General features: G+C 39.9%; 2 protein-coding genes and 6 long non-coding RNA genes across 33 annotated transcripts in view; 4 read left to right on the top strand and 4 right to left on the bottom strand.

The window, feature by feature from the left end:
* Positions 1–510,388, top strand: part of GRID1 (glutamate ionotropic receptor delta type subunit 1) — a 699,294-nt gene extending 188,906 nt beyond the window's left edge. For 6 of the 13 annotated variants that reach the window (XM_067000680.1, XM_067000677.1, XM_067000681.1 and 3 more), the window contains 15 exons: positions 92,543–92,827; positions 170,898–171,103; positions 283,236–283,289; positions 296,768–296,941; positions 309,157–309,318; positions 310,608–310,727; positions 359,021–359,122; positions 360,621–360,818; positions 362,891–363,215; positions 363,955–364,093; positions 385,920–386,115; positions 394,564–394,730; positions 396,066–396,306; positions 396,560–396,646; positions 413,592–414,273. In XM_067000680.1, coding sequence (XP_066856781.1) covers positions 92,554–92,827; positions 170,898–171,103; positions 283,236–283,289; positions 296,768–296,941; positions 309,157–309,318; positions 310,608–310,727; positions 359,021–359,122; positions 360,621–360,818; positions 362,891–363,215; positions 363,955–364,093; positions 385,920–386,115; positions 394,564–394,730; positions 396,066–396,306; positions 396,560–396,646; positions 413,592–414,020 — 2,874 coding nt within the window. In that variant the 5' untranslated portion in view covers positions 92,543–92,553 and the 3' untranslated portion in view covers positions 414,021–414,273. Of the gene's footprint in view, positions 1–92,542; positions 92,828–170,897; positions 171,104–283,235; positions 283,290–296,767; positions 296,942–309,156; positions 309,319–310,607; positions 310,728–359,020; positions 359,123–360,620; positions 360,819–362,890; positions 363,216–363,954; positions 364,094–385,919; positions 386,116–394,563; positions 394,731–396,065; positions 396,307–396,554; positions 404,003–411,021; positions 411,271–413,591; positions 419,341–431,987; positions 432,084–485,096; positions 485,218–493,626; positions 493,712–509,353 lie in introns of those variants that run through there. The other 7 variants (XM_067000673.1, XM_067000674.1, XM_067000682.1 and 4 more) reach the window with 7 other exon arrangements.
* Positions 440,036–445,831, bottom strand: LOC106031754 (uncharacterized). Its single transcript, XR_001204441.3, has 3 exons — positions 443,807–445,831; positions 440,905–440,995; positions 440,036–440,197 (listed from the first exon to the last, which is right to left on the bottom strand). It is a non-coding gene; the product is annotated as an uncharacterized lncRNA (long non-coding RNA).
* A 6,945-nt stretch (positions 510,389–517,333) lies between the features above and the next one.
* LOC136791274 (uncharacterized) lies at positions 517,334–526,309 on the top strand. Of its 2 annotated transcripts, XR_010832904.1 has the most exons (4): positions 517,334–517,504; positions 518,371–518,516; positions 522,610–522,688; positions 526,233–526,309. It is a non-coding gene; the product is annotated as an uncharacterized lncRNA (long non-coding RNA). The 2 variants fall into 2 exon arrangements; XR_010832903.1 differs by lacking the exon at positions 526,233–526,309 and having other exon boundaries at positions 517,337–517,504; positions 522,610–522,863.
* LOC106031698 (uncharacterized) lies at positions 523,160–1,047,304 on the bottom strand. Of its 7 annotated transcripts, none has more exons than XR_010832897.1 (22): positions 1,045,412–1,047,304; positions 1,043,385–1,043,465; positions 1,042,267–1,042,464; positions 1,031,258–1,031,442; positions 1,023,612–1,023,726; positions 997,164–997,287; positions 991,434–991,600; positions 942,513–942,657; positions 925,673–925,777; positions 921,192–921,269; positions 920,718–920,896; positions 918,792–919,020; positions 914,351–918,714; positions 913,172–913,251; positions 773,238–773,308; positions 655,731–655,834; positions 577,477–577,522; positions 554,551–554,574; positions 548,306–548,479; positions 542,841–542,915; positions 542,268–542,450; positions 523,160–526,966 (listed from the first exon to the last, which is right to left on the bottom strand). It is a non-coding gene; the product is annotated as an uncharacterized lncRNA (long non-coding RNA). The 7 variants fall into 7 exon arrangements; XR_010832895.1 differs by lacking the exon at positions 548,306–548,479 and having other exon boundaries at positions 914,351–914,608; positions 918,652–918,714; positions 1,045,412–1,047,297; XR_010832893.1 differs by lacking the exon at positions 548,306–548,479.
* On the top strand, positions 533,077–536,334 carry LOC136791273 (uncharacterized). The gene is made up of 4 exons (XR_010832902.1): positions 533,077–533,203; positions 533,622–533,715; positions 535,784–536,025; positions 536,133–536,334. It is a non-coding gene; the product is annotated as an uncharacterized lncRNA (long non-coding RNA).
* On the top strand, positions 590,797–597,417 carry LOC136791272 (uncharacterized). Its single transcript, XR_010832901.1, has 4 exons — positions 590,797–590,950; positions 591,061–591,123; positions 592,538–592,559; positions 596,281–597,417. It is a non-coding gene; the product is annotated as an uncharacterized lncRNA (long non-coding RNA).
* LOC136791275 (uncharacterized) lies at positions 977,720–991,419 on the bottom strand. Its single transcript, XR_010832905.1, has 3 exons — positions 990,889–991,419; positions 982,609–982,697; positions 977,720–979,767 (listed from the first exon to the last, which is right to left on the bottom strand). It is a non-coding gene; the product is annotated as an uncharacterized lncRNA (long non-coding RNA).
* Positions 1,047,305–1,063,375: 16,071 nt separating the features above from the next.
* On the bottom strand, positions 1,063,376–1,142,646 carry CCSER2 (coiled-coil serine rich protein 2). Of its 7 annotated transcripts, none has more exons than XM_067000199.1 (13): positions 1,142,505–1,142,646; positions 1,142,134–1,142,315; positions 1,124,983–1,126,456; positions 1,123,895–1,124,097; positions 1,108,276–1,108,366; positions 1,104,967–1,105,129; positions 1,104,094–1,104,289; positions 1,087,313–1,087,399; positions 1,085,039–1,085,125; positions 1,083,905–1,084,003; positions 1,075,976–1,076,060; positions 1,071,113–1,071,152; positions 1,067,158–1,067,414 (listed from the first exon to the last, which is right to left on the bottom strand). In XM_067000199.1, the coding sequence occupies exons 3-13, from the start codon at positions 1,126,415–1,126,417 to the stop codon at positions 1,067,351–1,067,353; spliced, it is 2,550 nt and encodes an 849-aa protein (XP_066856300.1). In that variant the 5' UTR covers positions 1,126,418–1,126,456; positions 1,142,134–1,142,315; positions 1,142,505–1,142,646; the 3' UTR covers positions 1,067,158–1,067,350. The 7 variants fall into 7 exon arrangements, with proteins under 7 accessions (XP_066856297.1, XP_066856299.1, XP_066856298.1 ...); XM_067000201.1 differs by having other exon boundaries at positions 1,123,895–1,124,094; XM_067000200.1 differs by lacking the exon at positions 1,071,113–1,071,152 and having other exon boundaries at positions 1,142,505–1,142,645.
* Positions 1,142,647–1,153,433: the final 10,787 nt, after the last annotated feature.

Genomic DNA, 1,153,433 nt, shown 5'->3' with positions numbered 1-1,153,433 from the left:
CAGACGTGTCAGAGTAGCCTTTAGGGATTGAAGTCAGTGAAATTCTTCTAACCATCAGAGCCTCAGATGGCTTAGCACTTTGCAAGATCAGGCACTGGATGGTAATAACCTTTGTGCACTATTGACTTGGACAAAGGTCAAATGAATGACCTGAAGGAAAAAAAAAAATCTTGTAGACTTTGTGATGCCAAGGTTTTCTCTTCAAAGCTTGGCAATCCTGCTGTCGCTATGTTTTGTGCTGTAGGCACAGCATCAGTCTTCCCCTTGTATGTGATGCAGGAAGGGAATAAGGCATGCGGGATTAGTGGCTGTGCTCTCCAAAACAACATCAACATCACTCTCTCTCTTGGACCAGGGAACTAAAGCTTGAGATGACTGGAGATTACATGCAATTCAAAACCAGTCAAGTTGTAGTTTGCAAAAGATTTTTTTCCACAAGTCTGCATCTGTGCAAACTGCTAGCAATTCCTGATCATTAATCAATGGAGATTTTGTGGTGGTGGAGAATAAATTTTCTTTCTGGAAGGCTGTCACACAACAAACTGCAAGATATTGTCACTTGGTGTGGATGACAGGAAGGGAATAGGCGGGAGGAAGAGAGGAAGGGGTCTGAGATCCTATCATTATCACTGAATGCACTTACTGTCATTGTTACCAAAGATAGTTACTGAATTAAAAAGGACTTTTCTCTTGTACATGTGGAAGAATACCTATAGGAAGTTATAGTTACTTTCCTTAGTCAGGGATCACTTGTCCAGCTATGGGCAGGCCTCCCCACTCTGGGCACTGGAGATGGTGCTGGTGCCTGACAAGACAAGCAAGCAGAGAGATGCTTCGGCTGTTTATGGAGCTGGTCTTTCCACCCAGAACTGGGATAGTGCTATGGGTTATACTTTCAGCATATCGCTGTGACACAAGGCAAGTTTATTGCTTTTCCTTTTTCTCCTTTTTTTTCCTTTTTTAGTTGAAGCAAGAGTCAGCATATACTAGAAAAGTAATTTCTATTGAAAGGAATCTTCTGTTGTCTTAATGGGAAAACGAAGTGAAAGGAGGGTAGTAACATACTACAATACAATAGGATTATCTCAATATTATGCTCATTTTTTTTCTTTCTGTTATGATTTCAGCTACAGTGATCTCTTGGTTTTCATTGCAAGCCTATTGCTGAATGATAAGCTTTATCAGATTTCTGCACTGAGTGCCTTTTGGATTTTGGTGGTCTAATCTATTCCTGCAATGAATCAGCCAGTTATGGCTGATTTAGATTAAAAAATAATAATAATCGGGGGATTGGTTGGATAAAAGCTGAGCTCCTCATCTCCAGGTATGTGGTTACCTCCTATACAGAACATTGTTTCAGAAATGGCTATTGCAGCACATCTTCCATTGATACACATCTGTACTAGTTGCTGAACTGTGACATAAAACCTCTTCCTGTAATAAAGAACTCACTTTTGGATGGATTTTGCCTTTTGGAAATAGGCTGTCTATTCTCACATCCATGCTGGTGATGGTTCAGAACAGGAATATGCTTTATTTTGATCTCGTAGAGAATACTCAAGAGTACCAAACTGATGAAAGCACTAGTACCTGTATCAGTTATTTTTGCATTAATGTGAAAAAGCTGCATGCCCAGTTGCAAGCAGAGGGAGACAGTCAAAAATGTTAATTACTTTTCCTTTTCTTACCCTTATGTTTGTTTCAAATGCTCATCTCTTTCTGTGCCCGAAGGAGGTCAATTAATCTTACATACTGTTGTTTCTACCAAACGAACAGTTGTGATGTGTCTCACCATTCTTTATAAAAGAGTGGAAAGTTCTGTACTGAGGAAGAATGCTAACAAGAATAGAAAACCATTTTGCTTTTTGCTTTCATAGGCCTTTTTGAGAGGCCATATAAAGCTAAAACTTGTAGTGAACTTGGTATGAAAGCTCTTCCATCAGAAAGACAGTGGGTTATACTTGGAGAGGACTGTTGTCTCTACATTCTTCAAAGTAGAGTTGTTTCATTTCCCTGCAAGCTGTATTCAGAGGTAAGGCTTTCAAATAGAAACCCACCACCAGGGAGACAGGCCATCTCCCTTAGTACAGCGTCTGTGCTTCCCAGCTTCTCCACTATTAAATGACTTGTATCGCAGTGGATTTGTCACAGTGCTCTCTGACTCTTCCCTGGCTGTGTCAAAGAGGTGATGGAGTTCTGCTTGCTATTGCACTATTTATTTTCATAGCTCCATAAAAACAGGATAAATCAGTGTGAAGTTGTCTAGTGGTGTCCTTAAATCTATAGCAAGGCACATCTTTGTGTTTATCCTTATTACCCTCTCTTGTGTTTTCTGACATTTCAGTGTTTTCTTCAGAAGCTGTGGGGATACGAAAATGTCTAACAGCAATTCTCCCTGCCTTCTGCAGTCAGTTAACTATTATTTCACATCTACTACATCAAAAGCATGCAACTTATTAAAGCAAACTTAAGAATCTTTTATTCTTTCTTTAAAAATTCCCCTTTGTTTATATCTATACTTACAATGTTCCTCCCACAGGGTAGCGTTAGAGTTGCTCACTATTCAGTTTAGCAGTCTGATGGTTGCCTCTTGGCTGGCAGAAAATCAGTAATATATCAGGAAATTTATTTTGAAAGGATGTCAGCGTGAGGTCACCATGTAGAAAGTTGAATAAGAGGTCCAGTAAGCTTAATTATTAGAAATGGTACCTGGCAGAAGAAGGCGAAGTACTTCAGAGGTGGACCTAAAGGCTCATGCAAAGGGATCTCTGATCTTCACCGTCAAAAAAGGTTAAAAATATTTTAAATTATCATTTTTTAAACAGGACACCTTTCTCTTATTCCATATCTTCTTTCACAACTAAGTATTATTATTCAGAGCCACTAATGATTTTTCATTAAATAAATTTCCAAGCCCTAAAAGACGTAAGGGCTAAAAGGCATATCTGCAAAAATACTTCAGTGCTATGAAAACTTTGCCAGTGATGTGGTATTAAAAGCAAACAATAAACCAGGACAAAATATTAAAATGAGCTTTGCATCTGCATTGCCTTTAACAGGTCATCTAACCAGACTTCTAAATATATCTTAACCTTTACTGTAAATTCATTGAAGGGAACTCCACAACTAGCTGGTTAATGATAGAAAACATATTTGGCCCACAATTACAAATAAAATTCAGGAAAAAGTACTTTAGTTAATTTATGAGCCTTACAAATTAAACTATTGTAAAGTTTGTTAGTTAACCGGATCTTTAAGATAAATCAAAAAGTATGTCCCATGGTCCTGGTTCCCTAGTCACTAGAGGGACCTGTCAGATTTGTTGCATTTCTTCTCTGCACAAAAAACAAGAACTGTGAACACTTAGGTGCTGTCCCAAGTCAGAATCAGCTAAGATACATACTCAGGTCTGGGAGCTGAAGGTGCTACTGAGCCATGCATGAAATGCAAAATGATTACTGGTTTTATTTTTCAGGCCATAGGTACAGTGGTTGTTGTCTGAAGTATCTTGGTCGTCTAACAGACCCATCAAGGGTGATGCTGAGCTGCTAAAGTCTTTTGGGATGTTATGTATGACTTAGCAGATCCTGGATCCCTGTCTTCTCTTTCAGTCTTATATCTGTTTATTAGATAGGACAACTTAAAAGAGCCAGGTAAAGACACTATGTATGCCCCTTTTCATGTTAACTTTTGTTACAGCATTACCACTGTTCTCCATGTAGGAGATTGTGGAGGGATAGAATGGGCTTGAACTCAGCAATGAAAACTTATTTATTAATGTAAAGGAACTGGATGCTTTTTTGAGGATGAGATGTACAGTTATTTCTGCAGACTAACTGGGCATGATGTGGATCCAGCAGATGTATGTATCATATGGACCCACCTAAGACTTCATTTTGCAAATAACGCTGTGTGTAAGACACAAAAGTAACACATAGTAGGGAAACTTTGGAAGGTTACGCTGTGCCATGGAGGCAGGAGGTTACTACCAGTCAGCATCAGTTCAGGCCCAGGTTCTCTGACTCGTATTTGGGTCTGTACTTATCCAGATTGTTCCTTAATGTTTTTGTATAGCACAGATGTTTTGTAAAGCTTTAAGTGATTCTGTTAAAGCTTCCCTGGATGCCCAGACCTAGTCCTAAATCTGTCTGTTGGCATTACCTTATTTACGTTCTTACTGGGAAGAGTGATTTTAGCTAAGAGAATGCTGGATAGCTAACACACAAGTGTCTGGAAAATAGTTTAAATTTCTTCTGTGTGAATCAGTTGGAAGGCTATCACTCCAAATTGAGAAACATAATGTATGTCCACCCACCTGGCAGGATGTAGGATAGGCTTTGTGGCTCTTTTCTGCTTAGCCTCGAGGAAGAAAGTGGTTATAGTGTGACTATATTGGGCACAGGTGGTTTTCTGTAGCTCTCAAATAAACAGTGTGCTGGTAGTTGAGGGACTCAGGAAAAGTTTTATTGAAATATGTATGGCCTAAAAAAATCATATTCATGCATAATATGATCTGTAGAAGTGGCTGGATATTTCCAAACACAATTTCTCTAGGCTTTGCCTCTTGCCTTGGTTTTGAATAGCATTTGAGAGTTGACAAAGAAACTGTCTCTAGTTATTACAATATTTGGTCTGATAGGTATTTCTCCTCTCTTACTGCACTCTGATAGTTGAATCTGCTAAAGCCTTCCATTCATAAATGTTTATCAGAGTTGCAGTATTAGAGTAGTGAGAAATGGTGAGGGTCGTTTAGCAAGTACAATACCACACATGGAGTCAGGAGAGCTCTTCATATTTGTTCCTGCCTTTTCTGCTCTCCAGGATGTGTCCAGTTTGCTTTGCTCCTCAGTTTCTTCCTCTTCAGAAGAACAGAGGGAAACAGATTTGTTTGCATAGTCTCATACAATGAGTTTTTTTCTTTGTTTTTTAAAGACTGGAGTTGTTTCATCATCTTTGATTGCTTTTACTTTCCAGCCAGGTCCCTTCCCTGGGCCTGAGGTTTATCCATTAGCTAGAGGAATCTTGGATAAGCAACGCTAAGAATCAATGATTTCTCTTATTATCAAGTTGTGATAAATACTCTGCCTTACATGGCTTCAGAAATAGTATACTTAAAAAAAAAAAAGTAATAATTCTCTAGATATTTTTCTGCTTGCTCTTATTCTGCAGTAGAGAGAAAGATTTGAAAAACAAAACTTCTTATACTTTTGTCTGGCAGACGTCTGGTTCTTGAAGTACAGAGCTGGACTTTACTGGACAAGATTTAGATTAGATGTAATGAAGTTGATGGTGAGTGGTGAAAGGTTCTGTACAGAATAGCAGAAGTGTCATGTGTACAGTCAGCTTCACTGGCCAAACGAATGAAGAATGGGAACTGCATCAAATCTTGTAAGCAGATTTTATGAAAAGAGGACCAATTGTTTAGTAAAGTCTCCTGAGAATTGAATCCGTATGAATTTCCATAGTAAGTCTATTGCAATTGTGCAGAAGTCAGTACATAGTAACTGTATAGCTGTTCAACTCCAGTAGTTTTTAAGTTGCTGTTTAACACATAGTAATTACCTTATTCAGTTTTAATTAAATGTGAAGTCATGCATATTGGAAACATGATTTACAAATTTTTCAGAGTAATGATTCCGAAGTGATTTTTCTGGGCATTTCAAATCTTACTTATGACAGTAAGATTCAGTATAATTGTTTTTCTTTCTATAAATTTGGCCGTAGTCTTGCTCTCTTGACCCATCGCTCCTTTCTCTCTACCCTACTATACAGTAGGATTTGTAAGTCTGAAAAAAACAAAGATCGAATTATCAAGTTCTTCTGCTTTGAAACGCTGCCAGCTTGTACTCAGTAATCCCAGAAGAATTAAGAAAAAAGGGGATGGACTGTGCCATGTTCATCCACATCATCTTGGTTTGTCATCAGGTCACAGGCCAGAGGGAACAATTGTATAACTGTTAAGGCAGAGACATGGGCACTATCATTAAGGAACTGTGAATCAAACAGGCTTCTCAGGTATGTGTATAGCCCCTGGGATGATGCAAATCACTAGTTCTGTATGCTGAAGGTCTTAAATTGTGGAGTCTGTGCACAATTGAATTGCTGTGATGCAACATTAGTTTTTACCAAATTCTTCCTTAGTGGAGTCAGAAGGGAAATGTTTAAGTATTGATGTTGTTGTGGAACACTTCAACAGCACTGTATGTGTTGAAATGTACTCTGCAGTGAGGAAGTAACACCATGCTACTTGGAAGCCATCTTACCATGTCTCTTTTACTCCACAAAGCATGACCCCAGCCCTGTGCAGTCTTATCTGCCTGCCTACCGTGTGCTTCACTTTCCAAGAGCTGAGCCTACGTTCTCACCTGGAAGAGCACAGCTTGGTACCTGGGTGCTGTGGAAGGGGAGCTCACTCTTGTGCCTTCTGGTGGTCTATATGCCCTTTCGCTGTGTGGATGCACAGAGCAGAAGCTGTTCAGTGCATTTATACATAACGAAAGTTCTGTGTTTGTGGTGGATCACATGCTAATGGGGCAGCGGGAGGGTTGGGCTGGGAGCTCTAGGAGTAAAGATCCCCTATGAGCCTCAGGCTGCTTGTCACCAGGGTTGGCCTAACTTCTTGCATTTATTCACAAGATTTTCAGGTGTCCAACTGAATTACAAGAAACAAAACTGTGGAGACTCCCGGAGAGAAAGAAGGGAGACTCATCAAAACTCTAATTATTTATGTCTATGCTACTGTGAACTTCCAGATGGCATGTCACTGTTTTTTTTTCCAGTGCAGAGCACCCTTTGGAATTTTTTTGAGGCAGAATAAAACACATTGAATCAGTATTCCATCTTAGTACCCTGCAAATGCCTTGTTAGCAAGACTCTCTTGTCTGGCACAAAGACGCTGTGAGTTAGGAGCAACTTGGGTTAGGAATCCATGTGCCAAATAACTTAGTTTTTCATCATGCCCAACAGATTTTATTTAACATGCAGACTGCTCCATGTTTGGATCATCTGCTGACATGTACTTCCTTCCTGTAAGTCATCCAGGAAGAAAACTGGTTTTATCATGCATCAAACACATTCAAATGCTTACTCTTCCTAACTTGCTGATGGAACTCAGCCTGTTTTAGTTGAACTAGCTCTCAACATAAACACAAGTGCTCATCATAAATATTTTCTTTGAAGAGTCCAAGACATAGAACATACACTAGTATTCATATTTACAAATCTTCAGACTTAATTAGCAATGTTGTATATGGAAGAAATCTATTTGAAATGCTTTTAGTTTTTATTTACTCATTCAGGCTTCCTTCCCTCTCACCTTTCTTTTTGCTTTTTTTCCTTTAAGCTTTCCAGATGTTGCTTGTGCTCATTTCCCCATATATACTCATTCTACCCTTCACCCTGGTAGTGAAGCTGTAGCAATCTTCTAAATAACACTTTGATTCTTTATATGGAAAAAGAACAATGAGAACACAAGTCACCTTGTAATGAATATCATATTTTCTTTTTGTCATCCATTAAAAGAAAATGGAAAAACACAGAAAATAATGGTGGCTCTCTTCTGCAGACGTATCTCCAACAATTGCTTTTCAGTTCGTGATCTGAAAACAGAAGACTCATTAAGAATTGTCATCCCAAGGAAAACACACATAGAACATCCACATTCTATATGTGAAAGCCATGATCTCCAGGTACAGCTGTTTGCTGTTGTGCTGACGTAGAGGTAGTTCCTCAACTGTGAAGTTCTTTTCTTCAGCTAGAGGCAGTCAAGATTGGTACAGCTGCTCTACCTGTAACTCTCTTTAATGTGTGCTTCTGCCTGCTTACAGCAGCTATGGTACTACTTGGCTGGATATTTGATAATTTATTTCATGTCAATGTAGCTTTTAGTTTCCTTTCCTGGAACTGCTCCCCTGTTTTGCAAGGGTAGAGTTAGAGAGCAGCATGTTTTTTTCATAACAGTATGTGAGGAAGAGAATTCACCTTTTTGAGAGAGTGGATTTCCAGCCCATGCAGTGCTTGGGCAATGGAATTACAAAATTGGAATTATTGTCTGACTAGCGAAGGGATAAGTCCAATTTAAAATAGGGGATTTGTGCTCCTCCAGCTGTGCATCTAGTTTAGGACTACCAGTTACTCTGTCAAGTAGCAGTCGGCTTAGTGATCTGAAAGAGAAGTTTTCATGGGAGGAAACGTGCTCTAACTGTCCTATTTTTTAGTACATACAAACAGCTTACTGTTTGTGTATTCCTTTCCACAAGGTAGATAGCTTCCATTTAAAACAAAAACCCACCATTTTTCAAGGTCTTTGTCATGAAGGAAAAATCCCTCTGTTGGTAGGAAGGTACTACTAGTGACCCTGAAACAGCACTGTAAGACCTTAACTCCTGCTTTCGTTCCCAGGCCCCTTGAGTTTTAGCAGACATATGATGCCCTCTGAAAATCAGCCCTGTCCCAGCACTATAGGATCACCTGTTGGGTGAGTGGATTTGTTAGAACAGACCCTAACACTTACATGTTGCTTGAAATCTGTATGCTATAATGTAGGAGGCTGTAAGCCAGAGGCTGGAGTTAAGTTCTACTTTCACCTGGTACCAAATAAAAATTCTTGAGAGTTTTCATCTTTCCTGCCTCTGGAAGGAGGAGAGAAAGCACACTATAGGAGCAGCAGGTGACAGAGTGAAACATCCTCATTACTGTTGTGATGGACATAGTTTCCCAGTAGGGATGTATAATCGAATTCTTGTACGTAGGGTGCAGTTAGGTACACAAAGATTTCTTTTTTTCTGAAAGAGTCTGTTGAGATATATATGTGGAAGTTAAAAAAAAAAACAAGAGACCAAACGCTGCTGCTCTGTGTTGTGTTCCTGCACAAAACAGGATGACTGAACTGCTGTCAGGTCTTACTGTACCATTGGGAAAAGGGTAACGTTTCCTCAGTTCAACCTTTCAGTCACTGGGTCAGCCTGTGCTGGAGATGTGGTTTTATATATTCATCACACCCATGTTTGTCCTGTGGTTTTGGCCTCCCTTAGGGAAGAGCTAGCCAAGTCCTAGTTCAAGGAGTTGAAGTAGTTTTGTAGCTGCTGCTTCAAATACAGAAGTAGACTAGAAAGGGAGGTGTAAATATTTGCTCTGCCTATTCCACATCTCCTGCTTCCCCTGCTCTCCTTCCCTCCTGCCTTCCTTCCTCCCCGGAGGCAGCTGAACTCTGGCCTCACACCAGTGGGGACCAAATGAAATGAAGACCCTCAGACATGTTTGCAAATCTATTAGTGAAGCTTGGCTGGTGCTTTGTTCTGTGTGATTTATATTTGGGGCCCCTGAGGTTTGATCCGGTTAGCTGACTTATTCTACTTGACGTATTTCTGTCTCTGGGTTTTGTGACACACTGAACGTTAACTTAAAGGAAATCTTCTAACAGCAGTGTAAATTATATGTATTTTCCAAGTTCTAATTGAAATGGAGGATGCGTGAGTAAGAAGTAACATCTGCCACCAGAAAGTTTGTCTTATTATTTCCTTTATGCCTATAGTGGAAGTGCAAGAAGCTGGAAGCCTCTTGCTCAGCTTCACCTGATCAGCAGTAGTAGAAGAGCATTGAGTGGCTGCAGCTGTGACCATTTCCTTCACTGCTAGGTAGGTGTGGCAACAGTTCATATCCCCACAGATAGAGTTAGGAGCAGTGAAGCTTTTTTCCTTAGTGGTGATAGCAGTATGCTGTAAAAGGGCTTTTGTTTTTACGTTTGACCTGCTAGTATCAGGTGACTATTTTCCCTATGTAACTCTGGCACAAGTTTGTGTGCTGCTTTTGGAGATGAGCACTCATGCTTTTGAGGCACTTCATAGGAAGAAATAAATCTTGCAGTGTTCATTCTTCATAGATCATACAAATCAGACATGCAGGTGCTTTTCTAGACTTCCAGAACAACGCAGCAGGTACTCTGTAGTGTCTGTGCTTTATGGACTGCTTCTGCTGTTTGTGATGCACTAAGGGCATGTCTGGCATTGTACGCAGAATGAACATGGCATAGAAAGCACATTGGGAAGGAAATAATATGATTCTACTGAGGAAGAACTTGGGATAGCTAACTAAAAATCTTCCTTGTTAGATCCATATGTCACCTTAAGCAAAATACTGCATGTAACCAAATATTACAGAGTAATTATAAAAAAAAAAAGTGAGAACTTCGAATCTATATAATGCTGTTTTTTATTGGATCAAAGTACCAACATTTCTAAAAATAAACATGCAACTTTTGCTATCATTCATATAGAACTCTTCAATTAACTTATAAGGTTTATTAATAGTTCTTTGAAGAATTCTGTTTAAAATCTGCCTACCATTACTGGTACTCAACCGTTTTATTTTGTCTGTGCTGGCTAATGGCTCTGCTTACTTGTCGATACAGTGCTTAAGGAAAGGCCGAAGTCTTAATCAAGATTCAAAGTCTTATCTCAATATACATAATTCAGTAATTATTAAAATGGTTTCCTTCCTGCCTCATCTGTTTTTTCTGTAATTCACACTTAACTTGAGAGGTTGAGAGCTGTTGGCAGAAACTCAGTGTTTACATGTGTTAATTCACTAGTTTATTATTGGTGCTGTGAATTGGAGTAGTCAGTTCTGCCCCTTCTATCGTGGATTTATAATCAAAGTATAAAAATTAATACCTAGTTGCAGACCTAGATATTGAAGAAAACAATAAGGTGATACCAGCCAACGACATAAATGTTAATATTAGTTTACCAACTGTCTGACAGGATAAGCCAGCCAGAATTAAATAAAAGTATTGTGGGAGAAGCTGTTGATGTAGTAAGCCAAGTCCTTACAAATTGTTTTGCATGAGAAGGGGTGAATTTGAATGCCTTGTTTATTGTTTGAACCTCCAGCTTCTGGTTTCATTGGCTGTGGGAGAGGGAGAATGTATTGGCTCAAACCCCTTGAACGCTTTGTACATTCATTTTTTTCCCTTTTAGTTTCAAACTGAAGCATCGTAGTGGAGCTTGGTGTATAAGAGTTTTTTTGGTTCTATCCTGTGCTCTAGGAGGCAGGGCGCTGCTGGAACAACTGTGCTGAATGCACGGATCATAACACAGGCAGACTGTGTCCTCTTTCAAACAAGGTGGCCTTCTGTGATCTGTCTCTGTAGCTCCCCTGGTGTTTTTCCATTACTATGGCTATACTCTTCTGCTATTTGACTGAAGGTATAGCAACAAGATTTAACACGACTGCCTTGCCCGCCTGACTAGAAGCAATTAGTCTGTGTAACAAGAAAAAGCAAACCCAACCACCCCTCTTCCTTTCATGGTCTAAAACTCAAGCCAGCCCCACTCAGGTCTGACTTGGAGGAATGTAACTCCAACTGGCTATGGAGGTCATGTGGAATGGCCCCAGTTTTGGAACAGGTTGAATCCTTTAATCTGGAAACTGCTACTTAAAGGTATTTGAAAAGAAATCACGTAAAAATGCTGCACCATGGTTGTCATCCAGTGTTGTAATTAGCATGACAAACCTTTTGAAAATTGTTTGTTCTACTTAACATCTCTTATTGCAGTAATTATATTAGAATTTTTTCTTAAGATGCTGAGGAGTCAACAGCTAGAAATCTGAGGTTGCTTGTGGGTGTAGATCAGTAGCACCTCATGTAGTTGTATGGTCATTAAACAGTCTGCCCCTCTGTGGTAGGGAAAATAGTTATGATTTATTAACCAGGTGGTGTGAATAGCTAAATCTTTCAAGCTGTTCAGGTCAGATTTTATATGAAAATTCAGACGTTGTAGATGTACACACTGCCCTTAGTCCCTCTGGTCATGAGATGCACCCAATTTAAAAGGATCCTGGAAAGGAAAATTGTTTTGTGCAAGATTAGGCTTGCTTAAGCGAAGTAGACTTAATTTCTAGCATGATACATAGCAGAAATGAGAAGATCTCCAAGCAATTTAAAAATGCATAGGCTTAAATAGAAACTTTGGCTGAAATTATGGGGGACATCTGTAGTTTATCTGAACTGAAATTTTATTTTTCGATAGTGGGGGGCACTACAGGACAGTGTTACTGATAAATATATTTGATCCAGTGCTGCTTCAAAGAATTCAGGGACTTTCTTGGTGTTACTCCTAGCACAGCAAGGTGGCTGAGCTAGTTGGTTTTCCTATGCTGAGCCAGAATGGTTTTCCTATGCTTCCTTATAAAGACCATTGGGCTTCCAGTGTGCGCCACTGGTGCTGGGCTGGCCAAGGGATAATGCAAAGCTTTCCTTATTTCCATCTTGGAAGAAAGTATCTTGCAATTGATAGAGGGAAGAATGCTCATGTCTGTTGAATTTGTTCTTGCATTTGAAGTTTTAAATCTGAAATAATATATGAAAGATAAATGAAAACTACAACTTCAAATAATGTAAGAAGCTGTCCAGGAAACTAGTAATGAACTTGACAGGGTGGAGTACAAAATCCATGGTAAGACTGTAGAAGCAATCAAAATGTGAAAAGGAGGCTAGGTACCAGTGCAGTAGTCTAATGTCCAATTTCCATAAGGCCATGTCCCTTTCAAAGGGGTACAGCTGCTGCACAGAAATGATCTGCAGGAAGGCAATGTAGTGACAAAGTTTAGTTTACTAGACATTTTCTCAAACTGTGGTATGATTTCTAGACTTATGAATGCATTTACATTTGTTTATGATAATGGCAGCTTGCAAATGCTACCTGCTACTGTTAAAATTTCTGCTGGCATTTCAGTTGTGTTTTCTGAAGATTTCAGTTGTGTTTTCTGAAGCTATCTAAAGGTTAGAGGGAAAAAAATTTGTCACATTAATGAGCAGCACGAGTATAATAGCCAATGTTTCTTTAATGTCTGAACCTTAGGATTATTTATGAAAACGGCACAATTAGTCAAAAATCAGTATATTATTTCTCCTAGGAGTGCCTTAAAATGCTTGAGGTTAGGTGCACAGGTTGTCTGACTGTTGACATTTGATGGTGGGGCTGTTTTTGGAGGGTGGGCAGGGATATGGTGATGTGTAGTGTGAACATTTTCTTTAAATAATGCAAAGTAAAGTTTTATTTCTCTCCATGTTTCCAAAACAAGAATGCAAAACTGCTTTTTCAGCATCTATGATTTAAAATGAATCTTTTTTTTTCCAGTAAAACAAGGAATAAAAGCAGCTTGGTTACCATAGCAATGAATATGTTGGGCTGCGGCTTATGTATCCTGAAGCACGTGGAGCTTATGGCTGGAGTGTAGCTCTTAGAAAGCAAAAGGTCTGGTTCCCTTCCTCCTTGCCCTCTGCAGAATACAGCAGCAAGCCAATTGTTCAGAGATACAGCTTTGCTTTTTCCCTTCCTCACTCTCCCGCTCTACATTATCCCCAGGGATGTGTCTTTCCCTGAGAACTCTGAGCTCAGGCAAAAGAAATAAGGTGAAGTGCGACTATGACAATATGTAAAGAAATGCAAATGCAGGGGAAGTACTAATAACTTTGTGTTGAAATGTGAGTGACTGCAGTGTGGAGGCTTGTTTGGCTTTTGCAAACAGTACAGGGTAGAGTGATCATAATACAAACAAAAGTCATAACATCGTCTTGTGTTTTCTCCCCTGTTATCCTGTTTAACAACTAGTATCATGCCAGTGCCTTAACTGAAGGCAATTTCAAGCTCAGCTCTGGGAAATTTGTTTGCATGAAAAGGACCGAATACATTTGTTGTTTGGTGTAGAGAATGATAATTTGCATCTGGGCACGAGCTGCTTTAGGGCTGTGACTCACTGAGAACATTATTGACTGCTTTGTGGGCACAGAATGGGAAGCTGTTTTCCATGAAATCCATAATGATGCATGTCTAGACTATGAATTTTAATGCCCAGAAGGAGTTAAAACAAAGCCCTGTGAAGGAAATGCAAAGACCCTAATGACTTCTTAGGACTTTGCATCAAGCTAGCTCTTGAGTTGAGGAGCGTATAGCTTTTCTGACAGTCCTCCATGAGATGGTGCTTGAGGACTTGTCCACAGTTACTCTTCGCATTGTTTTTTTAGAAGTACCCCACTCTCCCCTCCATTCCCCAAATAAACCAAACCCACAAAGAGATAATGGTTTGCTGGTTATGTCCATATTTTTGCAGCCCAGTAAGCTTTAATAAGGAGAGAATTCAGTTTCAGCAAGTTCTAATGTTGATGATGGATGCTGAAAAGGATGTCAGAAAAACCTGAGCAAAATTTGGCATGGTAAGAGAGCTGCTTGCCTGGAAAGCTTCTAGAATGGCAGGAGGTTTATGCCGTATTGTGTAATAGACCTATTGCAAGCCACCAGTACTTGTTCCAAAAAATGTTCACTGAAGAGATACCCTTTTTTTCTTTGATAGTTTGTTTTTATTGCCTTTCTGTAGCTCATTCTAATTTCAGGTTAATTGTGTACAATTTGATGACAATGTGCTGCGTCTACCAAATGCAAATTCTCTGAAGTCTTTGAGCAGCATTTCATCTTAATGAAAATGCCACTTGGAAGAGAGAAATGTGGCTTAAAAGCAGAGGTCAATTTTGGCAGCTAATGAGTTGGTGTAAGTGAACAGAAATATCTTACCAAGGGACTTTTTTTTTCCTTGAAATAGCAAAATGTGTTTCCTTTTCTCATTCTGCTCTAGTAGCTACTCAGGAAGGCATGATCTTTTTCTTATGGTTGTTTCTAAGAAAGTGTTCTTTAGCAAGGCTTCATGACTCTGGCCCATTTCTAGTACAGATTAAAGTGCCTCTTTTATTATAGCTGGGCATCTTGTTGGCCAGAGATCTGAATGAGTAAGCAGAAAGGAAGGTTGCATGTGTTTTGAATAATCCGTAGGGATTGGAGCGATATATGTGACTTCTAATGAGACAAAGATGATGATGTAGTTTATAAGATTTTTCTGAAGCAAGAAGAAAACTGATGTTTAACAGACTAACTGTAATGTGAAACTATAGTCCTATGTCAGCTTTGTTTTAAAAAATATACAATGCCAAGATGAAGACATCTGAGTCCAGAATTTTTATTCACATGTCAAGAAAAAATAGCTTAGTCTGAAAGGGTGGTGATTTCCAATTTATCCATGGGAAATGACCTTGCTGCATGCTTTCCCCTCTTAAAAGGGGAAGAAGTCATTTTTACTCTACACAATTCTTCCTCCTGTGCTGCTCATTGAGCATTAGCCATGAAGCTGATAGTCTGAACATTGACACTGTCTGGACATAGGACAACAAGGCTTTAATTACCCAAACAGAGTGAAAAAGTTTGTCCCATTAAAAGTCCTCCAAGACTAGAGTACCATAAAGTGTAATCACTTAATGTGTGTCTGTAGCATTAAGCACATTTGAATGAATGTCAATAAATGACTTATAAAATATAATTCATTACAAAAGTCATGGGCATATCTAAAGTGTTGTACATTTCAGAAATAATCATTAACTGGGAACCAATGAAAATGGATTTATGTGGTTAGCCTTTTCTCCTCAGATGAGGAGTAATTCCATCTTTTGAACAAAATCTTATACCATAAGCAACATATCTGGTGAATACCAATGGTATTTAAATGGTAAATCTGTGCAGAAAGATTTTATTCTTCTGTGAAAAATTCTTTTGTAAGAATGTTTGGTCTTATAACCTTTTCCTAGTTGTAAGTGTGGGCACTGTTAACAGGAACGCTAGCATCAGAATACAGATTTTTCTCAGAACCTTGGCAAATGATTAAACTCTGACAGGGAGATTTTTCATATGCCAAATGGGAATTAGGTGCCAAGTTCTCACTGACTTTGAGCATCTAACTGCTGTTTATTCTTCTGTTAATATTCCTTTACATATATATATATATACATATCTTAAGTAATTTGCTTCCGCTCGTGTATCTTTATCTCCTTCTTTGAGGCATGTGTGAGGAGGAGTGTGTTGTAGGATTTGGACTGTTCATCAAAAAGAGCATCATCTGTGTGCTGGCAGCTAGTTGAATGTGATAGCATGCTGTATGTGGATTGCAAACCTGCGGAGTGGAAAAGGATGTGAGCAAGATTCACCTTCTGGTGACCACGTTATGCCAGCAATCAAAATGAGTTACTCAAATATATAATGACCAGGTAGTGGCTGGATTCAGTGGGTTCAGTGCATATACGTCACCTGCCAAGGCACGTCTGCTTTGGCCAATAACCTCAGACACTGTCCCGCCTGACGTCTGCAAGCTTCTTGACTTGGATCTGGGATAAGAGGTTGCTATTTCTGAATTTAATATAGCTCTTTGCTGTCTCAGAATGGAGGAGGGTGGGTGAGATGGGGAGGGAAGACCACAAAAGTCTCTTGAAAGCCTTTGAATTTGGATGTGGGGATGTTAGCACAATTAATTGATGTTAGAATCTTCTGCATTGAAGTTTTGGAATGTAAAGCCAGTTGGCTGCTTTTGTTACAAAACTCCAGTGTGATGCTAAGCAAATTGCACCAAATCAGTCTTTCTATAGGTTGCTAATTGTTCCTGGATTTTACCGGTTTTGAACTGGGTAGCCAACATTTCTAATGTGGGTCACTCACCATTCCATGCGTAGAATGGGTGCAGTGAGCAAACCATGTTTTTCTAGTACTTGCCTGATTAATAAATGCATACCATAGAAAAACTCTGGTAAGAAATGAGCATTTGCGTTTAAAGCTTAACGTGTGGAAAAATAAGGGGTAGTCACAGACACTATTTTTCCCTGTTATTCAAACCGCTTATTAGGTGAGTTCCTTTTTCTTAGTGCATTGGGTAGCATAAGAAGACTTCTGGATGGGGGGGAGTAAGATCATATAATAAAGATTGTATAACAATGCAAGCAAGGCTGAACTGATTTTGTTTAGGCAATCTCTGCTGTGTAACTTTTTATTGTAGGGGTGTTCATGGAGGTGTGTGCAATTCTATTGCAAAGTGAGTAACAGTGGGTAGTTCATAAAACATTAATTAAGCCATGCAGTGTGTCTATAAGTGAATATTTCTCAATAGCTGGGAAATTGTTCCCCTTTTTTTCCGAAATTTATTCAGTGACACAAGGTCAGTCATCAAATGGAGAACTTCCCTTGCTTCTTGACCCAAAACAGGAACTGAGACAATAATTCTAAATAGTAATTTTCTAAGTAATAGCTAAGTAGTCCTCTTATTTTAAGTAGGAACATCTCATTAAGTTTCTCTGTACTTTCTAGGTAATGGTTTTTGAGCAGCATGTTATAGCTTTGTTTATCATATATCATGTATGTATCGTGTATTTATATAATACGTTATAAAATGTACTGAAATATATTTAAACTGTACCTTAAACTGTAACACAATAACTTGTGTAACTTTAAACTTCATATAATTGCATAGTTCTTGTTTTATAAACTAAAATTGCTTAGTTTTAAAACTCTGCAGTTCTGTGGTTTTGACATCATCAATGATAAAGAAGAGGATGGTATAACCATAGCACTATAGAAGTACCCCAGCACTAGTGAATCAGACCATCTACCAGCTTGTGGGTTTTGTCATGCTGGATTCTTACTCCTATCAACACTAAGGCTAAGGCAGGTATTTACGTTTTTTTAAACAATAGTGTGTCAGGTCTATGCTGGGTATTTAGAAAAAAGAAAAATTTGTGTAGAAGTCTCTCCTTTAAAAAAATGTTGATATAAATCAAATGATTGTAGCACAGTTTTTAAAAGTATTATTTGACTTACACAATACTGAAAATGGGCAAAGATATCTCTTTGGGTTGACAAAACTCAAAACATGCATTTAGACATTTGAGACAGTAGAAAAAGTGTTTGGCATTGAATGGAGCATTTTATTTGCAAATGGTAGTTTCATAATATTGGTGTGTTGATAGATCTAATGAATTGTAGATGGAGCTTTTATTGGTTTAAAATCAGTGTTATGTAGTTTCAAATAAAGGGTACAAAATCAATGAAAAACTGAAATGCTTTGTTAGAAAATACCAAGAGCTTTTTGTCTTTAAAAACATGTAAACAATTTGACACTATGGAAACAAATCTGCTAAAACATTCTTTGTCACCACATTTCCAAATTCTGTTGTTCCTTCTATGCTCTTTTGGTTTCCTGATTTGAGAGGAAAACCTGGACTGAAGGACTTCACCCAGCCTCATCTCTGCATCCTTTTCAAGTAAGCAGGTGTTGTAAGGTAAACTCCTCTTTTGTGCCTTCCAGCCTTTGGAGAATCTACCTTTGCCTTTGTTAAAATGGCCTAAAGGTTGATACACTACCTAAGTGTGCACACCAGCCTTTAGATGCTTGTACTCAATTTTACTGCTTGAAAATGGAAGTTATTTTCAGATTGCTCCTAAGGGGTTAGGAGCACTAACCCCACTTAGCAGCTTTATCCACTGCTTGGCTCATTTGTTGCATTAGCTTGAGAGAAGCTAAGAGTGAGATAACAGAAGGATAATCAGGTCGGGGCTCCCTGCAGTACATGTAGGACATGTGGGAAAGCCAGCTCTGAGCTTGTCTGTGAGCTTGGTGGAGAACACCTTGCTACCTGATTGTGTTTTAGAACTCGCTTAACTCTTAAGACAAGCAAAAACTCCGATAGATGCAGAACTATAGCACTGCAAGGTTTAACAAGTTGTATAATAGGCCCAAGAAATAATTGACTTATGAAGTCCATCCATGTATCTGGAGACAACAAAAAACTGATCAGGAAGAAAATGTCCACTATTGCCAAGAGGATAACTACAGTGTGGAAGAAATATAAAATACACTAAACCTATAGTACCTCAGCGCATAAGAGACTTTCAAGCCTTTAAGTTCCTTGTTGAAGGCATCCTTTTGGTATCTGATGTGCTGGAATGGCTGAATGTCAACTCCTGCAAAAGTGGCGAAAATACTGTCAGAATAAAGCTTGCTTTAGTAAGATCTAGGACAGGAAGCTCCTGCTGTGCTAAAGCCACAATGAGGTAAGTCTGCTAGTGATGAGAAAGCTGAGTGGGAACCCACTTAACTCAGATTGAGGAATTGTTCTGCTGAACTGGATCCAGACCAAAATGTTTGTACCTATAAATTACTTAAGTACTTAAATTTCTCAGGGAAATTTAAGCCCCTTTGGTGTGGGGGCTGGTACTGGGAATAGGATTCTTTGGGAGTTTCAAATGACTCCTATAGCATCAATCTAAGACATAAGTTTTGTTGATTTAAAACCTTTTTGGCTCCAATGTTGTCTGCCATTCCCTCTAGGCACCCTTACCTCTGAGATGAGCACAACAGAGCAGGTACTGACTGAAGGGCTTTAGGCATTATGAAGGCTTTACTGGAAAAAAAGATGACAAAACTGCTCAGGTTCTCTCTTGCTTGGTGGATCTTCATTTTCAAAACTTTGGTTAGTTGGTATTTCACAAGAGGGAAGAAAATATCTTGGCCTGGGAAATAGTTCAAAGCTGAAAGTAGACCACAGTGGCAGCTCAAGAACTGTTTGTAGTTCTCTGGACCATTTGTAGGCCCTGAACCTAAAGCCATTTATGTTGGTGAGTGATGTTTACTTAGATTAGTATGGGGGAGAGGGGAGGTCTGGATCCATACTGTGTCCCTTGCCTGTTCAAAACATCCCTTACAACTGTTTGTGAAATAGTTGTATTGAAACAAAAACTGATGAAGTAGAAATCCCAGGAGAGGCGTTCAGTCACCAAATTTTAAACTTCCTTCTGTTACTTCCATGAGTGGCCAAACCACAGGACAACATGATGAAACATCCCCGAGTTTTCTGTCAGGTATAGGATTCTGGTGACAGAGCGAGATGGTCACTGGATGCTCTGAGGCCAGCCCCAGCTCTGGTGGCCAGGCTTCTGGTGCCAGCTCAGGCAGGTGCATGCAGTGCTGCCAGTGGGTTATTGGCTTAGGGCTGAGAGTGACTCTGTGGCCGGTATCCCAAGGTCCCCGCCCTAATCTGAGCCCTATAATATCATATTAACAGATAGATGACTGACCTATTTATTTTCAGAACGATTTGGGAAGTGCTGTGGGTTGCATGATGTACAAATCTAAGATTTAGAGGATTACTGGAGAACATTAAATTGTTGTGGCTGGATTGTATTCAGTCTAAGAATCTATGATCTTTCTTTGTGGAAGTTGATACATAATGTAATTTTAGTCATTACAGGCTTCCTGTTTTTTATATTTGAATACTTCACAGAAGCCAATAAACTACTGACAATTTTTCAGCCTAAAAAAATTATAAAAGATCCAAGAGCTCATGATGAATCTAATTTCTAAAGACAGATGTTTGTTCTGTATTTGGTTAACGTAGTCAGATCCTGGACTACTTGGATGAGGAGGGGTGTGTGGGAACTGCTCCTTAAGGTCCCGCAGCTCCTTCCAGCATGTGTTCTGCAGGCCCCTGAAGCAGTGGCCAGGTACCCATTATGTTATTGAGCAGCAGCTGGAGGCCTGGTTATGCTGAGACTTTAACGCTGAGTAACTACTGAGCTTAGCAATGTAAACATTTCCCCAGCATAGATGGCATCTGTGTCTTTGAAGTGAGTAAGGTTTAAAGCTGAGTGGATAACAAAGCTATCCAAATAATGCCTCCCTTTCTAGGTCACTGCCTTCCTTTAAAGTGCACTTCTGCTCCGAAAAGCAATCAGTGCGAATGGTGTGCGGAGCTCTATTACGTTGGTGTTAGGTTTTCACGTATTGTATATGTTAGTGTTATATTTGATATTGTATCTGTAAAAGCTGTGCTACAAAAGTTGTCAGGGTTCAAATAACAAACTATGCTCTTCCCTCAGGAGATATCACTCTAATTTTAGACATTTGGAAACAGGATATAACAAGTAAAGATGAGAAAAAGGTGAGAAGTGGATATATTACATCTGTAAACACTCTGAATTTACTCACTAAAAGTGGAACATGTAGAAAGAAAGGTACATAAAAGAAAGAATGACCTTCGTTAGCCCATCCTCACGGTTGTCAGCATAAAATGAGATCTGGAGGGGATGTGAGTCAGGAGAATGGAGCAGACGGGAACGTGGAGGGTACGCTGCAGCCAAAAAGCAGAACTGGGGGATGCAAAGCAGGATTTGTCATGGGAGAAATGGCTGCCTGAGCTATGGAGCCTGATGTTACTGCAGTGTAACAGGTGCCAAATCCAAAGTCCCCAGAAGTTTTATTGATAATCCTGAACTGTGGATCTGGATGAAAGAAAAAATGTACTTTAAAATAGCCAGAGAAGCCAAGAAGGTTAAGGCTAAAAACTTTCTTCTGTGCAAACAAAAGGGGATTAGTAGAGGGACTTACACAAGTAAAAGAATCATGTCAAAAAAAAACCTAGCTCCTAGTAGCTGTGTTTTGTTGGGAGTGTGTCCCTGTGTCTCGGGTGCACAAGAAGAGAAGGATTTGCTAGTCGGGTCTGCATGGATGAGAGTTTTTGCTGTCAGAGCTGAAAGAAAAGGTCACTTCCTAGACACTGTGGTCCTTGTCCTTTTAGTTTTGCTCTTAGGGAAAGCTCTAAATGAGGTGGTGCAGGATGAATATGTGGCCCATGAAGGGTTTGCAGTGGAGAACACACTGTATTAAATTGAAATATGCATAAAAACTAAATTAGACTGGCTTATAAAGTGAAGTTGAAGCCAATTATGGAAATTAAGCATGATGTAATAGTTAATGAAACCAGTGTAGCAAGCATAGTGAAGCTATTCTGATTGCCAAGAACATCTTGCTTTTACAGTACTTATGTAACCACCAGGAAAGGCCTCAGAGTATTTTTTTATTAATAATCAGCCTTTTAAATAATATTTATTTCCCCTTTTCCTGTGACATTTTATGCTGCAGGTAGAAGCTTTTTTCTTTAAACTTTTGTCTGTAATTTTCCCAAACAATATTCCAAGTTACATTTCCAGGTTACATGTATTTTTGTTGTCATTGTGGGCTTCTGTGAATTGCATATACTTCAATAACAAGGAAAATTCAGGCTCCTGAGGGCTTTCATTACCGTTAAAAGCTGAATGGAAGACATTTGGTTTTCTGCCTTGATTTGCTTCTGTTTTCAGCCATCAAAATTTAATTTCATTAGAGGAAGGAAGTACCCAACAAAACACAAAGCAGTATAATATTGTGTTGGTTTTCTGATAGCACCATTCTCCAAACTCTTGTGTTCTTTCTTTCATGTATATATATACATATACATACATATACACACACATTAGATATATATATATATATATGTGGATCTGAGCCTTACAGAACTTGGCTTATCACTCACTAGAATTTCTGAGCCTCGTTCCATCAATGGGAAGCTAGATTTCACTTCACAAATCCCAGTCTGACTAAAGCCATATTAAAATAAGCCTAATGGACAGCAGTGTCCAGTTTAAAATAGATTTGTTTCCAGTATAGGCTGATAATAGGTGTCTGCTTGCTGTGGATTGCCTTTTTGTCAGCATCAAGTAGGTTTTATATTTGTTCTGTGATCATATGCATATAGTAAAATTTGAACTTATATCTAATATGATGGGCTGAAAGCTGAGTGATCATCTCTTCCTGAGCTTCTTATAAGATCTTGGGTAACTTAAGATACAGGTACCTCAGTTTCTTATATACAAGAGAAATGTTAAAAAGTTTAAAAAGCGGTTTTCAACTGTCGAAGTCCGCTACTTGTAGAAGTACAAGCATTTGAAAATTTTTCCCTGGAAGGAGAAACAGTAGAGGAAGACACATACTTGGGTGTGGAAGGCTAAGGTACTGACCCCCACTCTGCTTAAACCTATGGTTGTTTAAACCCACCGCAGCACAGACCCAGCACAAAACCTCAGCCCAGAACTTATTATTGGCACCAGAGGGGCACTTTGTTATGGTTTTCAATCACAATGATGTGATATTGTGAGGTACTTACTTTTCAGAATACCCGAAGCATTCTTGCTGTTTCATTTTTTTTCTTCACACTTGCAGCAAACATTCTCTGTTTTCCTTAGCTTGTGTCTGTGGATTGCTGTTAAGGATTACCCCTTCTGCTTCACTGATTTGGGAAGCCTAAAGGAGAACATTTATTTTTTCTTTCTTGTATTGTCATCTTCTGGCTTCTCCTTCCATAAATGACTATCTAGTTCATCCTGCATCTTCCTGAATTAGTTAATTCTGGAAGTTAATTCTTAGTTAATTAATTAATTCTGGTGGATGTCACTGGCTAGAAAACACAATCAGAACTAAATGCCTACTACTGCATGGATCAAGGGACTAGCCAGATAGCAAAGACAGTAACTTTTAATAAACCATTCAGCTGTAATGTTTGTTTGCTTTAACAGAGCACCATGTACTCAGCAATCCTGTTAGTCTCATGAGAGCATCTCTATTCCATGGGTGAATTAAAAAAAAAAAATTACCATAACCTCAGAGTTTTGATTCAAAGCTCCTATCAGTTAGTTTTCAGTGAACTTGTAAGAAATGCAAAGTGGATTAAGTAAAAAAACTTGTGTCTGAGCTGCTCCTGTCTGTTTGTAAAATGTTTCTTAGTAGGAAAGCAACATGAGATGTTGAAAGAGGAATAGAAGGAAAACATTAGCCCTTAAACAATTGGTTGTCTTGAAATCCACTCTCCTGGGCATCTGTACTTGCTCATGAGTACTTAACATTGTAAATGAGAATGTCTAAAGAGGGTTGATAAATTTTGTGTTGTTAAATAGGACTTAATCTGAACCTGTGTTAATATCTAGCAATAATGAAAAATTGTTACTAAGTACTTAGCAGTTTTCCTGTAAGTTATGCACGCAGCAGCAAGATGCATTGGGTAACTACTTTTATTATAGTAAAACAAATAAGATTGGAATGGAACCTAAACCTGATTTTGGATTACTAGTGTTTAAACTTTGGAAACAAAGTTGATGGGTAAGTCTATGCTTCGAGGAAAACTAACCTTTTGAAATTGAAGACACGCTCAGTTAAGGTTTCTATGCAGTACTGGTTCTTCCTGGACTTATGTGACAAGCTTTTGATTATGGTATTACTATGTTAATGGTCTCTAACTTTAATCTTTGAAGATGAATTAGTTAGCTTTTTGTCTTGTGCCTCTGCTTAGGGAGTTGTCAAAGCTAATATGAGTTATCTTGAAAATAACTTCTGAGCTTGAGTGCTAATGTTTAGACATGAAAAACTGGAAACAGTGCAACAACTCTTTGCATTGTAATTGCATCTTTCCATTATAATCTTTTCTATCTCAAGAATCAAAGATCCTGTGCAAAGAATAAAAGGAAAGGGTAATATGGCAAGAACAGGAAAGGAAGAAAAAAGCTGATTCATATTTTTCTTCTTTTATTTCAGAAAAGGTGGTGGTTGTAAATATGACGCAAAGGCTGCAAAAACAGTGAATAACACTCTATTTCCTATATTGACCAAACAGAATAGGATTTTGTAACTACACAGAACCATCACATAAAAAGAATTTGTTTCTGTAGCTACAGTAAATGCAATTACTAAATACTATCTTTTGCAGATTCTGTTGTAACTTCAGGTTGCTAATGATCTCCCCCCCCCCCATCTGGGCAAAATGCTCATTTTGAATTTAACATAAATAATGCCATTTTCCATCTTAGTTGACTACTTTGTTAAAAGACTTAGCTCTACAAACCCTAAGGTTCTGTCTGTAAGCACATTACAAGTACTATTACTACTTATTTTTTGTATTGGAGATAAAGGACCATGTGTTTCCAGAGAAACATCTTTTCCATTTTTACTGTTTGCTACACACCACTGCAAATTCAGCGTGAAATCACTGCAGAGATAATTCATAATATTCTCCAACATCTTGCATTGAACCGGAGGCACCTGGGAGACCATAACATTATCTCTGGGAATACAAACTATGTAAATACAGACTTGTGACACAAGGTTATGATAGACTGAATAATTTTCTTAACAACAAAAAAAAGAAAGCTGTTTAAAAAAATGTTTAGTTTTTACTTTGTCCACAAGAACCAGCTTTTTCTCAGCTAACTGCCTCCTAATTATTCTGTAGAAAGAAGGAGACTTGTTTATTTTTTTAGGCAGGCTCTTGATGAAAAATGGTAAATTCAGTGAAACACAATTCAAGCTGAACAAATGTTTAAATAGTAGAATTTAAAGCACTTCAGTGGATGCATATATGAGGGCAGTTTGAACCCATGAAGGACACAGCAGGGAAATATATGCATGTTTCTTCATCTTAGCAATGTGAGAACTTGCCTGAGAAGTAGAATAACCTCAGTTGTTTGCTCATAAGAGCTCCTAGACTGAAATCAGGGAGCTAACTTCTCTCATTTCATCATGACTAGGTGTGGACTCAAACCATCATCAGGTTAGAGACTTTCAAAGTAATGGTTAAATCAACATTTCAGTTTGCTGGACTGAAACATTAGGAGCAAAATTAACCCGTTTAAATAGAAGGAACATCCCTAAGCTTCTTCACTTTGTTCATTTCTCACAGTGTGGCATCTTGAACTTAGAAAAAAAATGTATACAAAAAAACAGTAAAATGACATTGGTAGTCCATAAAGTTTTCTGGGATACCAAAAACAGAGAGGGTCAAGTCTGCGCAGCCTGCTGTTTTGTCCCTCCAAAGGGAAGAAACAGATACTTTTGCTGTTTTCCTAGCTTGTCTGAAATATACCTGCAAGCGTTAGTTTTACATAAATATAAACTTTATATGTAACTTTACTTATATACACATTTGGTGATGTGTATGTATTTAGCGCACATACATGAAGTTAGAAAATTATCAAGTTGTTATTCTAGTAAACTTATCCTTGTTGTCTTTCTTGAACGGACTTACCTGCTCTTGATTTTTCCAGTGAGTCAGTTAACAGTCTTTCTATTAGAAAAACAAATTACTCACAAGGACACGAGTCTACTGGCCTGATAGGTGAAATTTTATTCCGATACCATCTTTTTCATGGTGATCCTTGCCTGGTATTTGCCATTTTGTTGTATCTATCATTTGATAGATATGGTAAATGTGCATGAAATTATTGACCCTAATTGATCTGATGTGGAAGTATTGTTTAAGCTATTAAAAAAGATGGAGTGACAATGAATTGTGTAGCCAGCTTTCCTAGACGTGTTCTAAATCTTGTTGTGATGAGCAGTCACAAGACCTTGGAAAGCTAGAAGACAGGGCTGTTCCAGGAGAGCTTCCTGCAGTGAACCTTAGAGCAGTTCCTTCAGGTTTTCAGGATGGAGTTATGAGTGGAAGTGGCTTAGCTGCTCCCTGCCAGCTTGCTTTTTTCCATAGCTGACAGCTGGCTGACACACAAGCCACTATGCCAGGAAGTTCTGATACTAATTCTGTGATTTGTCCTAGCACAAGTAAGAGTTAGTTCTTGGTTATCTCTTACCTTGGTCAGTAAGGAAAAACAAGGGAATGACAGGGTTGAAGCATTTGGTAGGCAAGGGTTGCTTGCGTTGTTGTGTGCAGTTTTTTGGGCATTAAAAGGCATAGAACCAAGGTGACAGATTGTTCATTCCTTTTGTACACATTAGCACTCATAAAAATAGCGAAGTAAGGAGGAGGTTTGAGCATATTCCAGGCAGGATCCCAGCTCCCTCCATTTGGTACATGGGTGGTGTTTCCTCTTCTGGCAGTCAGGGATTTGATTGTTTACACAGGTTTGCTTAGCGAGTGCACAGTTTAAAAAATGATTTGACAGGAAAACAGACTTGCCTGCATGTGTGCATGCACACACAGAAATTCATGTGTTCTGTATGAATGCATGGTGCAAGCATGTTACTTTTGGCAGTCCCTCAGCTGGGTCAGGTGGAATCATTGCTCCACGCTGTATTTCCCAGCCGCCCTGTATTGTGGGCCAGCTTGTGTTCACTGCTGGGCTGAGCAGGGCTGTAGGGGTGTAGCTGATGTGGTGGCTTGGGACATGGAACCCAAGAGGTGAAAGGGAAGGTTAACATTATTCTTCAGGACTAACAATTATTGCTTCTTACTTGAGGTACTTGGTGTCTGGAGGAGTACGTGGGGTAAGGAAAAGAGAAACAAAGTTGAGGGAGGGCGAGGGGCTTTGTGCTAAGTAACAAAGTGGCTTACTATGGCTCACTAAACTGTATACGCAATTATTTTACACGTATGTAGCAATATTGATTAGTGTGTAGATGCCATTTATATTGTGCATGATGCAACAGCTGCAATAGTGAGGTTTTATTGTTGGTTGCAATGCAGATAGTTTAGAAAAACTTAAATGCGGCACAATGAGCTAAAAATACTTCAATATTATATGCAGCAGAGATTCTTTACAAGCTGTTTCATTTAAAAGCTATTCATCAGGACTCTCAATAACGCACTTACACGTTGAGAAAAATCTGTTTTATTGAATTGCTAGACTATTAATTCAGTCTTTCGTATTATTTTAATGACTACTTTTAAATGAAATAAAATGTGAAAAGAGATTATTCTATATTTAGTTAATCTTATGGTTGCTTAAGTAGTCTTTATTTTTTGTGACAAATCCTGACAAAAGCAAACACTTTGTTCCAAGCTTTCAAGTTTGATATTAAAATGTAATACAGGAAGACGAGTTAGTACAGTATTAGGGTTGTAATTGGGGGAAATTTTTTTAAAGCTTGTTTTAAGGTCTAGTTTTGTTAACAGGACCACAGTCGTACTACATAGCTGGTTGTAAAAGATCTGTGTGCCATCTGTGGTGTTTTAAACTTAGCTGGTTGTGCTGCATAGTCATCTTTTTCTGTTATATGAATTGTAGACTGAAAGACAAAGATATTTAAATATTTCCTGACAGCCTTAGTGATTTGAAATGAGTCAGATTTAACATCTTCAGTTGTCTTTTCGTAACTCACATTACTCCTTGGCAATGCTAATGAAGGAAAATATAAAGGATGGTTTGAAGGATGAAATGACAATTCTACAAAGATCTAGAACTTTTCGATTGAGGACTGATGTTGTGCTCATATCACTTTTGCATTATAAAAAGTATGGTAAGCAGGTTAATAAAAGTACTGGAGGTTTTATCAGCAGTAGGGAAGAAGAGAATAACTTCCTAAGTTTTCCTGGGCCCTATTTCCAGGGATGAATGGTCGCCTGTTACAGTTGGAATTCTGTTTCAACAAGGTTAGACCAGACATATTTGTTCATTCTTGTTTGCTGTGTCCTTTTGTTCCTATTTTTCCTTTGCCACTACCCACACTTTTCCTGTACACCAGGTCTTCCCTGTACTTATCTTCCTGTTTTCTTGCCTTTCTCTCTCCCACTTACTGCTGTTAATTAGTACTCTTCTGCAAGCTGTCTTGATACAGATCTCCCAAAGTGATCTACGCTGGCTGCAGACAACAAATAATGGCTGTTATCAAGCCCTGGTATCACAGTCTATTGGTATTGTTATAGCAGCCATGAACTGGCTGGCTACAGTGGAATTTTTCTTCCTTTCTGATTTTTCAAAATGGACAATTATTTTGCAGCCTGGTAGAGCTTGTTTTTATTTTTTATTTACTTTTAAAGTATTTTTGAATTTGAATCAGAACTTCAAGACTGATCAGAGCAGTGCATTGTATTTAGATTGCAATTACAGTATCAGGTTTAACTTCTGGAAAGTAACCTTTTGACTGGCAAAAAAATCTTAAAATAATGCTTTTGACTTGATCAAATAAAGAAATAAATCCTGGGCAAACCAATCATGGCCAAGTTTTTTTCAGATTTTTGAGACAGGCAAAAGATTGTTTTATAGGAGCGTGTCATTTCTGTGTTGCAGGAATGACAGATGACAGCCAGTGATTAGGAAATGCTTTTGTAGAGTTATTAGAGAGGCATTTAATAAGCAAGAAAAGTATTTTAGAAAATGCCACTGTACCGAGGATATAGTTTCAGAAGGAATGACAGCATTTTCCGTGACCAATAACCTGTCTACTGTTGAGAATTAATTTGAGATGCAAAGTATAGGAAAGGTCAGATCAGTTGGCCAGAGCATCTCTGGGAAAAAATGAGCGTGCCTTGTTGCAAACTATGAAAAATGATAAAAGAAAAAATGCATCTTGATGTCAAAGTAGTTTATGCATTTCTTTGACTGGAATGAGAGTTGGGCTGGATTGTGGAGGCAGTTTGGTCCAGCTGAGAGAAACTGGCTTCCAAATCATAGCCGTTTCCTGAGTTGGCTGCTCAATAATGCTTCCACCAAGCTGTGCTCCCTGTTATTGCTGGCCCTTGTCCTGTGAGCTGCACTTCCCCTGCTTAATTAGATGAGAAAAAGGATGAGATGTTCCTCTCTTCCTTCAGGCTCATATCTGGAGGGTCCTGTTTCCAGTGTTCACTAGCACAGCTCATTGACCTGGCTGCTTGTCTGAGAATCTGCTTTCAGTGAGAGGATCTACATTCTCTTCTCAAGCTGGGAAGAGAAATTCCAACTAAAATTGCTCCTCTGTTAATATGAAATCCAGTGTGGCTGTAGTTTGGAGGAAAGAGAAAGTGGGAAGTTCCCAATGCCTTTGTCACATTGAGCATCTTCATAGTTTTGATTTAAAAATCTTCCTTTCATAATAGGAGTTATGTTGATATGTAAAATAAATAAATCTTCTCTAATGGTAAAATGAATCCTGGAAAATACAATCCTCTATGTACCAAGCAGCCAGAAAGTTTCAAATGTTCCAAAACCAGTGACATCAAGCTTGTTTGGAAAAGCCAGCTCTAACAGGAGCTGAGCTGTATCAGCTGAGTTCCTGGCTTCTCTAAAATGGTGTGAAAATGGTACTAATTACTACCGTCTCAGCAGGCCTAGATTTAAGTCTTCAGTAAAACACCAGTGATGATGCTAGGTAATAACCTTTGCACAAATCTTGTCAATAATGATAAAGATTCAGAGACAGTTGTGAGAAGATATTAAATAGGTCAGCTGCATTTGATGCCTTCCACACCACGTAGCTGGGAGCTGGGGAGAGAAAGCAAAACTGTGCTTGCTGTGGCCATGGTTTTCTCTAATTAAGGTATGACCTTTATGTCTGTGGAAGGTGTTTGCCTTGTCATTCGAATGTATTTGTTGTGGTTACCAGCATTTAAATGCAAGATTGGTAATAAAAGTTTCAGAGCTAGAAAGAACGTACCTGGAGTGAATCTAGGTGTGCTGTTCCGCCTATTGCTGTGAGTGATCCTCAGCACTTCCAGTGGGTCCCAACCCTCCCTGCTGGGGAGTGACGTGGAAGCCCTGAGGTTGCTATTTTTACTCACCCCCATCCTCCCTTCCAGTTAATCTACCTTCACTACTATCTATGTGTAGTTTTGACTTTTACAGTATTATGGAATAATCTCAAATCAACAAGATATTAGCATGCGTACTCATGAACAATTGGTAACAGATTATTATTCATCTTGGGTTAAAAAACATATACATGTGTAAGGACTGCTTTCTTTACTAAGGAAGATGAAATGAATAGCTTATTACAGGCAATGAGAACAGGACTGTGCATTTATATCCACCTTCTGAATTTAGCAAAATATCGGGGGACTGCGGGAGAGGATCAACCTGATTTGTTGCAGTATTTAAAACCTTTAACTGTTCCCTCCCCAGTGGTTATAATTACTCCCCTGAAAAGCTGTTCCTACAGGACTCAGGCACAAAGTTCAGTCATTTTGGTGTCAGAAAGGTCAGATTCTAGAATTCAGAAAAATTATTCACCTCATGCCAAATGTAGATTATCTGAAAACAGCCATATGCCAGTTTGTTATGGTGATGTGCACATGCTTCAGCTAGTATGTTGCATTTGATGCCAAATGTCTCTTTCAATGAGATGAGTAAAAGCAGAGCGTAGATGCCATGAGTCTAATCCTGTCTAATACTAGAATGTAGGGTTGGATCCTGAGGGCTGGTCTGCCCTGGCAGCCCAGAGATTGCAACTGCAGCCAAGGGTACTCAGGGCCTTGATGCTTCCTGTGAACAGCTTTCACTGTTTCCCATGATTTTTTTTTTCGAAGAAATGAATGAAGGTCAGCTAATCCCCTAACAAAATATACAGAGTGGGAATCATAGTCTAATGGAAGTTGAAAAGTACTGCCTTGTATCTTTCTTTATTGCAGTTAATGCAGTTAACTTCTAGATCATGGGATGACCTTCATTGTTATTCTACCTAGAAACTGAGTTTTCAAGTGTTGAAGGTACTGCCATTAAAAAATAAATAAAACTTATGGCCCTGTCTGGATTTGAGTGTGAAGGTGAAGAACTTCTGAAATTGGTACTGTAAGCAGAAGTGGTTAGGGACTGATGAGGATGGGAGATGAGTGGGTAGGTAGGTGAGAAGTGTTACCTCTCTGATTATAGCTTGCTTTATTTTTATGAAGGGAGTTTTTCAGAAGCACAAATAGCAGCTGTGTGTCTGTAACCCAGTCAATCCCTTGGGAAAAGCCCTGCCTCAGAGTGCTGTCCTGGCTCCAACAGCAAACTGGGTAACTGATAGGAAGTGATTGTTCAACTGGTTGCTGCCACCTTTAAGTTAGGCGGAAATTCTCTTCATATGGGGTAATACATGCCCTCCAAACTGCAAGTATCAACTGTAATTGCAGATTTCCCCCAACCTCTAGAGATCTGGAGTACTGCTATAAATCCAAAACTCACCTTTATTATTGGCCCATGTATTGAACTCTAACTGGAGGGTTGCTCTTAAAAACAATATTGTACCCATGTCACAGTAGGTATTTGTAATAAAACAGCATGCAATTGCAAAGAATCAGGGCTTGTTTTAGTCAATATTAAAAATTACCATCTCTTGCCTTTGTTTTATTTCATTAATGTATACTTCAAGTAAAAAGATCAACATTGATGTTTCTTTCAATAGTGTATTTGCCTAATATTTGTGTCTTAAAGCATAAGGAAAAATCACAATCTTTCTGCTTTCTACCTGTCAAATCTATTGGAATGCTATTGGTATTCTGGTCTGCTTTAAAAGCATTAGAGGGGGATAAAGATAGTTCTGTAGTTCATTACAAGAGTACAGTTCTGAACATAATTGAAAAATAAAGTTGTTGCCAAAATGTGTGTCGCTGTGTCTCTGACTAAGGTACTTATAGGAAAACTATCACCATAGTAACAAAGTCTCTGCTAAATAATTACCAACAGATTTCTTTTTATTCTCTTCTATTTTGTATAATATGTATAGCTTGACTATAGCTTTAAATGTAGGAATTGTGTATATAAATGTTTGCAGACTGTATTTGCAAGATAAATAGGACTTATAGTCCTGCAGGCTACAATCTGTGGAAACAATGGGCAGAGAAACCAGCTGCAAACCAGTAGGTTTCATCACTTCATTCACTTTCAGTTACTGTGACCATTTCTCTGAACTCTTCGTGCAGTTACATCCACTTTGCTTTCAGGACTGTTCTGGAAAATGCTGGAGTAACTTACAAAATATGGACTCTTATTGGGGATGTTGTCTGCATCTACTTTATTTCAGTCTCTAGAAATGCTGTTCTGTGGGAATATTCTGTTTGTAATCCTGTTGTCTTTGGAGGAATCTGCTGGCCTTTACTCTTAGCAATTAGATAAAAAAAACTTTGCAGGGTTTCCTCTGCATAACAAATTCTCAGTTCTTAAAAGGTGCTCAATGTGATCAGTCTAAACTGTTTTAGTTAAGTGATCATACCTCCAACATGGTCTTGCAAACCATTGCATTTTGGTTGAATAATGACATGGTGAGGTCTTCATGCTTCTTGCTGACTTGAGTTTCATCTTTTTGGAAAGCCAAATGGATTCATTTACTCTTGCAGATCATGCAGCTTGGGGCTTCAAAGAGCTGTCAACTAAGTGATTTCTGACTTCCAGGGGTTTTCTGTCAGGTAGTTGCTGCTTATGTTAACTAGTCTATGAACATAAATAGAACCAGACTTTTGAAGCCAGTAAATCATTATTGTACCCCCATACAACAATTAGTTGAGGTGAGACAGAGGTAAAACCTGTGCTAGTGGAATTTGATTGTTCAGCCTCAGTTATTTGCCATTAAAATTCATCTCCTTCTCCTGGTGAGGAATAGCCTCCACATACCTGATCAAAGAAAACGTTCACTTTTTTTTTTTAAAGAGGGAAGGGAGAGTTTGCTCTTGACTTTTTCTTGTGAAATTCTTGTACAGCTCATAAGAGGCTCTGAGATTAGAGAATGTTGCTGTAGAGGTTTTTTTAATGCTGCTGTATGGGTTGAAGCTAGCCCATAGCACATTAAATATTCATCTGTTTGAGGTACAGGCCTGAGGTCTCTAAAGACACTAGCTGCACTGTATGGTCTCTAGCTGAATGTGGGTTACCTTAGAAACAGCAATAGTAGCAAGACCAGCAGCGCAGAGGACCATGTCATGGTATTTTGAAATTACCACAGGTAACAGCAGTTACTTTGGAGCTGTTATAAACCCCTTACACCATTTTAAAAGCCATTTTTTTCAGAAAAATGCATTTAAAACATTTTTCAAAGTGTGCTCTATCATATTTGTATAGTTGTTCAAACATATCTGTGGAGTGTTAGGAGATGACATATTAGAAAGAGTCCAGAGGAGGATCATGAATATGATCAATGGTCTGGAGCATCTCTGCTATGAAGACAGGGTGAGGGAGTGGAGGTTCTTCAGCCTGGAGAAGAGAAGGCTCTAGACAGACTTTATAGTGGCCTTGCAGTACCTACAGGGCACCTACAGGAAAGCTGGGGAGGGACTCTTGTCAGGGAGGGCAGTGACAAGACAAGGGTTGTAATGGCTTTAAATTAAAAGAAGAAAGATTTAGATTAGACATGAGGAAGTAATTATTTGCTCAGACAGTGGTGAGGCAGTGGCACAGGCTGCCCAGAGAAGCTGTGGATGCCCCATCCCTGGAAGTGTTCAGTGTCAGGCTGGATGGGGCTTTGGGCAACCTGTTCTGGTGGGAGGTGTCCCTGCCAATCACAGTGGGTTGGAACTAGATAAGTTTTAAGGTCCCTTCCAACCCAAACCATCCTGTGGGAAGTATGGTTCAGAACAGTTTTTGTTAATATCATACAAGGAGAATTACAGATATGCAGTTTAAAAATTAAATAGAATCAAAGAGATGGACTGAATTCACTCAAATTGTTTTCCAAGGAACCAAACTTGCAATTTTCAGCACTACTAGTCCTTTTAAATAAATCTATAAACCTAAGTATGTTCCTGAAATGGACATGGAACATCTCTGCAAACAAGAAGGTATATCCTCTGTATACACTAGGAAAATTGTTAAACGTCTGTTCACCAGAGCATAAAATGTGCACACACAGGTCTCATTAACCCAACCCATGTAGTTCACAGCTTTGGTAAGTACTGATCCAATCGAGTTACCTAACAATAATGTTTTGTAGGGTAGTATGTTCAAATTCCAAACATCCCGATTGGTGCAAAAAGTGAAAAGAACTTTTCTGCTTCTACAGATGATTCATTTGTGGAAATGCCCTTGAAAATAACTCCTTGTGCTCTAGCCAAGGACATATCTATTAAGTCTAATCTGTAGTTTTAAATTCTGCTGGAGATGAAGAGTTATGAGCAAAGTTAGACTAGACCATGGCAATATTGTCTTGGTTAGTATAACAGCAAAGTGTCTAAGTGAATTTTAAGCTACAGAAAGTACAATTTCTTGTTCATAGTATCTATCCCATTTAATCTGTATCAGGGAAGTGTATCAGGGAAGTCATGGATATAGCATCTTAATTATTATTGCTCTTAACAGACAATTGCTCTTCTACTGACTCACGTCCTTTGACAAATGGTTAGTTGCTCTTTAAGCCACTTCTAGACTTAAATAGCCATGTCTTGTTTGAAGCCACATGTCAAAGGGTGTGGCCTTTCAGCTGTACCTTGTATTTATGCATTTGACTTTATCAATACCTCCTATTACTTTGGCTTGTGTATTCTAATTTCTTTCCTTTTACTGTTTATCTGTGACTGTCAAAACCACAAATGGATTTAACTTTTAAAGCTTATTACTGATCCTCATTGCTTTGGGGATACGAACATGAAAATAAACCAATTTGCTATTATGTACTGAGAAATACAGAGCTTCTTCTGACCATTAATTCTTACTTAACAATAGCTCAACTAGAAGCGGTCACTTTCCACCTACAAGTAGTTTGGCAAAAGTGTTTCTTCAGCTTCATTTTACATTTGTTTAGTATAGAAAAAATTGGTCCCTTGATTCTGTGTAGCATCATTTAGATACTCAGGAGCTTGCATAAAATTATTAGATACAATCCTGTCTGTCTGTGATAACTGCAATGAGAGTGATTTTAAATTTACCCATGTCATGCACTTTCAGCTTTCAACGTCATTTCTATTCGTGTTCTGTCAAAAGAGAAAACTTGTGCAAAATCTACATTTCTTTCAATTTCATCTCTGAATCTAAGACTCTTCAGTGTAAAACAATGAGATACACCTAGGGGTTAGCTAGGTCTGGATTATTTTGAATATACCATATATGCTAAATGACAGGTTGTACTGCGGAGCATCACTGATTAAGAAAACTAGTCTATCTGGATTTTGGCAGCAAATTCTATAACAATGAGTTTAAGTGAACAGTTATGGAGAAATATGCTGCTTTTTAATAATAAAAATATAGTGTTTGCATTGCATGATATCTAACAAGGGAAGACTAAGAGTTTAGTGAGGATGAAAGCAAAAGTGTAAAACTGAATTCTCTCTGAAGAGTTCATAGAATTAAATCAAGTGATTTTTTTTTATTTTTTTTTTCAGAAATTGAGGCTATTTATCCTGAAGGGACATTTTCATAGCAACTGCTGAATTCTATGGAGAAGTTATGGTCCTGGCCAGCCTGCTGCTGCTGAGCCTGCTTGACTAAGGGGTGGATGCCGTGATCCCACCTTCCAGCCTCAGCCACTTTGTTCATCTGTGAAATTAACTGCATTTTGTCTTAAGAGTTAACCTGGCAGGATTTTTTTTCCCTAATGTCTTCCATTTACAGTTCAGAGAGGTAAACTCAGCTGCCCTTTGTTTACAGTGGCTTTGGAGTTTTGTGGAGTCAAATTTACCATTTTTAATGGTGTAAATTGAGCAGAGGAAAACATCAGTTGTTCCTGTGCTCTGAATTACAATTACAGGAGTCCTTGCTCCTTGTGAGGAGGTACCAGGAAACCCTGAATTGAATAAACCCTGTATTGAATGACACAACTTCTAACACTTCTTTAATGCCAATTTTCCTTACACTTAGAGAATAAAAATGCACATAAAATGCATAACTGATGTAGTTGTACAGTTGAATTCAGTAATCTGTTTGCAGGCTTTAAGGTTTCTAGAAAATGGTCTGCGGTGGTTAAATCGAAGTTGGCACAATATGAAGATTTCCAGTAGGGTTTTGAAGCGAAGATTGCAGTGGTATAGCTAGAAAAACCTGCAAAAATATTTTTTTCTTAATTATGATGTTCTTTGAATTTTCAAAATTGAGTTGTCATTGAACAGTGAGTGCTATAGGGGACCTTTAATTGTTTTCAGATTAACAGCCCTTTATTACAAGTCTTTATTATCATATATAATCAATCCACATTAAAGAAAAAAGCCCACATTTGTGAGTTTACAGTGGATTTTAAATTTCATGTGGAAATCATAGCATTCATTATCTCCAAAAATTATTTCTTATCTCCTAATGAAATAGGAAATACCTGTCTCTTTATCACAGTGATCTATGTGCCTGTTCTCTACCAGCTATTCAATGCAAAAATACTAGAATGTATCTTGGTTTAAATTACAGGAGAGGTAAATGTCATGGGAGGGCACAGCACTACCTTTGTTGCCATTTGAAGCTGATTCTAAATACAAGTAACTGACTTCCTTTACAACCTTGTTAAAGCCATAAATTTGAGTAATTTATCTGAACCTCTTGCTCAGTGTTCAGTTATTGCTTCTCCCCCTTCACCTGCTTGGTATAAATTCTGTGTACACCAGGAGCTGTGTCCATATTATTATTTTGAAGAGCTACAAGCAAGCATTGTTTTCTCTTGTTGAAATAGATCACATGGAAAAAAAATCACAAACTAGTGCCATGGGTATTTCCAAGGGCACAACAGTGCTAATGTAACAAAGAACAAATAATAAAATCCACCACAAAGGGATTTCAAGTCTATAAAACAAATAACTTGTATGAATATGATAATAGACCAACTGAGTACAGAGTGATTTCCATTGGTACAGCTGTAGGTATCTTTGAAAAATGTAGCTGAATATTAATCTGAATATTTTCACAATCTGAAAACATCACTGATAGCTTCTTGGAATTCTGAAATTCTTATCCAGGAGTTGCAAGAAAGCTCATACAGATGTGCTCATACAGATAGGTCAGAATTAAAGACAGTGTAGAAGAGGCTACAAAGCTCAGCATGAACACCCAAAAGGGGGAAAGTAATTTTTCCATTTTTCATTTTACTATTTGAAATTTTCATCAGAAGACCTCAAGCTTGACATAAAGGCATGCCATGTGACGTGCTTTTCATTCAAGGCTAATCTCAAGCCTTTTACAACTTCTGCATTAGTAAAATGTAGATATAAAGCAAGAACAGTTTGAATTGTTAGCTTTTGCTATGCTGTTGCGTGAACCAGATGAACAGACAGTCTGCATCAGAGCCTCAAGATGGCTTCACGTATACTGAGATGAAATATGCAGATGCTTGGCTCCTTCCCTGGCCATGCTCTCCCTTCCCATTATGCGGCAATGTGTGTGGGCAGGTGTCCATCTGGTAGAGAGGGATGTCATTGCCATGGCGGCAAGGCCTATAGAGTGCTGGAGTCCTGATCTGCTGGCTGGAGGCCAGCAGTACTCGTTGCCCTAGCCTGTGATGAAACACGAGGACATAAAGCCCCAATTCTACTGTAACAGTATGTTTGTGTTTATATACATGCATAACATATCTGTCTTAAATAAGCGTAATTCTTGCTACTGTGAGATTGCTATTGATTTATGCCTGTGTAAATGAGAGCAGATTAAGGCTTGTTTTCTGGTGCTGTGCCTACTGTGGATGCATGTAGAGCTGGGCACTTTTTCTGCATGTGCAGTCTGTTGAGGCATGTGATGGGTGTGTATATATTATATTAAATTTATAAAGTCAGATCCAGACCTGATTAAAGTAAGCACAAAATAATTAAATTTGTTTTTCCAGCATTGAATTCAATCCATAACAGAACAAATCAGACAAAAACAATGGAGAAATATTAATAAGAATAATCTTCCAAGAGGGGAAAAAAAAATAAATAAAAGCTTTGAAGTCAACCCAAATCATGTTTAAACAAATATTTAAAACAAAGAAAATAGTTGTCCTTCGGTTTTAACTTATTTTTCAGCTCTAAAAAATCATCTTTTATTTCTAAAATCTGGGTTCAAGTTTTGGTTGCATTATTTGTTTCGGTAGGGCCTCAAGGTAGTTACTTACGGCTTTTATTCAGTAAAATACTTGGATAATATGCTTTTCTTACACTTGGTATCGTGTCTAAAACTTACTATGCTTATCTAATAGAACTACCACCACTGGCTTGACCTTGTTTGGTTTTTAGGTGCAGCTGCTTTGTAGTCTGGTAATTCAAACATATTTGAGGCTAAATGAATTCTTACTGTTCAAGAATTAGATCATTATGCAACTCAATTACTTGAGTAAAAATATGTTCCTATAACATGCAGTAATTCAGCAATAGAGTTAACACCTCGTTCACACCTCAAAGAATTCAAATGCTGACTTAAGGAATTTAAGTGCTGAATTTAAATGCGGTTGTCTAGCATCACATAATTTGAAACTTGTAGATAAAAGATAACTTTAATAGAATCTTGGCTCCTGTTGTCTCATATCTGGCAGAAAGTGGATACAGATCCTAGTGTCTATTCAGTATGATGTACCTGTGCAAAAGCACAAAGGAGAAAAACAGTAGGGGGGAAAAAAACCCAAAAACAACTTTGAGGGGCCAGAACACCATTACTGTACACAATCATGAGCAAAATCAGATGCAGAAGTTAACTGGGAAGACCAAATACAACACCATTTCAGGAACAGAATATTAATGATTAACATAAATTAGCTGCAAGATGTCTTTATTTCATGAATATTGCGTATGTGTTTGATTTGACTGTTGTACTATTTTCTGTGTGGATTCAAGCAGATTCTGGTTTTAAAAAAAAGGTCTGAAAACATCTGAGCAAGTACCTGATTGACTTGAGTACTGCTGTGTCACTTTACTGCCACTACAGGTGTGCTTTTATAGTAGTTTTACCTCTTGACAAAGATTTGGGGATCTTCTGGGAAAAGAATTGCATTGTGGAGAGAATATGAGTCTCTGAATTTAGACTGTTTCACAGAATTGGTTGTGACTGTAATCCCACACTTGAGGTTAATGCAATCAATGTAGTCTGCCTTACCTTAACTAAGCAAGAGACAAAACGGCTGGGCAAGTCATTATATATGTCATATGTTTATATATTTATATTTACAAAATATAATATTTTAATATATTTATATACACATGTACATATTTTTTATACTCTATATTTATATCATATAAAATCTTTTAAACTGATTTGTTTCATATAAAATCTGCCTGATGGTTACAACTGCTGATACATAGTCTTAAAAATTCTGAAACTTCTTGGCCTTGAGAAGAGTTGTAGCTGGCTGCAGCCCAATGATGAAATCCCTGAGCAGACAAGGAGTGCAGGCTGCTGCTAGTAAGGAAAGAAAACACTGCAGTCTGCAGCTGAGCAAGGCTAACAGAGTAGCTAAGGAGAGCTTGGAGATGCAGCTGAATGTAAAGTAAACCTGGTTCTTCCAGGGCAATTTTGCAGTGTGGTATAAAACAGGAATGGCAAGCAGTGAAAGCAGCTCCTCTTTGAGAAAACTTGAGGAGGAATCAAATCTTTTTAGACCATTGTTGGCAGCTCAGATACTTAGAGAGCTGAGAGAATTTGATTTAGTTTCATTAAAAGTTCACAGTGGCAAGTGAAAAAGATTGAAACATCTTCCTTTCCAAGCTATCATAGATATTATCCCTAAGGTTTGTCCTCTCAAATGTGATCATCTGATCAGGCTGGTGCAAAGAAGATGAGTGCCGTGCTATTAATTTTTAGTTGCATGGAGTGGGATATCTCTTTAGTGAATCACTTAAGTCTAGCTCAGTCTGGCAGAGCAGATGACGCAGGATTGTGTCTGTCACAGGTATTAGTTGTGCTTTCCCTTACAAGGACTTGCTCAGAAGGTCTCTGAAAAAGTGTCAGTCCCCACACAGTGAGTTTATTCCTTTCTAGGTGGGAACACTGAAGGTGCTGGTGCTACTGTGTGCTGGGAAGCAGTGCAAATTGAGCTATGCCAAGGATCGCAGCATGAAGGGCAGACACGTTCAGTTGTCTGTCGGGCAGTCATGTGGCAGTAGCTGCCAGGCTCAGCATTTTCTCTTTCCAATTTACAGGTGCTAACCTGCTATGCGCTGCACAGGACATTGGTGGGGTTGGTTGTGAGTTTTTGATCCCCAAAGAATCCTGAAGTGCTCTCAAAATGAAAAACTAAGTAATAGCAGCACACAGGCCATAGCAAATCCCAGCAGCTATTAAGTGGTTAGCAATACCTAAAGCTGTGGCTAGCACTATCGTTTTATTGAGAGAGGCTGTGTTGGCCACTACATACAGATTAATTCCCTCTAGGCATTTTGAAAAGAATCATGGGGTCCTTAATTTATCTTTAAAAGTCACTAGAGATAAGCAAAAAGAAACCTGGTTTTAAGTACTTACCTGAAAGCCGGTGCTTCTGTCAGCGCAGCAGAAGCAGTGCAACTTCCACATGCTGTGTAGGGCACCAGCAGGAGTACTTGAAGTACGGTTTTTGTGAGGATTTCAACATACGTTGCCCTTCTTGTTCAACCAGGCTGCTGATGCCTCTGAGCTGATGTTGTTGATGAAGTGCTTAATGCATTCTGCATCTGCACTGCCATGCCGCTGGATTCCTAATCTTGAAGAAGCATGAGTAAGAGGACCCTGGCTTGAAAGATGTTCTTTCTCTGACAAACTTCTTTGTAGCTTATGTATAGTACTTTTTTTTTAATAACTGTGCTGACAGGTTTCACTTACAGTTCATTCTGCCAATTCAGAACTCAGAGAATGATACTAAAAGGACTTTCAGTCTGCATCAGCAACAGCAAAACTGCTAAAATCCTGATGGAAGAGGAAGGATAGCATTTTGTATTTTTCTTTAAACTCTTGTTTTCGCACAAAGAAAGCTTAATGCGGAGATGCTATGTGTGTTCACAATACAATGGGCTGAATGCCAGCTGAATGGGCAGATTGTACTTTTGGAAAATGTAATGTTTGATGGGATGTGTATGTATGCTTATTTGGGGGTTTTAAGAGGGTTATGGTTTGGGGGGAGAAGGCTGAGGTATGTAAATCAGTCAAGTTGCATTGTTTTGAATGGAGGTATGTTGTCTATAAAAGAGACCTTGCTAGGAACTTCGCATGAGTGTAATAATGGTTGGGTTACTTGTGAAAGCAAGGACTGGGAAAAAAAAACAACAGATGGGCAGTGCTTTTCAATGACACATCATTAAGAAACTGCTGTGTTTTGACATTATTATTAGCATCTACTATTTTCTTAAACCCTTCAAAGTGAAAAAAATCTCACTATTAACTCTTCCCAATGTGTCACTAAATCTCTCTGAGAACTGGTTAAACAGGCAGTATTTGAAGAAAATGGCTTTTGACTCAGTTATTACTGATTATTTTATCAAGCTTTTAATGGTTGTGTATGTAAGCACATTACCTTGAGTAGATAATTTGCAGCTGAAAGAGACCCTCAAACCCTGAGTCAGTGTGAAGATTGAAAAGAATTTTTCTTTGTACAGCACTAGGTGTTAGACTCTGGCTTTTGGTGTAAATACTGGAAGTAAGGTGTATCACTGTAAGGTGATTTTGTGCTCAAGTATTAGGGGCTTATATTCTGGAAATACATGTTAGGATTCTGAAGCTCTGGTCAATTTAGGAGCTGTGCTTTTTGTCTGGGTCAGAGTATTCTGAGAAATAGTGTCTAAGTGCTTTTTCGTTTTACAAGAAAAAATCTTCTAATGAAAATCCTCTTAGTAACAACTATAAAGCAAATAACAGCTGTTCAAATTTACTGCTAAACTATCTATGCAGAATTTGCAATCCAGTGGCAGCAACAAAGGAACTCCTTTACTTGGATAAGAAAATAGTTTCCAGCCTATGAATGCTCAATGGACGCTTATCTCAGTTGTGACTGAAATTTAAGGTAAAGATAGCCTACTTGTCTTTATTGTGAGCTCTACTGCATGCTTTGCTCTTACTTGTGCAGCAGGACTCCAAGAATAAAATGGTAGCCACTGCGATGTGCTTGGCAGATGGTCTTGTAGTGGGCTTGAGAGAGCTGCTTACAATGCAGTGTAAAGAGGAAACAGTTGTGTCTGTTTAGGATTTAGGGGAACCATCTTCTTAGTGGTAACTCCAGTCTGGGGTTGAGGAAACCTGTTAACTGTGGAAGAGAAGTTGGTGAAACAGCTGCTTTTTTTTTTTCTGCAAACACACACGTCCTGCTTTTGAGAAAAGAAATGGATAGGGTGTCTGTGTAGGTTAGACAAGCCAAGACAGATTCCAACTCTATAGCAGAGGCCAGACTACAAGCTTTCTGTAATTGTTTCTCACAAAGAAGACGACTTCTGCATGTGCAAATGCTTCTTAATGCAATGTGAAGAAAGTGGTTTCATTTTACTTGTTGGTTTTAATACAATGGTAGGGTTGCTTTGTCATTGCTCATACAGTTAGCAGCCAAAAGCTGCCGTTTTCAGCTTAGGCCCAGGAGAAAATGAAATGGAGGAGATGGGAGGACAGGCACCAATGTAGTGCACTCTGGTGAATCTTAAGGCAAATTTTGGACTTTGGTACCCTTCTAGTTTTGTGTTCTTGTTCTTTTTTTTCCCCTAAAGTCAAGAAACTAGTCTCTGCCTTATTCAACCTTATAATATATTTTCAAGAGTGTTACCTGAAAAGAAAGGGAGGATGTGTGTTCGTGTGGGAAGAGTGGATGTTTTTACCAAATTCTGGTGGATGTCGAAGATAACTCTTTGGTACTTGATTCTCCAGTCTGGATGGTCCTTGGTGGAAAGACATAAAGAGAGAGGCTTGGATTTGTGGGAAAAATTAAAAGATGGCCTCTAAAACTAGGAGGTTAGTTGTGACTTTGCAGATGAAGTCATACGAGCTTTCTGGAGTGAGGGGGAGTTGTGCTGCAGTTCTCAACTCCTTGCTACAGTTCTGAAAGCACAGCAGTACAACAAGGTAATTTTAAAAGCAATTTCAGTAGTATAAATGAGAAGTGACTGAAGTCTAGACAAGATTCTAGTCGAACTGGGGAACAAGGTTGAGATGAATTTTGGCATTTTTTCCACTGCTGCTCTTCTGGTGGTAATGGTTTCATATGGTCAGCGCTTCTCTTTGCTGGGAATGGCAAAGAATTGCTTCTGCATCCAGTGTGTCTGAGGGATCTGGCCAGCTGACAGGGAAGTATCTCTTCATGGACTGAATGACCCTGTCCCCTGGAGACTGAAAGTGGATGCTGCATCCACTGACCAAGGGAACAAGGGATGTTCTGTGACTCTCCTCCCCAGCTTGCGTTTCTTCCGGCTGGAGCAGCGGGATGGCTCACCATGCAATTGCACGCTGCTGCTTTGCCAAGAATGGTCTCATAAAGTCCTTTCTTTGAACTCTGATGAGCTTGGGGTGTTGCAGAATGAAGGAATACAGGTAGTAGAAGGTCATGTCCCTGGGCCTTGACTGTGCTTATATCAAAGGATACTTTTAAAGTTGTTGATAATCTGTCAGGCACCATGATGAGATGCAGAGTAAACCAGACACTCTTTGATTTCTTCACTGGTAAGGTTATCTGTATGCATGCCAGTCTTGTTTTCCTGTTCTTAGCCCTTAGGCTTTATACAGCTATTGATTTTTTTTTTCAAGTTGTTACAACATTAATGCTTATTCAGGTAAAGATATTTGTTATGTTCCCAATGCAGCTTCACAATTCATTAAGAATGTGATGGGTTCCCATGTGCTAGTAATGACTGCTTTAATTCCAGCAAACAGGATCCCTGACAAACAGCAGGTTACATATTCACAGCTAGTTCTGTGGTCCATTACAGCAATTCCTTTTCTTCTTCACTACAGCTAGCATTAGTATTCAAAAGCTGAAAGCATGCTGGTGGAAAGCTACCTAAATATTTATGGAATATTGCTAGGGTCAGAGTAACAAGGGCAGCAAATGAAATTAAAGATTTACACCATGAAACAAACTGACTTATCAATCACCAAGTTGGCCAAGTTGTGTATGCTGTTTAAAGAAGAGATTTTCTAAGAAGATATTTTTTATGAATTTCAGCATGAAATTTTAATCTGTAGCTTTGCTTCGGTATCTGTATTATTTCTTCCAAGAGGAGCGGGTGGAGAAGGCATAGTGGGAAAGGCATTGCACAACTGACAAAGCTGGCTGTTGCATAGCTTGATTTCATAAGAACAGTGTTCTACATCTTTTATCTGAATATATCAGACTTTTACACACTCAAGGGTCATAAATACCTTGTGTGAGGAAAGTAATGTAAAGAGAGAAATTAAGATGCAGCAACCTCATAAAACTGATATGCCAGGTCATAATTAGGAATAGAAACCAGAAGATGGTCAGACTTCGCATTTAAACTTTGCAGTCAAACCTCAGGCTGGACAAAGAAGCTCACTGTGCTGAGCAGTGAGCAAGCTGAGACTATTTTCCTGTTTTCTGGAAGGATATAAGAACCTGGATAACCTGGCATTTGTATTAAATGAAAAGTGGCATTCTTCTGTTTTGTGGAAGCATGATACAACATATATTTCGAATGGAAATTGCCTTGGTTATTGAAATGGAAACCTCTGAGCACAGAAGCTCTGCCTTCATTATTCTGGTTAGAAACTGTTTTGCAATAGCAAGCAGGTAGAAAAAAGCCAAACTGGAGGGGAAGAAACCATTTTTTATCATATTTTTTCTATCTCCAGAATGTCTTTTTGTATCTTTGGGACAAGTGTGTAAAATTTTGAAAACCAAAATAAAGCTGCTTGTTGTTGTTGTTCAAAGATAAATTCAAGTAGTTCTCCAAAGAGGTCTCCATAAGGTGACAGCACAATGTGAATGTATACATATATCACATACAGAAAATGGTCTGAACTGTAAGTGGCTTTAATTAGCAGCAGGCCATCTTTCTTTTGGATTCTAGCTAAGGATTCCATAAACGAAAACCCCAGGAATTAACTTCATATTAATGCATTTTCTAGCTTTCTTGCAGTGTAGTGCTGAGTATCTAAATGGAATAAAGTGTGGTATTTAATTTCAGTAAAATGATTATCAATTAAATAATAGTCTGAAGAAATTAGTGTAAAAATTGCATGTGCATGTGTTGGACACCTTTCAGTTTGGTTAGGAAAACTCTAAGACTGGACCTGTAAGAACAAGTGTGTAATCTTCTGGTTAGATATTGAAGTAGCAATTATTTGCCCTAATTAGTGCATGTTTGCTAATGTCAGTATGGCTGTGTTGTTTGGAATCAGCATTTGTGTTTTGCAAATGAAACTGGTCCCTCCTGATGACTCACTGGAGCAGAGTAGTGTTGATAATCACCCAGAAGGGATTTTTGGTATGCTTGGAGGAGATACATGCTTGTTTCCACTAGTGGAGTGCCTGAACATTAACATTAGCAAATATTTTTGTTTGCAGGTAACTTAGAGTTCTTTTGCCTTCAAGGGAAATAAAACCACAAACAATGAAGGTGAAAGAGAACAGAGGCCTAGAAGGGACATAGAGAGTTTTTAATTATTATTATATGAAGCCAAAGGATTCACAGAAAGGATCTGGAATTTACTCTCTCCTGATGATATTGATTCCTTTGTCTTGTTTGGTCCTCCTCCAACCCACTGCCCTGAGGAGCAAAGTATCTGCAGTTTACTAAAATCCTCAAGAGCTTTAGGCTCAGCATTGCCCTAAATCACATCAGCGATGAGGGCTGCAATTCAGGGAAGTAACTTTGCATATTTTCCAGCATTGCTAACTGCACTCTGATATTAAAAGTAATATTTTGCTTAGAATTGAGGCAGTCACAGGCCTAGATAAATCAATCACAGTGCATGAATTGGTCAGGTTTTAAATGGGGTCAAGAAACAAAGTGAATATCCTTAGAGATTCAACTTTCACCGCTTTTTGGCCTAAAACAAAGAAACAAACAAACCAACATGTGACCTGAAGAATAGTTCTATTGCCTAGTCATTAAAGAAAGCTCTGATATGTAGGCACTCCAGTCTCGTTATTCTGGCTCATTAATATTAGTCTGATGTTATGTATGCTGTATGGCTAGTGTGGAAATTCCAAGGACTTCACCAGCCTCAGAACATCCCCCCTTATTTAGTATTCAGAGAGGTGCCTGTCTAAACATAGAGTCTTTCTTCTGTATCTTCTGTATTTTCCTTAAACTGTATAATCTTTTCCCCAGTGAGAAGGCGCACACAGCCACAGATGCCCAAGTGAAATATTCCTCTTGTTACACTGTGAAAAAGTCCCTATCAATTAAGAATTTTAGATGAAGATATTTATTACTAAGGATCATTAATAATAAATGTTCATGATTTTTTTATTAAAGGCTAAGCATGTGATATGTGGTTTCTTCAACTTTTGAACCCTGTGCAATATCGAATTGAAAATTTCTTTGTGCTACCCAAGTTGAAAGGCATCTAATATTTCATCGCTATTTATTTTGGTTAGAGGAATTAGTTTTTCCTATGAAATTGATACTTCCTACAGAGCTTGTCTTTCCCTTGCTCTCTGTTTACCAGCTGCAGTACTGCATGTCTCTCTTAACTAAGGAGGTGCTGCTAGCATCATTGAAATGTTTCACTGCAAGAACAAGTTGTACAGCAGCTATATCTAGGTCTGAAGAATGGCTGCAGGGAGTCACATATGGAATTATCTTGTGGCGCTGACCACCCTGAGATGTGTAAAGGTATGTTGCATAGAGAAAACAAACAGGAGGTTTCATGTGTTGAGGCACTTCAGGCAGGGCCCTAAATACAAGATCTTGGTTGAAAAATAATTTGAAAAAACAAAAACAAAAACCACAAAACTGTGTTGATGCCAGGGAAGTTAGGTATGTGGTAGCTCTACAGCATAAAATACTGCTTCTGGGTAGTGGTCTGTCTAGAGAGATGCACGTGTATTTTCCTTGTTTAATTTCTTAATATCAAGAGTAAACACACACTAGAATACAGTGCTTCAGGTATTTAAAAATGTCTGCATGTTCTCCGTTTGCCTCTACATTTCCCATGGGTGTGGGCTGTAGGGTGAGCTGTACCTTTCACACCTCTGTCAGGCTTCTTGGAGAAACTCTTCATATGAAAGACTCCTGAGGACTTCTCCTGCTTTTGTACAGAGTTCCTGGGTCCTAGAAATTGCTTGTGAAGTCAAAAGGGACTCTGCAGCACTGCATTCCCAGTACTGTGGGTTGTGTATTACGCACTTACACTCTGATATTTGAACTAACTGTTGTCAGAAGAGATACAGCTACTAAACAGATTTGTACATCTTAGTAAGGTTTTAGTAAGATTTTTTCTTTTTGAAGCAGCCTTGGAAGAATTCATGTTGGTTTCATGTCAAATAAACTAAATGTGGTGAAAATAACAGTAGTGTTTTCAGCTTGGAGTTTGACTGTCTGTACAAGGCAAGGTTTTTTTTTTTTTTAGAATTATGTGGTCTTGCATCACCTTTGGAATTTAAGGGGACACAATCAAAATTTGAGAATCACTCTATTAATGTATTGACCTGAACATCACGTTTTGGTTCCATTCCCATCCTTGGGTATTATTTATTGTGAAAACATGTCTGACTCTCCTGAACTGGTAGATTTGAGGACGGATAGTGTGTGAAGATTGAATATCTTAATATAGTACTTAGAAGTACATCATCTTTCTCTACCAGCATGATTTTGGCTTTCTTATTGTGCCTGTTTCATTCTTGTCCCAATAGAGAGGCAGTTGGTTGCTGGACAAAACATTTTTTCATGGAATTGCCATTTTTGCATGGTGTTGTCTACTAACGGTAGCTTTAAGCAGCACGTGAGTGAAACGTTGTCTGCCATTTGCACTATGCAGGTTAGCTTCTGTAAATTCCCAAGGCTGGTGGAGCTGTCCCATGGAGAACTGCAGTGTGGATAAGGCCTCCAAGTAAGGACGTTTTCCCCCCCAGGAGCTGACAGCAAAGAAATATGTGTATGAATACCCTAGCTAATCAAGCTGTGTCGTGCTTGCTGGTCAATGCAGCCTATCGATCTGGAAGACATCTCAGAAGAGATGGATGGCTCTCTGTCTGCCAACAGGGAGCCCAGACATAAGTGATGACTTCTCCAAAAACTATTCAGGAGTTGCCCTTGGAGTGGTGGTTGAGAAGCTCCACCCCACGAGGAGCATGATTGCTCTGGTCTCCGCTACATCACTGTGGTGGTTGATTTCCATGCTGCCTTACTGAAGGAGAAGCAGCTAGAGGCATCATCTCCTGGGGCTGTGATTTGCCTTCTGTGTTTAATTAAAGCATGACAGTTCACGCCAGAGGATGTTAAAATGTGAAATGGAACACTGTTTGCCAAATATTAGGATTTTATAGAGACTTGGAAACTCATTACTACTCAATTTTATTCATAATAAGTGTGCAGCCTGTTTTGCAGGGCCCATTGATTTTCAGTCTTGTTCTCTTTTGGATTTCTTTCTTGCTGAGTTATTTCAGCCTCACATAATGCTGATGGAAATACCCTGGTCGGTGACAAAATATTTGAGGAACAGGGCACTAAAACTGTTTGTCTACTTAGAAGCTGCTTCAGGGGACAGCTAATGAGGTAGAGAACCTTTGTCACAGTAGGTCATTGGTTTTCATTTGATCAAATCAGTCAAATTTTAACCACTTGATAAGATCGTTGGCCTGTAAGAAATGTGGTGGATGTTTTGTACTGCTTGGTAGTTTTTTACAGGACAGCTGAACAAACCTTGCCACCCCGACAACTTTGTTGATAGTCTTAGAAGAGAAGTCAAGAATTACGTAGGTAGGAACAGTCATGTGGATAACTCTTCGTGAACACTTTGTAAACTGGGTCAGCAATTTGGAACAAAACATGAATATTCCTCCTATCACTTGTGAATTGGAACTCGAACTTAACACTTTGAAATCAATGGTTAGCAAACAAATTGACTTAATTTATTCGAGTTTTGTTATGCATCAAAAACCATATTTTTTACAAATGTTTAATGTCAGACCATTTGAATGACTTTTTTTTTTGGTCCAAGGATTTACAAGAAATCTGATGGAGTTCACCCTCCTCTTAATTTTGAGGGGGGGTCACTGCCGTTTTACTTGTGTTTTAAAAAATGGCTAATCACGCTTGTTCTGTGTGCTGCAGAGCTGCTTTTTGGAGACAGACATGGTTGGTCAGTCAGCCATGTACATGAGTTATTAATGTGTAGATTCAGAGTTGATAGAATTATTCACAGTCCTATTCTTTCATCAAAAATTGGGTTGTAAACCATGGTAAGAAGTGACAGTTTCATGTGCATGAGTTGAACATCTTTCTAAAAGTCCTTCTTGATATTGTCAGATAACCTACGCAGAATCAGAAGGCAACAGAATTTTTTTCCTGAGGGTGGGAAAGCTGGCAAAGGAGGAGACTGGAAAACTGTTAGTGAGGTAACCGTGAGATGGACTCTTCTTGTGATGATTTTTACACATGTAGAGCCACTACATAATCTAAAACCTGGTTTGATTTGCAAGGGATTTTCTTTTTTTTGTGTGTGCAGATAACGCTGTGTATGTATAACTATGTTAATACTGCTCTCTACTGCCTACCTAATGATGCTGAAGGGTTTACATTGGAACCAGAGAATGGAAACAAGTCCCCACTCTGCAAAGTGTTTGGATTAGACTAATTTATGGTGGGGTACACGCAGACCTAGGCAACACAAGCTTAAGCAGCCTGGACCATGTTAAGCTTCTGCTTTGTTTCAGCTAATTAGCAGCGGGTTCCATTATGAGATTGATTCCTGAGTTGTTGAACCAAGAAAGTTTGATAAGTTAACAGTCCTAGGTATGTTTTATGATACTGCTTTAATTTGTATGTATTACCATTATTTGTATGTATTACCAGTTTACCATTTTCAGTTTTTCCTCTGCTTAATGTCAAGTTGTCCCTGTTTGAAGTTTGTTTTGCTGCAGCATGTTTCACATTGTGAAGATCCCCTACAGGCAACGTTTTTCTAGAGCAACTAGGAGTAGCTAGATTGGATCTGCTAAAGGAATGAAGGAGAAGGCCATGGAGGGGAAGGCTGTTGATGTTAACTTGCTTTCCTTGTACTTTTTCCATAGTTGTTTACACAGAAGAACTGTACTTGCACAGTGAATAGTTCCATTATGAGTGGATGTTTTCAGTTTTGACGTGCCTCCCTAATATTTCAGTAGCACATCCATTCAGGGTGAAGTTTCTGCTGTGGTATACATCTTCCTCTGGAAGAGGGCAGTGGTTTTGCACTGCAAAAGAAACGCAAGTATGGACTTCAGTAACTTTTTCCGATGTGTGTAGCTTGTATTTGGATATTGATTTCAGAAGGTCTTGAGAAATAATAGATGTAGCAAAGGGCTAGGTTTTTCTTTGTTATCAGTCCTTGTAGTGTGGACTCATCCTTTTAATTCACAGCCTCTTACCAAGACTCAGGAAAGCACCAGCGCAAAGCCCTTGCTCCACTCCCTCTGGCTGTGCTGCTGCCTGGCAGCTTCTGTTCCGCAGCCGGCGTGACTGCGGGAGCTGGGTGCAGCAGGGACTGCATGGTGACTGAGTTTGTGCTCACCTTTCCTAATCTCTTACACCATGTTCTCCCTGAAATGGAATTTCCTTTGGGATGGAAAGGCATGTGCAGGTATCTCTATGAAGAAGCTGCTGCTCTAAAGAAGTGGGCTTGCTGCTGCTCAGCCCAAAGGTAGGGAGGTTTTGTAGAGCAGTGGGATTGACTCACAGGTGGAATTTTCTCCTAGAGGACTGTTTGCTTTCTGAGTTGCTTTTACTACCCTGTAAAGTGAAGCAGGGAATGCAAAAGCATGTAGTAAAAAATTAATTTGTAATGACTTATACAAAAAAGCTGCAATGGTGCTTAGTAGATTCTTTAGCAGAAGGCTGAAGTGTCACATCATGGAGTGGTTTATTCTACTCCTAAATACAGAGGAGTAGAATTCTTTGAATTGTCTTTTTTTTTTTTTACCTAAGTCCTGCAATGGGGAGAATTACGGTTTTACCTATCATAGGAAGTAAATATTGGTGCTCTTAAGTGAATTTCAGACTGTTCCAAGGTAATTTCACTTGTTTCTAATTAACAACATTGATATAGCTGTTTTTTTGGTTAGTTCTTATACTAGAATTGTCATGCATTAAATCATACTGGACTGTAATTTCCTGTTGATGCTGAAATTTTGTAATGCATTGGCCTACTGATCGTCTTTCACGGACATCCACAAATAAATAAACCAAAGGAAACTCTTGATTAAAATGCATAATTAAATTTTATATGGAGTACTTTGTGCTATTTCTTGTAATCAAAAGATATGAAAGATGCGGATTTTAATCGGTTTCTGTGGGAGAGGCTTATTAAAAAGATCTTGGGGGATTAAAGAAGCAGAGCAGGAGAGATTATAGCTGTGTTAGTGAAGCATTCTTTATTTTAAATTCTATGCATCTTCATCAAACGTCTAGTGTAATCTGTGGACGTATGATGACAGAACAGACAGCATCCAGGGAATATCCTTTGCAGTGCTATATACCTATGATAAGACCCTATTTATGTTGCATCTGCTTATATTACATATTAATGTGTTATATCACAGCCTATTACATAACCTAAAGCCCCAACAATGAGAAAGGGGAGTGGGGGACTGAGCAGGAAGTGTCCGTAATCTAATAGAAATATGGCTGAAAGAATTCAGCAACTCAAATATTTTTTGTGCAACTGCAAATGATCAGAAAACTGGGCAGATTTTAGCAGCCTTCGCAGCTGCAGTACTAGAATTTTTCAATGTCAGAGAAAATTTGCAAATCAGATATTTAGAAAATTGTTGTATGCACTTTTTAAGAGACAATAGTGACAGTAGGTATTCAACCAAATATGAATATAGAAAATAAAATTAGATTTTAGTATTTTTCTGAAATCGCATTTTTAAAACATACTACAGCAGTACTACAGCTTTATTCACAATCAGTGGAATTTACATGATAATCTCAGTTATTCTAAAATGCTTTTTTTAACTACTGTAGCCTTGTACTTCTGGTTCATCATTTAAAATCTGAGTGCCGTTTTTATTCCTATGATTAGATACATATGTGCCCAGTACTTCTCACAGAAATAATTCTGGGGTCTGATCCTTTAGATGTCAACTGCCAGCATGTGCACTCTGCATCTTCACTGAATAAGCATTACTGCCTTAATGCCGACTGATGGAATCGGAGCTTTGACCTGGCCAAGGACAGTTGGCCATCCCGAAAGACTGCTGTTTGTGTTTACAGGCTATATGCTAGCTGTTTTATTGGGCCATTTAGATGACAGTAGTTTGGTGTGAATTAATACTGAACAGACAGCACTGTGTATTAATTGTAGTATTAAAAAAAATGTGCGTGCCTTGCAGGTTTGCCACTACCAAGATGTTTGCGTAGATTGCTACAACCTTTAATGACAATTTTTTGTCTTCATTGTGAATAACTTGACAACTTTTTTTTAAAGTCTCTTATCAAATCAATATTCCAGCTAACAACTCAATCACATCTTCAAGAGATGTTGAGTAATATTATTAGGACCAAAAGGACCAAAAAGGTCAAAACTGTATACCATCATGTTCCAGAGACTTCCTGCATGACCTCAAGTTCAGAACAATCTAATTAATGTACCATGAAACAGATGAGTTTCTAAAATCTTCCAGGCTTTCTCCCTTAACTGGAAATCCATGTGATTGTTTTGGTGTTACCAGAGCTTAGAGATGAGTTAGGTCATTTTCACCTTTAGTTTGTTAGGCTTGAAGATTGTGAGAAATCTGTAGTCTGTGTGAAGGAAACCATGAGGCTTCAGTGAGTCAGGAAGTGTATTGTGTTGCCTGATAACTTTTTCTGACTCTAACTCAAGGGTCATTTGTTGTCCAAACTGCAAACTTCTCTGTGTATAGGTACATATTGGAGTGTATGGAGAGAGATTCTTCATGCCTGAGAATGTTTAGGGAACTTGAAGATGTTTGCTGGCTGGCTGGTCATTTGAAGTAGGGGAATTGATTCTGATGGATCTCTGGCTCAAATGTGGAGGATAGTCATGAACGAATAAAATCTCTAAAGAGAGCCTTAAATGTTGTTTTTTACTGAGGGTTTTCTCAGAAATGCAGTGTTTGATTCAGCTAGGAAGCAGTATTAAAAGTTGACTTCTGCAATGAAGTAGTAAAATCCAAGAGTTTTCACATAAAATGTCTGAGAAGTATTTTATTTTGGTTTCAGTTGTGGAGAAAGTTGTCTACAAATTTCCTGTGTAACTCGTTGCTTAAATCAGCAGACAGGAAATATGGGATACAAATGGAGAATTGTGGATTACAAGTTGCTGTAATTATGGAATACTTGAGAATATTGTGCTTAGTGCTTTAAATGGGGAGGAATAAGATGTATATGCTGGAAGCGAAAATCAGTGTTTGTATGTGCAGAGCTCTATTAGTTTAAATGGCTTTGTGTATCGTGTTAAGATTGAATTTGGCCAATCTGAATGACGTTCATCTTAAATGAGTGGAGACTACCCTAAGTTATATGTACTTAGAGTACCCTGAAATCTGGGTATTACCTTGAGGTTTTCAAAACTGTATGGTGCCTCTCTGCCTGAAAACAGTGGTAGAAGATAAATACAGTTTTATGGTAAAATGGTAAAAATCCATTGTGAGGAATGTTTGTATTGTGGTGAGAAAGTCTTCATTTTTGTCCTGATCATATCTAATACTTTTTGATCGGTGTAATGCGGTTTTATTTTCACCACAACATGCATTTTTTCTAAACTAATTTAGCTAATATTTCATCTCTGAGATCTTGATTTACTATTTTACACTACTGTTGCGTAATGATATGAAATGAATATGAAATGAATATGATTTAGTAGTCTTAGAGTCCTAGTCTTTTGTTCTGATTTAGAAAAAAACAATCTAAAATGTCAGAATTTCCTGTAGAACTGAAAATCTATTTTCAGTCTCATTTTGAATTTGCTTGTTACTGCAAAACAGGGGAAGCATCTCTTGGCATAAGGTGGAGGAGGCACAGAATTCCTGTGGAAGATGAGAATTTTTCCAAGGTTTAGCTCGATCTCCTATTGAACTTCTGGGCTACAGCTAGTAGTTTGAACTGTTTTTTCTGAGGAAAAATGGAGTAGAATCATCTTTTTGAGGGGAAGCAAAAAGTAAAGATCTCGCCAGCTGAACCAGGGAGCAAGCCTTAAAGGAGTATAGTATTATATTACCTATTTTTGCTAATACTTGTTATACCTACCTACTGAAGCTTCATATTAAAAGTATGCTCACTGTTGGCATTCCAGACGTGACTTCAATGTATTTTCACCATAAAATGCAGTTTGTGAGGTAATTATATTAGAGAGCTGAACTCTGCAAAATGATTTAAAAGCTGGAGTATAATTAATTATAAAGTGACCTCTTAAAAGAGTAGATCTATTTCTTTAGCATGATTTAATTTCCTGATAGAGATTTTGGATTGCCATCAAAACAGAATTGAATCTGTCAGTGTCTGTGTCGCTATTGCCATGTCCAGCACTATTTGCCAGCTTTGATGTGATGGGACCTCTTCTGTGGGAGAAGGGGCTGCTTGGAGGCCAAGCTTTCCAGTTCAAAACTTACTTTCTAAGTGCCACGGTAGCTCTGGTAACTACTGATGTTTCTGTCATTTACTAGAAATTGTAATGAGATCAACAGCTCTATTCACAGAAGTGAAAGGGTGGAGTTGTCAGGTGGTTCAGTCCAACTTTTACTAAACTCTCATCAAGACGGAGTTGAAGGAGGCTTGTACTTCTTTGTAATTGCAGTGCTCGGGGGCTACAGCATTGATCTAAATCCCATTGCTCTTATCTTTTAACTTTTTGTGCTATATGTCTGCAGGAAAAGTTAGTTGTTCAATGGATAAGGCTTTTTATTTGTTTATTTTTTATTTTTTAAATACAACTTTTGTATATAAGGAAGCTAGAAAACTTTGTTTTGGAAACTTCCTCAATATCTGTCTAGCTCCTGGTGATTCTGGCTTAAACTATGTTTAGCTCATCCCCTGTTGAGTACTGAACCTTTCAAAACTGCTTGGCAATAGCCAGCTAGTGTGGATTGCCCTGATGCTGGTTATACTGATCAGTTAGAAACTGTGATGTGAGACTAAACGAATCTTTCTGATTCATGAGCCTTTGTGATGGGGGTTGGGGGTGGGGGAGGGGAGTGAGGAACTGTCTCATTGGAATTGAAACTCTTTGGGGATGTATAAAACACCTGGAAAAGTGTTAGAAGGAATTTTGTTCCATCTGAAGTAACAGGTGCACAGCAAGACAGTAGTAGAAGACCAGCTTTAATGTGGATAGGAGCAGCTTTTGGAAATATGAATATTTTTAGTTACTTTAGGTTAACTTGAGCAAAGAAAACTAATTGGGAGAAAAGAACAAAAGGATGTTTAGAGGCAATCCCATTGCTCACTGATTCCCTGAGGGTGGGAGAGTAGAAACAAGTGCCAGGCTCTGCTCCATGGGTACCAGTGGCACTGAGCTGCACTGGGGGAGCGCAGGCTGATCAGGTGGGGGCATTGCTTTCCCGTGAGGGTGACTTAAAAACTGGAGCTGTCTGCCTGGCAAGGTGGTTGGTGCCCCGTGCCTGCCAGTGTTCAAGGACACTGCCCTCAGTAACGTTTGTTGACCCCGAAGTAGTCAGGCAGCTGGACTCAATGACCTTTGAAGGTACCTTCCCGCTGAACTGTTCTATTACAAAAGGTTGAAAAGACGTGAGAATTCAAGGCAAAAACTAATTAAAAATTTTTTTTGAGTTCTGAGATTCTCTAACAATGCGTCTTTGAGAAGAAAATGAATTGAGGTTCATATATGCAACAACATAGTACCGGGTTTGTGGAAAACCCACAATTAATGTTTGATAATGCTAAAACTTAGCCAACCAGAGACAGGTGCCCAGTCCAGAATGAAGGATGGGCAGCGTTCTGATCCTGGGGATAGAATAGAAAATCATAAATACTTAAAGTAGAGAGGCATTTATAGCTGAAATTCCAGTCAAGTGTCAGCCTGGCATTTGGAGAAGGAGGAAAAATTGCAGTGTGTAACATGAATTTGCACGGACCAATAAATATGTCCATATGAAAAGGTGGTGAGCTCAGAAGTATTCCTTTTAGAAGCAGAGGATGAAAGGATACAATAGCAAATGAGCAGGACATCTATGAAGAAATGTGGCTTCTACTGAATTTAGGGTAAACATATCAGTGTGGTACCAGGAAAAACAGTATTATCTAAAGAATAAAAGCATATGGGTAAAAATGAGGCTGAGCTGCTATTTTGTCCTTACTGTAGAAATATTTTAAGATGGTGTCTATGCAAGAAATAAGAACAGCAGCGAGTGTTTTGCTGTACCCTAGGAGGAATATCCCACGTGTTACTAGGAGAAGAAAGAGGTTTCAATCATAGGCCACTTTTAATTGGCTTAACCTCCAGTATTTTTCAGTGATGTATAGAATTAAAGATATTTTAGCTAGACCCCATTATCCTTAATTTAACAGGATGACAGCAATGAGTATGGTAGAAAATAAGACTTCTCCTAAGATGAGTGCATTTAGAATTGATCATAGAGCTACAGTAATTAAACATCAGTGGTCATCCTCTGCTGATTTGTTCAGTGGGAGAAATGAAAACAAGAATATTTGGCTTCCCACATGGTGGAAAATGATGACAGAGATGCTGTACCTTACACATATCTAAGGAGGGAGACAGGAAAGGCAGAAGAACCCTTCAGTATTAGTTAGGATCCCAAGTGCTGCTACTGCTTAGGAAAACAACTTGCATTTTTTCCACATTAGAACCAAGGGTTGGAAACTGCCACATTGTCATAAGGCACTACTCTGTGGCCATATGTCACTTCCATCTTGGACATCAGTGTGAGGTTACCCCATGTGGAGCATTGTTTAAAATAAAACACACACACACACACAAACACGTCTCTAATTGAAACAGTTCCTAAACCTTGCATTTGTCTGGGTCCACATTATGGTATAGACTCCTCTCGCTTCTCCCTTTTGTCATCTGCAAGGCGTTACTTCCTGTGATGTTTCTGGCTGTGCTCGCAGTGATAACTGTGGCACTGCACAAGGGGCAAATGAGCATGGGTTTGTTGGAGAACAGGCACAGAAGGAACATAAATCCATCCACTGAGTCCTGGCATGGTGGTGCCCTCCTTCTCCTGTGTTTTGGTCAGCATGTGCTTCTGCTTTTTTACCATCAGCAGTGCATGTGTTTTGTTCCTTCTGTCTCTTCATGTTCATATCATTACTTAAGTTTCTATGCACTATATTAGATACTGTTGTGTGGCCCATCTACATGTGGGGACTTTGTTTACATTCGCACAGTACATTTTAAAGTTATTTCTGTGGATAACAGTTTTCTGTTAGCTCCATCACCTCAGATGCCATGCACATAATACAAATGTTGTGCTATAAAGGGGTGTTGCAGATCGGAACAGGAAAAGTAATAAAAGTGTTAAATTCAGAAGTGTTGGTGTTTGGGATAACCCCTGATGGCTGAAATTTGGTATAACCACTGATGTTGAAATCAGAGCTGAGATGTGCAATGAATAAGTACAGAGCCCACTGCAAGGCACAGTGGTGAGTAATTGGGAGCTATTGTGCTGAAGCTGGGGAGCTTCTAGAACAAAGCAGAGAATTTTCCTGTCGTCTGTCTTCCAAGACTTTGGTACCAATGAAACTGGGGGGAAGAGTTGTATGGATTATTATTTTTAACCCCTCTAGAAGTTCAGTAGTTTTAGTGCCATCCTTAGTTTTTGGAAGAGGCTTTACTCCTTAGAACTTACTCCTGTGAGGTCTGGGTTAGGGTTAGTGTGAGGAGTAACAATGTTTTAATAGTCTAACCCAGTGAATAACTGACTGAGTGAAATCTTCTGCATTCCAATACCCAGAACTAAAACGGGATGAGATGTGCAGAAGTGAAGGCTGGGAAGCAGTTCCACGTAAGACACTACTGGGCACAAGGGCTGGGCAGCTAAGGGCTCTGGGGGACATTGGCAGATAATACAGGCGTATTAATGGAGCACCAACCCAAATTACACCTGATGCTGGTGCATTGGTAACTTCCAGCTTCTGAATACATAAGATAAATGTGTAAGCAAAGGGTTAATGCACAAACTCTGTAGTTATGTACTTTTGGACTGCACAAAAGTCGTTAATCTGTATTTACTGTGTCTAGTCTGACTTTGTCAGGATGCTTTATTCCCATGCTGATCCTGCTTGCTATGTCTTGTGTGCTTTGTGTGAACAACAGACATAAAACCCGAAATGCTTTTTCTGTAGTTCATTTCCTACTGATCTGAGGATTAAAGGAGGTATCTCAAAAATAAGAGTAGAAAAAAAGACTTTTTTTTTGGCAGTTGAGAGCTAAAGCCTTTTAAAAATAATTGTTTTCAGTTTACATTTAATAGGGATTCTCATTCTGATTTAAACAGTATTCAATATAAGTCCCTTAATTGTAATATTACTAATCCTGCTGAACACAGCCAGAGTATTGCTTGTAAATGTTTTTCCGTGACTGGCAGTATGTTTACAAAGATTTTCTGCTCCTAGATCTATCTCTATTCAACCCTGATATCAATGCCAAACATTATGAAATCCATTTTGTTTTCTTTCTTAATCTTTTGTATGTAAACAACTTAAAGGTATCATCAGTGAGTGTTTTAAAAGCAGAAGGAACAATTACAACCTTCAGACAGATGGGCATGTTCCTTGGTTAGGAAGTGTGTGTGTGTTTGTTTAGGAGCAGTCGGTTAAAGCCCCTTGGAATGGCAGGAACAAGCTGCCTGGTGCTGCACCGTGGCTTGTGAGAGGCACGGGGGGCAGCACGTGCTGTGTGGGCATTCTCAGAAAATCTCTAGCAGTGATGCCAAATTCAGCCCATCGCCTCGGAGCAGGAGTCTGACATCGTGGTTCGGACCTGCCACCTGTGTGCATGTGGAAGATTCTCTGCATGAACACTGGTGCCGAGTGAAGTGTGCTGTCTAGGGAGAAGCAACAGGAGCAAGGAGGAGCAGCAGCACTTGCTGCACGAGACTGTCACCATGCCGTGCTCTGGCCGCAGCTGGTCTAGTGAGGTGTGCTGTTAAGAGGGGACTGTCTCTTCCTGTGTCTGCGTAGTAGCACCTGTGTGGCTCTTTCTTCAGAGTGATTACAGCCTAGCAGTGAGGCAGGGAAAATTGTCACCAAAAAATGCACAGTACAACAAGCAAAAGAAAATTGCCATAGAAAACTATTATCTGGGTGTGTTTGCGTCCTGGTTGCACTGTGGTTGAGCAAGGCTTATTTTCTAGGGTTTGGGGGAGGAATCCTTATTAAACTCAAGGCCAGTGAGCACTTTTGTGCTGTTTTGGTTCTTGACTTATAATTCTAGTTCTGCTGCAGGTAGCACACCATGACGTACTTTGCACATCTTAGCATGAGCTTGTAGTTCTCACAAGGGAGGTGTGTCCTAGGGTGGGCTGGGGTGGTTGTCTCTGTAAGGATGCTTGAATATAGTGATCACAAAGAAAGCAGCCAGAGCAGAGTGGGACAGAGGAGCCAGAGAGCTGTAGAGGAATAGAGGGAACTCTGTTCTAATTTTTGAGAATTTATTTTGCCTATTTATTTTTATTTAAACCTGTAGTGTGAAAAGCCAATAATCTATGCCTAATAATCTACCCATCCATCCCCCTGAGGATCTGCCTCAGTTAATGGGACTTGAGGTCTGATTTGTTCTGCTTATGCAGAAAGTTGGTTGCTTCTTGGAAGCCCTTTATTCTTTTAAAGTAAAATGATTTATACTGGTGTAACTGGGAAGTGGGGAAGTATGGATTAAAGCCCTGCATGGCAGCAGCCAATCTGTGCCTGTTGTCCAGTGGTTGTAGCCTGTCATTTTTGCAGTGCCAAATACATGTTGGAAAATAAGTGTGCATCTCTAATTATATTTGAAATTTGAATCAAATAAGGAGCCTCCAGGTGCAAGCTGAGTGAGGGAGATTCCCTAGCCATCATAACATGTGTTTCAGAGCCAAGAATGAGAGAGGCCAGCAGATGAGAACAGACATCCATAATTTGTCTTGCTTCCTCTGTTTTCACAGCCTGACCTCAGAAGCAGCCATGGTGTCTGGCTTTGGGAGGAAAAAATGTAGTTGGTGTTTGCTCATTAAAGGACCCAGTTGCTGTATAGAATTAACAGGGTGCAGAGCCAAGTGGGTATTGAAGCTGACTGCATACAGCTCTGTGCTTTGGATTTTGGAACTATATAATGTTGTACAAATTGTATCAAAGGCAGCTTAATTACCCTGTGTTTGTATATATGCTAGATCACAATGAGAGGTCAGCTATCTTATGTGGGAGATGAGAACTGAACAAGTCCTGTTTGTGCTCACACAGCTAAGTTTGCTCTACTTCTGGGACCAAAAACTATTTGTCGTCAGCTTTGCATGTAGTACGGTGATTCTGCATTTTGCAAGGACAGTGTGATGAATGTTTTGGCTAGAGAATGTGAAAGTTTAAAGTATGGCATGAGAAGCATATCAAACTTGATTACCTTTCTGATAAAATTGCAAATTTGGTGAATGAAAGGAATGGAGTAAATGTCATATATTTGGGTTTTAGTAAGGTGTTTGATACTGTTTCATAAAATCTTACTCAAAAAATTGATTCAAATTGACTGTGATGGAGATGCTGCCATATGATCTAAGAGTTGGCAGAGCAACAGTAAACAAAGAATAATGCTAAATGGATATGGCTGGAGCTCTGGGAAATGCCTAAACAGGGAATAATGCTATATGTGTTCTGATGTTTAATAACATAGAAAATGAAGAATATGAACTGAAATATGTGGAGGTAGCGAACCATGATAGCTCCAATACAGAGGAAAATAGTTAAATAACACAAAGGAGTATTGAAAATTATTAGAAATGTGGATAAAAAATAGGATCAGAAAATGGATGTTGAAAAACATAATCTGAATCCAGGCTGGAGGGAACAATAATAAATAACAGAAAATTCAGATGCTTATAGTTAAATTTAGGAAATAGATTTTTTTCCTCTTATAATTAACTAAGTTTAATTGAAAATTGAAAAAGGCTTGCTTTGGGGCTTTTGTTTTAGACCCCCCCCCCCCCCCAAAAAAAAATCTCAAAATCAGACACTCTCCTAACCCCCAAACAAAAACAAACCCCAAGACAAGAAATCCCGCAAACCTGTCCTGGCATTCCGTCTACAAATAATTATCCCCCTCTTGACCTCCCTTTGGTACCCCAGCGATCTGCCTGCTGGGGCAGATGAGCAGGTTTTCTGCTGTCCCAGCCCCATGGCACCAGGAGCTCAAGCAGTGCAGAGAAGTTTCAAACAGCACTTAGTAGGCTGTACAGTTGTGAGGAATAAAAACACGAAGACTGCTGTTTCCATGGATTTTTTTTGTTATATCATGGTTGAACAACATTGATAAATATAGTCAGTAACAAAAAGAACTAATAAAATAAATAGGGCAAAAAAACTTCCATCCTTGCCTTCTTTAACATACAAATGAGTTCTTAAGTTTTCTCTCTGAATAAATGCATCCTAGGATTAATGTTTCTTCTGTAAGAGATGTTTGACAAATATGAATGAAATGCAGTATGTTAAATCTTCCCCTGGCAGTGTACATGTAATCAAATCAAAGCAAATGGCAAGGTCATTGTGTATTAATTCTCTTTATAATTTCTGAAGTTGACCTTTTCCTGTGTTGCATCCTAATTAGTGTATGCAGACCTGCAGAGCTGTGACTATCCATTCTGGGAACGTGCAACTTTTTTTCTCAAGTTTTGGATTTCTTTGGTCATCTGATAGACTAGACTTGCTACTCACATTAATTATGGACAAAATGAGTTTGGCATTTCTCTCACATAGTTTTTCTCTGACTGGTGGATGCTGGCGTTACTGAAAGACAAAGCTAATTGGTATTTGGAGTTCAGATGTGCATAAATCCTGATGAACAGTGGGAAAATACTGACTTCAGTAATTGAGATGGTTTCTTGTACGTTACACCCTGCTTGGCATTCTTAATCTGGGAGAGTACACACAGCCTCACTGAACATGAATAACTGTAATATAGCAGCAAAGAAGGGAGGGAATCATTGAGAAATAAAATAACCAATTGGTTAGAAATGGGTGAGTTGTCTATGGTCTTATGTTCTGTGCTCACCTAAATGGAGCTGTGTCTTTGATGTCAGTGAGACTACATGTGTTCCTGGTAACAAGTTCTGCTTAGCATGGCATGGACAGTAAGATGAAAAGAGTAAATAGGATCAGATAACAGGAATTTACTAACTTTAACATTTACTAAGAAGTAGTTAACTTCTATCTGTTTCCTATTACTGGCTATTCTATATTTGGAACTTCATCTACAGAGAAGCTAAATCACATGGGAAATTTCTACAAATATGCAAACTCAAGTTTGGGAGCTCGGGATGATATTTAGCTATACCTTACTGAACTCGGGATGATATTTAGCTATACCTTACTGATGTTGCAAAAAATCTTTCTGTTCAGCAGTTGTATTAAGTGATGTGAGCTCATGTTTCTAGGAAAGTAGTTTGTATATTGTACTAGCACAATGAGAGTATTATTAAGGAGTTGTAATTTAGTAAACAATATGGGTCATTATCTTCTATGACTTCTAAATATAAGCTCCTAGAGATCCACAGCAGCTATGAGAGAAGTGCATTGAGAATCAGTACTAGTCCCAGGGTGTTACTGAAAATCGCCTTGAAATACAACGTGCTGCTCGGCTGTGTGGGCTTCATGAAGGATGTGGGCAAGTCTCAATGTTCAATCAAAATCTACAAGGATGACTTGACATCTGTTTCTCTTTTTCTAAGAAACTAAAAAGATTAACTTCTTTCAGAAAAGAAAAAAGTTTATCACAGTCTTTCTGTAATGATGTTGAGAAAGTATTTCTAGTAGCAAAGAGCTCTTGTAGGAAAAAACCTCCACAAAATGGAAACTGAAATTAGGAAAAAAAATGAGACTAAAACAGAAGAGACTTTCTGAAACAGGAAAAGGGACAAAACATTGGATCCGTGCAATTGAGCACGTGGTGAATCCTAGAAGCCTAAACTTTATGCAAGAGACATTTGGTGACATTTCATAGCAATGTGATGCAGCAGATAAACAAGGTGACTATAATTATATACTTCTAACCTTAAGAATAATAATCTTTATATTTATTGTACTCTTTTCCAACAAGTGAAATGAAGGCATGAGGTTTTTACAGGAAGAATTATTGTTGTTGTTTTTAAATAGCTTTCTATTAGATTTTTACCAAGTGGTCATTGACAGCTTATGTGCAAATGATGGTAAACCTTACGTAGCTTCTTGTGGAGTATCTAAGTATTACTGAGTTCCAGATGCCTATTGCAAAGGCCATAAGAGAATAAAAGTTGCATTTCTGCTCAGAAAAGAGTTGAGCAGAACACAGCTGTGCTGTCACCAGGGAGACTGCAGGAAGCAAGAACATGATTGTGCTGTATTTGCACTGATAAAAGCCCACCTGGTCCTTGGTGCTGTGTGGTGGGCCAAGGTAGCTGCTGCGGCCCTCTGAAATCCTCCAGCAGCACTGCAAGCTGTGGTGAGATAAGGGCTGGTCACCAGAAATCCCTAAGACAGTTGTTTCCAGTCGTTTATGTAAAATCTCATTTTAAAACTGTAGATCACCTCCTGCCTGAATATTAGCTGCTTTGTATGGTGTCTCTGATTGCACTCCTAAAGCCACAAGTTTCTGAAAGTTTGAGTTGCGGAATTGTTGCCCTGAATTTATATTTACATAGGTATGCCTTTATGGGTTTTGCTGTTTTTGCTTTGATAATTAGGTGCTGTCTGCTCTGTTATAGACAGTGGAGTGCCTCAGCTGAAGTCACTTGGCCAGAACCAAGAACCAGTGATTCTGCAAGATTTATTACATCTTCATTTTATTTTTATTTTTATTTTAAATATGTGTGTCCCATGGCAGAATGATAATGACTTTTAAAAACTAATAATAATTAAAAAACAGCAAAACACAAACACCACTACCCCCCAAAAAAGAAAAAAAAATACAGGAAGCCTTAGAGCATAAATATTTTAAAGCAGTAATTTTAAATATTTAATACTGTTATTAAACTACTTATGATGTGTAATAACAAAGCCTATTTAAAAATACATACTTAAAAATCTTGTTCATACAGCTCTTAATCCAAATATTGCAACCTTTTTGATGCTAAAATAAAAGACTGTTTAAGCTAAATAAACTAAATCTGATTTTCAAAGTAGTTCTTGTAATTCCAATCTAACTTGTTTTTCTCCTGATTCTTGGAGGCTGCTGAACAGTCCATCCATCTTACAGTTGTAGCTGCCACTTCCCTATCATTTCCCTAAACTAGACAAACTTGCAGCCGTGATTGTCAGTTGACTGTCCACAGTCTTTTTGGGTACCCTGGGTGACTCTGAGCCTTTCAGGAAAGGCGGCTACAAGAACAAAACTGATGTTTGCTATGCTACAGCATGAGGAATTTCCAGTGTCCTAGCCCTCCACTAGAATGTGTTACTGTGATGAAGACTTTAAAAATGATTTTTATGAATAAGCCTTATAATGTTGATGTGAGACAGATGGCTACAAGTGTCCAAAGACACACACTACTAGTTAAAAATGTAGCTGTGTCAGTTTTCTTTTAACGATGCATCACACAGCTGAGGATGAGTTTATTCCACAGCATCTGGTACCTGCATAAACCCCATGCCCTCGGGACATCACCTAGACAGCCTTTGTCCTTCACTGGGTGGAGTTGTCGTTCAGTCTGTCTCACTCCAGCTCTTCCACGTAGCGCTGCTTATACAGTTGTCTGCAACCCCATAAGCTATATGTGCAGCATGTATCCCCTGTGAGCAACGTAATTACACAACCTTAATAAACTTTTAGCCTGTTGTTGATGTCTTTAACAAATGAAGCACCTGAAAGACAAAGCGTGTGCTCCTTTTGTTTGCCGTCTTTTCATTTTGAAGTAGTGCCAAACTAAGTAGAGGACATCGGTGGCTCTGATATGAATCTAGCCGACCCTGATGGGTAATACAAGTTGAACCAAGTGCTCTCCAGGTGATATTTCAATAAGGAAAAACACACAGAAATACCACGTTGCACAGAGACATAATTTGGCCTTCCTGAACTTTGAATATGGAACAACTCAGGTTGAAGTAAACAAATGAAGTATTTCAAAAAGTACAGTATTTTAAGCTCCTGGAAAGAAGGGCAATGCACAGTTAGGATTAGAAGACTGGTTGGAGATGATAGAAAGTATCTGCTAGTTTCTAGTTGCTAGTAGCTGTGTTTGCTAGAGTATGAATTTCTTTATTGCTTGAAAAGTGCACAGGATGCACAAAACAGATGTAGGGAGGTGCAAGGAATTAACGCTATGGAGCAAACCTGAAATCTTATGTCCTTGAACCTAAAACATCTTTCCATTAGCTGTTTACAGCACAAGACAGTTTTTCTGATAGTATCAATTTAAGGATTAATTTAACTTCCTGGCATTTTCTGAATTAGAGAGTATATAATGGCCATTAAATAGGGATGCTTCAACAGATAAACAGAAGTTGAAGACAACAAGATTATGTATAGCCTATTCTTTAGATCCTGCTAGGGCTGTACATCTTTCTAATGTTTAGAACAGGCTCTGTAGTTGTTTCCTACTGCAGTGGTATTTTTCATTCATTTCAAATAACACAAAATGTCCCACTTCATTCTTTTCTCTTCCTTAAATTATCTGTGATGAATGGGAGATTTATGCTGTAAGTACAGATTATAAAATATGTTAAAGAAACATTTTTCTGAGATAGTTAGGACTACAGTAAGCTTTCTTGGTCTCCTATGGCTTGTAAAATGAGTATTACTTTTGTCAGCGTGCAGTTCTCTTTGAGCTCTCAAGTTCATTCCTTCCTGTTTGCTGCTGTTGCTTTCCACTGTTTGCCCCAGCATTGCTGAGCGCCCTGTTGGAGCAAGTCAGCTGCGGAGAGGAGAGCTAATAGAAAGAGAAATCACTCTCTATTTGTGCAAATAATTTGCAGTGGCAAGTTTGTAAAATTGAATAAAGAAGCAAAACAGGATGAAAGATGCTCTGAGATGGAATCACCAACTGGAAAACAAAAAAGTTATTGCAGCAGATGAGCAGGTCAGTACAAAGGAACTGGTGATGTAGCAGTGCTCAATTGGGTGCAAATGAAAAAGCACCTAGACAATCAGAAAACACAAATAGAAAATCCCGGCAAGGAAATAACTTCTGGTGCCTCATAATATGCTGTTTGATTTCACCAAGACAGGTAAAGATGTTCACCATGTTTTCTGAAGAAGATGAATTTAAATGTAGCTCAGTTCTTTTTTTTTTTTTAAGGAACACACTTGTGTTTATTTGTAGTTATTAGGGTTTAAAAGAATTTCATGGTCCTGCATTTCTCTAGAATATATTTTGTCTTCCTGTGTTCATGACAAATACATTCATGTCTGCTCTCTCTGGTGTATGCATCAAGTGTTTGTTAACAGACATAATTGTGCCCCTTGTCACGCGTCACCAGTGTCCTCCTGGTTTTCGAGGTATTCATTGAAGATGTACGTGAAGGTAACAGAAAAGTATTCCTGCAGCCTGGATGCAAAAGTGTCTTGTCAGAGCTTGGATGTGCTATTCACATGCCCTGTGCAGGCCAAGAGAATGTCTGTGTGATAACCTTCACCCAGCTTTTTCTTAAGATGCCCTGGAAGTGCCTGAAGCTCAAATTCTTGTGCTATGTGCAGAGGCTTCTAGTGAGTTTTAGGGTACTCTGGATCAGGCTGGAAATTAGCCTTGCATTACCTACACGCTGTAGCCTTCATATAGATGACAACACATGTTACTTCTCTCTTTGAGCTCAGATGCAGTTTCTGGTTGAGCTGAGCTCAGTGTGAGATGCCTGGCTCTGCAAATGAGAACCCACAACAAGCTCTATGCGGTAGGAAGGGCATTTGATGGTGACTCGCATATTAGCTGGTGAGGACATACCCGTGTTATGTTTGGTGATGGCTTTTTGAACGCTAGCCAATCTGCAAATGCCTGTCCTTCTGATTTGAGGCTGTTAAAAACAGAACGGAGTTCCCTATGTGTGCTTTTACAGATAATCATTGTTTGGGGGATTGGACGTAGGGATGGGAAGATGCTTGCAGTTCAGTTGCTATTTTGATCTGGAATGACAGATTGTGCTTTTCTGGGTGTTTTATTTTCATAGCATTGCAAGGCTGTCAAGAAACACTTCCTGCTGCAATATACTGTGTATGTGTTCCTGCACAGAATACATACGCATTCACATACATAGTAATAAATTCTAGAACGGCTATTACTGCTCAGGAAAGAGAGCTTGGATCTATTGTGGGCATTTCTCTGGAAACACCAGTTGAATGCTTAGTGTCAGTAAGAAATGGCAAATTTTAAGTATCCTAAGGAAGGGAATGGAGAACAAAACAGAAAACCTAATTTTTCAAGTGTATATCTGCATTTCAAATTCTATATGCAGATTTGGTGACCCTGTCTTGCAAAGGTCACAGTAAAACTGATAAAATCTCAGTGAAGGACAAGAAGAATGGTTAAAGGTGTGGAGCAGCCTGTAAGGGAGCAGAAACACAATAGATTAGGACTGCTGCATGAAAAGATATGATAATAGTATATAAAATCGTGGATGGTACAGAAATATGAATAGGGAATGAGTTACTTGTTTTTGTAGCATGGGCACTAAGGTGTGCAATAGAAACAGGACAGGATTTAAAATGAGCAAAAGTAGTTTTCCATGGAAAGCACTATAAAATTGCAGAGTTTGTTACCACAAAATCCCCATTGGAAAAGATGATCTGCATTACTACAGACTTAAAGTAAGAAATATTAAGGACTTAAAAATTCACCACTTATTATGAAAAATTTCTTTGGTAGGCTACTAAATACAATGTCTCAGAAGCCAGTTGTAACTCAGATTAATTGCATAAAACCACCAGAACCTCTGTGAATACTCAAAGAGTATTACAGTATAGACAGGAGGGTCACAAGATGCGTGCTCTGCTTCAGAGAGCCTTTCTTTAAGTGCCAGTTGCTGGCCAGTGTTTATTTAAAAAGAAAAGGGTTGGGAGGACAGTAGTGCTGGGCTAGGTAGCTCCTTAATCCCTTTCAGCACAGTCATTTCCATGTTCCAAGTAGGGCTTCTCTGTGGTGCTCAGCTTTGTCTTCAGTTGTCACAAGATCTAAGAGTAGCTATTTTTTATTTTCCTTTTTTTTTTGGTAATTCCATGTCTTAGCTGCAGGAAGTTATTCACCCATCTGACATAAGGTAGAATCTGAACTTTCTGTGTATGTATTTTTATTTAGTATGAATTTCTAGGTTTAAAAAAGGCTGTAAAAGTTGCACCATTTAGATGTCACTTTCTAAACTGCTACCATCCAATATGTGTTGTTTTTTCTTGCAAATCCTTGGTGTAGAGTTTCAGACTAAGAGAACAGAAGGCTTCCTGTGATATGAATTAACTGTTTTGGTACCTATGCTGAGAAACAGTTTTCAAAGCGATGGCAGGGCGCCTAATAAACACCAAAGCAACCCTCAGCTTTGGCGAGGTGTGGTGGTTTTACTCGGGTGGGCAGCCAAGCTCCACCACAACCACTCTCTCACTCCCCCTCCTCAAAGAGGAATGGGGAGAAAATATGATGAAAAGGGCTTAAGGGTTGAGATAAGGACAGGGAGATTGCGCAGTAATTATCATGACGGGCAAAACAGACTCAGCATAGGGAGATAGATTTATTGCCTATTACTAACAAGCTGGAGAAGTGAGAAAGGAAAGAAACCAAAAGCACCTTCCCCCCCCCCCATCCACCCTCTTCCACCTCCTCCCCCCAAGCGGCGCAGGGGAACGGGGGAATGGGGGTTATGGTCAGTCTATAGCGCTTCTTCTCCGCCACTCCTTCTCGGTCACTCTCGTCCCCTGTGCCGTGGGGTCCCTCCCACGGGATGCAGTTCCTGCCGAACTGATCCGGCGTGGGCTGCCCACAGGCAGCAGCTCTTCAAGAACTGCTCCAGACATGGGTCCGTACCACGGGGTCCATCCCTCAGGAGCGAACTGCTCCAACCTGGGTCCCCCACGGGCAGCAGCTCCTGCCAGGTCACCTGCTCCTGCGTGGGCTCCTCTCCACGGGCTACAGGTCCGGCCCGGAATCTGCTCCGGCAGGGGTCTTCCACAGGCCGCAGCCTCCGTTGGTGCAGGCCCACCTGCTCCACCGTGGTCTCCTCCACGGGCTGCAGGGTGGAACCCTGCTCCACCGTGGTCTCCTCCATGGGCTGCAGGGGGACAGCCTGCTTCACCATGGTCCTCAGCACAGGCCGCAGGGGACTTCTGCTCCGGTGCCTGGAGCACCTCTCCCCCTCCTCCTTCACTGACCTTGGCGCCTGCAAGGCTGTTCCTCACTCCTCTCACTCTCCCAGCTGCTGTTTCGCACAGTGTTTTTTTTTTTTTTTCCCCTGACTTAAATATGCTCTCACAGAGGCACAAAACAACATCACTTATGGGCTCAGCTCTGGTCAGCAGTGGGGCCCTTACCTAACATGGGGCAGCTTCTAGACCCTTCTCACAGAAGCCACCCCTATGGTCCCCTGCTGCCAAAACCTTGCCACGTAAACCCACTACAGGAGGCAAGGGGGAGGGACAAAACATTGCCAGGTAGTCTCAGTTTTCTACTTTATGATACCAGCAAAGCAATGTACATGAGACATAGTTGCTGTGACTGGCATACTAGGTCAGCTTCCTCATTTCTACGTTATAGCTAGATATTTTATACATAATGTCTAAAATCAGGTATTGGTAGACAAGTGTTGCTGCTGTTTCAAAAAAGCATCTCAGGATAGTGTTTTTCTTCTGGTTTTAATCAAAATTGAAAATAACACAATTATTAGTGTTTAAGTAAATTTTTGAAGGTTGGTTGGTGGATGAATTTTATCCTGCAGCTAGATGTTACTCCAATTTTTTTCTCAAACACTGCATGAATTTCTACAACCTATATTTTCTTTCAGCTTCAAGAGCATGTAATGAGAACAAAGTACTTTACACTCATGTATCTAACACCATCTTAACTAGTCCAAAACGTTAAGCCATAAAGAATGCATACTTACCATTAGCTCTTTCTTCTTTTGCTGATGTCTTTAAACCCGGGACTTGATCCATTTTGTTGAAGACAAATTTTGAACTGTGATGAAATAGTCATGCGAAGCTGAGGGAGGGAAGGGAGGCAAAGATGGGGAATGAGGGCTTGGTTTTGTCTTTTGTCTTTTTTTTTTGAGTCAATAAATTCAGATCATCATTTACCTATGTAGCAGATAAAATATTTGAAATACTCGGTGTCGTCTTCCTAAGTCAAACACCGTAATTTTCAGTGATTTTGGGAGCCTCTGAATTGCAGGTTTAGTGTTCTGAAGTTTTGAAGTAAGGGGTCTTACTGATCACAAGAAGCTACAGCAGTAGTGAGCAACAGGTTTTTTTGGCATTCTCACAACAAACTAAATATAATACAAGCTGTAGCTCACTGGAGAATACCATGCCTATTTTGTAAGGGTGTCTTAAAAGTTGTCTGTCCTGAACAAAGATGGGAAAGCCTCTTGTCCCTCTGGATAATTGCTGTGTATGTGTTAAAGGACTACCTGATATTCCCTCTTTCCTAAAATGAGTAGTAGCATGGTTCTTCAGAGATAATATACTTTCCTTGTCTGTTACTGTTAACAGTGTTGCACTTTGTAGCTGGATTATGGCTAAGTGCACAGGCCACAAATAGTGAATTACTTATGTTCACAGCAGAGTATTATGCAAGTCAGTTGACTTGGAAATATGTATACATACACGTATTTTCAAGTATGTAGTATGTATATAAATATTTTATTTTTATAAATATAGCATATGCTATAGATGGGTAATGTCCTGATTTTCTTCTTGTCTTTCTTGTTATAGATCTGACTAGTAAGCCCGTTTTAGCTGCTCTAAAATTAAATTGTTTGAATGCCTATTCTGTGTTCTCTGATTCTGAAATTCAGAGGGCATTATGACAGTCCAGCAAAGATAATGCAAACAGAACAGTGTTTTGTGAGGGGTATGTGAATACTTTTGTGCAAGATATAATTGGTATATCAAACAGCAAAATCAGCAGCACAAACTCTGAGGTGCTCCTCTCAAAGGCAGGAACCTGATGCTGTGGCAAGGCTCAGTTTTCACTATCTGCCGGTTGTTTTATCTGGCGGTGTATGTAAACCCAGTGATTTTATTTCATATGGATGCTTAGGAAGTAAAATAAGAACTCAGAAAAATGAGGACTGTGGTTCTGCTCTTTGGTTCAGAAAAACATCTTTGTTTTTGTTTTCAGTCTCTTCAAAGTTAATTCTTAGAAGTATGATTTAAGTAGTTAATGCTCTTCATTAACGTGTTGGGATAAAATACTGAGGTCTGTGACATACATATATCGCCTTATGCTTTGCTGAACCACGACAAATACTTCAAATAAAAAAATTCAGTACAATCATGATCCAACTGAAATATAAAACTTTCTCTGAGACCAGTAGCAGCACTGTAGAAGTTCATTATGGTTTAATAAATCCCTCACCATTTAAAAGGGTTGTCTGCATGTCCTGAACTTGTGTTTCCATTTAAAGCCTCTTATGAGGGTATAAGAAATGAGTCATGAGGCTTTTGATTCCAACACTAAGCAGTGCATGGTATACTCTTGCTTCAGCCATGGGATAGGACCCTCATTTCCAGTTTTAAGTGTGGCATACATATCCTAATGTGGCATACATAAAGGTGGAGACATACTGCCGGGGGAAGTTACATCCCTTCCTTTCTCAGGTGAATAATGGGGTGAAAATCCTGTTGAAAGGTTCTGTACAGGATTTTGTATAGAATTATGAAATATCCCTAAGGCATTTTTAACCCATGCCTTCAACCCATGAGTTCCACAGCCAGGGAGATGGCAAACTTGATTCAGTTCAATACTGCATTGTTCCTTTTTTTTTGTATGTGATATTATTTTCCTAGGAAATGAGACAGGCTTGTAGGGTGAGTTCTGTGACTCTGGTGAATCTTGAATTCCATCTCCTTTTTCAAGATTTGTCTATAAAGGGAAGACCTGATGCAGGCATATCTACTGCATCAACTCTGCGTCAGAAACACATGAGACTTAACCAGAACGTCAGACCTCCTGCTCTGCCTCATAGTTGTGAAATACGTGCTGCTTACGAGCTTGCCTGCGCTGCTTAGTGTGGTGTAGTACTGGAAAACCCCAGTGACTTCAGAATGACCTAGCTCACATTCCAGGAGCTGATGCAGCTGTAAGCTGCTCAGTACGGATGAAATGCGAAGTCCATGTACAGGTTTATATTTGTTCTGCTTTTTCCCTTCTTCCTAGAGGTAGCAAGATTTGGTGCTATTAAATGTTTAAAGATGCAGAAGTAGCTTTATAGCCATCCACTATTCTTTTGTTGGTTACCTTTTCAAGGAACAGCTATAAGATATTTTGCTGTAATACTGAGAATGAAATTCCATTAAAATAAGAGTGCTGCAGTGCCTCTTAGATCTTACTAGAGAGCTTGTGGCTTTTACTGAAGTCACAATATAATTTTCCAATGCAATACCCAATTAAACACATGGCTTTACAAAACAATGTGAACTTCGCATGGAGAAACATTGGCTCTAAGGTATAGATATTTTTCACAGTCTTCAGACAGTACTACTGTAGGTAAATGGGAAGAAACCATTCTCTGTTAAACCCTCTCAGAAGCCAGGAACAAAATCTAAGCAGTGATGGAGAAAGGGGGAATGGAGGTGAGCAGCGGTTGTAATTAGGGAGCTGTCTGCAAAAGTATGCAAAGCATGGAATGATCAGCACAGCAAAAACCTGATGCTGAGATCCCCAGAAGTTCTGTACTATAAATAGTGTTTAATATTCTCATCTCTAATCTGGACTAGGGAAGCACAAGTAGGTGGCAAAAATGTATGGGTGACACCAATTTAGTGACTCCCAGCAAAAGCAGGTGGGTGGGTAGCAGAATGGCAGGTGAAATGCAGTGCTGAGACTTGCAAAGTTGTGCCCATGGAGAAATAATGAGTTACACAACTGTATTGCGGTTTATGAAAAAAGGGCCCAAGTGGCACTGGAGAAAGGTTAATGCAAACTCGTTCGGACTGTCATGTTTTTCCTCTTTCCTTTCTGGTGACTGTATTTTGTGAATATATACATGAAACAGATTTCTGTGTTCAGACAGAAGTAAATGCTGATTAATCACGTGAAAAAGAGCGGAATCTTGGAACTGTTGTGTAAAAAAAAGTATTCATAATCAAAGGAGGGATAATGGTGACTGAGAAAGCAGTTGAGATCTTGTCATTGCAACTTCACAGGATGCAGAGTCAAGACTTAAAACCAGCAAGAATAATTTTTTTAATTCCCCAAATTAACATGTTGAATGCTCAGGAGCTTAGTAGGATTTTTATTTTTTATATTTTTAAGGATGAGACTCCTGTACAGATAATTAGTAACTGTACAGATAATTAATAACTATTTGATAGGATTAAGAAATTATAAAGAATTTAAATCCTTATGCTTCAGCACAAAAGCCATGGCAATATATTGAAGAACATTCTCTTATGGGAATATGGTTTTTGTATATGCCAGGGTAAGGTTTCATAAGCTTTATGGAGACTCACGTGGTATTGGTGACTGATATGGAAAAGAAACTGACCTACACAAACCTAGCCAGTGTTATTTTCAAACCTAGTGTTATATTCAACGTATTTACCTTCAGTGAAGGTGTTGCGTACACAGGGTGCCAAATCAAATGGTGACAGAAGAACAATCAGAGTAACAGAAGTTGCCAAGAGCCCCTCAAGTTTTACACCAAAAGAAACTGTATTCTTAAGCTGTTGTTCAGTATAACAGTGACTGCAAAAATGCATTATATTTTAAAATAGATCTGATCCTGGACTGCAGAAGAAATACAAGGACATTTATTTACATGAAAAACAGTTTATAGGAATTCAGATTTCTGGTCACTTGCTTTTTATAGCATCTGCACTGTTCTGCTTTCAGTAGCCCAGAATAATATTACATGTGATTCTGCTGTGCAGGGCCTGAAATGTCACGACAAGTACAGATTTCTCTTCATGCTATATTAACCATTTGAACAGAACATTATTGCGTGTTTCATGCAAGTACTCCAGGAAAATACAAAGAAAAGAAATAAACAGGAATGACTACTCATATGAAATTAGGCATTGCTAACGTTTGCCTGCATAAATTGTGTGACTCCTTTATTTTTTCCTTTTTTTATTTTATTTTTATTTTATTCCTGTTTCCAGAAATAGCTTCTTAGCTAAATCCAATTGACCCTGTAGGTAACAAAAGTTTTTTCTGTCCTGATTTGCGTAAGTGGCTTAAAGTGCTGTGCTTATTGTGGCATTTACTGCACACTGAACAAACATTGGCATTCTTGGTGAAGTAAAAAGCCTGTCATTTTTGGGTAGGGTTTCTGAACTACAGAGACTGGGAATTGTTTGACAGATTCACTCACCATTTCAGCTGGCACGTACCCAAAGCATAGAAGGAGGCCAAGCAAGGCTTTATGCTGGAGGCTTTGTGTAACTTGCCCTTGAGATCTCAGGCTCTTCATAGCGAAGAACTGAAGCAAGTGGTTGCCAGCTGATGCTCACCCCAAACTGAGTTTATAGAGGCCGTTCAGTTGCCAACATTTCTTTAGCTCGCAGACCCTTGAGAAAAGTGACTGTGTGTTCAAGTAGCACACAGACTGCATGAAGCATTGGATGTAGGGACTGTTATTTATCTGAGAGACCCACAGGATCTCCAGGCTGCTCTGAGGCTCAGGAGTGATGCCCAGTGTGGTTGGTAACCTCAGGGCTAGGGCTTAACCTGAGTTCTGCTCGGGTCACGAAGGAACAGAAAAGCTCAGTGGTGATTGGAGAAGGGACCAAAGTCTTCTGGCCTGGGCAACTCACCTAGCGATTTGGCGAGGGTTGTTGGAGCCTGTGGTGGCCCCTGCCTGATGCTTTGAGCATCTGCATCCCTGTCCAAAGCACCCCCAGAGATGCAGTCAACCTGAACATCAGCCCCCAAAGAATATAAAACGTTGTGTGAGATGTGTGCCTCTTCTGGGATTTACGGTGGAGTTGAGTCTACTGTATGGGTATGTTAAAACCTGGTACGTGAGGAATTCACCTCTTACTGCATCAACAGATGCTATATGCATGTGTGAGAAAACAAGTCTGCACTTGTGAGATGAAGTGTTGTCCCAAATACACGTATGAGAAAGCAGAAGCTTGTAGGTGAGTGTTAGAGAGGCACTTAGCAATACTGATTTGCTTAGGGAAGATGGAAGTGTGTCGTGGACGTATCCATACACAGGCATCACTGCAAATCAACATCACATTTGCATGAACTCTTTTCCTTGAGGGCTTCAGATAGAACATAAGCCACCAAACCACTGTTACCCTTCTGTGTTTTGTTTGTTTGTGCTGCCCAGCGATGATCCCCAGGAAAGGACTGCTGGGATGGGGACTAGCTGAAGAGATTTCAGCTGTAGCATAATGCTGTCAGCTGAGAATGGAAGTACCAGCTAGTATGGTATAGTTCAGCCAAACCCCTGTAGTTTTAAAGTTCAGAAACAAATTTTGCCTTGTTTTTTTTTTTTTGTGGAAGTATTTAGGTTTCAAAAAAAAAAATAAAAATAATAATAAAAACCGTGATCTGATGATCTGTATTGAAATTTCAAGGTTAGATTCAAAATAAATTGTTTAGATTTTGTTTTAAAAGCTTTATGTGGTTTTCCTATGAAACTCCCTGTGGGTGATCTTTGTTTTGCAGAGCTTTATATTTAAACACCTTCAGCAAGGGTCAGCAGACAAGAAAGTGCCATTTCAAAATGTTTATTCCTTTGGGATTGTGTCTGGTTTCCAGTGCATTAGTGCCTCATGGGGTTGCCTGCTTATCTCCGTGGGGCTCTGCGTGCTCTTGTGATGCCTGCAGCTGCCAGAAGGCTGCATTGGCTGGTTGGCTTCTGGGGCTTGGTGTAATCCAGCTGCTCAGTCTCTGAGCACCTTGTCCTGAATGTTAAAAAGGGGTTATCCACACAGCGTGGAAGTCGTCTTCTAAAAGTCGTCTTCTAATTAACACAGAGACAAGGCTAGCTGGGAGTGTTGATAGAAAACACCACTGTTCTTTTTGTTATGCATTTCTGTGCATTATAAAATCAGTTTATAAACTGAATGTTACCTATATACATAGCTTATCAATTGTCCGTGTACCTGAAATGTTGTTATAGTGCTAGGTTAACAAGTTGTCTTTATTCAGAGTGCATCTTCTCACAGAAAAGATGCTTATGATGCAGGTTGTATGTGATTCGTTGTATTTTGCATTAGATAATTGTAATGAGATTGGGAATGGCAAATTGATGGCTGGATAGGCTTTCTCTTTAGGAGATCCAAATTTGGCTGACAATCTTGCATGATAGAGATATCAAGAATGAGATTGTGATAGTATCTCCTCCCTCATATAAACAGTGCTGTAAGGTTAAAAAAAAAAAAAAAAAGTGTTTTTCTGAATTACCGGTGACCTGGCTGGTGAGTTTTTAATCTTCAGACTTGTTGGACACAAAGTTTTTTGAGAGCTTAATTCAGCTACTGTCAACTCCCTGCTCCCCTGCCAACCCAAGCATAAATAAATGACCAACAGATGTTGAGAAATGTTTTGCCTATTATGTAATTGTCGTTCTTGAGAGATTTAATGAAGATGCTCTTATTACAACTCCACACATCCTTTTATCTAATTCATATAATCTTTCTTTTGCAGTCTTTCTGTTTAGCTGATATATTTGGTCGTTGCTCGCAAAAACTTTTTCATCTCATTTTGATGTTCAAAGAAGCTCGACTCCTTAGAGTTACCTGTAAAGTTGTGATCACTTGCAGCTTTTCAAGCATATATTTAATTTAGAAGAAAGGATAGGTACTCCTAACATCCAGCATGGAATCATTTTATGCTCTGTTAAAGAAGTACATCACTTCCTGGTTTCCTGCATGGATAGAAGTCCAACAGGTTGGGAAAATCTAAAGTAAGGAGGAAAAAGAAATGCATTTCATTACATTGCATAGATAATATAATGTGTCCTTGCAGTAGATGTTGGCCTTGGTCTCCAGAAAGTTTGGGCTGTGTCTGGCATGTCTAGATGTAAGGCGTAAAGCACTCAAGAACAGGCTAGATTTCCCCAGAACTTTAAGCTTGCTTCAAGCTGGGGCATTATTACCACCCTCCATTGGTACTGTGGTGGAGGATAACGTATTATGCCTTGGGCTGTACAGCTAAGGAACCATGTTACCAGTGGAAAAAATCACTTTTCTCTTGTAAAACTGAGAAATACATGTCAGTCTAAATATATGTGTAAAATAAGACTGATCCCTGTGGAATATCAGAAGGTAATAAATGTACAAGGTCATTGCTAGACAGGCGGTCTCGAGATATAGATTTGGACTATATAAAAATATTCTTATCACGTAAAAATGGAGAGCCATTCTGACAAAAGGCCCCTTTGAGAAATCAGCTGACATGGCTTATCCAGGAGGTAGTTTTTCCTGGTTGCATAAAATAGTTTCAGCCTGGTGAGGGAATAAGTAGCAGTTGATTTCAAAGAAGTTGCTTATTCAGATGAATCAGGTCCAAAATACAAGTGGTTCAAAGTACAGTTTTGTAATAAATATTATAGAAAATGCTCAAGATGAGAACTATGAAACTTATTTTAGAGCGTGTGGGGTGTGTCTAAGTATGTGCATTCTAAAGTGCGTTTCAGTGCAGGAGTGCAGTTGTGTTGCTGAAGAGCCTGCCTGTCAAGACTTGAGCAACTTTCTAAGCCAAGGCGCTGGACAGACCTAGGTAAAATTTCTGTTGTCATAGTCCTAGCTTTAAAATGTGTTTTAAGATAAGTGAGCTGTGACTAAGGTTGAAAGGGACAATAATAATAATAGGCTTTTAGGTAGGCCGCTAATGTGCAAGCCTATCTTGGTGATTTGAATTTGTGATGAGAAGAGTCTGAAAGTACTGGTATGTATTTCTGGTATGAGAAAGTCTTCTGGTTGCATAGACCACTGTAAACCTTTATTTTTTCCTCCAAAAACCAAGAGAGATGTACTCAAATGTGTACTTGATAAGAGAAAAGAAAGAGGCAAAACAAAATGTATCTCTCTCCTGAAGATGTAGAAACTCTGCAGTGGTGAATGATTTACCTTAAGGGGAAAAATGCATCTGCTCTGCTGTGAAGTTCCTATGAAAAATGCTTTGTGATTTGTGAATCATTTTATTTTGAAACTTTCTTCAGAATTGGCTTATTTACAATGCATGATTTCTTTCCAAGATTGTGGACTCTATACAAAGATATTCCTGCAGCTGCTGAAAAAGTCTATTAAAAATGGGTATTCTCCCTTCCTTTTGTCTTTTATTTTTGACAAGCTTTTTAGTGATAATACAGAAGTAGCAATGGAAAGATCCACAAAACTCCTGTGAATGTGGAATGTGGAAGGATTGATTACTGTTTAGGAAAAAAACAAACCGACACAATTTTTAAAGACCAAATTGAAATTAAGGCAGGAAACTCTGTTCTTAGCAGGGTCTTCAGTCAGCTGATGACCAAAGGGTTCTTCACAATGGTCTCTCACCACTCATTTTAAGGAAGGAGAGAGAAAAGATTACATGTGGGAAGAGACTCTATGGTGCAGACAAGAAAGAGGGAAAGAAAAAGGGGGAAAGGTGAATCTTCAGTCTGAAGATATATAAACGTGGAAGAACCATGAAGATGAAGCTGTTGAGGAGACTGACAACTGGGAAATACATTAGTATTTTTTATAATTTTTTTTGGTGCTAGCTCAAGGGTTGTCAGGAACTACTTCAAAATCTATGGTACATACTTCAGCTGTCAGAGATCCTTGAATGAAAAATTATACAGTAGTCTAGAGTTTATGAAATTGGATTTTGGGGAAAGGGTTATTTTAAGTAAATTGGGAAGCTTGGAGAGCTAGTAGTAACCACTGAGCCTGCAGAACGAGGCTGCTGTGTCTGAGCTCTCAGGATCTATACCTTGATGGTGTGTCTGGAGAACTAACCTTAGGAAGACAATTTCTCGCTTCTGGAGAGACTAGGGAAAGTTTAGAAGCCCACAGTGCCAGTTCTGTAGGTTACTAGAAATCAGATAAGATCCTAGAGGGGAAAACACCTCCAGGCCTGAGTACTGATAATTATTTTTTTTCTCTTGCAGTTATTTTTTTATGAAAACAACTCAGTAATTACTGAAAAATAGGGGGAGGGGAAGAAAAAAAAAGAATGTGACAGTTTACATGGTATACATAGCATGTGGCTTTTTAAATTCTCCCAGATAAGACTGATTTTTATAAAGATGATTAAAAAAAATAATCAGAGCAAGCATAGCAATTATACAGTGATAACTGGGAGTGGAGAGGGGAACCAACACAGGGAATATAACATAGTTATGGTCAGCAAATCTAGGCTCTAGAAGTGGTGTTTATTCGTCTATGGCATTTCACTCTAACTTGATTTGTAGTGATCCTAAAATTTGGGTGCTTCTTGCACAGTATGCCTCAGACTGTGTGGGACCTGTAACAAGTGTTATAGCTTTAGGTTCTATAGGTACTGTAGGTGCTATAGCTTTTTAACATTTGGTTTCTGACTTTTTTCCCCTTGGCCTGTCTCTTGAACATGCGGATCTAATATGCAATCCAATATATAGTCTCAGAAAATCTGTATGAAGCAATAATTAAGGCATATTAAGAGATATAATTAAAGCCTTGTGTGAGAAGCTGGTAACATGAATAAATAAAAATCCTCGTTCGTAATGGTATTTCTGTTTACAAATTCACTTTTCTAATAAATCATTTCTTATGTTGTAACTGGCAAAAAGAAAACTGATATTTAAAAGCAGGATTCCTCTCTGACCTGCTCTTTCTCTTTCTGTATGTGAAGTGTACCTTTCCTTTCTCTTAAACCCATCTCTGCATGCCCAGGGAAGGGGTTGGTATTTGGCATTGGCTTTTTTTTTTGTCATGAGAGCCATCTTGTAAGTTTAAGCATTTTCTTTTTATCTGTATTGAAGAATTCAGTTATTCATGCAAACAATGGTTAAAGGTGTTGCAGTGCCCTATAGAAACAGACTGAAGAGGGTGTGATCAGAATTTCGTACCAACCATTACTTGTCCCACCATGTGAGATATTTTATTTACTGTGTGTTTGCTCCTTAGGATGTGTTCCTCTCACTCAGAGCACTGGTAGCTCCCTTGGTCTCATGTAGGATTTATCCTAACCATGTGGTAAGAGAACAGGGACAGAATTATTTTGATCTGGTGTGTGACTAAAAGTTACCTGGAGGTTTTTATAATGAGATTTTATGAACGCAAACATAACAGCCAGTTAAGCTTTACTAGTAACATATACTCTAAGTAGCACCTAATCAGAAGTGTAGTAACATTTATGGATAGATGTCATGAGGCTCAAGTTTTTCTCTATTATCTAATTGAATAACTTTATATTACACAATTATTGAAATTAGGTAAAGTTGAAGGAATTGCATACCAGCTAATGGCAGAGCCTATACGTGAAACAGGCTCTTTCAGTGGAAGTTGAGGTCTTTTAATAGCAGATCCTCTGTACGTGGTTCCTTCTGGATTAGTCAGTTTAGGCTTGAATACAAGTGAAATACTGTTTTTTTTTTTTTTTTTTCTGGGTCTCTTTTCTGCAGTGCATCCTGTAGTGTTTTTTTTTTTTATAATTAAATGATTAGCTTGATGTATACATCATCATATTTCATTTCCCTCATATAATTCAATAAAATTTGTGAGCATTGTAATTACAGGTTTTTGAAAATTCTTAGGATGCTTTAGAATAATGTGGTATGGGCATCACTTGTCTTATTATTAAAACATTGTTATTATGACATTTTAGCCATAGCAACCTGTATAATAAGTCTAGTCTGTGTATACAATTGTCTCTAGTTCTTTCTACTTTATTACAAAGAAAGTTTGAAGTGAAGGTCATACTTGGGGTGTGCCCCTTTCTGCCCTGCTTTGTTGTTTTCAATGTCTCTTGTGTACATCAGTGTCCTTACTCTTCCATAGAGTGAGGTTTGACCACTTCTGGATGATTCTTAATTTGCCTTTCAGTGTGACTTTTCTTTGAACTTTCTACTTTTGCAGTAGATGTGGCTTGGAAAGACACTCACCTCTGCCAAACCTGTGCACCACTTTAGGTTACTTTACTAGCTTTCAAAGTGGTGTTTTCCATAGAGTGATTTTTCATATCTAGAGAAATGTTAGTGCAAGATATAATTAGGGCAATTTTAAACAATTTTGAATAATATGAGATTTAAGAAATATCTGCATCTGTGCTGACATGAGGTAAGCCTGTTCTAATGCACCACAGTACACAGTATGATATAAATCTGTTTATCCACAGGTTGCGATTTATTTATTTTTTAATTAAAAAAAATGCAGTCCCAAATGCAATGTTAGAGAGGTCAGATCTCATTTAAGTATCAAAAGAAGTGGCCTGTTCTTTAAGCAGCCTCTGGGTAAAAGGTACATAAATGTTGAGATGTTTTGAAAATCTGCCCTAAGCTTCATACTGGGAGCTATCAGGTGTGAAACTTGTTTGAACAACTGGCTCATTGCATGTATTTAGATGAGAACTCTTGAAAATTTGTAGGTTTTGATGTTTTTCCCTGATTTGAGTGCTGATTCTGCTGATTCTTTACAGCAAAGCTGAAGGAGAGAGAAATTCAGATTGATGCTCTAATAATTTAGCATAGTTTTATTAGATGTTAAAAAGTCATGGGTTTCTGAAGTTATTCTAGGGCAACTGCTAAAAAGCAAACTTTTAGCATAAAGAACATATACTTGGACTATTTTAATGGCACTGATTTTGTAGCACTGTAAGCAAAGATTTTTGTTTTGTCTTGAAATACTAGTGCTGAGTGAGGAGTTGTTCTTTTCCTGAGTATTGAGCAAAAATAATTTTGGCATTCATTGTGTTTCATGTATGAGGAAAGAAGGGAGTGTTCCTTTTAAAGCTGAGTTTAGAAAAATGGAATAGCAACTTTAGACCGTTGCTAGGCTTGGAATATTTGCATAATTCTTGAATGCAGTTGTAAGGATGTGATACGCTGCAGAGATCTTTCAATAGATCAACCACTAAACCCTGTCAATAAATATATGCTATAAATACATACTGAGTCACAGCTAGACCTACAAACACTGCAAGTCTTTCGGCAGTTGGCATAAATAGATGCATGTTGTTTGGCAAAGCTGGCTGCCTCACCATCAGCGCCCTTCCCCAGCCACATAAATTGCTTCCTGGTGTCTCGAATGGCTTACGTGTTGTTGCTGTCTGTTTTGCTGGTAGAAGTAACACCTGTTGGGGGGGAATCACGAACGGGAATGATAAGGATAAGTTCTAAGGATGTGCATGTCTTGGGCTGGCCACTGGAGTATGAAACTTGCTGACCTCACATGGAAGTGACTGCAGCTTTTTCTGAATTTACTGTCTCATAATACTTAGTTTTTCTCTTAACGCAGCAGCTCTGATAGTATTATATATGCCCCAGACGCTCATTTGGAAGTCTCCTGCTTAAAGTTTAGGTCAGTGAAAGTGAAATGCTGCCTTGCACTAGTTTGAATTCATCATTTTGAAGTAGGTGTTTTCCTGAAGCACAGTAGCAGATCAGTTATGGAGAAGGGATCACACGTCAGTGTTTTGGTTTGCTCAGAATTTTCCAGGGGAGTATGAGTGTGCCACGAACGGCACGTGTTCCCAGTGTGTTGGGGAAACAAGGGAATGGAAATCTTTTGCAGCTGGTTCAGAAGCAATGTTGTGATGCTTAGACGGATGTTCCTCCCTCCTGCTTTCAGCATAAGGCAGGATACAAAAGAGAACCGTTTAAAGGGGGAAGTGGAAAAAAAAATATTTTTTTAAAATCAAGTTTCTCTTGGTGCTTTTTGTGCATATGTATCATTGCTGTTAATTAGACAGGCAAGCAGGGCTAGCATGTTCGTTGCTTGTCAATACTGCTCGGAATCCAAATGAGTTTCTCAGTACCGAAGAACTGGGAGGTTTTATCAGCTTGTCTGGAGCTGCTATGTTTGACTGCTTTTTGTAAATGGCAGGAGAGTGTTTTTCTTTTGTGCATGCCGGAACTGAGGCTGAACCATGCTGACGTTAAAATAATACTCAGCGTGTACATACAAAACAGTCCCAAAGGAGGCGGCAAAGTTGGGCATCCCTGCTGAATGCTAATGAAGGTGTGGAAAAAATATTTTTATATCATTATGGTTTGTAATGAAAGGCAGGTGAAAGAAGCAGAGGGTGAGAAAATGGAGTTTAGTCTGTGCTGAAGGGCAAAAGAAAACAGTTATTGAAGAACTTGCTAGGAGTGGAAGTCAAATATGCAGTATTCAGTAAAGAACATAGTTGTTATGCCCCTCAAATAATTGAGATGATTTGTGGTTAATTCTACATCAGATCTTGGGGTGGGGGGTTTCACTTCTACCTAGTGCCTTAAAATAGTATTGATCCCATTGTGAGTAATGTGTAGTTCTGTAAAACCAGGTGCCATTCAAAATTACCAGAAATGCTTATTCAGTTTTAAACATCATGCCAAGCTCTTATTCTTTGAGGAAAAACATTACTAATGGAATTCCATTTTGTTGTCAATAGTACGGTTATTCTGGTGGATTACTGTCAGGTACTACTAAATTGTTTTTTTAGTATTAAAAACAAACAAACTAGAAAATGTTTAAATTCTGTGATGTTTCATATCTTTACTTGAATTTCTAAATTACTGTCTTAAAAACAAAAAGCTCAAAACAAACAAAAAAGTAAACAACTTTTTAAAATACATTATGCAGTCTTTACTGTGTCAGTCTTCCCAATCCACCCAAGTATAAAGCCAAGCAATACTCAGCTATAAAGTAGAGTATTGGCTATAAGGCTGCATTTGCTCTGAGATTCTTCCCCTCTTTGGAGGAGCTAGAGGGCAGTATCTGATCCGTCCTGTGTGAAATAATGCCGCCTCTTTATCTTTCACTATTGCTCTCAATTAATGCACTATTTTTTTTAAGTGGCATATGCCCTAATTTCATGCTGGTAGCTTTACTGTACAGGAAGTACTGTGTTCAATGAAGATTAATCCAAAATTTTTACTTGGAAAGCAATTGGTGCATTTGTTGACCACTTGGTGGCATCACTCAATTGTATGGAAACAACTGCTTTGCCAGTAGAGCAGCTTTGCTTCTGTGCTAGGTGTTAAAGGACTTCCATGTTTTGTTTTAGCCTATTAAAGACTGAAGAGAGCTATTAATATGCTTCAGGACGTTAAATGAAAGCTACAACTCTAGTTTTGATAGCTGTATTCCTTCTCTGTGGTGTGTTACTTACAATTTTGAATCTTTTCTTTATCTGCATAAAAGTCAACAGAAATCTGGTCTAGATATCTCTTCTTCCTGCCCCCCTTGATAACTTTTCAAGGATGGGAGCTAGTGTTTTATCAGGTTGATAGTGATATAAATGCATAGCATCATTTTTTATATTTCTTTTTGGTTTGCTTTTCCTGGGAAATTACTTTTAACCTCCAATTGCTGCAGTCAATATGTATTCTAGGTAAAGGTGCTATGCAATTTTGTGACTTTGCTAATGGTAAATACTTGCTATAAAACAAAAGTGTTTTGCAGCCTTCATGCTAAAACTAGATGATATTTCCATGTGTGTATAAACCAACAATAACAATTTACTGAAAATGATGAAACATGGTTGTAAAGGAGGAAGCAAGGCGTAGTCACTGTTATTTAGAGGTAAAGGACAGTTCTGGTAATGTCAGGAGAGCTCTGACAGTTTGTATATGCTGACAGTGGCCCACAAGGTATTGGGTAGTAAGGATATAGTTGAAAACAAGCTTTTTCTAAATACTGCTTCCCCTGTGGGCAAAGCAGCACAAGGAAGGTGATGTTGCCATTGCGTGTCTCTTTTGTGAGTAATGGCTAGCAATATCTTTTTTGAGGGGTGTGGGGGAGGAATATATGTATATATTAAAATCCCTTTTCTTCCACTCTCTCCCTTCCTATTCAGGTTAGGCTACTGAATGCTTGAAATGTAATAAAAGAAATGCAATAAAAAGAGCAACTCAAGAATGGGACAGTTCTTTAATATTATTTTTGAAACTTATTCCTTGTAAACATTTCAAATTCTCATGCTTTCCTTAGCTTTCGAGATGCTATTTTTAGACACTGCTTTGTCAGGGATATTCTGACATGCTGACTACATGTACACTTAAGCATGCACACCAATATATGCATTTACTAATTTTCTTGAATCTTTTCCTTGTAACTGATGGCCTACTGAAATAATCAGCATTAACTTAGAAAATATAAGCAATGATGCGTAGCTGATTTTTGGGATCAATTAGTGCTTTGAGCTGGACTACTAAGGATTTTCCTTGAAGTGGAGACTAAAGTATCTGGCTATAGGACTGCATATACCCATACAATTTAGGGTAGAGTTTTCAAAAAAAAAAAAAAAAAGGCAAGAAAAAAGAGAAAAAAGTATTTTCAACTGACTCAGCAGTTTTGTTGCAGTTGCTAAGATTCAGTTGCTAAGAAAAACACCTAAATTTCCTGTATCTTATGGTTTCTAAGACCAAGGAGATAATGAAGTATGGAGGGAAAAAAATTAGAAACAGTTTAAGCAATAATTCTTTTTTTTTCAATGTGTTATCTAGTGTCGTGTTTTTAGTTGGAAGTTATTAGGAAAGTAAGTAGCAAAAAATACCTGTGGAGGATGAAAATGGCCATTTCACTGCTGGTAAATAAATACAAAGTTTCTGGGAAGTCCAGCAGGATTATCCATCTGACAAACACCGGCTATGCTCTGTTCTCTTTGGGTCTCACTGTTAGTTCTAATTGGAACAGAGTCCATAGTATTTGTTAGGGTTTGCATTGCCCTTTTGAATGATAGGCTAGTCACTGGTGCTCTCCAAGGCCCTTCTCACAACACACTGTTATACATGTGGAATACTTTCATTATTTGAAATTATCAAGTGGAAGACTTGGTATCACGTTGGGGTTCTGAATGTTAGCGAGTAGGGGAACTCAGGACATCGGGAGCTATTGGTGAGGCTATGTCAGACTTTCCTGTAGCTTCCAAGATAATCACACCAAGGACTGTGGGATCTAAAAATGCCTGGTTTCTGGTCCCAAATACAGAATAATAGATGCTTAAATAAAAGGGAGGGAATATTTATTGTTCTTAAATGCTGTATCGAAAGAACAATCCAAGTTGGGCTAGTTAGGAGGTTTGTTTGGTTTGATTTTTACAAAAAGAAAACATTATTTTGGAAACCCCACTTAGTGAACCATAAGGTTGAGAGAGTGTTTAAATGATTCTGATTTTGATATTGTCCTCAGTTCATCAATAGTAGGAGCGAATCTTTCTATAGATCAATATTTTTAATAAAAATATCTTCAGTGATATTAAGATGACTTTAATTTTGTATGCCTGACGGAGTGGTTTTGCACAGAAGCATTTACATTTTAAAGATCTTTTTAAGACCTAAACAGAATGCAAATGTAGATAGCTAAAAGTCTTGCCACTTTTCTACATGATTATATTTGTTGTGGGGTTGTGCTCCTGACTTCATAGAAGTTTCTCACGTACTACTTTAGAGACGTTTGTTTTTTGTTTAGATGTGCATGAAAATTCTTCTCTTTTTTTTTTTTCTGAAGGGACTGTATCACCATCCTTATTGTTTTGAACTACTGTTGGGAAGGCTGCTGTCTTTTTTCTTCTGCCATCATCCTTTTTATCTCATCTTAGTGCTCCAGGCAAATCTCCCAGAAGGACTTTTTTCATTTAAGTTTAAAAAAAAAAAAAAAAAACACCTCCATGGATGTGTTTCCTGAAGACCTTACGTCTTGATTAAAGATACAGTTTATCAGCTTTCTGAATGGATATGTTTTTATCTCCTAATTCTTGACTATTCCAATGTTTTACTCAAAACCTTTAGGTACATCTGTTCACTTATAAATCAACAAATGAATCAAATTGCTGGTTAAATTTTGTATAGAGGAATAACACAATAACTAGTTCCTTGTTTGTTTGGATATAGCACATGATATTTTGCATGGTTGCTAGGCTATTTGGTAGACTTGCCAACTGTGCACCTTCAGCAGAATAAATTACAGGCCTTGATAATTTCAGGAAATATGTGGATTTATTTTCCCAAAAGATATTCTTCCCAGAATTTGCTATATTTTCTTGAATTTGGTGTTTTGATAATATCTTTTTTCCTTCTGGCTTTCAAAGATAAACTATGTGAAAAATAACTTATCAGCCAAATTGACTGGGACAATAATACTAAGGGAAATGTAAAGTCCCTCATCTCAGCAGGATGGTAGCTTTGAAACCTAATTACAAACATTTAAGTGCCAACTTTGTTAATCATTTCATTGCAGACTACTGCATCAGAAACACCAGGTATGTGCAGTGTGACTGGATTTCTATTCCCTTGCTGCATCTGATGTTCGGAAGAGAACATTCATTTGAAAAATCTTTCTAAGCAAAAAGGCAGCAACCTCTGAATTTTCAAACAGCAGAAATTTTTTAAAGCACAAGTTGTTTTATTAGGATAATCTTCCATTTGCTGTGCAGTGAAGAGCTCTTAAGGGCTAGTCAAACTGCAAAAGAAGAAAAAATATCAAGGAAAACAGAGGATTTATCTGATGAGGTTCAAAGTGGGTAGGACCAGCTGTAGTGACACACAGAAGTGAGAGACGTCAAGGCTTTGAAGTTTGAAGAGGCAGTGTGAATGCCAGTAGGTGGATGTATTACTAGATCAGAAATTAGTGGCAGCTGGTCTATTGATAACTGTGGTAACAAAGGAACAAGTTCATATCCTATCCTGAATAATAGGAAACCACTGAAAGGGAGGCTGAAAGACAGTCATATTGTCATGTTGCCAGGAGCAAGATAACAGTTTATTTTGGAGTATTTTGATTATATGTAGTTTGGAGAGAGGGATTTAATTATAAGGGGATCTGAGCTAAAGCCCTTAATACAAATATCCTTATGAACATGGTGACAAACTTTGTTGTCCACATGTCTTGAGAAACAGGATGGCAACACAGGAAGCAATGGTAGAAGAGCAAGATCTTAAATGTGATTGTAGCAAAGCAGAATTCTAGTGTCATATGCCATAGAGTCCCACACGTTAAAAAAGGCAGTAGAGATAAGGTGTAGTATGAAAAAATCATAACTGGTCTTTCAGGCTCACTTGTGGTGTTAATGGAGTTAGAGGTGTGGTCCAAGAATGTGAAAGTTTACTATGTATATCTATGATGTTAGAGTCAAGTTAGAAAAATGGGTGTTAGAAGATTACCTAAATATATCAACCGGTGTTACTTCTGTCAACATGACAGAGATAATATCCAACACAAAACCTAGAAAAAGATAGTGCCTACAGAGGAGGTAAATGTTAGAAAATCATGCAATAGATGGGGAATTCGTCTACTCTTCTATCATGGAAATAACAGTCAAAGACAAAATGTCAAGCAGATTTGAAAAAGGGAGTTGTTGAAAGTCATTTTCAGAAGAACAGGTTAGGAGAGATGCTTCACAGAGATGATTATAAATTGGATTAATTGATAATTTAGGAAACAGTCAAGGATAAACTTGAGAGATGGTCTGCTATTAGAAGAAAATTTTGACCAATAACTACCATGAAATAATTTTATCTGCTAAAATAGTTTGAATGCAAATTTATTCTCTAAGTACGGCGATCATGTTTTCACCAGGTTAACGTGCACATTTCTTGCAGTATGGTTTGTGGGATGTTGGTATCCTCTTAAAATGTATCCTGACAATGAAGACATTTGATACAGTAAATTAATAATTACTGCTATTCATATAGCAGTGAAATCTGGAGGCAAGATTGCCAGAACGTTGTGTCTTTTATCTGTAGAACTCAGATTTAAAAGCATTATTTCTTGAAATTTGAGATTATTACCTACAGGGTAAATAAATAGGAAAGCGTCTTCGCTAGATGAAAGTGTGGTACATCTCTAGTAAATAAGAAAGATCACTTAAGATCAGTGTGTTTGGATTCCTCTCTCCTTTGTTAGTAAGTTTATATGAACCACAGTGCTTCAAATTTCTGTATTTCAGTTTTAAGGAAATAAGGATAGGGATTATGAAATTAATGTACAAAAAGTTCAGGTTCTTTTGAGTGCTTGTGAAATTATAGCTGAGGCACAGAATTACTTATTTACTCAGTCACATGATCAGGGATGCTTGATGGTTGCTCAAAATCCATAGCTAGTATAAAGTAAAACAAAATTACAAATATTTTCTCATGCCACAAAAATTTGTGTGCAACAAAGCATAGGCATACATGGGGGGCAGGGGGGGGAGGAGGAAGAGAAAATCCTAAACATTCTCACCAGTTTTCTTCTGGGATTCTGTAATCCTTTCAACATTCTCTTGGTAAGTAATTTCAAGATGTTTTAAGAGTTGATGAGATTTTTTTTAATGAATTGGAGTCTGTTGTACTTGTGTAGTTGTGTTCCCCATTGTGTTACTCACGTACAAAAAACTTTTCTTAATGTGCTAAAAGCTTCTCTGCCTTCAGAACAATAAGGTTTTAGAGGCTGAACTTCTTGGAATCTGTCACATTTTATTCAGCGAAAGTCTTCTATTGAAAATGACACGCACTGTTTCACATTCTGTGATTTGACTAAATGTGATTCAGAAAACATGAAACCTTTTTCCTTAGTCATTCCAGTTTATATTGCCTGCTGTACTATCGCAAAACAAAGGCAAGAGGAGAAAACACTGTGTAGCATATACTTTCAGGCAGAACACAGTCAATTGACAAAATATCAGAATGTAGAAGCTGATTGACTAATTCTTCATTTTAACCCATTGGTACAAACTGCAAAACAGTGAAAGTCCCTCAACCAAAACAGACATTGCTGAGGTATTTCAGCTGTGTTCTGTGGGCTGTGCGGGGAGAATTGCGGGCTGTTTGTGGTCTGTCATATCTCTGGTCTTTTTGCTGCTAGTATGTGAGCAGCTTTTGATTAGTGTCAACTGCTGAATGAAGTTATCTCTTGTCATGCAACTGATGATCAGCTCTATATTCCACGAATAAGTGACTGTCTGAATGCAGCCTCCTGTCAGAAAGGGCTTTGTTTCTTCTCTCCTGTCTGCTTGTGCAAGTAAATTGTTCCTTCTGTGGATCTGTGTGGCTTTGCTTCTCTCGCCCTTGGTGGTGGCAAAGCTCGCTGGCTGGTGCTCTCTGCAGGGGTCTATAGCTCAGCTCTGCTGTTCTCTCCCTCTGTTCCCACTTCTCTGTTTCCTGTTCCCTCCCCTACTGTGACTAAATGAATTACCTGTATGGCATGTTCAGTTTTCTCTGGCAAAGAGCCTGGGAAATCAAATCTGTTCCTGATCCTGGGTCTCCCATTTGGCAAATGTAATGCCTCCCCGCTGCTAAATCAGGTCAGCTCTCAAGAAAAACAAAGAACAATTTCATATAACTATAATTAACACACAGTAAATTTAGATAACGCAGCTGACATATGTTTATTGTAAAGACCATCAAGAAGCACTTCATTTTTCTCTGTTGCATTAGGATACATGTTGAATGCTCTGTATGTAGAGAGGATCAAACATTTTTTGTTATTCATATAAAAGTGAAAAGTATTTATTTTCTGTCTGTTCTAAGAAGATACTTGGCGAAATGATTCATTGGTTGCATTAGGCACAGATTTATGTATTTAATTACCATGGCTTTATATAATTATTTGATAATTAACAGTTAATTATTAATAATTATTCATAACCTGTCCCACTCCTTTGGCTCTTTGGCCTCTGAATGTAGAGATACAAAAGGAAGTGTTCAGAGGAGGACAAAGAAATCCTCCTAGCACGCTGTGTTCATTTTCGTACCACTGCTCAGTCTGTTTCCACCGGAGACCGGTGGAGCTGCTCCGTGACTGGGGGGATGCGTGTGCCCCCCCTGCCTGGCACGTGTCCTGGCAGCCCCATAGAGTGTGCCATGCGTGGGCAGCCTGCTCTTCTGTGCCAAGGCAGCACCCAGGGAAGCGGGATGGTTTCCTTTGGGCAGGCTGTGCTTGTGCAGGTGGTCACCTGGGGACCAATGCTGCTGAAACCCTGAGCAACACCCCAGCCCTCCTCAAGGGCTTCCCTGGGGAGCTGCAAGGCAGGTGAGAGCTCGCTGTGCTGCCTGAGGAGCTCCCGGGGACAAACTGTACCACAACTACTGACTAAATAGCTGCTGAGGTATAGCTAGGGGCTTTGGGTGGAATCCCTTTCCAGTGCCAGCTGGACATCAGGGTGGCTGACCAGAAGGAGCGAGCGGTGAGGGTGGCGGCCAGTGCCCAGGCCACGCAGGCCTCTGCCGCCATCACTGCCCTCCCTGTGCTTCCAGCTCAGTAACTCTTCGTTCTTGGAAGCAGGTGGGGCAAAAGTGTACGCTGTGTTTTTAAGTGGTACGTGCTTTCCCAGATCTTTTTACAGAGAACTACAGTGTTATTAATAAATGTTTAATCATTCATGACTTGCCTTCATTCTAGTGAGCACTTCTGTTGTTTCCTTGTTGCTCTGAGAGGCAAGCAGTGAATGTTTCTTCATCAATTTAAAAATCCTTCAAAAGTCTCTTGTATAAGACACATCCTTGAAACTGAAATCACTCTTTGTTGTCTGAAGCCCACATCCAATGTGTATGACCAAGTTAGAAGTGGGTGGTGCACTTAGAGCCCTCACAGTGAGGGCTGTAATCTACATTTGGATTGGCTTCAGTCTGAAGAAACGAGGACAGTAATGGTATCTGTTCTCAACTTCGTCTTATCTGTACAGATTACAGATACTGTCTCCTACTGTAAAGGTACAGGACCTATCTCTGAAAGGCTTCAGCTGATACTGTAGCAGAAATCTCTTCAGCTCTGTGTTAATGGCAAGGGTAAAGCCTGTCTTGTACCCTTCATAGCATCCAGATCAGTGAAAGGAGTTTTTGAGCCTGCTTCAACCCTACTTTATTTCTTTTCTTCTCCAGCCTGTGACCTGATGACCCTAGGGATCTTAGCCTTAGTGACGTCCACTGGCTGTGCCTCGGCCAATGCCCTGCAGTCCCTGACGGATGCCATGCACATCCCACACCTCTTTGTGCAGCGCAACACGGGAGGCTCCCCGCGCACGGCCTGCCACCTGAACCCCAGCCTGGAGGAGGAGGAGTACACACTGGCTGCCCGACCACCAGTCCGCCTCAACGACGTTATGCTGAAACTGGTCACCGAGCTGCGATGGCAGAAATTCATAGTCTTTTATGACAGTGATTATGGTGAGTAAAGCGGAGAATTTCAGACACTATCAAATCGATTTCTTTCAACTAGGAAAAGGAGAGGAAAATATAAAAGGGGAGGGGGTAGAACTTGCTGGGCTCTTCCTCGGCAAAGGGCGAAGTGTTTTAAGTGACACGGGTCTTTGATTTGAAGGAAAGGTTGCAGTGAAAACTAATTCTCAGACAAGCAGCAAAGTTGCTTAGCAACACCTACCAAGACAGCCAAAGTTTGAATCATCTCACACTTTTTCAGTAAAATATTAATAAAGTGTTGACATTGATTGGCAGAGGTCATGTAGCTGTGCAAGGAAGTTCAACATGGCCTCTACCCATTCCCTGAAAACACTCTCTATCAAATCTAAGTACTGTTCTCTTTAAAAATTAATTTTCAAAATAACTATTACCATATCTTTTTGCACATGCTTCCTCTCACTATTCTCCATCAGGAGTAACTCAGTGTTATACTTCTTGGCATTAAACCAAGAGGTAGAGTTAGCTTTTTTACTACATCTGATGCATCTCCTTCAGCAAATTTTTTTACTTTGGTCTGAAACTTAGGGAAAAGAAGTCTATGTCCAAGGAAATTTACTACCCTGTAATGGGTGTAAAGAAGCAATAAAAAATAAACCTTGCATTGTGCCAAGCTCTGAGTGGCGGGAAATGTGTGCATATTTTTTGTTACCCTGCTCAACTGATAGGAACATTGTTCCATATGATTAACTTAAATATTTTCAGTACTCTCATCTTAGTATATAGCATCTGTAATGGGGGAAATAAATTTTCCATGGAATGTTTTAAAACCATGTAAACACTTCGGGTTTAAAATGGGATGTGTATGTTTTTGGTGTGGTGACTTAGTATGAACAGAATATAAAGAAAGGAAATTGAGGTTAGATTGTAGTTGGAAAGATAATCTCGTGTATCTCTGTATATAGTTTAGATTTTATACAGCCTTCAACTACAATGTAGCTTTTTATTTGTATTCTTACTATATTATGGAGGATTTTCATTAGCGAATCAGAGATAACATCTTTGGTTTTGAATTTGGGCCGCTCATGTTTTTGTTTTTTTTTTAAAGGGCTATGCAAAAGGTTGACTTGTTAGATGTGCTATTGAAGAAAAGCAAATGACCAGGAAGAAGATGAGGATAATTTTAAGTGGGAAATCAATTGAGGCTCTAATGTGCTTTTAATTATTTAAAATTATTTTAAGCATGAGAAGTTGCCATGATAACTTGCATTAGAAGTAAACTGTACGCTCAAAAATGTAGCAACCTAGCAAATAAGCTGTCATTTATTACTGTCCTATATAATGCTCCACTACTGAATGCTTTGAAAGCAAAAACCACAATGTACATGGTAGGTGCTCTTTTGGTGTAGTCTTCCTGTAGTGATGGCAATGTTGCTATATAGCATTAGGGTTGGACTTAGAAAGATGAAATTATTCAAAGAGTTACTTTCAAGAAAGAAAAAAAAATCTTAAGGATGCCTTACAAACATCATCTTATAGCTACTTTACTTACTTTCCTTCTAATTTGTAGCTTTAACGTTCTAAACCTGAAAGAAATTAGGCTGCTTGACTCAGGTCTTCAAAGGGGGCAGTTTAAACCCCAGAGATTCCTGGCCTTGGTAACACTGCAGATGACCTATGTAGAAACTGTTGTCACCCATTTTCCGTGGTAGCAAACCTGGTTACTATATTATCCTGTCTCTTTTTCTACTAATATAGGTTTCTTTGCCCTTCTCTGCAAAGGGTTAATGTCTTTATACCAAATCCTGAAGCCCTGAATTTACATGGTCTGTAAATTTAGATATCAAATTAATCTTTTTCCATTTACAGCAGACTGTCCTTCACCTGTCACCCATAAAACAAACTCTAAAAGGGAATGGAGGATTGCTGCAGGTATTGTTCCTTCCAGTTGAGAGCATGTTGCATATTGCAGCTGTCCGTGCACTATTTCCTCTTTGTTGTGGATGGAACAACTATCTTATACTAATTCCATCAGAAGGATGTTTTCATAAAAATTTGGTTGGAGGGGTTTCTGTAAAGAAGCATTTGGCAATTGAACCTTGCCAGCTCTGGGCAGGCATTGGTGAATACAGGATAAATAACCTACTGCCCAGGAAATTGCATGCTGAGCTCAAGAACAGCACCTGGCTCTCAGGGCATGCCCATTGCCCTCATTAGTTTGCTTCAGCAGAGCTGTGCTTATGCATGTTCAGTGACACTTCCCTGCTCAAAATACAGGAGTTGACTGCTGGCTCTGAGAAGGGAGGTCACTTGAAGAACATGTGTTTGTCATTATGGAGGGTTTCCAGCATTGGGCGCTTGTAGTTTAACAAATAGTCCTTCTCTGCCTACTCTATGGAAGTTATACTATTCCCTGGAGTAATGTTTTAATTTGTCCATCTGCTGATCTCTAAAAACAAGCCAATCCCTTGGTGTCCTCCTTGTGGAAACTGTCAGGTTTTCTAAAGACAAAATAATATTGCCCAATTTAAAGAACTCCCGTGTTTACAGTAATTCTGTACTATACTGGAGCTGAAAAATATTTACCTCATGAATTACTTGTCCCTTAACAGAAATATGTTTTGTATTATAATTTCTGCACTTGCTAAATTAAGGAAAAGTAACAGACTTCGCAGTCAGAAATACAGATTAGTCACTGAATCACTGAACAGCCTAAAGAAAAAAGACCTTAATAGATTTGGACTTGTGATGAAATATGCTTTATTTGACATTTTTTCACTGAAGCAACAGATACAAATCTGTATGCATAACTTCATTGAAAGAATGTGGTCCTTCACAGTAACATGCCTAAAATTCTGTTTTTGAACCTGTAAGAAGAAATTGATAGAGTTCACAGGAAAGATGCAGAAATTTTAAAGAAAATTGCATAATGCAGAAGGGTTCAGACTCTGTCATTGCACCTTACCTGAAACCAGCTTTTAGGTTTTGTCACTTTTGTGGTGAAGAATTGTATAATAGCTTGGTTCTGGAAAAAGTGGCCTTCCGAAGACCTCAGACCTGAAAGCTGTAGCATTCGAACTCTTCTCAATGACACAAGATCTACTGAGTGGAAGAAAGGTCAGTTAATACATACCCATACAGTTCTCCTGTATTTGTATAAGGAAAAATGAGCTTTCGTACAATTACAGAGAGATTTCATATAAATAATGCATCTTTATGACTCAACCCTTGTTTTTTCACTTCTCTCTTTATGGTTTGTGCATAATTTCAGAAGAGGCACAGAAATCTACTTCCTATTGATCAATATGGGAGTTTTCTCCTGATGAGACTGCTGCCTGATAGGAAAATGATGGTGAGGGACTATACAGTAATTCATGTAAGCCACAGCTAAGATAAGATGAGACAAATTTCCTTTCTTGCTGTTGTGCTGTAAAGCTGTTGGAGCTCAAGGCCGGAATGGGGGAGACTGAAACCTGTCTTTGACATGCTATTCTCTGCCATATCATTTTGAGAAGGCTCTCAAGCCTCTCTAATGCTTTGCTTTCCCATGTGTGAAAAGGAAAGAAAAACCTTCCTCCCTGTGTGACTGAATCAGTGTTCGGAATTTCCTTAGGAATTCTTTAAGTAACAGAATTAAGTGGTACATTCAGGAACCAACCAATTCCAGTAAGAACTCAAAGGTTATCAGGGTCATGTTAAATGCGTTGCTTAACTTTAAAGGTCTGTATGAAAATCCCATGCTAAATCAGGGTATTAGATGTTAATTTTCTGGGGAAAAAATGAATTGACCCAAGGTTGGCAATGGCTGTCATACAGTGCTCTATGGCACTAGGTCTATCTACCTGTCGAAGACCCTGAAATAGCAGCCAAATAAGTTGTCATCCTAAAAAGCTTCAGGTGTGCTGATGTTTTGAATTGCTTTTTCATCGACAGGAGTATGTTTTGTGCAGCAGCATATATTGCATCAGTGGTGTGCAAAGGCTTACGAGAAGTGTAATGTTTTATTTTGCTGACCTCCTGGATGTAGAAACATCAGTAATCAAATTTTCTGACAAAAATTGGTAGTGTGGCAAGTTTCATATAGATTTATACCAACCTCTAAAATGACTATAGGTTAAAAGCAGTGGGTGCTGGCCACAGTAAGACGAGATTGGGTAATGAACAGTTGAAAATGTGCTTCTGGGGTAAGCAAATAGCTCTATGGTTAGAGGAAGGATTTGAGAAGGATTATGACAGCTGGATGTGAAAACAAAAGCAATGAGGAATATCAAGTCATAGTTTTGAAGAGAATGTGAGTAATAGCTATGTTTTCACCAGATTAATTTTACTGTTGGAAGCTCTTTGTCTCTGTGGTTATATCAAGTCTCTCGGCTTCCCTGCACGTGCATATTTTACAGTGTAAGACAAAACAGTTTTTTTTGACTCCACTTTGTCAGTGAAATGATTCTAGAACTGTGAAAGGGAGCTGCAGTATTTTATTTCTGATTTTTGGTGTTGATAAGTGACAGTGTTATCTAGTTAAGAAAAGTGTTGTACAGAAGCTTTACAAAAGAAACTTTTGAAGAACTTTGGACCTTTCAAGACTCTATGGAGCTCTGTTTCTACAGGGAGGGAAAAACCCTGCTGCTGCTACTACTAAAAAAAAATATTTTTAATTTCATTTTTTGTAAGAGTAAAGATATTTTTTTCGTTATACTCATGAATGCCACATCCATTTGAATGCTTCTGGATGAATCCTGCTATGTAGAAAGTACTTGGTTTTCAGTGTGCTGTTTCCTGTTTTGTTTTGTTTGTTTGTTTTCCCTACAGCAGTTACATGGTAGTTTTATTTCCGAGTCCTAACTGTCAAGGGCCCTTGATTTAAAGTTACAAGCTTTATTCTATCAGTAGTTTTACAACTAGCTATTGATCCTGAGATGGTCTCCTACTGTACAAGGGCTTTTGTGCAGGCCACTACTCATGCAATTATTTGATCAGCTAAGGAAACTAGTAATGAAATTTACGATATGCTTATTTTTACACAATTCCTGTATGTAATGCTGTGAATCAGATGTGGAGCATTGGCTGTCACATCAAAAGCAAAGTAGGACATTTGCATATATTACCTCCATCTTATTTGCTTTACTTTATCATAAAAATGTACTTTATTTTTGTCCGTATAACATTAGTTGTCTTCTGCTTCTTGTATCATTAGCTCAGTTGTTGGACAGCCATTTCTACATCACTAGGGCTGCCGTATTCCTCTGCAGGCTTTTGCTGTGACCATTTGTTTAACACAAATACAGGGAATATGGCACTTGAGTTCTGGATCAACTGCACATGTGTTGGTATGTGCCAGTTCAGCACATCTGACACTATCAGAAAGTGTTAGGTGTTTTCTGCATGTGCTGTATGGTTGTGTTTACATGCGTTATTAATAACACCTGGTTTTGGTCAGTTGGAGCATCCCAGCTGGAACTGTTGCAGAGAAGCTTGAGTTGGGATTCTTGTTTTTGAATATTGAATTGAAGCAATCAGCCACAGCCTTCATTATGCTCATCAATCCCCAACAGCAATGATGCAGGAAGGGAGTCCTTGGACACCTCTGTCATTGTTGGTGCTGAATAAAAATATAAAGGGAGGAATAGACTGGATTGTAGCTCTGTTCCTTCCAACAAGAAACAGGATCCTCTGAGCATTTTTTACGTGCAAATTCTGCACTGTCTGGTTATGCATGTGTAACAGCGCTACTAGATGTCTAGACTGCAGACAAATACAAAATCATCAACTTTTACCTGGATGGAATTGGGGGGAGGCAGGGAAGAGTATGTCTTGTGACATAATGTATAATCACAATTACTGCTGCGGAGAATGCTAGGAAAGAAAAAATCCAGCCAAGTTCTCAGAGTCTCATAGGGAGTTTATGATGTCGTGGGGTAAAAGGAAAAAAAAATATTGACCTTTTGGATTTTACATTGAATTTGATCTGGAAGCTATTGAAGAAATGGTGTTGTGTGTTCCTATATTTATCCTTGAATCACTTTTCTGACTGTAACAGCACTTAAAGTAATTGGCCTACTTAAATTAAGCATGGATTTTTGTCATTTGTAATAGTATTTTTTATTTAATAATGCATCACAGTATATAACACTAAATGTAATTAAAGGAAGTCAATTTCACTTGAAATTATTACTTATAAATTAATTTTAGTACGTTGATTTTTAAGGTATACGAGTAAGTGTGCTAACAGGAGCAAATAGCAAAAGTAAGACTCCCCCTTCCTCCCCTGTAATTTCTAGCAGAGTATGTGAGCAGTGGGCAGAGGTTGTTTCCCATAAAAGCGATTCACTAAATACTTTCAGGGCAGTGCCTGTTACGGTATACAAATGGTCTTAAAATTATGGTACAGCCTTTATTCTGAGAGCATGCTATCATAGCCTCCCTGGAAGTTCACTAGTAGCAGACACCACTCAGAGATCTTTAGGCAAACAGATTGGGCAGTTTCAGGCAAATTGTGCTACTCAAATTTGAGGCAAGTTACTGAAATAATTTTCATCTTCCGAAAAATTTCAAAAATACTTTTTAAAGAGTGGATGGAAGTTCTGAAAAATCAAAATGTTGTGGGTGGTTCGGCTCCTTCAGAACAGAAGGCTTGCCCCCTCAATTTAAAATAATTAATTAAAAATCTGTTTGTACCTTAAAAAAAAAACTTCAAAAGCGTGTATGTGGGGGGGAAGCTCATGGAAAAATTAAATGAAAGGTTTTATTAGAAGCAGTCTTTCACTGGTTTTTCAGCTCAGTCATCCGGTCAAAAGTAATTATTAGTCTAGTCCTGAAGGCATCACTGTGCATTCTTTACTTTTTGCAAATCCTTGTAACATTTTAGCTAACAGTCTCCAGGCTTGGCTTTGCTGAAACCAGTGGCTATTGGTGATTCTATTTCTTTCTTTTTTTTTTCCCCCCTTTATGCTATGAAACAGAAAGATGTTTCATAACACAGCACAGTGTCTAAAGTAAGAGCAAAGTTCAACAGCCTGGAACTGGAGGGTGCAAATTAATTCATTTTGAACAGAGAGGTCTTTGAAAATTGTAGATGTCATTTGCAGAAGGTCCTATGTTCTCAGACTTTCTTTCCCTGACTGATGGCAGTTTGAGTCTCCTGACTTTTCAAGCCATGGCATAAGGCTAAACTGTTCAGGCATGTGCAAAGGACAAGGAGAAATTTAAGGATGATTTGGTGTACTTGAGCAGGGAATCTGAGGAACTAATTCCAGGAGGGGAGTCTGTTTAGTTCACATTTGTTAGGTAGCAGATGTTTATACATCCATTTAGAAACTGTTCAATAAATGCGTAGCTGGAACTTGAATGGTAGAAGGATAAAGTCTGTCCTGGAGGATGTTTGCAGGCCTTCAGGCAATAACACTATTATTCTGAGAAAATATAATCACATTATCTCAATATGCAGTGAATTTCGGTGAGTAAATTTCCCGTCTCTATTGTCTTTCATGGCAAGTGTGTGTGTATGTAAGTATACACATATATAGATATATGTATGCACAGGAGTTCATATACGGGATGAAGGAAATGCTCCCTCTGCTCCCTTTCTGCCTTTGTCCACTTCCTCCTCTAAGCTTTCTGATGCCACACTGGACAGAATTTTTTGGCATTATTCCTAGATGGGAAAGTTTTCTTTTCCGTTTTACCCGATTAAGAGTTGGCATGGCTTCCCATCACTGCTCTGTGTTGTCTTTACTGAGACAGAAATTCTAGTCCTTCTTCTCTTATTTTCTGTATTTAGATACTGATTTTTATTTGTTTTTTCCTGTTGTACACTTTTTTGTGGGTTTCTTCAGCGCTCTTTGTGAAAGGTTGGAGCTAGCACTTTGACCAGGACTATTCCTTTTTTTCTTCTGATCAATGATAAACTGTGAACGAATGTACTCTGAAGGATTCTTTTTGTTTCTTCTCTGCTAGTAAAGCATGGTGACTGAGTATGTTAGAGAACAGATATTATTAGTCATGGTCTTCATAGAATGAATTAATCTTGGGTGCCCCAATGAACATAAAGCTCCTGAAATCTTTGTGGAGCATAAGTATGGGAGGGAATGTAATTTTGATGGAGCCCTGAGGGTCAAAATGTTTTTCCTGCATAGTGTGGCTATCAACAAGTATGTGCTGTTACCATGCCTACACTGCACTCATATGCTTGTGATATATTCATATACTTTTAAAACAGGCTACAGCATTTGTATATATATATGGTAGCAAAATTATTAGCACCAGCTTTTTATTCAACATTCAGGACCTGGAAAGATCTGATCCATGCAATCCAAGACTGCATTTAAAAGTAAAGCCACAATTAATTTTATCTTCTGAAAATACAAGTTAGGATTATAAATAGTCTGCACTGCAGTGATCTTTGTGGAATATGACATACGTATTATCAATACTGTGAATTAAAATAAACACAAGGGCTGTTCACTTAGCTCCCAAAGAAATGGAAGATTTATTTTGTGTCAGGAAGCAAGGAAGGAGAGAATGCTTTTCCTTAGCAGCAGGAAAAAAAAAGGGGGGGGGGGGTTTGAGGGGACGATGAACAGTAAGCAAAGTTTAATTGCTTTTCAGATGGAGGTGAATGCAACCAAAAAGCTACTCTTTCTATGAGGTTATTAATACAGAGAATGCTAATGTAATAAAGAAGTAAGTTCTTGTCAGTGAAACATTCTCAATTCAAACTGCACAAGTTTCCATCTCGATGGTCTTTCTCTTCAGGAAGTGATCTATGAAACTGTTACCTGGGCTCAGGGCACAATACCAAGTTGTACGCTTAGTCCATACTAGAGTCATTTGTTATATGCTACATTTATGACTTTATATTAAACTATCCATTCAGTGAGGTTCTTTTTATCATAGCATCTGAGCAATTTATAGTTTAATGAATCATCTTGCAAGACAAGAGAGCTGTGCTTATTCAGTTGTATAAAAATTGCATAGACATGAGGAGTGTTGGACCTCTTGGATTTGTGTGACTATAAAGTAGGCATCTTACTCCCCTTGATTTCAGTAAGGTTATGAAGGTCGTTGTTAATGTTTAGCTAGCTGTCCACAGCTATGCAAGCTTTTCTTCTTGGCCAGAGCAGTGCAAAGATGGCAGAGATTTACTGTTCCTTTAATTGTGCTGTGCAGGCCTTTTGCACAGTCTTCGTTTCTGTTCTGGTGTATTTAATGCTTAGATCTGTTGCTTTGGGGAGTTATTTTAAGAGTTATTTCAATCATTTTAGAAGCAAATGCATCATTAGACTGTGAAGAATTAAAAAGTGGAGGAAAAAATGCTTCACAATTTGTATTATTCAGAGTCAGAGCCCATTAGGAATGTAATCTCAATGTTTAAATTCCATTGGAGAGTGATTTAATATTCATCATGTTATTATAGCATTTGTTTAAATGGAAATAATGCATTATTTTTGTGTACAAATTGAGTAAATAGGATTAGTCTCATTACTGGGGAACATTGAGTCCTACAGAGATCCTTTTAATACTGGATGTTTTGTTTTTGTCTCTCTCTTTGGTAATCAACACCCCCAAATAAGCTGTTTCTAACAAAAACAGATGGGAGAATCACAGAGGGCTTTAAGAAAGAGTGGAAAATTGAATAAGGATATCCCTCAATTTCATTGATAATTCCCTGTTACAGGAGAGCTCTGAATGGAAGTAGAGCTACTGTAATGCTACTTGGAGCCTGCAGTTTAGTTTATCAATTTGGAAGACCTATGGGGTCAGGAACTATTGACGGTCCCCATTTCCCAGACGCCTATCTCATCTATCAGTAAGAATTGAACTCTCGGCTGGGTAAATTCTTCAGTTGATATGTAGCAGAGTTGGAAGGGAACTTGGAACAGTAGTTCAGCTCTGGTGCATATTATGACCAGCTTGAATTTGATTTCCAATGTGACAGCAATTGTTTCTGGTCTGCCTCTGGCGCCTATTTGCTTGTATCATCACCAAAATGTCTTCCTGGCAAAATATATTTGTAGCATGAGGGAAATAGGGAAATTATGCCTTAGAAGGAACAGTTATGTTTACACCAAAAGACCCAGAGATACTCAGTTCCCGAAATACAAAGCACCTTCTTTGCGTACTGGACTGTAACCCAAAGTTCTCATTTGCCCTGATACAGTTCCTTACTGATTTTGAAAGTCATTTTGCTTTGGCCCACTGATATTAATATTTGCCATTAACAGAAGTTATGATATGTCTTGTCTTCCAAAAGCCATTATAATATCGCTAACTTTAAGAATAATATATTAACTAGAAACAATGCTTCCTTGTAATCACCTTTATCCTTCAAATAACACAATATTTACAGGAAGGAACTGTCCCTTTTCCATTTAGTTTTGTAAGTAAGGATGTGAATCCCCCTTGCTGTGGAAGAATAATCAAAGGCCAAATTCTGACATTGTATTCATAAGTTGGCACAGCCTGAGCACCAACACTTAACTGGATATCCTACCAGGCACTTGTGGTCTAATAGAAATCCCGTTGGCTGAAGGAACAGCGGTGTGTTTTAATTTTGAGTGAAGATCTTCCCCGCTGCTCTGCATTAAGGATACTGTTAGGTTACCTTGTATGGAAGTAGGAGCTTATCAAATTGTATAACAACAGCTTGGACTGCAGATATTTGACTCCAAATGACAGTTCTAGTGCCCAAGGTGCACTCTGTCTTCACCAAGCAATATCTGGTGCTGTCCTGTGCATCTGCTGGACAAGCTAGTGTCTGTGGTGGTCTGCCTTTTTTTCTCTCCCAGCTTGTGCAGCCACATAAGTTTGGACACGCTGTAATTAAGTGAAATGATCTGTTATGGTATTAAGAGGAATAACAAGAGCAGCCTTGCAGTGGGAAGGGTGGGAGGCAAGGAAAGAGGGTCACTTTAAATGTTGGATTATTGGCCAATTAACAGGGTTGAGTGAGTACTGACGATGGAAGTATTCAAGTCTTCTTTCTCAAATCCTCCTTGCACTATTAGAAAGGGGGGGAAAAATACAGAATGTAGTAGCAGGAGGAAGGATTGGAACCCCAAAGCTAAGTGAGTTTGGGAAGTGCAGCACCATCTCAGTAACCTCCTACTGGCCGTGGAGAGAAGTTACACTGGTGTAATGGCAGTAATGTCACCAGGGGATAGAACTGCTTTTTGTTTGTTTTTGTAGAATCTCACTGCCCTCTTCCTGACTGCAGTGCCTTTTCTGGCACCATTCACCCTTTCTTCAGCAATTCTGTGCACTATGTTCAACTCTGTATGTAGGATGAAAGCGGCCCCTGTATTTGTAGGATTTTCTCTTATGTCCAGCAATACTCTACCAGTTTGGATTACTATAATTTAATCATTTTACTTTGGATCTGTTTTAGTTATAGCTGCTGTGCGACGTTAGGAAAAAAAAGAAGGAAAAAGAAAACTAGTTAATTAGCAATAATAGAAATAGGGAATGTCTTTGTTTGTCAGTGAACAAGACATTCAGTGCCTCTTCAGAACAGTTGCATCAGAAAATTGTTTGATGGTTTATAACATGAGGTTGGAAAAAAAAATAATTCTCTTTAGTCTTAAGTGAGAAAGAACTACAAAGTTAGCAGTGAGATTTGTCTGCTTAGCACAAGTAGTTAGGATGATAGAAGGCTTAATTTCACCAAGTCAGCAACTTCCTTGCAGTGTGTTTTAAAAAAAAAAAAAGTGTGTGTGTTTAAAAACAAAACAAACAAAAAAAAAACCTGTTTCATTTTGAGGGGAAAGAGAAGAAAGTTTTGTTTCTGGACTGAGATCTACTTGTGTATATCCAATTGTAAATTAAAGAATCTAAATTGGTTTGTTTGAAGAATAAAGCATGAAAACTTTACCTTCTTTTTCAGTGAAAGGACATGTGTTGGATTCTCTGATTATGTAAGAACAGATGTACCAGTGTAACCTTAAATGAGTGAAGTCTCCTTGAAATCCAGATTTAAATGAGTAATCACAGGAAGGGAATTGAAGAGTTTATAACCTAGCTAAAATACTCAGATTGACTCCTGAATTCTAATCCTGCAGCAGAAAAGTCTGCTTAATGTAGGGAAACATCTGCATGAGACATTTTTAAGTAACAGAGCCTGATATCATGCCAGGAGGCCCATGAAAATGGTATCAGCTCCTATCCTACAAAACATATGCATATGCTAACTGATCTAATTTTAGACTGGATTAGAGGGACTGCAAAGACTAAATATAACTTCAAATTAAGATATATATAACTGTTTGCCAAGTGGGACTGTCTACATGTATGTGAGTAGTGAGTTGTTCAGTTTGTGTTGAATTGGTTCCTGGAAAAAAAAAAAGACATCTGTGAATACTTTCTGCATGTGTGAGATTATCTGTCAGTCTGTGTGACCTGTTTAGTTTTGATCTTGTTAACCAATTTCAAGCCAATCTGATATGGCAGAGGCCTCAAACTTTTTCCATAGGTTTTGCAAATTAGCTGGTCAATATAGCAGAGCTCTGAATTCCTACTGTGTAAAAGGTTGCAGTGTGGGCTCAACTGCAGACCATTAGGTAGCAGAGAATCAACCCAGTGGCAGCAAGAGCTTGAGGAATCCCAAAAGAAAAGGGTGTTTTATAAAACTCAAGGGTATTAAAAGCTTTTGTCAGATATTATTGGACATGAGGTAACCAACCCCAAGACACAGTCAAAGGACTCACCACTACCATTGCTCAGGAAACAATATGTTTCTAATGTTGCAGTGTTTAATCCCTCTTGTGTTAATTAACCTTGTTTCATTTTCCCTAGCTGATGTTAGGAAAACTCATTGTCGTTATATTAAACAAGGGATTGAGAGGGAGTAAACCCATATCTAAAATGTTTCTAAAACACTCCATAGCAGTCACTGTGCTGCCTAGGATCTGCAAAATAAGTTAAACAAATAAATAATAATAATAATAAAACTTTAGTCATGGTTAGTGCAACATCTACTTTTTGGCCTTTTCCATTGCTTGGGACTTCATGAAATGTATTCTTCTGTGAATAATGACTTCATGGTGAAAACAGACAAATTTGAGACCCTTCTGCTGCAGAAGGGCTGGCTGTGCCACCTGAGGGAGAGGAAAGTCTTTACAAAAGTAATGAGGACCCTGAGGCAGGGGGGTGTTTGAAAAGCTCTGCCTCTGCACAAGAGGAGTGCATTTTTGTTGTGGGTCTTTATTATTAATGTAGAAGAAAGATTACTCTTGTTATCTAGCAAAACAATAGCTAATTAGATCTTTATTTCTTAATAACGATGAATGCTTAAGTGTTAAAACATCAGGAGGAACATCTGGGGATTCTTAATGATTGTTTAGAAAACAAATAGCCTAGTGAAATTTCTTCTTATTTTTGGTCATTGTTGTTTTTAACATATTGCTCCAGCATGATCTGTAGGGACATTCATTTGTCATGGATTTATTAGAAAATTAGGGTATAAGAATACCTATGCTTTCTGTGTGTAAACGTGAGTGATTTTGGAGAAGTGTAGCTCTGTGTTCCTGAATGTTGTTAGCCACCTAACTGAAAAAAATACCTTGGTTGAAATGCTGCTAGGAGAAATTGATATTGATTTGAGTATTCTCTTTAGCAAAACAAGCTAATAAAAATTAACAACTACATGTTTTTTTTTGCCTTAATGATTTAAAGACTGGAAATTGGCAAGCAAAAGGAGACCTGTGGGGATATATGTAAATAGCTTTGTTTTCCCATATGTCATGGGTAGGAGGATGGCTGCTTCTTTAGCTAATTCTTTATCTGCTAAAGAGATGTTTTGTTAGGAGAAAAGATACTTTTTTATTTTAAGGAAAGGCGCTGATAATGATCTAAAAGAGGGTTTTAGAACATTTAATGTTTACGGTTGTTAATTACTGTGGTAATTGTATAGAATTGGAAATGTGTGATGTTAATGCCTAGTTTATTTATTTGAAACATGTAAATACATCCGCAAGCAAGTTCTTCATTAGAAAATCTTGTGTAGGATGTAGCTGTTTTGTCAGACACAAGAATTTCCCTCCAACCAGTCTTACTGTGGGGTGTTTTTTACAGAAGGTGACCTGCTGATATGAAACGAAGCTAGAACAGTGAATCTTAATGAGCACAGAAGATAAGATGCTTTGTTTCTACTCTTGGAACTTTTAGTTCCCAATGAGTTTTTGAAGGTCCAGTGGCAGGGAGATGACCAATTCCGTTTCAGGGGAAAAAAAAAAAAGAGAAAAAAAAATCTAAAACTCTGTGATACTTATCACAAAGGATGTTGATGGCTATGGTGAGGATTCAACTGAAGTCCAGCCCCTAACGCTTTTTATTTAAACTGTAGTAAGAGAAGCCTACCTAAAATCTGGTTCTTCATGCATGTCAAACAAACCGTTTGTGAACTCTTAGAGAAAATCACTCTTAGAGAGTGGCATGACCCTATTTCATCCCTAGTTTTGAAAAGAAACTGTGGCCATCACTTTATAATAGAGGTTGTATTTCATTAGCATTTCTGTACTCAGAAGGCTCTTCTTCCTCTTTGACACGTTGACCCAAATGGCTGAGTAAGGCAAGAGATTATTGAACCAGTTGTTTTTCCCAAAGCACAAGCTTCAGGAGGGGGGTGCATCTGTACTTACAGGCAGTTTTGTTCCATTTGTTTTAAGGGTGAGGAAGATAGATCAGTATTTATTAGGTTAGAAGTGGCTTCTGCGTTCATTTCTGGTTCCTCTGACAGCCATGCGCTTGGCAGTTAGTGTGTCTATTCTTCTCTGTCCCTCTACTCGCTTCATGCGGCAAAGGGAATGTGGAGCCGCTCCTATTAGAAATAATTGGTGAGAAGCCATGACTGGTGTCACACTACGCAGAGAGGCTTATATCTCACCTTAGTTGCTGAGGCTGCGCGTCAGAGTCTTCAAAATGTTCTGCCTTTCCCCCTTTGTGATCACACATTGCTTTAGAGACTTCACTCAAATGTAAATCTAGAGGACTGTGTTACAGCCTTGTCCTCCTTCCACTTGTGAGTTTTGTGAGTTTCCCTTCCAGTGCGAAAAGCTGCAGAGTCATTTGTGTAACCAAGGGGCTAATCAGGGGCTGGTCGTCTTCCTTTCCCTGCAGCCTTCACAGTTAGGGACACGCATCTTTGACACAGCAACTGAAAAAGCAAAGCCATATTTTTGAGAATGTGGAATTTATATTGTCTGTCTGTCTATCCTTATAACTAACTGCCTGTTGCTGAAAATAATTGGTAATATTTGAGGATCAGTAAAGAATAGGAGAAAAATGGGATAAATCCATATGTACTCAAAATCCTTGTCACATGTGAATAGACCATTTAAAAGGACTTGTTATATTGATGTCCTCATGCGGGACGTGTGTAAATCATACGTACATTGTATGTATGTGTGAATACAAGCAGAGCCATACCCATACCAATGCGTGTAGACAAAGAGCCAAGGCAGTTTGTGCTTATATTGAGGAACCTCAGTTACCTAGTTTGTTATTAGAAATTCAGCTTTAAATACAGAGGTAGTGTAGAAAAACAAACAAACAAACACCTTATAGAAATAAGTTTGGCTTGGTAATATTTAGGCACATTAAGAAAAGGGATAGAATGAAAATTTTTTTTGTCAATCAACACCAAGATAAGATGCCAAATAATCCAGAGTTGCTGAAGTTGAAGGGTAGGTATCATAGGCATATTTTCTTTGAAACTGCTTACGGCTCCCTGTGCTCTCTTTTTGGTGTGCCCACAGCATGTGTGTTAGCTGCGTGTACAATCTTAGCAGGTATAAATGAATTTAAAACAACAACAAAAAACCTACCACCACCAAATAAACAAAAAAAAATCTTGGAGGCTATGAGTTTTTATTAGCATTATAACTTTTCGCTATAATTTTATTTCCATGTAGCCCTGCTAGTTTCCTTTCCCGTTCTGCTTTCAGGATTAAAATTGCTTGTCTTTGGTCTGTCCAGGAGAGTGAATTATTTTGGAAAGGTCAGGCTATACAGGTAATGTAATATTGTTGTGCTGAAGATAACGTATCTAGCAAGCTGGAGGACTGTGAAGACATTTCAAGTAGTGTGTGCTTAGCATCCCCAGGGTTTTTCTTCTCTGTTCTTGCATTTTTCTTCTCTTCCCTCATATATCAAATTGAAATTCTGACTTCCATCATATAACATGGCATATGCCAAGCCTTCCCAAGATAAAACAACCCTGATGTTGCTGCTTTCACCATATGAAGTGTATGAAGTTTTTCTCCTGGACTTTGGCGAGTGCAGCTGGTAATGCTGTTGTCGATGCACAACACACTATGGGTAGTGTGTGGAAGACCATGTTACCTCAGTTAACATTCATGCTCAGGCTTTGCTGACTTCTGAGGACATAATCTGATAGATGTGGTTTTTGAAGTTAGCTCTATGCTTATTATAATTAAAGTCAGACAAGCTGATAAATATTGAAAATGGTTGGCTGTAAATCCTGATGATAGTCAAGGTAAAATATGTTGTAACCTACTTCAGTAACAACGCTGAAGTAAAATTAACCAAAGGACTTGTCTCAAGGTCAAATTCAGATTCTTTTCAGAGATTAGCGTATGTCCTAAATTAAATTGAAAGATAAAAATTAAATGTGATGTTAAGATACTTGCAAGTTCACGTAGTAGAATAATTTAATGTGTATTTAATCACACTTTGAAGGACTTCCACCTGAATGTCCAGATATCAGAAAGTAAGTGCTTGGAGGCAATCCACCTATGAAGAAACAGTGCCTTGCTATGCTGGTCTTCCCTTCTAAACAACTTTGTTTATTGTCAGAAGGCTTTAAAAATGGTAACAAACCCTACAATTTTCTTTCTGTAGTGTGTGTGTGTGTGTGTGTGTGTGTGTAGGGTTTCATATTGCTATTAAGGCAGTTGACAAAAGATATGCAGGCCAGCAGAGAAATAACTGTAATACAGGAGAATGAAGATGGCTAAGCTACTTTTCTCTTGGCCCCCAAGACGTTTTGATAATTGACTACTTGTTTCTGCTACCCAATATGCATTAAAAGGGCAGTAATTACGGAATCTCAATCCTATCATGCTGTATTAATTTTGTGCTCACACTGTATTGGTCTCTGTTTCATTGTACTCAGACACGTCTATGATAAACATTATGACTGGATGGTAATCAAGCTTCAGATAATACTCTTTTCTCTGATGTCCTTGTATGCTTATTATTGAAAGTTTACTATGTTTACCCAGATTTCCTGTATAGAAGTGATCATATTTTTTTTCAAGAGTGGAACTTGTTTAGATAGAAAAATGTTTCTATTTTCTTCTCATGATTGATGGCTTTTTTTAACTGAAGATGTATAGCAGTAAAAGTGGGGGGAAGAAGGGGCAGCAGGACAGCAGAGGTTTTTATTTTTTGTTTTGATATTATGAGTGCAGGAATTGTGAATTATGAGCTAGGAATTGTTTCATAATGCTCTGAAGGATAATTTGTGTATCAGAATCTTTTGAACAGCATTATGCCTGGACAGTGGGGGATGTGAGTCGTTACTTGCTGGCCATAATCCCAAGTGTTATTGACTTTGTTCCCTGGGAACAAACAATGGGAGCAAGAGGGCCATGCTATCGCTGACAGCACTCTGCCTTGAGTTGTGACTTTGGAGGAAGAAGGTTTGGCTTTAGGAGGTACTTGGTCTTGTGTAGCTCCAGAAGGGGTGCCAGCAAACCCCAGTGGTAGAGAAGAGATCATCGACAAATGCCTCCTTCATGGTGAAAGGGCATTGTTCCTACAGCTCACCCCTCCTTTGACACAGGATGTTATGAGTTATGTAGCTTTGATGCCAATTGTCCAAGCTGATGAATACAGTTTGTTTCCAGTTTCACAGCGGGAGCCAGGAGGCCCTGGGTTCTGGTCTCTGGATGGGACAGCTCTCTGCTTCCTGTTGCTGATCTCACACAAGTGAGGGTGGATAAGAAAACATCTACAGTGTATTTTTGAGTAATTAAGATCCCTGCCATTTCTAGGCCGCAAAATGCTCTTTTCTTTCATTAAAGTGAAAAATTGTTTTTGGAGTTTTTTTCCCTGATAATTTCTGTCCACCAGAGCTACATAGATGCTAGGATCTTCAGCCATTAGCAAGGGGCTGAAACTCCAGAAATGCTGTTCTGTTGTGACAAGACAGACCTACTGCCAAGAAACATTTGGTCAGCTGAGCGAGTCTGATCCGGGGGGTGGGGGGGGAGAAAAATAATACCACGATCATGAGCTTAAAATATATCAATATATCTCTGCTTGTATATTATTTGGTTTTTATTTTCTTGTAGGTAGCTTATTATTTTTATTATTTTTTTGCGGGGGGGGAGGGGGTAGGCACAGGATATACAGTGAAGTGCTTCTATATGTTGTTTTTGTCTTAGATATAAATATTATTTCTCTTATATATATGTCTTTCTGGAAGATCTGTAGGAGAGAAGAGCCAAATTAATGTCAGATGCAGATGCTGTTTTCAATGTTAATCATTCCAGAATAGTAGTGAACAATCAGTGATGTTTTGTAGCCTGGAATCTCACTTTTCCCTCTAGAATTTTTCTGTATTTTTAAAAACATTAAGTAAATTGAAAAGCAGATGGATGTTTATTTTTAATCTCTGGAATTATTTTGCCTAGTTTTCTGTTCATTGACAGGGAACACTTCATATGTCATTGCTGCTTGAGCCAGCACATTGATCTTTGTGCAACTTAATTTGCACTTAGAGCAGACTTTGCCATTAACATCTTTTTCCATGCTTATTTCCTTTTAACCCTTGTATTTATTAATCACGCTTTTCTCAGTACATCAAAACTTACAGCCTTATGATGCTTTGCAAGTTCTGCCTTACTGGAACTAACTTTCAGCTCTAGAAATACAACACACAACACCAATGATAAACTTTACAGGGGACTTAGTTGAGCTGGCCTGCTAGGTGGTTGAGAGCTCATTCCTGATTTCCTCTAATTATTTTTAAGTGGAAATAGCTCTTCACGTTTTTATATGTGAAGTATTCATGAAACATGACTCTAAATTTAAGCATTGTTCCCTTACGGATTCATCAATGCATTTCTGTCACATACGCAATTTCTGCTGGTTTGTTTGTTTGGTGTTTTTGTTTGTTTGCTTTTACAAACAAACTTAATTAAAACCTGTTTTCCTTGTATGGTTTCAAGTTTTTGTCTCCAGTTTCAACATCCTAATTTAAATAGGTTGGATCAGTAATTGCGGATTGAGTGTGAAGGAATATTTGTCTTCTCTTTAGTTACATTTTCCAATTTTTAAAAAACATTTTTAAATTGCTTTGGTTCAGAAAGGCTCATAACTAATAAAAATAAAAAATGTTAAAAATAAACTAAAATAGATAAATGTAAATATAAAAATAAAAATATAAAAATAAATGTTTTCATAACTCTATAGAAGCATTTCTTGTAATTTTTCAGTTTTTAGTTAATTGAAAATCTTGTTAAATCAAGGTAGCCACATAGACCTACTATGAAAGCTTTCAGGAATGCTTGATTATTTATGCATATACATATATGTGAATGTATTTATAAGAAAAATGATTTAACATGCATGTGAAACCTATACTTATTTTTCATATTTATCAGAAATTACAGGTCACTTAAAATTTGGATGCAATCTGTTTCTTCCATAGTGGATATATTTTGGTTTGTGGATTTCAATATTTATGGTGATGAAAGCAGCTCCAAAAATATTCTGGGAGAGATTTATCTATCCCTGTCCACAACACAGTATCCAAAGTTTTGGACTGAGTCTTCTGACGTGTGTGCTTAGGCCAATAATAAAGCACACTATTGAGGCTAGCAGTCATCTTCCCATCAGTCTTCACTGCTAACCCGCTGTCAATAAGGTCATTGAGCAATGGATTACTTGCCAGTTCTTAAATTACAGTGTAAGGAGACATAACATATTGCCACTGAGAGAATGGAACATCACCTAATATTTTCTCTTTAGAAGGTCACTTCTAGAGTGTTGGTATGTTAGTGTGTTTGGTTTTGAAACCAAGTGTTTCAGTCTATCATCCGCCACACCATTTTAGATCAGATTTGTGGGGTTGTTTTTCACCATGTCATGTGCACCATGCTCTGCTTCAAGCTGACAGGATGCAGCGTTATGGGACTTAACACAAGCTGACATACCTGAAATTCACATTAACTTGGAGCCTCCTGCAGCATTTATGGGGAGATTCAATAGGCCAATAAGTTATTGGTTTCATAGACTGCTTTGCTCACAAAGTGCACCCTCTAAGTATGGTTGGAAAATAGATGCTCTTCTTTCTGGTTGCATCCAATACAATAATTTACCAAGATATGAAAATACAATTATTTTAATGTGAGTTACCTGTTGGATTTGAAAATGTTTGCCAACTGTCTCCACTCGCCTCTGCAAAACTAATCAAGTACATTCAGCAAAAACTCAGTAATGGCATATTAAACTTCAGTAATGTTTTATCCTTTGAATACAAAACACACAACCACAAAACAACCTAGAGTTAGCATGGGAGGTTGTTGAAAAGAGTGGTTCAAAGAGCTGCTTGTGGATGTTGCCTCTGCTATGAGATAGAATTATTATGGCCGTATCAATAGGGTTGCATTCTTTAAAGTCCATATTTCCTTAAAAATGCTTGAAGCTGCATTCTATGTGTAATTGGTAGGTAACAGAGGGAAACATGGTGAAAAAAAGGTAATATTAACTTGGTCTGTAGAACATAATAAAAATCCATGTCAATGGACTATTTCTTGACTGCGCCACCTGCCATGTGATCTTCTACAAATTACCTGTCTCACCTGTATGCTTTTGAGTACTGACATTAGCTGACATTGGCATCAGTACAATGATAGCTGAATCAAATCAGAGGTGAGCTTTCTAGCAATAATGCAGTGCAAATATTTTTAATGATTCTGTGGAGCGTATGTGATGTCTGCGCTGAGGTTGTGAAGTGCCTTATCAGCCACGCTATCTGGGAGAAGACAGGAAATTGCATGCTTTGCTCTGTTTGTATCTATGTATTCATTTTCAAATTAGACTCTGGGCATTGCTGAGATGACGTGCTGAAGTGGTATTCTTTTGGGGTGATATGACACTAATAGCATCCTTTGATTTTCTTGCCTACATATCAATAGATTTTGAGAGACGACGTGCAAGAAAACTTAGTTATGAAATGAGTGACAGTCATTTTTTGCTGAAGAATGTTTTTGATAACTGACTTTCCTCTACAAAAGGTGTTTAGGTTTTTTTTGCATACTGTATAAGCAAGGGAATGTGGAATCACTGAAACATTTTGGCATTTCAGAGAAGAGTCCAAAGTGAGGGGTAGAAGGAGTGGGGGGAAGTTTGCCCCTTCTTCATGCTTATTTGTTAAGGTGCAGGAGAAAATAAAATAAATTTGGGGTTTTAGAAAAACTAAGGTTTTTTTTTTTTGGGGGGGGGGGGAGTCTGCAGTCAAAAAATTCGCTGGAAAACGTGTATGTTTTTAACACGACAATAACTAGTCACTTGCTGAGACTGAGCATACTGTATACAAGTAGTCTGAAGGTCCATGAAGAAATGTATGAATTGGAAAAAATAATAATAATAAAAAAAATGTTACCAGCCACTCATGCAACTGCCAGAAAATATTTGCACAGTAACAAATAAAATGGCAGGGCAAGAAGCTAGAAGCCAAAGAACTGTCAGCCTGAAAGGCAGCAGAAAATCATGCCATGAGGAGCTACTCGCAGGGAGTCTGTCTCTCTCCAACTTAAGCACATGAATCAGCTCAAGACCCCCTCAGAAACAGAAGTCAGAATTAAAATTGTTTGATGCTTGCATCACTTTATTATTTTTTTTTTCTCTGAGCAGTCACTGGAAGTACTACTTCGAACTGGTAATTGTAATAGTTGTAATATAGTTTCTGTTATGGCTGGGGAGCACCCTATGTTTCTGAAAATAAAATTTGGATTAGCATTTTCTTTTTTTTTTTTTGTGCCACAGCTTTTGAAGCTGCGTCATATTAATCTAATTGTTATGTGGTTAATTCAGGTACTAACAAGAACAAAAAGCCTATTGGGTGTAAGTGCCCTGTCTCCTAAGTGCAGTTTCTCCTCACACTGATCAGTCTGATCAGTCTTGGTCACAACATTATCAGTAACCGAGCTTGTTACCTGGAAGCTGGTTTGCATGTGTTTCTGCTAGCTGCACCCACACCATTGACTGCAGTGGAAGCAGCCTAAGATACAGCCACTACAAAGCTAGCTGCTTGTCATTAACTATCACATAGCATTCCTGCAAGGTGAAAGTATATCTGCTAAGTTTCTTCTAGCCAATTTCCACTTGCCAGAATTGCTTTCTGCCAATTTAGATCACCTCGGCAGCTGGGGAGTTCTAATCTGGGTATTTTGTATGACATTGTGACATTTCTTGCAACTATTCACTGTATCTTTGCAAGGTAGTTCTCCTAATTTAGGAAAAAGAGCTGACGGGATGATACAGTAGCTCAGACCTAAGCTTTTGGTTTGTTTGGTTTTCACATTTTCTAAACTGGTGTGCCCAACCATGATATTCCTAACAATTAAAAGCTAACATCCAGGTTTGAAAAAGCTCTCTAGTTTTTCTGCAGCATTACCTTCTTGAAGAGGTCCTGCGTTTCTGGTGGCACTCCTGATAGAGGGCTGCACACTTTGTGCATTGCGGAGGGAGGAGTCAGTGTGCCTGCAACTGGCCACCTGCTCTTGGATGGAAGGGCAATGGGCCTTGCCTTGGGGCAAGGACCTAGGGCTGTCAGATCTACTACCTTTTACTAACGAGAAAAAGCCTCTCAGGAAGGCACCAGAATGCCTTTGTTTCTTGCCCTGGAGGAGATGTTATTGTGCCAATTTCTACCAAGATCTTTAAAAGAAAAAGGGGATTTAAAAATATATGAAAAATATAAAACTGACTCCAAAAAGATGATGATTCTGGACTGTTCTCTATTGCAGTTTGGAGAATGGAGAGAGTCTGAAAGCATCGATAGATGCTTGGCTACTGAAGAATTCTAACTCTCATGTCCTGCAAAATTTACTATGAATAAAACATGGGTTTAACCATGCCCTCTTCAGAAAACCTGAATATGACACAAGCCTGAAGTATTTTCAAATATGAAGACTTAACGAAGCCAATCTTTCTACATCACCTGTGCTCTGTTTGCCTTTTAATTGTCACCTTGTAAAGATTATTGGCTATGTTTATGGCACACATCTATCCACAGTGGCTCAGATTTGTATTTTCAACTTCAAAGATTAAGTACCAGATTTACAGTTTGGAAAACTTGGACAGAATGCTAATGAGCAGCTCTAGATGCTCTGTAAAGGGCTTCTTATAGTCCACTTGAGGACTTTGCATTATGAACAGCTTTCTTATGAAAAGATTCATTACCAGAAAGTCATTTGCTACTTTCTAACAATCACCACCTTGTTCCTGGTAAGAGTACAGACAATTTCAGAGCTACTTTCTTTGTAGCACACATCATAGAAATAGGGATACTGATTTGGCCTTGCAAGTCCAACATCCATAAACTGGAGTGGATTGCAATCTGATATCCATAAAATTATAGCCTTTAGAGGAATCCTTCCAGCCAAAGGACTTATAAATGTTCATGTGCATGGATTAATATGGTTGCAACTTTCACTGCTGAAAGTGTGAGCCATGGGCAAACAGCAAGGCAATAATGGAACTTGGGACATCATCCTAGCCTCATCACATTATTCTTTCCTTGCAATTCCTCCTCTTTGGTTTCTGAAGTGTGTTTAGATATAGTCTCTGTTAGCTGCCCATATTCTTTTGGATGCCATGTGAATCTGCAATATGTAACTATCTCATCCACCAAGTCCGCTGTTTTTGTTGACTATTCTGCTGCTCTAACAATGGGAGCACTTTTGCATTTTCAATCAGACAGAGATGCTTCTCAGGCGAATGTAGCAGCTTAAGTTTTGTGAGGATGGAAACAACTATTGCTGACTGGCACTGCTTTTTATTTTATTTTTATTTTTTAAATCATAAGTTCAGTTTTCTTGGCTTGCTAGCCATGGTGAACCTATTTTTCCTCATCTTTCAGTCTTTCTCTCCAATGAGAAATTATTTCTCTCTCAAACAAACAAACCCAAAAACTTATCTTACAGTCTTTCTAAGGTGAATACTTTCTGACAATCCCTTTAATTCTCTCTATGGAAAACTATTCCTGTTCTTCCATTTTTTAAAATTGGTGGATGCCCTGGCAGTAATTCCCAGTACAATTATTGATGGCATTTTAAGCTAATGTTGATCTAATCAAGGCACAATAACAAAGTCAAACTGTAAAGAGACTGGACAACACTCAAAGTAACTTCCATATGTTGCATGATGAAGTAATGAGAGTTAATTTTAACCAGACACAGATGAAACAAAAGCTTGTTCCTTCATGGTGAGGTCTTGCTGTTTTGGCCAGACGGGGTATTTTATTGCATTCAGCACAACTCTGAGTCTGTGAAGCAGTCTAACAAGGAGCTGAAAAGACCGTGTTTTTTCTGTTTCATGCCTGAAAAGTGGTTGGTGGGTATCACAGGTAATCCTTGAAAAGTCCTCGTGAACTTTAACCTTCCATTCCTGTTTGATCAATAACTATCTGGGAGTAGCATGTAGGAACTCCTATACAGTGAGTGGGCTTTTAGATGTACGTAACAAAGAGCTAATGTAATAGCTTCAAGCAGAATGCTTTATAATTGCATGCAAAACATTTCAAATGTACTTCAGACTATTAATACGTGTCTAACTTCTCTGCTACCTCTCCTGTGTAATGAGGTGGAAATTGAGAGATTGTTGTAATGAGTCAGTTGCTAAAGATGTTGCTCCTTATTGAATACTTTGTTTCATCTGTTGCCTGTTTTTTTCTTAAATCTGTTTTGTTTGTATGATGGAGATATGTAAACTTCTGAAAGTGGGTTCATTTTCTCACCTCTGCTTTACAACATTAGCTCTTCCTTCCCTTGCTTGTTCACATTATTTAATTGTGGTTGGTTTCTCTTCTCTGTTTGTAGAAAGATATGTTAGATACTAATGGAGTTAAGAAGCCATCCCTGCGAGGAAGGCTTACAAGAGATAGCGCAGGTAGGAGATCAAATCCCAATTATATTGCTGTAAAATAAAATGTCCTGCACAGCTAGACTCACATACCTGTCATCTTCACGTTATTGTCACGCTTATGTCCCCAAGGAGACAAGCACAGTGTTTTGGCCCTCCATGGGCAGACAGGGGGCAGACCCTATGAAGCAGGAAAGAATGCATAAGGCATTTGGCTCAAATTATACCTAAGATCATAGGTATTTTTCAGCAGTTTCCTTCGTATCCAGGAAACTGATGGAAAGGTTCATGTGCAGTAATTTGCTGAACAGAACAAGCTCATGTGCAGTTTTGCTGCTCGGTACTATCAGAGCAGCTATTTGGAGGCCTTTGCAGGATTCTGTCGCTTTCGATTCTAGCAGGGAATAAAGTGTTGACACTATAAAGGGGTTCTACATCTCTGGCCTCCCACTACAGGGGGTACTTTATGGGAAAGAGCAGTATTGGAGTTGTGGGCAAAGAAAACCTCCACTGATTTTGGTTTCTAAAGAATCTCATACAAAAAGCGAGGAAAGATTTTTCTGGACAGTTATGACAGCTGCCTGCACCGTGGTTTGTTTTCTCCCACAAATTGCTGCTCTTCTCTTCTAAGCACAGCTCCAGCAAGGAGTCAGGAAAGTTGTCTCCTGGTGCGAGGATGTACAACTAGCTAACAAACTGATTCTACTTTGCTACTGTCAGAAAGAAAAACTCCGACAGACTTAAATTTAAGGAGGGGAGAAAAACAAAACAAAACCACAGAAATCCAAACCATGGAAATACCTCATGGTAGTATCTCCTTATAGCGTTCCTTTCCTTCTTTGTCTCCAAAGTCCCTGGGACACAGTTTCACTATTTTTCTTCCAGGGAAAATAACTTTAGTCTTGCTTTATTATAATTTTTTCTTTAAAAACAACAGACAGATGGACAGTAAATAGCTTATTTGCTGATGACAACCCACTCTCCTCACTTTCTTCCATAAATGCGTTTAATTGATATAATACTGATAAAATCAGCATCTGTTTTTTTTTTTTTTCTGGGGATTTTGTCACAAAGGGTTAGGTAATGTTCACCACAGTCTATTATAGTCTCAAGGTATTTAATTTTAATTGAATTTTTAATTTTTGACTTCTACCTGGCTAGTTAGCTCTGCTAGATTTTAGCCCATATGCAAAGAAAGTGTTGTGCATTGCCTGGTGCAGAGATAAATGTTATGCATTATTAAAGCATATATACAATAAGTTTTCCTTAATCTAGATGTATAAATATTATTTTTATAGCTCCTAGTAGTCTTCAAGTGAGAACAGAGCCACCATCTCAAAATCCTATAAAGCATTCCAAAAAGAAAATCTTTGTCTTGTAAAACTTGGAAACAAATGAAACAAACAAACTTTGCTATTGTTTAAAATGATTATAGTGCAAGAAATAGAAACGTCTGTTCTAAACATAAAGACTAAACTGAAGAGGTAATATTGAATGACAAATTAAGCAGCACAGCAGAGTTGTTGTGCAGAGAAGGGTCTTGTCAGTAAAGGACTGTGCTGTGGATAAGGCTTTGGTCTGTTTTTGGTGCATAGATCACAAAGCCCAAAAGCAAAAAGACAGAGAAGTTTGCAAACCAAGATCAGGTTTCATGGGAATGCAGTTGGAATGCAGTATGGAATTCTTTACATTTAAGTTTGGTAAAACAGGGCTTTGCTTCTAGCAGAAGGTGAAGTAATTCAGTCTTACCAGAATTTAACCTATTCATTTCTTCAGTATTTGTGGCGTTTTTCTTGGAAATGAATTTTGAATGTAGTATGTTGTTTCAACAGTTAAAGCATGCTACTTTTAGGGACATGAATGGTAAATGTCTATTGTCCCTGAAGTTATGGTGATGGAAAAGAGCAAATAATTACCTTTCTTGTTATAAGATTTACCATAGTGTTTTAGCGTTTAAAACTCCTATTATGCAAGTTCGCTATTTGTGCTTTTTGTAATAGCTTAATTAGCTGTATTTTATGTTTTTACAAATTCGCATGATGGGTTTGATGGAGAAGAGATTCTCTGACTGCATCCAAAGACAGTTTATGAATTTCTTTTTTTAAAAAAATTATTTTCTAAAGGCATGTAGTAATCTAATTATTACTCTAAAGCGATGGGATGGTAGTCAGGGTGCAAAACTAACAGAAAGGACCAAATCAGATCATCAGAGCAGAAAGCGGTATTTGTGGTTGTTAGTATCTGGTTTTAAAAATTATCTGACAACTGCAGCTTTACAGCCAAAAGGCAGTAGTTTGCATTCTGTCTTGCAAGATAGATTGCCACAAATAGGAAAGTAGGCTTGAGTGTCATTGGCATAACAGTGATACAATTAGAGTGATGAATTACAGACATGCAAAATCACTGAAAAGTGCCAAGGAGTTGTAGCTATCTTTTTTTTTTTTGCTTGTAATTTTTCTACCTACAGAGGTTACTAGTGTTAGAATATAATATAATTTCATTTGGAGGATATTGCACATAATATCTGCAAAATATGTTAACTGCACATCTGGTGTTCATACATAGTAGGAACTAGTGCTTGAACGTGCAGCCTTTCTCATGTGTGTTAGCACCAGTCTGTTTTGTATTTTATCCTTAGTATTCTTTGGAAACAACCACGCTGTGTGCTTTCATTGCATGGGGGCAGATGAAACCCATCCTGTTCCTTTCCACTTCTGGTTTAGATTAGAATTTATACTAATTTCTCTGGAGATGAATGCAGTCCTGAGCTCCTAAAGCAGCCCCATCTAGAACACTGCTTTCAAGCAGAGATTGTATTGAAGTATCATTTCTGAGCCAAACCTTGAAGGATTGCATGTGCAAGTAGATAACATCCTTTCGTGGATGGATTCCCAGAACAGGGGCTGAAAATATTTGTAGAGTTTTATTCCTCTCCTCCACTGCTATCATTAACTGCAACCGAAGAAAAATCCTGTAAGTCAGAATTATTATTCCTCTATAAGATGAGACAAGAAATTTCTCTAATATGAGAAAGAAACTGGTATTTTTGTGAAGCTATGTTGATGAAGACCTTGGGTTAAAAACATTTGGCTCATCAGGAAGTAGGAGTGATTTGATAAAGAAATGGTTTGGGCTTTTATTAGTGGATACTCTGTTGGCCTGTTGCTGACCTGTGTCTTCTCATGCTTCAGATTTTTATACTTTAGCTTTTCTACCTGCAGACTGGGACATCATTCTTTTGTTAAGTATTTTGAGATCTGTTGAGGGAAGACCTTGGTGTCAGTATTTGTGAAATAGAAATGTTTGTGTAACTTAATCTACATTTCATGTTTGATCTCTCTGTTTTTTCCATGTCCTTTATTTGAAAAGAAAATGAATATATTATCTGAAAGAAGTTCAAGTGCTTCAGTACAAAGATCCTCCTTTTTTTTGTTTTCTTCATCTATAAGAATCAGTTTTTCAGTATGTGTCTTGTGTAAGTGTGGAAATAATAGCTTTGTGGGTTTTTGTGGTTTTGTTTTGTTGTTGAGAGCGCACGTGATTTAGATAGCTTTAGTGGCACTAGTAGCTTGAAATCCAGATGATTTGCCACCTGTATTTTGATTGATGACCCTTCCCCCATTTCTCCCCACGTATTCTGTAGTACTCTTGAAGATGTTGCATGTATTAGGTGCATCATGTTAGCTCTTAATATTTTCCACCTCACCTTACAATTCACTAAGCACACTCAACCTTTTACTCTTCCTCAGTGTCTGTTGCGCATATAGGATGGGCTTTCAAATATACTACTGTTTATAGGCTCATGAACTATGTTTTGAAGACAATCTTAGTAAGTCTGTTTTTCTCTTCTTTTGTGTGTGTGAAAGCAGCACACCTCCTTCAAGGTCCGATACTAAAATCGTTGTGTGGAGTTACCATGCTACTAGTAGTGCTTGTTGGACCTTTAATCATTTTGTCAGTATTCATTTTTATGAGTCTTCTCTGCTTTGTTTCCTACAATTTCTTTGTATATATTTACCTAATATCTTTTTTCTCTCTCTTCAAGTGAATGCTTTTCTCTAGCATTATGAGAAGGATGATAGAAAATGATAGATTTAGAGAAGTGTCTTAGTGAAAAGAGGAGCCAGATGAATCATGTGCTGGCTTAGTTAAATGACTGCAAAGACCACAGGAGTGACTTTAAAGACAATATGTTGGCATTGAACCAGCATAGGATTTGTTTGTATCTTTACTGCACTGATGCAAATGAAATTTGAAACTTCCTTCAGCCCAGTCAATGCAACAGAGCAGACCTATCCCAAACAGAACGCAAAGTGCCTTAGGCTTGAATCTTTTGCCTCAAAGCCAAAGCGAGTAGCTGCGGTGAAGTCTGGTATGCTGATTTCTTACGTGCTTGGATGCTAACAGATTTGGTGAGTTTTTCACCAAATACATTTCAGCTTCACCTTCTGATGTTAGTTAACTGCTGTTTTAGCTGCTACCATGAAGACCCTATTTTAGTGCTTTAGCATAATCAGTCTCTCCAATAAAGAGGTGTTGTGTGGGGATTAGACGCTAATCAACTTATTAGTTAATTTGTGTGGAACTCCAAAAAGATGGTTAGAAAATGTTAGATGTTCTTTGTACCATTCCCACCTTCCATTTCAGTCTGCCCGTACTAATCCTCATGGCAAAGTCTGGCTTCTGATTTGCCAGCCACTAGTTGATGCTATTTGGAGCTTTCTGAGTGGGCAGTCAGAGGTTTTGGACTCCTGTTAAGACCTGGATAGTAACAGGAGTCAGCTGCCTACAGCCTGCCTTGAGACAATCAGCCAGCTTCCTAGTGCTGAATTTCCAAATTTGTATTCTAGCTGATTACATAGTCTTGGGAAACTTCAAGTTGCTTTCTAGGCACTTCTCTCACCTGGGTGATGAGGCTGAGCCCAAAGGACTCCTCTACAGAATGGTGCTTTGAGTACACAGGTACGACTTTTGCAAGAAACTTTAAATTTCCTGACAAGACAGTTTCTAAACATCTGTTTTATCATGCATAACTTTCCAAATGTATTATTTATTGAGCTGACATTTTTTTTCTTGTACAGTACTCTTATCATTATGGTAAATTGTTTAGAAAATGATCATATTTCAGTTTGGTGCTACTGTCTCACCATCATTTGAGCTGTAGTAGCATTAATGGCTTTGAGACGAAATGCATTTATATTAGGTTTTTGCCTTACTGAATGTACTTTACCGGACTGCAGACACTATTTGCCTTAGATGCTTTTGCGAAGTCTTTCAACAACAGAAAATATTTAGAAATTTCTATCACACTGTAGCCATAATATTTAATGGAGAAAGTTTCTTTAGGGAATAAGGAGACTCGATCTAAGATAGTTAGTATGCTTAGTGCCTAATTTTCAATGTGGCAATGTGGGGCCATGGAGCTCCAGATACAAATGACGACCAAAAGATGTGTATCATCATCATCCATGGCTGTCTTGGGAGTTCTGTCTGTTGAAGTGAACTCAGTGTTTGCAGCTTTCTACTGAAAAATGTAAGAATATTGTGTACTAACTTTTGTTCTAAGACTGTTCTTTGTCTTATGTTTGAGTAGTGAACATTTAAGTAAATATGCATTTCTTTGGATCTCAGTTGCATATTCAGTGTTTATCAGAATGCCTGTATTACTGCCAGTATGTTTTTTTTTTTCTGGTTTTGTTTTGTCTCACAGAATCACAGAATTGAAGGGGTTGGAAGGGACCTTGAAAGATCATCAGGTCTAACCCCCCTGCCAAAGCACGTTCCTTAGAGCAGGCTGCCCAGGTAGGCGTCCAGACGGGCCTTGAATATCTCCAGAGAAGGAGACTCCACAACCTCCCTGGGCAGCCTGTTCCAGTGCTCTGTCACCCTTACTGTGAAGAAGTTCTTTCGCATGTTGGTGCAGAACTTCCTGTGCTCTATCTTGTGGCCATTACCCCTTGTCCTATCCCCACAAACCACTGAGAAGAGGTTGGCCAAATCCCTCTGTCTCCCACACCTCAGGTATTTATACACATTGATGAGATCCCCTCTCAGTCTTCTTTTCTCCAGGCTGAACAGACCCAGGTCTCTCAGCCTTTCTTCACAGGGAAGATGCTCCAGGCCCCGTATCATCTTTGTGGCCCTCCGCTGGACTCTTTCCAGAAGATCCCTGTCTTTTTTGTAGCGGGGAGCCCAGAACTGGACACAGTACTCCAGGTGAGGCCTGACCAGAGCAGAGTAGAGGGGGAGGATCGCCTCCCTTGACCTGCTGGCCACGCTCCTTTTAATGCACACCAGGATCCCATTGGCCCTCTTGGCCACGAGGGCACACTGCTGGCTCATGGTCAACCTGTCATCCACCAGGAGCCCCAGGTCCTTCTCCTCAGAGCTCCTCTCCAGCAGATTGTCTCCCAGCCTGTACCGATACGTCTGGTTGTTCCTTCCCAGGTGCAGGACTCTGCACTTGCTCTTATTAAACCTCATTTGGTTCCTTCCTGCCCTGTCTTCTCGCTTTGTTAAAGAAAAATCATGCAAGGAATCCCAGTATCAAAAAGGAAGGAAAAAATGAATATGCTGCCCATGATAGCTGTAATGCAACTTCACAAGATACATGTTTTCAGGCATAATTTTAGACTCAAACTGTGAAACGTGAAATGTTCTGGGGCAACTCTCAATGTCTGTAATAACTATTTTATTGCTATTTTGTGTGTTTGAGGTTTTGGCCACTGAGTTCTCTTTGCATCTTATATATAGTTTTTCTGTCATGAAAACTGTAACATTGCGTGCAATGAACTTCTGAGCAAAATAGCTGTGTAATTGCAAATATAGACTGGAAGAATCTACTGTCATAAGGATACCTGCTAATTTTGAGAACCCCAACGTCAGAATCTTTTGGGAAACTGTGTTAAACTGGAGTTGTTTCTGCTCTCTACGGGGTAGGATTACATCATGTGCCCTTCCTATCCTGTAACCTCTGCTCACTTCCTTCCTTATCTGAGCCTTTTACAAATTCATGTGTTTTAAGGCCGGAGAGGTTTATCTGATCTATCCTGAATATCACTTATGCAGCAGACTGAGTTATAGTGTATGGCCTGGAGAACTGTTCACCTTGAACAAAGGATCTTAAATGGAGGCAAATTTGCTGTTTGCCTGGAGTAGTTAGTTCTCATGGTGCCAGTAGTCTGGTTCTCATATCTCCTTTTTCTGTCTTGGGTTTATACTTGTTTATATTTGGTCCTCTTTTAATTAAACAAAACAAAACCCTTTCCATCTGTCCATTTTTTTCTGTTAACCCGTTTACATCTTTTCATCCTTGATGATCAATGCATCTTTTAGCTGCCCTGTTCCAGCAAGGAGGAAGAGCTGATGGATGTTCTCATTTTCTGGCCTCTCCTTTATGACCAGCTCTGGTTCTTTGAAGTTTGGATCCATATGTGCTGGCCAAGGCAGGGCAGCTGCATGTCTTTTAAGGCTTCCAGGAAGGCATTGTTGAAAATGCTATTTTCAGTCAATCATTTCTCTCATCATCTGTTTTGATCTGAGTCTAGGAGCACTGCACAAGTAGAAACAGGTTAGTGTATGGCAGAAACTTGTAGCTAAAATGAAATGGAAGTGGAATTGGCAGGAACATCATCATAAAACCCATCACAACGTGACAGGCTTCAAAAATGAGCTTGGAAATGTTCTACAAGAAGTACTAATGGTTCTTCTTTTACTGCATGTAAAAGCAAATGAATTATGCAAAGGTCACAAGAATTTTCTTGGTTCTTATGCTCATGGCTGACATTATTGCTGAAAATCCAGTGTTTAATAGTTGTCTTCATCTTGGTATTTGGAATTTGTGTGCTATTATAAATCACTCTGGTCAGCCATTCTTGTCTTGTCGTGCACTGTTCCCTTCATGGTGCTTTTATGATGACATAAGTTTTTTTATGAAACTCCTGAAAGTCTTCTCTCGTGTTGCACAATTTTTTTGAGAGAGGATCATAGGCACAAAGATTTATTAGCAGGGTCTGTAGCTGATTTCATACGTTTGTAGTGATGAAGCTTAATTTAGAGGAAAAATAAAATGTATCAGGAAATCTTCCAATATAGGTGCACTAGGAGGAAACCAAGTATAAAACATAAATGTAAATATTGTGATAGTGTAGGACCTAGCACCCCATGATTAGGTGACTTTAGTACTTTATATCACTCCGGTGAGATATTACTCTCGTCTTTCTGTCTTTTCTCACACCTTTAATGCTTTTATTTCTCCTTCTGTCTGCTCTCTTTCTCTTTTTTGTTTGTTTTTTATTTTTCCTGTCCTGACTTCACTTTTCTATTTTCCTGCACCAGGTCAAACATAGCAGCTGCTGAAGAATTGCAAGAGAAGCGTCTGTTGTGTGCACAAATGCTGTACCGTTCGGGTTTCTCCAGCTACTCTGCAGCTGGCTTTTTATTTAAAATGCTTCTTTCTCTCAATAATTCTTCCACTGATGTTTTCCCCTCCTGATGTTCCAACGCACTACACATGAAAGGCTGCTCATAGAGATCTGGTGGCTATAAGTGTGTGTGGGGAAAAAAGGTGTGATGGATATGCTGCTCGTCAGCAGATCTTTTTGAAAAAACACTGCAGCTTTGCTGCTTGAGAATAAAAGACCAATCTGGGTACGAGTTTCTGAGTTTAGCAGGGATAATGAAGTTGCTTTGTTTGCTGAGCATATTCTTGTTCCAAGGTGTCTTGCTCTAGACAGACCTGTAAAATGCACATTGCAGTGCCACAGCTATAGACTCTAATTCTAGCTGACTGCTGCGTCAGAGATCTGTTGTATTAGAATTTTCCTCTGAGAGCATTCCACTTTACAGCAGTAATGCTCCTAGTATTTGGCAAACGGTATTTTATGTCCTGATGTCTTCTGCAAATTGCTTAGTTTCAACTTTGAAAACCTCCCTAGCTTGCTAAGAGGTGTAGTAGTCGAGAAAAGATATTGTTCCAGTCTGCATGCTGCAAAATATGAGTGGAGTTGAAAACGCGTGGGCTAAATTTTGAGCACCTCTATGAAATGTGATTGTCATGTAGACCCCTGATAACTGTCAATGTTGATCTCCTAGGCTGCTGATGTACAGATTTAGCTGAGAAAAAGATACGTTGCACTCATAAGTTATGTTGCTGTGCACTGAACTGTACAGAATGAAGAAACTATGCTTTTGAAAGGATGAATGGCTATTACTTTTTCCTAAATATCTTATCATTTATGTCTGCACAAGGTAAAGCATGAGTCAAAAGTAGTTTAGTTGGATATTAAGCATTCTTCTGCCAGGGCTGTATACTGATTTTCAGAATGTGTTTCTATGCTTCCATTATCAAAATGGGGGTGAACTGGGTGCAGATTACTGTCTTTTACTTGTTATCTCCAATACAGACCATACATTTATATAGGTACCAGGGCTTTTTTTTTTTTATGATTTTGTAGTTAATTGATTCAGAGTAATTTCATGCCTCAATGCAGTCAGAAGTGAAGTAAATGTTTGTTTAGAAGCAAATACGGTAGAAGCACTGAATTGGAGGGGGGACAGGGAAGGGCCAGTTTTTTCTTTCCTTCTGTGTGTTTGAGGTTTACATCACCAGATTTGTCAGCTGAAATTCAGTGAACTCTCAGAAAACCCTCTGATCCTTTTTGGTAAGAGTGGGAGTTGGAGAAACACTCATTTGTCTACTAAAAATGTTGCATTAAAACTTGGGCTAATAAATATCACGAATAGGAAGTGGAGAAGTATTTTGAAAGCATTTTGTTGCAGACACAGCATAGCAGGAAATAACCCCCCATTTTTTTCTCAGGAACAAAGAACAAATTCAATGAGTGAAATATTTCAATGCCTTTTAATATGTGATTCCATATACTCAAAGCATCCAAGGAAGAAGTACAAAACTGGCTTTAACTGTGTTTTGATTCAGCACAAAACTGTAGTTTGAAGTAACTCTGAAAGCATCACTGTCCAAAGATTACTGGAAGGAAATTGAGAGTCCGAGGTCCCCTGTAAGGTCCCCTGTAAAGCACAGGAAATTGAGGTGTGAATTGAGGTGTGTCTTATGCTGAGCATCACTGCCTGGCCTATCGCGCTAATTGTGTTCTCCCCTTTATGGAATCTGCTAGTGGCCAGTCAGAGGAGAGAAGCCAGCTGCACCTTCCTTAGAATAGCATCCCTATTTCTGGCAAGGCCGGCTGAAGCTCAGGGCCCAAATTGAACTGGTGATTAGCCCTGAGCCCAGAGCTTAACACAATGTATTACAATCACCAGTGTCCTTCTACATTTTTCTTCAATCTTCACAATTTCTTGCTTTAAACAAGATATAGTCTCTTCCTCATGTCTGTTTGTATTTTTCCTTTTTTTTTTTTTTTTATTTGCTGTGCTAAGATCAAGAGGATAGGGCATTTGGATCTCTGAGGCTCATCCAACCTGAGAGAAGGCAGTAGTTCCAAGTACATGGGATATTTTATTCCAAGAAAGGTGACATTATTTACAGGTCTACTGGACCCACAATATCGGAAGTTTTCTTCTGGGAAGCAATAAATACATTACAAAGGAGCTGGACAAAGTAAGACGCTTGAATAGCAAGAAAATAAATTAACTGAGTTTGTATAAAGACCAAATCTGATCTCTTTCTGAAGCTCCTGATTTCAAAAGGCGAAATTGTGAGAAAGTAAAAGAAAAAACTCAAATCTTGCTGAATAAAGGAACTCAAGAACTTGAACACAGGAAGTGTAATATTTCTTAAAAAAAAAAAAAAAAAAGCTAAACAAAACCTGTAACTTTGGGAAGAAGCAGAGAAGAAAAGGATTATGACTGAGGTATATTACATCTTAGAGCCTGGGTATTCTAGCGTTGGATGGGAATTGGCAAATCAAATGGAATTAATTCTTAGAAACAAATGATTCTTCTGCAATAACAAAAATAAAAAAAAGAGAAATGCAATAAAGAAAAAAGGTAACATAGTTAGACTTGCAAACCTCGGTAAATGAATTTGTATTTTGATTTCACTACGATTGATCATTGGCCACTCTGGCAAACTTAGGATGGCTAATCACAGCAAGGTTAAGGGAGCAGAGTGCCATGAGTAAAGCTGAAATACAATCTGAAGAGTGTGGTATGGCTGTACAGGAGAGGTCTGCTAACATCTCAGCTGGAGTTGTGAAGGACTGGCTTAAGATAACACAAATATATTTCCAGTTATTGTACCCACTTGGGGTACAATACAATTACTGTGGGACTGATGAATAGCAACCACAATGGTATATTTAGGAATTATGCTTAAGAATTGCATGTAGTGGAAGGACAGAGGAGAAGAGAAATAGTAATTTAAACAGACTTTGTCTACTTCAAGTAGTGACTAGGAATTTAGGAGAGGGGGAGAAGTTTATTTTTATTTTTTAAATGGGTGAAGATACATACATAAAAAGAAAAAGCAGATGAAGTTTCTAAAGGCAAAATATACAAAGCTAATGTGATATCTTTCCTTGCTAATTCCTGAGGTATAATAAATATAGTGGTTCTTACACATTGGGGTTTTAGCAAATTGTTCCATGCAATGCCATGTGGAAAACTGTTGGTTTCAGTGGTGGCTGATATAAAAATGGCAGTAATGTCTAAAAAGAAATGGGTCACACATTGTGCTGCAAGTGATATATCAGGTCGGGGGGATAGGGTGAGTAAAGGATTCGTTTTTCATTACTTGCCTTGTCCTGAGAGGTAGCAAAACAGGAAATTCCCTTCCTTCCAGGGCCTCTGCGCTTCATCCTGCTTTGAGTCATGTGCACCCACTGTGATCTTGGGTGTTGCTCTCTACAGGAGAGCAGAACAGGGGTGAGGATGGTGAGCGTGGAGCTGACATTTCTCAAGAAAGCACACAGGAGAAGCCTGATGAAATTTTCTTTGTCGCTCATCTTTTTGGGATGTCAGGAAATAGGCCTTCCATTGTTTCCTGTGTTGGGGTGTACATATGGTAGAGTAATGCAGTAGGTACTCAAATATATTTTGAAACCAGGGCTATTAATCTCTAATTTTCCTTAAAGGGAGATATAACAGCTGGTATGCTGATGACAATGGAAAGATAAAAATAAACAGGGCTTCATTTAAAAAAATAAATAAAAAAAAAAGCCTGACTGACTACTGTCCCTCTTTTGAGGGGTTATATCTAATGAGGAAGTCTTTCTTTTACACACAGGAGAAATGTTGCAGATACTGCTTGTACACAGCCTGACAGATACTAGTCCAAAAGACTGCTTTATCTTTCTCTCAGGAAGTTTATAATCAGAAGTGTAATCCCAACCCACAGATTTTTTTCCTTCTCTTGACTGTTGATAAGTTCCTGTCTTGACAAAGTTATCATGGGAGATTTAGATGACTGCTCTGTGCTTTTTAAGTAAAGGGATGGACAGCAAGTTGTTGTTGCAATAACTTGAAACTTCTAATACGTTTTAAAAAGTGGTTATTTGGGTTGGAGTATTGAGGACTCAGTAAAACTCAGGTAGTTATCATCAAAGGGATTGTTTTGGTCTTTTCAAAGTTCCCTGTCTTATCAGCAGTGTATTGTCAAGTTCTGTGAATTCATCAGGAGTATTGTGCTATTTGTTTTTTTCTATTCCCATCCTAGCTCCAGGATTTATGACAATGTAATTACTGTAACTCCTGTTTGCTTATTTGTTTATTTAACAAGAGTTTCTCCTGTGCCTGATTTTAGGGAGGCAGAAATTTAACCCTGGAAAATCCAACTATAGTGCAAGGTAAAGTTAAAAAAAAAAAAAAAAATAAAAATTGTTTGCATTTCCATCTGATCTACCTACAGTTTTTTAAGCAAGCATTACTGGTTTTGGAGTCTCCCTTGGTTCTGGATAGTTGAAACTGGCAGTACTGACTTTGAAGTCAGTAAAGCTGAAAAGGATAACATTAATACTAGGAAACATGATAAATGTGAACCCTCCTCCTCAGGGATCTCCCATGTCTGGCAGTAACCCCAGGGTGGTGTGACAACATAGCCTGAGGTGATGGAAGCACATTTCAGTTCTAGCTGTTTATTGAGGAGGAGAGGAGCAAGCAGGAAACACCTTGCTGTACCCATGTTTAGAAGCAGCAGGCAGGGCTATGTCAGAGAACCAGTGGATCTCAGATAGCTTTGTAAGGTTTCCATAACTCTTTATGGTTTTGAGGTATGTGCTCTGGAAGAACATTCCTCAGTTTTTATATTTACCTCAATATTTTTCCTTGTTGGTAGCCAGTGTACCTCTTAGGTTCTGCAAAACCTACTGGACAGCTCTTCATTCTCCTCATTTTGAGAAACTCTGAAGCATGAGTAGTTTTGCTGGCCACATTGAAAATGCTCTCACAGGGGATGTGTAGGAAAGAGGAGGAGCAGATGCCAGTCCTGCTCACAAGGCCCTTTAACCATGGTTTGGTCTAGTACTGTTAGTTCCTACTTTCTTGATGAACCTTAGAAAAGCTTTTGTTAACTTGGAGGTACTGGTGCTGGTCTTTTGCTAGCCCAGCCCGCAGATAATACTAGTGATGCATCTTGCTGCTGAGTTTTCACATCTTGGCTAACCAAGGACACGTTACAGTCCACGTTAGAGCTGAGGTGCTGACTGTTGGGGTCAACAAACACCCATGATCATATTACATTATGAGCCTCTCTAGATTTCTCCAAGACAGCCAGCTGCACTGGAAACTGTTACTTGCTAAGGTCAATACATATTTCATTCATAATACCCAGTGGAAACTCACGTGCTTAACCCATGCCTCCCTGCCAAGTTCCTATGGAGAGGTTCAGCAGTGATTACTCACCATTACATCAAAATGATTTTATCAGTTCCACGGTTGCTCAGTTGTTAGTGTTAATTTTACAATTCTGTTCATAATCTGCACAATTGATGCCATTGATTGGCACTGAAACTGAGTCATCTGAACATGAGATGTGGAATAGACTTGGCAATACGTGAGATTATTCAGGTAGCAGTCAGCTCAGAGGAATTAATATGAAATAATCGTGTGTAGGCAATGTTATTGTGGTAAACTTAGGATAAAATGTTGTGGAAACAGTTTAAACTGGCTAGTTCACTGGTGGTCTTTAAAGCAGATATTAAAAGCTAAACAAATGCTGTATCTATTTTCTTAGGGATTTTTCTCTTTTTTTTTTTTTTACAGTAGAGAGAAATTTTAATAGCTGTGCTAGTGAATGAGGATTTATTATACAGGCACAGACAGCTCAGATGTTAATATGTGTAGAAAAATTTGATGTAATGTGTTTCAAGTCTATGAAGCACAAAAACATTATGGAAAGCCACAGACAGCCTTTTTATTTTCTCTCTGTAAAAAGCATGACAGTCCACCATAAGATGTTCTGTTAGGTTGAAGATATGGAAAGGTCATGACAAGGATTGTGTGCTGCAGGTTTTAATGTTTTTCTGCATTGATATAATTATGGCACTACCGTTTTGTTTTCTTTGCCTGATTATGATGCTGTTTTCCTACGTGGGAGACTAAAGCTACAGAAATTGCTCCTTTTCTTCTTGTTGTGAAATAGCTGTAACATGGGTTACGATAGGCCAGGTGGTAAAATCTGAGTGGAGCTGAGCTCCCCATCAAAATAAGCAAGCGTGAGCAGCTTGTGGGTATAAGGCAAAATCTCCATCTGTGTTTGCAGTTAGCAAATATCCCCAAAAGCCCACCTAAGCCACCAAGATGAACGAGAAAACGTGTAGCACATGTAAGACCAGATTAGGTGGGTTTGTGATGAACATGCAGTCTGTAACTATATATTGGTGCAGTCTCAAGTAGGCATTTCAGGTGATAACAGGCTTGTGAATCCCCAAAGGCAGATGAGAGCCCACTACGCCTACCATGATTATTTCATTTCTTGGTTGCCTGGACTCTAAGAGTCTGCCAATATTTCACAAAGTAGCAGTAAAACTGCTGAATTCGTTAAGAATGAGGAAGAAGAGTTATTATGTATCAGTGAAATTAAATTTAGAGAGGAGTGTTTAAAATGTGATAATAGAATTAAACAACCCCATAATCTTAGAGATGGCACAGAGAATGACACTATTGCACAGCAAGACCACTGACATTTTTGTTTTATGTTCAGATCATCTCAGTACTTACTGTAATTGGGTTTCCTTCATGCTTCATTTGCTTTAAAGAACTATGTATTTTTGGAAGCAAACACTAATTGTTGCCCTGAAATTCCAGGGAGCAGGCATCCCTGGTCATAGTGGACTATGGACTGCTTTCCCCAGATGTCTCTTTTCTCATTTCTCAAATGTTGGGCTTCTAACATGCATCATAGCACTCATAGGTTTTCTTTAGAAAGCCAGCATAATACAAAGGAGTTAGGTGGGCATATTTTGCTTGCAAGCTCGCTTTTTTATTGCCTGGCTAAAAATTCTATCTAGCCTGTTTCTGTACATTATGTATTCTTCCTTTCTGCTTAATTATCTCTTGATTGAAAAAGCAGCTGCTCCAACTGAACACCCTGTACAACCTCTCTGTCTTCTCCAGGAAGGACTGACATCATTCACAAAGCTCCAGTTAAGCTCATAACAGAGCCACTGAAGCAGATAAATAAGGTTCCAGCCTTAACTTCCAGTGGGTTTTGAATATTTTTAAAGCCTGAGTAGAAACCTCTTGAGAGGACAGAGTCAACATGGCATAATAGTTGTTGCATCAGAAACGCACAGCCAAAGGCTCCTTGTGTTTTCACCGGTTCTGCGGGCACACAGTGTTCACTTCCTTATACCCAGAAGTGCTCCTGTCTTCCACAGAACAGGGCATCCTGGGTCCTTATCCAGTTGTGCTCATTTTGGGATCCTGAACCAAGGCTTTCTGAGCGGCAGAGCCTTGTAGGCCTGCTTGCTGTAGCCATCACTGTGACTTTGGGCACTGCAGCATTCCCCATCACCCAAAGAAACGGGCCACACAGCGGGCTTGTGGCTAGTGTTCTGCCCTGGGGAGGAAGAAACTTAGAGGGTTTTTGTTGTTGTTGTTTTTGTAATTGTAGCTATTTGTGCCTCCTCAAAAGAGAATTTAGCGTCCTAATGGGTTAAAAGTAATATTAGTGCTTTGTCTCTTTGGATCAATGCATTTGCTGCCTTCTTGCTGCTTTGGCAGAGGGGATGGGGAGGGTTGACCTAAAGCAGTAAAAAATTAAGCTTCTGAGAGGAGCCTGAGAAGACTGTTAGTTGCTTGCCCCCCTACTGAGATGTGTGGGTGTCTCACTGACTGTACAGTGAAGTAGACAAATTTCTTACTAGCGTATAGCATTGGTCACTGTCTTTTGCAGGAAGCATACAGGAAATAAGACTTATGTACAACAATCTCATGATTTAAGGGCCTAATCTGATACCTGTTGAGGGCAATAAGAAGTTTCAAGGTAAATACAATGGATAGTACTTTACACCCAGCAGTGCGATCCAGCCCTGTGCTGTTTGGCAGCCAAAGGAGGAGGAAGAGCATGTGGCTTCCTCTGTGAGGGATAACGAGGTGGATTATAGGAATGGCATTAGGCAGGTATTATATAGATACGTTTACGAAAAATAACACAGATTTTTGATCCTGGCTGATGGACTTCAATTTCTCTCAGTAATCATCTCTGTAAAAATGACATAAACACAACCTGTGCCTGGATGCTGCAGAGCGCTGGGAGGTGGGTGGTGTGTGCCAAGGCACTGCTGCCCTCCTCTACAGCCTGCATCCTGAATGGAAGTGGAGTGCTGCATGCAGTTACCTGGTCGCCAAAGAGAGGGCACCGTTTACCAAGTTAATAATTTATCATTGCCATGGCAACTACCAACCAGTTTCACAACTGGAATATTTCCCAATAGAAGCTTTGTGTTTCATACACCAGGTGAATCAGACTAAGGGAAAGAAACTTGTCTCCTAATGAAATGTAGTTAGATTCTTATTAGACTGTGAAATATGTGAAATCAGTGAAAGATTTTCTCCTGTCTGACTAGATTGCTGGGTTCAATTATTTTATCTAACGATGACATTTACACTGTAAAAGAACCAAAGGAGAAAAAATTGCTGCATTTTAAAGGACAAAATCAGTGGTAGATGCAGACCACTGAATTGAAAGTCATGCTTTAAGAAGCAGGTATTGCTATTAGTGCATTTGCTGAGAAGTTTTTAACAGTTTTTAGAGTAGCTTTCTTTTCATTAGAAGGAAAGGAATTTCTCTCTTGAAGTGTATGGAGAGGAAATCCAGTTACATTGACTTTGAAGACAAATGGATGGAGCAGGATGTTGAATTTTAAGCATCACAAGAAGAGGTGCTGCCGTTATTAATCATGTTTTAGTCTGCATCTAATTTCATCATCTGATTTATGATGATCTGTATGTATATATATTCAGAATGTGTACATTTTAAATTGCAAATTAGGGAGGATTTGCTAATGTCATGGATTTTTCTTCATGTACTCACTTCATACTAAAATGCAGTGGTAATAATTAAATTGTTGCTGTCATAGGTGCAAAATGGCTGCCTGCAAAGTTTTCTGTGAACAACTGTCTGCTGGCATAGTCATGAAAAGTCAGAAAGACTTCAGTTGTCTAGGATTTGGGAAATAGAAGTTAATGTGAATTACTAGCACATTGCCATTTGAGTGTAGGTAGGGCAGAGTGCCTTCTATATCCACTAACACGTTGAGTTAAAATCTGCTGGGCTATTTACATACCAGCTAATACCTTCCAAATCCTAGTTTAGAGAAACCAGTATGTGGCTTTAGTGGAAACTAATCTTTTGTCCCAGAAATAAGCTTATCTGAAAAAAATAAGGGTTTTCATGCTGTTTCAGCTGCAATTGCCCTGCCAGTGTCCCCTACAGGTCTTTTGTAAAAATTGGTATTGCTGTCAATCTGACATCTTGCATCTATCCTTGCAATACTGTATAGTGGGACCTTTTTTTGAGTATATTGCCACTAGCTCTGAGGCTATTTGCAATTCATCCTGTGTTACCCATAGACTTTCTGAGCTGACACATGTCTTGTGGAATGAATGTTGGGAATTTTGTATCTCTGGTTCTGAAAACCATTTCAGAAGACAAAGTTTAGTTTATTAGATTAGGAAAATGACCCAGTTGAAAATAATCACAAAGGAATAATGACTAATGTTTAATGTGTTTGAATTACTCTAAAATACAACTATCTGCTCAGAGTATCAAAAACTTGAACTTTTTTTTTTGTCTCTATGACTACTTTGGTCTCTGACTAGCTGGATTAAACCACCAGGATCAGGACTGTGCATTATTATTTTCATGTCTTAAGTGCCCTCATATTGTGCAGATATGCAGATGAAGATATTACAGCAGTTACCTTTCTGGCAGAAATTAGTTTTAAAAGGTAACAGAAGGAAGTAAATAGAACAACAGTTGTGTTTTTCAGGTCAGCTTTGAATCATTAAGAAAGGAGTCATCCAAGTGTACAAATGAGAAATGACTCTGCTAGAAGGTGGGGGGGAAACATGACTAACTTTTTGTTGTTATTCCAAGAGGCAGTTTTCAATAAAAAAGAAAAGATTAGCTAAAGACTTTATATGTAGGGATGGATTAAGTTCTGACTGTTCAGAGTCTGGGAATTCAGAAGATATGCATAGCTTCAAGAAAATTTAACACTTTTTTGTTTGTTTGTCTTTTAGTTTGGTCATTGTCCAATGTAGAATATGCTCCTTTTCTCTCCTTCCCCGAGCAATAACAAGATCATGATCTTCTTTGGGAAGAAACAGGGCTTTAGGTCTCCATCATGTAATACAAAAAAGAGAGGAAAGGCAAGTCTGTGTAGGTGGAAACTGCATGATATGTAGCAGTTTATTTTCCAATAATTTATTTTCTGAGAGTATTTTAGAAATATTCTGTTGTTCTGGAAGTAATTCTTAATTGACAGTTTGTCTTCTTCATCCCCATCTTAATCTTGATTTCTACCTGCCCTTCAATTAGTGATTACTTTGAATGCATGATTAATACTACTGTTTAATCAAGCTATAATGTGTAGAGTTTTGCAATTTGTGCCTCTGGGAACTGAGGTTCTGTTAAACTTTGAATTCTTAATCTGTTATGACATTTGACATAAAATGCACATCTTGAACCGAAGGTATGACCTATATGTGGCAATTTGGATGTGGTTTCATTTCAGCAAGCATTCCTTGTAATTCAGTTCTCATTAAGTCACTGCCAAGTATCTCTGTCAGCCTTAGCAAGAATGGTTGTAGTTCCTGAAGAGTGATTTTGACATAAGAGTACATTAAGAGTATTCATGATATGAACATGAGTTCACAAAAATTTCCTCTTCCAGAATTAGAATCTAGTACTCCAGGTCCAAGTATTGCACAGTTTCATGTCTGCACTGTGAAGTGCTATCTTCTACCTGCTGCTGAAACCTGTTGGTGAAATATTAGGTAAGGAGATGCACTTTGTATTGTCATTCCATTGTTACTAACATTATAGGATGACAAAGAAATAACAAATTTATTGGTTACAACTTCCTCTCCATCTATACAGTGTGGGGGAAAAAAAAAAACAAAAACATTTCTATACTACTTTAAAAAATGTTACACCTTTCTGGAGGGCTCACAGCTAGTCTTTCTTCAAGATGCTTGTACTTTTACTCACCCAAATCACAAATTACTTTCTGTTGATTATTAAGCTTACTAGTATTTTTGAATATCCAGTAATAATATTAATTTACAAATACATGAAATATTTGAAGTAGTTTCCTCTGATTATTTCACTCTTCAAATATTTGTACTAAGTAAAATGAAGAGAGACACTACCGTGATTGTACCAAAAGCATCTTCCAAGTTTGAATGGGTGGCCATGGTTTTCCCATGACTTATTCATATATGTAAAGTTTAGCCTCTGAAGAATGAATTAGTTTTTGGACAATTCTTAGTAACTGTGTTCATGTAATCACATCGAGATGATTTTTTTTTACCATATTTTGAAGATGTTAAAAGTCTTATGACTGTCTGGCATTAACGTTCTGTCACTGCCTCTGGCCGTGAACAAGGCTATAGTATCACTCTTTACTCTTTTTGCACGCGTGTAAACCCATTTAACACAGCAAGTAGTGCTTGTACTTTGGCAGAAAGGAATATTATGTGATTTTGCATAACCTATGAAAGTATGAAGGTAGTGACTGTACCTAAAAATAATTGGTTGGTGCCATTGTAGATGCTTGGGGTAATGTAGATTAGGTCATCTATGTTATCATACATTAGGCCACTGTAGGACAGGCAGGGGTCACTTACGAGCCTGCGTGGTTTGAGACAGCCCGGAGTGATATCAGAGATGTCATGAGATGCCTGTCTGTAGATGTTGAATTGCTCCAATGTGTCTGATGAGCAAAAGCTTCAGTTAAAGATAGGTAACAGATGGGGATACTTAATTAGGGTTTCTTTTGGGGACATTCATTTTGAAGACTACAGAAAATACTGAATTAAATGCAGAAGTTAAAAGGTCTGAGTAATGATCCTATTTGGTTCTTAAATGAACTAGAGAGGTATAATTTCTTTGTTCTTGGAGGTGCTCTGCGTTTTTCCAAAACATTTGAATGAATGCCTAAGTCGCTTCAGAATATAGTTTAAATTCCAGACTCTGGGTGAACCCAGGTTTTGTGGCTTTACTCCTGAGAAAACTGGTGGTGTTTCCTTCAGAGATAAGCCGTGGGTTTTTCTGTCTCTTCTGGTGACTGCTGTGCAAATGGAAGCTAGCTATCCTGCCGCAATACTGAAGAAAGGCGTGGGGAGAAGGTTAATCCTGACAGCATGCAATAATCTTTCTCATTAAATCAAGTTCTAATGGTCACAGTCATAAGTGAGTTATTTTAAGTGTACAGCTTCTGATACTTTGGTTTTCTCTCAGCTATTGCAGGGCAGTGTCCCCTGTAAGCTCTAAGTCCTGCATGACACACTTCAAACTAGAAAGGCATGGAAAATAGGACCTTGGCTTTTGAAACTTTTCCACCTTAAAGAGACGGCTACAAAGTGAGTCATTTTATAGATCAGTTGCACACCATAATTTGCTTAAATCAAAATGATGTCCTTCTACTAGAAACAAAATAATTTAACTTGACCATCAACTGTTTTGTATTCACTGGCACGATTTTGAATGAGGCTGAACAGGTATCTTGTGAAAATCTGGAGGGAAATAAAAGCCAGGCAAAATGTTTATCCCCAGGCAAGGACGTTTTATTGCAAGATTTTTACAGTACAGCCCAATAAAAATTTTATTTTTATTTGGAATCCTTATTGTAAACAACATTGTAAGGTATGAAACAAAGAAGGAAGAGATGACACAACCAAGTACCGATTTTCCAATAATCACAAGAGGGAGAAATTTGGACAGAAAAAATATGCTAATAGAGGCATTAAAAAAAATCCTAACTTGTTTTCCCATGTTAAGTGAAAGTGACAGTAAGAAGTACTCTATTTTGTTTTCAATCAAAATTTAACTATAGTCAGTGTTATTCCATGCATCCTTTTTCACAGTGGAAGCAGGCTGTTAGAGCTTTAAGTTGTCTTCACTTTATTTGCAGTAATGTTGTGCGTAAAATGGACATGAGTATAAATAACTGCACTGAAAATTGGCATATGCTAGCCTGGGTGGCAAGATTGGGAATATTTTGTTCCTTGCAATGTGATGGAAGATGTAAATTCCCTTAAGTGAGGAGACATTAAAAGTGAAGGCCTTTGGAGATGTTTCTTTACCTCATGCATTAGAGGAAAACTCAGTGCTATGCAGAACACATTAAAGCAAGATAGCACGTGAGTTTTGTGTACGTTTTTTACAGTGAAACTGTCTTTGTTCAAAGCTCTTTCCTCTTCGTGTTTTACATTTGAGAGTTTTCCAAGCAGAACGTAGAGACTGGCTGACTTGGTGAAGAGCTATGAGCCAAAACCCACCCACTGTTTTCCAGGGCTCTGGGGTGTCTTCTGATGGTGTGGTAGTTTCTTCAGAAAGGGAGCTTTATGTTTGCTGAGATCTGTGCCTCTTCTCCACCTTTGAGGCTGAACGGATCAGATAAAAAGAAGATAGAAGTTACTTTTATAGGCCACCCATGGTTGCTTCCAAAATCAGATACCACATGAGGAAATAGTGCACTGCTTTCTGCCATGCCCTGTTCATTGGTGAAATACTTTTTTTTTTTCCTAATCTTATTGAAACTGTTAAACCAGATGTCCAATTCTGACACCTGTGGAGAATAGAGCAGTGGTACTCCTCAGTTGTTTGAGTCTGTCTGCGGTTTGAATGGTTCCATTGCAGTTAACGTGATAGAAACTTTTTTGCGACAGGAAAGCAGAAATTCTGAAGTGTAGGTATAGAAGTGTGGAAGGTAAAAGCCCTACCTCAACCAGCCACTGCTACCATTGTCCTAGCACACAGTGGGTGTTTGTCATCTAAACAGGGAAGAAAGTGTACTGTGGGATAAGGCTAGTTTGTTAGAATTGTTTAATTTTACATACATATTTCTGTGAACACTGTGGACATCTTTGCACTGTCAGTCATTGCTTTCCTAGTGTTTGCTATTTCCTCAGCTGTGTCAAGTCTGATCCAATCAATTCCCTAGCTCTGACATCTCTCGTGCTTGCCTGTAAGACACCATGCACACCTGAGCTATGATCTGAGCAATAAATACTGGTAATAACTGTGATTAGAAGCAGTTGTTGTGAAATCACAGACCACTTAAATGGAAGTTTCTGCTATATTCAGCATTCATGGATGGAAATGTGTATGTGTACAAAACCAGATAATCAAATTGATGTATATGTAGTAGGATATGGAGAGAAGCAATAGCTTGAATAAAGAAAAATGAATTTTGACCACTATTGTTTAAGATTTCCAGACACAACTTTCATAAAATCTGACTTATGTGCTGTTCAAACTTGCTAGATATTTATATACTTTTTCTAAAACATGTAATAATAAATATAAGGGTTATGTTGAGATCTCTATTAATGTGAAATGTGTATACAAAAAGACGTTGTTTCATATTGTGACACTGTTCCAAACACAGTAATTTTATTTGTTGAGCTGCTTGTCCAGATCTCACAGTTGGGCCCAAATTCTTAGGATTGCTTTTTCTTTGAAGGAATTAAACTAAGCAAGCCAGTAACATATAGAGATCTAGTCCATGATGCAGTAGTGTGCAAGTAATGCAATAAAATGTTGTTATATTTTGCTTGTGTCTAAGAAGTTAAAACCCTTTTCAATTTACTTTTAGCACTGTCTTGTTTTAATATTGAAAATACCTGAGGGTCTGTAAATACATAGTTGCATTTAAATTTTTACTGCTGCTCTCTAAGTGGTTCATTGGTGTTTTGTGTTTTTTTTTCCTTTTCTTTCCTTTTCTCATTTTCACTGGTTTCAGTTTACATTCAACTTATTAATAGGTACTGACTGCTTTACTGTCTTATGAAATCCTTGGGTTAAGCATTTGCTTTATCTGGGCTTCATACAAACAGTGTACAGGAATCTTCTGATAATTAGGCAAGTTTAGAACAGTTTATACCACTGTTTGCAACATTTTGTACAGCTGAAGTGGATTGCTGACTCTGCTAGCTCTAACTCCTCAAACAACTGATGTGAATTAGAAAACTCCATTGTCTACAAATGATCAAGTATCTGATCTGAATACTTGTATTATTTTTAGAAATAAGATTTAGGGTCTTAGATTATATGAATGCTTTTTACATTTTCATTTGCAGCACTAAGCATACTACTATGTGTTGGTGAGTTTTGTTTCCTCTCGTGACAGGGATTACCTCTCTAATACTTGAAGTGCTTGATAGGCTTAATTTTACTTATGTGAATTTTCTTTTGGCTTTCAGTAAGAATGGTCATACTTGAAATTAACCTGGAACTAAGTATATGTTTGACCCTTAACTGAGTTGAATAAATGAACTCAGTACTTACCTACAAAATGATTCTTGTGAGTCAAACTTGAGGCATGGAGGGCAGCGCAGTAGCAGCTCACGTTAGAGGATTTTTATGCTGTATTTATTCAGGGAGTAAATGGAAATCTTTAATCTGCAAGTCCTTGGTGTTTCCTAGCTGAGGTTTGAGGAGCATTGATTGAAGTCACGACTTCTAAAACCCTCACTTGAAACTCAGTTTCCTCTCATCTTGGGCTGTGGAGGAGCAGAATGTTACAGTTTCACTTTGACACAGTGGGTTAATGAGAAACTCGGAATCAAGATCAAAACTAAGTGGGTTGAAGCATTAAAATGAGTTAAAATATGAAATAGAGCAATTTCTCTAACCCTTTCCCAAAGTTCTGTGCTGATACAATGAGTGGCTGCTTTTCTACACTCCTCACCTGGAATCATAGACTTTACTTTGCGGCACCCTTGGTTAGAGCTAAAGTACTGGCTGTGGCAAAATACAGGAGTGTAACGATAGGGGAGGGAATCAGCAGCAGATGATGATTGTGGCTTGCCTCTTAAATCAGGTAAAACTGTTGTGCAAATGTCCTTTGCAATATTAATAATTTAACAACCGAATGGTGGTTAAATGCTTGGGGAATGCTAGAGCCCTTAAATATCACTTTAGGTTGAATTGTTATTTATGTTTCACTTGAACTGCCAGTAGCCTCTAATATACGTGTGCTGGTTTGCGTCCCAGCCTGGCAAGCAGATGGCAAGCTTTTGTAAACTCTGGCTTTGGACCTTTGAGTGGGAGAAGAATGCTGTTCAATGGAGTTGATGGGTTTTGTCTTCTGAGGGAACAGTTTTGGCTGCTTCATGCTGAAGCCCTTCAGACCAGACAGTGAAATGCCACTTCCAGTTAAACACGCAGTCAATCACCACCTGCCATCCTCTGAGCTGGAGAGCTGCGTCTTGTAACAGATACTCCCATTTGGTACAGTACAAAAAGGATTTTCAATTTCTTAGTCTAAGCACACGCTGAAAAGCCACTGTGTTGTGCTCTAGAAAGTGGGTGACTTGTGTAACCTTATAGACAAGGTACTTTGAATACACTTGCTGAAGACTTTTTAAACAACACATACACGTGACCGCGTCAAAACATGGGAGCTTTCGCTCTGATTACTGGCAGTGTATTCTGTAGGGGGTGTTTGTTAACTTCAAAGGACAATTGGCACACTTGCCTGAGAGATCAGGACAAAGCTTACAAAACTATGTGCATCATTTGTAGCTGTCAAATGGTGTGTGCTTGTCTCCTCCTCCTCCTGTTTGAAGTTCGTATTGTCTCAATCCACAGATTTCTGTGCTGGCTTATCGCTGAGGAAGAACTTCGCCTTTCTTTTTGTAGCACATCCTTATGGGAAGGGAAGATGAGCACTTGTGACAATATTGCAAGTGCGTGTTTTGGTGCTTTGATTCATCTGACCTCTGCTTCCCTGTGAGAGGTGGTCTTTGTGGTTCTTTAAGACCCCTGAGCCTCTGACCTCAGCTGTTTGATGTGAAAGACTCCCTGTAAGAGGCTTTCTCCCTGCCATACACACTCTAGTCTTTTGACTGTGAAGATCCACCAAAGGCATGCTCCCTCTAGGATCGAGGGAACTAGAAAATAAAGTTGCTTTTTTGCCCTTTTATAGTGTATTTTCCTAGTTTATCTTCTGTTCTCCACACTGCAAGTCCCATTGCATGTTATGGAGGCTAGCATTTACCCATAGGCATAATTAGCTTGTAAACAATACAGAACCAGAACAAATTATTGTATTTAAGCAAGCTAGGAAATTGCAAAGTTTGTTTTCCTTTGGGAGCCGAGCTCCTCAGATCAAGTTAATTTCCAACATTAAATATAATGCACTCCTTCTGCTCTCATTTTTTGAGATTCACAGCTCCTCTCTTACTCTGGCTGGGTCCTCAGGTGCGAGGTGGCATCGTGGGCTTGCATCTCTGTTCTCTGCTGTCACACTTGGAATGGAACAATCTAGAGGCAACTTTTAGGCAGAGTTTAGAAGCACAGGTCAGACTGACCTTTCTCTGTCTGAGAGCTATCCTTGCTCCAAAGTACTGCTAGAGCAGTAATTGAATGGATCTCACAGTGAATAATAGGAAATGAATCATGCTTGTTTAATTTTTTTTAACCTCTCCACCAGCCTATAAAAAAATTAATCTGGCAGAAGTGTGTATAGCCTTTCTTTTTTTTTTTTTTCTCCACCCGGGTTTCTGCCTTCCCTGATTACCGTGACAGGGCATAAAAATACTAGAGATGAAGGAATACCTCTGAGATGCTGCGCTGTCTGTTGCACACCAGTAGCACGATGGTCCTGCGCAGGGAGACAGAGCTCACCGAGGCAGGAACCTGAGCGTGCAGTTGTGCGTGTAGGTATGCTGGGACATGTGGCTTCCTAGCGCTGCTTCCCTTCTCTTGAAATTATATTACCCCTTCCAAGGGTAATACAAAGTAATTCAGTCCTGTCAGAAGTGCAAACCTGGTATTTTTTCCTGTTAGGTCTGACCTGATTTTAGAGAAAGGGAAAGAGAAGGTTAATTTAGTATGCTGAGGGAGCATTAGTCTGCCTCTGTGGGGTAGCAGAGGCTGGAGGATGTGGTGGCTGAGCTGGTAGAATGAGGGCAAGGAATAGGTAGAGGCTGTGAAATAATTTCTTTAGGAAGTCCATGCACCATGTTGTACTGAATGGTTAACATACTTTATCTGTGTTCCTGCTGTTTAGTGAACCCTTTGGGATGGTCATATTTATCTTTATGACCATGGACATACTTTAGAGTGGGTCTCTCTAGAACTATGGAGTTGGTGTTGCGTGGTTAAGGGCTGTTTTGCAGCCAGCACTAAGAGCTGATGTGGTCAGATGTATGCTAACCCTAAATTTTCAAACCTCTCTCTATATTTTTGAATGCACAACTCTAATTAAAATCAACAGAAACTGTAGAGCTGAGTTTGCAAGCCAGTGTGAAGTCTTCAGGATTACAAATTTTAGCCAGCAAGAGGAACTTGCTCTGTGAATGCTGGACGAGCATGCTTGAAATAAGTGAAGTGGGAAGGAATCATCAAATAGTCTGCACTAGATACCATGGTGACAAGGATGGCATAAATGCTTCAATTCAAATCATTAGCTAGTTGCAAAGTATCCATACTGTGCAAAGTTTTTTGTATTATAATGCTTTTAAGGATAAATAGTTGTAAAAAACAACTACTAACGTGCCTTATTAAAAAGTATTTAGGTTTTAATCATTATGATTGCTGTTGCCTTTAAACAAAGTTACATTACTGGTGAGCTCTGAATGTTACCCCATACATTTGTTCTTAAACAATTAAAAATATAAATGAAATATGGAATAGGGTGTGTCAGTAACAACCTGCATGGACTAGGGTTGCCAGCAGACTTGTACCTGATCCCACAGGAAGGGAGTTCATTATTTGGCGAGTTTGATATCATGGTGTACTGTGGATGCCTACAGAGCACCTTAGTGGGCTTGTGCTGTGTCTGTGCTGATTATACTGCTGTTAGGGGGAAGATCTCCTTCCAGTAGTGTGTCAACATAAGGCCATTTCCAGGACCAATTCACTTGAAATTTTACACTGAGCTGAAGTCAGTAAGGTAAAAAGCAGACAGTAGTTATGTCTTCCAGGTGGTCTAGTTTACCCTTTATTTTTTCCTGTTCCTTCTGAAATAGGAAGTGCAGCACAAGAATCATGACAGTTGGCTAAGGGGAGATTAAATGTCCTGACTTTTTTTCCTTATAAGAGAAATGTTTTTGATACTGTGTACTACAGTTTTGAAAATGTGAACTTGAATTTTCATATTGCTGTGTTATTTTTGAAATAGGTATAAGGTATGTATAAGCTCAGCAGAGCTAGGATATAACAGAATTGCCTCACCCCATGGTTTTAAGGCAGCTTTGATTAGTTAAATAAGCTTTTCGCCATCTCCCCGTAAACTTCACTGAGTCTTAAAATAGGATGCAGTCTTTGGTGCATCATTACTGAGCTTACAGTTTCTGAGGCATAAACACCAAGATGCAAACTGTTGGAGCTTTACACTGCCAAGAATGATAACAAAAAAAAGGGGGGAGGTTATTTCTAAGGTCCAGGATAGTTCTGGTATGGATTCATAGAAGTTGGAAAAGACCATTAAGATCATCTAGTCCTACCATGATCTCTAAATAGTGCTACTTTTAGGAAGGGAAATGGTACCCTCTGATATCAGCTGAAAACTGACTTGTTATGCACTATGACAATAGCTGTTGTTCATCTCAAATTTCTGCCAAGTTCCCAGACATTCGGTAGCTGTTATCAACTACTACAACTGTTATCAGTTGCTTTTGAGTAGTCTCAGTTGAACTTTTCTAAGTAACATAAAAATGTGGGGACAGACAGTATGTGCCTTGTGTATAGATATAAATAAATGAAATACACAAGAACATATTCTCCTTTTATGTGCGTCTGCCTGCCTCTTAGTTTAATTAATGATAGCATTTGTCATAAGCTTTGTAGCAGAGGCTGGAATTTTCTTAAGCAAGGCTTATATCAGACAACTTGAGTGGCCTGACAGGATAAAAATCCAGTTGAAGTGTTTGAAAGTGCAGCAAAGGGTACAGGTAGGTTGATGTTAGGAACTTGGAAGTTGGTGGATAAAACTGAAGTTTTTGTTGAAGGATGCTCAGGGTAACATGTAGTCTGTACAACAGTAGAGTGGAAATAAGGAGGGAATAACAAGAAGAAGAACACTGCTCTTGGAAGGCTTGAACTAGCAGCCTATCAGTCATGAAGTTTTCTCAAGGGTGATACAGTCTGAACAATAGAGCAGAAAGATAACTAGCATTTTGTGTGAACTGGAAAAGGTGCTGGGGCTGTTGGAAAAGCTCCAAAAAGTACATACTTGGTGTTAAAAATAACATAGGCCTATATCACAGTGTCAATAATACAGAAAGGAAATAGAAGAAAATAATAACGTTACGAAGAAAGGAGCAATAACCTTCTGACTGACCCAGTACATAGATATTCATGTATTTGGGAATGGAGCTTTGCCCTCTGCAGGTCAGTCAGAGAAGATGGCATGAAGGAAGAAAGACAAGGGAAAGATGCTGGAGGATAGATTAGCATTAGGGCAGGTGAGAAATGTTAGGGCTTGTCTGAAGTAAAATGTCTTATTAGAACATGCCAACTTTGTTTGTTTGTTTATTTTAACTCTGTATCTGGACAACATGGCTTCCTACAGTCATATTCTAGTCAAAATGACAACACAACTTCCCCAGGTCAGCCCTTCTCAACCAAGCTGATGGGAGGCCCAGGCTCAAGCCCTTGTTTTGTTAGATTCCCCAGACTTGTTTTATTATTAGTGTTTATTGTGTGCGGTAATTGGCGACAGACTTGAAATGACATTTAACCTTCTCATTATGTTTAACTCTGCAACTATTTTGTGTGTGTGTTCAAATGTCTCCTTTTGCATTAGAAAATGAAGAGGTAGTATGACCTTTATGCAGACAGAGGATTTGTAATTCCTTCTTACCTTTAAAATATACTAGTGCACCTCACTGAGATGTATACTTGGAATTTGAAGAAGGAAAACGTAGAACTACTTGGCTGGCACGATAATTATCACTGATCAGTAGTTTATGAAGGAAAGCAGCAAAACTGAAATTGGAATTTTAGAACTCAGTTAAAGACTTTGACACCTTACTCTGCTTAGTGAGCTACTGCCAAATAAATACACAATTGAATCTTTTTTTTTCTAGATGACAAGATTTGAAATGAAATAATCATATTTCACTCCTAACTGAATTTTATTGCTACTTCAGAAGAGAAGGATTAATTTTAAATGCTTTCCTGGATATTCATTTCCTTTTAAACTGGAAATTGCTATAATCAAAATGAAAACTCTTGACAGTGAATTTAAATGTTCATCTTCTGTTTCTCATCATAACTTTGTTTAATAGACATCTACAGTTTACTGGAGAAAAGCCATTCTAATTCCTCCCAGGAAATGAAAGTAATTTCTGTATTAAAATTTCAGTCTGTATGGTGAATGAAGGCTAGCCTACATACCACTTTGTTCTAAAATGGCGCTGCATGATTTGTTTCTTAAATTGATTGCATGAAATTATAAGACTTCAGATATATTGCATGAACTATATGAACAGACTGAAGAAAATTTAGTCTAATTGTTCAATCTGGATTTATTTTTTGAGAGTGTAAGTATAGCATCATCCAACCTGGTAAAGTCTTCTCATAAGGTATTTGACTTAAGTCTATGCAACTTGTCTGTGGTAGCTATCCAATATGAAATTAAAGGTTTCCTCTGATTTCTTACACCAACTAGGACTGTCAAAATGCTTTCCAATAGCAAGATACATGGTTGTAGACATACAAATTCTAATAAGACCTCTGTGTGGAATAGCTTAACAAAATACCGAATGCTATGTTACCTGTACTTCTGGATTTTTTCATCGTCCATGGTGAGGCTTCTTGGATAGGCCTTTTTTCTTTCTTTCTTTCTTTCTTTTTTTTTTCCCAAATAGAGCTATATTATAGACCTGACACAGACTGATTTTTAACTGAATTCTTGTTTATAAGTGTAAGTAGACTGGAATAGATCTTACAAGTTGGAAAATGGTCTCAGTTCCCTTAAATTCTGTCCCTGCAACCCTCTCTGTTTGAGCCTCCTGCAAAACCACCCACCGTTATGTTCTGGTAATTGGTCATTTTTCTAGTTGATAAATCCTTCACAGCTTAAACTTCTTCCAAGGTCATTTACCACCTCTGATAGAGTGGCATGTAACATCTCTGAGTAAACTTTTAATTTCCAATGTGTAAATAATCACTCTCTCTCATACACCTTAGGCTGTGTAGCTTTGTTTCGACTGAACCTCTGTAGTGGTTTTCTATCTTTTTCGGTTTGTTTGCTTTAATTAGTTGCTGTGTAAGGTTTTATTAGTCCTATTCATTAACTCTCAGCTTTCTGTTTACCGTATACAAAAATGGTGTATTGTGTAATCTGAAATGCATGTAGTGAACATGACAGTGCTGTTCTCACAGTCTGCTCTCACATGATTGACTGTAATCGTTAGATCACAGCTTTGATTTATTGTAACTCTGGGCAGTGATAGTGGGTGATGGATCATGACGGTCATGGTATTTCAGAGGTAAAGTTCAAATTATATTTTAAAAGAATTTTTCCCTCCTTTGAAGCAACACATCTGTAATCCTCCAGTAGTGTTTATGGCAGCAGGTGACTAGTGATTGATTTTCTAACGGTCCTATTAGTCCGGCACTATTTTGCCAGTATAGCTTTTAATTAGTGGTGTGTTTTGTTTGTGTTTTTCTTTTTTTTTAATTATCAGCAAGAATTGATTTTTAGAATGAATCACTGGTAGTATTTTTAATAAGTCACTGACTACAGACAGATACTAAATTCCTTCATGCTGCCAGTAAGCAATGTAAGGAGATGGATTTTGTCTCATAGTGGAGATGGTTTTAATCTATCCAGACCCTGGATATTAAAGATTTTGATATTGTTTGAGTTTAACTAAAATTAGCTAGTATTGGTTTTTAAAGTTTAGGCAGCACTTGCTGGTGTTCCAAATTAGATCCAGAGTAAGGAACTTTTTTGTAAAGGAAAATATTTCTCTTCCTCAAATTTAAAACATCTCCATCTGCAGCATGTTTCCCCAGCCCAAGAATAGCATAGGCAAAGCTGAAACATTTTTCAAAAGTGCACCATCATACAAAAGAAGAAACATACCCACCTTTGAAATGGGCTACAGGGAGACATAGTTGATGGACAAGGCAAAGCAAGACAAAGCTACATAAGCTTTTCTCCTTATGTGGTTGTCTTGTGTTGTGGAATACTGCAGCAGCATCCACTGAGATTTTTATTCTTTTGTGCTTCCTCTGTTCTGAATCCCAAAGGAGAGTAACTGCCTGTCCTCCTGCCAGAGCTACTTGCACAGATAGACCGTGGATGCTCCTTTTGATATCCAGAAATGAATATCCATGTAACATCCCCTTCATATCTTTAATGGCGTTGGGTAGATCTTGTATTTCTAGGCATGACTAGTAAGTGTCATCTCAAGTTCCTGTCCAGTAGCCTGGGAAACTTACTTCTCAATCAAAATGTTCAGGTAATGTCCATAAACGACCCTTTCTTACTTCTAAATGAAAAGTCAAGCAACTTTTTGAACACTATTCTTGTTTTCCCCTTATGTGTGGACTTCACAGTTTTATTGGGGTTTGTACTAGGAAGTTCTGAAACTGCGATGAGGCATCTCTACACGACATCAGACCTCCAAGTGTGTTTGATCTGCTGTGACTTGCCAAAAGCCAGAGGCAGGACAGAACCAAACTATTGGAAGGATCTAAGATCTCCTGCGGCTTACTTCCAATGTGACTCTGAAGAGCAAACAATTCACTCTTAATTTTCTTTCCTCACCTGTCTTTTCTCTGTTCAGACTTGTATTTCCTCTAAGAAGGAACCTTCTCATGAAGTGCTGGCAGCACCTATCTCTGGGTGGCTGACATGGAGGCTGGGCCTCCCACGTGCTGTTATTTTGCAACAAACAAGTGCATGATGACTTGATAACAAACGAGCATGAAGAACAATGGCTAGCTATTTATTCAAATGTGCCTTGTGTATTAGGATTTTTTTTTAGATATAACTAAATGCTATATTGTTGAAAAGATTATTTTTTCTTGTTATAATAGTTGGGAATTGCATTTCTGGAGTCATAGATACCATTACTTTTTAGTTCTATGTTGAAATTAATCACTTAGGACTTTTTTGAGGGTGTAAATGGGGAGTGTCTAAATATAGTCTGGATGTATTCACTCTTGTTTTCTTGCTCATGTCCTTCAGGAGCTTTTTTTTTTTTAAGAATGTAATAATCACCCATTTACACTGGTAATATGGAATTTAACTTTGTTAATGCTATGGTTATTAAAAGTGATTAAAAGTTAATCTCTGCCATTGATATACGTTACAAATTAATACAGTTTATATTGTTGCATCAGCAGACATGCTGTGGCTGGCTGACCGAAATATTAATCTCTAGATACCTATAACTTACCTGTATGTGATGAACAAACCCAGTGTTCCTCTAATGTAATCATGGGTCTGTTCATTTGCGTCCTTTCAGAATTAACTAGTACTGTATTATCTTTTTCACCATGGCTCAAACACTTGGTAAAGGTTAATATTAGAGCTTCAATATTATAAATGATAATGCAATTCCCTGGATGAGTAATAAAAATGTGTGTATTCATTCAGTGTATGAGATTTAATAAGCATTATCGTGATCAAAATCTGCTAGTACCAAAAAACTCCTTGCCAGTGTTTTCTTAATATTATTGCCTTTCCAAAATAGTTGGATGATGTTTGCTGGAATGACCACCTGCAGAGAAGGGCATGTCAGCCTGATGAGCACAGCCTGCTGAACAGTTGGCTACAGATTATTCAGGATCAAGGCAGCAGGAAACCATTAAAAAACAAAAACAAAAAAACTCTTGTATGTAGAGCAGGCATTTCTCTTGTGTGTGATGGGGAAAGCTGGCGGCGTGCTGTTAGTTACCTTCATAATTCTGCAGCAGTATGTTAAAAGAAAACACACAGTTAACAACTCCCCCTCCCCCCCCCCCCAAGTAAGTAAGTAAATAAATAAATAAATAAATGAAAATGTTTAGAATTACTTCCTTTTTGTAGGAATTCATCCTGGCCTGATCATGACAAGTTCTTAACCCTTTTCATGAGTTTGATATTGTTGAAGTGGAGCAATGGCTCTTCAGGGGCTGATTGTTCACCTTCTCGACCACAGCCAGGCAGTAGCCTACTCTGCAGGGCAGTGGTCTCCTGCTCCTCTGCAGAACAAAATGCTTCAGCCAGCCCTGGTTCCTCTCCTCTTGCCTTCTCCCCCACAACTGCCATCCCTTGCTGCAGCAGCTCTGGGAGCTGTGGGAAAGGCAGTGCTCATGGGGAAGTGATGGGAACTGCAGGAGGCATCATGGGGAGATGTGGAAAAGTGTCATCTGTAGCAAAGGAATGTTTGGGGTAAGCTGGTCCACAAGAGCACAAGTGAATTAGGAAGGGCTTTTGGGATGTGCCACCACACCACCTGGCCATGTCCCTTAAAGGGCAGTTGCCACTCTGGCTGACTTGCAGTGCCTGGGAGCGCTTTGGCCTGACATTTTACTTTTCTGAGTGTGGGGACCACACTCTCTGCTTCAGAGACAATTTAAAGTGGTGTGCAGTCATTTGGGGGTAGGGGAGAAGGTGATATGTGGTTGATTATGTGGGAGGAGGAACTGAGAGGTGAGGGTGCTCTGGTGTATAGGTGAGCGGATGGAGACAGAATTGCTCCAAAGGAAGAAACAACTTTGAAGATTTGATAAGACTGCTATGAAGAGTGATAAATTCTAATTTTATTGAACTTCCATTTGTTATATGCATGTATTGAAAGCAAAATTACACATTTATCATTCTCAGTGTAGTGTAATCCATAAAAATGATATCAGATTAATGTAATGAACCTGCTGGTTATGGAAACTCTAATTTCCAGTCTGTTATGATATTCAGCTGCTGTTAGTAGAGGCTAAAAAGAAATTGGGCAACTTTAAGGGATCTTGTGACCCTTTTGTTTGTAACAGAAATCAGTTAATATAAAATCTATCAATTAGAGATTGATTAGTCTCAGTTAGAGACTAATTGAATGGAAGCTGCAACACAAATAGACACTGGACATCTGATGAGTCTGAGGCATGAGATGTCTGAGTGTGTGTATATAGACCTTTGGAAAGTCTTCACAAAAGGAGAAAGAAGTATCTGTCTAAAGACAAAGATTTTAAAAACAAGACTGAACCTCATTCTGTAATACAACTTCTCTTAACTCTCCAGTCGTATTATTTATGTAGAAAGCTGCAACTAACAGATGCTTGTATCTTTAAAGGCTATATTTGCAGCTTGTTTTCATCTTTCCATTGCCAATGTCACACGAAGAGTAAACACATTTATATATATATAAATAAAAGGAAAAGTTCAAACTCTTGTCTTACAAAAAGTCTACAAAATATGAACTTACCATTTAGGGTTTCTTTATTTTTGATTATATATATGTAAAATTCTGTACAGTTTTCTGAAGGGAATTGTAAATCAAAGTGACTATTTATTGCAATGGGAATAAGGGATAGGTTGGATGAAAAATAAAAAAGGCAGAAAAGAAACTAAGATATGAAACATCAAAGACTGTCAGATAAACATCACAAATTCATTTGCAGTAGTGAATTACAAAATCAGAAACAAGGAAAAGTTTTTGAACTGTTCTGCAAACTTATTTTTGTCATAATGTGTAAAATGCAAATTCTGATGATTATGTAAATTTTTGTATGATATATGTAGTTCAAATGATACAATACATCTTTTGTGGGATATTGTCTGAATATCAATGTAGATATTTTACATATTTGAACCTGAAATTTTCAGAGTATCTGAGTTTCTCTACTAGTTATTTTTTTTAAAAAATACACTTTTAAATATTAGAAAAGGCAGATTTATTTACTTTAGAGTGAGAGATATTAAGATAGTAAGTCTATATGTTTGTTTTTCTCTTCTTAGGATAGATCCTTTTCAGAATCTTGTCATTGTCCAATTGTCCAGGTTGTGATACAGAAACTACTGATAGCTCCATTTGCTTTCTTCTCTCTTTTGGCTGTTCAGCATATACCCTTTCTTTTTTGACTTCTGAGGTCATGGTGTATGAAGCCCTCATGCTGATTAGACGGAAATTTCCATGAATCCTTCTGTATACATCCCCATCCTCATGCAGTCACCTCCTTGCAATGATGCAGCACTACTGAGAACGTACTTGGGTTTTTTTGTGTTGTTTTTTTTTCAAGTTTATGTTGTTGCTTTGATACTTTCACAAATAGTTTTTCAAGCAAACAGAAATGTTCATTAAATTCATAGTCTCAAAGATTTAATACCAGAAAAATGTGACTCATGTATCACAAGAATATAATAATTTTACTTTCAAATTAGGCTTATGTGTTTTTCCAGCTATTGCACATCTTTTTTAAAAGTCTCAAATGGAGACTTGTAAACACTTAATTTGAACCACCACATCCCAAAGGAAGCTGTTCTAATAAGCTCAGTGGCTTTTGCTAGTCTGAAAAAAAAATGTTTTATCTGTTATTTGGTTGGTTTGTTTTAGATTCTGGCCAGCAGACTTTTCTCTGCTGTTTTTCTGCTCAGTGAAAGTAGTCTATCAGATATTTTATCCTTGTTTAAATTTTCATTAGACTTAAACTTCTCTTCAGTAGTCCAAGTAAATTAAAGCTCTTCACTCTCTTGCTATAAAGCATACTTCCCATGCTCAATAACTTCTCAATAACTTGATAACTTCAATAGATCTGTTCTAGGTTTTTAACACCTCTCTTGAAGAGTGTACTCTGGACAGGCACAGCAGAGTTGAAGTAGCTGCTTTGCTTATGCTGCTGACTGAAGTGACCACATATCTCTGGTCCTGCTTGATATTTCCTGCTTACATCCACGAAAGGATTTAACTCCTCAGGAGTGCAGGAGTTTTTCTTATTCAGAAGTTGTATAATCCACTAAAGATTGGCCAAATGACTAGCCACTTAAAGCCTGTGGAAGTTTTCAAGCATGATTCAGAAATATTTGTTTACTTTTAAGTATTTAACAAAATTATGATTTACTGGAAACACCCTCTGTAGACAAGCCTTCTTTTCTTTTGGAAGGCTAAGAAAACAGTCTATTTGGGCATAAGAAAGCAGTGACATTCACAGGGGGGTGAGAGTTGCACTCAGTTTCGTTTAGCATGTCCTCTTTGAGAGTGAATGCACTGATTCATGTATACAGCACTTGGAGGCTCTTAGAAGCTTGAAGACAACTTCACCAGGGAGATATAGGAAGATTTGCTACCATGAAGATTTCTATCAAACTTCCTACAATTAGAAGCCAGATTAAGCCTGGACAGATTACTTCTAGTATGCCTCTACGTATTCTGCTCATTGACATCATTTGATTCAGCGTGTTGCAATCTTGCTAAGTCCTTGTTTTTTAGGTTACCATTAAGAAGTGTTTCTGAATGCATTTCCAGGAAGGGGTTAGGCATAAGAGGGATAGGAGCAGGGCGAGGGTATGGGGAATTCTCCCTTTGTAGACAGCAGATGGGCACAGTGGGAAGGGGACCTCTGGCCTTGTGTTGGGGTGGGAGAGAGGAGGAAGAAGACGAGGAGCTGCATCCATGTGGGAACAACCTAAGATAGCAGCACAGAGGGCCAAGTTTTTCTGGAAGTGGAATTTAACAGGTTTTATGAACAAGATCTTCCATGTTGATGGATCCTTGTCCTGCATAAGTGCACATTGTCTGAAATCTTACACAGTGAATCTGATGCTGGTTTCTGAATAGGAGTTTAACGCAATAAATATTTTTGCCTCTGAGAAAAGGAATCCAGCTGTTTGAGGAGAAATTGACATTGTTATGGAGGGGCGTTATCTCCCTTAGATAATGACATTATTATTATTAATATTGTTCTGCCCTTGGTAATGGAAAGATCCTTTCAACTTTTCTGGAATCCAGGCCTGAAAACGATTCTGTGATAGTTTTGCTGTTCATTTGAATTATTGCCAACCTCGCTCTGTTTTTTCCAGTACGAGGTCAAAAACGTAAATGAAGTAAGAGGCTTGACAATGCACCTCAGTTTGTGTTGCGCTCTTACTTTCTGTTCTTTAGTAGTTGCTAAAATAATTTGCCTCAGTATTCCTATGTCATTCTGCAGCGTCCACTCGTCTCATTTTCACAGTCAACCTTGCTATCTCTCTTCACATCTCTTTAGCCCATGGGACTATGCACCTCACTAAATGCCCTGCAAATTTCAGATGATTCATTCTCTTCTCTTTTAAGTAGATTTTTTACTCACTGTCTCTTCAAATTGTTGTCAGCAAACTGCAAAGTTTTTTGTTTTTTTTTCCCCTGATGTGTTTATCCTCAATTAACTAGTCTATATGAATTCTAATATTCTTCCTTTGGCTTCTGTGCTTAGATTGTACCCTGTTTGCTCAAGGGAAATACCTTTATTTCTTGTTATTTATTGATATAGCGATGGAGTCCTATTCCCTGTCCTCACCTCTCGCACTGCAGAGATTTAAGCAGACGTTCATGTTTTCAGTAGGACTTTTTCTAGAAGTGGCTGGAAAAGGGTACTTATTTACACATGGCTAAACCTCTCTGAATGTAAGCACGCCACGGTAACTTCTTCTAATAAAGCTAAGGACTCTCTCTGCACTGAACAATTCAGTTTAATTACCTCTAACCCATTACGTTGTTTTTGCCAAGTTGTATGGCATGGAATGAGGTGGGGTGCTGAAGAGGCTCTGTAGAAAAGAGAGCCCAGCTCATTTGCTTTATGATAGTTGCTACAATTTGAGCTACCACAGCAGCTGGAGGCCGGATACACGGAGAGAAAGCCTGCCTCATCTCACCCCTCATTCCTTGGGTGCCAGCTGTATCAGCAGCCAGTACAGGAGATAAGAGGAGGTGGGAGTTACCGTATTAGAGAATAATGTGTGTGCACAAATTGGAAATACATGAGCAGAAAGGGCAGGATTTTATTTATTTATTTTTTGGACTTGAAATACTTGGTAATGGCGGTTGAAAGAAAGTGTAGATTGGATCCTCTTATAGTATACCTAGCATCTGAGGTTCCTAGTGCTAGACACTTTCCAGATGAAAAACAGATCCCACTGTATAAAGAATTTAATCAGTGACCCAGTAACTCTCAGGAGCTTAACTTCCAGCCCTCTCTTTGGCGTTAAAGCACATTTTGCTGGTTGTTCATTCTACTCTTTTGAGCAAAAGCACTATGTTCATACAAACACTGAGTACTTGTTTCCAGGGGAAAAAATGATTCTTTTTCATGCAAACAGTAGATAGTGTACTAGAGCCTTGGAGGTGCCTGGGATGTGAGGTTTCAAATACTGTCACTAGATACGCACAGCAGTGGTTTTGGGGACATGTCAAAAGAAATGAAGTGTGAAACTGTATCTGCAACTTCTTGCCAGGAGGTTTTGAAATAAGGGTGTTTCCAGCAGCTTACAAGGCTGTCTCATTCCCTGAAGTTACAGCTGTATTGTTGGTACTGCTGCATAAGTCATTGTAGTTTTATGTCAGGAGACACATTGAGATAAATATTGAGAGTGAGGAGAAAGAAGCCGCAGATGAAAACTATTAAAGTACTCAGTGACCAAGAGCAACATCATGGTAGCGTGAAGAATAATTGTATGAATGAATGATTGTATGAATGAAGAGATTTGGAAGAAATACCTGAATTGGAATGAACCTTATTTTTGCTAAAAACTTGAAGAGACTAAGGCAATAAAATTACAAAGATGTCTAAGAGAACATTGCTCGGTGTTAATTTGCCTTCCAAAGATATCCAGCTGGCTTTAATAAGAAGTGGTCTTTCAGTGATCTGGGTTATGTTCTCCTGGCAAGAAGTCTCTTGTCCCACACCTCCCAGAAATTTAACATAATAATCAAACACACTTCAAAGACACCAGAAGTGCTAGAGTGTATTATGTAGCATCAAAGCACTATGATTATCACAATGTTTATACTCAAACCTGAAGACAACTGAAAGGCATCTGCTATGCTCAGAGCATGAATGAGCTCAGAGAACGTGCGTTAGAGCCCTTATCTGGTCATTGCATCTATGATTATGTACAGTAAGTGGAAATTATCTTACAGCTATAAAGAGGCAGAGCTTGATGTGTTGCGTCTCAGGAAGAAAAGCTGGGATTGATTTCACCTGGAGTGAAGAGCAAAATAAAACATAAAGATAAGAACTTGGGTATTAATGTGAAAAACTGTAGCTGGTTCATCTAGAGTTCAAACAGGCTTCCTGTGCTTTTGTAGTAAAACATCACATGCTGAATTGTTCTCATGAACTCAGCAGATTTAGTGTCTGTTCCACCCCAGCATTGAAGTATGTAAAAGTAATGTGAATGTATTAGTTATATTTGTAATCTTTTATAATTTCCTTTCACTGCATTGTTTCTTGAGGAGATGGCTCTGTTTTCCCCTCTCCAGCTATTCTGCAAGGCTGGGAAAATGAGAAGTCAGTAATTACATTAAAATTTTGTCCTTTCCTTATCTATGGACTTTCAGATGCCTGGCAGTAACATACTATCCTGTCCTTTCTGGCATGAAATCTTGTCCTCTTCCAGGCTGTTGCTTTATTTGAAGTAACTGAAATTAGCACAGTCTGCTTTGACAAACTACGTTAAGGTGTGCAGGTCTGCCAGCACCCACCAAAGATATCAGCACCTACACAGTGCTGCTCAGCCAGCGATGTTCCTCACAGCCTTTTCTAATGTCATTTTTTTTTTCCCAGTGACATTCAGAATTGGCTAATGCATTTCCAGTAAATTACAGTACATTAATGAAGGAATTAAGCTGACTGGAGAGAAAAAGTAGATCTCTTCATGTTAACCTTAGCGTATATTGAACTTCCTAACTGGCCTTCATATTAATGTCTGCAATCAGGAGATAAAAGCTTGTCAGATTTTGCAGGAGTTGCACTGAAATTTTGTCTTAATGAGTCCTACAGTTGAATCTCTACTTAAATGTAGTGAGGTATGTAGCTCTCATTTCATTTGTTCATAAATACGCATGGAATATGCTGTAGTAATACTGAAGTTTAAGTACACAAATAAAACCTAGTGTCACTGAAGTAACTTGAGAGAGAACTGTGAATACTTCTCGCCTTTGAATGCAGTTAGGCAGTTCTGTTTTTCCTGGCTAAGCACTGAAGTATCTCTGTGTGCAGGTTTTCAAATAACTTTATAGTACCTTGCAACTGGAATTTTTCTGGAGATTTATGCTGTTGACAAACTGGGACGGTTTTGACTAGTAAACCAAGGGCTCTCTTATTGTGCTTGACTGCTTTTATCTAAATGAAGTTATCCTAATTAAACTTGGGTAGGATGTATTGGTGGGGTCAGAAAAATCTGGGTAGTGTTATGCTCCCATTTTCTCTTATCCTTAAAGCTGAATTTCATTTATTTATTTTTTTTAATGAGGAGGCAGTATTTTCCCAACTTGTAAATATTTCTTTGCTGCTGCTCTAAACAGTGAAGAGAAGAAAAGCTGTGTTTTCAAGATGGCTGTTAATTTTGAAATGGAGTGCTTCAGCAAAATGTGGGAAATTGCTCTTGTCTGGGCATGCATGAAACCAATCATAAGCATGCTGCTTATATCATAATCATGTGCAGTTTTTCTTTTTTTTGCTGTTTTTTTCACTGCTGATTTAAGAAAGAAGGGCTTTATATCCTGAAAGATAGAAGTGCATTCTACACGTTTGAAGTGTTTATCTTGATTATTACCACAGGAATAAATCACAGCATGCAGTAGCTATGTGAACACTTACTCGTATGTTGAGAGATTTCCTACGTAGGAGGAGACTTGGCACAGAGATGCCTCACACAAAGCTAAATAAGCACTGAATGTTGGTAGGACTGAGGCCTAAAACATCTCATTTTTCAGTCTGTTCAAATGTGTTACTTTTGTTTACAATATGATGAGTGGAGAATCTTTTGGCACTAATCTTGGTACAGTGTACCACCTCAGTGTTACTGGTTGTCTTTTCAGTAATCATTACTCGTTATTTTCTAAAAGCATGGAGCTAACAGAGGGATGCCTGAGGAGATTTTAGCTGATGACAAACTATAAACAGATTCATGTGTTTATTCTCTAGCATGTTTTTCTTCCTCTGGGATCAGTTGTGTTGCTAGAGAATGGAGTATGTGTATTTGCCATCATAATAAAAGTAGTTGTAACACAAATGAATAATCAGCAATTGATTTTTTTTTTGTTATTTGTTACTGGTTGTTACTACAAGATGGACTAACTGATGGTCATTATATGTGACATGAACTTAGTTTTTGTTTTCAGCTCCCTCCCACCAGCACAAGACATTTGTTATCTCAGTAGGGATCCTTCTTATCTTGTTTTTAACAGAAAATACTGGAGAACAGAGTCTGATTTTGTATCCTTTTATGTTTCTGTGTATGGTTTTATGGAGGCTGTATTGCAAAAATGGGCTTTAAAAGAGTAGGAAAGCAAAGAAGGATATATCATTTTTCTGTTTTTCTGAAGTAAAATGCACTTTTTGGGTCAAACGGCCAGCCAAAGGAATGAAACTTATTCAGATGCTACCATCCTAATTACAGCCTGATGAACAATATTTAAGTAAAATAGTGGCCAAGGGTCCTTATTCTTGGATTCTGAGTTAAAATATGCTCACTGTTGCACTCAGCTTGCCAGCAAGTCACCAAATACTGGCCAAGTAGTTCGGGGCAGGCCTGCTCAGGCTTGCTCCACACGAGCTAGTGTCTGCGTGGTCGTGCAGCAGGGTGATGCGGAGCCTCGCTGGTATCTGCCGCCTGTGCTGAGATGGTCAGAGCGCTCTGCTCGTGGTGGTCAGGCTCAGGCTGAGGTTTGGATACAATGCCACTGTACCACCATGTGCTGAATGCTCCGAAAAGTGAGCAATGGAGCAGAACTCTAGCACCCACCCACGTGGTATCTTGATTTCTTAGTGTAAATAATTGGAGATGATATGAAACTCACATCAGTAAGGACATGGTTTTCCAAAATCTGAGGTTGGTTGAAAAGTAGTACCCTTAGAAAGAATCCCTGGTTTCTCAGTGGAGACAATTCAACACCTAGATGGTCCCACCAAGCTGAGAGCCTGCAGCTCTGACAGCCTTTCTGCTGCTTGTGTGCCCAGGGCACCTGACTTTTACTAGAACCTGTAGAAGTACTACAGTGGGAGAAAGCTTCCTCAACAGATTTATTATTTGCTGACATGTGGTTAAGTAGGTATAACAGCAACTAGCTCCTGTAATGTGTATTTATAGTGTATACTTTATTATACAGTATAGGTGTTTATAAAGTACATTGAGGTCCTTAGCTGAAAGGTGTTACATAAATGCAAGCAATAATTACTGTTGCACATATAAAAGAGTAAAGTCTTCCTGCCAGTAGGCTTTCCTCAAGGGGGAATTTAATTATCTGTAGTAATTTTATTGCAGTCTCTTTTGAGATTGGAATGTGTAGTTTTTAAAGTTGATTTAAGCAAGAGGGAGACTGTCTCTGCAATCTAGTGAAAGGGATATGATTCTTCCTTTTCTTTGCTGGACATTTGGCTACACACACTTATCTTCGCGTAGCTAGACAGCATGAACCCTTCAAATTCTCAGGTGACTTCAGGTTTTCTCTCAAGGTGAAGAGATACCACCTCTTGTCTCTCAATTTAAGGCATTCCCTCTGTCTATTCAAATTGTTTTGGGATGCACTTGTTTGCTTATCCCTAGCTTAGCCTTGGCCTTATTTAGAAAGGACATGCTTCATGTGTCAAAGTACGTAACCAAACTTAAAATATGACAACAATTTAACAGTATCAATGCCAAATGCGTTAATGCAAACGGGCATATAGTACCACAAACCTAAACAAGCTTTTTGTTCAGATTTTCTTATAGAATCATATAGCTTTAAGAAGGTGCATCTCAGACCTTCAAAAGATGAAAAATGCATTTCCCCAGTGTACTGGCAGATAGAGGCTTAGAATTACTTATACTCAGCCATAGCAAATATTAGGCTCAGTAATTTATCTTTATTACATTAAGATAATCACAAGACTCTTTTTTTCACCACTTAAATTAAACTTAGGATATATATCAGCAAAAACATAGCTTCTGTCAATACGTCTATTTTTTGGCTCATAAGAAGATATGGCAGGAACACTACATAGTGTCTTTGAAAGTATTAAAAAAAAAAGTATTAAGAGCATTAACAGCAGTGATGAGATGAGAGGCTGTTACAGCTCATTTAAGTGGTTTACCATTGGGCAAACAGTTGGCAATTATTGCACTTGGAAGAACTAAATGGATGATTTGAATGGAAATGCTAGTTCTTCAGTGAATTCCCTTTTTACAACAATTGTAGCATATGTCCACAATTTTTCCAATGGTAATGAATTTCCTGAGGTGGTTTCCCTTGTGCTTTTGAATGCTAAGTGTTAAAATCCAGCAGGAGAGACCTGTGGTTGACCTTTCATGCTAAATGTGAAAGGGCCGTTGTTGCCTTTAAAAGGCTTTTGTGTTCCCAGGCCTCCTGGGAAACTCCAGTTACCTTCAGACTGGATCAGCTGTTTCAGGTATCAAGCATCAGTTCTGCAGAGTAACTTTTAACATTTTTAATAGTTATGTCTTCCTCCTATTAAAGTCAAATCTGGAAACATTTGCTTGTACATGCAACACATCTGGCTTTATATTGTGTTCTGTCTCTTTCTCATTCATTCAGGAATGGAAACTACCAATATCTATGATTTGTCTGTATTCATAGTCCCTCTCGTTATTTAAAACTGTAATAACAATCTATGCGTGCAGTACAACTGCTCAGTAAAAATAATTGCGTCCATTGCTCAGGCTTCAGCCTTTGATATCATAAAGGGGTTCTCAGTAGACCTTTGCATTTGATTAGCTCTGATTTACACATGGTAAATTTTCAGTTTCTTCTGAGAGGTGGTCACATGTCAGCCTGTGATGTAGATTTAAATGGCAAATCAGTGTTCCATGTAATTTTCAAAACTTACATCATTACATCATTTCTGATAGTCTGCTTTCTTCTTTCTGGAAACATTTTTTTTTTTGGTCTGGGAGAGCCGACACTGGCACATTTTGTATTTGATCAATGCTAGTAGAACTATCTAGGAAAGTAAGGTGAGAAAAAGGAAAAGGAGAGTCCCTTGGGTTCCTGAAAATTCCCAGGCTAAAACTGCTGAAGATGCACTGATCTGGATGCTCATAGTTTATATTGGTTTAGGGGAAACTGTGATGGTCTATGGAGGACAAAGGCATTGACGGTTACAACGCAGAAATATACTAGTGGAGCGCATAGAAATACACAGAAACCAGATCTGCCTGAACAATTCCCTGTGCTGCAAACTGAATTGTTGGGAGAATGTTAGAGGGAAGCATCACTGCACGATTGCTCCTGTTTTATGCTCTTTGTCAGAGACAGGTAATAGAGCTAGACAGAACTGGTCTTCTCTGGTACAGCTGTTCTTATGAAAGCTGAATACTACTATTAAAAACTATTTAATTTGTTGTGCTTGGTTTTATTTTAAGATTTTTTTGGAACAACTTGCAATAGAGCTATGGCTTCTTAGATTTATTGTACTTGCGTGACTATTAGTTACTGAGTTCCTTCATTTCTTTAAGAAAAAAAGATGAATCGGTAAAAGTTGAAAAGGTAAAAATTGGCTTTGAGTTCTGACGTATCTAAAACCATGCAATAAGGTCAGTGTATTTTTTTTTTAGCAGAAAGATTCTGAAGAGAAACTGAAGAAAGAGGAAGCTAAATCGCAGAGTGTTTAGAAATTGTGAATTCCATTGCACAAAAATTATCTGGCTGACAGCAATTATCTTAGCACTGACTGTTGAAATACCCAGGCAAACATGTGGAAATGTGGTAGATGGAGAGAGAGGCTGCATGCACAGAGAGATTGTAAGAAGACAAGGGAATAAACTCTTCACAAAGTAGAAAATATGCCTTACCAACATCATTTCACATTTCTGCTGGGGTCTAATAAGCATTTACATTCAAATATTAATATAGTCTTATCTCTCCTAATACACTTTGCTATTATACTTTCTGGTCTAATCACTGTATTCACACAGAGTCACATTGTGAGTCTTTTAGGTTGAAAATTTCAGTGCTTTCCAAAAGTCAAATTATTCTAGATGATTTGTACAAAATAATTCCCTTCTGGAAGCATAAGTAGTAGTCTATTGTTTAAAGGAAGAGATTTTCATTATTTATTAATAAAAAAAAAAAGGAGTTCTGAAGAATATACACTTTGAGTTATCTAAAATACTGGAGTATATTTAAATCCTTCAGGTAGGTGGTTATCTCTAGCAAGGACCCAAAGATCGTGTTAAAAATCATTCATTCCAAAAGCTTAAAATGCAGCACAAGTCTAATCTTCAGGATGTGCATCTGTTTCTTGTATTGGTCTTTTTCCTTATTTCTTATGTAAACATCTTGCAGTTATGAAAAAGAGGGACAACAGGTGCTGTAAAATCAAGTGAATGAAACCCATGAAAACTATGTGATTTAGGAGACTTGTTTCAGAGTGCTTATAGATTATCTTCCAAATCACTGAATCCTAAAATGTGTACTTTATTCATCTTAAGAAATTAAATTGTGTGGGGGAAGTTTTCTACCCAATTTGCAGTCAAAAGAGACAAACCTACATTCAAGCAGAGTATCCTTGTATTAAAAGTAAGAAATATCCGTTAAGAAAATGAAAACACTTTTTTGCCTTCTCTTGAAGCTTAAGCGTAAGGAAAAAAATACCTTGATATTGTTCCTAAAACATTGGAAAAGGTGAATATATTTTTAGAAGTGTATAAATACTAAATTAATGAAACTATCCGAGTCTCCTTGATGCACTTGGTACTGCTTAAACGTATCACCAAAATTATACTCAAGTAAAACTAATACTGAAAAAAGTGTGAAGTGTAGCACCTGCGATCAAACAAATGAAAAAAACTCAGAAGCTCAGCTTTTCCTGGCTGATCTCATTGTTTTTCACACTTATTTACTTTTTCCTTTTTCAAATGTACAAATGAAAAGATAGGTGTGGGTTATTTGAAAACGTAGCCTGGTGATGATACTTGAGTCCTCCTAAAGTTTACTTGTTGATGGATAAGAATAAAAGGTGTGAATTTATTTCTTGGAGTTTCTCTAGGCTTATCTTCAGCCCCACCTTGATACTTCAGTTTACTATACAAAGTAGAATGGCCATGTGCTGCTTCTATTTCTGTCAGCCGGTGTTAGGAACTGGTGTCAAAAAGACACTATACTGCTCTCTACCTCTGAAAATTCCTTTCTACAATAAGCCCTCCTTAAAGGCTAGCTGTGCCCAACTGTACAGCTGTTTCACACAAAAATGTTTAACTTTTAAGCTACTCGTATCAGGGCCAAGAATCACATCCTATAATTTTATGACAACAAATGTTGCTGTAGACTCTACAAAGTTTTTTTAAATATAAATAAGATCATAGATAATATAATAAAAATGGATTGCTTTGTAGATGACAACAAACTTTACCTAGAGGAAGTTAATGCCACATTTAGTATTATAACATTATAGTTGTTTTCTAGTCAGCCAGCTCAGTGACCAACATAACCTCAAGCAGGAAATGATACATTTCATTATTTCTTATAGTCCAATAAAGCCACTTTTATAGCAAGCATTTGTTTTGCAGTCACAGTGGAAAAATTCTTATCTTAGCAGTGCATCAAGGCTTTCCTTACCTCCTTGTTAACAGTTATTCCTGAAATCATCTCATTCTTCTGTTGTCAGACCTGAATGTGTGGTATATCTGTCAGAATCAGGAAGAGGGCTCTCAGCCACAGAAATTCTCTCTCAAGACAGATTTAACAAGAAGGATGCAAAGTTTATAAGAAGTTTTCTGCTCTTATGGATCTCTAATGATGTAATTCCAATTCCAACTAGTTAATTTCACATGATTGTAGTTGAGACTAGAGTGTCTTATACAAATCCAATTATTATACAGTTTTACAAATGAATTTTATGGGAGAGATTCACCCAAGTGCATTTTGTGTTAGCGTCATTTTCTTTCTGGAGTGCAGGTGTTGCATCATCAAGAACTTTGCTGTTCTCTAAACAGAAAATTTCCAATGCTGTTGCTGAAATCCTGCTTAGCATGTTAAATGTGTACAAATCGGATGTACACAGGGAGTTAGATAATTAAAACACTACTATAATTTTTGTGGTTGAGTGTAGGTTACACCCTGAGCAAAAGTAACTATTTGCAAAACTGAAGGGGGCAGTTGGCTATAGGTTGTGCAGTTACAGCAAACTGCTGTTTCATTTGTCAGATACTCTAGACAGAAGTATTTGAGTTTGGATTTTTATACTTTTCCTATGAAGTATGAAATAAATGGGTATGAGGAATTATTTTATTAGTAATTGTTCAGGAAAACTCTCTAGTGTTAGAATCTGAACATTAATAAAAAGGAAAAAAGTCACTGTTAAGACTACAGAAGGCAGCACATGTATTTTAACAAATGCATTTATGGAATCCTTTATTTGTATTAAATTCCATATGAATTTTATATGTCTCATTTCAATTGTGAGAAGAAAATGAGGGATTAATGGTCATAAATGATGAGAAATAGAAAATCATGACTGAATTTTTGGAATATCTCTTTGAATTGTCATGGAACAAAGAGCAGGTTTTCTTTTATGTTTTGTGGATTTGTGATCTACTAAATGTAGAAGAAAATGAGGGCATCAAATTATTTTCTTATGTGACGTCAGATAAAATAAAACTTAGCCTAATTCATTATTATTTGTAAGCAGATGCTCCTGCATATGTGCATGTGTTTATGTACTCATACATTTTAAGAAATGATTGCCCTCTCGGTAACAATGGCAAATAATTATTTAAGAAAAAGGGTCCTATTAAGTAAGCAACTACATTGGTTAGTCACCACTGATAACACTGCTCTTCAGTTCCCACTTCCACTTCTGAGTTCCCACCAATCCTTCTCCTCCTCCCCAGTGCTATGTAGGAACAGACATGTCAGCGTTCAGGAAGATACAGTCATGCAGTTCTTTCTAATTGCCAACACTGAATAAATTCACATTCATTTTTATCTGTTAAAAACTGACAGATTGTGCTTGTACACTTGAGCTTGGACAGTTTCTTCCATCTCCAATTTTGCTTCCTTGTCAAGCTGGAAAAAGTATGAGTCCTTTTTTTTTTTTAATTGGGAAATAAGCTGTTTTCCTTGGGGGAAAAATTTGTGAGGGAATACAAAATGCTCTTCTACGTCCAAATAGTCTTACCATGTGCATCAGATATTTTATGCTGGTCTACAGCAATATTTCTAACCAGTAGTTCAGCAGGTCAGCTGAAAACATAAGGCAAAAAACCTAGAGCAATATCAGCATGGTTAATCTTCGGTAAACAGCTTTCTGTTGTGCAGTGATAACTTGAGATGCTTGCACAAAAGACAGGTTGTTAGTAAACTACATATATAAGCTATTTTCTTACAGTTTCTCAAACGCTGCAGTAATTCTGAAGGACAAAACTGCATTAGAAAAAAAACCTTTTTCCAGTATCACAGATACATAAAGCCAGTATAGGTACAGTAATGAATACTAGTTTACTGAATTTAAATTAGCAAAATCCAAACTTACCTTGACAACTTTAATAAAACGCTTTAACCTGTAGACAGTAGCTGTTTGTCACTGTCATTATTTCAGCACAGCTGCAATATTTAGCACTTATGTGAGTGCTGAATTCTACTAGCATATTCCAGAAATGCCTGCATGACACTAAACCCTGTCTTTTCTTTGATGACTCAGGAATCTGGAGACAAAGCACATCTGACAGTTATTTGATAGTGTGTTAGAACTGCTGTAGACTCACTCACCACCACCAAAAAACCCATGAGTGCACCTTTCCTGATGGGGGACTTGGCTGGAGGCATTAACTTAACAAATAAACCTGAGTTAGGAAGGCAATAAAGTCTGCTGTGGTTGTCACAGCACTAGCTTCATTTCTATTCCTTTCTGATATTTCTCTGTAATTACAGCTGCTTTCTGAACCTGAGTTAATCATATTAACAACCATTTCCATGTTTGGATAGAAGTTTGAATATGCTCAAGGTGACTTTGTGTTTTTGGTTTGGTTTTAATGTTTACTAGTTATCTTAATTGACCCTGTTGTATTGCACTTGAAGTAAGAACTTCAGCTGGTGTAGCCTGCAAGATGTTGCTTGTCATGTTTCATACAACACTTCTTGGGCGAGGTGACAGATGTTCACGTATATATTTTATGGCAACGTAACACCAAGACTGGTGGTGATCTAAGAGCCTATCCAGATAGGGTAGTAAGGAATGCTACTGACTTGAATAAGGTTGTTTTTCAGTCCCTGAACTTCAGTGATGTTTGTGGTATGAATTCTTAAAATTCTATCAGGTAGAAGTTTCTTCCAGGTTTTAAAAAGTAAAAATAAAAAATGAGTGTTACAAGCTAGTTTATAGGGATTATTAGAGCTGTAGTAAAGTTTTCTGAAGAGCCTGTTTTATTATGGGAACGATAAATATATCTCTGATGTGCTGAGGATGATGGTGTAATGGGCTAATGAAACTGCTTGAATTCGTCGTGAAGGAAAGAACAGAATCTGCCCATTTCTACTCTGTAGGAAGGCTGGGCCTGTGTGTGAAGAAAAAAGGCAATTCCTGCTCCTCCTTGCAGCCCCTTGGTGCTGGTGTCAATGGGTGGTCATGGGGGACAGGGTTCTTCATTGTGAATGAAGGACTGGGGGCAAGGATGTACTGATGGAGGCACCACTGTCACTGGGCTACAACAGGCTGTGGTTGGGATTGTACCAGAGGTCCTGCGAGTCTCCTCAGCCAACACATTTCCAGTTTCCTCATGTATTTGAAATAAGAAATTGTTAGAGTTACTGTGGGCAGGCCCTGCAGTTTAACTAAGCAGCAATTATGAGCTGTGATTGACTTTGGATCTTCAGTGCATAGTGCCATTTTACACGACATTTCTGAAGAGACATCTCAGCGCAGTTACATTTACATGTAATCTCTGTAATGTGTGTTGTCCTATAGCTGGGTCACCATGCAGACTGAGAAGGAGAAAATCATTCCCAATTTATCAGATGTATATCCTCATTCTTTTCCCCAGTAAGACCTGCTGTTCAGTTTCAGTCACTGTTCACAAGAGTTTGAGAATCAGTGTTATGCTGTAGAGAAAAAAGATCCAGAAAGATTCAAGCAACTTTTCTTACGAAGATGCAGGAACTGTTTGGGGGAATTTCACAGAATCATACAGAATCACAGAATAGTCTAGGTTGGAAGAGACCTCCAAGATCATCCAGTCCAACCTCTTACCTAATACTAACAAGTCCTCCACTAAACCAGATCACTAAGCTCTACATCTAAACGTCTCTTAAAGACCTCCAGGGATGGTGACTCAACCACTTCCCTGGGCAGCCCATTCCAATGCCTAACAACCCTTTCAGTAAAGAAGTTCTTCCTAATATCCAACCTAAACCTCTCCTGGCCCAACTTTAGCCCATTCACCCTCATCCTGTCACCAGGCACGTGGGAGAATAAACCAATCCCCACCTCGCTACAGCCTCCTTTAAGGTACCTGTAGAGAGCGATGAGGTCTCCCCTGAGCCTCCTCTTCTCCAGGCTGAACAATCCCAGCTCCCTCAGCCGCTCCTCGTAAGACTTGTTCTCCAGACCCCTCACCAGCCTCGTCGCCCTTCTCTGGACTCACTCGAGCACGTCCATGTCCTTCTTGTAGTGAGGGGCCCAAAACTGAACACAGTACTCGAGGTGCAGCCTCACCAGAGCCGAGTACAGGGGGACAATCACTTCCCTAGCCCTGCTGGCCACGCTGCTTCTTATGCAGGCCAGGATGCTGTTGGCCTTCTTGGCCACTTGAGCACACTGCTGGCTCATATTCAGCTGACTATCAACCAGTACTCCCAGGTCCTTCTCGGCCAGGCAGCTTTCCAACCACTCATCTCCCAGCCTGTAGCTCTGCTTGGGGTTGTTGCGCCCCAGGTGCAGGACCCAGCACTTGGCCTTGTTGAACTTCATACTGTTGACCTCAGCCCATCGGTCCAGCCTATCTAGATCCTCCTGCAGAGCCTTCCTACCCTTGAGCAGATCGACACACGCACCTATTAATTTAATGTGCTACATCCCATAAAACATTTTGTCCCAAAGGCTTTGTTCTTTTTCTTTTGAAAAGGCTGTTTATTTAGATGGTTATTCTAACTCACACCATTCTGCCTCACCTAGAAGCTTTAAATTTGATAATAAAAGTACAAGAAGTGTATGTGAGAAAAGAGGATTAAGTAATACCTTCTTATCAAGATAAGTTATACATATTTCAAATAAAATTAAGGGCTCCTAATGATATGGTACAGGTCCTAATGATACGGTGATCACGTCACTGTTATTGTTGAGAGCAACCTGGTTTAATATGTGCTTTGACCTTCTCATTGCTCTAAATTTCACTACAAAATAAATACTAAAAACTCTGACACTTATTACAGAAAAATGCTAATAGTCATGAAGGCAGAGTACAGTTTGAACCAGCAGGTTTCAGCATGAAAATATAATGAAATTTGTGTTGCTCCAAGTTAATGTCCTCACAAATTGAGTTAGGAAAACTTATTTGGCTCAATCAGCTTGAAGTTGAAGGACAGAACTCAAATGAACAGGTTTTGAAATGGTTTCCCCTATTGAAAACCAGTATTTTTACACGGTAATATATCATAACAGTTGGAGTCTTTGTGTACTGTTTCATAGGTTTACCAGTGAACAGCAAACCTCTGGCTAGGCAGGGATTTGTAGGAGGGGAAGAAAAAAGCAGGGGGGTCAAAAGGAGGGCTATGGATATCTTTTTTTTTTTCATGGGAAAAGTAGGCATGATCTTAAGTAAGTCAGGTTGTGGTAGGAGAAGTTTAGGTGTGAGTGATTTATCGCCCATGCTTCTCCATCTCTAGCTGGATTTCTGCGTTTGAACTGTGATTTGGTTGGGGTGGGACTGTCTCTTTGCATGGTGTTCAGCACTGTGGGCTCGAGCTGCTGGGGGAGCTATCCACAGCCACACAGATACGTGTACCTCTCTTCCAAAGAGTTGCTCAGAGACCTCCAGGGAAAGGTAATCAATGGAGTTTCCCTGTTGGCATTTGACTATGAAAGAGAGCTGTGGAAAACAACTGTCTTATACCTGTGAGGCTCTGTGGCGTACTCTTCTGATAGCACTGCAGGAAAAAATAAAAGCATTTTTCCACCTAATTAGTGATGCTTGCCTAATTGGCGAAGGTTGATGCAGTGGTTTTTTCTTTTCTTTCTTTCTTTTTTTTTTTTTTTTTCCTTCCTCCTATGTTACAGATATACGCGGACTGCAGGGATTTCTCGATCAGGCCTCCAGACTGGGACTTGATGTGTCATTACAAAAAGTGGACAGAAACATCAGCAGAGTCTTTGCCAACCTTTTCACTACCATGAAAACAGAAGAGCTGAACCGCTATCGAGACACATTGCGAAGGGCTATCTTACTCCTAAGCCCACGGGGAGCCCAGACTTTTATTAATGAGGTCAGTGAACAGTTGTTTTTATCTATGTTTCAGGGACATATATGATGACTTATGTGATACCTTGCCAAGTTTTCAGAAGTGGCAGATTTTGACAATGCTGGTTGGTAAACAACAAATATTCTGTCAGGTGCTAATATCAGAAAATTAAAATAAAGTGTACTTCATGTAATGCAAACAATAGTAATTGCAAGTGGACAGCATGGGCCAGATGGGCACTTTCGATATAAAAACAGTTCTGTGGGGCAAGTCTTTTTTTTCTGGTTGTCTTTCCATACCATTACTCTTGACCTGGGTTACAACAACTGTCTACAAGTGATCAGAAAATCTATTGTGCTGTATTAGGAATTAAACATAATATGTCTGGGAGTGTTGTCTTTACTGTGGAAATCTCCAAACTCTTGATAAAAGGTTGTGTTACTGATGTTTGGCAGCTGAATCTGTGTTTTTATCAAGTACGAAGTAGGAATGATATGTTTGTCTTTTTTTCATGATGGTTTCTTGAAATCATCAAGGCTAATTAGGACAGGGATGTGACTGTTCGGCAAACTTGTAATTAATGTTGTGCTAAGGGCTAATTTTTGGCATTAATTTGTTTTATCCAGCTTTTTAAATATTAAATAATGAATTATTTTGCAGTGCTTTATATGTCAGAGTTGAGAATGTGTTGTATCCCTAGTATAACCTCACATATATTCATTAGCTAATAACTTGGCATTGACATAGTTTTTTTTATTGTTGTTGTCTTGTTTGTGTAACTAACCAGGGATAAGACTGAACCAAGAAATCAAAATATGCATGAGACCTCTTTCCAGTTATCAGTTCTGCTGCATCAGATCCTGCTAAATTAAATATATATATATATCAAAATTAAAATTAAAAAAAAATTAAGCTTAAGATTTTTTTTTATATCAGCATAAATAAATCCTCCACATTTATGTTCAATGGTGATTTTAAAAAAATTAATAGTGTTAATTTTATCATGGATAAATGAGGTAAAGATTTAGTTTGGGCAGGACTAGGCATAGGGACAAACTTAACTACTGGTTGTGCATGAAAAAGGAATGAGGGAGTACTTGCCTTAGAAGCATAATCAGCTTACGCAGTTCAGTCAGTATTGTTATTTTCTTCATAGAGGAACTCCAGCAAAAATGCATGAGTTAGTTTTCCAGTGAGTACTAACAAGGTTTCCAAACCAGGTATTGATCAGAAACTGTCAGGTGTTTTATTATGACCCACACTGGCTAGAAAGTCTGTTGCTTTTCAGCGTCCAAGACTCTCAGAAATGTTAGCAAGAATTGCACGCAAGCCTGGTCAAGACCCTGCAGGTCTCCAGAGTGTAGGGGCTAATGTATTAAACTGTTTTAGTACTCACTTCACCTTAAAGTGAAGTGTGTATTATAGGCATTAAGGCTAATGATCTTGATATATTTCCAGATCCCTGCAGGAGTTTAGCTGTGGGCAGAAATGAAAAGTAATTTATTTGGCAATCTCCCTATATTGTATCTTGATTGATTCAGAAAAGCTTTATAAAGGAAAATTTAAATCTTTGAAAGGATCTCTCAAAAGGCTTGAGACATGTGGTGTGCAACATAGGGAAGAATTCACTAGTGGAGACTGGGTGAACATTTCTTGAAGGGTTAATGATAACTATGATTCCTCAATATCACAGACAGTAAGTGCAGCTGATGATCTACAGTGTGGTTTCAGGTGGTCTGCAATAACAAATTTCTGCTTAAGTGAAATACGTATTTTTATAGAATTTACATAAATACATCATTCACAAGATGCAGCAGTAGAAGGAAAATTCCTTTAGATTTACGTATTTCCACAGTTAGTAAATATTTCATACTATAGGTCAAATAATGACTAAAGCTGGTTCACTATCAGTAATGCAGCTTGGAAGTTGTTTTTATTTCATTTTTTTGACACTTTTCATATTTTGGGGAAAAAAATAAATCTCTAGAAGAGGTAAATAGCAACTTAAGAAAAAACGAAGTCTTCATTTTTAAATTTTGGGTATTTTTTTACTTTTTTCCTGTTTTAGCTCAAAATAAAATAAGAATTTAGAAAAATAAATTGGATTTCAAGTTTTGCTTCCATAAGCTCTTCTTCACTGTATGGGTCACGGAGCACTGAAATAGGTTGACCAGAGAGGTTGTGAAATTGGTCTGTTTAGAGATCTTCAGAAGCTTGTGGGTGCAGTGCTGATAATCTCTGAAAAACTTCAACCAGTTCTAATTAAAGTCTGTTGGCTAATAATATATCTTGTTTAAAAAAAAAAAAAAGTGTTGTACACAGACACTCCTGTATAATGCAGGACAAGAATAAGAGACTTTCTTGGACAGTGTCTGGATTATGAACCCTGATGTAAATGATTATAACGATTTTTTCTAACCATAAGTCATAGCCATCAGCCATTTGAAGCTGGCATGAGATTTAATTTGCCTTTTTGATAGTGGAAGTGATACATTTTTCCCTCTAGAAAAATGGAAGGTAAATACATTTATAAAATGTTAGCTATCCCTGTTTTTGCATTAAAAGGTCACTTTGGGATTAAAGCAAACCTAATCTATGGAAAGTATGTACCTCCTTAATCATTTGGAGAAAATTGCTCTCTTCAACATCTGCAAAAATCCTTGATATTCTTGGCATAGTGCCATTGTTTATTTTATATGCAAGCCCAGTCTCACTTGTAACAAGTATGTAACAGCAAAAGTGATTGTTTTTTATTATTATTTTTTTAAGGCCAGAGTATGTGACCTTGCTGTAAGTCAGCATATAGAAAGAAAAGAGGAAAAATCAGTAACTGAGAAATGGAAGGGGGGATTTATTACTTCCAGTTACTCTTTGGCTCAGACACCAGGTTTGGAGACTCAGAAGGCTCCCCTTCTGTATGACCTGCCTGTAGAGGCAGCCAGATTTCACCTGCCTCTTCCACTTGCCAATGAATAATTTTGGGGGGTTGCAAGTAGAGGGAAATTTGTATGGATTATTTCTGTCATTAAGGGCTCTGTATTACATGGTGACATGAAAACAGTTCCAGGACTAGTGCTGAGAATGATAAGATAGGAGAGCATGACCTGTGAAGACAGGTCTCAGGAATGCTGCGTGTAGGGAAGCGTATTTGAAGTGCTTCTACACAAACACATGCAGTATGAGGAATAAAATGGATGAGCTAGAAGTCTTGGCCCAGTCCCGCAGCCACGACATCATCAGCATAAGCGAAACCTGGTGGGATGAGTCCTGTGGCTGGTGTGTTGCAATAGATGGTTACAGGCTCTTCAGGAGGGACAGGCAGGGTAGGCGAGGTGGCGATGTATGTGAAGCATGGGCTGGACTGTGTGGAACTTCAAGTTGGCGATGGCAAAGTTGAGAGCCTCTGGGTAAGGATTAAGGGATGAACAAATAAAGGGGATGTCGTTGTGGGAGTCTATTACAGACCACCTGGCCAGGATGACAACGCCGATGAATTATTCTTTGCAGAACTAAGAGATGCCTCGAGATCGACTCCCCTTGTCCTTATGGGGGATTTCAACTTGCCAGACGTCAACTGGGATCACCACACGGCTGACACGAGCAAGTCCAGGAGGTTCATAAAGCACCTAGATGATAACTTCTTGGTGCAGGTGCTAAGGGAGCCAACTAGGAAAGGTGCCCTCCTAGATCTGTTGCTGGAGAACAGAGAGGGTCTTGTGGGAGATGTGGCAATTGGCGGCCGTCTCGGTCATAGTGACCATGAAGTGGTTGAGTTTAGAATTTATGGTGACAGAAGGAAAACTGCCACCAAAACTTTAGCCCTGGATATGGGGAAAGCAGACTTCAGGCTGCTCAGGGAATTAGTCAGCAAGGTCCCCTGGGATACTGCTTTTGAAGGCATTGGTGTCCATCAGTGCTGGTCCATCTTTAAGCACTGCCTCCTAAAAGCTCAAGATCAGGCGATTCCAACATATCGGAAGTCAGGCAAGCGGGGCAGAAGGCCGGCCTGGCTGACCAGGGATCTTCTACTGGAGCTAATGGGGAAAAAAGAAAGTGTACGGCTGCTGGAAGGAGGGTCAGGCGACGAGGAAGGAATACAGGGATGCTGCTCGTGTTTGTAGGGAGAAAATTCGTGTGGCCAAAGCCCAACTAGAGTTGAAGCTGGCCATGTCTGTGGGAGACAATAAAAAGGTTTTTTTTTAGATATGTGAACGGAAAAAGGAGAACCAAAGAAAACATAGGTCCGCTACTAGATGGGGAGGGTCTCCTCACAGACAATGACATAGGCAAAGCAGAGACGTTTAATGCCTTCTTCGCCTCTGTCTTCAACACTGATGATGGGCTTCGGGACCCAGGGTACCCTGAGCTGGAGGACCATGACGGTGGGAATGACAAACTCCCAACCCACCCTGAACGTGTGCGGGATTTGCTGCTCCACCTGGATCCATACAAGTCCATGGGTCCGGGTGGGATTCATCCCAGCGTGCTTAAAGAGCTGGCTGACGTCATCGCGGGACCTCTCTCAATTATTTTTCAACGATCTTGGAAATCTGGAGAGATTCCAGTGGACTGGAAGCTGGCAAATGTTGTGCCAATTTTCAAGAAGGGTAAGAAAGAAGACCTTAGCAATTACAGGCCTGTCAGTCTCACGTCAGTGCCTGGTAAAATTATGGAGAAAATGATCCTTGAAGTTATTGAAGCGCACCTGGAGGATAATGCAGTCATTGGTCCCAGCCAACGTGGGTTCATGAGGGGTAGGTCCTGCCTAACGAATTTGATTTCCTTTTATGATAAGATCACCCATCTAGTCGATCAAGGGAAACCAGCTGATGTGATCTTTTTGGACTTCAGCAAAGCTTTTGACACAGTTTCCCATAGGATCCTACTGGACAAAATGTCCAGCATACAACTTAACAAAAACATCATACGATGGGTGAGCAATTGGCTGACGGGCAGGGCTCAAAGGGTTGTGGTAAATGGGGCCACATCTGGCTGGCGGATGGTCACTAGTGGGGTCCCTCAAGGCTCCATTTTAGGGCCAGTCCTCTTCAATGTCTTTATAAATGATTTGGATGTAGGACTAGAAGGTGTTCTGAGCAAATTTGCCGACGACACCAAACTTGGAGGAGTTGTGGACTCGGATGAGGGTGGAAAGGCCTTGCAGAGAGATCTGGACAGATTGGAGAGCTGGGCGATCACCAACCACATGAAGTTTAACAAAAGCAAGTGCCGGGTCCTGCACCTGGGACGGGGCAACCCTGGCTATACGTACAGACTGGGCGACGAGACGCTGGAGAGCAGCCCCGCAGAGAGGGATCTGGGGGTTGTGGTTGACAGCAAGTTGAATATGAGCCAGCAGTGTGCCCTGGCAGCCAGGAGGGCCAACCGTATCCTGGGGTGCATCAAGCACGACATTGCTAGTCGGTCGAGGGAAGTGATTGTCCCTCTGCTCTGCGCTGGTGCGGCCTCACCTCGAGCACTGTGTGCAGTTCTGGGCACCACAGTACAAAAGGACATGAAACTGTTGGAGAGTGTCCAGAGGAGGGTGACAAAGATGGTGAAGGGCCTAGAGGGGAAGACGTATGAGGAGCGGCTGAGGTCACTGGGCCTGTTCAGCCTGGAGTAGAGGAGGCTGAGGGGGGACCTCATCGCAGTCTACAACTTCCACGCGAGGGGGAGTGGAGAGACAGGCGACCTATTCTCTGTTATCACCAGTGACAGGACCCGTGGGAATGGTGTTAAGCTGAGGCAGGGGAAGTTTAGGCTGGACATCAGGAAGAGGTTCTTCACTGAGAGGGTGGTTGCACACTGGAACAGGCTCCCCAGGGAAGTAGTCATGGCACCAAGCCAGTCTGAATTTAAGAAGCGATTGGACTGTGCACTTAGTCCCATGGTCTAAGCTTTTGGGCAGACCTGTGCGGTGCCAGGAGTTGGACTTGATGATCCTTATGGATCCCTTCCAACTCAGGATATTCTATGATTCTATGACCTGTGAAGACAGGTCTCAGGAATGCACTAAACAGCCTGCCTAAGGGAATATTACTGATATACTTGAAAATAAACAAGAGAGGAGGAGGAGGAGTTATTTGAGGTGATGATGGGTGGTCTAGCAGGAAGTTTTGACCTGAAGCTAAACAAGGAAATTTTTCTCCCAGAGAGGTTAATTAGACAATGTGACTGCTTGGCAAGAGAGGTCAGTGAGGTATTGTCCTTCAGGGTGTTCAAGAGTGCATAAATAAAACACTTGGGTAACTCAGCATAGCCATCATTCCTGAACTAGTTTGAAGGATGTGCTAGATGACCCAGGGGTCTTTCTGAAGACTTATCAGGAAATAGTTGTTGTGTGAATAAATTCTGACTTTGTATGTTTTGTATAAAGCATGCTTGAAGAGAAGAAAGATATGGAAGAGATGTTATATGTTAGTGTTTTTTAAGTTTCCTCTTGTATATTTGCAGTAACAGTTGATGAAGCTTTTTTTTTTTTCTTCACAGAACTCATGTGGTTTGTTTGGGATGTATATTTTAATGAGATTTTTCCTTAAAACTGTAGGTGATATCAATTGCTTTATAGATTTCAGTCATCCTGCTTTCCAGTATTATCACTTTTACTTTTGTAAACCAATCAAATGGAAGCTGTAACACAGATGCATGTGGTTATTGATTTGAAAAGAGAAGGAATTTTTGGCTTTACAAAACCTTTAACTCAGCATGACTTGTTTTTTTGGCAGCTTCACTGAAGTGCAAAATATTTCTGTTTGGATATGTCTTTGAGAATATTATTACTTGCAAGTCTGTCTTGCCTGTAAACTAGTAAGCTTACTGCAATAAGATGGATGCCAGCTGAAAGCAAAACTTCATATCTCATATGCCTAGTACTGTAAACAAGAAAAAAAAAAGAATATAAAAAATGGAGAGCAGATTAATTGCATTAAAAACTCTACTCTGTGCTGGTGCGACCTCACCTCAAGTACTGTGTGCAGTTCTGGGCACCACAGTACAAAAAGGATGTGAAACTGTTGGAGAGTGTCCAGAGGAGGGCAACGAAGATGGTGAACGGCCTAGAGGGGAAGGCATATGAGTAGCGGTTGAGGTCACTGGGCCTGTTCAGCCTGGAGAAGAGGAGGCTGAGGGGGGACCTCATCGCAGTCTACAACTTCCACGCGAGGGGGAGTGGAGAGGCAGGTGACCTATTCTCTGTTATCACCAGTGACAGGACCCGCGGGAACGGTGTGAAGCTGAGGCAGGGGAAGTTGAGGCTGGACATCAGGAAGAGGTTCTTCACTGAGAGGGTGGTTGCACGCTGGAACAGGCTCCCCAGAGAAGTAGTCACTGCACCAAGCCTGTCTGAATTGAAGAAGAGATTGGACTGTGCACTTAGTCCCATGGTCTAAGCTTTTGGGCAGACCTGTGCGGTGCCAGGAGTTGGACTTGATGATCCTTATGGGTCCCTTCCAACTCGGGATATTCTATGATTCTATGAAAAAGCAATGCTAAAACTATGTATTGTTGAGGCAGGATTATTTTAATCACTGCAATTCCAACAGCAGGTGGAGATATCAACTTCCAGAGCAATACTAATTTTGTTAAATAGTTATAATTTCTCTTTGCCCTGTTTATGTAGTCACCTTGCTGTCCTCACTGGAAAGCAGGGATTGCTGTATTTCTCTTTTTACACTGGTTCTTATCAGATGTCTGACTGGTTTAAAGAGGGGGAAAAAACAAAAGAGAATTTTTTTTTCTCTAGGCTTTTGGGATCATTTCACAATGATTTGTGGCCTTCCTTCTTCTCTGGTCATTGAAGCTGCTGAGCACCTTGCTCCTGGAGTGCTCCCAGTTGGCACTTGTCTGCGATCAATGCTCCAGAGTTCTCTTTCCCTTCTGCAGTCAGTGACTTGCTCTTACTTCACCAGAGCTGTAGGAATTATTTATGGCATCTTGAACACTGTACGCACAAGTAAATGTATGAAATCTTTTTTTCGTAAGAAGCAAATACCTTTATTTTTCAGAATTTAACAGGAAAAAAAAAGTTTAATATTGATTTTCTGGCACTTGGTATTTCATATTGGCATACATCTCTTTTTTATTTATGTTGCAAATGTTCAGCATATTAGTCTGTATCTCTGTTTTATATACAGTATATAAACATCTTGAAATATTGGTGAATAACTTCAGGGAAAAATATTATGCCTCTTCTGTTTTTAGAAGGTAATTTCTTTGCTTAAAGAGCTGGTAGTGATTTGTGGGTGCTGGTAACAGAACTGCAGAAATAATTCTCTCAATATTTTCAGGTAAATTACGCCTGCCTGATTTTTACTAAATCTTCTGATTTTCTATTTCTTCCTCAGAATTAAAATTGTCTGCTATTGCTGACATCTGCAATACATTAAGACGCTTTCTGCTTAAAGAGAATAATAATTATAATTAAAACCCAAACAAACCTCACTAAACTGGTAAAACCTGACTGAAAACAAATTCTCCCATTTTGGAATAAATTGACTTAGAAGCAGATTTCTTTCCATTTGGCCAAATAGCAACAACAAAAACAACAACAAAAAAATACAACTCCACATTTTATTGCAATGAATAATCCAAGGTATGGGATTCCTGTGAGAATGTGTTTGGAGCAATCATTTACTTACATTATAGATATGTGGGCACAGTGTAGAGCAAAAAAAAAAAAAAGTCATACTTTGGTGAATAAATGACTTTTTAAACTGCTTACACAGCTTCATGTAAATGACATTCCTCTTACTAGTGCAGGTAATTTCAGAATTTCAGAAATTCTTTTTGTTTGACTCAAATAGTAATGTTAAATCAGATCTTGAACCTTAGTGTTCCAATTGTGAGAAACATGAGGCTTGCATCCCATTTTGTACATCTCTAACAATAAAAGACAACAGTTTTGTGAGGTCTGGGGAACATCGGAAGAGAAAAAATTATGGAAATCAAGTACATTGGCAAGAGTTACAGAAAGTCCTTACGAGTCTAAAAACTGCTTTCCCAGCAGTTTTACTAAATCCCTCAATGTAATGTGTCTGGTCTGAAGAAACTAGGTTTCAGCTCATGTTTTTATTCTGATGACTGGGCATTTATACTTAGGGGATCGCCTTTTTTTTTTTTTTTTTTTTTAAATGTCATTAAATCTGTATATACAGGAACTGGGTGTTCTTGCTCTTCTGGCAGGGTCAGCATTGATACATTACAGTGTACTCCAAGAAGGTGTTTGGGACCTGAGGAGCATAACTTCATGAAGGTCTGAGCCTTCCTTTTCAGTAATACTAATGCTGAGATGTCTCTGGCATCTTATATAAACCTATTGTTTTACCTGAAACCTCATTCTGGAAAGAAATGCAAGGAAAATGTATTCAATAATGATTTAGCCCATATGGAAATAAAAATAGATGTGATCTGAATAAGCAAGTTTAGCTCAAGTTTGCCTTGGGAGAAATAGTTAAAGAAGTCCAACTGGAATAGTCTTGTCACAAAGCAGAGGGAACAAGGCAGAGACTTCAGGTAATGGTGTAGTACGTATTGCTGTGGTGGAAAGGTTGTTCATGTAGAACACAGGGTAAATGGTAGGCTGGCTAGTGAAAGGGAAGACAATTGAAAAGAAATCACGGTCGTAAGAGTGGAAGAACAGGACAGTAAACTCAAGAATTTGGGAAAGAACGGATCATATGATTACGAGAGGGAGTGGACATTCTAAAAACATTTTTATTGAACAATTAGCATTTTAAAAAAATCAATAATTAACATGATGTAAGTATGTGAAAATAAAGGTCATATGATGGAAATGCAGTTTAGGTTTACCAAAGCTGATCATTTTAGATTACTGTAGTGAGATAATAGTGTAGGGCATACACTTTCATTCAAGAGAATTTCGTTCTCTTTGTTGAATTTCTCATCCATTATATTTTTACCTCTCCTGAATGTCACCTTTAAGTATGGGAGCTGACCAGCATGGTGCAAGGTAGCCTGTTCATATGGGAGGGCACTGGAAAAGCTGACATGTCCCTACAGCTGCTGGATGTGGAGATTGTTGTTGATGTCCAGGGAGAAGGAGCTGGTGGTAGCATAGCACTGATTCTGGGTTAATGAATTTCTCCTTCCTTGTGTTAACATGGTCAGTTCCAGAAGTAGCTCTCTGCACAAATTTAACCTAATGACTGGGGGATTCTAGCTATCGGGAGGAACTGTATTTATAGTTTTCTTTTGAAAGACGAGAAGTTGTTAATGACTTGGAAACACAGAAATGCCATGTCGGGTCACACACAATTCACCTTCTTTAGAACTCTTTTAATGGCATCCAGTATTAGCTTTTTGCAAGAGCTGACCCAGGACGACTCTCTAGTGAGAACTAAAAAACTACAGCTCCTAAAAACTATCCCTCCCCCCAACTCCTTTGTATCCAAAGGCTGTTTTTATCAATTTATTTTACTTCAGGTTGTCCAGCTGACTCCTGGAACACAGGGTAATTTAAAGATAGATTTTTTGTGTTTGTGTTTATATATATACACACAAGTGTATGTTTGTGTGTATGTATTTTTAATGCAGTGGAAAGTTAAATTCAATACTCTGACATACCTGTGGTTATTATAATACATAAATATATGCAAAACGTTTCTCTAAAATAGTGTAAATTTGTAGATGACTTTATCATTCATAGCAAGGATAATTTTCTGCAATTTAGGTATCATTTACCAGAAAGCAGAGATTGCTAATTAATTATGGATGATTAATTTTAAAATATGTTCCTGTATTTGCATTTTGTCACTATACCAATGTTTGTCTATTATAAGACTTCAGCAAAAACAGTACAGCTACATGAGAAAATGTGTTTTCTGTATTAAAATCAGAAGAACGTAATGGACACAAGCTATTTACCGTTTTCCAGTTTTAGCTTTTCCTGTACATTCGGTGAATTGTTCAGCTTACTGTGTTAGGGTAGCTTGACTTTGAAGATTACAAAACACATACTGCAGTTATAATATAATCCATTTTTGAACTTTCAATGCCAGTGCATATGCACCATGGTTACAGGTTGACTATTCCCATGGACACACCTACAAACATCTCTAAGCACAAGGATTGAATTGGAGCACAGATCTTCACTCAGTCAGTCAATCATCTCTCTCTTAAGATGCACTTGTAGACTGGTGTTCTTGATTAAGAAAATCACTGACTCATTTCATTACTTGTTTCAGAGGTTATAGAGGAAGACCATTTATCCTGAGAAAGGATGAGTAATAATTGCTAACAGTAATTTGCACCTGTTTTGCATCTTTTCCAGAGGCAGTTTTTAATCACTTTTAGTAGGTGAAATAAAATGATATTTACCCAAGACTTACTTTTGGGTTCAAGCTAATGTGGAAAATGATTTAAGCCTTCACTAATTGCTTGCACTAATTGTATAGCACTGTTGTGTGCGAGATAAAAGCTCGGGCAAGATTTATGTTGGTTTGAGAACGTGCATCCCAAGCAAGGTCTAGGACTGAGGGTCTGTTTCTCTTAAAGTTCTTGCCATGTTGGGCAGACAGCATGTGGCATAGGTGCAAGGGTTAGCCTTCACTGATGCAGCACTGCCCAGTGTGTAGGAGACAACACAAATTGTTATGCCTGCTTGTTCACAGTTCAGTGTGTCCGATCTCCTAAAGACTCCAAAACAGAGGCTTCTAAGGGAGAAATGTTCTTCTAAGAGAAGAAATATCCAGGATCCTTGTGCATCATGGAAAAGCAGTTACAGCTGGTTAAATTAAGCTTATAACTCGAGACAGTGTGGTAACAGTGCAATAAGATTGTCTTTTCCTTGGGTCAAGAGTGTTCTGTGTCAAATGAATAGAACAGTATATCATCAGCATAAAGCATGATATGCCATGTCCTTCATTTATCTTTGTACCTTAGAGAATGGCAAATAACTTAAAAATTAGCAAAGATTTAAGATTTTTTTTAATGGGAATATGGTCCCATGAATAATTATTTTCCTACTTCTGCTGTTAGTACCACTAGTGCTATTAATAACTGCTGTGCTTATATTATTTGTGTCTAATTATGAACTAGGATATTATTTCACTAGGTGCTGTATGAACATGTGTTCCCAAAGAATTTGTGGCATACAAGAGGTGACAGACGGAGACATCAGGGGAGGAATTATTATGGAAGTTATTCAATGACAAAAATAGTTTCTGTATACCAGCACCCTAGCAATTAGCATTTTGAAAAGACACATGGAGTTTTAAAATATTTGTGGAAACTTTTTAAAAATAGTGGCAGGGGAAGAAGATTGACACCAAGGCCAAAATCTTGATGATGAAATAGAAGTAACGTGAAAAATTGAATAAAATGTATATGGTGTTGGAAGATAAGATAGCATATCTTTGATGTAGCAGATAATAGGGGAGCTCTTGAAGCAATGTGAAGGGATGGGTGAAATGATCAAAGCAAGGGGTTAGAGATCCTCTTTGCAGCAGAAGCGTCTGTAAGATATGAGAGGAACTTGCAGTTCTTAAGGTCAGAAAGATGACCTTTGTAGTAATCAATATGTAATGTCATCAGAGCTGGGAAAGGAGTTTTAGCATTACAGAAGGGTAAAAAGAATTGTTTATTAGAAAGGTTATGTCTAAAGAAACTGAGATTTTGGGCTTATCCTGGATGAGAGGCTTTGAAAAAGCGAGAGTCAAAGATGACACTTGGATTGTAGTCTAAATTGGCAGGTCTTATTCTCTGCTTGTCTATTTTGACTGAGAAAAAGGACTTCCTTCTCCCTGAAGGGAGTGGATTGAGAAATCTCATTATCCCCAAAAAGCTTATGAGGGTATCCAGAAACCAGGGTAACAGTTCAGACTGAGCAAAACATGGAAGATGTGTCATGGTAGGTAGATCAAGATTCATCAGCATGTAGATGGCAGTGGATCTTTTTGCTTTTTTGCTTGCTGGATGGAGTTAATTTAAAGAGAGGAGTTTACGGAGTGAACAGATATGGGACCTTCGTTGGGAGCTTGCTGAATGTCACAAAGTTTCCCCTGGAGAGGCTGTGCTGAAGAAGTGGTGTGGAAGGAAATACAGGGGAGAAGTGCTGGGAAGATGAGATTTATCAAGAAGAAAGGTGATCACCAGCATTTAAAACAGCTACCAAGTCAAATAATAACAATGTTAGAGTTGGGCTAAGAAGAGTGAATGAATTATGTCAGTAGGAACAGTTTCAGTTAAGTGCAGAAGGCAGAAACCAGAGGGAAGAGGTTCTAGACTGAGACCAGAGGAGAGGGATTCAAGACAGTGAACTGCGTGTTAAATGGGCTGTAAATGAAATGGAGAAGGGAGGATGGGGGAAGGCTGTGAAGGAGGATGTCTGAAATGCTTTCTGGCCTCAGGGAAGAGAAATACAATAAGAAGAATTTACTGTCAAGGTATATATAAGGGTATCCTCTGATGCCTGTAATAGTAGCTGTGTGGAAGATGTCCTCAGAGGTACTTGGGGCTGGAAGGCATTGCACGTGTGGAGCAAAGAGACAGGCTGGTGGTGGCAGCAGTTTGGTGTAGGCTGAGGCTTGCATCATCTTTTTGGATGGACAGTGTGTGCTCTTCAGAGTCACAAATTAGGGGCTGGCCCTGTTTGTCCCTACAGTTCTTATTGGAAATGATGTTTGCTTTGTGTGCTGTCCTCCAACCACTGGAAAGCTAAATAACAGTAGGCAGTAGAGATTTTTCTCCCTTCTCTTCCCACAACGAACAGAACAGCAGTGTACAGAATTCCTTCATTTTAGTCTTATTGGGAAAGGAGAGCATTTTCCAGATTGTCTCTGACAGTGTCTTCTGTGGGGCAATGGAAACTCTGTGTCGTAAGGGCAATTTCCAAGAGTTTTAGTTTTTAGTACTTTTTACTGAAAAAATCTTCATGCTGAAATTTTCATTGAAGGAAATAAAATCATATTTGTGTACATGGATTTACTGTTGGCATATGACTTTTTGTCATTGTTTTTCTTCATTGCATTTCAGGGTTTTATTAAAACATTTTAATTTTTTTTTCAAAGATCACTTTACAAGGTTGATCTCTTTCTATTGAGGCAGTTTCCTGATGATCATCCCAAAGCACATTAAACATGGAGGTAAAAGATTGTTAGTCCCCTTCTTTTTCCATCTGGGGCGTGGGGTACGGATAAAGAAGGCAATTTACTAAGTTCATTTGAAATGGGGATTGAACTTCTAAATACCAAACCAAGAACTTGCCCAAAAGGTCATCCTTTCATTTGATACTGCCAGGTATGTCTTTGCTACCATTGACCTCTAGTTGTTTCATTTGATAGAACTGATAGTCCTGTCATTCCAGTGATTCTTGTGTCAGACAAGCAGCCTTTAACCCGTACACACTGTGTCAAACATTATGGCTCTCTTCAAATAGCAGGTTGGCTTTAGTTTCAGATAAATAATGCAGCTTGGACATAAACTCCTACAGAGCATTTTAAGAGCTGCTCAGGTAACTTAAAATTTGTATTTTATTTATTATATCAAGTCCTTTCACTGTAATGGAGTTATAGTTTGCTATAGACAATGCTCTGTGAATGAGATGAATTTGTTTGGCACTGACCCATCCATTCAACTTGAAGCAATCAGATTTAAAAGCTTTGCACTTTTATTAATGTGTGTGCAAAGAGTGATTGGATTCCAAGGACAGTCTTTAGGAAAGCACCGTGAGTGATTGGTATTGATATGCAATTAATATTTGCTTCCAACTTTCCAAAGGGGAGAAAAACCAGTTAAAAATATTTTAAATCATATTGAAAACAAACAAAAAAAAAAAAACCTTGAAGTATGACAATGACTGCATGTGATTAATGCAAGTATCTTGATTTGAAAATATAACAAGTTCCCCAACATGTTTTCCAGTAAAATTATTATAGGGAATCTGAGATGTGTATTGCCACATTAAAAAAACAACAGCAATAACTAAAGACAATAAATAAATAAATATCCCTACCTTATAGTGTTCATTTTCTAAACTGTATTAGCATTCAAGATATTTTAAAAATCAATGTCAGTTCTGAATGCGTATTGATTTAAAGTCGGAACAATCTAGCAAATATAGCACTTGAGCAAGGATGCAGTTATAAATAGCTAATAAACCTAATAAACCTATGCAGTTCAAGTCAGACCTGATAGTTTGCATAAAGAGGCACCCTAGTGCTGGAAGTGTCTCGGTGTAAATAACATGGTTACAGTATCCAGGCCAAATATGCATCCGAAGTGTCCAAATCAGAAAGTGTGTGGCATGCGTGAGTGCTGAAACATTAGAGAGAAAATGGTGATAGAGTTGACTTAAGAGGCTTGATGCCAAGCCCTCTTAAATCTTTGGAAATGTATGGATGGGATTCTCACTGCCTGCTTCCTCCATTAAGACCCCAAAGTGCTGCTCGCACTGCTGCGAGCACAAGTCAGCCCTGGGTGGCTGTTACGTGTAAGGGCACATAGGGTCCTGGGCATCAGGGCCTTTCATTTGGGAATTATTGTGTGTGATGTAATTTGTATAGAGTGGAGCTTCATATTTTTTGGTGTTTCTCTAAAGAATCAAATAGAAGAATTTGTATGGAATTCTTCAGAAGGGTTCAGACAGCCCCAGCCATCAGAGAACCAAGTAACTCATGTTTAGGTTCCTCGTTTGGAAACTCGTACGTTTAGTTTGTTTCCATCTTCAACTTTTTCTGTCTTCTTTGCATTTAAGCATGTTTATAATTGTTTTTTTAAATGTCTGTCTGGATTTTAATAGGAGTATTACTCTCTGTGGATAGGGATTAAAAGCCTTTAAAACAGTAATACCCATACACTTTTTTAAAAAGAAATGTCTATCTGAAGATCATCCAACTTTTTACCCAAGTATTTTTTAAAATTATTTAAAATTATATACATATTTACATTAAAATAATCAGTTGTTAATTATAATGATAATAGCAAGCATCATAAGAGCAAACATGTATGATTAAAATGTAGGTGCTTGTATACAACCTACATAGCAAACCATACTACGAGTCACTTAAGGAGGTATTTAAGTGTGTGGAAATATGGAAAAGCAGAGAGTAGATGTGTGTGTTCAGTGCAACTGGGAAATGAAAATAAAGACACTGGAACACAAATGAACCCCAGAGAGTGCAAACTCCCTAGAGTTGTTCTGTTTCAGCTTGTTGAGACCACTTGCATTTCTGATGTGCTCTACTGATTTTTCCAAATACTGTCGAAGTCTCGAGGCGTAAGTAGGTGGGGAACGGTGTCTTTAAAATACTGTAGGTGTTAGTTATTGTTTCACACAGGGAACTTGCAATGCTGATCAGAGACAGTATAGAAAGCCTGCCTCACTCAGGCTCATTGCCACCAAATTTTCTGTGAATGGTAAAGACACAAGGAGTAAAATGAAAAAAGGTCAAAGCCTGAATATGAGCGAGGAGGGAAAAGTCACAGTGGTGCTGGCAGTCTCTCAAAATACAAAGGCCTCTTGGGGAACGTGTGAGGAGTGCTTCAGTGCAAGTCAAAGAGAAAGTCAGCCAGGAGCTGGACTCGAAGCCCTCCACAGTTTAATGGTAATTTGTGTGGAAGCCGTTATTTGTGATTTCTAAATAACATTTGTGGAATGCTGCAAACCCAATAGAAACAGAAAACAAACCTCAATGAAACATCTGAGTGGAAGTGTCAAAACCTCAACACACTTGTGAATAAACTGAGGCCGAAGAGTCAGTTTCGACATTTTGAGGCTGTTGAATAGGGACCAAAACATTCAGAGCTCAAATCCACACTTCTGGAGAGTGGAAGAACCTAAATGATATTTTGAATAATCATTTGAGGAGCATAACTTGAACAGAAAAATGAGCAAGTTTAACTCCTGGTCAGTGTTGCTTGGGAAAAGGTAGAAACTTTTTACTTCTAGAGAATTTCAAATAACAGGGTATGTGACACGTAAAAAGATTTTATTATTATTATTATTATTTTCCTAACTCTTGTTAGGAAGGAGTGGCTGATGTAAAAAAGAAAATTCTACGTTTTCTCATCACAATTTTCCTGCATGTACCTTAGTAAAAGCATTGTTTATGTGTGTGTGCTCAGGCAGCATGGTCATGCAGATCACTTTTGGGGATGCTTGGCCTCGCTCAAGTCCACAGTACACTTGAAGGCATGAAATGCCTTAATGCCTGTAGAGTACACGTTAGCCAGTGCTGAGCAGGCTGCTGCTGTGGACCTGGGCTGCCAGGGATGCTCAAGAAAGAGATCTTGGCAGCAGGGTCTTCCCCATCACATTCCTCTCTACAGGCAGGATGGAGAGACTGCACATGTGGTAATTTCCCCATCACTTATTTTAGAAGCAGATCTTGCAGTGCTCCATCTTATGTTCAGGATCACTTTCTGATGTATTCGAGAGTACGAGCTTGACAGGACTCCTATATCCATTGACACTTTCAAGATCAAACCTATGCAAGTGATCAACTTTGCTAAAACTTCCTTGAACAGAACTCCACTGAGAGAAAGCCAGCAGTTCATTGCTCACAGCAGGGCTGCGGACAAAAGGACTGTAGGTCAGCTGTATGATAAAGAAGCACAATTTGTAATTTCCATCTGTTTGTAAACTTTTGTCAGAAGCTTTCAAGAACAGAAATTAAATGCCACCTGGCAGAAGTACAGTATCAAGCAATTGTAAACCACTATAAAAATCAAATGCTTATAATCATTTGTCTGAATCTGATTAGCAAATCTTTGGTTGTTTAAAGCAGCGTGCAACTCTGCATATACCACAGAGTTTCCTTTGTTTTCTTAAACTCTGCTGTTAATATCTGTTGTGGTTTAACCCGGCTGGCAGCTGAACACCACACAGCCGTTCGCTCACCCTCCCCCCTCTCTCTCTGGGATGGGGGAGAGAAATGGGAAAGTGAAGCCTGGGAGTTGAGATAAAGACAGTTTATTAAGACAGGAAAATAATAATAACAGTAATAATAATAACGATAATAGTATTACTAATAATAATGTGTATGAAACAAGTGATGCACAATGCAATTGCTCACCACCCGCTGACCGATGCCCAGCCTATCCCCGAGCAGCCGGCCCCCCACCCCGGCCAGCCACCCCTATATATTGTTCAGCATGACGTCAGATGGTATGGAATACCCCTTTGGCCAGTTTGGGTCAGCTGTCCTGGGTCTGTCCCCTCCCAGCTCCTGCTGCACCCCCAGCCTGCTCGCTGGCAGGACAGAGCGAGAAGCTGAAAGTCCTTGGCTTGGTGTAAGCACTGCTCTGCAACAATTAAAACATCAGCATGTTATCAGCGCTCTTCTCATCCTAATCCAAAACATAGCACCCTACCAGCTACTAGGAGGAAAATTAACTCTGTCCTAACTGAAACCAGGACAATATCTTAGCATGAAACTGTTGTTAGCTGATGATGTTGTTCACCCTCCTGGCATCAGCACAAGAAAGCCCCAGTTGGCTACTTGTATATACTAGTTAATAAGTAGGTGAAAGTGAGTAACAAGCTCTATATTCTTTAAAGTAGAAAAGCCCAGACCAAGTTTATTGGACAGCCTGCATTGCTAATAGTGGCTGCCTTAGAACATAATGGTCATGTTAATGTTCCCACAACAAGTTGTAGATAATCTTTGTGTTGGTTTTCACTACTCTGAAAAATGAAATGCAGCTTTTCTAGCCAGAGGATTTGTGTCTTTCTCTTGTTCTCTTTATTTTACTCTCCTTTCAAACATTTCTCTTTCTGATAAATTTGTATTAACTCACTTCTAACTTCACTTGGTAAATAGACTGAGTTTAAGAGATCTTAACAGCAAATAATAGTGGTGATGTTACAATGAGTGACATAAGCACTTAATGAGATACATTTGCAGTGTTGCAATTGCTGGCCTAAAATTAGAATTAAGAATACCTACAAATCTTTTCAGGGAGGTAATAACCCAGTTAAAGAATTGTAATATCAAAGTGTTTTGCTTATGTATAAAGCTGAAATAAATTCTTTTCACTTTAACCAAAAATTTATCAAAAAAAAAAAAATTCTCCCCAAGCTACTGAAGCTCCTATGTTGACTGCTGTAATTAGAAGTGAACACTTATGTCCCATCTGTTTTACCAAATCACTGGAGTTATGAACACTGTCAGTGGCCGTGGGCGAACAGATAAATCAAGAGGCTAGTGAGATGCTCTAGAGCATAATGACTCCCCCCAGTTTCCCACTCAGTTCATTGATATTGATTTGCAAATGAATCTGCCTGTTTGTTTATTGGAATCGCGTCATTACTTCAGCAAAGTGTTCCAGCCAAGATGCAGCAGCTTTCCAAGGGCCCTGGATTTCATTGTTTATCACTGTCACTTGCTTGTGGAAAGATCAGGAAAACTAGCAGTGGGTGCTTGTAATAACTTTAAAAATAATAATAAAAAAGTTACAAAAGTACTTTGGTGCTGAAGTTGTTAAAGCAACTAAATGAAGCTTAAAAAATAAGAATGCAGCAATGCTCCAGCTGTGCTTAAATAAAAATAAAGACAATGTACTATGGGGAAACCATAGCTTGTATGCCACTGCTTTTGCTCATTATGTACTTTTTAATCTAAGCAGTCTTAAAATGGATGGTTATATTCTAGATCAAGGCTAAGGAGTTGTAGGCTCTATTTGTAATAGATACAGTTATATGGATATTTCAAAGATAACTCTTTGCTATTACTGTTTTGAGGATAAAATCCAGTCAGATTTTATATGGGTCTCATAAGACATCAGACAGCAAAGTAATCAGAGCAGAACAAGCTAAGTGGATGAATAGAGATAGCTTAGACAATGGGCCAAGACAGATATTTGGTGGAAGATTGTCACATCAGTGTCTCGGATTTGGATTTGAACTATCAATATAATGAGTATTTGAGAATGCTTTGATAAACTTTTATGTTCATCAACACATTCTTTGGTTATCAAGAATGACCAATTTCCATATATCATATTCACTTCAGGACAGTTAATAATTCTGAAGCAGTGTCATTTTCATGAAGCTACCTGCTTGTTGTGTCTGTTTTCCCTGAATCTTGTCCTGCTTTCTCTTGGTCTTGCACAAGAATGAGGTCTTGTCTTTTAAAAAGTTGGGCAAGCTAGCATCATCTGTATCTGAGACAAGAAAGAGAGAATGGAGTAGCGGAGTACAGCGTTTGTTTTGCCCTCATTCTAGCAGTGACATTTCCGTTCATCAGCTGAATCTTCTAAGGATGTCAAAATGTTATTGAAGAAAACCCCATGCAAACTCCCTCCAGCTCTTTGTTGCTTTTGACAAGAGTACATGATGTCCTCTTGTGTGCAAGAGAACTGTATCAAAATGGTTGGTTTTGTGCATTTCCTGCTACTTTTTATTGGCAGAATGACTTCTGGAAAGGTTAAAGTAATCTATTCATCTACAATTCTGGCAGCAAAGGTAGCCAGAGATTTGGTGCCAGTCCCCTTATTTGAGCCTGACCTTGCTTTTCCTCATGGTGCTCCCTGCTTATAGTACCTCTGTAAAACTCCTCTGTTTCAGTGCTACCAATATTTTTGGTGAGAAACTTGGGTTCAGTTGAGTTCGTGAGAGAGCTCGGTCACTTGTGCTGTTCTGAGCTTTTATAATTCCAGAGAAGAAATACATGATTTCTTTTCCTCCCTGGTGGAGGGAAAGGTTCTAGAAAGGGTGGTGCTTCAGTCTGGAATTAAGTTTTGATTTTCAAATACATTGAATTTATAGATTACTTAAAGAATAATCTCTCATGCTTTCTTGACTGTAAGCAATGAATAGCTCATGACAAAAATGAAATGGTTCCACTTTGTTTTCACTAATCATTCTCAAAACGATTTATTGTGAATATGCAACAGAGTAGCACAGACTATTACTATTTCACAGCTATTGTCAAATAGGCAAAACTATTTGCAGATTTTCTGTGAAAATCTGGAAAAGCTTCAGTTGTTCTTTGTCTGATTTCTGAGTCATGTCATAATGGCATAAGTCCAAATGAATGCATTTATTGGAATTAACAAATTTAAATAATGATATCTTACTCTTTTGTTGTAAGGTAGCTTTATTGATTTTTAGAATGAGAAATGTTCATTTTTTCCCCACATATTGTAATTGTTCAATATACAATGAAATGTTGTCATATATTGCTATATAGACAATCCTTTTGATTGCTTTATACTGAGTGATCATGGCTTTCAGATTAATTTGCTTTTAAATGTCAGCGTGGGTCAGCCAGATTACCATCGAGTATACTTTTTCCTGTGTGATGTAATAGTCTTTGCCATCATTCAAGAAGCTCTTACAAAGGTATGAATTCTTGCTTTCACTTGAAGACTCAAATAACTTGCTTCCCTACCTGATCCTTGGGTGCAATATGCTATCGACCATTAAGGGTCAGGTGCAACTGTCAGACATTGACACTGGCAGAAATGCCTTTGAAAAGTAAATTTTGGTGGTAGGGTGGACTGTTTGTAACAGCATTCTGAGAGCCTTGCTCTAGTGCTTTTTGTCTTTTCTATCTGAGTAATGACGTATATATATAATGTTTTAAAACAGATCATTATTTTAAATCAGTAATATTTCATTCTCTTGAATGAAAATAGTGACCTGGACGTGGCCAGACAAGGGACAATTGCTTTTTTTTTTTTTTTTTTTTTTTTTTTCTGAATTGCCACCCATTTTCTCCACAGGAATTTTAAGTCTCTAGAGGTGCCTGAGCTCTGTTGAACTCTTCCTATGTTAGCACTTAGATTACAGATCTTCCTGTTTGAATTCTTTGCATGCATACAGGAGCCCAGAGGTGCTTGTCCCAAAGACACAATACTGTCTCCCAGTTTCATAATGTAGTGTATGCAATCCCTTTCCCTGGTCCCAGCGAAAGTGAGTTTTTGATTTTACAGATAACCCTTTTAAAGGTGTGATTTTATAAATGCTAAATGAATACAGGCATCTATTCAATAATAATAATAATAAAAGCGATTTAGAAAAGAAAAAAAGACACCACCTGGCATGCCTCTTTTAAATACGCAACATGAGAGGTTTCCAAGCTATAGCATGTCACCAGGCTCTTGGAGTTAAGTACCCCGGGTAAGCTAAGCAAGACTTAGAATGGCAGTGAATTTCTCAAAGTATCTATGGAAAGTAGAATTTGTTGCTTTTCCACCTGGTTGGTATTAGGCTTTTGAAGTGCTCTCCATCACTGTTTTTTGAGTACATCGCTGTTACTTGATAACATAAGATTTCCATGGACTTGGATGTAAGATCAGTCTTCATCTTTTCCTCCTTAATTTAGAAGAACATCTGGCAAAGGCAACTCTTAGACACACTTATAAAGAGCCTTTTGATTCTGATTTTTTTTCATTTTCCTTTAAAACAAGTGCAGCTTTTTTTCTGAAAGCAAGAAAGGAACTGTTCCTCCTTTTACTCTCTTGATACAATTCCTAAACATTTGGGAGCAAATGGTTGAAAAAAAAATTGTTCATCAAAGAAAATCAGACCTCTTGGGAGGCTATCAAAATAGAAAGCATAGAATGAAGATAAGAATTCAGACTGTGATTCTGCTAAGGGTGTTGGATGGTTCTTGAAGTTGAAAGCAGTCTGAGGAGCATTGAGAAAGGCTGCAGGGTCATGGAATTTTGTTGGAATCAGGGGAAATGCCTTTTGGGATCAAGTAACAGTGTGAAAATTCATGAGGTTAATACCCATGTTATATCTCCGGTCTGTTCAGGAGGCCAGCAGGATAAACTGAGATGCTAACTGCCTAAACAAGGACGAATTTCAGCCTTGAGACACTAACACTCAGTAAAAGTCCTAAAATGTTGAGACAGACGGTTGAGTGATACCTTTCTTATGTAGTCAACATTAGCAGGAGCACAAATAAAGGAATGTTTGGTGACGTGCATTAATGCTGTGTCATGGAGTGTGTGTGTGTTGGGGGAGCGGTTTCAACATAATCAGTGAATTTTCCTAGCCTCTGCTTGTCCCGTTTATTTGAATGTTCCTTGCACTATTGTCTGCTCTTTATTTATTCTTAATCTAAAGCACTAGGAGGCATATTTAAGATGAACAGGAAATATAAGTTTGCAGAAGAGCATACAAGGACTTGTATTTGTTTTTGTGGGGGAGTCTTTTGGCTTGCCTTGCAAGAATTCTGTTTGTATTTAATATAAATATCTATGAACAAATAATGAATTTTAAATGGAATTTAGTGAGATAGCTTTGAGATAGCTGCTAGTTCTGCTAGCAAATAGTAAATTGTGTTTAAGATTACCAAGTGAAGTATGATATAAGCTATTAGAAATACCACCAATAGGAATCTAATTCATTAGCTAAGGATGTAAATGAGTTTCTTCAAATACATAGGCAAGTTCTATATAGATGTGTATATAGCACTGAATTTATCTTTTTATATATGTGTGTATCTTAATATACTGAACATAACATATATTGACTTCACTTTAGTTAAATAGTATGAGTATAGGTATAAAGTATGAATTTAAAGGTGTAGACTATAATTGACTATAATTATATGTTTTGAAGTTATAATTACAGATGGACTCATAAATTAGGTGTCGGAGATGTAACTACCGTCTTTATACCCAAATACTTTACTGTGCTTTTAGGCATCTTACTACCATTGCAAGAAAGTTTTACAAACAGTCATGCGTATGGTTTTTAATGCAATTTCTAAGAAAGACTGTATGTTTGTGTTTTGGTTAAAACATGCTTGGTAAAAGCAAGCTAACAGCAAATAAGCCACATTTCCAGACGTCCTCAATGAATGATATCTTGCATGTCAAGTTGAAAAGACACAGTCTATCTTCATTTTTTTGCCAAAGTCTAGGACTGCAGGAGGTCAGGTGGAAGAAGGGAGTAGATGATGCAATCATATTTAAGTCCAATGGCTGAAAAAGGTAATGTTGTCTGTTGTTACAGATCTGCGGTGGTCCCAGATTCCCCCCCCCCCCCTTTTTTTTTTCCTAGGGACATTGCATTTTTCTTCAATTTTTATTTTATTTTCTATGCAGTATCCAATCTGGGGACTCTTCAGCCCATCTCTCCCTGATTACCTTTTCTTAAGTGTATTTTGATTTTATATGCAACCATGTAGTTTTACAAAAATCTTTAAGAGTTTTCAATAAATGCAGCCAGTTTTCTGTCCTCTTGGTAATGGCACTATTTTGTCTTCTTCTTGATGAAAAAGTTGATAGCTAGATTATACTAAATTAATTTCTGATTTAACATTATGTCTCATTACTTCAGCTTCCTCCATGACTCATTAGTTGTCCTGCCTGTTCTCGGTAGCTTGTTGGGTCTCAGGAGAAGCAGATCAGTAGAAAATTGTTTACAGCTGCAGCTGTCTCACATACATGCATTTTCGAACATGAGGGTCTCTGAGGTCTTTCTGTCATTTGCATGGTTTGTAGCAGAGCTATCATTATTTCATACTCTTTCAACAATAAGGTGAAATTCAGATGTTTTATCTGTTTGCCAGTGACTGTCCCAGGCTTGGCACTGTGAGAAATCACAGAGCTGTACTGTTGACTTAAGTCAAGAAGACTGGTTTACAACCAGCATCCCTATTGGAACTAGCAACTAGAAATCTTGCTTTGTAATGCAAAGCCATGTAGCTATCCTATATGTGACATCAGGTGAAACAGGGCCCGCTTCTATTAAAGCAGAAAAATGTAATTGAGCTATTTCAGTTTCACTACCTTCTCATGTTAAAGTGTAATTTAAAAAAAATAATAATTCTATCACAGCCCTAGGCTATCAATTGGCAGATTGGTTAGAGAGCTAACCACATGGAATTTGAAATCAATTCAGTTTCTCAGCATAAATGCTACTAGAATAAAACTCAAGAAAATTTTAGAGGGGAGTGGAATTCAGACCTAGGATGGCACTGGGCCCTTGGCCTCAGAGTAACATCTACACATGACAAAAAGAAGGCTGTTGTGAAGAGAGAGAATGGTTATGAGGGTGTGTATGGTTGGACTCCTAGCACCTATTCTGGAGCGGTGTACGTGCTTGAGTACTGCTACTAATTTCTTTGATAAAATATTTTCCTGTGCCGATGTCAATGTATCCAGGATTGTGAGTTCTGAAAATGTGTCCTGAGAGGGTGCTGGAGGAATTCCCTGGTCCCAATTACTGTTTCAGGCTGACTGTAGAATGAGGGGAGCATTGTACCATCCCTGGGCTCACATACTAAAAGCTTGGATTTTGTTACAACCAGTAGAGCTTTAAAAGAAAAAAAAGAAAAAAAAAAGAAAAAAAAAAAAAGGTAGTACTTCAGCTATAATACAGTTAGATTCCCTTTGGCTTTCGGTCCCTGGACATCTCAAGACTTAGTGGGTTCTGCCTCTATCAGGCCATAGATAATTTAATTCTGCTCCTCCAAATCAGGTCCATGTCTTCATATCTACATCAGCTCAAATCTGAGGTAACCTTCACATTTTTTGCTGGGTCAGACTGCATTCGTTTCCCAGAGTCAAGTCTTCCCTCCTAAGAAATGGGGGTCAAATTAGAGGCTGTGGAAGTTCTCCTCTAACTCTTCCCCTCTTGTGACTTCTCCCAGGCTTCCTTCTTGGCAGCCTTCGTTCCGTCAGAAAGCAAATTCCCATCAGCACTGTGGCAGCAGCAGCTTCCCATCCATAACAATGAGCAAAGGTTATCACTTTTTAGTATTGTACTGCTTTTAGGCAAATACTTGCCAAGCTGCTACAAATAAGTTGGTATTGACCAAAAATAATTACATCCTGAGAGATATTCAGTGTGGTAGGCTGTGCTCATATGTCTGAAATCACCCTCATGTTCCCTGGAGAGCATACAACAATTGCTAAGACCCAAGAAATGAATCATTATGATCTCAGCCATCCCTTCCTGATGGCCTCAGATGTCCTGGAGTGGGCAGATTGACACTTTTGGCTCTGAAGTCATTGCGATGTAGCAATGGCATGCCTGGATTAGATCTTGGACCTTTTTAATATAAAACTGATCCCAGAACCATGTGGGCTGAAGGAAAACAGACCTCTGGAGCAGGTAAACCCATGTGCTAGAGAGATGGATGCTCTTTGACACAGAGAGGTCCCATAAGACTTGCAATCAGTTCCAAAATATTTATCATTGATCATCTTAATTCTACATATATTTTATGTCCTTTTTATAGTCAGTCATTTTGAAAGCTTGCTGGATTCTTAATCTCTAATTTCTGTAATAAAATTTCAGTTTACTTAATGTGAGAAAAATGTACTTTGTTTTACTGTGCTACGAGGCAAAAGAAATAACAGCTCAAGGGCTACTTTCTCCAGAACATTTGTTGCTCAGTGTATTTTTATTACATCCCCTCTTCTTCATCTCCTTGCTAAAAATAAGTTGATCATTTAAATTCTTCTTACTACTAATTCTCCTTGACTTTTGAGCATTATTATCCCTTTGAGTTCAAGTTCTTTCCCCTAATATAGAAGTACCATGGGTTTCCATGTGTGTTGTCTTGCAAACTGACACCATTAGTGAGCTCCAGAAAAGGTATTTCTTTTTTAAATAGGCCAAAAAACTGAATGAAGGAGGTAATTGTATGCATGCAGTTTATCTAATTATTACATGATAAAACTAAATTAGCAACAATACAAATTAACATCATTGGATGCAAATACTCAGATGGAAGATGATGTAGTACAGATATGACCTCAGATCAACTTTCTTAAGATGTTGCCAGATTTAAACTGGGAGCAGAATTTATTAACCGACCAAAGACAAATTCAAACTTTTAATAAATAATGTGGCTTTGTTTTAAATAACTCTGTAAGACCGATGGCTTCACTCAGATGTACTATTTGTCTTTGGGGCATCTATCAATGAATCAATGTCCTTTATTTGACTGGCTGACACTTATTTAATTTTGTGTAATATATGATACATGGAAAATGCCTTTCAGTTTGAAACATTAATGACTGATATTTACCATCATTCAAATTCTGCCTGTTACAATTCATGTTTTTTTTCTCTACTCATCAAGTTTACTAATAATGATTAAAGATTTTCTTAGTTACATTGCCGTTGACAGCACTGATGATTAAAGATACAGGCAGCCTGTAGTATGGAACAGTTTACTTCTGTCCATCATTGATCTTTCCTTTCATATTATCTGTCAGTTAGACCTAAGCAGAAGTAGAAGAGAGAGCAAGGTTATTCAGCACATTTGTATGAGTTATTGATGAGTAGACATTAGTTAACATAATAAAATATATTTTTTAAAACTGGTTATTAAGGGAGTGATATTTTTTGCTTATGAAAAGATTGGCAGTACATTGGAAAGTAGATACGTGCAATTAAAACGAATAATGTATTACACTAATATATAATACAATGGTAGTACATGGGTTTCAAGTCATTAAAACTTGTACTTCATCTGCAGTTTAAAACTTCATTGTGAATTCTCTGTCTCGTTAAATGGAAATCCCCCCTTCTTATATTGTTTTGAGGGAATAAATACTACTGTTCCTTGAGTATAAGACCTGAAAAATAAAAACAATATATACGAAAAAGCGTTGAAGATGGTACACATGGCTGATCTGGAGTTGTATTAAGTACTACATGTCCTTGGTAAGTGTTTCCTGGCTTAGATGATAGGCACATGGCTAGACTGAGCTGACTTGGTTTCAGCTTCCGGCCCTGTCATATGCTTGCTGGCTGACCTTGGACCTTGGCAGGCTGTTACTGTGCTGTGCCTTAGTTTCCACAGTGTGAGAATAAGCTTAATGATGCTGATCTCCTCTTAAAAGAGTATTTAAGATCAAACAACACATTGCTACGAACAAACATAAGCAATGGTTGGTCTTTTCACCTCTGTTTAAAAGGAGAATAAATCTATTCATCCTCACATGAGTTTTCCGATTGGTCACTGATACAGAAATCAGTGCTTTCTTTTCCAGTCTGTGACAGAAGGTGTAACTTCAGGAAATTACTTTGTCTTGCTTCTGTTTCTTCTATTCCCATCTGTCAAATAGGAATCATCACCTTTGTATAGTGTTTTTGAATCTGTGGAAAGAAATACTTTACAAGAGATGAGCGCTATACAATTTACTCATGCTGTGTTTTAACCTTCACACCCTAAATGTCCTTACTATACCAACATCTTGGGAGGTTTCATTCAGGTTTTCATTTGTAAAGAAGTAATTGGATATAAATATTTCTTAATGATTAAACAAACTTCTCTTAAACCATTTTCCTCTCTTTTTTTAATTTTTTTGCCACTTTATAGTAGTAAGTTTCAAAATCCTCCCTCAGTTATGCTTCCAATCCATCATTAATACTTCCAGTCCAATAGCTCCAGAGTGAAAAGTGTGGATTTCCACTTAATGATTTCCATCTAGTTTCATGTCTTAAACTTATCTTATTATTGTAAATATGCTTTTTGGCAACATTGAATAGAATTCAGAACAGTTTCAGAATGATATATCTTTAGTAAAAATGTGTTTTAATACATTTGGATATCATCTTAGATGCTTCCTTATGGATATCTGAACATAATATTTTTATGCATGAAGACTGATATATGTATTTGAAAAATGCTTTTTAATGTATAATACACTTAAATGTATTTTCATATTAAATACATATATTGCCCATTATGTAGGATATAATGTATCTAAATAATGTGTATTAGTTTATATATTTATTGAATTGTTTTTAAAACAAGCTTAAAGATGCTCACTAATCATGTAGACTTCATATTTTTGTAATAGAAATATGTAAAGATTAGCAAACATACCTATGCATTACATTCACGGTAATTATTCTGAGATCTTTCTTCCTTATATTTAAATAGACTATAATTTAACAGAATGAGATCTTAAGACACGATGCAAAGACACAGATGCATCCCTGAGTCACTGTATTTATCAGACAAGTGTACCTTCTGACTAAGGATGAAGAGAGATTCTCTTTGCCTTAAGTAGATCTTCAAATTTGAATTCAGGAATTCATTCTGGCGTCTTCCTAGGAATGCATAAGATCTTCCTAAATTGTAAAATGGAACATATGATGATGTCTTCATTTTCTGTCATTGTTAACTGGCTCATTGATCTTTTTTGTGTGTCTTGGTCTGTCATGTGAGGCTGAATACAAATCAATCTGTTTTGAGAATATTCACCTCTTGACCAACTAAGAGCTAGGCTACTTTTTGCTGAATTAACTGTTGACTTGCTTACTTCAGCTATGGTTCAGGCCTTGACTACCTAATGCTGCCTGTGGTATGTAGATAATTCAACTGTTTTTAAACCTATGGAATCATGCCTTGCTTCATATTTGCTCCTTGCAGTGTGACTGCTGCAGTGTGTTCAGAAACATGTTAATCACTTATGTTCTGGAACACATAAAATGTACAGGTAAAATATGAGCTAATGTGGATCTCTTTTCCAGATTTTACCCAGGGGTAGAAATTGAGGAGTAATGATGGTATGTGTTTATTTCATGTGCAATGAAGTAGGCCCGTTCCTAAATTTTGCATACTTCAGTTTCCTTTTATCTGCGTTCCTGCACACAATTTGTCACACCACCGTAAGCTCAGGTAGGAGTGCTGCTTTATTATACTGTGAACATGACCTTTAGATGGAAGAGCCGAAATGGCTCATTGAGATAAGATAGAACAGCATAATGAATCTGAAGTATTCGTAATTAAGCAAAAAGGTATTTTATAGACTGGAAAGGAAAGTTTTACTACAGCTGAGAAGAAAAGCTGCAGATAGTGATAAAATCAGGGTAAAATAAATGACCGAGCTCAAAAACAGGTTTTCAGAACAATGAGAGTAACTTAAACTCCCTGCTGGGTCAGACCAATCTTCCCAGCATTCTGCCTCTGAGGGTGGTAGTGGGTGGTGCTAGTTACGGAGTGCGTGCAAGGCTGGCCACCCTCTGCTGCCCATCCTCTCCCCAGCAGCCACATCTGTTGAATTAAGAATATTAAAGAGAGGTATCCTCTAGTATCTGTTTTTGACCTGTTATCTATTATTTCAGACTTAGTCGAAATGCTAGACTCCACATCCTCCTGTGGCAACAAATTCTAGTTCATGACCCAAGATGCAAAGCTTTTATGGGCAAGAAAGGATATGATAAAAATACATGGATATGTGATCTTAGCTGTCTGGCCGTAGTGGCATAATACCTAGCATAATAACCTGTCATTTTTTCTAGACACAAATGAAATGGTAATATTAAAGGGGCTGTTATCTTGCAAGGACAAAGTCGTTTGGGTTTTCAGAGTAAGTGGATTCAGAAAATGAAGAGTCTTGGCATAAGATAGTGATGCAAAGGTAGAATGGATTTTAGCCAAAAAATAGTTTACTGCTGAACAATGAATAATGGCATGTTCAGCTGCAAAGATTAAATGAGTTTGCCTGTATTTTGGAATAAAACTCAATGTGTGCTTTGTGAAGAGGAAGTTCCATGCTCCTGTCTCTGCTCAGCTACAGCTTTTAAAAGTGTATTGCTTACTCAACATGATGAAACCTACAGGGACTGACAGCTATGTGAAGGGGTTGGCTTTTGGGATTTTGCTTTCTGTAAGAAGATTTTGAATTGCCATTTTTTGATTAAAAGAGATGCATTCCCATCTAAGATAATTAATTAATTTCTTTGAGAAAATAGTGCCCCCCAAATCACTGATTACATGACCAATCTCCAAACAACTGTGTTATTGATTTATAGGAAGAAAGCAGATTGCCCAGAATTAGTCTGAGATTTCAATCAGCTTTGTCTGTTGGTTTAAAAGGCAGTCTTTAGGAAGGAGAGGTTCACAGCATGCACATCTTTTGTCATGTTATACAAGTAAATAATCCTTTTTGTACTGCTCAACCTTCTGTTGTGAGTAAGCTGTAGGGTATTCCTGTTTTGATCCTTGATTTGTGATTACTAGCCTTTTCACGGTGGTCCTTCCTCTGTAGTTTAATATTTTGTTGTTATTTTCTTAATTGTTGACACTTTTGAGGCATGTAGTTTTTGTCAAATAGGATGATGCATGCCAGCTAATTAGGCTGATACCTACTACCCCAATGAAGAAAAAGGAAAACAGGAGTGTAGCTGGAGACTCTTTCCTTTGCTATTAAGAATCTTGGAGGAAAACATTTTCATCTGAATATTTTGGAGCAAAAAAATCAAATGTTTTGAATTCAGTTTTATAGTGGGCATAGTATTTGGTCAAATTAATATGAAGCGATAAAGAATAAGTTTATCTTCTGAAATAAAGGCAATAATTTCATTGTATGCAAGTGTGTCTCCCTGCACTAGTAAAGCATTTAGATGATTTATTCTAATATCCATTCATTTTTATACACAAGGCCTAGAATTAGGAAATGTGGATTTTTTTTTCAATACAAGACCATGTCTTTAGAAATTCATGTTTCCTCCAGCACAATTTCGAAATAAGAACAATTAAGTGTACAGTGGTTGACAACCTTCATACGTTTTACAGATAAACACGTTTCAGGATTGGGATCTTATTGCTCCCTGCTGTTCCAGCTATAACTGTTTGTTTGCTGATATTTAACTGATTGTTCTGTAAAGTCCTTTTAGATACCTTAAATAGGATTGGAAATTGCTGTATGGAAAAGAAAAACTTCCATCTTCCTCTGTTTAAGTAATGGACAAAGATTTACTTTGTTGGGATATTTCAAGTACTGTCCTGTAGCAAAAATGAATTACAGATAAAATTGTATGCTGTAGTAATTAAAATGGAATTAAGTGCTTTCTTCTATTCCACCTGTTATTTCTGTGTAAAATTGTAAAATTCTTCTGGAAATATATCAAATTGATGGCATCCAATGCAGAGAATGTCTAGAGCCCTTCCTCCTTCCAGATTAACAAACTGATTCATCATTTTTGCTTTTTGTAGAATAAATTCTAAAGGGACTAACAATTCACTAAAATACTGGGATTAATTTTATTTTTTATAAAGACATAAGGATGGGGCTCTTCATCAATAAAGGGGCATTGTTTGGAAGCTTATCTACAGCAGCTATAAAACAAAAAGGCAATATTTTATTTTAAGCCATATGTCTTTTTATTGCTGTTTCTACATTTCAGTTGCAGGCTCTCCACTCAGCATTATTAAAAGGACCACTTGACCATTTTTGCATCCCAAATCTCATGGAAAATTAGAAACTTCTTTGCTCATTGTGGTCTTTGTGTAGTCTTGTCATGGTATTTCAAACTTGGATTGCAACACATGGATGCTGTGTTTCTGTGAGGTATAGTTTCTGTTCAGTTAGCTGTAAGTGGGCTGTCTTGGGTGCGGGTGGTCATCTAGTTGTGTTAGCATTTGCTTCAGATGGGCCTACAGAATGCTCAGTGACCTTTTGAGCATGTGCGTATTTTGGGGTATGTGTAATAAAATTACAAATTAGTATGTGTGTTTACATCACCATACAGATACGATCATTTCCTACTCGATTTGCTCTTCTTTTGAATGAACTGTTTGAAGTCAGCAGCCTCAGGTTGAGCATGTTCTAGTTTTCTGGACAAGGCTTTTCTCCTTGGGGTTACATTTCTGCTCCAGAATGGAACTTTTAGCCTGTCTGAAAGGAAGTGAGGATAAATGCTGTTCAAAAGCCACATGAATTAATGGGCAGCCACAGGCCTGTTTCTCAAACTGTCATCATTAGCTGCATTCTCTCTATTCCAGAGAAATTATGGGGAAATGCAGCGAGTTGCCCAAGGCCATTCACTTGATCAGTGGCAGAGTCAAAGAATCAGCTCTAAGCTGTTTCATCTCAGCCTAGTGCAGTAACTGCTAGATTGCCTTGCCTCGTCAAAGAAACCCTTGCTAATTTTATTAGAGCTCTTGGCAGACTTCAAGGATTTGACAACAAGGATCTGTTGACTCTTTCCTCGAAGTGGTTACCATGGCTTTCAGTGGGTTTGTTTCTTTCCCTGACAGGTCATGAAAGCTGCTAGTAAGACACAATTCTGCAGGCACCAATGTGTGTTCTTTTAAGTCCCGTTGTTGATGTTGATAACTGAATAATCATCTCTGTTACTACTATCCTCTGAAAAACCATCCCGTTCCCTGGAGACTCTTGCCAATGGAGTGCTACATTTTTTGCTGGAAAATAAACAAAGCATACAGGCAGGAGTAAAAGAGATGGAAACTTAGAAAACCTTAAATACTTCAGTCATTTCAGTTCATGTAAAATTGACGTTTATGCATTGGGGAGAACTCCAGTAGTTAAATACTGTGCTTTCCTGTGGGCTGTGTACAGGTGTGGGAACTTTTATGGTACTTCACTGTGACAGGGCATTGTCTTGCCAAGCAATGTATAGGAGGGTATTTTTCATTAAGGAAACTCACTTGTTTGTATTAGGTGTTTGGCTTTAACGCAAGGCTTAAAGTTCCATGTAGACGGATCAAAGACTGAAATGAATAAACAGGTAAAATAGTAACATAGTGTTGTTTTTTTTTTTAATGTAAAATTGCCATGGGGATTCTGCTGAATGTCCTTTACTCCTGTGAAATATAATGTGTGGATCCTTGCTTTTAACATCAATTATTTGTTTGATGGGCTTTCGAGAGACTGTCTTTGATGTTCAGTGGTAGCTTTGTCTAGTGTGACCCTTGATGCTTCTTCATGGCCGGAAACCACATCAGTTGTGAAAACATGGACAAAATCCCATTTAGGTTCATTATGTTTCTATTGATTTTTGTTATCCTTCTGCATATGGTCATTTGTCTTACAAGAACAACACCACAAGAAAGCTGAATGCATTTGCATTTCTTTCTTCCTTTTGTGATCTCTTGACTCTTTCACCTTGGTTTAGTCTACTCTTTACATTTAGCTACCCAGCAGCAGCCTTATGAGGCTTCATCAATTGATATTAATAAACTAACTTGAAAGGTTTGGAGGCCTCACAGATTTTAAGAATTGATTTTGTAGCTTTGAGGTAAACTTGCATTTTGCTTTGACCTCAGTAGATGAGGATTCTTAAGAGAAGACAGTAACATTTGGGACATGGCACAAAACCCTACATGAGGAAATGGAAGCTAGTTTCCGTCCATCTGCCCTGCTATTAGATTAATAATTTTACATGAAGCTATAAATTAAATGTTTATCAGCATTGAAGTTTTCTGGGTAATAAATCTATGTTGAAGCACATTGAAGAATGCTGACATTGGTGCCGTATGTTGTCCAAAAACAGCATTGCAAATAGATGCAATTTCAGCTTTGTAATGAGGTAGCCACAGGCAGCGAGTGACCCACCTCCCATACTAATTTTATATCATTATGTCACTGTAAATATATATAGATATGCTTCTTGTGATAAGAAAGACCACACTACAACTTCCAAAGCTAAATGTGGAAAAAAAATGAGTGCTATCCTTTAATTCCCCATGATATGTAGGTTTAGTAAATTTACATGTAATTGCTTCCCATCCTTTCAGACAATAGTAAGGGAAATAAAATTAGCTGCAAATAGCACATCCAGAGGAACTGAATGGAAAAAAAAAGATAATAAGCAGTTTCATGGCATTTAATTTATATCTTAGGTTTGTAGTGGAAAAGCACAAACTAGTGAGTGGACAATGGGGTATTAATTCCATTTGCTATTTAAAGGTTGACAGCCTTATCGCACGAAATTCACATGTTGCATTTTGTAATGTTGAAAATCGAAAATAAACTTGATACCTCAACATCTGGACATCTTTAGGAGCTCAGACAGTGCCTGATTGAGTCTGTCAGGAGCAAGACATTGGAAGAACAGCTGTCTAGTTCATTTAAAACCTCTTTTCAGTTCTTTCCACCCGGTTCAGTTGAGTTTACTGTTATTTGCAGGCTTTTATGTGCAGTGCCCATCACTGCAAAAGTTGGATTATGGGAGAGTTTAGCTAAAGATATTTTTTAATGGCCAGTTTATTAGCCTTAGGCTTGAAACTACATATCTTTTTTGAAATACACGTTCTATCTTTATAGATTCTTTTCTTCCTCCAAGGTTGAGTTGAGGTTGTGGTGACAGTAAAATTGTTTTGATGCCACAGCTGCATCAGTTGCAAGCAGTGATGTGGAAACTGACTGGCTCCATTGCTTAGGGTGTACTTTAATAAGGAATTAGTCTGCAGCCCTACAGATTGCAAATTTTGATTTTTATTTGGACAGAACTTCACCAGAGAGAACTGAGGTACCATCAAGTAGCTGTATTGACATGTTGATGTTTAAATGAGATTTTCCATGTGGCACTTCCTACAAATGTTTAGACTTCAAATGCAGATATATTGGCTAAGTTGCAGGGAGGTAAACCTTCAGCCATAGCAGTATCCCTTCTAGCATTAATTCAGGTTTGTTTTTATTAGATTTCTCTCTTCAGCCACTGCTCAGTTCTTTGAAGGTCTCCCGGCAGGCCCACACACTCACCAACGAAGTCTGAAGAACAGTGCAGATGCCAGGGAGGGCACTCCGAATATTGTATGATGTGGCATAGCTGAGACACTCCAAAGGGCAATATATCCTGTCCTCATATGGAGTGTTTCACATCCCATGCAAAGTGTTTTGCTGCTATGTCCTCAACTTTTGTAGGTTTTTATCCTGACGCTGGAAAAATACCTGCTCAGGAGTGTCTGCAGGCGCACCACTCAGTGAGCTCAGGGCACAGGGATGGATTTTCTGCGAAGTGTGGGGGGTGATTGCAGAACAAACAGCACACACATTAGGGAGTAGTTAAGACCCCCAAGGAAACACTGTTTTCTCAGATTGTCTGAAATTGTTTTTGTCCTCCCTTGTGAGATACGGGAATGTTCGTGTTTTTGATAGAGTAGCAGATTGCATGTGGTCTACACAGAAGACTTTTTTTTTTTTTTTAACCTGGGGAAATAACAATAGAAATATGTGACTAGTGGCATTAAGCAGTTTTAGGTAGTCTGAACAACGAACTGAAACAAACAACTCCCCCCCCCCCCCCCCCCCCCCCCCCCAAAAAAAAAAAGGGAGATGAATAATAAATTCAATTAAAAACTGAGAGGAAAGTGAGGCCATCACTAAAATGAATGCTGTGCCAGAAGACAAGCAAGAAGAGGCTCATTGCAATTGTCACCTGCCTAGAGAAATTTGACTGATCTCTCTGCTTAATCCATCTAGTCTGAGCCTCGTGCAAGGTGCAGATGTTAGGTGGACTTGAGATTCACATTTCCACCCAAAGCGTTTGAAAATCTCAAGGATTTGAAGATGCTCCTAGATGCACCAGAATTTATGCATTGAAAAGGCAACAGACACTTCCAGTGCTACCATAGTGGGTTTGGGATGTCCTCAGGTAGTCAGAAGTACAGAGACTAGTAACTGTTGGTTTTTATTGAATGTGAATCTCCAATAAATCTTTTTCCATTGCTCTTTCTGAATAGATCATACCATACTCCCTATAATAATGTGAGGTAAAAAGGTTATATGTATACATATATGTATATGTATACAACTGATTTTTTTGGACTGTATTTGAGTGTGATAAAGTATGTGTGTATTTACATGTTTATTTGAAGCTTACCTAGGGCATAACCTTTTTGCAAAACAAAGTGTTCCTAAAATGACATTTGTTTCTTCATATTAATTGGAAAGAAACTTGTGTATAACATGATGCCAGATGTTCGCTACCATCACAAATCACACCAGAAGAAAAAAATGCAGGCATAATTATCTAAGGAAATAATGAAGCTAGAAGTTTGGGGGAGTAATTTGTCAGGTAAATGAATCTCAACATGAACTGTATGAGCATGGGCTGACACCTTATTTGTCAGAAAGCTGTTACCTATTGGGGAGGACAACTGCTTCATTGTTCTATTCTTCTTTTTTTCTCTTCCTTGCTTTCCCATATGCTGCTCTCAAAGTAGATGGTAAAACTCTGAACATCCAAAGTGTCATGTTGGAAAAACTCTTGCTGAAATAAATACTGAAGGAAACTCAGACCCTCATAGCATTGCAAAGGCTCTGCTGACAACTGTTGAAGAGGACAACATGGCCAAAGCTTATTGATTCTTTCTTTACTCTGAAACTAGTCATTAGTAGTTTTTTAAAAATGCCACACCTCGCCTAAAAACAGTTGTTTGAAGTTTTATTTCAGGTTACATGGGAGAGCTGTTATGCCAAACTAAATTTTATTTTGAGGAGAAAAAGCAGGAAAATATGTAGTTGGTAAAAGACACATGCCCCTGCAATTACACTCTTGACAATAAAGCACCTTTCCAAGACAACAGTGCTAAGGAGATACATCTTGCTTTTCAAAGTCATCTATAGCAGTGCGTATAGGGTTTCACTGTTCAGCCAGTTATACCCCTGAGAACTCTTTCATTTGTGTGGTCTTGCAAACAGTTGAACAAATTGGAGGGGAATTCTTGATCTGGAGCTTGAAACAGTCAGATACAGAATCCACTGAGATTGTGGAGCCAGCAGGCAGCCACAACTCAGTTCTAAGGGCTGGGGGGGCACAGCCATGTTGCTAAACCTGGCCCTTATCTTCCAATGCTAAAGCCAGAAGGGATGCGTACCTTAAAAAAATAAGTTATTTACCTTTTAGAATAAGTTAACAGATCAACACAATGATGAGGCTATAGCAACATAATGCACTTCCTCTACATAGAGCATGGAATAAAATTAATCAAAATCTTCATCTAGGATGGATCACATTATATTGCCTTAAAAATATAAATTGTTCACTTGTTGTAACCTCATGGTTTCCAGGAATTCAGACTCTGGGAATAACATCGATATTCCCGTTACGCTGCTCAGAAACAGACTTAATTGTGTTTTATGTGACTTCCAGTTATTATTTACATCTTAAGCTTCTGCTTCCATAACTTATTGTAATATACCCGCAAAGTCTGTTGTTGATGTCCACATGTGCAAGCCATATGTGTTGATTCAGCTTGAACAGGTGAAGCTGCCTGAACACTTCAGTTGCATGTACGCTGTTTTTGGCAACTGCTGTAGAAGAGTTGCTGCCTGTAAGACCTTGCTAGTTTTTTCACACCATTGTGCTGTGGCTTCTTGGTGTATAATCTCATGCAGTTTTATCTCAAAATCAGTTTCTCTCAAAGCAAAGTTTGTCCATGTTGAGTTCTTAATTGCAGACACTTGCTACTATGTTGTAAACAACAGTCACATTTGACCTGTTTTCCCCAATAATAGAATGAATGTGTGTATATATGTGTGTTTGTGAGGAGAAAAATGTGGATTTGAAATATGAGAGGCTGGTATGAGTGTTTTCTTCTGGGGTCCAACTATTTTGCAATAAAAAAAAGGATATAAATATATATATATACACTTTTATATCTATTTATATATATAAACCGTCCAAACCTCCGAAGTCACTGAAGGATGTCTTAGGAGAGTGGCAGCTGTGACTGCGGTGGGGCAGGAATGGTGTGCGGAGGAGGGGTACAGCACTGCTCCTCTCAAGGACTGCCAAGAATAAAAGATTTTGAAAAACGTAATTGTGGGAAATTAGTATAATGGAAGCTATTTTGTATATAGTAGCATTACTGAAACAGTGCTTCCAATTTTTCTTTTTTAACTTCAATGAATATACTTGTTAAGATCAGATGGTTGTGTTATACAAATAGCAACTAGGGCAAAATGATGCATGGAGTTATGTTTTAGGTTACTTATCACTTGTTAAATAAGCATGATGTTGATTGTAAGCTATTCTAATTTATTAATGTCACCAGGACTAATTTGTTTTGATGGCCTGTAGATGGTCACCACAGAGAAAAAAGAAAGGCAGTAGTGACCAGAACTCCCACGGTATACATAGAAATAACAAACTAAATACTTGGATATGATTGTTCCTTAAAGAAATGTGAATTAGGGAAGACAGCATCAGGAAAAGAGAAGAAAAGTTTTCACAGTGGTGCTGCTATCTAGTAGAACTTGGAGCTCTAGGAGAATGGAGATGCAAAGGAGGACAATTCTTTTTTTTTTTTTTTTAATTAAAAAAAAGTAGGTAAAGCTGTTTCAAAAGAAAAAAGTTGGGTTTAGCTCACCTGGGGATCCAAATATTTTGAAACTTAAATGAATTTCTTTTCTTTCGATGTTCACTCAAAACAGTTTCCAGTGCATTATGAAAACACATTGCTAATTGTTTCTACCACAATGTGACACAGACTTCTAAATACTCTTCCCCATTACTGCCACAACCCCCCCACCCCCCTTTTTTTTTTTATAGCATCAGTGCAGTGAAACAGATTTTACTGCCTTTTGCTGTGGGGCAGCAAATAATGCATACTGCATTTTCTGCTTTATTTTGCCACTGAGAGAGGCTGGGTCATTTACTGAAGTAATGTTTCATGTAAACTGAGAATCTGCCTTCAGAGAGGTGGGTGACTTGTGGAGGCAGAGCCCTGCAGCGCCTGCCGGCAGCTTGTAGTGAAGCCGTGTCCTGCATCACGCGGGGATTTGGGGGAAAGGACCAGTGCATCTTGATGTGCTCTGCTCTCCCCTCGTCTGAGGGAGAGAAAGGCACGGGCCAAAGACACAAAGCAATGTCTGCTTCAGACATCTCAGTCTAGTACTGTGACAGTGTGTTGAACACCACAAAAGTGAACAAAGAGAAATGAACAGCAGTGCGGTAAAATAACTGACTCATTTGTTTGTGTATTCCCAGGAGAGCATGAAGCTACTGGTCAGCAGTGAAATCTAGTCATTGCCCCGTTCAAAAATAAAGAAATCTAATATTTACTTTGTCCTCTGCTGACTTCAGGACAGCCCAGGAATTGATGTTCATGGAGGATATTGATTAGATTTTGATTTAGCTTCTGGTTTTCTCCTTGTTGGTTGGGGAGGGTGAGAGCAGCAGTCAGGTCAGACTTCCTGTCTGATTTTATCACCAGCTTATTGCAAAGGCATCTGACACTTAGCGCTGGGTATCCTTTTACAGTATTTGTGAGAAGTGACTCAAATGCAAGAGTAAATGAGCTAGCACTTTGGGTGCTCTGAGTGTTAGAGGGGCTGGTGGTTGGGCCTACAAAGGAAGGGGGTCTGCTGTGCTCACCCAGACAGGCGGGGGGAATGACCGTGCTGCGACTAAAACTGCAAGTGGGCACGGAGAATATGAAATGCCCAACACGAGGTGGGATGCTCTGAGTAGTTCTAAAAGAGTCTGAAGCTGGTTCCTTATACAGATAGACTGTCCTCCTCCACATTATATTAGCAAGCGCTATTTTTGTCTGATAAAAATACAATCCAATGGAATAATGTGCATGATGTCATGCAAGGGATAGCTGTTGTTGCTTGGTACACCCTAACATCTGTTTATCCCATATGGAGAGCTTTAGAGCAGTCTATATAGAAACAATTCAGCTAACGGAACATATTTTGTTTTTCCTGGCTCGTTATTTATTTTAAGAACTCCTGTTTGGTAAAGCAAATCTTTCAAAGCTTCTTCCCTTATTATTATTTGCCTATATTTTACTTTCAGTTGTGAGGTATTCACAAAAAGTTTAACTGTGATGTACTAGAGAACAGTGGCTTCAGGTGGGAAGCAAACAGTAGAAAGAGTTGAGCATACAAGAATGCACGTCTAATGGTGTGAGGTCTCTGTGATGTGGTTTGGAGGCAGACCATGATGCGAATATAAGAGCTGTGTGGAAGCTGGGATTTGTTTACTCTGTATCACATATTTCAGCATCATCACAACATTTGTTCAGTGCTGCTAGGCCATTCTTACCTTCTGCCATAGAAATTTTCATCCCTTCCAAGGCCCTGTATTTTAAGCAGTGCAGTAATAGAAGGATAATATCATGAAGAGGATTTCATTCCAAACCTGACCATGTTTTGTCTTACCTTTTAAAGATGCATTTCCAGGCTCCTCTTCTGTACATTTTCTTTGCATGCAGGAGCACACTTTTTGACAAAACAATTCTATGGCTCTGTTGTATGTCTGATTCCTTCATTTAAATACATATATATAAATATATATATATGTATATTTCTTTGGAAAGCCAAATTTTGTTAGTCACTGCCTCACAGCTATAACATGCTTCTACTTAGATGATCCCCTCATAATCTGATCATTTTGCATAAGCATTAGAAAATGCTGACCTCGAAGTGGTGACTGCTGTATTTATAAATGGAAAAAAGATTAATTTAATAAAAGGTTTTAAAAGACTTCTTTGTAGAGTGTTAGTCTCTAAAAATAAATAAATAAATAAACAAGCTCCATAAAAATGCAAAATACTGTTCTTTCAAGCCTTGTTAATGAATAAATTAATTTTCATGATTGAAAAACATACCTGGAACAAAATATAAAAAATATAAAAAATATAAAACATTCCAGGTGAAAGTTAGGTATTCCATAATTAAGAGCCAAATGAAACTTTTCTATCAGTTTATTTTATTGTTTTTATTTTAATTAAGCTGCTCTTTAATTGAATATCATTTCAGTGAGAGTAATTTAAGATGTAAACAATAGTATCGCAAACCTTTAGCTGAGTAATTATGTACGTTTTAATTTTAGCTCTGGGAAAGGCTTAGGACTGCTCTTTGGCAATATTGTCATGTCAACTGGAAAACAATTTAAAAAAATAAAAATAAAATAAAATAAAAAATAAAAAAAAGGAAAAACAGAAATGTCAGTTATCCTGAAAAAGAATTGTTTTTAACTGATGTGAACTTGCGTCAACTCTATGGGATATAAAAGGGATTTCTCTTTGTGTGAGTTACAGGAGGGCAGGTATTGCAGAGAATGAATATGAGAGCTGCCGTTTTGTGTGACCTGAGCAGTAAAAGGAACTCGAGCAGGACATTTGTAAGCAGAGGTGCACGCTAGAGGGTGCTAGTATTTAGCATCACTGCTAGCATTTGTGTTCTGCTCTTAGGAGATAATCAAGGGGCTGTAAAGAGTTTTCTACACAGTGTGGGAATGAGCTTCGAAATTTCTGTCCTGCCTTTGCTATGTTGTTCTCCCAAAGTATTTACATTTTGGAGTTCAGTGAAAATTTTCAAGTAGTATTGATCAAATGCTTGTGGTGTGATTTGTTCAACAGCCTTCCCATTACTGGAGGGATAGACTTTGCATAGAGTTCAGTAACATTTGAATCACCCACCCTTCAAGAACTGTAATACATTACTTGCATATTTCTAGTATGTCTTACCAACCTCTCTGTTAAACTTTGATTTCAGTGAGGTTTATGCCTTGTAGCTTTTATTGTTCGCTTAATGAAAAGCATCACTTTGAAAAGTTGAGGGTTAAGATACATTTGCCTCAAGGTTAAGGGTATGGAGTTATAGGCATAGAATTTCATTCACTGCAACTGCTTTTTCTTCAGTTCTCTCTCCTAATTTCATGCATGAGGTTGCTCACCTATTTATCTGTCTTTTATTTCTACCTTTGAAGGTTGCACCAATCAGTTCTAAAATATCAGTGTTTTCTTGGCATCTCTGGCCAGAATTGTTTTGCTTTGGGGAAGTGTCAGAACATCAGCCTAGGGAAAATTGGACCCTGTTGTATAGCAGAATTTGAGCACATTTGCATTTGTCTGTAGATCAAAGATGGTTCTCGAGGAATCAGGTAATCTCCTTCATCATAACAATTGTTCTTTCTCTCTGCACATACTTCCAGAGTGAAAGACAAATAGTTGGGGAATGGCAAAGGGAGGATGGAGAGGAGTGGAAGAAGACAGTGGGGCCTTGCTACAGGCAAGCAGCTGGGGCCCCTGTTAAGGGGCATTCAAAAAATCCCTTTTTGAAGGAAGGCTGGCTGTTAGCAATGGGAAATGAAGAGGCCTAGTTGCAGGGAGCAGGGAAAGGAGAAATAGATCACACACGGGTGGTCTGGGTGCTCCCTCTGTGGGGCACTGGAGGGTGTCCCTGCCAGAGAAGGGGCAGGCAGATGCTGCAGGCAACAGTGGGACGGGACGTGTGATGCATGACAGATCTGCTCTGCAAAACAGAGCGTGGCCTCATTTGTTCTTTATTGTGTTTTCCCTGCCTTTGTCTCACTCCATGCCTCTTTCCATATTTCCCAATATTTATTCTGTCCCACAAGGTTCACCTTGTGCATTTGGCTGTTGGTGGGTTGCTGACCTCTGCTGTCTCTAGAGGAAAACTTGTTCTTGTATCTCTTTGTAAATCATGTGCACCCGTCACGGGGCAGCACAGCAGAGACTGGCCTGGAAGCGTGGCACTAAGCGGTCTGTCTGACAAAGCTGCGAGTGGGTGAGGGAGCTGTGTTTTTTCTTCTTTCCATTTGGCCTCAGCCACTTGCTATCTAATTACTGAGCACCTTGTGTAGTGAACCATACAATTGGCCTTTTCAGTGATCTTGTAATTCAGTCACTGAATCATACTGACCCTCCCTTTTGCCTTTTCCTGATGTATTTATAAACTTAATACTCTCTGCCTGAGATAGCAAAAGTTATAGCTTGAACTTCAGAGATGAGGAGAAATTTCAGTTCTCAATAATTCACTTGTGCTCTGCACTTCTGCAAAAAACAGGCTCATCTGTAATTCCCCTTTCTTCTTCTGCATCATGATAGCATTGCACATGAACTGAAAGGAAAAGCAAACCTGTCTCCTGATTTAAGACAGAGCTGAACTTTAAAATGTACTGTGTGAAGATATAAGGAAGTATTATCTAGGAACATAGTATAGCAAACTAGTGCCCATCAGCTTTTAGCTCGCAGGAAATCTTGCCGTCTTACAGTATTATACTTCATGCAGCGTGAGGTCCATAAGCTCAGCAGCATAGGTGCTCAACCCAGAAGCCCCAAAGAAAACGCTTGGTTTCAGAACAGTGCTGCTTTTATACAGGATGTTGCCTAAACTTGTGAAGTCTCTTCACTGTGAGTGCTACGTGCAAACTTTTCTTTTCCTCCATATATGCTTGGGATTGTTCACTCACAGGTCCCAGATGAGGATCTGTCTCAGTGCCTATCGCTGATGAACCTTACGGGCAATTGAAAATCTCTGTCCAATTGCAAGCCTTTTTCCATCTAATTACAGGGACAAATAATATAGTGCTTAAAAATCCATCTATTTTACTCAACCTGGCAGTCAGAAAGTTAGAACTTGTCTCAGTGAAGAACATTTGAAGTGTATGTAAAACTAATCTTGGCTGTTCTGGGTCATCTATTGCTACCAACCTTCAGCTTCTAATGGGAGTGGACTCTTTTAGGGCATTGTCAATTTTTTACACATCAGCTCGCTCCCCTGTATAGCCATTATTATTATAGAAATACTTTTAATCTTCTTTTGATTTGTTTACCCTGTTGGAAGATAAAGTGCAATTTTGTGCTGCAGTAACTAGAGGAATATGCATTATGAAGTTACCCAGTATTGTCTGTCAGCTCTTCGATAAAAGCACAGGTTTTTAGCTGCACAGAAGCAACACATTACAATGATGACTTTAGTATTTTCTGGTAAATTGTGGAACATCACATAGGTATTTCAGTGTTTCAGAAGATCTCACAAAATAAGCATCCTTGGTGAAGAGGGGAGAGGGAGGAATCCTCTGAAACCAGGAGACTGCTTCAGTTGTTTTAACGGATGTTTTGTAAGTGGAAAGTTATATCTTTGAAAAAAATGTACTAAATAACTAGGAGTCGAAAAGGCTTCCTTGCATCATTAATGGATTTATGTTGTTCTTCTGGCAGTGGTTTTTCCTATCATCTGTATTTCCTTGTTCAGTCCCGTTACAGGCCTGTGATTAAATTGATTGTGCAGACCTTTGTTGAGGTCTGACAAGAAAAAAATTAAAAAATCCTACCAAAATATTCAGCACTGCAAGTTTGGTCACTTCATTATTTCGTCTGTAGTGGTTGATCACAATGTATTGTGCTTTTCTTGTACGAAACAGAAGAACTTCAAATATGTTAAAATGAATGTACTCGAAAATGAAAAGTATAACATTATTGTACTAATGGCATCTGCCATGAGTTGGATTCTGCAGGGAGAAAAATGAGGAAGTTGCTTACAGTCGTTCATCAGATGATGCTCTCTGCCTATCACACCACTCCTCCTTTCTCCCATAGGCGTCTGCTCTTCCCAGTTACACAGCATCATCCCTTTTGGAGGACAGGCCCAGCAGCCTGCTCTGGCCTCGAAGACACATAATGCTAACATGTTGCTAGGTTATATGCCAGGAGCTGGATGTACTTGGGATCTCCCAAGCAATCCCTTGATTCCCCTTAGCTGCCTCAAGCATCTCAGTGTGGCATTTTTTTTCTATATAAAGATCTAAAGACGATGTGGCATAACGATTCTTTTCCCTTCCTGATTGCAAAGTGGTCTTATCCTTCTCCTGTTGACTTTCTCTTAACATTTTCAGAGCCTGTTGGAACACCTGCATGCACTGCCATCCATGCAGCAAGCACTGCTCTTGTCCCAGGCTGCAAGGGTGTCTGGTATGGGGTGACATGGTTGGTGGGGGAAGCTGTGAGTTGCACTGGGCAGTTTCTAGAAGTATTGCTAGTGCAATAGTGACCTGCTGTGCTGCGGGTTGCAGGCTGGTGGAAAGATGCTCTGAAGGAAACTGAATCACATCTATCTGAAGGAGCATGGAGGTTTTCATTGCCCCCTCTGGTTTTGAATTTTCACTTCCTTCATTCTTTTACTTCCTCTGACATGTTTTTAGGGTGGAATCGAAGTCTCTTTTTTTGTGTGTTCTGCTTAATTCTGTGGAATTTGTTGACTGCTGTAAAAACATCTGGAGGTGGCTGTTTGGCAGTCAGGTGCTCCTGTAGCAGCACCTGGAGAGCAGAGCAGTAGTAAAACATGGGTCCTGGCTCACACAAGGACATGAAAATGGTTGTGCCAGATCACACCACAGGCTTACAGGGATCAGCCTTCCTGTCCCTGGAAGTAAATGGGAGTTGTAATTTAAGAGCAGGTGCCATGTCAGTCCCTGAGCAACCAAACACAAGTCTTGGGTTGTCTGAAGAGCTTTGCAAGCCTGGAGAGTCTGTAGTGGTCACATCTGATTATTTCACTTGTTCCCTCCCTGGGCCTGATACAGTGCAGGAAAAAAGAAATGAGGTGCTTTAGCATCATACTTAAAACTGTGAGGGATGATGGATGCATGACCTACTGTCCCTCCAGTTATTTTGCTGACAAACATATAAAAAAAAACCAACTGTGTATTCAAAAACATTCTGTAAAATATAATGAAAATATATAGAATGCTTTGAAAGCATAAAGTAGTTTTTTATTTGAGGTTTATACTATGAACTGCTCCCTTGATTTATATCCTAATGATCTGATTTATAGACATTCATTATTTACTTTTTATTTCTATGTAATCTGATGTCTGATCCTAGTTATCAGGATTATTATCTTCTTTATTATAAGTTATTATCTTCTTTTAGGGCTATGAGAGGAGAACAAAGTTGTGATGCAAAACAACACAAATACTTAGTTCTTCAAAGACAACATTTTTCATGCATTGCAACAAATATAACAAATGAAATTAATGCAATGAATTCTTTGAGCCCAAATGGTTGTAACTCCTATTTTTTCATTTAATCATAATGATTGCAATACTCCTGACTTATTTAATATTTTCCAGTAAAATAGAGGGTTTTGCCCATACTGACCTATGCAGAAAAAAATCATTAATAATACATCTTATGTGATCAATTAATAATGTTAATGTTCTAAGCATTTTTTAAATCACTTAATTCTCACATCACTTCTGGGAGATGACTGGGTAAATATATTGTCTCTATAATTACTATTAAACGCTATTAAACAAGGCTGAATAATTGAAAAAAGTTCAACTTTCCTGTAATTTTATGAATTTGTAAAAACTGAAATTTAAAAATGTATTTTATATTTGCTGATATACAGTATATGTTCAGCAAAATATTTCAATTCTATGGTTTTAAAATTGGGTTTTAAGCAAACTTTTCTGTTTTTTTTTTTTTTTTTTTTTTCGTTCATTTCTGAAGTTATTTCAAAGGGGTTAAGGGGGCAGATTGCCAGCCTATCAGTCAAGGGACAGTAATGTTGATTCACAGGAGTATGCTGGTAAAGAAACATACTAATTTGTTCTATGTATAGAGCTACCTAGAGAGCTCAGTATTGACCTGGAAATGCTTCTTATTTTTATGAATTTGATTTTTAAATGTTATTTTCAAGTATGACAAGTTTTTATGGTCTGCCTGAACAAGCAATAGAGGTCTGACAAAATAATTTTCATCTGCCACACCATTGTAATATTTATATGAGTTTAAAAAATAATAATAATGGGTGGGAGGGGATCACATCTAAGGTCACAGAAGGATTTCCTACTGTTCTGCATGAAATACCACATGGAATATTTAGCTTTGGTCTAACTTGCACCAAACAAAGACAGCTCATGCAATCTTTTTGGATTTCAGAAAAGCTTTCAATACTGTTTCTCACAGCATCCTTCTGGACAAAATGTCCGGCATACGGCTCGATAAATATATAATGCAGTGGGTGAACAATTGGATGACGGGTCGGGCTCAAAGGATTCTAGTAAACTGAGTCCCAGTGTGCCCTGGCAGCCCAAAGGTCCAGTCGTACCCCGGGGCGCATCAGGCACGGCACCTCCAGCGGGTTGAGGCGGGCGATTGTCCCGCTCCGCTCTGCGCTGCTGCAGCCTCACCTCGAGGGCTGTGTGCAGGTTTAGGTGCCACAGTATAAGAATGAAACAAAGCTATTAGCGTTCAAAGGAGGGCTGCAAAGATGGTGGAGGGTCTAGAGAGCAAGACGTATGAGGAGCAGCTGGGGTCCCTTGGTTTGTTCAGCCCAGAGCAGGCCGAGGGGAGGCCTCATGGCGGCCTGCAGCTCCTTCACGAGGGGAGCAGAGGGACCGGGCGCTGAGCTCTGCTCTCTGGGGACAGCGACAGGACCCGAGGGGATGGCATGGAGCTGGGACAGGGGAAGGTCAGGCTGGATATCAGGTAAAGGTTCTTCACTGAGAGGGTGGTTGGGTACTGTGACAGGCTCTGTGGGGAACTGGGCACGGCACCGAGCCTGCCGGTGTTCCAGAAGTGTTTGGGCAACGCTCCCAGATGTATGGGCTTATTTTTTGGTGGTCCTCTGCAGACCCAGGAGTTGGACTTTTGATGATCCCTTTCAACTCAGGGTATTAATCTGATTCTAAATTCATGTCACACATTGTCTTTTTTGTCTGATGCAAACCTGATACCAAGGTGCTATGGACGATTTGCTTGGCAAATTACAATGTCCCAACTTTGACTACTGAAAGAGGAAACTGACTCGAATTGATATATAATCATTACAATCCAAGCATATTTTTTCCAGTGCATTTGCACAATTTGGTTAGAAATACATGATCCTAGGAATTGTGTCCAGCTTTGCACATACTAAATATTTTCAATGCTATTCTTCTGTCTTTAAATTTCTAAATATTCTTTAAATGGGACAATCTGTTTAACCAAATTGTTGGTACAACATTCAAAGAAGATTCATGTGTAATTCACGGCATGAGGAATCTCTGGCTTATATTATGTTGCTTCTTATATTATTTGTCACTTCCAATGTGTCTATTTGCACATAGTTCTAACCAGTTCACTTCAAGCTGGAAACAAAGTCCTTTTTATCTTTCTGTGGAGGAAGGAAATCTGAAAGTGTATAACAAATTGGTTTTATAAGTGTTTTGGTTTTTTTTTGGATTAAGTGTGTGGAGATGGAATTGATTTTTAAAAAATGAGTGGAAGAGAGCCTCGGAATAGAATATTCCAGGCTGCCTCTCCTGTGATGTGACTGACTGGCCCCAAGAGTCTCACACAACTGGTACCAAATCAGCCAGCACACCTCTTTGCTGCTTGTGGTCGAGTCCCTTTAGTGTGGAGAAGCTTCCTTCTGCAGTGCTAGGTTGAGCAGAAAACCCAGGTGACGAACCATTATTTCCATCTCTAGGAAGAGGCTGTGCTTTATCATTATGGAGAGATACTGAGAAGGAAGTAAAAAGGGAATGAGGGGAGGGAAAAGCAAGAGGAAACATTTTGTATCAGTGTTACCTGTACTATAAAATTACTGATGGTTCTTTAGTTCATGCTGCCTTGTATAAATACTGAATTCACCTTAAGTGATGTGAGTGTTCCTTAACTGCGTCTTTATGTGCTGAGGTTCTGCTCAGAGCACATTTTTATGATTGTTATAAGTCTTAAAAAAAAAAAAAAGTTTCTTCTAGAAATGTTGTCAGAGATTTAACTAGATCATGAATTAAGTTGCTATCAAATAGAGAAAGTTAATACTATGAAACTTGTGTCATGTGGAGTAATTCTTCCAGTATTCCTACATTAATAATGATAATTTTAAAAAATCAGTACCTCATAAAAGAAAGAGCGGTGAATGGACAGCTGGAAGACAAGGGTATATTGGTGATAATTGTATTCCTCTCAGTGCCCATAATCCATATTGTTCATAAGCTTTAGAAACAGTCCCATCCTGCTTAGGATTCAGTTCACATTCCTCTGCCACATTCTGCAGCTATCACATTATCTGCAGAGGCAGGAGCGACTGCAAGCAGTACCAGAATGGAGCAACACCATGACTGACCTGGGAGATGACAGCTGTTTGCCAAAGCAATTGAAAAATAGTGCTCATGATCCCCCAAAACATCTCCCCAACAAATAAATATTCTTGGCAGGTTTCCATCCCCTTGTGCTGGAAACTGTCATTGCAAATCAAGAACAGGTGGAAGCAGAGGGATGTGGGCTGTGACAACATTTACCTTTCTGTTCTTGTGCCCTTTGGAATGAAGGATAAGTGACCATGGTGCTCTCTGTGTTCCAAAAGTGTAGCAGGTAATAATTTGTTATATAGGGCTGGCATGAAAGGGGGCTTTTTCCAGATTCATCTGCATAAAAACAGGTGACAATTGCTAACTGTTTTTCATGATTAAGACAGGATCCACTAGTGTTGCACTTATTGTTTTGTCTGATTTGCTGAGTTCCACTTTATTGATTTTATTTTGATTCGAGTAAGACTGATTGCTGCCTTGGAAAACAAAGTTGTCCTTGAATGACACTAAGTATTACATTCCCCTGAACATTCATTAAGCCTCATGCTTTAATTAAACCTAAGCGTTATCAATAAGTGTCGGAGGTGCTAGAACAGAAGTAGCAGAGACCTGACATACCTGAGGGCTTTTTCCCTCTTGCTGGAAAATGTTTACATCTTTGTGGAAGATATCAGTGAGGTTTTTGGCATTTTTTGAGAGACAAACTACATTAAAATGTGATACTTTTTTCTCTCTTTTTTTTTTCCTTATACCTTAGCTCTTGATGGTTTATAAAACACTTCTTAATTCTTAAAGGAGAAATTTGATTTACATATGTATATGTCTGTTGCTTTTATATTTTTTTACCATCTCTGTCAAAGCTAATGAACTTTTGGGGAAAGGAGGAGGCTACTCTAATAGCCTTCTGTTCAGGATCCAAAAGGTCTAGGCTCTGTTTCTATTACCTGTTCTGTGATGTTGGACAAATAATCTTATCTTTCTTCATGGATTTAATCTCCAACCCATCTTTGCTGGCTTCTTAGATTCTGCTCCAAAATCTGCAATCCTGCCTTTGCTTCGTGAATATTCAGCTCCCAGAACTGTTTGGTTTAGAGACCTCTAGCATATACTTTAAGTGGTAATACTTTATTTTTTAATGAGAACCTTGCTGAGTTTCAAGAAGTTCATATATCGTTTTCTTCCTTGCTGTTGTTACAGGCTACAGTGTTTGTTTTACATGACATCCTGCGTTAACTTCTGCAATGGCTTTCACATCTCCCACATACCTCTGTCAATCACCAGGTTGCCACTTCTCACTCATCAGTGGAGAACCAACTGCCTTGGCTCTGCCACACTGCTGTCACCCAATATTCAGCTCCTGTGCAGAAAGAGCTAAATATAAATCCTTTTTATGCATAGATCTAGAGTTGCTTAACACTTGGCATCTCCATTTCACACTGTTATTACTAAGGACACAGGCTGACTTCCCAGGGTCTTTTGGCCAAGTTAAGAGCTGAATAAAATGCTAGAAGCAGTCCTGCCTGTGAAAAAATCCAGGTACAGGCAGGTATCTTGATGTTTGACATGGCTCAAGTTCACTGGGATGAACAAGACTCTATTTAATAAGAACCCATTTACTTCTGTCTTTGCAAGTTTATCATCACTGAAAGTATTTCATATTTTCTGCCTGTCAACGTCTGTGCCTATTTAGGAATTTATCCCTTCTGCAGCAAAATAGCTGTTGTCGAGTCAGCAGTTTCCTAATATGATATAATAATAAAGAATGTAACAGATTTTGGCAAAAAATTTGCTTAGTGTATGCTGTTTTATGATTAGAGATGGCACCTGGGCTTTCAGGTAAAGTGCTTGAAGAATTTAGATAATAAAATACTGTGTTTTGTGCACTTTTGCCTCCTAAAAGTGACACATATGCATTAGAAACAGAGTAGAGATCTTAAACAACTACAGATTTGCTTTGGCCCAGTGAACTCTGGAAAAAATAGGGAGATTTTGTCCTTTGCCCTTTATTACTTATCATTGTTCACTCAGGTGAGCAGATTCAAGCATTGCACTTCTGGAGTTTAATTTACCAACACTGCTATCTGTAGAAAATGCAACAATGTACATAATGAGACAGCCATAATCGGAATTTGCTAAGGTTTATTAACACCTTATCAGGACTGTGGAAGGCTCAGCACATATGCACTTTTCATTTGCATTATCTCACTTCATGAAATTTGAAAACAGCCTAAGCTAAGGTGTTCTCCATGGCTCATTAGATCCTCAGAGCTTTGACAGCGGGGCATTGGTTGGATAAATCAACCACGTGTAATGCTAAAAAAAAAAAAATTAAAAAAAAAAAAAATGAAAAGAGCTTGATGAATGTTATTTATATTTGAGATTTAGTTTTTAATTACAGAGTTGTGTTCAGGGTGTTGTGGCTGCAGAGGCATCCTATGTTTGCAGAATTATCCTTAGGTAATGACAAGGACTGTGTGGAGCTGAAGTGCTATTTTTTTTCTGGTGAATCCAAACTATGAAGAAACAAAATGCCATGTATTGCTTTGCAGCAGTAATTGTGACTGAATGATCTGTTAGCCGCTGTCTGAATTCTGGTTCTTAAAAGACTACAGAAAATTCTGGCACATACAAAAAAGAGGAAAGAACAAATGAGTTAAGGCTATGAGACAGGATAGTCTTACATTACCTTCTTGGGCTAGGTCAGGTAAAATGAGTGTGTTTCTGAGGGAATCACCACCATCTCAGAGGGTGAGTGTGTCATTCAGGTATCGCAGGCAATGAATTTTTACCTACTTGAAATTGGGGTGAATGGGAAGAGTGAATTTGGGTTTGGATTTCTTGGAATTGAACTGTTTTAATGATTTGTTTTCAGATTAGATTCTCAACCCAGGCTGGGCCTACTTTCTCATGTTGCCTTGATTGCATTTCTGGGTAATTAAATTTCTGTATATAAGCCATTTTGGACATACCATCTAGTCAATCTCTCTACCTTGACTTGGTGCATGCCTACTGTATAGTGAAAGGCACTACAGGTGGTCCTAAGTGGCTTTCTGGGACGGCTGTGGGCTGGAAGGATTGCAGTAGTGCTCTCAGGTTGGATGAGCCTCCTGTTACTGAGCTGGGGTCCGTGGCTGCGTTAGCGCAGAGCTCCCTGCTCTGCTGTCCATATGTAGCACAGGATTGCCCTTGGTTCCCTTCCTGCAGTCTGGGACTCACACAGTATTAAACACATCACAGAAACTTCCCAGTGATTTTCATCTATTGAAAAAAAAAAAAATCAGTTTGCCCTAATCCAAGGGTTCTGTATTTTCATTGTTCCTTCACATGCCAGCAGTGAAGCAGTCACTGACCAGAGCTACCAGCAGTTTTAGTACCGCAGGGTGACCCCTGCTCACCCCTCGGCCACTGCTGACTGCTTTGCCAGATCTGTTTCTGAACTCCGCTTTCTTAGGAAGACGGATCAGTCAGTGCCACCCAGAAACCAGGATCAGTCTTGGTTTTGTCATGCAGGGGTTTTTGTTTAGGGCAGTGGGGTCTTGTACTGGATACAATGGTTAGCCAGTTCCCAGTGCTGTCCCACCCTATAGGTGCCCAAATCCAAAGAAACCAACCTGCAATTTCTCTTTGATATCCATGGATTTGTACCATGTATCAATCTCAATTACCCATTCTTCAGATGCTTCTTATTTGGTTAATTACTTTTGCCATGCCCTAAGCACACACAGAGGAACAAGTGCTGCATTCGTGCTACTTTTGAATATCATCTTCAGATATTGCCCTATCTACACATCTGTCTTTACACAATTCACAGGTGTCTTGTTTGGAGATTTGTCAGCCTTTGATGGATGCAGACACACAACTTGTGTTTTGTCATCCAGCTCTTCTCTTTCACACTCTGAAAGTGCCCTGTGCAGCTACAGTAACTACATTAAATATGTTCAGGCCTGCTCTAAGTTATAACCCTTCACTTGAAGTTACACTCTTCACTATTGATTCAGAATTGGCCTTCTCCAAGACTTGCAGCATCCCTTTTGCCTTCTGTAAAGTTTTTCCTTTCATATATCATTCCCCGGTAGTCAACTTTTCCTTCCTATCAGAGAAAACCCGAGGCTTTGGTTGAAGACATGGTACGTATACTTTTCAGTATATATATACGCACCTTCTAGTGTGTATTTCCAGGCTACCTTTTTAGCCCCTATAGAGTGTGTCTCTGGAAGTCTGATTTGATCAGTAGGGGATGTAGCCTTTTATTTACCCTTTGCTCTTACCCCTGACTGACTCCTGATTGTGTGCCTATAACATGGTCCTGCCTCATCACTCCAAGGCAGATGATGGGCCTGCATTTCTCATAATATCCCAATTTTACCCCATGACATTACCTAAGTCCTGTAAGAACTGCCAGCAGAGATTTTGGGAGGCTTGACAATGCCTTCAGATGTGCATTAAAGTTGAAACCAAGAAGAGACATTTACCTTATTTAAATGCAGTGCTGGCAGCGTAGCTCATCTGCAGCCAGTCTTGAGAGAGGAATATCAGTACAAATGATTTTCTACTATCAAACCAGTAGGCAGGGATTAAGTCTGAAATACTGAAATATTGATACTAACTACAATCATTGATAGTCAAATGATAATTGCTCTCTGCCTTCCAGCCTTGTAGCTTTTAAAGTATGATAGTTTTCCAAAATCACGTTTCCATAGTGAAGTGAAATTTGATATTAAGTTTAATAAACTGCATTGACTTAAGCAGGAGCAGATAGTCTGGCTTCGCTAGGTCTGCAGAGCTGCGTGGCTACAGATGAGCTGGGTGACACAGCAGCACATTCAGCGCTGCACAGAGCATGTGATAGAGACAGAGCAGAAGCAGATACCTTGGTCTACTCCTTAAAATACAACAGATTTAATCCTTTTTCAGAGGTGTTGTCTTGCATCTGAACTTGGACCCTTCCTAAGCAGGTAACCCTAATTCCACAAGTGCCTTTTTCTTGCGATTGCTGGCCCTTTATTAGTGCCTCCTGCAAATCTGCTGAGGGTGCCTCTGTGTCACCATCCAGGTTGTTGATGAAGATAATGCAATAAGAGTCCTGGAACCAATATCCAGGATACTGTGCGCACTACACGCCACTGTCAACAACCAGTGGTGACCCACTGATCACAGCCCTTTGAACTCGGTGGCTTGGGACACTTCCAGCCTACCAAAACGTCTGTTCTTCCAGGCCACACAATCATCCTGCCAAGTGAGCCTGCTGTGTGAGTCAGTGCCACATTCCTTTATGTGTTAATACTTGTAGTCTTAAATTTTATTCAAATTTATCTCATGCTAGGAAAATGAATTGCATATTTTTTATTATTTTTAATCTGTCTTTTTAAAATACTCTGTCAATCAGAAAATGCTTGTCAGTTGAAATGATTGCTCATTAAAAAAAACAAAAGTCAACATTACTTCTCCAGCACTAGAGGAACTTAAGCTAAAGAAATGAAATTAACTTGTATTATTTAGATTGAATTTTACTAATCAGAACTGCAGGACAACACACACAGTTTGAATAACACCTTCTATTTAGGTAACGTTTCTAGAAGGTTTCAAGGATATTTGACAGGCTTGACTGAACAAGAATAAATCAAAAGAATAAACCAATTCAATCATCATTTATATGCCAGAAGAACTTATTTGGGGATTTATTAGGGATGGAATGGCTTCCGCTTGCGGAAAGGTATGCACATTTCTTCACAATAGCTGGAGGAGACTAGCTTTGAGTAGCTCTTGATGAACTCACCAAACCTCACGTGCAGCATCAGCATTGTGTCAGAGCAAAGACACAACCTACGGTTTGTCAACAGGCGCTCAAAACGTTGTGGCTGTTCCATTGCACTTGTGTTGTGTGATGAAAGTGATTTCAAATGGGCTGGACAGTGGAGGGATGCAACCTCTCTTTTTATGAATGGCTCTGAGCTTGTTTCTTCATTGTTCTATATCCTTTGGGAATTGCTGGATTTGGGTATGTGGTGCATTCTCCTTTTTCACTCTCCCATTACTGTTAAAATAATCTTAAATAATTCTGACAAGAAGAGAACAGAAGAGAATGAAATCTCTTCTTCCATTCCCTCTTCTCCTTTCCTCTGAAGTAAAAACAAATTTGTCTGTGCTTTTGATGATTGTAAGTGACTGAATGCATTTTCTTCAAACTTTTTAAACAAATTTTACATGTAAGCAGCCTAAGTAACCAAGCAAAAATATATGAACCATAAATTCTATCTGGAGACTAAAACACCATAATACCTTTCCAGATATAGGCTTCTCTGATGAAAATGATTTTCCAACAATTGTTATAATATTGTGATTAACTTTTAGGAGTTCAGTAAAATTAGGTGTGTTTTTTTTCCACACGGTTACTTAATGCTTTGATCTTTAAAATAACCTTTTGCTTATTACTGCTTTTAAAATGTTGTATGTATATTTTTATCTTACAAGAAATGAAGGAGTGTTTCGCTTCTTAATAATGTGAACTCATGTCTTCATCTTGTGCACTTCACACTGTTCAGAAACTGTAAGAGGGCTGGTATCTTGGTGAAGATAGTTTTAAAAAAATTACAAGGGTGAGCAGATTCTGAGATATTCTCATCTTTGAATAACTTCCTCTGGCTTTTCCCATACTGGGTTTATGTGCTTTCACAGACATGCTTCTCTGTTGTGCTTTCATCCAGTTCTGCACAATCGCTGAGGCAGTGGTTGACTGGAGTGGTGCCTTTCATTAATAACGATCGATCCAACCTTCCTTTTTGTAAGTCTAAATGGTGCTGTTAAGTAATCTCTAGCATATTACTAAAGTAAAATTATGGTGCCAAAGACTAAGTCAGCATGTAATAAGTTGATGGTTAATAGGTCTGTCTGCACAGAGCATCAGTGGTTATTAAAAAAGCAAATATTTTCTATGTGCAGTAATTTTACTTTGATACAGAAGATGTTCCTTTTCATTGCTACATTGTGTGTTTCCATTGGGCTTGTAGAATTATTTTAATTCACTTACAGATTTATTTGCAGATTTTTGAACTTCAAATAAATTTTAAAGTGATATTTCCCCCTCCCTGAGACTTAGCACAGCATTTTGATGTGGTAGTTAGATGATGGGGAAACCTTTTGAAGAGTGAGAGCTAACAGACTACAAAATAAACGGTGAGGGCTTCTGGGCAGAAAAATAAATTATGGAATTCATGCCAGAGAAACTGGACATTCCTGTAGTCACTGACACAGGGAGAACTGAAAGACCTGCCTTTTTTTTTTTTTCTTTTTCCTATCTAATTTTCATAATTTCCTTGAGTGTTTGAAGATTGGGGGGGTTGGTTTGAGGTGGCTAAAATTGTTTCAATGACAACTTTTAATTAATGTGGGTTAGTCAATTTATTAATTGTAATTTACTTTGTAACAATAGGAATGATGGAAAACTGATGAGTCCTCCAGCTGACAAGGGTGGTGTTTAGAAATGTAATGAAACTGTTCACTAAGAGTCTTAATTAATCACCGAATTGTGTGCACTGTCCTTTAGTACCGAGTCTTTAACTTCATTCTTCAAAAGAAGTAATTGTGCTGTTTCTCAGGGCTGCTGCAATACTGTAGCAAAGGGCCAAAATAATTAATCATCATCATGCAGCATAAGTGATTTCAATCTTGTGTTTTTATGATCTGTGCTCAGCTCACTGAATATGAACCTTCCACTTCGTTTACCCCTGTATGTTTGTTTATTATTGCATCCGCATGCTGATTTAGATATGCTAATTACAACGTGCCTAGGTACGGTGATGGCAGTTATGCATTTTCCAGAGCTTCTCAAGCATTTCACTGTGGTTATCTGCATCCAGGAAATTCCTGTATTTGATAAATTAATTTGGCATGTTTCTGGGCCAGTGGAGAATGTTCCTGTGTATTTCACAAAGATAAGTTGGTGTTGAGAATAAGCAGCTGCAGAGTTTTGTTCTGATGTGGAAGGATTTGGATTTGGAATGGAAATTATTGTGACTGTAGGGTTTCCTGAGAATGGCTGCTGCTGGTCCTGCAGCGAGAGCACTGCTCTGAGCCCTAACACTCAGCCAAAGGTTAGGTGTGGCTAATTTGTTGTCAGACAAATCTTGGAGCAGCTTTTCCAGAAACAGAAAATAAAGTTCTGAATACCCTAAAAGAAGCTTGTGTAAAAAAAAAAAAAAAAAAGTAGACTTTTGCATAAAAACCTGGTTATGATTATTTGTATCTAAATCAGTTTAAAGAACGTTCATTAATCAGCCTGTTGCTTTTCAATCCAAGCACCTGCGTAAATGCAGTCTGAGTGTTGTACAGACTCCCTCCGTGCAATGTGAATACGAAAGTCTGTACGGCAGTTGCAGGGCGTTTTTATGGCTTTTACTAATGCCTTCTGCTTTTTCTTACCATCTGCTGCTCAACTTTCAATATTGATTAAATGGCAGCATTCTCTTTCCTGTAATCAAGGTACTCTGTAAGGCCTGCTATAGGAAATAAAAAATAATTAAAAGAAGTTAAAACAGTTCTGTTACAAAAATGAATAAATAAAGGCAGCATTTTGTGTGAGCACAACTTATCAGTGCATGAGTGCAGAAACAAACAACTCAAATTTGCAAAACTGCAATCCATATTTAGGTGTATTCCTGAAAAAGTGTGAATACGAATATTCTATACGACTTCCCAAAGAGATGCAGAGATTATATTATTTCTCTGCATAACTTTTATATTTATGTGTAGTTAGTGTGCCTAAGCAGATAGTAATCTCTGGTTAAAGAAGCATTATCTCTTTTGAGAAGGGAACCAAATCAGAAATTAAGTCATTTGGCCAGTGTTTTATATAGATTCTGTTGTATTGCTGGAATTAAGTAAATTCATTACTCTTTTTAGATGTAAAAAAAAAAAAAAAAAGGATTTCCTCTTCAAGGCCAATTGGAGAAGTATTTTTTCTCTTTATATACTGGAACTATATCTGTGCTGGTGAATTGATCTTTAATAGTGCAATCTTTTTTTTTTTCCCCAGCTAGCTTTGTTCCATTACCTCATTTCGTTGCATATACAGAGGTATTTTGTGCCAGGATCTTAATCTAGTGTTTAAATGTAAGCACATGCAGAGCTATGTTGAGGTCAGAGAGCTATTCCCATAGGATGAAAATAAGCAAGGGAGAAATTAAACTGCACGGCAAGAAAACTTCATGGCAGAGATATATTAGGTTGTAAAATAGTCGTTTTAGGGAAATATTAGAAACCCATTCACTTGAGACTTTTATAACTAGAATTGACAAAACACTAGAAAATGGTCTGTAGAGGAAAAGTTGTGCAATGCAGAGCTAGATGAAATAGGATAATAGAGCTTTTCAATCTTGAAATTCAATGATTTTGGGATACTGAGCTAAATCACAGCTGTGGTATATACTTCACAGACTTCCATGTGTTATGAATACATATCTAAAAATTGGCCCATTTAGACAATGAATATGCAACTGGCTTTTCTTGTTCTCCCTTGATAGCTAGCTTAAAAGATATTGTTTGGGTAGTGGCAGCCTACTCCACTTACACCACTTGAAATGCACCATTCATGTGATGGTGCATTAAAGAAAGACGTGTGAAAAGTATCTTTCTTAAAACAATCCCAGTAAAGAAAGAGTTTGTTTTTTGTTGTCCCTTTTTTTTTTTTTGTCTGATTTTTGTGTCCAAATATAAAAACCTATTCACTGTTGGTAGCTAGAATGTGCCAACCTTGATGAAGTACAGAGCTTTGGAGTTGTATTTCCTTTACAACTTGGTGTTATCCCTTTTGATTGTTGACAACAAACAATCAAATTGTTTTGATCGTTCCCTAAAAACCTTTCATCAGCTGAATTTCCCAAGTTATTTCACTTGTAGAAAAACAAAACAGCATGGTCATAGGTTAAAAAAATAAGTAAAAAAAAAAAATAAAAAGGAATGCTTAATCTTGCAGTGATTTTATTATTATTATTTTTAATATTCATGTTATTTCTTTCTTTTTTCTTTTTTTTTCAAAAAAGAAGGAATTTTGTTTGTTCAGAAACTCTTGCAATTTCATCTCTCTTAAGAGGCACCACTGTGGTGACCAGAACTCATCGCTATCTGCATGAATTCTATGGTTTTGCTCCTTAATTTACATTTAGGAAAGTTTTAGGAAACAGTTTCAAAAGTTGTGAAGTTTCCTTAAGCTGAAGCTTGAGATATAAATGCTCTTAAAGCACTTAAAGCAAATTTGACATGCAATATAAATGTCATTTGTCTTTAAAAGCCATTAAAATGAAAGTCCTGGAAGAAACTGTTGTGCTGTAATCTTTAAGTTCACTTTAATGAAAATCTAATTTAAAAAATCTAATTTAGAACATTTGTGTGCTGATGATATTTTACTACAAAAGCCATGGAATTTTGCCTTAAGTTATGAAATTTTAAAAAGAGCTCATTTGACTGTTTGCTATACTTATGTTTTCTTTTGATCCCTACAGACTCCTCTTGAGTAGAACTTCAATTTGCTACATTTGACTTTATGTGGTCTCAAACCAAGAGAGATTTTGAAGCAAACTCACTTTGGCATGTTAACATCTCTAGTTTAAAATTTCCCAAATGAAGAAAAATATTTTATTTAAATCTGTTTTCCTTTTAGTAGTTTTAACTTGACATGTAGAATCAATACCAATGGAAGAATCTGTGTCTATGAGTCTGAATTTATTTATCTGAATTTATCCAGGACTGGATACACTCTGAAATTTAAACACTGGGAGAACTGTTTTTTAGTTGCTTCCTTTATCCACATGGATTATTCAGATGGATATATTTTTTAGTAAGACAATCTCTTATTTTCTTCATGAATTTCATTTGCTATTCAAAGTGATATATAAGTATATAAGGAAAAAATACATACTCATAATACTGTAGCACATTGGATGTACATGTGTTGAAGCAAACAAAAAAAAAAAAAAAGAGGACATAACCAAAAATCATCTGTTAAATCAAGGTGATTTCCCTCCTTTCATCCATGTTTTGGAGAATTTTCCCTATTTATCAACTAACAGAACTTAAAGTGAACTTGAATTTCACTGCAGACAATCAATGATTCACATGAACCAAAAATCACAAGTATACTCAGCCTCCTATGGCAGAGTTCAATCACAAGTTTCCTAAGAACCTTAGTACTGATAATTCTTCAACATCGAAAAAGGAGAGCAGTGTTTTGATAACTGAGCTGTTTATTTACAGTTTCCTGACACTCTTATATCTGTGCTTCATCCTAATTGGCATAAGCCGTTGCTACCTCTGTATCCACTCTGCATGCTCAAATCTCTCCTTAATATTCTACAGTGATTTTCATTTTTTATCTGCTTCTGAAATTTTGTCCTACGTGATTCAGGGATAACAGCAGCAACATCCTGAATTGCACTGTACAATTTTGTTGCACTTTTTCTCTGTATTTTTAACTTTAGGAGTGCTTGTCATAGGGAAAGCACTTGCCAATGCCAAATATTTTAGGTCCTGTTTCTGAGAAGGCATTGTGAATTACTTCATCACATAGTGGTTAATTGTAGGATGTAATATTACCTGCGTTTGGGTATAAAAGACTGTATATAAAAATAGGATCTCTTTTTCTGAATGCTGTGCTAAAGTAATGGTGCCTTGTGAGCACCATGGTTAATGGGAAGTGATTTGTAAAGGACTGCTCTCCTGCTGTCAAAACAGGGGTTTACATGTAAGGGCGTGTGTGTGTACATACAAGTAGTGACAGTTTGTAATTTCATATTGATCTTTTCACCATCAGAGACTCTAAATCTTACAGTTATAACGTGGAATTGATGGCCTTGAAATTTAGACTGTCAGGTATAAATGGTTCAAACGTTGCCCTTGTTTCAGTCACGTCCAGAATGTTTTTCCAGAAGTGGTTCTGCAGGAGATTTTGAAACTGGATTTTTTTTTTCTCTTGTTAAAATGCTTGCACGGTTCCTCTGAAGTTAAGAAATTTATGTGGCTTTACTGAAGCAGTGAAACAAAAAGACATCTTTGGGATTCCTATTTAGTTTATTGTCTTCATTATTAGTCTTAAAGCACAATGATGTATAATGTAGTTGATATTAAACTGGAGGAAGCTGAAAACAGATTTATTTAATTGCTTATGTGAATTTCTGGCAGGTATCAAGTACCTTTTGAGAACAAGCACCCCGTCGATAAGAATTTGGGTATTTGTAAATTTGGACAAAAGAGGTAATACCGCGCTGGCAGCATTTTGCATCCATTTATGACTGTTTAAAGCAGCAGTTAAAATGTGCCATCTGTAGTCACCAACTGCTTAAAAAGAGGGTCAATGCATGCTCACTATTATCTATTAACCTGGATCAGGACATGTAAAAGATCTTGTGAGTCAAGTTACGTGACGTTTCTTCACATAACACTCATGTTGACTGGGAACAAGCTGCAGGTACAAGCTGCATTGCCAGTCCTGCGCCTTGTGGTGTTGGTTGTGAGGCTGGTGAAATAACTGCGTCGTGGCGGGGAGAGCACTGGGCCAAAGCCTGGCTGGGGCAGAGGGGCTGGCTGCCCACAGCAGCTCCTCTGCACCTTGGTGGGCTCATCTTGAGTCCTCCCTCTCCTTCAGCATCGATACAGTAACACGTGGTCTTTCCTCTGTTTTGAATGATCTGAGGCTCTGAACTATTAGTTAATGTTCCTCCTATTTTTTGTCCCTCCCTCCCGCACACCTTACTGGGATGTGTGTTCTCCCTTGGGCATCGCCCAAGGCAGTTGAGTTTGCTGCCTATTTGACCTCTTATCTATCTGATCGCGGGTAGCAAATTTGTCTTTGAAAGCATTCTGCTTGTGGTAGTGTTAGGTTGCTGTGGTACCTGTGCAGCTGGGAAGCACACAGAAACAATTTCTCCATAATAGCAAATAAGGCCGATAAAGTACACATTGTGGTCCTTAGCTGAAAGTTTCTCCAGTGGCTTAAATTTCCAATTTTGGTAATCCAGGACAGACTCCAGAGTTTTCTGGTGGCAGGGATTTGTGGGCACTGGCATTACTCGGTGTCAGACCTTAGCAGCCAAAGGTACAGTTAGGTCTCCAGGTCTTCTCTGTGATTTTAGCGCTAAGTATTAATTTTTGCAGAGTAAACAAATGTAAAACGTCAGCAACTTCCCACTGGGATATACAGTAGATTTATCCAATAAACTATTTTAATTGCCTGCATTTTAATGAAAGAACATTCGGAGATGAAGATTTTAAAAATTAACAAACTGTTAAATGATCGGCACAGTTACAGCAGTAGCGGGGAATGATTGCTGTGACTTAGCAGAGGCAAGACACCTTTTAAATTCCAACAACCACGTATAAGACTGTATCTTCGAAAATTTCATTTAGATGCAAATGTTTTGGAATATGATGCATATACAGCCTGCCTGTGGCAAAATATATGTGGATATTGTGACCAATATGGATTCTTTTTTCATAAATTTGATTGCTAAAGGAATTCATAGTAGGCTAGGGAAGAAATAAACAGACTGAGAGCTGAAGAAGGGCATGGCAGGCTATGTTAAAATAGAAGAAATTTAGGAATATAGAAATTTAGAAATAGAATATATATACATATATTTAGGAATATAGAAATTTAGAATTTAGAAATAGAAGGAAATTTATTAGGAATGTCTTCCAAGAGATCGGTATTTACAGAGTTTCTGTTATGATTCTACAAAAATCATTCACGTGCAGGAAAATTTGACTTACAAGTTAAGGTTTATATCACAGACAAATGCAGGAGCTTAGAAATAAATGCATAAAACTTGGTTTTATTATAGGATAATGTTTATGGGTGTTGCATGATCATACAGCGTAGGTAAGGGAGATCAGTGAAGATCTCTTTCTCCAGATCAGTGCCAATTGTCTAAAATACATTTGTGCATACAGATAGACTCTCCTGGTGTAACCCTAAAGTGCAGCACAAGACCTGAAGCGTGGCAGACACCCATAGGTACGGTGTGTGTATGTGTTGGATTTTATAGACCAGCAAAGGGACGCGGGGAAAAAGTTGCACTATAAAAAAATCAGGGAAATTTTAAAGGGAGTTCTGAAAGGAACTACAGGATAATGACATGAGGCTTTTAAAGGACTAGGAGAAGCCTGGAAATAACAGTTTTGAAAGCCAGTAAGTCTTCTGGGTTTTTCACTGAGAGCCTGAGCAGCATAATGAAGTGCTGGGTTTTCCTCTCTCCATTTTTTAACCATTTTTTTTTTGTTTAGGATTTTTCTGAGGATTGGGAATATTAATAACAGAAAAGTCCTGGAGAAAATCAACACCTGTAAATAACTAGCGGAGGGTGGTTTGCACTTGCTGCTGAGGGAACATGCATCAGATGAGAAAGTATATATTAAAAATCTGGCTTGTTCCACCTGGCTATTTTTAACACACTGCAGAAAATGTGACTGATTCCCCTATCTGCTCATACTTTTCTCTTTGAGCACTGGCTGTCATATTTCTGTCGCATGCACCACATTTTTCAATAGGTTGTCTTTTTTTTTCACCCTGTGCCTCCTCTTATTACTCCATTATGAAGATTATAAATATGTGAAATTGATCTCAAAACAGAAGCACCCGGTACTATTAACTTTGCTGACTAAGAGTGACATGGAAAGCTTTTTACTTTCACGTTGTAATTTTGACTTTGATCCCATATCTGTGGGTGTTGTTTTTTTTTGTTGTTGCTTTTTGTTTTGTTTTTCCTCCAGTCTGAGCTTAGTTCCAACTCAGGGCACTTTCTGGTGAAAAATATTGACAGGCACACAAACTACACTGTTAGGCTTGTCTTTGCCTTTTCATTATGGAGAAAGTATTTCCACTTTTCTAGATTGACTCAGAGACCTAGTCTTTAGCTGAGGTACAGTGCTTTTTTTTTTTTTTTTTGTGTGTTCTTTCTTCACAGAAGTCATCTGGCAAATCATTTAGGCAATAGGCATTTAAACAAATAACAGCCATTGTTATAAGTAAAAGTTTGTACATTCTGGTTATTACTTGGCTGTTGGAAAATAGAGTATGTTTACGTATATTATGAGTAGCAAATTGGAATGCCCATTAGAAAGTGTCTTGTATTTAGACAAAATCATCTTTAATAGCTTCATTTATCATCATGCGTGGAATGACAATATCTGTGCTTTTTTAATCCCATCCTGATATTTACAAAGCTAGACGCTGTTTTTTCCTGATTTATTGTTTGACACAAATGGTAGCAAGAGAAGAACTATTTCTCCTTAGGTAAACTTGCTTTTTCCAATACACTAATTAGGTGGGTTGATTATGCCAGCACACTGCACGCTGAAAATATATAATGTGCATAGGTAAATAAGACTTGCTTGGATTTTGCTAAGCACTTTTATTTCTTAAATTTTTGTCAAGATTCAGTTTCACTGGAGAAACATTATTAATTGGCTTTAGCTGTGATGTTTTAAATTGCCCTTACCTGCCAATATTTTCAAAGTATTTGATGAAAAATCATTAATGTCAATGGAATATACTTTTCTGTTAGCTTTAGCAAGATTTAGGTTAGGTACAGAATATGTAGGAAATACTGAAAATGTTCCATTACGCCAAGATAAGGAACTAGGCTGTGACCCTATTTTGCTCTGAATGTGTATATTAAAAAATAAAAATAAAAAATATGTTCTACCTGGGATAAAGCACCACTGCAGCAGGGATGCTAATTCCAAGCCAATGGCCATCCAGGAATGCAGGGCTGTTAGTGACAGGGAATGGCTGCACACCAGCCTCCATCAGGCAGAGTGGCCCCTTTATGCCTGTTAATACCCAGGCCACTTAGAGCTACTCTCAGAATCAGCATTTTAAAATTAGCTTTCATCTTTAAGTGACTAATAATACAAGAAAAATATAATTAATATATAATAAGCAGTGTTCTGAGATGATCATTGACCATTGCTATGCAGGTTTCACAGAAAATAACCTGGATAACGCTTGTGTTATTACATTTTAACTAAGCATGATCTATAAAAGAAAGCAGTAAGGCAGGTGTGCCCAGCTTTCCAAGGCAGTGCAAGAGGTGTCAGGCAGGATGCAGTGACGGAGCGGTGGAGTCTGCAGTGTAGCTGGTGGTAGGAGTGGGTTTGCCTCGTGGCCAGTCCATGGGAGAGGTCTAATGGGGTAGTTTGTAGGTAACTGAGGAAGCTGAGATCGTAACTTCCCCTGGTGTTCTTTTCTAAAGATTTAAGGCTTAGAAACATTCTGTAAAATGGAAAATTATTATGATAGTCAAGATTCTTAGGATAACATCAACTCCTAAAACATTATTTTTCCCAGAGATGCATTTTTATTTTTTTTACAATCAACCTGCTGATTGGAGAGCCATGCTTATCATCACATATTTCTGTCAGAAACTGAAAGAGAAGTATCTTTTGGCAAAGTTATAAATGGAAAACAAGTATAAAATTATTATTTTCCAGGGATGAGAAACCAGAGCGTAAATCTTTCATTTCAGTATGTATGGCACGTAGATTAAAATATTCGTATCTTGAACTCAGGTACTCATCAGAAAGAACTGTTTATTTAGTTGCTCAGTTATTTCTTGCTGTAAATGATAGACTCAGATCCTATGATATATTTCAACAAATGTTTTAGTTATGTATATGTTTTCATATTGTGCAGTATGCTTTATTGTCAATTGATTATTGCATAAAAATTTTGATTGATTCTCCTTACACTTTAATTTAAAATCATTTTCATGAGTACTTTATAAGGTTTTGTATTTATTTAAAATAACTAAACTCAACACAACTCCAGTGAAAATATCTAATTATTGCATGGCAGAAAAAAGGGGAATGTGATCAAGGGACTTAAGAAGACACGGACCTTGGATGTATACCTCTATAGGAAGCAGAAAATCTTGAGGAACATGTTCTCTGTGAGTAGTTTTCAAGAGGAGAAGGTCATCAGTCCTGGTCAGACATGCTTTTGTCGGCAGAGGATTCTATGGATGAAAGATCTGACATTGCTGATAAAAAGACAGGAGTTGAGAAAAATGGGCTTGATTATTGGGAGGGGGAAGACCCTGATGAACACAATTGGGATTATTTCTATATCACATTAAGACTTTTGAATTGTTCCATCATATTTCTCTGCAGATGATGCTTCCAACACCATTGTTTGATTTCATTTGTTGAATAAAATCCTATTATTTAGCAATTCTGTACTAGGCAACTTGTATTACAGATTGTCAAGTGAGTTCAGCTTTTAAGAGAAAAGACTGATTTACCCCCTTTCTTTTAGAAATCCTATAGTTGATGGTAATGTTAACTTTTCATTGTGCATGTTGTTTTGTGGTACATCTTTATTCTTAGCTCTAGGAGAATGAATGCATAAATAAAAATCCACTGTTCCTCTGCTGCTCTTCTGCCATTTAAATCCCTATTTATCTCACTCTAGGATGCCAGAGAGGAAATTTAATGTTGAGTATTGGTTCAATAAATGTCAGGGAGGGCAGGCAGTTTATATCCTCTTTTGCAATAAACATTTAGTTCTCCTGACAAAGGCAGCATCAGAATATTGGAAGGGAAAAATTGGTCTAGTGGCCTCTGCTTTTTTTCAGAAGCTGAAAATGAGGAATGGCAATGGTGACCATGCACACAGAGCTGAATCTCCAGAACTGATGTGCTGTCAGGGATTCAAATACTTTTCAGATAAAAGTAGGCATTTCTTGTTTAGGGTGTTGAACTATTTGAATTTTGGTCTTGCAAAATGTTAGTGCTGTTTTCTTCTCATCTGTAAATATGGGGTAGGTTTAAATGTTTCATGAAAGTAGTCTCTTTGCACATATTATTTTTTGTATGCTTTGTCTGCATTACAGTAAAAGGCAATTACGTCTCTTACCTATCAGGTAATGAGCAGCTGGAGACTTATTGGGCTAAACTTGTGTTGTAATCCCAGGTGTGCGTTAGGAAAATGCAGAAGTACCGCTTTAGAATACAACATCATGCAAGTTACCTACAGGTTGCTACCATGACGGGTGAGTTAAGAAGACAGGTCAAAGAACAATGTGATTTTCTTTTATGTAGTGTTAATGCATGTTAGATGTAACATGTTCATGTTACAGTGAGGAAGGTAAGGTACTAATGGAAATGGAGGATTTTTTTCTAAAATAAAATATTTTTCAGTTAAGAGGTACTGAAGTTAAATCTCTTGAGTACCAGTTAATTGCCATGTCTATCAAGATAGTCCTTCCCTTCCTCATTTATCAGATTTGGAGTAACTAAACTTAGTTTCCAAAGGAGCTTCACTAAAGCAATTAAGTGGTAGCATGAGCAGAGATAGACATCTGAAGAAATCTAGATTAAGATTTAAATTCAAGTCTGCATGCCTGTAGGCCTCCCTTGATGCACTGGGCTAAGTTTGGTGAGATGCAATACTCCAGGATTGCTTATTTGGTGTAAAATACATAATGGTTTGGAAATGCTGACAGCATTAAATGTTATATATCGAAAAGTGTAAGTCCTGTGTTAGATGGGAATTAACTAACAGGTTTATAGTATTTTTTAGAATCCACTATTATGTAATACATAATATATATCATATTACATACACAATGTATATGCATTATGTATACATTAAATATACATAATGTATCACATGTATATGAAATGTATGTATATGACATTATTGTGTTGTTTTTTTTGAAAATTACAGAGATCCTTTATCAATGAACTTTTTAAAATACATGTAGTTAAAAATTCTCCCCATTCTTCAAATCTAATATATCTCATCTTCACATGTCCCCATGACTCATACATTAAAGTCTTTCCATTTATTTTGAGCTCTTCTTACTACCTTTCTGCTTTTGCTTTAAGCTCATGCTTAAAAACAGGAGGAGGAAAGCCCTCAAAATGAAGCCTGCAATTTGAATAGAATTAGAAATACACTTCAGATGTAGACTTTCATCCCTAAGTGTGGTGAGTCCTTTATGCTAACACTTCTCTGTTTTGTGATCTATCAGCTACTTGTTAATGAAACTAAAAACAACTTAGCTGAGTAAGAATTTCAGTTCTTTTGTCCTTGATAAAATGAACAAGTATTAGCAGATGGCTGACATGAGTAAAACCATTGACAAAACATAACTTTCTGCCGAGAATAAGAAGAACACAGAAAATTTACAAAAGCTGCCTCTTCAAACTTCTCCTGGATACATCAGGCTGATGAAAGCCCCAACCATCAGTGTATTTTTTTCTTTTTTTTTTTTTTTTTTTTTTTGATCTTGGAGGATGCTGGGGCACTGGAGAGCTGGGGTGTATAGGACTGGGGTCTGTAGGGCTGTGATCTCTCAACCAGCCTATGCTGTTATTTACAAAGAGGAAAAAAAAAATAATAAAAAAAAATATACATATATTGAGACCAACAGGCTTGATAGATAACAGTCAGCAGGCAGGGATCTGAAGCTGATATTGTGTCACAAGCTGAAGCAGTCAAAGTGTCATGCAGTTGCAAGAGCAGCAGGTGTTACGCTGGGGATTACAGGCAACAGCATCACTTGCAAGACGTGGCGAGCATCGCCTCGGTGCTGCTTAGCACCAGTCACACCTCGGCCGGGGCTTGGGGGTACCCTGCTGCCTGGGCACTGCATGCTGGTGCACACCACCTCTACGGAAGGACTGACTCAGTAGGGTTAGTTAGACTCGGCACAGGAAGTCTGGAGGAAAAGGAGGACTGTGGTATGAGTGTCAGAGCAGCGGCTGACAGGACTGTGCCTTCAGACTGCAGGGTCTGTCTCGTGTCCCTGCTGTACTCTGTATGCATCGGGTGTTCTTGGATCCGGCCCCAAGCATTCAGCCAGCAGCGGCTGTATCCTAAAGTAATGATCCTGTTAAACAAGTGTCACGCAAGCATGTCATTTGGGCTGTCAAAAACAAGGAGGCCAAGCGTGATCACTTTTTCTCCCCTTCCTCTTTCCCAATTAAAGAGCTTGTTACATCTTTCTGATAGTTTAATCATTAAAAACCGTGGCTGTGAATCTTGACGACATGCAAATCAGGGATGCCATCTGTTGATCAGTGCTGCGAACTCCCTGGGCTCGGCGCTGAGTGAAGCTGGCGCTAGGTGTGCTTTCTTTACTTGCCTTGCCATGAGTGTACTCACATGATTCGGAGATCTGGAATGAGATGCCCTCTCTTTACCCTCACAGTGAGCTTATTTCAGACAACAGAAGAACAGGTTTCCATTCAGTGTCCCACTTTACCATAGCGTAAAGAAAAATCTGCAAGTGAAATTCCTGTCCGTTCTTCACTCCTTTAACTGAGTCAGCTGAAGGTGCTCCCTCGGGTTGTCCCTGTTGGAGCACACCAGGCTGTTTCCCCGTCTCTGTCTCTGTCTGGCCCAGTGTCCAAGTAACCTTACAAAGGTGGACACATTCCTTAAAAACTTAACAGCTGCTATTTTGAGTCAGAGCAGTGGCCCATCTTGGCTTTTGTCTGAAAGCAGCCAGTAAGAGGGGCTTAACAGCAAAGGTAATGGGCATGTAAAGAGATGCTCTCAGCATTGCTGTCTCCTAGTTTCAATAGTCCTGGAGCCGGGAGCTGCATGAGAAGTGGACTTAACCTCTGTGAATGTGCCTACTCCTCTCCTGAAGAAAGGTCTTCTTTTGATTTGTACTCATTCTTTGGAGGTGAGTTACTTTAATGTTCTTTGTGTGGAGAAGTGCTTTTTTTAAACTGCAGTCTGGTAATATCATTTGGCTCTGTCTAGATCTTGAATAATCTGTGAATAATCATTCTCTATTCAACTTCTCCAGGCTATTTAAAAATTTAGAGCTGCTATTCTCCCTCTCCTCAGTCATATCTTTTTCCAGCTGAAAAGCTGTAGTCTATTTCATCTCTTCTCATGTGGAGGGGCCATTTGACTGACATGGCCAACTTGTTTCAGTATTCTTCATGGAAGAGCCCTTGTGGTTGAACCATTTCAGGTCATTACGGAATTAATGAAGAGCCGTGTTTTATTTGAAAAGACTTAAAATCTTGTACTGTACTACCAAAAAGGTTACAAAAACTTTATAATCCTGAAATGCCACTGTTGGCCCTCTCGTCCCCCCCCCAAAAAAAAACACAAACAAACCAACAAACCCAGACTGACCTACATACATTAATTCAAAAGGAAGTGCTACACCTACTAATTCACTGTGAGGATGTCCATTCCTTTCTGGATAGATTCATGTAACACATACTAGCATTTAGAAGAATTTGTTTCTGCAGGTTGAGGCAGAATAGCACATCGCAGTTTCATGATAAAGAAAATTGTTTATGGCTGAAGAAAAGTTAATGTCTTCTATCATCTACCAGAATAGGACCACTAAAACATCAATTACCTTACATCATGTAGTGTTTCAGGGAGGGATATATCGAGGTCATCCTGTCCAGTGCTCAGAGTAGGGCTGACATGGAAGTCAGCGCTGAACTTCAAAGCTGGATTTGCTTTCTCATGGCACTGATTCTTTGACAGTGATTAGCAAATTTTCTGATTGTGATGTTGTTGCTTTCTTTTGTTTGCTTGGGTAATTAACATTTACTGTGGCCTGTGTTTTCTTTTAAGTGCATTTACATACATCAGTGCCCAAAGGACTACTTTAGATTCAATTCTTGCCTTTAAACAAACAAAAAAAACCCTTAATATTTATTTTTTTCTTTTGATACCCAGCATCCTCACAACCATTAGTTCAAACTTTGAGAGCTGCAACACAGTCATCATATATCTGAGCTTATAAGCGCCTTTGGGATTTACTGTATGAGTCTTCCTGGCAAAGACCTTTTAGATAGGTTCATTTCTGCTGTACCTTTACTGTATACACTGGGGAGAAGTTTTGTGTGACTTAAAACCAGTAACTCCACGGCTCCGGTTTCCTGCATTGGTTTCTAGTATTGCTGTGAGGAAAAGAAAATCCAGCTTTACTGTTTTCCTTGAACTAAGAAGTCGAAGGGGTTTTACGCTCTCTTTCTGTTATGATGGAGCCTTATTGGGTCTGGCTCAGTCTCTGACATGCTCTCCTAGAGCTGATCACTGCAGAACTTGGTTCCTTGTGTTTATAGCAAGATTTTGAGTACAATAACACAATAACTTGCATTGTTTATTTGGTTTATCTGTTTTTATGACCTTGACGATTCATTTCTCTTGTGCATGCATGAGACTGGTGAAATACCATTTCAAATAGTTTCCTGTTGGGCTGACCACTGCGGCAGAAGGGATTCTGTTTATTTTTTAGCAACTGGTTTTTTAGAGACTGGATTTCAAAAGCATCCTACATGGGAAAAGGTCCTTAGACCCACATTAATTACAGTAGAAACAGGGTCCAAAGTGCATGTTCTGTAGATGAAAGATGGAGGAGTGAGTTGTCTTTTGCTACTGTTTTTCACTTAAAATAAATGCAGTTCTGTTACAGTACGGAATATGGCCAGCTATAATATAGTTTAATTTGCTCATTGGAAAAACACTAAAGTGAACATGGTTTCTGATTAATAATTTTTATGATCTGGTTTCACAAAGCTTCTAAGTGTCTTGTAAAATAGGCTTTCTGTGCAGACTGGCTGTTAGTCATGTTCCTTTGGAAACTGAAATTCTACTGATATTAAATGCACATGGTTAATAATGGCTTATAAAGATGCCAGAACCCTTGCATCAAATGGACCAGCTGTATTTGAGACACTTATACTAAATGTTACTTAGGAGCTTATATAGCCTATACTTTTCTTTTTTTCTTTCCCTGTTTTGATAAATTGGCTTTGCTGTCAGATTATATGAAAATTTGGACAAGGGAGTTTCTTGAATTCATTAACTTTGATTCCTTCATAAGTAACTATTTTGGTAAGTCTGTTTATGGAACAGAACTTACCTGCAAAACAACAGATGCACCATGACAATGCATCACAGAGGTTTTTAGGCTTTTTTGTACGTACTGGAACACTGAATCTCTCTAAGACATGTCCAGACTGATTAGACAGGCATTACAGTTATTTTGCCCTGCACATTGGTAGAAGAAAGTTCATTGGTAGAAGAAGAAAGATCATTTCTTATCATTTATAAATTGAATTTTTCATTCCTAACTAGCACTACCATGTATGGTAGAGTGCTGGAATACTTCTGATACTGCAGTGACAGTCAGTTGTTTAGTGTTCAAGTCTGTGTAATACAAACCAGATGTTACAGACTTTAATAATGCAACATTTAGATAAAATGTTCAGCTAAGCAAAATTTCAGGAGCTTGATTGTATTCTATTTTTTATGACATGGAGGTATGATATGGACTGCTACCATTCCAGTGATACAGCATAAGCAGGCTTTAGTTCATTCGATGTGACATCATTCCCCAGACAGTTGTGTTTCCGTAAGTGCAGAATACTCTTTTGGCTAATAAAACTGGAGACAATCATCATAACAAATAATGTGTTAATTTAAATGTGGCCAATGGTGTATATTTTGGGTAGATCAAACTTCTTGAAAAATCAAAGGTGCATAGAAATGTTCTATGCTGTTTTTACTTAAATTTAAATTGAAACAATTTGTTTTAAAACAAATCAATATCACTGAATTCTCTGCAATCCAGCACATTAGAGAAAACCGAACAGAACATAAACATGCCTAATGTAATTAATTTTCTTTGTCAGATACAAGAGAGAGATACAAGGTAAACTAACAATAGTTCATAGAATGGCATTTATTTCTTTACAGTGTGACTTCTAAATGTCACTATTCTCTTAAATTCAGTTGAAAGCAAAGAATCAAGTTTACTTTTTCATTATTATTTTTGCATTAAGCTATGAGAATTTATGGGTTGTTTATTCTCTCAGTTCCCTCTATTCCTCACTCGTTGAATTACATTAGAGCTGTTCAGACTGTAAAACATGCCAGGCAGACACAGTTCCCTTTGTATGCCACATACAATGTATTTTCTGTGTTCCCCCTTATTCTTGCTGTGATTACCAGGAAAATTTCCATGAAATGAGATTTTATTTTTTAAGAATTTATCCACTTGTGCTACTAAATCCCATTATGGTGAGAGCATAAATGAGCATTGTCAAGGGGATAAGTAACAGGAGAAGATGAAATTTTATGAAAAAAAGTTTCCATTCAAAATGGACCTAAATATGTCAGACAGTTTTGTAAATTGTCTGCATGGGTGAAATATTGTGCCCTTACATCTAGAAAGTTTTCAGTTTCTTTCAAGAGTCTTCACAACAATGATTTTTTGTTATTTTATTAACACCGTTTATGAGGAAACAAAATGTTTAGAAAATAGTTATTGTCACATTAGAAAGACATCATTAACCTTTATCTTTATTTGTTCAGTATGACATTTCCAACAAAATGATTTTAGTAAAATTTTTATGCTAAAGTAATACTACCAGTTTTGATTTGTTGATAGATACCCTCTTGGTTAACTTGAAACCAAGTTTGCACATAATGGCTATGAAATCAGTGGATAAGAATTTTTCATACACAGCCTCAGAATGCCGTTACATATTTTTTAGAACATTCATAGTTGTCAGAGCTTGAGAGAAAAATTACATTTATATAACCTTAGCAGTTGATTAGTCCTTGGGTATACTGCAGAGAGTTTTATAAGTGACTTAAATATTGATAAGGGATGTGTTCTTTTGTTCACTGAAATAAAAAGTTGCAGTTTGAACTGCTGATTTCCAAAAAGCTGCGTATAACAAACATTTTACTGAAGCAGTGCATTGTTGCCTAGTGTTATTTACACTTACTACTCCTGGTATTTTACTTTCTTTTTCCCTTCCTCATTTCTATTTTTGTGAATCTTAATTTTAAGAGTCTAAAAGTGTTTTTAAGGATTTCCAGACCGTTGTATACGTGCAGTATACGTAAACCAATGGTGAAGCCAAATATTTTACTCTTTGATGTGTTGGCTACCTAACAAGTAAGGTTGGCTATTACAATTAATTACTGTGTTCCAATTAAGATCACTTGTTGCTATGGTTATCTCATTGCTCTGATGTGCTAGCATCCACTGCATTGCTTTGTTGAAGGCTGCCAGCTGCCTTGCTGAGGACTGACTTTGCATTGCTCTGAGTGGCTTAGTAGTCCTGGGGTGATATTTTGCAAAAATCATGGTTACTTAGACACCGGGGGAAATACTTTTTATACCTTTAAAATAGGAGATTCTGCACACTGGAAATGGCTTAATATGAAATAACATCTCATGTATTACTGCCGAAGAATTCTATATTCTCTACTGAAAGTACCAGTCCATTAAAGCAATTCTGTGCACCCCACTGCCACAGGGTCTAAGTTCCTGACAACTTTTTATGTTCTTAACTTCACTGCCTGACAGAGATTCCAGCCTCGCCAATGAGGAAGTAGGCAAGAGAGACAGTAAATGACTTGAATGAAATGAATTGCATAGAGCACATCTGCAGTTTATGGCTTTGGGCTGCCTTTTCAGTCCTGGACCAGCAGCTCTTCCCAGCCCAAAGAGGCTTGTGGTCATTATAAACAGGATTTTCACAGGGACTGCCATATGTTATGGCGTTGTTCTTGCACTGAAGTGCTTAGCATTTTGAGAACTGAGTGCATTTATAAAATTAATACATTCAGAGACTCTTATCGTGCTACTTATGTTCCATCTGAGAAGTGGTAGAGAGAAAAATTGCTATTTCTATTTTTAGAGCACTTTCAGTGAGCTTACACCAAAAAGGTCATCCATGTACTCCTGTGGTGCCTTGTGTCAGAGAATAGGGTCTCTAGGCGCTACCATGAAAACAAATAGTATTTTCTAATTGTAACAGAAACCAAGGATTGTTGGAGGTGGAGTATGAGTCATAAGTCTCCAAAGTAAAGTAAATGTTATTTAACATTTACTTTGCAAAAGCACTTAGAATCACTTGCAAGATTGGGCTCTTCACTAGGCTAGACACTGCAGAATTTGAGTGAATGACTGTCCTATTTCATTTTAATAAACTTAAAAAAAATAAGCGATCTACACTCTGCACAATATAAGGCCAGTATATTTCCATTTACCAGGGTCATATTTGCAGCCTGTTTGTAAACATTTTATTTGCTGAATGTGATTTAACTGTATTAGGGCATTTTTAGAATGGTAGATGTGAAGATGTATGGTTTGTGGTGTGGTTGATACATTTGCTTGTGTTTCGGGTGCTGTGTTAGTCAGGCCATCAGCCAGGCAGCTTTTTAATAATCTCTCATCTGTAGCTGCAATATTAGCAGATAATGTTGAAGAATGATTCCCTTTCTAGCAGTAATCTAGGTTCTTCTTCAGTTTAGTATTACAACTGCTAGATCCCTGCAGTGGCATTTTTTTCCTCTGTGTATTTTCTAATTTGATATGCTTATGCTTGTTTTTTGCATTTAACATGATGATGTTCAGTCTGGACTCATGTTTCACTATCTTGGAATTACTCTAGAGTTGTTTTATCATAAAAGAATCTCAAATAATTGTGTGTATTAGGGGGGAGGAGAGGCAGAGAGAAGGGAATTAGTAGGTGGTGGTGGTTTTTATCCTCTAGAGATTCCATTCGCACAAGTTCGTTGCATCATGCTGTTCCTGACAGTGTGGCTTTCCCAGCATCTCCATTTCAAATGCTGTTCTCTAGAGTCAACTGTAAAAGAAACATCTTTCTCAGACAGAGTACTTTTTTTTAACCTCATTCTCTTTGCAGTTCAGAAAGGTGTGTGTAACTAGAAACATCCCAAACTTCATAGACGCATATAGGTGATGTGCAGATAAAATAGTGCCCTTTCAAAAAAATTTCCTTTCTTCCCTTCCCTTCCCTTCCCTTCCCTTCCCTTCCCTTCCCTTCCCTTCCCTTCCCTTCCCTTCCCTTCCCTTCCCTTCCCTTCCCTTCCCTTCCCTTCCCTTCCCTTCCCTTCCCTTCCCTTCCCTTCCCTTCCCCCTTCCCTTCCCTTCCCCCTTCCCTTCCCTTCCCTTCCCCCTTCCCTTCCCTTCCCTTCCCTTCCCTTCCCTTCCCTTCCCTTCCCTTCCCTTCCCTTCCCTTCCCCCTTCCCTTCCCTTCCCTTCCCTTCCCTTCCCTTCCCTTCCCTTCCCTTCCCTTCCCTTCCCTTCCCTTCCCTTCCCTTCCCTTCCCTTCCCCCTTCCCTTCCCTTCCCTTCCCTTCCCTTCCCTTCCCTTCCCTTCCCTTCCCTTCCCTTCCCTCTCCCTTTTCTTTTCCCTTCCCTTCCCTTCCCTTCCCTTCCCCCTTCCCTTCCCTTCCCTTCCCTTCCCTTCCCTTCCCTTCCCTTCCCTTCCCCTTCCCCTTCCCCTTCCCCTTCCCCTTCCCCTTCCCCTTCCCCTTCCCCTTCCCCTTCCCCTTCCCCTTCCCCTTCCCCTTCCCCTTCCCCTTCCCCTTCCCCTTCCCCTTCCCCTTCCCCTTCCCCTTCCCCTTCCCCTTTCCCTTTCCCTTTCCCTTTCCCTTTCCCTTTCCCTTTCCCTTTCCCTTCCCTTTCCCTTCCCTTTCCCTTCCCTCCTGATCAGATAAATCAGAACTGCCTGACTGTGAGACGGATCTGTCATTTTGGTAAGCTTAGGAGATAATCTTTCATATTTTTCATTTGGTGACATGATGTTTCTCACAGCAAACAGAAGAGAAAAAGGAACCTCTTCTGACAGGAGAGCAGATGCTTCTTTATCAGCAACTTCATTGATACTAATGCTGTAGTGCTGTAATCTCTCCAGATTGAAAAAAAAAGAATATATGTTCTTTATTTTTGTTATTTGATCAGTTCGTGTGGGACTCAGTAGCTATCGTATCTGTCACCACCGTAAGTCACACCCTCCCTGCGTAGTTAAATTGAGTTACATCCATTTGGATGAGAGCAGAAGCACTACAAAATAACTCTTGCCCCTCTTAAGGTGGTTGCCTTTATAACTTGAAGAATTGTCTAATTCGGGCTGTGACCCGGCTGAATATTCATCTGGAGTTAAAAGTGATCTGGAAAAGTAATATGAAGGAAATTCTGGAACTTTAGACTTTTCCTTTCAAGAGGGTGTTGCTCAGCATCCTTCATGAGGAGTGGACTACAGCTGCTCAGAACTCGCATGAAGTCCTTTTCATAGGGTTTGAAGGAAACTAGACAATTTGAGTGTCTATTTGTTCTTATCACAAATAGGGCCTTACAAATCTGCATAAATCTTCTGCTTAGGACAAAAATTTCTTGATGTGTGCCTTTGCTGATTTGCCTTCATGTGCCTGTATTTGCTCATACCTGCTAAGACAAGTAATTCATCCCATACTGTGTGCAAAATAATGAACTTGGCACTTATGCAGAGGTTTTAAACAAAACATCTCAAAGCTTTGAATCTCAAAGATTTCAAGCATTAAACAATTTCAAGAGCAACCTAGTGGGAATTAACAGCACTGAGTGCAACGCTAGAGATGGAGGACAACATTCTGATGTGAATTTTTTCATCAAGCTGTCATTAAATTAAAGCTGAAACTCTTAGGTCATTCTTTTTGAATAATGTCTTGCTGGAAAAATAATCAAACTGCTTGTTTTAACCTTTGCTAAATAATCCCTCTTAAAACTAGTTGTTAACTTTTTAGAAAAATGATAAATACACAAAACTTAAGAAATGGGAAAAATAAGTTTAAATTCAATTTCCACGTCAGATAGGAAAGTAACATGACAAGTCTCATAGTATCAAGGGAGGTAATTAAGGTGATCGTAGTGTAGAAATACTATGTATTCCCAACAAAAGTTTTGTCTACAATGTCTAGAACTTTTTTACTTTTTGCATCTTCTAGTAGCCTCTCAAAAGTATGTAATTATTCAATTCTTTGGCCATATGCATTTGGAAAATAGCTAGTTCCTTGTGATTTAAAAGTAATGCGCGGAACATGTATTTTGTAAACATACTGGGTGTATATATAAAATGTAACTACACAATTATTTTTTATAGTAAAGAATTGTTTTTCATTTTCTGATCTGGTGTTTAAGCAGAACTAAAACCCACAAATTCAAGACTGTAGTTTGATTTGTGTATGATGCACAGTGACAAAGTCCTACTAACACAGCCTCTTAAAAATTACTCAATGAATACTTAATTTTATATTTGCTGCAGTAAAGTAGTAAAGCATTAAGATGTATCACTCAGCTATGTGAAGGATAATTTTAGCTATATATAACTTTTTGAACTCCTCATTGAAAATACGGGTAGTAAAATTTCGCTAGCAGTTATATATCAGTGGGAATCTTTGCTCGTAAGAATTTGGCAAGGATCTTGGCAACTGGTAGAGTGTCCAGCAGCAAAAACAGTAATTTTTAAACTTCCAGCAGAGTAGAGCTTAGCTTTAAGTTAAAGAACATCTCTCTTCTTTCTGCTGGTGTCCTGCATGACCTGTTTAGAACAAGTTTTCCTTTTTTTTTAATATACCTGACATTTATAAGAGAGCATCCCAAGACACAACTGAGTGGAAAGAATCATTGCCTTGCTCTTTTATTATACCCTCATTTATTCTTCTTGCTTTCTTTTACTTTTGACAGCTACTGCCTTGGCTATCATATCTTTGAGCAAAGAAATCCAAATGGATTCAGAAGCTCTTACATACTACTAGTCATTGTTTTTACATAGACATGAATTGTAACTCTGCCTGTGTTGGGCAGCAAAAGAAAGCTTCCGACACTGCAGAAATGTTAGGGTTTCATCTACTACAGAAATGATGCTAGGAATATATTACTGGAAGGAAAAGGTATTAAAGTAAATCACATTTTTAATATAAACTAAAAAGTCATGACTTCAGCTTTAGTTATGAAATTTTGTATATCTTCTTGAGTCTCACATTTCAGGTGCAATAAAAATGCTAAATATTAATTTTGAATTTGTATATGTTCAGTGATACCACAAAATCATTCTGTCACAGATGAACAGGGTTTTTTTGTTTGTTCCTAGACAAAATGCTCTCTTTAGAGGGTCTACATTTGAAAAGGTTTGGTTTCTTTTCTTACATGCTTGAGGCAGAATGTTGAGTCACAGTAACTCTTGGGAACGGAAAAGATTCACAGCATTTTAAAGCTTTGTTTGAAGGAAGATAATGAAGATATTTAAGACCGCCAGTTTTAAATACGTTGGGGATTGAATAGTGACATTTGATCCCTGGCAATTATTAAAGGCGCTTTGTATGAGTGCAAGTGGAACATAAGGCAAACGTGCACAAGAGCAAATATTTACTTGCTATTGCTTATTAACAGTTAGTCTAGGGTTCTCAAATGAAACCCAGCAGGTGAGAAGACCTTATGAGGAGTTTTAGAAGTGTGCATTATATTATGCCTTCATTAAAGAGTTGTATAGGAGGGAAGATCTACGGCAGTAATAAAGAGAAAGTTCTGGTAAGTTTTTCTCCAAATGAAGCAATCACTTCTAGTGCAGAGCCAGCAGTAGTGGAACCTGTCTTCCTCTCTTCCAGATCATTGATGATATTTATGACTGAAAACTGTAATAATATATGGGTCAAATAGCTGCATGTTTTTATCTTGCAATTTGCTTTTTCTCCTTGAAGTTCTTAGTCTAATGAGGTATCAACACTGGAAATTCAAAATTGGCAAGAGATGCTAAATAAACAACGAGGAGAAAATGAAAAGCTGGCCATTAAAAATAACTACTTTTTGGCTACTTTTAAAGCCTTTAGTAAATTGCTAAACAAGAAAAATAACAGTAATTTGCACCAAAATGTATGACTGGAATATTGGGAAGGGGAGGATACAGTGGTGAAATCCTGACCCGGTTCAAGATTTCTTGACCCTCTTTATCCTACTGTGGCCTGTCTGGGTCTTGACACAATTCTTATGCCTCCTATTATCACATTTTTAGTTTTCAGTCTCTCAAATGAGAATTTATACAGGTATGCAGTCCAAAAACTTAATGATAGAAAATTTCTATTAATTATCCTCTTCCCCGAAGTTTCAAGAGCTGAATGCTGCATATGAAACTTAATACAAGGTGTTTGTATTTTTGTGCTTTTTTTTCATACCATCTAATGAAACGTAGGTTATTAAGTGTTGAATTTTCCATGCTGCTGTGGTGTCCCATCTGACTCAGAGAGACCCCTGACCTTGCCATGGTGAAACTCTCTTTGCTTTGGTGGAGTGGTTCCAGATGTGACCAAACCCACTGGAGAACAAATACAATATGCATACAACTACTGAATAAAGATACTGAGCCCAGTAACATTGGCTTCAATTAAAAGCAATTTCAGAGGCAAAACTGCATGCTATTAAGCTCTACCCTCAGAAAAGTTACTACTTAGTGGTATTTTGATCAGTGCCCTGAAAGATTACACTTCTATAGGAGGTCCTCAGCTATGGGCATAACTTGTAGTTCTTCTGGGGGCAAAAAGGTTGTGCCAGAAATCCCTTATGTTTAGTGATCAAATTTGAACAAAAAATCACTTAGGAGTTACAAGAAGTTGTTCCAGTGTACTATAATGAAGAAATATAAAATACATTTATAATGGTGCCTCCACTCTTTCCTAATGCAGTTTGTACTCCAATATTATGCTCTGGCACTATGCTTAGCCCAAACAGAGATGGGAAAGGAACAGAAGGGATTTATCTCACTTTTCAAAGCCCTGTTGTAAGCTGCTTGGCGAACCCTTATGGTGATTTTAATTTATGCGTTAGCTGTAGCTAAGCCAAAGACAAAACTCTACTGAAGTACTAGCTCCAGCCATTTCCCAATCTACTCCCCTGCATATAACACAGGCATTATTGGTCATTTCAGAATAAAACACTGTTTAAGAGAAAAAGAACCAACATCTTGTTAAATGAAGAGAAGAAGGTATATTTTAGGACACAAAGTTTGGTTTGAATGACTTTTTTTTCAGTTGACCCCAAACTGTATTTTTCATTTTTGTAAGAAATAATTTTCTGAAAAAAAAAAAGACTGTTTAAATCCAATTGAAAAAAAGTTGTATGCATTTTTTCAATTTGTCTACCAAACCAAAAAAAGAGCTATTATTCACTGAACTCTAACCAAAAGCATTTAAACACAGGAAATTATAGTAGTATATAATTAGCCTTGCCAGTAGATGTAAAAGATATATATATTCATGTATGAAGAACAGACTTTCTCAGTCACAAAAAGCATGTACTGTATGACATTGCAGAAATGACTAAGCATTTTAAAGTGGTGTGTAGAGGAAACATTTTGTATTTGTTATAATACATAACATAACCATCCTCTGTCATCTTCAGCATTTTTTTCCTGAAAAGTAAGGTGTTTTTTAACTTGTGTGAAACAAGAGTTATACCACTATTATATTAGGAGTAAATCAGGTAGCCTTTGCCTTCTAGAATTATTCTCAAAATATGAGAGAATTGTGGGAAAAGGAAAAAGAAATTCAGAGATTTATTACTTATTAAAATTTCCTAAATGAGGTGTCCTGCAGGAGAAGCATCAATATATTTAAATGGTATATTAGCTGGTATATTTTCTGTTTTATGAGCATATTATATGGGGGGGGGGGGGGGGAAGCATTGTATTACAGATATGTCATGTCATGAGTCACAGTCAAAGTTGTTCTCTTTTATATCAGAAGTTTCCTTTTAGTCAGTAGCATATAGGTTATGAAATCCCCAACTATCTACTTTCTTGCTGGCAGAAAAAGATACTGTAAGGAGCTGTTCATGGAGAGAAATTATAGTGTCATATAGCAGATTTAATCCAGTTTTGCACGATGATATTTTCTTTTGGGACTTACACTGTATTATCAGGTAGAATTTTAATGTTAATACCAACATTACCTATATATATGATTCACTTTCATTTTTTGTGTCATAGTGAAAAAACAAAACAAAAAATAAATAACACCTCATCCAAATAAAACTTCAGAAGCATCTATTTTGAGATCCTTCTGAATGTGCAGAGACAGTTGAGGAAATAAGGGAAACTGAGGAAATACTGTAATGTGAAAGGCGAGGATATGCTGATCCTGAGGGACAAGAAGTAATAAACATTCACAGTACCCTTTCAACTACTGATTGCGTTGTTGCATTTAGTGTCATTTTAATGTTGGAACATTTTTTTAAATAACTCTAAGATTCCTTGTTCCCTAGTTTTGATTAATATGTTTTGCTTTATTTACAACAATATTATTTATTTTCCCCTAGGCTGTTTCCTTTTTATAGCTGTTTAATTTTATATTCATAAGTGGATGTATTTTATGTCAGTAAGTGTAGAGCCTTTGAATTATACAATATGGTACTGTTAAATTTAAGTCAGTATTTAATAAGCATTTAAGGTTTAAAAGATTTAAAATTCATCTTTTCAGATTATATATAAATTTATGTTGTGCTATATTAACATATAATTATGTAAAATCAGGATTTTCAATCAAAATGTGGATTCTTGTTCAGGAAAATAGTCGAGCATGTGCTTAGCTGAAAATGGAGAGAGGAGAGATGTTTTCAGAAACAGGAGTGAGAGACAACTAACTCAGAATTAATCATGTGCTTAAGAGCTTTGCCGGGTCAAGGGCATGGCTGGCACTTCTGTATGGTTCAGGCAGGCGGGACTGTATTTCTTATGGTATGTTTTATAGTGCAGACAGTCACAAAAAATGAGTTACACTGAGATCTCCATTGTATGACTCATACCGCAGTTGTTTCTTGATAGTGTGATTCACACCCAGGAAAACATTGTGTAATGAAAAGCTGTCCACTTTGTGAAATCACAAAATGGGCAGGTTTTTTTTTATTATTATTATTTAATCTTATCTTCACTTCAACAATAACTAATCCTCAGTATTTGAAGATGAGTCACAGATTTTTCTACTGTGTGTTATGGAAGTACACAAATATCTCTTCTAAATGGTCTTCACATTTTGTTGCTATTTTTAAGAGACTATTTGGGCTCTACATTGCGAGCCCTTCTAGAAAGTCCCTGGTGTTGGGCTTCTTGCCTTCTGTTAACACTGCTCCCTTGTTTTTTACTGATTCTGTGACCTAGGGGCTGGGACACAGAGCCAGGCGGTCCTGCAATTAAAAGTGGAAAAAGGGAAAAGAGCCAAAATGTAATGAGTTTTGGAGAACTATGCTTATTGCTTCTATTGCTATCAGAAAAGCAAAACAGGAGGATGTCAGATGCTGTTTCTGAGAGCAGCATATTCCCTCCATGCCCTTCTGTCACCCCTCTGTGACTACACACACTGTGAAAGGTGGATTTGGCACAAAGAAAGCAGGCTTTGGCATCACTACTGCTTTGCTGCTGTGGCTAACCTAATGTTTTCACCTCCAGTGCTGACAGGCATGGCTGAGGCTCTGAACTCCCAGCACAACTCCATCCCTTCATTGTTGGGCTAGTCACAGCATCATGGCATGCTGACCTGCCGCTCTTGGTTGGAGCATCTCATTGCTACAGGCCTGGACAAACAAGGAACAATCTATAATAGGGTGGACTTCTCTAAGCTCATCATCTAGGTTTCTTCTGTAATCGAAAGACACCTTTGAAGTGTGATTCACTAAACCTATCTTGAATAGGATGTATTACTGTGGAGCTGCACATCTATTTCTATTGATTTGGTATTCTAGTGAGCTGCTTGGATTAGGCAAGTAATTTTATACACCTAAAGTTAGCTGAGACAAATCTCTCAGAAGTGCACGAGAAAGAAAGACTTTAATGTTTCTAATGGTGGAAAAAAATGTTGTTGGAAATTAAACGTTGCTCATTACCACATTTAGCTTTATTACCTAAACAAAAAGTCATTAAGTGGTGTTGTGTGCAGTACAGATATCTGTAAGGGACTGTGCCTTAGTCACCTGATGACACAGGATGTTCAGGTTGACAGTAATGACCATTTCATGAAAATTACTTATAAAAAAGAAAGAGTTGGAATCGTAGTATCTTAGGACTGCATGAAATGCATCAAAAAGCTAATTGCACTTCACAAAAATCTCCTCGGTTTTGCAAGAGGTTTAATATGGTGAATCATTAGTGATATTTTCCTGAATAGTCTTTTGAAAAGTTTCCCCTTGCTGTTTAAGTGAAAGGACATTCTTTTCTGCTCAATAAAGAACTGGGCAGTTAAGACCAAAAGGCATTTGCACTGCCATTCCAACTGAATGTTATTTCTTTTTTAAAGCAAATGTTGTATGGGTCAGAAATTGATACTTTGGAGTAACTATTTTCAAGGCCTCAGGAAGGATGTGGTGAAAACAAACAAAACTTAACAAACAAACAAACAAACCCGACCAACACTCTCAATTAGAAAATATTGCTATTCTTCATGTGTCCCACACTGGCTGCGTATGAACTTGGAAACATACTCCATCTCTTTCCTCTTTACATTTTTGCCTGGCTCTATTGTTACTGTTCTGAATTTCCTAAGTCCATAGAAATGCAGAGCCCTTCCAGGATGCCCACAAAACTCTCTATGTCCATCAGAAAACTGGCAATCTTGCTTCATAATGAGACAGCACAAGTGTTTGGAAGTTGTGTCACCCAATAGCATAAAATTCTGTTCCATCTCGAATAATTCAATTTTAAAAAATTTAAAAAACAGAGTTTGGTTATCCTGGTGGGATGATGTTAATGAGCGAGGACCTCTGGCTACTGTGTGGCAGTGGAACTAGAAGGATATTCATATTCAGTTTTGGCATTGCCTTTTACTTCTTTGGCATTGACTGTACAGAGAGGAGTTAATGGTAGAGGTATTGCTTAAATCCATTAAAACATACATTGCGCCCGTTGAAATCACTGAGTTTGGGCCAGCTGTATTTGTGAACTGAAATGGTCCCAAGTACCACAGCACTGAGATACGGTGCTGGAGGTTCACAGAAAATGCTGTACGAAGATTATTATAGACTGGGTTTCTTTTTTTTTCCCCTGTAAAATATAACTCACAGTTCCTATCTAGTCTTGCAGTGAGCCTTCATACCCAGACTCTATTCAGCTTATCCTTGTATATGACGTACGAATATGTTAAACTGTAGACATTTATCCTCAGGATCTGACTTTGTGTAATTTCAGACAATGAAAATCCCATCATACTGGATGTGTAATAAATGATCAGTATGAACCTAGACTGAATTTGATCTAGTGTCAGATGTGAGAAGGTCCATATGTTACATGAATTTTATCACGCTATTTCCCTAAGCCTATTTTCATGAGTGAAATGAAGTTACATTTTGTCATTTTGTCAAAATATTAAAGGCATAATGTATATCCATGTAATTTATCTGTTCTTCCTTTTTTTTTTTTTTTTAATTCAAAGAAAATTTGTATTCCGTGAGATGCATTAATTTCTTGGAAGGATTTTCTGCCAAAAAATCTGGCTGGATGATTCCTTTTGTTAATGATAAACACAAATAAGTTGTAGATTTGAAGAAGAGCAAGAGCTGAAACTTAGAGGAAGATTTTAAATTATATTATTGTATTATTATATAATTATAAATGTTATACTAGAGAAACACTTTCTGCTCTAGTAAAAAAAAGCCACCTTTTATTGTTTATGGGGGTAATACTGATAATTTTCAGTTTTGTATGTCAAAATCAAGGTAATATTTTTCCCCTTTCGTCTGATAATCTGAGTGAGATGTGGTTAGATCCCTCTGTAGCTAGCACCTTTTTTATCTTCCTCTATGGTCTGGAACAAGTCCATGTTGAAGGAACAGCTTTTCAGTTTGAGTTTTATCTTTCCCTACTTAAAGCGAACAAAGAGGAAGGTCTTCTCCTGCCACACCAATTAACAGAAAGTAATAGAGCTCTAAAATGTTGAGCAGAGCTCTTTATATATAACACTGTTATACAGAAACATCAGTGTTGCTGTTCATGCCTGCCATTAATAGAGACTTCCAAATATTACCCTAGAGTGTTTGCATTTACTTGCAAATTTGTTACAATGGTGTAATGGAGTAAAAGCCAAAATTAGAGATATTCAAATAAAGAACTAAAGAATTCAGAGAATAATGAAAAAAAAATAAACAAATAACTTAATACTAGAATGTAATCTGGGGCGTAGTTTCTCTCTTGAAGGCAAAATATTCACTGTAATTAGTTCTGTGTTGCTCCCCACCAAAGCTTTTACAACACAAGAGTATATGTATGTGCACAAATACATTGATATATATGCACAAATAAACAGATAATACCCATATTCATTTATACATCTGAGCAATCTAAGTTTTACCTGGTCTTGCAATTGCAATAATGCATCTGTTTCAGAGTAGCAATCAGAAGGGTGGCAAATATTAAAAATCTCATAAAGTATAAATACTCATAGGCCTTATTCAAAAGGTGCTCAGCCACAGACCACCGCGCTGAGTTTGAGTTCTTTTTTTGAAGAGTCACACAATTTTTCTCCACTTCATGTTGATGCATCCAAGCATAAGTTTTAGGGATTGTCAGCCCTAGTTATTTTTTTGCTTGATGCTGGAATGCTGAGGCATCCTGAATCTAGGATTCTGTATGTTCTCTACATGCTTTTAATGCAAACCAGGTGGTTTGCAGATTTTTTTTTTGCAAAAGTAAGATGTAAGCAATCCTAATGAGCTGCCATTATATAACATATCAAAAATTTCTGTCTATCCTGACTCTTTTAGTTCTCAGACATTACGTCTGTGTACGAGCTTAATTGTGGGATATTAAATTTTTCTTTAAAGCACATTAGCAATTGCTGGAAGGAATCTGAGCTTTGGATCAGCTCTGGAGTCAGTCAAGTGTGAACTGGCTATGGGTACATGCTGCCAAATTTGCAGGGGAATACAAAAGATCTGTTTTCATTTCCTGCCATGAATAAATTCTAAGGGTATTTGTGCATTCCGATTGTCAGAGAACAACTTGTTCCGATTCTAGTTCAATATATATCAGTTCATCTCTAGAAGATTTTTCAAGTGTTCTTAAGTTTTCTGTGAACACTTTCTTTTTTGGTAATCCTTATGAGCAACCTTTTCATGCGAATATTTTAGCACAGTGTTGGAGTATGTACATTTTGAATATGCTGGATTTTCGAGAGATCCTTTATTACATTTTTCAGCTTTCATCCTTCTGAAAATCTCTTTGCACACATATAGCTTTAAGTGAATGGCTGTTAATGGAACATCCAGAATCCTAAATACCACTGAAAAAAAGACTGCAAACCCATTTCTGAATACAACCTTCATAGCTGAGGAAGCTCACAAGTGTTCATTCTGAAAGTCTGCTCCATAATGTGTCCTTTCAGAATGAAGTACAGCAGTTGGGTAAATGCTGAGGAGACGAGTGGAAGCAGGAAGAAGGGGACAAAGAAACAATACTTCTAGTCCTTAGCAGTTGCTTTCACCTGTTGTTACTAGCTGTTGGAAAGATGATGGGTTGAGTTGGTTGCTTTGTTAAAAGTGAGATACTGTAAGAAACATACTGGTTTTGACTGGTTTCTCATTTTCAACATGAAACAAGTCCTGAGGTATATATTTGTTTGTCAGTAGGAGTTATTTTGCACCAATCCAGACATCAAATTTGATGATTTTCATTCTTAATTTGTCTCTAGATGTTTTTGTTTGGTTTAGGCAACATTTAAACACAACATTTTCACCCCTACACTTGTAAGCTTCAGAGGCAGACCTTATCTATGCCTGCCTCTTGTTCATACCCTGACACTCACTTTCACTGTGCAGGATCTGAAGTTAGCATCAGCTTCCCTGTATAACTAAGTCATAGCCTCTGAATTTTATCAAGGTCCAGACTCACTGGTATTCAGGTATTCTAAATGTGTTATCCTTTACCCATTAGAAATCATATGCAGGGAGTTGCAACTCCCTGCAGATGATTTCTGTCCACAAGCAGTTGAGCTTCATGCAGCTGTTTTCACGGTTCAGGTTCCTCCTTTCTCTGTCTGGTCTTGCTTTTTCTTGCAGCAAGAGTGCTGCTCAGAAATGACCTTGTTCTGCTATGGCATTCCACTGTGTATCATGACCCTTCTGAACAACCTTCAGATGCTACCAGGTGATCAGTCTCTGTTGGTGATAGTTAGTTCCCACGTTATACCAAGGTACAATTTCATGGAGAATTTATTGGGCAAATCATAACATGAGTCATACACTCTTAACTTTTATACATAAAAATTTCCAGACTGTTTCAGTTGCCAAAGACAAAGCTTTTTTTATCCTTTTATTTACTTTTTTTTCTTTTTGTGTTTGTGTGTGTTAGGTCTTTTTTAAGGTTTCTAGCTTTAGATTTTAAATGAGAATTTTGTACCCCTAAAAATGTACCTGTATCTTGTGTACTTTTCTGGGTTTTGCCTTGGTAGTTCTGAGCCTTGGAAACAGTAATAAATTTTACCCATGGAGCAGCTTTATGATCTAAGGAAGCATTAATAATGTCTTTTATTTTGGGCAATCAAATATTTGGATATTGAATCACCTGCTTAAGGTTAAAAATTAAATCTGGAAAGGTCAAGGAGTTTAAAATTGTATGTATTAATTTCAGCGTACATTTTGCTTAAACACACATGTACCCAGTAAAAATACTTGAAGCTACTGTTGTGGTTTTTTTTTTAATTATTATTATTATTTATTTATTTTCTGTAACATGCTTTGACAAGGAGCTTCAGTTTGGAAGTAGTATTTCTAAGCATATTTCTAAATGTGCAGATTTATGTTTCATCCTTGTAAACTGTAGCCTTCACATGCCTTACAGGGTGTCACAGACATGCATTGCTCTGGTGAGCAAAAAACTTTTTTTTTTTTTTGAATGTGCAGAATGATGAGAAGTATCTTAGCAAATGCTGCCTTGCTGCTTTAAGAGATTGTTGCACCTGGTGTGAAGCCAGTAAGACCCTTATGTTGGGCAGGCCAATGCTAAGGGCTGTGTGGGATAAAGTATCCTTGACTTATCTTTGAGCTTGCCTCAATGCTTTATAATTTCACATCACATATTACTAAAAGGTACCGCTATATGATCTAGCCTTTTTGGTTATCATGTGCCATTTAACTTATTTCACATTTCTTATCACATTTAGCATAAGGGTAAGGCAAAGGGAGTTAACCTTTCACGAATCTATTCACTGTTTTTTTTCTCCCAAGTACATATAAAATCTCTATTAAAAAATCAAACATTGTATAGTTCTAAGTGGAAATTACTCATTAAGTAGATCTACTTGAAGAATTTGTATCAGTAATTTCCCTTGATGAATCTTTACAGTAACCTTGTTAAAGAAATACAAACCAAAACTAATCCTATATTCTGCGAATGAATCAAAGCTAGCATTCCTTGTATTCTTAATTATTGGTTGACCAGTTATGGATTAATTGTTTTATTTTATTAACTGAGATGAGCATATGGATCCAAGGTATGTAATTCTATACATCACCCCTTTATTTTCATTATATTCTATAATAATTAATACTTCGTATTTTTCTGGGCTTTTTGAGATTTGTTAATAATTAAATTTGCTGGTTTAAACTACCTGTCAGTTAAATCCTTTAGGATTCTGTTGGCTTGTGTTATTTACTCATAATACTGAAGTATTTTTCAGAGAAAATATATATTTTCTGAGCTGATGTTGTCTGGTAGATTAAGATTCTTCGTTTTTATCTAGTAGAGTAGGATTCCTGATGAAAAATTACTTTGTTCAAAGTGCCAAACCAAGGCATACTGTTTAGCTTTTTTGAGGTAATATGTCTATACTGTACTTGAGTTACTAAAGATTCGCATGTACTTCCAGAAAAGAAACAAAACAGTAGTCCTGAAAAGTTTTTGGAAGAATGAATTTGTAATATCAAGTAGACTGAGGAGATTTTCAGTGTATTTGAGCAAGCAAGTGAATACAGGGGGTGACAGAGTTCTGTGAATTATCCTTCTCTAGGCATCATTTGGTATCTTCTAAAGACTTTTCTTCCTGTATCTCCCCCTTTCTCTTTGTCAGTCAGTCCATTTGCTTAAGGACCTCGAAGAGGGGTGAGTTTGCATTGTGTTTCCAAAGGAGTACATGATTGCCTTGCTGCCAAACCAGTTGTCCTATGTAATTTGCATGTGTATTGAATAGACATCTTATGTGACAAAGGCAAAAGATTGTTCTATTGATTCAGATTGTATACATTCCTTAGCAAAGGTGTGCAAGTACAGAGGAAACCATGTGTAATGCTCAAAGCTGTTACAGCTTGTTAATGCCTTGGGTGGTAGCCCAGACCTTGCATAAGGATCTGTAAGGCTGCTAGGAAGCAAACCTGGTTTTATGAGATAATTCAGTGAACTGTTAACAATCTCTCGGAGAAAAAATATCTATCCAGTGTAGCTGTAGGTCCAGGTTTTTGCTAACAAAGAGAACAAATTAGTTTCTAACTAATCAGTATTTGCAAAGGCAAGACTTGTGTAGTGATGGGTTGAGCTTAGCTGGAGAGAATCTGAAACTCTGGGTGAGACAGGAAAGGATCTACTTGAAGAGTTGCCCCAGATTCCTGTTGCCAGCGGAGGTTTTCTGAAGGTGAAAAGATTTATCTTTTCTCCCAACCAGTGTCTGGGAGGAGGGGGAAAGCAATACAGGAAGAGGAAAAGCTACAGCTTGTGCCAATGCACCTCAAATCTTCAGATTATCTTAATGTTGTTTTGGGGAGATGGTGATGAGAAATGTCAAAGAATATTCTCAATTTGTTGCTTGAATATCACCACCATATACGTGCAATGAGAGTATGTGAATACACGGATGCCTGTGAGATAGCTTTTGTCTTTGTATAGCACCCAGACTCACTGAATTATCATTGTATTATGTGCAACATTGATAACCATTCTCTCCCCCAAGAGATCTAAGAAGGTTTGAAAAATGAGGGTGAAAATACAGTGTATGAGGGACAATAAAGGAAATGTTAATGCTAGTTAGAAAGAAAGAATTACACTTGTTTAATGCTTCAAATAAATCAAATTATTTTGAAAAAGATCATTCCATGTCTACTGTGACTCTTGCCTTCCTCTCTCTCTCTACTTCCTTGCTGTTTGCATTGTAGGGCAGAGGTGGGGAAGAGATGCTAAAGCAAGATTTGGGAAGTGATATTTTTTCTACATGAAAACAAATATTAGAATATGGTGTATTTGAGTTAAAATTTCAACCTTTTACAGAATTTTTAGATCATATATTTAAAGAAAAAATGTTAGCTATATTTTGCCATTTAAGATAACAATATTCATTTCAATTCTAATGCTTGCTGATGCATTCATTTAAAAAGGATGAATAGGCAAAATAAATGTCAGAACCTCCCTGTTCCTGGTTTTCTGTTGGCAGTTTGTCATGGGTATTGTGATAGAAGTGGTAGAAGGGATTTGAAGGATGATGAGATCTTGGTTTTATCTTTAGAAAATACATGTGTGTCATACATTTATATGCAAATGAGAAAATTCTGCTGTCTGATAAAAGGAGAAAATTGTGTTGGTGTTTTCTGCTTCAAAGAGGTGTTTGATGATTTTTCATATTTACTGCATTATATTGTTTCAGCTAATACCATACCTACTTAAAAAGGTATAAAGTCCTTTCAAATTTCTTTACAATGCTTGTGGTCAGCCTTGCATGAAAAGGCCATTTGTTCTTCCCATATTAAAGCTTGTGCTTTCATGTAGTTCCGAGAATTTCCTATTACTGTAAATTAATTTCACTTCATTAAGTGGTTGGGTCACAGGCAAAGGAATAATAGCAGTCAGAGACACAGGAGATTACTGGTTTGAATAATGGTAAATTGGCACCCACCCGCTTGCTCTCTAATATTGGAAAGAAGCTGCTGGCTGTCAGAGCCATTTCATTAATCAAAAAAACCCTACGAATGTGAACTTCTAAGTTAGACAAGGTAAAATTATTATCAACACGAACAATATTTTACAGTGTGGAACAATGGATTCTAGACCCTATGGGAGACTGTGACATGATAGTAAAGATCAGCTTTCTGTGTTACTTTGCTGTTGCAGCAGGTCACTTGTGATTATTCCAAGTCATCCATTCAGCAGTGGTACATTACACATATAGAGCGCAATTATGAAGAGAAGACTCCAAAGAATGGAGAGTTGATTATTTAAATATTAATTTGTCCTCTCACGTAAATTATTATTTCTTCTGCCAATATATTCGTTAAAGCTGTTGTAGTATGTTTCTCCCAGAGGAAAGAAATCATAAGACCTAATTGAGACGTTTTAATGAGAACTGATAACTCGCGTTTACTTCATATTCTTTCTTCTAGGCCTGGCTTAGTGCTTATTGAAAACAACAGAAAAGAGTTCTTCTAATTTCAGTGGATTTCTGACTAAAGCAGTAAACCCTGAAGGCAGCTGAAGGGAGTCATTTAACCGAGATCCACCTCTCCATATACTGAGTAGAAAGAATGAAGTAGCATTAAAGGCACTCAAAAGCATCCTTAATTCAGGTGTTGCAGAGGGCTGTAAAACTGCCCTTTGAGGAGCAAATTGGAAACTACACGGTGAGAGAAGCTGCACAGAAAGTGCTGCAGCTGCAAAGAAATTAGCCAGACCCCAGAGCTTTGTGAATTGTGGTGGATACTTCTCCAGTGTGTTTGCTCTGAAACACTGCAGAGGGCCCCTTTTGTTTAGCACAGAGAGTAAATTTCAATTATTGGTGTCCCGTCCCGTCCCCCCCCCCCCCAAAGAGGGCAAAATTGGTATTGATTCTGCTTCCTCTGCTTGGACGTGTATGTGGCCCACAGAGTTTCAGAGTCACAGACCTGACTGAAAGAGAAAAGGAAGGTGTATGCCTACAGTGGGGGCTTCTGGAAGCCCTTTGGTGCTGGCAACACACCGTCAGTTCTGTTAGAGGGTGAAGGCAGGGGAAAAGCTGACAGGGCTTGCTTCCACTAACATGGTATCAGCCTTTGATACCCTGACATGGAAGGCGTGTTGATTTGTTGTTCCTAATTTCTCCTTGTAACCATGCTTGTCATGAGATTACTCAAGGTGAAAATCCTGTTGTGAAGATTAATCGGTAATTTATCATTCTTTCAAACTTATCCCTACTATATATGATACATGTCATGTAACTTAGGCTGACAGAATTCTTTACCTAGGTAATTATACAAACACATGTAAATTCTAAAGAGTGATTTTTGAGACCGATTACTCAAACATTTTAAATCCTACTTATATAAAAAGTATGGTACTGAAAATTTGAACCCTGTCTTTCTCACTTAAAACATTGAAGGAACTTTGATTTTTGTATCAGAAGGCTGTTTCTAACTTTTTTTTTTTTTTCCCCCAAGCCCTTCATTTTCTGTGGTAATAGTTCAAACAATGATAAATAGAAGACATCTCAGTTTATTTCAGTTATTACCACAATTATTCATCTGAGACAGGTTTTGAGACTTTCATGGCAATAGGATGGAATAACAAAGCCTAGAAGTTTTATAGCAGTTTCCCAAGCTACACGGGCATGTAACTCAAGAGCAGGACTTGAGAATCAGTCAGTATATTGAGCAATTAATCATCAGTTATTAAATGAAAGTTCAAGTTGTGTAAATTATGCTTACTAGTCATGGAGAGAGATTCAGGCCTTTGTGAAGCCTGACAAAGCTGTATGACATCCTAGTTGTTTTTTAGTTGCATGAATAAAACTATTTAAAATCCAACCTGGGGTTATGCTTTTTTAGCTGCTTTTAATCCATCATGGGTTGTAGTACTGGAATTTCAAATGAGAACAGTGTAAGAATGCCAGATAGTTTTGGTTGCCTTTTTTTTTTTTTTTTTTTTAAAGCAAGAATAATTTTTCTAATGACTTTATAGCACTTGGCTTATATGGTAGCTGTACCTTGTGTTAGAGGTTATTTGGAGGGTATGTATGCACATATGCATAACTTTTACTTAAATAAGACTATGTATCAGCAGTTATGCTAAATGAAAATCGAGGATTGCAAAGGCTATTCACTCCTGTTTACTGATGCCAAGAAAAAGCGTCCTCTCCGTATTATAACTAGACGGACAGATGGGATAGACAATCATTTTTGCAGGCTGATTGTCTTGGCTTTCGAAAGCTGGTGAAGACTTATTTTGCATGTTCATTTCTCACAACACAATTTCAGGTGGCATAAGGTCACAACCCTTGATGATATAGAAGGTGAGAGCTGGTGAGTCCTGTGCCTCCATCCCCAGCATAGAGGCAGAGCTCTCTGAGCAAGAAGGCTTGTCTATAAAGATAAAATGAGTTTGGAGTAACTAAAACTGAGGAAAAAAGCTTGGGTTGGAAATTAGCCTTTTTTCATATACCTTAGTAAGCCAACACAGAAAACAACAGAAAAACGTGTGGCTCAAAATACCAGCTCTGTCTTTCATTGTAAAAAGAGAAGGAGAATCAATGGTGAAGGTTTTGTGCAGCTGCTTTAGACTCTTCAATGTGTTTGGGGAGTCAGGAAGAAAAAAGTGTTATATGGCATATGGAGAGAGGAAAAGTTTTCTGTTTGTTGAGTTTATCTACAGCTAGGGGCAAACGGTTCCATCTGTCTCCAGGTTTAGAATGAAGGAAGAAGCTGGTGAGGACTTGAGAATAAAGACTGGTCGCGTACTTGTAATTAATTTGGGAAATAAATATTCCTCTGAAATACAGAGCTTGGAGTAGCTAAGGGAAAGCAAAACTACAGCACAGGTCTTTTCATTTGACTGACAGTTTTTCGGTTTCAGTTGTGCAGCACAGGTAGCTAAGTAATGTCTTATGCTTGTTGAGGGGCAGGAAGAAGTCAGCTGATAGTGAGCCAAGACAGATTTTAGAGAGAAGAGCTGTATAGACTTAATGAAAAGAAACAGAGAACAACTGGAGGTTAGGGAAGGTGATGTTTGAGCATGGTACGTAGACTGCTGTGAGAGGCAAATTGTACAGAGCTCAGTCATGTGGTATCTCATTTGACACAGTTAACTGAAGTGGTGAAATGTGCTTTCAAAGGCAATAGTAAATCTAGCGGGAGAAATGGCTTTTTGCCACTTGTCCCAGAAGTGTTGCCCTCGGTGGGAAAGTTATTGTTTTCCCAGAAGCAGACAGATAATTACAGTAATGTACATATTCAAACCTCTTCAAAGGACTGCCCTCTTATTCTTAAAGCCACAGAAGGGAGTGATTACATTATATAGAGGCAGAAGAGAATCAAACTGTGTGGTCCAATGATTTTTATTATTTACCAAGTAAATGTCTATTTTGACCCCTCCCCCCCCAAAAAAAAAACACACACACAAACACACACAAAACTACTTAGAGTCCCTCTTAAAAATCACTGTCCAAACTAAATGCAAATTTGTTTCTTGTTAGCATAGCTTTTAACACAGATCTGGTGTTCTAGATCACACACGTCCTTGAATAGTTACAACAGTGGCCTGCCTATCTGTGCCAGTCTTGTTTTCCTCAGGCAAAATCTTGTTTGAGATCCCACATTGGGCTGTGATTCCCACAGACTATTCTTTCTGCTGTGTAAGGAAGAGTGGGCCTACAGGAGAATAATGTCAGTTTGCTGTTTGCTTAGAAACAGGATAGATACAATTAGCTGAATGCGTCTAATTCTGACTGCTGCTTTTGTGCTCAGTGTCAACTCATTGTGTGGAAAGTGCTTTTCAGCTTGGTATTTTGCTTCTGAAAAATGTCTTAGTAAACTTTTAGAGTCTTTTGTCTTGTCATCTGCTCAGCGGCAGAGCCAAAGGCATTTCAAAGCTTCCCTGATGCAGGCTTCCATCAGCTAAGTCAGAGGTAGCTGACTGAGCATCGCTCTTGTTGGTGCCTGTTTCCATTTAGTGACTGCTTCAGCGGATGGACATGCTGAAGAATTGTACCTACTGCGCACGTGTTTGGGTGAGAGCTGGAGGGAAAACTGGCAGTGTCACAAAGCAGCATGAAGTAAGCTGCTCTTATTAGACACCTGCTGCTTCTTGGTAGGTGCTGAAGGAGCGGTGCAGGTGGGCGCTGCACGGCAGCACCCTGTGTCTGCAGCCCGTGGTGCTCTGTCACCTCTGCTGGGCCAGGGCGCAGCAGGCTGTCTGTGTGACATGGCACTCAGCGTGGCCAGGCCAGTCACCAGCTTCTTGGGTCAGCGCCACAAACACTGACTGGGGCAGGTCCTCCTCTTCCCTTCACTCCCTTATTTCGTGTGTACTCTACACTGGTGGTTGTATGACCCTGTCTCCTGTGAGAAATGGGGCTTAAGCAGGGAGTTGTCCACAGATTTTCAAGGGACAGTTTTTCTTTCTTACATTTTTTTTTAATTCGTTTTGGTTTGTTTCCTGTGAAGAATTCCTTCAGAAGGAAGGTCCTCAGACCCAGCCACCCTTGGTGTCAGCGGTTGCCAGTGCACGGCTAGGCCCCAGCCCTGCAGGCTGCCACTGCACACAGGCCGAGGCCTCCACTCCCCGGGCCTGCCCCGGCCCTCCTGCCATGCCCTCCTCACAGGTATTTCCAACAGCCCAAATGAGACCACTCCTCGCAGGTTATTTCAAACAACATATGAGGCCAAATTACTGGGTTTTATGGCACAGAATGCCCTGAGGTAGCCCGGCCACAGCCCCACAGGGCTGCTGAGGGAGCACGGCCAGGCCCAGATCCTCCATCGACCCCAGTGCCACAGCTGCGGTGCCACTGTCATTTGTAACCTGGAGAGGTCTCCTTACAGGGAATGACCAGCAGCTGCCAGGCTTAAAGCCCTGAGGGGTCTAGGGGGAGCCACACATCTGCCTCCATATGTACTCACATTCATATTATGTCTATAAACACTTGAACATTTTGCCTGTATTAGTATGTTCCACCTCGCATTTGCTTTGAATGTACTGTTTCTCTATTTCAAATCTACATAATCTTATGCATGTATATACCTGTTTGTATCTCTCTATGTACATATATAAGCACACCCATATAATATAGAGGTGGTTGTTACTGCATGTCAAATCTGACAAAATTTGCCAGCAGTTTTCCAATAAGTTTATGACAAATCCAGAAGTCTGTTTTTCAGAGTCTCTGCCCAGTATGGTAACAACACAGTTCTGTTTAAAATACGCTCTATGCTCAGAGCTGGACATTTTGCACTCTGTCACTCCTTGTCTTCTCTGTCAGAATATGGCCGGCTGTTTCTTACCCTGCAGCTTCCTTTTCCTGTTTGTGTGCTCCTCCCCTCCCCAGCCAGCTGTGTGCCTATACATAAAGGCAGGGGACATTGCTAAAATGAGTGCATATATGCATGTGTCTGCCTAACAAGGGAGGGACAGGGTAGTTCTGGATTCTGGCCAGACAATTTTGCCCGTGAGCTTCAGATTCACAAAGGAAAAAATACTTCTGCTGCCTTCTAGCATTCAGTTGAAAACAATCAAACCCCAGGCTTACTAGTAGCTGCAGGCATGAGACAATAGGATATAATTTGCAAGTGCAAACTTACAGTGATACACTTGTAAGTTAAGGTTTTGTTTTCGGTTTGAATGCTGTAATAGAGAAGCCATAAAAGGAATGGATTTATGTGCATGGCCAAGAGTACATATCTTCAATGTACTCTTCAGATGGTGATATCAAATAGGGCTATTTTAAGCATCATCTTGTGGTGAAGGCCTGAGGATTATTAACAGAGTATCTCCAAATGTGCACTGTTTTCTTCTTCGGGAGCAGAAAAGAGCAGGTTCAGCACATCCTTTGCTGTAATGAACCCTTTTGATGCTACTGAAAGCAAGAAAGAATCAAGATTTTTAAAACCAGGATTACTACAGAAGACCATGACCAAAGACAAGTGACTTGAGCCCTTTGCTCTGTCATGTGCTGAGTGAGACACTTTTGCATTTGATTTTTCTGCTGTCATTTCCAACTTGAAAAAGCATATAGTAGTACTACACTATTATCATCTTTTTATTTATTTATTTATTTTGGCTGTTCTATTGCAAACTCATTGTATATCATCTTGGAGTTCACCAGTTTGGAACTGGTACTAGCCTCTTTCGAAAACCACACATAGTAGAATATATATTTCTTTTTTTTTTTCCCTCCACAGAATTCTGGTTGTCATACCTATTTTCATCAAGAAACTAGAGGCTAAGATTTCTTTGCTTATATTTGGTGTATATTTGTAATATGTATATTTTGTGATGACCTGGTAACTGAGTTACTTTACTCAGTCATATGCACCAACTAGCTCTTAATATAAGCTTCTAAATCTATCAGTTTTGGAGGATTTGAAGAAGTATTTCAGGAACAGAAGACTCTTGAGAATGAAATCTTGTCCCCCTTGACTTGACTGGAGCTAGTATTGATCCCATGTTACATTATTAATTCCTGGACCATATGGTTTGCATGAAAAAGCTTTTTTTTTTTTTTTTCTCCCAAGTTCTTCAGAGCTGAAGTAATCAGTTGTCTTTTCTCAGCCCTAAATTCAGAAAATACCAACTCAGCTACCTAAATAGGCTGAAAAAAATACTTCCTTTTCTCTGACAGTCAAGCTTTAGTAAATTATAAAGATTATGGCAGACAATCCTTATCAGAACGGTAAAGGATTACTGCTTTTGTACTTACTGCTTTAAAAATTTAGAACACCTTAATCTTTTAAAAACAATTTGGGTTTGGAAAAACAAATTGCATTGAAGCCGACAAGCTGCTTGCCAAGTGCCAGGAGACGCAATTTGGAACATGTGAGATATTAAATCTCAAATGTCTGAGTTCCTAACAGGAACATGAGCTCAAAATTAACTCTTCTAGCTCTGGTGTAGCATGTAATGGATAAAGTGTATATTTTGTGTCTTTGTCATAAAACTCAGAATGCTGCTGGTTCATTTCTGTACTGCCTTATTGCTGTAAAATGAGAAGTGAACTCCTGGCTTACTTTCTCATGTCCCTTGAGAACAGAGGCTGCCATAATACATAAATACATATTCCATAAGTGCTTTTATATATGATCATGCACTATTGAAATTGAGCTGGCTGTATTTTGTCCTGCCACTGCTGTTCTTGAAGTGAATTCAGAAGCTCATCATAATACTCAGAAACCTTTGTATTCTCAGCCCAAATGTATCTATAATCCTATTTGTACCCATTTGTCTTTGTGCCAGCATTGTCATGTGAAGTTTAGCAATGAGGATTCTTTGGTGTTTATCCTCCTGAGGTACTTAAAATAGTACTTGAAATACAGGAAGTGTATTTTTTTTACAGTTTTGTTGCTAAGTAAACTATACAATCTTAAATTCTACTCTCATCCCACTAGTTACTACAGGAGTCTGTCTGGTGTTGCTAATACTTCCTTACTCAATTGACATTTCATCTGATACATCTTACAGGCTAACTTTGGGAGAACAAAAGGTTAGATCACAGACAGTATACCTCTAATAAGCCCCTGATGTTTTTCAAACTGAAGAAGTTTCAAATAATAGCAAAGTGTTTTGTTTTTTTTTTCTGTTCTCTGAGTGCATGACTTTATTTTTCATACTACTGAATTTCACTGTAACTGTTATCTGTTTTCAGAATTCATCATGTTCTTAAATATTCTCTAGATACCTCTCTATTTATCATACTTCCCAGTTTTCCTAGGAAGCTAGGAAAGTTTCCTTTACTAGTATTTTCCAGAATCATTACTGATAATGTTAAATAAGCAACTAAAGCTCTTGGGTTGAAAAGGAGTAACTGCTGAGGAAATAGGCTAACTATAAAGCTCAAAATCTGAGGATGGCTGAGGAAATTTGGAATTATTTTAAGATTCTCCATTATGAAGCTATCAGTCTTGGCTGTGCTTAGCCTTGTTTAAATCATGATCATGCTACCCAACATGATCAATGATTATGAATGTTTTTTCCTCTGGCTTTGAGAAGATTGTACTGTATAATGTACTTTATTGTTTTGTAAGTGAGCTGTAGGCTGCTTTCATTAGCCATAAGGGAAGTTTCCCTTGTGAGTCCTTTCATATGTGTATGGATGGGGTAATAGAAATCAGTGCTAAAGATGCTATATCACAAGTAAAATGTGCTGAGATTTTAAAATGAGAAACTATTAGCTTCACATTTTTCTTCCTCTGCATTTATACAGAAGCTAAGGAACATGGAAATTTGAACACAAATCTGTGTTTTTTCTAAACTTTACCTCAGAAACAATGGGAGGAAAGTTATCACACTAAAAATTATTCATTTTCAGTAACAGAATCAAGGAATAATCTGTTATGAATGCTGTTTCCCCTGGAGTTGGAAGATAACCTGTTGCTCCAGACAATGTAGAAAAGTTCATTCTCAAAGAAAAAATTGTCTATAACTTTGCAAACAGTAGGCAACCTTGCGTTAGTTAGATGAAATGGAAATTGCTTCCAAGAGTGGAATATGTATTCTTAAATTAATAACTTTGCTATACTCTCCTGAATAACTGCATGCAAGCATTCAAGAAAAGTATGTTTTCCAGTCAAATCTGCTCAAGCCACATTACTGTGATATATATATATATATATATATATATATGTAATTCTTGCTGCCAGAGATTTGCCAGCTGATGAAGACTGGCGGCAATGAGGTAGCAACCATGTGTGCTCCAATGCATCTCTGCAAGCTTTGAGAAAGTGTGGATGCAAAATATCAAGGGTTTTGACTCAAATAGTGAATATTTGTACACCTACTAGGAAGAAAAATCTGTGAACAAAATATGAGCTTATCTGTGCCTGCTTCTCATTGGTATGTGCTGTACATGTACACAGTGCTAGCAGACTGCTGTCTTTGCCTACCTGTTTGCAAAGCGTTGCAAAAAGTCATTAAGGTTGTGTAAAGGGAGAGTTATCCCTTCCATTGCTGCTCCCCAAGGGTTTCTTTCCTCCTAGGGCAGCCTGAAAGAGCTGTCACTTGACCAGTACATGGAAGTCTCATGCAGTATAAAGAAAGGCAAATATTCTTTCTTCCTGGCAGACCTGCTCAGGAAGAGTCTTCTGGTTTGAGATGGTTAAGGTGATCTTCCTGGTTTTTAGTGCTCGCACAGCCTGTGGCACAGTTTATGCATGTAAAATGTACTGTGACTGACAAGAAGGCCCTCAGATCTGTGAGGGTTTTACTTTATTTATGTATTTATTTTGTGATTTAAAATGGGAGTGCTGCAGGCAAAAAAGGACTGGTTTGAAAGTGATTATGTTTGAGGCTGAGGCAAAACTAGTGTCATCTTCTTTCCTTTAAAACCAGGCAGCATTCTTAAGGAATTTGCAGAGAAGGGATAGCATGTATCTGAACAGATAAAAAGGTGTATAATGGGTAGGTAATCTTTGATGTGGATGTATCTTTCCAGTTTTTTGGAGTTTAAAAAATAAATAAATGTTACCTATGTAAAATAACAGCCTTGCATTATGATCGTCAACTTTGTGCAAGAGACTGTGAATCATTATTAAAACTGCAAATTCATGAAAATCACAGGTCTCTTGACACTGTAGTTGGTCCTTCAGGTTCAGAGCTTGTGCTGTGATACATGAGTCTGGGAGCTTCAGCTACCTTGCTGTCAAGATGAAGTACACTTCTTTTAAAAGAGGAAATTAGGAACGTACTTTTTTTTTTTTCACTGTTTTGTGGTGTTTGTGCTAGAAAGTTTGCATCTCTCTTTAATGATATGGTTATTGTCTGCTGTTTGAACCTACAAATAATCATACTCTCTAAAAGTCTGCACAAACTTTCTAAAACTGTACTGAACTTCCCATGCAAGCTCAAGTTGGAGCTTAGCTATTATTTCTGAACAGAGCTGAGGAGGCGCAGTGTATGAGACTGGTGGTATGCACTGAAATGCGTTACCCCTGGCTGTGGAATGGCTGCTTGTTTTCAGAGTAGTGAGCAATCATCTGTGCTGAAAGTAGGTTGATTTACAAAGGGTAAATGGCCTGACAAGCTGTTTTCAATCTTCATACCTATGTCTAGTTAACCCCACGCAGGCATTCCGGACAAGCACAAAACTTAAACTGCTCAAGTGTTTTAGGTGATTTTTTTTCTGCTTATGTGGGAAGGGGAGAACCAAAGCAAACAAACAAAAAAAAAACCCCACAGGCGCCAAATGCTGCCTAGTCCCAACAAATTTTAGTTTGTTCTCTTTAGTCTGACTCTTTCGGGAGCACATTTCTTAACAAAGCATTCAAAATTGTCTTTAAAAAGGTGAGGCTTTTTTATAGAATATTAACGTACCAAACCTGTTATCTTCAAAAAGGAATTCAGTATCTAAGTGTGCAAAATTTAGCCAATCTTTTCAAAGACTTCTCCGTTGGGTCTTCAAAGTCAGCTCAGTGTGTGACTTTGGTGAAATTTGAATACAAGATTTCTGAGAGGTTGTGTTCTTTAGTTAACATTAGATTTATGTCTTTACAGAAATGTTGCTTCCTGGCAGCTGTGCAATTATCTGGTGTTACCACTGTACCATGTAGTTAAATGGTCAACAGTTAGCATGTTTATAAATAGTATGTGACACTTGAGCTCTGAAAAGTAAATTCTTAGTGAATGTTTTTGGAGGAACTCCATATACAGTACTTTGCTTATATGTACTGTTCAGTACAGTACTTGTGCTTCTATGGACTGTAAATGGAATGGCAACAGAGATCAAATAAAATAAGCTTACCTATAAAAGAGAGAATAAGATTGAACAGAACCCCCAAGGTAATAGATTTAAATGATTAAGGTAAAAATAATAAGCAATGTCATATATTATATCACTGTAGTAATCAGCGGTGTTACAGCCATGTAAGGATCACAGAATCACCTAGGTTGGAAGAGACCTCCAAGATCACCTACTCCAACCTCTGACCTAACACTAACAAGTCCTCCACTAAACCACATCACTAAGCTCTACATCTAAATGTCTTTTCAAGACCCCCAGGGATGGTGACTCAACCACTTCCCTGGGCAGCCCATTCCAATGCCTAACAACCCTTTCGGTAAAGAAATTCTTCCTAATATCCAACCTAAACCTCCCCTGGCACAACTTTAGCCCATTCCCCGCCCCCCCCCGAAAAAGAAGCACTCACACAACCCCTGAGAATCGGCAAGAGCTGTTTATTGCTGGGACATCTTGCAGGCAAGCCTGCGGGATGTCCGTGGTGTTTGGTGGCTCCAAGCTAATGCTTGTGATGGAGCCTGAGCAACGAGTAGGGGGCTCCACGGTGCTGGGCAGAAGGCTAAGCCAGTCCTTGCCTGGGACTGCCCAAACGGGATGCCTTCTGTCCAGAATGTTTTCAGGCCAGGGTGCTGAACTAGGGGGTCGTCCAGTCCCACGCCTCAGTCCCATGCCACTGTCAGCTTGGTTTTCATGCATGGGTCCGACGCTGCCCTCTGGTTTACGGCCATTACTGGGTCCCGTACTGTCTCCCAGACTATGGGCACGCCTCTACTCCCTGCAGCTGTCTGCCTGATGCTCCTGCCTTCGCCCCATGTCACCGTTGCTCCTATGGTAAGGCCCAGGCCCCCTGTCACTGGGTGCTTGAGGGGCCGGCCTGTTCCCTGCATTGTTGTGGTGCCTATGGTACCGCCTGTATGTGCCTGTGGGCTGGGCGCCAGAGGTCCCTTGGGCACTGGTGTCTCTTGTGCCGCCAGAACTATCCCTCCGCCCACGACACATCTCCTTCTGCAAAGGTGCATTCCTTCTTGGTGCTTCACCGGACTGCATCCCTGTCCTCGCACACCAAGGAGGCCTGCTGCTCGCCTTGCTCTTCTAGTCTTCCTCCTGCCGCACAAGCTGGCAGTCAGAGGGCCTAGATGCTCAGCGAATGCTGGGCCAGCTGCAGGGGGCCTGTTTTATAGGGCCCGCAGCAAAGGCGGGGCAGTGGTGGCCACTGTGACCTCAGCAAGCCTCTGTGATGGAGTGGTCCACACGTGTTGGGAGCAGCCTGGAAGATGCCCTCACATGGACAAGGAGGAGTGTTGGGGGGACTGAGGGACCCTTTTCTGGGGCTGGCTCCCCCGGGCCACTTGGCTTGCCAGAGAGAAAGGCTGCCCCTCGGCCACAGGGACTGCCCTGCACCTCCCATCCTGTGCCCTGGGTTTATTTTTAACACTGGTTTTTAGGTAATTTCAATCTATTCTTTAAGGAAAAGAACAGAAGCAAGGTGCATCTTCAGCCCTAATTCCCATGTGTGCTTTGTGCTCCCAGTGAAGAATTTCTTCCTCATGTCACATCTAATCTAAATCTCCCCTCCATTTGTTCAAAGCCGTTATTCCTGGTTCCATGGCTACACTCCCTGATAGAGTCCCTCCCCAGCTTTCTTCTAGGCCACTTTTATGGGTAAGGTTAGGTGGCAAAAACAGCCTGCCTTGGAAGACAGACAGACAGAAACAACCCAAAACCTTCTGAATTTCAAGTTACACAGAGCCATCTTTTGGCATTCACTCAAGAAATGAACAGTGCCAAAGCATGCTGAAATGCCTACAACAAGAAGAACAACAAAAAAACCAGAAGAGTATACACCACAGAAACCTTCACGTGCCACTGGATGCTCCAGGCATGACTGGTTCTGCACACATTTTGCTTTGCAGAAAGCATTACAAATGATTTGGGAAGCCAAACCACAACATATCAATTCCTATGGACCATCATTTGTTATGCAAATTACGTAGGAATAGCAAAGAGACATTTCTCCACCACAAAAACAAACAATCAAACAGAAAAACATTGTTAAGATAAGCTACTCATGAAAAGAGTCATTTACAAAAAGTTCTCTTTTAAAAAATACCCAAATCAAGAGAGTGGGATATTATGTCATTGCTAAACACAGTTCCTTTTGATGAGGTAGGATGTCCTTTTTGTTTTAGAAGATATGCTAGTTTAGAATTAAAGAAACTAGAAATGAAAAGCTTCAAATGAACCTGATCTCTTTGAATAATGGGCATTTTAGACTCTGGAAAATGTTCAAGCCAGGCCTCTGTTGCAGTGCATGGTTCCTCTTCCTCTTTTTCTCATAATATTCTTCATCTTCAGTGGTTTTCTTGAGTAAGATTAAACTTCTAGGTTGCTGTCTTCTGTATATTTTTTGCTGAGCACTTATGACATAAGTAACAGGAAACTAATGCAGTACAATTTTAAATTATGTTATTATTACCTTTCCATTTGTGTCATTATCTAGTCATATTGTACAAAGATAATAGCATTCAAAAACTGTAGGAGCTTGTGTAAAGAGGTGAGGAAGGTTTGGGTCATATTTACTCCTGTTTTCATAAAATGTCTTATTAGCAACTGAGAATGGTGCTGCTTCAGTTGTTGGAGTGTAGACCAAGAGTGAAGTAATATGCACTGTGAATGATCAAGAAATGTGGATATTGAAAGCACATTGTGCTTGTAGGTTCTTTAATCACTTCTACGAAGCTAATATGTACTGAGGTTGTAAGCTGACAGCTTCTGTTGTAAATGTCGGGAAAATAACTGCACAATTGACACGAGGTGGTGATCACTGGAAGATATGTATTCAGCCTGCTAAGTGTTTTTTGTCAGCGTGGGCATGCACATTTCTAGGAAGATGTTCAGGAAGGGGAGAGTATTGGATTTCTGGCAAAACTTTGTTTTGCTGAAAGTACAAGTTCTTAATAAAGAATTTCCGTAAGAAAGGGTCAGGTTCAGTGGATTTTCTTATTTGAAAAAGTATATCATAGAACCATTTTAAATTACCATTTTAACATTTAGAGAAGGGAGAATTCCGTATTTGTTTGAAATGACATTTAGAAATTTTAATTTTGCTGTATTAAAGGGGAAAAGTAAACATACAATCCTGATTCAGCTTCCTAGAACTGAGTTCTTTTCTCTTCAAGATTTCCTTTAGAGTTTGGATGTGGTACTGTGACCTGGGAAGCTTTATTTTAGTCCCTATACTAATGGTAGCATTACCAATTCAGCTTTAGAAACAATATCAGTTTGGAGTATTCTTCACAACATTATAAATGTTATAAGGAAGTTAGACTTGACTGACATTTCTCTTTGAATTTTTAGAAATACTTTATTTATTACAGCTAGTAATGCTTATTTATTTATTTTTAATCTATTAAACATTATAAGAGTTATGATTCACTGGAAATACGGAAATACCAAGTGAAGAGTTATTTATTTAAAATGTAAAAGAAAGAAAAGTTCTAAGGAATTGTGAGAATCTCAGTAATTCTCAGAGAAATTGTTTTTCAGTGAAGTTTTATTACCTATGCAAGTCAGCCATGAACACGAACCACACTGTTTTATCTGAAGGAGTTGCTAAATATAAATCAAGCATCTAAGTGATATAGACTGACCCCACCTGCTCTATCAGAACGGACCTTCCCATATCTTCTATCTTAACTTATTTGTATCCAGGATATATACACAGCTTCTTAGACATATAGGTTGTTCTTTGATAGTATGCAATTAATTACTGTCAGATATGTTGCTTTACAAACTTGGTCTACATGTTGTCTTTGGAATATAACCAGTTCCTTGATTCCTAGTATTTTTTTTTTTCCTGGACATCCAAACCAAAAACAGAGACATTTTTAAAATACAAATCCATCTCCTGCTAATGAAAGTCTGCAGCTGGAGCTATGTTTGGCTCGGACTTGGAAAATTACATAAAGATAATATTGATTTTGTTTTTGGAATATGAGACAAAGAATAAAAATAAGACTTTAGTTAAATCGTTTCTCAAAGGATGTGAAGGGAAAAAAAAAGTTGCTTTTGGAAGCAGGTCACTGGTTTAACCTTGTTTTAGACAATAGGAGCTAGAAACTGTTTTTTTTTGGAAACCTGTTCAGTGGCAAATGTAAAATGAGCAAGTAATGAATTGTAAGGGTTGAGAATATCTTTTAACACATTTGCAAAGAGCTGAGAATCAGACGTGATTACTTCCACAGCCCTTCTTTACTTATCCTTTCATTGTGAGTAATAAATATATTATTTAAAAAAAAAAAGTTTCTGTCTAATGCTGGCTGCATTAGAAATATGAGGAAGGAAAAGTTGACAAAGGCCCTCAGATGAACCAGTACTTTGTGATATTTGTGATATTTGCCAGCGATGAAGCTGGTTCTCAGTGGGGTTGGAAGCTGGAAGACAGCTGCACAGGAGGAGCTGTGTGGCAGGGTCTGGGTCCCGGGGCTGCCTTCTCGAGGCGGCCGGGTGTAGCTGTCAGTGCCCACAGGAGTACTCGCAGTGTTGCAGGTGGATCTGCTCTCTGCTGTCAGCTGTCATTACTCAGTGGTTGGCAACAACTCTGCTTTTTTTCTTTCAGTATCTCTTAGGACACTTTCCAAGTGATTTTGTAACTGTGAACTCACCAGGTCACCTTCTAATTCTTTTTTTTTTCTTTTAATTTTATTTTATTTTTCTGGAAAGCTATGATGCTCTTTATCTCCCCACCATTAAAGTGGAAAAAATGTACAAGTAATATCCTTTACTATTTTGATATCCCTCCTAGCAAAACACGCTGGTTCTTCTTTTGTATAACGTATTTCAGGGTGGCAGCCCTTGTTTCCAAAACTGTAGACACAACAGGACCATCTGTGTTTTCCATCTGCAAGACACTTCCTTCTTGGATCCTGGGGCTGGTTACAGGGCTTCCAGATATTCCTACTACCTATTCCGCCTCGGCACGCAGTAAGGAGACAGTAGGGTTAATTATATCACAGATGCACGGGAACCTAAACTCCTCAGCACACGCTGCTGTCCCTGGAACACCGTTTGCCCATCTCTGTTGGGACACTCATCAGCATCTCGCCCTCTAAGTTGTGTCTGGCTGCTCATCCCTACATGCCCTTCTATGCAGCCAGTTTTTTACTATTAATGCTGAGGTGCTGTCCCTTGCAAAGCATCCAGGTACTGTAGAAAATAGCCTTCCCTCTACTACCCAGTCATTATATGCTTGGAAAAGTTTTTATTTTCAGATTTTTGGAAAAGGGCAGGAAGGGACTGCTTCTGGTTGGCTTGTTTGTTTTCTGCAGAATTGCTTTGTTTGTGAACATAGTGGTGTTTGTTGCTTACCTTCCTAACTTCTTCCTTTAAATCTGCAGCTGCCATTAGGTAAAATAATGAGCAGAGTTAGTTACTCAGAACGGCAACATAAATGTTTGTTCTCCGCAGGATTCCAATAAAATAGTGTTGTCATGGATTATTGGCAGTAAATTATTCTAAGTTATACATTTAAAAGTAAACAAAACCATCTACATGAAAATATCGTTTTTCATGAAGTATTTTATTCTTTTCTTTTATCATTGTTGATATAGGATCTGAAATCTTAATGCTCATATTTTGATTTTCAGTGTCTCCCTATTTCATTTCTATTGCAAGTGCTCTCTACTGAGAAATTATAAACACAGTCTTCAACATTCACTGCTCTCCTTCTCTTTGTCCCAGTCTGGCCTGGTTCTGCTAATATCATTTATAGGTTGTCATGAATAGTGATCCATTGACTGAGTTTTAATTCTTTGGTTTGGGGTTTTGTATTTTAATGTCCAGTTGTTGAAATGTAATTGGAGAGGAAGAAGGGGATGCGGTTTCACAGCACCTCTTTTTTCCAAATTTGTGGAAACTATTTGCTATGCTAAGGTAAAAAGAAAGGAAAGATGGATACTCTTTAATTTCCAGTGTGCTGTTTATCTCAATAGCAGATTTTCTATTTGATAGAAATGTTGTGAGGTATTACTCTCAAAGTGTCAGATAGACTCTCTATGCATACAGAGTATATTAAAAAAAATAGGATATTTTGTACATATTTTTTTCACCAAAAATTCATTTTAGTGTGTGAATTCTGCTCCAGTATATTGCAGAGCTTTTCCTTGGCTGCGGTGATCACAGATTTCTAGCCCGCTTTCTTTAATAAAGGATGCATTTATGAAACAGACTGTAAAAGATCTTTCAGGATGTTTTGTAGACAGACCTTTTTTTTTTTTTTTGAATGGCTGGAGTTACAAGATTAAACATTAAGATCTTGAACAGCTTGAATAATTAAAAAAATAATAAAAAATGGGTGACCATAATCTCCCAAGTGCTGATACTTTTTATTCTTTAGTGAACAAGAAACTATATAAATTGCAAACATTTATTTATTTATTTTCTGAGAATTCTGAAGGAATTTGTTTACGATATCCCAGGTTTCCAAGACCTTGCTCTTCACACTGTTTAATTTCCTTGGGCCTCTGGCAATACACGTCTGATACACTGGTGTTATCGAAAGGTTGAAATCTCCAAGAAATCTCTTTCAGCAGTTCCTTTTAGGATATTTTAGGGTTCTTTAGGGCAACAAGTCAGTAAGTATGGTTGAAAACCTGAAGCAAAAAGTGGAAACACAAGTTTCTTCTTCCTTTCAGAATGCCTGGGTTTAGAATAATGCTTCATGCTATGTGGTGCAGTTCTAAACAAAAGATATTTATAGACATTTAAACTTGCCTACCTATCGTTACGTTTCTAAATACATTTCAGGCTTCTTGAGTGCAGAGGCATTGACTTCTGTAGGAGGTACTGAATGGTCTAGCATTCTGATGACGAGAGATAAACTTTTAGCATCCTAAATTTAGGCACCTTGTTTTAAAAACCTTGACCCAGATATGTGAACCCAGAAGAATGAGTTACAATAATTCATTTGAAATTCCTGGGCTATTTCAGCACCCCAGACATAACGTTTATTCATACAAATTGCTCGCTGTTGCAGATAAATCACAAAATGTAGCCAATGCAATAACTCTGCACCTGAGCATTATTTAGTTCTGCTTTGCTAATGCTGGCAGCGCTTTGCTTTTCCTCTATATGTTACAGCACCTGGCTATTTTGGCTTTGTCTGAAGAACGCGTTAGACAGGGAATAAGGAAAAAATCTGCAAGTTTTCATTACTATTCACTTTCCTAGTAGCTGCAGTCCCTCAGTTAGGTGGTCAGTTTAATTTTCCAGACAGTTTAAAAGAAACACAAGGTAGACATTTAACCAAGGGAGACAATTTTTCACTGCATGCTGAGAGAAGGATTATCTTGTCAGAGGTGTCATCTTTAGTGGTTCACATCTACTTTGACACCAGGGAGAGTTGCATTTGCCATAATGCTGTTTACGATGATGATGAGAAATACTACATTCTGTCTGTGATGATTTTTCTCCTTGACGACTTTTCGGTTTCTCTTTTGGGATTTTTGTCTCTCTAAAAGAGTGTATCACCTTGTGGAGATGAGAAATAGATTGAGGTATGTGTATTGCCCACAATTTTCACCCTGGTTAGTGTAGTCTGAACAAGTGAGTAAAATTAAAAACAACAACAACAACAAAACATCACTTAGGCAAGTAATATATAGGTATTTCTTAACGGAGTATAAATGAAGAGTGACGTTAAAACTGTTGTTGGCTACGCAGCCAGTTTTTGTTTTGTTTTCTTGCTAGGGTCAGGTAACAGTACTCCCTTTGCCCACATTAAGGATGGATATCTTGTCACTGCACTTAAGCCTTGTAAGTTGTGGGCGTTTATTCTGAGCCAGTCATCTGTAGTCAGTGTCATGAGAGAAGGTGATTCATCCCATCTGATGCTAAGTATCCGAGAGTCTTATTATGCAAATGTATTCTGGAGAGGACGGTGGTTGATGATGTTCCTTCCCAGCCCAGTGCCGCAGTCTGCGGAGCCTCTCTATATCAGTGAAGTTGTTTTTGAGGCCACACACAGTGAACAGGGAAATTATCCAGGTTAAAAAACGGTAACTGGAAGGATTTTGGTCATTTGTGTTTGTTTTTAACTAGGTTCATTTCAGTGATTCATACGGCCATTTATAACATGGCTGTAAGAATATCTGCCCGATAAATGGGGTCCTGTTGTCACAGAAGAAGAAAGGCAGTGACGTGAAAAACTGGCTTTGTGTAATGAACTGCCTCCTGAAGTACATGTGTACACTGGGACTGTCCGGTTTTATTAGGTGAGATGAATCCGCAATAGTTGTTTAACTATGTGTTAAGCAGGACATTAGCAGTATCATTATCACTGTAGTGTACACCTCTTGATGCTTGGTATAGCTTTATTAGACTGCAGAATAACTCGAAGTGAGATTTTCTCTGTTAGACATTAGAAACAAATTAGAAACTTCCATGTGTATCACCCAATCCTTCCACTGAGGTCCTCATTACCAGTAGTGCTTATTGTGCTAGGGGTCTTTTCCAGTTTTACCTTCCTAGTGAACCATGAGGGTTATCTGTGTACTGGTAAGTATGTTGTCTGATGAGGTGGGCTGTTTTAATTTATATGTAACGATTATCCAAGTCCATACCAGGAAACCAGAAAAAGTATCCATGCAAATTGTAACTTTCTCTTGAGTCTTATGTAAATCTGAAGAGAGGCTGACTCATATGAGCTTCTCTTGAGTGTCTCAGAGTAGTGTTTTTAACTAACTAGGTTAACTAACAGTTAATCTGTCAGAGTTGTAATAAGGCAGAGGCAATATATTTTGGGAGGCATGTTGAAAAGAAAACCAGTCTACCAGGATCCATTATAAATGTTATAAGGAAGCTAAAACTCATGTACCACATATGTACCACAGTTGTTCATCACAGGACCTCTTATCATATCGATGTACTACACTGCTGCAATAGGCTTTCCTGGTACATCTACAGAATATCTTCGTGATACACAGTACTTTGGTTTAGATACAGAAGTCAGAGAAATGTGACTGCCACCAATAAGGTACCTTTTGATCAAGTAGCAGTGAAAGAGATGGAAAAAACTGTACTGAAACAATGCCAATGGCAATGAAAGCAATCAAAATGAGCTGTTACAGTACCTTTAATGTAAATTCTCTCTGGAATATGTTTCACATGTTTTATTTATTTTTATTATATTTCTTTTTATTTTCGTAGGCTGTGGAAACCAACCTTGCATCAAAGGATAGTCACTGGGTCTATGTAAATGAGGTAAGAAAGTCAAAAGAGACAACATAGCTTGTTGCATTCATTCGTCACCGTCTTCTGTTTCATGTGTTTTGATACACCAAACTGAGTATACCCTTTTACCATTTTTGCTTTTTGAATGGTACAAAAGGTAAACTTTGGTGCTGTAGCTTGTCTGTCTCAACTGAGTTGGTGTAGGTTGAATACCAAAGGTAAAAATAAAGCTTCCAATATACATTGTAGCATCTGGGAGACTATTTTTACCTTCATGTTGACCTCACCCTGATATCTATTTTCTAAGCAGAGAATATCTCAAAATAAATCTCAAATAAATACAGAAGTATCTGCCAGAATCTCACCCTTCACTGCTATGAAAGCCTGTACTCACATACAACGAGACGAAAGAGTTGCAAGTTTAGCTTGTTAAGAATACGCATTTACGTAATATGCAGGTTTTCTCTAGTGCAGAATTGTGTTGGTGTTTTGGCTAACATCCAGGATAGCATGGATTTAAAATGTGAGATTTCCTCTTTGCAGCAAACAGTATCCTGTCCTGCTACTATGGTGATTTATTTTACCTTAGTACCATGATGCCCTAATGGGAATCAATGCAAACTCATACTTAAAAAGCTTTGGAAAGCTTGAAATGTTGTACCATGTATAATCATTTAGAAATCACTGATTGTTCAAGATAAATGGCACAATTTTATATACTTTTGTTTTTAATATTGATTCATTAAAGGATAGCATAATATCTAATTTTAAAAGCTGTATTCACTGCTTTAGTTTTATAATTTAAATGCATAATCTCCAATTTAATAACCAATTCCTTTGTTAATTTCTCATTCCTTTCTTTGCACCTAGCTAATAATTTAGGATAGATTACTTTTAATAGTAACTGTAAATTGTACGGTGTGGCATTAGAAAAGCTCCGTAATTAAGGGGGTGGGGTGGGGAGAGACTGAAATCTCTGTAAAGGCTTTACAAATTTTTTCTAGGCCTTGTTACATTTATGTACCTCCTGATTTGTCAGCTGCAGTAATGGCCCATTACAAAATATCAGCAAGATGCCCAGAGAGTCGATGTTTATATCCGCATAAAGATAACATAGTGCATATTTCCTTAAACATTTATTGGGAGGGAGTGTTTGTGAATTTGTTATTTCTGCTGTTATTGTTTTGATGTTAAAACTCACTTCATAAAGCCTGAATGTGTAACATCACAAATAAAAACCTTCAGCACTCATGCACAAACATGTGCATACATACATACGCACACAGACACAAAAGGTGTCTGCTCGTATTTTGAGAACTTTAATTTTTCTCTGTTACGGCTACAGACTGGATGGGGAGGCAAAATTCAAATCTAAAGTACAAATTAATTTTTCACAAGAAAAAGAGCTCAATTTCCATGCAACCCAGCAAAGTATAGGGAACTTACTATTACAGGCACAACATGCAATATAAATGAAATGTATTGACAAATATTAATACGCATACTTATAAATATGTCAACATGCAATTAAGTTCAAGTAAGTGCATAAACTTTTTCAGCTTCCTGAAACCAGAGAAAATAAATCTCCACTTAAAGAGAAGGAAATTTAGATTACCCTTCCCCCTGTTGTTTTTTGTTTGTTTGCTTGTTTTAGGTCTTTGTATGCTTAGAGCTATTGTGAAAATAAAACACTTTACACATCCACAGGGGTGTATCTGTAGAAGGTTGGATTCCTTAGGGCTTGCTTTTTATTTAATAGCATGCATTTCCCTGCGCTACCAAGAAGTCAAACTGAGTATGTTGTCCACAAACATTTCCAGCTAGTATCAATGAGGACTGCATGGTTACTTCATGGAAAATATGCTATTCCTTGACTGGGTGTGGTTAGGCACTGTGATTTGCAGAATGGAATTGACTTTAATTCCCCACAGCCAAATCAGCTCTTTTGATGCAATTCCATACCTAGCCTGCCAGGTGTAGTGCATTCTGTAAAATAATGCCAAATACATGTGATGAATACTGTTCTTGAACACCCTCTCACTATCTGCTCTGTGTCCCACCTCTCATCAAGACCATGAAAACCTGAACTTCAGACTTATTTGGCTATAGTAAGAACAGCTTTTTAGTACAGTGTTATTTCTACAAGAATTGTATTATTAAACCTTGAGTTATTCATACTTTAGTGTCTCTGCACTGATAACCAAATCTCTGTCCCATATGCCAGAACAGGAGTTAAATTTCAAGAGTTTCAACTTATTTTATCGCTTTAATTTTATTATATAAGCAACATTACCAAGCTAACTTAAAACTGTATGTCTGGTAAGCTTATTACACTGCAAATGAACAAATGTGGACTATTAGAGTTGTATTCAAATTGCAGTGCTCTGCTGTCAAGAGCCTGCGTTTGTTAGTATCTAATAACCTGAGTCTCTGCTGAGGTATCCATTCAGTTTGGATGCTACTGGTGGTGCAAAACAACTCAGTCATCTTTGGAAAAAGGGTTGGAAGGCTGAAACATTACTTGGCAAATTTTCCTGGATAGGAGAATACATAGAGAGAGGTCTTTTCAGGGAACATCATGCTCTCCTATGTCCTCTTTGAAGTCATTATTTGTCTTTCTCCTCATCTTCCAATATGTCATAACAACCGTATTATATTTTAAAAATAAACTTTTGTAAAGCATGTCTACTTTTCTCATTTAAGACATTTTATATTTCAAACTTGCAGATCTATTGAAAGTAGTGAAGATACAAAGGGAAAATAGAAATGTATTTCTAATCACCCTCCCTATTTTAGATTTTTTTTTCTTCCTCTTTAGTATTATTTAACTAGAAATGCTGAATGATTCCTTGCATTCATTTAGGTAGTGGCCATATGTGAATTCTGGGTTAATCATGCCAAATAGCTTTTCAGAAGCCAAAATATATGTGATTTTTAAAACATTCTCGGAAAAGCAAACAACTCTTGAGAGCAATGACTAGTCCATGCTTATTGGGAGTTGCCAATAGCCAGCAATTTTGACTCTAAGGAAAATCTTTTTGAACATATCTAGTGTTCTGCTTACCTCTGTGCTGTTTATGCCTTGATGTGTTGGTGAAGTGACCTACTGGCTTTGATGGATGGGTGTTTCTTCTTGTGGCATGACGTGGGACATTTCTAAGTGCTCCACAATGCTACCTTCCCCCACTACTTTTTTTTTCCCCTGTCTTTTTCCTTGTTTTCATTTTCTATTTTATCTTTTTCTGTTACATTTCTTTCTCTTTGGTGCCTGATATCAAGCATCTCTTCTGGTAACTTCTGACATTTTTTGTTCTCCCCTTCTCTTTTTTTTGCACGTTCAGAGAAGATGCTGTGCACTGCCCAGGGCATATGTCTGTGGGAGAAGCACAGCAGCAGTACTTGAAACTGAATTTGTATGTGGTTGTACAAGGAACAATTCTCTAGGAGTCTGCATCTGCTTTTTTTGTTAGCAGCGGTAGTAGGTCTGGGGGTATAAATACCACTAGAAACCATGTTTCCCATTCTGTCATACATTTCATGGTTTAGAATTTTTCTCTGTTCCAAGGGAGAGAGAGAAGATAAAAGAAATTGTTCTGCAAAACTGAACTTTGGACAAATACATATATATATATATATATATATATAAATTAAACACAGCATTTTATTTCTTTATATCAATATATCTATTTCTAATTTCAGGTTTATTCATTCGTATATATACATGAGTTCATTATTTTTATGTATAAACCAGTTAAATACACAAAAAAAATCAACCATTCTTCATGGAAATGAAGTGGCTACTGAATGTAACTGTTCATTCAAATGAGTCGTTTTGCCATTATCAGATCCTTTCTTTCATCTTTTTCATCACTATTCAAAATTTTCCTTGGAACGTATTAGACATGACAGGACAGAGCACAACATTATTAGTTGAGATTGGAGAGAACTTTTCCTGAAGGACAGGTGTGAAGAGAGGATGTGTAGTGTTGCGTGTCCTAACTACACATACTTGCTCTGAAGCAAAGGAGCGGTGAGAGTCAGGCTTGTTGAATACCCGTGTGGAAATACAAACAGATACTGGAGATGACTTCTGTGCATCTCTGACAGAAATGTCCAAGGGATTAGAAATAGAAATAATGGTGGATATTAATTTTCCAGGTAGCTGAAAAAGTAATGTTGGAGCACAGACAACACTTCACAGTTTCTTTTGATTGACAGTGTTATCCCTTCATATTTAAAAAGTTAAGGACAACAGTCAGTTCAGATTTCATTAAGGCTACCAAGAACAGGGATAATGGACTTCGGTTAAAAGGTTCTTCCACTTGACAAATTTCGGGAAGTACTAGGGCTTTTAGAAAGATAATATGATGAGTATGGGATGTCAGAAGAACTGTGGAGTTCTGTGAAGAGAAGACATAATAAGATATTTTGGTTCAGTAAGGATATTTTTACAGATCTTGAAATCAAAGAGGTATTCTACAAAAAAGAGTGGGGAGAAAGGTGGATAACTGAGGAGGAATGTAAAGGCATAATGAACAAAATGATTACAAAATCAGATTGAGGAGCAAAATGACTCATACCAGGGGTCAAAAAAAGCAACAAGAAAAGGTTATATGTAGTAGAAGGTAAAGTGTAATGTGATTACTAGGGAAAAAAGCAAGTGAGACTAATGTTTTTATTGACATACTTGATTCTATATATTGATTTATAGAAAGTATTAATTGTAACCAGTCTGCTAAAAACAACAACAACAAAAAAAAACAAAAAACAACACATGTTTTAGTAGTACCAATTTATTTAAATAAATCTGAGGCAGTCCACCAGATGAAATCCAATATTGTCCTGAGTACATTGGCTGTGGCTACAAAATAGCTAGTAAACGTCTGCTGCAGGAGCAACGTGGAATCATCATAGTTAATAAACAGAATATGAATCAATACTGTTGTGGTCTTGCAAAACAATCAAATCTAGTTCTTAGATATATTACTGGAAAAATCCTTTGTAAGATAAGGGAGGCAATTATTTTGCTCTGCTTGACATCGGTGTGGACTTGTTGGAACCATATTGCAAGTTCTGGGCAAGACGCTTTAAAACAAAACAAGAGGATGCAGAACAATTTTGAAAATCCAGAGAGAACACCTAGCATGATGAAAGCTTGGTAAAATATGACCCATGAGGAAAGGCTGAAAGAATTATATTTTTTCCTATGAAACTCAGGAGATGAAACAAATGTATAGCAGCAGAACAGATAATTAAAAGAAGAATGTGATCACATGTTCATTCTGCAAAGATAAGGGAAATGCAATTTAATCTTCAGCAGTAAAAATTAGATAGGGTATTGAGAAATGATTTATAATCTAAATGTCGTAATGAATAGGAGAAACTTCCTCCATTACCTTCTTCCGTGTCATCATCTCTATCTTCATACCTTGTTCTATTTTTGTTGTTGTTCTTCAATTTTCAGCATCCTACTCACGTTATCTTAGTGTGCTAAATATTTTCAGATCTCAGTTTGGAAAGACAAAGACAAGTGTATTATGAACACCACTGGGTATTACTTTTCAGATCTGCACCTTCTATTATAGGTTATTTTACATACCTTTTTTCAATATGTGTGTGACAATGGCAGTTTATACAAATAGTCACTGTATACGCTTCTGATCAAATAATTTATTTGATAACTTTGCTGACAGACATGAAATTTACGGGAATTGTGTCTCACGTTCATTTTTCAATCAGCAAGAAACTCTATCTCAAGTCTGCTATTTAGCAAGCCAGAGCGATTGTTTGATTACTTTTTGTTAGCCAAATCCACCTTTGGGGTAGCTCCAGAGATTTGACTTAGCCAGGGATGAATCTACAATTGTATTTCTAGATATCAGTTATTTGAAATGTATATTGTGATTGCACATACTTTTGATAGAAATATACATAGTAATGAATTGCTGACACCGTCAGTGCTATAAAAATAAATTTAATTGTAAGGTGTAAAAAATAAGTCAAAGTCAAAGGTTAGAGCTTCTACTTGACTACAGTTTTCATTTGTTGCTTTTCCATTGAACTGATTCTTGTTGGTCCAGATTAGACCTCATCAGATCAGATGCAAAGGGGCCTTTGTTATTAACACAAAATAACCTATTATTGTGCTGTTTTTTCAGTGTTAGAATTACCACATCCTCTACCACATGGAATAGCAAATGCTGAAATTCAAACAATATTCACTTCTAAATTCTCATCTGGAACTGTAGGGATTGTGGGGAGAACTGGTGGAAGTTTCATGACATTAGTTCCTTACTGTGTAAATTATCAACTTATTACATGGAACTCTATAGAAAAGGTATATGCTGTGGGGAAAAAAAATACTCCTAATAATCAATTAACTACCCATGTGTGTAGTTGTCATGGCAAGACACTTAGAGAAAGAAGGGAGGAGTTCTTTCTATTAGAGCAAAGCTTTGTTACTTTGCAAAAACTGTATCATGCATTCTTCCATTGCATTTTTCTGTGAACCACTGTAAAGTTGCCAGAATTAAGCTTTGTAAAGGAGAAAGGAATCATAGTTTTGATTGCCCTGGTAGATGCACTAGCACAGTTCCCAACGTTTGTCTGTGTTCCTGGGGACTACAAGGTGGATAATTCAATACAATTCAAGATATAGTTTAATGCTATGCAGGGTAGCTTGACTCTAAGGCTCAGTACGGCTTACTTCTTTATCACTAAGAAAAACATGTTCTGTTGTTTTTCATATTTAAAAACAAACAAAAATCAACCAAACAACTTATGCTACAGCACTTTAAGATGGATAGCAGAAAGGTAAGTTGTATTTGTAATTGCTCTTGCAAAATCGAAGATGCTTTTTTATTGTTAGAATATTCTAAGCCAGCCCATCTTATTGTGCTAACCTGAGCTTAATAACTAGGGCTTTTCAAAAGCCCTATATCTTTATTTTGCTGCTTATGTACAGTGTTAACCATAAATACAGGTATTTAAGCATCGGTGACCAGTTTGTTGTTGATGAAAATCTGAAATATATAGCATAAGGCTAAAGGAATAAAGTAGTCTACAGATTCTAAATCCATAGGAAAGCAAAGTATTCAGTAGTTAGAAGATTAATGAAATTCATGTAAGCTTTAACTCCAAAATAAAATTAAAGTCTAAATAACATCCAGAAAAAAAGGATGCTTCTGTATGTTTTCTATTTTCAATCCATGAAAAACATTGGAATGGAAAAGTTGGAGGCACTGAGCACTGGCAAACTACTATAGCAATTGCAACTGTAAAGTATTTGGATAAATTCTTCACAACTGTGCTGAAGAACTGCACTCCTACTTGTCAGAAGTCCTCACAGTTGAGGATGAGAAGGTAGAAATGAAACAGGAAGAAAATGTCTTGTAATTTCTGCAGGAGTAGTAATAAAATGATTTGAAAATATAACAAGAGCACAGGTTTCATCAGTGGCAAGAAATCATAGGAACTTAGAGCATTAAAAGGACTTGGGGAACTCTGAGCTGTGTTGAGATAATGTTACTCCAAAAGTTTGGGTAACCATGTTCACTTGAATATGAGTCAAAATTCAGACAACAGTTGACCTTATTCTTCCTTTCTGGGCTGTTGATGCATTCTGAATGATTCTGGTTATTCTGATAGCACATGTATTGTAGAGCTTCATCAATTAAATAAAGCTTTCCCAAACTCAACCCAGGTGATAAGACAGAACCAAGTACAGATAAAGTTTCTGTTTTATTGATGCTTTTCCCCCTCCACTTCCAGAGCATTCACTCAAAATGTGCTTCTGCTAATGGTTCAGTGGACTTTTGCTCAATTTTCTCATGTCTGCTGTTTTATAGGTCTATTTTCACCACCCTGTCTGTAAGAGGCAGTTTGTTATATGAGAGATGAGAAAGTGTTCCATTGTCTCTGTCCTGGTGTGACGTATTTCTTGCTTTCCATTTCTACCCTGCAGCTCCAGTGCTTCTGCCAATAGTTCTCTCTCCTTTTACCACATTGGACATGCCTAGTATTTCTGCAGTTATTCATCCCTTTTCTTTCAGAATCAAATGGCTTCTCAGTCATCATCCGGGCACTTCTTCTAGAGGAAAATAATGATATAGAGATCTCTATAAAATATTTTTCAAAGATTGAGAAAAATGAGCAGAGAATAGCATGGCAATTATCAAATAAAGTGTCTCAGCAAGCTACTTTATCTCTCTTTTTTTCCCCAAGGGTAGCATGTAGGAAGATGTTAGGTTATGTGTGATGAACAGTGTCTTCCTAATGCAGGGCTTGTAGAGTAATCTTGGGGAAACTTTTGACTTCAGAAGAAAAATTCCTTATGAATGCAGTGTTCTTCACTTTTATTTGGAAAATCTTTTTCATTTTGGCTAGAAACGCCTATGTCATGCCCTCTGAGTGACCAACTGTCAGACCCACGGGGGTCTGCAGATAGTTATGGCTTCATTTTTACTTAGGTAGAACCGGGACTGTCTAGAATTCTACTCAATCTTTCTGTCTATATGGAAGGAAGTTCCAAATTTTCTTTTAGAGAGTCACTGTAAGTGGTGATGCTGGTATTTATTCTGATAATAAGAAGATAAATATTTTATGCTTCCCTGTGCCTTATTTTGTTTGAATAAGGCAGAATTTTAAACAATAATTCAAAATGAAAGTAGGGCAAGCATTCTAAGATATGCATAATCTTTTAAAATGATACAAAAATGCACAGTTTTAAAAAAAAGAATTAGAATACTAGAAAACTGGATTTTTTTAAGATCTAGCAAATTACACATTTCAATGCAAAACTTAATAATTATTTACATGTCTAAATTTATTCCAGTTTTATTCCAGTAATGTATATTTACCACTTGCCCACACAAATCTTTTGAATGCTATCTATGGTACTACAGATTTTTTTCCCAAAAAATGTATAATTTTCTTATATGCCTGAAATATAGATGTGTGTGTGTGTGTGTGAAACTTGACTGCATATGCACCTGCATCCTGCTCAAAGTAATTTGTAGGGTTCAGAATTGACCTAATTCTCTTGCTGTTGAATTACATTGAAACGGTCAGTTAGGAGCAAAGTCAGATGAGTGTGTTGTTATGAGTTCTTTTGTCAGTGAAATACACATTAAAATCAATGGCAATTTATGTTTTGTCTAGCTTTAATAGCTGTCATTTTACATGCTTTTTTTCTGAGATAATTACTTTTTATTATGGAATAATGTTTTCTTAAATCAGAGGATCTTTTACTGTATAGGCACTCACAATGATCTGAGACAGACTTCTGGGCACCCACTGAAGACTCCTTATAACTAGAAATAAAGCTAATTCAATGAAATTATAATCCTGTGGGGATTTTTAGGGGCATTGGGTTAAAGGAAAAGAAGTGAGCCAACGTCAAATGTGTGGGAGGACAATGAGGACAGAAGTTGGACAGGTGGTCATGCAGACTTGTATTAGAATATTTTCTGTGATATGAAAAATGTCCATGACTTAAAGTATTAACCTGTATATATATGTGTGTGTATGTGTCTGTTCATGTGGGATACAGGGAAGCCAGAGTAATATTAAGGTTGAATAAATCTATCTACAGAGTGAGCTGTCACGAATGTCTTAAAAACTGCTTATTGTGAAAGATGTTTTCTGAATTTTCAACTAGTGAACAAGCATCCATTTATAGATGTATGTAATGCATTGAGAGGAGCAAGAATAATCTAACAAATAGCATTGATCCTAATGTAAAAATTCTTTGTATATCTGCAGCTTTGTCTCCATGAGCATCCTTGTCCTCATTGCCATTCAGTTTAATCCTCCAGCTTTCTCAGGGATATTCTTTCTGGAATTCTCTTTTTGTTCTTTAAATTATTAATGTCATTAAAATTTATATTATTCTGTCATTACCTCTAAGAAAATAGAGATTATAATGTGAAACATAATTGTCTCATTTTGCAATTTCTGTTATGATAGTTGGGCACAACTAGTGCAGATTTAAATATTCCCCTGAGCAATATGGATAGGTATTAAGAACTAACTGAAGTTCTTTTTGTGCAGATAAATAAATAGATAAATGAATTCCCCCAAATGACCAATGTATGTTAGCAAATAGATAAATTAATGCTACAAATTCTTGAAGAGTGAACTTTGCCATTAATATGTCACATTAACAGAAAATAGTGTTTAAAGGAATACCTTTTCAATGTTGAGTTGGGTGGTAAGAACTAATTTTACAGATTTACACTTATGTATGCCTACCAAACTATTTAAGTGTTCCCTAAATTATTTGGACTATCCAAATTCTTTCTCTTAATGAAGGCAAAATACAGCATAAGGACACATATATGAGAACATACTTTATTCCTGGGAAAAGTGCTCTCTCTCCATCCTCATTCAAGAAATTCAGTATTTACAGGCCTGACTGCAAATTGCTATTTGAGGTGCAGGGCAATTTTTCTTCCTTAAAACATCCCAGAGCCAAGCAAATGACACCATCTGTATTAAGTAAGGATTTACCCCTGTTGAAGTAGTAACATCATGGGTTCACTAAAGTCTGAAAGTGGGCATTTAATATGGAATTTGGTGAGGAGAACTTGCATGGCCAAACCAATTCGTAAGTACTATTTAGAATGCAGCGTTCACACCTACTACAGGAAGTAATTACTGTGCTGTCTTGTGATGTGTAATGATCCATGACCACGATTGGAAAATTGGGGTACATTTGTTTGGAAAAAAAGCTCTAGGATGGTATTAAATGATTTGCTTAGTTATCAGTTTCACGTTGTAAAGAGAATTTTCCTATGATACACAGGAAAGAAAACGTGTAACTTTTAAACAAATAACTAGAGGAGTAGAGTTTAATTATAAGATCAGCGTGAAATGTTTTTTTCCTCTGTGACTTAGAACTATTTATTGAATATATGCTGTTACCCTGATGGATCTAAATGTAAAAGCCAACTTCACATATATTTATTTCTTCTTTCTTGGATTGTAGGCTTTTTTTTTTTTTTTCTCTCTGTATTTATCACAGTCAGAACACAGGTGACCTTTCTACATGTGACATTTAAAATTTCACGTGCTTCTAAGCCAGAACTGTGGTTTTCCTAGAAATGAGCCCTTGGGGCCTACTGACACTATGCAAGGCAAAGGGCTGCAGCCACACCACTAGGCCAGGGAAGCACAGCCGGGCCGCTCTGGTGAAGGACAGTGGTCACCTGCCCCCCTCCGCATTTCAGGCACTCAGCCTCACTGTCCTGCTTGTGGAGCCACCCCAGGTGCCCCACTTTGCTTTGTAGGTGCCCCTACAGCCACGTTTCTGTACCACCACCCTGGCTGGAGTCAGCCTGTGGTAGGCCTAGAAAGGCCTACCTGTTTTCTTCTTTGACTGTACAGTGACTAGGCTCTCCCATACATGTGGCATGAGTTGAACTAAAGTTTTGGATGATTCATGGTATTTTTCTCAAAAGATATCTTCTGATTCCAGTCAGTCTGAGTTTGCCAGTCAAGGGATGCAACCTAGAGGGTTATGAGTTAAAGGTATCCCACAAACCTGTTTCCCCCTCAGACCGCAGTGGCAGAAACTTAGACATCTTTTGTGGCATTAACACCCTCAGCCCCAGAGAAGAAGAATTGAAGGCTGCTCTCTGAAGGACTCTACTAGAGCTCAAGGGTCTCCTGTGGTGACCCCCTGCGAGGCAACAGGTGCAGCCCTGAATTTTCTATCAAGACTCAAAATCTTTGGCTTCTTTTAGAATATATTTATTTCTGTTTTCACTCAGCATCAGTTGGTCTGTCATTAATACAACGAATTTCACCCTCTACAAAGTTAAAAATTCATGTTCCTAAAAAATTATGGGAAATCAGCAAAGAAAAACTAAATTGAGCCAAAGTTACAATACTAGTCGACCGTAACAAGTAATTATAACAACCCCATGGTCATTTCACTCACAGCTTGACAGAGCAAATGGCAAGAAAAGAAAATATTTTTTCTTGAATGTTAAAAGTACAGAGTCGAGTTCTCTTCTGCTGATGGCACATTGCAAGGTGTGGGTTGTGGTGACAAAACGGACAAGTACAGCAATACAAATTGTTGGCAGCCCTCTGAAAGAGGCCGTGTGTGACCTTGGCAGTGGGGTGGCCCAGATCTGCAGATTGCAGACAACCTGTGCTTGAGATGGGCTGGTGTGACTTGCAAAGCTGCTGGTGGCAGTGGTATGGAGCTCGGATGTCAAGCCGTTCATTGAGAAGGGTGCGCCTGAGGGAACGAATGCAGTCTAGTGCAACCGCCTGTCATTTCCAATGGTGAGCTCCTGGTAGGAAATAGCCATCACAAGCTGTACCACTGTTATGATTTCAGGATCAGCTAAGACCATGATTTTCAAACTACTTGTTCCTAGAGTAAAAATAGAGGGTTTGTTTAGATACAAAATACAGAAAAGCATGTGGTTGAGTTGGCTCCAATTGCAACGTAAGGGCAGTCAGTAGATGCAGGATCTGTCCATGACCTTGAGGTTTCCTTGGTTTGTTCAGCCCAGAGCAGAGCAGGCCGAGGGGAGGCTTCATGGCGGCCTGCAGCTCCCTCACGAGGGGAGCAGAGGGACTGGGCGCTGAGCTCTGCCCTCTGGGGACAGCGACAGGACCCGAGGGAACGGCATGGAGCTGGGACAGGGGAAGGTCAGGCTGGGGGTTAGGGAAAGGTTCTGCACCCAGAGGGTGGTCGGGCACTGGGACAGGCTCCCCAGGGAAGCCATCACTGCACCAAGCCTTTCAGAGTTCAAGAAGTGTTTGGGCAAGGCTCTCACATATATGGTCTGATTCTGGGTGGTCCTGTGTGAACCAGGAGTTGGACTTGATGGTCCTTGTGAGTGCCTTCCAACTCAGGGTATTCTATGATCCTATTTATCCCACATTATTCTGTATGCAGAAATTCACATTCGTATATGTGTCAATCCCTACCATAAAGTTTCACATATTTTTGATTTCATAATGTAGATAACCTCAAAAGTCTTCCCTAAGTCATTATGATAAGGATTAGCCTGAATAATTTACTCTTTTTATGGGAAAAGTACTTTCTTGTACTATTCTCAGATATAGGGGCCCTGTTTTCTAAAGATGGTAATGTTTTCTATTTGTTTTGGTCTGAGTATGTAGTGAGGTTCTATTCTGTTAAACCAACATTCTTTCTGTATACATTTTGTTTGAAGGCTTTTCTTGTTTTTTACTTAGAAACCTATTGAGACCATCTTGGTGCTTCTCTGTGAGGAACTACCTCCACAATATGTTAGTATTGCCGAAGTAGATGGTACTGTGTTAAGCTGTTTTCTTTTGTTTCAGATGATTAATTTAAAAAGTGCTGTTATTAAACACAAAATATGAACATTTGTCCTAGAAAACACATGCATCTGTAACTTGTTTTCTTCCACTGTCCATTTAAAAACATTTATCAAATAATGAAAGATAAATATAAAATGTCTAGGCAGGTATATATTTTTAAAAGTCTGTGTCTCCATTCACAGGAAATCACCGATAATGAAATATTAGAGTTGGTACATAGTGCTCTGGGGAGGATGACAGTTATCCGGCAAATTTTCCCGCTCTCAAGAGACAACAATCAGAGGTGCATGAGGAACAATCACCGAATATCATCGCTGCTGTGCGATCCACAAGAAGGCTATCTTCAAATGCTGCAGGTCAGTAGCTGTGCCCAGCAGAGAAGTCCATTTTAGGAATTTGACATGAGATAGTTTTCTGTGACTGAATTACCTCAGAGGGAGAATAAAATTAATGCAGACAAATCTGTGCATATAACTTTTGATCAGCTTTTCCTGACTTAATTCTTTATTTCCCAGAAACAAGTGCCTTAGATATGATCTTATGTCCATTAAGTACTAGAAAGCAGTTGCAGTAACTCAGAGGTCGTTTTGGATATGTCATGCTTTTACAATTCTCTCTGTATGTGAAAAAAAAAAAAAGTAAGAAAGAAAGAAAAAGTTGTGCTGTTATAGTATTGTTGTATCACTATTTATTTATCATATTTATGCCTATTAGACATCTGATGTGAAAGAGTTAATCTGGGAGGATAACAACTTTGATCGGTATTAGACTGTGGAGCATTTCATATTTAGTTAAATGGACAGAATCCAGCTGATGTGTTCAATCTGTCCCGTTTCAATAGTCTCAGAAGTCTCTCACAGCTGATGATTGTTTGAGCATGTGAAATAGGCACTGCTAGTTTGAGTTCCAGATTTTGGTAATAGATTTGACTCTGGTGCAGGCAATATGTCAAGATTTCTTGGTAATTTAACCCAGTTATCAGAATTTTTCTCGCATTAATTTCAGCTTAAACATAGTTTTAATAGCTATTTCCAATGATAGTGCAAGAATTTTGAATCGGGTCTTAGGCTTTTGATAGGACTCTCTGTGTTTCTAGTTTACTTTAGTTATGGCTAAGAATTTCATCTGTAGTACTTTTGAAGCTGCTGGATAAAACTGAAAACTTTAGTAAGATTGAGTGTACAAGCTTGGTGACAGCCTTTTTGTTGTAAATTTGATCTTAACCCAAGATGGTGTGAGTATACAAAGGTCAAACCTGTGAGTTGGGAAGAATGGGTGCTGTGTGTGAGGGTGAGTCTATTTAGGGCTTGGTTAGGCTGTGGGGAACGGGCTGTCTGCAGTCTGGGCTTCTGCAGCATGGTCAGGAAAAGGGCTCTTCCCAGGGGTTAACTCACTCTCTGGCTTGGAAGAGCTTCTGCAGAGCAAGGTGTGAGGCTTACAGGAAACCAGGAGAGGAAGGGAGATTCCCAGGAAGAGAGATGCGTAAGGGAGAAGTTTTTCCAAGGAACATGGATGCAGATGTGTGTTGTTCAGGCCCTACTAAAAAAGGTTTTAGCTGTAGGAACTGAAACCTTCAAGGAACGGGTATGGGTATTTCCTCCTTAAAGAGAACCTCTGCCTGACTCAGATCAGAGTGGGTTTCGGGGGCAGACTTTGGGAAACGCCCGTAACATGCACTGTCTCTCTGAGCACTGCTCTGCTCTTTCTGTGTAGGGAAAGTCTGTGCTTATCTTGGTATTAGAAAGAAAAAGACACTTTTGATCTTTGTTAGCAACTTTGAGGTATACTGTAATGAGAACAAAGGCCACTCGTTTCAGAGGATCAAAGCAATTTCCAGCATGTTGAAAAAATTATCTATCCTGCACCAACAAATCACTCACTGGGGAACAATCTTGCATTATGACAGGATTCTGAGTATTTCTGTCTATGCTGGTTTATGCATAATGTAATTCAGAGACTCATATGAAGGGCTGGCAGACACCTCTCTGAGGAAGTTATTTGCTAAACCACTAATTGGTTTGCTAGCATGAATAGCCTCACACCCTGTTACTGAAGTTCACTGACAAAGGACTCTTTAGGAATCTAAATACCCTTCCTACTGCTTCACAAGTGTGGGTTTTGAGAAGCAAAACATCTTCAGCATTCAGATTTTCTGTCCTTCAGAAATATTATACTACTTTAGAAACAGCTATTAAGAGAATGGAACAGTAATGTTATTCTTTACCCATTAATTCCTTCTCAAGGAACTTAGAAACGAGAAAGAGGTGCACAGAGGTGCACAGGTGTATAGTTAGTGTTATGGAACTTGATTCCATAACTTTCATGTCCAGCTACACTGAAAAGGAATACTAAGAAAAATGAAGGGCACTGTTCACTGTTACCAGTCTCTCAGATTAACCACACTCAGTAGTCTTGTGTTATTTTTAAGTTTCTGCAAGTTGAATATAGGATGTTTTTATCATATGCTGTTATATCTGAAGCATATCTGCATTTTTTCATAGGCTTTGCCAAAACATCTTATGTAACACCTTGTGGGCATAGAGCTCATATTCATTTCTAAGTACGACTGGCATATTATTAATGGTCCTGCAATTCAGGTACTTCCAATCTTCTGTTTCCCTTTTCTCGCTTAAAAAATAGTTCTGACCTTTTGCTGTAAAGAAGTACATCACTAAATTACCCGGTACCAGAGGCTGCAGTAGCTCCTAGCTATGTGTCAGGCTGCATGAATCCACCAGAGGCATTGACCGCCTGCCGGCACTGAGTCCTTGCATTGCTTTGAAGTAGTTTGATTAACACCACAGTTTGGAAATCCCTGGCTCATGCTCCCTTGGGCAATTTCATATTAATAATTCTTTGTTGTCAAGGTTACTTACCAGCTATTGTTGGTTAATTATTTATTTAATGACTTTGAAAAAGAATAAGCTAATCTCTGTCAGCCTCTAGCTGTAAGATTTTATAGGGGAGAATTTGGCATTTTTTAACAAGCTAGTAAAGAAAGAAACATTTACATCATGGATTATTAACTTTCTTCTGGCTAAATTAATGAAAATCTTTTTGGCATGGTTTTGTTCTCAGTGTCTTTATTACCATATCCTGGAAAGTTGTTTTTCAGTGGGTGATCATCCCAGTTTGGCATTCTGACAAGACTTTTAAAGATCAGGCTGTTCTGCAAGCTCATCCAAAAACTCATCTGTTCCTAATGTTTTGTGGAAATCCAATCTTACTCCATCAACCCACTTGTCAAAATTTTGCTCATACCCTTATTTCTTGCACATATAATATGCCCAGCTGAGTTGCTGCTTCAACTGGAGAAAAGCATTTATAAGGTTTTCTGTCTTGGTCATTTTATTTGAATTCACAGGACTATATTAATCTCTGTCTTATTCTTCATATATGTTTTCTGTGTCCATCTCTTCTACTTTTTATTAAGTGTAGCACTTGTCGTCTTCCACTGATGATGTGTATCGTGTGGTTTGGGCCATCAGCATTGTCAGTATCGCCTTATCTGGAGAAAGAATACTGAGGCATGTTGGGATTTAAAGACAAATCCAGTTAATCCTATATGCCTTGTATGTATGTATTCCTATGTGGCATTTGAATGGTGTTTAGCAAGATTACCACTATTAAACTGTTTAGATGATTTCAGACATAGTTTTCCACACTCAATTTTAAGAATTTTAATGCATAATCTATTTCTTCTTTTCAAACTCTTCCTTTTTAAATATTAGCTTTGAAGCTTGTCTACAGACTTAATTTTTGACGAAGATATTTTTTCTTACTTCAGATCATTCAAGATGTGTTCTGTTATAAAATAAAAATGTTTTTCTGGTTAGGTTTTTAAAGAAATATTTCTCTTTAGAAATGTGATTTCCTTTACAGTTTCCTTCTTTCCTTATTTACTATTTAGACAGTTGATAAATTCAATCTATGTGAGAGCCTGTCTATATTAAAACATATTACAGGGACGCAGGATATCTGGAGTTATTTAGCATGGTCTGAATATATAGTAAGATTAAAAAAGCAAAAAGAAGAAAACTCCATCAAACTGTGTCACAAAAATAATAGTTATTCCTCAAAGGATTCAGAGTTCCGCCTCTCTACTGAAGAACTATTCCAGGCATTGCTTTGACATATTCAAAGAGAAGATGTTAAGAAGTGTGAGAGGGTATTCCTTGAAACATCTGCTCTTCTTTCCATGTGAAAACTTCATCTGCTGAAGACTTGATCATCAGACAACTTTGTAGGCATCTCTTAGCAGCTGTTTCTTTAGAGCTACATTTTTGTTTATGAACTGTCTTTCTTTCAGGAATTGCTGCAATATAACCACTATGCATGGAGGTGTTTTTGTTTGTTTGTTTTTTATCCCAGAAGCATTTGGCTTCATAAACTTAAGGGCCTGATCCTGCAATTTTATCCAACTAAACAGCCTGACTGTCATTTGACCTATTTATACTGCTGTTATCACACAACTGTTAAGTGCTACTGGGAGCAATAAATATTGATTGAGCCATATTAAAAAAATATACTTTCTGTCATAAAGGATTAATAAGCCCCATTTTTCTTTTCATTATAAACATATATTTGCATGTCTCTTTAGCAAAGCAATTTCGGACTATTGGCCAGATGTTCAATCACAGTGGAAGCTGTTTTCTTAGCACTACATGAATGAAAATTAGTCTTGAACTGACTTCAGCACCCATTGCATGGGATATCTTTCTCTCAAACCCTATAGCATGTCTTTAGGTGTGTTAGCAGAAGTATGGGCTTAAAATAATAATAATAATAAAAAAAAACAAAAACGGATGCCCTCTGACCAAGTGCAATTTTGTGGCATCCTGGAGGTTTGAACCTGTGGTGGTTTTACCCTGCTGGGCAGCTAACTCCACATAGCCACTCCCTCACTCTCCGTCCTCAAAGGAAGAGGGGAAGAAAGAAATTACTATGTTTTCCAAGCTCAAGGGTTGAGATAAGGACAGGGAGATCACTCATCAATTACCATCACGGGCAGAACAAACTCAGTGTAGGGTGATTAATATAATTTATTGACTATCGCTGGCAGACTAGAACAGTAAGAAATTAAAAGCAAACTAGGAACACCTTCCCCTCATCCACTCTCTTCTATCTCCTCCCCATGAGCGACACAAGGGAACCCCTAATTATTTATATATGATAGAGGGTAAAATTATCATCTTACACTCTATTTTTCCAATTCCAGTATTACCTCCTGTCCTGCTGTCTGACTCTGTTATTCTCAGTATGCTTTATCAAGTGTCTCCCTGGACAGTGAGTGTTGGCTGTGCCAAATTCTTGAGATGTCTGGTGAACAAAGCCAATGTCCTTCAGCTGACAAGTTTGAGCTTTACACTGTAATCCAGGCCTTATTGCTAACATGTTGTTAGAAAACATATTGAGTATGAAAACACACAATTAAGAGAAATACTCATAAGAGCTAGCTGAAGGACAGTGAACATTTAGAAAATAGAAATTGTATGTAAGGAGAAGAGTGGTGTGAGATAGGTAACTCAGTAAAAAGAGGGGAAATTGAAAAAGAAGTAAAGAATGTTTATTATTTATTTTTTTATTTTTTTTTAAGGGAAAATTTCTGATAGTGTAGGCTTCCAAAGAAATCTTCAGAAACCCCATTGTTTGACACACTTAAAACTAAACAAAACTGGACAAATCACTAAATAATATGCCAGTTAATTTCCTTAACATTGTAGGGCTTGACTAAATATACTTCTATGGTCTGTTTTTCTGTTGTTTCATGAAAATTTTATTCAGGTTTTTGTTTGCCTCAGTAATAATAAATAGCCCTTTGGAAGTTTAAAGCTGACATTTGAGTCTTTCATGAAAGTTTGCTTTTTGACACTGTTTTTCTCGTGAATGCCAGACTGCTGGCTGTGATTTTGTTCCCCATGAGCAGCAAAGCATGTATTTAAAACATAGACATTCACACAAAGTCTACAATGGGCTCTGCAAACTAATTTAAGAAAACAAAATGGGTCGAGTTGTTAGTGTCTCTGTCCTAACAATAAGCGTAACCTTGTAAGCGTGCTGTTACAAGTAAACAAACTGTTGATCTTTGCTACTCCTAGCAAGATGCATCCTGTCATTAGTGACACGAGTGCCTAACTGTGTTTGTCAGTACTTGAACTCTGAAAGCTGAAACACAGTTTTAGTGCGTGCTGGTGTGTGCATACGCAAACACAATGATATCACTCCCCAGGCAGCGAGCATTTCTGCTGCTGGCAAGCTGTGCTCAGTCTGAGCTCATCTTCCATCTGCTTCATCCTTGGAACTGACTGCTGTGGCCACTCACAGGGTGATTTTGGCAGCAGCAGGGTACAGATGCAGAGTTTGGGAATAAGTTTTTGAAGCAGTGGCATCTGGGTGCCTGCTTGTCTTCCCAGCTGATTTCTTCAGTGGTCTTATCTGGCTGGAATTCTGTCTCTGCTAGCAACTCAGAAGTTGGGGTCACTCTTTGTGGCTTGCTGTTCTTCCCAGAAGAGCACTTGTCTATGATTAGTTCTTCTGAAGGAGCTAAAAGCAATCTTCATATTTAACTTTAAATTCGTTCTGGAAAATCTCACAGAATTCATATGGAAACCTCTTTAAAATCACATTTAGTAATGTAAATAGGAAAAGATTTCCATTCTCATATTGAAAATTTCTGCTCTGTTCAACTAGTTCATGGCAACTTTTTTCTTCATTGTGAAATAAAGGTTCCCAAGAGCATCCAAAATGTTCCTGAAATAATTTCTAGAATATATAGCAGAACATACCAAAAGTTACTCACGTACAGTGCAAACTCTTTAATATATTTGTAAAACAGTCAACATCATTCTTATAGCAGATAGGTCAGAAAGCATTTAGTAATACTACATCTAGCTCTTACAACTCTCATCAGTCAAGTGAAGGAGGAACTGAAAATTACAGTTTCTTTCTCCAAACAGGACAGATATGAAACACTTTGTTCTACTCTAGGAATTTTTGTTATATTAAGGGGCATCCCTGCAGGCAGATACATGTCTGTTCCTCCTCTGTTCCCCCTGAGAATATATAAGTAAGGGAAATAAGAAACGCTACAGAGCTTGGAAAACCCAAAGGAGTCAAGTCCATGGACTTATTTTTTCTTCTCCCTTGCTTTGCTATCAAGTCTGAATAGCTATTTGAAAACTGATTTTCAAATATACTGTTCTCTTATGTCTCAGACAGCACTGGTGGAAACAAGGTATAGCTGATCCCTTGGTTGTCTCACAAATTCCTTCATGGGTCATTTTTGTATGCAGGCGGGGTTTGATAACTGAAAATTGAAATATGTGTGCACTTGCAGTAACAAGTGTATACAGGCTTTGTCCAATCACCCCTTTTTCATTTTGCAACATCACTATTCTGGAGGTTGTAGCGAACTTGTAATTTTATGGAGAGGTTTTGTGGAAGACATTTTTCTTCTAAAATAGTCTTCTAGTCTGGAGAAGAGAAGGCTGATAGGCAACCTCATTGCTCTCTGCAACTCCCTGAGGAAGGAAAGCACAGAAGGAGGTGCTGGTCTCTGCTCCCTGGTCACTAATGGCAAAGCTGCAGCAGGGGAGGCTCAGACTGAACATTAGGAAAAATTTCTTTACCACGAAGGTCGTTAAACACTGGTACAGGCTTCCCAGCGAGATGGATGGTGCCCCGTTCCTGTAAATGTTAAGAGGCATTTGGACAATGCCCTCAGTAACATGCTGTAACTTTTGGTGAGCCTCAAAGTGGTCAGGCAGTTGGACTTGGTAATCTTTGATGGTCCCTTCCAACTGAACTATTCTAGGCTAGTCTGTTCTAAAACACAGTGACTGATGGTGCTATTGAAAGAGATTTAGGTATTCAACTTTGTAGGAGCATGTTGTGAGCAAGGCTATTATGACTACCTTGCTTTGAAGAAGCAGTGAAGGCCTGTGGAATTGTTGATGTATTAAATGGAATATCATAGAAAATAAAGGAAATTATTGTAGCAGTGGATTTAATGTGAGATCAGGCCAGAATATGTATCTTGTATTCAGTAACATTTTTCTACACAAAAATATTTACATAGTAATGAATTAAGGCAGAAGGTGATTGTTTTGAAGGGTTTCAAGTATTCTTATTTTTATAGCTCAGAAAGAAGTTAGGAAAAAAGAAGATGAAATATACATCACAGTAAGATGATGGTACACCTTATCTCCTTTGTGGAAATATTGTTAATTCCTTGTATAGAACCCTTACTTTTTTTTTTTTTTTCCTCCTTTCTTTTCCCTCTATTTTTAGTAGACTGGAAATGGCCAGGTAAAATAACAAAAACAAAACAAACAACAACAAAAAAACCTGTAGGCTTGAAGGATGCTCCTGTTCAGCTATGCTCTTACCAAACTACTCAGGCATCGGATTAGAACTGGAACCATAATTCTGTTTGCATATTTTGTATTCTAAAAAGAATTGTTAATTATGTGAATAAAATTCAACTTACTTTTCCATTGGATGTTGACCTATCAGTGAGTAATGGGTAAAATAAAAGTTAAAATTTACAAATGCATGCAGGTCAGTATTGCTGAATACTTAGAGTATGATTCTATGAGAAAATGTACTTTGCTGATTAAAGAGTACCATATACTAATTTTTGGGGTGGAACTGGAGTGCCAAAATTCCAGTGGATCAGTGTGCACAGCATGATGTGCAGAGTAGTCCTTCCATGACAAAAAATAGTAACTTGCTGCGTCCCCTGCAAAATTTACTTCTGCCTTGCTATGCATCTCTAGATTCACGACAGAAGGAAAGAGATAGTGTGAAACTCTTCTTGTGCAGACCCTTCTGTGCTGTCATTTATTTTATACCATTCTTTCAAATGAAAAAAAGAAAACAGTTGTGAAACAAAATCCATTATGGGACTAACTAAAATATATGGGTTAGGTTGGTAAACAAGTGGTTGTTTTGTTTTGCTGTACAGCATGAAGTGTTTCAGTTGTATGCAAGGTCGTGTAGGCTAAGGTAGTCAAAAATATCTCTCAAGCTTTTAGTACAGTATACATGGATAATCATGTCATAAAAAGTAGATAAGAAAGGGAAAGCACTGTACCCAAGTACACCTTGTATTTTACCTTAGAACTCTCTACTAGCAAACTGTTTTTGGGAATGAGGCTGCATTTTCCCAGAGCTGGAAAAGAACAGTGTCAACCTGTGAAAATACAAAACATTTCTGCTTTGTGGCTGTTCCAAGGCAAAATGACAATAAGCTGTCAGTTAAAAGTGTGGGATTAATCAAATTCAGTGGGAGCAAAGAGGATCCTGTCTCTCGTGGCATGTAAAAAATTTCATTTTTCCTTACATGTAAAATGTACTTCTAAGCAAGTTTTTTTGTTGTTGTTGTTGTTTTTGTTTGTTTGGTGGAGACTAGAAGAGGAAAAGTGTCCTGTTTGATAATAAGGATTTGCTTGGTTGCTTTATTTGAAAATTGTTTGGAAAATATCTGTGGAGTAGGGAGACAAATGCAGTAGAGCGGAAGAGACTTAACAAATCTAGAAGCTTACTTGCTGGAGCTCATATTAACTCTTTAAGTACTTACTTAAAAAGAGGAGATCTGGAAATTAGCTGCTTTGGAAACTCTTTGAAAAGGAGAAGGACTAACAAGATCAAGTGGTGAATATAAGGAATGCGGGCTTTTTTTTTTTTTCAGGAAGGCTAGAAAGAAAAGGAAGAAAAGATGATGACATTAAAACTAGCTATACCAAGTGGGTGAGATTCTCAGTGATAGTATTTCATGGATTTTGCATTAAGATCCCTGTTTGTATTTAGTCACTTAAATAGGTGGGTATCCTCAACATTTTTGTGTGTATTTTCTTCCTATTTTAATTCTTCCAAAATGAGTTTTTATTTACATATTTGTTAAGATATTTTGGTCAGGAAGGGCTGGAAGGTAGATCCGGGAAACTATAGGCCTGTTAGTTTGACCTCAGTGCTAGGGAAGCTCATGGAGCAGATTGAGTGTCATCACGCGGCACTTGCAGGGCAAGCAGGCGATCAGGCCCAGTCAGCATGGGTTTATGAAAGGCAGGTCCTGCTTGACGAACCTGATCTCCTTCTATGACAAAGTGATGCGCTTGGTAGATGAGGGAAAGGTTGTGGATGTGGTCTACCTTGACCTCAGGAAGGCTTTTGACACCGTTTCCCACAGCATTCTCCTCGAGAAACTGGCTGCTCTTGGCTTGGACTGATGTACGCTTCGTTGGGTTAGAAACTGGCTGGATGGCCGGGCCCAGAGAGTCGTGGTGAATGGAGTCAAATCCAGTTGGAGTCCGGTCACTAGTGGAGTCCCCCAGGGCTCAGTACTGGGGCCAGTCCTCTTTAATATCTTTATCAATGACCTGGATGAGGGGATTGAGTGCACCCTCAGTAAGTTTGCAGATGACACCAAGTTAGGTGCGTGTGTCGATCTGCTCAAGGGTAGGAAGGCTCTGCAGGAGGATCTGGATAGGCTGGACTGATGGGTTGAGGCCAACCGTATGAAGTTCAACAAGGCCAAGTGCCGGGTCCTGCACCTGGGGCGTAACAACCCCAAGCAGCGCTACAGGCTGGGAGATGAGTGGTTGGAAAGCTGCCTGGCCGAGAAGGACCTGGTAGTACTGGTTGATAGTCAGCTGAATATGAGCCAGCAGTGTGCTCAGGTGGCCAAGAAGGCCAACAGCATCCTGGCTTGCATAAGAGACAGTATGGCCAGCAGGGCTAGGGAAGTGATTGTCCCCCTGTACTCGGCTCTGGTGAGGCCGCACCTCGAGTACTGTGTTCAGTTTTGGGCCCCTCGCTACAGGAAGGACATGGAGGTGCTTGAGCGAGTCCAGAGAAGGGCGACGAAGCTGGTGAGGGGTCTGGAGAACAAGTCTTACGAGGAGCGGCTGAGGGAGCTGGGATTGTTCAGCCTGGAGAAGAGGAGGCTCAGGGGTGACCTTATCGCACTCTACAGGTACCTTAAAGGAGGCTGTAGCGAGGTGGGGGTTGGTCTGTTCTCCCACGTGCCTGGTGACAGGACAAGGGGGAATGGGCTGAAGTTGTGCCAGGGGAGGTTTAGGTTGGATGTTAGGAAGAACTTCTTTACTGAAAGGGTTGTTAGGCATTGGAATGGGCTGCCCAGGGAAGTGGTTGAGTCACCATCCCTGGAGGTCTTTAAGAGACGTTTAGATGTAGAGCTTAGTGATCTGGTTTAGTGGAGGACTTGTTAGTGTTAGGTCAGAGGTTGGAGTAGGTGATCTTGGAGGTCTCTTCCAACCTAGACGATTCTGTGATTCTGTGATTAATTTATGGCAGAAAACTTTCCAAAGTGACTAGGTTCTCAATTTATGTTGATCTCCAGATTACATGGAACATTTTTATTTCTTAACGTTAGGATCTTAACACAGGATCAGAAGTTTACTTTTAGACATTGATGCAACAGTATTATATGTTTAAGCTTTACAGCTGGGTGATGTTTTATAGGAAGTATGTAGCTGCATTAAGTTCAACAGGCACCATCTTCTGTGGTGAATTAGAGAAATCCAAATGTTTAGTGGCAAATTCACGGATCACCAGGGCTAAAGCTAGATGAATATCTTTTTAATATAAACAAAATAAAAACAAAAATAAAAAATGCCATGTCTGGCACCTAATGCTAACTGGTAGTTTGAGTTTAGTAAAGAGTAAATCAAGACCCCTGAATCTGTGCATTGCTTTGAAGAGTGCCTGTAAATGCTGCAAACGTGAAGAGCAGCTATTTTTTTTATATTTTTCAAACGCCTTTTCCTCGACAACTTCCACTGCTAAAATTTTACCAACTACAGTGGATACTGCCACGTGTCGAAGATCTGATTTTGTATCCATGGCTGTGTCTTGGTTTGGAAAATGTTGGAATGCTTGAATGTTACTAGTATGTTTTTCTTACTAGGACCTTTGTAGTCAATTATTGCTGTTGTTATCTCTCATAAGGAGAGTAGGGAGGCTGAAATAAATCCTTCCTGAGAAAGTAGAACAGTGACCAGTCTCCTTTAGATTTGGTGGAGAGATGATGATACCAAAGTAATACTGCTCTTCCTCCTCCCTCCGTGCAAAACAGATGCATTAGTGTTATATTTTGCTATGCCAGAAATTACCAAGATTGATCAAACAGAAGAAAGACTAAGAGCTTAATTCAGTTCCATCATTTTCTTCTTGCCAAAATTACTGACAAGGTAGTAATCTTTGTCTTTTATTGATAGATAGCTGTACTTCTTCTAGAGCTTGAGTTTATGTTTGAGCTGCAATCTTTTACATCTTTACAGCATTGCATTGCAGTAGGGTAGGTAATGCACAGGTAAAGCAAGTGCACTAGAGTCCCTTGGCCAGAAGAGCCCAGGTGCCAAGTTGAAAAGAGAAGGTGGGAGTGAGCCCTGGTGTTTGTCTGAATTGCCTTAACTGTTGAATATCTCAAACATGCCCAGATAATAATTTTTGTCTTTTTGCTTTTTTTTTTGTTGTTTGCTTGCTTTTACAGTTTCTTTTAAACAATGCTTAAATAAACAGAGAGGCTCATTCTTATTATTGTTTGCAGGTTTCCAACCTGTACCTGTATGACAGTGTGCTCATGCTAGCCAATGCTTTCCACAGAAAACTGGAGGACAGGAAATGGCACAGCATGGCAAGTTTGAATTGCATGAGGAAATCCACCAAACCTTGGAATGGAGGACGATCCATGCTAGAGACGATTAAGAAGGTGAGAATAGACAAACCGCAGTTGTTTGAGCAATTGAAAGAATTGTTCCAGTTCTTCTAGAGATTAGCTGTTTAAGAGGTTTTTGACCTCTGTTTAACTTCTCTTTGATTTATTAGAAGCAAGTGATTTACAACTACTAGAAATGATCTACTGTTATTAAACAAGCCAATGATTTATTACAAACAAATTACACACACTGCAGTGTTGTTCCAGTGATACGTTCTACTTCTGTTGCTATCATAGCTACCTTCTGTGGAGGTAATGTGATTAGAAGCAGTCATACAGATGGATGTGTGCATTTGTCGTAATAATTTCCTCAAGAGAACTTAAGGAGCTTGAGGGGCCAGCCAATGATAAGGTTTAAGATTTAGGTTCAATTTACTGCAGCTCAACTAGCTTCATAAGTTAGCTGAGCATTGGTAACTATCTATTTATGTACTGTAGCCCAGAGCAAATGCAATGTGATTTAGCTAAGTTGTCATTAACAATTACGCTGTCTTGCAGCATGTTGAATTACTCAGATACGGACAGTACTATGACTTTGTATATGCATGGTAACCTCTTATATGGAAGATATTTAATCACAAATACTAGTGGAAAAAAGTACTAATTTTATCCTATGATATCTTTAGCAATTATTTGTAAAAAGAAACCTGTTTACTCATATATATTGATGAAATATTTTTGCTTTAGTAAAACGATGCAATTTCATTGAAGTGTTGTGTTATGCTCTGACCAGTCTTAATGGCACCATCTTTTGTTGATAAATTAACTCAAAGTTTAGTGTCATTTTAAGCTTCACTGCTACAAACCCCCAAAAGCCCTTAGTGATACTTTTACAGAGAGTACTCAAAATAGTACTTAAAATTTGATCTTTTCCTCATGCCTCTTTTGGAAGTCCAGCAGGCATTATTCTTTCTTCTGGGCTTGGATTTCATGCCTTTGAATTCAACACCAGACTCAACCCACTGCCATCAGTTACACTGAAAGGCCGTTGTCTCCTGTTCCACCAAGGTCCTCCTTTTCTTTGGTGTCTGTCACTATTAGAGATAAGGACCTGATGACTTTTTGACAAGATGTACAGTGGATATGTTAGTGAAGAGATATTTCCTCAAAAAATATGTATGAGTTTGTCTGGCACTGTTAGAACTATGGAAGAACATGTAATTGCTACATTTAGAGTTCACTGTAAAATTTTTCAAAGCAGATTTGGCATATCTTTAATAGAAAGGAGCATTTCTAAAGGCAAATTTCTTCAATTCTAAAATTTTTGCAAATTGTTTCCTTAGGGCCATATAACCGGGCTTACTGGTGTTATGGAGTTTAGAGAAGATGGTGCCAACCCCTATGTTCAATTTGAAATACTGGGCACTAGCTACAGTGAAACATTTGGCAAAGATGTCCGGAGGGTAAGGATATGCTGCTTATTTCTCTCTTTTGTTTTCCTCTAAATAATATACATTATGTTTCACAGGAGAAAATTTATTTGCTAAGAATAAGTAGGAGCTACGCTACAGAAGATATTTACTATAAAAGAAATATTTTCTAATTTCTCATACGCTTAAATGTTGAAAGCTAATTTTATACTGGTAGGGAGGAGTCCTTCAACTTGTTTTCCAATGTACAGTAATGATATAGTGATATGACAGTGCTTACGAACATGATAGTGAAGGCTGCATAATTCTACTCACGTATTTTATTTCTAAAATGATCTGACATTTGTCGTACTAAGGAAGCTAACTAAGATTATAAATTACCCAAACAGAAAAAGGTGTAAGGTGTAACTGCTGTAAGAATCTGAAATAAATAAATTAGAAAGCTCTAGAGAAGATAATTTGAGAAATGGCTGATGCTATATTGTACCAAGTAAAGTATTACCTGTCAGTTGTGACTGGTGGAGCAAGGACAGACTGGGAGTAGGGTGGTTCCATGGGGTCACTAACATAAACTGTCATGGGCTGAGAAGGCTACCGAGAACATGTTCCTGCAGAGGGGATGTTTCAAAAACAGGTGAAACTCTGACTTGGACAGTGAGGTTTTGTTTGGAACCCAGTCTAAAATATGTCCCTATACTGGTCATCTGGTTGAAATACTGATACTAATACTATACGGTCATTGGTTCCTGTATTAAGCAGAGCTGAGTAAGCCAAATTCCATGCAAAATTAACTGTTATGCTACTTTCTGTTCTTTGGCCACTGTTTCATGTGTTTCATTTTGATTTATCTGAATTATACCAGCCTAAATGGAAAAACGAGTTAAGATCTTGTGTTTACATTATCATCTTGAATAGCTTAACGTGAGATTCTCTCAGAGTGTAATTTGGCATGACTACTCTGGACATGGAGCCAGAAGCTTGTGCTGTCTGTTAGAAATTCAAAAAAAGGAAGAGAGGCATTTGCAATGCATAGAACTGCAGGAGATATAATTGAAAAACCTCTGTTGCCAGAAAATGTCTCTGAAGACTTCAGATTTGTTAGGCACCCTCCTATATTGACATGACCAGAAAAGGTTGTTTCTCAGTCCACTTTACTTGATTTCTGGAAGTTTTCTACTGCAAGCGAGGAACTCTAAGTTCTGAATACTAGCTGAGTGATGAAAAATTAAGATCATATTGGAAATAGTGTTTCCTATTTAATAAATCAGAGTTGGCATGGGAGGCCTAGAAAGCAATTTGGGATTATAAATAGAAGTACATACTTAAGTTTATGTACAAGTATGCAAAACGGAAGTATCCAGTGCCATGTTAGATGCTGTATCCTGCTGTGTTTCCAGCTGCCACTACAGAAAAGTATGAGTCTCCTGTCAGTGCTGTGTTATTGCCAGCAGGTATCTTGGGTGCCATCGGGCAACTCAAGTTCAGTTCCATTTTGATACACATTTCCCAAGTGACTTTGAATAAATCATGTAATCACTTTGTGCCTTGATTTTCCTTTCAGTAAAATTGACATAATTATCACTCAGAACATGTTTGAGACCTTACATGGAAATTATGATGTGTTAGTATACATTACTACTTTTTTTATATATATATACACAATGTACATTTCATATATATGCAAAAGCTTTCACTTCAATATGTGCAGCACACTGACCAAATTCGGATGTAATCCACGTGTGGAGATAGCTACCATATCATGCAAAAGAGACCACAAGGCAAAGAAATGGGAAAAATGACTAAATTGGAAGATGACTAAAATGACTAAATTGGTATAGTACAGATCACTTTTGATCCCTAATTTGCTAATTTGGGATTAGGTGGTTAATGTAGGAAGGCTTAACTCTTTCTTTGGATGTTAAATACAGAACATCACACAGTTCCAAAAATGAAAAGTAGCATAATTCTAAATGGATAAAAAGCTACTGACTGTGTAATACTACTCTGAGTTAAAATGAAGTTCTGAAAATGATCCTCCTAGCCTAATAGAGGGAGAGCAAAAAGTCAGCAATATGCAAGAGCATATGCCCAGCAGTCTATAGAAGAACTTAGAAGAGACAATATTTCTCAGAGCAAAACTACCATGGAACTACTGGTATTCAATTATTTTGACAGCCTGACTTTTTATTATTGCAGCAAAAATATGTTACAGCTCAGAAGTACTTTTGAAAGCTCTAAAAGTCATGCTTGTCTTCTTTATATTACTTGAGTGAGAGATCAATTCTGATTTATTGTCAGTTGTTTCCATATCAGCCTTTCCTCTGATTTAGCTGTGGAGGGACACATTTTTGGTGCAAAACAGAGGTACTTTTCTGCGTGGTTTTCATTTCCTCTGTATGAAGAACAGCTGTATCTGTTCATTCCTGCCCTGACCCTACAAAAAGCCTTTGCACTTACGATCTGTGACAGGGTAGTGCAAAAGAATGTAACAATGAGTGTTGAGGCTTAAAGAGAATCCAGTCAAAAGGTGTAATGTACCTTAAGACTCAACATTCATTACAAAGTCTTTTGTAGGGCCTTTTTGCAGAGGCATCTTGACTCTTCACAGTTGCCCTCAGATCTGGTCTTTCTGCAGCCACAATTGTTTTTAATTTCCCCTGGGTGTGACTGAGTTATGCATGCAAGTAAATATATGTATTTCCTGTCTTGGTACACGTTCTCCTTTCTTCCACAACTGCAACATCATATTTTTGTGGCAAAACCTTATAGTGGCTTTCATGGTTTTTTTTTTTTTTTTTTTTTTTTATGTGCTTTCTTTGCTTTCTTTTCCTTTGTTTGGGCAGACTTTAATGAAAGGGAAACTTCAGAAAATGCTCTAATTTGGTTTAAACATAAAAGAACAGAGAAAGTCACTTAAGGTCTACCAACTTGCTTTACAAAAGGCTGAGGTGATTGCCTTCTATTCACTGTGTGCATGTGGAAGTTAAGAAAATACGGTGTATTCATGCTTAAAAAAAAGAGACTGGTGTGATGACCAATCAGGGTGTTTGAAGGTTGAAGGGATTAGATTGTCAGAGAATCTGAAAAAGCTTAAATACCTAGTACTTGATGATTGCTGTATGATTTATGTTCCTAGTGCATATAAACACCTTCTAAAATAGCAACCTGAGTATCTGTATATTTAAAAAAATAAATACAAATGGAAAAAAATACCCACAGCCTTGTAGATACAGACATAAAGGAACTGTAAAAAGTATAAAATAGAACAACAGAATCAACTGAAAAGACACAAAGTAAGGAACTTTAATACCTGATCCCATGCTATTGTTTTAAATTGAATAACATTTGAAAGAATGAATGAATGAAACACAAACATAACATGGAGAAGGGTGGAGGTTTGTGGAACTATCTAGAAAAAGTAGTATAACGTGCAGGTAAAGCCTGTGAAAAGCTGGAATGAGGCTAATAGTCTATTATATTCAAAGCTCTTTTAGATTGTCGTTAGTAGCTGATATAAGGCCCTTTCTTCTCATTTCACCTCTCATGCCCACTCCCTGTCCTAAAGGTGTGTGCATCAAGTCCAACACCATCCCTGGTTGCTGTTAATTGCTGGATTACCACTGAATGCTCTTCCTCTGAATGCAGAGTTTACCAACATGGCTCTTCCTTTTCTCATTTAAATTTTATTTTTCCTTTATTCATTTTTATTTTTTTACCCACAGAGAATCATAGAATTATCTTGGTTAGAGAAGACCATTTGTGCCATAAGGGACATGGATGAGTAAAGTTTGTTCACATTTTTGTTTTCGTCTTAGGTTTGCTTTGGTTCATTCCCAGCAGTGGCTGGGAGTGATCAAGTCATTTTGCTTCAATGGCTCATTATCCCCAAGTGTAGCATGAAATTGAGCTTTGTATAATGTTTTGAACTCTGATAGAAAAGGATTGTAACAAAGGTACTTAGCTGCTAACATCAAGAAATTAAATGAATTATAGTATTAAAAATTGTATATTCCTAAACATTGGAGAGACCATCCCTTCAGAGCTAGTTTGTAATTGTCAGTGGCAAACTATGTTTATCACAGTAGAAGGGACATGAGGTGGGAAAGGAGGTCAGGTCTACATTAATTTCTTCTCTACTCATCATCTACATTATTAATTGTTATTAATGAAAGCCGTTCTGTAACTTTCTGAACATCTGTGCTGGTTCATAATTCTTGTATTTCTGTAATTGGATGAATTCACCACAATATAATAGTTTAATTATCCAGCTGTGAGAGCAAAAATAAGAGTTAGGGCTCTAGAGTGGTGTTCCTGACAACTCACTAACTCACATTGATCTCTTGGGATATAAACCTGCTTGTTCTTGCTTGTTCACGAATACAGTGAATACAATAACCCTAAAACTGCCCTTGTAGGGCCTTGTAGGCTTAGTTTAGATAATACTTATGAAGAGCTTTGAGATTATCTTCAAGTTCATCCCTAGCAGGAAGATCTTATGTAAATGTGGAATGATATTGTTATTTAGCATATGTTATGACAGGGATCGTATTTTTTAGAGCAATTTGCAATTCTTTTCCAAACTAGCTGGAATGAAGGCAGAATTAATGGTTTACACTCATGCTGTATTTCACAAGAAACATTCTGTTCAAAATGATAACATTTACCATTGGTTATTCATTTATGTCAGTTGGTATGTTTTCATTCTTTTTAAATTAAATTTTCTTGAATTATCATCTGCTTCCTAAAGAGTCATACTTGTTTCTTCCAGTACTTCTGAGGCAGATTGTAGAAGTCACTGTAAGTAGTTTTGTGATATGTTTCAAAGTTGTTGAAACCCCTTTTTTGAAGTCGGATAAAGTGCTTGAATTGTGATTGTTACTTTTAGATGAAATCTCATCATTATCGTGATGAGAAATCGTATGCTTCTTGTTCATTGCAAAAAGAAACTGCATTTTAGGGGTCTGCAGTGTTTACTGCTTTCACCTGTAAGAATATTGCCAAGTTGCATGATATGCCAGTAAAAGTTACGTACTGAAGAGAATGATCTTAGGTGGGTACTACTGTAATTGAATCAGTTTTACTCGTATGGAAAATACCTAACTAAATTGTCTTGGTTTAGACATAAAACAGATGCCTGCCTCCTGTCAGAACACTTCATAAACATGCACTTGGGTATGGTAACTCAGTTTAGTCTGTGTTGCCAAGGTATCTTTCAGCTGAAATGTAAGACTGATGATCACTAAAGATCCTTTGTTACCTGCCAAAGGGAAGGGGTAATAGTTATCTTATTCTGGGTAGAATGCAATTTTTGCATATTTACATTTGCTTTAACTTTCTCTTACTGCTTGAGTGGATTGAGTGTCATGGTAGAATAATTTGGAAAAAGAGTATTGTGATTCATCCTATAAATACATTGCATCAAACTGAAGAAAAATCTAGGGTATTTTCCTCAAAATATGAATCTATTTCATTTTTAGTTGTAATTTTCAGTCCAAGATGGATATCGGGAGTAAAAATAAATGCATTTCTTGCAAATTCTACAAGTTGCATTATTAATGGTGAAAAATATAGCTGAACGTATAGGAAAATGTCTATGATCAATTTTTAAACCATAGAGGAGTACGATAGAAGAAATATGAAGAACCAAACCTGAGTGCTGTTTTTTTCTGAAATGAAGTGGGGACCCTGTTTGCCCAAGTTCTGCAGATTAGTTCTTTGCTTTGGGAATTGAAATATTTTGTTCTGTATGCTTTCATTGCAAAACTATAGCTGAACTATTTTACTCAATAACTGAAAACTAAGCAAGTTTAGAAATAATTTTTTTTGTTGTTGTTGCAAGTATGTGATACATTTTTCTTTAACTTCTTTGTTTTGTTTAATGTTTGGGGAAAATATTGCCAGTGGTTCTTTATTTATGGAGTTTTCATCAAAGCACCTGTAATTTAGTAGTGAATGTAGAATTCCGTGCTCATGTGCATGTTATGAAGAAAAGTTATTTCTATATTGAAGCAGGTCGAGATTTTCTGAGCTTAAGACCAAGTGAGAGGTACTTGAAAACAAACAAACAAACAAAAACAACAACAGCAAAAAAACACCTTCTGAAATTTTTCTTAGCATTTTGGAAATCTAAAGATTGGGATAATTTGCTATTCCTTCTTGCACAATGTCAATATGGAGCAAAAGCAGTAAGCCCACTAATCCAGAACAAAAGTGTCAGTCTGACTGTCGTTTCCACCTTAAGGAATATCTTTCAATCATGATGTTTGAAAATCACACCAAAATGGGAAGAATTTGTTGCAAGGTGTCAGACTTGCATTTCAGCATCATATCTACTTAGCAAAATCCCATTGAAAGATACTAATATTAATGCCAAAATACATGCTCAATTATTTTGACTAATAAATCAAATAGGTGTCATCTTGGCTTTCATAAATATATGAACAAAGGATATCTAGTATCTCGTCACTTTTAATCTGATTTAAGTGTCAGGGACAGTTGCAAGGGCTGTACATAATGGAAACTCTGCAGTTTCCTTTCAGCAGTGTTTGAAATGCATTTAATTCCTCTAATCATTACTGTTGCTTTATATCATTTGGTTAACTTCAAATACATGTAGGTGCATGAATGAATTTATTATTTGAGCAATAATTTTCAAATCCAGGATAACTATGATGCCTTCATCTGTATTTTGCTCTGCATATATTCAGTGTGTCAAAAGGTGGACATTTAAATGTAGGTAGTTAAGCTATTTGGTCATGCTACAAAATAGTAGATTTAAGAAAAAGTGGCATGGCTTTTGTTTAGTCTTATTAAAATAAACAATGGAAATAGAAATAGAATTTTAAATAATTCTGGTTTTGCTTTTGCTTCTGCTATTTCATGCCAGAGTATATTACTACATACCAATAAATACTTGCTGTTCGTATTATCAAAAGACAAATTTAATGGCAAGATTTCTTAGTGGTCAGCTCAAATGTGGGACATGAAGAACTTGTAGGTCGCAGTGCCACAAGCTATCTGACTTGGTTTGACTTAGTTCCTTAACTTCATTATACATTAAAAAGAAAAAAAAAAAAGATAACCTTAATTCCTCAGCTTACTCTTTTGGAAAGATACATGCAAAAGGTTATCAGAGTTCTGATTAAACCTCTTTGTCCAAGATCGCTAATTCACTGAAATAACAATACTTGGCAGAAATTGCCCGTCGGTGTTCCAGTTCCTGGCAGAAATGCTTTTAAATTCAGGACTTTGTTTTTAGACCACGTGGGAAACAGTTAAATGGGTATTTAAAAAAAGTACAGTCTATAATCAGTACAAACCGGTGTCAAGGAAAGAATTCTTGAATACACCTGCTCCAGTACCGTATCTTTTGCTGTGTGAGTGAATGAAATGATGTATTTGGGTAAAATATATACAAAACAAAACTTATTTTCCATTTTGGGATAATGTCCTTTTACTGGAATGGAGACAGTATCAGACATAGGTAATAACTCTTACAATGGAAGATTCTTTCTGAGCATGATATCTATGTAGCAAGCTATCAGATTATTGCATGTCTGTATTTTTAATATGTTAATGACTGCAATGGACAAAAATATAAATAGAGCTCTCCAACCATATAACCGCTAACAGGAAACATTTTGAAGTTATATGTTGGCACCAAAATATATTTATGTAATGCGTGTGTATATTTTTGGTGTTTTCCAGCATGAAGTAGGTACATAGGCAGAAGACAATAATAATTAAAAATATTGACAGTATTTGAGAAGTCAATTCTCCATATTTTGCTGCAGACTGGAATAGCTATTCAATAGAACAACACATTTGAATTCCACTTATAATTAGACCCCTTCCAAGGGTCAAAACCAAACAAAAATGAACAACAAACCCCTTGAATAACAAAGCTCACCAAAATCCACTGTTAGTGGAGATTATTGGGAACAATTATGAGAGGTTGAATCTGCCAGATGAATCTGCAGTTTGCCCTAGGAAGGAAGCCATGCCCTAGCTATTTTAAGTGAAAAATATAATTGCCACTAGCCTGGATGGAAAATGGGATAAAGGTGATTTTCTTAGGTGGCTGGATTCCAGTTCAGTCTGAGCTTAAAAGATCATTAAGAACCTGAAATGACACCTGGATCTGAAATGGTGACTAGAGTATCACATAGAAGGGGGGTATTTCATTTGCAGTGATCACATGCACACAGGTGTTATTTCATGAAGGCAGGGCACATGATCAGAAAGCATCCTGTTAGAACAGCGTGGACCAGACAGAAATGTCATGTAGAAGAGCTGAAGCCTGGTATCTGCAAAGGCCAAATCACTTTGCAGTCAAAATTCTCTCATGAACAATTATGCACCTGTCCTGAAATCAAGTTGGAAGTTGCAAAAATATCTGATTGCATGCCTTAAGCCCATGGGTTGTGTTTTGTTGTTGTTTGTTGATTTGTTTGCTTATTTTTATAAATAGAATTGTACTGAGCATGAAGCATGGAGGATACTGGGAGAGTATTCTGTCTATGAATTTAGGATGCCCTGAAGAACCAGAGTGATGCAAATCTCCCTATTCATTATTAACTTTTGTATCGTGCTTTGAAATCAATGGATGAAGGATGCTGTCTATCATGATATAATTCTTCTTCAAATGAATGAAGGAAATCTGTTTGAAACAGTACTTCTTTAATGTAGTAGGACAGCGCTAGCCTGCCAATATCTACTTCACTTGCAACAATATCTTTTCTATGAAAAAATAAGTTGCGAAGTCCCATGGAGTTTATTGATGAGGTTTGAAGAACTCAGGTGTTGGGCTTTGTTGGAAAGCAGATGTAATGGGAAAGAAAAATCCAGGGAGTCTCTGTTATAGCAAAGGAGTCAAAGAGAAATATGCTGCTGATCATTATTGAGCCAAGCAGGTAGCCAGATAGAGGCTTTCTTTTAGGAAAAGAAACTGTATAGAATTAGTTACATCTGACTTAAGTTATTTGCTTAAAATTGAGTTGCCAAGCTCAGTTTCACTGAATATCATAACTAATGAGAAGAAAGAGCTTGCTTAGTTATATCAGTGAAATCTGCTCAGTCAGAATACCGCCAAACAGTCCCTTCATAGTGCTTTGCTTCAGGACAGGTGCTTACACTTGTTCCAGCTCTGTCTGAAGTTTCAGTGCTCTTTTGTCAAGTCTTCCACTGTCAGAAAACTTTGAGAAAACAATTGTTGAGGCACATCCTGTATCCCATGTGTACTTTTTTCTGGGGTAATGTGTCTGGCAATGACAGCTTTTGTGTTATGTAGTTAACTAACAGTCTGGTGATTTTACTGACCTGTCAGGTGATTCTTTGGTGTCAGCAGGTCAACCCAGTATTTCTCCCCATGTTGTTTGTCTTAAATTCTCAAATTCTTAAAATTATGTTAATTGATAAAGTAGATAGTTGAGATTATAGCATCTAGGAATGGTATAAGGCTGATACCAGTTCCTGTTTGTTTTTTTGTTTGTTTGTTTGTTTGTTTGTTTGTTTAAGTAAGGACTGTAATAAGTGATAATGTAATAACCATTTAAGGAATACTGGAAGTTGACAGAGTAAAAAAATAGATATTCTTTTACAAAGCAGGCTAAAACTTTCCAAATACAGTGCTTGGGCACATAAGTGACTGAAGGGACTGCAGCATTCAGTCCCTGGAGCCTTACCAGAAACTAGTCCTAAACAAGCACAAGAATTGGCAATTGCTTACATGGAAGAGAAAAAAATAATCCAATACCCAGCAACTAGCAGCATGGGTGATATTTAATACTAGGAGAACATTTCAGTTCAAGTAGTTCTAGCACCATCTATAATTTTCTTAAAGCTTTATGTTCAATTTATTCTGCTGTAAGATTAATAATACAGTAAGACATAAGTTAGTAGATGCTTTGCAAGATTGGTGTCTGAGCTGTATTGAATCTAAGCTGCACTCTCTGTCACTCTCTGTACTCTCATTCAAGATCCCATTCAATACCAATCTACAAGGGCAGTGGAGCTATTTACATTTCAGCAGCACCTGGGGGCTATGGTTTTGTTATACAAAGAGCTGCACAGATAGTTAACTATATTATTATTATGTAATACATAAACCATGTGGTTATGTATTCAGAAAAATGCTATTGTAGTTTTGCCGTACTGGCAGAAAAATGCAATCAAAAAGTAGATTTTGAGAACATTCAGTATTGGAACTCCTACAGGGTGTTTGTTAAGATAGGGATGAATAGCTTTGTGGGTCAGGTGCAACATATGTTTTTTGGGCTTCAAATTTTTCCAGGCTAAGTATAACAAGCACTGCTGTTCATTGTTCAAATTTGTGATTAAAATAATTTGAAGAATGAGAAGGGACCAGCTCACTTCTGGAGCTGAATCTGAAGTTCTGTTTGCCTTTTTTTTTCCCCTCTTCTCTCCTACGTTTTAAAATAATTGGAAGTGAGGCATTTCTTGGTAAGTTTTCTGAACTTGTTCAGTGATATCACAAGGTAATTTCACTAGAAATTTTAGAGAGAAATAAGTGTTGCTGCTTTGTGTTTTTATTAGGCTAAGTAAGGGCAAATGAGAGCACAAAATGTTTACTTCATGAGCATGCAGGAAGTGCACTGAGCTTTTGTTACTATTTTTTATTAACTGATTAGATTTGGAGGAGGACTTCTATAGACTTACTGAAAGGATATTCTAGATCTTCTTTTATTTGAACACAGGGAACACAGTAACCAATGAAGCAGAAAGCACAGATTTGCTGTGTGAGTTAGCTTAAAATGAAAGTGTGAATCTGAAGCTTGGGTACTGCCCAGAGCCTGCTACTCATTACCGGACATTTCACTGTCTTTCTTAGTTAAAAGAGTATGTCCAATCTTCTCTGCATCCCAAGACAAATCTCTTATCTCAGGGTCTTGTCTCTCTGGGTTTGATTCTCTTCCTATCATGCATCACCCAGTTTCATTCCCTGCTACAAGGTCCTTAATTGTGTATTGCCTCCTGCACCTTAGAAGCACCTCTCTGTTGATGGTCAGATGTCCCCAGGGAAGCCAAAATCTCCCGTATTTCACCAAGCAATTTGTTGTGACCCCATGTGCAATCTGGCTCTGAAAAATCGGTGCCTTTCTCTGCACTGCCTAACCACAACCTTTTAATAGAACATAACATATAGTCATACAGTGGACTGAGAGATCAAATAGGTGCTGCATCTATTCCACAAATCAATATGACAGAGCAGAATTCAAATCAATATTGGTTTCTTCTCTGTTTCTATTTTGAATCTTGATAGAGGGTTTGGGCAAAGACTGATAAATTGTTCCAAGATCTATAACTGTGTTATTTTAACTATAGTTTGATTTAAGAAAAAGTGAGGAAAAATGTAAAGAAATGCCTAGTGGTAAATCTAAGAGGAATAAAGTGAGAAGTTTTCATATATGTTTTCATTATTTATGTGATGTATTTCTGTAGATTTTGCCCGTGGGTGGTATTGCAAGACTTCTGTGCATTATCAGTTCTACTATGACAGCCATGACTTACCACCTTCATAACACTTTATCCAAGATGACTCCTGTTTGAGTCTTTTTAATCATCCATATACCATGATCTTTCTCTATTTCTTCCATTCCCAAGACGCAGTGCAAAGCAGTCATTTATCATCGCCAGTAAAGAAAGATAAATGGAAAGTATGGATTGTATTGCCTTTTGTTAATATATTGAGCTTTTGGTGAGAGTCAGATTTCTTAAGGAGAAGAGTTCAGATTAGACTGAAAAGGCATTTTTCAGAATTAACTAAAAATGTAAGGCATTAAATAGAATCGGCTTTAGAATAATTACTGTGATTAGATTATTTTTTCTGTGTAATTTACTATGATTTTTCAGTTTCACAAGAGAGATCTTACCCTAGTGCTATTTGGTGTTTTAGCAAGCATGCTGCATGCAAAATATCTCTGTAGCAATGTCCTTTGTGCTACAAGGTGGTACATTACTGAACCAGCCAAGATGGCAGGGACGCTCAACGTCCCAGCAAATCACGTAGTTTCCCCATTGCTGACTGGTTGTGATCATTGAGGTAGATTTGTCAAGTGTAACATAGTTCAAATTGGACAGTCTGATGAAGATATGAGAATAATTATTATCTGACAGCTGATTCATCTGTGAAGAGTCAGAGTTGCCGCCACTAAAACCTTTGTCTCTGCCACAGGGAGACTCCACTTTGGAAAATTAATAACCATCATCCTAAGGGAATCTTTCTAATAGGAAAAGGTATGTGCTGGTAGAGGGAATAAAGGTGGACATTATACTCTCTCTCTGACATATGTGAAGCACATTAAATTGGAGTCTGCTGGCACTGCCTAGTATAAAACAGCATTCTTATTTGCATTAATGTTGTTGTGTTGTTGTCTAATTGCTTTTTTATTTTGTTCAAGAGCCAATGTGTTGTCTATAAATTTTGTTTCTTCTATATATTCTTTATAATACCAGTTAATTATCAAATGTCATAGGAAGTTCACCTCATTTATAGGCTAAGCTATAGCTGCCCTTATTTTATCCTAATAAAACCATGAAACAAATTTCCTTACTTAAAATACATCATTTGCCCTTATACATTATCCTCTGGCTTCAGTTGAGGAGAACAGTACAGCCTATTTACTGACCATTTACAACACTTGAAAGAAGGTCTTGCTGCTCCTATTGCCTGCCAGTCTGTATTTTCTGTTCTCACAGATATTGAGCAAAATACAATTTAATGGCCTATACTAGTTTTGCTGGTGTCTCTGTACAGTATTTATGGTAGGTGTTTTGAGTACTGATAGTGGATTTTGAAGATAAGTCACCTATTTTCTCACCAATGGAGGGACTTGATGAAGGGAAGTAAAAAAGTCAGCTGGAACTCTTGAAAGGTCAGGAGGAATTGGAGCAGCAAGGATCTTCTCAGCCCTCTTCCCTGCTGTCTGTCCCAACATATCCTGCCCACATTAATAATGCTCTATTGTTCCATGGTAGTTAATCAGGCTGTAGCAATGATTAAATATCCTTTCCTGTAGTTGAATTAACTTTCTTAGATGTAGGTGGTATAAAATGAGTTACAGTGATGCACCTACTGCTTCTTTGGTTTTAATTATTTCAGAAATCCTGTCTGTTCTGAATTCATAATAACCACGAGTATTTCCAATATTTGGGTATTCAGAATCAGAACAGTAACAAGGCTCTGTAGAGGCAGACTTTCCTCCTTGCCGAGGCGACCGGCTCCGGGGCAGACGCGTGCTGCAGCGGAGCGCGGGATCGGGACAGGCAGGGCTATTTTTCGGGCATCGAGCCTACGTGAGGGAGCCGCCAGGCACCGGCAGCCCTCGTGAGGGAGGCTGCCGAGGCGTAGGCGGGGCCAGCAGCGACAGCGTCAGCGACAGCGTCAGCGACAGCGTCAGCGGCGGGCCTTTTAAATCGGGCACCACCGCCTTTTCAGAGCCACTTGCCGAGGCGACCGGCTCCGGGGCAGACGCGTGCTGCAGCGGAGCGCGGGATCGGGACAGGCAGGGCTATTTTTCGGGCATCGAGCCTACGTGAGGGAGCCGCCAGGCACCGGCAGCCCTCGTGAGGGAGGCTGCCGAGGCGTAGGCGGGGCCAGCAGCGACAGCGTCAGCGACAGCGTCAGCGACAGCGTCAGCGGCGGGCCTTTTAAATCGGGCACCACCGCCTTTTCAGAGCCACTTGCCGAGGCGACCGGCTCCGGGGCAGACGCGTGCTGCAGCGGAGCGCGGGATCGGGACAGGCAGGGCTATTTTTCGGGCATCGAGCCTACGTGAGGGAGCCGCCAGGCACCGGCAGCCCTCGTGAGGGAGGCTGCCGAGGCGTAGGCGGGGCCAGCAGCGACAGCGTCAGCTCCTCCCCCCGGCCGTTCAAAGGCAGTCCTTAGGGAGCGCGAGCGACCAGGAGCGCGGCGAACAGGGCCGGCAAACAGGGAGTGACGCGGTGGGAGTGACGCGGCAGTTAGCGAGGCAGTTGGCGCAGGCAGGGCGGAGCGCTCACACCCGCCCTTAGGGACAATTCCTCTAACGGCACTCTCCTGTCAGCTGGGCTACAATGGTCTCCACCAGGCACGGTGCCTTCTCTAGGAAGTCAGTGCACACCCAGACCGACTGCCCGTCCAAACATGCGGCAGTTCAGGTCTCAGGATGCGGGGAGTGCCTGAGCCTTTTGCTGCCATCGGCGGGAGGCAGGGAGACTGCTTGCGTGAGGTGCGAGCAGGTGGACGACCTGGTCCGCATGGTGGCGGAACTCAAGGAAGAGGTGCAGAGACTGAGGGATATCAGGGAGTGCGAGCGGGAGATAGACTGGTGGAGCAACTCCCTGCAGGAGCGGAGGGAGAGGGACCAGGGTGAGACGCCCCAAAGGGGGGTGGACCCCCTGCCCTGTTGCCATCGGGCAGAGGGAGGGGACCTGCGAGTTGAGGAGGAATGGAGACAGGTCCCTGCTCGACCTCGCAGGAGATGCCCTCCCCTGCCGGCACCGCCTTCCCAGGTGCCCTTGAACAATAGGTTTGAGGCCCTGGGGCTCGAGAGACCCGTGGGTGAGGATGAGGTAGGAAGCCTACCCGGGAGGATGCCTGAGGTGAGGAAGTTGACTCCACGCCTCAGGACTGCCTCCACCAAGAAAGAAAGAAGGGTGATTGTTGTGGGCGGCTCCCTCCTCAGGGGAACGGAGGGCCCTATTTGTCGGCCTGACCCCACACATAGGGAAGTCTGCTGCCTCCCTGGGGCCAGGGTCAGAGACGTTACCAGGAAGCTTCCAAACCTGGTTCGCCCCTCTGACTATTACCCGCTTTTGATAGTCCAGGCTGGCAGCGATGATGTTGAAAAGAGAAGCCTCAGGGCCATCAAACAGGACTATAGGGGGCTGGGACGATTGGTGGAGGGAGCGGGAGTGCAGGTGGTGTTTTCGTCTATCCCTACGGGGGAAGGGAGAGGCACGGAGAGGACGCGGAAAGCTCATGTGGTTAATAGGTGGCTCAGAGGCTGGTGCCAGCATAGAAATTTTGGGTTTTTTCACCATGGGGAGCTTTACTCGGCACCCGGCCTGATGGCCCCAGACGGGTCTCTATCTCCAAGGGGAAAACGGATCCTAGGCCAGGAGCTGGCGGGGCTCATAGAGAGAGCTTTAAACTAGGTAAGAAGGGGGACGGGGCTCAAACAAGGCCTGTTGGAGCTGTGCCGGGGGAAACAATGGCTAGGCCGGGGAAGAAGGCGATGGCCCAGCTGAAGTGCATCTACACTAATGCACGCAGCATGGGTAACAAACAGGAGGAGCTGGAAGCCATCGTGCAGCAGGCAGGCTACGACTTGGTTGCCATCACGGAGACGTGGTGGGACCGCTCCCACGACTGGAGTGCTGCAATGCCTGGCTATCGGCTCTTCAGGAGGGACAGGCAGCACAAAAGAGGTGGTGGCGTGGCTCTCTACATTAGAGAATCTTTTGATGTTGTGGAACTCCAGGCTGGGAATGATAAGGTTGAATCCCTGTGGGTTAGGATCCGTGGGAAGGCCGGCAAGGCTAGCATCCTGGTGGGGGTCTGCTATAGACCGCCGAACCAGGATGCGGAGACGGATGAGGAGTTTTATAGGCAACTGACAGAAGTTGCAAAATCGTCGGCGCTTGTCCTCGTGGGGGACTTCAACTTCCCGGACATATCCTGGAAACACAACACGGCACAGAGAAAGCAGTCTAGGAGGTTTCTGGAGAGCGTGGGAGATAGCTTCCTGACGCAGCTGGTCAGTGAACCTACCAGGGGTGGTGCCCCGCTAGACCTTCTCTTCACAAACAGAGAAGGACTGGTGGGAGATGTGGTGGTCGGAAGCTGTCTGGGGCAGAGTGACCACGAAATGGTAGAGTTCTCTATTCTTGGCGAGGCCAGGAAGGGGACCAGTAAAACTGCTGTCTTGGACTTCCGGAGGGCTGACTTTGAGCTGCTCAGGACGCTGGTTGGCCGAGTCCCTTGGGAGGCGGTTCTGAAGGGCAGAGGAGTCCAGGAAGGCTGGGCGCTCCTCAAGAAGGAAATCGTGATGGCACAGGAGCGGTCCGTCCCCACGTGCCCAAAGATGAGCCGGCGTGGAAGAAGACCGGCCTGGCTCAACAGAGAGTTGCGGCTGGAGCTTAGCAGAAAAAAGAGGGTTTATAATCTTTGGAAAAAAGGGCGGGCCACTGAGGAGGACTACAAGGATGTAGCGAGGCTGTGCAGGGAGAAAATTAGAAAGGCCAAAGCTCATCTGGAGCTCAATCTGGCTACTGCCGTTAAAGACAACAAAAAATCCTTTTACAAATACATCAACGCGAAACGGAGGACTAGGGAGAATCTCCATCCTTTACTGGATGCGAGGGGAAACCTAGTTACTAAGGATGAGGAAAAGGCTGAGGTGCTTAATGCCGCCTTTGCCTCAGTCTTTAGCGGCAATACCGGTTGTTCTCCGGACACCCAGTGCCCTGAGCTGGTGGAAGGGGATGGGGAGCAGGATGTGGCCTTCGCTATCCATGAGGAAATGGTTGGCGACCTGCTACGGAGCTTGGATGTGCGCAAGTCGATGGGGCCTGATGGGATCCACCCGAGGGTACTGCGAGAACTGGCGGAGGAGCTGGCCGAGCCGCTTTCCATCATTTATCGGCAGTCCTGGCTATCGGGGGAGGTCCCGGTTGACTGGCGGCTAGCCAATGTGACGCCCATCTATAAGAAGGGCCGGAGGGCAGACCCGGGGAACTATAGGCCTGTCAGTTTGACCTCAGTGCCGGGGAAGCTCATGGAGCAGATTATCTTGAGGGTCATCACGCGGCACTTGCAGGGCAAGCAGGCGATCAGGCCCAGTCAGCATGGGTTTATGAAAGGCAGGTCCTGCTTGACGAACCTGATCTCCTTCTATGACCAAGTGACGCGCTTGGTGGATGAGGGAAAGGCTGTGGACGTGGTCTACCTTGACCTCAGTAAGGCTTTTGACACCGTTCCCCACAACATTCTCCTCAAGAAACTGGCTGCTCGTGGCTTGGACTGGCGTACGCTTCGCTGGGTTAGAAACTGGCTGGATGGCCGGGCCCAGAGAGTTGTGGTGAATGGAGTCAAATCTGGTTGGAGGCCGGTCACTAGTGGAGTCCCCCAGGGCTCGGTACTGGGGCCGGTCCTCTTTAATATCTTTATCGATGATCTGGATGAGGGCGTCCAGTGCACCCTCAGTAAGTTTGCAGATGACACCAAGCTAAGTGCGTGTGTCGATCTGCTCGAGGGCAGGAAGGCTCTGCAGGAGGATCTGGATAGGCTGGAGCGATGGGCTGAGGTCAACTGCATGAAGTTCAACAAGGCCAAGTGCCGGGTCCTGCACCTGGGCTGCAACAACCCCAAGCAGAGCTACAGGCTGGGAGATGAGTGGCTGGAAAGCTGCCTGGCCGAGAAGGACCTGGGAGTATTGGTGGATAGTCGGCTGAATATGAGCCAGCAGTGTGCTCAGGTGGCCAAGAAGGCCAACGGCATCCTGGCCTGTATAAGAAGCAGTGTGGCCAGCAGGTCGAGGGAAGTGATTGTGCCCCTGTACTCGGCTCTGGTGAGGCCGCACCTCGAGTACTGTGTTCAGTTTTGGGCCCCTCGCTACAGAAAGGACATGGACGTGCTCGAGCGAGTCCAGAGAAGGGCGACCAAGCTGGTGAGGGGTCTGGAGAACAAGTCTTACGAGGAGCGGCTGAGGGAGCTGGGCTTGTTCAGCCTGGAGAAGAGGAGGCTCAGGGGCGACCTCATCGCTCTCTACAGTTACCTGAAAGGAGGCTGTAGAGAGGTGGGGGTTGGTCTATTCTCCCACGTGCCTAGTGACAGGACGAGGGGGAATGGGCTAAAGTTGCGACAGGGGAGTTTTAGGTTGGATGTTAGGAAGTACTTCTTTACCGAAAGGGTTATTAAGCATTGGAACGGGCTGCCCAGGGAGGTGGTGGAGTCACCATCCCTGGAGGTCTTTAAAAGACGTTTAGATGTAGAGCTTAGGGATATGGTTTAGTGGAGTACTTAGTGTTAGGTCGGAGGTTGGACTCGATGATCTTGAGGTCTCTTCCAACCTAGAGAAATCTGTGAATCTGTGAATCTGTGCTGTAGAGAGGTGTTATAATTCTGATTTTGAAATGTCTGGGACATTTCACTTCTCTTGTTCTGCCCTGCTTCAGTCAGTATTTCATGGTCCAGTCCAGAAAGGCACTATATAGGGTTAATACTGGTCCAGATCACTGAGCAAAAGAGGTGATTGTTTTCCTTTATCCTTCAAAAATTAACACAGCTTAAACCTGAAGCTATTGTTGTCTGTGTAAAGACATGATCCTGGACACAGTCACTGCTTCAGATCCTACAGGGCTCACCATGCTTCCTCCCTGTCAACAAAATTAGCCTTAACAACAACAACAGATTCAGGGATAGAAATCAGGATGTCTGTTAGTTTAACCTGTCTTAGTTCCAGAGTTTCTTTAGTTCTTGTAGGCATCTCAAGATGCCTGATGACAAAATACATGGGGCATAAACCTAGGCAACAGAACAGTCCTCTTGGAGGGAGTGAACTAGGAGCCCAGGCAGCTAATTTCAGTGATCCCAGAGACCAGTGAATGCAATCATTAATGAGGAAGAGAATTCCAGCTGATCTGTAACTTAAGCAAGCTGACAAAGTCTGTTTAATTAAATACTGGTTTGACTGACAGCCGCTCTGCTGAAATCCAGATCAGGACTGGTTCTATTGTCTTCCTGAAGTATATTTAAAGCGTGCCTTGTCTTGGGTACCTCAGACTTCTTACATCTCCGTATGCTGAATTGCAATTTAGATGTTCTCCTTTTGTTTGTTGCTGTAAACCATTTACATCAAAATCTTTAAATTGTGGGAATGATCATAAAATATGCCAACTCATATATATGCATGCATGCATATATAGATTTCACTGTATCTTAATTTCCTTTCTGGCATATTAGAATCTGCTTTTCCTGTCAGCCACTTAAAAAATATATTTAATAAAAGTCAACAAAAAACAGTTGTTCTGAGAGCTCTGTATGGACACACATGAAGATGGAAAAAACATAGTATTAAGATTTGTTCTTTTACTTTAGTGTGCTGGCTAATGCTGTGTAAAATACAGACTTCGAGAAACAATGTGCCCAGTAGAAGTGCAGGGATGTAAGAAAAATAGAAAGAATTTATGGGTAATAATCCTCAATAAACCTGACAGCCAATATCAGCTTTTCATTTAGCTGATTACAAACTGGAAATATGGGTATACTTTCCAGACAGTACATCAGGTCATGCATTAATATTGTTGTGAGGAAGAGTCTTTCCTTATTTGCTCTACATAATATTTTGAAGACAGCCCTGTGACCTCCTTTCTAGTGCTCTGGACTACCCCCATAGCCTGGTTGGAGCACAGGCATTGCTCAGCTCTCACTCTTCGTCTCAGCAGAGGAACTGGGCTTCAACACCCTGTTGAGGTAGCAGAGCTGGGTGAATTTGTTCTGGTCACCACACAGGGAAAACAGCCTCACATCTGTTCGGAGATACTTGCATGCCACAAACATGCCACCAAGTACTACAAAGATGGTGACACCTGTGATGCTTTAGTTTCCTCTAGTATCTAGAACTGGAAGTTACTAAATCACTTAGCCACTGAGGAACACATGATACTTTCAGGCAATGCCAAAAAATTGGTAATAGGCATTCCGGAGTTCAGAAAGAAGTGGACAGAGGGAAAATTTCAATATAGGGAAAATACAAGCTAGTTTACTGCATGAAGAAGTATTTATTTAAATCCGATGTATTTTTTTCAAAATAATATTAGTTTTTGATAGACTGAGAGTTCATATGTAGTCTATGCAAACTTTTCTTCCCGTTTTTCAGAACGTTAAGGAAAAATTTTGCTAATTGGTTTAAATGTTTTGATTTTCAGTTAATTCCATGCAGAGATTTAAATAAATATGCACACACTCACACACGTACCTTAGCTGTTTTCATGTAAAAGATGAGGAATTCAGTCTTGAAAACCTAACTAAACATTACACTGGTATCAGATATAATAAGTAATTATTCCTTCCACTGATACTAGCAGGCAGTGAGTACAACCAGTGCAAGCAAGAGTTTTGTACGTAGAAAAGGCCACATGTAATCTAGCTAAACATGCAAAACGTATCATAGTCCTCTTCTTGCTGCCTCTTTTTGTAATTATTTTAAACACCTTTCATTTGGCTATATGTCATTATGAGACATATATATGCCAGAGTTGAGAGGTTATTGAAGGCATGTATTTTCTTTTCATGAATGTGTATCTGAGTCTAAATTGATAAAACTGACTTTATTGTTATTTACTTTCACTTGAGATTTCTTTAAATTAACTGAAACAGAACGTTCAAACTCTACTGATTGCTAGCTAGGTGTATTTTGTTGTTTTTCTTGCTTCAGCTTTGGCTGTCTGACTGTAAGAATCCTGTCTCCCTAACTTTATCTTCACATGAAGATACTTTGTATATCTGCAGTTCTTTATTTTTTCTCTGGAGGAAATTAGACTGTCTTTGAAATGGGTTTGATTGGCTTTTTTAATTTTCTTATGATCAAAGAAGATCAGTTGATTTGCAATGACAAGAAGAATATATAAAGGTAAGAGGTTTGTACAAGGTTTTTCAACACTGTTAGGTTCTGTTAGTTGCAGCATGCGATAGGACTCTACAATATTATTTACAGCCATTCACAACTTTGAAAAGATATATGTTTAAGGTTCTTATCACAGACATCCTGAACTGTGGGAGAGTAGTCTTACTTACAGAGTTATTGTCTGTGTGCAGTACTGTGACGCGGCACAAGCAGTGACATTAAAGTTAGTGAGGTAGGATGTTCTTCAAGATACAGACACAATTACTCAGGCTGTGACACAGCAGCTAACTTACCTGGAGAGGACATCAGTGATTGACTGGTGGCTGCAGAGAAGCAATAAACAGTTATGTCAAATTGTTCAAACAAAATTCATTAACAATACAAAGATTCATTTTCTGAACTAGCCTTGTATACAGAGTGAATATAAATATCCTGTCTGAAGACCAAGCTGGAGAACAAGGTGCATAGACACACTGATTTCAGGTGTGCTTCAATACAAAAAACTTCAAATATCTCAAAATGGCAATCTGTGTTTGGCATAACTGCGCTCTGTATCAAATTAGCTCTTCTAGAAAAAAAAAATCTTTTACTGTTTTGTATTAATTTGCTAAGAAGAAGAATCCAGTTATTTGTAGTTACAGAAGATTGTGGTCTGCCTGAAAAGCTCCCAGATAGATAGTTTTTCTTTCTCTTAATATGTGCCTTCAGAAAAGTGTCTTATATATTTTCTTTAACTAAATTATTAATTCAATTTGTGGGAGCAGGATACAAGTGCACAGAAACTGCCTTATTTATCAAAATGCTCCCAACCAGTGTCAGCAGTGTGTATTGGTTTTGTATAATTGTTTTAAGGGATATATCTGCAGATGGGGAAGGAGGAGTAGGAAGGACATCAAAGAAGAGCGTCTGCCTGACTTCTTGTGAAAATTAGATGCCTCTGAGGTGACCAAAGTCAAACAAATGAAGTCCAGGTGAATTTGTATCTGATCACAATCTGACTGGGAGAGGTTCTCATGTGCCCAGCCTGGTGGTTGGCAACTGCAGACTGTGCCAGGTTGCTGAGCTGTTAAGGTATTGGACTTGTTCCAAGGCTAGGGCTCACTGCTGTGCTGTGTGCATGTACTCTGAGGCATGGCATTGTTCTTTATGCACTGTCCCTTTCCTGTCATACATCCTTCGTTTCCTTTACATGTATAAAACTGTTGGCTGTCATCTTTTGCTTAACTTATTGCTTGTATTACAGTGCAAATTAGCCCACTTGTGCCTAGCTAGTTTTTCCCTGAAGTTCATTTTTAACTGTGTTGTTTCTCTGTATTTGATGCAGATTCTTAGCTGTGTTACTTAAAGCATGAAGTAAATTGACTTCTATTGAGATGAATATAAGCTGCTGGAATCCACCCCCTTGAAAACTCCCTTGACTTCTCCCCTTCTCTGAATCTTACTGTCGTGTACTTTGAAATTATTTACCTAGCATGTTTTAAACTGTTGACTTTGTGAAACAGCTGCTAAATTTCACCCCAGAAATGACTGAATATATCTGAAAAAAAATATGAAGGGCCCTTTAGGATGAAAATCGCTATGCCACAATGATTATCTTGACTGGTGAAATTCTAAACTGCATGTGGTTCTTTTTTCTTCTAAACAACGAAAAATAAGAACCATTAAAGCATTCAGACACGTTAAAAACTTCAGACTTTTTTTTTTTTTTTTTTAAATAGCAGACGTCTACCTTTCTAAGGTTTTAAACAATCTTTCAACTTCAGGACTTGGTTATGTTATGCCCTCAGGAACCTATTCTTATTATAATTATGATCCAAATGAAATATTCTCAAATAGGAGCACTTTTCTGTGGTAATAGCACAGTAGATGTTACAATGACTTGATGATTGTTTAAAAGCCTTTTGCCAATATGAAGTAGAATGGTCCAACATCTTTGAAACAAGACACTAACTTTGAGTTTAATCAAGAACTGTAATAAAGGAGAAATATGTTCTCAGGAAATGCGTTGTAAATTAGTAGGTTGAAGATGAAAAGATTGAAATTATTAATAAGAGTTTTTCTTTCACTGCACAAGAATAACTCGTTCATGCTGTTAGAAGTTTTATGGTTAAAATTAAAGGATCTATGTTTTCTCATCATTATTCTCGTCACCTGTTACTTTAATGACAGTGAAAGCATGTCATGGGGTCAGTTTAATAACCAGTAAATGCATATATTTTTGTTAATGTTTTTTATATTTTTGTTAATGTGAGATAATTTGATGAATATTATCAGCAGTCATGCTAATTATTCTATGTTCTAGAATTTGTGTGTGAGCCCAGAACAGTGGCACTTCCAAATCTGGAAAGATAAGATCATATGAGTTATGTGGTTAGTTACTACTGTATGTGACTTCTATGGGTTTGTGTGTCAGTGCATTTTTAGTCTTCTCTGTGACCTGACAGAGAGTCAAGGTAGCTGAAGATGTGATCCACACTATCAAGCTTTCGACTAGCTTTGATAGATGACCTTCATGTCTTTCTTTTATTTTATTATTTCTGTACTTTGGAGGTCCCTTTCAGATATGAAACTTGGGACAAACGTAGTGAAATCAACGTGTTTGTCATGTTTTCCGGCAAGTTTTGAAAACCCTGCAGAACACTCACATCTCACTTACTCTGTAGACCAATTAAAAAAGTGATAGTTCTGTTAGTGATTAATCTGGTTAGTATCCTGTTTGGTATCTGAAGAGTCTCTTTTTTTTGTTTTGTTTTGTTTTGTTTTTTGATTCTGACTAAAGCCTGAAACCTCTTCTGGCTTTTGTCTATTTTTTTTTAAGTTGTTGTTTGTTTTTCTTCCACTTTCAGAGAGGAACAAAGTCAGTGAGTCTCCTTGTATGCTTTTCATTATGAGGATAACTAGCAGTTGAACAACTTATTTATAGACATATGGAATATCCTCTCGTTCTTTTTTCATGTCAAAGTTAGATGTCTAATATACACGTATTCATTTGAATACAGGTCTAAGTGTTTATCTTTGGTCCTTTTAGTACAGGAATCCAAACTGGGGTGCTTGTAGTGGTTTCTTCTGGGTTTAAAATCAAGACTGTCTAATTGCTCCAAAATCTGATAATGGAACTGGCTTTCACAGTTTGTCTCCATCATGGGGAAAAATCAATGCCTTGGATTTTGATTACCTCTGATTGGGATTCTTATTTTTCCTCTAAGAGTCAGCTTCAAATTTTTCATGCAAGGAAATGTCCATTAGTCCAAGGAAGAGTGCATTTATTGATCTGATATCTTTCACTTTACTAAAAAAAAAAATAATAAAAAAAATCCTAGTTTCAAAATTAGGTATTCTTTGTACTAATGTGAGACTGAAAACCCACAATGGATGGATTTCTGAAGAAGGCTACTTAAAAATACAATTACAGCTTAGTGGAAATTTTGTTTGTTTTTGCTTTTAATTCAGAACTTTGAATTCATACTCATTTCAATTTTTATTTTTATTGTGGCAGAGCAATCTAGACCAAAACAGTGATAGTGCCTAAGTACATAAATAATGAAAACAAAATACGAGTTTGTGAGAAATTCTTAACCATCAGTCTTGATATGTCTTTCTAATTATACATTTTAGAACGTATATATAATTTCAAAATCCAATTTCTACATAAAATTACATATCCATTATCTGGTAGCTAGGCAACTATTCTAGTTTTTTAGAGGCCTATACTGAGAAATAATATCCTGTTCTCTCTTCCCTCCCATTCCAGTGAAATCTTGGATGTACCTTACACATTCTCAGCTGTTGTGGCAGCTCCTTGAAACAGGGGAAGATGACTAACTTTTTTAAAGAGGACTGATAAAAAGCCTGAATTAGAGTGCAGAAGCACTATAAGCCTTCAAAGTACCTTGGTCCTAATCACCAATGTCTCTTGTTGGCTCTTTTGCTGAACTGTGTCCTGCTGGTGACATCTAACTGTGCCAGCTTCTATGCAGCATTATGATGAATAAAAAAACCCACAAGTTTTTGAGTATCCCACTTGTTGTAAGCTGCTGGTGTTCATACGCTGTTCTCAAAGAAGTGAAAAGCTGGTGAATAACTTTGGTGGTGTTTTATGTCCGCCTTCAAAATTTCACGTTGTTTTTCACAGTTTTGAGCCACAGTCATTTTTCTATGGGTTGTATCTCTTCTGACTATTTTGCTTTCTGAGGAAAGATACAGAGGGTGGGTCATAATGTGCATGGTGATATGCAGTTTATATGTAACTTGAAAAGTCAACTTAATTGACTCCAGGGGCACAAAAGAAGTTGTATTAAATACGAAGTAAATAGCCTGCTAAATTAACTTGGGGAATAATGAGAACAGTGTGGAGGAGGATACAGAGGAGACTGAGATGGGGCAAACAGAATTGGGAATACTAAAAGTTAGACAAGAATGGATAAGTGGCAAATAATTGTATTTTTATATCAAAATTAAGCTATTGTTTGTAACCATTATGGTAGTTTAGTGAAGCAATGGCTAAAAAAAATAAAAATAAAAATAAACTAGAGAAAAAAAGATGCCAGCCACAGCTGTAATTACTGAAATATTTTTCTGATAGACAGGTTTAAAATTAAAGTTAATCTTGTTTATATAGTTTGTAATAGAATGTTTGTCCCATGTCTGCTATAAGAGATTAGAAGACATTATTGACTGTCCTTCCACAGGAAACTGATAGCAGCAATCACCTGCAAGGGGAAGTTATACTCCTTTTAAACCAGGTGATTAACCTTGTCATATTTCTGCTGGTATAGCGGATAATGCTGCCAGATGGTTTTGAAGCTCTTTCTGAATTCAACATGTTTGAGTTAACTGAGAAGAGAAGGGCTATCAGTATAGGATGGAAGGGAAAGACGACCACTAACTGTTCTTATTTTCTTCTGACCCTACTGCATGTCTTGAGCAATATACAGAGCTAAGTGAATATTGTACGTGAAACCGTATTTGTAAAAAAAAAAAAATTCATCTCACACTAATGTACTTTTATTTATAAATCATTGGAAAAACTCTGGTTCTATAAAGTTAAACAATTTTATTTTGCACTACAGTTCCAAAGTGTAGTTTTCATGTAAACAGAATGGCATGTGGACCACTTAATTACATTAAAACAGTTTAAGGCTTCTGCTGTACTTTAGAAGATGTGAAAAGACTGATTTGCCATTCACTTGTTTCAATCATAAGTTAAGAATGACCAAATGAAGCCAATAAAAAGTTGGAAAAAAAAAGCTGTAAGTAAGATAATTTATCTCCAAGATATCACTTCATTAGAGATTTCTCTATGATAGTTCATTGATATAGATAGTTTATGATGTGTGTGTCCACAACAGTGTAGTATAGAAAACAATAATTTAAGGCAAAGTGTTGTGGAGTGTATGTTCCTGAAATGCAGACAGCAAATTGCTAGGAGCACTTACAAAGACATCACTAGTAGAGTCAGCTGGAACCTCAGTTGGCATACAGTGGTATAAATGCAGAAAAGGCAAGAGATCTTGACCAGATTTTGCCAGTTAAGGATCTTGCTTGGAATATAATTTCTAATTTTCTTACTGTAAACAGGACTGCTGTATTAACTCCTTATATTCATGACATTACATGTTACTTCTGGTATTATGCTAATAAAAAGGGGAAAGAGCAGGGCAATATCAGTGTTCTACTAACGTAATTCATTGCCTTACCTTACATTTTGCTCCCTCTGAAAAACTTGTCATAGTTTCTTAACAAGGGATTTCTCATATCTGGATCCACACTGTCTTTAAGGGTTTGAAGGTCAGAAGGTGGAATGCTACTGTTATCCTACAATTCTCTTTTGATGTGTTAGAATAGAGCACCTGGATGCAGTATGTGTCTTCTGGATAGGTTATTCTCATCTGAAATAAAGAATAAATTGGAATTACTTTGGTGTAAAAAAGACTGGTTTGCTGTCCTGCTCCTTTTCTCAAAAAGGACTTAATTCTATAACATATGAGAACCCAACCAAGTCTGAAAACTTGTCTGCTAGCCTTTACTTAAAACGAGTGGCTGGCTCTGTTGAATTAGTTCCTCTGGGGTTCTTGAATATGGATTTCAGGATCAGAGTCTTTCTCTCACGTGTCCAGGTGTAAAAGATGATTAATGGTTTGTTGAATAATGGATGATTTTACAGAGTATCTTGAAAGGGATGTTTTTGAAATGTGTCTGTTTCGTTTCGCTTTATCTCAGCATTTGCGTACAATAAAGTGAATCTTGAGTGGATGGGAAGTGCTGCTGGAGGTGAGGGCAGCTGCAGGGCAGCTGCATCTGCATAGCTATGTAGCCGGTACAATAGCATGGAATGGTGGGATCTGCCTCATCTCTTATGGCAAATTCAAGGCTGCAGGGGCTTGGAAGACTAGAGGATTCTGATCTGGCATTATTTTAGGCCTCTCATGTTCATATTTTACAGATCCCGATTAGAAAGCAGTGGAGTACCACATTCAGAGTATGCTCCTGCTGGAGTTTTGTTTTGTGCTGTTTGTTCCTGACAGATTTCTCTAAGCACTAGAGGAATTATCTGGACAGCTCATGAGACAAGCTAATAATCGTATTTATTTGTTACGATGCTTTAAATTTCAAGGAAGGGTTCCTGATACAAAGGCCTTTAACCTGAGTGTATTCCAAAATTCATAGTGACTGTTGGCATGTTTAAATTATTTTCTGAATTGAGGCTGAAACTTTGCCCATTGCTAATATACACAGTCTTTTCTGACTGCAGTGGGAGCTTCATACTTGCATCCAAGGGCAGGTTGGCTGGTGATGCGTAAATTCCGTGGAAAAAATCTGGACTGAATGTGATGACTGTATCACCATACAACATTGTAATTATCCTGCAAGCTCCCTTTATCATGTATTTGCATCTCTTAAAATGAAAAGATAATGCTGTTTGGGTATGAACAGGAAAGAATTTACTGCACTTGTTTATTGTACCATGATTAAATTATAACATCGCTACTAATGTTATAGTTAATATGATAGATGTATTTGAAACTAAGACCTCCAAATTCTAAGAAATTATGAAAGACAGAAAATGAGCAGAACTAGCACAACTCTAATGTATCTGCCATTTTCTTTTATATATTTATTCTGCAGTAATAAACTGAGATTGCATAATATAAATTATAAGCATACTTGCAGATGTTAGCGTTTGGTATCATAGCATTTAGAATTCTGCTTACTACGCTATAGAAAACTGATTATATTAAAATACAGCATTTCTATAAAGTAATTCGAGATTGGTTAGATTATAATATCTGCAGAATGGTGGAAGGAAGAAGACTTGAAGGGGCCTTTATTAGATAGCTCATCAGAGACACATCCAATAATATTTTGCCATGACGTTTGAGGGTGTTCTGGGAGAAAAAAACAAATGTTCATCTCTTTAAAGTATGCTATTTGGCTAACACACTGATCAGTCTCTCAGGTGCATTAGCGTTAAGTGATGTTTCTGGTGAATGCAATCAAGACGAAAAGCTGCATGCCCCTGCTTCCTGCCGTCTCTTCTGATCTGTGGCGTTCCTTCTCCTCAGTCCTTAGTGCCCTTCCTTTTCTCTCCCTCTTTGCCTCCCACCTTCTGTCCTTCCCTTTTGTGTTTTGTCTCAGCATTCTGTTCTTCTCCTCTCAACTCTGTGTCCCACTGCTTTTTGAGATTTAAACTGTGTCCATGCAAACATGCATATTCTCTGTTATGTCCATCACCTATATACTATCATACGCAGTTCCTGAAGACCTGATCACTTTTCTTTTCCATTATTGTTATTTTCCATTGTTTCTCTAGTAAAGCGGTATTAGGATTGCTAGTGTCCTTTTCAAAGAAATTGTTTTTTCTTACTTTCAAAATACAAATTTTTAATTTTACTCTTCACCTGAGAAGTGGCCCAAGTTTTGTGACTGTACTTCTCAGAAGTATGCCTCTATTGTCTTAGTTTATAGATCAAAATACAGTTAAAATTTTACATAGTGATTGATTAGAATCTGAGGACTCTGGCTTTGAAATTATCATGGAATATTGGCAGGGCCCTGCTGGAGGAAGGTATATAGTGTGCAATTGAGATTTAACCTGAAGACTAGATTGCTTTTGTACCACCATATTTGTACGAAGTTTTCGTATCTTGTCATTCTCAGCATTTAGTCTTGTGTATTAGACCATTTTCTGAAGCATATATTGTTGTGACCAGATCTTTATTGAGAGGAAAGTTGAAAAAAAAGGTTTTGGACAACCAGATAGTATTATTGTTTAAGTTCAGTGAGAATTCAGGTAAGACCCCACAGATTTTGTAGCTGACATATCCCACCTTAGTACTCCCTTCTCACAACTACTTGTTCTTCTGTTCAGAAGCTTTTGTTCTTGCCAACATACAGTTTCTTCCTCATTCACTCTTTCTTCCTCTACCACTTTGTTCATTCCATACACTTAAGGTTTTTTTTTGTTTTGTTTTGTTTTGTTTTTTTTCCATTCTGTCCACAGTTCTTTCTATCAAATTTATAAGAGGATATTTATTCTAGCTCTTAGTAGGCTGTTAGCTACTTTCAGGCACTCCTTCCTCCTACAGGAGGTTTTCTCTTCTTTGCAACTTGTCCTTTGACATTAACGTGATAGAGATAGGAATCAAGTCTGAAAAGAAAGTGACGGTCTTTATGGTGTGCATCCTCTACAGGTGATCCTGCAGCCCAGAAGGGAACTCTAGCTGTCTTCATCCTTCTCAAAATAAAATAGGAAAAACCCTTTCCAAATGGTTCCCTATTCATCAAATGGTGAGGTGAGAAATAGTAAGGGTATCAAATTGCCTCTTTATAGACTTTACATTCAATGCATTCTGTAGAAGACTTATGCTGTATATGTTAGAAACAGTAAGTTCTGTGCTGCAATAATAGATAGGTGACCAGCTCCAGTCTTATTGATCTGAATGTCAGGGTATGTATGGTTCCTAACCTTAAATCATTGGTTAAAGTGAAAATAAAAGTAGCTGAAAAATGACCTGAGGCATCTGCAATCACTGGGCTTGCAGTTTTTGTGGGTTTCAAAAACAAGGGCAGTGGTAGAAAGATCTTTTTGTTCTCTTCATTATCATATACCTCAGTTTAGAAAAAAAGGTAAGCTGAACTCTGCACAAAAACCTTGTTTTGCATGCTGTTACTTAAAACATTCTTTTTCTTCCAGCAAAAAATGTCGTACTTCTTATGTTCTCCAGCAAATATTTCTCTTTAAAAGCTCTGTCCAGAGAGAGACAGACAGGAAGATAATTTTTGATCTGCTTGTTTGCTTTAAGCAAAATTATAAGGGTGTTTTACTCTGTGCAGGTGTGAGTACTTAACACTGTCAGGCTTTTTTCTTTAGCCATAGAGGCTAGAGATTTCCTCTTTAAAATTAGAGATGTGATGGTCTTACATGACTCCAGCATCTGGAGACTTCAAAGCTTTTAATCAGACTTGCTGGCAACATTGAAGTTAATGTTTGCAACCAAATTCATAAACCAGCTAACCTTATACATGATACATGAGCGGAATGACAGCCAGTGCTTGGCACCAAATCTATCGTCTTCCACTTTATATTGCTACATTAGTTCGACCAATTAAAAAAGAAAAAAGATATGCTTTCTGAACAAATTCAGGCATTACCTAATAGATGGCAAGCACGTGCTATGCAGATTAGCTCAGACTGCCCGAAATGTGTTCTGCCATGACTTTTGATTCAGATTCATTATTATACATTAAGTGCTGATCATCCTAACAGTGAAGTTTCCTTGGAATCTCCCCTGCAGAAGCTCTGTGTCCAGCATTTTCAGTTGCATAGATGACCCTTGCTGATGTTGAAAAGGACTGAGATTTGATAGCTCAGAGAACCAAATTAATCATGTATACTGAATTAAAGCTTTTCACATAGTATTTGGAAAAATCATACCAATATAAAATCAGCTGTAGTGCTAGCTGGTTGGCAGTTTTTCATTGGAATGGTTTTCTGGTGGAGAAACTTGCATAGGAAAGCATTTATTTCAATAAAAAATATTAAAGTTAAATTTATTATTATTTAACTGACCTGAAGGGCTTAACTTTGACAAGATAATCATCATCATCATCAAGGAAAAAAAAAAACATACATTATTATACTGTTCTAATATCTTCTGTCTTGCATCATGGGTTAGGTTTTCTCACACGTTTCCTGTATATGGTGATCCTGAGGGAGTGCAGTACGTTGTAGGAATTTGTTCCGTGGGTTATATACTATGGTTTAGCTCCTGGTCTGTAGAAGGAAATTGAGGACTAGAATTGAAATGAATAGAAAACAATAGGATAATGTGGTTTAGTACTGTAATGAATGAGATCTGCAAAGGGTTTTTCCAAGGTTTACACTGTCAGGACATTTTGTTTGAATTGAAACTGTCTAAACAAAGTGTTTTGATGCCACCCAGCTTAGATTTCTAGGTTTTCCTCTGTGGAAAATCTCAGCTCCATATCCCATTTCAGGGGGAAATCAAAATGCATGGTTTCTCCTGCAATAGTAGTTCTGTGTTTTGTTCAACCCTGATCATAATGAATTGAAATACATACCTGAATTAGTGTGATACTTCATGTGAGAGGAATTCTTGGGCTGCTCCTTGAGAGAGAAACATTTTCTTAAAGGAAGGACGGTACTTACATAGTAGAATCATTTCTAGGAGGTTTCTGCAGCATCCATATTTGTAGAGGGATGCAGAAGGAGAAGGCATCAAAAGTGGATGTGGTTAAGCATTCCTGCTGGGTTTCTGTTCCATTCAAGTGGTCCTATATAGCACAGGTAGCTTGTTATGCCAGGAATGTTCTAGTTCAGGAGCACTTTACCAGTGAGCGACTATAACAAAGGAAAGTAGTATTAAAGTGTGCATTTGGGATTTTGGTTATTATAAATTAGATTCTTTGAAATTTCATTTAGAACCAAGAACTAAAATGATGTTGGAAGGCTCAGAGGATTAATTCTTCCTGAACAATAGACTGTCACTGATCACTCTGTAAAGTAATTATGCCAAATTTAATTATAATACAAGCACATTGTGTGATAGTCATAGCATGCCCAAAAGAGAGTTTGAAAAGGTGCCTCACAAGCATATGGACTAGCTCTGGGAGCGCAGTGGCAAATTACGCATGTTGTAATTGAGTACAACTTAATATCAGGCTTTGTTAATTAAAGGTTTGGGGTTGTGTGGTGTGGATTCTGGCTGGCACACTTGGCTTTTCAATATCATCAGCATAATGGAACAAACGAACTTTTCCTTCCCCATTTTATAGCTTCTGCCAAAAACCTTTAAGGCTTCCAGTAGCGTTAATGTGTTTATATCAATTGGATTATCTTTGTGGTGGCAAAACCAGGAGTGCCCAAGTTTTTACAAGGATGGAAAAATTACCACCCCTCTTTCAGGTACTTCAGTTGCAGGGACTGCACTATCATCTGCACATAGCTTTCTGTATCATCCACCCTTGCAGTATTTTTCTCCATGCAAAACTAAGGATTCTACTTCACCATTTTGGGATTCTCTCTTCAGTTTTACATCCAACTTCATTTTGGATTTGGACTAATTATGGAAATACTATTAATTAGAAAATCAAGTGCTGATCCTGTTTACAGTTCCATCCCTCGCTGAACTGAGGGAGCCAGCAGGATCAGAGCCTTAACAGAGCCTGTCTGGATTTAGGCTGACATTAAGATGCTTGGCCAGAACCTTTTCCTGGGTAAAACAAAACCTGCGTGAGACATATATAAGCAAAATGAATACAGTAATGAAAATGAGATGTAAGTTGGGGAAATTGTTCCATAGCTGGAATGACACAGTGCAGGGAGCCTGAGCTGAAGTTTATGGCACATTTGTGCTTATGTTATGCCAGGGCAAATATCTTGGGAGAAAGCTAACAAGATCTAAAGTATGGATGTCAGGAGTAATGAAGTAGGAATGGTGGCAGTGAGACGTATACACGCCTTTGGTTTGTATTGCAAAACAGGGTATTTACTATAAAGCAATAAAGATGTTTAGGATCATAGGTCAGAACTAGTGAAATGAATGCAGTTGTGCTGAGGTTACCAGGTTTGCACTCATAGCAGGGCTCAATTTGGCTTTACATCTCAATGGGAAAAGTTAAAAATAGATATCTGTGAAGACCAGGAAAGCTAGTCTAACCTAATATGCCTTCTTTTTTTTCCTTCTTTTACCTTATTTATTTTGTATTTTTGTGTATGCATCCACTTTGTTACATGGAAAATCTGGTCAAAATATAAGTCTGGTTAATCTTTCTACATATCTAGCACTGAGGCTACTAACACCCTGAGTTACATTGCATAAATTCTACTGTATGCAGGGGATGGTGCCTGCACATACATTGCATTTTCGCTCTCCCTTTCTTCACTGTCCCAAAATACCACAGTTGAAAATAGTTGTTCAGTAGAACTAGTGAGACTATTGAAACAACAAACAAGAAACAGCTGTCTTCTCTGTTTTCCTCCAGTGTAGAACATTTTGTTTTCCAGGTCATCTTTGCAGAAGTATGGTATTTTCATGGAAAGTGTAGAAAAAAGGTGTTTAAAAAATATCAAAAACTCTGTGTTATTTGTTTATTTTGCTTCACAGTGTGATATATTCACCTGAAGTATGTTAATAGCCAGCTTTCTGCAGTAAGTTGCATCATCATTGATATGTTTTCAGATCCTAAGCCATACCTGTCATAGATGGGAAGAGTATCAGTTTGTTTTATTGAAGAATATTGAATGTGAAATCTGGCATGAATTGTACGGTCAGCAGTTTTCAGGTCTGTGAAGAAATCTGTGTTGATGTGCTGGTCTGCTTGTGAGGATAGGAATGATGTGCTGGTGACTGGCATTGTCTGATGTGATAGCTGGTCTTTTAGTTTTGTGAATCTCTTTAAACAAAAGTTTGTGACATATTCATGTGCAGTCCATTATACAAATAACCCAAGTTCTCTTTGAGAATTTCTGTGTATACATGCAGCTTCTGTAATGTTGCTAGTCTAACGCAGACTGAAGTCCTGATGGAAGTCATTTACATCAGATTTATTCATACTAACAGCAAACTCCTGTTTGTTGAGAGGTCCAATATTATTTCCCCTAGATGACATAATACAACTTCAAGCCCTGGAGAATTTGGTATAAGTAAAAATAGAGTGAATTTTTCCAAGGGAGAAAGAGTTAACTAGGTTAAAAATCTATGAACGCTAATTAAGAATATGCAGATTTTTTATTTATTTACTTTTTTATTTATTTAATGGTAGCTCTCCATCCACAGTGACTGTGACATTTGGTGCTGGAAAGCAATTTAAACTTAGCCACATTCTTGCTAGTGTAAACTGCACAGGCAGTTATGCATATATACATACATATATATGCCTACATGTATTATGTGTATATACGTAATGCCATAATGCCAGTTGCCTGTTCCCTAAAGGAGAGACGGACAGAAGCTGTTATACATGACAACCCTAGGTGAACATAGGGAGGGATATATTTTTTGAAGGAGAACATTTTAGGTCATTCAGTTATGATCTTGGATGATCTTGTTACTGTGCAGGGTGAAGACAAAGTCCTCTGCTGGAGGAGCTGTCTCTAATCAGGATTTGCCTTTTGGAGGACCACCTGAAGAATTGCATCTTGTCACTTCTGAGATGCAGGGCCTGTGACCTGCATACTCAGTTCAGATGGGCAGCCAGGTTTTTCACTATGTTTTGGAAGAAAAACACTAAAATCTTTTGCCCTTCCTGCACTCCAAGAGTGAGAGAGTGCCTGTGCTGCTACCAGACTGACAGCCAGCAGCATGGGAGCCCTCCTTCTGCCTCTGGGCAGTGAACAGACATAGCTCTCATGGTCTGAGCTGTCAGTTCTGGAAGGACCTTGGCTGTCGGAGTTTCTTCTCCATCCTTGACTGTCCATTTTGTATGTCCATCTGAGCACAGGCTGTTGACTAACTGTGGCTATGGGAGCACTATTTAGCAGCTTTGTATTAGCATCATTTGGGTGGATGTGATGTTGGTATTTGTCACACAACATTCATTCATCTCCCGCTGATAGTTGCTACAGTTTGAAATCTGTCAGGGAGATAGTTTCTCATCTGTTTAATGCAGGCCCTTCTAGATCAGTAACAGGCACGTTTTCACTCAACTATCACGAGATACTAGTTCCAAAGCAGCTGGGAATATTGTACCTTGCAGATGTGGACAACAACCCGTAATTATTAACGTGCTGTTAATTTTGTTTTCTTTGATTTATTTGATTTATGAGCAAGGCCTGTAGCCTTCAGAAATTCCGCAAGGCAATTCTGTGAATTACAAAAAAAAATCCATGTTGGCTGGAACATTTGTAGATGCTGGATGAGCTTTATGCAGACAGAAAAACAGTCTACAGAAATGCTGAAAGTTCAGCAACTGCTGCAAATTCCCCATAGTTTTATGAAGAGATGCTGGAAGCCAAACACCAACAAACAATTTATTTTACTCTGAGCCTAGTGAAAGGAAGGAGATTGTTAGCTCATAGCTTTCTACTTCATGTACACCACCTTTTGCTTGTGCAAGGGAAGGGCTTTAGGAAGAGTCCCAGCTAATATAATGGAGGAATTTATCACTTTTTTTCTACTGAACTAAAGTTTCTTCTTCCAAGAAGCATTAAGTAATTCTGCATTTTCCTGTGCATACAGCGGGTAAGCATTTATTTTCCAATTCCTAAGTATATCTTATCTAAATGTATTCAATTTATATTGGCAAGTGACATTTGCTTTCCACTTGCCTTGTTCAGCTGTGTCTGCATTTTAATGCTGAAATGCTGGTTGAAGAAAAAGCAGATTTTTGAGTCAACTCTTCTCAGCTTATTTTAAAGTAAAGATTTACTGTATCAGAAAGTTGGATTTCTAACACCAGCTTTCCAATTTTTTATGGGCTGACTTTGGCCACTCTTTATTGTTTGGTTAGGGGTTTGTGCGTGTGTGTGTCTTCTACTCACATCCCCAACTAAAATGTATTTGGAAGAACTAGGAGAGATGTAAAGGAGGAAAAAGTGATCAGAGATGCCAGATTACCTCTATGTGAGCAGACTATTGAGACTGTAACTTTAGCTCAGGAAACAGACAAAAAAATGGTACTGTGGCTAGGTGTTTATGAAACAAAGAGATGAAAAGACGAAATGCGAACAATTATTCATTTTTTCTCATAATAGAAACCTAGAGGATACGTATTAAAATGAACAGGCAGCTAGCTTACAACTAATAAATGAAAGTACATTTTCACAGACTGTATGCTTATATTTTGGAATTCATTGCCACAGAATGTGTGGAAGAGAGAAGTTTAAATGGACTCAGAAGACCTTAGGAAAATGAATGCCTGATAGGTCTATTGAGGTAATAGTCTTTATATTGCATTAAGGAAAGATTTCTCACACTTAAAATTTCATGAGAGGGAATACTGATTTTTTCCTTAAATGTATAAATGGCTGGATAACAATCACCATGGCAACGAAAAGAATATCAGGTTAACTCAGTAAGGAAGGGATTTAATGAATGTAATGCATGTAGTTTTCCCCCCCTCAGATCTGTTTGCAGCAGTTCTTTGCCATATTTCTGCATCCATATTTCTTAGAGGGCATTGCCCATTGTAGCCCCAGTGCTGTGTACAAATACTGTGCTGTTTGTTGCTGAAAAAGTGCTTGCCTCATAGTGACAAGGAGCCATTTACACTGTAGGAAAAAATCTTCTCACACGTTCAGCTGGTAGTTTGCAAATGAAATCTGACCTGTGGGGAGCTCCCAGAGCCCAGCTGCCTTGTTCTGCAAGGTCAGGACAGAGCCCAGCTTGGCAGTCAGAGCTGGGGCTGCCACTACTCACCTGTGGTCCACGAGGCTGCAGAATTTGTCTGCTCCCACTGAGAAGTTAGGACAAAGCGTAAATCATTTCTTGTTTTGATCGTTTTTCACCTGTTGAAGAGCTTTCTTGGCTCTTTGGGAACATCATAACTCAAAGCATCAGGTGTTATATTAAATGAGGTTGTAAGTCAAAGCATCAGGTGTAATATTAAATGAGCTTTGGAATACTTGCATAAACTTACAAAATCACTGAGTCCTTCCAAGCACAGTGTAGGGCTCTCCCTATAAAGCTTCTTGGAGATGGGTGTTTGTAAAGCTATGGTAGCTAATCTGAAAGGCAAGTCTTTTAGCATTACAGATAGTACAAGCTGTCCTTCTTCCAGTACCTATAACAAGATCTGGTCAAAATTCACTTAAGCTCTTTGCCAGGTAAACCTTGGCATTTATGGTGGTTACTTAAGTCACAAGAGAAGACTAGTTTCTCTTGGCCAACAGTTCTCATAAAATACTGCTTTTTAAAATTTTAATTTACAAAACAAACAAACACACACAAAAAAGAAAATCCATCTAAGATTTTGATCTCTGTGTGGCAAGGTTTTAAATTTATTTTATAGATTAAATTTATGAATCCGCAACTTTTAATTAAAATGTGAATAAGAAATACTTTCCTCTCAAATGCTGTCCTTATTATTTCAAAGCTGTTACCAAAATGTCATTAAGTAATTAGTTGATAACAAAGATAGAAAAATGAAATAAAATAACAAATATATATAAATTTAGTGGAAAACATAAAAAGACAACAAATCTCAAACTCTTGAAATTTTAGTAAAAATTTTATTTTGAAATATTTTTCAACAAAAATATTCTCGAAGTTGTGGAGCTTTTCAAAAGCACATAGAGTTTGAGAGAAGAGCATTTTTCAATACAGAATTGACAAGCTAGCTCGACAGGTGATATCAAAGAAAGCACTGAACTTTGCTTTCATTCTTAGGTGTCTCAGTACCATCAACCAGAATCAGAAAATGAATTCATGATGGCTGAACTTCAGAAGGTCTGCAGCTGGTGGAATCACATCATGGTCTCTTAGTCATATCACAAAAGAAAGAGGCACACTGTGAAAAGTTCAGTTGTTCGAACTGCAGAACTGCAGATGCATAGGACTTCTTGAATGTGTAGTCAAATTCAAAAGCACTCAGCTCAGGTAATATTCGAGAAATCCAAGAGTGAACTCACCCCCCAAAACAAACAACAACAAAAACCCAGCAGATGTTTTAGTGTAGCCAATAGTAGTGTGTCAATTAATTGCATACATGTAGAAAGACTGGAAAAGATACCAGGCTCTGACAGTTTTCCAACTACTCCATCATCTCTTGTTCTCACTCCTCAGTAAAATTTTCAGCACATCACTACAGCTGGATATTACGCTGCAGAGAGCAGGAGAAGAGCATGTATAAAATCAACAGGAATTTTTATTTGTTGTTAGATTCAACTTTTCAACGATCTTTTTGTCTGCTGAGCTCACTATTGCATATATAACAAGGGTAGTTCTGCTCTCAGAAGCTAGTAATCTCCCACCAAAAAGCATTTGGAAGCTTTGAAAAGAATCTGCTGTCTGTGTGAATTTGTTTCCTTTTTACCCACATGCAATTAGTAATGGCAGATGGAATTGGTTCAGTTTTGTTCGCAACTCACTACTCTTCAACACCCTGCCTTTTCTTTCCATATTTAACATTTAATGACAGCATTTGGCATATCTATGGACTCCAGCACCCACCAGCTCTCACTGGGCAGCATTTTTTTATTTTTTTTTAAACTGGAGAAGGAAGATGAGGCGTAGTTGTTTGTCTTCCAAATAGCTAACCAGTAGCAAGAACTCCTGCTGCTGTAGTTTTTCACGCAGTCACTTATGACATCTGTTGCAGACTTTTTATTTGGATTAGTCTAACTTTTATGATTACTTACCAGTTTTAATTTTATGCTTAGAGGCATGGTTGTTCATATCAACTGGTAATTTACAGTGCCCGTGGGAAGTGCCTGATTCAGCAGTATCTCAGGCACTCACAATTAGCTTATTCAACCCTTAGAAGAATTGTGATGCTACACATATATCTTGCGCTATAGCAATGCTTCTCTCTCATTCAACGATATTGCTATGTTATGGTGTTGTTATATCTCAAAGTTTCGAGGAGTGGGCAGAGTGCAGGTGGACAGAGGTGGAAGTTATCTGCTTTCTTTACAAAAGAAAAGCCTGCAAGATCCTAGAAGAACACAGTTTCAATTTATTTTCAGTACCACTTTCCGTGCATTTTGATTTTGTGTTCAGGAAATGAAATGCAAAAATCTGGGGACAGAGTAATACTTGTCAGCACTTTATAGAGACGCTATCAGAGGATAATGTTTTTTTTCATATTGTTTTCATCACTCTTGTGATCGCTTCATATATTACTACATCTTTTCCAGTACCTGTGTTGCTACACTGTCCCTTCACTAATTTTTTCTGTTTACAATCAGCATGTTGCTGTCACTGCTCTTTCAAAGACTAGTATTAATTGAAGCAATTTACTCTACCAGAGATGAAGATGGCCTATTTGTACTTTTATATAATGAATACTAACAGGTTACATTTATCTTGTCATGTTCTGTCAGCTCCTTTTTCTCCACTTCATGCAGATCTTCTATCCCATACATTTTTGTTCAGGCTTGGCACAGGAGTACATGGCTATGGAAAGAGGAGCAATCCTGAATTGGTGATGTTGCTCTTTCATTGACTTCCTGGCACAAAAATGTCTCGCTCTCCCTATTAATGGAGCAAGATCCTATTTTTGCAAAAAGATAATAATTTGTCTTTCACCATAACATTAAATTTGATGTATAGGCAATATAAAATATAAAGTATGTGAATCTGACCCATTCCCAACGATTATGAGAAGTCTTATACTGGGTTGGTAAAAGCTGTAGAGTTACAGAAAACTCTTATTTCAATTCTGCATAAAACTCCTCAGTCACAGTACTGCAAATAGCTACAATATACATAAATGCATGAACAAGAATATCTTGGCTTCCTTAATATTATTAGTATAATGCATAATGTGTCTAATCTTCATTTATGTCATAGAGCTGTTATATGTAAAATAGTGGGCTTTTAATAATATGGCCATTGCATTTAATTGAACTGAGCTTTGGCTAATAAAAACATTAAGAGAACCTCTTCCTCTCACTTCAAAATATTTTACATTCTCTGCAATGAAGAACCATAAAAAATAGTTGAGCAAGGTACTTCTGAGTTATGCTAGGTGAAGTCAAAATTGTTGATTGCAATGGATAGCTGAATTTGTAGAGTAAGAGCTGAATCAATACTTTCACATAGGCTTCTAGAGAATGTAGAGTATTAATGCTGAAATACCTCTACCAAAGACTCAATTTGTAGTCTTCTGTCTCCTAAACTACCCTCACAGTTCTGGGTTAGGTGTTGTGGTCTTTCCCTCTAGGTTTTCCATATCTATTATGTATCAATTATTGTAAATGACATGGACTCTGTACTAAAGATTCTGACTAATATCTGGGTAATATTGGTTTAATACTGTATTTGTTCTTGCATGTAAACAAAAAAGTTTCTGATTTTAATGTGTTTTTAATGTAATCTTTTCACTTTTCATTGGGTTTAAGCCCTTTGAATTGCTTTGAAATTTTCATTTCAACTTCTGCAAATTTTCACCTTGTCAATATGCAGCTTCTTGCTGAAGTACTTTTTGTTTGCACAACTGGAGGTTTGTCTTCTCTTAAACCTTGAATAAGATTGCCATGGGGACAGTCCATGTGACAGTGATTCAGTTAATGCTACTCTTCCCTCTTAAATGTGAACCTGTTCCCTTACATGGTTTGAAGGGCATTATGCTACTGCAAGGGCAGTCTTCATGTGGCGTCTTAATCCTAGACATTTGCCATTTATCTAGCAGTGCTTCTCAGAAGAGCAGTGGTGTATGTCTTTTTCGTGACACATGTCAGTTCAGGTCAATTGCTCTTTCCTACTCAAATCCCTCCTTCAGTGTTCTTGAAGTTTCTTTATTTTCTATTCTAGGTCTATGCTCAATTAACTTTATGTAAGTGTAGCTCTCGGGCTTCAATGGTATTATGTACATTAGCTAAGCTAAAGCACATCTCTGAGTGATTGTCGGATGGAACCTTAAATTGCTCCTGTGCACTTTTTGATAGTTGCTCCCTCTCTGAGTTGTAGGAATGACTTCATTTCAGCAATGGTGAATGGATTTTTACTGGAGATGAAAGTCGAGATTTTCAAATGTTAAGGAATTATGCCACTCCACAAATAGACTAAACCAATACCTTTGTCAATAATTATATGTCCATATTAGCCTTTAAGATGATGAACAATCCAGTCATTTGAGATCTGGTAAACTGATATACAAGGCTAAACTTTGCAATATGGGACTCAAATCAAGTTGTTCCACATTTAAGTATCCTAATCACTCTTGGCTTGGATCTGAGAGGCTCAGAATTCTGTGAAACCTGGGTTCAGTTCTGATATCTCTGGTGAATTCAGCAACCACCAAGCTGTCAGGCTGTTATTTGATTTCTTTCATGTATGCGCTTACTCATATCTAGGATGTGCTAAACCCTTCCCATGAAAAAATGTTTTATTAAAAGGGCAGAGCTTGTCTGGATATAAATATATATATTTATGTTTCTCTTTTCACAGTATGCATTGAGTATGAAAGAATGTTTCCAGTAATGGTTTGCATTTCATGTGAAAGGGTCTCTGTAGATTATCTGAACTCAGCAGCAGTAGTTCTGTTGTCTTATATCCAGTGTTGTGTCTAATTTTCCAATTTCGTAGTCGTCATTAGATTAAATATTCACAGTTGCTTCTTTTACTGTTCTTGTGCTGACTCCTCTACCCCAGTGGTATTGTCCTGTTCTCCCAATGATTTTCTTCCAGCTTGCCTAAATCTCGTTCAGACAGATGTTGAACACATTATTAAGACTGTATGTTCTTCTCAGCTGTGTTGTGACTGCTTTCGGTGCAGCCTGTGCCATGAGATGTGTGGAGTGCAAAATCACACTGTCACTTCTGCAGCCATACTGTATTAAAAGTTTGTGATCCATTTGCAGCGCACTCTCACCCTGCACAATTTTTTAACATCAATTTCCATTTTTTTCTTCAACTGATGTATATATACTTCTCACTTCTTTCCTTTTCATTAATGTTTATTTCTAGTTATGCCAGATGCATGTTACTATTTCTTGTCTGTTTTTTTACTACTCCCTACTCCCATTTATTTTTCTCTGTGTTCTAGTCTGACATATTTACAGTGCTTTCCAGTTTTGAGATATCTTTGCATTTTAGACATTTTGTTTTTAGTAATTTGCTATTTCCTGTTCCAAATCATTAATAAAGCTATTAAGTAAATAAGATAGTAATAATGACTTGTCATAAATTACCTCAAAACTTCTCTCTTCATCTTCATATATCATTCTTTGTTGTTGCTTAGAAGGAGTTCATAAATTATGTGATATTGTCATTATTCAGGAAATGAATTCAAATTGTCCTAGATGTGTTTTCACAATAACCTGTATGAAACAAAACTGAAATTCAGTTATAAGTATATCACCTTCATTTCTGTTACCTATTAATTTTGCTATCAAAAAAAAAAAAAAAAACAATAGTCAATTTTGCCCAGAATGGCTTGTTCATCGTAACATCTTGCTGCCTAATGCTTATCTTCCTATTATTCTCTATAGATGTATTATTACAATTTATATAGCACCAAACATTTACAAAACACTGAAGCTAGAATAAGCTGCATACTTCTCCCTAAAGACATCACATTCTTAAAAGCCCATTAAAGCAGCAAGTTACATCAATGTGCTTCACTGTCTCACATAGGGTCCTGTTGGATGAACAGCAGTGAGATTGTAGCCCCAGAGGATTTGGCCTTTTCCTAATCCAGCATTTTTTCATACTTTATATTGGCTAGGCGTTGCCTTTAAAGGGCTTACTGTCTCATGAGATGGATGGTGCTGTTTTCTGAAGTGTTGGAAATGGGAGAAAGCAGCTTTCCATCATCTCCCTGCCCTGCTCTGAACTTTTACCATGCAGCTGAAATCCTTGTGTGGCCCCGTAATGACAAACTGAGTGTTTTGAGTGTTAAACAGGATGTGATAAAATTTTCATCCAAAAGACTAAGTTTCTGTACCTCTTAAGACTGGGCTCGCAATCCTCTGCTTCATAGTTTTGGTATGTTTTGGAGTTCTCCGTGGCTCTATGGCTATGGGTGTGTAGGTATTCTCATCATACCAAGTTGCACAGCTTTGATACAACTTGATGATGGTTATTATCCTGGAATTAAACTCATACGTTTGGCTTAGCTTTTAGGTTTCTAAAGGTACAGATATGTCTACTGGGTCTTTGAAAGTGCCAGTGACTAAAGTAACTGTTCAGGAGCCCTAACGTGTGTTAATGTTTTGAAGTAGATATGTGTATATGCATTTTAATAAATATAAGTACTTTATTAAATCTCATAGGGAAACATAAAATGTCCAAGAGTTGCTTAACTTTCTCATTTCTGAGTTGGGGTCCTTAGGATTCCTAATGTGTAGTGATACCTTGCTGCCCAAAGATCACAAAAGCTAACTCAGGAATTTACCTCTTGCAGCCTTCACAGCAGACTTATGGAGTTTGCCACAGACTGATTTTCCTATCCAAATACACCAGCATTCTAATAATAAGAATTCCAGTTTCCCTGTCAATGTTTGGAAGCAGGCTATGTCTTTAATACAAACAAAATGCAGAATATCAGAATAGATTAGAATAAACATCAGACCTAGATGACTTGCAGTTGTTTCACTGCAATCAAAGTAGGGTTATGTTGGAACACAGAGCACTACCTTAAATTAGTTTAGTTGATCATCTTGTCCAGGTTCTTATCGTTAAAAATGCTTGTGCTTCAGGGTAGAGATGTCAGAACCTTTCTAATAATTTTGTAGCTGTTGCAGAAAAGAATCGTATCAGATTTGCTTGCACATATGAAAATTGATACCTTTATATTTTCTTAATCCTATTTTATGTAATTACAGATTATATGAATGCACAGTTCAAAAGGATTCTTTTTTTTTAATTATGATCCCATATTTTACACGAAAAGCTTTTGGTACCCACAAAACAATTCCAGTCATAAGAAAAGGAACAGATGTTTCAGGGAGTCCTGTTGGTTCCTTAAGAAGGACTCAAAGTCCAATGTGTGAATCCCATTAATACCATGCTGTAAATGATATTGAACAACAAATCTCTAGATTACTGATACGTTGCATTTAAAAACAATCCTGGGATTCAATGTAAATATTTGCTTTACTTACTATTTAAATTGATTCCTTTTTATTGCTTAGAATTGCAACATAAGAGTGTCCAATTTGCTCCATTTACTTAATGTACCACTACTGTATTTTACATTTGCCTCCTGTAAACTTTATTTTTATTGTTTCTTTTTTATTATTATTTATTATTATTAATATTATTTTAATTACTGTTTTTGTTTAAAGCCTGCTTTTATAACATTAAATGTTTCAGTAAGTGGGTTGATACAGGTGTCACTATCTCAGGGCATGAGAACTGACTGCCCCTTTCTCCTATTTGCTCTTTGTTAGAAGTCTACAAGTTTCAAGGCAGGGGTTCCCAAATTTAATTGGTTTGGATAGTGTAACCTTGGCTCCAAATTTGTTACCAGACAAAAGTTTTCAGTTTTTGGTAAGGTAGAATAGCATGCTCTGTCTTAATTGTAGCCCTTTCAAACGCTACTATGCATCTGTTAAAAAAAACATGGGTTTATATTTCTTAAGGGAATCACATTTTCAGTGAAAATTAGGGATAATATTTAGGGTGTTTTCATACTTAAAATAGAGTTAGATAGCAGTGGCATGCACTATTTTGACAGTAACTACTGCATCAAATACTTACATAATGTAAATGGTCTTTTTCACTTTTGTGAGAAAAACTTTAGATACTCACTTTTTATGCTAATGCCAGTTATTTACTAGTAGTTTGGGATAATTTTCATCTCCATTTGTTTGGGCCCAAAACAGACATTTGCCATAGTCCAGTGGTTTGAGCATTCACAGCAGAGTTAGGAAAACTAATTTCAAGTTCCTTATTCAAGGAGTATGTAATTATTGTGTAGTACAGCAGCATGAAAATACAGACTTGCAGACAAACAGCTGTGTAACAAACAACTGAGTTGATAATCAGTTTCAGCTCCTAAATGAGGAGGCACACAGGCTCTCAATCTCATTGATCAAGTTCAAAGGAGGCTGTAAATCTTGCAAATCTATGTTAAGTGCATGCAACCTTGATTTATTTGAGTAAATGGATTGTCTGCCTCATTATGCTGATGAGGGTCTTCACACTTCTGTGGAGCTGTTTCTGATATTGTCCGGTTACCATGACATTTCAGTACGATATCCCCTGAGGAACTAAGCTCAAGTAAGCCTTGGGCAGCCATGAGCTGCATAATTGACAAAGTCATGAAACTCCTTTGTTAGAGTATGGCTTCTAATGTATTGATGGAAACTCAGGAATCTGAGAATTACATTGTCGTCAGATATTCTTTGGAGGTCATGATGGGTATCAGTACTTTTCAGGAAAAAATCCCAGCATGTTCATGAGGCATACTGTGGATAACATACATTCCCATTTCATTTGACATTCCCAGGCTGTCTAGTTGTGTAGTTGTTTCAATTGTGTATTGAGTATGTGTGTTTGGAGCTATATATTGCTCGTGGGGGTTGAAAACCATGTTAAAATTTTGAATTTCTCTCTCTGAGCTTTTCCTTGCAGTTCTGATTGAAAATGCAGTAAATATTGATAAAGATCAGAAATGTTTATTGAGTCAGAATTTTGCAAGAAGCTACCTTTTTGTCTGAATTTTGCATTTGTTTCCTCTGGTTTGTCTTTAGTGGGTCATTGAGCTTCTGATGTATGCCTGGAACTATAAGATAATAGCCAACAATATGGCTGTTTAAGAAAGAGAAACTAGGTAGAAGGTTTAATCTGAAAAGCTTTATTAAAGTAGCTGTTTTCAAAACCTTAGCTCCAATAACCCAGAAACTCAAGAACCAAAACCAAGCAAACCAAACAATAACAAACACATTGTCATTAAATATATTTTCCAGAGACCACTGATTTTTGAAATACATCCAATAAGTGCGGATTCTGCAAGTAGTTGTTTGTCATAATCGGATCTAAAAGCCCTAGATCTCCATCAGCTGATGGTTGTTCTGTAACCTTTGACTCGAGAGTTCTGGTAGGAACATGGTACATATTTCTACAAAGAATGAAACTCTAACGGTCTTATCAAATAACAGCAGTACTCATTGTGTTTAACAGTGCTGGAAATTAGTTTCTCGGGCACTGATCTTGATAGGTCAACTGTCACAAATTGGTGTGCGTATCTGTAAATGTATCAGTCCTATAAACAAAATTCTGTCTGCAAGAAGTGGAAGCCAAAATTGGCACACTTCTGAACAAGAGAAATTTTCTGAAGCACAGAGATGTAAAGGAAAAATCCCTTCTGGAAAAGGTTTTTCTCATGTTCCATTTATGAACTTTATCTGCATCATTTGCCTTTTAGAGACTGGAAAATTTGTCTCTCCATACGGAATGCCATGGAGTTCTGTGCAGATGTGAAATATGCTTCTCCTCCTTGCACTTACCCCTACTGCATAAAAGAGAAATCTTTGTCTCTCCTTTTGAACAAAAGGAATAGGCTTTGGTTTTGCACTGGCATGTTTCCAGCTATTTTAGGAATTCCTATTGTTAATACAGAATGCAAAATAGAGGGTATTCAAAAAGTTTGACCTCTTGAGGTGAAATCAGATAGGGTTTTTGAAGGGAAAAGGAGCAAGAGAAGGAATTGAAATGTCAGCCCATCAGTGGTAGAGAAACAAATGAGTGTTTCATTACTTGTTTTCGAATAAATAGTGATTATCATCTGTATATTGTGTAAGCCATTCTGGCACAAAACTTCCCTGTCTCTTTACCATAAACTTACTGCATAGGACAGCTGAAGAAAGCTTAGTCAGAGCAACATTCTTTACAGATTTAAGAGAATATATATACCCCACGTACCAATACCCATCTTTGAAATCTGTTGAACCGTACTGATTTATGTCAGCTGACAAATTGGTTAACTTTGCTTAGCAATAGCAAAAGCTAACATCTGGACATATTTCAGAGCAAGCATCTGAATTTGAATTTAAGAGATATCATAGCTATAGGTATCTACCCATATTGCTATAGATGCTTTTATGTAAAAAACATAGTTTGTCACTCCAAACTGACATTACAGGTGGAAAATTTTCAATCTGAGATACTTCAGCTTTCAGGAGTGTCATCAGAAAGCTTAATACTATTACTCAGTCATTCTCCTTTTTCATCCTTCAGGTCAGTTGGGTTAAAGAGGTATAGCTTAATTCTTTTCTTACCTATCTCTCAGGTTGAAGATTTAGTGATTATAGAATAATTTTCATCAGTTGTACCTGTGTGATGGATATGATGGCCGAGTAGTTACTAAATGTCCTGTTCTTTTTAGTTCCCTGTTTTTCTTCTGCAAGAAAATAAAAATAAAACTATACAGATCTCCCTCACGCAATATATTTGTTGGTTTGACTTTTGAGGCTTTAGGATATAACTGAAATCATAGAAATAAATCATGTAGGACATCTAGCCATAGGCATTTTCAGTAAAATAAATTATTTCCAAGAAGATTTTGACTTGCTACATGAAGCTTAGCTTCTGGCAGGAGGAAGCCACATTTAACGTATCTTGGACTGAGTTTAATTGCTACGGGGCATGCCTTCAGCTAACAACACTGCCTCCATATATGTGAGCGTAGTATTGGTGTTTAAGAGTACAGCTAAAAACAAACAAACAAAGAAAAACAGTTTCTACTCAATACTGCTTATGACTCTTCCAAACAAAATGACACCATGAGTTCTGTTTGAAAGTAAAAGGAGTGTCTGACTGCTGCTGCTGCAGAATATATTCAGTTTGAATAATCCAGAGGTCACTTAAGATTGACTTTTGTATTGAACCTCTTTTCAGAAAAAGCAATAAAATTGATTTTGAAGTGCTAAATTTAATTAAAAAATAAAATATTTAGATGTAATATTCTGTGGAGTTATCATGAAAATATGTATCTAGCATCTAGCAGATGCCTACAGTGCTCTTAGAGTTTATGAGATATTTGATCATGGAAGCCTGGGAAGCTGAGAGGCTGTCATTATTTTACTGATGAGGTAGAAGTAGGGCAAGAAGAGAGAAAATAGGACTTAATATAGGATCTGAAGGAAGCCCAAGACAGAAGAGGAGGCAGTTTTGCACCATAGAATCTGTCAAGAATTTATAACCATCAGCAAGCAAGAGCATTGTGCATCAGGAAGAATGGTTGGTCTTTGATAAGCAGTAGAGAATGACTTGAAAAGTAGGAGGGAATTTGATCAGAGAGGAAAATATGGGATGGTAAGACTACAGATAATCCCTGTCTGTCAAGCAATATAAACTTATTAGAGAGAAAAGTCATATAGTGATCTGGGTGAAGTAAAATGGCAAATACTACAGATAATAGAGCAGTTATATTACAGGCATTGATGAAAATGCATTCACACAAAAGACTAGTTTGTCTGTGCTCTGAATCTCACTGATTCAGATTGTGTTAAAAAAAAAAATCCTCTCTATATGAACTCTAGATTCAATCAAGCTGCTGCAAAATGTTCATGAAAGTATTGAAGGATTTCTGCCTACCAGTCCTTCAGACTTACTGTACTTTCTGTTCTAGTTGGCCACGTGGGACTCTGAGAAAGGACTGAATGGTAGCCTGCAAGAACGACGTCTGGGCAGTGACTTACAAGGATTGACACTCAAAGTGGTGACTGTCTTGGTATGATGCTATTTGAGTTCAGGAAACAAAATGCTCAAAATAGAAAGGATCTGACTATTTTGGGTGCTTCCTTCAGAATTTTTTCCTATCATTTTCAATTCTGTATTTTTGGATGATCAGTTACATAAGCAAGGAAGATAGATGATGGCCTTATATTATTATATGTATATCTGTGCAATGTCAGAGATGTATAGCATTGTTTGCTTGTGCTTTTTTTTCTGCATTGTAATTCATACTGGGCATGGAACCAGCACAAAGTCTTAAGTGCACAGGACTACATTTCAGATACAGTACTCTAACTCAGACATGCAGTTTCTAGTACTTAATGGATTTTAAGATCAGATGGGCCAATTATGATAATCTAATCTTGACTCTTGTACACTGCAGGCTGTAAAATGTAATCGGGTGTTTCTTCCGTTGAGTTCGTAACTTCCTGTTGAGATAAACTACGTCTTTTAGAAAGATATAGACTATGTGTTTTTAGTACTGCAGTTTGTTACTATTCTGAGTGGTAGCAGAGCTCCTGTTAGCTAAGTGCTAAATTAAGGGCAAATTAAGGTTTGAATGCATTCCTGCCTAAGGTACCGCAGTTCCCAGATTGAAGAATGTGATGTCTTTGTGTTTTTTATTGTTCTTTTTCTGAATCATGGTACAAATAGGAAGTAATGCACCAGACGATTAAAGCAGTCTCCCCAGCTTTCTTTCCTCTATCAGGTAACAGGTGAGGTTATGGTATAGTTTACGTGGGAGGTGACCAAATTCCTTCCAGAAGGATGTCAGCACCACAGCACAAATGCAGACAACTGCAGAGACTGTGCAGCTGACACACCCAGCAGAGAAGGATGCCTATGTCTGACTGAAAACATACCAAAAAATGCTGTATTCCTTTATCTCAATATATACTTTACTATAAAATACTCTAGAAACTAATACCCATGAAAGTTATTGTTGGAATTTTCAAATTTTCAAAAATTCAAAAAATTCAACATTTTTAGCAGTTGTTTTGAAAGATTTATCATTGTCAGTAAAAGATGGCTTTCTAAACCTGATATGCTCTGAGCTGGAAAGCAGTAGTGCTCCTATCTAAGGCTCATCTGCTTAACTTAACATCTATATTCTAGATAGTTAGTTAAGACACTAAGGTAGGTGTCATTGCCCTCTTTATATTCAGCGAGAAGAGGCAGGTATTCCAGAGAGTATTCATCCTGCAAACACCAGGAAGCTGACAGAGGGGGCTGAATTGTTCTGTGGAGTTTCTGCTTCCTCTCATGAACTGTGTAAAACCCAGGACCATGGATGTAACTCAGCTGCTGAAGCACTGGTACCTGGTGGGGATGCCTTGGAGTGTTCCACCTGACCTGAGCTTTTTGCTGAGGGGGTTATGAGGGTCTTGAAATCTGTGCTGAGTTGTCCAGAATTAACTCAGGAAACATCCATTTTGCTTAAAAACATAAACACCTTGTTTCAAGTATCAGCTAAGATATTGTTTTTTTCTCAGGAAGAACCTTTTGTGATGGTGGCAGAGAACATACTTGGGCAACCAAAACGTTATAAAGGATTTTCCATTGATGTCCTGGATGCACTTGCCAAGAATCTGGGTTTCAAATATGAGATATATCAAGCTCCTGATGGCAAATATGGACATCAGCTCCAAAACAGCTCCTGGAATGGCATGATTGGAGAACTTATTAACAAGGTACACAGAGAAGAAGCTGTGTTTGAAAAACAAACAACTAATAAAGATTCTTCAGAGTAGGATGTTTAAGCTTAGTTACGGAAGTTTTTGAAATTCTCCCCTTCCTCCATTGGAAATTACAGGAGATTGAATTAGGATCAAAGAGCCAGTACAGAACTCTTCTGAGCTATGGGTGGCTTGAATGTAGTCTAAACCATGCTATTTAAGACCTTTATGTAGGGTAGGAACTATAGAGTGTGTTGGTCTGTTTACTCCCACCTGTTATCAACATACATTATATCAATGTAAATCTGTTTATATAGATGTCAAAAAAGAGTATAAAAAGAGAGGGTGTATGTGAGTGAGTATAGAAGGTATGTATTCTTAACCGATTAATTACTTTTTTTTTGTCATTATATATTTGATACATGACTTGTAGGTATGACTTTCTTTGGATCACTGTGTGGCAATATGTTTCATAAAGATCAACTGATGATTCCAAAATAGGAAAAATATCAGTAATAATATACACCATAAAGAAGTGTTTTGAAGGACCAGAATTTTAAACTGAGCTCAGGATTACTCATTCATTTAATACAAAGAGGACCAAATTTCTTTGTTAATTAAAGTCTTGCAAATCAGGAGTAAGTTAATTGAACTCTGTTGAAGTAAATGGGGAAAGTCTGTAGTTTAGAATCTCCAGGAGAATGAGATTAAAATGTATTTTGTTCATGGTCTTGCTATCTGACATGGGACAAATGCTAATCAAGACAGAGAATCAAAGGAATTAATATTCCATGTCTATGCCCTTTGTAGAAAAGGTTACTCTTCTACAGTGGCGTTATTACTGAAAGTGAAAGCTTTCTCATTATCCAGTCAGTAGGCGTCTCAGTGTCTGGTAAGTAGAGGTTTAGGAAGAAATAGATGCAATTAAAGCAATAGCAAACATGTGTATGATAATGGGATATACTTGGTTGGTGCTAGGAAATATAAAGGATTTTTTACTTATTTTGCGTTGACATAAGCTATTTGAATTTCATTGACTTAAAAATCTGGTAAGAAATCCTGTGAAATTTCTTTGGAAAGTGCATTCTTTGAAGTAACAAAGTATTTATAATAGTATTTCTGCTACTAACTTTTCCACTGCCTCCAAAGAATTTCAAAGCAGATCTCCCTAACCTAATATTTGGCCTACTTTCCCAACAAAACACAGAGATAAGAAACAAAAAGTACATTTTATTTTTTGTAGCAAACTGTTTTGATTAAGATGGGAAAATAATCAAAAACTAATTGCAGCTCTTAAAAGCTTTGGGAATCTTATTTATTAAATACTTTTATCTTTCATTGAGTTTGCATACTCTTAAAGGACCTAGTATATGTAAAACCTGTTCACTCTAAATGTTGAGGTCAAAGCAGTTCCAGGAGCTTAGTTTCCTTTGGGGCGTTCTTACAGTTATTAGTTTTTGCAGGCACTTTATTCTTTGTAAAAACAAAAATCTTCCCCCCAGTTGTCATATGAAATCCATTCATTAATACGGGAAGTTGGCAGGTAGAACAGCAAACACTAGCTCATCACAATACACAAATACCAAAAACACAAGCTAAATAAATTTTGCATGGGGAAGGAGTAAGGATTTTTTTCTCAGTAATCTTGTGATGACAGTAGAGTAAAAGAAGCATTGATAGAGCTGTGAGATGCGCATGGATGGCGCTTCTTCCTTACTGCTTGCAATGCATTGGGTTAATATGGTTTAGAGTTTTAGGCATCATTTGGAAAAGAAGTGAGGCATAAAGATTAAATAAACTGCATTTCATTCCAGACGAGTCAGAGTGACTCTTTTTGTTCAGTAATACTTTGACAGGTTACATTTCACTGTTATGCTTTAAACCAGTGCAATTAATTAATGTTTGATAAAACTGATTCTGATTTTACTTTTTAGGCAATTTATTTTACTTTGTCTAAATATGTTAGATTTTAAAAAGATATGCACAGAGCCACTTGCTTTTGAAAAAGCTCCTCTTGAAGGCTAGCAGAACGCTAGCAGAATTCATGGTGAAAGAAGGAGATCTGACCTGTTGCCTTTGTCTCGCAGAGAGCAGATCTAGCAATCTCAGCCATCACTATAACACCTGAAAGAGAGAGTGTTGTGGATTTCAGCAAGCGGTACATGGACTATTCAGTGGGGATCCTGATCAAGAAGCCCGAAGAGAAAATCAACATCTTCTCTCTCTTTGCTCCTTTTGACTTTGCGGTGTGGGCTTGTATTGCTGCAGCCATCCCTATAGTTGGTGTCTTAATATTTGTCTTGAACCGGATCCAGGCAGTCAGGGCACAGAACGCTTCCCAGCCGAGCCCTTCTGCTTCCTCCACCCTGCACAGTGCCATCTGGGTTGTGTACGGCGCCTTCGTTCAGCAAGGTACATAGTCTGTTACAGACACCACTGATGGATGTTCAGAAGTGTTCTATCTTGTTTAGAGCATTTCAGGACATGTTAGTCTTGGCCAGAGTATTTCTAAAGATGAAAGAGAAGGTTTGTACAAGGAGGTAATATGTTTTTTTATCCCAGGTAATGAACAGTGGGAAGGGGGGGATTTGGGGGATTACGTTATGCTTTTCTGTTCCTCAGAAAGTCTAGTGAAACCATTCCTGACAGACTTTTCCACTGTGAAAATGATCACTTGGTAAATAAACGGCAGAGCTGCTTGGCTCAACATTACAATACTTCTCCAACTCAGAAACTAGCACCTTTTCTAATCCTTTAAATGTGATTTAAAAAAAAAAAAAGTTTTTGAACTAATATGATACAGTTTATCTTTCTGTTCTTTGAAACGAATAGGAAAATGTTCTGAACACTGTGTAATGATTTAATTCCAGGATATTAGTGGTACTTCACCATTAAACTTTCCTTATTTAGAATATTATTCATGTTCTGTATGTCTGATCCTGAATAATGCCTGAGGGAAACATTTTGAAAGATTATTTTCTAGAACAGTACCCAGGGCAAGAAGTTGACTACCTGTTGTAATGGAAGTAGTGCTTAGCTCACAGCAAAAGGGATGCACAAATACAGAGGGTTACTCCAACAAAGTTCAACATATCAGAGCACGCAGGGGAGAAGTTCCTGAAACATCCTCATTTTCCCTGTTTGCTTGTAGGGGGTGAATCTACTGTCAATTCTGTGGCTATGCGCATTGTAATGGGAAGTTGGTGGCTCTTCACCCTTATCGTGTGCTCATCCTACACAGCAAACTTAGCAGCATTTCTCACAGTATCAAGGATGGATAATCCTATAAGGTAAGAGCCTTTTCTTAACATGAAGCTGGAAACCTGGATTTCACAGAAATGTATTACGCATTTGAGCACCCATTCTTGCAAGAAGGAGATAACTCTAATAAAATACTCTTCTTATTTTCAGTGACTGCTTTCTCTTTTCCCCTCCCCACCCCTTCTCCTTCACTCCTACAACCCTCAAATGAATGGAAGGGACAATGGCATTTTAACTGTGTATTTTTGAAGAAGAGTTGTCTTTCACGTTTATTTTTATTTTGCTTAACTAGAGATCTAAGTGCTTCAGCTATCTGTATTTCTTTGTTGAACATCAGAGAGGAACTACTACTCTAGGGAACTATATATTGTTTCACGTCTCACCTTTAATGTGTTATTTCATGTTCTCAGTATTTTGATATGCATTGCTGTTTATGCTATTATATGCATGTAAGATGATACAAGTGGACTTTTTAAAATGTAGATGGCCTGATTCCGTGGTGTTATTTGCAGAAAAGACTTCTTCTCACAGAGGAAAAGATAACCAAATCTGACTCCAGGGTAATAGATGTAATACAGCAGTCATTTGATTAAATTTATATATAATTTGCTACATTTGTGTTGGCAATATTGTGATGATAAATTACAGCTTCTGTAACAAACTCAATTTATCTTGCACCTTTGACTTTTTCCCCCGCTACCTGCTTACTAATCCATATCCTACAAGAATATTTTCAATAAGTCAAGCCTCTGAGCAGCTCCTGAGGGCTGCTGGTTGTTTGTAAGCATGTTTAATGTTTGTTTGTTTTTCTTTAGAAAATGTAACAGTTAAACGAAATTTCTCCTTTTTCTCTCAAAACATGGACAAAATTTCCAGCTTCACCCTGGCATGGAGTACTGAGAGGACTGTTTATTGTCCTCATTCACTGCTGACAGGATTAGAGTCTGGTATCTCATGTTTGATCTGACAGCAATTGAGTGGAGAGATGGCTAGAGGACAGGCAGTGCAACACAGGCTCTCCTAGAAAATGCTGAGGCAAAGATTTTAGGTGCTGCTGAGTGACACAGTTACTCTGTTAATCTCATTTGGGGTTTCACTGGAAAACTGGAACTGGAATCTGTGTGCAGCACCTAAAACAGAGCTGTTGGCACTTACATGAGACTGTCTCTTAGAGGAAAACAACAACAACAAAAATGCTTTTGCCTTCTCTATGTTATCTGCACAGAAGGACAGAAATAATTGCCATTGCATACATACAGGTAATACAATGCTTTGTATATATATACTGCTAAAATTATTACAAAAAGAGCCCAAAATAATGAAAAGTTCTGTTTTTAAATGAATTTTCTATTAGTTGGGTTGGAATAAGTAAATTTTAACTGTAATAGAAATAAGAACTGCAAGTAATGGATGGAAATGACATGAGAAACTAAAGAGAAGTTTTCAGAGATACTAGTGCACAGTATCTCTGAAACCTGGCTGTAAGACCTCATCCTACAATGTAGGACCAAGGTTAAGCTCAATGAATAAATTGTTCTTGAAACCCAGGACAGAAATAGTTGTCTGGAAGGCTTGAATAATGACCTTCTGAATGATTTCTGATTTTCTTGTTCCTTCATGGTGGAAGAAATTGTCAGGTTTACTGAGCACCTCCCAGAACTTAGCAAGTTTGAGAGGACAAAAGTGTGATGAAATGCAATGAGAAAAAAAAAAAAAAAAGGTGATTGGATTTAAGAACTAAGCTGCTTGATGAGTATATCAGACCTTAGTGGCTGACCTCGTACAATATCTACAGGTGGTTTTGATTCCTCTTATTAAAATTTTTAATAAGGAGAAGTTATTTGGGTAATGGGGCTGCTTGACGTTGTCACAGGACTTCAGAGTCCATTCTGCCCTCTACTATTAGAGATTACAGCTGAAGAATTATGATTATATGCCTTTCTATACCCAGTGGTGGCTGCCACTTTCCAAGTTCCCAGTATCGCATCCACTTTACAAGGAGAGGATACTGGGCTGGGATGTTAACTTTCCCTGCAGCAGCCCATACAGTGCTGTACTCTGTACTTGTATCTAAAACAGCAATGGTATCACACTAGTGTTGTGTCTGCTGCTGAGCAGTGCTGGCACAGCATCAGGACTCTCTCTAACTTCCCTAGGGGTGGGCAAAGATGTGAGAAAAGAAACATCACCAGGGCAGCTGACCTAAACCAACCAAAGGGATATTCCATACCATATGATGTCACACTCAGCAATAGAAGGTGGAAAAAGGAGGAAGAGGGGAGGGGTGGGCTCTCGTTGTGAAAACGTCTGTCCTCCTCCTGAACACCGGCTACGTGCGTTGAGGCCCTGCTTCAAGGACGTGGTCAAGCATCGCTCATTTGTGGGAAATAGAGAGTAATTTCTTTCCTCTGCACTTCCACATAGCCTTTACTTGTTTTGTTTTGTTTTCCCTTTCCCCCTCCCTTTTCCCCTTTCCTTTTTCCCCTTTAGTTAAATAGTCAATTGTTTAGTGAAATTGTTTAGTTAAATTGTTTAATTAATAATAATCTTTCCTTAATAATTATTTTTTTTCCTTTAATTAAATCATCCTTATCTCAACCCGTGAGTTGTTCTTTCCTTTACTTCTTCCCCTCCTCATCTAAGGAGGAGGAGTGAGAGAGCGGTTGTGGTGTTCAGCTGCCTAGCACGGTAAAACCACCACACCAGGTAATCTGAAATGGTAGCTGTCAGAATACTCTGGGTTGATGATTAGTTGGCATAACCAAGCCAGTTAAGGGATTTGCTTGTCTTAGTGTGTTTATGGCTTTTTTACAAAGTTGGCAGAATCTCCCTGAGATCTTGCTACTCTAAGAGATTTGGTCTAAACTCTCCCATCAAAAACTGCTAGTGCCCCAGGAGACAGGAGATGTGTTAAAGAAGTAGGTTTTCTGGATGTTGAAACTCTACCTGTTCCTAAGCCATGATGAAAATATTTTCACGTCATCAGTCATTAGGAGAAACATCTTACTCATTTTTGTAGTGTCAGATTTAAAACAAATATGTTTCCTGAGAAAGTAAATTATTGCCTTACATGAATGCATCATGGCCCTGTCTTTCAGATCCCGTAGCATATAGCTTCAGTGTGGTATGATGTGGAATGAGTATTTTTACCTTTATAAATTTGCCTTTGCGCTTGCCTGTATTTTATCTTTCGTGGACCCAGAAAGGGATAGTTACTTGGAATCCATTTGCTCCCACCCAAAGAGGTGCAATGAATTATAGTTGAAAATTTGCTCACCAGCTGAGAAGTACCAAATCCATCAGAGGTTATTTCCATGGTTAAGAAACCAACCCCCTGTCTGCTCAGCGTGTGCTGTTATCTGTCCCTCCATAGGAAAGTCCTCTGTGTTCAGAATTGCTGCTGCTAAATTGCCAGCAGGGGAGAAAAGAGTTTTACAGTGCTGCAGAAGCTGCAACATAGTTAAGATTTTCATTACAAGACTGATTTTGTTCCCAAGCCCCCTCCAAAATAGCTAATAAGTGTTTCAGCATCAATTTTGGCATGTGCGGTCTGTGACTAGCAGAATAGAAGTACATTTTATTGAATAACTAGGTGTCAATCAACCCAGTGATACTTACCTCCACAATTTCACTGCAAAACAAGTGTGTCATAGAAATCATAAATGGTATTTATTAGAAAGGGCTTGGCGAGACATTCACTGAAGCAGTGTTAAACTGTTGGAAGGCAGATTTTTTGAATTAGCATGTCATGAAAGCCTGCTGATAAAGAAGGCTTTTAAATTTAAAAAAAAAAAAAATCTCATGAGGCTTTTCAACCCTACCATGAGTTTTAGAATCTGCCTGTGGTTCCCAGAAAGGTGAAATACCTGGATAAGGAGGCATGGCGGAAAGCAGCTCTGATGTGCTACCTGTATTTCTGTATTTCCTGAAAGAGACTTCCTACATCCCAAAGGGGTTCCCAAGTGTTGTGCTGTCTGGGTGCCCAGATTGCATGTCAGAAATGTACTTATCTTGGATAGAACAAAGACCTCCTCCTTGTTTTTTCCAAAAACCTCAGGGACTTCATAGTGGGATAACGAGGAGAGGTGCTGGCCCTCCTCCTGGCATGTCGGCAGGTGCTGCCCTGCTCCTTGCATGTCCCGGGTGCCCCTCTCTTGCCGCACTGTGACAGGACAGTAAGGACAGTCAGAATGCAGAGTTTGTGGCCCACCTTAAAACCTTAGGCCCTTTAGGAGACCAGGGATAGGAGAAAACAGCATGGACCTTCCCAGACTGCCCTCCATTCTCAAGTTGCTATTAGGGTTTCCGCATTCATGGAGATTCACAGACAGGGCAGTGTATGCTTAAGCAGATTTCCTGATTATGTATGGGCAGAGGAGCGAGATACTACCCTGCTCCAAAGGAGATGGCATTTCTGTGAAAGAAATTGCTGGTGGCAACCACTTTGGAGCTCGGACTGCAGGGCTGTGATCCACTTTCTGACTTGTTAATGAGCAATTCTTAATTTTTGTTTTCAAGTAGAAATCTAGGTAGTGTTTGTAGCCTGTGCTAATCCTTGACAAACTTGCTTAAACTGAAATGATTTATATTTATTCTAATATTTACAATCAGAGCTGAGAACCCTTCTATAATGGCTCAGTCTGACAAATAAGGGCTAAACTACTACATTAGTTTGTTCTTTCTTTTGTCATATTACATTTTCAACAGCCCTTGGATCTGCTGTCTGACCTTCCATTTGTAATTATGAATTTAATTAGCAGTGACTGAACTTCCAGCTTCATTTCTTGTTAACAAGCAGACTACATACAGTTCAGTAGTGCAGAGATATTCTTAAACTCAGGTTTAGGAGAGCTTGTCTGATAAGAGGTATGAATCATGCAGGAAAAAAAATAGGACATGAAAAGTAAGCTATTTGCAAACTGAAGAGTTTAAATTTAAGATTTTATCAAATTGATACTTAATATTTGGGGCTGCTATGGAGGTTCTTAAAGGCATCTGCATATATGCTTTCATGGTTTGCATAGAAAAGTGTTATATATGCTTTTATAGTCACAGTTGTTTCATGATCTAGCATTTCCTTATTTGCATTTTAATCCCCAAATTTCCATGTGTTTTGGTGACAGTGGAAAATTTACTGCAGCCTAGTAGGGGTGATAAGTCTGGCACTTGGAAGACTTGGGTGCAATTTCTTTTTCTACCACAGGCTTTGTTTGATCTTGGCAAGCTTAGCCTCCTCTCTATCTCAGATCCCTTTCTGTAGAACAGAGTAACATTTTTTCATATCTTATATGGCATGTTGTCAGTTTAGCTGCTTTTAAAATCTTGGCCAGAAATGACCATATTATTATAGCTCTGCAGGTATCAAAAAAGATATAAATGTTCTGGGTTGCATTAAAAAAAATAAATCTCAAAATATTTTAAAAGAAAATGAGGAAAGTATTTTGAAGATGCCAGCTAGAAGGAAATGAACAAAGGTTTCATCTACTGTATTTAAATGGACTTGGTATAGGACTAGTAGCAAGAAACTCACAGAAATCTCCCTGTATTTGCAGTGATTTTGCCTTGAAATTCCTTGTTTGAAAGCAGCCTTTCTGTTCTTAATACCACACGTGGCTTTCTACATATTTCATTGAATTTTCTTTTATTCTTAATTTTCTTGTGTTTAATTTGTACTGTGTTTTGTAGTGTCTGTGCAGCACCTCGGGCACATTGACAGGAGGCACGTATGAATGGGCATGATAAAAAATAATTATCGTGATTATTATTTAAGGCCTGTGAGCAAAAGCTTCAATCATTAAATAACTAGATTAAGTAAGTTCATCCATAAAAATGAAGGGTAAAATATAATAAAAGATGCAAGTGAGTGAGCAAGGACAAAAATTCAAAATATTTCTTAATTTCCAGAATATTCACTTTTTAGAGCACGTAGAAGAAATGCCATGGGAAATGCTCTGCAACCTGTGCAGCAGGGCAGCAGCAGTCAGCAGCATGCCTCCAGGCACAGTTCAGAACAAGACACTGTGTTGTGGGCAGTGCTTGATCTCCATCATTTATCTTTTCATTTCCCTTCTGCTGGTGGTGTGGCCCATTGGATGCTTTTGGGAAGTCCAGGGCTTCACAAAGTCTGGAGCCTCTTAAAAGTCTTTCTGCATGTTGGCATATGCTGTTCAACCGTGGTTTAAAATGGATCCTAGTAATTCCTGTAACTGAGCAAGCAGGCCAGCATGGAAGTGTAAATATTTCCCAGGGATATTTTTTTCTGGGAAAAATAAACAGCTGAAAATCAAGCTTGCATTCCACCCCTCCAGTTGCCATTATAAAAAGATGGCATATATTGGAGATCGATGGAAAGCCAAGAGCCTTGAGATTCCACGCCCTCTTCATCTCTGCCTTTACAGCACCTGTATTAGAGCATCTCTTCATTTATTCTTGTTACTGGGAAGTTCTGTGTCTTAAGTGGATTGAGGTATTAACTTTTGATGCACATACAGTTCAGGGAAATAAATTATTTGGATATGACGTTACCAAAATCTAGCATCTGCACAGGTAATAACATGATTTTTTAAAATTGCTTTTTATTTTATTTTATTTTTATTTTTATTTTATTTATTTTTTTTTTGCTTTGGAAGGGTGAAAACCTAGCAAGAGCAGTAACCTTCATGAAAGCCCATCAACACTTACATGGATTGGTTCAAATCCAAGATTTGATATGCAATCTCTTTTTCTCAGCTCAGATTGCATTGATTTTGATGTCAGATTTTCTCATGTTCATATTGATTATTCACTGGCTGTCCATAGAGTAGAGTGACTGTATGCTGTCTGCATACATTAAATTGGCCCCTGACTTCAGCCTTTGTTATAGTGTGTGGCTTCTTTTTATTACAACGATAATACCTTTGGCTTATTTTGTTGTGTGTGCTTTTTTTCCCCCTATTTGACTCCTAAGGGATAAACAATACAAAATACAGTAACAGAAGAATTATGCCCAATAGGATATTTATATTTCTATTGTTTTTCTCTAAAGAAGTTGATATAATGTCTTTTATGAACTGATAATAAAATCTAATATAACAGGATATTAAGAAGGAAAAAAAATGATTACTACAGCAATTCAGACAGAGATAGCCTTAAAGCTCTAAATATCTCCTAGTTGTAAAACTACCTCAGTCCATTATTTTTAAGGATAAAAACAGGAATAATAAGAAAAATTTCATAGTGAATTCTGGTTTGTAAATGCAGTCTTGGTGAGGAACAACTGTTAAAATTGCAAAAGTAATTTAATTTTCTTTTTTTTTTTTTTTTACATTTTCTTAAAAAGTAAAATTGCTGCTTTTTTTCATGTGAATATACAATTTGATGTGTTTGCCTATTGGCCATATTTACTTTCATTTTGGACAGAAAAACATTGTTACATGGCCCCACAGTATATGTCTTTGTCAGAAGAACGTTTAAACAAAGGCCCTCGAAGTGGGAAGCCAAGTAGATCCTGGAAAAAAAAAAGGTACCTTCATGACACTTGCTGGTGAAAAAGCTGCCCAGAAAGCAAGCAAGCAAACAAACAAGAAACCTGTAAAATGACTTGTATTTTATACCTTTTATCTGTGCAGCTCGGAGTCATTAGTGTAACAGTGAGTCCTATTATAAAAGTCACGCAGGTTGTTCTATTATGTGGTAAGATAGTGCATATTTTTGCATAGGCTTCAAGGTCCTCTGGAGTCAGGTGATGTCTCTGAAAGCATCTCTGCAGACAGAACAAACAAGTTAATTGCATTTGCAAAATGACCAATAACTAGTAAGCTCTATATCACAGTAAAGTTACTTCCTGTACCCTGCTCCCTGTGAATCAAGCACATAAAGTTAAAAAATAGTTCTACCTAACTTGTAAGAAGGGAAAGTTGTACCTAGTTTCTTACTTGCTCTCGGCTCAGACAGGACATACATAAGCTTCCAGCTCTGATAATCTGCTGTGTATTTTGAAAAATGCTTCATTTGCCTGTGCCAGAAAAAGTCTTCTCTCTTGCACACTTCTTCAGCGACATTTCCACATGAGCAGTAGTGCTGCCATTTTCATAGCACATGCATTCAGCACCAGAATTCCTGGCCTGCCTGACAGCAAAAGTAATTTTCCCTCCTTCTATTTGCTACCATATATTCTGTGTCAGCAGGATAACTGTGAGCGTAAAGACCTGCACCGAATCATTTCTTTTTTAGATCATTTTGGATGGAAGGAGGAGGAGGGAGGAGTCTCCAGCAGGAGCACAGGCAGACCGCTTGTCCCGCTGTCTTCCCAGAGTAGGGGTTGGTTGGTAGCACCAACCAGTGTCACCGTGCTATGGCCAGTCCTGTGCTCCATTAGATGATCTGTCTTTCATGTTGTGAGGTTTGAATGAATAGACTGCAATTAAAATAAAGTAACAATCATACCTCCTATAGTCTAAAAGCTTAGTTTGTACAGTCACTGCAAAAGCTGATGTATTGGAGCAAGGCTCTGCTGCTTTTCCTTCAGCGATTAAAAATTGAGCATGTCGCTGGGAACTCAGTGGGGGCAAAAAGGCCTTCTAGAGAAGATCCACCCTACAGAAACCTGTACAGCAGTACCATGATCCTGTTGCACCCCTTCTCTTGCACAAAATATCTTCCTCGCAGCTACCTTTCAGCATTAAGAATTGAGTAGCATTGTTCACACGTCACCCTATCTGGAAGCTTTCTGCCTATGCTGAAGGTTGCAGGATTACAGCTTTGGTTTTGGTGAGCTCAATGCAATCTCTTATTGCGTGTTTTGCTGAGGAAGTCAGCCACAAACTAAGAGATAAAATTTTGTTTGGGATGGCAGGGGTACAGACGTGTCCTTTTGCCTGTTCTGTTGTGGACACAGGAACTTCAGACACGGGATGAAGCACACAACTTTGTGTAGTAACATCTTAAATCATGTAAGCTAGATTCATTAGTGTTGTAAAGGAGATTTAGTTTTGACTTTCTGATTTTTCTTCTCTGTGTTTAAACAACTGTTGCATTCAACTGAGTCAAATGGTTGTACTACTCCTTTTTAGTTAAACTTAGGTAAAAATGCTCTGTCGTAACATGAGGTGGAAAACCAATCTTCCCATTTAAAGAAAAGGCTTTAAAAAATTAATATGCTCATAAGGAGATTTAGAAGCAATTCCCAATGATATCTAAAAACAAGCAAAACAAATAAAAAACCCTGCAACAACAAAACACTTTTAATAGATGCAAGTTATGTCTTTTGTGGGGAAAGGAGCTGGGGGTTCTTATTCTCTCTGGAAACTGAGATGCTGCTGTTCATTTGCATTAGTTCTTTCCTGCTAATTATTGTGTTGCAGAAGTTTTTCTAGAAGGAAAGAAAAGTTTTCCGAAAATAATACTCTGTTGCTAAGAGAATGATTGCATATGTTCTTTCCACTTCCTGGGCTTATTGCCTTACTGAGCAATGTTCTATTCTGCTGCACACGTGCCCCCATATAATGTAATACAGCGTGTTTCCAAACTCATCTGGTGATGAGGAAGAGAATGGTGTTGCCTTGGAAAAACTATTTTGATGCAGCTGCCAAGGTTCCATTAAAAGAAATGTAATCATGTGCACTAAAGTTGTTTGCCTTCTAAACCATTAAAACCAGCCCAGGAGAATAAGCTACTGATTTAATTCAATTGATTTATGAATAGTCATATCTATCTGAAAAAGAACAGAAAACCATCAGTCAGAATGGGGTGGATGTTAGCTACTGTGCTTCTTTTATATGGCAGTAATGCAATTTCCAAGGTAATATTTCAAGGTGTGAAATTAGGCTGCCCAATAAACTAATCTCAATATAAGGAACAGCTAGTTGGTTCTGATGCGGTGCTGTCAGTGTTTCTAGTGTGAGGTTTGGTATTCAGGTGAGACTTGTGTGTGGGGTGAGGAGGAGCAGGCAGAACAGCAAGGTCTCTCTTTCTCTTCACTTCAGTGTACATCAGGATGAGGTGGGAAGTATGCCACATACCGAGCACTTGCCTTTTGGGTCCTCTGAGAAACAGGCAAGTGGGCCTCCAGACTTTAAATATGCATATGTAATGCATGCACTTTAGACATCAATAATAATTGCTGAATGCTATATGTGCTTTCAGTATTAATGAAGAGCCCTATGTTTTGATTTCCCAAGAGTACCCGGCACATGTTCTAGCAATCAAGATGCCTCTTCAGAGCCTTTCTATTTTCTTCTCTTCTTTCTGTCAACATTGATAGCTTCTGCTTTATTCCCTGTGGTAAGGGAAGGGTGTGAAGCTGTTTTCCAGCATCACCATGTACCTCTGAGAGATCTGAGCAGCTTGAATCTATCCGGCCCCTCCATCCCAGCTGTGAGACTGCAGGCAGCAGCCCAGAGCTTTCTGTACAGAGATCCTCGTCCCAAACCATGAGACAACTCCTGATAAATCAAAAATTAATAAAGAGCTGAGCAGGACCTTACCCTACACTGGGATTTCATGGTCTTTAATGGAACTACTTACAGTATAACGATATCCTAACAGTCATGGTATAAAGTACTACTCACCCTGAGTAAGGGCTTTGCAAGCCAGCACCAAGCTGCCAAGCTTACCTGTTCCCCACTCTATGTAATTAAAAAGCTGCTCTTTGTCGTCTGAGTGCAAAACAGACCGGCAGCAGTATCGGTACTTATAACATCAGTTGTGGAGGAAGAAAGTAATTTCTTCCCTCTCAATCTTAATCATTAATCTTCATTAGGATTTTTAGCTTCCGAAAGTGAGTGATAGAAGACATCAGCATAGCGAACAATTTAAAGTGCATCTGCATAAATAATAGAGGTAGTTTGTTGTTTTCATTATAGGTAAAAGCGCGTGTCAGTCGCCAGATGTGTTTGATTCAGACAATATGATTTTCATGCCAACTTTATGATATGTTTGATTTAGGTGAAGTGACTAAAACCTGCTGTTGGGACTGAATTGCTGTTAAACACCAGCTGCAGCTTTTATTTTAATTAATATTGTGAGGAGTAGAATACCTTGCTTTAATTAACATGTTAACCCTTTATGGTACTCAGAAAGGTCACAATGACAAAGTGGTTTAAAAGGAAAACAAGAAAATATTCAAAGGTAGTCCAAAAGATATTTCTTCCTCCAAAACATGCTACAAGCTCTTGAGATGTTTTCAACCTTTCTTTTTCCTGCGTTGTATGCATTTTTATTTCCTCCTCACTGTTAAATTAATTATGGGGTATAGTTAAAGGATACAAGCTAACCCATCTTTTTTAGCAGGATCGATTATTCTAGATTTGCAGAATGAGCAGCTCATAGCTTCTCTGAGTCCCCTTCCAGTCTTTGAAATGGATCTATGAGTGTCTTATAGATGTGCTGTTGTGCAAATTTTCCTTTATTGGTTTTGAAAATCTGCCCAGTGGTTTAGTAGTTTAAATGTGGATCTAAGCATACAAACTAAAGCTCCAAGCTTTTGAAAGCCTGGGCTTGCATCTTCAAAAGATTCTAATGTGATTATTGCTAACATCTCTTTGTCTGACTACTACTTACCATTGTTAACTTGCAAATATGTAGGCCAGACTTGGATGGGTGATATCTCAAATGTATTAATCTGTTAGAAATATGGCAAAATAGGGTGGTGAAGAGAAATCCCGTAAATGTCCCCTGTAAATTTAAAGGAAAGACTTGCCCTTGTATTCACTCCCTCAATCAGACAGCAGATAAGCTTATATGGGATCGTGACAGAAACTTCCTTCAGAGATCACAAACTATAGGGCGCCAGTGGATTCAGATGCAAATCCTCAGAAATTAGATTTCATGGGTACTGCCGTTTAAGGAACCTACCTGTGATGCTATTGTTTGATAGTTTTTAAAAACATTTTCAAGCAAAGTAAACATAACTTCTGCTATAGGGAACATATAAATTCATAACTAAAAAACAAAACATAGTTAATGGAATAATCGGCAATCTAAGTGACTTTTGCTCTTAGTGCCTGGAGAAGTTTTGGGTAAGAGGCAAGTTATAAGTATAGTTAGATATGCTGGTCTTGCAATAGAGAGAAGTTTAGCTTATTTTGAACTCCTTAACGGATTTCTTTATGTGTGTTGCTCAAGCAGAGCCGGAATGTCAGCTCTGAGCAAAACAACTTCTACGATCCAGTAACAAGTCAAGTCACACTTACACAGATCGTTGCAGATGACTGGAGTTGCTAAGGTGGTCCCAAAGAAATCATTTAGAAATAGCAATGGGTAGGAAAAAACAAAGGTCTAATTTTGTTTAGAGGAGAAACTGTTTTACTGACGATGATGATAATCTAGTTTGATTTTTGGATCCAAGGTTGAGTCTCATAGCCAGAAAAATTATAAAGTCTTTTCTTATTATTATTTAATTTTAAATGGGCACTCTTCCTAAATAAACTGCAGGAAGGTATTAACAAGTTCTATGAACAATGGGACACAGACTAGTTGTATGGATTTTTTTCCTACATTTCCCATATTTCTTTGACTTCACCAAAAATGCAAATTATTCTGAGATCAGTAAAGAAAAAGTGAGGTTTCATATGATGGTATAGAACATTTCTGTTGCATCTCAGACTCTTAAAAAGTAATCAAAGCCTACAAATATTTTGCTGATACAGTGTTTGTAGGCAATGATTAATTACAAATAAAATCATAAATGTGGCAGTGTATCATTTATTAATAGCTTTAACTATGGCTTTGCATTTCATCAGTGGCTATACATGCTGTTTGTTCCATTCTTTTAGGAATTAATCATGCAGTAGCTGTGCAGGAGCACAGTCCCAGTGAAAACACTCAGTCTGCATTGAAATGATTTTGTTTGCTGTGTTGGGATTTTAGAAGACAGCTTAGTTTAGTTTTCTTGTCTTTCCCTTTGCACTTAGGAACTAAGGCTGATGGAAGTTGTTTCAAAGAAATTAAATAATTGGAGAGACTGGACAAGTTCTGTGCTTTAGTACATTGTGTACATATTATTTGGCAATTTTGCTTTGCCTTTCTCTTTTTTATTTTTAGTCTCTTTTTCTGCTAGCCCTTGACTATGTGCTTTGGTATGCATGAATGTTTTCCTCGATCTATGAATGAAGTTCAACAAGGCCAAGTGCCGGGTCCTGCACCTGGGGCGCAACAACCCCAAGCAGCGCTACAGGCTGGGAGATGAGTGGTTGGAAAGCTGCCTGGCCGAGAAGGCCCTGGGAGTACTGGTTGATAGGCAGCTGAATATGAGCCAGCAGTGTGCCCAGGTGGCCAAGAAGGCCAACAGCATCCTGGCTTGCATAAGAAGTAGCGTGGCCAGCAGGGCTAGGGAAGTGATTGTCCCCCCTGTACTCGGCTCTGGTGAGGCTGCACCTCGAGTACTGTGTTCAGTTTTGGACCCCTCGCTACAAGAAGGACATGGAGGTGCTTGAGCGAGTCCAGAGAAGGGCAACGAAGCTGGTGAGGGGTCTGGAGAACAAGTCTTACGAGGAGCGGCTGAGGGAGCTGGGATTGTTCAGCTTGGAGAAGAGGAGGCTCAGGGGTGACCTTACCGCTCTCTACGGGTACCTTAAAGGAGGCTGTAGAGAGGTGGGGGTTGGTCTATTCTCCCACGTGCCTGGTGACAGGACGAGGGGGAATGGGCTAAAGTTGCACCAGGGGAGGTTTAGGTTGGATATTAGGAAGAACTTCTTTACCGAAAGGGTTGTTAGGCATTGGAATGGGCTGCCCAGGGAAGTGGTTGAGTCACCATCCCTGGAGGTCTTTAAGAGACGTTTAGATGTAGAGCTTAGTGATCTGGTTTAGTGGAGGACTTGTTAGTGTTAGGTCAGAGGTTGGAGTAGGTGATCTTGGAGGTCTCTTCCAACCTAGACGATTCTGTGATTCTGTGATCTCAGCAGTACTGGTGCCTGTTAGTTATGCTAGGTACCCTAATAAACTTCTTTAGGGCAGCGAGAGAGAAACAGTCTCAGCCCCGTGATGGAAGGTTGACAGAACTGTTGCCATCACAAGCGGCACAGGGATACGCATCAACCCCTTACCCTGTGGCAGAAATAAAGCTGGCTTTAGTTTCTGTCCCCCACTAAATCCACAACTGAATATTATGCTTTGCTTTTGGTTGTGTCTAGTACTGGGTAGTGAGTCCCAGTCCAGACAGGGGCTCACGGATGCCACCACATTGGCAGCTATGACCATTATCATCATGAAAACAGCTGCTGTAATAAGCAGCTGCTGCAGTGCCATTACCTGCTGAGGGGTTCAATCACTATTTGTTTTCACTGTAGTAAAAGTATGTAGTTGACATGGCAACGTGGTTTGTGACACATGCCAATTGATTGGTTTTTCCACTGGAGGAAAGTCCCTGCGTCTTTGAAATCATATGTAGCAGCTGTTCTTCTCCACTGATGATTACAAGCCCATATATAGCCATAAATGCCTGCATTGTTTGTCTCCTTTAGTGATCAGGAAATGTTTAGCCCTGGTGTGAAGGGCTGCAACTCCATTGATTCAGTGTAGTTTAATCTACCAGTGTTTATGGCTTCCCTCGCAGAAACTCCCACGAGGCTTTTTCTGCTAAAGCTTTTGTTGTTTAAAATAAAGTGGATGGTATTTTTCATGGACAGCTGATGAAATGAGCTTTATGTGAAATCTGGAATGATATATTTGCTGGTGAAGGACTTGATCCTGCAAAGTGTCTATTAAGCATGCAAGTACTACTGCCGATTTCTACTGGACTGCCTCTCGCAGTGAAGTTAAGATTTTGCTTAGTGCATTTTCTGAAGAAAGCCATTGCTGTGCACATCGCCATGCTGGGGCACAATTAAGGGTGGTTAAAGTGGCTTGCTTTGCAGTGAAATGGCACAATGCAGAATTTGGTCATGTCACTGTAGAGAAGTTGGCAATTCAGTGATTGATTTAAGAGCTCAGTTTGATTTTTCATAATTTTGAAGAAAGTCAAAGAGATGCACAAATTATAACCATGGACCAAATTCTTCTGAAGTCTGAAGATATTAGATGTGGAACTAAACCTGCTTTCCTTTAAATATTCCCTGTCCTGAGGCTACTGCCATTCCAGCAATACTTTGAACAGTCTTATTGGCCTCACTCTTAGAGGTAATCTTTAAAGTGGCCTGTATTTTCATTTATGTATTGTACATCCAGTTTAACAGATGCTAGTAACAGTCCTATATGTACTGGCAACAAATGCTTGAAATTCAAGTTTCCTTTTTTTTTTTTTTTTGGGGGGGGGGTTGGCTATGGATATTTACTATTTAGGCTCGCAACTGCTTAAGGTAGGTCTATTCTAATGTTATCTCACTATTAGCTAATATATTGCTTTTTTACAATATAATTGAAGGCTTACTGATTATTGGCTGCACTGGTGTTTAGGAGGACTACCTGTTATTTTTTTATTAGTTTTTAAGTGGGCTTGTGCTTTTATAACTTGGATTTAGTAAGACAATGACATTTTTCACACAAGCCTCTGATTAATTGAGACTATGATCAACTAGTGGCAAATTCTATCTATAAGAGATTTTTATTTTTATTTTTGTCTTCAGCCAGCTAAACTTCAACTTGGGTAGACCAGCTCTAGAGAACGTTTTTACATGGAAGTTTGAACTCAGGTTCAGATGTCTTAAGACATTTTCAATCCACCCATAAATCTTCCTTAAAACTAGAGATCCAAAGACCAAAGTTTGGTATCTGTGCATAATGGACTAGGGCCCAAGTCCTTTGCCTTGGTGCTCCATAAATGGATATTAAAAGTAAAGAGGACTCAGGTTCTGAACTGAGGGATCTTCTGTTCATATGTGTTTAAAACCATAAATTAGCCATGCCAGCACACTACAGCCCACAACCTTGATTCAGCTTCACTTCCAAAGATTTTCCAGTTTTGCAGATGGCTCTTGCTTGCGTCAAATGCCAGCTGTTTTCTCACTGGAGACATATACAAAGGAGCAGCTGATACTGCAAAGCTTGCCTGGCTTCAAAGTCTTTCTGTCTCTTGGTGGTTAGGCTGTGTGGTCATCAGCAAACGCCATTTTCTCATTTGTTCTTATTCTCTTGGCAAACGTATCCATGGATGGTCTAGTGCTGAGCAATTTTGTATCTCAAAATGTGAACACTTCTGCAGTTCACAGAGCATTCTCTTTCAAGCCTTTGCTTTCCACTATTGATAATTTATCAAAAAAATCAATTTTCAGATAGTATTTTATTTGCTAGGTTTCAGCTCATAGGTAGTTCTTGGGTTTACACTGTCAGTATAAGGTGGTCAAATCAATTCAGCTACTGTCATTTATACTTAGAAGTGTAGTGGATTTACTTTTTTCCCCAATGTGTAAAACACAAATTTCCCTCCAATACATGCTGTTGACAAAACTCATAGTTAGGAACTGCAGGAGTATTTAATTCTGTAGATGTCATTAATTTCCAGGTTTTGAAAAAATTTTGAAAGAAAATAAAGTAATTTCAAGGTATTTAAAAAGCAGAAATTTAGGACTTGTGGCGTACATTTTTCGTATCTATTTCTAAGGCTTCATTTACGTAAAGCAGCTTAAAACTCATCTTCTCTAGGTTGCTTTATCTTAATGGCAGCCGTCACCTAAAATATTATGCTACATTGAGCAATAATCTTAGAGAAGTGGCTTCCCTAGGTAAAATAAGAACATAGCTTTCCCTGCCAAATATGGTAAAGCACTGTGTTTTAACATTTCTGTATGATTTAGGCATTAATATTGATGAAGAAGATCAATTATTTTAGTGGAGAGGAATTATTTATATTGCATTGTTTTCAAAATGTATGTAGTGATATGATGGGAGAGGTTATTCTAAAGTGTGCTCACAACCTGGAAAAGCAAGGACAGAGTGCTGATTACTCCTTTTATGTCTAACCTCAAGCTACGTTATTTCTACCGGTGTATGTGTAGATGAACAAACAGAGGCTAAGCATGAAAAATATTGCATCATTTTAAAATAATACTGTGGATTCAGAAACTGCTGAAATAATAACTTTCCTTAAGTAATAGCAGACTGGAAAAATCCCCAGTTTTACAGTGTCGGAACATTGGTGGTGGTGAATGCTAATGAGAAACTACCTCAGAATCAAGGAGCTGCCACTATGCCCATTATGGTTTCTCTAAGGCTGAAGTCAAGATAAAATGTTACATTTATTACTGTAGTATAGAAGAGGATTAAATCATGACATAGCTCTGCCAGGTAATTAACTTGTTTAAAGTAATGGACTTTACACATAGGGTTACAGATGTGCAACATTCTCCAAACTTTTTTTTTTTTAAAAAAGAAGAGAATGGTAAGGTTGGGGGAAAATTCAATAGGTAAGTATTTCTTGACTTAAAGTAAGTAAATAAATAAATAAATAACAATCATCGTTACTATGAAAAAATATATATATTAAATATTTTAAAAAAAAGGTTTTGAAATGAAATGCACCTGTTCGGTTGTCTTTCTGTGTTGTTTTGTTGTTCTTTGTTTTGGTTTTGTTTTGTTTCTTTGCAGTTTTGTTTGTTTGTGTTTTTAGTTTTTTAATACCTTGATCATATCTGATGATTCTGAGTAACAGTTTTGTGTGAAACAGCCCTGCAGCCTTACAACTGAGGCTGCAGTTTTATAAATTGAGTTAATTGATCAGCAGTCACTTAAAAGCACCCAGTGACAGGTTTAGTCTGTCACTTAGACAGGATTTGTTCATATTATTCATCCAGAAATTATTTTATTTATAGCAGTTCTAGAGTAAAATAAAGCTATACTGGCAAAACCTTTTTAGGCTATGTATCTACAGGAACACTACTCTTTTAATGGTAAGAAAGCATCTCCAAAAAGTGTAATTTAGCCAGTATTTTTATCGTGGCAATTATTTCTAGTGGTCTAATTATAAATGTTAGTACAACTATAGCCTGAATGTTTGTTCCACAGCATATGGTTTATGTCAATATGTTTCTAAAAAATAAAACAAATGGTTTTCAGTTGACTCTACATGAAGCAATTTCAACTCCACTGGAAATTATTTATCTATTGTAGCAGTTATCTTGCAGGCATTATTGCACTGGTTAAATATTTCAGCTGGTAATACAGTTCTGAAGGACAACATTTTTGTTTAGATAGACCACAGGTACATTTACTTAAATCAATTGGTTTACATGTACTTGCCAATTATAGTAATCGCACAGTGGATGTATTTATCTACAAATTGAAGGTCAGCTCCTATAACCATAAGTGTGGAACATTGGCTTTTTCTGCTTTACTAGTTTTATCTTTAATCACACTTACAGAGAGCCCTTAATGGGTTGTGAGATCCAATAATTGAGGTGGCAAGGTTAATGGGGCATCTTGTTATGCTACACATTTTTGTTGCAAATAATTTTATATATTAAATACGTGAAATCTTTGCCATAGAAAAGTGAGCCAAGAATTGGAGTTGCTAACAAAGGTGGTTTCAGCTGATGGCTGGTCACAAAAATGAAAGAAGTCAAAGAACAAAGAGAGCAGCTGCCTTTAGAGAATGATGCGATGCTAAGATATAACCACTCTCTGAAAGCTGACAGTGAATGATTTTGTCTAGTGATGGAAGATCTGGGGAAGTTAAAATAACAATGTTTAGAACCTGCATTTGTGATTATCTTAATTAATCCACTAAAAGATAGGGGATACTAATATCCATGTCTTTTATGTATGTGACCTTACCCACCATACCCAGATCTTTTGATCACTTCTCCAGCTTTGGAGATGCTGAGCATTGTTTCCACTTTAGTGCAGAAATAAAATTTACATAGAGACAAATAAATCTTTTATGCAGAATAAGATCCATTGTCTAGAGCATTCCCTGTCAGGACAATTTCTGAGATAATTTTTGCCAAGTGGTCCGCTTGGTAAAGATATAAGGTTATTTTCTCACTCAGTCATCGTCCTTCTGAATTTATGCTACAGGAACAACTCGCAAGCTTGGTTACCTGCTGCAACCCTAGCCGTGTCCTTTAGTGATCTTGTGTCTCTCAGAAGACATTTCCAATGTTGGCCATAGTACAGAGAATTTCCTCTGTCAGGAGCTGTTCTTATAATACATCAAATGGGGCACTGCAAGGAAGGTGCATGCAATCCTTAGGACATGCAGCATTCCAAATTATCTCTTTTAGGAAAACTCTGCCAGCTAAAGGGATGGTAGTTGTCTTCTTCACAGCACCCAAGCAAAGTCTATGCTTCCCTCCCTGCCACCTGCGCTGATTACCTGCTTACTGGGCCAGCAAAGCACTTGATTTACACTCAGAATTTGCTCAATGTGCACTGCAATGTTTAGAGAATTGAAGAAAATGTGCTGTTCAAAAAGCAAGATGTACTGTGCTTTTGTACAGCACTGATTGTCAATAAAATGTAATATAGCTAAAACAAAAGTAGTGGTTGTCAATAAAGTATAATTTAGCTAAAACAAAAGGCACATTTCTGTCAAAAAGCTTCCACTGTAATAAAGGCAATAGAAGTGGTCTAGATATTCACATTATGACACATTATGAAAACTAGAGTTGTTTTTTTAATGTTCAAACTCTCATGTGCAAATTTTCAAACAGAATGGCAGCATGAATAGTAGACATTTGTAAAGTTGTTAGCAGCTGAAAGTTGTGTTAAAGAACATTAATTAAAAATGCTTCTGCTAGTATGCTTCTGTATATGTGCTTCTACAGGTACTGAAATCTGTACATCAAACTCTGAAAAGGGTTGCCACAGAAACCCTCCTGTGTGTATCGAGTACCTTTCTTAGTCATTTGTACATAAAATAGACAGAAATGTGTCTTTTAACAGTCAGATCATCCATTCCCAGGACATAAGCAATTCCCTGTGATATGATGAAATTTATTTTAAAAAATAAAAAGGAACTAAATGTAGCATGTCATCATTTAGATCAAGACTGGAGGAAAAATGGTCCTGTTCAGTGAAATGTACCGGAAACATTTAGGAGATCAGAGTAGGTTTCGGTACTGTTAAACAAAGAGAGAGAAAGGATGGGCACGAATTCTCTCATTTTCATTAGAATTTTTAATATCCAGCAACCTCCAGGACTTTCATTTGTATTTTACCAAAGGGGTATATACAGAGTGAAAGAAATAACAGGTCTGGGTTTTGATGCAACTCCCAGAGTTAGCCCAAATCTGCAAGCGTGCGGCATATAGAGAGAAGACCTGCTCACAGTCTTACTTAAAGCTTCTTAACAGCTTAAAATGATAAAATGTCCTTAACACAATTTAAGAATTTAAACCACTTAAAATGTTAGAAACAGCTTGTGAGTTGGAAGGGTTTTTCTTTGGCGACGGAGCTGACAGACTCTCACAGTGCCCGCAGGTAAAGGGGCCCTTCGGGACCAAACCTGAGAGGCCTGCAGGTGACATGACGGAGAAGATGAAAGAGATCTCTAAATATTTGTATGAGGGTTTTATGTGGTTTTATGTCTATGTGCCTAGATTGCTGTGCTTTAAATAGCGTTGTGTGGAACGCTGCAGTGGTGTAAGGTGTAACTAGTGGGATGGCCCCAGTGAAAAAGGGAAGAGGGTGGCAGAAAAATACTGTCTGTGCCAAGTCTTCAGCTGTGGAAAACAGCTTCAGATCATGGGCCAAAGGAAGGCTGCCTGGGAGCATTTTGAAGAGATCTTCTGCAGGAGCTGTCAGACAAAATGTTTTGCTTTTACGGTTCCAAGAGTTGGCATCGGGTGGGAGGTGGCATGAGTGGGCCTTTCAGATGTTTTGAAGAGGATTTTTTTTTTTTTAAATGAAAGGTTGTTTTGGGAAGAAGGAGTTGGGTGAGAGAGGCAATAGGGGTTGTTTTAGTTTAATCTCACCCAGACTTAGTTGGTAGCTCATATGAGAAGCATCAGAAGTAATCGTTATTATGTGAAGTTATATATTTCTAAAATAAATTCTTATTTATGAGATTTAGCTTACTCCCTGCTGCCTCATGCGATGGTCAATGGTTGAATGTGTGTTTGTGTGTGTATGCACAGATGGAAAATACTGTACCACTGCAGAAAGTGAGACTTGGGGACAAAGGAAGGGGCACACGAATAGAAATCAGTGGCTCGTAGAAAACTGATCGGATGCTTCTTTTGATGGCAGCGATGCCCCTTTAAATGTTTTGAAACTTGGCTTGTCTTGGTTTTCAGTGACAGAGGCAGTGATTTACACCTTTCTGTGCAGAAAAGGCTGTAAAACAGGAGTGAATTACATTCTGTACAATTTGAAAATAAATGATGCATTCACAGTCACTCAGGTTGAGGCCCATTTACACTTCCAGAGCGGTATGATGATGAGTAAATGAAAGCTAGACCTGTGTGTGAATGAAAAATGTCTGTTTTACCAGTGGCTGTGAAAAGAGAGAGAAAGAGATGGTGGCTAAGACTTACTGGAAATTGGAACCCAGACTTTTATTTGTTTGTTTAAAACAGTGGTATTGATTTGGAGTCAGATGGAGTATTGGTGTAACTACAAACCAATCCCACTGAGTTCTGTGACATATTGCTAGTGATGCTAGGTGTTTATATTTGCATTCTTAGTTTTATCCTGTGCTTGAGGAGGTCTGTATTACATTCCCTTCTTGTGCAAACCTGGCACAATAATGTTTAACATGGATATTATCTAACAAAAAAAAAATCTTTACTGAGGTAAAAAAGAGGTCAGGTATAACTAATGTCATATGATCTCAATTCAATTAAATTACTCTTTGTTTTCCTTTATGATGAAGGCAAGAGATATGCAAATTCTACTTGGTATGGTTAAGTTCGTTTTGACTAAAGACAGACATATAAACCATTTAATGAATTAAATTTCAGTCACGTGTTATGTAACACTAATATCTCAATATTGCTTGAATTTCAGAACATTTCAGGATCTGTCCAAACAAATGGATATATCTTACGGTACAGTCAGGGATTCAGCAGTGTATGAATACTTTAAAGCAAAAGGGACAAACCCTCTGGAGCAGGATAACACATTTGCTGAACTGTGGAGGACAATCAGTAAGAATAATGGGGCAGATAATTGTGTATCGAACCCTTCTGAAGGCATCAGAAAGGTAAGACTGGATTACAGGGTTCTTTATTTAATTTTTGTGCTGCATCAATGCTGTTTGCATGAAGTTAATAATGTTAAGTCCCATTAATGCAATTACACTGTAACTTCAAACAAAAATATCCTTATCTAAAGTTTCTTATAGTAACTCAATGGCAAATAAGAAGCATATTCTGGAGTCATGGTTTTGAATTTAAGTACTTTAGCTCTGCCTAAATCTCCCGTATTAAGGTCCTTCTTTGGCTCTGGCCATAAGGCTTCTAGCTTTTTTGGGCACTCTGGAAATACTCATCTTCAATATCATTCTTTGTATTATCCAGGTACTGACACTTGTCCTTTGCTCGCTTATGTGTGTGTTTGTTCATTTTGTTTTGTTTTGTTTTGTTTTTACCTGAGGATTAAACTAGGTATTAGAAACATGAGCAAAAATTAAGAGATCCACTGAAAATGTACTGATTTTTCTTAGAACAGGAATTTCATGCAAAATGTTGTTTATTCCAGGCTTAAAAAAAATAAAATTAAAATTAAAAAATATATATATGCATATACTCTTTTACCTGTCAGCATGCTTTCACCTAGCTTTAATTTCTCTCATATATGACCGTGCAATTTTTTTGGTGAAACTGAGCATTGATGTTGGAATCAAGGTCTGATATATATATATATATATATATATATATATATATATAATAGCTTGGGATTCTATATGCTTGTGCTTAGTCCTGTGATGAATAGCCCCGGGTGAGATTAGGAAAATACAAGTGTCCACACTTTTTCTGGCACCCTTAGTTTGCCACTCTTCCTGTCTGCTTTCCATCTTGTAGCTCAGCAAATACAGGTAGTAAATAACATCAAACCACATGTGTCTGGGAGTACTTTATGGCAGAAGGTACACAGAAGTAGTCAGTGAAAGTTTAATGTGCTTCTCCTTTAGAGAAAAGTGTCTCCTTTATTTGTCAATTGATTTTTTTTCATGAAACAAGAAAACAGCTGTTATTAAAGTCTTGATTATTTGATCAGATTTACTCTGTTGTCAATGAAACACTGATTTGGAACAAATATATAATTAGTTCCTCATGCTTTTGTAAGTGAGAAATAAGAATGTTTTGGGGCTTCGGTTCTTTTATTCTTTAGAATTTTTTCTCAATAGTCATAGGGAAAGCATCCACAATTTACTGGGTTTTACAATGCCATTACAGGGCTGAACACAGTGACACAGGCCATTTCATTTCCCAAATCAAAGTCCTTTAACATAAAATTCCTGATTGCTTGTGTGGTTTCTGGATAAAATCCTTATTTTATGGGAGAAAGACTTTTGCCTCTCCCAGTAAAGGAATATTTAGTCAACAGTTTCGGTTCACCCTCCCTTTTCTCCCAGCTCCTAGCTGAGCTTCCTAAAGCTCTATGCACTTGGCTTAAAAACCCTTTCTTCCTCTGTACAAGGCAGAAACCTGGCTATAGCCAAGTCTGTGGTGTTTTTTCTTGTTTGTTTGTTTGTTTGTTTGTTTGTTTTTAATCTGCTCATCATTTTGTGAAAATGAAACTTCTATTTCGAGATTTTCTAAACATTTAAAAGGAAGTAGAAATAGTGCAAATAGTGCTGTTAAGTACTTATCTATGTAATGTGGCATTAAAAACAATAATAAAACAAATTACCTTAGGAAAAGGCACATTATTTTACTTCTTTTTATGTTTTGTTTTTTATTTTGTTACCATTCTTATGTCAGCGGACAGTCTCTAGCAGTGAGACTATAAATACTCTTATTCTGTAAGCCAGTTGTATGCTGCCATTTATTATAGCTAGATTTGGCTAAGCCTTAAATGTAGCTGTAGACTGGCAAGCTGTTTAGACTACCAACTGCATTGTCTTTAGGGAGCTGGCTTCTCTGTCTCATGGAAGTGATAATAACTTTTTTATATTAAGTTTGATTTTAATATTGTAGGGTGATTTTTACGTAACTTGATCAGCTCATTCAATTAATGTCAACGACAACCAAATTTACTTCAGTCCCCAAAGCTGACCAAAGCTGCTATTTGATTAGACACATAATTTGGGCTTAATATTTAATAACATTGTCAGCTGAACACTTGTGTTTATAGTTTAAATGTCACTCCTGCTAGCTCATTGAGCTTTTTGAATAGAGACAAGTTATCCATATCAAATATTATGGTTAGAAATTCTGTCTTTCTAAAGAAGAAATGATGTCAGCAAGGGAAATTGGACTTTCCATCCGTAAACACATACTGCTGCATGAAAGGGATGTAAATGTACCTTAAAAAATGTATCGGAAAAGGAAAGTCTAAATCCCTCTAGCATGTAAAGATACCTTAGTCATTTCTCTGAATGAGGACTTGCCTGACACAATGAAAAAAAAACACAACCATATTACTTTTTCTCCTCTCCTCCCCCTTTCCATTTTCTTCATACAGCAACACAGTGCAGCTGCAGTTACAAAAAGAATGCTGCTTTGATGCAAAATGGGAGAGTATTGCTTATTTATGGTACAGGCAGGTATTTCAGTTGTTTGTCTCAGTTCGATTTACTTCTCTTCATTTCCAAGAGATGTTCCTACTGCCTTTGACTGGCTAAAAACAAAAGGACAATAGTGGAAGAAAGTCCTGAAAGCTTTTGTGGCATTTAGTTGCCATGGAAGAGGTTGCTTTTTCAGACAGCACAGTCCCTGTAGCCACAGTGACCATCTCCCATTGTCAAGGCACAGCTTTTTCAACACAAATACAGCCACGGAGAGGGCATTAATGTGCTGCAAAGACATGTAAGCGACAGAAATACATTTCAGAGCTGAGGGTACAAGTTGCTTTGTTGTACTACCAAGGCAATTGAAAGTGGTCATTGTAGATGTAAAATGTCCTCCTCTTCATAAATGTCTCTGCATAGACTAAGAGGTGGTTGCCAGACAAATCACAAGTCCACACAAAATGCTATTTTACCACTTGAGTTTTCTGGTACTACAGAAGGAGATTGACTAATGCTGTTGTGTGGAAAGTTTCTTTCTGGGTCAAGCTATAGCCAGGAACCCTCAGAAGTGTGCTGTGGGGTAGCTCTTGCAGCCTTATCAGTGTTGGTTTGGGAACAGCATACATTCCTAATCCAATTGCAAATCTGAATAAGTTGTTTGCAAAATACCCTGTGGCAGTTGGTTCTTTAGGATAATTATTTGTTATCGTGACTTTCCAAGTGACCTGTAGCTTTTTTCATTGTGAGCAGCCATTTTTGCTTTGAAAGAATGAAGTGATATGGTCCCTATATACTCCCACATACATCTTTTTATAGATATACATGAGAGAATTAAATTGTTATTGTTGTGTTTTTCAAAAGCTTTCCTTTGATGGAGACAGTTTGTTCCCCTGTCCAATCAATTTGGTGCCAAAATTGCTCTGAATCCATTCTTTTCCTCCTGTGTATTGCTTTTGATGAAGTGATCAAATCCAAGTACAGTACAAAATGTGAATGTATCATTGATTTATGCAATAACACAGCAAGAGTTTATTCCTTCCCTTTTTGCTTCCTTCAAAAAGTTTCTCTTCTTCAATGAACAATAAACATTAAGTGAGATCTTTTCTTGTTGAACAAGCACCTCTCCATTTTTAGAGTACAAGTAATTTAAAAGTACAAGTAATTTAAAAGTTCAATGAATAGGATTTTCTGAAATCTTTTTCCAATATTGTCCACACTGAATTTTGCATTGTGAATTGTTGTGGCTCATCAGTGTGTTTTCATGGGTCCTCATAAATTTCTTCATTTCTTGACCTACCAGCCTTTGGAGTAAAAGCAAATGCCCAACTATATTACATCTTGCAGCCCAACTATATTACATCTTGTAGCCCAACTATATTACATCCTGTAGTGGCTCCTAATTATATTAATATTTAAAGAATTTCAACAAGATTAAATGACATGTTTTCTCTTTCGTAAAACTCTGTTGCTTCTCTTATATCATTTTTAAACAGAAAATAAATGTTATCTGAGCCTGTTTTTGAACCGTTCCTCTAGTAACAATGTAAAGGTCACTTCTTGATATTTCTGTGGTACCAGCCACATAATGGGATCAGCTATCATGACACTTCATTTTTGGCTGTAGATTAATGATGAATGTAGCATTATTCCACTTTTTTCTTCAGTGTGGTAGCTTCCTCCAAAGTTTCAGATGAATCACAGACATATCAGTGATGAACTTGAAGTTCATCTCGTTTCAAGTTTTATTATTTCTTACCAAGTTTTCTTGAAAAAAACATAATTTTACAGTCAGTAAACCAGGGTCTTTTGAAAAATATTCTTCCATCTCCCTCCATGTTGAAGAATAACATTATGAGATTGGCTACTGCTTTTCAGAAGTATTACTGTTCTCCTTCTGGTCCTTCTGTCTAGGAGGCAATCTTTCTTGGCCTTTTCATTTTTCACGATTGTGAAGAAAAATTTTAATGCAAGTTTCTTTTTCTCTGAAATCTGTTTTCTTATACCTCTTGAATCAAAGATAAATCTGGTGTCTTTGGTGTTAACCACTACAGTAGTTCCAACTGGGTGGAAGAAATGAGTGCTTCTTTGGCTGAATTTCTGTTAAAGATGTTTTTGAAAGTTTAACTCTGAGTTATTTCTGTTTTGTTCTGCAATATGCCTGCATGCTGAGAGTCACAAAAAGGCCATAGAAAAGGAGGAGAATATCAAAGCCAATTTGAAGTCTAAAGTATAAATTGTATCTTATTGTTCTGTTTCATTTCAGTCATTCTTTATTCAAGTTATCTTACTTATTCTCAGCTGGTATTTGCCACATTCCCTTTTACCCTCTCTTTCTCTATATTTTCTTTGCAATGATGTCTGATCACTAGAACATTTTGATTCTATTTTGGGCCCTAAAACATATAATTCAGGCTTTGGATGGCTAAGCTGTGAATGCAAGAGCACGAGGATATGGAGCTTTGCTGCACTGTGGTCATGATGCGGTTCCATGGATAGGTACACCTCAGTACAGTGTCATATGAAAACAGCATAGCTATGTTTCCTGCCCATACATCCCACGGGTCAGCGCCTGGTATTGCCTGTAATTCTTAGTCAATCTACCTCCTCCTAGCTGTCACAACAGCTATTAGGGGAATGGGAAGCATGCTGAATTTAGACAGCAACTAAGTGTTTGGTCATAAGGAAGCTTTCTATGCAATGAGCACTCTTAATAGTATGAGATCTCTACTCTTCAGAGAAGAAAATGCCATAAGTGGAAGAAGTTTTGGAAGAGAAAAATCTTCCCTGAGGGAAGAGGAATCTTTGGAGAGTCATTTTTTGATAATCAGAGAGGGCAAGCAGTCTCACATTCAGCATTTCTGGAAGTTAAGAAGTATACCTAATTAAGAGTTTAAAGCTCAGATTCCTATTTATTTTTAAGTGGTCAAGATGTCAGAGAAATAGTGCTCTACAGTTGTGATGACACTGTGTAGAATTATTTGTCATAAAAATATAAAATTGTTGCAAGAGAGACCTGGTAGACTGTTTATTACTACTTACATTCGTAGGGCGTAAGATAGCAATATTGCAAATGCAAGAGAAGTAGACCTTGTTAAAAGATCTGTCTAACCTTGAAAGTCAGTGTACAAAGCTCTTCTACATATAACGAAGTGCAGAAAACTGGGGCTTGAATGGTAGAATCAATAATGTGATTTTTCTCTAGACACTGCCTTATAATTGAAATCGAATATTTGAGGAAGACTGTGTTCCTCAAGTATTAGTAAGAAAAAGATGAGGAATATAGGACATGTTGTCAATGTTCTTTTTTTTTTGTAAACTGTTAATTTGAAAATATGATTCATGGAACAATTCTGAAACAACTAAAAGACACAGCTATTTAAAAAAAAATCAAAACATTTTAGCACAGTGACTTAGACAAAAACTTTTTTTTTCTCTTTCTGTACATATATCAGGCAAGTTTTTGTTCTCTAGCAACACAGATTTTGAATAAATTCTGTGCAGAGTAACAAATGCTATTGTCTTTGGTCCCATGACTATGTCCTTTTTAATGCAGTAGAGCTTGCACACTGTTTTCTATCATAGGTAGTAAAAACCTGTGTACTCTTTACCATAGAACACAACCTGAGATGTGCACAAACAGGGCTTGTGATGGTCCTTCCCTGCCAGGAATGCCTGTGGGATTAACACCCATTGTCTGTTGTCCCTGACCAAGTAGGAGGCCTATCAGCACCATCACAGATGTGAAAGCATGAAATGAGAAATGTTAAAGCCCATCACAGGAAGAGCAGAGGGCAAGATGCAGAGGTTTGCTGCTAACAACCCAGTTAGTTTTGGGTACATGATCATTCAGAAAATACCTTTGAAAAACACATTTTAGGCTTTCAAGAATATACATTGCCAGCTGAATATAGGCTAAATGCCTTGAGGAATCCCTCCCTCACCATCCTTTATTTTTTATGCATCCTTGTGTTGATAGGTTATGAAACCATTTCTGGCTGTCACATACAGTAAACAGAGATTTATTTGTTCTTTCCTCATTTCCACCACCATTATTAGTTCAGGTAGACAGCCAGGGATACTATTGCAGGTGTGGAAGTCTTGCTCTGGTCTGGTTTCATACAGTACCATTTAAGTGAGGGAGATTTTTATGAGCATGCTTGTTTAGTAAGTTGTGTCAGTTAAATAAATGTATGAATTTAACAGTAAGCTCCTGTAGCTCTTTTTTTGTATTGTGTAATCCCCATGCTGTGTTTTACACTTTAATGATGTTTTGAGGTAGTGTAACAATTGTTGTCTCAAGCTACATACATTAATTACTGTTACTCTGAACTGACCAGGTAGGTAGCAGAGGAGAAAGCAAACCACACTGGTGACATACACTTAAAAAAAAGTATTTTCAAAGTGGTCAGTACAGGATCATTTAAATCATACCAAAAAGGAAAGCTATAACATGTTTTTACTCTGGCTTAACTCAGAACCAAAGAACTTGGGGATCTTTGAGTGCCTGGATGCAGACAGAATGTAACGGGGAAAAGAAGGTGGATTGTGGCAAGTAGCTTACAGAAAATCCAGGCAAAAACATAATTTTCAGTTTTATTTCCCTGGATTCTATCTATTAGAGGATAATTCACCCATCTGATTTATTGTCATGTTTAAACAACTGTCAAGGACTTTAGAAAGCTATGGTTTATATAAAAGGATGGTGAAATAAAATTAGCTTAATTGCTCAACTGAGGAATTCGGTATAATAAAAGATCTAAGGGAGTCTTATGGGCTTATAGGTACGATTCAAAACTGAGCTTACACAAAATGGAAAATACGTGGAAGAATGTCAGCACTGCAGCCATTGGCTAGGGAAGCTTGGTGATTCAGTTTTCATGAAGAAATATAGGAAGGTTTTCAGCTTTCCATCTTGCTTTGTTTTGACCTAAAGAAAGAAAGATATGAAATTACCCAAAGGTGTTTTGCATGTGTGTGTGTGTGTGTGTTAGTACTTTTTTTAATGTCTTGGAAGTCTGCACTCGTGATTATTCATGCATTTGCATTAGACACTCCAGCCCGTCTGCTCCATTGTGCTCTATAGGTTCACTAGAGACTTAAAAACATACTAGTTAAATTTATTAGGAAACCAATGATTACTTTAACCAAACAAAATGATGATTTTTTTCTCTTACTGAATCCCTATCTAGAGACTTTTCTTACATCTTATGTTAAGCAAGGTGATTTACATTCATTATATGCACTACATGCAGGCATTGGCTTGAATCCCAATTAAGGCTAACTTTAAGGACATCTGCATGGGTGTGTGATAAAATAGAACAAGATTTGTCCCAGAAGTGAGCTAATAGGAGATGCTGGTGATTCTTCTCATGAAGAGGGAACTTTATTTTTAAGCTCAGAGCATGCTTTTTTGTTACAGGGCTGACATAGCTCTTGGAGGGCACTTCTTTTACTTACACGTTTACTTGAGAGAAGCTGTAAAATTCTTGTTCTGGTGACTGAGATGATTAGGAAACACCACTTCATGCTCATCCTGTACCTGTCTACTTATATAAATGTATGGAACTGGTCCCACTCTTGCTAATCCATGTTTCCTACAAAACATACATCAGATCTCATCAGTTAAAGCAATGGCTTTGATTTATAATTAATTATCTGTTATGTAAGCCTTTCCTAAACTTACAGTTGACTACGTCATCCCATGCGCTCTCTCTATTAAAAATGGAAGACACATTAGGGAGTTTTGAAGTAAAGGAGGTACTGCTGGGAAAAGCATAGGTGAGGTAAGGCTGGGATGGAAGAGTGTTGGAAACATATTAAGGTTTTGGAGGTCTACAGATAAGCTGTGATCTTAATGAAATAAAGCATGGAGTAATGAAAAGCTAAGGGTTTATGTATTTGCCTTTTTTTTTTTTTTCCTCGTACCTAGAAATGTAGTTTAGTTTATATTTTGTTGTGTTCATGATGTATTTACAGGCAAAGAAAGGAAACTATGCTTTTCTGTGGGATGTGACAGTGGTGGAATATGCTGCACTGACAGATGATGAATGCTCTGTGACAGTCATTGGAAACAGCATCAGCAGCAAAGGATACGGAATTGCACTCCAGCATGGAAGCCCCTACAGAGATCTTTTCTCCCAGAGGTAAACCAAAACAAAGCTTGTTTTATAGGATTCTTTTCTACTGCCAGCGTGGCAATCCCATTGGTGGTTCACTTCAATTTTGGCATTGACCGTTTATTAAATAAACTTAATTCTCTTCCTCCTGTGACAGCAAAAAGGTTATGAATTCAGGTTTCAGTAAAGCTGCTACTTCTACTCTGTGTGCATCTGCTTAGAGAGGAAAGGACTGGAGATGGTGTGTGGCCTCACACCTCCAGGCAGCACTGGCCCTGGCAGAAAAAGGACCGGTGTCCCCAGAGCTCTGTATGAGCTAGGGGAAAGATAAAAGAGAGATTTTGGATTCCTACTATGCTTTCAGGCTATGAAGCAATGTCTTTCATGCAGCAAGCAAGTAATAATGTCTCAGTTTATCCTTCAGGGTGGAGAGACAGGTTGCAGCCTCACAATAGTACAGGAAAACAAGAATTGTTGAGTATTGCATGGGACTGCCAGGACTTATGATATCTGTGGCATTTCAGTGATCTCTGAGCTATCAGATGTGAGCGTCTTTTTCATGTCAGCATGTACACTGAAAGGAAGACATGCAGTTGTGCAGTCACATGTGGCCTTAGCAGAAGGTGAGCACTTCTCCAGGTGGGAAACTGGCACAAGATTTCCCCATCTTGCTCATTCTTTAGAAGGAGGAGTAAAGCTCCAGCTGTGTAACCAAAAAGAAAGCTGCCTCAAGAGAAATCGTTGTTAGTAAACAGTAAAAACAGTTATCAAACCAAATCCAAAATGAATCATTCATGGAGAGAAGGGACACTTCACAAGAGGCAAAACAATGATTAATTAGCAACTGTTAACACTAATTCAAGCATGAAGTAACAGCATTGGAGTAAAATCCTTTTGAATAAGCCACATTTGCTGAAGTAAATCAGTTGGTCGCTGCTTAAACAGATTTGTATTAAATTGTGCACAAATAGTAGCATGTTTAGTCTCATATTCTTTTGAAATTATTGTGGGAGAGCAGCAGTGGAGTGGGCTGTGTATTTCACTAGTGGGACCAGCTGTTGCAGCTGAATGTAGACAGATCAGCCATGACTAACTGGAATATGGTGATTTCCCTTGGGAATGCTTCTTGCACTGCAATGGAATTTCTGACAGTCATCTCTTTTCTAGTTACCTAGTAAAGTTTACCTGCTGCTGTGACTAGAAAGATACCCTATATAGCAGAGTTTCAGATGAATCCTACATGGGGGTGGTGGATGGCAAGAAAGTTTTGAACTGTGGGGTAGTACATGTAAGAGGAAAATAATGGAAAGATGTACAAAAATTGTCATTGAATTTAATGCTTGTGTTTTCAAATTTCTGCAGGATCTTGGAGTTGCAAGAAAGCGGAGATCTGGATGTTCTTAAACAGAAATGGTGGCCACGTATGGGGCGTTGTGACCTGAATAGCCACACCAACGCACAGACAGATGGGAAGGCACTCAAGCTGCACAGTTTTGCAGGCGTTTTCTGCATTTTAGCAATAGGCCTTCTTCTTGCCTGCTTGGTGGCAGCACTGGAGTTGTGGTGGAACAGCAACCGTTGTCATCAAGAAACTCCGAAAGAGGTCCATAACTTTTATTCTTATCACAATTAAAAGTAGAAAACACAAAAGAGAGAGCAAGTGGAAGGCATGGGATTTTAGGTGCTCTCATACAATAAATTTGATTTATTTTGATTCGCCATACTAAACTTTGCATATAACTTTTTGGGTGGTTGTTTCTAAACAAACAAGAAACCACAACATGTCTTTTGTGCACATGGAAGGTGCCAAACTGACAGCCCTGGAGACTAAAGTCCTCTATTTATTTATAGAGCAGATACAGCATGGGCAGCAGCAGTGCAAACTTCCCCACATTGCCTCACCAATGTGCCTCAACCCTGACCTGGAGAGACCACCTTTAGGGGTAAGAGAGTAGTTCAGAAACATGCCCTCGGCCTCTCTGCTGTGAGTGACAGGGTGGCCAGTCATGGGCACCCAGTCGTGCCAACTGTGGTGATGTTTTCTCTGATCTAAGACCCCATCCACTGGCTGTGAGAACTGTGTCCATCTTGCACAGGCTATACAGCTGCCAGCAGCTGGTATTCATTTTCCTTCATGGCTGACCTAGGCTAAGTTTGAAGAAGTACATAAGCAATTAAAAATAAACCATCTAGTTATTACTGAATAAGCCATATTGCCATGACACCGTTTAAATGCTTCCTTTCTTTTGAAATCAATTTTATTTCTAAACCTAGGGGCCTCTGAGTAAACTGATTTTCATATGACATTTTACATAGGAATATGCATCTGAGAATTTCTTGTTTTTGAAATGTTTTGCCATGGTAGCAAGTAATAGTTAGTAAAGCTATGATAGAATAATCAGTCCATACTCAGATCTGTTTTGCATGAAGCCTGTATTTGTTTACATAGATTAAATGTTTAACAAACTAACCTCTTGTAATTTCTGAAACAGAGGCATTTGTAGGTGCTTTCATCTTGGAACAGATGTTTGTTACAACTAAATAATAGCAGTGAGCTGCACTACAGCTGGAAAATAGTACATAGCCCATCAATTCCAATCTATGTTTCTCAGATTGCCAGGAGTATTACAATAATTGACGTACCTATCACCTGTAAGCAATTCTGCCAAATGGGATCTGAAGATATATGTTGCAGTCTGTAATGTTGTGAAATATTTATCAGTAAGATTCCATTCCTCCGAGTTCCTGCTTCTCCCATTTGAATTCATCCATCAAATGTCAGTGATAAACATCTATATTGTGTTTGTGGGACAAAGCTGTAAAGTCACTCGCCTGTGGCTCCGCAGCGTATAATAGCTAAAGAGAAATTTTGATTAAAAGGAAGCATGTCTCCACGTTGCACAATGCAGCACTCCAAAAGCAGCCACAGAGAGAGCACAAGTAGGTAGTCTTGCTTGTAAACAAGCTTTCAAATGAACATAAATGCACATTTAATTGTTCTTTGGTTAAATACTGTAGAGTTTTGCCCTGCTGCTTTGTAGAATTCACTCCACATTAGCATCACTAAGGCCTAAACCTTAGCAGTAGACTGTTTAGTTACCACTGTGAAAGCCCAGCAGGGAAAGGGGCAGGGACCTTGTCTAAAGTGTCCTAACATTACATGTACACAAGCATTGGTCTTGCCACAGTCTGGAGTGCATTCTCCTTTCTGCACTCAGGGACTCACCTTTACACATCTTTGTAGAGTGAGACGAGGATATGCCCCACAGGCAGGATTTCATACAGGTAGGGTGGAAAAAAAAATCAGCCACTTTTATTGCAAGGAGTTTTAAATACTTAATTTCCATCTCTAAGGAAGAATCTGTCTTCCTGACTTTAAATGTTTTCTTTATACCCATTTCCTTCATTTCTCTTTTTCTTTTTCTCTCTTTTTTTTTTTTTTTTTAATCTGTTACAGGGATTGTTACAGATCCCTGTATGCCTTCCTCACCCCTCTTATCACCTAAAATACTGTCTTTTCTCCCCTCCCCACTCCCCTCCACTTTCCCTTTCCCTACAGTGGGCTGGAGGCTGCTCGTCACATCCTCTTTTGCAGTTTTCATGACGAATGGTAAAATATTTTCAAGTTTCCATCTTGTAAAGTGTACTACAGTTACCCATATGGCAAAGCTGTACTCAGGAAGATCACATGCGTATGGGAGTGAGTCTGCCCATAGAGCACAGCTGATCTAGGGTTAAGCAGGACAAGTTCAAGTCAGGCACAACACATGTGAACAGGCTCAGAAAAGGCTCGTCTTGTGGGTGCTGCTGAGAGAGAGGGAACAAAGTTGGTGGGAGTCCTGGGACAAGTACGTGTTAAAGCTGAAAGAGAAAGTGAGCGTTCCAGACAAAAGGGCACCAGGGATGAGGGTTCACAAGTGCAAGAAGATGGAGGAGAAAGCATAAGGATGGCATAAGGGGCAGACAGGGTTGTACATCATGAGTGGTCCTGAAAGAGGACAGGCTGATGCAGAGAAATGCAGGAGGCTAAAAGCATTTCTGGAATAGGTCAGAGTAGCTGGAGAGAATGGTGACCATAAAATACACTTTAATAAATTAGTGAAAGGATGTAGCAAACATTTCTTAGTAGATTAGTTAGCAGAGATGTTTAGGTACTCATGAGGAGGGACTGAAGTGGGATTCCTGATAGCTACTGTAATCAAGATAGGAACCAAGTTTTAGAAGAGATGATGATATGCAGATTGGATGAAGATTTTCAATTTATTTAAGGAAACTAAGTTTCAAAACTTTGGAAAGGATGGGTCCAGGAACCCCTCTGCTCAAGCTACAAGTCAGGAACAATAACTGAGCTGTGGGGACTAAAAGGAAAAAGAGGATTTTATTTCAAGGAGTAATGTATTTAGGGATAGCTCTTTTCTGTAACTACATATTATCCAACATTTCTACAGCAGTGGCCATAATAACAGAGCTACAACATGCATAGCACATACATATCATTAAAATCTGCCTCTCTGCAGCATCTGATACCCCATCCAAGTCGTTAGTTCAGTAACAGCTGCCAACTTAAGTCATGCTGCTGACTTCATTTTTCTTCTGCTTCTTTTGGTAAGGCTGTGGAAAAAAATGAGTATTGTTGTATCACCTAAAAATAGTGGAAATTAGAATTTCTCCTGACCATTTTCTTCTGTGAAGTGCAAAGCCTCAGAAGGTCACAGAAGGGGCCAATACTTTTGCAGACCAAAACTGTACTTTGGCTTTGGTAGTCACCTCATGCAGAAGAAGAATAGCATTCTCTGCAATAGCCATCATAAAGAAAAGGAGGCAGTCAGTGACTACTGTGACCCTTATGCTGTTAGGAGCTTTGTAAATCAACTGTAGAAAATTGGATTCAGGTTTGAATGAGGGGTCATCATAACTTGCAGAGCTATTTTATAAGTTCCTGTCTTTGGCTTGACCCACACGTTGGTTCTATCATGCCAATTGGGGCCAACTCAAAAAAACAGATATTGGGAAGATTAATATTCAACTACTCTGACAGATTCATGGCAGGGTTGGGCAGCTATGCAGCTTGCTGGAGTGAAAGAGAGCATTTTAGAGACTATAGTTTTATCCGTTGAGGGTCAGCGTGAAGCCTGTAGCCAAAAGAATGTGCAAAACTTTCATTATCACTGGAGAAATGTTTTCAGCTGACATTAAGGTGATGATATGTGCCAGTGCCTAGGGTTTTCCTCTTCCTTTTTGTATTCCTATGGCTTTTGTAGAGATGATCCTGAGCCAATACACTGAGACGTTCAAGGACTCAGAGGTCTGTGTGGTATAAATCACAACTCTTAATTACAGTGAGTGTAAAAAATGCAGTGTCAGCTATGTAACTGAGGGATGTTTTTTTTGAATCCTGACAGCATATCTTGGACTTTACAAATATAGATTGTATTGGTGTTATTTTTTTTTTTTAGCTCGTCTCAAAATTAAACAAGTTAAGTATAATTTCAACCCATTAAGTCTGTTCATTAAGATGAACCTCCAGAAAAGATGGACTTTATTTTCCCAAAACACTCAATTGCCTTTGGTTCACTATTCTGTCATGCAATCAATAGTGAAATTTCTTGCTTCAAGAGTGAAGACTGGGTTGGTATTTTTGTTTGTTTGTTTTTGTTTTTCCTTTCAGGATGTATATACAGGATATTTTGATTCTATTTGAAGTAGATTTGTAAAAACGCTTCTAATGATTTCTTATGTGAAAATCATAATGTGATCCCTTCTAATGCTTCCTTATCAAATCAGATTAACAACAGAAAGATTAGCTCCAACAATATCAGGAAAATTGTATAGCTGCAAGACCATGCCAAGTTCATCTTTTAGGGTTCAAGTTTGTCATCTATTAAATTTGGAAAGATATTTGGTAGTGTTTAAGTGCCCGTATTACTTTCTACTTCAGGAACATTTACATTTGGCTATCTTTTTCAAATTAGATTTTATAGAAATTATAATCAGCTTTTCATAATTACTGTTAATGCTCAGCCATCCTATACTCACTGTGAAATTTAGTCAGCTCATATGTTTATTGTTAAAATCTCAAGTTTTCACAGTCTGCAATACCAATACCTAATCTTTATACTCTGATAGACTTGAGAGATCTGGAGAATTGTAAAATGAAAATTGAAAGTTAACATTGGAATATCTGTTCAGTCACTCTGCTCTATGCCCCTTCTGGATAGCTGAACAATCACACAGTTATTGAAACCCAGTAGCATAGAAATGTCAAGCTTTAATTATCTCTGTATTTCTATATCTTTTAGTCCCATGCATTTATTTTATGATGTCAGTAAACTCTGATATAATTTGCATCATTTAACTGCCAAAAACTTCACCACATCATCACTTTGTTCCTATCTTTTATTTCATTTGACGGACAGTTTTCAAATGTTCATTGTTGTTTTGATCCAGTATAGCTGCTTACTGCAACGGACTCAGCAGCATCCTTTGTGCTTTATCAGCTATGTCTTATTGCAATGTATTGTTCCCCTTGAAGTTTATTACCTCTGAGATCTCTTCAGAACTATTAGGAAATCACTCCTTGTTCATCCACATACTGTACTCCAAAACAATAAAAACTTAGAAGAAAAGATTATAAATCATATTATTCATGGAAATAAAAGTTGAATTTTTCACTTTTCACAGGATGTATTCACTAAAAACAAATTAACAGACAACCTCGTATCAAAGAAAATTAGTCACTTTAGGATATTATACAAGATAATATCTTTGCTGGGAATTGATACTTGTTGCGTCTTTCATAAAGGATGAGATTGATTTACATATTGTTAATACAGATCTTGAAAGATGATGTTAGAATGATCTCAAGAAATTCTTGGTTTGATTCTTTCATAGCTCTGATAATACATATTATAAATCAGAAATGTATTTTCTCCAGACTGTGCTACTCCTAGCAATGTTGAGTGTTTCATGAGCTGTACCCAATGTGTTTGTGATTTTGTAGTGCATGAAGATTATTATTTTTTTTAGTGAATAAGGAATAACATCATTTGCCATGTACTCATTTGCTACTAGCCACTGCTTCAAAACTTGTGTCCAGTTTCTAATTCATTAACAATTGTGATCTTTGCAGCTTAGTTTCTTAACTTGATGTTGCTTCTGCAAAGTCATTTTGTTTGACATAATCTTTTCACTTTTGTTCTCACTTTTTATTTTCAAATTATTAAAAGGGAGCAGCAATTCAAGTACTGTCTGGAGTGGGAACAGACTTGTTACTAGTAACAGCATCTTATCATTATTATTACTTATTATTATTACATTGGCTACTCCCAAGACTATTTATTTTAAATATTTTTGAATCTCAAAAAGCTTAGACTCTACAATATTTTCTAGCTCTGTAGTATAGCGGGAGGTGTAGCAAAATTACTCTGAAGATTACCACAAGTATATTGCCAGTGTTCAGGATGAATGAAAGAAAGACTTTATCTCTTTCCATGGCAGCCTTACATGATCTGCCTTAAATACCCCTGCTCCCATGTTTGATGATATGCAAATTCCAGCCTACCTCAAAAATCCGTACTTCCAGCTTTAGCAGTCATGAATGTTATTCACTAGGACTTTCCTCTGGCATTAGAAGAATATGAAACCCAGTGTACCTCAGAAATGGAAATATGAGCTAACAGATATGAGTCCAATGGATCAAAATTTGTCACAGCTAAGAATTGTGATCTGCACCATATTCTCCTACTATTACTCCATGGCAATTGAGGCTTCCATACCTTCAGCATGGTGTCAGCAATGTTGGTTTTGATTATTAAAGTCTTATGCCTTCACCACTGTTTTCACTATCCTCGTCTTTCTCTTTGTCACTTCATTTACATTGTCTCCTTTGTTATCTTTTTATCTGACAATTTGATTTCCCCTGGGATGGTTCCTTTTGTGAGTGAAAGGAAACATGAGATCATCAAGCTGATGTTTTATTTTCCATTCATTGCATGTCTTCTATATTTTATCTTTTTTTTTAAATTATTTTTTCTGTATTTTTATGACATGTCTGAAATCTTTGTACATTTTTTGCTCAGTTGCATATAAGTGATCATTTATTTGTACCACTGTATTGTATTCTACTTTTCTAAGAAAAAATAAAGTGTTTTTGGGGAAAATAAATAATGCAAACACTGGCAAAATAATGCATTTTAATGCCATCTAGAAATTCAGTTTCAAACTAACTTTGAATATAATAAAATGGAAAACTTCAGCTGGCATTTTAAAATCAGCAAAGTAGTGTTAGGAATCAGTCATTCCAGAATGCAAAATTTAATGTTATTTCATGACAAAGTACAAGCTCGATGTATCAGTTCCAAAAAAAGAGTCCAAAAAAAGAGGATATTTAAATTGCTTTCTACAAGAACTGAAGTGTACCTTAACCAACTCTGTTGTCTTTTTACATGAATGAAGAAACAAGATTTTCTCCTTAGAGGTCCCTAATGGTGATGCAGATATTCTGTAATATCTGATCACAAGCAGTGTGTTCATCCAGAATCCAACGCAATCGATAAAGTCTTGCTATTGATCACCATAGATCTACTTCCAGGTTGTAGTGGATTAAAAGTGACGTGTCTACCTGATGACTAAGGACATTTGGCCCAGGCTCCTGATACCCACAGTATTCAAGCATCCATTTAGTGCCAGCATATGTCCCTAGGTGAAAGGAAGCAATTTTTGTATTTTGTTTAATTTTTCTGTCAGTCATATAAGAAAAATGGGATTCTTAAGGATATGATCTAGACTTACTTAGCATAAACCCTAAGGAAAAAAAATAAAAGGAAAAGCTGAAGAGAAATAAGTTTAAAAAATGCATGTTGCTGTACAGAGAACTCAGAAAGAAACAACCTGTTTAAAGTTCCAGTTTGGTAGTGAATTTAAGTACTTGCTTAAGTTGCATTATATGACCTATCCCAGAGAACTTCTGTGGCTACTCATGTGCTTGGCATGAGCTTGTGTGTTTTACTGAATTGGAGCCTTAATGTGTCAGATTCTTTTAGATTCTTCACACAATGTTTACAGAGCTAATGTTTGATATTTTATCTCAGCCTACAGTGGTATTGGAGAGTTGGCTTCTTGAGGAGGTTTGAATGTTCAGTAATAATAAAGTCAGTTAAAGATTAAAATTATAATAATAATAAACATAAAATGTGACTGCTTCCTCAAGATTTGGTTGTTTGTTTGTTTGTAAAGGGACCTGGATGTTGATCCAACTAATTGTTTTAAATGCGTACATATATTAAATAAGATCTCACCCAGCTCAAACTTCCATTCACCTTAGATGTAAGATTAAACTTAAGTTGCTTTGGAACCAGCATGTCTAAATCATAAACTGGAATTTACGTGTATACTGAAGTGATTTTCTGTAGATGTCTACAGTTTTTGTGCAGCAAAATCTGTTTAGGACAGATAGGTAGCATATTTTAAACTTGGTCAGACTCTTTTAAAAGCTGTTGGCTTCTTCTTGAAAAAAAAAATATTAGTACTAGTAACTTATTGTACAGTAATAACAGGCAACTTATAAATCTATTTGTCCATTGAAATTAATCATTCTTATAATACCTGAAATAACCTGTTTCCTATTCTCAATATTAGAAAAATATTAAAGAAACCCAAGTGCTACTATTGTGGAGAATAGATCTTTTTGCTCAACATAACAAGTGGTATTTTTTTTCAGAAGTATTCATTATCTGGGATTTCTCTGTTGGAACACCGCTGGACAGATTTTCAATATGCTGAGCTATCTAATGATTTGTCCATTTCTTTTCTCATATTGAAATAGGAGCTTGGGCTGTTTCCAAAATATGTCCTCAATGGGGATGCAGAAACCTTTAAAAAATAGTTTTAAAGTAAAATACACGACTGATAGTCAGGAGTAATAGTTTTCTAAGGCTTTCACGTAGCTGAAGTGGAGGAGGAGAGGCTTTGCAAGGCAACTGTTGCTGGGCACCAAGAGGGTTGCAGAAGCAACTGCTTGTGTCTCCTGTGCCACATCTCTCTGGTACTGTGGCATGATAGGAAGAGTGGGAATTTTTGAGATTTGCATTTGACTAGGCTAGAATGGTGAAGAAGGATGGTGACCAATGTGTTATGTCTGATGTTCCAGTAGCATAAATCAGACTGGTAAAGGGTAGCACTGCTTTGTTTTGGGCTCAATGGAGTGAAAAATTATTTCCTTTATGAACTAGATAATAATTTAGCATTTAAAAATTGTGTAAAAGAATGTAAAGAATCACCTTATTTTTTAGTGAGTTTTGGAACAGAATGTTGGTGAACTTAATCTTTACTTTGTAAAAGAATAATCTGTCATCTCACGGGGTGATTTTCTGATGTCGTAGTTGAATTCTGAAACCACCACCATCTTCAAGGAAAATCCTGTTTGGTTGCAGTGCCTAGAATTTGCTATTTCAAACCAGAAGTATAACAAGTAATAAGTATATGTTTGCTAAAAAGAGTGAAATATTAAATATACTGTTAGCCTCACTGTTTTGATCCTTCTTTTTCTCCCCACATCTTCCTTTCCCTTTCTGTCTGGAGATGGCCAATGATGTGAGGCTGGGCCTCAGAAGTATGGTGAGAATTTATAATAAACATACAGATAATTGGTTTGTTGTTGAAAATGCCTGCACAGATGAATCCTTGCTAGTTTTCTCCTCATCATTACCTCTCCCTGGAAGTCCCCTTGAACCTGATCTTTGTGTTGTTGTAAATGCCTGTAACTATAATATATGCGGAGTGTACACAGTAAAGGTTTCCCCATGTGCTTTCTCCTAAAAAAGAGTTCCTTTGCAGAGACATTGGCATGCTTACAGCATTCATTCACTACTGCATTTTGCTGCTTGTGTTGGAAAATTGTTCTGTGCATTCTCTTATATCCATTTATTTTGAACCTCATGAAAACTGTGGAAACATCCGTATAATGTGAACCAGTCATTCATTTTCTTTGTAGTTACCGGCTTCTAATGCTTGTGAACCAAGTTTGGTAAGGATTTTAAAGCTTGAATACTTCAGCATGATGTTAAATGTCCCCTTCTGTATTAACGAATGAGGATGCTATCGCAGCCTCTTACCTTCTGGGTTTGAGTCTGCTGTTGGTTGTGAGGACTAGCCACTATTTCTGTGTAATTGCACTTAGCTCATGGATTACACCGAATATGGGAGTAGGTCATTGAAAGAGACTAGGGGTCTACCTGCCGTTACCTAATTTGTAACAGATGTGCCATTGGTACTCTTTCCTCCATATTTATTCACACTGTGCTGTATAATGAGGTTGCAGTTGAAAAGGAAGAAAAAAAAATAATAAGATGTTCAGCTAGTTTAAATTGGTGTGCATCACGTGCTGCGGTGGCTTGGTGGGGAACTTACTCCCCTCCTGGCCAAAGCTTACAGGCCCAGACTATGGGACAGTTGTAACCATCTTCAGAATTAGTTCCCTGGCTAGATGTGGTTGTAGGTTAAACGAAGCCGCCCTGAGCAAGGGGGACAAGGTGAGTGTGGAAAGATGTGGGCTACTTCATGAAACTCCTTGCTGCAACAGCAGTTCTGTAGCAAGTCACTGCCACTTCATTGGTCTTTGGCTTTTTGTTAAAAGTTTCTTAGTTTTACTAATTATAGGTATTTTTTGGCTGTAGGAAGGTGGGAATGAAATTTGGCAATGTATCTGAAGGATTTTTCTATCACATTTACATCATCTTTGTAGTATTCCTAAATTTATTTTTTTCAGGTTTACACACAGGGAAAGAATATTTCTGTCCCTTCATAATAGAATTTCTGCTCTCTGGTGAAGGAGAGCACCTCTTAGTGAATAAGGTAGCCTCTTCTACATATTTTTTATGAAGTTTTATTTCATTGAAGATGATTACTCATCAATTGAAATTAATATTTTGCAAAACTCTCTAATTTATTTTATTCTTTCAATTGGATAACAGTCTACTGGACCTCAACCAATGTCAGTCTCAATACATTCTTCTAACGGCTGTTTTATGGATGATAGCTTACTTAATTGCTTATTTAAAATCCATGGTATTGTTTCCACCAGAAGCCTGATTACAGAATTGGGCCTATTTATAAAAGTACGCTTTCAAGTAGACTCTTGAGGCGCATCTGTACTTATTTCTCATAAGATATTGTTATGGTCAAACCAGCATCTAGCAGAGTACACTCAGAAACCACTCTGCAAATTTTATGTAACATTAAGTGCTGTTTGACTAGGTCAGTTGCCTGTGTTAAATTAATGACAGCAAACATACATCATCGCTGCATCTGTTTACACATCTGTCTGCATTTCACTGCATTGTCGACTGTAGAATCTCTAAAAATAATGACTATGGCAAAGAGATTTGTATTAAAAAGGGGGGCTATTTGTATTATATAACACCGTACTGTGTTGTCATTGTTTTGCAGCACATCTATTACTTATATCTTCACTGCTTTTTCTTCCTGAGAAAGCCAGTTATGTCTGGTTTTGCCACTTTGTCGCAACCTCACAGAAAAAAATAAAATTACAGTTCTACGTATGCAGTAGTTGCAGCTGAAAGCGATGATAATGACCCTCTATGAATACAGCATTTTAAAATAAGTCTTTTCTTAAACAAATGGGGAGCTGCTGCCTCTTCATTTCTCTTTAACAAGCTAAATGTTTGAGTCGATGATGTCTGAACCACACCAAACAGAGGCTGGGAGCTGGGTGGAGCTGTCAGTTTCCATACTGAGCTGAGAGAATAGCCGGTGGGCACCTGAGTGGGGAAACCTCCCTGTTTTGCTTTTATTTCTCTGCTTTGTTTTTCAGTTATGCAGTTTGCCTGTCTGTTCATGGAAGTGTCCCAGAAACTTCCTTCCTGCGTAGCTGGGTACATGTGTGCCTTCCGTCATTCTGTCTATCATGACCACTGATGCTTGTATCTTCCACGTATGCATATGGGTTAAGAGGTGTTGCTACATGGATGGGAAAGGGACTGGCCTCTGACCTGGCCAAGGTCACAAGAGGGGATGTCTGTCTGAGGCTGGGGCTTGACTCCACTTTTGAACCCCAGTCCTATTTACAAAATTGCCTAATTTTCTAAAATAGTTCTTTCACAGAATGAAAATGCATTGTTAACATTTAACTCTTGGTTTGGTTTCATCCACTCAAAGATTATCCTTAATATTGTCACCCAGGACAGAAACAACCAAACAAAACAGAAATGTTCTGTAATTGGTGATTAAGACTATATTGCTCTAAAAGATCTCAAGCACTATTTTCAGCATATCTCCTGAGCCTTATTAAGAACTGCATTAACAGGCTTTTTTTAATACTTGGCACAGTTATCTGCATCTGACCGGGAGGTATCAGCACATTCATGGTAGTCCCTCCATGTATGTGCCTGCCTGCCCCTATTGGCTATGTTTGTTTTATTTGTTTGTGTGTGTGTGTGTGCTTGATATTTAGGGTCAGGATCATCAGTCTTATACTTATCCTCTAGTCTGTTGTGGTTTAATTTGCATGTGTGGGGTGCAGACGTGGTTCATCACAGTTTTGGAATAGTTCTAGCATTAAATTTCTCCAGATATCCACTCTGTGCATTTGGCCCTACTGAAACTACTTCATCAACTCTCTCTAGAGTCTCTAGAATTTGAGGTTAACTGACTCCAAATCTCCCAAGTAGTTTCACGTTCTTTTAATCTGACTGCCCACACGCTTTTCACAGAGCCCACTGTCAGAAGTCACAGAAAATAAAATAGAAAATACAGTGATTACACTTTAAGTCATCCTATCAGCTTTTTTATCTTGCCATAATTTCTCTCTGCATGATAAAGCCAAACTTAGTTAGCTCTGATAGGCAGTCACAGTTTCTTGCAGTCACTGTTGTGCAGAGCTAGTTGTTTTTAGATAATTCAGGTAAGCATCCTTCAAATCCATGCAGACACTTGCCACAGCGTGCTCCTGCTGTCAGTCATAGACCATTGAACCTGTCGCTCAGGATCAAGTGCTTAGGATGTATCAGAAACATGCCCTTCATTTGCCCTTACGGAACTCAAACTCGTTGGGGAAGAATGACATTTAAATTGGTATTTATGAATAAGATAATTTCCTGACCAGAAGCAATGTTTGGGTAGCTGTTTTCCTTAAGCTGGAGAAGGATAAGCCTGTGTTTATAATTCATTTTCCTTACACGTGATATTTTTTTCTTCCTTTTACTGATTAACTTCTTCAACTGATCTATTTGTAGCATAACATTAATATTGAAAATAGAATTATGAAGGCAGCAAAGGAAAAATATTTGATCTCCTTTTGGCAACAGAACCATATACATTTATCCAATAACTATATATGAAAAGTGACGTTGAATTGGCATGAAACATCAGAGAGGTGACATATTTATAATATTAACTAAGTTTTGCATATTAAGTGAAAAAAAAAAAGAGAGAGAGAGAGAGAGAGAGAAAAGAAACCTTCAGTAATGTGCCTGCCCCAGACACTGAAGTATTAGGTTTGGAGCTCAGTCATTCATCTCTGAAAGAGAATGAGCTGGAGCTGGAGCCAGAAACGTTTGTGAAGAGAAGCAGCAATGCTTCCTGCAGGGAGCTGCCTCTGGCCAGGGAAGGCTCTGCACTGGAAAACCAGCACACAAACCTCCTCGTTAGTTCCAGCTTTTCCCTTCCAGCTGCCAGATCTGGTACCTCTGCCATTCCCTAGCTCCAAGCCTCAATGTGCTAATTTATACTGATTTAATAATTTCAATTCCTTAATTTTGCCACAGAGATGCAACAGTTGATGAGAACAGTTGCAGCATCAGAAAGTTTGGAATCTTTTGCAATGCTACATTACCATTTCACAATTAAGATGACAAAGCTTCAGGAAAAAAAATGCCAGCTAACTAAGGGTTTTAAGGTTATAACAAATGGCTCATTTTTAATAAGAATTATAGAACTAAAAGTAAGGGGGAATACAGAATGTCATAACTTTTTAGATTTGTTTGTTTGGCTTTATTACCTCTTAACCCTTTTTGTTTATCTTGTTACTTTTCTGTAGCATATGTTTTATTATTGAATTTTCCAGGAGACCAATAAAGGAAAAAGATGAGGTTTACAGAATTTACAAATTCTGCAAGCTTCACTTGTCAAATTAAGCTATCACAACACCTTCCATTCTGGAAATCCTAGGATTCAAGGGAGTCTTCAATTATGCAAGGAGAAACTAATCTTTTCAGGTGTTTCTAATCTTTACTTTTTGAAAAATCATTCTCTCAACATTAAGACAGTTTCATACCAAGCTTGACATTTTGTTATTTAGCTGCTCTTCATCTAATAAGACAAAGAAAAATGGAAGAACCTTTAAAACGTTTTTTTATTATTCCTCAGAGACAGAGTTGTTTTCCTTAACCTTTACAAACATTTTATTTTAGTAACAGAAAGAAGAAATAATGTGAACTTCTGGGCTCTTGGAAGCCTTTATTTTTTTTTTCCCTGATCTTAATAAGGCCAGAAAGTTGTCCTTAGTGCTGAATAGAGTTAGAAGTAGGCAAATGAAATCTCTACCCCTACCTACCTCCTAAAAAATAATCCCCAGCATTTACTTCTCTACTTAATTTATGAAGTGTTCTGTAGTAGATCAAAAGTGATGTCTGTGTTTCACTTGTATAAACTTATGTTTATATTGTGAAATGTTATGCAACTGCAAACGCACCATTTCTGAGCAATTCCATTTCTGGGCTGGACTGCATAGAGAGGAAGGGAGGGTAACTCTGTTAGGCTAACAGAGGGACACTTCCAAATGGTATGAAAATTAATAACCCCTCTGGTCTGAAGCAGGAGATGTCTATAAAGAGCATCTCATCTGTGGCTCTTTATATCTCAAAAAAGCTAAGCTAAATATATACAAGGATTAATTCTTTGAATTTTATGACATATTGTGCACAGATGCTCCAAAAGAGGAGTGCACTTCATTCACTAACGTGTTTTTCCTTGGCAAACAGTTGATAACTGCGTGTTGCAAATACTGGAGCTGCACCATTCCCCCGGCTTGGCTAGTTATCCCAGTCGCATTACTTCTGTTCCCATAGCAAAGCAGGATGGAATGCACTGAGGATATCCTTGCCATCAAAAAATACAAATACCAATAAAATGTTGATGTATATTTTCACTCGAAATGATCTGAAGAAAGCATTAGTATTTGGTAAAAGCTCATAAAAATGCAAATGAGTCATGAACGTTTCTCCAAAGTCTTATTTAGGAAAATTTGTTCCTCTAGTATTTGTGCAGTTCCAACCTGAATTCTCTACTTTTTCTTTTCTTGTAGTAGCGGATTGGCAAGAAAATGGGTCCCAGATAACTGGAGTGCAAACCTAGGAGTCTAAATCAAAGTGAGCAGCATTTCTGAGAAAAGGAAGTGTAGAACAGAGGACCTGAAGAAGCACCACATGACGGGCTTCTGGGAGTTAGCTTCCTTAGACATAGATGTCATCAGACACTGCGATAGCCAAACTTTGCAGATAAGCAGGACTTTGCCGCAGGCTTTTGTTGGTAGACAGATAAAGAAAACACAAAAGTACCTGGCGAGATGCTGCACAAAACGAACCTGCCCACGGAGGTCGAGCCCTTAGTCCCAGCTGGGGATAATGTAAGAACACTTCCTACTTTTGCCCCCAGTCCACAGTTTTACTTCAAGAAGTCGAGATGCATAAAGTCTATAATGAAATCCATGTAATACTCTGGCCAGTATATCACAAATCCTTAATTTACCTAGCTATGGAGTTCATGAAGGAGCTTCTGCATTACTGTCAGCTTAGTGCATTGTCTAACTTATAGAATAAGGAGCCTGACATGCCAGGTTGGTAAAAAGGACTTAACACAGCCGTACCATCTCTCTAGTCAAGTATTGTCTAGGCCCTTTCTGCCACAAAAGTTTTTATTTATTTGCCATTGATTTTCCCTAATTCAAAATTAGTTGATTAGAAGATTTTGCTGAAAAAGCAGCATTAAAAAATATGGTCTGTATGTGTTCCTCTGGTGAGGCAGATAATATTGCCAACATTCTGGGGAGCCACACAGGGAGTTTAGTGATTTTTTTATGGAAATGAAACAGGAACCCTCATTCCACTGATTAAGAAGGGAAGTGAAAACTGCTGCTCAGCCTTGTAATTGTTGAACAATTGTACTCCACTTGAAATCAATGGGGATTTAGCCAAAGCTGAGGACAGAGGTTTGGGTTCATCATCATGTAATGCTAATTCTTTTCTAAACCCATGCAGAGATCAACAAATCCAATGGTTCCTGAGTAACGTAGAAGTGGTTTTAAACCACAAGGCGAGAATCAAATCTGTATTTGTTATTGGCTGAAATCAAGGGCTTTGGAGCTAATTCATGTGTCAATTTAAGGGTGAAGGCAAAGTTGCAAAGAAGTGGATGACACTGGAATAATACTGTAATTTGCTGTGCCCCACCTGAAAGGTAGCAGTAAAAGATCACGAGGAGTGGCTGGCACTGACACTGCAGACTGCTCTGTTCCCAGAGCCTAGCTTTTGGCACGAACAGGAGCGTCTTTAAGGCTACTGGTGTTGGGTTTAAGCAGCTAGGACTATGTAGACCTGTTGGCAGTCAGGGATTACTGGAACAGAAAAGTTTCGGGTAGTCCCATTTCCTAGCCTGGGATTTTGCTGGCTGCCCACTGCAGTTTGTCAGAGCAAGGGATGCCTCTGGTTCCAGGCCTGTTGGGCTTTTATGGATGCTTTGCTGCTACTCTGTCGTATGTTGCATCAAATAACTACAACTGCAGATCACAGCTGTGCTTTATGAAATATAGAGAAATGATATAATACCTTTTTATTTGCAATGCACTGCTAGCTATTAAAATTCAGTCATAACAGCATCCCAGGTGGGTGACTTTACCCTGCCAGTTTTGTTGCTTTCCATTTTGGGCTTCCTGCATACCACACTGAAGAGATAAACAGCAGCTGTAGGTCTTTGCTGCTTCAAGTTTTAAAGACAGCTTCTTTGGCCGTGTTTCCTCCTGGAAGCTAAAATGTTTGGCAAGTGGTGCCGAAAGTCCCGTGAGGAGACCTCTCTGGGAGCGTTAGGTGACTCATTCTCTCAGGATAGCAATGCATTTTCTAAAGACCAGCATTGCTTTCCCAAGCACTGACCACAGACCTAAACTTGTACCAGATGAGGTGTCAGAATGACAGCTTGTTGTCAGTCACACAGCTGTCCAAAACACAGCTGAGCGCTCCCCTCCTCAGGGCTCCCAGAGTAGGTCTCCATCTCAGTGCCCTTCCAGGAGGTCCATTGTCCTTGCCAGGTAGGTGACACATGCCTCCCTACTGGGAAGGGAAGACTTCTGCACCACCACAACCCCTGGCCAGTAGATTTTGGCACAAGAAGCAAATACCCGGGAACCAGCTAGGCTGTGCACGGTGTCGCACTGATGTAATCCTTACAAAGTGCACTGCAGCTAGAGGAGTGTTGAGCTGCCCTGGGGTTACAAGCCAGCAGGCTGCTCTCTGGCTCGCTTGTTTGCCTCCCAGAGGCTTTTATCCTGGGCTTGTGCAAAGTGAGCTAAGGGCTTGTGGGATGTGCTGGTCCCTGCTGCCAGCTCCTGTTGGCTGAACCAGAGATGTCATTTTACCTCCAAGGAGGATGGCTTTGAGAACATCAGTGGGTTTTGCAGGTTGAGATTGAGCTGGTGTTTTCTTCAGCATGTGTTTCTCAGCTGGAGACGTTGGATAGACTTTGAGGTTTTGCACAGGCACAGATGAAATCGAAGCGATCTAATGAGTAACCAGCAGCTCCCATCACACACAGGGTGGATAGAGGGGCAGACATGAAAGGTACTTGTGTCTGAACTGATTGTTCTGGTCTCTTCCTCACTAGGATAAAGAAGTGAACCTGGAGCAGGTCCATAGACGCATGAACAGTTTAATCGATGAAGACATAGCCCACAAGCAGATCTCTCCGGCGTCCATCGAAATCTCAGCCCTGGAGATTGGTGGCATGCAGCCAGCTCAGACCCTGGAGCCGGTACGCGAATACCAGAACACACAACTTTCTGTCACCACCTTTTTACCAGAACAGACAACTCATGGTGCCAGCAGGACACTCACAGCTGCCTCTGGCAGCAATCTGCCGCTGCCCCTGAGCAGCTCAGCCACCATGCCCTCCATACAGTGTAAACACAGGTCGCCAAATGGAGGACTATTTCGTCAGAGTCCCGTGAAAACCCCGATCCCAATGTCATTTCAGTCTGTGCCAGGGGGAGTCATTCCAGAAGCAATGGAGCCCTCTCATGGAACATCCATTTGATGAAAACAAACAGTAACACAACCAGCAGAGCTTTTTAATACAAAATTTAAAACAAACAAAAAAGAAACTCTTACATTTTTCTTGTATATACATGTAAATAATGAAAGAATGAAGTGGGGTAAAAGTGTATTTTGAATATTCCCAATTTTCAAAGTCAGTAAAAAACAAAAGAAAAAAAAACAAACAAAAATGTATGAATGACTTTGTAAATTTTGTTCTATATGAATAAAAAGGCAAACTACTTGTGATCGTTCTCAAGTGCCAAAGAAGACCAGTTACTGGGACTGAGGGCCATAATTTTTTTTATTTTTTTATTTTTTCCTGAGGATTTCAGCATATATTCCCTTCCTGTTCTTTTTGTTTTCAGGGAAAAAAAAAATCCATTTCCTGCCAGAAAAGTTCGCTGTGCTCAGACCTCTCTTTTCCCCAAAACCCTCTCGATGGCAATCCATTCGGAGAGTTTAACAGCTGGTACTAGCATAACAGCAACAAATATTTTAAACCTGAATTATAACTAAAACCCAAGATGAAATCAAAAGATGAAAATGAACTTTTGCCTTCTAACAAGGATTTAAACTTCCACATGGTTTCTAAGTTTAAGCACAGATTATTGAGTCGTGTATTTATATGTTTACTGTGCTGTGGGGCTGTTTTTATTTAATCTGTGTTTTATATATATATAATATATATGTCATTGCATATGTATATTATATATATAAATGCTTTGATAAATAGCAGGTTTCAGGTTATGGGTAAAGCTGTTATGAAAAAGCTGATCTTTTTTTTTTTTTTTTTTTTTTTTTTGTGTATGTGTGTGTCTTATATACACGAATGAAAAAGGGGAGTAACCAGTGGCTGACAGGACTGAGAGAAAGGGGAGCTTGAACAGGCAGGAGATAATGGCACTGCAGCGACTGTGCCCTCTGCTGCCATTCCTTTCTTTGAGATTTTTAAGAAATTTGCTGCAAAATGGATGTGATGCTCACTGTTGAAGTCATATCCCTGAATGATAAGGCTATCCTCATGACTACAAGCACAGCTCTGCTCTTTTTTTTCTGTTGATTTTATAAAGAGAAACATTCTAATGGCCATGTCTATAATCTTGGTAGAAATGGCTCTAAAATGCTTTTTTTTTTTTTTTTTGTCAAATCAAAGGACAAAGATAAAGCAACATATATAGCTAATTTAATGTCTCATTCTGCAAATATTACTAGTGCAATTTCATATGACTAAAAAAAAAAGAATCAAAACCAAAACACATTGTTTCCTTCCCAAATAGTAGTTCTAATGTGCCCCCTCCTCACCCACTGTTGCTAATGGACCATCAGTTGCTTTTCATTCAGAATTGGGATAATTCAGTATCTTCTCAAAAATATCCCTATAGCTATGTTGCAATTTCCCTCTGTAGCTGGATTTCTCCACTTTATTAGAACACTGCTATTTGGAAAAGGCTGTAGATCTTGGTGCAGCAAAATCACTGCTTACATGAAGGTGAAAGATTGTGTTTGAACAGAGGTAAAAATGCATTTACATCCCCAGAAAGTCAGCAGGCAATCTAGGTCAGACTTTTGGATAAGTAAACATTCCATTGATTGCTCCTAATTTGATTTGCATAATTACTCAACAGGTATATTTATGAGATGATAAAAGTCCCCAAATTTTTACATTTATAGTTCAAGCGGTAGGGAAGAAAAATCAAAGTGGGATATAAAAGCAGCCTAATGGAAGAGCATACTCAGCATACTGTTTAAATGAGGACTATTGATGGTAAGCTTCCAGAAAGAGGACTCTTGCAGGGATTAATTTGTCAAGTCGGTTCCTCATGAAGACAGCACGATTTTGCAGCCTGGCACAAATTGCACTATTTGCTTCAAACTAATTAAAAATGAGTAATGCTCTAGTCAGCTGACTAGATTTATCTTATTTAGACACTTGGCCCACATAAGCTTGGGATTTTTTTCCTTCCTCTTTTGTCATACTTTTTCCTCTTATTATCCTTATAACCCTCTGGCCACAGGAAAAAAATGACATTTTCCCCCCGACTTCATCCTGCCTTCCATGCGTGTACACCAACTAGTTACGGCAGAACGAGCTGCACAAGAAGGCCATGCACTCCTAGGTACCTGCAAAGACACAAAGGAGAAAGCACGCAACTATTTGTGCTGGGAAAAAATTCTCTCTTTTTTATGCCCAGTTTAAGGTTTCAGAAGAGATGCAAGGAGCTGCAAGCATGCAAGTTGGGGCTCAGCTGGAGCAGGTGCTTCCTCCCCAGCAGCACCAGCGCAAGGAGGCCATCGCCCCTTGTCCCGAGCTTCTTCTGGGTGCGGAGGGGTGAGCAGCTTGCTTGGCCACCAAAGTGACCACCCAGACACATCTTCCCTTCTGGACAGCGAGGATCCATGGTGAGCTGCTGGTGCACAGCAGTGTGGCCACTGATGCTGGCTCTGTGCCCATGTAGGAAACAAACTCGTCCACGTCTGCCCAAGCCGATCCCTTATGCTTTCTCCACAAAGTATGCAAAGCACAGAGCAGGGGCCTGAAACTGCTTTGCTGAGGAGTCATCGTTTCCACAAAATACATTAGGTCCTTTTCATGTTATAGTCTAAACCACAGTGCTGAATAATTAAAACTGAACTGCATTTGTGGAATAAATTGTGAATACAGTATATTTGGGGGATTAACTTCGACATTCTCCATATTCAGTGTTCTCCTCCTAGCTCAGTCTTACCATGTGCTGTAAAGTTTGGAAGCGTGGTTTAACTTTTAAAATGATGCTGGATCCTACTGTTTTTTGTGCACAGACTGTGAATCCCCTGTTTAAATGCTCTGCAGGATTACAACTAAGACGATCAGAATCTTGCAGCACCAAACCACATGGTTCTCACTCAGAAAAGTATTTAAGCATGTGTGTAAGCCAGCCCTACAGAACATAGCTGCTTTATGCGGGGGTTGTAGTGCTTTGCTGATTACTGATGGAGTTAAATGCAGGTCTCATACTAAATATATGGCTAATTTTAAGCAGGTGAGTGAGCTCACCAATCTCCCTGGGACTATTCAGTTGCTTAAAGTTAACTGTTTAAAGTGCTTTGCTGCACCAGGGTCTATACTGTAAAAGTCACAATCCGTGATGGCTCTGACACTACCTAGTAATTATTTGTTTATATAAAAGTTAGCAAGTCATAGCTTGGGCCTGTCAACCATGGCAGAAAGCTGTTAAATCTTTCATGTGACGGTGGTTTGGTTTTAGATTATTTAAGTAAATCACCAGGTTCTCCTTGAACATAAACAGTGTTTCTTTCCCATAATTTTTCAGTTTTCAAAGTAAATGCAGAATGTATGATTTCCATATTCTGTCTCCTGTTTTATATTTATATCTTTATTTTGACAGATCAAAGCATTCACTTTCTATATAATATGTATTCACCACACACTCTTGCATATATATATACATGCGCAGTTATTCACAGATGAAGTGAGAAATATAATTTCCATGTGATGTAAATGCGCATAAGCTCAAAGCCCTCACAGAGCTGTGCTTGCTTACACCACCTGCAGTTCTGACCCTTCACTGTTAATAGCTGGCAAGCAGAATAATTGCAGAAATTCCTGAAAACTTTGAAGCCTAAGCTGTGCCCTTAGTTTCAAGCAGAACTTCCCTCTGAGGGTGCATGCTTAAACAGAGGAATAATGCCTAATCCCAAATATCCCAGATCCTCAAGGATGTTTACATTGCAAAGGTGGCTGTATATGAAATGAAAATTGAGTGCCTATACCTTCCTTTTATTGCTGATGAACTTCTGTGAAAGTGACATCTGTGGCAGAGCACTTGTAGTGCGTCTTGTTCTATTTATCCATTAGTTTAGAAATGATTTTATTTTCATACAAAAATGTGACTCAGTTTCTTCTATTTGCTTGGTTATCAATCTGCTTGCAATCTGAAGGATGCATTGCTTTATTTCTTAGTAGTACACCACGTTTATTCTATTGCAATGGAAAAATAGTAACTGTACTTTTTAATTTCAGAGTTGAAGCTTGATAGAACATTTTAATGCTGAGTTACAACTACACGTGTGCGATACTTGTCTTGCGAAGTGAAATTCCCAACACCTGCCGTGCTTTGGTAACCTGCCACTGCTGTGTTGTAGATGAGGGCTCAGCAAAACAACTCACTTTCTCTTAGTCTGCTGATAGAATAAAGCATGTAAACCTGGGTTCTTTCATGTGTAAGTCAGCAACCCTCCAGTGAAAGGACCAACCAGGCTGGATCTCAATATACAAGGATTTGGTTCTTAATATTGGGTTTGCAAGCACTACTTCCCATAATCTTGTATTTGGTGCCAGCTCTGGGAAGGAAAATGTTTTGAGTCTCAAAAATGAAACCAAAAGAGGAACTTATATTAATATTATTATTTTGAGCACTTAACATGGTTTTGAATTTGAACTGTAAGCCAAAATAGCTTATAGAACAAATTTCTTCTTAAAACCTGTTCAAGTTTAGGTATACATCTCCTCTAAGAAAGGTTAAAAACTGTTGGCTTGGTGGCAAACAGAGCCTCCCTTTCAAAGGAAATCAAGTTACCAAGATGGTCACAACAACCACAGTGCTCAGACCTTTATATTTTGTTTTATTTTGCTTTGCTGACTGGAACTTATGTTGTGAACAGCTAGATAATGACATAGATCTAAATGCAACACGTTTGGGGGACCCTGTTGGAAATTTCCCAAAGAATCTACGTCCTTTTGCAACCCTGGGAAATGCAGGAGAAAGGTAGAAGAAAACTGTGAAGAGAAGCAAAATATAAGGTAACAATGACCATGTGGTGAAGGGGGAGGGAGGAAAGGGTGGTTACAACTCATCTGTCTTAAATGTCTAGCAAAGCTATATTGCTGTACCAGAAGCAGAGATTCCATCATACAAGCAGTTGCCTCAGTTAACTATTATTTCCTTAACTTTTAGGAAACAAATAAAAGCAGCATTTGTTCTACCAGAAACAGTTGTTATATTATTTAAGAGCTGGATTTATTTGTTTGGTGGTGCCAGGTTTTTTGGCTTGGCTCTCTCTCAGGTGGGGAAGATCAGCTTTGATGAGCGATGCACACCTGGGCCAGGTGTGGGCTGTTTGCTGGCTGGCCCCGGCTTTGGCTGCAGCTGGAGGAAATCAGCCCCACCAAGCTACCCACAGGGCTCCAGCTCCCCGGTTTTGGGGGTGTGGTTTGTGTGCCAGGTATATGTGCTCCTTGGGAAAGGGGGCTGCTTTGCAAAAACTTGCATTGGAGGGGAGCAGCGAGTGGAGCAACGTGACCTCTCCAAGCTCATGAGGTAACTAATGCAGATGCAAGTGATGTGCGGGGCTTCGTTCTCTTCTTTCTGTTTTTTCCTTTTTTTTTTTTTTACTTATTCTTTTCCAAGTTGAATGTCAAGATTCAAGGATGGATTTTTAATTCTGTTTTTAAAATGTACAGTTACAAAGTTAAATGCCTCTTCTCCTCTGTAAAAGGTTATCACTTGGCTTGTTTGGGGCTCAATTAATGGTAATAACTTCATCTGATGTTGCAGAGGGGTGCTACTATAAAAAAGGTGTCTTGTCTCTTTTTGTTTCTCTTCTAAGTCTTATTGGAAGATCTGTAGTATTTCGGTAGCTGTTCAGTTTTGTTGTTGCTCCAGTTACAAAGCTCTATAGTTCTAAGAGCTTATCAAGATTTCTAATTGTTCTTGTCTCTGTGTAAGTTTGTGTGTTGGGGGAAATAAGTTCTCACAATCATAGATAGGCACAGATATGGGAAGTTGTACGGCAAGGAAGAAACTCAAACAAAAAAGGGCTAAAAAATATTTGTATGTTCTACCAAAGGTTCAACTGCTTGGATGCCTGGCTGGGATAGAAGGTAGTTTCTGATTAATAATACCCTCTAAGTGGCTCTGTTGCAGAAATCATCTGAATAGTTTCCAGGTGCAAAGCCACAGCTCCTTGCACAACATGGTCCCCAGTTGTTTTCAAGATGAAGAATATGCCTTTTCTTTTTGTTTTGTTATAGTGCTGTAGATGAAGCTGTATGTGGAGAGATATGGAACCAGAGGTTTTAAAACAGTTTTAGCTGATTATCAGTCTGCTTCTGAAGTCTACAGTACTGCTCCTTCATAAAAGGAAATAACTTTGAGAGTTTCTGTATTTCAACTTTGTCTCTCTTTTTTTTTTTTTTCTCAGAAAAGGCATTTGTTTTCTGATGGAATTATTTTCCAAGTGGCTCGTTAGAGCGCAGGAAAATTTCAGGTGCAACTATAAGAACAAAAGAGCATACATACATGCAGGTGAATCTGCGAGGAAGAGAGATCACAGGCTTATGCATACTTCCTATATTTCAGCAGGAAAACAATTCTGTTTAATGTGCTCTTAATGACTTATATTGGACTAGTCCCAGAAAAAAATAATGAGGTTGAGGATACAAAGGATGTAACTGGTACACCCGGTGCTGCAGTCCTGTGACCCAGCTCATCCTGCCTGCTGTTGTGTCCCATGAACAGCAGTGACCATGTGGGGAAATGGGGGCAAGATTTGGTTTGGGAGTTTCTTCAGCTGCAGGCAGTTCTCACCTACAGACCCATTTGTTGTCCTGGGACTCTTAACAAGGATCCCAGAGGAGTGAGCTTGGCCCTGGCTGGGAGGTGCCCCTCAGCAAGCATGGGGGAGCCTGGAAATAAAGTGGGGAAGGAGCTGAATTGAGACCATGGCATGGTATGGACCTGGTTTTATGTAGAGGCTGTTTCATGCAGTTAACCTTATTCTCATAAAAGTGTCTTAAAATCCACATGATACTAGGTGGGATGTTTGGGTCAGGCTGATCCTGGCACATTAAGCAGCTTGGGCTGTGGGCTGCTGAGTCCCTGCTGCTTGATTTCCTGTCCTGTGTTGAGGTGGGACTGCCCATCTCTTCTGGGCAGTGACTGGCTGTGCAGCGTTTAGCCACCACTTTTACAGGATGTGAACAGTTTCCTGTTGCACATTTGCATTCTTGGCATTGTCCTGTCACCCATGTCAAAATGTCAAGCGGAGAAACATGCTTTCAAATGGAGCAAACCATTTGGATCAGGAAGGGTTGTCTTGTCCACATGCTTGTAATATCTGCCACAGAGGAACAGGAAACAATATCAATACAGCGACTTGGTAAATATGGTAAACTAGATTTCACTCCAGACTGCAGCTTGCCTTACATTCAGTGACAGGCAAAAAAAAAAAAATCTGTGCTCTGGGCACTGTAGAGCTCTGTGTGAGGCAAGCCCTACATTTTTTGAAAGTAGAAGTCTACCTCTAGCATGCAGCAAATGCTGGGTGCTGGGGACGAGGGGCACTTCTGATGGCTGAGATACCACAGCCAGAAAATGGTGTTGGTGTGCTAAGACAGGACAGAGATCTCAAAGATCTGCACTCTAGAGTGGTGCAGGTACATAACTATGAGGCTGTAAAAAGACGTATCCTCCAGCACTAGCCTGGATGTTAAACAGCTTAGCGAGTCCCAGGCCCTTGGTTATAAAGCCTGCTTAGTTCCACAGTATTAAGTGCCACAAAAAGTATATTAAACCTTATATTAAGGACTCAAACAGGAGACAGTGAAAGCATGTGAAATGTAAAGTGTTAAATTAAGCTATCACTTGAATTAGTCTTTATCTCTTAATCCCTCTACTTGTGTGGCTCTTCAGAGGAAACCCTCCTCCCCATTTGGGGAGGACTGCGGAAGCAGAATGCTCTCCTCCTGAAGGCAGGGAGAGCAGCAAAAGCCACCAGGCGTGGGTGGAGGCAGCTTCTGTTTGCAAGAGGCAGACTTGAACATCAGCAGGACAAGTGCATGAACAGCGAGGGGAAGGAGATGGCCCTGATGGAGGATACAAACCCTGTCTGCTGTGCACTGACCCTGGCTCGCAAATCCAGTGTGCATAGAGCAAGATACAAGGTGTGGTTCCCCTGGCCAAAAATTGCACAGCTGAGTTTTGAGCTAAGATCTCAGGTTTTTGTTTTAACTGAAGGTGTGTGGTAAGATGCAGTGTTACAGTAGCAGGCTGTGCCCTGGCACCCACTGGGGCAGCTTGGGCTTTCTGATGACCTTAAGCTGTTGTAACAGGTGTTAAGAGTAGAAGTTAGACAAAAGGAACAACTCTTTTAGATCTCTGTAAAGTCTAAGGGGAAAAACTAGCTTTTTTCTCATAGGAAGTGTTTATTTTCTCAAAGACAAAGCTTCTGTATATGTGGCACTTGATGAGCAGATAACAGAACAATGTATTGAGGAAAAAAATTTTCTTCTAAAGTTTCTGATGTTTCTGGAGGCTTCTTCCTTCCTTCCCTCCCCACAGGAACATAGCGATCAGATTTATTTTTTTTAGTCGATTTTTCATCAAAACTTGCATTAGAAATGAGGATACGTAGTTCATTTTGTTGGGAAATGCATAAGATTGTGTTTAACATGGCTGGTCAGTATTATACTCGTAGAAGAAGTTGAAATGACTATTCAGTGAGTGGCAAATTGAAGGCATTCACACTTAGAAACAAACATTAAAATTTAATTTTGCTTTTGATTTGAAGTAATTAATTGGAAATAATTACCATTACTCACCTGGCTTTACTTTTGATGGGCTTATTAAGTCATTATTGAGTGAGCAATGGCACGTGTTGATTATGTTTAGATGTCACTGTTTTTTCAAGGACTGGAAAGAAATAGTTCAAGTATTCTGACAGACTAGAAGGAGGGGTGGGAGAGTAGGGAAGTAAAAACTGATGCTATGATTGGGCCTGAAACATTTGATTTCTCCCAACTCTTCAGTTTCAATGGGTCTTATAGGCTTAACTCCACTGAAACCCTTTGATAGTCCCTGATCAAAGTCAAGTCAGCTCACCATTATTTTGCACATGTCGCTTCAGATGTATGGATTGAGATTTCAAAGCTGTTTCTGTATTTTGGATGATTAATTCAAGTCCATACCCTAATATTTGTGGAAGACTTTTTTTTTAAACTTTGATCAGTTTGCAAACTGGTGTTTTGGCTTTCCGCTTTCTCTCTGTCTTAGGCTGTTATTGTCTTACATAAGGAATAAAAGTGCTGTTTACAAAGGCACATAAGGGTGAAATGTTTGGCTTTCCATGTTCGTTAAAGCATCTAATGCATACCATCAAAATATACCTTAAGTAATTGATCGCTACAGCAAGGCCATCATATACTTGGTAACCTGGTCAAGGTCTTGACGTGTGTAAGGAAGTTTAACTTGATCCCATAAGAAAAAAAATCTCCAAAGTCTTAATGTTTACTTATGCTGGCCTTTTATTAGACATCTGTTCTCATAGGGCTCAAACTCTAAGTCCTGTGAAAAGTTCAAGTGTTCAAAAAAAACCAAAACAAACAAACAAAAACCCTAAAAGGTAGTCTTTCAGCACTGTAAATAAGATATTACTTCACTATTAATGTTGTGTGTATATATATAGAGAAAGAACATTTCAAGGGCTATCAATGCAGATACCATTAAATAAACTGCAAGCAACTACTGCTTATATTCTACTAATGCTGATGATTTTTTTTTCTTTGGTTAATTTAGTTCAATAATTCATACAGTATTCACTATCTGAATAAATATGCATTTTAAATGAGATTATATTTCTTAGCGTAAACACAAAGGCAATGTTAACTCTTGCAATGGGTGTAGGAAGGAATATTCATCTTGTTTGCTATATTGCAACTATCAGATATTCAAAGTGCAATGATTTTAAAAACACAATTATCATGGCTAGGTGAATCAATCTGAGAAACTGAAAGCACTTTTGAGGAATCGAGCACAAAACATGGTCCTTCTTCCTGTCTGGAAACCTTGAAATTAAAATTTTTGGTTCTCTCCAGCTGGGTTTTTATTTTTGCTGTAATGTTTTCAAAACATCTCTTTTTTTAGAAAGAAAGAGATAAAATGTGTAATGTTTCTCCCTTGTCTTTGCATCTTTATCTTTAAGGCTGCAGTTGTACGTGCTGTGTGGGGGTTTTGGGGTGTGTATGTTCATGTGTTTTTTTTTCTTTTGCGTGTGGTCATCTTTTATTTTCTTGGTGGGGATGTGGTTTTGGTAAGATGAATAATAACAATGTCCCAAAAAAGGTGGTCCCGAGGTCTTAGCCTTAATATCCAGGAGTTACTTGCTGTATAGCAGAATCTTATATTTCCCAGTGTCATCTGTGAGTTAGAACAGCCTATGATTTATCCACACGCTTCTCAGAGAGCTAAAAACTGTCCTATTTCTGTGGCTGGCATAAATAAGGATAACCTCTACAAAATATGATATCACATGGTAGCTAGTTATGTCATCCTAAGGCTCAACCCATCTTTGATGTGTGTCACAGGCAGTAATTTTCTCAGGTTTCTGAAACAGAACTTTTTTAAAAAAAAAAAAAAGAAAAGAAAAAGAAAAGCAGTAGTGAAGAAGCATTTCACTCATCCTAATGTGGTGATGTACTGTGTTTGCTTCTGACTTGTAGGAAGCTTTACGGAGGTTGCAGGTGATAATGACATTATTGTGTGTAAGACTTTTCTGGAGCTGCAAATTACTGCCCCAGAAAGATGAGATTTTTAACTATTTTTTTTCCTCTTGAGATTTTTTTCCTCTTGTCCTTCTCGTATGTTTAAACAGTCCCACTTGCAGATATGAGTTTTAACACTACTTTTTAATTACTCCTTGCTTCTCCTTTTGGGATTGTGGGCTTGAAAGCTTTTCCTTTCCTAAAGGAGTGTGTCTCTCTGTATTTGATGTGGCTCACATTAAATGATATTTCCTCCACTGGACTCGTCTGTATGTTATGGGCTAACTCAGGCTATTTGCTTGCTAGCTGATACACACTCATGCAGCCAAAGTTGAGAGAAATTGAGGAAAAAAGTCATCTGACAACGAAAAGTAAAAACTTTTCAAAATTCCATAGTACCGTGTCTGGGAATTTAGTAAGAATTTGGAGCTTTCTCTCTTGGATGCAATGTATTAAGTTTCACAATAAAATAATTGCCAGCAAGAAGATGATGGCTCTATTCTCAGCTCAGCTTATTTTATCCTTGTGACTGCTGGTCTTAGTTGCTGCACTGGCCACTCTTCTATATTTTCCTCTCATGTCTCTAACCACAGCCCACTCCAGCAGTGAGGTATGTGCTTGCCCTCATGTACTGTGTGGTGACGGGGCTGGATGAAGTGGTAAATTAAGTTGTCAGGCTCCATAGGGATGGGGATAAGAAAATGAAGCAGCAGCTGCTGTCTTGAAGTCGTCTTCTCAGCCACCATGTGGTACCCTTTATTTTAAAACACCACTGGCAAACTGAGCATGGGGCTGGAACCTTAGGAGTGCCTGAACGGAGGCCTGGGCCTCCTTGGTTTCAGTTTGGGCCTGCACCCATTGGAGGTGTATTAGTGGTCTAACTCCTATCTCCTGCCTCTACACCTCATGTTTTTCACAGCCTGATGCTAAGCAACCTCTCTGGTTTAGGCACTGTGAACCTCTCTTTGTCCCTGTAGATACGGGAGACAATTGTGCTGGGGTACATGAAATTGCCCATTCTCTGCAACAGGCCAAGTACTGAAGCATTCATGGATGTGGTGCCTCTGTCATCTTTTGAGGAGAGAAGGATGAGGTGAATCTTCATCTACCATTCATAACCTAACTGCTCTAATTTTGATTATTTTATTTTAAGAACTCATTGTATGCAGTTATGAAATGGGAATGAAGGCACAAATCTGGTACAGGCCTCTGTTAGCAAGTACATGTGTGGTAAAACTCCATCTTGTTTGCATGAATCAATTTGTTGAATACTGGGTAGCTCAATTGGCATGTGTAAAACACTTGAGTTTTAGTTTTGACCTTTTTAATTGTTTGGCTTTTACATTTAAATTGGTTCTGTGTCAGCTAAATATTACCTTCATTAGAAAACAAAATATGCAGCCTGGCACCTAATGTTTCCATTAGCTTGTTTAAATAGTATGCAGGTTTGGAGTTGGGCCAGATTGTTTATCCAGAGTGTATTTTTAATTGGATTATTGGTACATAATAATTGATATATCACTGATCCATTATTAAAACATAGATGTATTTGAAAGTGTTCTGACACATCCTGGTGGAGTTTAATTGAAATGTTTACTCCTATATGGCAGCATAACTCTTTCTTCTTTTCACACAAAATGATCAAAACCAAATGGCTTGATGGTATATTTGATATAAATTTCCCTCTGTCAAAAAAAAAAAAAATCTCTTGCTCATTTGAGATGCATCTTTGAGTCCTTTATGTATGAAGGAAGCAACTGTTTTTCTCTGAACCTTCAGAATGGGTATCTTCTTTAAGTAGAAAATTGAACCAAGAGCTTTTTCTTAGCTTTCTGACAAACATTTTCTTCTTGGAATGCATGTCCTCTGAAAACTGACCAATTGTTTCCACTTCTTCAGTTTGTCTTTTAATAGAGTATAAGGAGAAATTGTTAAAAGATAAATTCATTCTTAATCTGAAGATTTCTTATCTCTTAAGAACAGAGTTGCACTAAGAAGCGCTTTTGAGGAACAGCTTCAAAGTATTTTTGAACGTGTGCCTTTGTTATGTCAATGGATCAACCTTTCTGACTTCCTAAAGGCAAATAAGTTCGAGAAGCTGTCTTTTTTCTCTTCTAACAAGCCACAGTGGTTAGAGCAGGGTTTTTATGTCCCCGCTGCCCAGCCCCACCCACATACTTGTTCTTGTATAAACCTAGCTATAAGTGATAATTTGGGAGGAGGGGGCTAGAGAAGAGCAGGGATCTGTTGTTCTGCTCAGCTATTGCAGCCCCAGAGGCTGGGGGTTGAGGGACGAGGGGACACTGCCCATGAGGCCCTGCCTGGTGCCTGTGGGGCAGGCTGAGGGCAAGAGGAGGGCCGGGCCTGGTGGGGCCTGGTCCTGCAGGGGCCGTAGGCAGCTCCCACCCTATATAGCCCCTGCCTTGGTTGGTTCAAAGGACAGTATCTGCTTTTGGGCCAAAGGTATCACCAGCTCACACCTCAGCTGGTTGTTTGGTGAGGTGTCTCTTTTTTTATTTTCCTCTGTGCTCTCATCTGCAAGGATGTAATTGTGGCCTGTCACTCAAAGCTGCTCTGTTTGAGAGAGCAATGATAACTTTGCCATGTCTTCTCTCAAGTGACACGCTGATTTTTTTTCAGTAAGCTTGTCATAAACATAAATCTGCTTCACACAGGTGTTGCTTTCTACTAACTGTTACTTGACCAGGCAGAATCAGATGGTTTTGTGTACACAACCAGTTTGGTACACTAATATTGGCTGTCCTGAGCTGCCCGTGTACAAAGTGGTGGTGGTGGTGGGTGGGTTGTTGTGTTCCTGGGAGGTGCTGGTGTTGTTTTTGGCAAGCAACTGTATAAATGTGTCAGCCTGGTTACACAGCTCCTGCAGCAGGCTTTGATGGCTCCTGTCCCAGAGAGACCAGATGAATACACAGGAAGGGCTGGAGCCCAAAGGAAGAGCAGTTTTGTGGGCTGTCCCCAGAGTGGTGTTTAAATCCTGAGCCCAAGTCTGAAAGCTTGGGTTGCACACCTTTTTTGATGTAAAGATCAGTCTAGCTGTGGAGAAAATGCATCTTATGGCTTCAGTGACTCTTTTATGTCTGGAAAAAAAAAAAAGACATGTTTTAGTTCTGGATGGAGGTCCCCCTCAGAAGCAGGCGAGGCAATGACCCTTTCATGTCCCTGTGATTTTCCAGCTGGCATCTCCCCTTTCTGCCTTCTGTATCTTGCAAACTCTTCAGCTATTCACATTGATGAAGTGTCTAGGTTCTTCCAATATGTTCTTCATTAATCTTCTGTTTTGTTTTTTGGTTTTTTTTTTTTCAAATGATTTTAAGGTAAAATCTTTATTACAATTCATAAGGAAAATGTTTTTATTTGTGGAGTTTTTTCATGAGAGGAATGACGTCTCTTTTCTCTAGTGATGCCTATTCTTCAAAGCTCTCTGACTCTGTCCAAAAAGCAGTGTTCCTGACTGAAGAAAAAACATTTCTAGTTAAATGTAATGCCCAGTTCATTCCAGAATATCAGAAATTATCCTACGCAGTCGTGGTGGTTTTACTCGGGTGGGTGGCCGAGATCCACCACAGCTGCTCTCTCACTCCCCCTCCTCAAAGAGGAACGGGGAGAAAATATGATGAAGAGGGCTCAAGGGTTGAGATAAGGACGAGGAGATTGCGCAGTAATTATCATGATGGGCAAAACAGACTCAGCATAGGGAGATAGTAAGATTTATTGCCTATTACTAATAAGCTAGAGAAGTGAGAAACAAAGGAAAGAAACCAAAAGCACCTTCCCCCCCAGCCACCCTCTTCCACCTCCTCCCCCCGAGCGGCGCAGGGGAGCAGGGGAATGGGGGTTATGGTCAGTCTATAGCGCTTCTTCTCCGCCGCTCCTTCTCGGTCACTCTCGTCCCCTGTGCTGTGGGGTCCCTCCCACGGGATGCAGTCCTTGCCGAACTGATCCGGCGTGGGCTGCCCACAGGCAGCAGCTCTTCAAGAACTGCTCCAGACATGGGTCCGTACCACGGGGTCCATCCCTCAGGAGCGAACTGCTCCAACCTGGATCCCCCACGGGCAGCAGCTCCTGCCAGGTCACCTGCTCCTGCGTGGGCTCCTCTCCACGGGCTACAGGTCCGGCCTGGAATCTGCTCCGGCAGGGGTCTTCCACAGGCCGCAGCCTCCGTCGGTGCAGGCCCACCTGCTCCACCGTGGTCTCCTCCGCGAGCTGCAGGGGGACAGCCTGCTTCACCATGGTCCTCGCCACAGGCCGCAGGGGACTTCAGCTCCGGCGCCGGGAGCACCTCTCCTCCTCCTTCTTCACTGACCTTGGAGCCTGCAAGGCTGTTCCTCACTCCTCTCGCTCTCCCAGCTGCTGTGTGGCACAGCGTTTTATTTATTTTTTTTCCCTCTGTCTTAAATATGCTCTCACAGGGGCACAAAACAACATCACTTATTGGCTCAGCTCTGGTCAGCAGTGGGGCCCTTACCAAACATGGGGCAGCTTTTAGATCCTTCTCACAGAAGCCACCTCTATGGTCCCCTGCTACCAAAACCTTGCCACATAAACCCACTACAGCAGTATTGTCTTTCTTGCGTACTAAAGCCAACACATTGTTATAGTTTAAGAATTTTAGCTGTGTCTAACCTTGCTGTAAAGGTGAATGGAGATAGGGACAATTTCCTGCTCCAAATGAAAAACAAAAGTGCCATTTCTGTAACTTAACTTCTGTACCTCCCTGTCCTGGCCAGGGTAAGGATTCAAAGCCTTATCTGCATCTTGGTCTGATGCAGATTTTAATTCAGCTGGAAGCAGTTCACAGCTGCTGCCTTCTCCTTATCCCCGTGCAGCTCTATGGAAGCCAAAGCCATCTGTCTAGGCACTGAGCAGCTGTGAGTACAAACTTCCTGGTCGTGTCTCAAAGAAAGAAGCCCTTTCCTTGTTCAGGATAATATATGGTGGCCTTGTTGGCTGTGGTTGTTAAGATAACAATAAACGTTGTGTGCCACAACCAAGATAGGGACATCTTTCCACCATTGCTTACATGCATGCAGCTTTCTCTCCCCGTAAGCTTTCTACCACTGACTTTGCATTGTTATTTGGCTTGTAGTGTGCTGCCACAGGAGCCTTCCTGGAGCCATGAATCAGATCACTGGTTGGAGGCCAGAGGCCCTACCAGAGCTAGTGGGAACAGTTGCATCTGTGTAATTTAACACTGCTTATTTCCATTGAGCAAGGGGGTACTGAATGACAGGTGCTACATTTGGCATTGCTGTTCTGACTTTTGTCACTTTAATGACATGCCTAGTTTCCATTTGTTTGGTGTAATCAGTTACTAAACAATTACAGAATTTCTTAGCACAGTAGGATGATTTTTGGAGGCCTGAAATGTGCCAGCCACCACCTAGCCACAACTCTGCCCTGTCACGGCACCTTAGCCTCTCTTCAAACCCTTACTTGCTAGGTCGCTGTAACCCCTCATGGCTCTGAACTGATTTATGCACAAGTTCTGGGGCTAAAATACGCTTGCACCCTGGCCTATCTGAACAAGCATTACACTTATGAAATGTGAAATCTGAAGATAAATGCAGGCTATAAATAGGATGGTTAAAATGAGGGGAAGAACTTTTTTTTTATGAAGTCTCTGATAAGGACCTTGGTAGGATTAAATTAGTTTCAGTGTATCCAAATGTCAGTCTTCTGCAGAGATCATCTTTTGAAATGGAGTTTATCATGTTGTGGAGCTGAAGCATGTGGGAAGTTCTTACAGACAATAGGAGGGATACTTTCGCAGGTTTTTGTTCTTTTAGAGTACAAACTAAAGCCTCCTCTTTGCAAGAATAAATGAAACAGTTTCTAAATAATTCACTATATATAATTAGCCAAGTATTTAATCAAAATCCCTCTGTAATTAGAGATGTCAACTCTGATCTGTACTTGCAAGAATTTGGCAAAGCTTATTTTTCCAATTTGGTCTAAAAATTGCTTCTTTCCATTTTGTCCAATGTGTATGTAACTCATTGTCGATGCAGAGGTAGATAGATCGTCTTTTTTCCTGTTGGAAAAATGTAGTAAAATAAGTGGAGAAGCTAGAATGACGTTGCAAGAAAATGAAGAGTGCTGTAGAGGTGGCAAAGGTGACCCTCCTGGTTGCTACTAAGTCACCATGAAAGAGATGGTTGATGGATTTATTTATTTATTTTTTTATTGTTAGAGTCATCTTGCTGAGCAGATTTTCATGTTGGCTGTGAAATCTGGGCTTATATGGGACTCATAGCCACAGTCAGGGTACTTCCACAGGATGGAAACCGTAAGGAAAACATAGCCATCCACTGCATACTGATGGCCAGCATTGTATCATGAGTTATCGTGGCTCTGAAGCATTAAAAGGCCAATTTCTCTGTAGAAGGAACAGAAATATCCTGGAGGATTGTACAAATGGAGATTTCAGCTCTTACCTCAGAAGGAGAAAGAATGAAAATGTACCTGAGGTGCATTTTGTTCACATATAGCATGGCTCTGCTTACTCTTTTGTCTGTTGTAGTGCCATGTTACCTGTAGCTTATGCTCTGACTTTGTGAGTGATTGCTGTTAATATGTGTTTACAGGCTTTACCCAAGAGATAAATAGTTAACTTCTTTGAGGAGACAGTGGGTTTTATCACTGGGTTTTAAAACAAATAAAAAACAATGCATCAAGCCAAGCCATTGGACTTTGAAAGCTTTTGTATAGGACTGAAGAACTACCAAAGCCTTGCTCTATCTGTAATACTGTAAAATGCAAATCCTTGTGAAGTGGTGAACATGCTGTTGGCTTGCTGGGAGGTGTCACCATCCAGCTGGCAGCAAAGCAAATGTCTCAGTGTTGGACAACTGAAGCTCCTCTGGATGGTGCAGGATTTTTAGGGGTCTGTGCTCTGCTGGTGTGATGCACATCTGCTGTGAAGTGGTATGCACCTCATCTTGGTGTGCTGCTCCGTAACTGCCATGGTCTACAGTACTTTGCCCATACGTTCTTGAATAGTTGCTGGATCCCACGTAACTAAAAGAGGTCTCTGCTGGACCTCTTATGGCAAAGCTCTTCAATTAGACTTTGCTGAAATACCTTGTATGGCTTTTGTCTTTATTTTTACATGTGTGTAGAAATATATATACATACACAGTCCATGATTGTACAGGAAGCCTGAAACTACTCTGGGCACATGTGTTGCCTAACTGAGGACCCAACCAGTCCCATTAGGGGGAATCAGTCCCAAGCTGCAGGTCTGGTTCTCCTGGCTGAAAGTCTCAAATTATGCTGCGCCAAAAAGCCAAGCTGCATTGATCCATTTCTAAGGGGTAACAAGCCAACTGTACCTTTGCAAGTTGGTTTTTCTACTTCTTTTTTTTTTAATTATTATTTATTTAAGAGCTGCTGTTCATTCACTTGCAGGTGACAACTGGCTCTCTGTTTACCGGTCACCTGCTGCTCTGCAGGTGGCCAGGAATGTTTCAAAAGGAACATTTCTACAGGATTGGAGTGAAGTGGGTAAGTGAAAACTAGCAGTGATGTGAGAGAATGGGTGCTGTGCTGATGCGAGATAGGGTGATGGAGAAAAAGCGGGCTTCCTTCCTGCAGGCTGTGAAAACAACTGTGTTCCGTGAGGGTTTCCACGAAGCTGTAACTTTTTTCAGGAGCTTAGCATGGTCAATTTGAAGCTTAAGGCACTCTAAGAGTAGGCAAAGACTCTACAGCAGCATCTCTAATTCAGCTTCGTGTTTCTGGAGGGAACAGTCTTTTTTCAAGGAACTTTTCTGTAGTAAGAGGCGATTAATACCTGCTTATATTCCTGGATGCTGGTGTTCTTATAACACTGCACAAGCAATTTTTGTTTTTAAAGTACCAGGATAATGCAGAAGAATAGATATACTCAGTAATGAGCCAGGCCTCAGGCATATTTTACAAACGTAAGGGTGAAAGACAGGGTGTTGGTTTATGATTTTTCCTGGAGAAAAAATTACCAACTCTCTACCTTTATCAATTAGTTATTTCCTCTGGAAGAAAACAAAACAGACTCCTGACAATCTTGCATCTAACTCTGGAAGTCCCTATGCCTCTTCTCCAGCCAGGATTTACAGTCCTCTGTAGATTCCCAGCACCACCGTGCTGTTTCTTAAATGAATCTTAAAGGGCTCATTTCCTTAGTTATATTCCCATTTTATTTAATTACACTTCCTGAAGAGAAGCCATTCTATTTTATGTTTAAGGCTGCTGTATGCATGTGAAGCAAGAGGTAGATAGAACTGGTAAAAAAAAAAAAAGTGTGAAGCTTTTTGTAACTGAAACGAAACTGTGACTGGATCATCACCATGATATATGGAAAATACAACTCTCTATTGGTGTTTTGTTTGTTTTGGTTTGAATTCTTTGATGATTTCAAGTAAAACACTAGGAAAATAACTTTTTTTTTTAATTAAGGCCTTAATTCTAGTCTACAGTGACTGCAAAATTTCCTCTAGTTTTAAAACCTTTGTCTAAGAAGATTGAAATGACTTCTGTTTTGTTGAAATAAATCTGATTCCGTGAATCCGAAGGGAAAACTTAGCGTTTCCAAGAGTGTCTGCTCTTTACAAGTCTCCAAGAGAGACTGCTTCAACCTTTTACTGCCAGTAGGCAGGCTGGTTAAATGGAAGATAACTGATCTTTGAGGAGCGTTATGCCTAGGTCCCCAGGGGACAGACTTCTGTCTGAACAAAAATTCAGTGTGTGAGGAGGGGTATGGGGAAGCTGAAGGTTTCCTTGTTGTTACTGGAATGCCCAGTTATGACTCTTGCCACTGTTCTGTCTTTCTATTTCTCTTAAGTCTGTAGTTTAGCCCTCCCTGTGTAAGTTGGAAGCATTATTGGTTCTCTGGTTTCTTAAGTGTATATTGGCTGGGATACAAAACCAAGCTTGGTGCAATAAACCCTGTTACATTTTCATTGTTGTAGCTAGGTCTAAAGATTGATGTGTAGACCATGGCTATGCATTGCTGCTGTGAGATGTAAAAGTAGCAGAAAATCAGAAATAAAAAGACAAAGTTGGTTGCATAGCTGTAACAGTCAATACTGAAGAGAAAGAGAGAAAATAAACAACAAAACCAGTCCGACACTTGCTCTACGGTACCTGTTCTTGCTTAATCTTAGTCCAAGCAGATATTGATCAACAAAATTGCTTTCCAAGGTCAATGCCCTGGTCAGAGCCTTGCACCAGAGATAAGCACACCCGTGTTGCAGGCAGGAGCGGTGCCTGATGCAGCCCTTGAGAGCTGCTGCTCCTGCAGCCAGAAGGCTGCCATGGGTGTGGGGAATGTCGGGGGCTCCTGGGAGTTCTTCGGATCACCATGACAGCTGGCTGAGAGCAGATCTTTGGACTGTGTGGAGTAACCCAGGCTTTATTTGAGTTTAAAGGGATAATTTTGACGTCTGCAAGTAGAATTTCTGTCTGTCGTTTGTTTTAATGCAAGATTCTGAAAGCGCTCTTACTATATGTGAACTATTTGAATATTTTTCAATTCACAGTAAATATTTCTTAGTTCATGTTTTGCAGGCGAAGTGAGGAATCTTTTAAAAAAAAAAAAAAAACTTGAATATTCTGTCCTTGGAAGTATGACTTCTGTTCTCCCTTTTGAAAATCTGGTTATGGTAGATATACAGGTCTTGAAGGTTTTCTTTCAAATCACTTGAAAAGAGGACAGGCCTCTAGAAGACCTATTTTCAGCCTCCTTGGGGTAGGAACAGAGAGGAGACCGTGTGCTTTTCGGAAGCCTGTCAGCAGCACCAACTAGGAAAGGCCAGTTCTTGTATTGGAGGAAAATACCTCAGGTTAACTCCACTTAACTGAAGACATCTTTGTGTTAGATTGTCCATTATAACAGAGGTACCGCATGTGTTGAGAGAACTAGACTCATTTGTTTTTGTTTTTCTCTTTAAAGATTTAAAAATGGCTTCCATCCTGCTTTTTGTTGTGGAAAAGAAAATGTTTCACCTTTCTTTGTTACAGAGTATAAAGCACAGATGATGCAGACTTTACAGCACTCACGCGTTTTACCGTTGTCCTTGTGCTGGTGTTTCCACCTATCTTGTGATCTTTTCTTAACTACAACGTTAGCATTGCAACAGCATCACATAGAAGGTGGGGTGCAGATGTGACTCCATGAAGATGCTTTCAATCAGCATGATTCTGTCTTAGAAGCATGCACTTGAGTTTCCTTAATAATAAAATATATATATTAAAAAAGAATAGTAGGAATACTATGAATCAATTATTTTTTTACTTTCCTTTATAGTAAATATTGCTTAGCTGAACTTCACAGACTCTGACTTGAGTAACTTGTGTTCACCTATAATGGAGATTAGTGTCTGGAATAGCAAATGCAGTTCTTAAGGCATCCCCAGCATCTCCCAAACACCTTATTTCCCCATTTGTATGTCTGCTCTAGAGGAGCTGGCAGGCTTGAGTGGATTTTACAAGCATATCTCCACTTAGGTGTGACAGAAAATCAGCCTAACATAGTCATTTCTCCGGTGCAAAGATTGATAATTGGTTGCAACTGGTTACCATTTTCTAATGATCTCTGTGCATTGACAAAGTCATCAGCTTTGTTCCGTGTAATTGCATTCTTTAAGTGTGGCTATTTGTGGTAGATTATAGCTTGCAACTACAAATGTGTTTGAGTAGACAACAGACAAAGTTCATTGGTTCTCCTTTAAGCCTTATCCCAGCAGCTTCCTTGGTTTTAGTGCAATTGCAGCTGGCTTACGTCCAAGGGAGGAGGTGAAAGCAAGGCTTGAGATGTACTCTGATCCTTCAAAAATACTCTGCCTCAGTCTGATTCTTCTACTTCTCGGGTTATATATCAATATAACTGTAACAACTTAGCTTCCACTGGTGTGTAATATTTCTTAGGAAACTAGAATTAGCAAGAACCAGTATAGCACAATTAGCAAGGAAATCAATGCAAAATAATCAAGCATCCTTTCGTTATGCACTATGTATTTAAAACATTAATGTATTATCACAGAGATTTGGGGAAGGTCTTTGCTGGTCCTCGCTATAGGTTGTACTATTCCAAAAGTCGGTACTGATTTCGTTTTCAGTGTGTCAGGTAGCTTACAAACCCAAGGAGTAAAAGTTGCAATTTTTAACCTTTAGTTCTTAAGTAGTAATATGGGCTACAGATAGTTATTTTCTTTTTTTTTTTTTCTTTTCAATTTATTCTAAGGCCTGAGTGGTAATTCGGTCTTCATGCTAGCTTAATCTTCAGCTCAGTGACTGCCAATTACAACTGAAACACAGTGATGCTGCTGGAGCAATTACGTTCCCAAGGTCAAACAGAAATGAGAAGTGACCACTCCTATATCAGGCCCAGGCACCTTGATGCACGCAGGACTCCTTCTCAAACGCTTATCTCACTTCACTGAAAAAGAGCCAAATCCTTCAGGCTTTCCCAATGTCTTAATGACCATTCATCTCTTTTGCTCTGTCTCCCCAGCACTTGCTTCAACTGTATTTTCCTTTTGAATTCTTTTAACGTGCTCGTAACTCTCCTTGGTGTCAGAAAACACATTAATAGGTGCCTGCCTTGACAGAAAACTTGGGACTGTATTTATGGAGCTCACCATGAGTCTCTCCCTCGAAAGTAACAGGATATGTCTTTATTCTGTCTTTGCATGTATATGTGATGACATATACACACTATATTTAAAATGTGAACACTGTTATTTTGATTGTGGAAAAAAACTTCTTTCCTTACGTGAAGGGGGCTCCTTTTAACAGTGAGTGTTGGGTGGTGGGACTGTTCCCCACTGGGATACTGTGGGATGACCGCACAGCTCTGTGCTGGGTATCAGCTGCCTCCAGAAGCTTCTGAAAAGCCTGTGCTGTGTATATAGTATCAACCACCAGTTTTGAATGTGGCACCATGGCAGGAGCATTGTCTGACCACATGGGTGTTCCTTGTTACTTGGCTGGACTCCTGTAGTATGAAGCACACTACATACAGGTCTGGTGATTTAGAGGAATTTGATGGTTTTCCAAAAAAAAAAAAAAAAATCTGATGAAACAAAATCTATATCTTGTTTCTTGAAAGTATCTTGGGAAGCATCTTGGAAAATCTGTAGCAAGCCTCGTAGAGGGAATTCAGTGAAGTATTTCTCTGGAAATATCCATGGCAAGTGACACTGTGGCTGTCAACGTGCCACCTTGCCTTTTTAGTAAGTGGCTAAAAGAAATTAAACTAGGCTATAAAAAATCCAAAAGCATTGAGGGGAGAGGAAAAAAAGCCTCAACACCCAAAAATATAAATACAGCAGAAATTAGTCTCAAAGCCCTCTCTTTCCATGCAAATTTTCCTGGATTTTTGTAGAGCTAAACCTTTGGTGAAATGCCTTTTACTTGTCCTTAGTGCAGGAAAGGGAGGTCGGAGGCCGTTCGAGTCAATATTAGGCATCATTATTTCTTTACATACTGCTAAACGCTGACTGTAAATACCGCACCCTACTTTCAATTACTCATGTCTTGCATCAGCTTCAAAACAATGAACCTGGTCTTACGTGTAATTAAGAAGGGAAGGATAGAGCATCCTGGGAGCGTACCTCGGTGCCACTGCCTGCCTCTCGTAGCAGAAGCATGAAGCAGGCAGCAGCCCCTGACAGACAGGAGCGTATCAAGATAGATTACCAAGCGTTTACAAGTTAGATCAAGCAGAACAAGAACTTCATTTGAGAAATGTTATATTAATGCTTCGCTAGACAGACCTTGCTACTGTAGAATATTAATAAATGAGGCATTATTTGTTAAATGAAGGGGGGTGGGGGGTGCATACCTGTGTGTTATGGAAGAGTGCTTGCACTAGAGGAGGATTTTTCTTTCCTAGCATATCTTTCCTAGTCATTGACAATTGGACACACAGACTTCAGAATGGAGGGCTCTTTTGAATTGTCTACAAGCATTTTCTACAGAGATACACAAAGTCCCCTTAAATCTTGTATTAAACGTTTAACTGGTCATGTGTTAAGAGATAAGGGAGAAATAATGTGGGGAAATAAGCAAACAAGTTTAAAAACAAAAACAAACAAAAATAACTCCAAATCTTTTTTGTGGTGTTCTGGTGTTCCCTCTGTCCTGGGGAGGGATGCTCCCATGGTTTGGGATGCAAAGCACTCAATTACACAGCGGTGGCATGGGCACGGAGGTCTCCTACAGTAACAACTTCTAGATAGCACAAACTATGCTCTAAAGGATCCTGCAGGTCTCTGATGTTGGAGGACAAACAGGCATAACTCAAGGCCTTCCTTGAAGGAAATTTGCATGCTGAAACCAGTTTGTTGACTGCAGTACTGAGCTGGCCTGGCGGTGGCTGACCTTGTGCTATCTGTAGATCTCTGCTGTTTCCAATATTTTCCTTTTGGTGAGGAGGCAGGGGAAGGAGCAGATATCAAAGCCTTTTACAGAGATATATCTGTCTTCATTGGCATTTCACAGTGAGTGCATTTGTTCATCCAGGAAGCATGACTTGTACGTACCATGAATTTGTGATGCGCTGCTCTCAGCTGATGAGAGGTTGTCTGTAACATTGGCAGCAGTGGGGAAGACTGCAGCTAATCCTGGTAATCCGGTGGTTTGTTTATGCTATACATATTTATCTGTTGTAAATGTATGTTTGATAGGCCGGGAGTTCAACAAAAGTGCATTTGCCTTTAACCTTGTAATGCAGCAATGGCTGCCAAATTAGCGCTCAGGAGCAGAGGTCTGTGCAGCCTTACGTACTGCTGGGAGTGCCGCGTGTGCAGCCCTGCTGATGTTTAAATAAGCTTTCTCTGTGCAAAAGCTGTTCCTTACTGAATGCGGGAGGGGTAATTTGTGCTCATCTGTTAGCAGTAAAGCTTCAGCGATGCTGTGCACCTTGGGCCTGGTGTTACATACAGCTTTGGCTGTGCCTTTATCCCAGGTTGGCAGCAAATGCTGCATTATCTGCTTTGGCTCAGGCCACCTTTATACCTATTAGAGAGATTTACAGCAACCCCGTGCTTCACAGAACGGTGTGGGGTTTTATCAGGGACTGTGTAAGTTCCTGTCAGCCACAATGCGGGTCTGCTTGCTGCTAGTCCCATTACCGTCAGATGAATTACTAACTGCAGCGTGTGCCTGCAGCTGCAAATTGGCCAGAGCTGGCTGCCGGCATCTGAGAGCCTCTGCAGGAGGCAGATAAATGGCAGAAGTTTAGAGCGGGGCTTGGCTTGGGAACAGAATTCTGCTGAACCAAAAGAAATACACAGGGTTTTCCACACTTGTTTGTTTGACATCACAGGGATAAGAACCAGGCACTTGGATGCTTAGAGGCCTGAAGGAGGTCTCTAGAAATAGCACTGGGATTTACAGCATCCCTGGGATAGGGGTGCTGCAGTATCAGTGGGTGCCTTTTTACCCAGTGGGTCACAGGTTTAAGCCCTGTTTCCACTCAGCTGCACCCCTGACTATTTTTCTTGGGGAGTAAGCAGTGGTCTTCAATTAGAAATACTGTCCTGAGAAACACTTTTTTTCCCCTCTAACTTCTGTTTTCTCATAGGAAGCTTCTGCTTCAATACATCCTCATTTTGAAAAAGGAAAGAACAGCAACTATTTTTTTTTCGGAAGGTTTCTGACCTACTGTATTTTAGAGGATGTGCTACTGTGATAGCTTGGATGTCACAGAAGTAAAGGTCCTGCTATTACTTCTCAACAGAGATCCTAAATCCTTTTGTGCTAGAGAGCCATATCAAAGCTCAATTCAAGCGAGAGTCTGAGGCTTTTGCTACTGAGGGACATGGTGTTTCCAAGGCACCTTGCTGTACATAGGGAAGCTGCAGGTACGCTGTGATGGCTAGAATTAAAGGCTTGCTCCAAAGCTTGGTGACTTCAGTGGGTCCCCAATTATCCTGTATGTCATCCTTTTCTTCTGGTGGGGAGCTGGCAAGAGGGTCAGAAATAAACTTTGTTCAGCCTCAGGGAGCTGCTCTGGTCTTTGTTCATGCACAGTTGAGGGCTTTTGTACTTCCAGCATGCCTCTGCCTCTCCTGATGTACGTAGGATGGCCAAAATCGAGATACCACCTTTATGTAAAGGCAAGATAGGAGGGGCTCTTGTGGACAGGTGTGGAAATTGAGCCCCATGTGTGATCCTCTCAATAAGCTGCAGATCTTTTCATTATTTACAATGCTGCGGGGGAGAATTTCAATGACACTCATAAAGAAATTCTTAAATGTGGAAAAACACATTGGCTAAAACAACCTTACCAGAGGTGATGGTCCTGCCTGGATGGGTGGGTAGCAGTGTAGCCAGCAGTTGTAGAGCAGTGTTGGTTTGTAAGGGATTAAGTGTGCTTCAGTAGGTTGATGCAGACAGGTGATGAGCATCCAAAGACTCCTGTGGGGCTGGTGCAGCTCAGCGCCTGCTGGGTTTGCTTCCAACACATGCTTGGTTTTTCTGCACGATCAGCACCTCTTGGCTGACTCGGCTCTATTTATTTGCAGAGGTGGTAACGCAACAGAAGCTTTAAGGCTCCCTGAATTCCCCATTTCCTCATGGGAGGTACGCTGAAGCTACCATGTACATGCTCACTGAATGCCTTCTGGGGAAAAATGCTGAAATAAAAGCATCAGAAAGATATATATTTATTATTTTATAGTGCTTTCACTTAACTCTTCTGTACTGTTCAGTACAATAAAAAGAGGGTGCTTTGGTGCTGGGGTAGGCATGTTTCTTTTCTACCAGAGGAAAAAATGAAATCCTCCTGCATCGGTAGCTGGCTCAGGTGAGGAAATAGTCAGCATCGCACTAATTTGCCACTGGAGCAGAAATGTCAGGAAGGATTGTGAAAATGCACTGATGGTAGCAATTATATTGATAACCTACTATTCCCAGAAGCAGGGAAATCAATCTTGTACTGACAGGACTCTGACAAATTTCTATGAAAATCAGAAAGAATCAATATTCGTTGTGTGATAGAAATAGCTGTGAGGGCTTTCTTGTTTTTCATGGGTTTTCCCTTTCTTTTTTCTTCTTTCTCAAAACAATGTGGTTGAAAACACTGCAAATGAGAAATGAAAAGCATTAAAAGACAAGTGTCATTAGTTATGTAGAGTGGCTGCCTGACTAACCTGGCTTTCTTTATAGTTAGTTGTATGTAGTATTTTAATGGCTTGGATATTTAGGAAGAGTGCTCTCTGTGAGCACCTTGTTCTGTGCTAAGGAGTGTAGGGGTTTACGTTATTGATGGTGAATTTTATGTTTAGACATTTTTTTTTTCCTCTGACAGCTCTGGGTCTGAGCATTAGAAACAATTCTTTACCTTCTGTCCTGCCATGAGTTAGCTAGAGTCCATTGCTCTGTTAAAGACACACTCCTGAATCTTCACCTCCTTGATGATCCTCTGCTTGCAGCTATGTGCCAGAAAGTGATTTTATTTGTTAGTACATAAGTTTTGGTGTCCCACAAACTCTTACCTTTCATCTTCAGAGAAGTTACAATAAGCATACACCAGCTCACAATCCTTTCAGACTCTGGTTTCCAGCCCTTTGGTGTGTCACAACCATACACTTTGCACTGCATTTCATTTTGGTTTTCACACTGTAGTGGATTTTATTTTAGTTCTAACACATATGGAAAGGGAGCATTTGGACCTTGAGAGCTTTCCACTTTGAAACATTAGCAAATTTATGATTGGGAAGCTGAAATGAAAACAAAGTGTTTTGAATGCACTGATATTTTTTTCTTCAGATTTTCAGTTTGTTCCTTTGAGACATTTCTTTTTTAACCTAGTTTGGAGTGGGGAGAGCTGTAGAAATGTTCTGACACCTGCTAGCTGAAACGGGTTATGCGAAACTAGCAACAGAAATAAGGCAATAAAGTTGACTGTCCCATCTGCATCCTGTCGCTTTCTCGTTATTCACTACACTGAGAAGAAAGCACAATATTTTGGAAAAAAAAAAAAAAAGTTAAGCTAACACAAAGCCATCTGAATCCTACCAGGTTATAAAGGACTGCAAAAGATATGAAGGCAATGGTTAAAAGTTCATGAGCCAAAACCAAATTGCATACCTTTAATTGAGAATATGCCCTCTTCAGCAGTATGTGCCAGGAAAGCAGAAGCTTTGGAATATGTTAGATTGGGAGCATTAAGTCTGACTAGGAATTACGAAATGAAATGTTTAATAAAATCTCTGTAAGAAGTGAAAGAACTCTTCTCCTTGAAGCCATCTGTTGTAGGAAATGTAGTTGCACCCAACTGTCTGGGCAGAGCATTGGCTGTGCACTGCAAACTCACATGATGGAGATGCAAAACGTGAATCTGAACTGCTGGAGAGCTAAACCTGCAAAGGTTTGGATCCCTTTATTCCTGCCAGGAAAAATAACCAGACAGGAATTCTCCATTATTCCAGCAAGGAATAATTAGCCAAAGTCACATGCCATGTGAAATGCGACATTTCTGCAAAGAGAAGCTAGTGCTAAAGGGTGAGAGGAAAGTTTGCTTTACCACCATGAGGAAATAATGTAAGTGTATGTAAGTGTAAAGATCTACAAAGGTGTTTGAGGAAAACCAAGGGTGTGATGCTGCCTGCTCCCTCCTTCGTGCTGTGCCCTCTGATGATGATATTGCAGAAGTTAACAAGATGCCCAGAATGAGCTCTTGCAGGCATTTCCCAGAGCTGAGCAGGGATGTGGCTGTGCAGGGAGGTGTCCTCAGGGCGAGGTTGGGGCAGGGGGATGCAGGAATGCCTTCTCCAGGTGCAGAAGTAGATAGAATAACCCTAGCATCCGCTGTCTGCTGCTGTTCTTCTGTTCCTCTCTGCTGCCCTCTCTAGTTATCTCATTATCTTTCTCCTTTATTAAAAATTTCAACCATTATAAAGACAATCCCAGGATGGGGATGCAACAGTGTACTGCTGTGAATATGGTACAAAGAAACATGGACAGTAAAAACAACTTATGTTCTACAGTAAGTGGATTTGAGGGACATGTTCTTACCATAATTAGAATGTTGCGACAGTCTTTGCTAATCTTAATTAGCAACACCAGATTAGCAACTCAAAACTGTAATGCCAGCAGCTAACAAGCTTCTTGAGGCAAAGGCAGCTAATCCCAAATTATTCACAACTGACTTCTACACAGTGGACATGGAGAAGGGCAAGTGACTCCTTAAAATAAATAATGTAAAAGCAGTTCTTCCACTGGAAATGTGTTGGTCAGAATTGCTCCTTGGGTTTTGTAGGGTGGCCTTGTTCCAAAAGGTTTTGAACAGAACTGGTCCTATTGGTGGAAAGAATCCCATAATGAAAAAGAATTTTTGAAGTGAGATTTTTGTCTTGGTGTCAGATTAGCACAAGCGGCCTGGCTTGAACATTTTCCAGAGTCTAAAATATCCATTAGTCAAGTAGATCAGGTTCATTTGAAGCTTTTCATTTCTAGTTTCTTTAATTCTAAACTAGCATATCTTCCAAAACAAAAAGGACATTCTACTTCATCAAAAGGAACTGTGTTTAGCAATGACATAATATCCCACTCTCTTGATTTGGGTATTTTTAAAAAGAGAACTTTTTGTAAATGACTCTTTCCATGAGTAGCTTATCTTAACAATGTTTTTCTGTTTGATTGTTTGTTTGTTTCTGTGGTGGAGAAATGTCTCTTTGCTATTCCTACGCAATTTGCATAACAAATGATGGTCCATAGGAATTGATATGTTGTGGTTTGGCTTCCCAGTAATTTGTAATGCTTTCTGCAAAGCAAAATGTGTGCAGAACCAGTCATGCCTGGAGCATCCAGTGGCACGTGAAGGTTTCTGTGGTGTATACTTGTAGCTTCTTTTTTTTGTTGTTTTTTTTTTGTTGTTGTTGTTGTAGGCTTGTCACCATGCTTTGGCACTGTTCATTTCTTGAGTGAATGCCAAAAGATGGCTCTGTGTAACTTGAAATTCAGAAGGTTTTGGGTTGTGTCTGTCTGTCTTCTAAGGCAGGCTGTTTTTGCCACCTAACCTTACCCATAAAGGTGGCCTAGAAGAGAGCTGGGGAGGGACTCTATCAGGGAGTGTAGCCATGGAACCAGGAATAACGGCTTTGAACAAATGGAGGGGAGATTTCGATTAGATATGACGTGAGGAAGAAATTCTTCACTCGGAGCACAAAGCGCATGTGGGAATTAGGGCTGAAGATGCACCTTGCTTCTGTTCTTTTCTGTAAAGAATAGATGGAAATTACCTAAAAACCAGTGTTAAAAATAAATCCAGGGCGCAGGATGGGAGGTGCAGGGCAGTCCCTGTGGCCGAGGGGCAGCCTTTCTCTCTGGCAAGCCAAATGGCCCGGGGGAGCCAGCCCCAGAAAAGGGTCCCTCAGTCCCCCCAACCCTCCTCCTTGTCCACGTGAGGGCATTTTCCAGGCCGCTCCCAACACAGCCACCTTTGGCCGTGCGTGGACCACTCCATCACAGAGGCTTGCTGAGGTCACAGTGGCCACCACTGCCCCGCCTTTGCTGCGGGCCCTATAAAACAGGCCCCCTGCAGCTGGCCCAGCATTCGCTGAGCATCTAGGCCCTCCGACTGCCAGCTCGTGCGGCAGGAAGACGACTAGAAGAGCAAGGCGAGCAGCAGGCCTCCTTGGTGTGCGAGGACAGGGATGCAGTCCGGTGAAGCACCAAGAAGGAATGCACCTGACCAGAAGGAGGAGATGTGTCGTGGGCGGAGGGATAGTGCCGGCGGCACAAGAGACACCAGTGCCCAAGGGACCTCTGGCGCCCAGCCCACAGGCACATACAGGTGGTACCATTGGCACCGCAACGATGCAGGGAACAGGCCGGCCCCTCAAACACCCAGTGACAGGGGGCCTGGGCCTTACCATAGGAGCAACGGTGACGTGGGGTGAAGGCAGGAGCATCAGGCAGACAGCTGCAGGGAGTAGAGGCGTGCCCATAGTCTGGGAGACAGTGCGGGACCCAGTAATGGCCGTAAGCCAGAGGGCAGTGTCGGACCCATGCGTGAAAACCAAACCAACAGTGGCGTGGGACTGGACGACACCCTGGTTCGGCACCCTGGCCTGAAAACATTCTGGACAGAAGGCATCCCGTTTGGGCAGTCCCAGGCAAGGACTGGCTTAGCCTTCTGCCCAACACCGTGGAGCCCCCTACTCATTGCTCAGGCTCCATCGCAAGCATTAGCTTGGAGCCACCAAACACCATGGACATCCCGCGGGCTTGCCTGCAAGATGTCCCAGCAATAAACAACTCTTGCCGATTCTCAGGGGTTGTGTGAGTGCTTCTTTCTCGGGGGGGAATGGGCAAAATTTGCGCCAGGGGAGGTTTAGGTTGGATATTAGGAAGAACTTCTTTACTGAAAGGGTTGTTAGGCATTGGAATGGGCTGCCCAGGGAAGTGGTTGAGTCACCATCCCTGGAGGTCTTGAAAAGACATTTAGATGTAGAGCTTAGTGATCTGGTTTAGTGGAGGACTTGTTAGTGTTAGGTCAGAGGTTGGAGTAGGTGATCTTGGAGGTCTCTTCCAACCTAGGTGATTCTGTGATATGCAAAGTAAAGCTTACCTGGCAGGGGGCATCGGTTGGATGCAGAGCTGGAAACAGAGCAGCAGCACAGTGTATTTGCTAGAAAAGGCATCACCAGCTGGGCTCCAAACCAAAAGGCTTACTGGCTGGACAAGCAATTTGCAACTCTTTTTATGGAAGTCTTTGTATCTGGAAGAAATATGATAAATATGCCTTCAGCATCCCTGTGAGATGCAGGTATTTCGGTACTCCAAACAACTTAAGGTAGTGAGGCGAGTTCTCCTGATTTCCATCGGATTTCTTGGAGTTCTTTCGTATACCTCTGTAGCCCAGATATTACTGCTGATCTTTCTTTTTTTAACCAGGGCTATTTTAATTCTGGGAAAGTAGCCCTTCTATTTGGCAGCACCAAATCCAAACTTAGTCAGCCAACAGAATATATTATATATGAAGAACATCTTTTGTTTTATGTCCTTAAAAAAAAAAAAAAACAACAAACTAGCGTTAAACTTTTTGAAACTACTACTTCATATAAAAATAACTTTTCTACTAAAAAAAGAAAATCCTTTTATTTGCTTTCCTTTTCTCTTTCACAAATAAGGCAGTAAAGTTCAATGATGCCCATACTCGTTGAGTTGTTAAATGAGTTTGTGTGTTAAATATATTTAATATGACTCATTTTCAAAGACAGAAGTTGCATTACACTCTTTAGGCTTGTTATACTCTCTTTAAGGTTAGTTTGGCCTTTCCGGGCCAAAGCAGAGAGAAACAATCAAAATAGTGTTGGGGGGAAAAAAAAAAAAAAAAAACACTTATCCTTGTGCACAGAAACTCTTTGAAATTCTTTACCGAAGACTTGTAAGTCTTCAAACACAGACTGTGCTCTGGCTTAAGGCCTGGGATAAGACATCGTTTGTCTGTCTTTTTCTTCTCCAACTATTTTGCTGTTTGGTTACAACCAATTAACTTTCCATCAAAGAGAATTATTTTGTTTTGTGATGACAGCTTTATGCCATTGCTGAAGCTCCATTTTAGCACTTCAGAGACAGTATTTGAACTGGGTAAACTGAAACAGGGAAAATCCAGAACCTGCTGTCTAACCCAACCAGATGCAGGTTCAAATCAGAGTCGCAAACTTTACTCAGACTGAAACTTCTCCATGTTAGACGTTAGCCTCCTCTTAAATAAAGAACTCTCCAAGTTTTGCTAGAGCATCTCTGTGTAAGTTTTGGAGCACGGGTATGAAAGCCCCTTGATGCACACTTGTCCATTTGGCACTGACAATTTCTGCATGTGTGCAAAGTGGGTAGAGAGCAGCACCCTCTGTTGGACTAAAGGTTCTTAAATATCTTTCTGTTTCAAGAAAGGGTCACTTACTTTTCTTTCTGAATTGGCTTTTGGAAAAGTCAACCATATGCCTCGTTGCTTGTAAGAATAATAAATACCTCTGAGCTTTGGCAAATCCTGAGCTAAACGGCTTCAGGGTCAATTTTCTCTAATAGGATTTGTCACTTGGTGCATGCTAATTTCTGAAGGAAAAGGAACAAAGGTGACACATAGAAGTGCAACTGTACAGTGGCTTTCGTGGGAGGGAAAGGTTTCATTGTAAATCCAGCGAAGGGGCTTGGAGCCCTGTTTGACCTGTCTTTGCCTGACCCTTCTTAAAAAGGGTTCCTGGAAATACAGCACATAGTGAATTAATGCAGGTGGGCACTAACCAGTTCACTCCCTTTGGGTGTGCAGGAGCCACGTGCCAACCACAAGCTATCACCAATTCTGTTGTGTTTTTACCCTGGGTTTTGTGGCAATTTGGACTAAGCTCACCACACATGCCTCACCTGTACCTGAGAGCAGGGTCTGAGCTCAATGTCACCCTTCCATGTCCCCTCTCCTGCCTTAGTAGGTCACTGGCCCTAGCACTTGTCTTTGGCCAAGGTAAATATGTATGTATTTCAGCTGTCTGCTTCTGTTATTCTGGCTTTTCCTGACCTGATTAACCTGGTTAAGCCTTTCACTTTTACTTGTACTTGCAACTTCCCTTTGAAGGGGAAGAACAAAAGCAAAATGCTTGCTGTTTTGGCTGATGAGCTGGTCGCAAGGAAAGCGGTGACAAACGGCTGCGTTTACTGGAAAGCTTTTATGCTTTGGATTTGACAGTGCTGTCAGAGGTTTTGTCAAGAACAACTTACAGTTTCAAAGGTGCTTGTGGCACTGATGGTTGGCAATTCTCAAATAAAATGGGATGGCTAACAGGAATGCAGGGTTTCAAAGCGGTCTTTTCTCCATCACAGAGATAAGAGTCCAGTTTGAGGTGCTCCAGCTCTGACCTTGTAAGATAATTAGTGATAAAGGATCCAGCATCTGCCTTCCATGTTCAAGCTTTTGTTTCTCTGTCCAAAGGGATTGCTTTTAGTGAACAGAAACCTAAAACAGACAGAAGCCTCGGGACTTGAAGGAAGGTTTCTGAATGTCTATGCAGGGACCAGAAACATTGCCTTGATTTTTTTATTTCAATTTAATTTTCCTGAAGCTCTCCTGAGGTAACAGCTCACACAGAGGTCATGGACAGTGGGCCAATGCTTTTGATGCCTGAGTGTCAGTAGACCTAATCCAAAATCCCCTAGTGCAACAGGGGTATAGGAGTGTGCCCAGATTCACTGGGGCATAAACGCCCCAGGGAAATTGTTTCGATTGATGAGAGGCCGACAGAGTCCTCTCCAGCCTCTTGCTGGCTTGCTTTGCTGTGTAAGATCCCAAGCTAATGAGGAGACAACTCTTTGGAGGCATCAGCTCCAAGGCTTCCCAGTCAGTTGTCTGAGTCCCTTTGCTCCATCAGTGGGCTGAGAAGGAGACAAAAATCTAAAAGCTCTCAAGGAAGACAAAATGGACCAATGTCTGTTCCCAATGCTTCCAAACTGAAATAGAGTGAAATGCTGCAACTCCCAGGCTGTCTGCACAGCTCCCAGATATATTTAGAAAATTAATTTCAGGCTCTTCTGGTTTCTGCTTTTTCACCTTTCTTATTTAAGAGGCCCCAGAGTTGAATTGACTTCCAGGATCCTTGCTGTGAATTCAGCCCAGGCCACTGCTGCAATCACCAGGTGAGCCCCATGTGAAATGACCCTCTGGGCTTGCGTGGGTCTTCTCATAACAATAGCCATTGTCTCACCTGATACGGATTGGCTTTTTTGGCTGGAGTCTCATCAGACAGCTATGAATAATGAATGAGCCTGGAAGATGAATTGTCCTTTCTTCCCTATTGCAGGAAGAGGCCAGGTAGGAACTGAATGTATTCAACAGGGCAGCAGGGCCTGTTCTCTAGATAAATAAATTATTTCAGCTTTGAGAGTTGTCAAATCAGAGCTTATGACCAGCACAGAATTCAAATAGGCCTTTTCCATGGCTATGGGTATAAAATGAACAGGTGAGATAGTGCCAAGCAGAAGGAAGCTTGCAAGGTCCTATGCTGTGCCATGTGCCAGCAAATCATTTCTTCCTCTTCCCCTTCCTCCCACCTCTGAACTGTGGTTGACAGGGTTATATCTCGTAATGGTATCGCGAAGGAGGAATCAGCTGAGTGTGGAATGATATGGGAGAGTTTTGAAATAAGTAGTTTAATAAATGGTAGCATCAGATATAATATCTCGGAACTTGTTTGTTTTAGTAAAGGATAGTATTTTATTTCCCTGATGTTTCTGAGTTTATCTATGGTAGGGACAATTGCATAAGAAACAAGAGCCACGTTCTATGTCTGCTTTGAAGCAAAGTGTTGTCAGTAAGTGAAGAACATTTTCTTGAGGGCTTTTTAGAGGAAAGACACTGATGTGACAGATTTGATGAGATCAAAAAATGTGAATTTATATCACTGACATTTAACTGTGGTGCCCTGAGTTGTCTGCTCACCTCCACTGGCTATAGAGGAAATGAATGGATTTGTGGTTATTCCTGACTATTAAAGAAAAAAAAAAATGTAGCAGAAGACATCTCTGCCATCCCTAGTTGTGGATGTGCAGAAGCAAAGAACTTCAGAGGCTGGGGAGAGGCAGCAGATGGCATTGTTCAGGTGAACCTCATGTTCAGGTCAACAGGGAGAGCTTTTTATTTCTTATTTTTTTAATGCCGCTGTGGACCCTGTGGGAGTTTCAACTTGTAAATCCTTCTGCAGCCTTAAAATCTTGGAGATGGCTGAAGAGATGAGGGAAAGGTTTCAGCGGCACTTTGAACTGTAAGTGAAAGCTACTGGTGAAATATAGATGAAGTTGGATGTAAATGTCTGTATGTCTGTGGGATGGTGGTGCAGGGGTATCGGGGCTTGAAGAACAATGGAATTAAAAATGATAGCAGCTAACAAGTCTGTATAAAATGTCCTAAATCTATATAAATGTATAGGAACAGTAATAAGTTCCTTCAACTATTCTAAAAAAATGTAGAGAAAAGAGAAATTCAAGGGTCAAAGCTAAAGCTAGAATACAAGAATTCCTCGTCTAAAAGGCTCAGCCTTTTATAAGTCAAGATGAGCACTGTATGCTCAAAAGAAATGTTCATAAAGGGATGCTCAGCAAGCCTAGACGTACCCTACAAAATAAACACCAAAGGACTGGCTGCAGTAATAACTGAAGCAATGGGGTTCTAGGGAAGCCAAAGCTCGACTTAAACCCCTAAAATAAGGGGAAAAAATAAATTTATGGGAAAGTACAAGGCCAGCTTAGGAAGATGGTGTTTGTGAAGCTTGACGAAGGGTGTCAGCGCTGGGCACAGTACCGGGGCCAGGCTCCTGGTGGGCTGGGATGTGGTGTGGACCCCCACGGAGCTGGTAGTGGTGCTGGCGCTGGAGCAAAGCAGTGCCCATTTGCACAGACAGGGTATTCCTACAGGTGTGGTTCGAGAACTGCAATGTGTGGTTAAAAAATGCTGTGAAAGACAAACAGGAACACTTTGGGAGAATGGCAGTTAGCTTCATCCCAGGGTAGGTAAAGGTTTGCTGGTGAGAAGCGACCGATTGAGCTAGGAGCTCCCTGTGTCGGGTGGGAACTGGTACTTGGGCATCAGCCCGGGTGAGACTTGTCAGAGTTCCTGACCACTCAGGACCTAGGCAAGTAAATACATCCTTACCCTGTGGGCTGGAAACACCTCCCTTCCTGACCCTGCTCCAGAGTTAACGGGGTCGATGGCTCCAGGCTTTGTGCTGGAGGAGCTCCGATGTTCCTCTGTGCACAGCCAGAAGGTGAGGAAGTAGGAAGTAGGGACGGTGAGGCGCCGCGTTGGCAGGTAGTACTGACAATGAAGCATCTTGGCTTCTTAGGCTACATCTTGTTGAGAATGTTACACGTGTCTTGGCTAACAGATGAACATTGCTCAGACATCGTAAAGCTGGGGGGAACCTGCAGCAGAAGGGAAAAAAATGAAATCATTGTTATTGCACAGATGTCAAGGTATAGAGAGTGCGTCCTGTGAAGAGGTGTAAGGGAAGATTTTTCTCTTGTTTGGACAAGCTGGCATCTTCTGATTGTATTTAATTTTACAAGGTTTTGAAACTCATCGTGGGCTGTATTTCCTTCTTGACAAGGAGCCCCAGGCTATGTTCTTCCCTGTGATATGCACATTGGTCACTAAGGCTGTGGCAGCCCTTGATCTCTGCTTTGCGGGGAGGGCTGGTGAGTTGGAAGCTGCTCCTGGGCACCCCAGGGGCTGCCTGCGGAGAGGGGAGGAAGGGTCAGGGGTGGGAGGAGGCAGGGGAAGGCCCAGTGATGCGGGAAGTTAGTGAAGGAATAAACCTAAGTCTGTAAGTAGTGTATATGCCAGAAAACACAAGGCAGGTGGGGGGGAACAGCTAGTCAAGTTTCCCTTTTCTTCTTTCTTAGTATACCTTGCTTTGAGGGTAGGCATTTCAGAAATTTATTCTTTTAGATTTTTTTTTTTTTTTTTTTTTACAAAGCTTGTGGGAAGATCTTTATAATCAAATCCATTTCAAACCTTCAGCCAACTCAGGGCCATAGTAGATACATACTTTACTAAAAGCAGTCATTCTTTTCAGATACCCCAAAAGTTTATTTGGAACATACTGCAATATTACATGTAGCTATGACAAATGCTCAGCGGTGCTAGAAAAGTAGGGTAAGTTGGAAATGAGAAATGAAAAAAAGAAACATGCCAAGCAGTAGCATCAAGCAGAACAATATACAGAAAAATCAATATTTCCCACTCATGCAGCTCCCTTATAGGGCAGAAATTTCCTAGTTACTGTGAAAAGCACAGAAATAATAACTGTTGCAGTGAGGAAAGCATTTAAAAGAAGCCATGGGGAAATCCACAATGATAGGGAAAAAGCTCATCAACTCAGTTCCCAATGAAGTCAGAGTGTTTTTTTTGTTTGTTTGTTTTTTTTTATGATTACTTGACCAAAGAACAAAACATTTTAGCAAGTCTAATGAAAAGCGGCTGAGGGAGCTGGGATTGTTCAGTCTGGAGAAGAGGAGATTTAGGGGCGACCTTATCACACTCTACAGGTACCTTAAAGGAGGCTGTAGTGAGGTGGGGGTTGGTCTGTTCTCCCACGTGCCTGGTGACAGGACGAGGGGGAATGGGCTAAAGTTGGGCCAGGGGAGGTTTAGGTTGGATATTAGGAAGAACTTCTTTACTGAAAGGGTTGTTAGGCATTGGGATGGGCTGCCCAGGGAAGTGGTTGAGTCACCATCCCTGGAGGTCTTTAAGAGATGTTTAGTTGTAGAGCTTAGTGATCTGGTTTAGTGGAGGACTTGTTAGTGTTAGGTCAGAGGTTGGACTAGGTGATCTTGGAGGTCTCTTCCAACCTAGGCGATTCTGTGATTCTGTAGTGATAGAGAATATTTGCCACCACAGAACTCGGGTGTTGTGTTCCCAGTGAATTTCAAGGGTGGATAACGGATTGTACAACAGCCTAAAACAGAACATTACTAAATTTTACTAAATTCTATACCTTTCCTCCAGGATTTCAGTCATAAATTAGAATATTAAATGTAGTTAAAGCTTCTAAGAGAGCGCTGGGCACAAGTATTCACTTTAGACGAATTATACCATAGTCTTGTTAGAAATCGCTGACAGCTTCCGTGTTATGGGTAGTTACAGGTATAAGTAGACAAGTTGCCATCAGAAGATGGCAAATACGGTGATTTTTACAAGCCAGTCTGTCAGGAAATGTGCTTCTGAGACATTAATATGCTTTTCCATGAGGTCTGGTTTAGATCCCTTACATTATGGAAAGTTGAAAGGAATATGGGCATTTAGCATTTCAGATCACCTTTGCAAATCTCTGAGCTTCTTGGAAAGTGGCAAAAGGGTAAGCAAGCAGAGTAAGTCACCTCATTTATTGCTTGTTGGTCATGCAGAGAAAATATTTGATGATAGATGTATGAATGCAACCTGAGGTCAGAGGAAGAATTGCCCAAGAGGAGTGCAGCAAGAGCAAATATTAAACTTCTGTGGTTTCTTTCTCCTTTGCATTTCTGTGTGAGAGAGACAGGTGAGTTCAAAAAGTTTGAAATGTGTGTGGTCACACCTTTCTTTACTTCAACTCCCAAAGCTCCTGAAGAGGCTTGCTGAGTAAAGTAAAGCATGAGAAAAAGTATGTCCAGGTGCAAAGTCTTAAAGTTTGCTGTGTTAGAGAACAAAGATGACAGGATATTGGAATGATGCTAAAGGTCTAAGTTACAGAAAGCATTTAGTCCTTGCCATGCTGCCTTTGGCCTTTCCTGATTTCCAAGTACATGGAAAAAGGAACCATCTGCAGGGACTCTAATGAGCAGTATGCCGTTTTTACAGCGGAAACTGCTTCCTCTTAGATTAGAAGCAAGTTTCCCAATGGCCTGCCTCAGCTACCCTTTGCACGTGAAAGGTATTTCTAAGCGTCTGCTTTCTCTGCATTGTGCAAACTCTTCAGGCTGTTCTTGGAGTTAAATTAATAATTAGGTGCTGTTGTAAGGGAAGTTAATTTTTCCTCTGCTCCAGGAAGGGCTGTTTGACAGAGTAGCAGTCTTGGACCGAGATTCTTGGCAGACGTAGGGATGGCTAAAGAAATCAGCTGATGTCCCCAACAGTTACTGCAGTTACATGGATAGTCTGTATGAGCAAATGGTTCTTCTAAGAGTCCGTTTAACAACAACAACAACAAAGTTGTTAGCCTTATTTACGTAAAATATTGCTGCTTTTATTTCAAACAGGAGTGTGGGGAAAGGACTGTCTGAGCAGGAGAAGGGAGAGAAGAAAGCCCCTTGCACTTGGGGTCAGTTCTTTGCCTACCTTGCAGACTTCTCTTGTAATGGACTTTGAGAGACCCTGGCTACAAGCAGAGATACTGCATGCGTCTGTGGTCTGTTATAAAACACCTGGTGGCAGAAGTAAAGATGCCATTAATTCTCCTTTAAATAGGAAGATGTCTTTTTGCAGCTTTTGAATTAAATTCAAAAAACACAGAATCTGCTTTGTTCAGTCAAGTACAGAAAGGCAACATTATTCTTTTGCCTCCTCCCCAAGGTTGTTCATGCACTTTGTTAGGCTTCAGTCCTGGTGTTGGGCTAATTTCTGCCAAAACGAAGGCAATCTGATCTGCCATGAAGCCAAATTAGGTTGTGCTTTTCACTGTGCTTTTCTGCATCCATTCTGGATGTAAACCATAGCAACACCATTTTTTTGGGAAATCTGTAGCAGCACCACATTTCTGGAAAGCTGCTATGAGAACAAACCAACCACATTCATGTAATTGCAGAATATGCACAGGTTACTGGTGTGTCTCCCAAAGTAATAAATCATTTTTATAATTATTATAAATAAAGTAAATAGTTAAGGAGGGCAATTGCAGAAAGAAACTGTAGGGCAGGACTTGTCTCTTGGGAGGTGTCTGTGAGGTTCTTTGCAGGCTTGGAGGACTTTGGCTAGCTGCCTTTTCCCCTCCTCTGCAGTTTAGTTAAATGCTAACACCGCCCAGGAGGGTGTTTGGGGCATTTCCAAAAAGAGTGGGCTCCTTACACACATGAAGGTGGCTGTGCTAAGAGCTGGCCCTGACCTGGGAGGGAAGTGTTGTTGGAGGGAGTTCCTGGAGTAGGTCCCCGTGCCCGGGTCTGCACTTTCTGCTCTTGGTGCTGCAGTGTCGTGGTTGTGTTGCTATGGCATCATCTAGAAATAAAAGATGAATTGTGCAAAGAACTTGCCAAAAAAGAGTCCAAAAACTTGCTAAGAAACAGCTTCCTGAAGAATCTGACTCTAAATGAGAAAACAGAGTGAGAAAGTATATGGAGGGACAAAGCCTCGCAAAAGGTCTTGCAGCAGGGTCAGTAGCAGAGCCAGCAGTTAAAGCTGGGCAGAAGAGTTAATCTTCTTCCCAATGAATGTTCTCCTTGAAGGCAAAAAGCAAAATTACAAGAGCTTTCAGGGAGCTTGCTGGAAGCTAACCAACCTGACTCCTTGGCTCTTTGTGGTCTCTGAGCTGTAGGAGAGGTATCCCAACCTTGATTACGAACAAAGCACCCCAGTCTGTTGCTTAAAATTAAAGCAAAGTACATATGGTAGGGACACTCATAGCTTTGCTATTTATCAAGCCAATATCTCCACAGATGTCAGGAGTACTCAATGAATACTCGATGTATTGACTGCTGCATTTAGTAAATCATACACGTTAGCTGGCTAACTGCATATTTTTTTTGAGATGAAGAAATATTTTATGTCATCTTGCTAGGAACTGACTGACTGTTAGACCAATAAGAGTTCATTTTCAGGGGTTTCTGTTAAAGATCTTCAATGCAACTGGAGTTAGCATCACCCAGAAATATAAAATGATGATATCCAGTGGTACCAGAGCCAAGAACTTCCCTATCTGGTGTTTGCTGATTTACTCAGAAGTGTTAGGAGAATTAAAGAACCCCAGAGTAGCGGAGAAAGGAAATACACTAAAATCTAGGAAATATGCCTCCATTTTAGGTGCAAAGATTTTGCCCACCTGAGCTACATCTGCCCAGGACTATCCTCCTGGGACTCTTCCCACAGCTGTGGGCATGCAAGGACCTTGCTAACCAGGCTTTACTCCTGAGGCCGTGAGCTGGGGGAGAGACCAACTGCTGTGCATGTTGCTCTTGTGCTCTGTTGCTGGAGCTTCTGTCTCTGCTATCCTGGCTGAATTTCCTACAGGTGAAATAACTGGATCTGCCTGCAGGCTTGCATGTGAGTTCTTGTCTTGGCCCTCTCTTTCAGCAGCCTTGCTGTGGCCCCCCAGATGCTTCATTACAGCACCCGCCCCACCTGTAGCTGACCCATTAGCCAGTGCTTTTAGCCAGTATTGCTGCTAGTTCCTACCCAGAGCACCTCTTGCAGCCGTGCTTGTTGCTGTACTTCAGCTATTTTAAGAATCAGCTCAAATACGCACTACAAAGGTAAAGTACGCTTGGGTGGGTGGTGTTTGTCACTTAGCCTCAGTTTCCCAAAGTTAGTGCATTGGATGCGTTCCTTTCCGTGCAGGTGTTCTCCCCTTTAGAGCTTTTTTTAGGAGGAGGAGGATCATGCTCTCTATGTTCACCAAAATTTTTAACTGTGGATTCCCAGGTTGTCCTAGGTTAACCTCTTTCGATGTTAAACAATGATTTATCTTTATATTTTGCTTAGACATATGGAAACATAACCCTGTAAAAAGTACAGTACTTCAATCCAAAGCGTCTTTCAGCCTTTTGTCATGTTTTATCTTTTTGTCTTCTCAGAAGGCTGTTAAGAACCAATGGTTCTGCTTTAAATTTAAGCTTTGAAAAATGTCTAGTTTTGTTGATACAATGTTTGATAACATATTTCTGCTAAGGAAGTCAGTGAAAATATTCTTCAGGATAATGTTTCAGGCACATCTTTCAAGCATTATGTCACACCTTATGCTTGGCCTTAAAATGATTCTGAATTGAAATCACATTCAGGGCAGCAAAAAAGTGAATATATTTTCTTTCTTGTCTTTTGAATGTGTTTTGCTGCAAACTCTGTTCACTGCTCAGGTTGCTCTTTAAAACTGTATGTCTGCTTTTTAAGAAGTTTGTGACAGTTTTTGTAAGCAAACAGAAGAGTTTGCCTGTCTTTGGTTCCTGGGAAAGCCAACAATAACCTGCCTCTTCCCTGAGGAAGAAGTCCTTGGGAATTTTTATTTTCATTCTGGTGCTCAAACCTGTTTCTCAAAGCAGCTTATGGACAGCTGTGCTCAGGGTGCTGCCTGAGCACATATTGGTTAAGATTTGTAGCAGGGTTTGGGTGGTTTGAGTGTAGCACAGAGTTCACAAGCAATGCCTCCGGCTGAGCCCTAAGTACGGGGCTGGTGGTTTGGGGCTAGGAGAGAAAGATCAATGGATGCAGCTTTAGATACAGCAGTCCCATATCTGGTTTCTGCAAGCTATCAGAGGTAACTTGTCTCAGTGGGACTAACTCAATGGCTCTTCGAGACTTGAGGCAAACTCTTGATTTAACTGTGATCTCTTTCCACCACTTGTGTGCAAATCTGCTCCGTCATGAAACAACTGCCTTGTAGTAGCATGGCCGGAGTGTTGCTAGGTCTACATTTCTAGGTTGAGATTTGTATTTGATTTGGAGGCATAAACAAACTGCCATGGGCTGAGGGCAGTAGCATGCGGAGGCTAGGTGCTTGTCTCAAGGAAAGGCAGGCACAACTGCTGCCTATCGAGCCTGCCTCAGCCAGCTCCTGCTGCCCTGAGGGCTGCAAAACCCTTCCTGGGGTATGAAAATGCTGTTGGAGATGGGGAATGTACTGTGTGTGTTTCAGTCCTTGCACTTGCCTCTTTTTCAGTGTCCTGTAAGGATGATTTGCACCTCCTGAAGTTGTGCATGCTGTGACAAGGATTGTCTGTGGAAGTACTGACTTTCCTAAAACACTTCCACTGCTTAAAGTGACCGCAGACTATGCCTGAGAGCCCCTAGACCCTAAGTTGGGTCAGGTTAACTTGCCTGAGCTTTTATCAGCACGTTTCCTTTGTGGGAAGGAGGTGGTTCTCCTTCCTTGTCCCATCTCCTGCTTTTGTTACCAAAGCTCTGGTAGCTCAGTCGCTTGTAGTGAAAATAAATGCAGGGGCTGGACAGGACTTCTTGGAGTTCAGGGAAGTGCTAAAGCTACGAAGAAGTGTTTTGAAATAAGAGGTTTGTGAAGAATAATGGCATAAAGACAGTCAGTGCTTACGGTCACGTATATGTGCAGAAGTTATTTTGAGTCGCTGTGGTATAGATAATAATGGCATACCTAAAATGTTAACCTCCTTTCTGTGTCCTCCAACTCATTTTCCATCTTCAGGGCTACACTTCAGATAAGGGAAAGCAAGGCTGTAAAGGGGAAAAAAACAGACAAGAATGTTTTACGACTGAGAAAATCAATGGAAATGTCTTAAGTGCAGAATGCAACGTAGTTTAGCTTTGAACCTTGAGACCAGTGTAAATTAGATGATGATGAGCTTCATGCTTCTTTGTCTTGATAATTGCCCAGGTGAGAGGTAGGTCTATTAAATGAGGCTGAGCATCTCCAGACTGCACTGCAGGTACCCCTGCTCCCTTTGCTACCCTTCTGTATCCAAACAGGAACTTCAATAGCAGCAGGAAATGGATTGGACTGCGGTACAAAGTCAGCACACAAAAGAAGAAAATTACTTGTCCTTTCACTTTCTTACCTCCATGCTTTGCCATTTAAATAACACAGGTTCAGCCTCGGGAACTTGAATGTGTCGTATGGCCAGGCCAATTACTGCACCTTTTGAGGAACTAAAGGTGCGATGTTCAAGTCAGTGCTCCAAGCTTGCTCGTGGACTTCATTGCTCAGCTTACAGTAAGATGCTGAGTTACTGGGTGAGCTGCGTTTTATTGTCACTATTAAAACTAGACAGAGCGAGCCCTGTTGAGTCTGGCTGCAGTCTTTTTAAACCACCTTTGCAAATTTCCCAGCCCCAGAGGCAGATGGAGGCCAGCACGACCCTCTGCATGCATTTGAGCAGCCACAAATCTCACCTGAATCCTGCCTGGTACAGTCACAGGTGACTTTGTACATCCTGTTCCAACTTCTGCTAAAACCCTTTAATTCAGACATGTTTCGTGTTGAAATTTCCTTCCTGCTTCTCCTCTTCTTTCCTTCCTCCTCCTGTTTCAGGAGGAGTTTAGATGCAATTGTCCAAATGGTAGAACATGGAAGTTTGGTGTGACAGGTGCTTGAACACCCTCTTCCCAGGTGTTGTCCAGCTCAATCTGTACTCTGGTCAATCCTCTGTTGTGTAATTCATTGTTATTTTACTTCAGCTGGAAATATCGGGGGGGGGGGGGGGGGGGGGAATCCTCAACATATAGAAATAAAATTAAATCCCCCAAAACTCACAGTCAAGTGTGGACATCTCGAGTGGCAGGTGATAGAGATCAAGAGGCAAAGCATGGGATAAGATAAGGCAAGGTCCATGATTAGAGATCCCATTTTCATAAGTGTCCAGGGGAATAACTATTATGAAAATAATGGAAATTATTCCATGTGATCATGGTTTGGAAGCTGTGTTGCCCTGGAACATTAATCCTGAATTGCCTTCTATTGCTGAAGTAAAGGGCATGCACTGGATTTAAGTGATGGTCAGCCAAGGTGCATCAAAGCGTATAAATCATTGACCAGTTGGGTTTAATCCATGCAAACATACAGCAGATTACAGCCTGATAGGATCTAGTATGCTGTAAAGATCCTACTGTAAAACTTCCTGTCCTCATGTGTACCTGCTGTCTCCCACCTTGACCTGAATGTTTCCTGGTCTGGCTAGGGGGAGGCTGTTATCTGCGGGCTCTTTGGCCAGCAGCAGTTTTTCTAGGGCTTAATTGCCTTGGCTGCCTGAGCAGGCTGTCCAGCTGTCAGCATGGGTAGAGGGAATGCTCTACCCGGTCTCTTATTTATTTAGCTGTTTGATATATCGTGCTCTTCTTTTATTACCTGTCACATCCTGCCCTTTTGTGCTTTACAAGGAGCCTGTCCCGCAGCAGGATGCGGCTGCCTGGCAGGAAGATGGAGGTCTCGCTCCATGCAGCAGTCAGGAGAGCGGTGGGAGTGTGGCATCTGCTTGGCACTTCTTTCTCTTCCCCCACCGGCTGCATACGTTATATCTTGAAATTGCTGGGCAAGAGCATGAGAGCCCTGTTAAGCACCTCGGTGATTTGAAAGGTAGTAAGGCAAAACACGAGTACTGATAGCTTGAGCCAATTGTGCCTGTAAACATCTCGAGGAAGAATTGCATTGGGGACGCAGAATTGACAATCAGCAAGGAATGCCGATGCTACAGCCTCTCTCCTTGATTCATTGGTGTTGTGAAAACAGCGGCACATCTCTTCAGAAATCAACATAGGCGAGCAAAGGCTATTTAAGTATTGCAACTGATAAATGAAAACAAATCACCAGGTAATATCTTATCTGGCAAGTGTGTCAAAATGCAGTCCAAATTGCAGTCCAATTGCAGCATAAGGAGAAAGCGAATCATTGATTGAAGTGCTGCTGTCACTAGAAATAACATTATGGGCAAATTAACTGCTGACATGCACTGGGTAGAGTTACTGACCTAGCAGAGTATGAACTGAAAAACATTACCAAGTTAAAAAGGTGTTTGACTAATTTTACTTGTGTAAATGGCTGCGTATGGAGCAAACCAGGGAAGAAGCTGGCAGGCAGCATTACAGTCTGTGGGTTGGGTTCATCCTGCCTGCAATGCCTACAGGGCGAGCGGAAAGCCTCAGGGGAGTGTCTTGCCAGTGGGAAAGGAAACACCTCCAGAGCTCAAATCCTTCACTTCAAACTGTTCTATTTTGGGTGCTGATTAGGTTCCCTTCCCCTCCCTCAGGGAGGAATAAAAGTACACAGACAACCCATTCAGTTGGAGAAACCTATATTTAGACAAACGAATCACACCCTTTGTGCCCGCAGCTCCCCTGAAAACAATGCCAATTACCAGCTCCTGGGGATTTCAACCTTTGCTTGACGTTTTAAGGGAGGAAAAATACCTGCAAGAATTCAACTCCGAGAAGAATGCCGGACAAACTAATGTGTCAGGAAGCATCCTCACTATTACAATTTGGCTAACTGAAAGAGGGTGTTTAGTAATTCTTTATACAAACACACACAAATGTGTACACATTCATCCTCTTTTCACTTCTTTCTCTCTTGTTATCCTATAGTTGTGGGGTAAATTAAAGCTGAATGAGGACTGATACCTTCCTCATTGACACTCTCCTCATTCAGCTTCCTGGGACTTGATTTCTTAGTATCTTCAGAAAGTTGTTATTCTCTGATATAGCCAGCTTAACAATAATATATCCTTAATTTCCTAGTTACTAATTAAAGTTTCTGTCCTTTAGAAAACCATAGTGATTGAATGTTCAGAATAGACGATATTTGATAAATGTAGGGTTCCTAGCTGTGTATCCACCCAGGATAGTACCTAGATGTTTCCCACCTTTGGGAAAGGGAAGTCTATAATTTTCCAGTGGGGCGACTCTTCAAGTTGTGGTGTGTTGTGAGTTCTGACGAAGTAAAAGCTACAGCAGTAAGTTTCAGAGAGATTTTAAATTTTCTGTACCTCTCAGCACAGTGGAGCATGGCTTATTTTAATTAAAGTCTGGTTTGCAGTTGGAAGAATAGAAGAAATGGTCCCAATAAAAAAAATTTAAGACTCTCTAAAAAGAGTCTTATGTAGAGGTTTTTTCCTTTCTGTAAAATAAGTCGCATACGTAGAATATATGACAGTGTCGTATAAAAAGGCTTTATTGGCACTTGTTGTAATGACTTTCATAACTTATTCATGAGTTCACCGCTCATGAGTAATTTGGTCATCCAAAATACAGGCCAATAAAGCTTTTATCTCATACAAAACTTTTATCTCATACCATACTGTCATGTCTTCTACGCGTGCGGTGGCTAGATAAGCAGAAGCATACAAGCAGAATGTTGTAGATCCTTTAAGGGAAGAATTAAAATAGAATATAAGTTCATCTGTGATGAAGGAAAGGTGATTAGGTGAAGAGAAGCTGATAAAACCACAAAGATCAAAACAAACATGTTCTGGCTTTGACCTGATAAAATTGATACCAAATTTTAAAGTGTCTAGGATTAAAAGTGCATCTGAAACTGGTGCTCGTGATAATTGCTGCTTATTATTGTAGGTCTCTTTTCTGCCTTTTTTAATTTTTTAATTTATTTACTTGAGTAGCAGTGGGACACTTAGTTATGTGTAACTGAAGTTGTACTACTCTGGACTCTTTTCATGACCTCTGGAGGTGTTCAGGAGGGAATGCTTCCATGCAGTTGAGCATAGATCAGATGTAAATCTAAAATCAGGCTGTCTGCACGCACATAGAAAGCAATCTCTTATAAATCTAGTTTGACACGATACCCTATTTTTAGCTCTGTGGTACAGTATCATATGACTAAGTGCCCCAAGGGTATCCGCTGCTCCCACAAAAGAGGAGGACTCCCACCTCTGGAAGGCAGGCTCACATTTGCTATGCTGCACAAGAAATATAATGAACTTCTGACTAATATGGCATTTCATAACCAAGGGAGTTTGGGTACCTGAGCTTGGAGATAACGTACTGATTACCATTCATTTCATTTCTCTACCACTTTAAATCAGTGGCATGAAACTTATCATCTGTGAGCCTGTTTTTCTGTCAGATTATTCAGGCTATATACAGCCCCTTCTTGCAGCACATGAAGATCTGTGCATCTAAAATACTTCCTAATGTATTTTTAAAAAAGCATATACAGTGCATAAAGGAGCAGGGTGGATGTCTCCCCTGCCTACACCTGTCCATAAGTAAGGTTGGTAAAATGTGTGGTGGGCACGGGCTTTCTTTAGTGGAAATGGCATAGACAGCTGGTTACAGAGGCACTTCTGCATGGTGGGCAGCTCTTCCTCCCAGCTCAAATGAAGGAAAACTGGCAGCATGGGTAAAGGAGGGGGACAGTTTTTGCATTAGGAGCTGTGAGTGACGCTGCAAATCCTGACCTGAAGGCATTGCCTCAGTGTGACTGGGGTACTCACTGTCCTGGATGTGCTGGGAGTGAGACCTGGCTGTAGAGGGAATAAAAAGAGGAGGGCGAAGATGTGTAACAGTGAGAATGCAGTAATTGAGACTGGTCCACAAGTTTTCTGGTAAATAAGATGAAGGTAGCTTTAGGGTCATGGAGCCTAACAGGACTGCAGTCCTTGACTGAAGGCAGGCACGGCTGGCCTGTGAATATACCCTCAGTTAACAAACATGTTAAGGATTTTTTTTTTTAATTTTTGCCAATTTGTTCAAATACTTGAACACTGTCTTAGTAACCAAGGATGGCTATCGAAAATGCATGACTTGATAAAGTGGATGCCTAGGGCTTTGTAAGGCTCTCCCAGCTTTCAGGCTGGTGGCTCCAACTTATTGCACAGTGTTGTCCACTGAGCCCCAAATGCTCATGGGATAGTTGGGGTAGTTTGTGAGCTCAGTCTTTTTTATGGATATTCTAGATATTGAAAATGCTGCCTGGTATTTACAATCCTTTTAAGTTGGGCTCTTTTTTATTTGAACAATTTTTCAGTGAAGGAGACCTTGTCATCTACGATTTGTTGAATTATTATACAAATATGCGCACACATTTACTGTTCCTATTCCTTCCTCTTCACAGATCTATCATTAACTTTTGTCATTTACAGTGGTTCTAGCAGAGACTGTGCATCGTGTTCTGAATTTGTTGCAATCTAAACCACAAAATAAAGTTGCATACCAGACATTTTGCTTATTGACTCGCACTGCCATATTCTGTGAGTTAAAAAGAAACAAAGCTATTAATGTTAACCATTCTTCCAGATAGGACTTTAAGGGACTGTTTAATTTATTATTTACTTTTTTATTCTGTCTGCTGAAGAGTAGCATGTATTCCTCCTGCCTGCATGTAGTTACAGCTAGTGCCACTGCACTTAACAAGGTAGGAGGTCCCATCAATTATACTTTTCAGTGTATCTGCACGAATGCCACAGCACTCAGACTTTTACACCCTGCTGCTAGCATGCGAAACTGATTGTCAGCCCTCCAACTGTACAAGTGTCATTTGCAGGTTAAAATGACTGTAAATTAATTATGTCTTTCTGGAGGATGGGGACAGTGGATAAAAATGTCTAGATCACACAACTTATGATGGCTGTCTGCTGTCTGCTTGAAGGGTTATTAATTTTCACCTCCTTGCCTTTCTTCCATACCTCTTCTTAAAGGTCAGTAATGAGGGTACGGCTCACAACCAGCAAAGTAGCTATCCTGTTCATTTTGTTGCATGTGTGTTTTTTTTGTTTTGCTTTGCTTGTGTGAATATTTTCTTTTCTATAAATATTAAATGGAATTAAAACTGGATTAATCCTGTATTATTCTTTTTATTGGGTTAATCTTTTATTTTTTTACTCTATGGGAATAAGGGACGGGGGAATTGAGTTTTCATAGAACCCCCTGATGGTGTTCTGAATCATACACAGGCTTCCCCCCACAAAGCATCCAGAGCCTAAAAAACCATCAAAGTCTACACACTCCACAATACTACTTATTTTGCCTTTAGATTCTGCCCTCGGAAATCCCAAGTCATGTTAATAAGATGAGGTCCTTTATGAAACGAAGCACTTCTGTGCAGTGTTTTGCACAAGATAGGAGAGGCCTCCACAGAGAGCCCTCCTATCGGAGCCAGTCTGGGCTGCTGCTGCCCTGCCCACACTTGAATTCTCCTACCACTAAGTTCTATTCAAAATCTGTACCAAAGCCTTCCCAATTTTATCAATTGAAGCTGTTTTATTTGGTGTGATGGTAGTGGACCTTATTTGGGTTGGGTGTATAAAAGTGTGAACATGACCATAGAGTGTGTGTGTGTGTATGTATGTATAGAGTATGTATGCTAGTACCTTTGTCAGGGCATCTGATCGGTAGCTCCTCTAGTGGTGGATGTGCAGAGTAGAACATTTCAGTGTCCACAAGTACTAAATGCTCAGGCTGAAATTAGGTATTTTGGAATTGTTTTTCCAAAATAGTCACATTTTCTGAGGATTGTTTAGTACTTTCTGAAAATAGAGAGACCTAACTCACTACCTAAATCACTGCCAAAAAGGAGTACTTGATATTTTAAAACACGTCATCATGAAAAAGATGCACTAAAACATATTAGGATACCAGAAGAAAATAACTAGTTTATATTGTCACTCTCTCAGAAGGTTTCTAAGCATACTTCTGTGGTGTAAAGAGACTAGGTTTTTGATGTTTGATATAATACGTATTAATATGGTGCCAATTAAATCAGTGCAGAGAACAATACCCCCTTTTATAAGTGTGGATATGTTTGGCTCTAGTCTGCACACCATGCATCATGTATGTGTTAGAAATAAAGTTTATTGTGAACAACTCATTATGGAATTTAAGTTTCTTTTCCAAAAATACTGCAAGTTTATGCATACTCTAAGCTGTTACAAATGCTTCTCAGCTGGCATGTAAATCATTGATAAAAGTGACAACTGGAAAATGCAAAACCTTCTATATAAACTTCAACTGAAAATAATTTTTGTTTTCAGCTGCAAATCAGAAAGTGACACATTCCAGCTGCAGATGAAAAAATATTTTAATTCTGGATTACCACTCTGTTTCCTGAGGGGAAATGATTTAGGTGTCCTGCATTTGTCTCTGCTATTCTCAGATTCTCTCTTCAGTGATGCATCATGATTTTTCTCTTGCGATGGGGCTTAGTGGAGTGTGGTGCTAGATATATGAATGTAATTTAATGGCAGATAAAGAGGAGAAAGGAAGAAAAGACGCATTTATTTTCTGTAAAGAATTGATTTTTTTTTTTTTTTTAGATTGAGATATTTTGCTATTTGTTATTTTGGTAAGAAAGTGAACTTTAGCAAAGAAAGCAACCTCTTATTTAAAAAGAAAGTGCTCAGTTGAAAACTCAGTATTAGAAGATGTTGACCTATCATAGCGAACAAGAACGCTGAGAGAACAAGAGCTACTGTCAGTATGCAGAACACATCTTTTGGTAATAATACATATGGATGAGAAAATTATCCTGTGAGAGGCATATAGTGAAGAAATCTTGATTGCTTTCTGGTGTTATTTATATATTTAAATTAGTTGGAATTTTAAAATTAGTATATGCAGAAAACAAGGAGGGTATTTAGGACATACCAAAATTTTATGGTAACAACTCTATTACTAATAATTGCAGTGCTGCAAGTCTGATAGAACTCAATAAAAGTCACTTAATTTACACCAGAATGAGATACGAGAGATGAGAAATGAGGCATTTTAGTGTTTTTTAACACTTGGACGCAGCAAGGAGATCCTTTCTCAAATGTAATTGGGTTGGATAGAAGTGTTATTACTGCATGCTGAAACAGAGGTGTTTGGTCCTCTGTCAGTTTGTATAGCTGGGCTCAGAGGTGCAAAATAGAAGTTGTTCGATGCTCTCTATCTAAACCATGCTAAACAAAATATTGAACTCCTATAGACCTTACTTCCTGTTTTTCACTGGCCTTGCCAATCGCTGAAAGTTTCGATGCCTGGTTCCCAAAGCCTGAAGCCAAAGTCTGCTTAGGCCATGGGAAGAAAAGCTGTGACTGCAGTGGGTATTGGAGGCTGAGTCCTCTGGAAAGCAAGCTTTGGAAAAGGGATGTACCTGGTGCGTTAGTGGAAAACTCAGGAAAACTTCTGCTTTGCCAGATTTGGAAATGAAATCCTTTATCGCTCCTGTTCATTGCAGAATGATCTGTAATGTGCGATCTTTTTCCGGAGTGTATTTGTTACTGCTACTTTAACTTTTATATGTTGTACTCTCTCCTTCCTATGTGGATTTAGTTATTTCAGGAGTTTTTTGTTTTTTTTTTTTTTTTGATGTGTGAATTTTTTTTAATCTTTAATCATGCTTAAATGAATTGAGTTATACATAGCACTTGTAATCATATTCAAGGGGACGCAAGTAATCATATTGAAAGGGATGCAAGAAGGCTTAGGAAGGACTTTCAAAGCGCCAATTGTCTGTAGGACATAGACCCTGGATGATGACTTGCACGTGGCCAAATAAATCAGGCTGCAAAGCTATAAAATCAATGTTACTTCATATTGTTCATAAAATAATTAGTACAAATAATCTGACTTCAAAGCTATAAAATTGATTTGGGTTCGTGTGTTTTCATAAAGCAATTAATATGAGGCCTCTGAGCCCTCTAGGAGAAGCTGCTCATGATTCTCAACTTCTGCACGGCCTCAGCGCTATTCAAATGATACCTTTAGGCCACGTTAGCAGAGGTAATATTTGAGAAAAGCATCACTGCTTACAGAGAGTTAAATGGACAAAAAACCGCCAAAGGAACTCAAAAGAATTTGTGGGTGCTGCAGAGAAGCGCTCTCAGAAGACTGAGATGCTGGTAAGCAAAAAGAATGAAATATCTAATTTCAGACTGCTCTAATTTTGTCAGTCTCAGCCATAGCTGTGACCCGTTAACAGATACATTCTGTTAGATGTATATTCTACGTATTACCCTCCTACAGAAAGTAAGTGGAAAATTCTTGTAGGCAGAGGGCTGAGTGAAACTTCTTTCATGAAACTTTTTTCCAGCAAAATATGCAAAACTTGCCAACTGTAAGGTGCTTTGCTAATCTGTATTGACTTCATCATTTTTTGAAAAAGTTCTGAGAGAGTCAAAACCTTTAAAGGAAGTATTGACTTATGGTTTATATAGGAATTTTATCAGAAATTCTCTTTAATATTATTATAAATTATGTGAAGTAAAAGAACAGTAAGTAAAACTTCCTAAGATATGATGATGTTTTATTTTTTTGACTGTAAGTTTACCACACACATACATATATATATATATATATTTTTTTTTTTCCACTGTGGTCTAATTTGTGAATTTGCGTCACATATAATAGGTTTCTACAGACTCTGCCTTGGCCTCTGAAGCCAAGTGTAGTAACAAATATAATAGTAATAATTAATCATACAAATGGAGATAGAAAAAGAAAAAAAAATCCTCAATAGAAAATGCTGAAAGAAGAACAGTACTGTGCTTGATCTTACATAGTGTGTGTTGATACCATGTCATAAAAATCTCATCAAGAGTAAAAATCACTGGTAGATGTGTATATCTTCTAGTTGTGGTTCCTATGTTCTTCTTCCTGTACTTGCTGAGGCTGTTTCTGCTAGCTCAGGGTGAGGAAATGGGGAAGAAAAGGAGAAGGTTTAAAAACAATGAAAAAAAAAAAGCTGGAGCAACTGGTAGGTTGGTACTTCTCTTGTCAGGAGACTGGAATTTAAAGGTGAATTTTAGCAAAGCTTAAGTTCTTAAACAGTCTTTAAGAAATACAGCTATGCCTAAGTGTGAATGCGGGCAGAGGGAGGTTTCAGATGCTCTTCCAGCAGAGAGGGGCAACCAGGGATGTGGCAGGGGAACGCCCCACGTGAATCAGGCTGCCGCAACCTCTCCCTGCCTGCCCTGTGAGAAAGGTCTGTGCAGAAAGCTTTCCTCCCCAGACACATCGGGCTGCCTGAACAGAAGTGCAGGCAACACATCTGCTTGTGTTAGCCGGTCCATGTCTGGCTTGGGGATTTGTAGCATGATCTCCCATTGATTACTGCTCAGGGTATATTTATAGTACATATTTTCCAGTTAAACATAAATTAATTATCATTTATGTTACAATATTATCCTTGGGCCCCCCAAGGCTGCTAGTTCTGCACAAATTTATGCTGTAAAAAATGCTTCCTTCTCAAAGAGGTTACTGTTATTGTATGTAAATCTATAAGGAAAGAAAGTCTGAAGAAGCTTTATCATCTCCATTATTTTCTCATCCTTGTTTCAAATAGAAAACCCGAAATAGATTAAATGGACTTTTTTTTTTTTTTTTTTCCATGGGTCTTGGAGAATTTCATACAGGAGACTGGGAATTCAGCCAAAAAGGTCTTGGATTTCAGACCACATCCATAAATAATCAGTTACACCAACAGTCCACATAAATATCAATATTGAATGTATATATAAATAATAACAAAGCACTGCAGGAGCCAATTCATTCTGCAATAAAAAGCCTACAATGTTTGAATCGGGAATTCTCAAATCTAAAATGTGCTGTCTGCTGTTCTGCAGTTATTAGTTCAAGTTACATTTCCTGGGTGGAGATCCAGTGTTAATGAATATGTGCTACCTGAGGCTAAAATCTGAGCCTTGCAGAAATAGATTGTATTTCTAAATTTAGCAGTCTCTTAAACTCTTGATGTGTGTGTACTTAACTGAAAGCCTTTGCAAAAATATCAGCTTGTGTTGTTTAAAAAAAAAAAAAAAAAACCTTTGTTTTCAGAAGCTGTTATCATTTTACTAATTATTATTAGATTTGTTACAGATGATACGTGTTTTTGTTGTGGCTCTGGGGTAGCCTGTTAGCTTGATGAGGGACTTGATGACTGCAGCCGTGCGGAAGGGGAGCTGGGAAGTCTGTGTCCGGAGCGCGTTGCCCTGTGTGGAGGGTGAGAGGGATCCCAGTAGGGTGTGGGGTCCCTTTGCCTCCCTGGTCTGCTTGGGTTATGACCAACTCCAAAAGGCAGCCCAGGACAGGTCTGGGAAGCCCCGCTTATTGGAGATAAAGATGGTATTTTTCCTGCCTCTGTGTACCTGCATTCAGTAGCCACAGGAAAACGTAAACCCCCTAGGTTCCAATTTAATGAAAACAATACTTGTAAAGAAGAGTGGGGACATCCCGTACTATGGAAACTTGGGATCTCAGTTTCTTATTCCACAAATTAGTGTTTTGCTTATAGTTGAACTAATTAAACTTTACCCATCCGTTTTAATAGATCCTCAGTAATAGTTTCACTGAATACAGCATGAGTAACATATGTCAGGCATGACTCGGGTGGAAGTTTGTGTTCCTGGGGAATGAGGCAAGTAGACTTATGGTTTACATTATATCCTTAAAGCAATTTCTAATGTGGGCTGTTTATTTTGGTGGGAAGATGAGGCTGATAAGAACGTGCTCCAGGTTTTGCTTAATAAATTCTCTATTTTAAGAGAATCTTGACAATATGAAAAATGAGAAATGCAGTAAAGCCCTTTGTTGAGGTTTCTGGCATACTGGTGACATTTAATTTCATAGTATGCAACCTATTTCATTCATGTATGCTATTTATCTTTTTTCTTTGCAAGGTAACATATGAAAGAAATTATTATTGAAGTCTCCATTAACATGAGAAAAATTAGGATTTGGAGGGAAAGAGATGGGACTAATCAGTGGTCACATTCATGTGGTCTGAGAAAAATCTCCCAACTCTCTAAAGCCAAATAAAAACCAGGCTTTCTGCTGCTTTCCTGCCCTTTAGGAAGAATCGCCATCAAAAGTGTAAGAGATTTGGTTAGGGCTAATTTTAGGAGTGTGATGATCCATAGTTTTCTTTTCATTTGCTCGTAGGGGTTGCAAATTGCTAATGATCTGCAGCAGAAATTAATTATTGCTAATTATCCCCTTTCAGCCACAGCTCAAGTCTTCTTTTAGCACAGTGTGCGGATGCAGGTTAAATGAAGTCCAAATTTCATTCCCTCTTCTGTCCTTGAAGTAAACAGCAGATCATGTTCCCTCCTTGCATGCAGGTACAGGAATGCAAGGGGGTGGATGCTTGTCACGTTTCCAGAGGCAGAGAGGACGTCTGTATTTAAAGCCTAAAATGGGATTAGGGCATCTCTTTTGTCACAGATTTCACTATTGCTTCTGGGGCTTTAAGTAGTATGAGGTGAGAGTGATATCTCTCCCAAACAAATATATTGAGGGAGATTCTGTGTGTGAAGAAGAACAGTGCATCTGGCTTCGTGTAAGTGAAGGTCACGATAATACTCCACATACACTGTGCAAAATGATGCTGTTTTATCCACAGTCTGTGTATAAACAGGTGCACTGTTATTGAAAAGTGTAATTTGCAGAACATAACGGATAGAAATTAATTATACAAAGTGATTCCAGGATACCTGTTGTCAATCCCGTAAGGCAAACTACATGAGATTTGATCTATTCCGTGGTTACATTGCCTAAACCAGACACAAAGTTTTGATCAGCCCAGGGGGTGCGCTGAGCTGTGCGTCTCCTCTGCCTCGGTGAGCTGAATCTGGAGGTGGACAGAGAAATCTGAAAACACCCACCAGCAAACTGCAGTGCTGTCAGGGGACAAAGAGAAGTCAAAGTGTGTTTTTTTTTTTTTTGGTTTGGGGTTATTGTTGGCTTTTTTTTTTTTCTCTACCCTGTCACAAAGTTATTGTAATTTGGCTGTGTAGTGAGCCAACTTTAACGAGGCTAGAGCGTGCTTGTTGGCAGTGTGCGCTCTGCCTTGTACAACCTCGGGAATGCATCAACTCTGAAGGCACCTACAAAAGTTAGCCAGCAGGACAGCAAGTGCCTCAATTTCTGCATTTCATCACATGCATAATTGCTGTGACATTGACCTACGTACTTGTGTGTAATGGCAGAGTTCTCCAAGCAGTGAACGTGGAAATTTCCGGGGCAGGGCCCAACAAAATATGTGTTCTTCTTGCAAAAGAGCCACAAGCTCCTCTCCTTTCATTAAATATCCCAGCACTTAAATGGCTCCTGCAGTCTGCAAATATGTTTTGAATCTCATCCCTCTCTGGCTTAAAGGTGTGATTTCAGCTAAAAGACATGAATGATCTTAGAGACAGGGAGAGTTTGGGACATTTTCTTCGGCTTGTGTTCATGTGGAGGAAAGCAGAGACCACCAAAGCCCTATTTTTAGGTGCTGTCATTTTTGAAATCAAGTCCCTGTGGTGAATGTAGCCTCCTGTTGACTTTAAACCATCAACTGTGAAGCTGCTACTGCTTCTTTCACCTGTATCTGGCAAGTCCTCACACAACTCGCTTGATGCCAGTCATTCACTGGTGGGAACTGTGATAATCTTGTCTGTGGCTGCATTTTTAAGGTTTAGGTTAAAAATCTTTCTAGCAGACCTCATCTTTTTGAGACAAGCAACATAGCTTAAAATATTCATTTACTGAAGGGACAGAGTATTTTTAAAACAAAATACCATGCTGCTGTCTAAAATCTTGTAACTCCCCCTATTTAGATGTGGAAAAAAAAAAAAATTCTCTAGCACAGAGAACTGAAATGAAAAATAATCTGACCCAAAGTGTATGGGATTCAAACAGTTTTCTGTCAATTTGGGAAGTCTTTTATTCTTTATTATGGCTCAATCTGTGTTGAGAAGCCAGAAATTTTGTACTATTTGGAATTTTTTTATTCAGTGTTTTTAGCTGGATTTTGAGATGACTTGGTTCCTTTGCATTTGGTGGGGTGGCACCCAGGCAGTGAAATCTGGAGCCCCCTCTGAGAGGGGACGATGGAGAAATGGATATTAAAACAGGCTGGTTGGAAGAACCAAAGCTTAAAAGGCAGGATCAAGAATATTTGTCCCTAAGGATTTTAGAGCAGTGTATATGGGAACTGGGGGGATGTTGCCCACAGCACCTACTGTGGGTCAGGGTGCCTGGTGTGAGGCAAGGTGAAACAGTGAGGGAGGATGTGTCCCTCGGGGCTGTGGTGCATGAATGGGACATTGTGGCAGGGTGTCTGCTGGTGGGCCTGGGCAGTGGGTGAAAATGGGCTTCAGCAGGTGTTTGCCCCAGCTGCTGGGAGCTTCCCTTCAGCTGCCCAGGTGATGGGGACGGGGCTAGGGCTTCTGAGGGGCACGAAGCCACCTGCTGCTGGTCAGCTACTGCTTTCTTGTTTCTCCTGCCCCTGTGCGACCTGCTGTGATCGTTTTAGCATCTGCAATAACAATAATCTGGTGAAAGTGTACTGCTGTAGAAAGCCTATTATCTGAACAGTGAGAATGAGAGCCAGTAATTCCCACATGCTTCTTAATGGCACCAGTCTGCTATGAAGAATGGTTTTGTTTCTGTGGAGCCAGCTCTTCTTAGCCTCAGTGTATATCTCTATTATAAGACACAGAGAAAATGAAGTGTGTGCTCGTCCCCTCCGTGTGTGGCAGGCATGAGTGCCAGTCTCTGCATCCCAGGGCTGTCCGGGACAGCAGCCGGCTTTCAGGGCCCCGACCATTTGGGCTGGTGGCAATTAGCCATGTGCTGAGACATCTCTGCTCCCTCCAGCACCTGCCCTTCCTCTGCAAGAAACCCAAGCGATGGCCCTCCTACGGAGGTGTGCCGAGGAGATGTGCTGTACCGAACTGTGCACCCTGAGAGCACGCTGCAACCTTCATTACAACAATTACTGAGGAACATTTGGCTGGAAATGCTGGCGCTGTCTTGCTATGAATCAATCAGTCGTTAACCTTAGCAGTATCGACGTGTTCTCACTATGCATCTCAAGCAGATTAATAAACAAAAGAAGAGTTAAGAGCCCGTTCTGCAGGCTGAGAGATGTATTCCTGCATTATTGGGTCTGGATAAATAGTGACATTTCATTGTGTTGTGAGAGCTTTATGAAGGAACTGCGATGTGGGAGAGGGAAGAGACAATGGTGCTGAGATGTGCTGATAAAGAACGAAGCTGGGTAAAGCAATAGGAGTAATGCACGTGTGCGTGCACATCTGAAAAGCATCTGGCAGAGAGCTAACACTGGCTAGGTAGAAAACCTTTCGATTTCTTCTGTCGTGTCATTTGTGATCCCTAACTTCTTGAATCATTCTGGGAACAATTCACATCAGTCTGCTGAAGAGAAAGGAGGAGAAGAAAAAGAACAAAGTTTGTGTGAAAGGACATCTTTTTGATGTGTCTTTTTAAGTGACCACAGTTGAGAACATTTGCTTATGTCTTGCCAAACATAGTCCTGTGTATCGTGAGCTACCTGCGTACTTTAAGACACTTTTTTCTTTAGAAATCCAAAAAAGCAGGAAAAGTGTCTCATTCAGAAGTCTGTCTCGTGGCAGTGTATAAAATGAGTGAGGTCCCCTGTTCCATTTCCCCCTCCCAGTTTTTGTTTATAAATCCTGTTGGCCAGCGGCACCCAACCACTGGCTGCTGGCCAACGTGATGCCCACAGGGCTCTTAGACATTTGCTGGAACAATATTCCTGTCAGCAGTCCAGCCCGAGGAAATACAACACTACCTACGGAGCTGTAGGTGCCCAAGGTTTCTGCTTGCAACAAGCCAGGGCTTGGGGACCTCCCCTTCAGGCCACAGCAGCCTGGCTGGCGCGGTAAGGGAGACACTGCCATCCCTGGGAGATGGGACAATGTTGGCCACCGCAGCTCGGTGCCACTTGCCAGCCGCCTCTCACAGCAACGCTGGCACCTCGGCAGGCAGCGGAGTCCTGCGATGGCAGCCAGAAATTTGGGATGACTGAGAGCAACCTGCTTTTCATTACCTGGCTCCTCCTGGGTAAATAAGGGAGCAGATGTGACAAGCACAGCAAACCACACCGAGCTCCTGCGTCCTGGGCTCAGCTGCTGTGACAGCAGCCAAGCTTCCCGACTTCAGTCAGCAGAGAGTGGGCACCAGGTCTGTAGCTGTCTAAAGCAGGCAGCCTGGAAAATAATGTCCTTTTTACAAAACACGAAGCACTTCATTGACCATCCTGCATAAATGTTAGGACCTGTGGGCACCTGAATTTGAAAGTCCCAAACCTGGATAAGCCTTTATGAATGAACTGAGTATCTGCAAAAGAGGTGCCCAGATGGCATTTGGAAAAAACTGCCCATTTCGGTGCCCACGCACCAAGTGTCCTGGAGCTTGACAAGTCACCAGAGGCCTCGGCAGCTTCATTTTTCTTAATTTCTGACATATGCATAACTTCAGCTATGACACGATTAATTTAAGCCATTAGCGAGAGCTGGATCTGGGCCTTTATAGAGCCAAAGGGACTATATATTGTGTTTTAGGAATGAAACAAATTCTGCTTCTATTGAGCAGGGGTTACAAGGGACTAATCTGCCTTTGGATGTGGTTCTTCAATCAGCTTTAGGTAGTTCTGCTGCTGGGTAACGTATTTGCCACTCTGAGTGCAGGTGGGTCTTGGGGGTACTCAGAAGCCCTTGCAGCAGTCATCAGTTTGCACAAACCATCTGATAAATTTCAGATAAAAAGTTATTTCCAGGCAGACTGATCTGAAGCTTATTGCTTTATGCTTTTTTTTTTTTTCCTTTATCCACATCTTTAAAGTGTGTTCATTCGGGTCCCAAGCAAGACCTTATTAATGACCTCCTGTTAGCTTCTCTTTCATGAATACGAATATCTTCATGCAAGGTTTTGAACGTTCATCTTTGTAAAAACCTGACCTTTAAAATCAGCACCAGTGTCTAGCAGCTTTATACAATCTTCATTTATACTAAATAATTTCAGTCCATTTTAAAATTTTCTCAATATTTTTTATCCTAAATATATATGTATATAAATAATTTCTGAAGTGTCCTAAGTTTTAGACCTATCCAGTTCTATTTTACTGTCTCTGATTTTATATATACACTAGATATATTTATAGAATAAGTAGTTCTTACAACTGAATATTTAAATCAGAATAAGGAATTTATGAGGTTTTCTACGTTAGAGTGTTCATTATAAAACCACAATGTTTTTTATCACTCTAGCATCTTGCATTATTCTTTTATGCAACTATACAGATTGGTTTGGAAAAAAAAAAAAGCCCTCTGTGGCTATCTCAATTTTTAATCAATCCATACCGATTAGTTGTGTTTGGTCAGATGTGTAATATAACATTGTTCTTCTGCTGTGACTAGATGAATGCACAGCTAATAATGATATGAATCATTACATTTGCAAAGCAAAATCCATTTTCTACAAATTCACTTCTCATGAGTGTTTTTTATAAAGATGAATTGCTGAAAGGCAATATTTTTGAATATATTGGTCATTTTTAAGTGTCTCCCTTGAGCAGCTTTAGAAATTACTTGCACCTGATTTGAAGCATGGCAAAGCAGCCAGGACTCAGAATAGGGCTCCCATGGGTGTTACTGGTCTGAGTTGCTGAAGTGGAAGGTGATGAAGTTGGAGGAGGGAACCAGCCTGGCCTGCCCCAGCCCCCCCACTCGTACAGAGCATCCCAAAGTCCTCTTTAACCTAGCTTTTTCTGTAGTTATTTGATTTAAAAATTACTGATCTGGACTCAAGTAGCATTATCTCTGTGCCCGTGGTTGGTGTCGATTTAGTGTCCATTTACCCCTAGGTTATTCCAGTCTAGTCAAGCCATACAAAGTATGAGAATCGAAGAATCGGAGGCAGTGCTGGGAAGGAGCAGCAGGGCAGTGGGTGCAGAGACCACAGCACCCACACTGGAGGTGCTGGGGTCCCTGGGCTTGCCCTGGTCCTTTCCGTGGGCTGTGCAGCTGTGTGGGCAGCTCACCGGCCGCCCCTCGGTGTGAAGTGTGGCGGTGGGGGCAGCATATTTTTGCAGCAAATGTTTGTGCTTCTGTAACCAGAGACTCAGGTTAATGTGTGGTTTCCTGCCAACTTTCTCATGGAGGAACACCAGGAGTGAATATTCCCATTGCATCAGTGTTTTCTGTCCGACCTTCCTTCCATTTAGAGTCCCGTTGTCATAAGCTCTTGAGATGCGTTTTCCCCCATAAATTTACCTTGGTAAATAGCCAAGCTCACAGCCTCAGCACGTTAATCTTGAACAAGCTTGCACATGGGTGAGAAGATACAGGAGTCAGTGGTGGGTGGTCTCAAACTCACCACAGTTCATGAGGCTCAGGCCTCTTTTGGATGCTGTCCCTGGTTCCTTGCGTAACGCTGGGCACGTCACTCAGCAGAAGCTGGCAGCTTGTCAGAGCCACCGGGAGATGAGTGGTGCTGGAGCTCCTCAGGAGAGGGTTTGTTGCAGGGCTGACCCCTGAGCTTGGCACTTCATCTCCCACGGAGATGTCCCAGCCCCAGCTCTGCTGGAGGGGAAAAGGATCTGAGCTGAAAAGGAGGGAAGACCGCAGACCTGCAGAGTCTTCAGTGGAGTTTGAAAAGACTATCAGAGCAAAAGCAGGGGCAGCTGCCCTTTCTCCCTCTAGTGTCTGCTCATCTCTGTTGGCTTTAAATGCAGGCTGGTACCTTTCTGAACCTTTACTTTTTATCTGAAAATGGGGATTATTGCTTTCTGTCTCACAGCCCGTCCTGTCTGTCTGTCTAGGCTCTCAGTGGCACACAACAGGAGGAGTTAATAGATCGAGCATCTGCTGCAGCTGGGACCCAATATCTCAGGGTGTCATTAGACACTGTAGTTACACACAAGATGGCAAAAATGAAGTACCAAAATGAGAGAGACATAAAAATACAATGGTAATAGCACTGTGTTGATAAAGATGAGTGTCTCATGGCACTCCTTGAAAGCAGAGAGGAATTCTCTCTTGTACGTTATTTGCAGTGATGTTAGCATCTTGATGCTGCCTTTAAAAGAGAGAGAGGGAGAGAAAAATTCCCAGAGAATGAGATTTTCCTGTGCCTGAAGGAAAAGAACGGAAAGGTGTTTGTCTATGAGTGCACACAGAGATGAGATCGTCACCTCATGGCACATCCAGAACAACTGCAGGAAGCAGAGTGTTTGATTTAACACTACAGGAGCAGGATACGGCACTTGAAGATCTCATAGGCAGTTAGATGCCTTAGCCCCCTATGGATTTAACTCCAAGCACTTGCAGATTTAAAGAAAAAAAAAATGTTGTCTCTGATGAGGGAGTAAGAATGCATAGCATGAGCTCTCCTCCCAGCCCAACAAATGCTCTGCAGAAAGCAGCCAGCCCGCAGAGCAGGAGAACCTCTCTGGGTGGACAGAGTCCCGAGGACAGGTCTGCATGGAGGAGTTCAAGGTGCTGATTAGGATGTATTTGTTCTGCCTCTCTTGGAGAACAGCAAGTGGAAAATACAATTTAAAAAACTCAGCCCCCAGCTCCTGAAGAACTAGAGGAAGTGAATTAAATTACTGTAGGAAGAGAATAATAGCTGGTAGAAGTGTGAAGTGTTGATCTTATGTATTTTTTGCACATTGTTGAGATCCTTAAAGGCTGTCAGCATTTTTAATTAAATATGACAGCTTGACAAAAGGAGCAGCTAGGTGTGAAACGCATATACTGCTGGAGGGAGGCTTTTTGCACCACAGTGACCTGGAATCGGGATGTCGCTGACTGTGACCTTCGCTGTGCAGGGCAGGGCAGCCAGGGCTGCAGGCAGGGTTGGCAGCTGTGCGGTCCCCAAAACTGGCACACCACGTTCATTACTGCAGGAGCAGGGCACTGTGTGAGCACTGTTGGTGCCACCTGCTGCTGCTATTGCCACGCACCAAGTGCCAGCCCTTCCCCCTGACATGGAAGCTCGGTTTCTTGTTGGTGCATTGGACCTACTTTGAAAAATGCTGAGAAACCACATTTTCCTAAGCTTCTTTTTGTTGGGGAAACAACAAAAATGTAGTTGTAAAATTCTGGCATTTAATCTTATTGTTATCAGAGACCAGCCGTGACTGTAACCTATAACTATGCTCTTTCTACCATTACATGGCTTTTTCATTATGTGCTACCTCTAATGTAAGACTTGCCTAGCTGAAGTAACACTTGCTGCGCTTCGGGCATCTGTTATTAATTAATTTTCTATACACTGTAAGAAACCCAGTCACACTAAGTTTATTTAGCATAGTGTGTGTATTTAATGTCTTCTGATTATGCTTTCTTTGCTCTTCCAATTGCAGGATTTTCCTGCTATCAGGACACAGTAGCCTCTGCTGCCCTGATGCAGCAGTATCTGTCTGTACCTCTGTCATCAGTAGCTGACTCATAGATGACTTGAAATCCAATCAAAAATGGAGCTGAAAATGCTTAAAAATTTTCAGTGCCATTTCAGATTTTGGAAGGACTTGAGTATTTCAATATTTTCAAGATGAGGGCCAAGTCTGTCGTGTGTTTGACTCTTGAGAAACTACAGAAACCACAGCCAGGCAGAGTTTCAAGTGAGACATGTTGTAGAAATGTGTTCTTCCATCTAATTCATGAAGTAAAACTACCTTTCAGTTCAGAAAAATGATCTGGATTTCTCGAGTAGTAGGGTTGTACACTCGTGCGTAGCACAACCTTTTCACTGCTGTGAAAATTATTCAGGTAGAAAGATATAGTCAGAGGGGACTGCATGTCCTGGAAAGAAATGAGTGGGAAACCCTGTGCAGGAAAACTTTTAGTTGTACTCAGCTGAATGTAATTGAGCTATACTTCAGTGGTGCAGAAATAGAATCTCCTGTGCCCCCAAGTAGGTGAAAAGTTCAACTAATCCCTCACAACCACGTAAATTATCATTCAATATTATCCCTGTGGATTTCTAGCACTCATTCTGCCATAATTTGTCCTTCGTATCCATAAGCATAAATAGTCATCAATGCACAAAGGTGCACATTTGAAACAAACATTCTTTGAAAAGAGTGAATTAAACATTATGTATCAATAACATACGATTCAGTGTTGCTTATGCATTGTTTATTTCCCTACGTCAACATATAAACAGCGTGGTTAATGACAAAATCAAATGCTACCATTCTGTTCTTACATTAGTTATCATGCCTGGAGCAGCATAGGATTTGCTGCTATAAAAAAAAATAATAAAAAAGGAAATAAATGATGTGCAACAGTGGAAAGTACAGCTCTGCTCTTGCTGCTGTGGCTGTGAGCTGCACGGGGATGGGAAATGCAGTGAGAGCGCTGTCAGGGGCATTGAAGGTGGGCAGTGTTGGACAGGAAGACCCCTTCATCTCAGAGGGGCTGGGAGATATCGAAACAGAGAAATATCGATGCCTCTGCCTGGTGGTTGCAGATCTGGCCCATGTGGCCCTGTAGCCGCTTCAGAAACTTGTACAGGAGGTGAATACCACTGTACAGCCCAGCATGGGTAAAATCAAAACAAAATGTGTGTTCAGCAGAATGATCAATAAATGTGTTCCAACAGGGGCTTGACAGCTTAGCTGGTCATTTTCTGCCTACCTGCTGTTGAGGGAATTTTTTGGAGGGGAAAAAATAAAAAATAAAATCTCTCTTCTAAAACCATAAGTCAATTCAGAGGAAAACTCTGACACACGCCCAAACAGCACGCTGCTTTTTAACCATATCTGCTTCCAGTTTCAGGTTATGAATTTATAAGGTTCCGTTTGTTCATTAGCATTTTTGTTACTCGTTTTGATAGACAAAATGATAGTCTTATCACACCCTCTGCATACAAAGGGCTGAGCATGTGAGTCTGCAGTTTCTATACACCTAGTCAGCTGCTAAATTATTGAACTTCATCTGATCTAATTCTGCCAGAAGAACTGGGTTATGCTAGGTTCCTTTCCTTAAGCACTGGCGCATTGGTGGGACTAAGATTGACACAACTTTCCACTTTAAAGGTTGTTTCGATTTATTCCTGCTGTTAAAACAATGTTGAGCCTTTTAGAAAAATAGTGTGGTTTTGAACAGTTTCGAAAAGTAGTTTATTTGCCAAAACAAGAGTATGGAATATTACAACGATATTATGAATTAGAACAACAATGTTGGAGAATAAACTCTAATCACTTTATCAGAAATCAGAACAACTTCTGAAAAGGTTAGTATGCACAAATAAATATCTGACATTGTTTCCATATTTAATAGATTCATAGATCTACAGAGTGGTTTGGGTTGGAAGGACCTTAAAGCCCATCCAGTTCCAGCCCCCTGCCATGGGCAGGGACACCTCCCACTAGTCCAGGTTGCCCAAAGCCCCATCCAGCCTGGCCTTCAACACCTCCAGGGCTGGGGCATCCACAGCTTCTCTGGGCAGCCTGTGCCAGTGCCTTACCACCATCTGAGTAAAAAATTTCTTCCTTACATCTAATCTAAATCTTCTCTCTTTTAGTTTAAAAGCATTATTCATTGTCCTATCACTGCACTCCCTGACAAAGAGTCCCTCTCCTGCTTTCTTGTAGGCTCCCTTTAAGTACTGGAAGGAGGTGACAGATAAAGGTAAATGGTGCAAAGTAATCCAGTATGATGTTTAGGAAAGGAGAGAAGGCGCGTTTATTCAGAAATCTTTAAAAGCTGCACTGACTTCTTTTGGTTGGTTTGTTTGTCTGAGTGTAGGTTCAGAGCCTGAACACAACAGATAAAGCACATGGGAGAACTGCATCATCTGTCATGGTCTTCACTCAAGAAATTTTCACACTAACCCATTCTTTCTCACCTCTAAAATCTCTTCCATAGAGGTTTTCATTTAACTGGAAAGACTACAAAATCTATTTCTAGATGAACCCTAGAAGGAAAGGTTAGCCTGGCAAGAAAGCTGATTGCTTTTCCAGTTCAGAGCTGCTTTTGGAAACAATGCCTGAGCCAGAATTTGCATCACTTCCAAACTGTTAGGTGCTACCTGAGGTGGTCATTTTAAACCTATTTTAATTAAACTATTTTCTGTCATCAAAAAAGCTTTTCTTTTGGGGGGGACTCAAGTTTCAAAGAGTGAGAATGTGGGACTTCAAGGAAACTTTGATGAGGAAAATATTGAAATAGCTTGGGGGGAAGCCCCTTTTGTTTCAGTGAGCCCAGACTGGCTTGCACTATCCTCATTGATCTAATTATTTCTTCCTGAGCCACGATTTACCTTCCCAAACTACCCCATCTTCCTTTGCTCTGAAGTTAAATCATTAAATAAAGATCATAAAGAATAGAGGTAATTCCCCGGATTCCCTCATTAACAGTGTCCTCTGGCTTCCCCAGCTCGTGCGTGCAATGAGAAGGATCAAGACAGCACTTCCAGCTCCCTCTTTCCCCAAGCCCTTGGGAGGAAGCCCATGTCTGGCATCTCCATAGGTCCCTGTCCCGACCTCCCCCCTGTAGCTCCGCAGGAGGGACGGGGATGCCCGCAGAGGACGTGGCACGTAGCTAGCAGCGGCGAGAGGCCTGGTTGCGGTACCCTGCGTGGTGCGTCCTCAGCAAACAGCGCGGCAACTTCTGCCCTGTTGCTGCTGCTCTGGGCCCTGGGAGCCAGCCAGGAAAACATCATCTTGAAGTGATTTGCAAACCCTGGTAGAGCGCTGCTTAGAGAAAAACTGCTGGCTCTAATCCTGATCTTGCATGCAAGTTTCAGTACCTAGCCTGGTAGGAGCAAGATGCTTTCAGGAGGCTGAGGGGAGTCAGCCTAATTTTCAGGGCCAAGGAGGGAAAAATAACTGATCTGTATGCCCTTGATGGGTGAACCTGACCCTGCATGTTTTGAATTTGAGTTCTTTCTTGGCTCAGCTAGCAGTGATATTCTTTTAAAATCTCAGTTAGAGATCACAGAGAAGCTCCCAGGGGAAAGACGTGTCTCGGAGCCTACCTCCGCCTTTGGCTCCTGAACAAGGAGGGGTGTGTCTGGGCAGCAGCGAACACCCTCCTGATCTCAGCCCCGAGCCCCCTTCTTTAGGAGGTTCTGGCTGGAGACAGCTCTGGTTTGTCCCTCAGGTGATGAACTTGTGTAAGATCTGAAACCAGCCCAGGGAGTGCTACAGAAGAGCTCAGAGGCACGATCACCTCCCTTTCTTCCCATCCTATGATCTTTGTGAACTGAGGAATTTGGGTGGTTCTGTACCTTTACAGCTCAAACTTACCCTAAAGCCATGTAATTCAAACTGGACTAGGGGAAAAATATCTAAAATATCAAGCTGTGTAGGGAAAGGATTATTTTGTTTTTGCTGGTAGAAACATTTTTTGAACTTAGCTTCTGATGATTGATTTTTAGCATTTATTTTTTTATGGTAGCTAATTAACAGATGTTTGGCAGCAGAGCTGCCTCTGTGCACGTTTCCCTGAATGGAGCCTTTCCAACTCCTCAAGTAAGCCTGGACAGTTTCACAAAAATCCTCTGTAGGGAAAAAAGCCTCATCAGCTGCACAAAGGTTAATTACCAGGGAGGCTGATCCCGTCCCACCGCTGCTCCAGCGATGCTTCTGCTCACAAGCACCACAGGCCCACACCATCTCTCTGTGCCCACATCCTTTACCCGTAAGCCCACCCCGGCACCGATCCCATAAAGGCCTTCCCACAGCAGCCCAGCTGGGCGTTATGCTGCCAACTGAGGCTTGCTGCAGCATCCTCTCTGTGCATGGAGGAAAGGTGCAGGATTTATCTGTGTTGTTTCTCTGTCCTGTTGTTCTTCCCACGTACAGCAGAATAATTACATCCTAGAGAGAAAAAAAAAAAAACACAAAAGCAGAGCTTTTGTCCTTATCTCTTCCCACTTCCCTGCTTGTTCTCTTTTTATTCAGTGATGTTTGAAATGGTTTTCCCTTAAACATTTCAAATATGTCTCCATCTCCTTCCCTGATTTTTAATAATTTTTTGTAGAAAACATTATTTTAAAAAGAGATCCCACAAGATGATACTTTTTTTTCACCTCAGGAAGACCTCCAGATTTGGAAGACAGGTCCCTTTTGAAGACAGGGAAGGGTAAACCATCCAGCGTTTGAAATTTCTGTTCAGATCTGCTTTTGGTGCCCGCAGTGCTCTCCCAAGAGTTTGGGCAACATTTACCCCTGAGGTAGCAATTAATGATGGAAATTTTAAGTGGAATTACATTTTTTTCCTGGGGGAAGTCTGACTGCCTTCTTTGATGAATTCCCCATATTATTGGACAAGTAATTTCCCAAAACCTGTTATTCTGGATTGTTATTACTTTGGTTGTAAGTCTTTTTGCTAAATTCACCACAGTATTAATCATTCAACGTTCATCAGGATTTCCACCCCCCCCACCCCAAAAAAAAAAACCCTATCCTTCTCTCACTATGTAGCATCTAGTCATCTCAGCATGTGATTTGATTTTACTGATTCCTGTGCAAAGCAGCATGCAAGCTCCTGTCCAAAAATGTACCTTTCTAGCCGATGGTCTGAAAACACTTCTGATATCTCATTCACTTCATAAGACAGGAAAATAGAGTCAATTATCCACCCAGAAGAAACCTTGGATTGCATTGAGGCTCATGGCAGTCTGTGGGAAAACTGGCAGTGGAAGAAAAAGAAAAAGACCTCCTCCCATCCCACTGATGGTAAAATCTTGCCAAGGACTTGGTGAGGTAGCACTGAACACGTGCACATGCTCTGGTCTAACATTTCCCCTTATCTCTTAATTTATGCCTTCATTAAGCTTAGTCTAAAATGCTGATTCCATCAGAGGACAGAGCTTTGATGAAGAGCACTGCAGTTCTGAGTTTCATTTTGTTTCTTTTTATTGCTGCACTTCTTTATATTGTATGTGCACTAAAGAGAAATGTCGTCTCCTATTTGGCTCAGAGCAGAGGCAGAACTTTAGTGCCATACTTAGGCTCGCTTTAGCTTGAGCGGGTTACTAAAAACTAATCAGCGTGTATATCTGACTGCTGCTCCCAACAAGAAGCAAGGCTTTCAGGAGCTTCGGAGTTGTTTGGTGAAAGCTGAGAGGTTTGCTTTGGTTCTGTGAACATCTCTATTTTCTGAAAGAGAGCTCTCAGACAAGCGTGTCTTTCTTTACATGAATTCTGACCTGTCTAATATCAGCAGCTAGAGATACAACTACTGGTCAGCTTGTGATACGATCTGCATCCATCACACGTAGCCCTCTGCTTTCTGGAGAAAAGGAGGCTGGGTGAGACAGTGATCACCCGGGGTGTTAGATGCTTGTCCAGAAGGAACCTTTTAAAATTCATCAGCTGCTGTTTGGGATATCATAGAGCCTTCTGCACTACTGAAAAACAATGCCACATGTTCCCACTTAAAAACTTTTTAAAAATCAAATGCCAGAAAATTAAAAAAATCTGGGATTAAAAAAGGAAACCTGGGGTGAAGTATCTGTTACACCTTTAATTGCATCCTCTGCTAGGATCTTTTCCTATAACGGAGGGCATATGATAATGAGCATAAAAGTGAAAAGTCAGTGTATTTGTGTTAAAGAGGGATATAAGTTTTCTTTATGCTCAGTAGGAAAGTCCTTTCTTGAAGCATTTATTGCAGAGTTGTAAAAAAATAATTCATAAAGGAAAGCAATTTTACCAGGAAAATTATGTCTTAAAAGCTGTTTTCCAATTTACAGTGCTTTGTTTGTCTTTTGTCACAACAAAAACGTTCAGCATGTTTCAGGGGTCCATACATTTTTATCCCTTCTTCTACTCAGGAAATGTCATTAATCTGCAGAAAAGATGGAAATGTTGACAGTGCTGCTCTTAGCAGGAATCGCATGTTTCTAAAAGGAAAAATTTTTGGTATCTCGTCACAGACACAAGCTGATATCTGAACCCCTGCGAACAACCTGAGGCAGGTTTTTACAGTCACCAATGCCAAAATTCACTTGGGAAAACAACAACAACAAAAAACTTTCTCAATTTCTGACCACTAATTACAATTAAAACCAGACTTCTCCGTTTTCCCAAACAGATGGGAAAAAATCAAGATGTTAAGTAGCATCATTTTCACCATGGGGCTCTTTCAAAGGCTCTAAGCTTCTGTATGACAGCAAGATTTTTGGTTGAGTTTTTCTCCTTGTGTTTAGTCTCCGTAGCTCTAAAGGCACAAGACAGAGGAGCTGCGCACAGCTCTCTTCAGCACGCCCCGCTTGTTTTCTCTTCTGCTCAGTTAGCAAACTTTACTCAAAGTAGGTTAATGTTTCTAATGCACAGCAGGCTCCAAAACCAAAGCTTGATTTTTATTTTAATGTTTTAACCTGTCAGCACTCACCCATTCAACAACCTCTTCTATCTATTTACCTAACATGGGATATTTTAAAATGAGATTCTCTAAGACGCAGGCACTATTTTTAGAAAAATAGAGGGGTTACTTTAAAGATAATCAGGCAATTAGCTTTTCTGCAATGACAATTGTGGTTTGTCTTTTCCTAACTAAGCCTTTACTTGTGAGAATTTTCATGGGGAATCATCCAAGAAGAACGGGAGGCAGTGGGACTTGCGTCAGAAGGCAGATGTATTTTTGGGTACCCCGCATTTAACGTTCTCCCCCACCATTACACTTGCATCAACTTTTCAGGCTCTGAAGACTTTGGACCTGGGCTCTGGTTGAAGACTGTGCCGTGACGGGGATGCAGGCAACCATGGGGCTGCTGGTGGCGCAGAGGAAGTGGATACAGTGTGGAGGCAGCAGTCAATGTGTAAATATACATTTTCCTTCTTCCTTTTGAAGTCAGAGACTTTCAGGATGTTTCGCTCTCCCTGTGTAGCAGTGACCCATCACCAGCACACTCCCTGGCTCCGTGGGGTGCCAGCATCCACCAGCAGGAAGCTGGGAACTGCTCCCAGCCCCTGGTGAGGTGCTGGTGGTTGGCTGCTCCCCTCCGTCTGCAGCTTAGGGAGTGCTGCAGCTAAAACAGCACAGTATCAGAAGAGCTAATGGCTGTAAGGTTACATAGTGGAGTTCATGTCCAACAACATTTTTACAGCAAGCTCTGCGTGATTGTTGGGCTGGAAGAAAATGATAAATCTGTGTTTGTGTTTGCATGTCCTTTCGGCCGCTCATCAAACCCACATACGTCCTGGGGAAGTGTCAGTGGTGCTCAGGACTCTTTAGAAAACCTGAGTGGAAGCTAATAAGTGCCTTTTGGAAGGACAGGTCTGTGTCTCAGGTTTATCTTTAAGAGGTGGGCTCATTTGTCAAAACAGGGAGGCAATACCTAGTGAAAAGTGCTCACTGCAGTGTGTCAGGAGCTGGAGAGTGGAAACTATTAATGCAAGTATGTGGCCTGGAGGAACAAATATATTGGATGATCTCCTAATGGACGATTTTAAATCTGAAAAAAAAAAAAAGTAAAAAAAAAGTATATATACTGAGTATATATTGCTTATATTGCTCCATCTGAGTTATTTGCCTGACTTTGATGAGAATTCTTCTTTCTGTGTCACTGTAGTGAAAAATCACAGGGAACTTCTTAATCTGGGGTAGGGAGAGACTTTATGCTTCAAGTTTTAATATCTCTGCACTTATGAAATATGTTATAACTTGGGTGCTTCTCATGAGAAGCCCTAGAAAGCAGCAGAAGTGGTTTCAGAGGCAGGAGGAGAGTTAGAATCACCAGTGTTAAAAAAGCAGTCTGTGTAAACTGTTTTACAGCTGAAGAGTTATGCAAAGCCATATCTTACCTTGGCCTCCTGCCCCAAACTGCATGTCTGTAAAGCATTCCAATCCTGCCTTGACACATTTTATAGCACATTTCAACTTTGAGGGAAATAAAGCAGTTGTTAAACTACTTCTGCAAGTCCTGTGGTCAGTCCCAGCAGCCTGCGGACCAGCTGACCTACGAGACTATCTCAGATGTGTGTAGGACAAGAAGTCTTCTTGGCTTATGTGCTGGCTGCTGTTTGCACTCTCACTGAGGAGCCCTTGCAGTTCACACTTAGCGAGATGCACGACTGCTTGGTAAATGTGTGTTCCCCACTTGCTGCTCGCTGCAACTCCCCGAGCTGCACCGGGGGAGCTCAGGCTGGGCAGGAGGGGGCGTTGCTTTCCCGTGAGGGTGGCCAAAGGCTGGAGCAGGCTGCCCAGCAAGGGGGTTGGTGCCTCACGCCTGCCAGTGCTCAAGGGGCATTTGGACACTGCCCTCAGTAACTTCCAGTGAGCCCCGGAGTGGTCAGGCATTTGGACTCAGTGACCTTTTTATTTCCCTTCCCACTGAACTGTTGTGTTGTATTGTCTAATCACAAGTAGCAGTTGTTTAATCTTAGCTTAGAGGAGGTGCTTGCAAAAGATGATACCATCAGCTTCTGGAAAGTAAAAACCTGTTCTAAACAAAAATCCATGGGAGCAATGATGAAGAACAGATTGTCTACACGCTGTGTAGTTTGTGGCACCTAAATTTTTAGTGCCTAAATCTGAATTCCTTCAGTGGTTGGATACATTTGTAGTTTCGTGCACACCAGAGCCTTAGGGGCAAATCCTACCAGTGCAGATCCTGAAGCTCTGGCAGGAGCCAGGCAGCAAAATGCCCTGGGTGCGATCACCTGCATCCTGTCCCCGCGCACCCTGAGGCATCCTCCCTGTCCTGCCCACCCTCCTCGAGGGCCTGCAGGTGGGAACCTCCTGCACTCCCACCTCTGATCCCAGGTGGATCCCTCCTTGCATGGGGAGGAGGGAAATTTGGAAGCAAACGGGCAGAGAATGTCAAAAGCAAACTGTTTTTTATCTATGAAGGGCTTGATCCTCTTTGCACTGACATGTTCCTTGCAGTGCAAAAGAGGAACTGATGTGTGAATTAGAGCAATTTATGCTCATGTAAAGAACTTTATGATTCTGTAATTAGATGGGCATCTCCACTGAAAGTGCGTGTCAGCAGCCGAAATAGATTAGAAAACTGACATGTTTTGTTTATATTGCTCTCAATTCCTCTCTCTCTCTTTTAGATCCAGAGTACAGTTCAGACGAATGTCTCTCTAGATTTTGTCTCCATAAGAGGCTCTTACTACAACAGCATGCTATTAAGAGGGGCTTTGTGTTATTATTTTGAGGGTGTTTGTGTGCACTGAGATAATGCCACTCTATAAATGGAATGCATTTTGCTTTGTTTTTAAAATAGTTTTCTGCTTTTAATGAAATAGTTTTTAAATAGTTTCTTGCGTTAAAAAGAGCAAAATACAGCTGCTACTGGTATCTGATTAATGCTTGCTATTTCATGATAACTGTAATTAAATTCAGCTAATTCTCCACTGCAATATTTATGGAAAACAAGGACCAGGAGCTTTAGTTTAACATTTATGCTGGAGAGTATAAGGGCATAGGAAATAACTATAAAAACCTGCAGGGCACAGGCACGGGGTGACTTGTAGGGATCTTGGAGCTTCCCCTTTGTATCACACTGGGTGATGTGGAACCAGCACATGCATGCCCTCCCTTATCATGTCTCCTTTCTGCCTTGATTTCTTCTGCTGCAAGGGATGTGTCAGCAGAGAAAAGTTGTTTGGGGGCTGTGGTATGGAAAAGATTGCATCAAGCTCTGCCTTAGCATGCACTGCTGCTGAGGTATCCCTCCGACTGGGCAGCCGTCAAGGGGATTTACTGCCACCTTTGTCTGCCTTCAGTTTACGATTTAAGAGAAGAGAGAAAACATCGTTCCCCTAGAGGTTCCTCTTTGGTGACAGCTTCTGAAATATCTGAGCTCTGACAAGCGGATGCGGCAGCAGTTCGTGGATGTGTTAGTGGTTTAAGCAGTGCCACAGCTCTCCGCTCATCACACGTACATTAAGCAATGACAAGAGCGTCTCCAAAACTGTTTTTTCCCTATGTGGCTGTGCCTGTCCAAACTGATCATAGGAATCCCTGCATCCAGCTTTCCACATTGGTAGCTAAACCACCCTGTTTTATTGCTTCGTAGGCATCCATTCTGATAAAACCAAGTTTTTGCTTTGTATGTTCTGAAATTGTGGCGTGGTCTGACTAAAATGTTATCCAGAGTGTGTCCACCATGATGCAGAAGAATATGTCATTCTGGTTGCACACCAGGTGAAGGTCTGATCATGCAGCAGGAGAGGTGCTAGGGCACACGGTGCTTGAGTGTTTCCATAAGTCGTGACAGGGGACGTGTCCTCCAAACAGGCAGTTGGAGGCACCTGTATAGCAGCTGGCTTCCAGCCACCAATTATTTCTTAGCATGGTTCAGGGGTTGAAGCGTAACTCCAGCCTTGGGACATCTTAGGTAAATTTCAGCCATACAGTATGTACCTGGGTACCAGTTACCCTGGTGTAATGTGGAGATTAAAGTAAATCTTAAAAATGTTTCACGGGGCTATTTCCTGATCCAGACAAAAACATCCTTCCTAGAGGAGAAAGAAAAAAAAAAAGAAAAAAAAAAGCTAAATATTTTTGATAAGCCTGACAGTTTTAGAATAGAACATTTCAATTTTCAGTTTCAGTACTAGATGCTTTTTTTTTTTCTATGCCCTACTTTCTTAGGCTTTTCTCGTAAAGTTATTGTGTGTGGCTAAGAGAGTAGAGCTTGCTTGTCTTCCTCGAGTTTATTTAGAGCTTTTCCTTGACTAATGCCTTTTGTCACAAGTGACAGTGAAAGACCTGTTTGGTAATGGAGATCAATGGAGATGAAGGTGACATTTCAGAGCAGTGTTTTAAAACTATTGCATTAGTATTTATCTGACCACGGCGCCTAGGAGCACTGGATCATAGTCTAAGAGCATGGTGACCCTGTAACTTCTGTCCCTGCAGTCTTCCTCTTAAAATGCACATTTCCCCTCTCCGTCACTCTTCTCCCACCCAGTACTTTTCCTATTCACCTTTTTTCTTGCCTATACCAGAAGGCTCTTTGTCAGTCTGTGGCCTTACAAATTTCTTCTCAAAAGACCTCTCACACTGTCGGGGGGGCTAAGAGCCCGTTGGCTGAAGGGGGGCTTTGTCAAGAACCGATCGGTGCCTTGCTTCCCCTGGGTCACTGTGCTTGGCTTTCGCAGGGACAGAGCCTTTGCAGTGGGGAGCACCGAGGGCATGAAGGGCGTTGCTTCCTTCTATTCCGCACCGAGAAAAGCGTAGTGCCGGCACTGAGCAAATCAAGGAAGTGTGATTTCATGCTCCAGCTGGTTCCAAAAATTGGAGTACACTGAAGATACTTGTGAAAAGTGCTAAAGTGATAGACAGCTAAGAACTTAAGGCCTCTTTTTGCTTGGAGAAAGATGTACAGCAGAAGCTAATTGTCATCCTCCATTATATATTGGAGCAGTCAGTTCTGAGTATATAGTACAGTTCATTTCCCAAACACATTTAGGATTTAATCTGTATCTTCCTTACCGAGGAAGCCAGGAAGGGTGGCAGCTTTCAACTCTGCAGTGATCTGAGACCACCATATACTCAAATAAGTTTCAAAACAGCTGTCAAATTAAAGCACTACCAATGTTGACTGGATTTGAGTAAATATTTACTGCCGTGCGTAGAATTACTCCTCTCTCTACACATAAGCTCTACCATCTGTGTCCAGAAGCACTGGCTTTCGGGGGCTGTTGACTTGACATCCTCTGCACTTAATTCCAGAATAAGAAGGTCAATTCAGATAGCGAATAATATAATTACATATAAAACATGATCTCAGTAACTTCTGTACACAAACAAAATGAAAACATATTAATAACCTACCACATATTCTCCCCAGTTGTCTTGCACGATGTCATGGCAATACATTTAGCACAGACCAAGCGAAAGAAAGACAGATTGCTTTCCCAGAATTTGCTCAGCTAATGGAGAAAAATCCACCCTGATCTAAGCTAGCTCCAGCAGTTTCTCAGAAATAATGTCTCAAGCTCTCATGCCTTTAATAAAGTAAAACGTAATGCATTTCAATGGAAAACAAATTCTCCATTTTGGCATTTGTTGCAGCTGATAACTACAGTGCTGGTTTCAAGCGGAGCTAATTACATTTCTTCTAAACACTGTTGATTTCTTGATTGCTAATGTGGTATTTGAGAGTCAGTGATTCTTAAATGTCAGCTTAAGAATCCATCTTTACCAGTCTGAATCCCCTAAATGCAGGCCTTGTTTTACCAATATTCCCAGTAAAGAATTACTCTCCACTACTGCTTGTCTTGCAAGTAAGACAAATAACAATTTCCAAAGGCTGGATTTTTTTTCTGTACCACATTTAATTGGTGGGAGCATGGAGACATGGAAATATTTTCATTAATGTTTCATTATTAATCAGCGAAAGAGAGATGCAGCTCTTGAGGGAACCACTCAATGGTAAATTCCCTAAACAATTTACTGTAGCTTCCTTCAAAGAAGCAGTTCTTTGAAAAGATAGACAGCCCTATTAGTGCAAATGTTGCAACAGCACGATGACAATGAGCTTCCCTTTTAATGTGCTTTTTATGAAAGGGAAAAAAATCCCAGTACCTGGATAACTCCAAAGTGCTTGGTAAACAAAGCAAATATTATTTTTTTCTGGTCTGTTTTGCAAATTTTTCAAAGGCTTTATGGGTGCAGTTTTCATACAATTTTTGGTTGAAGAGTCCCATATGTTCTACCTTTCTATTTTTATTGTTTCCACTTATTCTTCTTTGTACTTATTATAATACTTTATCTGTTACTTGTTTTCAATTGTTGTGATATTGCGATGTAATAGTAATTAAGGCTGTGTTTAGATTTCAGCAGAGACATCTTTGGATGTCCTGCATTGAGCTTCTACCGCCATGCATCCCCTTCGGAGGAGGAGAGCCTCACTGTGACTACGTTCAGTGGTTCTTATTCCTGAGCTGGCTGTAAGCATTCAAATGATCAGCACACAAGGCCTCTTGAGCAGCTGTAGCAAGGACTGGGAGGTGCAGAACATCTGAACCTCATTTATGTGTGAAAAGGGGAGAGAGGGAATTATTTTGAAATGGGTCCTTTATGGCTAGCATGAAAAAAGATGTGAAAAGAAACCTGGATAAGTAAGCTGTTCTCCAGTCCTTGCTATTAATCTGCTTATAGGGAAGTCTGTAAGTGTTGGTCTTAGGACCAGTGCTCATAATATCTGGTAGCTCTTGCCAGCAGAACTCTTGGGTTTTTCATTATTATTTTTTCCCGGAAAATACCTTGATCACATATGGAAATATTTTCCCACTGTGAGGAAAGAGCCTCTGTGCTGCTACCAGCAGTTATGCAGAGGCCTAGCTAACACAGCCTCCTCTTTCACTGCTTTGGTTGCAATTGGCACCTCTAGGCAGTGACAGACTAATGGGATGTGACGAATGGATCTGTCATACAGCAGTAAACCATGCAGGTGTTGCTCCTTGCAGCCCTCAAGTGTGCCAGATCACCCTGCACTGCCCTTGGGTTAACCAGCTAGCTGTGCAGCTCCACGGGTTTGGGATGCAGTCTGCTGGGGCCTGGCAGCCTGAGCTCTGCCCTTTTGCAGGAGGGCGTGCTGTGAGCTGGGGGTCTCCTGGTACTGCCAGTGAAAGTAACAACCACGGCAGCGCTCCAGCATCTGGCAAATATTACTGGGTGCTGAAGGCAGAAGAATCTACTCTTCAGGCTCACTCTATCTCCGTGCAGCTTCCTAAAACTTTTTGCTTGCCTCCTGGTTGAGCTAATTGTCTCAAGCACTGTTGTCCTCCTGGACTGCCTGGTGCTGAAGCTCCTCTTCCTGCGTTTCTCCGGTTGGGTGCTGTGTGACTGAATTTTGTTCTCCTTAAAAGATGTTCAAATGCTTGTAAGCTTTTTGGTCTTCCTGGGAGCATTCGTTCATAACAAGATACCATAGAATCATAAAATATCCTGAGCTGGAAGGGACCCATAAGGATCATCGAGTCCAACTCCTGGCACCACACAGGTCTACCCAAAAATTCAGACCATGTGACTACGTGCACAGTCCAAACGCTTCTTAAACTCCAACGGGCTGGCTTGGTGCCATGACTACTTCCCTGGGGAGCCTGTTCCAGTGTGCGTCAACCCTCTCAGTGCAGAACCTCTTCCTGATGTCCAGCCTGAACCTCCCCGTCACAGCTTGACACCATTCCCACGGGTCCTATCACTGGTGACTAAAGAGAATAGGTCGGCGCCTGCCCCTCCACTGCCCCTTGTGAGGAAGCTGTAGACTGCGATGAGGTCCCCCCTCAGCCTCCTCTTCTCCAGGCTGAACAGGCCCAGTGACCTCAGCCACTCCTCATATGTCTTACCCTCTAGGCCCTTCACCATCTTCGTCGCCCTCCTCTGGACACTCTCCAACAGTTTCATGTCCTTTTTGTACTGTGGTGCCCAGAACTGCACACAGTACCTGAGGTGAGGCCGCACCAGCGCAGAGCAGAGGGACAATCACCTCCCTCGACTGACTAGCGATGCCGTGCCTGATGCACCCCAGGCTACGGTTGGCCCTCCTGGCTGCCAGGGCACACTGCTGGCTCACATTCAACTTGCTGTCAACCACAACCCCCAGATCCCTCTCTGCGGGGCTGCTCTCCAGCGTCTCGTATTTATAGCCAGGGTTGCCCCGTCCCAGGTGCAGGACCCGGCACTTGCTCTTGTTAAACTTCATGTGGTTGGTGATTGCCCAGCTCTCTGATCTGTCCAGATCTCTCTGCAAGGCCTTGAGGGTGGAAAGGCCTTGAGTGTGGCTTTGAGGGTGGAAAGGCCTTGAGGGTTTGAGGGTGGAAAGGCCTTGAGGGTGGAAAGGCCTTACAGAGAGATCTGGACAGATCGGAGAGCTGGGCAATCACACGAAGTTTAACAAGAGCAAGTGCCAGGTCCTGCACCTGGGACGGGGTAACCCTGGCTATATGTACAGACTGGGCGATGAGACGCTGGAGAGCAGCCCCATAGGGAGGGATCTGGGATAGATAGAAGATATGGTATGGGAAAAGTATCCCGTTTTCCTATTGCTGATCGATCAAATAATATTTACGCATGAAATTCCAACATCTGTAGACTTGTGAACCTTTTTAGCCCTAAGGATGAAAATACTTGGGAGTGGAAAAAATGAGGAATGCAATTAAATGGAAAATATAGCAAATTACATTCTCATACATTGTGGAAGAACGTTTTTCATTCAATTAAAAGAAAATAACACGCCTTTTTGCCTACTTTTTTCTCTCTACAGGATTTGTTTTCTCAGCAATGCAAATCACATCAGAGATATCCATAAGACTATTTACTGCTTTCAGCTCAAATTGGAAGGGCAGCAGGTAAGAACTTGTATATTTATCTTCTTTTTAACTCTCATGAGAGAGTCACAGACCTGGGACCTATCATGACTGACATAGTCATAAGATAATTATATGGAACCCCCTTTTATTGAAACATCTTTGTTAAAATGTGCATGCTAAACAGAATTTTGATAGGCTATGACTCTAACTCCCTAAGCTTCAATTTGGTAGCAGAGAAACTTCAAGCGTTTTCAGCATTATTTTATGAACACTTTAAACAGATCCCGTTATAGGGTAGGAGTTTTTGGAGATAGATGTTATTTTGCTTTGACCTCAAAGCAAATGTTTGGTGATATGCTTATTGTGATTTAAAGCATATGTATGGTTTCAAGCTATAATGTCGGTGAGTTCTCTAGTTTCAGCCTTCCTGTCCAGCCCGCTCTATGCCTTTCTGCCAGGTCACCAGATTTTTCCTTTCGGTCTAGTGCCTCTACTATATTTTATTATTTTCTACTGGCTGGAGTAGGATCAAACCTCTGCGTTGTTAGTTTGATGCCTTTCCTGACATAAACTCCCCTGGCTTACCTTTCTATTCATCTCCACACAGGAAGAGGAGATTCTCTTCCTCCTGGGCACTTCCTTCACTCAGTGCCAGGAAAACCCCATAGATCAAATGCTGCGAATGCTTCGCTCGCAACACAAGACATTTAAATCTTAACAGTGCCCAGAGCTTCTTGACATGTGTGAACTGAGCGTTTGTCACATGTGTTAGTTTGACAGCAAAGAGATGCTCTCTTCCCATGTGGAAGCCTAGACACAAGACTCTATTTCTATTCCTCTACAAAATCATGAAGCATTTCACGTTTCTTGATTACAGTGGTTATTTAAAAACAAACAAACAAACAAAAAGTGATTGTGAGGAATAATATTTTTTCTTTAACCTTAAATTTATCAGATTTTTTTCCTTAATTTAGTATATAAGAGGAAAATTTCATCTTGAACTCAAGGAGTTCAGTCATACTATGAGCCCTGAATATACAATAATATGATAGAAAATATCAAACATCCCTAAATTTAGATATTGCTACTGTTTTTCTTGTAATACTGCACCCTAGGAATCCTCCACATGGCATAGATCTAGAGCTGCAGTTGATCATATGTTTATTAATGTTTATGCAGCAACATAAATATGTATTTTTTTATGCTACAAGTCAATAAGCACAACCTTCTCTCTGTTGTAAATCTGTCAAAAGTCCTCTGGAGACCTAGACTCATAAGGCTCCTAGTCTAAGGTGCTTGTAGTATGAGCTTCTTCATAAAAATAATTTGAGTGACTCACTCTCCTGAGGTCTGTGGAATTATTGGTATGTATGGAGGAGAATATTAGAATGGTTTCATACATTGGTAATTGATGTAGGTGTCTGTATGAAGCACTTTTATCTATTAACTTTCCTTTCTTCTTTGCCTTTTCTTATTCTTTCTTTCTTTCCTCCCCTAAAGGAATACGTAAAGCTTCCCAAGGCTATAAATCTAGTCTTTTTTCCTTCTCTTTCTTTGAAACAAATGCATGATGAAATGCTGCCTCTGCTGGTGTTTGGCAACCAGAGTTAACCCTCCCATGAGGGCATCCTCCTAGCCAAGATCCAAATTGATCTTTTGCATGCGTAAAATCTCAAACATCCCATAATATCTATTCATTTTTTGCGTATTAGATGTAAACAGCAACAGATGGAGATTGTAATAGCTACATCAAAATAGGGGAAAAGGTATAAAACATTTACACATGGCAAGAAGAGTCAAGGATCCTTGGAAATTGCATCTTGTGTGGAAGTTACAGTGTCGTAATTCTTTCTGTGTGATAGTCATGTTCCGTTATTTTGCTTTTCAGAACAACTGTTGAAATCTTTTGATGCATGTCATATAACAATTTTGTTCATATTTCTTTGACACTAGTTTTCTGGCCACATACTGTACATTTTTGAAACAAAGCTCTCAAACCTTGAAAAAGAATTTTCTTCCTTTACTTTTGATTCTGCTTGTGGGAAGGGAAGATTTATATGCATTGAACAAACATACATTGAAACAGCCATTAAATAAAATTCACAAAGAGGAATCGCTATTTAAAACCTGTAGGTATTACGTTTAATGGAGTAGCCAATATTCAAAGAAAATGAAGGAGCAAACAAAAGCAAACACTTTCAGGTGGAATGTACTTCTAAATAATAACTTTGACGCAAAGAACATTTTCTGAATCATCTCTTTTCATACACAGATGAGGCAGTGGTACAAACCTTCAGGTTAAAACTGCCTCTCGCTCTCTGAGTATTACAGAAACCAATTAGAAATATTAAAACTATTTAAAAATATTAAATATCGTGAGACAGTGGCGATCAAGACAGTCATAGCCACGAAAAATCTAACACCGCCTTCTTATTACTAAGATTTTCTTTAAAACTGTATGGATTTTCTGTAGTTGCCCTCTTTTCTCCATGGCCAAGCAGGCGATGAGGAGTGTAAAGGCAGACCTAATGCTTGCCTCGGGGAGGCTGGGCTCAGGGTGCCCAGAGCAGAGGGGGCTGCACATCAGGGGCTTTTGTCCAACAAAGCCTCAGAGCCTTTGTCCATCTTGCTCTAGATGCTTATCTGTGGTTTTCCCTTACTAATTCACCAGGAGAAAAATCAGTCATGCCTAAGTAATGTACTCTAGTGAAGTTTTCATTGAAAACCATGAGGAATATGTGAAATGAGTATGGAAGATATGCGTGTCCAAGCTGCTTATTCCCTGGATGTCTCCGCTGGGCTCAGGCTGTCCACCTTTCAGCAGATGTTTTCCTCTGCATGCTCATACAGTGTAAAATTAACCAGGACTTTGGTCTAAAGTACCTCTATTAGTAGATCATTTAAATGGTTAGCCTAACATACTCAATTTGGCATTTGTGTTTTCCTAAGAGCATGGGTTGTGTCAATTTGTTTCATCCTGTACCCAGCTGTCTGTAATTTTGCTATCAATATCTATGTTTTTATGGTAACTTAGATAGGTATTACTAAATTATGGTGATTTTATAAAATCAAAAAAAAAAAAAAAAGCCATTAACCTCAGCCAGTCAAAAATAATCCTAATAATTTCCAGTCAAATTGCTTCAAGATGAATTTGCAGTAAAATTCACAAAAAAATTAACCATTTCACTGCAGAGTAAATCAAGTATTTAATTCTCTTCTTCATCCACTGCTGTAGCAGCATGTCACCACAGAGCTGACAACAGTCAGTGGATGATGATACTGGTATGTTCTGGTCTGAGGTCCATCTTGAGGACAACGTGTTTTTTTTTTGTTGTTTTGTTTTGTTTTTTAATACCAGCAGCTATCTGCATAGATGCAGAGCCACAGTCTCACTGTGAAGCATCCTGGCTTGGCTCTGGACATAGGAATGGCTTCTCCAAAGACCTCAAGGATAAATGAGATATGATTTTTTTTTTTTGTTTTACCTGCCTTAATGGACAAATGTATTTCTACACCTTGCATCATTTCTGTTCTGAAAAATACATGACTTAAATTGACCAAACTATACCTGTCCTGCTCAAGACTCTACTAAAGCTGTTGGATTAGGAAACTGAATTGGTACAAACAATTTTCTTATGGATATTTCTATTAATAGCTTTGCATTTTTATTAAACTGGGATACATCTTAAAGCCTCAGAAGCATTGATGAGCCGAAAAGCTGAAGGAGAATTTGTTTGTTGTCAATTTCTGTGTTGTAGTGCTTTTCTAGGGGCTTGCTTCATTCTCTGGGAGAACTCTGGCTGATTAATCCTGGATCACGGGAGCTGCACAGGACGATGGCTGGTTCCCAGTGATGCCTGTCAGAACTTCTGAATGATTGAGTCCCCCACAAATTTGGAGAGTTTTATTTCTTTAAGGCTCTCTTGGGGCTTAACATTTCTTAGGATAATTGCAGCTAATATTCATAACAGAGCAATTGTCACTTCAAGCCCCCAAATCCCTGGGTGATAGCTCAGTGCATCAAGTGACCTTCATCTCTGGATGACAAATGTGGAGTAATTAGCCTGAAGAGTGGTATGTCTGAAAAATGTTCCAAATGCTCCAAATTCCCAACCTGGTCAGCTAGAGACTCTTTTTACCAAGAGCCCACTCCCAGGTAGTTCAGAATTTATGTCTGTGAAAAGCTCTCAGATTGAGGTCTCAACGTTAGCGTGGATTCCTTGCATCCTTCCCCCATCTCACTGTGTGCTCTCTTCTTCTTGCCCCGGGCACTCCTGCAGAAGCAACCTCTCCAGTATGGAGAGGGTAAAAGGCTGAGATTTCAGCCAGCTATTCCTGATGTCTTCAGCTTTTTTTTTATTTTTTTTTTTCCCCATTCTGTTCCTAGCAACAAGGAGCTCAGCCCTGAGTCTTACCAGGACTTTCTACATCTCCAGCATCACTAAAGAAGCATAGGAGGGGGGAAAATACCTGGCAAAAAAAATGCATTTGGGAAGGGAAAAAAAGAATTGCCAGCATGAAAATAAATATATGAGGAGATAGACGAATCATAGAATCATTTAGGTTGGAAAAGACCTATAAGATCATCAAATCCATGAGAGGTTAAAAACAGACATAGAAAATAAAGAAAAAGAGAAAAGGGAATAAGCAGGCAAAAGGAGAAACATCATCACATGCTGGGGTGATTTTTATTCCACTAAGGTACTTCAACAGAGAAAAAAATATTGGAGATACTGACTCAGGTCTCTGTCCTCCCCTAAAGCTGCTTATGTCATGGGTTATCAATGCCAAGATTGTTTCTTATAGTCTCTTCTAGCAAGAGTATGTTTTTCTTTTGTCTGTATTATACCCACATCTCACGTCTTCTATTATTATCCTTGTGTTGTGTACTGTTTAGCTGAAGATGCTGCTATGTTTTCCTTATGAATGTGGGTTTTGTCCCCTTCTGATTCCTATTAAATACACCAAAGTGTAACTACTATTACTAATGTGGAGAAATAAGGCACTAAGTTAACTATTAACAGTAAAGCAGAAAAAGCTATCTGAGAGTTGTGCATGCAGAATGGACGTACAACGCCTCTACAACCTCTACAACACCACTCTAGGATGGGACCTACAAGGAATAAAGCATAGTTTCAGGGCATTTAAGTAGACAAGGACGGCACAGCCCTTTCAAGGCACAATGTTATCCATTGAAAGTATACCAACCTGGCGGTTAAATACATCCTCTCTTTTAGTGCACAGAGCTAAAATTCTGAAAGAAAAAAAAAAAAACTGAAACAAAAACACAACAACAACACACACTGAAACCCTTCTCTTTTCACAGCCTATAAATCATGTGCAATATCTCTGTATTATATAGCTTCCATCATGCCCACAATCATGTTACTGGAGCCTAGGCTCAGTGTAATCATTATCCACTATCTGTCTTATCTTTCACTGTGCTGGAAAACACCCGCACACTTAAATTCAGAAATGATTTTATCCATAGAGAAATGAGTAGCTATTAGAAATGTCACCGTTGCCCGCCATTCCTCTTGCGTTTTACATACACTGGTCTGTCTTTTCTGGGGGGTATAAAATATTTGTTTTCCTTATGGCAGATATGAGTCAAAAATAAATCTAAATGTGCTTCATTGGTGCAGCTGGGAAAACCCTCGCACTCAGGGTGTGGGCTGCACATACTTGACAAGGTCACCTTTCATTTCTGCCCACCGCTGATGCATTTTCAAGACGCGGTATCACGGCGGTGGAGCCGGCGCCCTTGCCTGCTGGCTGCCATGTCCGGCTGCAGAGCGCTCTCCCAGGCCAGCCAGGGGCTGCAGGCTCCTGCAAGATTGTCCCTTGCCTGCTTGAGTCCTGGCAGCTGGCTGTGTAGGGGTCTGCCTGCCCATCCAGCAGTGCAGTCCCACATCTTTCTTCCACAGAGTTTATCTTCCTCTTGGCCTGATTTCCAGACCACTGATTTCACTCAGTCTGCATGGTGGCCTTACGCTCAGTTTCCAGTTTTCTTGCTGCTTTTTCTCCAGAGGCAGTGCCATCTTTTTGAAATCTGGTTTGGGGGGGAATACATTTCCACTTTGGCATCAGTTAATTCATCCTTAATCCGCTTGTTGGCTACTACAAGTTCCTGGTTTTACACAAAGAATATGTGCACTTTATTCCTCACAGATTTACATGCATTTTGAAGTTCACATAGCAAAATGAGGACAGAATCTGTCCACTTTCTGCCTAGCACAGGTGCCACAGGAGCTGCCATTGGCCCAGTGGATGTGCCATGCGCCTGGTACAGCTGGGGAAAGTGCTGGGGCCTGGCCCCTTGTGGTAGCTGGCAGCAGGGTCTGGCTTGGCAGAAGTGCACAGCAGCAGAAAGGGGCAGCGTGGCGCTATTTCTCACTGAAGCCAGGACCAGGCTCATTTATTACCTGCCTTAAGCGCTGTTGGTTTTGCTTTTGCTATCGTTTTCAGGCTCCCTGCCTGACTGCAGGCTTCCCGTTGCTCCAAGCCCCAAGCAAACCTCCAGGCACGTGTGTGTAAAGTAAAGAGGTAGGGTTGGGAAGAAGTGCTGTTAACACCTGAGTTAGAAATACAAGGTGAAGGAAAGTAAATCTGTTGTTTAAGGTATTATCTGGCTCTCAGTTTTACCTGAGGTGATATATGAAGTCTAGGGCAGAGAAGGGAGATGAACCTTAACCTTCCATTCAAGTGCATTTAACCATAAAACTGTCATTTGTCATAGCATGCATGATGAATGCACAAATACAACCACTTTCCACACTGCTCCTCGTGGAGGATTTTACAGTTATGACACTGTACAGGGATCAACCAGCTTGATTTAGTTCCCTGCATCTGCTGTACAGCCTCCCCAGCACCGTGAGGAACCCGCCCCTGAGGCTGACATGCCTCTTCTGAGGCACCATAAAAATGCATAGATCTGTGTTTGGAAAGCTCCGTGATGGGAGGATGCCAGGGCCAGGGTGATAGATAAAGACTTTTAAAGTGCTTTCTGAAAGCTGCTCCTGGGAAGTATTTCTTTGCAGTATTTGAAATCTCTCTTAAGAAGTTACACAATCAACACCGGCTGTAGAAATTGAAGCACATGCAATATTAAAACAAAACAACACTAACAACCAAACCACACCACAGCAACAGTTGTCTAAAGAGGGAGCTGGGCCTGTAAGCCCTGTGTGTCTCAGACAGCTCATACCGAACGTCCCAAAACACTTTGAGCCTCAAGGGACCAGTGCACTTCAGTGAATAATCATGTCACACTGTTCCTGTAACCTACATCCTCCTTGCCTTTACCCCGGTGCTAGCGTGAGGATCTGAGCTTCCTGGAGCCTATTAAAAGAAATTTCTGTTAACTTCCACGGGCTGGTACCTGAATTCCTGATGCAGATCCTTGCTTGTCTGACATGTCCGCTGTTTAGATGGAGGGTGCTCCACAGTGGGCTCCTTCCAGCTTCCTGCCCATCCCCTGCAGCTGGACCTGTGCAGCATCCCTCCTTGCAGCTTGCACTGAGATAAGGAGGGAGCCTCATCACCCATCGTGTGCCCGGGCCAGCTGGCCTCCAGGGCTGGGGCATGGGGAAGGTGGCTGAGGCCTCACCTATGGCTGAGGAGCTCTGCCAGAAGCAAGCAGCTGCAAATGAGTCAGGTCTTGAGTCAGCAACCCTGCAAGGGTTTGCTTTAACCCACAGATGTAGGCACAGTTACCCCTGGCATGATTGCTGTCCCTATGGTTGAGAGGGAGCACTGTATGCATCACAAATACTTTCACACCACCAAAATAAAGGATGGTAGTCCACCTTTTATTTCTTTTTCTTTTTTTTTTTTTTTCCTTCTGAAAAGCTTTCCTAGGAATCAAGGACTACTGGTGGAAGTATTTAAACCTTCCAAGCAACCATAATTAAACAAACAAATATCCAGTATACTCTTCAGGTGCAACTGGTACCCCTTGGGCATTTTGGCTTTACTTGCCTTGGTCCACTTAGCTCTAGTGACCTATTTCTTATACATTCAACGTCCTTGTCTTTCAGATGTGACAGTTTAACATCTTACCATTTCATATTGTTTGGTATTCAATGCTTTTCATATTATTCTATTGTAACTTCCAAAAAGGCAAATTACTCAGTACTTTAAATGAAATACCTTCCATCCAATGCGACCTTGGGCTGAAATCAAGGGTTTGTAATCTATCCTCACCTTTATTAAAAAACATAAGGCATCAGCCTTCACGTAGCTCAAATACATTTCCTTACATGGTGACATACCATGCCTGATACCTTTGAATTCCTCAGTATGAATTCCTATTCAGTTCACTCAGTGTATTGAATATTATTTAATTTTCCACATGCTGTGTGATTGAACGCTCTGATCATGGAAACAGAATAGTCACACAGCCTTGCACTGCTTTCCTTTGCTGTCTCTCGTTTTGTTTTCCCTTCCCACGTCTGACGATTAAGCACTTGCTCTCTCCCTTCTTGTGACCAAGGAGTATTTTGTACTTCTTTAGCCCCATCCTCAGTACCAGGATTGCACAGCCCTGACTTGGCAAAAGCTCAGCAATTGTCTCATCCTTTGTAGCAGCCACCTCCCTCCCAGCTCTATCTATGTATACGCATGCTTACTCATATATATGTATACATAGAAAGGTAGAAAAATTCATAGCTTTTAACCTATCTGAGATTTCTAGTTTGGGCTGACCCCAGGGACCTCTGTGGCTATAGCACAAGGGCTCTCATGTCACCGCTTTTTCTGGGGTCTCAGTGGCACCCATGACGTGGTGGCATCCATGTCTTGCCTCTTGGTGCTCAGGAATATATGACTTCTTGTACATGGTAGCATATAAGTTTTGGACATGAAGTTCATAGGGTTAGAAATCTGGGACACCTGTACCCTAGGTACCCGGAATAGATCTCCGAGAACTAGTGGCTTTATGTACTTAGGGTAGAAGCCAGTATTCAGGCTAACAAGGGAAAATGTGTTTTCTGTTCAAGCACAAAGCTCCTATTTCTCAAACAAATTCAAGCACCAGCTTCTCTGCAGAAAATGTCCAGCTATGTACATCTCTTTCTAAGACAATATCCATGCCTGGTGGTATTGGTTCTAGCAGTTACAGCTGGCCTAAAGGAGCATGGAAAATGGACAATTTATAGGGTATCAACACCAGTGTCTTGTTTAGGCACTGTCATGAGAAAGTTGCTCTATATGACATATAGACAAAATTTCTGCATTCTCTGTCACTTATTGTACAGATTAAAGGAAAGATAACCTGTCCAATCATCATTATATGCTCAGAAGCACAGATGGAAAAATCTATGTGTATCAGTTCAGTAAGTCTCAAGAAAACCTGCAGAGGAAACAAATGACCCACAGTGAAAATGTATAATACTTTACAAAATTGGTACCTGGGAGCCATGTGGCTAAACTAGCAGTAAAAATGACCCATTCTTTTCAACAGGAAATTAGTTCTCCCCTGAAGTATAGAAAAGAAATTTTTAGTCTGTTTTACCACCTGCTCCTCATCCCTGTGATCTGTGTATTCACTTTTGATTTATGAGGGAAAGCAGGGTTCGGGGGGGAGGGAGGGAATCGGGTGAATTTTAAATGACATGTATCAAGATCATAATGATTTGGTTTTTTCTTCCAGGCTATTTTTTTAAAAATCCTATCTTTATACAATAGCTAAATTGTAATTGCTTGCAAAGCTAGAGATTTTTCTGTTACATCTCATCCAATGTTTTATCAGTGCTCCTCTGTCAAGAAATTATTTTGCTAAAGAGTACAAATGAGCTATTGGATATGCAGTGAGGTTAACTCATACATAATGTGACTCCAGGTCATATCAGCTGTTACCTTTGTTCTTATTTATATTAATAGCCTGTATGTATGTCTACATATGTGCATGTGGGTGTATTTAATGCTCCCAGAAAATGTCAGTTTGACTCCCCTGTCATCAGACACACTGTGCAGCAGTGGGGTGATTTTGCTGTTGCTCTTCAATATGTGAAACAGAGCAACCGAAAGATATGCTAGACATGTTATAAGGCCATTCTAAAAATAGATATAAATATTTTTGTCAAACTAAATAAACACCATTAGTATAAAGGATGGATTTTCTCACCCTCATGGAAAACCATGAGACTAGATGTATAATTTACCCTCAAAACTTCTGTCAAATGTCTAAATAGCTCACAGAATGTGGCTTCTGTTAGCCTGAAGAAAGACAGTATCATGATAAAAGACAAAAAAAAAGTTGCTTGTTAATAATCCTTACCTGAATTGCTAGCTTATCTTTAACTCTAGTAAAACTTAGCTCACTTTTCAACTTGTGAAAAAAAGCCATCTTTCCAGGCACCTCCGTGCCTCTAGCTCCGGTGAGGTTATCTGACTAAACTGCTGGTCTCCTGGCATGCCCAAAATGAATTTCCTGATTTTTGATGGCATCTTCAAGGTGATTCCTGTAGTCTCCATGGTCATTCACTTTCTGGTGGCACTTTCTAATACACCATGGCAACCATACATTATGCTGCCAAGCTTGAATTAATTTGTAACCAAGCTACAGAGTGGCTCAAAAGATAAAGCACAAAAACAAAACCTGAACTGTGAAGGAAATTGCATGAATAGAATGCCACAAACAAAACATTGTGTTGACAATTAGCTATACAATTAAATCCATGTAAATCAATTAATTGCATGCTTGAGTCACTGAGGAGCAAGCAGATCATAGTCGAGTTGGAAGTGCCTACCAGCAGACCAAGTAAAGTACACTGTACTATATTCTATACTACAGTGTACCAGAGTATACTAGAGGAGCCCGTACTGAAGAATAAGGGTCAAAGGAATCAAAGCGCTGCAAGTAGTGTCCAATTTCAGTTTCTATTTCCTGTCAAAGGCATCTATATTTTCGTACATCTTACCTTCTCCATGCTGGAAAATAAGCAAGGAGTTACACGTACTGTGAGCGTATTTTCCTCTTATAGATGAAGAATTGGTTGTTAAGCTTTCAAAGAGAGACCTTAGTCTTTCTGAATTCCATTATCTACTATTGCCAGTTGAGAAGAATAAAAATTGAGATAGTAAAATCCAACAGAAATCGATTGAAATGAATGTTTCTAAGGGTGCAATTAAGTTATTTGAAGTCAAATTACACAACTGATATTTTTTAGAGAATCTGGGAAATTTGGATATAATCAATATCAGGATCAAATGTTCTTTGGAGTGAAAATTCAGTACAGCTTCTTTACATAAAACTTTGAGGGAAAAAAAAAGTTTCACTGGTAATTCTGCTGAAATATTTTCTTTTCTCTGTAATTTTTTTCTTTCTTTCCTGTTTGTTACTATTTTTTTTTGTTCCATCCTTTTGATTAGAAGTTTTTCTTTGCAATTTTCAACTCCAATTATACGGGAGGAGTAAATAATATTCTTTAGGACTTGTGAATACAAATGTCCAATGAATTGGAAGAACAGAGCCTATATAAAGACTTAGTTTTAAATGTGGTATCCCTGCAGCAGTAGTATAAGAGCAATATGTGTTTTTCCAACTATTTATTTTTCTCACAGTAATGCTGCTTTTTGTGTTTCTTATTAAAAACTTCCCGATGACTAAAAATTGCTCTCCTAGTCAAGGTGTCATGAAACCAAGAAAGCAGGAATTAAGTACTGCCCTGAAGATGTTTCTGTAGGTACTAACAATACACCAGTTCTCTGGCTTATTTTGTGACAAAAGTTTGCTTGTGGAGCTTCTCATTGAAAGTTCTAATGTTACTCCAAACTAAATGTTGACTTTGTTTGAAACTGTAAAGTGTTCTATTTTTAAGAGCTGCTGTTTTGACTTTTCATCCTTCTATATCAAGAGAATGTCAACTGCATGACAGAAATGCAAGTCCAGGGTGGAGGAACAGATAAAATTTATAAAGATTACTTTTCTGGAGAATATTGCCTTTTGTGCCACTCTGCTGTCTTGTCAGAATTTCGATGCAGACAAAGCATTTAAGAGTCTCCCTTTGCTAATAATTATATCACAGACTTTTCTCTTTAAAACAATAACAGCACAGTGTGTGGCATTAACAGCCCTAAAATCATCCAAGCCTGAAAATCTATCTTGGAACAATTTTAGAATTCTATCTTTGACGCTTTAAATAAATAATGCCAGTCTTCTCTTTTCACATTTTAATATATGTGAGGCCTAAATATAGATGCTATTCTTTCGGGCTCCATAAAATAAATGTACAGTATTTTCCATATATATCTTAAGGCAAAATTATTATGGAGACTGACCTTTGCGCTGTTTCTTATATACATCTGAGTCTGAAATTATTGTTCTTTAATTACTGTAGACAGAGGTACTTTACTTGAAAAATGGATAAATACCAGAATGTTAAATTGAGTTCAGCAAGAATAAATCCATTTAGTCTGTTTGTTTAGACAGTTATAAATCTGGATGAATTCTTGGGGTAGTTAGGGGGTTTATCAAGGTGTGATTTGTTATCCAAGAAGTGTGGATTTTGTTCCTTAAATTCTGTGTTACCGTATTTGATCAGAGAAATAAGCTATTACATCTACCTGAGAGCTAAGTATGGAGAAGCTTCAGGATTAATAAAACATACCCACCTATTTCATGGGTTTGTAATTTCTGCATATAGTCTGTGAGAAAAATTGAGTTTATACAATAAAACAGAGCACTTTGGATTTTCAGCATTACAGCACAGGACTCTTTTGTTGTCTTTTCATGAGCAGCTGGGTTTAGTCTTGGCACAGACCTGGTTCTCGGCTCACAAAGACCTTGTCCTGGAGGGGCTGGCTCCACACTGCGGTTTGCATAGAAGCTTGGTCCCACACACACTACACTTCTGGGTTTCTGCTTTCCCAGAGGGTCTGGTGAGCATGTTTCCTGTGTGCTACTTCTTGGCAATAGAGAGCCGCTGCCCTCTGTTTGGCTCAGAGCTTCTCTCTCAGGCAAACAACCCAAACCAGCTTCCTCTGCAAAACACGGGAGCTGGATAAGTAACACCGGAGGCCCATAGATCCATTTCAGGACCTGAATCAAATCTATTTCTTTTTTTTTTTATTGATCTGTATTGAGTATAGTTATCTTTAAAAGTCAGGTCCCCATTTTTGGAAATAATACCTCATCCTTCATAGCTTTTCCATCTTTGCTTCTTCTTTATCGCTATTTATCTTTATCAGCTTCTATGGCATTATAGCCAGAACAGTGCACCACTGAGGAACACATCCAGCATGTGATGAGGGAGTAAATCTGATCATGCAGGGATGAATAAATGTAGGAATTTACAGAATGATATATTCACTCTCAGCACTTCTCAGTTTTAATGTAATATTTTTTTCAGATATCCTTTTTAATCTTTATTTTAGCCTTAGAAACAGTGTTTTTACTAATAAGGTGAATGTAAGCTTTTTTATTTTGTGTTACAACGTACAATATCTGTACCATACCAGCACAGTGCTGTTTCATTGTTTTTTTTTAATACAGGTCATATTGAATATTGAAATATTTACTATAACGAGATAAAAAAGACCACATACAGAATGTGTTACAATTGTGCAAACAAGATATTTGTGTGTTCTGCACTGTTCCCATTAACATTATACAGTGCTTTAAGTGGTAATGAGCGCATCCTGGAATTTCTAACTATGAGACTTTCATAAAACTATAGGTGAATAATGAATATTAAAAGAAACAAACAAACAAAAAAACAAACAAAAAACAACTGAGAGACACTTTTATGTTGCACCTGAAGTCTTCTAAAGGGGGCGGTTACTTTATTATTGGGTATGCTATTTGCCTCTCACCGTTTGTCCAGTGGCCTATTTTCTTCTTCTCAAAAGAAAGAAAAGTACCTTCACAATGTGAAGAAAAGACTGGTAGGGAATCACGAATGTGTAATTGGAAAAGAGAGAAAAGACTCCGTATTTTGCATAGTATGGGCAGCTATTCTCAGATACGTCTTCTTGAATAAAAGAAATAATACAGTCAGATGAATGCGAGGATGGCATTCACTGCTCCCTGCATGTGCTTTCATTAGGGACTAACTTCAGTTTCACACTACATACCTGTGCAAGAGATAAATAATAACCCCTTACATCTTTGTGCAGACTGCTTGAGTTAGGGTTCTTTGAAGTGAGTGTGCCGTCTAAGTGCCGTGCACGTGCAGGAGTCCCACAGAAGACTCAGGAGAGTTTTTTCCTCAGGAGATTTTTATTTATTTATTTATTTATTTTAGTAGAGTGACATTTTCCTCAATCTGTTTGGATCTTGCATTACTCATGAGCACTGTCTGCAGCCAAATGGGAAGTATGGCCACATTCACCCTTTTATCCAGACTGCTTAATGAACATATCTGCACTGAGCACGATAACGTCAGGATAAAGAAACACAGTTTAGCAGAAAAATATGCATGATAATTTAAAAAAGAAATCCAGAATAGTCAAACAGAATTGGAATTAAATTTTAGAGTATCTGGAAATTAGATGCATGATGTTTTGCTATTAATAGATCTATCAGACTTTCAAACATTCATATTAGGCACCAGCACTAATTTATAGCTGCATGCTGAAAGGGGAAGGATTTATTGCAGCTCCTCGACTAGACAGATTAGCACTCTTTGGCAGAAATAGGAAGTTTTGTTTTTAAGGACGGGATGGTGAAGGAAGGTGGTGTACGTCTAGCACGGAGGGACTGGTGCTGTGCAAAGACAGTAAGCTGGGACAACCATTCAAGCAAGAAGCTGGGGATGGATCAGGATGGGCTCTTGGGGACTGACGCTAAGGCAGAAGCAGAAGATGGCATTACGGTTTAGACACTGAATAGTGAAGTTAATGGCCCAGGGAAGCACAGAGGCCTAATGCTCAGGCTAACGGGAGACTTAGACACAGCAATGGGGGCAAAGGAACATCTCTGCTATGGCACATGGTGCCAGGTCTCGAGCAGGTGCGCAGGGGTGCAGTAACCAACCCCTGGCACGGCACAGCCTTGCTGTTTGCATCTGCTCCCAGTCCTTATGCTTGGAGCTGCTCATCTGCAACCAAAGGTCCCAAGGGACAAATAAGAGCAGTATCACATACACCAGATAGAAGCGTTTCTGAATAATATGCTCTCTTTGCAATGGTTGAGAGGAAAGAAGAAAGGATTTCAAGAACATTTATTGGATGTATTCACATGTTTTTCTCCTGGGGTAGTGACATGTTTAGAGAAAGTCAGCAGATGATTATATTTACACACTGAAAGAGCTTTCTGATACAAAGCAGTTGTAGTAGTATGAACTAAACTTTTTCTTTTTTTTTTCCAGGCAGTTAAAAAAGAAAGGCAAATATTTAATACACATAATATTTTTGTAATAATTGTGTAACCCAATTAGATATTTCCACTGTTGTAATATTGGCTAACAAAACCTCATATGAAGATATGTACTGAAATCAGAATGAATTGCTGCCTGTGTTCACTAAGGTGATAGCTGCCATAAATGCTGTGATGCTATAAAGGGATTATTAGTCATCTTGGGGAATTAAGTCTTGAGAGCTGAAAGCTGAAAGCTTATCTTGTGTTGGTATCTGCCTGCTAGAGGGTATTGAAAAAAGGAGTTAAAAGAATAATAAATCATTTTATTCATAAAGGGTCCAAGAAATTGAGAGTTAATGGCTTGCTCTCCTGTCCTTCAGGTGACTGGGATGTTTCCTGTTGATCCCAAGGAGCTGGTGTCAGGCCCTGCATGACCTACCCAGGACACCAGATGGGACCACGGCTGTACGAAATGGATTCCTGGTCTCGTTCGTCCCCGTCGTCCTCAAGGTAATGGCACAGTTGGTTTCTAACCCAAAAGCCCTACTCTGCAGCCTGCTCTCACCATACCTTGAAGCCCAGCTTCTCTTAGTTTGCTGCTGGAGGTAGATTTATAATGCAAAAAAAATTACAGCCTACATGCATCATGTTGCTGGTGCCATTATATTAGGCTAATCACCACGATGCAGCTTACTGAAAGCTGACAAAAACATCAGGTAATTGGGACTTCATTGTAGCTCGGTCTATGGACGATTTAATGTAGGAGAAATCAGGTTAGGGAAAGCTCTGAATATGTATTTCTAAGGGGAACAAAAAAAGTTTTTTTCTCGCCTCCTCTCACTGCTTTTCAGTCATCGAAAGAAATCATGAAAATGACACATGAGCTGCTGCAAAGCCTAAAAATAAGATAGCTTTTATTTTATATTTGGAAAGGGAGATTAGTTTGTTCTGTGGCTATTTTTCTTTTCTTTTTTCTTATCTTTAAACAAGGTGTCATTTAAAAGTAGACATTCACTATGACAGGAAAAAAGCAAACAAACTTACTGCCTATTATTGCTGGGGAGGTGGATAATGGGAAAGCAAGAGAAAAGTGGGAGATAGTGAGGAAAGTGGGGGCACTTACTGCGAAATACATTTGTGTGGGTTGGATTTAGCAGTTTGAGGCAGGGAGATAGTTAGTCAAATCTCTTCACAGTTACACCCAGAAATAAAGAATAGCCTTTCTCTCAAAGAGAATTGCCCATGAACCATCCTTGAAGCTAGTGGTAGGTAGGCAGGGTCTGAGAAGGTTGCTTGCTAATTGTGTGTGGGTTAATTGTGGCCAGACCAAATGTGCAGCCTTCCAGTTCAGCAAAGTAAATGCCCTGAGGTTAAAAAAAAAAAAAAAAAAAAAAAAAAAAAAAAAAAAAAGACAACTAAATGGGTTCTTTTTGTCCGAATTATCCGTATAAAATTAATCCATACAAAGATTTATGACATTGGTCATTTTATGACATTGGACATTTGCAGAAATAAATAAATAAATAAATAAATAATAACTAAAAAGCCACAACTGGAAGTTCCACTGCTGGAACAAACTAGGTACTCTCTGTAACTATTATTATTATCTTATTTTCTTCTCTCATTAAAATTGAGACTGGACTTTCCAAACGTTCACGTGGCTGCATCAGGCTCTCCCTGCTCCCACCTGGCAGTGAGTACACAGCTGGAAAAGGCCTGGCGTCCATGGGGCAGGATGCTGGGCCTCATCGCCTGCACAGTTCTTCACTTTCTAAGGTTAGATGTGCCTTACTTGTAAAGTTATATCACACTGCTGATAATCGGTGCCCCTCTCCTGTCTGCGCTCAGCCAGTGATTCCCAAATGTTGCTAAGCGCCATTTTAAGGGCCTAGGCACATTTACTCACCCAGGACCCTAAATGCTGCTGTTTGTTCTTTAGGGCTTAAAGTAAAATATCCTGTCAGGCAATGGCTGATAGCACAGTGGTGACACCTAGCTAATGTCTGTGTACATGTATACTGACAGTTTTTTCTGTAAATGGTCACAATATAAAACCTAGAGCAGCATCTACCTCCACCTTTTGGGCACATGGTGACAGAGACGACTAATAAAAGTGAAGACAGCAGTGTCTGCATGCTGTAAGGCATAGTGTTAGCTCTCTTCCCTAGACAAAAGTGTCCAAGAACTTCACATGAACTATAACATCATAGGTATTTTGATAGGATATTAGATTTTTCAGGAAAAATAATAATAATAATAATTGCCCATTCTCTTTGAATGTGGCTTTGGTGTCCGGAAAATAGAAAGGCAAGCCATGGACACCCAGCTTGTTGGCCTACTAATTGCTTTCTAAAATCCATGGGTTAGCTTCATGTAGAAGATAACTGTGTGCTTTCAAGGGAGATTTATTCTTACCCTCTCAAGAAATATCATTGTCTTTTACTGAGGATACGGCCACAACACAAATCTGAGATCATTTGATGGGTTACATGACAAAGTATATACAAAATAAAACAAATGCCAATCTGTCTTCCTGAGACTTGCCAAGTCCTTCATTTCTCTGAGCACCTCTAATTCTCCCATTTATAAGAGCTTTTTGAAGAGGAGATACTCATTCAAAGCCTTTTGTTATTGTTGTTTTTCTTTAAGAGCTTGATATTGTGGGAGGGAAAGAAAGAAAGAACGAAGAAAAGGGTGGGAAGAATGATCACCTCTAAGGAAAGCAGCTTACTATTTCAGGATCCAAGCAAAATCATTTTGGATGAGCATCAAACATACAACACAGCCAAAATGTTTTATTTTTATCTTTATTTTCCCCTATCTAAAATAGAATATTTGACAAAGCCATCCATCCCTTTAAATCTACTCTCAACTTTCTCACTTCACCAAGTTCAAATTTGCTGTACTTCTCAGCCCTGAGCGGAGTGTGGGTGTCAGCAATGTGCAGGTGATGTCATTTTTCATCCCTAACACAAGGTTTAATTGACACCATCATTCCGCACCCCTGCTCCCACTCTTCTTCCACCTCTTCAGTTTAAACCTCGTTGTCCCAGGCCTTTTGGTTCAACACACTTCAAAAATGTGTTATAACTGCATCACTTAAAGTCTTCTCTGAGAAAGGGGATCTTCATGACTCCTCATTCTTACATCCCTGTTGATATGGAGATGAAAAATATGTCCAATATATTTTTACTTTAGTAATCCCATCCAGTGATAACCTCTTTGGCACACAGAATGAAGGGATGACACTGCACCAGTGGTGGACTGGGAATTGGCCATCAGTATACTTTGAAGGAATTACAAAGATTTATAGCATTTATTTCATTATTCTTAATACACAAAGCATAGTGTTTATAAATCATCTCTTGTGCATAAAATTTGGTGTTGGAATATCAATTTTTATATAGCTATTTTAAATAAATCAACACAATAAGCTCTTGGATAAGATATTTTGTTATACCTTTAATCTATTCAGTGAGGAATCCAGGATAAACAGTAGAAGTTTTACCTTTTTCTTCTCCGGTGGAATGTTTTATTACTTGAGGAAACGTAAGTTTAGAAAACAGGTATTTGGGAATCATATAAAGAAAAAGGCAAGAACTTAATTTCATTGACAGACAAAAGCTCTCAGTAGCCCAGCTCCTCTGTTCCTCAAAGGGTCTTCCCACTCCATGTGTCCTAGGTGCTCTATCAAAAAAAGAAAAAGAAAATAAAGTAAGAAAAACAAACAAAAATTAAGAAAAACGAACATACACCCTGTGACCAAAGCTCTTCCTCTGCCTTGTTTTCACCCAGCTTTCGTTTCTGGTTACCAGCTTCCTCATAAGCACAGTAAATCGAGGATCATCCAGCTTCATAGCCTGTCTCCATCCTGCTGCCTGTAGGAGAAAATGCCAGCTCATTTCAATGCAGCTGTGACTGCTGTGCTGGCTGGAAGGCAGCAGTGACATTGCAGTCACTAGAGGAACTCAGGACCGCAAGCCAGCCCTTTTGAAATCTGGTCTCTCAGGCTTCTGAAATTGCTACGCAAAGTCACAGTTTAGCATTCAGTGCTTAGTTAGTATCTCCCTCATTATGGTTACATTAGAGGTAGTTGCCTGTGATTAGTTAGTGAGACAATTAATGAGATAAAGTCAAAATGTGAGAGAGAGCATACTGGGCAATTCAAAGGTTAAAAGGCTATATTGAAAGACATCTGGTCATAATTAACTGTACAATTTCACTTGGCCAAACATCATTACATGCAACTAAATGAATCTCATCTTAGCTGATTGACACTATACAATACAGTCATTGCAAGCAAGAGACAAGATGTATGTGACTTGCAAGAAAAAGTAAAGAGCATGCTTCCAGCAGTGGCTTATGGTTGAGAGAAAGAGAGAGAGAGACAGAGAGAAAATCACTGCCAACTAACTTCAGTGTTTTGGCTCCAGTTTTTTGTTGTGATTGTTTTTTTTTAATGTTTTATAAATGCAGGTTTAATACATGGTTGCAGTGATTACATTTTTGTCCCTTATTGTGTTCAGCTAATTCTACAAATGGAAAGAATTACTGAAAACAGAAAAGAAAATGGTGTTCTTAGTGCATATGTGATAGGAAACAGTAGAAATGATGATGATGCATGAAACAGTTGATAATTTGCCAGCCAATTGCTAAACCAATGTTGAAGGTGATTAGTTTTTGTCTAGAAGTGGTACCTACGTGCCCTGCTGCACAGGACAAGTCTTCTCCAAAAGAAAGGGTTTTCTTTGAACTGTGATTTGAATAATGCTCGTAACCACAACTACTTTCACCATCTTGTCTCTCCATCTTCTGTTCTGAACTATTAAGCGTTGCAGCTGTTTAGCAATGTGTTTGGAGACATAAGGCACAAAGAAGCTTGAAAACTTGAAAGCTAGAATTGTAATGATGAGAAAAGGTAGGAATAATTACAACTGTAAGTTGTAGTGATAAACAGCTGGGCTGATAATTTTATTTTTTTTCTTAAATGTTATTTAGACTCATGCAATTCTGTTTACAGCTTATCTCGACATAAGGCGCCATATGGCAGTAGATGAGTGGGTGCTAACAAGAGCACTTCTGAGACAAGTGTGTCTCTGGGTGCCCCTTTCCCAGCCACCCCGGAAGGACTCCGAGTGGAGGCTTTTGCCTGGGGATGACTGAAGTTTGCTGTAGACTTTTCCTGGTACCAGCCCAGGTGTTTGGGTGGCCATCTGGCACATGAATAATTTAATGAACAGGAAGACTGTTCCAGGCCTGTGTCTTTCAGCAGGATGCATCACTAGGATGCTTTGTGATACCATTAACTAATAGAAAGGACTTGGAGTTAGGATCTCAGATGGCACTGCAGGTGCATGTACATGTCTGACTGTGCACTCAGGTCCTCATCTGTGCATAAGCCACACAGCCAACGTGTAGCGGTGGGATTGGGCTCGTGTCTGGGGCTGCCCCCTGGAAAGCAAGCCGAAAGCAACGGGGAGGCTGGGACACCTTTCCCATCCCTCCCTGCACAACTCCAGCATCCGGGCTGCACTGCCGGCATGGGCCTTCGCTTTCATTTCCATTTCATCTCCCAGTCCTATGTCTCTTAATTATCAGCTGTGCCCTGCACCTTAGTTTGGGATTGTGCTAAGTGCTCGGCCTTTTTTTTTTGTTTTGTTTTGTTTCATTTTTTCTCACAGCCTTCCACGTCTGTTGCCCATGTATTGCATGCACATTTAGCTGAGGTACTCACACATCAGCCTGAGAAAGGAGAAGATCTCTGGGACCTCTGCTGTTGCCATGACTTGAAAGCATCATTTGATAATGGCATTGATACATTTGGAAGCACTCGTTTGTATTATGCATACAAACACACATCCACAATTTCATCTTTTTCAAGGAAATCAGAGGGTAAAAAGGCGATAAATTGATATCCAATACCTCACCTTTGGATTGAGCACCTTCTGCTCAATAACCAGCTCTGGAGACAAAGCCATTGCTCATCTTAAACAAGGCCCAGTAAAACTTAATTCTGCTGAAAGATAAAGCTGAGAGGAGCTGAGCTACCATTTAGGTGTGGTTGCAATGGCATTTCAGAGGACGGTGGGACTGGAATGCCTCCAGTGCTGGTGCTGAGCAACCCTGCAAAGCAGAGGGTCCTTGTGTCAACAAGTGAGCTACACAGACATTGAAATAACTACTTCACTGTAAGTGGAAAGCCCACTTCTATGTCTCAGCTCAGTCCTGATGGCCCAGGTCCTTGGCATTAGTCCCGTATTGGTGCTACTCCAGTCCCTTGTCCCTTGAAGTCCTCGAGGCCTGCCTCGGCCTGGGGGATCTGCGCTCTCACTGCATCTGGGTGCTTAACGCTGGAGAAATGTGCTGTAACTTCTAGACTCGGGCCCCTATTCTAGGTTCCTGCTAGAAACACTTCCTATGAATATTTTACAACCCTTTTAAAATGTATTCATTTTACAAAAATACCTTTTGTATTTGCTTTCCATGAATATTTATGCTGCTGGCTTTTGCTGTGCAAAATCTGCATGGAAAGGTGTTTTAAATCCTCTGTCTGGCACACTCACGTTGGCTCAGTCCCCATCAGAGAGGAGTGCCTTTTGGGATCAGCTGCTGCACCTGAACTTTTAGGTGAGCACTGGGTGAGGGGAATGTTTCTCATTTCTACTCATTACTTTTTGATGGCTTTTAGAGCTTTTGGATTCTGAAAGTGATGGGTCCTCACTTAAGGAAAAACATGTACCAACGGATCACCTAATGAGAAGAACTCATAAATATGGAGGAAATGTCAAAGACGAGCTGCAGCTAAGCCAGGTCTACAGCCACTTTTCCTGACCCCACTGTGATGACTTACTTTGTCACTCCTGTGGTTTCCCTGCCTTGTGGAGTGCATGCACCTCCCTGCGTGCTCTCCCTGCTACGGTTTTGTCCCCCCGCGGCATGAATAAACAGTGCAGCAATTGTATGTGAGCAGGGTGTGTTGGGAAGTACCGAAATAAGGCTCTTATTGGTAGCACTCTTTTTGCTTTTTTACATTTGCACTGTAAGCCCATCTAAATTATATATCAGACTGACGCAGAGCTAAATCTGTGCAGAGGAATTTGTCATTCTCCATCATTCTGGCAATATTTCTCCCTAGGGGACAATTATAGACTGACCTGTTTGTGCAAGAAATTGCTTTGTATCCAAGATAATTATTAATCTGCATACCGACAGACAATGATGACAACTCTCTTTTTCTCAACAGATCTTGTTGTTATGTGTGTTTATATATATGTATACATAGCTTACGTATACCCATGAATTATAAATAGCATGCTTTATTTGTGTTTATATGTATATGTTTGAGTACATGTATTTTATTAACGTGTCAACATCTGTAGTCTGTTAAAATGCATCTAACTGTATAATTTAAAATTGCACAGTGATTACATCATTATATCTAATGTACCTAGAGATTTCCTTCTTATTCACCTATACTTCCTTTCTTTTATTTCCTCCTATATTTATGTTACTTGTGACTGTATGTGGCCAAAAAAAATGCTTTGGTTAGCATATTAAGGATTTGTTTGGCTATATATTTATATAGAGAATATATATATGAAAATAATATCTATTAAATACAATACTACATGTACTATATTAAAATTATATAGATTATATATATTACAGATACATAATATATATGTTATATATATCATAGTCTATCTGTGCAGTTATATATATTATACAATAGCAGATAGTACCATGTATTATACCTTATATTAAATATATATGTATCTATATTATATATTATTCTATAATAAAGGTTATATTCTATATGCATTTAATATATATTATACAATATAGAATTGTTTATATAGTATGAAATATTGATATTCACACACTATATATAATATGCAGTATGTAGTATATATAATTATACATTATACATTTACATTATAAATATATATTATATATAGATATAAGCAAATATATAATATATAATAATACATCTTATACACTGTAGATTGTAAATTATATAATATTAAATACTATGCACAATATAGTATATATTATGGTTTAACACATACATTATATATTATGCAATAAATTTTATAATTACATTACATATTATATACTATATGATATATACTATATGATATAGATGATATACATTATGTATAATGTACTTTGTAATGCATATTTTTAGTATCTGATATATAGTATATATTGTATATAATATATAAATATATATATTATATACTGCATACTTACTATATAATATAGTACAGTATAGTGTGCTCCATACAGTTAATAAAGTATATTTTGTGTAGTATATAATATGCCATATTATGTAGTTTATACTATATAGTATATAATAGTAGCATAATATATAATATATGTAATCAGTGTAAGCTTTACAGTTGCTGTTTCCTAACCAATCATCTTTTGGTCTTTCTTTATAGAACAACTCTCTGAGCACAAGTATGCCATTAATTACTTTGTCTACAAGCAACTTGTTCAGTCTGATTTATCACATCGATAGTAAACAGGTACCACCATTTCAATTTCTTGCCTTATAGAAGTTTTTCCATGATCCTAATCAATTTATCTCCATTCTCTGAAGAATGTTTCTGCCATCCAGACTTTTTGAGATGCAGTAAGCAGAACACAACAGTCAAGTAAAGGTGTACTGATTAATGAAATGGCAGTCTGCTCCTTTTCTATTAAACCATATTCCATTTTAGCTGTGTTAACGTTCTGGCTGCCGTTCCACTACTCTTGTACAAAGAGAACAAAAGCAGAGCAAAGGTGTGTGTGTGACTGCAGGTCCCTGCCCTCCTAATGCAGACTCCACGTGGGAGACAGCTGCTGAAGTGTCTGCTGACTGGCATAGCTCGGTACGAAGCACTCGATGTCAGACTGCCAGGTACTCTGGGGACGAGTTACGGCTCTTAGCATTCATCTCAGTCCTCAGGAAGTGGGGACTGATTTGCAGTAAATATTTTTTAATCTGCATATTTAGCAAATGTTGTGGGGTTTGCTATTTTTTAACTTGTTTAATTAACAGTAGCTTTAATAAAAGGATCCTGTGTGTGTCACCATCGGGGTCTATGTGTAAGAAATGCTCTTCCATGATTCAGCACCACCATGCCAACGCAGTGCGACCACTGAGGCCTCTGGCACAGGCGGGCCTGAGGCAGTGCTCCTCAGGCACTGAACGGTCTGCGTGCCTCCTCTCTCCTCAGCTCCTGGGAGAGGTCAGGAGAGACAACAAAACTTCAGTTTCATGTTAATGACATACAAAAGGTCAAGGATGTAATGGCAAGAGCTCCAAAGCTGTATTTGCTAACCAGAACACCGAAATGAAACAAATACTTCTCAGTGAAGTTAATACTGCAATAACTTCATTACACAGTGCTTCAAGAACCAGGCCTCAGGGTTTCCTACCGCTGAAATGGATGCCAGAAAGCACCGCTTCACATTCAGCAGTACCAGGATCAAACCCATCCAATTCCAAGCTGACTGACTGAGTGTTTTCATAAGGGAAGGCAGATCAAATGGGTAGGTTGCCTTTTTTAATCTCACAAAGCCTCACTTTGGCCATGTGCTTGGAAGAAGCATCTTTCCTTTGGGAGATTTCTCTGCAAATGGGGTGTTACATATATTTAACTCTAGAGTTTGTGAAAACAAACTAACAAGTAATGGGGAAAAAAAAGGGGGGGGGGGGGTGGGCATTATAGGCTCACTTCCAAACTGTAGTGATGTGTGCCAGCAAAGGTGCAAGTGGTTTGAATCAAAATTCTTGAAAACAGTCACAAACACACAGTATGGCCTAGATTCTGACAGTATTTTTAGTTTCCTCAACTTTTGCATAGAGCAAATGTTTTGAAAGTCACTGTTGAACAGCAGCTAATATACACTTTCAAATTAGGGTGAGTATCCTCAACAGCACACTGCCGCCTTACACAAATGCAGCCCTGGAGTTCGACCACCTGCTAGGTAACACCAGCGGGTAAAAATAAACCTCCATTTTCTATACTTCAGGCTTTCAGACTTTTAGTTGTTGTTCATTCTAGAGAGGGATTTTGTTGTTATTTTTTGGTTTTCTTTTTGCACAGCACACATTACTGTCAGTTGGAATACTAATGGACATCAACATAAACATCATTTCCAGGGCTGTTCAATGAAACTATCTAAGGCTGATTGTCTTGAAATTAGCTTGACTCGTATCTGAAAATTGCCAGTGATTAGCTGATTATGGTTTGAATTGAACTCAGATTGCTACAAAAAGCTACAAAAAGTCATCCTCAGATATATTCTAGTAAATGATGCCTCAGTTGCTGCCAGCACTTGCATTAGGGATGAAGGTCTATTACCACATCACATTGACGGCAGTCATTTTAAAATATATATTCTGCCTGGGGAGAATCTGTCTCCTGGGGAGAATGCTGTCTTCTTACTTTTTAACCTACTCACTAGGTGAAAAAAATAAGGAAAAAAAAAAAAGAGAGAGAGACATCACTAACAACAGAACAGATTAAATTCCTCCCTGTGAAAGGAACTTGTTTACCCTTTCTAAATACAATTATTATAATTAGAGGAGTGGCTCGATCCTAGTGGCTTACTGAGAATCATCCCTTCAATACTAATAGTATGTGACATTTAAAATACTTTGATATAAATCAAATGCCCGGTGCTAACAATGTCAAGCAATAGGCATCAGTTCCATTGGAAAAAAAAAAAAAAGGCGTTATTTTGTCATAATCATAAAGTTCTGTGAGAAAAATCTGTTTTGCTTAACTCCTGCTCTCCTGCTGATTTAAGGTGTTGATACAAACAACAGAAGATGTTACCAATTTCACCACACCAAAACTAAAAAGAAGAAACTTATTTGACATGTATGTATATGTGTCTGTATTTCTTAGAGCTGAACTAAACACGGTTTAGTTTCATGTAGATAAGCAAGTTCCTCAGTCTTTCAAAACTGGCCAGTTTTGAGTGTTGGCACTGCATGGCTGACAGCCTGCTCTGCTTTTAAATGCCTAAACGTGTTTTCACCCTAGAGAAAAGTCCCTTATGCTCTTTAAGTGGGAAAATGCACTTGTGCTCTAGCCCTTCTGGCATTACCAAGCATATTGCACAGGGGGACATCAAAAAATATGTGTGTCACGAGTCATATGAAAGTGGGCAACAAGATACTGCCATGCCATTTTGTACAGGCATCAATTTAGACTACTTGCAAGCAGTACTTTCTATTTTTGGTTCAGACATCTCTTTCCACAACAACAGCAGTATTACTCTGGTGACGCCACACGAGGTTACTGAGAGTTCTGCACTGGAACCACTCATTTGAGGCTTGAGGTTTTGGTGTAGGGCATGTAAAAAAAAAAAAAAACAAAAAGAAAAACAAATAAATAAATAAATAAAAATCACCAGATGCCATGCTTGAACTGTTCATGCTGGAAGCTGTTACGGGGCACACAGATGACTTGAGCTCTAATTGCCAGGACCAGGTGGCAAGCACAGCCCTGCAGGACAGCATGGTTAGAAGGGACCCCAGGAGGTCCCTGCGCCAAGCCCTGCTCCTGCCCGTGGTGGGAACCCCAGGCCGGGATGGCTGTGCGTCTGACTGCTGTGTGCAAGGCATACTGAACACTGGCCTGGAAACAGAACCCACAAAGTGACAGGCTTCTTGTCAGTCTGAGGTCTTGCAATATCCAGGTAAGAGCCTGAAACCTAGGGTTAGGTATGACACGAGCATGTCAGTTTTTACGGTAGACGGCGGGCCACTGGGAAGGTTTCAGGGACCAGTGCAGGTATACGCTGTCATAAATGAGCTGGAAAATTGGCTTAGCAGGGAAGTGATGACATTTGCTCATGACACTATATGTGGTTATTAAAGGAGAGGGGGCACATGATACGAACTGAAGAAAGACCCTCTGAGACTCAGTCACTCTTAAATGACTAAAAGAAAATTAGTCCAAAAAGATTTAAAAAAAAAAAAAAAGAACAGGAAAAAGAAGGAAATATGCTTTAGGGTTCATAGACCAGGTAGTTAGCGCAGAGGCCATCATCAGGCACTATATTAAAATGTGTTTTGCCTCCATTGTGATTACTTTGTGCACTGCTGCCTCCCTCGGCTCCATCTCAGGTAATGGTGTAGCAGAACTGAAGGTGATCCCAAGGGGGAGGATAGCAGCCAATGTCTCCTGGAAGGACTGAGTACTCCGAGGTGTAATATGGCAAAGTAAGATTCTGGCGAGGTTGAGCTGGGCAACAGGAGAGGGCGTGTGTCAGGAACAGTCATAGTTATCGTCTATTACAATCATTAGATATGATCAAAGGAAATTAGCAGATGGCTGCTAGTTCCAAAACAAACAAAATGAAGTGTTCGTTCTGTCAGTGTGACTGTATGCTGAGAAAAAGCTTTGCTTTAAGATGTTGTGAAGGTTAAATGGCTGCAGAAAATCAAAAGCATACCAGATAAAGACACTGAGGGGAAAAAAAAAAAAATCCAGCAAGGCTGAAGAAATTACCTGCCCGTGGCTTAGAAATTAGCCACCATATAAAGTCCTGCTGGGTGGGTGGTCCCCCAGGGGGACATATCAGTGCACATTTGCCCTGTTCCTAAGTTCATGCCCAGCTGTCTGCTGGAGACACAGTACATGGTGGGTTGTGCTACTGCAGGAGTGCAGGCTCATGAGCCCTAGCCATGACAAACCCAGCAAATTAAAGGGCTTACAAATATTAAGATTGCTAAAACTGAGTATTAACTTCTGCCTGGATAGACTCCGTGCTTGCTGATGTAAGAGCTGAGAATAAATGTGTGATGCCTGTGCTCTTGAAAGCACACAGTGGCTCTCTTAAAAGATAGATACATTTTATAAATGCATTCATGCTATTTAACACCTAAAACCAAATTCTGACCTTACATATGTAGTATGTATCCCTTGTCTGTCTGCTTGCAAATTAAATAGAGTGACTAATTATTTAGGCTTTATGAATTATTTAAATGACCATTATAATCTCTGCTGTTAGATTAAAGAAAAATCTGACATCTCCTATTCTTAATATTTAAAAATATATCTTTTATAAAATCTTTATGCTTCCTCCACATACCCTCAAAAGTTTCAAAGTCCATGCAAAACCAAAGGATGAAAATACATAGCTCAAATTTGAACACCTATCTTAAAAAAAAAAAAAACAAATGCATGATTCGTGTGCTAATTAACACCTAAACAAAAGGACCTGTAACAAAGATGAATCTGACATTTCCAGGCCTTGCTGTTTAGCAGACAGATGGAAATATATTGGTATTTTTATATCAGTATTTTATTTTATTATGCCTTCATTTTGCATTAAGCCTGTTCTTGAGTACAGCGTAGGCTTACTGTATTAGGACTTTGAACTGGCGTATGGGAGGAAACCTACAAATACAGTAATGGATAGATGTGTAAAATGCACAGCCAGCTCTACAAAAATCAAAGAAAGAATGCAATACTAATTCTCTCCTTCCTCAGTGCCTTTCCTTCACTATCTTATTAAACAATCTCACCATTGAGAAACTTCAGGTAACCTGGACAAATTATTAATTTTTATGATGCAAATGACGTTTTTTTCTCCCTGCCTGAAGTCTGACTCCTCTGTTCACCAGGAAGGGAGACGGTCCCACGAGCAGGCCTGATGCCTCACCTCCTGCAGAAAGCCTGCAGCGGGCACAGAAGATATCTCTGGTGAGTTGCCGGTAGCTCCATAAGAATCACACAGAGCTTTTCTCCGTGTGCCCTTGGCACCTGCAGGTAGGCCATTCGTCCTGCACTTAGATGTGGGGTAGGAAGAGCTGTGGCCCTTGGGGGGGGGGGGGGGGGGGGGTGGTGTTAATAACCCATTTTGTGCGTGTGCTCGTGGGTGTGTGTGGGAGGGCAGCCTGGGCTCCAGCCCTCAGCTGCCCAGCCATGGCGGTGCGAACAAGTCTCCCCGGAGTGCCTTGGCCAGGCAGTACCAGGGGTGTGTACAGTGCTGAGAAAACAGCAAGGAGGTGAGATCCCCCAACACTAGTACCAACTGCAGCTGTCAGCACGAATCATGACACATTAACTACTAAGCCAGGATGGCAGCCATTTAGCAAGCTTAAATATTTAATTTAGAAACAATAGTAGGTCATTTAAATAATTAAATTCAAAAGAACACTCAGGCAACTCACATCATCATAACGGTTTCATTTTATTTGACATCAGTGTGTACATTTACTGCAAAACTAATTCCAAAAGTGCAGGAGGTGAGCAAGTCGATGTGTCCTTGGTGCATCGGCCTGTCCCAATCCCTTGCCTTGGCTGCGCTGAGGCACAGGTAAATGGTGCAAGTGCTCCCATCACTTCTCCCCGTAGCCATGCACACCAGCACCAAAGTGCTGTGCTGTAGCCTTCGCCTTGGCCAGAGTTCAAGAGGTTAAAAAAAAAACAAACAAGAAAAGAAAAAGCAGAGTACAGCTGCTGCTGTGCCAGCTGCTTGTGGAGGACCACCCCTTGTCCTGTCCCTGAAATGCCTCAGCTGGCTTGAGAAGTGCAAGTAACACCTATCGTGACAGGTCACAATATCTGTGTGCAGGCAAGGGCAGTGTGACCTTGGGCACCTGCTGCTGAAGTGAGCATAACAGCCCTCATCACTGCTGCCTGCATTGCTCATGCCACAGCGCCAAGAGTGAGGCTGGCTGCTCTGCTGACAGCTTCACGTGGCAAACAGTGTAAAAGTGTCTAGAACAACAGGACGAGGAGCTCAGGGTTGCCAGTTTGTCTGAGTGTGCCTAGCCTCAACATAGGTTTTCAGTTTTTCAGCTTAAAAGCATTATGTAAACATAGATTGATTTTAAGTACTGATAGATTGATGTTAAGTATTTCAGCATGCCTAACTACTTGGTCAGAGGCCATAGGTAAGTAATGTTTAGGAACATGTTCTCTTAACAGTGTAGTAAAACACTTAACTGGCTATGCAGCATTTTCTGTCACTGACACGAGGCTTGGACATTGATGGGGAGCTGAAACGTTAGCTCCTTGCAGGTAAGAAGGCAATCGTTTGCGCATTCATTTGAAATATTAACTTTTAGATCAAATGGCAGCATGAAACAGCTGTGGACTGCAAGGCTCCTACCAGCAATTAATGACAGGTGAAGCTAAAAGCTAATGAAACATGTTAAGAGGAGTCCTACAATGCCAGCAGCAAGGCAGTCTGCTGCATGGTGCCGTGTCAGTCCATTTGTATCGCCAGCCCTTTCAGGCACAATGCTCTGCAGGCGCCCACCTGCCGCTGCCACTGTGTCCTGCTGACTTTTCTACACACCACTGGGAAGACCCCAGGGTGGGCAATCCCCTGTACCATGTCACTGGCTACGTGAGGGTGGCAGTGAGGGACCCCACTATGCGAGGTCTGCGCAGCACCTTAGGAGGTCGCTGCCTCGGGGGCACCTTCACCCACTGCAGTGTTTGCCATTCCCAACACGTCCTGCAGATTGGCCGCCTAATTGTCATACGGGGTGGCATGTCGGTAGGAAATTTCACACCCATAAGGTGGGTAAGGAGCAAGCAGGAGGCCCCTTCAGCCATTCTGCAGAGGCAGCAGATTTCAGTAAGGCAGAAGGTACCCTCGTTAGCTGTCACGGCACAGTCCAACCTCCACAGCTGAACGGTGTAACACATGAAAAGGGATACTGCACTTTTAATAAAATATTAACATTGAAGATGACACACATCCATAAACTTAATTACACATAGTAAATATATTAATTCTCAATCGTCACAACAGTGTTTTTGACAGTCTCATTCCTGCTTACCTCATTTGCATCTGTTTGATTAGGGAAATAGACCTCCAGCATCTCTGCTGTTTATATATTTCTCATCTCATATAATGCTGCCTGGGTTCACAGGCAGCCTCTTTGGGACTTACTTCCCTCTCAGATGCCTATCAAGGCGTGGCAGTTTTAATGTCAAGTAGAGGCTGCTGGGGAAACTTGCCGACTCAGTGCATCTCATGGTATCACAACTCCTTGCTATGCCCTTGTGCTCCCTTTTCCTTCCAGTACAATCTGATTTCTTGCTGCTGGTCAGATGTAGACTGCAAGTTGATGGGAAAGTGAAGGAGACTGCCTATTTCCCTGCCACTATTGACAGCTCATTAACATTGCACCCCAAGCAGCAGCACTGTCCCCAGACACTTGGCAAAGTCTCCTTCAGGATCATTTCTGTTCTCTTCCCATCACAAAACCCCATTATCCTATCAACCTATTAGCAACTGGGTATTTTACTTTACGTTCAACTATGTTCCCAGAGAAGGAACAAGTTATAAAAGTGCAGTTTGGACTAACATCAAATGTATTTCTTGATGAATTGCAGCCTGCTAGACTACTATGAAGGTTTTGAGAAGTAAAGTCTATTAAACCTTTCAATAAAATAATGCTGTAACATACTGTACTTTTTTCTCCAAGGATGGCAAATATAATACAGCAATACCTATAACTGACTGGAACTTGTATTTGTCAGTTGGTATTTCTGTTTTCAATCCTGTTTTTTCCTGGGATCTCAAAACCCCACTTAAATAATGATGGGCCATCACTGAGACAAATCTTATTCAAGCAGCTCCCACCAGCCACAAGAGTAAGTAGAAGCCATGTGCCATTGAATGTGTGATCCCTAAACACAGCCTGGCAGCCTTGATTTTAAACATAGCTCACCAAACTCTACAGTCCACATCTAACTAATAGTGAATAGTTGCCTCTGTAAGCGGCCCTATCCAACAGCCCCATCTCCTCGGATCCCTCCCCAAGGGCACTGGTCCTGCGGGAGACGGCCATCAACACAGGTCTGCTCCCATCTCCCAGAAACCAGCCACAGCCCTCGCTTCAACCCTGATGTGGATCCTGAACGAGAAATTCTTGTTAAATTTAAAATACTGTTTGCTATCAACCTTAAATACAGGTGACCAAACATGTTTAAACCTAGCTTAGCTGGACGATGTGACCTTGGTAAGTCTAAATTGCTATCAGAAAATTATGAGCAATTTTCTACAGTAGACGGAGAAATTAAACTTTTCAGTTTTTCAGCTTCTGTTAGGAATACAACCTTAACATTAACCCTGATATAGAGAGAAACCACAGAAGGAACTACAACCTTAGCTCTAACAAATTCTCCCTAAAGGCTAATGGCAAACGTCCTTAACCTTTGCACATAGTTGGAAAATTAGTTCTAAAGCACTTACAAAATTATCCACAAAATTCGGATTCTCCAGCATGAAGAAAAGGAATCCCCCAACATGTCACTTCGCAGAGATTCCCAGCAGACCTTGCAACTTCCACAGGGAATGAGGTAAATATTTCTGAAACTGTTTTCCTAAAAGAAGTGCTTGCTATTGTGCAAGAATATAGAAATAGATTTGAAATCAGTTTTCTCATTTACTATATTTTGAGATTGGTGGGTAAGGTGTCTATCACAAGAAAAATTTTAAGCACATTGAGCTAGAATTGCATTAACACAGAAACTGATAAATTCTTCTTAACAGGGGCATTGTCCGTGGAGTTACAGTGCTCCCCTATGTTCTCAGTGGCCCGTATGAATAAGATCAGCTCTGTTCCTCAGAGAAATGCAAAATGAATCAAGACCAACTTCAGGCATAACCTCTGCTCCCAGACTTGGCAGCTTGCAGGATGGTGTCCCAAGGATTAATCATTTCTTTCCACATGGTGTTCCCATTTTCCCCAGCTGTATAGCTGGAGTAATGAATTTCCTGCAATAATGAGCTTAGCAAAGAACACTTCAAGAGTATCACTGAAACTACTGTTTTTTAAGAAGGTGAGGTTTCCAAGCAACTTATGCACGAGAGGCAAGACGTATTTTTGTTTAGAAACCAACAGCAATAGTCATCCCCATGCACAGGAAACTGAATGAAGAGTTTGTTGTTTGGTAACTCAAAACTTTCTTTTTAACAGGTTAAGTCCTCAAAATTCCAGTGGACATAAGACAAAACTACAATAAAAACAAACAAACAAAAAACATCATGCAGGCACTGAAGAAGTTCAATCATCACATTGTACATTGTAACACAGGGGAAAAAATCAATTATATAAATTGGGGTAAACCTCAAACAATGAAAGAAAAAAGTGAGAAAAGTTCATAATGAAATCATACAAATTTGTAAATAATTATGGACCAATAATTCCCATAAGTACAATGTTCTAGAAGTAGTTGCCTTGTGGGCAACATTAATTACATCTAATAACTTTAATAACTTTTTAATTTGTATTCTGCTTGCATACTGTAACAGTCGAGTAAAAAGGGCGGGGGGGGGGGGGGGGCGGCAGCTGAGCAAATCATAGATATTTCTCCTTGAAGTACTGTGCTTCATTTATTATGAGCTACAGAGGATGCACATCTATCTATAGACCCTAAGTAGAATCAAGAGGTTAAATCACTAGAAGACCCTTCCTTTGAAGTGGCTGAGTTGTGATCCCCTGGAGAGCCACACAGATGGTTTTTTTGCTCAAACACAGAAGCAGCGAGTGTCGTGGTGTCATACTTGCAACACTTGATCTAAAGTGTCCTAGATTAGCAAGACAGTTAGGGAAGGATTAAGCAACAACCAAACAAAGCCTCCAAAAATACTACAAGTCATATGCTAAGCCAGGACAAACCAATTAAGAGCTTTTGAAAGCAATTTCAGTTTACACCAATCGAATTTTAAGATTCCACAAGATCAGACAGCAAGGGAAGTTTTGTAATAGTTCACCATTATCATTTTTGATGACCAGGAAAAAAGGAGAGATTTCATACAAAAGGGGAAGGAGTGCTCTGCTAAGGTCTACTAGGAAACAGAAAAAAAGTATATATATAGACAAAAAAAATTGACAAAAGATTTCTACTCAGCGTCTTTCAAATGATGCTCTGATGTGTTTCCAGAGCTGTACAGAAATTCTTAATCAAACAGAAATTGATATTGAAACAAAAATATTAAAACAAAAAGAGTGAAAATCTTGAAAAGACGAAACCCTAAAACAGTAAAACCCTTTTCTCCTGTTTGCCATTTCTTTGCTTCCTTCCAAAAAAAAAAAAAAGATTTTTCCCAAGAAGCAAATTCTTGGAGAAATTCAGCTATTAACTGAATTATTATGAAACCTCAAGGCAACAAAGAGCCGGTACAAATCAACTCCACAGAGAATTTCCTACTTTACATGTAAGAAGCAGAAATAGATATCACTGGGTTAGATAGTAGAGCCTCAAAATAACTCTTTCATTAAGTGGGGAGGAAAAGCTTTTCTAACTGCCCTTCTGTATTTAGGCCATTGTATTAGCGGACTTTTGGGGTCTACTAATAAAAAATGATATATAACCTTATGTACAGTGTAGGAGATGGGAAAGAAGGAAGTGGCAGCTAGAATTATCAACCTTAAGTTTATGGAAGTGGACAGGGAACTGACACTAAAGGCTATTACTTTCATTATTTATAATTATTGATTTTTTTGTTGCTGTATTTAGTGGTGTTGATGCTGTGCTATCTCATGCACTAAGTGTTCTCCTGGTTTCACTTGCAATTGAAGGAATCTTTCCAGGTAAGCACACCCTGATTAGGTTTTGCTAGCATCAAAACCAGAGCTTTAGCTAAATTATTTTAAAGTTGTAAGAATAACCCCACCAACAACCAGGGTTTACTTGTGCTTTCAACATTTTTCTAAGCGCTTATTCATGGGGCCTGTGCATATTATGCTCAAGCTTGAGACTAAATTAAACTGGTCAGTGTAAAATACAAACCATTTCCAGGAACTTAATCATGTTCTAGCCCATGCCTGTGTATGTTGGAATTATGGAAATAGATGTGGCTAAATTCAGGTACTATGCAATACCAATTTGTAATAGTGCAAACATACAGATTACTGATGGCAATGTACATAACTCAAATACGCTATGATTATAATAAAATAGTTCAGAAAAAGTGATGGAAATCTGAATGACAGGAAAAACATTTCCCAGAAATCCTCAGCTTTTTTCCTAGCTGAGAAACCAGATGAGAATGAAGACCCAGAAGACGCCCCAGTCTCAATGAGCAGTCGAACAAAGCTGGGGCATGTACTTGCCCGTAATCTCTTTGAAGCCTCTCAAGTGCAGTTGACCATGCCTGTAACACAGGTTCTGTTTGTTCTATTTATTGCTGGAAATGCAGAGAAAAAAAAACACTGTTTGAAGACTTTTCCCATGCTTACAGGGAAAATAATTAGTAGTTCAAGTCCACGTACTGTTAAAATCTAACACATCCAGCATACCAACTGTGCCAGTAAACGCCAGTCAATGGTGCAACTCAAATGCTACTAGGAAAATCAAAAAGGGTCACCCAGAACCAGAGGGCCAAGGCTTAATAAGACCACAAGGTAAGCATGTAAAAGTGGAAATGATAGCAAAAAAAATATGCCAAGTGTATCTCCCTGCCTTCATTTTGTTTCCTTTTTTTTTTTCATTTTTATTGCCATTGGTTTGCTTGCTTTCCTTTCACCTCTTTATTTTATTTATCAATAATAATATACGCATTAAAAGACACAGTGCACATGTTAAGTCAACCAAGAACTTTTAGAGGACACCTGCTTGAGAGGTGCCACTCCTTGAACAAAGCAAGAGTATTTGAAGCTATAGTTTTGCTTCCAGTTTGGAATGAGCAACAGGAATTATCATTTTAGAGACATTCTTAAAAAAAAATCTTTTTTTTTCTTTTTAATTAAACGATCTATTGCTGATTTTATTTAGGAGTTTGGCTATCATCCTTTTTATTCTACTTAGTAATTTTGTCTGAGAAACAGTTTCACTGCATACAATTCTCTACCCCTACTTTGTGTTATTTAGTTGCTAAATTCATCTGTTGATCATAAACTTCTCCTTTTGGCAGTTCTATAGGATAACCTGTCTTTTTTGATGAGCTATGAAACATTCTTTGTATCGCCTAGTTTGATAGTGGTAGAGAAAGAAAGAGGTGGCTTCTTGGCATCAATGCACACACAGACGTTTAACTGTTAAATTTGTATTTAGTTTAAAGCTATTTTGCAGTAAATTAATATTTTAAATGTACTAATCATATTTGTTTAAAAATAAATGTAGAGTAAGACATTCTGAAATTAGCAGCCAGGTTATCCCCCAAGTTTACAACTTTTGCAGACATCATTTTTTTTTTTTTTTAATAAAAACTCACTTTTTCAATGTGAAGGCTTAAATCAATATGAGTAATAGGCATTGTTATCATATGCTAAAGGAGTGATGTGGAAGTTTTATGCTAGAGTTTTACATCAGCTGTTAATTGTGAGTTTGTCGACACAGACATGAATTTCTCTTACAGTTAGTGTTAAAGCGAAGTGGCATGTGAAATAGCACGAAAATATACGAAGTATGTACTGCCAGCTAGCTGTACTGTGAGAGTACGCAACAGAACACGTTTTGTTAAAGAGAATATATAGAAAGACAAAATTAAAAGAAAGCCAATGTGTCTCCTTTCTCCTATCTGCAGCCTATGGATCAACTTAACCTTTCCAAAGAGGAGAAGAGAAAACAATGGTCTCTCTGGAGCCATTGACCTGGTGGGGCTCAGAGAGTCTCCTGCAACATGGATGATCCCACCAACAAAACACCTGAAAGGAGCAGGGGAGCTTGCCACCATGGGGGTTACACTCAGTGCCAGCTGCAGAGAAATAGTGGAAAAACAGAAACGTTTCTAAAGGCTGTGGACTATGTTGGAAAGCCCCCCACGTTTGCTAGATTGTAATAAACAGGGAAAGAATAGCTCTTGCCACTATGGTTAGAAGTCTTCGTGCAGTGGTAAGAAGAGGATTGGTTTTCAGGCTTGCTATTTAGTTCATGCCAGCCATCGACCCAATTTAGAGAGTGGCCCTGTTATAATTTATTCTGTGATCCTACCAAAATCATAGCTCTAAAGAGCAGAAAGCTTTAAGAGAAAGGCTCATCACAGTCTCAGTCTTCAATTGAGTTTGATTTTCTTTAGTGTGGACCACTGACAATTATAAATTATTTTGTAGGAACTGATCATTAAAAGAGAGCACTTAAAAATCAATTCATTTTAGAGGTTAAAAAGTGACTGGTTGTTTTAATTTGATTGGTAGTCTTCAAAGAGGCAACATTTTAATTTAAGGGTCAACTTGTTCTGAAAGGCTAACCAATCATGTAATCTAGATAAGTCTCAGTCTAAATAGGATAAAGATGGCCATGCATAATTAAAGTATTCAAAGGCACCTTTGTCAGCTCACTGCAAGCGTTTGGGATGCCTTGAACCATACTAAAGGAACACTCATTGAAGCGAATAGTTTAAAAGATCTATCATATTAGTATGGATAGTGAATCCTAATACATACTAAGAACTAATTTTAATTTAGTCATCCCTATGTGATGAGAATTTGTAAAAGAGATTAGCAAGGTTTGATTATCTCTACTTGAGAAAACTTGAAATGTTCCATGTTAAATTTGCAAGTTTAACTCTATTGGTTTCTTACAAATCTTTTGCTTTTGCTTTCCATAGCTCCTTCTCTACTTATGTCACTTAATAAAGCATAAGTTTACGTAGCTCTGTCTTTAACTAAACACCAGGAAATCTAGTATGCTAGTGAAGAATGTTTTAAAAGCTATTTTTCATTTGATTGTCATTACAAAAGTCTTCTTAGTTACTTTGCAAATAAGTAGCCTATTGCAATGGAAATTTCATTAACAAAAAAAAAAATCAAAAAAATTTTCTTCGTCATAGAGTTTTCTTGAAAAAATAAATGAGCACAGAATATACTATCTTGAGCTCAGAAGGTCTAGAAAATATAACTTTATTTACCTCTTCACACCTATAAGCTATTGCTGACAGCATGCCTATCAACTGATACCTAAAGGTTCATATATTCTGTCATATTATATATCTTTATATGTGTGTATATATATATATATAAATATATATATATATATTTGCATGAATTGGATAGTTTACCAATCTTCCAAATACTAAGTTTTTCATTTTTCAGAGAAGACTCATTAATATAACCCCAGGAAAGGTTAAAGACCGAACTGTATGATCAGGAATCTGAGCTCCTGATAGACACATCAAAAGGAAAGCAGGCATTATTGCTTTTTGTAGATCATCAGATCTAGTTAGTGGTTCACTCCGTGTTCTTCAAAAACCCAAATCCTGAGCGCTTAGTATGCTAATCTCTTAGATCATATGAAAAATCAGAAATGGGAATAAAGAGAGTACTCTCATATTTATGTACAGATTTGTTAAGGTTGCAGTTCAATCATTTGCCCAGAAATGAAAAATGGACCTTTTGAGTGAGTGACAGACTAGTTCTTTACACAGTGGATAAAAAGGCAGGAAGACATAAATTGGTATATAAAGGTTAATATTTCCAAATACTGTGAACAAAACTCTTAGGGAGTTGAAAATAGTTTCCTTCTTGGCATTCAGTAATTGCACCAAAGGTTATATTATGATGATATGCAAAAGTAGGAATCCTGATTTCATTATTTTTCCAAAAATAGATAATTTGAAAAGTAAATAATCTAATATTAGGTGACAGAGCACTAGTTTGCTGCAGAAAGAAGGTGTACAAGACTCCCAGGCTGGAGCAAAGCTTCAGGGTTGCTTTGTTCAAAAACAGAGTGGTTTTGTGAGTAAGGAGGGAAAGGCAGCACGCATTAGGACTAGATGTGTTATGCAATCACTCTGTGTCTAGGGAGCACAACAAGGAGAGAAACGACCCAGGTTAAATTATTCTTATCAAGGCTGTGCCAGTGTTTCTTGGGACCAGGGATGGTTCTGCTGAACTCCTGTGGGAACACAATGCCCAAAATGAAGTAGGTGTCTAGACTCCCACTGCAGCGTGCAGCATTTGAATAGAAAGTGAAGAAGCAATATTTTCTTCCTATTTTCAGAAACTAAATAAGAAATCTTATCCCAGCCGCCTGCCTGGAAATGGAAGAACACATGCAGTGGACACTTGCTGCCTGCAGAATTACAGCAATTTGAATCAGACTTCTTGACCAACTTATTTAAGTCCCAGAGAAAAAAAACTAACCCCCAAGTCCACCTCTCTTATGAACACAGCAACAAAGGTGAAGGAATTTGCCAGTCCTGGGACAAATGACTCTGTTATACCCAGGGCAGGCCCAATCTGATGCTATGGATGGAAGCTGATAGTCTAAGAGGGAGAGAACGTTTACCTTCAATTACTAAAGCACAAGGTAATACCAGAATGAATCAGTCAGCAAGGCAGTAACTTTGAGATTACCTGATGTCTTCCCTGTAATTCCCTCCTTTTTTATTTCCAGGCAAAGAAGGGGGGGGATAACCGTGACAGGAGATACATGATGCTTTTTTCATTAGTTCTAGTGAGCTCATTTTGGAAGCCTAATAAGGTGAATTACCAACTTTTAGCCCCTGATCCCAGAAGGTGGGCCTCAGTCTTCCTCCATGCAAATTGAAAACTTTCAGTTCTTCCACAAGGCAGTGCAGAAATAAAGCAAGTTTTCCATAAATCAGAAACAATGTTCTATGTTTACACATAATGCTGTCAAACAACCCAGAACCAGACACATTCAAATTCAGACTAAACACAGACCACCTTAGATACCCTCTTCCTGACAGGCTGCTCTTTTACAGGAGTCCTTCTGGTCTGAAAGCTACACTGAATCCAGGCTCTGACTCCACGCTAGTTGTGCTCCATATGGCTCCCCTGCAATATTGTGATTTGATGGTAAGCCTCATCATGATAGATCTGATTCACTGTAGATTTAAGGTACTCAGTGAAAATTAAATATGCTAATGGTACCTACTCCTTTCCCTAGTGGTCATTTGGGGGACTTCCATACTCTGGGCATACAATTGATAGAGGAAAATCTGTTACAATGAAGGGATCATATTAATAATTAAGGTCACTGAGATAAAAATAACTACAGTTGTATAACCAAGCTCTTTATGTTATTAAGATTTATAGTGAGAATTATTAACTCTAACGGCTATTTTATCTCAAAGCAATGTCCATGAAATAGGATGACCTTTTGTCTATTACCTGTTGAGTTTACAGCATCAGAGTTCCAGCTTGATGAGTTTCCAACTTAGGCCAATTTCATTACATAGTCTATTTATACCACACTTTTTTTTTTTTTGGATGCTTGTTTTCCCAGGCAGAAAAAAAATCTGATATGTTTATGGCATGCAAACTGGAAGAATCTCAGAACGTTTTCAGCTAACTACAATGGCTATCAAATGCACTGTTACACTGTCCTTGGGTGGGCTGGAGCGGGGAATGAAGCACTGACTCTAGCAACCCAACAGGTTAACAGTGGTAAATACTGCATTCTTTACAGTAGTAGATTAATTTTATACATGATAAGACTCCTGTGATAGAAATTAAAGACATCACAGGAATGATTTGAAAGGAATGGAATTCATAGAACAACTTTGGTTTATCAAGATTACAGCCAGGGAAAATTGCCTAAGCAAGTATCCAAAGCCTTCAAAACACTTCCTGACTTTCAAAAGGCCTTCCTTTCTGTGTGGGTATTTCTGCCTAGGCTGCCGCATGGCAATCTCCATCAAAGCAAAGACCTCCTTCTGTTTTGAGCCTTAAGGAAACAGCTGGAGTTTCCATTCCAGCTCAGCACCAGGAAGATCCAATTGGTACTAAAACCCTACGGTAGTCTGACTGAAGGATGCTGAGCCAGATGAATGACAAATAAACAGAAAAGGTTACCTAAAATACATGCTGGGGTGGTTGCTAGAGCATACAGAGAAATGTGAACCACCTTGCCATTTTCTCCCCTCAGAATATTGCTCTCACAACACCTATGAAAGTCCAAATGAATTATAAGAGTAAATTAGTCATATTGTGGTTGAATGGTTTTAAATAAAATTGACTATTATAATGTTCCAGTCTTTCTCTTTCTCCTATAATGTCTTTATTTCTCCTCTGAGATCTGCAAATTACATCTTCCACCAATTTACTTACTCAGGCTCTCTACTGAGGTATAAAATTTTTAACTGGAGTATTATTTGATCCTTCATAGCCCTTGAGTAAACTTTTGCTGACTTTCCTCTTAAAATGATTCAAACAACAGAAACATTGCTATATGTCTCCATGAAATAATTAACAGTGCTAAATTTTGCACCAGCATCATTAAACCTTGGGACTAACACTCAGTTGAGGTAACTGAGGCCTTTTGCATTTCTTGTAGATTAATGACTTAATGCTTTCTGTCGGAGAAGATATATCAGCCTGAATCCCTCTGCAGGTGAAGGAGTAGCCTTATGATAAGTCCAGATAGAATTTCTTTGCTGTTAAACAGTGAAAAAACAAAACAAACAACACAACAACAACAACACAACATGAGAAAACCAAATAAGTGAAACACTGCTAGAGAATTTGAATAGAATTCATACAGTGGCATTCATTTCCCTACAAATTAGTGTTGAAATGGCCATTGTGTCAGGTCTAATGCAGGGCAGCTCCAGCTCAACTTATGTCAGTGGTGATCAAACTAATTTTATTTCATAGCTGTATCATATCTTCACCATCCTGCCTGTATCAAAGAAATGTTCATGCTACAAATCCGTAACAGGAAAGACTGAACTGAACAGTGAAAGACGCTACCAACCTTTATCACTTGTAACTGTGTGGGAAGAACATGTGGTTATTAAAACTAAATAGGCTAAAAACCACCACCAACAGAACCCAACCCAACCACTAAAACTGCAGCAATGTAAAGCACAGTGCGAATGTTAATCGTATACCTGTCTAAGCTCACGTCTCAATAAATCTTCAGCAGGTGCAGAGCAACTCATGAGCCTGTGACAGCAGCCCTGTACAGCGTTTCACACTGGGAAGGAGGCCCTGAATGCCCTGATAGCTTTGGCAAACCCTGCTGAAGACAATGAGACCTACTTCATTAGGACTACAACGTGACGCCCTTGAAGACAAGAATACTGATTTGTGACACGGAGAGGAACACCCATTTTTTCTTGTGCACTTGCTATGGGTTATAACCCAATGCAGCTGACTGAAAACGTCAGTAAAGGAAGAAATTTGGTAATTTTTAGATCATCCCTATTTGGCCACCTGCTCTGAGTAAAACAACTGCTTACACAGTTTCTCTTTGTTTTTCTTTTTTTTAGATAATACTCCTGTCAAAAACCGTGTTTATCATATACTCTGCAACAAAAGCATCTGGTAATTCTAATGTGGAAGATCATCGTTAATATTATTACTATTTCCAGGTACAACACCCCAGTGTGGATATAGCCTACTGTTTCACACACACCTGTATTTAGTCTACTGTGACTTTATTTAAGTGCTTAAATAAATGACTTGATATTCAAAAATTCTGATTACCTACTGGTAGCTCCTGCTGGCTTTTGACTGACTTTTAACTTTGTGAGCGCCTTCATTTCCACAATATTTCTTTTCTTTCTACGCAGCAAATACTAATTTTTACCATCCACACTAGTGGTTATGATTTTATGCACTGGTGATAGCCTGCTTTAGTTTAAACCACACCACTGCTCTGTTAAGTATAAAACCACAGAGCATTTTGGATTACTGATTACTCTGCCAAACGGGCATCACAGCCTCAAAGATTTCTCTCTTCCTAGGAGAGGAGTAAGATCTGCATAATTTGTATTTCATGACAACACAACAGCTCACATTCTGAATTACTAGTGTTATACCCTGATGCGTGTCAGCAATGGCATTGCCGTGCTGGCTGGTTATTTAACAAAGCTAAATTAATTTGTAGCTGTCAGTCATGTTTGCCAGATTTGCTTAGATTCTGAAATTTATTGACAAGCTATAATAACTGACATTTAAATTGTCTGTTCTTGTAGAAGCAAACACAAAGCATGGAGCTAAAATATGACATTTAGTTGGAGAGGAGAGGAGAGGAGAGGAGAGGAGAGGAGAGGAGAGGAGAGGAGAGGAGAGGAGAGGAGAGGAGAGGAGAGGAGAGGAGAGGAGAGGAGAGGAGAGGAGAGGAGAGGAGAGGAGAGGAGAGGAGAGGAGAGGAGAGGAGAGGAGAGGAGAGGAGAGGAGAGGAGAGGAGAGGAGAGGAGAGGAGAGGAGAGGAGAGGAGAGGAGAGGAGAGGAGAGGAGAGGAGAGGAGAGGAGAGGAGAGGAGAGAGAGGAGAGGAGAGGAGAGGAGAGGAGAGGAGAGGAGAGGAGAGGAGAGGAGAGGAGAGGAGAGGAGAGATCATTTGCTACTTTTGTAATTTTTCTATTTAAAGGGATTTTCTTAAAAGGTCTAACATATTTTTAAAATATCATTAGAAGATTTAAATTTACCTCCTCCTGAAATATATATATATTTCTCATATTCCTTGAATGTTTTTTATTTTCTCCTGGCAGACAAGTGCAAAAGGGTACATTCATCCTTCTCCATACCTGTACTACTGTCTCATTCAAATCATACTCAGCAGGCAGTTTGATGATGAGGAGACTGAGAGGTCCTGTCTGTACCATTTTTGCTGCTGCCACCTGGGACGGGGACTTTCAGCTTCCTGTGTGCCATTCTTCCTCCTTGCATGACCGCCCTCATGCTCACACATCCACACAGTGATGGGGAGGAAAGTGGCAAAAGCTCCAACGTCCTCCAGTCCTCCAGCAAGGTGCTGGAGGGCAGAGAGCACGTACCTTGGGACAGCTTTGTGCCACAGCACAGGGTTAGTCACAAGTACATCAGGAAGTGCTTCTTAGCTGTGCAGGTGAGGGAGCGCTGGCATGGGCTGCCTGGAGAGGTTGTGGTCTCCTCCTTGGAGGTCTTCAAAAGCTGCCTGGACATGGTGGCCCTGCTTGAGCAGGGGTAGGCCTGGGTGGCCTTCAGAGGTCCCTGCCACCCCAACCATTCCATGAGTCTGTGATGACATAATCCTGAGATTATGTCAAGGGCACCTGTACTACTAAAGAGTAACATTACTGCTGTAAGCATAGTCCACAACAAACACAGAAAAGACACAAATAGTTAACCTTTATTATTTCTTGTGATATCAAATGCTCCCCATGTTATATTTGTTACGTAGGAGGAACAGTTTGATGAACTGACCACTGTTTGTATGCAAACTTGCCTGACTTCAGAAACATCAAGACCAGATGTGAATAGTATGTTCCTTTTCCAGTTCAAGATAAATGCTCCACTGCAAGACAGGCCAATGATCCAGGTTAGAAGTCTGTCCTTCCCTATTGGCTCTAACATAAATCAGTGAACACGAACACATATAATAGCACGTGCTACCAGCCTGAAGGGTCTGGCATGGAGGTTTGGCTCAGCCTCAGAAGCTCATTTGCTCAACTTACCTTGAACACCTGAACAACACAATCTCTCATATCTATGAAAGCAAATGAAAAAATCCATGAACTGAGCGCTCTTCCTGGATTTTGGTCATTTGGCTTTCATCAGATCCTCAGACTGTGCACACAGGCCTAAGGGAAAGAATCAGAATCAATTTTCCAGGAAAAAAAGTCTGAAATTTGAACGGGGGCGGGGGGGGGGGGGAAGGCTGATGTCTGACCTGCACAATGCCACCCCTCCCCCTCTGGATAGCTTTTGTAGATAGCTTGCTCTTTCAATTCCCCTGATTGTAACTGCCAGCATGTAAAATGAGCCTCTTGTGTAGATTGCTCTTAGCTGATTATTGTAAAGAGTCTCCACTTCAAATAAGGGGTTAAATCCTCCCTCTGCTACATGAGAATGTTTTTCTTCAAGCTGTTTGATTGGCCTGTTGCTCGTACATTCACTCTGTGGTGAAGGACTGGGGCAATGATTGCAAAAATCACACCCAGCACAGCTCCCTTAAATCTACTATTGTGTCAGAACATAAAGAGCAAAACTAAATCCTGCTCGCCTTAAAACCTAGAAGTATTTTTTTTTTTAATAGTGGACACATTTTAGAAAAGCAACAACATCTGATGCTTTAAGTCCTTCACTGGTCCCCTAATGATGACCGACTGGAATACTAGAGCATCCTTGGCTTCCCTTCAGGCCTTTTAACTGCTCCAGCTGGTCACTAACTGCTCTGTAAAAAGACCTCGGTGTGACACATTTGTACACAATATGGATCCTGCAGGTTCTCCATCCCCACGGCACTAGTTAGGCAAGTGTTCTCTTCATATACTGGCTATGCCCTGCCTTTCAGGCAATGTATATATATATATATATATATATATTTCTCTTTTTGCCAGCTTCTCTGACTTCTATTTTTAATATTCAGTTAACTTTGTAGAAAGTAATTATATTCTGCTCATTCTACACCAGCTGGTATTTACTTCATCCTCCATCAGGCATCAACAGAGCATGGGGCTGCAAGACAGAAATATTACTCTGGCAAGCATAAATATTTCATTTTTCACACCACAAATGCGTTGATGATTTATTAATTAGCCTAAAGGCCTGCTGCTTCTGCATAGCTGAGTAGCAAAATAACTCAGCTACGACGACTGAGAAAGTCTATGGCTCACATCCCATTGGAAAGCTTTGACCAGCAGCATGTCTGAAGGCTAAAAAACATTTCCAATGGGCCAAGACCAAAATTACCAAGATAAATCTTGGCTATTACCACCTTTGGACCAGCTTTGGAGAAATGCCTTGTCGAATTTCAAGCAGCAGCGGCAGCTCAGATACCGGCCTGGTGCCGGCTCTGTAGAGGGAACCTGTCTGGCTGCTGTCAAACACATTCTCAGCAGAACAGATACTCTATGGTAGTCACAATACTCATGCAAGCTAATAAAAGCAGAAAACCGAGTAATAGACTATTATTCTTTGGCATTGATAATTTCAGTTTTATGCTGGCAGCAATATCTAGCTTTTTGCTTTAAAAAAATAATAATAATCCTGAGACTCACCTTTTACATTTTAAAAAGAATATTCTTATATCTTGATTTTAGATCTTATATCTTGATATTACTTCAAGAACAGGTTGAAACACTGCCCACTTCATTTTACTTAAAAATTGCAATAATTTAGAAAGAATTCCCTAATTTAAAACGAAAAGCAGGGAAAGAAAAGATAAATATATCAAAATAACTTATACTAATTTCAAAGAAGGATCAAACACCATTTCAATACTGGAAAACATACTAGCATTCCCATTTTGACTCCATTTGCTTTGATTTTTAATTATACTTAAGTATGATTAATTCTCACTAGGCATGGATAAAAAACTGGACTGGACTGCTGGGTTCAAGGGGGCAGTGGTTCAAATCAGCGGCCTGTTACAAGCAGCATCCTCAGGAGTCAATACGGGGGCTAACGCGTCTCCATCAAATAGCCAGAATAACTGCACCCTGAGCAGCTTTGTAGGTGACACAAATTGCAGGGCAGAGAGATCTATCAGAGGGCAGGGCTGCTGCTTCGGGAACATGGATGGCTTCAAGGATGGAGCTGGAGGAGCCTCAAGGAGCTCAGCAGAGGCAAATGCAAGTCCCACAGCCTCATCCCAGGCAGCTACAGCAGGAGGGTAACCAGCACATTGGGAACGATTTCCCTCTGCTGGGCACCTGGGAGGCCACAGCACTCATGGAGTTTCCTAAAACCTGTCCCTCACTAGGGGAGAGATATTGATACCTTCAAGAATTGATATCCTGTGCTCAAGGGCTGGAGCGCATAGTGTACAGGAGGGGCTGATGGAGCTGGGGTTGTTCCACCTTGAAATGAGAAGGAAAAAGGGCCACCACCTGCAGTCTTCAACCACCGAGAGGGGTTACAGGGATGTCAGAGCCAGACCCTCCTCAAAGGAGGGCAGCGAAAGAGTGTGGAAATCTTCAGAAGTCATAGCAAGAGCCGGGTATAAGGAGATCTTAAAAAACAACCAACCAACCAAACACCGCAAAAATATTAAGCACTGCAATGGTTGTCTGAAGAGGCTGTGGGATCTCTGTGGTTGGAAGCATTCAGTGCTTGGCTGGACGAGCCTTCTGCCATCAGATTGCTCTTTGAAGCTAGCCCTGCTCTGAGCAGTAGGTTGGACTACTTAACCCTCCCAGTGGTTCCTTCTAAGCTAAATTATTCAATGATTTCTTGATTCAGAGAACTTAGCAGTAATTGCTATTTATATAGTCTACTCAATAATGGATGTTATTTGATATTTGTATCATATTTTTTTGATCCTATTCCAAAAAGATATCTGTTCTCTTTCCCTGCAAGAAGTCTCTTTTACACTCTTGAAAATGATCAGACATGACCAAAAGAGCAGCAGTTCCAAATTAGGGGAGCTTTTTAGTGCAGGGTTCTCAAAATGTAACCTTTTGTCCAGTTTGGTTTGAAAATACTTTTTAAAGTATCAGAAGTTTCCTTGGAGCTAAATTCCTCCTGGCAGTCACAGTACACTTGCACACACATCACCTTAATTCTGGGTAAAATAAAGCCTGTGCTTTTGGCTATCTTCCCCTCTGGCCTCATACTAGGACTTTTCAGCAGGATGTTTTGAAGAAATATTGAGATTGGAGTTATCAGCAATCTGCCTTTAGTTTTAATATTTCTCTTTTGCATGACACAGATGAGACTTGGGGAGTGGTCAAAGTGCACAGCGAGGCACCATCACTGCCCGAGACAGGAGGTGGCTGAAGTGCCAGGTAGATGGTGGGAGGGCTGCAAAGGGATAAAGAGAGGAGCCCATAAACATCAAAGCTCGGAATACAGCCTGTGTCTCTTGGTCTCAGAACAGTGCTATCTGATAGAAAAAAAGCTGGTATGGGGGGAAAAAAATCATTAAGAATATGTCTCTTGCTGACAACAGTCTGCCTGAGGTTAAAGACAGAAAGCAGATGCTGTTAGATGCCTTCCCAAGGGTTATTTTTAAGGTTACTCCTGTTCGCTAGATAAACATTACAAGATGACATGAGGGAAAAAGTAAGGGAGACACCGATGCCTGCTTCATGCGTGTGCCAGCAGCAGGAGGGCAGCAGGAAGAGGCAGCCCTGTAGCCTCTGGCGTGTGCCGGGTGCCCACCACCAGCCTGGCCACCGCACCAGGGGAGGTGCAGAGGTGCCAGTCGCTGCGGGCTGGCAGGGCCGCGAGCCAGCTGAACATGGGCACCAGGCACCTGGCAGCAAAAATGAGGCCATTCAAAAACAAAACAAAACAAAACAAAACAAAAAAACGTTGTGGTAGGATTCAGCAAAATGTGAATAAACAGAAGACACAACTCCTTTTGGAGGATTTCCTAAGTGGGTTTTGCCTTGCAGGAAACTTGCCACAGCCAGAACACTCAGAGTCCACCGCCATTTTCTCTAAAAGGTTCATGAGAGAATTGGTCAGTTCTCACCATTTGGTTACTAGTGAAGCAGTGCATGCTGAAAACGTGGTGGGTGTTTCCACTGCAGCTCTTCTGCTGCCCTCCAGAGAACATCCAGCTGAGTACTGTGGGAGCTGTGGGGCTGCCCTTCAGTCTAAGCAAGTTGTGAGAAACTTATACATCGAGACAATGGTTATTTCTCACTTCCATACTCTGCATTTTGAGATAAAAACAAAGGTTTTGGTCAACGTAACTCTATTTTGCTTCAGCATGGCTTTGGCAGTAAGCCTGTTCTAAAAGGACCCCCACAACTGTGTTTTAACACAGCAAGCATTGACTTATCTCTGGATCCACTTTTCTCAACTCTTCCTAGCAGCTGCTGTCAAATGCTACTTTATATATGTATACTTCACTTTATTGCACATTAATAATGCATGTGTTGTTTTTATTAACATTAATATTCCATTCATAAGTGTAGCTTTACTAAATTTTCAATTTGTATAACAACGGACTTACATGCTAATACACCTGCGACTGCGAATACCTTTTAGATGGACAGTTGCCCATTACCTTCTTAAACAAGCAATAGCGTCACCTCATTACCTTACACAAGAAGACACTGAAGGTTCAATTCCCAAGACAGAAATCTTCATTTTCTTTGCTTTGTCTGGCAGTTCCCTGCACAATAAAGATACATAACAGGAGTTGTTATTGTAAGGGAGGAGGTAATGCAAAGTTTCCTGTTTGTTGTTCTTTTTTTTCACTGAAAAATTCCAGACTTTTCATTTCAAACTACTGCACAAAGATGTCTGAGATCTCACACATAATACAGATTGTCACATTTTCTGCCAATTTTATACTTACAAGCCAGAAGGAAATTGGCATTAGACACAGTTTTGTTTATTTTTTATCTAAAAATGTCAATAAAATATTATAACCTATATCTGAGAAATGTCTCTCTGCTGCCCACATGCAATATTGTGCTTACTGCTTCCAGGCAAATCCTTTGTCCCAGGATGCATTTCCACGTGGTAGGTACCGTGGGAATTACCTGATGAGCAGCTTTGCCGTTCCTTTGTTGCCTTATGCCCTCAAAGAACTTTGCTCAAGCCAAGAATTCAAAGTTATTAATTGTCACCATGCTAACTTTTTTTGGCTGCCTTGAGCTTATGTCACTTATTACAATATATAATGCATCACAGCTGTGAAATGGGGCACCATAGCAACAAGGGCATGTGGGAGATGGCTATTAAACCAGAAAGGTAGGTGTGACAGAAGGCCTGGGGTTTGTCAATAATTCATGCTTTATGGCAAGAGGAAATTGATAAAAGGCATTTAAAAAGAGGTAAATCTATTCTTTTTCTGTGATCACGTAACACATCCTTCATGAAGATGTGAACTAACACCTCTAATAAAAGGTAAAGGACACACAATTCAGAGGCTGATCACTCAGATCTCCATTTCCTTACTGTTTCCCACAAATCAAAATGAAATACTGTCCTTGAAGGCAAGAAAGAATGAGCAACTTCCCAGAAAAAGAATGGACAAGAGCCAACACTATAGGGACAAAACTGTTTAGCATTCTGCGTGTAACTTTGCATCTATACTGCAATGCTGCCCTCATAATCCGCACAACCACTCAGCCTAGCAGGAGCCAGGCCGAGTTTCTGGAAAACAGTTTCCGGACACACAGGAGCTCCTTAACACCCTCCCTGTTACAAAGTAATCTGCGACCACCCTTTTAAGCCGTGAGATGGATGCATCTGCATTTCTGATACAAATGGTTTCTTGTTTTCTCCTTGCATCCATTCAGCCTGGTTCCTAAGACAACTGCTACTTCTCAACAGGTGGGAAACCCTCAGCCTCTACAGAAAACAATTGCAGAATAAGGACTGGGGGATTGGTGGCTTTGTTTTGAGAGAAACTGAGACAGCTTGCCTTTTTCCTCTCATTACAATATATCGCAAAGGGGCACAGCTCATGAGCAGAAAAGACACGGGATGCAGGACAGGTGTGTTGGTGCAGCTGCAGCATGACCTGGAGATGGCAAGCACCAGCCCCGAGCGTTTCCTACACAGAGTCCTCAGCTGGAGACCTCGCAGTTGCTGCAGGCTTCTGTAACGTTCCCTGCATTGTATGTACTTGTTGAAGTGTTGTTGATGCTTTTCTATCCATAAAGAGAAAAAATTTTTCTCCATCCTAGGAGAAAAATCAGTTTCCAGGATACCAATGTCATCAGCAGTCAGGACAAACTACTTGTTCTCCTCATCGGCTTTTGTGGGAGCAAAAGCACCTAACAACTTGCCAAATACAGTACGTGGCCAAAGGATTGGCTGTCTTGCAAAAAGGAATTAATCATGAGCAGTCCTGCTGAAAATAATGGAAATATTTAGATGGACAAATACTATCATGGAAGAAGATAGCCTAGTTTAATAGCAAATAATGAAAACTAGTGAAAAAGAAATAAGTGAAAATATTGAAGAAATGAAAAATTCATGTTTAAGTGCTAGGAGAATTTTGTAGTCAAACTATAGTGATAGAAGTTCCTGTTTTGGTCAGCAGATCTATAGCTCTTCCTTGAAAGGAAAGATGGGGCAAGAGAAGGTAAGAATAAAAAAATTAAGCAAGGACTGTTTTCATCTAAAACTTGGGAATAGATGCCTTGGCTGCAATGCGTTTCCATTCCGGTTTAGATTGATGTATTTATCCAGCAAAATCCAGAAGCTTTTCTGAGGTGATGTTGCCAGTGGTGGCCTTTAGAAGATTCTGAAAAACACTTTAAGAGAGACAGGGAAAGGAAAAGTCAACCTAAAATTAGATTGTTTGCTCCAGCATATCCAAATGAGATTATGGTGTGAAAACCTACATATGTTCATCTTTCAACGCACCACTAACTAAAGAAAAATGCATGATTTGCAACATAAAACTAAGAAGATGAACAACTGGTGTAAAACAAAGGCATCTTCCTCAAAGCCATCAGTCGATGGTATCTGGAAATCCCTTTTGCTTTGATATTTGTTCATTTTGGTATAATTTTACTAATGGTGAAGAATGAGATCATTATAATCTACTACTACAAAAAAAATCTAATCTACTGATCTAACGTAAAATATAAATCTTTATTATAATCTGCATGGTCAAGCAGCTCAGATCTCTCTAATCTCAACACTGTCTCTGGACCCACTTCCTTGTTATACATGAAGGAGTTGGAATATTGCAGGTGGTTTTGATGATACAGGAACCACACAATGAGGATACATCAAGAGCTTTATCTTAAACTGACTTCTGTGACCGAACATGCCCATGTTTCCTAGCTCTCAAAGATCAGGTATTTCCTATGAATATTATAGATAATATTATAGGGAGTTAGAGAAAGAAACGCAACAGGTTTCATAGCCCTGATGATGTTCAGTGCAGGTATCTATTTTCCACAGTTCAATACTGCCAAATATTCAGTGTGGAGAAGGGGACAGGTTTCAGGGGAAAAAGGCAGAGAAAAATCTTAGGTATATGTGGAGTCAGCAAGGAACTCCAACTATAAGTGAATTAAAAAATGAATTGACCCAAGTGACACAGGTCCGGAGTAGTTTCATTAGTTGTGCTTGTGCAGTAGCTCCCTCTGGGACCAAGGGAGACGTGTTCCTCTGCATTTACGTGTGGCCTCAGCCAGCATGAAGGTGAATAGGTTGTGCTTTAGCCTGCGGCACCATTAAGCCTGTATAAGAACATTTCTATGCAGCTTTAACATAGGTAGCCTACAAAGGCTTGCTTTTAAAGTTGTACATGAAGTTACATTGAGATCAATATTCCTTTTACATTTGCTGAATTTAAGCAAGGGACATCTCTTCTCCCTTTACCTTCTGTCCCATTCTCTTTTCCAGCAGCCATAAAGACTATCTGGAAATATACCAGTAAAAGATTTATTCAAAATTGGTCAAATGCATTTGCACAGAAAGCTCCTGCCAGCTTTTTGCATAATCCTACCATGTCATTCTTACGTGATCTGAAAGATAAGGTATTAACATCCCTAAGGGGAAGGAGCTGATACTGATGGAACAGAGATGGCTACAGATAGTGCTGCATTATGGAAGTTAACAAGTTCACAACTCGTTCTCTGGGAAAGGTTGGCCCAAGCCAGCCTTCCTGTGCTGCATGTGAAAGTCATGGAGGCTTTCAGAAGTAGTGTGTGATAGAGCTATACGTTGCTGAAAAGCTAGCAGTTGTCTCAAGTGTCTTATTAGTGCCTTGCTTTGTTCTTCTGAAGATCTTCTTAAAGGTTGGACTAGATGATCTTGGAGGTCTTCTCCAACCTACACAATTCTCTGATTCGTAATGGCAAATACATCATTCCTTTCTCCAACATGTGGCCAAGATATTCTACTTACAGGTATTTGAGAATGCATAAAGCTGCAGACACTCCTTAGAGAAGTACCCCAGTTTCTTTAAAAGCTCTTTAGTGTTTTAAAAGCTAAAGAAAAATATATTGTAAGAATTTCCTTATGAATCACAAGAACTTACTATATTGTGTTCTGACAGAAGGGAAGTCTACAGTACAATTGTCTCTTTCTTTGCAGTTTTTGTTTCACAATAGAAGTATTTTCTTCCATTTCCCCTTCTGTATGATTTATTTTTTCCCCGCTGTAGCATTTCATGTTCAGCAACAATGCTAATTTACCAGCTATTCTTTGCAGCCCTGTTTAATTTGTCATGTACATGTTTACATTTAGATTATGCATTTCTACCTTTTTTTTTTAATTGGAACAAATGGCAGTAAAAGCACATTAGATATAATGTTTACATCCAAATATAAATAAGCATGAATTTCACATGCCCTACAACAAGAATAAAACCAAATGCTGCATTTTGTCACCTAGCAAGGCCTACAGTGTGAGGCAGAGGGAGCAGATATCCAACACGTGCACTAGAACCTACACGGAATAGGTTGAGGGAAAGCACGATGAAGCTCCACTTCTTCATCTCCCAGCACTGCCCTGCTGTTGGAGAAGGCCTTTTCAATCTGACTTTTTCCTAAAAAGGCAAACGTCACCAGTGGCACCATGAACATAACCCTTCCTTGTCATAGTCACAGGCATCTTAGAGCTAAAACAGCTCGTGAGGGACAGCTGCAGGCATATCTGGCTTGGACCTTAAGCTACTGAATGACTCTGAAGAAAAAAATAATAATAATAAAAAAAAATCAAATGCCAGTTACCCAGCAAGCCAGGAGAAATGACCACCTGTGATAGCTCAAAACGATCTCTGGAAAATGAGAATCCCAATCTCCTGCTTGTTTTCTGATTCTTAATAACCTTTGATCGCAAACTACACTCATGCCATCTAATGAATATGAATAGGGTATAATAATTTCCAGAAGCAGCATAGCAATAAGCCAAATTCTGCCTGATCTTAGCGTTATCCATAGAATTATTGGAACTGTTTCCCTGTTAATCATCCAAATGCTGGTGCAGGGGAAGACTGAATTCTCTCAGTTATAAGTCTTTCACAGCAGCAAATGCTCAATTTTTAGGATATCAGCTTTAAGACACTTCTTTTTTCCCCCCACACTGGAAAATTCCATAGCAGAGCTTAAAAAAGCTAAATAAAATGAACTTTTTGCTGAATGAAATAGAACCAGTGATGCTTTTTTTCTGTCATTTCTTCCTTTCTTTACCTTTGGCAATCTCACTTCTGAAAAGGGCAACTGAAACACCGTAACTCTCCAAAGCTGAAAAACTTTCTTCATCTGAGTTTCGTCTTTGCTATAGAAAGGGTTTAGAAAAGCTGCAGAGCAGCAAGAAAGTAGAAGGCTAAGTAGATAAAAATAACCAGTGAGGAAGAATAGATATCACTTACTACACAGAATGTCAAAATAGAAAATTGTCTGTTTCTCTGCCTATGTCTTCCCAGACTTTGCCGGGAGGGAAACATTAAATATTGAAGCATTTGAACCTATAATTTATTTTAATTATCATGTTGAGAAAGCCACCAAAAAAAACACAAACAAACAAACAACAAAACAAACAAAAAACCCCACAAAGAACAACACAAGAATTACTTAATTCAAATACCTCAAAATGGCAACAGCCTCAAGCATTTGAGACGGAAGGTGAGCGGGGAAGAGATGTGTTTCCCCATCAGGAGTGAGCTCTGGTGAGGCTGTTATCTCCAGCTGCCGAAGTGGCCGTGGCTCGCCCCTCTTCTCTCCCAGATGAAGGGCAGGTGATGTGCATGGATCTGCTGAGCTGCGAATCCACATGCAGAACCGGTGTGCCATAATTACATCACTTCAAACATCACTAGCCAAATAAACTAAATATTTGTCCCACCGGCTCTGGCACATGCAGTCAGGGGCTGTGAAAACATGGGTCTCACGTGCAGCACCTGCTCTGTAGGGCCAAATGCTGGTGGCCTGCAGCAGGTGCCAGGCGAGGAGCTGAGCCACAGGGCCTGGCTGCGCACAGCCCCAGGAAGCGACTGCACCGTGAGCAATGCTAAACGCCCCGCAGATACAGGTTTCAGAAGCAGTGGAGGAAAAGGGATCCCTGAGGATGCCCAGAGGGAAAAAGCACAAAAACAAACTATCCGTACAGCTGCTTATTTTGAGGTTTAGCTTTTGCTGTTGTGCTGGGAGGTACAAGCAAAGCGAGCACCAAGGAGCAGATGATAACGAGTTATCTCAGTTCTTGCCTGTATCGTGCACGGGCTCTGGGGGCTGGCTGAAGACACGGCTCCTTTCCACAAACACACAGCACTGAAAGGTGAGCAAATTCTGTTTCTGACAGCCCTGAGGATGCCCTAGTCTCCATTTCCTCCCCAGCCCTTACTGCTCTGGGAGGAACAACTCACACTGATGAATAACAAAGAGGAAACAACATTTTCTAGCAGTAGCAGAAGGGTACGAAACCACCTTTTTGCTGCAGTCAATCCCGCACAGGTCTATTAACCTCATCAAAGAGAAGACCCAGCTGTTTAAAATAACAGCACAACAGCTTTTCTGTCTCTTCTGCTCCAACAGCAGCATGAATCCTCCTAGATGTCTCCCCTTGCAGAACTCTGGCTATGAAACGCTCCTAGGGTAATGATCTGCACCTTGGGAATTTGGAAACAGTGTTCTACTCTTTAGGAAGAAAAAATGATACGATATAAGGGCATGGTATGATATGGTACGAAATGGTATGATATAAGGGCAGAGAAACATAATGGTAGGTTGACATAAAGGAATAGGCAATTTTCAGAAAGTTTATCTGCAGCAGATCATAATTTTCAAATGTAAAACCTATTCAATGAGAGAAGAAATCAAACAAATATATTGAAGAACATATTCCTTGCTTTTTTCCTCAAAAGAAGGGAAGAAAGTACATTAGAGCTGGTTGAACAATTTGCAATGAATAATGTAGCTAGGTTCTACCTTTGCTCTGTTTGTGTATTGTCAGTGAACACTGTTTTTTTCCACTGTTTATTCACTGTTCAAAAAAAACATTTGCCAAACAATTCCTATGCATAATCTGTTCTCAAATACAAAAATACAATCTCAATATGAGCACTTATACTTTAGGAAAAATACTTGAGTGATGCAGGCATGTTATGCATAAGTTGCTCAAAGCGAAGTTTGCACAGCAAATTACCATGATTTGTCCCAAAATATAATTCAGTGAACAAGATGACTGAGGCATGCTGAGGAGGGCAAACCAAAAAAATCCAGCCAGGAGGGGGCTTGGCAAGTGCCCCAAGTACCCAGGCCCCGAGCCACTGCTGGTGAACACGGGGAGACTTCTCACAGCTTTGCAGTTAAGCTCACAATTAAAAGTAAAATAAAATAAAAAAATTACTATCTTGAATTCCTTATGCCCACAGCTCTGCAGGGCTTTTCCCTAAGAATATAAGATAAAGTACCTCCTATGTCCACCACTCTGCTATTTCTCATGCTTTGCTTCCCCTTTCTGACCCTCAGCAAGTAAATTAGAGTTATTTCTCTCCTCGCTATTGCATTTCAAGTGCAAGCACATTACAGGGCTAATGCATTTACAGCCACCTCCTGAGCTGGAATCTCTTCATTCATATACTGGCTCCCATTAGTCTCCAAGTAAGTCACAGCCCACAACCCCTTGGTGCTCAGATCCCAATAAGCTGGGCAATCACCCCGCTGTCCTGCAGCCAGAGACAGGCCCGAGGCATTAGGTGCAATCATATCTTTGGGGGCACTGTTGTGGCTGCGGTGCAGCAAGAAGAGCTATGACACAAGCACCCTAGATTTCCTACATGGGTAATCCTGACAGCTTCTCCCATGGACTGTGATCTCCAGCCACCATGTATCTATTAGTTTGTTCAGCAACAGGGGCCAAATCAGCCCAAGGTTTATTACTGTTTTATATGTCACCTCTGAAACACGACCTAGGACTCTGTTTGCAATGTGGTTTAGGAGAGATGAAAAAGAGTATGCAAAAATTGATGGAAGTAAAACCCCATTTTCAAGCTTCAGTGTCTACTATTAAGGCTGAAGAAAGGACAGATTGGCTAGTAAAAGCAGCACATCAATTATTTCCTTTTGTTTTTATTATGGAAAATGCTTAGAGGGAAAACAGACATAGCATCACCCTGTATCAGCAGATTTAGCACTTGCTGGAATAGATGAGAGCACCATAAACTCTGATCCTGTTAGAATGAGAGAATGTTTCTCTGCTTCGAGGAAAAGACAACAAATCTCCCTGGATGTGGCTCTTTTAAGAGACACCACAGGCTTCAGAGATAAATCCACCATGCTGAATAGCAGCATCACACAGTCAGAGCCCCAGGGGTGGGAAAGGTCAAGAACAGCAAATAAAAACACAGTATTCTCTCCCACCCCTGTTTTTGTTATTAACAATTAAGAATACAAACCCTTGATACAACTCTGCCAGAGATGAGTCGAAGGGTAGCACAAGGGTACTGCAGGGGTATAAGAGGGGTTAGTTTCATTGCAATCCAAGTTTGCACCAAGCTTTGAATCGGGATGTGTAATAGAGTGCCTTGCGCTAGACCAACTTGATTTGCTAGAGAAAGTCATCAAGTCGGGTGACAATTTAGTTTGCAAAAAAAGATGATTTTGTATTTAGAAGACAAAGCTTTGTGGGATGAAAGCAGAGGTAGGTGCCAATACCAGACTGTTTTTAGTAAAGCTGCTGGGATGCGTGGGGAAATTGGCTCAAATGCATATTTCATTCAGTCCCTGATTTACTGCTGTTAGTCTTCGTTCTTCCAGCCACTCAAAATATGCTGAAGTAGAAATAGAGTTTAATCTATCTAAGAGGAGTTCCACTCTTTACTACAGCAGGCTCGCACAGACATGGGCATCACCCTAACTCAATTATTTTTTGCTTCTCGTCTTCAACTATGCTGGCCTTCGCTGCTCAGTCAATGAAAGCTGTTATACAGCTGACAGGAAATTTCCCAGTTGAAAAATATGCTGAGTGCCAGCTGAAACTTGCTGAGTGCCATTTCATCAAGCAGCCACTGTGCCTCTTTACAGCGTAAGTGATAGACTGAGGCACAAGACCTCTGAGGCCCACAGTTGCCTTGGCCTTGAATGTTGTTTGCCTGCTCTTAGAGCATCTTGTCCTAAGTGCCAATTATTGTTCAAGAAGCCTTTTGAAATTAAGCTCTCTTCTGGGTTGCAGAGGTGTGCTTTCATTTTTATTTTTTAATGTGCATATCACCTTGTTTTTTCAATACAGTGAGGAAATGGAGGTCCGTTGGCAAACCACACTCTCCTGTAAATTCTAAGATTTGAAACTTAGCACATAGCGACCCATCCGAGGTACGCAGAGCAATGATAGAGCTGGATATGTGTTTAGTACAAGTTAGGTTCTCAAAACTCACTTCAGGGAAGTTACGTACCTAAGAACTCTTTGCTTTTGAAAAACTTCCTTGGGCATATAACTGGTCAAGCAATGTCATTTGTAGAGTAGAGCCACCCCTTTGCCTTTGTCACTCAAAAACTATTTAAATCAAGTATATGCAGCTTTCTGCTGAAGGTTGAGAGGCACAACAGATGACCACTGCATATGAAATGAAACTGTTTTCAGCTGTTAGGTTTTTTTTTTAATCTGTCCACCTCCCCTATTACCTCACTCCCCCACATGAAAATACCAACTGTGCCCAGATGCCTGAAATTAATACTTAGTCTATACACACCTTCCAGCTTTATGACTGGTCTGTACATTTTACTGAACTAAGCCACTTGCACATCTGCTGGGTTTTGTCTACACTTACAAGAACTGCAGCAACATTTTCCACTCCCCATTCGTCTATGAGAACACACTCTAGACAGGCTCAAAAAGGTAGAGCTGCTGTACCCTGAGGGAACAATGTTGTCAGAGTTTGAATTTTTGGCATAACTTTCAAAGGCTATAAACCATTTCATAGACTAACAACTCCAGATTGCACTTGTGTTAGGAAAACAGCCCACAGAAAAGTTGAAAAGGTTGCTTTTAGGCATTTGTTTATATTCTAAACTTGATTTACCCCTCACTGGTCAGTCATAAGCCATTTAAATTTCTCATTTAAAACAGAGCAGCTACAAATCCTTCTGTTATCTAAGCATGTCAGAAATGAAACTTAGATTGTTTCTTGCATTTCTTTTTATCATACTAGTTCAAGTGCATGCCACGCATGAAAGCTTGGTCTCTGCTTTCTTCTAGCCAGAAGCTTTTAATCCTCTTAATGAGCGACTTACCCATTTTACTTAGTCTGGTCAGATACAAAATCATCTGTGCATTCAAAGAATTACAAGTATGGAGCAACACTGCATGAAATTACCTCAAGGAGTTCCATATGGCTCTTGCTATCTGCAAGACTATCCTACCTAATAAACCCAGGGGATTCAGATAACATATTTACAAACCCTACTCATCGATTTTTGCCTCTTTTCCTCTCCTCATTAAACAAGACAGGTTCTCAATTTAAAGTCACCAGTTAACAGCTAAAAGCAACTTTTATAGGTTCTGTAGCAAGTAGGAGTGACAAAAACACCTCCTCTATCACTTCCTGTAGGTCAATAAAACATAACATGATGAACCATCTGCTGCTCGTATAATGGAGAAAGGCTGGAACAACACATCAGAACCAATCTCATCTTTTCTGGGTTGTCTTCATGAGTTAAACATAACCCTCCCTCTATCTACATGGCAGAGCTTCTGACGTAGCTCTGGGATAGCAGAAGGTACTCCACACACTAACCACCTTCTCTGCTTCCATTCTCACTACAACCAGCTTACAGTGAGTGAAAACACAAATTAAATTACCAAAAACACCATTTATGAATTTCTTACAATTCTCCACAAAGGACTAGGTGTTAAACACTGTCAACAAGGCAAAAGCAGTGAAGGTATGGCATTAATGGTCAACCCGTGCATCACATCTGGAAGAAGTGTGTTCACATCTGGAAGAAAATCTGAATACAAGCCAGGGTACTTGCATACTAGATGTAGGGCAGATGGGGAGCAGAATGCCCCCCAACTAAGTTGTAGGAAATGCATGGACTTGGCAGGGGTATGCATGGGGAGGTGCACACCGCAGGGCAGAGACGAGACAACCCAGCCTCCTATTTGTCTCCTGAGTGCTGAGGAAAAACAGTGCAGGAGGGCAGTGGGACACCAGAGTCAAAGTTAAGGCTAACACCCATCCCAGATGTGCACTTATCTTAGTGAGTGTGGAAACAGTGCTGCCCCTTGCTGTGGGAGCAGCCACCTTCCAGAAGCTGTCCTGGCCCAGCCCAGGGAAAGCTCCCAGCAGCTGCTATATGTGTAATTAATTATTCCTTGCCTCTCCACCTCCCAGCAGGCTCTGCAGGGAATACAAGGTCCACAGAGAAGACTGATAGGATTTTCCACAATGATTTGTAACACTATCTGTGCCCTTCTACTGGTGTAAAGGCAAAAAAATAGGAGATGAAACACTTAATTCCTTTTATCATCTGAAGAATAAAAAGGGGGAGAGGACACCTGAAAAAATAAAAGACCTTTGATATAAAAGTAGGTCTTAAGTTGTCCTAGATTACTCAGCAGTTTAAAAGAAAATTTTATTTAATTGAGAAAAATCTTGCTTGAAATAGAATCAACTTTAAATCAACCAGATTCATGGAACATCAATAATTTAATTTCTGGGTGCTATTAAATAATTACTACTTCTCTTCTGATATTAGTTTAAGCTAAAAACTAATTTCCTTAGTCATGATGGACAAAGGTTCAAACATTAGCATCAATGTATCTGTTATTTCTACAATCATTTTTGTGAATAGTCACTGACAAACAGCTTAGACACGGTACATAAGTCTTACCTTGCTTTGACGTTCTGGCTTCACCTGAAATTCAAACGGAAAGCAAGGAGCATTAATCCAACAAGACAAACAAAAGAATACATCCCCTCTCACCAACAACTGACAAATTAAACCAACTGCTTTGACAGGAAAGGGAAATCCCTGCTTGTGTAAATATCATGTCAGTTTTTGTTGTTATTGTTGGTGTTTTTTTTTTCTTCTTTGATGGCATGTTTTAGGTGGAGGTAGCCTGTTAAATGTCCAGTTAAGCCACGACTTTCTAGAAGGAGAGATGCCCATACTGCTCTCTTCCAGACATTTCTCATAGCAATTTTTTATTTCCTCTTTTATATATAAAGCTAAAATATTTTAAATATTTTTACTTCAAGTGTTTTTGTTTTTGGAACACAGCAGAGGGACTATTACATTTCTCAGAGCTTCCATTCAACGTTAACTGTTTGAGGTCTTCTAGGGCTGCTTGGAACTGGAATTCCAGAAGACTTTTAGATGTATCACAACTTTATGTACTGTCAAAAACGCAAAGTGATTAATGTGGCTTTTAACTCTTCATCTCTCAGAACTAAGGTCTCCCAGAAAACAGATTAATTCACAGATTTAAGAACAGGAAGGTTTCTAAAATAAATTGTTGTCCATATTGAAACTGATAAATAGCAAATCCTTCCAAACCCATTTGAATGTTCTTCAAACCACTATGGCATACACAACACAGCTCAGTTTCTGCATCAGATTTGCCTAGGCTCAGCCAGAATGAGCTCACGCAAGCTAATGAAGCTGCCTCAGGAAGGCAACTTGCTGCAACTGAGTCCTACAGCAGCTGTGAAGTTCTTTACACCTCAAAGTGTGAAGTGCCACCAAAGCTGGCAGCATTCCTGTTTTCAGGGAACAAAGGTTTCACATTAACATGAGATTGTTGCCCCTTAAAATAAAGCAGAGCCAATCTATCAAGGTGGTAAATCAAAAGCACTAGCAACCCGGTGTCACCGTATCACCTTTTTATAGCAAGGTGGCTGCTGCCACCAGACCTGACATTATCCTTGAGCTTATTGCCGCTCTGAATAAGACCATGACGCAAGACTATTTTTTGTGTGCCAAGGGTAGGATGGCTTCTTACTCGCTCTTGCTATGTATGCCACTTTAATGTCAGACCCTGCCTTTAAGCTAGTTAATCAATCCAGCCAAGGGACACTGATCTTATGTCTGACACTGACCTCCAGTTTGGAAGAGAGCACCTCCCAGTGCCATCTCTGCTCACCCACAAATACGTACTTGCCACCCTGGGACACTTCAGGGTGGCACTGCCACACACCTCCCCAGCCTGCTGTGCCCCACCACACTGCCCACCTCCCTGTCCGGGGGCTGCAGGGTGTCCCGAGGGCTGTGACTTGCTTTTCTTGAGCACAGGGACAGGGGTTGCTGCTTCTCCTCTGCAGGAATACAGCAGGCTCTGCTGGCCGCTGGGACTCACTTCTGTGCAGGGTTCTCGCTTTGCAAAAGATAGGCATTTTTTGCCAGACAGTTGGCAGCTTTGTTCCTCTCAGGAGCTGTCTGTGAGGGTCTTTCAGCTGCATCCCTCCCATCATTTTGACTGGCCATAGGAGAGAAGCAATATTTAAGCTGACAAAACGCTAGCTGTCAGACACCCTGAGGGAACCATGTCACTGTTGACAGGGTCTCATGCCATGCTGTAGCAATAACAGAAATTGACTCATTTTGAATAATTAACCTGTAAATTTACTTGTTTTGCTCTTTTCAAGACTTCCATCTTATTGAACGAAAAGTAACTGGGGAGAGCAACCCCCCTCTCCCCAGAACCAACCCTCTTGTCTGGAAACACCCTCCCAGTCTAGGCAGGGGTGCCACCACGCTCCAAACAGCGGTAAGGTGGTGGGATCCCAGCACATTGCCAGGGGTGCTCTGCACTAAATCTGGGCTGGCATCCCACGGCCAGAATTGTTTGAAGGTGCAATACGTTGCTCATGCTTTTGCAGGGCAGAATCCCATTCTGCTTTCCCCTTTGCCACCAACACTGTTTTGCCCAAGCTGCCTGAGCCATTCCTTCACTGTATGTCCTGCTGCTTCTCATTTGTATTTTAGACTGTTGCTTTTTTCCACCACCACCCCTCATCACGTACATCCATGCCTAAGCCATATAATTTGGGATTAATTGTTCCACTCCTGCTAAATGTCATCGACTTTTGGCTCATTGGCTCATTTCTTCTTTAACATTTTTTATTTAAGGGCTAAGTAAATGGTAATAGCCAAATAAAGCTTTACCCTATATATAAAGGGCACCTTCCTTTTTGAACCCTGAGGACAGTCTTATACCAAAGCATTTCAGTGCAATTGAGGCAAATGCATGAATTAACATATATTTTATTTCTGAGCTCAACAGTTACTTTTCATCCACCATTACCCATTTCTTATTTTTACAGCCTTGCAAAGGAGGAAAAAAGAAATCAGATTGCTTTCCTAAAAAACAACATCCTTACAGAACAGCAAGAAACCATCTGAAGCTCTCCCTGGGCAAAGTTTGTACTTTCCAGAATTGGCAGGTGCACGCAAGGAATGTGACACAAAGTGCAGTTTGTGTAACGTGCCAGAGTCCTGGCTTGACAGCCAACCGCTGCCTCAGTCATCAGCATTGCTGCCTTTTCTCCTCATACTTACAGGCAGCTTTGACACTCGTCTGCAGCTCCCTGACCTCCTCTGCAGTTTGCATTTGGCGCACCTATGGTGCTCGTGAAGTAAAGGCAGAGAACAAGCAGCAGAGGCAGGGTTTCCGACCAGGGTCTGACATCCACTGCTTTAAAGTGAGTTGCTTCAGGCTTAATACTGGTCTTTGCTCATAGACACTTTTCTGGAAAACACAGGCAGTGAAGTAAACCTGACCCTGCGCTGGTCCTGGTCTCAAGCACAGCAGGGCATGGAAAATCAGCCACAGCAGAGCCTGGTGCAGGGGAGAGGGGCTGACCTGAAAACAGCATCTGAGTGATCTGGCAATGACTGTGCTGGTGCTCAGACCTTAAAAGGATTGCACAACGTGGTTGTCCAATTCAGACAAAAGAAAGTTAAAGTCTTCTGTTTGTATGCCACGGGGCTATGTGCCAAGTGATACACAACTTACCCCAGGAAGGTGGGAACAACAATTAGCAATGCTTATGCTTTCGGGCTTCAACCATAATCCAAACTACAGCACTATTTATTATTAAAAAAAAAAAAAAAAAAAAAAAAAGAAGTGAATGCAGACCCCAGAGTACAAAAGCCAGTGAGTTTGCTCACTCACACAAGCACTCTCACAGGAGAGGCATCTCAGGACCATGCTGCTGCCCCAGGTCTGGGAGCAGGCTGCAGTCTTGCAAAGGCTCTTACATGAGTTTAAGCAAACCAGTCTTGGGAACACCACACGCTGTCAGACCATTATCTCATGGCTCAGTGGAAGCAGAGGACACTCGGACCTGCTTGGAGCCGCTTACCAGGCCCGAAGATCAACCTTAGTATCTTCATTATGCGCTTTGAAGAAGAAACGTGAAGATATTTTGGGAGGACCAGCTTGTTCACACAGAAAACCTCACACGGATTTGCCTGAAGCAATTCGTGAGTCTACAACAACTGGCCAAGTAATTTCAACAGATCAAAACATCAGGAAAACATCAGGAAGAAAAATAAATAAATAAAGGCAACACCTTAGAAACACTGTCTTTCCTTTCCTCATTTTGAGAAAAAAAAAAAAGTGTTTTGAAACTCATACAAATTCACTCCTGAACAAAATTCCCTTGCCCCAACAGAAAGTAAAACATTAATTTGGGGATTAAACTGAATTTGTTAAGTATTTATACTGGCTTTCTCCTTCTGCTCCTAAGAAGGACTCAAGTAAACAAACAAACAACTACCAAGAACACAAAACCAAGAAGACCTAGAAATTTCACTCCCATCTGAGCTGAATTCTTTTCCTTATTCAAGTCATCACCTGTACAAGACAAACTGACCAAACAACCCAGCCCCACCACCCTAAACGGCATATTTATATCCACATATTTTGCAAGCCAAAAGAAAAAATACCTTTTCTGTGTCAGTCTAGGAAAGGAGGAGAAGAAAAACAAGCTTCTCTGCAGCAGAGCTGAGGGGCCCCCACCTGAGGTGCTGCTACGTGCCTCCTGCCTTGCCAGGTGTGCTCCCTTGTTTAGGGGTTGATTGGTGCACCTGAACCCAATTAAGGGGTGGCACAGACCTGCAAAACCCATGTCTGAGGGTGGTGTCTCTGCCCCCTGCCTCCCCATCCCTCACAGCTGCTCTCATGCTGCACAATGGTGCAATATGAAATTAAAATGCTCCCATAGTTGATACCAGGTGAAGACCGTTGCCTTTTCAGAGCCAGGCATGCACTGCTATGCTTTATGTTCCTTTGGAGTCTAACCTGCCACCCTCCTCTTCCACACAGACATGGAAGGTCTCCTGAAAATGGAACAGAGGTTTATAAAAATAGATCACTTGTACATCTGCTCTAGAGCTCTTACTGTGCTGTGAAATTATACCCACACCATGTTTTGTGATTTCAAAGGCTATGCAATTACTTTTCCTTGGAAAGTACAAAACCCTGAGACAAGTGGATCTCTTAAAAATTCATGTCTCTCTTGTGTACTGCTTTTTTTTTTCTTTTCCCATAATTAATAATTATTTAAACATGTGGTTGTGCTCAGTCTGACACTCCTGGAAAATTGCTGAATCTGTTTTGAAGACATCAGTATAAAAGAAACAAGAAAGAAAACTGAAGAAAGCTCATACTATTTACCTTCCCCACCTACAGAGCTGTGTGTACATCAATCCACTGCTATTTGCTTGTTTCTATTTACTACACAACTTCTACATTTCAGATATCACCAAAAAAAAAAAAAAAGCAGCCTTTTTTTAATATGCTTCTGATTTTTTAAAGTGGGGAATGTGACTTATATTTTTGAAGATATGAAGAGTGGAAAATGCCTCAGTACTAAAAACCCAATGGAAATTATTTTAAAGCAGATAATTTCCATAAAACATTTAGATACGTTTCAAAACTAAATGACCTGCTGATGAGAGAGATATTTTTTTGTGTTATGTGATGGCAGAATCCTGAAATCCTTGTTCATCCATGACTCTCACTGAAATTTAGGAAAAGTTTGTCTGAGTCGAGACAGCAGGATTCAGACTCAGTGATTTTTGCACGAGGCCCTAGGGCCAAATTTGTACTTGATTTAAATCAGGCCAGCAGAACTGAAATCAATAAAATGCCATTGATTTATATCAGCTCTTACTTATTGCTATAGTACCCATGTTTATTTCTTCACCCCCATTGTAATCATTCTCCACCAGTCATTAACCACACATATATAGAAGCTATCATGTGGCACCAGCTAACTGACTGCTCTTTGGAAAACTCCAAATGTCAGATTTCCCTCATTTGCAAGATCTTGATCTCACTAATGCTGGTGAAAATAAGGATTTCTACAACTCAGCCCCATGCTGTTCCATTGGGATTAATGAGAAAAAAATGAGGACTGGAACACAGCAAAGATTTCAGCTACTGTGAACACTGCCATTTGCGTTGCTTTGAGGCGTGACATGCAGGGAATTTTAGGGTTGGTTCTTTCTGGGTTATTTTACTCTGGTAATTTCAGTTCTATTCAATAATGCGAAACCTCCTAGTGCGGTTTCTAAGCAGATTCTCTGTCATTTCCTTCTGGGTTGCTTTAACTTTTTTCCTTTTGTTGTTCCACAGAGATGCTCAAACCTCTCATTTGCACCAAAATGTCCCATTTCTATTATTTATTCAAAGTGGCAAATAATGACACTGCCCAGAGACAGAAGGGTGGGATGCCTGGGCTGTGCCCACATGAACAGTTTGCTGCAGACCAGTGGGACAGCTGTGAAGTGGATTCCCTGACTGCCGTTTGGTTCAGGTCACAGAGTGATTTGGGACAATGGAAGTCTGAGCTTAGGAAGGACTTTCCCCTTGTTGTCTAACCAGTTGTAGTTAAAACAAAATTACAGTCCTCTAGGTGCACGTTAATATGTGTGGTTTGAGTCTGATGAATTAAGTGAGCGTAAGGATGGTGTAGTCCAGCAGTTTGTCCAGCAGCCACTGCTCGCCAGAATTTTGGACCTGATTGAAATTCCATTGAGGTTACCTTGATTTCATTGAATTTATCACTGATTTCAGCTCAGTTTGAATCAAGGCATTCATTACTGCCTTGAGATTTTATTGAGTTAACTTACCGTGTATTGATACTTCAAAAATTAAGAAACTTAAAGGAATGCCATCTGAGCATTACAAAGGTGGGCTGCTCTTCGTTCTTATTCAGATACATAGCCAATCTTTTTAAGAAACTTCATTGATGTGCTTGCCTTATTACCATCTTGAGGCAAGGAATACAATATACTAAGATAGGTTGATTGAAATCTATTGATTTCTTTGTATGTCCACATCTGTAATGTGTTAGGGTAAGAATAAGCACATGCGGATATTTTCACTATCATCCACATTAAAATGGCTTTTAAAATTATCTCTCTCTTGTAAATGTCAAAACTTTACAGCTACTAAGGTTAATTTAAATGTAAAAAATTCTGGGTGAAATTTTGTGGTTTGGTAATGTTTGCCCAAAATTGAAAGAAAGACATGTAATCTTAATTTAAAGATCCAATCCCTGAACTCGCTGTCCCAGTGACTGTGTATGTTGACATTGCTTTTATCAGTGTTCTCCAAACAAATAATCTATGTAACCAGAGTTAGATAAAAATATGGAAACTTAAATGAGGCCACTCCTCCAGCTGTCTAAATAGGTTTTATATTTGCTATGATAGGAAATCCATACTAACCAACCTACACACCTATTTTCTGATACTTCACGTGCATAGTCTCGCTGAAGCAGTAGAACATGTGGATACCAGTCACTTAAGAGACTGTCACATGAATTTCCCTGCACAAGTTCCTGTGCTAGTCTAGTAATCAATGCTCAAGGCTTTCTAGCTCTGCTGCCACATGCTTATTTGCAGGGAAGAAAACAAGAGTTGAATTTGGCAGTCAGTATTTGATTTCTTCATAGAAGAATCATTCATTTAAACGAATAAACATATACAGTCAATGGTCATGACGGTACAGTTGCGTGCGCCCTGCCACATGGGGCTGACATCTTTGCTGAGTCACTCACCACAATGGGACTTCATTCATTGAAAAAGCCAGCTTATCTATGACTCTTTTTGTTACAGTTTGTATTGCATTTTTAATCTTCTCAAATGACTTCTGTGTCATCACCTTGTCTCATCACTTTAGCTGTTAGATCCCTCTTGAATTCCTTAAAATCCTTCTTAGAATACATGAAATAAATCATAGCGTATGGTTGGGAAACAAACCTACAACACTTATCCTTGCAACCCGTGGCAGAAATACTTGTCGTTCCAAACACCCTGCATAATCCTGAGTGCTCAATACAGAAAGTCTCAGAAAGGTGTGCGGACAACAGCTAGCACTTGAACAGAGGGAATTAGAAGAAACAATGCTACTGCAGAAGGATGTCAGTCCACACAAGAGGAGACAGATGTATCAAAAGAAGGAACCAATACATCAGTGTGTTGATCAGCATTTCTCTGAAACAAGGAACATCAGCTGTGTAAAAAGGGACTGCTCCTGAAAAGCCACAACAGGTAGGCTGCTTAGATGGGTCAAATTCACTGAAGAGAAGGGGAAAAAAGTCACTGGATGTCACTTCTCTGCAGAAATCCAGCTGAGGGAGTGCAGTGCTCCATCTGGCAGAAGAGTAGTCAGACCTACAGAGGAGGAATTTTGCTGTGATCACTTGGGAGAAGCTGAGACATACATCTAAATATGAAAAGCCTTTCATGAAAAAGATGGAATTTAATTTCTTGCTTCTCTTTCCCATTTATTTTTTTTTTCTTTTCTCATGGTGGTGATTTTCTTCATCATTACTGGCTGGTCTGAAAGTAGTGAAATATCTAGTCTTCCAATTTTATCCTTAAGGGTCATGCCACCTCAAAAGGCACTTTATTATCATGATATGTAAGTTTATTTTGTCATTTGTTTAGCTCTAATTGTGATATGCATCTTATTTATTTTTTTTAATTCTCTTTTTACGTTTCCTTGTGCATGTTTGAGGTGACCTAAATGCTTCCCATTTGTCATTGCTTTGTTTCTACTCTGCAGCAGAATAAGAAATGGAGAACATCACATCCTCCCTAAGATGTTCTGCTCATTTTTTTTCTGTGATGTATTCTGAGTGTGCCCTTTCCTTTGTCGTATGAGGTGCTTTCTTGCAGCAACTTTTAACAATTGTGATTGATTTCTTGGCTTTCTTTTTAACCACAGACTAAAACTTCTTTAGTTTTCCAGCTGCCACAGTCCTTCAGTTTCTGTATCTTGACATTTTCTCCAGGAATTTGTTAAATGATTCTCAAGAACCCACGTTTTGAAAAATCTTCTATATCTATCTTTGTCCACATGTGACAATAAAACATTCAGACAGTAAACAAAACCTTAATTCAGAATTCTCCATAAATATTAAGTAAACGTAAATCCTTCTGCCTTTCATATTGCTAGAGACAAATATGGTAACTGTAAACACAGCAAGCATGTACTTGACTTCACCTGAAATAACACTAGTAGCATCTCCTATATTTAGTCAGTTCATTAGCTTTTTTTCTTATATAAAACCTTGGGAACAAATGGGTGTTGGTCACCAAACTTTATGATGTCACACAGAACATTACAACTGTAACACCTCCTTGTGGTCACCATCCTATTATTATGACGTTATTATGATATTGTGGTTTCGAGGCAGTTGCCTAGGCATGCACATGTAGGGAAATTTTAAATGCCTTTGGCTATAAGCAGGTGGGGCTGGTAGACTTGGCAATCACCTAGAGGGGGGCAGATGAAAACTGGTAATATAGCAAGGCCTGTTGCCTCTGATCTTGATCAGAAATTAAAATCCTGCAAGATTACAGTCTTCTGTGTGTGTGTGCCAATTTACTGTTAAAGTTCAGAGGAAAACAAAAATAAAAAGCATTATCAAAGACAGTTATGTGCCAGGTCAGTACTTTGTTTTAGTGTAAACACAAACGATGAGCATATTTGAAACATTTGTTATTAGCAGCTAATGCACCCCATTTTTCCATAGGGAAGCCAGACAAATTTCTCATGCACATAGACTGGTGAAGTAGGAGTTGACCCACAGCCAAGGAAACATTCATTTTTTCCTTGCTTATAAAAATAAATAAATACATAAATAAAATTAAAACAGGAAGCTGTATTTCATGATGAAATCTCAATCCTTTTTCTGAACAATTTTCCTGCAATTTGTTTGCATTTTGTGGTATTTCTCAAAAAACATTATATTGATTTACTTTAATGCACAAGTGGAAAAGGGCAAGTGGGGGAGATGGGGACAAAGAGAAGATATTAAGACAACACATCAAGCCTTGCAGATGTACAATGCTAAGCACAATGCCCAGGTGCTGGCGATGCTTCATGCACTGGAATATAAAACTCTGGAATTCAATGGGTTTGGAGAACAACAACAAAGGAAGAGCTAGTTGCTGCTAGCAATGAGAACGGACTAAGGGAGCAAAATCTCTTGCACGTAAGGCATCAGATCCAGAAGAGAGAATGAAATGTGGTACTGGTTGACTGAAGAAATGCAGCTGGTACTTTGCCTGGTGCTCAGTTCGAGGTTAAGACTTTAAAAGACAGAGTGAAGGATTTAACTGCACTTGGCAGTTTTATCTGATGCATGTACAAGTGGATCAATGTGCTTTCTTGTCTCTCTCCAATACCATATAAATCTCAAAAGCAGTTGGATGAATAAGCAGAAGGGAAGACCTGAAAATGAGTTTCTCACTGACCTGGGATATCCAGGACTTTTGTTCTTTTTGGTTTTAGTGTTATTCAATATAGCCTATTTGGAAATTAACCGTCAATAAAATTCAAACCTTTTGGAAGCTTGAGCTTGATTTCAAAGCAAAATAGCTCATTTAAAACAAACACTTGCACATTCACTTCTCTGCAACCAGTTGAATCTAAATATACATACATCCAACACCCACAAACTGAGCTGAAATTTACACTGTATGTATACACAGCAAGAATTTCCTGACTTAAGACACTATGATTTAAACAAGAAAGACAAACAGTAGACTAAGAGCATGGTTTCTGACACAGTGATAGGGAGAAGTAAACCTGGAGAATCAGGCAAATTGCTAATCACTGCAACAAAAACCTCTGGAAAAGCTAGGAATTCTTCAGTGCTTAGTTGATTCACCCAAGGAATATATTTCATATTCAGCCCTGACTTTTTTCTTCACTCCTTGGCTTTGGAATGTCCCTGAAGTAGGGGGAGATTGAATGAAGGAAAAAAAAATTACAGAGAAAATTGAGAAATGTAAAAGTAACACTTTTTATTGGTCAAATTAAAATTACTTTCTTAATCAGCTGACGTATCAGACAGACACAGAAAAACCTCAGGCAAGACTCAGTTCAAATTTTGCTTAAGTTCTAAGTACAGGTTGGAGCTGGTCCCTGTTTTACTGAAATGATTTCATAGACTATGATGCACTGACAGCAAATCACCTAGCATGCCAGGTGAGGTGAAGGATGAGTGACATCCCTCCTGTCCTGACCCTGGTCAGAAATGCTACATGCAGTGTCCATGCGTCTCATAAGTCTTTGGTCCCCATGCCTCCTCCTTCCACCAACCTGCTATATTGCTCTGCTGCAACATATGTGAAAGAGAACTTGCATAGAAAAGTACGTCTGGGAGAGGAAAGGAAAAAGAGCAACTGCATCTGCATTCCTACGTAACATCACGTGGCTGGTAGAGAGCACTGAAATCAGGGTTGCAACTGCTTAAAGACCTGATGGCAACTACAGTAACATGGAGAAACAAGCCACTGAAGAGAGAAATTTTCCATTGTCATCATTATCACAGTTATTTCTTAAACTCAGCTCAAACCGAACAGAAACTGTATTTAATTTCTGGGAATTTCCATTTCAGGGCAGAAGAGCTGAATTTGAATAACAATGCAAACTCCCCAACCCATCAAATCATTTAAGCCTGTTCTTCTCGACCTTAAACTTTTGGGATCTTGGACTAAAACACTTGCAGAAAAACACCAGGTGGTACTTATGCCTATTTTAAAACTGAGAAAAACAGAATTCAGAGATTACATGACTTACACAGGCAAGCAAAACTAGTCAGCTGCTCTACTATGAAGAAAACCATTTCGCCCAGTCTCCACAAAACAGGATGAAAGGTTAGCTTTAACCTTACAAACTAACTTACAGTTTGGCCATACCCAGCTTGGTACATATAGGAAACACAGTTAGAAGGAACAGATAGGGCAACAGTGAGCATAAAGGCTGCCAACAACCAGCACTGGTTTACATTTTTCTCCCTCTGTAAGGAAAAAGGCCACATCTCTAGAAAAATGGGCTTTGTGTATAAATGTATATATATACGATTTTCTTAGAAAATATGGAAAGGAAATATACATTTCTTACGCCCGCTTGTCTATAGCATTTTTCCTTTCTGAGTTACTATTTCTATTTATAAAGGCCTGGCATTGAATAAGACAATACAAAACAGACTGTGTAACAACAAATTAGCCATCCAAGTATTGATCCCAAGAATAACACATGTATGAAATGAACACTTAATCTGGACAGTTTGCCAACACTTAAATGAACGTGTTTAGTCATAAAACTGTACTGCTATCTTTTCTTAAATGATAAAGAGCTGCCTAAAAACACTCATTAGATTGTTGAAGGTTTGGGTACAGAAAAAAAGGCAAACCAAAGAGTTGACAAATCCTTCACAGTGCTCTGTCCTTGCTATCTACGTGGGGCAAACTCACTGGCAGAGTAGGGGACAAGAAAGTTTATGAAAGATTCCTCTTCTGTAATATTTTGAGGAATTAAAACACGCCTTCTGAAGCCTACAGTTAGGTTTTCTAACTACATAAAAGCTAGTATGCTGAGGAATTGCTACAAAAATGTAAGCCCTAATACAAATTCTTGGGAAGAGCATAGAACCCAAGTTTGGATCAATTAGAGGTATCATGGGATAAATCTAGATCTAAATCAATGAAGGGGGCTCCAGGTAACTCTGTCAACAGAGCTATTAATAAGTGATGGACTTCTCAGGTACAGTGTGCAGAAACCAGAAGCTGCCTGCTGCTCATCTGCAAACTGCTGAGAGCAAAGCATATTTACACAGACAGTTTTTGGCACTTAGGAAGGGAAAAATCTAGGGTTTGTGCTGAAAATTGAAATGCCCTGTTTCTAGATTGACTGCTGATAGCATTCTGTTTGTAGCAGTAAGTAAAAGAGGTTTTAAATATTAACAATATTTCTTACGTTCTGCATCAGGAGTAAGAGGGCACACTCCTCTCCTTCCTTTGTCCTTTCACACCTTGACTTTTGCTTTTCTTCATGGTGTTTCTCTTCTTTCAGAAAACAGGGAAAATTAATATTTCCTCAGCTGAAGCAATATTTATATCCAATACCTCCCCCGATTCGGTTCATATTTGCAAATTGCCTATTTGGTTTTAGCTCCTTGCTTTCATAATCCTCCATTTTGTTTAACTGCAGTACACAGGAGACTGGTAGGATTACAGGAAGAAAATGAGCTGCATGATGCAACCCGAGGAGGATGTGGCAAAAGGGAATTTTCTGGCAAGAAGGGATTATTTTTAAGTCATCTTTTCTAAAACTCTATTTTAATGGAATTAGACTGATGTCCGATACATATTTGATTTCACCAACCTTTGAGAGACCCTTGCTTGCCTATGATATCTCTGTGTAGTAAAGGATTCTGCAGCTATGATATTTGTTTTATTTCAGGGTAAATTCCATAGGAAAGTATGGTATTTTAAAGCTGAGCAAAAGATATCAAGAATCAAAAAATAGTGACATTATGGCTTTATAAATGTCCTCTTCCTTTTTTTTTTTTTTTTTATTTTTAATGCAACCTACAGTTAAGATATCTAAGAAAGCACACTTTTCCTTATATATGAGTGCACATTACATCTGATCAAATGTGTCATTCTTTTAACTCTACAGTTATCTCATTGGCATAATGGCTCAGTGTATTTTAATTGACTTAGATTTCTTGGATGAAATCCTGACTCCAGTGAAGCCAGTGGCAAAACTACAATCCCTTAAATTCCCAGCTTTCAAAACACTACTTTAATAATCTCATCACTCATATTACTCATACATTTTTTTTCTCAGCTCTCTTCACACATTGCATACAGCTGCAAGATGCAGCTCTCTGTCCCACTGGATAATTCTCCATGAATGCAGTTTCCTGAGGTATACAAGGTAATGATTTTCTTAATGCAGGTGGGCAAGGCTCTAAAGTTGATGTTGCTTTCATTAATTCTGGCACTTTTTAGATTCTAAAGTTTACATCTGCAACATTCAAACTTTCCTAAAGTTGTTTTTTGACTTACTTGTAAAACAAAGGAAAACAAAGTAAAATATTTCAAGATGATTTGAAGAGGGCTACCTTGTTCCACCATTAAGCAAAGATAACACAAACATGGCAATGAAACATTGCCCAGCTGTGGGGCCTGTCCTATACAGTGGTCCACTACAAGCAGGTATTTCACAGACTGCTTAGCATTAAGCAATAGAAACATAAACTGACTGCAATAATTTTTCTGCTGCGTTAAATGTTTACTCCAAGTTTTGGTGGATTTGGTCTCAAGCTTTTCATCCAGGTGTGTGTCTTGCCTGCATTTCACACCTAGAGAAGAATCCAGGCAATTCAGAGAAGTATCAGGCAATATTTCAGAGAAACATTTTTGTTTCTCTCCTTTACTCTTCATAGAATCACAGAATTCTCTCTGAACTCTTCTCTGAACGTACTTTATATTGTTTGACTGAACTGTACGAGGCTTGTGGGGATAGAAGAAAGAGGAGTGTTTGATAGAGAATGATAAGATTATTATGCAAAAGCAGAGACAAAATAACTTTGTTTATTTATTTAGATTTTAGTGTTCCACTTTTTTACCCAAGACTGAGCTCAAGAGCTTAAACAAGTGGCTTATCCCAGAACAATGGCCTTAATTTACTTCACAAATGAGACACAGGAGCCCTGGAGGCAGAGAGAAAACATGAGACAGGCTATGGGGAGGATTCAGTGTAATTAGTTCTGCTTAATGTACTTTCAAATTTAGTGTGGGGTTCAGATCTTCCAGTTCACCTTTAAAAGGTAAAGGGGCCCCTTTTAAGCTGCCAGAAAAGATTTGGCTGAGGTACTGAGGGGCCTCCAGTGCAAATTTACTCGTATCATTAGAAAAGCCATTTCCTTTTACGTGAGCCTAATGAAAGTACACTTAATTTGTAATTTTGTATAATTATAGATCTTGATGAGACAGATGAATGTGAATTCAGTATCAGCTAGTGAGTTCATCATTCCTTGTATCATCTATTTCTCAATTATCTCTAATGGTTGTCTTCAAGAGATTTATATCTTGTCATTTTCCTGCTAACCCACGTAAAATATCCTAGAAGAAATGTACCACTGATTTGTCCTAAGGAGACCAGTTTCAGTGTCCTGCACCAAGTTTCTGAAGGTCAGACTTCTAAAACACTTCCAGACTGTGATTGCATATCTCAAATGTAGATGACATTTCCTTCCAGCTCATGGTATTCCCATTGAATGCTTTCAATTTTCCAGAAGAAATTCCAGCACTGATGTCCTCTCACCTCACATTGCCTTCCCTTGAAACCTTGCTCAGGTACATGCTAGACTTTCATCATATGGCCAATTATTTCTACATACACTTCTTTTTTATATATTGCCAACTTCCTAAATATTGTTTGGGGTTTTCCAGATCTCTTTTTCCTTTCCTCCCATGTCCTCACAGTCAGTTGCAGCAAACAAAATGGCAAAGTGACCTCCACCCTGGGCTCTGGGCTATAATATCACAGGGGCGTTCTGTATCTCTCATTGCTTTTCTTAGTAATCTTTTCTTCCAGTCATGTTTCTTTGGTTTCTTTAAACTGCTTGACTTACTCCCAGGAGCAATGCTTACAAGAGATCTATAAAGCCTAAAAGGAAAACCAAACATGAAGCAGCACAGAGAAACCTGCATGCTTTTCAGAATTTTTTGGTGGCTCTTGAATGCAGGGTGCGACATGTATCTGAAAAAATGTGTTACAGAGAAAGAGCAATTGTTCCTCTTCCAAGAATCTCTCATTAGGAAAGAAGCCATCTGAATCATTCAGATGCAAATAATAATAATAAAAAAAAATCTGCATTTCTAATCTCCCTTTTACTCTTTTCATGGTCATCTCGAGATATTCAGGGCAAGGATTCAATCCCATTTTGAACTATTGAAAAAGTAAGCTCACATTCTGTGGTGGTTTTTCTGTGCTTATTCATCTTGCTGGCTTTTATCTTGAAGGCCTTCAGGCTTACCTGAGAACTTTTTTTTTTTTTTTCCAGACTAAGGTGATAGTGGCAGCAGTCTTAGTAGAAACAAATCTTTTGCCATCAGCAGGAGAGGTATTCATAATGCAGTTCTGTTTATCAATGTACAAAATGAGAAATATTGCAGCTTCTCAGTCTGACACTTCAAGATGTTCAGAACCATTTATGCTTTGCCATTACAACACCCCTCATATCTGTTCAACCAGGAAAATATTTCACTGCTCTTGTGACAAATATTTTGGTTATAAGTATTGTTAATTTTGCAGTGCATGGTGTAATTGAGTACCCTTAAACATACATGAATTGTCAAGCACTCCGGGTACCTCTCAGCATCTGATCTGATTATGGAAATGCTTGTAGGTAAGATTTTTCCTCCCCAAAATGTAATAAACATATTTGTATGAAATACATGAATAAGTGATGTTTAGAGATAGGCAGATTAGAACTGTTTGGGAAGACATTACATAAATGTAAGGCAGATTCCATCTTGTAGTGCAAGAAAAGATACAGGTGACTTTCCATCTCTTGCTGATCAATGCTTATTGTATTGCAAATGCTGAAGTAGTTTTGTTCAGAATTATTAGCCACAAGCAGATAGCTCAAAACTGCAGAAGGCTGGTCAAAGATAAGGAGGAGACAGGGCCTTTTCCAGAACAGACTACTGGCAGGACTAACCTCACCTTGTTTTTCTCAGAGAAACTATGATTGATGTAAGAATAACCCTAGACCAAAAGCCACAGCATCTCTCTACAGTTCCAGCAGCTGCTAGGAAATAAGGTTTCCTATTATTCTTAAGAATAGGATAGAAATGATAGTTTTCAAGCTCAGAGGATAATAAGATTCCCCAAGGGCTCTCATAACTTAGCTTTATGTGGTCTGTGTTTGGATGATATTTAAAGGAAGGTCTTATGTGGAGAAATTGCGAGTCCTTGAGTGCCTGACTACCACATACTGAACTGGGTGAGATCTTGCCTTGGCAAATGTGTACGAACTGGCCAGAGGGTAAAGACTTATCATCATGCCCTCACGTTTCACTGAGCTTGCATCAATTGATTGCTACCCTCAGCCATCTTCACTAAAAAAAAAAAACTGATAGCACCACAAACACAGAACTGAGGCATAAATCAGGTAGATGCAAGTAGAAAGGGAAAAAGTGTTGGTTAAAAAAGAAATATGCATGGTTACATAAATGAAGAATTAACAGAAAGATAAAGTTTGCAGGGAAAGTGTGGATTTTGATGAAGTTTTGATGGGAAGGTAGAACATGGATTTCAATGTAGTTTCAGTAAAAATTTATTTATGGCACTGTTTCTTAGCTTAACAGTATTTGAATGTGCCTGGTGAAAAATGACCCTGGAAACCACTTCCATAGGGAAAAATAAATAAATAAATAAAAATCAGAGTCAGGTCTCTGGCTACTGTAATTGCACAGTTCTACTTTGGACAACCTAGTTCCACACACTTCCTCCAGCACAGCATCTGCTCCTCTGCTCTGTTACAATAAAAACGACTAAGTAAAAGCAGAGACGGAAAAACTTCCCACTGAACTGTGGAAAGAGACAGTATAATTCTTGGGAATTGCACTGGCAATAGCAGCAGTACACAAAACTAAATTTGGGAGCTGGATAAACATCCAGCTTCTAAGTGATGTCTCACTCCTGCAGTAAAAGTGCTACATATTTGAAGAAACACGGAATGAGAAGTGATTTTTCTTAAAATGAGTGAAGTACTTACTACTCAGTGTTTAAGATCAACAGAACAAAGAGATTCCATGAATCACAATTTCCTCTGTTTTCGTTTTTTCCCTTTTCCATTTATTGAATGAAAATATCAAGCATGCAGATCGCTTACCTATGTAATGTTTCATTTCACAGGTTTTCGGAGAGAAGGTGATAGAGGCAGAATATAATAATCACATCTTGCCTGTCATATCATAACCATATTGTAACCTGGAAGATTTAGAAAGGGGAGCAAAAAGCTGAAATGTTTAGAAGATTGCAATGCTTCAATGCATACGTACAAAAGAAATCTTTGGCTAAGAATAGATGTTTCTCACTTTTCTCTGCTAACATGTGGTGCAGACAAGGAGATTTCTACAAAAAGCGGTAGCAATAATCCCCTTCCACCCCAACTGCCACAAGGTCTTGCAAGTGATTTGTATAGCATTAATTTCATCTGGATTTGCTGACCTCCCTACAGAGCTCATCATATGGATGTCAGTAATTTTACATAGCTTTGTTTTAGCCTCACATGCTGTATACTTAATGGTATCACCATGCAGTAGTGGCTTAGAATATATTAAGATGTTAGTTTTTCCTTGTTTCCATCCCTGCTGCAGATGGAGTGAATAACTCCTGTACTCCTCTTGCCTTCCTTTTGAAGCATACAGTCCTCAGGATGCCAGCATCACCCCCGCTTTGCTGTGGCTCCGCTCTGACTCCATGTCCACAAGCGGCTTGTGCCGGCTCCCTGCTGCCCGGGGCTCGTGGCAAGAAGTGGAGGCAGACGTGTGGGAGCCGCAGCAAATAGCCCAGGAGAGGAGGAGCTGTGTTCGCCCACCTGGCTCCATGTAATGGACAATCCTCACTGCTTCCAGTGGCAAGGGCTTTGTGCCCTCTGGGACCTTAACACCTGCAGCCTGGTGCCTTGCTCAGGCAAAGACTTGGAAGATCACCTGGGGTGCCTTTAACCACACTTCTTCAGTCAAGGGTTTACAGAGGAAGAGAAAACCAATTGTTGCAGAAAGAGAAAACCAATGTCAGCAGACTCAGCTAATAAATCCCACTGTGGCGTTATTCCCATCCATACTTGAGCTCTTCTTTTCTTACTCCCTATTCTTTTTTTTTTTCTTCCTCATGTATTTACTGCTTGTTTGTTTCTGTTTTGTTTTTCTCTTCCAGTATGCTAACAAAAGTGGAAAAAAAAAGTCTGCAAACATGGTATAAGAAAGCTCAGATGCTGGAGTCATGTCTGACATGAGATGTGACATCACCACCACCCTAAAACCAGCTTAAGCCTGTCTTTCTCTTGAAAAAAATGGGCTCTGGAGAAAGCCTGTAAGTCTTCGTATTACTGTTAAGTTTTTAATCCGCACTTGCGTTAGCACTGATCTGACAGCTTGTTCGGCCAGTGCTGAACTCATGTTACTGAATGCCGGGTTGGCAGCCTTCTCCCTGCCGAGACAGCGTGGCTGCTGCTGAGCCTGTGCCCCTTTGATAGCAAAGAGGACCAATGAATTTGGGATGCTTTGCTTTCCCAAGAGCCTCTTTATTACCGTCCAGCTCTTCTGACACTTCAGAAATACAAAGTTAAATTTTGTCTCTGCCCTTTCCCTATTTGAAATGGTTGTTTTACTGCATTTTGGCTGCACAAAGGTCTGTAGTTCAAAAGTAGCATCAACTCAGGTTACTGCAGAGAGTTGTTAATCTTCATCCTTGGGCACTGGTGAATGACAGCACAACTGCTGGGTGCATGCTGAGGGCTGGAAGGGGAATGGGAGGGAAGCTGGGCTCAAGATGCCTCTTTTACACCTTAAGCCTTCAATGAAGCCTTCGCAGTGGGACAAGAGGAGGGTGTGGGCTTCTCCCAACCTGAAAGAAAGGCTTCATTTACAACAGCTGAATCTGGATTGATTTTTGTTTTGGGCTTAAGTTACATCTTGTTTTCCTTTCATCTCTTTTCTTCCATGTTGCTACTGACATAAACTGTGATGACCCTAAAGGCAGGTTACAGAAAAGTCCTGATTATGGCACTGGAAAGTTCTACTTCCATTCCTCTGGAAGAACTACTCATGTGAGTGCCTAAGATCACCGAATCCATAGATTATTGCACCAAGTCTGTTTCCACAAAAAGCACCCCCCCTCCCTCAAAATGACAGCTGCTGTATCTGCACCAGGATGCTTAATAGTTCTAGCATGAAGAGAAAGCACCTGCGCTTCTCTGCCTTCAGTCTAACGAAGACTCTACAAACTAGAATATTTAGCCTCTGTGTGCCCCTCCAGAAGCAAAGCACACTAGAATAAGTTCTTTAGTGATGATAATAACGACTTAAGACCAGCACCTTTCATTTCAGGAGCTAACAGCTACCTTTTAAAAACACTTTTAATAAATATACATTATAGTCATATGTATTCAAATCATTCTGCTAACACAGAGCTACTGTCACAGTGGTTAGTTCACCCATTCTTTGCATTAATAACAACACAAATTTATTCTTCCCCATAGTCTATATTTAAATATTTTGAAAAGTTTGGCAAATATTAACCCTTACACAGCTCTGTAAGTCTGGAAGCTGTTCTCATCCTCACAGTGAGTAATATGAATGCCAAAGATATTAAGTAATTTCTTCTGAAGTTTCTCATTGAGATATCTGATATTTGCTAGCTTATATTCCTCTCTTAATTGTTACATCTTATTGATTTCCAAGAAGCACCTAAAAACTGAAGGTAGAAAATAAATCCAAGACTATTTGTGTCTGGCTGAATAAACAGAAAATCTAAGTGAGATGGACTACAAACAAACTGGAGCTTGGCAAGCTAAGGAGGATTAGTGCTCTTCTGTCCCATGGCAATATTATTATTTTTTAAATGTCTTTATCAGGTAGAGGAGTGAGAAACAACACAGGGCGCATAAGCAGGCTAATTAGTTTGTTAGCAAGGTTAATCATTGCCTCAGTATGGCACCCTGGCCTCCTGCTATTATCTACCCAAGAAAACTCACTAATTCAGTTAGGTGTGGCCTGTTTATATATTAGGATACAGCTTCTGCCTTTTACCTCTCACTTGAAAAGCTGTATTTCAGAAAACATTAGTGGAGAAGGGGAAAGAATATACCATGTGGATTTCTGTATTTAACACTGTTAAGGGTCTCCTGCAATCAGAACTGAAAGAAATTTTTTTAAAATGTTTTTTCCTGCCATGGTTTTGCCAATTGGAAAAAAAAAAAAAAAAAAGCTTTCATTTTTTTTTTCTTGAAACAATGTGGCTAGACATCTCCCTTTTGCATTAATTCCAGCTGCAGTTTATAGTCCTCTGTTCACTTTCTAAATACAAGGCGTCACTCTAGACCTTTTCTGCTTCTTTCTTCACATGTAATGGAAATACACAATTCTTTCTCTTTTATTCTCTCCTGGCTTTAGCTCTCCTGCTGTCCTTGCAAAGGTACTTCACCTCCTGGCACCTTCTGGCATACCTCAAACAGACTGAATGAATTGCAGTCACCAGCAATGAAGCCCATCAGTGCTATCAGACTCTGGTTTTCCCCTCTTTTTTCTTTTTAATTCTTTTTAATGATAATGGCTGCATTCCCACCCAGCCCATTCCAGGACTGAGCTATGGAACTGAGGATTCAGATTCCTTTACACTCTGCTGAGAAGGGAGTGTGCAGGCCCATGAAATGTTGTTATATCTTTAACCACATCAAGGATTTTGATACAGACAGTAGTTTCAAAAAACAGGGATAGAAGATTGAAAGAGAATAAGATATAACAGGATTGCCGTAACTTTGAAGCTATTTTTCAATAAAATAAAACTATGGTTGAACTTCATGTTGGAATGCCACAATACTGTGGGAAACGGAGGACTCAATTCTGTTTCACCTGCAGGAAAGGGGAACAAATTCTTCACAATGCTTTTTATTAAAATGCTGATTTTGACTTTTTGCCTATGACAGAGCAATCTGTAAGAGAAAGTTAAGGCAGTGAAGCTTTGAATGTTAATGCTTTTCTTCCTCCTCTACCTTCACTTCATGCTGTTCTCCCCTCCTTTGGCTAGTATCAGATGGGGTGACTGTAGCTCAAACAGGTTAAAAATTAAAATTCTTACCCTTTCCTGCTTCCTTATTCACCTGCGTGACTGAGCCTTTACTGCAGGTAAAACTCACAGTAGTCCCAAGAAGAGGTTATCTGGGAGGACCAGTGATGTGGCTATGTGACTCTCTGCCAGAAAATTGACTGAAGTTGATGCTTTTACATCACTGGATAGGAAATCCAATTTGAAATCAGTTTCAAATTAAACTCATTCCACTTGGTGTAATTTCCTGATATCTATTTCTTCTAAGTGGCTCACGCTTTGTATTACAGGTATAATGTCCTGCAGAAGTGCTGTCTGGTGGATTTAGGATGAAATGAGTTAAGAAATATCTCCCACACCGTGTATTCACCGGGTTATTTAAACTGAAGGAATTGATTTTTTCCAGTCAAGTGTTGGGCTAAAAGCAGATCTAGGAAGACATTTGGAGTTTAAAAACAAAACATACAAACAAACAAAAAACATGAAGGCTCTGGACAGAAAATATTTCTTTGATATTAATAAAGTTCAGTTTGAAGATCACTGTACTGGGACTTCGGCACACGAATGGTACAAGCAAACAAAGCAAAAGCTTGTGAAACAGGAGCATCACGGGATCTTACAGTCCTGGCTTAGCCAATAACTTGCTGGGTGGCCTTGGGTAAATCATTTGTCTCATTGCATCTCAAGAAATCAGCTGGAAAACAAGCATAAAGGCTGGCCTCTCTGACAAGCTGCTTTGAACAAACTGAAACGTGCTCCTCTGACATCTCTTACCGACATGCATTTCTTTAGATAAAAGATTGTCCAACATATATGCTGGGGGTGGGGGAGACCAAGAATTACCAAACACGACAAGTGTAAAATGTACGTATATTAATTTACTACATAAAAGGCAGTGTTACCACTCATTTATGGTTAACAGGACAAGACAGCAAGATTGGTAGTAAAGTAGTTGGTTTTCCAACTACTCATCTTCAAATTTTACCAGAAAAATCAGATTTGAGGGGTTAGTAATAAGTTCAAAATTCACTGGAGTTTTAATTCCAACCTGCTCATCCATGCCATATGTTACAGTCTGTGTGAATCAAAACATATCTCAGATGGACACAACTGGTGAATGCAAACCTTCTGGCACACTGAGCCTTAGCCCCCACTTGTCCATTTCAACATAATCCCAACACAATGCACGCACACCACTCGCTGGCTTCTCAGTGATCCATCTCCCCTCTTACTAATGAAATACTATTTTTTCCTAAGAGTCAGGAAGCCTGAAGAAGAGCAACAGACAAAGTTGATGCTATGGCTGCCTAGTTGTAAAAAGGTGTTTCAGAAAACATAAAAGAACAAATGAATCTTTTATGTAGGTGAATATTTATAAGAATTAAATATCCACAATTTACACTATGTTTCTGGAGACTCCTTAAACATTGGTGTTTTATTTAGTTACGCTCTGCATCTTGGAGCAAGCGTATGTATAGGACTTGGCAGTTGCTAAGGTAACAATCATTTGGGGGAAAAAGCAGAGTAAAACAGACATATACAACCTACATAAAATTGACATGAAATGGCAATGGCTTCCCTAGGCTTGCCGTAACTCTCTGTATGTTCATAAGCATACATATCTAATACATGTGTTTGAATTTCCCAGGACTTACCTAATAATGTTTCTGTTTTGAAGATGAATGGCAGTGTCACTTGTATCTGTTAAAACAAGAAAAAGGAAGATCAATAATGGAAATTTGTTTTTGTCTAAAAGCATCACCAGTAAGTGCTTGCTCACACAAAATATTTACACACACACACACACACACCCCACTGTTCCTTACCCTGAGGGACATTCCCAGCACACTGGGGGCTGCAGGGAAACCTGTCAGCTGCCCATGCCCTGGGGCACAGGGTGCACTAATTGCCATGGCAGTCACCTCTTCCTGCCCCTGCTCTTTGCACCATACTGAACCTGTAACACTGTCCTGCCCAGCTGGCTTTTTACGTTGCCCTCTTTTTGAGGACATGAGTGTCCCTAGCAGAGACTGAGGCCCAGAGGATTTGTGTGTGAGGGGATCTATGACATTTGAGGTAAGGCACATGGATTCATACCACGCCCCACACTGCCTTCCAAACCTTGGTCTTAGTGGAAAAACACATGCTGGTTTAACTAATGAAGATATTCTGAAGATGATTTAGTTAATAATAGGCTATAAAAGCATGCTCTTTTTATCTTAAGTTTAAAATGGATTAACAACTAGTTAATTGGCCTAAGATGAACTACTGCTCATCAATTAAAAAAACAAACAAACAAACATGTTTGAAACTGGGCCCAAGTAAAACTGTAGCTATTTTAGCACAGATGCTCACAGTACACAAAACAAGAAAACAACAAAGTACTCCAAAACTGAACAAAACTGTCAGACCACCCTTTAACAGTAAGCATGGGCAAAGGCCAAGGTTCCCCCAGCGCGAGCCAGCTAAGCGTTCAGTTTCGTGTCAACAGTCAAGGAAAAGGCAGGAATAAAACCCAGGGTGACTCCTCTAGAAAGGGCCAGCACCCAGAGAAGGTGTCCAAGCCATCCTAGGTGCTGAAACACCTCAAGAAGATGCCTCAAGATAGTCGCGATACATTCAAGCCACAATGTTCCCTGAGTGCTCTCAACAGCCCTCAGACTTTAAACTGAAATCTGACAATAATTTTCTCACCAGTGGAAGATCACTTGCCTTGCTGCATATGTTTCATTTTTAAGAAACAGGGAGGGAGAATGCAAGACTTCAGGCTAAACACTTCCCATCTGTAAGACCGTACTTGCCCAAAATAATAAGGATTACATTCATCCTGATATTCTCTGTAAATGTCTTCCAACCTGTTTGTCTCCCTGCAGGCTAGCAACAAAAATAAAGAGCAAGGCAACCGTCAGCACAGAAAGATGGGCAAAGCTAAATAAAGCCTGGCTGAATCCAACTTGTACCCCGAATATGCCGGAGGAGCCAAGCTATGTATGGCGTTGTCTCTCTTGCCTCCTGGCTGTGGCCCTCCAGCACTGATTTCCAAAATGTCGCCCCGCTGGCGGGCGCTGCTCTGTGCCCAGCAGGCAGGAGACACCACGGCAGGGAGGGGAAGGAGGCTGTGGCCAAGGGAGGGGACAGCAAAACCCCGCTTTCTTTGGTGGTATCTCCTGCTGGCAATCGGAGCAGCAGCTATGGGGTATCTGGGGAGAGGCATCAGTGAGTGCTCCCAAGGGATCTCACTGTACTGGTCAACATGGGTGCCAAGGAAGAAAAATCACCCGGTTAAAAGCACGTGATATTAAGCCAAAGTTAGCCAACACCCCAGTCTGCCAGAGATATCAGTGTTACTAGACCAACGTAATAGCCCGAGAAAGCTGATGGCAGCAGACAGACATCACTGCAAGCCTGGGACACAAAGTCCCCACGATACCTCCCTGTTTAAGTCCACGCTATGCCCAGGCACTGCTCCTCACCCTCGTGATGCGCTCAGAGTCACCGTCATCAAGTCCCAGCAGCTCATCACGACACCTCCTGGAGAAGGCCCGTGTGCCCAGCACTGCAGTCGGATGTGGATTTCTTCAAGCTAAATCCATGTGTTTCAGCAAAGCCTGTGCTAGGAGTTTCAGGTGGGTCCTTCACAACATGCCTGTCCCAAGTCATTTTTCCAAACCTAGAGCTATGGTTTTGGAAAAGCCTGGGCATGGCAACAAATGGTGGGAAGACAATTCTTAAGGCATGAGAGGGATTCTCATTGTAATCCAGACATGTGCAAAATTGTATTTTTAGGACAAATGGGGGAGTGGTGATAAAAGTCACACAGCACAACAGTAATTTAGTATAATTTACATAAGTAGCAAAACTTTTCCTGAAGTTTTACAGTGCCATCTTGCGAGACACACCTACAAGCTGCATCTAATTTACTTGAAATCTCTCTGTTGATTTAAATGATTTTTTTTTGCTTCAGTGAGACAAGCAGAAATCGGTGTCTTTCTGAAGGAAAAATACATTTGTCTCTCAGCCATGAATCATGAAGGTGAATTCCTGCACATCCAGAGAGGCAGGAAAAGCTATCTGTTAGATGCATTGAAGCTCCTTAGGGCTGCTGGGGATCCTTCAACCAGAAGTGGGTTTTGCACCAATATTTGGCACCTTGTCCTCCATCTGATGACGGAAGAATGGCCCCTTATGACACCTCTGGTAGGGGCAAAAGATATGGAGAGAAATGGACCCCGTGGTAAATTGGAGCTGAACTCTGGCAAGGAAGCCTGGCCCTCCCGAAATTACTGCATTCACTAATGGGATCCTTCCCTGTGAGGAAAGAGATAAATGTCCAGGCCATTTATCACAATCAGATTATTAAACATTTAAAAGTGACATTAAAGGGGATGACACTCAGACTAATGCACATACCACAACTGGCAGCCCAAAAACACATTAGTGGTCCAAATTGCTGAGCCCTGACTCTGGGAGTGCTAATCATGGTGTGCTGGGCTGGTGTCTGGTGGAAATGAACACCACTTGCCTGGGACCTTGGCGCTGTACTTTGACTGTTCAACACTACAGTAAAAGCAGTCGAGAAGAAAAAGCAAGCCTGTATTCAGGAGAACTCTGTGCAAAGCTCACATCCTTGACACAATTACTTTGTTGTGGTATTATCCTTATTTTCTAGCATATTTTGATAGAAGAGGTGCTTTCGTTTCGTCTCAGCCTAGTGACAGTTAATTAAGTAAATGTTTCCCTGGATCCTGATGCATATTTTATGGGATGAGCTGGTTCAAAGCAAAACCTTGTTTGAACTCTGGTGGGTAGACGGGTGTGGGGGGTGGAAGCCCTTACATAAATAATCACATCAATTTATGAATCATCACTTAGGGTTTTTCATCACCTCCTCGCCTCTCTCTGAGATCCCTTCCCTAGAAGTCCATTCTGTTTGCTTTGTTAAACTGACGTACAAACAAATCAATCCGCCTGTCAGCCTGAGTAGCTAAGCCCCACACATGCATGTTCCTAAAAGCTGAGGAAAAAGCGAGGAGAAATACCATCTGGAGTGAATGGAGAAGGTTTGTTCCTTTCCCTTGCAATTCAGTTAAGCCCTGGAGGGTCGTTCGTTAGGTTTTGGTGTCAGAGTTTGGAACAGAAAGGCTACCAATTCGAAGCACCAAACGCTGTACGATCATTTACATGCCCTGACCTCAGAAGGGAAACAAAATGTCCTTAGAAAAGCATACAAGAAGTCATTCATTTTTTCCATCAAAGTTTTGATTCTTCTTCTATCATTATAAATACTTCTTAGAGCATACCTTAGAGTATAATAATTACCAATACCATGGTACGTATACACGTGGTACATATACAGATGAAATAAATGGATGTCAAAAATGAAAAACATGCAATGGATTTCAATGATGAGGTTAATGATTCATTCAAAGACTCAAAGATTTCAGGCACAGGAGAAGCCTCACTCAGTTTGATCTGGAAAATTTAGGCCACCAAACTTCACTCAGTGACTTTTGTAATAAGCTTAATAACTGAAAAATAAACTAAAGCATCTATTTTAGAGGAAGTCCAATCTTACAGCGGAGAGAAAATTTACTGCATCACTTGGAAAATTCTGCAATTACAATTATCCTCATTATAAAAATGTGTTCCTCCTCATTATTTTAGGTGCTGTTGTTGAAAGCTTAATGGTTCACACTCATTTATATGGGAAAAAATAAACAGTTTATTATGAAGTATGGAGCTACAGTGTAATGTTCTCAAAATTTAGTTCAATTTTAATGAGCCTGCAGAAAAAGTAAGTTATGGTTTCATTTTTGTTCTGGCTGGGAGCTGAAATGCAGCTGTAAAGGAATGCTCCAACCCAAAGAGACAGGCATAGCTGAAATCTCACACAAAACCTTGCCCTCTCAGGAGATGATGATCAAATTTTCATTAAGACCTTTGAGTCTTTTTATTGAAATCCTTAGGCTATAGACAGATCCAAAACAACCTACTTTTAAACCAAGGTGTTTAAGCTTGGGGGACTTTTTTTTTTGGTATGAAACACAGCTGCTTTTCATTTCTAAAGCTGATCAAAAACTATGCTTTTGGAATCCACCTTGGGCTTTAGAGTTCATGTACAGAAGCACTTGGAAATGCAAGCACAGCTCCACTTTATTTTCCTGCAGGATAGTGGCGAGAGAAGTTTACAACATTCAGGTCAGGCTCCTGAATTTTCACATAGTTTCTCTCCAGTTTTCAACTGAACCTTTGCTAACTGCCAGTTTTTACCTGGAGAAAACAATCCTCCACAACGCCAAAAATGAAAATGGGACGTTAACTTACAATTGAAACAAAACAAAACAGTTCTGATGACGCCGGCTTGAAAATGAGAGAGAGAGAAAGGAGGCTAAGCCAACATTTTGTTTCAGTGCTTCACTTCGTATAAATAAATCTGTGCCAGAGGAGTAAAATTGCTGAGCTTCACTGGAGGCTGAACAGATGCTCATTTCTTTATGATTCCCTGCCCATCTCTGTGGTACCTAGATTCCAAATTGATACTAAAAACTGGTAATGATTACTCCTCCTTGCAGCTTTGCATTGCACCACAGACAAACTCTACTTTGACCTTCAAGATCCCCATGTACTACTAGTAAAAATAAACCACCAAAAGCCTATCTGTTTTTCTTATATTGAAAGAGAACAAGGGGGACTCTTAAAAAAGCCCCCATATATACATGTATACACACACACATACACACTTTTATACCAGTCCCTGGAAGTTTTCTGCTACCCTGAGTCTTCACTAAAAGCCACACAAGCTCGGAGAAGAAACAGGCACGCTTCTGTTGCATGTGTGACGTGTAGGTTTGTTATGCATGTAATCCATCTAAGCAGCAGGAAGGGAAGATGTAACAAGGTCTAGCAGTACCTACATTATTCCCCTAGGGAGAATCCTTTCTTCAATTATACTAGCCACTTCCCAAGGCTGCTTTGTAGTTGTAGTAAAGTTTATTTGATTAATATGTGAAAATATATTCTTCCAGTTTTCTCAGATCATTGCTAATTGCTGCTTTGTGGCATACACTTCCAACTGAGATTTTCACAGGGAAAATTAAACTTCAGAACCATCCCCTCTGTTATAAGTTGCTGAAATAACCACCTATTCAAGATCTGCAGCATAAGGAAAATGTCACAAGTACTTTGGAACTCTTAGCAGAGCAGGGCATTTCTCTATGTATGTATTTCTATGCTCATGGATTTTTTCAAGCAGTACCTTGTAGTCTGGGGGAGAAAAGTGGGACAGTTGTATAAGAGCACAGAATTTGGAAATCCTACAACTTTAGGACAAGTGTGTAATGTTTATTCTGAATTCTTGCATCTGATGTTCGGTACCTCTTCCTTATTAATCTCCCATGATATATAATACTGATAAAGGTAAATCAAGAGTCAACATTTACTCAGATTTCAAACCAAAAAGGACAAAGCATCAAATTGTCCTTAAACAGGTATCCACTCGGACACACAGCAGTTCTGCCCTGAGCATTACAATGACTAAAAAAATAACGTAAATGTACCAAATTTAGCTTCATTACCATTTTGAACAATGTTTTCCCTTGTTTTCATTTGCTGTGTAAAGTACAATCAAGCAGTGAGCTTGGGACAGATTGGGTTCAGTCATCAAAAACCATGGATGTTATTTATGTTTTTTCTTATTTCGATTCTCTAAGACATGTAGGGCATTCCCCTTTCTTCCAAAAATGCTGAGTCAAGAAATAAAATCATAGTAAGGCTTCATTTTTCACAGATATAGGTGAAAACTGTATGCTTCGAATTGAAATTTAGTGCATAACATATCAATCATATAAGATGGAAAAATTGGCTCACAGTTTGATTTTTTTGTCCCAATAGAAACAGTGGGGCTCAGTCTGAAGGTTCTGCTTCAGGACTCAAGGAAAATATCTTTTTTTCCTTCTGTATTTTGAAAAAAAATCAAGTTCTGTATACATTAAACACTGTTCCTAATTTGAAGACAGCAACTCACTTTCAAAGCAATCTTTAGGTTCTGAATATTTCCTTAAAGCATTTGACGTAAGATATACCTCAGCAAAGGTCAGGTCTTGCTTTAAGACTATTGAGAAGGTTAATTTGACCAGATAAATTCAGACTCCACTCTGAAACTTAGTTGACATTTTTAGATGAAAAGTGAATGATGGTAGTAGGGCAAAAATTCAGTGTAACTTCTGTTCAGTCACTAGGGGAAGCAGAAAATTTTCTATTGTACGGAAGAGTCAGCATTAAAGCCTTGAATTTCTCAAGTGTTATTTCTATATGAAAGTTGGATTCTGAAGCTCAAAGGTTTCAAAGCAGCTTTTTCACATGGTAGCAATAGCAATTCGCGCATTTCTGCCATGCCCATCATCACGGCACCTCACAAAAGCTAAAATTTCAGAGGTTACATTTCCCTTTCTGGTGCAGCTTCTGCATGGACAGTGTGTCTTTCCAGAGAAGCCAGGAGCCTGCTGGCTGTGGATCGGAGCTGCCACCTCCAGCTCGAAGTGCAGGCAACGAACCTTGCTCACAGCCCTGACGGCTACAAATGAAGGGCAGAGATGCAAGGACCTACAGTTTCAAGAATTTGAAGAATGCAATTAGAGTAGAAAACAAACAATGGAAATAATTTATATTTGAAAGAAACAATGTGCCTACACATGCACGTGTATGTACAACATAGAAATATATATACACACACACTCAGATACAAAGGAACTCAACCAAAACTTCCTGAGAAACACTTGCATTTTTACAAGGCAAACTAGTTGCCATTTCCACGGGCAGCACACACCCCACTTTAGCAGCACGGAGGCTGCTGAAGCAGGCATGCTGCCACTGCAGCAGATGGGGAGGAGTGCAGACAGGCGGCGAACCAGCCTGTCCCTGAAGTCAGAGGCTCCCTTGTCAGCTCCCCTTCCCAAAATGCCTGAGCAGCGCTCGATGTTTAGCTTCTGTGGCTAGCAGGGATGTCTCACTGCATGAGTATGGAGCATGGATTAACTTCTAAAAACCCCCCAATCAGCAGAATAAGGTATCTTTCCTGGGAAACAAATCCACCAGGATTTGCATTCTCTGTGAGAGCAAAATAGGAGAACGAGCTCCATGCAGGGCCATACGCTACCCTCCACCTGCTGGAATGGCTCACACCTTCCTTGGGAAGTACTGGGGCTCTGGGGCGGGGGCACAGCACGGCCCCAACCCCGCTGCTGCTCCTCCAGGTGCCCTGGGGCTCTGCCGAGGGCTCCCCGAGCTGCTGGGATCTTGCCCAGGAATTGGAGCAGGGCAGGACTCTGCTCCGCCAGCATCACCTACATCAGCGCTTCCCTGGGCGCTGGCATTTATCCTTGGGGAGCTCCTCAAGATTTCCTTGACCTTTCTACAGAGAAGCACCATGACTTACCACTATGCACATTTTTCTCCATACAGCCTTACTATGAGACAGACAGACTCAGCCAGACACAAGATACAAATCATGTCTTTCGACTCATTACTACTTAATTCTTTCCAAACAGCCAAAAGCAGTAGCTGCAGGTGCAAAGACTGAAACTGTAGAGAACACACAACTGCAACAGGGTTGTTTTTTTTTTTCTTTCTTTCTGTCAAAGTATCAAAGTACAATCATTAAAGGATCTGTTAAAAATTACTCGTATGGAAATTAATTTTTATTTCCCACTTTCACTTCTATTTTGGGGCATGTTTTTCTATCAGGAAATCTATCTCCTGCAAGGGGGTAACAAAGCCACGGGCAAGCAGTTTGAGCTGAAAACTACTTGTCTTCCTTTAAGTCCAAATGCATATAGCTTTTGAAGTGTTCAGCGTAACAGAAGTGAAAAGAAAATAGTCTGAACACTGCATGCACTCTGCAAATAATACAATTTCATTAATACTGATTCAATGCTGAATGTCCCTGCAAAACATGACAATACTGTTTTACTATCACAGATACACATACTGCAAAGCATTTATATACGTACATATGCGTTCAAGTACATACATAAGTATGTATACTTCCATTGGTAGCCTAGTATTAATATATTAACAAATTTAGAAACATGATTTGGATCAGCATATGTCATAATCCACCCATCAGTGGCCTAGGTGGACAAGAGCAGCTAACAATTTTCCCTCAATCATGGCTGTAATTAAGTAGGAAGAAGACTGAAGTGGCTGAAAGTTCACGCTGGAAGACTGACATGATGTCAGGTTTCATAAGTAATAAGATGTGGAATATGTCAAATTATTGCCAAGGGAGAAAATGTCAGGGGTGCACTTAAAATTAGACTTCTCACTTAAGAGTCCCACTGAACAAGAGGATGAAGAAGTAAGATTATGACCAAGGTACAGATGCTGGCCTTCAGAACAGAGGCATGTCCTGAACTCAAGCACATAGATCTGTATACCTTCCTTGAAGTATCTTCCCTCAGCTGTTTTGCTTGGCCTGAATTAGCATTGTTCTAATGAAATCAGGGGAACTACACCATTTTACACCAGCTGAGGAGGTTTTCCTCTTTTGCGTTTCCTTTTTTTTTAATCTTTCAGAAGAACTTTTAAATATCAAAGTGCATCATTTAATAAACTACCACATTCTGAAATCACGTGTCATGCCAAGAAACACGCAGTGGCTCGCAGGACTGCTGTGCCCCGGTTGAGGGAAGGCAGTAAGGGAGGGCATGCTGCAGTCAGCCCCCTCAATCCTCCGTGATCAAAGTACTTGAAAGAGAGTAGGCAGCTTTTATCAGTAAATGCTTGGTTTTAAATCATAACACCTATTCAGGTTCCCTTGGCCTTGTTTGTAAATTGCCTCTTCCCCCCCCCCCCCCCCCCCCCCAAATGTTCCAGACTTCTACCAAGGGAAAAACTCTAAAACTTTATGGTGCATCTGAGCAGGTGATTAATCAATCTTTGAACTTATAACATGAGAGCTGCACAGACACAGAAGAGAGCTGCTAGGGAGCATTATAAGTATGTAGCTACCCATCACGCAGTACACGTTGCTCCTTTCCCCCTTAAATGTTCCCTGTTAAAACTTCTGTTGCCGTATTGTTTTTAAAGTCTTTGTATAAAATAATATTTTTATTAGACCTATATCATATATTTAAAGATCTCCCTGTCCATTTGTTTTCAAACCTGAGACTTTTTACCTCTTCTACAATGCCATCTCTAGCTGAATTCCTGGAGTTGAAGTCACAGTCTTCTGACAAAGGGCTAATATCAGCAAACAGAGAATCAGGACTTCCCTGAGCTACAGAAGGACAATCACTACGCGTTTCACTCTGCCTTGTCAGGTACATATTACGCTTGTCAACTGTTACTGCATGCTTCTTCCAGGGGATAGGAGAGAAGGAAGAAGGATGTCTGTGAAGTCCCCAAAATCCCACAATGGATGAGATTCAGGTGTTTTACATCTTGAAATCTCTCCTCATGCACTGTTTATATCCTGAATTTCAAGAATGATAATTTTTAAAATTACACAACATTGTATTTTAACTTCATGATGCTTATTCTTCTTAATGCTAAATATATTCCCACTGTATCTGAACGTAAATGGTGACACTGGTGATATATAACACTAACTCTTCTCTGAATGTTGAGCAATCTGGAATTCTATTTTGGAAGGCTTCATAACAGAAAGAACGCAAAGAATAACTGGTTTAGAGAACAGGTGATTAATGAAGAGTAAGGCACTCCTAAGTATTTTGTTTCAAGCCAAATAAGTCTTTGTTACAGTTAAATTTTCAGTCTCGGGGGGAGAAAAAACTCAGAATGCGTGTGTAATTTCAGAATACACTAGGTTAGACAATTAGCATCGGCTGGGCACTAAGTATGAACATATATCTGCATTCAAATGGCAGAAATGCTTATTTGCACTTAAAATCAATGTTTTACTATGGTTTCTATAACAATTTCCTTAATATAGATTTTAGTGTTTCAAACTTCAGTGCAGCCTACTCTATTTTTCATATGGGATAAGGCTTTTTAGAACTAAATCATCTTCTTTCCTAACAAATATAATTTGAAAAGGATATTTGTCAGTATTTAAAAATATTTCTTTCTTTTACATCAAATCAAGATTAGATTATCATGTCAATATTCCTAGAGAAAGCAACTGGATTGGTGTGATACTCAGTAGGAGATAATTTGTTTTTTTATTAGAAGATTGCCTGGCTAACAGAGGGTCAAATTTACTTTTAAATGTATTTTACTACATAACTAACTTCCCAAAAATATAGAAAAGCAAAAGACTCGGCTATGTGGTTAAAAGCATGTATAAATATATATGTATATACATACATATAATGCAATTGATTTTATCCCTAACATAAAAATAGTAAATTAAAAACAAGCAGCCACAAAGAAAATTAACTTTATGCCAGACCCCTGGGTGAAGCCTCTGTTCAGAAGAGTAGTTCAGCTGGTGCTTACCTTTAAGCACTGGGCAAAATCCCACTGCAGTTAAGAGTGAAATACCTGTTAGACACTTCCCTGAATTAAAAACAGTTTAACATGCTTCTGAACTGGTCCTTAAAGCTCTGACCAACCACAAGGTGCTACTTAGGGGCCTCCGCATGAGCATGCTGTGTGCTACTATATCAAATCATCAGTAAGTTCATACGTGGAGCTGCTGCATGCTGGATGGGATGAAGGAGGGAAGCAGGGAGCAGAGGGCCTGGTGCTGCGTTAGAAGGATATGAAACATGCACATCATAAAACTACAGGTATAAAAGGGAGCTGTTTTGCCTAGAGAGACAAGAGGACAGACCGTTCCCACTCCTGCAGCCTCTGTGCATCCGATGCTGTTAGCAGGAGCAAGAGAAGTCTCACTGCTGCCTGAGAAATACGCCTCCTCTACGAAACAAACCAGAGTTGTATTGCCTCTGATCCTTTTTAAGCCTTTAGGTAACAAGTCAAGCATGTAATGCTGCAGCCCATGCTCTAATCTTCCAATCAGCCTCAGTTTCAGCTGTTTAGCCTCCAGCGGCCACAAGCAGAGCTGGGAGGACCTGTGAGCAATGCACTGCAGGTAACTAATGGTCTGGGGATGGATCTAGACAGGAGATCTTGCACCAGCCATTACACAGTGATATTCCTGGAGTGGGCGAAGCAGAATGGGAAAAGCCTGTGAAAGCCTGTAAGGCTTCTGTAGACAAACCAAGGAATTTTGGTTAGATCAAAGAAAGCAACCTTGCTGCAGACTTCAACTTACATTGTATGAAAGATGCATCACCAGCTGAAATACACATTACATATGTGTAAGAGCTGAAGGCAGTTCAGGTTTGTCTGAAGAAGGAACAATATGAGTGAAGTTTGACTGGATATCTATGTGTCACCAGCTAAATGGCATATCATATACTACAGGCTTACTTTGTCTTAATTTAACTTCAGTGCTTGAAAGCCTATGAAGCAAATGTCCTGAGGGAGTCACTCTAATAGGTTTGGTAAGACAAAACAAGAAGGCTATTTTATATTTTCCAGAATTTGGAATTATATTCATTTTCCAATAGCTTGGACCAAAAAGCTTTAAAGTGCACACATTTCTACCAAGGCACATAATTTGACTCCAAATATTTTAATCTTTATTTAAACAGGACACCTGCACCCTATTTATAACTTTTGAGTTATTAATATTCTATTCCCTCTTTATCTTCCTGCAGACAATTCTTGGCTGCTTTGGAATATATGACTAATCTGTGTGAGTTTTTTTTCCTTTCCCTGAAATTATTGGCTTCATTTATCCTCATCATGTCCACTACCTCTCCTGTTATGAAGTCTGACATTAAGAAATTGTGGTAACTGAAAAATATAGCAGGAAAACGAGAAGAAAAAAAAATCTTTTCACTGTAAGGTTAAAACCAGATATTTTTAAGTATAACTGGCAATCCTTCTTGCAGTGTGTTGTTTCCTTGCTTATATTTGGATTATCGTAACTGCTGCTGTTTTCCCGTGGCTTTGGTGGGCCTACTCCACATTAAGCTTATGAGACACCAAGCCAAGGAGATGCACCCAAAGCCAACGAGTGGCTTTAACTATTTTAGCTTCTTCCCATCTTGCAAAACACCGGATACTTTCTCCTTGTCTCATTGCAGATTCTGTCTTATTAACTGTCTCCTTAATGTTCCCTGTTCCATAGGCTTGCAGTGCTATGGATTTTAAAGAAATCACATGTTCACACAATTTACTGATGAAATGATTTACGTCTAAAAGATGCCGGCCAAGCTGCTGGAGAGGTCACCACTCAATATCTTCTGAACCCTGTTGTGAGGATGTGAGAAAAATGCAGTTGGGAAGAGAGCTTCACTGGAGTGCCTTGTAGGACTTGTTTCACTAGAAGAAGATGACAACAGCTTTTTGCATTGCTTCCTAACAACCCTTTTTGTACTAAGCTCTGAGGATGTTGTTCCTCCCCTCACTCTGACAAAAATGTCCAGGAATGCTTTTCTTGGGCTGTGTTCCTGCCATAGAACAGGCCTTATCCCACCCACTGAAAAGCTGAATGTCCTGTCCAAGGCACCTGCCTGCTGTCACACTTCCTGAGGGTATTCAAACCCTTTGCCTTCGGTACAAAGCTGCTGCTGTAGCCACCCCCTGGTGCCACGGACCGCATGAGCAGCCGTGGTGAAAAGTGACTCTTGTGCTTGTTATGGGCAAGGTCACCATAGCGTTGGGCTTTTCCGTACAGCTGCACGTCCCCACTGCTGAGCACCACAGGCGCACATATAACCTGGCAGCTGTGCTCAGCTACAACATTAACAGCTTCTATTTGAAATCAACAAATACCATCAGTCACAGTAGTGACAGTGATCTGGCTTACAGTAGAGGTGACCAACACATGAGTAGAGCACAAACCTTCGGCAAGTCCTTGGAAACCTCAGTGACACTGCCTGTGCTGCAACTAGAGCTTTGAGATTATACTCTGATCCTTCTACTCTCCTTTCACCGGGCATGTGCTCTTCTCTGAGCTCTCTTTGGAAACTTATTTTTGAATATTTTTTTCTTTTTTCTCTCTCCTAAATGTTTCAGTCAGTGAGAGCAGAGCACAGAACATGAGCTGCTGCGTTGCTGATCAAAGCAAGCCTCAGATCAGGATTTGATCCATAGGTGTGTGTAGGTAAAATATGGAGTGGTGTCAGTGGCTTAAAAGGAATGATAATTAGGGAGTGTTTGAACTTCTGGGTGGCAATGATATGTATTTACTTATTTATTTTCAGCACGGCACTTTTGTCTAGCAAGAAGAGAGATTTACAAGGCCTGAGGGAAGTGGAGCTGTCAAGGTAAGAAAAAAAGAGAAGCAGAGACCTTTTGATAATAGTGTATCTAAAGGAACCATTTTGATTTCAGCTTTCCACTGTATTTTATCAATATTACAAAAATAACATTCATGGAGATGTAAAGCCCTGAAATTATAAATCCATCTTCATGGCATTATGTTGTCTAAGATTCACTCGGGCTTTTCCCGAGACATTGTATTAACCTCCAGTGTTTCTTGATTGATGTGCATCTTTGAAGTCCATCTCTTCTCAAACAGTGTCACAGTAATTATATCCTTCTGATTTGCAACAGATTCTTCCATGACAGCTGCTCCTGCTCAGACCCTTCATGGATCTGTTTCAGGGAGATGGAATTGTTGTGCATGCTAATTTTGCATTATTGTCAACAACAAATCCATCATGAGCTGAGGTGGTAGAACATAATCCAGAATACATGGTCTTTGATTAATTTCTCTATTTTTCATTTCACTAATGCAAATTGTCTTCTGCTATGCTTAACAAAAGAGCTGTTTAACAGATCCAAGAGTGGACCCAATTTCAACATGTTCGTCTCATTCACATTTCAATGCAGTTAAATTCTTTGGAACTTGCTCTGAATATAGCTCGCTATTTAGTAAATATTTTTGAAATAGACTACTTGGATGCAGTGTTGAATTCAGCAAGTAATAACATATTCATAGAAACTTTTTGCTGCCATCCAATTAATTCTTACATCGCAAAAGTCCCACGCAAAACAAGAACCATGTGAGAGGCACCAGAGATTTCTTCTGTTCTCTGTTAGCCACCTCAGATATCTCTGCAAGCCACCCTCCATACCCTGGAACATGGAAAGAACATGAATGAGACTCCAGAAGTTGATGTTTATGAATATGAATTGTGTACTGGGAGTGAAACACAAACAGGTCCAACTCCAAATTTGCTAAGATTTTCTTCAGCTATGCAAAATCTTCCTCCTGTTGTGATATTTTAACATAGGCAAAGTTTCATGCAGACAGAACTGTTTATTTCCATGTTATGTACACTGGTCCACCCTTTCTTAATTTTTTGTTATCTTAAACTTTAGTAAAACCCCAATGTACAACAGTATCTTAACCTGAGCGAGCAGCACTTCCAGAGAGAGAGTACTAAAAAGAGTATTTTCATTCGTTCAAAAGGAATTAGTTTTCTTCCAGAAATAATTTAGTTTGGCTTGCTACCTTTCCGCTCAGCTTTCCTGCCTGTATGCCACAGATCCAGTCATATGAAAAGAAAAAACAAAAACGAAAAAAAAAATCAAATACATTGATTTTCCTTCTGATAGCTGTCTGTCGTCAGTCAGGTGTGGGGATCTCCTACAGAGCCACATGACTGAGTTTTCTGACAACTTCACACTGTGGCTTTATTTCCTGGTTTTTATTTTTATTTTATTTTCTCACAGGTTGTGCCAGCTTAACCTGAAGGTGAGCAGAAAGGCTAGTGAAATGTAAAATAGGAAGGTAATTAATTTGGCTGAAGACCAAGGCCACCTCTGGCTGGGCCTTTGCTGTCTCCATGCTAGTTTGCATTACACTGTCTACTTGTGCCTTCCAGTCCCAGAAAACCATAAGGTCCGCCAGCATGAGCGAGCTACTCTCCAGCATGAGGAAGAAGAGAACAACCTGTCCCTATAGTAGAAAGGGCTTATTAACAGTGTTAGCTGTTATTCTATCTGCATCACTGCGAAACAGGTAGAAAGGAAATTATACTTTCAACACACATATGATGCTGAAAATAAACAAACACATATCCAGGGCAGAGCTATACATCCAATCATGAACTATGGAAGTCAAAAGGCAAAAGACTTTTATAGACATATCCCAAGTAAGCTATAGGATAGTGGAAGAAGGCAGCAACAACTGGTGATGCTCTCAGACAGAAGGTCTAAGTACCACAAAAAAATCCTACCCACATCAACAGCATCCCTACACCCACCAGGATACAACTGCTCACCACGACAAGTACATCGATAATGCTGGAGATACAGTGACATGAACTAACCAGCCACAGCACCAAACCCATCCATCTAATCCTGTTGTTAATCAGACTTGACATGAGGTGGAGTAAATCTATGGCACTGACGCCAAGGGTTGGCACAGAGGGTTTAAAGTGATAATGCCACGTTGCAGTGGTGTTCAGAAAGCCAAGCTCTGAAATAGATGTTACAGATAAAATAGATTTTTGTTTTGTCTTAGCAGAAATTAATCTAATTTCAAGGGTCTGTAGTTGTAGTCTCTGCCAAAGATGGAGAAAGGAAAGTTTTTTTGTAATTCATAACAGGGCAGACACAGCGATCTGGATTTAAAAATAAAAATCAATCCAAACCCTTGCCTGGAAATGAAAGGGGAACCAATCTGAGGACTGAATCAATTAGACTGGCAGCTTCTAACTGCCTGGTTTTGAGATTTAAATTGAATATTCCAACTCAGCTCACAAGTGAAAATAAGTGCAGTGGCTTTAATCACTACGTGCTCTCCTCATACAACTCCTGGGGTCTCTTAAAGAGAGGACCAGGACTGTAGTTGTTTTTGGTGCTTTGTATTAGCACTGGAGTGTCCTGGTAGACACCTGGAGAGCCAGGAATGAGAAGTTCAAGCCACGGTGATCAAATATGGACAGCAACATCTCAAAGGCAACAACACAGTATTGTCAGTACTAGGCTGATAAAACTTTTCCATCCCTCAAACTATGAGGAAAAAAAAGTGCCCCATAAAGATATGGGAGACTCGATCTCCCACTCAGATCAACAGGGAAAGTTAACTTTTGCTTTTTATCCATTTCTGCTTATCTACTTTAAAGCTGTTATATGCTGCAGTTTCTCTGTGTGACTTACTGTCATGCTCTTTCCCTGCCGCACTGCTCATAAACCCATCCCTTTCCCTTTCTGCTCCAGGAAGTTCAGGATTCCGGGGGATGAAGGATGTTTCTGCAGTGGCTGGAGGTTGGGAGCACTACTTCTGCCTCTCGCTCTGCAGAAAATTTAACAGATGTTGGCTACTAAGAAGTCTTCAAAGACAAATATTTACCATAGAGCTTCTACAGCTTTCTAACAGTACAGTCAGTATAAAAAAAAAATCTGTCAATGGTTTAGACGTATTGCAATCTCTATTAATGTAGTTAGCTAAGATAGAAAGCTTAGAAGGGTAAGGAACTGTTCCTACATGAGGAAGGGCTAAGGAGATTAAGACTTCTCCATTTGGAGTAGAGATAAATGAAGAAGACATGATAGAGGTCTATAAAATCAATGGAGCAATGGAAAGTGCACAGAGGACAATTATTCATTTTTCTTCAAATGCAAGGATTAAGGGGAATTAAATGAAATGAACAGATGACAGATTTTAAAAAGCATAAGAGAAAAAAAGACACTTCACACAAAATGCAATTAAAACTGTGGAGCTCATTACCACAGGATGCTGGAGATGTTAGAAGTTTATGCGAGTTCAAAAAGTAACTGAAAAAAATACTAGAAGAATAATCCACTGAGATTTCTCTCCACGAAGGCACTATATATGTCTCAAGATTTAAGCTGCAATTCACAGGAGGTTTGGAGAACATACCTTGGAAATATCGCTCTGCCTTAGATGTCCACTGCTTCCTACTGTAGGAGGTAAGATATCTTGGTTTGATATACTTCCAGGCTGGCCCAGTGCAAAGATCTAATGTCATCATTATTAATAGATTTGCAGCCACAGAAAGCTGCAGAGCTGAGAAAAGACCATGGATACTTAGCTGTAACTGAAGCAATTGAAGTCACTGTGGCTTTACGACTATTGTTACCTGCAGGATTAAAGCTTGCCCGGGAACACCTGCCCCTGCTAAATACAGGCTTCTAGCAAAAAGCCACAGCAACTGCTCCAGCGACCAGATCGGACTTCTCCCAATTTTCAATCTGTAAATAACACAAAAACTAAAATGAAATCAGTTTTTTAAACTCTTCAACAAAGCGATCTGAAGATGGAAAAGGAACTTCAGTGACTTGCATAATAGAAAAGGAGGCAGAAAGGGGCTCATGACTTTGACTTGAATGAGATCAAGAGCGAGCTGAAGAACTGAAACACTTATTTAAGAACCGACCCCAACAGGGCTAAAGCTGCTACATATCTCAGTGCAAGGCCGCAGGTGAGCCTGCTGGTCATCAGCACGGGAGAGCTCAGTTGGATGCACAGAAACCTGACAGATAGTTACACTATAATGCAGTCCTAACCTGAGCAGATCCAGTATTTAGAAAGGAAAATACAGGCTTAGTGTGATTTGATTGTTCAACAAATTACAGTGCAACAATTACTGCTTTCAGCCTGCTTTACCTCAGCTTCTGTTTCTCTCAGGTTTCTCCCTCTGATAGACATTTTGACAAAAAACATTGAAAATTATAAAATTAGAATTGGAATCAGTTTAAATACAACACAACAGAATGTCTCACTGTCCAGTAACACTTCCTTTGCAGACAAAGTGGGGGTATCTCAGAAATATGACAGTTATGGTGTATAAGAATGTCTGAGCCTTCCTTCTTTCTACCTGTTTTCCCTTAGTCTATTTTTACTCCTGATTTACACCAGTGGACCTGAAAAGATAAAGAAACCTGCATTGTCAGGATGGGTAACTCACAAGGCAGGGTGTGCAGAGAGGAGTGCTTATTCCCATGTTTGATGTGATTGCCAGAATGGCTGCCGCAGCATGTACCACAGCACAGTAATCGTGCTGCCGCCTCTGTCAGACAGAAACCTGTTGCTATATATAACTGGATGTACCCGGTGTCCTTTAATAAGAAGCAAAAGATACTTAGGTGCTTATTTTATTCTGATTAACAAAATTGCCATGAAGTTCATGCCAAAACACTCGTGGCAACAATTTTAGCCATCAGACCAGTTTCCCAGCAAACATTCGCTAATCAATTAAAAAAAAAAAAAAGGAAAAGGGAGGGAGGGGAAGGAGGTGAAGGGATCAGGACCTGGATTATTAATGAGTAATTAAATAAAGATTAGGGATGTATTAACCTGGAGTTCCGTCATGGAAATGTAGCTGTCAGATGGATGTGGGGGCTGGCTGTTTTGAGGGAACCTGATGAATGCAGGCTCATGGGAAGCTGTCACAATGATGAAACAAGCTGAGCCCGGGCTAATTGATTTATCTATTTCTACCTGGCAGATTATAATAGGATCCAGAGTCATCCTGCTGATCAGTGGATATCTGCGGAAAGCTCATCATACAGAAGGTATCAGTGGGATCGAAGGGGAATGTTTTTTGGAGCTAGATACCTGGAGATATTGTCACTTGAAGAAAAGCAGAGAGGGAAGACTGCATGCCGGGGGACAGCTTGTAACAGATTGTCAAACCATCTGCAAAGAAGGAGCTAAAATAGCTGATGTGTTGCTGTTGCCTGCTCATGGAGAATTCCCACAGGAGATTCCTTCCCTTCCCGTTTCCCTGGAGAGCTAACAGTGCCATAGATCTAGTGCTGCATATTTTTGTCTGAATGCACAGACATTTTGACAAAGGAAAGGCTGAAGTAATCAGTACTTCTAAAACCTCCAGCCGAAATGCTGGAGAGTCAGTCGACTTTTCCAGTTTGCTGAGGAATAGGTGCTAACAGGACTCCCTTGGAAAGCTGGAGACAGCATCATTAAGCAGCTGACTGCAATAAAAGACAAGCCGACAGCATATGTGACACCTCTGTTCTGTGTTTGGGAAACGAAGCCCTCTTCTGGCAGCTGTGCTGGAATGAGGGGTCATTTCTGAGAGCAAGCACAGATTGACTTCACTTTTACTGCTCCAGAGTGGAGCGGGCAGTGCTGAAGGCGAGTCCCTACCATCTCTATGTTTTGTCTCCCGCATCTACAGAGTGACAGGAAATATGGAATCGTTTTCCTTCTCTCAGCTGACTCCATAAACGTGTGTGAACCCAGGCAGTGGGGAAATTGTCTGCCATTGAACAGGTTATTGCTATGCCCCAGCCACACACAGCCCTCCTGGGAAGGATTGGCAGCAGTGCCTTTACATTGACTTGGCTTGAGGTAGTCTCAAACAGCTCATTTTATGCAGTCCAGGGGACCACATTTGTCTGAGATGCTTGTCAAAGGTATGCTGTTCAGGTCCTAATAAAATTTGCCAAAGCCATTCAATTTCACTTTCTTTTATCGTTTGCCATTCTGTGAATTCTGGAGTGAAAAACCAAAGTTTTGCTCCTCTCCCTATCTCCTTACATGATAGCAGCAGCCATCAGTACCGAAACAACAGCCAATATGGTTCAAATATATTCATTGTCTTTTTGACTTTTAATGCTTAAGAAATTAACAACACAGAAACTGCTTTAAAAACAAATTTGGAAATAGTAACTCTGCTCAAAAGTCAGTAGTTTCAAACACAGATATTACATGCATGAAAGGGAAAAGACTGATTTAAAATATCAGTTTTAATAAAAAAGTTAAATCTTTTAAAATGTTTTAGTGTAGAAAATGAATGACCATAACACTGTTAGTAAAAAGCACCATAAAAAAGCAATCCCCATTTCCAAAATCTTTCAATGTAAATAAACAATACAGACAGTGTAAGATGAAATAATATTCTCATTGTTCAAACAAGAAAGTTCAAACTGAAGCACAGTTCAAAGAAGATTGTCAAGTACACAATAAAAAAGAAGTCTATAACAAAGCAAATTTTATGCAAAATCCCTAAGCATAACTAACTTTTTTTTCTATAAAACATTTACGATCACAACGCCTGGTCAAGAAATAAAGTGTGCAGACAATAAACGGAAGGCATTTGATTTAGATATGAATAGCAGCAGAGGTCAAGGGCAGACTTTGCAGAAGCTGTTACGCGAACTAGACTGATACTTATAGTGGGAAAAAGAACGCACAAGCAATTTATCTGCAGTGGCTACGGGATTTATATTAATATTGGAGCACAGTGTTGTGAGGCGTGAGCCCTTCATTCAGTGACAAAACGTATGAGGTTCTTTAAAGTCTGACCCCTGGGACTGTATATGCCAATGGCACCCGACATACAGACATGCAGCTGCTGTCCTGCTTGGGAAAAGGCAGAAGAAAAAGAAATAATTATAGTGTCAGGGAATAACACCTCATTCAACTCCTGATCTCTGTTAGTGAGGGTCTGCAAAGACAGCGAGCCCGCAGACAGTTCTGCAAGTACTTCAGACAAGTGCTTGGGTAGAAGATCAACTTCTTGTCCTCAAACGTGCTTCGTACTTGGAGTGTAAAATGCCAGTAAATTATCAAATGGGTAAACAAGAAATAGCTTTAGAAAAATATTATATTTCCACTTTTCCCCCTGAGCACATCATGATACATGTTTTTCCACATGCTTTTCTGTACCTGCAATACACCTTCATTTATGGAAGTGTCTTGTAGTGGATGAGACATTAAATGAATTCTCATTTGTGCCTTTGCTAATGTCCTTCAGGGCAAAAATTGAGGATCTTATTGTTCACGTGGGATCTGAGCCAAAACTTATTAAACTCTGTGGGTGTTGGATCAAGCAGGCACAAAAAAAAGTAATAGGAATAAGTGGGATCAACTGGCTAGCCTTCCCATTTTCTTTTTAAATATTTCTCTTGCTTTGCTGTTTTATGAACACACCTCTGGCTGTGGACCAAACCCTGGCTGGTGTAAATCAGCCTCACAATATCAGTGCCCACAGTGGAGCTGGGTGAGCTTCTGGCAAGCCCAGATCTGGCTCGTCGCAAACAAGTTACAGATTAGCACAAGATGCCTGCTTGTGCTTTGGGAAACTAAAGGAGTAGTAGGCGCTACATTAAATTAAATTCCAGTCTAATGCAGTCTGACCTGTGTTTCACAGTAAAAGGACTTCTGCTTTGAAACTGCTGAACAATAATTTTGAATGCTTTTCTTCAGATGGCTCTATGCTACTTTGTTCAGCATCGTATGGAAAAATCTACAGCTGGCAGACTGCTTCTCTCTCCTCCTAGTTATCATTAATGTTAATTAATAAGTGTATGTTAGTTCAATCTCATTGTTATTCCATAATGTATAGTTAAAAATTACAATAATGAATTCCAACTTCTCCAGCCGAATGTAATAAAATGGTGATTAATATTCCCCAGGGCTGGGACAGAATATGATTCAGGGTAATCTAAAATAGTTGTAAGAGAACAGCGCCGTGTCCGTCAGGTACTGAAGCTGTCACAGCACACGTGAGGTGTGATTAGCAAGGCGGGGAAGCAAGTAGGTCACTGCTCCCTGCTCTAATCGTGAGCATGGTACCCACTGTGCCTTGGTCACAATGTTTGGCTCAGTGTGAGCCGGTTGCCTCCTCATTTTCCCCTTGTTCATTTATCATGTTTCTAGCTCCTGAAGTCTGACCACATACAATGCAGACTCCTGTGTGGAATGAAGAAAGCAAACCCCTCACTCTGTTAAATAAAAATCCTTTTTCCATCGGCCTAGGTACGATGAGCGCAGTCAGCAAGCCAGAACAGAAAGTTAGCATAGTTCAGAGACATCCAGTTTCATGTCAATGAACCTACAATCAAAAATTTCAGGCCTATCACAGTGCCTATCACAGATGTCACCCACCCTCATACGACAGTGTCCCAGCAAAGGATCATATGCAATTAAGTATGGATGGAGACATGGAAAGACCTTGGTGAGGAACCAGCAGACAGGTGTCGGGCTAACTGCGACAGATGGGCCTAAAACATCACTGAGCCTTCTCCCAGTGACATATTTTCCAGAACAAATGTGGAACATGTTTGGCAAAGGACATGCAACAGGCTGAGCACTCCAGAATGTACACTGCTCTTATAAAAATATCTATTTTCTAAACTCTTAGATCTCCAAAGCTGCCAAAATGATTTTTTTTTTCTGTAGGAACAGGAGGTGGTATGAAAGTGGGAGCTCTTGATCTCATTCTGGAAATAATCCATACAAACTCACGCCCCTAAATTGTTGCTTCACAAAATCTCATTTATATAAACAGATTACTGTAGTCACATGCTGCTGTGACTACTGCAATTGAAGGTGTTACATAGATAAAGAACCCAGGATGAATCCCACCTTGCAAAGCTACCTGCACTGCGCTGTACACATCTATCTCCCTTCAGGTTCTGTGAACTGAAATTTTAGGTAGGAGTAACAGAAGAGATGCACAGAAACCCATTTGTTATTGCAAAATTTGTTCTAAAGCCACAGATAGATCTTTACAATGCAAAGGCTCAGAGTTAAGTCTCTCCATTTCAAAGACTGAGGGCTGAGCTCCTCTGTATCATTATATACATAGAGTTTCAACAATATTTTTTTTTGCTAAAACCAAAGTACATGAAGAGACCTTAACAGAATTGTCTTAACACGATAGGAAGAGACCTCCATGAGGCCCTCAGTCATTCTATCCCTCCTTTCCCCAGGTATAAAAAGAGACACAGAGCTCTACATAAAAAATACTAGGCTCAGGTGATAGTGGGCTGTGTCACGAAGAAGCGCAAGACAGCAAGCATCTATGGCGTGTATGTTAAAATATCACAAAGTGGTTAAACACTGCCCTATACGTTAGTGTGTCCTGAGAAAGAAAAATTTCCTTCTTTTTCTCTCCAAATCTATACACACAAAATGAATAAAGTTACCGATGTTTTGTGTTCCCCAAGTGTTGCACACCCGGATAAAAAAGAAGTAAAATTTGTGAGGGTGTAGGTGTTCCTATCACCTCAATCAGGTGAATATGAATATTCAGGTGACAGGAGCAGCTCCTAAAACAAGCTTCTCTCCACTTTGCAGAGCCCACCGAAACGTAGGCAGTGCAGATTTCACCCTCCTGTCCCATCACAGCCTGGAAGGGAAACTGAAGCAGCAGGCACAAAGCTTCATTCGACGGTGCCATTCTACTTATCCCTCCCTTTCTGTTGTTGTTTTGTTTGTTATCCCCAAATGCTGAATATTGATAGCAGTGCCAGACACACAGTAGTTTACACCACTGTTTTGTTCACAAGTCACTCAGAGGAAACAAACAAGAAGTGACCGTGTGCTTCAGCACAGGAACACCGAACTCGCCGAGGGCATCAGGAGCACCTGACGCCTGGTTACTGAGGGGTTATCCTCCTGTGTCCCCACAGTCCTCTCCTCACATCACCTAAATGGTAGGATATATACATACAAAACGGCTTTATTTAAAAACAATAAACAACACCCCCCACACACTATTTTTCACAGTGGTGTATGTTCCCAGTGAACTGGAAAGTTGCTGGATCTGGAGAGGTCTTACTTGAATTCCAGAGAGCTATAATTTTACTAACTAGCTAAGAAGTAGAAGTTTCATGTGTTATCTCAGACATGTGAAAGTAAATTGATGTAAATAGGGAAAAAGAAGATTATTACATTGTGCAATCATAAGGCATAGTCAACAGTGATGACTGAAGGAACAAGTTTATGAAAAAATCATAGTTTTCTAAAACAGGATTATGATTTATTCATACTGAAAAACTACAGAGCATAGAGGGTTTGGTGTGTGTTTGTTATTTTCCTAAAAATTTGTTCTATTATTTTAGCATGAATTGCTGTTGGTTTTTAAATGTAACAAGGATATATTTTTCCCCTTTGCTCACAGGAAGAATCCCTTCCTCTCCATTGACACACAAGACACAAAGGACTGGAGGCAGGGAAGAAGCAGAGTTTATCCAAACTACTTGTTAAGCACATGGGCGTGACTCAGAACAATGCTAACAATACACCCACAATAGTCTATGAAAAAATAGCCACCTAGATGCTGCTTTCCTGCCTTCGGCCTGCACAGGCTTCTGGACAGCAAAGAGGTCTGAAGTCTCCTACCCCAGCAGCCTGGCTGCTGGACACGCACAGTGGGGTGTCAGTGGCAGCACGAGAGCATCCTTGGCATCATGCAAGGGGCAGAGAGGAGCAGCTGCTCAGGTACCGCGACTCACAAACCGCCCTCAGACAGACGCACGGCTGCTCCCTGGGCAACGGGGAGGTGCAACAGCTCTTCCAAAACTCTGCTGCCTTCAAATCTCTTCTCCAGAGTAAGCAGAGACTGAAGTGATTCAGGGCAGTGGATTTTCAGTGATTAACCTTTCATGATCTCAAGCCAGAAAGGATGCTAGGGAAAGTGAGAATGCCTCAGACAGGGCTCCCACCAAGGGTTCCTGTTAGCGTGTCACAGGAGCAGATCTTCTGTCCTATTCCTCACTGTCATGGGATGAATACTAGTGCTCTGAGGAGATTTGCACAGTTAAGGAGCAATAAGGTTACAGGTAATTAAGAGTGCTATATCAAGACTGTTACAGGAGCCATAGAGACCAATCTTCACCAAAGGAGGGGAAAGAGATGGAAGATTTACATGCTTGCAACCAAGGACCCGTTCAGCCACCGCTTTATTCAGGTCCCTGTCCCAGCAGACACAGGTACAGAAACAGAGCAGGCTCTGACACAGCTCCAGTGGGTAAGGTCAGCCACTCTCCCGCAAACTGCTGCGTTTTCTTACCTCCCCATGGAGTAAAGCAGACAAAAATGCTGTGACATTTATCCTCACATTTGAGAACATTAAAAAAAAAAAAAAAAAAAAAGGATAGAAAAAGAGGGAGAAGGTTTTCTAAGTGACATCTCCAACCCCTCCACTCCAGTTTTGCCAGCACTGGATGTTTGGGGTATAAAAATTCAATTTGACTGTATAAGTTCACTATCATGCGTTAATTATACTTAGGAGGCAATGATCCAGTAACCTACTCAAATAGATTTACCTCCTGCCTGCAAGGCTCAATTCTTAATATTATAAATAGAAAAAAGCCGAGCTGCATTTCACTTGAATATTTTGACTTGCACTTTGGTGTGCGGGAACACTTTAACTAAGCGGCTGCTAATACAGTAAATAATGAAAACAAAAGGGAAGAGCTAATTATGGCTTGGCAATTAAATACACTGTAAAAAAGAAAGTGGAAAATCAGCACAAGGCTTTCATGAAGAAAGGGTTGTTTTAAAAACACAAAAGGTTAGAAACTAGAAGTCTGCATCAGAATAAAGGTCCAAATTCTTGCAGTTTTCCCTCGAGTGAAAGGAAGGACTTTTTATACAGAAATGAACGCTGCTCAGTAGAATATGCCCTGTGCCTGTTTATTAGTTTTATACCAGATTCATTACAACACATTTTATTTTATTTAATTAGCATATGTTCCTTGTTACAAATGAGAAATTAATGTTCTATAAAATGCAATAAAACCGACTATCTAGTTAAAGGCTCTTAAAACTTTAGAATTTGGGATGCCAAGAACAAAAAAGGAAACCACTAAGTACTGGAATGATCTAAAGCAATAAAGAACATATGTATTTTTAACCTTGTGAATCACTTTGCATCCTGTGGAAGTTCGAGAAAAAAATAAACACTCTTCCCCAAAAACTTTCAGCAAAGTGACAGTTCAAGGTGTGATAGACAACCTGGGGGGGGCGGGGGGGGAAGGAAAAAAAAAAAAGAAAATAGAGTGGTTCAAGAGAGCCTGAGTTAAAATAGATTACTCATCACATCTTCATTGGAAGAAAATTAAGAAAATGAGCAGCTGCAGTGGAACCTCCTGGTTTACGTCAGCTACTTTGCTTTGCTTGCACATCACTGAGCTTCACTTTGAGCACAAGAATATGAAGTATCAAGATGCTTAAACAAAAGTTTTGTGGTGGGGCTTACCCTGCTAAAATACCTACATATTTGACGTACAGTGAAGCAGAGTGCACTTAAGGTTACGGCTGTTGAGGCAGAACTCATTCTGACTTGCTGATGTGCCCTGAGTTACAGCCAACAATTTTTATCTGATTTTCTGGCAACAACTACAATGAGCCAACAGGCAGCAATCGCAGGGGTATACATTTGCCTTCAGAGGCTTTGTCTGGCAGTAAGCAGCACTCAGGCACCCAAGCCACGTTGCAATATTCACCTCCTATTCCTCATCAGCATTTTAAGCAGATTGCCAGCTGACCGTCAGCTTTGCTCCTGCTGCGAGCACGACTGACAAACACTGCCAGGAGGAGCACGCCCATCGGTATTTCAAAGGGCTACCTTCTCCGAGCTGGTAGCATGCACTGACAGGCAGCCACAGAGTGCTGTTTGTTACCTTTCAGGGGTTAAGCAAACAGCACACCTAAGCTAGGTTACTCTTACAATAGTTTTGTAAGACACCAGTAAGGCAGCATTTCTGATTTGTGTTTGTAAAGACCATAGCCCAGAGGGGTCCTGCTTCATGGCCAATCTACAATCAACATAAAAACCCACAGGTCATTCCACTTGGCAGCTGAGGACCACTGGACACTTCAACAAGATTAAAATACTTGTCGTATTGGTTACCTTTTGTGTGCGTTTTTTTTTTTTTTTTCCTAAATCTATTTTTAAAATACTTTTTTTTAAACTATTATCTGTGTCTCGTTTACCATTTTTTGTCTATAATAATGAAAATACCAGTGCTTAAGACTCTAAGTACATTACTTTGGAGTAAAACTAGGACAGCGAATGATCACTAATAGATGCGACAGAAACAAGTGAAACATCAGGATAGAAGCACAGTTCTTTTGTAAACCACCAAAACTTATCATTTTCTGAAAGGAGGAAAACAAATAAGCACATGAAAATTCATTTTATTCTAAAAGCCTTCAAAAGTTTCTTTTTTAAAGGTGAGCCTTAGAGTCCAACTCATGTGTTAGCGATACGCTCTCTAAGTTGCTTTCTCCTCTGCGCTACCAAAACATCACACTATTATTTTGGTTACAGATGTAATAAGGTTTAAGGAGAAAGCAAAGTGTATGACTGCTGTGCTTGTGCTGCTTTTTGCTGAATAATGATCACAGGAATTATTTGGACAAGCTGCTGTCCAGAGGCGGGGCAGAGTGGTAAGTTTGGCTTTTGCCCAGTGGTGTTGCTGGGAGGGCTCTGCAGGCTGCCCTTGTCACCACGTGGTCCCTGGTAGCACCAGAAACCCCCCTTCTTAGTTTTTGTGAATAGAAAACTCTGTGCAAAACACAGCCACAGTTTTCATCAACAGGGACAAATTGAAAGGGAAACTGCTGCAAAGGTTCTGGTTGATAGAAGGAGAAATACTGAAGCTATGACAATGTGGCTAATTGCTATGTAACAAGTTTGGATTAATCTGAAACACTTCCAATCTTGGTTTAATTCTGAGTGAAGAAACTAGACAGCATTTTCAGTATTGCTAGAGAGCATAGCATAAAGCAAGAAAGGAGTTGAACGTTCATCTGTGAACAGGTGAATAGTGCCCCCATTTTGCAGGCCACATATGGTAAAGCAAAAATTTGCATTAGTCCTTGTAGCCCAGGCAGCGCTTCAGCAGGGCATTTCATGCACTCCCAACTCTGTCACACTTCTGCATCCTTTACTCCCTCCTGGGAGCGTGCACAAGCAACACCATTTGAGGCTGCTAATCTTTTCTTATAGCCCTATTTGTTCCCAGATCTTCCATATTTATCTCTGTCTTTCAATGGAGGAAATGAGGATGACAGCAACACCTGGCTGCAGGCACAGACCACGGGTGCACAACGTACTGCGGGGAGAAGGTTCCAGAGCAGCTGTGGAGGCCCCAAGAGGGAAAGCGGTCTGACGTTTGGGGCAGCAACTTGGAAGTTTGCATGTCTTGATTCAGCATGGGCTTTTGGGGTTGTCTTACTTTGCAAGGTAAGTATGCTGAGAAGGGGGGCAAAGCAGAGTGTCAGACAATTACAGATGTCAAAGCAGGAAACCTCCCTTACATCATGGGTTAGCAGAAACCAGAGATGCAGAGCCATACGTCAGTCATGGCTCCAAGGAAGAAAAGTGGCTTTTTTGTGGTCATCGTAAATACGTGAAGAACTGAAGGCTGCAGACCTTCACGCTGATGCTGCTTTTTAGCTGCGCAAGCAGCCCCAGGAAAAGCAGGAGGGAGAGAAGTGGAAGAATTTCTTTTTCTGCATTTGAACTACTTTTGTTCAAAAATACAAGTCTTGGAGGAAAGTCAGGCTGTTCCTATGCTGCTGCCCAAAGGAAGGTGGCAAAGAGTTCACTGAAACTCCTGCAGGGAAGCAGGTGGGATGTGAGGAAGCGCCATAGGGTAGGTAGCAATAGGAAGCCGTGCTCTGTGCCAGCCCAACAGAGCTCTGCACAAGGGCTGGGCTGTGCCACAGGCTCAGTGCAGCAGCTTGGCAGCTCCTGCTGCAGCAAGGGAATCAGGGGAAGGAGCTCTGACAAACAAGTGTTTTTAATTGATCTAATTAATAGAAAAAATACCTACACTAAATGCTTTTCTGTCTTGCTGGCCGTTCTCCTAACACACCACAACAGAGGCAAGGCGGCTAAAGCACCACACGCAGCTCCTGAGGAAACACTTTGCAGTGTTCGGGCACTGCTGGCCAAATCTCTGGGGCCTTCGGGCTCTGGCAAACTGATGAAGACTCAGTCTTTCCTCCTTATTGGCAGGGGTGGTGCCTGGCCCTACACCCATAAGCACAGGTTGGGCAAACCTTTGTGCATCTATTTCTTCCCTCTCCAGAGAAGCCCCCCCAGTGACTGTCCTTTATCAGCTACAGGCATCATAGACTTGAGACTGGACTGGATCGTACTGTCTTTGAAGCCTACTGCCAGCTTAAGAGGTGGCAGAATTTCCTCCTGCAGTGAGCTGAGTGGTCTCTAATCAGCTAAAGCAGACCTTCCTGTCTTGATTGGAAATTTTTAAGTGAGAGGCATTTTACCTCCTCCTTTGTGCATTCGTTCCCAAGGCAAATCCCCCTTCACTTGGAATTATTTCCAGCTTGAATTTTGTTTCAGCTTCCAGCCACAGAAATCTGAAATACTGTTTTCACCACCTAATGGGCATTAGCCAATTTAAAACGCAATTACTGTTCTTGGTCATAAAGGCAGACCCCTACTGAGGGCTCAAAATGTCAATAATGAATACTGATTGTACTGATTTGTCATTGATCTTCTTGGAATCTCTATCTTTGCAAACTTAAAGTCCCGAAGAAGTCTCTGTGCAATATGTATAAGTGAGCCTTTAATCCATCATCTTTATTTCTCACTATCTTGTGTTGGCAGAGGGCTTGGTGCCCTATGGGAAATGCAAGAAAACAAATATCTGACTCTCCTTATAAGATCTTGTAATCAGATAGAGAATGTAACTCAGATGCAAAACATATTGATCAAGACAAACTCTTAAGGGGATCTGCAATTTCTATGTTTCAGTTCTTTCTGTAGGGTTGTTCCTCTTCTGATGGTGCACCTTTTAACCAAAGCACCTAGCCTCTCCCTCCTTTGAAAATTCTCCTTAAGATTAGTTTTTTCTTCTGTACAGAGTTCTTTTGTGAACTTGTCTGCAGAGATCACTGGCTAAAATAAATGAAGTGCCTTATAATGCCTGTCACAGGAAATTCCTCAAAAAACAAGTCACTGTAGGCTAGCTGAAACATTCTGTGGCAGGTTTTCCTATGGAATTCTTGCTTCCAAATGCCACACTCATACTGCAGCTTTCATATCCCTTTCCATACTGAAAGAAGCATCAAGGCTATATACGATGTCTTCATTGCTGATCGTTCCCAAACTCCGGTAAATAGCAACATATTTTAACTGTAGTTAACCCAATTCAGTGTCTTGCTAAAGGCTCTGTTAGGAATGAGGAGGAGGGCTTAGGTTAGCAGCCTCAGGGCTGAGAAGTGACACAGTGAATAGCAGTGTGTCTGTCCCCAGATGTCTGACGATGGGAACAGGGGGATATTGAGCCTCAACCAGGAAAAGGACATTTCAAGACCGCTTTAACAGCAGCACCTCAGACTACCTGGTCCTGTGGGGACTTGATAAACCTTTCACTGAGCCTGGTCCCCTCTATGCAGCACCCCAAGGAACCTTGCCCACTCTACCACTTCTGAGGTACTTTTGTGAAACTGCAATTTGCATGGCTTAGCCTGACCCTTGGGCTGGCATACTGCCTCTCACTTGTTCATTACTGACTTATTCATTGCCCAGAAGCAGAATTCAGGTGGTGAACCACACAAAATCAACCCTTACCTACCTCCAAAATACAAAGTTTACAGATGATTTACATATATATATATATGCCCATCTGTCCCCTTTCTCAAAAGGGCAGCAAGTAAAAACACAACAGAGAATCCACGGAAATCAATCATCATCACCTTTTTTTGCAGGTTTAATGGGATCAGGGTGAGCAAGTGTTATGTGTTGGCCAATGGCAACTGGAAAAACCAAAGGCCTGAAGTGCAATCACACACTAATTCCCAGCCAAGGCAAACGATTCATTTGTAACTAGTTTTTCTTTTCAATTACAGGGTACTTTTCCCAGAAAGCTGTTTTCTCACTGATCTGTCAGCTGCAACGTGCCCTCCAGTGCCCTGAGATATTTGAATATTTTAAAAGCTGAACTCCTGTGAAAATAGCAATTACTGCATGTTGGGGCTGAAGAAAACCTTGGAAATGAGAAGAGATGTGGGCCCCCAGATCGGTAGACATTTCCTTAATATACTGTGTGTCATCTCTCATCAGCCTTTGTCATGTGCCCTTTAAAGTTCATAATTGATTTATAGTAATGTACCATAGAAAATAACTTCTACCTGTATATCATTATACTGTTGCTGAGTTACTGCTTTCTATTGCATGTTGTTGCCTGTTCCAACTTGTTAGATAATATCATCTTTAAAGTTTGCTGAAACTCAAAAAAAAAAAGTTTTACTTCTGAAAAGTCTTCTGATTACTGCAACTGCATACATACACCTGTGCCTTGAATAATTCATGTCTCTTTCCAGTACTAAGATCTGGAGGAGAAATACTAGGATAAAGAGGAAAATATATGGGCAAAGTCTAAGGCAAATGAGCAACAATGGGAAAGTAATCCTGGGGTAAACATACTGTCATTTTGTGGCATTTCCATACAACTCCACTCTTGGCAGCTTCTACAACCCCTGCTGATGCTCACCAACTTTCTCTGAAGCTTGGTTTCTGAATTTATGCACGGAAACCAAGATTTTCTCCCATGCAGGTTAGCTTCCATTAGACCTCTCTTCCAGTCTATCATTTTTCTCTCATTTGTTATCTATGTGATTATACATTCCTTACAGCCCATACAACTGCCCTGCAGGCACTGCCATGTAACCTCAGCAGTGCAGGGCTCTGCACGGTTGCCTCACATTGCATTTACCAGTGCCCCAGCCCAAACGGCTGCAGGTAACACCTCCAGGCACACCTGCACACAGTGGTGACATGGTACCAAAATTCAGTGAACCACCCATTCACTGGCCTAGCATAAATCTTATTATTGCTTTAAATTAATCAAACATGTAAAGCTGTTCCTCTTCAGAGGTGGATTCATTTCTGCCTTTGTCTTTTTGGATTTATAACCACAGCCACAGAAACAGCTATTTAGCATCCTTCATCCTGCACAACTAAAATCCAAAAGGATCAACGGTATAGCAAGATTTATGAAAGGAGCATTTACAACTTCGTACATTGTTCTTTACAAAATAGTAATGCTTGCAATGTGGGTGCCTTCTCAACTCCAAAACTCATTTTCTCTCAGGAGATCAATTGTTTTTTTTGGGACACAGAGTTTTGTTCTGGTTTGGCTGCTTCTTTGCATATGGCTGTGCTATATACAGATAAGCAATTTGGATTAAACAATGATATACTTAGTAGATCAAAGGCAGCGTTGTTCATTTATTTTTTAAATAGAAGAATGTTATTTATAGGCTCCACCAAATGGTGGGTGAAAGATGACTACAATTTTAATGGATTTTTTTCACAAATAAATTAAAGACACATGCATCTTTCCCTACCACCTGAGGCATACTGTGTCAGCACAGTTCCCTCCCATAGGAGCTTTAAAACACATGGGCATTGAGGCTTTTGGGAGCAGAACATGGGCTGCAGCACACAGCACGCACGGAGGTGGCATCTTTCAGTGTCCCCTTGTTTAGGTGCAGAGCTGCCGTGTGTTGGTCACATCCTGACCATAATGGCCAGGTGAACAGCAGAAGCTACCCACCAGTTACACCGTCCAACTACCAGTTGGGTTTCTCTGCAACTGCCAGCCACCCACCCACCAGAGAACAGCTAAATCAGATCCTCGGAGCTGGGGTTCATTCCTCCCATATTAGCTACTTAGTGGTTTAAAAACATTTCTATCTGACACAGACATATTCTTCCTTCCACATGTACATCTCTGGTACTTTCTACATGTCCAAGTCAGGCAGTCACCCTGATGTCAACTAGTAAAGATCTCAGCCACCTCTGTTCCCAGACTTACAGACATCTTGTCCCCTATGCCAAAGGAGAAGCCAAATCCCCAGTCAAGACCTCCTGACAGACTCTTCTCCGGCCATCCACCCCAGAAGCCCTCCCTGCCCTGCTTACAAAATGTTAAATTTCAGTCAAGCCCAGATGGATGCTACCTCCTCCCAGTCAGCTGGGACCAAGGCTCCTGAACCAAGAAAAAGGATTAGAAATGGGCAAAAAGAGTGCCAATGCCCCCTTTCCTGTCCTCCTGTGATCATCCTCACCTAGAGGTCAACGGACAGCGTGAATTGAAGTAGAGAGAACAGTTTTCTGACGTGAGTAATTTAGATACAATTAAATAGGTGTTAGGATATTTTAACTGGCAACAGCACGAGAAATAGCTGGGTTTAATGTCACTACACAGGGCAAAATCTTTGAGGTACACAGAGGCAGGTCAGGGGCCTGCGTACTAGTAGGCCTCAAATGAAGCTGCACAGCAAGCCAGGCCAGTCAAGGATTTCTAATGGATATGTTTTAGCCCAAGGCATTAATCATGATATTACCTGGAAAATCATGTCACAGCTGCATGCTGAAGGGGATCAGGTACTCTCCTCTGAGCAGTGTACTTCTTTAAAAGGAGTACCATCGGGCCCTGTGCCCTGCAGGGCCAGTTGGAGGAAACACTGATTTCCGCCCCAGTGAATTCTGAAGTCCTACCTGTGTTCCTGAGCCCTGAAACGTAACTGCAGGATAGGGGACAGGGAGCAGAGTGGGGAGCTGTAAGTAACCATGATGTGAGCCTGGTGACAGCCCACTTGAAATTAGTGAAAATTAGAGAGAAATGATCCTGGATGTCGAGACGGACACTATAACCCTGTCAGAAAGTGCGATAGTGCTGGCATAAAGGGAAAAATGCAAAACAGCTTCGAGGAAGAACTATCTAAGGGGAAGGGAGGCCTATGAAACACCCTAAAATACCTCTCCAATGCCACTAGACAGCACATTGAATTGGATGTTAAAACTGTCACTTAACTCCCAGAGATCTCACAAACCTAACACTATCACTCTACACTGACTGATGAGCAGCTCACTTAATTTGCTGAACTTGGACTGTGTTCACAAGTCTTAGAGGCAAAAAGTTTCCACAGCACTTGCATAAACGATGGCCGACTCACCACAGGATTATTAATCACTCCACCGTGTGGTAAACTCCTCCTTTTTCTCTGCTCTCCCACAAAGGGGCACACGGATAGCAACATCTTCCACAGCAGCTTTACAGAAAACTCAAAACTTGTCCTAACAATTATATTGTTGTTATTAATTTTTTCCAAGTACCTAATGGTATAAACTATACAAAACAAAAACCCCATAGTATTTGTTACAGCTATGAGCTTGATATCAGGGTCCTAGGATACTTTAGGCTGTAAGAAGTGCCCAAGACAATATTTATCATATCATCAGGAAATGAACACTAAATCCTCCTAAGCTTTTGAGAAAATAGACACTTCTTTTGGAGTGTACTCTCTCCATCCTCTTACTCTTATCTTACTGAAGTACCACAAACTGACTCTCAGCAGGGCTGAAGAGAAGGGTGTTATATTGATGTACAGAAATTATGTTTCTGCATTTCTCCTGTGCAGACAAAGATGATGTCTCTTCAGCATGGTGATCCTTTTCATATCTTTCATAAGGGGTAGAAAAGTTTTCATTACATTTTTCTTCTTTATATGAAAGCATCTTTAGTACTAATACATACAGAACTCAGGGTTATACATCTAGAAAAGTCAGATTTAACCACCCCTCCAGATCCGGTCATTTTTTGGATTGAGAACAGTTTTTTTCCCCCCTCGTGTTATTTAAATCCTCAGAAGTGTACATCATTTTTATGAGGGTCAGTTAGAAACCCCATAGTTTTTGAAACCTGGTAGAGATTATAGAGCCATAGAAGACTAGGTTGGATTCTGATCTTCAAGAACTTATCTATTTTATTGTTTCCAAGGGGCTTGTCAGCTTCCTACTGAAACACAGTTCAGTAACTGTGCAGTGAATATAAATGAGAAGGCAGCTTTTTATTAGCAGTAAATGAGCAGGTTGATTGACATTAGGGATCCTCTTTATATAATTTCATTGACAAAAGCATATGCTGGTAGGCATCTCTGTTTTCCAATAACACATTCCTATATGTAATAAAATAACTCACTACACAGTATTAAGCTATTATGTTACTGATCACTTGGAATATGCCTCTGCTCTGTTCTGATTCCTCCTACAAGCAACGTCAAAAATGTATTAACACTTTATTTTTTTTTTACTTAAAGATTGTTTAAACTTATTAATACCAAATTTACTTACAACAACTATTTTGTCTACAGTTCTAAGGTGATCTGAATTAAACATTCCACTGTAGGGCAATCCTGAGTGGGCTCTTCATCGTCTTTTAGAAGAATGCATTTCATTAGACCTCATTACATCCTTTCTCATTGCTTATAGAAGACCACAGTCTATTCCCAATCCTCTTCACAGGGAGCTTTCATATTTACACCAGCTTTCTGAGAACCAAGCACAGCTCAGCCTGAGGCATGCAGCACCTCATGCACTCAAGAAAACAAATTGCTGTCATGAGATAAAGAAGTCCATAACAGACTGCAGTGAATGCAGGTAATTTCAAGTCTGTTAGGTATTGAACTAACCCTTCCGAAGAGAGCTCTCAGTAATGTTTCCACCATTTCCTCCAGACAATCATTTCCAAAATATAACTGTTCTCTCCATATTTTTCTATTTACATTGGCCTTTTACATGTTTGTAATGTTACGCACCCCCTCCTCCATCCCAGTCTTTTTTTTTATTTTTACACATTTTCTTACCCTACTCTATATTCAATCTGAGTTTCTAATTTTTTTCTACACCTCTCTCATTGTTTATAAGCGTTCCTGAATTCTCTGTGTTATATTCTGTACAACAAACATCATACCAGTCACATATGGCTGAAAGGACTGGTTGAGTCCAGAGAGACTAGATGCTTTGCAAACTTTTTTTTTATTTATTATATTTTGCAAATGTTACCAAAGACTGGTCCATTAGAAATATTGACCTTAGTCTATTTGGGACAGCATTGAAAAATGAAAGCTAGAAGCCCTCTGAGGTTTGATATTATTTTATCAAGAACTAAATCAAGGAAAACACACCTCCAAAGCTTGACCTCAGGTTTCACAATTTTAATTATTCTTTGATGCTTCTAATTTCAGATGCCCGTGTCAGTCATACAGCCAGGTGTCCAGCAGAACTGAATGCCCGCAGTTCCCAAGCTCAAAATGAAACCAGAGGCTAAGGCATGAGCCATCCACAGAAGCCCTGTGGGAGGGTATTGAACACTTCAGTAGAAATGGACAAGACCTCACATAAAGAAGTTAACTTCCAGAAGACTATAGCAATTCAGCGTGTAACTACTTGCTTCATTTATTGCCTATGGCCAGAGATTAACCGCAAAATAAGCTAATATGACACGATCCATGCCAAAGGAAAAACAATGGGATGTTTTGCGTAAAACTGTTTTGTGTCATGGAAACTACCAGAGAGGTAATTAGCATCATGGCAAAGGCAAAACATTTATTTAAGCAAAAAAGGCTGAAGCCTGAAATAGTCCAGTGGTTGTAGAATTCTTCATCAACCCCTACATTCACTAACAGAATGTTTATGTAAAAAAAGAAAAAAGTGTCCTGATGGCCTGAAAAGTACACTGTTTACAAATTTCCAGTGCCTCTTTTTAATTTAGTGTTTGTAAACTTTTGCATTGGTATTCACAGAGAAAGAAGCAAATTCAGTTTCCAATATCAATCACATTTTCATTTTTATAATAGTTTTTCTTCCCATAACATTTTTAAGTGGTGCTTAATAACGCATAAAAAAAGAGTTCTGGGATTTTTAAATCTCTGAAAATAGAGAAGTCACATGAAGTACAATTGTGATGCATCAAATTTGATTTTGTGAAGAATGCAAAAGAGTTTCATGAAAATTACTCTAAAAATTATCACATTTAAATTTTTATAAAATAGGTGGGAGTTGAATATGAACATTGATACTGCGTTAAAGGTCCTCTTTGGGATTTCTTAGATTGCATTACATTTGAATGCAATACAGCCACATGGCTCAGTCCGTTAAAGGCTACAAGCAACTAACTAGTGGTAGGAATACCAGTACACATGACAGGCAACCTTCCCAAAACTGTATTCGGATTGAGGTTTTGATTTAGAGGATAAAGTGTCACGTCCCTTGCTCACCTCTTGTTTAAATGCATCACAAGCCAGGGGAATACATTTACATCTAGGGCTCTTTACTGATTTGTAAAGCAGATATGTGAAGTCACGCACAGCCTAAACCAAGACGATGTAATACAGAGCCTTTTAAGTAGCTCTTATTCCCTGCAGGGTTACTTATTCACCATCCTGCGCTGCCACTGAGCCGCCAGACATCCCGGCCTACCCTCGCTGCCTCCAAGCAGGCTGTTGACCCAGCTTCATGGCAGAGATGTGAACCAGGGGCAGAATCCCACTGCTCCGAGCTGCGCTATTGATCTGCTGTTTTAAAAACACACACAAAAAAATCACAGCCAAAAAACACTACACAGGAGACTGAGTCCTCTCTGTACAGAGTTACCTGACAGACTTGTTACTTCCAGGGGAAAAAAAGAGACTGTTTTCAGCTGAATCATGTAGTTTTGGTTTAAAGTTAATTGATAAACCAGTCAGGTCCTTTTTATATCATGGCTTCATTCTCTCTTTTCCCCAAAACCTGAGTTGTGCATTCTTCAGAACGATGGAGCTGATGCTGTAACATGTTTATGTGAGAAGTCTAAACCCCTGAGAGAAACAGTTGAGATTAATTATAGAATGTCTCAAAACTGGATGTCCAGCAGCTCAAAAGATGTCAAAATTAAAGGAACTGATGTGAAATAGGGAATGTAAGTTGGAATTGATAGAAGAGTCACTGCTTATAACAGTTGGTGGGATGACTGCTTTCCAGTTTGACTTGATTTTACAAGAGAAAAATGGAGAGTGAAAGAGAAAGAAAAGGAGAGAAGACCAACAAAAGAAAAAAGGTAAGAAAGAAAAGACAATCAAGGAGGGATATGTTTAAAATTATTAGTTGATACTCTTCAGGGGAAGGAAACAGGCATGGACTTAAACATTTTATGGAAGTTTTACTCCTTCCTATTTAAGCACTGGGGCAGTAGAACAATGGAATTCATTAGAGCAATAGCTAGAGAATAAGAGATTTTCTGGAAGTCTCTCTGATTTCTGTTCACTTTATTTTCAAGTAAATCATGAGTTAAGGAAAGCACTTCTGGAGTGAACAGAGAAATTTCTCCCTTTTTTGCCAAAGGGTCACCTTAGGAATCGCCATATGCTTACACAAATGAAGCCTCAATCCACAACCACTCTCAGAAATAAAACCTATGCGTATAAAAAGATGAAGAGGAACAATTAACTGATGGCTGGACTCTGATCACAAATCTGAGTTTTCTGATGTGTAGGCAAATTACTTCTGTTACTCCTCCTGTCCTAGCCAGGCCCAATACAATCCACTACCTCTACCCCTCATGTAGCAAGTGCATCATTCTCACCCCTGTGCTTATGAATATAAGTTGTGACTAAATGTAATTATGTAAATGATAGTCATTTGTTTGCTATACAAATTAATGTTCTGCTTCATTTGGGGTCCCAATATGGAGCAGCAGAAGTTTGAGATTTGCAGCTGTGCCTCTGTGTGGTGCTGCCTCTCATCTAAAAATTAAAATGAAGATGAAATTTGTCTTTTACTTAGTGTGAACAAAACAAACCATCCCCCTGTTACTTAGTACATTATCTATTACCTTCTACCAGGAGCAGAATCCATCACCCTTCCCAGTGGTGGTAAACTCCTGGGGCATAATTTCATACACCTCCAGCTCCATAATACAACGCTAAATTGTTAATTAGAATCCCAATAATGGTTTTGCTTTTTCTATTGATGCTTCTTAGAGCTAAGCTTCCTTTGTCCAAATGGGACGTGTCAAGATGCATACAAAGTGAAGTTCTGCTACAATGAGAAGATTTGGCTAATAAAGATTTCTGGGAAACAGGTTTCCCCATTCTGTGAAGGTTTTTTTTTTTTGTTTTTTGTGTGTGTGTGTGTGTGTGTGTGTGTGTGTGTGTGTTTGTTTGGCAGTTAATGTGCTTTCCCATTTTGCCTCAGTATTAATCTGAGAATTTAGGTGGGAGGGCTGGGTGTCTAAAAAAGAAAATCTCTCAAAGTAAATGCCTGGGTGGTCCAGAAGCTTGCATGTACACATCTCCTGAAGACAAGTCACACAGGAAACTATCTGTGCATTGCTAGCAATTTCTCCTCCCTTGCTAGAAAGCCACCAGGCTACATTGCTGCTGCCAGGCAGACTGGTTCCACAGAAAGTCCCAGATCTAACAGGATCTCAAAGTTAGGTAGCCTGTTTCTCTCATTTAAAGCAGTAGCATTATACAGACTAAACACAGCTTCATGTTGTTACTATAGGAGTTCCAGTGCTCATAATAAAGCTATCCCAAAGTGTTTAGATTCTATTTTCTAACAAAGCCTTTTGAATTATGCATGTCCCTACCTAGCTTAGAAGCTGCAATGTAAGTAGCTTTAGGGAAGAAGGATAAAACAAAACCTGCCAGACAGAGAGACTTATAAAGATAGTGGCCAGTTTGTTAAAAGCAAGCCCAAAAGATACAATTCTCTTGCAAAAGTTCCTTTTACTGACATCAGTGCATAGACTTGCCATGTAAGCAGTGTGGGATGGCAATGGTGGCAGGAACAGACTGCCTACACATGCCAATACTTTATTACTAAAAGTCCAATATTCAGGTAAAATAATATCATCTCTTGGGGCTCTTGTACCTAATAATAACAATAAAAAAAAAAAAACCTCTGCAATCCTATACTTAAGGTTCACAGTCCCACCCAAACACCTTCCCACAGAATTGTAGCCCTTCATTAACTATTCAGCTTTCTATTAATTACACATAGAAGAAAGCTACTAAAGTTCCTACCCACCCCCCACCCATTATTCCTTAAACTATATACCACAGTTCTCCTAGCACAGTTACAGAAGGACTACTTAACGTATTTCAGGATCTCTGTGAATAACAAACAGGACTTCAGTGTGGCCCAGGGAGTGTTGGACAGCTGCATTAAAGGCTGTGCTTCATCACCAGCCTCCTGAGTGGCTGTGGTCAGGTTGCCTGGGACCATATTTACAAAGGAGCACTGCAGGGATGTTTCACAGCATGCCTTTGGGGCACTCATCTCTCCAACAGAGCCTGGGGGCACTTGGTGATACAGAGCTGAGCATGAGATGGAGTTTGAATCCTCCTGGGACATGAACGTGGGTTTCCAGCTACTCAAGAGTAGCTTTGGAGCAACCCTCATTGTTTTGGTAGTGTTACAGAGTTGCGTAGGATCTCCAAGCCCATGCGTATCCCTGAGAGATGGACACTGATTTCTTATACTGACTTTCTCAGGTGGTCTACCTTGCATTCTGAGAGCAGTCTTTCTGCACTGTAGAAAAAAAAAGTGGTTTTGTAAACAGTGGCCAAGGCGCCCTGCTGTCTCTGTGTTGCTCTAGGTGACATGGTAATACTTTCACACCTTAGAAATAGTCCTGTTTGTAAATTGCTCAGAGCTTCTTAGGTGAAAGGAGGATCTTAGCCTAGAAAAGAGTATTTTTGACAGTGTAGTGTGTTGAGTTCACAGCTTTTATACTTTCAAGTCATATCCCTTTGGAAGAATACGTCCAGAGTATTTGGAACCTTAAAAAAGGCCACCCATGGCAGGAAGACAGCAATTAAACTTTTTTTTTTTTAAAAACATATTCCTGATTGATTCCTGGGGATTAACATGCATTATTTCATTATATACACAGTGAAAGTTACAGGAGAGCAGTTCATACGGCATGCTTCTCTTTTATAATTTAACAGAAAACATTCTTTATCCCTATTTTAATGTTCCCTTACTTCCATATGCAGAATGATAATCTGTGCATGGGAAGCCTGCCTCCAGCCAGCCTAAATCCATTTCTCACAGTACTCACGCATCACAGAGAAGCATAATTGTATAGCCTCAGTGACAGTAACAGCAGACCTGACCCACTAGGATGCTCCATGAGTGCAACCAACTCAAATATTCATAAAGCTACTAATTTATTGCAAGTACTTGGCTCCCATCAGGGTTTTCCCTTTGATTGCATGCAGATTGCAAGCTTAAAATGTCTTCTTGCAATGTGGAACTGTAGGAAACTAATATTTCAGGCAGCAAAGTATATGCAGAGCAGAACAATGCCACCGCTTTCCATACTTGCACTAAAGGAAATGTTTTTCTCGCTAAGTAATTACAAATTGCATGTGCAAATAACTATGGTTGAATAGTTATTTTGTTAAACAGCAACACAGAAATTGATTTTTCATAAAATTTCAGTTTTGTGGAATTATGCTTTTCAAACATATTTACCTGTTAATATTCTTTGTAAACACTGTGATATGCCAAAGGATTGTAGGCTGTTACACAACAATGTAATGGAATCATTTTTAATAAGTTTTTTACTTGTCATTTAATTACAAAAAATATATATTTTTCCTTTCTTCCAGAGTGAAACATAACAGTAGAAACTGACAGGATAAAACTTAGAGCACTTACTGAAGAGATATCATGGCAATAAAAGTTATGTTTTTTCCCCAGTGTATTCCAGTGAAAACACTATTTTAATAAGTTTGTTTTCTAAGGTTTGGCTTGAGGTCACTGTTTCCAATCCTTTCCAGGTTATGAATTCGGGAATAGGTATTGTATACAAGAGGTAGTCTGTGGTATGATGAACTAACATTCAGATTATAAATTCAAATATATAAATTGATGTCTTTTTAAATGAAAAGGAAGAACATTAACTAACAGCATTTGGCAGCACAAGAGAGTGCTAAGCATGAAGTGGTCATGCACTACAAGCACATTGCACAAGCCAACATATGAGATTGTGAGCCAGGCCTGCGCACATTGTCTTGCCAATGTCTCAGCCCTTCTTCAGAAGGTGTTTCCTATTGGTGTTAATTCAGTCCTTGGCAAAGACTGCTGGTTTGGGTTTTGTTGCTTTATTTTCAAACTCAGAAAGCAAATTCTTGTCAGTACTTCAGACCTACAAGGTCTGCAACCTATTCTCAAGAAGACCCAAAGTCAGTGGTGCATCTGCAGATGATAGCCTAAGTAGTTCCGGTGACCTGAAATAAAACTGACTGGTTGGACTTCATGTCAGACATGGGATCCTGGTTCTCAGAAGCTCATGAGTCAGTTTGGAGAATAAGGCCTTCCACACAGGGAAAGAAAAGCATCCCTTTAAAGCCTGCTAGAATGACTTGAAGCTGTAAATATGAAGATATTTGTGACAGGAACACCAGCTCCTTCTACCTGCTGAGCAAGTCAATACCAGTGTGAAGAGGCTGCAAAGAAATGCTAAGCTGATAAATGACTTCAGGTCACCAATAAAGCGACAAGTCTGAATGGTCACTCACTGCTGGAAGGCCCACGAGCTTCCCATGGAGGCTGTTAGCTCTTCAGCTGCCCAAACAGAACCTCTGCTTGCCTCTCTAACAGCTCCCCATCCCCACAATTCCCCAAAGGCCCAGCTTTACCTCGTTACCCAACTTCCTGTGCCAGCTATAGAGAAATGAGCTTTAAATGACTCTGGGAAGAGGCAGCTGGAAATGGTTACTTTGCTGTAGAGTTCTTGTTATGCATTGCTGATCAGGCACTGAATAAAGCAGACCTCTGCTAGGCATTCTGACTCTTATTGGGAGCACAACAGAGGAAAACACTCCAAATGGAAGCAAACAAAAGCTCAGAGCAGTTAAAAGCTCTGCCAAAGCTGTCCAAAAAAGAAAGAACTCTTCAACTAGGACGGTGTCTAGAGAAGGTTAAAGACCTTCTGCAGGGTCTGAAAAGCAGGCCTCATGTCAGTGAAAAGGAGCACACTCATTAAAGACTTGACATCCAGGTCATGGGCCCCCAGCACAAGAAGGATGTGGACCTGTTAGAGTGGGTCCAGAGGAGGGCCACAAAGATGTTCAGAGGGCTGAAGCGCCTCTCCTGGGAGGACAGGCAGTGCTGGGGCTGTTCAGCCTGGAGAAGAGAAGGCTCCAGGGAGACCTCACTGCAGCTTTTCAGTACTTACAGTGGGTTTATTAAAAAAAAAAAAAAAGTAATATTTTACTCAGGCAGATAATGATAAATTCTTCATGGATCCTTCGCTATCCATGAGGAAATGGTTGGCGACCTGCTACGGAGCTTGGATGTGCGCAAGTCGATGGGGCCGGATGGGATCCACCCGAGGGTACTGCGAGAACTGGCGGAGGAGCTGGCCGAGCCGCTTTCCATCATTTATCGGCAGTCCTGGCTATCGGGGGAGGTCCCGGTTGACTGGCGGCTAGCCAATGTGACGCCCATCTATAAGAAGGGCCGGAGGGCAGACCCGGGGAACTATAGGCCTGTCAGTTTGACCTCAGTGCCGGGGAAGCTCATGGAGCAGATTATCTTGAGGGTCATCACGCGGCACTTGCAGGGCAAGCAGGCGATCAGGCCCAGTCAGCATGGGTTTATGAAAGGCAGGTCCTGCTTGACGAACCTGATCTCCTTCTATGACCAAGTGACGCGCTTGGTGGATGAGGGAAAGGCTGTGGACGTGGTCTACCTTGACCTCAGTAAGGCTTTTGACACCGTTCCCCACAACATTCTCCTCAAGAAACTGGCTGCTCGGGGCTTGGACTGGCGTACGCTTCGCTGGGTTAGAAACTGGCTGGATGGCCGGGCCCAGAGAGTTGTGGTGAATGGAGTCAAATCTGGTTGGAGGCCGGTCACTAATGGAGTCCCCCAGGGCTCGGTACTGGGGCCGGTCCTCTTTAATATCTTTATCGATGATCTGGATGAGGGCGTCCAGTGCACCCTCAGTAAGTTTGCAGATGACACCAAGCTAAGTACGTGTGTCGATCTGCTCGAGGGCAGGAAGGCTCTGCAGGAGGATCTGGATAGGCTGGAGCGATGGGCTGAGGTCAACTGCATGAAGTTCAACAAGGCCAAGTGCCGGGTCCTGCACCTGGGCTGCAACAACCCCAAGCAGAGCTACAGGCTGGGAGATGAGTGGCTGGAAAGCTGCCTGGCCGAGAAGGACCTGGGAGTATTGGTGGATAGTCGGCTGAATATGAGCCAGCAGTGTGCTCAGGTGGCCAAGAAGGCCAACGGCATCCTGGCCTGTATAAGAAGCAGTGTGGCCAGCAGGTCGAGGGAAGTGATTGTGCCCCTGTACTCGGCTCTGGTGAGGCCGCACCTCGAGTACTGTGTTCAGTTTTGGGCCCCTCGCTACAGGAAGGACATGGACGTGCTCGAGCGAGTCCAGAGAAGGGCGACCAAGCTGGTGAGGGGTCTGGAGAACAAGTCTTACGAGGAGCGGCTGAGGGAGCTGGGCTTGTTCAGCCTGGAGAAGAGGAGGCTCAGGGGCGACCTCATCGCTCTCTACAGTTACCTGAAAGGAGGCTGTAGAGAGGTGGGGGTTGGTCTATTCTCCCACGTGCCTAGTGACAGGACGAGGGGGAATGGGCTAAAGTTGCGACAGGGGAGTTTTAGGTTGGATGTTAGGAAGTACTTCTTTACCGAAAGGGTTATTAAGCATTGGAACGGGCTGCCCAGGGAGGTGGTGGAGTCACCATCCCTGGAGGTCTTTAAAAGACGTTTAGATGTAGAGCTTAGGGATATGGTTTAGTGGAGTACTTAGTGTTAGGTCGGAGGTTGGACTCGATGATCTTGAGGTCTCTTCCAACCTAGAGAAATCTGTGAATAAATCTGTGAATAAAACAAGGGGGAATGGTTTTAAACTAAAAGAGGTAGATTTAGATTAGAAGTTAGGAAGAAATTCTTCACTCAGAGGACGGTGAGGCCCTGGCACAGGCTGCCCAGAAGAGCTGTGGGTGCCCCATCCCTGGAGGTGTTCAAGGCCAGGCTGGATGGGGCTTTGGGCAACCTGGTCTGGTGGGAGGTGTCCCTGCCTATGTCAGGGGGCTGGAACTGGATGGGTTTTAAAGGTCTCTTCCAACCCAAACCATTCTGTGATCCTATGACACCCTGACAGATTTGGGAGCCTAATATAACACTGTGCTATCACACCTTGAGGACTATTGACTCTGTGAAGATAAAGGAGACAAGTTTTACGTTTATCTGTTTTAAATCATATTAATTGTTTTAGTAAAAGTTTAAAAAATTGGAAGGATTTTTGAAGTTCAGAAACCCATATTATGAATTTAAGAACCTACACAGCTTTCTAACAAGAAACTTGTCTGTACTTTTGGACTGAGACAGGACATTCTCAGCTATGAGCACAGGACTCAGAACTAGGTCTTCACAGAAAGATTGGAGTTGGCCTAGAAATCATTCACCTGCGGAGCCTGAAGTCAGGATCTGCAGAAATGGGAAGAGCCTACATTGTGGATAACACCACTAGCCAAGAGATTTAACAAAAACAATGCCCTGGGGCATGCTAAGGGGAAACAATGGTTGAAAGTACTTGTGACATCTCAGAGAGAGCTCTGCCATGCTACCCTGCACAATACCTATAAAAGTCTCAAGGGGTAGGCGCATGCAGGAGATGATCTGATAGTCAGAGACTACTAGATATATCTTAAAAACAGGACACAAAATGAAGACAACTGAGCCCCCAAGAAAAGACAAATGAAACTAACAGAATCACCTTCTGACAAAACAGTTGCCCAGACTCCCCTGCCCTGCATCTCAGAATACTAAAATACTAAATATGGTGTTTATTGATATCTGAAACTATTCCTATTACCTTGAGGTTGGTTGCCAATAATATTAAGATGAGTTTGGATAGAAATTGCTAGAACTTGAAAGAAACGCTGGGAAGCAGTTAACTCTGTTGGTGTGTCATACAGTGATACACAACATGGAGTGGTTCAGAGCAGACACTGAACAAAGGAAACTTTTGCGGCGTTAGGTAATTGCAAAATCACAACTGAGAACACAGATGATTTTCCGATAGGAAAATGGAAATGTTGAAATAAATGTGAAATAAGTATATCAGGTACAGGGAAGAGATAAAACCAGACCATGACACCCTTCAGAGTCAGAAGCACTGTCTGCTCCTGTGCATGCGATGGGTTCCTTTGCTGCCATGCCCAAACCACCCAGCTGCAGAAACCTCAGCCTACAGAGCGCAGTCTGCAAAATTTTGTGAGCATTAACATAAAAATAGGGACTTCTCTATTCAGAGGTGTTTTAGTACGTAAGCATCTTTCTCTTCAAAGGCCAGGCAAGGAAAAAGACAGTAAGAGCCTGACATGTCACAGCAGGTTAGCTCGTTTTGAACAAAAACAGCAGCAACTGATGATAGGGTAGAGGGAGCCTAAGTCTCCAGGTTAAATATGCTTCAACCGCCGGGGTCTTCTCTCTTTCTTTTCACCAGGTCTAATTTCCACCTCTCCACTCCTCTCCTTGTTTGACTACAGCACTTGCAGAGCAGCCAGCTGCTGACACCATTAGCCACTTCCCCACTGCCTTCCCAACAGTCCCCTTCTCCTTTAAACCTTATTTCTGAACCTCTCAGTGTGAGTTGGCCAAGCAAAAGGGAAGGAGTGCTCAGAAGTGCTTCCTTCCCCACAGCCAGCCTCAGAGAAGAGGCCTCTCGTCTCCAAATGTTACCCCCATTCCAGTTACACACAGCTACTTCTGCCAACACCCTCACCAGTACTGGTGAAGTGGAAAGCCCTTTCATTTACTCATTTATTTATGGGATGGAGGGGGAGATGATTTTAGTACACACGAACAGAAAACTGCAAGGAGGAGATCCTTCAAATTGAATTTGTCCATGATGCAGCAAGTAAATTTTCATTTTATCTATCAGGCTATCAATAAATATTCATAAGCCTATTAACTGAAGCCCTAAGAGCTTAGAAATATCTGAATCTTGTAATTCAAGATTCTTATCTACACTTCAACCCCTACCTCTTAAAACTATCCCTAATAACAGTATTTGCTTTCCTAGACATCACTACTTTAAGATAGATTACTTGCATCCCCCCAAAAAAATCAGACATTGATGTATGCAACCATCTTTTGAACAGAATTTCTTCTCCTTTTTAAATTTTTTTTTTTTTTTTTTGACAGTTAAGGACTCCCAATGCACAAAGCCTACTAACAGTTAAATGCAGACGCTTTAGTTAGTGAGCTCCTGGGCCCCAAATTCTCCCCATCCCATGAGAGCCTCCATTGCTGTCTGTAGCTTCTGGAAGTATAGCTGGGTGAGAACTGGAAATATAGCTGGGTGGGAACTCGCAGGATGCTTGAGCGCAGTTATGAGCTGATGCCAGACTATCGAACGTAATAGGGCTGATCTAAAGCTGAGACAGAAAAACAAGGGCCTGATTGCATTAATTTCAAGTTATCACAGTGGGCATAAGTATAGTACATCCACTCCTGGCACAGAGGCAAGTAGGAGATGCCATTACTAATGAAGCTGTGCATTAATCTGACACAGAAGTACCACAAGGCTTCCACTCTTTGGCTGAGCCTCTGCACAGGGAGCACTGCTGCTCGTGCTGGGCACGTGGCCATTAGTAGCATCTGGGGATCATGCAGTGGGAGTAGTAATTGCAGCGTCTTCTCTCCGCACAGGGGTCATTAATGGTTTCTTGGGATCACAGCAAGTGCTCTCTTCACCACAGCTTCAGCACCTCAGGCCACTGTTTCCATCCTCAGGTGTCTGAAGTGTCACTTAAATGTGCACTCCCCATCTACCTTCACATGTCCTCCACTGCTCGGTTACTGAACCCCAACTAGGTGAGCTTCTCAGACCCATTACAAGTTTTCTTTTAAAATATTTGAGCATTATGGCATTCTCTTATGGCAGGACCTTTGCTGTCTTTCTCTATCCAACCACCTTTTATTCTTCAGTGATTTGTAACTTTGGGAATCAGGAGATGCTTACAGATGTTATTGATTTCAGCATTATGCTCAAGCTCTGTGGGTGTAACTGACTGCACAGGTGAGGTTTAAATGCTCTGTAAAACCAAGGGAAGGTTTTGAACATCTCCTGTAGCCTTGTTCAGAATCTGCCTTGCTGTGCCAAGGGATTACTTCTCTGCTAGCCCATGGGAGAATGAACTACAAGCTACTGACATTTTTCAAGGGCATATTCAGACCCAGTAGCCATAATGAAAACAGCACTGCATTTGATGAATATTACCCTTGTCTGAGCTCAATACAGAAAGTGTCAACTGCATTGCTGCTTTCAGGGTAATTATACAAATAATTACCCATGACTTTCCCCACTTTCAATAACATCTTTGTACAGAACAGTTATTGCTGCATCTCATTCACTTGCTTCTTTGAGTTTTCCATGTTTTCTCTTTTGATCTTGTTTAATTCCCATCTCTGAAACTGTGGGAGCTGATCTGCTACCAGAAAGCCTCTTCAGAACATCATTGCACCTTAAGCTTCACTTTTGTAGCATCAAGACCAAACAATAATCCCAGCAACATAAAAGCCAAGGGTACACAATATCTTTGTGAGTTTTGAGATATATTTTAACTGTGCAGCTGCAAAATACACACTGCCCCCCAACAGACATTTCTCACAACCAGTGACAAGAGCTAAGGACAGCAGAGCTGACATCAGCTTTCTTGAGCCACATGTCAGAGTCTTCTTGCAAGAACGCTTCTCCAGCTGCTGCTTTTGAAACACTGATTTGTAGCATTTTGCTTTCTAACCTTGTTTTAACATCTTAGTTTTCTTCAGAAGGCCTTGTCTTCGCTGTCCCAGTTACTCCTTATTAATACTTCCACATCCTTCTCATCAACTTTTTATATATATGGCCTTTACTTATCTAGAATATCAAAGTTATCACATCTACCTTTCTTAAAATAGCCACTCATTACCTTAAAATACATCCTTCATTTCATTATCCTCCTTCACTTTGGACCTTATTCTTAAGAGCAGTCAGTTTTTTGCTTGGTGCTTTTGCAGGGATCAGGTAGGCTACTTTAGATGTCTACCGTAGATGTATACATCCAGAAGAATCACGTCTCTCCTGACACCCTGACAATTTTGTGAAGCGTGTGCCACAGCATTAGGATGGTAGCATCCTCCTGTACTCATCAATGTAGTTCCCTGCTATGCTAAGCAAACAGCTCCTCTACCACCCCTCTGAAATGTCTGTGCTACAAGCTGAACTCTTCCTATCTTTCATCTCCGGGATGCTCTTTATTTTTTGCCTTCACATCAGTTGAGAGCTTTATATATTGGTTAGAAAGATTTAATTCCCTCTCCCATGCCCTTGCTTCACTCTGTAGCCAAAAACATTTCTTCCTCCATATCTGCTGAGTTTGTCTGAACCACATGCTCTGCTTTTCCTGCTTCCCTAGCAGGGGCAATTTACACTGAAGGTTGAGTTTTTCCACTTGCAGGTCACTCCTGCCTGTGACACAGGCCATGCCTGCTGGGAAAGGGTGATGGCCAGGTCCTTCCTGGGAACTCTGTCCAGATCTTGGTCAGTTGTCACATGCAATTCTTGGTAGTACTTCAGGTTTGTCAGATATAGGTCGGAACTGATGGTAATGTTAGCTACACCTGTTCTTCCCCCTCCTCTGCCCTCCTCACATTCTTATTATTCTAATAACTCTTCCCTAATCCAAATTGCCCATTCAGATCCTGCCTTCCAGCACACTAATCCAAAAGCAAGAGCTGTTTCTCATCCTTAGGCAATTACTGGTTGTCTCAGATATTCCCCATTTTCTTTCTCAGAAAAGTTTAGTTTCTACAAAACAAAGATAAGCTCAAGTATTCAATGACCTGTCTGGATCTCTCCTGCCTGTTTATATAAGAAAGCCACAAAGCACCCATGTTCTATATATATCCTTTTCTTCCCTTTCAGTCAGTTTTAGAAACTAGGTGGACTTCTTTGAAAGCCTACCCACCTGCCTCAGGACAGGATCAGTTAGTGACCATCTGCACAGCTTTCCTCTGCAGTGCTTTCAGATAAAAATCCAGAGACTGCATTTTTTCTCCTATTTAAATGAATGCCAGAGTTTCTTTTTCAAGCCACACTATTTTAATATAGACACCTGACAGAAATAGACATTAACAGAAGATAGGATGAGCTAAGCAGGCTACAACCTTCCAGAACTTCCATCTCAACTGTGCTGCTAACCACATATTTAGGGAGTGACCAAGCCATTCAACCTTTACCTCTTAGAGACACAATATACCTGTACAGGGACTGGAACACAATGAGCGGTGCGCTGTTGACTTTATGTCATTGCAATGGTTTATAAGGTTGTCTGCAGTCACTAGCTTTGGGCATCTTCTAATGTGAGCTTCTGGAGAGAAACTAACTTGGAGATGCAGAAATCATGTGTTTCACAGATGGGTTTTGGTAAATTACAAGCGTAGCACTTTTGCTGTATTAAAAAAAAATAAAGTGTGCTTACACATGCAAATGAAATGGAGACATGAACAAGAATTCTGTTGGTACAGAACTGCTTTACGCTTCTGCAGAGATCACAGTAGGTGAACATTCCCCATATATACTGATCACACCTAATGCTTAATGGATGCACAAGGTCAAAGAACATAATGTCTTAAAATATGAAAGGATTAAAAATGGTTGGGACATGCTACTTGGAACGAATTTCAATTTATGAGGAACAACCGTGCAAGATATTAATAAAGTGAGCAGTATCTGAAAATTGATGAGCACCTGTTGGGATGTTGCTATGACATAATAAATCAATTCATATCTAAAAACACTGCACAAAGTCATCCATTCAAATATTTTGTCACTGCAAATACCAGGGAGCACTTGCTGGGCTGTTGTTGTTTAACTTCAGTACCTAAACTACCAGTCTGGACTCCCAGTATTACCAGGGATATTTGCCAAGTGGTGACGGAGAACACCTCAAATAAAAGATGAGTCTCTTCAGGAATCAGGAACTATTTGAGTTATACTCTGCAAATATCCAGCTTTAACCACACTCGTGACAACTGATACTATTACATTACCAGTGGTTCACCACTGATATGTTTAAAACTTAATTTCTCGCCATTTTTTCCCCAAGAGAGCATACATGCCTATAACGATCCAACTACTCCTAAACACAGAATGATACTTTGTTTTGAATTCCTCCATAGAAGTTCCAAAGCAGAAATATCATCTCATGCTCAGGCTCTAAACTGTTAACGTAAACATGTTTGAGAAAGCTTCACTTTTTCAGACGTAGTGAGTTTAGTTACATTCAAGCCGATGTGGCATATGTGTACATGCACCAGGGAACTGGCTGATGCAGTTTTCCACCACATCATGTATAATTCTTCCATCTTCTCAGCATTTTTGACATTTTACTGTGAATCTGAGGACAAGTAGCCAACAGGAAAACTGCAGCTTGCATGGAGGATGCAAGAAGCTTCAGAGCTTCTTGACTGGAAGCAGCTACTGGGAAGACCTGCCTCAGCCCTATGGCCATGGGTGGCTAACACGGACCTCCTGCTGACAAGGAAGAAAGTAGGAAAGGTTCTGCAGGAAAACTTTGGAGAAAGATGGCAGAATGGCAAGCAGCATGTGCTTGTGATGGAAAGCATTGAAAATGAGACAAAAATTCAGAACAGACAACCGAAGTGTGGCATGTGTTGTAGGCCATAGGGTCACGATTAGGATTCTAAACATCCATACCCATTATTATCCAGAGACACCTCAGAGATTCAAAAAGTGAGGCAAGTAGAGGGAAATATAAGCAAGTAAAATGCTGCAATTTTTTGACAATGTTAAGAGTGACAGACACCTGCTTGGTAAAGTTACATTAATAATTGATTGTTTGAAATATGTCAAAATGAGTTCATGCAGACAGTATGCCTGAGAAACCAGATCACGGGAAGTTATCAAAAACCAAAATACTGGATTGTGTGTCCACAAGAGATATAGAAGATAGAGCATGATGAGTAACTAAATTATAATCAATGCATGAAATACAATAGCAAAAACTTTATATTCTTCAAAAGTAATAACTAGAGCAATTTTTCCCTGGTACTGTCACTGGTATTTTCTAGACAGCTGACTCACTCCTGAACAACATGCACCTCTTACAATGTTGCTAGAACTTCCCCCTTGCAACTTTGATAAATCATGATTTTTCCAACTTTAACAGGATCTTTAGAAAACAGTTTCAAACATCTTTGTTCCTCCCCTTTTCTCAGATTTTTTAAAACCCCGCTGCCTGGGTCAACTGGTTGAGAACTTTTCTTCATGTAGGGATGCCAACAAGGAGCTTTCAAAGGGAGAATAATGTTGCCAGCTTGCTGCTTACCACAAAAAACAAAACAAGTCAGGTTCACAAGAAGGTAGATTGTTTATAAAGCAATACAGAGATCAAACATCCCCTGAAACCTTCAATACCTACAGGTCTGACTAGAGAAATATAGTACAACTACCTCAAGAAGTATGTTTGCAAGGGCTCCAGAAAGCATCTAACAACAAATGAATCACATTTCATCCAATTCTGTTACTAACAGGGACAGCTTCATCTTGTACTTTCAAGGTACAGTTCACAGAAATCTCTTCGCCCACCCAAAGAACATCATTGATCTTCCTGTGCCCCAACTATATTACTTTTCCAAGACAGCAATGCCATCCCATATTCATAAGATAGAGTTTTTCTACGCCTTTGCACCATATCATTTCAGGATCTGATCTGGAGAAAGAAAAGCACTTAAGGATAAAACAGCACTAAAGAATTTCAAGAAGCAATACAAAAGTTTAGAAAAGCAGTAAGCTGTAACACAAAGTCAAAGCTACTCCAGCAGACGATGTACAATGGAAATGTACTCTAATACTAGTAGAGAAAAATCTACTCCAGTTTACTCATCTGTTCTCTTAAGGACAAGGGGGCTTATTGCCACTAAACCAGGCAGAACACAGAAGTTACTGTAGCAACTACTACTTCGCTTGAGGAACAGTTTGAGCAAAATATTGACTAAAACGCTACATAGCCCAAGCTTCCTTTAGCCATCTCATTTTATAGGATAAGACAAAGCCTAGATAGTAGAAGCCTACCACCATTAAGACCTGTTCTTCCAGGAGAGATTTATTCATCTCATGGACCACCCTATCACCCTGGAGCTGGGAGGTGGTGATACAGATGCTCCAGGAGCCATTTCGTGGGCAACAGGGAGAGCTGGGCATTCCTCCTTACAAAAAGGAAAGGGAGAAAGAGCCAAGATTTGCATTTCCAGATCTGAACAGCTACAGTACAGTGTAGGGTTTTATGGCTAGGCAATGTTAACTTCATAGCAACACAAAGACAGCTGACAAGGAAAATTCATCTTTAGAGTTGGCTTCAAAGCTTTTTCAGTGAACTGCAGTTTTTGTGAAGTGTGTTAGTATAAATGTGCTAAATTAAGACACTTATTTATAATGCACCTGCATTGCTGACTGTGGCCTGGACCTGCTTGTTTGCAGAAACAAAAGAAGTCTGGCTGCATTGTGCCTTGAGGGCCCTTGGTGCACAGTTGTCTTTTTTCTGGTGTCATCCTGCTCCATTCAAGCATACACTTCTACAGCCCTCTTTGCAGGTGATGTGAAATCATTTTGTGCTGTACAAGTGTTTTACATCAAGCTACTCTCTGGACTGGCTGCATTTCCATTAGCCCCATCCTCCTGAGAGTACAGCATGGCCTCTCAGTCACACTACAGCTGAGCCTGCCATGGATGCCTTACACCCAGCCAAAGGGAGCTCAGGAAAAGCTGATACAGCTCCTCCAAGACTAAAGAGGCATTGTCTAAAGAGGGAGAGAGAAGGTAGAAAGGGTGTCTGAGCTGCTCACATCTCCAGAAGATGTATGTAAAACCATTTTGTTCATGCAATATCAGGCACAAAAGGTGTCAGAGAGAAGGGAAGCGTTGGTGTAAATGAAGCATTTGTATTTCTTTTATATCAAAACATAGCCTATAATCAGAGTCCTTAAAAAGCACATTGTCTGTAAAAAAAAAAAAAAAGATTTTTGATGCAGAGTTTCATATTATATTTGGTTTTACTGACCAACTTGTGTATGGCACCAGTGGGTGTTTGCATGCTTACATACATGTATGCATTTGCATGCTGACACCTCTAGTGTGTCCCATTCTAAGTCCCATTATAGCACATGACTCATCCCTTAAAGCTTCTTCATTAGGACAGTATTTCAGCAACCAATCCTCCCTCAGACATGCAAAAAACATGCTTACTCTTCCTGCCATAGAATATTCCTTCTTAACTTACAATGCTGAAAAACAGGGTATATTTGACCTTTACACAAGGGACCATACTAGACAAAAACTCAGCAGCAGCGTACCCTAGGCAGTTAACCAACACACTATTTGTTGGGCTTTGCTTAAGGAAGATCAAGTGCCAGAATGGTTAACATTATAACTGAAAAACTGAAGAACTCATAGACAGCAATTTGATTGTTTCATAGCTGGTGATATGTAACGTAATTACTGTCATATGTAAAATGCTACATTAAACATCCCCTTATGTCTTTGTAGATCTTGTGAAGAAACATTCTACTTGCACTGAATGAATACACAAGAAAACAGTTAATTATCTTATTTTTCAGAAATGAGTACAAATTGGAAGACATAGTCCACATGAATTACGACATAACTATCAGCCACAAAAACCAGAGGCAGAAACAAATTGAATTTGCTTAATTAGGTCCAGATCCAGTGAAGTATTTACATATCTCTAAGTCAGTGAGTGAGCCTATGGACTGTAAACAAGATATCTTTGTTGAAGGAGAGCATACAGCTACAATCTAGCACAGGTTTCAGCTTCAATAGATGACTTTTCACAGTCAGGACTATCTGTATGCTCAAGCATTTTAAGTTATGGCAGGCTTTATTTGAAAATAGTCAAGCTAAAGCAGGCCTCTGCAAACAGTTTAAAATTTCTGACTGGTTTATCCCACGTAACTCAGATTGTACATCATGTGAAACAAGGTAGATGAGGCTGCAATTTGCTAGGTCCTACTTTTTTGCCACCTAACCTTACCCATAAAGGTGGTCTAGAAGAAAGCTGGGGAGGGACTCTATCAGGCAGTGTAGCCATGGAACCAGGAATAATGGCTTTGAACAAATGGAGGGGAGATTTAGATGGGATGTGACGTGAGGAAGAAATTCCTCACTCGGAGCACAAAGCGCATGTGGGAATTAGGGCTGAAGATGCACCTTGCTTCTGTTCTTTTCTGTAAAGAATAGATGGAAATTACCTAAAAACCAGTGTTAAAAATAAACCCAGGGTGCAGGATGGGAGGTGCAGGGCAGTCCCTGTGGCCGAGGGGCAGCCTTTCTCTCTGGCAAGCCAAGTGGCCCGGGGGAGCCAGCCCCGGAAAAGGGTCCCTCAGCTGCCCCAACCCTCCTCCTTGTCCACGTGAGGGCATCTTCCAGGCCGCTCCCAACACAGCCGCCTTTGGCCACGCGTGGGCCACTCCATCACAGAGGCTTGCTGAGGTCACAGTGGCCACCACTGCCCCGCCTTTGCTGCGGGCCCTATAAAACAGGCCCCTGCAGCTGGCCCAGCATTCGCTGAGCATCTCGGCCCTCTGACTGCCAGCTCGTGCGGCAGGAAGACGACTAGAAGAGCAAGGCGAGCAGCAGGCCTCCTTGGTGTGCGAGGACAGGGATGCAGTCCGGTGAAGCACCAAGAAGGAATGCACCTTTGCAGAAGGAGATGTGTCGTGGACGGAGGGATAGTGCCGGCGGCACAAGAGACACCAGTGCCCAAGGGACCTCTGGCGCCCAGCCCACAGGCACATACAGGCGGTACCATAGGCACCGCAACGATGCAGGGAACAGGCCGGCCCCTCAAACACCCAGTGACAGGGGGCCTGGGCCTTACCATAGGAGCAACAGTGACGTGGGGCAAAGGCAGGAGCATCAGGCAGACAGCTGCAGGGAGCAGAGGCGTGCCCATAGTCTGGGAGACAGTGCGGGACCCAGTAATGGCCGTAAGCCAGAGGGCAGCGTCGGACCCATGCATGAAAACCAAACCAACAGTGGCATGGGACTGAGGCGTGGGACTGGACGACCCCCTGGTTCGGCACCCTGGCCTGAAAACATTCCGGATGGAAGGCATCCCGTTTGGGCAGTCCTGGGCAAGGACTGGCTTAGCCTTCTGCCCAACACCGTGGAGCCCCCTACTCGTTGCTCAGGCTCCATCGCAAGCATTAGCTTGGAGCCACCAAACACCACGGACATCCCGCAGGCTTGCCTGCAAGATGTCCCGGCAATAAACAGCTCTTGCCGATTCTCAGGGGTTGTGTGAGTGCTTCTTTTTCGGGGGGGGGGGGGTGCTAAAGTTGTGCCAGGGGAGGTTTAGGTTGGATATTAGGAAGAACTTCTTTACTGAAAGGGTTGTTAGGCATTGGAATGGGCTGCCCAGGGAAGTGGTTGAGTCACCATCCCTGGGGGTCTTTAAGAGACGTTTAGATGTAGAGCTTAGTGATCTGGTTTAGTGTAGGACTTGTTAGTGTTAGGTCAGAGGTTGGAGTAGGTGATCTTGGAGGTCTCTTCCAACCTAGGCGATTCTGTGATTGTGATTTTGCTCAATCACTGTTTTGCCTACTGTCAAAGGACTGCCTACTAGGGCATTGTAGGGACTGTCTTGAAGCTGATTAACATCTCATTTTTTCCCTCCTCATTCCTCAGAGTCAGCTTTACAGAAGCAGGTTTCCATGCAAAGGAGAAAAACTGCTATCAAGTCTGTGGACTGCTGGAAACATGAAATTATGGATTTTCCTGAACCTTTAAAATCCTTGAATTTATTCAAAGTGTCCACATTTAGTTAAGAATCACTGGGCAATGAAAAATGCTTGCTATTGGGCAAAGCAGACAGCTTATGTTATCAACTTCTGGATGACACATGGGTTTTAGAGATATTTCTTATCTGCACAGCAAGATTTATTTTGTATTTTCTTGAGATAAGACATCCATCTGTCAGGTCATTCAGAAGTGGTAAAGAAAATACTTGCCAGTACCTATTCGACATGTTGTGGGCATAAACTAATTCTCAACTGGAGGGAATTTCCCAAATATTGTAGAATAAGATGCAGCTCAGCTAAGGGGCAGAGTCCATACGAAGCATAGAGCTGCAAAGGAACTCATTCAAGTCAGCCCTAGTCCTGCAGAGGAACAAACTCACAAGAGAAATCTGATAAAGGAGAGAGAGCTCACAGGCAAGACTTCCATATTGATTTGGACAGATGTGACAAATTATGCTTGGCCTCCAACAAATAATCAGTCAAACCTAAAAAAACACCTTTGCTTAAGCAAGAAGTTTCATCTAAATTGACTTCTCAGGAGATTCCTATAATGTGATATAAGAATTAATTCTAGAGATATTTCTGAATAAGAGAATCAGATTATAGGATAAACAGTACAAAGGAAAACTGAAGCAATCCCAGATATTTGTCAAAACTAAGCCAATTAGAAGGCTAATGTTACAGAGGTGTCTGAGCTTTCAGTTCCTCCTGAATGCAGAAACGTGTTGCTCCTGGGGGCCAAGAGTTGATGTCACTGTGTGCTTAGATAGTTAAGAACTGAGACTGAGGGGAATTAGCCATGCTAAGTTGTATCCCCTTTGAAGCTTGCAACTGTTTTGCACTATAGTGTACACTTTAACAGGCATGTAGACATTTTCTGCTTCTCCAGTCCTGAAGAATAGCTACTAAAGCCTGAATATCCCCAATCTAAGTAACTCATGATAAGAATATGTATGTACAAAGGAAAAGTTTGATTTTTTTCCCCAGATACTTGCTCTGTTACTCCAGTTTTCTTAAAAAGGTGAATATGCCTTTAAAGATAAAGCAAACATACTGAGCCAGCTTATGCTGCAGTAGCTATGACAACAGACTTTGAAACAAGTGTGGAAAAAGCTAGACCTGAATTTTAATTTCATTTAATTATTTTTTTCAGTCTACTCTTCATATTGACTACCTTGCATCTTACTCTGAAATTCTACAGAAATTATGATTTCTTTTTGCTACCAAATACATAGGGTCTTATGTAGCAGATTCTATCATTGTTATTTAGAAGTCAGAAGAGAAAGTACTTGGAGAATTAGTGGACATCTAATATCTTCAGATGAATGCCAGACTGCCTTCTGGGGAATATGCTTTACCCAAAGATGATGGCTCAACACAGAGAGGCACATGCAAGAGATCTGATTTGATGGTTTAATGACTCCTTTTATCAAGGAACAATCCAATTAGATCAACTATTAGCAAACTGCATCATACTATCTATCAGAGACCCATGATTATCTGTTAGAGATGAATTTTCCAAAAAAACAAAGTGGGGGTGGTGGTGGTGGTGAACTTAGAGCTAAGACAGATTTTTACTTGACTTAATAGCTGGGCAGGAATGGGAGAGAAAAAGCTATGGTTCAAGCCTCACTTCCTTCTTTCCAATCTTACCCATGGACCATTCCTTGGTAGATGATACCCACAATCATGGATTATGTCAGCTTCACTAGACACAGAAACTGACTTCCTATCCATATCTCCTTTCCCATTCCTCTATATTCCTTCTAGCAGGCAGAGCAGAGAGTTTTTCCTCCTCCAACCAGCACTGCAGTTTAGAGATGAAGAACCCATTCTTAAAATATATATATATATATATAAAAGCAGTGGAAAAAAGCACTGGCTATTACCACAATCATAAGTGTTCCACCTGTCCTTCTCCATTTTCTTTGAACAGGCCCAAGGCTTCACATAGAAGTCAAACCACTTTACAGCCACGACCATATAGAAGAGGAGTCACTTCAACCTATTTTGTAGTGATGCATGTCACCTGTGCTCCCAAAGCAGCTTACTGAACAGCAGCCAACCATAACCATACACAGCTGACCAGGCCAGGAGCATCACAGAACACCTTCCCCCCACTGTCCCAGCTCAGCACACCTGGGGCCAGAGTGCCATGAGCTCAGTGTGAGGGATAGTTGGGCAACACACTCTGCACTGTAGAGGGTGGCACCATGAGGTACACAGGCATCAAATACACAAACAGATGACTATCACACTACTAATTGCCCATCAACTCCCTTAAGAACTTATTTTCAAGTAATCCATCTCAAAATTATCCTGGAAAGCCAGAAGTGTATCAGGAAGAGCAGAAAAAGCATAAGCCATTCTTTCCCTTTAAGTCTGATATCCTCCCCCAAGCTTCCTCCAATTTATCTGTAAGGTGCCACCTGCTGCAGCAAACAAAGCAAGAGTTTGAACAAGGCCTGTAAGTAGGCAGCCTTAGCATGCAACAGCTTCTTTCTGATGCATTACTTTTTAGCCTTAGTCCCCAGACAAGTGCATGGCAGCCAGGCAGCTCGCTCACATGGAGCTAAGCACCTACAGGCACAGAGCAGGCACCTCCACCCAGTGAACGTGGTGGGCTGCTGCACATTCAGATTTCATCCCTCTCCTTCTCTTATTCAGTTTCTCTTCCAACTGCAGCCTTCTCTCCCATCTTTGTTAATTCTCCCTGTGTTTCTAATCACTTCAACCCAACTGCATTGTTATAGTGCTCCTATCTACTATCTGCAAAGCTTTGGACAGTTTTGAAGTAGTTACAACTTGCACGCAACCAAAGACAGCCTTTGCAGTGAGTCCTCAGTTGGAAGGAGAGGTTCAGAGTTTACTGGTTGCAGAAAACAAAGGTATCTTTGTGTAAATGATAAGAAGAGATGTAAAAGAGCACAAAAAGCAAAGTCTGCAACCAGGCACAGCTTCGGCATGCAACTTACCCAGGCTCTATTTCACGTATGGGCACCCCAGCTGGAGAAGACTGTATTTAAGGAGGGCCCTCTCCTTGGCGCAGCTGCCACCTTTCAACCAAATTCCCCCTCGGGTTTGGAGCAGAGAAACCGTGTTAACTCTCCAGTGGCTGGTTCAGGAGGGCAGGGCTCTCAGAGTGCTCCCTGTAACTTCCTCTGGAAACACTCCGAGCACCTATTCAATCTCCACTCTCCTAGCAGCAAGGCTGTTTCTCTTCTATCTTCACCAGGATCAGCACGAAGGATTCTCAGCATGTGTTTTATTTCCATATGTATCCCAAACAGCATCTGCCAACAGCATCTTTGTTTCTGCACCCACTACATTCACCATGTAGAACACTTTGATGAAGACTCTTTGTGAAGTGCTTGCACAGCTGATTTCAAATTCTTCCTCTTTAAAGCAGATCTTATTTTTTAAAAACACTTTTCCATTGACCCCTGTGGGCACTGGATGCCAGGGAAGTAACACAGAGCCACGTTTTGTACTAGAGTTGGTATAGCCTTTTCATCCCACCATGCAGCAGTACTGAGAACCCTGTTTCAGGCACTCATGTGGCAAGTTTGATAGGTATTCATTTTTTTTTAAATCATGGAATGAGTCATGAGCACTTGAAGTTCGGTAAATTCCTAGAAGCAGCCAGCTTGGTTTATTTTCAGCTCTGATGGCCCACAGAAGAAAAAAAAAAAAAAAAAGAAAGAAAAAAAAGACTTTTTTTCAGACATGGAAATACAATTTTTTTCTTATCATCTGTAAACAATCCCCCTAACACAGGAGGGGGGGAAAAGTTTATATCAAAAGGGAATGGTTACTAAAATATCAGCTTCCTCCTGCTGCAGGGGGATTACAGCACCACTGAATTCCTTCTTTGTTCAAACAATCCATTGCCAGGTTTCTCAGAGCAGCAGCATTCTGGTGCTGCTCCTTGACAGCAAGTGTCAGGGTAGCTTACCCTTTGTGTGAGGACAGTATTGCAAATAGAAAAACACGAGATGCTGACTTTCCTGGGGAGCGGGGGTGGGCACTCTTCAAGAAGGAAATCTTAATGGCTCAGGAGCGGTCCGTCCCCACGTGCCCAAAGACGAGCCGGTGCAGAAGAAGACCGGCCTGGCTGAACAGAGAGTTGTGGCTCAAGCTTAGGAGAAAAAAGAGGGTTTATAATCTTTGGAGAAGAGGGCGGGCCACTCAGGAAAACTATAAGGATGTTGCAAGGCTGTGCAGGGACAAAATTAGAAAGGCCAAAGCTCATCTGGAGCTCAATCTGGCTACTGCCATTAAAGATAACAAAAAATGTTTTTACAAATACATCAACACAAAAAGGAAGACTAAGGAGAATCTCCATCCTTTACTGGATGTGGGGGGAAACTTAGTTACCAAAGATGAGGAAAAGGCTGAGGTGCTTAATGCCTTCTTTGCCTCACTCTTTAGCGGCAAAACCAGTTGTTCTCTGGATACCCGGTACCCTGAGCTGGTGGAAGTGGATGGGGAGCAGGATGTGCCCTTCACGATCCACGAGGAAATGGCTGGCGACCTGCTACAGCACTTGGATGTATGCAAGTCGATGGGGCCGAATGGGATCCACCCGAGGGTGCTGAGCGAACTGGCGGAGGAGCTGGCCAAGCCGCTTTCCATCATTTATCGGCAGTCCTGGCTATCAGGGGAGGTTCCAGTCGACTGGCGGCTAGCAAACGTGACGCCCATCTACAAGAAGGGCCGGAGGGTAGACCCGGGGAACTATAGGCCTGTCAGTTTGACCCCAGTGCCAGGGAAGCTCATGGAGCAGATTATCTTGAGTGTCATCACGCGGCACTTGCAGGGCAAGCAGGCGATCAGGCCCAGTCAGCATGGGTTTATGAAAGGCAGGTCCTGCTTGACGAACCTGATCTCCTTCTATGACAAAGTGACATGCTTAGTGGATGAGGGAAAGGCTGTGGATGTGGTCTACCTTGACTTCAGTAAGGCTTTTGACACCGTTTCCCACAACATTCTCCTCAAAAAACTGGCTGCTCTTGGCTTGGATTGGCGTACGCTTTGTTGGGTTAAAAACTGGCTGGATAGCCGGGCCCAAAGAGTTGTGGTGAATGGAGCCAAATCCAGTTGGAGTCCGGTCACTAGTGGAGTCCCCCAGGGCTCAGTACTGGGGCCAGTTCTCTTTAATATCTTTATCGATGACCTGGATGAGGGGATCGAGTGCACCCTCAGTAAGTTTGCAGATGACACCAAGTTAGGTGCGTGTGTCGATCTGCTCGAGGGAAGGAAGGCTCTGCAGGAGGATCTGGATAGGCTTGACCGATGGGCTGAGGTCAACTGTATGAAGTTCAACAAGGCCAAGTGCTGGGTCCTGCATCTGGGGCGTAACAACCCCAAGCAGCGCTACAGGCTGGGAGATGAGTGGTTGGAAAGCTGCCTGGCAGAGAAGGACCTGGGAGTACTGGTTGATAGTCGGCTGAATATGAGCCAGCAGTGTGCTCAGGTGGCCAAGAAGGCCAACAGCATCCTGGCCTGTATAAGAAGCAGTGTGGCCAGCAGGTCTAGGGAGGTGATTGTGCCCCTGTACTCGGCTCTGGTGAGGCCACACCTCGAGTACTGTGTTCAGTTTTGGGCCCCTCGCTAAAAGAAGGACAAGGAGGTACTCGAGCGAGTCCAGAGAAGGGCGACGAGGCTGGTGAGGGGTCTGGAGAACAAGTCTTACGAGGAGCGGCTGAGGGAGCTGGGATTGTTCAATCTGGAGAAGAGGAGGCTCAGGGACGACCTTATCGCACTCTACAGGTACCTTAAAGGAGGCTGTAGAGAGGTGGGGGTTGGTCTGTTCTCCTACGTGCCTGGTGACAGGACGAGGGGGAATGGGCTAAAGTTGTGCCAGGGGAGGTTTAGGTTGGATGTTAGGAAGAACTTCTTTACTGAAAGGGTTGTTAGGCGTTGGAATGGGCTGCCCAGGGAAGTGGTTGAGTCACCATCCCTGGAGGTCTTTAAGAGACGTTTAGATGTAGAACTTAGTGATGTGGTTTAGTGGAGGACTTGTTAGCGTTAGGTCAGAGGTTGGAGCAGGTGATCTTGGAGGTCTCTTCCAACCTAGACGATTCTGTGATTCTGTGATTCTGTGGCAGAAGAAACCCCCTTCCCAGACAGGGCCATTGAGCTTGAGGCCTTCAGCAGAAGCATGAGACCAAATGCTTCTGTTCTAGGAATCGGTCTGATACAGCATGGAGAAATACCTTCTTAGAAGGAGGGGTGTTTTCACATTTACTGGTGCATTTCATACGTTGCTCTGTTATTACACACACATAGATACAGTGGCCTGGTAGTATTACAAGAGGAAAATGGTGATGATGTTCTGGCACGTACAGTGACATCTGGCAATGAGGAGACACAGAAATGACACACTCGAATGGTGCAGAATGAGTAAAAACTGGTCCATATTATATCTCAAGTATTGCAGAAGGCTCCATGTAATGCATCACTGGGGCATACCTCAGTTTGTGGTGATGTGGAAGGTCCCACACATGGATCCACGTCCCCTCCACCTGCCATCAGGGAGACGTGGCTGTCTGTTCTTCCAATGTAAGGCAGAAAGACACAGACCCAGAGGATGAGTCAGCTCACCTCACACCCTGACATGAACCACTCTGAACCTGGGAAGTACTTATTTCCTCTCCAACACCTAGCCTCACAGACACATATGTGCTTGAGCTCAGTGCCTAAACTCAGACAGGGAAACCTGAGAACTGTTTAAAGCTGTGGTCTACCCTTCATGCTTTCACACACTTGGAAATATTAGTTTAAGCTACGCAAGCTGAAAAAAAAAAACGTAATCTGATGAGAAATTCTCTCCCAGAGGGTTCTAGAGATTACTACCACTTTCCATTGTTTGTTTGGCTGGTTGAGTCCTCCGGCCATGTCAACATAGAAAAAGAGGTGGTAAAACCCCTTCTTTCATCTGTATAGCATGCAAGTTTACAGATACATCCCTTTCTCTTCCTATATACTTGCGCAGCACATAGCATGGACTCTTGTTTGTTTGTTTGAGACTTTGGGCTGTGTAGTCAGTAGGTTGTGACTGGGAAATAACTGTGAAGCTGTGATTTCTACTACTGCACTTCAGCCTTCAGAGTCATCTGTGCTCTCTTACAAGCTGTCAGAAAGGACCTCACGAGAGATAGTTGAAGTTTTCTCATCTCAGAACCACTTTATTTTCTGAAAACCAACACAATAACTGATCAAAATGGCCATAGGGAGCACCAGCAGCCCTGTCTTGCACTGTTCAAAAAGAGCGCTGTAGACACAAGCTTCAGGTAATTTGTAGTGAATGAAGAGGCTACAAAGACAAAGGATGGGAGGGGGGAGAAAAGAAAGATGGCTCTGAGAACAGCTGGTGGGTTTGTGCTGGCTTGACACCACATCATACGCGCAGTGAGTACTAAATATAACAGAACCCTTTTAAGTCTTGGCAGAAAACCGTGCTACATCTTCCTAAGAACAGTTGGGTCATTAGTGGTCATTCAGTCAGACAGACCAAGGCTGTCTCTAAGCTATTAGGTAGCTGGTGAAAGGTGGGCTGTGAGCAAATGTTGTACTGGAGGATCACACTGAGCAATTACTTGGCTCAGCTGTGTGCAGAACGACAGCCCTCGCCGCCGGGCTGGGAGACCAGCAGAAGTCAAGAGGGAAATCAGCACTTCATAAAAGTTAATGACCAAGGATATACTTCTTCTGAATCCTGACTAGAGCAAGATTCAAATGCAAAGTACAATGCTATTCCTTCTTCCGTTGCTCCATTTTGGACCAGTCTTCCTCTCTGTTTTTACCACTGTTGTTGCTTTTAATGCATGCATTTATGAGAAAGCCCTGACCAAGACACACTCCATCATTTTCTCACATCTCCATCAGTTCTGACTCAGCGAGGTCTTTCTTCTTCTTTTCTACTTTCCCAGAGGTAATATCTCAAACAAAATTAAACGTCCTCTTCCAGATGGCCCATTTTTGGTAAGAAAGTTCAAGCATGAAGCCAAGCAATGGTAAATCTTAAATCAGCATCTTGCACAGAAGGGAGCAGTGGCATACTGAGTAGTAGGCATTTTGTCTACTACCATCATACTGTCAGGGCTGGTGTTTATTCCAAACAAAGATATTTCTCATGAATGTTAAATAACTGCTAAAGACTGGAAGTGTGATTGCCCATCACACTTAGAGTGTTTTGTTTCATAATTTCATGACTATTTTATTACTATTATTACAGCTCAACATTATTAATGGAAAAGAAAGTGTTATCTTTTCCTACTGTCTGGAAACAAGAGAATAAAGTAACATCCTGTGCAGCTTTCGGCCCTGCAGCACTTCAGGATGTATGCGTCTATGTTGAGGACTTAAGACCAGCTATGAAACTAAATAACAGATTAACATTAACAAGTGTAAAAAAAAATCTAAATTTATTTAAAAAAATGAAAACTTCTTATAATCTTTCCTTTTTACCTACCTATATTATTCTGTTCTACCCGGCATATTTTCTGTTTTGTAACCAACTCTGAAAATAATACTCCTAGTTAAGCATTCTTTTATTTAAATATATTGGAAAGGCAGGTGAGACAAGCTACAGTGTTTGTTATCACACTTGAGGTCAGAAACACAGACTGTGCATTACAGAGGAGGATTTAAATGGGACAGCAGCGCACCCTGCAAGAGGTACGCACACCACCTTCCCACTAGAAGCACGTCGGCTGTGTCTATGCTCACAGCCCTGCACTCACTAACTCCAGTCGCTGGTTTAAAAAAAATAAAGTCTTATTCCAAACTCAGCGATTCACTCTGTGACCACTGACAAAATGCTTCCTCTACGTTCTTCCATTCTCTCAGTTTTTAAGTATGCATAATGATGATTCTAAGGCATTTTGAGATTTATAAGGAATGAAAATCCACGGAAATGTTAACACCCAATCTGGATGACTAGGAGGGGTGGCACAGGACAGGAAGCAACCCAGGGAACAATTCACTTGGAAGCACGGTGCCATACAGCAGGCTCTGGGATATGTAGGCAAGAGAGGAATTTGAAAATGGGATAACAAGAAGAGAGCTTGATAGAAACAATAAGATCATATTTTGAAACACTCTGCCTTATCAAAACAACATCTATACTGTAATAAAAAAAATACTATTTTGCTAGAGGAACAGTTAACAACTGTGAAGCAAAATGCTGAATTATTATGGCAGACCACCCAGACAGTGACAGAGCATTTACGGCTCTGCTCAGTCAGATGGCTCAGTCAGGATGGTTCTCACATGCATTATCATTATCCTGTGCCACGTGCACCTTTGGGGGTTCAGGTGATGAAAGAACAAGAGGGGATAACTTTACTTATTACTGTGGAAACCTCCTTGGCACCCACGTCTAGGTTTATTGTCTTTCTACTTAAGTCAAAAAGGTTTTCATTAAGTCCCCAACATCTTCCCTTTACCCCAATGCTCCTTTCCTCACACACGCCTGCACACCTTTTGTATTGGAAAACGTACTGTTAGGAATTGTACTACCAAGGTTCTCACTACTTATTTGCCATCATTGTGCAGCACTAGATTTTCAGATCAAAATAAACGCTAAGAGCACAGCACTGTCCTGAAAGTCAAACACATGAATGCAAGACTTTTGTCTCTGACATAATGCATAAGAGCAGTGGATCTACTTGACAACATGCAAATTAAATATTTTGCAAAAGTAAAATGGGTAACTCGAGATTTTTGAGGTTTTACGGGCAATATAATCAGGTGTGTCTTTGAGCTTGTCAAGTAGCTGTAACTTTTTCATCTCCATCTAAAGAGATGCCATGTGTTGCATGCTAGAAAAACAAACTCTGGTCTTGACTGGGAAAGGGAAAGAACCAGATGAAGTTTGCTGAGATTCTGAGCTTCTGCCTCCAAACTTATACTTTTCCCTGGTAATGCCAAGGCAAAGTACAGCAGCAGTGCTGCAAATCTTGCTTGGAGACTTTTGAAATATTAGATTATTTTCTTTTTCTGGTGGAGATGATATTGAACATATGGTGTTTGAAAGAGAAGTGGCCAAAACTGCAAAGCCTTTGGAATCATCTTATGTTTTGTTTTGGTTTGTGTTTTTTTTTGTTCACTACCCTCAGTTTTTAAGTCTGTCAGATTTTCCTAGTAGCAATATAGTGACCCATTTACGGCAACAACATTTAACTTGTTACTACTGATGTTAGCTATCATAGCGAAGAGGAGAGATTTGAGAATGCAAAGATGGGCCTAAATGTGAGGGGGAAAAAAAAAAGGTAAAAAATAAAAAGCAGTGATTATACCCCCTTGTATGGCCTGGATTATCTTTCAATAACATGAAAAGACAACTTGGCAGGGATATGTTCATTGTATGCAGATATGCATTGTGTGTAGATAGGCAGCTTAAGCAAAAGTCTTTTCTTGTCTATAAGAGTACAGTGTTCTACACATTTCAGGCAGAGAGGACAGCATTTTCTGTCATTGACGTGAAATGCCAGTTTGAACTGGGAAATACCACGAAGCGTGAAGTGATGAATTACTGTCATTCTTTCCAGGCTCAATAACTTGCAGTGCCTCCACATTGCGCTATTTTAACTTGTGCCTGTGTTATTAATTTGGTTAGGAAATATCTAAAAAGTAAAGCCTTAGAAAATAGCATTGTCCTATTTCTCTCTCTCTTAAATTTTGTGCAGGTTTTCTCAATCTTATATTTAAGTGAAAACTATTCATTTCCAGCTCATGCATTATGCAGTTCCGAACTCTCTCCGTGCATCATCTGCCTCACACTGAGGGGCTGTAGTTGAGACATTTCCATCATACTATGACTTCGATTTCCTGCTACTTATTCTATGGAAAAGTACTCTGTAATGGTTTGTTTGTTTAATTTCCTGGCATTATCTGGGTATCTCATTGTTTGTGAATTCAGGCTTCTGAAACCCGCCTGTGTAAAAAAGAACATCCTGATCCCAAGGTCTGAAAAGTCTACAGGCTTTTGCTTTGTGCTTTACTGAAAACCCAAATTCAGCACTTTGGGGCATCAAACTCCTAGTATCGACCTTATATGCCATGAGACTAATCTAAAACTGCATTCAACCGATCACACAGATAGGGAACTAATAATTTATTCAGAAGGTGGCAAAGAGACATCCTTCGTATTTCCTACATGCCTGCCCAGGCTCTGTGGTGAGGCAAAGCTGGATGAAAAGGAAAGCAGGGTGCTAAGCCTGTATAACTTTGGCTAACTGCTTGTAGCTGCATTTCAGCCAGACCAGTTCAGTTAAGTGTGGGTGTCTATGGGACACTCAACTTCTGCTCACAACTCTGCAGTTTCAGGCCACCCAAACCAGTTTACAATTGGGATTGTCTGTAACAGCTGGTAGGAGAGTGCTTTTTTTGTTCAGCATGACGCCGTACGGTGTGGGATAGCCACCCCTTTGGCCACTTTGGTCAGCTGTCCTGGTTCTGTCCCTCCTGGCTCCTTGTGCACCCCCAGCCTCCCTGCCAGCAGCATGAGAAACTGGCAAGTCCTTGGCTCTGAGCAAGCACCGCTCTGCAGCACTGAAACACTGGTGTGTTATCAGCACTATTTTTATCAAAAATCTGAAAAACAGCATCATAGAAGCCTTTACAAAGAAAATTAACTCTATCCCATCCAAAACTAGGACAATAGTCACTTATGGCATTCAAGTGCTTTTTGGTTTTGCAGTGTTTCTGTAGTGTTTCAAGCTAAAAAAGAAGAGCTAAACAGAAGTATATATATATAAAAATAACCTTTCAAACACTTATGGAGGGAATGTCTTTGTATTTGCATGTGTTGGAGATGGAAATGACAGGAACTCAACCCCATGGAAGGGTCTTTAAAATCTTCTGTAAGACAAAAACTCTTCTCCTGCTATTGTCTGGCTCACTGAAATCTGAAGGACAGTTCCTTCACTTCATGCACCTCAACTAATAAATCGGCATAGTCCAGGATATAGGGCCTTTTCGTATTTGGTTAACCTTCTGTAATTAATTTCACCAATTTATTTGAAGTGATATTTCAAACTGTTTTATGTTGCTTTATTGATAAAACTGTGGACCTAAATCCTAAGTATGTGCTGCCCAGTGCCTGGTGGTGAACTCTCCCTAACTACAGGAGAAGAAACTGAGCTTCAGAACCAGGTAAGGTTGAAAATTTAGTTCAGAAATAGCAGAGGAACTAAGAGGATCACAGCTCTATTTGTATGCTTCTGCCTTCCATATTAATTCCCTGCCTTTTGGACTGATACTTCTGATAAGGGTGCCAAATGCAAAAATGTTTTCTCTTCTGTATCATAAACATCTACTTATTAGGAACTGGTTTGATGCCATGAAATCCTCTTTAACAACTCATAAGAAGAACTTCCATTTGATTACAAATCTATCCTTGGTAATACAATAATACCCATTTCATCATTTGTATCTAGTTGTTCAAAGAGTGATTTAATTCTATTCCTGCAACAAAGGAACCTGCTGCTAAGATTTAGATGTGTAATTGCATGAGGTTCCAGGAGGGAGCGCTCAGGTGTGCACTACAAGGTTTGAAAAGGTTTCCGTAATATTCATGTCTTAAACATGGCCACTGGAGAAGGGTGGAGGTGACGGCCTTTTGGTTTTATTCCGATTCTGGTCATGGCAATGGCCATTCTTTTAATTCGGAGTCAGCTGGTGGAAAAGTTCAGCGTGGCTCTGCTCACCTTGCCCATGGGCAGCATATGAGAGAGAGCTCCAGTGGGCTGCTGAGATCTTGGCACCCTATAAATACACTGGTATTTCCATGGGCATGCACAAAAGGTATAACAACTGCATATACAGGTACAAACATGATGAAGTATGTGTATATGTGTCAATGCATGTGCTCACAGAAAGGGCTGTACTGCCCTTGTTGTGTGGAAGAGAACAATTGCATACACAGGATGAACTTTACAACAGTTTACATCATTGCTTTTTAATTTTGGTTTTTGGTCTGCTTTGTTCTGTTTCTGGAGAAATTCCATTTTAAATTTGAGGGTGAGAAAAAAAAAAAAAGGATTATTTTAGCATCTAGAAACCTTTTTCCTGAAACCTTTCTGCAGCCAAAATGATACTAAAGGGATTGAAGTAACTTTAACACTGCTCCATAGCAACACCAACCTTCCCCTTCCTTTCTTCTAGCCAGGCAGGGAGATCGTCTCTGGTATTGTCTCACCTATTCAGTCACACAGCCAGGGAATGAAGAGGGGGAGAGAAAGCACAAAGTGAAGTAGAAAAGATGAAAATCTTTACCAATGGAAACAGAAGCAATATAGGGGGTGAACAAAGGGAGAGGCTGACATTAGTCTGCAAACCTTTACTCGTGACATCCTCAAGAGGATGAGCAACACTACCCTTTTCTTTCTGCGTTAGCCAGCTGGGGAACTCATACCTGAATCTACGTTCAGTGCCCAAGTCACCCCTTACATGTACTATGGGCTTCTGGCCAATTCAGTCTCATTTCCCATATGATTTCATTCAAGTTCTAGTTTACTGTAATGAGTTGCAGTGCAATGGTTTTTGAACTGAGAAAATAGCTACGTTAGAGATAACACAAAGCACGTCGACTTGAATGGAGGAAATACGCCTGTGGATGTGTGTTGGGGGACCATCAAATTGTCCTCCCTGAGCTCCCACAAACCCCAACGCAGCCAGAAGAAGGAAGCAATCTTCATTGCTCCAGCGCAGAGACACTTTGTTGTGCTGCTGTAGAGCAACAGCCAGAGAAGACAAAAGAATATTTCATCTGTTCACTGCAACCGACTAAAACTATGCCTTTGTGAAAACTGCAGCTTGGTTTCATTGTGCTACTGAAATGAATCCAAGATCTTTGGTGACATTTCAAATAACAAGAACAATATATTTCTCCATTACTTTACTTACATTAAGCACACGTGTTTCATAGTTTATGCTATTCCTGGAATTAGGAGAGAGCAGTGAAAACAAAATCCATGCTTAATGCACTGAACTTTGACAACAGCAGCTGCAACTCAAAATTAAAATCCACTTCTTTCTTTGCTCTAAGGGTCTGAACCAGCTTTGTGAAAGTGCTGCAGCATGCAGCGAATGAGGATGTCTGAAATGAGAAACGCCTGCGTGACTGCCCAAAGGACGGATCAAATGACCAGAAGCAAACAGCGACATGCTAGGCTGTTTGCTGAATGCTAGGTGAAATCAGACAGAACCAGTAAGCCTTGGAAATATTAAGACAAAAGAGAGAAACTAAATTTTTTATCATCTGCTGCAAAGCACTAATCATGTGGATGGAAGACTCACTTATACCTGATGGTTGTACCCAAAAGCCAGAGGAAGCAATGAAGGCAATGAGAGCTTTCTGGTTTTGGTCTCAGAGCACGTCAGATCTGGCCAGAAGACACATCCATTGCAAATTTGGACTAGGATTTCTCTCTTTTTTTTTTTCCAGACAGCAGCAGTTAACTGAGCATTATTGATTTTTTTCACGATCTTGTGATGTCCTTTGCATATGTAACTGCATTTTATAACAATCCAACATGTTTTGTTCCTGTATTTTATTTTTTTCAATATCATCGACGACCTGCTTTGGATTTATAGTCAAAGTCAGAATTATGCAAAATCTAGCCTGCCTTTGAGGGAGGATTTCATCAAAGCAGCCTCTGTAGAGTGCCTGGTAGGTTTTCAGTCTCTGCTGCCACCCTGCCTGAGCGAGGTGAAATACCCTCCAGAAGTTTTCTTCAAGCATTTAGGGACAGTGGGAGAAAATCCCAAGGGAAGAGGGGTGTGCAGACACTGTAACTACGAACCAGTGGCAGAGAGTGAGCTGCTGGTGCCATACTGGGCTGCTCCCAGGGAATGACTCCTGTGCAAGCCAAGACAAAACCTGAATGCTGATTCTTCCTGCCACCTATCCTCCACAGAAGAGGCAGTTCTTCTTTACCATACAGGGGCACATTCATGCACAAAGACCCTCCTGCAGATAAAAATGGCAGCTAGGGAAATAATATGGATCAGTTTGAAAATTGACATGTGACATTAGTCACTTAAAATGAAAGTAAGTGTCAAGGTTTACAGCTGAATTATGTTCCTATGATGCATAATATTGTTGATCCAGTTAAATAATAAAGTCACGTTACCGACGGTGCTGCTTATTATATGTTAATCGCAGTAATATAAACATCTTGCCAATCTTTATGTGCTATCCACCTTTCATTTTCAATGAGGAATAGAAGTAGCAGGAGTCAATAGGTCTGACTCTGCAAGCTTTCTTTCTTTGCATTTAACTTTCCATGTATTGAAATGCTCTGAATACAGACTGAGTTGCTTTGTTCGGTATTTATTATTGTTCCACCTGCATCGAAATGGGAACAGCAATGGCTTTGATAAATAGATTCAAAGGCAGTCAAAATTCATTGTGCTTTTTCTAAATGCTTTTGTGTCCTCTGCTGGAGTTCTTTTTGATAACCTCTTCCAGCAAGACACCTCTTGAAATCAAAATAGATACATTTCTTGCTTCCATAGGACATCAGTGCAAAACCTTTCATTAGAACATATTGTATCCTATACAAGATATATGTCCAATTTTGGCTTTTTTTTTTTTTCTAAGAGTCAAAGTCTGCTCCTCTTCGCCCTGTTCAGAGATACGTTACTGCTTCTTAAGTCCATGAAGCCATATATGTGATAACTGATGGATAACTAAAAATAAAGGTGTCAGAGTCTGGCAGTAGAATTTCATTACCTTTCCAAAGCATACCAAAGAATATTCATTATCACAGTATGAAGTATCATAAATAATTAGCACTAAATCCACACATGCCAAATGAATGATCAGTATGACTTCATATTGTGATCAGCTTGCCTGTTTATTTATTCCTGTGCTCATTTGCATGCTCAATATTTTACCAAATTGTGCCACTCACAGTAGTTCTCCCAGCATTTGTGTGAAGAAAGAAAAAGCCACAAAGATTGTCTTGCTATTTTCCCAAGTCAGGACATCAACTAATTGTAAATATTTCACTGTACAATAATAAATAGCACAATCTTGCTTCCACTCAACATCAAGCCACTACACCAAGACTATCTGCCTCCTTTTTAAAATGTTGTTTAAGAAGGTATAACATCACAAAAAAAGGAAACATTAAACATAAGGTTGATACAAACCTTCCTAAAATAAAAGAAGCAGAGTTTAAAGATAGGATTTTTGTGTATGAAGTAGCACTTTGACAACTCGTGTTTGTGCCTCTCCCTTTTATTCTTGTACTGAGGGAGGACTCCTTCTCCCAGGAGAAGAACAGAGAGCACAGAAAAAAACACCAAATTGACTAACTCCCCCTCCCACACACACTCCTTATGTAAATATGCCTTTAAATTTAATTTCATGATCTTCTTTGTCAGCAGCCCATGATGTAACACACTGAATAATGAAACAGGGTCAGCATTAAAGTGATTGTTGTGTTTGTTCCATTATTAAGTTTTGATCCAGGGTGCTACAGGGTAACACAACATGACACGGCTAAGCGGTGAAATGAGTACCATGAAAATTTAAACTGAGGCACACACCAAGAAGCCAAAAACAGCAGAATACAAAGTGTCTAAGGCATTACAAAGCAAACAAATGAGCAAAATAATCTACTCATCCTATTATGCCTACCTTCTCTTTTTCTCTGACAGTCTCCTATACCTGGGCCTATAACACCCTTCCCACTTTCACCTTTGCTTCAAATTTAATCCAGACATCGCTCTTGGACTACAGGAATTACTACAAGCCTGTTGGTGAGTTTGCCATTACGGCAGCTCGGCTGGCCGGGGTCGCTGGACGCAGGCGTGGTGCAGGAGGCAGGCGTGGGGAGGCAGGTGCTCGCGGCCCGCGGGCCTCACGTGCTGCCACGCCATCTGAGTAGCAGCTAAGAGCACTCCATCTTGTTGTGCCATTTCCTAAACAATTCCTAAATAATGAGCCTCGTGACTGATTTGGGACTGCGGCACCTCCTGCTCAGAGCAGGAAATGGTGCTTACAGCCCTGAAAGCCAGGTGCTTGGAGCAGACACAACTCATCCGTGTGAGTGCCTGAGTCAGCTAATATAATTCACCTGATCCCACAGAAAGCTGAAGTTTTGTGTGTCAGAGAGATTACAGGGGACTTGGTTGTCATCTACAGAAATTCCTGGGAGAGAGATTGTGTTTCTGTTCAGTAGTTTGTTTTCAGAAGGTGATTTAGCCACTTGCTCTACTTAAATTAAAAGCATCAGCTTGTTCTTCATAAGAGAAAATAGATTAGAGCATCTGTGAACTCGTCTTTTTTTTCCTTCACAGTGGCCTCAAGCAGGCCCCTGATACTTCAACTGGCCCGGGCAGCCTCCCTCAGCCCCCTGCCTGCCATCTCCCTGGGGAGGCGTACAACAGAGAGAAACCCGACCAAAATTTAGTGCAAGATTAAAGGCACCGGAGATCAGAGCGAGTTGCAAGGAACTACTGTGCATTTGATTAACACTCAGCCCAATGCTGCTTTGAATTCCCTTCCAGCCTCGCAGATTATCAGGGAGCAGTAGTCAAGCTGAAACAAAGCCGCCTCCTCTGAGAAGCGATGGCACGAGGCTGGCAGCTGCTCCGGCACTGTGCTGATCAGTCACCCGGCGGCATGCGTGGCACCCTCTGGGGCTGTCCCCCCACTGCCACCAGCCTTGTCCTTTCAGTCCAGCTTCTTCCCGACTTCTTAGGCTGGTAGGAGAGAGCTTAAAGGGACAACCCACTGGACGAAGAGCAGAAACTTAGGAAATAGAAGGCTAAATCTGAGCACGATGCTAGAATTTATTTTGTGAACTCAGCAGCTTGCTGATCTCTCCTGTTTCTCAAGGCAGATTTCCCTCTGCCTTTGCATGAACAAAGGCAATAACCTTCAACGCTGCTCCCTTCCTTTTTTTTTTTCCCCTTCCTATTGTACAATGAAGGAAAATTGACTCAAGGCTAGTGGTAAAAGAGAGCATAGTCTGTAACTGTTGCACTTCTCATGCTGCATTTCTCTAACTCCTTTGCTACCAGCAGCGGCACAAAGGCGGGTGAGGGAGGGGAGGCCATTCTCTCCTTCCTCCTTTTCTTTTTGTCTACTTTGCAAGTTTTGGATGTTTTCAAGTAACTACAGAGCTAACAAAAATGAGAAGTAGAACCCCTTTTGAAATGTGGAAATCCAGTATTAAAAATGTGATGACAAGACACAAACGCAGCTGTCTGAAAAGGTTAGCGGAACAGGGAGCACAGGGCTGTTGTACAGATCCTGCAGAGGAAGAATGAAGAAAGCAAAAGGAGCGGGCTGTGGGGAGAAAGAGCACCAGATAGTCTGAGATTCTGTTAATTGAAAATTGAATCCGGGTTCATTCATCATGTATTTTTTACGAAACTGCAGAATGAGAAAGAAAAGGTTTCAATGAAACATAGGGCTTCCAGCTTGCTCAAGAATATCACAAAAGCCCTTATTCAGCTTCCCTTGAAGCCAAGAGAAACATGTCTTTTCTGGTTCAATTTTCAGCTCTTTGAAGCAGAAACTCACTCTTTTATGTGTCCCTACAGTGCCCAGTGCAATAGGTCTCCCGTCTCAGCAGGGGCTTCTAAGTGCTACTGTAATAAAATTAATTAATCATAATTTTTAATGAACTCCTTAATGTTTTCCATATCACCCTAGACAAAGAACGAATGCAGACTGAAAAGGTACAAAAGTTTAATTTTGAGTTCGGTAAAGAGAACTTTATCCTGTAACAAAATCTAATTCAAAGCTGGTAAAAATGCTGTTCATGCTAAGTAGATGCTGAAAGAGTATTATCAGTGTAACCAAACAGAAATCTAGACTTTACATCTACTCCTAGCATGAAAATTAAGCATCATCTGGGGGAGATACCCACTAGCACGTTGGGATGCTATTTAGGACTTCAAGGAGATGGAGATGTACTATCATCTAGCTCCATCTGCGTGAAAATGAAGGGCCACTCGGACAGATGTGTAAATCTTCCTGATGGGATTCCTCCCCACTCTTTGCAAAGTAGCACTTAGCATTGACTTCTGTACCACCATATAACCTCAGAGCTAGCCACTGAAATGAAAGAGCCAGTTCACATCCCTCAGTGACGCTGGCTGGGGCTGCAAAATGTGGGCAGACACTACTGCATCGGTTTGCACTTCAATACATGTTTTTAAGGCTTATTTTTCACAGCAGGAACAGAAATGAAAAATGAGATTCAATTGTACGTGCTGGCAGCCTGGGAGATGTGCCAGTATGTCACAACACCATGTACCAGCCCAGCCCCTTTGCTTTATAAAGTACAATTATTGTAAATTGGTTCGGAGCCTGGCACATGTATCAGAGCCACAAATATGCCTTTGTAAATATGTATGTACAGCATGCATAAATGAGCCTGGTTTTCTTTCTTTCTTTTTTTTTTTTTTTCTGGTAAGAAAGAGTTAAAAGCATTAGTATGAACTATCCTTCTCCCTCAGCTAGGGCAGCTTTCTGCCTGAGGTAGTTTCTCCAAGCTCTCCTTAGTCAGCGAAGAGCCCGAGTATCCCAGAAGGGGCTCATCTCCCCCTAGGGTGAGCACCTACGACATGTTATGCCTGTGAGGTGTGGGCACTTCTGACCTCTCTCTGGTAGCTACAGCCCAACCTGGACATTTGACTTGGACTTGAACATCTTAAACTTGAGTCTATTAAAGGTTTGGTAGTTGGATGTCCTAAAATCATTTGAGATGAATCACTCCATATCAAATGACCACAAATCTATCTAAAATATATATTTTTTATAGAGAGAGAACCATCAATTTTAAACTACCTCCTTATCAGTGGTTCTTTGGAACCAGAAGAAAATATTAGGTCCACTGAATAATACAAATATTTGCCTTTTGTAATTTACAATTATAAAACACAATAAAAGTTACAGTATAGAAATAGATAACCTATTATCCCAGGACTTAATCTTCTGTATCCGTGACATTAAGCAAGACATATCACTGAAAAGAAAATCCCATATGTGGATGAATAAGAGGAAACTTTTTTTCTGCATATTGTTTCTTAAAAACATCAGCTGCATAATAAAGCAGTGGGATTAATTAATTTAGCATGCATCTTTAATTGCCTTATCGCAATCCCTCTCTCCAAGGACTAATGTTAATGCTCCAAACCTCTAAGCCTCTTCAAATGGCAGCTTTTTTCTAATCATAGCATGCCACAAACATATTTCCTTAGTTTCAACACATATGAAATTTTTGAACCTACTACGTATAGGTATCGTATTTAAAGACAGACCGCAAGAGAACATAGATATTGCCACTAATTTACAGTACAAACCACTTTTAAATGTAGATGTTCTTTCCCTATCCATGCTAAGTACCACTGGGAAGTTAAGCACAAGACATAACTCACACTTTGATATATAAGTGTATACAATGCCTATGCCACAGATAAATCACAAGATTTTAAACCACCGGAGAGACCACTGGATCAGCTGCTTTGACATCATGTAACCAAGTTGTGCTTAGGAGACACCAGGACCTCACATTTAATTCAGTAATACCTCCCAGAAAGCATCCAGTTCTTGATTTGAGTATTTTATCAGGAATTAATATTCATTAAACTAATTTGTTATTTAAAAATTGGATATCAAAAAACTCTTCCTGATAAGATTTTTTTTTGCCTTCAAGATATCATGTGTACAATGATTATATTTAAAATCCAGGTCTTAGGAAACATCTGATCTCATGAATAAACACAGCAGGTGATCAGAAATCTCCCATTGAAAGTGAACCCATCGGCCTGCTTAAAACCATAATTCAGATGAAAACCCAGCAGTCCTAGTTATGTAGGCCAGGAAAAAGCAACACTAATTACATTTATTATTTAAGGAAAGGGACGGTAAAGTGATGAGCATGTCTTGCAGCAGGTACCTGCAGCCCAATGGGAGGAGGCAACATGTCCTACAGCCCTCTGGCGCATCATCTTTTTACCTCGGTAAATGCACCACTTTGTTTCACTGACGTATGTGAGCAGTCTGGGAAGAGTCTGCTGGGGGAACAGTCACTGCAAGTCCTCCTGTTTTTCTGATACCTTAAATATTTTATTTCAGTCTCTAACTAAAATATATACGTGATGAGCAAGATAAAGCAAACTCTTTAGCAGTCTGTCTCTTCTTTTTGGACAAGCAATTCCTGAGTTACAACACACGGGAGAAGATAATCGCCACTTCCTAAGATGGCCGTTCTTTAAAACGATGACTTGTTAACATAATTCTTATGCTGGTTTCCAACAGAACCAAGACTTATACCGTGTATCCAGTGCTGTTCCAGTGTCTGTTCCAGTCCTTTCACTACTGATTTTTGACACTGTTTGGGCAAGTTCAACCTAATTTGACAGAGGTAAGACTTTCAAATATATCCAGCCCCCAAAACATTAGTTAGCAACTGTGTCAAATAGAGACAATTACTTACATTCTGGAAGAAGGTCGGTTTCATCCCATTGTGTATTTATCCTGAAAGTCAGGAACCAGCTAAGCATCTCACTGCATCCACCCAGCATCCAATGGGCATGCTAGCTACAAGAGGAAAGGTGAGAAGAAGCATTAGAAGAACATCAGGTACAAGCTCTCAGGAAATCATATTCCAGTAGACTAGATAGACTATTTTACAGAATATTGTAGAATATACTGAATATTTATATAATATTTAGAATATTATATAGAATATATTCCAAATACAGTTAGAATATCCTATAAAATATTATTGAAATTTTATTTGTAAGAACTTCCTCCTACTACTTTATCAACACCTTGACTTCTCTGGAGCTCTTCACCAGTTAGAGCAAGAGAGAAGCAAGGGTCCATCATATGAATAAAAACTTGTTTTATTTTTTCTTTCTTTCTCCTTTAAATTTCATTTTTATTTTTGTTATTCTCTCTTTTCCCCAGGTTATTTAAGATGACAGCAGCCTCTTGCCTCATGTGCTGTAGAACTAAAACTATTTTCAGAAGCAGTAGACTCAAGGAGTGAGAAATAACATCTATAAAACTTGTCCAGTTGGGTTACTCGATCTGTGTAATACTTCAAGACACCTATTATTACAGACTTACTGGACTTCCTCAGTCTCCTTGAACATTACACACTTGCTATCTTTTTTCTCGATAAGAAAACCGACAGTATAACCTTAGCAGCATTTTTTCTTCCCCCCTTGAGATGTGTATCCTTATAGATTGTACTTTGTGATCCTCTTGATTCAGAAGTGTTCCTGACTAAATGCTATTGAATCTTGTCGCTACAATGCTACTCCCCCACCGTATGTATCTTCTATACAGATCACAGCCCTTTTCTCACTTCCTGCACAAAAGCTTCCAGAGAATGAATGCATGGAAGGGCCGTGACATCTCCCTCAGCAGTTGTTGTGTTCCCTTTCTTTTAGCCCATGGAAGGCTGCAGCAACCACAGCTGATAAAGGACAGAGAAAAAATGTCTCACAGAATAAAGCGACAATGCAGCAAATATAACTCTCGTGTGACAGAAAGAATGTGTTACAGCTGGAAGGAGATAGCTTTGTGTGATGCCTGAGGTCAGACTGGACGGTCATAAAGGCTCCTGCTGGCTTTCCAACCCACCCACCAGAGACACTGCAGAGGAAGAGAGGGAGCAGAGGAACCTCGCTGTGTCTGGTCCCAGTGCTCCAGCACATGAGTGGGGAGAAGCTAAGATGGCTACAGGGGCCACCCAGTCTAAATATGCACTTTTGCAAGTCACATCAGGGAAAAGAAGAATGATCAGAGCCAGAAATATGGATGCTTCTTGAATTACTGAAAAGAATATCAATCAAAAACCCAAATGGTTCCATCTCAGTTCACTATGTCCAAATTCATTTGTTTGTATAATTATTGCTATCATTTAGATGAACATTCCCTCAAAAAAAAAAAACCACAGTGCTAAGAGAAAATTGTTGGTCCTGCAGCTGTGATGAGGGAAGGAAGGAGACCCGACAGTGCTCTTGCAGAAGTTCAGACCGCCTGAACTTGCCTCGGTCATCTTTTCTCATGGTGGTAACAACACACAGGTTGCAGTTTTGTCTTTACTGACACTGTCATTTCAGATGTACAGTCCTGAAAGCAAGAGAAGGGACCAGGAAAAGAGGGAAGGAAAGAGAAAAGAAAATACTATCTGACAAACACTACCTAGTCCCTCATGCCTCTGCAAAATTTGCATGACTTGTCAAGGAAGTCACCAACCTGACCAAAACATGCCCACTGCTGGCTGGCATGGAAAAAGTGCTGAGCCTTGGACGCAACCTCTCGGATAGCCTCTCACAGGGGACTTCTCATGCCTACAGCACTTGGCCAGTTGATTTGGGTTTGTTTTCAACTAGCAGTCTTTCTTTTTTCTGAGCAAATTTTAGATGAAATTTGAGTTGAGTGTGTTTCTGCTAACCAGTGATAGTAAAATGGACAAGAAAACGGTGGTTTCATGATTATCAGCATTACACAGGCTACTTTTCCATGGGTCTCTGACAGAACTGAGATGACATTGCAGCCTTCCCTCCAAGAGGGCATGAATTTACCTGGGCACGTTTTTGCGTGCATTGATAGCAGCAAAGTTGTCTGGCGTCTGCCCTGCTGTCACACTAAGCAGATTCAAAGGCTCCCAGAGAAGGAGTTGACAGACAGATGAATGGACATCTAGCATAATTACAGAAACCAGATTTCTTTAGCAAATCATCATAAAACTAGTTAATAAAGGATATAAGAACATTTCTCTCTAAATTATATCTGCCACTTAAATAGAGCTAACCTGCTAAATTGTCATGGCTTTCATATATAGTTCTCTCTGCCACTATGAGACTGATGAGCCTTTTAATACAAACTTTTCTCATTATCAGGGTGATTCCTCAACATTTGATGGCCTCTCCTTCTGGCTAATTAAATGGTCAAAAATATTCTGACTAATCTGTGTTTAACCAACCAAAAGCACTTCATTAGAAACTTCTCCCCTTCCAAGAAATTTCACCAAATCTAAAATGGGCTTTTGATGGGAATTTGCCTGATAATCAAGGAAATTTCATTTCTTCTCCTACCCTCCCTCCTCCATCTGAGCACTCTGCGTGCTTCAGATTCTGGATCCCAAAGCAGTCTGATGGAGAGACGTGGGGAGCAGCATGAGAGGCACAAATCCAGGGGCGTACTGGGGGACCAAGAAAGGGAGCCTGGACAGTCCCGGGTGGCCAGACTGCTCAGGGAAGCCAAACTGGGGCCTCCTGTAGCTCACTGGTGAAGCCGTGATGTTCAGTTATGGGCTCTCACATATGCACTGCGTATTTTTCAGATATAATAAAACTGTGGATAAATTGAAGATGGACCTGCCAGGGCAAAACTTTTAAATTAGATGCAAGGATCCTACACTTTTGAAATGTGTCTGCTGATTTAGGTGGCCTTCAGTTTTGAGTTCCCATTTCTCAGACAGTACCTGTTTCTTCAGGTATCAGGCTTTCAGGTTTTTTTTACTTGTTTGTTTGTTTTCAGGTATTTTTCAGGTCCTCAAAACATTCTGCAGCTTCTCTGTGAGTCAAAACTCTCAGTGGGATCCAGCGTCACAAGCCCAAACTAGAAGCAGCCAGAAATCACCTGCCACACTGTAGGGGAAGTTGGTTCTGCTCTATGGTTAGGTAATTGAAAGTGGCTCACTATTTCCTGAGCAATTAGGAAGAATGAATATGAATTCTTAACACCCTCAAATAAAAACTCTACGTCATTCTTTTTGGTTTTATTTTGAGATGCTTTCCTGTGAGAGAGGAGACTTTAGCTTAAGGGGAAAAAATCAGAACAATTTTACTAAAATGTTATTCTGGTATTTGATGTCTTAATTAAAAGGTATCAGGGGTAACTAAAATAAATGCACTATAGAAATGACATACTTTGCACACCACAGACAGAATGAGAATATAGGACCACGTTATGGTCTCCTAACAGTTAATATCACTTTTATTTTCTTGTTTTTAGACTAATTGTTCACGATTTACTTTCATGCAAGACCATAATCACATTCATATTTTGCAGCACTTTCTATTTCTTTCCAAGAAATAAGTGTAACACTGGACATGAATTCCAGGCAGAGGTCTCCTCTGCCATTCCTCAAAGAAAATGAAGTGGCTCTAGTCATACACTGACTGTGTGGCACTGGCAACTGTAACTAGTGAACACTTATGAATAAGATTATTTCCAAAGCATAAGATCATTAATCTAAACTTAATTCTAATTAATCTGAGTTCTTTTGATTGTTTAGTCTATTAGCTGTTGGGAAGTTGTAGTTTTTTTCTAGCTTTTTTCCTATAGCAAGCCAAAGACTTGCTTGAAAAGGAGACACAAGAAAGTCAAACTGAGTTTCTGAGAGAATTCTGGACTTATAGAGGAATACCAGGTATGGAAAACTCAAGAAAATTACAGGACATGCCAACACTATGCTTCTGTATTGTCTGTTTACTCCGCCTCCTGTCTAGTGACATAAAGAAAATCAGAATCAAGCTCTGAGAGTTTTATTTCAATAGAAATAAATGAAGAATTTGATATTATTTGTTAATGACTTCCGTCTTTCAATTCTATGTCTGTCCAAAATTACATCACTTTCTTAAATGTTTTTGTGTTGCAACAGTTATTGCAAATACACATAATATAAAAGCAATATAAGGAAAATATGTTGATACGTCTAAGCACCATTGAGTCCTCTATCTTCCTTTAGAAAGACAGAAAAAATAAAAATAATGTATAGTCTAGTAGTAAGCAGAGTGTTTAGGTGATCATTAGAGACCATATAGAGATTGACAGCATAAACACACTTTAAACTTAAACTTTTCCCTTAACTTTAAAGTGTTCTGTACATTACAGAACTTGGTGTATGACAGAGTAGAAGTAATTTTAAGCAGGTTTCAGCTGTTCAACAGTTCTGTTTGTCAGTATTTAGCTACTACAGAATGGAAAAGAATGAAATATGGTTTAATTAGTACTGTCAAATAATAGGTACTAAAATTAACTTGGCAGGAGGGATAAAGTAAACAAATCTTAGCCTTTTGTCTCTCTTTATGATCAACATCTCAAATACCAAAGTTATTTGACCTCTTAAGAGATGTGTAAAACTACACCACCAGGGCTCCTTTATAGTAGCTTATTGTCTCGGGCACCACAGGAAGAAAGACAAAGCAGCAGTAATGCGCTTTAATTAGGCCACAACTTGATTAACTTTGCACATTGGGGATCTCTTCCGGCACTCACCGGTCGAGTGCAGAGCCTGCTCATTCGTACCATCCGAAGGAAGGCTGCCTGGCTCTTCTCCGAGCTCCTAACCCAGCCTGGCCACACCACCAGGAGCTGGCTGCTGAGGCTTCCAACCTGTGCCCCAGCAGGCAGGAGCAATGGGTACCTTGAATGGATAAATATCCCATACGACAACATGAATATGACCCTATCTAGATCACATGCCACCACCCTCGGAGAAAAACACTGGAAGAAGACCCAGTGCTTAATCCCATGTATAAAACCACTGAAGTTATCTCCACAGACTAGGCTAGTGGCATCCCTTTCAAAAATGCTGAAATAAGTATCAGCTTCTTGTTCAGGGTAATTAAAGATACACAGGTTTGAGTTGTTTTTCTGGGGGCTGGAGGGAGGGAGAAGAGTAAAACTCGTAACACCTGTTTCTCTTCTAGAATCAGATCAGATATGAGGGTGTTTCCAGAAGAGGGGGAGCCAGGGCTGCAGTGAGGGAGTTTTTGCTTTTCATTCAAGCGTTCCACTCTGTTTTTCGTTCTGCTGTTGCCTCTTCCTTTGCCTGTTATAAATATTTCATTTTTATCCCATTTAAAGTGATACTCGAAGTGCTATGTTTTGCAATGCTAAGCTGCAATGTTTGATCTTGCAGGAATGCTGCCTTCTGCCTCACTGAAATTCTGAGACAGTCGAGCTACAGCCATGAAATTCTTCATGTTACCAGAAAGGCATTTCCCATTGGAATATCTGAGAACAGTAATGCTCAGCGTGTTCAAATCGTCCTTTTATTTAACTGTTCAAATATGACTATAAAAGACTCGTATTCAGCACTTCCATTCCATATCGTATCACATTGGCAGGGCAACAACTGTAAACACAGTAATGATCCTCCTCCTGTGATCGCAGTGCTCTGCCAAAGCTAAGGTTTTGCAATGACCATATGCATTCCAAATCAGCACGCTTTCAAAAGAATAGCAGCAGATTTCAAAACATGCCCAGCTGCCCCGGCATGTTTGCAAAATGAGCACGAGCATTATGCAGTTGATCTGAGACTGCAAAATAAATTCCTTTTCATATACTCTGATGTGCTTCATTCGGAAAGTTTACTTTGCTCTTCTACATCATCCCATTCACACACAGACACGCATCCCATACATTGCTCCCCCTTCCACCCCTCGTGACATTTACTCTCTCTGCTCTGTACAGACATCTATACACCCTCTGTGATGTTTACAAACTCAGAAATGCTGCATGCATTTGCTGTTAGACTGCATGCTCTTTGCAGGCAACATCAACCCATGATCCAAGTACAACGCAGCAAGCATGACTGTCTCCTGGTGTTCCTGATACGGAGCGATCATTCTTTGTGCACTGAGTGCTGAGTACGACCTGAACATACCCACAGCCGTGTTCAGCCATGAGCCCTGATGACTTCATTTCTGCAGGAGAAGAGGCATCTCTTCCATGTTCTCCTCTTTCCAATGTGCAAAAAAAAAAAAAAAAAAAAAAAAAAAGCCTTCCTTTACAGCAATGTCTGCAGAATTTCAGGAGAAGCTGCAAAATCTTCTACAGCAAATTCTCTGTGCGACCCAAAAAAGGGTTGCCTTTTCCATTTATTTTTCTTTAAGGAAGAAATATGTACTTGAAATACTACATATAATTTAGCCAGAGCAAAATATAGCATATACAATGATGTAAGCCTTGATTTGTTTTTCTTTTCCAGTCTATTACCTCAATCAACATAGCTGGAGAAGGTACAAGAGTAAATCAGGTTGTGGAAATGATCCTTGAATTAAGTTGAGAGGGAAGAGAATTCATAGCATTGTCATTTGGGCACACAGAAGAAACTGAGTTATTAGGCTAGCCTTCTCTATTAAACCTCTGCATTAGAAAGGTCTGATTTCTTGTAAGTCATTTCATAAATACATTATTATCTATCAACAGGCAAAGCAAACAAACAAACAGACAAAAACCCTGTGACTATCTACATTATCTACACTTCAGCTGGATTCTGGAGGGCAATGTGAATAGAAAATGGATCAGCTGACAGACTTAATACATCAAAGGAATTAAAAGAAGCACCTGGTAGCAAATGTGTGTTTTACAGCTACTTTCTGATCTACTCTAGACAATACCAATGGTTGAATTCACTGTTTAGGGAAAAATCCAGAGTTTGCAACATATCCTGGGATGGGAATGTGATTGCTTTTATTATCCCTACCTGTTTCCCTGCTACGTGTCAGGAATAACACTGCACAGTTTTGTGCACTCGCTTCAGAGTCACTCCTGCCAAAATGCAAGTATCTCCAGTTTCTGAGGAGTAGAAAAGTTTCCATTCAGCTGTCCTCAAGGCCTCAGAGACACTGGGTTTTTACATTGCATCTCTGGTAGATGCAATTGGAAACACTGAGGTTTCCAGCTCCGTGCTTTATGTAATATATATGTACATTCATAGGCAGACAATTAAACTCAGACTGAATGTAATTGTACTAGAAAATCCATATAAATTGTTCACAGGATAATAGATTATTTCAGAACACAATATCCAGACAGCAATTCCATTTCACTTCTGCTGAGATCATTCTACATCTACCTCTAATGCTCGTCGCGGGGACTTTCCCCATAGCCATTAAAGGTTGTGCCTACAACAGGGTTTTGGTCTTGTCCTTGCTTCGTTCATCTGGGCCTTGCTAGAGATTATTCTGGGGTGCAGCTGTGTCAGTGACACCAGAACGGGGGGTGGCTCCGTGTGCCTGTGCAATGCGATTGCACTGGTGGCTGCTGCTGGGGGCAAGGGAAAACATGCGTTTCAGGTGCCTTTTAATATTGATGACAAACAACACAATCCTCTCTACTGCACCTGCAGGATGCCCCACACACAGGGCGACACCAAGGAAGTAGTTTGGAAGTGGAGCTTTGCACAATGAGCCCCACACACAACGTACCAGATCCCTCAGAAACCAGCAAGCACAAACCTGGCCCACGCTGCAGCCGCGGGACCAGGTCCCCAGTGCCTGCAGAAAGGGAAAACGCACAGCCTCATTCCCACAGGGAGCTTCCAGGAGCTGAATTCAAGCAGGGAAAGTCGTCAGTGTCTATGCACAAGTGTGTTTGCCAAATGAGACGTGCGAATGCAGCAGCAGTAAGGGACACAAGTTAAGTTTTGTCTCCTCTAGTTGATGAATCTGTCAAGAGCTGCTGCGGAGGAACCGTAAGCATTGTTCCAGCGGTCATCTGGGGGCACTGTAATTACAGTACAACAGCGTCTGCTTCTTGGGGAGCGCCTAATTACTGTGCGCCAAAACCAGATTGAACTCAAATTTGCTTCCATCTCTTTCTAACCTTATTATGAATTGATATCTGAAATCCAGATCATTAACAAGAACCAGTAGACAGCATTATCAGACCTAAGTTCCTTCATTTGTACTAGGCTCTACCATACTCCTACTTTTGAAAGCTGCCTTTTCCCAGAAATTATCACAGTCATCTCTACTAAACCACAGCATCCCTCTGCACGACGGAAATAATTACATTTCTCACCAAAGCATCACCTGTGGAGAGCGCGGCCGAACGAGCTTCCCATTGCTGCAGGAGTGGCAGGAGATGCTTGGGCATGCCTGAGGGGCGGGACAGACCACGCGCACAGAAAGGACAAGTCCTTCTTTCACACGTTTCTCAAATTCTGCCATTCCTACATGGTTTCTGAGGATGAAAAGTCATCTTCTCAAGTGATTCATTTAATGTTGCTTGCAGGGCTATCGCAGTGGAGCTGGGGGCTGCCCCATGTCTAGGCAGGCAGCCTCCTGCCAGCCGTAGTTCTCATTTCCAGGCGATCGAGCGGTGAGTAACCCTGTGCTCGTGGTAGACCAGGGAGCAGAAAAACCTCTGCATGCTGTTCCTTTTGACTGTGGTAATACCACTTATTTCTCAGCCAGAAACGCGATGGCTACCATACAAGCGAGGTTAAAGAAATGCTCCTACAAGCTTCACAAAAAATCTACGAAAAGGTAAATTTTAGAAGCAAACCTGTTTGTTAAGATGAAAGTTGCCTGAACCTGTTCGTGGACAGGCTTCGTGTAAAGCACTGCCCTGACAACCCTCCCACGGCTGCATGAAGCGCTTCTCGTATCTATCAGTGAGTGACTAGACGTGGTGAGCCCCCACACCCACAACTGATCACTTGCGGTAGACTGTAGAATTGGGAACCGAGGTGGGCCACTGCGCCCACAGATCACTGGGAGAAGATAAGGAATTAAGTTCCCTTCCAGGCCCCTTGTCTTCTTCCCTTGCTGTTTTCTGTCCACTGTCTCCATATCTTTAGCTGTTTTACATTGATTTTTCTCTTCTACAACTACAAATAACATAATTATTTGTCCATTTCTTTGGTACTTCTACGCATAGCTACTTGGTTTCATCAAGAGAAGAATACTGTAGGGCTAAGAAGGGCTTGCCTACTTTTAAATAGCATCCAATGGATAAAATTTCTGTTTGGGTTAACAAGGCTGGGGGGTGCGAGTACCACAAAAAACACCAGTTCCCGTCTCTCAGTCAAACTGCAATCATGACGTGTCAAACCCCTCGTTCTGCTTTCAGAGTTCAGGGCACTGACGGTGCCAAATTCAGCACAGCCCAACCTTCAGCAATCTTCATCTTTAAGGAACGTGACAGGTGAACATTTTAAATATGCAGTTTGACCTTGCACAAGAACAAAGGTGAGAGAGGTAAAATGTAATAATTTAAGAGATTTTTCTTTCAAGGACTGTATCCTGTCTCATAAATCTGTATGTACTAATAAGACTCATATATCACTCAGAGTGCAGTGTACATGACAATTAACTGAATTTTTTTCTTTTGAAAGAGAATTACGCTTTCAAAAGCCTGTGGATAACCTCTGTTCATCCACACTAAAGAAATTACATAGCTAGTGGTATGTTTTTCATTACTATTTCATTAAAATCCTTTAGCTTTAACTGGAAAGGAACAGCACTGAAGGTGAAAGCTTAGTTTTATCTCCACATCTGTTCTTCGTAAAAAGGAGCTAGCAGAGGGTGCAGCAAGGATGCTGGCTGTGGGAGTAAAGAGGTTACAAGGAAAAGGCTTTTTTTTGAGGTGCAGTAGCTAGTCCAGCCATGAGCTGGATAAGACCATCAATGCATTTCAAAATCTTTATAAAAGAGCTTGCCCTCAAAATTACCCTTGAATGTCACGACCTTCACAACATGCACATAAGTAGCTGAAAACTACCTTATTCCTAACTAATTGCTCTGGCAACTATAACTATGTAGCTTTTCCCTTTTGTTCTCTTTTAGCTGCTGCTGAGATGAATTTACAGGCATAATAAGATAGGAAAATGTATCTGCAATGTAAAAAGGTTGCATATGTTGATTTTAATTTATTTCACCCAACTGTTTTTTCTAAAGTAAGCTTTTCTGAAATAGTTCTTTGAATGAGTGAATTATAAATATATTATTACATAATATTCACTATGTGGTATGCATTGTATTTTACTTTTATGATAACAAGTAAAATATACTTAAAATAAGCACAAATATTTTCCACAAATTATTCTATGGATAGCTCTGTGGGTACTCAATGTGTACTATGCTGCTCCTCAGATTCCTAGGAAGATGTATCTTATATATATATATGTATAACTGAGCACGTCTATATAGTTATACTTCCTTTCTAAAGAAGACATCAAAATCATTGCATTGCTTCTATCACTCTAGCAATTTCCATTGTGGAACCCCCAGTTAAATGAAAGACAAGGTTATGACTTCCTACCTGAAACAAGGTGAGCCATTAGTCTGAAGTGTTAGGACCTGACTTTGCATCTTCTGAAGACAACATGGATGCGCACACTGAAAACTCACATTCACCCCTGAGTACTTCAATGACCATGAAGAGCTACATGATTTACCCGATTACCCCCATTTATTTGGCTCTGTGTTGATTGTATGTATGCAGCTTACATCTTTCCAGAGTATTGATAGTGTTAACGGTACTCACCCCCCACACACACACACACACCACTGCCAAAAAAAAAAAAAAGACGTGTCTTTCTGCTGTAAATGGAGGCACACAGCAATACAGGATGACAAAAATGCAACCCGTGAATCTGTTCAAGGGCAGCAGCATCATTTATAAGGCGGCGAGCTCAGCCCTGGATGTCCATGCTGCACTCTGCCATATGGTGGGTGCAAATGTCAGCAGGAGCTACTGCATGTTCCCAGGAAAGGCTGCAGCTAGCTGCCCTCTGCTAACATTTACAAAGGGATGACTGTGCTGCCCTCCAGCATCTCGTGCTTCAGCTCCCTGGGACACCGCCTGAGCTACCGCGCAGCAACGGCCCAGCGCTGTGCTCCAGTGACCAGGCTGGCACAAAGAGAAGGTGGCACTGTTTGCATATCCACATCGCCGTTGGCGCACATACAGAGTGGTAAGAGCTTGTGAGTATCTCTGCTGAACCAGAGGGGTGCTGGGGGAACGCGCAGTCAAAAGCGTGCGACAACATTAAGTGAATTTATGAGCTGTAAATGGAATTGAATCAACATGAAATTGCACAGCTGATCGTTTCCATGCTCCTTAGTACCCCGTTTGTTTGGTTTTTTAATACTATTTTTATATGAAGTTTGGTTATTCATTTTGTTGAACTATTTTTGTTTTATAACATACCCATATTATACCCAGAGATTGTATATGAAGTAAGTCAGAAACACGTATTAGCCCATAGATTTTTGCAATCAAAGTGACTTTTAACAAGACACTGCTAATAAATTAAAATTGTGTGAATGTTCTGAACTTCCAGACAACAGCAATATCTGTTTTTCTTTCTCTTCTCTCTGTATTAAGGCTCTGAGCTGATGTGGCATCACTGTGGCAGCCTGGGAATAATAACGTACGAAGCAGAGAAACCACTGCCCCAGCCTGTTTGCTGCACGAGCCAGGCACAGGAGCACACAAGGCATGCCTCAGACAGAGGGCTAGCAAGCCTACTGGTCTACAGAAAGATCAATAAGCAGAGAAAATATCAAGAAAAGTGAGTATCTTTTGGGGGGGGGGGGCGGGGAATGGGTGGCAGGTAACGTAAGCTAGGTACTAGGCTTGTGATTTTAATTGAGTGTGACTATTATTCACACCTAAATGCAGGTCATCACCAGAATATGTTGGTGAGGCTTTTGGGTTCAGTAGGTTACAGCAGCCCAGGTCCATTTATCCAACCAATTGGTCACATTTGATTATTTTAACTACTTTAAATCTGCAATAGGACTTCAAAACAAGCATTTCTAGTACTACAGGCTAACAGGAGAAATCCACTCAGGACTGCCTCCTTCCCCTGCCCCTGCACATCCCCACACACCCCTGCTGGGGACCATCTCTCTCTTCCCACTCATTTGTTTTAAGCCGGGATGTTCTCTGCCTCTCAGGCTTTGCTTCTCTCACCTCTGCAGGTGCTTAGTGACAACTTCAGTCCTCTGAATCTCTCCCTAGGCCTTCACAGTACAAATCTCTCGCTTTTGTCTAGATGAAACCCCTGGAGCTTTCCTCAGAGGCAAGGAGAAGCTGTAGCACGAAGCAGATACACTGTTAAACACAATTGAAAAAAAAACATACAAGGGAAAAAGGAGTCAAGAACATGAAGGAAACATCAGTGCATTTCTGCTGCTTACTTTGTGATCTCGTCAAAGCCTGTCCTGAATTCTGGTCAGAGCCCAGCTGACTTGCTTTTTGCACAGCAATTTGTTTTAAATTGGGCATAGCGAGCCAGTTCGGGGCATAGTGAGCCAACTCTGGACATTTATGGATGCGCACAGCTCTCGCAATGTGCCGGAACAGCACAGGGGGTGGAAGGCTTGCTGGGGAGACAGCCAAGGCACAGGAGGCATCCCAAGCAAGTCAGAAAAATGCAGCTAATGACTTGCTATGATGGGAACATTCATCTCCTTTTCCAAGAATTCATTGTGAGCATCACTCTCAGCCCCAAGGGTATCTTTACCTGGAACCCACAATAAATTCAGGCTGAATGCAAGCTCCTGTTTGAAAACAGATGCATTTCAGACACGAGTTATAAGCCTAGTCTCAAGGCTGAAAACTGAGGTAGTGATAATGTCAAGTGATAATTCTAAATGGGCAAAGGGTTCCTGTGAGTGCTGTTGGCTTCTGTTTACTTCTGAACACCCTTTTCTCCCTCTGAAAGAAATGTGAATTGGGTATGTTCAAATCACGTAGGACCTGGCATTTCCTCACATACAAGTGTCTACATACATCTCTCAAATCAGGGCTGGCTGCAGGACCTCCTTAAAAGACGTATTTTCAAATTACTTCAGGACACAGCTGAACACCAAACATTTAAAGTTATTACAACTGCGTAATGGCCTGGGTGGAAACCATGTCATTGTAAGAGATTCTCAAGGAGTTTCAAAAGATATGTTTTACTCACATATTTTTTTTTCCAGCAATGATTCATTTTCCCTGAAAAATTAATTCTAATTTACACTTGGCTCTATTTGGAATTATTAGAATTATTATTGGAATTATTAGAAAGTCATCCCCTATTATTTTCAGTGGTTCATCATCTCTCTCCCTCCCTCATCTCTTCCTCTGTACTTGGTGAAGTTTCCCATCATTTTGGGAGTACCAGTATTTGTCATGATTTCTTCCCCTGCAGCTAGACACCCCTGATGTATCGCTTTCTCCCCTTTTTGAGTATTCAAGGAAAAAAAGAGCTATCCCACCCTTTCTGTCTTCCATAAGAACATTTTGGTTTTCCTCATTGCTCTTGTGGAGGGGATTAAACTATTTGGAAACCTACCACAGGCATCTCAGAAAACACTTCCTGCCAGAGAAGAGTTTCAGAATAAAACACAGCAGAGACCTTGGGCTGCTGGTTTTTGTCTAACCACAGCGCAGACACCTCCCAGCTCCCACAGCCTTGGGGAAAGCCTGGTGCCACCAACAGGAGACACCGTGAGTCTCATTCCATCCACCCCCATTTCCCAAATGCCGGTGTGCACCATGCCCTCCTGGGGTGCTTCCCAGGCCCCTACCCTTCGCTTAGGTAGGCGTATGAAGCCAGCAAGAATCTGGGCTTAACAAATGAGCTTTTGAAAATATGTCATAGATCATCAGAGAGAAAGAGGAATGAGAGAGGGAGATTTGTTAGCTCGTGTGCTCCGTGTTACCAAGTAACCCTGTCACAGCTTTCTGACCTAAGGAGGAAGCTCTGCAGTCTTTTATTTTTTTCACTCATTGCATCAATCATGTCTCGGAAGATTAAATTTTAATGAAAACCAGCGTCTAAAAAAGAAAAGTCTGAATAATAGAGTAAATAGAGTAAAAGGCTGAGCTGCTTTTATCCAGGGATACGATACAGGTTGTCAACCACGAGGAACACCAAACGCAGCGGCCGGCAAGCGGGCACTGCTGGGGGTGGCAGATGGGAGGTGGGCAGCAGGGGGAGGCGGCAGAGCCCAGCTCTGTGGCCCAGTCCTGAGGATTCAGACAGGGACACCCTGTGCTTTTCAGCTGGTCACGTACACCTGTGACCCGAGTATGTCTTCGGGTGAGCGGGATTGTTTCTATAACGAGGAAATTTCTTCCTCCACTACCAGCATGCCAAATGTCCTCACACATGTGAGCTTTACGCTGTGTGTCCAGAAACTAATGACAGTGGTCTCCTGCAAGGTAAGTCTCACCAAACTGAGCCTGGAAGGGGCCACCTGAAATCTGGAGATAAAAAACTCCATGTCACGGAAGTCAGCGAAAGATTTCCATGGGAACAGCAAAAAGGTGCTAAAGTCTATTTCTGTTAACAGACATATACTTATTTTTTCTCCCATTTTTCTTTTCTTTTTTTTTTTTCTTATTCCCTTTTGTTCTACCTCTCTCTGCTTCAAAGGCCACTACGACGTTCCCTCTGGCATATGACCGGTTCAGTCTATAGCTTTTCAATACTTGATGGGAGCTCCTAAAGCAAAGGAAATTTGGCTGTGGGATCTGATGGACATTTGCCCCATTAAATTTACCCTTTGCCTTCAGGAGCACCTGGATTTTAATGCTTTAGTAAAACCCTAAATCCAAAGAACTCCCATGGCCAGTTGCATGCTGTGTACTGGGTGGGTTGGGAAGAGGAGGGGATTAGTTTCAGTGTGGACTCTGCAGGCATCAGGCTGTATGCTGAAGTGTGGGATTTGATTGCCCTCATTACGGCAGTCGGTGGAGCTGCCTCTGATTATAGCCACAACATCACAAAGGCCTTTGTAAAACCCAGGGTTTGTTCCTATGATCTCCTGTGGTGGTAAATTATAGTATGAATACACAATGTGGCAGAAAGTAATAATCTTGAGTAATGTAGCTGATTTTATTGCTCTTTAATTTCATTAAGTGTATTCTTGTCAGGCAAGGGACAGGCTTTCAGCTCCTAGGAGCAGATGCTCACGTCCTAGAGCTAGACCCAAGATACTCATCACAGAGACAGAGGCCATTTGCACAGTCTGGACCCAAATGAGGAGCAATGTTGGCGTTTCTGGTTCAGAAAGGTTTCTGCTCCAGAAGAGATGGATGAAAGAAGACAGGTACTGGTTTATGGTCTGTGCCTTTCCTTTCTTCACAGACTGGCATCTCCTCTCACTCTGCTCACGCGTGCCCGTGGCGAGTGGTGGCAGCAGGGCTCACCTGGCAGCCTCCGCTCTGCAGAACAGTGCAAGCAGGTACGACCAGTAACCAGCAGGCTGATCCCACAGCAACACGGACAAGGGAAGTTAAACCACTGCAGGGAAATGTGGGTTTACACCAAAATGACACTGAAGAGACCGAGGCAGGAGCACAGAGTCAGCCCTTCTGCTGACTCCATGGCAAAACAGCTAGGAAAACAATGAAGCAAGAAGTAGTATTTCTTAAACTAATGAAACAAGGTTTGTCAAAGCTCATCTGTAGGCATGTAACTCCACCGTATTATTGAGAAGCACCTAGGTTCTCTCTCACACACAGAGACAGAGGAAGTCTGCAAGAATTTATAAAAGTATATATTAGAATGAGGAGAATCTTCTTTTCATAAAAAGCAGCAAAGAATTTTGCTCCTAAAGGTGCCTCTGTCTGCTCTGGTATATAATTAGTATTAGGGTTGCATGTTTCATTCTCGGGACGTGCAGAAAAGGTTATGGCATGTTACACAGAGAAGTGTATCCCAATGCTGAATAGACTTCACTTTCCATGTGACTTTCTCCTCCCACCTCCCCCTTTTTTTTTCCATTAATTTTGTCTTCCAAGTTTACTAAAAACATTTGAAAGCCTTTGGGAAATTTAATCAAAGGTTCCTGATGAAACGCTGGAGAAGAGAAGCAGGTTTACTGATTATTTTTTAAGACGTATTTTCTGTCTTTCACAGCAAAGTCTGCATTGCACCATGAGGCACAGCGATGTACTCACAGGGTGAGACTTGTCAGCTAAGGATGAGACTGCAGCTCCACCCTGCCTGAGGGCACATTTCAGAGCAGCCATGACCTCCCCCAGTGGGGCTCGAGACCCCAACAGAGTTAGAGCTTTCTCATTTTTGACTGCTGACCCTGGGTGTGAGACACAGAGGAACCCCACGTCCAGGGCTCAGTGCAGGACTGAGGTTTCAATTATTCTTCTAACGAAGCACGAGAATCTTGCTCACGCTTGAAGTACCTCTCCTTGCTGCCTTGCCTTTCCTTGCCCTGGAGAGCAAGCACAGGGCTTTGCTCTGCCTTGGTGAATCTGAAATTTGGTGGAGTCTGATTAAAGCTGCTGTGGGGGATAAGATAGGGCAACAGCTACTGGGGGTTACTCGGAGGGTTTAGTACAGTAATGATATGGATATATTTAGTGTGTATCTAGTGTTCCTATAGCCATGTTCAGAGGTTTGGGGACATAAATTGGATAAATTATTCAAGTGTGATCGTCCTTTCTTTACTTGGAAGAATCTAGATTAAAAACTGTGATTATGGATAGGCATTAAGGTAATAATCTATTTTATTTCAGAGATGGAGTCATCTTGTACATTTTTATATATCACATAAATATTATATCAGGAAAAAAAATTGGGCTAAATTTGAAGAAGAAGATGAAAAAAACTAGCTGAAGGAGATTCTGAACTGCTAATATACATACGGGCATACACTTCCATCTCGTGAGCCCAGTGTGCTGATCTAGTCCAAACTGAATTCTGAAAGTAATACTAGTTTATACAAAATAGTGAGTCTGTAAATATTCACCATAGACGAAAAGGCTTTATTCAACTAAGTGATTAGGAGATTTTTTTCAGAGCTCTTTAATCTAATTTTGATGTGTTACATCCCATTAGTGGGTTCTTAGGGAATGAAACATTTTAAATATATAATACCAAATAAATTAGCTTCAGGTTTGACAAGCCATTGACTATATACAAGATAAAAAGTAAGTACTGAGAAGAATGAAAAAAAAGCCTAAACTCCTTTATATATAGCTTAGTTATTACAGCAGTACTGGAGAAGGAAAGCAATAATTATAGTGGTTAATTCCCCTTAGAATAATACAGTGTAGTGAACTAATTTCTCATGTGTGTGCAGTATTGCTCTCTACTGGCTGCTGCCTGGGTGGAAAGAGGCAAAGCTCTTACAAAGAAGCCATCACATGGTCTATAAAATCCCAAATCTATCTGTAAGCAGACAAACTGGTCCCTAAGAGGGCTGACCACCCAGCAGCATCCAGCTGACTTCCAAAAGGGTTCCTGGATATCCAGCTCCTTTAATACAAAAATTAAATAGAGAATCAGGGATGAAAATTTTAGGTCTTTGACAGATTTTTCAGTGGCTAGCAATCTAAGAGGAGACGGTGTGACATTACAGCAATAAGGATTTCACGCGGCATGAAACAGGAACGAACTGTATTATTGACATTAGTGAAAGGAAACCTCTTTGCCCACATGGAAGTTTGCCATTCAGTAATAAATACAACACAGTTCTAATTTCTGCTCCCCAGGTACAAATGTATAATTTATCTGAGAACTATGTCCGCCATCTAAAGCTCTTGGCATCATTATTTCAGCATTCCAGAAATCATTACTGAGTGGAAGAAACCTGTGAAGGAAACAGAAGATGTGGTGTAGATCCCAATTATGTTAAACATTGCTGCCTGCAAGTTTGTTCCCTCCAGGCCCCACAGGGTTTCCCAGTGATTTCTTAACCTCGGGGTTACCAAAATGTTCTGCTGCTAGAAATCAGTGGAGAACCTGCCCTTCTGATGTATGCATGTGGTTTGCACACAATCTTGTTAGAGACATACTTGTGACGAAATGTGCAGGGAGCAAAATACGTCTACTTTGTCTTTTTCTGCCACAACCCCAGACACACTCTGGCTTCAGAGACAAAATGCTAAACGAACCACAATGTGTGCTCTGAAAAATGCAGATGAAGCCTTATGATAGTGATTGTCCTCAGAGAGGCCTGGAGGCTTACAAACCTGTTCCTGACTATAAAAGAGGAAAAAAAGAATCATATTCTGGGGCAGAGAGAATACTGTAAGATAGTCGTCAGTTTAAACACTTGCTAACTAATCTGAATTAGTTTCTGAATTAGTCTCATAGATATAGGAAAACTGTATGGAGAAAATCTGTATCTTTTCCCCTCTTGCACTATCCTTTTTGAAACAGAGACCAGAACTACCAACATGCAGGCAATATTCAAGACACAAGCTCACCGGTAGCATTCAGGAGCATAATGATGTTCTCTGCTTCCTAATTCAATCCTTGTAACTCCCAACTCTTCTTTTTCCTTTTTTTCCTCTTTTTTGATTGCTATGGAACAATGAATTTTTCAAAGAACTACCATTACCCCAAGGTCTTGTTCCCCAGCAATAGTGGTCAGCTCAGAGCTTATTATATATATGCAAAGATAAGATTCTCTCCCTCCACTCCCAGCTGCATCACTTCATCATTATTTATACTGAATATGCCTTGCTATTTTAATGACCACACTTGTTAGGCCTCATGCAATACTTCACAGTCAGCCCTCATCTTTTTGCACTCTGAAACTTATCAGCGTCAGCAAACTTTGCCATCTTACAAGTCATTCCTTCTCGGGATCATTTATAAGAGTGCTGAGCAGTACAGATCTCAACACACGACTCTGAGACTCCCTTCATGACCTCTGCTCGCTCTGCAAGTCAACCGTATACACATACACGTTTTCCCCAACTTTCACACCCTTTTTTAATCCATAGAAGTACCTCCCCTTTCACTCTATGGCATCTCTATTTCCATCAGAGCTTTTGCTGAGCAACCTAATCGAAAGCCTTTCGGAGAACAGCGCTTACCAGTTGGGCTTTGGGGTATCTCAGGATTCAATGGAAATGGGATAAAGCCCCCTCAGACAGATCAAGGCTGGGTACAGGCATGTCACCCGGGCAGCTACCCCACCTCCTGTCCTCCACAGGGAGAACAATGGAGGCCCTTGACTGACAGACCGGAGTGGCAGTAGAAAAACCATCTTTGCTAGAGTTTTAAAGACTACCAATCGTGATATTTCCTACTGTTGAAAAACAGTTTAAGGACCAGATGTGATCTGCCCCCAAAGGTTTAGTTAACTTGTGAGAGAAGATTGCCAAAACTCATCCATTCACACAACTTTACTTCATATTTCTGTAGAGATGTGAGGGAATGGAGCTAAAAGATCTGGCAGTGTCACAGAAATTTTCGGAATATCTGCTTGGTGTCTACCAGAACATTTTCTCAGGCATGTAGAGTATTTAAATGTCAAAAGCGAAATGAACACTGATAGCAGTGAAGTGCAGCCAACATTCATGCTTCTTTTTTCATTGTTATTCTCATCAGCCAAAAAAATAAAAAATAAAAGAGAGAGAGAGAGAAAAGCCACTCATTTCCTACTGGCTACATGCTTCAACAGTTTACTTCTGTTTTTTATGAGCTGAAACTGGTACAAAACTAGACTTCCCAAATTAAAATTGCCAAAAATCAGAAATTAAAGATTTTAAAAGGTAGCATGAGAAAAAAACAACACTCTCCCTGAACACCTCAGAGAGTCCTGGTCTTGACTCTCATGGAGACCAAGGTGACCATTTTTGCTGTTTGATTTATTATGGTGTAACTCTCCCTCTAAAGCAAAGAAGGAAATCAAGTGGGTTCCTCCAAATGACAGATGACTGCGATGGCCTTTCTGGGAAGGGAAAGTTGTCTGTGAAGACAGATACAAGATCAAAAGTGAATGCCTCGTCTCAAGAGACAGAAAAAAATATGGTTATGGAAATGATGGAGCCAGTTCAAGAGAGGACACACAGCATATCAGACAAACAGATACTGTCGGCTGTCTAAGGAGCTTGCACCTCACTGTCCTGAAATGCTGGACAGATTTGAAGTATGATGTGGCTACGACTTATGAGAACTGAGTAAATGGAAGGGCTGGTAGGGATGAAGGTAACTCCACAAGAGAAAAATGGATCATCACGGGGAAAGACGGACAGAAACCTCTGGTCTGAAAGCCTATGAACTGTCCTGGAGGAGTGCATGCTTTTTTCATGTCCAGTCAGGAGGCCAGAGGTCAGCCGATGGAAATTTGAGGAGAGGAAATCGTGATATGTATTTAATCTTTAAAAAATCATTTCACTCTGTTCACCTTGCAGAAAGTGAGTTAACTCACCTAAATATTAATTGATGTACAGTTTGGAAACATGAACCTAGAAACCACTGCAGGAGTGCTGCGGGCAGGGGGCTTGCAGCCCCCGGTGAGGCAGGGGGCAAGGGGCAAGCAGCAGGCAGCCTTTGCAGCCAGCTCTGCTCCTCTGCAAGCATCGCAGTTATCCCTATCCCCATCCCACCGGCTCTGCTCCTCCAAGCCCTGAGTGCCCTGTCCCACCCACACATCCACGGCGGCCAGACCCCAGCAGGAGCACCGCGGCACCAAAGCCCCACACCTAGGCACAGAGGCGGTGACTCAGGTTGGTGTGAGGGCATTTGTCTCCGCACTGCTAGTCCCCAGTGAGCGTAAGCTAAGACTTTTAACATCAGTTTTTCCACGCAGGTTTTGCATTTAATTATAGAGTGAGGGCACTGTGTGTTCCAAGAGCAATCATCTTACTGACATGTTATTCTGAAGCCAGCCTTCATTCGGCGTGACACATGCTAGTTATGCGCTACCAAATAGAGCTATAATGAAGTGAGGCTGGGGAAAAATATATCGGAACCTGAAGTAATGCCAGCTAAGAAAGCTTATCTCTACTTTATTATTATTATATATTAATAAACAATCTTTCATGCCTCCAGAAGAAAGAAACAAATGAGAGCTTTCTAGGGTAGATATAAAAGCCTCGCATAAAAAATGTGTTTACTGGATTACAAGTACTGAACTTTCCATTTTGCTCTGAAGAAAAAGGAAAAAAAAAGGAAACAAGAAAAAGCCAGCTGAAACAAACAGAAAGCTTTACAATTATGATGTAAAGAGGAACAAAGCCCCCTTAACGGAGAAGACAAGTGTACGTTCCAGGCCATGACTTATCTTTGGTCAAGATCCAATATTTTGTAAAAAGGGCATCGGGAGCTCTTAGGCTGAACAGCAGGTCCTATTTATAGGTCCACTGAAAGACTTGGCAAAACCTGTTAAAATATTTCAATATTGTTGCTGAGCAGTTGTGAGGGTGGGTTTTCGACACCTTCACCTAATCAGCCCTCTTAGAGAGTTTCCTCGGTCACCACCAGAGGACCCGAGGCTCAAGATCCTCATTCTTTGTGGGGTCTGTCCCGTGAGCTGCAATGGTGCGGCTGGTGTGCGTTAAGCAAACTGTGAGCCAGCCTTTGGCTGGGAAGATCCCAATTATTGGCAGAACAGCCATAAATAATCTGCTGTATTAAGAGTTATATTGTGGTAATAAATATTTAATTCTCCATCTGGTACATCTTTTTACCCCTTCAGGGACCAAAAGGAAGCAAGCAGAAGCAGACCCCACATCCTACGGACTACCTCAGGAGTAGCAAGAAGATTCCCAAATAATGTTTTTTGTTGTTGTTTTCCTAAAGTATAGTAAATGTTACCAAATATTCAGATGCTGCAATAGGAGCTCTGAAGACTTCAAGGTTGATTGCTCTTCTGTATATATTTTTGGGGTCTTTGCTTTTCTTTATTCTACGACAAAACTTGTCACTAACAACTGTATTGCTTTTCCAGTATACAAAAATAAGCAGAGCTTCATTTTTTCTCATTCCAAATTTTAGAAAATTGTCCCTGCAGCAGAGAAGATCTCATTCACTTTTCCTAGACTTAGGGTTTTCAGACTTCTCTGACTCATTGTGGGCAAATGTCAAGCCCCAGATGCATTAAGAGCTCCTGAGTGGATAAATCCCTCTTCCTCACTTCTCCTCATGGCCCTTCAGTGTGAGTGTATGTACTCTACAGGTGAACCCATCCCTAAGTATCCCATCCAGTTATTGTACAGTGACCTTATTAGAGAAGCAATATCATGAAACATCCCTGTTCAAAATTAGGGCAGTGTCAAAGTGTTCTGAGAGCTCCATGGTATAATTTCTTTGTCACACTTTTTATTGTTATTTTATGGTGCTTATTATAAGAAAGCACGACATAGGTTATTTTGTATATTCTAGCTATGCTTACAGAGATGCCTTTTTTATTAATTTCCATAATACACTTCACATCTGGAGGATACTATTTGCATAGCAACAGTGCCTGCCAAGACCAGCTTCTTAAACTAAATTCCAAGGATATTAACTCATGGCAAAATGTTATAGCAAGTTCAGCGTGACTACTACTCAACATAATTTCCCAAGCAAATATGCTCACTTCTGTGCTGTACCTGGCAACACAGCTTCTGGGGGCAGAAACTGCAGCATTTTAACAATCTGTTTGGAAGCTGATGGTGTTCCCATGAGGATGCATAACTCAGTGCCAAAATGGTTATACTCTTAATTAATTTGCAGTCTGTACAGGCCAGCCCTATGAAACAGTAGCATAATGGGGTAAACTCCCTTCTCATTCATCCAAGAGGCATCAGCTTCTGATGTTCCAGCAAAACACAACCCCGTAGCCAGATCTGGGAAACGTGTTCCTGTAGTTCAGATGGTATTGGATCCTCTCAGTAACCTTAATTCTCACCCACCCCTCACATTATTTCAAGTCATCACAGACCTACTTCAGCAAAAGAATGAGACAAAGCTAACGATCTTTTAGCATTCAAGTCAAAGCGGTTTTCCATCATGGTTCTGACATAAATCCTTCTTTACTTTTAGCATGACCTGGCACAGCAAGAAAGTCTGCTGACAAAAATATTGCCATGAGGAAAGTTTAAAAATTGTTTACCCCATGCATGCCTATATGTCTTCCATTTTCCATCTTCGGTTTTACGTGATTACTACAGCTCTCAAGCACTTGCAAACTCACGTGTCATTCACACATTAGGTTTTCCGGTTCTGGCTACACACACCATCTCTTTACAAATATGTCAAAACAATTATTATTGCACTTATTATATATGCCAGCACTTATTAGCATTGTAACGTAATTACTGAAAATTAATCTTGCCATTCATTACAACCCCAAAAGAAATGTATATATTAAAAAAAAATCTCATGTCAGCAATCTGAACACTGGAAGCTGAGAGAAATAGCAAAAAAGAAAGTGATCATTAGGGATGTCTAAAATATCCATCACTACAATTCAGCTTAATCTCATTTCAATGACATTTGCATGCCAAAACAAATCCAGTATTCCATTACATTTTTGGTAAGAAAATGTATATTCAGTTTCTTATAGCCATGTTGTAGAAAAAAAAATTCTTTTCACACAAGACCAGTGTTTTAGTAAGAAAACGTATCTACAGGAAATGAGTAGTGTCATATGAGGAGATTTATCCTAAGTAACAATTTCAGAGCTCTAGAAAAAATCCTGGAAAACTCTTGCTGATATCCTGTTGCTAGAAAGTTGCCATAGTATTGGGGTTTATTTTATTTTTCTTTTCCTGCATGGAAGTGCAGCATATGAAATTCTCTGTAAGTGCTGTGTTCCTTACAACAGCCACAGATGTCAATAATTTTCCAACACATTACCGTAGAACTTTATAGAATAAGGAGCAACATTAAGAAACAGACTAAAGCCACCAACCTGCACAATTAAACCCAATTAGGAACTGTATCATATATGCATATACATACTATATTTATGTATACATGCACTTTGAAAGCTACTCAGTATTATACTGAAGTAACCCAAATGATTAATGCTTACAAGTAGCACTATTTCCATGCAGGCTGTAACAGTAAAACATTTTGGTGTTTTGTTTGTTTGTTTGTTTTTTTTTGTTGTTTTGTTTTTTTGCTAGAGGTGACTAAGGGCAGGCAGATAGGGAGAGGTTAAAGTTTTGGGCCATGTTACCTGTAGCATGCCTTCAGACATGTACTGTCAAACTCCTGACCACACTTACCTTTCCTGTCCTAGCTTTCCCTCCACAAGAAGTGTTTTCACCCTCATCAGTCTAATGAGACCCACTATTCAAGCCTTTTTTAAGACTTGATTCATAGCACCTGCAAGCAGTATTTTGGGGCTCATTAAAAATCTCCTATCACCTTGTTTTATCAGGCTAATCAAGGCTGTAGTCCCCCTGGGTGCAGACTCCAGGGACTGCTGTCTCCCTGAGCCTGGCTCCCCCCAGCCGTACAGCCTCTACTCGAGCACTCGCGCCCATGTTTCAGGGAGCCGATGCCTCTCCCAGGGACCACCTGAGTTCAGAGCATCCAACCTATGGATATCATTACTGAACGTCCTAGGAAGAGTGCAGTTACTATGTACTTATTATCATAATAAAAGATAGCGTGAGCTCCAACTCTTTTCCTAATTTCCCTCCAGAGCCTCAGAGCTATTCGAGATGCCGTGTCACCTGCTGAGGAGAACTGTGGAATACACGCTGCTGCTGCTGCTTGCAGTCTAATTAGGCTTTTTCTTTTGATGGAAAACGTGTCCAGATATCAGCATGTCAATGCCTGATTAATTCTTATGGAAGTGGGAAGAATAACAATCGCAGTATTTATTAATAAGAACACATGGAGCATGGTCTGGGAAAGCAAACCTCTTTTGTCCTCGTGGCTGCTCCTTCGAGCCGCGTGTCGTAGCCAGGCGGCGCAGGTAGCCGCAGCCCTGCTCCATGGCTCGCTTGCTCACTTGCTCGGTTAAACATGACTGGCAGCTGCAAATTGAGTCGTTGCTAACTGGTACATCTGAAGAAATAAACTAAAGCATTCTTACTAATTTCGGTACCTTATATGCTTCTACATGAACGAAGAGGAAAAATAATGAAGGCAAATTCATACATCAGCAGCTGAATTGCATAGCCCTGATAGCTTCCGGAATAGAGATAGCTTCATGACACCACAAACAAAACAAACAAAAATCTTTGCTGGAAATGACATGTTCATGGGGTTTGAATTCATTAAGTTCTCCATGGTAAATTGTGATCATTTTCAATTTTGTTGTTGCAGATATAGAAAAGGCAGAACCCCTTCCCAGACAAAACAATATACATCAACCCCCCTCTGCCACCTAACAATAAAGGAAATCATAATCAAGCATTGCAAAAGAAATATCTTTTTCTTCCCTAAAAACTAATCTTTACTTTTTTTTTTTGAGTGAAAAGCCTCAGCTCCGAGAGATGCACATTCTGTTCTTTCTTCTACAAAATGTCAGTCACTTGAGATATTCTCAATTCTTGCTTAGAAAAGGTGCCTCTGGTTTCCACATTATACTGAGAAAAACACTTCTTTGAGAATAACAAGAAAAGGCAACTGTTGCAAATAACACTTACAATAGCCACCTATATTGCTTTCTGTATAACGGAAGCTTCAGCCCCAGGTATATGCAAAGATCCCTAATGGGATGTTTCTCTGTGTGAAGCAGAAATGGCTAATGCAGAATTGATGGCGGAAGGGGATCGACTTTGCGATGCCCACAGCTGTGATTCCCTGCCTGTTCTTGCACAATGTTCAAGGGCAGCTGAATCCTGAAGTTTTCTTCAAAACACTGTTTCCTCGTCTGCCTCTTAAGTCTCAGGATGTTATTTTTCAAACTCTGAGAAATTAAGACTAATTCACAGCTTGTTTGTGTGCTTGTGTGTATGTGTATGGAGAGAGAGAGACCTTTCATGGAGGTCTTACATTTTTAGCAGGGCAAGAATTTTAGATTTAAAAGAAAAAAGAAAAAAAAAAAAGCCTTGAGGCATTCATAGATGGTTCCTTTTTTCTCCCAACCCCTTTGGAGAACCTCCCCAGATTAGACCACACTACTTTCCAGAAAAACTTGGCCAGAAACCCCTTCATTGTCAATTGCTGGTGGAAAATAATGGTTACGTCTAAAATACAGCCTATGAAGCAGCAAAGCTTTGATTAGCCACAAAATATAGAAAAGTAGGGCAGGCAAGGTCCTTCAGAAGTCACCTGGTTTAGCCTTCCTTATTCCAAGGGGAGATACATTACTTTATTCCTAAGATTTTTGTCTAGCCTACACCAACAGACCTGCAGTGATAGACTTCCTCAATGTGCTTTCAGAAGCTACAGTGAAAAGAAAAACCTGCTCAACATATTTATCTACTTACTTTTCTCCACTATTTGTAATCTCAGGGTTGAAACTTCAGCAAACAAGAGAGATCTCCTGTAGGAGATGGGAGGTCTGAGCCAGCTGAAAGCAGGGGGCTTTACAGCCTTCTGGACCCAACCCACTTCATAATTCAACTTGGAATATGGACTTTGCTAATATTTTTCTTGGGAACTTTATTTTACTTGAGGACAGGTAACTGTACTGTCCTCCTGCAGGAATCCTTAACGCTGCCCCTACCGTGACCAGCTGGCCACCTTTTGATTTTTATTCTGGATACTGCCCTTATTCGAGGTAAAGCAGCATTTGCAGGTGGATTTCTACAAATGACAGGAGCTACCAGGAGCACAACTTTTCATCTTCCACACCACAGGAAGATCTGCCCTTCTGACATTTCTAGCTCAGTTGGAAGCAGGAAAAATCAGAGATCTCAAAAGAGAAGTTTAGATCAAGATCTTCAAATGGTTAGAGATCTGAAATAAGCATCCTATCCCTTGAGCCAGCCTAGCAATGGACATTATTGAGATTTCCCCATTCATAAGTTCAGAAAGCTTTTGGCAGCCACAAAAATCAAAAATCCACCACCATGTCTGCTGCTAACACAAGGATCTAAACAAGGTGAAGAGATTCGATCTACCATATCTGGACATCTAAAGCCTGATTTGGAAGAGCACTTTCTGCAGAACCACATCAGCCTCCTCGCCTTCTGCCTTGGCTAATCTGAGTTTATACAGACCAAACTTTCTTTTACGTGGAGTTTGTAACATTTCAGGGAAAGAAGTCCCTGCTCCCATCCCGTTCACGTTCTTAGCAATTCTGGGGGTCAAACTCAGATTATCCATAGGTCTGAGATAATCCTGCCTTCCAATAAATCCAGTACCACTCCAGCATCAGCTCTGCCTGCTTATTAGCAAATGCCCTAACTTGCCTGGTCTATCAGATCTGACACAGAGGTGCTTCCCTTAGGTAAATTATGATAAATGGCCACACACACACACATGACCCACTTATGATAAGTATGTTTCAGAACCAATTATTTATCTCCCTCTAATTTTTAAAGCTAGATTTAGTTGAGGAACAAAACGCTGTAGGGGCTGAACAGTCTTGAAAGTCTCACAATATAAATTGCCATGTTATAATTACAGCCCAATTAAAATTCAGTGTTGCTCTCTTCATTAATTATCATCTCTAGCCTTACAAATAAGTTGGGAGAGACTGCTGTTCTGTAGATCACGTAACTACCCTCCTCTGCCTAAATTCTCTGCTCCAGTAACAGCGACTGCAGCAGGTTAACCCTCTGCTTTACACCCTCAGCCTCTCAATGACCTAAATTCATGACTCACAAATGCTCAAAACTCTCCAGGATGTCAAGCAGAGTTCTTGCTTTAGAAAGTACCGAGAACTCACAGGAAGTCTTGTGACCAGCACTGCTACGTGGAGGCCCCAGCACAAGGATGCACAGGAGCAGGGGACAGGACACCTAAGCCCACGGCACAAGTTCAAGACTGTGGAGACTGATCCTGCATGAACTCATCCTGCTGGTCTAAAACAGTAGAAGACTCTGCTGGGTTAACTGTGTACCAGTAAGGTTTATGTCATCTTTAGTGCCATGTATCTCCCTATTTAACCTTATTTTGGGAAGAGGTTTTCTCTGTCCTGCTGGGACCTGCGTGAAGCCACAATAAACTCTTCAGCTGGCCCCAGCTAATCCCATGGAGGCCCTGGATCAGGTCTGTGCTGGTAAGTGATGGGGCAGTACACAAGTCCAGTCCTAAGGATCACGGAATCATGGCTTCAGGCTGTGTTTAATTCCTAATGAATTAGGAATTGGTAAATTCCTAATGGAAACAATGCTGTATTTTACTTTATATGATTAGACATACCTTGTATGTCACAGGGAATGGCTCATGTGAGGGATGAGGCTAACGTGAGTACTTTGTTCAGCTGTGGCCACTGCAATGTTTGACAGGACAAAGCAAATGTACTTGCCCAGAGGAGCTGTGGATGCCCCATCCCTGGAAGTGTTCAAGGCCAGGCTGGATGGGGCTTTGGGCAGCCTGGGATGGTGGGAGGTGTCCCTGCCCATGGCAGGGAGCTGAAACTGGATGGGCTTTAAGGTCCCTTCCAACCCAAACTGTTCTATAATTTTGTGTTCTATGAAATGTTTCCACAGATTGTTGCCCGTTGCCACATATACTTTATGGCCGGATCAGAGTTTAAAATTATCCTTCCTTGCAGAAAACACATATGGTCAGAAACGGAGCAAAAACTTCATTTCCCTTATATCCTCCTTATTCCACAAGTAACTCAAATTTCTTTTTTGCTTGTCAGGCTCATCATCCAGACTGATCACCTGCTACGTTACATGGGTGCCAGGATCATCTGAAGTAGCTGATGTACTGATTCAGAGCTCACTGATTTTAATGGTCCAACGCATTGTTCCATCTCTAGCTCAGTAAAATCATTGTATATTAGCTCTGTAATATTGTTCCCTCTCTTTTTTAATAAGAAAAAAAAAATTAAAAGTACAAAAGATTCTTTTTTTTTCTGTTAAAGAACAGCATGGGTCTAACCTCAAGCAAGAAGTTTGCCAGCAGCTTAGCTCTTATTCCAAATTAGTAATTACATCCCTTGCATAGATGCTAAAAACCCAAAAGGATTCAATTACCATCTGAAGACAAATATAAACTATAAGAAGAGAGCAATTTGTTGCAAAAGGGACTATAGTAAAATAATGAATAAGAAGATGTAATTTAAAGGATACTTCTGCCTCAACAGCATCCGTCAATTCTTCTGTTGTGTTTAGAAGCTAAAGATCAAAGCATTTCTCCCTTAGACAGGGCGGTAACAGGGACCACAACAAGCAGCAAGGAACCAGCTGCTTCAGGCACAGCATTACAGGGAGTACCACAGTACCTACCTCCACACCGCAGAACGAACAGAGGACGCCTCTGAGGATGCTTTTGGAGAAGATCCTATGATTTCTCACATTTCCCCCAGAGGGACTCCTAGGAGCTTCCCCTTTCCCTTCATGCTGGCCAATATCCCAGTGCAATATGCCACCTTTCAGACTCTTACCAAACAGAGGGACACATGACTGTACCTGATACACTGAGTATATTAATTGCATTCCTTTTTTTTTTTTTAATTTTCCTTCTGATTTTATTTGTTATTCTATATCTGAGCTTTAAATACGCTTTCTATTCATCAAAGGAATAATAGCTATTCTGAATTAAACATGATTCCCAGGGATTGGCAGAGCTTTCTTCTCCATACGTATACACAAAACAAAAATAAAACTCAAAAGAAACGTCAGGGCTAATTAGACAAAACCATGTCACACACGCTGACAAAAAGAAACCCATCAGGTAGCGTATGTAAAGTGAGATTCCAAATCATCAAAGTCCGCCTTCCTAGTCACAAACTGATTTCCATTTCCTACTCTCTGGCACTGAAGCAGCAGGCTTTTGAATCTTGCTGCTTTTTCTTTTAACTTTACATTGGGTATGTATTTGGGCAACATAAAGGTTGATTTCACATTTCTTTCAGCATACAGCCAATCAACAAAATCAGCATGTCTTCCAAAAACAGAGTTAGCTTTCTGTCTTTTCTCAGAGGAGCTGTGAAGTGTAATTAATGTTTGCAAAGCACTAGAATATTCTCACACAGAAAGTGCTATCTTAATGCCAAGTATTTAATACAGGCAGTGCTTGTTCTGTCAAAGTTCCCAAATGAGACTCGGGGGCAGATTCAAAAAAAAAAAAAAAAAAGGAATATTGACATATAAATAAAAAACTGCTGTGGAGTGGACTTCCAATGCGTAATCACAGAGACCCAAGCCCCCAGGACTACCCAACCCTGCAAGTGCAAAACACCCCAAACGCTTCCCTTTTGACCTCAGAGCCGTCCAGACAGTAAGAGCTGGCTTTGAGCCGCAGCCGGAGGAGCTGCGCATCTAGCTCCCAGGCACCTGCTGAAATTCAGCTGTGACTGACCATGTGGCTGGATGTACATTGACAAAACACAGCTGTAAAAAGCTCAGAGAGGACCGTGATGGTTCAAATATTAAACCATTAGGGGATTTGTCCTCTGCTTCTATTTCTTTCTCAGGGATTATTTTACATAATGAATGGTCTTATCCAGAGGTTTGGCTCCTCCAGCTATGAGGACTGAGGCTAGCATGGCCATTCTTTTGCAGGCTTGGTTGAGCAATAGGTGAGAAGGAGGCATCCCACCCCACCTGGCCTGCTCCAGCAGATCCAGAGCGCTGCAGGCCAGGAGGAGAACAAGCACAAAAGAACCATTCCCCGTGGTGAAAGCTTCAGGTGATAAACGTGGCTGCCCCTTATATCCTGAAAATACACGTTTTAAGTGCAATGCTGTGCATCACGGCAGTTCTCTTTGCACACCCAGTCTGAATGGACAAACACACATGACATGAAAATGATTAATTTTTCAAAATACAGCATACCCATTAAGTAGGCACACACACACACACTCAGACCCTGAACAAAGTTTCATTTGGGCTCTCCAGGAGAAATAGTTCCACGCTGAAGTCTCAGGACTACTGTGAGTCATAGGTTAATAGGTGATGTGCCTGGGGAAGATAACCTTTTCTTTGGGTGCAGTAGTTGATCTTTGCAGTAATTGAGTGAAGTGGAAAGGAAATACCACAGGCTATTTACTGCAGGTCACATTTTTAATCACAAAATATTGAAGATATCTGCCCTAAAGCTATTAAACCTTTCAACCAAACCAAAACACACAAAAAAGTAAAAATAGAAAGAAGCACTCCCACTAAAGATTCAAGCTCTTTGTCTTAAAAACAACAGCAGAGAATAATGAAAATGCACAGAATTGAATGTGCTGGCAGACTGTCAGCATATTTATCACCCTGGGGCCAGAGAGTATGTTGGAAAAATGGAGGTCTTTGTAAACCCTTCGTTAGCAGTGGACTTAAAAAATATTGGATTAAAACAATAGCCATACTGATCTAAGTCAGCCACCTAGTTAAACGGGTGCCATCAGCTGCATCAGAAGAAAGCCAGCAGCATGTCTTATGCTCATCAAATTACCGTACTTGACCTTGGCCAAAAGGAAAGCAGAGAAGTAAATCATAGGTCTGTTCTGTTTGCAGAGGGAAATGCTCCACGAGGTCGTATAGTCATGAAGTTAAATCGCTGTAAGCTTTGTCTGCTGCCAATAGAGAGAGAAAGAAATTAAGAGCTTGGAAACGTGCCCCGGAGGACCCTAAGTTCGGAGCACAGGCTCCGCGTTGCCCTTTGGAGGGGCTCTTTCTTTTCTCTGGTTTCATCATCAGGCTCCTGAGGAGGTTACTGCCCAACCCACGGGCTGGGATGTTTCCTGGATGCTCTGTGTGGTCCCTACAGCCAGGCAGAGCCATGCAACAGGCAGCGAGAGTGCCTGCAGCATGCTCAGTCACTGGTTCTGAGGCTACAGGATGAAACTTCACTGTAAGAACCAACACGGGGCAGGATCTCTGATCCCTGGGAGCAAAGCTGCAGCAGCTGTTTATTTGCACTCAGAATCTGCAGTGAGATGTCAATAGGGATGTTGTCACTGTTCCCAAGATGTGAAAAATTTAACTGACATGCGCTGCGGACTGGAATCACACCCCAGAGACTGAGAAAAAGAACAAAGACCAGGTTTATGTACACATATATACTTCAAGCACAAGTGTAAGTATTATATAATTTAAATTTAAATGTAACAGCATAACAACCAAGGCAAAGTGAATCAGAAGAATTATGAGGGACGCCAGCAGATTTATTGTGTCATACATGTGAAACAATATATCAGTATTTCAATTGCCCTTTCAAAAATTGCATAAAATTATTTTAACTTTTCTCTGTTCAACTAATGCTAGATCTTCTAGGAATTCATATGTTATTTATTCTATAAAATATGAGCAAAGACTACCAAGACCTATCTATTGAGTTTTACATACAGTAGTTCAGCAGTTTGACTGTGTAACGCTTTATGGTATCTTCTGACAAGACAGGATGAGTCTTTGCATTTCAGGAAATACTTAAGGTACAGGAGAAAAGGGAAATATGAATTTTAAATGTAATATTGCCTCAGTTTCTCCTTGTGTCATTAAATAAGTACTTTTGCCCAACCAGAAAGGTTTTACCAAAGCCCTTGGAGGATTAGTTATTTAAAATGTATTTATTTAGAAATGTATACTTTCTACAATTTGTGAGTATTTTTGAAAATTGATTAAGTTTATTAGGTTTTTATACACTTGCCTCTATATCACTGTGAGAAAGGCACTTTTACTGCATGTCACAGTGAAAGAAATGATGATCTGACAAAATTTAGTGCTTAGAGTCCACTTTTGACTATCGGATTGCTCTCATTTGCCTTGTAATGAGATTTCTGAATCAAGCTGAAACAGACCATTAAAAACAATGACCCATTAAGGAAAGTGGTTGCATTTTATCCCAACTCATTTATGCCCCCAACCTTGCACAGATGTAGAACTTCAAAGATGTGGGCTCTCTTACAGGAACAAGTCTCTGTTCTTCGATAATATAAATTAGAAGTTAAATAGTATTTTGAGATTTTGAAGCGGAAAACAGATTGTCGTTCTAATTCAGTGCATTGAATATCTATAATAAATGGAATATCTGAGCAGTGAGGGGATCATAATGATGGGCCTGTTTGTCTCTGCCTAGAAAACATATGCTTGGGACAGATGCACCACATTTGCTGAGGCTTGCTGAGGCACAGGTCAGAGAAATCTGAAAAGGTAACTTGAGCTGGTAGGCAGAAAAGTTTGACAAATATTTCAACACTTCAGAGATGGACATTAAATCAATCATCAACTTTTTTTGTTGTTCACATTTAGACCCAGTGATTAAAAAATGTTGCTATATTGTGCAAAAGCAGTATCTGTTTTGAAATCAGCAATGTGACTATCTAAGCCAGTTGATTTTATGAAGCGGGCAAGAAAAAAAAAAAAGAAGCTGTGTTCATGATGGGAAACCTTGCATTCCTTCAGCATTGTACATTTAAGGCCAATCTGTTTTGTGTCTTTCTTCGGATTGGTATTTTTACACTAATGCAAAATTCTAGTGAAGAGGCAGCAAAAGAAGCATCTCTCAGATCTGTAAAGAAATCTTAATTTTCCAGTAAACCGTCACAGTGCAATGACTCCTCACACTGCAATGACGAAATCCAGGTCACAAGAAATACAGTAGGTCTGGGTGCTTTATTTCGTTGGGTTTTTATTTTTTTTTTTTCAATAAATAATGTTAAAAAATATTTAAAAGTTGCCTTTTTGAGTTTATCAAAGACATGCTTTCCTCAGCCACATTTACAGCCACTTCTGCTCATGAAGTCAGGGGAAATTCCACCAAAACTGTGGAAAATGATGGACAAGACAGGACTGTTACACTGCCAGCCAGACAAGAATCACTGAAGAAAAGTGGTGCATCATTGCCATCTTTCTTGCCAAAGAAGAATCTAGAAGTTCTAACCTGGAGAAAAAATGAGACCTAACTTTACCAAACTGCACTGCAGTTACTGTCTGGAGTCTCTATGAGGTTCTGGCATGTGAAATGAATGGTGTTCTAATGTGGCAAAGATAGGAGAAGGTTTAGGTAATGTTACAAAATAGTGCTTGTAAATGCTTTGCCAAACTCATTTTGCCCAAATGCATACTCATTGAGAAAGCCAACACTGAAGACGAGACCTGTACTTTCTGAAACAAAGAAATAATCAAAGCTGAAGAACAGAAATGCAACATTTTAAAAAATATTTTGATTTTTCATAGCAGCAAAATACTATTGTACCTTCATCTCTTTCCTTCTACGAGTCCTGTAAGTACCTTGCTGGATGTAATTATAGACAAAACAAGTATCCTTAAATGACAAGTACCAACTCATAACACAGTACGAGAAGTACTGACTAGTATTACCTTCTAGATTAAAGAAAAGCAAACAAGTAACATCCTTCACCTTCCTTCTGTGAAGACCCAGAAGAGATGATACCCTATGTTTGTTAACAAATACACGGCAAATGAAGGCTTGTTCTAGTGGCTGCAGCTGAACAGGCACTGCCAGGCTCCCTGTGCTGCATAACCAACTTTGAGGAACCCTTCACATGTAAACACAATTTTACTTCTACATTTGCACTCCATCTACAGTGGCTCCCCAGGAAACATGGAAGAAAATTAGTGCTAACTGCATAATTATCAGTAGAGAGCAAATTCTAACATTGTTGATGGAATCATTTTCAGAAAGTTAGTTGTAAACGAACCATCAAGCATGACAGGAGAAAAATAAAGACATAGCTTTGCTTTTGAAAGCAGGATAACGTGGGTGAGCAGTGATATAACACCTAACATCACCATTTTGCTTATTTCCCTATTTTCAAAACGTCCATCTTGGACAAACACAGCAGAAGTCTGACAAGATACTGGAGTGCTGGTAGACATAATGTTGTTGGGATATGTAATGATTACAGCTATTTCAGAGCAATGAAAGCTCTGGTACATTTGACATTGATGCCAGCTTAATCTAAAAAGGATGCTTTTATTAAAATTTCATGCTAAATTCTTGGCCAAGAGGTCATTAAATGACTCAAAATCTAATGAAATCAATAACAACTGGAAACATATATAAAATACTCAGAAAATAGCTGTAATGCTGTAGAGGTCCACTTATTAAATTGACATTTTGGAAAACCCATGTGGCTAGGAACCAAAAGAAAGCATTTTATGAGATTATTATTGTTTGTTTATCAATTTTCTCTGAAAAAGCATCATAGCTTCTAATAAATGTCCTGATTATACAAGCGATGTGTATTCAATGACTTCTTTATAATGAGGGCAAAGGATATGAAAAAATGTATTAATAAAAATTGCCAAGTAAATTTTAATAATGAGAAAATTATGTGTATGCGTGCTGTATTATAGGCACTAATGTAAGAACCTAAATTGATCAGACAGTGATCTGCAGATGGACACTACACTCAGTTTAAAGATGAAGAGGCTACATTAATCAGATCCATTAGCTATTGAAAAAACGTTCTCAGATCAAATAATTCCTACATCTTCACCCTGGTCATGCAGCTGCCTCAGTAATAATCTAGCAGAGTAAGCTAAGATGAATAAAATGGCTGATTATAGGGAAAATCTTTAAGGTGGCAGGGCCATCCGTACTTAACAAGACATCAGCCTGAATCCATCCCAAGCACCCTCTGCTCCCTGCCAACCCTACTGGAGTTTGGAAGGGGCGGGGGGGGGGGGGGGGTGGAGGATGTCTTCTTGTTACCTCTGTACTACTTTTCAACAGAGTTTCTCAAGCTCAGTTTGTTCAAGGATAGCAGAAATTTCAACTAGAGGAAAAAGGTATTCTTCCATCAGCACTGCAGGTTCATCTGATTGAATTAGTGGACAGATTTAGCCCAATTGCCTCTCAAACATAACTTCTACCCCTCCAAGATGAACTTGCCTCCACCAAGGATGAACTGAATACCTCCAATAAAGAGAACACTGCACCCTGATAATCCAGTACTCAAGCACAGCGGGGCTCAGCTGCCAACCCCAAACAGTCTTCTAGTCTTGCACCTTCCATGACAAGGGGAAGCAGTAACACATCTATAAGCAGAGAGAACGATGAGCTCTCAGCTCCAAACAAGAGATTCAGGGCCCCACGATGAAGTTTTGTTTCCACTTTTATGGCATGACTGACCTGTTCCATTCTTTCCATCTGCTTGTTTGTCTTAAAATTTCATGTCACAGATGGTCCCTCTTTTTTTAATTTGCACTAACAACAGAGCATTGGAAAAGCCTGCTGTATTTGTTCTTTTGATTGGGAAACCTGCTGCACATCTCAAAGCTGCTTTTCAGCTGTCTTCAGGCTCAGGCACCTCATGTTTTCAAGCCCTTCTTTACAACTGGGAAAGCTAAAAGTATGTATGCATGTTCCTTTTTAATAATAAAGTTCCTAATAATTCCCTCATTTCAAAAGCTTAGGTTATAAGCAAGGAAAATCGTGCAACCAGGGATATGTTTTATCTATGGACTGAAGGGGTAGAATCATGCGTTCCTGACTTCGAGGTCTGCGTTTCTGTAAATACCTAACAAAGGACTCTGAGGTTATCATAACATATTTAAGGGACAGCTCTATTTTCTACAGCATCCACTTTGTTTCAAGATCACCCTCTGGTCAGAATGAAACTGTTTTACTTTTTTGTTCCCCTTAACAAACTGAAGAAAAACGCCTATAATCTTTTCACATAAAAATATACTAGCTTATATAGAAGATTAATTCATAATGCAATAAACACTGTAGCATCTATTTCTATGGTATTTCAGCTTCCCCAAAGCCAACTTTAGCCAAAACCAAACTGAAATTATTGATCTATCCAATGACATGACTCCTTAACTGCATGAACAAGCATTTCTTCACAAAGCACCTGATAAGCTCTGACATGCACAAAGTTCAATATCTCATGTTAGTACTCATCATGAGAATTGAAATAAAAACAATATTTAAGACAATTCATACTTGATTTTTCTTATCCTGAGGCTGAATGAAATTAACAGGCTTAAGTTACATACGATAGGATTCAAGTTAAGTACAGGCCTATAAATGAGCATGCATGCTTGTGAGATAGGATGCCTACTCCTAAGCAAAGCATCTCCCGTGAGAGATGCCATAGCTATCTGTTTAGGATGGGCTGCAATATAGCCTGGAAATATTTGTGTATTTTCACTAGCTAAATACAAAAGTCTGGATGGGTACCTGAAATATGCAGTAGGTGTCTAGAGCTAGAATAATAAATAACACTCATAGCAGTCCCAGCTTTCTACAGACAATATCCCTGGGAACTATTAACTATTCCAAGGAGAGACACAAATACAAGTGAAAATTCATGTACAGACAGCAAAATCGAGGAGAACAGTTTTTGTGCAACCTGATCAGTTGTAAATGGAGGCTTATTCCACTGACCTTGCACAATCATCCATACTAGCTTCCCTTATTCTGCAAATTCTCTGAGATCCATTCACACTACTAATGCAAACTCTTGCTGCGGTCTTCCTTACAGGGGGAGTTGTCTCAGAGGGTATTCTACAAACTCTCTTCCTGATGGGTCAGGTGCAGGGAGGAGAGGAACGCTGCTGTTGAGAATATCCCAGAAGGAATACCAATGTCTTTGACGGACTCCCTGACTTCAGTGATGGGAAAATACGAGAATTTATTCTGTTAAAATAAGGGCCAGGCAAGAGGAATAATCTCAGAGAAGAACTAAAAATCTGTGATAGTCAAAATGAGTTATAGCATCATACTTGTGATGTGGGAAGTGCACAGCCTTCTTACCTTAAATAAGATTGCCTGTTTCAATTCTTCATTAGATGACATGAATTGCCCTCAGCAAAACAAAGTTTTACAGATAGTTGCTGTATGAAAATGTCTAGGAGAATTAAACAGTTCACTGTACTATGGTAGCCTCAGATCAGGGACTGCTAGCAGCTGCAACACTGTATGCCTTTAGGGACAAAAGGGGGGAAGACGACAAGAAAAGAAGAAGTGGAAGAAGAAAAATGGTGCAGAAAGGACAAACAATATAATAAGCAAAAAGAGTGCAGCTGGGGACACAGAAGGAGGTCTTAAAGCATGACTGTGAACATTTTAAAGTGTAGGTTATTGGTGCAGAGACACCAGGCAAACCACAAATTGACTGGATTCTCCAAGACTGGCTGGTTTCTACAAACAATAAGATTAGCAGACACCTGCATGGCACCTTGAACTGTGGTTTTTATACACTCTTCTAAAGGGAGTCCTTGTTATGTTTGACTGTGGTCAAAATTCTCCCATCTCAGAAAAAAAAAAAAAAAAAAAAAAAAAAAGACAAACATGCCTAAACACAAGCAATGCTGAAGTGACCTTTTACCTAGCCATGATACCTACCCTTGCTGATTTAGGAAAAAATGCACTTTCAGCAGAAGATGGAGGTGAGTGCTAACAGTTTTCAGAAGTTCCTTTCTCTTTCTACCTAAGGTAAAGTAATTACAAGTTTAGGAGGAAGACTTTATTAAGACTAGATTTCTCAGTTTCTTTTGGAGATTTATTTATTTTTACTATAAAAAGTACTTTGCGTTTGATAGGCTGAAGATTTGATACTTAAGCTTTTGTAAACAAACTGGTCCGAATTTAGTGTTGACCCTGATTCAAGCAAGAGATCAGACTAGATGACTACCTGAGGTCCTTTTCAATTTGAATTATTCTATGATTTTCATCTCTTGAATTGTTCCATTTGATGACACTTAATAGCCATCCTCTTTGTCTTGGGAATGTAAACCCTCAAAATATAGGAAACTATGTCTGTGCAGAGAGAGAAATGGCAATATCACCTTTGTGCTGGTTAGCTAGATGATTAGACTCCAAGCAGGATTTCTCAGAGCTCTTATTTAGGTGGCATTTCCTGGAGTAGTAGGTCTCACCTACCATGACTTTGATGCTTTAGAAGAAGATTAGCGTACTTGGCAAATTTCCGGAGTCAAGCACAGCTGTGAATTTGGGCAGAGACATCTTAGCTACTCTACTGCTTCATACGTAACACTCCCCAAGTATATTTGAAGAACAGCGCATCACTGGGGGTTCTTGCTTTTCCAGGGGAGAAAAAAAAATAAAAAAAGGCAAACAGAGAAACTTGACATCGTATCCCTACCTTCTCTTTACTATGTTTCCAGTATCTTATCCAGCTCTGTATTTCTGGTCTACCTTTACATGTGCTGGGGACTTCTAATAATTTCACTGGCATACAGCTGACTTCCTTCTTTCACCTGTGTCCTGTTTGCCTAGCCACTTTATTCTACCCATTTCTCCACATCATTCTGACACTAGTTTTGGTTTTTATCCCTAAACATTCTTCTGTCTGCATGTAATTCTGCTATAAACACACGTACTTCTCTTAGTGTTTGATTTGCAGACTGTCTTAGCAACTTGCTTCTTGTCTGATTTCTTTCTGCTTTATTTCCTTTGGGGGTGTACGCGTGTTCCATTGCCAGAACTCCGAATTATTCTAGGTAGTGTCACCCCTCGGGTTAAAGAAAGAGGAATAAGTATGTCACAGCTGCATGTTGAGAAGCCTACATTTGAAGCATAAAATCCTACTGGGCTTTTTTCCCCCCACCATATCATCCTACAAAATCAGATCTAATTTACTGCTGGCTATTTCTAGCTCTCCTTTTCTGTATTACTGATTTCCAGGCTCCTCCTTGCCATTGAATATCAATGCTTCAAATTACATCCCTTCAAGACAGCAGTGTTTCCCGTGGGAATAACAGTTGCTGGTTACCACCTGCTGGCCAGCCAGAAACACATCACTGATCATTGCTGCCTTTTTTATGCAGAACTCTGTGAACACAGGAGTCTGAACTACCTGAATTTAACAGGTATATCCAGACCTTCTGAGAAGTTCTGGAGATGAAAACTACAAAAGGGTTCAATCAAGTTCTCAGATGTAGATAAAACCAAATTTTAACGATGTTCAGACAGTCACTGTGTGAAGTTGGTCAGATACTTGGCATGTGGCACAGTCAGATCTAAGCACAACAAAACAAAATCTCAATGTCTGGAAAACTGCTGTTCCTCACATATCTAGAGAAGCTCAATAAGAAATCAGGTTCACAAGAGGCTGAATGGAAGGAGGGGATGAGAGGAGCGGTTACTGCAGAGGAGAGACAGAGAGAAAATCTAACAGAGGAGGGTAGTGGAGACCTGAGCTGCAGCCCATGCAAACACTAGAATTAGTGTCCGGGGGAAAATCCTAAGACAGGACTGGCTAGAAGAGGCATGAAGATCTAAGGAAAAGTATCTATCATCCCAGTTCTTGTGTGTTGTTCAGTGCTGAACAGCTCTGTGCAGAAATATTTCCCTACTTAGGATTTACCTGTTCTCTGTGGCATGACCAAGACAACCATAAACGTCCTATGCTGTGGTGTCTGTATTGATTTTCTGATTTTCATGCTGGACATATGTACAAACAGACAGCATAAACTGTGAGGAAAGCTCAGCATCCTTATTCAGCACTCTTGTATTACTGCTTGAACTAAAACTATAATCTGATGAAACAAAACTAGAGCCAGCTGACTGGGAGTCAGCATTGCTGAATTTCGAGTAGGATGTTACATCCAGTTCTGAGTAATCTTTTTCAAGGTCTTTAGCAAGAAACAGCTGCATGTTTATTGATGGTTTGTTTCACCTGTACCTGCTGGGATAACATGTAATTTTTGCATTAGCTAAAGTGGTGTTATTGACATAGACCAAACTGTGTTACTAGTGACTGATCTATACATCCATGGCAGTATGAACTTTGTCGCTTTTCCATTCTTTAAGTCAAGAACAACTTTACCGAGGTGTAGAATAACCTCCAGGGAAGAGTACTTTTCAATCAATAGCATGCGAGTAGAAAAGCAGTACATGCATGAATAAACTAATTGAAGGATGCATTTCCTCAGTCTCAGCTCTGTTATCATATTTTAATTTCCCACAGTTTTTGCAATTTAATATTTTTGGTTGATAAAAAGTTCATTGTAATACAGAGGACTTATTTAACTTACATGAGAATTAACTATTAATTTGGGAGACGATTTGAACTGTGTGAGATTAAATTAGAGCTATTAACACGTTTGCAGTTGTTCAGACTGCACAGAAACCTTGACATCTCAAATCAGTTGCCACAGAAAGCCTTGATATCTTTGTCCTGATCAAGCTTCCTTTGCACTTACAAGACCTCATACCCTTGTGGCACTCGTTCAGAGGTGGCTCTGTCTGAATTTGATCGTCAACACCCCACTTTTAACCTCTTATTACCACTGCTGAATTATGTCCATTTGTACAGAAATGGCACACATTCCAGAAGCACATAAAAGGCCATGCTATAGAGCTAACACTTTTTCAAAGAGAAGCATCAGAGATTACACACAAGTTAAGACTGCAGCCCTAATATCAAGGAGTTGCTTCCTAGAGGCACTGAACGAGTTGCAGAAGGCCCAGAGATGATTCTGGTGGAAACACAGCAATGAACAAAATGCTTCTGTAATTCAGAGCAACATATAGAAGCAACAGCACTAGTTTACTTCAGCTTTTACTGTTTCCAATGAAGAACAAAACAGAAAAAAAGAAAAAAAAAGAAAAAAAAAGAAAAAAAAAGGAGAGATTTCAGCTAGTGTTTGAGCAGACCACAGGGCAGGTAAAGAAATTCAACATTTTGGGACAAGCCCATTAAGCACAGGTTTCATCTTAAATATTCACTCCTACAACAGTGACACTCCACCAAAATACCAACTTTGTTTCATTCATAAAATCACATCAAATTTTTCAAATGTCTGTGCTTTGTTCCCAGCTACAGATACCCATCCACGTAAAACCATGTACGTGTTAGAGTTTCAAATGTCACTGTCATGCATTACACTGAAGCCAATGGAAATCCTCTTGTCTCCACCTAAGCGTATTGGGAATCTGTATATAGAGAATTTTCCATGGTGGTTTGTGATCTTCTCCCTTTAAGCTGGGGTAGCATCTCCACCCATCAGAATAGGAAGATATTCTTGCTGTATCTCCAGAACCAGAAAAGAAGCTTTAAAGTCCTTACCTACTTGACCTGGAGTTTTTGTAATCCTGTGAAAAGTTTCTATTTGAAAGAAGCTTTAAGAGGGTCCCAACTGTATTTAAGTTTCTTTTCTTTATTCTAATTTTTAGCCCCAATGTCTAACTCTCTCCCTGTACGTCCCCTTTTCCAGGTATTCTCAGGGGACTATGAGCATTCTACAAAGACATTCTAAAATTATTATTTTATCAAGTTTTTTGAGTTGCAGAAGAAACAAAAAGCCAGGTTGGGGACATAAAAGAAAAGAAGAAAATAACACCTTTCAGATTCTTCCAGAAATTGTGAATAATAATATCACACGGTTCTCAGGAAGAGAATGAGCGAGAGTGTATGTCAGATTTGTGTTATTCTTTGGGGAAAAACACTCTATGACAGGGAAGAGGAGACTTACTAGAGTAAAAGGGGGAAAAGGAAAGACAGAATAGCACATACCAAGCGAAATCTCCTTTTGTCTCCTCTCTCTTGCCAATATCGCTCAGACAGGGGATCACTTCTCATCAAGACGCCCCTCCTTCTTGATGTTCTTTGTACGCTGTGTCTAGCACAAGACACCACTCCTGACAGGTTTCTTCATGAAGGACTGTAATAAACTTGTAAGTCCATGTCTTCCTATACTTCCTCACATGGAAACCAAATTTTTCCCCTTAGCACTTGCTCACATGAGCTACAGCCCTATTTATCCCTGTATACTAAAATATAGCAGCTACAAGAACTGTCAAAAACAATTCCTGTTTCCCTACACCAGCAAGGCTCTGCATGTTTTACAGCTTTGTGGTTTATCTTTCATTAAAACCTAAAAAAATGATACATACAATGCCACTGGGAGATAATGAACTAAATGTTATCCTAACTTTACAGACTTAGAAAATGAGATGTCAAGTGTGGGGAAGTACACCTGTAATTGGCTTTAGCGAGAGAGACAGCTGGAGCTGATCACTGCTGCTTCTCCCCAACAGCCTGAATGAGAAGATATCTCTCTGGCTCTCCTGAGTTCTCCCAAAGGGTCAAATTTCACCTCAGCTGGTGTAAAAACCTCCCACTGATTTACTCTACCTATTAATTTCTTTGCAGTTCACCTTTCTTAATCACTTTGCAGCTAGAATAAATCCAGAAGCAGCCTTAGAGTGCCACCTTTGGAAAATTAATTCTAATGGATACTCCGGGTTCCTGGGCTAGCCATATGCACATCAAATCCATCCGAGGTTGCATTAATAAGAAATCTCTTGAAGCAGTGGGATAGAAGAGGATTAGGCTACCCAAGTCCTATTGATAAATGCATGTCTAAATCTCCATGCAGTCGTTTGTCAACATATGCTCTTCCTATTAATATGTTTACTGCAGTAATTACATTTTTTTCTCTTCTTCAGAGGATGAGTTGTTTCATTTCTAAAAGAAAAAAAATGTATGCTGCCAAAATCGTTCAGGAGAATGAGTTAAAATAAACAGCTAAATTTAACTGCAGCCCTGTCCTTCCACAAAAATATTTTAAATAGATACTATTACAGTGCAGCCAGAAAGTGACAAGTGTCAGTTTTCATTAAAATCTTTGCGTATGTTCATCTAAATGACAACCTTTATGGCACGTTGAGAAGTTCTGCTGCTTTTCAATCTTCCTTTTTTTTTCTTTTATTTGATCTAGGTGATTATGACAGTAAATAAGCCCCATCTCCTGAGCAATAATGTGCTCGCAGCCGTGCTGGAGCAGCTCAGCTCCCACCCACCACCTCAGAGCCTACCAGGGTTCCCAGGACCAGAAACATCTTGCAGATCAACAAAGGCTGTTTCTGTTAACCTCACGAACTTTGGGGCTGCTCCAACTCTCCCCAACCTTTTCTCTTCCTTGTCTGAAACATGGACCTCTATATTCAGTGTTTTCCTTTGCCTATCTACATTGGACTCATTCTGGGGTCATTTTTAGTCTTACCCCAGATTTGTCAGGTTTATTTTTCATTCTCTGGTCTGAAGAGAACAAAATTTTCTTAAACCTCTGACGTACACTAGGGCAAAGCAGCAAGGACACGTGCTCTGCACCTCACAGGAGAGAGGTGAGGATCTCTCCAGCCCCATGCAGGTATGCTCCATCAACCCCATGTCCCTGCAGCAGGGCCAGCTGTCACACACAAAATGCTCTTCAAAGGAAGCTGTGCAGACCAGAGACCGTGTTAGGCCTTTTGATGCAGGCTGAGAAATTGGGCAGAAATCACACTTACGGATTTTGAAATTTGGGTACTTCAGGTGTTTAAGAAGAATAAACGGCCTTCCCCCTGTGCTGCCCCCTTGGCACTGCCTTACATCAGTCCAGAGAGCACCCGGGGGTACCTGTCAAGGAGAGGAATGACAGCTAAACCTCTGCCGCTTTCTGAGGGCCGTTTACCTTGAGTAGGTTTTTGGTATATTGGTAATAGATTTTATCATTTAATTGAATCACTCACTGTATATTTCTGCCGGTAGCACCAGCAAACACTTCCCAAAAATCAGGATCCTCCTAGAAACTAACTGATGCACAGGAGCACAGCACTGCAAAGCAGGGCTACGTACATCCATCCTGGTCTTCCTCCTTCACAACCCGAATCTCCAAACGCCTGGAAAAGTTTCATTGCCCTGCCTCACTTTTGTTCAGGTGGGTAGGTTTGGGGTCACTCCTCATGCTGAAAGAGGGCTCAATATAGGGCTATGTAAAGAACTCAAGGTTCTGGAATTAAAACTAGAGGGTATTCGCTTTTAGAACAAGGAGTTGGGTCACCAGTTTCTGCATGGGATACCTGGGACTTGTTGTAGCACAACTGCTTGGTGATAACTAGCAGTTGGCCGAGTAGCTTCTGTTCTTTTAAACTGAAGAGCACCGAATTTTTGCAGCTACAGAAGTGAGCAGGAGATAGCAAGGCAGCTCTCCTTGCCATCCTGTGGCAGCAGTCTCACAGCTACTTTAAAAGGACGAAACACATTTTTGTTTCGGAACAGGTATGTGCTCCCAGTTACCACTCCAACATCAAGAAGATCAAACCCCTCACCTGATGTAGGTGGTTTCCAACCAGAGGTTCCTTGTAGGGACAGATACTTTACTGAGAAGAAGGAGAAGGGGGGGGTGGAGGGGGCGGGGAATAGAAAAAGAAGAAACTACAGACCAACAGTTGCTGTCCTTCACATTCCTGAGTCAGAAGCGCACCTCCTGGTCAGGGCTGGGAACTCCTCTGCCTCTCTGCTCCCTCTCAGAAAGATGAAACATGCCATCATGGGTCAGGCTGCTGTGGACAAAGATGACTTCCCTATTCCACAAATTGCTGACAAACAATGTGCCAGTTTCTTTAACCTCAGTGTAAATAACCACCGTTTTCCTCTAAATATTTACAGAAGTGGCTGCAGCCTACCACATCTACTAGGCTTCAGTCTAACAGTTGTCACCCTTTCCCTTTTACTAAGGAAAAGTGATCTCTATTTGTAGGTATATTATCCACGAAGTCATCTTGTCTCTGGGTTTCCTCCCAAATCTCTCATCATCTCTCTGTAAGTCTTTCCTTACAGTCCTGAAAAAGAACAAAACCACCACAACCTTTCCCTTGCTTTAACAGAGAATATTAAGTAATCTTATTAAATTACATTTTCCTTTTGGTATCAGAGGTTTCTATCTACCTTTCAGAAAGCAAGAAAAGGAAATTTGGTTTGCAATTTAAAAAAAATAGCCTAAAGAAGAAAACTCTGAATCTTTTCCCCACTTTGCTATCAGCCACAAAACTACCCCATTAAAATCAGCTTCCAGGCAAACTGATGTTTTCCTAACATATGTTCCTCAAAGCTGTGCCAGCTGCAGTGCCTTCCACAGCCAATCACCGTGTTAATTGAGGTAAGCAATGAAAACATAAACACCTAAGTTACAGCAGCTCCTAGGATATTTAAAGCTGACTTGGAGAAGCGATGTTAAGCTATCGAAGTTGTGTCTCCTGTCCTTTCTTATTTAAAGTAATGAAAGTATTACAGGTGGCTTTGTTTGCTTGTCACAGCTTGTGGCTCATAACAGGGACACCAAACGTAGCTTTGGTTTCAGTTTCTAAACACAGAATGGCCTTAGTAATGTTTACTACAAGACCCAATGTGATAAATAAAGTATCTGAATCTTTATCATTATCTTCATTGCTTCCAACTGGTTCTGTCATTAGTCACTTTAAGTTGAATAGGCATTAACAAAAATATTGCAATCTTTCTCAGCACTAAGACAGCTGCATGCACACCAAGGACCACTTTCCTCTCCGTCGTTCAGTTGTGTTTATGGGACTTAACATCCTGTTGAAATATATTCCGTATTTGTCTCGTAATTCCATCCAGTGGGCCTGGGTGCCCATAGGTCAGGTGCTGACCATTTTTTAGGCATCCTGGCCCAAAGGTAGAATTAAAATAAATCAAAGGAAATAATTAAAAAAAAAAAAACCTGGTTTCTTGTATTATACATCTCAAAAAATCACCAACAACCTGGAAGACAACTATCTAATTCTGCTGAGAGTGAGAGAACAAGAAGTCTCTGCTAGGCCGCTGACCCTCAGGTGTGTTATCAGTATGCAAATTTATATAAACCAGAGGTTTTGCCATCCTGACTCTCTTCATGCTGGCATATCACTACTTTGCCAGATTTCCAAGCTCCTAGATAACTAGACAGAAGGCTGTATTGTTATAAAAAGCATCAGTTGATTAAAGAACTAGACCATTTTATGGTGCATGCAAAATACTTGTCTCAAAAAAGCAGAACACTCCTTATTTTTCACATTATTTGTAAACAGGGGCACTGTCCATGCCTTTCAAAATGCAGGAAAGTCCTATAAATCCAAAGAACTTTTCTTCCATTCCACTATTAAAGGTGAATGATTGCAATACAAGGTGTAGCCTTGTATCTTGTAGCAAGTCGTTTAAGCCCTTATTTATTATGATCTCCGAGATGCTGTGCCATTTTGAATGACAAGAATGAGTTATTAACTTGATGAGTGAAACAAATTGACAGAAACTTTGTCCTAGTCTGTTGGGTTTTGTTGTTGTTGTTTTTCTCTCCAGCTTCTACAGTTCCTAAAGCATATGGTTTTAAATTAGGGTCTTTGACAGCAAAAACAGAGCACATTTTATAACTCCCAGCGCTACAGGCAACAGCTGTATATAAGCACAAACCCAGACAGTTTCTGTCTTAAATCGCTCCAGGACACTGTTGGCCCAGTTCTCAGTTGTATTACAGCCTCTGTTGGGCCATTTCACTTGTGCACAGAGGCTATAAAGCCATCTTATGCAGAAATCCCTTCAGCAACGGGTCAAATGCCGAGAAGTGCAAAGCCAACCTAGCTGCTCATCACCCCTGTCTTCAGTAGTCCAGGCCCTTAGGAGGTGCACAGCTCTGCTTCAGTATCACTTGTCTGCTCTCTCCTGAACAGCTCATCTGCATGCCAAGAAACTGGGTTACTGCAGTCTTCGAGGTATTCTCAATTTTGTACAGAGAAAGCCTAGTCTAGGAGACGCAGAGAAAAAATCTTTAAATGATGTTGTCTTCTCTTGGGGAGCTGTCCCTGTGCCAGAAGCTCTCCTGGCACAAAAGCTTGGCAGTTGTTTTTTTTTTTCATAGGCCGCTGTACTCACTTGTTGCTAATTATAAAACAAAGGTGGGGTTTTTGTCACCTCCACTAGTAGATTACTTATTCCACAATCATATGTTCAACCTAGATTACAAAAGAAACAGAAGTATGACCCTGCAGGCAAGTTGTTTCTCTTTCATAGCTTACACGGGGCAGGAAATGCATTTGAGCAGCTCTTGTTCTTGGATGGGCAGATGCTCTTGGATGTGGCAGTTTTTTAGGGCCTGGAAATAACCAAAATGGAAGGGACTCAACACAAGAACTGACTGTGGAACAGGAACTTTTAGTCAAGAGTATTGACATAAAATAAGTTTTTAAACTTTTCCTTGAATTTTGCTAGAAAATTGTCTGAAAAAAAAAAAAAAGTCAGCTATTTCCATTTTTAATTCATAGAAAAAAAATGTGGAAAGGAGATGCTTGTTATGAGAAAGAAAATACATCCATAGAAAACCCAATTTTCCAGCAAAAGATAGTTCTATTAAAAAATTCTAAGGAGACTTCATCAGCTCAGTTGAAAGTTCTTCCACAGTTTTTTTTAATGCCTCTGTCAAGTCACTTCATTTCTCCGTCCCAACGGCATATTTGAAAATAGATAAGATAATGCTTTTTCATTTGTCTTCTTTTGAGTGTTGGCTATTTACATAAGTTCTTTTGGATGGGCACTCTGGTGTTATTATTTTATCTAGGACATTGCATAGCATGGTAAATCATCACCTATCATTCAGAGTTTCTAGGGACTGTCCTAATACCAGTGATAAATTAGAGTAATTCAGACTAACTGAATGCTTTTCCCCAGGTTTACTTGCGATTTTCCAAAACTATAAATACATAATTATAGAAGCACAGCTCTATGAGGATTAGTTGCTTTTTAAATTGAATCAGTCTGTTCCCATAGTGTCTTTGAACATGTTCTGATACTTATATTTGAAAATTTACAAAGTGAATAAGTGAATAAATTGTATTGCGAAGTGTATAAAACTCAGCAAGTTGAAGATCTAAACAAGTCAACCTTCAGGGATAAAAATTATAATTTAGTTTTTTAGTTACATCGCAGACTTTTTATGCCTTATGTAAAAACTTATTTGTTCAGCTTATTTGCTGCCAGATGAACTCCACGATGATAGTTTATCATGGTTGACTGAACATAGGAGCCCCACACGTATGCTTAAACGGCACACTTCTGATAGCATCTTTACTTCTTATAAAACTTAATCATATTGTAATGCGCCTTACCATTATGAAATAGAACATGTTATTTGTTAGACATCTGTGAAATCAGCCCGGTTACCAAGGCGGCCCATGAAATCAGCTTCTCCTCTGAGTGGCAGATCTCTGGCAGAGGAACTGTCCTCAGCATCATGCTGCAGCTCAGGAACCACAGCTAGAACTAAATCCTAACTGCTCCTCCTGGTGGGAAAGGAGAAGACCACTACGGGAATGGCAGAGCAGCAGCAGGGTCATCTGCATGACTTTGTCCAGGGCCCAAGGCAATCCGCGATCACACAGGGAGAGACTTGGAGTGCCAGGATGAACTTAAAGCCAAACCATAGCAAACCACAAAGCAAACAAATCTTCCCTCTTTAAGTATCATATCAATAGAGTAATTCAAAATCCCTCCCTTCTCACCAGCAGCTTCTAGGAGAGCCTCACTATAGTGAGGCTTGGCACGGGGAGCTCCCTGTTAATGTGGTGGGTGACTTGGCACTGAAGCTCTTCACCCTCATCCTCTGCAGACACACGGCTGAACACACAGCTGCAATTGCCATTTGCTGAGGGAATTATTTCATGAGGAGTGCTGAGGGGCTGCAGGAAGGACATTTGATTGTCACAGCAATTACCCCCAGAATATGGGACAAAAAAATTGCCTCACTCGGGTGTTACCATCACCTCCCAACCTTGCTGCCTCCCCTTCCAGAGGCAGCTGTCTGTTCGGTGCACCAGTGGGCCAGGATTGCTGTACAGAGCGGCCACAAAGCCCAGAATAAAGACAGCCACAGGGACATCTCTGGGCCTGGTTTTAGAGAGGCATTTGTCTAAACTTCTGGGATTAGACTGCCGGCAGCACAAGCAGGTGTTGACACAAAGCACTGCAAACACGAGTGGTACAGTGAGAATAATGCTGCTGTAGTCACGCTGGTCGGAGAGCATCAGTGAGGGAAGGCTTGTAAGTAGAGGCAATGTCTCGCATTATAGAGATTTATACATGTCTATAGTGCCAAAGTGCAGTGAGAAGCAATAAGACGGGCCTACAGAGCAGACAAAGCTTTTCCTCAGCCAACATTTCCCTGGGGATGTGAGCCCACAGCACGCTGCAGCAGAGAAGCAGCAGACATTGCAGGCAGGGGGTTCGTCTACACAGCACGCTGAGCAGGCGATGCTTGGCTCCCCTCCATCCAGCAGCCCTCGGTCCTCCTGCCACAGCAGCTGCAGTAGGGTCCCTACAGGTTTACCAAACAACAGCTTTGCTGCCTTGTCCTTGCAGTTCCTCTCAGCCCTGTTTCAAAACATTTTCCAAGCAACTGTGTGTCACAATGAACAAACCTGCATGCCAGTGCATCTTTCCTGGCACCGCAAAATAACAGTACTACAATTTCTACATTTCAGTCTATTTTTCTTCTGCAAAGATCAACAACTTCTGCAGCAAAAGGACACAGTATAATCAGGAGATCACCCGCCTGAAAGAAATATAAATCTTGCAAAAATTATGCACTCTGTGGAGAAGCGTGATGCTGTTTTTAGCATACAAGCACACATACTGCAAGGCCAAGTCCATCTATAAGTCAACACAAGCCTCTTCATATCACTTACTAATGCGAATATATACTTATTCTTTCCCTTGAAACAATTTTTCCAACTAAACTCCAGATGTTCTGCATATTTCTGATGATCTGACTTAGCTGGGGCTGCTCTGTTGCACAGCAGCTTTGCTGCGGCCGGCTGCAGGCACTCGCAGCAGTAAGGTCAGCCCCTGACGTTCTGCCCTTCTTAGGCCCACTGCTAAATACTGCACAGCCAAGGAATTATCGTGTGCATGGAAGTGAGCATCTCATGCACACTGTGGGGTTACATTGCACAGTAACAGGGAAGAGCTCCCTCACGCTCTTCTCCATCCACTGAAATGCTAGGAAAGAAATGGAGCTGTGCCTATTCCTCGTGCCTTCAAGTAACATTATTCTTTTCATCTTCCAGGAAAGGAAATCCATTTGCCATTGTCTGCAGCTACCTTGGTCAGTTCCAGAGCCTTCTTAATGTGTTTCTCTCTTTTGAAACCAGAAGGCCTTCACCTGCACGGTTAGATTTGATATCCCAGCTTTATCATTCAAAATATACTGGAGCTGTCTGCTGATGGAAGCACGTGGTCACCCAAGGAATCATTACCACCCTGTGGGGACCAGTAGGTTTATTCCAGTGAGGTAAAACTTCAGTACAGAAATCCATCACAGCTCTCTAACCCTCAACCTCAACAGCTTTGCCATAGCAGGAATTCATTTCTGGGAGTGTTTCGCAGCATCCCACAGAGCTATGCCTTAAGTTGGTGAGTTTTCTGCGGGCTGCTGCTGCTGAATCTACATTCATGAGCAGTGAGTGTGAACAGAAACTGTTGCCCAGTCTGCCCAGGTGACTCCAGATACACCTGAGAAGAAAGCTGACAGTATCTGGCAGATGCTTTTGTAGGAATCACCATGCTAGTGAAACCCTCAGCTCTGCTCTGGGTGAAGAAGTCAAACAGAAGGGACACAAAACGCCCTTGAATGACAGAGGGGCAACAACCTTACTGTTCAGAAAGCAAGGGCAGCAAAGCAAAACTTCACTGGTAGTGAAATAGGCATCATGAACATGAAAGGGATTTGACAGGAGTTATGGCAGACTGATTCAACATTGGCAGAATTTTTCCTGGCTTCCTTTAGAGTGATAACTCCAATAACACTGGAGAATGAGCAGGAATAATAAAGAAAAACAACACCAAGAAAAAACCCTGCAGGGGTTGAAGCTCAAGAGCTTCTTTTTTTGTGACTCCATTATTATATGTCTAGTTTTTCAATTCCTTGGAACACTAAAAATAATGAAACCTCTTTCATTTATAAATTAAATAAATAGACAAAGTGACTGCAGCCCCAGCCTGTGGGACCACCATTGCTGAATGCCTTGCTTGAATGCAGTGGGTGGTGGTATTTTTAAAGACAACAAGGCCAATAATATGTGCAGACTGGTTCAAAAGATATGCAATTATAAACATTTCCTGCAGAGCATATAAGGTCTGCAGGTTCATAAGCGCCTTTTAGCTTCCTTATTTTAATCACGGGTCTTGAAACAGCCTGAAATCAACCTATGTCCAATGTAAGACCTGAATGTTTTTCCTTGAACAGGAGGGATGGTTCTGTAACCTTGCCCTTCTCAAAGACAAAACTGTTACCTGCACTTGTGCATTGCTGTTGGTCATTGGCCTGACACCAGCAGACCAACCCCAGGTAAATAGCTGGGTGGGTAGGTTTATATGGCCAGACACTCAGCTGGTATAAATCAGTGACCTTCCACTGACTTCACGTGTCGCCATGTGGCATGAGAAGAGCCGCTCTCACACCAGTTGGCTGGCCTCAAGCTACTACTTTGTAAACTTAAGCTGCTACCAAGGAATCATTTGCAGAACAACAGGGGATTGCTCATTGATTTCTCAAACAATGATGAAGGAGAAAAAAGAAAAAGAAAAAAAAACAAGGAAGGAAACAAAATTTTAACTGTCCCAAGCTATCAAAGAAGAAACAATGCTCTCCATCTCTGCAACACCTGGAAGAGCTGATTATTACCGTAGATCCCAATTACAGGGAAAACAACACAACATGGATGGTTCTTTAAAAATAAACAAACAGAGATGAAGCAGTGTTATTGATCACTGTTATTAGCATAGTGGGTCAGCATAATTTAAACCCTTCCATTAAGGCGCAAAGATGGGTTTTCAAGATAGGGCATCCGTGCAATTATTGAGCTGAGTAGGAGGTAGTAATGTAATTATGTAAACTAACTAAATTAAGAGGATTGCACAGTTCATTAGAGTCCCGTTTTTTTGTTTTGTTTTTTTTTTTTTTGGTCAGCATTTTGGATCACCAGCTGCTATAGAATTTCATTTCCATTAAAAAGCATTAATTGCATCTCTTCTGTGAAAGCAGAGGAGTGTGCTGGTGTGAGCAGCTCTACCCTTGCCGTTGTAGTGCAGGTGTGGAAATGCCTCCTGCACATCTCCAGTGCTCAGGATGGCCAGCCCCTATTCCCTCACTGAGCCTTCAAGGGGATCACGTACTCCTGCCAAGTATACCTACGATCACACTGGTTTGTAGGAACCTGTATAATCAACACTGTTAAGGATTTAAGGTGATTCATTCAGGAAATATGACTGAAGAGAGTGTTCCATTTTGCTAATTAATTTCTAAGCACAAAGCCAGGCCCTTCCTCAGAGGAGCACCACTGTGGCCAGAGAGAAGAGCCAGGGGAGGCTCAGTTGCCATATGCCACACATACTGAGCTGAGACAGGGAACTCATTTCATGCTGGGACTCTCAAACAAGCCTGAGAGAGCTGGGCATGCTATTCTGAGTTAACTGCAGGCAGGCATCAGTGCCTGTTTCCCAGAGACTGAAAAACCTTGCCAAAACGACTTCCCTGGAGTCTTGCTGAGAAATGTGGTGTCCATCACATACCTGTGCCACTGCTGCTTCCTCCCCCCTTTCTCTTCCACTCCACTGCAGGGATGAACAAGCCCCTGCTGTGTAGAGGCTCCAGGAGGGATTTGGGAATCTGTAGGCTAAGACCTAGGCATAGCTTCAGACATTTCACACCAGCTCTGGCTTTATTCTCCTTCATTTTACTGTGGAGTAATATAAAGGTAAGATATTGCTCTACGACCTATCAAATAAATGCAAACCACACCTTTGGCCCTCAGCAATGGAGAAGTTTCCCATCTATAGGAGTTCAGTCTGAGCAGAGCCATTCCGAACAGGAGAGTTTGCTACTCATCAGCTTCCCGTGACTCTCCCCTCTGCAGAGGGAGGTCTCTTCGTCATCCACCACTGTCACACAGACAGGGCTGGCTGCTGGAGCCCGCACCTCCAGCAGCTCCTCTGCCTCCAGACAGGGTGTTCAGTCTGCAACAGGCAAATCCCAGCCTGCTCGCATCCCTGCCAGTGCTTCTTGTGCTTTTGCTTGGTTTAGATTTCTTTTTGTATGGAGATGTGTATTTTTGTTTGTTTGTTGTTGTTGTTGTTCTAAAGACAGGGGATGTTTTCATTGCAATGCCTTAATATGTTTCGCTTCACAGACTGGTTGCTCAAGCTCCTTCCATATGACAGTCAATGCTGAAGAGCTTCATAGGTTGAATCTCTCATAGGTGTAACGAGGGTAAATGGATACACCACTGCCAAGAGGGTGATCAGACTGGCCTTATTTGCTGAACAGCAGGTTAAAAAAGTCCTAGATCTCCCCTCCACCAGACAAACTGCTAAATACAGACACAGATGTTTGCAGGAGAGAGAAATGCTTCTTTGCTCAAGAGATTGTTTACATAATACTTTTCCATACACGGGAGAAGAAAGGACCTAATTTGGATGCCTATGTAAAAAGATGGATGCTGTGCTGTGTGAGGCTGGTATAGAAGCGTATTTTGTGGTTAATGGCTTTTGAAAAGGTTTTACCTGCATTAAGCACCAGACTCCATACTTGTTCTTTATAAATGAGCATCCTGCAGGTTACTAAGCAAAAGGAACCTATGGAAAGCTCCTCTTGCAGCATGCAAATCGTTGCTGCCACATTGGCTTTTCCCCTGCTGACTGTATTAATGTGTTGTTTGCACAGATAAATTAGGAACTTAGAGCAGCACATTCAGCAGCCCTCGGTGCCCCCACCTACACATGCCTTGCTTCAGCAAATGGAGGACTGCTTGCGCACAGCGGAGTTTATTGGGATGACTCATTTGTAATATAGAGATGTGATCACACAGAAACCACCATGGTGCAGCCTGCGGCACCAGGATCAACACTGCAGGCTGCACTTCGGTGCGCCGAGGAAATTCATAAGGTCCCGACAGACAGAGCACTGCTGTGCCAGGCTCAGCAGGCAACACGGGTCTGCTGCTTTTATTCTGCCCAAATACCTCTTAACTCTGTAACCCTACCTACTTATTTTCATGGGATTTCTTAAGGCAAGCTTTCGCAGGAAGTGAGCTGAGCTGCATCTTTCTTTTCCAAGAGAAGCAGCAGCAGCAACGAGGAATGGCTGGAGAAAGGCAGCAGGATGGCAAGCTGCTGCCTCTCAAAGAGACAGCCTGCTGTGGGCCTGGAGCAGCAAAGAAGGAGCAGGCATTAAGTCACAGCTCAAAGAGCACCACAGAGCAGCAAAGCAAGGTTTAGGAGGAGACGGGAGCCACGTGCCATCTTTTGCACGTGAAGCATAAGGTTCCTCACCCTGGTGCAGCAGCAAAGTGACCGAACCTGGCCGTACGTGACACAACTTCTGCTACGCGGGAAGGACCAGACTAAAAGAGCTGCTGTGAAAGAAATGACTTAAGGAGCTGTTTTAAAAAGCTTGACATAGATTTTTCTCTAGGTGAAAACCCTCTGCTAGTTATAACAATGTTCACCATGGTCTAAGTTCATATCAAGATGCATCAATAGAGAATCACTGTGAGATTCCCACATTAAAAAAGTAAGAATATAAGTGAAGAGACAGAAAAATTCAAGACAAAATCACAAGGCAACAATTTAAAAGTAATGAAATACACATATTTAAATTATAAATCAGAGATGACAATAAATGTTACCACCCCATCTCTTCCAGATCTACAAATACATTTAAGATATCAATGGAAAGAGTCAAGCCCTTTCTGACATTCCTTCAGCCAGGCCCCCAACAGAGACCATGACACCTTGTCCTACCTGTGCCACGGATGTCTGTCTGCCTCTGACTGGAAAACCAAGTGTAGTAAGACACGGGGGTTGGAGTGAATGCCATGTCTTGTCCAGAGAGCTACACTCTTTGAGCACTTTCTCTAGGGCTGTGCTTCAGAAGGCACATTAATCTTTTTTTCCCTGCTGAGTTTCACAACTGCCAGGCAAGCTTTAACATAAGCCATACACAGCCTCTCATATTTGTTACCAACATTTGTAATATAATGCTCATAATAGACTATTTATTATCTTCTTTTTGGCTTTTTTTAACACAAGAGAACAGAAGTTACTGTTTCTCCTAGTCTTGTCCTCTTAATAGCCACAAGAGTCCCCTGCTTATGAAGAACAACTTTTCTTCTTCCACGGGAAGTCCGCAGCCTCACTTCTTGGGTTTTTGGCCTCACAACAAAAATTCCCTTACGTTCTAGAACTGTTTAAAAATTGTTCTGCAATTACTTATGCCTTTATTTACTAATTCGATTCAAAAAGTACTCAGTGTTTGTGCTTTTTCTGCACAAGTAAGTATTTCTTCAGTTTGTCTAGTACGTATTATTTTATAGTGGTATGGTTCCTCTTCATTTAGCTCTTCATGTAAAGTTTCCCAAATGACTGATGCTAATGCAGCTGTCAAAAAGGTTGAAAATATTTGACTTTCCTTTTGACTAGCCCAGATCCATAGTTTTACACACTCTGGATCTATATCTTTATCTCAAACGGTACAATGAATAACATTTTACTAGGTTAATCAATATATACCTCACCTCTAGCAGGAGAAAGCTACCGTACAGTTAATTAATCCATTTCTATGCCTAGAATTAAACAAACTATGTGGATTGTGGCCATATCTTGACAACTCTCCCTGCTTTAGAGTCAAGAAGAGAAAGCAGGTTGGCCTAGCAGCAGTTGTTGGTATTTTACCTAAACCTGGATATTGCAAATACTTTTGGTGTATCCAGTTGCCTGAGTTAAAGGGGTGGGAGAGATACTTCTGCAATTCTAAGTTCTCATTAAGATCAGTCTTGACTATTCTCATACATGTTTAGACTTGTAATAACTAGATTATTTCTTTCACCTAAAAACCTCATCACTAGATTTTCAGAACCATCTAGCCACATTCCACTCTTCTTACTTGCATCTTGACTTTCACTAATATAAATGGCACACTTTTGACTTAATTCCCCATTTTGGTTGATTTATAAAACAACTCAACAATATGCTTCTTCATCATTCAAAGTTATTCAGGGCAACCAGATGAGAAGCCAAGGCAGTGATCTTAACTGGACCAGAAAAGCAGTTATTTGGGACCACTTCTTTGTTGCAGAAGTTTAATTTTGTATTAAAACCATTTACAGGCATTTTGCATAGTCATTCGTTGATTCCTGTTGCCTTCCTTTGCATTCTAGGGCATAAAATACAATTCTGTATCTATTTTTATTGGTTGTCCTCACATAAAGAGCATTAAAGAAAACATTTTTGTATAAAATGTAATCACAATCAATCTAGAGAATAAATCTGAGATCTTCAGTATGTTGGGCCCCCTGGACAAGATATATTTGCATCTGGAGGTGTCATCATAAAAAAGGCAAGATTCACCAGACATCATTATTTAATCTTCAGTTGCTCTCAGTTCCTTTTCATCAAGCCAAAGGAAAGTATTGTCATCAAGCACTCTGGCATTGCTTTTGAAATCATCTCTTCTCTGTTCTGTTATAGTGTACCACCAGGACTCGATTGGAAATGTCAAATTGTACAGTCCTACAGGAAATGTTTAAAATATACAACAGCACAGTCCATAGTTCTATCACATTTATGTTGGAGGGATGCCAACAAGCCTTGGCACTGAGCAATAAATTTATAATATGCTCCACTGGAAGGTTTCACATTTGAAGTGTGGCTGAGTGGCTAGCAGCGGTTAAGTGGGAAGTAAACATATTAGAGTCAAGTAAAATTAACTGTCAGGGCTGGACCCACCACCCAGAGGAGAAGCATTTCGAGGCAGAACCACAAGATAGGGTATGTGTATGGGGCAGATACTTTGGCATTACAGTCATATGATAGATTATGATAGGCTAGTCTTACACTTTTATCTCCCCAAGTTTCTTCTGTAGCGATGGAGAGGAAAGAACTGTGGATGAGGAACCCAACAAAAGTGTGTTAAACCAGTCACTGGTCTTCACTGGTAGAGACGTCTCTACCACCTGACTGCCTTCTTTTGGAGTGTTTCTATGGGGGGGGGGGGGGGGGGTTGGGATATGTTGTGCATCATTCCTGGAGCTGCATTACTGGCTTTCTTCAAAGCAGTATGGATGAGCTGTACCATATGGGAGCCACACACCAAACACACTTGCTGTATTTGTCATATCATATGTTCATATCAGATGCAAGCAAAGTGATGCTTGACCAGCATGCATAACCTGCTGCCTACCACAAGCTGACGTAAAACCCTTCTCAGATCCCCACTGTATAAATACTAAAATAAAACTTGTAATTTGCTTCCAGATAAATGTATATTTTTGATTGTAATATAAAAAGGTCATATTTGAAGGGCATGGTGCAGACTTATGTGGCCAAGGCCAGAGTACTCAGAAAGAAACAGGACAAGTCACAGTCTTTGTATGTCTGACAGACGCTCTCGGCACTCAGAACTGGTGCTGAAAAAAAGCCCTTGAAAATGCTTTTTGAAAGTCAAGGCCATGTTGTGCACAGCACACAAATAAACAAGTATTACACCATGCATTAGCGTAAATTCCCAGGTGAAATGAAACTATGAAGTGCAATGTACGTGGATATTGTTCCTTGGTTGCGCTATGTTCTACTTACTAAAAACGTCTGAAAACCTCTGAAATGCTTTAAAAGGTAAAATGACATGATGCATGTGAGAATGAGACAAAATATCAACTCCAATAAAACAAAATAAAGCCTCTTAGAATTCACTTAGGAACTCGAACTAAATTAAACTGGATTTGCTGTTCAAAATTTACCTCCTGATGCTTTTCCACTTTCCTTCTTTCTCCAACTCTTACTGACTATATTTTGAAGCAGAAATGCATCAAGAAACACCAAACTAGAGCATCACCCTTCTCAGTGAAGCTGTGACAAACTGTGAGCAACCTTCTTATTAAAATTAGAATCTAAACTGTTTATTTCAGTGCTTCAGGTAGGCACTCAGATTTCTGCTGTCTCCCACAAACTCTGCAGTAGAATGACTTCGCTATTGTCCTATTACTTCAGCTGTTTAGGATAAGAAAGGAGCAGCCACATAACATTTTTATGGCTACAGAAGGGCACAGCAAAGATCCCTCAAGTTTGTTGTCCTGACTTCAGAAGAGGGTAATAAATGATACTGAGGGAAGAAGGTAAGAAATAGTATTCACAATGAGTTACACACAGTCAAAGGAAAAATAACCAAATGGTCAAAACTGTCAAACAGGTTTCAGGATTGGTTATGTGTATATCAGAGAAAATCCCCCAGGAAGTGTTTATCTCGCACCAGGGGGATCTGGTGTCCATCCACATCAGGGACTCTGCAAGAGCCTGCAGCTAATATTGTGGAAAGTCATCTGCTGCACATGCACAGTGTGAGGCTCTCAAACACTAACTTTGCAACATCTGAGACAATTTTTTTCAAGTGAGTCAAAGCTACCTTTCCTCTACTGAGGAGCGAGCTCATGGCAAGAGTGAAGTTCTAAAAGAACCTACTTCTGAGTTATCTGAGTGCATTCACAGCCCCTGAAGGTGTTTTAAAAGAATGGAAAAACTTCTTGAAAGAAAGAAAAAGAAGAATATTACCCTTTGGATCAGTGAAAACTGGACAAACAGAATCTTGCAAAATGTAGCAAAAAGAACAACTAAGCTAAGGCCTCTATGTTTGAGGAAAAAGTAGAAGAATTCAGATAAAGTACCTTAAAAACTGTTAGCAGACTATTAAACTAATGCATTGAAAAGAAAAGTTCTCATGGAAAATCCAGCAGTATAAATTACTGTAGGATTTCAACTTTTTACTAAAAAGGATGGGTTTTGGCACAAGAATCTTAGCCTATAGTTTTATTAAATTTATTAGCAACTAAAATCCTTCACTGATCAAGGCTCTAGACTTTATTAGGATGTAAAGAAGCTTAGATCCAAGGGTCACCTTGATATCACAATACCCTCTGTCCTTTTTTTAAACCTGGTAGCTGAAGCTGCACCATAAAGTAGTAATAAATATCCAGTCATTTGTTTCCCGAGCTTAGATAAAGCATATTTTCAGTAGTAAAGAAAGCTGAACCAGTACACTGATTAAGAAAACGTTATTCCGCTGCAATGTAACACAAAGCCTTTGTTTCCTTCTCATGTGATACTCAGAGTACCTTGAAAATAAAACAAAATGATAGAAAGAAATCCTTATTCCAGATATGCAACGGAATTCGCAGCCAGAATCCTGCTAACTCACTCTCTGGTGCATGATATTTTCCCCAGTTACTTTTCTCAAGACGCATCTCCAAAAGTTATTGTGAATTATTTTGAAGAGGACATAAAAGAGGCCAGTCTGTCACAACAACGGCACACCTGTGCTGCTCAAGCACCTGGGATCCCAGATGCAGGGTGTAGCTTTTTGGGGTTTTGGAGTGAGGGCTGTGGATTTCTGTTGTGACTTGACAGTGAAACATGACAGGATGCTATCTGAATACCGAATCAGATTTGCAGGGAAGCTGCCTTTCCGCTATCCTTGCACTTTTATTAAATTTGACACTACATGTGGAGATAAAAACAGTCAGTGACTGCATTCTGCTATTATGGTAAAAAGGACTGCTTTAATATAAAGCTTCCAGACTGTCTGAAGGTCCAGGTTTTGTTAAAAAAAAAACATACAATCTGCAGTGCTTTGCTCTTCAGACAGGCTTGCTGGGACAGATGCATGTGGGCAAAGAGATGCTGCTCAGCACAGGTTGTAGTAGCACAATCTGTCAGCAAACTATTGAGCAAACTAAGGTGTTGCTTGGAGCAAACAGAAAAAGCACGGTTTGGTCTTAGAAGAGCATGGAAAATGTGCAGTAACCTGGCCCATGAGCGAGGCATGGTGGTGCTGTCAGTGCCCCATATCCTGTGGTCTTTATTCATGAGGGCAGTGAGTTGTGCACCAATTCTCAGTACTAAATGATGCAGGCACTTATAGTTCCCTGCCCCTACAAAACATAAGGTACACAAACAGCTTATTTGTATTTCCAAACATGAGGTACTTCAATTTCTATTGTCTCAGTAACAAAGTTCTAGTAATCCTTGCTAGACAGCTCTCAGCTGGAGAGGCAGCTCAGGTGGTTGTTTATTTCCAGCGTTACTGCTAGTAGATAGTTTCCAGGCATTATTAAATTCCTACTCCCTAACAACCAATTCCCTATTATTAACATGTATTGACTGCCCACTCACTACCTGTAAATGTACAGTGTATTTGGCACCAATCAAGCTTCATTTGCTGCCTGAGAGTATGGATTTAGTTTGATGGGCACTATCAAAAACAAACCACAGAACTGCCTGGGGCCAGATAATGCAGATAAGTCAGCGCAAACTGAAATTTCATCTAACAGGTGGAGAAGTCAACTGGACATCATCACACAGTGCTGCACAGTATAAAAGGACAGAGGCAATTGACTGCATTTCTAGCAAATTATAGTGTATTTTGCAGGCTCACAAAGATTTTCCACTCCGTTATCAAACAAACAAAAACATGATTGTGAAAATTGAGGAACATGTCTTTATTATTTGTATGAGCATCATGAATATATCTGTTAAGTTGCCTGACTATTGATGCATGACTAGTTAACGCAGTGGAACATTAAACCAAGAGGTCTTCCCAGGTACCCAGATGTAACTTCATTTGCCTCTCTAACCAGCAGGGCTCCTCACACCCTGCTGGGGCCATCCTGCTGCAGCGTGGGGCTGGAGAGAGCTGTCTTGGTGTGTGATGCTACAGACCTGCCTGGGGCATGCTGGCAGCAGAGATTTTGAAAACTTAAAAGGTTCAGTCCTGACAACTACAGAGGCAGAAGTAATGCTTGCAAAAATTTTTCATAAGTTAGTCATCCAAGAACTAGACCTAACCCAACGATGAGTTGAGCCTACCTAAATTCTGACAAAACCGCAAACTTGTGCCTGTATTGCATCAACCATTTTCCCTCTTCTTGCTGGTAGTACCTTGTTTCAGAGGACGAGCCTGCTCTCATTCAGTTTCCATATTATTCGCCATCCATGAAGGCAGACTGTATCAGGGAGCAAAATTGGCTAGTGACGGTGAGGTAGCACAACTGATTAGCAGGAGGCACTCTGATCACAAAGCATGATCTAAAAAATAAGGGAACTGTCAGGTTCCTTTGCCAAGAGAAACACAGGTAATAAAGCTTGCACTCAAAAAAGGTTGGGTTTGGGGCTTTTTGGAAAGGAGGTACTGAGAGAGAACAGGCAATGTCGGTACTGGGATTACTGTAATAACAAAGGCAGCTATTAAAAACAGAACTTTTAAAGCCTGTTGAGAAATTAAAAAAGAACAGTACTCTTTAATTTTGTTTGTAGAATACAGAAAAAAAGTGACCTAACTTTTCAGCCGGGGGAAAATCCCACAACATTTTACTCAAATTTCCAGTAATGTGAACAATCAGTAAGTGACCGATTTTAATGAGACCTCCAAGAGTCGTTAGAAAGCTAATGGTTTCTCAGATTATATCACTTTGTCAGTTGATTACCTTGCTTCATGTTGGGAGTGTGTGTGATTACTGCCTTCAGGGATCAGCAGCACCGTCTCTCCTACCAACAACAACAGCAAGAAGCGAAGCGCCTGACTTACCCTCGCCATCTGCCCTGGGCTTTGCCCTCAGCTCCATCCCAGGCAGCCGCAGAAGTGACGCTCACCACCTTGAGGGCAGCAGCAGCCACCAGGCTGCCTCACGCCTGTCCTGACTTACCATCTCTGCTTTTACTGCTTAACCTAAGCCTTAAGTGCCTCGGGTGGCTGCCGTGGCTGGCTCACACAGGCCACTTGCTCCACAGAGCACTGAAACTCCACAAGGAGAACAAATGCTTACGCTAGTCAAGAAGAATTTATTTCTAATAATACATTTCCAGGCACTGATCACCACCTCCTGTGGTGTTTAACCCATACGACACAGCAGTGTCATAGACCCGGTATGAGAATGACCTACTCAGAGTACGTACAACCAAAATTTCTTGCTACAAGTGCACCCCTGATCTAGAAAAATGAAAAAGAAAAACAAATGTTGGAAGGCACACTGACGCCACTTCTGGGGGAAGATCCCTAGAAGCATGCAGTCCCCTAGGCAATATCACTTGTTCAAAAGGTGAAGAAGGACCTTTGCCAAGGGACAGCCAAGACGGTGTTGAGACAGTTTGTAGTCCAGTTGCTATTAATTCCTCTGGAAACAACTGCATTGCCTTGAAGGCTTTCCAAGTTAAATACTTTAATATTTATCATGGAAAATGCAGAGTACCATCAAGATATCTGTTTGCAGTTCTTGGTTAATAGCTGAAGAATTGAATCAGCTCCATTATTGCCTTTATTGCTGACATCTGTTTCTCCCTCAAGATGCTCAAATAACTGTGCCCAACATATTGACAGAGAGGAGAGAGATGCAAACCAAAAATGAAAAGTGTCCCTGGGATATTATCAGGCCCATTGGTAGTAAATTTGGAAGACTGCTGCTTTGTTATGGCATGTACTTAGACCTTAGGCTAAGAATACAGTACTGTAGTAAAGTTGCCTCTTTTTCTAAGATACAACCTTTGTATTCATACATCTGGATCATACCGCCAGTGTTTCTCTTGCTAAGGAAGTGAAAGAATATGTGCTTACCCATAAAAGCTGCAGTAATATCAGATTAAGGGTAAGAACCTAAAAATAAAATAAAATAAAAAAGGAACGTGAACAGAATTATCCTCCTGATCACTTGTGCTGAGAATGTAAGGAAAGGAAATTTGGAGCCCTGAATTGACATCTCTACTACTACTGACACAGCCCCAGCAAAGCCTCCTGTGCACGTCATTTATTGTGTACATTTGGAATATCCCGCCTGGCGTTTTCTACAGAGAAGCATTTGAATGTAGTACAGAACACTTTCCTCACTCAGACCTATCCTCATGCATTACAAGGGGAGAAGTGACAGTGAAAAGGAGAGCTCAGTCAAGTGGAAGAAACTGGCTAAGTTATTTTGTTTATTATATTCATTACAGTCATGCCCAGGGACAAAACAAGTCTCGGGCACTGTTATGCAAAAATCACGGTGAAACACAGAGTAAGAGCTGGTGTGAGTCCTGAAAAGCTTGCAGCCACATAGACAAGACAAAAGCCACTGCAGAAGGAAAGCATACAAAAGGACTGTGAGCAGCAGCAGTTCTGGTAAACATCTTCCCAGTGCCAAAGGAATAATTTTACTCTCCTTTAATTTCATATTTGATTTGTGGTGGGTGAAAGGGTGAACTTCTGGTGGGAAAGGACCAGAAAAGTGGAGAACTAAAGGGACAAGACAGCGAGGAGAGGGAGGAAGACCGTAGGAGCAGAAAGCTGCAGAAGGCATAGATGGCTGCACAGGATGCTACGAGGCAGCACTCGATCTACAGACTAGAGATGGAAACAGGCACGAAGACATTTGCCAAAATATTCTCAAAAAAATGTAGAACAACACGGACAAATTGCCCTCTCTGTGGCTGTGCGCATAGTTTTCCTGTTCACTAATTCGCCCCAAAGGTCTGCACACAAACAAAGGCAGTGCAAGCTTAGTGGCCCCGTCCCCAGGCTGAGCAGCTGGGAGCTCTCCTGCAGCTTCTTTCTTCCTCCACCGTGATACACGGCACAGGCACGCAGCTCAGTACTTCTCTGAAACGCAAAGCATCAGGGCTTGCAGGTGAGCAAAAATATCACTCCCGCCAACAAAATGCTCTCTAAGAGACTACTGTTATCATTGATTCGGACACTTTGGAGAAAATATTATTGAAAAGCCATCGGACAACGTTAAGTATCCTCATTAAACACTGTCAAGCTGACGTTGTTAAATTACAGAGATTGATAAAATATGTTTGAAAGAACTGCAGGAGCAGCAGAAGGCCTCACAGTCATTACATGATTTTCTCGGGCTCCAAACTGTACTGGGAATATTATATTATGGCTGCTTAAATGGTTTCAGGGCTGTCTTTGAACTATACACAGAAATTATTCTGGGACAGTTGGAAATAAAATGGTGAGCCTATAATTGTTCATATCTTGGGGGAAACAAGAATTATTTTTGCACACAAATTTCTGGTAACTTTCCAATTCTGAGAGACAAATTACAATAGCTTGGCAGCAAACAAACAAGTGCTATTTGCTTATGCCATAAAGAAAAAACAGAAGAGAGTAGAAAGAAAGATATACATACAGAAAATAATCTTCACTGCCGCCCCCAAGCCCAAAACGTAACCAGCCTGGGTTGAAGACACTGGGTTGAAGCCCTGCAGTTTTACCATGTCGCAGGGTTGCAGTTTGTCCAAGGAGCGTGTTTCAGTTTTGCTCAGTTTGGTGCTTTTTTATATCTTTTCAATGTCTCATTTTCCAAGCCTTACTTATTCTTTCTCTCATTTATGTGCACTTGGCCCAGATTAAAATCAAAATTCCTGAGGGGGAGGCCAGAACCTGAGAAGGGGACTGAATGTGATTTCCAGTTTGGGAATTTCCTCGTAAAAGATCCCTTGATAAATTACAAAAAATGATCTTATTGGTAAATATGCTTCTATATTATTCAAAAGCCTGTTTAGTTAGGGGAAAAAAAAAGAAAAAAAAAAAAGAAGTGAGAGAAGAGAAATTTCAGTTACTTCTACTTCACTCAGCAGAGTAATGAAGACAATGAAGGGGAGAGTCAGTGTCCTGCATCATCTGGGGAAGACAATTTGTTTTTTTCAGCCATTAATCTTGGTGTCAGAGTCTCTGGAGGTTTCATCCTTCTTCTCTTCATCCAGAAATATTTACCTTAGCTTTCAAACTGTTTGAATTTAGGAAGAAAAGAGCTCGTCATTTTGTGTGTAATTTCAGCTGAAAATAATTCCAAAAAGCTTTGGTGATACACACTTAAAATTCAACGTGTATAGTGCAGAGAAACCTCTTAAATTGCTGCTCAGGGGACTGACAGAAATGGGTTGCTCAGTGAGGGGTTTCGCCAACGGGAGCAGATCAGAGCTGTTCTCAGGGCGATGCTCCAGGGGAGCATGCAGAGGGGGCCTGCAGCGTGGAGCAGCTCGCTGTGGTGGCTCGTGCAAGTTTCACTCTTTGTGCCATACAAAATATTCCTTTACCTCAAAGTAGGCAGCAAGAGTGAGCTAGTTCTGCTACCACAGATAAGACATCAGGGAATTCATCGTACTGTTGTTTCCAAGTGATGTGGAAGCTGTGCATAAGAATCTCTTCTAGCCGCAGTTACTTTGCTGTCAGTGAGCAAAATGGTCACAGCCTCTCCCACCGGACCAAACTAAGGTAACTGTATCCGCAAATCTCCAGAAGATGGGCAACCACGACTAAGTTTTAATTTTGCTTAGACTTCCTTTGGGCTGCACAAACATGCAGTTCTAACTCAAACCAAATTCCCAGCGGGCTTGCTGCAGGCTGCAGCTGCTCGGGTGCCTCCCTCCCCTCCTGGAGGTGAGCCTGGCAAAGCAGCAGCGGCAGAGTATGGGGGCTGGAAGGAGGAGGGCTCTCTCCTAAACAAAACAAAATAACAACCAAAGATAGCATCGTTTGATCCGAATGTCACCAGGGAAGAGGAGGAGCTGAAGACACACTTCAGCTTCAGCCCCCACATCCACCAGGACACTCATCCACAAACACACCAAAACCAGTGCCTGGACAAGGCCCAGGCCCAGGGATTGTCAGCCCAGTGATCCGCCCAGGAGGCGACGTGCACTTGGTGGCACCTCTGGAGGGCCCCCGGCACTGAGCCCCTTCCTCAGCACAACCTGCCCCAGCTCTGCCCACCAGGGACACAACTGTCCTCCTGCTCCGTCTTCTGAGGGAAGTGAAGCTCCCTCCCAAGCAGTGTTTTGGGTTCATTTGGATGAGGAAATCTCTGCCAACGCGGGCCAGTTAAGTGGCTGTGCTGTGGGCACCATCCCGGAGCTGCGTGGGCTCGGGAGGCTGACTCGGCGTGGGGCTCGGCCTGCTCCAGCGAGCGTACAGGCTCACTTGTGTCTGCTGTTGCCCACAGTGAACGTTAATCACTAATGCCTTGCTGTCAGGTAAAGGTCCGCCGCATGCGTCACCCAGCAGACAGCTGTGGTTCAAAACACACCACTGAAAACCAGCACAACGCGGCCTCAGTTGTCTGCCTTTAATGTACCTCCTTCAGGCTGAGATACGCCTCTCCCTGCTCCCCAAGGCCAGCCGAGCATCTCCCCACAGTCAGCAGCCGCGGGGACCAGCACTGACACCGTTGCTGGGACGGGTAAATAGAACGCAGACGCAAAGAAAAACAAAGCCTTAACAAGGCGAAACTTCGCTTGGGCTTTCAATAAAATACAATGGACTAGACTCTTCATTAGTGCCTGGGCATGCATACACTGCCTTTCACTGCCTTGTGACCCTGCACAATTTAAAATCGCCACGTAGAAACAGCAAAGTATATTTCTTTGCATTTACATGGAAAGAACAGAGCAGGATTATTGCTGCCTTGCCACACACAAGCAAGTACTTGCAAGCACACCCTGCTGCTGCTGGAGGCTGATTCCTCCCTTACGGAGCTCAAGACCCCATGCCGGGTACGCGGGACAAACACAACAATAAGTAGATGGAGGCCTGGAGGATGATGGAGGCCAAGTCGTGTGCTCGGTGTTCTGATCTGCAGCCGGCACGTTCTGCTGGGGCGGGAAGTGCAGGATTCGCACAGCAGCCAAAACAGCACCTGGCCCTCTCCTTAAGCACACCTCAGCTGCCACATGCTCACGAGCTGCTGTTCAAGTGAAAGCAGGGCAGAGTGGCAGCCCGGCGGATCAGCACTCAGCACCTCACTGAGGTTGCTTCACAGCTCACAGGAGAGGCGATGCCACACATATCTGCGTCTGTGCTGCCTTGGTGTGCACAGGAAAGCTGCGCTTTCCCTTCACGCTAACCCCCCAGCAGGGCTCGGAGGTGACTTCTCTGCCTCGTTCTGGGACAGCATCTAGATCTGAGTTCGGTCTGCGGTGCTCACCATCAACACGGGAGTGTAAACTGAAACAGTGACCTACCAAAAACCAATAAAAAAAAAAAAAAACAATAAAGGAGTTTGCCAGAATTAGAAGCCAAGTTTTTGGTCTCCAGTTAACCAATGAGCCATCATACATAATTCAAAAGCTTTTACAGAATATTTCACACATTCATTAGTAGTACTACTATGAATATTCTCCTTGCATCACTAATGCTTTTTTGCTGCTTCCTAACCATATGAGAAGAACCTTTTTAATCTCTGGAACTTACATGGTCTATTTCACTGTGTCTGCCTTTTCCTTCTTACGCTTTTTTAAAAATGCGTTTCTGTTTATCCTAAGCATGGCTGAAAGAAATTTCCTCTGTAGCTGGCAGCTGGCTTGCTCTACCATGGAGTTTCACTGGTCATATTCTAACCAGAAATAGGGGCTGGGGACCCTAGGGGAAATAATCAGGCTGATAAGAGTGAAGTTTTAAAGAACAATTTGCTGATTTACTCCCCAGTTAAGCACAGAAAGGAAGACCTATGGCTTTGAAGAGTTAAATGGACAAGAGGAGAACTGAACAGACAGGAGATCTTCATTTACTTCAATGTCTCCCTTTCAGAGTCAGCAGGTCTCAGGATGCTTGGTATCCAAACTGACCAAGTGCTGGTCTCCCTATGACAGGCTCTCCTCCCCACTTGATGCCCCTCAAGGCTGCTTTCAGCTTGCTGAAATTATTTGGATGCACAGTCTGGAGAACCTGAGCCGGGCACGTATTTTCTCTAGTGAGGAGAGAGAACAAACCCCAGAGCACACTTCATGTTTGTTTTCATGTACTATCGTAAGGCATCCTCTCCCCCCAGTCCCTGCAATGCAGTCCCGGCTGAGTAAACACACAAACAAAAAAAAGTCCTCCTCTCCCTTTTGAAAAAGAAGGAAAACACACTGACTTCGCCTGAGCAGCCCCACTACTCCTGAATACTCAGCTCTGCCAACACTTGTTTCCCCTGTCTGTAGTTAAAATGAATATGCTGTCTTCTTTTCTCTCTCCAGTCCTTTCCCTAGCCTACTGTGAGACCTGGTACCTGGTTTTAGGCAAAGTAAAATCTCTCCAGAAACCACAGGGAACAAAGCACTTGATATTTTTAGATCCCACAGTTCCACTCTCCTGCTCGAGTCAATGCAGGACAGTCTCTTCTGGAAAGACAAGGATGCTAACATGTAGATTAAAAAATACTTATTACACTGCTGATTTAAACACTTATTTTCAGAGAGTTCAAAAATGCTAACAGAAGGAGCAGAAAGCTATTAGAAATGTCTGCTTGTCCAAGCAGCCAAAACTGAAATGTCTATCTGAGCCTTTTCTGTCTGCAGTGTCTAACTCATCTTTTCCTCTCCTTGTAACCCCATTTTGCCGGCCTGACAGTTTTTCCCCTCTATGCTCTGGAGCCTTCTCCCACCCCCAAGCCACACTTCTTTCATCCTGTTCTCTCGGGCCATGTCTTGCAGAGCAAGGGAGACATCTCAAAGGCAGAACAAGCAAGCAAACAAAACCACTTGCAGGAACTTATTAGTTAGGGACTGGGATGAAGAGAGAGACTCAGTGGCTGCTGGAAAATATTTTTGGAATATGGCCTAGACCAAGAACTCAGAGAAGCGTTTCATGCGCTGTACTCTTGTGAGTACTGGTGTTGAGGTGACCGGGATCACTCGTGGGCTGGATGATAGGAGCATGTACAATTGCATTGCTGGATCAGAACCATTGTCTCTGCAAGGTGGAGCCTCCCCTAAAAGAGCACCAAGCACATAATTTCTGTGTGTGGGTATTCCATAGCGGGGACTGTGTACTACAAAGGAGATTAAATAATACATTATATGAGATTTTTCAAGGAGTTTGCATTTCAGGCTCTAGATGCATGAAAAAAGATGCATTATCCAGTTCAACTAATTAAGATCTGTATTTTCACTAATATTCACTTTTTTCCCCGATATTACATGATACACTTATATATGCCTCCATCCCAGAACATGTTATATTTTCTAAAAGAATTTGACTTCTTTATAGCCCAATATTTTACTCTGACATATAACTATCAGCTGGAAAGCAATTTGCAAACTTCAGAAAATAATATATTTAAAAATACATCTTTTTCTCTAATACATCTTCTCCCCCCTAAGAGCAGAAATGACCACTAGCAGTAAGCTGATTACTTACACAAGAAACTCCCTCAGCCCTGTCCCACAATAGCTAGTAAAACACTCAGTGATCTCTGGTTAATACACAGATATTTCAACAAGCTATTTAATTTTGCAGAGGGGTTCTTTATTGTCTGTATTCTCTCGGACTAGAAGCATAACGAAATGACTCTCTTGTGGTTTATTTCAGGATTAGAATTTTCAAAGGCCAAGAAAATGGAGACATATATAAAAAAAAGAACTTTTAAAATTACTATTTAGATATCAAAACATGTTTAGTTCGAGTTGTGAGCATATTCTGGAGGCAAAGCTGGCCTGTTCAAAATGGTTTCTACATTCCAGAACTAATATACCTCATACTTTTGATACTAACACAGATGTAGAGAGTAACCACATGAAAGTAATGAAGCTACATTGGTGCAACATGAATGTAGAACCCAGGTACATTTTTAAAGAGGTTTTCTCTGCAGTCGTAACTTGACGGGAAAATAGAAAAAACAACCACAGCAAAAGAAAAGTAGTCATCTCAATTCCTGCATGACATTTCTGCCACGTTTAAACCTCAGTTAGATTGATTTGACCAGGAAATGAACACTAACATTTGGGGATGCTACACAACAGCTTTGTCAGAACAGCTAAGGAAGAGGCTCGGAACATCCCCACTTGACTCGATGTGTTGTCACAGCAATTTGAGGTGATGGCAGTTTAGAAATCTGAACAAAACTTTGTACCTTGACGCTACCTGGAAAGTCAAGATGCAGTCAGAACAGTTTCATCCAACGCTCACCACTGCTCAGATTAAATTAGTTCCCAGCCATTACCTTCTACCCTTTAGGTCTAATATTATGTTCAAAAAATAAGGTCAGCGGTGAGGTGGGGCATTTCATAAAGAAAGCTGATTTCCTGGAACAACTCTAAAATTGCACCATGGAGAGCATGTCAGTGATCTAGCTCGGATGCACAGAACACAGTGTGTCCATTAACCTCAGTCTGCATGCCTGTGGAGTTAAAAGATTTTTCTCATCCCTTTCCTTTCTTCCTCCCCTTCCCTTGCCCTGTTTGTTTCTGAATGTCTCCAGGTACTGGGAATAAACATATGCTCAGGAAAAAAAAAAAAAAAGGAAAGAAAAAGAACAAAAAGCCCCAAGCAAAACCCTCCAGTCTTTGCCTTTGAGAAAGGAGTGAAAAATTTACTTAAGGATTGCCGTTTCCTGAAGATTCAATCTTGTCTGTTTAAATAGCACATTTTTCCAAAGCATGTGGCTACGGAGAAAAATTTAGCCTAAAGAACAAGCTAGCCTGATGCAGTTCATTGGTAAACACTTCATGCTCCATGACAGGCTTGAGAACCTCCTCTCCTTTTTAAAGGGAGGGTGGAGGAATAGAGAAGGAAGCAGTGCTACTGTTAAATACACTGGGATAACCACTGTATCCAAGAGAAAATATTATTATTTTTTTTAAGTGTCATTGCACAAGGAAGCCTAAACAGAATAAGAAGAACATACCATTTCCTAAAAGTTGAAAGAGCCATTACAATTCAGAGTTCCCATGACGCTAAGGAATGCCCCCCCCCCCCAGTAAGGACAGGGCAATTCCAGTGGCAGAGGGTGGATGCACGTGCTGGGCGTTGGGCACAGCTCTCCTGACACGACATGCAGCCCTTCCCAAGGAGCACAGACACACAACTGCACGGTCAGCCTTTTCAGACTGCAGAGCCCAGCATTACTGCTGTTTTTCTCTACTAAATTCAATTATCCTGGTTCTGTTCTGTCTCAGAGCTTGTTCATTGCAATCCCTTGAAGATTTTTCCTCCGTGGCACCAATTCATTGCCCTGTATCCATTGCCTGCGGGGATTTGGAGTCATCTGGGTCCCCATAGTGCGCACCTGAGTGGCATGGCACACGCAGTTGAACGAGGCTCTGTGTTTTGACACCTGTGCTGTTTGCAGCCATTACTTCCCATCGCAGATGTGCACAGCTGCATTTCCATGAAGCAGTTGCAGCTTCTGGGACCTTAAATCACACTGAGTATTTCTGTTTTGTCTTATCTGTCGCTTTGCATATCTGCAAGTACCCACTGACTCTGACATCCGCTTCCAGCAGCCCGGACAACCCTGTTTTCAATTTTCTGTTGAACAAGATGTCAGTAGATGACAACCCATACTCCACTGATGCCATTTGGTAATTTAACGATGTTAAATATGGGTAAGAGTCTAACCCTCCCCACCTTTTCAGTAGGCACTTTATTATTTTGTTTTCCATCAACCGGTTACGCTGGGGATAATGGGGACATGCTGTGCCATAATTCATTGCAACAGCTTTAAGCATATGCTCATGAAATGGCAGCTTATTGTCAGACATAATTATGTCAGGTCTATCAGGGCTAGCAGAAGGAGATTTAGGATGAACAATCAGCTGCTGAACTCTACAATCTTCTAATACAACCATTCTAAGAGACAGTCGTGATAGCTGATAATAAGTAAGCTGCTGGGGTTTGCTCCCCGCCCCATGTCTGTATGCATGAACCTGTATTATTTTGTCCAGTGAAACTGAGGTTTTTTTCTTGTAAAAGCAACAATGGCAGGTCTCTGACTTGGGAATTTCATCTTCTTTACTGGGATATATGACAAGCTTCAATCTTTTCCCGAAGGTCACGCTTCAGTGGAGGCAGGTACAAAACTTCTGTGGTCCCCCTGAGAATTCCCAGTCATTGCCTGGCCTTCCTGCACGTTTTGTAAAGAAACTTGCTTGTAACGCCTTCAGGACAACCACCCTCATGCCAGCAAACAGAGGTTCCCTTGGAACAGATGAAGGGGGCAATAACTGCTCCTTTCAGGGGCCAGCTCTCCATAGCTGTTAGAGACTTAACTGTCAATCAGTCATCACTACTAATAAGCAGGGTTGCTTTGCTCTTCTTTTACAGATGAGCCTTTATAGTAACTCAATAATCCAGCAACCAAAATGGTAAAAAGAGTATATGAATACCAGCATATTCTTACAGAGCCTTTTGTATAGGAAGAGCTATTTTTGTAGGATTCATGGCAAAGAGTAAATCTCAATGTTTTCACCTTAACCTCAGGTTTGCATTGATTGCAATGACAAAAAGTATCTGCTATGTCCTTAGTCTCTTTTCTCTGGTTTTTAATGGATGATTCTGATCAAGGTAAGAAAATATCCAGCTGACCTTGTGATAATCCTTGAAGCACACTGGAAGTCCCTTCACCTCACAGATTCAAGTTGGGAAGCCCCAATACCAGCCCCTTGCTGAGGTCGAAGGGAAAAGGAAGCACATGCTGATGGCAATTCTTGGCCAGGACACTGAAGAGGGAAGTCTGCCTCAGGCTCTTCTATGCAGAAACTGACATAATCAGAGAAACGTTCGCTCTCTCAGAAATACAGGCACTTGGGACTGTGCACAGTAAGGAAGATCATCTATCCGCTACTCCATTCCCACTTGGCTTCAGAAGATGACCATGAAGGAACTGAGTCCATATAGGAATGCCAGACAGGAGGACGAGCAGTAAGGGAGAACTAGCAGGCCCTAAGAACTTCACGTAGGCTGCAGTTAACTTTCCCTTGCTGACAAGTAAACACACGTCATGTGCTCTAGGAAGTTTGACAGACCTACGATCACATACCCACATCTGCTCAGATATTTCCCAGAAATGCAGTAGTGTGCAGACCAGGTATCAGTTCTCATCATGGAGAGCTGATGGGTAGCCTCACTTCGTTCCTTATTTCTTGCCCATATCTCCTTTGCTGTCCCTCTGTTTCCTTCTTTTGTAGTCAGTCTCCTAGTACGGTAGTTTATTTCTTCAACCCCCTCACTTCCATAATGTGGGAAAAACCATTACATTTGCTGTTACCAGTTTTCTCTGTCCCCAAGTCAACCCGGTGATCTAAAGTTTCCTCTGCTGTGGCTGCCTTCTCCCCTCCAGCTGTGAGCTGCTCTGTGCAGCAGCCCTCTCACTGACCTGTGCTCAGATGACAGGACCACCCCAGCAGGAGCCAGTTATGTCCATTTTGCATGGTCCTTAAACACAACCCTAACAATAATTATTATTATTATTTGCCCATGACATAAAAATAACAAATACTTAATTGCCATCGTTAGATTCTCCATACTGCATTTTGCAGCTAGATGTACCTACACATGCAGAAGAAGGCTATCAAAAATAATAGTGTTAAAACATAAAGAACACCAAAATATGCCACTTTGGGCTGCTCACAGCGGCAGGTGGGAAGTGGTGCATTCACCCACTGTGTGAGAGGTTGAACGTGCTGGGTGTCACGTGCCAATGACAGAAGCAGATACCACTGTAGAAGCTGCCATGCTGATGTTACGCCCCTAACCTGCTCTCTTTTCACGTCTTATTTCCTTTGAATTAAAAGTTGAGTGGTGTGTGAGGCACCATCCTTCAGGAGTCTCCCTGCAGTCTCTAAGGTCTCCTCCTTAGAGGAGTACTTCAGAGGCTGTAAATACAGCCATTAACTTGTCTGATAAATAAAATAAGGACACAGCAAAAGAGATGAAATTGTCACCACTGAGTCAGTTCCATTATTTAGGAAAATTATCCTGTTACTCCTTAGAGCACAAAGCAGAGATGTGCATCCTCAGGTCTCCAAGTTTAATTCATGGCCTCCCTTCTTGTAATGCAACTCAGACCTAGAACTGCCAGCCACTAACATACAGCAAATTTGGAAATAGCAGTGCTGCTTTTAATTTCTCTCTCTCTGACTGCTACTTGGAAGGAGAAATATATTATGAATTTTCCCTTTGTTATCACTATCATTAATCTTGTTTGAGATCCTGTATTAAAAGGTTCACATATAAAAGTAAAAAGCTTTGTATTACAAGCAGTAGAAGCATTTTTGCCCTTAACTCAGCCCTATGTCTACGGTATCACCCTCCTGATGTTTTATTTTCCTTTAACTTATTTTTGCCTTCAGTTCCCTTTCTCTCCATTAGTAGTAGTCTTTACTTTTAAAGGTAGCAAAGCATTTTTTCAGTTGATTGTATCCATCTGAAAAAAATTGTATTTTCAGTTGAATTTTTTTTTGCCTGACAACACCTTCGTTACATGTACCCTTTTGCTGAAAACCTGTTTATTTGTATGCCAGTTGAAATGATACTGGCAGCAGGGCTGCAAGAATTTTTTAACATAGCAATTCCACAGTTCTTTAAGACAACGGTTCTTTAAAAAACAATTTTTTAAGCCTGTCTGCATGTTTGTGATCCCACCCTGACCAAATCAGTGAGAAAACTTCCCGACAAAGTATTGGAGGAGAAAAGGAAAATTAGTAAATCTCCTTTTTGTCAATATTTTAAAGATACTCGTTTTACTGTTTCCCTTATAATAAAATTTGACCTTGATGAGCATAATGTAACCTAGGAGACATCATAAGCCCAGAGCACCAAATTAAAGTCTGCCAGAGTTTCTTTAATACGCTACCACACAAATCAAGTAACTGGCAGCACAATCATTTTCCTACCATCCAAGGAAGGGCTTTGGAGAATGGAATATATTTAAGTTTTAGTTCTTAAACATAATTTGCACTAATGACTGGATCACCCAGTGTGAATTACTGAATGCTGCAATTTAACAAAGAAAAGACGACACCCAATTATTTTTAAAGGGCTAATGGATTCTGAAATGTACTGTTTATGTACTTTAAAGATGATGTGTTGTTTTAATTATTCATAATCCCAATGTAATAGCAAAGTATAGTGGGCATACTTGTAACGATAATGAGGCTAACATCGCCCCACTATACCCCTGCCTGTGCTGGTCTTAGCTTAGTGAAACGCAGGATAGCGAGGGTCCCCTGGAGTGCCACCAGCCACAGCAGAAAGGGAACAGAAGTCAGAAAAAGGTTTACGTTTCACGGCAAGGGGGGTAAATGGGATGAGATCTTGCAGCCCAGGAACTGCCTGTGCTGGAGACAAAGAAATCACAGTGGTTTCCAGAGCTGCCATCCCAGATCCTTCGGCTGTCACTGAAACCTGCTTAGGAGCAGACACCCCCTACGTAGTACGTGTGTGAATACTCGCCGGTGCATTCCCGAAGGGCTCAGCAACGTCTCCAAGATGCTGGCTCACATTCTCAGCTCCTCGAGCTGCTGGTGCCACAGCATGCCGGAAGGATTTCATCGGAGGGAGGCAGTGCCCACTTCCGTGGGAATAACTCCTGCTACGAGTAAGGTGTGTCTCCAAGTAGCCATGGGGAGAAGTGACACACACCCTTTTCCTCCCAGCACATCACAACTGAGGGATAATGGCTTCTGTGCCCTTGGCAAATACCAGAACAACTCTGCAGCATTAGAGGGTGAATTTGCCAGATATGACCCCAGTGCTACACAGAATAACACCAACCCCCCCTCAGCACTTTGCTGCCACTGACCACCAGGGCTGTCACAGGAGCACCACTACCCTCACTACTGACGTAAGCGTGGGCTGGCAGAGCTGGATGGAAATGACCAAGACACACACACGAGCTGATTTGAACAAATCTCTGGGGTCACAGTCATTAAAAACTAATGTTTAGGAAAGACAAAAGCAACGTTACCCAAAAGAGTCCTTAAGTCAAAGTGCAAGCCCTCCTGGTGAACTTTCGAGCTCTACAGCAACCGTACAGATCCCTCTGAACATGTTCTGGTGCTGGTGTGCTTGAGCTCCTTCAGGCCAACACACACCTTCAGCTTGGCTGCTGCTAGTTACCCTCATTTTCAGTAACTCAAACACCAACACCTTTAATGTATTTCCAGCTGTGTTGGAGTGCGTTCCTAAAATGACTCCAGTTTTCCAAATTACTCCTGTTAAGGTAAAAATTGTCATTTTTTTCTCCTCCGTCAAGCACTGCATCTTATTGTGAAAATAACTGTTTTTACTAGCAAGGAAAAAAGCGTGATATTATTGGCCCCAGTCATCATTAGCAATTCTAGGGCTATTTCAGAGCAGGGATGGCTATCAGCAGCAGCTGGGGAGCAGCAGAAGGTGAGCCCTGAGCTGCAATCTCTCCCCGAAGACGTGCTGGCTTCGCATTCCAGCCACGCAGGACTACTCGCGGTTTCCTCACAACTTATCTAATGCTGACACAAACAGGGAACTGCACTTTGCTTGCATGATTTTGAACTCACTGTGATCTGACTGGAAGTGCTGCAACCTCTTCAGCCTGAGGGCTGGTTTGAGTGTGTTTCCTCTTAACCCATCTTTTGCTGGGCAAGTTTCTGGGCTGTCAAATTAAATAATAAATGGAGGCTTCTTGAGGGTTTTCCCACAGCTCAGTTGAGGATATCTGGAAAATGGATCCTAACAGATCTAGATATTGTTTTGATGAAAAATAAGCAGTATGGGTTTCTCAACATGTTATTCACTCTATACACTCTAGTGTGCAGACAGTAACTAAGTTATTTGTTCTTGTATTTTTTTTTCAACTAAGACCTGTAATTTTCCCCATATTTTTTTCATCCCAGTGTCCTAAAGAGACAATGGTTGTGCAAATCAGCTGGCAGACAGCCAGCTCCCAAGCCTGGAAAGTAAGTTCAATCACGTTCAAAAGAAAAGTAGAACTCTCAGCCACATCACTGGTTTTGAGAAAAATGGTCTGAGCATATACAGGGGCAAGAAGAAGGCAGAGGTACCACAGAGAAAGGGAAGGGAGTCAAGCAGCAGACACCTTGGTTATGAATTTCCAAAAGCATCCCCAGATCGTTACACTCGGATATACTTCCACAAGGTCTTCCCTCACAGTCTTGATGAAAATCCTCATGCCCTGCTACATTGGACCTACATATTCTTCATCTCAGTCCTTCCCTGCTCTCTGCTCTGGGCTGGCTGCTGTTTCTGCACTGAGGTCCACTCTGTGAGGATGCCAGCCCTTTTCTCAGCGTTCACATTCCCGTTACTTAAATAACAGAGTCATACTGTCTCCTACTACTATTCTGTTTCTCTTTCTGTTGCACCAGAGTGGCTTACTGTTTTTCTTCCACTCTAATCTAACCCAATAACTGCTGGGTTTGGTTTTCTTTGGTTTTGGCAGTGGTGGTGGTGGTTTCTTGTTTTCTTGTACCCTTCAATCCCCAAAACAATCTCAGAAGATCCTATTTTCTAACTAGTTTTTCAAATTCTGATTTTGAGGACCACTGCATTTTTTTCTGTAGTTCATGTTCCTTCCTTTCTAAATCACTTTGTAATCTCTGCCACCCAAATGATTTCTCACCATTGAAACTGATCAGGTACTTCCACTGACCAGAGTGAAACCTAACTGAGTTAACTCCGCTGGAATCCCTTCTGACATGGAGCCATCTCTGACACAATACGAGAACTTGAGGAGCCATCCATATCCCGTCATATTCTATTCTAATTGATGCCCAGTTAATTAACCTCATCAGCTGGGGTTAATTAACCCCATAATCCCATTAGCATCATATTCTGCCCCTGGGAGGCTTCAGTTGCTCAGAACCACGCCCCCCCCATCTAATCCACTGCAAGGCAGCAGGGCCTCACAGACACACCGCTCAGCGGGAGCGATGAGTTAACTCCAGCATGTTATTCCGGTGAAAGTCACAAACTGCATCAGAGCCACGTCTGCAGGATTGCTGTGACCCTACGTGGAAGGGTCACATAAGAAATGCTGTAAAAGCCTTATTTAGGAGTAGGATGTAACGGCTTGGCAATTAGGGGGGCAGTGAGAGAGGATAAGGAGGGTGCGGGAGAGAAGGGAAAACAAGGGTGGGAAAATGAGCTTACTCTTTCCTATGGTATATTTGTGCTGAAGGGTGTTATAGCAACTCTCTTCTTTACATGTGCTTGCCTCCCACACCCTTCTCCCCATTTTCATTTGGGTGATCGTAACTCCTGAGTTTCTGAAGACAACGCCAGCCTGAAGAATTTCAAGGCTTAGCAGCATACAAAGCAGTGGCAACCAAAATGCGGAGTAGATTGTGTTTTGTAAAAATCAAAACAGTGGTGTCTCATACCAAGATCCCATTTTCACAAAGCTGTCCTTTAATAAGTACAAAATTGTGTTACTTTTTATATAACTTCAATTTTGCTCTCTTCCATTCTACGACATAGGCAATAATTTAATAACCTAACTGTATATGGCAAAGAGTTTTTGAGAATAATTGTAGGCAGACTAAAATTTCATTTAAAATATTATTTTAAATTGAGCTCAATAGTACTTTTTATAAGTCCTGTACAGAATGCAGGACTACAGTGTAAAGTGGAATTTGTATGTGCAACTTGTCTGACAAATCTTGTCAAGGAAGGCAAACAGGGTATTAAAACACTGCAGTGCTGATACTTGAGACTTGGCAGGAGCTCAGGGTGATTTAGAACAAAGGGAACTGGCAACACTTCCACAAACCATTCTCCCCCCAAGTTATGATGCTGAGATTGTCTTCTTACTTGTTTAAATTTGGAATGCTAAGAAATGAAATATTTCAATATTTCTTACTACATTTTTGTAATTTCTTTTAAGTCAAACCTAACCTTTTTTTCCATCTTTGCAAGAGAGCATGAAATGCCAGTATTTTTTGGAGGGTGGGAAATCTAATTGCCTTCACAACGCTGATCCCCCCTCCTGCTTCCTCTTCTCTCCCTCTTTACACCGTATGTTCTTTGGGGCAGGGACTCGATAATGGTTATTCTCTGCCCACGTAAGGCAGCACACAAACCTTCCAGGCTTTCTAAAGCCCCTCCATTAACAATCTGCGGGCACCAGCTCAAAGACAATGCAGCAACAGAAGATAAACTAAATCTATTATGGAGGCATCAACTGCTATTAGAGAATTATGCCCGTTAGCACATTCAAACAGAAATTTCTTCATCCATAACAGAATTACAGTCTATCGATGGGAGAAAAAAGCCCCTACGTTATTACATACAATAAAATAAGACAAAGCGAAGAATATTACTGATCATGGGGGTGCGAAGTCTGCATCTTATAACCTCTCTAAAAGACTACAAAAAGGAACTTCTGTACTGGAAATATCATGACACATTTAACAAAAATAATAGAGCGGTTTCTTGGTATGTGTAAAAGATGTGGCTGTCCCAGCAAAGTAGCTTTCCTTCCGTATGAACTATTAGCTCAGCTACGCAGAGGCTAAGCCAGGGTTTTTCAATGGGCACTGTATTACTTCATTGCTTCCTGAAGAAAAAAGCAATTACAATATACTTGAAGAAATTCCATTTTAGTGCAATCAGAACTCAAAGGTGAACAACTGACAACCCTTCCTGGCAGAACTTATCCCTCTGTGCTCATCATGTTCATGGTTAGCCTGTAAGGACTCAGTCCTGGATTATATTCTATGACACAAAGAAAAATCAAAAGACAGCAGATCTAATGCCATTTTGAAAATATCCAGAAGTGAGATTAAATATATTTTCCCCAAAAAATTAATTCAGGTCATTGGTTGAATGGTTAAAAGTGAATTATTCTCCATTATACTAAGGAGTGAATTGCTGAGTCTGCCAAATAACTTCACCTAATTCTCATGAAAACATTTTCAGATGTAACCTCCTGCCTATAAATTCTTCTATATACTGTTAAAAAACTATTTGGTGAGAATTAAGATGTAAAATAAAAACCAACTCTTATAAATATTCTGAATTTCTGCCACTTTTGCAGATGGTGACAGTTTCTTCCCAGATGACTGGCAAGCCAAAAATTGAATCACTCCTGATAGTTGCCCCTATAATCAGAGACTAAGATGCATTCAGGTATGCAGCATATGCATTTTTTTGTTGTTCAACAATAGTTTCTTTCCACTTTTGATTCAAATTGTTTTGTCATAGATCTACGTTTGTAGATCCTTACAGGATATATGGAAGATTTTCACACAGAGAGACCAACAAGAACAAAACAGCATTTTCTCCCTAATCTTATGTGTAGATTAAAGTTAATGCAGTGGTTTTATCCTAATGTTATAGACCATTCCGTTGTATTTTGTGGAACCACCAGAGTATAGAATTGCATGCAATATCGATGACTATCCTTAAATATTTATTAAAGTGCTGCTTTCACTGATAATTCAACAGCATCTGCATAGACACATGCTTGTGCTCAAATACTTACCAGTTGTTTCTTATCAATAAAATAACATTTTTAACACTCAATATATGCAACACTATTTACTGAGGAAAATTTGTGCCTATTTAAGTACAACAGTAAATCTAAATACATATTACGTGCATACAATGTGATCACAGGGATGACACTCTCACATAACATCTCTAGTCCACGCACTTATCCTTGAAATGACACTTTCAGAATCAATGGGCTCAGCATCTGGTAAGGGTCTAGATCTGGGCTGCTGAAGTGCCCTCAGCTGCTGCTAAGCAGCTCCCTTCTGCTTACACCAGCCTCTGAGCTGGTGTCAGTGCCACAGAAACCTGTTTCAAGTGCGGCAGGACAGCGCAGAACCTACCGGTAGTTGAGATAGGAGCAAACAGCACTTGTAGCTACAATGAAGCCTCCTGCAGGGCTGATTTGCTAATAAGTCCTTCAAAGCCATTTTTTCTGCCATGAATAAAATGTTTCCCATAACAAATACAGCCTCTGACCCATTATTAGCTGATCACCAGCCAATACGCCCCAGCATCTTTAAACCTTGCACTCCTCAAGTGACTTCCTGCAGCTCTTCCCATTCTGGATCCAAAGACCACTGAAGGTAAAGGTAATTGCCTCTGTGCTTAACATCAAACCGACAGCCATGGGAATAACTGCAAGGAGGTTATCGTTTTCAGTTCAAGTGGAACATTACCATATCAGAGATCCACAGGAGGTGATCTATGGGGGAAATATTCTTGCCTGAAAAAATAGATCAATAAACACTGAGGTGATTTCCCTTCAGCTACACACATTGAACCCAAGCTTAGTCACATTACACAATTACTGCCTTGGCTCTTCTTTCTATGATGGTAACATCCCACTGGATATTTGTCCTAACTTATGCAGTATCGTCTTTCCCCACAGGTACCTTATGCTGGAAATTCATGGTGCAGATGGCAGCTCCTTGCCATTTTCCATGGGCTCCAGGTACCAAACACTGCTCTTGAATAACTGCTCTTCAAGGACATGCAGACCAATTAGCATACCAGGACAAATAAAAAAAAAAAAAAAAGAATATTGTTTGCTGATTCTTCTTTGCACTTTCAACAGACTGATCGTGCTTATATTTGCGCCACATGCCTGGTGGTAGAACATGTCTTCATATTACCATAAAAGAAAGAGAGAGAGAAAGAGAGAAAGCACCAAATCCAGCTGTATGTGCTGTGAGATATGCACCCAACGGCCTAACGATGATTTTGTTCATTTTCAGGGACTAGAAGTGCTTAGCTTTGGCTCACTGCTCTCTCACACACACTGCCCACAAAACCACACTGTTACATACTGTAAAAAATTAGCCCAGAAAGATTTTTACAACCTTGAGGCATAGCAGACAATGCTAAAATGGCAAATTTTCTTGCTCACTATTACATCCAAAAACCTGACTCTTGAGCTGTTCACAATTTCTGAAGGATCTCACAAGTTCTTCACCACTGCAGCTTAGAGATTAGATCTCAATGAAGGAAAAAACACTTAAAAATTTATCCTTGGTAGCTCAGTCAATCACAAAAAAACTGATCAGATCTCAAGAGTCTGGATTCATGTTCATTCATTAAGTGTAAATATCAAACCAGAAATCTAAAGAGAAATATTCAGATATTAGCAAGGCGAGGAATATCACATTCTCTGAAATGCCATACAAAGTTCTTACAGATTAATTACGCAACTATGAAACCCATAAAACTTTGCTTGCTTGAACTAAAGAATAGCTTCTTAAATGATAGAAATAAATAACATAAAAAGTAGGCAGAAGTGGTTAAAAATCATTTTTCTGCACCACAAAAGCTTTAGTAATAGAGGAACTTAAAATCACCTGATCTTGTCCTGCAAAAGATTACTGGGCTGCTATGAAATGAAGAAATTCATGGAGTGGGGGAACCTAAATGCTTATCTAAACCCAAATCAGTGATTTTTTCCTGCTGTAAACCGCTGAGAAAGTTGGGTTAGTATTAGGCAAATACAGAAATCCATGCAGTTCCATTAACAGACTGTGCTGCACCAAGACACTGATCCCTTTGGGGGTTTATTTGTGTTTGCTTGCTTTGTTTGGAAAGCTGCTTGCATACTTGTTTACTTGGTGATAAAGAGAAAAACACTTCTGTTCAATACTAGGATGGGCATTAGTAAATGAGGGCGCCTGGAACAACACGGGGTAGCTGTTGTGCACATGACAAGAGTAAATAACTATTCCCCCCATGGAGCTCTGCCAGCCCTGGTAAATCCTAGAGCAAGAACAAGCTTGCGTCACCCTGACACTGCCACACGTTCACAAGGCTTATTACAGTTTATACTCAACATAAGCACTATCTTTAACACAGAGATAACACAGCTAATTCTTGCTTCGTGAAAATAAGAGCTACCATTTCAGGAAGGGGGATTAGCACAGGCTGATCTCACCTATTGTTGCAGCTAACCTAATTTTGGCATAAATTCAGAGGCACCAACTGCTGAGTGTTTGCAGTGTCACACAGCCCCAGGGCTCGGAGTGAGGACTGCTCCAGATTCTGACATGGATTGTGCCCAGGGCGTGTTTGATTTGGGGCCTGAATCAGATCTCACTTCCAGAAGCAATGTGTTCAGTGCAGTTGCTTTCTATCTGGAGTGGTAGAAGGGAATACAAAACACCTGCCAGATGACAAGGCATCCTACTGTCCCAGGCCTTTAGATCAGGTTCTACCCCCTGACTCAAAGGGCCATTAACATTATAGGAAGTCAGCTTTTTAGATTAATTTGAGATAGGCATGTTGGAAAAAGAGCTTTGAACTACTGGTTAATGGTGGAAATACAATCCAAGACAGCGAGTCTGTGGGCCTTACAGGGGAATGTCTCGTGCAAGGGAAAATTCCACGGAAAAGGCCTTGGAAACAAGGTGAGATAGGTGGATGAGTAATGCGGACTGGAGAGAGAAGTGCAGGAAAAAGACATGAAGAGGAAAGAGACAAACAGAAGCAAAGCTACATGCAGCCTTTGAGGAGAATGCTTAGCCCTACTCATTTTTTTTAAGCATCAGTCATACAAGCATCTCACTTCCAGATGGAGTATACGGAGAGTAAAACACTGAAATAAAATGCAGACTGGAAAACAGTGCAAGTATTTAAAGGTGGGGGTTACATCACTAAGGCAGCAAGTAAAATGGATGTTTTTATCTCTGACGTAGATTTCAGGCGATTCTGGTAAGCATCAAGCAAGTCAGAAAGACAGAAGATTATAGTTTTCCAGGCATTAAAAACAGGCAATTTTGGTTGAATAGGAAAGGGACAAATTCTCCCTTCTATCAAACTGATTTATATCTGCAGCAGCTCAGCTGAAGTCAGTTGTGTCAATGGAAAATTAAACTAGGGATATGAGACCAAAATTTAGCTCCCAAACTGTACAACTAGCATTTAATGGGCAGGTGACTTTCTGAAAATTGCATCTCCAGCAATGAAAACACCTAAGGGTAAGTACATAATAAGAATTTGTTACAGAAAGCAGTATCTCTATGAAGACGATAGATTCCCAAGCACACTCAAAACCCGTCTGAAACCTAATCCTCCAGCAGCCCAGCATCTGTTAGAAGTGTGCTCTGTGCAATGGAGAATGTGGCTGCAATTACACACAGACCCATAAGGAGAACGATATATTTTCAGAGAAAAGGGAAAAAAGTCTTACGCAATCCAGCGGTATGTCAGAAAGGACAGCACTGCACGCTCAGCAACGGAGTTGGAAGTAACCAATGTATTCAACATTGTTCTGGTATTTTTGCTACTCTTGCAGTTGCCAGGCCATCCTGAAAAGGCAGTGGGGCAGCACTCTGCTCCAGGAAGAGCTGGGAGCTCCACCACACCGACGTGGTGCAATGGCAATGCCCTGAGAGGCAAGGCATTTCTCCTGTGCAGCCTTCACAGGCAATGCTGCAAAGAACTGTAACAGATGCAGAACGTGCCACCACACAGCATTTGAAACGAGTGCAGGAAGGGTTCATTGTGGTTTCCATTTGCACCCAAGCCCAGCCTGGTAGCAGCATAGCTGTCATTTACACCACTCCAACAACTCTCGCCTGAACCTGCAGCAGCAGAGGCCACTGCTAAATCCTTGTCCAAGATACAACCAGTCTGAGGTAACAAATATTGTGTGTGTGTGTCATGTATGACCAGCCACTATCTTAACCATGTACCAGCTCAAAAGCCTCAGACACCCAAATGTCCCTGTGGTGAAAAGCACTATGCACATATAGAATGAGAAAAGATTGTGTCGCTGTGTGCTGGAAGACGGCAGCAGTAATCAGGCAGCTATGCCGTAAATCATAGCACTCTGATATGTCCCAGTCCCAATTTATTCACTGAACATTTGCTTATTTTTTTTTCCTCTTAAAAGTATTTATGGAGATGCTTAGCACCCGGAGAGTCAGCCCTGAAACGGCGTAATTTATTTAAGATGTTCCTTCCGCATCATCTGCTGAAAAAGAAAGGTGAATGCAATAAAGCTTGATCTGAGCCATGCCTACACTTACAGTAACAAAACAGCCAGTTCTTCGTTCACAGCTGATGGCAGTGGAGGCTGTAAGACCCATCTCTCCGGAGCAGGTGTTGGCGAAGCCTGGCCCTGGCACTCAGGGCGTGATGGAGACCTCCTGCCCACCACCTGCCCAGCATGTCCGTGTCAGTCATGCCTCCTACAATAAAATCCTTCCTTACAATACGTGGCCAACGCCACCGCTTTCCATGTGGCTTTACCAAGTGCTTCAACTTTGCCTCTGCAGAGAGTTATGATTTAAATTGAGCACTGGCAAGATGATAATCCACAGGTTCTGACAGTAATGATAAAGACCATCACTGGGAAAGGTGATTCTCACTACAGCTCTTCATTTTCCTGATTGAGAATTTGATGTTTAGAAAAAAATAAAATCCTTAATTCTGTATTAGAGCTTTGATATCTATGAAAAAGACATTTCCCTAAGGTTTAAAGTCTAGCTGTTAGTCCGGGAGCACATAACCTGCCTTCTGGTTATCGTATAGAACAAGCACTCAAAAACATTCACATCTCTTTCAAGAGAGAAGGTCCCTTCATCAAAGTTGTTACTGCATGTACATGTAAATAAGAAAAGACACCTGTAGTGGGGCTTTCCAGTGCAGTCAGCAATGGCTGACCTATTCTGGTCCGCTTGTTGTATGAAAAACCAGCTCTCCCTGTGCGAAACTCAGACGTGTTCTCCACTCTCTTTCCAGGGCTCAGCACCCGAAGGAGTGCTGACAGCATGCTCTCACTTTATAACTTTCCAGGAAACACATGGTTCCCAAGCCAAATGAAGAACCTTGAGCCTAAAGTCTAGAGAAATGCAATCATATAGCCTAGCACAAAAGTTCACCCTTCTCTGTGTTTCTTCTCCATCAAAAAATGTCATGTCTGTACTAGTAGTACTAGTACTCAGAATTTAAACCAAGCATCCAACATTATTACACTAGATTTGTTTAAATGCCACTTGTAAACAGAAATTAATTGATAATGACCTTACCTTATTCTCATTTCACTTAGAAATACCGTACAGTTTGTGCTGAGTGAAGGAGAGGGAAAGAGTTAAGAAAAGCTGAGACAATAATGAAAACAATATAAAGAGACAATGTTTTCTTTTTGTATCAGAATATATGTATTTGTTGTGACAGCACCAGAGATCATTTTACAATTAGAGACTTCCATTTAATTCAAGAAGCACTTGTTAAAGAAAAAGGTAGAACTACAGGCATCTAAATGAACTCCCACATATACTGAGCTCTACCACTGCGTCTCATATTAATCATGGTGAAATGTGTGAGCTCACTTAATTAACATAGCTAGCTTCAAATAACTTTTATTTCAATTTGACTTTCTTTGGGGCCTTATTTATTCCGTGGCTGCTTTTATCACAGCTCTGCAGCACACTAGCAGCACAGTGTGTTGCACAGAAAACATGACTTGATTATTAGTTTACAAACTTACTCCAAAATAGATCACTCTAATGGACTACATCTAACTATGCATCAGACCTGTTCATACATACATTCATCTGAGGAAAACTTCAATCATCCACGGCTATACAGAGCACCTAAGCATTGCCAGACCATTTGCTTCTCCAGCTGTTCAGTGCACCCATGCTTACCAAGCTTACCCCTGAAAAACCAGCGCTGTTACAAATTGTTCCTGCACCCACACAGACTGGAAACCCTGAGCACTTCTCAGCAGCCATCGTACACCCAGGGCACCTCTCCAGCCTTCACCAGTGCTCCCAGAGCAGAAAATCAAAGAAACCTGAACGAGCACTTACTGAAAAGCAAAACATAACAGCTAAAGGCTTCAGCAACCAGCCCACCTTTCTGCATAAACCCCTGCTTTAAGTACGACATACTTAAGGCAGCAGACCTCGCCTTCATGCAGCGCATCCCTAACTGCGTCCCCCGTCACTAAATCACCCACGGCTGCCAGACAGACACAAAGTCCAAAGCTGCTCCCTGGGGTGCCTGGCTCTTGGAAGGGTCAGCTGTGTTTGTGCTGTTCCAGTGAAATGCAAAGTCTGTTTTCCAATGGAAGCAGAAACTATTTATTTTTTTTTCTGAAGGTCAGGCTTTTCCCAAATCATGGAGCTGCCTAGGGAATGGGGAGGTAACGAGAAGATGGAAACGCAGTGAGCCCGACAGCCACTGCTTGTGTGTTTGCTTCCCTAGACCTCTTCTGTTTGTTTCACAGGGTGATGTTCCTGGCTAGCAGAACATTTGTTGCCGCAATATTTGAGTCCTCGTGAGAAGGGTTTCCAAAGAATCACAGATAGCTTGGCATATAAATGTCACAATGATGTGGTTACAGGCTCCTCATTTGAAAACATATGCATAATACTGCCTTTGGATGAAGATAAACATGTCAGTGTTTGAGTCTGGTTGTCACTACATTACAGTCGCTACATTGTGGCATCGTACAAAGCATTTGTACAAAGCATTTGTAGCAGGCATCCTCTACATAAATGGGAACTCTTACTGAAGAACAACTATATGCATCTTTTGGACCAGAGTCCTGAATTTCTTTGTTTGTTACAGCATCTCACAAACTGGATTCCCAATATGCTTGGCCTCTGCGTGCGTGTTAAACTGCATTAATCTGCCTCAAGGTTCTTCATTTGGCTTGGGAACCATGTGTTTCCTGGAAAGTTATTAAGTGAGAGCATGCTGTCAAATGCCAACAAATCCCTGCATGCTTTTGAAATTTGAGAGACTGGCTGTTGGAGGAATTCATTATCGATCAGGACTTTGCCCAGCAGTGCCCGTTATGCCCAGCATTTACAATAACCTCCCTGTTCCCTGGTGTGCCCTTGCATCCAATGAGCCTTCAAAAATTCTGGCTCACATTTAGTCCCTCTTCAGCCCTTTCTCAGTCCTGTATCTTGGGGCTCAAGGAGGAGAGAGGAGCTCACACCCCTGTGGCTTCCCACCTTTTTAACAATTCATCCTTTAACCAGCCAGCAGCTAGAGGGAACCTACACATGAGACTGAGCCTACTGGAAAACAGCTAGCTGCCCCCCTTACTTAAAACCTCGGAAATATATACCACATTTGAAATAGCTGATGGGTTGTCTCCCTCTGCCCCTTCCCTCCTCCCTGGGCAGTCAGCGTGGAAGCTCTCGGCCCCAGCAGGAACCACAGCCGCTGCTGCAAGATGAGTGAGCAGTGCACAGCCGTGCAGAGAGCCAGTCCACTGCACAACTTGTATTTTACATCGCACCAGGAGAAAGAAAGAAAGGGAAAAAGGAGAAGACTGCAGTTAGGGCCATTAATGTTTCATGAAATCTCTCACATCCTCCCTACAAGTGACAGGATAAAAAAGATGCAGTCATTAAAATTCAGATAACGGGATGCCGCCTTGGTGCTCTCTATATTAAAATTCTGAGCTAAACCATTGCTTTGCAGAAATTTGTGTCTCTCCATACTCTCTTACATCAGTGTCCCAGGAAAGACCTCAAACTCCAAGTACTTGAGCATCAGTAACGACTGCCTATATTGCTCACATTCTGCTCTTTGTCACCTTTTGGGCAAAAGCTGTGTTACGTTATAGTGTCACGTGTCCATACTACTTAAAAGCTTGCTATAGAATAAGCATAAATACATATTTCAAGGCCACTTCCCCCTTTTTGTTAAGAATAAATGCAGTAAACATTGACATTGCAGAAAAAGACTTGAGTGCTCATGGTAAAGTTTTCTGTCCTTACAAGCTGTAAGAGCCATTTTGCAAAGGAGGAATTTAAGATCTGGAATCAGGATCCACTTTTCTACTGTGCTATTTTGCATAATTAGAGTAGTGTTACCAAGGTGATAAAGAGGTAAGGTAAATAAAAATCAGAATTTCTGAGCAGAACTTGAAACTTTTGAAGCTTTAATTCAATCTAGCTTTTATGAAATGATAAAGGTTTATTTTGTTTTTGTTTTTTACACTATTCCCTTAGGAAGCCAAGGAGAATAAGTAAATGGTTTTTCATCATATTAAGAAAGCTTTATATAGCATTCATGTTTAGAAGGGAAAAAGATCCTGAACCAAGAAAGTGTTTTATAGAACCATATCTGGTGAAAATACTTTTCAGATGTTGTTGAAAGCAAAAAAAAACATTAAGGTGTTTTGGTTTTTTTTTGGAGATTTCAGTTTTGTAACCTTTTCCTGCTCTAAACATAGGATTTTGGCAGAATACTATAAGATAGCAGAATGACAGACTATCTACTTCTGATTTAACTGGAGCCCATCATTTATCCCACAGACGTATAATCATCGCACGACCCAGGCTCGCACACCTGGCAGAGATGGCTTTTCTAGTCAAGTGTGAGTATTAATGAAGAAAGGAAATGTTGTTACATGAATCAAGAGCATTTTACAAAAAGATATAGAAGGAAATAAAAGGAGGGGAAAAAGAGTTTGCGCCTTCCTCTATCCAAAGTACAAGTATTAGACTTTGAAGTCTATTTATTTTTTATATAGGATAGATATAAGCCTTCTTGGCATCAGGGTAAATCCTGAACAGATACAAAAAGGAAAAGACACTAAGCTGGGCTCACTGTACAACTGTTTGACTTCATTCTGTCAAGATTGAGGCAGTTCCTTTGCAATGCTTTATTTTCACTGGCTCTAAGGAAAGCAATGGGAACTAAATGTGCACCTCTAGGTTTTCTCTGTTTCGTAGCGTACTACCCTGACATATTGTTACCTTAAACAACATAGCATACTTGCATAGCATGAAACAAATCAAATCAATAATGTCTAAAATAACACTAAAAGCAAACAATTTCTGTGACTTCTGGTGGTATTTTGATGATGAACTTAGCACATGCCACTGGTTCACAACCCCCTGCTGCATTAAGTTCAAATAAGGGTGATTAGAAAACCCTCTCTGCACGAGCTATTTACTGCTGTTAGAAAACACCTCACCGCCTTCCTTCCAGCCTGTCCGGGGACCCAGCGCTCGTTTAAGTGACTAGGAAACTGGTCTGGTTTTGCTTCCTATCCAGAGACCGTTAGAAATGTATTTCCCTCTGTAACACATGGTACAGTCTAGCATTAAGACCACTCAAGAAAAGGCAGAATTATAAATAGGGCCTCCGGTTCATGAAAGCAGGTATATTAGTGCGCAAACACTTTATGTCTGATTTAAGGTTCAGTGAGAACTGCAGTATTTTCTCTATATACCTTACCCTGCCTTTAGCTGTTTAGAGGAGCTCTGAGTAGCAATCAAGGAAATTTATATTCTGCAAAATTCATTTTTCTCTGAAAAGTGTACTTGAAAACATTTTCAAGTGTGTCTCTGAATACATGAGTCATTCCTGACAAGAAAAAAAATGCTTTCCCCTTACACTATGCATGTTACGTATTTTATGCTATTAAAAAGGGAGTTATAGTTAAAATAAAGTTTGATAGGATATTAAATGTTTGAGTTATTGAGAATGAAAAGCCTATTACCATTACAACACTAAGATATTGCTTTTTTTAAGAAGTATGGCATAAGTATACATGGAAACTATATTTTTTTTCTACAGTAACCAGTAACCTGGCGTTTCTAGATTACTCTCCTTGCTTTATAGCCAGACTCGTACATTGGTGTACGCTTCTGGGAGGTCAATGTCAGCTTAAAAAAAAAAAAAAAGCCTTATAAATTTATCAGCATTTTCCCCTATCTTCTGAAGATACCCATGTCAAGTAGGTGGTGATGGTAGTACTTATTTGCGAGCTTGTGTAAGATGTGTGAACACACACACACATTTTTTGTCTCTTGAGCTTACAGTGATCTTCTGGATTTTACTTCAAATCTCCACTCACCCTCTACTTTTGCCAATGCAATTTTCCAAGAATAAGTAACAGAGCTTACTGCTGGGGATCTATAAAGAGCTAAACCTAAAAACGCTGGGTTTGAAGAGTCCAGCAACTTGAAAGCTGACCTATTAAAATGACAAATACAAGTCCACATGCACATGGAGCAGAGAGAGATTGAATTATCATTATTTCTCTGAGAGCTCCAGAGAAATAACATATTCTTGGCCAAAACCAAAAGCAGTTTGACTTTGCCATGTTTTTTCCCCAGTTGTGTTGCTTTTTCCCATTAGAAAACAGAGTACATGAGAGAACAACCAGATACTCATATTACTCTTCCTCGGCCTTTTTCCCTTCTGGTTCTCCTCCACGAGGAGGAGAGGAGGCCCAAGCTGTGCAGAAAGGGCTGGCAGAGGTCTGCGGGCATCCCAGGGCTCCACATGCGCCCTCTGGGCACAGTGACAACGTGGGCATTTTTGGCAGGACTTGCAAGAACTCGTGACGTGCCAACAACCAGCAAGAGATGGAGACAACTGTTCTTCACAAGAGCAGTTTTTTTCAGAGAATAAAAGTTACTAACGCAATACACACCATTATCTCTTTTTTATGTCTGACAGCCACAGCAGTCTTTATTAACATCTACCTCCACCCCCCCCCCCAAAAAAAAAAAAAAGTTTTAACAAAACAAAAATTTGGTACTATCTGTTAAAATCTAACTGGCACTGAAGTAACACATGACTAATAATGATAAAGTAATTTCTCTGAGATCAAAGGATACGAATCCCTGGTGGGACTCATTCCCTTCTGCGTTTCAGAAAGAAAAAATACTATTTAGTAAATATGTTTCTGTGGACCTCTGCCTGCCCGGGAGGCACATCCACCAGCAGAGCTGAGGAAGAATACTGCATGATCTCCACTCCAGGTATCTCCACAGACTTGCCCAGTTCAGTCCATAAAGTGAGTTCCCAGTGGTAGACTTATCGCTTGAGACTACAGAAATTGTATTGGAAAACGTCAGAAAAATTCTTCCTGGTTCACAGTTTTTCAAATTAAAATGTCAGAAGAAACCATCAGGAATGGCTGATGGGAAACAGTCTAGGATTAGCACAAAAATGCATGTACTAAACAGGCATTTTTCTGAAGTCCATCAATCCTTAACAACATTGTTGGAGAGAGACAGCTTTGCTAAAAACATTCCCACTATACCCACCCATATCAACATGACTTGTAGCATCTTTTCCTTCCCAACAAGATGAAAGGAAATGTAAACATGGATAGGCAGGAATCGACAATGTTTCTGAAAACAGGATGCCTAAATTCCCTAAGCCCTCACATCCCTACCTCTTCCCTGCTTCTTCCAGGTACCATCTAGCTTGCTTTTCCAGCGATGTGACCTGAGAAGCTTTGTTTCCCAGGGCCAGCCCAGCCACTGTGCCATCATACACGTCCCACTGGCCCACAGGAGCTAGCCAGGCAGCTGAGTACAGCTCCCAGTTTAGCTACAAGCATCACTTGGTCTCTCAGTACTGTGGATATGTGGCAGTGTGTGTTTACTTCAGAGACCCTCTAATTAACTCTCCCCAATAACCCAGAAGTCTGAAAGAGATTTATCTCCCTGTCTCAGGTCCCTGTCTGCCAGCTCTGAAGTGCTACGGTCCATCTGTGACTCTCAATATTAGCTCGTTCAGACAGCCACTTGTTTGGAAAACTACATCAAGACACCAGCCAGGGAAGAAGAAGCGTATCTTAAAGCAAACAAAATAACCAACCAATGAGTAAACATGACTGAGGTCAACAGCAGAGCAAGTGAAAACGCAAGTGCCAGATGCCTTTCCCCAGAGAAAGCCAGGAGGAAAAAATCAGTGTAATCTACGAGAGCAAATTAAGAGAGGCCACTTTTCATCTGCATGCATTTGATACCCTCCTCTCCCCTAGTGGGAGGAACAACACGACATTATCTTTCACAAAGGAAAAAGAAATCAGGAGCTACTTATTCTTTCCCCAGAGTCTGGAATATCAGTGCTCTTTCACCAGATCCATCACAGCAATTTTTGTACAAGTAAAGCTGTGCTTCAAATCAGGCACTAAGGGTAATGTAGTCACCAAAACAATCACTAAAATAATCAGTTGTGCTGCTTGCCTCGAAAGCTCTCCAAAGGGGGTGTTGTACCACTTCTGTTGGGGTAGGGCCAAGCTTCTTCAATCTGGTTTGACCAGCCCCTAATTATCAGTCCTTTCATAGCTGCAGTTATTAGTGCTGAGTGGATTACAGAGATGATGGAATATGTTCATGGAACATAACTGCTAGTCCCTGGGCTACATGATAAAATTTAATCACCCAGCCCCAGTGCACTTCCTCTCCAGTCTTTCAGTTTTGGATTTATCCCCCTAAAATTGCTTTTCCTGAGCATTTTACAGCTAGCTAATTGACTTTCTGTTCCTTCTCTTACACTGTGCATGAATAAGGTCTCTTCAGAGTTCTGCTAGCAACTCTTTCCTTTAGTAAAAATACTGTATCATATTCATAAACCACCTGAATGGAAGGAAGGTTTGTGAAAATCACAACAGTATTTATAAGAGGAATAATCACTGAGGACACCAAGCATTATATAATTTTTACTAGACCACAACTTCATGCCAAAATGCCTGAAATGTGGCTAAGGAGGACTGATTTCTATCACACGCTGAAATACCAGCCTAAGCTTCAAGAAAATTTGACCAAAAAAATTATTTTCTCATTTTTTCCCTTTTTTTTTCCTCTTTTCTCCTCTTATTTATTTCAGTGGTTTATTCATCCTGGTACCCAATTCCATAAAAGTTTGGATTTCTTTTCCCTGCCTTACACATAAATTTCTGTTTTTTTTCAAACATTACAGAATGAAACAGTCAAACAACCCACATTGCAGGCTATCTTATAGCTGCATTTGAATCCAGGAATGAAAAAATATAATACGCAAACTATTCATTGACAATTACGTAGTCATCATTATTTTTAAAACCAGAGCTAAAATGTGGCCATTCTTTCCACCTTTCCAAAATTTATTTAATTGGGTGTTTGCTGAGTCTGAACATTGAAGTAGTTATAGGTAATTTTACATTTTGAAGACCATCTCTGCTTCCATGAAAGCTGGGTATCACTAGCCTACTCAGCATCAGACACACTGCATGTGCATGCAGACATATGTATCTATTTAGAGAGACAAACACAATATAAATATATATTCTATATAAAGATTTTTAATTGACAGTTTCCGCACTATTGATCTACATCAGTGCTTGAATTCTATGACTAAAAATGCACGTTCCTCAGGGGTTTTCCCTCAGCATTTTTTTCCCATCCATTGATCTCAGAATTATATAGGATCAGCTTTTTGCGTGACATTTGGCCCTTTTTATATCTCAGTTTCATTTAAAACAAGATCTAAGTCGCATGTGGTGGAAAGGTAAAAACCTAAGGAAATGCTTTGCTGCTTCCCCAAAGAGGCTGCTGCTGGCCTGCTCAGGCTGCCACTGAACTGCGAAGGAACAACTAAGCTAGATCTTAACGACCTTTTCTTCTAATACGGACATTCAAAATGAGGCCTGATGCTGATTTTAATTTTGGCAGAATTGTACCTCAGCTCAGAACATCTGTACAAAGGCTTATGAGCTCTGTGGGGGTCCCAGTCATTTCTAATGACCACCAAGCATCTATCAGACCATCGCCTCTTACAGCTGCTGTCACTGACCACCCAGCCCGACCACGAGGGTACCAGGGAACTAGATGCTGACACTCGGTGGCAGAGGCTGCTTTTTCCCACCAGCTTCATTAACAAGCAGTCTATTAAACAGTGGATAATGGTTTGCAAAGTCTCCAGAGTCAGGTAACTCATCTGCTTGTACAGATTGGTGGTAGATTTCTTTTTCAAAGAAGATGGTTACCATGAGCTTCCAAGATATTCTCAAAACTCTTCCCCGTGCAGGTAAGGCAGAGGTCAGACACAGAGAACAGCCCTGCTGCTGTTGGACGTGAGACTGGGAAATGGCTTGGAAAGACGGTGCCCTGCGTGTTGCCACGTGAGACAGCCTGCGGGCCGGGAGGGGGCAAAGCAGGGGCAGCACCCCGCTCCGGTACGGGCACATCCAAAGATGTTGTCCCTGCTTGTCTGCCCACGCCCTCCCCGATGCATCAAGCAATAAGGAGGACAGAGCTGTAAATGGCCCAGAGTATCTGGAAATGGGCTTGTGCCAGCAAAAAGCATTCAGGTGTATATTTACTTTAACAGAACAGATCTCCCTCCTCCTCTCCCTTCCCCCCCAAAAATCAGAAAAAAATGTTTGAGCCCTTTTTTACACTCAAGCTGCTATTTTAGTAATTAATGTATCTACCATAGCAACACATTTCAAGCTTGAATACATATAGTACATTTATTGTTCTTCGAAACTCTCTCAGACGGTGCAAAATTACTTATCTTTCCTATATCATATTCACAACAGATGTTTTTCCCCGTGTACAATAATTACTCGTATTCTATTCACATTAGGTACACAAAGAAAAATGATATGATTACTGCATAGCAGTTTTTAGCATGAGTAGCCTGGAGAATTTTATTCTATGATAAATTTCTAATCACTGTATCATGGTAAAACAATACAGAACACGTCCTGAGTCGGGGCCAACCACCTACCTACGGACAGGGCTTGGCAGGGATGCTGCTGATGCTGAATCACCGCTCTGGAAGTCAGCATGCATTTCCGGGGCCCCTGCTTGCTGCAGGGATCTAGCAGTTAGACCTGGCAGATCTAACATCTAGCTCAGTATCATGTCTCTGGCAATGACCAGGAATAGATGCCAAGATCTAAGACCAAAGCACACGGCACGTTTGAAGACCAAAGCACAGGGCATCACAAGGGGTTAATCCTGCAGAACATACTCTCCCAGCATCTGACGACGTGTGACTTGCACACTTCCTGAACCAAAGAGAGATCTTTGCATTTTACAATTCTGGTGACCATAACTGCACACACTATATAAGCCAGGAGGGTATTATGGATTTAAACAGAATCACAGAGATAGCATCACTTCACCCACCAAAGCTGAACTGCATGTACCATTTTTCTCTCCACTGGGGCACATTTATCTCAGATCTTTGCAACCTCTCTCACTGTGAGACCCTGTGTGCCAGGTGCAGCTATTTAGGATGGGACCTCGTGCCCTGGCATGCAAGCCCGACTCTCATGACTCCACAGACATCCTCTGTCCTCACACATCCTTCCCCTGTTGCAAACCTTTACCCTAATCCTGTAACTGCAGGCACATTCCCCGTCATGTGAGGGCAATAAGCCACCGGCCAGGGTTATTGGATTGAAAGCCACCAGCTAGAGTTATTCCTCGCTGAGCAGGACAGCCTCTGACACACACGGTGTTGGAGCAACACTCCTCCTCTGCCCTCCTCCTGGACACAGCAACGTTACCGATCGTCTTTCAAAGCAGACACCTGGCTGAATGCCACCACCACCACAGGCTGCTTCTGCTGGTCACCACCACTCACACATCCACATGGTGCTGTGGTCAGAGCATTTCAGCACCCCAGTCGTCATGAGCTTTTTGTCCTGCATTAGCTTCCTCATTCTCTCTGGCTCCCCATGGCATGGCACTGTCCACTCTGCAGCCAGGGCTAGATCATTCCCATCTTCTGGAAAATTCAAATTAAGCTATCAGATAATATACCTGAGCCTTTCAGTGACTTCTGGCTGGACTGTTCTACCACAGGCCTCAGGTCTGCTTTGGTCCTTTCTGAGGGACTTGGGCAAGCCTCATACAATTGCCCTTCGGCCTAGGTTTTCTCCTCAGTCTCAAAAAGTTACTAGCATTCCTGTTCTTTCTTTTTCCTTTTATATACTATTTAAGACACATTGCATATATGTTCCATTTCTACCTATCGAGCAATGCTCCTGAAATTACCGCAATACAGCCTCCTCCAGCTGGAAACAAAAAATGTGCTCAGCTTTTCCATCAGCAAGTTTATCGCCTCCCGCCCCCCTTCCCAGCCCCTGTTGTGTGCAGATCCGCTGCAGCTTGAAGCTTCCTGCAGTAAATCTGAGTGAGCAGTAAAACCAGCCTGTCCCCTAGGACAGCCTGCTCGGCTACCTTTAATGTTATGCCACATCATATGTGTAGAGTCACCCCTCTGAGTGAGTATTATAAGATGTCTTCGGTACTTCTGCAAGCTTTCGGCTTTGGTAAGACAGTCCCATACTTTCCTTCAGGGTTTCTTCATTTGTTATTCTGCCAACGTGCATCATTGTGAAAACACTTGAAAACAAGATTTATGTTTAAACTGATTCCCAGGCACTGCAACTTGATTGTCCTCACTGCCAAGGTGTTAGACTGATCCCTGCTTTCCGATCTGAGCCCAGAACAATTCCCAGGCACAATTTATGAGTTAATATGAGCTTGACACCGTTGCCAGTGGCAGGACATGTGCACCTGCCCTGGTCTGGGGGCTGTTCAATGTGGAGCGCAGGGCACTCCGTGCAGCAGGGCTGGGAGCCAGGGGTGCTCTGCACACCTATAATTTACTAATACGGATGTGGCCAAGGAGCCTGACAAAAGAGTGCTTCATTCAATGCCTTCATTTCACCTGTTTATCTCAGTGTAACTTCTGTCACACCAACAGCCTGTTCCCAGTGACCCTCTTCTACATGCACAGCCTGTATAAATCTGCTCACATGAAAATTACAGTAAGTTTCTATCAATTTCAATGACAGTAGAACTAGGCATACAACCTTGCTGCTGACCCTACTGCCTGCCACTCAGCAAGACAAGCAATCAAAGTCAAGGGTTTCAATGTGGTTATTTATGTCTAACACCAGGTTCTGACTTGCATCAGCATGAAGAACTGCAGGCACAAGTCGCTCACTCTTATTTTGCTCTCCCTTCACACTAGGTAAACAAGCAGGATGTGCAAGAAGCATGGGCAGGACCTCCCTTTGCACCCCCATTTCAGTGTAGGTATCACCTAGCCACCAGGACAGACCCAAGTCCCTCATCCCTTCAGCCCCTCTTGTAGCCTCCATCATCTGCTTGCTTAGCTCGATGCTGGGGGCACTCATGGTGCACAGCTGCGACAAAAGGGAGAGGACTAAGCTCCATTAATCAACTCCAACCCTATACTCCAAATATTTCTGTTTAGATGTGACTTCCCAGAGGAGGTGTGAGTCTCTTTTTTAATGCCCATTTACCCAAACACACTTAAAAAGTAATGACAGTCCATCTGTCTAGTCCTATGCCTTTCTTTTTACACAAGGCACAGCAACAGTTCTAAGAAACTGCTGTAGTAAGAGATACAGAGCAGGACTATTATTTTTAGTCTCTTAATATTTACCTTTAGAAGGGAACTTCAGCTTTAGTCAAGTATGTCTGCTAAAATGTCTGATGAGCACTACAGAGAGGAGAGAAGTCTGTTGAAGTCTCTATTTCTCTGCCTCCCTCCCCTTCCCATGGCCAGTTTTTCAGTCTACACACTTGATCACACAAATATATCAGGAGCTTCCAGTGAGTGCTTTTACCACACCCTGTCTGTGTAGAGGAGAGGCTTCTTTTCTCTCTGTGCAACATGAGTCATATCTTACTTTTATCATGAGGGATCTGCATCAGTATTAAAAGAGAAGACCTCTCTCGCCACTGCTGCTATTTCTGTAAGAGAGAAGGAAGGCTAAAAAGCTTCTTTCCCTGAAAAAAAATAAACACAAGCCCAAGCCATTGCACACTTTTGACATATATCAAAAAAAAAGAGCAAATAAAATGAACCCATGTCCTTTTTTTCCATAGGATTCCTTTAAAAGGAGAGTGATTGAGGTGTTAGGACTTACTGTGCAAATGAAAGAGTTTGAAAGGTTGCTGATGTTAGAACAAGCTCTGGCAATACAGAGTCCCTGAATACACGGATGAAAAACAGCAGTGGCATGTCATTCCAATGTGCTGCAAGTTCTCTTGGAAAGTTACCTTAGGCTTTTGCCTATGGATGAAAAACTACAACTAAAGCCAGACTAGATGGTGTGTGGTATACAACCTGTGCGTGTGTGCAGTTCCAGATACCCTATCCTCATCTCAGAGGCAGAGACATAAAAATGAATGAGAAAGATGTTCCAGCTCATGAAATATTGCAGGCTCCAAAGGAATACCTGTGGAAGTCAGAAAGCTGCAATAAAGGAGGAAAGCCTGAACTCTGAAACTCATTTCTGCAGTTTGAGACCCTTTACCTTCTATGAGCTGTAACTAAATACCCGTTCTCCTAAAGTGGTTTGTATAATGGTAGCCAACTGATACTTTTCCAAGCACTTTGGAAATGAGCATAGCAATATCTTCGAATAACATGAGTGAATCAAAGGGTATTTAGCAATTTCTTGAATATCAAAGGACCGTACTGTTAAAAGGAACAGAAAATATCTTGACAAGTAAGTGGTGGTTCAGAAAGTACAGACCAATAGGGACAAATAACAAAGATGAAAAAGAATCCAAATGCCTGCATGTCATGCACTGGAAGTAGAAAGAATGCACCACAGATTCCCTCTGAATAAACGCCTACTAGGGCTACTATCACTGGCTACATTAAGGGCACCGTTAATATTCAACAATATTATACACCTGGGTCCTGTGACTCAGCACCCCACGTAGTACAAAAGATGACCCTTTGTGCCCTGAAGCTACATCCTGTACTGATAAAAGATGTTGTGTAGCCACCATGCTAAATACCTTGGGTTCAGTTTGCAATCCTGACAGTCTCCAGACAAGCAGTGAGCAATTCTGAGCTCTTCTCCCCTTTCCTCATTTAAGTGAAAGAGAGCAGAGAATGACCAGGGAGACAGGGGAAGGGTTACCTGCTTCTCTACCAGGAGACACAAGTGCATTTAGCCTTCCTGTGCTGTCTTCCACAGCTCAGCTGCAATGCACTTTTTTAAAGACTACAGATGGGTGCTCCCAAGGCTGCTATCAGGGAGCCCACCACCAAGTGACAGGTTAATCTCTACACGCTACCACTCACAGAAGAGCTCGCATGGAGGTCCTGGTGTCAGCTCCTGTAGTTATAGGCTGAATGTATTTCTTGATTTTAAGAGGTCACTTAATCTGAACACTTCTGGTGATAGTAATTCCAAAAGGGAACTGTGCTAATGGATTCTCAAAATATTGCCAAGCCCTTTAAGCATACGATTGTAAAATTGGCCAAGAGAGGTGGAAATTCTTCTTTCCACTAATTTCAGACACACTGCGTTTCCTTTTGAGTTTCCAGTTTTGGATGTCTTAACCACTCTGACCTCTACTTGCTACAAAATTTCAAAATCACAGATCCAAGGAAACCAAATCTAAAAAGTCCTAGGCCATTTATGCAATGATTTCCTAGATGAAACTGCTGCTACCTTTACAAAGTGTGTAATATACACGCATGCACTCACTGGGGGAGGGAGACTGGCTTCCAGTCTTTCCTGTTACTTCATATCTTAAAAAGCTATGCCACTGTGACATAGAGAACTTTGCATAGAAATTGGGCTGTTTCTTAATGAATTTTTCCTTGACTGCTTATCCCCTATCTATAAGTTGTCAAGTAATTTATTACAAAGAAATTTATTCATTTAGACTTTTTCTTTAAAAAAAAAATGCCTTTTGGGTAACATGCTTGCTATTCAGGAGGATTTGTTAATATTTTCTTTCTATAATTTTCTGCACACAGCTCATTATCAACCTTCAGGTTTAAAATGGTAACGATACTAACTTATTTCATCTCGAAGTATAGGGTCACCATCACTTCGTGTCTAATGGCATGGAAGCAATTAAGTTCTCAAACTGCTGATTTTTAAGAGGAGAACTAAGGAATAAGGGCAAAAGAACTTATAAAAAAAAAAAAAAAAAGAAGAAGAAAAAGAAAAAAAATGTCCTGCCATTAAAAGAACAAAGTAGGGAGAAAAAATAAAAAGAATAGCATGATGTGTGAGAGAATCTCTCTAGAAAAAAACCTTACTTCCACATTTCTTTGACGTCCCAGTCTTGGCTCCCACTGATTTTAGTCAGCAGGCTTTGGGTCGCTCTAAAAGTTTCTAAAACGGCTGCGCTTGTCATCCTTCCTTATCCACCCTGTAAAGTTTACTTTGACCTTTGTAGTACAGATCGTCTCGGTGTTGGGTCAGCACAGTCAACATCCTTGTCACAAATCTGCTGCCACTGTCTCTTGCACAGGAGTTAGCTTTTTCAGAGTGGATAAGATGACATTTTGAGTCAAGCAAAGTAAAAGAAAATTTAAAAGTAAATAGACAAATATCTCTCCAAGCTTTGGATCCACCATATTAGGTTTTGTTTTCATTTTCAAACAAAGAGAGAAAAGCACCATGCTTCGGCTGCAAGGGGGAGGAAGAATCACAGTACAAATGAAAATGTCTTTTTACAGCATTGTCACAACAGCTCCGTGTCACCAAAATCTCCCCAGGCCCCCTTTATCTTTCATTAATTGCAAATTCTGCTAAGACTGATTTACTGGAAAAATAAGAAAATTTTATCATTGAGCCATATTAACTAATAATAATAACAAAGCAAAAAAAAAAAATCTATTGCAGGAAGGTTTATGATTTGCTTTTATAGCCTCAAACATTTTTCATTTTGTATTTAATTTGTATTAAGGAACAGAAAAGAATGTTTTCCTTAGTTACAGGTGTCAAGTAATCTATTATGTACATGTATATAAATATTTTATTATTATGAACATCCTTCCGTTTTAAATATATTAAGAACTCTTCACAAATAATCTTTTTTTTTTTTTTTCATTAGCTGTATATGTTAAATATAACACTTTCATAACAGGAACTCTAGTAGCAATAGAAAAGCTCAGATGTTTTCTGCAGTGCCATAATAGGAGATATTCACTCTAAACTCATAGTCTAGATGGAGGGATTTTACTTTGTTGTAAAAAATATAAATTTTTATGGAGTTAATGCTTGCAAAGAATTCCACATTCTTTCAAAGAATCTTTCTAGAAAGCAGGTATAGACCTACTTTGTTTTCAGTGGTAGCAATGAAGCATAAAATACGATAATGAAATAGCACGTGCTGTTTATTTTAATGTCAATCATTGTTTAGCAAAACAAATAAAATAGGAAGGGGATTGTCATAGCTCTTAAAAACTCATCTCTAATGAAGCCAATGAAAACATTTGTGTTGGCTTCAGTAAGGTTAAGATTCTCCTCTAAGCACCTATTCACCTCCATGCTTAACCTACTTGGTGTAAGACACATTGGTACAACAGTTACATGTTGTGCATAGCAGTAACTTTTTTTTTTTTAAGTATACGCAATATAAATCTGATTTAATTTACTGTTGTACAGACCATCCATTTATATGGAGAGTTCCATGAATCTGACTGTTTTTTTCATTATTTCACATGGTAATATAAAAAGAAGCAGAAATTATATCCAGGTTGCAGAAGAGTATCTAATGACTTACCCTAGCTCTTCTAAAATTAAAGCTCCCCCCATCCTCCCTGTACTGAACCCATGGTGTTAAGCAAATTCCCCTACATAGACACACAAACGCATGGATGTGCATGCGCCTGAAATGTCCGCTGACACAAATGAATTTCCAGACTTCTGTGGGCAGAATTTAGCCCGGAGTACCTGGTTTGTGACTGCTCATTTGCTGTCATAGTGATGAACTGATGAAGGAGAGAGGTCCTTATTGTGACACGGAGAGCTTTAAAAGCAGAATCAACAATTGAGGAAGTTGCTCACAAAGTGAATTGCTGTTGTATAAATGTTCCTGCATTTCACGTGTACTCTCAGCATGGTGGTCCCTGCTCCCTCCAGGAAGAGCTGACATGTCCTTCAACTACAATTGCTTGTGTTGGAGGACCTGCTCTTAGACTGCTCGACTCGCAAGCAGTCTATTTGGGCCTGCTTGGAAGAAAAAACAACATCCAGAAGAGAACTAGTGAATGTGCAGATGGAAGGAAAGCTAAGGGACCAGGAAAGCCTCATTTGCCCAGACCACATCAAGTGATACATTGAAGACAAGTACCTTCACTACCATTTCCAAGTTTCTTTAAAATGGTATGCTAAATTAGTTAGTTCAGCTAATACATTGTCCATTCTGAATTATAGTCTTCCCTCTTTAAGGCAGAGTATAGTATTTGTGCACAGTGCCAGACAACCTCAGTTTTGGAGATGGAAGCCTTCTGCTCTTCCAAGAATACTAAGAGGAAGCTTGCAACCATAAAGCCAACAGAAGTGACACACAAATATCCCTCATTTCTTCTCCTCTCCTGTCCATGTATGCACAAGGCCATTTACTTTTTCTTCTCCAGAGAAGTGAAGCTTCAGATACTGGATTGGAGCAGAACATCTAGTCAGAGTGTAATGGGACCTGGCATCTCCTTTAGGACCAGCTCAGATGGAAAAAGAATAAATTGTTTTTACCAGAATGTTTTTGGTTGCCTATGAAAAATGACTGAGCAGTTGCTGTCCACTTCCCAGAAGGGCTAAAGCTTACGTTTTCTGCTCCTCTGTAATGGAGTAACACTGAGATGTACTCAGGCTTTCCTTTGGCATTTGAGGATAGCATTTCTTTGTGGGGAAAAACAGCCTAACATCTAGGAGCAAGAAACATAGATAATAGTTCAATTGTGTGTGTTAAAAATAGTTGAATGCAGTAACTCCTTTGATAGAACCCTTTAAATGCAAGTTTGAGCCGTGAGACAGATACAGTCCATGCTTCATAGCAGAACAGCGTACCGGCATCGCTCACCAAGTGGTACAGTGTTAAATATTATCATTTCCTCCAACCAGTGCCCTAATTATGCAGATAGGGTCTGCTCAGGCATATCTGCACAGCACTGAACAGGTGTGACAACCTGGGTTAACTAAGTCAAATGAAATAACAGATAAGCAGGTACTTGTGAGGTTGACTTGATTTAACTGCTTGAATTCTATAATGGCTTCAGTCTTAATGCCACCACTCTGAGCTACGTGCAAGCTATGGTGTCTTCCCCGCCATTTCCCACACTTTTCCCAACTACCACAAACTAGCCAACATGACCAAAGAACAGAGTTCTCATTGATTATACAGTACAGACATCTCTTTAGGATGTTGGTCACAGACTGAGCCTTACCCTATTTTTCTTGGGCTCATTAGCAAAGTTATATCCTGGAATAAAATGAAGATTAAAAAATAAAAAAAAGACAATTCAAAGCAGGTGCAACAGAAAACAGAGAGTGGAGAAGAAGAGAGCAGGAGAATAAAAGGAGATAAAGAAAACAGATTAAAAAAAAAAACTAACAGAATTTTCTAAACAGAAATCCTGTTTCTAAACAGAAAATTCTGTTTCTTTTTCTTGTTAGCATCAAGCATGCACAACACGCTGGAGGAGTATCATTGGCAGTACATCGAGTGGGGATACCTGAAGGAGGGCAGGGCTGTATTAGAAATATATAAAAATAAAAATAGTGCAGTCTGGTGTTGACAACAAAAGAATTGAACTATTCACATGACTAGAACATGGATACATTCCTCTTACTTTCTGTGGTGACAATTCTAGAAGAACAGTTTAGAGAGCTAACATTCAAAGATATTTTTTTTCATTTTTTTTTCCTTCTGAAGAGATTCCTGTTACTGAAAAGCTTTTTTTTTTTTTTATCAGAAAGATCTTTAATTAAGCAGAATGTACTGTTAATTAGTTTTCCCACACACCAGTAAAAGAAGGGGTGGAGAAAGAGCATTTACTAAAAGCAAGCTGTAGAGAAATTATAGAATTACAGACTCAGAATGGTTGGGGTTGGCAGGGACCTCTGGTCCCACTCCTGCCCAAGCAGGGCCACCCCGAGCAGGGTGCTCAGCACCACACTCAGGAGATTTTGAAGATCTCCACGGAGGAGACTCTGCAGCCTCTCTGGGCAGCCCATGCCATCGCTCTGTCACCCACCCCATACAGAAGTGTTTCCTGATGTTTAGGTGGAACCTCTTCTGTTCCAGTTTGTGCCCGTTGCCTCTTGTCCTGGCACAGGGCACCACTGAAAAGAGCCTGGCTCTGTCCTCTTTGCACTCCCCCTTCAGGTATTTATAGGCATTGGTGAGGTCCCCCTGAGCCTCCTCTGCTCCAGGCTGAGCAGTCCCAGCTCTCAGCCTCTTCTCACAGGAGAGGGGCTCCAGTCCCTTGATCAACCTGATGGCCCTACACTGGACTCTCTCCAGTATGTCCATGTCTCTCTTGTACTAGGGGGCTCAGAACTCTTACCAGTATTTACCAATATTTACAAGCTCATCAGAGAGTAAGGACTAAGAAAGTACAGGGAATGGTTGTATGTCTTGTCGTTCAAAGTGATCTCCTCAGATTTAGGACAAGAAGAAATGCTGAAGTGATGTAAGGGCACTTTCACTATTGGTACTCAATGTTTAATGTGGTGTTCTGTGGGGAGCTAGAAGATTTCAGCCTCGCTTGCTCCCAGCCTGGCATTCTTCACACAAAAAAAGAGGAAGGAAAAAGAGTCACGGACAATAAAATCAATCCACTCTGAAAAGGGAACTAAAGCATTTCATGACAGTGTTCAATACCTGCATCAGCTTGGTGCATTCACCTCAAAGACATGTACAGTAAAGATAGAATTTTTATGTGAAAGCTGACCAGTAGGGAAGAACTAAAAGGCCAAATTAATGATAAATATAACTCAAGAGCACGGTTGTTGGGGGCATGCATGCAGAGGTATCATAAAGACTACATTGTGCAGCCTCAAAATGTTCCAAGCATCCAGAAAAAGGGGACTGGCAAGATTTATCAGGAAGAAAAGAAAATCAAGAACGTGCCAAAGTGCTGTGTGAAGGCAGTAAGCCAGAGAACATCAGTAAAGTGCCAAAATCAAAAGCTGTGGGGATGACACCAGGAGCCAAACAGTGTCACTCTTTAAAGAACCTGGGTGTTTTTAATGTGATAGCACAAAAACAAATGACATCTCCTATGTGTTGAGCGCGGCAGAGATATTTCACATTAACCCTAGTTCCACCAGTAGCACTGAAGACATCTGCTTCTGGAAGTATTTTAGCCTAACGTTTAAGAATGGGCCTTCAGGAACACGCCTTGATCCTCAGGGACGTGTTCAGAAGGCACACAACATAAAGGCAGAGAAAGTAAACAAGGAAGCAGAAAGTTACCTGTTTTGGTTTGATTTCTACAAGGACTGAAGAATCCCCAGCCACACTGCCAGTTCTATCTACAAAACTAATGAAAGCGCTGCATGAGCGTGGGCACCCTTTACCAGCCCTTCCCTCTCTCCTTCCCTCCTTGTCTAAATATTAGATTAAAAAAAAATTTGAAAGATGCTCTAGACTTGACACCAAATGTTTCATGTGTCAGGAAAACAATGGTTAGGGATTTGGAGTTCTGCCCAGTATTAATAATGCAGTGAAGTACTGTGGTAGCATGAACTGCTAAAGGAATCACAGCTGCTGATCTTTACTGCTTGTTTAGATAAAAATTAGGTCTTAGTAAGTTCTTGATGTCAACTGGAGGCTTCAGGACAGCTACTGAAATATGGATTTCATATGCCATATTAATTTTGTGAGCATATGTTAAATAAACCTGTCCCTCCCCTCTCCCCCCTCTCCAGTCTGTTCATCTATCCTTTATACGCTGAAACTTCTTCTGTCCTGGCATTTTCTCCCTAGAGCTTCTGTTCCAGAAAGCTGAAACCACAACATGGAACAACAGTAATTAGAGCAGATGCCAAACTATTGTGGCAACAAAACCAGCACCCTGTGTATCAGAAATATTTCTCCTTTAGCATCCACTGCATTTTACGAGTGTGGGGTTTTTGCTTGCTTAATCTTCCAATATTTTTGTCCAGGGACAGGGCTCCTCAGAGCTGAGTCAGCTTTTCTGGTTCTTAAACAAATCACAGAAAGCTTTGAGACTAGATCCAAAACAACAAAGCATAAAGCCCCGGTGTGTACAAGATTTGTTTTTGCTGTTTGTTCCCCCTCGTGAAGCACTGCTCAGCTGAACTTCCAACAAAAGCATCCTCCAGCTCTCCATGCACAGCATCACATAAAGATCATCAGCATTCTTTCTGTAGAGGCCACGCACCATTCTTGCATCTTAATTTCTGCTATCCAAAACAGTCAAGCACATCATCCTTCTAAACGAGGGAAATTAAATAACACTGGGCTACTACCTCACTAAGTTCCTAACAAATAATGCTGTGAAGCATTTGCCAGGGTCAATTCCCGTACTGCAACTTCCCACCTGTGCTCTGGACTACTGCAGTGATCCAGTTCGCACCTTAAGAGAGGAGAAGTTCCTCCCACACTTCTTAGATACACTCAAGTCTGAACTCGAGGACAGGGAGGACAGAAAAAAAGTGTTGAAGAGAAGTGGCTGAAATTTAGGGAGCAGCGAGTAGGGTAAGATAGTCTCATTTCTATCCTTCCACTTCTGTATCAATTATGAAACGAACATCCCAAATAAAATCAAGTACAGCTAAGCCTTCACTTCAGGAATAAGTGCCGGCTTTGCGTCATCACCAGACGGGACCAGCAATTCTCTGTTGACTCAACCCTGAGTCATTTCTCACTGGGTTTCAACTGACATTGACTTTACATCATATTCATCTGAACAAGCAACCCCTGCCCTTTCAACTAATCCTCATAGCTACAGAGAAGGAAAATCACAGGAAGGAAGAGAGGGTGAAAATACTATGGTTAAAACCTGTCTGGTAATAGAGTAACATTAAGATTCTGATGGGGTATCTAGGCCATTTCCTTACTTTATGAAGGAGTTCAATGATGTCTTTTAGGAGCAATAAATAAATGGGCTACTTGAAAGCATTCTCAAGATGGTATTGCTTTTCTTCTGCTAAGCCTGCTAATTATGGCATTTTTCCAATAATTAAGGATTTAAAGTCCTCACAACCAGCTTTGAATCAGTTCCCTGAACTGCACAGGTTCCTCGGCACTGCACCACAATCAGACCAGCCTCACGTAACAGTGAGTGCACTTGCAGAGGGCAGGCGCTCTGTGTCTGACCTTAAATTCGCTCCCCAACGATACGCCTTCAGGAGTCACCAAGCCTTCGTCCCAGTTTTCTGCTAAAAGAAGACTGACCTGGTCATTTCAATTTTTACAAGGACTATTGCTGGTAGCATGTAAAAGTGGAAGAACATACCGCTAGCTAGGTTCCCTGCTACCAGACCGCGTGGTTTATCTCTAGGTTTTCACTTGATGAGCAATAAAGTCAGAAGTAGCTTATCTAAAGAAGCTATACAAAGTAAACTAGTTTATCTGTGCTAATCCCTCATGAGAAAAACTGCCCCATACCATCACATTAAATATTTAAAACCACCTCTCCATGATAAATTTGCATCAGGTCTGATACATTACATGTCATTAGTGAGAGTCTGTCAGCAAAACACAACAAACTGGTTTGCATTTTCTCGTCTATTCTTAGCCTTCTTGTTTATTTATTCTTACACATACAACGATGTCTCTACAAATCTGAACCCTCTATGTCAGCAAGGCTTGTATCTACAGGATACATGCAACGCTAACTTCAGAGTGAATTTTTAATCATTTCTTTTTAAGGCTGAGAACAGAACGGATCAAACATTGAATATGTTGTAATTTTCCGAATTCTTTTTATATTTTTTTTGACACTAAAGGGAAGAAATAAGATATTTCTCAGTCCTTAGTGTTTCGTCTTCAGAAATATGAAATCCTCCTTGAGACAAGAGTTGTTTCACTACCATACCTCTAAATATATACATATATATAAATCTAAAATCATTATTTCAGCTATTCTTTAAAACTGCGTATGGGCTGCCACTGTAATTTCAAAAATGGGGGAAAGAGACAATCCAGTTTCTTCTGATTTAGTTGATATACTTCCTTCAGAACACATGGAGATAACCAGAAAACGTATTATAGATTCCTAGCCTTTTCTTGAAACTTTTAAATTCCAGGTATGAGAAAGCAGTCACCCTACTTTTCATCTGGTTATGGACAATAATGAAGAACAAGCAAATACCCTCTAGCAATTTTTTTCTTTATGGACTATGGCAATGCACACAAGTAAGACAACATGAGCAACGTATTTCCAAAACTTGCTGCTTTGGGGTAAGATTTAAATTAGAAAAAATAAGCACATACAATAATTTCCTTTTCATCTCCTTACAAATAAAAAAACTCTCTGAAAGCACACACATACATGCTATATCCACCAGTTAGGAATGTTTAAATAGGATATTACCTTGCTCATTTATTCTCTGTTTTAATGTTAAGTGATATGGATAGAAACTCATATTGCAGTATAACTTAAAATATATACCTTCTGAAGTAAAGCAAAAAAAGTCTCAATGATTTTTATGATAAGATTATTTCAGATTACTTCCCCACAGGTTACTCAAGATCCACTCTTTATATGAACCTAATTTTTATTTTCACTGTGTTTAAATTATTGGGCATTAAGTTACTCTTTAAATAAGATCTATTGAGTTCGAGGGGAGAAGAGGCTATATTTTCGGGGGGGGGGTATTATTTCTTTTAAAAATGGGTATTAAAAATGGGTAAGAAAAATGTAGATTTTTTTTTAGGATTTCTGATCAATTATTTCATGTGTTGCTTTTTTTCCTCCCTTACAAATACACAGAAATGCAGAATAATAAACCTACAGGGAACAATTGATTGAACTGACCAGCCACTGATTGTAAAAATGAGTCTAACAACAGGAAATCACTGATTTTGAAAATTAGGTATTATGAAGTTAGTAATTATCATTTCAAGCAAAGGAAACAACAATTTCATAGTGCCTTAGAACACAGAAATGAATGATTGACATAATATTAATAAAGTTATAAAAACATTGCCAATTTTACTAAATGCCAGTGTAAAAATTCTGCCTTTGCATCAGTCTGGAAATACTTTAGTGAAAGTTGAATACACTGAGAAATGAGAAATCAAGGATTTCCTTGTGATCTTGAAAGAGGAAACCATGAGTCTGCATAAGGAATGAAACTCAGAGGTAAGGTGGAAAAGACAAGGGAACATTTTGAAGTTAAATGTCTAAAATGGAACGTGTTTCCCATATACTTTTTAAAGACTTGCCAGAAAAGTGAGTGATAGTTATGCACTTAAGTATGACTGAAGCGATACTTCAGAATTTTGTTCCTCTGTGCAATACAAGTTCAAAAAACATGAAGAAAATACAAGTTCAGAAATATGAAGACACTGACTCAGGATTGGAGCTAGGAAAGGCAAATAAACAATGCCACGAGATTAATAGTGCTGTCCATGCAAATTCAGCTATTCACATTCTTTGATGTTAGAACTAATTTTGTCAGCACCTCGTGATGGAAAGCAACTATTAAAAGTGGAATTTCACGGGGGGAACTGAAGCTCAGAGAGGTCAGGATTAGGATAACTCTACAGAGTTGCTGGTATTTGGCTGATCTGGGCTCTAACATAAAAGTGGCCCCCTGGTTCTCCTGCTCTACACCCAATACAGCAACCGGCACCGACAGCACAGCTCGAGGAACCACGTGGGGATAACAGCTATGAAAGAGAGGAACTATAAACTTCCAGCTATAAAGGAAGCAGTGGATTGGTGTGCTCTTTGTAATCCCTACCAGCAGCCACACATCTTGTCAGTGCCCAGTGTCTAGTGGGGAAACCGATGACGCCACGTGAGGACCGAACTCATTCAATGCCTGTCATTCGGTGGTGCTTTGGGAGGATAACACGTTTCTTGGTGGAGAGTCTCTCATCACTTGGGAGAGTTACAGGAGTCAAAATAAACACTACAGAAATTCCTAGGACTAGAACTGAGGGAAAACATTGAATCATATTTTTATAATTATTTGGGAGTAAAGATCCTTATCTTCTAATCAACAATTTCCACAGCATTTGGCAGTAAACAAGTCTGTAATGCGAAGAAGCCAGACCACAGTGGGATGCTGAGTCATGTTTTCCACACACAAGCTTTTTCCCATTGAGCTGGCTTCTAAACAAAGCATCTGGGAGAGAATTTTTGTTTCAAAGACTGTGAAAGAAAAGCAAGCAGTGTCTTTTTTCATTGCCAATGTGTGAAGGAAATAGATCTCAAGCTCCTCTTCTGTTCTGATAAAATACTACTATTCTGTGGTATGAAATGATACATATATATCACCCCAGCCTTGAATTTTGAGGGATTTGATGGCAGTATTGATAAGCATTGATAAGATTCATGTTTTCCCACATGTGGTTGACACGTTAACTCCAAAAACACCCTCCCTCCAGTGTCCATTATTATCCAAAGAAATAAGCTGACGGCATTGCAAAATGGTCATGATTTTAGCTATGCCAAAAGGAGCTTGAAATACAAGCAATGTCACCCAGGGATATGTCTGGTAAAACATTTCAATACTTTTCTGAAACTGTTCCTATGGGCAGGACATCTGTAGAGCTGCTACTGAAGTTAAAGCCCTCATCATCCTGGAAAAGACAATGTGGGGAATTGAGCAGATGGAAATCTACCTATGCTCATCTGGACCTATCCTGTCTGCAGATTAATGCCATCTTTGAAACAAGAAGCTGTCTCTCCCCTCAAATCATAAAACTACATTCATGGCCCTCCTGGCACAGTAAGGGAAGAAAAAGAAAATTCATGGATGGAAACCCAGGACAAAATAGATAACCAAGAATGTAATAAGGATGTTTGAGGAGGTAATTTTATGATTGTTCTGCTTATCTATCTGAATCCATTAAAATAATAATAATAAAATAAAAAAAGAGGTCGTCTTGAAACAAAAGTAATGGTATTGTCTAAAATTTCTTTATAATAAAGAGGCAGAGGATGCAAGAAAATGTAAGATTTCTGCTACCCTAGTCATTTATTTAAGATCAGCATTAGCAGGGTCAGCATGGCATGGCAAAAGGAATCAAATAAATTAAATATTACTCATCTGTACTTCTTTCAGTTTTACACGTTGGAAGTTTCATAAAGTTTGCACATTCATTCATACAAATATATAGTAAAAGGTCCTAGAGATCCTGGCCTACTGGCCACATCCTACCAAAAAAAAAATATTTTGCCTTATCTTTCTTAGCTTCTTTGCAAAACTGAGTATTTTTATGGATGGGAAACTGAAAGCCTGATATTCTGAGTCTGTAATTAATCTTGTAAGTTGTAAGGATTTCTATGGAATCAGGATTGATTTCTGCTGTTGTTGCTGATTCAAAACAACAAAAAAAAGTTAACAAGCAGATTGTCAGATACAATTTCTTCATGAAAAGAAGCAGCAATTAGGATACCTTCTGTGTGGGTTAACTGCCTGACCTCTCCAAGAAGCAGAAGGAAAAGGAATGGCCATGGTGTTACTGACAACTTCAAGCCATCAGCTTGCACTCATACACATTCCTTCATCAGCTCCACAAGAACAGTTTCTTTATTCTGTGTGAGTTGAAAGACTTGGGAGGATGGCTAGAATCTATTTTTAACAGATGTTTGTGAATGATTGCGATGACAATCTGGGGACTCTGTACAGTAGAAGTTTACACACTGACTGGCACGAGGGATTCTGTGTCTCTCTCATTTAAAGGAAAGTTTAACAGCACGTGGTTCTAGAAGATACCATGTCAAGGTCCCTCAATGAAAGCTTTACCAAGCCTTCCTTTGGCTGAAGTTGAGCCATGCCTAAACTTACACGCTTCAAACAGAAGACATCCTTGTAAAGGAGCACATTTAAGTTGGTCAATGAACCTCTCCTGAAATGCCTGGCTCAAAAAGACACTCACTACTCAGCTCCCATAAAACTGAATGTGTAGCAATAAATATGCATTCTTCTCCCAGATCAGAAATAACCACCTCTCAATGGAAAGGCAGCCAAAGGACTCAGATCACTTCAGGAAGGTCATCTAGGCTAACAACTGGCACAGGGCAGGTTGAGTATCTTGGTGTCAGGCTTCTCAGAAGTCCAGAGGAGATCAGATCATCTCTGTATTTTTGGTTAGCACCTAGAAAACCAGATCCCACACTTCTGAGAGCTCTGCCTGAGGACAGGAAGCAATTGGTATTTCTGTAAGCTATTAGACACTGGCATTGCACTCTACTCTAGTCCTCAAGGTGCTACATTCCCTGAGTAGTTTATTGAGAAAGGCTAGGGCAAAGAACTTGACAAACTTCAAAAAAGCCTATAAAAGCTATATACGAAGTACTCTTGGGTATCAAGAAAGAGACAAGAGACACAGAAAACAGTGAGACATGCAGACAAGAAAGGCCCTGCCAGAATTATAATATTTCAATGGAGAATTATAAAAAGAAAAGAAAAAAAACTCACTTGATTAATACAAATAATATCTACATTTTTACTTAAGTGATAAACCACCAGAAATGAAGCAAACTTTTCCGGTAAACCTTCTTCAGCTATAGAGTACTCATAAGGTCCAGCATTTACAAAGGAGGTATTTTGCAACATCGAATTACTCCAGAAATTTTAGCCTTATCTAAATTAGTTCTGCCCACGCTCTCAGCCAGTAAATTTCCCCACAAGTTTGCATATTGATTTTTCCCATTTTTTATTTATTTCAGATTCCTCAGGGGTGAAGAGAAAAAGTCTATTAAGCAGCTAACAGGAAGTTTGGGTTCTGAAGGGTTTTTTTGCTGTTAAATGTCTCTCTGGCTGGATCACTTTACAAATGTAAATTAAAAGGTTTAAAATGTAGTGACCTGGTGTAGAATTCTAATTTGGCTCAGACAACACATTTTCTCATTCAGAACACAATATATTGTCTTGCTATTCTGACACCCTGCTGATCTGGATCAAGACTCATTAGCCCTGAGCTCTCCTCTGGTATGTAGAAAAAGGATTTTCTAAAGGATTTTTATGCTATTTTTCTAGTCCATCCATTTTGCTTCTCCTTTTCTGAAACTAATGGTGCAATATAACATACACTTATCAGTCCCATGGACCTCAGCAGGTAAGGACAAAAGCAATAGTCAACAGCAGTAACTCAAGAGATTTACAGAGAGGTAATTGAGTAGTCTGTGAATACTTCATTTACCCCCAGTTGTCCCTCTGGTTTAAAACATCCTTTGGATAGATTTACACTCCCGTAGCACTCACTGGCCAGGGCAGCCAACCCTTAATGCCACTACAAAACAGTACTGCTTCTCAACGCTTCTCAGATGATAACAAATGGTTTAACCCTGAGCATTTGATCTCCCACAAAGGTGCAACTCTTCCAAGAGATCAACAGGGTTGTATAATGAAATGAGTACCTAGACAGTACTCAGCTGGTCATTTATTAACTGATTTATAGCACTTCATGATTAAGTTTAATTAGTATTTATCTCTGATGAAGCTCTTGCTGTACAAAAGTTTTCAGTACAAAAAGGGCTACAGAATTTGCTCTTGGGTGGAGACCCAGCTCACCTGAACCTGCTTTGGAGAGGCTGGCAGACCCGAATCTGCTTAAAAGGGGAAGGCAGGCAATTCTTAGCCAGCAGCTGATGTGTGCTGGGCAAACCTCTGCTTAGAAGCAAGATCAATGTAAAGAGAGCTATGAATTAACAGGACTGATCCCTCTGGTTCCCAAGACAATGCAAAAACTCCTAGCTTAGCCATCTACACTATGCTGTTGTGGTCCTATTTCTGAGTACAAGAATTTAAGCAGAAGTTTCTAATCCTGGTATGGGTCCATGTCCATTGCTGAGACAAAACATCTTTAGCTTTTTAATGGAAAAACTGTGAGAAACTGGAATAACTTTATAACCTGTAGGTGTCTTGCCAGAAGCACGGAAAGTTTCCTGAAAGTGACTTTATGTTTTATCTCTGATTGCCAGTCTCTGGTTAACAAGCTCTGCTCCAGCTTTAATTCATTGATCTGATAAGGCTCATTGGTTGTCACACAGCTCTGAAGTGCTGCTTCATGGTGTTTTCTGGGCAGAGATTTAATTTTAGACAGGACAGAATCAAGGGCCAAGAAACTTAGGTCAAAGCATTTAAAACAGTGAATAACAAAGTAAGAGCAGTCACATTTCACACCTGCACTGAATAGCACTATTGGCTGTGACAGAAAAATAATCCTGCAAGAACTCACCGAGCTGAGCTCCCTCTTGTATTAGGCAATTGTATCATACACGCCTTTTAGGCTGACTGAACTATGTAGTAGCAAGCTTACTGTTTTGGGTTTTGTTCCCACAGCTCCAGCAGGAAAGCTATTCCAGCATCCTTCAGCACTGAGGGTTGAGACTTCACTGTGCTTTGAGGCAACAGCTCTTACTTCAAACTAGAGCAGGCTACAGACGTACACCCAGCCTCCTGAGATGCTGCAGCAGATGTGCTGTAACCCAGACACATCTGAGCTCATACACCAACTTCAGAGTTTGCAGGACTGTGTTACTGCAGTAATTCCCTGGGCAACCCTGTCTTCACACTGTTGAATTGTCCCAGGTTCACTTCTGCCCTGGATGTGTCTCCACCTCATCAGCTCTCCTGGCTTCATTCCTGGGTTCAGTGACAAACTCTCCCTTGCGGAAAACTGGCAACGTTTTAATTTGGGGCCATGACTAACATCTGCAGCCCCCTCCTCTTTTTCACTGACAAGCTTCTGGCTGCTGTTTTGCCACAGTGGTGCCCAAATCAACATGATTAAGTAATTACCACTTTATCCTGACTTGCTCTGATGCAGCCTAATTTCCTGGTCAGGTTCTTCTGTATTACCTTAACTCTTAAATCCTGATTTCTATTTCAGTGATTTCATAACCCTTTCGAACACACAGCCCTTTGCCTTGAAGCTTTTTTTGTTGTTGTTCCTAAAATAAATTCCAGATGGCTTTTATACCTGTAACTTGAGGACACTGCTAGTATTTAAATACTTAACAGTAGCTGATATTTTTCCAAAGCCGTTTTGAATTTGAGAGCCTTAATACAAGGGGTTTTTCCCCATGTTTTTCAATCATTCCTCCATTCCCCAACAGCGATACCCCACAGCCCCAACTACTTAACTCTGTAATAACAGAGGTATCCCAAAGAGTCCTCACATGTCCTTCTTAAACCCAATATTTTGTTGTTCTTACGCCACAGCTAATGGAGGCACTTGGCTGTGTCTGGCACACCACCACCACACAGACTGAGGTGTTTCTGCAACATCCAATTCTCCATTTGGCTTCTTGAAAGTTTCTCCACCATTTCCATGCTGCCATCGCAGCTCATCTCCCCTCCCTGCCACCCTGTTATCTCCTCAGTCCTCTCTCACCCCAGCCAGCTTTCCCCCTCCCACAGAGGCTCTCCCTGCCTCTCCCAATGATTCAAAAATTCAGCAGTGCTCTGTCACTATTTCAAATGCCCCTCCTCTCTAATACAGTAGACTTATTTAATTAGGACGACTTAGGTTTATTTATTCATAAAAAAATGCATTTGGAGCAGTAATAGTTAAACCACATTTTGTGTTATTCCTGTGACTCACCTTGAACACACTTTACAGCCACTGCTATGGCTGATGTTAATTGTGCCTGCACCGTATCACACTTGCACACTCCTTAAAGTGGTAAAAATGTTTAAGAAGACCAGGTTTTCTTTTTGACTTGCCTTGTAGCTTCAAGAACATTTAATAAAATCACCCAAAACAAACTACTGTGTGAAACTTTTTTCTCTCACTCCTTGAAAGAGAAGACAACTTCCTTTCCTTCCTCTTATTTCCTTCAACACAAAATACATGCAGGTATATTTTATTTCTACCTTGTCTCAGAAGTTGAAGCTGCTGCATGTCTATGCTAGGCATGAGCAATGCGTCAGATAGACACACAGGCCAAAATCCAAGGGGCATGCAGACGGGGCAACAGAGGTAGATAGCCTGATAACTGGCAGTTCAAATCACAATCAAATCAAATGTTGACTATTGTGTAGGAAGTTGGTGTCTCTTTTGTTTTAGGAGAGTTATAAAACACGGGGTCAAAAATGATGTAGCTAGGAGCAGAAACTGCTAAGGAAATTTCCTGTTTGTCAAAACTCTGGTGAGATTCTTATGTTCACAAGAAAAATGAAGAAAGAAAAGCTGAATGGTAAATATTTGTTCTGAAGAGTTTGCAGAGTCAACAGCTGAAAAAGTTAGTCTGTGCCTACTTCAAATAAATTTAGGTAGAAGCAGTGGACACAAAAAAAAGTCATAAACTTTACCTTTCGCTGATTTTGAGATTTCTGGATGCATACATATGTTGTACTGGCAGCTCCATCCTCTGAAGGTAGAACTAACAAGAAAAATAGAAAAAAAAATAGGTTTCTCAAATCAGAGCAAATGTGTTTCTTTATAAATTTTCCCACTTTTCCAGTTCTGTTTCCTTTTTAGCGTATACAGGCGGGTAACCTGCTGACCCCCCTCTTTTTTCACGTGACTGGGAATTGCTCGCTGATATAATCACAGAGCAAAGAAGACAGATTAAGGACTCCTTTTGCATGCTGCATAGCATTTTACCTACCAAATCAAAATGAACCAATATTTTCTCACAATTCCAGATTTTGTTGCTAATTCAAGTTATTTTCAGAAATATACAGATCAGTGGAAGAGCAAGCAACAGCCTTTTGGAACAACGGCTCCAAGTAAATGTTCCAAAAGAGACTGATCTGTTATTTTGTTAATATCTAGGCTTGATTAAAAAAAAAATGTCTATGTTATTTTTCAAAGATGAAGTGAAGGGTTTTGACTGAACTTCATAAAATGGATTTTGACTGCACATGATGTATGAGCACACAGAAAGGCAGTGAAGGCAACGGTTTTATTATTCAGCAAAAATATAGGAGGGTTTCCCGTTTTATTTGAGAAAATAATCCTGTATTCAGGGATTAAAAAATACAGTCTAACAACTGGAAAAAATCTATGAAAGGTTAGACATATTTCATCTTCATTTTCTACAAATCCAAGCAAGCTGACCAAAAGCCATTACACTAGATTCACTTACATAGTAGAAAATCTGTTTTAGTCCTAGGATGACATCCCTAATGACATTTTAATATAAAAAAGAATACATTTTGTATGTCAACTGAATATTTTAGAAAAGATGATGCAAGTATTACCAAGAGTTTATAGCCTATGCAAAAAACAGCAGCAAAGCATTTGTGATCATTAGTATTCATAGCATATAACATCACTTTACCATATCAGCATTTTCCAGAATTTCAAACAAGTATACAGGTAATTATCTTTTTACCTTCATGTCAGAAATAGCCAGGACTTTCCTCATCCTTTCCACCTCTTATTTTAATGCATAATGCAGCTTCTCAACCAAGAGACTCTTAGTTCAGCTCTGACAGATAGCATGAGTTCATGCTGAAGGAAAGCTTCTGTCCATGGCAAAACTTAAAAACGCCTGACAGAGAAGGATTCTCTACCACAATGCAAATTAATTCCAGAGAATTAATTTGCTTTGTATAGGAAGCAGTTTGTGTCTTACACTTCCCAAGGTAAGACAGACCTGCTTTAATTCCCTCAGAACTTTACCTATGAAACAGGAACGTTTGATTTACACCACCAAATGTCCTACAGGCAATAACAAAAAAGAGGGAAGCAGCTTTCATTTGGCATAACGTTAGGACAGTACGGCAGCCGGCCACAGCCTGTTTTCTGCCATCGAGAAAAGTGATCTGGGAGTGGATGCGAGTGAGCTCTGAATCTCCGAGGGGAAGACAATTGCACTCAGGACCTGTGAGCTATCTATTTACACGAGAGCGTGCATTTCATAAACCACCTTGTTGCTTTGTGGCCAATTACCCTGGGCTTTATGTTAGTGCTGTTTTATTTTATAAGTGTTGCAGAAGGAAAATATTTTAGAATTGGACTATACCCATTTTCTTCAGCAAACACTTTTATTTAGAAAGATATCCTATGCCCTTCTACCAGGTTTAGCTATAAAAACAAAATATTTATTGTATATAGGTAATTAGGGAGGGATCAATAAAACATATTTTTGTAGTCATTGCGTTGAGGCAGTAGGGATTGCTGAATTTGCACCTCTCACTCTCTCTCTCTCTCTCTCTCTGCAAGCCTAAAAATATAATTTGAGAAAGACCAGCTTGCTGTAAACAGTAATGTTACAAGGTAGGGATTTAAGTGAACATAAACAGCACAGCAAACATAAGCCCACATATAGAAAAGTATTGCTCTGAATGCTGGATTTGTTGGAGGAAGCACAGTACTGTGCTAGCTTGTTTCTTTTAAATGCTCACTTCAGGTAAGGCACACCATTTTTCAAATTGCTTTGCATCTTGTTGTCCTCACCATTAGTAACTATTCAAAACCATGCCACAAAACAAAACAAATTCCCATTGTCCAAGCCAAACTTAATTTAAAGTATTCAGTTGCGTTATTCCAAACTCGTTCATCAGTTTAGTGTCACAGCCTTCAAATCAGAAGAAAAATGGGTAGTGGTATCGGGGCTTTGAAAGAGCAGAAAAAACACTTATTTTCTTACTGAAGATGATCTTGTAGTGCTGTCCCTCAACCAAAAGATACAAAAAGTACATGGAAACCTGGAAAAATTCTGACTTTTTGACTGCCATGGTTGTTTTGTTACTACATATGCCTTCTGAGAGTTTTCTTTTCCTAATTTCTCCTAAGAGCACGAAACAGATAAATACAAATAATATCAACTGTGACAGAGGAGAGACACCTGCTCACTTGGACCTCTTTGTTTCATACCACGAGGAACCCTGCATCCCTTCATCTCTGCTCCTTCTTCCCCAGAAGCTACACCTGCACCCCTAGTCCCCATGGAAGTCAAGGGCAGGCAGGGCAATGTCATTAGAAACCAGCACTTCACTGAAACTGGAAAAATAATTGAAGAAAATCACCTTCATAATGGAAGCTCTTAGGTTACTTTATCTATAACTGTCACCACATATGCCAATAAAGCTTTATTTAAAGAGAAGAAAAGTGAACTGTTGGAAGGATTCGCACATTTCAGCAGTGATGAAGTAGATGTTGGAGCCAGGCCACTGTAAGGTTTAGCTGCGTAGTAGTGGTGGGTGATACTTGTTGTCTGCAACAACAAAACCCAATGGAAAACCCCTGTAGCACCTCAATTTTTATGTAAATGACTGTGCTAGTAAAGGATGCTGAGAGAAGAAAATAAGCGGAAATAGAATATACAAGGCTGAAATATTTTTAAATATTCACTAATATGATTGAAAAGTTTCCTGAAGATGCCAGCAGCTGTTGAAGCAGGGCAAGTCTATTTGCACATTCCTAATGCAGAGACAGTCGTGCTCACAGCAGATGTTTGTCCGTCACACCTTACATGCCCCAAAACAGATGCATTGCCCAATTAAACAAAAATGCACTGAGGGCATCTCTTGGGCCACAGCAGCTGTGTCCTTACAAAGGTAGGAAAGTTCCCATGTTATGTAAACAACATCAATCTCCCCTGAAACATTAAGATGGAAAACTTGTTTAATTACGGTTCGGTTTCTCCTCTCTTCCCCTGGAAAAGGAATGAATTCATTTATCAAACGAGAATTGGTTTTAATATTTTTTTTTCTGATTTAGCTTAATACAAAGCTATAAGAGATTGGATTTGTGAAGTGAAATGTCTACCTGCCTGCCTATAAAGGCAACAAAGGAAGAAAAAAAAAAGGGATGAGGCTAAAACTGGGACAATGAGGGCAGACAAATTAAAAATGGATTTAGACATTACATTTCCTAAAAAGTACAGAAAATAAGCTATTACTTAGCTGCTACTATTAAACTAAGAATGAGAAACAAGTGGTAGAGTTAAAACTGCGAGTCATATTCCACTTTGTACAATCGGGGCCTTCCGACTGTTACGTGCAGCAAACCTTGATTTCTGCTGCGTGTCAGCACGGGGCCCTGCAGCAGGGAGCAGGGCAAGCCAGGATGCTTCAAGTGCCACAGACTTCATTGTTTACTGAAGAATTAATTACAGATGTGCTGCAGCAGTCACAAGTTCTATTACAAAATATGAAGTCATGGCAATACCAGCTGCCTAGGTAATACAACCGCTTCACCTTTGACAGCAAAAGGAGGAGAAATAACTCAGAGCGTCCACCCCTCCTCCTCTCTAGGGTTTGTATGAAAAATGTAGGTCTGAAGGAGGGGAAGGGGGTTATATTTTCTCCATATCCCGACTCCTATCAGAAGCAGCAGCCTTATTGAACTCACTTTCCCACTTGGGAAAGGAATAGGATAGTCTCCTTCACTTAATTACTCTGATTTCTGATGGTCCCCCTCTTCAGTACAAAGTGGCTGATATACCTTCAGATTTTCTGAAGATTCAGACTGAAGACAAGTGCAAGAAAATCAATTTCTCAAACTAGATGTCTGACAGCAGCCAAGGGGGTCAGAAGACTGGTCAGAGAGGGCTCAGGGAGTGCCTTGGGGACTGCTTTAATTGACAGATGTATTCAGTTATGAAAACACAGGTAGCTGATACCAGTGCACAGTTGTCTTTTTTCCACTAAATGGCTATTCAAATCGAAGTGGAAGACATCAGATGAACTTGTTAGTATGTGTTAGATAAACACCAGTGGTCACTTCATTTACCATCTCTAAAATACTAGGAACTCAAAGGTGAAACCTAAAACCAGCGGTCAAGGCTAGGTCGGAGAATGGAAATCATAAAGTACAAAACCATACCTGCAGCCTTTTCCAGCTCAAAAGCTGCTTCAGGCAGCAGCCAGAAACGAGTAACTGGAATTTCCCCTTGCAGAGGATGCAAGTCAGGGCTTTCACAAAGACTCCACTAAGTGCCTCCGTTCTTCCTCAAGCTTGCCTCTTTCCTCCTACGCTTGTCTGCAAATCTCATCCCCTCAGTACAAAGAAGAGAACAGAAACTTGAGGCTGTATTTTGCCTTTGGCTGGAATGACAAACACTCTTTATAGCAGAAACCCCTCATTTTTAATCATTACCATTTGTAATTATTATGGCCACATACTAATGTATCCCTAAGCATCTAAATGCAAGAGGAATGATTTGAGAAAGACTGGAAAGCAGATGCCACCAACCCAGCAGGTCAATGAAATCAGCTAGTAATTAAAGTTTCCTAAAGAACTCATTCCTTCTGATTTCTTTTCAGTAACTTGAAAAGACGACACAGAGGGGGTCCTTCCTTTAAATGCAACGATATTTGTCAAAACCATTTGTAAATATTAGTTCAGTTAAAACAACACATAAGATACAAAATGTAATTAAGTTCTGTATAGATTTCACTTTCACGGGAGACTAGGAACAGCAAGGCAGAAATGATGTTATTCTATCAGTTTCTAGAGCTCATTGGAACCACTAATGACTTCAAAAGCCCACGAGTCATCAGCCACACACAAAACAATAGCAATGGCAGTGACCCCAGCAGAAAAAAAGAAAAAGAAAAAAAAGAAGTGACATAGGCAGCAAGCAATAAAGAGAGATGAAGCTGGAATACAGAGGTTACTGATTCGCAGGATGCCAAAGAGCAATTCTTCAGCTATTGTATTTCTGCGTCCCTCCTAATAGGCACGCAACAACGGCTGGCCAGAAACTGCAATTCCAATTCACTGCACATCTCCGAACCGAGGATCTGACTCTTTGCAAAAAGACATCTCTGCAGATACTCACGGAGGCAGCGCAAACACAGCCCAGCAGCGTGGGTCCTGGCCAGCAGGCAAGCCGTGCGCTGCACACAGCTAGCCTCTGGCTTTGCACATTTCAGAATTATTCATTTATTTACTTAGTCACTTAATGCTTTTAGTAATATGGGGAAAGGACAGGCCGGTTTAAAGAAAACAGCTTCCACAGGAAAAGAAAAAAAAAAAAAAAGAAGCTTGTACAATTTTATTTACTGCACCTAGATCTGTTCCTACTTTTGAGTAGGTGAAGAGACAAAGCAATCTTTTCAATAATAATCTAGGAGAGGAAAAAAAAAAAAAGGTACTAACCTTGATTTCTTTTTTTTTTTTTTTTTTTTTAAAAGTCAGCATCTGGCCACCATTATTCCCAGCAAAACCTCCTTTCCCACTTTCTCCCTTGAAATCTTTTCTGTGAACGTCATTATCTTCTGGAGATTTGTCATCCTCTCATCACTTGGTGGTTAATCACAGCACAGGTTTTGGCCTATCTTTTTTTCTTGGGTTGGACAGGAGATCTGCACTTACATCACTCTCCCTTCCTCCCCCAGTCTCATGTTTGCAGCTTCTTTTCCTAGGAGACCTGATAGCATCCTTGCTGTCCTCCCCAATGCGATGTTTAACTAGCATGGTTATTTTCTCTTTTCCAGTTAAAATGATCGTTCTTTTCAATACATCATAGAAACAGACAGAGGGTCCATACAAAGTGACTATATCCAATTTAGGATATTACTTATGAAAAAAAACACAACAACAACAAAAACAATCATCGAGCCAAATAGCTCTGTACAAAAAAGAGCTTTGAAAAACACTTTCTAAAAGTCACTGGCCCCTTGTATCTGCTGGTGCAATCATCTCTTCAGCAATCCCAATGAAACAAGCCGTGTTTACAAAACCCTACTGTCTAGGCAGGCAAACATGACTTATCTGACCAAGCAAGTCAGCTGGCAGAACCGTCCCTCCCTTGGGATGCACCACTGGGCAGCCCACGACCCAAAGATGCACTGTGATCAAAAATCCCTCTCTCTGATCTCCTCCCATGTCCTTCAGCTGTGTGACCAAAGCCCAGCTGAGCCCATCTCTGCACAGCGGTTTGCACACGAACCAGGATGAGTTAAAATGTTCTTCATCCAATGCCTCTCCTTTTATTTTCTTGATGTGTTTTAGGAACCTACTACAGGGTGCACTGACTTCTGCAGGAAGGATAGCTAACAGGCATGCTTAAAGAAGAAAATAATCTGAAATTCTGAAGTTTTTTTTTTCCTTCTATATTAATTTTTATTCTTGTCTTTCTGTCTTGGTCTGCATAATCTTTATAGCTGAAAGAACCTGAGCTTGTTTTAAAAATTCCAGGTTGAAATAAACAAATCCAGTAGCCAAAGTAAGTATGGAGATCTGCTATGAAAAATCATGAGAGACAGGGATCATTTTCTGAGAACAGAACTAAACCATAAATCATAAATAACACAAAGGCTCCAAGAAAAGAAATTCTGGGGAAGAAACAACGCATTTCTCCCCGTTGTGGTTTGGACTGTTGTTTGAATGTTGATCTCAAAACACCTCAGACGCTCTGTAACACTGCAGTGAAAGCTGCTCAGGAAATAAATATGACTGCTAACTCATGGAAGATTTCTTCTCTGACATCTTTCTGATTAAACTAATAGCTAGACATCTAAATGTATATTTTAAAATGTGCTTCTTAACTGCCTTACTCTCTAATAATTTCAAAATCTCAAACCAGACCAGCAGAACTGAAAAATTTTACTGATATTTAGAGACAAGAATTTTCATCCAGGCCAAACTCTGTAAACAGGAAAAGAAAAAAAAAAAAGCTGATGAGTCAAACATGAGGTCTGCTATGGGCTTTGTTCTCCTAGTCTGTTTTATATGGTACATGCAAAGATACAGCAGTGACGGGTGGCAAAACGAAACCCTGAAACAGGCCGTCCCACAGCTCCCTGGTACCTCAAGGCAGTTATGAAGAGCTGCTGCTAACGCCCACTTCCTTGCATTTTTTTTTTCTCCAGATGAGACCTGCAGTCTATCAGCAGGAGAAGAATCGCATTTCATTTTCAAACCTATGTTGTATGCATTGGCATGCAGCAAAGGAAAACAAACAACAACAAAAAAATCTTAGTTAGCTTTGTCTTTACAAACCCAGGCCCCCATTTGGGAGAGACATTACAGTTCCTGACCAGACAGCTGCTGCTCTGGTGAGAGCTGGGAGCAAAGCAGAGGGAAGGAAAAAGGGGGTTAAATGTGAAGAAGAGGCATATAATTACACCTATTATCTGCCAGATGTTATGCCAACTAACATAAACTGATCCAGAATTTGGCACTCTGCTAGTCAGGCTTAAAATTCCCCCTGCCTGGCCCTCAATGACCCATCCAGCACACAAAGACACAAAAAAGTTTCTTGAGATTGACAGCTACAAGGGATGGGGGGCAAGAAAGCTTGTGGTATACATACAGAGCAGTAGGAATATGGCTTCTTTTTCTGGGTTTTGATCTACAAACAAACAACCCAAAATAAGCAGAAAGCCTCAGCTCTGCAGCTGGCCATTGTGCTGGCGTTTGGGTGCAGCTGCATGGTACTATTTCCTCATCAGGAATGCCCATAGTTTATTTAGGTAATATTTATGTGCTTACCTGAAGGAAAAATCTCCAGTTATTTGTATAATGGAACAGGGGTTGTTTTCAGATCAAAATAGAAGGCCGAGAAGCCTCATTTTAAGGGTATTTCAGCCTACGAAGATATTTTAAAAAAATGGGAAATGGAATAAGATTTGTAATTAGAAAGAAATTATATGCTTCTTGACTCTGGATTAGAAAAAAAAAAAAAAAAGTCTCTTTTTCCTGTTATGCTTTTAACAAGGAATCAGACTGCAGCTTTAAGACTTTACAGTGGAGAGCATTGTGGAGCAACCTGAGAAGCAAATGTGGTAAAGGCTTTGTTCAAATTATATCACTAAGATGTTCTTATTTACTTGAGTTGGCTTCAGATCAGGGTCAGAAGCCAGAAAGCCCTGTGCTTGGCACGGAGCAGAGGAAAAGCCCTGCTCCACGTGGCGCAGGGTGGGCTGAGGCCCCTGCAGGCCCTGGAGGCCCTGTCAGCCCCTGCTGGCCCCATCCCCTCACACAGCCAGCGCCTGATGGCCACCCAAAGGCACCTGGCAGCTCTCAGGAGCACTGCTGCCCCAGTTCCTAGCTTAACACCACAGCCTTCGCTGGGGTTACGGCAACTAAGCTGCACACCTCAATTTTTGCTGCCGATGCCTTCTCACTTCCCTGCCACCTCTCTGGGAGAAGCTGCCATGGTCTCTGAGCACTGAAATCTGTGAGCACCAGACATGTCTTTTCAAAAACAGCGTTTAACATTCACCATAGTGTGCCCTGCCCCAGCACTTCCATGTGAACTGAAGCTGCCATGCTGAGGAGTATACAGCCCACGCTGGGTCACAGAGGGGAAAAAATCTCCCTTTCCACGCACCGGGTAGGAAGCAGGTAAAGGTGAAGGCAGCAAGCAGCCAGCACAGCACCGGCATATTAAACCTCACAGGAAATCACAGAGCCAGCTGCTCTGGCTGAAAAGGCACGGGTAGCACAGGATCCTTTTGGTTTTGCCAGGGCAGACATGTGAAAGATGAATATTGGCTTTTCTATTTGACTGCAAAACAGCAAGAAACATATCCCAAACGCAGGCCTGGCACAATGGAACAGCTGGGTGGATCTTTTTGGCCTGCCCAGCATTTACATAAAATTTCTATTCAGGCTGAAGAGCATTTCATACCAGTAAAGCAAAGTTTCCATGCCACTAGCGCTGTCAGGGCCCCTTTCCCTCTCACACTCTGGCTAGCACGACTGTGACCGCCAGAAAGGGAACAGGCCAAGCGTGGCCGCTGCTGGTGCCCCTTGGCCTGGCAAGGCTGCTGCCAGCCCAGCTCCTGGCCCCGGCTGCAGCCCGGCAGCAGGCACAGCGCTGCACAGGCTTCTTCTGAGAGCACGGCTCCTGCTGGCAGCAGGGGGGTCCTCTGCCCCACCACACCTCCACAGCTGCCCTCAGAGCCGGGGCTCGGCTCCTGCCCAGTGTGGGGGCACAGGGCCCCCCTGATGGCCAGGGGAGGGCACGTTGTGGAGATGTCACCTCCATCTTAGAAAACGTGAGAGCCAATGTGTAATTAATGATGGCTTGGGACTTTGGATAATGATAGCACCTTGTCTTCTGCAGCGCTGGCAGATCATCACCCAGTGTCAAGAAGTGTACTCCGTGTCACTAACTTAGCACCTCCAATCCTTCTTTCAATGACTGTTCTGAGTTTTATAGCATCTTTTTAGTTTAAAACCACACAAACATTGCCTCATTAAGCTGCACAGCTCCCATTTCAGATAAATAATGGTTGTTATCCTCATTTTAGAGCCCAAGAGCATGAGATCCAAAGAGGTTAATTAGACAGGCCATGCAGCCAGACAGTGCCAAAGGCAAGCCTGCAACACTGGTGCTGCAAGTCTGGAGACAGAAGTGCACTTGGAAAAGCCAGTACAGGCAGCATTTCCACTGATTCAGAGAGCGAAAGCTACCCGGACAATTCATTTCATATTTGGCAAATGAGATAAAGGTTTACCTTCCCCAGAAGAGCCCCCAGGAATCCCTGTAGTCAGTTCATCTGATAAGTGTGGCTACCGCCAGAGCTAAAAGAAACCTAGAACACATTCAGCAGAGGTTAAATCGCACAGACTCAACCACGTCGCCACACAGCCATTTTGTGCCCGTGCTTATTCCCACTGCCAGCAACTCTGACTGGAACAACAAAGGACCCACCATGCAACAAGCAGCAGCAATGCCCACTGAATACTTCACGAATTTACTATTTCTTTATAAAATCACCATCGTTATTTCAATACCTTTTGGCCAAAGTTTTTTTTTTTTCCATGTAATTTAAAATAATTATGAGAAAAAGATGATTGTATTATTGTCATAAATTCGTAATGAGGTTAAGACTATCTGGAAGTTTTAACCAAAGCAGTTCCCTGACTAGGAAAAATAAAAAAAATACAATTACAGCATTTCAAAATGTTGCTTCCTAACAGTTTATTTTAAAAGCCAGATGAGGTAATTTAATATCTTATTTGAATGAAACATTTTCTTCAGAGTGATTTTTCAACAGAAATATTCTTCTTATGCTTCTTATACCAAGGAAAGTAAAAAAAATATATTTTTTAAATAAAAATGATTGTTTTTTATCAATTATTGTTGATAATTTAATAAAAATGATTGTTGATTAAAACAACTCCATTGTTTCACTCCATTTTTGAGATTTTGGACAACTCAAGAAAATAATTAGAAGTAAATACAGGAGATGTACCCACAGAACTCAACACATGAAAATTAAACCAAAATTGGGCTTAAGAATAGGTGGGCAGGTTACCTGGGTGGAAATATTCCCCAGAATGGATGAATTGACCTAACAAAAGCTAGAAATAGGCCAAGGTGATTTAGAAGTTAAGTTCTTAGTCTTTCCCATTGTATCTTTTTAGTTTTGAGAAAATGTGCATAACTTCCCTGATGTGTAGTAAAAACCTTTCCAGGATCGTTATTGCTCTGGTTGATGACTGATTAAACCTGGCTGGAATTCCCTGCTCAGTATATCCTCTACCTTTTTTCCCCATTCTGAGACTACTAAGTTCTTGCACTCCATATATCAAAATAGAGATACCTTGCACAGGCTCAAGGGTGCTAAGTCAGATGCCTAATTACTATGTGCCATAATAAATAACTGAGCGGACCTGGCCTCAAGGCGCTAGTTCCACCCTTAGTACAAAGCTAAGGGATAGGGACGGCCAAATAAAATATAACCTGAGCTCAGGTACAATCCCCAGGCTGAAGCCTGATTGCACATGATGCTTACTCAAGCAGCTGGAATAGTAAAAATGTGCATAAAAGAGCATTGTCATTTATCGTAGCAGTCATTTCACAGAAGCACAGTCTGGAACATGGATTAACAGACAAGCCTTTCAATCAAATGTGGCTTCAAATCCCAGTTTCCATACATGACATATCAGGTATGTGCCACCTCAAACATCTGATATGTTAGGTAAAAGGACTGATCTATACCAAAAAACACATTTGGCAGAAATTGTTTCTCCACTTGCCCCGGGCTCAGTCCCTCATCTGTTCATCTGCTAAACTCAAGTCCTCTTATTTAATAAGCTTCCTTTTTCATGCTTTTGGAAAAAAAAAAGAAAAAGAAAAAAAAAAAAGCATAGCGATAAAAGGTTTTCCTTTTCATTTCTTCAAAGGCTTCCAAAGAACCTGCTACTCAAGTGTTAAATGCTCTGTCCTTTGGTGCATTTGTGGTAGCAGGGCTGCCTTCTGAAATGAACCTTAAGCAAGAGCCACAGTGTTGCACTCATTACCCATTTATGAGTTCAGATAACTGATTGAATAATACCAGTTTCTGTTTCTATGAAGTAGATAAAAGCCACCAGGGCCAGTGCCACAGTCATGGTGTCAGGCACTCTCCCCACTCCAGCTTTCCCTGGCGCCAGCTGAGCACTATGTGGGCAGCCAGCTGAGCACGGTGGCCACTGAGCTGGAGGTAGAGGAGGAATAAGTTAGGAAGATTTGGAGGCAGGGAAAGAAAGCAAGCAGAAAGGGAAGAAGGCTCCCCTTTGCTTTCATGCTTTGCAGCAGACCTGCCCCCTGAGAAGGCAAAGCAGAGCCAGGCTCTTCTGCCACCACAGCAGCTGCTGGGGCTGGAGGGGCTCTGCTCTCCCTGCCCTACAGAAAGCTGCCAGACATGCTGGAGTGGGGTCCAGCTTCGAAACGTGCTTTACCTTATCATCTTGCAACACCAGCCTCCTTCAGGAAAATGAGGTGTTTCTCTCCTCGACACCTGCAAGTGAGCCACCTTAATTTATTTTCCACATGATTACACACACTTTCCACTCCAAATACAAATGAAATAAAAAAGTGAATAATGATAAAAAAATAAAAATAAAAAGCAAACGTGGACCTGACAAACTCTCTCTTTTCTCCTTCTTTCCCATTTACTTTTCTGCTGGCATTTTGCACTGTCACCTTTAAATGGTTTGTCCACAGTGTGCTTTTAAACATTACAAGCAAGAGCAGGTTTGAAAAACAAGAGAGCTATGCAGTTGGAAAGCTGAAGCGCAATTGGCATACCAATAAACGCCTCGATAGCAACTTCAATACTGCTGCACTGATGTGGTTGTTTTCACCGTTTCTCTCCCTCCTGCTCCCTCTCTTTCTGCACAAGGCCCTTCAGCCAGCAGCGGCCCTGCCTGGCACAGGCCAGCAGGTGAGGAGGGCAGAGGCTCGGCGAGAAGGCCTTGGTCACTGATGCTGGAGATATCCAGCCTGTACTCTGGACTGTGACTGCATCTAGTCCTCTCAAAAGAGGGTAAATATCACCTGCCAAGTAAGTGCTAAATACTGGGCTCCCAAGGGATCCTACAGCTCCTTTCCTTTTTTTTGTTGGATCAGAGAAACAGCATCAGAAAGGTAAAAGCAAAGCTGTCTCGTCACTTCACGATGAAGGCGGAAGAGAAGGGTTATGTCCACACTTCCAAAAGCTGTGTTTTTATTATACCAAGACAGAAATCTCTGTGAAATAACTTAATTGCGCCAACAATGTTTGATCCTGCAACTCTACCAGCTGAGATCCCATTTTGGCTGCCCTGGGCCAAGGCGCTGTTTTTGCGATCTGCAGCCCACCCTAGGGGCAAGTGCTTCCCCAGGACACTGCTTGGTGAAGCTACTGGCAGTATAGAAAGTTGCAGGCAGTTTTCTGTAAATTTTCTGAAAATTAAAAGAAGTTCATACAAGCTATAGCCAGATTTTCAAACCATCTTAGGAGCTTGTCACTCACAACACTAACGTCTGGTCTGCTAAAAAAGTCCCACCTGCTCTGGGACAAGCAACACCAGGATTATCAGGAGAAGCTCTAACAGGATTTTCCCTCTCCCCAGCCAGGGAGCTACTAAAATAGAAGAAAACAGCGCCTTTCTCCAAAATTCTGCCTGATGAGTCTTTGAGACACGGTGACAATGACAGAACAGGAACTCTACCCAAAGCCTCTGAAGGACAGAAAACAAACAGGAATGTCGGAGCCCCCTCCTCTAGTTACTTTTTCCCTCTGAATATGAGAATCAAGTCTAAAAGAGTTGACATAGATGCCCACCCCTTGCTGTGGTCCAAACCATCAGTCCCTGGTCACATATTCCAACTGCCCTAACATTACCAGATCAGCTCACAGAGCAGACAGGAGATGGGACGTTCCCTCACATGGTGGGGGATACAGAGACGTGTTTCACAGAGCTGAAAACTTTGCACCAGTGTCTTTGACTAACTTCTTTTAAAAAGAAAGCAAAATGAGCAAAGACTTATTCTGTTAAAGGAAGAAAAAAAAAAAATAACAACTGAGTGAAAAGTACTGTTTTCTGAAGAAAGAAAAAAACCAAAACCATGCTTCATGACTCATTTTCTTTTAGGATTTTTTTCACTGATTGTGTTTGCTGTTTTCTTTTTGCAAGGTTGAAAGAGAAGGGTTTAACCTGACCTGAGAATTTCCTGTGGTGTGACTGTATTTTTTTAATCCTAATTTTTAATGTTCTTGCCTTTCTTTTAAAAGTAGCATTTCAAGAAAAAATATCTTCAAGAAAGACCTCAAAACCATAGGCAATTTGATCAAGCCCACAAGGATAAATCCTAGGGCTTGACTCTTGAGCTCTGGTGAAACTAGATGAAGTGTTTAAAGATGTTCCTGTACCCTGCTGACCTCTCTGCTCCTCCGCTGACCTCCCGCACGCCTGAAGAAAAGCAGCAGAAGCAAATGTGTGCAAACTTCTCAGCCTTTCCCACTCACGGGCTCTTTTATCAGTGTGGTCTCACCTCTCTGGCCTAATTAGCCTGAACAGTCAATGACAATGCATCTGTAATTATACAGGAGCTGCTGGAGACGCAGCTGAGATGCTGCATATGCTCCTTTCTACTAATCCGGTTAACCTGTGCCAGAGAGGTGGGTGACCACAGGGGTTGGTGGTGCCTTGGGCTGCTTCAGCCACATTTATGCAGTTACTGAGCCCCCCGTCCTGGTCTTAGCCCCCTGTGTACAACAGACTGAAAGACCAGGAGAAAGGGGAAGGACAAGGCTTTCATTTGGGGAGTGGGACATATTTTGCAGAATGCTTTCGCCTTTTCGTTTATCTGCTGAGCTGCAATCATTTAACTTTCTGAAGTGTACCAATCTCTAATTGTTACTTGCTAGAATCCTCCCATATGAGTGGAGCCTATAAGCTCTTCCACACTGATGATACTGATAGGAGGAAATAAGCACGTGTAGATGCAGAATAGCTCCCTACAGTATAAGCAGTGCTATACAAAGGCAGCTCCTGCATGCGGACAAACCCTCATTCTCTGCCCAGGAACAGCAAATTACATCCTGACCCGTGGTGCGGTTCCCTGCCCAGCTTCTGCACTCACTGAGGCAGAAAGCGGCCGGGAGCATCCCTGCGGCCGGTAGTTAGGGCTCAGCTGGGAGACCCCGGCTGGAGAGAAAGCGGTGATGCTCTGCAAGGCAGAAGCCAGTCCGACTCCGTGACATCAGGCAGGGAAACCTCTTAGGTACTGCACCGAGTAGCTTTATTAGCTCCTCTGGAAGGAAATTTATGGAACTGACTGTCTCAAGTATCAGAGATGTCGATTTAATGACATGCTGACGCTTGGCGAAGCTCTAAAGCTTCACACTTGCCTCGGTGGCATTGAAGCCGATTTGGACACAGCACTGCAGCACTCACCTTGATGTTAGGAGGCTGCTGGCTGCATACAGTAAATAGACCTCTTTCCTTTTTACAGTTTATCGGCATAGAAAACGTTTCCTCTATTTTATATCAACGGGTGTCTTTTCTTTCCTTGAGATTTGATACCTTTGTTGGTATTAGATCAATTTTTTCTTTACAGCAGACTTTTCAACAGTAACTATATCTTCCTTAAGTTAAGGCTGAGAAGAATTGACAGGTCAAGAGGTACTGTGTGTGAATGGTGAAACCAAAATGGAACGGGGCAGAGAATCTGTACCTGTATCTAGAACTAATTAGATCTGGGGGAAAAATGGTGGGTTTTCTAGTCTGACAGATGAACCTAAACAAAATCAGCTTAGATTAAATACAGACTATGTTTTTTATTTCAGTATGTTGGTGGTGGGGAGGTTAATTAAGAGGCAGAAGCCTCTTGCTACATATTGGATTTTGGTGATAACCAATTTTCTGAAGGTTTGTTGTTTTTTAGCTGTTGTTTATTTTAAATTAGACCAACTTTAAAGCAAAAAATTTAAATGCCTTCTGTAGGAACAAGAAGTTTTGCTATTTCTGGAATACAATGTTATGTTTTGAAAACAGCAAACTAAATCTATAACTTTGCTCTTCCACTGCTCCGTTGGGCCTGGAGCCCAAGGAGCTGTCCCACAGCAGCATTCCTTGGGCGTGCTGCAGCAGCAGGGGGGTTCCTCGCACTTTGTGGAGCTCTGAGCGCTCCTTACAGCAGCCCAGAGCCCCTGCTCCAACCCTGTCACAGCCCTGACAAATCCAACTCTGTCCAAAATCAGCGGCTTTGATCCACTCCAAAATGAACCGCTCGCTCCATGCTTTTTCTGCCCATTACCCATAATCCCCACCCTGTGGAGGATACATCACGAAAAGCTAACCTCTTCTCCAGGCTTTTTATTTTCTTGCTGATTTATCATTTTTCTGTTCCATGGGTTTCTGAGGTGACAAAACCTTTCCCTGCACTGAAAGTGCCCGGGGAAGCCCCATAGCTCCGGCGGGCAGCCTGGGCAGGGGGGTTCACGGAGCAGGCCCACGTCGCTGGGCTGGCGTGGAAGGGATTCATCTCAGGAAACCTTGCTCACAGGCCGTTTATGGGAATAGCACTTGCTTTTGTTTTTTCACAGAGATTTACTCCTGTTTCTCATCACATGAACTATTTTATATGTAATCTGTCTTATTAATCAAGTCCCCAGCAAGTCAAAGCCTGGAGTCAGCCTAGCAATCTGATTTTACTACAACAAGTGTACAGCATCATCCTTTACACAAGATAAAGCCTCCATGCCTTGTCTTTCCATTTCAGGACTTTAGCTTTCAGCAACACACACATTTATCAGGCACATAAGTATTCTGTGCTCCCTGCTCTGCTTCATTCGCTGCTCTGAGGGAGAAGTGATTTGTTCACTTTTTTTTTAATTTCCTCCTGCTCCTGCAGAGGTGTTAAGGGGCCTGAAGTCCCAAAAAAGGGAAAAGGGGAGGAAAAAAATGACTTAATTTTTCTTCAAAGCCTTAAGCGACCACAAAAACGTCTGTTTTTATCAAAACTAACATGGCCTGAGAATTCTGGGGTTAAGGCCCAGGTGTCCCTTTGGAGGTCACATATCAAAAGCTACAAGCATTAGCCTGACACCAAAAGAGGAAAGAGGGAAGGAAAAGACTGTCAGGACTTCAGAAAGTCAAATTGTGACACTTTGTCAAGAGACCACAGGTGTTCAAGCTTCTTCCTCTGAGCTGCTATTAAAACAAAGCCCCAAACCACAAAAGTTAACACCTAATTTAGAGACCTAATTCACTTTATACAAGACAACAAAAAGAAAATAAAAGAAACAGGGAACAGATATATGTGTGTGTGTATATATATATATATATATTTTCCCTACTGCTGGTCAGCTGAAAAGAATGTGAATTTCTAAGCAGGAAAGGGCTAAAAAGACAGAAACCTCTCCATGGTGAAAATGCAGTCTGAAGTTGTTATTATTTCTGTTGGTATTTTGGGGAAGTTCATTGAAAGGGACTTTGCTGAGGCTGTTGAGTCTAAAATTAAACATGTGGTTGGATATGGCTCATGAGCACCCACATGCACATCACGGCATCAGATTGCTTTCCACAGTGCCTCTCTGCTGGGGTGAACACCAAGGCAGGCTGCCTTCCTCCTGAGAGAGGTGCAGAAAGAGGGAGCAACGTACCCACCAGATTATTACCACTGCTGGAATAAAATCTGGATGATCTCCACAGAGTTTCACAACAAGATTATATCCCAAGGATGTTGCTCAAATCATTTGTTGCTGTAGATACCAGGAATGTTTAGGGTTATAGTAAAAAATTTGGATCAAATCATATTTTGGCTATATCTTGCATGAATCACCCCAACATGCTGGGGTGTCCTTCCATGCTGCAAGTGCTATTTTCAGGATGGTTTTATTCACTTCATAGCATTTGGTGTGAAACTTCATGCCACAGAGAATTTTTCTAAACAGCATTATTGTCATTTTAGGTCTGACAACTTTGAAGCCACCCTTTAAAAAAGAGGAGGAGGAAAGCATTTCATATAATGCTAAAGCAAATATAGTACTTCTATTTGAAGCTAAGTGCACATCAGTGACTGGATTATTAAAGACTGTGCAGTTGGTTTCCTGCAAACTTCTAGGTGGAGAAAGACTCGTATCACCCTACTTTAAATTAAATTTACTTCTCCACCTTTCTCTCAATGCAGATTGAACTACAGATATACTCGGATAGCCCTCTGTCCAGAACACTAGCAGGTAGATCAGGCTGCTGATGTTCATACAAGCCACTGCAATGCTGCCCAGGATTTTATAGGTATCTGTCCCAGATTCAGTGGCTTTCAGACCCACACAAGACTGAACCCCTACTGATATTCAGCTCAGTCATTGTGGTCACTTCCTCGTGGTACATGAACATTGGCTTAAATTGATTTGCCCAGGGTTGTATCTATCCTTGACAAATTGGAGTGATTTGAATTCTGCCCCAAGACCTGAAAAACATGTGCGCTATAGGGCTAGCTGTAGCAAAGTGAGGGAAAAAGAAATTGCAGTTGTATGGTCACCAGCAATTCACACAGAATAAATGCTTTTATTAATCCAATTTTACTTACACGCTGTAACTGCACTCAGGTTTATAATGGCTGTATTTCGACAAATCTCCCATAAGCAATGCTGGTAAGGTGACTCCAAGATTAACTGAGCTCTAATGACATTTAAAAGTTTCTTAAGATCCATACAGGGAGGCAACTGTGATAGCCTCAGGCCAACCACTCCCCGTGGTGCTGCTCTTTCCGTGGGACTACTCGATGGGGTAGGTGTTCACTGGCTTGAGCAACACTGATATTGGTGATATCATCTCACCCAAGGTTATGTGGGCAATTACAGCGGAGAGCTCTTGAACACAATACTTCCGTTTTTTTCATAAGCTCTCTTTGGGCACTATTAACCTTTATCTTTTACAAGAATTAGTTTTCAGTGTCCCATTTTCAGCACAGTATTTATAAGTGCATTAATAAATTGTTGCCAAAAAAAAAAAGGTAGCAGTTCTCTTTGGCTGCACGACATTACTCCTGCATTATTCTGTGTTTGAACACTGTAAATCTGAAATAAATCTTTACTAGAAACAAATATATGCATGCATGTAGATCGGTGAGGATACACACGTGGATAATTTGCCATCCATTGTCAAGGGAAGCACAGCATGCAGATAGCATCGTACCCAGTAGCTATGGCCCTGTTCCCACACTCCTTAACACTGATCTCAGAACTGCTGCATCGCCTGGCAGCACAAATGCGGTGTCGATAAGGCAGAAGCCCACAGCCACCTTTCTGAAGGACAAGCAGTTAGACATCTATATAGAAAGTCCAGAATGGCAAAGCTAGGCCTGAAAGGAACACGCATGTATGGTCGTATAATCAGCTTTCACTGAGCAAGGGCAGATTGCACCCATTCAGGACTGAGACATATTTTTACAGCCTACAGCTTCATTAGCCCAGAATTTACAGCTTGAGAAAAGGTGATAAAAATTATGTGATCAAAGCAGATTTGTTTTGTTTTCCTCTTTCTGGAATGTCTGCAAAAGTGGGAGGTGAAGAGGAGAGGAAAGAAGGGATTAAGTACACCAGCCCACCTGACAAAGATTTGCTCTGAAATCCAGCCTGCAAACTGCACCTTCCCATGGAGACACCACTTAAAGGTGCAACAGACGACTGCAGGTCTCCTGCTCAGTAATGATGTATGCGAGGCCAGCGTGAAGCAGAATGGGATTTAAAGGTCTGTTATCAAATATACAGTCTTTTGTGATCATCTATCCTTGCACAATACAATCTGATGGTAATTAGAACATCAGTGAAGTAATTACATCCATTCACACGGAAACCAAAGTGAACCAAGTACATTGATACAGAAGAAAGAGATACAGAGATCCATTCATCTCTCTGTCAGATAATGCATTGCAGAAAGCTATCTTTACATAATTTGGATGTGTCCTCGTGGGTGCATTAACACTTCTCAGTTCTACATGCCTGGATTATAGATAGATACTAATGACTAAGCACAGGACACACTTCGCTTTAGCATTTTCAGATGAGGCCTTCTAAGGTAATCCATTTTTTCTTGTTTTTGATATGATTCAAAGATTTTTCTTGAGGGTGATAGCAATATGTAATTACCACATAAGTGAGGTCAAAGAACGGCTCTTCAACCGAGTACAGCTTGCAAGTCTGGCAAGACTGAAAGGAACAACATTACCTCCAGTCAAGCTGTTTGGGTTTTAGCTTTCTTTTTCCTTACTCCTAGCTCGCACAGCAATATGATACTTCTCCAACACTAGGTTGTCCTTAACCAGCACGTAAATAGAAACAGCCTTAAAATATTGGCAAGAATATTTGCCAGCTGAGACGCAAAATCTGCTCATCCATCTCCACTATCACAATGGAGATAATGAAGAAAACTAATGATGCTTAATTCTCTACCTAAAGCATTATAGTTTGGCTGAGTAGACTGGTAATATTTTACCAAGCTGTAATAAAAATAACAGTATCTATCTATATGCATATGTTATAGGACATTACGAAGGTGTAGCACTTTGTATCCTCAACACAAACTTATCTAAGTGCTCTAAGACCCCATGATTGAAAGAGGAACATTTTGTGTTCATAAAGTGATAGAACGGAAAGAAGGGAGACGATGAGTGCCCTAGTTCATTTAATGTATTATCTTTGCGGGTTTTCATGTATTGATTTTGGCAGAAATACAATCAAATGTTGCTGTCACTTGCAATGGTAGGAAAGTGCTTAGTTAATGCCTAATTAGCTTTTAGAGTTCCAAACAAAATTGTTTGATTATGCTGATATCCTATCATAGCACAGACCTAATAGAAAAAGAAGGAAGCAATATGGCAGTAAAATAAGTTTTAACGCGTCATCGGCTCGTCCCTGAGCCAGTGGTTTTTTGTTTGGGTTTGTTTGTTTGTTTTTACAAAAATATCAAAGCAGACAACAAGGCATTTATCCTGCAACATTCAGAAACTGCTGGCTTGCACGGTCCCCTAAATTAAAGCATTGAACAAGTCTGGATTTAGGCAAACAAACATGTCACTGCTGTTTTCAGCTTTTTTTTCCAAATTTCATCAATGAAATGCAAATCCTCTTAGCAGAGATGCCACCAAAAGCAAATTTCATTGATGTTGAGAAATCACATGTCCATTCAGTCTCTTGGGTTTACCTTGCTGCAGACAAGACTCGTAGCACCACCCAAAGAATTGCTTCAAACCCTGACTAAAGGTACAGAGACACAGCGGCTGCTGTTGCCCTCACTTCAGATTGTTCAGGCAATTTCAAAAAACATGCCACCAGGAGACTTTTTTAAACAGAGCTCAAATGCTGGGGGTAACATGTGGACTAATGAAACGTATGTCACAAAGTCCGGTGACTATAGATGAGCTCGGTGTCCACCCCACTACCGTGGGCTCGCTGCTCCCACCAGCAGTTCCTGCTTCCCAGTTCCCCATGGCACACTGTGCCTTGTCTTTTGGGACCAGTCTGTAAAGTGTCAATTAAAAATAAAGCCCCGACATAAAGAGGTACAAACTGTAAAAGGTGGCCAAGCTCTGGATATAAAGCATTCCTCAGTTCTTGAAACACACGGCTCAGGATTTCAGTCCATAAGAGAGACAGGGAGAGATTTGGAAGCACGGGTGCCAAGTAGATCCCAAACGCAGATGCCTGAGCCTCAGAGTTGTGCTCATTCCCAGCTTCAGCTCCGGGCCACAACTGTGCTAACAGCTTTCTATTAATGAGGGAAGACTTTGCCAAGGAGATTAGTACCACGCTTCTTCTGCCGTAATAAAATATGTTCTAAAATTATTAATCTCTCAGATGAGAAGATATCTGGTTTCTTCTAATTATTTTTAAAACATCTCATACCTGATGAGTTCATGATTTGCAATTTCTCTCTTTTTTTTCTGTAATCATCTGTATTGTGTCTGAATAAATTGAAAATGGAAGGGGAAGCCAAGAACTGACCCCTTGCTATGCAGCTGCCAAAGTTACTGAGTTATCCACAGTGCATAAGGAAAGCTAAGCCAAATTCAAAAGAGAGAGCCACCTCTGAGGCGAGTGTGAATGGAAGAGGGCAAATACATAAGTGAGCAAATGGGCTAATTGGTGCTGGCTGGTTTACCTTACAGAATGCAAGTCCAGACACCTCTGCCTTTTTCTTTGGGTTCTTGTGTTACTGCAGCTGGTGCCACAGGCACACACAGACAAGCAGCAAGTGCTGCTTCTGGGCGCAGAAGCCATCGCTCCTGGGAAAGCACAGTGCCACTCTGCTGAGGTGCATTTCCCAAACACAGTTTGGTTGTTCAGTATTGGGCTCCTCATATTATAGCTTCTCCAAGAGATACAAAGCTGCATTAAAAAAAAAAAAAAATGCTCTTGGGGACATCTCCTTAGCCATTAGCAGCCTCAAAACTCATGAACCTGCTCGCCCAGATTTTCTTTAGCAGTGCTGCAGAAGATGACACAAGGAACTGTATTTCCATCACTAGCTTTTTTCCCACCACTGTGAGAAATCTCCCCTCACGGTATCCAGAATTACTTCTTGTTAGGGATAGGATCTACATCCTAATGGAGGAGGAGTGGGAGCTGGGACAGCCCAGGCATGGGTGCTTTATGGAAAACGAGGGCGATATCACCCGTTTCTTTGCAGGCACACTCGTAGTCAGCCTTCTACCTCCACCCACAGCCCATCCTAAGTGCGTTGCCCTCCCCTGCTGCTTCCCCACACTCCAGACCCCACCGTGACCGCACGGACCATTTCGTGGCCCCGGTGCCGTGCTCTGCTTCACAGCCAGCACAGTTTTAGCAGCTTGGCAGTGTAAGTGGTTGCAGAAAGGCTGCTTGCCATCTCTGCATGTTTGGTGCTACACTGACATCTTGTGGCCCTTAACCCTCTTGAGGTGGTAAACAAGGCCAACAGATTGGCAAACGTTAGAGCAAGGTTCCATTAAAATTAATTCTGGGAAAGCAGCACTTATTTTCCTCTCAGTTTTTCTCTGTTTGAATACAGATTCCAGAGCCTCACGTGCCCCATTTTGGAAACAAGCTTCCGTGTTAAATATTTATGATTGAACAACAACCAAGTCAAATGCATCACAAACAGATTGTGAAGATAATCCAGCACTGCAGCAGGTGAACTCCCTGTGCAGAAACAAGCTACTTCTCAGTTTGAGGAGAAAGCAAACACCCAGAGAAACCCATTGTCTTCACCTTTCGTTAGCAAGTGCTGCATTTGATTTTAGAAAGTTGAGTTTAGAAATTACTTTGACTGTATCTACTGCTGCTGTTAGCCAACAATCTTTCCAAGAAAAATGTGGATACCGTGGTACTATTTCAATGCCATAATTACTGATCACTAATAGGAATAAAAGCAGGAAAGCCTGTTTGGAAACAATGCCACCAGCAGTATCCATAGGTTAAAGGTATAAGAGACGATGTCATGTGGCCGTGAAGACAAGGATCTGTCACATTGGTGTAACATACACAAACGAAACAAGACTTTCCCTGTTCCTTTCATCCTTATGAGCATTGGAGGAGAGAGAGGAAAAAAAAATAAAAACAAAAAAAAACAAGGGTACCACAATGGACTTAACTCCCTAACCCTTAACTTTAAATACTGCAGTATGAAACGGCCTGGAGATGAAAAGCAGTATGGGTACTATAGAAAATAAAAGGGATTTTAGCATTAGAAAACATGAGGGCCCATCGTTTGCCCAGATTCAGCCCTCTAAGCACTCAGCACTAAGTTAAGACCCGGAGCATGCTGTGTAGGGTCAGGGAAGAAACAGATTCCTCTGCAGGATGAGTGAAATTTTTCATTAGATGCACTGTGCTTTGGGGGCATATATCTTTCTCTTCAGTGGTTACAGAGTTGTCTAACTAGCTAAATTAAAAGCTACAAGCTAAAATGTTTCAGATAAGCATCTAAAATTAAGGCTCCGAGCCTTAATTATAAGCAAAATATCACGGCTAAAAAAGAACAGTATACCAAAGTGAGGGGAAGGGAGAGTAGAGAGATTTACATGCATAGCCAAACAGCTACATTCAATTCAGCCGATTTCATTTCATATTCCTATTACTATGCCAATTAAAGTTTGTTTTCTTATCTGTTAAATTATCAGTGCATACCACTAGACAGGTTATCACAGATGCAACATGGAAGATATGCTAAGAATCACAAGTACTAAAAGGGCTTCTCTGCATGGAAAGAAAAGGAAGAGGTCCCTGGAAAACCCAACCTAAGGGATCCAACTTATATTCCTAAAAATATACCAGAAACCAAAACCATTTTGAACATTCAGCACTCGGTCCGATGCCATCACCAGCACAGGGGACATTGCAAGGGGACCTCTTCCCCTCCCTCAGATGACACTGGGTGTTCACGGATGTGCATCCCTGCATGGGTACAGCAGAGACCCTTGGGAGTGGGCAGGGAGGAGAAGCCAAAGAGGCAGAGGGCTGACTTGACTCACATTCAGGGCTCAAACTTAGAGCGAGTCCAGGACAACAACAGAAGATTGGCTTGTCTAGCCTGGTCCCCTTGCTATTGTAGACAACATATCAAATAAACTCCCCCATAAACCTGTCAAGTTCCTCCTTAAAAGTCATTACGTTTTGTCTCTACTGTGTCAGACTTCCATTCCTCTACAGATCTGAACTTACTTCTCTGTTACAGCCTCCATTTAATTCATAGCCACTCTATCTGCTCTTGGCTTTTGTGCCAACACACTCCTTTCACCTCACAGCTCTTGTCTCTTCCTAATGTATTTATAGACAGCTACCATATTGTCTCTCAGCCTTCATTAGGCTCTGGTGAACAGGCAAAGCCCTTCTCATCAGGGCTGTCAATGCAGTGGCAGGGATGCTGTGTTTGGGGGAGTTCAAGCTCCTCGTTGTTGCACGTGGGCAGTCAGAGCTGCGACCAGGATCCCAGACGCTCTCAGGCTGCTGTGCACAGTGCTGGCAGCACCTCGCTGTCTCTGCTGGCCGTGCTTGGCCCAGCGCATGTGAAGGCATCACTCACCCTGCCCAAGGCAACTTGGAAGCCCAGAGGTCCTCCTTGTCTGATCAGAAATGCAGGTAGTGATGAATGGTCATACATCATATTGGGAGCAGTACCAAGGACTGCCTGCACAAAGTTATTCATACTTGTGTGCTAGTTTTGTGTCGTTGTAGAAAGGGCAAAAGCTTTATTTGAACTATTTAAAATGAGTTAGTTAAAGATTAATTATATTTAAGAGGTGACTTTGGGAGAAATCTTTCACTGGCAGGCATACAAAGTCAGTGTTTGATCCAGCATAGCTTTTCCACCTTTGATGTCTATGATAAGCAGCCAGAAATAAGTAGATCAGAGCATTTTCACAGGTGAGCTGGAACCACTTCCATACTGACAATGCTAGGAAGATGACTTTGTCTTGCTGCTTTTCCATTACTTGTTCCTTGAGGTCAGCACTCTTTTGGGGAGCTAAAATACAAATTAATTTACAAAGCAACTGAGCATATGAAGAAATTGGCAGCCAGAATACGACTTCAGATGCACTGGCAAATTCACTGTCACGCTCTGCTCCTTTTGCATTACTGAGCAAGCACTTGCAAACTGTTCTGCCAGACATAACCTTAGCACAGAGAGAAGTTTCAAGCTTCAAGCAGGTTCTCAGCAGTCCAAAGCTGATGATGCTGGGCCACAGGGATGCCCTGTGAGGGTGCAAGCCCACCAGCACCAACAGAGGCCTCCTGCAGCAGCAGCACTCGCCTCTGAGCCCAGATGCTGGCAGATGACACTACCTCACCTGTCCTCATTACATAAAAGGAAGATGTAAAATGAGAGACCAGAAAAAAGGACAAATAGTTAATCCCAGGCTCCCAAGGAAAAGCACGGTGATGCTGCAGCCACTCAAACTGCACAGGCGAAGGCAAGCACTTCATTAGGAGGGAATAACTCCCAGCATGGGCCACCGTCAGAAGCAGATGAAGTGAAATGGGATTCTGGGGCTTGGATGTTTTGCAGCTTTGTGATTGCCAAAAAAGTCAGACTAGAAGGAGAGTCGCAGCATAGGAATGCTTCAATTTGCAGGGACACTAGCACTATCAGAAGTGCTACTGCTTGTGAACCTACCCCCCATTGTTAGGAATAATGAACAAAAACATCATAGAATGATCTCCTTTGTTATTTATGTTTAATTGTAATATTTTGGTGATCACTGTGCCTGTTCAGAATCAATTCTGCATGGGGAGAAACAAATAATTCTAAATTGTTCTTGTGATTGGAGTAGGATGCTTTGGATAAGCCATTTGCATGTTTTTCCCCTCACCCCTCCCCCCCAAAAGAAAACAAAACAAAACAACAACTTTAGCATTTCGCAGAAAAACAGATAAAGCAGTGAAGACTTATGGTGCTCAGAAAGATATTTTGTAGTACAGTTCCTGGATCAGGCCATATGAACTCATGTTGTGTCCTTACTATACAACTTGCAAATATAATCCCTTCAGTGGTCTATTTTAAAGCCTCTCACTCTCCCCCCCTCTCTTTTTTTTTTTTTTTTAATTATCCCTATACACTATTCTCTTACAGAGTTTGGGGAAGGGGTTGTTTTGAGTGGGATTTTTTGTTTGTTTGTTTGTATTAGCACTGCCTTTTTAATTTAACAGATGCAAACTTCTGTGGAAGTTTTGGTAATGTATCTGTACCGTTCCTACTGCATATTATTTCCCATTGTATAACTACCCTTGCAGGAAGCGAACCATCTCCTAGTCTATTCTTATTTACGCTATTACAGCTTTATAGCAATATAATCTTTTTAAACAGCAGAAATCCAAATTCTGATATGCAACGAAGGCTCTGACTTCAAGGGAATACCAGCCTTCTCCTTCTACCTCGAAGTATCAGGACCTCAGAAAGCCAACTCCAGGCTGGTCACTAGCAGTATTTCCAACTTGCAGAAACGTTAAGCGCTGGTCAGGCTGGTGCAGTCACCTCCCAGCAGCAGCAGCCTCCACAACAAGTGGCTGCTTGTGAGACAACGTACCCAAGACGAATGCTGTCTGCCAGCACTGTATCCTGGGCAGCTCCCAGCCAGGGTTACAACACACAACACGCACCGCCCTCTGGGGAAATAACTCTGCAAAGCAGCAGGCTGACCAGTGTTCAAGAGAACACCACTGTATTCCTTGAGGAAAAAACAAACAAACAAATAAATAAATAAAATTGATGCACTTTATTTTACATGGAGGAAAGCCTGAAGCACTGCTCCAGCCACAAGAGCCACTCGGAACAGCCTAGCCACGGCCTGGGCACTCGTGCCCTGCAGGCACCTCTGCTCCCCTTCCTGCTGACCAGCACCAAGAAACCTGGGAACACATGTGGCCAGGACGATGTGCTGTTTCTGTCCTGTTCACCAGGTGTTTCTAACACTTACTGGAAACGCTGGCTCCATGCCTTTCGGCTGCTGCTGCTGCGACCCTTGTGACTTCAAAGCAGTCACATGATGAGCCTACCCAGGCCGGCCTGTTTTCTGTCACAGACCTATAAAATGTCCCCAAATCCTACCTCTCTTCATTTAATGCAGATCAATCAGTCCTTTCCCTATGACACAAATGCCAAGTATCATTTTCCCACTGTGTACTCGTGCCGAGGCTGCCAGCAGGCCCTGAGGAGAGGCTGCTGGCTCATGGGCTTGGTGACACCACCAGGACAGCCCCTGCTGCTGCCTCCTCTTTTCTTTGTTTTTCTTTCCTCTGATTATACCTCACCATGGTAACTATTTTACCAAAAACGATTACTTCAGACATTCTACCTGAAACTATGCACAAAGAGGGAACCCAACCCTCTTGAGTTAATTGTTAAAATTCTGGAATGGAGACGAAGAGGAGGAGAAAAGTGGGTAGATTATAGATGTCATCACAGAGATGGTGAGGATTTAGTAGATCAAGCAATATTGATTTCTGCTACAGTCATTTTTTAATCAGCAAATAAGCTAGGTGATATCCTAAGCACCTTCTACATTGCTCTTTCTTATTTTTAAAGGAAATTCCTGAATCTATAGCAAGGGCAGTCATTTTTGTTTTTGGAAAAGGGTGACCACTGCCCAGATCACCTAACTTGGGTATTCCAAAGACCAGTTTCAGCACCAAAATCCTTGAAGTGCTTTAAGCAGACAGAAGTACTGAACATCTTGCTTACGAAGGAAATTCTAATCAAAACAGAAAACTTTACCTTTTTTTTTTTCATTAAAATACATTTCCATTTTGTTCTTTAAACATTTTCCATGCATTTCTTCTTCATAGAGGTGGACTACCTCCAGCCTAGGAGGCCTCCTCAGGGCCCTGCTGTGTGGCTCAGACACGGGGACAAGTAGGCCTCAGCTCATGGGGCTCAGACAGCTGGCGTACCAATACCTAAATCTGCACTAATGACCAGAAACTCCCTAGGAGTCACTAGAAGGAAATAAACGTTTTAGAACAGAATTCATTTGACTTTTACTCAAATACTGGAAGAGAGAGTGCTCATGCCCTGGAAGTGCGTATTTCTTTCTGGTGACTCAAGTCAGACACTGATGTCTGTGTTTGGTCACCTAAATCCTGCCCCGCTGGCGCTAATCAAAAGCAAGCACTGAGGTGAAAGAGGACAACTCGGGGAATGCCAGAGGGGATCTTCAGACTAAAAGACAGCTCCTAGTTTCAAAACGACTGCAGTGGATGAGAAGATAATATTTAGCTTCAACAGAAGCTTCAATATCACCTAAATCTCACATAGTACTTATCTCTACTGTAGATCTCAAAAAATATTTTATGAAGGAGACAGTTTTTCCAGTCCAGAATAAGTATAGTATTTCAGTGCTAAAATGAATACCCCTGGCACCAACTATTCAGTGACTTACTCTAGACTACTTTAAAGTTAATCTCCACCATTTTCAAAAGATGTTAATTATCAGCAATAGAATATGCATAGAGTGGGCACCTTGCTCCCAAATGTAGTTTCTTTGGCTCAGAATGACCTAACCAGAGAGCCAAATTATTCCAAAAAAAAAAAAGAAAAAGAAGAGACGGGGGACCCTCATGTCCTTGTGTTAAAAGTTACATACGGTCACTCGAGGGCTTTACAGATTTTAACTTAGAACTGTTCCTAGAGGACCTACAATGAAAACCAACCTATAACAATCCATTTATTTTTTTGCTTTTCATCTCATTAAGTTCATGACAATTAAGACACAAAAGCAAATGGTTCAAACAAGAATTACACCTCACCTGACTGTATCCCTACTAACTGAAAACACAATAACTTTTGGCCCTTGACATCTGTCTCCTAATCTTTGTGCAACTTTGAGTTAATAAACTGATCCGCAACAAATTTAGGGCCATGGCTCATCACCCCTGAGCATTTGACCCGTGCTTTGTTTTCTAGAATCTACAGAGCGGTTAACACATCACCTGATCCTGCTTTAGAGGAGGAAAAAGCAAAACAAATCAAAACTTTCTCTTGAGTGACCAGCTTGAGAGCTAGGGAAATATTTAAGTATGTGCATAAATGTTTGAATGAATCAATGCACTTATCTCTATTTTCTCAGAACTGGAGTGCAGCCATCAGTTTCCAAGTCTAAAAATAACGCCTGTAGGCAGCTCAGGTAGATGCAAACCACCTTCTTCAACTTTACTTAATATCTCCAAAGAGAGGATCAATTCATTCTTCTGTCATTTTCCAGAAAATTAGTGGAATTATACCAGCAACAACTAGGTAAAAATCTAAGAAATTTACAACAGATTAAGTATTGTCAGTTTGAAAAAAAGCCACATGACTGACTTAATCTTTAGATTAAGATTCTTTACTTCTAGAATTTTAAAGGCATGAAAAAAATTTACCTGATCACAGATCACAAAACCCTACATGCCAGGTTACAGAATAGCTTACATTTCCCCCATTAAAACAGTGTTTACTCTAGAATTTCTTTGTGTTTGATTACACTCAGGATCAGAAGCAAATTCTAAAAACTGTCAACATACGAACAAAACAAAAAAAACACAAAACCTGACTTTGGTTCTCCGTTGCGATCACCAAGGACTGACCTACACATCCAGCCAGCAAGATAATTGAATAACACGGGTGATGGAGCACAGCCCTGCCAAGCTCTTGGGCTGACCTTGAACTCTTCAGTCAGTCCACCCTGTACAAAGTCTCTTGAATAAGTCTCAGAGGAATAAACTTGGAGTAACCAGATCAATTTCCAGACATCTTCCTCAGTTATTACATACAAAGATTCACTTGTCTGAATTAAATATCTCAGTAAAATTGGCCCAAAATAATAGCAGTTTGAGGTCAATATTGCTGTCAAGCTTGTACAATCTAAAATATATTGTCACCTGATGCCTGGACCCATGCTGTACTAAGTATATGTGAACTATTTTAATATGCTACAATAGATGCACTCCTCAGGCAATACATTTTTCTGTGACCCAGTTCTCCGATTTGCTTTATATTGCTATAACAGTGTTATGGGACTACAGAGTAAACATCATTATATTTTCATCCACTTTACTCTGCCAAAATGGTGACTATAATATATATATCTATTATATACCCATTTATTAAGCAAGATTACATACAAGGTAGTTCATCATCCAGAGAGAAATTAGTAGCCAGTCGCTTTCATATTACTGTGCAAAGTGATAAGTCTTTAGCTGTGGGTCATGCAAGTCTAAAACTACATCAGGCTGAGGCACTTCGTAGTATCTGTTTCACAGCTGGAACAGGAGCGTTTCTGAGGCACCTTCTTGGTTAACTTGGTTACTTCAAGTTGGTTAACTTGGTTAACTTCAAGAACCAAGGGGTCAGTCTCCTTTAGAGGAAAAAAAAAAGCAAGCAATGTACTTGCTTATTTCTGTTTTTAACAGGGAATGGCACTATTTCCTACTGTCAGCCAATTCAAGGTGCACAGAATTGCCTAGTGTCATTTGTTTACGTTTGGGTTCTTCTTAGGACAGGGTGAGTGCAAGGACTGGTAACCATGAAAGGAAAAACCTTACCATTTTTCGAAGTGTAACAGAGTTCAAAAGGCAAGAGGCACTTTTAAGATACCCAGCCATAATCTGTGTATGCTTCTTGAAGTGAAGTTTGTAATTAAAGTTGGCATTTCTGAGCAGCCTGCTAGTACTGGCCATCTTGATAACAAGCAAAGAGGACATGCTTTGTGACACCGACACATAATCTGTGGGGAAGAGACGGTGCCTCTCCTGTAGGAAGCAGCGAAAGAGACATCCGTATCTAGGATGGCCTGGAGGGAATACAACTAAAAGGTGTTCAAAAAAAATGTTTATGTAGCCAAAGCAAAGAGAAATATGAGATGAAGTGAGGGGTGCAAGATCACTGCTTCATTTTCCCACAGGCTTTCCCCGTTATTTCTCCTTCCTTCAATTTCCTTCTACATATTGCAGAGGAACAAATTATTTTTGCTGTTATTGTTTTTAATTCTGAAAGTGTATACTTGACATTCAAGTTGACAAAAGAATAATAGGCTCAGATATTCAAACCAAACATCTGGATGGGAAATAACAACTTCGCCATCCCAACCCGTGTAATAAAAAACTAGTAATAAGCATCTGATTTTTATGCAGGTCACTTACTCAGGTAGAAAGATGGAGCAAAATCAGATCACTTTTTAAAAGTTTTAAAGTTTTAAGTAGCATGGATATTATTATTTTGGAAATCACGTAGACACATTACAGGTCTGACTTTTTCATTACTCACACTAGGCTTTATGAGAAAGGATTTTAGGTAGTCTGCTCATGTAAATCATTTCGTATTTTATAAAGAACTGTCTCAGCATCACCATGAAAAGATCTTAAAATAGTCAAAAGGTAGATACCCCGCATAATCAAATTTATATAGAGCTAATTCCTGTGAAGGGGGAAGAGCAAGTTGAACCCACTGAGTTTCAAAACTGTATCACCCGGAAGCACATTAATCTATTCTGCTTGGCTTCTCAATGTGTAAAGGCAAATCAGCAGCTGCAATTCCAGACTTCTCTAAAAGGAGCTTTTAGAATAGATTATAATACTTCGCTTTGTTTCAAGTATTCTTCTCCAAACAAGCAAAAGGAGGACAACACTGCAGTTAGCAGAGGTCAGGACGTTTAAATACAGATAGGCTGAAAAATGGGAAAACCCTTGTCAGACAAAAGAATTGCTGGAGCATTCTGAGGGAGGTCTGTAACACGCGGTGACAGGCTTCATATCCACCTGTCAATAATTCTCACCTTTGAGTTTAAATAGAGTAAAGATAGGGTAGGACAATGAGAAAAACCTGCAGTATTTGAAGAGAGTGCAGATTTCTGCTCCGTATTTCTTACCAAGGCCACGCAAATAGTTCATATTACAGGATGGATATGAGGACAAAATAGGAGACATTGGAGTATGGACCATTTGCTTGGGAAAAGGTGACAATTTAAAGACAAGCACCTAGATCTCTGCACTGTTATTATGACTCGGGAATGACAGACTAGAAGGCAAACCAAGGGAGAGATGAAAAATGTGAACTATACAAAGGACACCTCATTAAGGGTAATCAGATCCCACCTGAAGAACTCTCTTTGAAAAACTGCTCTGGCACCACAGGTTTCCAGAGGCAGATCAAACACCTAAAGAGAGTTTCAATAGAAGAAAAAAGAAGTATACAGTGTTGAAAGGGGTGATGTAGGGAAAATAAACAGGAACAAAAAACCCAAGTGTGGATGAAGAAAAAAAAATGTTCATATCTCAATACAAATAATACTCCTGCAATGTATTTCTGAACAAGAAACAGTTTAAGCCCACCCAGCAGAGGTGCTGGGATCCACATTGACCTGCTGCTCCAGCTGGAGAGACGAAAGAAGGATCCAGTTCCCCACCAGCCGGGAGCTCCACTGGGCACAGAAGGCAGAGATCAGGGAGCTCCAAAGAGCAATCTTCTGCCTCCCTGTTGCTTGTCGCCCATCTGACTGACAAAAGATAATAGCTTAAACCTAATTCTTCTGAGAAAAATCCACCACAGGTACACTGAGATAAGAAGGGGTAAAGATAACTGTAATTGTAGTGGAGTATGGCACAGATTGTTAGAAGCTCTTATAAGTAACAGTCACTGATACAAATAAATACAACGTAGTGAAAGGGAATCAGTGCAGCTTTTCTAAGGACAAGGATTTTACACCCTACTTTTTTAACATCTTTAATGAGGTTGCTCGCCAAGATCTTAAAGAAACTAAGCTGCTGCAGAGCAAGATGCCAGCACCAGCTGCAGCCCGGTATGGGTGGGACTTGCCCCAGGGCACCCACTGAAGCCCAAAGGTGATGCTGCACTGCTGCGGCCACTCGGGCTGGGCTGAGCCTCAGGCACGCAGCCTCTCTCCTGTTGTCCCCACGGCTCCGCTTCCCCAGGAAGAAAAGTAAGGTACGGGGGGCAAAGGCAGCCACAGCACCCTTCAGCTGAGGTCCTGGAGAGGAGAGCAAGGGCCCAGCACTGCAGGGCGAACCTCAGCACGAGGCAGTGCTCTGCTGGCTGCAGCAAGGAGAGAGCAAGGAAGGGACAACTGCAGAGGTGTTGTTCTGGGCTTCTGTGTGTGATTGTACACTCAATTCTCATGCTGTCAAAGGGCTGCTCTTTTATGTACAATTTGCTTTTCATGTTTATTATCATTTCCCTGGAATGCCACGTCCCTGAGACCAATCCATGTGTGAAGTAGCAGCGTTCTAGGAGAATCAAAAACCAGAAGACGCCTTCAGTAGCACATCACACGTCCAGTCCGTCACCCAAAGCAGGACTGCTCCCTCGCACCAATTCCCAACCTCACTGTTAAAGTCTCAGCCAATGTCACACCTCTTCTTGCCAGTGGAAGGTTTATTTACTATTACATCTTTCAAAAAGTTTTTCTGACACATCATCTTCCTTCTTCCCTGCGATAAATCTTGTTGCACTAATTTCTCTTCCCTGGTGCTGTTTATTCCCTCAAATATTTGCAGAGAGCAGTCAGCCACCTTGCAGTCATTGCTTGATGCCTCCCTATCTCATTTGCAGCTTTTCCACACACAGCAAGCCAGTTCTTCCAGCCCCCCTTATCATTTGTCTGCTCATCCTGTCAATTAGTTTCTCTGACCTCCCCTTTCACTTTATTAATTTTCTCACACCCCCTGGGAGGTAAGTACAGACCAGCAGCCTCCCTCCCTCCACCTACAACCAACGCAGGACCAGTGAGGACTTGGTACTCCTGACCATACGCAAGCTGCAGGAATGCAGCTTGTGCTTTGCTTTCTCTTCCTAGATCACTTTTGCTAGGGCTTTGGGGAAAGTTGTGGCTTTTTCTGACTTTCTCTGAACAGAGGCATTATTTTTGGTTGAGCGGAAGGTAACAGTTTTTTTGTCTATGGGTGTGGTGTCCCCACTGCTGAAGTGATTTTCGATTTCATTCATATGCTCCATAGGTTCCCTACTAGTGCTGAGAGAAAATAAAATACATCTGTATCAATAGATACAGATACATCTAGATTTTTGAAAGACTCGGATGTCACTGGCACATATAAGATTACATTCATCCCAATTTATCAGAGTAGTAGTTACACATGCGTAGTAAGGAACTCTATTATCCTGTCTTTAATTTGCTCTCGAGGGGTTCATCTTTCACAAAATCCATATCAGAGCCCCCTTTCCCATTTATTTCAGCAAGAGAGGGGAGAGGTCTCTATCTGATCTGATAATGGAGCTATTTGGCTCAGCCCAGCCATTAATCCACCTGACAGCTTTCCTATGAAAAGGCAAAATCTCCATCCTCCGCTCCAATTTATTTCATCATCCGCACTTTCTTTCTCCCATCCCCGGCGTGTGGTAATAATGAGAACTGTCTAGAAAAATATATAAATATGGCACGTGTGTACAGATGCAGGTAGAGCAGGGGGCGGGGGTGTGACGGGAGAAGATTCTGCCTTAGAAGTATTTTCAACTCAAACATTTACTTGCCTCATGAAAACTTTTATCTGTCCCCATCCTTCTGAAAATACCCTGACACCAAATTCCATTTTTCTCAATAAACAAGCTCTTTGTTTTGTGGTCTGTTTTTTTGTGTTGTTTTTTTTTTTCTTGGTTGTTTTGTTTTTCTATCAGTCCCTAACACAGCAGCTCTCTCACCTAGGTGGTGTCTTAACGAAAACACTGCATTTTAATTTTGAAGCAAGATTTCCTCATTTTGCTGAGACTCCAGGTATCACAGAGCAGATCTGGAAAGAGAGAAAAGTGTGCTGGGTGGCTGTCGAGCTCTCCTGCCTGCTGCTCTGCAATCACCCTTAGCTGACAACAGGATTTGACACGGCTTAGGGTTAGAGGAGCAGAAACCTCTGTGGAGAAGGGGTTTTCTTGTTTCACTGTGTTTTTTCTTCAGTAAGAGAACTTAGTATGTGTGGTGCCTCAAAAAATCATTTGTATGCTACTCCAGAGTGATAATTTTAATGAAATATTGTTAGTTTAAAATGTCAAACTTGTTAAACTTTTTGCCAAAATATATTTTTAAATAGAAATAATGTTTTGAAAAGAATTCTTTTAGAATTACAAATTCTTTTCAAAAAGCTTTTGAAGTGAAAGAATGTTTTTTATGTTCAAAACAGCATCTTACTTCCAAAGTTAATATAACTTTACAAATAAAAATGTCTCTTTTTTAATATATTTGTGACAATTAGCAGACATTACTACCCCACATCAAGCCTCGTAACACTCAGTTAAATGCTCAGATGTTTTCCCTGACTCTGTGACTTAGTTCCTCTGCTGCTACCCAATGTTTTTTACAGATAGCAGTTCAGAAAGATTTCAAATGAGGTCAGGAGAGGAGAGGAAAAAAGGGGTTTTGCCTATAATGACATGCGCAACACAAGACAGAGTTTGTACTTTTCCTACTGAGGTATCTACACTGTAGCTACAAAAGCACTTAAAATAATTCCCATGTATGCAAACACTTGCATTTTCATCAAGCTGCTTCAGTTTCTTAATTGAAAATATAAATGTGAAAATGGAAAATGTGTCAGCCATGCTGATCCTCTAGGTTTTTGAGAATCCACTATTTTCCTGCTAATTTTGTCATCCTCCTGTAACTCCAGATGCTGAGATCTCACTATACAGTGGATGGGTAAATAGCACTGCTCAGAGGAAACTTTTTTATCATTCCTCATGCTCACTGCGGCTGCCGAATGGTCTTCCTGCATCAGCGCACACCAGGAGAGCCGAACTGGCCTCGAACGTACTCTGGTATCTGGAAATTGCACAAAGTGACACAAAGATAAGGGGCCACGTTCTCCCCCCAGAGAGGCACGGCGCTTCCAGCCGCACCAGAACCAGGTCTGCCGCGGCACCTGGCGCAGAAACCTGCGGGGCACACGCGCTGCATCAACAGCTGGTTCCTTGTTGGTACGGGAATTTATCTTGGCAATAAATGTTATCATATGTTCATGTTTAAACCCCTGCTTTAAGACCTCGGTAAGAAGGTTAAAGCCCTCGTTTGGCTTATAGGATTCATACTAATTGCAGCAGCAGAGGTGGAAAGGGTCTGAAACTCCCTGCGCTCCCCCAGGGACCTGCTAAAAGGATTCCGGCTTCCTCATTAACAGGTCCCATTTCTGGTCTCACTGAGACAAGATTCAAAGCAAACCCACTTTAAAGAAGGGCGCAAACCAACGATACTTTGAGAGACCTCAGACCTCTCTCAATGGCTGAGAGACTCAGCCATTGCCTGAACGTTGAATGAAACCCCCCTCTGTCTGCCTCCTGCCAAAGCACCATCTCAGTTCCCAGGACGTTCCCACCTCTGATGTCCATGCAGCTCCCTGGAGGAGAGGAGGCTCGCGGTATAAGCTCAGAAATAAGAATGCAATTGTAAACTGTAAAGCTTCCCAAATAACCTAAATATTCTGTCACTTCTGACTTTGGTTTACTCATTTTACACTTTCCAAGTCTTTATTTGGGCTAAGATTTGTGGCGTCTTTTTCTGGATGATCTCAGTTCCTTAACAAGAAAGCTATCATTGATTTTTTTTTTCTTCTGTTTTAAAAGATCCTCAACAACAACAAAGCCGGTTTGCTCACACCGTTCTCTCAGCTCTCTGAAGTGACTATCTCTTAAGTCCTGCTGTGACTGAACTGCCCTGAAAGCCTACCACAACATTTAGGCTGCTTCCTAGGCAGAACTTGAATCTCTACAGGTCATGAAATCAGGGTGGACTTGTGCTTTAGAAGAGAGGTTATTTACTGATTTATTAGCAATTTCAGAAAGGAAGACATTGAAAATACATATTTATTCTTCATCTTCTTAAATGATGTTTGTTTGCTGGACCTAGGTGTCCAGCAAGTATAGCAAATTCTTTTCCCTGTCAGGTTCATCTGTGTATCTTTTATGTAATGTTTCTTCAGAAGCCCTTAATTGGGGAAAACAACAACTGATGTGCAAAGAGAGCTGCTTGTTTATTTCTACAAACATCCAAGTTTAAACGCACCCAGTCTGAAGACAGCTCACAGAAACCTTTGGTAGCAATAAAAATGGAGCTGAAAGGATTTACACGCCCTGGATAAATTATAAACTGCTTTAAACATTTCCCTGAAGTAAATCATTTTCCTTCCGTAGAGCAGCACTGAAAGAGGGAGGGAAGGAAAAACAAATGAATTAAGTGTTCCAAGGAGGTTTTAGAATGAATTCTTAACTAGCTGTGTGATTTTCTACTGGTAACCCAATCCTCTGATTAAACTTATTTGGGTAAACATGCTTACTTTCACGTAAAATCTGTTTAAAACAAATGATGAAGGTTTGCCTTATGTTATTTTGCAGTATGAAATTCTGCTTGCAGTACCTGAGTGCTTCTCCTTGGCACTAAGACCGGACCTTGCTCAGCAAAATGGATCCCCACTGTGTGACCAGTAGCACCACTGGACCAGGCAAAGCAATGAAAAGGAAATATTTGAAAAAGCTTCAGTCTGGCAATACCAGCTGCTCATTGTGTTCTTTATTTATATATGAAGCTTAAATTATTGATCGCTGCTCCTACATTGAAAGCTGAAGTCGAATACAGTATCTGACTAGCTACTTAAATCTTTCACTCAATCTGCCATCTCCAAATAACACTTTTTTCATGTTTTGGAGCCTTGCTTATGAAAATTCATGATAACACTTTCAGTTTGATTTGGGGAGGAAAAAAAGTCAATGCTTATCAGTGGTTAGCTATTTACTGATCAGGTCTACCACGTTACATCAGGATAATTCTCAGCACACGGACAGAGACCCCCACACACTACTGAAAAACCAGAATTCCTCAAAGTTCTTGGCATGGTAACACTAAGTAGTTTATGCTGCTTGTGATTATTCACATACGTGACAGACAGCATATCTGCTTTCCTAGGCACTCCATTACAATTGCTTTTTCCCCAAGCTTTTAAAAGGTAAATGAGCAAAAGAAACAATAGCAAATGTGATCTGTGGCATAAGCTGTTTTATAAAATATGCTGCGTGTTGCTGGCCGATGCACTGAAAGCTTTATCCCATTTTCAGTTTCAGGCGTCAGAACCACTCAGCTACCCTGATCACTCTCGAGTTATGAGACACTGGTCATAACAAAGAGAGAACTTGATGGGTTTCAGTTTTAAAATGCTACTTTTCTGATTGCCTGGCTGACAAGAGCAGTTCGTCTTCATTCCCTTACTTTCAGGGCGGCCAGTCTGGTTGTGGCGGCATGCACTGGGAGGGACCCTACTGCTCAGCCTGCCCTCTCCAAGGCCAGGACCCAGCACTCCTTGAGAGAAGCAGTACCCATAAGCGAGTCCAAGTGCCTTCAAACCTTGACAGGGCAGCACAGGACTTGCTGCTGTGCCCACAAAGCCGGTGTGAGCCCACGTTCTGCAATCGACAGAACAGGAAGGAGTTGCGCTGCCCTTTGCAACCTAAGTCCCAGCAAGCAACAAATTCTTGTTCAGAGAGCAAAGCAAGCAAGAAAATTGAAAACAAAGCAAGGAGGAAGGCTTAAATGAGCTGTCCACTGGGTAGAGGCGAGATATGCAAAGGGCCATGAAGTGTAACAGTCAGGCAGCCACGAAACTGAAGCAGGGAAAACTGCTCTGCTTGTATCACAGTAAGCAACTGCTTTTGCAGGTTTGAAGTAAAAGCCATCATCCATCTGTAAGAAACATTTTACCTACCAGCAGCATTAACTGTTCTTTTAATACTCCCCCAACTACTCCACAGTCTTGATGGAATACAAATAAATTAACAAGACTCTAACTATATAAATCCCTATGTCTTTGCAAGGCAAACATTTTTAAAGGGTCTGAAGTCCTCAAAAATAGAAGACCATATCTAAAAAGAGTTACACATTGAAAGCCTATCAAAACTTATTAGTTGCTTATGAAAACACTCCTATTTGATGTAATTACTGCTTTCTTTTAAGAATTTGTCCATCAGGCATCTATATATTGCGTAACAAATATGCTCACTTATTCTCATGTACTTCAGTCACCCTTGGGATAGCGCTCTCTCCTGTAAATCGAGAAGCAGAAATGGTAACTTACAGCCTACAATGGGCTTTATCTTCGACCACTGAAGAGCATTCCTAGTTACAGAACAGAAACTAAAAAAGCACATGGGGTAAGTGATTTGGTGAAGGTTGCCTACAAGATTGGGCTGGCACGGAAATTGGACTCTCACGCCGGGTTTCCCCCCATGTCACATCTCCACTCAGGCCAGAAGCTTGCAAAGTGCCTGGCACACTCAGTTTTCCTTCAGCTCAGTGGCCTGGACCCTGCAGCACTGAATTTATATGCAACAGAAAGGCTGCAGCAACTAATAATATAAACCTTTGCAAGTCCTGTAAAACATATAACCTAGAAGTGGAGATTATTTTTTCAGTTTGAAAATTCTTTTTTCTCCTTGTGAACAATTTCCTTCAAAAATCACAATCACCTCAAGGGGCTTTCTAGTAGTTATCACATTTCTGAGCTGCTATATTTCTCAGACTTCCTTTTGCCTCCTCCCTCGTGCTCCCTCCCTCTTCCATATCACGCATCATCAAATTTGCAGAACGGAAAACATTTAAGGCGTCAAAACTATTGCTGAAGGTGAACAGCAGATGAAAGTCAAGTACCATGCTCTGCCTGCCTTCAGGGATTCCTGATATACCCTGCTCTGCATTTCAACCCATCAAGGTGCCTTGCTTACGAAGTTACACAGCCTGAAGAATAGAAGAAACAACGGAAAGGAGAGGGGAAGAAAAGACTGGACACTCTAGCTATTGTTTGTGTTTGCCTATAAAAAAAATTTGAAAAGATTCCTGAGTGTGACAGCAATCACAGCCATGTAGACAGCATCTAACACATGAATAATGTGTTGATGTCAGCTCAAAAAACACCGATCTTGCTGGCTTCTGAAGGCCATTTTACAGCTCGTGTATATAGCTGACATTAGGGAAAGAGAGATTGCATCACCTCAGATATATGACACCCTCTGTGTATGCAGCTGCTTTCTGGATTGACTTCCATGATAAACATGTCACTTCTGGAGAAAACTGATGGGAGCCTGAGTTGTCATTTCTCTAATTCATTCATTCCCAGTCACTCTGTCCTCCTAGTTCCAGCCTGCTTTGGAGACTGAGATTTGACACATCTATTGATCTCCTGCATGCATAAAGGTAAAAACGCGTAAAGTGCCTGGTTGAACTGTGTCCACAGTACCTTAGTATTTGGGAGTTTTACATTTCAATAAAATGAAGAGAAAAAAAAGTAAACTGAGGAGAGAGAGACTGAGACATGTAAACTTTGGAGACAAAAGCCTGCTTTCAGAATGTCTGGGCTGATCAAAAAGCACCTCTGAGAACCGTACGTCCTCCTGTCAATGTGCAGTTTGTTGTACTTGGTTACACCAGTATTGTGTTTGTTCTTGCCTTTAAATATAAACATAACCCGGACTGTGCATACAGATGTGTTTTCAGACAGTTGGGAACAGCTAAAAAGACTTCTAACGACAGCAAGGCCCTCTAAGTGAATTATACCTCCTACCCTGATGTAACCTCCCTCATAATTCATAACTGTATTCAGATCTTTACAGAATGGGGGCATATTTTCACGGGGTTATATATAATTTGGGTAAATGTAGCCCATTCTGGGCTATGAACATATCAGAATATCTCCTTCATTGCTTTCATACTGAGAGAGACCACGTGCCTACCAGGGAAATGCAGCTGCATGCTCAATTCCATCATTTCAGTTGCCACCCCTGGTAATTACCCCATATACCTGATTGATTTGGGGCCGTTACTCCAACATGAAGTAAAATAAAAATAGCGTTTGGTTTTGCCCTTCTCTGGGCTGGTATTGCCATGGATCTTTGCTGCTGTTGAAGGTATTGCTGACACTTCTGCAGCACAAAACTGGGATTGTGCAACCCCACTTCTCTGTTCACAGCTTCCCTGCAGAAGGCAGGGGGTGGTGCGAGGCCTCCCCCCAGACACAGACCTGCCTTGCAGCACGAGCTGCGGCCGCCCTGGCAAGCACGATACAAATGATGTCCGTTCCCTCTTTTCTGCCCGTTTTTCCTCCCCATGCCTGCCCCAGCACATAAGACCCACTTTCACTTCAAGACAGTTACATCTGTCAAGCCTGTCGCGTTTTGCATCCACTCATGCCGGGTGCAGAAGCTAAGGCAGGTGCTGCAGATGCTCGTCTGATTAGTGCAATCTGTTGATGTTGTTACTTGGTATTTCACAAAAGGTAGAGAGAAAGCAAAAGAGAGAAAGGAAAAGGGAGAACAACAGCAGCGGTCACTGAGATAAATGGGTTAAAATGCCTCGCTCTGCTGGGGGGAGTGCCCAGCAAGGTAACGCGGGCGCTCTTCGTGCAGAGGGTCTCAGAGCCTTTGCAGTGCTACGGCTCGGGGCAGCAGCAAACCTCGCTGCCACACGCTGGGCAGGTGGCTGGGCCGTGAAGGAGACACTCGATTTACCTGCCTGTCTTAATAGCCTCCGAATGCCTGCTCTGTCAAGGTGTTACGATGCATCTGTGTAAAAGGCAGCTGCTAAAGGGACAGAGCGGAGAAACAGAAGCCTTTTGCTAAGGCAACGAGTTTGCGTTCTGAGGACAGAGGATCTTGGATCCATTTCCAGAAAACCACATGATTTCTCTAGCAAGGTTTGTGCCACAGAGAGCATGGCCTTGGGGACACTGTGCCATCAGCCACAGCCACCTCTCCCCAGGGAGACTGCAGCGGCTGCCAGCACACTGTTTGCAGGAACTCCTTCCTGCAGGCTGCAGCAGTCCTCTTACATCCAAACTTCTGCAAATGGCACATTAGTCGTGTGCTACAGGCATACCGAGCTGGGCTGCCAGATAGCTTGGGGTATGTATACTGCATTCACTGGAGAGAAACATTTAGTCAGCACAGGAAGCTCATTTCCAGTTGTCTAGACAGACAGTAAATCTGGATTTGCGGGTTGCAGTAGGTCTGCCTTGCAAATGATGGTGTAACTACAGCCTGGGTTTCCATTCCCTGTGCATAGGATGGGGATAAATATTATAAGGCTGTCTTTTCCTTCCTCTCTATCCCCCACCTACTAAATTTGTTAAGTGCTTTAGGAAGCAAAAACCATCTCATTACAAGGGGTGTTAGCTGTGAACAGCCAGGTAACTCCGGCACTCAGAGTCCTTCACCCAAACGCAGAAATCGATGTGTCAGGTGGGCACGGCATGGGCAGCACCTGACAGGGGAGCAGCGAGCAGAGACTGAGTGCCTTCTATCTAATTAAAATTTGGTATTTTTTTAAAGGCTAGAGAGAGCCTTTAGAAATGAAATTTCTTATTCAGAATATTTCAGCCTCTCCCTGAAGAGCCCGGAGTCTGTAACCAGGTAACCACTGGGAGCACAAGGACCACTCTCCAGACTGGAGTTCACGGCAGCTCTCTCCTAAGGATGTTACAAAGTCATCACAGCTCTTCTTCTGTCACAGAGACACCTCTCCCTGTCAGCTGGGGAGGCGAGGACAGGCTCCCCACCATGGAATGGTTGGCGTGACAAGCACAAACGCTCAGGCTGATATGCACATAGCTGCCAAGCCAGATATGCCCTTCAGCCTCCGTGGTGCAGCCGGAGGGAGCCAGGGCCCCATGGAGCAGGAGGGCCCAGAAGCCACGGCAGCGGCCGGAGAGCCAGCAGGCAGCTGGCCAGCACAGGGCCAGCCTGCCCGAGGGGCTACGAGTCGTGTGGGGCAGGAAAGCCCAGGTCCGGGCACAGCCCAGGCAGCTCTGGAGGGGGTGTTCCCAGCCAGGGCTCAAGCACCCTGGAGAGGAAGGAAGGGTTTGGAAAAAAAACTGCTCTTCCTGCAAGGAAAATTGGGACCTGCAAGACAGCCCCACTAGCTGGACCTAGGTGGCGGTGGCCACCCAGCCAACAACTCTCAAGGTGATTAAGCCTTAAAATGCAGCTGAACCTTCAAAAGCATTTTTGAAGCCTGAACTGCTGGGCAAAACCTGTTTGAGAGCCATGCAGCCTTATCCTTTGGCAGGTGGAGCTTGCCATAGGATTATGAGCATCATCTGACAGCAGAACCAAGGAGACTGCAGCTCTGTAAAAGCCTAGTTAGGAGCTTCAGCCCAATGTCCCTCATTTCTCCAGGCATCTCATTGCCCTGATGTCCCACTGTCCTGTTGTTCCGCTTCTTGACTCTTCTGGGTTTTGAGCCTGAGGCCTTACGGGCTAGGACACTAATTGAACTGTTTGTTGTTTTAAAACAAACAAATTCCTTCTTGAGACAGGAGAGATTCATCAAGGCGCTAGAAACCCACAGCTTCCTCTGACTTCAGATGAACTGCGGATGCCGAGCACATCTGAAAAGAAGGTGGCAAACGTTTCCTGCTGCTGCCTCAGAGCAAGCCACCGGACGGCGAGCCAGCGCTCCATAGGCAGTACATCAACTTTTCTGCATCATTGACTCCCTCATACCCTCAGCAGGCTTTGCTATCCAGAGGTTTATTTTGTTTAAAGAAGAGGTTTTGCCACCGTACCATTGCATCAGAAATGAGCCTTCAAATCATGTTCACCCTGGGCCATGAAGATAGGAAAACATTTTCTCTGAAATTTGCCTAAATTGGAATGCTATTTTCCAACTGCTGTCCCCCATTCGAGTGGGGCTGACAGATTTATGCATTCCATATGCAGTCATTTAAGCTACTTCTACTTAATGATAAAGGAAAATGTTAATTCATAAATAACCTTGGGCTGTGGCAGGCCCGAGATGCACACATTACTTACATCTGCACTCAGCTAGCTGAAAAATGACCAAGTGCCCAGGCAGCACACCAAGGCAGAGCATAAACGTTCAGCTGAGCAAGACGGAGAGTCCGTGCTGTGCTCCCTGCACAGGCTAGGCTGGCAAGCCCTAGGCCCTCCTGCCGCAGGTGAAGCTGGCCATGGGAGCCGCCAGCACCTGAGTCAGCAAGTGAGAGGGCGAAGCAGCGAGCCTTCAGCCTCGCCAGGGGCACACGACTGCCCCAGGGAACTCGCAGGTTGCGGCCCCGCACTGAGCCGCTGCTGGGTGCTGCTTCCTGCCCGCAAGTCAGGCGTCCCCTCTGCTCTTCCGCCACCAGAGACCAACAAACTCATTTGCCATGGGGCAAGAGATGCAGGCATTTTAATAGCTTGATTTTTGCCCGGCTGGCCCTCCCTTGCGAAGGTAAATCCCCGAGCTGCAGGGCAGGGGTTGCCTCCAAGTTCTGCAGTCAGGGATTTTCATGAAAAGAGCTGACGACGCAAATGGGTCCGGCAGAGGTTTTCTTGTGACCCTAGTAACATTTGACTGAAGCTTTTTATTTTGGGCAGAAAGCAGCTTTTATCATCTCTTTGCACCAGCTGGCACCCATACTTTTCCATTGCTGAGCCCGTCCATCCCTGGCGGAGTCGCTGGCGGGCAGACACAAGGCGCTCCCTGGTGGGCCCAGCCCCGCACCTCCTGGCTGGGCAGCGGCAGCCCCAGCTGTCCTGGGCCCGGGCACCCACACTACACACAGCACTCTCACACTTGCCTCTCTCCTTCTAGCCCCTCGCTGACCAAAGAGAGGACCTCTTCCAGTAAAAAATGTCTAGCATCAGTTCAGTGAAGCGGATTGATGCCTCTGCTAGCCAAAGCAGCCTTGCTGTTCTGTTTTCTTCTTGGTGAGTCCATCCCCATTTCAACCCCAGCCTAGCACAGATGAGAATCTGAGAAAAGGAAAAGTTTGCAAGAATTCTTCCCCTCGCCTCAGTCAAATTTAATCTAAGCCCTTATAAGCGTCCAGCCTGTCAATTATTAGAGGCCCAACTTCTTTTTGAATTACCTGCATATAAACAAAGCTCTGAAACACAAAGACTACAAATACACTACCGCATGTTTTCCAACAACAAACGTGTTTGTCTAATTATTATTTTTAAACGTGAATACACTTGAATAATGAACAAAAAATCCTTTGCATTTATTCCCTCAATATTGTACACATGCCAATCCCCACTAATCACAGATTCCCTTCAGCAACAATGCAACCCATTGCTACCGGACTTTCAGTACTTCCATCCTGTAAGCTCTGGAGCAGTGTGACCTAGGAGACAAGCAGCTTATAGGCATTTGGATGCTAATGAACAACAAATGTGATGTTCAATAGGCTGAGAATGACAGTGCATTTACCTCTATATTCACTTACTCAGAAGTGAATAGCAGAACTGGCATTCAAGGAAATAGGAAGGTAGGACACAGTGTACATTAATCTCTGGCCTCAGTAGTTTGTATCTCTCTCTTCCTGGCAAACAAAGAGAATACCTAGATCCAGGGTTTACATCCTAAACAAAAGATTAATGTTCTTCCTATGGTGTTTCTCTGATGTAACTGCCCCATCAGTACACCCCCGTTTCTATACAGTAGTGCTAAACGTACAGACCCTACTCTGAGGATTACTCTAGTAGGTAGACTAATAAATAAGAGCAAAGAGCATGCCCACTGGGTGGGCAGTGGCCAGAAACCTGCTCAGGCTGACACGGAATAGCTAAAAGGGACTGTGTGCAAGTGGCTCGACGCAAGCTGTTCCTGCTTGTGGGGCCAGCACTCCTGCAGGCTCTTGTGTCGGCACACCACCGCAGCAGCCGCAGCGTGAGCCAATGGAAAGGCAGGCAATGAGGCAAACCTGGAAAGCAAGATGTGCGCGAAATAGTTGAGGTATTCTGCCTTCTTTATATCAAGGTCACCGTAAAAGTCAGACTTCCCAGCTGCAGGAACAACATTCAGCTGTGCAAATGTTGCTGGAAGTCTTCCAAGACACCTCTTGAAAGGTCACAGCAAGGCAGTGGGTACCTCATATTCAAGTGGAAGAAGATATTTAACAAAAATAACAAGGCCCTACTCATGATTCCAGCTTAGATTTGGAGACAGGCTGTCTTTCACCACAATTCACATATATTTTCTGACAGATCCTGTCAGCACTAAGACGATTTGTGCTGGAGCCAGTATTCTACTTGTGGGATAGCCCGACACACTAAGAAGATTGAGAGTTACCAGTCCCACATGTGAAGACCGCTATGCTTTCTGACCGTACTTCAGAGAACAGGAAAAAGGACAAAGGGCAGTTCCACGCCACTTGACCAAGCTATAAGCTTTCCAAATCTTCTCATTCACCTTGCCTAAGCATGCTGACCTGTAACTGCTGTAAACAACGCTGTAAGCAAGCAAAATGTTGTTTGCAATTCATCTCTGGCAAACGTAAACATTGTACATACCAGTGGAATTCAACTTTAATTTCACATTCAAATACTCCTTAAACCAGCCACCTTGTAACATGCTATGATGAATTATTAACGCTTTTGAGAAGACGTATCTTCTTCCAATAGCATCGATTCACCAGTAATGGCTTTTTAAAATATTACCTCTTGCCAAGCTAACATGCAGAGAATTTGCTTAAGTTGCAGAAAGTCAGGCAGGCAACATGAACTGTGCTCCTGCTGGAGCAGAACTCATATTGTTTGGTGGCTCTCTGACATCTGCATTTACTAATTGATAAAGACTTGAGACCACACCAAAGCACTTGTCTCTCTCCAGTTCACCTAGCAGCTAATAAATGTTGCCAGGATTCCATCCCTTCATTACAGAGTCAATTGAGGGGAAAATAGATTTGCTCCTTGGGTCAAAATATCCCCAGGGAATCTGAGGTGGCATTTGCATTGCCTTAAAGACTGAATCCTTCCTGCATATTTTAAACAGAAGGATGCCTTTAAAGTCAAGGCAATGAGAGAAGGTGCCAGAAATGGCTCTCTTAAAAAAGCATCCCAAGCTCTTCATTTGCTCGAAGACTCTTTCCTCCACCTCTGCAGCTGGCAGCACGTTCATACAGCCCCACTCTGGTGAAAGCAACCAGTTTGTGTCAGTTCACAGGTGGCTGCCAGCATGGCCCCACAAACCATTTTATCCCTTCTGTGCAACAGGCCTCAGACTGGCCTGGGCTCCCTGCAAAAGGGGCAGGAGGCTTACGGTGAGTGTCCTAGGACAGAGTTAATTTTCCTCCTAGTAGCTGGTAGGATGCTGTGTTTTGGATTAGGATGAGAAGAGCGCTGATAACAGGCTGATGTTATCCCACCCCGGCCAGCCACCCCTATATATTGTTTAGCATGACGCCAGATGGTATGGAATACCCCTTTGGCCAGTTTGGGTCAGCTGTCCTGGGTCTGTCCCCTCCCAGCTCCTGCTGCACCCCCAGCCTGCCCGCTGGCAGGACAGAGCGAGAAGCCGAAAAGTCCTTGGCCTGGTGTAAGCACTGCTCTGCAACAATTAAAACATCAGCATGTTATCAGCGCTCTTCTCTTCCTAATCCAAAACATAGCACCCCACCAGCTACTAGGAGGAAAATTAACTCTGTCCTAACTGAAACCAGGACAGTGAGAAATGGTGAAACAGTACGCCAAGATGGGCAAAGAAGAGGAGGAGGGAAACGATGGGTTATTCTGGAGTTTTCCAAGAGGCTGAAAACCCCACAGAATTAAATTTCAGAAAGCACACTGAATAAGGTCAAGTACTGTAGAACTGCCCTATAGACCTATGGGTATGACAGAGAAACAGCGAGAGAAACCTGGCAGCCAAGTGCATTTCTTGTCCTCGCTAACGGGCTCTGCAGAATCGATTTGTTCTCACCTAGTTTTATGGGGTAAATACTCTTCTAGGTTTTGGGTTTGTTTGTTTTCTGGTACAGAATCCTTGAAGATGCTTTGGAAGCAAATAGGATTATTATTCTCCATGACTAATGTTGGATTTGGTTTTGTTTTCCACAAAATCCCCCACTATCTTTTTTTATTTGCTTCTCTTTAAACATGAGGGACTTTTCCACAACCAAACAGCAACCTTTCAGGGTAATTTTGCAGCCGTTGCAGGTACACGGTTGTAGTAACCTTAATGGTTTGGGCTTTAGCCCTTCTGTCTGTCCTCATGCAAGATCCTGCATATTCCTCACCTGGAAGCAGAGAGTCAGGTGCCTTCTTTCAGTGATCACCCCACGCTTCTTACCTGGTGACTTCAAGAACAACTAAGAAGCGATGTAAATAAGCCGGGGAAAGCATGCATGTGGTAGAGCAAAATTTTTGTGTCAGCCTGGACTTCTGAGAGAAGAAAAAACATGGAGGACAGGGATACTAACGTCTGACACGGGGGAACCAGGGGAAAAGTAGATGAACTCTGGTTTCAGTGATCAGAACGCGTACACAGGGTTGGAAAGGAAGAAGAGAGACCCAAGGGAAATACTGAGAGCCCTGGGAAGTAGAAAGATGGAGCATGTAACCAAGGTTTTGTGATTTATGACAGGCAAGGGGAAGTAAATCAATGGAAAATTGCAAAAATGAGAGTGCTGCTTTTGAATCAGATTTTGGGGAACCATGAGATTTCCTCTTGCACGGAGCAAGGGGATTGAGAGAATCTTAATAAACCATTTTGGGTATACCAAAAACAAATTTTCCCTATTAAAATGATTTCCCTTGGAACCTTTCAAAACTTCTGCTTTGAGAACTACTGAAGTTTGAGAACTCTGATCCTTTTTTAAAGCCCTTCTCTCTGCTTCGCCTATTTGTATCGATAGAGAGGTACAAGGTTTTTAAAAAAAGCAGCAGATGGGCAGAAACAGAGAGACTTTCCCATGGGATATTATAGTGTTTTTACATTCCCAAGAATAACTTTTTCTTTCTTGTTTCTACCTAACGGTAGCAGTGGAAAAATCTCTCACTAGAGATTACATATTAAACTCAGCTTAGAGTTTGAGAAAGTCTTTAATGTTCATGTAAACTGGGATTTCTAACAACGATCTCAGTCAAGAGCAGCACAGGCAAGGGCTGGACTGTTTTTCTCTAGCTCTGTGAGCCTTTTCTGACCATCCTTGCCTCAGGCAGCTCCTCTTGGGTCAGATCCAAAGCCTCATCCAAACGGAAAGCTCCTCTAACCCTAATTAGGCTTTAGATGAGACTCCAGGCACTGTAGGCTTGCTTTCTGACACAGCCCTCTCCCCTCATCGCTGCGGACAGAGATGCTTCACTGTAACATAGATTGTTATGCAATTAATGCTAGACTAGTTTCGTGACACACGCTGATGGGAAATAAAATGAAGTACTCAGCTCCTTTTCACTAGGGACTTCAGCCAAGACAACTTGCTTTCTAATACATCTATGCCAAGGTCTGAGAAAAGCTGTGGATCAGATTCAAGCATAAATTATTTCCATTGTCTGCTTTGCTACCTCAGAGGAATGAGAAATGACCAAGAAACAGCACTCTATCAGGCAGCCTATCTGCAGACACCAGGACTGCAATTTACAAGCCCTGCTCCGAGGAACTCGCAACTCTCAACAGTGGCTGGCACAAAAATATTGACACCACCTCACATAAGGATCCCTAAAACTTCTACAGGAGATGAAATACTTAATAAGCATACAGAGAAAATTAGTCTTTCATTTTCAGCAAACAGTGAGGAGAAAGGAGCCCATTAGCAGGCCGGTTTGAAGAAGTTCACATTTCCTGTGGCCTTAAGAGAATAAAACTCTATTTTTCTTATAGGTGAATGCCAACTAGAAAAAACCTGACCCATCCTCCCATACAACTGGAAGGCTTGTGACAACTACACAATTTAATTCATCTCCCTCCCAGAGACCTAAATGCACTGACTAACCTGTTACGTGTTCATACAAAGAAGCAGAGGTAGCTCAACTACTATGGGCATCAACTCACATTTTGCTGTTTGTGCCGCTACTCTTGCACCGACGCTTTGCAAAGCTTCCACAGATGGAGGGTAGTCTGTGGTCCCAACTAAATATTACAAATATCCCACCAAACTTAGTCTCAAATACTGCAATCCCATTAAGCTGTTGGTTCCCAAGATCCCATGCCTGACCGTCCTCTTCATTCCAGCCATTTCAATTAAGGCTTACAAAACAGTAAGGAACTGCAGAAGAGGCAGAAAAATACATCCTAGCTTCAAATTGAAATAAAACAGGAGAACAGCCTACGCACCTGCTACTTTCCTACATGGCAGTGACTCTGAAGCTATTTAAGTCCCAAATTCTAGGAAGCGAAGGAGAATTGCCTCTGTTTTTCACAAAGCTGTTCAACAATCAGCCCTGCAGCCTTCAGAGACCAAGGAGCCAGAAGGAGCGGCTGCAAATCTTTTAGCCTGGAAAGCTTGCTGGTGGAATAGAGGTTTTTCCCTAGTTAACCTTCACAGAGAGAGTCAAGCTACTGGGGGAAAAAAAAAAAAAAATCAAGCCTGAAGACTCCCTTTATTATTAGTCATCCATCTCATGCTGCTTCTTTATTCCCCTTCTCTAATAAAGCGGTACAATGCCTTCTGGCTTGCCAGAGACCTCCTGACTATAGGGAAATCTACATTCTTTTTTCCTGACAGCAAGCCCCACTGCCCTCAGCAAAGATCCCCTCTCAGACAGGGGTGCTACAAGCGCCTGCTTACCCCACCGCTGCCCAGCTAGCAGAAAGCTGTAATTAGCACCCAGTTGCAGCACTGGGCCTCTTTGTGGGAAGGAAGTAATCACACCCCCAGCACGAAGGGCCGTGCCCTCGGTCATGCCATTTGCTGTAGTCCTTGTCCCCCACAAAACATCCTTCTGTTTGCACAAGATTTTGTTTTGTTGTTTTTGCACAACAGCACTCTCTCTGGCAAACAGCACGTCTTGTTTGCACAAACAAGTAATTAGCAGAGGCTGGGTTATTAGGTAAGTATTCTCGGCAGGTTGTTTTTCACCAAGTACCTTCGTTCCTGCCTTAACTAGGCACCTGGCAGCAATCGCACCCCAAGTCGGGCAGCCCAGCTACACCACACAGGTTAATGAAAAACATGACTGCAGTGCTCTCAAGGGCTGGTAACAGAGGGCAATCTCCATGGGGAGGGAGAATTGAACTGACAGGATGAGAAGTCTTAACTGGGGGAGCAGCCACAACGGGTTTTTGAAAACAGCCACAGCAACTTACTTTTACATACCCTCCCTCTAGTTTTGTGTCTCTTTGCACACCCAGGCCTTGCACCCCCATCTGTCCCCCCCACCAGCAGCCAGGCTTCCCACCCGCGGCTGTCCCTATAATTATGCCTGTGCCCGGAGAATATTTTCACACACACAGTGAAACCTAGCCATCCGTCAATGTGTTTGGGCATATGAGAATGCATTTTAAATATAAAACCAGTTTTGAAAGGATCTCAGGATCCTATTGTGCAGGAAATTAAAACATATGCCATTGCTGAGTTTCCATTATTTGCACATCTGAGCATTACATCCTACCCATTCCTGCAGCGTCCACTCTCCTGTGAGCGATGGCTACTAAAATGAGGGAAGAACTGAGCATCAGAGCCATGCAGGCAGCTTTTTGTCCACCTCCAGTTGCCAGGGAGATGCCGTCCCCTCAGCGTGGCCAAACCCGAGCAGCTGCCTCGCTTGGAGCCTGACCTGCAGGCAGCAAGGAGCGTGCTGTGGGCATTGGGGGAAAAATCGGCAAAAAGAGGAAAAATAATTATAAACATCTATGAAAACGCAAAAATAACTCAACCCCCCACCTTGTTGCTGGAATAAAATGCAGGAGCTAGCAAGACGTTTTAAATGCAAGCTAAGAAAGGACGTGGTGTGGAAATGGGCGGTTAGCATAACTCCCACTCCCACGTGCCCAGAAAAACATGCCTAACCAAAGGCTGCTGAGAGATTTCACCTTCAGTGGGCTTTGGTGGAGACTCACTGAAATTTCAGCAGAGTTTGAGTGATGTGCAACAAGCTGACGAGACTCGTGGAGGTGACACAGGAATCCCTGCTGCCTTCCCCTGGACAAAGCCAGGCCGCCAGAGCCCCCGCACCCTGCTATTCATGCACGGGGAGCTTCTTTCTACCTCTGACCTCCTAAGGTCAAAATCCTAAGGGCTAGCAGGAATCGGTGACAACATTTTTTGTTGATGTTTAGGCTAAATATTGATGCCCACTGGGAAGAGTCCACCACGCTTGATTTGTATTCGATATTTTCAATAGTGAAGTGACAAACTGATCTGAGAAACTCAATGAATCGCTGCAGACATGAAAGGCTGTTACCGCAGCTTATGTATTAAAATGTAGTTGACCCTATTCATTTCAGGAGTCACTGCAAGATGCAAATACTGCCTTGCAATGCTAAAAAATATTCCTAGGAAGTGATTGTAAAGCTTTCCTTTTCTATCTTCTGGTCAAAGACGTCAATTTGCTGGCCCTTACGGCCACTGCTTGCCTGACAGACGTGTACACTTGTTGTGATCCTGCCTGAATGCCTCTCTCTTTTGCCACCACCCAAATTAAAGCTCTTCCACCATGTCATCTATCAACATCCATGTGCACTGGGCATGATTTTTAACCAGCATCTCTGTTTCTGAAATTACAATATCTAAGCATGCACAAAAATACAGAATGAAAGTTATTCTGAAAATAATATCACACCTTTCTAAGCAAGGTTAATGATGTCTCAGTTAAATAAAGTTTTTCTTATAGCATCCTTAAAACTACATTCAAAATTAGTCAGCTAGTTTTATTTTTTTTCACCAGGTAATGTGGCTTGAGAGCAGCAAAGGAGTTTAGGAGGGAGCTTGCCAATTTCAGTGAAGCTAACAGAGAATTTTCAAATCCCTTAGAAAGGCTGGAGGGGACGTTTTGTTCCAGCTTTCTCGGGTGCTATTATTCAGACTATTTTATGCAGCACAAGCAGGCAAACCATGCAGACACTCACAGCACATACTGGCAGTGTATATATAATTAATTTCAGTATCACCAAAAAGAAATATTTTGATGAGCTCGCTTACGTGTTTGCATACTCAAACACATTGTTAAATGTTTGTAGGATTTCACAGTTCTTTATTTCTCCAGTTTTTCCTTCCAAACCTACTCCTTAGATTTCCCTCATTGTACCATACACCCTGAAACTAAAGTCGGGTTTCCTGTGCTACTCTACAATAAACAAATTGTCTGCATTTAACAGAGACAAACAACTATTTAAATATATATATATATATTCACACACACTTTAAAAGGCAAGCAAAACCAAAACAGATTTTAATTTCAAGCTCCCCAGGGTCTTGTTATATAAAGAGCAGCCTGAAGGGAGATAATTTGCAGATGACTGGAAAGCATCTTGACAGGTTCCTCTAAATACAGATCCTGGTTTAAATCTCTCTGTCCTTATATTTAGCAATCTGATTTTTAAGGGTCAAAAGCCAGGCAATTCACTAGCAAGTATTAGACTTTGCTATGCTCGCTTGCACTCCTGAACCATATTCTTAATGGATTTAAAAGTTAAAAAAATATCATATGCACTAAAGACACTAATACTTCTTTGGGGTGAAAGATTTCTTTCCTTCACAAGGTCACTGCTCCACTGGGCTGGAGCAACAAAGTAGACGATTAATACTGTGTATTCCTACAGAGGCTAGAGATTTTTTGACTGACAAAACGCACTGGTTCATGAACCTGAAATTAGAATGTGTCTGAGGAAAGCAGAAGAACAGGTGCAGAACTGAAAAGGGGCCTGACAAAGTTGTGAAACAAAATATGCCCTCTCGGAGCACAACAGATGCCAGTATTAATTAGCAGGACAATACAAGTTGCAGTTTCTTTTACTAAAAGAGATCAGCACTGCTTCCTTTGTGGTGAAATATTCCTTACTGCGTGGAAACACCAAAAAGCCCTTCTCCTTTTCCTTCTGCCCCTTAGGCAGGACTCCCAGGTGATGGGCGCACGCCGCAGGGACAGCGTGGCACCCAGCGGTGCCTGCCGGGCAGCCTCAGCCAGGCACAATGTCATTGCTGTGCCCTTACTGATCCTCTGATGACCCGTTAGGGTCACACTGCCAATTTCTAAAATTACCTGGTGCTTACTAGTACCAGAGCCCCTCTTTGACTCCCTGCATTTGGGCTCAGCTAGAAATTTACTACGTAGGATGGCATTTGACATGTCTGACATTTGTTTTGGCCTGATTTGCTGTTTTATTTTGACTAACCATAAAAGCAACAACAACACCAAGTGCTACAGATCTTTCTGAAAAGAAGCCTAAGCTTTATCCTTGTGGAGGTATTCTGGTTTCAAAACCACTTGCTGTCCCCCCTTGGAGAGACTTTCTCCACTGAACAGAGGAAAGGCTAGCAATTTCTACAAAGCTTTGTTGGTGGTTGTTTTTGTGTTTTTTATTTATCAAGTAAAGTGCTGTTTGTAACAGCAAAAACAACCCAGTCCAGTCTCTACTTTCAAAGAAGCTCTGCACTTCACTCAAGGATAAACACTGGACTTACACCACTAGGAATTTATCCGTCTTTAGCCTCTGTTTCTTTCTGGCCTAGCACAATATTATAGACGCATGTGATTACGTGAAAAGCGTATGTTAGCCAGGTAGTTAGTCATTGCCACCCTCAAAGGAACTACTGCCAAGCAAAATAAGGAAAAAAATCTGGATAGATAGCCATACAAGATGGTAACACACTTGCACACATCTCTGAAAAGCCTCCCCAAAAGTCAGGTTCAAATTACTTCTCACATGCACAGTTCTACGCCATTGTGAACTTGACTAAAGAAGAATAAAAACCTGTAGACCCAGACAAACGCAAATCGGTTATGCCGCAGCTTTGAATTACAGCTGGATTTCACAAACTGTACAAGGCCTCTGTGTCTTTTACCTCCTCACCACTTCCTCACAGCGTCTGGTACCAAGCAACCTGACTCCGAGCTGCAGATGCAATAACAAATAACGTTCCTTGTGTACTGGTCACTACACTAAATGCCAGGGCCCCACAGGAAGACTTACACTGCATTTGACTGTCTGCTGGCTGGACACCAGAGAACCGAGCAGCCAGGTAAGATGGAAACCTTGTTGAAAGCCTGGCAGCACGTCTGGTGGAGCAGCCAAGCAGTTCTCTGCAGCTGTCCCTCGCTGCTGACGGGAATAGGGCCGCTGCACATTAGGTCCTGCTGTAGCAACACACCCCCAAATCTGCAGTGATTGTATATGCACATGTCGGACTGTAAGCTGGCGAGGCAAGAGCAGACAGGGGCAGTGGCAGTGACATCCAGCAGAGCAGACAGCTCAGAGCAGAAACTCTTCCAGCAGCCTGACAGAACTCAACTGTCAGTGACACGATGGCAGCTTCAGTCTTCAGGGACGAAGGGTCTTTAATGCAGCTAAGCTTAGGAGAGAATGCAAAAAAGTCTGGGTAGCAGAAGGTTTCTTAAATAATGATAACAATTATGAAGATTCAGAAACTTTTGTGAAAAAAATCTCAATAAATAGAAGAAACCCCTTCTCCTAAGTTTATGAGTTCTGTAAGCACAGGTGAAAGATGGTTATTGTGCAGGTTATAGCAACGAATGACAACCGAGGATTGAAACAGACTCCGAGCCATGTCTGAGACTCTTCAAAGCTATTTGACATTTGCAGGTCTTTTGCCCAACATTTGATAGTCTGTCGCACCTCGCTGGATAGAGGCGACAGCACAAAGCTTTTTAAAGACAGTGAATTACAGAAATCGGAAACTTCCCATTTACAACTGGCAAGATGTCACTTTAGAAAGCAAGTAAAGCATTTTTGTGTTGAGTAGAAGAGGCAAAGGACCACGTCTCCTCCCGCGATCTTTCAAATTGCTCTCTGATGAAGCTGTCAGGTTGCACCAAGTAGCCACGCTCTGCAGAGGGGACTCCATCGTCGCCTGTCACTCAGCAGCACAGCACAGTCTCGTGCGTTTCGGTTCCACAGGCTTATCTCAAAACGAGTGCTCAGCTCAGCAGATTCAGGAGACAGGGAAAGCAAGAGTGCATCACCCACGGTCTTTCTTCTATCTCCACCAGTCAGGACGGGGGATGCGTTGAGCTTTGCTAACTCTGCAGCAGACCTACGTTTTGCTGACCAGCTCTCCTCAGCAGCTGGCCTGCTCCAGCAAGTGTACGCGGCACGCACGGGCAGCACTGCTGAGGAGCTGTCAGCCCACACGAACCAACTGCTTTCTTAGCAGGTGCTGTCCTTCAAAAGGAGACATGGAAGGGAGTAGCACAAGGAGAAAATTCCTCTCGTTCACTGCCAAGGGCACCCAGTGCATGCATTTGGTGGATTAAGTGCTCCTTAGTGAGCTGTTCTCCTATAGGCTTAAAGGCCTGTAAGTTTCTGAGTCTTTATTTTTACCTGTCCTCTTACACAGGTACATATCTAGGCTCTTTGAGAACTGTCACTGCTACTGGCTGCTTGGGCAGTGAGCACCGGCAGCGGCGTAAGGCCTGCCCCAGTGACAACCTACACAACCAGTAGGGTGCCCGACTCCCGTGGGATTCACACCTGCACGTGGCCGACACAGCGGCCGCTGGCCCTGTGGCCTCGTCACGTTCCGTGGGATTCATTCCAGGCAGCAGTCCAAGTCCGCCTACCGCTTTCAGGCACTCTGATATAGGGAGATGACGGAAAAGAACAGTACAGCTTTCTGACCATAAAATGGTCAGAAACCAGCCCTCCTGGTTAAGGAAGTCACAGAGTAAAAAAAAATAAAATAGGCACATCATTGGAAATCTCTTCTGGAAACACCCTTTTCTGAGATCCTGTTACTTTTCCCTTGCCTTTGACCTCATGATCAGAACGGGTCAAAACCTTACGACACCCCTGTTGTTGAGGTGGCAGGAGAGCTGCTGGCACATGCAGTCAGCTCTGCTGACAGAAGCTATGAAGTGTGTGTTTTTTTTCCCCTCCAAAGACATTTTCACACCTCTGTCACAACCTTACTCCCACCTAAGTCTCCTTGGAGCTTTCACCACCCTGTCTGATTTTTTGTCAGATGTCAAGAAGGGTCATTGACAGTATCCTCCAGTCATATCTGCTGCTTCTGCAGAGTCTAACTAGAATGAACTTCACCCACAGCATTTCAGTGAAGACCTCAACAACCTTCTGGCCACAGCCTCTACAGATACACCTTCATCTCCCTGGAAAAGGCAAGATGACATTCTAGTTCTCCTGCTATAAGCCTAAATAACTTTAAACCTGCAAAGCCACCTCTATTTTTTAATACATTGAATAACAGTGCTTGCCCTTCATGAGCAATGAAGCATGCCCACAGTCGTAGAGTGAATCAGCACCAGCAAAGGATTCAGTGCTCAGGAGTCCTGCCCTCCACCTTTGCTCACTTTGTGCCCCATCCGTCTTTGCGAGCCCTGCTGGTATTGCTTGTGAAGGCCATTTCCTCATCAAGATAAAGCAAAATGATGCTGTCACAGTAGCTGCAACAGTACACTAGGCTCTGCTGGCTGGAGACACAAATCAGTGTTTATTAATTAGAAAAAAAGACAACTTGGAGGAAAGAAATTCTGTCTGTAAGCATCTTGTAACTCACAGCAAAGTGCTAATAAAAGCACTGTAAACATGACTTGATTGTGCTTTCCAAATAGCTCATTCTGGTGTTTTAGCTGTGACAAATTTCAAATGAATGTGAATTTAAGTATTACACACTATTTAGCATCTCAAGAGCGCTTCTTGTAAACTCAGTCTTTTAGGAAAGGGCATGCAGTGCGGAAAAAATATTTGGGAATGGTTAAGTTACTTGTGATGATGCTTTCACCTCAAAGATGCTATGTCTAGTATTACCCTCACTCTGTAACCAAAATATCATTTCTCCCTTAAATAAATTTGAGATTTTGCATAGACTGTGCAAACAGCACCCGTGCTATCCGTGGGGCACAAATACCCTGCCTACAGATAATGCTATTACAATTCCTGCTTGGCAGACTGTAAATTAGTGAGCCGACAGACTGAACTGCTGTCGCCAGCCTTTCACATGCTCATCTGACTGCTACTTACTGGGATAAGAAATTCTTAATAGAATGGCTTGATCTGGCTTTCCTTAGCTGCATGAGGTAGCAAAGGGATTTAAGTCAGACTGACACTAACAGTTTGGAGTGGTTCCCACAGATAAAACTCTGTGTCTAGCCATGCTGGCACTGAGAGGAAAAGGGTATATTTGTACAACATTAATGCTTTATATCTCTAGACTTTTCTTCCTTCTCTCTTCAAGACTGGTGATGGTGACCCATTGTTCAGAGCCCACATAAATCCTTTCAACAATACAACGTATTACAGTCATTTTAAAATTGTGAAATACAGATAAGTTCTGCTCGTTTGATTTATCCCATATCAGTTCAGCCTGAATTTCTCTTCCAGAAACAAATCTCCATGTCTTCCAAATTACTTGACATACAGTGGTACAAATTCTCTTCACTTATTTCATATTGATTATCATCTTCCTGAAATATTTCTTCCTGAGATTACCTTTTCAGTAACAGTCTCCTCTGCATTTCTAGATGAGCCTGCACATCACAGGAGTGTGCTAGTTACAGGTACGAACAGCTCTTACTTACAACAGCCCCCTTTCAGAAACTCAAAATATATGTGTTCTTAAAGCCAGGTCATCTAATGAACTGCCCGTAATGAGAGTAGGCTCCGAAGTGATGTGAGAGTTCAAAGACAGTAACTAATGTGTATGAAATTTCATCTTTTTTTTTTTCCTTCTTCCCTGTGAGGAGCTGAATTTAAAGGGATTTTGAAGCTTTGAATAATTGGAAAAAACTGTGAGCAAATTATTTTTGTAACACTGTACTGGAGGTGTACGCCAAGAAAAGTGGCGGCTTTTTGTCTTACCACCTCCTCCTCGTTCCCCATTTTAATTACTACAGTTTGGCACCTGATCCTGCAGAGAACCATACAAAAGCCACACAGGCCAGCTCTTTCCAGACGGAGATAAAAGAAAGGGAGGGAGGAATTAATTAAATCCATTTAAAATCTTTTCAGCTAGTTTCCTTCTAAAGTCACTGTTCTAGTTTCTGCAGAGCTAGTACAATGACATATGGTCATAAATAACAAACAGCCCCCTGCCTCCTCCCCTTGTCTCTCCTTTTACACCCTCTGCAGAATCACACAAAATGGGGTTATGCTTCGGGTATTTTAAGTAAGGCATTCAGGATCCAGAGAGATCAGGCAAGTTTTCAGTTCACAACATATCATGCAGCTTTTTAATGGGCTGGTGTGGTCACTGCCACTGGGGTCTGCTCACTGCCTAGATTTTAGGCAAGCCATGGTAAGACATGGTTATTATTTTGGTGGTCGTAATACCCTGGACCCCCTCCCCTCCCAAAAGGAGCGTCTCACTCATTTCTGGGATGCTCCGGAGTAACAACGATACAAGGACTGGCTGCAACAGCTCAGTAGCAGTGGCCTCTACATCCTTTGCAGTTGTGGCCCCTGCAATTAATTTTACTTTGTTGCCTTTGTGTGGCCGAACTGTAGGAAAAGGCGCGGCCCATTTGCTACCACTATTTTCCTCCACTGCAGAGTGCAGAAAGGAAGCAGCCTTGGGGTCTGCTCTACCAGAAGGCGAGGGGCAGCAGCAAAGCCCCTTTGAGGAAGGCTGGTCCAACGCTGTTTGAGGGTTGTGTACTGCTCTCAGAGGACTGGCATCTTAGGAGAACAAAGTGAATGCTGACTGAACCACCTTTTCCCTTGGTGCATGCCCAAGGAAACAGTTACGATTTCTGCTCAAAGGCCAGCTCATTATCCAGCATAATGATTTTGTTCCTCATTCTGGTCTGGGGTGCATTACTAATAAAAGTTTTCAAAAGTTCATACAATTACTATGAAACCTTAGTTTTTGTGCACAGAAATATAGGGGGAGTATGACAGCAAGAGTTTGAAAAACTGGCTATTTTTCAAAACCCCCAGGAGCAGCTCAGGCTGATGGTAGATCATTCTCCTTACTGACCCCGTGACATCTGATAGTGGTTTTATCTCCTTAGTTTCTACAATTCATTGCATTGTTTGTATTCTGGGTTTGATTAACTTATTTATACAAGAATTAAGTTACTATCAAGTTTAATTTCCTCTTATTTCTTCAGTCTGGACATTTCCAAGTTGTTTTCTGCTGCCCATTTTTTAACCCCTCAGTTTACCACATCAAAACCTTGTGCAAAATGCCCGAAATACACTGTCCTCACAGAGGGCACTTGCAGACACAAACACAGCCACCTGACTCTTACAGCTGAAAACCCAGCAGAAGGTTCCCTGCCCCGCTCATAATCCTTCCATCGGAGGCTGCTCCACTATTCCTTGAGCAGGTCCGACTCAACAGACCATCCCTTTTCGCAGCACAAAGAAACAAACGCCCAATAAATGTTGGATGTCTTTGGGTCTGTTAACATTTAGGACTGTAAACACACGCAATGCCCTCAAGAGGAGACAGGGAGGAAGCCTACCTCTTATACCAAATGACTAATCCTTTAGCTAATGTCTTCTAATACAGCAAAGATGAAAGATTGCGTTGCAGCCGGCCAGCACCCTGCATGGCCAGACAGTTTTCCAGCCTGAACAGAAACGATTCTGAGAAAAGCAGTGGGTTACATCAGCAACTCAACACCGGGAGATACATTAAAAATGCTACAGTACGCCATCCAGCACAGCGTAAGAGGGATGAATCACAACATTGGCTCCAGAAACCGGCCTGGCCCCAGCCCCGGCAGGCACGCTGCAGCATCGGGGCCAAGGGAGCAGCTACATCGCGCTGCTGCTCCGGACTGCTTGCTGCCAGCTTGCTGGTTCTTCACACAGGCTAAGTACAGAGCACAAACTAATGCAAGGGGATTTTTCTCTGGAAATAATAAAAAAGGGGGATCTGTGATTGAAGTTCCCTGTCGTGTTGCTTTTTGCAAATTTAACCCCAGATGCCAGGGAGAAGCTGTAATCCTGTCAAAAATAAGTAGTCTTTTCCTGTCTATCTCCTTTGCTAACGATACCGGGAAGCTTCCTGAGGGAAACCATAAATGAATCAGCTTTTAAGCTTGTCAAACTTGCATTCCCATTATTAAAAATGATGATGAACTGCTGTATGCGATTACTTCAGCTGAAAACAGACAGGCTGCATTTTATGAACCCAGGACAGAAGCTGCCTGAACACTGACTGGAGCTATAAATGTTACAGCTGCTGTACAGAACTGTCTCTAGGAGTAATCACACAGAATCCGCACAGCACACCGAGCCACAGATGCTCTCTGGCCTTTGTATTAAAACTCAATGAAAGTCAGGCTTCAGTTCCCCAGAAAACTCTAACATCTCCAAACTGGAATGAAAAAGGACCTGTTAAATACAATTTCCAAATTATTTTGTTTGGATCTATTAAGCTGTCCAGCTTGAATAACATGAAAACACTGTGCCAGAAATTCGGCTTTTATGCTGTATTACAATAGAAGAAAGAAATTCCCCCTTGAGATGAAGTATCAAAACACTCCGTGTGATTCATTTCAAAAGAAATTATTAAATCAACAAGATCCATAACACCATGCTTGAACTGCTCTGCTTTAAGCCATCGTTTCAGAAGGAGCTGTCATGTAGTCTGGGGCTGTCCTCATTTTCCCCCTCCTCTTTGCTCCCTACAGTAGCTCATTCCCATTCATAAATTATTTCTGTGGGTAAATAAACCATTGCTAGATATTATACGTAGCTTACATACAGTACAGCATAGCAGATAGCAGCATATCTAAACCAGGTTATTGAAGGCGTTGGGCAAGTTGAAGGGAAAGCTAATAAATTGTTAGATAATTCACTTAAACATTTTTTTCCTTTTTTTTTTTCCCCTGTTTACATTCATAGAAATGTTTTGCTTCAAAGCAGCTCCTTGCAAAGTGCCAGGTTTGGGGGCAGGCCAGGGGCAGACCCAGCTGCGAATCACAGTATTGGTGCATTGGAAAACCCATAACAGCTGACTAATCACTTCTTACAGAGCCTTTCAGTCATTTGTCAAGTCCTTCATTAAAGATTTGCCTCCAATGTAAACAAGCAGTTCCTAAGAGTTAATGAGGTTGTGGCTATCAGTCGTGCTAGAAGCACAACTGAGAAAGTATGAAGTGCTTGTGAGACTCCAGGAAAGGCAGATCTAAAGTCTTTGGTCCATCTTCAACATTTGGGAAGTAGTGCACTGTCCTATTAAAAACTGAATTTCTAAAAAGCAAAGCATAATCCCTAGAAAGCAATGGGAAAATTCCCAGAAAGCAAAGGGTGAATTTCTGAAAAGAACTAAGGAAATTTCTAAAAAGTAGTATTAGAAAGCAAAGAGGGATCCCTAGAAATCCAAGAGGCAGTTCCTGGAAACTTCCTATTAAGCAGTGAAGGAATTTGTAGAAAGAAAACAGGAATTCCTGAAAGCAGAGGTGTAATTTGTAGAAATTCCTTGAAATCAATGGAAAAGTTCCTAGGCAGCAGCAACAAAAAGCCTAGAAAGCAAATGGGGAATTCCTAGAGAGCAGTGGGAAATGTCTAGGAAGCAGCAGGAAAATACCTTGATATTAGCTGTCAGATTCTTAGACAGCAGATAGAAAATTCCGCAAAGCAACATGTAAAAAGTGTAAAAAAAAATTCCTTGGAAACAGAATTGCCTTGTCCTCCCCTTTACTCTCCCTACAAGAAATCTAATGAAGCACGTCGTCTCCGCTCACACAGAACAGATTGCAGGCATCATCTGAATTTGTAGGAGAATTAAAAAAAAAGTCATATTCACTGCTAGGACGTAAGTGTAGAAAAAAATTACATCAATTTATCTCAACTTAGAACAGAGAAAAGAAGCAACAGAACTGGACAATGAACAGATAATAAATTAGGAAATGCAGAAGTCTGCAAATAATCTAAAATTCCCAAAGCTAAAATATTGCACTATTTCCTGAAAATTTTAAAAGGAAAGTGATTTCTTAGTTTTACTGTGAGAAACTGAATATGAAAAATACTGAGCATTCTTCAGTATGTTTTGAGCCTCTTCTGAATCACTGGCAGCACAGTAAGTGCAGATACAAGAAATGTTCACTGTACCAAATGTCTTGAGAAACTTGGAGTTATTCCCATTCTACCTGGAAGAAGAGAAAGTCCAGATGTTTGTAAGTTGAACAAATCATTTGGACCTCCTCTACATCTAAGAATAGGAGACAGGAAAAAAAAAGAGGAGGCCTACCACAGTCACTCTGGGTTCTCCACCATAGCCCAGCTAGGAAGGAAGCTCCTCATGTTGTCAGAGATCTCCATTGATCACTACCCACAACAAAATTAGCAAGAAGGCTGATTACATAAATCCTGATGAGCATGCTGGAGAAGGCTTTTTTTTTTTTTTTAATGTTTGTATTTGATAATAGGCAGCTCTGGGTTGCCAGAAAGTACCATTATAAATCGAACTGCACTATTCAAGTTAATGAGATGATGGGGAAGGAGGCTGTGTGTGTGGCAGAGGGAGGATGGTAAGAAGAAATAAGCACTGAAGTAGAACCTGGCTCATCTTTTGATTAGAGGACTTTCAAAGTGAAAAAAAAAAAATCAATGCACACAGCAAGCCCTAGATCCTGGGAGAATGTGTTTTACTACTGATGAAACTGTGTTTACATCAAGACCCTAGGCAGACTTCAAAAGAGTACACTAACTCCATGCTTGTCTGGTGAGAGGCTGCAGCCAAATTTGAGGCCTCTGGTGCAACATAAGCAGGCTGTAATAAGCCAGTGGTACTGCGCAAGCTCCCTGAATGTGGTTGAAAACCTTCATCCTTACTGCAGCTGGCAGACAGCTTCTAAGAAAGGTAGAAGGAAGAGAAAGAAACAGCAATATGAATAAGCATCCCTGGAAGTCTCCAAAAACACGTAGATGTGGGACTTCGTGGCATGGTTTAATGGTGGACTTAGCAGTGCTGGCTTAATGGTTGGACTAGATGATCTTACAGGTCTTTCCTAATCTAAATGATTCTATACTTAAAAATAACCACATCTAGCTATGGCTTTCCAGATTGTGTGATTTGTTTTCAGCACAACCTCCATAAAAATGCATGGACATTAATCACCTTCTACATGATGTATAAGTATGCGGCAGAGCAACACTCCCAGGCTCCGCTCCGATGGGCATACATGAAGCCAAACCCTTGAAGCTCCCTCCAGGTGGTGAATCCAGGCAAAAGGGAAAGAGGAAGCTCCACACAGCCCCTGCCTCCCCAGACGAACAAGTGAGCGGGCTGGGTTACACTTCTGTGCCTTGCCCCAGCCCAACCTGGCAAGCTAACTACAAGCAGGGAGAAGACCACCATCAGAAGCAGAGCGTCAGCCTGAGCCCCAGATAATTCTTCTGCAGCTATCCCTGCACAGCTCAGCTAAATATTGCTACAAACTCCTAGGTAAACTGACAGGGTCCATTCATCATTAGACTCTGCAGAACTGGCAACGTTAGAGCTGCTTTGCTGTACAAATACACCCGCATTCTCAAACAGGCTTAGGAGAGCCAGGTTCCCAAACACAATTTGGATTCCTCACGAACCAGGGCAAGTACTTCTTGAAAAAATTCACCCCTCGTTCCTACTGTGTTAAATTGAATCTGTTACCCAACTTCTTTAGGGCTCTATGGACATTCTGTGTATGTGTATAAATATAAGTAAATATTAGCAGTTATAAGAGGGGAGAAACTTCCTGAGACCAAAGAAATGGAAGTCACACCACTGGGCACATTGCTATCAACTTCACTGGAGCTTCAATGGTTTTTATTCAGCAAAACACTGGGTCCTCTCCCCTGGCTGTCATTATCTAGAGCGTATATTGAGCACAAAACCAACATAATAGAACATACTAATAAGTTTTAAATTAGCAATTATATTAACTTTCTCTTTTAATTAACAGGTTTTAATTGCATTCCCAGCTCTAGGAAAGCTGCAGATATCACGCTGTAATTGTTCTGCCTAGTAAAATGTGGATGCAAGCAATATAGCAAATCCTGCTGGATTGATGACTGACATGTGGCCAGAGCAATGCTGGCTCTTTTGAAGTTAAAATTGTGTTTTGCATGTGGGAGAAGGATTTGTTATTGGAATGTACCGGATAAAAGTCAGATAAAAGCAACATAAATGTGGGCTTTGCTTTTTTTTTTTTCTCTCTTTTTTTTTTTTTTCCTCTTTTTCTTTTTTGATTGTTTACCTCCATTTAGGCACTGCTCTGCCAGGAACCTCTTGGCATCAATTGCTGTATTAACTGCATTTGGCAGTATGCAAATCCCACCATAGATATATGTCCAATGACAACTCTTACCAAGCTTTCATCAGGAGTTTTCCAGCTTTATTAGTGGTGAAAACTATATGCATCTTATCCAAAAGGTGTTCCCCCTGCTATTATATTTCATTTAGTCAGCAATGAGAGAACAGAAAAAAATGATCTAACGTGCAACTGCTGTGGTTTCCTTCATGCTAGTTCCTATGTTTGGAATAAAAAAGGCCATCTTATTGCCTTGGGAGCAGACAATGTGTTGCCCAAGCTTTACCCCAGCATGAGCATAGGGCTACTTAAAGTACTGAAATTATTCACAGGCATCATTGCAAGGTTTCATGCTTATCTAATAGCTTGGGCAAATTTACAACTACACAGTTGATAACTAAAATACATTAATATATATATATAAAAAGATATCTATATAGAAGTTATATATAGTTGATAACTTAAAAACCAAACCTGCCTAACGCATACAGCTAACTGGAGACACAACCTGCAGCTAAAATGTCATTATCTCTTTATCTGAGCACTGACAGGATGGAAAAGAAAAGTGCTAAAGAACTGAGGAAGCTGTTAAGTATCACACTTGTGTATTCATTTGGACAAACTTCCATTTATTCCAGATGAAAGACTCCATGCTGTGTCCTTGAGCTATCTTTAACAAAGAAGAGTTGTAAGCCTAAAGCTTTATGACAGCAAAGACCTAACCTAAGACCTAGATTAGCCCATTTTTACCAGTTAGTCGCCATTAGCATCTGATTTTAATATGGGACAGTAGTTAGGTTAACACAGCTAAGCACAAGAACAAAATCATTTTTGAAACGGCCCTTCGGCACCAACATTTCAGAGTTATTTTAGATCCAATTACAATTTTCCTGGGGTTCAAGCTGATGACTGTTAGAGACATGAAAGACCCTTCTTCGGTGTCTGCAGCACAGAGCAGAGCTCTCAGTTTGTATCGTAAAAGCACTGCCTGCTCCTCCACATACAGGCCTCACAGATTAGGAATCTCAGAGCTACCTTGGGGACAAGTTGTGCTCTGAGAAGAGGGTACAAAAAAACATGTTCTAGGTATAAAAGAATGTCCCTGCACTTTAAAAAAAATAGTTTAAGTATTTATTTTTTTTATATAAATGCAAATGTAAAAAATATAATTTTATAATTATATATATTTTACACAAAACATTTTATATGTAAAATACATTTGGTATATATTTATATCCTACTTTATCAAAAATATTTCTTATTTTTTATTTTCTGTGCAATTACATAAAATATGTAAATTATGTATTTTTAAAAATAGTTTATAGGGACCCCAACCTGTAGGCCGGCCATAGGAGAACGTCAGGAAGTACCGAGAGCTGCTCCTAGCTCTCTGCCTGCTGGAGTCCAGCAAACACCCCCAGCACTCAGAGGTGGAGAGGCTTTGGGGAGGGGTACACTGCAGAAGTTTTGAGAGCAGAGACAAAGTGAGGGAGGGATTCTCTTTGTTAAACCTCCCAGCATGTGATCAGCATAACTGAAGACAGCTGACTTCCGTCAGATGGGGCCAGGTGAGTGCTTGCCCTTGAATTTAACCACTACCAGCATTTTAAGACAGCCCACGCATTAAGCCATTGTCCCAGAAGCACAGCAACGTGTCAGTGCTCCTCTCTGCATTGGATTACCACTGAACTTCATACACAATATCTACAATATTTTTTCTAAAAGTCTCCCTGACTCTAGTTTCAGCCTATCACATCAAACATCTGATTTCCTCCTTCACTTTCTTTTAAACTATTAAGATTATGGAGTCCTTTATGGAAAGTACTCAAAAGAATGGTGGTTGCATGTAAATTACAGCAATTTCCATGTTTTCCATATTAAAACCCCTTAGACTTGCTAAGAAATGTAGGTCTAGTGCCATTTTCTTTTGACAGGAGAAAATGATCATGTTTGGGAGATAGGAGCATATATATCCCTTAAGACAGATCCATAATAGTTCATCTCAGCTTCCTGGACTGACAGATTCGTCTGAGCGATGACGGTATGAAGAGCCAATTTATAACATGCATTAGTTCTCCCCTTGCATCTGTTTATTCTGTGTCACTTTCCATCTATGATATTGCTGCAAGGATATTTGTGCTCTTAAAAAAAAAAAAAAACATTACCAGCACCCACAGCCTTGTGGGAGACCCTACTATAAATAGCAACAAAATAAACAAACCACGTCGCACACAGAAGAAAATATGTAAAAAAAAAAATAGATATGTGCTGTCAGCTGCCAAATTATTATTAAAAACAAGCACAGTGATAACATCAGTTTAAAAATCGTAATGCAAGAGAAATCCCTGGCAGAATATTTTAACATAAAGGAATATCTGAAATAATACAAAAAAAAATAAAAAATAAATTCCAGAAAGCCAAGTCATCTGGTGCTAGCTGGGTACTGACAGCTGTAACCTGACTTCAGAGAGTATTTCAAAACAAATCCCCTTTCAGGTGTGAGACTGAAGTGCAAGCCAGAGGGTTTTTTTTGTTTTGTTTGTTTCCTTTTGAGGGCTTATTGATGTTTAATAATACTCCATGCAGCACAGGTGTGCTTGTGCACCTGGTGCGACAAAGACAAGCTTGCCAAGTGCTGCCACCCTGCTGTTTCTCAGACAATACCGGATCTGTGTGTTTAAAGGAGTCTCGCTGCCTGCTGTTGCTGCCAAAAAATCCCAGGTTGGAGAAACATTTCTCACGTGCCAGCTGCCCCAAACTGACCACTGTTCACCGGCTCTTCCCCCGGCTTTCCCATTTACAGCCAGACCACGCGGGCTGTCCAAGCAGCCGCCTTCTAGCTCACTGGCCCAAGTTAGGCTGGGTTTTGAGAAGCCTGCCCTTTGCCAAGATACCCATTTCATTGAGCTGTGTTTTGAAAGGCTGGAGCAGTCTTTCAGCATTCACACAGGAATGCAAAAACAGAAGTACAAATTCCCTACCTGCATCCAAGAGGAGCCACAAAGCAGAGGAGGTGCCACAAAGCAAAAAGGATGAATGAATGCAACAAAATTGCAAGTGAACTTGCAATTGAAGGATTGAAGAATTGAAGGATTTTTATTTTTTTCTGAACAAGCCACACGTAACAGCAGACACACATTGCCCTGTGGCTCCTGCTGCTGCAAAGCAGCCTGCCTCCAGCTTTCCGCAGCCAGAACCACTATCAAGTCTTCAAACCGCTTATATACATGCTCTAGAAAACCATAGCTGGGCCCAGCTGGTGGTTACACCAGCTGTAAATTCATATAAAAAAAAAAAAAAGCCTGTTCGGACAGCTCAGTGGCTGGGCCAGGCAGCTGGCAGCCATGAAGTTACATGTGCCCCCGTGACAGAAGCTTCATGGAGCTCCAGGTAAATTCCCACTCACTCCTAGCCCATTCCATGCTTTGTCCTGTTCCCTGAGAGAACTCCACTAGATTTCTGGATGTGATCATCCTTTCAAGATCTTATAACTTTCCTTTTAAAGTTCAGGGGTCTGCTACCACTAATTACGTTTGTTTCTCACTCTCAAACCTTTTTTTTGATAGTATTTACTATGTCATAAACCTTTTCTTCAGTTGATAAAATCCAATTTTATGTTCATGCCTCATTAGTCTTCTGTCCCGGTAATTTATATCAGTAAGTAAAATATTCTAAGTTACATAAGAAACTAGATCTTACTCTTCCTTTAGCAGATGTCCACTTGTTTATTTTTTTTTCTTTTTCTCCTAGTCTGGAAAAGTTTGATCTTGAAACATCTTTAACAATGAATTTGGCTACCCCTTCCTTACCAGTGAGCAGGAAGCTGCATTCCTCGCTACGCCTTCATCTCAAGAAAAAGACTGTTTTGTCTTTTTCCTTGTCTTCCATTCTGTCTCCTGGAGAAGACAAGCAATGACATTTCCGATGTGTGGCAGTGTCTTGTTAATTTTGAGCATGCCTAGTCCTCTCCTTGATGGCACTGCTGGTGCTACTGCCGGCTCCCACTGGCATACCGATGTCATTGGGATCTGCGTTGGACCAGGCAAAGCACCATAAGCTGAAGAGCTCAGAGTGCAGTCCTGGTTCCGCAGTACGAGGCTCAGTTCTGTGAATGAGGGCACCAACACCCCACTCTAAAGGCAGACGTGATATGGCGTGCTGCCTTACTCTCTCAAGGCTGAAAGCACCTTTCACAGTTATGGCATTTTGAAAACAGGAAGCCAAAGGCACAAGTAAGCTCCCTGCATTTCTTCATGAGAATTCAAGACTCTCTGCAAGATTTCCTTTTATTGCAGGCTTCTTACAGAATGTTTCACTATCTACCTCATGCAACTGCTGGACATAATGTATGGGTCAAAACATAGGGCCTAAGATCACGGCGTCTCAGATGAATGCTCCCCATCAAAGAACAGCAGAGGATGCTAAAGAGAGCTGGAGCTGTTTGCTGTCCGGGAGATCCAACCCGCGTGGTTCCAAGGCAATCCCAACCTAAAACACGCCTTTCTCAGCCCTGCTAACTGATCAACTTCCCTCCTTTTGGGGAAGGAGGTCATGCATTTCAGAGGGGACTGTGAGGAGTTTATAACCAGCTGCTGGTACGGCAGGAAGCAGCGCCTCGGAAAGTCCTGCTGCTGCTCTCTGGTTAGGTAGTCACAGAGCCTGAGTCTTTGCTGGCCTCTAAGTGGAAGTTTAAAGGTCCCACAAGACTTCTAAAAGAGGAGTGAATGACCCTGGTGTCTAGACTAACATTAGATCCCTCTATAAATTCAGGTTGTAACGTACAGAGTATGTGTGAACTATTGCTGAGCACATAATGACCGAGTTAATTGCCTGTATAATCACTCCACTATCTAAGTACCCTGAGATAGCCTGAATGGGAAAAGTACTATTTAAAAAAACCCTTAGGCTAGACTAAACTTTAATTACATGAAACCTGCAAATGATACCCTCAAAAAGAGCTCACTAAAACACACACTGTAAAAAAAAAAAAGTACTTTGCCTGTGCCATTAACAGATAAAAGATCAATTCCAAAGCAGTTCATGCTGAAAGCTGCAAATAGCTGGAACTTGTCAGATAAATAATGGAAAAATCCTTGGGACATTCACCTGTACACCAAAACTGCTGGCCATGCTTCCTCCCTCCCTGACGTGGTGGGTTTGTTTTCCTTCAAAGAGTTGATACCAAACTGCCGTGTGTTTTGCTGAGAAACCGGAGGACTGGCACACCAGCTGAACCTGCGCGCTTTTCCATCAGAGGACTGATACAGGAGACAGCTGTGAAGGTTATGACATTTTTTCCCCCTTTATAAGTTACACTGAGGCTAAAACAAGAGTAACTGTAGCACTAATTGTCTCAGCCCATGCACTTCCTATTAAACCTTAAACATTAAGAATTCATAGGCAGAACCAGAAATAAACTGTGTGTGGGTGTGGAGGTACGTGTTATGGCAAAAAGCTTAGCCTGCATGAAATTATATTTACTTCAGCTGAATGGAAGAACCCATCGTTATTTTAGAAAACTATTTTTTCATTTGTTGGCTTACAAGAAAGCTATTGTTAGCCTGTTTCACTTTGTCATTCCTGTTCTAGCTTTTAATTCAACATAGTTTTATTGCATGCAACATGATGCCATTTCACATTATGCACCTAATGGTATAATGTCAGGTAGGATAACGTCAGGCCATCTGAAAGACATCAGAATCGCACTGCAGTCATCACACGCTCCCCTGTCACACCACAGAGTTCCCCCATCCATGATCTAATCCAGAAGGCTCTCCCTTTGACTTTGACCTGTCATGCTTCTTTTTGCAGTTAGTAGATTCAACCATCAGCGCACAGAGCAAAGCCAGGCCATTGCTTTGGAGGGTTTTTGATGCTTTTTGTTGTTATTGTTGGTTTTAAATACCTGTCTGCTGGAAAACAACTAGCAAAGGATGGCCTTAGCTGGCAAGGATAGAGGCAATTACCTTAAGCTACGCTAGTATCGTGAAGGGAATAGATAGAATAGTCCCCAGAGGAAAGCTGGTTTGCAATTACCTAACCAACTAGATCAAGCAGCCCTCAGGGATGGGCCATACAAAATACGTGCCTGTGGCTGACCACAAAGCCCAAGGAAGCCATAGATGCCATTCTACAAACGGAGCCCAGTACAACCCACGCTATCTCCCCAGGGTGCAGGTATCACAGGTTCACTAGTCCTACTTTTCTGGTGAGTTAAAAACAAAGTCAAATTAATAGACTCGCTAAGTTGCCTGTCATACCACAGAAGCATTGTTAAATTAAAGCTCATGCCTCTCTGAACCACATCTGATCTATTCAATCACACTGTGCAGTGCACAGATTATTTCAGACGTCATCCTCCCATTTCTGGGCATCGTCTGCACTGCAAGAGACAGTTTATCTAGCTTAGTTACTATGGTTTTAGGAATCCCTGTCAGGTGATAAATGGCTTGACTTCCTTTCGTGATGAGACTAAAGATTCAGATCACCTGCACACATAGAAATGATCTAGGTACAAAAAATAAGAATAAAATAAAATTAAGGCCTCTGCCCAGAGGATGAGATGGAAAATTCTGCCAGTGAATTGCTCATACGTTAACCCCAATCAAGCCTTTATAGTTTTACTCCATTGAAGTTTCTCCAAATACTTATCCTTGGCCTGGAAATATCAGTCCTGTCTTTCTGAATGATTATTAAAGAGTGAGGTAGCTCACAGATATTTTCTCTGTCTGCCTTATGGCAAATATGCTGTGCCTTTGAAGGAAGTTGCTCTCTTACCTTCCAGAAGAAAATATCAGCCTTCACATCGATGACTGAAAAATAAAAAAGTCAAGGATAGCTTTAGAGTGTTTGTAAACTGTGAGACAACCAAAAATGTTGTCAAAATATTTTGAAGTATAAAAAAGTTTGTATTCATAGAATTTTTACAGATTAGACAGAAAATGCTTTTTTAAAACACATGTAGAGGAAAATCATTCTTTCATAATTCATTTTTCCCAGTTGCTACTTATAACCTTCTCTATATAAATTTAGCACTTGCCTAGAGGGAAAGAATATATAGAGAGATTTTCATTCTTGGCTCTTTTATCCACCATTAAAGAATAATAAGCACGTTAATTTTCTGAGCATAGTCTTACTTCCCTTTGACTCTGGTTCCACTCTTACAGTTTCTCAGCACTCCAGGTGATTTTAGTAGTACAAAGAAGAGATAAGGAAGCTCAAGCATCCTTACAGTGCATCTTTATACTCTAAATATACTTCATATATTTCCCCTGAAGTTTATAAGCAATTAAAAAGTGGTCTTTTAATGTTTACAAAGGAGAATTAGATTGAGACAATCATGTTTATTTTTATTCAATACCAAACAGGCCTAAGTTCAGGCATGGAAAAAACTATTTAATTTTCTTGACATCGTGACATCTCAGTCCCCAATGAGCAAAGTAATTAAAAAAATGTTTTTCAAGTACTTAAGATATTGTACTGGAAATATTCTAATACAGAATGACACCCCTACCCCCCCCAGTTTCTGCTTATTTTATGATGTAAGGAATGTTACAACAGCCAGAATTAATAAATACTAACAGTTTTTAGCATCAGAAGCACAGACACTACCTCACTGGTGTATAGCTCTCCATTTAATATTTTTACAGCAATTGATGGAGTTGACAGTGACATGAAACAAGATTAAAAAAACACAAAAAAATCACTAACTAACCAAGGCCACTGTATCTCCTCTCTTCCACGCAGTCCATTGCACTCAGGTGTATCTGTGACCTTATCTCTAAACCCTGCAAGTCTCCGTGTCTACACACTGCATAACCGAAGACAGGAGGTCTGCCATGCCTATTGCCTCTGCCATGCTAAAGGACAAACCAATAAATCTAATGAAGTAATCTTACACTTCATACAGTTGTCTTTCAGGTACAGCAAAAAATAATAATGCATAGAAGCGTGGTTATACACCCCTCACTTCTCAGGCAGCTTAATGACTCCTGCCCTTCAGTCACACACACGACAGCAAAACTCAGGCATTGCATCGTGTGCTATCCCCGACGTGCCATTAGACGACTAAAATGCCATTTCTTACGTCTAAAGAAAAGCTCAACAAAAACATGCATTCTATCAATACTATTAAAAAAAAGTTCAATTTTATGAATTGAACAGGAAAGGGTAACCACAAAGCCCCGTGCACGCGGCATGGGCTCTCTGCTGCCCTGCACGCATGTTCGCTTCAGTGCGAAGCGGGTATAATGCACAGCCCAACCCAAGTGCATTTGTACCTCGTGTCACTGCAGCGGTACACACAAATCCTCCCTCCTCAAAGGTGGAAACAATAGTGGCCAACCCATTTTAACATTCCCCACAGCTTTTTCAGTTTTTCCACTGCTAGAGCTTGAAGAGAGGCTAGAGTAAAGAAATTCAGATGCTGGTAGATCCCAGAGGTGAGCAGCAGATTTGGGATTTCTCCTACCCACCAATATGATCATAGAAAACAGATGGTTTAAAACAGGTAACCATTTCATTCCTTACATATTTCCTAATGAAACGAAACCAAAGTTTTGGGGCTTTTTGCTTTCCAAGCTGCTATTCGCTGGTAATGACCCTGCCTGCAACATTGCTGTGATCGTTCTTTGGAATTGGAGCTGATGAAGCTCTGCACTCTCAAGATGCAACTTCAAGGAACAGTTCAGGAGTGCCTGCTGTGCTGCAAACTAGTTCGTGTTTCACCACAAACCCTGCAGGCGAAGCTGGAAACCAGCTGCAATACAGACATATTAAGGAAGCCCCATTATAACTGATTAAATAGGAATAGTTGGATTTGTTGAGTCTTAATAACACTTAAGGATCAATTTACCTACCTGCATGCTTACTGCCTCTGAAGCAAACAAGTCAAAAAGGCAAATTGTCTTTCCAGATGCTTCTGGGCTTCAAACTACAAGCCAGCGTTGCTGCCAGCTCGCTGCTCTAACAGCATCGCCTCGCTGCAACAGGCAGCGCAGCACTCGCCCTGCCTCGGGGGGCTCATCCTGACAACAGCCACTGTAACAGCACAGTCTTCCACCCTCGTTCAGCGACATTTCTGTCAATCCATTTCTATTAATTTCCTCTCCTAGTCCACCAACTTTCAGATGCATTTTTTCCTGCTTACTTCACAAGGTCGAAGGGAAGACTATTACATGCACTGCCAAGGTCTGCCTCCATTTACTCCAAACAGCAACAGGAGGGGATTTGTACATGCCCATTTCTACACGAGGTGCCCCTCCTTTGACATCCACAAACAACAAAGGGACGAATGGTTCCAGGTGGCTTACACACTGAACTGCACACAGAGGGGAGCAGAAACAGCTCGCAGAATGCAGCGGGCTCACAAGAACTGCTCACAGATGAAGCCACCATTGCAAAGCTGAAGTCAGCGCTAGGAATAACATTATTGCAGCAAGAAACAACCATGCAGTTTCAGAGAGAGAGGTGGTAGAAGAGCACAAGTGTACGTTTCTGTGCAGTTTCTCATCAAGGCAATGCCCAAATCTGCACCAAAGGAGGTCAGGGCTAGGCTGAGGATGGCCCTGCGAACTGCAGCGCTTCCTTTCACTGCCTTATCGTCAGCCTCCGCATGCATCTTACGCCAGAGGGATACCCAGCAAGCTAACTTAACCAGACAAAAGGGGTAGCATCAAGGGATGGAAAGTACAGGTCAACAGAGGGCTGTGAATAGCAAATAGGTTAGAAGGATGCTTATTAGCTAACGGAAAAGTGATGGGAAGAGGGAACACTCAAGGGAAAGCACTAGGGAGACAAATTGAGGAAGACAGAAGGTCACTCTAGGAGCCAAGGTGAGATGGCTGAAGGGCAGGTGGAAGCTTGGAGCAAATAGCACGCGAGCACTGGGAAGGAGCAGCACTGAAGAAATATTCCCACCTCTGCAAGATGCTGGCTTTCACTGCCCCTGCAGTGCCTGCCAGTCACTCTAGAAAGGGAGTAAAGGTGTCCTGCTGCTGTGTGTCTCCAGTGCTTTCTCTTTTAGGGGAGGAAGAAAAGTGGTACGGGAAGGAGAGGGAAGCGCATACAAAGATTCCTCTATTATATATAAAATATGTGGCAATGCAACGTGTTGGTTGTTTCAACCAAAGGTAACAGCAATATTTTGCACTATTTATTCTTTAATTAGTGAGGAACATAACTGCAAGATAATCATAACAGGTGTCCCATTTACTTGTCTTTTTTTTTGTATGTGTACTTTTAAATGTAACCTCAGCTACAAAAGTCATATTTCATTGTTTATTTACAGAAACTAAGCAGAGGCTCTGTAACAGAGGTTAATTTGGGTTTAAAATAAATGAAGTTCAACATAATCACATACCACTGGTTAAGCTGATTAAAAGGAGTGCCTGGGACAACACCTAATTTTTCTGACAAGTTTTCATGATGGGAGACAGCCTTTTGTGAACTGGGATTGTGTGTCTGTTCCAAGATCTGCTGTCTAGGTCTCCAGTGTCAGTTGGCTTCTCTGAGGCACAAGGACAACTTCGAGTGATTAATTCCAACAACACTAAATCACAGCTGCCTTCCTTAAAGATGGCTTAATCCACAGGGACAACCTGGCTGACTTTGCCTTTGGAGGCTGGGGGCTCAAATTCCCTTGGAATTGGTGCATTTTTATCAAGAAATCTATTTCCCTTTCACCTGGCTTTTCCATTTAGCAGAGCAACAAAGCAAGGAAGTGTAAATCAAAGCATTTCACACAGATACTGGCAGATTAAGAGTAATTAACCTAAATGTCACAGGAACAAAACTAAACAGGAAAGAATAATGAGATATGATCACAGTTTATACATCTATTGTTGTAGAAGATGAAAGGTGATGAATCAGCTGTAACCAAGGTTTGCTGTACCCATTTGACCTGTTTCCTGTTACGTAGTATAAATTAGTGTTATTGTAAAACCAAACAACCTAAGGTTATCCCAATCCTCTGAAACAGCGAGCGAGAGCCAAGTTCATCAGGAAGAAAGGTCTGGTTGTCCCTCAAGTTCACCATTTCTGCCTGAATTGAATTAATCAAATGGTCAAATCCACACTGTTCTGTGAGATCCCATCCTCTTTCAGAACACGACATGGGCAATTATTCAGTTTCCACTGTGTGTATGCAAACCTCAATTACTTGTTGAAAAGTATGCCTCCAATGCAATGATTCTGCCAAGCCCAATCACTGAAATGTAAAAGTCACATTTTGCTTTTTAATCTGAGAAAACCCACACAATTTCCTATCCTTATTCAAGGAACAGAGCAGAGAGCTGTTCTGTCCAAAAGGAAGTTCACAGAAATTTAGCACAAACTTTGTTTCAGGAGAAAAAAGGCAAAGTAACTATGGTGAGGCAAAGAAGCTTTTTGCATTAATGGTGGAGGCTGACACCTTTCCAGTGTAGCATAAGTGACACTGAAATAGGCTCACGCGCAGGTCTGTGATCTGCACATCTCAGAATATTGCTGTAGGAGGATCAGTGGGCAAGGCAGACCTTCAGGTTTTGCAAGGGAAGTGTGTACAGCTCACATGATGAGTAAAAATATATGATTTTTTTTTTTTTTTAAATCAACAGCACTGTGTTAATTAGAAAAAAACACAGTTCTGTGGTAGGCAGACTAAACTGTAAACCACAGAACTGCACTCAGACAACATTACCCCAGAAGATGAAGCAATAACTATTATTCTTATCCCTTGTAAAATTTATTCAGATTGTGAAGTCTCCATTGTTAAGTCAGCTAATTATTTCACCTACGAATAATATTTCCTTCTATTCCTGTAATACAAATACGCCTGTCTTTCCTGTTCTCATCACTATAGTTCCTGATACCAAGAGTAATGCAATTTCAGTTTTATCAGCAAAGGAAAAAGATATCTCCCATTAGAAAAAACAGAGCTTACTAGTAAGGATGAAGAGATAATTGACAGAGTAGAACACACAAATTAGTTCATCTAATTTCTTCATGGACTCAGACCTCTTTTGAGGGATGATGTGGTAGTACTACAAAACCACAGCATTAACCACTGCAGAGATTCATGGAGAAAGTTGTGAGCCATGGCTGAGAAGCATCAAGAACACAATTAAAATACCTTCTAGCTTCAGATGGCACAGACCAGACTTTTACAGACATTCGATAACTACTATACTAAAATGATCATCTTAAGGCTTAAAGGCAAGTTTTATGCACATTCAATTAAACTGATTTTTTACTGAAGAAAATATACTGTAACTGAATACAGCAGCGCTCAGTACCACTAAGTACTGTGAGAATTAACGATGAGAAATTCCCTGGGTGCCTTTTGCATTCTGTGTACCCTTCCTTTTGCACTCCCCCTTCAAGTCACACAGGCGTGCCTAATTACACCAGCACATGGAAGTCATTCCTCGCCCCTCGGCACCTTTGCTGCCCTTCTCTTTATTACCTTTCCTTATGTCCTTTTTCAAGGAGTGATCAGAACTGCACAGTATTAAACATGCAAGCAAAACCTAGATTTATAGATGACAAAGATGTTTTCTATATTATCCCTATATATCCTCTATATTTTCCCTAATAATTTCTATGAGTCTATTTGACTTTTCAATGTGCATAAGTGATATTTTCAGTGAACTACTCTCAGTAACTTTAAAGATCTCTTTTCTGAGTAGTAATAGCTAATGTAGAACTTATCGTGGTATGTGCATTAGAATTTATTTTTCCTAGGATCATTATTTTGGATTTATCAACATTGGATTTCATCTGTCATTTTATTACCTAGTCATTCAGCACTGAAAAATAATTCTGCAGCTCTTCACAGGCAGCTTGACTTTGAACTATTCTGACCCTTTTTCCTATTGTAAATTTTTTTGCTTTAACTCCTCAGTCTCCTTTTTAGCCAGCATTATAAGTGCACTGAACAACACAATTCCCTGCACGTATTCTCATGGGATCCTTCTAATAACTTCACCCAATGACCGTTTATCACTTTGTTTGTTTTTCATTTATTTTAAACAACAAGACTAAAAGAACAGTAAGACCAATAACCATAGGGGAAAAAAGAGATGGGGGGGGGGGGGAGTTAGATTGATTTTCTCTGATCTGGTGTTCACTAATTCACTTTTCTTTCATTTTACTTCACTGCCTTACTACCCTGAAGCAATGTAAGAACTGACCAGGTAGTAATTTGGTCCAGAACATTTCTGGGAATCAGAGTTAAGCTGAAAGCTAACCAGCTGCAAATTTACCTGAGTTGCTTTAAATAGACACCATGCTTCCTCCTGGACTTGCATTATGCTATGTGATTTCCCCAAAATAATCAGAATTTAGAAATTACTCTGACCCATTCTTAAGTGCCTTTATGTGAATTTCATCCTGTCCAGGCTGACCTAAACTTCACCATGCTTGCTGTTTAAAATATTGGTCTGCATTTTTGTCACCTCACTAACCTCAATTTCACGAAATATATAACCAGTATTCATTGTGATGACTCGCATGAAAACAACATTAACTGTTTTGACTATTTTTATTGTACATATTGGGCATGTATTTACCTTAGTTTTCTTTCTTTAAATATACTAATAGAATATGTTGAAGTTTTTTGTTTGTTTTAACTGTCTTGTCTTTAGTCTTTGCCTTTCAGACTTTTCCCCTTCAGCTTTTTGGTGCTGAGTACCCCTAGTTATGTGTTTGTTTTCACTGTTGCACAGTTTCAATCCAAGTTTGATGTTTTGGGCACGCCTCCAAGGCCCCACGCACACACTGACTAGTCCCTCCTGCATCCCAGACAGACTGAACACGAGGCAGCACCAGTATTAGTTAGGCTGACACATGCATTTCACAAACAGCAGAACAGCTACAGTTCCAGGTTGGACCTGAGTTGTCTTTTGCTAGTTCAGAGCATGAGCAGAATACTGACATGCCACGAGCATCTGACCATGTCAACATCTCCTCTGAAAAGCATCTGGCACAGTCATGCTGGCCTCTTACAGGAATCTCTTCTTTGACCTGCAATAAATTTTCACCTTTAAAAAAAAAAATCAGTGCTCAGATGATTCTTATTTTTCAGATAGTTATTTTTTTTTCCTCCTCCCAGTATACTTTAAACAGCAGAAAAATATAGAATCATTGCGAAAGACAGAAAAGGTATCATTTGGGGTTTAAAACAGAAGCGTGGATATAAGGCTGGGACAGGGAAAGAAGCTGGGCACTCTCTTCTGGACTGTTTTTCTGACACTTCATTATTTTTTGCACTTCATATCATGCTCATCCTTTCAACGTGTTGACTGCAAATCTTACTGTAAGAACCTGTGAGTTTTCATTTTAACTAGAACAAAGTGGTAAATCTGCTTCTGAAATTGCATGGAGATGCTAGGAAAGCAACTCCTCAATTGCTATGAGGCTGGTGGGAGACGTGTCCTCTTTTCGGTATTTAAAATAATCCCTGTAATGGAGAAGTTTTACAGGGATACCATATGTCAGTTCATTAGTTATGTATCAAAATCATACTTCACTATTTGCAGTGGTAAAAACTCTTTTTGCAAGAAAAACAGATTGCAAACTCAGTCCCAATTAATTCCATTCTGTCAGACAGTTGCCCATTTTTGGTCCTTCATTTCAGGTCATGCTAATGCAAAATTCAGACATGCCAACTGTCCTGCATGAGAACTGTCAGAGAGATTAGCACTCCTGCACTGATGAAGAGCTACTTTGTCAGGACTGGGAACCAGTGTGTTGAAAATGAAGCCTCAGGTGATGTGCCTATGGGAAGAAAGCAACTGGCATTACGTGGGGTTTGATCCTACCGAATCGTGGTGTCTAGGACCTCGCTGATCAGCTCGCATCCCCACTCTTCTTTAAAAGAAAAACTGACATCGCTAGCAGTATAACTCTCCTGAAGTGTCTCTTGCCAGAAAAGTCATTTATCCTCCTTCTCCATTCATTAGTAGGCCTACGTATCCCTTTATTTTGCTTTTTCTTCTGATACTTATGAAACCTCCCTTTTGGTTGGTCAGTTGAAATAGATTTTGATCTTTTTTTTCCATCCACCCCCCACCCAAAATTTAGACTATTCCCCATAGCAGCCTTAGTTATGCATTGTTCTTTCACCTACTCTTCTTTGAAATGTTGCTACAGTCATAGCCTGACAGTGTTAATGCCTTCTCTGATCTGAACAGACACTGTCTCACCTTTTATACACGTCAGGATGTTCTCCAAGAATTCCCATGTTACCACCATGTCCTGTTCAACCCAGAACAACTTGTAAGTTGCAGCTTTACCATGAAAGGTAAGCTCTGCTCACAGCTCCTTCAATCTTTCCTGGGAATACTATTTTTTTACAGAACAGTTGCTTTGTAAACAAGATGAGGAAGAAATCACAGTCTAGTGGATCATACTTTTACCTCTCACAGCTACTTTCTTCACGATGAGCTTCATTTCAATAAAGACTCACAAAATCAAACTGATGAGGAACTGTGACCCGTGTTTATTCCAATTTGAGTGACAAAAAAACGTATCCCAGAGGATACACTTACAGTGGGCCCATTAATTTTTGATTATCAGTATGTGCAGATGCTACAGCCCAAAATCAAAGCCTCTTTGCTTTGAGAGACTCACTGTCTGAAGCACATGTCACAGCACGCCACTAATCTCTCCTGTAGAATTCAGAAGGAAAGATAAACTCTTTTTCCCTGACAGTACTTGTATTCTAGTCCAAAATCTGTTTTTAAAACATTAACATTAGTGTTTGGGGACATAGGAACTCTAAGTAGAAGTGGAAACTGGAACTAGTAAAGAATCAAATTACACTAGCAGCTGTACGTCTGACCTGTCACGCCAGCTTTGCAAGTGTCTTAAGTGTTCCCCAGAAAATATCAAGAATCTCAATTTACCATTGGAGATATGTAGCATTCTTGGATTAGTAACACTTTATAGCATAGCTACTTGGATCTAGTGTGTTGTTTTCTTTCCCTGTTCAGACCGTTGTTTTCATTTTGCTTAAGGTAGGTATGCTGTTACTAAAAGTTGTAAACATCTTTTTAAGATGCCAGTACTGCTGTTATGAAGCCTAAAGGGTTCCTGCATTGGAAGAAATTTCCCAGGATAATCTCCTAGACTATGTAAATTGCTTTACAAGGATTGCATTTTAAATCTCATTTGATAGTGAATGTTTTAGAGGAGGAAAAAAAAAAAAGAGTGCTTTCTGGCTTAATCATAAACCACAACAAGTTAAGTGTGCATAATAAAATTTGTCCACTTATTGAACACAAATAGCTGGAAACAATTGTTCCATTACTTGCTGGCAGCTTTAGAAGTGGTATAGAAACAGAAAGGAAAAAATTACAGAAAATCATCCACACTCTTAATGCTCACCGGTTACTGTGAAAGCAACATCTAGGTGAATGTTTGCCTAATACAAGGGTATTTTGGTATCCTCTGCTCTCAGGATATCACTGCCACCCTCTTTAAGAAGTCCTAACTTCCACTTGCACACATGTGTAACTCTTGCTCTGGTTAAAGAACTTCTTGCTTTGATGCTATAGTGAACAAACATCGCTAAGAGTTCAGCATACACAGGCTGAACATTTCACAAATTTCCCTCTGTTTTACCTGGAGATATCTATCCAGCAGCCTGTCAGCCAGGTTCAAAAGGGCACTCTGCTAAAAGCTCACTCAGTCCCGTAATCCTCCCCACTAGGCTCTCCAGCTTCGCAGCCACACACGAGCCTAGCAAGCAACAGAAGTATGATGCAGCTTGTGCAACAAATAACAACTGGACATCCGACAGTGTTAACCACAGCATTTTGAAATGAGACTGAATGAAATCTTAGAAAAACTTCTTTTAAAGATTATCAAGGTAATCATAAAATGCTTGACACAATAAAGGATGCTGAATCCTTGTGTGGATCCCACCCCCTTTTCAGGTGGCCTATGGATTGAGAAGGCATTGGTACCCTTACTGCCATCAGGAGTTATGCAGACAGTTTTACCACGTACTGCTTCAACTACGTACCTATAATTACTGAGGCAGTCTGGCAAAATGCCTCTGCCAGAAGCAAGCCCTGTTTACATAACTAATGTAGATTTTTTCTGTTCACAAATTAATCACAAGCAAATCATGCTGTTAACAAATTTGGTACCCAGAGTTATTCCACAAATGTTCAATGCATACAAAAAACGTCACAACCAAAGAACTGCAACTACTATGTCACGCAACTGCTGCTCTCACAATTTGTAACCCGCTTTTTGGGCTGACATCTGGGATGTGTTATTGCTTCTGCATCCCAGCTGCGGTTCTCCAAGCAGAAAGCACCACTGACACACTGCAGCCACTCCGTTCATTCGCAAGGCAACACGCAAGCACCTATTTCACAGTTTTTTAAAGACCTTCAGTTGCTGTGAGCATTCTTCCACACTTGGAATGTACATATTTATGCAACTGTTTCTGGGTAATGAGTGAAAAGAGCCATGAACAAAGCTGAACCGAATATGCCGGTGTTACGCCAATGAATGCCTAACAATATTGGGCTGAAGGAAACAGCCAGCTCCATACACTGTGCAGGTCACCTGCTCCCAGCTCACTCAGTGATACCAGCAAATTCAAAGGAAAGCTTTTATTCTGCCTTAGATGAAACTAGGAAGAGTCTCGAAGGAAAACAGATTTATTTTTTTTCTTCAAAATTCACATTGAGCAGAAAGTATACTACATGGAAGAGTTAAAACACCTGAAACTGCATGAGGACCCTTATATGCCCATACAGCAAGAGCCTGCATGGCTCCAAAGCCCTCCACGCTGAAAAGCAGCCCTCTGTGCCCTCCCACCACCTTTCCTTTTCCATCACCCACACAGGTGCCCAGCAGCGCAGCAGGCCAGCAGACATTTATTTCTGTCACACCACCAGGGACTCTCTGGCTCAAATCCCTTCCAGGCAGATCTCAATCCCCACAACAGCTTCAGCAATGAGGGCTGGATTTCCCACGTGTATATTTGTGCCAAATGCCATTAGTTAACCTCATTCATCTCTAGTTCAGGATCAAGAGACAAAACCAGCCCGATTTAATTCACCTCAGCTGGCTGAACAGCCCTGAGGCCATCTCACCCGACAAAGTGCATAGCACATTCTGGTGACATGGATTCAATAACAGGTTTTAGCTTAGTGTACCACAGCACTAAACAATGACTTCCAAAGCCATTCATGTTTTCCTCTCCTGTTTTTCATAAACACAGCCCAGCATGATCACATATCCCTTTCTTTTGGCCCAGAATCCTTTCTCCTACAAAGATGGTAACTTCATGAAGAACTGTCCCTGTGGGCCAGGGCATCCTACAAAGAAGGATTAAAAAACACTAACTAAATCAATCACCACTGCTGGCACTTTTGGCACTGATGTCAACAGAAAAAGGAAGAAATGAATGCACATGAGGAGAAAGGAGCATGTTCTTGACGCAATAGCTTTAGCTCCCACAAGTCAGGAGTGAGAGAAGAAAAAGCGCGTACCCTATTCACAGGGCTGCCCTAGCATGAACTCTTGAGAACTTAACCTTAAATCTTTCAATGGTGCGAACTGAGAACAAAATGACCTAAAGCAGACAAAGACAGTTGTTTAATTTGAGTGCTTGGGATTCAAAAACTAAATATTTGAGCTATTTCAGTTTATATCAACCAAAGATCTATTCTGAACTTACAAATCAAGTGTATTTGAGCTGATATCACCAGCTGATAGCAATGAACTCTGGAAGAGGCCTTAAGTGCTGGGACAGTTATTTCCACTCAAAAGAAATTACAGAACTGTGAACAATCTTAATTATGTACCTCTCTGGGACATTTACATTGACAAAATAAAACCATAAGCAACACACCTGGTAAGAACCAGCCACGTCCAAATACCAACGGAGATCACAGAAAAATGAATCTATCCCTATTCAATGTAGTTGGTATATACAGCCTGAACTCTATGCAATATAGCTTTGACACTGCACCAGTCAGTATGAAACCCTCACCGAAATGAATCAACAAGTGAATATTTATACTCTGCCTGTTATCTTGATTCTTACTCTGAGGTACTGCCTGTGACCCTTTTATTACTGTGTTTGTGCATATCTTGGTATGCAAGAAAAGAAGAAAAAAATATTACCCAGTGGAGTAAAATTATTGTCCACTTACATCAGGAAAAGATACAAGATAATGGCCGTTAAGAATTGATCCCCCATTTAGGAAATGCAGTGGTGCATATAATGTACCGCTAGCAGCTCACAGTAAAACATCATATTCTGTATCAAGAGAAAGGCAATGTACTAATGACTATGACTAAATCTTGACAGCCAAATGATCTCTTCTTCTTGTAACAGTCTGTGGTGTAATGAGTAACCTGAACAGTAGAGCAGTAATTATGTATGTTCACTTACTCTAAAAGCACTTCTGATGGACTGAAGTGTACTGATGTAGAAACAAATATGTGGCATAATTATTTTCCCTAAATTTGGGCACAATTCCCATGTTTCCTTTATGGTTTTGAAGCTTAATCCAAGAAGCAGAAGTCTTAACAACTTTTACTTTCCACTAACTTAAGGTGTTACTCTTTCCTGCTTTTAATTAGCATTTACTTTACCTGAGAGAGGACAGGCATTACAGAATACATATTTCTATGTATTTTTAGGGCAAGTCATGGAAGCACAGAGAATGATGCCAGCTTCCATATGATCAAGAGACAATGTGAAGGAGTAACCAGGTGTCACTACGTGAGCAGTGGCCAAAGGCTTTTAATTAAGCTAAACTAGGCTAAATGTAAGCCCTTCCTTTCATTTACCATCTTCTCTCAAAATCTGTGGGAGGAAGGAGAGAAAAAAAAAATCAAAAGGTATAACACGAGTTTGGACATTTATTCAAGCTGATAGTGTTCCAAAGCTCCAGTGAATAAAGTAATGGGCAAAAGATTCTTGCAGTAGAAATAAATGTTTAGCCTCCAGACTGATTGATCTTCCCAGATCAATATGTACTTCTAATGCTATTGATTTGCTGGCCTATTTACAAACACAGTTCCAGTTTTAAAGTCTGTTTAATGCAAAAATATAGTGCTGCTGGGTGAAGTAGGATAGTTTGAATATGCAGATAAATCTAAACCATGCTAAAAGATAAATGAAGAGAAGATGGTTTATAAGTTCTTTGCATCCCCTACCTGAATGGCTACCTCTTTTTTTTTTTTTTTTTAACCAAGATGACAGATTTAAAATGCCCACCTGAGCACTGCAATCTACGCTTGTCAAACAACAACCTATTCATCTTGATTAAAAAATACATGTACTGTATTCATACATATGACTTACAAAGATACTACAGTCCTGGGCATAACAGCTTCTAAATTCCAAGTCTGATGCCAGAGCAGAATTCAAAACACTGTATAAGGTGAGAAGAGGCATAACATCCTCTATTGTCTTGACTTCCTCTATTCTTCTCCATCTGCTTTGCGTTTCTGTCATATACAAGTCCGATCTCTAATGGTTTAGGTCTCCCTAAACAATTTGCATAATTCCAAAACCTCATCTGAGCTGCATAGTTTTCCCAAATATCATGGCTATATCACTGAGTGCTGTATGGAAATAAAGAATTCTCATTCCTTCAGAATATTCCCTATTCTTTCTTATTATTTATCTGCCTTATCACTTATGTCTCACCTCACAGAAGCTGCTGCTTTCCTGAGCATTACAAGACTTGGGAATGCATGGCTTCTCAGTTGGAATAAAGAGCATTTTTATTTTATTTTTTATTTATTTATTTATTTATTTACATTTCAGCATGCACTTTTTTCCACATAATTTCTGGTCTTCCACTTTCTTGAGGAAAGCATTCATAAAAAGCAAATCCTAGTCTGATAATTTTCATGACTACATATATGTGTACAGACTATGTACAGAGACAGACAAAAGATTACTAGTGGTGTACATTTTACTGTCTGTAATATTCTAATATAATTAGAACTTAAGTCACAGGTAAATATACATTTATGTACAGATATTAAAAAACTTTAATTCTTCTCTTCTTTTTCCCTTCTGTCTCTACAGAATTAGATCTGCATTTGTGTCTTGCAGAAATTATTAAAAAGTATTTTGCAACAAGAAAAAGCCACATCTAGCAACTCTGTGACAAATTTTCTGTGATTCATTTTACACAGTTCTGAATTTTTTTCATTACACTTGAAAATCTCATGCCTGTTCACAGAGGTTAAAAATGATGGTGGAATGGGTAAAGATGAGAGCTTGATCTCTATCTTTCTATTGAAGAGCAGCTGTAAGATGATTATCCATCAAACATTAAAATTCAAGGCTGCTGCCAAAATCCAATAGGAAAACTCGTGCCTGTGGATAAAGGATGCCTTTCTGTGCATGTTCTTCAAAATCCTAAAGTTTGGGCAATTTCATCAAAATTTTGCTCCTTTATAATTCATCTAGAAAAAAATTGACGACAAACAAAAGAAATATGACCCCTGCTTAATCAAATTGGAAACCATTTGTATTAAAAAAATCTGGCATTAAGTTCAATTGCTTCCATGCAGTACAATTAAACCATTGTCTAGACTGAAAAATAACCCAGATGATTTAAGCAAGTTTCCTCCAAAGCCAAAACACAAGTTTTGTTGTTTTAACAAATTCATATGGATTTACTCTGAACTCTTGCACTACACTTCTTTATTTTTCAGGGGAACATTGCTGTGTTTGTTTTTTTTCTTCAAAGGTATTCAAGCACATTTCTGCAAGTTTCTATAGTATATAAAATGCTAATTAAGATATAACTAAAGCACTACTTTGCCGATCTGATTAAACGAACCATCCATAGAATTAATTAGGACAACTTTACTGATCTTTCCTCCATCAGATAAAGACTATTTGACCCAAACAACTCTTACCTGTCAATTAAAGCAATTTCCTATATTTTGATTTCATTGCTATTAAAGCAAAGAGGATTCAAAGTATTTTTCTTCAGTATTATTAGACAAATTTTAATCTTTTAGAGGAAAAAAATCATTTGTCAACATTAGAAGGAAAAAGAAAATTGAGAGAGAACAAGAACAAGAAGCAGAGGGGAAAATGACAATCTGTACAGTACAAAGAGCTAAAGCAGATTTGATACTAATTAATAATGCTATATCTATAATCTATTTATTTTCTCTCTTCCTGGCAAGATGCCTGACTAATTTGTTTTGATCTTTACTTCCATACTTACTAAATTGTTTACTATTTCTTCTGTGCTCCAAAATTAATAATCTGTATTGCAAGAGATGTCTTTGGAAGAAAGAGATAGATGGCAAAGCTCTTACATCACTGCAAACAGCGAAGGACACAGGAGTACTCCCCAGCTTTGGGTTCCTGACTCCCTGCCAACAGGAGACTAGACCATGCATCCCACTGTCCAGGACATCTAGTTTCTCTTGGAAAAGCTGGACATAGACATGGAGATAGTGACATCGTGCTTCAGCAAGCCAGGAGAGTCCAGATGATCAGGGAGCAGAGCAAGGAGTAATTCGCAAACCATATCTGACTACAGCACAAACACAGCCTTACTTCCTAAATCTCTCAAGTTCAGGGTCCTTCCAAGGCTCTTACAAAGGCAAAACAGTCTGAGTTAGAAGATAAAAGAGGGTCTTGAGTCATTGGAGTCTGCCTAGTTTTTATGCCCTGAACAGAGCCAAGGCGGCAGACAGGGAAGAGTTTGCAGCTTTTGTTCTCTCCACTGTTTGAGTCAGAATTTATTCATCTCTTCCAAAGAAGCTGAGGTCAGTCCAAAAGGAAACCAACGGAATATCAATCCGCCTAGCTCCTCCATTCACCATGTCCCTTCCTTTAATTCCGCAGGAGAACACTTGTTCCTACTGCAGCTGAAGGCTGGATAACTTTGACAACTGATAGTTATCAGAGCACAAACTTTTCTTAATGTCCGTCAGTCATTATCCTTCCTTCTTTTTATTGAGTGTCCGGCATTAATCCCAAGTAAGAGTAGCCAGGAAAAGGAAATAAAACAGCTGGTTTAGAAAAAAAGGAAAGGAAGGGTACCTCTAGCAACTTTTGTACCTTTTCTTCATAAAATACAACTCTCACACCTTGTCCCTCACAAATCAGTCATATGGATTTTTGAGTTGGAAACTCAGTCCTTCACCTCCTTCAAGTCCTTAAATTAATAAGGCTTGAACTGGGAACAAAGTGTCCTGAACTTCCTATACTGCAACACATTTCTTTCCCCTCCTTCCCAGAAATCCTTTAGTGCACCTGAGAAACTTTTTCCGATAAAAAAGTGTTGTGAAAACTGCTGCAGAGCTTGATGAACTACCATTTTCCACTCAATATTTCTTAATCACATCTACATCCAACATCAGCTGGGGAATTTTCTAGTACGTGGATTGTTGTTTTTATCATTTAAATTAGACCCCGCCTGTAAATACAATGCACATAAGTAACAATTAGTAGATTGGAGAATAACATGAACAGAAGTTTTTTTTTTTTAAAGACCCTCTCTTGTATGTGAACAATAAAGAGGACCGAATCTCCTTCATTTTCTCTATTTCTCTCAACATTACAGGGCATTTCACGAGTGACAGCCAGCAACAGCAGGACAAGTTTGTTTGGAGACTATACTCCAAAAATGTGCTGAAGTGAGGGGAAAAAGTAACGATTAAGAAAAGTTTCCAAAAAAGATAAACAAGAAATTGCATCATTACTTGCTTGCTTTTTTTTTTTAATCAGCTTGTTTTTGCCAGAACATTTGCTGACATTTCCACAGTCTTAAAAAATATTTCTCCCTCTACTAATTGTCTTAATTTGTAGATTCATCATGCATGCATCACTTCAGTCAATATGTGCCAACAGTTCAGATCACTGTACTGGCACTATTTCTCCACTCCTGACTTTTACATCTTCTTTAACTCCTGACTGAAAAAGATGCCCTGAAAAGCAATTGCAGGTTCCAAGAGGAGCCTCTCAGTCCTGCCACCTGAGTTGAGATTTCCCTCAGATCAGCAAGGACAGGAAAAGCTCTTCCATTTCAGGAGCTTCTATGACACAGGAAGGATCTCATTACAGATGCCAAATCCAGTTATTCAAGTGACAGTCCGGCCAGGACTAAATTAATTGCCATCTCACCACAGACTAGACTCCTCCAGCTCAGCATAGAAGTCGATTAAGCATACTTGTCTTTCTGCTACCAGAAACTGACCTATTCTAAAAAGAAGAGAAATAGTCTTCCAGTTCTTGGTCCCACACTAAAAAAATGAGATTTCACTTTGCCAAGTTCTTGTGGCATCAACAGGACCCATCATTATTCAGCAGTTCGTTCTGTGTACACGGAGGAGATGAAACTTGCCTCTCCAGACTGCCTGGCCCCAGCCCAGCCTTTTGGTTTGTGCTCAAGGGCTGAGAAAAGCTGTCAGCACTGGAGCCAAACTAGCACATCCCCTGAATGCCTTGAAACCCATGAGCTCAGCATCGGTTTGCAGACAGGGATGGTGTCCCTGGCACAGAGAAGGTTTCTGCTTAAAAGTAACCCAGGTTTCCTGTGTACCACCTGTGTTATTGTTCAGGGGCTCCTGCCTCCCCTTGAACCATGTAATCACTGCTGGTAGCTAAACCATCTGGGGAAGATGTGCCCTTAGGTCTTTCTAGAACTAGAGTCCTCAAAGTCTAAGCACTTCCTCCCTTTCGGGGGGTGCAACGTAGGGAAGGGAAGAGGGGAAGAGGGGTGCACCTTTCCAAACATGTGGTGTATTTCCGTAGCACTACCAAAAGTCACAGACAGCTAAGACTGGCCTTAAAGCAGCAGGCAAATTACAACCCATACTCAATAAACCACAGCCCTAAGGATTTAAGGGACACGTGGAGAGTGATGGTATTTCTGTAAATACAAAGATATAGGAGACAAAAGATATAGGAGACAAAGATATAGGCTCCTGGAGAGCACCACCAAATCTGAAATTTTGATGGAGGGCATACATTAGAAGATGTGAATCATGTTCTTAGTGACACACACCCAATGAGCAATCAAAACATTTAATAAAAAACGTGAGCCTGATAGTCTTGTGTGCATGCCATTAGTGAGTAATAATCTATACACTTAGTACGCGCTTCCTACTCCCACATACTTCACACAATCCTCATGGCTATTGCAGTCTTTAAATATGTCTCCTGCACTAAATAACCACAATTAATTTCCCCTCGGAGATAACAGGAAGCTCAGAGGCAACCAAAGCTTTTGTTGCTGGAATTTTGCCACTTGTGCTGTAGAAAAACTGCACAATACCAATTACTTATGAATGCCATTGTTTCTTTATCTGTATTTATGTATTCATTTTTGTACTTAATGCAAGAGCTCCAAGGAACAGACAATGAATTCTAGTTTATAGTGAAGGACTGTTTACAGCATACCAGCCAACTTTCTAGCAGTATAACTAGCTCTAAAAAAGCAGTTTCTGGAAATGGTGTTTAATAATGCATTTTCCTACCTGTTATTTCATCAGCTCCAAACAGGCTGTAACAGGTATATCACTTTCTTTTCCTTCTGACCAATGCTGCTCCTTTACTAATGTAGTCAGTCTTAATCAATGCTTTCAGCAAAGCAGGAGCAAACACATCCCTCCCTCCTGTTGTTTCTGCTTTCTGTATTGCTCACACACCATTCACACTTACATAATAACTCATTAGTGCTAATTTTTACTGACAATTAGAATACAGCAATATTTCCAACAGTGCTTGGTATTACTTAGCTGAACCACAGGAACTGAAGCATTGAGTACAGCGCAGATGATCACAGGAAGAGAAAGCAGCCTTGATGCTTCAAGGCTAAGCCTCAGTACTTCCCACTGGGACTCAGGACATTGTCTCTTGCCTTCAGTCCCTCACAGTTGCCTAGTGCAGATGATTTTGCACCTCTCTCTTGAAGCACCTACTACCAGACACTCTCTTTCTTATTAAGTTGCCAGGCAATATATTTAGTACATGGTCCAAAATAGCGTTTTCCAAAGTGTTCACCTTTTAGTTTTAGAAGGCACATAAAAATATGATGTTGATCTCAGACTGCTCCAACATCATTGCAGCTGGGCAGTTCTGGGAACATGATTTGAGAGAAAACAGATCCACCAAGGAACCTGTGTGTTATGGCAGCCCATGTGTGACTATGGTAACCTGAGTACCCCAGTTTTCCTCAAGCCAGCAGGGAGATTGTGGTGAATTCGTTCACCATTGACCTGGGAGACAGGTGAAGCAAAACAGAGAAGTGACTGATTCATTGTCACATTATCCAGCTCAAGTCATCCACTGTTAAGCCTCAGCCTGAGCTTCTGTTCATCAGAAACAAGAGATGAGGTAGGAAAGAAATGTAATTCAGAGATTCTTGTGTGTGGCCTATACTAATGCAATAGATTTCAGAAGTAGGTTTAATTAGAACAGTAACACTGCTTAAGGAGAAGCCCTGAACTGTTGAAGCACTACTGCCAATTAATGAAAATGAAGTGAAAAAAAAAGTATCTTAAAAAATCTTAAGGCCTGAAATCAGGCAGTGAAGTAGTTAAAGCTTATTAGCTGGATGACTCCTATCTTTAAGCCACCAATGTATAAAAAATAGTCAATGCCTTTTGAGAAAAGCAAAGTATACTGCAGGATTAAAATCAACATCACAACTTTCCTTTTCCATGCTTTCTTTCCTTCCCCAGTGGCCAATACATACTGCTCATTTTATTTACTATTGCACACAGAGGATGAGTTCTGTATGTTATACTCCCATTTGGCATAAAGATAATAGATTTATATTTTATTATATCTAGGCTGTCTAGCTCTACAGAGAATAATTTTTGCTAAATTGTATTACATTGACAATTTAATGACTTTTAAGGAAAAAAATAAGGAAAGCTAAGTGGAGGGAGTTTTTATTTATTTTAAGGAAGTGAAAACTAGAACCAAACGTCCTCTTCAGGCACCAGCTTTGACTCAGCTAATCCAACCTCTTTCTGGTATTTTCAGCCTGTTAGAAATCAGCACCAGTTTCAGCTTCTTTCCCTCCTCAAAACTAACAGTACAATGAAGAGGATATTGGCGCATGGCTGAATAAAGAAATGTCATTTTTGTTCCAGAACAGATAAAAATGCATTGCTTACTTTCCTTGCAACTGGAAAGGAACATTTGGCCTCCCTCCACTACACAGGTGTGCTCTTTACCCCTTCCAGCATCAAGACTCCCAGCACGTGTTTCCACAGGGCAGAGTGGCGGTGACCCTGGCACGGCAGGGATGCCGCCTGTGCCCACCAGGCACTGCACCACAGGCTGCTCGCCATGTGCCCAGGGAACCGTGCTCAGTCTCCTCCCTGCCAGCCTCCCCAGCTTTCATCCAGCCTCTGGGTGCACCGCTGGAGGACAACATATGTCCTCTTCCCCACAGGCAAATCCAGCAGAGACGCAGACCAACACAAAGGTTACTCTGGATTAGCAGACAGGATGTTTGTTGTTCGGAAGGGATTTATGCAACAGGCATCACTAATACCCACCCATTTCAATAAGAGAGCGTTGATGTAAAACCGACGGGCAAAACTGGTTTGAGCAAAGCTGCATCCTAAAATGTCACAGCCTTAGATGTGTTTTTATTTATTACTATCATTAGAGGTAAGATTATCTCACATAATGATGCTGACACGAGACCATTCAGGCGCACACTGCACAAACACCAGTCACATGCACAGCACAACTCCTGTTCTCAAACCCTTGTCTTCTTGCAGCTACCTAGGGAACAAAGGCTTCCTCCTCGTACCCCCAAATGCTTTGCAAATTGGGTCATTAAAGATTTTTATTTTTTTTGAATACACAACACAGCAATTTTGTCACTAAAAATTAAATTTTATGAAATAGTCATGTAAGGTAGCATTTGTGGGTTGGTTTTTTGTTTGTTGTTTTTTGGTTTAGTTTTTGGTTGATTGGTTTGTTGCCTTTTTTTTTTTTTTTAGGAGGTAGCATACAATTTAAATGTTTTAAGTGTTGTTTTTTACAACACTACACCCCAACCGTGCCCTTCTATAGTTTACAGTGGGAAGTAACTCTTTCACTTTAATATTTTCCACATATTGAAATCTACATAATGTCAGCCACATCCTACTGTATCCACTGAGAATCAAATATGCACAAAAATAATCACATTTGATACTGAGCACAATTCTGCAAATACTGCTTGAGAGATTTTTCACAGCATTCAAACCATGAAGCCTGATCACACTCCTTTTATTTTAAGTAATTTATACAAAGGACATTTTTTTTTAATTGAAATAATAAAAAAACCACACATTTCTGTTCTAACAGTCTAATGATTCTCTTTAGGAGCAAGATATTTAATTCACTGTTTTCCTACAGTTAAGATCCAGGTGCCTCTGAACTTTACCATAAGAATAAAACCAGCTGTATTTCTGGAATATGTGCCGGTGCCCCACCAATTGCATATGCACCACTTGGGCTCCATTTCCATTACATAACTAGAATGCAAGTATTCAATAAACCTTTCAACATAAACCTAAATATTACCTTTAAAGCAATAAGCACATACATGAAACCATCCCATTCTTAGCTTTCTAAAGCTTCTAAAAATCTGCGACAAGTTTGGAAGCTGCAGCATTCAACAGAACTATAAAAAAGGAAGAAAATAACTTTCATCCCCATGAGTAGAGTGCACAAGTGTATCTCAGTGCCCAGATTTCAGAGAGCATGATTAGTTTTTTACAAGCAAGTCTCCAAATGCCTGACACAAGCTTTCAGATGGCTTCTCTGGCTTACCTAGGATAAGAAGCTCCCTCTACCAGTCACTTTGAGCTTTGCTGCTCACTGTAGCAAGACCACTAGCTCAACAAGAGATCCAAGCTATCTGCTGAAATGCTTCATCATGAAACATTTTCTGGACATTATGTTCCAGAAAAGAGATTAGTCACTTATCTGAGTTAAGACATAGCCTGAAACATTCTTGAGATAATTAATGAGCTGGACTGTGTTGTAGGAGCACTGCACTGCCTGATCCCAGCTAGCCAAGGGGCTCTCTCAGGAAAATACTTGTAATAGCTTTCTGAAATGCCAAATTTGAAAGATGGCCATAACAATGAGTACATACCACCTCAGGCTCATCTTGTTTGAAATCTTGTTTCAGCAACTGCTGTTGATGTTCCACCATACTCATGGCATGGCCATAACGCTATCTGCAGCAGCTTGGAATCCCTTATAAGCAGTTATATTAGTCACTGATGCACTTACCTCAGGTGACATGCAGGTTACATTGCACATTTCAGTGATCACATACACTTGTATCATCCTACACATACTGCGTGCACTTCAATAGCAAAGACACTTACTTAATTCTATCATCTACCATAACTACTGCTTTCCAGAACAGTCCTCAGAAAAACTCCTTGGGGCCTTAAGAACAAGAAGGTGCATTATTATCTTGTGCTGAAGTGGACCTATGAATTGGCTTCTGCTTTTTCAGCCACCTGGAAATACTAGAAGGATACTTTGCCTGCAAAGAGATCTGAATAACATCCCAGCTAGCCTCTGCCATTAAGAGGTTGTTTGCAGCTTGTTGAATCAAATGATAGGCTGACACCTGGCAGGATAACAGAGTATTTAGTGCTTTTATTAGGATCTTCTGGTTTCCTTCTGTCTTTTCAAAAAGAATGAAAACTTAACACATGACCAATATTCCTCAGTCTTTTTGAAGCATACCTACTGCTTTGCAGGGAGAAAAAGAATCCCAATTAACTCATTCTTGTCTCCACTTACCAACTCTGAAGGCTTTACTTAGGCATTTAGTCAGAAGCCTGCTAGAAGGATTACACTGTACACTGTCAATACGAGGAGAATAATAGAAACAGAAAAATCAAATGCAAACAGAATTAAGAATCACTGTCCTTTATTTTTATTGCAGGCAATGGCAGAGACAGCATAAGCCTACTATCATTTTTTTTTCCCCCTAAACAGTGATTTAATTTCAGCATACTTTCCTCAGTCACTCAGTAAGAATGATGGGGCTTCAGTATTAAAAACAATTTCAAGCAGAAAACCCAAACAATTACCTGTCCCTTATTTTCTGCAGTATCCTTTTTTGCAGAAGAGGAAAATGGTAGAATGAAAGAAAAAAGCAGGTCCTATTCAGTCTGATGGTTTTACAGGAACAATTGGACATTTTTACAGAGCATCTTAAAGGCCCCTCTCTCACAGGTGGGAGAGATGCAACAACTACATAAATGAATACACGAGGGCTAATGGCTCATGGACCATGCAGCTGAATAGACTGAGGTCAAAGTGACATGAATGCGTTGTGGATTTCAGGGTGTCCGACAGCCCCACTCCTTACCAAAAAGCACAAAATGACTTTTGTGTAGCAGGAACAGGGCAGGTGGGAGAGCGCAGGAGGCTGGGAGTCAGCCCAAGTGGCTGGCTTTCCCTGAGAGAGGGGAAATTGTTATAAGCCTGTAAGTCATGTGCATCACAAAACAGCTTTTCTAGATACTGCATTTTAGTCTTTCCTCCCAAAGTCTGGCACAACATCCTGGGCACCTCACAAACTAGAGAAAACATCACGCATAAAACTGAAAATAGGGACAAAAAAACAAAGGACAGGTACTAAGCAACAAGAAGATGTAGGAGGAATATATGGCAAACAAGAATGTTCCTGGAACAAGAGCTGACACAGCCCATCTCACTCTGTAGGGTAGTGCTCCTCACCCTGAGACAAAGGGAGTTGCTAACGAGGCATGAGGCCACCTTGGGCTAGGGCTACATGTGGTAATGGAGATTGATGATGTTCCAGAGGCCTGGCTGAGCTTCTGCAGACTGTGCACGGAAGAGATCACCTGATTTTCAGAGTAAAATTGCATGGTTTTATTACATGTTAGGGGCAGGTTTGCCATCCTACTTCACCTTCTCTGAAATAAAGTACCATAGAAAGAAAACATTTGTTCTCATAACAACTTTGGGAAACAATATCACCTTTCTCCACAGAAACTAAAAACAATAAGGATTCGTTTTTATTCAAGAGATCTGCTTCTGCTGTTAGCTAAGATCTCTGGAGAAACATCAGATGAATAAATCATTATCCAGTAGAAAACCTGCTTATGGAAATTAGATAATTTTATAGAAATTTTTATGACAACAGATTTGCACTTCAACAGAAGCATCCTGACTTTGATTTATTTGGTTAATCTGTATTTATTACAGTTTCTTGTGTTTGCCATTTAAATGAAACAACAGTTCCAGGCATTTACACCTGCTTTAAGATGGAGAGTTTTCAGAAGCCCTTGCCATAAATCTACATTTCTTCTGCCATATCCAAGATAAGCTTTACACTAGCCTGTAAGGTTAACTGAACATAACTTCTCATATTCTAGTTGGTGGCTATGTGACAGACAATAAATAAATTAAAACCCAGCCAATTACAACAGTCTCAAAATGAAATTTTAACTGTTGAATAATTGTCAAGAGACTGAGTTTCACGTGTGAATACTACAGGGATTGCTTGGTAAACACCTATTTAAAATTTACCAATGGCTTGATAAGTGCCATCTATAAAGTTGTTACCATGAAGACTACAGGTGACAAAAATATTGAGAGGTAAATGAAGAGCAATGTGACAGAGCGGAATCAGAGCACAAGCTAGAACAATACGTGGTGAAATATAGTTGAGGTAACAAATGAAATGCTCTGTGAGAGGCTGAATAGAAAACCCGCTGTGAAAGGGCAGCTTTTGGGCTCACAAGGAGTCGGAAAAACAACTCAGTAACCCCACAGACTGCCACGCAGATCCCACTGTTCACATGGCTCAGTATGCTATAAGGCTGCTGCCCTTTATATAACACAGTTTTTAAAGGCAGCAAATCCTAGGAGTGAGAGTTTAGACGAGCCATGTCCCCTGAGAGCTGACAGAAGTCAAGGACTGCAATCAGACTGAACAGTGACTGGCAGAGGAGAGGGATACACACCCGTACAGAAACACTAGGAGGGCAGAGATTTAACGTATGAACAGAATATGTAGAAAGCATATTTCTTCACTCCTTATCCCTGCTTTGGGATCCTTAACCTGACGCTAAAGCTGAGAAGAACTGGATTGAAGAGAACAAAATTTACTGTTGAATTCACTAATCCACCACCTCATGCTGTCCCACATTCCACCAGTACGCTGAGCTTTCACTGACCCCGAGGGGATGTAACCAGATGGAGAGAGTGCAGACAGTATTTCCATATCATTTTGCCAAGCTTTAATCACCATTTCATGAAGTACTCCTCCCTTAACAACTTTCTTCATAGTTCCTTCCCTTTATTTCTTTCTTTTTTCCTTCCCCCCCTCACCCCCCCCTCTTTCAGAAGAGTCTGGCAAGGTCATATCTGTGACCAAAAACATTAGATAAAGCAAATCTTGAAAAATCTCAGCTGTTGGTACAGGTTTCCAGTGCCTTGACATTTCTGATAGAGGCAATGAATTGTGTCTATCTTCCTTTAGCAACGAAGCTGCAGCTAAGAGAATTTTTGTAACCACTTCCAGGTATCAGTCATTCAAAGACGGGAGATGGAGTCAGACTCCGTCAAACTCAGTGTGACAGCTTGAAAGGGCTACATGCTCTAAAGTGGAATTTAAGCCAAGACAGGTGTAAAGCGGTGTTTCACACTTACACTTTTCCACAGAGAACATATTTCTGGTATGCTACATCTGATTTTGGTGCCCAGATTTTAAGACAAATGTGGAAAAAATGTAGATTTTGAAAGGAATCAAAAAATATATGTAAGATTTTGAATAAGTTCAAGAAAATTTCTTATCCTTGAAGTATGCCTAATGGGCAGTTTCAGCATCAACAGGGGAGAAGAATTCGATGGCAGAGCAAGTTCTTCAGTGTAGTAGACAAAGACAGGATAAGACTAAAATAATTGAACCTGAATCTAGGCATATTCAGACAATGTGTAATGGCAAGAGATATTAATAGCACACACAGGATTCTACACAGCTGAACGCTAAAATCATGAATGGATGAATTTAAACACGATATCTAGCCTAATTCAAGCAAAGACATTGGATTCAAAAGCCATGATGGAGGTGAATTCTATGTCACTCATTAGAAAGAAAGGTCAGACTAGATAATCACAAGTCATTTTGAGATCCCTTATGGCCTTAATATCTACAGATCTATGGCTTACATCTCACCTCAATTCTAAGACAAGGTCGGAAAAGTTACACACTAAATCAGCGCTTTTACGTGCAGTCACATGGCCATATGTTCCTGGGTTTTCATGCCAAAAAATTCAGTCATTTGCTTAAAAATATGCTTTCAAACTGTACATAGAAGCTAAATTAGCCCACTCGCTGTATGTGCTCATTCTAATTAACAACACAGAACACAGTCCACGCACACACACAAAAAAATCTATTCATGACATTAATGATCTGAAAATAGGTGTAAGATGTGAAGAAAATAAGCCTAGGGAAACTACAACATAATTCTGACTGAAGAATTAAATGGTTTCATGCAACATCATCTACCCATTTGTCATTCCTAAAGTAATGGGAAGTATGTGCAGGGATTAACTATTTAAAAAAAGTAAATTTGGGAAAGAGCACTGTAAGTTGCATACACATAACTGAATTAGTCTTATCACTTCCAAGTGTACACATGCTCTAACATAAATCTCATAAGCCTTTATCTGCTAAATTTTCTGTTTTAGACAGACAGGTATGAAACTCACAAATGAAAAGTCCACTGAGAACTTTTTAATTCTAAGACACAGTTTTGCAAATTGATGGAGTCAATTTGAGTGATTTTCCTTGGACACCACCATTAGAGATTTGCCCTGTCCTTAAACCCATTTAATACTGCTCATACTGGTTTCCTTTTGAGAAAAAGGACACTAAGCTAGCTGGACCTTTAATTTGACTCTTTATTTTCTTGTATTCTTAAACTAAAGTATCTTAATCTGCCAATCTATACAGGCATAAATGTATTTTTACCGTGTAATTGCGCCATCCTTCCTAGCTTTTGAAAACATTTTCTGCAACTATTTATGCAGACTTTTTTTTTTTTTTTATCATTCTTATAGGTAATTTTCCATTTACTTGCTTAATATCACTGGGGCCATATCAAGACCTGTGAGAATATATACACACATTATACCTATTAGAAAGTCTACATCAAGACAAAAGTAAACAAGGCTAAAATTAAAAGCAGGCATATTAATGTTCTGTAAAAGCCATTTTTCATTAAACTGTAAAAAATAAAAATAAAAACATGGCCAAAGTAACTGAAATATGCAGCTTCCCAAGATGTTTTGAGACACCTAAAAGAATTTATATTAGCATCCTATTTTACAGTGAAGACTTACGGGCTTTGTCATTAAAATATCTTATGAAACAGATGAATAATGGAAGAGGAATAAGTCCAGTGATTGGTACTTCAGAGCTTGTCTACAGATTTGCATCACAATTTTCAAAAAGATTGTAAAAGGAATATCAACTGTGATTTTTATGCCCTTTTTTTTTTTTTTTGAACAACTGCCAGGACTGTACTTGCTCTGAACAGAGCAGAGAATGAAATTAAACTTGGCTTAATATCCCCTTGCACTGAATTGTAGTCTTCCCCTTGTCTGCATGAAGAACCACGACCTCTAGTTCCAGGAACCAACATCCACGCAAGTCAGCACCATTTGAAAACAGGTGACAAAACTTATAAAAGGTGCAGGCCTATTTAATTAGTCATTTCAAGGTTTGCAAATATTGAAAAATAAGCTAATTTTAAAGATTGGGAGGGCTGAATTAAGACAGTGACAGTAGTTGGAGCCCAAAGTCTAAATGAATAATGCCATGCTTAAAATTCGTAGAAGTAGCTAAAACTCTAATGATAACCACAAAGTCATGAAGAGTGAAACTGTGAACATATTTCAAAGATTATTTTGCATTTTTTTTCTAGGTCATCAGCATTGCATTTTATGCCACCATCACTGTACATGGTGCTCTGCCTCCTGTGTTGGTACTTTTCATTTTGTAAGCCAAATCGGGATTCAAAAAACACACATCATAACAAATTATCCTGGTCATATTTGTATTTATAGGTAAGGCTTTTAGTAATAAACCTAAATTAATTGATACATTGATATAATTCTCTCAGATGGGGTTGTGACTCTAAGGTTCCTTTGGATTATGGTGACTGGTATTTTTATTCTGTTATTGCAACATGACAAAGTGCTATTTCATCTGTCATCCCACATATGGTAGAACATTGATTTCTGTAGGAACAGGCCGATTCCCAAGCATTTCAGAAACATTTTAAATCTGTATTTGTGGGTTCATTAGTAGAATGCTTACCTTTTATTCAGACATCTTTGTAATACCAATATTTTAAAATAAACAAAAGTCTCAATGAGTTCACTTAGAATAGTGAAAGAAAATAAGATGTAAACTTATTTTCAAACACAACATTTAGTAGCATATCAAAAACTAAAAATTTGTTTTTGAAAATAGACTTATATGGCTTTATTTCACATAAGGCAAAGAAGTACCTTGTTTGAGCTGAAGTCGGTCTCTAGTTGACTCTTACATACATGGATTTCTTCCCACAGAAGCTGGGGGGGGAAGGACAGTTACTTAAAAGCATTTCCCCTGGGCTCAGTAAAATGTATGCTATGCCTAACTGATGTTAGGAATGATACTAATCTTTGCCACAGTTTTTGCGGCTTTAACAACATCAATATCTATACTTAAAAAGCTGTAGTAATTGTAAGAGAAACCTGAAGAAAGTAACCTCATAATGCCACAAAAGATAAGGTAAAAAAAAAAAAAAGCTTGCACAGTGCTTCTAAAACAATGCAAGTGTGCAGTCATTCCTTCCCACCCAGAGGAATTTAAGAATAGGGATATGCTATAACATCAGCTACAGAATCAGAATTCCTTATTCAAGTATACCATTTTGACTATGCTAACAAAAGCCAGGCAGATGCAGAGCCTGAAACAAAACTGTATTGTGGGGTATCAGGAGCTCTTTAAAAATTAATCTCTTCTCTTCAGAAATTACCACTATACCAAAAGGTCAATAACTAGCTGCATATTATTATCACTGCTAGCTTTATTGAAACCTGATTTTCTCTCTAATTAACACTAATAAGCTCTAGTTAAACCAGTTTACAAAGGTATGAACCAAAAACACCTCTATCATCTCAATTTTAAGTGAGATAACACACTAATTACTCAAAAAAAAAAAAGCTCGCTTCTTCTCCAAATTTACAAATGGAAATAACTGAAGTCTCTAAAGATATCAAAATGAACACAGTCCATGAAAAGCAAAGGAGAAAAAACTACTTTAAGATCAACTGCAAATCCTGATGAGGCTTTAGCTGCAGTTTGCAAAGAGAAGCAACAGATTGGGTTAGCACTTCCCTCCCATTCTGTACCTGGCCTATAGCCTCTCTTAGCACCCAGCTCGTCTAGAAGAAAATGCCAGAAAAGGCACTGTAGACAGTTCTGGAGGATTTCTACCACATACCTACTTTGGTCAAATCCTAAAGAAGGATACATCTACTATATGTTTTTTAAGCATTCTTAAGAACCATTTATAGATGTCTTGTCACTTCTTTGGCTGTTAAATGTGGAAAATGTTCCTGTTTCTGCAAAACATTGAGATCTTCTCTCACACACCCATTTAAAGGATGCCCATGACGATGAGAAGGCAAATTGGCCTCAGAAGTGGTTAACTGGAATGGAACAACCCTAACAAATATAACAGCAATTTTTTGTCTGTCCTTACTAGCTGCTTTTAGATCTCTGACTGATCCAACACAACTAAAGACATCGAGATTTGAAGACAAAATTCCCCACTAACACTACCTGATCTGGTTAGAAAACCAAGACCTCAAATGAACATTTTCCCATGCCCTGGAAAATGGTGATAAAATTCTCATTCTTAGAGTAATACAAATGCTTTTCCCTCAAAAGTAAAGCCACCCAATGTTGAGATGCTTGTTCATTCTACAATCTGCACACTACAGGGAAACCCACCAACATGGTGTTTTATGCACTGACACAGTTAATGATTACAGTTTAGCTTTAGAATGTATAACAATTTGAGATCGGAACTCTGTTGTTAGAAAATTGAGGCATAGGTTCACTTTTTTTAAATTTGAACAGACTGTCCCAAACTGATACAAATGTCCATGAACCAGCTGAACCCACAACACTAAAGTTCCAGAAGACAAGTAAAAATATGAGAATGACCTTATGAATGGGCAGATCCTTTGAGACTAACTTGACTGCATTACTAGTTTCATTGACAAAATAAAAGTAGACGTATGCCCTCAGCAGATTTAAGGTATATGACTTTTAGAGATTTGAAACTGTGTGGCATACATTTATTCTTAATTAATTCTAACCAGGATAGAGATGAGGTCTACTCTACAGAGTAAAAGATAGCTTAAGTAGTACAAGCAAAAGATAAAATTAAACAACAAGTGTATGAGGTCTGGAGGTATAGTTGCTAGTCCTATTTAATACTTTCAATAATGATCAGCAAGACAGTAAACAGAATGGTAATGAAATCTCCAGATTAGAGGGATTAGAAACATGAGCAGAAATTACTAGCAAAATGCAATTTGGAAAATCACAGGCTAAGACATCTGGGACAAAATAAACCAAAGTGCTGTCCTACACATTTTCAGTAGTAAGGAAGACTGGAACTTGATAATGTAATAAAGCAGTACAGATACATAATATATGCATTTATATAAGAGAGAGATGTATTTGTGTACTATTTATATATAGCTTAGGACCAGACCCAGGCAATCTCTTTTTCTAATTGGCTACAGCTGATGGGAAAACAGGGACATTTTCAAGATAGCATTTGGAAATTGCTCAAAATTGATTTTGGTCTTTAAAGAAAACGCTACATAAAAATTAGTTTGCTTATAAGATTGAATGAGAGTTATGTAGTTTCAATCATCTCCATTATACAGTCCAGACCTTACCCACGTGTTTATGCAAAAGGTCCCAATTTATGTCTGAATGCTGAGTAAAATATCTAGGCTATAGCAGTGAGGCTATATGCTTATTACTGAATTCCTTTTGAGCCTTTCACTAAAAATAAAACTATGAAGCAGAAGGATTTTGGAGGAAAACAGAAAAAAGGAAAATAGAAAATAGTTTGCAAAAGAGGATTAAAAGGAGGTGGACACATTTATGATGGCCACAGGTTAAATAAGAAAAGCATGGCCAAGCCCCTGGGTGTTTGAAGGAGCTAGCAGTACCAGGCAGACATAAAACAACTATTTCCCAGACTAATTAAGGCACAGAAAACTATTTAAAATCCATTTCACTGTAAGATATTCTTGACTACAAAACACTGTCCCAAGTGAAACTGCAACATTTTCGGTCATGAGTCAGCCAACTCATAATGAACATATAAGATAGGACAGCTGTCACCTGCACTTAGACTGATTGATTTTATAGGTCTGTCCACTCATAAATTAATTCTTGCGAAGACATTAAATTATTGACTTGCAACTCAAAGAAAAATATTCATCTGCCTAATGAAATATCTTGGCTCTTTAGCTCTCTAAAATACACATTCATCCTGTTATCTCTCTGAAGTAACAAAAAGCAGTAATACACAATTTAGTCCAAAACATAAAGAGAAGTATACAAATTTCCTCATGTGCACTAAGTAATGTCACTATTTAAGATAAACACAAAGCAGTATTTCAAATACTGAGTGCCTCAGACACCTGAACACAAATGGATTTTTTTCCTTCTGCTGTGCTTCTTGAAGCTCAGTTTGAACTCCTCTTTTCCTGCACTTTTATTCACCTGTTAGAAATGTGACACCTGGAAAGGTCAATGGAGAGGGTCTGACAGCAACCAGAAGTGGTCGTCCCACACGTTAGTGATATGCTGGCATGGCAATAAGCATAGAAGTCATTTAACTGCTTTGCCTAAGCCATGGCATAGTATTGTCTCACAAATAAGATTTAAGTAGGAAAACAAATGTGAAATAAGAACTGCCACACAAGCTAGGCTCTGCAGTTAAGCACAGCATACAGCCCACCTGGCTTTTCAGAGAAGAGTCCATCAGGAAAGAAGAAAAAAGCTGAGTTGCATTGACTGGTCTTCCCCTGCACAAACCAAGCAGTGGTACACCTGGCTAACTGGCACAAGAGCTGCTCCCCAAAAGCTCCCATCAACACCCCATTTGCTTACACCCAGCACACTTTGAATCAGCCTGCGCCTGTCCTATAGGGACAGGAAAGTTAGATGGAGCAATGGTTGGGTTTGTAAGCAATGTCCCAGTGGTGTAGTAACACAACCACAGGAAGCAGCTACTTCTATAACTCTACTTGGACTTCTAAAATGCTCTGATTTGTAAAAACCACAGAAGCAACATCATTACAAGAGCAGTTACAGTTAAATTGTTCACCCTTAAAAAAAAATACTAGTTACAGTAGATTTTCAGCAACTTTTCAACAAGCTGTAATTACTTCTTTCCTCTTCTGCCTAATATTGAAAAGCAATCAGAAGAAAAACAGCAAAGATCAGTTAAGGGAAAGGATACATGGTGGAATCAGTAGGTACAAAGCCAGATCCTTACAGAATCGTGGGGGTTAGATCCGCGGAGAGATTTAGGGCCAGTTCCAAATGTGGGGGATAAGCATTTTAAGTAGGGCTTCTCCAGAGAACAGCCATCTAAGACTAGATGTAATACACAAGAATACCTCCACTATGAGACGTGCCAGCCCTAGCACAGTAGCCTGAATCTTTTCCTTTGGGGGCAGCTGGGCTCTGTTCTCTGGCTGTAGAGGGACCCCAGTCAAAGGCTCACAAGCAGAGATTAACGAACACTTGTACACAACTTGCCCTATGCATTTTCCACTATTAAACTACGGTCACTTAACCATTTTGGTTCGTGCACTTCATAAACACATATTTTAAGCCACTTTAAAATCACTTCTGCATCCAATAGCAAATCAAGAGCACAGCGCTGTCCCATCTTTACAGGGGCACAGTCCTTCTCCCTTCAAAAAAGAAGTGAGGATGTCTCAGAGCCGCAAGGCTTCTCCCCTACAACCAGGTGATTTATTTCCCAAGAAAAAGAGAGCAGACAAGGAAGACTGCCCTGCCCTGTTGCAAGGCCCTCCAGCAGCACCCCACGTGGCACCCACCTGCACTCGGTCACAGCAGGTTTGCTGTCACGGCCCTCGGAGCCACACTGAGCCTCGTGTCAGCAGAGAGCACACTTCAAGGGTGGGAGGCACTGACGGTCCTAGATCTGCCCACCCTTCACCCAAGGGACAGGACCAAGAGCCCCTGCTGAAATAAGTGTCATTGCAGCCCTAGGAGAGCAGCTTTTCACAGAAATGCTGTAAGCATGGGAGGAAAGGTAGCTGCTGGCTTTCCTAAAGCTGAGAATGGTTTGGGGAAGATTTGATGGGAATAATTTGAAAGTAGCCTCTAAATTAAATGGAAATAACTCTACAAGAAGAGATGAGAGGACCAGAAACGTGCAGAGGCACCTTCCATTTAAACACGAGATAGTTTCTTGCTTCTAACCGTGACCCTAATCCATACGTGTGGGTTGTCTGTGTAAATCCGCTCCTCCATGCCATAACAGATGAGGCTCCACAGAAAAGCACCAACACATCAGATGCCCTTGGAAAGAGGTGTTTTGTGTCTGAATTTGTTGAATCCAGATAAAAGAAGTTATTCTCTCTTCACTGTGCGAGAATGAATGTAAAGATTAAATTGGATGGGTCTTGTAGCAGAAGAAATTGTGGTAATGTGATGGGCAGGTGCCAGACAGCCTGGCACAAACAGCTTGATAAAGGCTGCCACTATAGCATTGATATTCTGTCAAAACAAATAATACCTCTACCACAGTACAAAGTCAAAATATTTTTTATGAATGAGACCCACCTACAAGGCCCTGCACAGAGGCCCCTACGTAGCTCCTCTCCACACAGAGACCAGTGGAGTGCCATCCTGTGACTAGGGATTTACTGCAGCCTTTGCACGCTGGGCTGCGGTCCCGCTGGCTCTCACAGTAGAAGGAGAGTCGTGCCCCACTGCTGGCAGAGCATGGGGCTTCTTAGAAGTCTCTCTGCTGCAGGCAAGTATATTGGGATGACAAAATAGAGGGGTATTTGTTGGGTTCTTTGCTGACTAAATAGAGTGGAAGATGTTGCCATAGAGTGGATGCCATATTTGCAGAGAGAGATGAAAGTCATTAATACCTATAATCTCTAAGCATTTTTAGGAAGGAACCATCCATCCTACTCAAATTTGGGAACAGAAATTCTGTCTCAGAAAAATTCCCTTTCAATACAAGAAATATTTCTTTGTTTACTGCTCTACTGTGATGTGTTGCCGGATAAAGCCAAACAGCTCTAAAAAAAATCAAGCAGCCCAGATTCATAAAGCCCAGGCCTTACCTGGACAGAGCTCCTAGGCAGGGGCATTACGCCAGACTGCAGCCAAGAAAGAGGAAAAGTCTGTTAACCCAGAGAGCCACAAATGCTTCTTTAGTGACACTCCATTTAGGTACTTGAGAAGTAAATAGAGATCAAGCTGTGCTGAGAACTGATGCATGGTTTTCTGATTAGTAATAGGGTTGCTACCCTCCCTAACAAGCAAAATGAGTGCTGTATCATCAGGTGGCTACAAGTCATTCGGAGACATCCTGGCTGAATTAATCTGCAGCAGCAGATGACAAATTCGAGCCAGAACTCACTGGAGTCCCCTCATTACACCCTCAGAAAGACCTCTGTCTGCACAGTGACAGCATTTTTCAGAAAGTGGTTATAGGAAGTTATTTTAAATCGATTCTACAATTGCATCCACTTACAAGACACTTAGCTTTCTGTGACAGGAATGACTTGACCTTGAGAAAAGCATGTTTTTGTTATTTGTGGCATTAGAACTAGAGAATTATTCCTATTTTGCCACAGGAAAGAAGCAGGTCTGTTAGCCATTCGTCGTCGTATGCACCACGTATTGAGCTACCTGACAAAGCAGCCAAAAGTTGACCAAATTCAGCTCACTGAATTTTACTACAGCATTACAAAGACTCAAATAATACTGGCTATTGTAGTTTGTTCCACTTCCATTCTTCCTGCATTGCATACTAGCCAGAAGTGGGTTGTAAGTTAACACACAGCTAGTGCTTTGTTATACAGGAACACATTCTCTCCAAGTATAAATTGGCATACCTCTTCCATTTGAGAGACTTATATGAATGCGCACAAGCTGGCAATCTGGCCTATAGCCTCCAAAGCAATTGAAATACATGAGGGCTTTGAGATGAAAGGCAGTTTCTTGAGGAAACACTACATTGTTACACGCTAGAGCAGACCCAGCTCTAAACCAATGATGTGCATTACTTCCTGGGATTTAACAGCTCCTTAACTCAGTTTCTCTGTAACATTTGCAGGTGTCCTCTTGGCCAGACTGGGCACTTCTGAGCACTGGTAATGAAGCAGTGGTAATGAGATAGAGAACAGCAAGAAGTCAGTGAGGTTGTATTTGCATCTCTTGTAGTTCCACCTACTGCAAGATTAAATCAAAAGAAACGGAGTCTCCGTCTGTTGGGGGGGTGGGGTGGTGGTGGTATAATTTATCATTTGTCTGAAAACTATCAGTAAAATACCAACCGACCCATATTTATTTTTCTGTCTCTGGAGCCTTTTTTGTGGGTGGGGGTTGTATTTGGACAGTTTCTGCTGTTTTTCCTCCATCTCTCTGCCTGGATCCTCAGCCTTTCATGAATTCTTGAATCTAATTCTTCTTCTGCCTACCCACAATAAAGTGAAGTATATATTACAAGACTGATTAGGCCAATGAGTTCTACAGACTTCTCACTGCCTGGGGCAGAGAAAGATGGCAGAATTTCAGGGTCTCAGCAATTACGGGTCTCGAGGATGAGAATAGGTCTGGGGTGGCTGAAGGTTAAAAACACATAACAAATGGAGATGAGAAATGTTTACTGGAGAGAAGACCACATGGTGACCTATAGATTTCTTTAAGTATCACTCTCAGAAAAACATGCTCAGAGGAATTAGCTACAAATCTCCAGTCCAAGATTAGGAAAACAGGCATTTAAATGTTAGCAGAAATAAAAGTTCCCTGCTGGGCTGGGAAAGTGCACCCCCTCCTGTGCAAGTTGCTCCTCACATCTTTCATCCAACTTCGTTAATTACCAGCTGAGAGCGGAGGCAAGACAACTCTAGTGTGGGATGTACTTCAATTATTAGAGGTTGGGCTCCTCCGAGTTTCCTATTACCAAGGACTCTACCTTTCTTGCTTTATTTCTTCCAACTTAACTACCTTGTTCTAATTTATAGCTTTGCAGTAGCAACACTGTAGTTAAAACTGAAATGGCACTTCCACTCTAAACCTCTATTTTATTCCTTTCATTTGAGTTCATTACTTCAGTTACCATAAAAATGTGCTTTCTGGCAATCCCTGTCCTCCTCCTCTCCTCTCCACCTCAGCAAAAAATATTTGTCATTCCCCAAGGACACTGGATGGCTGATCCTGTGCTCTCTCTTTCATAGCCAGTAGATTTGTCTTCGGTGACAGCTTCTGGAGGTAAAAGCCCACAAGGCTACTGCTGTAACATTTGCCTAGGAGAGAATTCAAGTTTTCAGAGAATGTAAAGAAATGCATATTTGCCCTATACACAGGGTAGAAGGAAAGAGGAGGGGCTTTAACCTCTGCCCTGGCAGCACTTTATTTCTCTACTTTTATTTTGAGGCTTCTCAGATCCACAGATGACCTGCCTGCAAGCTTGAAGAGAGGCCTCAGAAGTCGGTGTTTGACAGGCACACTGAAAGGCACGCAGCCAGTCGTGGGCTGCACAAGCTCCTCAGAGAGCACCAGGGTACCTTCAGCCACAGCACTATCACCCTGAAGAGAAAGCAAAACAAGCCCACAAGTTCAACATGTGCAAATTCCTCAAGTCTGTGCCTCTGATTAAAGATCACAAAGAGAGACAAGGCAGAGCAAGCTTTGTTTCCGTAAAACAGCACTGTCCTTCAAGAGACTTGAGCAGGGGCTGCTGACATCACACACAGGAGGATTCTTGCCCTGTCCAGTTATGGTCACTGGGAATTGGGCAACTTCATTAACAGTTCCTATTTTGCATAAACACTCAATGCTATTTCATGACTTTCCCAATATCATTTTATCTCCCAAACCCACATTTTCTTACTAACCTAAGACTCCTCCTAAAGTGAACCAAAGCCTACTTTAACAATCCTTAAAATTCTTCTGCATGTTTGTATGCATGAAGTACTGCAGAATCTCCTGCCCAGTAGAGAAAAATGGTTGCATTAAAACCACCTCAAAATAAAATAAAAAATGGCAACATTGCTGCCCTATGTGCCATTACTTATTTTTGAAAGTGCCAGCTTTTCACATCTCTCATTTTTTTTCTTTTGTTTTTGATGGCATGGTAGGTGTCAAGGCAGAAATGGAATATGAAGTCATGAATTGGTAACAATCTTGGAGGTAAAGCTCAAACAGTGTAAAAAAGAGGATAAAAGCTGCTCAGCCAGCGACAGCCCACAAACTAGTAAGTAAATGAGTTCTTGTCCCCTTCTCCAGACCACACTTCACGGTCAGCCCCTGGGGCTAAAATTTGCCAGTTCTCAGTGCTAGCTGCCTGTGAACAAGAAGAAAAGCTGCTGCGAACTGGTTATCTCCATTATACAGATTTTGAATTGTCCTCTGATGCATCTGTGCAATGGGCATTCTGTGCGATAGGATACAAGATCAGTTGGGCTATTGGGAAATTAGAGCAATTGTACAGAAACAGAAATATTATGGAGGCTTTTCAGTAGGGCTTGGCTCACACATGCTTTTTCAGGGTGCAGGGGAAAAACAACATATTCTACTGATTATTTCTGCTCTCTCTTCCCCTTTTATTTTCATTTATAACAATTTAGAATCTCATTGTTATTATACAATTGGCCTCTGCTGATGAAAATAGGTTAGATAAGAGGATTTTTAAATTTGCTGACTACCGTATCAGTTCAGTGAGTGCTGTGCATAATGGTCATACTATATAAAAATCAATAAATAATTACAGCATCATGGAGATGCCTGATAATGACTGAAATTATAGATGATGTTTTGTGACTCTTAACTGGTGTCTTCAGGGCATCTTTTTTCTTGTTCTTCCTGGGATTTTGAAGGGCAAAAGCAAACTAATGCAATGATGCGAATTGCAAAATTTTGCATTCAGAGTTTCCAAGACCATCCTTTGCCCATCACAGATGATGCAGCCTCTGGCATCTACAAATTAAAAGCAGATACTGTTTTTCTCCAGCCTTAGCAAGGTGTACAAGGCAATTTTAATCAACTCAGTGTCTTGTGGCTGTAAGAATGGAAATGGGACATTGATCTTTCCATCCCCTTTAGTAGAGGAAATATTCTTTCTACAGGGACTTGATTAAAACATTTCCATCATGGAAAGGTCTGCAATGTGAAGCAGAAGAAAGATTTCAGAGTATACTTTAGGATGTTTTGTAAAAATAACCTCCTTCTTTCAAATAAATTAAAATAAATTAATTTCTGTCCACTACACTCCAAGCAAAGTTTGAGATTTCTGGCTTGAGAAACAGCCACTAGTCTCACTGGTGCCTGTCCAGACATTTGCGGTGACTTTGCAGTGATAGTTAGGAACTGCAGTCCAGAGTCCTCTGCAGTCTGGCTTCTGTCCTGAAACAGATTGTAAGAACTGGACGCAAGAGGAAGACCTGGTCTCAGAAACCCTGGTCTCAGAAACTCTTAAAAATCTGTAGATAAATATCCTTCAAAGAAAAAAAAAATCAAACTTGCATCCCCTAGTGGAGCTTCCACAAAACATCCCTAATTCTAGTAAGAATTATTATTGCTTCAGCTACTTGAATGGCTGTCACCAATTTCATTTACTCTTGCTAGAAGCAGAGCACAACATGACAAAAGCAGAACAGAGAAAACAAAACCCCTCTGACTGGCATCTCTGCTAGCGGCATTTTTGCTGGGTAAGAATCAGTGTAAAACAGACTAATTTACCAAACACAAGTGACCTGCAATTTTCTGGGGCATGAAAGATTTCTCTGAGGAAGTCTTCAGTTCCACGATCATCTCAAGGCTCTCACTGAAGTGCCTGGACTAACTAGATCTTCGCTAGAGAGCAAAAGACTAATTTACCCTTGCTGCAAAGCTAGTAAGGAGGATGAGAAGAAAATGTAGAAAATGAATAAAAAAGGATGGTATCTGCATTCTGTAATGGAAAAGACATAATAAATACCTACAAAATGGACCCAAGAGGAAACATGGCACACAGAGATTTAAAGGTCCTCATCCTCAGTTTAACAGAAAGGGAAACCCACCACGGGCTAAAGTCAACCACCACGTACCCACCCAGCAGCTCCAGGCACGTAACATTTTTTGCAAGATCGGCAGCAGAAATGGCATTGTAGCTACAAGAGGGAGCCTTCACGTGCATCCCATCAGTCCTGGAGTTGTGCTATCCAGGATTTTTATCAACTGTTTTCTTAACAGAGATCATAAGACTCCCCTGGGACATGCTGGGCAGGCTTCCCTTGCTTGAGATTTGACTGGTCCTGTTATGTTTAAAAGCTACTTCTATTTCTCTGTCTGCATTGCAGTTCACTGTTGCTAAATTACCAAGGTAACAGGATTCTTTAATATTCACAATTTGTTTCCACCAGTTGTTACAGAGTCTGTTATTCATTCCTGTTGACAGTCTCTGGCCTTCTCACTACAACTCTTATTTCCAGTTTCTCTCCTATACCAACTAATTTTGCTATTTTTTTAATAGATACCACGAAGAAAAAAAAAAAAACACTGAGCAATATTAGATTATCCACCTAGCCCAAAGTCTCCAATGTTTTACATTGTTAATCTGAGAAACCCAGAGCTGTACCCCCAGGGCGTTTTTGCATAAGATAGTCCCTGTCCAGCTCCAAAAACAGAGGCAGCGACGTCCACGTTGCTTGGTGGCTGAGGGGACCAGACCCCAGCGAACACATTGCAGTAACTCACTGTCATCCTCCAGCCTCCTAAGAACAAGTCCCACAAGTGGCTGCCACCAAACAAAAACCCTCCCTGCCCCACAGGGAACAAGGGTGTGCTCTAACAGCAGCAGGACAGGACTACGCACACAGGACCAAGCTGTCACCAGACCTCCACGCAGCTGCAGCGTCAGAGCTGGCTTGCTGCTGCTGGGATCAGGCTCGGACTCCTGATGCTTCGTTGAACTTCACATGAAAAGCTCACAAGGGTCTTTCCAGCTGGGAGAGAGGAAAGGAAACACCCCCCAAGCCTCTAGACTTGATGCAGGGAAAATCCACGCCCTTTAGTAAGTCATCTTCAAAATGATTGTTTCCCTGTTAGGCACGCAGGACAAGAGGGCTTTGCCTGCCATCCTCTGGATCTGGGCTTCCCTGCCTTGCTGTGGAGCCTGAGCAAAGCGGGAAAGGGAGCTGTCCTCCCAAGAGGGAGCTGCAGGCACAGGAGGGCAACAGCCCTGCGGACTGGAGGAAGCTCCCAGCTTAGCCTGGCGTCATCACTGCAGCTGCGAGAGAAGGGCCAGGCGATTCCCGACCAGCCCTGCTCTCAGAGCAGAGCTTTCCATGGAAAAATGTGCTTCCTTCTCTGAAACCAGGCACCTTTCTCTGATCCTTTGATCAAAGACCTTGCACTCTTCATTCGAAGCCACCAGTAAAATTCTCTAAATACTGAGAAAAGTGTATTTAGAGTTTTTCGTTAAAAACAAATGTTAAAAATAAATCATTCTGGCCCTCTTTCCTTCCTTGCCAACAGCATTTCTAATGCTAATGTGTCCCTGTTTCCTGACTGGCTTCTTTAAGGGGGGAAAAAAACAAGGAACGCACACATTCAAGTAATAAGCTGCCTTTGTCAGTTCATTCAAAATGTGCATTTCTGTTAGTCAGCCAGGCCTTTTCCTTCACGCCACTGGAATGCCTGATTTTACCAAAACTGCTACTTTCTACACACAGAAAGTAAGTGATAATTCTCCTTCCTTTTGAGAATTGCACCTACCCACTGCCTTACAACAGACTTGGCTGCAACAACATAATGTACACCAGGTCATTACTGAAAACGTTGCAGATAATTTCTCCGTCATTTCCATGTTCCTATGGCAGCATGCTACAACCTTTCTCCTCCTACATAAGACCGCAAAACAAGATTAGTGTAATCTTTTTCTTCCTGTGTCACACAAATACTGTAATCTCCTTGCTATGTCAGAAGCAAATTTCTATCTGTAAATGTCAAAGTCCAACTTAACAGAAGTCACAGCAGCTTTCACTGAGTTGGTAAATAAATATGTAAGCTACATATAGAGAGTCATTTATTTAAGCACAAACATACTGATGGAAGACTGAAGTTCTAGGCTGTAATTCAGTCTTTGGCTTCCTGCATGTATTAACCACTCAGAAGCATATTCCCCCTTTTATGAAGCTTAGGGATTAATTGTAGCCTGGTAGACTGCTGCCTGACATGCACAAGTCTGTGAATGACTTGAGGGGCATCTCTGCATTTGAACATTTTCAGAGCTCCTTGAGAAGAAATTTTAAGGACCTGAACTGACAGAAGTAAACAGCCAAGCTAGTGAGGCTGTCCGGCACCTCGGCAGCACCACAGCTCACAGCCAGGTGGAAAACAGGCTGGCTGCAGGCACAGAGACCAGACACAGGGCTGGGGCAGAGCTCAGGTCAGCCAACAGCATGGCCCTCGCCTGAATTACAGCCCTGACCGTGGCCTTGGAGAAGGCTGAACCTTCAGCCTTAGACTTTTTCCCCCTCCATTATTTGTGTTGTATTATTAATAATATCTGCTTGTATGAATAGCTATCACAGCCACAGAGATGCCGGGAATTAGGGTGGGGAGAACTCAAGCTCTGCAGTTTTGTGCATGGCTTGACCCAACCCATCATGGGAGATAGCTGTAGCTCTACTCTTAACACACTTGTGGGACAACTGCATCTAAAAACTCCTCATGGTGTACTGAGGATTATCAGATGAAGTAATTCTGCAGAGATCCTTCATCTTTCTCTAGACTTCCACTTCATCACAACTAATCTTGAAGGAATATTAAAAATACATGTCTTAATGGCTTATCCTCTTTCCGGTTAAAAAAAGCCTCAACAGAAGTTTTGCAGCCCAGGTGCACTTCACATCAAACTGCAGCAGACAGTCAAGGGAAGAGATGGTATCAGGTGAACAAGGAGAGCTTCCAAAGCACAGCAGAGGAAAAAGTGTCTCAAATGAAAAGCCAAGGCCCATAGGCCTCACTACCACCACTCTTTCCTGTACATGTGAAAACTGTCCTTGCAAAACCCCGCTTCCACAACAGACACTATGTGGGACTTGAGGAGAAAAAACACTTGTTACAAGGGGCAACTTCCATCTTGTAAGAGGGGCTGAATGAGAGGAAGAAAAGGACACAGCAGGTTAAACATTTTCATCACAACACTGGGTGAAGAGGAAGAATAACGCAGAGAAAACCCATCAGGATTCCAGCAAGCAGGGATAAATCCAGTAAATAACCATCTGGCACGTGGAATCCAATTTCTATGAGCAAAATAGGCATGGAAGAGGGGAACCACACTTCTCCTGAAGGCCCCCGCAGAGAAAAATTGGTAGTCACTGAACATGTTTCCAGCAAAACAAAATCTTAAATGCCATCTAGTGTTTGCAAGATGCAGAATGAGCTGGTGGCAGGTCATGATCCAAGGTAGTCAGTGGGTGTTCTGCTGTTAGCATCAGCAAGGCAAAGATTGTTGGAATCACACATCTGATAGGACCACACCAAAAGGCATACATGTTTTCTTAAAACTGAACATGTTAGCATGCAGTCAGCAAAAGCACACCCCAGGCACTACACATTCAGGTTGGATTCTACCTCAAAGGCAGCTTTGTCACGTAAACTTCTCCACACAGCTTCTCCCCCAGGAATGACCATACTCCATATAAAGACAGACCTGAGTGTGCACCAGCTTTCTCCTTCCCCATCAAAATCACAGGGTGTTTCTGCTGGGTCCCCATGTCACAACATGCACAGTCAAGCCAATTAAGTGTAGCAGTTAGATTACTCCTTGCTCACCAGGAAAAGACTTCCTAAAACCTGGTTCTGTGTACTATTTGGAGAAGAAAGGTACTGGAACTCTGTTTTAGGGGATGTTCCTGCCACAATTTCTGTAGGTGCTCTGTAAGTTGAGGTCTCAGTTTCTCTAAAGCAACCCTTGCAGTGTATGCACTTCACTTCCCAGGGAAAATATGTGGGAGCTCAAGCAGCAGACAAGGGTGGTTACAGCTCTGCTGGAGGCTCCCAGATGACAAGCTCAATGCAAGGATCTGCAATCAGTGAACTAAAACACAGCATTGCGACGAACAGCAAGCTGATCTTCTGTCCCAGAGTTATTTGTTGTTAAGGAAGATTGTCTATTTTTTTCTGGTTTGTTTTCAGAAATCTACTCTTTAATTTATTAATACCTGCAGCAGCTTATCTTCAAATACTTAAAACTGAAAAGATATCCTTTATGCAATTCATCATCCTTACTCTGAGCCCAAGGGCAAACTTATTTAGAAAGACTGCTGTTTACTGGGTTTGAGACAACTGATAAAAAACAAGAGAGGCACTCATTATTCAAATATGCTTTTCAGATGGCAAACTTCTCTCCTGTGCTCTGCTTGTGTACAGCCATTTGCTCCTGTGCAGGAATGCGTGCTACAGGAGGTGCAGGACAAGGAAAGATTAGACCTGGCCTGCTGCTCTTGGAAAAGGGAATAGAATTACATTTTGTTGAAGAGATTCTTCCTACATAATAATCAGGATATAAGCCTTCTGTGTTAAACAAGATCTTAGCTAGCTAATTCCAATGACTTCAGTAATGTGAAACAGCAAGAAGCTTGGCAATGTGGGGAGTGCAAGTTTTGTCTGAAGTAAGTAACCTTTGACAGAGCAAAGTGACCAGCAGTTGTGCTATGCAAGGAAGGACATATTGCTCTTTCCTCCTAAAGGTGCTCAGTTTTACTTTGAGAACCACATTGCTATTTGACATGTATCATGTATTATAAGGAAAAAGCTAACCCTAACTGAAAACAAAAATAAACCTACAGGCAAACTGCATTTCTGTACAAGTTCCCAGGGAAAGAGAGGGCTGCAGAAAAAATGAAACAACAGGTGAGCCAGCTTCCAGTTCATTCATCTGTTTGTTAACATAATGGGCAAAGGGCTGTTCTGTGGTGGATTGGGATGTGACAGGTTGGGAAGAATGACAAAGCACAAAGCTCTTAAAATCCCTCTGCTTGTTCTCCTCATCTTCATCTGAAGCAGAAAGGAAAAGCACGTTAACAAAGTGCTGCACTGTACGGCTGTCACATCTTGTAGGCACCGAGGCTATTAGAAATGGCACTTGCTTCTGTCACCTCACCTTCTGTTCCTTCCTGCAGGGCTGTGACTGTGGCAGCTACAGACTTGATCCAAGTGTGATTCTAATGGGGCAGAATTTCACCTATTCACACCATCTTTTCAGCTGGAGATTACGCCCTCTTTGGATTACGCCCAGCACCTCACAAGGGGATGCAGTCTTCTTCCCTCCCCAGCAATTCCTACCTAGCCACAAGCAGAGCTGAGATCCCCTGACAGACAGAGAAGCTACCCTAACAATTCCAAGCCTGAGATTGTTTGCTCCAAGCTACAGAAATAGCCAAGAACACAAGCTAATTAACTGAAAAAATCTGTTTGCTACAAACAGAACTGCTCCCCAGACTTTGAGAGGGAGATTTTCCCTGCAGCAATGAGGAGTCAGTGAATGGATGTGACATCCTGACTCTCCTTTGGATGACTCCTGGCTCACAAGTCAGTGACATCTTTGAAGTACTTGAGAAACCAGCTGTGAGAGACAGGGATGTGAAAATCTGGTCTGCAGGAGGTCTGCACAACTTCTTATCCACTGCAATGCAACGAGCCTACAGAAGCAACACAGGGGTGTGACTCATACACTGCACACTCTATTAGCTGTAAAATTAACAGCAATTATTTATTCACTTTAATACATTCATGTAATGCAGAGCACCCAGTGCAAAAAGGCACATGTCAGAAGAGCACAGCTGAAGCTGTGCAGAAAGCAGCAGGTGGGCAACTGAAGTTTTCTTCCTCAAACCTCTTGCTTCATGTCATACAGGACAAAATCTTAAACATTTTGAAGACAAACTGCAGATGCAAAGGATTAGTTTTATTTGGTTTTGACTAATCCAAACATTCTTCCCACAAAATTGGAAAGTCTTACATTGATTTTCATATGCATTGATACAGACCAGAGAAGTATAGACAAAACATTCAGATCACACCCAAGGAAACCAAAACACCATTCAGGAAACACTGATTTTTGTTGTTTTTACTACTTCTACAGTGAGACACTGATGAATCAACATGATTTCACACAGCATTTCACAGCAGACAGAGCTGCACTGGCTGAGCCTGGGATCCATGCGAACATCTCTGATGAAAAATCAATTCAAAGAATTCCTGCCTGAGTACATAAAAAAAATTTTTTTTTTTGATGTTCCATGTGAGATTTGTCTCACCAGGAAGCCATATTCTGCACAGAAGAGCTGGAAGATTAAGTATTTAAGTGACTGAAACACATGAGAACAACCTCTCTGTTCAATATTATAATTAAGAGTAATATTGCTATCTGCTTTAGCAGAGTTTGGAATAGTTTACACATAGTGAACAACTCTTAGCTAAGCTTTGATAAAAATTTTAGTGACAATTTCTTTAAAAACCTCTAGTCTTACTGAAAACTAGAGTTCACACCATGCTCCCAGCCACGGGACTATTCCTCTGTCTAGCAAGATTATTTTAAGCAAATGGCAATAACCCAGCTATGCAAACACTAACTGAAAACTACCTGCTACGTTGTACAGGTTGCAGCACATTATCATCTATCTTCTCTTTGCTGAAAATGGTAATGATTTTATAGCGCTCATTTAAGGTACCTGAATTAGGGAGATACGTTACACATTAACGTAATCAAAGGCAGTTTAGGTAATGAAGCTGACACAGAGTGGAACATTTCCCAAAGAAACATTTCATTTGCATGTAATAGAGCTATTTTAAGTTAATTCTGACATTACATTATGATAGCAACACTTGTTGACATTTACAGCATTTCAGTGACAAGCCTTGCATTGCGATGCATTCAACATTTTTCAAATAATCAATAAATACAACTATATTCCACAAAGGAAGAAAAAACACACATTCTCCTTCCTATATGCAAGATGAATTGGCTGCCTGAGCAAATATGCCATAGGACAACCTGCAGGAGCTCGAGAAGCTAATAAGAGGAGGCATTTTGAAAGATAGCTTTGCATAGCTGCTCCTACACTGAAACCGTGCATTCAAACACCACCATCGCCCGTCATTTGACAGAAGCGCTTCCTTGGTTCCTCATGGCTTATCTCAGAAATGTTATTGTAAGCCATGCGTATTCTGTACTGTAGATACAGAGGCCAAAAAGCCAGGCACTGCGACTCCCTTGCACTTGCAGTCATGCCGGCCGGGGGCTGCCCCACACAGCCACAGGAGGGAGCACGCTTGCTCTTCGATCATGATGGCACAGGGGCCAGGAGAAGTCCATGCTGAAAGCTGGGCAGAGTATTCCCAAACACCCATTCCCTTTGGAGTGTCATGCAAAACAGGAAAAGCAATGTATGCATATGTAAACAAAACAGAGAGACAGCACACAACGGTGTCTCTTCCACCTCTTAAGTTTTCTAGAGACACACTTCCCCAAGCTTTCTGTGCTACAGCCAGCCTGAAAAAAGTAACTGGTTCAATGAAGCCTTGGGATGAAACATAACTCCTGAAGCATTTTCATTTATACCAGACAATGGGAAACCTTACCAAGGCACATGCACGTAGATCTCTCTCTCCCTCAGAAGTTCCCTTTCCTAGTGCTCCTTGATTTACTTTGTTATATTAAGCTCTCATCACTGTTACAACATCCACTGAGTGGTTTCAAGGATGAAACAATCCTTGTTCCACTGAGCACGTGGGAAAATAACATGCTGCACGTACTGTAAAAGAAAAAGACATTCTTCATCTCACCCAAGTCTTTCACTAGTACACCATTAACATACTAGTTCATTTAACAAAGGTAGAAATCTTAACTTCGAGGGAAAAAATGAAATCAATGTGTTGGCAGATATGCACAGGGATGTAGGTAGATGAAATCATGACAAGGAAGAGCAGCCAGGTAGGACGTCTGCTGGCAAAGGTGGTTAAGAGGGTCCTGTGAATTATCTGGCTTTACCGTGCTTAACTTAAATCAGTACCATAATACTTATGCTTCTATTTCATCGCATTGATTTGCTTGTGAGGGAAAGCATAACTCTTGTGAAGTTGAATGTTTGGTTATCCAGAGTTCCTACGCTGAAAACAGATCCTTTTCATGAGAAAATGCTTAAGTTTCCCAAATAGCCAGAAGCCCCCATTGTTTACAGATCCCTTGACAAGCTGCCAACCATCAGTAATTTTCTAATGATTTGTAATTCCTTCCAGGAGATGCTTAGCCATTTAATTGACATAACAAAAGCAAGCAAGCTATCAGTTACCATGCTTATCAAATGTCAGTTGTACTTTGTTGTAATTGATATCTAATCAACATGCAATCACATGTTGTTTGATACCAATTAAATGCCTAAACAGTTCTTTCAACATTATTACCCTAATAAGATGGTAATTGTGCACTCAATGTTTCAGTAATATTTGACTTAAGATGCTGCAGACCACATCTAGCTCCCTTATGCTTCTAGAAACTCAATATGCTGTTAGGCATCAAAATTTAATTACTAATAACCGCCTCGATAGATCCAAACAAGCCACTTATGAAATTATTGTTATAAATAAACAAGATGAGTTTGAAACCTTGTACTTTACACTTTAAAAAAGAAACTTGCATGAAATATACACAGTGACTGGCCTTGACAGTTTCCTTCCCAAACAAGAGAAAAAATAGTAGCTCACATGCCTGGAAGAAGTAGCAAAAAGACAAAAGCTGTACAACCCCAGAGCACCTGCTTTTACTGGGGAAAGAAAAAAAAAAGTAGCTTAGCCATGAAAAGAGGAAAAAAGGAAAGATTCATTGTGACTCCAAGCAGCCCTGGCTCCCAGCTCCAGCGCGGTATGAGGAAGGCACAACCTACAGGAGTGCTGTCCCCCACCACCCCAAGTGAGATGCCCGACCTGGAGAGCTACTGACTGCTCCTTCACAGCTACCTCCTCCCCCCCCATTTTTCAGTGTACCTTTTTGCATTTACGCCAAAATGAAAAAATCTGAAGCAACTGAATTTGTGATTTTTTTGTTGTAAACTATTAATAATTCCTTCCTCACATACAGCTCTACAACCTTGATTTGAGACGAAGAAGAGTCATTAGAACTTGGGACAAACTCGGCCACAGCCCCTCACTGCTTCCAACTCCGAGTGCTCAGCTCCCAGCTTTATCTGTCACCTGGCTGATATTCAGCAGGGATTAGTATCGGAACAGCAGCAAGACTAATTACGGATCACAGAAAAGATCTTTTCAGCAGTGTGATAGTACATCAGGAAGGAAGCCAAGTATTGATCTAATTTAATGGCAAGTCCCATCTCCTAGTATAAGAACAGGGCTGTGAATATCTGCACTGAATATGCCTCAGGTGGAATTGTTGCTCCTTCCCCTACATTTAACACTAAAATGGGGCCTTCCTGTACATCCCCCTCCTGCACGCAGAACAGCCTGCTTTGTGGTGCACACTGCGTCTTGCTCAGATGAATATGAGATGTTTTCTGGGAATAGCAAAGTCGAGTAGCTAAACTTCAATGGAGGCTCCTTGCAGCTTCAGGACATGCTGTCCAAACAGCAACCCAGGGTAACCTCTCCTGCTTCGTAATTGAGAAATACAGGATCAAAACAAAACTCAGAATTTAGGCTGAAAGGGAAAAGAGCACAAAAATTCACCATTTTTCCTAGGGGAAAACAATAAGCGGCATAGATGCATGCTTAGGGTGCACTTATTTACACCCTCTTACGGTTTTTGCAATCCTGTCTCAGAGGCTTGCTATGCACAAGAAGACTTTTCTATCACTGCAAGCTGCTTTCTAAAGGATGCATTCCCTCTCTACTTTGTTAAAAAAAACAACACAACAACAAATGTTCATATCCTTTTCCATTTCAGCCATTAAAAGCACCTGAGTAGCTGCAGGATGAATTGCCATTTCAGGAGTGCTACAATTTGGATCCTTGAGCTAGTCCAACAGGTGATCAAAGAACCCTTTACTCGAAATACAGGGGAACAAGCAGTTGATTTATCCTATCCCCAGCTGGCCACCAATCACCTAGAACACAATCATGAAATTACTACTGCCATGAAGTCAGCAGCCACTATTTCTTCTCCAGGCTACAGTTTTAACTGAGAAGGGAACTTTCAGAGTCTCCGGGAGAACGTGAAGGAAGGCAGCGAGCACCACAGGCCTCATCCAGCTTGGTAAATGTGGTGACCTGAAAATGTTAAGCTGCAAGCAGCTTCCTCACCTGTGACTGGTGACCTGAAGCCATCTAAAGCCCCAAATGGTGTTTTTTAGGAAAGACAATGAAAAGATGATCCAGGAAAAGCATAGATGGACAAATCGCAGCTGTCTTTTTTGGCTTCCAGCCATAAGAACTCGATTTCATCCATCCCTTAAAAGGGGCTCAAACATCCCTAATAGTTTGACAAGTTTTTGCCTGGAAAGCCATGCAAGAGCATTTCAGACTGAATGTATTTTGGCATATAGCTGCTACAAATGTGATCGGTGAACATGTGTTCACTTGCAACAAATGTGTGTGCTGATGTTTATTTGACACAGAATCTAGTGGAAAGCCAGTTTTCACCTTAGATTCCAAGAATATTCCTATTTGCAAGCTGCCTTCCAGAAGCTGGAAATTCAAACCACCACACTGATTGCCCTTAATTACTGAACACTGCTGTAAGAATTACTAACTAATCCTAAAAATCTAGACTCAGCATGTACATTTGATTATAACAGCCTGGAGGGCAAGAAGGCCAGCAGAAGCTAAATCTAGGTTCAAGAGACACTAGCACACTTTTTTTGGAAAAAGGAGACCCTGGATCAATTCCCTACCCTGGCTAAGGGCTTGTAAAGCCACATCTCTCGGCAGGCTCACGTTAAGGTGCAGGATATAGGCTGGGAAGGCAGTAGAGTAGAGATGGAGAGACTCTGCATGCATACCTGGGTCAGCAAGTTTTGGGGAAAGAGGGCAGATCTGCTTCCTGCTGATGCAAAGAACGTGGTATTTTGTAATCTACAGGAGAGGCCCAGGATATGCTAAGTGTATATATTTAGAGCACCCAGCTGGGCAAGGAGACACCAAGAAGTGACCAATTTTCACTACAATCAGCAAAAAGCAGGCACCAAACCCCTGGAAAGGGGCTGTGTTTCATTAATACCCGCTGCCCTCTCCCAAGATATCCTACTGGTGAGCTGCAAGCTCTCAGTTCTCAGCAAGCTGATGCACACTTGGCTCTACATTGGCCCGCAGAGGCATATTTTGGGGCACCCAGCTCTCACAGAAAGCCCTGCCCAGGAAGTCGCCTCTCTCTCCTCTGAAGGCCGAGTGTTTAAAGACTAAACCTGTAAGTCTCTAGCTTTTAGATACCTAAGCCCTTTGCTGGCTCTGGTCCTGCTAATCGTATTTCAGATCACTGAGCATCCCCATAGGAAATGTGGCTTTCACTCGCTACTGACCTGAACTGTATTCAAACCAGTGACTTAAGGTGAAAAGCTCATGCATTTTACTGTCAGTCAAGTCATCCAGACCCCAAGGCACAAATCTCTCAAATGAAAAGGCTGAAGGATTTTGCTGGAGGCAAAGTACTTTAGAACTCTATGTATATTTCCCTATTAGCCAAGTTAATTCCTGACTCCCCTACTCGAGGTGGCTATGAGGTTTGTCTGAAACAATAAAAAGGATTCAAAATTAATTTTTCATGTTAGACTGAAATAAAAGATAAGTATTGGAGCTTGTATAACAAGTATAACACTTGGCACAAGTGTTTTTTGCTTTGGCAAGCTTTGCAAGGTTAATAGGAAAGGGCTAGGTTATGAAAACAGAGCTTTATTTTTAAAAAGCAAGCATTCATCATAGATTCAAGTCTTACCAGTCACTGTGTCTGTAATGAGGATAGCTGAGTCCATTACTCCCTTTGTTTACTAAACGTACCAGTGAATTGCTTCATGTGGCCCTGAAAGTGGCTTAAAGATGGTTATGAAATGCATGGATTCAGCATTAAATCCTTCATAAACACAAAAGATCCTTGTTCTATCATTAAAAAAAAAAAGGAGGCTTTTCATCATTTTTTTCCAAGTTGTACTGACAACTGTTGAGCCTCATCAGCTGGCAGGAAGGATCTCAGCTCTAAGGCTGAGTACATTACTTCTTACCCAGTCCCTGGTCCATCAAAACACTCAAGCACATTTTTAACCAACCAGAAATCCCAAAAGAGATTTACCATGCAAGTATTTAGCCTGTTTACCAACTGAGGACCTAGGTCTCAAGTTGTACTGCTATTTCAAGACTCCCCTAGCCTTTTTAAGGCTTTACCTTTCAGTCTCTGTCCCTTCCTTGGTACATACATGTTCTTCAGTTAAACAGTTTTGGAGGTGGTTGTGCAGAATTGCATTTTCCCCTCACCACGCTCATTCACAACAGAAAGTCACCATCTGGTGGCACAAAGACAATCCTACGAGGTACAGCATACATCAAGTAGCAGAGCCTCTGCAGCTCTCCCTGCTCTTCAGACTCCGGACTGCACAGATTGCTGGGACTCAGCACAGCTGTCCTCTGCAGCCCAAAAGCAGGTTTGTGTCCACATTCAGCTGAGCAGTATGCATAGATTTCATCCAGCTCATTATTTCATCCAAAGAGTCTTCTCACAATGCTATGTATTGTGTGGAATTGCCAGAACAAAATGGTTGTGGAAATAGCTGAAAGTTCTGGTCTTTTTTAAAACCTTTTATTTTCCCCGTGACATGTCTGAAGCAGCAGCCACCTTTGTCAGACAAAGCACACCCTACCAGAAGAGAGCCAGGTTGCTCTTTGAAAGAACTCAGCTGCTTTGGCAGTAGCAATTCCCACTTTCACAGCAGGATGAGCAGCCACAGAACGGGACAGCCTTTCCACAGGAGCAGACAAGGCAGCTGCCTGCTCTGTCCTTGTTGCTGCCACACTCCCAACAGCGTTGCACTATGCTCACATAAGACAAGTGACATAGTACAGCTGCCACTCCCTGGGATCCTCACAAAAACAGAAAGCACCTCCACAAAGCTCTTCCAGCAGACAGAATTGGAAACTCAAACAGCACCAGACTGATACAGCTTGCAGGCATTGTTTTGGGAACAGTAACTTACATCCTGTTCTGCATTCCTCTCTGTACGCAGGGTATGGTAGAGGTCGTGAGTACTGATAATTCCGGTTACAGACCCTGTTGCTCGGGCACCTAAAGTCACCTGCTGCAGGACAACGCTATGAATACTGTAGCTTTTGGCTTAGTCATTCAAGAGGAAAAAAAAAAAGAAACGAGTACTTTCAACCACTCCAGAGCAAGACCAAGGGGCAGCAGGGCAGGATGGCAGGGCAGCCTTGCCCCAGGGAGGCGCTGCAGCCCCCTGAGGCAGCTTTGATGCTCTGGAGTTTGGAAAAAGTTTGGAGCCTGGTTCCCTGCAGGACCAAGTTCAATAAATCATACCATGCATTAGAGTACATCTGTCAGTCACTGCTTTCTAGTGGTTTTGAATCCCAACGGCCAATTTCAGTTAAACCTGACACCGGAGAAGTCTGAAAGGTTAAATACTTCCACATTTCATGTAGCTCAGCCAAAGAAGGCAGCTCCTACCAGTTGCCTCCTGAAACGCTGTGAGAGGAACTCAGCCCGTGACAGGCACATCCCAGAGTCCATGCAGGAGGCCCATTACTGATACTCCAAACAACAGAAGCTTTAGTTATTACTAGAAAGTTCAAACCACAAGACATATCCCACATGGAAATCTGACTTAATTAGTTTTTCTGACTGTAGAGCTACTTTATCAGCTGTCTGCAGCACACTGATTAACCCTTTCAGATTTATCTCCTATACTTCAAAACTCATTCCAGATAAAAATACTTCCTTGAAATTCAATCTTTTTCTGCATTTTTTCCCTGCTCCCTGCCTCAAAGAATGTGGTGTTGGTGAGGTGAGATTTCTCATTTTATCAGGGTTTGGTTTATGGTCAAGCTTTACTTGGGGTGGTCATTAACAGTTTGGTGATCAAATAGGGAACAGAAGGAAGCCCACTTTCCCCATCTCAAAACACTTTTGTTCACATTTGGTGGAACTGTCAAACGTGTAACTAACTACCCAACACATTTATAACCTACTTCTGGTGGAAAAACATCTGATTTTTATCAAGGGAGCCTAGCTGTAGCTGATTCAACCCTTTGTGTTTGACTAGAAAGCTTGCTGAATGGTGGCATAAAGAGTTCATAGCCCCTCTTGGCTCTGGGAGTACGTATCCGAATCAGACTGGGCTTAGTTTTGTTTGCCTGTTTTTATTTCCATGCAGTGACAGCTAACAAAAGTTGTGTTCGATCCATCAGTCATCTGCATTATTGTATTGTGCTTGTAAACATGCAATTTACAGCAGTGAAAATAGCTTCCTTTATTACTCTGTACATGAGTAATAGAACAGCCATAAAGTGAGTCTACATACTATGTCAGCGTACTGGAAATAATAGCATTTCCACGTTTCCAACAGAAACCATTATTAGTTATTTCCTTCTCAGAAATGCAGCATGATACACTGACTCTTCTTTTTATGATTAAATCTATTTTTAAAATATTATAGCTATTACAACCTCTTTAGGGCAACAGATTAAATACCAAAGTGAATTCCATAGTTGCCTGACAAAGGTATTGTCCAGTCTTTATACTACTGCTATTTCAAAAGGAAGACTTCTACATTAGAATAAAAATAAAAGGAGTAGCTAAAAGGAAGAAGCCCATCTACAGGTATGAGAAACGACATTAAAACCAAACCAGGAAATTTTGATTACATCCAAGGTTCAAACACTTATATTCCATCTGCAGCATATACTCCCTTTCCTTCTCAATGAATTCCTCTCTCCTTTTTGTCTTTTCTTTTTAGGTGAATAAACCAGTTGGCGGTTTTAACACTTCCTTCCATCAACCCCCGTCCCCACCCCCCCCAAAAAAAAACATCCATGGTGTTAAATTTGCCTTTTAGCACTCGGTTCATTATCCTTTCTTTCATCTCTATGCAGTACTAAACTCAAGAGAACAAAGAGCCAAACCAACACTTCCAATTCCAACTTGATCACAAACTGCTGTTTGTCAAACTTGCACCTCTACTAAATGATCCATCACACTAGAGTTTGAAAACACAACACTGCTAAAGAAATTTTCTTGCATTTATAGAACTGCTAAAGATTAGTAGTTTCTCCAAATATCGGGTAATTTCACTTTTCACTCCCTATTAGGATCTCAGCCTTTTTTTTCATGCAACATTGCTTCTATGTATGCATTATTTCTTAGCATAAACGTATTTCTTTGGGCATTGGTATTTCGACACTGAGCTTTCACTTTCTTGATCTGTTCTTCTATCTTCTACATTAATCAGACCTAGGCATTTATTCTATAAATGCTTATACAAATGCTGGACTACCCTTGCCAAGCTATCCTGTCACCTCTGAAATCACTCCTCTTGTATCCAAAAATAAGGATCTGAAAATGTTTGCAATACAGCAACCTTATTTTACGTACTGATGAATCATCTCATAGAATAACACAGTAACACCACTCAATCCCTCATCTTAAAGCTAAGACATAGGACTTTGTTCCATGAAGGGTGGAGAAGAACAGTGGGGGAAATCACACCAAGTACCCAGGACTGCTGTACACTTGTGTGATCTTTCAACACATTCAAGTTCTCAACAGAGAAAGAGAGTTCTCTGAAACAACTTCAGCACGATAACTATCCAACAAAACAGATGCAACACTGTTCTTGACTCTCCCATCCCTCATTAATTTTTAAAACATTAGACTGAGTACAACACCGTGTTCCTGTTACACACTCATACCTTTCAAGCTGTGCAAGAGAAACAACAGTTGTGGTCTAACCTTTTACCAGCCTGTGTAAGCTAGCTTGTATGGACTAAGTTTTACCACTGTAGAAATTGCTTTTCTTTGAGACACAAAACTAAATTACTGAAGCAAAGAAGCATTCCGTGCTTAATCACTGGCACGAAATCCACCCTAGTGCATTTTGATGAATGGTAACAGAGAAACATGACCTAAACAGCATAAGGCTAATTTAAAAAACACTTTTTCCAAAATGAAATTTTACCTTTTCACCTTAGATTCCCAGAGCTCACAGTACTGCTGATCATCATCCCACAGTTTGACGAGAGGTCAACCATGTCATTTGTTAGAGTTGCAAGCTGAAGTGTGTGTCCTGTTTCTCCAACAACTCTCTTAATCCTTCACCAGAACATCACCACTTAAACTTAATTTACAAATCTACAGTCAAGAGGGAGAAGAACATCAAAAGGATCCTGTGACTAACCTTGATTTCTTAAACAGCTCTGAGGTACTCTTGATAGGCATGTAATTGTGTTTGCCTTCTGATGCATGACAGACATCAAAAATTGTGATATGAGTGTGACACTGGTCTCAGCAGTACTGAGAATAACTGTTTACGATCCTAAATAGCTTGATTTACAGAAGGGTAGTTTCTGAGGCTGTAAAGCCCAAAGGAGTATTAATGTCGACACTTGATGCAATTTTAAGAATTCAAATGCCTTCTTTGCACCTGAACTGAAGCCACCCTTCCTTTCCCCCCCCCCCCCCCTCAGGGCTTTACATTCCCCTCGTCTGACAGAAACAGATATTTCCTCACATTTAGCACTGTTTCTGTGCCTTGTAGCAGTTAATCACGACCAACTTCCACAGCAATGGATGCAAGGCAGCCTGTAAGTACACATTTAACTGAGGTAGGTAACAGGAAACTGCTTGACCTGGTTCAGGCCCAAAAGCTGCACTCAGCTTTGGGCCCAGTCCTGCTCCCTTGGCTCAGGGAGAATGTTTATTTCATTTAGTTTCACACCAGCCAGCCCAGGCCTGCTGATGGCACACCAGACACAGAAAACAAAACATGAGCTTCAAATAAATGCCTTCCCCCACCCTTGCCCAGCTCTGCTTGCCTTGCTCTCCACACACACCTTGCTCCATCCCTGCCAGGCCCCCTCAGCAAGGTGCTGACTGGATCCCACTGGCACAAGCTGGGGGCAGCTGCATCGCTCCCCTCATGGGCGCAGCCGCCATCACCAGCGGCACGCGGAGGCACAAAATGGTGGCCATTGGGCCCAGTTGTGCCGCTTCAGAGAGCCTGAGCCAGGACAGACCAGCAGCATGGAGACAGCACCAGCAGAGCACCTGGTGCATCCTCAGACACAAAACTGTCAGCACGTCAGGTGCTGCTCACCTTCCCCACACAGGAAATGGTAATACGCAACTGAAAAAACTTTTTCTTTTAACTGGTTTTAGGCCTGAAGATTGCTGAGGTCCCTGTGGTTATCTGTTTCCTTTCCCTGACAGGAAACCCAAAGAGAAACAAGAAAAAACAACTCCACTGTTCATTTTTATCAGGGTCCCAAAACAGTAATGCTCTTTGGAAAGTCTACTGTTGAGAAGCATGCCTACCTGAATGCTAATTATAGAAAACATACATACATGCAGTGATAGAAATCTCCAACCACCACATAATTTAGCTCTGGAGCTCTATATGTATGTGGTCTGATTAAAATAACCTTCAATTCACTTTGCTTAGGTTCTTGCCTGAAAGAGGACTAGAGAGCTGTATTTGATTTCATTTCAGGGCTTTAGTACATTTCTGTTTTCTTTGGTCCTCTCAACTCTTCTTTGGCAATGTAAATAATCTGTACATAACCAAGTAAATCACCAAAATCAGCATTCCTTGAGATACTCACTAATACTCCATCACAAACCTGCACAACTTAAACTGAATATGAAAAACCCAAACTAACATCAAACTTTCCACATAGGTAAATGGATACATGCTACCACGCATCACAAGTCTATTTAAATGCACATTTGGTGTATTTGCTATTCTTAAGTATCCTTATATTTTTTAAAGTGAACTCTCTGGGAAGCAAACACTTGGTCTTAGCTGCATCCAATCTGTTTTTTCATCCTTATTAAGGAGAATAGCACAGACCTTAATTTTTATTTATTTTGACTTCTATAGCAAAAACAAAGTTAATGCCTACAATCTAAATTTCCACAGAAAAATAGCATATACTTCAGAAAAGGAAGCACAGAACATACAATAAATGCTACGCATTGTTTTCTAAGCAAAAGGAATCTTTGACTCATTTTAAAATTAGATTTACATGAAAACTGCACCCTAAGTAGTAGAACTAGGCTTCAACTTCCTGGGCTTTTACCTAGAAACCCTGTAGCTTAAGTGCTTAAATTTGACCAAGTACATTTCCCCTTCCACAGACATGCAAATCCAAGGTCACTGAAACTAGAGTTGTACTCAGTTATGTGAGAATCTGCCAAGATAATAACAGATCACAACAGCACGATAATCCAGAAAACACCATAAGCCATTAGGAATCAGTTCAGCACAAATACCCCAGCATCACAGAACTGAAAATAGTCCTAAGATTTTTGCATAGCTTCCAACATACTATCTGTACAAATATTTCACCCTTTCACTGCACTTCATTGCGTTTTCCTTCTAAATATTTCCCAGCATTATTACTAACAAGGCCACAGAGCATTGGCTGCTGTGACATACTATATCTCATCATTGTTCTTATTAGGGAATTTATTATGAGTGAAATACTATCAGTGAGACATAAGAATTGAATGCCGATGAAATGAACTTTAACTGCTTACATTTATCTTTGTTACTTGGACCACATCTCACAGTATTAAGGCCATGTCCATTTATAGAATATATGGGCATGCAGCAATACTTGAGCTCCAAACAAGCTATCTTGTGCCCTTATAGCTGTGCTCCAAGAGTTCTGAATGGGCCAGGCTAACCTACAACAAGCCCCTTGGTTTCCAGTCATCTCCATTTATAATACAGGACCTAAGATAAAATTATTCTGGAAACTATTTTCCTGACTTTTGCAAAATAGATACTTAGCATCATCTCTACACTCATACAGAATTCAATTGGAACGACAGGCCTGATCAACAAAACATTTGCACAATGTTTTGGAGAAGTTTTAACAACAAAGCAGGAGAGTATATGCCAGGACTGAAGCCATGATCCATTTCTCCAAGCATCTATCACCTACACTCTCCACAGCATGGATTCCAGATTCCACAGATTCTTGCTGCTGTACAGTTAACTGCCAGCTGTAAATAAATGACCTCTAAGCACAAAACCCAGACTTCAGCTTTTACTATTAGCACGCTTACTATTGTAACAGTCCCCATTTGAAACAAGGTTTTAAAGAAGTGTTTTATAATTTTTAAGCATCCAATCATATATATGTCTTTCACTACTCCTGAACCATTAGATTCAAGTTCTTATATGAATTTCAGCAAACTCTTCTTCTTGCAGGATCTTATTTGACCAACACTACCCAAGCCATTTCATTCACCACCAGAATGAAAAATTGCAAAATTGGCAACCAAAAAGCCATATTTACCCTTTTGAACAAGACAGACAGTTCTGTGTCATTCTATTTTGGCTATCAGAGAGAAGGTAAAAAGTGAACCCTCCAATACAAATTAAATACTTTAAAGCATATGAAAGCAATTCTGAGGTAAGAGAAATGCTTCAAAGATAGAAAGTGTTCTTCCTTACATTTTAGTGAAGTATCAACACACTGCTAATTACAGAGGAATAAAAAAGTATCACAGATTTAATAGTGCAATACACTTCTCAAAGAAAACAATGCTTCATTGCTTAACTGGGTGCTGAAGATTAAATCCTTTCTTGTGATACCTGTTTAAAAAGCCTTCTTCTGAACACTCACAAAGTGTAATTGAATCACATAACAAAAACACATGCAAGTCCCACTCCTGCATTTCCTAACTCCTTACAGGAAATAGAGGGGTGTTACCAACCCTGTTTATTTGTTCTGGGGGATTCCACTTCCCATTACATGCTTTCAGGGTAACAAAAATCTGTAGGGAGTCAGCACAGGGCCTGGGTTACCTACACATATCTCTTGAGCTGCATAATTAAATGACTTCACTGACAGTGCCAGCAGACCCTTTGATATTTTATGTGAACTAAGTACAGGGGGACAAAGAACCTTTCTACCTCTAATGTGAGTTACATCTCTAAAGCATTTCACAGGTTGCATACATCAGGATCTATGATACCAGAGAACATCTGCTAAAATCTAACAGTTGGTATTTGGTGATATTTGGTGTTACACGCAAGCAAGATAGGCAATTGGTCAGATTATTAGGAATAGAAACATTAATTTAGGTAACTGCAGAAACCACTGCGCAGGCAAAAGGGGTGAGCCTGGGATTTAAGCTGTGTAACGCCACCTTGAGTTTCTCTCTGGTATTGTCTAATGCTGCTATTGGCACAGAACTAACAAAACTTTAAGGACAAATATTTCCACTTTTCATTCCTAAGATATCTGCAGAAGCAAAGCAACAAGAATTTTTCATGTGTGTTAGTAGTCCCGTTCAGTAATTAACAAGAAACTCCCTTTGTTGTCCGCAGGACAAGAAACATTGACTTGAAAACACCATAAATATTCTAATGTATGTATTACCAGTTTTGTTTAATTCCCTCTATACTCATTTTAGCTGCTTAGAAGATGTCTTGATATTTCCAGTAAAAAGATAAGGAAGCATCTCTTCATTCTGTCATGGAATCAGGACTCTAACACTGTGTTACCACTACTGGTAAAATTCAATAATTTCATTATCCAGCCTTAAGGCAACAATTATAATTTTTACTTATTTTAAACTTTTGGACTTAACTGACAGCATTTAAAATATTTTATTGTATTTTGTGTGTACGCGTGTGATTACTCTCAAGGTTATTGCTTCAATTGCATTAGCTAAGCTCATTCCAGAAAGATAGACCTGACTTCAACTTCTGTTAGATTGGTAGCAACCCAAAAACACAGGTGTTGAAAGGCATGGGAAAGGAGATGGGCTATTCTTTCAGTGAGAAGGGAAGACAAATAGCAGTTAGAAAAGGTATTCCCACTGCCAAGAACACATGCTGTGGCCCAGGCAATTTCAGAACACTTTCACCTTCCCAAACATTTCCCCCTACGCAGCTGTCCATGGGTTTTTAAATGTTTAACTTAGTAGAAATAACACAAAAACATAGATAACATTCTCCTCCCTGGAGACTCTGCTGTGGGATAAGAAGTAACAGATTCAATCTGCTCTTTCAATTATCTTTTCCCCTCCTCTTGCCTTCCTTAATTCACATCCACATCACTTAGGAGCACCTGAAACAGGACCAGGAGGGTGCACCAAGCTGCTAATTCACCATCCCTTTGCCCTCATGTAACAAACAAGCCCACAACCCACACTGGCAGCGATTTGCTTCAGTCTTTAGAGGGCAGGAAAGCAGGTGTGCCTCCCCCATGCCTCTGTCCCTGAAGGCCTCACAACTGCCCATGCAGCTCTGGGAGCCCTCAGGTTGCTGTCACAGGCACTTCGACCTTGAGACATGGACAGACTGCCTGCCTCACAGGGCTCTGTCCTCAAACACAGTGCACTCGTTTCAAACCAGGCACCCTCCTCTCCTCAAGTTAGTTCTCCTGATGGGGGAATTACTGGGCAGGTACCCCACCCTCTGTAATAAAGGCAGAGCACCTTTCCTGGAGAAAGCAAGAAACTTGCAATTATTTTTTTTTTCTTCTTCTCCATTCCCTACCTTCAATCTCTGAGTTTCCTAATTTAACACCATTAGATTCAGCCATGACCTCCTGAGGAAGACTCTCACACAGTAAGTAGTGGCCTAAGAGTCTTGAAGCATTGCAACATACATATCATCACTCTGACAGACACAGAAAGGACCCACATCTAAATCTCCACCTCCAATTGAGCATCATTTATTAGGTTCTTGTTTCTCCTTTCCCACTGCTAAAGTTCCTTGTTAAACCTGCACAGGCTCACACACAAAGTGCCCCACATTTCTGAAGTTGTTCTTCATATTTTCTCCACCTGGCCCCAGCACAACCATTTCACTACTAAGACAGCAATTAAGAAAAAAAGCCTCACATACAAAAAAAAGTCCTACAAGCAGGGAGATACAGTGACTTCAGAGGCCTGATATTTCTTTTAATTTCTGCTACACTGCCTGCTCACAGGTTCCTATTGTGACACGAACCAGGGGGACATTTAATCGACCTGTGCCTGGACAGAGGTAAGCTTTCATTTATGTTCAAGGTTATTTTCACGAAGACATTACGCTTTGTCCTATTGCAACAAAGCTGTCAGAGTACTTCAGGTACTTCATCTGCAAATTATGAGTTACAATTCAACTGCCAGTGCACGAAATGATAGACCATCTTTAGTTAAGAACATCACCCTTTCTTTCATACACTAGGAGAATATTACAAATGAGCCATTACAGAAAATGCTTAGCAAGCCAAGCACTGCACTATACACAATTTGGGAGCTTGTTTGCCTCTCTGAGCATAATAAATTAGTGACAACCTGTAGTGCTCCAGTTTAATCTAAAGATTTGTATTTCTATTAGAGCAAATGTCAATTTCCTCATACTTTGCTTCCTAACCTCTTCTATTATTACCCACAATATATCTCACAAACCTCCACACACAAAAATTACTCTAATATGATATAAGCAGTCAGCACATTAGCATCTAGGTCTACAGCCATCCTTGTCTACATCAGAAGCAGCTGTTAGAAAGGCACTTAAGAAACACCAGCCACAGTTTGCACAGACACCATCACGTGGAGTTCAAACAAGGCTGCATTTTCCCTCTACTCAAGCAGCCTCTGCTCCCCATGTAAAACTGCTCAAATATGTTTTTGAACATAAGCAAAAGTTTAAAGTGTTTTGAGAAACCAAAATGAAGACTGCTTATCGTATCACAACTATTGCCATGTATAAAGTAACTTCCCTCACCCCAGTAGCCCTGGAAATGGCACTGGATTCTGCTCGCTGCTCTGTAGCTGTATTGCTGTTTGGGATAACTCCAGCAAGGTGCCAGTATGTAAAAAGAGAGAGGGACCACACCTTAGAACAGAGAAGAACGCGCACTTTCATTGTAACAAAGCAAAACAGAGCCTCCCAGACCTTCTTGAAATCGCCCAGACTCCCTTCTTACAGGCTCCAACAAGCCAGCGCAGCAGCCTTTAGCATAAGCATTTTGCCTCTTCTACTGTTTAAACAAATCTTGTCCTCTCCAGAAGAGGAGACAGACAGACCGTAGACACTCAGACCCTCCTAAAAAAGTGTTATTGTCAATAAACATTCCTGGTCACATCTTTTGCTCTGACAGTTTATAAAAAAAACAATAAAAAATAAAAATCTCCAAACATCTTCATAAGCCAATACTTACTCCTTCACAGCCACCTCCCAGCAGCAGTTCTATAGTTCTCAGGGAGGAGCTTTACTGACCTTTTATCTCCTCCCCTAATCATCACCTAATGATTACTTCAACTTTGACAAAAGCAGCTGTTTCCATTCACCCCCGCATTTCACCTGAAAGGGCCAGCCCAGTGGATTCATAAACAACTTAAATAAAATGGGAGATTAATTGCATCTGTTGCATTAATAGTACACTCTCCTCGATGTTACTTTAATATTTGTGCTTGTAGCCAGTCAGACAGTCTGACAGAAGACATCTTTCTTAAAAATGAAGTAATAAACCCAATATATTGTCCTAGGTCCTACTGCAGATCTACTCAGAAACAGAGTAAGAAAATCACTTGTGTAAACTCAGCCTTGTTTGGAGCCAGCTGTAATGAATTTCTGTAGATTAGAAAAAATCAGGATCTGTAGAGAGAGAATTTCTCCCCTTTCCACTGTTTTACAGATAACTTTATCTGTGTGCTCAGTCAGTCTTGGAAATAATGCGTTTATTGCCACCGTTAATCCTGTATTCCAGTTAATTCACAGAATCATAGAATACTTGGGCTTGGAAGGGACCTTACAGCCCATCCAGTTCCAGCCCCCTGCCATGAGCAGGGACACCTCCCACCAGACCAGGTTGCCCAAAGCCCCATCCAGCCTGGCCTTCAACACCTCCAGGGCTGGGGCATCCACAGCTTCTCTGGGCAGCCTGTGCCAGTGCCTTACCACCCTTTGAGTAAAGAATTTCTTCCTTATACCTAATCTAAATCTACCTTCTTTTAGTTTAAATCCATTACCCCTTGTCCTATTACTATATTACCTGACAAAGAGTCTCTCCCCAGCTTTCCTGTAGGCCCCCTTTAGATATTGGAAGGACACAAAAACTTAAAGAATTCCTTAAACCATTGTTAATCCAAGTTTGTTCCTTCATCTGTATTTACTCTGTGGTCTGTTAAAGGCGTTAAGCATAATACCTTAGTGATGTTCTGGGAAGATGGGTCTGTCTTCACAGAGAGCTGGCTGGCTAATGTGAGCTCCTGCAAAGGTTGGAGATGGGGCTAGCAGCTCCAGAGGAGATGACAAAGAGGTGGTGGAAGAGTACAATTATGGCTTCTGGTGAGAGCAGATGAACACCACTAGTGAAAGAGCTCGTGTCAAAAGTTTTGCTGTTATCTTTGTTAGTAGGGAAAGACTCAAAGCGTATTTTTGGTCCAGAAACAGCCACATGCTGCTGTTCCCTTCAGGTAGGCATAGCTGCAGAAGAAGTGAACGCATGCCTCCCAATGCTACCAGTTACCTACCTCAGCAGAGGAAAACGTTTGTGAAATCCTCACTGCATCCTGTGGGCTGTTCAAAACAACAGTTACTGCTAAGAGGAAAGATCAGATATGGATATAGCGTGAATGTCTGCATAACCTTTGCCTGGCAGATGGAAGTAGCATGGGTTGGAGCTGGTTTAGAAAGTACCCTTATACAATTTTGCTTTTCCTTGAAAAGGTTGTTTTAGCTGAAAACAGGTGGAGGTATTATCAGTGGCTGTGTATCCCTGAGAGACAGGACTGCCAAGTGCGGCCCATTTCCTTCTCAAGAAATTCAGCAAGAAGCAAAGGCCTCCAGTATTCACCTGTCTAAATGGACAAAAGGCAGAAATGCAATTTAATTTCACATAATTTATGTTGTTCTTTCTTGGATAGATCTACAAGATTTCAGGTTTCAAAATTAGTTAGTTTAAAGAACACTTCCATGAAATTTGTAAATTTCCTGTCCTTACAGAATAGTTACAGGAAACTCCCTCCATTTCTATTTCCCCTTCTCTTTCTCTTGAGAAATTGTTTTGGGGCACTTCTCTTTATACAATGTGATTCTGGGCACATTTGTCAGAACACAAAGCCTTTCTCAGAGCTCAGCAGAGAGAAGCTGGTAGGTACCATGCTGATCTCTGGTCCCCACAGAACTCTGATGCTACCAGTTCTCAGCCCCACACACAAACAGCTCTATCTACGGACCTTCACAGTGGATCCAGTTTTGAAGTGCAATGATCAGCATACATACATATATGTATATATACATATATACATACATATATGTATATATAGTTGAAAACTGCATCTCTAGTTGAAAGGTTTCAATTGCAATTTTATTCTGTTCAGCACTGGGCTTATCTAGCAGCCATGGTTTGTTGTGCTCTTGTTCTAAACAATCTTTCTGTTAACCAAAAGGCAAGGTCAGAAAATCCCTTTTCTCTTCAGCATGTTGTTCAGAGTTTTACTGTCCTGCATATCCTTGGGAATATACAGTAATTACACTGTATTGTTTTGAATGGAACCTAAGAAATACAACAACATCCCCGTGATATAGCTCTTCTGGCAACTGGTAGGTCAGCTAAAAGTTGTCACTGTCACTGATGATAATTATCCATGAGAACACGAAAAGAAAACAAATATTGCTGTAGCAAACCACTCAGTGGCTCCAAATTCTAAATTCTACTGCAGTTACATTATTTTGACATGTGTCAAGTGACACATCAGCATAAAAAAGGCACATTTAAAGTAGAAAAGTACCTTTTCATTCTTCCTACCTGATTTCTGTATCCCTGGAGAAAATTAAAGCTTTTTTCTTTGATCTCTGGCTGTACATTTTAGCAGTCACATTAAAACAATCAGTGGAATCTAGTTTCCTTTTCACTTTCCCAACTGCAACTGCCCATAGCCTTGAGTCAGAAGACATACTGGATCAAAAGAACAAAACTATTAATTATATTATGCCACTAATCAGTACCTATAGTACTACAATACCTATTCCTGCAAAGATTTTTGCAAAGATATTAGCAGACAAATAGGTAACTGTAATATGTGAGTGTATGATAACTTGTCCAATAAAAAAATAGGAAGGAAGGAAAGGTAAATCAATGAGTAATAGTGAATATCTACTTATTATATGGCTTTTTTTTCTTTTCTTTCCCTGAATTGATTTCTGGAGGACAGCATTATCATCTCAGGTTTCACCTGCATTAACTGGGTCCTAGAGAGATATCTGTGACTTGTCCCTGATCATCTTAGGGATGAATAAAAATATTTAGAAGTCTGCTTCTGGAGGAAAATGTCTTCATCACCATGCACAGCATTCGTAAAGCTGTTTTCAATTACAACCAGCTAATACTCAGGTTCAGTTGAATTGGCACTTGTAGTCCTGATTTTATTATGTCTTGTCTGCTTGCTACTGTTGATACATCCTTAGTATACCCATCTAACAGGGACAAATCAAAACTGAGCTCCTGACTAAGCCTGAAAAACAACTGAATTGTAATGGAAAGCCCTCAGATTGCTCCAGAAGAACACTAGGATATATGAATCAAGGGGAGAGCACCTTCTAGCATTTTTTGCAGTCATTCACAAATCAAAATTTGTGAAGCAGATTTCAACAGTACATATATTTAGAGTCACTGTCTAGGTGATACGTAACATCTACACTGTTTATCAAGGAAGCACATAAGAAAAGGAATGGATCTCAACAATAGTAAAAGCTAAACAACTGGAAAACTGGTCTGACATTCAAAACTATATTGCTGGGCATAAGATTCAAAAGCTGATAAGGTCTTTCCCACACAATGAAAATCAGTAACTATTTAAACCATCCATTTAAATCAAATACATGTCCAAATGACTTATAAGAAATAAGGAGTACTTTTACTGATTTCTGTACAAATAAATTCCTTTAATGGTACATTAACCAACCTGAATCCTAAAAAATATTTAAAAGGAAAAGATGCAAATTGTCAATTTTCAAGGAAAAGTCATTAAAACACAAAAAGTACAAAATATTACAGCTTCTTTCCAGTACATAAGGAATTTAATGGCAGTTTTGTCTAACTTTTCAAGCCCTTCCAAAACAGGCTTATTCATATCTTAGGTTTTGATTTAGCTTAAAAACAACTACTTCTCTGTAAGAAGCCCATATCAGTTCTGCCTGGAATAAAACACAAACAACATGAATGCTAATCCTCTAGGACTGAGATTGCTAAGGAATTTAGGTCTCTGGAGCCAATTAAAATTCCGTATGAGTTAGGTGTCTAAGGTTTCTCTCATATATCTTAGCCCAGCTTTTGTGGCTTTGTAGTACCACCTAATCTCAGTATTGACTTCAGACAGTTAAGGGAAATGCACAGAGGTTGATTGACAACATTATTTGTATATTAACATACACAGGCTCAGCAGGGGTTGTTAAAGCTCAACATGTCACAGACAATGCTCACCACATGTTCTGCTCTATTAGATTACTTGACAGGTTATATATAGTTCTTTTACTCGCATCAGGAAAGGCATTTAGAGGTGAATGCATTGGAAGAAAATATGAGAGTGCATAGAGGATTGAGACAGGAAAACCAAATCCGCAATGAACTTGGGCACAGCATACAGATCTGAATGACTTCTTCAAGGACCTCTGGACTTCCTGTGCTTTCCCATACTCATCAGGGATCTCTTTGGTACCTGATGAGCTCTTGGAAGTAGCAACATCAATGAGATGAAAAGAGGTGTCACCAGAATTGTTCCACTGGATTCTAAAACCCAACAGCAACCCACAGGTGCCTGAGGGACAGGAGTGTAGAATAAGATGGGACTGGTTATAAGATGTCAGATTACAGCTACACAAATATCCCCACAGCAGAAGAAAACCATTGTGTACATTCACCAGCTCACACCCTCTGCCCCCTTCACCCCACTCGTGCAGCAGATTTTTGGAGATTACTAGCAGCCAAAACATTCAGCGTCGGTTTCCCATGTTGACAACAAAACAGATAAGAACACCAAATCCACTGACCTTGTCTGAGCTTGGTGCAAGGTGTTTGCTAAGCAATCTCTTGATTTTCATCTCAGCATTTTCAGCTGTAAAAAATCAGCCTAAAATGAAGCATACAAAACACCAGTGGAAATAGTCAGGAAAAAGACCATAAAGGGCAAAGATATATTTTCATCTCTTTTTAACTTCAAAGGGCTTTCTGTATCTGCACATAATCAGTGAATTCCTAGCTCTCTTGAGATAGTTGTCATTCAATCAACAAACGGACATCTGTAGCTTCATTTTAAAATTAATATAAATTGTCCTTGTGCTGAGGTCCTGTGTGTTTTTTCTCTCATTTCTCTTTTGTATCAGTCTTTCTATTTACTTTTCCTTGCTACCTACAGGAAACCAGAAAAACAGAATCCAAACGTATTGATTTTCACCTGGAAGAAGATGGGCTATTAAAGCTTCTGGACTCCGAAGGAGAGAGCATTTGTGTGAAAACTCTGTCCCCCAGAAGGCTGCTTCTATGAAGGAATCAACAAATAATCAAATTCTGACAACTCTTAAAACTTACTCTTCTTTGACTTTGTCTGAATAATTTATTTTCTGTTTGAGCTTCTACCTGAAACAAAATATTCACAACACCGATGAGGCTAGGATGCTACAATGAATAAATGCAAACTATAGTTTGATGATTCAGTCCTCAGAATATTAAATCTCAGGATAATTTTTCCCTTGCAAGATATATTTATACTTACAGAATAGCAAACTAACCACATAGAGATGAGATCCACATAAGTAGTACTAAGGCAAAGAGTAAACCTGAGTCATGCAGAAAAGAAAAAAGTTGCTTGACTGAAGAAACCGAAGGGAGGGAATTTGCTTTGCTCTGACACAAAAATCCCTCGGTAAGTCTTTAACTGTTTTGTAAGCTCTGCTCTTGGAGGAGGACTGATGCAATTAACCAGTCACTGATGTAGCTTAAAATGGGCAAAAGAGAGAGAACGATAAGTACCGTGTCTTTCTAAGATTCTTTTCAAATGAAAACAAACAAAAGCAGAACCCCTTTCAAAGCCTGGAGTAGTAGGCCCTGCCCAACAGTTCCGGAGGATGGTTGCTGATCTCCAAGTACAACAGAGAAGACTGTGCTCCAGGATGTCTCTGCTTGTCTTGTGTACCACTAACTCCCTGTCCTTCAGACATTTCTTTCCTTACCTGGAAAGAACGGCAAATCAGGTAACTGCATGAAGGCTGGGATGGATGGCACACAAGTGCAGCAGTTGCGGAGTTCTGTCAGTCCCAAGTTCTGTGCTACTAAGGGTCTCTTTCAGCCTCAGCTGAAATGTTGAACAATTTTAGAGCTTGTCAAAGCCCCATCTGCGTTCAGGCTGAATTTTAGCAATTCCGTGTGTCTTTGGAGTCCAGGGACAAGGCCAATTCTCTGCCAGAACTGGAGTCCAATGGTTATTTTTCCTGCAAGGGAATGAAAGAGAAAGAAAAAGAGAGAAAGGAAACAGTGGTGCTCTGCCAGCTCCTTCCCACAGGGCTTGATCAGACCTGGGACATGGCCTCTCTCATCCATTTGCTGCTAGACCCTGCCTCTGGTGCAAGGTAGTCAGAACCTACATGGAAGAGAGTGCACAGAAATGCATGGCTGCAGAAAGCAAAATAGGTTAAGCCCTTCATCTCTTCAGTCTGATTCTCAGAACAGGCAACTTGATTAAGCCTCCCAGTTCAGGGCAGGAACAATACCTGACAAATCAGCTCCAGTCCAGAGTAGATTCTCACTGTAAGATCTGTGTTTCTAATCACGCTAAGATGTCAAGTAACAGGAATTCCTTCAGTGAGACCTAGACTCTTTACTAAGAGGTAAGTATATTGAGATTTGAGGAAAACAATCTAGTAGGAAAACATTAGGTACAGAAGACTGATTTTTATGGGATATATGTACCATATGAATTAAAGGCATTCCATCAAGACTCTCTTACAATGCAAAAAGCAGGCAGCAGACATACTAAATGTACTGACTGGGGATGATCCTGCCATTTGAAGCATTCTCGTTTCTCTGAACAGGGGTGCTGAGGCACTGAAAACATGTCAGCCCACCAAAAACATGTACACATGCACTGGGGGCTTAGCCAGAAATAGGTGTGGAGGATTTGACTCTGCAAGTCCTTTCCTCTTGGGAACAGGCAGCCTCTGAGATAGGATGAGCATTTGTTGAGGCACAGCTCATTCACAGGTGAAAAACAAAGAGCCTCCCCTGCCTGTTTGGCAGAAGATTAAATGAGGAATGGCCATAGGCTCTCTGTGGAGGGAACTGGCAGCAGAGCTGTTCTCTTACCAGTTGTAAGAAACTTGCTCCTACGCTAGCCAGGATTAGTGGAAAGGGAGAAGATAAGAGGTCTACAGCCAACCAAAGTACCCCACTTTACGTAGGTTGCTTCATCAGAACTGACCTAGACGTCCATCAGTCTCTTGGATGACAACATAGCTGTGACCCTTCTCCCTGCTGATTTCTGAAGTGATGATTCTGAACTCATCTTCTAAAAAGTTCTGAAGTACACAATGCCTGCACTATGTAATGCAGTTTGATACACCCAAGGTTTAAAACACTGGAAGAAACGACGATGAAGACAAAATTTCTAAGTGCAAAAAATTTATCATGGAAGTCAATGATCTTTTAAAGAAATGACATTGTGAAAAAAGTACCCTCCAGAAAGAGGATACAAAAGAAAGAGGAAACAGCATTGAGATCCCCATGATTAATTACTGTCAATATTTGCATTTTTTCTGTAACGGCATCTCCTAGTCCTGGACAAGGACCTCTTGTGCTAACTACTAATATATTAATTCTGAAGCATATCTGTGCGGTGTTTGACAGCCATTGTCATTAAAACACAGGGCACTCTGTAGTCTTGCCAACAGACCGAGGTTCTCCTTGTTAACTCTAATTGGCATGCCAGTGATAACTCTTTGCTCTCCAGGATGTCAGTGGTGTGTCTCATTACTAAACCAAGATCTGCGGTCTGGCATTTAAAAGGCAATAAGAACAATGAGGTGGTATAAGAAATCTCTCTGATATTTCTAACAGAAAAACATTGCTGGTTCCTGAGGAACCACCTCACATTTTTTCACCTTTTCCAGGTATCACTGCCAATGACCTCACTGCCTTTCTTACACTTGCTGTAAATAAGAAATAATTCCCCTGAAGTCAGTGGAATTACATAGCTATAAAACTTGCACGAGGAGAGATTGTATCGTGTATAACAAGGCAGATAGTGCCTTGCACTTACGACCAAATCTAAGATTAAATCTATTTTCAGACTGTCAAAAGCAGGAAAGAGGAAAGTTTGCTTCATCTTGCTATTGAATGACAATTTATTTCTTATGTCTGCAGTCAGACACTCCAGGTAACTGGCTAGTACCATATCTGTGTATGTTGTGTTTATGAACTGCATGTTCACATAAATGGGCTATACTTTGTGTGGCTGTGCTGAGACGCTTTGCTGTGATAAACACTCACAAGCTGACAAGAGAAACCAGGGTGCTCTACAGGGTTAGTGGATTGAGAGCCCTCCTGAGCCTATATATTTGCATTCATCTATCTTTCACTGTTCTTGTACACGTTTGCACATGAATGTGTGCAAGGAGGGGTGATGGACAAGTCATAATATTCTACAACACCATTTTCCCCCTTTAACTCTGGAGAAAGAAAATAATTTAGCATGCTATGACTTGTTTAGAAATGCAAGGAATAATCTGGTGCAGCCAGATTTTGGCAGAGTGGGCAGCCAGACGCACAGATTTTGCCAGGTGGTAACTGAAATCATGCATCAGCTCAAAACTGTTTTGGCCCCTTCAAAATTCACCAAAAGTTGTCTCAGCAGTCTTTTGGTAAAGACTGACTGTCTACCAAGAAAGCTGGAAAAAAAATAATCTGTTTCTAAAGCTGACCTGTAGCCTATGCCAGGCTTTATTTTAACCTGCCTTCAGAACCACCCACAACTCCACCAGCTCAAACACCCCAAAGGAGCCACACTGTATTCCAAAACGTAGAGCAGCCATGGATCCAGCTGAATTACCAGCATATTTTAGGCTTTCTTGCTGTTTTCTCTGGGAGAAAAGTTGAAAGATGTTTAGTTTCATCAGTTCTTCTTTGTGCACATGCTTATTTCTATCATGCAATACAACATCAGAGCACCTAAGAAAACAGCTGTAGAGGTATCTCAAAAAAGTGTTCAGTGGGGGAACAAAGTAAAATGTAGATTTTTTTTTAAACCCTGGGACCCAAACATCCTTGCATTGATCCTTCCCTATAACCAATGGCAACAAATGACATCAGGAACCAGATAACAAAACTGGCATACAAAATGAATGCTCTCTGCTGGTTTACAGCATCTCCAGAGATCATGAAGTCCCTGATTCAAAACATGGCCCAGGCTGTGCCCACTCTGAGAATCTGTTATCAGAAAGAACAAAAAAACAGCAGGTAACACAAAGGGAATTTTTCTTCAGTGGAAAGTCTTTCAACGTGTTCTACGAAGCATCAAAAGTAATGGCAAAAGCAATAGAAATATTTTCCTGGTTTTTATCCTTAATCTTTCTTGATGCTTTATAGCAACATCCTATCAATGTTTGAATATGAGAGCAGCTTAGTCACATATCAACTGCTCATTATGCTGTGTGTATAATTTTAGCTGCAGGTAAAGAGCAGACTACTTAGAGCTTCAGATCAACAGTACCAGGAGATTCTGCTAAAACACGTCTTCAGGAGAGTTCTCTAATAAGAAAACAACCCTAGTTTGTTCGCACTTGAGCATTTTCCCCATTTCCTGAATATATACCATGTTAGAGATATTAGTGCTGCCAGGACTCTGAAAAGTAATTGTAACAGGGTTTGACTATAAGGGCATTTACACCCACCACTGAGACAGCAGCACTGCAGACTTCAAAAAACACAGCAGACGTGCATAGCAGTATTAAACTAATTTTCAAGATCATTGTTGACTTTCTCTTCCTATACAGTTTGTCTTTCTAATTACAACTACAAATACACAACCTAGATGACCTGCTTCCGATGTATATCCACCAAATACTGAAAGAGTCCCCATGCAATTCCAGATGCAATCAGCTGGTGGTTAACAAAAGTCCTCTTTGGAGAATTGCCCTTGACTCCAAACACATATTAATTAAATCCAAAGGTACTTTGGGGAGGCATTTCATTTTCCTGAGGCAACATAACCTAGTGTATGGGGATCATTACCGCTCCCAGTGTCACTTGCTGTGCCTAACACAACTCGGGGCAGTCACTTAAGAGTACAGAACATGGCTCTTTCATGCTCTGCATGTTGCATATCCATTTGCACTCAGGAAAAATGTGCAAGCTTTACTTATTTTTGCAACATATTGCACCTGCCATGACCTGCTGAAAACACGGGGCAAAATGGAGTTTGGCCTCTTCTTCGGAATTTGTTACCCTTTCAAACCAAAGGGACTAGGAGATGTTCACTGACCTCAAGCTCCTTTCTGCCACTTCCACAACAGTGGATGACATTTTCGACATCATCTGACATCTCCTGGAAAAAAATGTGCCCATTTTAAAATAAAGTCTGCTCAGCCTGAATGGTGATTTGGGAGAGGGGAGGGTGTTTACCTCTATTTTTTTGCTTGTTTGTCTGTTTGCCATTCTTAACTGCACATATTTGCATAAAAGAAGTTATGTTGTATCATCTTCTCCCAGAGCTTATTCCCCATCTGAATCCTGTTGATGACAGCTTAATCATTTCCACAGCAACCAAGTTGGTGACATCAAATAGGGTATAAGCAGCAGGAACTGATAATTTCTCTGGAAACAGGGATCCTCTTCCATGTACATAAATACTCTGAAAAACAAAGGAGAAACAGAAATACAGAAAATATCTATCTGCCACAAAAATGCAATTGGTCTAACATGGAATGGCAGTCATTTTTTCTTTCACGGTCTGTCTTTTACTTCTTAACAGCATAAAATTATCTTCCATCATATGGTTTAAAACAGTATTAGATGACAGACCTAGCATGGGGAACAGCAGCATCCCTGGTCAGAGCTGGTAAGGCAGATGTACATGCATTTCCTCCGCCAGGCACAGCCCATGTTTTAGGTGGTTACAAAGGAACCATCCTTGTCCTGTCTGGCATTAGCAACTTCTGCTGTGGTTGGTCTAAATCAGCAAAGTAGGTAGATTCATGACCCTAAGGCCTTGCTTTCATTGACTTCAGGTGCTTTTCCTTTCACGTTACCATGTGATAAACCAAAACCCAAACTTGTGTCCTTACTAGGTAAACACTTACATAACCTTTCTGAATGAGCACCTTAAACTCTGACCTTGCAGTTCCTCCATGAGATGAGTAACATGCTTCAACACAGCAGATAGCAAACAGACTCGAGCTTTTATCTCCAGAACACGTACTGACAATCCAAGCATCAGTGCTTGGTTCCTGTGCTAAGTAGAAATGACTCGGTGCCTTGGCTTTCAGGAAACGCAAATTTTTCTGCACCTCTGCCTATGGTACAGTGCCATACAGCGTGGAGATTGCTTCCCTACTGCTTGTTTTGCATTGTGCAGCTCTCTGCAGAAAACTTTTGTTGAGGATTTGAGGAGAATGCTCTAAAGAGCCTTATTCCTGCCTATGCTTCCTATCATCCTTTGTTCTGGTTTTGCTCCAGACATACTCTTCATCTCCTACCACTGCCAAGAATGAAGCGCTGTCTGTGCACGGTTACCTGCAGCTAACACCAGCCTACACAGTGATGTAGAGGCCAGTCTTCCCCTAGGCACCTCAATTCACGAATCTGATTATGCAGAAATCTTGATTTAAAGGCCAAATGTGTGGGGTCACCAACAACTTTGCAACCCAAAACGGCCGCCATGTGTGGAGGACAATTGGAAGTTTCCAAGCTGCACATGTAGATTGAAATAGCTGTGTTTTTTGTAGCACTTTGGGATGGGTTGCAGATGATTGCTTAGTTCAGGGATGACCAATTGCATGCATCTGAGAATCAATCCACCTTGTGCCCCATGCCAAGCTTAGGCTGTGACTTAGGAGCCTTTGGTGTGCCACAGTAGGCTCAGTGACAGGTGTGTGGTCATGCCAGATCAAATAGATAACATCAAAGCTGCAGGTGATAAATTTGCTGAGGAAAACTAATACCCGAAACAGGAATAAACTCAGTAAAACTGCCGGCAGAATAGATTATTGATCACCCTGCCTCGTGTTTGAAAATTAATGACATAGAGGGACAGAAAGCACTCCCACTCCCTCTCCCAGTGACTAAATCTAATGAAGGCAGGAACTGCTAAACTTAAGATCTGTGGCCCTCAAGTGTGTGCTCATGGTAATGCGTGTGTGAAACACTGACAGAGGCAGGCCTGCTTGCACGCTGTGGGAGGTTGATGCTGCAAGAGAGCGCAGCAAGCTGTGTTGGGCAGGGACCGGTGTAGAGTAGGGAATGTAGCACCAAAATAGCTTTGAGATTTGCAGACTCCTGGAACAGCCCCAAAGCAGTATCACACCAGTTGAAGTAAAGCCTATCACTAACCTGCCACCAAAGGCAGGGTGACAGCCCACAAGATTTCCAGCAGGGCTTTTGCCTTTGATCCAGTCTCCTTCATTATTGCACAAAGTCAGCTCGTGTAGTGCAAACTGGGACACAGCTGAAATCCATCTCAGTTTTTCAGTCAGGCTGGTGATGGATGTAGGTCTTCTGGGAGATTTTGCCTGAAAAGCCAGTGATAAGATTAGTACAGAACTATTTGCGCCCGTGTAGGTCAAATGCTACAATAGCATCTCCTGCCACTGGCTGGTAATGGGAAGGGAGCTGAAGATTACACGGAAAGCTTTAGGCAAAGGTGAAGAGCATGAATGTCTCGCTGACAAGAATAAGCAACACCACTAAAACTGTTGGTTCACTCTGGAATTTATGTCTCCAGAACAGCAGCTAACCTCTTCCCCAAAGCGTTGGAGAGGACCAAATAATGATACTTTTTTTTACACATTTTACTATGACACTCACATTTGTAAATCCTCTGCAGCTCGAATCATGTGATTGTGAGAGACTTGAACCTCATTACAAACTGCAGGGGGGCAGTTCCTGTGGAAAAACAAAACAAAAGAACAACAACAAAAATGGCTACATACAGTATCAGAAAGCAAAGGGCCAGAACTTTTTTTTTTTTCCTAATTATTACTTTACATCAATTTCACAATGATTTTGGGTCTAACCCATGAATTTTTGAATGCTTTAAGTTGGAGATATTCCCCAGTGACTTCTCGAGTGCTCAAAGGAATGTAAATTTTCCAGTTTTTATTGTTGGCTACCTGCAAATTCTGATCAATTATCAAGACCGTTATAGATGCTCACCCAGAAATCTGCCCTCTCATTTTTCTCACAAGATGTACGAGAGCAACCACTCCCTCTCTCTATATATAAAACAACTGTTTACCCGTATAGTTACTCTGTTGTAAGTAGCTAAACCTCTATTGTACATACAGATAGGTATTTTTAAAAAAGAAAAATAGAGATATCTGAAACAGGAACAGAACTATACACAAAACCAGGTACAAATCTCTAAGTTAAATGGACAAAACAAATCTCTCAGTGACACTCTTTTTACAATTCTAACTTTATCATGTTGTTTTTTGTGTGTTTTTTTTTTTCACTGATTTCTTTTTCTTATGCTCTAAGCAGCAAATGCTTTTTCCTGGCAGAAGGCATCTTTCTGAATGGCTGGTATATAGTATAAGCTCAGCCAGAAGGGTTTTAGCAACAACAAAATATCCAAATTGCCCTTCCAGCGAGCCTCCAAAGGACTGGGCCTTTGTTTGTACACATGCTTCAGGCAAACACTGTGAACATCTTATGCAAAACCAATTACTCTGTAACCAAAAGAAAGGTGTGATGTGCAGCACAATTTCCCAATTATTGTTACCCTTGTCATCACATTTCCTTCCAATTTACTTTCCCTGTTGCCTTTAAATTTCCAAGAATCAACCTAATTAGCCATATTGAACAAAGACCCTCTGGCCTGTGTAAACAGACATGGCTATAAAGCATCCTTATTTCTTAATCAGTGTTGCTTCTGTGCCACACAACAGATTTAGTTTACAAATACACTCCTGTGCTGAAAAACAAATTCTTTAGGTTTCAGTGGTGGAGTAAGCCGTTTGCTGTAGCTCTCTGCTGATCAGCATGGCGTTCCCTTAGCTGAAAACAGTAGATTGCCAAAAGGCCTTTATTCTATATATCCACAAACTTAATCAGAAGAAAGAGATGATAATCTGCACTGATGTATTGGAAGACCCGTAATATTCACAGCAAGCCTTGGGTGTAACAAATCTCCAGGCCATTGTATCAAATGTATCTCAAAATTAGTAAACTGCCAATATATATAGCCATTTAAGATGATCTTCATGCCACTTTGCCAGCCACAGAAGTCTCTTCAAATTTCCTGAAAGAATTGACTTTGTTTCTATGTGCAAAACCATACATGAGAAATGTGTGACAAGCAAATCCTATGGCCTTACAAGTGCACTGCATTGAATGCAGGAGGCGCACTTTGCGTACTGGCTGGCCCTTTCAGGAAAAGCATCTTATCTTACGCTGACCTGCAGCACCTCAGTCGCAGAGCAGGAGGGACACCTACACAGTCATGGTCTGTGACAGCAGAGGGGTAACGATGACAGTGGCACAACTTCCCCCAACTCCACCAATACATAAGAACTGGCCTTTGTGAAAGGAGCAAATAGTCCAGTATGCTTCATTTCAAAAATAGGAGGGATCCAGATTGCCAATGATGAAAATTTCAGTAGCAAAATCAGCTGGACACTGTCTAGTGATCAAACTAAAGCCCTGGAACTAGGAAGATGGGCTTATTCTCATCCCTTGTAGAGACTGAGAGGAAAAAGGAGGGGGGAAATTAGCATAACTACTCACTGCTTCTGCTCCCAAAAAGTACCACAGAAATGCTTATTGACCTCAAGGGAGGTCAGGTCGCGAGGTGCTTGTAACTAGTGTGTGTCAGCAGCTGAAAATCTTCACGTGGAAAGAGGTAGAGTCAAAGAGGATCTGTAAATGCCACTGAAGACAAGAGCACTCCAAAGAAATTTTCTTTGCCCTTAGTTTACCAGAGAGGCACTTCCCACCTAGGATCAAAGACACACACGCCTTCTTCCCTATTACCATTGCTCTGGATAAATAATTTAGACATTGAAGTATTGCCTGGATGAATGGCTAAAGCACACAAGAAAATAGTCACACTTCTCAGGGAAACACTGTATTTACATAAGATAACTTAAATTCATGTAATAAGACTGTTTCATCAGCTTTTATGGAGGGCCCTGCACCAGAGCTACAGGGCTGTAAAGGAGCATAGCTCTGTAGTGCTGTCAGTTTGTAACAGCTGATCTGGCACAATTCTTCTTTCAAAAACAACACATAATTCTCCCTCTCTTGAAGACATTTACTTCAAGTGAAAAAAAGCAGCCCATCCATGTAGCTGCAAACGAGGAGCTGAAATGTTTTCATTATTAAATGGCACAAGCTGAAAGATTTTCTGCATTTTACTGTCTCTAGAGTGTCCCTGAGGTCACCCATCAGAGAGTGCCTGCACAGAAAGACAATCTCAGAAACATATTTCACATCTGCCAACCCTGCACGGCAGAGGAAGATGTACTAAAGCAACTGTGCATCGGCTCCTGGCTCTGCCAGGGTAAGGGGCGAGGCCACACAGATTTGTGCATGAAGAGTGTGAATGGGATAGCCACTGCCCAGCCTGTGTGGCTAAGCCAGAGACAGAGAAGCCCTGGGCACATGCAACAGCTGCACCTGCTGGGGAGCTGGGATAAGCCCCTAAGATGCTGTTTGAGACTGTTTCCTTCCACTTTCCATTCCAAGGAAACAGAGTCTGATCAAAGCACTTTCATTTGGTTGGGAAGGAGCTGTCTTGTCTCCATGCTGTGAGAAGTCAAGGGGGTACTTGGAAGCATCTTGTGAGTCCAGGACAACCCAAAACTGCAAAGCTGGAGTAGAAAGGACTGTGTGGGGGTGACAGTGTGGGGACTAAACCAGCACAGAGTTAATGCAAACTAAGAATTACCCAGGGCACTCTTGTCCTGACAGCAGACAGACATTAGTAGCCCAACAATGCTCCAAAGTAACAGTGGTGTGGATGTGCCCCTAAAATAGCCTCAGCCTTCTGTGTACACACATTCCACTTTGATAGGGATGTGGGGAGAAGACTATGGATACATCAAGGATCCAGCTCCAGCCCACGACTGGCCTTATCAGTTAAGCAGCTTTGCATGGTTTGTCAGCAGATTAAGAGCACATTGTGAAACAGAAAGGTTCCAGAGAAGCAGGTCCCATGACATTAATTTCTCTCCTGAGTTAGCTTTACTCCTAGGAAAGAGGAGGCAAGGAGTGCTGCACCTCTGTGCGATCCTGGTTTCCAAGCTGTACTCCCTCCTCAACCAGGTGCCACTGCCTCCTGCTGAGGGCCAGTCTTGCAGGGTCAGAGGCCCCCTCGGAGCCCTCGGGGCATTCAGATCCCTGAAATGAACCCAGGCACAAAAGGTGCAAAAGGAGGCTGTTTGTCATGGGAACCAAAGCATCCTTCATATCACACAAACCCTATAGTGCCTCAGATGGGATGTTATAGACAGAGCTATTTCCACATGAGGCTATTTCTCAAAGCCTCTCCCTTGGAGAGCTCTTACAAAATACTTGTATCACATCTTCCCGTGACTCTGTCTTCCTCTATTGGTCTCACAGAGGTGAGGAACTGTCAATGAGGAAGATAGGTGAGTTCCAACCCTGCCCTGCAATAATTTGAACTAGTATGAAATACTGACCATACACAATGGATGCCTTTGTGTCTCAGCAGATTGTGTTTAGCATTAATTACAAAATTAAGCTGAAACTTTAAAGAAATTTAAATATAAAAAAGTTACCTAAGACCTATCTCACCTTATGTCTTGTAAGCACGACCACAAAAGAATTGTATGACAATTTAAAGAAGGAAAGAAAAGAGTGGACCAGGATGGGCAGCAGCAAAACTCGAGAAAGGTGGGTATAAGCAGTCTGATCCTCTGCCTTTTCTGAATTTTGTTAACACTCATGGTTTATGCAAAACAAGAAAAGACAGGATGCAATATGGCTTGTCCTTATTTAAATACTAAGAAGGAAATTCTGCTGTGGGAAAAGCACCTGCAATCCTATTGCTCCTAGCAAGTGGTACCTACACATCCTCAGGGCTTCTTTACCCACTGTGTCAGAGATCAGGCAAACAGGGCATCCGAGTCCTGGGACTGCTGAGTGTGGAGTGGTGACACTGGGACTGTTATGAGATTACTTCTGACACGATGAAAGAGGAGTATGAAATAAAAAGATAAAAACAGCTTGTGCAACAGCTAAAGCAGAACCATTTTAAATGCATGAAGTTCCTGACCCCCCCAAGTAACATCTGCCGCACTCTACCTGGCTATGTCCGTGCTTACCTTTGCTTTAAATAGCACCAAGCGCAGCACTCGGATCGCTGACATCTGTGCAGGGATACCTCAGCCTATTTGCTACAGGATCTGTCCCTTGGAATCAACTCTCAGCTATTACAAAAAGAAAATACACAAGAGAGGCAAGGATTACAAAGTTTGCAAAAGTAGCTTAATTTTACCTCATTTTATACCACATTTTTAGCACTCTTGTAGAGGCAATTGAATTATGGGTAGCATGTAACTTTTTGCATGAACAACCATCCATGATTCAACTGCCAGCAGTGGTGAAATCTCCATCTCTCCAGTGGTGGAATTTATTGGTTGATCCTTGGCATCTCTATCCACATACACCTCATCAAGCCTATAGTCTTGGTGGAGACAACAGATCTTCAAGGATCTGCTGAACTCTCCTTGTCTGGATTCTCCTCCTCATGCTGCCAGCCTGCTCTCAGCCTGGCACTGCCACAGCTGGGGGCTGCAGAACAATCACATCGCGTTGCAGGGTGACAGCACCCTCTTGCTAAGGCTGAGGCATGTGAGCCCATCCACTTTGACTGTGGGATGTTGTTTTTTTTTGACAGATTTTTCGCAGGCTGTAACCTGTAAACTGAGCACCTGTCAACATGGCTCAACAGTTACTATTTTCCATTTGTTTTCCTTCATCAAAGTACATGTGCTGCTTGCTGGCACTTTGTGGCACACCAGTGACATTCACTATAGGTACATCTCAGCGGTGCGCATAGGTAGCAAAACTTCCATGTATACATGGAACAAAAATAACATTTGAGCCTTGCTGTCATTTGTGGCACATAATGGGCCTGTGCCTCTCAAGACCCAGTGGTGAAGTGCAGTTGCCTGGCAGCTTTCGCTCTGAGTGGAGTCTGATGTACAGATGGGGGTTATTTGGAGCACTACATTTAATGACCGCTGGCAGAGGATCATCCCCAAATCTTTTATTGATTGCCTTGTAAAAATAGATGGGTCAGTCTCTGAGCTCGTGAACGTCTATTTAAAGAAATCCCACTAGTTTACATAAGTTAAATGTTAGGCTTAGCTTCCATCCTTGAATATGCCTCATCTCTCTTCATCTGGGATTACCATCCCCCCCTTCTGCACAGCCCATGCACACAGACACACAACTACGATCAGGGCTGTGGTTACAGACTTGCTAAGTGAGCAAGTGTACTTTTTCAACCTTATTTCAGGAACGCTGTTGGCAAAGACAAACAGTGGTAGTGTCAGGAGATCAGCTTTGCCATAGGTGTCAGCATCGTTCAAGGGAGGAACACTCTTCTGAAACATCAATGCTCAAGCAAACCGCAGTCACTTTGAAGTGGAGATACACTGAACAACAAATTCTCCAACCTAGCCCAAACAGGCACACAGGAAAAAAAAAAAAAATCCATCTCCATCTCCAGTCTCCTTTCTCTCCCCATACCTTAGATTTCCACAAAGGCTGTCAACAGGAACAACACTTCAATCATTTTTGTCTCGGTTTTCAAGCCCAAGCTTTATCTGGCTTATCGGAATTGGACAAATCATTCTGGCCCCACCAGTTTACTCCAGCATTTCCCTGACAAAAATATCATCACAGAAGGATTGTACTAGCTTCTTTCTTTCTTTCCTCATGATATATGGCTTTTGGAGAAGATGGCATGCTGTTATCGTTAGCTTGCAATGTATGAATTGATGTACAGAACAAGGCCAGAACAGAGCAAATGCAAAGGCACCTCTGCAAAATGAAGACAGTTCCTTTGCTTATCATAGATAGTGTTGCTTTATCACCATAAAAGCCTGCACTGCCAACACATAGATATGATCTAATTCCTGAGCAAGCCTGTCTCAGATTCCCTGGCTGTTTTGATTACCAGTGACCAGAGGAAAGAAAAGGGCAGGATGGGTGAGCTGTCCGCCAGTAGCAGTCCTGTAACAGGAATACAGATTCTTCTTTTTCTCTTCCCTAAACGGAAAAAGGATTTGCTGTGCTGGTTTTTCATCTCCTTTCCCTTTTCATTGAGAGTGACAGTTATTTGATTCTGTGTGGCATATCAACAGTTTGGATAAATTAATGTATACTTAGAGAGCTGTATTTATGGTAGGAACATCTCCTTGTGAAAAGCATAGGTTAGAGACGCAGGGACTGAACTGGTACAATCTATTGAATTTTCTTTTCTTTATGTCCTTAGCAGTGATGTTTATTTAGCTATTTTATCTGTGTGCGTGCTTGTACTTGTTTTTGCAGGCATCTGATTGCAAGCACTTGATTTCATACACTAGATCATTCAGTCTCTGCCCAAATCTGGACAGCCCCTGTTATACTGGTTAGAGGCTAGTTCGTGCTTCCATATCCACTGAGGTTAACAAACCAAACTCTCTGCTGATTCACAGACAACTCAAATACTGAAGCTCTAGTGTGCGGGTAGACCAAAAATTACAAGAGAAAATACAGTAAGTTTCCATTAGTCACTGAATTTCATCCAATTTCCATTGCCTCCAGGAACTGACACTTGGTCCATACGTATTTCAAAGCCTTACCTAGTATCAGCTCCCGTTCTACGTATTATACTACAGCTGTTCCCAGTACCACCAGTGATATTTTCTCGTGCTTCTGCATGACTAGACCATGCCCAGATCTCCTTACCTAAATAATTACCAGCTATTACACCAGCCTACTTGCCACATGTGCCTGTTCTGTGCTCCTTATCAGATGGGGAAGGAGGGGTATGTGTCTTTCACCCAGTTAAACACCATGACACATTCCCTCCTCCTGCCAGAAGTATGGCTAAAATGCAAAAGTCTGTGTTGTCCATCTCTATATTTTTCTTGGACGCAAACATCTCTGGTCATTTAATTCACCTAAGAAAATCACTGCTTCACATAAAACATCTTTTGTTATTTTTGGAGTGAATTTCACACAAGTCTGACAGAGCAGCAGACAGGCTCCTTTTTTGTATTTCCAGCAAACAGACAAATGGCAGTGGCATCCCATCACCTACTGCCCTTCAGGCTTTGCTGGCCAGGACCACCTCAAGGAACATTACATTTCTAGGCTTATCGCTTCAGTTATTTGCTTCTTTGGCGAGACTAAGACTGAATGAATGCCATGAATCCTGTGCTTTAGAGACTTCTCTGTCAGAAACATGAAAAGAACTCACTTCCCAAGAATGAGACAAGACAATAATCACTGTCGGAAGCAAATTTAGGAGGGAAAAATGTTATGGACCACTGGCGGTCTCCTGAGCCATCCCTGCAAAGACTTCTTTGTAGAAGGAACAATGGCTGAAACATCAATAGAAATAGGCAAGGATTGCAGTTGTCAGAACAAGAGGATGCAGATAAGGACCAGGGCTTTCTCCTATTAGAGCAAGAGCAGGCAGACTGGTGGAGTTTTGAATATATTTGTTGGAAAGGACAGAACTATTGATCTTTATTGAAGTGGAGAGGAAGGCTGATGGGAAACAAAAAGGGTGGCTAAAAATAAAACAGTAATTCTGTTTTCCAGTCAGGAAGAAAGAAGAGAAACTGTCTGTTCCTATCCTACTCAGCAAATCAAAGAATAAGTGATTTATAATCAGATTAACAGCCATGGCTTCTAATCTGCCCAATTTGTCACTTGCTGTAAGTCTACACCTGAGCTGTCAGCAGCGGAGATGAAAATGATTGATCTGTGACTTTGCTGGCATAATAAATGCTAGTGTATACAGATGAGGATGTTTCTTATCACTGGCTACCTCAAATTGTGCTAGTTACCAATGACTATGAACATTACTTCTTTCTCATTCTTGGTTCCCTGCTTGGAAACCCTGGATACATGGGGGAGATTATGAGAAAATGTGCAGGCTGTGTGTCTCAGTGAGATGGAGAGAGGTACACCAGCACAGACACAGCCTTACCATTTGTCACTGCTTTTTGTTTTCGCTTTTAAAAAATTCCCTTCTGTGCCTCTGCCACAAACTAGTACATAGCCAGTCCTAAAAAAATAAAATAATAAAAAAAAAATTGTTTAAGCAACAAAATACTTTCTGTCCGCAAGAACAGTTATTTGTCCATACTCCTCTGAATCTTCAACACCCTCCCTTCCTTTTCACTCTTTTCCTCTCCTCTTCAGGTCTTTCCCTTTTCTGAACCTCCCCCGCTTCTGCCTAGGTCTGGAGCCTTTTTAAAAAACAGAATTAGATTGGACTCCTTTAAAAGCCTTCAGCAGAGTATATTCTCAGTCAGAAAACATGCATTTCATCAATATTTACTGCAGTTCTTATTTCCACAAAAACTTCTAAATAAACAGGACACAAACTGCATTAAAAACAGAGTCTAAAGAGGCCTATTTCCTGCTGACATTTAAAAGATGAAAGCAGAAAATGGCTCAAAATTACCTCCCAGCTCTCTTGCAAGAAGTGTTTTAAACTCCCCCCAAAATACAACAGCAATAACAATAGATGCCATTGTTTCAAAACTTCTATTTCTCTCATTCTTTTTTTTTATTCTTTTCCTTTGTGTTTTGGCAGCTGTGAATAATTCTGTGCCCTGGAATCGTTCTGCGGGCTATTAATGTCTGTGACCTTTTACATCAACAACAGCTCTTCTTTTCAGTCATTTCTTGAAGCACTACCTAGTATGAATTTAACATGACAGAGGCAGCCTCCTACACACACACACTTTTCTGAGACATGCAGAAGCATGCTTTCTCCCTTCCATTAAAAAAAAAATAAATCACTTTATCAGAAAAATATATGCACGCTTTCTAAATAACTGTGTTTCATGGTGATGGGGAAAAAACACCTACATTGTGACCTTCTGAAGTTCTCTTGGGGAAATTAAAGGACTGATTTTACAGCAGGATGATCTCATTAAGTCTAAGCCATTATGGGGGGTCTCTTTTGAGTTTGCTGTTGCTGCATTTACATTCTAAGAGTGTATAAAGAGCTCATATAGGAGAGCACTCTCCTACTCTATGATCAAATGCATGCACATTATCAAGAGCATCTCTAGTTCTTTTTAGATTCAGCTAATCAAGGATGCTAATGGACTGGAGTCTAGTTATCAGCAGTGCAATGCTCCTGCCCCAGTTTCCCATGATGGAAACAAACAGCATCCTGTTGCAAAACAGATGGATAAAGTGGGCAGCAGGCATACCATTTGTGCGGGATGAAGGGACTTCAAAAACAGAGGCCTGTAAAGAGTTCTTGACCCTCTAAGTCTATGCATAAATTCAAGGTATGCTTCTCTTCGCTTAAGAACCAAAGATTGGCCAAATGAGTTTGCAGATTATTTTTTAACAGGTTAGATTAATTGCCTTAATAGGTCAAGAATTACCCAGCTTAGGTCCTGTCTATGATTTACACTTTTTAAGTGTCAAAGTTAAGATCCTAAAGGTTGCCACCTCAGTTAAAATTAGTAGTGAGATGTGGGTTAAAACAAGACATAGAGATGCACTGGACTCCAGCAATGCCTCAGACTGGACGTGAATATTGTAGTAAGAACCTTTGTAAGCTTCCTTTGTAAAAAACATAGACTTGGGGACTCCAAAGTTTTCTTTTTGTATATGACTTATCTCTGCTCCTTGCCAGCTGCCAGACATTAATTTCTTTGTGTCACCTGACAAATTCTGGGAGGCCTCTACTTCTCTTAGATCAGGCTTGTCATTTTTTCTAGTCATGCTGAGCCTTTTTGGACAATACAGGGCCTTCTAGACGATTTTCTCTGAAATCCATTTGTCAAGAAAGAATGAGTTTCTGACAAAACAAAACATTTGCAACATCTCTCTTTTTCTCATGGTATATGTTGAATGCTTGTAAAAATCTTTTCAAATAAATTCTTTTTAGCTGAAGTTCTTCACATTGTCTAATGAAAATCTGACAATTTTTAAGAAAAATGGATACAAAAAGTGATTTGGCTTGGTTCATATGTACATTTTTCTTCAAAGAATCCCTCATCACAATATCACCACCATGATACCCACCTTTCTCAGAAACACCTGTAGCAAACTGCCTGTCTGATTAGGGACCCATAGAAATAGGGAAAGCAGACTTGATGTCCTCCTAGAAATACAATATATTTCTCCTTCCTATAATAATAGAATCATAAAATTATTCAGGTTGGAAAAGACCTCTAAGAAAATCATCTGGATAAAGTCTTTTAAGCTGGGAAGAAGGGAGGGAACATTGTAAATGCAGAGGAACACTTGAGGATTCCTGAGAACTCATGAGTTCCCACGAGTGAGTGATCCACTCAGAAACCCATCTTCCAAAATGGAAGATGACTGAGAGTTCTCATGCTGTCCATATTGTACAATGATGATGCTTCATTTAGGAATTATTACAGTACAAATTGTGGATAATATAGCCTGGAACTTTCACTTTTAAATAACACAGCTCCTTCCAATCACATGCTGCAGTCTACACTTCACTTCTGGGTCACTGATTTGAGACTAGCCCAGGAAAGGAGCCACCACTAATAGCTGCTTGGCAGTCACATTTCAACTCCTGGGGAACTGATACTGGAATTATTCAAATCACCACCATAAAGAGTTGCTCTTCTGTTATGTTATACCTGACAGGAAAAGGCTTGAGTATGGCCTGGTACCTCTGAAAGCTGGTACCCCAAGAATGTGAATCCATCCAAATGGCTCAGTGTGGACTTGTCTAGAAGAGCAATGTGGGGATATAAACACACCTGATTTCTGTCTTACGCTTATTTTAGAGACAGAACAACTCTCCATTGATATGTCCATGAGAACAAATACATTGGGGGGAAAAAAAAAAAAAGAACCTTTAAAAATATAGATTTGTTTTTGCTGTATCCAATATGTTCTTGTCTAAAAAGCCCATCTGGTCTAAAAATATACAGCACCTGTGTGGATTTTTTACGTATTGAAGCTTGAAGTGCTAAATATTCCTTGTTGTTAAAATAAGTCAAGGATATTCAGAAGATAAATACATACATATATAAAATGTTTGCAATTTGATGCATCTCTGACTTTACTGACTGTGTATGTTCTGGATTGTTCACTGAAAGGGTTTTCACACAAAGATGGGCATGCTGGACAGAGGATAGATATGAAAATGATCAAATAATGGACAAAGGATGTTATCTGCACACTTCACCCATCTCAGTGATAGCTTTCTTTACAACTGTCTAAGCTGAGCTCTTCCAGCTCTTTTTTGATGGACAAAAACATTTTCCTCCATCTTCCCTAAAGATAACTGAGTCACAGAGCAAAGAAGGAATTGAAATACTGCAGAAGAAACGTACAATATCAGACATACAGCAGCAAATCCCAGTTAGTGATGATGCTAAATATACATTTTTTCTATCCCAACCAAGCACTATGTCTCTCTTGCTCTTTTCAGTGCTGTACTTTCAAATGTCAGAGAACTGTGTAGCATGACGTTTGTATCTAAGATCTTGCTTCTAATCTTTAGAATAAAAGAATGGGAGAGAATGAAGGGATGCTCTTGAGGTCACTGGCACAATGTTCTAAGGTTGCAGAATGAACTCAGTCCACACCTATTTACTACCCTAAAGTTAGTCATTACAGCAGGACAATAGTGAAAAATGTGCCCATTTCCCAGCTGACTAAGATCAGAATCACAGAAGATTTTGTTCTGAAGATGTTATTTATGATGCAATCTGACCATATTCATACTAACTCTCATCTCTTTTCATACAATTCATGTTTTATGGAATGATACTGGAGACAGAATCATAAACAAGGATTCAAATATCTAAAATGCTTATTCAGCTATAGCCATGCAATTATTCGGTAGGCATATGACAAAGCACACCAGTAAGCAGACAATGAAACTGTCTGCCACCATCTGTCTCTTCTCTTGAGCCAGGAAGGATTCTAATTATCTTTAAATCTAGGACCAGCAAAAACATTTCAAATATGTAGATAATTTCAAGATATGGAAGAGAAGAGGTAATCCAGTGATTTCTTCAGGCTCTGCTCCCTTTTATGGCTCTGCCATCATTCAGGAAGGTATTGGAGCCGTCAAAGCCATCTTATTATGCAGGAAAAGCATTTCAGTTCGCTTACAACCCTCCTTTATAACACAAGAGGTACAGAAGCACCCCAAACTATGATTTTGTTACTCCTAAAACTGCAAAAGCTGATGGAACAGATCTCTCTTCCTTCCTTGCATAAAGAAGCTTGTCAAAACGTATATTCAAATCCCCTTCTTTCCATATAGACGTCTGCATATTTGGGTTTTCAACCCACAGGGAACTCCTGAGACTGGAACTTCTGAGCCAGTTCTCCCTGTACTTTGCTGTATGGTAATCTTGTAGTAGAACAGACCCATCTGAAAGTCTCAGCTCTGAAGTCAAAGTAAACTGAAATAATATTGCTCACTTTGAAACCTGAAAAATAACAGTAAACCATAAGCTCAAATATGTCTGTAGAAACAATTACTGTAAAACACATTTGGCACTGGAAACTGTTTTCAAAACACAGGATGAAACGCTACTGTGATGGATTTGATTCGTGTTTTAATGTCTCAGAGAAAAAATGGAAGCCTCTTTGCATTTTAATGACTATTACACAATTATAATGATTGCATTAAAAAATAGACATAAAGACTGTGAAGGCTGTTGTCTCCTAGGGTACATTAAGATACCACCCATGGCTGAGAATCAGCTCAGGCTCCTACTTCAGGCTCCGCCCCTGGAGAGGTTAGAAGTTTGCCACATGTAAAGATGATCATCCAGACTTCCCCTACAGTCAGCAAACACACCTGAGTGCTCTAAAGAAGGGATGAGAAGATACTTCTCACATGGACTTGCACACCTCCTGCTGTTGTTCCAAAGGGGAATCAATTAGTTACTGTTCTCTTCTACTTCTGGTAGAAAGACTCTTAAATTAATCCAGGTAATCCTGCAGAGGATAAAGTAACTCAAGAGTAGATGACAGATAAAGGGCAGAAGAGTAAGGGTGAAAGTCATCCTCAGTATCCTGCTCAACTGAGCTATTCCAATGCTGCAGCAGGAATTAAACAAATCAACTTAATCATTCTGCTTATTATTGTTGCAATTAATCACTGGATTTCTCAGGCAGCATCACTTTGTTACTTAGTACTTTTGTGACTCTTCCCTTGCTCGTTTACTCACCTGTTAAAGATTAAACACAGCTTGGGAGGCCACCTGTTCCTAAAGCTCAGTGCTATCTAATTCTTCATCATTCCAAGTTTTGAAACACAAAGTACATGCTAAAATCCAATTAGAAAGAGAAACGAGTCATGAGAAAATCTAGTGGCAAAAAAACAGATTTGACAGCTTAAACCATTTCCAATTTACAGTTATATTGTATGATCTAATGCAGCTCACCTTGCCAAATGGCCCCATTAGCATTTAAACTTCAGACGAACACCATATGCAGTGAAAGGATATTGATTACTAGCCACTACTGGAAGGAAAATTAAAGCTAGGAAAGGGGTGACAGATCTGGATGAGGTGTGTTTGCAATCATCTTATGCCAGACTAAGGGAATAAGAAGGTCAACTCTGTACGGTTGGAGCTGTTCCCTCTCTGGTAATACACGTACAAAACAAAACAATTCCAGATTCCTTTGTAAAGATCCCTGTAAATCTTTTACAGATAAGCAAAGAAATTGCACTGTTCTGTCTCTGAAGGGGCATTCCAGACTCAACAGGACAAGCTGGAGAAGTCTTTTTGGGTGTGGGCCTCAGATCAAAAAAGGGAAACACGTTGATTTGCTATGCCAGGAAGCCAAAAGACTTCATTTCAATAGATACTTGAGAAGAGAAACCAAGGGGGGGGTGACACAGGAGAGAGTTTAAGTGAAGAGTTTAAAGGAACTAGGAAAAATTATAAAGATTGTATTAAAAAAGATAAAAACCTGTAAAGTGACTGTTGAAGATGTCTTTAGTCCATAAAAAATTTAGTACTCAGTCATCTGGGCAAAAACGGCAAGGAGGAAGAAGAAAAGAACTGAATAAACACAGAGAAAAGAACTGAAAGATAAATGGGATAAGGACAGAGAGGAAATGAATCCTACAAAATAATTCCAGGGCAGCAACCAAGGATTGCACTGCTGAGGTTAGACTGGCAAAACCCATGGATTCAGCATAGTCCAAGGGCTTGTGCTGGTGCTGTATCTACAATCAGCCCTTCTTAACATTTATGCTACTACACTTGTGGCTAAACATAGATCCTTACAATTTATGCAGATGCAACATGCATGAAGCAAAAGGACAGTTATGGGAGCTTTTAAGCTTTCAGGACAGCTGTCAGAGCAACTCTGCGCAAGGGCTGGTACCAGTGCTGAATAACCCTGACCAAGTCTAGATACAAGTTCTTTTCTTAGATTCATAGCAGAAAAATAAGGGTATGTATTTAATGCTTTAAGTTCTGTCAATGTTCTTACAGATCCTGTTCACCCACTTTCAAAAGGCTGTCTTGCTGGCAGAAACTTGTAAATATGCACACATCAAGTTCAAAATTTATCTCTCATCTTTAAAGCATACCAGAGCATAATTAGAAATGCAAGAAAGATCCTTTAATTTTTGCTTTCAAGATGTTATATTTCAGAATCAAAGTTAACAGAGGTAGATTATATAATGCTGACCTTCCAAAAGGGAAAGAATATAAAGTTATCAAGAAATCCAATAGGAAGAAAACATTTTCAAAAATAAATAAATAAATAAATAGATAAATAAATAAATAAAGCAAATAGACAGAGGTACTTATTTGTTCCCTTTGCATAGTAGTATTGTACAAATATCCTGCAGGACAGTAAGCAAGCTTCTGGGAACACATTAAACCTTGATTCTCCAAATGACTCAGCTAATTGCTTAAAGGCAACGTCCTTAGCAGCCAGTTGAGACTGAATATCTGGAAAATGAATGCTTGTTTCATAGGTGGCTCCTGAAGCCCCAGTTGCAGGATGTTGGAGACATGGCAAATGACATTTTCACGCTCTGCCTCTTTAGCACTCATTCCAGCCCTTTGGGATATTGCATTGTTAGCAGACTGCAGAGGATTTGACTGAATGCCTTTGATTTGTGAATGAGGACTTCTATATTAACGTTGGACTATTAGAAATGATGCAGAACTGGTCATATACATTTTCTGGAGCAAACCAAAGACACTTTAGTCAGAACGACATGGACACTTTTTGACCAGAACTTAAATGTAACCTGGCATTTAGGATACATACAATAACACCACATGATGTTTTTTCTCTTTCTGAGACTCATTCAAACAGTAAGCTCATTTTTATCAACATCTCAGTCACAATGCAATCTGGCATGACTGAGAGCCAGCACAGAAAAGCTTCAATTCCACTGTGCAACTAAGCTGCCGTTGGAGATTTGTGTGTAGGCTCAGAATTTGAACAGCTAGATGCATCAAAATATTCGATGCATTGGTCAAGCGTGTTTACATCGGCGTTTATGGCCATATGAATGCATGCATCATTAGAAAAGTTGAGGAAATCGCACGTTACTGTGCTTTAAAAACAGGAAAGGTGTACAAGGGAAGCTCCTGTTCAAATCATGATTGCTAGACAATCAAAACTCAACTGCCATTCGGTTCCTAACAGTAGCTGCAGGCAAAACTCCTAAATAACTCAAGAATTTTTCCAGCTTTTGCTACTATACTCATCTCTGTGCCAAGACCCTCGAAGTTTAAGATGACCTTGCCGTAACAGCTATGCAGAATACCAGACTCATCCATCATATACCTTGGATATTTGGGTCCATATCTCATCTGTCCTGGTCACTCTGCTTCACTTCTTCCTCAACTTGACAAATGAGGAAGCTGAAATGTATGATGAAACATGCATGACAGAAAAGAAGCAAGGTTTTGGAGATGGGTTATTTTTGTGTTTCTCCTATGCTTTCTTTTAATTTTCAAAAAAAATATGTATAACAGTATGGAGATGAGTGTGAAGATTTTTATGTCTTTTTTAAAATGCTATTTCTAATATGAGTTTCCACCACTTTTCCCCCTACCCCCCACTCCTATATTTTGGCTCCGTCACAAAACACTTGCAGAGAACTGCAAACAATTGCAAACCACCAGTTAGTAAAATGGTGGTTGCCTGGAGAGCCTGCAGCCTTGCCTAGCAGTTATATGAACAGCAGTTTGAAGATTCTCAAAGCCACATGAAAACCAGCCTATGTCCCTATCTTCACTTGCTTATTGACAAATTAAAAGTGTATCTTTGCATCTCTAAAGCCTGTCATTTACATAACAAACAGCAGTTAAAAACTCACAAGTGTATGTCACCCACCAAGCTCCAGGTCCAAGAACACAGTCTTGGTAACAGAATCTGATATGTTCAAATAGGTTTTGTAATTAACCTTCTAAAAGATGAGGTTGGAACAACTCCTTTATTCAAGGCAGGCAGCATATGTCATTACTGTATTTCACCGTGTGTGAATTCCTGGAAACATGACTTTACATATGCCTGCATGCAAGAGGATTTCTGTGTAAATGTGCATACTTAGGATTCTTACGGTTACTTTCACCTCTGTCTGTGGATTATTTCTGAATATAGCAGAATCTGAGAACAGCTAAATGACATAGAGTCAGTACAGAGTCATATTTATGTGCAAGAATGTGAGAGAAATGCACAGAAATGCCTGTGTGGATCATTATTTATACACCTTTGTTACCAGGAAATCAGTATGGCTTGTTTTCCACATGGTTATTTGACACTGCTTCCAACACTGGAGAGAACTTCTATAGCTCTGATCCTCTGCTGCAGCTTTTTTCACAGGTCACAAGTATTCTGCAGCTGCTTAGTATAAGCCATCCAAACAGATGTTCTTGATGTCTATCTGGTTTTCTGTTTCGCTTCTGTCCCACCTAGCCTTCAAAATTGTACCCTTATAGTTGCAGAAACCAGGGGTATTTATGAGAGGTAAGTTTTCTCCTGCATGTTTGCATCACTTGTAGTATGTAACAGTCAAGGCACTTGATGGCCTACTAGAATGTGGTATAAGCAAGGGAAGAGAAGGGAAGGCTGCAAGTCATTTGGTCTTACGTAAGCACTTGAATTCCTTCACTGAACAAGGAGAAAACTAGAATTTTGTAGAAGCTAGAATCTCAAAAATATGACCTGGAGCTTCAATAGGATAGATCTCTTACATTCCAGAAAGAATCCCAGCTTGCTTTTACCTGACAGCTTTTGTGTTTCTGACAGGAATAGGTAAGCATGCCATACATATTAGGGAGCTTTCAACGTGTGCTCATCTTCACGTAAATATCTAACTACTGGGAAAGCCAGGGTGAAATGATTAATAAAGCTACCTAGTGCTTATAGCTTTTATGGTACGATAAAGGGAATCCCAAGGAACAATGGGGTAAATGAAATGGAAAAATGGTAATAACAAATACTAAAAATAACTGACAGTACGTATCAACTCACATATTCAAGGTATTCTAGAGGTTAGAAGAGGTCTGTGTTCCTTTAATAACATCATGGCAAGCAAGGGGAGCACAACACACAGCTGAGTTTCTACTCAGCACTGTTTCAACCTCATGGTGGGACACTTAATTACGAACAAACTATCTAAGCACATTCCAAATATGATGTTGGGTTTGAAAACATTCCTGCTTAGTTCCTGGCTTTTTTTTTCTTTTTCTTTTTTTTTTTTTTTCAACAAGTATTATCACATCTCCTGTCAGCATTAGGAAAACATGCCTGTACGAACAATGCAAGAGCTAAAGGTGGAAGAAAAATAAATACTTTTAGGTTCTTTAACTGGAGAGGTACACTTGCTTGAACCCTTTGACAGGTGAACAGTCCCAGGGCATTTTTTTAAGAAGTTACAGGGAAGGTACAACCTTTCAACACAAATTGCATGTACTTTACAATCTCATTCTACAGAGCAGTCCACCAAAAAGTAAAGAGCATATCAACATTTCAGCTCGCTTTGATTCAAAGTTCCAAGTCATTAGGTCAATTAGTAAGTCAAGTCTCAGCACAAGGTAACGGCTTCAAATAATCTCATCATGTGTGATCATTATCAACAATGCAATAGTATCTTTCACAAGAAAGTTGCAGAGTCTTTCCTCCTAGCATCTCTCCTTGTAATGAATTTCACTATTCACATTCATTTCATGGCCTTGTTTGAAATTTTGTAAGTCATTAGCTAAAGGAATTTTATGCACACTGAGTGAGCTTTAGATACCTACAACAACAGTGTTCATGTTGTGAAAAATTCCTCCCTCCATTCCCAGTACTGAAGCTGAACGAATTTACAACTTTCAAATGAGTCTGCTGGACTTAATATTGCATTTTAGATCCAATTTTCCCAGCAGAGAGTTTGACCTTTAATCTTCGGTGTTGAATTACTACAAATTCAATACAAATATAAGCTCCTGTGTGCTGACTTGAGTTTACCTTTGTTTTGCAGGAGACCTCTTTCTACATTCACTTTATGCAAGTTATTATTAGATTAGTGGCATTTTCTGGGTTTTAGAAGAAAATCCCTAGAAAGTTTACCTGCCCTTGTAACTTCTGAATGAGATAAAGAACAGCCTGCTTGTCGACTTTGTATTATCTGTTCTCCAGCATGACAATCTCATGCTGCTACAAGAAAACATTGCATTGTTTCCAAGCCTACTCCTTTCTCAGACCCAAACAGAAGATGTGTATCTCTCAAGCACTCAACAAAGGTGTGTAGGCAATAAGGAGTACTTTATATTGTGAGACTAACTCCTTTCAGTACACTAAGGTTTACACGTACGTTTTTGATGTGTCAGACAAGAGGTTTGGCTTTTTGATCTGTTCAACTGCTCTCTCAGGGATGGGCGGATATGCTCTCCTGAGTATATCCAGAGATGCCTGAGCTACATGGCCTTGCATTCTTTCACTTTCCACCAAAGCTTGTTGCTGCCTCATGACTAGTGACATAACCACACAACAGCTTTTTCCTTAACCCAATGTTAGTCTGTATAGGCCTGGCCCAATATCAAATCTGTCTACCTATTTATCTGTCTACTGTTACATGTTTTTTACCCTAAACCTCTTAAAACTAACAGCATCAGTTTGGGCAGCAGCAACAGGCAGTTAGGCCAGCAGCTCTGAGGGTGAGGTATCCTTTGCCATCTCAGATTAGGGAGACCTAGCTCAGCTGCCACTTGTGCAACACATCTCACTGCAGCCTAATTTGCCTCTCTTCCCCTTCTGACAGGATTTCACTACTCAGAGAAGAAAAACAATACTTGTTTCAAAGGAACAGGTCATATTGTATACTAGTCAAAAACCTTTGCAATCAGTCTGATTGATGAGGTTGAGCTGATTTAGACCTGCTAATGCTCTAATCTAGTCTGCTTAACACTTCTGAATTCCCTCCTTTGCAAAAACAGAGGTTATTTGGACCCAAGGTAAAATGAATGACCCATAATGCTATGGCAATGTGGTATCTCCCAAGAGTAAATTCAAAGAAAGATGCAGCTAGGTTTCTAAAATTTATAGAAAATCATGGGATGTTATTTTATTTTTATCTTTTTTAATTCTGTGATACAAATCGTACACATTCTTCCCTAAGACACCACAGGTTTTTTGCTGGACTTGCATGCAGCAACACAGGACAACATCAGCCTCAGAAATGCACTCAGGGATTACAAAGCCTGCAAAGAGCAGCAGGGCGATGCACTGTTTAGACAACCGGGATACCCTGGGCCACGTTTAATTTCCCTGTTGTAGATGAAAGGCCTTCCCCTGGAGCCTTTCTCTGCCAAGTGCTGAGTGCTGTCCCAGTGCAGCGTGCAAATTTCAGGGCTTGGCAGAGGAAAGGCAGCAGAAGATGGCAATGGGGGAAGGCAGCACAGTTTGACAGGATGGCGTACCAGCCACCTGGACACCTTCTGATAAGGTATCTAAATCACAGCAATTTCTGAGACCAGCAGAGCCCAGATGAATGGCAGGTGTGAGATTTATAGAAACTCCTTGCTATTCTGCAGCAACAAGTCCTTTGGAGAAGGAAGCTGTGAAGGGGGAAAGGAGGGGAACAATGAGGGAAAGAATAAAAGCCATAATGAAGAGCTGTCCTGTCTCCAGTCATAGGAACAATAGGGAACTGTAGGAAAGAAAGAAGAGAGTTCTTTCACCTTGATTTATTCTTCATTTTAATCTCATTTTACTTTTCTCTGGAAACCTTTCTCTCCACTTTCCTTAAACTTCAGCTCGGGAGGTGGTCTTGCCACTGGCAGATTTCCAGGCGAATCAAGTCAAGCCGCAGCTTAGATCAGCCCTGACAGCGTCTGCAGCACCAGTATTCTAATGTCAAAGTAACCAGGCAATTCTGGACTGCATTTTTCTTTTTGTAGCAACCCCCTTCCTTCCCCTTCTCTAAAGAATTCCTCAAGAGAAAGGGGAGAACATCTTTCCACTGCTTCACATGACTTCCTACACAAAACAAAAAGAGGCACAAAAGAACAGTGAATTTAATTTGTGCCGGTTTGGTAGCCTCAACAAGGCTGACAATCCCTAGTTGTAGCAATAATACTTTAGAGTTTTCAGAGTGGAATAGCCTAAATGCCTGCTTTTCTCAACAGCTTGATATAATTTTTCTTTGGAGACGTTCCCAAAAAAATCTAGCCAACACAAGTCTAAACGAACCATGTTCACTAGCTGACCAATGGCAGCCTGACATGACAAGGGACCCCAATAGCCTGGCAGAGTGTCACTAAAATAAAAACATATATATATCCTCACACATACATGACGGTCAATCACATGTTTCTGATTTCAAGACTGGAGCTGTGTTTTGTATAAAATCTTTCCAGATATGCTGCAAAGCAACATGTATTAATGGCTTTTTTATTGGCAACTACAGGTGAAAAAGTGTAAAAAGGGAAGAAAATGGCTTACAGTGAAGAACACATCCCTTTGTGTCTTGACGCTCTTCTCAAGGATCTGTTAGCTGCTGCTCAGGACTTCTCAGACCTTGTAATTCAATAATGTCTCAGAGGAACTATCATGGTCAGGATACCTGGTGAAGCATGACCCATCAGTCCTAAGTTAAAGAAAAAGGGAAAAAAGAAAAAAAAAAAGAAAAAAAAAACTTGAGTTGGAGTTCTTAGCTCAAACATAAAAAGAGTTAAAACAGCAAATAACAGTGAAATGAACTTGTGAGAAAGGGAGAGGGAACTGTGTAGCTTTTTGTGGTCATCAGCTATAGCACCATTTGTGTTTGCCCAGAGTGTCCAGGGCAATGGACTATATTTCACTTCAAGCTGCAGATAGAATTCATTAATCCTGACAAAGAATAGACATAGTTCTGTTGCCTCTCTGGTAAGACAGGTTTGATCACGTAAGTGATGCTTATACAGAACTCTCTCAAGGAACAGTGAGATTCCCTCTGCCAGATCATGCTGTTGCTCCTTGCTAAAACAGACAGACAGTGAGTAGACGTGGACTATGAAGTTGTTTTCACTCTTACTTTCCAGGGCCTCTATTTGCAGAGGAAATCTGGACTCTCTTCTCCTTTCCTCTATATAACATTAAGTTTTCACCATTTCAGTATCACAGTTCATACCTTATATAAGAAAAAGGAGTGGAGATAGACCAAAATAACCTTTCCCTCAAATATTATGCAAGGTTATTCAACAAGATCAGAGGAGCAGCAAGAAACATCTTGAAAATATTTATGTCATTAAATGAACCCCCAGGCTTCATTATGCAGTCTACCTCTGAGTCAGTGCCAATTCCCTTTGATAACTCTCTATCCATCTATCTGAAAAAAATATACACATTATCCTACAAAAAATTATATGAAGTATAATAATTTTGTCCAGTAAACATGCAGAACAAAAGCCTCTTTGGAACAACACCACTGTTTTCCAAGCCTAAAACACAGCTTAAGGATCTTTATCATTCTATCTTGTAGTGTTCGCAGCTGTGAGAAGTGTAACCTAGATAATAATGATGTGATAATGCTACAGAAACCTGCTGGTAGAAGAGCAACTCCTCTGACAGCTAATTTATTCTATGCAGCTCAATCATTATTCCTTATTTCTCTGCTGCAAGATTTATTAACCATTGTATCACAGTTTACTAATTCAAATAAACTGTTTAATAAAAGTCACAAATTTCACTTTGCACAAAAAAAATTCCAAACAGATTCTGGGATGCAATTTGTTTCCAAATATAGTTCACAATTTCATCTTTAACTTCTGTAATTTAGTTCTCATAAGCAGTGTTCCTACATTTCCTGGAGTTCCATATTCTCCATCTATACGCAGATGAGTAACCGCACCTGATGTGTGTAAATTTTCTGAGTAACATTTCTCCATAAGGGGATGCTCAGACTTTGTTAGTGCCTCTATATAGCATAAGGAAAGGTTCTCCCCTCCACTGTTACTAGGTAGAATGGGACATAGAAAAGTTCAGAGAGATACTTTCAACAGCAAGAAACACATCTTGTGGAGCTCTCTACTATGCAGTGAGGCTTTCTTCTGGCCAAACTGCAGCAAATCAATTCACAGACTGTTTTAATATATTATGGCAATTAAATCTGGGTGGAAAATACATTTTTCATCTTTTTTCATCTTGCATAAAACAGTGAAGTTTTGAAAAGATGTCCAATCCTAAATTGGCTGAAACATCAATATCTCAAAAACAGTTTGAACTAAATATACAAAGATAAGAAATTATGTCTCTGGGTCAAAGTATTATGAACTCCTTATGTTTGTATTTCTTTTCCTATTTTTGACAACCTTTGTCTTTGCTTTTTTAACTATATTTGGTTGGCTTCTCAAAAGGAAGAGAAACTTCATATCTGGAAAAAAAAAGTTTTATTTAGAAAATATAAAAAGTATATCTATAAAATTTTATTAGAAAAGTGAAAAAACAACAAACTGCCCAAAATATAAGGTCTCTTCAAAAAGTTACAAGTTCAAAAAAAAAAAAAAAGGAAAACAAAACAGCCACAAGTAAAATTTAGTATTTCCCAACTAAAAGTTCTCCTTAAAAGTTCCAGGCCAGCACTACATCTAAGTAAGATTTTTGTCCTTCCATCAGTTTCTCATTGACAAGGGCTGTCACACTCTTACTGACCCACCTTAGAAATACAGGCAGAAGAAAGATGCCTCCCCAGGGTCCTTCCTCAAGCAATGTGATTTCCCCCATTAGTGGAGAGGTTTGCAGGGACTGTAAGTCACTCCAGCTCTTATCCCCTGCCTCCCATCTCCTTGAGGACTGTTCTCAATCCTAACAGATACACCCCTGTCCTGCTACTGACTCTAGCAGCAACTTTTTGGAAAAATATAAAGACAACTCAGCCTTCCATAGTGAGAAATTACGTGAGTGCTGAGGAGCTCAAACATCTACCCACCAGAGTCGTAACACCCTGACTTTAGTAGAGAGAAATGACACAAGCACCTGGGCTCCTTTGTATGACCAGAAAGGACAAATTAAGCCTGGATCAATGAGGAACAATTTGTGTGTCTCTGTTTATGGACAGAAAGGTCTGAGCATGTTTCTTTCTGCTTCTTTTGAATTAATAAAAGCAATGTAATAATTGTCCTTGGGAGAAAGGTAAATGAGGGGGAATAATAGATGTAAAGAATCATACTGGCACTGCAATGAAATATATCTACAGGAATCAAGGCTGTTAGTCTGCCTTTATGGCATCCTTATATCTGTCCTTCATGATATTTTGCTGGTAAATGCCACTCCTTTTTCATTATGACAGTGCATCCCAGCTGGTGATTGATCTGTTGTTGAAAGCTACTTACACAAGAAATACTCCTCCTTGTGAAAGAGCCTTTACAGCATGTTTACTAAGTAGTACGTGGTAAGAATTTCTTTCCAGATAAAAAATGCAGTTCCTGTAGGGATTAAGAATATACAGCAAGTTTCCATTTCTCTTTCTAATACCTATATAAAAATAAGAACAAGGAACTATCATGCATGTGATACACCATCACCTTCACAGCAATCACAGACAAAAGGACTGGTGTCATTTAATGAGTAACAGTATAGCCTCTTGCAGCTCCAGATCACTTAGAGGCATCTCAAGAAAATACAGTCTGGGACTGATCTTTTGACTGAAAGAACTTGACTAATCAAAGTGAAAGCAGACACAGCTACAAGCGAGATAGAAGTATTAAAGTATTCCCAACCTGTTGGAGAACACTTGTGGAGTTGGGGATACTGCTCGAAGCAGAAATATGTACACTGTGCGACAGACCTTCAGGTAAGTCATAGCAGTCCAGACTGAATTCCACAAGTCTTTTTTCCTCGTGGCCTAAAATGCTCTGCTGCTAAGAGATCTGTAAGTCACTCCTGCTTTATGTATGCTTCAGAAGGAACCACAGACCTGCCAGATTTTGAGACCAAACACTGAACAGATTAGACCATCCTCCACACAAGTCAGAGCTCTGCCAGTTAGTGCAAGCTTGTGCAAAACGCTCTCCCACCTTCTGAGGACATCCAAATTCATATGCAGGAAGGTTAATCCTGTTGACAACAAAGGCTGGGATTGGAAATTTAACTTCCCACATCACGATCCTTTTAAGGACCACAAAACCCAGGACAGAAAATCATGTTTAGAAATTTTACAGAATCATAGAATATCCCGAGTTGGAAGGGACCCATAAGAATCATCAAGTCCAACTCCTGGCACCACACAGGTCTACCCAAAAGTTTAGACCATGTGCCTAAGTGCACAGTCCAAATGCTTCTTAAATTCAGACAGGCCTGGTGCAGTGACTACCTCACTGGGGAGCCTGTTCCAGTGTGCAACCACCCTCTCGGTGAAGAACCTCTTCCTGATGTCCAGCCTCAACTTCCCCTGCCTCAGCTTCACACCGTTCCCGCGGGTCCTGTCACTGGTGATAACGGAGAATAGGTCCCCTGCCCCTCCACTCCCCCTCGTGAGGAAGCTGTAGACCGTGATGAGGTCCCCCCTCAGCCTCCTCTCCTCCAGGCTGAACAGGCCCAGTGACCTCAGCCGCTCCTCATACGTCTTCCCCTCTAGGCCCTTCACCATCTTCGTCGCCCTCCTCTGGACACTCTCCAACAGTTTAATGTCCTTTTGTACTGTGGTGCCCAGAACTGCACACAGTACTCGAGGTGAGGCCGCACCAGCGCAGAGCAGAGGGACAATCACTTCCCTCGACCGACTAGCAATGCCGTGCTTGATGCACCCCAGGCTACGGTTGGCCCTCCTGGCTGCCAGGGCACACTGCTGGCTCACATTCAACTTGCTGTCAACCACAACCCCCAGATCCCTCTCTGCGGGGCTGCTCTCCAGCATCTCATTGCCCAGTCTGTACGTATAGCCAGGGTTGCCCCGTCCCAGGTGCAGGACCCGGCACTTGCTTTTGTTAAACTTCATGTGGTTGGTGATCGCCCAGCTCTCCAATCTGTCCAGATCTCTCTGCAAGGCCTTTCCACCCTCATCCGAGTCCACAACTCCTCCAAGTTTGGTGTCGTCAGAAAATTTGCTCAAAACACCTTCTAGTCCTACATCCAAATCATTTATAACGACATTGAAGAGGACTGGCCCTAAAATGGAGCCTTGAGGGACCCCACTAGTGACCATCCGCCAGCCAGATGTGGCCCCATTTACCACAACCCTTTGAGCCCTGCCCGTCAGCCAATTGCTCACCCATCCTACGATGTTTTTGTTAAGTTGTATGCTGGACATTTTGTCCAGTAGGATCCTATGGGAAACTGTGTCAAAAGCTTTGCTGAAGTCCAAAAAGATCACATCAGCTGGTTTCCCTTGATCGACTAGATATATGATCTTACCATAGAAGGAAATCAAATTCGTTAGGCAGGACCTACCCCTCCTGAACCCATGTTGGCTGGGACCAATGACTGCATTGTCCCCCAGGTGCACTTCAATAACTTCAAGGATCATCCTTTCCATAGTTTTACCAGGCACTGACGTGAGACTGACAGGCCTGTAATTGCTAAGGTCTTCTTTCTTACCCTTCTTGAAAATTGGCACAACATTTGCCAGCTTCCAGTCCACTGGAATCTCTCCAGATTCCCAAGATCGTTGAAAAATAATTGAGAGAGGTCCCGCGATGACGTCTGCCAGCTCTTTAAGCACCCTGGGATGAATCCCACCCGGACCCATGGACTTGTATGGATCCAGGTGGAGCAGCAAATCCCGCACACGTTCAGGGTTGGTTTGGAGTTTGTCATTCCCACCGTCATGGTCCTCCAGCTCAGGGTACCCTGGGTCCCGAAGCCCATCATCAGTGTTGAAGACAGAGGCGAAGAAGGCATTAAACGTCTCTGCTTTGCCTATGTCATTGTCTGTGAGGAGACCCTCCCCATCTAGTAGCGGACCTGTTTTCTTTGGTTCTCCTTTTTCCGTTCACATATCTAAAAAAACCTTTTTTATTGTCTCCCACAGACATGGACAGCTTCAACTCTAGTTGGGATTTGGCCACACGACTTTTCTCCTTACAGACACGAACAGCATCCCTGTATTCCTTCCTCGTCGCCTGACCCTCCTTCCAGCAGCCGTACACTTTCTTTTTTCGCCTAAGCTCCAGTAGAAGATCCCTGGTCAGCCAGGCCGGCCTTCTGCCCCGCCTGCCTGACTTCCAATATGTTGGAATCGCCTGATCTTGTGCTTTTAGGAGGCAGTGCTTAAAGATGGACCAGCACTGATGGACGCCAATGCCTTCAAAAGCAGTTTCCCAGGGGACCTTGCTGACTAGTTCCCTGAGCAGCCTGAAGTCTGCTTTCCCCATATCCAGGGCTGAAGTTTTGGTGGCCACCCCGAACAGGAACCTGCCTCCATTCCCCACTTTGGCTTAGGTCCCCTCCTGCTGCCTGGCGGGATGAGGGAACTTTTGTCTTCTGCGTAGCAGGAGACATTTGTGCTATGGCAGGCTCGTGAGTCTGTCTCAGAGAGGCCAGAGTACACCTCACACCTCCACCAGTCAATTTCCCTCTCCCCGCCCTGTTTGTCCGCGCTCCCTAGGGGCTGCTTTTGAATGGCCGGGGAGGGGGCGCTGCTGGCTCCGCCTACGCCTCGTCAGCCTCCCTCGTGAGGGCTGCCGGGTGCTGGCGGCTCCCTCAGCTGCTTCAGGTGTCCTCGATGCTGAAAAAAAGCCCTGCCTGTCTCGATCCCCCGCTCTGCTGCAGAACGCGTCTGCCCCGGAGCCGATCGCCTCGGCAATTTTTTTTTTTTTTGTTCACTGGTGGCCTGAATCAGAAATACTTCTGCAAATCAAGAGGGCCCCAAAGGCTGAAGTCTGCAGGGTGAGTTCCTACACATGCCACTTGCTGACATTATTTATGTAAACTGCATACAAGATGAATACATTGAAGTACCTTTGTCGCATTGATGGAAAGACTGATGTCATCAGAAGAGTTGGAAATTTCAAATACACGTTTTCTGTGATTCTGCAGGCATCAAGCATTTTTTTAACCCCAAAGACCATTCACAGCAGGCCTTGTTACACAGCTTCAGGCTAATTTCCGATGGTAGTGTCTTGACACTATGCTTCATTCACTGCCTACCTTCTGGCTTCTGCTGGAGGTCATAAAAAGCCATGCAGTCCAGATTACAAGATCTTGGTGGGGTCCTGCAAGAGGCACAAGAGCATCTGCTCTTTCAACCAGGGCCACAGGCACTGGCAGCTAAGCAAGCAAAAACAGAAAAAAAAAGAAAACAGAAAAGCAGAGCTAGAGGGCAAGCTACAAAAAAAAAAAAAAAATCAAGCTGAAGCTTCAAAGACACAAAAAAGAGAGAATGAATTTATTTCATTCAGGAATCTATTCTCCCGTCATATTGCATGAAGCACCATAAGTCTCTTGGGATCCCGGAATACTAGAAGTTAGGCGCCCTTAATTTTCACTTAGAAGTATTACTAGGTCCTGAGAACATCCTTTTATTGGTTTCTCTCATACAGTCTCGGGGCAAAGACCCTGCCACTCTTTCACAGAAATTCATTGTATGTGCCTCTCTTCTTCATAGTAGTTCACTTTTGCAGAAGGGGAACTGTAGAGCTACTCTGACTAATCCCCAGGGGGACGCAATAGTGGATGAAAATAACATTCAGGCTTCATAGCAGTTCTTAGTACAATTAATTTTTGCTCGAGGTAATGCAAGAATCAATAGAATGTGGGGAACTGTTGGGAAAACCTCTCATTTGTTTGTCCTGTATCAGTCCTTTTGGATTTTCAGTCCACTATAAAAGTAGGAATATGTGAGCGAGGTCACGTGAAACCTACACAGAAACAACAAAAGCAGTTGCAGTTTGACACCAAGTCTCTGAATAAAACAAAATTTCTGAATCAGACTAGCAGGGAGCCACCTATTCCAAACAACAAATACAGAGGTCCAACTTGTAATTAGCTTCCAACATCAACCAAGATCTCATTTCTTTGAGAATACTTTCTTGAGAATAAAATACAGCTTTCATGGGTAGGAAAGAAACATTAGTTTTGCTAAGAAAATTACAATGCTTTGCTCAAAAACAAACAAACAAAACGCTTTCCCTAAGATAAAAATGCTCAACTTTGCCCAAAAAGTCCTTCAGCAAGAGCAAAGTTTCTCCATGTATCAATTCCACAACACTTCAGTTGTGCAGGTTTAGAACTTAGGACTTGCAAACAGGAAATGGGTCCAGTGTTAAACACAGACTGCTTCAGATATTCTTGCTTTTGGCTCTTCTGTTATTACAGGGACTCAGATGAATCTCTGAAAAGCACATCTGGCCTTACAGTTTAAAAACAAAGAATTTTTAAGCACAAATTCCTATCCTTTTCCTTGGAAAAAAAAATAGACAAAAGAGCAGACCTCCCTTTTTGTAGAACTGTGGAAAATGAATAAATTGTACAGTTTGTAAAGTCAGAATACATTTGATGGCATGTGCTACGTATGGTGTCAGGAGATGAATATTAATGAATTTGAACTTTGTAAGTATTACATCTATTAATCAAACTTAAATCGTTCTATTTCTGTTTACCAACGTTAGCTTGGGCCTTCCTAGAAACAGACCATCCCATGTTTAACCTGGGAAGCCTTCAAGGTGCAATGGCAATCCCTTTCAAATCACTGCAGTGGTGAAAAAATGAGCCACAGTCTTAGGCAGTTGTTCTCTCCCTTAACAACTTCTTTACCACAGTTTCGAGGAGAAAAAAAAAAATAAAAAGTACCCACTTCTTCCTGCCGCTAATAGATGTTTCTTTTTCTTCTTTGTTCCCTCCCAAAGGTGAATAACATTAACTGTGAACCCTGAGAGCAAGCAGGAAAGGTGGTTACTCTATTGAGAGCGTTTCATCTGTTTCTTAACAAACGCAGGTATATATTTTCCTGAGTTTGGCTGAGACACAATGTCAGCTACCACGCTCTTTCCATTGGCCCAGCACCTCCATCCATTATTTTGCTAGCAGCATCAGCTCTCAAGGAAAAGACTTGCTATTACATATTTTGAGGGGTTGTAATTTTCCCTGAACTTGATGATTATGAGGCTTCAGGGTTTCTGAAAATATACATATTTTGCCATATCTTGCCTAACAAAATTTCTTTGAATATTAACTGAGATTTCATACCAAACTGAAGTGTCCTACTATATTATTTTTGTAAGACAATTTTGGTTTGTATTTTTGACATTTGACCAAAATTACTCCTGAAATTATGGTTTTGTATTTGTAGTACTCTTATAACAGATGATTTGCAAAATGTAATATACAAACCACAATGGCAAATTCACTGTTATTGTTAAAAACTTGGAATAAAAGAAATATTCTGAACTGAGAAAGCAAAATCAAAATTCTGTGGTGCATCTCAGTATCTCTGTAACCACATTTGGGCATAATAATAAAGTTTGATACATTCTTTGATACTTGATGCTTCTCCCCAGATGACAGAAAGCACTAAATCCATGACATTTTGCTAATTAACTTGAACACTGCATTTAATAATCTGAGTAAGCACAACATAAGCATGTGTTATTGATATTCTCCAAGAGTCTGATGCATGAAAATGACTGAAAGTACTTCTGAAAATAATTTAAAGGCAAAGGCTAGTTTGTTATAGCCTAGATGTTAGGCCTATATTACACAACTGTACTGATGCATTTTGCATCAACTCTAAGGTCCACAAAACCCTGATCCATCCATGCAGGAGTCTGAGCGCTGTGACAAGCAGCACCTTCGTGACCACCTTCAAGAAATGACACTGTATTTAGACAAACTGTAAGAGATGACGTGAATGAAGGAATAGCTTTTATCAGTAGATAGGGTTTCATAAGAATTTTAATTTGCATGTTTTCAATTAGCTTGTTTATTTTACCATGCATACTCACTTGTAATTGTGGTTTTGCCACATTTAAATAGCATTTGATAATTAGTAAATTACAACCTGTCAAATCACACACAAACCATACGCAACATGAGCACTCTTGGCTTCATTTTTCCAACAGCTTTAACTCAGGACATCTGAAAAAACATAGGATATAACCCTCCTTTCACGGAATATTTGGGATACGGAGTAGCTCGATTGGTCGTTTCAAAAACTGAACGATCCACTTTGTGTTCAAGTCAAAATTGTTGTGTTAGGGGAAAAATATTTTCCTATCACAACAATCCAAGTAGAAATTTATGACAGATAACCTGATAAATCCATCAACATTCAGACTTGCATAGAGAAAGCCAGAGACACAGATTGATCAGCCTTGGCTTGATTGATGCTGCCTCGGCTGTAAGTCACTGTACCTACTGAAATACAGTGATGAATCTAGGCCAGGAAATTTAAGCAGTTGCTTTGTCCTTAAATATGAATACTACCTGTCCTTATAAACATGATCAAAAAATTTCCATCTTCAGATAGCATTGTGTTTAGTAAATGTTAGGCACAATCTCTCCAGATTCCATCAGTCCCAACAAACAGATACACACTGACTGTAACAGCCTCTTGGACATCTAACTCCAATGCAGACTTTTACACTGTGGATACAAAAGTCTGGAGAGATGAACCCCACCAAGTACATGTGTATTCTCCAGCCAGAGCACCCCTCACTGCCTGTGTGTGAACATGCATGCCAGCTCCACTTACTGTTCACTAATCACTTCCCTTGGTGAGCAAACTCACCTTGCTCAGCTCCTGCCTCAGTACAAGGGCTGGACACACCTTCAGAAGATCCCTGAAGGGCCCACAATTGTGAACGTGGCCAGGGCAAGCTACCTGGTCTTGAGGCACGGTCAGACACTGTTGCTATCAGCGTCGACAACTGTTACGAGTTTCTCTTCATATGTAGAGATGCATTTTCAGATACTGACCAGAAAAAAACACTGGGAATGGGAGCAGTCATTTCATGGAAGACCTCACCTATGCTTTATTCTGGAATAATAATAATTTAAACAAGTAATAAATATTTCTCCAGTTTGGAAAAGCAGTATTTATTTCCATCAACAAATAAGTCTTGTTTCCAGTCACATCTGTATTGAATAATGGGAGGAGTGTTTTAAATTTCTGTATTATTTCTTTATTTTTTTCCAGTGAGTTCTTCAATAGTATCTTTTTAAGGCCTTGGTATTTCTAAGAGTTGTGTGGCAGTTTATGATACCACATTTGCTTGTAAGAAAAATACTCCCTCTTACAGTCTCAGGCAAACCAAATGTAAGCCAATCATTTCATTTTTTAATGCCTCAAGTTACTTACAGATGGATACGTTCCCTGAAGTGAATCCAGTGAGCTTTTAGTTCTAAAATACACAAGATACAGGACTGAGATTTAGCCTCAAGCCCTTTCCCTCAATGGTTGTCAAAATAAAGTATAAGAAATGTCTCCTGAAAATGTGTCTGAGATGAAGTTAAGACATTTCATACTATAGAGAGTAGCTAAACTGGGAAGATTCCCTTGTTTCAGGAAAAGAGGAGCCAGTTTCCCTTCCTTTTAGAAACTCTGACAGTCTAAGAGGAGTCTAGGTCATATTCAATTGTGCATATTATTTTAACAGATTGTCTTCACAGCAGGAAGGATCTTCTTGTTTTTAAAATAAATTCTTAACAGCTTCAATTGTGGCCACCTACAGACCAGATTTCATGCAAAATCAAGAGTCCATGTTTGAAAGGAGAAAAAAGGATATGAGAAAAAAGGAAGCTGTGAAGGGAGATAACGAAGTCCGTAACTAACTGTAAGACGTATGGATCAAAACAAGCTACAACTTTACAAGAGAAACAAATACAAAAAACAAAAGAGCTGATAAAAGGAAAGTGAATTACTTGTACGATCCTTTTAAATACACAGAAAATACATTTTCAAAAAAGGTCTGCCTGATGCTGGGCTACTAGTTCAGGCAGTCTTCCTAAATGTAGCTTTGATTTCAAAAGAATTGGGGATGTTCCCAGACACAAAGTGGGGATGCAGATCTTTTCTTCCCTTACCAAAGGAGAAAGAAGCACTGCCATTTTTGAAAATGTGTGGAATATGAGGCAGCTGAGCCAAACACTGACAAACACCGAGTGAAATTTCAGGCAATGATTCTGCATGTTATGCCTTTCTGCTTAAACTCTCTGAGTACTACCAAAGTGGGAGGTGGTTGTGCACGTATCTCACCGTTGTGTGCCTCTGCTGCACACGTCACTTCAGCATTTTATCTCTATCCTTAAAAAGGAGCATCCAAATCAATACAAAAAAATCAGGTCAGACAACGTAATCTAAAACCCAGATTAAAATACTTTGGAGAAACCGATTAGTTTTAAGCCAGCAGTGGGAGGGCCAGCATCAATACCTGGGAGAAGTTGAAACATGGACTAGAAAGCAACAGAAAAAGGTGAGACCTCTCCTGTCGGCAGCTGAATGGATTTAGATTGGGGAAAAACCCCTTCATCCTACATGTAGCTAGAAGCTTCCAGGAGTGTTCACAACACAAACTTAAGCATTTTCCAGGCAAATGTGGTGCAGGAGGCAGCCCCAAAACTGTTCTGCTCACCAGCCCATTAAATTAAGTGAGCCTCAAAGAAAGCACACAATGGTATGACAGGAGTACTTCGCACAGGAGCTGTCACTGCCATCCAATTTAAACGTGATCAAGCACCTTCAAACAAGGGAAGATAGCTTTCGGTGAAAGGAATAAGGAGATTAAAGATAGTTTGATAAACAGAAAAAAGAAATCTACCACATAAAAAATTGCTTGACTGGGGAAGACAGGTATAGGGATTCTTTTCTAGTTTGATTTGCTTTTCATCTAAACAAGCCAGGCCCCACCTATATCTGAACATTATTAGGAAAATCTGTTCTTTAAAGTCTTCTATGACATGTCAACTTAAGAAGTGCATAGTCATATGAAAAGACCCGCAAATAACTGCATTTTAGGTGACCACCTGACCCCTCACTCTCTAAATTGATAAACAAACAAACAAAAATCTAGCATTGACTTTACTGTCTTGTTTATTTGGGGGGAGGGAAGTGTTGAAAGACAAAGAGAAACATAGCTAACAGCTCAACATATGAGCCAGTAGAGTACGTAAAGGCAGTATAAAAGCTAGATGAGCCCTGTATAGCACATACGACCAAAGGCTGAAAGTAGTACAGTGATGGGGGAAAAAAGGAGAAAAGAGGAGAAACAGTAATCATAAAATGTTTATCATTCTAAATCCTAGACTGCCTGAGAGAAGAAAATTAAAGTTGGCCACATTTTAGGGAATGGGTTTGCTCAGCAAGGCGGAAGAAATTTTGGATGCCCTAACTGAAAAAATCTGCTTTTTTTTTCTATACCATTGGAGTTCAAAATGCCACACTTCTTCATCTTTCCTTTTCTTAAAACTCTGCATAGTTCCCTGTGCTTTGCAGTTATCTCTCTGCTTTGTGCCTTTCCTGCAGTAGTAGCAAGCATGGCTTTAAAAAAGGAGAAAAAAAAAAATAAAAAATACTCCACAACACAATGAAATGGGAAGGCACCGATATTTCTATCCACATGAGATAAACACTCTGAGTTTTGACAAAGATCATAGTCCATTTCACTCACATTTGAAGAAATCAATACAGGAATTACCAGCTGATCAATACATATGAAAAAAAAAAAATGGGTTTGATTCGCTATTTAGTGGTGCTGTGTGAAAGAGGGCAAGTCGGTAAGCTGCACCTCCATCTCCAACAATCACTGACATACGGGTGCCAGGAATTCAGACCCATTATGTGACACCCAGTGTCCCGCCCTGCCTCCGACCTCTGACAGCGGCCTCCCTGCCCCGAGCAGAAGGCAGCAGCAGCCACTTCTGTCAGGCCCTTTCCACTTAGCATCTGACTCCTTCCGAGGTGCCTCCCTGTTCCCTAGGCAATGCAACGTCACTGGGGAAGCCCTGAGTCAGCTAACTAGGATGTGGACCCTACATACAAAGAGAACTAAATGCAGGATATCCCAGGTAAACCCTACATACTGTAGGAGAATATCATGACTACCTGGCAAGTCCCTTTCACGAAGGAACCTGTTCTGACCAGCAATGTCATCCCAGGTCCAAGGGGAGTGAGTTTCCTCTCATGACAGATGTCTGCATGTAATTATTCCCAAATAGCTGCCTCCAGGCTGCTCCCCTGACTGCCATAGTCTCAGAATTGAACCACAGAAGCCAGCTAATAAGCTGGGAGCTGCCTGAAGGCAGCCAGCTGAGCAGGGAGGCATCTCTCTGAGCTAGCAGAGAGTTCTGAGGACAAATCTGAAATCTCATCCTTTCCAGAAATTAAAGATAGACGAATATATTTGCCTTTGAGGAATCTCTAGTCCATTTCTTCTCCCACATAACCATTTCCTTTAACTACTTTCTTCAAAAGCCAAGAGAAAGCCTCTCCTTCCTTTCATTCAAAATGCATCAACACCCTCATCTTGGTGGTCTTCAGTATCTGAGTGTTTCAAGCACTCACAGAAAAAAAACAGAGGAAGTGTATTAATTTACTGTCTTGGCTTTATTAGGCACACATCTGTGCACTCAGTCTTTCAAGTGACTACTGTAACAAAGAGGCCACCTCTACCCTCAGAAGCAGGGCTGAGGAACTCTCACTGGCCAGCATCACCCACCAGCAGGACTGGGCTGTATGCCTGGGGATCTTTAGCCTTTGACATAGACCCTCTCCATATCGGCAGTTCAGTCTTGTGAGCCCTTCATGCAAAATAAGACACTCAGCTGAAGGGAACGACTCAGTTGACCAAACAGTCCCATACAATGAAGCATAAAAGCTCATCTACCATCTGCATTTTTTAAAATGGTGAGTGAATGGGGAAAGAGGGAAACAGTAATAACGTCTGAAACCATGTTAGGGATCTGTTCAAGCAGATTTGAAAATTACTGTCTGGAAATGAGCTGGTTGCTCCACCTGGAGCTCCCCCCCCCCACACACCATTTCTGGGAAAAATATATTTATATATATGTTTTAAGATGGCACTTTGTAAACCTTGCATAGAGCCAGCTGCACTCTATCATATCAAATTCTCTTCTACACTGATTCTCCCAGAAAGGTTTCATCAACTTACAAGCAGCTAGGTTGTAGCTTTATTTCCCCTTAGGATTCTGCTATGTGTCAAGTAAGAAATTGAGACTAAACAAGAAAACGTGGAGTAAAGTTTAAGTACCTCTACTGCGAAAACTGTTAAATGAGAAACAGGCATTGCAGACTACAAGTGTCAATTAGGTACTGGTTCCACTGGGAAATGACATTTTCACATTGTTTCTGCCTTCTGGTTTGCTGTTGATAAATCTGGGCTTAGAAAAGTTATCTTCTAGGTACATGCATTCTTGATGTCTTTCCTATGTAGGCCTGTCAGCACAGGCATATCACAGCTAAACTTGTTTGTCCATATCATTTGTAATTAATCAAAAAGTTAAAACACTGTAATAAAAATATCCATTTGCTTCCTCACTTGCTGCAAATCTGGGGTATTCCACTGTCAGAAAGGAGTAGCAATTCCAGAAATCTCTGGCTTCTGGCACCAAAAAAAATATTTCAGTGAGATCTGAACTGTGATTGACAGATAGGTGCAAAGCAGCCCTGAAAGTCTCTCTTATAGATTGTAAATTGCATTGCCTTTGCAAAAAGAAAAGGAGTTGGAATGACTGGGAGGCAAAACATCCAGCAAGTGCTTTACAAAGTCTGGTGAATTCCAAAAACTGAGCATAATGTCACATGCTTCCAAAAGTGCTTTCTAGGAACTTGACTCTTCCTTAATAACACAGCCTCTCCTATGTTAGGCATGTAATTGCTGTGAAAGTGCAGTGGTCCTACTGTCTAGCAAAGATAGGATCAGAAGAGAAGTATCATCCCTGACAACACTCTGCTGCAAGAGCGGCTTTCAGGGATGGGAGATGCTCTGTTCCAAACCCCACAGAAGACAGACTTAAAAGGTTTTGAGCTCAGTGCTGAAGCCTTTGCAACAATAACAAATCAGTCCATACAGAGACCTAGTTTATGAAAAATGGCTGATTGACTCCCGAGTGGCTGAAACAGTGCAGCTGAAATTGAAATTTGGTCTTCTAATTCTATCTCCATATACTATTGTAATCCCATCAGTCTCCTTTCACCACTCACTCCTGGACTCCTCCAGCCTGAGATTTCTTTTTTCGCTTAACCCGACACTCACATCTGAAATCAGAAAAGAAACCTCTTCATGGAACCTGTGGTGTCATGTCATTGTGCTTCCTGAGGATGAAAACACCCTCCTGCACCAGCACCCGGATCACTGGAATGCAGTGCCATCAACACTACAATGGATGTTTCTGTTGCTTCTGCATTCCAAATGGACTGTGAATTTGACAAGCTCCTGTCATAATGGCAAATATTTCCAACAAACTTCAGAGCTAATATATTCTGATCCCTACAGAGCAAATTTTGAAAAAGAAAAGTATATTAATGTACAGCTCAGGATTGGATAAAAAAGGCAGAGCTCTCTGCAGAGAGGAACGTAACAGGGAACATACGAAGACAGAGGAAACTGATTTTCAAAACGTTCAAACATACGTTGTGCCTAAAGCAAAGCTAACATTTCCTCTTCCCAAATGCCATGAAATTGCAAGGAAACTTGGGAACACGTAGCTGAATTAGAACCCTTGAAGACTTTGGCAGAAGGCCTATTCAGTTACTGACAAATTAAAAGTTTAGAGTTTCCCTGCAACATCTCCCCACCTCCCCACTGTCACAGAAAACAGGAAAGCCTGACTAAGTCCCATGCATATCAGTAGGTGTTGGAAAGTAACAAAACACTTGTTGACTCAGAAAAGGCAAGCAGGCATGGACAGAACCAGAGAAAAGCCACAGAAACCCTCCACAAAGAAGGAATAAAATCTGCAGATTCAGAGCCGTGCGGGAATGACAGACGGTGTTCCAGTAAGGCAGGCTCACCTGTGAGTTGTTCTTGCTCTCCAGGGACCACATAGTAAGGGATTCTTGGCTAAGTATCACTGTGGTAGAAATGCAAACACAGTTACGTAATGGGATTTTTCCTCGTAAGTGCTGCCATTGTGCAGAACACAATTAAAATAAACTTTGCAAGGAAATGGAAGTTCAGTATGCTGTGCAGCAGAAGACAGCATCTTTTTATGCAGTCAGCAGCCTATGCTGTTTTGTTTAGTTACAGCCTCCAGATAACTGTGTTTCTGCACTTGCGGACAGCCAAAATTAAGCCTTTATATTGTGGGACTGACACTGATTGGCTAGTGAAATACTTCGCTGACCAAGGTTTTGATTTGGAGTTTGCTCCTTTCATTAATCCAAGATAACCGCAGTGCATTTGGTGTTCGGATCTAGCACTCTGTGCATGCTTTTGGGAAACAGGAGCTACCAACACTCCTGGGTCTGGTCTGGCCTAACACCTCTTGGCCTGACAGTAAAAGCCAGTTCTGCTTTTTATTTTACTAGACTTCAAATTATGTCAAAGATGTCAGCAGTCAAAAATGTCACTTATAATATGGGATTCAAAAATAAGTGAGCACTTCTATGTAGCATTGTTTATGGAGCTAAATGGTCATGCACAACTTACACATATGCTCTTACATTGGGACCAGATGTTCACATTGCTAGATTTACATGTCTGCTGAACTTGACAGCAGGGCATGATAAATATGATACAAGACTAGTCTTTAAGTTCCTCTCTCACATTTCCGCCTATCGCAACACATCTACAAGGGTCTTCTCAGTCAAAAAAGGAAGAGATGTTATGCTACCTAGAAAGTGGTATAAAAGTATAATACAGAAGTTTAAATTGCTAGCTATGAATGCATACCAGGCTTTCACCAGAAGGGACACACTGCCAAGGTCATCCTTCTCCGGGAGAACATTACTTTCCCTGGAACTACCAGGCATGAAGAATGCTTCAAAAAAGCATTTAGGCCCATGCATAGTTTGAAGTGTGTGCAGAAGTCCCTATCACCATTATAGCTGCTCAGATCCTTTAGGTACGCACATTTTAGTGCTTTGATGGACTTGAATGTCATTAAGTTAGAAAGTGTTTTTTTGAGATTGCCTCAGCACCCACCAGTTGCATTTTTGTTTCAGCCCTACACTTGACATCTGAATAAGCAGATGGAAATAAAAAAAGAGTACTTCTCATAAAAAAAAAATGTGTCCTATTACTATGCTTAACAAGACAAAAAATATTAGAAAAATTCAAAGGTACTCACCATATGCTGCATACAATCTACAAATGTTGACCTTGAATCAGCACAAGCAGTTCAAAAACGCTGGTTAAAAATGAATCAAGCTGAAAAGTCTTAGAAACTCAGTCCTAACATGAGCTGCTACTTCTGGCTTTGCACAATAATAATCAGTAGTTAATTTTCTTTTCTTTAAAAGAGAAAATTGATAGGGTGAGGAAAGGAAGTGTTTACTTATTTTCAGCCATCTTTCCTCTGAATAAAATCAGCCATGCTTTCTAGAATACCATGCCTCCTCCTCTTTCTCACTACTAAGACTGCCATCTTTTACTTAGGCAGACAGACAAGGAGGGAGCATATGGCCTATTTTGCTATGATGAAAAGCCTGCAATTACAGCAAAGAATTCCCATCATAATACTGTGAAAGCAGCACCACAAAGCTTTCATCTGAGTGCTGCTTCAGGTCACTCACCCCTCTTCCTTCAAACCCTGCAGGCCTCTGCTCACAAGCAAGAGAAGTTATTACTTCCCTATTCCAGTCAATAAAGAGTTGACTTTTTAGACTGGCTCTTACAAACTATACACTTTGTAAGGCACAAAAACAACATATGAACACACCTACTAATATGATTACAGTTACCAGTTTCTGCCTGCACCTGTGCAAGGCACACACACATTAAAGCAGTTATTCAACACAAACCATCCTTCGTGGTTCTGATTATTCCTGAGCTGCAAATAGTGCACTGAGGTGAAACGTTACCTTTCCTATAAAGATCCTCCAGGGGCTTGTAATAGCTTCTGAAACCCATGCCAATCTGAATTCAACACACTGTCCTTACCTTATAGGCTTGTCAGACTCATTAGCAAGTTTTTAACTCCCCTTACTGTGGCTGTTCTGCGGGGTATAAGCAACTTCATATCACTGGTAATGTTCTCTAAGCATTTTGATGCTAACGTTGCTTTCCCTATTGATTCTGCTCACTTGGCAACATTGATTTTTTTTCTTTTCCACATTACTCTTGTGATGGGGAAGCCACACCATTTGCATAAGCTCCTTTTTTATGCCCCAAGTTCAGCTGTGGACAAGCAGGCACTGTGCTGCTAGCGGAGTTACCTGAGGCAGATAAAAAGGGTCCAGAGAGAGTAACTGATGTAGCTGGCCTACTTACTACACAGAAAGGGCAACTCAAATACATATAATATAAATACGTATATATGTCTATACATAAAATACTTCTCAGCAAAAGAGTATTATTCCTTTCCGTGTTAAAAAAAAAATAAAAATCTTGCTTTATGAAAAAGATTGTACAGAGAGCACCTTCAGGTATGGTCACAGCATGTCACAGCTGTCCTCTGGTGGCCCATACCTAATGGATAGTATTCAAGCTGTTCAAGTCTATGCCAAGACCAGAGCAAAGTCAGTCTCAAATCAGGGAGCCATAAGTCCCTCTACAGTCTTTTATGTGTACCCAGTGAAAACTGAGGGCATCTGTGAACCTTGCCTGAAAGACCTTGAAAAAGTTTCCTCTAGTTTTGAAAGTAGCCAAATCGCATTGTAACTGAGAAAATACAGAATAGGTCCAGCCTGTTCGGATGTGTCTCTTTTTACCATTTTCAAGCCTTTTCCAGTAGCATACACTGTCAACGCAGAGATATGGGAGCGTGAAAGCATCATCACCTCTCTGTCTAGTTTTTAGAAAAGGGAACAAACAGTATTATCCCAGAATTTTTTACAGAGACTGGTATACAAGATGAATCACAGAAATTCCCAGAATATACTAAATACTACAGCATAGCCTGAGCTCTGGAGAATGCAGTCATTGCGTCCTGTACTCTCCCGTAGTACAGCTTTTCTGTGAATTTATCTGCTACCTTTCAGAAACTTACAAGGCTGATACTGCAGCCATTGAACCTTTTGAACACCCTGAAGCAACTAGAAAAACTTACCAATTGTTTTAAAAATGGCAGCAAAAATTCAATAGTCTTGATTTGTTCCAAGAAAGACTTGGCTGTAACAAAATTCCCACTGACTGCAAAGGGAACATCAACATACAGCCCTCCCTACCTAAAAGCACAGTCCTGGTGCGTGGCCAGGGGATCTGTACCTTAAAATACTTCACAAGAAACACACAATACAACAATTAAACAGGTCTTTAACGTGATGGAAAATTTCCTTCTATTTAAAATAGGTGGTTTAATTTTCTCTCTCAGATGGCTAATAAAAAGCTTGAAAAACATAGTTATTGGGGCTATAAGAAAAAAAAAAAGCCTTTGAAATTCTAAGATTTTGTTTTAAAATGTACTTTTTGCCCTTATGCCTCTGGAAAGTCAATTTTTTATTGCTTTTAACTACCCCAAGATGCAATTTCTTGCTGTGCTTCCAGGTTCCACCCAGTCAGTCCATGCAGTAGTACTGCAGGAGCAGACCCACGCATGCTTTTCCACACATGCTATCTTTGTTAATTCCAGTAATGCAATCCCAGAAATATATTACCACTCCATCACCACCAGTCATGTCTCTAGGCGCTCCTAAACACTTCAGCCACAGAAGCTGCAGCTTTGTAAAAGGATGCTTACTGTAATATCAAAGAACTGCACAATTCACATCACTACTGGCAGAGGTGAAGGAGACTGAATGGGGAAAAGCACATGAGACAGCCATGTAAGAGTCAGGCAGTTACTCTGAACACTGTCATAATTTTTCAAAGTTGCAACATACACTTAGGATTGTAGGCAGCTAGTTGTTTTTTTTCCAGCATGGATGCAAAAGGTCCCTGTTAATAATATTCCATTTTCAAGACCGTTTTTGCAAACAGAATAAAACCATAGCGATACAAAGTTAGTTTTCCATATTATGTAAAAATATACAGTAGATATAAAATACACAGTAGCTGATCTGAAAGCTATTCCCATTTACTGCAGCATATCTTTACATGCTCTGTTCCTGCAGCAATCTTTTCAGTGTGTAAAACACAGGGGTTACTTGAAATGAATATTGTTAATTTAAAATGACATTAATAAGCTATTAGAGCAGAAAGGTAAGCATACTGTGACTTAAACAGATCAGTCAATGAAGGCAAGCAGCAGCCTGGAGATGTTTTCTGGAACAGGGACTCTGCTGGTGGGAGCCATTTCGTTCTGAAGTGACAAGATTTATGCAGTTATCCTTCTCTAATGTAAACTCCTTGCAGCTTAGGGGCATTCTGTACCTTTCCGAGCCTCCCGCATTGTTGCCAGCGTACAAATACAGCAGCTCCTGTGTCAGATTAACCCTAAGCAGCAAAACCCCAAGGAGGGCTGTCTGCACAGATGCCAACGCCGACAAAAAGGAGCTGGCAGGGAGCGGCTGGATGCCAGATGGGGCCAATGCATCTCCTTTTCCATTAGGACTTTAATGCTTCTGTGTGTCGCAATCTTTCTTTCTTCTATATCCACCCCCCTCCTGCATTTATTCTGATCAACCCACTTGGGCAAACGAGATCAGATTTTAATGGTTATTCAAAGATAAAAGGTCAAGAACATTTCTGAACATCTCACTTCCACCGGAATATGCTTTAGGAAAGCAAGAAGTTTTGCAGAAGAAAATTCTTTTAGCAAAAGATTTCAGTAGCAATTATCAGAATATTTTCTTTCAGTAAGGTCAGGAGGGGTCTGTGTCTACTACTTGCTTAACTAATGGTAAATAAAATGGGAGAAATAATCCAACTCTCAAAGGAACTGCAGACCCAGGTACTTTGAAACACCCCCACCACCTTTCTGCATCTTTAAAAATGTACCAATTATCTCTCTGTCAGTAATCTTTTCCTCTTCTTCGTTCTTGCTGATCCTCTGGGAGGAATGACTATTATATAGGGATAAGAGCATTCCCAGGTGTTTTTTTTTCATATTTTTTATTTTATTTTTTACAGATACCTGTATATTTGAATAAGTAGCACATTTGAGTAAGCAGCACACTTTTAAATATTTGAAAGTTATCTTGTTGATTTGCTCTGGATAGTAGATAGCAAAACTCTACCTCCTGCACTAAGCTTAGTTTCTATTTTAAATAATCCAACAGAATCTTTTTCTTCCACCTCCCCATTGCTTCTTTTTAATATTTAATGGGAAAGGAAAATCCCTCTTGGGCAATTAAATGTGAAGTACAATAAACATAATTTTATATTGTTATATTATTAATCTAAAATGAAGGGGCATACATTAAACTGTACGGTACAGCAGAAATAAAACCGATTTAGAGAAATTCACACAGTAGAGGTGTCTGGAGATAACTTCTTCTGAATGTTGTGAGGCAAAATATATCGTGATGCTTGGACAAATTCCAACCTCCAAAGAAAATAAAGACAGAAATAAACATGTGTTTTAAAGTGTCTACAAAAACTGTCAAATGGTGATTTATTATGAATGTTATATAAAAACTGGGGGAAAATGTATTACAGAAGATTAGCTCCTTTATATGTGTGCCTTTTGAATAAGCAAATGAAGTCCCTTTGTTATTTACCAATTCATTTTAAATACAGATTTCATACAATGCAAGCACTTGGGATATTTCTCATTTTTAAAAATTAATATAGGAAGCAGGAAGATAGATTTAGAAGTGAACACAACACGTATTTGTAAAATAATTGCAGCTTATTGACCAAAACCATTAAAGGCAATGCAGACAGCAGCATTACTTGACAATCCTCATCGAGTTATTGATTCACTTCTCTGTCCCAAAAGCCCAGATGCTCAGGCTTTGTTCAGCACAGTGAACACAAAGGAAAAGGCACCTTTTCATTGCCACTGCCCAAGTCACTACTAGACATGCTCCTGTGCTACTTTTGGCAGGAAAGTATTGGTGTAAGGTGCTTGGAACAACAGAGACTAACACTTCTGACTCGGACGTGTCTTTGCAATTAGCACAAGGACTTCATCTCTGGCCTGAACAAATAGTGGGACTTCTCCAGGTGCCTCTTTTGCCCTTGTACAGGTATCTTAATTGGCATGAGGGGCTTACAACAAGCTGTATATCCCACGGTGACATCTTCACACTGCTTGCAAATGGCAAAATCCTGAAATCTGAGTTTCCTGATGGAACGCAATAAACCCACAGACCTCTTCTCACAGAGGAATGGATCCTGATGCTGTGAAAGTTCTGAGGGGCACCTGAAGTCAGATCGGGAGCACACACTTCAATAAACCAGCGAATGTTCACAAAGGAATTCAGCGTAGCAGGAAAGCCAGGCCACAGCGTGAGCAGAGATCTACATGCAGACCCTCTTATGGGCACCCAACTCATAAACTTGTCTGATTAAATTAACGTATGAATCAAATCTGAGAGCTGTAAGAGACATTAAGAACCAAGTACCTACTATCACGGAGGAACAGAGACCCTTAGCTCCCCCTGCCCTGCCCAGGTGAGCTACAAACACGGCTGCACAAGCTTCCAGGACGCACAACGTGGCAACCACTGCGGGTCCTCTGCCACATTCCCTCTCCACCCAGGCAGCTGCTCATTGTACTGAGTCTCTTCACAATCCTCATTGTTTCAGAGTCACATCTCAGCCACCTGAGACTGAGGGAAACTTTCTGGGGAGGGGTTTTGTGGAAAGGAAGTTTCTGCAACTTACCGAAGCTGTTTCACAAATAGCCCTCCACCTTAGTACAATGAATCCTCTCCAGCTGACCGCAACTGCTGTAGCCCAGCTCTCAGAGATTAATTTGGTGTGTGACTTCTTGATCATCCTGACACTGTTTGACAGAGGAATTCCCAGAGAAACACCACACTTTGTAACTCTTTGTCAGAACACAGAATGAGTTATCCACAATTAAAAGCCTGATTACAGGGTCATCTTCAAATTCTTTTCAGCTGTCCAATTGCAGATCCATTAGCAAAAGCACACATGGTTTTATTTCAGATTGATTGTCAGGAATATAATCAGACTTGATTTTATGGACATTATCCATGGCACGCCTGTGCTTCTGGAATGGCGCTAACCACTTTATCACATCTCAGTGTCTAAACTAAAGAACAGTTTTAAGGATCTCTGTATTCTGTGCATGCTGTGAACAATAACGTGCACGATGAAAGCAGCAATATATAACCACCACAGGTCCTACACCTACTTACAGCTGACTTTTGACAACTTGATGGCTGGTTGAATTTCTTTCAGTTCATTCTAAACAGTCAGAACAAAACTAGTTAGTTAACAAAAACACTATGCTGTGCAGTAACTACAGAATGAAAAGCATTTGTTCCAAGTAGGAAAATATTCGTACACTAAACCACTTGCTGCTCCACCCCACATACTTTGTTGATTGGGCTGGCATTCATCAGAGGTAACACATTCCTAACACAACTGGGACTTCAGTGCTATTGCCTTATCCATTCCCATCCCCACCCCAAACACTATGGGAGATGAGCAGTGTCTAGATCTTTTGTCGATAACTGACCTTTTTTTCTGAGATATCTTCTTCTGTGGACATGACCAGATCAAAAAGAAATGCTCTCAATCTCCGTACTGATTAAAGAACTTCCACTGACCACAACGAAATCACCACTATGGAAAGACCATATCACAGCAGAACTGAAATACAGCACTTCAGCTGTCAAAAGTGGAAGAAACAAGAGGTCAGGCAGTGGCAGAACTGTCTGTTCTTTGAATTAGAGAGAAAAGTGTCAGCCAAGAGGCAGGCTAAAAAGCAGCTAAACCAGGTGGCTTTGCTCTCTGGAAGTCTAACAATACCAAAGAGAAGCGACCTTTAGAAGCACTCAGTAATTCATTAAAGCACGAGGGAGCCTGCCAAACACAAGTCACTGTAAAATAAAAATGTAGTTATTTTACTTAGAGAGTTGGGTGGAAGGGAGGAGTACAATTGGCTTCTTGTAAGGAAAACAAGAAAAGAGGAAAACAGGGTGTTCTGTTCAAAATTAGCCTTATAGGAAATAAAAGTAACGAGGTAATGGTACTAATTATGTAGAAGGGGTACTTAGGTCCCATTTTACAAGCTCAGCCACTTGCTTACAACCTACCAGGTACAACTAAGAGCCAGTATCTGTCTGATGCTGGTACCAGGCAGCGGCATGCGTTCTAAGAATTTCACTCTGCAACTTCCCCTACTTGGAGAGAGGAAAACTGCAAATTGAAAGACAGCATTGTACTTCTCGGCAAATGATGGGTTAAAGATGTGGTGAAAGAAGTAAAGACAGCATGGAGAAGGGCCAGCAGGCACTAATGGTACATATGCAGAATAAAAGAGGGTCTTCCCATATGAGATCTCCCTAGAATACAACTGTAACAACTGCTCCCACTTCATTCTTCAAGGTAAAGCACACAGATAAAATGCAGAGCTGGGGAAGCTGGGACTTGAACACTTTTTCAGTCACCAAATGAGCGCTTTGTTTTTGACCTGTGATATTAGCTTATTCCTGTTCTACCTTTTGCCTTATTACAATGTTTTAACCCTTGCTGTATTCCCCCAAGGAACAATGGCTGAGAACTGACCGCATGGCAAAAAACAAGACTGATCAAGTACCACAAAACCAACAGAAACTGTCATCTGAATATTTTAGTGAATTCACATCAACAGTACTTGCACCCATTTCATGCCTTATCCAAGTAAACACACTAGAGAATGTGTCCGTCGGCAGGAATCAGGCAAATGAATAGCGAATCACAAACTCAAATACAGACTATTTGCAGGACTTGAATCCCACATTTGCATTCAGGTCAGAATTGCTGGTGACAGCAGGTTCCGTTCACATAAGCAGAAACAGGCACAGACTGTGGCTGCTCCGTTCGCTTTTTGACATTCAGAACATTCCTTCAGACTGCTACAGACCACACCTTGCTTTATTTCACAAAATTAAGAGACACAAAACTCAGAGCCGTTTCCAGGAAACTCTGAAGAGAGACATCTGTCAGAAAGATGACTTGCTTTCAAATGGCCTGCCTCTGGTACAGAGCCATCTGTAATGGCATTAGTGAGCATTAGGGGTGGAAGAGAGCACTAGTAAGGAGCTGATATGAAGCCCTACGCTACAGACAAGCAAGAAGCACTTTGTGTCCAGCCTCTTCAGTTTGCTGTTGTTTCTGAAGGAAGCCAGGCTCTTTGTATACGGCGTCTTTTTTCTTTTTTTTTCTTTTTTTTTTTTTTAAATGCTAAACTCCATCAATTGTGTCTGCTTTATGCTATTTTAAAACCCAGCCAGAAAAGAAATCAGGAGACTTCATAACTCTCGACCCCTCCTCAACCCCACAAAACTTGGGAAAACAAATGTGCTTTTGCAAAGCTTTGTCAGTCTCCCTGAGGCTTCTTGAGCCTCTGCACTTTCCACCATGGTAACTGTCTCTGTTGCTATTTTCAGTGAAAAAAGAGAATTCCCTCACTTAACTGCATTGTCACAAGAGATTAATGCAATGTGGGAGCTGGAAGAGAGGGAATTTAGTTTGCTTGGCTTTGTTCAAGGTAATTCAACCAGTTCCTTTGAAATAGCCCTCTGGCACCTAAGCTTTCTCACCACAGAAATTATCTCCTCACTGTGCTAACCCAAAGGTGATACCAACTTTCTACTAAAAGCATCTAAAATCTTAAGCTGTTTAGAAAACTCTCAGCAAGATCTGACTACCTCTTCTCTCTTCCTTGTATTGAGCTAACATGATGACTCTTCCCCACCTGTGCCTAACAGACACGAAAAGCAGAGCAATGCAGGTACATCTCTCTTACAGTGCTTTGCCTGGGAGCTGTGATGATTTACTTCAGCCAGGGAAGGCTTCACTTCCCTCGGAGAGGAACCCAGGGCAAGCAGCTGTGCTCTCTTCTCTCCGCAAAAGCAGGTTAACCCTCAGCCTGCCAAGAACCATACTAAATTTCACCAATGTCTCAGCCTCTTTAGTACTCACCACGATCCCGCAGGGAATTTCAGGTGATCAGCATCCTTTTAGATTGTACACTTCTTTTTCCTTTATTCACTATACTTCTCCCCTGTGTACACAAACACTTTTCTGGTCACATCATCACTCAGTATAAATCATCACGACTTCACAGCAAAGGGAAAAAGAATAAAGGTATTCACATAGACAGTGTGTGTGTGTTAAGAAGTTTGGGAAAATCCCCTCAAATTAAAACATGGGGTTAATTCACCAGTACTCCAATAAACGCTGCAGGCATCTCAAACTCCTTTAGGATATATAAAGCATTAAGATTGCTGTTGATGTTCAGAATTGCCAGAAACACAGACTATATCTAAGAAGCACAGAAAGGGATGGGAATGAGCAAAATGAAAGTGTACAGAGGCTCAGAAGTTAACCCACCTAGTTGCCTAGTTATCTAAGTTCTTCACATGTCCTATACGTCTGCCTGTGTCTGTGTCTACAACATCCTGGGAAGCAGGCTGTCGAGGTCACGCATACAGCAGAGTTCACAAACTCAGTACTTTACAGCTTTTTTCATCCCAATGGCCGTCTTCCACTCACTGCTCTTAGCTCATAGCACGGTGAAAAAATTACCCAAAATATGGCAGGTTGATATTCAAAGTCTTTCACTTCTTGCAGGGACTATAAAACACATTCCTGATTAAATTCTCTAACTTTTAAACCACAAGGTGTTACCTAACCTCCCTGATAAAGTTTCAGAATACTTCCTGATCACAGGAAATCAGAAGACAAAAGACAGTGAACTACTGCATAGTGTGCTGACTGAAACATCTATACAGGAGAACAGAACAAGAAGCTAATTCCGAGGACACTTAGCATGAGATAAATAAGCCCGAAAGCCAAGTTTTCACTGTTACAACAAGAGTTGGCTACCACGTTACTTCTCACTTCTCTTACTTGCTTGGCCTCAGTTAATATTTTGTTGTCCATTGAAAATCAAAAAACTCAGCAGAATCTGATGGCTACAATAGTCTACTAGCCCATACCACATGCAGACTGTGGTCCTGCCAAGTTAAGCAAAGTAAAATCTTGTGTCTCGCATCCTGGATATGAGCTGTTAACATTGATGTATTCAGTAAAATCTGAAGAGTAGAAAGAAAAAAATAGTGTTCATCCTCCTTCAATGGTTTTGCAAGAAACGGGTGCTTTAAGTGCCTGATTCTGTCCATAAATATAAATTCCAAGATAAATTCAGAGCTAAGAACAAGATTCAGAAAGGACTTGGTCTGCTCAAAGTAGGCACTGCAGTTACCCACAGTTTTCTGTAGGTAGCTCAAAGACAACTACATTCCCTCGGTCTATTAGGCAGCACTTTCCCTAAGTAATGCATTCATAGCACACACTTTAACAGGCTTTCTCTCATGGCTGACTCAGCTCCCTAAATATCTTGTGTTTTTCCTCCTGTTCTCCATCTACAGTTCAGAATCCAGTTTATTTTAAGCGCAGTGATATTCAGACAATAAGCAAACTGCTGGGGATGGTGTTCCATGCATATTTTAGCTTCTCATGTCACTTGGATGTCCTAGGGGTACAACATCAACTCTCTAAAAATAGAGGGAGAGAAAGAATGGAGGAGTTCTGTTCGTGTTTGTATTAGCTGTCATCTTAACTGAAGCAGATTAAACGTGGTAGAACTTTGAAGAACGAGCTTCCCCCAAGCCTCGCTGCTGGAATATAGCTCCCTTCCGTGGAGACAGCACGTCACACAGGCACAGACTGGCTAATTTTTCCAGGAGCCTGAAGAAGTGACAGGAGGGGAAAAAACATTTCCTAATTTTCAGACAGAAAGCAATACATAGATAGAGGAAATGCTTGGATTAGTCTACCATTATCTTGCCATGAAACATCATTGCCTAATGCTTCATTTGATGGTAGTCTCCCAGCAATAGCTTCTATTTTGAGGGACACAAACAAGTGGCTCCAGAATACATTCTGCAGCAGAGGACTGTGTGTTGAGGGTTTAAATTATCTGCATATCTTTAATCTTAATCCACAGAGCAACGAAGGATCTGCTAGTTATTTATAGCTGGGCTGGGGTGAGCTGCTGTGAGCAGGGTAATTGAAACAGTATTTCAGCCTGTCTGCCACTGATTTGGGTAATAGCTGCTGTTAGCTATGGCATAATCACAACACTAAATGGAAAATAAAAAATAAAAAAATGCATTAAACACATGCTTTTATGTTATGTTTTACGATCGCATCTTATTTTTTATTGTATTTCCAAATTCTGTTGTTCCTTCCTTTCTGAGATCAATTTACTTGCCTGGCAGCAGTTTGCTATATTAAAGCTCAGGAAAGCTGATCTGCTTTCTCTTATTCTCTGGATTAACAGAGCTTTCAGCTTGAGAGCTGCTAAATTCCAAAGACTGAGGGCTGTGACCTCTTTTTAAAGTCGCTGTTATGCTATAGAATCATTTCATGCAAATTTTTGTCCTTTAAATAATAATCTTTATTACTCAAAAATATGATTTTGTTCTTTTCTCAAGCTGCTAAAGTAGCACAAAGAAATCTCAGAAGAATCGGTCTATGAATTTTTCAGCAAATGTTGTTAATTCTGCTATCTATTACTTGTCATATACTACATTTGATATTTGGCCATGATTTCAGTTAAGTGCTCTAGTGCTGTTGCAAATCAGGAGAGATACAGCATGATTTACAACCGTATCCACTACTTCCTCTCCTTTTAAAGGAGAAAGTACTCCCAGGCAATGTATATTACCTTTGGATGTTATGCCCAAGTGCCTTGCAGTTCCTCAGCCAAGTGACAAATACTGGCTTAAGTCCCCGCTTTTCCAATCTTAGTGACTTCTGGGTGGGTCATACCCATCCTGTATTTTCGCAGGAACCTGCTGACCCATGACAGCTTTCCCATCACCCTCTTGCGAACTGACATCATAGGCCCCCGTGCCTTATATTCTGCTCGCAGCACCCAAATCTGTAAACTTTTAGTCACTGAATGCAAAATGACAGTCCCTTGGGAAACAGACTGCTCACCAGATTTCCCAAGTCTATCCACATTTGTGCAGACACATCTGCCTTCAACAGAACAGACATCCAGGAACTCTTCCAGCTATAATGCCTGGACCAGGAAACAGTCACGATCTACCCTGTGCTGGAACAAGGACGTGGAAGTCCTGGAGCAGATTCCCTAGAAAAACAACCCTAGATTCTGAATGCTCCAGAGCAACTGAGATAGTGGGAACCAGCTTGACGCTGCTGGTGCTCCAAGAATCATTAGCACCACTGCTCAGGGCTCTTGAGAGCCCCAATCCAGGGCAACACACCAGTTTTAATGGCAGCAAACCAGATTCATTTCCAGTAATTACTGCATGCGTTTTGTCAGAAGGTCCTCAAAACTGGCAAATTTATGTGAAACGTCAAACTTGACAAATATGTATTTTCCTCAGAAAAATTGACTTCAAAGGATTTCCAGCTTGCAGGCCTTAACTGTCAAGCATGAGAACATACACTTCTAGGCATCCCAGCCCCAGAACCACCTCTGCAGCAAACCCGTAGGCTGCAGATCTGTTGTCCTCAGTCTCTGAATTTTAAATGCTACATCTTCCATTATCTTGGGAGCCATTGAGACTAGAGTCTTAAAGCCTTTTCTCAGGCTCAAACTTTAGTCCTCAAAACTTAATCCAATTCTGAGCTCTGCTCTGACTTCTAGACGTATCTGACAATATTCTCTTTCAGAATCTCCTACTAAAAATCACAGACATCACCATCATGATATTAATAAGAATTTGAGAAGAAGGGTTTGGGCTGAACATAAAAATTCACTTGTAATCTAGCTGGACTCAGTCTAGTTTACTACCTCTGTAATACCACCCACTCAAAGATACTGAGGAACGACTTTTTAGAAGCATAACTATGAGCTACCAAGTATGAAATCTAATAGTTGCACAGGGAGCAAAATTCATGAAGTGCAGCCAGGCTACCCAGCATGCAGTCACACACCAATTGTTGGCTAAAGGCAGGCATTTTATTCAGTGCCATTTGCCACGTTCCTTTCTATATACACACTCTTTGAAATGCAAAAAGAAATTCTGGTATTTCCAGAAGGAAACTCGGAAAGTCAAAGAAGAAATCCTGCTGGGATGAGGGGTTCAGCCAAATGAATCAAAGGGACACATGTGCCACCAGAACACAGAGGGCAACAAAGATCTTATCATATATCTATTAGCAGTAATTTATCACTTTTCTTTCTCAAGAGATAGCATTGGGATTTTTTTTTTTCCAACTCCAACAAGAACCTGTTCTGAGAACAGAACAAAAAAGTTTTGTGGCTTGTTACAGGGAAAAATACCATCATCTGCAGTATCTCAGAAGAGGTCACTTGCTTCCTTGGAAAGATCACAGAACAAGGAAGAAATCATAGTAAGGGCACTCTGATTTATGAGTGCCTAGAGACCCACTGAGAAAACCTAATCCCATATAACTGCTGTGCAGAAGCTAAAAGGCAGCCATTTAACCTTTGGACTGCCACTGCTACACAACCTAAAAAAGCATCCATGTGAAGCCTTGAAATGATGGAAGTTAGAGTTGGGAAAGACTTGTTCTTCTAGCATGGAGTCTGGCCCCCTCACAGTGCCAGAAAGAGTCCCCAGACAGATAATTCATCAATTACAGATTTAAAAAATCGCATTTCTAGATTTGAAAATAATACTCCAAGGTAGACAGTTCCTCATCTGAGCAGCCAGTACTAATGTATTTTTCTGTTGTACAGTCACTCACTGCTCCTGACACAGGTTCATATTACCGTGGTAACTTCTTTTTCATAGCAGAGACGTGTTCTGAGGAAGCCAGGATATAATTTTACAGACACATAGGCTTGGGTGAACTCTGCCTTAAGGATGTTGTTATTTAATGGTAAATACACTACTGTACACAGCTGCAGGGAGGGTGAAATGTTACTTTTCAGTCTAAAAAAAATGTCTACGAGAGAATAGAACTGGTAAAATTAAAATCAGACGGATAAAGTTGTTCAGGTATGATAGTCACAAGGGCTCTGGCAAGGCTACCAGCACAGCAAGGAGGCACCCATAAGCACAATGCCCTCCCAATCACTGAGGTTATCACGCTGCAAAATGAGCCTCTGGAGGAGCAAACCTCTGCAGGTCACTGTCCCAGGTGGGTCTTGCTACAGTTACTGCCCCTCTTCAGCAAGTCACCACACATTAAACCAGGTATTAGAGATGAACTTCTTCAAATGCGTTCCTTTAGCGGAACATGCATTTCCCAGAACAGGACTCAATATTTTGTCAGCCTTCCTCCACCCTGTGCTCCTTCTGTTCTCGCAGTAATGCAGCTGAGCCCAGCCAGCGGCCAACCCTGCCTCCTGCCCTCTCTGCTACGGTGCCTGTGTGGGAAGCCATACAAACCTCTGAGCCATCAGGTGCATGTCGTCCCCCAGAAAACAAACATTTAAAAAAGGATTTTCTTCTGTCTGCCTGTATATGGTCTTCCTTCCAGAAAGGCCTCCTTCCTCTGTACCATTCTTCAGCACCATGTCCATACGAGCTCCTCACATCACAGGGTATTTTCAAGTTCATGCTGTGCAAGGCTTAGACTCGCTCATACCTCAGTGTACATTCATGCACAGCAGCATGTGGAACAGCGGAGAGGAGAAAATACGACAATTCAATGACTATTTTGTGATGGATCAGAGCCTGAAGGAAGCCGATGGAAGAGCAATGTGGTTTGCACACCATACTGCTCAAGCAGTTCATAAGAGAGATTTGTACCTAGAGAAAGATTCATTAAAGATCCAGCATACTGCAACAGTTTGAGAAAAATAGAGAAGGGAGTTGAGAAGAATGCCACGGTGAAATACAAGCCTTTTTTCTTCTAAAGTGAAGGCGAAAAACTTTAAAAAATGTATTGTGAAATTGCCAAATTGTGGCATCTGATAAATAAGAGATGGACTCCTGGAGGCGTTCAGCACTCAGATGCCAATACATCTTCGATATTATGAGAAGTTTTGTGCATTCTTGGGCCCTGCAAGTCCTCAACACATATAGCTCAAGAGCTCTGCTGAACACAGGTGGGCTTAAAATATGTTTTAAATCAAATACTTGCTTACATTCCTTGCTGAATCAGAACCAAAATCCTCTGTGTTGGCACAGCCTCGGTTATACACCGTCAAGAATTATGCCAGGGAGAATGAAGTCAGTCATTTCTAGTGAAAATAAACAAGCTTGCAAAGCTATCAAGGACCACAAACAAGAAGAAGAGAAACAAGGCCAAGATTTTTATCTGTCCTTGAATCATGGCAGAGTACAAAGGAGGAAGCAGTGAAAAATCTTTCTTTTCCTCTGCTTTTTCCTCGCTTGGCAGGATGAGTGGGTGTCCGCAGCTCCATTGAAATCGGATTATCTCACTTTCAGAAATGAATTCGCCAAGGAAACAGTTGCTTATCATGAGGCTGCAGATAGGATGCTCCCCAGCCCACCCACCCCCAAGAACCCAGGATAAGCAGTTAATATGCAGGACTAAGCAAGTGTTTGTTCTCCATCACAGAAGATGACTATTGGTAAGTTTCACTACCCCAATTTCCTGCTGCTTCCTTTTTCATGCTGCTTGCCCCAAGGTAAACTATATAATTTGAAAACGATGTCAGTCACATTCCTATTACTCTACTAAAGACGTACAATTCTCTATAAATACTTCTGGTCAAATCTCTTAAACCTTTCTCTTTAACAAAATAAGCAAATTGTGACTTTAATTTGAAATATAAATTGATTATTGTAATTTTCATTTTCATTGTATAATGACTGTGATTAGGCTACAGCACTGTTCTTGCTTCCTTCATGACCCTCAGATGCAACACTGAACCACACCAACTCCTGAGCCTCCACACCAGCATGCAGCCAGCTTCAAGCACGGGTAAAATATGTGTGTCTGCACCCTGCCACACAGACATACCTGTTAGTCAGTGTTCAGTCCTGTTACACGTAGCACATCCCTTGCATATGCACCATAACGTAAAAGGCAAGTCTTACTAGCTAAGAAGTGGCATGGGGGTAGCTTGGCTGCGGTTCATTTTGGATTGGGTTTCTCAGCCCCAGACAGTGCTCTGCTGTGGCAGCACTAGCAGCTTAGTGCTAAGGCCTGTCACCCCCGTGGACAAGCCCTGGCTCTCTGGGCAGCACAGAAAGCCCCAAAGACAATCCTTGCTACAGCCACCCTTGGCTGAGCAGGCAGAGCTCTGTAACGTGCTGCCAAGAGTTAATTACGTCCAGCCCTTGGAAATAAGCACATAGAAGCTTATTTAAATATTTCAAGCCTTTTTTTTTTTTTTCCAGAAGAACTACATAAACTACACAAAATATTTTGACATGGATACAAGCTGAAGAAACACATAACCCAAGTGCAGAAGAACCAAACTACAGGGAGCACTTGTTCCTAGAAGGCGCACAGAAAATGCCTGAAATTTTCTTCAGCACTTAGCTGATGCAACTCTGCATCTCACAAAATCAGGTCCTTCCACAATTGCCTGTCAGCTTGCGAGGATATTAGAAAATTCTGCCTAAAACCAAATTTCAAAGGATACGCTGAGGACCGATTTTGAAGTATAAAGCAATCACAGAAAACAGACTTGAATGGTAACTTTACTGAGCGTCACTGAAGGTGCTCATGAAAGTAGCCTTAAAGATTAACTTCATCCTGCCAAGAATAAGTCACAAGGACAGTGAAGAAGCTTAATATGTTGGGAGAAATGAACCTTGGAGTACCAGAAATGTATTGGACTGAGACCTGTAGTTCAGTGTCAGGGACTCGGTTTGTTCCTAAAAATGCTGATACAGTGGAGACCATGACCCAGAGACTGCTGAGCTGAAGGAAACTGCCACTGAATTTAGTAGGTTCTGGACCAATAATCAACCTTTTTCAGCAGACCAGTGGCTTGGTATTCAGATGATGGATTACATGACTACTATGTTCCTGAAAGAGCTGCATGGTCCCTTCCGTCTCAGACTGACAGCACTAGGGATTGATGAAGTCTGGAGCAGAGTTCCAGCTGGTGAAATCAAGCAGCAACCAAACCAGAATGAGTCAGGAACTTTGTCTGTGTCTTTTGCATAGTCAGACACTGACACCACTCAGCGACACCAAGAGAGAGCAGGAAAAATGAAACAAAACACAACAAATTGCATCTTGGGTTTCCAACTTAAATACTGAAATGAAGCTAGGAAAAAATGGAAGGAGCAGCAAGTCATGCCATTTGCTCCAACTTTTGGCTGTTGCCTAACAGGGGTCTCAAAAGACACCAAAGCTATTCAGTGTCACTGGTTTGCAACAGTCCTCATCCTTGCTGAGCACCTGGTGGATGCTGTGAGGTTCTGGTCCCCCTGACAAGCACAGAGCAGCCTGCCTCAACGTGCACTGCATTCTGTCAAGAATTCTGTCAGCCTCTGCATTCCGGCAAGTCTGAAGGGAAGGGAAGAAAAGGCAAGACTAAATCCTGTTGCTACTGCACAGCTCAGGAAGCATGAAGTATTTATCAGGTTGACTGAACCAATTACTTTGCCACTCTCAACAGCAACCTGTTAGATGAGTGCTGCTACTCCTGGCAGCGTAAGGAAGCTGCAGAGCTGGAGAGAGGTCACTTCGCTCATTGCTCACTCAGCTCCTGCTTTGTATGACTAAGATAACTATGCAAATAGATCCCAGAAGGAATTAGAGCAATAATCTGTTTGTGAGATGGGTGGGTGTCTCCAGACACACATGGGTGCCTTTCCCCTGAATCACAGGATTAATGAAGATATGCCTAAGAGTCTCAAGGTGAATCGCAACAGAGGCATCGATTTTGCAAACTGCTGAACTGAAATCCAAATTAAATGTGAGTCCTGGAGATAAGTAAAGTAACCCTTAAAGCTGTAACACCCTACTGCCCCTCCCAGTTTTCAACTTCTCCTTCTCTCCTCCTCTGCACCAGATTGATATGAATTACTCGAGAATCACCACCTCCCTGGGGCTCATCTTTCAGCTGACAGAGAAGAGGTTTTTTTCTGTCATCCAGTAAATTGTCCTGTTTTTTCTTCCAGTTTTAAAACTTGTTGCATTAATCTTTAAGGACAAGATTCCAGATTCATCATTATGGCACAAATTCTCCTCACATTTTATAATAATCAGGAAAAAAATATAGTAATCAATAATGATATTCAAAAAGCCTTGTGTGTGTGTAAGATTCTGCACATATCTAAGTCACTGAATTTTTTATGCCTCAATTACCAATCTGTTCTCAGAAATGGTAGTTGTTCTTTCTGCCTTTTTTAAGCTCTTATTAAAAAAATTATAACTACATACCCTAAGCGAACCAGGCTTTGTTAGCTGGACTGTACCATTCCCTTGAGGGAACTCTCTCTCCAACCAACAAGAAAGTGGTATTTCAGGCTGTAATTCTTATTGCAGTTTAAAACAGAAGTCCTCAGCAGTAGCAAATGAAAGAAATTATTTTAGATAGATAATGAGTTTCAAGGTGAGCACCTTACCCCTGGCACTTTTCAATTAAGAGTGCAGGACTTGTGCATCCTGAGGATATCACTGACAGTGCTGTTCTAATATATTTTTAGAGGATTGCCCTCAGGGCTCTAGTTTCTTCAATCCACATCCTCTTCCCTTCCTACCAGAGGTTCCTGCTGAGTTTCTGCCAACCCATAATACTTCAACCTCTCTCATGCTTTCCACTTTCTTTTCTTCCTAACTAAAAATGAACAAACATCTTTTAACCTACTTTATTATTGTTGCTCTCCCAGCTGAAGATCCCAGATGTGAATAGGCTGTTTGAACATCATCAAGAAAGTGGTGATGGTTGAAGAGAACTGTATTAACGGAACGGCCCGAAGATTTCTGTCGGTGTTATGTTGTGGGACTCCATAGAGATTGCCCCACTTCAAGCCTCAAAAGCCTGAAGTATGCTCACCAGAAGAAAACCAGCAAAAACCTCTCTATGAATAAAGACACATCTTTCCCACCTCTCACACCCAAGCAAGTTTTACTCCAAAAAAAACAAAGTCTGAAATCACTACAAGGCAATTTTGGGGAGTATTTTATGTATTGTAACTTCTTATAACAATCAGCTTAAAGCCAAAACTGGACTCTGACTAATACTGGAGACATCCTTGCCTGTACCTACCTGTTTTACAAGGCTGCTTTCCCAAGGTAAAAATAAAGCCACTGGAACACCCAGAGGGGAAGAGTTCCTGTTTGCCATTCCAGGATCACATGGATTCGCACTGCTCTTCATTCCTCTACCTCCTTTCACAATAGATAAATACAACCAAATCAGAAGTTCCTCTAATTAGATTCAACATCTTGTCACAAGGATGAAAAGTTCCCGGTTGCAGATACTGCTGTAACCACTGACAGCTGTGGGATAATGATTATTGTTAATAACAGCTACAAATATGCCTGAAATGGCACATGGTCCTTGAGGAATGAACCCAAAGAGATGATTTATTTCTTGGCTGATGTTAGATTAATTGTTCTAATGGTTGTTTTGTAATTAATTTACAACAACTGAAAGTTCTCCGTCTTTCTAATGCAGGGAGAAGCCAGATCCCATGAACAAGGCATGAAGGTTAGGAAGGATGTAATAAAGAGTCAGCATTCACAAAGGAAAGCAGCAGGTCCACTCTTCACGCCATCCCCTGGCAAAAAAAAAAAAAAAAAGTGCTTAAAAATCCCAGTGCCTTTACAACAGGACATGGGTCTCAGTTTCTACTGCATGCTTTATAAGTCACTGCTAGGAATAGGGAGTGATATCTCTGGACCAACACATCATTTAGAAGAAATTAAGGCAAAATGGCACCTTCTCCAGTTTCCACTAGTGCAGAATAGTGCTCCCCCCACCAAAACCTCTGTTTTGGACTATACACAGCCATTCTCCAAACCTAGGTGAAATGGTTTGGATGTTGCAGGAAGAACAACAATTTCTCAAGACATAATTAAAAAAAAAAAAAAAAAGACAAAAGCTCAAAAACTATTAGGATTCTGCTCTGATCCCCACTTTCAATATAGGTGGACTTTCATGCACGTGAAAGATTTATGACAGGGAGTCACAGAATCTCAGAGTTCATCAAATGACAGCTTTCACTTAGGATCAGTCTGGATGGATTGTTGCAGAGGTATGGTTTAGTTTCACATTTTTCCCTCTTCATTTTAATAATTTTGGTTCTATTGAAAGACCAGCTATGTGAATGCTGGAAGTTTCAGGTAAAGCCTTCTCCTCATCCAAACCACCTCACGGGAAGGAACCTCAGGATAAAGGCAGTGGGAGTGGAGACACCCTGCTTCTTCCCAGTGAGCAGGGAACGTAGGGAAAGATCCAATGGCACTAAATTTTAGTAAGTGTAAGCATCGTATTCCATTATTCTAGTTCCTCCCTCTGGTATTCTAGAGACTGCCTAGTTATACACACCAAAGTCTCTGCGTACAACAGATGCAGAAATGCCCTTTAGGATGACCGAAGTTCACAAATACTCTCTCCCTCATCTATTTTCTAGCCAGGCAGTATGCATTTACAGCATTAAAGCCCAAAGACATGACAATACTCTGCAGTAATAACATGGGAAACATTTCACCTGCTGATTATCTAGCTCACCTAGAAAAAAGAAAATTGAAAATGATTCCCGCTTTTTCAGTAGAAGCTTCTCCTTTTTTAATTATTATAATGGCAAAAATAATTACTTTGTACATTTAAAAATAGCACTAAGAATACTCCTATTTCCTTGCAAAGTTAACATAGCATTGAAGTGAGTTTGTGTCATGTTTAGGAGCTAGCAGCATTGTTAAGTAACTCTTTACTGCAAGACCAAGCTCTGATCTCAATTACAACCCTAGCAAACAGATCTTCTGCAAGCATGTTGCTCACAAAAATTGATGAAGGCAGCATTTGGCCTGCACAACCTTTACGACTCCTGACAGGTCCAAATTAATACATCTCGCTTCTCAGATACTGTAAGTTCACAGGCCAACAGCTAGGAAGCTCATTATAGCATTTATGAGTTGCTTGTAATTAATATTCAAGTCACTAGAATGCCAAGATATAAAAATATGTTTAAGTTCATGATTTCTTCTGCAAACACTAGTGTTTTACATCCACAGTGCAAACTCAAGCAAAGTATACTTCAGCATCTTCACTTTAGGAAACATAAACCGTAAATATGGACCTTTACTTTGCAGTGATTGCACAGAAGTATAATCTGTGCCTCTAGTAACAACATCAGGAAGCATAACATATAGAAAGCAGCCCGTCTACCTCAAAACAGGTGCCAAACAGCTTGAACATGCCCCCTGGAGATACTGATAGGGCCTGGTGGGAGAAGGCTAAAATTGGAGGCCTCCGATAGCTAACCTAACTCACATGAGCTGTGCGTCATTGAGTTGTGTATTAGCAGCCTTGGAACTTCAAAGACAGCTAGGAAGTGCTTTTCCACTGGAAAACAATCTTTAAAAGTAGAAGAAAATCATGCTGTACTGACCAAAATGCATTGCCAGTAAGACTTTGTAATCACGTTGCACAATTTTCTTCAGCTGAGAAGAAAACCATTCAGAAAAGCTTCTAGTCAGATTTTAAAACCTCTGCAGGTTCACTCAACCCAAAAATTCAAAATAAAGTTCAGGAAAAGGTAACCCATGCAACTCAAAAATCAAAGCTACCTATTATTAAAATGCATATGCAACAGCACCACCAGCTTCCATAAGTTAACTAATACACAGCAGGCTTTTTTTTTTCCCCTCAAATTCATCCAAATCCAGATTTTTTTCACAGAAGAGTATAAAAATTATTTCAATTCCTATTTCTGATAAGAATAAATGGAAGAAACCTTACTTTTTTCTCTTTGCTCAGCAAAAACAAGCTCAAATAAGTCAACTTTCTTTACTTTGTGTGGAGACAAACTTTGATTTGATTTTAAGCAAACTTACACAGCTAAGAGTGACAGAAGTGGAAAAACATTTGTTGTATTTATTACAAGCTGACCAGACTTATGTAACATATAATATAATATTTAGAATAAAACACAGGTATAACAGATACTTTCCATGAGTAACTTCTTTTTTTTTTTTTTAATGTCAAACATCTGTTACATACCGGCTCCTAAAATCTGTTGGGAAATTACTCCTGAACTAATCAATAAGAAAGCTTACAGTGATAACTTAATTGAATCAGTGCATAAGAAATAAATGGTCTGAGGAACAGCAACCCCTGTTCAATAACCTATTAATCTGTCATCTGTATTAGCCACTTACCCTGTCCTGTCATTCTGCAGGAGGCAGAACAGAAAAACACTGGGGAAATCTTCTCAATTAGTTTAACCACATGAACACCAGAGACTGCTTTGGGTAAGCCTAGATGACATTATGAATCAAAGGCCAGCTGTTTGTCTAAGTATACACTTACCCCACCCTAGCTGCATTACAAAGAGATTTTTGGAAATTTTTCAGGGTTGGGGAATCAAAGAGGTCAGACAGAGAAAAATTGGTCCTACCGTAGTTCTCACTCCTGATGCAGAACGATCAAGAGGTTCTAGTTTTAGCTGAGAAGCTCATCTCCTGACTTGAACTAGGAGATGCCTTGCTGCAACAGAAAGTGAGCAAAAAGACCTAAATGAAAGGTCTAAGACCTAAAGAAAGACCTAAAAAAGACCTAAAATGAAATACAATACCTCATTACACATGCCATTCCTTAACTTTTAATTTTGGCCAGAAATACACAAGCAAGAGGTGTTAACACTTCTTATTCCAGGCAAAAGCAGGAAATTCAAAGGCATACAGGACACACAGAGATAGCTATAAATTTAAGGGTAGGACTAACTCTGGCAATCACTTAATTGGGTCTGCATAAGAGTGCATGGAATGCTGTCCCAACAATTTCTATACTGGAAGCAATAAAACGCAGGTGAATTAAAAGAACCTCTCTTACAAAACAAATTTTTATTTAAAGACTGGAAGTAGTGATCAACAAATCACTTTCCTCAATAAATTACTGTAGAAGTTAATTAAAATGTATCCTTTATGTTCAGTTTCTTTGGCATCCAACTTCCATGATAGCAGATTGTTTTATCTTATGATACATCCAGGCAAAGGTCCAGCAGTATTTTTTTACTAGATAAATTGATAGAAACTGCAGGCAATCTTTTTGGTACACTGCCTCATACATCTATGCCATAAAGAAAAAGGCACTGGCATTACTTGCATTCATATTTTTGCTAGGGGTTAGTATCTAGAAGGTTTGTGTTCCAGTTGCTAGCATGTGTCACAGCTCACGCTGATGTGTCTTTCATCATAACCACTGCCTACCCTGGCTAGACTAACTCTAGCCCAGGAGTCCCACGTGTGTTGCCTTCATATCTTCATTCTGTGGTCCAGATAGATCTACTCTCTAAGTATAAAAGCTCTTCAGTTTTCACAAGTTTTCTCTCCAGATTGTGTACGTGATGAAAGACACCTCGCTACTGTCTCTGATACACTAAAACAGGCTGCAACTCTGTAAACTCTCTCAGGAGGATACTCCAAAAGGTCTATAGGTGCAAGCAGAACAAAGAAATCTTTTTGGTTTCCCACAGCCCAGCTTCTCCTCCAGACCCCTCTTTCCTCCCTTGGTCACCTCCAGACACCAAATTCCTCCCTCCCTACCCCAACATTCACACAGGCTTCCTCTCCCCCTGCATGGCAGGGTAAAAGCTGACTCTGCATTTGCCAGGTGTGTGCAACGCAGGCCATGCTTCCCCAGCAGGGGTTGGCAGGGACAAGCCGCTCACCCCTGCGCACTGCTCGCACAGCTATCCTCTGTGCTCCAGCCTGGACAGAGAAGGCAGCCCCTATACCTGGGCAAACCCACATTTTGCCTAGATCTGTAGCTTGCCCTGCAGCTACACTCATGCGGATCTCCTGATGTCAACGAGCGGGAGTTGTGTGTGTTAGGGTGAACTCGTTTCTGCTGCATGTCACATTAGAGCTATTTAGTACTGGCAATTTCTATATTTATAACACACCAGCAGAAAGTTAAGTGCTCCAAGGTCCCTGGAATCACACACCTGTCTTCCAGGATTACTTGTCATCAAGGTGTCAGACCCAGGAACATCACTATGACAGGTTGTTAAAACCGGCAAGTTAAAAGATTCTGCTAAGTCAACACTCAAATGACTTATTAACCACTCATTTTAATATTTTAAGTTGATTGCACATGGAAGTGCAGAGCCTAACAACAAACAAAGAAGCCACCTGCAATGCAAAAGCATAGACAGCATTTTGCAAAGTCACAGCAAAACATCTGTGGTTCTGACCCTCAGTTCCACCTACAACTGACTCACATTTGCACTACTCCTGGTCATCTTCTACACTGAAGTAGTCAAAATATGTGAAAACTCTGATCCAGGCATGCTTTTGTTTCGTATCATTATCTTATTTGCAGATGTTTTGTGAATACTCAGGTGGCTTCTACTCCGATGTACACACTTTATGGTGCAGGAGGCTTACCAGCAACCAGCTTCCTCCAGCCTCAGCTACCATAAGAAGGTATTTATTTCATCTAGTGCCCTCATCACTCAGCTGCTTGCCTGATGACAGCTGTTACCAAACTGGAAAGAGCACAATTTTCTGGCAGAACTGCTTGGGAAAGCACCTCTTGTTTCAGAGAAAGAAAAAAAAAGTAGAGGAAAAAAAAAAAGTGGGTTGGCCAAAGGGAATAGTCTTGGTAAGTATGGGGGATTTGGTGAGGGTGGTAGATGGGATGCCCTCTGAGGGGTCACACTGTCTCATACACACAAGTCCCTCAGCGCACACTAGTGGGTGGATGTTTTTAATGGTGCTTGGGCCCTTTCACATCAGACACTACTGCAATGCAGCCACCAAAGCACAGCACAGCAGAAGCAGATAAGGGTTCGTAGGTGGATCTGCCCACACATTTCTCCTTAACTAAAAGCATGCCTTGAGCCTTCAAAAGGGCTTACACCCAAGCCCTTAATACTATCAGTGAACAGTTCTAGATGTTTAAGCATGGTTCTATGGCAGCATGGGTAACAACCAAAATTTATTTAGGAAGCTACTCTTGACAACACAATATTGTCATATAAAAGCCTCAGCCTAAGTTCTGAATTTGTACATTTATAAATAAGATGAACTTTGTTTAGGGAGATACGGAAGGAAATAGGGACTAGAACAGAAAGATGGAGTGACTGATGCCATAATATAGGAAAGCAATACATAAGCAATGAGACTAGGAAGGACACAGGAATTTCTCATTTTGTATGCAAAGAGTGTAATGTGTATAACCTCATCTTGATTAAAGACAGAATATGCTACTGCCACAGAAAATATTTTTAATACACATAAATATAAATATATATCAGTCCCAAGACAGTTCTCAGAAAGTCCAGTGGAACAGAGAGGAAATGTTTGCAATTTGTGCTTCACTGAATTACAATTGGATTTGCCATTCTTATTCCCACTTTTCTTTATATTGGCTCAGGGGATCTCAAAGTCCTAGACAAAAGGAGCAACCACTAAAAAAGTGCTTCATCCAGGTGGGGTTATTCTATTCAGACTGGATGAAGCTGCCATGGTGATGAGGTCAGGGAAGATGGGCTGGGCTTTAGTATCATTTCCTCCATTGCATCCCATGCAGCCTGCTAGAAAATATAAACAGATGGGGCTACAACCCCCAACAGTCTTGCCTGATTTGAGTAAATCTGCCCTCTGCTACTGCATGCCGAGCTGAGCACAGTGTGTACAGGAAAGGATTTGACTGAAACAGATACTCTCTATACTACTAAACCAGGAAGTCTTTCCAATCTTTTCATGCTGTACCAAATGGCTATGATAAAAACTCTTTTTTTCATACTGGTTTAATTTGGAAGAAATTCTAGGATTTTAAAATTTGTCTTCAACATCTCAAAAATATCTGAGAATAAGAATTCCATTAGCCAGAAGTATCAACATAAACTTCTGTAAGTGCTTAACTCATCTTATTGCTCTCCTTCATAATTAAAAACATACTACATATGAAAATCTGCCATCCAAATGTTCACTCTGTGTTACAGTATGATGAATCAAACTCAAATATTTCAGAACAAAAAAGGAAATCACAGAAACAAGAAAGTCATAGCATAGTTATCATCAAAAAAAAATGTTTGAAAAAATAAATTTCTTTGAAAATACCAGCTCGACAGGTCTTTTCAACTATACAGCATTTTCCTAATGTAAACTACTCTGTTTATTGTTTTTGACTACTTGTCCTAAAACGAAGCTCATTACAAGTAGATTATACTGCAATTTAAAAAGAAAGGAAAACAACTTTTGCAAAGCATAGATTAAACACTGCATCACTGAACTCTGAGGGAGAGAGGTCTGCCCTACCTCACTATATTTATAAGCTTTAAGAGGTCTACTCTAGTTTGTGAGTAAGTGGCTGAAATTTCCTGCAGTCAGATGCTGAAATGACCTTTGGTAAATTGCTTACAGTTAAATGATTTGCCTTTGCCTTGTAGATTTCTAAGTAACATTTTTCACCATGATAATGCAAATTCAGTGTCAAGTGGAACATTTCAGTATAAACTCAGTTATAGGACTTCTATCACTTTTCTATGGCTAAAAGCCCTCCATATTTAACAGCACATTTGTACATCTGAGATCAGAGAGTGATTCAAAGTATAATCAAAACTTTGTAGGCAAACTGGCAAATATCATAAACCTATTTTCTGTTGGTTGCACGTTTCTGGATGGAATTTTCTGCTTCTTCAAGGCAATAAAGCATGGAGTAACCAGTAATTATTATTATTATTTTTAATTCTAAAACACATTTCATTCAAATCATGCCAGTTATGGCATAAAATGACAGCATCCTTGAAAAGACTGTTTTGTACAGAAGAATTTGTGAATCGTCCAGAAGAAAGGAGATTTCTGCCGAATATATAATACTTTAACAGGAAATCTATGTCTCTTCTAAGAAACAGAATATCAAATTAGCAAAGACAGTGCAGCTCAGCAATTAAGTTAAGCAAGCAATGAACCTGGTATAAGTGGACTGAAGATTTCACCTCCTAAGAAACCTCCATGTCTGTCATAAGACAAGTGATAGCATGCATGACTCTTTCTGACTGCTACGTGACTGACTTGGTGCAGTGATATGGCAGATATGTAGGCCTGTTCTTGATGTTAAGTCAAACTGGGCAGTATTTCAAGGGAAGATGCTGGAAACACCTGTGCACATCTTGACTTTTATTTTCCAACATCAACTATCAGCAAGGATGGCAGTGTTGTGGCTCTGCATCCATATTCAGGATACAGCATCAAAAAATACAGACGGGTGAATTTCTCAACTGATCCTTTTGTTAAAGTAACTATTACAAATAAAGGACATTGGCATCTTAGACAGCATTGGTATTCAGACAGATTGCACATTACCTTGTAACACACAGATGGTTTCATGGTTTCTGACGTTATATAAATAACAGGCTTTTGGTTTCAACATACAGTTTATGAAGAGACGCACCTTCCTTTTAAGTATTAATGAAGTGTTGTGCCCACCTAATGAAGTATGGTGTTCTTTTAAGTTCTCTGTGGACTTAGCTGGGACTTTGGCAAGCCAGTTAGTACAGGACTTTGCAATTCCTACCAACACCAGTTAGCTATGTTCTGGGAAGTTTTCACTGATGCCCCTGATTTTTGTGTCTCAGGCTTTCTTCCTTTAAATTGGATTGTATCTGCTTGAGAGATTTCGGGTGAGCTGGCAAAAAACAAATTGTCAAAAACAATTTTTCCTCAAGGGCATAATCCACTTTGATACATTTCAAAAAATATATTAAGTATTTCAGAACTGCCACTGACTGCTAATGCTTGTTTTTTTAAGCCACCAGTGTCAGAGTTCAGCTTGACATTCCTTGCTTTGAAATTACTTGCCTTGAAATATAAATGAATGTACTATTTAAGTATGTTAAAAGAAGAAAAATCTAAAGTCTTCTAGTTGTCTGAATAAAACATTTAAAATGACCCAATCCACAATATGACTTAGTAAAAGAAGAGTTTTCATCTCAGAGATTCTGAACAAGTTTTCCTTCCATTTTGTAACCAGAAATTGCTTTCGTTTATAAAATCCAGCAAAAACTTTTTCTTCCCAGTCCTACTACTCTTCTCCTACCCCTTTGTTAATCTTCTTTCATACAACCTGCAAAATATTGAGAACAGAGCCCATCTTTTAACATATATATACATAGTGCCTATTACAATCAAGCTCTAAGCAAATTAACGTTTGTGACCAACGTCACACAACCCAAGTGTATGCATACATCAACAGCAGGCCATTTTAAGCCTGAACAAAGTAAATATCTTCAAGAGGACTGTGTTATCCTTAGGGTGCAATGTTGCCTGCTACAATAATTCCCAAATTGTAATTTTCCTCATGTTACAGGAGCTCAAGAGCAGCAAGTTATGACAAGTCTAGATGCTAAAGCAGGAAGCCATCAGTTAGTACAGAAGGCTCCAGTCTTCCACCTAGGATGCGGTAGCACTTCAGTGCACTTGGGAGGCTTGAATGGCTATCTGGTTAGAGTACAAACAAACCAGAAAGTGGTGTTGTTTACTAATTTCTAGTCACTCAGGCCCAGCACTCTATAGGTACTGTAAAGCTCAAGTGCCTTTGCTGCGGTCAAGGTACTTCTGTACTTGAAGTAATTCTCTAGCTGGTAGAGTGACCCACTGTATGGTGTAACTGCAACTGGCAGGCAATTAAGGTACCAGCTAGCCCAGCACCCCAGAAAACTCAGTGATTTGATTGCTAGTATGCTGCTTCTTCTATGTACTTCATGTATATTATGCACCTCAATTGCAGCTGAGGACGAACCTCAAATAGTCTTTTCCTTATGTTTTCCAGCTAACCAATGCCTGCCTGAACTTTAAGTTCACAGCTTAGAAAAAATGGTCATTAAATTGTATTTGTTTATAGAAGATTTTCCTAAATGCTGAATGCTGCTAAATGCTCCTTCCTCCGAGTTTTTCCACTGAATATTTTTTTTTTTTTTAAATAATCTTTCCTGCTCTGGTGTATTGAGCTCTGACAAAACAATAACTTCATGGAAAAATATCAAATGAGAATCATTTCCTTGTAATGAGCCAAGGGTATGGCTGTTTTCTTAACTTTCCATAGAGATAGAACTGAGCTCTTGGGTAAGAGCAAAAGCAATCACAACTGTCAGAAAAAAAAAAGAAAAAAAAAAAAAAGAATTTTTTCCTAACTGCTGTGTCAGTCTAATTCTATGCTAGAAAAGCATAAGTTTCTCAGTGCCAATAGCTAGCAAATGAAACCAAGTGAATTATTACTTAATGTCACTGGATTGCTGACATTACCTTTCTACAATATGTACTGGGTTTACGTGGCAAGGATTTGATAGCGGGGGAGCTGCAGGGGTGGCCTCTGTGAGCAGAGGCCAGCAGCTGCCCCATGCCAGATCACAGCCAGCTCCAAAGGGACCTGCTGCTGGCCAGAGCCGAGCCGTGAGCGATGCTGGTTGGGCCTCTGGGAGAGTGCACTGAAGAAAGGGAAAATCTGCTGTGCTACAGCAGCTGGGAGAGAGGGGTGAGAACATGTGAGAGAAGCAACCCCACAAACACCAAGGTGTACAGAAGGTTTTTTTTCCATATTTTCTCCCTCTGTCTTTCTGAAGAGGGGAAGCGAGAAGAGCGGTACGGCTGCCTACTGGTGTTAAACTACCACACAACTACATAGAAAAGAGATCCCAATTCCAAAATGCTTATACAGCCAAGTACATGAATAAACATCTGGAAGACTAAGTCTGTAAAGCTCTGCAAAGTCTGTGCCTGCCCATAACCTGGGACTATGTAGCTAGATCACCCTGCCCTGCATGGAAGCCTATATGGTAAAATGGACTCGCTGTAGATCTACACATCAGAAAATGCACAGCTGAGTGAAGGCTGCACTAAGATGCGGTGAGAAGAGTTTTTCTAAAGACCAGAACACAGTTGTGATAGAGGCACTGTGCATGAGACTGCAGGCTACACAGACTGCCTCCAAGGCAATCAGAGCCTGTCAATAAATCCAATAGCCTGTGTGACGTCCCTATCCCTCCATCCCTACAGTCTGGTTTGGAGACACTTTGTATTCCCTGAATTGCCTCACTGCTTGAGGTACTCAGAGGCACAGAGTTAACAAAACTCAAATATGAGATCATGCAGCTCTGTATCTTTATGAAGAGAGGAAAGGGGGAAGGGAGAAGCAGAATGAAGAAAGGGCAGATAATGTTATTGCTTTACTGTGGGGCCTTCTGAAAGTTATTGATTTCCTCTCATAGCTTTCTACTGAAATCACAGCATGGCTTTCTGCCTGACTGAGATGCATTTTTGTGTACACACACTCCCTGGTGTCTCTATATTATCACATTATCCTCACATGCCAATTCTCAGCATCTCTGTCACTACTCGAAGCTGACACATAGGTTTCCTTTATAAAAAAAAAAAAAAAAAAAAACAAAAAATAAAGCTGCAACAATTTCCAGTCCAGCTTAAACTAAATCCACTGTTGCTGATTCTTATTCATAGTACCTTATTTCCAGCATCAAAATTCTCCTCCTTGTTTCTCTCTCTTTGAGGGAAAATTATGTTTGCTCAGAAGCTGCGCTAAAGCTCTAATTAACATGTACTGCACTGTGCAAAAAGCACACCAGCAAACAGGCCTGCTTTAAGCCTATTTTTTTAATCATATTACATTCAAGACATGCTCCCTCTGTTGCATAGGCACACAGTCAGTTTGGGCTTACCGCCTGCTTCAATTGCTGGCTGTTTCCCAAGTTTTCACTCCCTTCTGTCTTATTCTATAGCCTTGGAGACAACAAATGAGCTATTTCCACCATCAAAAGAAGCTCCTTGCTGAGTCAAAAGAATGAGTCCTAGTTAGAGAGGAAAATACTCTTGACACAGGTGTGCAAGTGACATCATAATCACAGTCAGAATAGATGGCCTGCAAATTGCACAGCATTTGTAATTAATAGTGCTCTATAACAAAGACCGCTCTGTGAGTGATTACAACCTAATAATGCTTCATAGCTGCACTGAGAAATGTAGATCAAATATTCACAGGAGTAATCTGTCCTACAGTCTAAGATCCCTGAGTCAGAGATTAAATTGTGGTTATTTAAATACCAATCAAATTAAATATGTTCTTAAGCACTTGTTTTCCACAGAAATTTTAGCCAGGCTAATGGTAGTTGCAACATGGAAACCTTTCTGCTGATCTCAAATCAGTACAGGGAGTGTTTGGTTTATATAATAACACAACAGCAATAATAAAAGAACATCTACTCACTGAAGGTGAATTTCAAATCCTATCAATGTTTTCACCACTCAGTTGGTTCATTTTTATCCTCCAATGACCCCCTTGGACTTCTGTTTTTTCTGTATACTGGTCCATTCAAGAGTTCCTGGGAAGCCATGTCTCTAATCACTTCATAGTCTGCCGCTCTCATTCTGTCCCTGAAACAGAACAAAAAACTGTTACAGTAAAGTCAGAAGTATAAATTTGTTATTTTTACCTAGAAGCGTACTTAAATAGACCATCCACTTTTCAGAAATTTCTACATCCCAACATGCATAGCTTATCTCCTCACTCACATACCCCACTCTCTCCCACTCAGTTGACCAGTACTGACCCATTTGGCTCTGAGTTTCATCCAGCTGGGTCCTGCCAGCACATGCTGGATGAGCGGTCCTTTTAGCTGGGCCATGGTGACACCAGGTATGGTTGCTGCATATGACAGCAGTCTTCTGTAATTACTTTACAGCAGATTGATGAATGGTGCTTGAATTCTGCTCCATGACCAGCTCCAGACCTTTGGTTTGTCCCTGGTTTCTGTTCTCATACGTAGATTTTGAGACCACGTCCTGATTCCAGCCCCAGCCCTAACCATCCTGGCCTGGATCTCTCCTTGCAAACTCAGTTTATCCCATCCATTTATTCCCATTTACCATCTCAGGCAAGGTCAGTCTTGTCTTTTTTCTGCTAATATTGCAGGTTGTTCTGTCACCTTAGTTACTCTTTTTGCACTATCATTAATAGGAATAAGGAAAAGACTTCCCATTTGTGTATGAACACTTCCCAGGTGTTCAAAGCCAGGCTGGGTGGGGCTTTGGGCAACCTGGTCTAGTGGGAGGTGTCCCTGCCCATGGCAGAGGGTTAGAATTGGATGATCTTTAAGGTCCCTTCCAACCCAAACCATTCTGTGATTCTATGATTTACCATTCAAAATAGTTCCTATTTTCCAACAGAAAATCTGAATGTCAGGAAATTGATCCCTGATGATACTGATAACATAATCTTGCAATTCATGACAGTAACTTATAAGAATCTTGCAGAAGCAATGGCACATGTGTGCAAAAGAAATTGCAGATAAGTTTCTCATTGCCCCTAATTAAGATCATTGTTTGTTTTTTTTTCCTTGCTTCAAACAAACGTGATCTTATCTTATTCAATTAAATAATTTATGGAAATAAAAGCAGCAAATCTTGCAGGTAAGAAATTGGAGCAGTTTATCCAAAATTAAAAAACATCTCCAAAATTAAAAAAAAAAAACACTAACTCTGACCCTTTAACGTTCTAATTACCATTGTTTTCCTGTAGGCTGTTAGGAAACAGCTAGCATCCCATTTCACATAATAATGACAGAAGAATTTCTCAAGACAACACACTATCATTGCATGAAGAAAGTCAATTTTGGATTTTAGAGATTCTTTCAAGTCTTGAAGGCATTAATTAATCTATAACTTAGAAATCACCAAATTTACTGAATATTTTCCATCAGGAATCTTCACCTCTATCTCCAGTGCTTTATGGGCTGTTGCCTGTTACACCTAATTTTAAAAAAGCCCCGTGAGTATGAGCAAAAATAAGATTGGAGCAGATGACATTTTGTATCACATGTTAGTTACCAAAACAATTTGCTTCTTTAGTAAAAAACAGCTTACAAATCAGTTAATGCTCTGATCATTTATCCTTGTCCTCTCTTTTTTAAAAAGTGAAATCAGCTTCCCTCCCATCTCATGAAAGCACGCTATCGCTATTAGAACTTCGCCCCTTCTCTCACAGCATTTAGCCTTCCCCGTGTGCCAGCTCTGGATTAAACCTGACCCTTATTTCTGGAGTGAAAAAATGACTGAAGATTAACAACAGTCATGACAATCTTAGTCAAACATATTCCACACAGAATTCCACTCACTCTGGAAGAGTTAAACCTGAAATTACTTTTTTCAGTTGTTAATTTTCACTGCGAAATAGTCAAGTCATAAGAATTTGTATCCCATGGTAATTTATAAATTGCCTGATCTTATAGCATTAAGTTTATCGGAACAACTCCACACCTGCCCCCTTCCTCCCCAGAAACCTCAGACTGCTGGTGCCAGAGTGCCTGCTAATGTCAGTTTTCAATACACCCACAGTTAATAAAACTGGGAAAATTTCAGTGTAAAGATGTTAGATATTTGCTCATTTCTGATTCAAATATTATTCTGATGAGGTCACGGCCAAATTGTACAAGGACAGTAAAAGCTGCAGAATGATGATAGAAACATGCCCTGATATTTTAGAAAGAAAGAATAATAACAATTAGTAGTTGTACCACACAATGTCACAGTGCCCCTGAGCTCTCCACACAGCACATCTCTGGACTATGCCCCACGACGGTTATTCAACAATCCTTGACGTTGGTAGCACAACTGCATTATGTACTAGCCCTTCATCCTCGTTTAAAGACAGCTACTGGGAGAGCTGGACAATACTGGCGAACCCAAGCAAATAGAACTCAATGTGCAGCAGGCAATATTGTTCTGTTTATGAATCAAACAAATCCAACAACCTCCAAAAGCTCTTGGGGCTACCTGGCATTTTCCATGTCCCCGCAGGAGTGTCTGTCTTTCTCCTGCCCCTTTGGCAGTATAAGAATAACCTCACTGGAGCAACAGAAGTCATCTAGGTCTACATAAAGCCCTAGTAAAAATCTTCTTTGCACAGCTCATTGCGAGGAAAAAAAAAGAAAAAGAAAAAAGAAAAAAAAACATGACAGGGATGGAAGAAAAAAAAATTTGGCTTATCTATACTAATTTTGGTGGTGTTCTGACAATTCCTGCCAGCCTAAATTTTGGCTAAAACAGTTTTATATAGTGGCACGAAGTTAAATGGAATATGTGGTGTCTGGCCACACTGAGGGATTAGTTTTGTCAGAATAAAGCCTCCTATTGCTGACTTAATGACTTGGCAAAAGCACTGTAAATAAAGGCAACACTGAATCCGCCAATTCCCAGCTTGTCAAGCTCCTCAACAACCAACAAACCACAAAAGTAATTATAGATAGTTAAAATGCAAAGAGCAGGAGACCATTTTCTAAAAGGCACAATTACTGTATCCCTAGAGGCTGGGTTTAAGTCTACACCCTGAATTAATTTCCATTCATTTCCATCTGAAATTTGTTTGGCTTTCCCAAGATGCATGTTTGAGGTATTTCCTATTTATCTGAGACTTTATCATGAAGGAACTTGCAGTACATATTTCAGTGACATGTTTAAGTCCCTCATTCCCATGAGGATTGGCAATAGTCAGCCTTCCGCGAGGCAGGCCTCTAATCAGCCCCAAATAGAGACCTTGTTTTCAGTATCTTAATTTATGTTTTTCAGAATCAATGGCGTTGCATTGTCTCCAAAAATTACTGCTCATTTGTAGGGATATGTCAAGAATCCGTGAATCTGTGGGCTGCAGGGCCTAAAGATGCTCCTGTGAACACCTAAACTTGTTTTCTGTATAAAAACATTAGGAATTTCACCAAGTGCCTACAAGTACTTGTATTCCTCAGCACATTTATTGAGTTTTGAAAAGAAAAAAAAATAACTAAAAAATCTACATAGAAACAAGTTTGAACCCAGCTACATATATGTTGTAGCAAAAGAAAATGAAATGTGTGAGCCTTTTTACGTTGCCTATGCAGCGGAAAGTGTTGAGTTTATGTGAGAGCTGGAGAGTGCCCTTGCTCTCAGGAAAGATCGACCAAAGGACAGGGAATGAGAAGAGACTATAACCATTTGAAAGTGACTAAAATTAAAGAATATAAATAGTTATCCATTTAATTGCTGTCCAGAAAGCCTACAATGGGAAACTCTAGTTTCCCCTCTGGATTTGCACGCATCTGTGCATCTATTCTGCCCCAGTGCTACTTCTGGCTGCTGTGTCCATGCAGTCCCCAACTAAAGGCACAGCTGCCACGCTCTACCTGCACTGCTCAGCCCCCTGAAAGCTGCTGACCAAGGGCATTCACACCATTTAACTTTACTTAATGGGGCAGTTAAATCCCACTTTGATACCTGACTTCCACATACAGTCACTAAAGAGAGGCAGATTCCTGAAATGGGTTGTCTGAATCACCCTCCAGAAGCTTCATTTTCCTCCAGGGAGCCCAGGTTCTCAGCAAATATTCTAAGAACATCCTTTACTATTTCACATTTTTGGCTCTTAGGTAGAAAACGTATCATTCTTTCACAGTGGATAATTTATTCAGAGGCATTTTCCAAGTCAGAGGATCTTCTCTCAGCTTCAGCTGAGCTTCTTGGTAAATTTGCCCTACGCAGAACAGCAAATACAAGGAGGACAAAGCTGAGAAGTGTTCAGCTGCAACAGTAAAGAACTCTCTGGGGCTATCCAAACTCCTCCACCTCACTTGAACAAAAGAGAGTTTAAATTTATGGGGAGGAGGGAAGGGGTGTTTTTTTAAAACCTGGAAACAGATGGTTCCTATCCGTCCTGTAGTTTCATCTACGACTTTCCCAGGACACAACAGCAGCCCCGACAGATGTTGATTTCGATGTTGGTTTGCACAGGTCCAGACCATTTCTACCATTTACTAACGTGAATTTTGTGAGGTAGCTCAACAGGTTAGTAACCACAGCCATGCTGTTTTCACCTCCACACCCAGGGAACGCACACATGCATTCAAAGTGCCTCTAAACTATGATGGGATTACAGAATTTGAAATCTGCTGAGGCAGATTAAACATCTCCTACTAGAAAGACCTGAAAAAAATGCAGGGTATGCCCATGTATTGGCTAGAAGCTCTAAATTTTTTTTTTTTTTTTACAGACCCATAGTAATTTCCTTCAGACCTTACAGTGTTAACATACTAATAATATCCATGCCTTTCTTAATTACCTTTCTCAGGTCTCAGCAAATGATAGACCTCTAGGGATCCATAGACCATAATCAGAAAATGATCCGTTAATGACTTTGTAAGGCCAGACCCTCAAAGCGGTGGCCCTCCAAAGAAGGACATACTTTAATAACATTAATGTATTATGTAATAGTTGCCTATTCTTCTATCTTACATAACAGAAATAACAACTAATCTCTGTAATCCTTTGCAACTACATTTGTTTAAACTGCCACAAAACCTGCACAAAGCACATTGGGGAATTCTGGGTCAGCAGAATGGTGAATCCCAGGCTCAGTAATTACACACAGCTACAGTATGCAAAATATACCTGAAGGTAACATTTATTTTCATATGGCTTCCTCCACCGGGAGGGTTACAAAGTGCCTCATGCAGAGCTAATCATTCATAGTTCAAGCAACCAGGGAAGGCACTGAATGAACCCTCATTTCAAAAGGAAAGTAATGTAGACGTTAGTACTGGAAGTTTTAATGGTAATGCACACTAGAGAGAAATAGCACTTAGAAAAAATGTACTAATGATACTGTCTGCTCAATAGAGACATCAGAGCAATGATTTCTATTGCGCTTTTGATCCTGTACTCTGAAGGTGAAACTTTCAGTTCAGGAGCTGATGCACAAGTTTTTATGTGGCTCTCATTAGCTATAGTTTGAAACTTTCAGTGGTGGTGCACGTGCTTTTGCTATACTCTATATGGAAGTAAATTTGAGGCAGATGGATCTTATTAAAAACAACAACAGCAGTCTAGAAAAACAATTCATGCACCACTCAGGAGTTTATTTGAACTTTCCCCTGAAGACTTACAAGTGTTTTCAACCCAAAAGTACACTTACCTAGAAAGTCATGTAAAGTATGTTGCAGACATGCAAATCTGGTTTGTAAAATCAGGTCAAGGCAGTTATTTTGGCCATATAACAGGCAAAATCCAAGGTAGTCTTCCAATGTTAGGACACTGACCTGTGAGAAAAACAAAGCCACTAGAATTCAAGACCACTTCTCAGGAGTGTGCACAGGAACAGATTTTCAGGTGATAATCCTCAACACCAGGTGCCCAACTCACAAGGCAATGGCCATCTTGTGATTTTAGCTAGCATGAAAAAAAATTTTCTGCATTTCAAGTCCTAGCCTTTCTTGCTGGGACTGTGATCTTTGAAAAACCTGGTCCTTAACGACTTACAAGTAATCCAAGCAATGTTTGGCTACGGTCTGCAGCTGAAATATGTATAAATTATACACAGAACAAACTCAAATGCCATCCGTGCTTCAAATGGTTTTTAAGAATGTATTTAGAGTTCTGTGAACAATTTGCAAAGTAAAAGAGGCAAAGCATGTTTCAAAGTTCTTTGACTCCTACACCATCTTTACCTCTACATTGTTTTCTCCAGAGATGGAGAACAGATGGACAGTGCAAGCACACATCTTTCAGCAGGGGCCTTTGCTTCCTCATTCATAGGGTTATATGAGCAACATAGGCTCTTCTTTGTTTTACAGAAACATCCTAAGCCCAAAGATCAGGACTGCTTAACTATTTTACAGTAAATGATGAGGAAGAAACACAGAAAAAATATGAGCTTATTGAATGATGCTGTTACTTGGCAAGATTCATCCATCAACCTGCCACTAGGGTGCCTGCTGAAGAGTAACACAAGACCCGCACATCAGCTGGTGGTTCTCAGTAACAGCAGGAGGAGCTTTAAGTTTACTTCTCCATGGAATAAGCCCCAAAGTATTTATACTTTCAGTGTGTACTTTCAAACCACTCTCTGGTCCCTTCCCCTCACACTGGAGACTGTGTGGGAGCAATCATGTACTTTATGGTCTGTTTCAGCACCAAAAGGCAGCTATCACCGGGGCACTCACTCCTCCTTTAAACCAGCACAGTGGTTTCCCTCTTCATCTAGAGTTACACAGTTGTTCTAGCTCCAGTTGCATTAGCACAGATGGTAGGAGGGAGAGCAAGCGAGCGACATGACATGGAAGCTCTTTTGTAGCAGCTTTCAGCATTCACACCTATGCTGTTGCACCAGGAGCACTTGAACAGGGGAGTAACTTCACAAAGGTGCCACAGACTAGGCACGTGTATAATGAAGGGATTCTCACCATAGCTATTTCATTATGCAAGAGGCACTTTATTATGGGTTAGCTGCCATCACTCTCTCTGATAGACAGGAATGCAGAGGACCTCTGCTGTAATTGGTTTTCCTTTGCACTGATGAGTACCTGGCAGAGAAAATAAATACGAACTGTCCTCTGCCAAGGGGGTATCTGCCACCTACCATGAGTTCATAGCAGTAACATTTTTTAGAGAGATTCACAATTGTTACAATTGCCTTTTCTTCACGTCCATCAACCTGACTCTCTATTATGCTTAAACAAATATGGAAGGGGAAAGAGGATAACAAAAGAAGGGCAGTGGAGATTTTGAGTCAAAGGCTGAACCTTTTTCCCCCAGTCTTTTGAAGACTCTGTCTCCACTCAGAATACCAAATGTCTCTGCAAACATGACACACAAGCAGCACATGCATGCCATTTTGTGGGTGGCACACATGGATACGTGAAAAGTTTCAGCTCCATAAACAGGGATTGATATTAACACACACATACACACCAAGAAAAAAGAAAGGTCGTCTAAGGAGTACTTCCCAAAATTCACAGCAGCTAGAGGAAGCTTCAGTGGCTTCGCCGGCTATTCAGACACCTGCAAAAGGCTTGTTTTCACAGCCCTTCTGTGAAAACCTGAATACCTTTTGCTCTGTGCTGCACATCATCTTACAGAGCTTCTACTGCTAAAAATAACACTTTTGCCTTTCCAAATTTTCAATTGGCTGAATTCTGACTTCCTAAAGGTCACTTCTCTTGGCAATTTTAACTCATATAATACAGACAGAAATGGTACAGAATGCTTCAAGCCACCTGGCTCTGAAGTAACAGAAGGAACTTAATCATGGAGGTGGGAAAGGAAAATATTTTGTTGTAACACACGCCTTACTTCTTGTTTGGAAGACTGTGGGATAACTCAAAGTTTTGACAATGCATCTGCATTTATATCTACTTGTGACGAGAGTTCGCATCAGCTCAAACTCTGCATTTTGCCTGACTGGAAACTCATTAATTATAATGTAGAAGCACTTTTTATATAATAGCAGTTCCTCTGTAGAGAAACTTCATCCTTCCCCCAACCCTAAACAAGCCAACCAGCATATGTGCCTAAGTGGAGATAGGCACCTACAGAGCTCGGAGGCTATGTCCCCTAGCTGGTGAAAAGAAGAGAGTTAACTCCAAACAGAGACCTGGGATAGGTGCCCTAATTGTGCTCTGAAGGAGCCTCTCTCTCCCCATCCACTGCAGACATAGCCAAAGTAAGTAAAATGAATAATGAAGGAACAAAAGCATAAAGAAAGTCTCAATTCAAGAATTAATGTACTTATTTTAACTGAACTAGCTCAATCTCCCCTATGTACAGCCTGAATTATCTCCCTTAACACTGAAACAAACAAAGGCAGAACAGAGTTACTGCTTTCTTCCTGGTAAACAGACAGGTGCACGCTGCTTGTTGGAGGAAAAGAGTCTCCTAATAGGATAATATAGTTTGGATTATATTAGTTATGGAAAAATTGAGACGAGAAAGCCACAAGGGCATAATTTTATCAGGAGACATGGGGCTGATTACTACAAAGTGCTGAGCATTTGCAGTTCCAGATGAAGTCACTGTGAGTTACACGTGCTTTACAAAATGACCCCTACTGTCCTTTTGAAAAAGGACAGAAGGTAGATTTTCCTACTACACATCATCAACTACACTGTTTCCTTCACTGAGTATTTTTAAATATAAATCTTTAAGATATGCAATCAATAATGCTAGCCATTCAAGCCTCTATGATGACACAGAACAACAGTACAATTCTTCATAATCCATATACAGAATGTAGAAATTGTACAGCACTCCATGAACATGCACTGCTGCATATTCGTACAAAGCAACAGTACTGTGGAGACATTTCTCGAATGAAGATAGATTCTCTGACCAATGTAATGAAAAGAAAATTAGGACTAATGAAAAGATCAATCATACAAAATTCAAAGACTTTCAGGTATTTCTCAAATTAGAGATCAGAGGAAAAGTGCTTTGATGTTGCTAGGATTCTCCAGTGTGCCTAAGGGGCCAGCACACTGCTCCATAAACTTTAACAGGACCAGCTCTATATTCTTGGTTCTGACAATGGCACATGCTCACATCTAGGAGGCCTTCATGTTGGGCTAAACAAAGGAACACGCAATGCTAGCTGCACCAAACAGTGTGCTTTGAAACCTGTCCTATTACCCTATAGTGAAAATAAAAGTACTGCAGTATGAAGGAACAAGATAAAAACTTGGAAATTGAGAGAAGTCTTGAAAAACCTTTGCACCTGTGCCAAGGGAACATCTCTGCTGTATCATCCCAGTCATAGTGATACTTAAAGTGACTCAAACGGTGAGCCAAGAAGTAAATAGAATGATAGAATCATTCAGGTTGGAAAAGGCCTCTAAGATCATCTAGTCCAACCTTTAACCTAGTACTGAAGTCCACCACTAAACCACCCTACTAAGTTCTAAACCTACACATTTCTGGAAGACCTCCAGGGATAGTGATTCAATCACTTCCCTGGGCAGCCTGTTCCAATGCCACACAACCCTTTCAGTAAAGAAATTTCTCCTAATATACAAAATAAACCTCCCCTAGCACAACTTGAGGCCATTTCCCTTCATCTTATCACTTGGTGTTTGGGAGAAGAACCCAGTCCCCACCTCACTACAACCTCCTTTAAAGTAATTGTAAAGTACAATAAGGTCTCCCCTTAGCCTTCTCTTCTCCAAGCTAAGATCACAATAATGTTCATTGTTATAAATGAAGATTCAGCTTTAGGTCACAGGGAATATGAGATAAATATGAAAAGGAAAACAGTATTAGGGCATGAGGGTGACCTTTTGCCATTGTACAACTATCATAAGTAGCATATCTGCAAGTAATACGCCATAGCCAGTGGTGTACAACTATCACAAGTAATGAGTCCACTGTCACTGAAAAAGAAACACAGCACTTGAACTCCTGTGGCTTTTGTTGGCCAAAGCATTCAAGGAAGCTTCAAGAAAAGAGTTTTCCAGAGCAGGTAAAAAGAAGATAAAAAATCGCTACCTGTCTCACAGATCTGCTGAGAATCTGGGGACAAGGACTGAAGCACAGGCAGAATTGATTTTCCTTATTATCAGACATGGGAAACATGGCAAGTTGGAAAGGGCATATGCCTCAAAAGGGATCCAAGTTTAGAATGCATTGAGTAGAGGCTCCATGAGAGCATTCACAACTGGTACTCTGAGACAGAGGAAACTCAAATTGTGCTCCCTCTGAAAAGTAAAACTAATGTGCTTAAGCATAAAAAATTAAAATAGCACAGTCTGCAGGACAAAACTGAAGTATATCAAGGAAACTCTAAAAGGAAATTTACCTCTTTACAACTCTGAACAACTCTAAATGGCAAGATTTTAAAAATTAACTGTCAATCCCATGCTTTCTCTGAAAGAGACATATGCCATTTCATGACACCTATGCAAATTCCTATGTATGTCTAACTAGCAGATCTCCAGCAATTGCAACGCGCAATAGTTCGGAATTCTGGTGTGCATCTGTTCTGTTCAATGTTTTCAATAGCTGACTATATCTGAATTTTATTCCTATTTGCACTTGTCTCCTTGGTACCCTGCATGCCAAAGTCACCACTGAAATCTTGGCAGAGGCTAAATTTTAAGGTGGAGTAATTCATCAGTAATGCAACCCGTTAGAATTGCAGATAAACTGCTTAAATGCTAGGCGCATTTATGCAAGTTGCATATAAGAAATTCTTGTCATTGATTTATCCTTTGCCAACCAGGAAAAAAAAAAAAAAAAAGGACAAAAAAAAACCACACAGGATTTCATGAAAAAACTACTTTCATTCCATTTGGCAACACAACACGTGTGTGTGAGAGTAAACTGTACTTTTACAGGCATTCTTCCTTACCCTGAAAGGGGAAGGAATACAGATCATTGGCATGGGGAATTTTTATTCATTACTTTATTTCTTGGCTTCACAAAAACATTAATTCATTGAATTCTTATAGTCATACTCACTGATGAAAGGGTATCACCCTTTACTGTACCATAAAGTGCTTCCTGCTGCCCTCCAAAGGCACTGCTCTAAATTAAAAGATGATTAGACTCTCTAAGGTGACTTTGTGAAACAGCAGTATGTGTTTACTTTCTCTGCCTTCTAAATCAACCTTGCTCAATTTAGAAGTAAAGAAAAGATGTTTTTCCTAATTGCTAGCCCTGAAAAATTCAAACAGTTTTCTGAGTCTCCAACTGAGTCTTTAAGGCTTGTGTATCAGTAACAATAAAGATGGGGAAATAGTTAATGATTCTCAATGACTATAGCAAATAGTTAATGATTCTGTGAGCTACCTGCAAGCAGAATAGACTCCAGCTCACTCATCCACAGCTGTGCTGAATCTGCAAGGCTGACTAATAAAAAGCAATAAAAGTTTATTTTTGTCACCAAAATGATCAGGCATAATTCAGAATGCGTAGATACTTCTGCCAGAAAGTGACTTATCTGCAGCTTAACTTCATACAGCAATAAACCAAAGTTTTTCCTTAAATGGCACCCATTACAGGGCACAAATGTCAGCATGGGCAGCAGCAACTCAAGAAATTCTCCCCAGGATGAGAGGCTGACTGGTTTTATTCTAATGGAGTTCAGCATCATCCCTAGTGGTTGGCTTCAGCCACAGTCAATGCAAATGGCTCCCTGTCCTTTGGAACGTTTTAAATTCCACTCCAGAAAAAAAGACTAACCTGCAACCCCAGCAGGCCCAAGAGGGAATCTGCATTCTTCCACGTGAAAAAACAGAGCTAAAGTCACACAGCACCGAGTCACCAGTTATTCTCCTACTGAGGGGCACAAGTTTTCAAACCTGCTCTTCTACCACCGAGGCTCAACACGTGGGCTGTCACAAAACTGGTCTTAAGAAAACTCAAGTGAAACTGCAAAGCTGAAAGTGCAGCATTGATTGGATTGCACTTCCAGACACTGTTAGCGATTGCTGGGGACTCAGCACTCACAGGAATTTTGGTAGCTGCCACTGCCCAGAACAAAACACCTCTAAATTACAACCATTTTCTATCTGCCCATCAGAAGTCACAGGATTACCTTTCCCATGACACCCCAGATCTACCTTTGTCCCACGCTGCTTCTAGAAGCAGGAGACAAGCTTTTCTTCACAGTTTAGACATAGCTGCTGGGCTAGCGTGCTGCTGAGTGGAAATTAAAACTCCACTAAATAGCCATTAAGTTGGGAACAATTTAATTTAACAAATGAATATGACAACACTTATTCTAACTTTTTCTACAGCTCACTTGTATATCCCAACAAAAGGCACGTTTCTTGCTCACACAAACTCTTCCACATTCAAATATACCCCAACCTGATTCCACACTGGTGCTTGCATCAGCTGGCTGACATATTTTGAGACTGGTTTACTTTAACCCAGCCTACAGGCAATACAATCCATATTTCCATGTGCCACATAAGTGGAAAAAGCATTTCCAAAAGAAATCTGCTCTTCTGTTTTTGTTGCTGATGTCTGAAACAAAGGAACATGTGGAATGAATCACATGGAACAAAATAAGGTAATTCAGCATTTTCTTTGACGATTTTAACAAAATTCACACACACTTTTTTTTTTTAATTTACTTGACATTCTACCCAATTTTAGAGAAGATAACCAAAATGAACTACTTACTATTATAACACCACTAATGGATTTCACATTGACCTCAGCCCAGACCTGCATATTCACTTCTCTATCTTCAGACAAGGAGATCTGTTTAACTTTATTCATCACCTTGAAAGGTATTCCTGCTGCCTCAGTTTTAGGATGCCAAAAGATGGCCTGTGTGAAGAGATTACTTCCCACGTGATCAAGGAAAGAAAAAAGTTCTCCTGAAGGGTAGTTCAGAGCATTCAGAGCAGGAGCTCTAAGTAGGCCCTCAGAGTACCCCCTCTGATAACGCTCTTTTCCCCCACTGAGTAATCAGAGAGAGTAGAAAGACTAAATTCTGTTGAACATGAGCCAGCAGCGTGCTTTGGCAGCCAGGAGGGCCAACCTTACCCTGGGGTGCCTCAGGCACGGCACTGCCAGGCAGTCAGGGGAAAGGACTGTCTCGCTGTGCTCTGTGCTGGTGCAGCCCCACCTCGAGCACTGTGTGCAGTTTTGGGCACCACAGTATAAGATATAAAACGGTTAGAGAATGTCCAAAGGAGGGCAACAAAGACGTATGAGGAGCGGCTGAGGTCCCTTGGTTTGTTCAGCCCAGAGCAGAGCAGGCCGAGGGGAGGCCTCATGGCGGCCTGCAGCTCCCTCACGAGGGGAGCAGAGGGGCAGGCGCTGAGCTCTGCTCTCTGGGGACAGCGACAGGACCCGAGGGAACGGCATGGGGCTGGGACAGGGGAGGGTCAGGCTGGGTGTGAGGGAAAGGTTCTGCACCCAGAGGTGGTCGGGCACTGGGACAGGCTCCCCAGGGCAGTGGTCATGGCACCGAGCCTGCTGAGTTCAAGAAGCGTTTGGACAATGCTCTCATATACATGATCTTATTTATTTATTTATTTTGGGTGGTCCTTTAGGGACCCAGGAGTTGGACTCGATGATCCTTGTGGTTCCCTTCCAACTCAAGATATTCTATGATTCTTACATGATGTCCCTTAAATTAGGCAGTTTCAGTATCCTTTTACTGACAAAACAGAACATTTTGGTTGTTGAAGCTTTTCCTGATATTTCAGCCTTGAATTCAATCAAAACCAATCTATTTGCATAAAAAGCCCATTTGAGCATAGCTAGCAAGAAGTGCCAATTTGTCAGTCCTGGAGGTGAAGCAATTTTTATGAGCAGAACAGATCTCTCATGAGCAGAGGCAGTAGAAAACTGTCAGCACAGTCACACTTCCAGTGCACTTCATAAACCACTGGCATAGAAAGACCACCAAGTGATGGAAGACCACCTAAAGTGATATTGAATTCATTTCAATATCCTCTGAAACCCTGCTGTCTCCACTTAAAATCGTAAGACAGGTGTAAATATGTATTAGCACAGACTTGCATTTACTAATAACTGGAATAAACCCAGTGATATTTCCCATTGGATTTAACTGGCAATTAGCTTCACAGTGATTACAAGCTACATAACTTCTATTGCCACCCTGCAATGTATGGGACAAACTAGGACCTTATGGTGGAAACTTTTTGTAACTCATGTTAACTTCCTGGATTGTCACAGTGAAGAATTAATGCAGTAACTTCATGGGAAGATGTACCAGCCATTATGTACTGAACAATAGCTCATGCGGTTTCAGACGTGCGAATATGCTCATCCAGCAAAAGCAATTAAATACACGCTTAACTTTAAGTAGTCCCACTGGAACCTATTACATCTAAGAAGTAAGCAGCAATCATGAAGGAAAATGTTACTCATCCTTCTGAAACAGCATTTCTATAACTGAATGTATCTTGCAAGGCCATTTTTGAAAACCAAGGCACACAAGGACTGGACCTTACACACTTAAAACTTTCTCTCATGATGCGCTATTGCAGTTCACAAACATTTTACCTAATGGCATGACCCAGCTAGAACCTTACATCTCAGATGCTACATTTTAGTCAAATGGAAAGCTGAAAACTTGACGTCTGCCTTATTTATTTATTTGTGGCACCAGAATGACCTTTAGGCCAATGACCTGAACAACAAAGGGTTTTACTCTAGCCGAAGTTTTTATAGACCTCTTGCAGCCACCAACCTTCAGAGCCAAAATATATAGAAAAAAGTGTTATGATTAATGCTATATTCTTCTTCCTACAGAGGTAAGGGTTGTGACAATAAGCTCTAGATGATTTGCAAGGCTTCATCTTACTTTTGAAAAAAAAAAAAAACTGCTATTATTAAAATATCGAGGGCAAATACTTTAACTGAAGAGTAAACACTTTACAATATTTATTATTTTTCATCCTCACAGTGAATATAACCTATTATTTGAAAGTCTCCAAATGCCAATACTAATTGCAGACTTTAGACTGGATTTGTTTGATCCAATTCTGTTTTCTTCCACTACATTTAGTGGTTGAAAACCTCCTCTGGGTGAGTTTATCCAGAACAAATACACACCTTTTTTTTTTTTTTCCTTCCTAACAGAAGTAGGACAAAAGTCATACCAGGGGAGTGGGTAGTTCAGAGGTTAAGTACCAAGAATCTGTTGGTTACAGATAACTTGGACCAGTGCTGAAAAGACTAGGTCCTAAAACTGAGGCAGCAGGTGTGTGTGTGTATATATATATATATATATATGTGTGTGTGTGTGTATATATATATATATATATGTATGTATATACACACGCACACACACTGAAGCGTGATCAAAAAAGTTAAGACAGATAGGCTTGCTTGCCTGGAGATATGAAGTGAGGTTTCCTGGCATTTAACTTCATGGATGCTCCTCCACATCCCCTCTTCCAAAAGCTGGGGCAGACTTTCTACTGCTCATTCATGCCCTTAGTGCAGGGCTCCTGGCTCCTCAGGCCAGCATGTGTGCTCTCAGCATTTTTCAGCATCTGATGCTCTCCTTCAGGCCTCTTCCCTACCTATACATACCAAAAGCAGCAGCTAGAGTTGCTTCTCTTCCTGTAGAAATGCCACACAGCATGAAATATCTCTAACTCTGGGCTCTACCTACCTGTTGCAAAACAATACTTTACCATAGCCACACTGTCAGGACAAATGATGTGCAGACCTTTCTAGCACCATCTTTGCTCTATGTTTTGCTCTAAGTGTTCTGACATTTCAGTGTTTCAGTCTTAAAGTCCTGGTTACCAAAATCATGTTAATGAATACCACGGTTTTAATTTAAAAAGGCATGTTTGCCTGGTTGCTGGGCAAAATTTGATGGAATACAAGGAACACACCCTGCTGTCTCAAAAGCCAATCAAAAAAGCAAAGCAATTTTTATGAGCTTAGAATCTGCAATCTTAGTGGTTGTTTTTTTGTTGTTTGGTTGGGTTTTGTTTGGTTTTTGCCAGGACAAGTATGGTAAAGTTTTCAGTCAAACATTAACCAGAAAAAGACAGTAAAAAACAAATAGTTTTTGTTATAACATAGCTGCTTAAATGATTAAAAAAAAAAAAAAAGGAGGTTTCTCAGCTGCAAATATGGACTTTGTGGACAAAATGAAGAGACTTGCCATGCAGCAAATTACCCATTACCAAATATAAGCCACTGCCCCAGTTAAGGCAAAGGAAGAATTTCATCTTGAATTTCTCATTGCTGAAATTATTTGCCCAATATAAATATTATTTTAACTATTAGCTGGAGGGAAGTGTATGTATCTACGTATCTATGTGAAAGAGAAAGAAAACTGCCTCACTTTCATCCTGGATCCCATTTGCTTAAAACCCCACAGTTTCTGTAAACTGAAGTATGGAGTAAAAGAAACGTATTAATGACAACAAAATTAGTGGTAAGAAAAATACTTTGCACTTATGTCTCAGGTACATTCCTAATTCTGACTCTAGTTCATCTTAAAGCCCACCCGCCAACACCCTTGGCTCTTCCTCATAGACCAACTCCAAGAAACAGTTCAGTTACACATCATCCTCTTCAGCTGTGGTTTGGTACAGCCATTGCCTTTTCTTATAGCACTGCCACAATAAATGCCAAGCATCTCTCACTTTTCTGTGAAAAAACTACTGTGCTGAAGAACTGGGGTGGGGACACGATATGAGGACATCTCATTTAAATAACGAATGAGAGAAGAGCATCATGATGGATGAGGCACTCAGTGGACCAGCTTCCCTAATAACACACCAACCCAAACCACACGATTTTTTTCCCCCCACGTAGCTCAGCTCATCACGCATAATTCTATCTTTTGATTCCTTTGAGAATGAACCACCGGGGGATATACAGAGGGTGGTAAGCTGACATTTCTCTCATAGGAATTTTCTGATAATAGCAATTGTAGAGAATAGCCAGGGCCGTATAAAGTTTTTAGTCTGGGTTATATGAGGTAATAAAGTCAGCAATTTTTATGCACTGGATAGATCACACACCCAGCAGTAAGGTTTGGTGAGAACTGAGAGAATCAAAGATCATTCTTTTGGCAGCTGCTTGGACACAGATGAGTCAGGCCTACAGCAAGATGTCCACCTCGATGGCAAAATGACAACACACGTCCTCACAGAACACATCCCTTCTACTCTGCACTGCCAAGACTCCCCCCTGATGCCCCCCCCTGCATCCCAGTGACAGTCCTGAGCAATGTCAGCATCAACAGCAGTATGGAACAAAGGACAACTTTCTTGGTTTTCTGTTACAATTTCTAATGCATGCCAATCAAACTTGTGTAGGTTCTACTGAGTTATAAATCAGGTCTGGAGCACTAACAGTCAGGTGCTACTACAGTGCCTTGATCTTGCAGGTAAGCATAGCCAGTTTGTGACCCTTGTGGCTCTCCCCATCTGGGCAGGCAACAGAAAAAAACCCTCTTTGAAAGAAAAACAGACAACTGCCTGATAACCAGCTCAGGATTTTGACTTACTAGGAATTACATGTACTACTAACCCAGATGACACAGGGCGACAACCTTAAAGGCAAGGGTGCTTAGAGCTACAGCTCCTCACATGTGGCAGACCTCATTTTCCACTCCTGGTACAGCACATCTCCGGGCTTTTTCCCACTCTCCCCCGCCTTTTATCGCATTTTAAAAGGTACTGAGTCTCTTAATTAGTGTCGAAGAAACCATACAAACTAGCTGAAAGCAGCTTTTCTGCCACTGATCACTGACAAGCTATTAGGCCTGACATTTCCTTCAGCACAGTATTCCTTTGATTAATGCAGCTGCACAATTATTTTTTTTTTTTTTCAAAATTTGTATAATACTCTCCCATGACAGGAATTGATTTAGAAATACAAGGCAAAGACTAAGAAGAGGTGGACTTTCAGTACAGTAAAAAAAGGTATAATGAGGTTCACAGTCACAGCCAGGGAGGCTGTTATACTGGTTGTGAATCTTGGACAGTTTATTACTGACTAAGGTAATAGGATGGATCTCTTAAAGGCAGAGGGGGCTTAGCAGCACTTTCCTGTGATGGGAGCCTGCTGCTAAAATGGTTTAGAGGACAGAAGCAGCTTTCACTCATGGCAGACCATGTGCAGCAATTCTTCTCATCAACTGGACTATGAGAAGGTGGTAACTGGTACGACAGATCCCTTATAGGAACCAAGACTCTCAGAAAGCACCAGGCATTGCTGCAAGAACACAGCATGCATCAGGCTCCCAGACTGACATTTATCTAATGCATCCTCTAATTCCTCTCCCTTCCTATCTACTGCCAAGCTTCTTTGCTCCTGTTTTCCATCTCACCATCCCACTCCAGTGGCAAATAAAACACTGATTGAATGCTAGGATCTTATAAGATCAGATCTCCCTCTTTTACTGACAGCTAAACCATGTCTTCAAAAATAACTGCAGCACTCTCTAAACCAAACTTCACATCAACCCTTAGGAAACTGCCTCCATACAAACTATGCCCTTATGGGCCATATGTTCACAACCCTTTTTGTCCCACTGCTGCCCTTCCAACAGCAAGGCTGGAGGAAAACATCTGCCCTACGCGCTGCAGTCACACAGCTCACAAGGCATTCAAGATTCTGGCTCCTTTCTCTTCACAGCCAAGTTTGCTCCTTTCCTTTTCTTTTGCATGTCTGACTCCAGCTCAGCATAAAAAGGTATACAAAGGCTGCCTCTTCGAGTGATCTGTTCAACAATCTCCCAGCTCTTCTTATGTGAGACTGCCAACTCTTCTTCAAAGGACTTGCACAGAAATAAAGCCCTTCATCATACTTTCAATCTGAATTATTAAAAATGTTGCTTTTTTTTTTTTTATCTATCTTGTTGTTCTCTGTTGAGTCAAGCGGCCTCCAGCTATCTTCTCCAAAGCTTGACATACACTCAAGCCTCCTTTGAGTGAAAAAGATTTTCTTGTCTTGATGCTTATATACATGAAATATAACAGAAACTTCACAGCAATTCTACACTTCGTGTTTTCAAGTCTGAATGAATTTGCAATATGAAAGACTCAACCAGAGGGTTTTGGTCTGGATTTTTATTTACAGCTTTTCTTTGGCGAGAAGCCACCACCCTCTCTTCATGTAATCATGGTCCCATCTCCAAAATCATCAGCTGGAGGATATGTTGGACTGAAAAAAGGGACACTTGGTTGTTTGTTGTATCTGAAGTTTCCTATATGGATCACGGTAAAACCCAAACTGTTTGATGACTCCACCTGAGGTACTTGAGGAAACAATCACACATGACCTTACAGTATGTGTCCACCTATGCCTGGGCTCTCCATTCCTCCCTTTCCTCAAAGGGAATTTTCAATCCATTAGCAAATTTGAAATTTATGCATTTCCAAGAAGTTGTATGAAAAAGGGAGCTACAGAGGGGAGAGTCGTCTTAACTGTAAAATCTTAGACGACAAAGAAGTTTTTGTTCCCTACATACTAAAGATATGCAAGCTATAAAATCAGCTCAGTCCTCAATAAATGCCAGAAAATCCAGTCCACACCAGTGATTGACTGGGAAACCAATTTTAGAAGAACCAGGCTTCACTAGTCCCACTGGTCATCAAGCAATGTGTCTGAGAAAAGTGACGCAATGTCTGATGGGCAGGTATGCCTGGCACCATACAATGCCTAGGGACAGGGATATTACCTACAGACAGACTGGTTCAAATTCCTTTTTACTTCAGCACTGAAAGTGAAACCTGTGTCTTTCTGGTCCACACTGTGTGCCCTTGCCACTGGGTTTCTAGCTGCTCTTGTGCTACAGTGTCTGTTATTTTCAGGTACTTCTGGAACTGTGTAATTTCCTGGACACTAACAAATTTCCATGAAAGGTTTCAGACTCAGTGACTCAGCTTTTTATGAGGAAAAATGACATTGACAGAAATTTCTCTGCCAGTTGTTACACTGGATAACCCTCAGCAACTCAATTCACCTGTTTCCCCCGTTTGAAACAGGGCCATAATACTGACCTGTTTCTCAGAACCTTCTCTGAGACTGATAGGCAAAAGCATTGCGTAAGAGAGAAGTATCGTTATTACTATTATTCCAAGCATCACAGAAATGATGAAGGCAAAACAAAACACTATGAAATCCACTGAGGTAACAAAATGAAACTATGCTTCTAGAAGCCATTCCTCTGGCAACAGCTTTTAACTGTTACAACTCTCATTTTTTTCCTTCCCTCTGTGTGGCAACCTATAGGGTTGGTATAATTCCCCAATATAAAAAGTGAGAAGAAAAGATTTCATTCCTTAAAGTTAAGTTGGCAAAACAAACAGGAAAAAAATTGCTTTCATAGGCATATAAACAGCCACTGATACTTTCGTCTCTCAACAAGATTTTTTTCCAGCATCTTCTTAAGCACACAAATAATCAATCATTAAAAATCTCTCCATATTGCAAACACTATTGAGAAGTATACACTTCACAGGTAGAATTCCTTGGTATCACCAAATAAAACTTAAATTCTGGTAACACAAGAAGACTGAGCAACTCACTATCCTGCCGCTCATATAATCAGCAAAATAATCCACATAGAACAATGTTTTACAGAAAAAAAAAATCCCCTTCAATAAAGTATCTAGTACCTATGTATTTAAATATCATTCAGCAGAGATGACCGCCCAGAATTATTTTTCACCACATTTAACTGAGATTGTAAAATTGTGCAATGCAAGGAAATGTTCAAGACGTACAAAAACACCCTTCCCTTCTCCAGATAGTTCTAGAGGTACAAAAATGCCACCTAGCCTAGGAGCAATGACAATTTTTAAACACCAGCCCCATCAGGCTGAACAGCCCGTTGTCACAGAGGGATTCAGAGCTTCTCTGCAAAACCACTCTATTAGAAAGGGTTAGACTTCTCTGTTATTTAAAAGGAACTGTTTTTGCAGTAATGGCTCATCTACTGTGTGTTAAATCCTTTAGAAGATGAGCTCTGGGGAAATGTTGTTGCAGTGGTTTAGGCCAGTACCTCTTACTGCTATCCATACCTGTGCTGGGATGTAGTCTGACTCCCAGAGGTATTGCTGTGTGGGAAACATCAGCAACAGCCCTGGCTGCTCCACTTACAATCCAAATTGTTACCTGAAACCACCAACAAGGAGTGCTTTTCATTCAATGCCCAGACCACGAAGTGGCAAAAAAAGTACAATGGTGAGTCCCATTCTATCAGCCTGGCTATGAAAGGCAGGACCTCTGGAAGAAAGGCAATAGGAAAGTCCTGAGAGGGAAACTTCTGAATCCCTTACTGTCTGGTGAACGTAAGCTGGGCTCCTGACTCCAAGACATCAGGAACTGGGAGTGCCGCTCAGTAACATGGAATGGGAAGGATGGAAAGCTAACTGCTTGGAAAGATGCTATGGAGAAGGAAAGCTGAAAGATTATCTTTTAACTGGCTTACCACCAATATGAATCAACACATTTCAAATGACATCGAGAGATGTTAACTAGCTAAGACTGGTGCTGACTCCAAACAAGCCCATTACAATTTCAGATAACAAAGAAAACACCGCCAAATCTCAAGAGAAAAAGCCTACTTTACTTGACACAACCCTGGCTTTGTCTGGATCAGGACAGAAACTCCACCTATTACATTAGTACTTTATGTCACATTCCCTTGGTGCTTCATAATGATCAGGACTTAAACTTACAAATTCTTTCCTGTTATAAAACTTCTGCATGCAGGTGAAACAAGAAATACACACATACACACAAGTACCTGCAAAAAGAATAAGATGTATGCATTAGAATACATTTGTAAGCATAAAACTCCACGTTACATGGTAGTATAAGCACAGAAAGCCAGAATACCTAGCAAATAAGGAAAGGACAGTGTTACATTCTCTGGTTTTTGGGCTGCTGCAGTAGGTTTTGTCCTGATCTTCTTCTTCCTCACAGTTCCAGAGTGTTTCAATTAGCCAAGAACCAAAGAATGAAAATCCTTCTAGAATCAAGAGAAATAGCACAAATTATGTCTCCTTTGGTACCTACAACTTCCTTTGCTACATCTTTCATTTCCAGAGTCTTTTTCAATTAAGAATCAATACAGCATGATGAGAAAAAAATACCACACTCCCAAAAGATCCACATAGTTTTGTAAAAAGCCTTTAAAATGTTCAATAATTTCCATCAGTGTACTAAAGTAATTTAAAGGCCTTTGGAAAAGATTCAAACTCTGTGTCTAAAGTAGAGAATTGTTTCTGTAATTGAAAGAGCAGCAATACACAGGTACTGTAATATCACATGGACTCTTGGAGATTAAGCAATCAGCTACACTGTCAACTCCAAACATAAATGTGGGTTGCTTTTTTCTGCAACTGTTGCTTGCAAGGTGGTATCTTATTATTTAATTAAATACAATTAGAGCATTTTGCACAGAAAGTTCCATATCTCTAAAAAGCTCTGTGTAGGAACTGGTGAAAAACTTCCCAAAGAGATTAATTCATGAAGAGGGGAAATAAAACGTTAGCCTTTCTGCTGGCCTGTAAGTATAGTTTCATACTATCTGCAAAGTGAACTCATCTATTCATCCTACAGAGCGAGTTACTTCCATACCTCGGGCATAGAGCAGATCACTTAAAGAAACTTATTTTTAGCTACCTGTATTTTCTCCCTAAGATGGCTAGGTGGTTGCTTCATGGAGGAGAAAGCCACCCATAAAAACGAAAGTATTTAAATTCAATGACCCACCTAACAAGAGATGTGGATCACAATAACAAAATAGGTCTCTGATAATGAGAAGCATTAAGATGACATTATTGGGGCATCCATCTAGTCCTTCAATACTTTCAGATACTTTATTGAATCTCACTTGTCAGAAAAGCCCTTTGATTTCCAGCTCTCAAACAAGAATACAACCATTTCCTTTTCTCAAGTGGATTAGTCTGTTTCATCACTTCCATTCCATCACAGGCAGGCAGCTAACTATATGATGAAGGAGAAACTGAACTTCTGCAAAGTTCAGAAGTTATTTAGGGTCAATACCTATCCAATTTAGGCACAGACTTATTATGATTTTGATGATTATTATGATTAACATTATTATTATTATTATTGTGCTGTTTGTTTTAATCTGGGTTAAATTTGTTTATCTTGCCCTGAACAAACCACAAAGTTTAGTCTGCCTTTTCTAGTGAACATTCTCACTTTGGTAGCTTATTACAGCCTTCAGTCTCTAATTAGTCATGCAATCTGCTTTTGCATATAAAAAGTGTTCCCATTGACATTAACTGGTGCCTCATTTGCCAAATCAAAGATGAAATCCAGCCATTAGTGGCTTTCCTGTTTTTGTTGGTTATGCTTATTCACCACTCATTGTCTCCAAGGCTGTTTTACATGGCAGTGCTAATTCGGGGGATCAAAGCACTGCATCATTATGATGTAAGCTCATTTCATGCTGTGCTTTATAAGAAACTGACGAGTTGCTTTCGTGCCCAAAAATACAGTCCAAATATGGAACTCAAAGCTCTTTTTTCTTCTTTTAAAGTCAAAGTTTGTCTAGTGTTGTTGCTCTATACAGCTTTTTATCCTGCAATATAACCCTGCAAGACAGAGACAAATATTAGAAAGGTTTACAGGGCTGTATATGATTGTTCTTGCATAACCAAATTGGTTGGGCTGTGAAGTTTGGTGACTTTTCTTCATTAACCAGCAGAAATGGGAAGAGCTTACTTAGTACAAAAAGACAAGCACAACAGAAATAATCAAAACACAGTGCCCTGTGCAGAATCAAAGCTTATAGAAAGAAAGAGGGCAAAATAACAGCATGGTAAGGATAAATTACCTCAAAGCTGTGAAAGACAGATACAGGAAAAAAAATGTGATACAGAAGACTTACTTCCACCACAGGGGTATGTATTTGAGCTAGGTCCTTAAAGAATGCTGCTGTCAACAGTCACTGTGACTTGGCTACGTGTCTTTTATCATTACTTTTACACGGTGTTCTGACTTTACCTCCTTCAAACTGGCAAGGGAAACTATTCAAACGCAACCACTAAGGGATTTGGGGGCAGGTGGGGGAGCTTCTCCATGGTTATGCTTTTGAGCATGTACAAACAGCATTTTCTCAATGATTCTGAAGAGTGCAGTGACTGGATATTCTCAACCCTCACTCACCCCACTTTAAATCAGAGTCAAACAGTGAAAAGGACTACTCTGCAGCCACAGTGCCACAATGAAAACGTGACTGTTTCTGTCATAACCGGAAGACCCTAAAGGTCATCTGTCTTTTGAACTCTGAACTAATTTGCCAGCATTAAAATTCAAATGCAGAGAATTTGAAATGTGACAGGAATTTTGCTTTGTCACCGAAGTACTCACTGGCTGTGTCCTCCCACAGGCTTGCCGACGTCACTTCACTTGCATAAAGCTCTGTCTCATCACTATCCACTATTGCTCTACAATAACAAGACCTATCACCTCTTTTTGTACTGTGGAAACAAACTGTACTTGTCAGGCTATCCGTATAAATGGGTTTCATATACCCAAATGCCTTGGAAGGGTCGAGAAGGGGCAAGGCTGTTAAAAGACGACTCACCCTACCTCCCTCAGCTCTACAGGGCAATGAACAACGCAAAGATGATGAGTAAGAAGGAGAGATTAAAAACATACCAGTAGTATACAATCTTGAAGAGTGATCATAGAGATAAGTACAGATTTCAAACTACTACTTTGTCAGCATTTCTGTAAGTCAGATAATTTTTCCAAATATTGGAAGATATTCCAGGAGAGATTTATACACCCATAACCAGACAGTCTTAAAAATATATACATACAGATACATATACACATACCTTTCCCTACAAATTTTCCATAGTTTTATCTTTTGTCCACTATAGCTACTTTTACAGAAAATGCCATCTAAATTTGGTTTGAAGATTGCATACCATAAAAATAAGAAAAAAGGCCAAACTGAAAAGCAGCATTTACTCCTCATCATGGAACACCATAACTCCCATGGCATTCAGCATCTGTAACCCTTTCACTATCACACAGAACTTCAAGGACACTACGCAGTGTTGTAGGAGAACTTCAGAAAAGCAGAGAATCCCTGTCCGTTAACTTAACCTACTGGCAGAACTCAAGTGAAATACCATCATAAGGCCCAAAACCACATCCAAACACTGTACAACATACTCTAAAATCCTATGAAAATAATCAAACAACAGCCTGAGATACAGCTAACACAGCCACTACCACTCTGTCAATTTGGTTAATGAAAGACACTGTCTCTCTATGCTGCTCCTTTTTTTTTTTTTTCTTTTAATCTTTAGATTATCATGGCTACAACAAAGATCAGCTCAACTCTTTAAAGCTTAGTGACAGATTATTCTGGTTCTCCCACTGGCAAGTATCAGTCCCAGACAGAATGAAAGAGCTGCTTAATCCCTGCTTTGTCCTAGGACTTCACAACATACATGACACCCACAACATAGCCCTTGCAGACCTGGGCCATAATACTGAAGTATAGCAAGCTTGTTTAGCTGTTACTATTGTACAACAATAACTCTCAGGATGTTATTTTTGTAGAAACAGCAATGTTTAGCTGCGCTACTTGAGGTGTCTTTCTCCTAACACCAATGTCCAGTAAGACACGAGCCTCTGACAAGAGTTGTTTAAATAGAAAGAAAAGGGAGGGATGAAAACAACCCACCAACATTTACAAGTATTGTGTGGTCGCTCCTCTCAAAGGCAAAAAGCTACACCACACGTTTGAGAGCACTCAGTGAATACCGCTGTATAGAGAAATGCTCCTTATTACACAGAACTGGCTTTAAGTCTGTTTTGAAAAGAAGGTGAGGGGTATAAATGGAAAGACAATTTTAGAAGTGTAGTCATAACAGAGGAAAATACAAAAAAATCTAATAGGAGAACTAGAAATACAAATTAGACAATAAATTAGAAATCTAACAGATAAACTAGAAAAATCTAAAGGAGGAAAAGATGAATACACCAAAAGAAAGGAGGTAAAGAGAAATGAAGATAGAAATGTGCAATTTAGAGTTTGTAAAATATTCAAAAGAGTTTTATTTCTTTATCACCACTAAATTACAAGAAAATGTAAATAAGCCAGAATGTATAAATGAAGGTAAATACCTATGCAAAGCACTGTCTGTCAGGTAAAACATACACAGTGTTACAGAGCAAAAGCCGAGAGGGATATAGCTCTTGCTCAGCTTGCACACAAACAACACTACCTGTACGGTACACTGAGACATTGCTTTTGATCTGCTGTCCCCCAGAAAGAAACCTGCTACAGAGAAATGACCCCATTTGAATATTTTACCACTGAAATACGAGCCTTTGGGGGGCTTTCCATAATGTACACATTCAAATCTTAATTTCAAATTTATTCTGGCTTTAATTCAAGCATACTGCCAGACCACTTGCAAAGCTACCACACATTAGCAATGACAAGGCTTCTGCCTACAAAATCTCTGAGGGGTGAAGAATATTTATGTCATGTAATAAACCACAGTCTCCCCACTCCAATCTCTCATACTTGTTTGTTTATGTAGAAATAGAAAATGGTGAGGAAGAAGATATCAGGCCTGCTTTATCAAGATGATTTCTTTTGATCCCCTTTTTCAAAATTCTTACTGCCATAAATTTTTATCTCAGTAAGATTTTTTTCTCCCCTTCTTTGCAGAGAAGTGATTCACAGCTACAGGACCTGCATACGCACATCAGCACACGACTACTCTTTCTGCCTCCATGATGTATGTGCCTCCAATGTTGAGGATACAGAGGATCCCAGTGATTGCTAAGCACTAATGTCCAGTGCAGAACAATAACAGAAATAAGCAGGACCTGGAGCTTCTGGAGTGCTCCTCTCTTTTACACAGCTCTGGTCTTCATCTTTCTGGGCACAAATTCCAAACCGCAACCAATGCCCTGTATAGGACCATTCCCTCTGAGGAACACACAGTAACAATTTACTTCCCTCATATCCACCATCAAATACCTTTAGCTGGATTAACTTCTGTCCCTTGTGATGGTTCTAATCACAGGGGCTCAGGGCCAATCAAATGTGAACATCACCTAAGGCTTTGTTCATTGTGGGCTTCATAGTATCAACCCCTGAAAAAGACAAGATCCTGCACTTTGTCGCATTAGTGTATCAGATGAGTTTAGGATTAATTGATGGGTTTGAAGTATCTCGAACAGCCATATGAACATGAAATTAAATTAATTTCCAAATTCCAGTTCTTTACAGGATATTTACGTAAAGACAAACTTGTCTTCCATTCTCTAAGAGATACACTGCTCTGCTCCTTCTGCATTTTAAAATCCCTCTGCGGAAATTCCAAAGTGGCACTGAATACAGCAGCAGGAAAAAAGGTTATATTGCACAGAGCCAGGGAATAAAAAGAACCATTGGGCAAGATCATTCATTCAGTAAAGGGAAAAAAAAAATGGAAGGGAAAACAACAAGAAATCTCTCTTTAGGAGATACAGACCACGGAATGGTTGAGGCTGGAAGGGACCTCTGGAGGCCATCTGAGCCACCTGGAGCAGGGTGCCCAGCCCCACACCCAGGTGTTTTTTGAAGATCTTCAAGGAGGGAGACTACACAGCTTCTCTGGGCAACTGTGCCAATGTGCAGTACCTCCCTGTTTATTAAGCGTATTGCTCTAATTTTATCCTAAGAGAAACTGTGTCACTGCAAACACAGTCCTAAACTCTAATATTGACAGACTTGGAAAGGCATCTTGTCAATTCACTAGACAAGAGTGCACACAACACATTAAGAAACTTCAACCAAGTCACTGGGTTTTATGTTTTTTTACTCATTCTTTCTCTAGAAAATTGGAGAATAAATAAGGATGTCTAATTGCCAACACTAGCAGCAAGTTAGAATAAAGAGCAAACATGAGAAGTTCTCTCTATATTTGCATCCAACAGAAGAAATCTGTTGTGTTTCTAATAGATTAGATGCAATCACAGGATGTCTACTTACAGTTCCTTGCATTATATAATAAAAAAAAAACAGTTAAACCAAAAAAAACATACAAAAGTACCTTTAATAATACTGGGTTTGGAAGTTTGATTAAAATATAATGCAAAATAGCTCTTTAAATATACATTTAAAAAAAAAATGGATCCTAGACTTGTGCACTACCAATGGGCAAGTTTTCCAAAAGTCTGTGTTGCTTTTCAGGTAACTGTTTATTTACCAGTACCAGAGAAAACATCTACATCTCCTTGAAACCAAACATGGAAATTTTTCCATCAACGTCAGTTAACTTTGGCTTAAAATTTAAATAATGGATGCATTTCTGTGTAGAGCACAGGATTCTCTGCCTGTCCTGATGCCCTCAAGATGGGCATTTCAACACTCACTTGGAAATTTTCAATAGCATTTTCAGCTTCGGATTGAAATATCTTGGTCTCATTTTTTTCAGCTAAACAAAAAAAATTGAAAGATATTTTAACAAGAGGCTACCTTCGCTCAGGGGATCAGAAATGGGAAATGACCTGCGTGCCAAATTAAGAAGAGGGGATGTTAGCACATCGTGTGCAGGCCTGTGATTTGGGCAGGTTTCAGGCAAGCCTACAAGGTAGTAGTCTACACAGCACCTGCCCCTTATGAGAGTTGTCTCCAACAGCAGACGTGGTTTGCACTTTTCTAACTTCACCCACACATTTTTCAAAACAAAGAAAACCAAGCATTTTATTGACTTAATACATGAGATAATGGTCTGAAAAATCCAATATGCTATTGAAAGATGGCTATTGTTGAAGATCCTGGCAGTTCAACTAGGCACTTTTCAAAAATGAATCTTGAAACCACTCATCCCCTGCCCCTTTATTCTTTAAGCACCCATTGATTGAAACTATGATGTGCATCTTCAAGCACAAAGGGTTAATTACTGTGTGCTACTATTACTTAAAATAATACCGGTAGAAAAGGCAGCTATGATAGCCTATTGTGCACTTACTTTCAAGAAGCCTAAGCACATTTTCTTTAGAAACCACATCAATTTTAATGTTCCTGGCAAACAAAGAAATAATTACCCTTGCACTCATTAGAATCAACAATGTGCACACAATTTAAAAAACAACCAGAAAGAAAAATATCCATTTCAGCCTACTTACACTGCAATGAACTCCCTAAATTTAACTTACAGTAAACTTTAGCAATGAAACTTGTCAATCCTCTCTCTCTCCCCCCCTCTTTCACTTTATTAATTCTTTGGTAAAATATAGCTAGAATTTCTGTAAGAAAGCAGGGCCTTATAAGTAAATACAGGCATTTGAAATGCCATTTCTCAGTATATTCTACCAGTCAAAAAAATATAAAAGATGACACACAGAAAGCCAGAAAAACAGAGAAAATAGAGGATAAGTTAAAGAGTATTTTTCTGAGATAAGCCTTTCCACAGCACTTTCTATAAAACCGTTCATTGCTGGGTAGCTTAGTAAGCATTCCTGTGTGTTCACATAAACAAGAAAACCCCCTAAACATGGGATTAATTCTAAGGAAACTCAAGTCCCACTGAGCAGTTCAGAGAAGACAGGTTGTGGCAGGATAAATGATTGCACAGTCTGGAAAGCAATGGTAATAATAGTAATATATAATTATTCCCAGCCTTTCTTGGGTTTATTCTCTTGCTCCCCAAACACAGAAACGCTGGAGAAAGCAGCTGTTTAGCTCATTTGCAGTGCTTCCTCCAGCCAAATCATGAAATACACACTGAGGAGATACAGAATACAGTTGCGTCCCCTAGAACTGCAAATAGCACAGAGCTATGAGCCTAGGAGAGAGAACCTTCAGCAATATAACTGAAACTTAACAGGAAATCAGGCCTCTTTCACCAATGCTTCTCTGGGTATTTCCCCTAGCTTTACCTCAGATTACCTGCTTGGCTGAGGATGGAGAACAACCATTCTGCCAGGTTGGCAGAAGTGCCCTGCTGGATGATTGTACGCAATAAGAAATTGCTCCTTGGTCCAAATAGGATCAGATGGCAGTGATGGTCAGATATGCTCTGCTCATACACAAGGACAATCATCAAGCTGATCGTTACTGCTGAAGTCACTGGTAAATTCAAACCCAACACACACACACACACACACACACGGCTTTCCATACAAGAGAAAAACAGGCTTGAAGAAATGAACATCAGTAAGAACAGATCGCATTTCATCTCTTGAGAGAAGCAATTGTGTGAAAATTATCTTCCTTGTACAATTAAACTTTAATTTTTTTTCCTTGCATGCCAAAGGATGAACAATCTAACAAAACAGCTAGCAGACTGAATAGGAAATAATACAGCTTATTGCATTTCAGATTAGCTATGCTTTCAGAAAAAGACTGCTCCAGCATGCTGAACAAAACAACATTCCCCCGTGGGTTAGACAGGAGAAATTACCTTCTCAGTTTTTAATTTTAAACTTGAATTTATGAAACACTAATCTATGCTCCATTAAAGATAGCATTTGCCAGCATAGCCAGCAAAGCAGGAATGGTTACGAGCTTTCAGAAGTGTATTTTTTAAAGTAGAAAAATCATTGGAGTCAGCTTTTTCCATTGTTCACATAGTTATCCATTTGGCAACACTCTGAAAAGGAAATGGTGTAAGAAATTGCATAATCTGTTCTCCTTAAATCAGTCAGAGATTTTGCCTCTCATGTTCTAAGGTAAATTGGGATTTTTTTCAAGGAGGAGGGACTAAATAGGAATCAGGGCACTTTGCTGCTTTTGCTTATGCATCCAGATATAAGTTGGCATGAGTTCAGAAAAGCATTCAGAACATTTTGTGTGTCGTGTGATCAACTACTGCTAATTTATCCATGCTGAACTGACCACCTGCTGATCCTGTGATATCCCCTAATTCCCGTATTGGAGAAGAAATTCAGTGTACAAACTGTTCCTTATTTCTGCCTCTCCATTACACTCTCTCTGAGCCATCCCTTTTCCAAAATGAAGAATGTTTCTCTGTATCATTGACTGTGCAGAAGTTAAGGAGATCCTTAATGCACTGCTCTGTATCTTTTCCAGCTACACCCACAAGCCTTTTTCTACGTGAAGGGGAACCAGGAACAAGCATGCTTTCAGTTTGCTATATCTTCTCTAATATTCCTAGCATATTATTTGCTTTTTGGCTAACACTGAAAAGTGATCTAGTATTTTCTTCATGCCATCCATCAAGATGCTAAGATCTCATTCCTAACTGGAAACAGACGGCTGAGAAGCCATAATTTTATATGGACAGACAGGGTCTTATGTGCATGACTTTACATTCACCTCCATGGTTTCATCTGCCATTTCTTTCACCCAGTGACTTCAGCACATAAGATTTCTCTGCAATTCTGTGCAGTTGGCCTTTATCATTAATATCTTGAGATTCTCCGCACTGTTGGTAAACTGTCATCTGTCTATTCACTCCACTTTCAAGATTGTATGTTGAGCAGTGGTGACTCAAATGCAGACTCCTCTAACAACACCAATACTTCTCTACACTTTGAAAACTGATCATTTCTAAGTTCTTTCTACCATTTAACTAATTATTTATCCATGCAAGAGCAAGGAAATGCAACTTATAGTAATTCCTTCGGCACCTTCATTTGTTGAAGCATAAGTGCCAAGTACTACCAATATTAAGGTAGTCTGTATCACTGGGATTGCCTTTATCCACTTGCTTTTCGGGTACTGCAAAAAGCTTTGACAAGTTTGTGAGGCCTAACTTCCCTTCTGAAAAAATGTTGCAAATGTTTTGCCAGCATGTCCATTTACCCATGTACTCACTAACTCCATCCTTCCACTTGATTCTGTTCATCAGTCCACTGCAGAACTGAGGCTACTAATTTGTACTCTTCCTTATATTCCTGCAAACAGACATTTTAAATTGATGTCCCACTAGCAGCATTCCACTTCCTTTGGTTGCCAGAAAGTTAAGTGAGAGGTTACATACCACAATTAATAGTTCACTTATGTCTTAGTATCAGCTGATCCTGACTTGTCAGTGTTCATTCTGTTTCACAGATTTATTATTAACTTTCTACAAGTTGGTACTCGGACACAAATATTAACAAACATACAGCCCGCTGAAAGTCTAGAGCAGAAGTATATCTAATTCAATTAACTAATTACCTTTTCTACTTTTGAACTGATTTCTTCAGAGGGAATTCCTTTGGAGCCTTGTCAATGCTTCTCTTGGTCACAGGGTCAACAGCTGATGAGTAACGGTTTGCTCAGGAGACCGTAACTAAAAAGTAGGAAAGAGGAAATACTGTGAGCAGCTAAGGGGAAAGAACAGACAGTTTTTAGAGTCTTCCAAATTAGATGCAAGAAGCAATAATAACAATAATAATATTTTCTTTCTACAATAGCTAAAACTAAACTCCACTTGTGTATTATGCATTCAGTAGTCATGACAAGCCTTTGATCTTAACTAATAGAGACATGGAATATCATAATATTTAAAGGATCCAGTTAGCTTCCTTGTAGCAGTGATGCTTGTTCCTCTATTACCATAGAAACAAGCCAACAATAACAGTACTTGTAAATATCTCACATAAATACAATGTACTCTATCAGCTAGCAATATTTGCAAAATATCTGCCAACAATCGTCACAATGGACTGAGGTTGGAGAAATTTATTCTTCCACGGTTGATATTTTAATGAGCACAGTCAAAATTACCTATTTATCTGCAAATGCATATTTCTCACAAACATATCCAGAAATTACCTCTATATGTTTATGAAATGACTAAGGATCTTCAGTTTGCTAGTACTTGCTCACAACTCTTTGATGAACAGCTGTTCAAAGAATTGTTAGAGAGGTTATTCTTCTCTTATCCAGTTCCGCTCCCATGCCACAATTGTTTTATTTTTATTTACTTTGCCATTAGTTTTAAATTATTTAACTGCTTAAGGATGATGCAATACAACCCCCAGCAATACAACTTCAGTTAAAGATTACACAAAAAGTGAAGTACCTATTTCAAGATACAGTAGACAAAGCACAGAACAGGTTCTTTGTGCCTTCATTGCTTTATGGGTTGTTTTTAACACAAACACACATAACTCAAAAAAGTCATGTCTGCACATCAAAATTCAGAAAATTACAGTCCCAGACAAGATAAACATTTTTTTTTTCCCAGAGGAGAATAACAACCAGATAAGGAACTCTTTAAAAAATTGAATGTTCTTCTTTCCCAAAAACAGCAGAAAGCACCTGAAGTGCCGATATCCTTTATATCTTGCCTTTCTCATTTTTTCCCCACCTCTGAAAGACTCCTCAATGTTTCAAGTGCATTACTCATCTTTTTAACTGCACAAACTGAAAGATTTGTATAAGCTGTCACAAGAGCCTTTGCAAAATAGGCGCTGCAGAGCAAGTGAGACATTGATAACGGTCTTATCTGAACAGTTTGGAGTTTAGACTGAGGTTTCAGCATACCCTAGCAGGTTAGTCCGATCACCTCAGGTTACAGTTTGGGCTGCTGGACTGATACGGCTGCAAGGCACTTATCTTCTCTGTACCAGGGTAGAAGTGGTAGCCTTTGACAGCAGCACAACAAAACCATTTGCTAAACAAACATGTCTGAGCTTCAGTCATTAATAAAAATGTCTGTCTCTAGCATGGATTTACAAATTAATCAAGACAAACTGAATTAAAGAGCAGTTAATTATGTGTGCTAGACTTCACAAAACATTTAATTTGAACTAGCTACTCCACTTCAGATGGTAGTTCAGATTATTCCCTTTTTCTTGTGTCCTCCCCACATGAAGAAGCTGTTTATAATTCAACCACCCTATCCCCCTGTCAGCTGGACTTTATAGAATGCGGTATAGAAATACAAATAAACCTATCAGGTTCATTAAACCTACATATGTGCTTAAAGCAGTTCACCTCTAACAGCATGACTAAATCAGGTCTTATGCTTATTTTGTATACCTTTCTCCTCCCTTTCCAACAGTCATTTCTAAATAAGTAGTCAGAGAAACTAGAGTAAGATACTGATGCTGTGTATTTAAGTGTTCTACTCTAGGGAACACTATTCATAAATTATATATTAATATATTATATTAATTATATTAATATATTAATACCAGAATACTCCAAAAACTGTCCTTTTCAAAGAGGTGTTCTAGTCAAAACAGAAATTACGGTTTCATGCAGAGATTACTAGGAGAACACCTTTGGTGTCTGAGTGTGAGGTGGTCTGGTCAGATCCTTGCAGCCTTCCCTTCCAGCCTCAAATCTCTAGGAAATTGCTGGAAAGCAGATACTAATTGAATCTCAATTTTTAATTTTAAAAGAATAGCCAGCCTTATGGAGGCTGTTGTGCAGTAATTTCTAGATATACCTTCCTCAAACTGTTATATTAGCAAAATCTGTTAGAAACCAGAGGAAGCAAGCATATGCACTTCATGCAACATTACATCAGAAGTACCAATATGTCTTCAGGTCCTTTTGGTTTTGATTTTGCAGTGTAAGAAAGCAGAGGTTGTCACATATTTAAACATTTAAAATGCATCCGTACAATGAGGAACGTGAACCCACAAAAAAAAAAAAAATAAAAATTAAGTGTCTGATGATCAGGTTTTTAATGAAAGCCAAAACAATCTGTCCAAACCCTATTGGAAGATGTACTGTTTTTAACAGTCCTGCGGTACACAGTAGTACTCTAATGGATCTTCCGGCTGCCCATGTGTCTGATCAGCTGGACCTCCTGAGCTTTTAACCATCATTCCCTCTGACTGGATTGGTGCTCATCCAACACTGACAGCCTTGTCAATGTATGTCTGAAAGCACAGGCTGAACTTGCAGCTGTAACACCACTATACGGTGAAACCATCTGTGCACTCTCGCAGCAAGTGTTCAGCTAAATGTCTTCAGAATACAACACCGATAGATCTTTTCACTTCTGCTCCACAGGTGATAAGAGAGCATCTTACCCCAAGCTGTGGCTCAGATGTATACACATTAAATGCATTGCTTTCATTTTGACTTCATTTTAGAGTGAGAATTAATAAAAACTATGTTTTGCAATGGATCAGCTCACTCATCTGCTAGCTGCTATGGCATTTGCTGTGGGGCTCCTTCCAGTCACTCCCTTATAGCTAGGCTACTAGAGGGACCTACATTTCCAAGGAATCTTCAGGCCAGAGGTCAATTTGCTTATCTTAGGAGGGTATCTTCTGTTTGTGTTGAAAAATGCCTGTACTGTTCCCTGTCACCACCTCTTTCCCTCTTTTTCTCTGTCCCCCAAAGCTGGCCTTGTTAATGTGCTACCTAGAAAAAATAAAGCTTTTATAGTGAGTCTGTTTCAGTAAGTGACACCTCTGTTCTATGCTGATATTCCTTGAACAATTTTACTCTCATGTACATACTTGTTTTCCTATTGCATGTAATCCTGTGTCTATCTGAGCAGTTAATGCAAGTGTAATGATGTCAATTTCCAGGCTGTCGAAGTTCTTCCAGTGACACAGCTCAGCAGCTCTCCTATTCCTCCTGTTCACTGAGCTGATTGTTATAAACTTCCCCCAGAGACTGTTAAGCTGGAAGAGGGCAAAGGTAAACCAGGCAGCAACTAAAACAGAAACCATGCAGAGAAGAAGAAAAAAAAAAAAAAAAGCTGCTAAGGCTGGCAAAGCAGTCTACATCACTACGAGCAGGTGACTGGTTGCACCATGACACTGCATTTTATGAAATACTTTATTCATTAACTTTCACTCCCCTTATTGTAGCTTCTATTCAGATGCCCTATTTAGTTAATTCTTTGAGCTTGTTTCTCATCAGGTCTAAAGGCCCCAGCTAAAAGCAGAGCCTATTAGTGCTGAACAATGTGAAAATACCTAGAAAGATGTGCCAGTCAAGCACGACACCCCTGAGCAGGAATGGTTCACTTGATCAGTGAGGTTAACACACGGCAGCTACTCAAGCCAGACAGTATGCAAGGGAGCAAAATGGTTGTCATTTGCACCTGGTCAGTTAGCTGCTTCAGGCCATATGACCAGTAGCCATTCACAGGTGTGAAATTGCTACTGTTGGGGCTCTACCCTTGCCAGTTTACTCCAACGCTTCTTTCATACCTCAAACTTTACAATAATCTAAGCATACAAGACAAAAAAAAAAATGTTAACCTCATTACAGCAATGAGGGCCAGGCAAAACAATGTAATATATCACTGTCACATCACAGAGTCTACCAGGGATGTGCAAACTGATTCCAGATTTCTGGGAATCCCTACTGGAACTCCCCGCAGCATCAGACCCCTCCCAACAAGCCCTGGGCTCTGAATTACAGCAAGTCACTGCAATTCCACATGAGGGGCAGAGTGCATGTGAAAGATGTAACAGGAAGAGTCATTAGGTTTCTGGAAGTCACTTGGAACAGAACTCAAAGACTATATAAATAACTCGGACTGAGCTAATTTCCCCTGAGCTAATAAATCTCCTCCACAAGAGAGAGCAAAATTGTGTAAAGTGAAAACAGAATATGCCAAACAAATTGCATTTGTCTCTCTAAGACCGTGGAGGAATATTTAGAGCTACTTGCAGACCCTGGCCTAATCTGAAGCCTGGGTGCAGCTTTATTGGCCAAGGCACTTTGGTTCCCCTGGATACCTGACAACCAGCTAGTCTACTCCCTTTCCAGTCAGGAATACCTAGAAAATCATCTGATGTCATTTCACCATTTAAGGAAATGAATGAATTTTTCTTCCCTTGTAATCTTGCAATGTTCAGGCAAACTTTTATATCTGATGTCAGAATTTAACCACGGGTGTGACAAAAACATTTAGTCTCAAAGGCAAGAACACCTTAAGACAACAATCTGTTTCCAGTTGCTATTTAGATTTAAAACATATTTTTCATTTCCCCACACAGAGAAGGACTCCACAGAAAAAAAAAAAAAAGAGAGAATAAAAAAAAATCAACAACAATAACAAAATCACAGTGTCATCTCACGCCCTATCCAAATTTAAGAACTGGAAGCTTGCCACATTTTCAATGCACTGAGGGAATTAACAGCAATATTACATCTAGCATGTTGGCGCAATTTCAGAAGCAGCAATACATAAGGAGATCTTTGGACTTTGGTCAGGCAGGAGGGACTGAAAGCACAATCAATGATCACGCTTCTGAGGCTGAAGGTTTTGACTTTTATTCCCTAAGCTGGTGAGATACTGCTTCTAAGCACAGACAATATGTTAGAGAATGCAACTCCTAGATACCCATAGGGACTACGGGGACATAGAGAGCAGCATAAACAGGTCAAAAATGAGAAATTCGCTCAGAGGGATTAACAGGGTCTTAGCCCTTGTTCTGGGATGGGTTTAAAGTTCTAAATCCACATCCCAACAGTTACCGCAATTCAGCCTAAGGAAAAGTTCAGCCAAGTGTTCCTCCTCTGGCCCAAAAGACAAAGCAAAACAATGCAGTTCCTTTGTCTGATGTTACTCTTTCTAGAACTACTAGTTTGCAAGGAAAGAACAAGCCCCATCCCTGCTGACTTACAGAAAGAACACGAATCATTGCAGATAATGTTGACCAGGATGGCCCCAAACTACCAAGGAACAAAGATATAGTTACATAAAACCTAATACCCTGTCCTTTGTCAGATCACACATGGCTGTATATTTTCTGAGGTTGCAGTCTCATCCAAGATGCTGACTGAGAGAACACAGAAAAATACCTGAACTATTAGTTTCCCTCAAAACTGAAAACCCCTTTAACATTCACACTAAACAAGTCAACAGACAACCAAAACCAGAGCACAATAGCTGTATCATGAGCTTTCTTAGATGAGGCCCAAAGAATAAGGGCAACATTGCAGACAGCATCATCAAACGCAGAGCAAAGTGGTTACCCAGGTCCCTAGCCAACAGTGCAAGTGATCGGCTACGGTCTATTACAAAACGATTAAGTTTTACGCAGTGCTGCCCCAGAGCAAAGTCTTTCCAACCCCGACATGAGAGAGAGACAGAATATACAGCGGCTACAGTAACTCTGAGGAAAGTGACACTGTACTAATGGGTTTTGCTAAATTCAAATGAAATGGCAGGATAAATCTGCTGAAAGAAAAGTTATTCTACTCTACACTGATAAGGGCTTAGTGATTTAAACACTCATCAAAAGGACAACCACTGAGGTCTTGAATTACCTGTTTGGAAATAATGTTTGGAAAGCTATGACTCAGAAATCCTGAAACTTGCCATTCTGGGTTTATTTCTTCTTCTTTAAAGATAGCAGAAGTTTTGTTTTATTAGCTATGATAAAATAATGTTTTGTTTTTAATCTGGTTTTTAATCTGTTTTTAATCTACCAGACTTTTTTTTGATTTGTTGATTTCTGTGATTGTGTTTATCTCTTGTCCACAAAACAATTACAGCTATACTTTATACTTTACACTTCCTTGTCTTGCAGTCAAATATTTATAGCATTTAAACCCTAACCTTTTATACTAGAAATTGTTGAAACATCCCTTTACCTTTAACGGGCAGTGAGAACAGGAAGGAGCCCGGAGGTATTATATGCGCAGTGAAAAAGAAACACAGCCTTTTTATTTGTCGTGGGCCTTATTTCACAGTCACATGCAATGAGTTGTACTTCTTACTTTTCTTACTTTTTGATTCAATGCTGCATAAAGTCAATCCATGACGTTCCTCCCCACCACCAGATAATTATAGTCTAATGAGTCTGATAGAGCATATTGATTTTCTTCTCAGGGAAGGTGGTTTCTGTGAGATTAGTTTTCTGCCAGTTTAGCTCTTAGAACTGAGTACCACAGCACATGTAGGGAACAGGATATCACCTGGGAGAAGGGGTAGGGAAGGCAGGAAGAAGCAGGTAACCGGATTGGGTGTGTTGTCAACCTGCACCTCTCATAACAGCTTTACGAGAGAGACAAGGTTTTAAGAAGACACCACTACATCTCCAGAAGGGAATCTGGTCACTGACACTTCAGCTTTGCACTGCCATGGCTTCAAATGCCACCTTCTTTCTCTTTATGTGTCACAGTCACATGGAAGAAAGCAAAGTGGCCAAAGAGCTGCTCTGAAAAGTATGAGCACTTTGGTGGTACGACCTTGCTTATGAGCAGGAGTTAACAGCCAGAATGTAACTGGTTCATTTCAAATGCCAGTTTTGTACTAGCAGAAAATGGAAACAAGTGGAATCGAACAGTCTTGTAAGAATACATTTGCATGTAAGGTTTGGCATGAGAGATAACTCAGTGGAGTTCTCTTTCTAAACTATATAAGAACTTCGATTAAGCAAATGAAAATCCTCAATCTAAATTTCTCTAAAAGCAAAATGGGAAACGGTTGATACAGGGAACCACCACCAGACTCACTGCTGCTAATGCATGAGCAGGCAAAGCACCAGTCACCAAGGGTGTCATCATAAAACATTCCTCAAAGCCATTCGCACAATGAAAACATCAGATGTGTTTTATAGAGTTTGGTCTTCTCTCTCTTCTCATGAATTGCAGCCGTGACTCAGAAATCCTATGCCTCTGCTGAATGAATGGCTGCCACTTCAGGAAGCCATTACAAAAGGGTTTACTATTCTGAGCAAAGCCATACTACTACCAGGACAATTTTTTCCTCCTTCCGTATTTCTCTTTTCTCATCTTCTTCCTCTATTTCTTTCTTCTTGTTCATTGCTTTACATTTTGTTATATGAAAACCACACTTTACATTTTGTTATTATAAAACATACCTTGGAAAACTGCCTGATGGTGTTAGAATGCATACATAAGCAATGCTACACTAATGCAATCACCTGCTGATTGCTTCTTGTGGATACGCCAACAAGTTGTGTCCAGGTTAGCTGAGTCATTTCCTCGTCCTTGGGGCAGGGAGACAGCAGGGTTGGGGACAGAGACTCAGTCGTAACCACACGATGGGCCAGGTCTAAGAGATAGATTGATCCTTATGCTACCCAATGAAATCCTGCAGATCAAAACCCTATTAAAAAAAAAAAAACAAACTATATTAAAAACCCTATTATGAAAAAACTATATTAAAAAAAAAAATGCAACTACGTGCATTCTGTATTCCCAAGTGCAAACCATCTTGCATAAAAACAGCATCTTCTAGACACCAACATGTTCTTTTCCAAAGCAAATATTCTTGGAAAAAGAAGAAAAATGTGGGAAGCAGAAGGAACAAAAGAAAAATAAAAGAAAAAAAAACTGCTTCAAATCAGGTCTAAAGAAAAGAGAATTTGATCAACAGATACCTAACCTATACACAACTTGTATAAACATCACTAACTGATGATAGCGACATCAGAGTGGTTCATGTGGATAAGTTTAAACACTATTGAACACAAGCATGTGATTATAAATGAAAGACAGTTAAAAAGAAGTACCATAACATACAGAGGAAAACACACACACGCTGGAGCAATGGGGATAACACAGTTTCATCCATAATCTCACTAGGAGAACTTATAGGAGAAAAAAAAAAATAGACTTTTTAAATGACATTAATATACTAGATTCTTAACGCTAATGAGTAAGCATGTGGACACGGAGGGAAAAAAAAAAAGCCCCAAGCAGACTAAGCCCAGCTTTAATTACTGCTAATCTGCAGATACATTCACATCAGAAATATCACCCTGGCATTTTCCTGTTTACCAGCTGCAGATCACGTTCTGTAACATTTAATCTTTGTAAGTACTTGCCCTTTGAAAATCTTGCTTTCCCTCATCTTTCTCTCCACAAATCACCTTTGCTCTTCTATTGCTCGTACTGCACAGCAGCCTCTGTCAGCCTCTTGGCCAGTCCCCCACAAGGAGTGCTCCTTCCTGGCCCTACTCCCCACTTCACAGTGTTTTCTTCCTGGAGTCCACCAGTGGTGGGGATATCGGCTTACTCTGACAAACAACAACCCTGGCAGGCCAGGGCAGTCACAGACATATTTCTGGCAGTGTGCACTGCAACTGCAAAAGCAATGAGAATTCACCCAGCAGAATGGTTTAGCTGTCATTAAAGTCAAAGTAAAGGGCTCAAAAAGCTGTAGAGATCAAAACATGTGGACCTAGTAGCACATAAGTCACTTCAGGAGATCCAGAGCTACTTTGCTCCTAGATAAAGGCAATGTTAGCACCACCTCAGTTTAATAAACCTACCCTTAATTAGATTGCATATGCCAACGACCACACCAGAACAATGTTTATCCTTTAGGCATAACTAGCCAATAGGATCCCAATTATTTATACACACTGAAGCTGAGCTCATATATACTCGAGGCCAGACCTCACTTATTTTTTGATTAATCCATTGCAACAGTCTGGAAAAGCACATTTCACAACCTGAACCCATTGACTTCACAAGCCATGTTATGCTGTTTCGCTCACACACCCCCACACTCTTTTGTTCTAAGGTATAGGTCATGGCACTAAACAGAGCAGCAGTGCATGAGGTCATGGGATGGTTCTTCATTCCTTGTTCTAATTCCGACTCCAAAAAGAAATATCCATCCTTTTCTTACAGTGCTTTAAAAATAACATTAAATAAATAAATAATTTTCTGTGTGAGATGAAACACTGATATCCTCCTCTCCCAAGTAAGTTCACTTCCTTTTTCCATATAGGTATATGCAAAAAGTTTGTTAGTATCTGCACCAAATGTTTTAGGAAGAAATACAGATAATGCAAGCTCCACAACTGTCTTTACTTTTCTAAAAGTTAAACTTCCTAAGGAATATATGGAGACTTAATCAGTTAATAATCCCTGCACAGGAATTAATCAATGCACTTTCCCTGTGATAGTGCTACATATGGTAAATGGTTCTAGTGTGGATTTTGCCTGGCAGAAGTGACTCTAGATGTTTTGAAGCTATGGATACAGGTTCTGGGGCACTGGGCCTGGCACAGTAAAATTAAAGCACCAGATGAAAAAACATTCAGAACAGACTGGATCCTAAAGACTTCTGGATCCTAAGGAGGGCGATACCTGCTCTGTCACAATGTATTTCTTATTTTGTCTGTCTGTCCCTCACAGTGTCCTGCAAAAAGAGGAAGAGAGATCAGCCATGGGTGGTGTCTGGCTGTCAGACTGCATAGACAGGTTGTTTTCCTACCAGTTCATCACAAAAGATTGGCATTATTGTTGGCATTAGATGTTCTCATAATCCTGTCAGAAATATCCCCATCACCGCATTGCACTGCTGTACTCCGCTGTGATTGAGTGTTCCCCAATGCAAACTTCTTAGAGCTCACACAAGCCAAAACAGGGCCCATTACGATCCTAACAAAGCTAAAAGGGATCTTCCTTCCCAATCCTGCAGCACATTATCAGTCATTATGAGAGTAAAAAGCATCTCTGACATCCCTCAGAGGGAACTGGAGCACTGCTGGAGAGAGTTAACAGCCACATGGCAGAAACTAATTAAAACTTCCAGCAAGAGAAAGAGTAGGTAGAAATATGCTATACAGTTGCACATCTTCGTAGCGCCTTCAGTAGACATCTCACACAGTTCTTCACCATTGAGTATTCCACTGAAATATGCTGTTCCACTCTCATACCTCCCCCCGCCACACACACACAAAAAAAAAAAAAAAACACAAAACCACCACACAAACCTCAAACTGTTTACAACATTGACTGAAAAAAAACTGGAAAAAAATCTTGACCTCTTTGTGACAAAAAAGATATTGTCGCTAATCTAAACTGGGACTGCAGCTCACTGTAAATCTATTTCATACTGAAAATAAAATCTCTTAGGATTCTGCCTCAAGGAAGCTTTGGATTTTCTTTTTCCATTTTTAAATCCCTACATTATTTCCAGTATAAAAAAATACATCATTTTTCTGGTCCACTCAAATATCTACCGCACATTCTGAGACATCTCCACCCACATCCAGTAAGCAACATATACTAAACATGGTGTCAGAAAGACAACTCTCATCCTTATTTCTGCTCCTTTTGCCTACTGTCACAAGGTACAAGCTATATTGCCCTGCTGTCTCACGCCGCGCACCAGAGATGATACCAGCCTTCCTCTGGAAAACACTTTCAGAGTCCCCGTATAAAAGGAACACACGGGGCTGTTATGGACTTTCAGCTTTCCAGACTGAATAAAGATATGAATTTAGGCCTGGCTTGTAGCTTAAAATGTATTGAAATGTCAAAAAAAAAAAAAAAAGTATAATGAAAATTTATCACCTTTATAAAATGTTTCACTATTTCATCTGTTGAATAACCCCCAGCCAGAAAAGGCTCAAGACTGGAGGAAAAGGGAGCGTTACAGACCACAAGAAAGCTGCAGCTAGACATCGACAGTCACCATCAGCTGAGAGGGACACCCTAAAGCAGTGTGCTAACATCCTTGTCCAGAAACGGAATTTAAATTACAGTGGGGAATTGTGTGCAATAGACAGGCTCCAAATTAAGAATCAAAGTTTTCCTTCATACTTTTGAAGGAAAAAAGTATGCCTAACAGACTGACCTGAAAAAGGGACAGCTGTACAAAACTCGCCTTACGTATGTACTCTGTGCTAGAGGAAGTGTGCTCACCACGCTTACTCCTCGAGCAACAGCCCTTGGAGAAGTGGTAAGGAGGCTCTGTGAAGGACCAGATACAGTATCTTCTACTTTTCTGAGAAGAGAGGATTTCTTTCAATAGAAGCATGACAGACTGATGGGGGCCATGCTGGAACATGCTCTTCCTCTGCCAGGGAAGGAAAGCATCACCACCTGAGCGCAAGGCACACCCTGTTTGGTGGTGGTGAATACCCCTTACTGTGCTTCATCACGACCATTTACTTGAGAGAGCTACACTAACACAGTGTGTAATAAAGGCTTTTGAAGCATTGGAAAGCTCAAGGCACCAAGACAAACAAACAAGAAAGGAAGCATTTTCATTTATTTATTTATTGAGAAATCCCACAGTTCGCTAAGCACTTTATTCAAAGACGTTCTCGGTACATTAGCTTTTTGAAAAGGAAACAAAGTCCTGGCTGAACTTTCAGGAGCCTCCCATTCTCACTTCTTGTCCCCAGCAGATTCGTAACTTCTGCAACACCTCTACACCTTCTACTCATTCTGTGACTAGGAGTGAGTATGTCTAAAGTAGCTATGACATGGTTCGACTGCATGTTCAAGGTCTGTAGCAAGTAGATAACTAGACCATTTCAGCATGCCACAATCAGATTTCAAACTACCGAGGATGATGTTAGCACAGCCGTTTTTACAGTGATGCAGTACAGTTTCATTGCACTTCCAGGCTAAGGGAGCTACTGCTGCAGAGATGCATGGTTTCCCTAATTCTGACATAGTACAACATCTCTCCATAAAATCAGTGCAAAAGAGACATTCAGCGGAAACATTTCTAGGTTATGGTAAAATAACCTAAAAAGAATTTGTTTCAAAACATCTTTTCTCCAGTCTCGTTTCCATTTTGTCTTTGCTGGGTGCAGAACGTTGCAGGCTTTGGAAGCAAACAGCCACAAGCATGCTAACTCTGTCAAACACAGCCTCTCAACTCTGCTGCATACTGGCAGGGAAACTCTCAGTTCAACAGCTGTCAGCGTGGTGCCTCCAAAAGGGCAACGTTGCTGTTGTGGCAATGTTGCCCTGTTGCTACTTAGACTGAGGTAAGCGAAAGAGCATTTTTTCATGCTGAATGCAAGAAGAGTGAATAAGGAGAAAAAGCCCACAAGATTAGCATGTTTTATGCAAAAACAATTGCCAACAGAACTTCTGATCAAAAAGCATCTCAGGAGTGTAACATCCTTATTGACTTTACTGACATTCTGACTTTATTATAATCTGCAGAACACCAACTAAGAAAATTTGTAATTATTTTCCTCTGTAAAAAAAAAAAATTAAATCCATTTGTTCAAACTAGTAAGCTGAGGAGTCAGGCCTTTATTTAGCAAAACATTCAAGCACATTCCCAGCTACTGCTCTTGACCTTTGTTTTTGCAGTGATGCTGCATCAGCCTGTATTAGGCACAGAACTACAGCCTCTGGATGGCCAACAGAACTTTCCAGAGACTATGAATCCCCAAGACACACAGCTAATGAAAACAGCACTTCATTATCTGCTTTTCCAAATCAACAATCAAATCAGCAGAGAAAGCTCAGTTGGCAGATTATAAAAGAAAATCAAACTCATCTGGCACTCATCAAATAAGGAGGCCATTATTCTCAAAGTAGTCATCATATAAGGTTAATTCGTCATTAATGTCAACAGACATATTTTGCTCATTTCAGTCAATTCAGCATGATATATATTATTACCTTAACATCACTTAAGCACAACTTCTCTTGTTGCCAGATCTGCTCACCCTGTGGCCATGCCTTCTTGCAGGTGATTAAAAATAAAGTCTAAAATTTCTTTTGCCACAGCTGAGTCTCTCTGGCCTGTTCCTGTCTATTCCTCCTTGCAGTTTCTTTTTTTAAAAAGTGTAATACTGATTAAACAGCAGTACTCAGCAGTAAACATTATGCTTCGCTAGGCCCTACCTTTACATTCAGGCTCTGCTGGCTCAGACTACTGCCTTAAAGAAGACAGGATACTTGCTTCATTACACAGAACAGCTTTCCCTATAAAGCTCTGTGGAACCCCATCGTAAGCTGGGAGATGCTGACTTGCAGGGAGCACAGAACTGGCTATTATCACCCTGGTGTCAGTAGTCAGTACTTAAATGGAGCTGCGTTATCAAGGACCCTTCTCCCAGGAGCTCATCAGAGGCTGGCAAGGCAGCAATTTCCCTTCTCTGCAGAAGCAGGAATCCTGTTGAGTTCAGAACCCTCTTCCTCCATCCCATTTTTAACACCAGTTTCTTAGCATCTTTTCCAGACCATGCAAAGAAACTTTCTAAGATCATCACCCCTCATACCCCACCTTTCCACCCTCCCTAGGAAACTCACCTGTAAGAATTACTTCTCACAGGGCAATAGATAGCCACGGGTCTTTCAAGTAACCAACAAAGGCTGAACTATCAAAACATGAAGTTTAGCTCTCTCTTGTTTTCCTCTGTGGAAGCAGCATGTATTTTTACCCACTGACAGTATTTATAAGGCTAGGCAAAAAAAAAAAAAAAAAAAAAAAGTCACATATTTAAACTAAAGTTGTTTTATTCCAGTACACTGGCCATAAACACGCTTACTGTCATATCACTAAACCTCATCATACTGAAAAAAAGGTCCCTTAACAGCCACAGAATCCACAATGGGAAGTATATGGTCTGAATGGCAGCAGTTCCTAAGGGGTTACTGAACAGTCAAATCATCTCCTTCGAGGAGTGACTTAGAAAGAAAGGCCTGACACACAGGAGGAGTGCTGGAAAGGTCAAGAAGTTCTGGGAGTACACCCAAGGCTGAGGGGACGTGGGAAGGAAACATGGATACAGATACCAAGAGCCAGGGAAGGCTGAAAGCAGCTGACAGTGACAAGGAACAGTCGCCCCTGTACAGGAGAGAAATCCCACACTGGGTTCTGGGCAACCCCAGGAAGATAGGCCTGAATTACTCAGGATCTCCTTACCCACACAAGGAGGAAAAGCGTCTGGAGACACACAGGCAGTAACCAGGATAACTGCAGGCTGCAGGGAAGCCCAAATGCAGACATACGCAGTCTTCTGGACTTACGCAGCTTGAGTCCTTTACCTTTCTGGCAGGGAGGTCACACAGAACTGGCCTTGACTTTGCATAGATGTGTCACATCAGGGTCACCAAATACAAGTACTAACTTGCCATAATGAATCTCCTCCACGTGCACGCCCACTCCCTCTCACTTGGAAAAGTTATGAGAACTCATCAATACCGGAATTAACTTGATAGTAACCTGGACAGAGTTGGAGAAATTAATTTGCTTGCCTGATGACTACAGAGGGACTTTGTGCAAGGATTTTCTTGTAATGTTTGCTATTTAAACAAAAAAACATATAAAGCCTGCAACTACCTCAGACTTTGGATCCCCTTGCAATTACAAATGTCACTGTGTTTGACTAGCTGGTTCTCCTCCACTGCTCTTCTTCTCTCCACTCTGGTGACTCTTACAGGAAAAACATCTTTCAGTTAGCTGCCCTGGGAATTACTAGATTGTCAGAACTCAGCAACTCAGCCTTACTGCTAGTACTACTAAAGGGAGAAGAGAAACAGACTATTGCAAAGAAAGGCACTTGTTTAGAAACCTCTGAGAGCCCTTATGTGCACTGGAAAACTCCTCTTCTACCAGCACTACTAACTGAGAGTCACTTAACCTTTGACTGTTTCAAGCAATCAAATTCAGTGATCTATCAGGTTGCCACCAAAGAAATAATTAATGCAGACATTGTAGGAAATAATAATTTACACTTGAACGTCTGCAATCCCAAGTTCTCAATGTGTTCTACAACTGTTAATAAAAAATATATAAGAAATAGTGGGTTATGTATTTAAATATGATTAATGTTAAAGTCCTTCCCAGTACAGCAATGTGATGAAGGGAGGATGACACCATCAAAACTGAGCAGAGAAGGGGGAGAATGGCTGGGCTGACAGAATGCACTTCTCTTGTTTTATAGATGGCACTTGCTTAGTTTTACTTTAAACAATAGCAAAAGGTATGAGGCTGTTATAAATTCATGCAAGCTTGCAAAGTTGAGTGTCCTTATAAAAAGAGCAATTATATACACACTTTAAGCACGAAGCAGCACAATAATTAAATGAGTAATTACCTTCCCACTTTTAAGCTGTCATGCAATTAAACTTAATTAAACATTCTCTATACTTCACTAATCTTATTCAAACAGAAGAAGGTAAGAAGGGTGTGGTAAAGAAAGAAAAGGGCATTTGGCAGAAGGTTGAGCCTATTATTTTGCCTGTAATAAAAAATAACACTGAACAGTCAGCACTAGATTCTCATGTAATTGCCTTGTTCCTAGCGAGAATATAACCTGGCTTGAGCTGCAAGACAAACAATAGACTGAGACAATACAATAGCATTTAAATTTATGTAGCATTCTTCCGTATAGCATTGCAAAATGTTTTTCAGAAGATACAACTATAAGGAAAGGAAGAAGAGAATGGAATTCTTCCCTCCCAGAGCAGAGGGAGGGAAGAATTCCATACAGAAAGGCCAGTGCAAATGTAAAACAAAATCTTTCATGTAAACACAAGATTTCTCTTGTCCCCAGTAGAGGCATGTTTGCAGAGACACAACAGAGGAATGGCCAAAGTAAGACAAGGGAATTCTGCTGACAAGGAGACAGACAGCTATAGTGCCAAAACTGTTGTGAATTTGCTCCTATCCTGATCTTAAATTCAAACGAGCTTTGTAAGAGCACAACCCACATACTTCTGCTACTTAGTTATTAATTCACAGGTAGGCTGTATCACATATGCTGTCTCTAGCTATGTTATTCTTATGGTAAGTGATAAAATTAATACAAAAATAAATCCTCTCAAGTAACAAGAATTCTCTCTTCCATAACTCCCTGAGGCAAAGGCCAAAATAGGTATATCTAGAAACAAAGTCTGACCACATTCAGTCTGCAGATATGTTTGTTATCTCCAGGTGTCTTCAGATCCCTACCCAACCTCACACCTACCTACACACATGCACAAGCCTTTTTCCTTCTTTTCTTTTCTATTGAGTCCTGATCCTGAGAGCTACAGAAGCAATTTGAGCTCATTTCAGCAAATGTAGCCAGGACCATCAATTTTGCCATTTTTCACACTCATTTCTTCCAGCACCCACAGCAGTTCCACAAACTGAAACCTGTCATTAATATTAGCAGAAGGAACATAAACATGGGTTGAACCTATCAGTACAATGACGGGACAAAAGCAGGATGCTTGAAGATAAATGCTGCTGTCAGACATTAAGTGTCATTATAAAAATGGATGAAAAAATAACAATACTGAGCAGCATGAGTGTGTGACTGAGTGCTGAGAAATTTGATAAAAAAAAAATCATAGTTTGATAAAGTCTAAAATACAAATATATCATCCACGTACTTGGACAAAAAATGCTCAGGGAGCACATGAAGTAAATGCTACTACAGTGAGATGAGTCACCCATCCCATTTCCCCACGAAAAACTAAATAAATATGGAAGAGTGAAAAATTCTCATCAACTCCACTTAATATTAACTTTAGTTCAAATCAGAAGTAAGGGTATTTTCAGGAATTTAACAGCAAAGGTCTGCTCAGAGTATCCCAACACAACACAGATGCCACTAGTATTGCCTGTTTTTCAAAGATACACCACGTGGAAGGGAATACCATTAATAATGAAAGTTATAGTAGAGTAGCAGAACACAAAGTCTTTAAAACAACTCCTACCCACACAGGATTCATCTCATCCTACTTTCAAAGCACCATATTATTTCCAAGTAATATATCCCAACACTGCCAGTAAACAAAGCACAAATCTAAAGCAAGTGGTAAATACAGAAAGTGTTCTCATCTAGCAGCCATTTCTCTCTGGAAGACAATACTGCTTCTTGTGCACTGTAAGCCAAAATAAGTAAATAAACATCTTGAAAACATTGGAGGGGCTGCATTTAAGAAAAGACTTATTATGGCTAGCCTGTGCTTTCTTGCAAACAAGAGCAACCACCCAGGGAACTCTCCTTTTGGCTGCTTTGACCCTGCTGTCAGTCCTCAGAGCAATGAGAGGCAGGCAGTGCCAAGCAGACCCTGCCAGGCATACAGTGACAGGGCGATTCCCCCACCTCCCTTGCAGCACAGCTAATTTAGAAGCTGAGGACCTTGGGTCTTGTCCCAGCTGCTGCATAACTGCGGGGAGCCTTCACAAGTATCCAGCCTTAGCTGTTTAACCCAAGCTGACAAGTTCCAACGGATATTTTATTTCAGGTCTGGGATATTGTATCATTCTGTTAACAGACTGGAAGTCAACAGTCATCTGCAGCTGGTAACGCTTAGTGCTGTGTGATTTAAATTGGGAATTAGCAATAGAAATAGCATTAAAGTTATGGTTTCTGCCTCAAAAATCCATCATACCACCCATACCCACATGCCCAAAATGAAATCCCAGCAGACAAGAAGATGTCCACAACTAACACAGCCCTTTGTTTTCCATGATTCAGGCTGTGGTTTGGTGTTAGCAGTTTTGTTGTTTTATTTTGTTTTCCTGCTTGTTTTGTTTTCACATTTTTCTGTCAGATTTAGTAACATCACCTTAACTCCTCTTGCTGCTTTCTGACTCAGACCCAGCCCAGCTCCCTCTATCCCCATGAGCACAACTATCGTCTGCTACTGAGGAACTGTTCAGATGGACAATGTCTGTGTTACCTTATCTGCAGAAGCAAAGAAAATAGCCATATGAAACTAAGTTGTGAACAGGAACCCAAAGACAACAAACCTTTACCCTGCCTCAAGGATCACTATGGAAAAAGAGAGGTTAACTAACCCATGTCACTCTGCATTGCCTGTTATAAGCAGCCCAACTAACTCAAAGTTCATTTCAGTATATTCAGAAAGGATGAGAGAGAGAAAGAGAGACTTTGTTTCCATGCTGCAATTTCCTTTCTGTATGGTTTCCATGACGGTCTTGACATATTTTACTGCATATCTGCAAATGTCAGAGAAACCACCCTCCTTCTGAACTTACAATGTGAAATGCAATTAAGACACAGGCAGCACAGCGTTGTATTTAATGCTGTGGGGGCAGCTACAGAGCTGTGTTTAACTACGTGGATGTGTTTAACTCTATGGGGTGTTGCCTCTTGCTGGTATGGACTAAAAGTATTGTGTGACTTATTTCCTGTGTTTCAATGAGTTCTTTGATTTATATCACCAATCACTGCATTGCCACTAAAATACTTACACGATGAACAGCTGGAGCCTGCTCACGCAGCGTGTCTCCTGCTCTGCAGTAGCTGTTTCCTCAGGACTGTTCATAAGGCACAAGCAGGCTTCGGTAAAGATGTCAGTTTTTCATCAACTGGACTTCTCATGCTGGCTCTGGTTCTCCAAAGGGCAAAAAGGAACCAACCATCAACGTGGAGTTGGTTTGTAAAACACACTAAAAAAAATAGAAAAAAATTAGTTGGGGAGGAATCTAGAGCTCCTCTGGCACAACCTCCCACTCAGTGCCACATCCTGGAAGGTTACTCAGCTGATTGTGCTCTTGGGGAAACTTGTTCCAATGTTTCACCACCCTTATGATCTTTTTTTTTTTTTTTTTCCTAATACCTAATGAGAATTCCCATTGCTGCAATTCATCTCTGATGCACCTCATCCTGTCACTGATCACCTCCAGGAGGAGGCTGCCTCTGTCCTTTCTGCACTCTCCCTGTCATTAGATAGTAACACAACCTCCTCATCGCCTTCCCAGGAGTGAAGAAATACAGCTCCTCCAGGCTCTCCAGCTCCAACCCCCAACCAGCTTGATGGAAACTATGGGCAGATACTACAATTTGCCTCTCAGGAATAATGATCCAACATAGAGTGGGATCTGTCCCAGAGGCCTTGCTCACTCTTTACTGAGTATATCTCATAACCTTTTCATATTAAAAGATTTTCATAAGGCACTCCAGCATTGAGATAGCAGAGCCTCAGCTTCTTATAAAGGAAAACAAAAAAACACTGGTTCTGAGTTGAGAGCACAGTAAGATAGACCATAAGCAACCACATCGCCACTTCCATCTTCAGGGTATTAAGTGCCACTGCACCAGTCTTGCCTCTGGCGCATCTCTTCCGTAGTGCACGTAGTCAAGCCCTTGGTCTGTGCTGTCCTCATGACGGCTCAGCAGAGAACTTCTGCTCTAACAGCTAGCTGAAGAGCACCAATAACGCATTATCTACCTTACACTGAAAAACTACTGTGACTTCATAATTAGTAACTGCACTAAGCATTAAAAGAGAAAACATAGACATGGATATGCCCAGCTTTAAACAGTCTCTGTGGTACATTAATGTGTAGAAGAACAGAGTAATACAGACCCCTTCTGGCTTCGCTCTAATGGCATGATGTGTGCATCAGCTGTTCTCACAGTCTTTGTTACAGCAATAATAAATAACAGCCTGAAAATGAAAGAGGAAAAAAAAATCTACTCAGCTCAGAGGCTGTTTCTTGGCAATCAATAAACTCTGAAAGACCTAAAAAAAACTGTGGGATTTAAGAGGTAGTCAAGTCCCACTGTCCTTCTAGCTCTAAACACTGGTCTTCACTATAACTGCTTTTCATTTAGAAGCGTTCACTTTCATCACTGCTACTGCTTAGCTCCATTCTCTTCCCCCAAAAGCAAAGAAAATGAAAAGTGAACAGACTGAGGCAGCCTTGACTACACACTTCCATTTACAAGGCACTTCTTAACTGCCTCTGTGAAGTCTCCTCTAAGCTGGTTTGCAAAGATCACAGAAGATGAGGCAAAAATCGTAGAAGTATTTAGATAACTGCTAATGCAGCTCAGTAAGGAGAGCAAAAGCTTTGCAACTTTTTTATTATTTATTTTAAACCTAGTCAATTGGTCCAGTGAAGGGTTCTCTCCTTGTAAGTCAGTGGGGCTGGATCATGAACGTTCATACTTCAAGCCCAGCTCAGGAAAGATGTTAGGACTGAAAAGCACACAAAGTGAAATCTCTCAAAACAAAACCCAGAGAGATTTAACTTTTTCTAAACAGGCATCCAGAGCTCTAAACAATTACTCAGTGTTGTTGGAAAAAGTGTTGTTTTCTGTAGAGGAAAACAACCCCTTACTCCAGAAGGGCTCACTACTAAAAACAGGGAGAGAGAGGTACTTAAAACAGAGTTATCACTGTTAGCCCAAGCACCACAGACAGATGTGTGTTAAATCTTCATGCAAAGCATTAGGCAAGGACTGTGAACAGTGCCCAGAAAACAGTACCCAGACACAGTGCTCTCTGTTTTATATACTGTACTTGTTCAACTCCTCCAAAATGCCTTCCTGTATAACCCGTTAGGCTGTAAAAAGTTATTTCAAACATACTAAGGGCTCTCCCTGCCACACTGTTCTCATTCTACGTAGAACAGTTTGGGTTGGAAGGGACCTTAAAGCCCATCTCTGGGCAGGGACACCTCCCACCAGCCCCATCCAGCCTGGCCTTCAACACCTCCAGGGATGGGGCATCCACAGCTTCTCTGGGCAGCCTGTGCCAGTGCCTCACCACCCTCAGCGTAAAGAATTTCTTCCTTATAACTTACCTAAATCTACCCTCTTTTAGTTTAAAAATTGTTACCCGTTGTCCTGTCACCTAAATTATCATTCCCACATGCCTGTGTCTAGCTGGGGCACTCTCTCTAATCCTTTAGAAATAGCTTTGGGTGCAGACTTCTCATCTTCCTTGGCAATATCTGTCATGCAGTCCCATTTCCAAAACCATGAAAGTAATGTTAAACTCATGCACACACCCCAGACAACTTGGAATTGTAGCAGTTCCCCACCAAGATTATCAGACCATGGTTACTCTGGGGCACGGAGCAGTTCCACAGCCAAAGGGAACACAGAGCAAACCAGTGGCTGTTGCTGAACGTGTGTTAGATGCTCATTGCTTTAACGGCATACATGAGGTGAAAGCTGTTTCAAGAAAGAAACAAAGGAATGCTGATGTGTCAGTTCAAAGCAAAGAAAGAGTACTTTGGGAAGTTTCTAACAGAAAGCTGTAGGCAAGCAGAACTCCCTGGTGCCCCCTGTGGCCACCGGGATGTTAAGTGACTTCTCTCCACCTGCTGTACAAGCGTGGGCATCTGTGGACAATGAGTACTCATTAACATCGATTCATTAACTTGGCACTAAGGACACTGTTCATCACAGCTGCATAAATACTAAAGAGGAAGAGAAACTGTGCATTAGGCAGCATTTGCACGGATCAGAAAAACAGAATTAAACTGCAAATAACTGGCCATTAAAGCATTGGCTCCAGCCGTAGGTCAAAGCAGCAGACAGACGCAGGCCTCATACAACAACGTAGCGTCATTCCTGACCCAGGCTGGGTGCTTTATCACTTACCATGGCTGTAGACTAAAGGTGACAAATTTGGTGCGTTTCAGTACTGATCCTCTGAGGCAGCCAGTCCCCAGCTAGATTTAAACTCCAGGGAATGGTCCAAAGTGCTGTTAAGGCTTTCCCTCAGCTGGCGGCTTTTTCACCTTCTAAAGCTAATCAGCAAGCCTGGATCCGGGGCATAAGGTGCTTGGTTTAGATTCCAGAACTCAGCAAAACAGAGAGCACAGGTTGAGCACTAGCAAAATAACCTCTGGAAAAGAGAAAGTAGATCCATGCATCTAAAGCCACTTCAGCACTTCATAAGTACACAGCTCACAAGGAAACTAAATTATGCCCAGTTGTTCCACAGGGTGATGCAGCGATAACAGCCGAGATGTAAAGACCTGCCCTCCTGCTTGGTTGGATGCTCAGCTCGATGTCCCTCAACTCCCTCCCAAGAGACTGGGTAACAACAACTTCCTGTGAATGGAAGTGCATTATCAGTAGCTTGCTGCTGAAGAGTGATCAGATGAGTATTAAAAAGAAAACTTGCTGTTCAGATCTGAGAGACTTTAACCTGGACTGTTCAGGAACATTACTCTGACACATTATTAAAACTACCTTGTTTGTATTGAAAACTAAGTTATGAGAAACATAGGAGCTACAACATTTCTTCTAAGAAATGTGCACAATTGATGAAAAAAAACAAAACACTACCAACTCCTTCCTTACTCTTCTCCTAAAAGTCCTCCTTATAACTTAGGGATGGCAATGGACATACAATGTACTACACTAGCAACATATCTGAAAAAATCTGAGTTATGGTCCAGAAATACTGCTAACCTGATATCTGGTAGCACCTAAAGTGCTTCAGCATCCTCCTCCACCTCTAATTGCTTCCGTCTTTGAGAGGATCCAACACCTTAATTCTGTGAAGTTCCATGATGTCCACGAGCAGAGTGAACTGTATACACAAAACCATACCATCAAGTAAGATAGAAGAAGTTTCTAGCGCTTGTTTTTCATCCCAGGACTGACAGCATTAATGACATCGAAGGCAGACATCGCTGGAAGTACCCAAGTATTCAAAATCCAAAAGGAAACCAGCCTATAGCTTTCAGTGATGAGAAGGTCCTACAGCGTCAGTTGCAACACCTGAACTGTCAAAACAGAACTGACCACTGATGAATCACACACAAATACGAAGTGATTCATGCTGTCAAGCACAGGGAAAATCCTACATTTAGTAGCACTTTGCAGACTGCCTGGATCTCCTTATGTTGATAAGTACATCACGTACAGATGTAATTTAATTATATTGCAATTAAGATGTTGAGACCAGACTCTGAAAAGGACATCCACCAGCTCTTTCAATAGTCTAATAAGGATTGCAAAACAAGGCATACATCACAATGTAACAGAAGTCTCAGGCAGCTAAAAGCAGTAGCTGAAATAAACTATTTTTTTTCAACAACTCTGAGAGATATTCCATAGAAAACTACCATAAAATTCTGGATTAAAATGCTATTTTAAAAATACTTACCAAATTAAAATATTTGAAGATACAAAGTCTTCAGTGAATCAACCTCATACTCGATCCTTCCATACAAAATCCTTGTGGACCTATTCAAGTGCTACTGCAATCAAGTTACTTGATTCTGCTGGTTGACAGCAGGCTCAATATGAGCCCGCAGTGCATCCTGCTTTTGAGGGCATTAAACACAGCACAGCCAGCCAGACAAAAGAGGTGATTATTGTTCTAATTCTACAGAGGTATGGGTCAAACCTGTAAGGTTCTTCCTCTAGGAAGCTTCCCTACCTGCTTACACCAAGAAACAGTCTCTGCTTTCATCCAGTAGCTGAGGTCTCTCTCTCCAGTTAACTTTGGTTTTGGCTAAGACTCCTTTTAGTCAGAAAACCAAGCTGAAAGCAAATAAATCTTCTGTTTCAGTTTTCCGAAGTTGAGATCGAAAAATTGCCCAAAAAATAGTTGCTGAAACCGTGTCTGTATGACACGTTTATCCAGGTAATCTCTTCCCACAGCAACTGCACCAATGCCGACCCAACAAATGAGCTACTTTCAGTGGCACAGTGAATGATGGCTGTGCAAATACATCAGTACCAGAGGTGCTTACAGAAAGGTTCAGTAGACAGCTCATGTACTAAACACGGTCACAGTTGCTCCTACTGTGCAGAGGGATGATCCTGGGACACCACAAACCTGGAATTTAGCTTCCCTTGACCTTTTCAAGTTCAGGACTTACTTGCCTGGCTCCATTAAGAACAGCAGGAAGTGAGCAGTTAAAATCTTTAAAAAGGCTTTGAAAGCTACCTGTCAAATGTTCCAGTGCCCCCTCACAACTGGACGGAGGGGACTGAGCAATGGCGGAGCAGTTAGAGCATGAAAGGGGCTGGGAGGAATACAAGAACAAAATTCGGCAGCTCCCTTTCACACTTCATTCTATGGGGCCAATTCTTCTCTAACCCTGCTAAGCCTCCCAGATGTGAGAAAAGGTACCAAACCTTCCAAAGCAGCAGAGTAGTCTGATCTTCAAAACCAGATTGATTTATTTTTTCCAGTTTTTTGCCCACTGCATCATGCATTTTCACACCTGATCTCTCTGTGAAACTGCCTGGGCAGCTGCCGAAGCACGATGTATCCTGCAAATGGAAGTCCTGAAACTCATGTCTTGGCTAAGACTCATCTGGGTTCTCGCTCTACAGGGTCTGTGAAGAACAGGGAGAAAAGCCTTCCAATATAACAGTTCCTAAGTGCTAGAGGAGACATCCTATTTTAACAAGGTCATTATCTCAAATACAGACAAGTCTACTCACTTTCTCTCGTTGCCTTGGAGCCTCATTTGTCTCTGCTCAGTACACTTCAATTGTTTTCTTAACCTATTGCAGATTAATTCTCTTGATTGATGCAGACTTCTGGATGCAGGGAACAAACTTTACAAATTTGCACTGAAGGATGTGAAATCCACCAATTCAGGTTCATTGTTATGGGAGCAGGTTCCTGGAAAGATCATAACAGAAACCACACTGTGCCCACTCCTGCAAGGAGGGTCAGGCATTCTCAAACTTCTTCAACAGCCTGCTCCCAAGGCTAGTAATCATTCCCAACAACAGCAGCAGTTTGAACTAATAAGCTACAGGTCCTACAGACCTGGGAATTTGTTTGCCTCTGTAGCAAGACAGAAAGAAAAGAAGCAAAAATACTGAATTCCAGTAAAATGTTGGACAAGGGCTAAGCTCCCACCCCACTGCATAGCATTCAGGATGGCTATTCAGTAACATAGCAATGGGGGATAAAGAGAGAGCAGAGGAAGTCTGTTTCACACCTTTCTGTGATGGAAAGAAGGACTGCAAGTAGGCAACCTTTCAGTTCTGCTTCACTACAGAGAGGAGCTCTGGAGACAAAAGCTTTGCATTGGGAACAAACATATTTAAAATCCCAAAATCTAATCTGAGAAGCTTTCTTTGTAATACCTAAGTACATCAACAAGCAGGATTCTACCATTCACTTTGTCTGTTGCAACCCAACTGATGTGACCCCTCTGCCCAAGAGCAGCCTTCACACTTACAATAGCTACAGAAGATGTAAACCCACCACCACAGCCAGTGTCACCAGCACAGCTGCAATTCCAACAAGGAGATTGCCAACCTCTGATAATGGCATTTTATGAATTTCTCATATAACTTGTCATAATTTCTCAAATACCTCAGCATTTTTTCCTGCCCAGGAAGTACTGAAGACCATAACCTTCAACAAATTTTTGTCAGATAGGCTTCTGGACATGGCACAGAGCCACTAAACTGCACGTAAATACTTCAGGTTCCCTAATTTGACTCTGCCATTCACAGCCCAGACAATCGCAGATGAAAGCCTCATGTTGAAGTTGATACATACCAAAATAAGCAAAATGATGGTTTTGGCATAACATTTCTAATGATAGCTAGCATAGGTCTACCAAAACTACTTGGTCACCTGGCAGCTAAATATTCCTAATAGAATTTCACTCTGTGTATGATTCCAATTCACAGACAAATCAATATCTTGCCTGATGTTCCAGCTAGTTTTTCTTCATTTCATCATTATGTCACTTCAAACAAACAAACAAACACCTTTTCTTTGTCTGATTACAGAACCTTGCAAATATTTGTTTGAGTTCACCCTTAGCTCCTTTCAGTGTCAGGTATACCTGTGAGGGCACACACACACACACTTGCCCACCAGGCTCCTGTCCCCTTAGGTCTCTTTGACCTGTGTGTTCTTAGCAGATACACAATAGCTTCCCAGAAGTGCTTGTGAGATCCTGGCCTGGATGCTCTGCTGTGGCTCCGTACCTCAAGGCCTGCTTGGTTTTGTTTCCATACCCTGAACTCATTCCAATTTGTTTACTACAACCTAACAGTGAGAGAAATGAATTTTGGTCCTGCTTCAGATGTCTCTGTCTCAGAGCGGGTACTCTTGACACTACTGGTAGAAGACGAGGGATAGCACAATACCACTATTGGCTTTGGCCAGACTACTGTAAAATAACTAGCACTGATCCTACAGCTGTGTCTCCTGTCACCTAAAATGAACTCTCCTCTGGGAACAATGTTGTTCTCCTCACCATACTTGATTCTGAAGCTCCTTGAATATACTCCAAGATGAGACTGTGGCAATGAGCTCCACACAACTAGCCTTTCAGTATTTTCCTCCACGAGAGGGAAAAAAAGCATGAGATCACCTAAGAGGCTACACAGGCAATTAACCACAACAATTTGCTAATTCTGAGTGCTCTGCATTGCAGTCTTAATGATAAGTGGAAGAAGTTATTGGGTTTAATTATTATAGTAGGCTTTTCTCATTACCAAGGAAATACAGGTATGTATATACATATATATATATATATGTATTTATACACGCGCACACACATATATTTAAACCAAGGATTCAGCCCCCTTTACAAATTCAGTGCATCTTGTGTTAATAAAGTGGCAACGTCAAATATTTACAGGTAAATTGAAAGATCTAGAACTATTCAGCATACGTAATGGGTTCCCTTTTTCTCTTCCTGGTTACACAGGGAGAATGTGTCTTATATAGCTGCAAAGCCTCATGTAAAGCTTTGACCTACAGAAGCTGTAAAATTACACTCTAGCTTCTTCATTGCATGAGTCTTCACCATCAAAATGCAGCTGAAATTGACAGGTTCCAGTTGACTTCCCTCCCAGCTATCCACTAATTACAATGTCTTTTAATTACTACATGCACACAAGGGGTGAAACTACTTAGCTGCTCCTCCAAGATGTAATTACCAAGCTCACCTCCAGTGACCCAGCTTGGCCCAGTGTAGTGGGAGCCGCTCGCTCTCACAGGATCCTGTCACTGACACAACCACTCTCCAGTAGCGCAGCACCCTCTAGAACCAAGGATGCAGTTACTGGTAGGACTGGGGAGAGGAGGGAGCCCCTGTCCGTCTTTTCCTCTTCCCATTCAAGCAAGGGGAAGGCACAGCTGGTCACCCATACAACTAGGGTGCTGTTGGTAGCAACGAAAATCTTTGCAACCTTTAGGTAGGCGATCTCCACGTCAGTTCTCTCTCTCCTACTTCTCAGGTTCTCTCCTCCAACTCCCCCGAACATGGGGGTACAATATTCAAAAGACTCTTGAATGACTCACGTACAAGACTCACTGACTTACAATGGCATACTTTGGCCTTCCTGAAATACACCCATGGCTGCTGCTGGCAGTGGAACTGGACAAGGAGAGACAGCAGTGCTGGCTCAGCGACCTGCCAGCAATTACACTTGGGAGGGCGTCACACACAGACCCATGCTGCCTCCAAGTCATCTCCAGGCCAGCATTCAGGTCTACTGTGTGCATCAGATCAGAAGCAGTTTAACCCAACTCTACCCTTGCAGAGGGATTTTTTTTTTCTGTCAGTCCTGCTCTCCAGGTCCAGCTGCCCTGTCTGACTCAACACACAGCCTGCAAAACCACTAAACAGTTCTGAAGAGGCTCTTCAAAGACAGCAATGCCTCCGGAAGCAAGAAACAGTGTAAATCTCTTCCTGTTCTCCTCTACAGCACACTCTTGCACACCCTTCATTCTGCAAGACGAACAAGTAGTAACAACTCCCAGACAAAATCTAGGTAGTAAGAGATTGAAAAGCAAGCCAACACTACTCAGCCCTCTCTGAACAGTGCATCCAGCCCAAGTGGATTCCTGTTGAGAAAACACTGCTCTTCAAACATTCAGAATAAGCTCCAGGTAGCAACTGTATGGGTCTCAAATTGCAACACGACAAACAACACATAAAGAAGCCACTACAGTCTATTAGGAAGGATATTAAGACCTTCTGTTAGGGCAACTTTAGCAAACACTTAGACTGAATTTACAGTCCAATCCTTTGGTTCTCTGCTCCAGAAGAAGGGACTGGTCCTTGCATTCTTCATACAAGCTGTGTTCATTCCCAAGTATGTGGGTTTTTTTTGAAAAAAAAAAAAAAAAAAAAAAGAGCAGGGAACTCAGCTGAGCAGCAGCTCAAAACTCTCAGCTAGTATTTTACTCACTTTCTGTTTTCCATTAATTCTTTCATTTAAAAATGAAATGTTCACCTCCTACATACGAGAGGAGAAGAACCAGCAATAAAGACTGCTAAGAGAATAATTTGGAGCTGTGAACAGAGATCAATAAATAAATTGGAGATATGTTCAGTCAACACTCCCCAGAGCCGAGCAGAATTAAAAACCAATTACAAATCATGCACCTTTCTTCCAGTCACTCAATTGGAAAATGAAGGACAATCATACGGCAAAAGTTATCAAGAGAAAATGGATCTTCCTGGACCCTTTAAAGCTGATCTTATAGCAATTAACTTACAAATAAATTAACCCAAAATTCACTACACTATAAACCCCTGGTTATAGTTTTACAAAGCAACAGAACCCCCTCCTCGTCGATCATCTCAGCACAGTTAGCATTTGATTCATGAAGCTGTGCCTCAGCTTGCCAAGAACAGAGCTGCTCCTTAATTAATGAGCACTAGCTCAGGAGCCTCACACCTTTAAGACCCCAAAGGAGCACCAGCTGAAGACGGAATCTCAGTGGGCAACTCTTATTCAGCCTGAAGCAGAACCACCAAGAGATTAGCAAGAGAGAGCCTTTACAACAGATACATTTATCTTTGATGTTCACCTGTATCAAAATCACTGTCAAAAATAAGACCTTTTTGTGTTTTGGCAAAGCATTTGGTACCATGGCTCATGAAACTACCTCGAAATAATTTCATCTATAAGTTGAACAGCCACAGCTTAGTAATAAAGACAGTAGTGAGCATCAATTTCAGTTTCAGACAGTAGTGAGCATCAGTTTACAGTAAATGAGAGGGGAAAAAAAATTGTTTTCCGTGGCACAGTCTGTGAAAAGGAAGAGGAAAAAACAAGGCCACTACATGAGCAAATAACGTGATGAAAAAGCATTTAGTTGCAAATACCAAGTGTAAGTCAGCTGAACACTTATGTGATGCAGGAACCATTCTGCCTCAGGACGTGCAACATCAGCTATGCTACATACCTATGTTACAGATTACCTGTTTGTGGAATTAAATATGCCAAGCTACAGCCGACGCTGGGTCAGAATTTTGTCCTCAGACCCGTTCCCAGAGATACACCAGCAAAACCTCCAAGCCTGCCACTCAGCCCAACAGCCAGCAGTCTGCTTGGATCAAACAGCATGTTGGAGCCCAAGTGGGGAAAAGAAACATCTTTTGATCAGTGTGCTCATGTCTGTAAGCTGTTTCAGACTCGGGCTGAGAGGAAGGACCGTGTTCCTTACCAGACTCCTTTAGAGTCTGTAAGGTCCTGTTTAGCTTGTGGTGAAATAAATACAAATGTATTCCGACTGATCAATGCTGTTAGAAACTGTACAGAAAATGAGCATACGAAGCACCAGAACAAGAAAAATATTTTCTTCAGAACTGAGTAACTTTTTTTCCCTTCACTCACATTATTTACAGGAAGAAAGTAACAGCCATTTAAAAGTGCCAAGAAACCTTTTGTACCTTTCAAACCCTGCAAGAATCACACCCACGTACAGTAACACACACTGCTAATCTTTTCCAATAACCTAGTTTTCCCAGCCCTGTGCAACACCAGGTGTTCCAGCTGTACATTTCACGTTTAAACCCCTGCAAAGCGCTGAACGCTTCACCAACATCAGACCATCACCACACCCCCCAACACCCCGGCGCAATCAGCAGGCCAAATTCCAGCCGCTTATTCACAGACCTTTCCTTATTTTATTCTTCCCTTGATGACACATGGATCTCTGCCTCTCACTCTGAGGAACACCTCAGCAGACCGCCCAGCCCAAAGGGCCATTGACATGCACTCAAAATGGTGGCCGCCGCCCCTCACAATGTCCGTGTGAGGCTGCAGAGTGCAGCCCTCGCCCCCTGTGGAGGTGGTGGTTGGGGCCAGCAGGGTGGCTGCAGGGGGGGTGACATGACACAGCTTTTGTGGCTACAGCAAGCAGGGTTCAAGGGTTTTCAGAGCAGGAGAACTCCAGTAGTAACGGGCTGTAGCCTGAAACCAGTCACGGCTGGGTTTACCTCACATCTGGGCAGCCTTTAGTGCACTTGGAGGAGCTCAACCCTCCACTATTTACTAGCTGTTATCTCACATACAGGTTTGCAATGATGCCTACCACTGACAATTCACCTTCCTGAAACCTCCAGAGATGTGGAAGTTTGTGCCAGAATTGTGCTTCCTTGACCTTGCTCTGATGAGTGGCTCCTTTGCTGGGCTAATAATGCCTAATATGCTCCTAGGGATCACAGACGATTCAGGATTGTCTCTGGCAAAGCCACAGGCTCCGCAAGGCATCAGCCCACAGACAGCAAAAAATTTTTACAGAAACAAAACTAAGAGAGACCTTTATAGCTTACAGTAATTACTGGCCCCAGTACTGTTAGTCACACTTGTCATCACAAGGCTCATCTGAACAATTGTGACAGGCATATATTGCAACCAAGAAACACCAAAGCCCTAGCATGCTCCTAGCCTGAACTGGCAATGGGTGAACAGACAAGTAAGGTGTGCAGGACACTCAACACCTCTAGACAAGCTGTCAGAGATTTCTACGCACCTTCCCTCACAGTAGAAACGCAACTTAGCTTTCAAATACAAAGAATGAACTTGAAATGCGGTCCAGCTGCTGCTAGATTTAGGGCTGTGCATTTCTTCACTCTGGTTCCCTGCTGCAGCTAGCCTGCATGCAGCAAGGGTGTGATGAGAGATCATGCGTGTTTTAATAGAGGAAACCAGAAGGAAAAAAGGGAGGTTGAATCCTTATTAAGGCAGCAGCTTTAAAGAGTTAAAAGTAAATAACTGACTTAAAATGAATTCAGATAGTGTTTGTTCTGTTTCTCCATAAAACATCCCAAAGCTGAGGAGAATTAATTACTCCCATACTTTTGATGGAACAGAAGCTGACAATATGGCTTTAGACAGCCTGGAAATGTCTCTGAGGAGCAGACTCAGGAAGGAAAAGCGATTTTTTTAGTTCCAGTAGTAGGAGGTTAATTCATTGTCAGTCTACACTCTGCTGTTGAAACACTTCTTTCTGTCAACTGTAGTTATGTGATGAAAAGAAACTCAGTAATGCCCATGGGTCAGTATGGAAGAAAAGAACAAAGTAGTATTTATCAATAATCAAATAAATAAGTGCCAAGACCAAATGTAATCTAGGACTGAGAGGATAAACAGGTAAAACGATGTGGAGTTCAAGTTGGGGTAAGGAAATTCTCTTCAGATAGACTTTTCTTATTACAAGAAAAAAAAAGAAAGGGAAAAGTTTCAGCACTTTTTAAGTCACTGTGATGATATTCATATATATGATTACAAATAAAAGGAATCCACATATGCAAACAGCTAGAGGGACTGTAGAGATGCATGGCAAGTGAGAATCTATATACAAACATGAAAACATCTTAGGAAGAAAAAAGACAAGGGACAAAACTATTACAGTCACATCCAAAGAGCTGCAGAATATCAGCTGTTTGTCAAACAGCACCATTCTCCCAACTTAGGGCAGATCAAGTCTGCAGTCAAGCTGGAGATGACAAAAGAGAAGCAACAATGATCTGAAAGTGGGGTCAAAATACTTCTGTAGATGGAACTGCATCTTTTATTCCAAAGCCTGCATCAGTGTTGTTTGGAGTGTGATACCACTGGAAAGACTGAAAAAACAAAGTTCCTCCCCTACTCAACACCCTTTTCTGTTGTTGTTAGAAAACATATACACATACATACAGCCATATTCCAGCTTGGGCAGGTACATTCTGCATTTGGATGCATTCTTCAGAAGGAACAGTTGTTACTGCATGCCTGCCTTGTCTGTAACTCATTTTGCAAGGGTAGAAAGGAGAGAGAGAGAGAACCATTTATTTACAGGAGGCACATACATGCCTAGGAACATAGCGTGGTGAACAAGTGCCTAAACCAACATCACCCTGAGCTTTGTACGCATATATATATAATTTACATATATATATTAATGTAAGCTAACATGCACTGCTACATACATGCAACAAGCATAGATACTAACAGTTTTCTGCTTCTGGTCATGCAGTTACTACAGGTTAAGTCGGCACTGTATTCTGCTGCACAGAACACATGCTGATTGCATGTCCAGTCTTTCCTTCAACAGACTTACAAAATTTGGGGTTACAGCTTTCTTACGCAGTTTCTGTAATGTACCTTACTTCCTGGCTGCAACAACTACTTGCAGACTTTTTATAATAGCAGAAGTTGACAATATTTCTTGTTCTTCATGCTTAAGGGGAATGAGGAATACCAACGATAACTCACAGCACATTTGGAATGTAGGAGAAAAGGCCATCATTACTTTAAAAAAGACCCCCAAACTCCCTCTGCTGGATTCAGTCTGGAAAAATCAATTATTCTTCAGTAGTGGTGCAAAGCACTACCATCCTGAGAGCATCACACAGATTGAACAATAGAAAACATGTTTGCTGAATATCATGCTGTATTTCTACATAGGTTGCACCCAAGACAAAGTTCTGATTGCTTACTGTTAAAATCAATATGCCTTGCTTTTGTGTGTGTGTGTGTGTGTGTTTGATTACCATCAGACAACAAAAAAAAAGAAAGAAGTAGCTTTTCAGAGACAAGTGGCCAGGAAACGTTTTCTGAATAAGCACGAAAAATTAGAATTTGTATGAGAATGTGACGAGAGGCTAACAGAGTCAAATCCCTTTGAACCTTCAAGCCAAATTTTCAGACAGTTGCATTTTAGGGGCTGTTAAGATTTTTTTCCTCGTGTACTGAGACGGAACTACTAGAAAAAAATAGTTAGGTTCAAGTTTTCCCTGAAACAAACAGGTCAAAATAAAGCCTTATGTCTAATTTAATTCCTTGAAAAAAATTGCTTGTTTTTACCTATCCTAATTCAGGGCAGTAACACAATTCATAAATTCATCTAACTTTAATTAATACTCTCACTAGCTGTAGAAATGTAATCTTTAGTTGAAGCAGTATGATCACACCTCTCAAATTTCGCACTAAAATTTGTATAGTTATTGTCCCCAATTTTATTCCACATTAAATGTTTTCACAGCATTTCAGTTCATTCTCAGTGGTAAGAAAATTAAACCAGGTTCTCAAACATGTTCAGACATAACATCTCCTCCTTTGCAGGATGAACAGCTTACTGAAACAAGGCTGCCCACTATAATCTGTGTATCACAGTGCAAGTGGGAATAAAACAACAGAAAACAGAGATGGAAAATTAATAATGCTAGTATAAGCATGTGACAAGTGCTTCCATTGCTGAAGGTCCAATGAGGAAATCCTACCCACTGGGTAACAAATAAGAAATTTTAGGAGTGTGTTGTTGTTGTTGTTTTATTTTGTTCCATTTTTTTGTTTGTTTGGTTTTATTTTTAAAAAGATTTAACCAATTTATGCTCAAGAAATCAGGCTCATTTAAAGAGCATTGAAAACCAAGGACCCAATAGCAATAATCATTTCTGATTATTTAATCTACATTATATGCAGTAGTTAACATTTATGTGCAATTAATCAGAAAAAAAAAACATACACATACATTTTCCTTAAGTAATTTTCCAAAAGTCATCACCAGCACAGCAAATTATTGTAGTATATTGAAGAGGACAACTCTTCCCAGGCACAATTTTCTCTTCAGAGGTGTCTGTGCACTGAAAGAGCAGTTAAAGAGTTCTGCAAAGGCTTGGAGTTGCAAACACATTAGCATGTTCAGTCTTTATCTCCCATATCCCTTGTGAATTTCCAGCCTAAGCAGTCAGTGAGCTGAATGATAAATACAGCTGGCTGAAACAAGGCCAGCCTGTCACAGAGACCAAGCAGGGAAAACCAACTCTGTTATTTCAGTTCAAATGACGCAGATGCCTCAGTTCAGGTTATCGATGTCTGCTGTACTCTTTCCACCTCCAAACAGATGATTGCTTCATTCAACTGAGCAATGTTGCTTCTGCTCACTGGAATAAAATGAATCAGTATTGCTTAGTTTGGGGCTTGTCCATCAAAACAAATAGGACGGAGTGAGAAGACAAACTATCTATATGTTAGTCAAAGACATAGCCCCACCTATGCCTGGGAAGGTGCTTTGACATACTCTGATGTAAGGTATTTATAAATGTGCACTCTTTCAGCTGCTTGCATTGCAGTGCCCTCTGCTGTTTGCAGGAGCAAAAGGCAGCCTGCTAGCTGCGTTAAAATATGGTGGAGGAAGGGCAAGAACTGAAGTTTTGGCTATCATGGCAGATGAAAATACGAGTTCTTCTTTAAGTTGATCAGAAAAGTAGGCAAATGGAAGTATTTTTCCATGAGATTTCCCAGCAAGTATTTCATTTTCCTTGTTGTCATCCACCTGTTTCCTATGCATTTACAATTAAAAAAATATTTAATTCTTGTCCTTTTTCTTCATCAGTAGAACTCCAAGTGCTTCATCAAGAAAGTGCATAATATTAGGAATTTTTGTTTACCCTGAAGACCCTAGGATGTGTTCGCTGAGGTCTGTGCATCTGGGACTCAGTTTAAAGCAGTTAGCTCTGTGCAGCGATATTTGCTATTGCTTATGGTAACTGTTGAAGAGCCCCTGTATAGCATTTATCCTGTGACCACTACAATACTTCTCACATGCCTTTCAACTTAGTTTCTTGATTAGTTTGTACTTCAACTAGTTGCATTCCAGGTAAGAGTGGAAAACATACATTACGCACATGATGCAGTGTTCTGTCCATCAGCAGTGCAAAAGACAGTACTGCAATATGAAAATAGCCTCCCTTTTCCTCCTTTAAAAGAAAGGTATAAAATCAGACATTACATGGCAAAAGAACTGTCAAAGATAATCCATTATCTTTGGAGAAAATTAATGCCCTTGAAGTAATTTTAAAAAGTGCTACTGGAAGTATATTCTTAAGGAAATATGTATGTTGCACATAAATACAAATATACAGTATTGTTTTCAGTACCCTGCACGTCCCAGAAATACCACACACAAAGCTTTCAACAGCAGTTAAAGTGCACACACAGATCTTAACTACCTTTTGAAGTAAGAAGTTGAATGCCAGCATAAAATGTACAAGAGTATTATTAGCAAAGAGTTTGCGTATCATTAATCTTCCTTGTACAGTAATACCAAATCTGCAACAGCTTATAAGCATATGGTTTGAACATCAGACTTTCTACAAACATAAGTTCAGATCCTGGCAGGATCAACTCAGCTTGACAACCTTCTGCTGTGCATCTTGTAGCAGTAACTGCTTTGCTACTACCGCTTCCTACATCTCACAGAAAGGGCTCTCTCACCTGTGACTGGGGACTTCCAGGTTACTGCTGTAGTACAAAAAAAGTACCTCTGCAGCAACCCAGAGAAGTTACAGAGCAGAACTCTAGAAAGATTATAAACCAGGACTGAAATTTGAGTTACCTGTAGGAAGGAGCCTGAACAACACAAACTGCTTTGCCAAAAGTGAATAAAAAAAAAACACACACAAACTTGCAACTCTTGGGGTAAGCATAATGTACACCTCTAGAATCATCCATGATGCCTCTGTGAAGCCAGGGACACAGGTTCCTGCTGCCCCGTGATACTGTTAGTCTAGTGTTTGGGATGTATGTGCTCGGGATAACTTCCTTCTAGGTCCTCACAGTTTGCCTTGTGTGGTGCACATAACTTGCATACAGAAACTATTCTCTCTCATTTACACTCAAGTAACTGCTCTGGAACCTAGTAAGATAGAAATTTGCTGGATCTGGTATTAATTACATAGCTCCAGTGAAGTCTATGATATTTGCCCTACAAGGAATTACCTTAATTTTTTTTTCCCTCCTTTTTGAAAAGAAAAAAAAATAAAACCTTTTTGTATAGCTCAGGCTTCTGAAGACATAATCATTTACCTAGCAGGTAAATGCAGGGAGATGTATATAATGTTCAAGAAAGTACAGGAGGATTTGTTTCCTCCCTTATCATGTTGTCAGCATTTTGTCATGAATAAATCGTGCAGTTCTCAACTTCACAAATACTGGTATTATTCTCATTTTATACATACAGAAACTAAGGTACTGTGATTACAGATAGCATATGATAATTAGTATAGTTTGTCAAACTGAGGAGCAATTAAAATGGAGTAAAGAATTGGAGGAATTGCTGGACTTTAATAATATTATGCATTGAAATCTATCAGATTAATTTACCCAAGTTTTCAAATGCTCATTGGTATTATATGCATACACTTCTGATATATCTAAATTATTCACCACCACCTAAAAAATTTAACACTTTGTGCACAGTGTATTTTATACTGACAATCATAATGAAATGACAAATTTACACAGGCTGATTTTCAAGGATCACTCTCTTTCTAACTGCAACATCTAAACTAATGAATCAGGTCTCTTCAGAGAAAAATTTGAACAATTCTTTTGATTGGAGAGGTATTAAGAGAAGCACATTCCACCAGAATGTGAGGTTCCACAAAAATCTAAACGTTTCTCTGAAATTGCTACATTTCCAGAAAAAAAAAAAAAAGTGCAAGTAAAGTAACTATCAAAGTGTCCTAGCTCCACAGCTGTTTAAATGCCTGAAAGTTCAGGATATTTCTGAGGTTTGTGTTGCAGAAAGCTTTACAAATAAAAACAAAACAGTACCCGTCATGAATTACAAATGCTTTCAATAACTTGAAAGGATTTCTAGAGGCAGGGATGGAGGGAAGGATTTTACTTAAACAGCTTTTAAGTTTTCGGATTTTTCTCTGGTTTGGAATAAACGACTTCAAAATGGTTCTTAAAACAGTTTCTGGTCTGTTATATAAGGCAATTATTTCTGCCTTTAGCTTCATACTTTCAGAGCTCTGATATTTATGTTCAACGTCCTCTGCAAAAAGCCAATTCTCATTTGAGAGAGCAGCTGATATTTATAACCTAGGAAAGCAGCAACCATATGAATCTGATATTACACATGCTTCAGTATTAATTTGTCTCATGGTTCAGCTGTATTCAAGTATGTTCATGAAAATAAACCATTCCTGCACCAGGAATGGTGCCAAGAATGTTGACTCTGGGTTGCAAAAGGAAGGGGCCTTCGGAAATTTCTCATCACCAAATACTCTCTTCTCACATATAGTATTATGCTCAATGACAGTAAAGATGTGTCCCAGTGTGAGCAGAACATTGCTCTCAGTCTGAGCACAGCACTGCTGCAAGGCCTTTGTCTCTGGATGCGAGAGGGCAGGGACGAAAAAATGGGCCAGACCTGTGAATTACTGCTTTTTAGGAATACTACTTACATAGTCATTGCATCAGCTGTTTATCATCTGATGATCACTGATAGGATTAGACACCACTATAATAGTCTTGTCATCAATGAAGAGTGTACTTATCCAGCAGAAATGCGAAGCAGGAGGATCCGCAAAGATGTAGCTGGCTTTTTGGCTCTCTGATGAGGAAGGTACATAAAACATGTTTGAACTTGGAAGCTCTATCCAGGAGTTCCCCCCACCCCCAAAACCTCTAGAAGTTTTCAAAGATCTAGAAGCTCAAAATGAAACCTTAGGTTAAGGATTACAAGCATCTGTCTGCAGCACTTTTAAAAAGTTCTTTCTTCTAACTTCACATTTCTCCCTTTACCAATCCCCAAATTTTGACTGAAATTTCAAACTTTGATTTCCATCTACTGAAACATCTCAGATTGAATTAGTGAAACAAATGTCCTTTTCTTGCAAGGATAATAAACCACTCAGACTGTGGGCAAAATACTGATATACAACCAGGAACCCAATGTTTATATGTATGTACGCACTGTGTTTAGACTCCTACATCAAGCAACTTGCTCAAATTAATCTCTTGTGATAATAATTTTAACTAGTCAACACAAGAAAACTATGGAATAACCATCTGCTTTCCTCAACTGTGCATTAGAATTAAAATAACATACCTGTAAAAACTAACCACATCAGTCCTTGTTCATCTGGAAACAACAGATTAAGATGTTTAGCTTTTCTAAGTCTTTTTGGTTTTGAATGCTCTCATACTTAAAGTCAGAGGAAAAAAAACCTGCAACTCTGCTGGAAAAAAAACAATTCTATGAGAAAACATAAAACTGTAAGCGTAAGAACAATCTCTCTGACCCCCTCCCTCAACCCCTCTCTCTACAGTGCTATAATTTTGCAGTCAATGATGGAGTTAAAAAAAAAAAAAAAAATACATAAAGTGAACAGTCAGGAGAAATAGCTACTGATTAGAATTATGACTTTTATTTTTATTCACTAGAGCAACATTGAGGAAATAATTTTTACATACAGGTTTTAAATCAACTTTACAAGCAAATTCCAATATACAGTATTTACTCTGGTCTGGGTTTAAAAAAACAAAATCAACAAAGCAGATATAGTAAGGGTACCTCTTGTTTTAGCTAGTACTGAATTTAAGATTTCACTGACACTGGCATTATATTGTTTTTATTGTGGTGCTTTTACAGTTAAATAGGCAGTGAGCAGCTTTACCACAACAGTGACTGAATTTCCTCGATAGCATAGTTGGAAGATGACTATACTGAGGCCTACCACCAGAACCGTATTAAATCCACTCTGCTCAGAAAAAAGCCACTATAACAAGATAAGGAATAGCTATGGAAGCCCAATTCAAGGACAGAATTCCATTTGAATGGCAAGAAAATGTCCACATTAAGAGGATTATGTGCTGTGCAAAAACAGAAACACTTCCCCCCCTCCCCCCCCAACATGCAACCTACCCAAGTATGACAGTTCAGAATGTGCATATGGTTGTGACATGCAAACAAACCAAATCACGCAGACGGTATTCAGTTTTCTAGCATTGTTACAGCAAATGAGCATTTAGATCAAGGATGAAATTTTAGATCAAGGACAAAATAAATTTTACTGACCTATAATGCAGTCTAGTTGCTATGTCTAACTTCTAATCTCATAGCAGAGACTAAGGAGACCACCTTTTTTTCCAGAACTATATGAAAAATTCATTGTGGTTTTGGATTTTCAGGGCCTTTGTGATTATTTTTTTATTTGCACTTTCATTATTTTTTATTTGCACTTTTTCAAAAATATATGCTGAGACCATTATGGTTTAAGGGCTATGCTACTCCTAGGAAAGTTTTGCTATTGGCCTTGATTGGCAACATGAAGCACTAGCTTCAGGGAAGGTAATGATCTGGCTGCAGCAGAGTGAAATTCCACAGTAAAATTAAAGTCATTGCACAACAAAAATTCAGTACACTACATGAGTATTTTTAAACATGCTAGAGTGCATGGCAATGATGTGAAGGTGATGTGAAGATATCTTGGAAACAGCAACACTAGCAGGGAAATTAGTTTCAAACAAAAGCCACACAGCAGGAGGCATCTAGATTATTTTAGGCACAACTCCAAGCAATAAAGCTCATTTAAAGTGCAATTCTGTTTTTTTTTTCTTGTGTTTATTCACTTGTTAAAACATGTAATTGCCTCTGTACACACATACTGAACAGTAGTTTAATACTTTTGTGAATATTGCACAAAAGAATAAGACATCAAAAATTGCAATAAACCAGTTTCAGAAATCTAAAAACAAAAATTGAAAGATATCAAATCCTTTGATTTATGCATTAAGGATAATCTGCACACATACTGATAATACATCTGCAACTTCCATAAAGTAGATAAATTACCTGAAAATACTTACTTAATCCCATTTGACAAGCTCTACACAACACCCTCTTCCCCTTTCCTCCCAACCCATCCTTCACTGAAGCAAGGCTTCAAACTTCACTGCTACTCTTCCCAGTTGCCCATATGCTGACAGGCTTTGCTCGTACTCTGGACTTACTATACATGCAACAGAGCCTTCCCTGGATAAATCAGAAGAGCCAAAATACGCAGTTGTCTTTAAAGATATGCGAGATCAGCAGCTGAATACGAACAATTCAGACTAGTATCCGTCTCATCCATTATCAAATCCTGATTTCTCCAGCTCAATCTACTAATCTGTCGGAACAAAATGGGGAAATGCAATATATTCACATCAAAGAATATAATCTAGTTATGCTCCTTTAACAGGGAAAACAGAGTATATTTTTGTTCTTCTGAAAAAAATACAAACCATCTTCTGTTTTATGAAAACACTGATCATCTCTTCGCTTCATTCCTTAATTTTCAGTAAAGGTGCAGATCGATGGATATCTATACTTTTAATTGTAAACCTTAAAAATTTTAACACTACTAAATCAGACTGGTGACAGTTTCAGAGTAAGAAGCAACAGAACTCATGGTGAAATATCTGTCAATAGCATTAAGTGAAAATAATCTTTTTAAACAAAATCATATACAACCAAAAATAAAATCAATTCTCTTCAAGGAAAGTAAACTTGAAAGAAAACAACCTTCCATGGAAGTCTATATGGACCAGAAAACGGATCAGGAATCTGATCATTCCCTCTGCAGTTTTTAAGCTCTTGAGAAACACAGTTAGCTGCCAGAAGCTAATTTTGGGGAATATTTAAAAAAAAAAAAAAAAGATTTTTATTTTGTTATCAAAAGCACGTGTTTACATTGAAGGCCATCTATTTCAATGCTTTGCAAGAAAAAGTAAATTTTCTGGAGAGTATATGTAACATCAGTCTTGACTTACAGTTAATATAAAGTCAAAATAAATACAACAGTTAACGTTCCTCTTGTTACTTCCTGGTTACATTCTCTTCACCCCAGCCCCCTCAATTAACAGAAAGTCCCACAGGTCTCTTATTTCAGATTCTTATCAGCAGTTCTGAAATAGAAACCCTCCCATCCCCTTTCCCCCTGAGCTTCTCATTTTTCTACTTCATTGTCAGTTAAAAGAATTGACAGCATGACAAATCCAAACCTTTCTTGAACATTAAGTACTGAGAAATTCAAGTCATATGATTTTATCCTTCACCCATTTGAATAAGGTATCCATCAGGATATCCCTAGTCAAAGGGCTTATATTAGAGAAACGGATTATGGAAAATATTCATGAAATGTCTATACCCATATGCTTTATTTTCTCAAAGAAAATACTGTAATATGTCAATGTCCTGTAGGCAAAGACTAGAACAAACTATTACTATATTTCATTTTTTTGTCATTATATGCTGTACAGAAACAGATTTTGAGTGAAAAAATTGTAACAGCCTTCAGCTGCTCACTTTAAAAATCAATTCAAGAGTAGAAAAAAATAGCAGTAACATCTAAGATTCAGTGATGGGAAAGAAGGGAAGAATAGGAGATGGGACATAACATTAGGTTTACAGAACTCTTCAATGGATATGCATATATTCAACTCACAGCTCATGTATTACGGTCCCATAGTTGCACCACAATGGGTACTTTCCAGACCACTTTCAGGAAAAAAAAAAAAAAAATACTTCTCCTAGAGAGCAGAAGAATGTTTTTTGTTGTTGTTGTTTTATTTCCCCAAAATGCTCCTTCCCAGTTATCATGCATTTCTTCAGAAATTACAAAAAAATTTACAAAAAACTCCCAAAACAAAATACACATCTCTGAAAAACTCTTAGAGTACCAGCTCTGGATTAGGACATAATAGGATTGCTCAAAGCAAGTAAGTGGGGTTAATTCATTATTATCATTATTTAAAAATAGTTGCTTTTTTAATACAAGTTTTATTATGTAAAATAGCTTCAAATCCTTACCCATATGGCAAAGTTTGTGCAAACATTTCAAGTCAGGTACTTCAGAGTCTTTCAATATTAAACAGAAATCAATAAATACAAGTAGTACAATAAGAGTTAAAATATATTAATTAAAATGCATGTTGTGCAACCTCAACATAGGTGTTATGGACCCCTTATTCCCAGAGGCTCCTTACTTACCAATTCATAAGAGCCTGTATAAGGTTTTGCACAAGTATCCCTAGCACTGCATTTCAACAATCTACCCAGTAACGTGTCTATTGAACACAATAAAAACATACCACAATATCTTAACAAATGATGATGTTTAAGAGAGAAGATCCGTTTCACCCTGTGAAATCTGCTTACTGTCTGTGAAGAGTGAAAATGAGATAAATAAAGAACAACTTCATATTACAGCAAAACAAAACAACACAAACCACCCAATCCGTCAGATTAAATAACATTAAATATGTCAGTCTTGAGATAATGATAAATACAAGGATTTTTGCATAGGCCTCTGGAATACAGAGTCAGAATTATGGCCAATAAAACATCCACTAATAAGTCTAATTTTCTACCACTCCAGCCTAACGAGTACTCAGAACCAAGAAGTTAAACCGAATAGTAATTTCATTAGCTAATTAATCAAGTTAACAGAGGTAAGAAATGATTTCTGCCTTCCTGGATACACAGTGCAGCACTCTGGTATTCATGGTCACTGGACTTCAGTACTTGATTAAGATCACTGTGCAATACAATCATTAATACAGAATTACAATATAATTTAACATTCAGGAACTGCTGCACTGCTCATAACATCATCTTCAGAACATAACAGAATGGCATATGCAAACACTAAAGGAAGATGCTCTTTTTGCTATTTACTGAGGATTTGTAGGCTGTAGATAAAGCAACCTCAATGGCAGTCGATATACAGGAAGTAATTTAACATGTGATATCATTCAATGAGATGTAGGTATGTTCTCAATGTGTCTTTGGTTTAGGGAGGCGGGAATACCGATTAGAGGGCAAACTGTCCCCAGAATGCAAAACGGTATTCGGTGTTTGCACATTTTCCTTTCTCTGTACTGGTGGCTTTGGGATGTTAGTCTTCAAACAGGTGTTTTGATGCTCTTGAGACACTGGTGTGGATTTCTGGCTGCTCGTTTGCTTAGATTTAACAAAGGACATAGTTGGTGGGCGAAGTTTGGACACTTTCTGACTCTGTTTACCCTTTAGGTCATCCGGACCAGATGTTGGCTGTAGCTGAGTCGAACTACTTGATGGTAGAAGCTCAGGTTCCTTGGAAGCAGCGGAATGATTTGCAGATCGTGCGAGTACGGCCGCTGTAGGAGGCACTAAAGCATTTGGGGGCTTTGCAATTCTTAAAGTCTTTGGCCGAGAAGCCTGGTATGTGAATGAGGGTTGACCTTTCACAGCTAACTCAGTCTGCACCTCTCTAGCATCATCTCGTGCAGAGGTCTGAAAACAAGAACGAGATGGTAATGTCCCTTCCTTATTACTAGCCACCTCTCCAGGGTCTTCAGTATTTTTATTTTTCACATTTTCTAAATACGATTTACTCTCATCTTTTATGTGTAATTGTATGTTCATTGAAGTGTTTACATCATTCAGGCTATTTGTAAGAGACACATTTGCAGCATTTTGATTCTCATGATTGCCATTTTCATGCACACCATATTTAGAATATTCACTGTGGGCCTCGATATGTGGCATTTTTACTAGTTTTCCCTGGGCGAGGTCTGTGGAACTGGGAAGGCTGCTGGAAGGCTGTAGTACTTGAGGCTGTTCAAGAGAGAAGAATGCAATAACACATTAGGCACAGAAAACTCCAGATAACATTCTGAACCCAAAGTATGCTGATTGGATGCTTGATAACAGCTGTATATCTTTTTTAAAATCAAAACTTCAACTTGATAAAACAGGGTGGTTCATGGGACATGTACAAACATGACTTGTAACTTAAGTGAAAAGTTAAACCATCACTGAAATACACAGCAACATAAAGACCAGAAAAAATGTATTAGCTTAAAGTAAGAAAATGAAGAAGGCTTGGTTGATGGCTTTGCCCTAGTCTGCAGTACACCCTAAGAACGACATGAATACTGATCAAATTCTGACTCAAGTTCTTAAACAAATGCAACAGCTAACAGACTGTATCCGTCTTTTAATTTCTATTCACTGCACACTCAAGTTAGCGGTCCCAAAACTTTCATCAGTGCTACACAGTGTACAGGCAGGAAAGGAGTTTAATGGACCACATGAATTTATGGCGCATTTTCCTCACCTAAACAAGGTGGGAAAACTGGATACAGGTATGCTGTAATTAGGTCACTGAACAGATGCAGGCAACCATTTTATCTTGAAGTGAATTCAAATGGACTGATAAAGAAATCATCTTCGACAAAACAGTACAAAGTACACGTGAAGCTAGAGATCATATACTACCACTCTAATAACCAAGGAGATAAAGATAACTTGATGAAGCCTTTACATTTTGCCAGAAGAGACATTCTAAAATCAGACGAGAATTGCCAAAACCTCTTCTGGGTCATTTCTACATTTTCTTTGCTCTTCCCTCTAAAAAAACCTAAAAGATTAATGTGTGTACAAACACATCTTGGACCTTAAACTTGTACACAGATCTTGGAAGAATAATTTTAAAAAAAATCAGTAATGCATGGCAAACCCCCAAACCTATTAAACTTTAAACTATACTTTTAAGCAAGTTTCATGTTTGAATTATTTTCCGATTTTCTTTATAAAGAAAAGACACTCAACTACAACAAGCTAGTCTTATCCCTAAAGTTTTCTGAAACTACTTGAATCCTTACTAAGCGATAGATTCTATGGACATAGTAGACAGATTTATAACATGTTTACTAGTGAAATACAGTCTGTGAAAAATCAGTAATGTTTGTCTTTAGGGATCATGTCACTTCAGTCACCCTCTTGAATTATCCTCAACTTGTAAATGGGAAAGCCAACTATAGTCTTTTTAGCTACTAGAATTAGCAGAGAATGTAATGATAATTGTGCATGCCAAAGTCGTTTCTAGGAAGAGAAAGTATCTCAATATTTTTTAGATTTTCATCTTTCACCCAGCAGGATTACTGCAGAAAACCAAATCCTCAAAGTTCATCATCAAGAGAAAAGTTTAATAGTAATGAGAGAAATACCAATCTAATTCAGATTTACTGGAGTGTTTTCCATTTAGTATAACCAGTTCTACCTGTAAGCAAAGGCAACTTATCTAAGTTGGACCAGTGATATCAGCAAGTGATAGACAAGTAAGTGCAAATATGTTGAGCAGTCTGAATACAAATTGTTTTGGAAAGAACGAAAAAGATTTTTAAAAAGTGTCAGATGAATATCAAAACAATACTCCAGAAGTAATGCATTTTTCCTTACTTAGCCAAAACTACCTTATTTTTGTGAGTGCTGTCAGCTGAAGAACTATCCTTCTTAAGCAAATAATCCTACAGAAGGGAAGCAATAAACACAAGAAGTAGTTCTATATTTTAAGAGTTACAGCTTAAAAAAAAGAATCCTGACATTTTTGTAATTTCAGTGTTCATGTAATGGTTTACAGAAATCATTATCCTTCCATCTTAGGAGCTGACAGACAAATGTTAGCCATAATGATTCATTGTTTTGAGACCATACTTGCAAAAACAGAACTGCTAAAAATGAGAGCAGAAACCAAAGCAATACATACCTGATTACTGTATAAATACTTAAATAACTCAGATTTTCTAATCCTAATGAAGGCAAAAATTAGTAAATTTATAGCAAGCAGTATTGGGTCAAATCCAAATATATAAAAATAATTGTCAAATAAAAATTTTCCCCTCACCTAGAAAAAGTTTCTAAACACCAGACTTAAAAAAAAAACAGATAATTATTTTATCTGACTCTATAAATCCTAACTTTATATCAAATAATGCTGGTTATACTGATCAGCAAAATGAAAAATTTAAGTTATAGAAAAAATTAAACTTCTACAGGAAGTTAACAGAAAAATGAAATACACCAAAGAAACAAGGTTTCCGTAGCGATATTTCAAGTTTTGATAAAAGAGCAGGTGATTTTTGAGCTTTTCCATTTTGACAATTTTGCATTTAATGCTTTACATAGAAAAATAGCCAATTATGTACTTTCCTCGTTATCTTTCATAACCTAAAAGGGTCTAAGCAGCATAATTTTCATAAAGTTAGCAATTCAAAAGTAGAAAACAGCTACATGCACAGAATTATGAGGAGGGCAATACAGCTATGGTATCATCTTTCGCTAAGTTCTTTTAACTACTATACTGTTTCCTAATACTGGGTTTCTATTTAGTTTAAGTCCATCCAGTTTGCTACACATTACCATTCATTACAGTGAAAGCAGAAACACTTCCAAAATATGCAAGTAAATGTTTACAAGGTGTTCAACACCGAAGAATGCATTATCTTCATCCACAGGTTACATCTTTGCCTTATACCGAAATTTTCTTTTTTATCAGGGAGTCTTAAATTATGACTAGGTAGTAATGAAAGCACCAGCAGAAGGATAAGCACTTGGTGAAATCCACCATAAGAAGGAGAGGGGAATAGAAAGAAGCATTCCACCTTCTAAGGATATTTTATTTCATGGAAGTCTTAAAGAAGTTTGTCATCTGCCTTGCTCTAAATACTCTTTAGATAATATTTCAGGGAAGTACAGACCATGACTTGGTGTAGACTGTCATTCTAAGAGTGTTTATTGGACAAAAATAGAAGTAAACTATTCAGGGAGACAAAAACACCTGCATACCTTTGTGATACTCCTGAAATCTGATGTTAAACTCTAAAACATTTCTAGTACCATGCAACTGACGAAAATTAATTCTCCCCAAAATGAAAGTACATTAAACAAAATGCTTTGTGCACGCATTCCTTTTTTGCAAGACAAGGGACCAGTCTTTTCTGTAACGGCAAGAGCTTTAAAGACTTGGATATACTGATGCATCAAGAAGACTAAATTACAGTTCCTACCGCATTAGGCTAAGATTCTTTTGTTTCTCTCATCATCCAGAGAAAAATGACAACATATCTGCAAAGAAGTTTACCATTAACACTCAGTATTGAACCACTGAGATAGTTTTCCAACAAAAAGCCAATAAAGATACAAATATGTTATACTGATAAAGTAGGTGTATCAGTGTGTCCATGACAGTCATAGTCATTGCAGTATCCCTACTGTAAAATTCCCTTCAGTTTTGCTTTGGTTATTCTACATCTCTAATCTGAATACCCATCTCAACTCCCCATACAATAACTCTGCAGAAAGAAATATAGCCATTTTCTCCCTGTGGTATTTTGAGGAATGAAGGAAGCGAAGCAATGGGAAATCAGAACTGCATGCACATCTCCAATAGACATGCATCATGCACAGGGCAAAAAAACAACAGTGAAAATGCATGAGGAGGAGATGGGAAGAAATCTGAAGTTGTACTGTACCACGCTTTATCACAGAAGTAATGGACTAACTTCTCAACTCCTTGCCAATGGCATAATGGGAAAGCAGAGACAAGAAAAAGACAAGGACAATGATGTCAGAGGACCAAGACAAAACATTTAGCAATTGCCATGACAGAACTGCAACTTTTCATCATTTAAATTGCAATTAGCACATCCCCCTCTTGTTTTTAATCCATCTTCAAGAAACAAAAGATAGCAGTAGTGTTTAAGTAACGCAGTATGAACAATATTTATAGCAAGACTTGCATGGAACACCTTTGTTCTTCAAACTTGAAGTCTTTAGCACATTTCATCTCTTACACTTCAAATACCATTAAGAATAGTAACTAGAATTTGTGTATGATTAAAAATGTATACATCAAAAGTGTCTGCATCCACATACATACACGTTAGATATCTAACAATGAATAGCAACATCGTAAGATAAACTGTATTACATATTTTGACCTTGTTGCCTTTACCCATCTTCCTTGCAACTCACTCAGGAGCCTGAAGAGACTCCAAACTATCAGTTTCTTCTTTTTGGAAAGGGGTAGGGAGCAAGGAAGATGACAAACCTTCTTGCCCCATAAGTTTTTCAGTTTCTGATCAATCTGACATCCCTTATCTCACTGCCATGGCACAGGATAAGCTATCATTTCACAGCCCTTCATTTGAAGATGTAGCCTTGCTGGAAGGCTACACTGGAAAGCTGTCATTTTCTACCTCTGGCGAACATCCAAGATTTTGCACCTTAAATCTGCAGCATTTGTCAATACTTTCATTTTGGATATTTTTTTCCCGTTCTCTCCCAGCTAGCTGTATTATACCTGTATTATAAAATCATGAGATAGTATTCTAGCATGTTGTATCACCTCAAACTACAATACAAAACAAGCCTAATATTTTGTTATTGGGCTTCATTTTTTTTTTTTTTTTTTTCCTTCTCCAAACCATCATTCCCCCTTGTATAGGGTAGTAAAATAATTAGTAATATGGCACAGCATGGACTTTTTTTCTGTGTAGTCTGGATATAAAAACAACTTTCTACAAGAAAAATATTGTCTTAAAGAAAAATTACTTGAAATTATGTATAGCTATATCAAGGCAGGTATTTCATCCATAAACTCAGATATATGTGCAACAAACAAAATTATGACCACACATAAAATTGAGTTTTGTTTGGAAACCCAGCTAATACAAGAAATATTTCGACTGTAGTCCAAGCTGCACACTAATCTCTCACAGCACAAATACGTATATATAAAGGACAATAATATAATCATTCCAGGACATTTTTAATAATTTGTCACTCTTCACATGAGGGTCATAGAACTTCCAAGGCAATTTTCTGAGGCAAATTTGTCCTCCTAACATTAACACTTTGCACACCATACCAAGAACCTGAATTGCTCAATGAAGTCTTAGATTAATCACAGAAACACGACAATGTTAAGCAATATACCTTGGTTTAAAAAAAAAAAAAAGGCATGAAAAAGTGAAGCACGCACCTGATTTATAATCAACATGCATACAGCAGCTTTCTTGTTGGTGATAAAAAGCTACATATCACCTGCTAGAATTAGATTACCTTTATTTGTAATGCTTTAATACAGAAGCTCTAAATTTCCTCACAAAGTACATAGTAAACAGATGTAAACTGCAATTCTTGAGGTGAGCAACAAAACAGCTTTCATCTGTTTCTGTATGGAGAAGTACATGGGGTTAGGCATCTACAGAAACTGGTATAATATTTTAACGGTTTGTAGTCAATTCATTGAAAATCTGTATTCTACATGCTGCATTTCTAGAGCTGCATCATTAAAGCTCCAGAATACAAACACAAAAGTTTCTAAATACAAAAGTTTCAAGTGGTACTGAAGAAAATTTGCTATGTCATCAAATTATATCCTACCACCAAGAAAAAAAAAAAAAAAGGAACAGCATAAGAGCTGGAGTTCAACACAAATTATATGAATAAAAACATAAAATAATAATAATATAAATCAATGTAAGAATGAAATTGTATTATTGGGAAAATGTTTATGAAATATAAAATGCTGAATTGTTTCTCAGGCTGTTGAAACAACATGAAGTATTACAAAAATAGTTCTCATTAAAATTACAAAACACGGTATCCAATTCCAAAGCACAATAACAAAGTGTTATGGCAGGTTCTTAGGACAACTTAAGCAGTAGGCATGCTAACCCTGTCACTGGTGCTAACAGAACTGTATACAGTACAGTACTATAATATTACACAGCAGGCAAATATTACCTGCCCTGTGTATACTGTACTTTTATGGCTGCTGTAAACAAATAAATATGAACAGTTTAGAGAATTATACCCTCAATCTACTGTGTTTGCAAGTGTTCTATGTATCCATCACCTAACAACAACATACCAAAGAAACCTACATCATTCACAAGTGCAGATGCTATTTTAGGTTTGGAATCCTGAATTTCTCAGACTCAGAGTGGTTGGGGTTGGCAGGGACCTCTGGAGACCATCTGGGCCAAACCCCTGCTCAGGGCCTCCCAAAGCAGGGTGCCCAGCACCATGCCCAGGTGGCTTTTGAAGATCCCTAAAGAGGAGTCTTCCACCTCTCTGGGCAGCCCGTGGCAGCGCTCCATCACCTGTGCAGTAAGGAAATGCTCCCTGATGTTGAGACAGAACATCTTATGTTCCAGTTCATGCAGACTTTAGGCAGAATTTACAGAAGAAATTTTACAGAAGAATTTTACAGAAGAAAAAAAGAAGAATTTACAGATGCCTGAATTCCAGCATCTCCAGACAAAAAAAAAAATGGCCAAACAGCACTGAGATTCCTCTGTGGTCCCAACAACTTCTCTATATTATTGCAATACAACACTAATTTGACTGTAAGCTTTTCCTGTTCTTAGTGGTGACACCCAGCTCACCACTTGCCTCAAAATCCCACCTTCGGCATTCCCTACCAACTCAAAAGGCAGGAGACCTAAAACCACAAAACCAAGGGAAGAGGTAGTGTAGGGACAGAAGGATGCTAATGATAATTCTAGTAGTATGCTACTTTATGGGACCCTGCTCTAAAAAAAAAAAAAGTAATAAGTCACTGATCTTCTGAGCATCAGATGAATTTCCAACATACCTCTTAATTTATATTTAATTTTTTCTCAGCCTTGATCAAAAAGGTAAATACTTAGACAAAGAAAAATGCTAGAAACAATTATAAAAACATTTTCCTGAGCAGCAATTAGAGTTTAAGTTGATTAGTCCAGTTAGGTTAATCACATCAATTTTAACCTACTTTATTTTCATTAATATTAATCATAGAATTTAATACATAATATGTATACTAAATAATCCAACCAGCTTTAGTAATGGAAGTTCACTATGGAGTTCCTGAAAAAGAAGCTGCTGCTGCTGGTGGAAGAACGAAGTAGGGGCTCAGAACTGGTAAGAGATTAGCAGTTTTCTTCTTTGTAAGCCAGTCAGAGTGAATGATGTGACAACAGAGGTGCACATCTGGCAGCTTGGACACCACCATCCCATTCTATGATTGGTAAGCTCCAAAAACATGGTATTTATATGTTCCTTGGATCTAATAGCTATCTTTTCAAAATATTTCTCTGCTGACAGGACAGCAAACTAGTTATGCTGTGCTACGGCTTGCCCGCTAGCCAGAAACAGACCACGTGATGATCAGCTTTTGAGGTTCTACATTCATTACACTTACACATACGCACACAGAGAAACAAAGCGAATCCCTCTATGGCATAGAGAACAGCCTATGAAACACAGAGTGCATTCCTGGTGAGTTGATTAAATGAATATTGTCACAGAAACGTCAAGAGAGTATTTGAAATATAATTTGAGATAATTTACAAGATTTTTTTTCTTGCATTTGAAATAATCAGTAGTATTATTTCAAATAATGAAATAGATGTAAGCTTAGTTTTCCAAGGTGCAGTTTATTCTTCAGATCTCCGCTGGGGCTGGAAATTTTAAGCATTTCCATAATTTTACTGTATTTCCTGTCCAAATACACTCTTGGACATTGCTAAGCAAACACTGTAATTTTCAAATTACAGTAAGTTTTAAAAATATAACTTTAGCTTTATTAACCAGTTATATTTCTCTGAACAATTATCTGTTTACAATGCAATACCCAAGCACAAAATAAGACTTACCATTTCTCTATGATTATGTAAGCACACATTTTTAAAATCAGCAATTGTCTTGTTTTGCAGATCCAAGCCAAGAGAACAAAAGCATCTTAAAACAGCCCGTATTATAGCTAGCACAAAAGCAATGTTAGCAAATCATGCAGGTTTTGCAACAGCCACTTCAATGTATTAGAAGTCTTTTTACAATGAACATCGTGAGGAAAAAAAATACTAGTTTCAGGAAAGCCATTCTGTAAGTTAAGAAAACTTCTTGTGAGAGGCAATGGCAACTACACTTTTCTCAACAATATTTTTACATACTTCCACAACATATTTATGTAAATACAACCACATATGCAAACATGCAGACTCATGAGCAAACAGAACACACAAATAGGAGAGTATATTACAGCCATGAAAAAAGGGAAAAATGCAGCAAGCAAGATTTATGTTAAGACAAGACGGGAAACAGGGGCCTATTCGGTTTTGCCTGAGGAAATGCTGAAGTAAATCAGCGTTTAACATCTGTTATAAAGCTCTAAGTTGTAGCTGCTTATATGCTGGCTGAAGGAAGCAATTTGGTTAGCCACAGACTGTTGTGTATGCCTGTAAATCTGCCTGAAAAAGGAGGATACTACGAGATGAACAGTGCGTGCAAAGGGAAAGCTTCTACTGGAACACAGTGAGGGAGATGAGTGAGAGGTACAGACTCACTCTGTCTGCGGTGCGGTGGAACAGTCCGAGGGATGCCCTGGAATGAGCCCTGCCAGGGAGAGAAGGAGGGAGCAGAATACCCACCCTGTGCAGAAAGAGAGAGGGGGAGAAGTATAATAAAAAAAGAGAACAGGGAAAAACAAGACACCAAAAAGCCACACCAACCTTTTCTGTTTTCCCCCAGAAAGGCATCGTTATATTCACAGTTTTGCCACTTTAAGGCAGCCTTAAAGTCCACATTACAATGCCCTAAACTAGCCAGAAGTCTTACACAAATCCATTTTAATTCAATATATATGTACACATTTCTGTTAAAGATATTTTTAAGGGAAAAATATAGGAGCTGAACTTTTCGTGTTAAAATGGATGCTACAATTGTTATTTTCATAGCGTTCAAAAATGTTTTTAAAATGTCTCCCTGATTAGTACATTGGTTAACAATACCAATCCACTGGGAAACCACTCAGCTTCAGTTTACAACAAAAAGATTCTATCTCAGAAAACATTTCCTAGCAAAGCCTGCTGCATTTTGATAGTATTACTGAATGTGAAGGAGGAGAGGTGACATTTAAATGTTTTCTTTGCATTTCGTTTTAAGAGCTTGAGCTTTCTTCTACAGGATCAGAGAATTGTGACTATGTATGTCAATGACATGCAAGGTTTGGCTGTCAGACGTTTCAGATAACTGAAGAAGTGATCCAAGGAAAAGTAACTTTATGTAGTTTATCATTTTTCCCTTTAAAGGAAACCTACCCAAGTTGGAATTACCCTTTTAAATTAGACCATCTTGATTTCCTATTTCAGCAAGACAGCTTTAAGTCTCTAAAATCCCTTTGTTTACCAATTAAAAATGTCTGTTTCAGCAGGCTCTGGAATACTGGTGCTGAGAATAAGGACTGCCATTGCTTCCTGGCTACCAGTAACCAACAGACAGCAACAGCAACCATTTGTAGCATTCCCTCATATAGCAGGTATAACACAGCTGAACAAACATCTCTATCAGAATTGACAAGAACACAATCTGCTCCTCTCCTCTTGTTTCTCTGCTGGCCTATCAGTTGCATATCATATTGCCCTTTGTCCAAGGCTGGACAAATAATTCAGCAGAATTTTATTTCCATGCTTCTTTTAAAAGAATATTAAGCATCAAATTATTTCTACAAAAAATATTCTGCTTTTATTTATCCTAGCAAATATTATTTTACTTATCCTAGCAGAAGTTTAAACACTCCTCTGAACTACCACTTGTCTTCATCTAATTAGATTTTATCCATCATTACTCCAAGTTTCATTCCTGTTAAGACATAACTTAATGCATCCCATTTAAATCAAGTCTTAGACTTTGTTAGTTAGAACATAAACTAGAACAGGAAATAAAGAAAAAAGTTGAGAAGACTTCTTTATTCTTCAGAAGCTGAGACAATTACTCGAAAGAAATTGCAAGGAAAAAATTTATTTTTTTATCCAATTATCTCTAGATGGAGATATTGATTATTTAACATGTTCTTATAGCCCTCCATCAGTAGTCATCAATGTTCACACAATTTTTAGACTGCTGCACGAAAGAACATACCTAGTTTCAGTTAAGCAGTATTACAAAACAATGTAATATACTGTATTAAAAACAGAAATATTCCTAGAAACAAGATGAATTGATCAGTGATTGATGAGATTAACAAAAGCTTTACATTCACACAACACTGTACAAAAGAAGACTACATTTTTCAGGCCAGCCGTAGTAGGCTTGCTCACATTTTATCCTGTCATGGTGGAGGAACAACAACAGAAAATTCTTCCCATTCTCTAAACATAACATAATCTCCAGACTGTAGAAAAGCCCAGTATCATCAGGTACAGGTCTCATCTTCTAAAGGCCTCTTCAACACGGCAATGTGTTTTTTTGTCACCGGTGGTGTTTTTTGTTGTTTTTTTTTTTCCTGTCAGATTTCTTTGACATTAAGGCATTAAATTAAGAGGATAGGTGAAAATTTTATATTTTCTTCCTTCCTTTAAAGAAAGGGATTAAGGCAAGTACAAGCCAGCTGATCTACAAAAGGCATGATATTACTGTAAAAGCAAAGAAGTATTTAGACGTATTGATACATTGCAGAGCTTTTTAAGCATCCATATTAGCACGTCGAAGCACAGCCCTAAATACAGTCTTCTCTGTAATTCTTCATGGTATTTAATCATTACTCATTGACTGGAGAAGTAAATGAAGGAAGGGCAAATAACTTCTTTCAGTGTTTTGCCTGCTAAAATAAACTGCTCTCCAGGCATGGTTCAGTTCCCTTCTCACTGATGCCAGAGAACATTCTATAAACTGAGAAGCAGAACCAGCTATTCCTCTGGCAGCAGTCTTCAGAGATTACATTGCTCCATGCAGGCAAATCTCAAAAGCTAGATTTCTCCTTTGCAGAAATCATAATAGCATTGCCTAATTGTACATTAAATAAAGTAATTAAAAATCAACATCAGTGGAACTGAATAAGAAACAAGAAATACAGTGTTGGGAATTTATTAGTGGGGGTATTTCAAGTTGATTTTTTTTTTTTTAATGATAAAGACTGTACTGATCCTCAGATACATTACATTAAAAGAGGGGTATCTGACAGTAAGGCTGGCTTAAGAAAAGATGACTTTTCTTTTAATAGCATTTTACAGAACTTCAGCAAAGAAATCTACAAAGCTCTTCTTTCCAGAATGACTCACATTCACTCCCCCATTAGTCAAACATATGCTGATGCTCCCAAGAAATCCAAAGAACAGGAAAAGAACACATACAGACAAATAAGTGTGTCTCCTAGATCATGGCATATATCTAAAACATACAGAAAATAGTAGTTTCCTAAAGAATATACGGAAGAGATGTGAAAAACAATCTTTTTTTGCTTGACTATTAAAGAGCCTCTAAAACCAATAAGCAAACACTGGTAGAATTGAAAGATGAGAACACTACTTACCTAAGTTTATTTTAAAAAATGAATTATGTAAAAGTGCGAAAACCAATAGTATTCTTCTAGGTTCTGAAGCTTAGTGTGACGCAGGTCTTTACACTTGCACTTTAACTTTAGACAGCAGTCCCCACAGCTCCTCCCCTCAGCTGTTATGTGCATCCAGGCCCTAAACTTAAGTCCCATTCCTCTCATTTCCCAGATACTGAAATTGTGAAACAACAGAAACATCCCAACAGAAAAGTGATTCAGAATTTAGTACCAGGCAAAATACTCAGGAAAAGGGTGGAAAAACGAGACCAATTGAGATCACGCAGCCTACAAACCAGAACAAAGTGATGAACGTTTTTCACAGAATGTGATGAATTGTACAATTGCTGCTAAAACCTTTGACCTGAAGTTTCGACCTTCACTGCACTGCAAAACTTGGTGGGGGCCAGGAGGATTCGTTTTTAGAAAAATGCTACTACAATGATATTAAGGCCAGAGTTTTCCATTGCTAGGAAGAGACCTCAACCTTAGAATAAGCAATCACATGAATAAAAGCAATTGCTTTTGCCAGAACAGGACAAGAGAAATAATTCTAAGGTACTGCTGCATAGTAATCTTAGACCAACAGCCAAACATTGCAGCTATTTTTCCAAGGATACAGCAATATCCAAAACCACTACTGCTTTGCTTTAAAATGTCTTTCCTGTTACAGAAACAAATGCAGGCAAAACCCACTTTTATCCACGTCTGTCTTTGCTGTCTCACCTAGCATTGCCAGCTGTCCCATACAAACTCAGAGCACCACCTCATGAACAAATTTACAATGACATACTCCAAGTATCAATGCAAACAAAATGTTTTCGCAGCTGTTTCCTTTTGCTAGCCTAACACCCAGGAAGATTATAAATGAACAGCTCTGACATGCAATGGTATTCTTGGAAGTAGAGAACATCAAGATTTATGTGCTGGTTTTAGACTGAACAAACAAGAACTGCTGTGAAAGATTTAAAGGACCTCTGCTCTGCACATGCCTACATGTCATGCAGCATCACTGTAACAAAGCAAGAAGCAGGTGCACAAGACTATCTAGTCCAGTCATGGTACTGTGTCGCCAAGAAAGTACATGCATTAGTGGTCTTTTTTAGTATATTAAAACAGATCAGCAAGTGAACAGCACAGCAGAGAAGTGCTGGACAATGGGAGAAACCTATGCCAAATGTGAAGATAAACACTTACATAGCAACTAGGCTTCAATACCTGGAAATTTAAAGTTGCAGAATCAAAGCATACTGAAGATTTATAGCTCAGGGAAGAAAATACTCAAAGACAACAATACAAAGACAACCAAAGCATTATGAAGGTTCACCGAAACAATTGATGTGAAAGGCTTTGGAACAAGCAGCTGGAACAATACACTAATGGAAGGTAAAGAATATCTCAGCGCAGAAGTAGAAAAGAGGTGTAGCAAAGAACAAGAATATGCATGCTCCTGTGCACACTGAGTTTTTCTATTGTTTTACAAGAGACAAGAGTGAAATTATATATAACCTTTAAAAAGTAAAATAAATCTCATCACCACTTGCTACTCTGAGACAGAGGAGAAAGTCAGCTCTTACTGTTACTATTTACTGTTTCAAGGCACAGGAGAGCACTTGAATCATGTTCTGCTAAGGAACTGGACCTCAGGGCCAGAATTTTTCACAGGCATGTTCATCCAAATTCAGGGGCTTATAGTTAGCTTAATGTACTTCACTTCTCAGCATCTGCAAACAACCTTTCTAGTTCAAGACATCAAATAACTTGACAACAGAAATTGAAGACATCTAACCCCTGTTAGTACCTTTAAAATCTCAGTATCTTTCACTATTTTGTATTACAAAAACAATGCTGCAAAACACGCAAGACAATTGTGGTAATGCTCATATTTTTTCTCCCTGTAAGCTTTCTCCATCAACATTAAATTCCTCAGGTAACTTTGTATTCAAAACTTCCATCAAGTTTTTACTTTTATTATTCTCATGATAGTTAAACAGAACGAATATATTGACTAGAAGTGAATTCAGTATAAGAGATGTATATAAAATCCGTCTAGACGTGTCATGCTCTACCCTGGCAGTCAATACCTGCACAAGACTTTATTCTGAGGATGGCTAACCAAAAAGAATGGTTGCCTCTAAATTATCATTGTCTATATACACAATCAAATTATATAATGCAGTTTTTAGCATACTTGCAGGACACAAGACGTACCATGTAACAACCAGAGTGTGACCGGGCAATAAGTAGCTATTAAATTTTAATATGCCCAGTTTTCAAAACAGGTTTGAAGAATTAACCTAAAGTTACACAGCTCACATTTATGGGCATATTTACCTCTAAATATAACCCTTGCCCCCCATAGAAGTACTTTCAAAAAATTTGTGGTCTCTTAAGAATAACCCCAAATTTATTTTCACATCAACATGGGCCATTTTCTAGAACTGTATCTGGTAATAAAGAAACAAACTGATAATATAAAATTTTTGAAAGAATACATTTAATGATACTTACGTGTCTATTCACTAGGAAAACCATGAAGCAATCATGAATATTAGATATTTTAAGTAAAGAGTAAAATTGCAATAAACTACTGCAATTAACATGGTCTTAAATTTCTGAGATCTTTTAATAGCTTATTTCCACTCTCACTAGTCTCTAGCTTATTCCAGCAACTATTCGTTATATACCACTACGTTAACAAAGTTTGTTAAGCACATTTATGGAAGTATTTCTTGAAAAAGTGACTAACTATGTTCAAGGACTTATTTATGCTTCACAAATTAAAACACAGTATCAGTTCTACTAAAATTTGTGAACTGTTAGAACAAAGTTCCTCCCTCAAGAAAACGTAGCTTACTTCTGCTTTCCACTGCAAGTGACATTTTGTGTTATTGGGTTCCAGATCGACAATAACTTCATGTCAAGGCTTTATCTACATTTATTCTACTTATATTAAACCATGCAATAAAGCATACAGCAAAGGAACTATTAAACCAGAAAACTGAGGTCTGATTATTAGAACTGGAACTTGGCTACAGCAGCAAAACTGCTGCCGTTCAAGAAATCCTGCCTTAAGCAGCTACTATCAATTTGTTTGTTTTGGGTTTTGTTTGTTTGTTTTCAATGTCTTCTCATTTGCTTTTAAGTTTCATGGAGTCATTCTGTAAGCATTCTGCCAAAAAACTTTGAGCTATTATTTACAAACAACAGTTCCTGAAAAGCAGTTTATTTTGAACATTTGTCAATACTTTGCATTTTCCAATTCCACTATCAATTGTCTTGAGAAATTTCACATGTAAAGATAAAAATACTGAGAGGTTCATTATGTGTATACATAAACGTATATAAAGACACACCCAACCAGGAACATAGTGGTAAGCCCTTTTTTTAAAAAAAAGATATTCTCCCTTAACCTGAATTAATTTCCGTATGACAATAGTATATTTTCAAGCAAAAGTACTGAATAAGTTCAAAGGAGTGTACTTCACCTTGATCAAAGAGATAATGGGGTTAAATGAATCCTTTACCTGAGATTTAATGTCTTAGCTTCCTCCCGTTCTCCATCTCCTCCAATATTTTTGTCTTACAAATTAGTAATACAGGTTGCTCAAACCGAAACTTCTGCAGTTAGCAATTAACTTTTAATAGTTACTAATCTGTCTCTGAATTTACATTGAAAATGAGATCGGAAAAAAAAAGGACCACCAACAATAACCACTAACTTAGGCACAGTATCAGTGTAGAAAAACATTATATGAATGTCACAGATGAAATTAAAGCCTGGGAAAAAGAAATAATACAAGAGCTCGAAAGACACAGGATAACAGAATGGAACATCAAGGACATTACACTTACTTACTGGAACAGAGGTGCCAGAACAAACTAAGAGACAGTTAAGGTTATGTTCTCTTTACTTTGGGTGCTTTCTGGAAAAAATGTTGAAAAGCTAGGTCTCAACAGGAGAAAGTGTTTGCTAGCAACTGCTAATCATACCACATGGTGGTATTCCTATCCTAGCACCAGATATTTAAAAGAATAGTTTTAGAGGGCTGGCAGGGGTGATTCATCTTTACTACAATCTGACATCAAATAACTAGTGGCAGGGTAAAAGGAAACAAGAATTCTAATCCATTTTTAATCTTCCAAAGAAATCTCTCAGGATTCTCTCTCTAGAAGCAGTAGCTGCAAGATTATGATCTGAAGACTATTTGCTGGTGACTGATAAAAGCCTTGTTCAAAGACATTTCCTTATTATTTAATATCAAAAGTGTTGCCTCCCCTCACATCATCTTAAGTACTCCATTACTGATCCTTGAAGAATTTAACAATGTTGTATAATTTAACAATGTTGTATAATGGAAGCAAATATGATCCATGCAACAACATATGGGAATGAACATGTCCTTTGTCAAAGTGATTTTCACCCAATAATTTTTTGAATAAGCTAAGTTCTTCAAATAAATGATTGAAAAAAAATATTAACTTTTCTGTTGTTGCTGTTGTTTTTTACACTTAGGGACTGAGAGTTAGAATACACTGTTACTTTTCTTCAAACACGTGCACAGCAGCAATGAAACTTCAACAACAAAAAACAGATATGAATACCTATGACTTGAAAATCAAGATAGGAAAGTGTCTTAATGTATGCTTAGATATACGGCGTGGGCTGCCTGTAACATAAACAGTGCAAAATATGATTAAACACAAAATTCTAAAATTTAATTATATATTTTAAAATAAAAGCTTGTAATAAACTTATAAATAAGAAAAGGTCAGCAACAGAATGTGTACGGTACGCACAGCAGTAAGGATGTATGAATAGAACACTCATTTAAGAGTATAATCTCTTAAATAAGGCCAGCCAACTTGTGTAATAAAATTAAGAATAAAATTGGGGAGTGAAATACAAAGTAATATCCAAGAAGGAGTGGCAAATTTTACTCACAGAACTCCTTCTCCAGGAGGTTTGCGTAAATTTATCAGCGCACACAGACGTTGCCCCTGAAGGTTTATGGTTGTCTCTCTGGCAGTTACATCTAGTGGCCTTAACCCCCGAAGAAAGAGAAAGAAGAATTTATTAGAAAACAACTAGGAAAGATTCTTGAAAAGCACCATTGAGGCCCAGAAGTCAATACCATGTTTATTTTGTATTGATACAAATAGAGTATTGGTCTAGTGTTAATTGCTTATCTAACATTTAATTCTCAAAGGACTACGTCTCCCTGTCAGGAGGGTACTTGAAAGATCTGGATCATACATATGCATCTGCACAAAAATGCAGTAATTGCAAATATCTGCAATTAATCAAGAAGATGAACAGGTAGGTAACGGTATGTTCAAAAGCTTTACTCAGTATATATCAAGACGAAATTGAAACACAAGTGTTTCTACCATTTAACAAAGGGAAGGTGCATGGGGACTGTTATGAAACTTATTATAAAATGAAATTTCATATCCAATGTCATAACACATCCTATAGTGTGAATTAAGTTTCACGACCATTAATTTAAAAAGGGTTATGAAAGCGGTTATAAATAGTCTCATTAGCCAAGGAAAATGGCATGGACTGCACAGGAAATTCAAAAACAAAAAGTTATTCTCATCACAGAAATCTATTTGTAATTTTCTTCTAAAGCCCAAAATACATTTAAGTGACATCATACCCCCCCCTCCATTCTATTTTGTGGTTTTGATTGAGACAAGATCAATCAATGAGTTTCAAGTAAATTCAAAAAGCAATTTATCTAAAATAGCTTCAGAAAATGGCTTGAGAACATGGGACTGTTTTGCAAGAATTGTCATACCAGACTAGTTTGCTGGAACCAAATGCAGAAATATACATGGCAAAACCCAAAGTTTACTCTGAACAGGAACAAAAAGTGAAGAGGCATAAAATAATTTTGCCTGGGGATATCTGTGTTTATCTGGACCTGATTTATGATAAGCGTCCCCTAGTTTCAGAGACGTAACTTTTATTTGGTCAATTTAATATTAAACAAAAAATCATGACTGGCCCTACTGAATTAAAGATCCCCAAGTACATACTTGGATTTTATTAAGCATTTAACATTATACTTACAAGTTGATGCTCTAATTGGTTGATTGTTTCATCCTTTTTCTTCAGTTCATCTTTAAGCTTCCTGATCTCATTCACCAAATCTTCTGTCTGCAACAGAACATTGGGCAATACGAAGTTTTCCATATGGGCTATACAACCTAACTCAACGCCTCTACAGGACATGCTACTTCAGGTGTTCATGGAGCCCTAACAGTAATATTAGCACATACTTTCCTCATCTTTTTCATTTGGTGAAGTGGGCTGATAAATACAACTAAGAACAAAGAACCTTGACTAAAAGTCTCTTTCAAAGAGAGTTTAACCAACTCCCTACATTCACAACGTGCAAGTAAATCAGCTGCAATTTCAATACAGATTAGTCCGTCATTCAAGAAACTGGTGTCATGGAGTTAAAAAAAAAAAAATACCCTAACCATTAAATACTGCCTCTAGTAGTATTTCTGTTAGTAGTAGAAATATTTGGACTGGTATTATTTAACATCTTTGTTGGCAACATGGTCAGTGGGATTGAGAGCACCCTCAGCACGTTTGCCAGCGATACCAGGCTGTGTGGTGGTGTTGACACTTTGGATGGAAGGGATGCCATCCAGAGGAACTTTGACAGGCTTGAGAGGTTGGCTTGTGTAAACCTCATGAAGTTCAACAATGCTAAGCATAAGGTCCTGCGCTTGGTCAGAGCAATCTCAAACATCAATAACAGGCTGTGTGATGAGTAGATAGAGAGCAGCCCTGCAGAGGAGGGCTTCGGGATATTGGTGAATGAAAGCCCAAAGGTGAGCTGGCCGTGTGTACTTGCAACCCAGAAAGCCAATTGCATCCTGGGCTGTATCAAAAACAGTGTGGCCAGCAGGTTGATGGACATGATTCTCTGTCCCTCTACCCCACTCTCATGAGACCCCACCTGGAGTACTCCATTCAGCTGTAGGGCCCCCAGAATGCAAACAGTAGAATTGATTTGAATTCATCCTACTAGAAACTGACAACTTCAAATCATGCAAAGTTCAGAAAATTAAAAAAATATATATATATGCAAGTTTGATTTAAAAAAAATTATTTCTCATCACATGGTAATCTTAACGTACTTCACAGCTATGCCATTAAAGCTAGGCCATACATTGAGGGGTGTTCTTTCATCCAGTAGCATACATCTACTTTCATTTTCACTAAGTGTTATTAGTTACTGCTTTAGGACAGCATCCAGATGGATTTCTTGTACAGTTTTTCTAAACCATATGCTAACTTCAATTAAGGAAATGACCATTCAAAGTGTCAGCTAAACCTAGCTTTTGTTTTTTGCTATGAAGTTAAAAACCAACATATTTTCCTTCAGAATTTAAAACTAAAATTGTGAGGGAGATGGCTGTCGAAGTACAAGTACAACTAACATATCAGACAAACAATTCTAAAGAAAATAAGTCCTAAATGAACTGTTAATAATGTAGAAATCAGGATTGTTAAAGGATCATGCATATTGATCAATGGTTTTGGCAAACCTCTTAAACCCTGAAATCAGGATTTGGACAAGTGACCTTCAAACAGAAATTGGATTCTAAGTGTTCTTCCCTTTCAAAATATATTTTCAACTTCATTATCTCCTCAACAAGTATTATTCTCCTACTGTAGAGTAGGATTACTGATCTTTCTATATTGACTTTACAGTAAGAGCCTCCAGTAATTCCATAAAACTTCAGCACTGTAGAAAGCACAAGTCTGTGACCATAAAAGATGATCCTTTCTGGAACAACCATTGTGATTGCTTCTCTCTTTAATACCCATTTTAAAACAATAAATACAACTTTGATTTTGTGGGGTTCATTCTGTTAATTTTTAAGTTCTTATGTTTGCTATACCTGCAGTATTTCAGGAAAAACTTGCTTTAGAGGAATGATATTTTAAACTGGAGCATAAGTCAACAGAAAGTCTCATGAAATACAGCATGTAATGAAAATTATGGTATGATTACACTTCAACGCAAAAATTGTCATTAGCAAAAATTGTCTTTTCAAATTCTAACAGTTATCAAATTGAGAAAAATCTTGAAAGATGTTACTCTACAGTTTAATTCGCCACAATTGCTACAAGTATCAAAAGTTATGTTTAATTATTTAAACAGTACTGGTATTAGTATTTCAGAAGGTCAAATAAATCCTTTCATTATAACAAAATTTGATTTGACAAAATAGATTTGAATAGATGCAATAAACATTACTTCAGTAATAAAAATTAATTTTCTTTTTACAAACAAGTTCTGGAGAGTAAATCAGTGTAATTTACCTTAGTGTAAGTTGACTCAGGTTCTTGTGGTTCTGGACTGGATGGAATTGAGAGTGTGATGTCCTGGAGTGACACATTCTCATCATTCTAAGAGAATAAGAAGAAATCATTAAATTACTCATTGGAAAAAACAAACAAACAAAAACATACTCTTCCCAACTTTCTTTCAAGGATGTAGATAGACACATCACCCCTGCAGAACCTGCAACAGTGTCTGACTTCTCTCACTGTGAATTTTCCTTTCTTGCTGTTGTTTTCATCTGATATGAAAGCGTGCCTTGCAGCACACATACACTGCCCAAACAAGGGCCACGAACAGCCTCTCTCCCCTCATGAAGCTGTCCGAGTAACTATGTCAAAATGTATTGATTTTGTGCAAATATTGGCCATTATGTTTTGTTTCTTTTTTTTTTTTTTTTAATCAGGAAGGAATAGTAATACTACATAATTTTAAAAGCTTCATTTCCTTCAGTACCCATTCTAAAATGGATGAGCAATAACAGAGTATACTTCGACTTGAAATTCTAAACTAGAAAAGCAATATTTACCACTGTGCAGTTTAAGACTAAATTATTTCACAGCAAAAAGAACTGAATATCAGTTATGAAAACTGGAACCATGAAAAGGTGTTCTTCACCCCTATAATGACAGACATAAATTCTGAAATTAATCAGAGCAAGGAGAAACAGAAAGAACCAGCAATGACGCCAAAGGATAACTGCTTAGTTATGTCCTTAAACACCTACACTGCCATGACAAAAAGTCTTTACTCAAAGACCTCACTGCCTAGGATTGCATTTGTAGAACATATTGAAACATATATATGAGATCAACATGTATCAAAACCTGTCTAAAACCACAAGCCTGAACCAGCAAAGCCAGCAAGTCCCAAAAAATCACAAGAGTAAAACTGCGGCTCAAATGCTAAAAATCAACTGACGGGAAAAAAAAAAAAAAGATATCCCTATTTATGTCCTTTATATACGTGAGGAATGCATCTGATTTTCTTTTATTCCATCATAAAATTCTTATAAGTTTTTAATTAAACATTAAAGAAATTGACCAGATGTAAAAAGTAAAAAATTAATTTTGTAATTTTTAACCAATTAATCATTACTTTTTTCTGGAGGCACTGATTACTTGCAGCAAAAATATGCAAAACCATCACCAAACTTAAAGACAAGAATACTAAGAAGAGGCATACAGTTCCAAAATGCTTTCATCATACTAAAGACAGTTAACTTAATTTCCATTACTTAAATATATATTTTAAACCGTCTTGGTCTTTTTTTTTTTTGGTTGTTTTGAGCAAGACTATCCAGCTTTGTTGTTGAAGGCTTCTGAGTCCTTAACATAGAATGTATCTCAGCTTACACTGTCCAACACATGTTTTAGGTCAATTCACAAGTAGCTGTTTGTCCATCCCAGGCAGACTGCCAGCAGGTGACAGGCTGATGAATCAGTAATTTGCAGTCTATAGTTCTAATAGCATTTGGAAATATTTTGAATTGTTCTGCCCGATGATGCATTAGAGATAAGAACCTTATTTAAGCCCAAACATTTCTAAAATGCTAAGGGAAGGGAGCAGCAATCAACAGATTTCATCAACTACTCAAATATTTATTATAACTACTGAAATACAAGCACTCAAAAAAAAGGTGCATCAGACTGTCACAGTTACATTTGTGACAAGAGTAATCATGGAGGGGGAAAATACAGAACAAAAAACTTACAGCTTCAAACAGAAGTAGCTCACAGATTTTAAAAGCTTTCCAACTGATACCTCTGCTATACCAATACAGTGCACAAAACTGGAGAAATACGACATTTGCAGCAGTAGATTACGACCTTATTGCAAAGAAAGCAAGTCAATAATTTCCTGGCAATTAAATTAAAATACTCAAGCCCTGTGCTTTACCTGACTACCAAAGAAAAAACTATGTTCATCTGCATTAATTTCCTTACCATTGTTTTAATTATCTTATTACATACAATTAATACAGTGCAACTGGAAAAAAAACACAGATCTAACACCATCAGTGGGAATTTAAGTACCCCTTTGTGAACATATGCTAGGACAAAGGTATAAATATCTGGTTTTGCTGTTTTTTTTCCTAATTGCATTGCTAAAATGAGGTGGGGAAGGAAAACAGCATGAATAAGGCTATCCATTTACAAAGAGAAAGACTGAAATTAGAACAAAGCAGAATTTGCAAAACAATGCAACTGGTTATATGCATGTTATTTTTGGTAGCCTAGAAATAACCCATTAAGACATCAACTTCAGAAAACTTGGAGAGAGCATATAATTTTAACCCCTAGGTAAAATTATGATGACAAACTTTAAAATAAGCTTATCATCACGTTGCAATTACCAATATAGAAAGCTACTGGCTCGTGTTTTTTTTTTTTTCCTCCAACAGTACAATACGTAGTTATACGATAAACATACATTTAGAACAGTTGGACTAGTCTCATTTATGCCAAATATAAAAGATTCTTGCAAAAACAGCAACATATCAAGAACAAATGCTTACCAAAGGCATTAAAAAATAAGTTTGAAAATATAAGCAGAAATAAAGCATTTTTATTTCTTCAGCAGAAGATTGCTTTTGTAAAACAGCAGAATTAGAAGGAAAAAATGGTTAATGTTTGTAACTATTTCCTAAATTTAAAACATTGCAACAAGACCAACAAAATACATATATTTTGGCTTTCCTGTTACACTTGTTTTTAAACATTACTGTCAGTTTAGGTGTGAAAATAGCCTTTAGTATGTAAATTGACAGAGGAATAATGCTGTAATATTCACATTTAAATAGCTATGTAGGAACAGTCTTTAGAGATTACTTTTTTAACCTGATATAAATTTATGCATATATTTGCATGTACTATTCAATCAGGTGTGCTCTCTTAAGTAACTACCACGTAATGTTGCAATGACTGGTCAACTTAGCATCCTTTTCTTGACTCTGTATCAGCGATACATTTGAATCACTACCTGTCTATAGTGATTTTCAGTTCAATCATGTTTACTGGACACTATCTGCTGGACTTGAGTCAACAGAATATACTGCAGCTTGTGGCCATTTTTGTTTGGTCCTTATGTCATAAACTGGGGGTCGTCACATGCCTCAAGATATATTTTAAGTGGTTTATAAAATTCAACAGCAAGATTTAAAAAAATCCTTAATTTATTAATAACTACTTAAACTAAACAGGTAAAAGTGGTGGAATAAAACATGCATAAACAAATTTCCTTCAAGCATTAAGAATACTCAGACTAAAAGGTTGTTCTGAGAAAACCTTGACCCCTAACTTTTTGAAAACAAGTATGAATAAATGTTACGGCCTCTTTAACAACATTTTTGTATTTCTCTGCATGATATCGCATGCAGGTTTGGTTTTAGTTAAATGCACATGCAAAGTGCAGAAAACTTGTAGAACTTCTAAAAGAACAGAGATGAAAAGGCAAAGGGGATACTCTCATAAGAAATCTTCCATACTGCCTTACAGGAATATAAGCTCCGAGTTTGAAGACAATAGTTGTTTTCATTATACTAACATATTTTAGATTCTTCTATTAAAAATAAATTTAATCCATTAGAAGCAAATGCGTTTTCAGCAATTGTCTTGTAGATCTTAACAACATAAGCTATGTTTTAACATGCAGGATTTTAAAAGAATATGCTACCAATAATGTAACAATAATTTCATCTTCAGAAATCTTGGAGCGTTCTAACAGCTAAAGCTCATGAAGAAGCTGAAAAATAATGAACACTTTTTTTAAAGCTTTAATCAAGTTCTAGCCTTTGATTCCTACATGGAGTACAGATGATGCCAAGTTTTCTACACCACAAATTGCTCACTTGAAGAGCCTTATTTGCTAATTTAGCATTTTTGTAAAGGTGCAAGCAGAAAACTCACCAAGTGTTCAGCAAGTAGAGGGTGCTATTCACCTGCTTACTACTTAACGTTTTACTGTGCATTTGACTGTAGTTTTACTGAAATAGTACCATGAATGTCATACAGTTTCAATTTCCACTGTCAAACACTGTTATAATGACAGTCCAACAGCTAACAACCAACAGTTTAAACCTAAGATATACCGTTTTTTATTTGCTACATTGAATATTTCTTTAGTTTTGTTTCTTTCAAGCAGTTTCAGGAACATCAGGACTAAAAAACCCTACCCTAAAAAAAACCTCCCCAAACAAGCCTCCAAAGCACTATAATTACCCTTCCCCTAAAGGGCATTCCTACTGCACAAGTCACCAGCAGCCTGAACCCTTATTTCCAATCCAATCCCACAATTTACCACCAGTTATTTAACGAAGTAGTAAGTGGGTGAGAAGGGTAGCTCTTAGCCAATGCAGCACACAGGAATAGCCAATTGGCTCCTCTTAGACAAATCCACCCATAATCTCTTCCTAGCACTGGTAAATACCCGTACAAGCCTGCAAGTTGTGTTTTGTCCGGAGCTACAGATGATTCGATGCATGCAGGAGATGGTGGGAGACACATCCAGAACTAGAAATTGTGCTTTGGAAAGGAAACTGTTTGTAAAATTTTCTTCAAGTCTAAGCAAACAATTCATTTTCCTTCATCTACTCCTTTGCTGACAAAACTCTAACAGGATACAAGGGATCATTTTACCCAACGGGGCTTGTGAATTCCCATCCTTGAGTGCCCTGAGTTACAGAGCACACTGCATTTAAACGGCTACAACAAACTTCATATCTGCCTAAACTGCAACATCCCGTAATTCCCAAAACTGCTTCCATGGCTATTTCAAGATAGATTCCTAATCATTTAGTATGGTACATTTATTAAGCTGATTTATAAGCCTTAGCCACAGCTTTCTGAAGTTTGTTCAGACCTGGTCAACCTAGGGACACACGCTCTATCTTTCTCAGTGTGACTTCATTTTGGCCATGAAAACAAAGCAGTTTCCTCTCACATTGGCAGTTCAGTAAACACAATTATTTGTTATGACAACATACATATTCTGCCCCATCTTCTTCACTCTCTGGTTGGCCACTGACTCTCACAGGCTTCTAATATACTTCATTTTATTTCATTTCTGACTTGTTCTTCTCTTTGTGTGGCTCCTCACCAAATTTCAGTTTATTCCTTCAACTGGCTGAACCCAGGCTAGACTTTGTTTCATTTAAACCGCTGTCTGCCTAACCATCTCCTATTATATATTCAGCTTATTGATCACCTTTGCACTACACTTAATCACACTGTAGCATGATTAAACATTTTAAAAGTTACTTGAGGCATTGGAGTATGCCTTGCATTAGTTTCTCAATCCTCAGCTCCCCACATTTTTCTTTGTTTTCAATTCAGTCCCTGCTGTGAAGAAGCTGAAAGCTCTGACTATTACTCTTCTATCCATGCTTCCGTCATGAGCCCAGAAAAGAGTAATAAAAATAAAATCAGCAATGCTACATTTTGTGCTGTGTTCTAAATACTGCAAATTCCAATAAGCGCTTTTTTCCCCCTACAGAGCACTAACTTCAATCATTTTATCAACATAAACAAAGATCTTATTCTATCAATGCCATTTGTAATCTATTTTCCTGTAAAGTAGAAAGCAAGGATTTCAGAGAAGAGTTAGCAGATAAGCGTTTGGATGGATCCTTTAAAATTCACTCGGCAACTGGAAAATCTGCTACATAATACAGACCATGCATCCTGAAACAGATTTGAGCGCAAGGTTTCTGCAAATATAACAAAGTTCTCAAACAATCCTACATTTTTTCTGTTGTCATTTCTAGTGACTAGACAGAACTCTTTATGTTCCATTTATATTAGCAATAAGAGGCTGCAGGGTATATAAACGGTAATCATCACCAGTTCCCAATATGCACAAGCCTACAGCAGTAACTAGCAGATATTACTAGTGCCCCATACGTTTTTTTCATGTCTCTTAGAAAAGCTTACAGTTTCAAAACACACACAAAAGACAAAGAATGACAGGCTCCAGTAAATTCTGCAGTTCCCCTGCTGAGTAGTAACAGAGCAATAATCCCCACGTTTCCATGACAGTAGCATGTTCCAGCTAGGAATTTATTTCAGAGAACAGCCAAAGTATTAATAAAAAAATAAGCAAAATATTAATGAACTACTTGTTTCCGTCTCAAGGTGAAGCAAAATCCATTAACAATCATCTTAAAATTCCAAACTCCATCTAAACATCTTTTTAAGCTGCTGTGGAAGATCTGGTATGCCATATTAAGTAAGTTCCTATACACCGTTTTAACAGAGAAAGATTTTTTATCTCATGAGTATCTTTTAACTACACAATTATTGCTTTTATAGCTCATATTCAAATGTGTCTGTACTAGTAAAAATTACTAGATTCAGATAATGGTTAAAAATGTTAACATTTCAGAATAATCACTAAGCCATCACACAAGTGATGTTCAGAGGTCACAAGATTCCTAAAAAAAAAGTGCAGCTTCCAAGAAAAAAACATCTTTTACATGCATTTTCAGAAAGAGTCCAATTAGTTGCTGACATATATGCAATTGTCAAATAGTTAAATCAATGAGATGAACCATTTCATGATTAAGAAAAAATACAAGTAAATGCAGATGCAAAGAGAAAAGAGCAATACATACTTCAAAGGAACTCAAATGACATACAAAACTAATCCCTCAGCAAAAATATAGACGCATTTAACAGTTTTGCACCACATATTTTATCTTTCCATTCATATTTCTTCATACACTTCAGATAGTCATATCTGATGCTACATTGAAGATGTGTGCTTGAAAAACAGCTTTCATGAATAGAAAGGAAATTAATTTGGAAAGAAACATTTTTATAAGCCTTGCCTCCCCCAGAAAAGGGCTTCACAGATCTTACAGTTTGGTAAACTGCTTCATGTTTTAGTCCTCCTTAAAATGTAAGTGCTTATTTGAGATAAGACAAGTTGAGTGGGAATCTCTGCTGCCATTCTTGAGAGGAATTACTACAGACCATGGTCAGTCCTTCCTTAGATCAAAGGCTCCAGTGCTCCTTAAATAATACAATCCCTATTTAAGTAAGGAAGCTCTAACACATTAGTTTTGCTCAAGCTAGAGCAACAAGTTTAAGAAATTGAGGAGGAAGATGAGGAAGGAAGTAATCTTTAAGATCAAAATAAAACATTTTCTATTAGGCATGCAAATGAGCTACCTTAGTCAATATTTAACAGGCATTAATATTTAGATGTCAATTAGTTAAAGACTGCTTACAACAAAAAAGTTAGTGCTTCAGTTAAATTTTAAGTGAGAGCATACACCAGTAGCTCAACATCTCTCCATAAATAATTAAAACCACATTTAGTGTGAAAAGAAGGTATATTCTCCATACAAGCTGGTATAACATTACTGGAGAATCCAAAGTTTACACTTACCACAGTGAAAATTTCAAAACTCCTGCATGAGATAGACCCCTATTCTTTATTTCGCTGTTTGATTTAAAACACACTGATGGCACTATGTGAGAAGCAAGTAGACAGCATGTGTACTGCTGGCATTGTTATCCTGCTCACAGAGTTGGGAGAAGGCCAGGCTACTCTAATAACTACTTATTTTTCCAGGCAGAACTCCTAATTCAACACAAATCCCATGCTGCTGTAGCTGTTACTTGACAATGCTTTAGATACGGTTATGTAAGCTACAGCCACAGCCGTGAATCCAGTACAGCACATCCAGTCTCCCTAGGAGTCTGCTGGGAATACATTCATTACGTGCTACGTGCTGTAGCGTGGCATGCCACGGTTGGTTAGATAATCATGCGAGTTTATTTACAGCTTTCTTTAAAAAAAAAAAACACTACTCCTCACACCTGAAACCTGACTACACTTCTACTCTCACCCAAATGAGAATTAAGATACTACTAAAATACTACCAAGATACTACTTTAAAAGTAAAATCTTAGTAAAATCCTAGTAAAATCCTAGTACTGACTATGCTTCTACTCTCACCCAAATGAGAACCAAGATACTACCAAGATACTACCAAGATACTACCAAGATACTACCATAGAGTAAAATCCTAGTAAAATCCTAGTAAAATCCTAGTAAAATCCTAGTAAAATCCTAGTAAAATCCTAGTAAAATCCTAGTAAAATCCTAGTAAAATCCTAGTAAAATCCTAGTAAAATCCTAGTACTGACTATGCTTCTACTCTCACCCAAATGAGAACCAAGACACTACCAAGACACTACCAAGACACTACCAAGACACTACCAAGACACTACCAAGACACTACCAAGACACTACCATAAAAGAGCAAAATCCTAGCAAAATCCTAGCAAAATCCTAGCAAAATCCTAGCAAAATCCTAGCAAAATCCTAGCAAAATCCTAGCAAAATCCTAGCAAAATCCTAGCAAAATCCTAGCAAAATCCTAGCAAAATCCTAGCACTGACTACGCTTCTACTCTCACCCAAATGAGAACCAAGATACTACCATAAAAGATTAAAATCCTGGTAAAATCCTGGTAAAATCCTGGTAAAATCCTGGTAAAATCCTGGTACTGACTACGCTTCTACTCTCACCCAAATGAGAACCAAGATACTACCATAAAAGATTAAAATCCTAGTAAAATCCTAGTAAAATCCTAGTAAAATCCTAGTAAAATCCTAGTAAAATCCTAGTAAAATCCTAGTAAAATCCTAGTACTGACTACGCTTCTACTCTCACCCAAATGAGAAACAAGATACTACCGAGATACTACCAAGATACTACCAAAAAAGTAAAATCCTGGTAAAATCCTGGTAAAATCCTGGTACTGACTACGCTTCTACTCTCACCCAAACGAGAACCAAGATACTACCGATATACTACCAAGATACTACCATAAAAGTAAAATCCTAGTAAAATCCTAGTAAAATCCTAGTAAAATCCTAGTAAAATCCTAGTAAAATCCTAGTAAAATCCTAGTAAAATCCTAGTACTGACTACGCTTCTACTCTCACCCAAATGAGAACCAAGATACTACCAAGATACTACCATAAAAGATTAAAATCCTAGTAAAATCCTAGTAAAATCCTAGTAAAATCCTAGTAAAATCCTAGTAAAATCCTAGTAAAATCCTAGTAAAATCCTAGTAAAATCCTAGTAAAATCCTAGTACTGACTACGCTTCTACTCTCACCCAAATGAGAACCAAGATACTACCATAAAAGAGTGTAAAGTCTAAGTAGTGTAAAGTCTAAGTAGTGTAAAGTCTAAGTAGTGTAAAGTCTAAGTAGTGTAAAGTCTAAGTAGTGTAAAGTCTAAGTAGTGTAAAGTCTAAGTAGTGTAAAGTCTAAGTAGTGTAAAGTCTAAGTAGTGTAAAGTCTAAGTAGTGTAAAGTCTAAGTAGTGTAAAGTCTAAGTAGTGTAAAAGTAGTGTAAAGTCTAAGTAGTGTAAAGTCTAAGTAGTGTAAAGTCTAAGTAGTGTAAAGTCTAAGTAGTGTAAAGTCTAAGTAGTGTAAAGTCTAAGTAGTGTAAAGTCTAAGTAGTGTAAAGTCTAAGTAGTGTAAAGTCTAAGTAGTGTAAAGTCTAAGTAGTGTAAAGTCTAAGTAGTGTAAAGTCTAAGTAGTGTAAAGTCTAAGTAGTGTAAAGTCTAAGTAGTGTAAAGTCTAAGTAGTGTAAAGTCTAAGTAGTGTAAAGTCTAAGTAGTGTAAAGTCTAAGTAGTGTAAAGTCTAAGTAGTGTAAAGTCTAAGTAGTGTAAAGTCTAAGTAGTGTAAAGTCTAAGTAGTGTAAAGTCTAAGTAGTGTAAAGTCTAAGTAGTGTAAAGTCTAAGTAGTGTAAAGTCTAAGTAGTGTAAAGTCTAAGTAGTGTAAAGTCTAAGTAGTGTAAAGTCTAAGTAGTGTAAAGTCTAAGTAGTGTAAAGTCTAAGTAGTGTAAAGTCTAAGTAGTGTAAAGTCTAAGTAGTGTAAAGTCTAAGTAGTGTAAAGTCTAAGTAGTGTAAAGTCTAAGTAGTGTAAAGTCTAAGTAGTGTAAAGTCTAAGTAGTGTAAAGTCTAAGTAGTGTAAAGTCTAAGTAGTGTAAAGTCTAAGTAGTGTAAAGTCTAAGTAGTGTAAAGTCTAAGTAGTGTAAAGTCTAAGTAGTGTAAAGTCTAAGTAGTGTAAAGTCTAAGTAGTGTAAAGTCTAAGTAGTGTAAAGTCTAAGTAGTGTAAAGTCTAAGTAGTGTAAAGTCTAAAGTCTAAAGTAAGTAGTGTAAAGTCTAAGTAGTGTAAAGTCTAAGTAGTGTAAAGTCTAAGTAGTGTAAAGTCTAAGTAGTGTAAAGTCTAAGTAGTGTAAAGTCTAAGTAGTGTAAAGTCTAAGTAGTGTAAAGTCTAAGTAGTGTAAAGTCTAAGTAGTGTAAAGTCTAAGTAGTGTAAAGTCTAAGTAGTGTAAAGTCTAAGTAGTGTAAAGTCTAAGTAGTGTAAAGTCTAAGTAGTGTAAAGTCTAAGTAGTGTAAAGTCTAAGTAGTGTAAAGTCTAGTAGTGTAAAGTCTAAGTAGTGTAAAGTCTAAGTAGTGTAAAGTCTAAGTAGTGTAAAGTCTAAGTAGTGTAAAGTCTAAGTAGTGTAAAGTCTAAGTAGTGTAAAGTCTAAGTAGTGTAAAGTCTAAGTAGTGTAAAGTCTAAGTAGTGTAAAGTCTAAGTAGTGTAAAGTCTAAGTAGTGTAAAGTCTAAGTAGTGTAAAGTCTAAGTAGTGTAAAGTCTAAGTAGTGTAAAGTCTAAGTAGTGTAAAGTCTAAGTAGTGTAAAGTCTAAGTAGTGTAAAGTCTAAGTAGTGTAAAGTCTAAGTAGTGTAAAGTCTAAGTAGTGTAAAGTCTAAGTAGTGTAAAGTCTAAGTAGTGTAAAGTCTAAGTAGTGTAAAGTCTAAGTAGTGTAAAGTCTAAGTAGTGTAAAGTCTAAGTAGTGTAAAGTCTAAGTAGTGTAAAGTCTAAGTAGTGTAAAGTCTAAGTAGTGTAAAGTCTAAGTAGTGTAAAGTCTAAGTAGTGTAAAGTCTAAGTAGTGTAAAGTCTAAGTAGTGTAAAGTCTAAGTAGTGTAAAGTCTAAGTAGTGTAAAGTCTAAGTAGTGTAAAGTCTAAGTAGTGTAAAGTCTAAGTAGTGTAAAGTCTAAGTAGTGTAAAGTCTAAGTAGTGTAAAGTCTAAGTAGTGTAAAGTCTAAGTAGTGTAAAGTCTAAGTAGTGTAAAGTCTAAGTAGTGTAAAGTCTAAGTAGTGTAAAGTCTAAGTAGTGTAAAGTCTAAGTAGTGTAAAGTCTAAGTAGTGTAAAGTCTAAGTAGTGTAAAGTCTAAGTAGTGTAAAGTCTAAGTAGTGTAAAGTCTAAGTAGTGTAAAGTCTAAGTAGTGTAAAGTCTAAGTAGTGTAAAGTCTAAGTAGTGTAAAGTCTAAGTAGTGTAAAGTCTAAGTAGTGTAAAGTCTAAGTAGTGTAAAGTCTAAGTAGTGTAAAGTCTAAGTAGTGTAAAGTCTAAGTAGTGTAAAGTCTAAGTAGTGTAAAGTCTAAGTAGTGTAAAGTCTAAGTAGTGTAAAGTCTAAGTAGTGTAAAGTCTAAGTAGTGTAAAGTCTAAGTAGTGTAAAGTCTAAGTAGTGTAAAGTCTAAGTAGTGTAAAGTCTAAGTAGTGTAAAGTCTAAGTAGTGTAAAGTCTAAGTAGTGTAAAGTCTAAGTAGTGTAAAGTCTAAGTAGTGTAAAGTCTAAGTAGTGTAAAGTCTAAGTAGTGTAAAGTCTAAGTAGTGTAAAGTCTAAGTAGTGTAAAGTCTAAGTAGTGTAAAGTCTAAGTAGTGTAAAGTCTAAGTAGTGTAAAGTCTAAGTAGTGTAAAGTCTAAGTAGTGTAAAGTCTAAGTAGTGTAAAGTCTAAGTAGTGTAAAGTCTAAGTAGTGTAAAGTCTAAGTAGTGTAAAGTCTAAGTAGTGTAAAGTCTAAGTAGTGTAAAGTCTAAGTAGTGTAAAGTCTAAGTAGTGTAAAGTCTAAGTAGTGTAAAGTCTAAGTAGTGTAAAGTCTAAGTAGTGTAAAGTCTAAGTAGTGTAAAGTCTAAGTAGTGTAAAGTCTAAGTAGTGTAAAGTCTAAGTAGTGTAAAGTCTAAGTAGTGTAAAGTCTAAGTAGTGTAAAGTCTAAGTAGTGTAAAGTCTAAGTAGTGTAAAGTCTAAGTAGTGTAAAGTCTAAGTAGTGTAAAGTCTAAGTAGTGTAAAGTCTAAGTAGTGTAAAGTCTAAGTAGTGTAAAGTCTAAGTAGTGTAAAGTCTAAGTAGTGTAAAGTCTAAGTAGTGTAAAGTCTAAGTAGTGTAAAGTCTAAGTAGTGTAAAGTCTAAGTAGTGTAAAGTCTAAGTAGTGTAAAGTCTAAGTAGTGTAAAGTCTAAGTAGTGTAAAGTCTAAGTAGTGTAAAGTCTAAGTAGTGTAAAGTCTAAGTAGTGTAAAGTCTAAGTAGTGTAAAGTCTAAGTAGTGTAAAGTCTAAGTAGTGTAAAGTCTAAGTAGTGTAAAGTCTAAGTAGTGTAAAGTCTAAGTAGTGTAAAGTCTAAGTAGTGTAAAGTCTAAGTAGTGTAAAGTCTAAGTAGTGTAAAGTCTAAGTAGTGTAAAGTCTAAGTAGTGTAAAGTCTAAGTAGTGTAAAGTCTAAGTAGTGTAAAGTCTAAGTAGTGTAAAGTCTAAGTAGTGTAAAGTCTAAGTAGTGTAAAGTCTAAGTAGTGTAAAGTCTAAGTAGTGTAAAGTCTAAGTAGTGTAAAGTCTAAGTAGTGTAAAGTCTAAGTAGTGTAAAGTCTAAGTAGTGTAAAGTCTAAGTAGTGTAAAGTCTAAGTAGTGTAAAGTCTAAGTAGTGTAAAGTCTAAGTAGTGTAAAGTCTAAGTAGTGTAAAGTCTAAGTAGTGTAAAGTCTAAGTAGTGTAAAGTCTAAGTAGTGTAAAGTCTAAGTAGTGTAAAGTCTAAGTAGTGTAAAGTCTAAGTAGTGTAAAGTCTAAGTAGTGTAAAGTCTAAGTAGTGTAAAGTCTAAGTAGTGTAAAGTCTAAGTAGTGTAAAGTCTAAGTAGTGTAAAGTCTAAGTAGTGTAAAGTCTAAGTAGTGTAAAGTCTAAGTAGTGTAAAGTCTAAGTAGTGTAAAGTCTAAGTAGTGTAAAGTCTAAGTAGTGTAAAGTCTAAGTAGTGTAAAGTCTAAGTAGTGTAAAGTCTAAGTAGTGTAAAGTCTAAGTAGTGTAAAGTCTAAGTAGTGTAAAGTCTAAGTAGTGTAAAGTCTAAGTAGTGTAAAGTCTAAGTAGTGTAAAGTCTAAGTAGTGTAAAGTCTAAGTAGTGTAAAGTCTAAGTAGTGTAAAGTCTAAGTAGTGTAAAGTCTAAGTAGTGTAAAGTCTAAGTAGTGTAAAGTCTAAGTAGTGTAAAGTCTAAGTAGTGTAAAGTCTAAGTAGTGTAAAGTCTAAGTAGTGTAAAGTCTAAGTAGTGTAAAGTCTAAGTAGTGTAAAGTCTAAGTAGTGTAAAGTCTAAGTAGTGTAAAGTCTAAGTAGTGTAAAGTCTAAGTAGTGTAAAGTCTAAGTAGTGTAAAGTCTAAGTAGTGTAAAGTCTAAGTAGTGTAAAGTCTAAGTAGTGTAAAGTCTAAGTAGTGTAAAGTCTAAGTAGTGTAAAGTCTAAGTAGTGTAAAGTCTAAGTAGTGTAAAGTCTAAGTAGTGTAAAGTCTAAGTAGTGTAAAGTCTAAGTAGTGTAAAGTCTAAGTAGTGTAAAGTCTAAGTAGTGTAAAGTCTAAGTAGTGTAAAGTCTAAGTAGTGTAAAGTCTAAGTAGTGTAAAGTCTAAGTAGTGTAAAGTCTAAGTAGTGTAAAGTCTAAGTAGTGTAAAGTCTAAGTAGTGTAAAGTCTAAGTAGTGTAAAGTCTAAGTAGTGTAAAGTCTAAGTAGTGTAAAGTCTAAGTAGTGTAAAGTCTAAGTAGTGTAAAGTCTAAGTAGTGTAAAGTCTAAGTAGTGTAAAGTCTAAGTAGTGTAAAGTCTAAGTAGTGTAAAGTCTAAGTAGTGTAAAGTCTAAGTAGTGTAAAGTCTAAGTAGTGTAAAGTCTAAGTAGTGTAAAGTCTAAGTAGTGTAAAGTCTAAGTAGTGTAAAGTCTAAGTAGTGTAAAGTCTAAGTAGTGTAAAGTCTAAGTAGTGTAAAGTCTAAGTAGTGTAAAGTCTAAGTAGTGTAAAGTCTAAGTAGTGTAAAGTCTAAGTAGTGTAAAGTCTAAGTAGTGTAAAGTCTAAGTAGTGTAAAGTCTAAGTAGTGTAAAGTCTAAGTAGTGTAAAGTCTAAGTAGTGTAAAGTCTAAGTAGTGTAAAGTCTAAGTAGTGTAAAGTCTAAGTAGTGTAAAGTCTAAGTAGTGTAAAGTCTAAGTAGTGTAAAGTCTAAGTAGTGTAAAGTCTAAGTAGTGTAAAGTCTAAGTAGTGTAAAGTCTAAGTAGTGTAAAGTCTAAGTAGTGTAAAGTCTAAGTAGTGTAAAGTCTAAGTAGTGTAAAGTCTAAGTAGTGTAAAGTCTAAGTAGTGTAAAGTCTAAGTAGTGTAAAGTCTAAGTAGTGTAAAGTCTAAGTAGTGTAAAGTCTAAGTAGTGTAAAGTCTAAGTAGTGTAAAGTCTAAGTAGTGTAAAGTCTAAGTAGTGTAAAGTCTAAGTAGTGTAAAGTCTAAGTAGTGTAAAGTCTAAGTAGTGTAAAGTCTAAGTAGTGTAAAGTCTAAGTAGTGTAAAGTCTAAGTAGTGTAAAGTCTAAGTAGTGTAAAGTCTAAGTAGTGTAAAGTCTAAGTAGTGTAAAGTCTAAGTAGTGTAAAGTCTAAGTAGTGTAAAGTCTAAGTAGTGTAAAGTCTAAGTAGTGTAAAGTCTAAGTAGTGTAAAGTCTAAGTAGTGTAAAGTCTAAGTAGTGTAAAGTCTAAGTAGTGTAAAGTCTAAGTAGTGTAAAGTCTAAGTAGTGTAAAGTCTAAGTAGTGTAAAGTCTAAGTAGTGTAAAGTCTAAGTAGTGTAAAGTCTAAGTAGTGTAAAGTCTAAGTAGTGTAAAGTCTAAGTAGTGTAAAGTCTAAGTAGTGTAAAGTCTAAGTAGTGTAAAGTCTAAGTAGTGTAAAGTCTAAGTAGTGTAAAGTCTAAGTAGTGTAAAGTCTAAGTAGTGTAAAGTCTAAGTAGTGTAAAGTCTAAGTAGTGTAAAGTCTAAGTAGTGTAAAGTCTATTTACACATTTAAATATACTTACACATATATTTCATTAATATTTTAATATACATTAAAAATATATCTCACCTATATAAATATACGTGAAGCAAAGACAAAACTTTTGCTTCCTTTACTAAAACTAGTGTTTGAAAGGAGCTCTCACTCCGCATCTTGCTTTTTCTCATATTTTAAGAAGCAGCCTGTCATATGAGCCTGACTGAGATCAAGCCCTAGTTCAGTGTTGAGACTGCTAAAGTTCATGTAATGTTTTCAAAGTTGTATTTGTTATTCTTAATCAAGCAAAAATGCAAAATTTTTATTCATTGCTGTTATTACAAAACAAATCAAGCTTTTAACTAGAAAAGCAACTAATTTTAAAGAACATACACCTTAGGAGCAGCTACTTGTCTCTTCTGTAACTTTTTTTTTTAAACAAGGCTTGAGGCAAGGCTCATGTTTTATCACTTTCCAGACAAGTCTGACTATTATAAACTAGGGCAAGATTTAAAATACCACATTCTGCAAGGCCACATGCTATTTGGCTATAGCTTGCACACCTTTACACAATGAGCTACAAGTATACAGATCATTTGTCTAGTTGTTTAATTGCCCTTGTGTCAAAAGCATTAAGAGTTCTGGCCAAGAAGTTCCCTGTTATCTCATGCACTAATCACTCGCTCAAGGCTGTTGGGAGGCACAGTTTATGCAGCCTACTAGGCTTTAAGAACACATCCTCCCTCTCTGACACTTTGTACAATAGTATTTCTGATTTTGTCAGTGGAAAAACATCTCCAGTGTTCTGTTACCATAGGAAGCAAATATTCACATTTCTGAAAGGCAGAGTCATATCCTTCAATTAACCTCGAGACTGATTTGCTTTTTGTTTTGTTGTGCTTTGTCTTAGTGTCTTACTTTTAAGGCACAAAGTTGTTACCATTATATTATGCTGTTAGGAAGCAACAACAATAAACCTAATATTAAAGAAAACATCACGCACACTTTTACATGCTAATCTGTAAATGCATCTAAAGAGGAGGTCCTATAGATTTCTATTTATTTAAAGACAAAGGAATTTTTGCAGCTGAAATCTTACACTTTTGCAGAATGATCCAGCAGTTTATCAACTCCAACAATTTGCCAATTTTTGAGGTTAAATTGAAAAAGCCTCCTTAAAAGCTTATGACAATACACTGGAAAGGTTAAGTTTTAGTACTTCCAGTAGAGATGACCTAGCAGGATTTGCTAAGCTTCTTGCTGAAACACTGAGAAATGAGGAAAGGGAGGGAAAAGGTTGTTTTTGTAGGGTTTTGTTTGTTTGTTTGTTTTAAAAGGAAGAAGCTATAGCCATTGACTTGCTGAATGCAAGTTTGTTCAATGTGATAGATTTTTATTTATTCATTACTCCTAGCCTTCTAGGACTTTATTAAATAAAAGCCTGTCATCACATCCACTGATTTAATTTACCATTATTTCCACGGAGGAGTAGAATACTAATGCATAATGTTTTCGCATTCACTAAAGTGCTGAAAAGGCAGAAAATTACTATTTTACATAGCAATAAGAAGTGCACTCTTAAACACTAAATCAATGCATGAAGAAAATGAAAACCGTTTAATAAGGCCAGATGACAAACCAACTGAGACAACTCTCCAACATACTTTTTAGCTTTTGTTCCATTTAAACAGCTTACCTGGTGTAGTAATCTTTTCAATTTCAATAACTGAGTTTTCACAGCTGTACAGTCTTGGACCATGTGCCTAAGTGTCATTTCATCAAGCATCACAGTATTCTCCGGTAAGCCCACCAGCTGTCTAGGAGCCTGGTAACAATTTGGTGCCCCATAGCTTTCAAAGTGACCAACAGGAGACTCTAGGTAGCTTGATCCCCTGATTAAAAAAAAAGTATACATATATGTATCTACATGCATACGCACACACAGGGATGACAAACTAGAGCTAAGCAGCATTTAGTAAAATAAATTGTTATGTAACATAGCCTGTATTTACATACTGTGGTATACAGAGGAAAATAAATCAGAAAATGCCAGTGCTATTTCACTTTCCTTCCCACTTCCACAAATCCACAGACCAACATCTACAGTACCCTAAATCAGTTTGCTCATCATAATTTCTATAAACTCAGTCATGCAAGCTACAGCCTATACAAACTACAAGATTACATGTATTTTAAAAACAAATTGGTAAGGAAAAAAACTGCAAATTTAAAACATGCAAGTAATAAGACTTTACTATTTCCCCATGGAATACATACGCTAACTTAAGCAAGCCATTTATAGTATCCTATAAAGACAACTAATAAATCTCAACATTTCCAAGTAAGTTCCAGCTCAAGGCAAAACACTTGTATTTTAATTAAAAACCCACGACAAAATAGTTTTACAAAGAAATCATTACAAATCTGAGGGATGCTCCCATTCAGACATGCTATTCAATAACATACAACTATTCTGCAAATGTCTTATACTCAGTATCACTTGATACCTTTGATACAAAAGATTTCTCATCATAGTATTTTAATGGGGGTAAAGGCAGCAAGTCTTTACCTGTTCAAATCATTTTTGCCATGAATATAGTGCTCAGTATGGCCAAGATGATAGTGATCTTGTGTATTCCATCGTTGTTGTGGTGCTCTTTTCCAGAATTCTTCCTGATGTTGTCTAGCATTTCTGTCTTGTCTATCATAACGGCTCATATTTTCACATTCCTCTACAGAGTGTAAAGTAAAAATAAAAAATTTGTTCCCAAGACCTTGTAATACAATATTTACTACGTGCTGGTGCTGATAATGGATGCAATGTAAAATCTGTTTGTTTTTTTAAACAGCCAAAAAAAAGCAAGCATTTTTAGAAGAATCCAGCAGACTGCTGTAATGAACTCAGGTTTTTACTAGCATATATAACTTGTTACAAGAATAAAAGTAATCTGCAGCAGAAACTACAGAGTTGAGCCTTAACAATATTTCAGATCTAAGAAGAAAATCACTTGGAGGAGACAGGTCTATAGGGAAGGAAAACAAAATAAAAGTAACATGTTCTTCTCTTTCTTAGTATATTCAGGATTTTAAGAAGTTAGAACAAAACACAAACACAAAGACGGTATTTTAGAAAAATGCCAGAATTTCATTACAAAAAAGACTAGTTTCAGTACTTAAATTACATATCTCTCTCACTCTAGTCATCTGTCTTGTGATCAAACTTGAAACAATTTTAATCTTTATTTTCCTGGACAAAAAGCATGACTTAAGCAAACGAAATCTCTTTAAAACACTAACTTCTGTAAAGCAAAGCAGATTCCACAAACTTCTGAAGCAAACAAATGCTATATTTGGCAACAGCTTGTAAACCACTAGAAACAAAGCCAAAACAACTGCTACCCGTGCAGTCAGACACAGTGAAAAAGTCCTAAACTGCTATTCTGCCATTGCCCCGTCTCCTTCACTTACCCAACCAGCTTTTCCTCACATTGTCAGCCTTTTGCTAGAAGAAAAAATCTACACAAGAGTACATTGTTTTATTCGGCTGCCTACTCAGACATAGCTGCGCATGAGACGCTCATAAACAGGCCTTCCTTCCTGCTGAGCTCCCAGCCTGCGTGTTGGTGGGAAGGCAGCCCAGTTTTACCCTGTGATTTAAGGCTGCCATCCTCACTCACTGCATACTTGTTGAACTAGAACTGCTGCTATAAATAGTGTCCAAGCGGCATCCTCCACTCCAAAACGAAACAAGGAGAGTTTCCGTGGACCTGGGAAAGTCTTAAAAGGCTGACATCAGTGAAGCTGCACACAAGCATGGAAATAAGGTTGGCAAAAAGTGCTGCTAGGTGTTATAATACTCACTCATATCTCCAATTCCATTTTTAATCAACTAGTTCAATAACCGAATATTTATGTAAGAAAATAACTTGTACAGCAAAAATAACAAAAGATTTGTTTTCCTTTAGAGGCATATTTCTACAGCTCACACTGCATGACATTTCAAACGGGTCAGCTCAAAATAAGCCCTCAGTAAGTTCGTTGGTAGTTATGATACACATCTTTGGAAAACAAATTGAGACACTGAATGAAAACCATATGGATATTAGCAAAGAACAAACTTCACTTGTGGTTAGTCATGTTTGCTTAAGGGAAAGCATGAGATGACGTCTGAATTCCTCTTTTCGGAGCCTATTCTGAAATCACTGAATTTTTATCAGAGAAGTGATTATAGCAGAGATACCCAATTCGTTCCACATTAATTTTATATGGAAACCTACTTCAAAAAAATGCCTAGAACAGTAGTAATTATCTGAAATCTATCCCAAACACCAATAGTTTCTCCACTTGAACCACCAGCTTAAACAGCACAGATTGCTGCAGTCACAAGACATATTCCAGCTATGTGAACACTACAGATACTTGCTGTAGCAGTGTGAGTACAGATTATATTGATGCAATTCAGAAAACAGTGAAGTAAACACAATATTTCACCCACAGTCAGATTAAATAGCAAGCTAACTTTTTTGCGAAGCAAACATTCACCTTTAAAATGCACATATTTTGAACATTTTTAAAATTAGTTTGAAATGAAGTTACTGATGCAGATACGCCGCATGCTTTTTAAACAAAAAAATTAAAAAAAATTGATCTATCCCTTAAAATTGTTTCTTAGTTTTTCCAACTGGATAACAATTACCATTATTGAAAGAATGCTTAGTGCGTAACCACGAGCACTGTGAGTTATCATATATGCTTGGTTTGTTATTCATTCCAGAAAATCAAAAAGAAACTTAAATGTCTGGGTTGAAAAGTTGACTACTAGCACAGCAGTAATAGTCATCAATAAGCACCTTTCACACGAGTACTTTGGAAAAATTACTGAGATTTAAAAGGTTAAGTATTGCACTTTATATGTGCCACTGCTATTGTAGGTGGCAGACTATTTATTTTACTGTTAATTTGGCTTCATAGCTAACATACCTGTAGGAGTCTTCATCTGAAGAACTCAAATGTACTGTCAAAGCAACTGAATTACCCCATACTTCAGCAGGTAGCTGAACAGTACACAAAACAGGCAAAGCTTTTTTCTTTCAGTGCCTGTTTGGACAGGGTAGGACACTACTGTGGTCCACATCCAACATTCCTGTTCATCTGAAGATATTGTCACAGTCAGTGACAACTGGTATAAGCTGGAGTGACCAAAACCAAATGCCTCGAAGGAGGCTAGGATTTGAAGAAGTGTGGCATTAATTTGCCTGACCCAGTTAATTCTGGTCTAAATTTGTATTGTGTTAGTGGCATCTGTCTTCCCCATGAAAAGGTTGACAGCATTCTCACAGACAACAAGAGTGCATGAAAAACTCCTCAAAATATTGCATCTTAAGACTTAATGCTGCTGTTACCCTAAAGCGTATAAAATATCTTAGGAGATAATTTTTCTTGAGATGGTTGTCATTTTGTAGAAGAAAGAATTATGCTGTCAAAGCTGAAAATATCATTCCAGCAACATATTTCAGCAACATACTTCAGCTATATTTGAAAATGAAACTGAAGTACTAACTTCAAAGTTCAAAGCTTATTGTACACACAGTTTAAGCCTATTGTACACACAGTTTAAAGAAACAGTCTGCAACAATGTTTGTTTAGTTTGGGTCGGTTTTGCCTTTTTTTTTTTAATAAAAAGGCAGTAAATTTCTAACTTTAGAATTCAAGTGTAGGAGTTGTATTAATTTCTACATTTTAGAAAAGAAAGTTACCTAAATAAAAACCAATTGAAAGTGTGCATCTTATTAAAGCAGAAGTTAGAACAAAGAAATCCAAAAATATCTTAAACCCATAATGCAGTCTCACAGTAAGACTGCTTGGCTACTTTACTAACCTTTGTCATGAGGTGGGTCCTCAGGTAGGTCCACATCGAGCATAAGATCATCATCTTCAAGATCACATGAATCGAGATTATTCAAGATATCCTACAAGAAAGAAAATGGCAGATGGAGCTGTTTTCATATCTCATTTATTCCAATACCATAAAGAAGTTGATTGCAAAGCTTTGTTACATGTCTTCTGTATACATATCCGATGTTGTCAGCAGACTCCTCTCTTTTGAGAGAAGATCAGCCTTACCTGAGACTGTCTACACAAACTAACAACCCTCCTACTGATCTGGTATAGTAACAGATGGATGGATTTAAACAATTTTCTGCTTTGTACCTATGGAATGCTCCCAAGATTTTCTTATTTATTAATATTCTGCCTGCACTGTAAAACTAAATTATTTTGCTTACTTAAGATTCAAATACAAGTTTGTGAGGAGAATATGTTGAATCACCTTGTTTCAGCTCTCATGTCACACTGATCAGAAGATCATCATGTCATTGAAATGAAAGGGGTGGGTTAGGGAACCTATAGTATCTTGGTTTAAACCTTATCTTAAACCACAGTAGAGTGTTCCAACTCGTTTACATGTTATCTTTATGAAAGGCTTAAAGATTGACTTTAATCACTTTTTCTGAACTAATTATTTAGAATAGCAAGAAGAAGAACAGGGAAGATTATTTTCTAAGCGAATTATTGAGCAGAACTGTACCTTCACGTTTTCCAAGGTAAACACATTGCCATCACCAAAGACTTGTTTTCTACACCTATTTGTGATATGGATGGAAATCTCTTTCTTGTATACTGTTACAAGGGAATAACTCTTTTAAAACTAGTAAGAACAACCATTTACAGTCTGGAAAAGTTACAGATTTTCTCAGGCATCGGCACATCCATCTTACGCTAAGAGACAAAAACTCAATGCAAGCTATAATTGATTAACTTCATTGACACATTTTATTCTACTGAATCTTTCAGGGGAAAGTCACCACTTTATACCTTTGACTCCTTTTCACTAAATGTAAATGTCTAGACACCATTTTCAGATTCAGATTTACTTCGTTGCTGTATTTCAGTATAAATAATAACCGAAGCCAGACTTAGGACAAATATTGCCCCTCTAAAATAAAGGAATACAGCAGCCTCTCCGTTCTTTTTATGTTCCCAAAGGCACCTAGTACTTCAGAAAAAAAACAAGAATCTTAACTGTTTAGCGAGCTGAGAAATAGTACCTGATCGTGCTTCTGGCTTTTAAGCACGTTTTAGTGTGGAACAGAAGGAAGGGAACACCTATATCCCTTAACATGTTTTGTCAGCCAGAGACTGGAATAGTCCCAAGGTTTTGACAAGAACTTACAGCTTCCAGCAGCTTTTTCAGCCAACAAAATTTAAAATATGTAATTATCAGTACCAAGCACCGCTGCCTTTTGTCTTTAAAAAATGTGCTATATATAAAGCTGTTTCTAAAGTTACAAACAAAACATCATGTTGTGTAAGTATGATAACACAAAAATACAGTAACATTAGTACCAATACTCCATTCAAAAAATTAGTCAGGTATATTAAAGGAAAACAACTGCAGTGACAGCAAAGTCAACTGACAGTGAAAGAGACAGAAATTAACTAACCTCTCTTCCTTTAAGAACACCAACAGTACAAAAAAAAACTTGAGAGGTCAAGGCTGCAGAATATTCTGTTGGAGTAGCCAGATGCTGCTAGCAACATGCTGCTGGAAAGCTATATGTCAGACAAAATGCAGTACTTGATTAGAGAACACAGCCTCTTTCACTTGATTGTTCAAAGATAGATAGATAAACTTATTAATACTAAGTGATCATAATACAAAGCAGGTCTAAGGAAATTGTTAATGGTCACACAGCTCTAAAGCTCTTGATCTCTATTTTCTGAAATCCCACAAATAGAAGTGATAGCTTTAAGGCCTAGGATTAGATTCAGACACTTCACGTCTGCTTCTTTTCCAAGAACAGTACTGCAGATTTTTCTTAGCTTCAGCAGCTACATCTAAAGATGATTCACAGGACCAGTACTGAAAACTATTAAGGTAGTGTTTTGCTAATTTCTTCTCACTGGGTATTAAAGATATCAGTAAATACTTAACTGTATACTAGTACACAGACTATCAATACACTGCAAAACTGTATTCAATTGCAAAGCTATCCCTTTGCTAGCTAATGTTAGATTTGCTTTGTCAGAGGCGTCAGAAACAAATAACATTGACAAGCATCGCTAAACTGTTGACCCAACTGTTCTTCTGCAGTACTCCTGTAGTGTTCACAAAGTACTCCTCTATTTCATCACAAATGGTGGAAAGAGCTAAGGATATTTTAAATTTTTTTTCATTACAGAACAATAAACATTCTCCATTTCTGCAGGGAAATGCATTTCTTGACGTTGGAAAGAGGATATGAAACAAAAATTTAACATTCACTTCACAAAACATGAGCAATATCAAGGGACGGTGGAATAGTTCCACCTCTTTTTGTTATATTCTAGAAGTCCTACCTGAATAATATTGCTTACATATGTCATCCTAAGTATTTACAGAAAAAGAACAGAAGAAAAGCACAGAATATCAGGACACTGAATAATAAATTACTAGACTGAATAATAAATTACTAGAGAAAAGCTTTCACAAATTGAAAGTAATTTAAATAAAATGCAGATTTACCATTCAGGGGAACAGACTGCAGATGTTTACTTATTTTTATATCCATTAATTTACATTTTTCCAGGAACTCCAATGTTTTTAAGCAACGTGTATTTTTTAAGCAATTTTGCAAAATGTAGGTGTTTGAGAGGCAAATTCAGTCTGTTAGTTGACAAATTGCTTCTATGCCATGTTTTGATCTTCAGAATCATTATGAAGCACTATTTTCCCCTACTGTGGGAACCTTAATGAACATGACAAATTAGTTGAGCAGTGGCCACAAATGCTTAAGAAAGTTGAAAACATTGCCATTACCATGCAAATGCATTTTAAAGTACAATAACAAAACAGTATGTCAGAGTGTTAACTAATAAACCCAGATAAGCCACTTTGCTATCCCTGTATCAGAGCTTCAGAAGTCTAATGATGTCAGAAAAGGTCAGCATTTGAGATGCCAAACATACTTTTCTGTCAACAGCACATTTCGTTGTTTCCCTAATTATACATTCCTGAACCACACTGATGCAACTCCAAGCTAGAAAACAAAATCTGACTATGAAGTCTTTGCAATATCTGGACCCCACGTGAATTCTCTTCAACATTTCCTACTGTTATCTAGGTAGAAAAAATAACAGGAAATGAACTGTTATTAATGTCTTCTTGAAATAGTTACAAGATAACCTTCAGGTTTCGTCAGCAAGTTCGTACATATAAACCTGCATTTACAGACTTCAGTTATTCTTACTGCTGTATAATGAATTTAACTACGAGGCAGTAACGTTGTTAAGAAGAATGCTTAACAGCTACTATCATCAAGTTCTGCCTTGAACAGGATGTAGAATTTCTCCAAACTACACCAGCTACAACCCTATAGATTATTATATGTTTTAGCAATTATTAAGAGATTATTAAGGGAATAATCCTACTTGGTTTGTATCATTGAGAAGAATAATGTATATAGAAGGTGGATAGCAGTTGGTCAAAAGAGGCAATTCTCCTGCTATATTTAGCGTTGGTGCAGCCTCACCTGGAATACTGCGCACAGTTCTGGGCTCCACAATATAAACAGGACGTTAAGGTCCTTGAAAGCATCCAGAGGAGGGCAAAGCTAGTAAAAGGGCTAGAGGGCATCTCCTGTGAGGAGAGGCCAGGCAATCAGGTTGTCTAGCCTGGAGAAAAGGAGGCTGAGCGGTGACCTTGTTGCTCTCTGCAACTACCTGAGGACAGGAAGGGGAGAGGGACGCACTCCTCTTTTCTCCCTGGTATCCAGTGACAGGACACACGGGAATGGTTCAAAGCTGTGCCAGGGGAGGCTCAGACTGGACATCAGGAAAAACTTTTATGAGAGTTTAGTTAGACACCAGAACAGGCTGCCCAGAGAGGTGGTTGCTGCCCCATGCCTATCAGCGTTCAATATGCTGTAACTTTTGGTGAGCCCCGAAGTGGTCAGGCAGTTGGTCTCTGACCTTTGGAGGTCCCTTCCCACTGAACTATCCTTTTTATTATTTTTTAATTTCACAAGACTAGATTCTCAAGATGTTACAACCTATAAAGACATACAAATTGCGTAAATTAAAAGTCCTCTGAACAAAATTCTACAGAACCCTCAAAATACTAGAGTTACTGTTATATGTCTTTTGAGTAATTAGTGTAAGAAAAACATTTTAAAAAATTTCACATGCAGGACACCAACTAAGTCTTACAAAAAAAACCTAGCACCTGTTAGCATTACAACATACTTTGCTGTAAACTTCAAAAAAGCAGCTTGCCAAAGTCCCTAAATCATTTAAAGCAGACAGGTGTGCTTGTCACATTCCACAAAAGAAAGAAAAGTCAGATACCCTGGTCAGATGTCAACTTCATTGTTTTTCTACTACCAAAGAGAGACTATTTAAATAGAAACATTGGTGTCTGTGTTAGCAGAACAGTGAAGCCACAATACGGGTTTTAACACGAGTCTGATCCTGTAGCAATGGATACATTACTACAAATTCAGTAATACTGATTTTGCTTCATATCACACAGGAGAAAACAGTAATCAAAGTTCTCAAAAAACATACTCTTGAAACAACAGATGATATAGAGTGACTCTGGGATAGGAAACTAAATTTCCAGTATAATGTATAAGGCTCTAAGAAGTAGGTAACAGTTTCAAGTCAGTTATTCATTTAATTCATCCAGAAATGGGAGTCTTCACATTTGCAGCATCAAAATAGAACAATCCTCATATGCAGAGATGATCCAACATGCACTTCAGAATCAGATCAGAATCATCTAGGTTGGAAGAGACCTCCAAGATCACCGAGTCCAACCTCTGACCTAACACTAACAAGTCCTCCACTAAACCATATCACTGAGCTCTACATCTAAACGTCTTTTCTAATGCACAACAGGACCCTTCAAAACAGGACTACAGCAGTGCCTCGTACCAGCATTTTTCTCTTTTGTAACAAAATCAGTTTCAGAAATTCCCCATCCTACCACTTACCAATGAAAAGACACAGCTCTTGAGATCTTTTTTTTCCACAAAAAAAAGATAGAATAGCTGAACAGATATTGTAACTTTTGTCACAAATTTCCTCAAGAGCAACAGGCTTAAGAATGACCAAGCAAGCAAAGCTTCTACTTGATTACTTCTGAAGTTAAGAAAAACATCACAATACAGCTGTGATACATCTCAGCAGCCCAACAGCATGGTGAAGTTGTACTGCCGTACAAAGCAACAAAGATGGGGCTGCCTGAGAAGCCAGCTACAAGATACCTAGCTTATAGAATTTACTGGGAAAAGGTATTCAAAAGAGCATGGAGATTACAAAAACAAGTAGAAAATAATTCACAGGAAGCTAGTTCCAGACAACAGAAAAGCACCACAAAATAAGAGACAGTTTACAAACTACCATTTTGTGAAGAGAAACCTGGCTATACCTCCTCAGAGCATACCTGCCCTCCAGCTGAATGTGGCCTATTGCTTTTATTTGTACAAACAGAAGGGTTTGGCTGTGATGTAGCAGATGTGCAAATAGCAAAATTTAGTTTTAGCTCCAAAAACCTTAACAGAGAGGGCAAACTAAAGCCTTTGCAATCATTCCTCCAATTTGAATTCTTGTTGACAGCAAGCATCACTAAAAAAAGTGAAAAGTATTCTTTCCCTCAGACAAAAAATATATACTAGATTTTCTTTTACATATAATACATCAGTTTTTCTAACATTACTTATTCATTATATGCAATAATGTATACGAATATATATACATTTTTTTTAAAAAAAATACATCAGTAATCCTGCCAGTATGCCAGAGAGAATGGCTAGAATTCCGCAGGATACCAAAAACAGGGTAGGAAAGCAGCTGTTCTAAATGTTGTATACCGCAAGTCGTATTAGGGATAATTAAGCCCAACATCCAAACAAGCGTTTCATCATTTTGTTCATGCTCCGTAAAGGAGCGTTGCCAAGACAACAAATGCAACAGGACCTTTGTTCTGAATACCCAGGACATTTTAACTATTGGATATTAGTCTTAAATAATGATGTATTCCTCTTTGAAAACATTTTTATAAGGGCATTGTATGTTCTATCTAGGTTTACAAAACGCAGATAGGAAATAATTATTAGGTTAAGTTACTATCCACTATCTCTTAAAGAGCAGCTAGGCTCGCTGCTTAATTATTTTAATTATATGCTAGAACATGTAAAAAAATGAAGTTCAAGAGCACAAAGGGAAAGAAAAAGAAAACCTGAAATATTAACTGTTCTGTTGAGATTTTACCAATTCATAAGCAATAGCACCAACCAAACATGCAGCACAAGTCCCACAGCCACAAAAAGCATTCCTTTACTGCCATCTAGCCTCCAGTAAAGAATCTACAAAAACACACCAGGAGGAAAAAACAGTCTGACCATCTTTCTGCAGAATTTCAACAACATTTAAGAATGTTTTGTAATTCCAGTTTTGGTTTGAGTTACTTTAGAGCACAGTAACAGAAAGACATCAACATTAAGTGTAATTAACATAGGCAATATCAGGTCCTTTCTACTCATTGCTTCTGTTTCCAGAAAAGTCTACCAATATCAGAAGTTCAGCATTACTTCTGCAGTTAATGTACAAATAATGGACCACTTTACATTAAAAAGCAATATGTATTCTTTGCTTATACGCTTAAATGACAAAAATCACTACGAATGATGATGTTCTCTCCACTGACTTACACTCATATTAAAACTGTGAGGTTCAGCCTACATGAGTATAGTGAGCAGAAGACCTTGAGAATTAGGAGAAACTACAATTTAAGTAGTTTGTTACCTCAGGACTTCCAGGTTACCAGACATCTTGTGTGATGGGTCTACTGCTCATTTCTAGAGATCAGTAAAGACAAACCAATATTCTTCAGCTCCCCAAATGCTTTTAAACACGGTTTTACTGCCTCTTCTTAGGCAAAAGCATCAGCAGTGAATTTGAAAAACAAATAACATGAAATACCAAGAACAATCCAGTTTAATTTTGAAATTCAGTTATAATAGAAGAGCTATTTAAAAGTAACTTCAGGCCTCAAACAACTCCCAGTTGAGAATGAAATCAAAACAATCAGAACTTAGAACATGGGCAGGGTAGCTACCAGGAGATCAATTAAGTTTCTTCTGTTTTAGTTTTTAGTTTTTTGGTTTTTTTTTTTAGTTTTAGTTATGCCCTAGCTAGACTTTTTGTGTAAACTGAATATGACTTTTTACACAGCATTTACGTATTCTTATACAGGCTACTTAATACAGTTCTTTCTAATTAAAAAAAAAAGAACAAAAACCTCATATATTTTTATTAAACCTATTTTGACCAATCCTTAAATGAACTATGCATCCTGTCTTTAGAACTGTGGAGACAGTCAGACTGGAAATGAGTGCGCACATTTCATCCAGAGATCAGATTTGTGCATACTACAAACATAATTGACCCTAATATGTAGAAGATACTGCCCTTCCTTGAAGTTTCTGATGGTTTGCAACTGAAAGTAAGTCACGAGAAGATTCAACACCAGTGTTCTTATAACTTACTAGGACACAGCTTCAGGTAAAAAAAAAAAAAGGAGGAAACTGTGTGCCAATCTATATGTTTTCGATCAAGTTATCTGTCAAGTGTTCAGAAACCCAGTTAGATTCCTCTCAATTCATTTTGCATACTCTTAAATGATTTTCTTGTTTACGCTGACAAAAAACACCAAAACTACACTGAAATCAAGACTCTACTGTTCTCTCTGAGCACATGCCTACCTGTTTCAAGATCTCCTAGGAGTAATGAAAACAATGTGTGTTACTTGAAAAAAACATAGCAATACAATTAACTGAAGCACACTAGAGTACTTCTGAAGTTCTGTTATAAAAAACGATGCCAGTTGGTAGAATAAAGAAAAACATCAAAAAGGAATTGCTATAAACTAACTAAAAATACAACACTGTATATGCAGCTGCAAACTCATACTGGAAACCTCACTTTAAGCTCATGAATTAAGAGAAGTACCCATTTCTACCAGTATTTCTTATTATATTGCACTTAACACTGCTGCTGTCTCTCCCTACCATACAAAATCAAAGCTGTCATTAATGGCCACCACAAATGAAATACAGGAGCACAAGAAAAGTTGCCTTCCTTGATTTTACCAACCAAAACAGCATGAGAAGATTTACTGTGTCAATTCTGAATCATACAGCTCTCAAAGGCATATATACCTTTGTATCCAAAAGGAAAAAAAGGTAATTTGCCATTAAAGCTTGTTCACAAAATGTCATACCTCTCAAAGCAACACCACAAGAGATTTGTGCACTGTAATACAGTCATATAACCTCTTAATAATATTTGACAGCAGGGACATGCACATCACCGAAGACACAGACAGAAATGCCATCTCAGTAAGTAGTGCAGTTTCTCACTACCTCCCATTGCTGTAACAATTAAGCTCTAAAGCTGAAGACTGGAGTGGTGGTGGGAGGGCAGAGAGCAGCTATTTTCTCTCAGAAGGCAGCACCTCTGAAGTCAGTCCCTACTTGCATGACATTTATCTACGCCACAAGCAGAAAACTGTCAGCAAACCCGCCTGAAAAAGTGGGCAAGGATCACTGCTAGCAGAACATACTGAAACAAGCAGGTACTCTTAATTCTGTAAGAAGACAAAACTATTACCGACAATTTTACACAGCACTTGCACAGTTTACTAAAAGCTTAACTGGGGACACATTGATCAAGGATGCTTTCACCCTGATTTACTATGTCCAGAGGCACTATCTTTTCAAACTGAAACTAAATGCAAAAAAGAGGTAACACTTATCTAGCCTTTCTGAATCTTCTGAAATCAGAAAGCTGTCCGCTTGAGTCTTCTCCAAATATAATTTTTTAGGCATAACTAAAAGTAGTTGGTTTTTTTGTTGTTGTTGCTTTGGTTCTTGTCTTTTGGGGTGGATGAGCTGTCAGAAATTGGCAATATGAACAAAAATGCCAGAGATTTCTGTACTTGTAGAAAAATGAAAGCAATTATATCAATCTAATTAAAGTTATAAAGTTAGAACATCGCACTCCAAGAGAATCCTCAGTTCCACAAGAGTTCAGAACTCAGACATTACCTCTGCTTAAGGTGGTGAGGTTAACAGCAACACCAGCTTCACATTTGTGACACACAAACACATGCCAGTGAAAAATACCTTCCCAGGCTGACATTTGTATGATATTCCAATCCCAGATTCACTGTGTTTCTGAGCAGGAAGTCTGAAACACTATGCATTTAAGTAAAATTACTGAAGCTCTTTCATAACGACACTCTAAGCAGAAATGCCAGCTTATCAAGGCAAGGTATTTCTAAGAAACCCTTTTCTATCAGAAGTAAAATTCAGACAGCGTTTGCCATTATCTAAAACACATAAGTAAAAGCCAAAATCTCATAAAAGACTTCCCAGGCTACTCCAATGTCTCTTGTCAAAAAAAAAAAATATCTTGACCTAGAAACCCAACAACAGTCATGCTTTTGGGTAAAGCAGTATTAAAGACCAATGGATTACCTAATCTGTCTTGCAAGACAGGATTTCTTTGGTGCTAAATGCAACAAACGAAAATTCCCTGAGCAGAAGCAGAAGATATAAAACTTCAAACTGTCATTCCACATTAGTGATGCTACACACACTACAATTCTCTCCTTAAGAACTGCCTCCAGTGTGCTGGGCCCAGAGGGAAAAAGTAGAAAGAAGTACAGTATATATTGCCAACTATTCAACACCATCTAGTACACTGGTACTGTACTAGCAGTCTCATTACACTGATGTGATGAAGTCTAATTTTTATTCACATAGCTCTAGGGCAAGATTGCCTGATTTCCTCCTCTGTGGTCCAGTTATATCACAACAATGGCCAGATAAATTGGCAGCAGCAAAGACCAAAATGACTGGGAGCTCACAGGCTTATTAGGCAGCATCTTCAGGTGACAAAAAGGACAGTCTCCTTCAAAACCCAAATGATACTACTACAGGAAAGCAAAGAGGCAGGATGGGGTCCAGGAATAGGCCACACCAGCACATTCCCCCACAGCTTAAATCAGAGCTGTGAAACACTGGGAATAAATCGTAAGAAACCCTTCCTCTTGATCCACCTGAATTTGAGCATGAGGTACAAATACATCAATAACAGAATACACACTGATGATAACATTAAGTAAAATTGTTCATTTTTAATTCATCCATCGTTCTAAAGAAAGAAAAATAAGACAAAGGCTCCATGAGACTCATTTAAGGTCACAAAGTGTTGCAGATCACCAGTTGGAGTTTCTCCACTCACAGCCACCTAGCTAGCTATTTTACATACTACCTGCAAGTACGCTCAACATATCAGTGAACAAAAATTTTTGGTTGATCCTGTCTCTTACATGGGGGAGGAGGGGAAGAGCTGAGTGGTGCGCAAGTATTTCCTGACTGGAACATCTCCAATAATGGAGATGGAGCATTTTAACACCAACTTGCACACAGAAAAGCAAATACATGAAAGGGAGAAAAAAAGCTTCAGATTTTATAAATCTACAGATTTCAGTAATAGCTTACATAAAGATACTATGAAAATCTAAACACGTTTAAGAGTCTTTGTTTCAATAAAAAATGTATATATTCTTTGCTATGAAAACAGTTTTTACATTTAAGCAGTTATTTTTTAGGTTTTCTTTTAAATTTACCTTCAGCTTCTTAAAATCTTAGACACTTCACTTGCAGCACGAAAAGCAGAAAAAGGAACCATGTTTAAATTAGATCATTAGACAGAATCTGCTCGTGTGATTCTTATACCTAGTTTGCCCCTGAAGGGCTCATTTCAAAAAGATCTCCTTTCTAAAAAATCTCAAAAAAGAAGTGTCTATATATGGAGAAAATATACGTATTTAGTTTCATTATAACCTGTTAAAAAGTGAAAATGAAGCACAAGACTTTCTGAATACTCTGTACTGAATGCCTCATTAAATCAACAACTGCTTCTGATGAAAAACGTCATGATGTAATCGCTTCTCATTTTCAGTATACTATTTAAATTGTATTTATGTCTGTAAACATTGCTATTAGTTCAGAAGGCCTTGGTCTTGAAAATACTTCCAATGGATCTTACACGGTGCTGCTAGCACAGTATGGAGAGTTGTTATTCACCTATTTGGAATAAGCATCAAAAATTTGTAGTGTTTAGAAAAATTCAGTACTTCTATATTAGTATTACATATATCCAGATAAAAAATAAAACAAGCACCACACACACTGGGGAAAAAAACCACTTTCTCTCACATGGTAAAGCTTATGGGGTTCACACCTCATTGAAGCCATCCAAATACTACTTAATAAAGGCTATTCAGATATACAAGAATTTTTTTTATTCCATACTAGTACACTACCTTAAGCTTACTTGGGCTTGTATTTTTATTACAGCTGTAGCAAAGTAATCCAAAATTTCAAAGTCCAGCTTCTCACAGAACAACATCTATGGATTTGGCATTAACCCGTTAGAAAGGATATACAACTAAAAAACAGAAATGGGTAGAAGACACTTAGAACACTTGGCTCTTTAATAATAAATGCATTGGAAGTATACATACTACAAGTCTCAATTCCTACGTAATAAGTTACTCATTTGATACATCAGACTGTCATTTAAAGCTTAAAGTCATTTAGAGAAGGAAAGAATTTTAAAAGCTCAATTACTTGTAAGTAACTAAAACTACTGTAAGAAAATAGCGAGTACCACAGACTGAACATTACACAATGTTATTTTAGCAAGCTCATCTTTTCTGTAGTTAAGAAGTATATACATTTGAACAGCATATTTCAGTGAGTATCTGTGCCTCTAGAACAATAAGCCATTCCACAGAGTCTCAGAAACTAGTTCAGAATCTCCCTTTCCCAAGTTGCAATCACAGAGGAAAAAAAAAAATCTCATGAGATTTCAAAAATATGCTAGGAAGCTGAGAAAATGTAACCATTTCAGACTCTGTGGCTGAAACTCTAGCCACACTGATAAATGACAAAACAGATTCATTCCACTGAGATCTAGATTTCATCCCAAGAGCAATTAAATTCTAAGCAAAGCAGCTAAAACCCATCTGTCTCTTCAAGATGGATTTCAATTATTGTTCCATAATCCTATATCCTTGTAACTAAATTGATGCTCACTTGGTGTATACCCCAAATACCAGCTTTAGCTCAGTAAAAATTAAGATAGCAGAGACATATACAGTTACTGGAGCCTCTAATAACAAAAGACCAGAGGATTCAATCTCTGTCTAAGAGAGGGTCTTCATATGACCCGATAATACAGAGAATACAAGTTTTCTAAACCTATTAGTGCAAATGAAATTTCTTTGAAAGAGAAGAAAGAAACAACTCTATTAGAGGTATTAAAAATGCTAATGGAAAGATTTTCGTCTTGAATTTTTACTTCTTGCAGACCCCTATATGGTAGAACATTGTAGTGTCTTTTAAAAGTAGTAATACCTCATAATAATACAGGAACACTTGTTTGGATTATCTCTCTTATTCTCAATGTAAGATAAGAGCTTTAACCTTCAAAAAAAAACCACAAAGCTTTACTCAAACAAATGCATACTAAAGATTATGTTTCTCACATGTCTAGTTAATACAACGGATAGGACAGAATAACTCAGACAAGCCTTGATATAGCAAAATAGTACTTTGTTTTCTGTTAAGGAAAGGAGCGATGAGACTCCAGGTAGGATCCATGTTTTCATCCATTCTGTTTAGATGTATATTATTTCCAGACAAAAATAAATGAAAGCAAAAATATGGCAAGGTTTATATAGTCAAGTAGACTACTCTGCATGAAACAAAGTCTTACCACTCTCATTGTCATTCCGGAGACCTAATTAACACCACCCTATGCAAATAGGCCAAACCACTTCTCATTTGACTACCCAACAAGGTCTACGCTGCCATCTATACATTTGTTGATGCTATAGATGACAAACAGATGACTAAACACTATCAATATTTACCACCTTATTATGAGTAATTCAGATGTACTGCTGGAATCCAAAGCATCACAAAGGCTCACACTGCTCCTACTCACACCAGCCTAAAGTCAGGGAAAATCCAGAACCACCTATCTGCTTCAGATTTCCCCAGAAGCAACACTTCCTGGCGCAGTCAGGCTGACATTAGTTTAAAAGACTCTTATCAATTGGATTTTGACAGAGATTTACTGCTTTCACCTTCACAATACTAGAGGACAGAAAATGCACAATTTGATCATACACCTCCTAGCAATCAAAACATCAACATATGCTGCCTAATCACAATAATTATTCTCACGACCTTCAGTTCTTTTTATTTTAAACTGCCTTTATACTCAGTGCCTTCAGACAGAAGCAGCAACAGGGAACAAAAGCTTATACTAACCCACCCAACATCACGATTCTCCAGAACTAAGAACTGTATCAGAAATTCTTCTACATCTTAAGATTAAAAGTGATGAGTGTTTAATCTGTAGGCTAAAAAAAAAAAAAAAAACTCTAAATCTCACTCTTTCTGCCAACAATAACAAGCAGAGGAAAAAAAAATAGGACTACCACTAAAAGGCAATTCAACAAACATTTCAGAGCTGCAGTCTCTCTTAAAAACCAAGTATGAACACAAGATGTATTATTGATGTTTCCCTTACTTAGGATGAAAATTCAGATGAAAATATAGTGCTTACTGCACTATAATTCTGGAAGAGCACTAATGGAATAAAAATCAAAATGAGTGGAAATAGCACATGATTTTTTTAGATTCAGCACTAAGTCTTACACGCTCCTTTCTCCAGTACATCTAAACCAAGTAAGTTTATTCTTCCACTTTTAAGACCTCTCTGACAGCTATTTACTTTCAATAAAATAAGAAATTAACCAAAACATTGAACAAAAATATCATAAGCTTCTAATAAACCTCTGCTCTGAGGCTTACAACAGCTTCTATCAATCAGAACATCAATGATTGACCTTCAATTCATATAGATGCGTAAATTAACGCATGGAGGTTATGCATATCAAATACGATGTACATAGCCCAAAAGCACATGAAAGCAGTGCCTTTTGTTTGATAAATTGCACTGTATATATCAAAAATAGCAATTTCAGGTTTATCGAGGAGAAAGTTTAAGAACTTTTCCTGGTATATGCATGCATGTGACAGGGAGAAGGGTGTTTTTGCAGTGCCCTATGTTAAATTTTTTCCAGTAAACATCAAAATAACTACAAAGTTCATGCTGGAAAAAAAATCTCAAAATGCTTTTACCAAGCTGGCCATAATTACCAAGAGAAGTTAATAACTATTTCTAAGCTTACTTTTAAGCACCGCATCCCAAGGTTGTAATTTAAGACAGAAAATGAACACCACCACAGGCAGCTGAAAATATATCAGGAATTCCTCCTATGTAGTTACACATAACAATATAATTATGTAGCTATGCTCCAGTTTCAGAAAAATATCTATGCTGTTCTGCTGTTGGGCTAGACAACCCTAACAGAACTACAAATTAAAATCTGACTTAGTGCCACAAGGCCCTTTCAAAGGCAGAAAACAGCATCTACACTACTGACAATGGCACTGGTGACATAATACACTTATCAAATTTAAGAAGCTGGAGACATTGATTGATTATACCTAACTTTTGTTGGAAGTTCTGAATGAATAATACAGTGTTAATAAAATCTGAACAGTCTTTTAATTAAGCAACCCAAATAAGTGAGAACTGTGTTTCTGTGGAAAAAGATGAAGGACGGAGACAATTTACATCAAGCCTGCCAGAACCCAGAGGCTGGCTAACTGACCTCAGCTGAAGGGTTAGAGCACTGCAACTACTCTCTACCTACTCTAGACGGAATGATGTTTGATGCAAATCAGTTGTGTTTAGCAGTAAGAATATGGCTATTACTGATCTTGCTTTTTGTTTTCCAGACATAAAGAGTCCAGTTCATCTGATGAGCTAGTCAGCTACCTACTTTAAAGATGCTATGCTTGAACAAACAGACAAATGAAAATAAATTTATGTTCAAAAGGGTCCTGTGCAGATATAGGATAGAAACAAATCAATGGAAGTCAGATAAGGACCAACTATTTTCTTGTTGTCACTCCTAGGTTTAAAGACTGGTAGGAGATATTTTACTTATTATTTGCTGAAGTAATTTCTTTATTGTTGAATGCCACCATGAGATTGCATAAGGAAGAAGCTGTGTTGTTCAAGCTTTAGAATGGGGAAAACATGCATGTAAGCAGCCTAATTCAAGGTCATCTGTCCAGAAACAGGGACCCCTTAACAAGAAGTTTCAGAAAGCTGTCAACTATAGAGGAAAGAAGAAACAGTTATCAAGTGAAAAAAATACATTAATTCTGTTTTTAAAATATACATCAGCAATAAAATTTAAAAAAACTACAGATATTCAGATGATGCATATAAATACATACTATGCTGTTCATTTCTGAAGACTCGTAACTTCCACATGGATGGACACTTCCAATAGGTTCCAGCCCTTCTTCATCCCACATATATGTGCCATCAGAGCTATCAGATGGAGAAAGCTCAAAAGAGGACCCAGCTCTGTAATTCATCTCTGGAGAAATCACACTCTCAGCGGTATTCTTTGTACTTGCACTGTTGTCATCCACTGCTTAAAGAAAACAGAAACAGTCAAGATTCTAAAAAACAACCCAATATTCCAAAAAATAAAAATAAAAATTAAGGTGTATAAAAACATTATAGTCTGAATAATAAACTGTGTTCTAACAGAAATATCTGAAAGCATTCTACAATATTAAGAACACTCGTCCTAGGAAGTAAAAAGCTCAGGCTGGACTGGCCATTACAACTAAGTATCCTTTTAAACTACATCTTTTCTAGCTTTACACAATGCAGCAATTCATCTGTCAAGAAAGACACTTTTTAGAATTCTGTATCTTTTTAATAAAAAAAGATACTGTATCTTTCTAGCGTGACATCTCTCAAAATAAATATATACTAAGAAAAAAGTACATCAGACTTGAAAATGCAGCTTTGCTTTTAAAGCATCTTCCATCTCTTCCACTGATTTTTTTTTTTTTTTTAAGAGTTAATACAGCATGCTTCTGGAAAAAAAAACAGTAACATTACAATTTATAAAATTAATTAAATAAGACACCCTACATTTATTGCTACTACATTAAGCAGTTACAGATGTTCTCTGCCTACAGAGTGGGATAAAAATTGCAGAGATCACTAGTCCAAAAGAAATGAATGCCAAGTAAGGCTAAGAGAAATTCTACAATCCTATGACAAGTTTGGCTAAAGGAGGTATCACTAATTCTTATTCCAAAGAAATAAGAGCTCTTAAAAAAAATCATGCTTGAAAATGATTACTGTCATGCAAAAAAAAAAAAAGCACTGTGAGAAAATAAATTGGCCAGCATAGTCCCGTTCTGAAAAAAAAAAATCAGAATGGTTAAACATAACTTAACTGCAATTACAGAATCTTGATGGAGTACATAAAAAAAATAATCAAACAACGCAAAGTATTTACCAGACATATTTATATCAAGCCAGTCATCAGCATTACAGCAAGATCCTCCACTTTCCTTGAGAGAAGTGAACGGCTCTATCGATGTCATGCTCCCATGCTCTAACTCTTGAACGCGGCTCTCCTTTTGCTGTACTTGCATAGTTCTATTTGGATCTTCTATGTCTATGAAGTCATCACTGAAGTCTTCACTCAAATCATTTTTTTCCGAGGATGACAAAGAAGATATAGATATTTCATCTCCATCATCACTCATACACATGACATTTGACCCATGTTTTCCCATGCTTTCATGGAGGCCATCAACAGATTCTGTTCTGTGAGCATCGCACTCTATAATGCTATTTTTGTCAATTGCTCGATTAATATTTGTTGAAATTTCAGAGTTCTCCACTATACACGTGTCAGGAGTTGTAGTTTTGCCACCATCCACAATGATATTTCCAGTAAATCGCTGCCTAGTAGGCTTCAGCAAAGAAGGTCGACTTAATCTGTATCCAAAAGACGGTGCGGACCCAGATCCATTTGACAGTGGGGGTTTCTTTGAAGCAGGAGCTGATATACCAGAGTACGGTCTGGTAAATCCATACTTCATAGGTTCATTTCCATTGGGTACATCCAACTGTCGTGCATTTCTTGACAACAGAGATGACCTCTGAGATGTCCTAACAGCTAGATTTTGACTATAAGGCCTTGTAAGATCCACAGCTTTATTAAAGGAATGCGACCTGGTTAAAGATGCAGTGGGGAGGAAGGAATTCTGAATGGAATGTGAAAAACTTTGTGATCTTACCATTTTTTCACAGGAAAAAGGCTTGTTATTGTCTGTAGATTGTGCAAGGCTTTCTCCTGAACTTGTCCTTGTGGCACTGGAATTAGCTCTAGGTCTTTGCAAACCTACCATTGGCCTATTTCCATAAAATCCATTTAAGTGTGATTTTGGAGCACTGAGTCCAGAATATGAGGTCCTTCCTGACAGGGTACCTTTGGCGAATTTTGCTGAACTAGAGAGTCCAGGCAAAGACTTTGGGTTTAATTCCTCTGTAGAAGATACAAACATATTGTTTTGCTTTACTGTTTTTGATGCAACTGAAGCAGTGCTGTTCAAACCCACCCTGAGCACATCGTTACTCAATGCTCCTTGAGATGGAGAATACTTCTCAGAATCAATTAGTTTTTCATTACAATTATGTTTGGAATTGGTGTCTCTCTCATTTTGATCATGAAGTTGATGTTTATTTGATTTTCTCCAGTTGAAAGAAAAGGAAGACATGCGAACAGTGCCATTGTGCTTGCTGAAATTTTTGCCACCATTATTGCCTGCTAAATTAACAGCCGACCCATTTGGCATAGGTTGCAAGACACTTCCTAAAGTTTTCGTTCCATATTTCGGTAGCCTGGAAACCAAGGATGTCCTGGTTTGATTTTTTTCTTCCATGAGCTACAGGGTACATTGGTCCTTAAAGAGTACTTGAATCTAAAGAAAAGAAAGAATATATTAGACCTTAAATAGCCACACATTAAACAATATTCTTCAATACACATTTGCATCTATATGTTTACTACCTCTATGTAGCTAACTATACCGCAATTATATAAAGTAACTCACGCATTCTATGAACTCCTGAGAAATATTAATCAACAGCAGCAATTTGGCAGTAATATTATTCGGGTGTCTCTCTCCACCCCCAACATTTTTATTGTCTAGATAAACTGCACTTTTTGCAGTTTTAAAGTGCAGTTTTAAACTGCACTTCTTTACATCACTAAAATAAGCTTTAAAAAGGGTGCATATTTTTCCTTTACCTATTTTGAGCAGCAAACTGAATTTTTCAATTGTACTACAATTATTCAACTACATACTTAAGACTTTATATTTAAAAAGGAACAAATTGAACATAGCACAAGTTTGCTGTCAGCAACAGAGAACTTCCAAATCTTTGATGTAAAACCTGACCAAAAGCTTTTTTTTTTTTTCAAAATTATTTTTCCTTGCCAAAACATTCACATTGACCTGACATAGCCCCTGCACGAAAGGAGATTCCGACAGACACCACAACACATATCCTTAAGTACGAACAAATACAAAATAGCAGTAGAAGAAACAACATTATTGAAAAACAACTGAAAATAAGTTTCCAAATTATTCACTGCCTTGGGAATTTCTCAAGCTCTTCATGCAGAAGATTTGAGGAAACTGAGACATTCAGGGGTGTTTTTGTTTTTAACACTAGTGAATCAGATTTCTGCTAGCAGAACCAGCACAGCGTATAGGAAATCCAGTAGGTGTAAAAATAGCAAATGCACAGATCATATGAGCATGAAGAACCAACTTCTGAAAGAAACCTATTACTGAAGAAAGCTACTTATATTAAGCATCATCAATAGAATTCAGAACCTGAAATTCACTATTTTTGTCAGCCGGTAATACTGTGAAGGCAAGAGATACATCCTAGCAGATGCTCACAGCAAGCATCTTTCTCCTCATTCCAACAGGGATACTTCCCCACTATATCCTCCCAGATTCCATTGATCTCAGAACTTCCCAAGCAAGGAGCTGAGTTCATAGCCTCCTGGTTAACTGTGCTTTAGTACAGGCTTTTCTTCACCAATTTTGTGAATCGTCTATTCTATTTTTAGAATAATCTCAGAGTTTCAGAACTCTATACTTTGTGGTACAACTGTTTGCCTTCATTTGTTGAAAACTCAATAGCTGATCGTTTAATTTGGTGTCCCCAATTTATATGTTATGAGGCACAAAATAATCACTCATCATTGACCTTCACCTCAGCATCTTGTTTTTCCACATCTAAATGATATCCCCATTCAGGATGAAAAATCCTGGCCATTTTTCCTCTTTCTATGGAAACTACGGTCTATTTCGGTTATCTTCTTATTTGTGTACAAGATCTGAAGTACAAGGAAGCAGCTGCCTACAGTATTCAAGTTAATAAAACTCTTAGCAAAGGTGAATTTAAAAGCTTTACTTTTGTGCTGTAGTATGTGAACACAGCACTAGACCCAGATTCTGAGATAAAAAGATAATTACAGTATTTATTCATTTCCTTACATCTGTGAATTTTCATTCCCTCCCCCCTGATTGGGAACATTTCACTGCCACCTTTACTAAAAATTTGTTCCATCCGAACTTATGTCATTTTGGTGTACTTTTGTCATGCTTTTATTTTATAAAGCCGTATCTGCTTTACAGATGTATCTTTGCCTCAACAATTCCTGCCTTGAGAATCCCCATCTCCTTGCTTTAATACATCACTTGTTTCTTCCACACTTATGCACATATTCATCCTATTACTTTTACAGATAACCATGTCTGTATCATCCTTTCGCACAGCACTTCATCTGTTGTTTTTCCTAGTAATACAATATAAAAAATTTGTCTAAATGCTATTAGTAAAGACTTCTAGCTCAGATAATAAGGGCTTTCAAGTTCCTAAGTTGTATATTCAACACTGTATATAAAGAAAAGGTTTACTCTAACACTAATTTCTGTATTTGCAAGATGAGGTTTCTCTTTTTTCCAAGACAGATGTGAAAGGATAGCTTGCTTTTGTTATCCTAGATTTTATTAATCAGTCAGTTTCACACACTGGTCTTATAATGGTGCCAAGACAATTAATTTCACTAGTTCATACATTATTCCCTGAAACTAACATCTGTATTTCCTTCATCACAGACCTACTACACACAGCTGGCAGGACTGAAAAGCACCCTGAAAGCTTTTAAACCATGGCAATCATGGACCATGAGAAGCAGGATGATGAGAAGTAATATACAGCAAGTATCATTATACTCATTTGACGTACAGGAAACACCCTGTGAAACCAAAGCAAACACTACCCCAAAGTGAGTCACTCCCCAGGCTGCAAGACCTCACTAAGAAACATTTAAGATAAAAATCAAAGTGGCATGAAACTCATGCAAACTGAAGCACCCTTAGGATTTTGTAAATGAATAGGATGCCCCAGAGCTGTACTTCTGAAAATAGATCTACATTAAAAAGAGAAACGTTCAGAAAGATGGCTTTTTAGGGGCTCCTAATGTAGTGAAAATATCAGAATCCACATTCTGCAACTGGTAGAGCACAATTCCATTTAGAAACACAAATCCACAGATCGAAAATACTAAGTGTAAGTGAATGCTTGCACATTGGAGATGTAAGCCACAGAGTTGTACACATCACATTCTCAGCAGTGGTTTCTTATTTTTATACTGAAGAACGTAAGTTAAGAGTCGTAACAAGATTATCAGCTAGTAAGAACAGTATGTATTTCTCGATGTGCTCAGTACAGACTGTCACACATGATAAAAGGCTGCTATACTACGTAACTGTGGTAGATGGTATGAGACTCACCAGTTTGTACCTTAGAACATCCATTAATCGACATAAAATTTTCTATACAGTCAAAGAGAATATATGGAGAGCCACTCACAAGTACGTTACTACTCATTAACTGAGCCTTAGTAGCTGATGATGCAGATGTTCCTAGCTCGCTACAGCTGAGAAGTGCTTGAAATACTTCCTTACACAAATTTAACACAGAAAAGAGACATGCATTATGCAAAGTTTGTTGCTTAGCTACATTTAAAATAAAGCTTTAAACAAAAAAAGAAAAAAAAATCTATCAAATTTAGGCAATAATTACCTAAAGTCACAATGATTATCATTTGCTTCTTTTTTTTTTTTTGGAAAAGATGCAGTGCGTTTACAAACATCGCACTACTCAGCTTGTTTGCCAGCTGTATTGCAAAGGCAGCAAGTAGTAGCCCACACTTCTTTATAAAGTTTCTGCTGTGCGGTTGCAAATATTTTTATTGTCTGGAATGCATTAATATCCCCCTGTACTACAGCAAAGACAGGGACACAATGTATACATTCTCTTCCACTTAGATCTCTGCAGAAATCATCCCAGCTAGATTTAAAACAATTTCACACAAACTACATCATGATTTACAAGCAGATCAAAAAAATGATAATTGTAATTTTGTAATTAATATTTTCAAGCATAAATTCTGTTTCTGAGCTGAAAAAAAGACCTCAGTCCCTGCAGAGCTGAGTAACTTGGCATCTCTACTGTCTCCAAACCACAAAAAGATTCCTAAACTCAGTCAGGAGCCCTCTGACCCAGCTGCATCTCTGACTGGAGACTGCTACAGTTAAGCTCCTAAACCCACAGTTAAGACACCTACCTGCCAGATGCACATAAATGCTGAGCACTCCACAGTTTGCACTGACCTTACTTGAGTGCCTGTATGTGAATTTAGGTGCCTAATCATCTCAAAAAAACTACAACCAATGTTTTCTGGTAAGAAAATGCACTTAAAGCAATGCATCCACATGTTTGTACCTATAAAAAAGAAACTTGCCTACAGTGTACCCGTATAAGAGATTTTTTCATTTATAATGTTATGTCAAATGTCAACCTCAAAGACATTATGTCAAATATATTTAAGTACATTGTCATTTTTTTAATAACTCAGCGCATAAAAATGGCCTTGAACATTATGATGAATTCAGTCACGGCAAGCGCCATACTATAGAGCTGAAGATATCCCAAAGATAGCAAAAAAGGCTCAACTCTTGTCAAGTCTTCAAAACTAAGAAAAAAGTTAAATTAGAAAGCTGCTAATTTAGCTTTCATGCTTTATGGATAAATCCCTTTTCATATCTGTCTACCATCTCTTAGGTGACCGCAAAATTTAAATGAGGCCATTTAATGAGATTACTTTAATCCTCCAACAAGCGCTGCAAATTAAACTTGAAAAGACGACCATTCAGTCCTCTAGGAAGGCTGCTTGCTCATTTATCCTTAATTAGGGAAAGACAAAATGTTATCTTCAAGAAAACTGCACTGATTGCTTAAAATACTTCAGATAATTAAATTAAAAAACTTCCTACAACAAAAACTTGCCTATGTTTTATGAGCTGTAGCTACTGCGTTGCATTTTCAATTCTAGGTTGCATTCATTTGGTTGAAGTACAAATGCTGTCAAAAAACTTAACGGTACCATGTCTGGCAGATAATACTTTCCCCCCAAATCCAGAAACTTTCTCATGAAGTTCTCTCAAACTTCCTGAATTTCAACAAACACTTCCTATTAAAAATGACGTTATTTTAACAATGAAATTTCACTACCAAGAAACTATGCATTCCACAAAACTCAGGTTCAGTATAATTTGAACTGTATTTTTCTGTATTATAAAAAATTCAAAGTACTTTTAGACTTGAGCAATCCATGGATTTTTTTTAAACAGACATTTGGGAGAACAAGCCTTACACATTCTGCCCCGGGAAATGCATTATCAAATGCACACAAGTCTAAATGGGAATTAAACTAAAGGGCATAGACTTTATACATAACAATCCAAGGAAAAGGAAGTAAGACTTACAAACCCTCTGAAGTGTAACCTGAATGAAAAGGTGCTACATCCCTTCAAGGATATTCAAGATCCTGGTGATAAGAAGGATATTCGTTTTCACTCTCCCTTGTACTTTCCATATAGGCTTATGCACACGTAGACAAGTCCTCCAACATTAGTTCCAACTAGCAAACACACCATTCACAGTCTGTTTCAACAACATCAGGAAAGCAATTTCCTATATCATCATCTCAGCATAGTTTTGCATCTGAAACTGCCCTACGTGTTGTGGAAGGATTCTTATAGTACGAGACAGCTGAAAGTTTACACATTTCACATTTGGGCACCCTTAAAATAACACTGCCCGTATGGCCCACGCCAGAGAGCTAACAGCAGTCTGAAGCTCCAAACAAATTGTTATTTGAGGGACCAAACTCCCTCTTACTCTCATGGCAGTGTGGATCAAACAGCTGCCAGATGAAACACATCCAGTAGACAGTGACAGATGAGCAGCTCTGCAGAACAATTGCTATGCCAACAGTTTTGAATGCATCCTTTGTTCATCTTGTCAATTTTAAGTGGACTTAAATAACGAGAATTACCAAGAAGCAACCTTTAGATGCTTTTCTTTGAGCAACTTCGTTCCCCACATGAAGGATATCTTCTTGATGCTAGAGACAAACATAAATTCATGGAAGAGGGCTGTGCTGAAAACCCAAGGTGGTCAACACTTCCTCATTACTTCTGGAAAACAGGAACAGTACTTTCCTGAAGGTGTATAGGAAGCTGGCAGCTGCCACAGTACACAAGCTTGCTTATCCATCCAGAAATATTAGGTCCACCAGCATCCATTTAGCAGCAAGCACCAATTATCAATCAGTCAAGGTGGTTTGGTATTTGGTGTGGTGTCAGACTGACAGAACAACTAGCACAGAGTTCAGCACTGTTATTCACGTTTCTGCCATCATATGTTGGATGTTACCCAAGTTAAAGTTTAGTGACCACGCTTGCCAAGCCAAACCTCATAGTCTTATTATTTGCCTTCCCCAGAAAGACCAACTAAGAGACTGTGTAATTCTACTTGTTTGGCTCGGTGGCAGACGATCTGAAACAGCAGTTTACCGATTTTATGCGTATTTTTAGCAACACAAACTTGACAAGATAATTTCCAGGGACCTTCATTCTTTTCCCTGGAAAACAAAAGCGCATTTCTATCCATGCACACAACATGGATAGAAAGGCAAAAACATTCCTCCCATGGAAACCTAAACTATCTCCTCTGGCTAAAAGCCTACTCAGCCACAACATTGCACTAGGGCATTGAAAAGAACTGGTAACAAATGTCCAAGCAGCATGAAAAACAAGCAATGCATACAGGCAAGGCAGGCAGAATCCACCACCTTCAGTAACCATTACATCCTGTTTTCTGCGCCGTGCTTATTACAGGAAAGAGCCCTGCTGAAAACACAGACACAAGACCAGGTATTCAAGATGCTGCAAAAAGCCTTCAAAACGACTGCTCCTAACACCCCAGTGGTTTTCACTACAACTATGATGTCTTCCACACACACAAAAAAAAAATACATAATGTGAAGAAAGATTGTATTTTACTTCTAGTTATCTGCTGCATCTAGATATATCACATGGCCTTTGTGAGTTTTAGAGCAAATGTATTTCAACCATGCCCATGGTGCATGGCTTATAAAAACAACCTTTGGACACCACTGGGTTTTAGAACACTTGGCAACTTTTACATACACATACATACATGTGTTAATATTCAGGACACACAAAGAATGAGAATCTTTTCACCACTGACATGCTTAGCAATGATTTAGTTCCTGAGTTAGAAGTATAACTTAAGAACTGTTTTACTTTTAGAAACAAAAAATAAAAAAGCACTACGTATGCATTACTTCTACCAGCATAGAGAGGTGTTCAATGACATTAGGGGAAAAAAAAAAATCAGGGAGGCTTTTGCAGCAGATAAAGCAAAAAGCTTCTTCAACTTTGGAACACTGCAGGATGGGTAGCGTGGCCACCAGTCAGTTTGCAGCTGTGAGGGGACCATGAGAGCTTAACAGAATGAAAGAAACTACCAGAAGATCTGGACAGCAAACACAACCTCCGAGCAGCACATGTCCTGAACTGAATAAGAAATAGAAGAGATACATCCTGAGGAAACTGTGCATGTTGCATGAATTAAATTGAATTAGAATACAATTAAAAGTTTCAATGGTTGAAAGATTGAACTTCTGAGTATTTATAGGTGTCACATGTTTTTCTTCATTATTCACCTTACAGACTGGCTCCAGCTTAGACAAAAAAAAAAAGCCTTCTTCTGTAAAATTCAAGATCCAGTAAGATTTAGTTGCTTTACAGTAATATCCTCCAAGCCTGCCTTCCTTCCCCTGTCCTCAGTCTCTCTGATACACCTCTGTTCTTGAATCAATTACTGACGCTTCATGAAGGCATCCATGAATTTCTCAGTGCACCCCTTTATTATGCACAAACTGCACAGTGATTCACACCAGCATCCTTGACAGATTGTTCTTTGAGGGTACAATGGTCAAAGTATGGCATGAAATTGCAAGACACTTAATATTGCTGTTTTATTTCTCTTGTGTTCTAAGCTGTGGGATTCTTTCCCCAGACTTGAGAGCCTAGAGGTAAGTTCTTTTCTGTTCTTCCTCCCTCACCGTTAGGTACGGGGATGTTCTACCCACACGTGAAGTTTATTGTATCAAACACCAAGAACAACAGCTATCCAAGCTGCTCTCGTGCTGAATTACGATTATTGTCGGTCAGAATACACTAGGTCAAGGAACAGAAGCAGAGGATGGTAATGAGTAGAGATGAAAAGAGGAAACAAGACAGACATCACAAAGAGACTGGGACTCTCATATTCCCAACACTGAACAATATATTCAGTCAACACAACAAAAAGATATGACATTCCTTGCAGTGTAAAAATAAGCATTGTTGTTATTCATCAGAATATGGCTTCTTAATGTTTTGTATGGCTAGAGGACAAAAGTGCTTTCTGAAGAAGAAGAAACAGGAAAATGCAGCTCTGTTTTTGTAGAGGAAAGCTACTAGAATACTTTCAGAGTCAAAAACTTAATTCACATCCCTTAGGGCCACACTCACAATTCAGTCCACCGTTAATGCTACTTACATTGAATATCAGGCACCTCAAGGGAAGGGGGGAGCTACTTGCTATCTGCCTAGACATTTATGCTTTGTAATATTTTGCCCTCCTGTGCTTTGCATAATGGAGGAATGGAGACTATACTTTTTCAAAGCCAAAATTTCCTACGAAACCTTCCTAAAAGGTTTTTAACTGGAAAACAAAAGCACTTTTGTATGCATGTAAACAACACGGATAAGAAGGTGAAAACATTCCTCCCGTGGAAACCTAAACTATCTCCTCTAGTGAAAAGTTTACTCAGTCACAGCACTACACAAGGGCATAGAAAAGAACCCTGAAAAACGGTGGGGAAAAAAAAACAAAACACAAATAACAGGATTTATCATAAATACTTTAAAAGTTTATTGACAATCATATAAATTTCCATGAAAAGCAAAACCTCTGCTAAGGTTTCTCATAAACATAAACCTGCACTGATTTTCAGCATTCTTACAACAGACTGTTGAGGTACGTGACAGTCAACATCTACAGGCTCGGCCAGCTGCAACAAGGGAGCAGCTTCAGGACAAAGAAAAGACAGAAGGAAGATGATACTGGGAAGAGCAGTCGATATTTTACGCCAACAAGAAGAAAATTTCAGAGCCTGCAGAAAGAATAGACCTGAAATTCTTGCATTTTGCTTAAATTCCCATCACATTCCTCTTAAATGGTACAAACATTACAGTTCATTCATAAATGAGAAGTGAAATCCAATGGTATTTGCTATTTCCTGCATTCCTGGCTGGCAGCCTGTTCTCAGGGGCAGGGGTCAGTTGGCAGTAGACAGTAAAGTGCTGCAGAGGCACATCGTGCCTCTGAGGCTGCCAACTATCTCATGCATCTTCATGGAGCCATCAATTCCACCCTTCTCCAAATGGCTTACTCTTCTGGCCACAGCTGACATGAAACATAGGTGTAATCAGACTTCTGTCAAATTTCTGGAAAACTCCTTTAGTAAGAACTAAAGGTGACTTAGACACTGATGGACATAGGGCTTTCCTTAAATTTGCTTTCATGCATTCCTCTGATCCTTCATCAGAATGCAGCAGTCACATCCTGTTAAATTTGAACTAGCAGTGTCAACTCTGCAGATGGAAACACCACGTGCTTCCTGCATAGCCAGCTCCTCAAAACTGAAGATCCAAACCAGCAAGGCTTTCTCTAGAAATCCAGAGAACACAAGGCAGAGCTGATAAGCGTGCTACATTAAGTATGCTGACTCCAAGAACACGTTTCAAAGCATTACAAGAGAAGGATGAGATGCACTGTAATAAATCAGAAGCGACTGACATAATCATGACTGATACACCTGGCTCCAATGGAAAAACACATGCTAGAAACAATTAGATTACGTGGATTGCTTCATTTGTTACATAACAAAGAAGAGCCTCCCAGGGCACAACCACTTCAACAGATTCAGCCTTAGAAAGTGAGTCATGTCAACCATCTTCAGTAAGCAGCTTAAACGCCTAGCTTGCGAAACATGTATTGTTCTCAAAATCCTTGTTGGTGAGGAGATACAAAGCGTCTTTATTTGCTTCAATTCTTTGATGACGTTATTCAGTTTAGATTGTTACCAAATTCACAAGGACAGTAAAAAACAAAGGGGAAATCCAAACTAGGGAGAGACATACACCATCTGTCTGCCATACAGCTCTAGTGCCCTGCAACCTACAAAGTCCTGTTGCTACGCAGAAGGAAAGAACAGAGCTATCCTGTTCTGCAAGCACACACACCCCCAAGTGCCGTAGCTATGAAGCACATCTGTATCTAAGTTACTCTTTTGTGCAGTCTCATCACATGTCTGTATTTGGCAAGACTTCTATCCTGGAAAGTAAATAATTGGGGGAGGGAGGGGAAGGAGTGACACACTCTTATCTTCCTCATTAGATGTAGGCAAAAGCCTTTCAGAAAAGTTTTAAAGCTGACATCACCGTTTAAGTCATGAAGGCTAATTAAGTTTTATTCTATAGCTAAGATTGACTGAATAATCCCAGAGACTACAGCCCAGAACACAAGTGTTGTAGAAGTGAAACACCAGGTCTCAGCCCCTCCCCTCAAAGACACGATCATGTCAACATCAAAGCAACCGATACCAGGAACAGACCGCTGTGTTCACAGATGGCGTTACTCCTTCAGCAACGTTTTATGTTGGTCACTTCAATTTTTCTGAATTTATTCTTGAGACAAATTGCTTTTATGTCAGAACTCAAGAGGCAGAGCAATGCCATTCTGCAAACAAGTGGGATTTAGTCGCTGTTGTCAAGCAAACACTTTACTCACAGATACACCGTGAACACACTCACTAGAATCTGTTACCTTAAAACTAAAGGTTTAAGTCCAAAACACATACATTTAAAAAGAATAATTTTCCATTGCGCAGTTTAACACTCATGAAGATGAACGTGCCATTTCCCTCAAACCTATCCCCTGTCACCCAATGATTCAAACACACCCACTCTTGTCTGTAGCTCTCTGAGGAGAGCTTTACTTCGCCACTGCTTCAGTAACAACCCGAAGAGCCAGCTGCCGGTTACTGTTTTCTGTTCACTATTTAGCGATGTTACCTGGAGCAGGATTTTCTTGCTGATAAGACCAGGCAGGCTGGAAGCCAAATGAAGCATTGAATGTAACTGATTACAGATGGAAATAGCCCTTTTTATCCTCTCACCTTGTCCATCCTTCTCCTCTAGTTCATTTATTCATCTGATGCAACGTTTACAAATAAGAACACCAAACTGCCTTGAGCTAAAACCCCTTTTGATTGCACGAACAGATATTGTTTAGTACATTGTTTTATTGACTATACAACAACTAATGATGGGAGCAATGCTACCAGCACGAACCACATTTGAGCACTTTATCCACATAGGTATCTTAAAATCAAGAATTCCCATCAGTTTCAATCCGCAGCTTGGCTGTGCTTACCAGCCATGTGTAAGATTTTTCCTCCCCCCAGCTCACACACATTCAATCTTATTGGTGAATAAGTAAGCAGTTTAGTTACAGGTTAAGCTGGAGAACAAGTACAGATAACTCAAGGAGACAGCATGCAATTCATAGACACGCTGCTACTGAGATAAGCCTCAGAGGTTCACAGGTAACAACTGAACGAGACTAGACAAGATGATAGGTAGAGAGAAGAAAATTCTAGGAATTCCCTTTCTACATGCTGCCAGTGCTATTTTAACTCGGCTCATTTTTTGTCAGAAAACCATGATCTTAAGAAATGAATGTCAAACCTCAGCTACAGACTTAAAGAAAATTATATTCTTAAATCAGCTACTGCTGGACTAAAAAGAGACTTGAAAATGGAGTGACAGAGAAAATCTTAAACTTCTCTCATGAAAAAAAGCAAACCCTGCATAAGCTTGAAATATTAAACAGATTATATTTCTTTGGTTTTGGATCATGGTGATTCAACTTCAGTTCTCTAGTTCGGCCATCCAGTTCCAGCAGACAATCTTACTTTAAAGGCAACGAACAAGAAGTCTTCGTCTCCTGTGCTAGCCCTCAACCAACACACCAGGAAGACACAGCACAGGGCAAGACCTACAAATACTTTCAAGTCACAGGATTTCTTGAGTTTGATGTAGTTTGGTTTGGAACCCTCAGCAGGTCTCTCCTCCGCTGACCTGTCCAATCTGTCTTTGGCTTCCCAAATTTTTTCTATCCACAACTGCCTTAAGCAAGGAGCAGTATTCAGCACTCCTGTTAACTCTTTCAAAGATTAGCTTCATCTGACACAGCTAACTTCTACAGGAGGATACTGCAGTCAGCATCATATTTATCCTTCCATTAACATTTTTGTGTTTCTACGAGAAGTGTTCTTTTTTCCAAGGTTGCAAGTCCTAGAAGGACATCATACCTCCTCAAGCCATCTTTTTACTCTTCTGGGTTCAAAACACTCTCTATTACATATATTAATTAGCACATAGATTTTGGGACAGGAACCACGAATACCTACAGTTCCCATCTCCAAGTATGGGCACAAATGAATTTATGGAATGGCATAATGATACCTGACTTTTCTTCCCCCCCCCCCCCACCTGACATGGACCAATGAGTTTATATTTTTAGCTATGTGTTATAATTCCACAAATCTCATCCCAGAGTGACAAAACCCAACCCACAGCCCATTTGTTTATGCACAAAGCTAGGATTGTTCTTCTCTCCCACAGATATATCTCAACATTTATGATTGCTTTTACATGCCACTTTATATGCAAACAACCAGCAGAAGCAATAAGGTTTTGCTGCAGGTCTTTATATCATATAATCTTTCCAACACTTTGAAGAATGCTGCTCATGTCAGCTCATCATTCACCCTGTTTGCCAGGTCATTTAGGATACAGGAGTCCTCGCACATACTCCTGTGGAACACTGCTTGTAAATGCCCCAGGTTACAAGAACTGGCTACTGATTTCTGCCTTCCTAACTACCGAACAAACCAGTTACATGGATCAATCTGCTTCATATCCGTGCTTTCAAGAAGCTACTAGGTTGCTTGTATTCTCTCAAGTTAAATTTGACGTCTCTTCAACATCCACCCTTAACCAAAATCACTGCAGCCACATACAAACATATAATAGCTTTCAGTTGAAGCTTGCTTATTTTTGAATCACAGATTCGAAGTGCCACTTTCTTGCTATGGAATTTCATTTCATTTGTGCTGGACACTTACAGCTCCTGTCTATGATTTGATTACTACAAATCCGTTCGCCATCAGAACACCAAACTCTGGAAGAATATTGTAGTACCAAATAACTTGGCCAGTCTGCCACAGCATAACAAATAAACATATTTATAACTACAGACTGACAAAACTTCCTTAAGTATTTTAAAGTGTTTTGTATTTTCTCACTGATTTTCTGATTAACAGTTAGATTTGTATGTACCTATCAAGGCCAGCCTTTTAAAATGCAGAAGCCATAGATACTGATTATGTAATAATTCGCAAGTGAAAAGTGAAACAGTTTCTCTAAGAAACTGACCTGTAGAACATTAATGATTAGTGACAGTTTGTCCACAGCGTATCTGTTTCTCCCACATTAGCTTATTAAATTACGCAGCCATGGTCATCTGTGATAACGCATTATTTGAAATTAAAGGAAGGTGATGCTTATGATTTGTTTTGTTTACTCAGTATCTCAAATTTATTCCTGGTAAAGCGCTATTTTTATACATTACTATTTCAGAGCACTTGCACAACGTAAAGATTTACACAGATTGGGGTGTTCTGTTTTCGTTTGGTTTGGGTTTGCTTTTTATATGAGCTGTTTCCTGATGGAGAAGCTGTGCAGGATGCAAGCTTCTGCTACTTTTCTCAGGTCTCCTGCTACTAACAGCTGTAGCTTAGGCCTTGCGAAGCTTAAACCTATGCAAGTTTGCCTTGCTGAGATGCAGGTCAGTTGAAAGTCGTAGCTTCCTCCAAATCAAAGATACAGATTAACAAGCCTATGTAATAGTATTATATAAGATCAGGTTTTACTTAGATGTGATTTTCTACCTTTAATATGATTCACAGAAAGAAACTGTGTATCATACAGATTCAAATTCTAGGGAGAACCTCTGCATCTATGTAGAGCCCGAGTCTCCAGCTCAAAGCATACATGATATTTGAGTCAAGAGAATGCAGGGTGTTCAGGACATCCTCCCATCACACTGAACTCGTGCTGTGTGTCACAAGCCACCTAGGCTAATGAGGCTAAAAACACAGGAGTTCTTATGCAATTCAGAAATCATTTGCAATTTAAGGGTTATTCCAGACTGAAAACTTGTTCATCCACCACACAAAAGTAAACCTTTATCAGCAATTTTCCTCTGGCTAAGAAACTACGACATTTTGTGCAGCCTGAACCTTGCCAACATTAGCCATACTTCTGCTTCAATCAGAGCCATTACAATGCACTCCACAGAACACTACCTCGAGTCATCATGGACTAAGTGCTCACGAAAATCCCAGCGAGCTTTCTAGTGGGAAAGGCATTTCACTGACAACTCGTGACACCAGTTCCCCACGTGACCAGGGATAAGCACCCCCCAACCCAAGGAGACTTTCTAACTTCACTTACTATAAGAGACTATCAACAGAACTGTTCCTGCTGAATCCTCCCCTCTAGGACAGGAGATAGCTAGCAAGTGAAGCCCAGATCTCTGCAGCTCTGGAAATCAAGTAACTTTGGACTAAGGAGGATACAATATTCTCAGAATGCCTTCAAAAATGCATCTAGTTTGATTGAAGTTTAGAAGCCAGTTTCAGCCTGTGTCCCAGAGGTAGGAAGAAATACAAAGACCTACGCTGACTAGCTAAGCATCTTTGGAATAGTTATTATAGCACTGTTTTGACTTTATTCTAACATACATGCATTCGGGTATACAGAGATTTACATAACCTTTTTTATTGCTTCAACTGAAACACAATACAGGATTTTAAACCTAATTATCAAAAGCACCATTAGTATTTTGATCTTCTTAGCATCCCTGTTGGCAAGGAATTTAACCGTGCTTGAAAGCTTCCAATTAGGAAGAGAGCACTGCTGTTTACATTTCCAAACAGTGGCAAAAAGAAAATACCACAATCACTGCCATAACTGGTACCTTTTACCCTGTCTCCATTTTCACAGACCTGCATTCTTCTAACAACTTCAGGCAAGCGATGTTCATTTGAAGACTGAAGGCACGATGGCTCTCTAGATAGAGAGCCTGTGCCAACTCTTCTACGTAACGGGTTTATTCCAAATGACCAATCCATCTTAAGGGATGATCAGGTCCAAAAGTAATAGGTTTTACTCTAGCAAGCTTTTACATGAGCAGTTCCATTAAACAGGATTACTCATTAGTATAACACTATGCTAAATGAGAATATTATGTTCATGGAGATCATTACTATTCATTTTTTCACATATTCATATGCATTATTAATTACCTAAATTCAGAAACACAAGGTGCCATGAACAATAAAGAACAATGTAGACATCTTCTAAACGTGAAGCATTTCTACAGCCTTGTGATTAGAAGACAACACTCAGCAGTTTTTGGAGCCCAAACACTAAGACTGCTACGATGAAAGGCGCCAACTGTGAGCAAACACTTCATTTCTATTTTAAAAACATCTTCACTAGAATGAGTTGTATATTCACATAGCTCCTAGGTTAACGTTTGGTGTTCGCCTCTTCAGCTTTAAGATATTAAATTCAAAATGGGCCCGTAAAATCTAGAATGATGTGATCCATTACAGACTTGAGAAACTATCTGCCAATTTCATTCAGTATCACTAAACACAATTAAATATTTACTGCCTCATGCTGCCATGACAAAGCATTTTATCCCTGAAACTGCTTCAGGGAACATATTTTTAAGCGGTTCCCGGTTAGAGGAGGGTACTGAAACGAGACCTTCGATGCAATGTCACTTCCCTTCCAACACCTCGATAACAAAACGCGCTGTTCTGCAGCAGCCCAGGGCTGGAGGCCCGCGCAGCGCAGCACCAAGCCCGCCCGGCAGCCAGCACCACCCCTGCGGGCGGTGACACGGCGCCCCGGCCGGCAGACCCCTGCGCCCTGCACCGACCCGCCCCCCTTACCTGGCTGCGCCGCCAGGCCCGGCCGCTAGCGCTGCGCCGGGGCACGCCGCTCCCCTTCGCTCCTGCTTTCCGCGGCTGCCGACGGGCGGCCCGACCCCCTCCGACGCAGAGCTGGCGGGGCGAGCCGCCGCTGCCTCATGGCGTGCCGGGGCGCACCTCAGGGCTCGGAGCTGCGGCGGGCTCTGCGCGATGGAAGCACACCCTCAGCGGCACCGCCGCGGAGACCCCGACCCCGGCCCCGCGCCCCGCCACCTCCCAGCCACCTCAGCCTGCCTCCCTCGGGGCTGCCGAGGGCTCCCCGCCGCGCCGCGCCGGGCTCCAGCCCGCACCCACCCCCGCAGACCTGGGGGCAGCGCCCGCCCCGCACTCACCGCCGGGCCGCGCCGGGCCCGAGCCTCCCTCCCCTCAGCGCGGCGCCCCCAGGTACCGCCCGCCCCGCCCCGCCCCGCCCCGGCCGGGCCCGCCCCGCCCGCCACGGAGGGGAGGAGAGCGGAGAGGCGGGGCGGGGCGCGCAGCCCCTCGGCGCATGCGCGGGGAGCCCCGCCCCCCCGCCGCGCCCCTCGCCTCACCCTGACGTCACCGCGGGCGGGTGGCGCGCGGCCGGCCGTTGGGCCCCGGCAGGCAGCCGTTAGGCGCCGTGGCGCGCGTCGCCTCACGGAAAGGGCGCGGGGCCCGCTGGCGGTGCGGCTGCCCGGGCTGGCTGCCGGGTCCCGCCGTACGCCTCCTCCCGGCTGTTCGGCACCCCCGTTCCTTCGGTTCGGCTTCAGGCGTTCCATTTTTCAGCTCAGACTGAAACGGGGAATTATTTCTCGGTTCTTCCGTGCCTGCTGTGTCAGGCCCCTCAGAGGAAGAAAGCCGTGCGGTAGCCTCAAGCTGTGTTCGTGTGGAGGAGAAATAAACGCCCAGTGATTGATAAGCATCACTTGCCACGGCCTCCTGACCGGGTGCGCTGCCTGGGCTGTGCATGTTAGCGCCTCGAGTGCCTGCTTACCTTTCTAGACACGGGCTGTGAAACTCCTATGCATTTGTAGGAGCACAAAGGCCTTTTTTTAAAATGAGGAACAACAACTGAAGCTTTTCCGTGTCTTTTTGCCTGTACTTCAATCTACCAGTCACGTTAATGCATTTATTCTTAGAACAATTTGAAGTATAATTACTCCCCTGTGGTACAGGAAGGAAAAAAAAAAAAAAAAAAAAGTAGAGATTAAATCTCTTGCACAAAGCTAAAGAGATAGCAAAGCCAGGAAATGAACTCAGCTTTCCTGAGTCAGGCGTCCTTGCTTTAACCACACAGTCATCCTTTCTTTTGGTCATTCTCAGCTTCTGAGTATTAATGTAAACCTCAACAGCGTTAGCACAGATTTGACTTTTCTCTACTTTGTTCAATAGAACAACTTTACTGTTCCCACTGAAATTTCCTCCAACTTCTCCATTTCCTTCCCAAAATTAAGAGAAGTTATATTATAGGCTCACTGAGGCCTTCTTATATTCCCCATTTCTCAGTTATATTCCCCTTTCTCAGGCGTGGTATTTCTCAGTGGCAGGTATTTCTTCAACCCAAATACTTTAAATATAAAATCATAAAATGATTGTGGAGCTTCAAAGGTGTAGCTCTTGGGCCGGCACACAAATGGGCATAATAAAACAGATCAAGGAACAAATGATATCCTGTCATCACACTTTTCTACTAGAGCAGAAGACTAGGAACACTTGTGGCAACACAAGGGAGGCACATAAGCTTCATGTACTGACCTAGAAGTGGTGGGACAACCACCTTTTTATCTATAGCTTATACTTTTTTTTATTTGAAAATGATTTTGAAGCCAAATTCTAAAAGAAAACTATATATAAAAAAGAAGAAAACAGCCTAGAGATATTTTAGGGCAGAGTTGAGAGTTCTGCTATCTGTTTAGACATTTAACAAATTGCCACAATGCCTATATAGCCTCAATCATAAGATGCAGTCTTTCCACAAAATTCACAGCTTTTTTTGAATAATAACTTCAAAAAAGGAAGCATTATAGAATCATACAGAACTGCAGAATGGCCGAGTTTGGAAGGGACCTCTGAAGATCATTGAGTCCAACCCCCCTGGCAAGCAGGATCACCTAGAGCACATTGCACAGGATGGCATCCAGGCGGGTTTTGAATATCTCCAGAGAAGGAGACTCGACAACCTCTCTGGGCAACCTGTTCCAGTGCTGTCACCCTCACAGTAAAGAAGTGCCCCCTCATATTGAGCTGGAACTTCCTGTGCTTCAGTTTGTGTCCCTTGCCTCTCATTCTGTCACTGGGCCCAACTGAAAAGAGACCGACTCCATCCCCTCAACACCCTCCCCTCAGATATTTATACACATTGATGAGGCCTCCCCTCAGTCTCCTCTTTTCCAGGCTAAACAGGCCCAGCTCTCTCAGCCTGTCCTCGTACGACAGATGCTCCAGTCCTCTCATCATCTCCATAGCCCTCCTCTGGACTCACTTCAGTAGCTCCATGTCCCTCTTGTACTGGGGAGCCCAGAAGTGGACACAATACTCCAGGTGTGGCTTCACCAGAGCTGAGCAGAGGGGCAGGATCACCTCCCTTGACCTGCTGGCAACGCTCTTCTGAATGCAGCCCAGGGTACCTTTGGCCTTCTTGGCCACAAGGGCACACTGCTGACTCGTGGCCAGCCTGCTGTCCTCCAGGACTCACAAGTCCCTCTCTGCAGAGCTGCCCTCCAGCAGGTCAGCCCCCAGCCTGTACTGGTGCTTGGGGTTATTCCTCCCTAGGTGCAGGACCCTGCACTTGCCTTTGTTGAACCTCATGAGGTTCCTCTCGGCCCAACCCTGCAGCCTGTTGAGGTCCCTCTGAACGGCAGCGACAGCCCTCTGGGGTGTCAGCCACCCCTCCGAGCTTTGTGTCATCAGCAAACTTGCTGAGGCTGCACTCCCTTCCATTGTCCAGGTTGTTGAGGAGTAAATTGAACAAGACTGGACCCACTACTGACCCCTGGGGGACACCGCTAGCTACAGGCCTCCAACTAGGCTCTGCACCACTAAGCACAACTCTGTAAGCTCTGTTGTCAAGCCGACTGTCAATCCACCTCACTGTCCACTCATCTAGGCTGCACTTCCTGAGCTTGCCTATGAGGATGTTATGGGAGACAGCGTCAAAAAGCCTTGCTGAAGTCAAGGTAGACCACATCCACCACTCTTGCCTGATCTACCCAGCTAGTCATCTCATCATAGAAGGCTATCAAATTGGTCAAGCATATTTTCCCCTTGGCGAATCCATGCTGACTATTCCTGACTGTTCTTCTAAGGGTTAACCACCCATAATGCAGTTAGTGTAAATAACGTAGACCTGCTTAGGTCTAAGAGACTAGTTGAAGTACTTAAGCAGTCTAGTTAAACTACTTAAACAATCTATTTGAAACTACATTGTAAAATACTGCCATTTTTTTCTGCACATCTTCAGTGGCCATATTTCTACAGTATGTCACCTTCACAAACATGCAAAAGCATTTCTAGACAGCAATTAAAATCATATTGTACATGTCTAAAATCCAAATATGCTGTATTTCATTTATTTTTAAATATGTTCCCTCGGTATCTGTTAAAACAAATTAGTATATATTTCATTTACATCTGATACAGTTTATTTTTTATTCCAACTTAGCTTGTATTCACATATGCCGAAAGCCCCAAGGAATATAAATGTCTAACATTTCCATTGAGTCAGTAGGAAGCTTCAGGATTCTGAAACATAAGTAAAAGCTGTTATTTCAGCCTGAGTTATACGTATGGAAATTATATCCTTTTGTATAAATAAAAATGATTCTAAATCAGGCTGGATAAACATTTTTTCCCATATTTTGTAACTGAAATGTTGACTGATAATCCCAGTACTCAAAAAATACCTTTCCACTAGTGACAGTGTTATGGAAATTTATCTAGTGTGTTTGGGTTTTTTTTTAAATCCAACGTATGAAGACACCATTCAGTGACGCAGTAGAAAAAATAACTTAGACTTATGTTTCTAATAACTCCCTCCAAATTTAACATAATGTGAAAAGTTGACTGGAATTCAATGAAATCTCTGTAGACTCAGTAAAAACATTTAAATATATTTGGCATCATACAGCTTATCTTTATGTAAACATCATTGTAAAAGATCCTGTTCTAAATGAATGCTTATCCTAAGCTGATTGATGTGGTAAATTTTGCTATTTACTAACAGTTTAAATAGCACAATCCTTTAAAAAAAAAAAAAAAGAAAAGAAAAAAAAAGTTTAATAAAGATGAAATGCAGTCTTTTTGTTTGTATAGCTAGTGTCCTCCATTTTACAATATCATTATGGTCTTTAATGCTGTGATATGCAGAAGTAATAATCTACTTATAATCAGCCTACAATGCCGTGGATAACAAAGCAATACAGCTATGCATAGTAAGAAATAAAACATAAAGCAAATAGCAAAAGAATACATACATAAGCACATCACATGTATGTATTTGTTTTCATTTGACAGCATTCATCTTAACATTCATCCACAAGGAGAGATTGTCAGCATCACTCAGCAGTCAGAAGCAAAGAACCTGATCCTTTTGAGCCTCATTCAAAAATTGGTTAGAAATGACAAAAGATACCTGTTGGTGCGGTGAACACATTTGTACATGCTGTTAGCACAAAAATAAATGCAAAATTTGTAACAGAGTTGCTCATTTATACCCCCACTGATTAATCCCTACCTTGAAGTGACAAGACAGCTAAGAGGAACACACCAGTTTGATTCTAGCCATCCTCTCCATTAGGATTGCCAATAATTTTACCAGTCCTAAAAACAGCTTGATTATACGACGTCCCATCAAGCTCTTAAATTAAGAGCCTTGCATTACTTCCTCATGTTTCATTGTAACACATGATATTCTGCTTTAGAATGATTAAGGAGTGTCCAATATTATCTTTATGAGACAATAATTTTGTTTCCTTAAATATTATTTTTCCCAATGGCAGATATTCTGAAATATGGTGAGACATTACAAGAAACCTAGGATAGATAGACTTGCAGATTAATCCCACCTTCCCTTCATAGGGAAAATTCCCACTGACTAGGCAACTGCATGAGAAAATATATAATAACTGAAAGCATTGAGGTTAATTCATTCTCATTTATCTCATCCCATAGAGGATCCTTTTAAGAGGAATTGCACATTTTCTGAAACTTGATTCATAGCTGAAGCAGACTGCAGAAAGGAATTAACTCAAAGTGATATTCTTTCCATGAATACTTCTTCAATGACATTAAATTTTTATATGCAAATTAGTTTCAATTAAATTTGAGATGAAAACAACAACAACAACGACAACAACAAAGCTGACTGCTCCAATTCCAAACAGCAGTTTCAAAATACAGTTCAGGACTTCAGAAACAGTTTTATTCCCTGTATATAGTTGACCCTAATCTTTCTTGTCTGAACATGTGAAAGCATCCAAAGATAAAAAATGAAAGTTGAAATTCCATTTTTCAGCGATTACATTTTCAGTATTAAAGGGCAATGAAAAACAAAGAGCTCAAAGATGCAGATTAAAAGATGCAATTGCTTTTCCTCTCTTTGTGCACATGGCAGTAACATGTGCACCGAGAAAAGAGCTGACCTTATCTGAATTTACGTGACCAACTTAACCAGTATAGCTCAATAATTAACTGAATGTCTCAGAGCTCCACTGGAACATTAAGTACAGTAACACTGTTTTCTCAAAATCATAGTCACTTGAAAAAATTGTGAAATATTATATCAGAAAATGTTTAGTATCTTACAAGGATTTTTCTTCTCTTTTATACTTACTCCCTCCCCCCTTTTCTTTATTTTGTTAGCTCTAGTTACTCAGGAAAATTATGCTTATACATGCATAAATATGTGTATAAATACAAATATATTTATATAAAATGTTACTTTTACATGTACCCTGGTATGTGTGTGTGTGTATTAAAAAAGTTGTTCTAGTCATTGGGAATTATCTGGACAATGTAAGTGGATAGTTGGATGATTCCTCCATGGCAACCCTGGGCTATTGGAGGTATAATTTGTACAGGTTGGTACCGATCGCTCCTCCAGGTGGGGTTGGTTGGCCCGCCTCAACATCAGCTGGAGGATAAGCTGTCACTATGCCCAAGGTCCTTCCTTTCCACTGGATCTTTCTGGAAACTTCTGTCAAAGTCAAACATCATTCAGTTGCAGTGAGTGCTAAGGACTTGCTTTCCTGGCAAGTAAGAAAGCTGGATTCTCGCAAAGGCAAAATAGGAGAAATTTTATTCTTATAAGCTGGTGCCTGCCCTTGATTCATGGACTTCTGAAGGCATCATCCTGAGAGATTCTGACAGAAATACTGGCACCAGAGATTCAAATGCTGATCTATCCAGTAAGAGACTTAGCAAGGTTTTGCTTGCTAAGAAGGTTTTTCTAACTAGGAGATGCTGAAGGTGTTTTTCAGTTAATAATTACTAACTGTAGATAGCAGCAAGCTGGAAAGAGAATGAACTATTTTAGAAATGCATGCAATAAATAATAGTGGATATGCTTCAGATGGTTGTCACAAGGCTCAAGGACAAATTCTAAGCAGCATGACTGGCATTTTAATGGCTAAAAATATGTCTTCAATCCACATTGTGAAAAATCAATTAGAAAATGCTGGCAGACCAAAACTTACATGCAGAATTGTGAGTAAACCAGCTGCTGTTCCTGTCTCACTATAGAGATAGCTATGAAAAATACTTTGCCCTCTAGATTCTTTGTAATCAGGGAACTCCTGGTGCTCTGCAAACATGAGTGTATCCTCAGAATACGTTTCAGCAGGGGTAAGGCTATTTCTAATTCATTTCAAATAAACTGAGGTACAGAAGGTGCCAGGGTCAAACTGGCAAGCTGGTGGCGGAGGCAGGGCTGGAATCCTCAGTTCCTCACTTCAGATCAGTGAGTTTATGACCAAACCACGTAACACCCAGCATGAAACTCTATGCCCTACGAAAGCGGTGTGGAGAAAGAACATAAAATCCAATATACTTAATGTAAGAAAGCTGTAACAATAATAACAATGAGTAAACTAAGAAACACTGGGGGATATTCACCTAAATGGTGGTGATTAAAAACAGGCATGACTGAGATGCATGCAATTCTCAGAGATGCAGAAAAAGAAGACAATACAAACAAGCGAAAGGAAACCTCCACTGAGAATGCAGCTAAAGTGCAGAACTAACTCAGACCGCAATGATGCACATAATGAAAGTATTAGTAAATAAGCACTTAGAAAGTAATAAACCTACAAAGAATGCACAGAGAGGTGGATAAGCTTTTATGGAATGCCTGGCTTTCCTCCATCTTTTAATATCACTTTGAACTGGGTATTTGATAGCAAGCATTTTTTAGACATCTGATTTTATTTTTATGCTACATTTTTATAATCCACTGCAATCCTTTTTCAAGAACATTATGATACTCTGGCAACGTGACTGTATATACTGAAAAAAAAATTGAGGCCAAATATTGTATAATTCAATCAGTAACATAAGGAGAGCTGCTGGGTTTGAACACAGTACCTACATGTAAAGGAGGAGCTTGGTGAAAGGTGAATATTCTCCTCAAAGTGAAAACGGGACCACCTGGAGTGTGGTTCTTCCAGTGCCTGCAGTGGCAGGCATCGATGTATGTTTATAGTATTAAATTCCTCCTAAGACTCCAGATTCAGCTGCTGTGTAAATGAGATAGTGTTACACACCATTGCATGGAATATCATTTCCTTCACGTTCATCAGAAAGCACTTAAATAAGTTCTCGTTTCAGAGGCAGAACTTCTAATGATAATTAACTCAAGACATACTGTGGTATCCAGAGGGAAAAGAGATTTGGAGGCATTTTCATTTAAAAGAGATACCTTCTTATTACCTCTTGTGAAAATTTTCAAAGATGACAACCCTCATTAATGTGGAAATTCAGCAACTGAAATTCTCTTACTGATTCCAAAGTACTTAATGACAGAAAGTAGATGGGGGAAAAAGTTTTAATGTTAATTTTCTTTAGGATAGAATTCTTTACAGTTCTAATCACCTAAATAAATAACTGCACCCTTCATCCTGGCAGTGGTAGTGCGATACTGTGCATTTAAAGGGCCACATTTCAATACGAAGAAAACAGTAGCATGTGCTGCTGATGCATCCAAATCACGAGCAGTAGTGCAGACTCTAGCTAACAGAAATGAACCTCAGTTTTCCCTGGGGCTGTACTTCTGTTATAGTCCAGGCGTCCTGGCAGTCTTTGATTTTGTGGAAAGTAGCAAGAGCGTAGAAAGGGCTGCAGATAAGAATATTAAGCCTTATTTGTCCAGATTGAAGATAAGAATACTAAACAGTATTTGTCTGGATGTAGATGACCTAGAGTGGTCCAAAGGTGGGAGAAAACAGAGGGGAATTAAACATCAGAAAAAAGGAAAAACAAAACAAAAACAAACAAAAAAAAAGACTTGAGACAGAAAAAGGGTTTTCAGACCAGAAAGAGAAGGCAATTTTGATGATAAAAGATCAGGGCTCACAAAATATCAAAGACAGAAGTAAAAGAAATAGGCCTGCTGTTTTCCCCTGAAGTGGTGGAGGTCCGTAGTTTGCACTTGCTTCACATCGCTTTTAATTCCTTATGCTAATGCAGGGGCATCCTCTGCCTAGACAGATACAGCAGAGCATCACTGGGGAGACATGATTGCAAGCTCTAGAATCTTACACCTGAGGCCAAGTACAAGCACTTAGCTAAACGTATAGTTTGCATATTCAGTGAATGAATTAAAATGTATGTATCAGATAGAAGCACAATAGCCCTCTGATCTATTTTCTACTTCAGTGCTTATGGCTACATGTAAATCTCCTAGTCTGTTAGTCACTGAAGAAACAGGTGCTAGTACAGTCTTCTATGCCATTTCATGAGTCATGGAAGTCTATTGTCATTTTAAAAGCAGAACTTAGCTGGCAATTTTAATACATTAGTGCCCAAGGTTACTGGCTTTCTAAAAAAAGCTTAAGCAAGGATCTGCAGTTCTGTGATACTCCTAGCTCTGGGCTACTCCTTCAGGTGCACTCTGTAGATTTCAGTATCAGCTTGGGGAAATCTGTATGTGAAATACAATTTAAATGAATGCATTCTATACACATATTTGCTGTAAGTTCAAGATGGATCTGCAGACACTTACCATCCTCAGAAGCTTTTGACTTAAGCACAGTGACTCTACAGAATTATTGATTAAATGAATGCGGTTCCATAAATAAATTTTAAACATTAAAATTTTGGTTAAGGGCATATTGGGAGACATTATCATTTTGCCTGCAGCCCCAACAGTGTATATCACCAAGACATACTACACATTTAATAGTAATACAGGTATAAAAGATGAATTATGAGTTGGATTCTCTTTCTCACATCAGTGCCTTATTGCTTTGCGAAACTCAAATTGCATTACTAGCATTCAATGTCTGTTGTTTCCATTACCTACTGTTGGATAGCTTCAAGAAAAACAGGCTACAGAGTCAGTAGTATCTCTTTCTTTACTGGATGAGCAAGATGAAGACTGACACATGATGCGACCACCATAGTTTTTTGAATGGCCTGAAATTTTTCTTATGTTGCTCCTGAAATTCAATGCATGGGCAATATACTCAACACCATTTACAAGTTAATTCCCTTCACCTTGAAAAATATTTTGTGGGAAATCATATTCTTCATCAAATGTAACTGATAGTAGAACTAAAATACGTTCTTTTGATATCATGTTGGTTTTGTAACAATTTCTTAAGAGCTGCTGCACAATGCCATAATCCTGCAAAGAAAAGCCATTGGCCAAACAGCAAATGCCACTAACACCAGCTGAGCTTTACCTCGGCTGATCTGGTGTCTACATATATGTAGTGATGTTATTTAAGTGCTACACAGGTATGCAGCTCTACCCATGGAACTGTTCTTGCAGAATCTGGGCTTCTTGGTCTTAATAGTTTCAACGTTTCAAGTTATGTCTGTTTATGCACTTTATACGACTTTTTAATTTTTTTTATTTCTGTGCTAGCATAGAGGAGAGAAATGTTCCAACACGGGTGCACATTTAGTTAGCCATGTGTATTCACAATACAATTAGCTAATTTTCTAAGAATAATCTACTAAGTAATTTACACAGATAGTTCTACTGTAGCATTATGTGTGCTTTGATACACACTTAAAATATTGTGTTTTCTTTTACAAACATGTTCCTCTTTCTAATGTTGTCCAACTGTCCTTAAAATCTGCTTCCTATGTGTTTTTCACATTTTTATGTCTTGTCAGTAAGCAAAAATACAATTGTAAGTACAAGTTCAATGCTAAAATGAACATATCTCATTTGGAAGAAATGCCTTATGTATTTATGGCTTCATCGTAAGCCATCGTAAGCCAATCGTAAGCCATTCACCTTTGTTTTTAAAATATATCAAGTTAACTTTACATGGCATAACTGTTTCAAAACCAAGTACAAACTATAAACTACAGCATAATGCTTCTTTCTCAAATGGACACGAAGATTTTCTTCCCAAACCTGATGGACGCCATGCTTCCTCCTCCCCATCCCTGGAAGACCTTGCCTATAGCATCACCCTTAGTAGGATGGTTTCTAACACAATTCATAAGTAGTTTTGTTTTACTTTCAAGCAAAGAAAATAGCTGCAAAGAGAGCTTCATCAAAGTAGGCTTGCATTCCTCTGCAAGGTCCTGCAGAACGATCACTTGCTACAGTGGTCCATTTTCCTTCATAACATACGTAGTGTTAAGGATATAATGTTTCCTTTTTGAAATAATTATGGAATTAATACTTTGGTTTAGTCTGTGACATGGGATGGGTCTTTATTGAAAAAAAAAAAAAAAGTAGCTAATCTCTTAGTACTATAAAGATCATAAAAACTACTCAGCTGCCTGCTTTCTTCCCCAAATTGTTACACAAAAGTACGTTGAGAGCAGTTTCCAGGCACCAAGATTCACTAAAGGTGTCTACAGCTGATGACAAACATCAAGTCTAACAATAAAAGTTAACCTGAAAGAAAAATAAAATTAAAAAAAAAACAAACAAACAGAATACAAATACATGGATAGATACTTTCAGATCTTTCCATGACTTATAATTCAGTGGCGGATGATTTGGGCCTTTTACAAATTTAGAAAGCTATCATGATAAAGGTATCACATTAAGAAACCTGAAAACCAAAATCCTTCATTTTTACACAATTTAGAAACACCTGCAAGGAAAATTATTGCCTTGCCAA

Source organism: Anser cygnoides, chromosome 7 (genome assembly GCF_040182565.1).
Source record: "Anser cygnoides isolate HZ-2024a breed goose chromosome 7, Taihu_goose_T2T_genome, whole genome shotgun sequence".
In the NCBI taxonomy this organism is placed as follows: domain Eukaryota; kingdom Metazoa; phylum Chordata; class Aves; order Anseriformes; family Anatidae; genus Anser; species Anser cygnoides.
Note: the sequence above shows the minus strand (reverse complement) of the source record. Positions and strands in the feature narration are given on the sequence as shown.

Coding starts and splice junctions, on each gene's coding strand:
- CCSER2 (XM_067000196.1), bottom strand. CDS start 1,126,417: ATGGAAGAAAAAAATCAAACCAGGACATCCTTGGTTTCCAGGCTACCG. Junction 1,087,400..1,104,093: donor TGAAAAGATTACTACACCAG/GTAAGCTGTTTA, acceptor TTATTCTCTTAG/AATGATGAGAATGTGTCACT. Junction 1,084,004..1,085,038: donor ACCAATTAGAGCATCAACTT/GTAAGTATAATG, acceptor TCGGGGGTTAAG/GCCACTAGATGTAACTGCCA.